The sequence below is a fragment of the Lissotriton vulgaris genome, chromosome 8, assembly GCF_964263255.1.
Source record: "Lissotriton vulgaris chromosome 8, aLisVul1.2, whole genome shotgun sequence".
NCBI lineage: Eukaryota > Metazoa > Chordata > Amphibia > Caudata > Salamandridae > Lissotriton > Lissotriton vulgaris.
Genome location: NC_141696.1, coordinates 304,781,372 through 305,772,150, shown reverse-complemented (window position 1 = coordinate 305,772,150; position 990,779 = coordinate 304,781,372). Strand labels below are relative to the sequence as shown.

General features: G+C 44.3%; 1 protein-coding gene across 1 annotated transcript; it reads left to right on the top strand.

Moving 5' to 3' along the window:
- Positions 1–20,535: 20,535 nt before the first annotated feature.
- Positions 20,536–614,980, top strand: GBE1 (1,4-alpha-glucan branching enzyme 1). The gene is made up of 14 exons (XM_086934076.1): positions 20,536–20,645; positions 109,831–109,956; positions 125,160–125,295; positions 156,078–156,168; positions 186,103–186,312; positions 257,321–257,436; positions 306,228–306,355; positions 333,707–333,805; positions 363,496–363,606; positions 400,435–400,606; positions 470,736–470,920; positions 495,813–495,943; positions 571,355–571,472; positions 608,282–614,980. The coding sequence occupies exons 1-14, from the start codon at positions 20,610–20,612 to the stop codon at positions 608,336–608,338; spliced, it is 1,716 nt and encodes a 571-aa protein (XP_086790202.1). The 5' UTR covers positions 20,536–20,609; the 3' UTR covers positions 608,339–614,980.
- Positions 614,981–990,779: the final 375,799 nt, after the last annotated feature.

Genomic DNA, 990,779 nt, shown 5'->3' with positions numbered 1-990,779 from the left:
GGGGGGGAGGCGGCGTGAACGGGCCTCCCCAGGTGGCGGCCATCCAGCTGAGTTGCGCCCGCTCTTGCGGCTACAGCGTCTCGCTCACCATGTTGTTGAGTTGCTCCCACTCTTGCAGTGCAGCGATAGGCGGCTGCCACATGGCTGTCAAAATGGCGGACGGCTCTTCGGTTTTGGGCCTGGTCCACTGAAATGGCCCTGGGACACCTTGGAAGTCGGACGCTTGCCTGCTAGGGCTTGGGCTCCATTCTCGAAAAGCGTCCCCTCAGCCGTGAAGATTGTATAAAAGTCTTGGGGGCCCCCGACTCCCGCAGGCTTCCGGTGGGGAGCGGCTGCCATGATTGCTCGCGGAATGACCACGACGGAGCCACGAGATGGTGGTGCTCTCATGCTGACGCCAGCTTCAGTCTGAATGATCCAGAAACAAGGTGGGGCTTTCATCGTTTGGGAAAAAAAAATGTTCTAAACCAATGAAAAGTGTTATTTTTAGGTCATATGACCAAGCCTTCCATCTTTAGGAAACCAAAAGTAAAATGAACCAATGAAAAGTTTTATAAACAAGTCACATGACCTGTTATGCGACATAGGGCTACAAAAAGCGTAGAAAATCCGTTGGCACGTGAGGCGGCGTCAGTAGCGGACCGATGTGCGAATAGGCCGAAGGCAGCACAACGCGCCGAGATCCGGATGGCACCGAGGTGGTGTCCAGCAAATTGCCGCACTGGTGTGGCCATCCTACAATGCTGCGCCGAAAGACGGCGTGTCCAGCAGAATTGCGGTCACTGTTGCGGTACAGTGACTCGAACGCGCCGAGATCCGGATGGCGCCGAGGTGGTGTCCAGCAAATTGCCGTACTGGTGTGGCCATCCTACAATGCTGCGCCGAAAGACGGCGTGTTCAGCTGAGTTCCGGTTACTCTTCCGGCACAGTGACTCGAACGCGCTGAGATCCGGATGGCACCGAGGTGGTGTCCAGCAAGTGGCTGCACTGGTGTGGCCATCCTACAATGCTGCGCCGAAAGATGGCGTGGGGTGCCCCGTTGGCTTATGAGGTGATGTCAGTAGTGGACTGATGTGTGAATAGGTCGGAACCAGCACAAGGCGCCAAGATCCGAATGGCAAGTCCTGGATGTTGAGTGCCTCAGTTGAGATTTCTGAGCAGTGCTTGTAGAACTGTCTGAAGCTTATTTGCACCTGCTGCAGCTTCACTAGGTCCGGCGGAACTTGTTGCCTTTTCCTTTGTGCTTCTTTTCCTACAATGCGTTTCTTCTGAAGACACGACCAGGTCCCTGAATGTGTGCAGGGGGACGCTATTGAATGAATGAACGCGCCGAGATCTGGATGGCACCGAGGTGGTGTCCAGCAAATTGCCGCACTGGTGTGGCCATCCTACAATGCTGCGCCGAAAGTCGGCGTGGGGTGCCCCGTTGGTTTATGAGGTGATGTCAGTAGCGGACCGATGTGTGAATAGGTCGGAACCAGCACAAGGCGCCCTGCACTGTTGAGCCTTTTTCAATGTCTGTTTTTTGTTCTTTCCCCTCCATCAAAAACAAAACAAAAATACAAGGCGCCAAGATCCGAATGGCAAGTCCTGGATGTTGAGTGCCTCAGTTGAGAGTTCTGAGCAGTGCTTGTAAGACTGTCTGAAGCTTATTTGCACCTGTTGCAGCTTCACTAGGTCCGGCGGAACTTTTTTCCTTTTCCTTTCTGCATCTTTTCCTACAATGCGTTTCATCTGAAGACACGACCAGGTCCCTGAATGTGTGCAGGGGGACGCTATTGATTGAATGAAAATGGCGGCTTGACACAAAGCTGACTCAAGCGTTACTGTTGGTGCTATACAGACAAAAATTGGTTTTCTGTTTGTACATTCTTCAGGTTTTTTTTTCCATCCAAGTCTGATTGAGAGTTTGTAGAAAAATGGCTTCAGATTTTCCACATACTACTCTTCAACATTCTTCCTAAATGTAACAATGTGAAACTCACTAGGAGAACGGCTGTTTCTGTTTCCTTTCAAAATGCTGCCACCAATATTTTCTGAATGGAAGACACCATCTTGTAACATAAAGGGCCGAAAGGGGTTCTGGTCTGGCCGATGGTTGGTGGAGACATTTTGACTATATCTTGGACCTGCCCGGCCTCGCCCAAAATGGCGCCGGTATAAATGGGACTCGTAACTCTTTGCCCGCAAATGTATATCTAGAAAATGTTATTGTAAGTGGCCCTGTCGTATTTTAATTACAAAATGTACGTCCACCGATTCCGCAACTGTTAGACACCTTTGTTCTTGTCACCTAATGGCCCGCTCGTTACGTTCTTCTACAGTGTAAATGTCTCCTCATCATATACGATTTGAGTTTGCTCCGTGGCCGGCCCACGTGGTTATAGGCCCGTATTTGTATACTGACATTTTCACAATAAAGGTTTTTAAAACAAAACACGGTAGTAGTATTTTCATTTGTAAAGTTTTTACTTTTAGTGACTGTTTTCGAATCAGTAAAAGGCAAGTGAAATAAAGCAGTCCAATTACATGACGGATAAAAGGTATAATATGTAGGAACGCAGTAAAGATAAATGGTCAAGGGCAGTTGTGTTTTTCATGTCTGCAACATAAAGTGATCGATAAGAATCTGATAATCAGGCGTATCGGCGACTAAGACAGCAGGCCGAATCTCTTTTACTCAACGGCTCCGTCATGGAAGGAAGAAACGCCCTTTTTCTCGAAAAAGGAATATATTTTACTTGCAAGACAGTTGTAAATTTTCCGGGAAAGTACATTAGCTTGGAATATTATAACATATGTTTGAAAAAAAAATATTGTTCGAAAATAATAAAAAGCGTAATTTTTAGGTCATATGACCAAGCTTTTCATCATTAAATTAACAAAAGTAAAATGAACCAATGAAAAGTTTTATTAACAAGTCACATGACCTGTTATGCTTACGTTACGCGCTGCGCGCCGCGCCTCGGATCACTTCCGGGTGCGCTAACGCGGCGTGTCATAAAACGCATTACGCGACAACGTAGGTCAAGAATATAGTCTAAATGTCTCCACCAACCAGCGTTCAGAACACAACCCCTTTCAGCAGTCCAAAAAGTTCTGTTAAATGACAACAGAGGGGACAGGCAACAAGAACCATCAGTCAAAGAGGGGAGGGCAAGTTCTTCTCTTCCGGGTCATGTTGGGGCGCTACCGGAACTGATCGAATTGGTAGTCTACAGTGTTTCTGGATGTTTCAGACTAAAGCTGGCGTCAGCATGAGACCACTACCATTTCGTAGCTCCGTCGTGGCCATTCCACGAGCAATCATGGCAGCCGCTCCCCACCAGAAGCCTGCGGGAGTCGGAGGCCCCCAAGACTTTTGTAGAATCTTCACGGCTGAGGGGACGCTTTTCGAGAATGGGACCCAAGCCCTAGCAGACAAGCGTCCGAGTTCCAAGGTGTCCCAGGGCCATTTTAGTGGACCAGGCCCAAAACCGAAGAGACGGCCGCCATTTTGAGAGTCCTGTGGCAGCCGCCTATCGCTGCACCGCAAGAGCGGGCGCATCTCAACTACATGGTGAGCGAGACGCTGTAGTCGCAAGAGCGGGCGGAAAACAGCTGAATGGCGGAAGAGGCACAGTGTAGCAAAAGCGGGCGGAATGGCAACTAAAACGATAAAGGGGCGCCCCACTACAGCTTGTCTTCAGGTCAAACGGATTGTGGGACAAGGTCCAGAATTGAAGAGTCATCAAAAGGCAAAAAGTACCGCCGGACCCCGGGAGCCGGCCGCCTATGTCGGGGGCGATCTCAGGCTACACCAGTGCTATAAGACTTGGGGAGGGTGTCGGAGCCAAGCGTCTTCTCCGAGTCCATGGCCATCACAGCGCCCCTCAGGGGCCTCCGTCAAGCTGTTTAGGAAGGTAACATATCACATTGTTTTCTAATGCAGTCAGGTCCACAAACGACACTCACTTACTTTGAGAATAGTGAAGCTGCAGTAGGTGGAAATAAGCTTCAGACAGTGTTACAAGCGCTGCTCAGAACTCTTAACTATGGCACCCAACATCTAGAACTTATGCTATTTGAGAATGGTAGTGACATCGAAGCATCTCAGGGACCAAAACCATTAACGTACTTTCACGTATGAAAATCTTACTTGGGGAGGGGGCAGGAGCGAAGCGCCCCCTCCCAGTCAGCGCCACCACATCGTATGTTGAAAATCTGAAGCCATCGTTCTACAAAGTCAACCAAACTTGGATTGAAAAATCTAGAAAAATGTACAAACTGAAAACCAGTTTTGGTCTGCATAGCATCAGTAGCAACGCTTGAGTCAGCTTTGTGTCAAGCCGCCATTTTGATTCAACAAAGCACAGGCATTGAAAAAGGCTGAAATTCAGAACTCTAAACTATGGCACCCAACATCCAGGAGCTTGCTATCCGGATCTTGGAGCCTTGTGCTGTTTTCGATCTATTCACACATCGGTCCACTACTGACATCATCTTATAAACCAACGTTATGTAAATAGTTTTTTAATAAAATGTTTTACCCTGTTTCTTTGCTGGTGTGTTGTCTATATTTTTAATATTTGCATAGGGTTTGTCATTATTTTGTGCGGGATGGGTGATGGAGCCGAGCTGTCTTGCAGCCCTCATGGTGTGGAGCTCAGTTCATCTCACTATTTTCGTATTTCTCAAGAAGGGTTGTTCCTAATATTTCTATTTTAGCGAGGTCAAAAAGAGATCCAATTAGTGGCCTACTGATTTTGCTCGATTACTTTTATTTTTTTACACGATTTTTCACTATCTGCAAAGACTAAACAGAGTATTGCGACTTTGTGCTTGTTTGTAAATAGAGAATGATCCAAAGAGAACCAATTCTAAAACAGTAAATGCTTGGACAACAATCAATCAAATGGAGAGACAAGGAGGTACGACGGATTACAACGGGGGTAAAGGCCTGCGTTAACTACCCTTCTGTATCTGCAAAGAGAGAGTACTACTAAGGCAAAAGAGGGGAGGGGGGGGGCAGCGTTCAAAGCACATCAGCGTGCATAAATACGAAAATGTTTTTATCTATCACGTACTTGACATTTTAAAGCTTTTCATATTTGCTATTAAAAAACCAATGAAATTCACAGAAAAAACCATAGGTTATAGTGGATATATAGTTAGGAATTTGCATTTACAAAACCTTGAAAATTCAATGAAAAAACCATAGGTTATAGGCCATATATAGTTAGGAATTAGCATTTACAAAACCTTATTTTACTCGCATAAAACCATTGAAATTCCATATATAGTTAGCTAACTATAAGCGCTAACTATATATCGCGCACCCGCAATCCACTGCTGATGATGTCACATATTACATCATTCATGACATGGTCAGTGACATCACTGATGACATCACTGATGACATCTCAAATGACATCACTGATGACAACTCAAATGATATCAATGATGACATCTCAAATGACATCACTGATGACAACTCAAATGACATCACTGATGACATCTCATTTGTCATCACTGATCACATCACTCATGTGATAATACAATGAACCTCTTCAGACTCTAATATAACCTTACATACACTCAGTATAAACAGACACTCACAGACTGTCACTCATCCATGGAGTTACTCACACACCTAGTCAGTCATGCAAAGAATCAATCACACCTCCATTTCCTCAACTATACAGTTATACACATCTTACTTATTCAAACATATAATAACACATATTTACTCTCTTATATAATCCCTGATACAAGCTCACAGTGATCGATACAGCCACTCACACATTCACTGGCTCTTATGTTCAGTTATTTATATATCTCAACTCTCACATGTATTGTGTTTTACATACGTACTTACTTGCACATGTAGCAATGAGAAATCCATTCACTCACCAACACACCCATGCACAGTCAACCGCCCATATAGCTGTTTCCACATGCACTCTTGAACTCATACTCCTAGTGAATCAACTGCTTACACATCTATGCACAGAGTCACGCACCTCCCAGCCACCCACACACACACTCAGCCTCCCATTCAAATATTTGGGCAACCAATCAATAACCCATATGGCCACTCTTATAGCTACTGATCAACACATGCAGCAGCTTACACAACAACAAACATACTGATGCACGAATTAAGACAGTTTAGTCACTAACCCATGTACTCAGTGAGACACATTTAATCACTCACTCATACAGTCAGTCATGCACCTACTAAATTCTTCATCCAGACACTTATACATCCACTCATTCTTCAATATGTGAAACATATTTAAACTTTACAGACACATACAATCACTGGATGTTGTGATCAGTGATGTCATCAGTGATGTCACTGACCATGTCATGAATGATGTAATATGTGACATCATCAGCAGTGGATTGCGGGTGCGCGATATATAGTTAGCGCTTATAGTTAGCTAACTATATATGGAATTTCAATGGTTTTATGCGAGTAAAATAAGGTTTTGTAAATGCTAATTCCTAACTATATATGGCCTATAACCTATGGTTTTTTCATTGAATTTTCAAGGTTTTGTAAATGCAAATTCCTAACTATATATCCACTATAACCTATGGTTTTTTCTGTGAATATATATATATATATATATATAATCAAGAATCTTCTTCCACACAAGAAAAAGCAGGAACCCTGGGGCAATAGTGGAAGCTCTTTATTTTGCGTGTTGTGGCGAATGCAGCATTTCTGGCTTGGATGTTAGCCGTCATCAGCGCCCGAAGCTTCCCACGAGTTCCAGCAGCACTCTGCTAGTCAGTCCCACCCCTCTCGGCCTGGAAGTATATAGGCCCGCTCCGCGGTTAATGTTCACACACCTGTGTAAGTTTCCCTCAGTCTTGGGAAACTACTGGTCCCATAATCCCCAATGTCCGGATTCTCTGAGGTATCGCTCGGGGGGAAAATCAACACCCGTGGTGGATTTGCGGGGGTGTAGGTTGCAGGGTGAATAGAATTGCTCCAGCTTCGCAGAACGCAAACAAAGTTCCTCCTCTGGTCCCCTCTTTCCGCCTCCGCTGCAAAGAACCGGCGATGCATACAACAGGGGCTGCATGACTGTGCACACCGCCCTGCGTACGGTACCATGACCGCACAACTGCCTTCACTCCTCCAGACTTCACAGCGGGCTCTGAACTTTCCAATTAACATTGGCGTAGAAAAACTGCAAGAGTTCGTGTCAGCGCAGTCCGAGCCCAAGTTGAGTTGGGGGTTCTCTGTAAGGCGTCCCTGACCAACGCGCAAATTATGACAAGAACCTTCTTCCACACAAGAAAAAGCAGGAACCCCGGGGCAATAGTGTAAGCTCTTTATTTTGCGTGTTGTGGCGAATATATATATATGTATGTGTGTGTGTGTGTGTGTGTGTGTATATATATATATATATATAGATATATAGATATATAGATATATAGATATATAGATATATATAGATATATATATTTTTACCATAAGAAGTCTTACTTGCATTTATATGTTACTTTCATTAACCAAGATATTTAATTATTAAATGCAGCAACGTGAACCATGAGGTATAAACAAAGTAAAGCTCGGTTACATTTTTTGAGGTTGTACATTTTTAGGTTTTACTATGAGAATATTGTTAAAGTAAAATATGGCTTCGTTTAAGTTACTTGCAAGGAAATGTTTCCTTACATTTGTTAAAAATTCTAGACACGGCAGAGTCTTTGTAAAAACTGCATTTGGAATTTAATAAAACATGGCAGCAAGGATTCTAAAGTGAATTTCCCTTTTAGTCTCTTAAATGAAAAAGTGCATCGTTTGTCCCATATATCTTATTCATAATCAGTCATTGCAAAGAATTCTTTCCCAAGAGAGAGATAATGGATTCAAAGGCCTAGAGGAATGGAAGATTGTCATTCAATGCAGATGAGTTTCAGTAATATTCTTATCATGAAAAATTGGGTTGCAAAATAACCTCCAAGATTTTAAATTAAGTTTCTATAGATGTATTTAATTAGTTAACCTCTATTTAAGTTTCAAATAGGTTAAAATATCAACTTAAACTTATTACTGTTTTGTGTTTAAGATAATTGAAATTCAAACACATTACTCTGAATAAAAAAACTACTTAATAACCTGTTACAATAAAATGTTCTTTAATTAAAGAATTACAAAAGTTTGCTGGAAGGGAATGGGATCATGGAGTCAAGTAGGCATTGTTTTATAGTTTATGAAAATTGAGCTTCGCTGCCATGAAGGTTGAAGCAGCAGGCAGCTAACTCTAAAATCGGATTTCTTGTGCTTCAGACATAGCATGTGCAGTGCTCGAAATTCTTTTTCGTGCTTTTTTCCGTCGAATATTTTTTCAATTATGTATGACTGTCACATGCTGTGCTCCAGCGTTCACATACTTTTCTAATAATTTTCACAATGGGGCTCACCCCCAAAGCGGTAATGATTGTGGATGTGTTCAATATCTTACAGTCTTACAGACTGAAGTGTAGTGACCCGAATACAATGCTTCTGGCACACAAGTTATGCCACAATTGCCTCCTAAGTGGGTCAGTCTGTTTCGTCGCAGTAATTCTTCTGCAAAGTCTAGAGTTGTAGCATGAATGAGTACAAAGGACAAGGCAACATGTTGGGTGTGCCAATTAAGAGGGCAGTTTCTATTCGAACTAAGCATTTGAAGAAATCCAGTGGTAAATTAAATCACTTTTGGTATTTTATTTTGTTCTGATTACTAAGCCTTTCGGGCATCGTTCCAATCCCAAATTGCCAAGGGCTTGGCACATTGACAGGTTTTCCCATTATGTGTCTATGGGGCAGTGTGGTGATAGCTAAGGTTACAAATTACTTACCCATACCTGTTTTTTCATGTTATCACAATTCTAGTTACCCTATGTTTGAAGTCATAGTTCACAATTTAAAATCCAATGTTCAACACTCCTGCCAAGGCATTCAGGGGCGAGGTGAAGTGAAAAAGTAAAACTATAATTATGATGACAAGAATGAGAAATCCTTAACTGCAAACTGTCATGCTATGTAGGGCTTTGAAACTTTTCATTTCAAATAAATTCTACATCAGTACATTCATTCTTGTCCATAAAGGGTGGGTGAATCTCACGCCTACAACTATGGTTTACTTGCCATATCCCTATTCTGTTTTCTGCGTTTGTGCTATTTGCCATTTGTCCTGTAAATTATGCTCTTAACCTCTTAAGTGCTGCGCCTATACCAGCGGCCGACGGCACCACTACCTCGGGAGTGCTGCCGTTGGACGTTCCAGCTGCACCTGCGCAATGGAACGTTCAGCAATGGAGCTGGACGTTCCAAAGCAGCTAAGGTGCTAATAATCGATAACTTGCCCTAACAATATTTGTTTATTTACTTTCACAATGCCTTTCTTAGATACAAGAGTTGTAACCTCACAAATATAGTTGGTTTATTAGCTTTTTTACATTTGTCTTGCAGCTATGCCTGCATCATCTTAGAAATCTGATTTATCCAATAAGTCCTGGTAAATGTCTGTCGGAATGAGTGTTATCCACTGCCTAATTTGTACCAGTGATTGCAGGTGGTGTGTACAGTGCATATTTTTGGATCACATTATTTTTTTTCATCATTCTATTTTGACTATGAGCAAGAGAAATGCAGGCAAAAATGGGAACAATATGACTAGATGGTTACGAAAACAGTGATGAAGGAAAAGAACCTGCAAGATTGAGATGAAGAGATCTTAAGTGTAAAGTAGGCTAAGGAAAATTTGCTTCCTAGGCGCCTGTGAGTTGTTGGGGTAGTTTGGATGAGCAGTCCAGTACTAGCTCGAAAGACTAAGGGGCCGATTACGATGACTTAGGAAACTGCTGCAACCGTTTCCTTCATGAAGCCATTCCTAGGGCATCGTAATCCGCCATTTGGATTAATTACTGACCGACCCATTTAGATAGTCTGTCGGAAATTAATCCAAAATGGATTTCTGAATGGCTTCTGACTGGCTCGGAGAGCCCATCTGCCATTAGGAAAGCCTCCTGTAATCCCAAGGGCGGCTCTTTCCGCTTGAGGGAATTCAATGTCTGATTCGGACAGCCTTAATGTGCGGCCTTTCAGACACAAAGGCTGTTGCAAGTCGACTTTGGGGGCCCCCAGCAGGGCCTCCCATGGGTGTAAGGCCTCCGGATGGTGGCCGAGGGGGCACTCATGGTGCCCCCCTGTTGATCCCTGCACCCTGTGGCAGGTGCCTGCCACGAGATGCAGGGATGAAACTGCACCACTTCTCTTTACAATGAGAGCATGCATTCTGGTCGGAATGCATGCTCCCATTGTAAAGAATAGGAATGTGACCGAACAGTGTTTGGTTGCATTATAATTGCTGGGTTGGGACCGCCGACAGGAGGGTTGGTAGGCCCCAGTACCTAATCGATGTCGGACGGACTCAGGTCCATCCAACATCAAAATCGGGTCCTTGGTGTGAAGCTTGTGGCTAGGGAATATGTACAATATTTTAATAACACTTCATATATATAGCTATACAATATATACATGGTAAAAACAAAATGAGTGACTCCATATGGTATTGCAATAAAGTATTGCGAAAGAAACCAGGTAGCATTTTAGGACATTTACTGGAACACATTTGCTCTCTGCAATCCTTTGGTGAATAAAAATGCTATGCTGTTAATAATTGTGTGTATTGTCTATTTTAGTAGAACGCCTGGTTTTGACAGGCGACTACGATCCCAAATGATCTTAAAGTATGTATCCAATAAGAAAATAAAGTACAGGTTTCAAGCACAGTCAACCGAAACATTGGTGTCTTTCTAAAACTATATTTCATTATGAAACTTTCTTTATGTTCAGGTTTGACTTAGAAAATATATTCAAAGTTTAACAGACCTGCTTAAATGGCACCTCATGCAGGAACACCAAACCTTTTATAAAAATTTCCACAAAGGGCACCCAGTAATATTATGAAAAAACTCAATGAATCAAATCTTTATTCCGATAAATATCAATAAAAGAATTGCACAGATAAAATTTACAAAGATCCTAATAAAATTGATTTCATAACGTGGACAGTTAGATATACAGACGCAGAACACCAGATACCATGCTAGGTGTCAACTGACTGGCCACCAAGTTAGGTGTCAACTGACTGGCCACCAAGTTAGAAGGCATTATCAGAAGCATCAGATGAGGGATAATTAATGAACTATTCATTTTCATATCTTAAAATGTCAAGGTATAGCAGCTGTTTTCTTCTGTGGGACACCAGCCCCAGAACCCAAGACCGGGGACTGTTAAGAGTTTGTGACTACTTCTACACCCATCCAGGCCTCTCATGGAGGTGATAGCCATATGTTTGATACTACATGAGATGCAATACAGGTACAGGATTCCAGTCAAGGTTTTGCAGGTGACCAAGCGTGAGCGAGCAGAGGCGGCGGCGAGGTAGTTCAGCGGAAGGCCAGGAGTTCCACGATTTATAACCTGCAGACCGTATACCACATTCCACCGCCATGAACGCATGAGGAGAGGCGGCAGAATCGGCCGGAGCGAACCAGCAGGAGAACCGCGATCCGCATACCATACAGCATACCAGCTGTACCGCCGAGTAACCCGACGCGGAGGATGCGAGCCGCAAGCGGCTGCAGGTCTATAGTCTGTAGCCTGGAGCCTGTAGCAGGCCAGCAGGCCAGCAGGCCAGCGGTCAGCGGAAGGACGCCAGCGAGGAGGGCAGAGGGGAGAGTGATTGTCGAGAGTCTGCGGTTGGCCTTCACCATTGCCGGCAGCATTTTGTGCATCGAGCGCCATAGAAAGGCTGCATAGAAAGGCTGCAACTGGCGGACGTAGACTGGTTTGGCCCCCACCTGGCCCCTTCAATCAGGCCACATCTCTCTGAGTTTGCCAGCCTCTCCGTGACTCTTTGTGCTTCTTTGTGCCGCGGCAGGGGCAAGAGCCGCAAGTGACTGTTTGGTGTGGTGTGGTGCGATGATCCCCGCAGACTGTGAGATCCGGCTGAGCCTACCCCCCGCGGCTCGGCCCCCTAGCTTGACATATTACATCCTTATTAAACCTACCGAGGACACTCTGAAAAAACGTCAAGGGCCCTCTCCTTGCAGGTCACCAGGCGCTGTGCGTTGCATGAAACCTGGGGACACCTGAGAGGCTGAGGCGGCCACAGAACTGGGAAACTTGGGCCCTGAGGACAACAGATGACAACAGAGGAGGCGTCTGTGGAAGAGGAGAACTGAGAACGGAGGCCGGTGCACAGGACACAGCGGGCTGTATGGTCTACGGAAAGCCTCTTGACCTACTGATTTACTGATTCACTGTTTTTTGTGCAAGCCTACAACCCCCCTGGTCTCGAGCACTGCTCACCTGCCCACCTCCTTATCTCCTAGTGTTGCCGTTACGTGATCAGCCAGACTCCACCACACTCCGGATACGCCTTCCCCTTCCTCTGTCCTGCCACGAGGTGTGCCCAGAGAGGCTCACAGAGAGCGGGAACCAGATATCAACCTTGAAAAATGCGACACTAGGAAAAATCACGGCTACAGTAGACAGCCAAGGCAGCCACTTCAACCCAAACCAGCCCATAGCATCCCGCACGCAACAATGCGGTCCGGAAAGACAAGGCAACAGGAACCAGTAAACCCTGCCAAAAGAACTAGGAGAGCAAACAAGAAGTAAGTAAACCAGTGTAACGCTGAATCACACGTGTGGGCAAAAGACTAAGCCTACAACCTAATCTCTCCGCTCCTTACCAGCCCTGAACCCCCGTCAAGCGGGATGGCAAGCAGTTCAAGCAGTGACCTTAACTTTCCCAAGTCAACTTACCAACCGAAAATTTACACAATTTTCATTTCTAAAAAATGCTGGTCCGGTACTGTGCTTAATTAGCAGTAAAGTAACTAACCTCCTGGATCCACTCCAACCTCTCAATGCACATCAAACGGAACATCAGTTGGCACAACAGCAGCAATGGCAGCAGCAGAGGCCAGACTGCAGAAGTCTATCAGCCGCTGGTTAAAGCTATGGCAGTGGCGATGCAAGCCCTAAAGAGGGAAAAGATGCATCAGCCATAATCAAGGAGGCAAAGACCCAGGGATTCAAGGAAGATAATCACCTGGGATAAGACTACCTGAAACAATTGGAGATAGGCCGTCTATAAACAAAGCAATAGGCAATAAGCGCAGGCACAATACGCCCGGACAGCCGCAGAGCAACAACTGCAAACGGAGGAACTGAAGGTGGGGAGAAAAAAAAGGGGGATAGCACCAACAGCATCCCCTATAAGCACGTCAAGGATGGATCCTTGATCACAATGTTACCACAGCAATTGGGAAGAGAGGGGGAGGCTTCCGGAAATCAGAAGCACAGTCCAGCTTCTCATGGCTCCTTACAGCGACCAGATACGCCTCCGCAGGCCAAAACAGAAGATAATCCTAATGATAACCTCTCAATTTGGGTACTTTTGGTCCGGATTCACTGGAGAGACTTGGGACACGCAAGCACCCGGAGGCATGCACGGGTAATATGAGCAAAGCAGATAACATAGACTCCTATAATACGACAAAAAACACAGAGGCCGAAAAATCATCAACATTACAAGATGAGCACGTTCAACTAAGCCGGGCAAAATCTAATACCCAACATGGTCTCAGCTTTGTCGCAGCTCAACCTGACTGTAATACAAAACGATCACTAATGTCTCTTGAAACTGAACCAGAGACATCATATCTTACTCCTGAAGAATGGGAGGAATTAGTCGCGTCCTATTCTTCTGCCACCGGAGGCGAGTCAGAAAGAAGAAATAACAGATCTCCTAAACTCAACATCGAAAAGGAAAAATCACAGGATAAGGGCGATATCTGGTCCACTCTACTGCACACAATGCAAATGTCTGTGAACGCATTGCAGTATCAATCAGATAAGATGGACCTCCAGTTGTCCGTCCTCAACTCACTCTCCATTTTTGTTGCTGACATAGACAAGCTGGCTGACCTTAACAATCTGATCAAGAGTGCACAGTCAAAGACAAAATTCGCCCAGGCTAGCTGCAACTGCATAACAATTGTGGACAAGCTAGCAACATTACCATCAGCACTGGATAACCTCCTTGCTGATATAAGGAAAGCAGCGCCAGCCCAACCAATGCCAGGCATGGTCCACACCAGCATCAGTGGCCAACAAACGACTAAGCTAAGTAAAGTCCAAAGACCCAAGGCACATGCTGGGCAAACTGCAAGTGCGGCACAGACATCAGACGGCAGACAGCTGTGAGAGGATGGGGACTCACCCATACCAGGGCTAAATGTCAGTGCACTAACTGAAGGGGCAACAGCAGCGCAGACGAGCAATAATACTCAATCCAGCAATTTCCTGGAAAAACGGGTAACGACTGAAGGGGCACAATTATCCTCAAAACAGCGGAGAAAACAAAGGAGGAAGGGGCGAATCCAAAAACCCATGCAGGCATCACCACACAACAAGTATTTCACTTACAGGACCCGGGATGAACTTAGGAATGACCAACTAGTCTATTTGTGTAGGGAGGAAGAAGATTCGGCCCGGGCGGGAAGAGAAAGAGTCCAACCCAGGAAAAAGGCCTAGAAATCATTGTGTGAACTGCCAATAAATTTACTAGTGATGCACTGGAGCAGAAACCGGGGAACAACAGCGGGAGCTCTTCAGGGGAAACACAGATAACAATAATAAAGGACTGGGCACTCAATAAGGCAATACAAGGCTCAGCTACATCCACTAATGGGTCGAGGGAGCCAGAAGGAGAAAAAACAGCCCCACAAAGCTGCACTGGCACGGAGGGGGGAGACAATTAAAACACCAGCGCCGAATATGGAGAAAGCTTCAGCAAGCAACAGCCAGTCACTCAGCCTGACTACGCCATCATGGGGGCCATCATGGTCAATAAAGATCTCAACAGAGACCATCTTGGACCAACAAGTAGGGCACTCTGGTGCAACAACAGCAATCATGTTTTACCTAGAGTATATATCAAAGGGCCGAGTTGATATACTAAACAGGGGTTAACATTTTGCGTTTACTGAGGTCCATCAATACGTTAAAGAACATAAAAACCACCGTCCTGGAGTCAGTTTAGTTTAAAGAGTCACCTGATTTTTCAGGATCAGAGCTAACGAAAACAGTATGGGCTACACCAGACCTAGCCGAGAGAGTCTTAAAGGAACAAAATAGGTTCAACGAATAAGGCATTAAACTTCAGCCACTAGCAAAACCAAGGTATCCTGACCCCCCTACTGGCCAAATCAAAGTGCCAAGAAGAGAACCCTGGCTATGGACAACCGAGCCCACGATTATTCTCAGTACTGCGAGGGGTGCGCAGCAACAGCACAGAGTACAGGGGAAATGGAGAACACCATGCACCTAGGGCACACGTGGACAGAAGCAGACCCACATTGGAGTGGAGCAGGGTTTCCAGGACAATAAACATCAAAACTGGAAGAACATGACATTCTAAGCATAATGCACCCCCACACAAGAACTTAGGAAATCTGTTCCTGGAACATCAATGAGCTGGGAGACAAGACCTCGGACCCAGAGCTGCTAACTTATCTGCAGAAATTTAATATAATTTCGCTCCAGGAAATTTGGAGTGAACTACCAACGGCACTGCATGGCTTTAACATGCTCTACCTACCGGCAACTAGAACCGCTAAATTTGGCCACAACAAGGGAGGCCTAGTTACATACACCTCCATAAGCAGCATCTACGCAACAGAACTCTTACCATACAACCTAGCGCCACCAAATGAAATGCAAGTAAGCCGAATTACCCTACAGGGGAACACAAGCAACGAACATATAATACTTGTAAACCTCTATCTGCACCCATGCGATAAAAACAAAGGGAGTCAACAACTAAAGGAGGAGTTGGTGAAAATATTAACAGAAGAGAAAACAAATAATTGGGTAATTACGAGAGACTTCAATTTAAACATGCGGAGGAGACGAGCTGATGTCATCAACTCAGAGGAGGATCCATTTGCTTGGGAGGAAATGCCCCAAGACATTAACACAGACGGAAGACTCACAAACATCTCGAAAAACCTATTGTCGTTCTTAGAGCAACTGGGCGCATGTGCATTAAACGGTAGATTCCCTGGAGATCACCCGCAAACAGCAACAACTCAGTAACAAGGTCAACAATTGACTACACATTCTGCTCTTTTTGCATGTTCACAAAAGTAAAAAACTATTGCATTGGGAGCGAAGATTTTAGCGACCACTTACCCCAGGAAATCACGGTAGAAGAGTCATCATTATATAAATTGCCCCCAGCAAGCACAATATGCTCAGAATATACCAACAACGAGAGAAGAGTTAAATGTAGTATCAACGATCCTGAAGGACTACTCTCTCGAGCAAAACAACTCTGGGGAAAAAGGGAAAGCAGTTATCTCAGGCATAATTGAAGGCTGGGAGGCATTCACAAACTCCCTACGTAACAGCTACGGAGATACATAGAGCCACTCTGGAAACCGGAGAATAAAGTGTCAGCAAAATCTATGGCCAGGCTCCAATCTACGGAATAACGTCGAATTAAAAAAGCTAAAAACACGGATAAACCGCACATTGCTGGGGCTGAAGAAAGATCCCTCGGCATTACAAGAGCTGAGGCAGTTAAAAGCTACTTGCAAAAAACTTATTTGGCAAAACAAAAAGGAAGCTGAAGAATCTCTTTGGGCCAGACTCCTGTACAATATCAAGAACAATAGCGCACAATTTTGGAAGAAGATAAATGCCCTATCTAACCCACAAGGTCAGTGCATTCGCTCCAATGTCACAGAAGAATCGTGGATAACCTACCTTGAACCTCACTTTAAAAAAGATCGGACCCCCCCAAATGGGCTTAAATACCCCTGCACCTAGTATGGAAATTCAACAGTTCCAGCTAATCTTGAATGCAGAACATGGACAGAACTTCACAATCACAAAAACCCAAGTTCACAAAAGAATCTTGAAAGGTAGACGTGAAAGAGCTCCTGGCCCTAACGGTATTCTGCCCAATCTTTGAAAGAATCCTGCAGACGTCAATATTACCATCATTGAGAGGCTCAATAATCTCTCTCATTTACAAAAAAGGCAACATGAACGATCCAAAGAGCTATCCGTTGGTAGCTCTTTTGGACATTAAAGCCAAATAATATGCCGGGGTACTCCTTCAAGAATTAACAACATGGGCCACAGAAATTAAAGCAATACTCTACAATCAAACCGGCTTCTGTAGAGACATGGGCACTGCCACTAACATCTCCGCCCTCTCACTAATGATAGATGCTGCACTTTTTTAATCAGACAGCCTCTGTACATCTGCTTTATCGATTACAGTTCAGCATTTGACCACATAAACAGAAATATTTTGTGGCAAAAATTAAAAATGTTAGGTATTCCATCATTGCTCCTAAGACAACTAATCCTTCTGCACAGCAACACCTGGGTTCAAGTAAAGTTGGGGGCAGGAGACCATCTATCGAAAAAGACAAACACAACTTCAGGATTAAAAACAAGGGTGTGTATTAGCCCCAACACTATTCAATCTATTTATGGCCGAGCTTTCAGTCCAACTTAATGGAGGCAACGTGCAAGCCCCGAAGCTGGGAGGTCGCCAGCTATCTAACCTCCTATACGCAGACGATTTAGTACTCATCAGTCGTGCACCCATAGGATTACAACGCCTGCTGGACATCACATCTCAATACTCAGATACCAACAAACTAAGTATTAACCAAGACAAAACAAAAGTCATGTGTGTAAATTGCCGGAAAATAAAAAGAAAATACAACTGGCACCTGGAAAAATGCAAGCTTGAAGTCGTACAAGACTAAAAATATCTGGGGGTCATAATAGACTGCAAAGGCAATTAAAAACACCATTTGAGGCAATAAAAAAGAGGGTATTAACAGCAGTAGCATTAAGAAACCTGAAGAATATAACCGCTGGCCCAAGCTTTCTCCCTCTGACCAAGGTGTTGCAGGACAAACTTATACCGTCAATCACCTATGGAAGTGAAGCAATGAGAGGGAGGGACGCGGAAACATTAAATGGCACCATCGCAAGAGCGATGAGAATAATATATAGGTTGCCTGGATACACATCTCCGGCGCAAATGAGGCTTGAATTCTGGATACAAAGACAGGAGCTAGCCAGAAAATGAGCCTTTGTTAAAACCTGGTTCAAGATCAAAAAAGGGCAGCCAGAAACATTAAACTTCTACTTGTGGAGAGAAGTAGAAACGACAAACTTGCCCAGCTAGATATTTCTTGGACACTGCACTGGACCAGTTGGGGTTACGGCAACTCTGGGCAACGTCTGGGACCATGGCAAGCTTCAAGAAAATCGTTAATTACATTGTTAAAAAAGAGTCTATCTTACAAGACAAAGCGGCCTTGACAGACCGTTTGCATGGCCGGCTCACTATACAATCCTACAGTAAAGCGACTCCTCAAGCTTACCTCCTTTCTAACTTCTCCAGAACCACCAAAGAGAAGCTTCTGAAATTTCGGTTAGGTCTATTATCGACTGTATGCCATCTGCCCTCTTGGATGCACCCTCCAAAGCCAGCAATGTGCAGTCTTTGAGGGGAAGGAGAGGAGGACATAGTCCAAATCATAACTATTTGCTGTGAGCTGATATGGGAGTGCCGGTTACTACTCAGACCTACTTTCAACAAAAACCAAATACGGTCGTGCAGACAAGCGGTTATTGCAAGCTTCTCTGGCGAAGACATTCAACTAAGCTGTTGTCTGGTAAAGTGTTTAACTGCAGCTGACCTTCGTTTAAAAAAAACGTATACAAACGTAAGTGTTTTAAGCACATAATTTCAAGCATTTGTGCACATGTAAGCCTAAAAGGAAATCATCAATAGGCTGACTATGAGATTTTTTGCACAAACCAACGGAAGTTGAGGCGGCACTATGCACTTTAAATCTGCACCTCTCGGCTTGTCATCATTCTGCAGCCAAGACACCGATAAGGGGGGTAATTCTATCTTACGAACTGCTGCTAATATTTGCCAACCGAAATGAAGAAACATGATTATGGATCACAAAGTCCGGGGGTGGATCTTCTCCGCAATCTTAACGTATGTTTTTAACTATGGCTATCAGCCTTTTTTAAATGAGGTTTTATTGCTTATTAGAGATGGTCAACTTTTGTAATGGTTTTAATTAACTGCACAATAAACTTACTTACATGAGATGCAAGCTAGAAAGTAACCGGAAAGGCAGACTGTAGTTATTTCCATAAATACGAACATGCAAAATATGAGAAAAGGGCTCGATGGTGCTTGTGAAGCAGAGTCACCACTGAGATGAAGGGTTTAAGGCGGGTGATCAAAAGGCTTAGTCATAGTCATTGAGTAAATGGGTAACATTTAGCCACATATTCAGGAAGCACCATAGCAGGGTCCTTGCAGATCTACATAACTGAAGATTTTCCAGTCGCTGTAGTGGTGCCCTAGAAGACAGTAGCACTCTGGATTTTCAGACTCTAAGAATGGACTTGGTCTGAATTACAGCAATCAGCTAAATTCTGGCATATTTGGAAAGGATGCTGGGAAGAGCATAAGGCACTGTCCAAATTCTAGAATGCATTGTGAATGCTGGTGTCTACAGAACACTAGACATAAATCCGGACAGGTGCACTTCTCCTCTGGTGGGAAACCTTATGCACTCCCTTCAGGCAACCAATGATCAAATAGTTACACAGGAGAAATAGGTGATGGATGGGCTAATTCTTTCTCTATGGGCAGCAACCAGCCTCGTTCTACATTTTTCATTCATGCATATTTATGAACATCTAAGACAAAACTTAACAAGTGCATTGAAGGTGAATGTGGCAAGTTTTCACTGAGTCCTATGATTGTGGATATTGTTGCAAATACAATCCACTTAATGCATGTAAACGTCCAAAGGCATTAGCAAAGAGCACAACAATGACCCGCTGATGAGAGGTTCAAACTGGACTAAGGTAACGGATGTTATTCTGGAATAATTTATATACAAGATAATATATTATATGTAAGATCTGTTTTTCGGTTTCATGAATGGTGTTTGCTCAGAATTTAAAGAACCTTTATGGAAAGGAGATTATGTGTATTGATATATTTTATTAAGTTTCTTTTTAGGATGTAATGTTGTATTGTTTTGATTTTGTGTCCCTCTTTCGAGATTCAAATCTTGAGTAAGGAACTGAATTGAATTGGCTGTAGAAGAAACGCTAATGTTAAGTTTCTCAAATAGTTTTTCAAAGTTAACAGAATCTGCAGTTTGCATTGTACTTTAAAAAGCATTAACTCCTTTATTCGGATCCAGGTTTTATATTTGCCTTCAAACACATCATTTGTCACTTGTTTTGTACAGTGTTGACATGAAACCCCTTGGAATAATTGTGGATTTGATGCTGTGCTGTAGTAAGTTTACAGATCGCAATCTAATTTACCCACATTAAGCTATGCGAGTATTGACTTGATATCTTTTGTTTATTTAAAAACAATTTTGCAGATGATTGGAATCATTTTTCTCATCCTTACAAAGAAATTGGTTATGGAAAATGGGACCTTTATCTCCCACCAAGAGAAGATATGACATCACCAATTCCACATGGCTCAAAGTTAAAGGTATGTCATGCACTGATTTGTTTAATAAGTATGTGTTCATTTTTATTATTTTTTAACAAACCTTATTACATTTTTTCATTTTTATAAACATACACAGATCTTTCCGACAAGCAGTTGACGCGGAAGCATGGGTGTTTATTGTTTTCCGATAGCAATAATTAACAGTGCAACATTAATAGTACCTCCCATATTCAAAGAAATGTTATGGGGATTATAGGTATATAATCTCATCATGAGATCAGATTCCTGTATCTTCGACTCGTAATTCTTCACAGTTCATTCTTAATTCGCTGACAATACTGTGGTCTATTAATGCATTGTCTGAATTACTTAAATCTCTCCTTCAAAACCTATTGTTGTAAATCAAATGTGAGTCTATTGTACTGCAAATTTATATGTATTGTTCTGTGAATTTAAACAGCACTTACTGCCCATGACATGGTGTTGAAGCACTTTGCGAATCTGTAGCACTTTCTAGCGCTAGTTCTAAATGTTTTTGGTTAGTCGTATGTTAATAGATTTGGCAGATCGATAAGTTACCTGCCATTTTTAGTCTAGAAGAAGTTATTTGTTACTGATGGAGATATTTTAGTTATGATTAATTTAATATTATTTTTTTATTATTGACCCTACAATCATACAACCAGTTTCAGTGTTACTAGGGAAAGACAGTAGGGCGGAGTTAAAATACAATCAAATTCACGTTTACTTGAAATATTAAGAATACTTAAGCATATCTAGAAATTCAACTGTTGATTAAAAACAATCTTCAATTCTTTGCAAATAATTTCCCCTTACCCAACATTTTAGCATACAATGTCTCCTTTATGTAAATCTTTTGCTAGTTAACCCCTTCGATGCTCATGATGAGCTCAGCTCGTCATGAGGCACGGTTGAGCTGTGCTGATGACGAGCTGAGCTCGTCATGAACAATGGAAAATCTTCGAATGCAGCACCGGGAGAGAATACCTCTAGCAGCCAAGGTGTTAATTGAACCTCCCTTAGTACTCTGGAGATTCTTCCTTCTTCCAAATAATTGGTATAGTGGAATGGGCTATCTGAATTGCTATGGAACAGCCTCCGACATCTCTGCATCTTATTCCCAGATACAAAATTCAATCCAGGGATGGATTAGTTACAATAGAATTCTTAATAAACCAAATAACCTTTTCTGACAGTACATGGATCCTGGGGCACCTACAGACCATGTGAACCTATGTCCCTGCTTCGTTGCATCTAAGGCAAGCATTGTTACTTCATTTGTGCAACCAATTGGGGGAATAATACAGTAATCATAGCCAAAGGTCTACATGTGCATTTCCTTATTGTTAAAATAAAATACTTACTCCTACTCTCTCCAACTGGGATTAATACTTACTTCTCTGAACCATTTATTTAGCAATTTGGTAAAAATTATTTCAGGATTTCTTTTGATGTTCCTGAATCAATCTTGTTCATTGTGCTTGCTTTCTAGGGGCTGAAGGGGAAGCAAATAAATACGCTAATTCCCTAGAAACTTTCATTTGGGGCCAACAATATTTCTTAACAAGCTTGTAATTTGAATTTGAAAAAAGGGGAGTTTAGCTTTAACAGATTCCAAGGAAATTATTTTGCTCTTCAAAATCAGTCCCCTATTCTCCCAAGGCCAGCCTTTTCCCATCTCCGTATTTCTGTTGGAGAGTTGAGAACAACACATTGTAAGGGGAATTGCCACATGCTAATGTGGAATTTTTAGAAAGTGTCGGAACTGTAGCTCTCCTTTTTTTTTGTTTCTTTTGTTTTTTTTGTTTACACCACTAGATTTCTGTATCTAACTGACTTGGGATTTGGTGCCTGAAGGATTGGGTGATCAGGATAGAGGAACAATGCCCCATTAATTTTCTCTGTAAAAGAATAGTTAAGTCTTTTCATTGACATTATAAAAAAAGAAGGAAGTAATTGGAAAAGCCCTGGTGTGATAACATTTCCGAATTGGAAGGAACACCTTTCCCAGCTTCTTATGGGAGATTTAACTTGTGTTGATTTACCCAGGGAGATGTTTAATCCATATAAGAATGCTAATTTCTGAATCCTCTTTATTAAATAATTGGTTGGATAAAAAACATGGAATAGCAGTAAAGAAAAAAGTAAATAAAGGTAATATATTCATTGTAATCCTACTGATGCTACCTGTAATCTAAATAGGCAGATTTCCACAATTATGCAACATAGCCTTTATCTTCTTCTTAAGTGGGCCATACCTTAATTGCTATAATTTTATTTTAACCCTAAATTCCTAATAAGATGTGTATCAAAGTTAAAGTAAAATGTCTGTCCGAGATAAAACCTGCACACTGATGTAAAAATTAAATGTTCAGATCTCGCTTGTATTGACTTTATGGTCATCAAGGGCAGTAAAAGACGGCACTTGTTCAAACCGCTTTTCTATTACTGAAGTATCAGATTTAAGATATAAAATGAGATCTTCTACATAGAGTATGAACTTCGGGCTTCCTGAAATTGCTGCTTTAGTTTCCTCTTTCTCCCTCAACACACAGGCTAAAGGCTCAAAAAAGGGGCAAATAAAGTTGGGGACATCAGCCAACTATGTCTAGTGCCTCTTTATCTTTACTGGCTCTGTAGCTCTGCCATTCAAAATCAATGTGGCTAAAGACGCTTCATAAATACTGCAGATCGACCTGATCTGGGCAGGAAAACCCATTCTCTCTATCTCCATAAAAATATATATTTCCAGCTCCCCAGGTCGAAGGATGTTTCAGCATCCAAGAATAAAACTGTTTCTGGTGTTTTAGCTACAGTGAAAAAGTTGGTTGCTTCAGTTAACAAGTGTGTATTATTGAATAATTGACTGTTCGGTATCATTAATTTTGGCATTACTGCCACTCCTCTCGTTTAGGTGATTTCCATGAAAATTTTATAATCTGCATTTGAGCAGTGTAATTGGTTGAAAAATGTTTACCTCAAATAAATCCTTATCTTTCTTAGGGAAGCTTATGAGGATTCCCTTTTTGAAAGAATGTATATGTATGCCTGTCAATATTCTGTTAAATAGAGTTGTAAGGGGCATTTTTATCAGCTCAATAAGATGTGTAACATTTTATTGGAAAACCATCTTCTCCATCCGTTTTGCGTTTATGGAGGTGTTTGACTTTGACTAATTCTTCTTGGTTTATTAGCTATATTAATTCAAAGCCTTTAAGTTTTGCTAATTGAAGGGCTTCCTGAAGTAATTGAAACATTATTTTCTTGAGCTTTCTTATATTGGCCTGAAATGCAATTGCCTCTCCCCGCTTTTTCGCTTTGTATGCTTCCCAGGTATTTTCCAGTGCTGCAGTATCACTATTTTTAGATAAAAATATCCAAGTTATATCTGCCATCACTTAAATCAATAAATCTCAGTAAAGAGAGCCTTATTAATATGACCTCTATAGGCTAAAATAGAAACGGATCAAAAATCGAGATCAAGAGAAATTGCAGTGTGGTCTGAGAAGCCGTTTGCAACAAAGGAACCAGTTGTCTTTGTAACTGTATCTGAAATAAAAAAAAATCTCTACAGATGTTCAGTGAAGGGTACTCAGGGAGCTCACATTATCTTGAGATGTTCTTTGGCCCATGGGAGTGTTCCAGTTCTAATCCTATCTTTAATAAAATTGGCCTTTCTTTGATTTTTTTTGTTTTTTTTTAAATGAATTTTTTATTAGAATCAACGCACAATATCATTAATACAATAAGTTTGTGGGGTGCATCACTTAGGCAGCACAGCATTTGAAATCTAACATGTCACACTTGAAGGCATTATGGAATGTCAATCTGGGGCCGGCTAATGGCCATATCTTCTGTGGGAGAAGTACATATTCCCCCCCCAAAGGCATTCCATCCTCCCCACTTTTTATCCCATTTCTTAGGGCATCCCCTGCGTTTGTATACCTTTTTCTGCGAACATGCATTTGTCCATTTCAGCTACCCATCCTATTGTAAGTGGCAGTCTGCTGGAACCCCAGGACATTGCTATGGCGTGCTTAGCCAATCAGTATCCCTACTCCACCCATTGCTGCTCTACTTCCGTTAGATCAGTAGGTTCCCACACATTTAGGAGCCCTGTTTTTGGCGAAAAGTGAATGTGTTTGCCCAAAGCATCTTTCATCTTGTTGATGGCTTTGAAATTTGCAGTTAAAACCAATTTCTTTTCTTTGGAATTCCTGTGAACCTAAGTTTGGACCTCCTCAGTCAGTATTGCTGATGTTCAAGCTGAGCCCTTATGTCTTGTAGTTCTTTGACGTTTGCCTAATCCATTCCCATTGGCTGTCTTCACAGCCAGAGTCTCTGTTGAAGTTCTTCCAGTTGAGTTGCATAGCTGTCAATCCTTTTCTTAGTCTCAAGCATTTTAGCTGGATTATGGGGGCAGAGGGGGGGGAAGAGAATTTCCATAGTTGGTTGCATTGGTTGGGCTTGTGATTGAAGTTGTAATTGCATACTTTTCCCGAAAGGGGCGTGTTTAATCTGGGCTTCTGTCTTAAATTGCAATTGTGTAATTTCAGTCACATTGGGCTCTTGCTTAGAGAAACATACCAATTTTAAGGGGTCTAGCACTTCATCCTGTGAAGGTAGAGTCCGGTGAACTGCAGCGCTTTCAGCTTTGATTTGTCTTGTCATTTTCTTTGACAATGTTTTCTTATGGCCTATATAATTTTGTATTCTTGATGGTGTCTGTGCTTTTAAGGTAAATGGAGAACATGTTCTAATTAGCTGTCCTATTGCACCGTATTATCAGATAGGCAATGTGTGCTTAGCAAATGCACAGAACTACATGTTTTGGAATATGCTTGTTCATACTTTCCATAAATCTAGAAAATAGTTCAGTAAAATTTTGCCTAGAAGGATCAGAATTAATTGACAGAGATGGGTATAGTCATGGGCTCCGTCTAATGGGTAGGGGAACAGACGTGTTACATATTTAATGCACATTTTGAAAATGGCTCACATGCAGGGTTGTGCAAGGAGTTCATGTACGAGAAGAATTGTCAGTTTCTTTTGGTGCGTTTACTGTATCCATAACTTGGATGCGATAGCTACAGTTTTTAGTCATCCTACTCATTTTCATAATAAACTTGTATTTTTGTATTTTATCACATTGTTTAAGATGTGCTGTTCTGAGTCCGCACAGTTTTGCTTGAAGGTCAGGGGTGTGTCATTCTTCTAGTTTCTTGGGTTAAATCATGTGCTAATTACTCTAACAAGTTTGTTCTTACATCCACTAAGGGAACCAGAGTCCAAATTATATGTGGCTTTGAGACAGCCTCCTAATTTTTAAGAGTTCAGATTTATTTGTTTTTTTCCATTTGGAAGATTATCTGGGTATTGCCAGCTATTAGAAGAAGTCCAGGATGAAGGATTTCATGAGTTCCGGGAGTTGTTTGATATAGACATTGTGCATAAGTTTATTTATTTATTTAGGATTTATAATGCGCATGGCTGCCCCAGCAACGAGGCGTACCAGCGCAACCAAAAGCTCAAGAGAAAAGGCGAGAGAGCCCAGCGTAGCAACTAACATTTGAAAATGGGAATAGCCAGGTTTTTATGGTTTTGCAAAATGTTAAGATTGGGCATAGCTCTAATGCGTACTGGGAGTGAGTTCCAGAGCTTTGTTGCTAAATAGCGAAACGAACGACCCCCTGCCCTCGCTCTCTGGACTCGAGGAGCACGGACAAGTGCAAGGTCGGCAGATCTCAATGCTCGCCCAGGCACATAAGGTGTCAACAAACAGGAAAGCCCGCCCGGGGCTTTATGCGTCAATCGTATGTGAGATACACAGCACCTTAAACTGAATGCGTTTCTCGATGGGCAGCCAGTGAAGCTTAGGGAGCACATGCGCTACCGAACAGGATCTAGGTAGGTCCATCAAAAGGCGCGCCGCCGCGTTCTGGACCCTCTGCAAGCGTTGAATACTGGCCTTATTGGCACCCAAATACAGAGAGTTGCCGTAATCGAGCCTGGAGAATATGGACGCCTGAACAATGGTTTGACGAACTCTAGGTGGAAAAAAGCCAAGCAGGGGTCTCAGTCCTCGCAAGAGCCCGAAACAGACAGCGGCAAAAGCTTTTGTCTGTTTCTCAAATGTTAGTACGTTGTCAAACCACATGCCCAGGGTTTTCACAGCCTCCCTAGGTGATGGAGCGGGTTTAAGACAGTCAGGCCACCACTGCTCAGACCAGAGCTCCCGGGCCTTGCCAAATAATAGGATCTCTGATTTACTGGCATTTAGCTGTTAACAGTTTGCCGTCATCCAATCTGAGATAGCTAGTAAATCTTCCTTAAATTTCTCCAAGTTAGCACTGCAATTTTTGGAGAACGCAATTACCAACTGGGTGTCGGCGTACAACACCAAGGACAGTCCCCTGCCTTTAGCCACCTCTGTCAGTGTTCTAATATATAGATTAAACAAAAGTGGGCTTAAAATAGAGCCCTGTGGTACCCCATGGCGCAGAGCACATTCCTGGGAGTGAAAAGGTGGTACTGAGACCTGGAACGTCCGGTCTTCCAAAAAGAAGCAAATCCAGTCCAAAGCCCCATCCCTGATCCCAACTTCCCAGAGGGGTTCAAGGAGAATTGTATGGACACTGTATCGAAAGCGGCGCTTAGGTCCAGCAGGGCCAAGGCTGCTGAATCTCCCACATCCAACCTACTCAGAATGGATTCCGACACTGCCAATAGCGCTGATTCAGTGCTATGCCGAGATCGTAACCCATGCTGTGACATTTTTTGTTGACTGATGGCTAATTTCCAAAGCTATGCAATACTTGAATAATAAAACAATCGCTCTATAGGCAGAGAACTTTTTCTTTGTGCCTTGAGGTATGGTGTTCTTTCCCTACCCAGGACCTGTTGTGACTGTCACCCTGATCCCAAGTGGGTAAGAGTGACAGTCACTATGACCTGATTTCGCAATGGGTGATGGGTCTTCGGTCAAGTTTCTGATGGTGGGGCTAGTCGAGGCTCCATCTTTGGAAATCCTGTGTTCCCCTCTAAATGGCGTGGTTAACCACAAGTTTGATGGAATCGTACCCCCATTATTTTATGGCTGATGTAATATTTTGCCAAAATATAAATGACCCTTACATTTTTAGGGGATATTGTCAAACCTTTATTTTGTCATCTGCCTTCCATGTACACGTTGAATTTCAGTGTCTCTTATGGGGACTTCAAAGATATTTCTTTATTTTCTGATATGAACATTTGATTTGCCTTTTTTTCTTAAGGTTTGTAGGTAATAATAATTGTATAGTCTTATTAGTAACATTTAGTTTGGACCTCAAAGCTATGTATTTCATAACGGTATTCTTATAATGTTTAAGTACACATTTGTGCATATTTCTAGAAAATGGTCTTTTTATTCTGGCAGCCTATTGTATTATAATCCAGAGATTACCCCCTGGGTGCTTGATCAGTCAGACCGAGAGGAGTAACTCAATCACAAGACACATTAGTAATGTTAAGTTTCTATCCTTCAATCTGAAGGCTGGATATGTTACACAGTGATTCTCCTCTCATAGGTAAATCTGTAAACTGTAGAAAATCGTAAAGCATGTACTCTTAACTGTCTTTTTTGCCTGCATCCCCTATTATAGGTTTATGCAATTTTAGAATCTGTATGGAGAGTGTGCTGCTAAACTGCTCCCAGCATCGGTGCTGGTATATTTGGGTCCCTAGGCAAAATAACATTTAGCCTCTTAGGAGCTCCACTTCAACAGGGTCTTTTTTTTTTTAAGGTCATTTATGTCATTCTTTGCTTTAAGTAACCGATTCCTTCTGCCTCAGTCTACAAAGAGGTGACTGAGCGCTGCTGGTGTTACTAGATTTATCGGCAGCGTTCAACACCATCTCTCACTCCATCCTTCTAGATAGTCTACATTCAGTGGGAATTAGAGGGTCGGCTTGGCATTGGCTTACTTCATTTTTTGAGGAACTGGGATAAGACGTCTGGGGTAACCTTTTTTTTTTTTGCAGTTCCATGTAAGGTAAGGGTAGGAGTGCTTGAGGGCCTACCCAGAGTCCAACGCTATTCATTATCCAGAAGGGGGATGGTAGCACACTGCTTCACCTTCCAGCACAGCTCACCCCTTAACATCCTCGTAGATGCAGTTCAGTTTAAATGCTTACTTGAAATTTTACAGAAGTGTTTCAACAAAGTTGGTACATGTTGGTGCTGTTAATCTCTAGACACGTGTGTTTCTGGATATTATCCTTCATCAGTAGAGATAAAAACGAAATTCATCTGGGGCTGCTGAGAAAGCTGCCACAATCATCTGAGGTCTCTGTATGTCTCCCTGGTTCACAGGTACATCTCCAAGAGTTCGTCAGCTCAGTGACTTGGAGATGCACCTGTATGCCAAGGAGAAGTACAGAGACCTGAGAGGATTGTGGCGTTTTTTTCAGCAACCCCAGATTAATTTTGTGTCTAGAGATTAACAGCACTAACCTGCACCAACTTTGTTGATGCACTTCTGCAAAATTTCCATTAAGCATTTAAACTGAACTGCATTTACCAGGATACTAAGGGGTAAACTATGCTGGGAGGTGAAGCAGTGTGCTCGAATTACCCTTCTGTTTAAAAAGGCTCCCTCGAGCCACTGAGCTGACGAGCTCTTGGAGATGCGCACGTGTGCCAGGGAGAGGTACAGTTATCCGAGAGGATTGTGGCAGCTTTCTCAGCAACCCCAGGTGAATTTCGTTTTTATCTCTAGTGATGAAGGATAATATCCAGAAACACACGTCTAGAGATTAACAGCACCAACCTGTACCAACTTTATTGAAACACTTTTCAAAATTTCAAGTAAGCATTTAATATGAACTGCATTTACCAGGATGCTAAGGAATGAACTGTGCTGGAGGTGAAGCAGTGTGCTCCCATTCCCCTTCTGTTTAGAAAGTTTCCCTTGAGCTACTGAGCTGACGAGCCCTTGGAGATGCACCTGTGCGCCAGGGAGAGGTACAGAGACCTAAGATTGTGCAGCTCCCTCAGTAACCCCAGATGAAATTTGTTTTTATCTTTACTGATGAAGGATAATATCCAGAAACACATGTCGAGAGATTAACAGCACTGATTGCGCCAACTTTGGTGAAACACTTCTAAAACATTTCAAGTAAGCACTTAAAATAACCTGCGTTTACCAGGATGCCATGGGGTTAACTGTGCTGGGAGGTGAATCAGTGTGCTCTCATTCCTCTTCTGCTATTCATTATCTATCTCACTCCCTTGGCGTCCTTGGAAGAATCCTTTGGGGCAAAAATTGTGTCTTATGCCGATGACACTTAAATTCTCTTTTACTGGGGATGGGCAAGGCTTTCCCAGGGGATAAAATTTGGAAATATCTGAATTTAACGTTCAGTTGGCTATCCAGCAGCCAACTTAAATGCAATGCAGGAAAGACCGAGCTCCTTTTTTTTTTGGCTCTGAGGACAAGACACCATGGGAGACTTTCTGGATGAAGGATTCCCCCCCTCCCTCTTTTCAAAATCAGGTGGTAAAAAAACCTGGGTTTCAAATTTGATGAGCAACTGTTACTCTGATCCCAAATTAACTTGTGGTGGGTGTGGGTTTTGCACTACTTTGTGTACTCAGGAAATGTTTTCTTCTCTTATCCTTTCAGGCCAGACAACAAGTGATGCAAGCCTTGACAATCTTGCGGTTAGACTACAGGAACTGTCTGTATGTAGGACTTCCCAATAATCTGATTGATAGGCTGCAGTTAGTTCAGAATGCAGTAGCTCCTGCCATCTTTGGGCTCCCAAGCAATTCCCACATTACGGGCCTTCTTCAACGCCTTCATTGGCTCCTGATCAGGAAGAGGATCACTTTTTAAATACTGATCCTTACCCAAAAATCACTTTAAGAAACTGACTCGGACTATCTACAAAACAGTTAAGCTTTACAGTCCCCAGAGATCCCTCCATTCAAAAATCTTTTTTTAGCCAAAGTTCCTCATATTAGAAAGGCAAAGCCAGGGGGCAGATCTTTCTCCTTCCTGGGCCCTCCTCTTTGGAACAAGCTTCTGCTGTCTCCGGTTGCTTGAGGCAACACATTTGTTCCAGAAAAAACTAAAGACCTGGCTTTTGAGGTGCCTGTTATTTTACCACCATTTAATTGCAATGGAAACTGTGGGTGGGCTTCACCACACGCGATGCAATGCGCAATACAGTTTTAGGAACCTGTTCGACTTTAGTGATGATTAGTAGAGGAATGTGATGGCATAAGCTAAAGCGTCCCTGGAGTAGCTTGAGAGCTGGTGTTAAATCTTTAATGCAGGAGACCAGACTCCAGCTCAGATTTCTATAGGAAGTGAAAGAGAAGAGGGAGCTAGAAATTAGGCATCTAGATTGCGTCAGCTAGCACTATAAAATGCCCAAGTGAAATCTGTGCTAAATCTATACTCCAGTGCATGCGGTATTATGCAACTGAAATCCAATTAATCCCATCCATCATTTTCCAACAATAATAGTTTAGGTTTAAATCTTATTTAAAAAAAAAAAATTGATTCAATAAACAAAACAGAACAAAATGCTTTTAGCAAAGAGCCCAGCTAGTGGGTCATGCTCAATGAAATGCTACATGGTGCATTTACAACATATCAATAAACAGAAAAGAAACAACCCCCTCTCCCCCATACCCTCCCCTCTCAACCCTCCTCCCCACCCCTGTCGCATTCAAGAAATTGTCTAGAGCCTACAGTGGAAAAATTAGGAATCCTGCGATTGTGAGAGCGAAGAAAGTCGCAAGAGGCGCATGTACCTTGGACCGGTGAGTTCGCGGAATTCGACGCACAGGTGAGCGATAAAAGGAAGCCACAGTTCCGAGAAGAAAGCGCCATCACCTTGGAGGGAAAAGGAAATGCGCTCCATCCCCAGCACATACCACAGCCTGTTCAACCATCCCTGTATCGAGGGTGGCCTATCTGACTCCCATGCTGACCGGATATTGTGTAGGGCCACCCCTAAAGCCATACCCATCTGTTTTCCCTTTGCGTGATTTGAGGGGGAATGTAAGTCGATCTGAGCCACCTTGTATGATCTATTCTGGAAATCGTAAAATAGTAGTGTTGACGTGGCGGTCTATTTCATCTAGGACTTGAGTCCAGTACGATTGAAGCTTATGACATTCCCATAGAATGTGCAACAGAGTCCCAGTCTCTCCACTGCTCCTTCAGCATCCCGGCGAACGGTTGGTGTTGCATCTGTACGGGGTGAGATACTAGTATGTCACCATCTTGGTAGCAGACTCTATGCTAGAGATATTGCGTGCTGAATGCCTAACCCTATAGTGGATATCGTCCCATTCTTTCTGGGTCAGTGTGCTCCAGTTCTGCCTCCCACCATTTATGTCCCTCAGACCTACTCTCATGTTCTGGTGGGCGTAAGATATGATAGAGTTCTGTGATGAGTCTCTTAGTGAATTGCTTAGATAATAGCCAACGGGCCAAGCCTGGTCGCCAATATCCCGGTAAAGATCTTAAGGTCGATGTTCAGCAGGGTACTAGGCCTGTACAAGGCGCAGAGCTTACTGTCTTTTACGGGTTTGCGCAGAACTACCACTCATTCCATCAACATCGTGGGGGGGCATCTCAAAGATGTCGTCGATCGAATTGTATACTTGTGTTAGGATTGGGGCCAGGACTGAACAGAAGGTTTTATAAAAATGGCTGTGAACCCATCTGGGCTAGGTGATTCGAATATCTTCAGCCTTGCAAAGGTTTGAGATTACCTCCTCAATTCGGATCGGGCTATCTATTAATTTGGCCTAGGAAGGTGAAAAGGCGAATGTGTTAAACCCTGGAAATATGCAGGAGGGTTCTGCTCTGGTATCTGCTGTGCTGTATAAAGATGGACATAAAAATATCTGAAGGCACGAGAGATGTCCTCCTTGGAAAGTTCAGAGCCCCCCTCATCTATGATCAGTGGGACAGCCGCTGTGTGCGGAGTTTGTGCACAAACAAGCACCCGCATTTGTCTCCGCTTGTGTGAAACATATGTTTAAGCCGCATATTCGGCTCGGTCAAGTCTAAGCTGGCGAGTTGTGCTCCTGCGTTCTTTAGTTGCCTCCCTACACTCAGGCGCCTGTTCTTTTGTGGATCTCCTCTAGTTCAGATTTGGTGCACCAGAGTTGGCCTCAGTTTTTTTTTTCTTCATTTTTTTTCTCACTGCCAACTCTACAAGGGGATACAAAAGGGGATGATGGATGGAGCGTTTGAGCAAATCAAACATTCACCCCAAGTCAACTGATCTGGGTTTAATCCATCACCATTCTTTAGCTCACTCAGCCACCCCAGTTCAGACATGGCCATATGCAAATCAGTCTGACCCTGTGCCTCATAGGAACAGTCCAGCCCGAACTGCGAAACCATGTCTTCTCTGGACCGGGAACAAGCATCCTGGGACCGGTTTCGGATTCATAATCCTAATCAGCCAGGCTATCTTGAATCCAGTGGCCAAGTGAGCAAGGGACTCGCGTCTGAGCATACCCTGCCAATTTAGGGCTAACAAAGCGATACAAAAGGGGATGATGGACGGAGCGTTACCCCTGATGCATTCTGGTAATCGCCTCTCTCGCAATCCACTGATGCCAGGAGCCATAATGTCAGTCAATAGCAATGCCACATCTTGGGTACCCTTGGTTCGAAAGTCCTATTACACGCATGGTTTGGTAGTGTTAGAATGGACTGGGTTCTATGCCAAAACTCATCTGCATCTCTTCAAATATGGAAAATGTCACTCTCATATTAATGTTTGATAGGTGTGCACACTCTTTCCATGTTAATGGGTCCATCCCTTCTGCTATTTTAACAGATTCGTTTTTCCCTCAGGGTGGCTCCTGCTGGGTGTTAGGCACTCCAGTCAACCATTGTGCAAAAACATAATCCATACTCAATCCCAGGGCCACCACGTGTGGTTAAAAGGCCCTGATATTTTGCCCCTACATCAGCACAGTCCACAGTTTTGACGAGGTCCATGAGTCGCCCATCATCCTCCAGTAAATAAATGTTTTCCGAACAATAACTTCCAGCAATATACAGGAGCTGATCTGCAAGATAAAAGCCCTATGAATCCAGGACCTGCAGCCCACCACTTTCCTACTGCATTTTCATTATATCCATCTTTACCCAACTCGCACATGTCCCAAACCAGACTCTGAAGTGGTGTATTTAATTGTTTTAAGATAAAATATGACATGTGGTGTGTGTAGCATTGGAAACAATACAGAAATCAAGAGGAATATCATATTAGATACTGCTGTCCTGCGTGTCAAGAAAAGTGGGAAAAGTCACCAGGAAGGAAGGTAACTAAGATATTCATTACCAGCCTTTGCTTAATTTATGCCATTCTGTGCTTGTGACGGCGACATGCATCACCAAGTATCGAAGTGAGCGAACCACACAGGGACCTCTGGCAATGGCAGGGTTACACCTAGTCGGTGCTTAAGGTCACATAAGGAGCACAAGAGAAATGTATCTTTATTCTCAACTCAGGAATGTGACAAATGCTTCCAATATAATGTATGAATCCGTCTTGTGTATGGAAGGATACCAATGCCATCTCCACTCTGCGGTTAGCTGTCGACCCTAACACTTGTGCAATTCTCGTAATATTAAGTGCTGTCCTTAAACCCGGCAGGAAACCACATTGGTCTTTACATACGATTGATTAATTGCAGGGCTAATATCTTTCTCGGAATCCCATTGTCTTAATTGAAAACAGCAAATATTCCTTATGCTTTACAGCCCATGGGGGTCTTTGTCATGTTTTATTAGCATTACCAAAAAGGCCTCTAGCATCATCTTGGAGCAGTTTTATAGTTTCTGTGAAGACATAAACGGGACTCCCCACCATCAGCAAATCGGGCGTCTTGTAGAGATCTGCTGGCAGGCTGTAACAACCTTTCTTTGTCTGTATTCTGGTCCTTTATTCCAGTCCTAATTTCAGACAGAGTTGTAGGTTGTTCTAGTATTAGTCTCAGATCTAATCTTAGGCTGGATACCCTCTCACATAGCTATCCAGCATGACTAGTTATAGAAGTTCTTCTGGCTGGGTATTTAGATACTGAAAATCATCAAATTCATCATTAATCCCTTCCTGAGTGTACTAGAGTGCCCCACTGTTTATAGACATGTTAAGATCAGGGCCTCCCATTTCAGAAGCCAAGCTGAATCTACCCTACCATTCTACCTGGTGTTCCTATTTTTTATGGTTAGTTTTGTTTTGAATGATTTAATTTCTCTGGTTTTACCTATCAATTCATATTTCAGATCTAAAACTAAGCTTGCTAAGCGGTTTGTTATGTAACATAACATAACAAGAAGGCTGGTTGCATTAGACCAGCTTATTCTTCATTCCATATAACCGAGTGTAGCAGTAGAGCAATAGAGGTCACCCTGGCCATTACATATCTACATACGAACCTTGTAGTATGACTTTACAGCCTGCCATTCTACACATCTATATTTACAACAAGGGGTGGTGAGGGACAGAGTCTCTGAATTAAGCAGAACGCTCTCACCCAGTCAAGAGATCAGGGCTAGATCCAACACCGTTTTTTAGCTCACTGCACCATCCCAGTTTCAGAACCTGGCTATATGCAAATTAGTCTGTTCCTGTCCCAGTGCATGATGGGAACAGGGCAAACCAAACTACAAAAGCCAATTCTTACACTGGGAAGGAAACAAGCTCCCGGGGACCGGTTTCTGGCATTACAGCCGTCTTCGGCCCAGTTTGCTTGAATCCTGATGGTGCAATGAGCAAGGGTCTCACATCTGAGAATACCCTTCCACGCTTAGGGTGGACAAAAATATTTACAACAAGGGGTGGTGAGGGACAGAGTCTCTGAATTAAGCAGAAAGCTCTCACCCAGTCAAGAGATCAGGGCTAGATCCAACACCGTTTTTTAGCTCACTGCACCATCCCAGTTTCAGAACCTGGCTGTATGCAAATTAGTCTGTTCCTGTCCCAGTGTATGATGGGAACAGGGCAAACCAAACTACAAAAGCCAATTCTTACACTGGGAAGGAAACAAGCTCCCGGGGACCGGTTTCTGGCATTACAGCCGTCTTCGGCCCGGTTTGCTTGAATCCTGATGGTGCAATGAGCCGGGCCGAAGAAGGCTGAAATGCCAGAAACCGGTCCCCGGTAGCTTGTCTCCTTTCTGGTGAAGAATTGGCTTGGTAGTTTAGTCTGCCCTGTTCCCATGATGCACTGGGCCAGGGACAGACTGATTTGCATATAGCCAGGTTCTGAGCTGGGATGGGACAGTGAGATAAATAACGGTGATGGATCAAGCCCTGATCTTTGGACTGGGTAAGAGTGGTCTGTTTAACTCAGACACTCTGTTCATCACCACCCCCTTTTCTAAATCATTCTACACATCTAGCCATAGCGGTTTCTTTGCTATGTAGAAAGTATTGACCAATTTCTGCCTTCAATTCCTCTGTTAAAGTGGTTATTTTGTAGAGGACTTGGGTTTAGAATCAAATTTTGTATACTAGGTGTCAAAGTACAATATTAGTTCGGGTGGATGGTAGTCTACCACAAGTAATAAAGTCCCTAACTAGTTAGGTCCAGTCAAATGTTTTAGTAACTTAAACCTGATCTCAACCCTTGGTAGCTGTGGTACAAAGCACACAGGCTTAACTTAGAGAAAATGTGCAAATCATTTAGTAGTGCCAAAATAAATAAAATGTCAAAAGAACCATCACAGTAAAAAATCCCTCTCCAATTTAGAAAAATAAAGTAAAATGTAATGGATGAAATGACACCAAACAAACCACGATTTTGATAAGGGAACCAGATATATGAATGTTTCAATTTGTAAGTAAAAATATCCCCAAAAGGTGCAAAGCCCCATGGTAGTGAATGGTCCCGGTAGGCCAGGACCTAAGCGCGACTTGAGGCTGACTGCAATGGAGCCAAGATCAGATACATCAACCAGGTTTGGTCTGGTCTGAGGTTTTCCCGGGTTTTCTGACCCCTTCATCAATTTCTGAGAACAGGTCTCCACCCACTGAGTTCAGTGCCCGCTTCACTGGGAGGACAAACGCTTGGGCCTTTCTAGCTATTTATTACTATTTACTTGTACCTGTAACAGGGAAGTCCCCTTTAAGGTAAATTAAGTTCCTGAATACACTGCTCCAACAGGAAGGGCAGTTGGAAAGATAAAACCCCTTCCAACACCCAAGCAATTCTCTGCTCTGGGAGCTGTTTTCAAACATCATCCGGGCTAAATACTGACTGGGACAGTTCTGGACAACTAATGCATATTAGCCTCCAAAAACTTCAGGCAGGGAAAAGGTAACTTACTATTACTTTTCCTATTATTTATAAAAGTCCAACTTTACCATAAAGTTGGGCTTTTGATGAATATTAGAAATAGTGTTTCATCCTATTTTTCGCTGGTCCCAATACAAAGATAGCAGAATTAATATTTAATATTGCTTTCCAGTGTTTCTCTTTGGTCTAGTCAGCCTTACTACACTTAAAACAGCTCGAGTGCTAGCCAGTGTACGAACATGTTAAACCTTTTGTCCTCATTTTATATACCATGCACCCTGCATTGTAGGCTGCAAGGCCTGCATAAAGATGCCTTATTAATATTTCAAAGGAATGTTTTCTCCTGTCAAAAACAGTTATTTTGTTTGGCTAGGCTGCAGGATTTAAACTGCTGGTGCTAGGCTACAGTGGTACGCCTTAAGTTCTATTTGGCTGGCCACCATAGCGAATGGTACAGTAATGCTGTATTCCATACTTGACACTCAATTTTCCATGCCATTGGTATATTTTGGGCACCATATACTTTGGCCTTTGTAGGAAAATGAAATCTGTCAATTAAGTGTTAGCCAGTTATGACTTGTTTTAAGGGTCAAAGCACGTTCACTGGGACCTGGTTAGCAGTGTCAGAGTGCAGAGTTAAAAGAAAAAAAACCTCACCATAAGTCAACAAAGAAAGTGAGGGCAACCATGCAAACAGAGGCACTTCCTCAAAGTAGGTCTTCCTCTCCCATATATGTATTTTTGGAAGACTTGGGGGGGCGGGGGGCAGGGGGGGGGTGATCAGATAAGCAGTCCATGTAGTCTACATCTGTTACATACTGCACGTTGCTTTGCGTTATCAATGCTTATTTCAGTTTGGAGTATGTGCTGTGGGTATGAGAGTAACATGACCTTGCCCTTTGGCTGTGGTTTATCTACTAAATCAAGCTGTGCTGCCTTTCTATGAAGGATCCTCTTATCCTCCTCTTAGAGCCTGCCTCTGGAGGCACTTTATCCAATACACTATTCAACACCCAATTGAAATCTCTTAGCCAAAGTAGTATTACTCTCAGAAAAGGTGGAGCAATTCGAAAAATGAGTAAAGGTGTGATTGCCAGTGTTTGGGCAACGATATTCCATAGCACAAATTCCCTGCAACTCAAAGCCTTTTATTAAAATGAATCGATCTTTTGCATCCAGCCTTGCTTTAGTCACTGTGATTGGGACTCCAGCTTAATCATATTCTGACTCGCTGAGTTTGGTGGAGGTTTGGTATATCTTTAGATCTTGCTTCATTGGTTACCAGTGAAAGGATATTTTTCAAAGCAATATGCTCGGTGCTGGAGTAGGCCTTTACTTATGAGCAGACTCCCCTCTATTCCTTATTTGATGGATACTCACCTAGGCACGATTTAAGATTAAAAATGTTTTTATTGAAGCTTCCAAAGTACTGCTTGATGACCATGGGAGTGGGGGGGCAAGTTGTTTGCAATTGTGGCTGCCTTAAAATGGAACTCTCTTCTGCTTTCCCTGCATCAAGAATCCAGTATATTCAGATTTAGCAGGGTACTGAAGAGCTTTGTTTCCCTTGCAAGATTAACGTGTAACCCTTTTCTTGTGTTTTTGCTTTATCCTGCTTTCTCAGTTCTTTGAGCGTTTAAGGGTGTTTAGGGCTAAGGTATGATGCCACTAGTTTGGCATACATCTCCATTTAATTCTGAGGGATCATTCTCCCAGGTTTCTCTTGCCGCAATGTACATGCTAGTAGTATTGAACAGCATTTAAAGTGAAACATTCTCTCGCCAACACTACACACACACCTACCTTTACCCTTATCTGTTAATCATATTTGACTGTGTCAATATGTATCAATTGTCAGAACAACCACTGCCTCCCAAATTTTCAACGTGTACGCCAAGGTTTCCAGGAATAGATGATTCCTCCAAAGCAAGCCACCCACTCGTGTCTGTCTAATTTTGGATGAGGCTGCACTCTCTCCCAGCGGACCCCAATTGCATCTCTCGTTCAGGCCCCAATGATCACCAGTTCCTCCCTGTTCCCACCTCAGAAGCCAGCCTTCACTAAAGACCAGTCTAGAGTGGTCCATGCTCACTAAGCAGCTTTCTGCAGCTTGCTGGGTCAACAATGACCATTGTATCACACTGCTAGAGCGGGGATGCCTCCTTCATATATACTTTTCCATGGTTTAGGAGACCAGCGTCGGTTCCAAACTCTTCAATACGATGCAGGATTGTCATCGGCTCCGGTTCTTGCCAATAACGTTTATGAATGCTTGTGAGTCAGGAGGATATTTAACAGGAATTATAGACAAATTGCCAAGCTTGTCTTCACAACATCAGTGCGATCCACATCCTCCATAGCTCATTATTTATCACCATGAGGGTGTGAGAACAGCTTTCCCTGTATATTTATTTCATAACCTGTATCCCTGCTGGCGTACATACCACTACACTGTAGAGGCATTTTATTTGCTAGTATAGGACAAATGACAAGGAAGTAATACATAATTATTGTATCCTACACTCAACCATTAGAGACTACAGAATCCTTCTCATGGTGATTTTTTCCTGCACCCTCCACTGTTGACTGATGGAGACAACACCATAAATGCTGTGTTGAATGTATTTTCATTAGACGCTAACTCCGCTCCCAAGGGCTCCAGATTTTGCATCCTTAAGACAGTCTTTCTATTTTTACTGATTACGACAAGAAAAGCATTTCCTGTAATTCTAGAGTCCGCTTCTGTTGTATGTATCACAACAGATTTGATTCAGGAAGAGTGAAAAATGCAGAATGTTACTGGTTTTTAAAACCTGCTAAAACTTCTGCTACTGCAGTCTATTTTGTCATTTGCTCTCTCCTTCAGAATTGGGTCCTAAAAGGGTTGCCCCCCCTTAACAGCAGTATGCCCTGTGCAAGACTGGCCCATGTGTACTCTGGTCCGTGTGCACTACAGACAGGACAGGATGCATGCTCTATATTCCTGAATGCATGGACAATGTTCATGTGTCTGTATGTTCGCAGATGAGGAAATTCCTTTTGGTTGCTGTATGAAGCCATTAGATACATGAAATAGGTTCACTCACCTCTCCAGGCAGGTGCAGAATGTTGATCTCTCAGACTGTACCTGTAAGGATGGGCTAAATCCATGCTGGGATTCCTACTTGCGGAGCCAATTTCCACCGATAAGGCTGTGATGAGGTGTGATAAAGTTTGAATCCTTCATTATTTACTCCACACAAATTCCAAAGAGATGCAGTTTATGGCACCCGATAAATTCCAAACCCTAGAATAGGAGATTTTATCAGGTGCTATAAATTGTGACTATCCCCCTGGGGAATTCATAACTGTAGTGTCACTTCAGTGACTAAACTGGAGCGACCTTAGTTTGGATGTTCCTCTCTGGGTGCAGGGGTGTAACAGGTGTGTGCCCTTTTGGATGTAGCTGTTTTGGGTTGTGCTACAGCACGTGGTGCATAAGTAATAAATACTCGCCGGACGTGGCAGTTAGACAAGACCCGGGCCGCGGCTGAGTTGTATGCTAAACGTATCTCCATGCCCTTTGTTACACAGGTCCTTGGGCCTATACTCCTCCGGCCATAAACATCATGCTCTCAGCCCTGAGCGGGAGCCGCATAGATCAAACACCTGTAGTGAAGTACCCAGTGCTTGTGCGATGTGACCGGTTTGGACCGGAGCAGCCCAGTGTGTGTCCAGCAGGGAACAGGTGCCTCCCATCTGATGCATGCTGCGTACAGAACCTCTGTGAAGACGGCAGGTGTTTCTCTTGCCAAGGGGGAGTAACAAGGCAGTGTCAGCATTGTCCTTGTGGAACTGAGCAAGTGAGTAAATGCCCCTGCTGGCTGTGATCAACAGGCAAGTGATCAAAGCGGTGCCAGAATCATTGTAGCATTGCTGATCTCTGGTAATTTGTGCACACAAAGACTGAAGGGGAGGCCTTGCATGGTCAGACTGCCCCTGTTAGTGTGAGCTGGTGGCAAATGGTATCTGTGGGTAGGCTTTGCCCTTTCACTGGACTCGGGGAGGTACAGAGCTGTTGGTAGTGTCTTGGCACAATCCAAAAGATAGAAAGTAGAATAATCATGCAAAATACATTATAGTGCTCACAACAGCTTTGTTAATACTATGGCGAACATACCATCGGTGGAGCCATTCACTGTGGAAGGTGCTCCTTCGGCACAAGCCCATAAGTGGAAAGAATGGGCAGAGAGAGTGCTGCTGTTCTTTGAAGCCACTAAAGCAGGCAATGTACAAAATAGTGATGATCCTTCACCTAGAGGGAAGAGACATTTACAAAATCTCCAGGTCCATTAATAAAGCAGCTCCCAAGACGCACCTCTACCTTATAGCAGTTCTCACCGTGCACTATGAACTAATGACGAACCATGACTACTAAAGGTTTGTGTTTCGCCAAGTGAGACAGCAGGCGGAATCAATTGACATCTTTCATGTACTCCTGAACGAGCTTGCCAGCAGATGTGGCTTTAATGGTGAAAGTGAGGAAATAAGAGGGCAGATCACTGAGGGACATTCCTCCACCAAACTCCGGAAGCAAATACTGGAAGAGTCTGGAAAGTCTCTAGCAGACATTCTGTGGCAAGGTAGGATGAAAGAACTCTCCAGAGCCTGTGCGGCTCACATGGAAACAGCACTAAAGACCTCGGTGAAGACCGAACCAGTCAACAGTATCACTCAACACCCCAATGTCAAACAAGGTAGGAGAGATGGTACCAAACTACTAATCTTTGGGGACTGTGGGGGAAACCGTCCTGGCCTCTCAGAATGCGCCGCCAGAGAAAAAAAGTGCCAGGGGTGAAAATCTCAATCATTTCACAAGTCTGTTGGTCAGGAAAAGAGTGAGGGCAGCACCGCACAGTTAATGCTATCCCAGACATAAAGGAGAGAGGCAATGGTATGGATGATTAAAAAACTGAAGAACACTTCATCCACTCTGTTTTCACCATCCGCACTACCGCCCAAACCACATGATGCTTGCCACAATGCAGATACGACTCTGATATCATATCTGCTGTGGTAGATACCGGGGCAACGATCAACATCTCGTCTGACGAAGCCTACCACACCATGAGATGGACCCTACAATTGCACCCGGTGACTATCAAGGTGTTCGCCTTTGACCATGATAAACCCCTGGTGATGCGAGGTGGAGTCCTATATATACGTTGCAGAGAGACTATGGAATGCTCCTAGGCTTTCGGGCGGCCGAAGATCTTGGCATCATAACCTTTGCTTTTAGCATACATCAGGAAGCTATAGCTTACATCCTCTGTGAATTCCCCACCATCTTTGAAGGAATCGGATGCCTGAAGAGCACAGAGATCCACTTGCATAATGACCCATCTGTGAGGCCAACAGACCTTCGACATCTGCACATTGTTTCATTTGAGACCTCTGGTAGAGAAGGAATTGGACAAGCTTGAGACTGCAGCTATCATTGAGAAAGTAACGGGACCAACACCATGGGTATCATCGATTGTGGTGACACAAAAACTTAAACAGCCTGGTGAGGTGCGGATATGCGTAGATATGCGCATGCCCAATGTTGCAATTTCGAGGGAGAGATACTTGACATCCACTACCTGATAGGTGAACTCGTGGAGCCAGCTAGTTTTTGAAGCTGAATCTAAGTTTAGGATATCCCCAGCTTGTCCTGGATGAGGAATCTTGCTACATTACAACTTTTTCAACTCATGTTGTTTTGTGGCCCGACTAATGTTTGAGCTTTGATATCTCCAGTACAGCTGAAGTGTTTCAAAGCACTGTTCAGGAACTTCTGGTTGACCTCCCAGGTTTTGTAAATGTCAGTGAAGACATTTTAATCTACGCAAAGACCGTGCCAGAACACAATGCGAGATTGAGAAGGGTGCTCCACAGGATTCAGGAGTCTGGTCTAACTTTTCATTGCAAAAAGTTTGAATTCCTGCAGCAAAAGTGTTCTCATCAGAGGGAGTTACTCTCAACCCCAAAAAAGTTTGAGACATCAAGGAAGCACCTTCACCTGTCAAAGCAGTGCAAGGTTTCTTAAGCATGGTCAATTATTGTGGCCGGTTCATTAGAGACCTCTGGCCACCAAGGACCCTTTATCTTCCAACACCACATTGGCCTATTTTGATCCCGGAACGACATAACCATAGCCATGGAGGCTGGCCTCAAAGGTTTGGAGGCAGTCCTGATGCAGCGATACACAGAGGAGGACAAGTGGGTCCCCGTGGCCTCTGTGACCTACTCTTTAACCAGCAAATAGAGATATTCTCAGTGAATGAGGCCATAACCATCCACTGGGGATGTCGACTTAACCACCTTTATGTATACAGAAATTCGTTCTGTGTAACAACCGATCACAAACCACTTATTCCTCTCTTCAAAGGTACTGCTGCCAAGCCACCTCCGCAAATAGAGTAATGGATGCTTCAACTCCAGGAAAACAGTTGTCAGGTGGGTGTCGCCCTGGCTCTCACAAACCGGCTGACAATCTGTCAAGGCACCCTCGGGCGGCTACCCAGGAAGAGGAAGCTGATGTAGATGAAACAGAGGAGTATGTATAAAATGTGATGAATCAATCATGTCCCATTCCACTATCTCTGGATGTTCTATGCCAAGCTACCAGCCAGGACGCATGCCTTTGATAAACTGTTGAGACCATGAAAAGCAATTAATGGCACTCCTTTGAAAAGAACTTGTTCTTGCTTATACCTGAGGCACCTCAAGCCCTGGAAAGCTTGTATCACATTTGCCAGGAGCTGAGTGCTGACCCGAATAGGTGCCTTTTGCGTGGAAATAGTCTAGTCATACCCACTGCCCTTGTGCGATAGTCATCCAACTTCCCCATGCCAAACACCAGGGTATGGGCAAGACCAAGAATCAACTGCGCACAAAAGTGTGGTTTCCTTTTATGGATGATAAGGTTTAGAAGGTGGTCGAATCCTGCTCATGGTGCCAAGCAGCTGGTGATGCCAATCTTTCACCACCAGTAGTGACTGAAAAGGGACCGCAGCGGCCGTGGGTGTGTGCCGGCCTTGATTGTGGGTGCCTCCCAGATGGGCACCATAGTTTTGATGATTGCCTACTCCAAATATCCGGAGTTAGAGATTCTCCCATCTCTGAATGCCAGTGAGGTCCTGCCCAAGTTGGAGAAAGTTTTGGCCACACATGGTTTAATCATGGAACTGCGCACTGACAATGGCCCGCCTTTTCAAGTACGAGAAATGGCATCTTATCTCACCTCTTTGGGTATCACTCGCAAAAGGATTACCCTGCGTGGCCCCAAGGAAATGGGGAGGTAGAAAGATTAATGAGAACTTTAAACAAAGTCATCCACAGTGCCTCGGCGAGCCAACGGAACTTGCGAGGTACTCCTTCCTGCGAGACTAGCGCCAGACTCCCCATTCTACCACAGGGTGGGCTCCAGGGCATCTCTCCATGGGTTGAGTGGTACAAAACACATTCCCTCACCATTCAGGATGGTTTCCAGCTCCCGTAAATGATCCATTAGTGTATGATCGACAGAAGAAGTCCAATGATCAAGCTAGCCATCACCGGCAAGCTAAAGTCTCCAGTCTGCAGGTGGGGGATGAAGTACTAATTCAAGATCGTTGGCCTGGCAGCAAGTTTAGGTCACTGTGTGAGTGAAATCCTTGGACCATTGTTTCAGTGCACGGCAATCACATCACTGCTCGGTGTGAACACAAAACCATCAATCTGAATATTTCAGCGTTCAAATGGTTTTATCAGCCCCGCGGCTGCTCCCCAGAAAAGGACAATGAAACCTTTGCCATGGATTAACTGGAGGGTGGTGGTGAAGGAGACTATCCAGAATAGGGGTCGTTGGAGTGTAATATCAATGCACTCTAGGCTCCCAGGAGTTCCCCTACCTATTTTTCTGAACACCAACTTAGCCGCACTCATTATGGTCTTGAAAGTAACCCTGTGCGGTCCACTCTGCTGAGAGTTTATTTGGTGAAAGGCGTTTCACTGGTGTCAGGTAATGGGTTTGCCCTCTCATGTATGTGACCTCAACCCGGTGTGATCTCCGGACGCCCTGCTATGTGGCCTGTCCATGTTCAGTTGTCAAGATTAATGTTGCTGTAGTTTGTGTGTGTGTTCTTTTTGTGTTTGGGAGGAATGTAGTGTCACCCCAGTGATGTAACTGGAGCGACCTTGGCTGGAATGTTCCACTCTGGGCATATGGGTGTCACTGGTTTGCGCCCCTGTGTGTTTAGCTGTTTTGGGTTGTGCTGCACCACGTGGGGGTTAAGTAATAAATACTCCCCGGCTGTACGTGGCAGTTAGATGAGACGCGGGCCGAGTTATATGCTAAACGTGTCTCCATGTCCTTTGTTACACAGGTCCTTGGGCCTACCCTACTACGGCTATCTGCATTGTTGTCGCGGCCCGAGCGGGTGCCGCCTAGATCAAATACAACAATAATAAAGGTCTATTAAAGGTTCGAAGCCCTCCCTTCTGTTTCTCCACCCTACCATTGATTAAACATTCATGCTGGCATATACAGACTGTGTCTCTCCTTAAATTGCATAAACGGATACTTTTCGTCAATGTCCCATTTTGCGTTGTCACAAATTACTAATCGCCCCACTAGCCCGAGCCTGGATGTTTTATGAGTGACCAGTGATTTCTCCTTTGCATTTAAGCAGTGATACTTGTTCTTGTTTTAGTGAATGAGGTAAAATAGAGGGAGTAAATTAGGTGGATCAAAAGAGGGGTGTTGCTAATTCCATCTGTATTAGAATTTGTCTGGTCTCGTCATCAGGTTTCCCTTCAGGTTAATCTCAAATGGGTATTCTATTTCTCGGCTCTTGCACCAAGCTTGAGCCTGTTGTTTACTATACGTCCTGACTCCCCCCCCCATGCATTGCGAAGCATCCTTCAACATTTTGGTGCGTTAGAAACTAAATAATAAAAAAAACTGAAGTATATTAACCTGTCGACCCTAGGATATGAATAATGGAATTTCTCATAAGGAAACTTTTGGCGCATTTACATGAAAAATCAGAAAATGTCTCTTGGAGAGATTGTTATTTTCCTGCTGTAGAAATTAGCAATTAACGTTTATATCTCCACACTTGTCATCTAATTATTCCGTTTTGGTTTAATATTTCTTGTGTGCCGCCCCGGAGCAATGGGTCAATTGCTAAGGACAAAGCCCACCCTTTTTTTTACTTTGTTTTTTGCCTTTTGTCATGAACATACAAATATAGTCGAATAAATTACTACATATGGTTGAATACATTTATATAATCACTTTGGACTTCTGCCCTTTGCTTCTGCTCTTGTAAAGCTCCTACTCTGCAAATTAGCATATTTATTCAAAATCTAATCCACTCTTCCCTTATTGTAACCATTATTAGTTACTGCTGGTCAATGAATTCTCATCACCCGCTGAAAACACACATTTAAAAGAATAGTTTCAAGAGGTTTTCTGCTAAATTGGTAAGTTACTAATTATGCCTAATGTTTCCGAGTGGGCAATTTTGGTGACTCTTCAGGGGTGTACTGCCTGTATTTTTTATGAACATATTAATCAAATGGATGCCTTTGTGCTAGCTAAAAGGGGAGGAGGAGGGATGAGGCTACAAGTGTTGGAAAATGAGGTCAGTGCTAATGATGCTCCCTTCCATTCACGGTTTGGTTAATTCAAGAGTATCATACACATCAGCATGGCTGACAACCAGGAAGGGATCCTAAAATACTTGTATGATGTACCTTAACGCCTTTTTAAAGTGTTTTAGAAAGAGACGGCTGTGTTGGAGATTTTCTTAAGCTTGTAGCCTCTGTGCGAAAAGCCCCATGGTGTTAAATCATGTTTTATTGAAATAACTGCACAAATGAGAATTTCAGATATTAAAAACAAATCTTTCTGCAGCCTCTAGCAGTTCTTCTTATCAAATCTCTCACTGAGCTGTGTATGCACAGGTCAACTAAGATTAATATTGTGTCCCTTGGCGAAAAGAACCCCTTACAAAGGATATTTGTATGATGATGGATTTTGCAAGAATATAAATGGCCCCTTTTGATTAAGTAGCTTTTTGGTGTTTCAAGAAAACTGAAGAGAGAAGCTTGCATATTTAATTGCAAAAATGGCCTTGGTGCTATATTCGCCGTGTCCAAATGTGTATAAACATTTGTTTGGAGTATATCATGATTTATTCTTCATGGCACAAGTTTACAAATTGGGACTTCTCATGATGAGGTGTTGATGACCTTGAAATAATTTTTCTGTTTCCACCTTAGTCTACAATTTGTGTTAAGTTTGAGTGATATGAGAGGGAAGGTAAGTGCTCTTTACAGCCTGCAACTTAAGTGAAGGGACAACTCTATTTTGTCATAACCTCACATGATTTGGTGAAGCAAAGGTCATTGAGAATCGAAATGCCGCTTGAAGGCTTAGCATGTGATTTTGAAGTGTTTAAGTGTTTGCTTTACAAAATAAACGTAACTGCACATCCCGACTAATTTATTTTACAAAATCGTGATTATTTTTTCATTCCAAAATGCGAAAACTCTAAAGACAACAGCCAACACATATTCAATCAAAGTACAACACATCTGTCTCCCCCCCCCCCCCCGCCCCCTCCCCTCTCCTCAGACAGCCAGTGAAGTGAACCTAAAAAATTATGACTATTTGTTTGTAAAAATAGAAAAGACCAATCGATCTAACTTGCCAGAAAGTGTTGACCAGGGCCATGGATCAAGGAGTTCTTCCCAAAAGTCTTCCATAATCATATAGGTTATAAATTGATCTACCCGTAAAAGCATACCTCAATTCCTCATCTACATCAACAATGCTCACATCACTTGAAGAAACCTTGCCTTTAAACATTATTTATTCAAGCCAACTTGCAAAAAGTAGACAATAACCATAGAACTTGTCAAAGTAAAATAATTTGTATGTTGCTATACCTTGTAGGTATCCTTGTACCTGCAGTGACGCAGAATTAGGCCCTATAGTTGCCTAAAAAGGTTTTACAGGTTTCACAGGCGTGTGGAGCTCAAACACCAACCTAGCTAAAGTTTAACTTAGCAGAAATGTATTGACGAACGTCAAAGTGGATCTCCTTCTAATTAAGTCCCACAGGCATTATTGATATGTTGACCAATCACCAGCCTGGAATACAGTAAATCATGCTTTGCTAAAGGTCAATTTGAATACCTCATAGTATTAGAGCCCCCAATAATTTCTCAATCCTAGCCAATAATTCAGAATGTGGTTAGCTGAATCCTCAGTGATCTTGGTGTCACATTTTGCTCCTCATGAGTATTCGGGTCTCCCCTGGTTTTGCACATGTATGACTGCAAAATGACATGAGTAAGCAAGCAGCATTGTGCAATTCCAAGTCTGTACACGATCTTTTGCTCACCTCTATATCGAAAACCAATCAAAGATTCCGGTAAATATCCCTTACTGTACGGGTCATGTATCCTGTTAGATAAAGGAAAATGACCTCCGTCTCATAGATGTTAAGATAGACCCTTATAAAGGATGGTATGAAGACAAGGCAGTGCCTTTCACTTAATCCATTCACCTGGGGATGAAATTCCACTTCGTGAATAAAGTATACAACGTGGCAATACTAATCTCATATAACATTGTGCTCAGTGATGCTTTTACCAATGGATCAATACCTGATTGGAGCTCACACGTGCCTTGTTCTGGATTACTGTAATGTAATTTAATTTATATTGAACAAAACAAAAAAGGTATGCACCCACAGCAACGAGCCACACGTGGCAGCCACAGTTAAACCTACAAGCAACAGCATACATAGGCTTCTTTAATAGCACTAACCTTTGCTTCAGTGGATTTTAGGTTTTAACTCTTCATTCTCAGCACCTTACAAAGTTGAGGTCCCGTATAGTTGCAGATGCAGCTGCTTAATCACAAACCAACCAGGCATTTCCAGTTGAGCAACAGCCAGCCAGTTTCCAAACAAAGGTCGATATGCAATGGAATGGGGCAGGTGTCTCAGTACAATGACTTGACTCTGGAACACACTCAGTCCAAACCCAGGAGCAGAGACCACCTGCATGCTCTTCAGAAGGCTTTTAAAATCTGATTTGTTCAAAGAAGTCTTTTTGCATTATTTGGTCTCCTTCTCAAGAATCTTAATTAATTAGAGCGAAAAATAGTTGTTAATATAATGGGAGTTCTGGTTCCAAATGGTGCTTATTGAGTAGGGGTGTGATCACAACATTTTGATATTTATTGACTTTGATTTGTTGCAAGTTAGAATTAATAGAAGACGTGATTAGTGGGTGACGGCCAGAGCTGCATAAAACTGCCTGCTTTGTACTGTTGGAAAGCTCAGCTAGTTCACAAGTGTCTGCTCGAAATATCCTGCTCCTGGCAGCATTTTTTGGCAGTAGATAAAAACTTGATAATTGTCTCCGAGAAAGCATGTATTTATTCAATTGAAATTCATGGTGTTGCTGCTTTTTCTGTGTTCTTTGCAAGTAAGCTGTATCTACTTTTTATTTAAAACAACTCTTATAATGAGCTTGTTACTTTGATTAAAAATAGGACTTCATAGCTGTATTTTTTAAAGATGATGCTTGAGTTTTTTTTATTTTGTTTCTCTTCATAAGAAACCCTACCTTTGCCCTCAAATGCTCTGCAGAATATTACCGAGGCTCTGACATGGTGGGACTCAAAGTATTTCCTATGAGGGAGTAGCTTTCTCAAAAGCATTAGTGCTGCCGTTTCATGTATTTATTTGTCCATTTCTATTGCACATTTGGCCCAGTGGTTACAAGCGTTATTTACTTTACAACACGGATTAACAACATTATTTAAATTAGATGAGGTGGGGGGTACAAGTTTACAGTAAGTCATTTATTAGAACCAGCATAGGCTTCTAGTCTAAGAAGTGTCTGACATTTTGAGCTTTGAGGGGATTGAGAAAATTAAGCATGTAGTTGGGTGTTTAAGGTAGCGAGTTCCAAGCTACCGTGGCCAACCCAAAGAAAGATTGTTTCTAAGCTGCAGTTGTTGTGACTTTGGGGTGGATTTATAGTAAGAGATTAATGACTTGTTCCTCCTGACATACTTTTGTCAACTAATTCCAGCCCCACCTGACATGAGTACATCAAATGGGTAGGGAAGTTATTTTTCTAAATGAGTCGATGCTCAAGGCAGCACATTTCGAATATAATTCTGGCTGTCATGGGAAGCCAATGCAGGCTTCGCAGCATGGAGGTAATGTGGTTGTAACTAAATGCAGAATGAACCTGTCTTGCAGCTGAGCTTAGAATAGCTCTGAATATGGTGATAGGAGCTTGTGTAGCTCCTACTAAAAAGAAGTTTAACCTGAAGACCACTAATTAATGAGCTGCAAATTTCAGATGATGGAGGAGGGTAGGTGTTTGTTTTCAAAGCAGAAGGTGGGAGTTAATAGATTTGGCTACTATGTGAATATGTGGGAAACATGTGCAGTTTGAGTCCAAGATGAAACCTAGGGATGTGGCCAATGGTGTTAGTGCTGGTGAGAAGTCTTCCATATTTAAAGATTCCAGTTAAAGATTAGTATCAAATTTTCTCTTGTGAAATGAGTAGATAAAGAGTATTTCTGTTTTATGGGGATTTAATTTAAGAGATTTTTATGCCTGAAAGCTTGTAGTTGGGAAAGTAAGTTTTTAGGTAGAGGGTTAATTAATCAATGATGTTTTAAAATAATGCTGGGTGTTTGCATATTGGTGCAGAGTTACACCTGAAATTAGCCTTAGTCGCTCCACACAAAGATTAAATAAGGTTAGATCCCAGAAGAATGTCACACTCCAGCCGACCAAAGGGAGGCCAAGATCGTCCTGATTCACAAAGCAGGGAAGCCTGCTGATTAATGTTCGTCCTATCGCCAATCTCGTTACTTAACGTTGAGGCAAAGGTCCTAGCGAAGGCTTTAGTGGACAGACTGTTAGTGGTTCTGCCCGACTTGGTCCATGTCTATCAGTCTGGGTTCATGCCGCGTAGAAGCACCCAACACAATTTACGCTGCCTCCATGAGTGCTATATATGACAGAGGATGTGGGGTCTGCCCAGACGGCATTGATGGCGCTGGACGCCTCAATGGCATTCGATACTATCGAGTGGGCCCATGTGTTCATGGTGCTTCAGTGACTGGGGTTCGGTCCGAAGTTCTGCAGCTGGGTGCAGCTTTTATATGAGCAACCAGTGGCAAGAGTGTGAGCCAATGGTACGGTGTCCAGGGTCTTCCCCCTGCGGAGGGGCACGAGACAGGGGGAAGACCCCCTCCTATTTGCACTAGCCCTGGAGCCGTTGGTTTACTGGATAAGAGGGGTGTGCCGTTTTGGGGCTTGGCATTGAACGATGACTGGGAGGAGTGTATTTCCTTATACGCGGACAATATTGTGCTATATATGGCCAGGCCGTACCAATCGAAAGCACGGGCCCTGTACCTTTTTGAATTCTTTGGCAGCTATTCGGGCTACACCATTAATTGGGCAAAGTCAGTTATCTTTACACTCTCAGGACCTCCCCTGAGGATTCCGACCGGGTGTCCTACTTCCAGCGCCTTACAAGGCTTTAAATACCTTGGGGTATACATCACGAGGGACAGGGCGGAGTTCTTCGCCAAGAATATAGAACTGCAATTGGCACGCCTCCGAACTGGCGTGAGCCATTGGAGGAATCTGCTGCTCTCTCTCATGGGCCAGGCAGCATTGTTTAAGATGCTGACTGTGCCGCGTTTGCCCTACATCCTGCAAAATATGCCGTACCCGATTCCCAATGAAATATTTGCTCGAATACAAGCTCAGCGGACACTCCTCTGGGATGGGGGCAAACCTAGGATAGCACTCTGCAAGTTGACGAGGGGAGTTTACGATGGGGGGGGCTGCCCCTCCCAGACGTCAAGCTTTGTTATGGGGCATTGCAGTTGCAAGTGGTGAACGATTGGGTTTAAGCGGATCAGTCGGAACCGGCGTATAGAGTAGATCGGCTGATTATGCCAGCTGGAAGTTGTGAACCGCTTCTCTATGCTCGGAGGCCAGGGAAAGATTGGCCATCTCACACGGGGGTGGTGGTCAGGTGTTGGAGAGAGGCGAATAGATTCTTGGGATGGTCTGGTTCCCTGACTGGTAGAACCCCCTTGTGGCCTGGAGATCTACTAATGGAGGTGTCTCGTTTGACTGGGTTCAGAGGTTGGAAGCTTATAGGCATTGAATACTTGGGGGATGTCTGGAGGGGGGATGCCCCACGATCCTTTGCCTATCTTCAACAGGAATATGATCTTCACGACTCACAACATTACCCTTACATACGCCTTTCCCATGCCCTGCAGGCCCACATTAAATATGGGACGTCAATCCCGGAGTATTCCCCTATGGAAGATAGGTTGCTCCTGGATCCGATATCAGAGAAACCCACCTCTACAATATACCGCAAACTATTCAAGATTATGCTGGACCTGCTGATGTCATTGAGGGCACGGTGGGTGGTAGACATAGGCGAATTAGAGGACGACGACTGTCAGAACGCCCTACAAAGCCCACGAGAGATAGCTATACGTTGCAGGTTCTGGTTGGTGCAGCTCAACATCTTGCACCGGGTGACTCAATGGCAGCTGTGGTGGGCTCACCGGTCCCTCCCGCTTGAGCCCAGATGGCTACTGCTGATGATTCAGCAGGATGCGGATTGGACTAGATATAAGGAAATATGGCTGGCATTGGCAGCAGGGGTGGCCAAAAGAAACATTGCAAGGGGCTGGGTTCGCCAACGCCGCCACAATTGGTCCAGTGGGTGCGTGACTTGGACTGGTGTCAAAGGGCTGAGGAAACGATTTATAAAAGCAAGGGATTCACTAAGAAATGGTGGGGGCCATGGAGGAAGTACAGAGAGTCGGAGGTGGGTCAGGAGTGTGATGCCAATAATTGTTTGCTTGCCTGTACCATTGGAAACTCTATGCTGTACTGTAGACTGCAATTCTACCACTGCACTATCATGATTGTCCTGTTTTGTTTAATGATATGAGCAATGTTAATAAAAAGATTTAAAGAAAAAAAAAAGAATGTCCCACTCCAATTTTGCGGTGGTGGATTTGTGGTTTCTCATCTTCACTAATGGGGATCTGTTGGTTTGGGAATATTTGAATTGTAACAGAACCTGTTGTCCAGTACCTTTTAGAGTTTCAGTTTTGATGATGAAGCTGGGTCCAAATCCTGATTGATAGTTGTCCCGAAAGTGCTGCGGTAAGGAGACATCCGCATTTGCTTGGGCGCCTGCTTGTTTAGGCTGCAGGAGGCGCACAGCGCTTTTTAAAATTGAAATTTTCATTTGTTTGTTTGTTGTGTAATGTGAATTCTCACCTGGCATTTTAGCAGCGCGGTAGCGCCCTCTTACTTGCACTATAATCGGGCCCCCCACCGCTTACCGAAGCGGAGCGCTGTCACCGGCATAGTTATTGTGTAGGGAAGTCGGGCCGTCATATTGGGGCTGCTGCCTTGCAGCGCGCCACCTGACTCAGCGCTCTAGCTCTCCGTGTGGAGAACGAGGAGGCTGTACTTAAAGCTCGCTCACCCCGCGCAGCGGTGACGCGCAGCGGAGGCGCCTGACTCGCGCCTGAGTCAAGCCAGAGTCCTGCGCCCATCAGCGTCCCGGTGGCGTTGCGGTCGGCGGACGCGGCTCTGCAATTTCCAGCATGTGCTTAGCGGACGCACCCAGGGTGCGCTACACGTCCGAGGAGCTGTGCTCTCTAAATCATCGGGAGAGCCGTTGCTGCTCTGTCTTCCCTGGCCGCCACAGGGGCAAGCTTCGCTGTCCTGGCTGTGGCTGGCGCCCCAACCGGGCATTGTCATCTGCCCCCATTAGCAACATAGCTGGCGCTGAGTATTCCTGCATGCTGCTTAACACCAGATCGGCGTGCAGTCATGCGCAAGACATTTTCGAGCTTCTCGATACTGAGAAACCTCTCTGTTTGATGTTGACTGAGACTTGGTGGGGAGAATCCTCTAACCCTGACGTGGCGATGGCTATCCAGCCTAACTATAACATCTTTAGGAAGGACAGAGCCAAGGGAAGGGGCGGAGGGGTGGCACTGGTGGTGAAGAAGGACACGTTGTGTACCGTCTTGCCAACGGAGGATATCCGTGGCTCGGAATCGCTTGCTTTTTCAATCACGCTTGCGCCGCACCAATCAGTGAAGGGACTTTTGGTATATCGACCCCCTGGTCCGGCCGGACCGTTCTTCTCTGACCTTGACTCGGTGCTGCTGGGTCTGGCCCTGAGAGCAGAACACTGTATAGTAGCGGGAGATTTCAACTTTCGGATGGATGATCCGTCTGACCCCGCTGCTATAAAGCTTTCTGAGGCCATGATCCCGCTGGGTCTTATCCCTTATCTGCAGGGGCCGACTCACGTCAAGGGGCATACTCTAGACCAGGTCTTTTCTTCATCGCCCTTGGTGGTGAAAGAGATCCTCCCGGTTTTATGGTCTGATCATTGGCTCGCCAAATTTGCTATCACTGGCATTGCCAGGCCGGCCATCTCTGCCCCGCAGCAGCGGGGTCGTGCGTTCAGAGCATTCAACAGAGTGACCCCTGAGATGCTGGCTCAGGCTGCTTCGGATCATCCCTGTCTTCTCTCCGGTGCCCTGGAGAGAGATTTGGAGTCCCTGCAAGCATGGCTTTCCGATAGGCTCAACGACCTGGCCCCGGTGCTGCCCCCCCGATTCACAGCAAAGCGGGTTTCCGCCCCTTGGTTCACCACTGCACTGTGGGCTAAGCGGCAGCAGTGCAAGGTGGCTGAAAGGGCTTGGCGGGCTCACTATGACAGCATGGACAGGTTGGCCTACAAGGCTGTGGTCAAGGCTTACCACCGGGATATCCGCCTTGAAAAAAAAGCCTATCTCGCGGGGAGAATTGAAGCAGCCTCAAACTCCAGCAGGGAGATTTTTACCATAGTCAGAGAATTTATATCCCCTCGGACCACTACATCCGAAGAGGTGCCCTCAGAGTCCTGGGCGGCGGACATTGCGTGTTTCTTTACAAGCAAGATAAAACTCATACAGGACTCTTTTCCATCTGGGGCACCTGTTATGCTGGTTTTACCTGAGGCCAGTGTGTTCCATCCGGCCGCGCAGGGCGTCACATTAGCTGAATTTCCATCTTTACCAGCCGCAGCTTCCCTAGCGCTTATGGGCAACCTGAAATCTGGGTCTCCACTTGACCCCTGCCCAGCCAAGCTTCTGGGTAAGTTGGCGGAAGTGATCAATCCACTGGCAAACCCTCTTCTGAATCTCTCGTTGAGGCAGGGAGTGGTTCCGCCAGTCTGGAAGCAGGCAATGGTCATCCCGCTGCTTAAGAAATCGGGTCTCGACCCGAAGGTCCCTGCCAACTATAGGCCGATTTCCTTGCTGCCGGCTCTCGTTAAGATCTTGGAGAAATATGTTCAGTTGGTGCTCTCCAATTTTTTGGAGACCCATGAGATCTTACATGACTCCCAGTCGGGCTTCCGTTCAAATCGTAGCACCGAGACCGCGCTCCTTGAGGTTTCTGAAACTATCAAGGGGGTGTTGGACACCGGGGGCAAAGTCATGCTGGTGTTGTTGGACTTGTCGGCGGCTTTCGACACCGTCCCCCATGATGGCCTTCTCGCAAGACTCTATGAGATTGGTCTTCGGGGGACGGTGCTCAGCTGGTTTTCGTCCTTTCTAGCTGGCCGCCGGCAAACGGTCTGGACGCCGCCTGACACTGCCGCGATGCCGCCTTTGGGAGTCGGGGTCCCTCAGGGCTCTATATTGAGCCCGACCCTTTTTAACATCTTTATGACCCCTTTGGCGGCGGTGGTGGAGTCGTTTGGCGCCCGGATCGTGTCGTATGCCGACGACACCCAGCTCCTCTTTTCCTGTGAGAGAGGGGCTGACTTTGACGGGGAGAGTATCCGGAATTGCCTTGGGGCGGTGTTCACATGGTTCCAACTGAACAGCCTCAAGTGCAATTCCGATAAATCTGAGGTACTCTTTTTCGGGTGCGATACGGAGCCGAGCTGGCAGGCCAGGTGGCCCATCGACATGTTCCCTCCATCCGGTTCGTCCCCTATGGCTAAAAACTTGGGGGTCAAGATGAACAAGGGGCTGATGATGAAAGCCCAGATCCTTGGAGTGACCGGCACCTGCTTCGGCCTATTAAAGATGCTACGGAGGTTCTTGCCTCTTCTGTCGGAGGAAATATGGGAAGGGGTCCCAGTAAGCATGAAATAATAACCAAAAATGTGTGAACAATCAAAAAGACAAATCTTAAAGACACATTCTTTTATTCACAATGTGCTGATATCTTGCATATACTGTCGGAGGAGCACAGGAAGCTGACGGTGCAGGCCCTGATAGGTTCCAGGTTGGATTATGCCAACATTCTTTACCTGGGCCTACCAGAGTACCTGTTGCAGCGTCTCCAAGTTGCGCAGAACGCGGCTGCCAGGGCCATTTTTGGCCTAAACAGACGCACCAGCGCTTCGGGCCTGTTGTCGACTCTGCACTGGCTACCCATCCGTAAACGGATCGCCTTTAAGGCTATGACTCTGGCATACAAGGCTCTCCATGCTGTGGGAGCAAGGTATCTTCAAAAGAGAATAGCCTTTTACCATCCAGCTCGTTCTCTGAGATCAGAACCTTTGCTCTTGGCGGCTGTTCCCCGTGTTAAGAGAGCGCGCCTGGGTGGCCGCTCCTTCAGCCTGCTGGCTCCACAGATGTGGAATTCGCTTCCGCTCCCACTCAGGGGGGCTTCGAATCTGCTTGACTTTAGGAGAGGTCTTAAGACCTGGTTGTTCACTCAGTAGTCTCTCTAGCAGTCCCCTCTTTTTTGCCTGTGTGTTCTTTGCTTTTTTTTAATGTGTTATGTTATTGTGAATCAGTTCTCCTTACCCAAAGCGCCGGGACACTCTTTTTGAGTAACCGTTGCGCTATACAAAAGAATAAATAACATAACATAACATAACATAACATTTTTTTCGTTTGAGTGACCCATGTACTCCCGTTCATGATCGATTAGATATCAGACAGTAGTGCTATGCTTTACCAGGGTTCAGCTTAGGCTTTTTGATTATAGAACAATTTGTATGATATTAAGTGAAGTCAGGAAGATGCCTTGGTCATGGAATACATTAAACTGATAGCACCATGAGCCGTGAAAGACATGAAAATTAGTTGTTGTTGTGGCAGGAATCTCACCCTGGAAGTAATTTACCAGACTTGTGTTTTATGGTTGCCACTAGTTCTTATGTAGAAACTGAAATTCTTATATCTTGAACCCTCTCTCATGCCAGACAGTGATGAGTTGGTGGGTTATTCATGTCTACATTATTTCTAATGAGTTTTATTTTCTCTGTGATGTAAGAGAGGAAGTTCTTCCTTTTTTCTTAGTGGGACTAATATAATATTCCGCATGGATGTTGTTTGATGTGTGAGAATAGGGCCCATGCGACCTTGGAAGAGGACATTTTCTTGCTCCTTTTTTCTCTAGGGAAAAATTGAACTGAGAATCTGGTAAATAGATAAATATATTCACCTAATTTCCTGAGCTTGATTGGTAATTGAGACTGTTGAGAATTTCCCCATCCATTTTCCACTTTCCGCAGCCTTCTTTTAATTTTAGATAGGGATTAAGAGAACCAAGAATGGCTAGGTCTACAGTAGCAAATTTTGTTTTTGCTCACTTTTCACAATAGCTTACTTTTTTCACAACATAAGTTTTTCAAGGTTTTGGTGTTTGTGTATAGAGGAAAAAGGTTAAGATTCAGAGCTTTGCAGCTCCAGACGGGGTAAGACCTGCATTTGTAGTATGCAGTAACATTGAAATCTCATGATGGCTCTCATTCTGATAGTGAAACTCTGGGTGGAGTAATGGAATGAGGGCTGATGAGGTGTAATATCCAGCATTGTTGTAACATTAGTGGGGCAGGATTATCATTTTCTCTGCCATTTTCCTCAATCCTTTTACATTTAGCACATCTAGACCATTATTGGTCACTCATGATTGAAGTGGCTTCCGTAATTGGACGTTAAGTAGCCACTAACAAGCCCTTACTAGCTTGAACTAAGTAAATGTTATTTATAAATCATTTTTTTAATCAAATTTTTGTTTTTTCTGTAACCATAAACAATGTGAAAAACAACCTCACATTGACACAACAGGTACAGTGCACTAGTGCAAGCAATACCTTTCCAGACCAGTCCATGATAATCCCATCACCTGCCCCAGATCTTTTACGGGGGAGGCCCCTCGCTTAGTAAATAGGTCGCTCCTGCTGGGCAATCACATCGGGTTTTACCTGTCTGATGCAATCACCAAAGCTTCATTACCTGTATGAAACTTGTGCACAATCATACCTATTGTTAAACACACGTACGGATCACCTCTTATTTAACTACAGCTTTTGCAATGCTCAACATAATTGTGTTCCCTCTAAATAGTCTCCAGACACATTTAAACTTAGAAGATATAAATGGCAAGGATGCTCCAGCAAAAAGCTTGCTGCAGAATGTTTCTACATTCCTATTACCTCCCGTCCCTCCCTCGCCTTCCTTCAGTACAATTGAGGTCCCGCCTCCCACCCAGACCCACCCCCAGCATAAAAACTCTGCCCGCCCCCACCTCCACCTGTTTTTTTCTGTCTCCCTAGTGAGACTTACCTTTTCAGCTCCTCTCTGTGGCGGTGCCGGGGAGTCTTCGGTCTGGTTTTCTGCTACGGCGGTGCCCTCTGCAGCGTTCTCCTGGCTGTGCCTCCTCTCCTCGTCTCCCTCGTGGTATGGGGGCGGAGCGGTGGCTCAGGAATCCTCGGCGGTGTCCGGCGGTCCTCCTGTGGCTGGGGCTGCGTTTCCGGGTCGGGCTGTGTGGCTGCCTCCTCCCGGTATGCTGTCTTCCCGGAGGCCAGGTAGGACGGGTTTCTGCCCGTTTTTTTTTTTTTTTTCCCCCTTCCTGTGCTTTGGCGTTTCTCTTGATGTAATGCCTGCAAAACTGCTACAGTTTTTCTGGTTGGAGGGTTCGTGTCCTGCCTGTGCTCCTGATTCCTTGGAGTGGTTCCCGGGAAACCGAAAGCCGTGCCCGTGTACCGGTCCCGTGACTTCACTGCCCGCAGAAGCGCGCGCCATGTCCACGGCGGAGGCCGAAATTTATATATCTGCCACTGGGTCGCTTGGGGTTGGTGGGGGCGTGCTGATGTCCTCTTCCTCTGCGGCTGGGACTCCGGTCCCCCTTTGGGCGCCCTGGTTGCCTGGGCTCCGTGGGGGGTGTTCTGCCTCTCATGTCTGGTTGGTGCTATTCTGGATTGGGGCTGCTCTGTCCTGTGTTCTGGAGTATGGAGGTTCTGTTGCTGCCTTCTATCCCCTCTTCATCCAGCGGATCCTGTGGGCGGCTGATTCCCTTCTGGGTGCTTGGATGCTGTGGATCCTTCTCCCGCCGCTGGGGCTGTCTGTGGCTCCAGGGTGGTGGGCGTGCAGGACGTGGGTCGCTGGGCTCCTGTGCTGGTCGGCAGGGTTTTCCTCTTTCCTGCTGGGCTGGGACTGAGGGTTTCTTTCCTTAATGTTTCCGGCCCTCCCGGTTGGCCTGGCCCTTTGGTCCCGGGGTGGGGGCTGGTGCAGTGAGAGTGGCGTGCGTTGCTCGTACTGGTTGTATGTGCTTTGTGCTTGTCTTTGTCCTCTGTGGTACTGGCCTGCTGACAGTTGCTTGTTGGTTGCCTGTGGGGCCTGCCGTGTGCGGTCTCTCCTCAGCCCTCCATTTTCCTTCTGCGCTGTGTTGGATCCTCTGTTTCGGGCTTCTCTACACGCTCGGTTTGCGTCGGGGGATTTCTCTTGCGGCGAGTCCCTCTCTTCCTCCAGTGGCTTTGCTTCTTGGTGGGAGTCACCCCTTTCCTCCCGTTTGGCTGTTGGTGCCTGTCCGGGTCACGCTGCTTGGGGGTGCTTGGATGCTGCTGTGGCGCTGGGGGCTGGCCTGTCCTCTGCTTCTTCTGTGCCCTCCTTGGTGCAGGGTTTCGTGGCGTTTGGGGCGGTTGTTTGTGGTGGCTGGGTGTCGCCGCGTTGGGCCCTCTGCTTGCCTTGCCGTGTATGGGGCGTCCTGCCTTTCTCGCGTGCCTTGCGCTGGGTCCTCTCCATCGTCCCTGCTATGGGTGTCTCCTTCCATCATTCGGAGGGGTGCGGTTTTGGCCGTTTTGTTCGCCCTGGCTTGCTGCCTCCTTTTTTGTGTGCCAGGCCCTGTTGGGTCCCTGTCGCTGCTGTCGGGTCTGTTCCCTGTCTGTGGGTGATCGTCTTTGGCTTTTCCTCCTCAGTGACGGCGGGCCGTTTCTGTTGTTCCTGGGTCCCTGGGTTCTGTGGGTCATGGGTGCTGTGTCGGCTTGGTGCGGGTTCCTCCTGGTCGGGGGTTCGGCTGCCTCCGGTGCCTGTCTCCGGTTCCTGCTGGGTGGCTCTGCTGGACTGGGTGTCCTGTTTGCTTGCCATGTGATCCATCTGCTGAGTTACTGTCAGGTGGGGCTCAGGTCTGGGGCCCGCTCCTTTCTGGGGCTGGGGTGTCCGGCGGCTTTATGCCGTTCTGGTTCTCCTGGGGGTCTGCTCCTGGTTTCGGTCCGTTCCCTTCCACGTGTTGGTCCTTCGGGCCGTCTTTCCGCAGGCCCTGCTTGGCGGTTTCTGGCATGCCCTGGGTTTTAGGGGCGCTTCGCTCCGCATCCCTGTCGCTGCTTCTTGCTGCGTTTCCTGCGGTTCTGTGGGGTGTGCCCGTGTTCCGTGTGGCGTCCTTCCCCTTCAGCCTCAGTCCTTTGCCCTGGGTCTTCCCGCTTGTGTGGGTGCTCTCGTGGCTCTCCTTCTTGCGGCGGGGATTTTCCTTCCTCCATCTATGGTCGTCCTCTTGCGGCTGGTTCTTCCGGTGGTCGGGTTTTTGGTGTCCCGGGGTTTGTCTTCCCTGGTCCCCTGTCGGTGCTGGTTTTCTGGCTTTGCTCGGCCCTGGTCCCTTGTCCGGCGGGCGCCTGGTCTCTCTTCCTTCGTGGGTTCGGGCCTTGTGGTCCCGGGGGCTCCTCGGCAGTCCTGTGGCTGCAGGTGCTGGGGCGCCTGGCTTCTGTGGCGTTTCTGGTTCCCTGGGCTTGTTTCCTTCTTCTCCGTCGGCCTCCTGTTGGGTTGGTCTCCGGGGTCTGTTGTCCCTGCTGCCCTTGTCGGTCCGTTCCCGGGGGTGCTCTCCTGGTGGCTCGGCCGCTGTTGCCTTCTGGCTGGGTGTTCGCTGGCTCCTCCGGCTCCGCTTGTGGTGGCTTCGGTCGCCAGCCTATTCTTGGCTTTGCTGGGTTCTGTTTGGGTTCCGGTTCTGGTTGCTGCTGGTCTCCCGGGGGTCCTCTTGCTGACGGATTTGTGGCATTCGGGCTTGCCCTGGTGCCCTTTCGGGGCTCTCTGCAGGGTCCGTGGGCGTTGGCTCTGTCTGTCGTCCGGTGGCTTAGTCCTATGCCGTGGTCGGGTTGGTCCAGGTTCTGGTCCTTGATCCTTGGTTTCCTGTGTCCTGTGTCTGTGGACTCTGGTCTGGGTGCTGGGGCTGTCTGCTCTCTGCCTTTGGGGGTGGCCTGTGTGCTGGCTGTTCTGTTGTGCTGGGTCCCTCCTTCCTCCTGGGGTTTCTCACTCCTTCCCTGTGTCCGGCCTGTTGGGGGGTCGTTGGGGCCTCCCTGTGGTGGTCCTGTTGCGGCACCTGGGTGGCCCGGTTCTGGTCTCTGGGCCGGGGGCCCGGGTCTTGGGGTGGTCGGCGGCTGGCCCTCTCCTTGGCCTCTGGGTTTTTCTGTGTGCCTTCCCCTTCCCCGCTTTTCTGCTGCTCTGGGCGTTTCTGGTCTGGGCCCCGTGGGTCTGTTCTCGGGGGTTGGTTGCTCCCTGTTGGCCTTGGGCTCCTTGTTTTCCTCTCCTGTCCGGGTTGTGTTGCGCTCGGTGAGGGTTCCTTCCTGTGGTTCCGTGCCCTTTGATGTTCCGTGCCCTTCCCCTGGGTTCTGTGCGGGGCTTGCCCCTGCTGCCTGGCGGTTGTGCGGCTGGCCTTGGCTGGGTTGGGGGTTCTCGGCCGGCTGGCGGTGGCTTGCGGGCTTCCCGTCGGTCCTCCTCTCGGCTGTCCTATGCTTGGTGTTTGCTGGCCCTTTCGGCCCGGGGTTCTGCTCTGGTGGTGTTCCCATGGTGCTGGCCTCCTTTTCATGTAGCGGTTCACTCCTTCTGGGGCTCTTCTGGGATTGTCGGTGGCTGTCGGTGGCTCCTCTGCGGGTGCAGGGGGCGGCTTTCCTGCTTCTTGGTGCTGCTGGCTTCCTTGCATGTTGCCTGGGGTCTGTTGCCTGGTTTTCTTTACCGGGTCTGGTGTGTTTGTTTCCCCGCCCTGTCGTGTCCTTCCCTTCGGGGTCTTTGCTGCTTGTGTTGGAAGTCTTATCCGGTCCGCCCTTTGGTCTCCTTGGGGACTTGGGTTGCGACTCTCGGCTTTTGGGCCTTGTTTTTTGGTTGCTGTTGCCCCTGCGGGGCGCTTGGGGGTGTTTGGGCCCTGTCTTGTGTGTTCCCTTCTGTATGGTTCTGCTGGTTTTGGGTCCGGTTCCGTCCCTTGTCCCTCCGGTGGCTCGGCGCTTTCGCTCTGTCATGGGGTGGTTTTGCCTGTGTTCTGTCCTGCTCCTTCCTCGGCTGTGGAGTCTCGTTTGCTCAGTTTGGCTGTCCGGCCTCTTTTGCTGTGGTGCCTGCTGGTTGTGGTGTCCTTCCGGGTGGTGGCCTCTGTTTGTTCGCTTTGGTCTGACTCAGGTGTTTGCCTTCCCCCACTCCGTGGGGTTGTTGGTTTCGGTCCGCAGTCTTGGTGGCTTTTCCTCTGGTGGGGGTTCGGGCCTCAGAGTCTTGTCCTCTTTGCGAGGCCAGGGATGTTGATCTGCTGTGTTTTGGGCACTGTTTTGTGTTCTTTGTCACTCAGTTGTCCATCCCTGTTTTCTTCTGCTTGCTATGTCCTCAATTGTACTGAAGGAAGGCGAGGGAGGGACGGGAGGTAATGCTTCCATTTCTAACGATAATGGCATTACTCCTAGTCCTACTCCCTCGCCTTCCTTCAAGGACCCTCCCTCCCTCCCGGTGCGGTTCAACTGAGTGCTAGCTCGGCTTGTTTGTGTACAGGTGGAGGTGGGGGCGGGCAGAGTTTTTATGCTGGGGGTGGGTCTGGGTGGGAGGCGGGGCCTCAATTGTACTGAAGGAAGGCGAGGGAGTAGGACTAGGAGTAATGCCATTATCGTTAGAAATGGAAGCATTATTAAGATGCCTTCACCGATATTATTGCAAACTTAGCAATTCTCTGTGCTCCTTGTTAAAAACACCTATTTTGAATTTACTATTGTATTTTGGGAAAGTGGGTAATTTTCTATGGTCTATGTAATTCACAGATGGGTAAACTTCAAATATAATCGGTTAAATACTTAAATATTTTCTTCCATGCGAGTCTCTGGATTTTTTCTAAGAAATGTTTTTGGGAACAGAGTAATATCGCTTAAATCCATTAAAATAGATGTTGGCTGTAAACAATACTTTTTTACTACCGACAAACGTATTTACGCACCTACAAAGAGACCATATACTTCCCTCCAGCTCCATTTTCCCACCATGAGGAAATTGCTGAGCTCTGCCTAAATTTCACTTCAACTTAACTCACGTGGACTTACCAACAAGAAATGTGGTAACCATGCACTTGCAAACTTTGTAACATTATACAATGCTTTATTCTGTTCTGTGACCCGATCTATTCAATAAAATGTCACAATTGAGTACATGCTTAAAAGCTTTTATATCACACTGGATTAGAACTTGCCATGATTGTAACTGATCACTTTGAGCCTGGAAATCTCCAAATGTACACTTTGCTTTACTTCTAGAGTGGACAGGTTACAGAAATAATTTCCAGTGCTGGGGTTCATTGATTCAGTATACTTCACAATAAAGGAATAGATATTGCATAAAAATGTATTTACTATTTCTGTAAGAAATATCGTTATTAGTTGGGAAGGATGTGAGTCATTCACAAGTATTGGGCTCGCATTTGTCTTATTACTCGTAACCAAGTACCCTATTTTAACACTTGACTTCGGTAGCGAAGCAGAGTAGTCCCAGGCCAGTCAGGTTAGGTGGTGATGGCTAGCAGTCCCAATTCCCTGGCACACAACAACAACCATTAATACATTATCTAGTCAGTTTATTCTCTTCAAAAAAAGGAAAAGTACTTTTATGTCTCACTTATTCTCACTGTCTTCCAAATACTACACATTAAATTACAAATATGTACATTACATCATGTAGATGGATATACTGTATGGTCACACCCTGATATCCCTTTCCACTCCTAGTGGGTCCTGAAACCCATAACTGCAATGCCCCCACCTATAACAAATACAGCTTAACACTGTAAGGGGGTGTCTTTAGACATAAGGCAGGCCTACTAGCTTGGTCAGGGTGTCACCACATTAATAACTGTAGTCAATGTTAGAATTCCCGTGAATATCACCATTAAAACCTATGTTAACAATAATCAAATTCAAAATGAATCATTTAAAGTATAAGCATTTGCAATGGTTGGCAGTAGGTAAAGCATGTTTATTCAAAACAACCAGAACCATGTGTCAGTTGTTTACTTTCTAAAAAAACATATAAGGCAGCCATAGGACCAAGCACAAGAGGTCCCATACTCCTGAGCTCAAGATCTGAAATCTCCAGCTCAAAGTGCTTGAAAAACAATAAAAACTTCTCCTGAGCATAAGCCCGCAGGAGATTTAATGTTGATTTTGTAAAAACATTATATGAGGGCTGCTGCACACCTGCAGCCCACAAACCCTTCACTTTGAATTTTGGTGGTACCCCTACTCCTGTAGTAAACAGTTCCTGCTAGAGTGGCTCAGCACTTAACATGTCTTCTCCCACTGAACATTTCTAAGCGTCTTATTCACATTGAACATTTATATGCTGTATTTTAGACTACATACCACTTGTTCCAAAATTAGCAAATATTTTGAATTGATTTTAAGTAACTCAAAGTATTTCCAGTTTGACTTTTTAAATTAAATGACTATCACATGAACGCCTTTGGTGTGAACGTTTTTGTTGGATATGAAGTTAAAACCATTCATGTGAATATGATAATAATAATAAGCAATTCTAAAGATTTGGTTAAATTATCCCCTTAGTTGCTTTTATCTTGGTTATTATTTATATTCAAGCCTGCAAGGGATTATTGGGTTGTCCATATATATATGCTTGCCCTTCCTTGAGGCACCACGAGGTAGAAAATAGGCCAATATAAGCCCTTGCAGGGCATTATAAGGCACATCGAGCCGTATACAAACAATATTTAATCAGCTGCTTGCTCCACTCTTAATATTGCTTCACGGATGCTCTCTGTGCACTACTTGTTTGGTGGTTTTAATGTGTCTCAGTCCTCACCCTGGGCACACACAATAGCACAAGCACTCAGTGCTGTGGTGGTGGCCTCAATACCCCGCAGTCCCAGCTGGCTCTGCATGCAGGTTTTATGCTGCATGGGAGCCTGCACATGCTTTTCTGCCATAGTGGGAGCAGATCACCCGTGTCCCTTCAGCAGGAGCAGCCCTCTGATGCTATGTGCACCTGCCCCCAATACAGTGGGCAGCAATCCACCCAGCTAAATTGTCCCTGCCTCGCTGGATGGGGTCCCAGAGGAAGTCAGTAATTTGTGCTGGCCATTCTGGTTTCCCTTGTGCCACCCTCTTGGGAGATGGAGTCCTCCAGGGGCAAATGGCATTTGGGGAAAGTGACACACTCATGCCTGTTCCCCAGAGAATTAATCAGTAGCGTTCTGACCACGGTTCTGGCGTTTACATTCAGATACAGGGTAGCGCTTTACTTCCATTTATCTTTGTTTAAATTTTTTTAAAGGCTCACAATTTTCAAGGTGGATATCTCTGTTCCCATAGTGCTGACTTTCCCCTTCTTTGACTCATTTGGCTCCTGGGGGTGAGGACAAGCTGACAGGAGCATTTTCATCAGGCCTCCTGACCTCTGAAGGGGGAGCATTTTGTGGGGAGCTAGATTTTATGTCTCCCTGTGGCAGACTTCTCCTTTGCTTGGCTCCTGGTGGCTCTCTTGTATTGGTGGGGGCTCCGTGTCCAGCCAGAAGAGCACCCTCCTTGAAACATTCCCCAAGCCCCACAGCCTCCTGGCTGTCTTGTTTGACACTTGTGGGGGCAGTGGAGTCTAAGGGCCTGATTAAGACTTTTGGCAGTGCAGGAGCAGGCAGCATGCCACGCCACACTCCCACACTGCCAAGAGTCGCTGCCACCCACCTGCTGGGTCACAAGTAAATTTGTGGTTTGGCAGGTTGCTTAGTGGTCTCACAATGAAGTTTTGTAAAGGCTCATTGTGAGCCTTAAACAGCACTGCCTCAGGACAGCCTGTGCATGTTCCTGCATGAAAAAGAATGCATCATGTTGTGAATTCCTTCCTGTGCGGGAACTGGGGATGCTAAACTAAAGGGGGGCACAAGTGGCCCCGCCTGCAGGCACCCCTGTGCACCTAGGCAAGAGGGGGCCTGTAAGGCCCCCTTTTTTCCCTCACTGTCAGCAGTTACATGGAGGATGAACCTCCATGATGAGGACTGCACCTCCACTATCTTGGGGATTACAGTCCTCACTGCCAGCAGTTACATGGAGGAAAAACCTCCATGATAAGGACTGCACCTCCACTGTCTTAGGGATTACAGTCCTCACTGCCAGCAGTTACATGGAGGAAAAACCTCCATGATGAGGACTCCACCTCCACTGTCTTGGGGATTACAGTCCTCACTGCCAGCAGTTACATGGAGGAAAAACCTCCATGATGAGGACTGCACCTCCACTGTCTTGGGGATTACAGTTCTCACTGCCAGCAGTTACATGGAGGAAAAACCTCCATGTAACTGCTGGTTGTGAGGAAAGTTGTAATATGCTTGATGGTGCTTTAGGGCACCGCCAAGCATTATGAGGCACTCAGACTTCTGTGGGACCGCAAGGGATCAGTTGCAGAGGTGCAATGGCGGTCCGACCTCCCAAGTCATAATAGGGCAGTCAGACTGCTAGTGCCGCAGTCGCCGGACCCGCACCTCCGCACCCCCACAATTCTGGCGGTTCTTGGACCGCTGGACTCTTAATCAGGTCTTAAGTCCTTTCCACCAATTAGTCTTCAGAGCATTCCCTATTTGTGGGGACACTTAATGCTCTCATTTACCACCCGCTGGTGGTAAATGGGAGATTAGGATTCACCACGGGGCATGGATGGAGACAGGATAACTGGTAGGGTGGGTGAGGAAAAGAAAATGGCATTTCAAAAGCCCCCCTCACTTGTCAAAGAAAGAGTTTGGCATGGACTGAGGGCTGAGGCTTGACTGCTGCTGCTGGTGAAATGAAGTCCAGTGTTCCCGCAACATAGAAAAAGGTGCAGGAACCCTAGGACTCTTCTGCTCAGGCTGAGTGGTATTGAATCTGAGGACAGTATCAACAAAGAAATTGACCGCTGCACTCCGATGTAGGATGTTGATTCATATACCCATTATGGATAATTAATGATGGATATACCTTCATGATCTCACCATATGAAATTAATATGATGGAATACTTGAAAATTGTTGAACTCACAAAATTGATTTGAGTAAAGAATTAATTCTACTTCGGACTACTTGTGTTTACTGATATATAGCACTAGTCGTGCCCAATAGTGCCCCGGGTTATTCTTACTCAATGTAAGATTCTTGAGACAATTGAATCTGGGGACACCACTCCGCTTGGCTCTTAGTGAGACCCAGAAGTTGTGCTAATTATGTAATGAGGTAGTAATTCATCTGTCTTGCGTAAACTAATACATTGTTAACTGTTTTCTGATTTGCTGCCACTGATCAAAATATAATTTAACATAATAATCTATCTCCTTTAAGTAGTCCCGATATGTATTGATTGAAAGTCCCTTTTCTTGGTGCTCTACGGTAGTCTGTCGATGAGCAGTATTCTGAGTTTTTACTTCTGTTTTCAAGATGTGTCCCAGAGCGAACAATACTATCTGCTACAATTGGATAATCTGGGTAATACTTTTACGGAATGGGCTGTACAGTGTCAGTGTAGTTGAGCAAGAAAGTCTTGCATTAGTAGGTGGTAGAGTTAGGATCTCTGATAGCTCAAGGCACCTAGATTCCAGCCAGTGCTTTATCATTAAAGAATACAAAGAAATACATTGACAAGTATGTAGTCCTCTGAAGTGCTTTTATGTATCAAGAGGCTTGCTGGTGCAGTAATTTGATTGTGGGTCTGGTAATTTATAGCTGGATGACCAACAGACTAGTTGAAGTCCCAACTAGTATGTAGGTTTTGAAATCTGGGCAGATTAGCTTTATGAAGAGTCTGTTGCTCATACATGAAGATTAATGGTTTACATTTTTAGAGATGAGGCATACAAGGGCCTTCAGACATGCAGGCAAACCCATAGGTACATCTGTTGCCACTGAGAATTAGACTTTAAGATTCTGGGCCAATATCAACTTGAAACAAGGTTCTCTGTGGCAGCATCTGGGCTATAAAGACTGTTCACATGGTTATTGAAATATTTTTACGGACTCCAATCAATAGAATGGGCCTCAAACCTGAGTTAGGAAGGCAGAAGACCTGCATATCTCGGAGAGTCGAGGAAGGGTAGTAAGGGCATCCAAAAGGTACAGCACAGTTCAGGGAAAGTGCAAGCTCACATGTAATGTGGCAAGAACAACCCAAAAAAATGCTTTTTAAGTCACAAATGTGAATAGTGTAAGGGCATACTAAAGTCCAGAGGGGAAATTAGACCTTAATTCCTGTGGTGCAGTGTCACAATAACATTTTGACAATACTAAAGTGTGGGATATTGCAATTGGAATAGACCCTCGTTGCCAAGTTTTGAAGTGCAGAACACATAGACTAAGAGCTGTTCGCCAGTCTGCCAGTGCCTAGCGTCAGGAGGAGTAGAGGCTCAATCAGGCGGAATTCCGAAGTGCTTTACATTTTCACATTGATTGTACAAATGACCATCACGTGGACGATCAGCTCTTTGTAGGGTTTTCTGGGGCAAAGATGAGAAACCTGGGCAGAAGACCCTGTTGAGGTGATTAGTCCTTTGCATCAAGATCTGCTATGCAATGGCCTAAAAAGTCCCAAAAGGTCTGGGAGCCCATTTCCCAAGACCCAAGCTCGCTGCCACTGCATTAGCTTGAGGAGCACCCCTACTTTAAATCTGCCAGGATGTGATGTAGATGTCTATGCGTATATTAAAAAAACACTACCGCCTTGGCAGTTGGGCCTGACTTGCCCACTCTGTGCTGCAAGACTTTCTGGCCTGAGTTCACCCCCCAGACCTTCTACTTGCTTTCCTGTCTATTCTAAGGTGGAAAATCTGCAGTTAGAAGTATCCAAAAGAAGAATAAGTTACATACCTTTGGTAATGGTCTTTCTGGTGGACACTCTAGCGGCAGTTGCCTCACTGTCCTTCCAGCTCCCTTTTCTGTGACTAATTGGCTGATTATGATGGCGGTCCAACAGCCATCCTGTCGGGAACCGACAAGCTGACAGGAAGTCTGAAGTCCCGCCAGGGAAATTACGATTGATTGCTGTGGAGGAGGTCGGAAACATGTCTCTTAGCATTGAGGATTGTACTGCAGCCCGAAAAAGGGCTGCAGCACAAGCCTCTCAGCTAATAGGCTGTTTGTGAACATCCCTGTACCGTGTTTCAGGCACCATGTGGTGCCTGCCACACTGTGCAGGGGTGTTTAAGAGGGCATCCTAGGTGCCCCCAGACACCATTCTTGCGGTCAAGGGGGTTAGGGAGGGCTGCTAGGGGCCCGTATATTCACTTTCTGCCTGCCTTTTCATGGCAGGTTAACCAGCATGAAACGGCCGGCAGAAAGGGATGTTTTATTCCTCACAGCTGTGCCTGAGCTGACACCCCCACTATTGTAGGGATTGCAGTCCTCCGATGGTCCGACAGGCTGCTTTAGCCCATCGGATGCGTGGCAGTCAGTCGATCCACCATCCCTCCATGTGCCCGCCATCGTAATGAGTAAGCGGTCCTCCAGGGTCTGATGGCGGCGGGACCGTCACCGGTGGCATGACAGTGGCGGTCGCACCTTCATCGTAATCAGGCCCTAAGCTCTTATAACATCTAACATTTTCTCATGTTAGTGGTCATCACATTGTTATGAACAATTGTTCACACTCTGCATCTTGAGGCGTGTAAAAGGAAAGAGACCAGATACTGATGTGGGAGCATGCAGGGGTAGTTCTTGTATGCAGTTCCATTCCATCCCTTCCTTGGTGGTGTGTAGTCAGCACAGAACCACATGGCACCTCCTATTGGTGTGCAGCAGCAATGTTCCAAAATTCTCCGGATGCAGTCTGGTGCATGGGATATTCTAATTTGCAGTTTCAGTTTCGGTGTTGGAGCAGAGCACAAGGATGTGTGCACAAATGGCAACGTGCAGGGAGGACACCATCTGATGTAGTCATACAGATATTGCAGCAGTGAAAGCGAAAATGTGCACAAACGTAGAGTTTCAAGCGACACAGCAATTAACTAAACATCAGAAACTCACTCTTTACTTGTCTCAAGTGCAAAGCAGAAGAAAAGAATGATTATCAAGAAGTTGTCTTTAGGGGGAGCAAAGTGACACTGTTCCTGAACACCATGATGCCCAGAAATAGAATTGGAGGTGGTTACTCTGCATATATACTGAGGGCCATCACTGAGCGACCTTGCATGCATCAAGAGCAGATGTAAAAGAATCCTTGATCTGCTGAGCGTGAGGTATGATTACCGTTGTTATGTGAGTGGGCAGTCAAATACTGATTTGAGATTAATCCTGCGAGGCAAATTTTAAATGCCTATTGAAACCGGAATACACAGTTAAGGCACCAGAAGGTGCAATTGTTTGTCACTAATGAACATAAAAAACAACTTGTGACACATCTTACACTTCAAAGTTGAGGCGAAAGCCTGTTTAAAACAGTTTTCTGGAGAATTCAAAGTAAGGAGAATGCAGATCTACAGCAATCCCCATTGGAAGTGCGGTACTCTAATGCTTCTGGCATTGTACTTATCATTTCGGAAAATAACACTCCAAGAGTTGATGAGACCCACTTCAGACTGAGGAAATTCTGTTCGAACCAACCTACCACAAGGGCCAAGGGCCAAGGACCAACTATGATCACAGCCGCAACCACCTGCTAAGCTCAGACCATTTCTGAAGGAATAATTAACATGATATTTATCTAGGAAGGAACCTATGTACCTCTGAAGTGGTGTCTACGGTCTTAAATCGACTAGACTTCTTCCCTTGCACAAAGATACTCTGGACTCACTCTCAAGCATGCTGAGAGTGAGTCCATCTTCCGGGTGTGCAAGCTTTCATGCAATATCCTTCCCTTTAATTGTTAACCCATGCATCAGAATTCTACAAGTATCACACTGGACCTACTTGGCTTTCCTGTCCTCTCAATCCCACCGTACCAAAGTCGAGAAATGCTGCACCGTTGGGTAGCCGTATCTGCCCACTTAGGTACCCAAGATTAGGATGGCTGTGGTTGGTTAAAAACATGTTAACTGGCACGGTGCAAGTTGCTGTAAACCAAACCTAACCATGTGTCCATGGTCTACTTCATTGATTCCATCATGCAGTCTTAACTCTCAGGCAGGGGTACTGCCTTGGGAACCTTTCTGCTGCCACTAGATATGAAAGGAAGAACAGAAACTTTGAGTCGGTTAGCTTCATATAGTGAGCACACAGCCATATTATTTCTTATAAGGGTGTTGTCAGCTAGCTGCACATATGTCTTGATATATAGCAGCATATTTCATTTAGTAACAGCTCAGCAAAGAACACTGCCTTCTCACTGCAGTTGTTTGCAGTGTATATTCATAGTCGATGGAAGTGCTATAACGGGTTTAAATGATCAGATAGTCTTCTTGATGGATGGACCAAATTATGTTCTTGGGTAGCTCATTTTTGCAATATTTATTTTGAAAACGTAATCTATTATTTAACATTTTTGGGCAAAACACTACGACGTACTACTTCTGTTTTGCTACTTTGTTTTTTAGTTGTAAGTGGTTGACCGCCATAATAGCTTGCAATTAAATATTTAGCTTCCTGTTGCATTAATAATTTAATTGTTTCTGTTCATGTTTCTAAAGCTGTCAGTACTTTATTGAATTATGAGCAGGCACCTTTCATTGAAATGTTAGTATATACTTGAAAGCTGCCTGTTAGCAAACCGTTTGTGGAGGAAAACGGTAGCTGAATAAAACTGGCTACGTACGTGGGGGGGGCGGTTGTAAGACGTAGCAGCAATGACAAATCAGATATCAGATTGTGTCCAGTGTTAGGTTTGTGAAGAAGTGAGGAACCTAGTTGGTTTGGAAGTCTTTAGTTGTAAATGTCTTCCCTTTGTTTTTTAATTTTTTTTATCGAATTGGACATCAGTGGGAGACCAGAACTCGCCCCAATTGCCTCAGAATTGTAAAGATTGTAATGGCGCAAAAATGGAGCATGGGGTGCTCCCTCCCTTCAACTTGATCCAAGATTGAAGAACATCCTGCCTACTCTACAGTAGGCCTGGGCGGTAAATTCCGTTCCGCTTGCGGAAATTGGGTAATTTACTCGTTCCGCGGAGAACGCGGAATTGCCAAAAATTACGCAGTCCGCGGCTGCGCAGAATTTTTTGCTGGTTTGCTCATTCAAAATGCGCGCTCGCAAGATATTTCTCCCCGAGCACGCAAACCGCGTCCGCGAACAGAAAAAAAGCATCGCAAACGGGCTGAACAAGCAATTCCGGGTGTTCGCAAATCTTTTGCGTGCTCGCTGAGTTTTTTTACCGTTTTGCAGAGCTTTGCGTAGCGCGACTACGCAAATTCTGCCCACCCCTACTCTACAGCAGGTTTGAGAACGGAAAAGCTCAGTCTGCGTTGTGACCTGATATGGCAGTGTGGTCTGATGGTGCTGCGGTTGTGTTCCAGGGCATGTCAATCAGCCAGAGGAACTTTATTAGTGCACATACTTGTACTGGAAGTTGATGAAGTTTCCTTTCACAATGTTTCCCCAATGCCCAAAATTCTGGCGAGTCTAGCTGCTGTTTTCCTTACTCTTTAAGCTTGTTATCATACGTTTGTATAGGGAATTTTCGTTTTCCATATGAGCTTCGAGGGCATTACTGATCGCAGGCAAAACTGATTGGAGGATACTGCACAAGAGTCAGGATTTTGTGAAATATATAGTTTATAGTATTCCGAGGATGATCATGTTCATTCCCAAGATGGTATTTAGACTTTGCTCATTTGGGCTGGAGTAGCCAGGTTGGTTGTATAATAAGGTCATTCAAGATGGCATATTTGTATTTGCTAGAGCGTTGAGACAAAGCTCATTTTGGATCTCTCAAGCTTGAGCATTCGCTTGGACACCCAGCCTCATTGCCATTTAAGAATAAGGCTACGATGGAGAGGAAGTACAAGGAGCAGGATAAATATGCTTTTGAGATTCTTGTTGTTTTAAAGCGTCTCTGGAGGAGGGTGTTGTGGTTAACGAATAAGGGACAATTTCACAAACTGAGCCAGTGATTGTTAGACCTGACCTCTTTTTGTGTTGTTCCCCCTGTCTTTTTGCTTCCGACCTCCTATTTTTGACTCTGTTTTGCATTTCGTTTTTGCTGGTTTTAGGATTCTGAGCACTTTACTACTCCTGACCAGTGCTAAAGTGAAAGTTCTCCATGTGTAAATTGTATTGGTGACTGGTTTAGCCATGATTGGCATATTGGACTTACTAGTAATTCCCTAGTAGAGTGCACAGGTATGACCAGGGCCTGTAAATCAAATGCTTCTTGTGGGACTGCAGCACTGATCATGCCACCCACACGAGTAGCCCTGAAAACAGGTCTCAGACCTACCACTGCAATGTCTTTGTGTGCAGTTTTAAACTGCCATTCCAACCTGGCAGGTGCACCCACTTACCTGGCCCAAACTTTCCCTTTCACGTCATTAAAGTCACCCCTAAGATAGGCCCAAGGCAGCCCCATGGTCAGGATGCAGTGTATTTAAAGGTAGGGCATGTACTGTTGTGTTTTACATGTCGTAATAGTGAAATACTGCTAATTTAGTTTTTCACTATTGCATGGATTATCTCTCCCATATGGTAATATGGGGATAGCCATGAAATGGCACTTTCAGAAATTTAAAACCAAAGGGGATGGTGGACGAAGTGTTGAACATTGCATCAACTCTCGCCCCCAGTCAACTGATCTGGGTTTTATCCATCACGATTCTTTAGCTCACTCTGCCACCCCTGTTCAGACATGGCCGTATGCAAATCAGTCTTACCCTGTGCCTCATGGGAACAGTCCAGCCCGAACTGCCAAGCCATGTCTTCCCTGGACCAGAAACAAGCATCCTAGGAGCAGTTTCTGGCTAATCAGCCGTCATCAGCCAGGTTAGCTTGAATCCAGTGTCAAAGTGAGCAAGGGACTCGTGTATGGGCATACCCTGCCAACTTAGGGCGAACAAAGCAAGACCAAAGGGGATGATGAACGGAGTGTTTTTGCACTTTCAGAAAATTGGCATTTTCTTTCTTAACCATTCTGTGCCTCTGGCTGTAGAATCCACATCTGGGTTGGGATGCCCGTTGGGCTCTCGTGGATTTACTATAGACAGTCGCGCAAAGGGAGCTGAAGTGTCCATTGCATATACCGATGGGCCATCACCAAGCTGATGAGCCTTCCTGAGCTAGTGTTGGGAGGAGTTGTCACTGACCCCTGAATAGGGCTGAGATTGTCCTGAGACAAAGCTGTCTCCACCTCGCTGTAATGTATCTGGAACCAGGTCAGGGAAAGGCAGGGTCTTGTGCACTACAAAGACTTTCCTTTGAAATTTGCCTACTTCAAAGGCAGAGTATAAGTATTGGACCTCTGACACCCCAAAATCAGAACACTTCTGGACAGAGGACATTCTGCCAGGAAGGAGGGCTGGATGTTGTAGTAGGGACTGCCACTCTGCCTGTTTTTTGTGCTAGTCTGCTGCTTCTGTCCTGGGAGTGAAAGGACTGGCCTTTGCTTTCTGTATCCTGCTTTCCAAGGTTCTCCAAGGGCTTTTGTGTGCTTTCCTCCCATTAAGATGTCTCAGCTACATCAGAGACTTCACCTACCAGTGCCTGGGCTCTCTGCTAAGAGTCCTGACTTGCCAAGTAATGCCAAATCCAGGCCCTAGGCCCTTAAAAGTGAAATCTGGTGAACTGAAGGGGAAAATCTACGCATCGACTTCCAGCATCTGTTTTTATTGACGCATCGCCACAAACTTCAGTGCATCGCCACTGCAAGCACTCTAGCGTGGTTCCCGATCGGCATGTCGACCTTGGCTTTCACTGCAGGCCCCAGCTTTCTATCACAGCACATCAGAATAACAGCAGCAGTATTAGTTTGGAGAACCGAATCACCGAAGTCCATGACAAACTGTTTCAACTCCAACGCAGCACCTGCTTCATCACTGTGGAATCTACAAAGCATATCTGTATTTTCAACGCATTGTCCTTGAACACTGATTTCTTCATTGACGTTGCCCAGCAGCAATTAACAGAGCCATGTGCCCGGATATCAACGCATCACCTTCCCTGCGAGTAAGGAACTGATGCATTGCCCCCTTCCCTGCGAGTAAGGAACAGACGCATCACTTTGGTTTTCCAGCGCGTCACCTCCCCTGTGGCGGTTTCATCTTTGAATTTTGACGCATTCATGGTCCTTTGTGCTAAAAGTGATTATTCCATAGATTTCTATAGACTGAACTGATTTAACTTTGAAAAGTGATATCTTTATTTGTGTATGTTGGGTTTTTGTCATTTTGGTCTTGTTTGATTCAGATACAAATTGGCTACTTTTCTACATTGATGTGGGCTCATTTTGTAGTGTTTTCACTTTTACTGTGTGTGTTTGTACAAATGCTTTACACAGTGCCTAAGAGATAAGCCTTGACTGCTCATGCTAAGCTACCAAAGGGGTGAGCAGGGGTTATATTCGCTGTGTGACTCCCCTATCTTGACTAGAGTAAGGTTCCCTACTTGGACGGGGTGCAATCCACTGCCATCCAGAGACACAATTTTTAACTGATTATAAGTCAGCCACTATAAAAACAAGCATTTACAATGCAATAGGTCTTGCAGCATTAAAGTTTGAGCTATTGCCACTGTATATGACAATGTGTTGCATTAATTTGTTAGCAAACTCTGAATTGGTGTATAAAGATTATTTGCAAACCGTCAAATGTTGCTGAATAGTAAGAAACATTGTGAATAATATTTGCTAGTCATCCATGGGTACCAGAGTACTTCACTTGAGGCAGAGGTATTATCTTTAAACTACGGGTGCCGGTGCGTGTTTTGCCACTAGTGTCCTTCCATGTCTGGTGCTATGCAGCAGTTTCAAGAAGTTATTGGAGTTTCTTGTTGCTCAAATGGCTGTATTTTCTGATATTTATAAGTTTCCCTAGTCTTCATTGCATGATTTTCGCTCGCGAGAAAGTGATGTGCTTGCTGGAAACACTGTATTTGTTTTAACTGTGACTGTCTTTGATCTGTGACACTAACAGAACAATCTGCATCAATGTCGGAAAGTTTTTCTTTCCGGCCAGTGCAGCTGCACCTGTGGCACCGCCCTAACGCCGGCTCTGGCTGGAGACCTCATAGGAGCTAGGCAGGGAAGAGGTCTGGGGGCGAGGCTCGAGAAAGTGGAGCAGAAAGAAGGAACTGGAGGGGGAGAGAGAGCAGGGACAGATTAGGGAGGTAGAGGGGGGTGTAAAGCTGTTTGTTGGTGGAAAGACAGACGGATGCCAGAGAGCTGTGACGAGGAGAGACTGGGAACTGTTGAGGTGCGGGAGTATGGACGACAGAGGCCAGATGCGCCCGAGGAGGGGGGCTACACTGGTGGAGGGCAGGAGCAGTGAGAGGCAAGGGAAAGTACTCAAGAGAAGGGGGAGCTGTACCGCTGCAGGTGAGGGGAGGGGACCGGTTGGCGTGGAAAGGGAGAGAGGGAGAGCAGGACTGCTTAGGAGAGAGGGCAGGAGGGGAGGGCGTCTTGCGTGCAGGAGAGGATGGAGTCTGGGTCTACTGCTGGAAGAAGCAGTGGGGACAGACCGGAGGACAGACACACCTGAGGAAATACAAGGGTGGAGGGAGCGGCACTGCTTGCGCGAGAGAGCCAAGTGGGGAGAAGCTGGAGACCAGGAACAGCTGAGGGTCTCGAGGGTGGGGGGGGGGGCGCGAGTTAGAGAGGGAGCAGACAACCGGAACAAGAGAAAGTGCAATGTGGGGGTGAGTGTGGGGAGCAAGACCAAAAACTGCCAGGGGAGAGCAGAGACAGAAAGTAGAAGAGAAGGAACTGCTGGGAAGAGAGGTGGGAGGGAGCTGTTGAGGGGAAAAAGCAAGGCGGAAGGGGGTTAAGAGGGGGAGAGCTGGGGTTATTGAGGAGAGGGCATGCGGGCAGAGGGGTGCAGAGAAGGGGCAACAAGAAGGTGCAGGGGCTTTGGAGGGGTAAGAAGAAAGGGGGTGAGTGACAAAATAATGGGACAGGGACCGGTAAGTGAGGGTGCACTGTACCTGTACTGAGAGGTAAAGGGGTCAGAGCGGCACTTGGAAAGGTGTCAACGAGCGCGAGACGGCGGCAGGTAAAGAGAGGGCTTGGAAAGAAAACCATCACTCAGCGACAAGTGCCAGAGTGCCGGTCTAATGGGAGATATCGCGATACAAATGCAGATCGCAATATCCAGCAAAGGGAGACTGGGTATGTGAAAGATACACCTTGCCCACCCCACTTCACCTCCCTCACACACACGCTCTCTCACCCCACCTACCTGAGCATTGACGGGCAGTCAGCGTTGTCTCTCCAGAGGGCAATCCATCCCGGGCTGCTAGGCGAAGTGCGCCAAAAAGCAGAAATCAGATCGAAAACAGCGACTGAAGTGTCAGCCAATGCGGCAGCGGGAAATCGAGGGGCGCAGTGGTAACTCAGTCCCCTCTAGACCGCGGCTCCCTTCCCCCCCCCTCCTGAAGCATCCTTGGTAAAGCGGGGGGACAACCTTAGTCGGTCCTTGCCGATAGGGGGGAGACAGAAAAGCCACCTCGCGGGTGCGCTGACAGTCGCGGAGAACTCCTCATGTTGGGGGGGCGTAAATTCTAGGTCTATCCATCTAAAATATATTTAGAAAACATTGTTCTGTAGTCCTGCTGCTTAAGTCCCATTTAATTTGTTTGATTTTGTTTTGTTTAATTCACCTAAAACTCTGGCCGGGTCTCAGCTAAACACAAATCTTCACTGCAATATCACTTGCATGTGGTTTGACATCCTTTAATCTTCAAAGTCTATGGTTTCTAAACAGGTAACACATTGGACGTGAGTTTTATCATCCTCGGGGATTACGTTCTGCCGTGTTGGACACATCTGCCGGAAGATAGGGGCCTCATCTATCCGAGCGCGTGCACCATGATGGACTGTAGTGGCTTTCTCATAATTATAACTTGACAGACGCGCCTCTACCATTTTTTCGAGCTCTCATCAGTGTGACGTCTCCAATCAAATGTCTCAAGACTTCTCGTGAGGTGAAAATGCCTTAACACATCTCTGTACGCGGGAGAAGAGCCTCTGACACACACGTGCGCAGCAGATGCCCACCATAGCTCCTTTCTTGTGATTATTCCATTACTCACTTGCTGTTTGTGCAATTGTTGGACCATCTTGAGTTGTTCTTTTCCACATTCCGACTGTTAAACGTGTCAGGCCCACCCAGGGTGATTATCGATATAAGCGTGCGGATATGACGGGACGGTTGGTTGCTGTCAGTGCAGACGCGTCTTCCCTCGAGGGGCGCTTTTTCATTGGGCTGGAAACTGAAAGGGCTCCACATACGAAGCTAGTTGTACATCGCACTGCTTGATCCATTCCACGCCAACGCAACTTGCTTTCTGTCAGCATATTTGTTTTATTATTGTTTTCCGAACTAAAAGCTTAAAATCCTGCAAACCGAATTGCCATCTGCTACGTGCAAGTGTGTGGCAATTGCTTTTTGAAACAAGAACAAAACAGAGCTGCTCCAGCAACAGGAAACAGGGGGCCGCTCAGCGAAGCTTTTAACAGCGCTGCGCGCCTCTCTGCAGACTCCCCCTGCATTCCAAGAGGCGCGCGTCGCGATCCGGTCTGTCATGGCATGCTGTGGAGAGAAGACCTGGCTGCGCACAACGTTGTCCTATGGGGAAACGCTGCGCGCGCCCAGGTCTTGTCTCCACAGTCCTTTTTGTGCAGAGACGCCGACTATAGTTCTCGATACGAGAACGCGCTTAGCACGTTCGTCATAGCGAGACCTAAAAATTACCTGAATGTGAAAATCCCATGCATTGGAAAGCCTGCATTACAGGATCCAAAGTCAATAAAACACCAAATGCTAAGTTCCAACAGTTTGTGTATTTATTATTTTTATGTAACACCGAGCACTTTACATAAACTATTTCTTGCATGTAAAACTAAGATCAAACAGCTATACAAAATACCAAAGTACTGCATGGTAATGAAATCCGGTATCTACATAGCATTTCACAGGATAACAGAAAAGATTATGAGAATAAAGCATGACATAACATTAAATGAAAAGTAGTACAAAAATATTGACAGACTCAAATATCATGTAGAAAATAATGTACCATAATAGTGTTCCTATACTTATCATGGGAACAACCAAAATATTGTGTAAAAAATTTTATGGAACAGAACAAGAGCATGTTTTTTTCCCCAATAAATATTGACTTGAAAGTAATTTATTTAATGTAGTTAAAAATAATTTAATTGTATATAGTTTGCTTTTTTTGTGTGTGTGTAAAAAAAGGCTACAGCGAAGTTATAGTTAGGTTGAGATTTTACTTGTTGAAAACCAGTGAAATTCAGCAGTTAGGGTCTCATTATGATGGCCGTCGGACTTTAGTCTGACCTGCTTCATATTGGGGATGGGACCACCTGACTAGCTGTCGGCAGTCCCTCCATATGAATTACAACATCTTCAAAGGGGTTGCAATGTGTATAATTTGTATTGGGGCGGGTGCTGCGGGCTGCAGCAAACTCCGCAGTACAAATAATCCATATCAGACATATCCCTGCACTATGTGGCAGGCACAATGCGGTGCCTGCCACATGGTGCAGGGATTTGTAGGGGGCACCATAGGTGCCCCCCAAACACCAAAGCTGAAGCCCAGGGGTGAAGGGGCCCGCTGCAGGCCCCCAGAGTCCCTTTCCGCCAGCCTTTTCATTGCAGGTTCACCGCCATGAATGGGCAGGTGGAAAGGAACATTATAATACCACTGCTACCATTGTAGGTATTACAGCACGTCTGACTGGCTCCTTGAGCTCATCGGATCCTTGGTTTCGCCGACCACCAAAGACCCGCCCACCATCATGATGAGGCAGGCAGGAATGCAGGCACCTCTGGCGGTGAGACCACCATCAATGTGGTGATGGCGGTGGCCCCACCGCCATCATACTGGGGCCATTAGTTACCTGAGCTTATACTAACTTACGCCCCAGCAGTGCACTCCTTAGGACCTCACACAATAAATCACTCATGACATGGTCCGTGACATCACTGATGACCTCTCAAATGACATCACTGATGACATCAGTGACTTTCTAAGGTTTTAAAAAAACTATAGCATCCCTGTAGCCCGGGCCAACCCCGCAAAAACACCAAAATACTTTCAATGCACACCCTTCCGCCTGCGTGGTGGCGGTTGGCCACAGGGACTGGCCAGGCCCTGTGATCAACCCTGTTTAAGCGCCAGGGTTGGAGCTTAAAGGGGGCATAATTATATATATATATATATATATTCACTGAAAAAACCATAGGTTTCACACCAGTTATAGTTAGGAATTAGCATTTAAAAAAACTATTAAATTCACTGAAAAAACCATAGGTTTCACACCAGTTATAGTTAGCTGGAAATTTTATTGACATAAAACCATTGAAATTCCACATTATAGTTAGTTGGACTCACTATAACTTGCGCGCCTGCAATGCACTGCTGATGACGTCACATATTACATCACTCATGAAATGGTCAGTGACATCACTCATGACATCACTGATGACACCATCCTTGTTGCAGAGTAACAGACCTCCTTTCAGTGTAATGTAACCCTTGAAACACATATTCAAAAATAGAAACTAAAATTTTCATATAAATAGAGATACCCATACCAGTTACAACAACCAATTCAGTAATACCACCATCTATATACACATCCACTCATTCACCAACAGTTCTATATAGTCACTCATACATATACTCACTCATCATATGTAGTGATACACCTATACATCCTGTTACACACCGACAGTCATCCAAAAGTTACTCACACACATACTCACACATGCAAATAAACTATCGAACATCCATTTATTTGCATATACAACTATACACACACTACCACCTTACTTCTAAGGAAACCTACACATACTTACTCTCTTAAACAAACACTTATAGAAACACATACTTATTTAAACAGAAACTCTTACAATCTCTCACTCTCACATATACTCACTTATAAACATCAATACTCGCATATACTAGATTACAACATATGTCGTTACTGATAAAGACACTAGTGAGACAGTCATTCACTCACTAACACACACATATACACACTCATCCACCCTTACAATCCTACACATATGCTGTCTTCAAAACACATACAAACAGTGAGTCAGTCATTGATGCATCTATGTGCTAAGTAATACCCCCACCAAACCATACAGACACTCATACTGATACTAAAAAAAACATCTAATAACACATATACACACACATGTAGGTACTTACCAACCCATGCAGCCACTTATACACAAAGTGAAACACTGATACTTATATTTGAATATTTAAAAATTACTTGCTAATATATGTATTCACTAAGATATACTTAATAAGCCAGTTAACCAATACATTTTTTTTAAAACATCCATTTAGACACTTATCTAAAAATGTATTCTTCCATCGACCTTTACAAATACATATATAAAACATATTTATTTTACAGAAAGACACACATTCACTGGATGGTGTCATCAGTGATGTCATGAGTGATGTCACTGACCATGTCATGAGTGATGAAATATGTGACGTCATCAGCAGTGCATTGCAGGCGCGCAAGTTATAGTGAGTCCAACTAACTATAACGTAGAATTTCAATGGTTTTATGTGAATAAAATTTCCAGCTAACTATAACTGGTGTGAAACCTATGGTTTTTTTAGTGAATATATATATATATATATATTCACTGAAAAAACCATAGGTTTCAGGCCTTATATAGTTAGGAATTAACATATAAAAAACCATTGAAATTCCTCCTATATAGTTAGCTGGACATTTCATTGATATAAAACCAATGAAATTCCACATATAGTTAGTTGCACTAACTATATATTTCGCGCATCCGCAATCCAATGCTGATGATGTCACATATTACATCATTCATGACATGGTCAGTGACATCCGCTCTTACTCTGATTGATTGACTTCAGGTGTGTCATCACACTGCAACAGCAGTTTTTGTGGCATCCTATTGCACGCTAGGATTTGCAGTACTTTCCATCTGAAAACAGTCCAGAAAACGGCGTGAGCAAACTAAACCCACCAAAGGGGAGTAAATCAGATGGAAAGCACTGCAAATCCCAGCGTGCAATAGGATGCCACAAAAACTGCTGTTGCAGTGTGATGACACACCTGAAGTCAATCAATCAGAGTAAGAGCACGCAGGGGACAGGGCAGAGATCCACAAACTGAAGTTTCTCACTCAAGCCTCAGAGGAAGGGGAACGAATTCCCCGAAACGCGTCAGGCTAAAGGACTTTGAAAAACGAGAGGAGAAAGCTGTCTTGTTCATGAATAAAGGCTGTTACCTTCCCTGCCTAGGAGTGCGGAACTCGTCTTTGAAGCAAACTAGGAAATATATATATATATATATATATATATTCCAGCTCCAATCGACCCTTGCTCCAGAGACGATACGCACTTGCGGGGTATGTTCACAAAAATTTATTACGGCTTCTCTGACAATACAAACAGACGCGTTTCGGACCTCTAGTCCTTCGTCATTGTTAGTGTGTGCCGTGTTGCCCAGCACCATCTATACAGTTCACTTCCTGTCAGATAAAAGGAAAAAAGGACAAAGCATGCAAATATTTACAACAGGGCAGCCATTACTAAGTGGGTTCATATACTTCACATAGTGACATATTTACAATGTGTTTCGACCATGTTATACTTATGCCAAATTCACTGTATTACCGTGAATAATAGTAATCTCGCTGTGTATAAGCATGTCATGGCATTTCTGCCCTATTTACAAAATATTTACACTATATACAATGTAAACACCATCCTGTACTATACAATAATCATCCAGTTGCACTGTGGGTTAAGTTGTTACCTTCATTGTTATATTACCATCTAATTCTAACCCAGGTTGGTGAAAATAAATCTAATCTCGCCGTGTATCGGCGTATCACCGACTAGGGCAAGGTCGGCAAAATCAAAATCCAACAGAAAGCCATCACCTTCATGACATGATATTTCATATTTACAATATCTATGATATTCCTAAATCAACACATTGATTCTTCCAATAAGGAATGCCAAGGGGATATGTCCAAGATATGATACAATGGAATAAAGATAAAACAAGATAAATTACACTCTCACAATTAAGCCGTGGATCGGCTTTACCAACAATTCATTGATTCACAAAAAAACCAAATCAAATTTGAGAAAGACTGTCATGTGTCAGAACCAAGCCTGGTTCCAATCAAATTTGGATAATAAGCCACCCAACATCCTCAAATTCCAACAAATGTGAATCAATATATAACAAGAAAGAGGCAAAGTAAAATCTACTTATATCCATATCCGACCAGCAAAACTACATATCACAAGAGAAGGTAGATAAAGGAGAGAAAAATGAGAAAAAAGAAAGAGAAAAAAAGAGAGTTCTTGAACAGCAGTGGAAAATGTAGGAGGAAAAAAGTGGAAAAGATTGAGTTCAAACTTCAACAATGAAGTTAAATGATTAGAGCAAATATAAGGACAAACGATCTGCAAGTCATACAGTTCTTAATTCATGAAAATCTACTTGCATTGATCTATTGATAAAATCATACCCCAACATGCTAGTTGTTCATTTTCCTAGGTGTACCCCAGTTCCTCTCCAATATTCAGCCCACCCGGCTGTTTCGTCTGCATTTCAATTATATGTCGTGACTCTAGCCTGCGTAGACGTATTAATCTGTCCCCTCCTCTAGGGTTAAATGGTACATGGTCCAAACCAAAAAATTGGAGTAGCTCCCGATTACTCTGGTGAACTTGGGCAAAATGTCTGGCCACTGGATAAGATACATCCTTATTCATTATGGCCCGTTGGTGTTCTAAGACTCGCATTTTCACCCCATTAATTGTACTCCCTATATATTTGTGACCACAGGGACATATAAGGCGGTACACCACATATGGTGTCGTGCAGGTGATGAAATGTTTGATCTTTTTCGGTTGAGCTAAACCTGGAATGGAATAGGAGAGTACCCTTCGGCTATGCTCACATGCGCGGCATTTGCCACAAGGGAAAAACCCCGCCATGTCTTTCAGCGTGCCCTGTCCAGTTGCTTTCATAGGTGTTAAGTGACTATGGACTACCATATCTTTTATGGATCGTGATTTACGGAACGTGATGAGTGGTCTCTCAGGAACATCACATCCAATCACTGGATCAGTGCGTAGTATGTGCCAACTTTTCGAGAGTATCCCTCTCAGAACATTGGCCTCCTCTGAGAATGTTGTAATCATCCTGAATTTATTTACATTCTCAGTGTCTTCAGTTCTTTTGGGGTTACATGCCAGCAGTTGTTGTCTGGGAATCCTTGTCACTTTTCTGAGAGTTCGATCCAGCATATCTGGATCATATCCTCTCATAAGGAACCTCTGCACGCTCTCATTGGCTGCTATCCTGAAGTCTACATCTCGAGAGCAATTTCTTTTTAACCTCAGCATTTCACCATAAGGTATGCTTTTTACTAGGCTAGGTGGATGACTGCTTTTAGCATGGAGTATGCTGTTCCCCGCCGTTGGTTTCCTGTAAAGGGCAGTTTGCAATTTGTCCTCACTCACAAAGACTTTCAGATCTAGATAATGGACTTCTTCACTGCTGATATCAGCAGTGAATATCAGATGATTTTTGTTCAGGTCCCTGACAAAATTATTCGCTTCTGTGGAGGAGCCCCTCCACACCACAAACAAGTCATCAATATAACGACACCACATCACAATGTTTTCTGCCCATTTGCTATTTTCACCGGCAAGGGCCACCTGCTCCTCCCACCAGCCCATGAATAAATTCGCGTAGCTGGGGGCGAAGCAGGTTCCCATCGCTGTCCCAGAGATTTGTTTAAAAAGGGTGTTTTGAAACAAAAAGATGTTGTTTTGTAAACAGAACTCTAGCATCTCGATTAACATTACACCATGCTCTCTATACTTTCCAGGTCTCATGTCAAGAAAGTATCTAACAGCCTTGACCCCCACATCGTGTTTTATGCAGGTGTACAAACTAGTGATGTCTAGAGTAATGAGCAAAAAAGAATTGTCCCATGTGATGTCTGCAATCTGTTCAATGAAATGTTTCGTGTCTCTTACATACGATTTTAGTTTCACCACAAATTCTGCCAGGAAAGAGTCAATATAGTTTGATAAGTTCTCCGTCAATCCACCTTTGGATGACACGATGGGTCGTCCCGGAGGATTTGTTAAGTCTTTGTGTACTTTGGGAAGCTGATAAAAAGTAGGAGTTATCGGTTCCGGGTTACGCAAAAACAGGAATTCGTCCATATCCAACATAGATTTATTCCGCCATTTCGTCAGGTCATGTATAATCTCTTACTGCATTCATATTCTTCCTCACTGGTGACAAGATAATTCTCCAGATTTTCCAATTGTCGAAGAGACTCTTTGCAGTATTGTTCTCTGGACAACAGAACGATATTCCCTCCTTTGTCGGATGGTTTTAGTATAATCTTATCATTCTTTTGGATATTATTTAAGGCAGATTGTTGTTCTTTGGTCAAATTGTGTTTCTTCTTCCAATTAGACCTTTTGTTGGTATTCACTCTGTGTTGGGCTAGGTCCTGTATGACAGCCTCTGAGAAAGTATCTATAGCGTCGTATGCCATTTGAGGATTAAACTGCGAGGGAGCCCGAAAAATGGTTTGGGGTGATTGTTGCTCAATACCGATTTGACTCCCCAATGTTTGAGTTTGTTCTTCCCTCAATTCTTCTAATACTTGGACTGCATTTAGATCTCTCACAGTTAACACATCAGTCAGTTGTGCAGTTGATCTTTTTTCCGATTTCCGAGAGTCCACAACACTAGGTTTGTTTTTGTGGAATTTATGCAACTTCATTTTCCTTACTAATTTAAACAAATCAATCCTTGTTTGTGTGAACTCTAATCAGTCACTCGGGCAGAAGGTAAGGCCCAATTGTAAGGTGTTTTTTTCAATCTCTGTTAGGTCTTGGTTGGTTAGATTTATGATGGTCAGATTTTCATTGCTGTCTACCACCTCTTGCCCTTTTTGCGGGTATTGTAATTCGCCACCTTGCCTCTTCCTCTTCCTCTGCCATCCGCCCCTCCTGGTCTGACGTCGTCGTCTTCCAGGGGTTTGGTCTTTCCCCCTCTTAACCACGTCTTCTGGATTACATTGAACTCCAAATGAAAAGGGTTCTTCCGTAATTGGCTTGTGGTTCCCAGATCGTCATCTCCAGAGGGTTCCTCGTCCGTGACACTTGATTCTGAGGTTGCTGCTTCAACTGCTGGTTCTGTAGTTTGTTTCTTGTTCTTATTTTTCATAGCCGCTCTTATGCCATCATATTTTTCAGAGAATGTTAATACTCTTCCTTGAGTGTAATCACGCTCATCCCGCTCAAATTTTTCTTGCTTCCTCGACCTTATTTTCAGCTCGTACTTCATCAGCCTCTTTTTCATCTCATCTTTTAATTGTTGTACCTTTGTTTGATCCTCCTCTTTCAACAGTTCTCTCTCCAGAGAGGCGATTTCTTCTAGAGCTTTTGTTCGATCGCTCCATGCAAATTTGACTAACAGGTTCAACATCGCTTTACAAGATGTCGCTGTCAACTCCGCCCATTGCTCCAGTAACATGGGGTCCGGGTTTTCATATGCCAGAACGGTATATATTCTGAGCCCTCTAGGGACTCTATCCACATCCATGTAGTTCTGTAGCGAGGTGGCCTCCCACCATTTTCTGATCTTTTTCACAGCATCGCTCCAGCTTGTTGCATAGCGTTATGAGGGCGTTTTGAGACTTAGTCCCTGCAACCCCTTGAGCCGGTATTGCCTGTGCATTCGGTGTTCTTTTCTTAAAAATGTCCAACGCCGCCTCACGGCGGTCCATTTCATCACACATCTTGTCAGTTATTTTTTTGCCGACGCGGGAAATCTCACCGCGTTTCAGTGCACATTACCCCCTCGCCCTGCTCAGCTCTCAGTCAGTATCACAGATGTAATAACCCCCTCGCTTTGAAAACACAGATCACAGGTCTCACAGGTACCTGTTTTGGTCTGCTAAAAATGATTCGTAAATTCCTTCCTATGCTCCCTGTTGCCCATAGGAAGATGACAGTACAAGCTCTGATCTGCTCCAGGCTTGATTATTCAAATATCCTCTACCTGGGCTTGCCGGATTACCTCTTGCACAAGCTCCAGGTTGTTCAAAACTCTGCGGCTAGAGCCATCTTCGGCCTACCCCGGCAAGCCAGAGCATCTGAGTTGCTCGCCTCCCTGCACTGGCTTCCGATTAAAAAAGCGAATCACATTCAAAGCTCTTACACTGGCTCACAAGGCACTCCATCTGGTAGGGGCCTCCTACATTCAGAAACGGCTTTCCTTTTACAAGCCCACCAGATCTCTCCGGTCCGAAAATCTCGGCTTGGCAATGGTGCCTCCAATTAAGAAAGCCAGAATTGGTGGACGCTCTTTTAAACATCTTGCCCCCAAACTATGGAACTCCCTTCCCGTTGATCTCCGCCACATCCCCAATCTGCTTGCCTTTAGAAAGGCCCTGAAAACGTGGCTTTTTAATCAATAATACTGTTATGTCTGTTATCCTTCTCTTTTTTCAGTAATGGGTCAGAAAGCGCCGGGACACTCCTTGGAGTAGCCGTGCGCTATATAAGTTACCCATTAACATAACATAACATAACATAACAGACTCACGTTTCATCCGTTGCTCTCGTCGCGACCCGTGTTGTACGTCTCTTCTCCGACTGTGCTTAGCGGTGCCCCGGTACACGTGACTCACAGCTCCAAGGTGTACCAAGACTCCCGAGGCACTCGCGGGCGGGTGTCGTTGGCGCGTCGGTACCAACGCGTCAATACTCCAGCTCCAATCGACCCTTGCTCCAGAGACGATACGCACTCGCGGGGGTATGTTCACAAAAATTTATTACGGCTTCTCTGACAATACAAACAGACGCGTTTCGGACCTCTAGTCCTTCGTCAGTGTTAGTGTGTGCCGTGTTGCCCAGCACCATATATACAGTTCACTTCCTGTCAGATAAAAGGAAAAAAGGACAAAGCATGCAAATATTTACAACAGGGCAGCCATTACTAAGTGGGTTCATATACTTCACATAGTGACATATTTACAATGTGTTTCAACCCTTATGTTATACTTATGCCAAATTCACTGTATTACCGTGAATAATAGTAATCTCGCTGTGTATCAGCATGTCATGGCATTTCTGCCCTATTTACAAAATATTTACACTATATACAATGTAAACCCCATCCTGTACGATACAATAATCATCCAGTTGCACTGTGGGTTAAGTTGTTACCTTCATTGTTATATTACCATCTAATTCTAACCCAGGTCGGTGAAAATAAATCTAATCTCGGATTTGGGAACTGAGTTCAGAATATATATATATATATATATATATATATATATATATATATATATATATATATATATATATATATATATATATTCACTGAAAAAACCATAGGTTTCACACCGGTTATAGTTAGGAATTAGCATTTAAAAAACCTATTAAATTCACTGAAAACACCATAGGTTTCACACCAGTTATAGTTAGCTGGAAATTTTACTGATATAAAACCATTGAAATTCCCACGTTATAGTTAGTCGGACTCACTATAACTTGCGCGTGCAATGCACTGCTGATGACATCACATATTACATCACTCATGACATGGTGAGTGACATCACTCATGACATCACTGATGACACCATCCTTGTGACACAGTGACAGACCTCCTCTCAGTGTAAAGTAACCCTTGAGACACATATTCAAAAATAGAAACTGAAATTTTAAAAAAATGGACATACCTATATCAGTTACAACAAGCAATTCTGTACTTCCACTATCTATATACACATCCACTCATTCACCAACAGTTCTATATAGTCACTCATACATATACTCACTCATCATATGAAGAGATACACCTATACATCCTGTTACACACCGACATTCATCCAAAAGTTACTCACACACATATTCACACGTGCAAATAAACTATTGAACAACAATTTATTTGAATATAGAGTTATACACACACTTCCACCTTACTTCTATTGAAAATTACACATATTTATTCTCTTAAACAATCACTTATAGAAACACATACTTATTTAAACAGGAACTCTTACAATCTCTTACTCTCACATATACTCACTTATATACATCAATATTCATATATACTAGATTAAAACATATGTAGTTACTGATAAAGACACTAGTGAGACAGTCATTCACTCACTAACAAACACATATAGACACTCATCCACCCATACAGTCCTGTACATATGCTGTCTTCAAAACACATACAAACAAAGAGTCAGTCACTCATGCATCTATGTGCTAAGTAATACCCCCACCAAACCATATAGACACTCAAACTGATACTAATAAAAATATCAAATAACCCATATACATACGCATGTAGCTACTTATCAACACATGTAGCCACTTATACACAAAGTGAAACACTAATATATGTATTTAAATATTTAAACATAACTCACTAATATTTATTTTTCAGAAAGACACATATTCACTGGATGGTGTCATCAGTGATGTCATGAGTGATGTCACTCACCATGTCATGAGTGATGTAATATGTGATGTCATCAGCAGTGCATTGCACGCGCAAGTTATAGTGAGTCCGACTAACTATAACGTGGGAATTTCAATGGTTTTATATCAGTAAAATTTCCAGCTAACTATAACTGGTGTGAAACCTATGGTTTTTTCAGTGAATTTAATAGGTTTTTTAAATGCTAATTCCTAACTATAACCGGTGTGAAACCTATGGTTTTTTCAGTGAATTTCATAGGTTTTTTAAATGCTAATTCCTAACTATAACTGGTGTGAAACCTATGGTTTTTTCAGTGAATTTCATAGGTTTTGTTAATGCTAATTCCTAACTATAAGTTTCACTTTATAAATAAGACTGTTAGCACTCTAGTTGTTCTTTTTAACACTCTGGTACGTTCTGTCATTGGGCTACAGTTGGGCTACATCTAGTTGAAATTTGGGCTACATTTACAATTTTTGGTCTCTGGTGGCCATCTTTGGGCTACATTGGGCTACTTTGGGCTACATGTGGGCTACATTTTGGCTCTAACATATATTAAGCCCAATGTAGCACAATACATATTTTTATAAAGTTAATTTTTTTACAAACCACTTCAGAATAGGGCTACCTGTCCCTATAATTATCCCATTTTTTATTTTTGGGGGGAGCGCTCCCAGAGCGCGCCCCGGAGTGCGCCCCGAAAAGCGTATTTCTGAAAAGCGCCCCCTGGCGCGCTCCGGGGAGCGTCCCGTGAGCGCCAATATCGCAAACGAAAACATGATCGTGACGTATCGCGTAGCCGCGACCGCGTGATACGCACGGCGTAAGCGCACCCGGAAGTACTCGAGCGAATACGATCGCACAACGTAAACTTCCGACGCGCTTACGCTGCGCGCCCCCGGGCGCGTAGCGTAAGCGCGTCGGGTCATGTGAGCAGAAAATAACACTTTTCATTGGTTCATAACAGTTTTAGTTTCATAATGATGAAGCCCCCGGTCTTGTGACCTGAAAATAACACTTCTCATTGGTTCAGGACAGGTTTTTTTTCCAAATGATGAAAGACCCCACCTTTTTTCCTTATTCTGACTTTGTCCTTTGACTGAGGAAGACCTGTTTGTTGCTCTCTCTACTTTTTTGCTCCAAATAATGGCTTCAGTAGTAGCATCAGCTGGTGCATCTGCCCCACCACCACCACCACCACCAAGAGGACCAGCTCCAAATTATATTGGTGGTCAAGAACAGGAGGAGGAGGAGGAGGAAGAGGAAGAGGAGGAGGGGAGAAGAAGATGGCTGCCAGAAGAAAATACACCTTACAAACCCAAACCACACATTGTATGGCAGTTTTTTTCAATCCCAGAGGGGCAAAAAAAGGTGAATGCGCCCAAGGTGACTTGCCTCATCTGCAGTGATGAACTTTCACGGGGCAACCCAAACAAAAAATATTCTTTTGGTAACTATACCATGATTCGGCACATGACCAGAAAGCACCCAAACAACTACTCTCGTGCAGAGTTCAGGGAACTGGCCAGTAACCTCCCCCAGTCATCAAGGACCCCCTCCCAAAGAAACCAACCCACCTCATCAGAACCAGAAACATCCAAGGTGATGCCTTGCATTCAGCCGAGATTTGCTGATTTTAAAATCACTTGTTCTGCATGTGGCAAGCTTATCGCCTATGGCGAAAAAAGCGTTAAGCTCATCGTCCTTGCAGGTGATAATCACAAGTGCCCCAAAAAGAAGTAATTTTTTGGGTTTTTTGTTTTTTTGCTCCAGTTGAGCCAGTTTCAATTCCCTTTTTTTGTTTCTCCCCCTAAAAAAATACAAAAAAAATATAAAACTGTTTAGAAAAGCCAAAAAAAGTTCAAAAAACACAAAAAAATATAAAACAACAAAAAGAAGAAAAAAAAAAGTTCTTTTCAGAACTACCTCCAATTTCTAAATAAAAACTTCATTTTTTAAAAACTCTGTCATCTTTTTCCCTCATTTTACGCTCTCCGGTGCGCTACCTGGTGCGCGTACCAGGCGCTTCCCCCGCGCAAAACAAAAAAAAAAAAATATTTTAAATGCCCCGCGGGACCCTTTTATAGCCCCCACATCAAACCTAGGGGGTCAAAGGGGTCTATCCCTGACGCCTTATGGTCAGTTCCCCCTTTGTTTTAGCCACCTCTTATGTCTCGATTTTACCGAGACACAAGATGGCGGCCGCTCTGGACTGTTTCGAATGTTTACAGACACCCGAGAGCCAATCAGCTTTCCATGCGCACCTCGCGTCACGCGCCCGGAGCGCTCCCTGGTGCGCGCACCGGTGCGCAGCTATAGATATATATATTTTTTGTAACCTAAATTACTCAAAATCCACTGCAGCACATATCTTGAGACATAGCAAAGGCACATCAGGCTACCAATCCCTACAATTTTGCCAAATTTGGTGGAAATCCATTCAGCCGTTCGGGTTAAAAGTGAAATCGACCGCCCTATGGAAATTAACATGGGGAAAACGCGTTTTGGGACCCCCCTTTTATCTCGGCCCCCGCTTGACGTATCCCCCCCCAAACTTTCAAGGAAGGACCGGAGCTCGACGAGGCCATTTTCAGGAAATTTTCAGGCAGATTCGTCAACCGGTGCCAAAGTTATTCCAAATAGAATTTTGAGATTTAACATTGAAAAAAATCCTAACTATAACTACCTACTGGCGACCGCCAGTAGGTAATATATATATATATATATATATATATATATATATATATATATATATATATATATATATATATATATTTTTTTTTTTTTTTTTTGTGGGGGCACGGGCCCCTGGACCCCAGGGACCAACACTAAGTCCCCAGGCCTGCAAACCACACCTCAGTCCTAGGGACCAACCCCTCCCCGGGACAATAGTGAAAAAAAATATTCGGAGGTGCTACATTCCCTCCCAGGGACCACCCCCTCCCCGGGGCTTCATAATAAAAAAAAAAGTTTGGGTGGGCTCCTTTGATCCCCCTGTGTCTTAGGGACCACCACCTTCCCAGGACAACATCTAAAAAATATGAGGGCCGCACTGCCCCCTTCACCCCCACGGGCCCAAGGGACCACCACTTCCATGGGGCTACATTTTAGAAGTATGTGGGAGGAAGGCCATTTTTTTTTTTTAAGCTTGGGAAAATCCACTGATTTATGCGCTGATTTATCCAAGATGTATTAGTCATGACGTAGAGCCCCACTGTGGCTTGGGGTTCAGGTTGTCCCTACCCTGGCCCCATTTCTTTCTTTTTTTAAATCTATTTTTAAGTGAGACTGTGCTGAAGCAGGGTCCCAAGATGGCTCCCAGCACTTCCTGGTTGACTTGTTGCGGCTAATCAGATTTCAGCATGGGGACAGTCTAATCCAGGGAGGACCAACATCCATATATATTATAATTTCTTTTCCTTTAGTGTCTCCAAATCTACTAAACAGATTTACACTAAATTACACAAAGTCTGATCTAAGGAAAAAAATCTACCTTTCTGCCAAATTTGGTGTAACTCCGTTCAGCAGTTCGGGCTGTAGTCCTGTTCAAAACATCTATGTGAAAATACATGGGGATAACACTTTTTGGAACCCCCTATTTTTCAGCCCCTGCTTGATCACCCCAAAGCTGTCAACACATCAGCTGAACCGACTACTGTATAAGCTTTTCCAATTTTGTGTAGATTTGTCAATCAGCGCCAAAGTTATTGGCAAACCAAAAAATGCTCTTCCTATGGAAACTAGGTCCTAACTATAATTACCTACTGGCAAGCGCCAGTAGGTAATGTAAATCAAATGTGTGTGTGTATATGTATGTGTATGTGTATGTATGTATGGGTGTGTGTGTATATATATATATATATATATATATATATATATGTATATATATGTGTATATATATATATATATATATATATATATATATATATATATATATATATATTCACAGAAAAAAACATAGGTTATAGTGGATATATAGTTAGGAATTTGCATTTACAAAACCTTGAAAATTCAATGAAAAAACCATTGGTTTTAGGCCATATATAGTTAGGGATTTGCATTTACAAAACCTTATTTTACTCGCATAAAACCATTGAAATTCCATATATAGTTATAAGCGCTAACTATATATCGCGCACCCGCAATCCACTGCTGATGATGTCACATATTACATCATTCATGACATGGTTAGTGACATCACTGATGACATCACTGATGACATCTCAAATGACATCACTGATGACATCACTGACATCTCATTTGACATTACTGATTACACCACTGATGATATCATTTATGTGATAATACATCTTCAGACTCTAATATAACCTTAGATACACTCAGTGTAAACAGGCACTCACAGACTGTCACACATCCATGGAGTTACTCACACACCTAGTCAGTCATGCAAAGAATCAATCACAACTCCATTTCCTCAACTATATAGTTATACACACTTTACTTATTCAAACATATAGTAACACATATTTACTCTCTTATACAATCCCTGATACAAGCTCACAGTGATTCATACAGCCACTCACACATTCACTGGCTCTTATCCACAGTTATTTATATATGTCAACTCTCACATGTATTGTGTTTTACATACATACTTACTTGCACATGTAGCACTGAGATATCCATTCACTCACCAACACACCCATGCACAGTCAACCGCCCATATAGCTGTTTCCACATGCACTCTTGAACTCATACACCTAGTGAATCAACTGCTTACACATCTATGCACAGAGTCACACACCTCCCAGCCACCCACACACACACTCAGCCTCCCATTCAAATACTTGGGCAACCAATCAATAACCCATATAGCCACTCTTATAGCTACTGATCAACACATGCAGCAGCTTACACAACAACAGACATACTGATGCACAAATTAAGACAGTTTAGTCACTAACCCATGCACTCAGTGAGACACATTTAATCACTCACTCATACAGTCAGTCATGCACCTACTAAATCCTTCATCCAGACACTTATACATCCACTCATTCTTCAATATGTAAGACCTGTTTTAACTTTACAGAAACATACAGTCACTGGATGTTGTCATCAGTGATGTCATTTGAGATGTCATCAGTGATGTCATTTGAGATGTCATCAGTGATGTCATCAGTGATGTCACTAACCATGCCATGAATGATGTAATATGTGACATCATCAGCAGTGGATTGCGGGTGCGCGATATATAGTTAGCGCTTATAACTATATATGGAATTTCAATGGTTTTATGCGAGTAAAATAAGGTTTTGTAAATGCAAATCCCTAACTATGGCCTAAAACCAATGGTTTTTTCATTGAATTTTCAAGGTTTTGTAAATGCAAATTCCTAACTATATATCCACTATAACCTATGGTTTTTTCTGTGAATTTCATTGGTTTTTTAATAGCAAATATGAAAAGCTTTAAAATGTCAAGTACGTGATAGATAAAAACATTTTCGTATTTATGCACACTGATGTGCTTTGAACGCTGCACCCCCCCCCCTCCCCTCTTATGTCTTAGTAGTACTCTCTTTGCAGATAGTGAACGGTAGTTAACGCAAGCCTTTGCCCCCGTTGTAATCCGTCGTGCCTGCTTGTCTCTCCATTTGATTGATTGTTGTCCAAGCATTTACTGTTTTAGAATTGGTTCTCTTTGGATCATTCTCTATTTACAAACAAGCACAAAGTCGCAATACTCTGTTTAGTCTTTGCAGATAGTGAAAAATCGTGTAAAAAAATAAAAGTAATCGAGCAAAATCAGTAGGCCACTAATTGGATCTCTTTTTGACCTCGCTAAAATAGAAATATTAGGAACAACCCTTCATGAGAAATACGAAAATAGTGAGATGAACTGAGCTCCACACCATGAGGGCTGCAAGACAGCTCGGCTCCATCACCCATCCCGCACAAAATAACGACAAACCCTATGCAAATATTAAAAATATAGACAACACACCAGCAAAGAAACAGGGTAAAACATTTTATTAAAAAACTATTTACATAACGTTGGTTTATAAGATGATGTCAGTAGTGGACCTATGTGTGAATAGGTCGAAAGCAGCACAAGGCTCCAAGATCCGGATGGCAAGCTCCTGGATGTTGGGTGCCATAGTTCAGAGTTCTGAGTTTGAGCCTTTTTCAATGCCTGTGCTTTGTTGAATCAAAATGGCGGCTTGACACAAAGCTGACTCAAGCGTTGCTACTGATGCTATGCAGACCAAAACTGGTTTTCAGTTTGTACATTTTTCTAGATTTTTCAATCCAAGTTTGGTTGACTTTGTAGAACGATGGCTTCAAATTTTCAACATACGGTGTGGTGGCCGTGACTGGGAGGGGGCGCTTCGCTCCTGCCCCCTCCCCAAGTAAGATTTTCATACGTGAAAGTACGTTAATGGTTTTGGTCCCTGAGTTGCTTCGATGTCACTGCCATTCTCAAGTGGCATAAGTTCTGGATGTTGGGTGCCATAGTTAAGAGTTCTGAGCAGTGCTTGTAACACTGTCTGAAGCTTATTTCCACCTACTGCAGCTTCACTATTCTCAAAGTAAGTGAGTGTCGTTTGTGGACCTGACTGCATTAGAAAACAATGTGATATGTTGCCTTCCTAAACAGCTTGACGGAGGCCCCTGAGGGGCGGTGTGATGGCCATGGACTCGGAGAAGACGCTTGGCTCCGACACCCTCCCCAAGTCTTATAGCACTGGTGTAGCCTGAGATCGCCCCCGACATAGGCGGCCGGCTCCCGGGGTCCGGCGGAACTTTTTGCCTTTTGATGACTCTTCAATTCTGAACCTTGTCCCACAATCCGTTTGACCTGAAGACACGCTGTAGTGGGGCGCCCCTTTACCGTTTCAGTTGCCATTCCGCCCGCTTTTGCTACACTGTGCCTCTTCCGCCATTCAGCTGTTTACCGCCCGCTCTTGCGACTACAGCGTCTCGCTCATCATGTAGTTGAGTTGCTCCCGCTCTTGCGGTGCAGCGATAGGCGGCTGCCACAGGACTCTCAAAATGGCGGCTGGCTCTTCGGTTTTGGGCCTGGCCCAATAAAATGGCCCTGGGACACCTTTGAACTCGGACGCTTCCCTGATAGGGCTTGGGTCCCATTCTCGAAAAGCGTCCCCTCAGCCGTGAAGATTCTACAAAAGTCTTGGGGGCCTCCGACTCCCGCAGGCTTCTGGTGGGGAGCGGCTGCCATGATTGCTCGTGGAATGGCCACGACGGAGCTACGAGATGGTAGTGGTCTCATGCTGACGCCAGCTTTAGTCTGAAACATCCAGAAACACTGTAGACTACCAATTCGATCAGTTCCGGTAGCGCCCCAACATGACCCGGAAGAGAAGAACTTGCCCTCCCCTCTTTGACTGATGGTTCTTGTTGCCTGTCCCCTCTATTGTCATTTAACAGAACTTTTTGGACTGCTGAAAGGGGTTGTGTTCCGAACGCTGGTTGGTGGAGACATTTTGACTATATTCTTGACCTACGTTGTCGCGTAATGCGTTATATGACACGCCGCGTTAGCGCACCCGGAAGTGATCCGAGGCGCGGCGCGCAGCGCGTAACGTAAGCATAACAGGTCATGTGACTTGTTAATAAAACTTTTCATTGGTTCATTTTACTTTTGTTAATTTAATGATGAAAAGCTTGGTCATATGACCTAAAAAATACGCTTTTTATTGTTTTCGAACAATATTTTTTTTTCAAACATATGTTATAATATTCCAGGCTAATGTACTTTCCCGGAAAATTTACAACTGTCTTGCAAGTAAAATATATTCCTTTTTCGAGAAAAAGGGCGTTTCTTCCTTCCATGACTGAGCCGATGAGTAAAAGAGATTCCGCCTGCTGTCTTAGTCGCCGATACGCCTGATTATCAGATTCTTATCGATCACTTTATGTTGCAGACATGAAAAACACAACTGCCCTTGACCATTTATCTTTACTGCGTTCCTACATATTATACCTTTTATCCGTCATGTAATTGGACTGCTTTATTTCACTTGCCTTTTACTGATTCGAAAACAGTGACTAAAAGTAAAAACTTTACCAATATAAATACTACTACCGTGTTTTGTTTTAAAAACCTTTATTGTGAAAATGTCAGTATACAAATACGGGCCTATAACCACGTGGGCCGGCCACGGAGCAAACTGAAATCGTATATGATGAGGAGACATTTACACTGTAGAAGAACGTAACGAGCGGGCCATTAGGTTGCAAGAACAAAGGTGTCTAACAGTTGCGGAATCGGTGGACGTACATTTTGTAATTAAAATAAGACAGGGCCACTTACAATAACATTTTCTAGATATACATTTGCGGGCAAGGAGTTACGAGTCCCATTTATACCGGCGCCATTTTGGGCGAGGCCGGGCAGGTCCAATATATAGTCAAAATGTCTCCACCAACCATCAGCCAGACCAGAACCCCTTTCGGCCCTTTATGCTACAAGATGGTGTCTTCCATTCAGAAAATATTGTTGGCAGCATTTTGAAAGGAAACAGAAACAGCCGTTCTCCTAGTGAGTTTCACATTGTTACATTTAGGAAGAATGTTGAAGAGTAGTATGTGTAAAATCTGAAGCCATTTTTCTACAAACTCTCAATCAGACTTGGATGGAAAAAAAAACCTGAAGAATGTACAAACTGAAAACCAATTTTTGTCTGTATAGCATCAACAGTAACGCTTGAGTCAGCTTTGTGTCAAGCCGCCATTTTCATTCAATCAATAGCGTCCCCCTGCACACATTCAGGGACCTGGTCGTGTCTTCAGATGAAACGGATTGTAGGAAAAGAAGCAGAAAGGAAAAGGAAAAACGTTCCGCCGGACCTCGGGAGCCGACCGCCTATGTCATGTGCGACCTTTGGCCACACCAGGGCAATAGTGAAGCTGCAGCAGGTGCAAATAAGCTTCAGACAGTCTTACAAGCACTGCTCAGAACTCTCAACTGAGGCACTCAACATCCAGGACTTGCCATTCGGATCTTGGCGCCTTGTGCTGGTTCCGACCTATTCACACATCGGTCCACTACTGACATCACCTCATAAGCCAACGGGGCACCCCACGCCGACTTTCGGCGCAGCATTGTAGGATGGCCACACCAGTGCGGCAACTTGCTGGACACAACATCGGGGCCATCCAGATCTCGGCGCGTTCGACTCACTGTACCGCAAGAGTGACCGCAACTCAGCTGGACACGCCGTCTTTCGGCGCAGCATTGTAGGATGGCCACACCAGTGCGGCAATTTGCTGGACACCACCTCGGTGCCATCCGGATCTCGGCGCGTTCGAGTCACTGTACCGCAACAGTGACCGCAACTCAGCTGGACACGCCGTCTTTCGGCGCAGCATTGTAGGATGGCCACACCAGTGCGGCAATTTGCTGGACACCACCTCGGTGCCATCCGGATCTCGGCGCGTTCGAGTCACTGTACCGCAACAGTGACCGCAACTCAGCTGGACACGCCGTCTTTCGGCGCAGCATTGTAGGATGGCCACACCAGTGCGGCAATTTGCTGGACACCACCTCGGTGCCATCCGGATCTCGGCGCATTGTGCTGCCTTCGGCCTATTCGCACATCGGTCCGCTACTGACGCCGCCTCACGTGCCAACGGATTTTCTACGCTTTTTGTAGCCCTATGCCGCATAACAGGTCATGTGACTTGTTTATAAAACTTTTCATTGGTTCATTTTACTTTTGGTTTCCTAAAGATGGAAGGCTTGGTCATATGACCTAAAAATAACACTTTTCATTGGTTTAGAACATTTTTTTTTCCCAAACGATGAAAGCCCCACCTTGTTTCTGGATCATTCAGACTGAAGCTGGCGTCAGCATGAGAGCACCACCATCTCGTGGCTCCGTCGTGGTCATTCCGCGAGCAATCATGGCAGCCGCTCCCCACCGGAAGCCTGCGGGAGTCGGGGGCCCCCAAGACTTTTGTAGAATCTTCACGGCTGAGGGGACGCTTTTCGAGAATGGAGCCCAAGCCCTAGCAGGCAAGCGTCCGAGTTCCAAGGTGTCCCAGGGCCATTTCAGTGGACCAGGCCCAAAACCGAGGAGCCGTCTGCCATTTTAAGAGTCATGTGGCAGCCGCCTATCGCTGCACTGCAAGAGTGGGAGCAACTCAACAACATGGTGAGCGAGACGCTGTAGCCGCAAGAGCGGGCGCAACTCAGCTGGATGGCCGCCACCTGGGGAGGCCTGTTCACGCCGCCTCCCCCACGCCCCCCCCCCCCCCCGGGCTGCCGCACGCCAATTTTCGGAGCAGCATTGTAGGATACCAAAACCAGTGCGGCAGTTTACTGGACATCACCTGGGTGCCTGTCGTACATGTTGTGTCAGCCATGGGACACTGGACACAGTGCCATCAACATCTCAACGCGTTCTGCTGCCTTGGGACTATTCGCACAACAGACCGCTACTGACGAGGTCTCCCCCCGCACCACCCGGGACGCCCCACGCTGTTTTTCTGTGCTGCATTGTAGGATCCCAAAACCAGTGCGGCACCCAGGCGACATCACCTGGGTGCCGTCCAGAACTCTGCACGTTGTGCTGCCTTGAGACTATTCGCACAAAAGACAGCTTCTAACCATTGTTGCTTTTTGGGTTGAAAAATGTTTAAATGTTGTTAGTTTTTGTTCCGTTCATTATAGTTAAAAGTTAATAAAGTTTTATAATCTTACTTTGTTGGAGTGTTATCTATTTTTTTAAAAACGGGTGAATGGGGCCTTGAATCGGGTTATTGTCATGTGTGGGCTTTGGAAGTGTGCTGCTGCAGGATCGGAGATTTCAAACTCAAATGCACGTTCTTTTTCTTACCTTTCCGAAGCATGGAGCGCAATAGCAGGCAGAGAAAGGGTGATGCACGTGTTGAACACTACCTGACCTGGCAAGTTGCTGGCAGTGCCCCCCCGCCCGCTCCTGAAAGAGAGCACACACACACCGCCGCCCCGAGTACTTCACAAATCTTTAAAAGACCATGCGCTTGTTCATGAGGCTTAAATGGTTTATCACCTCTTCTAGAACCCCTGCATCGACCCTCTGACGTTTCCTGGAAAAATTACCATGTAACACAATACCAAGCCCTGTCAGCTGAAACCCCCAAGGAATCGCGGGGCATATTATCAAGGGGGTTTATCTCCGCTTTTTTGGCTTTAAAAGCCATGAAAGCGGAGATAAAATTATCTCCCTATTACCAAGCTGTCGCTAACACCAGTTAGTGACAGCTAAAAGGAGATAGCGACCATCTTGGGCCCCGCTTTGCATGTCAGTGATACTTATCACTAATGACATGCAAAGTGGCGTGCCAAGATGTTAGCGACTGGAAACAGTCCCTAACATCGCTATCTCCTATTACCAACTTTTGGAGATATTCGCGCTAAGCGCGAATATCTCCAAAATCTAACACCTGCCCTGAGCAGTTCTTAGCCATGTTATCCAATGGGAGGTGGATAACATGGCTAAGAGCATTTTCTCGATAATACATGAATATCGCTGACTTTTCTGCGATAATAGCAAGGTTTATCTGCGATAAAAATCGCCGATGTGCGGCGATAATTTTTGTCTCTAAACAAGTTAGAGACAAAAATTATCGCTAGTTGTTCGTAATATGCCCCCGGGTTTTTGCTTGCAGAAATCGGGAGGCGGGAGACTAGCACTGAAATCAGTAGTCTCACGCCTGAATCGGGAGGGTTGGCATGTCTGAATTCTCTACAGCTGGGGCCATAAACTACATCCGCAGGGGTAGGTGATAGCCTGGGACCAGCCTGGCATCTAAAATGGCTGCCGTGCACGACAAAATTGTGGCATTGGAAAAAAGGCAAGATGGCGCAGCTGCTGGAAGAGATGTATCAACATATATCAGCCTCCTCAGCCACCCTCAGGAAACATAGGGGATTAGGATACGTCTCCCGCACCCCCTTATACCTAGTAATTTAATTAACGAAGCACAAAATGGCGAATTCCCGTTTCGCTACCAGTTTGCGGCCCAGTTCGCGGCCCGTGAAGCGCTTCTACCGTGAAAAATCATTTTTTTTTTCTTTTCCCCACGGGACCCTTTAATAACCCCAACAACATTCCTAGGGGGTCAAGAGGGGGATACCTTGCCCCCTTTCATTAAATTCCCCCTTCGTTTTTCACCTCTTCTTCTCTCTCGATCCTACCGAGAGACAAGATGGCGGCCGCTCCGGACTGTCACGCAGCAAAAAAAAAAAAAGCTCACGCACAGCCGCTGGAAGAGATGTATCAACATATATCAGCCTCCTCAGCCACCCTCAGGAAACATAGGGGATTAGGATACGTCTCCCGCACCCCCTTATACCTAGTAATTTAATTAACGAAGCACAAAATGGCGAATTCCCGTTTCGCTACCAGTTTGCGGCCCAGTTCGCGGCCCGTGAAGCGCTTCTACCGTGAAAAATCATTTTTTTTTTCTTTTCCCCACGGGACCCTTTAATAACCCCAACAACATTCCTAGGGGGTCAAGAGGGGGATACCTTGCCCCCTTTCATTAAATTCCCCCTTCGTTTTTCACCTCTTCTTCTCTCTCGATCCTACCGAGAGACAAGATGGCGGCCGCTCCGGACTGTTTAGAATGTTGACAGACACCGGAGAGCCAATCAGCTTTCTGCGCGCAAAGTTCCGAAACGCGAAAAGTAAGCGGACCGGATCGCTGCCCGGAGCGCTGTTACAGATATATATCTTGATTTAAACGTTAATTTCTCAAAATCCACTGAAGCACATATATTGAGACCTAGCAAAGGCACATCGGGCTAACAGTCCCTACAATTTTGCCAAGTTTCGTGGAAATCCATTCAGCCGTTCGGGCTAAAAGTGAGGCCAACCGCCCTATGGAAATTAACATGGGAAAAACGCGATTTGGGACCCCCCTTTTTTCTCGGCCCCCCCTTGACGAACCCCCCCCAAATTTTCAGGGGCTGCTCAGAAACAAAATGTGCCATTTTCCTGAAAATTTCAGCCAATTCCGTCCACAAACGCCAAAGTTATTAGACATAGAATTTTCAAAAGTTCCATAGAGAAAAAATCCTAACTATATATACCTACTGGCTATCGCCAGTAGGTAATATGTATATATATGTGTATATATGTATATGTATATATGTATATGTATATATATATGTATATGTATATGTATATGTATATATATGTATATATATGTATATATATGTGTATATATATGTATATATATGTATATATATGTATGTATATATATGTATATATATGTATATATTTTTTTCTCAGTTTTGAACTATAAAATGGGGGGAAATTAGCAAACCTATATACAATCGATAAAGATATGTAACCTCATTTAAATATTAAAATAAACACATTAAAGTATTTGTATGTAATATTTTAAACTAAATAGAAATTATGTATACATATATATTTTATAAAAAACCTAATTCAACAATTAAAGAAATACGCAAATATCAATAACCTGTAACTAAGAAAGACATTTAAAAAATAAACATACAAGTAATAATTAAGGCAATATAATAATAAAAACACTAAAAAAACAAAATACTAAAAAATTTGAACAATATTAAATATAATATGAATCCACTCTAACCAACATGAGGGAAACTCTTCAAGTTTAGGGGGGATTGATTTAACATTCCCACTCCAATTTACGCAACTGTAGGAAAGGGGATGTTCTTGGCTTGGAGTTATATTTGCTGGACGGGTTACTCCGTCACACTGGTGACAGATATTCCATCCGCCATGAAATAAATTCCACTGGATATGATGGGATTTATAGTTCAGCAGACGGGATAGCCATCACCGATGTGATGGAGTAACCAAAATCTTAATCCGACCCTAGGCAACAGTAGGGAAGTGTAGGCCTTGCGAGGGGTTAGATTTGCTTCTCTCACACCAGTCCAACCTACAGTAGGGAACGTGCTGCATTTTTGAGGGGTTAGATTTACTGTTCCTACTCCAGTCTAAATAAACATTAAGGAAAGAGGTGGTCTATGGAAGGGTCACATTTACCGTTCCCACTCCAATGTTTTCAACAGTTAGGAAAACTTGTAACTTAATAAGACTTACGAATACCATTCCGTCTCTTAATTATTTTTTAGGATAACACTGAAATACCCATCTACAATACATTTTAAGTAATATTTTATATTAAAAACTAAAATGCTTCCAATATAAAATGAAAAATAATAAAAAATTTAAATAACAAATTTAAACAATCTTCCTTTCGTACAATCGGAAAAAAAACAATAAATCTAAACCAATAAAAAATTAGATAAATGAAAATATTACTTAAATGAAACAAAAAAATAATACATTTTACAAATAAGATGCTTTTTACGATCTTTTATGGCAGGCACCTTGAGGTGCCTGCCACAGGGTGCAGGGATTGACACAATCTTCTATTTCTCTTTGTGAGCTTGTTACGGGCGGCATACTGCCGTAACACATGCTCCCAAAAGGAAATGCGGGAATGTGACCGCACCCTGCGGATACATCGTAATTAGGTGGTCTGGACTGCCAACCATCGGGCGGTCCCATTTCCGCCACGTTGTTAGATGGAGGAACTCCGACCAACATCATAATAAACCCCTTTATGTAAAAAATGTATTAATAAATGAATAAATATCAAATTAAAACAAATCATTAAAACAATATATAATTTAAAATAAACTTAATTGGTTGGTCGGGTTCTCCCTCACCTGATGTACAGTTGTGCTGTTCCTGCGACTCCCCCACCCGCCATAAGGGTTGTGTTTGATATTTGGATTCCGGCCTTAAGGATGATAGGCTGGGCTGATTGTATCACTTTAGAGACTCCGCTGTTGCAGGGCACTATTTGTCACAGGTGATGGTCCTACGGGCATTTTCGGCCTGGGACCCTATAGGCATATCAACTATAGGGGATGTATTTCACAGTGGGACATTTGTCCTTCCAGTAGCTGCAAGAAGAGTACAACATGCATCATACCCAGTTCTTCCCATACCATAGCTCTGCCACTCCCTACTCCCAACTATACAATCGGTGGATGATATCCCAAAATTCTCCCCATTGGAAGGGAAAATCCTGCTCACAAATCTCATGGAGCACCAACTGTCAGAAATGTATACAATACTACTGCACAATATACCGGACCCAATGGTGGGGGTGCAGAAAGCCTGGGAGGTGGAACTGGGCCCACTAGATGTCGACTGGAGGGAATTGGTGGAGGCCCTGAGAGAGGCGTAATAACCTCCCAATTCCAGTTGATTCCACTGAAAGTGCTTCATGGAGTGTATTCTACCAGAGACCGGGTCCACGCATGGGCCTTAGGCCAGTGGGCAATTGCCTAAGGTGTGGTAATCCACAAGGAGACTTGCCCCCACACGTTCTGGTACTGTCTGGTATTGGCCCACTTCTGGGGTGGTGTTTTGAAGAAACTTGAGGGGAATGCTGGGTTAGGATATTCCCCGGGACCCCAAACTCATCCATCTCCATATCACAAATGACTTGGGAGCACATGTTATCAGAAGGCGATTTTGTGGCTCAGTTTAATTATTTCTAAGAGGGACAGTGCTAGGACCTGGAAGGAAAAGGAGACTCCCCTGTGGAGGTCTGGGTCAGGAGCATGGACCACTGCATGGGTCTTGAACATCAAAGATATCTGTCACAGGGTTTCCCCCAGTAACACTTTAAAATCTGGAAGCATTGGGCAACGTGTAGAAGGATCCAATTGGAGCCATGTATTGATAGGCCATGGGCTAATGATGGGAGCAGGGGATATCATGAGGTTGACATTTCTTCTTTATGACCAAGGAGATGAGGGCATGCTGTGTTATAATATTGCATATGATTTCGGTAGTGTATGTACCGGGATGGTTCCACAGCCTTATTTTTTTGTATTATGATATGGTATTGTACTGTGTATGTGTGCCGCGCTCGGCACACCACTATTGTTGTGCTATAAATCCAATAAAAAATGTTTTAAAGATAATTATAAGTAAAAAAGTAAGATTGAGAATTAATGTATACAAATATAATTTCAGTAACTTTGGACCCTATTTCCTAGAGCCCCAAACCCCTTTACTAAAATATCAATTATTATCAAAAGTATAAAAATTAAAATCGAGAATATAATTGTATTGTGTAAGTAAATCAAATCCTTTATTTATTTAATTTCTAATAACAAAGATAACTAGTAATAAAAAAAACCTGTATAGGCCCAATACAGTAAAACAACACCGTAAAAAGATTAACACATCTGTACAAAATAAAAACATACACGAGGAAAAGGAAATAATTCATTTAAAAGACAAGGCCTTCACCATTTCCTCTTTAGACAACTTAATCTCTCAATGGCCTGTACTATCATAAAGGTCATCCAGCAACAAAATCTGACAAAAAAGAAACAAAAAAAGGGGTGCCTGCCCTCTCGCAAAAAAGTTTGCCAAGAATTGCATTGTTATGTTATGTTATGGGTGTCTTATATAGCGCTCGGCTACTCCAAGGAGAGTCCCGGCGCTTTCTGACCCATAGCTGAAGACAAAGAGGAAGATAAGAAACAAGAAACAGACCGATCATTGAGTATAAAGCCAGGTTTTCAAACCCTTTCTAAAGGCCAGCAAATTTGGGGTGCAACGGAGTTCCCGGGGGAGGGAGTTCCACAACTTAGGGGCAAGATGTTTAAAAGAGCGTCCCCCTATCCTAGCTTTCCTAATGATGGGAATCAATCAATCAATCACAGGCATTTATATAGCGCACTACTTACCCGGAGGGTCTCAAGGCGCTACCCGGAGGGTCTCAAGGCGCTAGAACAGTTGCCAGACCAAGGGATTCAGACCTGAGGGATCTTGTGGGATTCTCGAAAGTAAGTCTTTCTGAATGTAATTGGCCCCGACAGCATGAAGTGCCTTGTGGGCCAATGTGAGTGCCTTAAAGATAATTCGTTTTCTGACAGGAAGCCAGTGAAGGGAGAGTAACAGCTCAGATATTCTAGCATGACGAGGAAGGCCAAAAATGGCACTCGCAGCTGAATTTTGGACCACTTGAAGTTTTTGCAATAGATAGTCCGGGAGACCCAAATATAGAACGTTAGAATAATCGAGCCTGGAACAAATTAAGGCCTGAACCGTCAACCTCCGATGGACCAGAGGAAGCAGAGGGAGGAACTTCCGTAACATTTTCAGAAGACCGAAGCATGTGCCCGTAAGGCCTGTTATCTGGGATTTCAGTGATAGATTATTATCAATTTTAACCCCAAGATTTTTTGCCACCGAGGAGGAAGATGACGGAGGAAACATATTCACCGGCCACCAGTCCTGCCAAGGCGGGTCGGCCAGACATCCAAAGAAGAGCACCTCTGATTCATCAGGGTTGTACTTGAGCTTACTATATTTTTTTCCAAATAATATAAATTCCAAGGGTGTGGGTGAAGCAAAAATTGCACAGGGAGTGATGCTTTCCCTCCAAAATATAAATCCAAAATGACCAAGGGCCGGACAAAGCAAGAGTCTCAATACAGGAAGAGGAAGTTGATACTGAATGTACAGTAGTCTGTCTCTGTAGGACTGTCTTCCTGTTTAAAAATAATACAAGGAAAGAAAAATGAGTTTTGCGCTAAACAAATTACCCAAATAGTCCATTCAGGTAAAAATGAATCTTGAAAATCTAATTTCCTGGTCATTTATATTCAAAACACTGCCACTCGTGGTCGAATTTGTAATTTTGTGCTCGAACAGTCTGCTGGAGTAAAAATCTACCTCAAATATTTATTTGTAGCCCACCCGCATTTAAGGGACTGACGCTATTGCTGAGATTGATGCAGTTTACATTTGGATTTGTAGTTTCGCAACTAAAGACTACCCGCGCAATCTGCTTGGATAAAAAAATGTACTTGAAATGTTCAACCTCCAACATTAAAAGAGATGTTACTCGTGCTGGGAAGATTCCGCTCATGTTTGTGCCAAGTACTTTTCACTATGTCTCGCATTATGATTTCTCCTTGAACTGGAGTCTTGTTACTGATGTGATATAATCTCAGGTGCTTTACAAAACTACTTTATAATTTCTTAAATATAAACAGAAACAAATTCCCAGTATTCATTAATAGCTTCTTTTTTTGCTGAGCAAAACTGCCCAAAAATAAAAATGGGTGAGAATGTGTGCTTGCTACAGTGGTTGAAGTAGGGGAACTGTGGGTGGAGAATCGGGGGGCGGGAATAACCGAAGATTAAATCATGGGCGGAATCAGGAGTGTGGCTAGAAAAGGCAAACCATACCATTTTTAGTATGTTTAGCATTTCACTGACCAGTTACAGTTAATAACGTTATTTAATTAAAACAATGGATAAACATGTTTATTTGAGGTTTAATTCATATGGAATACAGGTTTATGTAAAGCGTGTGAAATATAAGCAGGAACAACATGTTACCTTAATGCTTTTACTCTCATTATTTAGAAATCCATGATTAATTTTTGTCTCAAACATTGAGGTTATGAATACAGGGCTTAGATGAGTAAAACAGCCACTAGAAAAAACATGCTCCCATCTCTCTCCAGCAGGTACATTGATCACCAAGGTTATCTTGGCACTTGTATTGTTGACCGAAACCTGCTGAATATTCAAAGAACTTTGCAGTGTTTTTAAAATTCCTGCACTTGTACAAAACCGGTCCCCCCAAACTAAACTAGCCCCCTACCCTTCCAGTCGCCCTGGGAAACGCCTACTCCTTCCCTTTCACTACTCCTGTCCAGTCAGTACTCCTGCTCATGCTCAATCAACTCTCCTGCTTCGTCAATTTCCCTATCACCGCTCTTGCCCCGTCACTTCTCCTGCTGCCCCGTCACCTCTCCTGCTGCCCCGTCACCTCTCCTGCTGCCCGTCACCTCTCCTGCTGCCCCGTCACCTCTCCTGCTGCCCCGTCACCTCTCCTGCTGCCCTGTCACCTCTCCTGCTGCCCCGTCACCTCTCCTGCCCTAGTACCTCTCCTTCCTGTCTTCTCTTCTGTCCAGTCACTGCACCTGCACTGTTCACTCTGTGTACAACATTGACAAATTACACAAGGTGTCAAGTTCCCCACAGAACTCTGTTTGGGGAAAGCTCCTCTGTAATCACCAACTCCGATCTCACTGACACTTGATATGCTAAAGGCAGAGGGGGGGGCGCATTGTCATTCGAAAGGGGATAATCTGCCTCAATCGGAATGACAATGGGCCTGCCCTCGGTCTGTGCGAGCTCAGGGAGGGGCAGCTCTAGTATCTGGAGTTCAACAGAGAAGTGCGAGCAGCCCCTGGAAGATGAAAGAAAAAAGTTATTGTTTTAAGTAGGACTATTCTCGCCGTCCCTGGATGCTTTTTTGAAAGTAAGGAGTAGGGGAACGGACTGAATTAATTTGTAGAAGTAGGGGCACGCCGTGCCCTTCCGTCCCCGCCCACTTCTACCACTGGCTTGCTACCATTTACTCAATACACGTTTACATGGTTGTTCACTAAAGTCCGCATGGTTTTATTGTTTAGGTCTTGCTTTAGAAAAAAATTGTCCGTTTTTACAAATATCGAAAAAAAAATGCTATTAGATTTAAGTCCAAAAGATCTGCATAGTTAAACGTGTGTTTTTGTTTCATTGTTTTTATTTCTAAGGTGGTTATCCGGAGTAAAAGCGGCCAGGTTGTCTACCGTATTTCACCATGGGCAAAATATGTGGTGCAAGAAGGTAAAAATGTGGTTTATGACTGGGTCCACTGGCAACCGGAGGAGTCCTACAAAGTAAGATGTTTCCCCTTTTCATTTGCAAGATAAGTTCACTCTCTGTACAGTGTGTTATTTGCATATCATGGATGCATGGTGTGATGTATGCTGAATTAGTTTTGTAGTAGTGGTACGCCTTTGGGTAAAATCCGCGCTATGTAAAAATGCATAAATAAATAAATAAATGTATTTTCACGTTGATGCTGAATACTTCGAGAAAGTTTGTGTTTCATTTAGTAATTGAAATTATAGCTACATTTATATCAATTCCAGACAATTTATTCTTAAATAAATATTTGAGGTTAATTGAATGAAAAGTAACACAATATATTTTAGTTGGAGCAATATCTTCTGCAGCTTTCATTAACCCTTTCGCTACTATGCCTTCTACCTCCGTGCTAAGCCTTTTACGGGTTAATTGTGGTAGTTTGCGCTTAGGCCCCTGTAACTTTACGTCCACATAAGGTATCCATGCCAAACTTGCGTCCTTCTCTTCCAACATCTTGAGGATTTTAAATGTACCCAGGGTTTGTTGATTCCCCTGGATGGGACCCAGAAATTAGCCAAAATTCAGCAACATTTTGTTTTTGGGGGGAGGGAGGGATAGGGAAAAAGTCCTGCAGAAGAAAGCATCTGTTTTTTTTACCTGCAAATGGTATCAACAAAGGGTTTGTGGTGCGGGAATCACCATATTTACATCTTCCAGGGACATGCAAACTTTTGTCAGAAAACCAAAATGTCCTACAGAATTTTGGCATTTTACTGGGATATGTAGCCTATTTTTACTATTTTTTGTGCTTTCATCCTCCTTACAGTTAGTGGTAGAAATGGGTGTGAAAGCACTAATGGACCCTCGGAAGCTATTCATTTCAGAAAAGTAGACCACATTCTGAACTAAGCAAGGGGTCACTTGTGCAGATTTTCAAGCTTTTCCTATAGAAACTAGCAGTTGAAATTGAGTTTGGAAAAAACATCCGTTTGTGCCAACGTTTTAACCTGTGACTTCTTCTAACTGTTGCAGATCTTTTAAAGCAATATACTGTTACATCCGCTGAACCCTTCTGGTTGTGGTGATATATAGGACTTGTAGGTTCACCAAGAACTCGAGGTACCCAAAGCCAATAACTGAGCTGCAGCTTGCAATGTTTTTCATTGTGTACCGGGTATATAGCAATTAATTTTGGTAAAATATAAAGAGTGAGAAATAGGTATCACGAACACCTATGAATTTCTGACATGGGAACACAATATAGAGTTTAGAAGCTGTAGTTATGTGCACATCTCCTGTTTGCATAACCCTAGATGGCTGCTGAGCCTGGGACCAAAAATGCAAGTGACCCCCTTGAAAGACCATATCATTTTGTGATATAGGTGGGCACCTATGTGATTGGTCCCGGGCTTGAAGACATCTACTGGAACCTAAAAAACTGACATTTCTAAAAACTGGACACTCGTGGGAGTCCAGGTAGGTGTGGCTTGCATTGATCCCCCAAAATGTCCCTTTCCAGAATCCACTGAAAACCTCAAATTTAGCTAAAAAATCCAATGTTCCCCTAATATCTGTGCGGGAAGGTTGTGGGATCGCTGCACATAACAAATGTACTACCACTCTGCGTTCCCCTCAGTCTCTCGATTAAAAATGATACCTTACTTCTGTGGATGGGCCAAGTGCCTATGACACGGAAGGGCCAAACAACGTCTGGATATTAAGGGTGGCCCAAAGCCGGTCCAAAAGGTCAGTTTGTTTATATGTTTTTATGCTGACACTACTTTGGGCAACCACACAAGTGTGGTATCAGTTTTCTTGGGAGACCAAGGGGAAAGCTGGGTGGTAGCAAATGTGTGATCCTACAACTAACCCACAAAGAAATGTGAGGAAAATTTGACTAAGTGAATTTGAGGTTTGCAGGGGATTCTGGGTAAGAAAACACTGGGGGATCCATGCAAGCCACACTGCCAGCCAAGAGTCCGTACATGCACACCCTTATCAGACACACCGTCCGCTAAGCACTATCCATGCACACTGATTGCCGTGCGCCATCCATGCACACTGACAGCCAAGCAACATCTATGCACACTGACAGCCAAGAGCCATCCACAGACACACCCAGACAAATGCCGTCCATTAACACAGTCAGCACACTGCCAGCCATGCGCCATCCATGCACACCACCAGCCCAGCACTATAAATGCACACTGCCAGCCACGCGCCATCCATGCACACTGCCAGCCACGCGCCATCCACGCACACTGCCAGCCACATGCCACCCATGCACACCGCCAGCCAAGCACCATCCATGCACACCGCCAGCCAAGCACCATCCATGCACACCGCCAGCCAAGCACTATCCACGCACACTGCCAGCCACCCGCCACCCACACGCACCACCAGCCAATCGGGGCTAGACTGGAACAGCAACAGCCCTGGCTGATTCCTGCTCGACCTGCCCTCGGAGGGTTGGGGGGGGGGGGGGGTGCGTGCTAATAAAAAGCACTGCTCTCACTTTTGTTACTGGGGGCCAATATTGCAGCACTGCTGGAACACTGCCCCCCAGTGACAAAACCGTCCCCATGCCCAGAAAACCAGCCCCCAACCTTCCGACCCACTGGGGAGGCACCCAGTGCCTGCTATGACCAATCTGACCCTGCAGCCATGCACCATCCATACACACACACGCAGCCAAGCACCTGTCCACGCACACCACCAGGTAAGTGCCAATCTACACACACCGTCATCAAGCGTTAGTCCACACACACCGTTGGCAAAGTGCAGGTCCACACATACCGCCAGCAAAATGCCAGCCAAAGGTCAGTACACGCTGACTGTTAGCCAAACTCAAGTTCACACAAACTCTCTCTGGTTTCTAGTGGTTTTCTGCCTCGCTTGGGGGCTGGTGTGACTACAAATATCACTGAAACACCCAAAATGTGTGCCTAAAAAAAAAAGTGGAGTGAACCTTGCCTATGGGGCCTCTCACTGACCTGCCCATAAACCTATCCCTGTTGGTTAGTGGGCTTTCTGTACCCCGTGGGCCGATAAGGAGCTTTTGTGCTGGTCTGGCTTCTGGGAGGTGCAGAAAGACTTGTTTGGCTTGCCCATTCTCAGCAGCTCCCACCCCTACATATAAAAATAATACTGTGCCTAGTGGGTTTTCTGTACCCCTGATGGCAGATAAAGGACTATTGCCCCCATCTGCCTCCTTGGGGGCGCAGAAAGACTGTGGAATGTGTTTTAGGGAGTTGGGGCATTGGCATGCCCATTCTGGGTGTCCCCCCACTCCTACGTATAACAAAAAAAGCAAAGTCCCTGGTGCGTAGTGGACTTTCTGCTCCCCGGGGGGCAGATAAGGGCTATTGCCCCATCTTCCTCCCGGGAGGCGCAGAAAGACTGTTTTTTTTTTGGGAGGGTGGGCATTGGCATGCCCATTTTGGGCTGCTCCACCCTTATCTGCATAAAAAATCCCTGGTGCCTACTGTGCATTTTGCCCCCCCCGGGGGGGGCAGATTGGGGGCTATTGCCCCATCTGCCTTCCAGGGGAGGCAGAAAGACATTGGCAATTTTATTTGGGGGGTGTGGGTCATTTGCATGCCCATTTTGGGCAGTTCCCATCCCTTCATATAAAAAACAATCCCTGGTGCCTAGTGGGCTTTGTGCCCCCCTCCCGACAGATCGGGGGATATTGCCCCAGTGGGGAGGCAGACACACTGGAATTTTTGTGGGAGGTGGGGGCATTAGCAATTCTATTGCAGCCCCAACCCCATCTACATTTACAAAATGATCCCTTGTGCCTAGTGTGCTTTCTACCCCCCTGGGAGCGGAGAACAGGGGCTGTTACCCAATCTGCCTCGGGGAGGGGGGGGGGCAGCACCCAACCTATATACATGAAAAATCCTTGGTGCCTAGTCTGCTTTCTGCCTCCCTGGGGAGGGTAAATTGGGGTTTTTACCCCATCTGCTTCCCAGGGGGGGCAGAAAGACTGTGGAATTTTTAGGGGGTGTGGGGGCATTGGCATGCCCATTTTGGGCAACTCCCACCCCTATATACATAAAAAAAAAAATCTGGTGACTAGATTGGGGGCTATTTCCTCTATCTGCCTCTCAGGGGGGAGCAGAAATACGGTTCTGGCTCAAAAATACGGGAGGAGCAAAAACCCTTGCCCAAGTGGCCACTCCCCCGGTGCCTAGTGGCTGGATCCCTGCATTGGGATCACCCTCCTGAGGCGATCCCCAAGCAGGGATCCACTAGGGAGATTCTTCCCTTTACAATGATACCTCTCCGGGAGCCGCCCTATGCACATGAGCACTGTGGCGTCGGACAGCTCCCGCCCGTCCGCTGCACACAGCGGGTTAATTTATGCGCCCTGTAGTAGTGAGGCAATGAAAAAATGATATGTACTACACTGGAATAAAGAACATACACCCAATGGATGAAGTTGGAAAACTGATCATGTCACTGAAACAATGTTAAACCTTAAAAAAAAAACATGAACATAGCAAAACAATACAATAGCTCTTCCAGATGACCTCGTTAATGTTGTTTCCCTTCATGTTTTTAATTCTTCTTTGCATTTCTCCACCAGGCCTAATGAGGAAATCTTAATATACCAGCACTGTATGGTGACAAATTACAAAAAAGCAATTACTATGCCAATAGGTCTCGCAATGAAGACCACCTTGCCAGTGCTGTTTTATGCATTCTATTACAGGGGAGTAGCATATAAATATGCTTCAGAATGTGAAAAGCCACCCGTAATACTCAGGATTCTTGCATATCCTACTGGTGATAGCCAGTTATAGTAGGACGAAGGCTTCCGTAAGAAAAGTGTTTTATGTTTTGCCAATAACTTTGGTGCCTCTTGGTAAATCTCCAAAAATGTCCTCTTTTTGGTTCATCTGCTGTGTTGAAAGTTTCAGGGTGATCCGTCAAGATGCTGCTGAGGAAAAAAGGAGGGTCCCAAAGGACGTTTTCCACATGTTAGCTATATGAGGAGTTTTCATTATTTGAACAGCCTGAATAGTTGAACTGAATTACACCAAATTTGGCAGAGATCTTGATTTTGAGAGGAAAGTGTTCTTTTCGTGATTTGGTGTAAATCCGTTCAGTAGTTTCAGAGAAATTTAAGTTTGAAAAGTATAGATATCTGGGAGCCCTACAGCCTACTGAAAATTGTACTGAAATCAGCCCTCCTGTTACCTCCAGTAAGTCCCTTACAGTAGAATTCCTAAGAGCCGGTCGGAAGTACTGCCCCCTTACTCCACCTCTCTGCAAACGTGACTACTAGTTAAAAAAATTAGGAATTCAGTGAAAAAAAAATGTTACAGGAATATTATATTTAGGAAATAGAATTTGAAAAACGTAGAACTTTACTGAAAATAATTAAGATTACAGGGACGTTATAGTTAGGCTCAGATTTCACCCAAACAAAACCAGTGAAATTCAGCAGTCCTAGTTACCTGAGCGAACTATAACTTACAGCCCGCAATTTATGACTTCACATATTACATTACTCATGACATGGTCAGTGTGCATGATGTAACAGCAGTGTTTGATGCATTGGATGTGTGAAACAGAGCGCACTTCATGTAGACTTTTGTATACTTGGCAGAGGGATGAAGCTTGTTGTTAATCTGTGAGTGGAGCACCAAACCCACTCTGTGAAAAGGATGGAGCTGGCAGAAGATGCTATAGGAGAACACAGGTGACTGGTGTTAGACCTGGCTTGTCCAGCGGGTTTATCACCATACTGTTTACTTTTTGGCATTCTGTTTTGCACTATGTTTTTGTTGGTTTTATGACTCTGGGCTTTTTACCACTGATGATTAGTGCTAAAGTGCATGTGCTCTCCCTGTAAATTGTTGTTATGGATTGGTGATTCGATGATTGGCATATTTGATTTACTAATCAGTCCCTAGTGCAGTGCACTGTGTGAGACAAGGGCCTGTAAATCAAATGCTGCAAGTGGACCTGCAGCACTGATTTTGCCACGCACATAAGCAGCCTGTAAATGTAACTCAGACCTGCCACTGCCGTGTTGGTGTGCAGTTTGGTACTGCCATGTCGACCTGGCAAGTGCACCCACTTGCCAGGCCCTAACCATCCCTTTTCTTATATATGAGTCACCCCTAAGAAAGACCCTAGGTACCCCTGTGGGCAGGGTGCAGTGTGTGGGAAAGGTAGTACATGCCCTGATGTGTGTGGCATGTCCTCATAGTGAAATACTGCCACTTAAGTTTTTTTCATTATTGAAAGGCTATCTGTCCCGTAGGAAAGAATGGGAGTTCATTTATAGCATCTTATAAATACAACTTCCCATTGGAACAAGATAGAAAGATGGAGTTTAGTATGCCTGAACTTAGAATACAGAAATGCATCTTTTAGTAAAGATTGTTTTTATATTGTGTTTGAAAATACTTCTTTGAGAAAATAGGTGTTTTCTTGCTTAGCCATCCTGTGTGCCTCTGCTAGGTTTGTGTATTGGCAGTCTGGCTTTCAATGATAGGGGCTGGGGATGTGCATGCTGTTCAGACAGCCACTTGGGGCTGTGTGTCCCTCCTTTCCAGGCTGAGTCAGGGCTGGGCTGAATAAACCTTGGCTGCATTCAGAGTTGGGGGAGGAGATTTCTTTCACACCTGAATGGGCCTGGTCTGCCTTTGACAATGCGGTCTCCACTTCCTGCCAGGAAGCTGCACCAGAGAGGACAGAAAGGGCTTTGGTTGGACAAAGAGCTTCTCTGCCAATAGAGAAAAAAGGGTTTTGTGCTATAAAGAGTGGGGCCCAGACCCCTAAACTTCGGATCATTTCTAGAATTCAAGAGGAACCTTTGCCAAGGAGAAGAGCTGGAGAAACTGAAGGAGAATTACTGCCCCTTTGCTGTGTGCTCTCTGGAGTTGGCCGGCAGTGGCTGCTTCTGCCAACGAAAGGACAAGGACTTTTCTGTGTGCCGTGTCCCCACTTGAGGAACGTCTCCAAGGACTTGAAGTAGAGCTTGACTCCTGTTTTTGAAGTCTCAGGGATACAAAGACTTCACCCCATCTCCCCTGAACTCCTTTGCTGAGAGTTCTGACCAGCCAAGAGGTGCCTGCTGCTGTTCTGGGCCTCTGGAGGTTGTTCCTGCTGTTTGTAGTTGGAAAAGTAATGCAACGAGGAGAGTCATGATGCATCCGCACCGGTGTCCGATGCAGTGCTGAAGAAACCGATGCGATTCAGAAAAGGGGGTGGTGATGAACAGAGTGTCTGAATTAAGCAGACCACTCTTACCCAGTCCAAAGATCAGGGCTTGATCATCACCATTTTTTAGCTCACTGCACCATCCCAGCTCAGAACCTGGCTACATGCAAATTAGTCTGTCCCTGGCCCAGTGCATCATGGGAACAGGGCAGACCAGACTACCAAGCCAATTCTTCACTGGAAAGGAGACAAGCTTCCGGGGACCGGTTTCTTGCTGAAATGCCAGAAACCGGTCCCCGGAAGCTGGTTTCCTTCCCAGTGTAAGAATTGGCTTGGTAGTTTGGTTTGCCCTGTTCCCATCTTGCACTGGGACAGGAACAGACTAATTTGCATATAGCCAGGTTCTGAGCTGGGATGGTGCAGTGAGCTAAAAAACGGAAATTGGATCTAGCCCTGATCTCTTGACTGGGTGAGAGTATTCTGCTTAATTCAGAAACTCTGTCCATCACCACCCCTTGTTGTTAAATATTTTGTCCACCCTAAGCGTGGAAGGGTATACTCAGATGTGAGTCCCTTGCTCATTGCACCATCAGGATTCAAGCAAGCCGGGCCGACGACGGCTGAAATGCCAGAAACCGGTCCCCGGAAGCTTGTTTCCTTCCCAGTGTAAGAATTGGCTTGGTAGTTTGGTTTGCCCTGTTCCCATCATGCACTGGGACAGGAACAGACTAATTTGCATATAGCCAGGTTCTGAGCTGGGATGGTGCAGTGAGCTAAAAAACGGTGGTGGATCTAGCCCTAATCTCTTGACTGGGTGAGAGTATTCTGCTTAATTCAGAAACTCTGTCCATCACCACCCCTTGTTGTTAAATATGAAGAAACCGATGCAGCACCTGCCCACGGTTCGAGAAATTGCTGTAAGCTGCATGCTGATCGGTGCATCAAGTGCACCGATCCCCAAAGTCCGAGATCACCACACCGTTTCTGACACAATCCCTGCTGTGCGGCAGCAAGAACCAACGCATCATCCCAAATCATCACAAATTGCCACGAGGCGCCAGGTTTGCTGCATTATTGGGGGACACAGTAAGAAACCGATACATCACCTCCTCTCCGGTAAGGAACCGCTGCATCACCTCCCCTGCGCTGCAGTAAGGAACCAATGCCTCCCCTTTCCTGCAACCCTTTTTGCTTGAGTTTTTGATGCATCCAAGGTACTTTGTAGGAAAAGTGTGGCATCTTGCTTTGAACAGAACCGTTTCTACCTTTTGAAAGTCATATTTTTATTAGTGTATCGTGGATTTTTGTTGTTTTGGTCTAAGGGGCACCAGAATCAAGTGGTCTTAATCCGCTTTCTGACTTTCTTCCATTTTCTTTTCCTCACTGCTGACTGATTGTTCATTGTCATGAAGGTCTTTGGAATACTACAGTACTGAAGACATAGGCTTGCAATTGCGGTAATGGATGTTCACATATCTTTCCAAATAATTGCTGAATTTAATTAGAATGGTGTGGCCATCGCAGATGGAGTTGGGAAGTGTGAGAGGAGTTAAATAATGTTGCCATCTATGGATAAGCCTTTGAAGGATCTTAAAGTTTGGTCCTCTCTTTTGTGTTGACATTGGTTTGTTTGGAGGACTCAGAACTGGAGAGATGGGGATGGCAAAGTGGTCAGTCTAGTCAAGGTTTTTGAGTGGTTTGCATTGAATTGTCGGCTATGTTGAGAAGACCAAGATAAGGATATGGCTTTTGGAGGATTTTTTTTGTACATATGCTAGCTTGCTTTGAGTGCATCAATAAGCTTCAAGTTGATTTAAAAAAAAATGTTCGGCTCTTGTTGTCATATAGGTCAAAGTTCCCCACGAGGGCTGTGTAGGCATGTTGGTTGGACAAGGTGATGAAAATGTAGTAATGACGTTCTTATTTTGCCCAGGAGGCATGTATATGATATGGAAGTTGGAGGTCTCAATTGCACACATTGCAAAAATGGCATTTCAGCTGTTCCATGGAGCAGAGTGTTACTTGCTTACCTAGGGTGCAGGACCATGATTATTTATGGATGAAGGTGAGACATCCTCCCTCCTTTGGTGTGCGCTCCCCACAATGGATGGTATAGTCTGTGGGAAGGACATTAAGGATGTGTGAAGCTGTGGTGCAAACAATGTTCTTCCTTTAAATGTCAGGCAGTATCAGGTTCTGTTTAACAACACTCCTTCAATTTGAGAGGGAGAGTATTGCAATGTTCCAGAAAGGTTGCAATACTTCTAATGGGATAGTAGCAGCACTTCTCACAGCAAACCGGTACGGTGGGATAGAGAGTACATGCATGTTAAAACTGGCATCCTTGATGTGGGTTCCCCAAACTTTTTGCTTTCAGACCTCCTGTTTTTGCTATCTTTGTTTTTGATGGCCTTAGCATTCTGTGTGATTTTTCCACTGCTGACTCATGCTAAAGTGCTTTTGCTCACACTCTAAAATGTTTTAGCATTGGCTTATCCACAATTGGCATATTTAATGTACTTAAGTCCCTAGTAATGTGCACTACCTGTGCCCAGGACCTGTAAATTAGATGCTACTAGTGGGCCTGCAGCTCTGATTGTGCCATCCACTTCAGTTTCAGGCCTGCCATTGTAGAGCATGTGTGTGCAGTTTTAATCTGCCCTGTTGATCTGGCAAGTTACAACTCTTACCAGGGTCGAACCTTCCTTTTACATACATATACATCTCTCCTAGGGTAGACCCTGATAGCCCAGCGGACAGCGTGCAATGTATTTAATAAGCAGGACTTGTACTTGTAAGTTTTACATGTCCTGGTAGTGAAAAACTCTTAAATCCGTTTTTCACTACTGAAATAGCATAACATAGGGATTACTTTATTCAATTTATAAGTTTAGTTTACAAATAGGAAGATATAACTGGCTTATGTTTGGTGTCTCTGGAATCCCAATTTAAAATCCTAACTTATTGTGACGTTGAATTTTAAATTACATTTCTGAAAATGCCTCTTTTATGAAAATAGTCAGATTTCTTTATGCTGGAATTTTAGAAATTTAGCAAATGCTTCTTTAGATGGCATGGAATTTGGTCAGAAAATTATATGATGTAGCGTAGTGATGTAATTCTGGGGATTTTGCACAACATGAAATGTGGGTAATTATACAACATTACACCGGTGTAACAAACTATTACACAGGGCTATTAAATACATATTCTGCATCCTTCCCATTCAGGTTCACGAAATTGATAAGACTGTCAAATCATTTATATGGGGGACCACTGCACCTAGATTAACAAGCATTGGTGGTAAATTCATTAGGTTTCGCCTATGTGATTAATAAGTTGTTTTGTGTTGTAATTTGTAGCTTGCTGAGTAGTTGTACAATATAAGTTACAGAACGTCTTTTAAAGTGTTATGACTTGTTTACGTACAAAAAAGCAATATAGTGTGCTGTTTCTTGCGGTATAGTACGGGTCCGTAATCACAACATTTGAATAATTAAATGAAAGAGGGAAGTAATAGAATGAATTGATGAAATAACAATTATTGTGTTTAGAGGAGCTTTGACAACTTTTCAGCCCGGTGCCACTGCACCTGTTGCACCATTTCAATCAAGCTCCTTTCAAGTGCAAGGTAACAGCAATTCTGACTAGCAGTAAAATATAGCAATATTATGTGTTTAGTGAGGTGCCTGGAGCTTTTGGTCCTGGTGTCACTGCACCTACTGCAGCATTGAAATCATGACTGTGTTTTCTGCAAAGTAACTGCACTTGTGACTGCTTGTTTAGTTTTACATTTTAACAATCTCGGTATGGTGGGGGTCCCTAGAGCTTTTGGCCACTGTGCCACTGCACCTGTTGCACCATTTAAATCAAGCCCCTTTCAACTGCAAGGTAACTGCAATTCTGACTGACTAGTAGTCAAATATAGCAATATCAAGGGGCTTACTTACAAGCCCCTCGCTCCGCCGGTGCGTCACTTTTCATATGGGAAAAAGTGATGTACCTGTGGCACAAGGGGCTTGTAAATATGCCCCTATGTGTTTTAAGGAGTTCTGACAACTTTTGGGCCCGGTGCTACTGCCGCTGCTGCACCATTCGAATCATGACCCTGTAGCCTGCAAGGTAGCTGCACTTGTGGCTGCCTGTTTAACAGAAAAATATAGCATAGCTCTTGTATATTAACTTTATTTTTAACGTGCAATGTTTATTACAACATTTAGAATGTGGTTCCGAATTACCAAATAGATTAAGTTGAAAAAATCTATTTGATAATGCCTACAAAGTGCAAAAAAGGTACTGAGGCATGAAAAGGAAATGCCACAAATGTTCTAAGGCTAAAGTATTTCCTTTACACAGATAAGTAATAAAAAGCAGGCATTTAAGCACACTGTTAGAAGCGGTCTGCCTTTTTCGTGGGAAGAGATATTATCCTGACCGTGAATGGAGCTTAAACTGTGTGAACAGCATTAATAAAAGTATAGTAAATGCATGCAGCTAGGAGAAGTTAACAAAAAATCAGTTCCACACAAAACCGAATGAACACAGTAGTTTGGTTATGGGAACTGATAAGAGCCCCCTTTGAAGATATATTAAAAACAATAGAGATTTCACAAGCCCAGCAGCCGAAACCTAAAAATAAACAAATAATACACCCACATCACAAAAGTTGGGCTCTAGGTGCCTCACATGGGTACCTCCTAGATAGCTGATCACTTTTCCCAGCTGATATACTACAACCCCTAATTTGAAGATCAACCATAGTGTGAGGCTGTGGAATAGAAAATACTGAAATGTGAAAAAAATCTTGATGCTGTATTTAAATACTGGCCAAAAGACATTAACTAATAATCAATCTATAATGTGCATAATGCAGACATGGAGAGCTGCATACAGATTAGTCTATATAGATCCACATCTACATTATCTGGCCCTCCATAGATCAAAAATAGTGTTAAAATAGGTGGATCACTCATTAACTGAAATAGTTTGAAACTAACAGGTTTAGGCAATATAGAGCTCTTAGTACCAAACAATGACAGTCATTTCCGGAGTTAGTCTGGGTAAGTGATTTAGATACTTTACAAAAAGTATAATAAAATCGATTCTCATAGCCGACTATATCTGGCTATATATGGTCCACTTAGCAAAAATTCAATTACTGTTCCAAAATCTCCCAGTCTAATTTACATCGAGAAGATGGGGCATACAAGGGTACATTTTCTGGTGTGTATATATAGTATGTTGATTGACTCTGAATATTATACATCAAATGCATAGAAGGCCTTATGACAGAGATTAAATCACAAGTTTACCTCCGAGTTAAGGGAAGACCTAGACAACCCAAAACAAACTTCTATGAGAATCAAACTCAAGATTTCTTACTTAAACATTCTTCATGGTTGGCGCTGGTCACCGATGAGGTTACATAGAGCAGGCTTGCAACCGCACTAAGAACACTTGAGGTTCAACCAGAATGGTTGTGATTCAACAATCAATCTATGACTATGTCAAAACGTGCAACCCTTCAGGACCGAAGTATGGACCACCTTAGGTTCAATCCTGAATGTAACAATAACCCCATCAAACTGCTTGGGATTCTACACCACATGGCCGATTGCATAGTACTCACAAACCAGACCCTGATGGCTAGCATTGGCAGAAGCAAAGACATGCATACTGTGACACTGGAGAACACCAACAACATTTCACAAAGAATGGGTGGAAGAACTGGCCTGAGTGGTTGATTGTGAGAGTCCTATACAAGCTAAATGCTCACATGTTCAATATGTTCAGACATGGGAATCATTTTTGAATTCCTGATGCCTACAGGTTAATTGTTCACAACCCCCTACTGCAAGGTGTTAAGAAGCTCATTCACATTACAAACAGTGGAGTGGCTAACTAATTGGTGCTTCTAATATGTATAGTGAAATCAAATCAATGGTACACAAGTGACATAAATCCTACAATGATCAAACATGGTCTGGGACTGTGAAAGGGCGATGTAAACTGACAGAATCCGAAGTCTTGAATCGCCAATAATCTGTTTAGGATCTAGGCAGTGTAGATTTACAGACGCACATCTATGAAAAGTTCACTTTTGGTAGAGTGTTACAGTGATTGATAGTTATGACTATGACCATTTTGGTATAAACGTGTTTCAAAATAGGAAATTGGACACTGTGCAATGTGACAAACCTCTATGAATACAGTTGAATGTACAACTTTTACTACTGTAGTAAGCCAAATAAAACACTTGTGCTAGAGCAGAATTGGTAACGCAGTACGTACCATATACATTGTAGTCTCTACATCCTTCATGTCTGTTCATACCCACTACATTTCCAGCCGAATTTGTGAAATTGCAAAGTTCTGAGAGCGTTGGTGATTCTGAAGGGTAAGTTAGTTTTTGGTCATTGGAAGACTGTGGCAAACTGAACTGATCCATGGTATCAGACATTTCTTTGTGCGGCAGAGCCTTCAAATGTTTACGTTAAATATTCTGCATATTAGCTGTGCCAAGGGATTATAAGAGCATCTAAACTCATACTAAAAACGATAAACCTTAACCTTTCACTTGTTTCGCTGATTGGATTTCATTTGACACACTTGCTGCTAGTGACAAACTCAAAAGAGGGCAATTGTCAGAAAGAGAGTTCTTAGTTAAGAGGTGACTACCCAGTTTAACCAACAAACCAAATCCTTGTCAGGGTGAACCACTTAAGTCAGTAAGTTATCCTAAGCTCAACTCTTGATAGATATAGCAGACATGCTTAATTTAGAGGCAATGTGTAAAGAATTTTTGCAGTACTAAAACAGTAATAAAATCTCAACAAAAATCCCAAACCAATTCAGAAAACTAGAGAACATCTTCGTAAATAAAGTGACACTGAAATAAAACAAATCCAATAAAGGGAACTGCAGAGATGTATTTTTGAAGTTTTAAATAAAATTAGATCCAAAAATATTAAGCGGCAGCCAGGGTGTTTAGACTTCGGTAAGGCTCTTTACTTTGGAATTCCAGCAGACCCGTCTCCACTGCTCCGGATTGTGCTAAACTCAGCAGCTTGTCTCATACTGAGTGTTCCTTCACATGCTTCAGTCACATCTCACCTCCAGGATCTGCACTGGATCCATATTTATAAATGCTCAAGCTTCAAAGCCCTCTGCGTTCCTCGTTGTGCTCTTTCTAAAGTAGGTCACACCTGCCTTACGTCTTTATTGGCCATCACTCCTCTCCTTCTCTTTGCCTCTCATCCTGCCAAACTTGTTCCTTGCATCTCTTGCTTGTGAGGCCGTGTTTGTTTATTCTTCTACCTAGAGGCAAAACATTGCAGCACCCGACCTGTCAACATCACAATGATCCTCTGTCATCGCTAGTTCAAAAAAAGGCTTAAATGATTGCTTTTCCAACATATCTGGCTCCCCTGCTTCTTACACTACAGTTTCAGGACCCTTTGGGGTATTTGCAGTGCTTACGAACACCTATTAACATGACATGACATGAAGATTACAGGGCACATTTTTGCAGCAAGAGCTTTGCCCACACATTTACATTAACAGTGGATACACTTTGCCAGCCATTGGGGCTGTCCGAGGGAAAGTAAGCAAGAATTTCTAGCACCTTGGTGTTTTCATCTTTCTAAGATCAATACAATGAATATAATAAAGCTCGTAGTAATAACTCCTTCTATTTTCAGTTCTATAGAGCATTGTTTTGCGCTGTCCTGTTCCTATGGAATGTGCGAACCCCATAGTTTCCCTACTGCTTTAAATGGAAAAGTATGCATGATTTCAAACTCCACTATATATATATATATATATATATATATATATATATATATATATATATATATATATATATATATATCCTATATAATATAAGTTCTATAACCAAACTAAACTAGCTGTTCTCTACTCTTTGCCTTTTCCGTTTTTAATTTTAGATATGTATACAAACGCTCCCAATAGACTGCAATTTTTTTTTCCTCATCATAACTTCAGTTTTATTACCAGGTGGGCTTACAATCATTTTCCTGTTATTTGTCAACAGCGCACGCATCCCCATCCAAAGAAACCAAAAAGCGTCCGCATCTACGAGGCTCATGTGGGGATTGCTTCCCATGAAGGAACAGTAGCTTCATACAAAAACTTCACGCACAATGTACTACCCAGAATTAGGGATTTGGGTAAGTCGCTCCCTCTATTGTTGTAAATATGAGTAATGGTAATGAGCATTAACATCCAAAAGCTATCGTCTGTGCATTAAAATCAAAACTATATTTGATGTGCTCGCTGAGTAGCAAAATGTCTGTGTCTGCATATTCCTTGATATTTTGAATGTAAGCATTTTATGGAACAATGGTATGCAACATCTACAATGTTACTAATGTCCAGTATTCTCCCTCATGGTACCACTGGTACAACGCTGCATTGCCAAGCAACCCAGACAGTGATGTTTGACAAGTTTGTCACAGCGCCTATTTTGGTTGAAATGTTTTAAGTGAATTTTTATTTATCAGTTGTTTTCTAACCCTGGGCGTAGTTCACGTAGACGCGCTACGCGAAGTACACTTCGCCCGCTACGCGAACTGCATAGTGCGGTAGGGAAATGCTGTTCGCAATGATTGCACGGTGCCGGATGCTTGTCCGCACTGTGCAATCATTGCGAACGGCATCATGCACAGTGTAAGCGGTAGTTTTCTGCAGCTCTAGTAGATTTGTACTCGAGCGGCAGCTTTCTCAACGCGGACAGGTAGATTCTCATCGTGAGTGGTCGTGAGCATGCGCGACCACTCGCAATGAGAAACCTGACCTCCCCATGTTGAGAATCTTGCCGCGAGGTTTCTTTTCCACGCTCTCAAACGGCAACTTGATGTTGCCATCGCAAATGAGGAAAAAGTCTCGCCAGGATGTTGATTTTGCTCGCTCGCGGTCGCCAACTTGACGTTGAGGACCTCGAGCGAGCAAAAAATGCCTGATACGCTACCCTACGCGTTTTTGCACTGTGCTATGTGCGATTCGAATAGCGTGTAGTTGCGCAAACTACGCACACTCCTCGAGCGTAGCATAGTGTTCTGCCCAGGGTTATTGTTTTTAGACCTTAAGTTTCCGGGTCATTTCATGAGTAGCTCATACAGTCCAGGATTTTGCTTACCATTCTGGAGCTTGTAACCCCTTTTGCCTCATTACAGCAGGATTTAAAGTCCCAGACTATAGGGCAAGGAATCAGAGCAGGATTAACTACGCAAGCACGAACCTAGGAATCCTGCGAGTGTCCTGTACAGATTCCTATATGAGCTGCCAATTTTACTGTCTATCCATGGTATCAAATTAGCCAAGACCAGTACCTCAGATCTTGAAATCTAAAGTTAATGTGTAATCCTTGCAGTTTAGAGTTAGAAAATGTGTACCTGGTTGGAAAGTATGCACCAGATATTTAAAAAACATACTGATGTAAGTGATAATAGAAAATGCTTTGTAGGCGTGCCTCAAGCATAATCCACCAAGTGCTATGTGTGATTACAGTAAAGTAGTTGGGGTGGTAAGATGCAATGTTGGTAAGTGGATCACAATCTAGTCACAGAATAAACCTGTTAATTGTCGGTTCATTGGCTCATTCATGAGGTGATATGTAAACATAAAACCAAACAACATGGATAAGAAGTAAAGAAAAAAAATATATATGAACCCAATATTACCTAAAAAATACTTTAGTAAATAAAGTATATCAAAAATTGTAAGACCAGGATAACATTATTTCCCTAAAATCAGGGAGTTAATTGGTAGTGAATAAAAATAAATCACGTGAAAAATAGTTCTGTTAAAATGTTCAATTATGTGACATCCATACATTGCTCAGTGGCGGTGTAGCAACTAGACCCCCAAGTCTTTTGTAAAATATGTTACGTTGATCTAGTGCACACTGCTCCTGTGGTTGACACATTAAAGTAGAGCTTTAAAGCAGTTTTTAATGTACAGCCGCGGTCCGTGTAGGTAACAGTGGTGGGGCGGTGGGGCCATGTGATGGGGGATTTCGAAGGACGATGCAAAGGGAAAATTAAAGACATAATTAAGTTTCCCTTGGCATCGTCTCCCAAAATCCCCCCTCACTTGGCCCCGCTGCCTAACCACTGTTACCTGTATGGACCGCGGCCGTTAATTTGTAGCAATGCTTAGTTAAATTCACAGGTGAATTCCATGACACTACCTTCTTGGAAAATGAACTAGCTTAACACCTCCACCACAGAGGTCCATATGTCCTTCCCAGCACCTCACAGACCACCATGTAATTCTTTCAGGACAGGAGTCTCTGACTTCCGTAAACTTAAATCCTTCAGACTTTAGAATAGGGGTTTAGGCAGGCAGTCTACTTAGTTCACTGTTCTGTTGGGTCAGCACTGTTCTGCGTTAGTACCAGTTCTGCAAGTGGGCCAGATCTCGGTCCTGTAAAAGTGCTCAATTGAAGGTAGATGGGGTTCAGGGATGGGATATCTGTAACCAAATGATTATGCTTAGACGTGCATCTTGGGTTGGACACTCCACAAAAACGGTGGGGTGACTGTGTAGTTGCCAACTTTAATACTACTCATGTTAGATTTTTATTGAGACACTTCGGGAGTAGAAATCAATGGCACCATTCTGGGAAAATCTCTAGGTTTCTTCTATAGACCCCATTATTTTCCACCATTAGAGGGTGGGAGCAGACTCGCACCAGAAAAATCTGTAAATAGTCTCTTTGATTTTAACCACACTAATAGATTTGCTCCCTTGTCTGGTTTAGATGTGTGTGATTGACTGACTCCTGTAGTTCTATCTGCGACAGAGGTCACATTTAGCCTGCCTGCCGCTTGTAATGCGATTGTTTCAACTCCTTCGCTGGTTATAACTGGGGGTTCTGAGAATCCGGAGGCCCTGATGCAGTTAGATCGGGGTGTAGGTATCACTCCCTGCACATTAAGTTTTGTATCATGGAACATTGCTGGTTTATCACCGAAGACAACTTCTGATTGATCTACTCTTATTGAGCTTTATGATATTATTGCCTTCCAGGAGACCTGGTCTGTGAGTACTATCTTCCGACCAGGCTATTTGTCCTTAAGCAAACCGGCCATTGTGAACCCCAAGGGACGCCCCTTGGGAGGTTTAACTGTTTGGGTAAGACAGTGGGTGGGCTTCCAGGTAGCCGAACTGGGGATTGACAATCCAGATATACAGGTTTTTAAAATAAATTTTGAACATGTCCCTGATTTTATATTGGTTAATGTCTGCGCAAGGGGTATGGCTGGCGGTAAAGCCTCACCGACCATCTCTAGCCTAGATTATTTTATCAAGTCACTGAAAGGGAAACATAACTGGGTCATTGCGGGGGATTTTAATTGCATGTTTGAGCCGCTTGGCCCAGAAGACTCCAGTCTTACTAGCGACGAGGATGCGACTGTGGCATTCCATCGTTAATGCTCCCCCCCCCCAATTAATAAATCGACGGAGGCAGTACTGCAGTTAAAAAGCTTGACACTGGAGGGTGGGCTCAGGGCGGTTAATGGGAGATCCAAATCTGACGACAAAATCAACCCCACTTTTGATAATAGGAGAAGAAGTAGTAGGATTGACTACTTCCTAATTAACTTAGAATTGTGGTCAAGGCTAAAGGACATGAAAGTATTAACCAGACCAGAGAGCGACCATAAACCACTGTCGTTGACATTAGAGGTAAAGGGTCGCTTATTGCTGAGGGGCGGCACGCAGACCATCACGGCAGACGTTGTGTCTCACGACTGTCGAAGATTAAAATGGGCACGTGTCTCTGAAGATGAGGGCACCATGGCACAGATAAGGTCTACTCTTGAAGAGTCCCGTGTAGCCCTATCCTATCTTGATTCCAGCGCGGCTAGCCTTACAACTCTTAGAGACCCACGAGTCCCTGTTTGCTAAGCTGAAAAGCTATTTTACTAAAAATATAAAAATATCTAATGTAACCCCCTTTCATAAAGCTGCAAAATGGTATGATGGGTCATGGATAGCTTTCAGACCCTTGTCCCAAGCCATTAGGGTGGGATCAGCACAGGAGGTAAGGGAACTAAGGGCAGACTACAAGGATACACAACTCAGGGCAAAGAAGGCTTACGATGAAAATAGATGGAGGTACCTTTTTTTTTTTTTACTTTTTTCTCACATGATTCACATTTAGTAATAAAACATTAAAAAGCTTTGTGCATCAAAACATGATCACATGTCAATATATTTGGGATCAAATCTTTCTTTTCTAGTGCAAATTTATACATGAGACTATGGCCACTGAAACCGATGAAATCAAGTAACCTTAATTGATACAGTACTGAAGAGAACAACTTAATCAAATATTGAGCACAAAATTGTGGAAGAAGGGATGTTATACAGAAAAACACTGGTGTCAAACAGCAATTATCACCGGCTCCAGTTAACAATGTTCCACCAGAAGTTTGGGTCGCACATTGCAAGTCCCAATTTTCATCGCCCGAGGATAGTACTATGTACAAGCCCTGTGACGGACTCTGTCCTTTCCTTTACACTAGCGGAAATTGAGAGAGCCCTCAATGGTGTGGCAGCAGGTAGGGCTCCTGGACCGGATTGTATCCTGGCGGATATATTTAAATCAGATTTAAACCAGAACTGGTTGAAATATATCCTCTTCCTTGCTAATGGTTTGGCAAGAGGTGCACCCATTCCGGAATCCTGGCGCGTGGCAGAAATCATCCCCATCTATAAAAAGGGGGATCGCACCAGTCCATCTAATTATAGGCCCATAAGCCTCATAGACTCCCTTCAAAACATTGTGGCGAGATTAATGGATAAATGAGAAAAAAATACTTTCCACCTTTCAAGCAGGATTTCGTTCCCATGTTAGCACTATTGACCACGTTTTTAGATTCATGATGATATACTGGAACATAGTGGTCTCTATGCAGCATTCGTAGATCTTAAATCTGCATTTGATTTAGTCCCCCGCCATAAGATGTGGGCGGCTCTTAGGGAAGCAGGAATGCCTGCTGAGATCTCGTCTTTTATTGTAAATCTACATGAGTCTACATCTGCCCAAGTACGATGGGGTCAGCAAGGTGAGCTAACAGGCCGCTTTCCTGTGAACAAGGGAGTAAGGCAGGGGTGTGTTCTGGCCCCTACCCTCTTTTCATTGTTCATAAATAATGTTATCTCATACTACTCCGAATATTCCACGGACGCACCTACTCTTGCTGGATCCAGGGTTCCTCTATTAATGTTTGCAGACGACACCTTAATTCTGTCTAAGACGCAATCAGGTCTGCAACGCACCCTTGATCGATTCACTTTGTTCTGCAATGACCATGATTTAGTAGTTAACGTAGCAGTGAAAGCTACAGTGGAAATGAACAATGTGCCCCTGGATCAAACCGACTCCTTTGCATACCTGGGTGTTACTTTGGGCAAACGCTTGAATTGGAAGCCACAGTTAGATCTATTAGTCTTAAGGCATAATCAACTTGCAGAGGCCCTCCTAAAAGAACTCCGGTTGTCCGAAACCAAACCAGTTGGACCAGCTCTATCTATTTACCAAGGGAAGATTAGAGCCTCAATAATTTACGGGCCGGAACTATGGGGGTTCGAAAACTTAGTACCATTAGTCCTAGCCCAGAACAAGTTTCTGAGGGCATTGACCGGCCTTCCTCAATCCTCTCCTCTGAGGCCCCTACTTTTAGATCTAGGATGTATTTCCTTTGAGGAGGCTGCAGGTTTTAGACCACTTGCCTATTGGCGAAGACTTTGGACAACCCCCGAGGTAGCACCCTATGCAAAACCTGTTAAGTACATTAGGGACGCAGATAAATCAAACACAATTCCTTGGCTACAAAAGATTAAGGCATTTTTATCTGAAATGGGCCTCATTCACCTGTGGGAGGACCCAGAGGGGAATTCCTTTCCATCTAAAAGATCTTAAAGCCTTATATAGGGACAAGGTTTATGTAAAGTCGCTGTCCTCTGTTACAAGTGGTTCCCTCACAGGCCTCTTTCTTGAATATAAGTGTGAGCAAAAGCTGGAGGCCTATTGGGACATTATCACATGTCCTGGTGATAGAAACATTTTCCACCAATTTAGAGTGGGAACACTCCCCCTAAAATCGTTTACTAAAAAGTGGCGGGATGACCAGGATATAAAATGTGACACTTGTTTAACTGAGGACGAGACTCTTATCGCATGTCCTGTTTGTGTGCCCTGCATACAAGAGCCCTCGGCTGAAATGGCTCAAGCCGGTTTGTACAAAGTTTGGAACTAGATCTTGTCAAACGGCCCTGCGTATTTTAAAAACTGAAACTTCTGAAGTCATAGTTGTTGCTATGGCTCAGTTTCTGAGCTGGACTTGGGTCTTTAGAAGGAAAAACCTGCAAGGCATTAGGTTATATATTTGCTTATGCATTGGTGTACTCAAGTTTCCCCGACGCCATTCAGTGTAATATTGAAGACTGTAATCAAGCCCTGTGTAATTATGCATTAATAGCTTTTGACCCTGAATTCTCCCTTTTAACCTAATCATTGTTTTAACAGCCTTGGGATTTTATATGACATGCTTTTTTTAATAAAACATTCTTGTATGAAATGTTATTTATATTATATTGTATTCGTCTTAATGTGTCTTTTATGATTCATTATGATCAAATAAAGACGCAAATTGATAAAAAAAAGATTTACTAATTTATTGCCTCTTACCTTTAAACTTACCTCGTCAAGTTTTTTTTATTGCTTTTGACACGACAAAAATGCTGTATAAACTGTTAAATAAAATATCCTTCCGATGTTGATTATGCTTTGTCTATTGAGGCCCCATGTAGGAATTGGTGAAACCCAGCATGTTATTTCACATACCTTAATTACATATACCACACCTTGTACGAGGAATTCTCCATTCATACCTGTTTTAGGGCCTGCCACCCTAGTCATCCCTCTTAAAGCACACATTAATACTATTGCAGCTTCACAGGACAGTTCCTTGAAGCAGTCCTCTTCCAGCAGAAACTTGTACCAGCAGAGTAATTGGAACAATCTTTCTGTGTTCCCTGGCTATAAATAGATCTTCATCATGTTGCAGACATTGAGGGATCTTGTGCAGTTTTCCAAGCTTGTCATAAAGTGCCTTTAGGCCAAGTAAGTAAAACAGTTGCTACCATGCTTATGATGAGGCTCTTAACCAATATCTAGAATGTTGCTGTGAACTCCCACTTTTACACCAAAGAGGTCCACATGTTTTCCTTGTGGCACTCTGACCCACCCAGCGTGTTTTGTGATGCAAACTATAAGGTGTAACTTGAGACATCAGAGGTTAAGGAGCTTCTGTCTATCCCAACTCATCATGAAGACGTTTACATTTAAGATATGGTTTGTTTTTTAATACATTTTCCTACTGCCATGATCTTTCTAGATGGCTTTGTCAATCTGGTAGGGGTTGTAACCATTAAAGAAAATAGTTGTAGTCTTTTACATTGTTGGAACTCCGCTTTCCTCAGGAAGTTAGAGGCTATACCCAAGTGTCAGAGCATAACATTGATCTTATTTTTCCTTCCTGTGCTCATTATGTGTTTTCGATGCTCTCTTCTTACATGGACTGACCATCAGTTAATAACATCTAGTTAAACATTTGACCAAAAGGTGCACAACTGTTTTAGACCAGGCTTTCACTGCAGAGCCTCCAAGATCTGTGCCTTCCTTGGCTGAACCTGTTTTTGGTGGCTTTTAGGGCTTCGTGCAATTTACTCCTGGCAGTCAGTGGTAAAGTGCTTCGGCTCTCCCTTGAAGACATTGTTCAATTGGCCAACCTCCGATTGGCATATTTAATTTGCTCAATTCCCTAGTACATGGTACTATATGGGACTATGCCCTGCACCCTGTGATTGGTCCTCCAGCCAGTTCAAGGCCCTCTCAGACCCAGCTCGCTGCTTCAAGGCTTTGCCTGTCTCTCACTCTGCATACCTTTACATTGCTCTCTGTGTGTCTGCCCCATCAGTTTCCTCTCATCTCCTTGTTAGCCTTTTCCCTTTTGCACCGCCCATTCTCTCCTTTTTTCAGCCCTTTTAAGCTCTTTTGGGGCTCCCCTTGTTCTCCATTTCCCTTGCATCTCCTTGTTAACCTTTCCTCTTGACATTTTAGCTATTTCACTCCTTTTTCTTCAGCCCTTTTAAGCTCTTTGTGGTTAAGCCTTTGTTGCTCTTTTGCTTTAAGCTCATACTGGTTTTTACCCTGTTTGTTCTTTTGCATGAGTTTTTCCGTTTTCAGACCATTTTTTGCCCTTCTGCTTTTTAGGCCTTTGCCTCTCTACCTTTGTGCTCGCTGCTGCCCTTGACAAACCCCACACCTTTTTTCTGTCTCTTGAAGTGATCTTCCCCTAAACTATTTGCCTCATGCACCCTTACAAGATTCATCTCTCATGTCTTCTCTCCTGCATAGCCCACCTATTGTCCCTGCGCTGATTTCCCTCCCCCTAGGACCCACTTAATGGTCGCTGCTGCACATCCGTGCTACTGGCACATCAAAGGGGCAACATAGTCAAACCTGCCTGTACCCATCCATGCCAGGACCACACATAGAGCAATGAACCCTGGTCCAACTGCTCCCCTGTGGTGCTCCTTCATTAGCTTGAACTGGAATACTCCTCTCCGTGCTGCTCCTGTGGTGCACCACTCACCACAATAAGAGACTTAACCGGCACCCACTGCCATTTCGCATGCAGTAACCTACCTACACCCCCCACACAAGCACCAGCCACACCAACACATCCATACAGCACCGCCTTCAACTGCAAACCAGCACCCCAAGACTCACTTGCATGCTAGTCAACACCTGCTCACTCAGAAAACATGCAACTGTAATCTGGGATATGATAAGCAGCAACTCCCCAGACTTACTCTTCATCACAGAAATCTGGCTGAACCCTACATCAGCACCTGACATAGCCATGGCAATCCCAGTAGGCTATAAGAACTGCAGCTGGAGCAAAATCTTGGAATCTTGGCTGATGCTCTCCACATGGGCATCAACCGGGTACTGACAAATTCAGCAGCTTGGTCAAGAATTGTACATACTCCCTTGCACCAATCAATCTCAACAAACAGAAGATTCAACAAGCAAGAAAGCTGGTACACAACTTCAGGACACCGAGGCACTGCAAACGGCTGTAGTGAAAGAGAGAGGCATCCACAAAGCCACTTCAAAGCTGCACTAGGACGATATCAATAGTAACTAAGGCTTGAAGAAATTGGCACTAGCTGAATGCATTGACGGTAGCGAAGCAGCAGCAAAGAAACCTTCTCAATCATCAAATATTGCACCATACTGGCAGCCAATGTCAACAGCATCACCCCCTCTCAAGAACTGTGTGATGACCTATCCAACTTCAACAGCAAAATTGTGAACATCTACAGCAACTAAGCACACAAACCAGAACCCAGAAAACTCATCACCCTTCACCAGTCAAGAGCACCACCGGACCAGTGGAAGACCCTCACCATTAAAAAAAATAGCAGCAATCCGAGTCTCCACTCTGGGGCCCCAACGGACCCGGTCCACACTATATCTATAACCTCTGCGCATCCCCAATAAGCATAGCACTCATCCACACCATGAATACCTCCATCACCTTCGACACCTTCCCTGAAGCTTGGAGGCACACAGGAGTCAATGCCCTGAAGAAACCATCAGCCGACCCAAGCCAACCGGCTAACTTTCGTCCTATCTCCCTGCTTTCATACCCAGCAAGAATTATCAAAAAGACCATCAACAAACAACTTACAAGCCCCCTCAACCATCTATGACTCATAATCAGAAAGAACCACAGCACAGAAACAGCACTCATCGCAGCCACAGAGAAGAAACAGCAGAACTTATACTGCTTGTTCTCGCTGTGGCATTCAACAATCTTCCACAACCCGCTCATCAGAAGACTCCACAAAATGGCATCCAAGGACAAACTCTCAACTGGATCTGCACCTTCCTCACAGGAAGAGCCCAAAGAGTCAAACTGCCACCTTTCACTTCTGAGGTCAAGAACCTAATATGTAGAGTCCCCCAGGGATCCTCTTCAGTATGACCCTTTCCAATGTCTACAAGGCCCAGCTCACTAGTATCATCAGTGTTAGACCGGTCAGCCTTGAAGTGATATTCCCCTAAACTATTTACCTTACTCCTCAATGTTTTTCTTTGGCCTTAGGACTCTGTGCACTTTACCACTGCTAACCATGCCTACATGTGTGTACTTTCTTCTCTAAACATTTTAGAATTGGCTTGCACCTTATTGTCATTAATTTATTTATAAGTCCCTAGTAGTGGTACTAATTCTCAGGGCTTGTAAATTAAATGTTAATAGTGAGCCTGCAGAACTGATTGTGCCACCCACTTAAGTAGCCCTTTAAACATGTCACCGGTCTGCCATTTCAGCCTGTGTGGGCAGTTTTAACTGCCATTTCTACCTGGCAAAACAAACCTTTTGCCAGGCTAAAAAAATCCTTTTTTAATGTACATAAGTCATCCCTAGGGGAGGCCCTAAAAATCCAACAGGGCAGGGTGCAATGTGTTTGAAAAGTAAGACAGGTACCTTTAAGTTTTACATATTCTGATGGTGAAAAATTCTTAAATTTGTTTATCATCGCAGGGCCTACCTCTCATATACAATAACATTTGAGTTCCCATCTCACATTTAATAAGTTGTAACTTCCAAATGGGAGTAGGTAAACAGTTCATGTTTGGTGAGTTTGGAATTTGAATGAAAAATGCTCTTTTATGATGAAGTCGAATTTTCAATTACAATATTGAAAAGGCCACCTTTAGAAAGTTGTCATTTTTCCTGCCTTAGCCATTTAGCCCCTACAGACTGTCTCTGGGTCACATGAGTGGGTACAGTTGGTGTTAGTGTATTCCTCCTAGACAGCCACACAATAGAGGTTATGTGCGCCTGGATGGGCGAACCCTGGCAGGATGGAAGGGCGCAGTTAGGCACAGGCACAGTCTCGCTTACAACTGAATAGACCAGGGGTCTCCAACCTTTTCTGTAATAAGAGCTACTTATGTTTAATAAAAGCCACCCAGATCTACTAATATGTTAGTTTTGTAGTACTGACCATATCAGATAAAATTACATTAGAGGTCATTATATGCAAGATACGAGCAGCTATCACCGCAACTCATCAGCAATTGCTTGCCGGCAGAAATGCAAAAAAGGCTTTTACAATGTGGAATGCCTCTACATGGGTAATGCACAGCAGCAATTGCTGCAATGCCGATGGCACCATGGTAATACTATTAGTAATAGATCTCGCCAATGTTGAATGAGTTGTCACTCAAATATCAGCTTTAAATGTATTTTTTAAATTCAACAACTTCTCATTTTCTTATAAGGTGTAAAAATACATACATTTTCATCTCAAATACAAGCTTTAGAAATTTTGTATACATAAATTAGTACAATAAAACAAAAGGTTTGAATTTAGTAGGCTTGGATGAAAAACCGGATAACCACCTAAAGGAAGCTGGAGAGCTACCAGTAGCTCACGAGCTACTCGTTGGAGGAGCCTGGAATAGACTGTGACCTGCCTTCACACAAATTATTGCATACTCCCTGTAATTGGTCTGGAGCCTGGGTGGGGTAGACAGGAAACCTGTGCACCTCAAAGGAAAACCTCTGGAAGCTTTTCCCACTTCAAGTGAGGCGCCAGGTATAAATATTGGACCTCAGACACTCCCTCTTCAGTACACTTCTGGACCTGTGGAAGACTCTGCCAGGACAGACTGCTGTGCTGCTGAAAGGACTGCCACTCTGCTGGACTGCAGCCTTGAAGGACTGCAGCCCTGACGGACAGCTTTCCTGACAGACTGCTGCTTGCTGTGCTTACCTGCTGCCCTCGTGCCTCGGTGAGAAGGACTGGATTTGCAGAGGGTGGCCAGGACCACCAAAGTGGCTTTGAAGGCTAGTATCTTGTAACCAGCACCTGAACTCTGCAACTGAGTCCTACCCTGCCAATTGGTACCCCCAGTCCTCTGCCCTAGGAATTTGACCTGAATGTGCTCTGCCAGGCCCTCTGTGGGTCTAGCAGCACTGACCCATCACCTCTGCTATGCTAGGCAACTCTGAGCAGAACCGACACACCTCTGCTGCGATGATTCTTCCAGCGCAAGGACTCTGCATCGACCTTGCAGGCTGCATCGGAACCGCTGCTGGCTGAATCCTGCCCAACACTAGCCATCACATGGCAAACCTCTTTTCAACGGCCTCCTCAACGACGATGCAGGACCTCTCATTGCAGCCTTGCAGTTCCCCAGAGCTGGCTGATTGCCCCGGCTGTGTGATGCTCCTCGAATCAGGGCGTTGCTATGCTCAGCAAACAGGATTTAAGGTACTCTTGTCCAGCGGACCTAATTGGGTCCCTGTAACTGGCCCTCGATCCATCGCAGTCAGCCTAAACCTGTGACTTTTTCCCGGTCTGGCGCAACCAGATATCCAGCACCAGCGCTTTGTGCTTTTTGGTGCTATTTTTACTTCAATCTTTAAACTTTCATATCTCCAATTCTCCTTTAAACTTGCATTCAGGTCTTGTTTTATTTCTTAAAATGTACTCTATCTGTCTAATCTTGTGTGTGATCCTCTTTGTGGTGGGTTTTCCCTTTGTTACAGTTTGAAGTGTTACCTCTAAATTAAAACTGACTTCTCTGTGCCAAGCTACCAGAGGGTTGAGTACAGGTTAATTTAGGGTTTGCTTTTGACTTCACACTGAAAAGGATTGTGGTTCCTGCTTGAGTACTGGTTCACCCTCGCAACCAGCAAGCCAATTCCTTACATGATGTCATCACCATCATCTCATAGGCAGATGACACCCAATTCATCCACTCCCTAAAAAGACAAGACACTCACCATCAGAACCAACTTCATCAACTACATGACCGCTGAACAGATGAGAAAAACTGCGTAAATCTTCACTCTGACAAAACAGAAGTATTGGTCTTTGTAAACTGGCACTTCCTGAGGGATACATTGTGGCTGACAGAACTCGGACCAACATCCACCAACCACACCAAAAATCTGGGGAAGCTCAAAATGAGAGCACTAGTCAACACAGTTTCCTCCGACTGCTTCCTCATCTGTGTATGCTGCTCAAAATCTGAAAGTGGCATCCACAGAACACTAGACGAAACTTCAAGCAAGCACTTATCACAAGCAAACTCTAGTATAGCAACCCATTGTACGTGTATCTCCAAGCAGCTCCTGAAAAGACTTCAGACTATTCAGAATGCTGTTGTAAGACTCCTACCCAACCTTCCCTGCTGTACAAAGTCTCACCTCACCTTAGGGAGCTTCTCTGGCTCCCCATTCACAAACGCAGCCAGTTCATACTGCACATGCACACCTAAAAAGCCCTACATGACATTGAACCCGCATACCTCAACAGCTCATACACTTTGGCAGTTTTTCCAGACACCTATGCTCAGCATCCCTCTGTAGTGCACACACCCACGTATTCACAAAAGCAGAGGAGGATGTCACTCGTTCTCATACATTGCACCCAAAATGTTAAACTACCTCCCAAATCAGACCCTCCTATTTGCAACTTTAGTTTTGCAAGATGCTGAGGACCTAGCTCTTTGAATAATTCGAATGGGCCCACATACTTGCACACCTGCGCACCTGCTCCATGCCTGCATGCCCTCATGGGTGAATAGAGTGCTCTCAATACAAAATATACTATTGGGCAGAACCACTGATAGTGCTACCCACTTAAATAGCTTGTAAACCATGTCTCAGGCCTGCCACTGTGGCATGCAGTTGAGTTTCAAACTGTCCTTTCGAACTGGCAAAATAAACCTTTTGACAGGCATAAATCTTATTTCATACTTCTAAGTCACCCCTCAGGTAGGCCCTACCAGCTCATAGTGCAGGGTGTATGATATTTTAGAAGTAGGACAATTGGGTTTTAAGTTTTCCATGTCCTGACAGTGAAAAACCTGAAGTTGTTTTCCACAACTGCAAGGCTATCATTCCCATAGGCTGTTACTGGGTTGCCTTATTGCACTTAAGTGATAACTTCAGTTATGGGCCAGACTGAGAAATCCTGTTTCCACTCAAATGAATTGCAATTTAAAATCCCCTTTAATGGTAAATCTGGATTTTATGTAACTATTCTAAAAATGCCACTTTGAGAAAGATAGCATTTTTTTGGCAAAACAATATTTGCCTTTCGTCCAAGTTACCGGGATCACATGAATGTGAATGTCTCTCCTTCGGTGTTTTCTGCATTCCTTGCAGATGTGGGGACAAAAGGGCTTGGGGGTGAGGCAGTGCATTGCACTCATGAGCAGGATGTCCCGCGGGTTGTACTCTGCCTTCCTTATCTGTGGGGTCTGCCCACCTCCTTCCTTACTCCTAAGGGCTACCTGCCCTGGCACTGACCAATGCAGTTCAGTTAAACCTCCCTGTCCTTTGTTACCTTAGACAGTTTGGAGCCACACACAGGAGAAGGTTAGACAACAGGAGCATCCCCCACACACAGGTTGGCCCTTTGGATAAAAGTCCCCCCTTTAGAACCTCTCATCTGAACACTCCTGGACCTGTGGAACATTCATAATGACTACCCTGCTGTCTGAAGAAGGAACACTGGACCTGTTTATCTTGTACCCTACTCCCCATAAGTATCCTTAAAGGTATGTTGGCTAACCTGTTTGAGCTACAGGAAGACAACAGGCTTTCATGCCTTAGCCCGCAACTCCCAAGCTGACCAGCACCAACTCGAACTGCCTGTGCCCTGCTGCTGTCGTCTAATGAAGTTAGTCCCTGATGCCCAAGAGGTGCCCCTCGGGTCCTGGACCATTAGCCGGCAAACTAGTGTACTTCTCCTGAGCTCAAGGTGAATATAAAGAAGTGTTGAGCTCTTTGTGACAGCAAAGTGGCCCATTCGCACCAAGAATTGGCTACCCACCATGACACCCGCGAACGCTAAACTCCAGTGGGACGTGCACTTTGAGCCTACATTGACACCCCACCTTGACTACCTATGTGAAGCTCCAGCAATGACTTGCTCTTCGTGCCAAAACAGAGATCATCCACAATGGCCAACCTGCTCCTTGCACTGACAACACCCATCTCAGATCCAATGCGAACTGAAGCTCCTCATGCCGACTTGAGAAATAATTCTTCAGCGGGATGAACCTGGTCCTGTGCATTGGACCAGTGGTCCATTGCAGTTGGCCTCAATGTGTGACTTTACCCAGGCCCATTGCGACCAGATAACTGCGAGTGGTGCTCTATGCTTTTAGGTGACATTTTCACCTAGAACTGTAGAAAAGTGTAACTCCGGTTCTACTGATGACATTTTTGTTTTATAATTAAAATAACTCCGTTTTTCTGAATTGGTTTGGTATATTATTTTGTTGTTTTGGAACGTTATTCCTATTTGAGTGGTGACTTTTGTTGCTCACCCTGATAAGGACTGTGTTTTTCATTTGAGGGGCTTAAACCCCTCTCAACTAATAACCCTATCGTCCTTGAGAGCAATGGAGTCCTCACTGGATTGGAACAAGCCTGACTCCAATCATGCCCGTTTGGATTTCAGACATTTCTGGGACTCCGCTGGACTCTAATCTGTACTGTATTTATCCAAACTGTATAGTATCTTTATCACCTGTCTGTCTCGCACCTTTGATGAACTCCTTTCCGTAAGGAGATGCAATAGAACGTCTTGTAAAGCTGCTGTTTCCTGGGGTTAGTCTTGAATTAAAGATTGGGAGAATGAATGTTTGACAGGTGAAGAGAGTATGGTGTAGCTCCTATTTGGACTAATCATGTCTGGCTTTCTGCCTCCAATTTACAAAAAGTGCCTTAGCACTGCTAACACAGTCTGCTTTTAGTAACTACATTACAAATGGCTTCTAAACCATCACAGCCCAATTGTATTTAATTTCAAAACATATGATCCCTTCTCGGACAAATTAATCTATATAACGCTTTCATTCTCTGTTAACTTTGATCTGTTCTTTCACAAGACTTCAGAGGAGGAGTTAGCTGCACTCCTCTTCATTAAAAGCTGACTATTCTGCTACTGAGGCCACAGGTTTTCTGCAAAAAGAGAACGAGTTACAGAGCCTTCTCGGGCATCGCCCGAAGATATGGAACTCTGCCACCGGATGTCCACAGAATCTCCTCTTCCTCTTTCAGAAAAGAAGTGAAAACAATACTGATGAACAAGTTTCTGCCCTAAGTGCCTTTAGGTCCTATTGTTTACTCACCTTCCCACTATCCCGATGCCCTGATTGACCACTACATTGATGTGAAACCATGAACTCCAGCATTACCTTGCCTCACTCCTATATGTAACGAATGTCTTTTATTACAATTGTATCATACCTACCCTATAATGTGAAGTGCTCTGACACTCTTTTGGGTCTTGTTTGCGCTATATACAACTTTATCAATAAATACAAATAAATTCTGATGTCTGCTAGGTCAAGGTTTTGTAATCCATACATTTTGTTATTAATGTGTCCGAATCATAGTGATTCTTGTCATCTAGCATTGTAGAACAAGGGTAGAAAGGTGGGTGCTGTCAAAACACTATCGCAAAAGTCAGACCTCGATCGTGTGACGTAAGCCTATTGTAGGCCTATCCCTACTACTGGCAGTAGTTAAGATTGCTGAAAAGCATTTTGCTCATTTCCTTTCCAAACATTTAAACGTACGTCTTTTGATACAAGTCAAACTGGGTTTAGACACATATTGTTGAGTGAACCTACACTAATCGCAGCTTTGAATGACTTTAGACTGAATTTGGATGTAAATATGGGAAACTATAATTTGTTTAGAAAAGCACTCAAAACTCACCTTTCCTGCTGAATCCTCTGGTATGCAGTGATCATTGTTAGCACCATGATCCCTTTGAACAGTGTGCACTTTACAAGTGCCCATTCATTCATTCGGAATACAAATGAATAGTAAAGCATTTTATTGAAACGTGACTGACCTAAATCTGTGGAAGATGTGTTGCTACTTGAGCCTAGTTACATTGAAGAACTGATGCTGCCTGAGCTGTCCAGGACCCAGCTTTCAAATCCTGCATCTCTACATCAAAATACTGTTGACTTACAAAGAGTAATTTAGTCCTATTTAACAGGCTGGAGTGGCCTCATAGACCCATCATAGGAAGATATGACTTTTGTGTGGTATCACTGGAATTGTTTAGATTTTATAGGACTGCAATTATTGACTTACTTTGAATCTGTGCACTAGGACATGGCTTATCGTACCCATGCGTGTATCCTGACACCGTAGTATGGTAAAAGATTTGGAAATCGCAGTAGGTGTGTTCAGCGTTTAAGGCTACAGTACAACAGCACAGGAAGTGCAACAGTCGAATACAAATTAGTTAACCTGGGCTGCAGTGTGTACATTCATACCATCCTGATGAGCCCTAAACTACTGAAAGTAAAGGTACTCTGGCATCGTTCCAAAAGACAGTTGTTTGCATGTTTAAAAATCTACTTCTGACATCGGCTTGGCCTCCTAGAAGTAGTGCCTTGAACTCTACGAGATCTGGGTACATAATGTGCAATTGGGGGACAGTGAAAATTTAGAATAGTGTGTCTTTGCAGTGACTATTTACAGAAGCTCTTTTTTCTCAGAAACAAAGGAAAAAGCTTTTCCTATGTCAAAAGTCTATTTAGGAATTAAAGTTCCAGTTATCATAAATTCAGATACGAAATCTCAAATCAGTAGAACAGACGTATAGTCAATAAGCTGAAAAAATTATTTCTCTTTCTGAAAGGACTGCACAGTAGTTAAACCAGTTTTTGCCAGGGCCCCTTTCTCCACTTGCAGTGATTGTTTAAGGTGTGAAAATAATTCCCTGGAGAAAGAAATAGGATTGGCTTGCTGACGGTAAAATAGAGCTGCGTTAGAGGCCGACACTCAAAGGTTATAGGATTAACATTATAATCCAATAAAAAGAAATCCTCAACGGTTGGGACAGTTCCACTGCCCTTTGGGCCCTCTCTTGAACCCAAGATACGTTTCCCTGTAAAAGTGTTGGAACATTTGCTTGTTTTCAAGGTCAGTGGGCAGAAATAATTAGTCTGATCTTGTTAACATTTATAGACCACTTATGGGAAACTAAAAACTGAGGGACATTGTCCAGTTTCATGGATTTAGAAGAGGGGTGTGGTATTTAGGGGCTGAAAAGTTTGAAGACGTGACTGTGTTAGCACTGTTGATGTTCAGAGATGGCGGCTCAGATTAGAGAATGCTGTGGTGGTCCGAGTGCACTAGGGCAGGAGACGATGTTCTACAAAGTCTAACAATAGAAACTATTCTGTGCAAGAGGAAGTTACTTGTCAAAGTAAATTTGAATCAAATTGAGGAGGCTGGGAGTATAGTCTTTTAAATTAAATCATAAATCTTAAATGCCTCACTGAGTGTTGGGAGTGGCCACTGTGTGTTTACGTTTGCTGTGACCAATGGTTTTACAGCTTTTCATAGCGGCTCAAACCTATTGCAATGGTTGGCAAAAACATTTTCGAGCTTTCTCATGAACATGTCCCTTATTTTGTTTAACTGTACTATTTTTTGAGTGTTTATTCTTGCACCACAAACGCCTATCAAAGAGGAGGACTTTTAAGAAGAGGTCATGAAGGTGGTCCATGGTACCTAAATGCCTAACAAAAGTACTATATGGTATCGGACTACGTACATTTTTCTAGTAATGAATGAGGAAGCTTATATAGGCAACATGAGTCTTGAGCCTTTTTGCTTGTCCCCAAGATATCTGAAAAGAGGCTAACTTCAAAAATTGACAAAAATGAGAGAAGCGTGCTGTCACAGCACTGCATAATCTCTTCTGGGCTTCGACAGACCGTCATACCAGCTTTCCCTGAACAGTAGCTTTAAGTGCAGCTTGGTAAGAGTCATTAAAACCCATCAAAAAATCTCGGATAAATAAATTAAGCAGAAATCTTCGGAGCAATAGGTTTCCACTTTAAATTACAATTAGCCCTGTTCCAAAGCGTAAAGAGATTCCGTCTTTTCAAATAAACCTGAAGGTTATTCTTTAACTCGCCCCCTCAGATTACTACTCCTGGGACATATATATTTGATGATCTTAAAGTTCGTATAGAAATGTCCTTTCATGTGCTGCGGCGATATCATTGAAATTGTGTGTCCTCGTTTGATTGCCTGTGGAAAAGAAGGGGGTGCCTGGGAATAAAGTGTTGCCTTGGTTTTTTAAACACGCTGAGAACGGCGCCAAATGTGTTTAATGTGTCCCCTTTGAAAAGTTCCTTTGGGGAAAGTGAATGGGAACTGAAATATGTCATGATTGAAGATACACATACAATGTGTGTGAAACGAACATCTACAGGAACCTTTGTTAAGCACGGGTATCTTACATGCCGTCCGCTAGTTGTGCTTTGCTTTCAAGACCTGCCCTGCAAATATTAAAAGTGCAACTGAAGTTCAGGACATGCAGATTTGCAAACTTAATATTCTGCAGTCAGTTTGAGCCTATATTTGCATATCACTTGATGCTTATTAGACTAGATAAATGCAGTGAATCTAGTCATATGTAGATGACTTCAGAAACTGACCTTCCAATAGCTATTGGGAATGTCAGACTCCAGCACAACGATCAACACTGTCTAACCTGCTGAAATGGTAGTTCTATTCTCAGAAGTGGCTTTTTTCATTGTGAAGGTTTTTTAAAGCGCATAAAAATCTTCTGATTCTCGAAAGGTGTTTGAGAACTACAAGTAGAAAAGTGTCTTAAAAGGTACCAAAACCCTGCCTGTGGCCTAAAGGAGGAGTAGGGAGTGTGCCATTTATTAGACTTAGGGGCTCATGCATCAACATAAGAAATTGCGATTCCTTAATAGCGATGATTAAGGAATCGCTATTTAGGAATCGCAATTCCTTATGCATGTAGGAATAGCTAAATAAATAGCGATTCCTACACATTCCTTATTAGCAAATTGCGATTCGCTAATACGGAATGCCTTTCTATTCATTCATACGGGCCTAGATACCCATAGGAATGAACGGGAAACCATTCGCAATTTTTGATTAGCAAAAAGGTCATCACAAATTGCGCAATCAATTTAGGAGGCCAGAAGGCCACCATGATGCACCCCTAAAATTGTCATGTGTGCGCTTGTGGCACACACATATTCCCCAAGGGCGTTTGTGTATGCCACATGGCACCTAGAAAAATGCAATTTTTTTGCATTTTTCTAAGGCATTGCAAATTACCATCAACTTGAAGTTGATGGTAATTTACAATTCCTTCATGCAAAGTCGCAATCTGAGATTGCTTTTTGCCTTGTATTTAGGGAATCGCAAGTTGCCTATGTTGCAAATGGATTTGGGTTTGATGCATCCCAAATGGCTAATTACCAGTCGTAAAGGGGCCGATTCCGCGAATGGGCCCGTTTACGACCGGTAATTAGCTTGATGCATGTGCCCCTTCTTTTCTTCTGTCTTCCATAACCAACCACACTGCAACAGTTACATACACATTTAAAATTCCTATACCTAAAAATGTGTGACTAGTAGGTATAAAACAATTCTAACATTTGAAAAATGTGCACAAAATATGATTGGTAGTAAAGTGGGTAAAGGTTTTTTTGCATTTATTTTTTCATGTGTTAAATAGATACATTCGAACTCACCACATTACATATTGTTAGTCCTGGCATCTTTTGGCATGGTTCCGCTGTCTTTTTGCTTTTGGCCTCCTGTTTTTGTGTGCTGTATTTCGTTTTGCTGGAGTTTGGACTCTGGGCAGACCAGTGCCAAAGTCCATGTGCTCTGTGTCTAACATGTAATGGCATTTGGTTTCTCCATAATTTGCATATTCGATTTACTAGTAAGTCCCTCGTACAGTGCACTACATGTGTCCAGGGCCTGTAAACCAAATGCTCCTAGTTTGTCTGCAGCACTGATTGTGCCACCCACATGAGTAACTCTCCAAACATGTCTCAGGCATGCCATTGCAGAGACCGTGTGTGCAGTTTTGGACTGCCATGCCGACCTAGCAAGTACACCTACTTGCCGGGCCCAAACCTTCCCTTCTACCACATGTAAGGTACCCCTAAAGTAGGCCCTAGGTAGCCCCAGGGGCCTGTGCTGTGTATTTAAAAGGTGGGACATGTGCTTACATTTCCTGGTACTAAAAAAACGCTAAAATAGCTTGTAAAATGCCCTTTAGCATTTTACGCAGGTATCTTCCAATTGAGAGATGATGGAAAATTGGAGATGGGTGTCCCTGGACGTACAATTTAAAAACACATCTTCTAGTTAGGTTCGTTTTTAAATGACCTGTCTGGAAATGCCACTTTTAGAAAGTTAGATTGGATCAAGAATAGTGATTGGGCCAATATTGCATCAGCAAGGCTATGCCACTGAAAACTGAACTGAAGTTGCCAATGCTGCTGATCCTTTAACACATTCAATTTTAAACTTCGTGGTCACAATAATTATTGCAACCACCATTTATTCATTTTGTTGTAGAACCTTTCAATCATTTTAGCATCATAAACAGTTAACCAACATATATAGCTAGCATTACATCAAGTCCATCAGTATTGGTAACCCACAATACGTTTGACAAAAAAACATAGCTGCTACATATATATTTGCATAAATAAAACATTTCATACTTGGTGTAAACCGAAAACACATGTATCCTTGTTCTGAATATTATCTTCTAGTAGGAGCTACTACAATTTGTTTCATTCAATTCGCTCCTTCCTGTTGGCGCTCAGACAAGTTTGTATGCAGCCTGGCTATTGACAGGGGCCTATCTTTTCAGTCTTTTATTTCCATTCCTTGTGTGCCAGTAATCTCACTCTCCTGCACTTTCTGATCTTAAACACTGTTGACATGTTTCAAACCCAATATTATTTTGAGGGTGCTCCTCAGGACTCACAATGGGGTATTCTTAAAGCAAACACATACATAAAGTATTTATATGTATGTGGGATGTGTTTACACATTTGACTATTCTCTTAACTGTTTAACTGTTTAATTCAGTATAGGCTCATGGACCTCTAGCCAGATATCTAAATTTTCCTTAATGTAAGTTAATTCGAAGGAAATCTACCAAACAAAAACTAGTCTGAACTGGCGCATCACCTACCCTGAGTCCCACATTGTCCCTGGTGTTAGCGGCTCAACAACCCTGCACAGTCTTTAGGAATTACTGCAGGACTATGCTACAGTGATGGTGCACCTTCTTTGTGCATTGAATCGTCCCAGAGCACCAAGTTGCCAATAAGCTGGATAGCAGTAAAGAACCACTACATCAACTGTTTTCCTGATGCCTCACTTTCTCTGCGCACCATCTTTGATTTTGTAGTGCGTCCAAGGTACTGTACTCTGGTCCGTATGACTCCTGTAGCCGGCCAGCGATCCATTGCAGTCAGCCTGAACTTGTGGATTTGCCTCAGTCATGCCCGACCAAATAGCCCAGTTGGAGCTATTGTTTTCTAAACAATATGTCTGCATTCAAAATTGAAGGATTCATGACTTGACTTGTGTATGCTGGTGTTCTGGTCTTGTTTTACTCCGATAAGTATTGGCTATTTTGGTAAACTGGAATGGAGTACCGTTGTGATTTCACTGTGTTAGTGTGTGTGCACACATGCTTTACACATAGCCTCTTTAGTTTAGCCTGACTGCTTTGTGCTAAGCTACCTGAGGGTGAGCACAGGTTAACTTAGTGTATACTACACTAACCCTAGTTAGAGTGTGGGTCCCTACTTAGATGGGGTGGAAAGTACTGCCATCTATAGAACCCATTTCAAAAACGTATTTTTTTTCTCAAAAATCCCATACATATTCTCAACTCACGTGTTACCTTCCTGAACATGTGCATTTTATCTAACCCGAATAGGAAGAACTACTTTAGGATGGATTGCCTTTTAGGTTCTGTTTCATCCCTGCTTTCTCGCTTTGTCACTGTTGTTCCATCTTGGTTTTCCTCAATTGTCCCACTTTAGTGTGTTTCTGTGTCTTGCTCTAAGTCAGATAAAGTCAGATGCCTAAAAAGAAGTGTTAGTCCCCAAAAATGAGTGCCGGTGGGCCTCGCCTGCAATCACCGGATCAACATATTGAAGAGGCTGTGAAATGCTGGAGGAATAGCTTCAGGTTATGACCTGCAAGGAGGTTTGTATTGAAAACTTAGTGTATGCTTTGGGTAGTTGTTTAGCTTGCCTTTCGCAATTATGTGGCTATCTTGGCTCTTTTATGAAGTATAGTGCTGGCATACAACAGTGTATCAGATGTTTAAAAGTTATGTCATAGTCCTAGCTTCCCTTCAGAGCTGCTGGTAATAGTTCTTTTTCATAAATGCGGTATAGCTTATGAAACTTGGGGCATGCTTGGACTGTAATAACACTCACTGTTTTAGTAGAAAATTCTGCGCAATTTAATTCTCTTTTTAAGATCTTGAGGTTTCCTTATTAGGAAGAGATATCTTTGCACTGTGTGCATACTCTCTACTGCTTGCGAAATAATTTGAGTACTTCGCATTTGTATTGACTTTTTACCTCCTCACAATGCTTAAAAAATGTAGGTTTATTCAGATCACTGAGACAAACGTATTTTTCTCAACTGATGTTAAAAATATAAAACATTTGATTTCCTTAGTATCAACCCAGAGGTGGCACATTGATGAGCTTCTTCCAATAAATCTTTAGCGCGCTATTTGATCCTGATACATACTGGGCTCCAAAGGAATATTAAATGTATGATCTGTCGGTCTAAGCGTGATAAAAACCTGAAAATTACAACAAAATAATCCTGCCACTTAAAGTTGACCCCCTTCCGCCCCCAACAATCCACCCTCCACACAGACTTTTTACTCTGACTGCCCCTCACATTTATTCATTTTTACCGTTCTTGAACATTTGCCATTATCACCTTGTTGTAAAGACCAATTTCTGCTCGTGTTTTTTTTTTTCAAATGATTGCCTGTGAACCAATTGTGACCTCTAAGACCAACTAACTTATATTATGTACTATGCTGCTCTTCTTCCTGTACTGTGCTCAGTCACATTTAAAAAAATGCACTAAGTAAAAACATTTACCCAAGCTGAAGACCATGATCATCAAATCCCGAGCGTACCATCTAGAATGGGCAATGTGGATTTGTTAGAAATGGCTTTTTCTGGTTGACTAGGGTTTGCACCTAAACCAGGCAGAATCCACCACTCTAGTCAGGATAAGGGGATTACACGTCTAAAATGACCCCTGCTCACCCCCTTGGCACTATCAGTCAGGCTCATCTCAGAGGCAATGTGTAAATCATTTGCCTATAACTCACAATAATACAGTGAAAACACTACAAAAGGACACTACACCAGTTTTAGAAAAATTTCCAATGTTTATCTGTGTAAAACTAGACAAAAACGATAAAAATCCAACACACAGTAATCCACAATACTAATAAAGCATAAATAGACTTTATATACAGTTCCTTGAAGTTGATACTTCTTTCCGGGGCTATCACAGTGGCGTGAGAAAACAAATCCAAACAGTTCTGTCTTACTGGGGCCTCGCAGGCCTGCTACAGTGTTGGGAAGACCAGCAAAAACGTACCTTTAGAAATGCAGGGCATCAATGACCGCTCTTTCAGCTCTGAAGAACCGGAGGTCGGTGCAGGAGTCGTCGGGCTCTTGAAGTCGCACACGTTGCAGATCGAACTCCATGAGTTTGACGTCTGGAGCGCTGGTGTCGGCAGACGTCGGGGCTGCGGTGTGAAGTGCAGTGTGCGGTGCTCTCTGGTCACGGTGAAGGCAGCGGCTTGGTGGCGTTCATCTAGCGGCATCTGTGAGACCTGGGCTGTGGTGTAAAATGATGCGGTGCTCGTCACGGTGCTGGCAGGTCATGGTGTGAGACAGGGCAATGCGTCACGCAGGGCCCACAGTTTGCAGTGAAGGTAGCGGCTTCAGTTGACTATCTGGAGTCGATGGCACTGGCGTCTGTGGGCCAAGGCTGCAGTGTGGGACAGAGTGGTGCTTAAAGTAACCTACAAGTGGTGCCCTCGAACCACAGTGCAAGCAGCAGCGTTGATGTCAGGTTGGAGCGGCGTTGAGACCAGGGCTGTGGTTTGAAGCGGGATGGTGCTCCGTGTTCTCCACGAGCAGTGTCCACAGGTCATGGTACAGGCAGCGGCATCTGTTAGACCAGGGTTGCAGTGCGAAGTACGGTGGTGCCCTCTATGGTGTCTCCGGGTCACAGAGCCCGCAGCGGCGTCGTTGATGGCTTCAGGTTACCAGTTTCCTCTGTGGCAGTTGAAACATCCAGTTCCAGAAGCCGGTACCCAGAAGATGTTAAAATCTTTGATTTCCCTGAGACTTTCAACAGGAGGCAAGTTCTATATCAAGCTCTGGGAGATGCTCTGAATGCAGAAAGAATAGTCCAGTCCTTTCCCTGCCCAAGATAGAAGCAGCAACTGCAGGCCAACCCAATAAAACACACAACATAGTGGCAGTATTCCTCCTGAGAGCTCTTCCAGCTGTTCTTCCTGGCAGTTTATTTAGTCCAGGAGCGGCTCCTCCATGTGGGCAGAGGAGCGTCGCCCCACTGCTTTCTCACAGTGCGAGAAGCAGAAACCTAAAATGGTATTTTAAAAATCATTTTATGTTTCTGCTTCTCACACTGCGACAAAGCAGAAGGGTGTGCCTGGTTGGGGGCGGGCGGGTGGGTGGGTCCGCTAGAGTCTAGGGGAGTAGTGGCTTGCCCACTCGGAGTGTGTTGACTGTTTGGTTGGCCCCAGAGTCAACCAAACCAGTTATACGCACTCTGCATTTTCTCTAAAAAGGCTGCCACTGCAGCGTTGTAATTGACTTAGGGGAGGGAGGCTGCCTGTGGCTCCGACGTGGGATGGCAAATGCAAATGTAAGCTAATTTTCAGGTTTTTTTTTTTAATTAAACCCCCCCCCCCTGCGTACTCTCCACCCTGCCCCCCCCCCACACACGCGAGTCATACCGTCCGTGACTGCCTCAGTACATCAATATTCTAAAGTTCTGGGGTCTTGGCTCCCATATTTATTCCACATTTTCCTTTGTTCACTTGTGTCAAGTCTTTCAGCTTAGTCCAAACCATTTTTGTCCTCTTTGGCCCAGCTTCTTGGCTGGAGGTGGACAGCATTGTGCAAGGGAGACCGGGCCTGTTCAGATGCACGTTAAATCTCTTCCCGCCACTCTAAATTAAGACCAGGCCTATTCAGCCCAGCTCCGAGTCACCCAGGAAAGGCAGGACACATCTCAACCCCCAGTGGTATTCTGCAGTGAATGGACATCCCCAGCCCCTGTCACTCTAAAACCAGACAGTCAATTCACAAACCATCAGAGGCACTTAGAATGGTTAAGCAAGAAAATACCCACTTTCTAAAAGTGGAATTTCTAACACACAGTATAAAAATCATCTTTACTAAGAGATGCATTTTTAAATCATGAGTTCAGGCATTCTAAAAACCTTCTGCCCTATCTGGTCCAAAGAGGAAGTTATACTTGTAAGATGTTACACAGTAGCTCCCATTCTAGGCCTTTCAATAGTGAAAATCGAAATACACTTTATTTCACTATTGGGACATATCACACGCACCAGTACATGTCCTACCTTTCACATACACTGTACCCTGCCCATAAGGGTACCCTGGGCCTACCATGAGGGTGACTCGTGTTATAATAGGTAACGCTGGGGCCTGGCAAGTGGGTGCACTTGCCAGTTCGACATGGCAGTAAAAACTGTGTGCAGACACTTCAGTGGCAGGTCTGATACCCCTTTCAAAAGATGTTTGTGTGGGTGACACAATCAGTGCTGCAGGCCCACTAGCAGCATTTGATTTACAGGCCCAGGGCACACACAGTGCACTGTACTAGTGACTTAGTAGTAAGTAAAATAGGCTAATCATGGAAACACCAATCCTTAAACACAATTTACATGGAGCGCATATGGAAAGGGGCGACCATTCTGTCCCCCCGAACGTATGGTGGAGTACCACGATCCCCCCGGGAAGCCATCTTGGGCGGGAGGCGAGCCTCGGCTGGTATGCCCGAAGCGGCGTAGCCGGGGCGCGCCTTTTCCCCGCCCTGGAGTGGGCTGGCCTAGACACTGACGCGGCCGGCCACGCCCTTTGGGGCAGGCAGGGGCGGGTGTACGCCCGCCCTGAAGACGGATAAAAGGAGCAACAAGCCAAGAAAGCATCCTCTTGTTCCTGTGCTCTGAAGCTGCACCTCCTCGCTGCACGTGAGCTCGAGACGGAACGAAGAGCCAATTTTGACCCACCCACCAGCCCCTGAGGACAGCTACTTGTTGTGAATAAAGTTTTGATGTGGTGACTCTATTTTCTTTCAGGTTGTGACGACTGTCGTGATATTTGGAATCTGCAATAAAGATGGTCATGGATTGGATATTTTCAAATAAAGTATTTGCACTAGTGTTGATCAATAATCATGCTTATAATATATAATTCTTTAGTAAGTTAGTTTTAGATAGTTTGTCGTATTTATTGTCGGGCGGTAAGGTCATGATCGGTGAGCACTAATTGTTAGATCCTTATGAGTGGGCGTCACCCATTACGGATGGGAGCGCTCGAGGGAGGTGGCCATTGGCCCCTCAACGGGGAGGCGGTTCCTTCTAAGGATGGGCCGCCGAAAGGAAAGGAAAGGCGGTCAAGGCCCCTTCCTGGGTAGGAGGGGTTACAGCCCCCTCCTGGAGAATTTCCCGGGGCCAGGTCATCTGCGACGGCAGATGTGGTAAGTTGTGTGGGGTTTGGGAGGGGGGTCTACGCTACCTTCTAGATACCTCACATGAGTCCTCGAACGACCTTTAAGTGGCGTCGAGTTTAATGGGGCCCCCGTCAAGTCAAGGGAAATTGGTAGTGGCACTTGAGGTACGCCTCTGTGCGGTCGCCCCTCACAAGTGAGGGGGTCATTTCTGGTTTAGGGATCTTGACACCGGTTACGACCTTGCCGTTGGCCCTTAAACGTTAGGATGTACAATTTCAAATTACAAGTTAATATTTGTAGGATGTTAGTTTGGCTAGGAGAACCTTTGTATTAGAGCATATGTTAAGGTTAGCCAAACATCGCAAATGTGGAAATGAAATTGTACATAATATGAAACTGTTATTTTCATGTTTTTAATTTTGTTTCATATTTTAATAAATACGGCCGGGAGGGTCACTCCCTCCCGTCTTCCAAAAGTTCAGAACTGTTTCCGGTTTCCCATCCTTGGGGATTGTGTTGCGAGGGGGTGGCGGGTATCTCGGCCATATGCACTTTAGCACTGAATAGCAGTGGAAAAGTGCCCAAAGTCCTAAAACCAACGAAAACGGGGTCAAAAACAGGAGGCCAAAAAGGAAAGTCTGGGGATAACACACTGAAAAAGCCAGGTCTAACAGCATTGTAAAAAGTGGGGGAAGAATCTGGAAGTTGGGGGTTGTCTGCAGTAAGTGTTTCTTCTGTAGCCCTTATTCAAGATGTTATGCTGTTCAGTTCCTTGGTTGGACAAGCAGATTTATAAATCCAGTAGTTGTACCCAAATCTTTTTGCAAACCAGGCTACAATTGTGTGGATTATTGAGTGGTATTGGAGCTTAATTGTGCCATTGCATTTGCTTGTGAAAGAAAATGGGTTATTAGTTGATGGGATAAGTACCCACCCCATGAAATAATCACAATCCTTGTCAGGGTGACCCACTAAAGTCCCTAAATAAACCTGAACCCCCGCCTCCCCCCTTCCCAATAGCTATGAAACAGAGCAGAAAGGCTTAACATGGAGGTAGTGTGTAAAGTATTTATGCAGTACTAAAAGCAGAATATAATCGAAAAGCAAAACAATAAATATCCCAAAAAGAATAAAATAGAATACAATTTAATAAACAAAACAATATGACACCACAATGACACAATTTATTTAGTGTTAAGGGGAGCCATTGATATACATACAGTCTTAAAGTTTTAAGTGGAAATGGCACCAAGGAGGCAAATGATAGTCAATGGTGGCAGTAGATGAGGACCTTGGCGTGGACTGCGATGGGGCATGAGTCAGATTCACCAAAAAGGTTCATCCTGGGCAAATGATTTTACCCACTGAATTTAGGCCTTTAAGTCCATCCACCACAGGTGTACACTTCTTTATTACAAATCCAACTTCACCAGTAAAATTGGGTTTGTAAAAAAAAGTCCATAGATAAAAAAATTTTAGGGTTCCTAGCCAGAGATAACATTTATTAAACTTAATAGTGCTTCTCTATGTAACAGCCAACCCACAGTGGAAATATGTTTTATGGAATTTTCACTGTAAAGACATGTTTAACATTAAACAATGTCCTAATTTTAAGTTCCATCTACTCTGCCTTAATGGGCAGTAAGATTTACTGGGAGTGACTTATTAATATTTGAAAAAAAGGTTTAGGCCTGTGAAAAGGAGTTATTTAAGCAGGTTAAATTTGCAGTTTTAAAAATCCACAGCCAGGCTACAGTAGTAGGCCTGGAGCCCGGTTTTACAGTGCCATTGCAAAGAAAACTTGATATGCCGAATTAAAAACAAAATAAAATGGCCAAAGTGGCTATCCTACCCACTGATAGTAATTTACAGGTACTAGGTACTCTCGACACCATACACTAGGTACATGTGAGTTAACTAAATGTCAGTTCAGGAATACTTTACCATGTGGAAAGGATAAGCACAACCACGTTACCGTCGGTTATGTGGGGGGCACAGAGTTCTATAGTCAACAATGATAAAGTTCAGCAAAAAAGTCCGTAGTGATGCTGCAGAAAGAGCACATTTCCAACAGTTCGTTTTTTCCAAATTTGTTTTAGAGATCCTACATTTGAGTGATTTTAGTTATGGGGTAATCAAACCTGCTTGCCTTGCAGGTTGTGGTCTCCGTGTCATTTGCAGGGTTTTGTATGAGGTGTGATTCGAAATTCAGTGAGATTTATTTTTCCCCATTGCTCTACTCTAATTTGTCATTTCGTTGCCTTGCTTGGCATGTCATGATTTTCTTCTGCTCCATGTGATATACTAATAATACAACTGGTCTCCCACTGATTATAGGCATATTTATTTGTATTTCCTTTCTTGCTATGTATAGTGTTTAGAGATGTATGCCTTGCGAGACTTGGGTATATTTTCTTTAAAAAATTTTTGTCTGGTCCACAAATCCAATATTTCTCATGGCAGTGTCTTAAAAGCTTCAAATGGGTGATCTTGCCTGCTTTGCAAGAAGGAATGGGCTGTAATAGACTCAAATTCTATCTTATTTTCAGCTTTCTTTCTGGCCATATAGTTTTATGTAGTACATCCTGCACATCCATCCTTGTTTTCCCGATTCAATTGCTATTTTGACCATCCATTTTTGAAGGCACCAAGCAAGATGCTTCTGAAATTGGATGCCTCTTACTTTCTTTTCTGCACTGTGCTTGGCACATATATTTGGAGATTTTTTTTCAGCTCAAAGTGTCGTTCTTTTTTAAAATGCAAATTATGGGAACATATTAATTACTGTTGCTGCTGCTACTGCCTCTCAGTATTAGACTTCACCCCATTCTCGTTCCCTTTAAAAGAATCCTCTGTTCTGGCTTTTCAATTTTCGGATGATAGGAGTCCTGTTCACTGCACACCCTTATGCCTTCTGAGGCTACATTTCTTCCCCCGTGTAATGAGAATTAGTTTCAATCTGTTTCTTATTTTTACTAATCCGAGGTAAAATACTGATTTATATGTAAAGCACCAAAGGAGCAATATGTAGATATGTTAATTAAATTAAGACATTGTCAGTGGTGCTTCTTGGATTATGCACATAGTGCGAGGTAAAGTTAACTTGTAAAATGTATCCGTTTTTCCTGCAGAGTTGTGATTTTTATTTATTTGAATTCATCCTTTTATGGTTACATGTTCTTGAAATGCCTTGACTTTGTTGTTGACAGGTTATAATTGTATTCAGATGATGGCTATAATGGAGCATGCATACTATGCTAGCTTTGGTTACCAAATCACCAGTTTCTTTGCGGCTTCAAGGTAAACACGAATATTTTTTTAATGTATGTGGTGACATTATAATGCTTTTTGTACTGTGAATATCTTCTAACCAATGCCATATAAAAAGAAACAATGCTATATTTATTGCTAATATTTATGTTCTCTTTAGACCAATCGTATTCCAGTAGTGCAAGCCATTTTTTCTTATGACCGAGCACTGATAACACAGCTAAAAGTAGAACATTTAAATCATTCCTTGGTTCACTAAAACCAGGCTCCAGTGATGCAAGGAAGATGATTTCACCTGGCTTCTAATGAATTGAGACAACTGTGCCATGGCTCTCAAAATAAACAGTGGCGGCTCCTCCACTAAGGTGGAGGAGCATTGCCCCATTGCTCGTTTAGCAGTGCAAAAGAAAAATATAATGATAACCAGGTCGGGCAGGCTTGCCACAGAGGGAGCAGGAGTGATTTGCACTCCCTCCCTATGTAAGCATGATGGCTTGATCGGTCCTGTAGGGCTGGCCAAACCATCATGCGCACTTAGCATGTTCTCCATGGGGTGTGTTCCACAGCTCCATGGAGAATATGGCCAGCATCCCATGATGCTGCTTTTTGGCTGTGAGAGTCCAGTGCTTCGGAGCTGCCAGCAGAGGGAGGAGAGGCATGCAGCATCGGGAGAGGCAGAGAAGGGCTGTTTATGTATTCATTTTCATACACCCTCTACCCCCCTCCCCCCTTCAGCACCCTCCCCTCCCCCCCCCCCCCCCCCCCCCCCCCTCAGCACCCTTATTCAGACGCAGCCACCACTGAAAATAAATGCTGGCTTGAAAAACGAGATGTGAAAAACAACTTACATTTTACAGTTTTAAGTATTTCCAAGCACTGATGGAATGAAGGAAGAACCAGCCGGATCACCAATCGTACAGGAATTATTGGGCCAGATCGGGGGATCCTCCTGTCCCCCAAAAAATAAGCTGAATTTGTCCAGGTGTGGTTTGCCACCAGCACCCGAACATTGTCTTCCTGCTGCCCGGAGCAGCAATGTGCAGAAAGTGAGGGGGGCTTTTTCATGTTCACTTCCAGCTGGGCAAAATAAACAAGCATTTACAATGCAATGGTCTCGGCATTATTAAAGGTAGAGCTATTGGCATTGCTCATGATTTTTTTGTAGCATAAATAAATGGCATTGTCATTTACATTGTCAATAGCTTAATCGTTAAATAAACGGTTAATCGCTCGCAAATGCATGACCTATTGCATTTACACCCACACAGAGCCACACACAAAGCCACCCACACACACATAGCCACCCACACAGAGCCACCCACAGTCATTCACATAGAGCCACCCACAGTCATTCACATAGAGCCACCTACACAGAGCCGCCCTCACACAGACAGAGCCACCCACACATAGAGCCACCTACAAAAAAAGCTATCCACACAGAGCCACACAGACCACACACACAGAGCCCCCCCACACACAGAGCCCCCCACACACACAGAGCCCCCCACACACACAGAGCCCCCCACACACACACACAGAGCCCCCCACACACACACACAGAGCCTCCCACACACACACACAGAGCCTCCCACACACACACACAGAGCCCCCCACACACAGAGCCCCCCCCCCACACACACAGAGCCCCCCCCCCACACACACAGCCCCCCCACACACACAGCCCCCCCCACACACAGAGCCCCCCACACACAGAGCCCCCCACACACAGAGCCCCCCCCCACACACAGAGCCCCCCCACACACACAGAGCCTCCCCCACACACACAGAGCCTCCCCCACACACACAGAGCCTCCCCCACACACACAGAGCCTCCCCCACACACACAGAGCCTCCCCCACACACACAGAGCCTCCCCCACACACACACAGAGCCCCCACACTACAAATCCCATGACAATCGCTACCACCACTCAGAGCCTGCTGGTATGACCCACACCTCCAGGATTCCCAATCTGCATACAGCTCCTTGGTGCAACAGTAATCCCTGCTCCGCCACACTGCAACGCACCTTCAGGCCTCGACAAGAGGTAGGAACGTGCTGTAGAAATGAGGTGGAAACAGTCAAAGCTGACAATCAGACAGGTGCTGGCTGGGCCACAGAATAAAAGACTAAACAAAACGTCACTTCTATGGACCCCATCAGGAGCAGCAACATCAGAGCAACCAGACACCCACCCTCTAAAGGAAGGGGGAATGACCCCCTGGCAAGAAAGATGGCCCTCCCTCTTTTTCCAGCGATACAAAAAACAATGGCCAGCGTATTCACCGAACACTGCCATGTTACAAATAAATCAAATGGGAAGGAAAGACTACTCTGTGTGCCTGGGAGGAAAAAGATCAAATTCATAACACCACTTGCACACAGACAACCGCCTCTAATGTGTAGGTAATGATGCCACAAACACCAGGGCACATACAGGTTAACATCTGAACAAGAACTGTGCCTTTGACATGACTTTCATTTTTGTTATTATGGCAAATGTATGCAAAAGTCGATATCAATTCAAAAACATGCTAACGGTAGTGCACAGGTTTACAAAAATAAAAAATAACCTGGTGTAAAAATACATTAAAACATTAAATAGAATCATATAGGAATGCCAGCCATGTACATAAAAGTCGACTACATAAAAGGTAGGATGCACACATACTAATTCACAGACAAGAGCCAATAATGGAATAAAATGCGAAAGACACATTAACAGACCGATAGATGAAGGGGGTTGATGAGAAGTCTCTGTGTTTGAATATGTGTATTTAGATTAATGGTTTTTGGAGGAAAGACAAGGCTAGCAAAACAGCTAAAACTACCTCCGGCCAGCTCTAAAAAGAAAGATGCTTAATCAAAGGGGCAAAATGACAGTGGAAGATAAGCCGCTGACAAAAAGGTGATGTTGGATGTGTTTTCATTCACCCTCCATACTCACCATTACAGTGGACTCTGGGGATGGGGCAGGGTAACCAGGGGAGCAGAGCCCACGTTACCTCCTTTGTGGAAGAAGGCATATAGCCTGCATAGGCCAGCACGAAGCTGCAACACGAAGCTGCAGAACTTGTTGAAGTCTTCGATGGTCCTTCGTCGCTTCTCTGGAGGCTTCAAGAAAGACAGTCGGTGAGAAGAATTCTCCGTGGGGCACACCACCTCTAACTTTAGCGGGCGCCATCTTCCACCAGCGACCCATGACGGTACGGCCAGCTGCCCGAGGTGGCATTCAGGAGTCACGCTGAAATCTCAAGGAAACGTTTACAACATCCCAGCGACACCAGAGTCTAACGTGCTCATTGGACAATTAAAAGCATGTTTCTACTGCATAAAAATAAATGAATTACACGTATTTCCATGCTACCAAACTGGACATGGTTGCTTTTCGGCCCACTAGGCGAGAATTTAAACAAGGGTTCCTCCTCTCGCCTGAAACCACCGGAGGGCCTTCCCCACCCTGCTGGCCTCAGTACTTCATACTTCCCTCCCCTCGCTGCAGCGCTAAGCGCACCAGAGACCACCTCTCCCCGCTAGCTTCAGAGTGACTCCCCAATCGGTTGAACGCCCAGGTGGCCGGTGTTCATCGGGACTGGCAGAGTAGGAAAGTGATGACATTTGTATTTAATGCACAGGAGAATCATTGAAGAAAACTGACCAAGTATCGGTTTCAAAAATAAGGAGAGAAAAAGACTTACCCAGAAGATCTTGAGCAGTGATTTCATGTAAATTATGCGGATGCCAAAGGAAACGCCAAAGATGGCGGGCACGATGAAGACCAGCAGGAGGGTGAACCAGAGGGTGAGGGAAATGCCCAGCAAGTTACAGAGCAGGCTGTCGAAGGGCAGCAGGAGGTACATGGGGAGATGTGCCTCAACTTGGGCGTCCCCCAAAGTCAATCACAGAAGTTCAGCACATTACATCCATGTGGAATGCATGCTGTGTTCTGAAGGCACAGGGATCCCTGTAACCCCAATGCCAAGTACTTCAGCAATGGTCAGAAGAGGGCGAGGCCAGCTCCTGCCAAGCACGCACTCAGAGTGCTGGAACTTTTCTTGATCCAGTCAGCAGCGATCTAATGTGCGCACTCCAGTCAGTGGGGGGCCTCGAGAGAGTGCGTTAGGGGGGGAAGGGGTTCCACACTGGTGTAGAGGATCCGTGGGCGACTAAAGTAAACTCCAGCTATGCTCAGAGGATATCTGAGGGTATCTGCGCCACTGTTAGCCTTCTCGCAGCATGAACCTTCAAGAGCGACCCCCAGTGAGCCCTCGTTCAAAGACCTGCCGGTTATGAGAGGCACTGGCGAACTGAGGCATGGGGAGTTAGGGAGCAGTGAGAGCAGCATCCCGTGAACAGCGCAGCACCGACAGCTGAATATTACACATCAGCATAAAGCCTACAGCTTCTCTTCCCGGAGCTGGGCTGCGCCCCCCGGGCATGTGCAAAGCAGGAGCTGTCCCCCAGGAGTCCCCCCTCGCATGGCGCTGCCTCACTGCTGCTGCCGCCGGGGAGCTCAGGCCGGCCTTTCGCTGTCCATGGCACCTGCAGACGACTGACTTCCTGGATTCTCCGCCCCTGGCACACGCCGCGGCTCCACCTCAGCCGGAAACAATTCACCACTTGCTTTCGATTTCACAAAAACTGCCAGCCTCATCCTCTCATTGGCAAAGATGAGGACTCCATCAAATGCTCTGAAAAGCTTGGCTCTGTCGCCGGTGCCAGATAAGCGGGTAGGCTCCGCCATATAATAATCTGGCCTGAATAGTGCAAATGTTAATTTTCATTCCTCTCTGCTTTCTTCATCACTGTCATAATATATGAATCACACAGCGCCCCGGAAAGCCAAGCTGATATTTGTGCAGGCGCTCGTCCAAACCGGCCATGTCTCCCCTTTCCCCAGCCTCCCGCTAGGTGGGGGCAGAGAGGTAGTGCTGGGCGCGGGCAACCCGTCAGCTCCGTCCATCACCACCTCCTTTTGTACCGCTTTTGGCCGCCATAAGTGTGGCAGGGTATGCTCCGACGTGAGTCCCTTGCTCACTTCGCCACTGGATTCAAGCAAGCCGGGCTGAAGATGGCTGGAATGCCAGAAACCGGTCCTCGGAAGCTTGTTTCCGGTCCAGGGAAGACATGGCTTGGCAGTTCGGGCTGGACTGTTCCCATGAGGCACAGGGTCAGACTGATTTGCATATAGCCATGTCTGAACTGGTGTGGCAGAGTGGGCTAAAGAACGGTGATGGATTAAACCCAGATCTTTTGACTGGGTGTGAGTGTTTGATTGATTCAGATGCTCCGTCCATCACCACCCCCTTTTGTACCGCAAAGGTTACTTGAGGTCACGCTTCACTGGAGTAATTCCAAAGTTCAGGCTGACCGTGATGGAGAGCAGGCCTGCTACAGGAGCATGCAGGACCTGCGGAAAAAGTACCTTGTATAGAGCAAACGTCCGGGACTCTCTGCGTCCTCTCCGAATCATGCAGTCGGGCCAATGTGTTGAAGTCCATCCTAGCAGACTGGGGGCAGGATCAGCACTTCATTGAAGTTAAGCCTCGCAGTCGGAGTCAAAGTATTGGTGCTGTGTTGTCAAACATCGCATTCGGGACCCTCATTGTTGTCAAGCGCCACTGTCGGAGGGCACGGCATTGGTTATGATTGGCGCAAAGGGGTCACTGCATTGATTTTTACAGAAAATAGCTGCAGAACCCACTCCTGAGGCCAGGACTAGAGGGGTCACCTCAGTCTTAGGTAGGACTCACTGATGGCAGAGTCCAGCAGCACCATCAGAGTTGCAGTAAGTCTTTTGTGTCCCTGAGACTTCAGGAGGCAAGCCAGCAAGTCCTTGGAGAAACATGGGTTCAAGGATGTAGAGAACGGGTCCAGTGCTCTCACTCCCAGGAAAGAAGCAGCAGGCCAAAACAGCAGAGCAGGTAGCAAAGTGGTAGTCCCTCCTAAAGCACAGCAATTGGCATGCAGTTCAACACAGCAATGCAGTTAGCAAAATGGCAATCCCTTCTACGGCCCAGCTGCTCTTCTTACAAACATAATGTCCTTGGTTCCAACAAAGGTCTCAACTTGTGGGGTCAGGTGTCCAGTACTTATACCCAAATGTGCCTTTAAAGCGGGGAAGACCTCAGAGGCCTTTGAAGATAATAAGGCTACCTTTCCTGCCCTGGCTCCATACTTACTTCAGGGGACTATGCAGCTGTTTGTGGGGAGACAGGCACAACCCTATTCAGGTGCATATGCTTGCTCCTCCCTTCCAATCTACCTCAGGAAGGTCCATCAGCCTAGTGATGGGCCATCAGGATGCAAATGCCACACCCCAGCTCTCTTTGTGTGACTGTCTAGAGTGAATGCACAAATCTCATCTATCACCCAACCCAAACATAGATTCAAAGATAGGCAGAGGCACAGAATAGTTAAAGTAAGAAAATGCCAACTTTTTAGAAGTCTTGCAGCACAAAACAGCTGTGATGCGAACACTTATCAAAATGAACATCAACTCCAAATTAATCAATGTTGGTGTGCACTCTCTAAGGTGGTTCCACCATACCACCAATTCAAAGAGAAGACCATGACTAGGGTAAAACAGTCCTACACAGATTGTGCACTACCCAATACACTCCGAACGAGTGTGTTCTGATATTTCTGATCATAGTAATACAATTTAAGAACAACTTTGACAAATACACTCAATATAAACAGAAAATACTTTCAATGTTATTACAAAAAAGAAGAAACAATGACTTCCTCCATCATTTCTAGAAGTGTCATTTTCAGACTTACAATTTAAAATCTGACTTAACCTTAAGTTGTGATTTTAAATTGAGTTCAGAAACTCCAATCTCCATATCTCTACTTTTTTCCAATTGGAAATTATACTTAAAAGATGTTTTGAGGCAACTCCAATGTTATCCTTTCGGAGAGGTAGGCCTCGCAGTAGTGGAAATTGAATTTAGCAGTTTTTACTACCAGGACAAGTAAAACTCAAGAGTACATCTCATACCTTCTAAAGAAACTACTCCCTGCCATTGGCCTTCCTAGGGACCGCCTTAGGGGTGACCTGTATGTTCTAGAAGGGAAGGTTGAGGCCTAGCAAATAGGTTAGCTTGCCAGATCGAAGTGGCAGTTGAAAACTACACAGGCAGGCTCTGCAGTGGCAGGCCTGAGCCATGTTAAAAAGCTTCTGAAATGGGTAGTACAGTCAGTGCTCCCAGCCCCCCAGTAGTATTACATTTACTGGCCCTGGGCATATATAGTGCACTTTACTAGGGACTTGGATGTAAATTAAATGACAATTGTAGATAGGTCAATGTTACCATGTTTTGAGTACCGAATATATGCACTTTAGCACTGATTAACACTGGTAAAGTGCCCAGAATGAAGCAAAAAGTAAGTTGGCAAAACAGGTCAGAAGGTAAAATGTCAGGGGAAACCACACCAAGGATGCCAGCTCTAACAATAAGGATGACCAACCTTCTACAAAAAGGAATAGATCCGTAGAAGGCTCTCCATCAATGATGGCCACAGAAAAAACCTCAGAACTCTGTCAATGATGAAACAGTCTAAATCTAGGGCAGCGACAACAGTGATACAGTTGACAACAGTATCTCCGACCATTATACTAGCGATGATAACCCGAATTGCTGAACCTACTTTTTTTGCATTATGTTTAACAACCTCTCTACCTTCCAGAATGTTGGTGTCTGAACAGAAACATGCCAGTGACCTTGCTTCATACAGTTTAACACAATCCGGTGTACACTACATTCAGGATTTTTCCTTATGCCTTGAAGGTGAAGGTAGATCATTGTACTCCTACTCATTGCTCCATCATGGCACCACGTTATTCCCAAACTCATCTCCCATTGACGTCAAATCACAAAATGTCAGAGGTTGCTGAATTGACATCACACACTCTTTGACCTTTAATGTCATCACGGAAAGTGACATCACGTACTTGACGAGAAGGAAGATGTCACATTACATGTGGCCATTGATAACATCTAATTAAGTGATATCAGTGAAGATGATAAAATAAACATTGCAAAGTTGCGCAGTAGGTTCAAGATGATTAAAATAAGCAAACGGGTGTGAAAGTTGGTATCAGTAAATTTGAGTGATCATGGATACCCAACTTTTACTGAGGTCAAGTCACTAGGATTCACCCTGAACAACAACCATACCCTCTAAGAACATACTGCCAAAAAATGCAAAGTCTGCCTATTACCAGCTCTTGCTTCTAAAGGAAGTGATACTGTTTCTTCCAGAAAGGAACTTCAGAATTTCTTTTGAATCCTTTGCACTCTTGCAGCTGGATGATAACACCCCGCTCCATGGCCTCTAAGTCTCCACACTGGCACCCTTTAAAGAGATCCTGCGTGCTGCAGCATATCTAATATTAGGTTTAAAGAAATATGTTGATATGATACTCCATCCTCATGGAACTTCAGTGTTCGCCCGCCGCCCCACATCACCTTCTAAACCTGCATCATTTACAGAGCCATCACGACTAGCAGATCCATTTAGCATGGTGACCAGGTTCACCACAATCTGGAGCCGGATTATGTCCTTACCATGTGTGACGGGTAGAGCCTCTTGACCTTAAGAAATTGTCTTGAGGAGCAGCCAGTATGTGATTTAATCAGCAAATGAATGGTTTTAATTTCCTCTTACTTAATGATCATTTCACCTGTTGATATTGATTGGCTGTAAGTTTAATTTGGCCCCGACAAATACATAGACACCTGCTTCATAGGGTCTGTTGAAAAGAAATATGTTGAGCACTTTCATGGGTTGAATTGATTCCCTACCTACTGGGTACAAAAATGCATCATTGAAAGTGCACTGGGAGGTAGTTTTATCCTTTCTATCCTTCTGCAATGTTTTGCACATCCACACTTATCACTAGTAGGAACCCCTCCAGTATTACCCCAAAAGAGTTCCCCTTGCCTGAGAGTAGTAACTCACACACCTGTTATCAACAGATGGAAGTGTGAGGAGGGTCCCCTTTGATGAAGTATACCGCCCTGAGGTGACTGAGGGCCTACGTCTTTAAAGTAGAGGACTTTCTATCTGAGCATACAGTGCCTCATGTTCTTCTCCAAGCCAAAAGCAGGCTGGTGAATAAATCAGGATGACACAGATGGAGCTGGTAGGTCCTAGCCTATTCTCCTACCTTGGTCCCTTGTAAGCCTAAGGAACTATGGGAGAAACCAGTATGGGGCGTGTTTTCTGTTACAGTCTGACTTTTCTGCCAGAGGTTGCAAGGGAAGAGCCAGGGGTCACAAAGGGCAAGTCTGGAGCTGCATCTGCTTCCCCTCGCCATCCCCACTTCATGTCCATGCTATCTCAGAGAAAGGTCATGGTATTCATGAGGAAGATGTTGCCGTGAATGGAATTGTCGCCTTGAGGCTCTGCGTTCACCTGGGCCCAGCTGATGACAAACTGAGAGGAAAACCGTGCTAGATCTCCTGACATTGCAGCGGAGAGGTCCCTGGGAGGCTGCCTTGTGTGTGTGCCAAAGAGCGCGGAGGAGCTGGGGGTGAGCACGACTGCAATGGCCTGACCAGGTCACCCATTATCAATGCTCAATATTGATTACAGGATGGTAAGAAAGGTGCTAGCCAATCATTTGCTCCTGATGCTTGATTCCTTGGTCCACCCCGATCAGTGAGTGTTTATTCCCCAACTAGCATCTTACTATAAAACGAGGTGCCTATTTCACATTATGGATGCAGTGGCAGAGACTGCCGACCTCCCAAGAATGGTCTCATTAGACATTGAAAAGGCCTTCAACACTCTTGGATGGTCTTACTTGCTTCAAGTATTGGAGATGATGGGGCCTGTATTCCCTAATTGGATTAAACTGCAGTACATGGAACAGTGTGCCAGTGTACGCACGGGACGGCATATCTCACACCAGTTTGCCACAGGTAGTGGAACCCTCCAGGGCTGCTCACTTTCACTCATAATCTTTGCAATGACCGTGGAGCCCCTGGCTGCATTATTGCATGCCAGGGACCTGCTTGGGGCATCCGAGTCAGTCACTTTATGTAGATGATTTGCTGATATATTTACTGAATTGTGTGCACACACACCTTGCCCTCAACACCCTGCTGGAATATTTTGGTGACATAGCGGACCTTAGAGTGAACTGGGGCAAATCTTGTATTGTCCCTTGAGCAAGATGGACCAGGGTGAAAAGATGCCCTAGAGCCAGGACAACTCCCTTGGAGCTTTGAAACCTTCTGCTACCATGTTCCCCTCGCTCATGGCCTCCCTTATTGCTACCCCAAACTTTCCTCCTGGGATGGTACAGGGTAGCTTCCGGAGATAGGTAGATGGAGGGGCTGTAAGCGTATGGGCTGTCTATTTGATCTGGATGGGCTGATCTCGTTCGACCAACTTAAACGTAATAACTCCTTCTAGGAAATAGACAGTTTTTCATTCCTGCAACTGTGCCATTGGGTGAAGGGGCCTGACGTGCACATGGGCGTAAGTTGACACCCGTTTGAAAATTGGTTGTTTCTTAATACAGATAAGAGGCTGGTCTTGGAGATTTACGCTTACTTGAGCTGGGTGGGGCCATGTCAGCAGACTTTTGGCCAGAGGAAATGGGAGACTGAGGTGGGCAGACCCTTCATGGACAGAGTGGGAGGATATATTTTAGAGAGTCCAGCACACACTGTGATCACTGAAACGCCGTATAAGATAATCAACTATTGGTACTATATGCCGAGCCGCATCCGGAGATGGAAAGTGTCCAATCGGGAGACTTCTGACGGGGCTTTGGGAATCCAGGAACCCTGAACCACCTCCTGTGGCATTGCCCCAAATTGACCAGTTACTGGGAACAAGTCCTGGACGATATCAACATCGCTTTTAACACGGTCATCCCACAATTCCCAGCTTACGCTATTTGGGCCTACTAAATACATAGGCATTCCCTCTGCTCTCCCTTCGAGGGAGACCGATGGCCCTTGTACTGAACGCAGCTCATCATATTCAAATTTCATCTTGGGGTGTAGACAAAACACTGGATCATATAGCATGGTTGCACAAACTGCGGCTTCTCCTGGGGATGGAAAAGTTTTCCATGGTGGTGGCACCAGAGGGCTCCTCCTTCTCAGAGTTGTGGGTCCCTTTTTTCAATTCTTTATTTAAGAATTCCTGTAGCTGTCCTGCCCATCATATCTGTGCATCCTGCACTTGATCCCAGAACCTACTCCCTCCGAGCGGTGATAGGTACTGGTTGAGGTGGCCTTGGCGGGATCTAAGATGAGGGGGACACAGAATATTTGCTCATATCCCCATCTACTAGCAGTTTGAAAGGAAGGAGGGTGGGGCTGCCGGAGAGGTTACTTGTTTTTCTTGTTTTTTTTTTTTGGTGTTCAAACTGCTTTATTGTATAATATGTAAAGTACACTGCTGCAGGCGCCTACAACCCGGAGGCCGGCAGCGTCATGTGCAAATCAATAAGAAAGTGAAAATCAGAAGTACACAGCCCTGGAACCGCCATCCCGGAGGCCCGGTGGCGTTAAATAGTGTTAATCGAAGAATGCCTGGTGGCAAGTGCTTTAAGAAAAAAGGAGAAGAGAAAAAAAGAAAACAAAAAATTGAATCAAGAAAGAGAGGAACATATAATTCAGGATTCACTGCAGTAGAACAGGTTTTTCATTTTTATCAGTCCCCAACAGTAAACAATACAGTAAGGCCTTGTAAACACATCAGAATGAAGAATTCCACGTCGATAGGTTTGCATATGTGATATTGATCGTTCATTGCTATATGGTGCTGTAGCAGCGGTCATGGTGTCAGGTGGTCATTTAAAGGATGAGGGTCATGAGCAGTAACCCAAGGAGGTCACAGAAAAGTAGTGATGAGGGCTTGTGGCATGGGCAGGGCAGTGAAAAAAACCTGCATAGTGGGCAGAGGGCTCAGCGGCGGACCTGGCTCAGAAAGTGGTCCATAGTAACTCGTGTTAGTGTTCAGTGCGAGGTTGTCACCTGTAGAATAGCATGCGGGGGCAGTGTGCCGGGGCAGAAATGAACCATGTGTGTGTCAGTAAACCAGGCCTCCTAGCCCCTAGTGTTGTCAGTTTAGCTGGTCACAAACTTGCCCTCACTCCGAGCATCGCTGTCATCAACCTGAGCCAAAAAATAGGCGACTAGCGGACTCCAGATGTCCTTTGGTCTGTTAGGGATCGGTAACAATTCAGCAAATGTAATATGTTGTTCCTGACAGTAAATCATATCTGACAGCCAGTCCTTAAATTTCGGTGCCCTGCCTCGGCCCCAGCGACATAAAACACGCCGCTTCGCCAAGAGCAGCGCAGTGTCAACGAATTTCCTGCAGGATTTCGGAATGTGTGGCATGTGCCCCAGCAATGTAAGGAGCGGTTCTACCGCAATAGGAACCTTGGTCATCACTGAAAGAGCATCAGTCACCTGTTGCCAGTATGCATGAACAGGTGAACATTCCCAGGCCAAGTGCAGAAAGCCCGCTTGTTCAGCACGGCAGCGCTCGCACCTGTCATTATCAGCCAGACAAAACCTGAGTTTTTTTACTGGTGTATAATACAGCAGTTGCAGGAACTTATAGTGTATCATCTTAAGTCTGCTGCTAGCTGATATTCGAGCCGTGAGGAAACAACAGTAGTGCCACTGCTCATCTGTGAGCGCAGTGGACAGGTCAGTACTCCAGTGCGCCCTAGCACCCGCCTCGGCAGGCATGACAGCCGATCTTAGTTGGCGGTGCAGGCCAGAGACCAGGTGTGTCCCGTCTTGCAAACATAGCAAAAAAGGTAGCGGGAGAAGGAGCTCAGGCTCATTAGGGTAGTCAGGCAGGATATCCCTCATCCCCTGACGGAGGCGTAGATAGTAAAATACGTCAAGCGTGGTGCGGTCCTGGGTGGCGAAGAACACCTCCATGGATTTAAATGTCTTATTTACGAATAAGTCACCCCAGGAGACGATATGTAAATGTTCGCAGAGCAACCGAAAGCCTTTTTCCTGTAATAGAGCAAGCACAGGGTGGTATGTGGTTAGTCTGGATTTTTCCCTTTTCTCTGTTTTTTCTTTCTGTTAAGTTGTGATACAGGTGTGCATTCAAAGCGCCGGGACACTCATTGAGTAGCCGTGCGCTATACGAAATAAATATAACATAACATAACATATGTCAGGGGCAGTGTAGGAGAATACGGGAAGGTGCAGGATAGTCTCTTAGCCATGCGGCGCCATGCATCTAAAGTGCAGGAGAAAGAAGTATTCGGAGTTTGGATCGCCGATTCTGGGCAATGGAGTAGGCCAGAGAGCGGCACGGGGTGTACGATCCAGTCCTCCACCGCTAGTTGTGGCATAAAGGGCGTGGGGACCAACCAGTGATATGCGTAGTGCGCCTGTGCGCACAAGTAATAAGCCTCGAGGTCAGGCACGTCGAAGCCTCCAGAGTCGTAGGGCAGTATAAGCGTAGACCATTTCAGCCGTGGGACCTTTCCTCCCCAAAACAACCGACAAAGTTCCGACTTCAGGGTTTTGAAGAAAAAAGCACCCGGATAATATGGGATATTGAGGAAGAGGTAAAGGAAACGGGGCAGCACCACCATTTTAATAAGGGAAGCTCTACCAGCCATGGAAAGCGGCAAGGCAATCCAGCGATCAACCGCAGCCGTAAGTTTAGTGATTGCCACCCCATAATTGGAGCGGATTGTCTCTTCTCTATCTCGCGAGATCTGTATGCCAAGGTAACGAAGATCAGTCCGACACCCCTCTAGTGGGTAGTCAAGGGGGAAGTCAGTGACCGCGTCGGTGAGGGGGAAAAACTGCGATTTGGACCAGTTAATGTGTATCCCCGACATCCTACCGAATACCACAAATTCTCTTAATAAAGGATTGAGGTGAAGGTCAGGGTACTTGATATAAGCATAATGCCGTCAGCGTACAGTGACACATCTATTTGGCGTTGGAGGCACTGCACAGCGCCCTCACGATGTAGCTGACGAAGCCGACAGGCCAGAGGCTCAACCGTGATCGCGAACAGAAGGGGGGATAGAGAACACCCCTGTCGCGTGCCTCTAGTGATGGCGACAGAATGAGCTAGGCGACCATTGTTGAGGACCTTCGCCGTCGGCTGTGTATAGAGGAGCTGTACCCAGGAAATAAAAAGTCTGGGAAATCCCATGCTCGTCAGGACTGAAAACAAGTAGGGCCATTCAACCGAGTCAAATGCCTTAGTGGCGTCCAAAAAACCGGCAGCCACCGGGAGGTGTGGATGAATCGTTCGGAGGAGTGAAAACAAGGTACGCAGGTTATGAGAGGTAGAACGTCCCGAGACAAACCCAGATTGATCAGGTAATACAATCCTGGTCATGAGTAGGGAGAGCCTAGTGGGCAGGACTTTCGCTAATATCTTAAGGTCACAGTTCAAGAGGGATAGTGGACGATAAGAGCTACACGAGCTGGGATCTTTACCAGGTTTAAGGAGTGAGGTAATGACTACCTCTCGCATGGAGCTAGGTAGTTACATCAGCGAGCGACTCCTCGTAGACCTCACGGAGGACCGGGGCCATGGTGTCTATGTAAGTTTTATAAAACTCGGCTGGAATGCCATCTAGTCCAGGCGCTTTGCCATTCTTAAGTGACATGATGGCCTCACGAATTTCGTCCAGCTCGAATGGGGCCGCTAGAAAGGCCCTGTCCCCATCACTGAGCCAGCAGAGTGCCACATCTCCCAGAAAGTCTGCATAAGATATATCAGCTGCGGTGTTAGTGGTGTAAAGGGTGTGGTAGTGTGAGGTAAAGGTGGCAAGCAGTGTATCCGAGTCCCTGATCTTGTGTCCTTGGTCATCAGTGAGCTCCAGGATGGCGTTGTGGTCACACGGAGCACGCGTTAACATCGCTAGAGCCTTCCCCGGCCTATATCCCTCGCAATACCTTCTAGCTTGCCAGTGTTTTCCCTTAAATTTTGCCTCCCTGTTAGCCTCCTCCTCATATTTGGACAGTAAGTCCCGGAACTCTGCATGTATGACAGGATTGTCCTCCTCCACCATTCGAAGTTCCAATGCCCTCAGTTCCCTATGCTGCCTGCGTATAGTGGCTTGTATGTCCCGCAGGACGCCGAAACTTTTAGATATACAATATCCTCTAATGGTGACTTTGAAGGCTTCCCAAATGTGTTCTACTGAGTCAACAGACCCCTTGTTCCTAGGAAAGAAGTCAGCTATTTCCTCCCCCAGCTCGGTCCGGAATAAGTCATCTAATAGTGCTGCCGGTTGTAACCTCCAGTGGGGCCTAGGGCTGTCCCACCCGGGTATGCGTGTGTGCATCAGGACAGGGATGTGGTCAGAATATGTTCTCGGCAAATGTATGACTCTCAGTACCTCCGATATGATCTCTGTGGTGACGAGGTAATAATCCAGTCGTGCCCATGTGCCCGTCTGTGGTGTGAAGTGAGTGCCCTCCTTTCTGGCTGGATGTAGATATCGCCATATGTCCACCAGTGTGCCCTCAGCAACAATACCCTCCAAAGCCTCTCTTGCCCTGGGTTTGTAATGACTCGCCCTGTCCGCTCTGTCCAGGCTAGGTACTAACGTCAAGTTAAAATCCCCTCCCCAAATTATATTGCGGGAACCCACGTCCATGATTTTGCCCCAGAGTGTGGTGAAGAAAGCAGGCATGTCTGTTAGGAACATAGCAGTTAATGAACGTGATAGTGTCGCGACCCATTCGCCCCCATAGTAGGGCGTAGCGGCCATCCCCATCTGTCAATTCCCCGCATTTCTGGAACGGTACAGTACGTCTAAGGAGGATGGTAACTCCCCTTGCGTATGTGGAATAGGAGGAGAATATGCGGGTTCCAGCCCATTTGCTTGCAAAGGTGGCTTGCACATGTGGCGATAAGGGGGTTTCCTGGAACATGGCAACATGAACATTTTGTCTGTTAAGATATGCTATAACATCACAACATTTTTTGGCTTTGTTAAGCCCACGAACATTCCATGACATGCAGTGCAATTGTACATCAGACCCTAAGACCGCCATTGATAATGGAACAGTGGTACATCTGCCTTTGACAGCAGGGAGTCAGAGACGACCAGTTCACTCAGACTAGTTAATGTGATATAGCATGATGTGGCCCAAAATACCATTCAACGTGTAAGCCTTACCCCCCCAGAAAGAACCCCCCCTCCCACTACAGCATCCCAATCATGCCAGCAGCCATCCATTCCCACCCTCAACTCCTCCCCCCTACCCCCACCCCCACCCCTCAACTTCAACAAGTTAACAGTTAGCATGGGGTACGCCCGAAAGGGTAACAACATCAAGGGCGCACAGCCACTTTGCCCGCCGAAGGCCTCCGACACTGTAGCGCCCTCGATGGAGGCCAGGGCTGGGAAAGTGGTCCTTGGGATACATTACCACTGGAGAGATGAGTCCGTGCACTTCCGTAGTGTATGGGCAGCATCCCCGGTGCTCGCAGGACAAGGAGAGAGAATAATAATGCTAAGCAACAAGAAATCCAGCCCAGTTAAGTGCACATAATCATTGTTCATTCTCTGCTGAGGACGGATCGTCATCCCCCGGGTCCGCCTCAGCATTACGGTCATCCCTTGGAGCCCTACGGAGCGTTTTTAGATAATCTTCAGCTTTTTGAGGGTTCGTGAAAAAGCGTTGCTTCCCCTGATGTGTAATCCGTAGCTTCGCCGGATAGAGTAGAGCATAGTCCAGTTGAGCTTCACGTAGTTTCTTCTTCACAGGGATGAATTTGCGCCTCTCCTCCTGTACCATTGGGGTGAAATCTGGATAGATGAAAAAAGTAATGCCATCGTATTGAAGGGTTCGTTGAGTACGAGCAGCTCTCAGCGCAACATCACGGTCGCGGTAATTCAACAGTTTAGCAATGATTGGTCTAGGCGGCAGGCCGGGCTTAGGGACAGGTGCCAACAATCGATGCGCCCGCTCAATGATAAATTGAGGTGAAAAAGCGCCCTCACCTATAGACCCCTTGAGGAGCTTCTCGACATAAAGTTCCATTCTGCCCGCGTTTGTGGACTCCGGAATGCCCGTGACGCGAATGTTGTTGCGCCGACTACGGGCTTCCAAATCCTTGTTCTTGGACTCTGACTCTTACTCTGAGCAAATTGTCCATTCGGGCCAATTGTGTGGTGTGAGTTGAGGTGATGTCATCTGTATCAGATATACGCTGTTCCGTGGCCGTGATCCGTTCCTCGTGACGGTCCACCTTGTGAACCAGGGCATCGAGTCTGGCAGACATGCCGTCCACTTTTTCCACCACAGTGGCGAATCCCTGCCTCATTTCTTGGAACAGGTGATGCAGATCGAGCTCCTTAGCAGGAGAGGAGACAGTGGACGTGGCGGCAGCGCTTGATCCGGGGTCAACAGGGCCCGATTTCGCAGTCTTTTTTTGCGCCGTCAAAGCTGATTTTTGTTTGGCGGTTTTCGGGGCGCACCATCCTGGCTTCCGATTTTGGTGTTTCCGCCCGCCCGCGTCCCACTGGCGCAGCCCCCACCGGGTCCGGCCAAGGAATATTCTGGTATCATCAGCAAGAACACCTCACCTCAGGAACCTCTCCACTGGGGTGCCCAGTGTCAATCAGTGAAGGCCGCGAAGCACGTGGGCCATGTAGTGAGTAGTAGCTAGGGGGGACAGGTCAACAGCCACCGTCAGCGCTACCACGGCATCTGTGGCACATGGGCGATGGCAAATATGAGCAATACTGTTATGCCGTGAAAACCCTCTATGCAGGTAGCTCCAAAGTCGGCGCTGCACGCAGGGGTGAGAGTGCGACCCACGGGTCCGCGGCAGGAAGATAGGCTGGCAGCAATATGGACCTTGTAGCAACCAGTTCCAAGTCCGACAAGCCACAGTAGTAGGCGCTGAGAAGCGGTGTAGCCGTAAGAGCACAGGGACCGCAGCATGTATCGGAAGGCAGGCAGGCACGGGGATTGCACCGACAATACAGCGGGGATGTGGAGGAAACCCGCCCCCCCCTCGGTCACTGGCCACCAGCAAAGGATTGTGACGGCAGTGGCCACCGCTGGGGTAGAGCCCCTCTAACCTTATACAGCGCCTCGGTAGTGACAGCTTGCAGTCGCCAGCACCATGCTGTCTCTCCCCAGCCGCGCCGTCCTCCGGTGTGAGCAGGGGTGAAACCTCAAAGTGTGGTTTTAATTCCTAGACTTCACCCGTTGGTAGGGGTGGGTAGCCGACAAAGTTCTCAGCTCGCTCTGGATCCAGGAGCCCGGGCAGGCGCCGCACGGACGCCGAGAACACAAGCGCGGGCCGGGCCTACCGCCTCATGGCAAGCACCGACCTTGCGTGGCCCCTCGTAGCCGGCTCTCTCAACTCGCGGTCTCCAGGGGCACCACCGGCCAATATTCAAACGGTGATAACTCCGGCTCTGATGTCGTCAGCAGTTCAGGCTTTTGGTCGAGTTTAGGGGACGACTCTCCGCATCAGATGATAGGTGAAGCAGCAATTTTAGTCACCTGTGGCAAAGGATAATTATAGGATATAAGGCCAAGGAGCGGGAGCTACTTCGTTAGGCAGCCATTCCGCATGTGTGCCCTCTAGCGCCCCCCAGGTTACTTGTTTTTCTTTCTATTTGCTTTTTTTGTTTCCCCCTTTATTCAAAACTCAGTCATTCTTATACACATCATTTTCCTGTTGCTGACAATCCATAATGTTAAACAAATGCTGCCGGCCCTGTTGGGTTGTAAGCAGCTTGCTTTATCTGTAGCTACATTCTGAATAGTTGTAAGTATGCAGCTAGCCTGGATTGGACTGTAGTGGGCATTCAGTGTTCAATTTGGGCAGACTGTTAACAAACAGAATTGATCCTAAAGTTAAGAAAAGGCTGGGTTTATTTTACATTATCAGACTGCAGAAAGCAGTGCTCCACTCAGGTTAATGACCCAGGTGTGTCAGATTCAGAAATGAAGCACTGAGGTATATACATTTTAAATAAAACTGGTTCTCAGCTCCGGATTGGAGCTAAAGAACAAAATGATGTTTCTGAATGTTTTTAAATGAGGGGAAATTAAAATAGGGTAACTCTTTTCAATTTTCTCCCTTTTTAAAGTGTTGCATTTGCAAACAGCAGGCATCTTCGTCCCAGTGGCTGGTAGACACCGTGCCATATTTATAACAGAAAAATACAGTGATTTTCTTCTAAATGGGAGAAATTAAAGTGAAGAAAAATGTTTCTATTAAATATTGTCTTAATCTGCTTAAATTAAAGTAGAAAAAAACATTATGTCCTAATGAAGCATGTTATTTCACTTTAAATTCCTGACATTTAAACAAATGACAGTATTTTTCTGTTACAAATATGGCACCATATCTGCAAGTCGCTGGGAGTAAAATGCCTAGTGTTTATAAAGATACTTTGACATGGGAGTACATTCAAATGATGAGTTTTATGAAATTCATATAAACAAAGGTGAAACATTAGTTGAATTTTCTACCATTTCAAAGTGTTGCATATGCACACAGCAGTCCTCTTGCTCCCAGTAGCTGGAAGGCATGCTGCCATATTTAGAACTGAAAATGACAGCCATTTTTTTTTTAATGGGAGACATTTAAACTACAGAAAATGTTGCATGAAGTGCAGAAATGTTTTCCTTATTACGAACATTTTTGAGGAACATTTTCTTTTGTATATGTATTGTTGCCACACATGGTGAAGGGTATGTCCTTTGCCACAAGTACATACAACATAGGCTCTCAGTCATCCATACACATATATCCTATTTATTCAAACACATGTTCATACTTCCCCACAGATCATGCACTCACTGATGCACATGGCAGCTCTATCATAGTATCCAATAAACACAGTATTTTGTTCACACCTTAGTATCAGGTGCATGGACATTAGGTTTAAAGTCAATGAAGCTGGACGAGGGGTGTCTGGTAACAATGTATTAGTTACTTGGCGTTCAGTAGCTCATGATGATTTTCACTGATCAGAAGTATCTCTCATTACAGAAAAGGTTGGAGATCCCAGTGTTGGAGAGATTTATTCTTTATTTTTATGGAAATTAATGGTCTTTCCCAAAAAAGGACTGAGCCCAATTGTCATGCACCAGAATGCTCATAGCTTCAAGTGAAAACTGCGGACAAAGGAATCTACTTAGAAGTGATAAAAGCATGGGAAGCACTATGCATGATGTCCATTCATACAAAAGCCCTCAAGCATCCAAACAAAAATCACTTGATGTTAGTAAACTTTAGATCATTGTTCTTACGAGACTTCTAAGTTTATCCCCGTTTTTCAGATTGATTAGACACCTGGTTTTAGTCAGACCAGAAGCTTCTCCTACTTGCTGGCTAACTCTTTTAGGTAAAAAGCTCCCTGTACAAGGATCCTGATTTTGGAACTCCCTTCCCCAACATGTTTGCAAACAAGATGTCTTTTGAGATTAATAGAAGTGGTACAACACACTAAGGGCCAGGGTTTGCCCAGCTGCCGCACCACAAAACCCATGATGAGTCCACCTGCCAGAATAAGAGTTAAACTCGTGTCTGGCAAGCTTTCTTTTGGCATTCCTACAGCGGTACCTTTAAAAAAAAATACTGCAATGGGAACGCCAAAAACTGTTCCTGCACGGCATGGACTGAAATGTGCACATTGTGATGGAACTGGTGTGTATGCACAAAAGGGGAACATATTGTGCTCCCCCCTTTGTGCATACACAGGGCATGAGGCACCAGACTGCCCTGTAGGGTCCCCTTGGTTTACTTTCTGCCAGAGTTTACATGGATTAAGAACATCCATGTATACCCTGGCAGAGAGGAAACTCGAAATATGCTTGACGGGACCACAGCAGCCCCGCCAAGCATAATGCTGCTTCTGGACTGTTGCGCCACCTCCAGGGAATGGTGGTTCCCTGGAGTCTTCGGCAGTCCCTTGGTGGTCCGACAGCCCGACTCGTAATCGGGCAGTCGGGAGATCGCCACCACGATACCCCCACAAGTCTTGCGGTTTGTGGACCACCAGACTCATAATTGACCCCTAAGTCTTGTTCTTCAAATCATCGCTAAGTAGCATTAACTATTTGATGTTACTTTTGCACAATCCAACTCAAAGGGCCTCGTGCCCTTCAATGTTACACTTGAAATTCATAATATCCCATCAAGCTGATCCTACCCCATGTATGCTCTGCTACATTGATACCCCCATCCTTATTCTTCAGCACTAAGCCTTGACAATTTTAGTCTACAATTGGCAGAGGGGGGTTTCAAAATATAGCTCCAAGGTGGAAATGAAAGATGAGATAAAACGCCACCAAGCACAGGTGCAATAGTTTTCACCTGCAGGCACCTTAGCAACTTTAAATGGAGCACTTTTGACCAAATACCTGGAAACCTAGGTCTGTGTTCGGATACACTCAAAAACTAAAATTACATGTATGACACAAAGCAGAGAATTCACTCATTATTCAGCCTACATTGATTAATACCTTTGTTTGCATAAGGAAGGATGGGTTTCTTTGGCTGCTAGAGTCTTTCCTGTGCGCTAGAACTATAACTGTCAGCTGTGGCTATTTTTAGAGTAGCAACCTATCTGAAAGAAACAGGTTAGTATTAGATTCCTTACCTTAGAATATCCCCAGGCGTCAGTCTGGATCCGGAAACTTTTGCGTAGCAGTACCCCTGCGCGTCAGTAGGCGTCGTCTGCAGGCGTCCCCTGCGGCTCCGCGTCCGTCGTCGGCGTCGTGCGCCGTGATGACGTCGCTGGAGTATATAGACGCCCCCTCCGCGCGCTGACGTCAGTTCTTCTTTTTTCCGCGCCAGTTAGCGCAGATCTGAGAAGTGCAGTACTCCGGTCTTTTGACCAAGTTTTTTGATCTTTGATCTTTTTGACTCTTCTTACGGTGCCGGTAGGATGCCCGGTTTTAAGAACTGTGACGACTGTGACCGTACGATGTCGGTCACAGACCATCACCGACTCTGCCTCCGGTGCCTGGGCCCCGACCACGACGTGGACGCCTGCGTCGATTGCCGGGCCTTGACGAATAAGGCTAGATGGAAGTGGGCCCGCAAGCTGCTCGAGCTCCGGGTGTCGGCCCGCGTCGAGAGCGGTCCCGGTCCGGCCGGAGGTCAAGGGAGCGATCGAGTGAGCGGTCGCGGAGCCGTCACGAGCGCTCCGGGAGTCGTCACCATTCCTCTGGTTCCTCAGGTAGGAAGCACAAAAAGTCGGGGCGTAGTCATCGTACCCCCCGACTCCCCCCGACGCTCGCGCGATGCGGCCGGGGGTTCGGGTGGCCCCACCCCTGCGGCTCCGCGTGAGTCGCCGGCGCAGCCTGCTCCATACCCTGCGGTCCCTGGGCAAGGCGCGTCGCCCGAGGAGATAGAGGCGTTCCTCATGGCCTTGAGGGCTCTGTCTCCTCCGACGGGTTCTGGGGCGCCTTCGGGCCCTGTGGTCCCGTCCGGGGGCCCTAGCGGCTCGGGTGCTCCAGCCCCGGCGCCGTCGGGTGCTCCGGCCCGACGTCGCCGACGGCTCCGGCCCCGGCGCCGCAGGGGCCCTCAGGGTCGACGCCGGCTGGTCAACTGGCCTCTCCGGCGCCGATTCCATCGAGGCAACCCCTGGCGCCGCCCCCGCGCGCGCCGGTTCTCCGGCGCCGGCTCCGGGCGGCGCCGCCCCCATTCCCTCTCCGACTCCGGACGCGGAGTCGAACCGGCGTCGTCCGACACAGAGTCCGACGCCGATAGGGCCTGTGAACCCCGAGGAGCCGGTCTACATTGTTGATTCCGAATATGGTGAAGATGTAGATTACGGAGAGGAGTGGGAGGGGTCTGAGGACCCTCTGACCCGCGAGTGTCAGTACGACGTGGACTGGATGGGTGACTTGGGTGACGCCAGTGGTCTGGATGACTCCCCCAACCCTGGCTTTGTCTCGCCTCCTACCGTGGCTTCGGAGGAGGGGGCAGCTTATTCAGTGGTGTTGATGAGGGCTGCCAAGGCCCTAAACCTTGTGCTCCCGGTCTCGGCCGTGAGGACTAACATCCTCACTGAGGTCCTCAAACCGCACTCATGCCCACAGGAGCCACTGCTGCCGTTCAACGTGGCCTTAACTGACGTTCTTTTGGGCACGTGGTCCAGGCCCGCCTCAGGTTCGCCTGTTGATAGGAACGTGGCCAGACGCCACCGTCCGTGTTCGGACGACCCCAAGTTTCTGTCCACCCATCCCACCCCTGAGTCTGGTGATCCAGGCCTCCACTTCCCAAACCGCATTCCCATCGGCCCCGCCCGACAGGGAATCCAAGAGGTACGACCAGTATGGCAAAAAGGTCTTCTCGTCCCGGAGTCTGGGACTGCGGTCTTGCAACACCGCATGCCTCTTGGGCCGCTACACCCACTCTCTGTGGGATACGGTCGCGGACCTGCTGCCTGAATGCCCGCCGGAGGTACGGGCTAAGCTCGGCAAGGCTATGATTGAAGGCCGAGATGCAGCAAGATACTCCATCAGGTGTGGTCTTGATACGACCGACTCACTGGGCAGAGCGATGTCCACGACGGTGGCGATTCGTCGCCACGCCTGGCTGAGATCCGCCAACTTCTCGGCAGATTCCAGAATGCATTAATGGACATGCCGTTTGATGGCAGTCGCCTGTTTGGCGACAAAGCGGACCACGCGCTGGAGAGCTTCAAGGACTCCAGGGTCACGGCCAAGTCCTTGGGTCTCTCGACCCAGCGCCAGCAAACGGGTTCGTTTCGCTCCTTTCGTGGCCCAGGAAGGGGCGGTCCCACACGTGCTGCCAGCCACGCCGCAACAGACTTATCAACGCGGTGGCGGCCGTGGAAACCGCCGTGGTGGCGGTCGGGGACAGCGGCGAGGTCAGACCACACCTCCCCCCCGCAGCATCTGCCACTAAATCCTCCTAGTCCGTGCTTTCAGGCCCATGTGACGCCAGTGGGGGGCAGGGTTCGCCATCACCTCTCCCACTGGCACACAATAACATCGGACAGGTGGGTGCTGCAGCTCGTCCGAAGGGGCTACTCCCTCCCCTTCGAGACCACTCCTCCAGCCATGCCACCGCAGAACCACCATGTGTCGGGGGACCACTTGGCACTTCTGAGGGAGGAAGTTACGGCCCTCTTGGCCAAGGGGGCCATCGAGCGCGTTCCTGGGCCAGAAGTTGGTCGTGGTTGCTATTCCCACTACTTTCTGGTGCCCAAGAAGGACAAAGGGGGCCTACGTCCTATCTTGGACCTAAGGAAAGTCAACAGCTTCCTCCGGAAGGAGAAGTTCAAGATGTTGACACTAGCTCAGGTCTTGGCTGCTCTAGACCCGCAAGACTGGATGGTAGCGTTGGACTTGCAGGATGCGTATTTTCACATCCCCGTCCTGCCGGCCCACCGGCGTTACCTGCGGTTCACGGTAGGCCACGAGCACTTTCAGTTTATCGTGCTCCCCTTCGGCCTTACCAGCGCCCCACGGGTGTTCACCAAGGTGATGGCGGTGGTCGCAGCCCATCTGCGCAGATTGGGGGTTTCAGTCTTCCCCTATCTAGACGACTGGTTGTTGAAGGCGGGCTCGCCCCAGACAGTCGTTCACCACCTTCAGATGACGGCAGACCTCCTGCACGAGCTGGGGTTCTCCATCAATGTGCCGAAATCACACCTGTGTCCCTCTCAAAAGCTCCTTTTCATCGGAGCGGTTCTCGACTCGGCACAGTTTCGGGTCTATCCTCCGGAACGGCGAGTCCAGGATATCCAGGCTTTGATTCCCATCTTTCAGCCGTTATCCCGGGTTTCGGTCAGGTTGACGCTGCGGCTGCTTGGGCTGATGGCTTCCTGCATCCTTCTGGTGCATCACGCCCGGTGGCGGATGCGGGCTCTGCAGTGGGACCTGAAGTTTCAGTGGGCCCAGCATCAGGGCAACCTGTCCGACCAGGGCACTGCAAGACAACTGCAGTGGTGGCTTACGGACCGCGATTGGGTTAGAGGCAGATCCCTCTCCCTTCCCCAACCGGAGCACGTTGTTGTGACGGACGCGTCCCTCCATGGCTGGGGAGGCCACTTGGGAGAGGCAGAGATCAGAGGCATCTGGTCTCCGGCGGAGTCCCGGCTCCATATAAACCTGTTGGAGCTCCGGGCGATTCGTTTGGCACTGAAAGCATTCCTCCCCTTTGTCAACGAGAGTGTAGTGCAGGTGTTCACGGACAACACCACCGCCATGTGGTACTGCAACAAGCAGGGCGGGGTGGGGTCGTGGACCCTTTGCCAGGAGGCTCTGCGCCTCTGGCAATGGCTGGAACGTCAGGGCGTGACTTTGACGGTTCAACACCTGGCAGGTTCTCTGAACGCCAGGGCGGACGAACTCAGCCGTCAGTGCTCGATGGATCACGAATGGCGTCTGAACTCGGACGTGGCGCAAGGCCTCTTTTTGCAATGGGGAGAGCCTTGGTTAGATCTATTCGCCACAGAAGAGAACGCGCAATGTCCTCAGTTCTGCGCGTTGGAGTTTCCAAGACGGCACTCGCACGGCGACGCCTTTCGGCGCGAGTGGAGTTGCGGTCTGTTATACGCCTTTCCGCCTATACCACTTCTGCCCAGAGTGCTGAAGAAGATCAGGCGCGACCAGGCCCAAGTCATCCTTGTGGCTCCGGACTGGGCTCGAAGGTACTGGTATCCCGAGCTACTCAGCATGTCAGTCGGTCCCCCGATCCGCCTGCCCCTTCAGAAGGACCTTCTGTCGCAGCAGCAGGGGACGGTCCTCCACCCGAACCTGTCCAGCCTCCACCTCCATGCGTGAAGATTGAGCGGCGACAATTGAGGCCATTTGACTTGCTTCCTGAAGTCTGTGAGGTGATTCTGGCAGCCAGGCGTTCCTCCACGAAATCGGTATACGCCTGTCGGTGGAACAAGTTTGTGGCATGGTGCACAGCAAAGGCTGTGGATCCTCTCTCTGCCCCTCTTTCTGAGGTTCTTCTCTTCCTTCTTTCTCTTGCCCAACAGGGCTCTGCTCTGGGCACTATCAAGGGCTACCTTTCTGCCCTTTCGGCCTTTCTGAGGCTGCCTGATCAACCTTCTTTGTTCAAGTCCCCCATTGTAACAAGATTCTTGAAGGGCATCACACACATGTATCCACCTGTTCCGTTTGTGATGCCTCATTGGGACTTGATCCTGGTTCTAACTTTCTTGATGTGTGCTCCCTTGGAGCCCCTTCATTCCTGTCCTCTCCGTCTCCTGACTTTAAAGACGGCTTTCCTGGTTGCCATCACCTCTGCCAGGAGAGTGAGTGAGCTCCAGGCTCTTTCTGTCAAACCTCCTTTCCTGTCCATTCATCCTGACAAGGTGGTTTTGAGAACTAGACCTTCTTTCCTGCCCAAAGTAGTCTTTGCTTTTCACATCGGGCAGTCCATCACCCTCCCTTCCTTCTTCCCGCCTCCGCATCCTTCGAAGGATGAAGAGCGGCTCCATCGTCTGGACCCTAAACGTGCGCTTTCATTTTATATGGATCGCACACGCCAGTTCCGGGTGTATGACCAACTGTTTGTTGGCTCGGTGGGTGCGAAGAAGGGACGGGCGGTACATAAACGGACCATCTCTCGGTGGGTCGTTCTGTGCATCAAAGCGTGCTACTCTTTGGCTCGGAAGGAGCCTCCTGTTGGGCTGAGGGCCCATTCCACTCGGGCCACGGCGGCTAATACTGCCCTGGGCCGGGGAGTCCCCTTGCAGGACATTTGCCAGGCGGCTACGTGGGCCTCGCTGCACACCTTTGCGAGGCACTACTGCCTGGACAGTCAAGTCCGGAGGGATGGCTTCTTTGGCCGTTCTGTCCTCCAGGACTTTCTGGTGTAGGATTGTATTGGTTTGCAGACCCACCACCGGGGTTGGTATTGCTGGGGTATCTATTCTAAGGTAAGGAATCTAATACTAACCTGTTTCTTTCAGATGAACAAGTTACTTACCTTCGGTAACGATATATCTGTAAGAAACAGTAGTTAGTATTAGATTCCTTACCGCCCCACCCATCCTACCGGTTCTGCGAACTGATACCTAGGGTTAAGGACATCCCTTTCAGGGCTCTAGTTTCAAATGGCACCAGTGTTGGTTCTCACATGGCTCTGCGTGTTCTGGCGCGGAAAAGCTGTGTGCAAAGAACTGACGTCAGCGCGCGGAGGCGGCGTCTATATACTCCAGCGACGTCATCACGGCGCACGACGCCGACGACGGACGCGGAGCCGCAGGGGACGCCTGCAGACGACGCCTACCGACGCGCAGGGGTACTGCTACGCAAAAGTTTCCGGATCCAGACTGACGCCTGGGGATATTCTAAGGTAAGGAATCTAATACTAAATACTGTTTCTTACAGATATATCGTTACCGAAGGTAAGTAACTTGTTCTTCAGCTTCCATGCAGGGTTCCTCGTCCCTAAGCCCTACCCTTTTTAACCTGCAAGTTCCCTCTTTGGCAAAATTGATACCTTCTTTTGGATTCCAGGGGGTCACCCTATGGGGATGACGCACAGATAATTATTTCCATCACGGATGACCGGGAAGAGGTAGCAGATGGGTTTAGGTTATGTATGCGGGAAACCAGAAAATGGATGAGGGGACAACTGGTTAATAAAGAATGGGGGAAAATGAGATTATGGTGTTGGGAGCAGAGATCTCTAATTGGACTAATGGTTGGTGGTCCCATTACTGTGGTACCCATCCCATTCCTGTGACGATGGCCAAAAACTTTGGAGTTCGGTTCAATAAAATGTTGACCTTTGACTCCCAGGTGAATAGAACAGTGAGGTTTTGCTTCTGGATGATCAGGATATTAAAGAAGATCCTACCTTTGCCTCTGATGGAGCTTATAGCATCAGTTGTCATCGCACTCATCAACTCCTGGCTAGACTACAGCAATGCTCGATGTATAAACATCAATCAGTAGTCTTTGTACAAGCTCCAAACATGCCTCAGTCAGAAAAGGGTTGAAAGTCCTGCATTGGCTGCCAATAAAGAAATGAGTGCTGCTTAAATCATTGTGCTTAACGCACAAATCCCTTCATTCCATGGGTTTGAATTATATGAAGACCACACTTAATTGCTATGTTTCCAGGAGATTGTTGAGATCTGAAAGTTGGGTGGGGTGAATGCGCTTTTACTGTAGAGGCTGATAAGTTGTGGAATTCTCTTCCTGAACTTATCAGGAGTCAGAGCTCTTATTTGCCTTTGGAAGCAAATTAAAATCTAGTTGTTTGCCGAGTAGATCGGTAGGGACGGTGTAGGTTATTTGCCTATTTTTGTGACCCACTGCTCCCCGTCCATCCTCAAGTTTAGTGCTTTGATACCAGTTGGTCTAATGTGCTTTTGAAATACCACAAATAAATCAATTCACCTTCTGCATGGTTACCACAGATTTTTCACCTTTTTCTGAAATCTTGTTTTGCTGGTATAGGGATTGTCATGTGACACTTGGAATAAGTACCACAATCCCTAAAACTATATTGGTAAAATTGGTTTCATTCAATTTCCTTATTCAGCTTTCCTGTCAGGCCATGGTGGATGGCGCAGAGAATGCACCAAAGGGAAAGTAGTTAAATGTCATGTGGGATGTATTGTATATTTATGCCATCCATATATATGACAGTAATGTATGGCTAATGTGCAAAGTACTGTGATGTGGCTGGGTTGCAGTTTTTCTAAAAGCTCTGTAGTAGTATAGCTCTTTCTAGTTTGAAAGCAACATAGATGGAGCGCCAGGTGTACGACACACCAATTTGCGACTCGCAAATTGCGGCGCATTTGCTACTCGCAAATTGGGATGTGCAAGTGTTAGCGATTCCTAATGGAGTTGCAAATTTCATGCCTCATTAATATTTGAGACATGCACAATTTGTGACCCCATTAGGAATGGCTAGCACTCACAGGGATGGTCGCCTGCTGGGGATAGCAGACCACCAGGTCTGTGACTGCTTTTAGATAAAGCTGTATTTGTTTTACATGCAGCCCTAGGGACCCCTTCCCGTTTGCAAAAGGTTTACCACCTACTTGAAGTAGGTGGTAAATTGCAAGTGTTTTGTGACTGCAATTGCGGTCTCAAAACATTCATGCAAGCAAATGCAAGTCGCTATTTGGAAGGGACACCCTTGGCATGCCCCTTCCTAATAGCGAGTCACAAACTTAATTTTGATTATCAGTAAAATTTACCGATTTGCAAAATGAGGTTTGTACATGGTCGTGCCCTAAATTGTGGTCGCAAACGGCCAGATTGCCCATTTGCATCCGCAATTTAGGGTGGTACATCTGGCCCTAAATGCTTACCACAAAAGGGACTCGCAATTGGCTGTGTCAGAATACTGTTAGCAAAAATATAATGTCCTAAATGTTGTTTACGAAAGTAATGCCCCTTTGCTAGTAGTGTTTCTGTTAACTTCAATGATTTTGTTTTGTAAACTGAATTTAAGGCACAACATTTTTTTTTCCAGACATTTTGACTGATATTCTGGTAAAATCCCTTCATAATTTAAATATTCAGATCTTAGTTTTCTGTTTTTTTTTCTATTATACTCTTCTGTACAGTATATTAGATACCTTTGTCTGTGCTGCTATTTCACTCCCAATAAATGATTAATTTACAACTTTCGGTTATGCCCTCATTGTTTCTGGAACTCCACACAACAATGTATTGTTCTGCTTAGTGAAAGTCATGATTGGCATTATGTACAACAGTTTTGTTAAAAAAATCAATACATTTACATAGTCATTAGAGCTCAAGAAAATTAGTGTCTTCTAATGAGTTTAAAATATTAAAAGCAGATACTGTTTAAACTAGTTCCTAAAGTTTTCATTATAGCAAACGAATGTCTAACAGCAATATTATAGAATAAAAATAGTTGAAGTGAAGAAATGTTATTTTTAGTAAGTATTTTCATTTTTTGCAAATGTTAGCCTTGGCATAACCCCAAGTACACTATTAATTCTAATTCTGCACTTAACAGTCGTTATGGAACACCAGATGAACTGAAGGAATTAATTGACACCGCTCATTCCATGGGGATAGCTGTTCTACTGGATGTCGTACATAGTCACGCATCAAAAAACAGCGAGGATGGCTTAAACCAGTTTGACGGGACAGACTCCTGCTTCTTCCACGATGGTCCAAGAGGAGTCCATGACCTGTGGGATAGTCGCCTGTTTGACTATTCAAAGTATGTAACCACATTAATTTGTGAATTTTTGAAAATCTACTTAAAAATGTTGTGGGAAACTAAATTATAAAATGTTTGATTCAAGGTGAGCTGTATATTATATTTCACTAACTGAAAAGCAGAATTGTTTGATAAAACTAAACTCTGCTTACACTAAATGGAAACAATCATGAAGATGGTGCATAATGGTTTCAACTACAACACTAACTGTGGGATGAAAACAGAAGTTGCTTGCTCACGAATGTGGTAAAATGACACTTTAACAACCTACACATCTGCTTACAATAAAGTTCAAAACTATTGGATTTGGCATTAGAGACAGTCATGCAATACCTGTTTTGCCAAATCAACACGTTTGTAACCGTTTATTATTTAGCTAGTATTGAAGCAGATTTTATACAGCTAGAGGACTTCTTCATACCGCCCTTATATCAGCACCTCATTATTTCTTGTCACAGTCCCTAAACATTTGGTAATCACTTTACAGGAGTTGCCCTCTCTGCATGCTTGGACCACAACGATGGCTCCTCCTTGGCAAAAACCCTACACTAATGGTCAAAAGAGTTGGGGTGTCAGTGTAATTTCATCAGTTTCCTCTGTTTAAAGAAGTCTAGTGTATTTTTTTCGGTATTAACAGGGAAAGCCAGAAAGCTCAGAACAGGGGAAAAAACTTCCCAGGGTGTCGGGGCAATTATTATTATTCTTCAAAAGCAAACTCCTGCTCTGTGAGTGCATTTCTGAAAAACAGACGTTTGCTGGGCGCCAACATGGAACATCATGGTTGCTCCGCAAACTTTCAGTGCCTTCAGAGGAGTTGCTGTTCTTGGCAGAGAGCTCTAAATATGATGGGTGGTAGTCTGGACAGTGTGGTGGATGTAATGACATTTGCCTCCTTGTCGGTGTTCTGTCTGCCAAACTCTAAACCCAGCTCTTCATTTCTGATATATATGCCATTTTAAACCCGTCTCCTCATCTGAAATGGATAACTGGAGCCTCAACATAATGCACAAATTTGCTGAGAAAGGACAGATGATCATTGCACCACTTGTTTGGTCACACTGGCACGCCTACAACAGCAAACCGGTTCTGCTCTAGAACATTGGTCCTCAATTGCTTGGGTCCGGTGAGACATCAAAATGTGGCTCAAAAGTTCGTGAATGGCCTCTGAATCTTTCCCACTGCATCCTCGTAAGGAAGGAGATAACCATGTACTAGGTCAGATTCTGAACTCCATGGTTATCTGAAACGATAAGATGCAAGTCTTTCGAGGTTTTTCTCCCCATTAGCTGAAATGTTTTTAATGAGTAGCATAATAACTTTTTACTTAATCTGAATTATAGCTTTTAATAATAGTCCGAGCAACTTTTAATGTCTTTAAATAACGTTCGTCTTTCATGGTCAATCCATATTTGTGTTACACTTTTATGTGACACATTGCTTTATGTCTGAAATGTAACTTCCTGTTTCCAACAAGTTTGTTTTGCAAAAGCGTCTCTCCATCTGTTAAGCTTTAATGAATTTAGAACACTGATGAGCATTCAAGCAAATCATATGTCTCAAGAAGGAGTGTAAGTGCTGCAAGCAGATGAGCTTTCTCTCTACCGAGGAATGCAAGTTTGTTCCACAATAGCAACTGATCGTCACTTTGATTGCATTGTGTTTGTGTAAGTTAGAAGAAGAATAAATGAAAAGCAGTGTTAAATTGTAGGCACTCAGTGTGCAGAACGGGTTAGAAGAAGTGCCATGCCAGAGCGCTCAACCAGCAGCGTACTGCCAATCGGGGCCCAGCTTGATGGCGCGTTGGGCAAAGGGACTGAATAAAGGTCAAACTGGCAGCAGAACAGCAGATTCCTGCGCATCCTTCCAGGTGTCTTTTCACAACAATCATTTTTTGGGGGGGATGTGGGAATGAGACGGAAATATTACTTTAAAAAAAAACGTTTTCAAAGATTAAATGGCAATGATCGTCGTGAATATTGTGATTTTGTAATTTTGCTATCTCGAAATTTTCTTTCCACTTTTAGTCTCCAGGCCACTTCGCTATTGATTTTTTTTTTTTTTATGTATAGCACAAAAATCAAAATTTTGGACATCATCATAATTCTCAAGATGGTGGAAAAAAAGATGTTTATTCGCGCCATCAACCAATTAGGCATGGGCGGTGAATTCTGGTCTGTTTGCAGAGTTTTTCGAACTCTGCACTCCACGGCGCACACAGTGCTTGGAAAAAGTGCTTTCCTTGCTCGAGATCGCCAACGTTAAGTTGGCCAGTGAGGAAAATCCAATGTTAGACTGCCTCCTAGTGAGGTTTCTGCACGCGGGTGGGCGTGAATGGTTGCAACCGCTTTTATTGAGAAACCATCCATTCTCGATGAAATTGTTGCTCGAGTAGTAAGTCTACATGAGCAGCAGAAAGAAGCTGCGCCTTCTTGCTGTGCATGGTGCCATTTGCTCTGATTTTCCAACAAGAGACAAACACCTGGTGCTAAAAATCAGCACAAACAGCGTGACCTACTACAACCAATCACATTTCTCCCAAAAACACCAAATGTGATTTGAAGGAATTGTGATTTTAAATGTCCAAGACCTACAAAACTGCTACCCTTTCAAGCCTACCCAGAGATAAAATCTGCTGACATTTTTTTTTTACTCCAAACTCAACTAGTTTCCAATATTTAGGATTACACCAGACTTAAGTTGCATTAAGGCTTTAAGCAAAGGTCCTTCCATGGGAACCAACCTTCTAGGAAAAGCAACTCTGGAAATTACAACTGAACCATAAGTGCAATGTGGGAACAACTAGTGAAATTATTGTTGCCAAATAAACGACTTGTTTGGGATAAGTGTGCCAATAAACAGATATTTGTTACTACTCAGCAAATGTCATGTTATATGTTATTACCACAGTACATCAGTATAAAATTACATAAATATATATTCAACAGGTATAACCCACAGTACTATAGTTAGGTTTAAACCTGTTTATTTATATTTACTGCACTTGCAATAAACCTCATGGCATAAACCATACTTGTAGATCTGCTCAGTTAAAGTTCAATTTAGATTACCTATGGAATTTACCAGTTGTGGTTAGCTCCTCAGTACAGAACTATCACTCTAACCATTCGTAAGTTGAACACCAAGCACAATGCTCAGAAACGTTCATCTGATGTAACAGATGATTTCACAAATTACCTAAATAATTTTTCTAGTAAGGTCATATATTTTATCAGTAACTTTATTCATGAGACCACTTTGGCTACAGTAACTCAGGCGGTCACCATGCAGGTCTTCTCATTCCATAAAAATGTCTCCCTTTATCCCAACCAGCCATTGAGTGCAGTTCACAAGAATTGGTCATGACACTCACCAGTCATTCTAATGTAATCTATTTAGGCCAAAAAATACTCATGAACTGTGCACCAGCGTTGCCATAATGAGGCTGCCAGATTATGCCTGAAACCACGCTAAAAGCTCTTCTCTGGCTCCAGGTAAGTGCACAAATCATGTATGAGACCTTTTGCACTGTCCACAAAAACTATTGGAAGAAAGATTCAGATTACTTCCAATATATAATACACCCAATTGCCTCAAATACGAATATCCACTCAATGGCTGCACCCTCATCACCAAAGAAACCTTCAAATGGTTGAAATATGAAGGTAGGTCCTTTGAAGACCAGGTCTCTTGGCTGGCTGTGGAACCCTCTGAACTATAATCTGTAAGCACAACCAAACGATTTGCCTGTTGTAATGGGAATGTCTACTGTATGGTTTTGTAAGTGTTCGCATATCATTTTTTTGGCCTTGACACTCCCAACCAACATGTGTGCAAGGAAGGCCAGCTGTTTAACAGTTTACTACCCAGAGTTGTGGCACACAAAGTGTGAAACTCAATGTCGTTCACATTGGTGAAGGGACAGTAAATGTGTAAAATACCTGCCCGTGTACAAGATTATTAGCATGGGCATATTGACAGTGATGTTAAAGATATAATTGCCGCCGAGCATCTCAGGGGTCAGAAATGAGCATACAACAGCATCGAAACAATGTGTCACTATGTGGTTTAGGCAAAGGGCAATCGGCTAAATCATGTCATGGGAGTAACCATAGGGACAGTAGCACGTGACCACTGACGCTCCATTAGGATGAGGATAAAAACAACAACCGCTGTGACGGTGGAGCTCCTGATAGTCAAGAAAACTGTCAACCTGCCTGGTTTGCAAAGAAAGAGTTTCACGGCGTACTTGCTATTTCAATTAGGCGATTTGTCATTTCACCGACTGCCAGTAGTCCCACAGCTCCAGCTTTAGTCTCTTCCATTGTTACACGGACCGTCCGAGGTCACGTGTTCATGTTGCCTAGGCCACCCGCCTAACAGGAAACAGCCGATCGCCATTGTTGAGCGCGAGTCGGCACTGAGACTGATTAATTCTGTTCCCGGTAGGTTCATTTGAATCATGTCACTGCCCGAACCGCTATTGATGCCCCTTTTCAATTGTGCGCTTTCCTAATTCCCGTCTTTAACCCACAGACGGTGAATTTCCCGACAACGCGCAGCGGGACCATCGCACTCAGCCTGACCTTGTGGCTGACTTGATATGCTCCCACAGCTTCAACCCCTCTCATGGTGGCAGCCCTTGATTAACGATGTGCCGCCTTTCCTTTCCTTCTCAGATCTGAGGGCTGTCCTACATCACCATCTTATGTGAGTGCACCTTTTTCATTACTCCCAATTGTTGGACATAGTTTCGTTATTAATATCTCCTCCATTATAGGACCTGAAGTAACTCTTCCTCTGAGAGCGTTCTCATCCCCATCATCCATCTTGGAGACGAGCAACCCCTGGTATGTCTTGTCTACCATTTTAGTGGGCTAAACTAAATTTTAGACTCAAGCACCATACTTTAATGTAAATTCTAAACTCATTGTTCACCAAATAGATCTCCTGCCCCGCTCCCGTCCTGATGAAGACCCCGATGCAAGGATATAACTAACGCCTGCAATTACTAGAGGGTCGAAACGTCGACAGCTTTTCTGTTTATTCAGCTTCACCCCATGATCCGGTCATTTTATTGTGATATGTGGAGCATGATCATTACCTAATGACCTATTGAACCAATGGTCTTTTGCTTTGTCTATGTTTGGACTTTGATACATAGTACAGTGAGGCCGTTTTTCCGGTTTTTATATTGTCACTATCCTATACCCACACTACCCTGCACTATCCCCCACATGCATCAAGCATTTTTGTAGTCGCAAACGGTGCGATTCCTTAAAATCGGCCGTTTGCGAATGCAAAAGTGCTTTTTGGGATGCATGAAGCAATTTTAGAATTCGCAACATTTATTGCGAGTTCTAAAATTGCGGGTGCTTTTAAGAAGTCGCAGATGTGCGATTTCTTAAAAGCAATGCATCAATGTTTTTGAAAGTGAAAATTCGCAAATAGGGAGCCAAATTTACCGAGTGGTTGAACCACTCGGTAAATTTGGAAAAAGTGTTTAAACAGCCGAAAATGTTTTTTTTTCAACATTCATGTTTCACACACACATGTCCTTAGGACATGTGTGTGTGAAACATGATGCGAAAAATACATTTCAGGGGTGCATGGGGGGATCCTTTGGACCCCCCCCTGCACCCATGAAATTTTCTAAGTGCCACTCGCAATTTCCATTGATTCCTATGGGCCTTTTGGGCCATAGGAATCAATGGGAAATGCGAATAGAAGTCGCATAATATTAGCGATTCGGTAAAAAATGCGAATTTTACCGAATCGCTAATATTATTAGAAATTGATCATGCATCCCGTTTTGCGAATTCTAAATTGCGTTTCGCTATTTTTCGCAATTTAGAATTCGCAAACGGCCGGGATGATGCATGTGGGGGTATATCACTTCCCTCCCTTCCAGGGGCACTACGAATATTTTGTGGATGTGTATTCAAACTGTTTGATAATTAGCACATACCTACATTGTGAATAAATAACAATGCAGGCTAATTGAGTTTTCTTACTATTATTTAATTGTTTCAATTTGTTGCTCATTGTTGGGACCCCTTTCCTCAGTACTTGCTGATGAGTGAAGCTTTCAGCAGGTGAAGACTGGCTAGAGGACAAGATGATAGCCTATTGTAAGATGTCTAGTGGAGATGCTACCTAATGAGAGGATTGATCCGTATCCATGAGTGACATCTGCACTCCACAGACCATGAGGGCATCAAATCTGCAAATACTTTTGGTGAGTCCTCCCTACTCCCCCCGCCCAGTGTATGTCCCCAGCTGCTCCAGCTGGATCTAAAGAGCATCGTAACCCTCCTCCCTGGATGTGGAGAGTTTGGTGCAGTTTCATGTGTGGACTACAACTACACAATACTTATAGGCTCAAGCCCAGCTACGGACCTAGACTCCTTAGGATCTTGAAATGCTCACTGATGTGCATCATGCTGATTTGACTTAACCACAACCAGCAGATACTGCTCTCTGCTAAAGTGTATGCTGGACATCTGTGTGCAACCCATGACATTTTGCCCTTTGCACCAAGTGTCCTGGGTCAGGGTAATGAGCAGATTCCAGAGACACCACCTCATCGGTATTTAAATACTCCTGCTGTGGGCAGTCTTCCTGTGTGGTATCATTTCATTGGGTCTATGATTGCAGCTCAAATGATGGTGACCACTCCCTGGCCTGACGTGCGACTGCTCCGACAACTGTCATCAGCAGAAATATCTAGAGAAAGGTGGGGTTGGGCTACAAGGAAATTGCAACGGGGTGGCCACAGTCTGAGTTTGACGTCTGTTAACTGGACCATCACAACAGCAGCCATGAGGAAACTATCCCACTGGAACTGGCAGAAACATTTTCAAAATCTGGGGCAAAGCCAGAACAGCTGTGAGCACATTTGGCCACAACGTTTAGCAGAAAATAACTTTAAGGACATAAGAACAGACCACAATTTCACAGAACACGCATTGTCTTCATAATTCCTGTAGTTGCAATTCCATTATCAGCTCATATTTGTTTTTGTTGATGTTAGAATAATGTACTTTGAAAACAATTAAAAGCATCCGCTAAACATTCTAATTATTGAGTGTTACTTTGTGAGTTATTGAATTCTGAGTCCTTAACTCTCTGCCACATCCCTCAGTATGACGAAGACTACTTGCTACTGTGTAAGTCAAGTCCTGAAGAGATCTACTTGGTGCTCACATTTCAGAGCTTCCATATGGCCAGCCCCAGAGCATCAGAGGTAAAAGGCCCCATTCATCGCAATTGATATCCATTCAACCCTGCTTGCCTCTTCTACCAAACAGTTTACTGGCAGTCTGTTACAAAAACAATAGAAAACTCTTCTTTCTAATGTGACTATAGGTGAGTTTCATACATTAAAGAGGGTCATTACTAAAGAATATCAGGCAAGAGTTCACCTCACCATTCATTATCTAAAGCCTGCCTTAAAAGACCAAAGATGAATTTCTGCTCCCAGACTTTCCATGCTTGCAAACTAATAAAAGTAGACCCTTAACCTCTTTGCTGCTAATGACGAGCTCAGCTCATCATCAGCCACGGTAGTCATGTGCGGATGACGAGCTGAGCTCGTCATGTAAGGCGGCTTTTCGTAAATTGCCGCACACAGCGGGAAAAGCCGCCGCAGCGATGCGGTTAAGAGTATAACATCTCAAAGCAAATTTCCCGGCATAACCAAATATATTCCAAGTATTATTGGTGTTTTAGCAAACTTGAACATTTTTGACAAACTCATTGCAATGATCTACCTCATTGAGTAACTCCATATTAACATCTTGTGAAGCAGTATAACTTCTTAGAGAAGCACACATCTATTTATGGACCCTCTGGCCAAAGCAGTGGACTGCAGTATAATATTCTATATGCATTATCTTCATCAATCTCCCTAAAGTGAATATGGCTCTGCAATAATTGCATGGTACCTGTCTTTCTTCAATAGATTCTGACTGTTCACATATTACTTTTGTTGACAAAAAAGAACTTGCATATGCCTGAAATTTGTGATTTCTCTTCCTGACGTTAAAATTGATCATGCAGTATGCTTAATGGCTAAAAACAAGCCTCTGAGGGTCTGTTTAATGAAAGTGGAAACAAATTCCTTAGAACATTTTGTAAGGCCATCCTTAATCTTTTCTGTTGACAAACCTCTAAGGGTCTTTTTATTGAAAGTGGAAACAAATTACCCGAGCTCTAGTAAATTTGCCACTCACATAGGCAGCTACATTTTTTAATTTTATGCTTGGGCATTTCCCAGAAAACGTGATTTGGAACAATTTTTGTCTCTCCAGGCACCTGAAATGAATATTTTCAAGTAAGCAGAGGCTTTCTAAAGAGTTAATCTAAGTATAGGTGTCTTGCACAGGATAGGTTTTTGGAAATAGTTATGGTGGGTCAAGTGCATTATTTGTCATTCCAAATGTTTATTTGGCTATTACATTCAAGTACGCAATCCTTAGCAAAAAAAACCCACCCAATTTCCCAAAACTCCCCAAAATAGCAGAGAATGAGGCCCTTTCCCGTTTGCTAATAAGTATGCAATGGGCCAATGCCTGTGCCACTGTGGACACAACGCATTTGGCAAGACCGAAAATGTTCGGTATCAATATATGCATAAGTAGACTTTAGTCCACATTTGTGGCCCTGCTTTCAATGCATTTCCCTCTTGTAGAATCTAATTCTGAATCAGTAGTTCGGTTTAGTGTCTTTTGTTGTGATGTGGAGATGCAGTTTACATTCCATAAGATGTGCAAGATCACCACAATTCTTTAGGGTTGAGGCTAAAATCGAGAATAATGAAAAACAAGGTTTTCTTAATTTTACGGGCAGGCCACTGACTGGGGTTTCCATCTAAAATGTTCATAGATGGAAAAACCTTAGTTGCACTTGGATGCATTTTTGATACATTGTCGTATTTCCATACAAAATACGGCCCAGTTTTAGTTTTCCTCAATCCTCTGTTGAAGCTCAGTTTACTCACTTCAGGTGTTGAACTTTAACCTAAAAATCACTTGCACAGACAGTGAGGATGGTCCGTTCTTGCAAGTATCAGGACTGTGAAATTTACAGGATTATTTGTTGTTGGTGTGTTCCGAATCTCACTTCAACATGAATGCGCACTCCCAAGAATCCATATTCTATCTATATTTTAAGACTTTAAGTCGATGTTCTAATCTTGTGCAAATGATGTGGATAGACGTAACTACAAAGACATACAATATAGTGGTAAAGAAAGCTATAAATAAACTATTTAAATACATTGCAATATTGTAATTATTTTTTCAGAAGTATTTGTAAACACCAGCACTTATAGGAGTCTCCCACAGTTGTTTATTACTTGAATATACATTAAAATCACTACTACTTGCTGCCCAAGCCATTCTTCTGTCTCGGGTAGCATTAGATAGTCTGAATAGTCACAGTTGTAGGAGTATGAAGGTCAGGAGTTGTGTTGGTACTGTCTTTGGCAACGCTGGCAGGGACAGTGAGTGGTGCAAGCTGCAGTAGCCTCCTAACGAGGGCCCTGGCATTTATTGTTTTACAAATTAAGCACTGAATGGTGATGGCTTCTCTCCCACATACCTCAGCTGAAGAACAGATCTGTTCAGTACTCCAAGAACGTCTCTTTTGGTCTCTGATTGTTATGGCGTACCAGTGAGCCGATAAGGTCAGTCTGACTCTAAGAAGTCTGCTAGTGATTTTTGCCAGTGAAGTTTACAGCTGTGCTTGCACGAGCCAAATCTCCTAGGAAGTCCAATATGCTCATCTTTGCCTAATACTAGTCTATAGAAAGCGTAATCGAACCTTTCTGATTATTTTGAAAAGGACATGCTAGGGGAAGGACGTCAAATGCTAGAATTAAAATATTATTGTTGCGCCTTTTGCTTAATTATATATGGCACAATTAATCATACGAATACATATATACATAAAAAATTGATGGTTTATCACACTGTTATAAAGCAAATGTTTACAATTTTGAATGTGCAAACATTACTAAATGCAGCATGCATGTATAAATAACAAATGTTCCTTTTGATAAATAAATATATGAATTAGGACTTGCAGTAAGCAGAGAAACGCCAACATTGAGTTGGCCTTCTTCGTTTGCGCTGCCCAGGGGCAATTTGGTATGTCTGAAGGGAACGCAGATACTTGTGCCACCCCTTCTGTTATACCGATAGCGCTGGTGCAGGGAGCTTTACCTCATTTGTATGGGGGCGTGGCCCATGTAAATGAGGGAATCTCCATGCCTCTGCGCCCGCGCTGTATTGCAGACATGGGCGCAGAGGGAAAAATCCCTCAGGGGGGCACACTGACAGTGCACCACCTAACAGGTGACACAATGTCAGTGCGTCCCCTGTTGGCAGCCCTCTAGCTGATGGAAAGGGGGTCCCGTGGTCCCCCAGACATCCCCTTGAAAAGTGCATGTGGATTGATGCCTGCACTGTGAAAACAAGGAACGGAAGCAGCCGTTCTGTAATAGGGTGCACTTTCATTGTTTACGCCAGGCGCACATTTTTAAAGGTACACCTGGCGCAAACAATAAAAAAGCACATATTGTGCAATGTGGCCCCTGGTGTGTATGCATTGAATGCATGGGAGCTTTGGACAATGGTCTAGCTTAATTCATTGTATGTATACAACTGCAACAACGGCTTTTCCGTCTGTGAATACTTACCGCATCCTTTTGTAGAGTTCCATTTCTGCAGTCCCTTCTTTGAGAAAATGACAAATTAAGTTTTAATGCGTGATCGGTATCGAAATATGCAAAGTGTTTATCTTTGCAAACATTGGATGCATTTATTGAAGATCATACCCTCTATTGCAGACTTTAGGCGTCTTTGTTGTTTACATGATGCAAATTCAAACTCCAGATGTTATGCTTCGTTTTCCTTGGATCCATGCATTGCAGCCTTCTTTCCTTCACTTTCTACTGTTAGGTAGTTGTAAATGTTATGCCTATGATATGTATGACAATCAATAATGTATATACTTCCTCTTACCTAAAAGCTTATCAATGAGGCATTAGTGGTTTCAGAGATGGATTGATGTTGCTAAAAAGTATAATGACCTTACAAATGAAACCCAGATGACACAGGAAGGAAATAGGAGTTATGATGGAGGCTGCCATTTACAAGAAGGCAGTTTCAAGAATTGCTTGTTTAAGCAGTATGCACGGATGATAAATTAGCGAATTTAATAATTCACGCTTAGACATTTTACTTCCCAAGTAACTCATGCTTTTATAGTTTTCTAAAATGAACGAGGGCAGCTTTATTCTTGTTAATTTGGCTTCCAGATAGCTATATTCAAATGTGAAAATCCATAGGTTTTGTTTATATATTTTTTTCTTTCCATAGTGAGCTCTGGAATATGAAGCTCGGGTAAGCACTAGAATGGGATGGTTCTAGTTGTAATTGTAGCCTTAGAGCTAACCTTCTCTATTTTCCCCGTTAAAAATTGAATTTCTAGACTTATGATGGGATGATGGAAAAATTGATCATTGGGAAAATACATTAGAGGTTTTGAGACTTGGTGCTGTTAAGATCATTGGTGGAAGATGGATTGGAAGATCGTGCTCCCCCTAGTGTTTAGTAATAGCAAATAAAGATGATGATAGACGCACTGTTTTTTCGACGATTTTGTTGTAAATATACATATATGTGTATCTGCCCCCCCCTGGAAATGCTGTCTGGGGAGATGGTGAATCCTAGACAAGGCTAAGCAATAGGAACTTTATTTAAGGCATTTTTTGCTCATGTCCGGAAAGTGCTTGATTGTGGGTGCAGTAAGAAACTTGATAAATATCAGGAAAGGATCTGTATTTTGTAGAACAATTTAAGAGGGCACATTTTGGGTGTTGCCGATAGACAGATTTAGGTGTTTGTAGGTGTATTGTGTCCTTTACACATCATATGCTTAGAGTTTTGAATCCGACATGTGCCATGATTAGATGACTTTGTTGTCGATCTCTGGTATCTTCTTTTGAGTTGATGATTTTCCTCCCGATTTCTGTATTTGCCCTGCCCAGGAACATTTGGGTTTAAGTGTATTTTTGATTGAATGAGTTGAATCCTTTCAATGCAGCTTCAAGGGACTCCTTGTAAGGCTCGGCCACACATCACTTAAGCTGTTATGGGTTGGACCTATTGTTTCCAATACACAGAGCGGCCTCTGTCTGCCACTTGCATGTGTGGATGGCGATGTTGTCTATTTTGGTTTTCCCCTCTTGATGTGATTCCTTTTCTACCTATTCTTGTTTGTCTTGCCCAGGAGCATTCCAGTGTCCATGCTCTGATTGGTTGACCTGTATCCTTCACTGCTGACATGTGATACATTTGGAGAACTATGTTTTTCTTTTACGTTATGAACTTTGTGGGAGTGTACTTATATTTCTATATCAACAATGTGATGTTTCCCACTTCAGTATCCCCAGCTCCCTTACTCTGTTGCTTTTTATCCTCATTCCCCAAACTTGTCCATTACTTTCCAAGGCCCCTCCCTATCACACTGCCTTTTTTATATCTCTTCTCTATCCTGCTCCTCTGTTACTCCTTTACATATATCCCCAATGTGAGACCCAATTCCCGCCCCTCTCCTAGTTAATGCTTAAGGGCTATTTTCAGCCATATACATCTGTCATGGATGATGTCGGTGTTTTCTAGTGGTGGGCAGCAAAAGAATTGTCAAAACCAATAGTTTGTCCTTTTAAGCCAAAACCTACCCGCTTTGCTAATGCTTGGCATTTATTGAAATGGTGAAATAAATTGATTTACATGTGATTAAGCCAAAATTGAGCCTTGCCATACTACCCAAGTTCCAGCTATGATGGTCTTTTAATTGCTTGCTAAAAGTTGTCTAGGGGAAGAAACACATCAAAATTATATTTACAATGTTGTCATGCTATAAAGACCACAGACTCCGAATTCCAATTATGGAGTTTATTATGAGGCCAAAAATAACCCGATATATACACACGGCAAAATCAGCAAATAGAGGTACAGGAAAATCAATACAGAGCCAAATCTATGCATATAATTTATACGGCAAAAGAGACACAAAACCATAAACTCCAAGATAAGTACACAACCCAAGATGAAGGCAGAGTCCAAATCCCTTTTCTTTAGGAATGAAAACACTACTCTCATGAATGGTGGTTCTGGTGGGTTTCCCTTTCTTTGTTTTCAAAGGTGTCCGCATGTGTAGACTTAGAAGTACTCTCGTCAAATGGTTCAAAATAGCTTGGAGCTCGCTCTTAAGATGCTCCTTCTCCTCCGAAAATCTAAAAGTCTGCTTCTTTTGTCCCCGCACACAATACAAAAAGGATAAATTCAGCTCCCTCCTAAATGTATCACGTGATATTTCACTTCCTCAGGGTTTCGGTGATTTTCCATGACTTTAATTAATTCATCTTCCCTTCTTGTGACGGAGTGTATCCTCACCTCTCGCTTCTCAGACTGTTCAAAGACATTCCAGTTATCTCCCTAAACTAAAATAATGATGGTAAATTCCTTATACCTACAATGGGATGAGAGCATACTGTTCTAGCACAAACAAAGATGCATTCAATTAATTCTTCAGTAGCTGAAGAAGTGAAACTGTAAACAACCTGCAGCTCGAGGCCTAGACTGCAGGGAACTTTAACACACACAATAACATGAGTATGAATATAATGTCTCCCTGCAATAAATAGCAAGAAAACAAAGATCATGGTTGTAACACGTCGCCACAAAGCACCACCAACTTTCACAATTGACAACAGTAAACTGGAAGTAGTGGAAAGTTATAAGTATCTGGGGATACAACTGGACAAGCGCCTTAATTTCTCCACGCATTTCAATGCCATCGAAAAGAAGGGCACTGCCCTGCTACATGCTTTCAGCAATTTAGCGACCAAACTCCAAGGACCTATGTCCAATCCTCTTCTAACTGTAACGAAAGCCAAGTTACTCCCAACAATAGCTTACGGGAGCGTACTGAATCATGGTAAGAGTGCACAGCTTATAGATAAAATACAAACAAAAATCTACAAGCGTGTATTTGGCTTGCCAAACAACGTATCACCCGCACAAGTACAACTCTAATTTGGCCTGCAGTCCCAAGTACTGCTGAAAAAGTATGAGACTGTCAAATTCTGGTATGATGTCTGGATGAATCAGGAAATTGAGATCTATCGTGCCATGTGGGAAGCAATCCATAACAGTCCCAATTCCCAGTACGCTAAATTCCTAAAACTTTCACTTGAAACGACCGAATTAGTAGCACTTTGGGAAACTAAGCTTCCTCTACCATTGTTCAAACAGGCAGTAAAGAAGGCGGCCAACAGGCACTCACTGCTCAATGACAAGTCAACTCTGAGTCATGGCACACATGCTTGGATGACAATTCAATCATATAAAAAGTCTGCACCGGCAGCCTTTCTAGAACTCTCCTTTTCTTCACATATTAAATACCTTAATCTAAGGTTGGGTAACCTCCCAACAAACGCTGATCAACCAAAATGGCGGATCCAAGAAAGCAAAGAGTGTGAACTATGTGGCGCAGGAAAACAAGATCTCATTCATCTGATCTGCATCTGTCCCGCCTTGAACCAGGAATGCTGGAGTAGGCTAAAGGCCAAGTTCAAGGAAAACAGAATACGTACCTGTCGGTCTGCGATTATACAAATCCTGTGCTCTGTGGATCCTCAACTTATCTGTGGTGCAGTCAAACTTATTACAAACTTTGAGAAAAAGAGAGGAGCTCTGGCAAAGACCCAATCCACACCATTAACCCTTATTACTTACGTGTAAGTTTCTCTGGCCCCAGACATGGTCTTCCTGAAGTCTGAATGATATTTATACTCATAAATTTTAAGTTCCATTGTTTATGTATCTGCAGACTAATGTTATTATTCTGCTTTTTAAATACTCCGGTATTTTATATTTTGTAATGGTTTTTACTAACTATACAATAAAGAAAATTACACTGGTCTCTCTGCACCTGTGTATACAAAATAATGGTATCTTCTAATACATGCGAAGTCTATTAAAAATACACATTACATTTCTTGGTTAACATGTAGAATAAATGCATTTAATAAACATAATACATTGTGACACTGAAAACATATTCGGGTGCGTTTGAATCAGGAGTATAGTGCACCCCTACATTAAGAGTGTGGTATGCGCTCTATCAGTTCCCCCCTCTTATCACTAATGTTATAATACCAATATCCTACTTTCTCTTTCAGATCTTTCTATGAACAAGAGATCAGACTAAACAGAATTTGTAGCCTGCCGTCCCTGTCTCAATTTTCCCAACCCTTTGAGATGCAGATAAGGACTGTCCTGCAGTCGTTCTAATTGCTGCTCTTGTTTCTTTAAGGAGTTTTCATTATGACATGCCTTTTGTCATGTGTAAGCCTTAATGGCTCCCAATAGCACAATGATAGAAATTACTGCTATGATGATGGGTTTCAAGATGTATCCCACTATCCCTTGTCCCAGGCTTCTAAACCAACGTCCAATCTTCCGAAAACCCTTGCCAATTTGTTTCCATAGGCCATCTGCAGCCAAATCACGCAGATCTTGATGGATTTCTGAGATGTTTCTGATATATCTGCGTATATTCCGATTATTGTCTGGAGTATATGTGCAGCATTGCTGCACTTTAAATAATTCAGACTCCTCCAGCTTTTGCCAGGAGAACGTCTAAAGCAAGTCGATTTTGAAGAACCAAAGCCCTTGTCTATATCCTGTCCCCAACCACAAGTAGTAAGATTTGGGCCATATATACAGAGAGTTTATCTACTATAGTTGCTAGCTTTCTAATTTTCACATCATTCAAAATCCCACCCACGAGCGGTGTCATGGCTCCAAAGAGATCAACAACAACTTCTCCAGCACTTATACCACATTTTCCTCTGTGAACGCCTTTTCCCTCTAAAGGCCATAGATCCTCTACATGGAATATTTTGGGAAATACCACTGCTAAGTAGCAGGTGCCATACCAATTTTTGGGCAATTTCACATCAACACTTTGTCCACACACAAAATACACATTTAGCACTATGGTCAACTTAGAGAGAAAATATGAGAGGTACCCCTTAACGAAAATCAAGGGAAGTAGGGTTAACCAACCAATGCGAAAAGGAGAGATTCCCTTGAACAGAAATAAAATTTTTAAAAGTTTAGGGACGAAAACAATTACAAGATTCACGTATATAAAAAAAGACCACAATTTACTGATCATACAATAATTAAAAAAGTGGACGATTTGAAGACCACTTGACACAGATTTTTAAAACAAAGAAAACAATAAAAATACCTGACATTCAATATTGACCAGCAAAATGGTTACATGGAGACAGAAAACAGTAAGACATTGAACTTGTACAATACTAAGCGTATATTCAAACTCTATTTCTGACATCAATGTTATGCACACAACAATACAGTGTATCAACAAGGATATCAGAGTCGTGAATTATACTGAAGAACGCGTCAACGCGTTTCGGTGGTTTCCCACAATTCTATTCACCTTTGTCAAGACTACAATTGGTATCTGTCGTAGTACAGGGGTCAATATAATCTCCCTTTAAATCCACTTTTGGATGCTGTCAGATTTCCATTATTTTCCACAAAGAAAAATTGTGGTGTAGGCAACGAAATACTGGCTTCATATGTCCGTTTTAAAATTGCTTGATCTGCATATTTATCCGCCGTGAGGGCAACGGCTGCCGCTATTCTGACCAGGGAAGCGCAGTGAGGGGAAGGCTGCCTCCCACAATGCCTACAGCCATCGGGGGGGGGTCTGAACCACAACCCCCAGGTGCCCCGGCGGCCGAGTCGCGTCCCTGACGCCACCTTCGCGCCCGGAGGCGCCTGATAAGCGAGGAGCGGCGAGCGCTCAGGGGGACGCTTGATCTGCATATTTATCCGCCGTGAGGGCAACGGCTGCTGCTATTCTGACCAGGGAAGCGCGTGAGGGGAACGGCTGCCTCCCACAACGCCTACAGCCATCGGAGGGGGTCTGAACCACAACCGCCAGGTGCCCCGGCGGCCGAGTCGTGTCCCTGACGCCACCTTCGCGCCCGGAGGCACCTGATAAGCGAGGAACGCCTCCCGCCCCGCGGGACGCGCGCGGGCAGCGCCGGGAGAAGCCCGGGACAAGGGCGGGACCATCTAAGGCCATCACAGGCCAGAGGAGGCCGGGTCGGGCCACCCCCCTTGGATTGGATTTGATGCAAGAACTGAGGGGAAAGGACCGCAGGTACTGACTCCCTTATGACTTTGTTCGACTTGTTTACCTTCCATATAGGTCTCTCCCAAGTGTTATATTAGTAGAATTTGTGAACCACTCTTGAGGAAAGGTGATATTGCTTCAGTGTCCACTATCAAAAGCAATTTTGCTATGAATTGTAAGGGGGGCATCAGAATACTTGCCAATCAGAGTAATTCGCTTAGGGGAACAATGGATTACTACATTAAGAGCTCTGTTCTCCCAATTGCCCGTGAACTAGAGAGAATAGAGCGCTCGCCAGTTATGGGTAGTTCTCCCAGTGTGTGTTTCTCTCCACAGCCTTCTGATGCAACCCAAGCAATTTCATTACTCGAGGAACTAAATAATGTGTAGATCCACATATGTTCCAGTGGAATCAGAATGTCTTCATTCTAGAGCTCCCATTTCCCCCATACCAATAACTAGCCCTGGGACTAGATGCGCGCGCACCTCAACCTACCCAAATCTCACAGGCTACCCCACATGTAACACACCCATTGAAAAACTCAAATTCCGATGTTGTTACCCAGGTGCCCTCTACCCAGGTCACCTCTATCAAAAGGAAGAGAGATGGGGCCAGACAAACGGGAATGCAAGTAAAGCAACCAACACTAACCACAAATTTTTCACTTTCCAACACTCCTAGCAATGCAAAATCAAAAGTATTTACCAATGCTTCCTTATTGGCCTCGCTTGAAAACATGATAAAGACAATCATTTCTCCGCTAATTGATAAAATGACCAGCTTAGGGGATAGGCTTTCAGGGGTTGAGGAAGCAATTAAGGCAAATTCTCTACTTTTAAGAACTAAGGCAGGACCCTCTCAACTACCGCTTTCCTCTCATCCTCCGTGTTCAGCCTCCATAGATATACCCAACATCACCACACAAAGTAAGACCATCCATATACAACCAGTAACCCCGCATAGTAAAAACTTAAATCCCTTGAAGGCAGTCACAACTTCACGTAGTTCCCAGCCTAGAAAAGGGCCTACCAAAGAAATGTCACTCCAAAATAGAATACAGGTGAATTGCGACAACGTGCCACAAAAAACCAAACACCTACATTTGCCACCTGAGGCCGCTCCTTTTGTGTGCGTCCTCTCAGGTGTACCAGAACTCCCACTGGGGAAATCGAACACAACCAAGAGTTAAGAAACAAGGTAGTATTTTGGCTATCTAAAAATAGATCTCTCCCACCCAACATTGATGGGACCATACTTAGCGTCAGAAGGGTGGGTTGGTTAGGACCTCTCCCGAAACATATTGCGGGTGATTTGGTACTTGTTAAATTTAGGAACAGTCATGTCGTCTCATACCTCCAATCTCGACAGCCACAGCTAGGAGATGGGACCATATCCATTTGGAGTCTAACTGATTTCTACCCCAGAACTTCCTATGTACTGCCGCATTGTCAAAAAGAACATAAGACACTGGATGGGCAGAACTGGACGTGCATTGAGTGGTCGCTTTATTCCTACATTTAATTAATTTATCTTACTCCCCCGCTTTTTAATGATTAGTTGATTTATCTTATTGATTCAATCCTTGTTCAAAACACGTCCCTTTCCACAAAATGAAAAGTATTGTGTATTTGTTTTTATTGATGTATTGTTGTCACCTTTATGATTTTTCATAATTTTTTAACTAAATTTGATCTTTTAAGTTTTTTTTCTTGTAACTGCACTGTCTATGCTTTTATGAAATGTTTTTACTTTTCGAATAAAGCTAAGAAACTGAAACAGAAAATTGCGTCTCTTTATCGAGTTGCAGGTAAAGAGTCCTGTTACTAGGGCGCTTAAACGTTGGCAGTAGTCATTCCAAATAGTTAAGCCTCGTAGTACACTTTTCTTTCCTTTTAAAAAAAACAGGGGCGCTTACGTCAAGTCCTTGCGACGTGATTAAGTGTTTCACTATTGGATCGCAAAGGACTGCCTGCTTCTCTGGTAGCGTGAAGTCTCACGCAACCAGAGAAGCAGGCAGTCCTGCAACTCGATAAAGAGACGCAATTTTAAAACGGACGTATGAAGCCAGTATTTCGTTGCCTACACCACAAATTTTCTTTGTGGAAAATAATGGAAATTTGACAGCATCCAAAAATGGATTTAAAGGGAGATTATATTGACCCCTGTACTACGACGGATACCAATTGTAGTCTTGACAAAGGTGGATAGAATTGTGGGAAACCACCGAAACGCGTCGACGCATTCTTCAGTATAATTCACGACTCGGATATCCTTGTTGATACACTGTATTGTTGTGTGCATAACATTGGTGTCTGAAATAGAGTTTGTATATACGCTTAGTATTGTACAAGTTTAATGTCTTACTGTTTTCTGTCTCCATGTAACAATTTTGCTGGTCAATATTGAATGTCAGGTATTTTTATTGTTTTCTTTGTTTTAAAAATCTGTGTAAAGTGGTCTTCAAACCGTCCACTTTTTTAATTATTGTATGATCAATAAATTGTGGTCTTTTTTTATATACGTGAATCGCGTAATTGTTTTCGTCTCTAAAGTTTTACAAATTTTATTTCTGTTCAAGGGAATCTCTCCTTTTCGCACTATGGTCAACTTACCCAATAATGCCTTCCTTATTGCTTCTTCAAAAAAATAAGTTCACAATCACTCTCACCGACAAAGATCTTATATTAAGTTGATGGGTGTCTAATGCACAACTTCCCCTTTTGCTTAAAGTCTAAAGCTATGGTAGCAGCTCTTGCCTTATGATCTAGTTCTTCCTGTGTCCATGAGATAACCTTATGCTTTGGGTCTGGTCTAAATAAAGTCGGTCTATGGGGATCTTCTATCTGATCCACAAATTTCTTTTCAGTATCAGTTAGCATTCAGGTTAAGTTATGCCTGTGAACATACGAAGTGTCTAATGTAATGATAGGCACAAAATATGTAGACATCCTCTCTACCTCCCTGTCATAATCATACTTATTCATGTACTTTAGAACTGATAATTCCAAGAGTACCACATCATAATTAGAGAAGTAATACTAAAAGTGGGCCTTACTATAAAACATACTTAGTAACACACTACATCTGATGCCATATGTCATAGGTAAGTGGTGATATTGGATGCTCTCTTCTACTGATGCAGGTAATTGCACGCACATAACAATCTTTCGCTTCCATTGTATCCACATACTCCTACAATAACCGAGCATATGCATTCAGGGTGAAATATCCTTTTGAAAATCTACGTGTATCATCCGGCTCGTTTTCCTAATCATATCTCTATCTTTAGCTGTTGCTCACTCTTCTGTGCCTGCGGTTGATGGGGTTGGTGTCATTTCATTATTTTCAGCATCCTGAGACCCCCCAGTGACGTAACAATCACCACAGATATTACAATAAGAACCACAACAATAAGGGTACCAATTATGCACTTATTTTTACGTCCTGATTTCTTGGACTCCATCTTGCCTCTCATCTTGATTACACGTATTTTCTTTCAATAAAGTCTCTGATTATTTTGCTTGTTTAGTCTGATGGTTTACAATGTATTTAACGTCTTTTTCATTCCATTATTTTCTCAATGTTCAGTTCAATAAGACTAAACCTATTTACGAGATGAAGTCAGATCTACCCTCAATTCTTCTCTAGTGAAAGGCTCCTAATACTAAATCTTCTTCCTCTTGGGGCTAGGTTATCTTCTTTCTAAGGCTAATAAATGTCTCTTTTCAAAGTTCACTCTTCATCATTTATGATATTTGATCCAAGCATAGTAAGAACAAGCTGCAATATTTCAGCACATATTTCTCCCATTTCTTGTGCAGTTGGATGTCGAACAAAAGTAGGGAAATTAACTTGGTGTAGGATCAAAAAGCGCAATCCACTCAGCCTTGGTGGATCAGGAACAGTCAGTCAGTATTCCAAATGCATCAATTCCAGGGACTATTAATTGAAGATCAATTGTCAGGGTATTTTCTCTGTGACTCACTGTGCCTGTCCCCAGTCTCCCAGATCCTTCAGGTTTCTGCATCTGCAGCCAGGTACGTCCACTCAGGGGATGTATACTTTCGAGACTGTACTCTCTCCCTTCTGGATCGTCTCAGACCATCCGGTCTTTCTTCAGTTTCACTTTGATCGGATTCAGACGTTTCAGGAATCATAGCAAGATCTTTCTCAGATTTAAGCCTTGGATTCAGCCTTTCTTTCTTTGTTGGTCACTTTGCTGTTGCAACATCTCCTCTCCGTTCTTCTTCTTGATCTGATTCTTCTCCATCAGACAGTTCACTCTGCTCTGGTTCAAAGCTCACTTCCACAATATCATCAATCAAGGAGTCTGCATTCACCTCAGGAGTTGCCTGATTTATTCTGTCTTGCTTGGCTGGTTCTTCCACTTAATCGAGAGTTCTTACAATTGGGCTTGTTCTTTCTGTTGCACTCTCGATTGCACGTCTTAGAGCAAGAGGAGCTGTCTCATCCACAGGTTCTGGGACTCTGCGAGTATGGGAAGCGTGGATCCAATTTGGCAGTCCTCCACACTGCACCGCTGTACTCATTACCAGAAGCTCCTGGTTTGGTCCTCTCCAACTGACATCAAGGCAGCTCTTCCTCACATGCTTTCAGGCCACCACCCAGTCACTAGGGCTTAGATCGTGCAGCAGGTCATTCAAGGTGGATGCAGTCGCAGCCTCGACCTGGTGGGACACAGAATTAATCACATCAGCCACACCTTTACAATAATTCATAATCAAATTATCTGTGAAGTTTATCAATGCTGTAGCTGGCGCCATAGGCAGTCGCATAGCTCTTCCCATCAATATCTCGTGGGGAGAGAGCCCTGTTGTCCTATCAGGTGTACTACGCAGGCTCATGAGTGCCAATAGGAGGGCATCAGGTCATTTCATTGAAGTTGACGAAAACACCTTGGACACCGTCATTTTGATTGTGCCATTCACTTGTTCATCTGGACCAGAAGCCTCAGGCCTGTAGCTGCAATGTAACCTTTGATTGATTTTTAAAGCTGCACATAACAATTTCATAAGTTCATTATGGAAGTGTATTCCTCTATCTATCTCCACAGAGGTTGGAATTCCGAACCGGGTATCCGTTCTCTTAAGAGCAGTTTTGGATACGCCTCAACCCAATGTGAAAAGATACAGACCACCACCAAGACAAATCTCAGCCTATTGATTCTTTGCATTTCAATGAAGTCCAATTGTATCCTATTGAAAGGACCTTTTGATCTTCCAATGTGACTCATTGCAACCACAGTTTTCTTTCATCACATTAATTTGCTGACATGTAACACACCAGTGACAAAGTGCTTCAGCATGCACACAGAATCAAGGGTTGAACCAGGTCTGCCTAAACACTCACACCATTGAATCTCTTTCAAGATGAACTGCTCCGGGAATCTGCCTTGCCATTGGGCTCAATAAACAGTTTGGTAACACTGCCCTTTCATCTGTTGACACCCAGATGCCATCATCTCTCTTTTGACAGCCTGCTCTAGGTTTATAATTCAAAACCACAGGTCCGACTGTAATAGGTACTGTTAGAGAGCCTGGCAACTGTCTAGCACATGCACTTCCATTGTGCTCGGAGTCCACAAATCCTGGCCCTCCAGATCCTTCTGGAATTCTGATTCCTACTGTCACTCTCTCTCGTACACCTGGTGCCTGCTCTTCTGAACCTGCCTGGTCTATCCCTGATGCTTCCCCAGGCTGCTGCATTCTTTCTTGCTCTGATCTGGAATCACTAGGTGGAGGATAATCTGCTAACAATCTCTCTAGGAAGCTATCATCTGTGTCACTGTCTTCTGTCTTACTCTGTCCTTCCGATCCTCCTTTCTGCAACCTAAATGGATATAGGCGTTCTCCCTCTATAGTATCCACTCTCCACCTCTTCAACTGTGCGTCCCACCTAGCATCCGGATACGCCTTTGTTGCCCTTCTTATCCTTCCCTGGGTAGCTTCTCTGTTCTTAACCATTGCTGCTCTCATCCATGCATCTAAAGCTTCAAATTGTGTTGGTCTAGGTGGAGGCTTCACAGCATTCATCACTCCCCTGAGCTGTTACAATACCTCCATCCAAAAGAACCCAACGCCAATTCTCCCTCTTTCTCTGTAATTTTGTGCCAATTTTGTAACCACACTATAGTATGGAGTCCTACATTGGTTGCCATATAATGTGCTGGAGTATCCTCTGGTGAAGCTTCTTCTCCCATCGGAGTTACCACTCCTGTGTTACCTCTATACATATCGCACAACACTTTAAAACATCTCATTGTAAAATCGGCTTATTCCAATTCAGAATTCGATGTTACCACTAAGGATGAACTTCAACCAATCCCAACGCGACGTTACACCTACCGACTGATCGCAATGTGGCTCGTTCTGACGTCACAACTACCTCCTTGCAGCGGCTCACCCTCCTTTACAATTTCTTTGCACATTCTCGCTCACACATTCAAACACAAGTAACTGTATAACCAAGTATCTGCTTCCTACTACAATCACAATAACTAACAGTCACATAAACGAGTAATTGTCCGTTCTCTACAAGATCGATAGAACACTCTCACAAGAACATCCGCTGTGACCCACGTCCTGTGTTGGTCACCCAGTCGCTGTAGTTCACCCCGGGTACCTGAGGCTTTCGACAGCGACATTACTTTTCATTCACACAAAGTTCCCTACGACAAACGGATTGTCGATAGTGCTTCACAACACCCACAATCAACTGGATAATTGCATATACAACTATCTTGGGAACTTGGACTTCTCTTGAGTCCACTCACCAAACTTCCTGATCTGCACATGTCCAGACCAGTAAACCGATTAACCCACAATCATTCTACATGCATTCTCACTTTGCAAGACAACACACGAACGGAACCTCACCGCAATCTACTCCAGCACACAGTTCATACTCACTCTACCGCTGCTTCCGAGCAACCGTCAGCATCCGCCAAACTCCGATAATCGCCGTTCCTCCGCCGTCTTCTACGTCAACTCCAGAACCTGAAGTTCCTCCGGTTCTACTCTAAATCCCTAATTTTCCCTCACTTTAGAGGCAAACCATCATCTGCTACCATTTGACTACCCAAGTTCAGCTATGATGGTCTTTTAACTGCCTGCTAAAAGTTGTCGAGGGGAAGAAACACATCCAAATTATACTTACAATATAGTCATGCTGTATAGACCACAGGTTCCGAATTCCAATTATAGAATTTTATTATGAGGCCAATAAAAATTGGATATATACACACAACGCAAAATCAGCGCATATAGGTGCAGGAAAATCAATACAATGCCAAATCTACGCATATAATTGATTCGGCAAAAGAGACACAAAACAATAAGCTCCAAGATTAGTACACAACCCAAGATGGAGGTGGAGTCCAATTCCCCTTTCATTGGGAATGAAAACATGAAATCTCTTTCCCTACACTACTCTCATGAATGGTAGTTCTGGTGGGTTCCCCTATCTTAGTTCAAAAAAGGAGTTCGCCCGTGTAGACTTCCTTAGAAGCACTCACGTCAAATGGGTCAAAATAGCTTAAAGCTATGGAGCTCGCTCTTAAGATCCTTCTTCTCCTCCAAAAATCTAGAAGTCTGCTTCTTCTGTTCCTGCGTACTATACAAAAAGAATAAATGTATCACGTGATAAACTATTTCACTTCCTTAGGGTTTCTGGATTTTCAATGACTTCTGTAATTAAATCTTCGTTTCTTGTGATCTTGGAGTGTAGATAGTCCAGGCACAGAATATATCCTCCCCTCTCGCTTCTCAGACTGTTCAAAGACATTCCAGTTATCTCCCTAAACTAAAACAATGATGGTAAATTCCTTATACCTACAATGGGATGGGAGCATACTGTTCTAGCACAAACAAAGATCCATTTAATTAATTCTTCAGTAGCTGAGGAAGTGAAACCGTAAACAACCTGCAGCTCGGGGCCTAGACTGCAGGCAACTTTAACACCCACGATTACACGAGTATGAATAGAATGTCTCCTTGCACCTGTGTATACAAAATAATTGTGTCTTCTAATATATGCGAAGTCTATTTAAAATACACATTACATTTCTTGGTTAACGTGTAGAATAAATGCATTTAATAAACCTAATACATTGTGACACTGAAAACATATGCAGGTGTGTTTAAATCAGGAGTATAGTGCACCCCTACATTTAGAGTACGGTATGCGCTCTATCACATGTTTACTCTTCCTACAACTGCACTCCTTTGAAAATGGCAGTAACAATTTTAAACTGACTCTCCTCCCAAGTCATCATGTATAGTTTGGGTATATATCTTTTGCACTGAAAATGCTGTTTTTGCTTTCTCACCACCAGCTGTAATGAGTTTGATAAAGAGTAAGATGTACTTTATTTGATTTTGAGACTTACATGCTCAATTAATTTCAACACTGTTAAATGGACTTTACTGTTAAATTTTGTTTTGCTGAATTCATTTTTGTTGGCCTTAGGGCTCTGCACACTTTAGCACTGCTAACCAGTGTTAAAGTGCTTTCTCCTTTAAACATGGTAAAATTGACTTGCACCAAACTGGCACATTTACTTTACTTCTGAGTCCCTAGTAAAGTGGTACTACGGGTGCCCATGGTCCATAAATTAAATGCTACTAATGGGCCTGCAGCACTGATTGTGCCACACACTTAAGTAGCCTTTTAAAATCCGTCCCAGACCTTCAATCGCAGCCTGGGTGTTCAGTTTAAAACTGCTATTTAGACCTATCAAAAGAATCCTTTTGTCAGGCCAAAACCTTCCGTTCTAATAAATGTCACCCATATAGTAGGCTCTAAACATACCAAAGGGCAGGGTGTATTGTATTTAAAACGTTGGATATGTACTTTTAAGTTTTACATATCCTGGTTGTGAAAAACTCCTAAATTCACTTTGCACTACTGCAAGGCCTACCTCTCCCATAGGATAACATCTGGGTACCTTATTACATTTAATAAGTGGTACCTACCTGCTCACATTCAAATGTTACGACGTGTTTGGTGTCTGAGGAATTGTAATTTAAAGCCTTCTTTAATGGTAAAGTTGGATTTTAAGTCCCAATTCTGAAAATGCAGCTTTTAGAAAGTTGTGGTTTTCTTGTCCTAAACGATTTGGTTCCTGCAGCCAATTCCTGGGTCACATGACTCGTTGCAGTTGGCCTTTGTGTATTCCTCCCAGGCAGTGCCACAATGGAGGGTCTGTGTCTTGGCAAGATAGACCATCTTGGCTTGATGAGGACAAGGAGCAGGAGAACTAGGACCCAGGGAATCCCGACCAAATTGAAGACTATGAAGATCGGAACAAGAAGCACAAGCCATTAGAACAGGGGACAGTGAAAATGAGGATAGGATTTAGGAAGATGAACTGCAAAAGGAAGATGAGGGGAGGGCGGCATACCATTGTCATCCAGAAGACCAGAGCAAGTAGGACTGGGTGAACTAAAAGGATAATGACCAGAATGGACGGAAACCAGGCTAGGAGGGCCATGAAGACCAGTACCTAGGAGACCAGGTTCAGAATACCACATCAGTACTCTCTGGGCATAGGACCAGGGTGAGGAGGATCAGAAACCTGCGTGTAGAGATACGTAGCACTGACTGTGCCAATAATGGTGTTCTCATGCACTACATTTAGCACAATGCACCTGGGCCAAGTATGAGTTGATATGCCGGGCGGTATGCTTCTTCTCCCTTTTTTGAGGATCAGATGTAAGAAGGCTAACCAGAGTCTTTCAGATCAAAGGACTTGATCGATGATGGCTGGTAGACCAGGACCAAAATAAACTGGCACATAATGACCTAAACAAGGAAACCCTTGGTGAAGAGATCAAGGACCAGTGACTGTAGCACCAGCAGGACTTGGAGAACAAAGAACTAGTTCAGGGGGACCAGAACAATCCAAACCAGGAGTACAAAGATTATGAGGGCCAGGACACGAGAGATCAAATGGATCAAGGAGACCCGAGAGACCATGACCTGTGGTATCAATGCTAGGAGGTTTATGGTGAGAAGGCACCTAGGGTCGTGAAGACCAGAAAGAAACCGGCTCAGGTGAGCCAAGATTTGGGGAACCACAAAGGCCAGCAAGGCCAAAAGACCAGTTTTATTATAAATATCCCAATAGAACAAAAAGAACCTGGATGGCTAGGACAAAGTAGAACAGGCTGAGATGACTGCTCTGCTAGACCACGTCCAAGAGAACAAGGCTCAGGAGAACCTAAACTATAAAGACCAGGACCAAGAGGATCAGGGAAAGGGACAGAATATGGAGAGGGATAAGGACTATGAGGAACAAGAATAGGAAGACCATAACAGGGAAGGCGAGTCGCAAATTGTTCGAACATCTAGCCCTCAGACTGGTGTCCCTTTTGTGAAGTAATAAGAATTTCTTAGAAAGCTTTTTCTTTTTTCTGATGGTGAAGAGTATCACTGTTAATCTCATTACATAAACTTCGGGTTTATCATGTAAACAGAATTCTTTTGAATATAAAGGGCCAGGACCAAATTCAGAATACAAAGCGTGTACGAGATACAACAGAAGTGTGATAACTAAAATCTACAACATTGGAGTGCCTCTCTCATCATCAATACACATAGTAAAGTTTCTTTCCAATTTGCTTGTCTGCTGGCTAAATAGTACATAACTAACTTCTGCTATTTAGCCAGCTCCAGGTAAATAGTTTCCTTTTCATTGGCACAGCCACTGGCCAAAGAGTGTAGAATCTGTACGATTTAGTCAGAGGCCAGTTAAATAGTAATATTTTTCTGCTAGTTCCACAGCCACGGCCATATAGTGCAGAATCTTCGCTATTTAGCCAGTAGCTGGGTAAAGAGGGCAATTTAATTGCTACTTTTTAGTCAAATTCTGTTTACTGAATTTTATTCAAAGATTCCAAACATTTCATAAGAAACCGCACTACGTTCAAGCTTTCTTAACAGGAGCACAGTCCAGACATTAGATAGCTATAGTATAGAAACAGTTTCATAATACATTGTGGACGGCTCCTGTGAGTCAGTTCAAAGAGGAAGACCATGCATGGCTTCTGAGAGGGAGTAAGTGCAAGCACCCTCTGCAAGCTTTCAGTGGTAAACCAACCAAACCCGTTGGGTAAGTGAGGTAACACGGGAAAGCAAAAAAGAAAAGAGAAAACAAAAAAACACACTAACCACCATACCCAGGAAGGCTCATAAGCTAATATAATAGAGGGCGAAATACCTGAGGACCAATCCTCGGGGGAGGTATGTCTTTATTAAATCAGGAAATAATGTAGCGCACTCAATCTTGGGCTGCAAGAAAATAGGTGGAGTCCCTCCGATAGATAGCTGACCAAATGGCTCCAGATATAATCGAAGCTCTTGCGGAATTTTCTGTGATGTCTGATAGACGTTCCAGCTTCTTCCAGGCTGCCGCCACAACCATCTTGGCTGCCCCTTGACACAGCCACATGATGGACATGTCCCCCTGTGTCTCGTATTTGAACAATAGGTCACAAACTCCCAGTAGTATATGTACTGTAGAATCCCCAATCAGGTAACCAGGATGAGTTTAATCTGGGACAGAATTTCTTTCCCAAAGGTCTGTAGGTGAGGCAGTCCCGCCATAGCTGCTTAAAGTCGCCCAGAAGGCCGCACCCTCGCCAGCAACTATCAGACGTATCGGGAAAGATTTGAGTGCTGTTTCTGTGGGTGGAGGTACTAGTCATATAAGGTTTCATAGTGGGTTTCTCTCAAATACATGGAGTGGTTACATTTTGCAATATCTTTGTACAAGGAGTCCCATTGCTTCTCTGAGGGTGGTGACACTAGCATGCCCTCACAGAATGTTCTGTGACGCTGCAGGTGCTGCGGTGTCCAAGTGGCACAAAAGGGGGTGGATTCCAGCAAGCCGGGCTGAAGACCGCTGAAAGGCCTGAAACCGGTCCTCGGAAGCTTGTTTCCGGTCCAGGGAAGGCATGGCTTGGCAGTTTGGGCTGGACTGTTCCCATGAGGCACAGGGTCAGACTGATTTGCATATGGCCATGTCTGAACTGGGGTGGCAGAGTGGGCTAAAGAAAGGTGATGGATTAAACCCAGATCTGTTGACTGGGTGTGAGTGTTATTGGTTCAGATGCTCCGTCCGTCATCACCCCCTTTTTGTACCGCAGTGTCAAAATGAGCAAAAGGGTATATAGAAAAGAAATGCATCCCTTCCCCATGGTGCCGGTACAAACAAATATTTCCAGCTGGAGCAGTTCCCTAGTGGCTGCCTGACGGATAGGTGGTTGCTGGACCCAATGCACCAACTGTGTGCAGTGATAGGCTTTCTATTTGTGGGAGTTAGAAACAGGTCATGCAGTCAGCGAAGGGGCATATTTTATCCTCATGAAAAAGATCTGAACTCATGATGCAGCCTCCCTCCCTCCAAAGATCAAAGGTCCCTTCATGAAGTGCAGGTGGAAAGGCAGTGCTAAAATGGATGGGAGTATAAGGGGACTGGAATGTAGTCAGAGGCATGGTCTTGGTCACAGTATCCCATACCTGGAGGGTTAATGCTGTAGAGATGATCAGGTAAGCGTTAGGGGACCTGTCCGACTTCTGTCTCCAGGGTATATCCAAAATGGTTCTACCCCTCACCTGTCTGTCGATATGGAGCCACAATTTTTCCGACTCCCTGAGTGGCCATTGACTTGGGACCCGCAGCTGAGCCGCCCTATAGTATATTAGAAAGTCAGGCAGAGCGAGGCCCCCCTTGGCTTGTGTCCTCGTCCGGAGGTAGTAAGAGAGCTGCGCCCATTGTCCCTGCCGGATGAACTTTATAATCATGGTTTTCAACTCAGTAAAGAGTCCCTTTTCAGGCCGGATAAGCTGCCCCTTGAAGAGACTGGGTAGCAAATTCATCTTTATGGTGTTAATCCTACTGATCCGGCAGATATAAGCCGCACTCAATTTCTTAAAATCAGTGGTGAGCTGTCTAGCAGGGTGAAGTTGGCTCTGTATAAATTGTTCAGTTTAGGGGTGATTTGCACTCCTAAGTACGTAATGTCTTTACAAGCCCACCTGAATGAAGACAGACCTATCACTCTCTGGGTCTCAGGAGGAAGGGTTAGGTTTTATTATGAAGGGTTTTGAGAGATTGACCTTGAAGCCAGCCACTTTTTCGAACTGCTCTAGTTCCTGACTAATTTCAGATAGGTAGTTAACTGGATTGGTTCTCAGTAAGTGGACATCAGCGAATAGGGATATTTTGTGATCGTCAATTCCGAATCGAATCCCGCTGATCTTCGGGTTTGCTATCTACCTCGCTGTGAAAGGTTTGATGCTGAGGGCGAAGAGCATCGGGGATAGGGAGCCGCCCTACCTAGTCCCCCTAGTCAGGTTAAAAAAGTCAGAGGCCACCAGGAGCCTAGCTCTAGGGGCGCTAAAGTTAGCTTGTACCATCAGCAGGAAGGCCTCCCTAAACCCGAATTGACACAGAGAAAGCGGAACGAAAGCCCAGTCGACTAAGTCAAAGGCCTTCTTTGCGTCGAGTGATAACAGGGCTGCAGGTATTAGTTTCTTCTGGGCCTTATATATATGGTGGAATATCCTTCCGAGATTGTCATGAGTCTGGCGCCCTTTAATTAACCCCGATTGATCGGGGTGCATGAGAGTTGGGAGGATTTTCTCAAGTCTCGTAGCCCGAATTTTGGAATGGAGTTTTGCATTCAAGTTTAGAAAAGCGATGGGCCTGTAAGACACATTTTTGTGGATCTTTGCCTGCTTTCGGGAGACTTGATATTAGAGATTCTCCCATAGTTGGGGACACCACTTGGTTATTCGCAATGGCGTTAAATAGGGTAGTGAGTTGAGGAGTCAGTTCAGCTGCAAAGCTGCGATAAAACTGCCGTAAACCCATCGGGCCTGGGGCTTTGTGTCGTTTGAGAGAATCGATGGATGCCTGCACTTCCTCTGGTGAAATGGCCCGGCTTAAGTCCTCTTGGTAGATGCTGGGACCTGGGGAAGATCTAGGACGCGTAAGTATTGTTTGGTCTGTTGCCCTGGGAAGGTCAGACTGATACAGGGCACTGTAGAAGACGTAGAAAGCTCTTGCCTTCCCCTCTCCGCTAATGTGTGCAACCCCATTTTCTAAAATAATTTGTTTTACATAGGCTTTCTCCTGTTTGACCCATAGTTGCCTGGCCAACAGTGAACCTACCGTGTCCTTCCCCTCATATTTGCGAGCTTGGAGTCTCAGAATCGTCTTTTCTGCCCTGTTAGTGTAGATGGCGTCCAATTTCCCCCTAAGTGCCATTACAGTTCGGAGGGTTGGGCCTGACGCTGTGTCGCTATGTGGGCGCTCCCCTTTGAGTAGCTCCAGTTCCAAGTTTAATCCCTTTTTAGTTTGGAGTCTTCTGAGGGAGGTAGCTAGAGATGCAGTGGCCCCTTATGTGAGCCTTAAATGCATCCCAGTGGTTTGCTGGAGATGAGTCTGTAGGGTCATTTAATGATTAAAAAAAATTCCCTGATAGCTTTGCGGAGTTCATCCCTATGTAATGTATCCTGGCATAACTCCTCCGGAAAGTACCATTGGGTCACTTTAGACCATGGAGCCGGCCAGTTTAGTATGCAGGTCATGGGGGCGTGATCCGAGATGGCCATAGGGAGGAAAAGGGCGGCTGTGGCTGCATGCAAGAGTGGCTGGCTAATGAAAATGTGATCAATCCTCAAGTACGACCTATGGGCGTGTAAAAAGAAGGAATAATCCTCCTTGGTAGGTTAAACGGTCCTCCAGATATCCAGTAGACCAAACTGTTGCATGGACAGTTTCATTGCTCTGTTGAACACCCCCCCCCGCCAACTCAACTCCCAGATGAAGTTGAAGTCTCCCATTATGACAATTTCCCCGGATGCAAATCCCGCCAGAGGGTCCAGAAAGGAGGAGACAAAATCGGTCTGTCTTACATTAGGTGCATATACTGCAGCTATTGTACAGGCCCTGCCTAGTAGAACCCCTTAACCATGATAGATCTTCCCTCCCTGTTGCTCTTCATAACCTCGCGGATAAAGTGTGTGGAGTAGTGGAACAAGAGGGGAGTTCCATTCTGTTTTTGGGGATTAACTACCTGATATATCAGGGGATAATCTGTGTTTCAGCCGGTGCTCTTCTCCCTTTTTAAGATGAGCTTCCTGCCCCGCCACCACCTGCGAGTCCTAGTCCCACAGAAATTTCCAGAAGCGTTGTCGTTTGTTGGAGTTGAGGCCCCTAATATTCCATAAAAGTAGTTTAACCCCCTTCGCTCCTTTCGTCCAGATTTATGCAGTAGCTGGGCCTCCCCTCAACCCCCCCTCTATCCCTCCCCATTATCTTTAGAATGCGATCCCTGGGTAAAACATGTGGTAATTTACTAAGAATACCAAAAACATAAACTGTGCGATGTTCTGTATAGTCCTAAAGGACTGTATCTTCAGAAGTCTGCTGGGGCAGGACCACTCCGGCAACCAGAGCACTGCAAGAGATCAATGTGAAGTCTTAACCCCAATAAGCTTTTAAATTGGTTCAAGTCATCTGTGCCACGTTTTTCCTCCAGTGCGAACTGGTGAGCATCTCCCCATTTGCACATGAAACCGTCAAGGGGGAGCTGTTCCCCCTAACATTGTTCTCGAGGGCTGTCGAGTGTCTTGAGGGAGGATCCTTAATGTCCACGGTCAGAACAAGAGGTCAAATCCTTCTGTTGCTCAATTGAAAGACCCAGTGTTTACGCGCTCTTATCATGGCCCCTTCTTGTTAGCCTTAGTTGGGCGGCTGCCACGTTCCGAGGGCTCCCTGGCCCGATTGCTTTCCATTGGTGCCGTTTTGATGTTGTATCCTTTTGTGGTGATGTTCAGCCCAACCTGAGTATGGCTGCTTTTCCCTCAGCCTGGGTAACATGATGTTTATTATTCAGTGAGAAGGCAAGGCCGAATGTGTATGTCCCTCAGAGCGTCTGTGATTAGAGGGAATTGCTGGCTCCTCATCAGTGTGGACTGGGTGACATCTTGGAAAAGCGCGCAGGACGCCCCTTGATAGTCTACCATGTCAGTTTCTCGAGCTTTCCGGAGCACCATTTCTTTAGTCTTGACGGAGAAGATTTTGGCTAAGATGTCTCTTTTGGTGATTTTTTTCCTTCTAAAGCAGGATCTACCCTGTGGACGAATCCAGAAGACTTTTATGTGCCCCCTCGCACAAAATGCTGGTGAACAGGCCCACCATATACACTTCCAGATCCATTTCATCTCCTCCAGGCCACAGACCCTTATATTATCCCTTAGGGAGCGATTTTCCAGGTCTTCACATTTGACAGCGCAGAATTCAGCTAGGCCGTAAGTGACTGATACTTCTTCATGCGGCTGGAGGCAATCTTCCAAGTCCTGGCATTTCGCCTCGAGATCAAGAGTGCGAGTCCCAATGGAGTCCACGTTGGCCCAGAACTCAGTAAGTTTTGCTCCCATTTCGGATTTGAAAGCATCAAAGGAGGTGCTTATGTCTGCTTTATGTCCTCTCTAAGTTCCCTCTTGAACTCTTTTAGCGTAGCCAGGAGGTCAGCATGGGTGAGCGCCATCTCCCCCGTTTCCTGGTTTCCCAGCATCACCTGAGTCTCTCCTGCTTTAGTGGTCCCAAAACAACTGGAGACCTTGTTGGGATGCCCTTTTTAGGGTGGCATATGGGCAGCTCTGTATTGCACTCCTCCCTTCTCTGCTCGCAGGACTTTTGATTTGAATAAGGAGTGCTGTATCATCTGGCGAGGTTAGCAGGGCCCCAGGGTCAAGTCCTCCCCCTTCGCCTCTAACTGGGTCCCTCTGGTTCCTGGTGTGCCTCGGTAGTTAATTCCCTCAGCTGGGTATAATGTGTGACTTCAGTGGGACATCATGCGCTTGTTACAGGACTTACAGGCGCCATCTTAAGGTCAAGCGAGAGGTCAGCCATCTCCTTCAGGGATTCTCTTCTTCCCCACCACACCACAGGGCCCATCAGTATTTTGCAGCGGGATGTGCCGCAGACTGCTTGCTTTAAAATGCGGGCTCCCTCTGTATCGTGTCAAGTGTTCAAGCATTCTGCTGGGGGGAAGGCTGCTCTCACCTCCTGATTCTTGTTGGGAGTGGCTGCTCCATTCCCCAGGAATGGCCATTTGGCAGCCCTTGTTATGTCTAGCACAAATAGGAGCTAAGAGAGAAAATATGGACCGGGTCGTCCTCCACTCAAAAATTAGTCATCAACAAAAAACCTGTCCAGAGGACGTTAGTTGTGTCAGTTACTTATATAACAGAACAGTCTAAAGGTACTGATAACTGTTATCCTCCCCTGTATGCTTTCATTCTGTTAAGGGGACGTTTCACTGCACTCCGTCCTAAATTCCTTAACATTTTTCTTGCTTCCTAGGCTGTTAAGTTAGTTTGTGTTTGGACAAAGTGATCATATGTTAGGGTCCAAGAATTAAAATGCTAATACTCTCTTTGTTATCTTAGAAAATCTTTATAAATGGATAATTGACATTAATGGGCATGAGAAGGTGCAGCAAGGCAATGGACTTAGTTCTAATATCTCGAAATATCTGACCCGGATATTGTTTTTGAGAACCTAAAACATTTAATAGTTTAATAGCAGCATACCTCAATAGACTTTTGCAGGAGTCCTTGCTTGTGTACAGCAAAAAAAGAGATGATCTAATGATAGATTTGAATAAATGCAGCACTGTATAAAGCACCGTACCCTTTATCTGTTAATGACTTCTATTCCCAGTTGCACATAATTATTAGTTATGAAATATCAAAAGAAAGTGCAATGAAATCCAGAGGTAACTGCTGTTTAACTTTACTGAACTCATTTTAGTGTATATTAATTAAATCTCTTGATCTATTGTGCTGGAAACGTCTACAGTGCAAGGATGAAACTTTGATTTAAAAAAAATTTCAAGTTTATCAGTTCTTGTTTTTAAGATTTGATTCAGTGTTATTTCATGTTCTGTGGCTCCACTTGCTAGGGGGTAGTTATTTTCCTAAACCATTCAGACAAAGAAATTGAGAAATTACAACAAATACTTCCACAAAGACCAATCATATTCTGAGAGGCAGAGTAGCAATACTAGCTCATCAAATTAAAATCTTTCTGCTGAGAGTTGTGTTCAACCTACAGGTGGCTAGTTTGAATCCGTACAGGGCTAATGTAGCATTTCTACTTTTCCAGTTCAATAACACTGATGTAGTTGATTTGAAATAAGTCACCTATTTTTGACAGTTGTGATATATTGTCTCATTTTTATCATCTTTTTTAACTCTCGTTATTGGAAAGTTTCAGGGTGATCTGTTAAGTGGTGGCTGAGAAAATTGAGGGGCCCCAAAACACGTTTTTCCCATTCTTTTCCATTGAAAATGTGTAGAGCGATACGTAAAAACTGGTGTTTACACCAAATTTGGCAGAAAGCTCAATCTTTGTCCAGAAGTTGTGCTTTTTGTGTTGTGTTGTAAATCCATTAATTTGTTTTTGAAAATGAAGTACGAAAAACATTATATATTTCTTGCCGTGGAGGTCATGCAGATCTCATCCCCAAACCTTCATAAGGGCCTGAGGACCCGATCCTCGAGGGCCAGTATTTTTAAAATGGGGATTGCGGCACATTCCCCCATAGCAGCCTCAGAGGCCCATGTGACTATATCCGCTTGGGCCAAACATAAGTATTAATAGGAGGGAGCATGCACCCCCCCTCCCTGAGGGGATGATCTGACCTGGGCTTCCAGGGGCCTGATACGTTGTAGTGTCCTGAAGACCCTATCCCATGGGACACTCTAGTTCCCTATCCGGGAAATTGCATGCATAACTGCCCACATTCTATCGGGCAGGGAACATAACTTTGCTGCCCCCTCGGGCAGGAGCAGTAAAAAGTGCTGCTCTTCTCTAAAACAGGAGCAAGGAAATTGAGCTGGCCGGGGAGCTGGCAGTGGCTGCTGTAGCTCCCCCACATCACTCAACCTGAAAAATTATGTGGGGTGCCCTGGATGAGCACCAGGGCAACCCAGTTGTTTTTAAAAACAAAACTAAATAAAGAAAGTTATGATGTTGGCTCTTGCGCAGACCGGGGTCCGCCTGCAGCTTCACCTGTGGCCCCCAGCAAAAAATAATGATGGGGGTTCCCCAGGGTAATGATCCGCTCCTTTATTATATATATTCACTGCTTTGGCATGAAGTGCCTCATAATGGCCTACCAGGACTTTTTATTCTGGTGGGGCCCCTAGAAGGGGCAGCGGTACCCCCAGGCATTTTTGTTTTATGTTTGGCAGGGTTGTAGGGCATGCAGCAGCCCCCAAGAGAAATTGGAAAAAAAGAAAGCCTCCTGGGTCATTAAATCCATAACACCAGGGAGAGGTGTGGTGCCGCGGCCAGGGTGACTGACTCCAGAATCTGGGGATCACGGTTCGATCCCCAGGGCACGTGGCAGATTAGCCAGCACCATGTGACTCTGGGCAATAGCTTGCTTAATCTTCCTAACGGCCCCCAGCGCCTAGAGACCCTAACTGGTGATGATTCGCGCTTTACAAATGTGGAGCGATTACCATAATTTTCTCCTAGATGAAGACCTATGCTCATTAGCTAGAGATTGAGCTCTCCTGTCGTTGTTTTTATGACTGCATTTTGTGGGCTGCAAAATTTCAACAAAGACTTGGACATGTTTTTTAATTTTTTTTATTCTTTTTATTGACCATACAAGTACAATGAGACTGTGGCATTGCATTAAAAACTACAAAATGTCAATCTTCCACGATACACACATAACTGATTGCATTATTACATCACTACAGATTTCAATACTTGAACTTATGAAGACCTGTCCACGTCTTCTGTTGGTAGCACAGGTGCCTCACATATCCCTCCTCTGTAATCATTCCAGGACCCCCAGATTGAGGACCACTTTTTTGGACACCCCCGGGCAATGTATACTGTCTTTTCCCGAAACATGCACCAGTCCAGGTTTTGTTTCCATTTTGATAGTGTAGGTGGCATGCTGAACCCCCAGTGCTGTGCTATGTCCTGTTTTGTCGCCGCTTGACCCAGGATTACCCAGGTTTTCTCAGAGGTGTTAAGGTCTGTTGGCTCCAATATGTTAGGGAGGCAGCGTTTAGCTTCAGGGTGTATGGTTTTATGCAAGACCATCCTAAAGGTCCTATGTACAGCTTGCCAAAATCTCTAAATACTGTCGCATTCCCATAGGATGTGCCTAAACGTGCCCTCCTGCCCGCACCCTCTACGGCACTCACTCCCACCCTCTCTCCCCATGCCCATCAATGGTGGTACTGTGATATAGATCCTATGAAGGATCTTGAGGTGGACCAGCCTCAATTGGGTGGAAATAGCCACCTCTCTGGGGGATTAGACCGCCTTCCACCATTCATAGTCCTTTATTTCAATGCCCTCTGCCACCCACTGCTCCCTAAGCTTCTCAAGGGTGTCAGGGGTATTTTGCAATCGTTTCTTATACGTAAGGGAAATCACTTTTTCCGGCAAATAGCCATCTAGGAGCCTATTCTCCAGTGGGGAGGAGTCTGGGAGGGATGGAGCCCTATATAGTGGGGAGGAGTCAGGGAGGGATGCACCCCTAGATATGTTCGCATAGAGGGCATGGGGGATCTTTAACCCCTTCGCTGCAGGGGTTAATCCCCTGCTGTCCTGTGGGGAAGGGAGGGCGCGCACAGCTTCCCCATGCTCATGACGAGCTGAGCTCATCATGAGCTACGGCGCTCCTGTGCTCATGACGAGCTCAGCTCGTTACAGGTGTATTGCCTCCCGTGGAACGCTCAGCACAGCGGGGGAATTCTCCCCGCACCTGAGCGTTCCACGGGCCATGACGAGCTGATCTCGTCATGAGCACCGGAGCGCTGTGGCTTTTGATGAGCTCAGCTAGTCATGAGCATCCAAGGAGTTAAAAAAACTAAAGAATTCTGTATCTGCCATGTCCTATTGTTGTTTCAGTGCAGAAAATTATAGGCACCTCTCCTTTGAACCAAAGATCACCTACACGCGATATGCCGTTGAGGTCCTATCTGTCAAACCCCTTGGAGTCCTGCAGCAGACCCAGTTGTTCCGAGTCCCAAAGAGGGGTGCCAAGAGTCGTCTATCTCCACGCCCCATACTATTTTGGACGTCATGCCAGATCCGCAACTCATGTTCGGTCGGACCAGTGAGTGACAGTTTTCTCCGCGGGGAGTACAGTGCCACCTGAAAGTTTCCGCCCGGCAAAAGCCATATGTCCATGGCATATCCTGGATCATGGGGTTCGCGGTAAGTAGCCTGGTTGATGGCAGCAAGTTAGGCGGCCCAGTAATATTTTTTAATATCTGGGAGTCTTATGCCGCCGTCATACCAGTTGAGGACCAGTTTTTTATGTGCTATCTGAGGTCTCCCGCTCCAGATCAGTTCCCTCTGAAGACCTTCTATTTCCCTGAAATAAGTGTCCGGCACCGGATTGGGCGCATTCTGCAATGCATACAAGAAGCGGGGTAGTGACATCATTTTAAATAATGCTACCCGCCCAAGGAGTGAAAGAGGCCGTGTCTTCCAAGCAGCGATATCTCACCGCAACCTCTGTAGAGGTAGGCGCAGGTTCCCGTCATAGTGCAATTTGGGGTCCAGGGTAACTAATATTCCCAAATAACGAAATCCACCCTGCGCGATCTGAATGGGGCAGTCGTCAAACAAGCGAGGGGGGACTCCCTGACATGGATACAGTAGTTACTTATCTCAATTAATGGAGAACCCAGAGTGCCGTCCAAATGCTGCAAAAATATCTAGGATACTTCTGAATGATCTACGGGGGGAGGTTAAATAAAGGAGAATGTCCTCTGCACATAGCGAGATGCGATCCTCCCATTCCTGTGAGCATTTCAGTCCACGAATAACGGGGTCCTGTCGGATCCAGGCCGCCAGCGGCTCCATGGACAGAGCAAATTAAAGCGGTGACAACGGACACCCCTGACGGGTACCCCGGCTCAGCTCAAAGGCCCTGGAGCGCTTGTTATTAACTAATGCCTGCGCCTGTGGTGCAGCATATAGTAATCTGATCTAGGATACAAAGGAAGGTCCGAAGCCAACTTCTCAAGCACTGGCATGAGATATGGCCACTCTATTGTGTCAAATGCCATTGAGGTGTCCAGGGATAATATAATGGCGTCTTCTTGGATTGTGCTAGCCCTGCCCAAGACACCATGTACTTGCCACAAATTTAGGGATATGTTCCGCTGTGGCATGAAACCCGATTGGTCAGCATGCACTAGACTGCTTATGACCTTAATTAACCTGGTAGCTAGTAGTTTTGCAAGAATTTAGGGCTCCGCATTAAGAAGGGAGATGGGTCTGTAGGGAGAGCATCGATCCCTAGGCTTTCCTTCATTATGGAAGATGTTTTTTAATTTTTTTATGAAATTGGTATTAAACGTTTTAGAAGACAATCCCTTTTATTAAATATTGCATTGTGTGAATTATTGAAAAAAAATGTTGATTATAGTTATTGGTGACTTTTTTTTTACATGATTATAGTTCTGCTTTTTATATGTTGATATGTTCAGTCCTTTATAAAGTGAATATGTCCAGTTTTTATATATTGGTGTTGAATCTTTGACAAAGTCAATGAGTCTTATTTATTTAAAATAACATCCTTTATTTTGTAACATCACATAGCCACCCTGAGGAGGCTGGGTGCAGGAGCTAGTTGCAGTCCAGACCTTGCACCCAACTGTCCACTGCACACAGTCAAAGGCTGTGCGCTATGGGGGCAGGGCGCTCGCAGAGGATCATGTGTTCAGTGAATCGGGAGACTTACTTTTTTTATGTGGTTGGGAGCTGGCTGCTGAACTTAGTACACCCCCTCATTATTAAAAAAATGTTTAGTAGTGCCCTTGCCCCTTCTATGGACATCACCAGCAACAACAAAAAAATAATAAAAAAATATCCTGGGCCATTATGGGGTGCTCCTTACCATAGTGGTAAATAATAGTGGTTTCTACCACTCATTTATTATGTGTTTCTTAAATTAAATTGTGGGTGTCATGTTACACACCCAGGATACACATCTTTAACCACATGGCTGCTAGGCGTTTTCCCGTCCTGTGCTGCAAATTATTGTTTTTTATTGTTTTATGACGAGCTCAGCTCGTCATCAGCACAGCTCAACTGTGCATCATGACGAGCTGAGCTCGTCATCAGCATCGAAAGGGTTAAATTGTTCATGGAGGTAACTGGGGTAGCGCCAAAACCCCCACAGCCCCAGCCACCTCTCCGCCAGCACCCTATGGGGAGCTGGCGGGAGCTGGCACCATTCCATTGCTCCTACCTGGACTGTCACCGAGCAGGAACAAAATTACTTTTCCTGCCCAGTATTTCCACACTATCCCGGGCAGAAAACCGCAACATCTCACGAGATGGGGTCCCTGAGACAGTGCTAAGATCTGACACTGGTGAATGAGGTGGCCGGGGCCGATCATTGGTTCGGGAGGGGGGTCCCACACATGCCCCCTCCCCTTTCTAGATGTTCTGGTCTCCAGGAATGTGTCCCCACGACCATAATTGTTTACTTCTCTCAGAGCCTCTGATCTGCATATTAAAAAATGCTGAATTTGAACCCACCCCATGGGAGTAGAGGAGCAGAGAATCTCTTCCTTGTCCCCTTGTATCTTTTTTTAAAAATTTTGTTTTAATTTTTATTCCAGGACGTGAGACTCAGTACCAGAGTCCTTAGATGGCTGCCATCGCATGTTTGTTGATGTGGTAGCAACCATTCTATCTCATCTTGAGTTTTATAGACTCTGCCGATCCTCCATGGCGTGAAATCCCTAAAGTTTTTTAAAACCTAAATTTATCTGAAACTACTGAATGGAGTCAAATCACAAAATCGATTTCTGTTCCAAAATCTTGCTTTCTGACAAATGTGTTGTAATTCTGCTCAGTCGTTTGGGCTGTAGAAGTGTCTAATTTTCCAATAGAAAAATTAACTGCGAAATCACATTTTGGAACCCCAATTTTCACATCCCCACTTGACTGTTCACCCCAAAAATTTACAGGAAGAAGCTGAGATGAATTGCATGAAGTTTCATCAAAAGGTGCCAAAATAATCAGCAAACCCAAAAATGCTCGCCCTATCAAAATATGATTCAAACTATAACTACCACGTGGTGACCTCATGGTTTTCACTTTAAGAAAAAAGTCAAGCTTAATATCAGATTCAAAGACATCTGAGGCTCTTTTTTTAACATAGTATTCTAACCATTTGTGATGATTGTTCTTTTTTCTTCACAGTGAGTGTAAGCAGACTCTTTGCGTATTGCCAAATGGTGGACTTTGCCTTCCAACACCCCATGCCTTGGAACTAAAATGTTATGTGCATATACCCTTTACCTTGATAACTAACTGTAACACTACAAGACAAGCATTGATAAAGCCATACGTTTGACTTTCATATAGTACGTGTGCTCGAGTAGGCAGATGCATTTTACAAGCTAACATTGACAGATGTGGACAAAGCAACATAGTTACAGACATCCAACAGGCACCAGTGACCACATACCTGATGAATCTGGCCCCTAGCCCACTTGAGATACAGTCCTCCATATACACAGAGTGAGAGATGTGTTATGTTGGTTGCATGTGTACCTTTAATTCTGCTCTAACACCATCTTAAAGTGCTAATGTGTCAAGAAAAAAAGAAATGAGGGAATAAGAGCAATCAAATGTAGACAGCTGTTGTGTAGGTTATCTTGGGTATGTTGTTGTCAAGGGGGAAGCAGAAGAGGATATTAGACTTCAGAAGTGGGAAGGAGATATAGAGAGAGAACTAGAGAGATAGAGCTAGAGAGCTGCAGAGAGAGCTGTAGAGAGAGCTAGAGAGAGCGAGCAATCTCTAAATCAAGAAAAGGCAAAATATGAAGAATCCAGACCTGGCAGGCGGCCTGATTTGGATCTTGGCAACGGATTACTCCATCACAACGGTGACGAATATCCCATCCGCCGAAAAATGAAACCCATTATATCCCATCCATGAAGATCTAAATCATGCCCAGAGTTTGGAATAGCAGACTAATAGAAATGCCAGGTGGAGACAGTTACGGACATCCACAAACCCAGAATGCACGGGCTGAGATGCACAAAGGACAGCCACCCAGACACATATTCCCTCATAGCGGTCAAGACAGTACGCAACCAGGCACACCTAGAGGGACAGTGGAAAAACAGGCAACAAAGAAGGACATATGAATGTATGGATGTAGATTTCATGTCCTTTTAATATTTAAAGCCTTTGCTGACCAAAATCAGAATTGAGATGAGGAGAGGCATAAAAGTCACTTCTGCTGCGTGAAGGAGCACTTTAGTCTTTATGCCCATTCAATTACTGCCCTCATTTGCATGAGCACATTTTAATAGCTAAGCAGTGCTCTCTGCATTGTTCATTCCATCCTTTCCCTCTATGCTTTAATCCCACTTATGTAGCAATTCCAACAGATGGCATAAGAAGACTTATCAGATCCCTTCAGAGACCTTAATCGTTGATTACTGCATCCAGGACTTCTCCTTTACAAATCCGTGCCATCAAATTAATTGGTTATTGAAGCCAATGAAGACCACTCTCCGAATATGCTGATTTCTAAAATACCCAAGAATTTTCCGAGCCCTTCCTTTTGAATTCTTTTAGCTGGTCAAGCTTTCAATTTTTTTTACTTGCTGACAAATGCGCCCATTCAATTAATCGGTATAATATCTGGAGTCGCGCCCTGATTTGAAAACAAGGATGTTGATTGCCATCAGTCGACCGGGCATAGCTATGGGTAGCAAAGTTATCACGAGAAATGCCTGGCCCTAATTGCTCTGCGGCACATGCACTTTATTTTACTAGCAGCAGTGGGCTAGCAATGAGAATAGATAATGCATTAGCAGGAACGAGATGAAGAGTCTGGTGCAGAGCCATGCTACTTGCATAAGTTTCTCTTAACAAATCACCGATCAATAAGCAATTCCAGAGACAAACCCTGGCAGTCTTTTTTTGTTGTATGCTGTAATTTGCCATGAATTGTGCAGACCGCATTAAATCAAACGTAAAAAGGAAGCAACAAACGAGCTGGATTTGTTTTTATCTCCCTTGCCTTTTTGTGTTCCTGTGTATGAATGGTATGTGAGTCCAATGCTTACCACTGACTTGTCATTAAAAATAAACTGAATTCTGCAGTTTTTGTAATGCTATGTACAGGTCGCCGGCGAGAGTACAGGCCATAAATGACAGCACTCGACATTGTAAAAAAAAAAAAATGCGGTTGGAGTGTTGCAACATGCCCCATTTTGCGTGGTGATTCCTGCGCTAGTATTTACTAAGTTAATTATGTATTTTCTCCGGAGCTTGTTGTAATGACTATCTGGTTATGGGTAAGAGCCATTGTTCCTAAATCCATCCAGTGTTCGGTCCCAGGACTGTAAATAAGGCCTATTTGCCCGGACTCTCCAGGTAATGGGGCGGGCTACTAGATGACCCCCATGTATTGCCACATTAGAATGGCACCATCAATTGTGTAGACTATCAATGGCGATGCCAGTTCTGGCACATGCCATCAGCCTTAAACGCACAACTAGGCATATTTTTGCACCAGGTGTATAGGTTCAGGGCGGCGGGGGTGTTTGGGGTGTTACACCCCCCCAATGAATGTATTTTCTGATAAATAGTTGGGTACAGATGCTTTCAGTCTTGTATTGTGAGTGGTCAGTCGAAGTTCAAAGGAATGTCTACATACACATAGACAAAAATGCACACCTACTCTGTTTTGAAAGTCCTCAAAACATTGGAAATAATACAAAATATTCAGTTTTCTCTCTTATTCGTCCTACCAATCTACTTTCCTTTCCCCTTCCATTGCCCCTTGTGCACCTATTAAGCACCCTTTGTGTTGTATAATGTATTGAAACATTATATATATGCATACCTGGTTATCGAAAAATCTGACGCCCCCCCAAAAAAACTTTCTGACCAAGACACGCCCCTGATTGCATCCTCTGGTTAGGGATGGAATACTTTTGACAATATTTGTTGGACATAGGCTCCCACTCTCCTCAGTGGAATGAGGCTTGTAGGGCTAGATGTTTGATATTGTGGAAGACACCGGTGTTTTCGTACTCAAGTAATTCTTCCGCCTCACCTTTACCCCTACCTCTTCACATGAGAAAATCGCAGTGGTAATCACTTTGATTTAAAAGAGGTTTGACGCTTTCATCCCCTATTCCTTAAATGCGTAATTTAAAAATAACCAATAATAATGATTGGCCAGTAAATGGAATCATTATTTGGTATTTGCACAATTAAGATTGATTCTGGCTCTGGCAGCTGGGGAAGGAAATATGTAAATTGGATCCAGAAAAACTAGTTCAGTGAAATAAACACTGCTAAGATCTGAGGGAGATCTAAAGTTCACAGAGTGAATCTGTGCAGGGCGAAATTTGTCTAAGATTGGTAAAATATGAATTTTTAATTGGGTAACCAACATAACCATTACAGCTGAGCCACCACCTTGAACTGAGGCTGATTACACTGACAGCAGCTCCAAGGCAATGGACATACCTGCCAAGCTAACAGCATGACTGTCTCGTGGACTTCCTCATCCTACCATATCTGGCCTAGATTACTGAACAGTTTCTGGTAGCCCAAGAGTAAACACTCTGATGTGTTTACTCTTTGGGGCCACCGAAAAGAAGCCGAAGGGAGGGAGTGATGACATTCAGGTTTATGCATGAACGGCCGCAAGATGCCGACTCTGTCTAATTTATGCCTGCATTTTTTTCTCAGCAATTTGCGACCTAAGGCGCTTACGTTTTATGAATGAACAATGCTTATTTATAGCGCCCTGAGAGACTTTGAGTCTAGTTTATACTAAATAACATTCTAAATAAATTTGCAACACTACCTTCTCAATTTGTGATAGCAATTGTTATGTAAACGAAACAAGAGTTTAGTACATAAAACATGCAGACTGAGTGAAATGTAACGGCGCACCTCAGGGGTCACGTGTGCAGTGCGTGCAACAGACGTAGAATCTTAAATCGACCCTAAGTTCATCAAGCGGCGACCCCGACGGGGTTTGACAGACAATTGCTGCTTCAGCGGAATACAGATCAGATCTTATGCACACAATTACTTCATGAATATAAAGTGACCGTCAGCTTTTTTTGTTGTCGATAGTTTTTGAAACCAAGCCAGTGTTTTAAAATGTTGCTTGCAGCCTTTTGTTGTTTTTATGAAAGACGCTTTACCATTTCTATTCAGGATTGATTCCCACTTGCTCTTCAAATTTCCTTAAATTGATGCTGAACATAATTCCATTCTTTCGCAGTCAAGTTTGAAGTGCCATCATTTTGTTTCAATGCACCATAAAATGGCACATTGTTATACAAACAGATGCTCAGTAATTGCTTTTATGATACATGATACAAGCAAAAAGTTGTTCCAAAGCAGAGCTAGGGAGCAATTTACAGTAAAGTTATTGGCTTGTAGTTTATTGTAGTTGAAGCATTGAGAGTGCAACTTCTTTCTTAGTACATATCACGTCGGACACGATTTACAGGTGGCTGTGTTTTGTCGATGGCCATTTGGCATTCTAATAGTTGTAAAGTTACACTGCGATAGCCAGATATTTAAAAATTAGTTGTAAAATAAATAGATGTTACGGCAGCTGGGGTTCATTGGTGCTGCGGGGCAGAGAGATACACACCTAGACTTTCTAGATGCCACGGAGTGCTGCTGATTGAACACACCTTATTTTCATGTTGGAAAAGGTTCCAGTGAATACACACTCGTCTTTCCTGGAAACTAAGTGAATATTATGCGGAGAATAAAGTGTGCGGATTAAGGACGTCAAGCTTATTTTTGTGTGTACATCGTTCATGGCAGTAAGCCTGTCACAATTTTCTAGCTGCTCTGCGCTTTACACTGTGCATAATAAATTATTTTCTTCACACGAAAAGTTTGTCACAATATGAAACAAGCATGGTTTCAGCGATGCTTCATGGTTAGCACAAATGTGACGAGCAACTAAAAATCCACTCCTAAACCAAACTTAATACATGGCTCATTGATTTGGCTAATTTAGTACATCTTCAAAAGGGTATTATTTAAACTTGGAGGTACATTGTAATACTGTTTTCTGATTTGAGAAGTCTTTGTAGAGACTGATTGCTAAGGAGCTAAATCGCTCTTGTGTAAAAATATGTGATTAATAGATGTTTAACCCAGCGTGTTGCATTTGGTGTTTTTAGGACTCGGGTTAGCCAAGATCTTCCCAGTGTAATAAAAATATAACTGTTCAATATGCTTAACTAGTATGGACTTTCCTCCAGATCTCTACATCCCTTGGTTTTCATTCACGGTTTCGTTTTGCCCACCGCAGCATGCAAAATGGGCGAATGGGCCAGCCAATTTTCACCATTGGCTCCCTTTTCCTGTGGCACATTCTGCCTGTGCAGAAAGTGAAATGTCAGTACAAAAGTGATCCCCTTGCCTGCCCAGGAGTTGTGGCCCAATTACCTTGAGAACAAAATTGTGCTTAATGTTTCATTTTGCAGTCTCCGTGCACACACTGCAGGTGGCGACCATTTAGAAATGAGTTTCTTGCCCATTCAAATATGGACTTTGGGCCTGTTACAAAATGGCAGCGTTGCATGTATGTACATGCCTGGCCAGGCATCTATAAATATTGGTGTTCACCTGTATTACAAAAACATTCAAAGATATCCACCTGTGGGTATGCACTTAGGGGCATGCAGGTATGTCCTAAAGTTTTTTTTTTTTTGTACAGTTCAAATCAAATCAAAAATATATTTTTTCGGATTTAGGGTATAAATCCATAAAAGTCACACACATACATATAACAAATACTCCGCAGTGGGAAGACATATCAGGCTAATATTATAATTACAAAAGGAGAGCCGGTCCATTAAATACATTAAATATCCATAAAATATCTAGATTTCACAGTAACTTAAAAAAGTTAACAATAAAATATATACATACAATCAATGGGCAATAGTTGTAAAAACATCAAGGCAGGTCTGACTTGTTTAAAATTCTTTTTCTTTAAAATTGGTACCAAGAAAAATTTTCTAAGGTCAGAGTATAATGGGCAAAGAAACATAAAATGTAACAGATCCTGTGGGGACTTCCCATCACAACTACAAGGGGATAACACCTGACCTCTAGAGGTCACCTTTGGTCTAGCCAGCAAAAAATGGAAGGTGTTCATCCGTAGCCTCATTAATAAAAACATTTCATGTGGAGTGAATGTCCCCAAGAGATAAGGTTCTACAGAAGGAGACGTGATAAGGGGAAGATATGCCCGGACACTTGGTTTTCATAGACTCCGCGGCCTCCTTGTCTAGTCTCTTCTGGATCAGAAAAGCAGTTGAAAAACCATTTAACACGAGGATGAAAACTTTCCTAGCTATTGTAACAAAGTTTCAATTCTAATAATCAGGACATGGAGGTGAGGATTAGACTTTTCTCTCTCCTTTTAATTTCCCAGCAGCCTTTACCATGAAAGATTTGAGTCACAAACTACATTTCCCATAAACACTTGGGAAAGAAATGAACGAAGTTCATCCAATCAGGAAGCAGCGCCGTCATTATATCAGCCCCGGGATCTCTATCAGCCCCGGGATCTCGATCTCCCTCTTTCTTCCTGCAAATAAAGCCGCCTTGCATCGAACTTTACTCCTGCTTAGAAGTGGCCGTTCCTGTGAAAAAGGAGCAAGAATGAGACGCTTGTTCTCCTCCGATTAGAAACTCAATCGATCGTCAAACATCTGAGGTAACAGACTAGCATAAATTCAAGTCGAACATGAGAAAGACGTCCTATACTTGAAACATGTACATAACACGTGCAAAATATATAGAATAGTCAGTTGTAGTTCCCAGAATCCCAATGGTATGGGAAGGGCTAATCCTTGCGTCCGTGTCCTTAATAGAATTGAAACTTTCTGTTATGTTAGCTAGGAAATTTTTTATTTTATGTCAGAACCCAGATTCAATTATTAGGCTAGTTTAAAGCTTTTGTATCACAAAAGAGCTAGACTGGAAATTGGTTTAAAATAAAACCTTTTAAAAGTAGAATTGGACGTCCAGTTTGCCGGCTTAAGAATGTCCTGCAATCAGGCTCCCAATGAAAAGAATTTAGAGGCCATGGCACCTCTCACCGGTTGAGCCCCAAATTTGGAAGTGTCAATACAAGCCTTCTGCATTACCCAACTGACCCATCTGGCAATAGTGGGGGAAGAAACCGCTCCGAGGCATAGTAAGCAGGATCAACTGTCACTCCTCATGAGATGAATATCCTCAGTTATAGCTTAGTATGCTTTCATGGTTCTAACCACACACCATTTTGGAATCTCTAGAAATGCTGGATAAGACACAATTCTTGAATTTCTTTGTTCCTCGAGCAATATGGAAAGTTACCTCTTCCGAAGTAAATACTCTACCTGTTAAATCCAGAGCTCGAACATCCGAGACTCTTCGGCAGGAAATCAAACCTAGCAGAGTGGCCAACTTTGCTGGCAATTGTTTCCTCAACAAATACTTACTTGAAGGCCATGAGTTGAAGTGATTCAAAACGTTGTTTACATCCCATGAGCTGGAATATCAGGGTTTGGGGGAACTGATAAACTAATACCCCTCATGAGTTTGCACACCAAATGGTTTTCCCCGAATGGACATCCATCAGCTGGAAGATGGCCCTCTGAAATCGCAGACGGAAAGGTATTTATGGATCTGTAGACCAAGCCTTCAGAGGCTAAGTTTGCCAAGAAATTCAGGATATGGCCAATGTCCGACCCCAAGGGATCCACCTGGCATTGGAGACACCAACCCAACCTTCTAGTCCAGGGGGACCGGTATCATTTATTTATGGCGAGTATGGAGGAAGCTATTCGTAAAATACTTGCAACTTTCCAGTGTTCTCTGTAATCTTCCAGGCCATCATGAGACACATAGAGCCTGCTAGAACTAGATGGAGAGGATTGCCCCGGGGATCCTGGAGGATATCCAGACACCGGGGTAGCGAGATTGGAGAATCCCAAGAAAGTTCTATCAGAACTGGAAACCATACTTGAGATCTCCAAATCTGGGTATTCACCACAAGTTCTGCTTGTTTAATTTGCACCGGGGCACAAAGCCGCATTATCTTCGCAAAGGGCGGGAAGGCATATCTCGCTTCTGCCTTCCAGTCTTGGAGAAATGCATCAGTTGCTACCACTTTCAGATACGGCCTCCAACTGCAGTATCTTTCCAGCTGAAAATCAATCCTGGAGACAAACGGATCTATGTAGAATGGCCCCCACTCGTCCCGAATCTGCTGAAACAGCCGCTGGTGTAACTTCTATAGGCTGGCGTCCTTCCAATAGCAGAATTGCCAATCTGCAATTTGATTGGACTTCCCCAGCAGGTGCTCTGCCGACACCGAAAACTGATGATCCAGACTGTAATTTCAGAGAGTACGGGCCAGATTTGAAAGGGTTTTCGTTCTCGTCCTTCCAAGATGGTTGACATAGTGAACCGCCGCTATGCTATCAGTCTTGAGCAGAACAGAGCATTTTGTCCTTTTCTTGGTCCAGCACTTGACTGCATATGACCCCGCCATTAGTTTCAGGCAGTTTATGTGTAGTTCTCGTTCCATGGAGGACCAATTTCTGCCTGTGATACATTGTCTGCAACGGGCTCCCCAACCTGAACTGCTGGTATCGGACTCTATCACAAGGTCTGGTTGGGAGCCAAAAAGTGCCCAGCCATTCCAGGGTTTCATGTGGGAAACCAACTATTGTAGTTAATCTCTCGCCTCCCCTGAAAACGAGACTGTCTGAGTATGTTAGGACCTTCTACAGTTGAGATATATTCAGACATGACAGTGCCCGATAATCGAGAGGGCCCGGACTATGGAAGATGAGAGCAGCCCCACTATCCGAACCAAGTGGCATAGCAGCATTTGTGGTGTGGGCAATGTCCTGAGTTCGTGTTTGATCCTGGTCATGCTGCGAGATGGGAGACTGAGGGTATGCTTCACCGAGTCCAACAGGAACCCCAGGAATTGGAATTTTTGTGTCAGAATGAGGTAGGATTTCCCTTCATTGATGATGAACCCCAGATCCTCCAACAGATAAATAGTTATCTGTAACTGCTCCCACAGACATATGAGGCATTGATTCATGATAAGGATATTGTCCAAGTAGATGATTAACCCTACTCCTCAAGCCCTGAGGTGCTCTACCACTGGTTTTATTACCTTTCTGAAACACCAAGGAGCAGAAGACAGACCAAAAGGAAGAGAGGCGAGTTCAAAGACTTGCAACTTTTATTGGAACTGTAAAAAACGTCTGAGGTGGAAAAATGGGAATCGTTAGATAGGCTTCCTTGAGGTCCAGGTGGACAGTCCAATCAGAAACCGGCTAAAGGTCCCTGAGAAGATGGATACCCTCCAATCTTAAATTGATGGAGGTCCAGCCACTCAAATTCCGAGATTTATCGCAGGCCACTGGCCCCCCATCCAGTTAATCTTCCCAAACGATATTGCATAGAAATCCCCTGGGGTACAGGGTAGTCACGAGAATCACACCTTTTCACCAGAGATGAGTAATTTCCACGTCTACCAACTTGGACTGATCCCAGGAGATAGCCATGGAAACAGGATGGCAGGGTTGCAAGGGAACTCCATAGAATTCTATTTGGAACCCCTGGACCGTTTGAAGAACCCAGGCATCTGTTGACCGTGTCTTCCAGTTTTGCACAAATTGTGCCTAATGGCCCCAATTTTGAAGCCCTCTGAATTCTGTACCCTCATTTTGTGAGATTTTTGAAAGGCCCATTGCCTCGAGCCGGAGCCACCGCTGTAACCCTGACAATGGGGATAGGTCCTCATAGGATAGAAATTGCCGAATCTTGAGGCATCCTACCACTGTCCCTATCAGGATTCTCTTGATTTGGAGGAGGCTTGATTGAAAACTCAGCCGGTCGAGTGCCCCCTGCCACGACTGGCCCCTCCAAAATCACAAGGTGTAAAAACACGCTTGATAGAGGTTTGGGCCTTGTCTAGCGAGCTGAAAGTATTTACAAACGTACTCAGTTCTTTAATATGTGCGTCCCCAAATAGGCTCCCCTGGGTCGCAGGACCTGACTCTGCTGTAGGAGCTCTCCTAATTTCGGGTCCACCTTGATCAACAGCAATCTGTGTTTCGTGTTGAGATCGTGCAGTTAGCTTACTCAAAAAGATGATGGCCCGTTGCACCAAACTGGAGAACACCTCTGGGAAAATTAAGGAGCCTGATGACTTAGCATCTTCCACCATATCCAATATTTTTCCGAGAGGGCCTACCACATTAAGACGCTCATCCTTGCAGGAGTACCAGGGCCAGTCTATGCCCTTCTCCAGATCAAAAATAAACTTTGCGTGAAAAGTGGCCATCTTGGAGTCCATATCTGCCATGTGAGCTACCTTATCCTCCAAAGCCTGTGTGGGGCTCTCCGCTCTTATGCAACTTCTCAACTCCTTGTGCTGGGGCTTACGCAGCCTGACTGCCATAGAAGGGGCCACCTTAAGGGCCGGGCACCATTCTGCTGAATGTGGATAAAGTAAGTCGCCCGGGTCCAACATATCTGAATCAGAGAGTGGTTGTTTCTTAGGCTCATTGGATAGAGGGGGGAGACTTGGGTGCCACGGTCTATTGGAGTCCACATCCCCACCTGAAGTGGTGAGAGAATCATCCCCATCACCAGCATCAGTAGGCGAATGGGGAGGGTGGCAAGCCCCAGAGGTACCAGGTAGCTGAGTATCTGGGGAAGGGGACTGAGTCCTTAATGGCATTTTAAGACAGACAAAAGCGTTGAGATCATCTGCTGCTGTGCTTGTGCACTTGCATTTACCATCGTTAAGGGAGGGTGGCTGCCCTGGAGGTGTAGAGACCCGGGGCCCAGAAGGTTCTTTCCTCTGTCCAAAGGGTTGTTTGCGTTGCACCAGTCGGACCAGAATTTTCTTCTCCAAGGGTTCCACCATACACGATACTTCTCTAAAGATGGAGTCCTATATAACCTAACAAAATTGGTCATCAATAGGGAAGTAGGATATCTCCTCAAAATATTCCTCCGTGTCCTCAAATGGTTCCATGAGGACGGTCAGTCCTATCAAAATATCTAGATGTATAGATAGAGGCAATGAGCATGGTAAACCCATTTTGGAATGAATATGGTCCCTCAAGGGACAGTGCAAAACTAGGCCTTAAAAGTCCTGGGACACCCCTCTTATTTAATTGAGATGGAATTGCTGCCTGGGAACCTGTCCCACTGAACACCTATGTGCGATGTTGATCTTACCCGCCTTGCGGGTATAAATCTCCAGGCGGGGGTTCTGTGTTAATTAAACTAGTGGCCAAATCAAGCGTACAGTTCTTCCCCTGTACTCCGTTGCAGCTGCTCGCACTTCACTCTGAAACTGACTGAACAAAGTTGGCGCACCAGCTGCCAGGAGGTTGTGACTTGTGCTGTGCATTCCGATATTATGCGCGGGTCCTCTAGCGGTCAGATGACCTTCGCACGCACAAGGGCCGGTCACACTGAGGCGGCTGCGTAGGAGCAAATAACTTTTCCCCGGCAGCTTTGGAAAAAGAAACCCCAAACAGATTGAATAAATGAATATCAATTTTGTAAAGCCCAAACTTAGCCCCGGGGGCATCAAGGCGCTGCAGAAAGATCAGTCAGAGATGTCCATAGTTTTTTCAGGGCTTAGAGGTTAGGACAGGTGAAGAGCCAGGTCTTCAAGGCCTTACGAAATGGGGAGTGAGTTTCCAGCAAGGAAATTGGGGAAGAATGGAGTTCCACAAATTAGCTCCGATAAGCAAAAAGGCCCCCTCCCTCCCAACCTGGCTTTCCTAATCCTAGGCACTGTTACCCAGTTCTTGCTTGCAGATCTCAAATCCTTGCAGGGGAGGTACCTTTGTAAACATTTTATTGATGCCTTCTGATTCTGACCCCATATTGTGGACTACTTTGTGAACCAGGCATAAGGCTTTGAAAACAGTTTTCCTCCCCAAAGGGAGCCAGTGCAGGCTTCTAATAGTGGCTGAATCTGAGTGGAATTTGGGGAGGCCCATCACTAGTCTATCAGCGGCATTCTGCACCAGTTGAAGTAGGTGTAGGAGCCCCTTGTTTATTCCTACATAAAGGGAATTTCAGTAGTCTAATCTAGACACCACAAGGGCCACCACTGCCTGTTTCCGTGAGGGTAGTGAGAAAGCGGAAGATCTTCCTGAGAGTCTGTATCCTCCCAAAACAGGTAGAGACAGTTCTATTTATTTCTAACCCCAGGGAAAGGGAGGAGTCATCCATCATGATGCCTACATTTTTGGCACTGAGGCAAGGGCAGGATCCTTCGAATGTCAGGCCACCAAGCCTTTGACCAGATGTCCTCCTTGTCTCCAAAAATGAGGACCTCCGTTTTATCCCCATTGAGTCTTAGGTAGTTCTCAACCATCCATGAAGCCACCGCCCGCATGCAGTTTTTAAAATTTACTGCTGAAGCTGAGACACTCTCAGTGATGGAAATCATGATCTGAGTGTCATCATAATAGGCTAGCACTTGTAGGCCAAAGGACCTTACCACGCTGGCGAGCGGGGTGTCGTAATTGGCCCGCTTGGATTAGCGACTAGCTGAACCTACACGTTGTCCTCCTTAACTTGGCTATATACGATAAACGCCATTTTGAATGTTGCAGCGGCCATCTTAGACCATGAGCGGCCTCGTGGCCGACGTGCCCTTTAGTCCTTTGTCCGTTCCACTGACCACTCTCATCTGCCCAGCAACAGGCTATTTTTAGTACTGGTCAAGCCACACATGCGCAGTTCTTACTGACCCGTAAACCCTCAGGAATGTGCCGCTAACTGACCAACGGGTTTGAAACCCACCAATGAGCTGGCAGTGTTCCAAAACATGACCATATATGTCTCTAAAACTGTGTCTTAACTTATGCCGCCTATCTTTTATTGCCCCAAAATTGTATATAAACGGGGTCACACCGGTGTTCGGTGTGATACCTCTTGCATTACCGAAGGGTGCTGTTTGAGTGTACCACCACCCCATGGGGTCTTAATAAACTTGTTCTTTGCATTTTACAGTTTCCGTGCCAACAGTTCTTGTGTGTAAGTGGGTAATCTCTGGAGCGTGTAGGCCTTGGGAACCCCGAAATACTTCAATTGGCGACCACGAAGGGACTCATCGGCGACTCGGATGCCCGAAGGAGAGGTCGTGACGAAGGCTTGGAAATCCGCCATGGGCGCGCGCTGCCACGAGTGACCCGAGTCTTGGCTGCCACGGTGTCTTTTCCTTTCCTTCCGATCTGACCTTCCAGGTGGCGCCGGTCTCCGACTGAGTTTTCGAAGTGTCCGCATCACTGAGAGAGTGCCGTTTGGCTGATTTGGCTTACAAGACCTTGGCAGTTGGAACCTGGACAGTTGAGTATTTGGTAAGCTTTGTGTTCGGTAAGGTAGTCTTCGGACGCTTACTGAAGTCCTACGAATTGTGTTCGGTAAGGTAGTCTTCGGACGCTTACTGAAGTCCTACGAATTGTGTTCGGTAAGGTAGTCTTCGGACGCTTACTGAAAATCTGTGCTTTGTGATCGGTGAGGACGCTTGCCGAATTCTATGAACTTTGATTTGAGTTAGCTAACATTTTGAATTTGTGATCTTTGAACTTATATGTGTAGTGCACTTCACATAGGCAGGTATGTAGAGATGTTTCTCTAACTGTTGTCTAAGGAGGGGAGGGCATTAACATCTGATCGAATTCAAGCAATTTTAGACACACCAGTCCCCCGCACGCAGAGAGATGTGCGTGCTTTTATAGGGTTGACATCTTTTTGTAGACAATGGATTATGGGTTTCTCACATATCATAAAACCTCTGCTAGCATTATTGTCCAAAACTACACCGATGCCTCTTGAGTGGACAGACGAATGTCAGAAAGCCTTTGAACAGTTGAGACAGGCCCTTTGTTCTGCACCCGTGTTAGGAACACCAGACTACACGAAACTTTTCACATTGTACGTGCATGAGAATGATGGGTGCGCGTTGTCAGTGTTAGTGCAGTTACACGGGGATAAGCAGAGACCATGTGCATACTTCTCTGCCATTTTGGATCCTGTAGCACGAGGGTTGCCTGGGTGTTTTCGAGCGGTAGCGGCAACAGCAGTAGCCATACGACAGAGTGAGGGCATAGTGTTATCGCACAAACTGTTGGTGTTAGTTCCTCACGCAGTAGATGCCCTGTTAAACCAAACAAAGACCCAATACCTCACGAGTGCACGACTCACAGGATATGAGCTGACACTTTTAGCGCCACACATAACATTGAAAAGATGCGCTACTTTGAACCCCGCGACTTTATTGCCCTATCCGGCCGAGGAGGGTCAGGAAGAAAAACATCATGATTGTGTTTTCCTGACTGAGGAACAGACAAAGGGTCGTGTTGACTTACAGGATGTGCCACTTCCAGATGTGGATGGGGAACTGTGGGTTGATGGATCGTGTTTGAGGCTGCCAGATGGTACGACTTCCGCAGCATATGCGATCACGACTCTTAAGACGGTGGTTGAAACAGCTAGAATACCACAAAAATCGGCTCAGGCAGCAGAGCTGATAGCTTTAACAAGAGCCTGCGAATTGAGTGCTGGCCTATGTGTGAACATATACACAGACAGCCGGTATGCCTTTGGAGTGGCCCATGACTTCGGACTTCTCTGGAGGGAACGAGGGTTTCTGACATCACACGGAGAGCACATTATGCACGGAGAGTTAGTGCGTGATCTCCTAAACGCGTTGCTCTGCCCCAAGAAAGTAGCGATAGTGAAGTGCAGTGCCCATAAAAAGATCACGGATAAAGTGGGTCAAGGAAATGCCTTTGCAGACAGCATAGCAAGGCAGACGGCTATGTCCCGAACTAGCTCCCCTATGTACGTGGTACAATCACAGGCCGAGAGATGCTAGAGCAGAGATACGGGATATTCAAAAATCAGCTACAGAATCTGAGCTTGCGGCTTGGGCAGCAGAGGGGGTGCTAGATGATAAAGGTTGTTGGAGAAGCAAAGACATGGAGAAGTGGAAATTGCCTGCGGCTTATTTACAGGCGATGGTCCAGATGACTCATGGACTGGCCCATGTCGGAGCTCTTGCAATCACCCGGCTTTTAACACGAGTTTGGGAACATTCTGAGATTGCGAATACTGCAAAGAGAGTAGTGCAGACCTGCCTGGTATGCTTGCAACACAATCCTGGGAAGGGGACCCATACTCCGAAAGGAGGGTTCGTTCCACCTTCAGCACCGTTTGAAGTGCTTCAAATGGATTACATCCAACTCGAGCGCTGCAACAACCTGAAGTACGTCCTAGTGGTGGTGTGTGCTTTTAGCAAATGGGTTGAGGCCTACCCCACGAAAGACAATACAGCTTTGACAACAGCTAAGGTGTTGCTTAAGGAGTTCTTTCCTCGCTTTGGAGTTTGCAAATTTCTGTGGAGCGATAATGGGCCCCATTTTGTTGGAAAGATTGTGGAATATGTACTGAAGGGGTTAGGGATTCAGCAAAAGTTCCACGCTGTATTCCACCCTCAGTCAGCGGGTTTGGTCGAGCGGTACAATGCCACCTTGAAGCTTAAGCTGGCCAAAATCGTGGCGTCTACATCGTTGAAGTGGCCAGATGCATTGCCGCTAGCACTGCTCTCTCTTAGATCAGTACCCCACTCACGAACTGGCCTTACGCCCTATGAGGTGGTGTTTGGCCGCCCCATGAATATCTGGGGGGTGCCCAAGCCGCGATTAATACATGATGTGCCTTGTGTTATGATGAATGATTATTTGGCACGATTAACAAATGATTTGCTCTCTATTCACCAACAGGTTCGAGAAGCGCTCCCTGACAACTCTGCTGGAGAGGGCCACGATCTTCGTCCTGGGGATCATGTGATGATCCGTTCGTTTGAAAGAGCAAGCAGTCTGGAGCCCAGGTGGAAGGGCCCCGAGCAGGTCCTTCTGGCGACCCGCACCGCCGTACGAGTGACCAACAGGAAGCGGTGGGTGCATTCGACACATTGTCGCCGAGTCTCTCCGGATCTGGTGACTCCTGTTGTGCTGACTGATTATAAGGAGATCTTGGAGAAAGAAAAGAGCCCAGCTGTGACGTCGGCCGAAGTGGAGGGAGCCTTCCCGGACCAATCTGCTACCGGAAGAGAGCGCTGCAATCTACGTCCGCGATAAGAAGTTTTTTTTGTCCTTTTTTATGACTGGTTGGTAACCGCTCCAGGTTTGTGAAACGGAAACCGGGAATTCCAAGGGGGGGGGATCAGTTCTGCCAGAGTAGCGACACCCGTCTTGGCCCGGAGAAGAAAACAACGGCTACCTCGGAGTTCAGCACCGCATTTTTCTTTTTTAGGTATACACGTACGTGTATCTGAGACTATTTGTGAAAACTTGTGAACAATTTGTGTCATTTGAGACTTTGCACAGACTTTCTTGAACTATGGCATCAACGGCATCTCGTGACAAGAAACTGTTGGGTGCCTTTCTTTTCTTCTAACCATTGTGGTGATAGCTGTTATAGCCTGGGTAGTCGAACTTGTGGTGCCTGTGCGTGAACATTTGCTGCCGACTACCCCGGCACCGTCTGAACATTTCCATTTTACATTGCCCTTCCATGAAGAACGCCATCGCCAAACGTATTTAAATAACAGCTTCATTCAGATTCTTCACCACACGCATAACATGACCAATACCTCTAACTGCTGGGTGTGTGGAATGTTGCCTGGGCACCAGAAGAGAGGGGGCACCCCACTTATTCCACTCCCGTTTTCGCACAATGGGTCTTGCAATGCCTGGTACACTCTCCTCTTTACTTTGAGATGGCCAACAAAAGGGGGGGTGCTTTTTCGCCTAAATAAAGAATGTCCCCATGACAAGGATGGGTTTCCACGGGCAGAGGGTACACGTTTTGAATGGGAAGAATACAGGCCTGATAATGTGTCTGCCCCACGAATATATAGCAATCAGCGAAACGTGAATGTATCCAGTGCTCATGTTATAAATGTCATTGCCACCAAAGCCGATTTATGCATCAGAAACAAGGGCACGATTGCAGTGGGGAAAAGTGAATGTAATATTACTCTCACGTTTGATAGCCCGAATGGCATTTCATTTGTTGCATCTCGAAACACCTACTTCATCTGTGGAACGAAGGGGTACCATCAGCTTCCGGTGGGATGGTTGGGCACATGCTATGTATCGTTTGTGCTACCTCCTGTATTCATTGCCCCTCCAATGTATCATAACGACTATACTCTGTACCACGATTTTGTTTTGAACAGAGTTAAGCGAACTGTTGCTTTAGAGGACATTGATCAAACGGACACTGCATTACAACAGTATGTGGATTTCAATCTGGGACTATTCTCCTTTGTGGGGGCTGCATTGAACAGCCGGAAAATCAGACGGCTGACTCGCGTTGTCGAGGCTGTTGCGAATGACACTGCTATTGCCCTGGGGAATATTACTGAAGAACTGCAGATTTCCAGAATTGTCACCCTCCAAAACAGGATGGTGCTGGATGTTGTTTTGGCTGATCGTGGGGGGGCATGTAGAATCATCGGAAGCAGCTGTTGTGTTTACGTGCCTGATAATTCTCCATCTGTGTATGATGCGATTTCCAAGCTGCATAAGATAGCTGCCGAAATACACCCGGACAATGGAACTTGGACACTTTCTGGATGGTTCTGGTCCATGATTGCAACTTGGGGCTGGAAACTGTTGACAATTCTCTGCATACTTGTGGGAGCAATGTTCTTTATATGCTTGTGTATCCAATGTGGCCCTACCTTATGTTCAATGTGTCTATCAGCTTGCTTACCATCGAGGCGAGCTCTTGCCCATGACAAAATAATGCTACACAAAGAGGTGACACAAATTATGTTAATAGACATCGAGGACGAACATCCAGAGTATGTTCATTATGAGGTAGATTCAGCTAAACGCTAAAAGGGTCGTCTGTCGTAATTGGCCCGCTTGGATTAGCGACTAGCTGAACCTACACGTTGTCCTCCTTAACTTGGCTATATACGATAAACGCCATTTTGAATGTTGCAGCGGCCATCTTAGACCATGAGCGGCCTCGTGGCCGACGTGCCCTTTAGTCCTTTGTCCGTTCCACTGACCACTCTCATCTGCCCAGCAACAGGCTATTTTTAGTACTGGTCAAGCCACACATGCGCAGTTCTTACTGACCCGTAAACCCTCAGGAATGTGCCGCTAACTGACCAACGGGTTTGAAACCCACCAATGAGCTGGCAGTGTTCCAAAACATGACCATATATGTCTCTAAAACTGTGTCTTAACTTATGCCGCCTATCTTTTATTGCCCCAAAATTGTATATAAACGGGGTCACACCGGTGTTCGGTGTGATACCTCTTGCATTACCGAAGGGTGCTGTTTGAGTGTACCACCACCCCATGGGGTCTTAATAAACTTGTTCTTTGCATTTTACAGTTTCCGTGCCAACAGTTCTTGTGTGTAAGTGGGTAATCTCTGGAGCGTGTAGGCCTTGGGAACCCCGAAATACTTCAGGGGTTCCATAATTATTAAAAAGAGTAGGACTCCATGAGGATCCCTGAGGGACTCTACAGAACAGTTGACTGGGGGCAGAAAGAAATTGGCCCATCTTGGATCTTTTTGAGCGGTTTGAGAGGAACGATGAGAGCAGATTGAGTGCGGAACCCTCTATCCCTATTTCCTGAAGACTTCCAACCAATCTACAGGGAGAAATCATTGAAGGCTGCCGTCAGGTCCAGAAGGATCAGTAGGGTGGTATGACCAGCTTCAACCTGTTGTCGAATGTTGGTAAAAACAACAGTTAACACAGTCTCCGTACAGTGTCCACTCCTGAACCCATGTTGCGAGCCATCAAGCAGTTGGTATTCCTCCAAATACGAACTGAGGCGGCGATTAAGATGTTTTTCCAGGATTTTGGCTGGAACGGGGGGATAGGCCAATAGTTTTTTAATTCTATGGGGTCCAAAGAAGTCTTCTATAAAAGCAGTTTAACCACCGCGGTTTTCCATGCGGTAGGAAATTGGCCAGAGAAGATGACCGTATTAAGGATGGCGGTCAGAGGTGCGCAATAGCCTCTTTTCCCAATATCAGGATCTTAAGAGGAGAGGGTTCAAGGGGGGAGCCAGATCTAATTCCCCCTAACATGACCTCAGTATTCTCTTGAAGAATGGAAGGAAAGGAGCGCAGGCGGCAGTCCTTCAGCGGTATTACCAGAGGATCCGATAGGGGATTTAACTTAGCTCACACAGAATTGGACTTCTCCAAAGAGGAGTATATGTCCTTGGTTTTGGCATATAATAAACCTACCATTTTATCACAAAGGTCCTGGGAAACCTTGGTGTTCACATTGGTCGTGGGAGCTAAAAGGGAGTTGATCATAGTGAAAAGTTCCCTAGGGGATCTAATAGATTCAGTCATCATGGAATAATAGGAAACCATTTCCTCATCAATGGCCTGCTTATATTCCCTTAACCTAAGTTTATGCAGATCCCTTTCGACTGTGGTAGGGTCCCTGTGCCACTTTCTTTCCTGATGTCGGCAGGACTGTCTGAGCTTCCTCAGCCTCTCAGAGAACCATGGGGCTGAAGGGCGCTTTCTGGCCACATAGTGCTTCTTGAGAGGGGCAAGAGAATCCAACGCTGCAGCCAGCCAGTTGGAGAAATCGTCATAGACTGAATTGACATCTGCCTGAAGGGAACAGCAGTAATTGCGGAGTTTATTAAGGACATTCTCCTTTCTAATCCGTCTGAGGTTTCTCTTCAACTCCACCCTGTTCTTAAAATTAGGGTCATGTTGGGATACTGGCATTTCCATGAAGAAAGGGATGGCACAGTGGTCGGGCCACAAGACTGGAATGGGATCCATCACCACTATCCTAAAATCATTGGCGAAAATCCCATCCAAAATGTGTCCTACCTTATGCGTGGGGCTCCTCACTAGCTGAGGGAAACCACAGGAGTCCATAACTCCCAAGAAAGCCTTCGTTTCAGGGCACAAAGTGTTCTCCAGGTGGAAATTAAAGTCACCCAGAAACGAGACCTTAGAGCAAGCTAGATAAGGCTCTATTCAGTCACTGAAATTCGGGGAAAACAAAGCTCTGGGTCCAGGAGGCCGGTAGGTGACCGGTCGTGAAGTGAGGGCCTTGGTAAAGCAGGAATAAATGTCTTTATACATTACTCCTAAACCCCCACCCACCCTCCCTTCACTATCAAGTCTAGCCAAAACATACCCGAAGGGAATGGCCTCCACTTAATCTGGAACTGAGCAGTCTCTAACCCAGGTTTCGGTAATAAAAACCCAGTCAGGTTGGAGAAGGGACACAAAGTCATTAAATTCCGTTGCATGTTTCTTCAGGAATCTAGCATTGAGATATTCCATAAGTGTGTTTCGAAGGCAAGGAATTTAGCCGGCAGCTATCCTCAAGGGGATCGTGAGCTCCACCCAACGTAAAAGCTGCCTCACAGTTGGCACACTTAAACCTCTGACCATCACCCGAAGCCTCAGGTTCCATAGGACTGCAATGATTGAAGCTCCAGGAGCTGTTCCCTAGAATAGACCAAGGGCTTACCAGAGTAGGAAAAGAGTTGGCCAGAGTCTCTGGCGCAAGATGCTGACTTGGCGCAGATGCTCTTGCCTTTGACGTGCCGGCATCGCGCCCGCTGAACGCGTCCGGCCTAGTAGCATGCTGAATAAATAGCTGGGCCCGGAAAAAGACTAGAGCGCCGCCTGTAGAGCTGCGACAGGAAGTGAGGGGGAGGAACAAAGGTAGACTGCTAACTTCCCTCCACACAATCGGCAAGCCGTCATAGACTAGGGAAGGAGCAAGAGACCCTCTACAGACCCCCAAGCCAGCGAGAAAAAGGAAGAGAAACCCATTAAAATGCGGTAAGAGACAGGTTAAATGGAAATTGTTTTTAAAAAGAGAATTCCCCACAGAGCACACAGTAATAATCTAAAAGTACAAGTACAGGTGCAAATGGGTTAAAACATGTATAGATTTGCAGCGCAGCAGCATGGCACCTCTGACTGGGGTGATCCACTATCCGTCCGATTAGACACTGAATCACTTAGCACCATGGAGTATCAATGGCAGGATTCCTATTCCTCATTAAGGTACCTCTGTGCTGAATCTCATAAATACTGCAATAACTACGAGAGCATAAATTGCACTTATCTGTTGGCTGCGGGAGCAGCAAAGAAAGAGGGGGATAGAGACCCTTGGGCTGATGTAATGCTTCGCCGCTTCCTGATTGGATGGACTTAATTTATTTCTTTCCCAAGTGTTTATGTGAAATGTTGTTTGTGACTAAAATCTTCAATGTTAAAGGCTGCTGGGAAATAGAAAAATGTGGAAAGAGAAAAACCTTATCCTCACCTCTGGGTCCTGACATAGAATTGGTAGTCAATAGTCTGGCAATCACCTCAAGACCTACTGGCATTGCCAGTGCCTATATTTAATTTTGAAAAGTTGTCAAGTGCTGTTTGCAGGGGAATTCATTCTTTCACTCTTGATTGACTGAAGAAAGGGTGACTCCTGCCAGTAGCTGCTGCGTCACTCTACAATAATAATCATATGAAAGATATTATGTTCCCCAACCTAGGCCTAAGTAGCAAACCAACTTTTTACCTAGATTTGTCCTACGTTGCTCTGCATAACGGTTATAGCACTGACCTTTTACCCTGTTATGTGCTGAAGAAATGTCGTTTAGTTTCCTTGAAACTAGCCTGGTTTATAATACTTGAGGATTCTTAGAAAAATCTCCTGCACATGACGTTCATAGCAGGATTAACATACTTTGTACAAAAGTCATGGCTATCTTTATCCTAGGGCGACAGAGCTAGTTTGCATAGTTGCAGGTATTGATTTAGGCCCATTTACAGAATCATACTCACAACATATTGATTGTGATAGAAACCCTGAGGCTATCTTTGTGGCATAAAAGAACTGCACCCTCACTAGGTAACTAGAGGAGACTCTGACACAAGACACTGCCCTCCCTTGAGAGGTGTCCAACTTGTGACCAAGGCGTGGTCCTCCATTCTCTCCGATTAGGTAATGGGGTTGGTCTTTCCTAAGAGATTCTTTGTCTTACACCCACATAAATGCTAGGTACATTTGGGTAGGGTCCACATCGTAGGAGTGCTCTTGTTTACTGTCATGTTTATATGCCTGCCTATATTCCATGCCCTCACCTCCACAGACTACATCCTCCTGGGGGACCTCAACTTCCACCTGGAGAACAACAAGGACTGCAACACCACCGCCCTGCTGGACAACCTCGGACTCGAACAACTGGTGAACACCCCCACCCACTACGCTGGACACACACTTGACCCCGTCTTCTCCTCCAGCAAGCACATCCCCTTCAGCCACTCCACCGGACTACACTGGACAGATCACTGCTGCGTCCACTTCAACTTCAGGAGAACCACGACTCACGACCACCCACAAAAGGTTCCCCGCAGAAGATGGAGCAAGATCACCGCCGACCAGCTCACCACCTCCCTCAGCCAGAACCTGCCCACCAACCCGACGAAGCAGCCCGCAACTTCACACAGTGGCTCACCCAATGCGCCGATGGACTCGCACCACTGAAGAATCCTCCCAGCAGACCCGGCAGCAGGAAAGCCTCGTGGTTTACCAACGACCTCAAAAATTCCAAGAAAGCCTGCCGTACCCTTGAGAGAGCCTGGCGCCATGACCAGACAGCAGAGAACATGACAGCCCTTAAGAACGCCACCCGCAAACACCACCAGCTGATCCGCACCACCAAGAAGACAACATTCAGAGAACGACTGGTCAACAAAACCCACAACAGCAAGGAATTCTTAAGCATCGTCAAAGAGCTCGCCAACCCCAGCGCATGCAACACCGACATCACACCCTTGCAAGACCTCTGCGACTCACTCACCTCGTTCTTTCACAGCAAGATCGCCGACATACACAACAGCTTCGGCACACCGACCACACACCCAACCACCGAACCAGCGCCCTCCACCACCACCCCCTGCACCTGGACCCCTGTCAGCACCGAAGATACCACCCGCATGATGAACACCACCCACTCCGGCTCCCCAACCGACCCCTGCCCGGAACATCATCAACAGCTCCTTTGCATCCGCCACCTTCCCGGAGATCTGGAAACAGGCCGAGCTGAGCGCCCTCCTCTAGAAACCCAAGGCGGACCCCACGGACCTGAAGAACTTACGTCCCATCTCGCTCCTCCCCTTTCCAGCCAAAGTCATCGAGAAGACAGTCAACAGACAACTCTCCACCTTCCTCGAGACCAACGGATCCCTCGACCCCTCACAGTCCGGTTTCCGAGCAAACCACAGCACCGAGAACGCCCTTATCGCAGCCACCGTCGACATCCGGTCCCTGCTCGACAACCGGGAAACGGCTGCCCTCATCCTACTCGACATCTCAGCAGCCTTCGACACCGTATGCCACAGCACCCTGATACGCCTCAGCAACACCGTAATCCAAGGAGCGGCACTGGAGTGGATCATCTCGTTCCTCGCCGGAAGAACCCAGAGAGTTCGCCTCCCCCCGTTCCGATCCGCGGCCACTGAAGTCATCTGCGGCGTCCCGCAAGGATCCTCACTCAGCCCCACCCTCTTCAACATCTACATGAGACCCCTCACAGCCATCGCCCGCCAACACAACCTCAACATCATCTCCTACGCCGACGACACCCAACTGATCCTCTCCCTCACCAACGACCCCGCCACCGCCAGAGCCAACCTCCAAGAAGGAATGAGAGACGTCGCAGAATGGATGAAGATCAGCCGTCTGAAACTGAACTCAGACAAGATGGAAGTCCTCATCCTCGGACCATCGCCCTCCGCCTGGGACGACTCCTGGTGGCCCCCTGCTTTGGGCAGCGCACCCAAGCCTACGGACCATGCACGCAACCTTGGCTTCACCCTGGACTCCTCCCTCACGATAACCAAGCAAGTCAACGCAGTCTATCCTCCTGTTTCAACACCCTGCGCATGCTCTGAAAGATCTTCCGTTGGATCCCCACCGAGACCAGGAAGACTGTCACCCAGGCCCTCGTCACCAGCCACCTGGACTAAGGGAACACCCTCTACGCTGGAACCACAGCCAAACTCCAGAAAAGACTTCAGCGCATCCAGAACGCCTCAGCACGACTCATCCTGGACATCCCTCGCCACAGCCACATCACTGCCCACCTGAAAGACCTCCACTGGCTCCAAGTCAGCAAGAGGATCACGTTCAGACTCCTCACCCACACACACAAGGCTCTCCACAACGCGGGCCCGAAGTACCTCAACAGCCGCTTCACATTCTACACACCCACCCGCTAGCTCCGATCCGCCAGCCTCGCCCTCTCTTCCGTCCCACGCTTTCGGAAATCCACCGCCGGAGGAAGATCCTTCTTCTACCTGGCAGCGAAGACATGGAACTCCCTCCCCACTCACCTACGGCTGACCCGGGACCATCTCTCCTTCCCAAAACAACTCAAGACCTGGCTGTTCAAGCAGAAGCGACCACCCCCCCCACAGCGCCTTGAGACCCTTAAGGGTGAGTAGCGCGCTCTATAAATTTTACTGATTGATACGGATTGATTCACTGTTTTACCACCAGGGTAGAATTCTACCTACTATTTATTCTGTTGGTGCTTGTAATCTCTGTTAGCTTATGTGTATTGATTATTGCAGCAAATATGTTTTATACTAGAATGACGCTGGTTCAATAAATGCTTATTAAAAATGTTCCCAACGTTTATTCTGTGTATCTCTCTGAGACTGAGTGAGCACGATTGACTGAGCGAAAGGTATTGTACTGTTTCCACGATCCCTGAAGGGTCAAGGATTGTCATGTTCAATGGTGCTCAGGAACTATTCACTACTTGGTAAGATTAAGGGGCTTATGGTGGCACTGTGAGCTAGCTGCTCTGCAGACTGATATATCCTGTGTGGGTGTCAGGAATCAGTCTAGACACCAATCCCTCATTTTGATGTCCAACAAATGTGCAGATCCTATGTATTTATAGGAACTACACAACAATATTGTGTGTCCCCTTACAGTTCAAACTGGGGAAAAAAACAACTCTGAGACAATTTGAATATCTTGAAAGAAGATGGTGAAGGCAGAAAGAATACCGGCCACCAAATCATCTTACCCCACAGTACAGAAGAAGCTATTAAGTCTACCAAGAATCCACCTTACCTGAATAGAAATGGTAAATTAGAGACCTAAATCTCTAGAGAAGTAGCAATAAATATGACAAAAATGGAGCTTAGAATGAGTTGCCAAGGCCTCCTATTCTAGACACAAAATGGCATCTTAGGAAGAAAGCTGGAGTCCATCTTTAGAATGTGGACTCATAACCATGAAGATGGGATTGACAGCCACCTTGAAAGGGTCTATAAAAATGGTTGACCACACCCCTTTCTTCCTGAATGGTGATGATAAACATATCAACGGCAGAAAAGTAGAATTTCTTCTATCCCTCACTCCACTGCCACAGGATTCTGTAGTGAAAACTTAAGAGGGCCACCACAGTTAGTGAAACACTGGTGCATGACTGCAGGAAGCCTGTGGCACACTGCTGCAGATTGCCACCTCATTAAAAAAAATTGCACCATTTCAAGCAGGTTGCTCTCACCCAATCCGCTCTTGCTCAAGGACATTGGCTGATGTGTAGTAACTGAGTCGATGCGATGAAAAAAGGTCTCGCTCGGCGTGAGATCTTTGAGCCTGTTAACATAATTGTTTGCCCGCTCTTTTTCTTGATGGTGTTGGTAGTTTTGCCAAACTAAAGGTTGTGCATTGACAGAATAACCATTTCCCAAGAATGATAACGAGATGAATAATACCATTGCCAGTCCATCAAAAATGTAAGTTGTCCTTGTATTTTCTTAGTAATCCTAAATCTCCTGAACCTCATATTAAGGTTGATCTTCGAAGATTCAGGACGTTTAGATGGTGGACAATATGGATCAAGAATAAAAAACTGTCTGAATCTTCCCAAGTTTGATTCAATTGTGTTCAGAAAACCACAGAACTGACTATGAGTGGTGAAGTAAGATCCAAAAATGTGTGGTTGAATCTTTACCGGTAAGGTACGGACAGAAAGAAAACAAGAAGACAGCCAGATGTTCGATTCCGTATACTTACCTGGCCTTGTCAACCATTTATTTCTCCTTGGCCTTCAAATGATATCAACTGTTGTCAAACAGGTTTCTTATTTCTTGCCAATGTTTTAGGAAACCTCTAGCAACCAGAATTAAGTGATCAATTCCTTGTGAGGGAGGAACGATTCCAGGATGATAACCTTACAGACAAAAAAGTTACCAAACTTTAACACTAGGTTGCATTATTGTAAGAGAAATCGGCTATTGCTAAAAATGAGTACTTGTTATCTTGGGTTGCCTTATAATAGTTGTAAAGGTAGAATAATAAACACTGGTTTGTATATTCCGTCTCTCTGTTGGTGTTGGTGAAAACCTGAAGTTAAAAACCTGATCTGTTCCCTCTGCCTTGCAAAATGCCTTCCATAAATGGACCAAATATGGTGTGAAATAGGCCATTTTTCAAATTGTATTGACTGTGACCATAATGACCTGGTGTCTTTCAGTGGTGAGCAATATACCAGAACATCAGTAGATATAGTAGTTAGTGGTTCTGGTGCTACTGGAAAAGGTTTCAAACACTCAGAAGGCCTTGAATGAAGTAACTTGTTTTGAGCACAAATATGACAAGAAACAACATTCCTCAAAATCTGAACAGATTGTAGGTCCAAACAAGAACCCAAGGGTAAGTCTAATGGAGCTTTGCTCATCATTGTCCTTGGATGGAAGAAACATAGTACACCCACTATAATATTATTTGTGGGTAATATTAGGATATATTCACTTAAATGCACGTTCTGTGTTTGTGCAAAAACGGTTTCAGTGTGCAAATCTTCTAATTAGTGAGGATGCAGTCATTCTTGAGTTTCCTTGACCTGTCCAATATAGATTGAATAGCTCCTACCACTCAGTGTGAATTTATAAATTGTTGGAAGATTCAGGATAAAGATCCCACAGGACATCAGCTAGAAGATTCTTTGACCCAGGAATGTAAGTTAGTGTAAAATCGTTTTGAACGGCCATCTGTTTTGATCAACTTTTTATAAACCTTATCAGTTTCGGAGATCAGTTATAATTTCATATGGTTCTCCTACACCAACAACCAAAAGTATCCATTCTGGACAAGCTGTCTTCTTGGCCAGTAGTTCTTTTCAGAATTAAATAATTATTTGTATGTGCCAAATGTTAAGCTGGATGTTAATTTCTTTTTTCCTTCTGAAGTTGTAGCAAGACCGTTCTTCCCACATTATAAGAGACCTTGGTCTCTGCCTACCAATATGCTCATAGTAATGATTAGAAGCTTAGGTAAACAGCCTCTTGAGTGACTTAAAAGCTGGTTTGGTTCAAGCTTCCCAAAGAAACCCTCCATTCATGTTTCCTTTTTCAAGACGCGAGTAATGTCTGCTGCCAAATGTAGTGAAGTCTTTGATAAAATATCAATAAAATGATTGAAAACCTGAGACCTTCAGGTGAAGACCCCCCCCCCCCCCCCCCCCCCACGCCTCCCCCTCCAAGGGATGGGTGCTATTTTCTTAGGCTTATTAGATGGCCCAAATGAATCCAGTCCAAGCCCTGGTTATTCAATATGTTCTTTCTTGAGCTTCCACATTGTTTTTGTAGGTTAACTGGAGTGGTTATAGTCTGGTCCATACTAAGGTTATGTTCAATCAAAGATTTGTGAAAAATTAGGTTATATCAACGAGGTAAATCAATACAAAAAGGTGTCCAAACAGTACAGAAGGCAATGTGTCACTAAAAAGAAGTTGTCGCCTGGATATCTGCCTACTCCGCAATAAGCTTTTTCTAAAACTTTTAAACAGTGTAAGGGGTCTAAAACAGACTTTCTTTTATGTGAATGCATTACCAACCCAACTCAGGAGTCAGTTATTTTTCAAAGTTTCATGACTGGATTCGGTCACAAAACAAATCTACAAAATCACTACTTGGAAGTAATGCTTACAACATACCATTCCAAATAGCAATTTGGCATGGAGTTACAAAGCCGTTTTAGAAGTGTTAAAATGTATCAACTGCTTCAGTACATAGTAAAACGACACTTACAGCTGTTGCAGCTTTGTATCGAATTTTAAACAGCTTGTCTATAATGTGAATTTTGTAATTTTCTTTTAAAGATATCGGTGTTATATCTAAATAAAGACTGTTAATATTAGCACTTACAGCTGTAAACAGCAGTTTAGACTGTTTTAACTGTATTAACATTTAGTAAATCTGGCTTGTTGCACAGTGAATTCTAGCAAATCCCCCTGGAATAATTTTTTATGCATAATTTTTTTTTAACTTCTACAGTAAGTGAGCCTCCCTATTTGAGTCTCCAGCACCAGACCAATGGTTTTTGTCTTTCTCCCAGCATAGACAAAGGCATATTTTGACCAAGGTTAAGGTGTTATTTCCAGGCTTCATCAATAAGGTTGGTTCCAGAAGATCTTGTACATTGTAGGCCATACTTTGGGCCAGTTTGCATCTGCTTAAGATGGACATGAAGCTACTGTCCACTTCTAATGCAGCAGTAGAAATTCCTGCTGTTAGCACCAGTAGCCTTTCTAAACATATCCTTTCAAGATATCTGTTTTAAAAACTTTTGTTAAGGTCCCAAAGTTCTGATCCATAGGCGATTTGACTTAAAGCCAATACTTGGACTACTATGCTGATAAGACTAGCTGTACCTATGAGCGCAAACCCTTCTAAGGATTGTACTTGGGAAAAGTTTGGGTTTTGCTATCGCCTTTTTAATGTGCAGGTCTCACTGAAGATTGTTTGAAATATGAAGAGCAAGATATGTAAAAGTTTACTCCTCCCAACGTTGTTTATTTGAAGGATTTTAGTGCCTTTCCAATTTTCCTGAAGGCCATAGTTTTTGTTTTCAATGTGTTCATCAGAATTTAAGTTGCATATATATATACTATGAAACTTGCTTAATTTTATCTGTAATGCATTGTATACACACAATGTTTTAAATACTTTTTTTTAAAGAACTTGTTTTTAAAGAGAAAACAAGACTTCTTTTGTTGCCCGTCACTGATAAGATCCCTCTGCTGGCTTAAACAATTGTTGGAAAGTTGGCAACACTCAAAATGAACAACTCTCCTTATTTCTCAATTTGCCTTGTTGGTGGTGGTACACTCAAACCAATAAATGAACTACAGTTGTGATCTTCATGTGGGAGCCCTATGTAATTCTATCCTTGAACAAACACGGCTACTGGTATCTGCAGTCACGCTCACCTCGAGCAGTGAGGTGTCAACATCATTCCTAACCTGAAACCAAGTACATAGTGAAGGAGCATAACTACAGTATGTTACTCTCCGTGCAGGAATTCCATTGAAACTTTAGCATCTAATAGATCAATGTAACTGACTACGTTTTCCTAAACACAATGTATTTACTTTATATAAATTATAAAATTGTATAATATACTTCATCCTGTAACAAGCTGTTCTATATAAAAAAATAATTACACATGCAATACTCTTGTTCTGACTTTCTCTTCCAGCTGGGAAGTTTTAAGATTTCTTCTTTCAAATTTGAGGTGGTGGATTCAAGAATATGGCTTTGATGGCTTTCGTTTCGATGGTGTTACATCGATGCTGTACCATCACCATGGTATGGGTAAGTATCACAGCCTCGAGCTTTGCATGTGTTGTCTATTTCCCATCAATTCATTGTTTTTCCTAGAATACATGATATGATGGATTGTGTTCCTGTTCTAATATTAGAATGTTTATTATAATTCTAAACTAGATTCGGAAGTATGTGCATTTTCTTTTCTTTACTTATATCTTTATTGAACACATCCGGTTTTGAATGACCTGTATGAGATTACCTCAGAGACCAGGCCTAAGTAAATCGAAACCAGTGCACTGCAGGGGATCTGGCCAGGTGGTTGGACTGGACTGTTGCAACTGGAAGTGGACCAAGACTGATTTGCATATGGCATGTCCCTGTCTAGAGTGGCGTAGTGGGTGAAAGATTATGAACTGGAATGTGGCCCAATGATCCCTCACCTTGTTTGTTGAGATTTGTGCAGGCAAGCTTGAAAGAAACATGTGATGGATTTAGCCTACAGAATACAATGATGGAGCCCTCTAGGTGTATACTCAGATTTGAATGCACTTCACAAGGAAGTTACTTCAAAGGAAAATAATTAATATAACTGTATGATACAGGTTCAGTGGATGAAGCCTTTAGTGTATTTTAAACAGTGCCCACCTTTGGCCTTTATAATCTCCCCCCTGCCACCTGGAATACATGTTGAGTGACTGAAGATGCCCTCCTCCTCCTATCTGGTATGGTCTAGGTATGTCAAAATCCATATGGACTGTTATCTGTTTGAATTGTATTTGACACATTTCTTAATCTTGTGCTAACTTTTAGAGGGTACTTAGGCTGTGAAAGAAGAAGAGAAGGGAGATATACCTAGGCCAAAATTGAAGGATGATAATGGTAAAACAGCATGGTCCCTTTCTGCAGGCCAAGTGATGAAAGTCTCTCTCTGTACCAGGGATGGAAATATGTTACTTTTGCTAGGCCCCTAGCCTGCAGACTGTGAGGTGTTGGTGTCGCAGTGCAAATCATCACAAGGTAATAATGGAGGCTAAGACCAGATGATACCTGCCTGATTCTCTGTGAAGGGTCGGTTGAAGCACAGATAACAGGAGATAGGGGTGTGGGCTGATGGAAGGAAGCAAAGCAGGGATTCTGTATGTAAAAATATGGAATGACATCAGCTACAAGGCCAGTATGAAACTATGAACTAAATGAGGAAAGACACATTGTACACCTACTTGGATAGATTTTAAACATTCAAAATAAAGCAAAATTGGAAAAAACATGTTTGTTAACTTTACCGCCCTGATGGGGTACATCAACATGGTTAATTTGTTTCCCACTCACTGGTATCAGTTTCTTTTATTTCTAATTTCCAAATAAGCCAGACTTTCTTTGAATTGTGTTGCAGCGCGAAGCAGTGTGTACATTTCAATTGAATGCTATCCTTACTACTCTAACCGTACTGGGTCCTCTACGGTTAGGCTGAAGTGCTTCCATTACCACACAGGCAATGATCCTTTGATGAATCCTTCACTGCTGATAGGAGGGGTGGAAATTATGGTGACCAAACTATGCATTAGCAGCCAACTCACAAGTTAGAAATCCGGTTTAGTTAGACCACTCTCAAGACCATGATGACAATATAAGGAACAGCAACTGGAAGACCCAACATCCTGAAGAAGTTACGTTGAGTGAGAATTATGCAAACCAAAAGCTCAGCAATCGCGACACCAAAACAGGAGATGCAAAACCTGTTGATCTTATTGGGCTCTCTGATTCTCCCTACAGCACATTTAAAGCATTAGTCTCAGTCAAAATGGAAGAAACAGGACTCAATAATACTCAGACAAGATTTAAATTAAAGATTCAAAATTCATTCGAATAAGCACTTTCTTGAGGACTGCGGTCAAGAATATTGCAGCTTGCATTAAAGCACTAAACATTTACGCAATCTTTAGATGAGGGTTATTAAAATTCTGTTGCAAAGTTAGAACCCCCTTACCCGTTAAGGCAGAAGGATAGTTCAAAGTTTTTAGCAGCTCAGGTCCTATGAAAAGAGGGGGAATGTTTCAAACTTAAAGCCCATTAGAGACGAGTCCGTTAGTATAGAGCTAAAGATAGAATGGGAAATTTGAAAAAAGAAATGGTTTGGCAAAGAAAGTCTCAGTTCATCAGCTACCAATTGTAGCATGGACAAGCAGTCCAATGTAAAAGATCGATCAGCTTAGCATCCGGAACCCAAGTAGGAAAAATCAATGGCCTTTGGTATCCCTCCTTTGGGATTTCTTCTTTTATAGAGTTGTGGAAAATCTAGTGACGTAGCATCACATCCACCATTGAAAGACTATCACACATCCCTGCTCACATCAGGTCAACTGAAATGATTGAAACATCAAGCTGGTTTCCCATGCTAGTCATAAAAAATGAAAGTTTGTGTGTCCAAGCAGACCTAACATTGGTCGAAAAGATATACAAAAGTTATGACTTTTAGCCAAAGCTCAAATTCTATTCCCACAGGAGTATTTCTCTGTGAACATTGAAAGTAATAGTAAAGAATGTCAGGGTGTAGTCATGTCCAGGACAAAACAAGCAACATTTTACTTACAAAGAACGATCCATTGTGTTAAATTAAAGAAAAGATCAACATTAGAGAAAAGCATTTTTATAATAAAAACTGCATGCTATGTTCTAAAGAGCACTTAAGTCCTACTGTTTTTATAGTTTCGGCTTAGAGCCTGCCTATTACATACCATCGTTTGGCTTCAGCATCATTCTAATTTCCTCGCTTCTTATTGGCCACCACCTTCTGCTTCATCCAGGTGATTCAAATGTTTTTTCCTGCCATAGAGCATGGATCAAGTGCACCTTTCTGTCTGTTGCTAGTGTCCTTCCAATAGCCCAGCGTTTCACTCTGTCCCTTCCTCCCCCACTGTCCTTCATTTTGCTTGCTCCTTGCCATCGTCCATGCTCTTGCTCCCAACCTCCACCATGACAACTCCCTCGTGTTGCCTGTCCCCATCCTCCTGCTGGTATCTGTTGTGTTGCTTCTCCTACCTTCCGCCCCACAACTCCCTCGTGTTGCTGCTCCCTCCCTTCTCCCTCGCACCTCCCACATGTATCTTTGCCCACCCTCTTCCCCTGTCCATTATGTTGCTCCTCCCCAATCCTCACAACGGTTCCACCGGCTGACCCAAACCTTCCATCCATCACAGACAATATTAACAAAGCCTAATAGCACGTGCATATGCACAAGTATTTAGCTTTCTCAAACTTTTATTTGGACCTATTGCACAGCAGCGCCAGACAAAGCCAATAGATCTTTCATAGGTGAAGCCTACTTGCTTCACCAGTGCTTGTTTTATTTACCGATTCATCTTGGATGTGTAAATAAAAAAAAAAAACTGTGGGCAGGCACACGTGTGCCTAAAAAAGTACATGCCAACCACATCATCAAATCTTTGTTTATTTATTTTTGTACCATGCGGCAGAGAATCCGCAATGCTGCACTGTATGGCTAAAAAGCATTGGCAAAGCCAATAGGTCTTATAATCGAGGCCTATTGCTTGTTGTATTGTGGTAATAACCATATGTAACCCATAATTTAGTTTGGAAAAAAAGGCAGAAAAGGTACTGAAAAGCAACATTCCGACTGAATTAAAATGTGGACATTCATTAACTGAAACCACTTTCATTTCCTTTTGTCCATTAACCATGAAGAAGTGATGGAACAGAGCTAACAGCGTAAAACTAGGTTATGTCTAGCAAATGCTGTCCATGTGAGAGTCCCCCTTTTTTAAGATAAATGTACAGGTTCTTGCAATAATGCTCTTTTGCTTGAAATAACATTCTCACATATTAGCATTGTATTATTCGGTCTGCTAACAAAGCGCAGCCAAGCCCAACACGAAGAAATATATAATTTCTGGTCTGATTTCCAGTTGGGCAGAATGAGTTTAACATCAATTCAAACATCAGGTATGTTAGGGATGTTTCATAAGAAGTCAGTCTTGTATAAGCACAAGAAACTCATAGTCCCAGAGAGACCGTGTGAAAGCCAAGAGATTTACAGATATGAAAAATGTCTAGTATGTATTTATGAATTCCTTCCCAAACCGACAAGCATGCTTGCAGCTAAAGAAACATTTGTGCAAGCACTTAACCAAACTTTTCTGGTGCCCAATGAGGTCTAAGCGGGGTAGATAGAGTATATAGATGTTAATCTAAATGTGGCAGATTCTTTCCAGAGTATTTGCCAGCTATCTTAAATAATGGCTCTCTATCCTGTGTACCCTACCCCTTTTCCTGAACCAGTTTGCATCCCCTATGCGATATAGATCTTAAAAGCAATTACACCTTTAATACTACATTACTTTGTTTTCGACGTTTTGTAAGCACAGTAGATCATTCAAGTTCATTAACCTTGATTGACTTATTGCCCCAAATTGACTGACGAGTGGCATTTTCAACTCGTGCATGAAGTTTTCCGTCTAGACTGAACAGTGCCTTTCAGTATCTGCCACAAAAGAGATAATCCTTTGGCAAGTTAGTTAATAATGACACCAGAGGGGCGGATGTTCTACTGTCACTCAATATCGCAGACCCCTTGCCTCATTACAAAACCAATTAATACCTTTTCTAATCAGGAAAGCTCTCTGAAAGATAAAAGTCAGCTACATTAACTCAAATAATTTCTTCAGTTTGTTTCTTATTGGTAATTATTGACTTCCTCCCTTTTTACAAAAATGTAAAAACTATGGTCTCAATGTGTTGTAAAAATGTATCAAATGCCTAATTGGTGCCAAACTAATCAAATAATTTACATTGGGAGCTATCATAATTGTCTCTACATATTACCTGGGCAGGAAGTCCAGGCGCCAGGTTTCTAAAAGGTCTGGGCCTGGATTAGGTGCACCGGGAGCAAATGGGGGCAGTGTGTCCTATAACAGAAAATATGCTACCCACAGGACAGATGGAACATTGCTGCTTCCCTGAGGGCAGTGCATTAATGAAAGCTACAGCAGCTGTTTAAATTTCACTTTGCAGGAGCACCCAGCCTGTAATTCAAAGAAGGGACAGAGATCCTCCTCGCGGCAGGTGGTTGCAATGGGGGGAAGCTCCATAGGTCCACCTTTCCCCCTTTAAGGACTTGCCTTCTGCGATGGGTCACAATCTTTAAGTTGAACTGTTAGTGTGCCTCCTGGCTGCCTCTTTGCCCCAGCGCCTGATTCAATAATACAGGCAGCGCCCACTTAGAATAGCGAAGGTGATATGCATGGGCTGCATGATTAGTCTTGCAGAATGGTTTGTGCAAACATCTGCAGTGCGTTTGCCCATTACGCCTGCGTAGCACTTTTGATAATACATCCCAATGACTTTTTCAGTAAAGCAGACTCATTATAGGAGATTGACTCTGGTTGTCCCAGAACCATACACTTAGGCATTTGAAATGGAACATTTTTCAGCTAGACTGTATTTTGGCTTGATGATCAGATTTGCATAATGTAATGCGAGGTCTGACGTCTGACATATCTTTGTAATTATTATTATTTAGTATTTTGTAGAGCGCACAGCTACCTCCGACGGAGGTGTCCCGGCGCTGAAGACCTTATCTCTGAAGAGTCAGGGGAGTGTGAGAGGAGGCAATTAGGATTAAATTTGGGAGTAAAACCAGGTTTTCCGTTTTTTTCGGAATAGGGATTCTGATGTAAGAAATCTGAACTCTGTAGGCAGTTGGTTCCAGAGTTTGGATGTAGCAACTGCATGACATCATCCGGTGAATGTGGTTTGCTTCGTTATTTAAATATGCATTATATATATATATATAGCAATTTGCATTGAAGAATGAGTGGATGTATAAGTGTCTGGATGAAGGATTTAGTTGGTGCGTGATTGACTGTATGAGTGAGTGATTAAATGTGTCTTACTGAATGCATGGGTTAGTGACTAAACTGTCTCAATGTGTACATCAGTATGTCTGTTGTGTAAGCTGCTGTATATGTTGATCAGTAGCTATATGAGTGGCTATATGGGTTATTGATTGGTTGCCCAAGTATTTGTATGGGAGACTGAGTGTGTGTGTGTGTGTGTGGGTGGCTGGGAGGTGTGTGACTGTGCATAGATGTGTGAGCAGTTGATTTACTAGGTGTATGGGTTCAAGAGTGCATGAGGAAACAGCTGTATGGGTGGTTGACTGTGTGCATGGCTGTGTTGGTGAGTGAATGGATATCTCAGTGCTACATGTCCAAGTAAGTGCATATGTAAAACACAGTGCATGTGAGAGTTGGCATATATAAATGACTATACATGAGAGCCAGTAATTGTTCGAGTGGCTGTATGGATCAATGTGTACTTGTATCAGTGATTGTATAAGAGAGTAAGTATGTGTTAGTATATGTTTGAATAATTAAGGTGTTGTCTGTATAACTGAGGAAATGGGAGTGTGATTGATTCTTTGCATGACTGACTAGGTGTGTGAGTAACTCCATGGATGAGTGGCAGTGTGTGAGTGTCTGTATAGGTGTATGAGTGCATATGAAAGTGTTGTATTGATGAGTGACTGTATGTATAAGTGATTGTATGGGTGAATGAGTGGATGTGTGTGTAGACCTAGGAATCAGTAAGTGCGTATGTGGTAACTGGTATTGGTGTGTCAATGGTTTCAAGAATGGTAGTCTGTATTTAACACTGGGTGTATCAAAGATTATATTAGAGTTTGAGGAGGTGCAACGAATTATCACATGAATGATGTCATCAGTGTTGTGATCAGTGATGTCAGTTGAGATGTCATCAGTGATGGCATCAGTGATGTCATTTGAGATGTCATCAGTGATGTCACTGACCATGTCATGAATGATGTAATATGTGACATCATCAGCAGTGGATTACGGGCGCGCGAGTTATAGTGAGTCCAACTAACTATAACGTGGGAATTTCAATGGTTTTGTATGAGTAAAATGTTCCGCTAACTATAGCTGGTGTGAACCCTATGTTTTGTTTTTCAGTGAATTTCAAAGGTTTTTTAAAAGCTAATTCCTTACTATAACGAGTTTGTAACCTACGGTTTTTAAAGTGAATTATTACGTTTTTTTAATAGTTATTTTTATAGCTATTATAATTTTTATAAAATTATTTAACTAATGTCTATTTTTCTAAAGTAAATTTTTCAATGTATTTTTCCTGTTTTTTTAAAAATCATTTTACCCCGTAGCGCTCAGGGTACGCGCACCCGTAAACGCACCCGTAAACGTAGCGAGAGCACTATTCACGCGTGCGGCAAAAAATATAATTATGTATTTAAAGTAAATAATAAAGCAAGACATTCAGTGGCACACTCATAAAAGTACTAATTTTCATTTTTAATATCCGTATTTCACCTTTAAATGCATTTAATAAAATCTAGTAAGTGCCCCCGGAAGCGTTCCCAGAAGCGCCTACGTACGTGCTGCGTAAGCGCCCGCGTAAGCCCCACGGGGCGCGTAGCGTAAGCGCGCGTCAAGCCATGTGACCTCAAAACACTTTTGATTCGTTAATAACAGTTTTTTTTCACAAGTAGGGAAACACCCCACCCATTTCCCTCACAACCTCTTTGCTTTTGCTGAGACAACACCTCTTGTCTGTTCCTGCAAAAACAAAACTTCTACCATCATGTCTGGTTCCCAGAACCCTTCCCAGGACCAGTCCTCAGACTCTTCCAATGGATTCCTGCCTCAGGTCCCCCAAAAGAGAAAAGTGAAGGACCACTTCATTTGGAAGTTTTTCTCTTTTCCAGAGGGGGAGAAAAAATGCAATGCAGTAAAAGTCACATGTAAAATTTGTGGCACTGTACTCTCACGTGGAGATCCCACCCGGAAATATAGTTTTGGAAATGCAACATTAATCAGGCATGTTGAGAGGAGGCACCCGTTAAATAAACACGGAAGAGCACCAGAGCCCTGGCTCGCAATCTACCACAAGAAGGCCCCTCCACTTCCACCGGAGCTTCCACATCATCAGTGAGAGGAAGACCAGAACTGATGATTTCAAATATTCAACCTGTTTTTGGTGACATTACAATTCGTTGTAAGCAGTGTGACCAACTGCTCTGTTATGGGGAGCAGAGCATTCAAATAATTGTGAGAACCAGGGAAGAAAGCGCTGCGCCCCTCGGCACAAATTTTTCCCCTTTTTTTTTGCTCCTGTTGAGCAGTTTGGCATTCCCTAGTTTTGTTTTTGTTCTCAAAAAAATTCCATTTTTTTTAAAAACGTTCAGAAAAACTACAAAAAAAAGAAGAAAAAAACTGTTCTTTTTAGAACTACCTCCAATTCTCCAACAAGAGCTATATTCTTTACATATTCTCAAGGAGTGAGTGAAGTGGAGTACGGTGAGAGAGGAAAGGAAAATGAGTGAGGGAGCGAAGGAAGGGAAGAGAGGGGAAGGGAAGTGAAGCAGGGGGACTGAAAGAAGGTGAGTGTGGGAGGGGAGTGAGGGGAAGGGGAGTGAACATGGGAAATGAGGATAAGTGAGGAAAGCGGAGTAAGGGAATGGGGGTTAGGAAGGGTAAGAGAAGAACAGTGAGGTTGAGGAAAGAGTGGTGATAGAGGGTGGATAAAGGCAAGTGAGCGTGATACAAGGGGAGTGAGGAGACAGAGGGAGTGAAGGAAAGAGTGAGAGAAGGGGACTGAGTAAGGAAGCATAGAAAGGTAAGTGAGGGAGTCTGGGAGAGTTAAAGGGAGTAAGCATGAGGGAAGGGGACAGAGTAAGGGACAGAGGTAGTGAGGCTGAGAGAGAGAGGGAGGGAGTGAGGGAAGGACAATGAGGATGTGACAGGACAGTGGCAGTGAGAGAAGGAGTGAGTGATGCGGAGTAAGGTGAGTGAGGGAAGGGGAATGAGTGAGGGAGTGAAGGAAGAGAAGAGAGGGGAAGGGAAGTGAAGCAGGGGGACTGAAAGAAGGTGAGTGTGGGAGGGGAGTGAGGGAAAGGGGAGTGAACATGGGGAAAGAGAATAAATGAGGGAAGTGGACTAAGGGAACAGGGGTGAGGGAGGGTGAGAGAAGACTAGTGAGGTTAAGGAAAAGTGATGAGAAACTAAATTTTGTTTGTCAAACTTACCTTATAAGTAATGTAAACTTAATTACATATTTTTACTAAATGTAATATCTGTGGAAGATGAAAAAAAATTACTTACAATGTTTATAATATATATTTCAAAATACTTGAGACAAGGCAGGAGATTAAAAGCAAAAAAGGGTACTAAGAGATAAAGTAGGAGTGAAGGACACAGAAAGGGAAACAAAGGAATGGTGAAGGACAGAGAGAGGAAAAAAGAAATAGAGGGTGAGCAAAAAGGGAGAGAGAAATGAACTGAAGGTGAGTAAGATAGTAAAGGAATGTGTGTTAGTAAAACTAAATGAGAAAAGGGGAGTAAGGAAAGGGGAGTGAGTGAGAGAAGGGGGAGTTAGTGAGGGTGCATTCACGACAATGAGGGATGGAAGGTGAGTGAGAGTGAGTGAAGGGCTGCGTGAGAGAGTGAGGGGACAATGGGAGTGAAGGTAACAGAGGGAGTGAGGGAAGAGGAGTGAAGAAGTGAGAGGACAGAGGGAGTGAGAGAAGGAGTTAGTAAAGTGGAGTAAGGTGAGTGAGGCAAGGGGAATGAGTGAGCAAAGGAAAGAAATACAGGGAAGAGGACTGAAGCATAGGTACAGAGAGAAGGTGAGTGGGGGATGACTATATTTTCTCCAATGTGTATTTGACATCTCTTCTTCATCTCCTGCCTCCTTTCACTCACTGTGTCTCTGATGCACCCTATAGCCGCCATTTTGTGTAGTTACAGAAGAGAGTGATATATAATAGTTCAGAATGTGAAAAGGGGGCAGGGTAGAGTGCCCCTCACCCCCTAGACCTTCTTAGGGGGTCCAAAAAGGATTTGTTTCTGCTTTCCTGAGAGACTATGGTATGAGTTCCATATACCACAGTAACTTGATTTACAACATGCAAGATATCTACAGAGGAGACGGTGTGCTTTTCTCAGATGAGGGGAACAGAGTCTTTCTCTTGAATTTTAGACTCTGCATCGGTACTTACTTGTAGGTACTTAAATCACCCACATAACACAACAGCTCTTTTTAGAGCTACCCTACCTCTAAGCAATTCAAATTGTTATTTTACACTATTTTCTTTCACTGTTTTTCCCTATGGTACGCTCTGGGTACGCGTATGGGGAAGCGTACATGGGAACGCACCCAGTGCTTACCCCGCGAATTAATTTTTTTAAAAAAAAGTTATCTTGCCTTTCAGGGTCCTTTTAGGCCCCCCTCAGAAAACCTAGGGGGGTCAGGGAGAGTCTACCCTGCCCCCTTATAATCATTTCCCCCTTTTTATTTTCACCTCTTGTGTCTCGATTCTACCGAGACACAAAAAGGTGGACTCTCCGGACTGTTTAGAATGTTGACATACACCCGAGAGCCAATCAGCTTTCCGCTCGCGCACTCCCGTGTCACCCCGGGTGCGCTCCCCGGTACGCGTACCGATAAGCGCTGGAAGCGCGCATATAGATATGTGTTTTTGAACCTAATTTTCGTAAAAACCACTGGAGCAATTTTCACCAAATATAGAAAAGGCACTTCTATATAGGCAGTCCCTACAATTTTGCAAAGTTTGATGTAATTCCGTTCAGCGGTTCGGGCTGTAGCCTTGTCAATTCGTCCTATGGAAATTAACATGGGGAAAACACGTTTTGGGACCCCCCTTTTTTCTCGGACCCCACTTCACAAATCCCCCCGAAACTTTCAGGGAAGGAGCGGAGCGGAGCTGGCCTGAATTTTGGAAAATTACACGCAAATTCCTCAACCTGCGCCAAAGTTATTCCCAATAGAATGTTGCGGATTTCCTATGGTAGCTAGGTCCTAACTATAATATATATATATATATATATATATATATATATATATATATATATATATACATACATTTTCAGATATAGAGATGCAGCGTAGGACCTAAGAACCTCAGCAGTATATTCCCTCTTCATTTGTATAACACCGACCTATCTTTATTAGAGAGAATACTTTATTTTAAACCCTTCAGTTTTAAATATGCAGACATATTTTTCAAGTCATATGAGCCTCTAAAAGTATTTTGCATTTTGTTTAATAACCTAGATGCTACACTCTGACTTAGTATATGATTATATTTGCACTTCTTAATTGAATCTGCCCATACAGTCATCCTTTTCCCCTAAATATGAGCCCTTTCAAGTTCTTTAATTTCTTTCTCCAGCACCATCAACCCATCTTGTTTTTTAGTTTTGGGTCCCAAAAGAATTCCCCTAATAAAGGTTTAGAATATATCTCATAGACTTTGCCTAATAATATCTGGTATATAATTTTCTTTGACAATCTGGGCAAATACGTCCGTACAAGATTCAGAAAAATGTCAGGTGATCTCATTCACTAGTCTGCATTTAGACGAATCAGGGGTAAAAAAAAAAAAAAAAAAAAGTGAGATCAATTTTCCTTTTATTGTCTTTATTCTTGATATTATTTTACAATGCTACTATCTCTTCACAATTCTCATCAATAAAAAGTTGTATTTAAAAAAAAATGGACCAATGAATCTCTAATTACCTTCAATGATTTCAGTAACATCTCATCATTAACTTTTCTGTAAGAATGTGGCAGGTCAAGAATACTGGAGATAGTAAATCTGAAACCAACATATCTTTATTATAGCATCTTTCTGTAATCAAATGAAGTTGGCATCTATAACTATGACATTTATCCTAGAATAGGATTGATGAAATGGGAGAAGAAAGTGAATTACTGAGATGTAACACCCCCAACTATCTTTGAGAGACTATTTGTCTCACACACTCATAAACATTTTATGTGACCTGAACTCCTGATATTTGGCTGGTCTGTCAAGAATCATTACAAGATGTATGTTAAAGTCACCATACCTACTGATTAACGCCCTCCTACATAGATCTATCATCTTTTCACCAATTTTTGTTCATAAATATGGAGCATCGACCTGGCTGCCTATATATTAATCACTTAGAGGGTTTTAGGGTCTGGGGGATTGATTGCTCCATCACAACACAACAAATAGTCCATCCGTCTTATTACGAGTGCCATAGAATATAATTCCCTTGTATATAGGTGGAGAAGATACCGGTCATGCTGTGACAGAGTAAACAATCTGCCAAACTCTAAATCAGCCACATAGTACGCAAGTGTATCCCTTTATAACTTCACAACAAGGAAACACCTGTCTGTCTCTGCTTCAATAGCAAGAACGCCTGACTTTTCTTTTCTTAGATGTCCATGTATTACTCCATTGTTTTGCCTTACCATTCACTCGAGTTTCTTGCAAGAGGATTGTCTGCAATTCAGTTATTAGGTTATTGTTTATTTATTTATTTATTTTGAAAGTTTTATATAGCGCGAACAAGATCTTCGCAGATATCAGAGCGCTTTACAGAGGGGGGAGCATGTATACGCAGATACATCAATCAAGTAAAAGGTACATTGAGGTGATAACATAAAACAATCAATAAGTCAATTTCAGAATCGAAATAACAATACAAAGGGTTCGACAAGTAGTACAGATGAGTATCAAGTCTTTGTAGTTATCTCCAGTAGTGGTTCAAGTGTATTTAGCCATGAGGATCGCTTTTACTTCTTTCTTGAAAAGTATGGTAGAGGTGATGAGCCTGGTTTCAGGGGGGAGCGAGTTCCAAATCCTGGGAGCCATTCCTGAGAAGGAGCGTTTATAGGTTTTTTCCTTGCGGAATCTTTTAGGCTTTAGCAAAAGATTATTTGTACCTCTAGTGTTTCTGGAGCCTCCAGAAATCGTCAGCTTCTGAGCGAGGTATGTAGGTGTGCTCAGGTGGACAGCCTTGTGCGTCAGACAAGCGATTTTCAGGTGTATTCTGGCTTCAAACGGCAGCCAATTCAGGAATTTGAAGTCAGGGGAAATGTGTGAGTGTTTTTTTGATCCAGTGATAAGTCTCGCTGCGGCGTTTAGAGAGGCCCTGATGGGTGCCGTAGTGGCTAGGGGGAGACCGCAGAGGGCGGTGCTGCCGTATTCTATTCGAGGTATGACTAGCGATTGTACCGCAGTTTGGAAGTCTTTGGTTGGAAGGAAAGGTTTAAGTTTCCTAAGGGTGTTGATTTGGTAGTTCGCTCCCTTAGTTGCTTTGTTGATGTGTTCCTGCATGCTGAGATTGGTGTCAAGTGTTATGCCCAAAGATTTCGCTGAGTCCACGATGGTGGGTTGGACATTGAGTGCCGTTAGGTCTTTAAGCCACATTTGTGCGGTAGTGCTCTTCGCGGGTGGTGAGATCAGAAGGAACTCTGTTTTAAGGGCATTGAGTTTCAGATGATTGGCGGCCAACCACGATTGGGTGCTTCTGATCGTTGAGTTCAAGAGCGTGATGTCTTTGGGTGATTGTAGTTTGAGATAGAGTTGAGTGTCGTCAGCATACATGTGGAAGTGTATATTGGATTCTTGCAGCAAGGTGGTGAGAGGTTCCATAACTAGGTTGAACAAAGTTGGGGATAGGGAGGATCCTTGTGGTACGCCTAGCGATACAGGTCTTGGTGCAGACATCAAGTTGTTGCTCTTGAATTTCTGCGACCTGTTATGCAAAAAGGACGTGAACCATTTGAGCACAGTTCCAGATAGGCCCATTCTCGTGTTTAGTAGTTCGATTAAGCTCTCATGTTTGACAGTGTCAAATGCAGAGGAGAGATCAAGGAGGATGAGGAGGCAAGTATCGTTATGATCTAGGATTTGGAGGGCGTCGTCGATTATGTGAGTCATAGCAGTTTCAGTACTGTGATTTGCTCGGAAGCCTGATTGATGAGAGTTGAGGAGATCAAACTGAGTAATGTGTTTAGTTAATTGTTTGTGCGCATTTTTCCAGCAGTTTGGCAAGAGTCGGAATGTTGGTAATGGGACGGTAGTTGTTTAGGTCAGAGGGGTCAGCTGTAGGTTTCTTTAGCAAAGGTGTGACTTGAACAACTTTGAGGGAGTCGGGAATGATCCCTTGTTGAAGTGAGCTGTTAATGATTTTGGTCCAGAGTGGAAGGAGCGACGGGGTAAGGACTTTGACAGCGTTAGCAGGAAGGGGGTCCATGAGGTGATTGGAAGGTTTCAGAGTGCTGAGCAGTTTGCCAATTTCTTCCTCCGTGTAGGTGAGAAAGGTTGACCAGGTGGCCTTGTTTTTTGGTGTAGTGGGTGCTATGCGGTGGGGTTTGGGATAGAGGCTTGCGTCTATGAGGAGGTCATTCTTTATGTTGTCAGTTTTTTGGTTAAAGAAGGAGGCGAAGTCCTCGCAGGAGGGAGCTTCGCACATAGTGTTGAGATGTTGGGGTTGTTCTTTGGATTGTGTTCGGATAAGCTCAAACAGCTTTCTCGGACGATTTTTGGCTTGGTCAAGCTGACGGCTGAAGAAGTCTGATTTTGATCGTTTTATTTTCCTGAAGTAGGCGTTTCTCCTTTTCTTCAGGTTTTTTAGGTTCAGTGCGGAGGGAGCTGATCTCCAGGTGCGCTCTGCCATTCGCATGGCGTGTCTATCGTCATTGAGACTCCCGTTGTACCAGGGATTGGACATTTTTGTGGTGGCTTTTTTTAGTTGCAAGGGTGCGACTTCATTAATTATTGAGGTCATAGTGTTAAGATAGTGATCAGTCAAGGATTGGACATCTTTAACGCCAGCAGGAGGAAGTAGTAAGTTGCAGCTTTTGGGGGGCAGAGAGTTTGAGATTAGTTTTTTCATGTCTCTTTTCCAGACTTTGGGCCTGGCGGGTTGAACGGGGTTAAGTTTAACTTTTTCATTGATGAAGAATGTGATGGTATGATGGTCCGACCAATCACAGGGTTGGATCGATTCGAGTTTGATAGTGGCCTCTTTGGAGATGATGAGGTCGAGGATAGAGCCTTTCTTGTGTGTTGGACTGTTGCAAATTTGAGTGAGATCAAGGGCGTTAAGGAAGTTCTTCAGACCTTTTACCACCGCATCATTATGATCGTTCCAGTGGAGGTTGAAGTCACCCAGGTATATTTGTGTGAGTTGTCGCCCGGAGTTGGCTGAGATCATGTCCATGATTTGTTGGGAGAAGGTAAGGTTGTCACCGGGTGGGTGGTAAATGCCGTGCAGAGTGCAGATCGGTTTGTCCTCACTGTGAATATCAAGGCAGATATATTCACAGGAAGTTGGGGAGGGTAGGGAAGGGGAAGTTACTTTCAAGACAGAGAGGTTGCTCCTGTATATACATGCGATTCCGCCACCTTTTTTATCGCCAGACCTGTCAAGTCTAGTGATGTGGTAGTTGGGGGGGACCAAAATGTCCATTATAGGTGTAGAAGATTCTGTTAGCCATGTTTCAGTCATGATGATTAAGTCAAGATCCCATTTTAGGATGAGATCGGCGATAGCGGCGGAGTGTCTAACGGCTGATCTGCAGTTGAGGAGAGTGCATTTGAGACGGGGTGTGTCGAGGGTGGAGGGGTGTTCTAGAGCGAGGGGGACTTTACTCAGGTTACTATGGATAGCGATTCTGTTGTTCAGCGTGGGGGGTCTAAGGGGATTAGATTGAATCGTGGGAATGGCAGTGAGAGTGTCGGGTGTGTTGCTATGGGGAGCTGAGTCATAGGAGCGGAGGAGGGTGATTGTGTCTAGGTCCGAGAGAGGGTTGCAGGAGCGATGGGGGCGGTTTTCACGATTGTGAACAGGGATTGAGGTCCAGTGCGGTGGTGGTCGAGTGCGAGAGTTCGCCGCCCGAATGGAGGACCAGTTGGGAGCGGAGATGATGGAGGAGGCGCGTGAGTGGTGTCTGGGATGTGTGCTGAGTATTTGTTTGATGATGTGGATGTCCTGTTTGATCTGGTGGAGGGTGACTGGAGGTGAAGGGTGACTGGAGCGTGATAGACAGAGTAGTTGTTGTTTGATGATGTCCATGTCTTATTTGAGCTGGAGGAGAGAGGCCGTAATGTGGTCCCCTGTGGGAGATGTGTTGGAGGTGAGGATGGGAGGCTCGGTCGTGGGTGACAAAGGGGAGAGGTTGGTAGTGTGGATGAGAGTATTGGTGGTAGGCGTGGAGTGTAGGGTGGAGGATGGGCGTTTATTAGTGGTGAAGGGGGTGGAGGTTGGGTAGTGGGGGGTGAGACTGGGGGGCGTAGTGGGATTGTAGATGGTACTTTTTTGAAAGGGTGGAGTTGAGTTGATGGAGGTGGTGTGTTCTGTGTGATTGGTTAATGGGTGGAAGTGGGGGCTGAGAATGGGGGGGGATAAAGGGTGGGGTTTGCATTTGTGTGTGTCAGTTCGATGTTGATCGAGGTTAGACGGGTTGCGGGTGGGAGCTGTGGTATCAGGGGTGTGAGGAATGAGGATGAGAGGAACGGGGATGAGGGCTGGTGTGTGGGGGGAAGGGGTGGGGTAGTTGTTGTGAGCGGGGGAGAGATCTATGTCTGTGCTTGAGGGATGTGAGGTAGCTACGGTAGGTGGGTGAGTGACAAAGGTACCGTGAGTAGATGGTTGGTGCATGTCGTTTTGGGTGGGAGCTGTGGTGTCAAGGGTGGGAAAGGGGATGAGGGCTGGTGTGTGAGGGGAAGGGGTGGGGAGGTTGGTGTAAGAGGAGGAGTGTACTATGTCTGTGCTCGACGGGAGTGAGGTAGTTACAGTAGGTGGATGAGTGACTAGGGTGTCGGGCGTAAAGGAGAGGTGCAAGTCGTTTTGGGACTGGGCTAGGTTAGAATGAATGTGGTTTGAGGCTGTGGTGTCAGGGGTGACAGGAATGGGTGAGGTATGAGAGGCTGACCAGGTGAGGTTAAAGGGGGGGGAGGGGGTGCCGCTGGAATGTGTGGGTGAGGGATCTATGTCTGTAAATGTGGAGTGAGAGGTAGCTACATTAGGTGGGTGAATGTCTAGAGTGCCGGGGGTGTCTAGAGTGCCGGGGGTGGAGGGAAGGTGCTGTTCGTTTTGGGGTTGAGCTAGGTTAGGAGGGTTGTGATTGGGGGCTCTGGATTCAGGGGTGATAGGCCTGCGGGTGCTATGAGTGGGGGGCTGATGACTGGCGAGGTATTGTTTGAACGTGGGGAACAGGTTGTCTAGTAGTTCCAGGTTCTTGTCTGTGGATTGAATTAGGATAATCCCGTTGTTGTAAATAGTGATGGTTGTTCTGCCCGGGAAGAGTTGGGATGGAGTGATGGTGAGTTTTTGGCCATGCGCGAAATTCCTGGAGGTGGAGACGGTGAGTAAGGTGCGGAACGTGTTTCTCCATTGGGCTCTGCGTGTGGTGTGGAAGATAATATCAATGTTCAGTGAACCATTGACTGGTGAGAAGTAGGTGTCTGCACAAGGAGTTTCAGGGTGGGACCTCAGGAAGTTGTGTTTAAAGCGTTTAGCGGCTTTTTTAGTGAGTGAGGGTGGGTAGTTGATTCTATATGTGTGTTTGCCGACGGGTTCCATGATGGTAGAAATTAACTTCATGTAAGTGCTGAAAATCAAAGGAGAAAGAGACGAGCAGCTATGTCTCCATGGAGTGAGAACAGTAAGTTAAAACCAAAACCTACTGCTAGACCTTACTATGTGCATCTGTAATAACATTTTTGTCTGCTTATTGACAAAATCAACGTCACTTTTGAACGTAACTATTGATGTGTATCCATGACCTTTATTAAACTTGGTGCTGCCTTACATTAGAGAAACTGAAATGATAGTGTATTGGTGGTTCAGCCATGGTTTCCCTGCCCTCCTGAACAGCTTCCTGGCCAGTCTGGGGTGGGACTATGTCCCCCAGACATCTCTGTGGTAAGGCCAGGCCTTGGACAGGACTTGCTCTTAAGCTCTGGAGGAGTCCCGGATGCAAGTGTGCTGGTAATTCCCCGTGGTTTCCCTGCCCACCTAAACTGTTTCCTGGCCAGTCTGGGGTGACACTACGTCCCCCAGAAATCTGTGGCCAGGTGGGGCTCAGGACAGGAGGCGCTCTTGAATGCTTGAGGAGTCCTGCAGCGTGGTATGCACCTGAATGAAGACCAGATGAATGATTGGCCCGTCTTCTCCCGGAAGAGCCTGGGCTGGGCCAGCTCCCTTGGCTTCAATGACCATCAGTGAGTACCCACGGACTGAAATTAGCATTGATTATTGCTTGCTTTGTTTGGTCTTGAGGTGTGGTCAAGCGAAAAAAGGACAGTTTAAAGGATGGTACCATCATTAATCCTTGAAGTGATACCAACTTGTATTCTTTTTTGGCCCCAACTGTAATAGTAGTCGCCAAGGAGATTGAGTTGGTGGAGAGGCGACTATCACTTGACTTTGGGAGGGGAGGTGCATATTTTACACTGACCGAGATGGTCCTGTCAGTGATAGGTTCACCTGCGAGGTATTGAGGAAGCTTTGGCAGTCCATCGTTCCTGAGGCGGCTGAAAATTCCTCTCCGTTGGCCACAGAAAGTAGAATATCTTTAGAAGAATTTGTGACTAATAGCCCTGGTAAACCAGCGGTCACAGTCCGGGCATCACCTTTGGAAGATCATGCAGTGAATACCTCCAGCGAACCAGTGGCCAGGAAAAAGAGGAAAGCAAGACAAGGCACCATACCTGGCCACCCCAAAAAGCAAAGAGACGCGGCTCATCTCCTTACTCGTTGTAGCAAACGAACTGGCCTACCCTGTAGAGACGGAGCAAATATTAGCCCCTAATCTTGGTTGACAATAAACTGAGCTGGAAAAGTGTCTTGGACCAAGTAAAAACTGCGATGAGTTCTACCATTTGCTTCTTAATTGGATAGGCTACATGCCCTGGAAGGGGATATCCGGGACTTGTCCTCCAAAATTGAGCCCTTTTTGGCATTACTGGACTTTAATAGGCCTCTTGGGCAAGTGTGCTACCACGTTGGGAATAGCGATAACGCTCCTGACAACCAAGGCAATCAGAGGCCCCAGTTGTCCGCTGTGCTCCCTGTTCCCCCTGTCACTCTATCTACCCAGCCATGATGCCTGTATCTCTCTCGAACTACCAAGGCCCCAGATGGTAAAGGAAAGCCTGGCCAAAAAGAGAGAGGTCAATAGAGCTGGGAGGCCAGACCATGCATCACAACATGGTCGGCTTCAGCCAAATCTTGCTTTACCTCCTGACTACTGCCCTAATGAGGTAGTTTAGGTTGGGGTAACCTCTCTAACCCATGATGGAGAAAAAGCCACTGAGAACTGAATAACTGTCTGCTGCTGGCCGGTCCGGAACGCTGAATTTTCCATTACAGAGTATGATGATATCCTATTTGTGAGGAGAATTGGGTGGATTGGACAAACACCTAAAACCATTGAAGGGGATTGTGTGACTATAAACTGTATTTATCCAAACTTAGCTCAAAGGTTGATTAAAACTGGCTTGAGGTTTGGCGATTTAGGTGTTGTTACCAGTATTGTCACATTTGGGTTTTCCTTTAGACCCATTCTTCCCAGCCAGCAGAGTAAGGGAAGGATCTTGTGCCAGCGATTAAATGTTGTAGGGGATTATGCTGTACCCACTAGTATTAGATTGTTGCTGCTATCAGGTTAGGACAATGATTGATTCTCCCTTAGTGATGCACAGGGTATGGTTAAGGGTTCAGCAGGGGTTATGTAAGTAAGGGGTTGTCCTGACGCCCACAAAGGATTTGATGTTTCTCATTGTACAAGGTTGGTTCAAAGTAATCAAAGTATCCAAGCTACTTCTCCATCTTCACCAGATATACTAGAACCAACTGGGTCCCATCTATATACTTCTTTACCTTCACCAATTGGATATTCAGCCAGGTTTGCCCCCAATGAGGTCACCCCGTTATCAACACGTATATCCTGGAATGTAGCCGGACTGGCGTCTAAACGAGTCATTCCAGGATGGTGTGATTTTATTGACCAACATGATCCGGCTTTTTCCAAGAGACATGATCACTGCAGCCCCTTCATCGTGTAGGATATGTGAATTTTGATAAGGCAGCCATATCCCCAGGGGCGGGCAGCTTTTCAGGGAGTCTAACAATATGGGTGAGAACCAACATCTCTGACATGTTGAAGGAGATCACTGTGGACTCCCCTGACATCCTATGCATGCCTCAGCTTGACTGCGATATATTATATATACAATGTATACTGTAGAGTCACCGGGAACAAGATGGAATCTATTGTTGTAGATAGCTTGAAGGGACATCTAACTAAAATACTAGCTACAACAAGGAAAATTGTGGGGTGTGACTTTGTCAATTTGGACAACTGAGTATTGACAGTCTTGCTGTGACAGCCGATGAGGACTCTGTGATCCATACCGGAGTTTGAAATTCCCTCCATAAAGAAATTATCTCCTTTAGCAGTTCTGATCAATGCCTTTACATTAAATCAGGGGGCTTCCTGCTTGCAATGGCAGGTCAGTCTCCGATAAATTAGGCAATCACACAATTAATAGGATGAATCACACTAGCCTAATTGGTTTTATAATGTTAGATGTTAAACTTTTGCCATTTATTTGGTGGATAAAGTTGTCTTATCCCGCTTTGACAGTGACCACAATGCCCTGTTTCTCAAGTTGAGTTTGGCTTTCAGTGCACAACATAACACCCAAGAGGAGCCATTTGATAGAAGATTAAGAGTTACTAGTAACCGTTGCAAGGCCAAAGGGAGTAGATTAAATCATTCCCAGCAGTCTATTAGCGGGATCCATAGATTGGTTGCTATTGGCCTGAAGGGTGTGTTATCACTGGGTTCTGTAGGGAATACTCCTAAGCCACTTAGGGCAATAATTGAGACCCACTCTCTGATGCCAAAGGATCTGAGGAACCACTTTGTAGTTGAAACTGGGCACCTAGTGGGTTGAAGCACCCTCAATCTTGGTATAAAAAATTCAGCATGGAATCCAAGACCGATCTGGTCCTTCTGATCAAACAGAGAAATAGACCGCTGATACAGGCCACCAGATGGTCTAATAGAAAAGCGCAATCTGGGGAAAAAAATACTGGGAGCAGGGAATGTGGGAGGCCCTCCTAGATGCTTCCAATTTGAAAGACCATCGCACCTTCTGGAATTTGATAGCCACGGGTAGCAGGGAGGGTTTCAGCACCATGGAAAACATTGCAACTAGCAATTGGATGGCACACTTTTCCAGCTTGTAATGCAAAAGGGAGATCAGCAGGATACCATTGGGTATCTTCTGGGTTTGTTCCGGGGAATTGTGCCCGTTATAAAGCAATCCAGGGGAGGTGGTTGTGAGTGCTAAGATAGTCTCCACAGGGTCAAGCACTTAAACACAAGAAGTGGTGTCGAAGATATCACCGTGGAGTAATTGATCATGACAATCAGGGGAATTGTCCTCAACAAAGCCCCTGGGTTAGATTAAATTCATGGAGATGTATTTTTGTAGTGAGATGGACATCTGGAGTACTTACTTTGCAATGTTCACAGAAAACTGCCTGTGAACTATAAACCGATAAGTCCGATAGAAAGCAGGCAAAAGCTGTTTAGTAAGGTGATATTGGTCAGACTGCAGACTAGACTAGGTGACAATGAGATTCTGACACCGTTCCAGGCGGGCTTTAGTAACTCCACAAGTACAAACAATCAAGTGGTTCATCTACAAACTTTGTATTGGGAGACCGTTACCTTGGGAGGGGGACAACTTTGTTGTGTATGTACACCAGCACTCTACTTTTGACCTAGTACCAAGAGCAACTCTTTGGTGGGTCCTTTCTGAAATGAAAGTTTCCAATTATTTGCTAGATATTATATTCAGATTGCGTATTAATAGCTATGCGCAGGTTAAGCTTGGTAGTGCAAGTGAGCTGACTGATTCTTTCCCCCATGATCAGAGGCGTCAGGCAGGAGTGCATATAGATCCCCAGGCTGTTTACATTCTACATCAGTAGACTTGTAAAATTACTGGACCAGTGTGATAATGAAGCACCCAGATTAACAAATTGCTGCTGATATATTTTTACTCTCCAAATCCCACATTGGACTTCAAAAGTTGTTAGACCAGTTTGAGTGTTTTTGCAAAATGAGGGGATTGGAGATTAATGTGAGCAAAACCAAATATATGGTTTTGAATCCTGGCCATTTGACCAGGACTCACTTAACTTGTGCAAGTGTTCATGTACTTATGCATAACACTAAATGAACATCTGGGGTGGCAAGCTCCTATAATGCAGTGACAAAAAAATGGATTAAGTGGTGGGAGGCATTTTAAAGTTGATGCATTACTTAGAGTAATGCCCCTTCAAGCTGGCATTATGGATGTATAACCTCCAGGCCTTGGAGACCGTTATCTATGGTTCAGAGTTGTGGGGTCATCTGGGTGCGACTCCATTAGTAATGGTAGAAAATCGGTTTATGTGTCAGCCGGTGGGCTTACCTGGAAGTACTTCTCTGCTTCGACTGAGTGTGGATTTTGGAGTAAGAGAGATTTCTGATAGACTGGGACTGCGCCCCTTACTTTATTGGGAGAGGATTTGGAGGACCCCGGATTTATTATCCTATCAACAAGGCCTAGACGAAATATTGTCTCAAGCTGGCTCCTGGAAATTCACTGGCTTAAGTGTGTGAAGGGAACACTGCATAGATTGGCTTCCTCAGCCTATTGAGTGCTCCAGATAAGGCAGGGTCTATAATAATAATAATAATAATAATAATAATAATCCTGAGCTTATAAAGCGCCTGGTTACACTAGCCAGTGTGTTCCCGCGCTGTACCGTTAAGGAACCCATCCTGGCCTGTTCCTGTGAGGTGCTCATTCCTGGGCACCCCAAGGTGAAGCCAGGCATCCTAGCATTAGGGCCGGTGTGGAGATTAAGTAAGCTATTGACCAGGGTTGCAGAGTGGGACCCATGATTAGAGTAGGCACCGAGGCGAGAGAATTATCGGGTCCGAGACCCTGCCGCGACGGGAATTGAACCCTGGTCCCGGGCCAGACCTCTGCATCGGGGTCTGCCGCTCTAACCAGTGAGCCACACTTCTCCAAGGTCTATTTCTGAATCACAAATTAAAACCGCATATTTGCAACTTAGAGATACTCTCTTACACTGTCAGTCGAGGTATGGATCATTAACAAATGCATTTTTTGCTGTTCAGGACTCCTTTAAAAAGGAGGACTTCCTGGATGAAATAGAGCCCCACTAGCTAGGTGATTTTACCTGCAATTCCAGTATGGCTCTTTGCCCCTCCATGCTTTACCACAAGGTGGGCTTGAATGTCACAGGTCGCCTATGGTGCCATAGAGGGAACTATAGAGCATATTATGTTTTTCTGCCCAACTTACGTGAGCTATAGGAGTTGCTGGGTCATTCCGTCATTCCGGAATGTAGGAACTAGGGAGCATAAAGAAGCTCTCAGGAGTTTGAGATAAAATGCCTGCAGATTGATGGTTTTTGCTCTTTCTCTGTTCCTGATGGGTGGGCTGAGAGTAAAGCAGAAGATGAGAATTACTCATGGAAATGTGTATAGTGGCAATTTGTAAAACGACAAATTCAGGCAAAAAGGATGTGAAACATTTATACAATAACATAGGAATCTCATTTAGAGTGTTATATATTTTAATCCCTTGTTGCTGGTCAACTAATTTTATTTTGTATCAATTTATTTAGAACTTGATATTCTGTTATAAGATCAACTGGTTTTGCAAATGTAGTTAGCTAGCACAATACCATATGTCAGAGAGGTGTCTAGCATTTCTAGCAATCTTTGCCTAAATGACCTCATTGTGATATAATGTACACGGGTGGCTAAGATCACAGAGTCCCAAATTCACTCCATTCTGACTACTCTCTGGAGCATATCAACTTGCTTGGCTCTTCTCAGCATGGTTTCCACCCAGGCCACAGCACAGAGTCTGCTCTCCTAGCTGTGACTGAGCACCTGAGGGTGGCTCTAGATGCCGGACGCACTTCGGTGCTGATTCTATTAGATCTCAGCATCTTGTTCGACACAGTGTCTCATCAAATCCTGCTGCAATGGTTTGAGGAGGCTGGCATCGAGGGCCTGACCTTAGGTTGGTTCGCTTCTTTTCTCTCTGAGAGAACTTTCCTGGTGGCAACTCCTCCTTTCACCTGCCGGACACATGCTATCAAACAAGGAGTTCATCAGGGCTCGGCTCTGAGCCCTACGATATTCAATCTCTGTTCAACCTTCAGCACCAGTGGACAGGAGCAGAGGACTCACAGTGGTATTTGTGGATGATACTCAGCTGGTCGTAGCACTCTCTGATGACTGAATACAGGATGCTCCCAAGTTTAAGAGCAAACTTGCGGCCGTCGCAGGATGGATGACCGCCAACTGCCTCCAGCTTAACGCTAGCAAATCCGAGATCTTGCTAGTAGGGAGAGATCCCGAGCTGTGGTGTGAGAGGTGGGGACTGGTATCCTTGGGCTGCTCTCCTGCCCCCAAACAGGTGGTGAAAAACCTGGGTGTCTGGGTGGTATCGGCCCTCAGCTTCCAGGTCCAAACTAAAACTGTTGCTGGTACCTCTTTTGGAGCCTTGTGTGGCCTCAAACACTGTTGCACTTATTTTGATCCTATAGTCCGTCAGTTTATCATCCAGTCATCCATTATATCTAGGCTGGACTATGCCAGCTCTCTCTACTTGGGGGTGAACAAGGCCGAAATCCTTTGTCTTCAAAGTGGCTGCTAGAGCTCTTCTCAGTCTTCCTAGAACTTGTTCTACAACCAATGCCATCCGTCGACTACACTGGCTACCGTTGGCGAGGCGTATCGAGTTATAGTCCCTATGTATTGCTTTTAGCAGTTTGAACCCTTCTTCCCCAGATATATTGGCACATTTGCTCTCTCCTTACACACCTACTTGTTCACTACGATCTATGGGCCAGCATTTGGCGGTTGTCCCTCTGGTGAGGAAGGCGCGTGCTGGGGGGCACTTTCTGCACCCTGGCTGCAAAACTATGAAACTCTCTTCCTCTGCACATCCACAGCTTGGATAACTACCTGGCCTTCCACAAGGCCATTAAAACACACCTGTTTTCTCTGTGTTATGCCTGTTCTCCTGGTAATAACCCCTTACCTCCGTCTATCAGCGCTGGGACACCCCTTTGCTGGGGCAGCTGCGTGCTTTACAAAACCCATAACATACCATACCATAACTTTGCCTACAGCACACAGGATCTGTTTAATATGAAGGTTAAATCATCTGGGTTCATGTCTTTGAAATGTTGCACATTTTGCACACATTTTATCTGTTTTATTAAATGTTTTTTTGTGTTTTTATGGCTTAATGCGGGAATAACTTTTTTCTAAACTGGTAATAAACAAGCCCTAAAATAAAGCAAAAGAACTGTAAAAGGGAATTGCTCCTAATTAAACAGTTAACAACCTTCAGTGCATTCCAGTTACTTCAGAAAAAAGTGAGTTAGAAACGGGGATAACAATCTCTAGCTTGGGCAATATTCTCTGCATAAATTTAGTTAAACACCGTTTCAGATGTTCACCCTCTCCTCCTATTCACTGGCTGATTAACTTGGAGGTGTTTTATGGTTGTGATCTTTAGTGTGTGAAATATTTGTCTCAATAGAATGTTGATCCTTTAACAATTGAGGAATCGAATATAGTGCAAATTAAAGTTTGTCTTCTTCAAAAATCTGACAGGATCCCGGCTCTTCTCCTGCTGCGTAGCTTTGCAGCTCACAGGTTGCATAAGCCAAACACTATTGGCCTGCCCGAGAATAATTCCATGCTCGGGTAATTAACCTTATAAGCCTTGTAGGAATTTGTGACTTGGAGTGAATTATCTTGCTCTCCTGTTGTATCCTCCAGCCAAAAAGAAGGGTTTGTATTTAAGATCTATGTGGACCCCGCCTCGTGGTCGGCTCATCGATGGCCAGCAACCAGCTACATCTTCCTCCCGTTTGTTGCAGTGTAGGGTGAGTCTTTGAACAACAAGGAGGTTTGGAGGAGGCATTTGGCTAAGTAAGCGCCATTTAGTAGAAATATTAGCTAGCAAGTTTAGTGGAGATGGCGGCAGTGACGGTCGGTTGCTCAACAAAGAGGTTGGAGGTAAGCACTGCTTCCCTTCCTTGCCCTTCTGTGAGTTAGCCAGTATTGCACTCCAGTTTATATCTTCAGGAGTACGCCCCCTAGCATATGAGGTCCTTTTTTGCTTTTTTAGAGACACCACAATTTACAGTAACTTTGGTCTTGTTTACCTGGTTTCAGTTGCAACACATCCTTTATTACCTTTGAGTCCTCTGAGTCAAAGGGGTGAGGGAGGGGGTTGGGGGGAAGGGTTATAGTGCACCAGGAACAGTGGAAGAAGTAGTGAGAAAAAGTATGCCAGCGCTACAAAAGAGACAAGGGAGAGGCAAAAGCCTTTCTGTGAATGGCAACACCAGCAAAGGGATGAGTGCAATAATTGAAGCTACCTAGAAAAGGGAAAAGGGAGGCAACTCAATCTCTGGTCAGGATCTCCTCCCCTTTGTCCAGTATAAGGTGGAGGGAGCCCTCCTCAAGACCATAGTTTAATTGCTCTCTTGCCATCCATGGTAAGAGAATTTGTAGACGGATATTTTAAACCCAAGTAGGGACCAGTGTCTTAATTGCAGAGGCCTTACCAGGACTCGCAGCTAAAGGTTAAGCTTGGGCAGGAGGTCCAATCTTTAGGAAGTAAACCCCAAATACTTTTTTTCCAGCCTCTTGTCAGTTTTACCCAAGCCACACATCTCATCCAGCCCTAAATAATGTGGAACAAGAATGCCATCAGTCTTCAGTTAACTTGGAGCCAATGACTACAGCCACCTTCACCCATGTTGGATGTTCTGTTTTTAATGCAAAAACCTTGCATGGTATTTTAGAAGACATTGTTTTAAATAACAAAATGAAATAGCAGTCAGGTTTATTAAGAAATATTGCACAGGAACAGAGCAATATTATCTCTTGTATGCCCTCTTTATTAAGACCTCCAGTTCATTGTGAAGTTGAGGTAAAAGGCCACATTGAGCTAGATTTGAGGGAAAGGAAGTCCCGCTTCCTCTGTTTATATTTCAAGAGTCCCAATTTTAATAAAACATAGAGGAGAGTGCTGTGGATTTAGAAGATAAGGGTTTGTTAAAAACAGCCACATAATACCCCCTGATGAAGACTGGGGGAAGAAGATTCTGGGTCAACAGGGAGCCAGAGGTTGGGCATGGGGGATTTAAAAATAACGGGTTAATTTAAGGGTTGACATAGTAAAGAGTGTTTACCCTGCAATTTTGCCAGTAGTTGAAGTAAAGCCCATAGTAGAACACTTGATGGGGAATATGGACAAAATAAATCGACCATGCTGCACTCCTGATGATTCAGAAAAGGGGGTGGTGATGAACAGAGTGTCTGAATTAAGCAGACCACTCTTTCCCAGTCCAAAGATCAGGGCTTTATCCATCACCGTTTTTTAGCTCACTGCACCATCCCAGCTCAGAACTTGGCTATATGCAAATTAGTCTGACCCTGGCCCAGTGCATCATGGGAACAGGGCAGACCAAACTACCAAGCCAATTCTTATACTGGGAAGGAGACAAGCTACCGGGGACCGGTTTCTGGCATTTCAGCCGTCTTCGGCCCGGCTTGCCTGAATCCTGATGGTGCAATGAGCTAGGGACTCACATCTGAGTATACCCTTCCACGCTTATGGTGGACAAAAATGATTCAGAAAATTGGCTTGGTAGTTTAGTCTGATCAAGCCCTGATCTTTGGACTGGGTAAGAGTGGTCTGCTTAATTCAGACACTCTGTTCATCACCACCCCCTTTTCTGAATCGTTTTTGGCCACTATAGGTGTGGCAGGGTAGACTCGGACATGAGTCCCTTTCTCACTGCACCATCAGGATTCAAGCAAGCCGGGCCGAAGACGGCTGAAATGCCAAAAAACGGTCCCCGGTAGCTTGTCTCCTTTCTGGTGAAGAATTGGCTTGGTAGTTTAGTCTGCCCTGTTCCCATGATGCACTGGGCCAGGGACAGACTGATTTCCATATAGCCAGGTTCTGAGCTGGGATGGTGCAGTGAGATAAATAACGGTGATGGATCAAGCCCTGATCTTTGGACTGGGTAAGAGTGGTCTGCTTAATTCAGACACTCTGTTCATCACCACCCCCTTTTCTGAATCGCACTCCTGATGAGCTACATAAATTACAAAAGTGGGGAAACCATTCAAAAGATAGAAACATTGAATCTATGGAAATGATCCCACCCTCTAAAACAAAGGAGATCAAAAGGCAAAAGAATTTGGTCTCTTGCTGGAAGTGGTAAAGTAGAAAAAGCTGGGGCAGAGGTTAATTACACTTAATGTTTTGATTTTGTAAGATATGGGGAAACACTCGTACATTGTGACTGTTCGAAAGATCCAACCTTCTGCAAGTGTTTCATAACTGTCCCTGACTGCACTCCATATATGCAAATGATTGGAAACAGTAGCGTTTATTAATAAGGATGACCGAGTTAACAAGAGTTACATGGTCCGTGTCTAAGGTTAGTCTAATAAGGGGAACAAGAGGCAAGAGCAGTACAAACTTTTCTTAATAATCATGCAGGACTGAGTAGCAGGCAAGTCAATCTCCCTCTAGACAAGGGGGCTAGGCTGGTGGAGAAACCCACTGTGGGATTTCGTAGTGGTAATCTAAGAATATCTATACTGCAAAATAGAAATAGTAAGCTAGATCAAAAGCTTCGGGTGTGCAATCATTGTAGCCCCCTTAGTAGGTTGCAGGAAGAAGGCTGGTCAAAATAAATTGTACGCCACACAACCTAGCAGTCTTCTCTTGAAATGTACACAGCTCTAGAAGGCTGTCACGTTTAGAATGCTTCAAAAAGGTCTTAACAGATTGTGTAATACTTTGTTTTCAGAAGACCTGGATGTCTGGGGAAAGGATTGTTATCAGTGGTTTTGATCAAATTAGTATGAATGCACATCAATTGGGAACTGGGTATTGATGGCTCTAGTATCAACCGAAATGGTAAAGCCATTGAGTGGTTAGAATCGCTCCTGCTTGGATTCCAATGAAAATCTGATAGATGGAAGTTTAATTATGAGAAACTTGCTTCCCTGGTGAAGTCCCTATATAGGGTCAAAATACGTTGACAGGGTCTGTCCCCAAAAAATTGGAAATTGCCTTAAGAATAAAGAATATTTAAAAAAAAAATCCAGAGCTTGGAGATCAAATTCTTACAGCAAAGATAGACTTTGATTATGACTACGTGATCATAACTGATTACAGCTTAAATTCCATGGACATTTGCATGAGTTATGTAATAATGTGTTGGTCTCCCAAAAAATTGTTTTCTAGAAGTTGATTTGAGATTTGCGGACAGTCAAAATCTCATGGGGTAGGTACAAGGACAAGAGAATTTGGAACACTGACCGGTGAAGTGTTCAGAAATACTACTGCCACCCGTTTATTAATTTGCATTTCAGGTTATTAAGGCATGGCTCCTCTTTTCATGTTTCAATGGATTGTGCATGTTTTTTTGTCTTTTTAAAATCTGTTTTTAAGAAATATAGGTTTCGGTAAGGGCTGAGGCAATAAGACTTGTAGTTGATATGAAATGTTTCGATTTAGCCTGCGCAGTAGGTAGGTATTTATTGGCCTTGAAGAAGAGCATGGGATTTTAAATCATTTTTAAAGTTTAATGTATGATAATGATATGTTATAGTTTAGCAAACTTTGTTTTAACTAAACTTACATTTTTTACTACTACAAGTTTGTCTATTCAAACATACATTACCTGAAAGAACATTCAGAAATCCCCACAACACTGTGCTCTTATTTCAGCAGTTGAGATCAACAGCAGGTGAAGCCTCAAGATTTTTGAGGCAAGACTTTAACATTATAGGTCAGCTATATCCGTGTGGCTTCAACATAGTGTTTGCGTCTAAAGTGATATCTACCTATTTGTACTTATTAAATCGTATCAGGTGTACCTGAAAAGAGATTTTTTTAAACATTTTTTAATGAAGTTTAAAATTCCTATGTGCTGCAGGTTGTTGCCTTTGTCAAAAATCCCAAATTGATTTTAAGAATGCGGCATACATTATTTACCCACAGACCTGTCTTACTCGGGGGCCCTTGAATTCTGACCATATTAAGATTTTAGCTTGTACATTATTGCTTCCTTAATTCAATGGCAAGCATGAATACATTGCACATCCATGTAAGTGACATATTGACAGATTCAAATTTAGTCTTAATTGGTGGGGGGTGACATGAACTTTCTAGTCCCTGGTTCAGCTTGACTCAAAGTCAGAGCTCTGTATGTAACTGTGAGAATGTATTTGGCACTAAGAACAGTTCAAGGGCACATATTGACTGAACAGATTCAACTAAAGACTCCTTAACAAATACTGTATAAAGACAGATTTAAGTTACAGGTATTAAGATTGGTTTTATGACCGTCACTTTTGCCCCTAAATATTGGTATGGTTCCCCCTGGTCAAACTGTATATTTAACATTGCCATATAGTGCGATTTTGGTTATTCTAACTTTCAAAACCAGATTGTTCTTTATCATTCAATGATCTATGACCTGTATGCAGGCCAAATGTGGGTGCTCCCAGGACAACAGTATAGTCTGCTCACTGAAGCAGTGGTACATAGTAATCCAGCATTTATCACCCTGGTGCAGTTGCCCTCCTTAACACATATCCAGGTATTCCATTGTAGCAGTTGGCCAGCCCTTAAAAGTTAATATGGAATGCCCCTTTTAGTTAGTTTCTTCTATAAGAGCCCACAGTTCACCATGCCAGTCTAAAAAGTATGCCCCATGTGGGATTCATGAACGTCGAACCACTTTCTGTGCCAGAAATATAATATTGTCAAGTGTCTCCTACCATAACAATAATCTGATAACTTTCTCTGCTTCACAAAATAGTTTATCTATTTTTAATTAAAGGTAAGAAACTTTTATATGGTCATATGTGGTTCCGAGGTCTTAGTAAATATTGCAATGGTTATTACACTATTACAGCCACTATTACAGCCACGACCTATACAAACTGGCTGGATCGTGCCTGCCTACTCCTGGCTCCTCCTAAAATCACCCACTCCACTCGGGCAACTCCCGCCGCTCCCTGGTTTTCAGAACAAATCAGGGAGCATAAAGTACGGTGTAAAAAACTGGAGAGAATCTGGGGAATGAATTATCGTGAAACAGACAAGCAAATTCTTAATTCGGAGCAAAGACTCTATAAAGAAAGAATCTTGCAGGCAAAAAGGACTTTCCTCTCAAAACAGATATTAGAAGCCAGCAATACCCCAAAAGAACTATTCCAAACAGTTTCATCTTTGGCAAACCCCAAAACCATAGAAATTCCCCCAGTCTTCCACTCTGTGAAAATCTTGCCCCCTTCTTTCGAGAAAAGGTAGAAAACATTTTCTTTTCCCTAGACAGTCTGGTTAGGACACCTCCCTCGAGGGAGGGTCCGGAATCAGACAGCACTCCGGAAAAACTTCTACATTTTCAGCCCATCACTGAAAAGGAAGTGGTGAGCCGCCTATTGAAGATAAAATTGGGCTCCCCACACGATACATGTCCTACGGCAATAGCTAAATTAGCCCCTAACATCATTGCAACTGGACTCACCCCCATCTTTAATCAGATGTTGGAGAAAGGGGAATATCCCACCAGATGAAAGCGAGCCTCCATCCTGCCCCTGCTAAAAAAACCTAACCTAGACCTCACCGAGATGAATAACTATCGGCCGATTGCTCGACTTCCCCTCCCCGCTAAAATCATGGAAGGCAACTTAAATGCGCAACTAAGCTCCTTTTTAAAGACAGGGGAACATCTCGACCCTTCCCAACACGGCTTTCGTGTGGAACATAGCACGGAATCCGCTCTGATCAAATCAGTGGAAGACATCAGACAGGTGATGGATGCAGGAGGCATAGCGGCCCTAATTCTGTTGGATCTTTCCGCGGCCTTCGACACGGTCCACCACAAGTTGTTGGTGGACCGGTTGAGGGCCTGTGGAATTCAGGGAAAGGCACTAAAAATCTTACAGGCCTTCCTTTCCAACAGAACCCAGTTGGTGGCCCTGGGAGACTTTGAATCGCGTCCGTTTGTGTTGCCCTGTGGAGTTCCCCAGGGGTCCTCACTTAGTCCCACCCTTTTTAATGTTTGTGGCGACCCTTGCCCCGGTGATTCGATCATTCGGTTTTCACCTTATGGCGTATGCGGATGACACACAGATAGTGGTGTCACTATTACCCGGCAACACTGACAATACAGCAGACCGATTCAAAGGTTGCATGCATGAGGTGGGCTGCTGGATGGCTCAAAACTGTCTAAAACTTAATTCCACGAAGACAGAAGTGCTGCTCTTTGAAGCCAGGGACAACTTCTGGTGCCCAAGATGGTGGCCAGATGAAATGGGACCTCTCCCCTCCCCGGTGGAAAAAGTTAAAAATCTGGGCATATTGGTGGACAATTCTCTGTCCTTCAAACCCCAGATTAATGCACTATCTTCCTCCATGCACTATACCCTCAAAATCATCAGGAAAATTCTGCCGTATTTGGAGAAGGAACACAGGAAAACTGTTGTTACTGGTCTAGTCCTTTCATGCTTGGACTATTGTAACAGCCTGATGTTAAACGCCCAGCAGAGCGTTCTTAATAAACTCCAATTACTCCAAAATGCAGCTGCCCGCCTTATCACCGATACTCCCAAATTTGCATCGGTAGCTCAGGACTTGGTGAACCTCCACTGGTTGCCAATTCGCAAGAGAATTGCCTTTAAAGCGCTATGCATGGTCTTTAAGGCCCTACATGACATGGGTCCTAGATACATGAAACTGCTCTTCCGTTGGCATAAACCAGCAAGAACCCTGAGATCGAGGGAATTGGCACTGGTCACGGTCCCCAGAGTTAAAAGAGCACGCTGGGGAGGTAGGAGCTTCTCCCTCGGGGCGGCAGAGGCCTGGAATAAACTGCCACTCTTTCTTAGACAATCCCAGGACCTGATGGCCTTTAGGAGAGAGCTCAAGACCTGGCTCTTTACTCATTAATCCCTTGCTACCCACTCACACTAGTTCAATTATGTTAGCGCCAGGACACCTCCGGGTAACAGAGCGCTCTACAAATGTAATAAATAAATAAATATTCATTACTATGAGTGACAATGCCAATAAAATTATTTTGACCGGTCTCTGCATGCCCCCCTCATGCTCACCACATCGGCTATTAATCATTTTATGACTCCAGATGAGAGGCAGATTGGAGTTCTGCCATGAAATGTGTACCCATCAACATGTATTAGTAAGCTCCTTTCAAGTGCATGCATTACATTCTTAAGAAACTTACCATCTTAAGGCAAATTCTACAAAACAAAAAAAATCTTGAATAACTTGGAAGAAAGTCACAGGCATATCTACATCTTCCTAAACAGTGTTTTGATTATAGTATTATACTCTAAAATATTACACATTTAGTATCCTCCAAACGAGACATTTAGGTTTCTATAGCCTATTCTGAGAAGTTGGCAATGAACATTCCTACTGCAGCAGGTTTGTCAGGAATACTAGTTTGTCCTTTATAGGTTATACTGAATGTCTATGGACCTATAAATGAAAACGGAATGTGCGTTTCTTTGAATTTTTGTCTCCTCACCAGAAAACGTTACGGAATTCTAATGTTTTTTTCAAGTAGTGATGAGTTGTAATTTTTGTTCCGTTTCACATTATTTCAGTACCTTCATGCACATGTTGTAAAAGGTATGCTGAGACTTTAATGGTCTTAATGACAGATCTTGGACATTTTGAATTTTTGATTTGTTTGTGTCAGAAGTCTAAGTGTTCAATCTGTCTCGAACTCTCTAGTAAAGGAGAACCATAAGGTGTCGTGTAACCATATTGCCAAGATCTCATTGCAGTTATTGCTCCATCTGCTTCTCCCCCCTGGAGACCAAACATTCTCAGGTTTCCCCTTCTGTTTGTCATCTAAATCTTAACCATCTAAATTTCAGTAGAAGTGCTTCACACACCAAGAGTTTTATCTTCTATAGAATGTCTGCATCTCCCAATTTACTGATCCTATTGTCCGCTTCCTAGGGGGGTCTTCCCATTTTTAGGTCTGGTCATATCCCTGATAATGCATACTGTATTAAATCTGTGTTAGCCTTTGTACTGTATTCAAAATCCTCCAAAATTGCCAGTTTATTACAATCCTGTCTATCAAAGATTCAGATTCTGATTTCTTTTATCAGGGAGTGTGGTAGTAGAGGTTCCAATTTGGTCCTCTTGTGGCCTGTTTTCATATGCTTCTATTAATTCCGTGCTCACATGGGACTCTGGTACAGTATTCATTCAGTGCTCACATGGGACTCTGGTACACTTATAGAGGAAAACACCGAGCTGAGGTGCAGAGTCATTTTTTTTAGGACAATTGGTACATGGGCATTATGTAACACTCTGCCTAGCAGTGCCAAATAAAAGATGAGCCTGAGAGATGCATTCTCAGAGAAATATTCAATAACGTACAGAGAAAGAGTAGAGGAATAAGCTAGACAATTAACAAGGGAAGGAAAGACCTAAGTGAGACTTGAATCGACCCCAGGAGCTATATGAATTCTGATGGCCAGTGTTTTTCTCACCCTGGTAATATAGGAGGCCAGTATCTGGAGCTCCTGACTTCTTGTGGAAAAGACTAAGAAATGTAAGACCTAAACCTGATGGAGCCCTTTGTCAGGGTTATTTCTCCAGGGCTATAAAGTAATACGAAAGAACATTTTACATTGCGTTCCTCATGAAATTAGGTTTTACACCCTTCTGCGTAGCTCAAGAGTGCTCTTTATCCCAGCCAAGCTACATAAAAGTGAACTTGAGCATACCCTTTAATTGAAATTCTCATTTGGGCCCTATACTTTATATATTGCATCTGACACACCATTAGCAATCTCTTCACCCTTTGGCCTCGTAGGTAGGTTGATTATATTTGTCTTTTTGAAATTACCCCTTAATTTTCATTAGTCTAGAGTCTAGCTAGATGAACCCCTTACATATTTTTCAAATACACACACTGCATATAGCACACTTTTCCAGCTTGTAATGCAAAAGGGAGATCAGCAGGATACCATTGGGTATCTTCTGGGTTTGTTCCGGGGAATTGTGCCCGTTATAAAGCAATCCAGGGGAGGTGGTTGTGAGCGCTAAGATAGTCTCCACAGGGCCAAGCACTTAAACACAAGAAGTGGTGTCGAAGATATCACCGTGGAGTAATTGATCATGAAAATCAGGGGAATTGTCCCCAACAAAGCCCCTGGGTTAGATAAAATTCATGGAGACGTATTTTTGTAGTGAGATGGACATCTGGAGTACTTACTTTGCAATGTTATTCACAGAAAACTGCCTGTGAACTATAAACCGATAAGTCCGATAGAAAGCAGGCGAAAGCTCTTTAGTAAGGTGATATTGGTCAGACTGCAGACTAGACTAGGTGACAATGAGATTCTGACACCGTTCCAGGCGGGCTTTAGTAACTCCACAAGTACAAACAATCAAGTGGTTCATCTACAAACTTTGTATTGGGAGACCGGTACCTTGGGAGGGGGACAACTTTGTTGTGTATGTACACCAGCACTCTACTTTTGACCTAGTACCAAGAGCAACTCTTTGGTGGGTCCTTTCTGAAATGGAAGTGTCCAATTATTTGCTAGATATTATATTCAGATTGAGTATTAATAGCTATGCGCAGGTTAAGCATGGTAGTGCAAGTGAGCTGACTGATTCTTTCCCCCATGATCAGAGGCGTCAGGCAGGGGTGCATATAGATCCCCAGGCTGTTTACATTCTACATCAGTAGACTTGTAAAATTACTGGACCAGTGTGATAATGAAGCACCCAGATTAACAAATTGCTGCTGATATATTTTTACTCTCCAAATCCCACATTGGACTTCAAAAGTTGTTAGACCAGTTTGAGTGTTTTTGCAAAATGAGGGGATTGGAGATTAATGTGAGCAAAACCAAATATATGGTTTTGAATCCTGGCCATTTGACCAGGACTCACTTAACTCATGCAAGTGTTCATGTACTTATGCATAACACTAAATGAACATCTGGGGTGGCAAGCTCCTATAATGCAGTGACAAAAAAATGGATTAAGTGGTGGGAGGCATTTTAAAGTTGATGCATTACTTAGAGTAATGCCCCTTCAAGCTGGCATTATGGATGTATAACCTCCAGGCCTTGGAGACAGTTATCTTTGGTTCAGAGTTGTGGGGTCATCTGGGTGCGACTCCATTAGTAATGGTAGAAAATCGGTTTGTGTGTCAGCCGGTGGGCTTACCTGGAAGTAATTCTCTGCTTCGACTGAGTGTGGATTTTGGAGTAAGAGAGATTTCTGATAGACTGGGACTGCACCCCTTACTTTATTGGGAGAGGATTTGGAGGACCCGGGATTTATTATCCTATCAACAAGGCCTAGACGAAATATTGTCTCAAGCTGGCTCCTGGAAATTCACTGGCTTAAGTGTGTGAAGGGAACACTGCATAGATTGGCTTCCACAGCCTATTGAGTGCTCCAGATAAGGCAGGGTCTATAATAATAATAATAATAATCCTGAGCTTATAAAGCGCCTGGTTACACTAGCCAGTGTGTTCCCGCGCTGTACCGTTAAGGAACCCATCCTGGCCTGTTCCTGTGAGGTGCTCATTCCTGGGCACCCCAAGGTGAAGCCAGGCATCCTAGCATTAGGGCCGGTGTGGAGATTAAGCAAGCTATTGACCAGAGTTGCAGAGTGGGACCCATGATTAGAGTAGGCACCGAGGCGAGAGAATTATCGGGTCCGAGACCCTGCCGCGACGGGAATTGAACCCTGGTCCCGGGCCAGACCTCTGCATCGGGGTCTGCTGCTCTAACCAGTGAGCCACACTTCTCCAAGGTCTATTTCTGAATCACAAATTAAAACCGCATATTTGCAACTTAGAGATACTCTCTTACACTGTCAGTCGAGGTATGGATCATTAACAAATGCATTTTTTGCTGTTCAGGACTCCTTTAAAAAGGAGGACTTCCTGGATGAAATAGAGCCCCACTAGCTAGGTGATTTTACCTGCAATTCCAGTATGGCTCTTTGCCCCTCCATGCTTTACCACAAGGTGGGCTTGAATGTCACAGGTCGCCTATGGTGCCATAGAGGGAACTATAGAGCATATTATGTTTTTCTGCCCAACTTACGTGAGCTATAGGAGTTGCTGGGTCATTCCGTCATTCCGGAATGTAGGAACTAGGGAGCATAAAGAAGCTCTCAGGAGTTTGAGATAAAATGCCTGCAGATTGATGGTTTTTGCTCTTTCTCTGTTCCTGATGGGTGGGCTGAGAGTAAAGCAGAAGATGAGAATTACTCATGGAAATGTGTATAGTGGCAATTTGTAAAACGACAAATTCAGGCAAAAAGGATGTGAAACATTTATACAATAACATAGGAATCTCATTTAGAGTGTTATATAATTTAATCCCTTGTTGCTGGTTAACTAATTTTATTTTGTATCAATTTATTTAGAACTTGATATTCTGTTATAAGATCAACTGGTTTTGCAAATGTAGTTAGCTAGCACAATACCATATGTCAGAGAGGTGTCTAGCATTTCTAGCAATCTTTGCCTAAATGACCTTATTGTGATATAATGTACACGGGTGGCTAAGACCACAGAGTCCCATATTCACTCCATTCTGACTACTCTCTGGAGCATATCAACTTGCTTGGCTCTTCTCAGCATGGTTTCCACCCAGGCCACAGCACAGAGTCTGCTCTCCTAGCTGTGACTGAGCACCTGAGGGTGGCTCTAGATGCCGGACGCACTTCGGCGCTGATTCTATTAGATCTCAGCATCTTGTTCGACACAGTGTCTCATCAAATCCTGCTGCAACGGTTTGAGGAGGCTGGCATCGAGGGCCTGACCTTAGGTTGGTTCGCTTCTTTTCTCTCTGAGAGAACTTTCCAGGTGGCAACTCCTCCTTTCACCTGCCGGACACATGCTATCAAACAAGGAGTTCATCAGGGCTCGGCTCTGAGCCCTACGATATTCAATCTCTGTTCAACCTTCAGCACCAGTGGCCAGGAGCAGAGGACTCACAGTGGTATTTGTGGATGATACTCAGCTGGTGGTAGCACTCTCTGATGACTGAATACAGGATGCTCCCAAGTTTAAGAGCAAACTTACGGCCGTCGCAGGATGGATGACCGCCAACTGCCTCCAGCTTAACGCTAGCAAATCCGAGATCTTGCTAGTAGGGAGAGATCCCGAGCTGTGGTGTGAGAGGTGGGGACTGGTATCCTTGGGCTGCTCTCCTGCCCCCAAACAGGTGGTGAAAAACCTGGGTGTCTGGGTGGTATCGGCCCTCAGCTTCCAGGTCCAAACTAAAACTGTTGCTGGTACCTCTTTTGGAGCCTTGTGTGGCCTCAAACACTGTTGGGCTTATTTTGATCCTATAGTCCGTCAGTTTATCATCCAGGCATCCATTATATCTAGGCTGGACTATGCCAGCTCTCTCTACTTGGGGGTGAACAAGGCCGAAATCCTTTGTCTTCAAAGTGGCTGCTAGAGCTCTTCTCAGTCTTCCTAGAACTTGTTCTACAACCAATGCCATCCATCGACTACACTGGCTACCGTTGGCGAGGCGTATCGAGTTATAGTCCATATGTATTGCTTTTAGCAGTTTAAACCCTTCTTCCCCAGATATATTGGCACATTTGCTCTCTCCTTACACACCTACCTGTTCACTACGATCTATGGGCCAGCATTTGGCGGTTGTCCCTCTGGTGAGGAAGGCGCGTGCTGGGGGACACTTTCTGCACCCTGGCTGCAAAACTATGAAACTCTCTTCCTCTGCACATCCACAGCTTGGATAACTACCTGGCCTTCCACAAGGCCATTAAAACACACCTGTTTCCTCTGTGTTATGCCTGTTCTCCTGGTAATAACCCCCTACCTCCGTCTATCAGCGCTGGGACACCCCTTTGCTGGGGCAGCTGCGTGCTTTACAAAACCCATAACATACCATACCATAACTTTGCCTACAGCACAAAGGATCTGTTTAATATGAAGGTTAAATCATGTGGGTTCATGTCTTTGAAATGTTGCACATTTTGCACACATTTTATCTGTTTTATTAATTTTTTTTGGGGGGTTTTTATGGCTTAATGCGGTAATAACTTTTTTATAAACTGGTAATAAACAAGCCCTAAAATAAAGCAAAAGAACTGTAAAAGGGAATTGCTCCTAATTAAACAGTTAACAACCTTCAGTGCATTCCAGTTACATCAGAAAAAAGTGAGTTAGAAACGGGGATAACAATCTCTAGCTTGGGCAATATTCTCTGCATAAATTTAGTTAAACACCGTTTCAGATGTTCACCCTCTCCTCCTATTCACTGGCTGATTAACTTGGGGGTGTTTTATGGTTGTGATCTTTAGTGTGTGAAATATTTGTCTCAATAGAATGTTGATCCTTTAACAATTGAGGAATCGAATATAGTGCAAATTAAAGTTTGTCTTCTTCAAAAATCTGACAGGATCCCGGCTCTTCTCCTGCTGCGTAGCTTTGCAGCTCACAGGTTGCATAAGCCAAACACTATTGGCCTGCCCGAGAATAATTCCATGCTCGGGTAATTAACCTTATAAGCCTTGTAGGAATTTGTGACTTGGAGTGAATTATCTTGCTCTCCTGTTGTATCCTCCAGCCAAAAAGAAGGGTTTGTATTTAAGATCTATGTGGACCCCGCCTCGTGGTCGGCTCATCGATGGCCAGCAACCAGCTACATCTTCCTCCCGTTTGTTGCAGTGTAGGGTGAGTCTTTGAACAACAAGGAGGTTTGGAGGAGGCATTTGGCTAAGTAAGCGCCATTTAGTAGAAATATTAGCTAGCAAGTTTAGTGGAGATGGCGGCAGTGACGGTTGGTTGCTCAACAAAGAGGTTGGAGGTAAGCACTGTTTCCCTTCCTTGCCCTGCTGTGAGTTAGCCAGTATTGCACTCCAGTTTATATCTTCAGGAGTACGCCCCCTAGCATATGAGGTCCTTTTTTGCTTTTTTGGAGACACCACAATTTACAGTAACTTTGGTCTTGTTTACCTGGTTTCAGTTGCAACACATCCTTTATTACCTTTGAGTCCTCTGAGTCAAAGGGGTGAGGGAGGGGGTTGGGGGGAAGGGTTATAGTGCACCAGGAACAGTGGAAGAAGTAGTGAGAAAAAGTATGCCAGCGCTACAAAAGAGACAAGGGAGAGGCAAAAGCCTTTCTGTGAATGGCAACACCAGCAAAGGGATGAGTGCAAGAATTGAAGCTACCTAGAAAAGGGAAAAGGGAGGAAACTCAATCTCTGGTCAGGATCTCCTCCCCTTTGTCCAGTATAAGGTGGAGGGAGCCCTCCTCAAGACCATAGTTTAATTGCTCTCTTGCCATCCATGGTAAGAGAATTTGTAGACGGATATTTTAAACCCAAGTAGGGACCAGTGTCTTAATTGCAGAGGCCTTACCAGGACTCGCAGCTAAAGGTTAAGCTTGGGCAGGAGGTCCAATCTTTAGGAAGTAAACCCCAAAAACTTTTTTGCCAGCCTCTTGTCAGTTTTACCCAAGCCACACATCTCATCCAGCCCTAAATAATGTGGAACAAGAATGCCATCAGTCTTCAGTTAACTTGGAGCCAATGACTACAGCCACCTTCACCCATGTTGGATGTTCTGTTTTTAATGCAAAAACCTTGCATGGTATTTTAGAAGACATTGTTTTAAATAACAAAATGAAATAGCAGTCAGGTTTATTAAGAAATATTGCACAGGAACAGAGCAATATTATCTCTTGTATGCCCTCTTAAGACCTCCAGTTCATTGTGAAGTTGAGGTAAAAGGCCACATTGAGCTAGATTGGAGGGAAAGGAAGTCCCGCTTCCTCTGTTTATATTTCAAGAGTCCCAATTTTAATAAAACATAGAGGAGAGTGCTGTGGATTTAGGAGATAAGGGTTTGTTAAAAACAGCCACATAATACCCCCTGATGAAGACTGGGGGAAGAAGATTCTGGGTCAACAGGGAGCCAGAGGTTGGGCATGGGGGATTTAAAAATAACGGGTTAATTTATGGGTAGACATAGTAAAGAGTGTTTACCCTGCAATGTTGCCAGTAGTTGAAGTAAAGCCCATAGTAGAACACTTGATGGGGAATATGGACAAAATAAATCGACCATGCTGCACTCCTGATGATTCAGAAAAGGGGGTGGTGATGAACAGAGTGTCTGAATCAAGCAGACCACTCTTACCCAGTCCAAAGGGTATACTCAGATGTGAGTCCCTAGCTCATTGCACCATCAGAATTCAGGCAAGCCGGGCCGAAGACGGCTGAAATGCCAGAAACCGTTCCCCGGTAGCTTGTTTCCTTCCCAGTATAAGAATTGGCTTGGTAGTTTAGTCTGCCCTGTTCCCATGATGCACTGGGCCAGGGACAGACTGATTTGCATATAGCCAGGTTCTGAGCTGGGATGGTGCAGTGAGATAAATAACGGTGATGGATCAAGCCCTGATCTTTGGACTGGGTAAGAGTGGTCTGCTTAATTCAGACACTCTGTTCATCACCACCCCCTTTTCTGAATCGCACTCCTGATGAGCTACATAAATTACAAAAGTGGGGAAACCATTCAAAAGATAGAAACATTGAATCTATGGAAATGATCCCACCCTCTAAAACAAAGGGGATCAAAAGGCAAAAGAATTTGGTCTCTTGCTGGAAGTGGTAAAATAGAAAAAGCTGGGGCAGAGGTTAATTACACTTAATGTTTTGATTTTGTAAGATATGGGGAAACACTCGTACATTGTGACTGTTCGAAAGATCCAATCTTCTGCAAGTGTTTCATAACTGTCCCTGACTGCACTCCATATCTGCAAATGATTGGAAACCAGTAGCGTTTATTAATAAGGATGACAGAGTTAACAAGAGTTACATGGTCCGTGTCTAAGGTTAGTCTAATAAGGGGAACAAGAGGCAAGAGCAGTACAAACTTTTCTTAATAATCATGCAGGACTGAGTAGCAGGCAAGTCAATCTCCCTCTAGACGAGGGGGCTAGGCTGGTGGAGAAACTCACTGTGGGATTTCGTAGTGGTAATCTAAGAATATCTATACTGCAAAATAGAAATAGTAAGCTAGATCAAAAGCTTAGGGTGTGCAATCATTGTAGCCCCCTTAGTAGGTTGCAGGAAGAAGGCTGGTCAAAATAAATTGTACGCCACACAACCTAGCAGTCTTCTCTTGAAATGTACACAGCTCTAGAAGGCTGTCACATTTAGAATGCTTCAAAAAGGTCTTAACAGATTGTGTAATACTTTGTTTTCAGAAGACCTGGATGTCTGGGGAAAGGATTGTTATCAGTGGTTTTGATCAAATTAGTATGAATGCACATCAATTGGGAACTGGGTATTGATGGCTCTAGTATCAACCGAAATGGTAAAGCCATTGAGTGGTTAAGAATCGCTCCTGCTTGGATTCCAATGAAAATCTGATAGATGGAAGTTTAATTATGAGAAACTTGCTTCCCTGGTGAAGTCCCTATATAGGGTCGAAATACGTTGACAGGGTCTGTCCCCAAAAAATTGGAAATTGCCTTAAGAATAAAGAATATTTAAAAAAAAAATCCAGAGCTTGGAGATCAAATTCTTACAGCAAAGATAGACTTTGATTATGACTACGTGATCATAACTGATTACAGCTTAAATTCCATGGACATTTGCATGAGTTATGTAATAATGTGTTGGTCTCCCAAAAAATTGTTTTCTAGAAGTTGATTTGAGATTTGCGGACAGTCAAAATCTCATGGGGTAGGTACAAGGACAAGAGAATTTGGAACACTGACCGGTGCAGTGTTCAGAAATAGTACTGCCACCCGTTTATTAATTTGCATTTCAGGTTATTAAGGCATGGCTCCTCTTTTCATGTTTCAATGGATTGTGCATATTTTTTTGTCTTTTTAAAATCTGTTTTTAAGAAATACAGGTTTTGGTAAGGGCTGAGGCAATAAGACTTGTAGTTGATATGAAATGTTTCGATTTAGCCTGCGCAGTAGGTAGGTATTTATTGGCCTTGAAGAAGAGCATGGGATTTTAAATCAATTTTTAAAGTTTAATGTATGAAAATGATATGTTATAGTGTAGCAAACTTTGTTTTAACTAAACTTACATTTTTTACTACTACAAGTTTGTCTATTCAAACATACATTACCTGAAAGAACATTCAGAAATCCCCACAACACTGTGCTCTTATTTCAGCAGTTGAGATCAACAGCAGGTGAAGCCTCAAGATTTTTGAGGCAAGACTTTAACATTATAGGTCAGCTATATCCGTGTGGCTTCAACATAGTGTTTGCGTCTAAAGTGATATCTACCTATTTGTACTTATTAAATCGTACCAGGTGTACCTGAAAATAGATTTTTTTAAAAATGTTTTAATGAAGTTTAAAATTCCTATGTGCTGCAGGTTGTTGCCTTTGTCAAAAATCCCAAATTGATTTTAAGAATGCGACATACATTATTTACCCACAGACCTGTCTTACTCGGGGGCCCTTGAATTCTGACCATATTAAGATTTTAGCTTGTACATTATTGCTTCCTTAATTCAATGGCAAGCATGAATAAATTGCACATCCATGTAAGTGACATATTGACAGATTAAAATTTAGTCTTAATTGGTGGGGGGTGACATGAACTTTCTAGTCCCTGGTTCAGCTTGACTCAAAGTCAGAGCTCTGTATGTAACACTGGGAATGTATTTGGCACTAAGAACAGTTGAAGGGCACATATTGACTGAACAGATTCAACTAAAGACTCCTTAACAAATACTGTATAAAGGCAGATTTAAGTTACAGGTATTAAGATTGGTTTTATGACCGTCACTTTTGCCCCTAAATATTGGTATGGTTCCCCCTGGTCAATTTTGTTGAAAACCTCCAGCAAACTGTATATTTAACATTGCCATATAGTGCGATTTTGGTTATTCTAACTTTCAAAACCAGATTGTTCATTATCATTCAATGATCTATGACCTGTATGCAGGCCAAATGTGGGTGCTCCCAGGACAACAGTATAGTCTGCTCACTGAAGCAGTGGTACATAGTAATCCAGCATTTATCACCCTGGTGCAGTTGCCCTCCTTAACACATATCCAGGTATTCCATTGTAGCAGTTGGCCAGCCCTTAAAAGTTAATATGGAATGCCCCTTTTAGTTAGTTTCTTCTATAAGAGCCCACAGTTCACCATGCCAGTCTAAAAAGTATGCCCCATGTGGGATTCATGAACGTCGAACCACTTTCTGTGCCAGAAATATAATATTTTCAAGTGTCTCCTACCATAACAATAATCTGATAACTTTCTCTGCTTCACAAAATAGTTTATCTATTTTTAATTAAAGGTAAGAAACTTTTATATGGTCATATGTGGTTCCGAGGTCTTAGTAAATATTGCAATGGTTATTACACTATTACAGCCACGACCTATACAAACTGGCTGGATCGTGCCTGCCTACTCCTGGCTCCTCCTAAAATCACCCACTCCACTCGGGCAACTCCCCCCGCTCCCTGGTTTTCAGAACAAATCAGGGAGCATAAAGTACGGTGTAAAAAACTGGAGAGAATCTGGCGAATGAATTATCGTGAAACAGACAAGCAAATTCTTAATTCGGAGCAAAGACTCTATAAAGAAAGAATCTTGCAGGCAAAAAGGGCTTTCCTCTCAAAACAGATATTAGAAGCCAGCAATACCCCAAAAGAACTATTCCAAACAGTTTCCTCTTTGGCAAACCCCAAAACCATAGAAATTCCCCCCAGTCTTCCACTCTGTGAAAATCTTGCCACCTTCTTTCGAGAAAAGGTAGAAAACATTTTCTTTTCCCTAGACAGTCTGGTTAGGACACCTCCCTCGAGGGAGGGTCCGGAATCAGACAGCACTCCGGAAAAACTTCTACATTTTCAGCCCATCACTGAAAAGGAAGTGGTGAGCCGCCTATTGAAGATAAAATCGGGCTCCCCGCACGATCCATGTCCTACGGCAATAGCTAAATTAGCCCCTAACATCATTGCAACTGGACTCACCCCCATCTTTAATCAGATGTTGGAGAAACGGGAATATCCCACCAGATGAAAGCGAGCCTCCATCCTGCCCCTGCTAAAAAAACCTAACCTAGACCTCACCGAAATGAATAACTATCGGCCAATTGCTCGACTTCCGCTCCCCGCTAAAATCATGGAAGGCAACTTAAATGCGCAACTAAGCTCCTTTTTAAAGACAGGGGAACATCTTGACCCTTCCCAACACGGCTTTCGTGTGGAACATAGCACGGAATCCGCCCTGATCAAATCAGTGGAAGACATCAGACAGGTGATGGATGCAGGAGGCATAGCGGCCCTAATTCTGTTGGATCTTTCCGCGGCCTTCGACACGGTCCACCACAAGTTGTTGGTGGACCGGTTGAGGGCCTGTGGAATTCAGGGAAAGGCACTAAAAATCTTACAGGCCTTCCTTTCCAACAGAACCCAGTTGGTGGCCCTGGGAGACTTTAAATCGCATCCGTTTGTGTTGCCCTGTGGAGTTCCCCAGGGGTCCTCACTTAGTCCCACCCTTTTTAATGTTTGTGGCGACCCTTGCCCCGGTGATTCGATCATTCGGTTTTCACCTTATGGCGTATGCGGATGACACACAGATAGTGGTGTCACTATTACCCGGCAACACTAACAATACAGCAGACAGATTCAAAGGTTGCATGCATGAGGTGGGCTGCTGGATGGCTCAAAACTGTCTAAAACTTAATTCCACGAAGACAGAAGTGCTTCTCTTTGGAGCCAGGGACAACTTCTGGTCCCCAAGATGGTGACCGGATGAAATGGGACCTCTCCCCTCCCCGGTGGAAAAAGTTAAAAATCTGGGCATATTGGTGGACAATTCTCTGTCCTTCAAACCCCAGATTAATGCACTATCTTCCTCCATGCACTATACCCTCAAAATCATCAGGAAAATTCTGCCGTATTTGGAGAAGGAACACAGGAAAACTGTTGTTACTGGTCTAGTCCTTTCATGCTTGGACTATTGTAACAGCCTGATGTTAAACGCCCAGCAGAGCATTCTTAATAAACTCCAATTACTCCAAAATGCAGCTGCCCGCCTTATCACCGATACTCCCAAATTTGCATCGGTAGCTCAGGACTTGGTGAACCTCCACTGGTTGCCAATTCGCAAGAGAATTGCCATTAAAGCGCTATGCATGGTCTTTAAGGCCCTACATGACATGGGTCCTAGATACATGAAACTGCTCTTCCGTTGGCATAAACCAGCAAAAACCCTGAGATCGAGGGACTTTGCACTGGTCACGGTCCCCAGAGTTAAAAGAGCACGCTGGGGAGGTAGGAGCTTCTCCCTCGGGGCGGCAGAGGCCTGGAATAAACTGCCACTCTTCCTTAGACAATCCCAGGACCTGATGGCCTTTAGGAGAGAGCTCAAGACCTGGCTCTTTACTCATTAATCCCTTGCTACCCACTCACACTAGTTCAATTATGTTAGCGCCAGGACACCTCCGGGTAACAGAGCGCTCTACAAATGTAATACATAAATAAATAAATATTCATTACTATGAGTGACAATGCCAATACAATTATTTTGACCGGTCTCTGCATGCCCCCCTCATGCTCACCACATCAGCTATTAATCATTTTATGACTCCAGATGAGAGGCAGATTGGAGTTCTGCCATGAAATGTGTACCCATCAACATGTATTAGTAAGCTCCTTTCAAGTGCATGCATTACATTCTTAAGAAACTTACCATCTTAAGGCAAATTCTACAAAACAAAAAAAATCTTGAATAACTTGGAAGAAAGTCACAGGCATATCTACATCTTCCTAAACAGTGTTTTGATTATAGTATTATACTCTAAAATATTACACATTTAGTATCCTCCAAACGAGACATTTAGGTTTCTATAGCCTATTCTGAGAAGTTGGCAATGAACATTCCTACTGCAGCAGGTTTGTCAGGAATACTAGTTTGTCCTTTATAGGTTATACTGAATGTCTATGGACCTATAAATGAAAAGGGAATGTGCGTTTCTTTGAATTTTTGTCTCCTCACCAGAAAACGTTACGGAATTCTCATGTTTTTTTCAAGTAGTGATGAGTTGTAATTTTTGTTCCGTTTCACATTATTTCAGTACCTTCATGCACATGTTGTAAAAGGTATGCTGAGACTTTAATGGTCTTAATGACAGATCTTGGACATTTTGAATTTTTGATTTGTTTGTGTCAGAAGTCTAAGTGTTCAATCTGTCTCGAACTCTCTAGTAAAGGAGAACCATAAGGTGTCGTGTAACCATATTGCCAAGATCTCATTGCAGTTATTGCTCCATCTGCTTCTCCCCCCTGGAGACCAAACATTCTCAGGTTTCCCCTCCTGTTTGTCGTCTAAATCTTAACCATCTAAATTTCAGTAGAAGTGCTTCAAACACCAAGAGTTTTATCTTCTATAGAATGTCTGCATCTCCCAATTTACTGATCCTATTGTCCGCTTCCTAGGGGGGTCTTCCCATTTTTAGGTCTGGTCATATCCCTGATAATGCATACTGTATTAAATCTGTGTTAGCCTTTGTACTGTATTCAAAATCCTCCAAAATTGCCAGTTTATTACAATCCTGTCTATCAAAGATTCAGATTCTGATTTCTTTTATCAGGGAGTGTGGTAGTAGAGGTTCCAATTTGGTCCTCTTGTGGCCTGTTTTCATATGCTTCTATTTATTCCGTGCTCACATGGGACTCTGGTACAGTATTCATTCAGTGCTCACATGGGACTCTGGTACACTTATAGAGGAAAACACCGAGCTGAGGTGCAGAGTCATTTTTTTAGGACAATTGGTACATGGGCATTATGTAACACTCTGCCTAGCAGTGCCAAATAAAAGATGAGCCTGAGAGATGCATTCTCAGAGAAATATTCAATAACGTACAGAAAAAGAGTAGAGGAATAAGCTAGACAATTAACAAGGGAAGGAAAGACCTAAGTGAGACTTGAATCGACCCCAGGAGCTATATGAATTCTGATGGCCAGTGTTTTTCTCACCCTGGTAATATAGGAGGCCAGTATCTGGAGCTCCTGACTTCTTGTGGAAAAGACTAAGAAATGTAGGACCTAAACCTGATGGAGCCCTTTGTCAGGGTTATTTCTCCAGGGCTATAAAGTAATACGAAAGAACATTTTACATTGCGTTCCTCATGAAATTAGGTTTTACACCCTTCTGCGTAGCTCAAGAGTGCTCTTTATCCCAGCCAAGCTACATAAAAGTGAACTTGAGCATACCCTTTAATTGAAATTCTCATTTGGGCCCTATACTTTATATATTGTATCTGACACACCATTAGCAATCTCTTCACCCTTTGGCCTCGTAGGTAGGTTGATTATATTTGTCTTTCTGAAATTACCCCTTAATTTTCATTAGTCTAGAGTCTAGCTAGATGAACCCCTTACATATTTTTCAAATACACATACTGCATATAGCAGGAATTCTTGATGTTAGCTTTGATCTATTACTTTGTTGAAAACATTTTGAAATATTCTTTTCAAAATACTGCTTAGCACTTTTGTTGTCTCCTAGAACAGTTCTAAGGAGATACATTTAAGAAGTCACCGTTTGATTTAAGATTGGATAGCTGCAATTCATTTGCTGTATGCTTTTACTTTGATAACTTAAATGTCAGTCTTTAAGGTATTGGTTGTAAACGGGTGCCACATCTGTGTTGGGATACATTTAGGCCACTCATACTAATGGGCCAGAATTCAGGCCTGTTATTTTGTTTCTTCAGAAAATATTCTGTACCAGAGCTGTACTTGTATTTCTGTAATCTGTATTTTCTTTTTTTTAGGTACAGGATTCTCAGGTGATTACAATGAATATTTTGGGCTACAAGTCGATGAAGATTCTTTGGTTTATCTCATGTTGGCAAATCATATGACTCACTCATTCTATCCAGCGTCCATTACAGTAGCTGAGGTAATGTCCAAAATATGATTTGAAGAATTGTTTAAGATTGTAGATGTATTTCCTAGGAAATTATAAATCCAATTGAAAAGGTTGCATTCTGGTTCCAGGATATATTCTTTTTCCTTCCAATCTGAGGGTGCCAGTCATAGACCCACACGTGCCTGGGAAAGCAACAGCATTAATCATATAAACTTAAGTCAGCCACTACTCAGTATGGCACTGCTGTTTGTGAAAACAAACAAATCACATGGTGTCAGTATTCAGTCAAGAATGCATTATCCCTAAATCCAGTTTTTAAATACAATTATGTGCATCCCTTGCAGAAACGTGAAGAGCTTGTTTTCCAAGCCAGGCATGTGTTTTTACTATTTTTTAATACTTTGTAAACCACTGCAACATTAAAGTAATTTTTTTCCAAACAGCCGTGATTAATGTGCCACTTTGAGCTACTTGTTCTATCTTACTTTAGTGTATACTTTGGCCTAAATTAAATTAATTTGATCTTATTATGATAGAAATGTGAAATGGTCATCGGGAAATCGAATGTGTTCAAATTTGCTATCTCTTCGAATCTCTTGGCAGTCCAATGTAGCCAACCCATGGTGACAATGAGGCTGCTACATAGTACAATAGAAAATCAATGAATCGCCTGATTCTTCTTTCCTTTATGGCGGTATTCTTTCCCAAGCTACCAAATTAGTGTGACAGCTTAGACTAAGTTTAAAAAAAGAAAGTTGAAAAACTGCGTCTATAAAACTGTCAGCCAAGCTCAATGATTTAAGGTGTGTTAACTCATCTAAGACAAAGTGCCAAGTAAGCCTTTCTGATAGATACTTCTTACTGCTGATTTTTTACCTTTTAAAATATCACCAGACTGGATCTGGAAATTTCTCCCTGGTGATGTTGTACCACCTAAAAAATGAAAGAGCATGGCTGCATGTAGGTGCCATCCCCACTGGTGACCTCATTTGCCTACTTTCCACTACCTCCGAAGCAAATCCAGATCCCCACTCCCAATTTTGTCAGTTTATAGATGATGGCAAAAATATATTTTCAGACCGTGTGGTAGTGGCAGTGTCTCCCATGAAAATGACAGGATTCCAGCTGTGCCTTTTCTGCAGGAAGTGGATGTTGGTTATGGACCTGCACAATGTATTCCTTTTCAGCCTGCCCTCCAGTCTCCTCTCAATCATTTCAAAATGTGCCCTCAGGCATTCGAAGATGTACAGTGAGTGGGAGGTAAAATGCTACATCACCTAGCATAGAAGGCGTCCCGTTTGAAACCATGGTCCCACTCCAAGCACGAAACTGCTTCAGCCAGAGGGGGCGTTTTTACCCAAAGTCCCATTCTCGCTTGAAATCTTTAGATAAATTGAAGTTTAAATTAATCCATAAGAGCAAAGTGGAACTTAAGCCCATACCGCCACTCGCAATCAAGTAAAAAAATAGCAGGGGCAAAACTTGAGGGGATCCTCTCCTCTAGTGTTTTCTGCCTCTGATCTAGTTCCACATTTGATCATGGCATGTTTCGATTTTCCCAGGCCATGCTCACTAAAGGGGTTAGTGATTTGCTCTGGCCTCTGCTGTAGGAAGGCTCCAGTGCACATATCAACAAGTAGGACCGGAACTGATTCCCTCAGGTTTATTAGGGAACTGAGGTCTGTAGTAGCAGCACTTCCCTTGTTTCTATGAAGAGGATCACTTGGCAGTGCTCAGCTACCGTCTCGATTCAGTGGTGGGCGGGGGCAGGTGGTGGGGGTTGAGATGAGCATTAATACAGAAACTTGGAACTAGAGGAGCAGCATCACTCGTATAACCCTTATGCGAGTAGAGGTTAGTCACCAGGACCAGAATGTATGGAAGAATAACAGACGTATGCTGGAATCCAATATGGTTTGCTCTGTCACTCTTTCTTTATAAATTTGACAACAAGGTGCCCAATGGAACCAATTTGTGTGTCTGAAAAGGTAAGGGAAACAGGAAGGAAGAATGGACTAGGAAAAGCTAGGAGAGTCCATTTACAAACTAGGAAATCATAAGAATTTTTTCTTCCTGCGATAAGACACAATTTAGTATTCAGGGAATAAAAGAAGCATGAAATATGTAGCAAGCAAATACATGTGGAGTTCTCAAACCATATCTAAAGGAAGAAATTGTGTGCAACATCTGTGTTTAATGAGGTTGAATATTGAGGAGACTGGAGGTCCTATTAAGGACTCTGTACTGCTCTCCGCTTGAGCTCTGTGGAGACTGAGCTTTTCCAGTTTCCATGAAATACTGCTTGCGTCACAGTTCTGTCTTTCTTGTTTATATTGTGTCTGTATGATTGCCAAATGTTCACTAGCTATTCATGTGTGGTACTGAAGTTTTATGACAAAGTCCCAGAGCAACTTGATACAGATATAATTCAATGAATGCATAATTGGCAATTCCCCTCTCTGTGATAAATGTGATAAATTAAGAACTTTGCAAAATGATTATGCTAATTTATATTTAGCATTTTAATTCCCTTGGATTTTAAGGCCATAAGTAGGATTTATTATTGAAACTGACTGCAGACAGTAACAACGGTTTGTAGTATGCAAATTTGGCATTCTATTCCAAAGTAGTAAAGTCCTTAAATACGCATTAGAGTGTCTTGTGTATTTTGGCAAAGCTACTGGAAATGGATTTCTAACCTTTGGTTAAGTTCAGTTCACGATTTGTCTGCGAAAAAGATGCGGCGTCGACCTCCTTTTATGCAACACATTCTCAATTGGGCATCTACTGTCCGGTCATAGTTTAAAAGACGGTTTTTTGTCCATCGTTGATATTCCAGTATTCTTCAGTGCACATAGCACAAGATGATACTTGAATAACACTGTGCAAAAAATACGGCAATGCCGTGGTTTGAAACAGCACCCTGATCTCTACATGGTGGCAGTTACTTCAGCAACAGTTGCAGCTGAGATGCTGTGCAGCACTCAAAAAGCACATTTTAGTTGTATCCCCTTTGTTGAATGGCGAAGCAAACCGATTAAGCTTCACCTTGAGCATCTGTCAGAAAACTGTGCAAGCTTGATGCTCACTATTTGTTTGTACACTTAGAGGTTAAACTGTACCTAATTAAAGTGATCTGGCAAAGCGCAAATTCTGGGCACTGAGTGTAAACATTCAGGAGAAATTGTAAATGTTACCTGCACATTCGAGAAGGTCACACAAATCTATATGGAAGGCTGGCATAAATACAAGTCATAATAGGATTCTATACTTCGGTTTGTATTATACGTAGCCATATTGTTCAAACATTCATATATATATACCTGGACTTATTTAATGATTACAAAAACTAGCGAGCACACACACTCTACTTAGGATCTGACAGCTGACATCAGGCGCAGTTCACAAATGTATCCCGCTGAGCAGTGAATGACAGACCAAAAACAACAATGCTGAACATTAACGTAGAGTTCATACGCAGTAGTACTGCTAGTCTAGAATTTCTTTTTAAAGGTGTACTTTTTATCTGAGCTGGCAATTAAAGTCGTTTTCCCAAGAGCACAAAAAGAGGAGTCTGATCAGGAATTGTGCTAATGTACATGGATCTGAAGTTCCACTTTTACAAGTTTTATATGGCACCTATGTTGTCAGTCCAGGCGACTTTCATTTGGGGGAAAAATACTCTCGGCCACTGCATTGCTCCCAGACATAGAAAGTATGAACATCAGTTTTTGTTTGCCTTGAGAACTTCACCAGGCTACTGTAAAAAAACAGTTTGCCATTTCTGTGCATAGGATAGATAGGTTAATGCCTGTGACAGCTCGCAAAGCAGGCGCAATGAAACTATTCATTGAATTGGTATGTATTCGAGTTCCAGATGAGCATCAACAGCTTGGCAGAGTTGCTGAAAGGTTTAGGGAAACCAAACAAGACTATGCAGAGAGGGACAATGTTACAACGAGGGCAATGTTGGCAGCTGCCTTACAGCACCATTGCAAATGGCACACGATTTCAACATAAGGTAGGAACACCACTAGACTTATATGGCAGTAGATGACCGAAAAATGTGGCAGAGGTACTGAATTATGTGGCTAGAAAAGGCAAATTGTGTGGCGCAGTACAGCATAGTCTGGCGCAATATTCATTATTTTGACATTTTTTTTGTATAAGAGATTTTTATTGATCATTTTTAAAATAGAAAACAATATACATGTTATAAATATTGGAAGAAAGTACATATTAATAAGTATTACAAAACGTATGTAATAAGAAAGAAGGGAATATTGGGAGTGGAAAAGAGAGGGAATAGGAAGATATAGGGGGAAAAGAAAAGAAAGAGGAAGGAAGGAAAGAAAGAAAGAAAAGAAGAAAAAGAAAGAGAGCACAAGATTTAACATGTGGGATTAGTAAAAGGTAATCAAGTAGGAGATTTGGAAGAAAGATAAGTGGAAAAGGGGAGCCAGAGTACATCGGAATTGATTTTAAGGGGAACAGAAGAGGATGACGCAATAGCAATCCTGTGTTCATCACAAATAAAATTTCACCAAGTATGAACAGAAAGCTTAGAATTATCTTTCCAACAAGATAAAATAACTTTGAATGCAAGAGCAATAAACAGATCCAACAGTCTAGCAGAGGAAGATGGAGTACCAATATCAGGTGACAGAGATCCTAAGAAAACATTCTTCAAAGATAATGAGGCGGAGTACCAAAACATTGGCATGCAGATATTCCAAACTTCATTCCAAAATGACAAAACGGGAACAGTCGTATAATAGATGTTTAAGCGTTCCAATTTCTTTTGAGCGTGACCAACATAACGAGGAAGAAGTTTGGGCAAACTTATGGATACTAACAGGGTAATAATAACTATATGGTATATGAACAATAGGGATTGAGTAATACGATCAGCAGTAGATACTTTAAACAGTTTGGAACATAAACAATCCCACAATGAGACTGAGAGGGAAACATTAAGATCGGTTTCCCAAGCGGTCTCTATAGGTGATTTAGGGCGATCTTTAACATTTGTTAACAAAATTGTATAAACAAGAGCAGCCTTAGGTTGTTGAATAGAAAATAGAGGGTAAAGGAGAGTGGTAGGGGAGAAAGAAGGAAAGACATCAGGTAATGAGGGAAGATCAGTGCGATTGGATGGCAGACTTTATAATGGTGTATTCATTCAAAAATGATGAAGGCAAGTGAAATACATTTTGCAGTACTGGAAACGGAATGAAAGATCCACCATCAAAAAACTGATGAACAAACAAAATATCCTTTTCTTTCCAGTGTTTAAAGTAGAAAGATTTGCCTTTGTATCTAAGGAATTTTTTGTACCACACTACAGAAGATAGGAAACATTGAAGAGGAGAAAGATCAGAAGAGAAAACATTGTGTAACATTGTTTGGGAGCATTTTAAAATAGGATATTTGGTTCAAAAAGAACAATTTGACATAAAAACAGTATGTTGAAATGAAAACTTTCAAAAGAGAGCGTTCTAGGAGAACCCATTTAGGTATCGGGTTATCAGTAAAATCATAGGCCAAGGAAAAGGATTGTTTAAGCAAGAAGGCGGAATGGTATTTTTTAAAATTAGGGAAACGAACGCCACCTTTATTTTTAGGACGAATCAGCTTATGCAAGGCTATGCGAGGATGTTTGTCATTCCATAAAAATTTAGTACAAATAGAGTTTATGCGGAAAAAATATGAATTGGGAATTTTAAAAGGGAGCATGGAAACAGTATAAAGCACATGTGGGGTAATCATCATTTTAATCGTATCTATTCTACCCCACCAAGAGAGAAATAAAGGGGACCAAATTTGAAGGAGGGATTGAATTTTCTTTAAGAGGGAGTCAAAAGTAAATGTAAGGGTTTCAACTAGGGATGATGAGAACCATATACCAAGGTATTTAATTTTGGAACTATTAGTGTGTCCAAAAATGATCCAGAGGCCTTAGCATCTGAGATAAAGAAATTAAATAATTGGAGGAGTTTTGGTGCAAAAAAGTATGAAAAGAAGAAAAAAATTTAACAGGTAGACCATTCGGACCAGGTGCCTTTGATTTTTTGAGAGAGTGAATGGCCAGAGTTACTTCCTGGAGAGTAATTTCCCTTTCCAACATCCGGAAGGGATGGGTGGAGGGAAGGCCTTCAAAAAAGGACGTTAAGTTAGCATCAGATGGATGTGTGTCATCAGTATATAAGGATTGGTAATAATTATGAAACACTTCAGCAATATCTTCATCCGCAAACCTAATTTATTGATGGAGTCGTTAAAGATAGGACCCACATTTTTACGTTCTGATTTGATTTTTAAATAATTTGCCAACATTTTCCCCGCTTTATTCTGACCACCATGAAACTTAGATTTGATTTTAAGGAGGGTGTTACAAGCTTCATTGGTGATAATTTTGTTCAGATCCGTTTTGGCTAGGATTAATTCCTGGAGGGCAGAAAGTGGACTTAGAGGAAAAATAGGAATGTTCAAGGCATTTAATTTTCTGAAGTTGGTCATCCTATTTCTTTCTGTTAAGTTTATTTTTCTTAGAAAAGTAGGAGATAGTAAATGCTCGGCAAGCAGCCTTAAAAGTATCCCAGTTATTGGGAATAGAGGTGTCAGAAGGGTAATTAAAGGAAAAAAATTGTTAAAGAACTCCACACTCTCTTTGATGAAAATAGAATCAGACAAAAGAAAGGAGTTAAATTTCCAACGACTGAACTTAGATGAAATGAGGGAGAGGTCAAGGGTAGAATGAACAGGAGCATGGTCGGAAATAAATATGGAACCAATTACAGATTTTTGAATGGAAGGGAGCAAAGATTTGCTAACCATAATGTAATCAATCCTCGAACGGGTGTGATGCACATTTGAGGAAAAAGTATATTCTAGCAAATCAGGATTACACATTTTCCATGAGTCATATAAAGGATGAGAGGCAATGGCAGATTGACGCTTGACCGGATGACCAAGACCTCGTACGTTCCAGGAAGGATGGGCAACAAATGGAGTAGACATATAGCATGGAGAGGACTACAAATGACGAAACAAAGCCCAGAAGTTACATGAGAAGAAAACTCCCAACAAATTCAGAATACTGAAGCAAAATACACCGAGATTCAAGAAAAATAACAACATGAAGAACAGAAATAGAAGTAGAAGATTGCTTAGGAATAGAGTAACATAGAAAAAGGGAGAAGAAGTACAGAAGCCAAGTAGAAGAAGGAAAATAGATAGAGGAGGAAGAAGGGAGAGCAATAAAGAAAAGGAGTACGAGAGGAGACCGATCAAGGCACAGGAGCCTGATCAGAAAAGAAGAGAACAACCAACACATCTGAGGCGAGGATACACCAGAGAGGGGACACATCCCCACGAGCTACCAAAGAAAGGACATAAACAGAAAAAGAAAAGGAAAAAGAAATGAGAGCGGAACCTCCACAAAAAGGAACAAAGACTAGAAGAAAAGATCAAAAGAAGTCAAAGTGAAGACAAGAGCTGCAGTGAAGATTCAGATGAGGAGAAACATCAGTTAGCAGTGTCCATATTGGATGGAGAAGCACTCTGTAGGTAAGTCTGGAGCGTTTGTCGATCATCAAATGATCGGGTACGGCCATTATGCGTGATTTTGCAGAAGCAAGGATGAAGGATTCCATATTGAATGTTCAATTGTCTCATAAGAGGACGGAGGTTCAAGAATTCCTTGCGTCGAAAGATCTTGCGAGATAAAGATGTTGTGTCCAGACCATTGGAGTCGTCGTTTAAGCCTGGCAGCCTTCAGGACAGTCATTAATTCGGTGAATTCTAGAAAAAGCATAATAATGCCACGTGGTTTGGTAGAGTTGGAGTTTAGATGGCCTAGACGGTAAGCTCTCTGTATATTAAGAGGATGCGACGCCGGCGATAGATCCAAAAGTTCCTGCAAGAATTTTCGTATGAAAGACACCATGTCGGGACCCTCCAAATTTTCCGGAATACCATAAACGCATAGATTATTCCTACCATTACGATTTTCCAAATCCTCGGTGTGAAGTTTGAGTTTGTGGATCTCTTGTTCCAGCAATGGGATTTTGTCTTCAGCCGGATTATTTTTTTTTTTAATCCAGTGGCAAAGTGAGCAGGGGACTCACGTCTGAGCTACCCTGCCACACTGGATTCAAGCCGGGCTGAAGACGGCTGGAATGCCAGAAACCAGTCCTCGGAAGCTTGTTTCCGGTCCAGGGAAGGCATGGCTTGGCAGTTCGGGCTGGACTGTTCCCATGAGGCACAGGGTCAGACTGATTTGCATATAGCCATGTCTGAACTGGGGTGGCAGAGTGGGCTAAAGAACGGTGATGGATTAAACCCAGATCTTTTGCCTGGGTGAGAGTGTTTGATTGGTTCAGATGCTCCCTCCTTTACCACCCCCTTTTGTACCGCTTTTGGCCGCCATAAGTGTGGCAGGGTATGCTCAGACGTGAGTCCCTTGCTCACTTTGCCACTGGATTCAAGCAAGCCGGGCTGAAGACGGCTGGAATGCCAGAAACCGGTCCCCGGAAGCTTGTTTCCGGTCCAGGGAAGGCATGGCTTGGCAGTTCGGGCTGAACTGTTCCCATGAGGCACAGGGTCAGACTGATTGCATATAGCCATGTCTGAACTGGGGTGGCAGAGTGGGCTAAAGAACAGTGATGGATTAAACCCAGATCTTTTGACTGGGTGAGAGTGTTTGATTGGTTCAGATGTTCCGTCCATTACCACCCCCTTTTGTACCACTATTTAGATCACAGCCAGTTTTCTACCCTTGCAGATGAAACGATCAATATGAAAGTCAATAAGAGAGCAAGAAAAGTAGTTTGCTTCATCGGGGACTGGCATATATTGCAAACAAATATGTCCAGACCGTGCTATTTAATCTATTTGCTCATAAAAAAACAATAGCGGCGCTAAACGCTCCCTCAATTGTTACCTAATCCTAATGTCCTCCCATTAACATAAGCCATTTTAGACACATTGGTACAGTTTGAATATAATTATTTATTCAATGAATCCTGACATTTTTCTTTGTAATGGAATACATCATTTTTCAGGGGCATGATTTTGGAGAAACCGAATTTGAGACTATCATATAGACTGAGTGTTTTGGACCATAAGCCCCTCCACCTCCGGCAATTTTCCACATTGCCTCAGTTCTGGAGTGAACTCAAGACCTGGCTCTTCGGATGACCCCATCACTCAACGGAACTGCCCCCCCCTCCCGCCAGCGCCTAGAGACCCTCACTGGCGATTAGTTGCGTTTTACCAAACCTGATTGATTGATTAAGAATTGTTAGGCCACAGCCACCCAACCTTCTTTTTTTTGGAATACTGTTTATATTGCAGCCATCTCATTGGCTGTCAATCGGCAACATTCAAATTACGGACAAATGTGGTGGGGACCCTGCTGCTAATGTGGTCAACAGCTATCCAAAAATCACATGTTCCAAAATCTTTGCAGATTCGAGTAGTTCAGAACAGTGAGCTTATTCACAGCCACTCGTAATGTAAGATTTATAATTAATTGGCTGAAATGAAAGTAGCCCTACAAAGAACCTACTTTTATAATGACTGCATTTTGGATTATCCCACCAATTTTAGTAAAAAAAATTTCTAACCTAATGCTTCACCTTATTTAAGTCATACATTTGATTCCTTCTTAGTAGTGGCCTGAAGTTTGACTTTGCTTAAGAGTTGTCTGTTAATGTTACTTTGAAACTGCCCAGTGCATCAAAACAGATGCCACTGGTGCAGGTAGGAAGCATGGAGCTGTCCAGTTACAATTCTTTGTCACAGAAAAATCCATGCAAGTGGCGCCACTTGAGCATGCAGTCAAGCGAAATTGTGTTTGGAGTTGGCAGTTGATAGAAAAGTTTGAATATTTTTAAATGAATGTTAAAGCAAACCTACTGCCTTTGTAAATAACAGGAGAGATAACCCAGCTAATTCCTCTGGACCGCAGCAGATGCGGATCTGGCTTATTTTCTGTTACTCTGGAGGACATATTTATAAAAATTGAAGTAACTCCTCCTATTAAGGACCCCATTGCAACTTGATGGCCCAAGACACTAAAAAACTTCCGGCATACCTGGGTTTATTTGTGAAGGAAAAAAATCCTGCTGTAAAGGGTGCAAACACTTAAAAGACTGGAATAATTTATTTGTCAACATCTGTCTTAAAAATATATATTTTCAATTTGGTGAAGAACAAATATTGTACGTGAGAGCAACACATTTAGCCGGTCAGTGGCAACCTCAGGTGGTGAGCTTTAATTTACTAAAAAAATCACAGTAATGTGACTTATCAGAGCTAGGCTAATTCAAGGAATAAGTGAAAACAGCAGAACCAAAGAACCCAGAGCATATTGACATCATGCGTCAAAAATAGCTAGTGATGAAATGAAGCAATTATAAGATACATAAAACTTCAGATTGTTATATTGATCCTTTAGCTCATTTCAAGTAAAATGGGATCCTACCTCTGAGCTGTCGTCTCATTACCAACCATCCTCCCAGATGAAACTTTTAGAGTGCAGCCCTGCCTATTCTTTGGTTTTCAGATAAATTTTTTTTTACAAGACGTGTCTTCAATTTATTCTCTCTAAATTGAAAACTACTTCAATTTCAATACATCAGTTTCTTTCTAGTGGGGACTTCCATATAAAATGTGAAATTGATCCTCATGTTCATGATAAAAGAAATAGGAAAAAGGATAAAAAAAACTATTGATATAATTTTCAATTGTACAAGGTGAGAATGAACTCCAGCCTGTGTGTAATGTCACTGGAATAACTCCTACGAAAGTGAAAAGTTCACATTTCTTCAGCAAATAACCGAATGTGGTATGCTGTACAATGTTTTTGCGGCTAGCTTTAAGTTGCATTACTTTGTATGTGCTTAAAATTCTTTGGAGCACACAGCGTATTCAGTGCTCTTTCTGCAGGACTACCTCATTAGTATATTTTAAGATAGCTTTTTCTGCCACAGTGAACTTTGCTTTAACTGTGAATGCTTAGTTATTTTATGTATAGTGCAATAGTTCTTAACCTGTGGTCCCCGACTCCTGGTGGTCCCTGACTCCTACTCCAGGAGGAGGTGGGGGTGGGCGGGGTGGGGGGGGAAATCATCAACTGTTTAGAAAAGTAAATCATATTAGCAGATTAGCATATACATGAAAAGCAAAATTAAAGATTGAAAGTTTTAAGATGCTCTGTAAAGGAAGTTTAACTTGGAATCTCAATCTTAAGCTGGTATTTTCTAGATTGGTGGGAGCAGTGCAAGTACAACAAACACAATCTAGTATGGACAATTAGAAGCATCAACTGAAGCAGCACTGAACGCACACATTGCCGTACCCAATAGGACCTTATAAATGTATAGCCAGAGCTATTGGCTTTGCCAATGTCTAAGCTATGTTGTAGAGCAGTGTGGCTGCTGTGCAGCATGTTGGAAAGCTAGAATAAAATAGTATTCTAAGCATTTTTGTTACCTTGTATGTAACCAAGAAGACGAAGTTCAACTAAATGACCCAAATAAAAAAAGAATTCCCAAACAAATTTTTTTTTTTTGTCCCTGCAATCCTGGCAACTTCTTTCTGCCTGTTCTAATGCTTGTTTGTTGTAGCTTTTTTTTTGCTATGGGGGTTGGGGGGAGGGGATATAAATAGGAGGGTAAAGGTTGAGAAATAGTACCTGAATTGCAACATGAGCAGCGTACGGAAACTAGGGGAGAACCAACAGATGCCAGATTCCGAGGGCAGACTGAGGTGGTGCTGAGTGATGCTGAGATGGTGGTGCTGCACTGGTGCTCAGGTGATGCTGAGTTAGTGCTGAGCTAGTGCCAAGGTGATGCTGAGTGATGTTGAGTTGGTGCTGTGGTGATGCTTTGCTGATACTAGGGTGGTACTCTATTGGTGCTGACATGCTGCTGAGGTGGGGTTGTGTTGGTGCTGAGAAGGGGCTATGTTGGTGCTGGGAAGGTGCTTCACTGGTGGTGGTACACTGATGAGGAGCGGTTTTAATGCTGAGATAGTGCTATGCTGATGCTGAGGGGGTGCTGTGCTCAGGTGGTGCTGCGCTCAGGTGGTTCTGCGCTCAGGTGGTTCTGAGCTCAGGTGGTTCTGATGGTAAGGTGGTGCTTTTGAGGTGCTCAGGCGGTGCTATGCTGGGGCTCAGGTGGTGCTAAGTGATGCTGAGGTGGTGCAGGGCTGAGGTGTTGCTGGTTTAATGCTGCAGCTGTGCTGTATTTGTGGTAAGTTGTTGCGGAGTGATGCTGTTGTGGCGTTGAGTGATGCTGTGCTGATGCGTAGCAATGCTGGGGAGGTGGCGCTTAGCTGGAGTTCTGGTGGTGCTGAATGATGCAGAGTTGGTGCTGAGTGATGCTCAGTTGGTGCTGCTGTGTTGATGCTGAGGTGGGACAGAGCTGATGCTGAAGTATCTAAACACAAGTATTGCTTTTAAGTTTTACATGCCATGGTAGTGAGAAACGCTTACATTTGTTTTTCACTACTGCAAGGCCTACCTCTAGCATAGGATAACAGTGGAGTTATTTTATCACATGTGATAAGCTGTAATTTCCAAATGGGAGCAGGTAACCAGTTCATGTTAGGGGTCTTTGTAATTGTAATGAAAAATCCTATGTATACATTACAATTTTGAAACTGTCAATTTAAGAAAGTTAGCATTTTCCTGCCTTAGCCATTTAGTGCTTGCAGCCTGTCTCTGGGCCACATGACTGGGTGTAGTTGACAGTTCGGCTTTTTGTGTTCCTCCTTGACAGCCACACCACACACAATAGAGAGCCTAGGTGTGCCTGAATGTACCATCAATGGTAGTATGGGAGGGATGAGCTAGGCACACCCACACATACACTTGAAAAGGTTGTGTCCTGTCTCCAAACTGCATACCCCCTTAGTTAGTCTGGAACCAGGGAGGGGAGGGGAGTCGAGTCAGGTGTGTACTTCAAAAGGGAAGCCTCAAGAAGTCTCTCCCCACTTCAAAGGCAGAACTGGGTATAAATATTGAATCTCAGACACCAACCCTTCAGTATACTTTTGGACCTGTGGATACTCTCCCAGGAAGATTGACTGCTGTGGTGCTGAAAGGACTGCCACTCTGCTGGACTGCTGACCCGCACAAATTGCAACCCTGATGGGCTGGCCTGCTGCCCTCTTGCATAGGTGAGCAGGACTGGACCTGCATCTCTTGAACATGGAACCCCTGTGCAGTAAAGACCTGCATGGTAAAGTTAATGCATGGTAAATGCTACCAAAAAGAAGGTACTCAGCACTTGGGGTAAAGTGGGACTTAGTCATTTTCTCCACTCATAGTGTACAGGCACAAGGTGCCGAGCCTTTTCAGTGGAAGGCATACCAAAGGAGTGCAAGAAAATCAAGGTCCCCTCTCAAAGCTTTTTGCTATTCGGTCAACTGTCTCAACAGGTCCTTGTGGAAAATGTAATAGGTCTTGTGGAACCACTCCGGCTACAGCTTTCTTTTTGCTTGTTGAATTTCTCTTTTTCTAAATTGATTTGGAAATTTTTGTCTTGACCTTGTTATTGTTTGACCTTAACACACCATTCTGTATGGAACTGCCTGCTGCTTATGCCACAGATAGTCAAGGTTGAGGAAAGTGTTACTGGAAGATGTTTAGTTGCTAAGTGTCCAACTCCCCAAATGAATAACTCTCTAACAGCAACCATCACCAAAATGCTTGTGTCATTGGAGATTACAGCCTGTACAATATTTTGGCATAAAACATTATGAACTGAAGTTGGGGTCTGAAAAAAGTCCATTGTCAAATGGTATAAATATAATTGAGAGAAGTAAAGAAGTCCTTTTTCATTTCATGTTTAACCACTTCAGTGCTAATGACCTGTTAGAGGTCTTTACCTCCAATCTGCTATAGGAGGGAGAGCTGTGGGAGCAGAAATCCCACTAGACCACATAGAAAAGAAAAAGGGGTAGGGGCAGCTTGTTTAGGCATCGGCCTGAGCCCTAAAATTTCAAATGCAGTTTTTATGCTCCCCTAGGAGCAAATTTGGGTGATTTACCCCCAATCTGCTGTCTGGGAGGCAGAAAACCCATTAGAAATTAGTGAAAGAATTGTGACAAATAAATAAAAGGGGTTGAGAGTGGCCCAAACAGGCCAAGCCCCCACCCCAGAAAATTCAAAACAGTCTTTCTGTACTCTGGTGGGCAATTTTCTGAATTTACAGACCATATACCGCCCATGGGGAAGAAAACCAATTAGACACAAGGGAAAAAATAAGTCAATCCCTCAAAGAAAAAAAGGGAGGTTCACCTAGACATGTCCTGCCCCTACCCCAGGATGGATACAATCTTTCTGCACAGATTTGGAGGTGTTTACACAGAATCTGACCCAGAGGGAGTGGGGACAGAAAAGCCACTAAACACCAGGGAAAAGTGGGATAAAATGAAGCAGGTTGGAAGGCAGCTCATCCAGGCATTTCACCATGACCTCAGCTACTTCATTAAGCATCCCAGACAGTATCTGTGGTGCTGGTTCCAAGTTATGCACCAGTGTGATCTGTTGCACGTTTTGTGTAAAAACTCCAGTTATTGGGGAAAAACACTTCTCACCATACTTAATCTGAACATTTATAGAATATTGGCACTTCTGTGTATTCAAACTTTCCAAAAGTGGTTCTTTTCAAAAGCGTAATTCAAAATCAGACTTTGCCATTAAAGAGTATTTTCCATAACCGTGAATTAGATACCATGCAAACTGGCTACCTGGTCTCAATCAAAACTTAGCACGAGTTAGCACGTATGAAATGTAATAAAGCAACCCGATGTTATTGAATGGGACAGCTGGGCCTCACAGTAGTGAAAAACTAATTTAGAAGTTGTTCACTACCAGGCATATAAAACGAATAAGTACATGTCCAACCTTTTAATTACAATGTATCATGCCCTATGGCAGGGGTCTCCAAACATTTCAGTACACATGGTGTATTTTACAAATCTTCGGAGGCCGAAAAATATCAGTTTTATATGGATAAAAATTAAATGAATGAATAAGTTTCACTTGGATCTTTTTTGCAATCGGCATGATATGATTCACAACAAAAGAGAAGTGTGATAATTACAAAGAAACAGTGTTGTGTTTAAATGGAGAAATTATATAGGAGTAAAAATGTCAAACATTAGCCCTGACATAATCACATAGGAAAAGCAAGCTATTCAATTTTTAAATTTCAGAAACTTGAAATTCACAATGTAAATTTTACATGGAATGAGAACTTGTCCAATTTATTGGCACACAGACAAATAAACACAATCTAAGAAAGAACTTCAGTTAGAAAAAAGTTAAATAATTCAAAATAAACATGAGCCAGTAGTACGAGTCAACCAGAAATAAATTCAGACTGCACCTTTCTACACAATTCTGGTAATTGGACTTTTCAAATGTAAACAAAACAGCAAAACATGAAGCACAAGAATAATGGAAATGATGGAACTGATAGTTCAGTGACATTTTAAAATGAAAACGAGTTTCAAGCTTGAGGAGCCAGTTATTAGAATGTATTTCAAATGCTCATCAGAGAAATTTGCTCGATATTTGGACTTGACCTACTTCATTTTTTTGATGTTTGTTCACACAAGTACGTTGTACTAAAAACTGATACAACCCCACAGCAAATCGCTTTAAATTTGGAAACTGTTCAATCTGCAAACATTTATAAAATTGTATAAGATTTCCTTCTTTATATTTTTCAGCATGTCATCAGATCAATAATTTCTAAGTGAAACTTGCTGTCAAATGGATTTTGAAACATTTTTATTTCTGCTATTTTTCCATTAAAATCAGAAAATCAATTCTGAATTTGTTTTTGCAAGTATTTAATGATTTCTTTTGTAAATGAAGAAGGAAATGCTACTTCACTTTCTTCAAGAAGTTTTTCACAATATGGGAATTGAACCGAATTATGAACTGTCGCCTGTCCTTAAAATAGCATCAGTTTTGTCCTGAATGCATCGACAAGCAAATAGATCAGAAGTTGAATGTGTTTCACCTTGCAACTTCAAATTCAGCTGATCCATTTGGCCTGCCCAGCCTGCAGAAAAAGACAGTCAGAGTTTTATAAAAGTGGTTCATTTAGATTCTTCTCTGTGAGAAATTAATATATTTCTTCTTTGGGAGGAATGAATTGCGATAGAACTTTGCCACAACTAAGCCAACGAACTGCTGCAGAATATGACCATTCAATTAATGCAGAGTCTGTTTCTTTCAGAAAATCACAAAACTGGCAATGATTAAGCCAGTGAGATCGAACAAAGTTCACAGTTGAAACAACAGGTTTAAGAACGCAAGAAATATCCACATATTTTCTAAATAGTGCTTGTGAGGAATGGTACAATGCAGAAACCAGGATTTTGAGAATCCACCAACCTCACAAACTTTTGTGATTTGTCCAACCAAACCTTTCGTTCCCCTAGACATGTACTTTCCTCCATCAGTTGTCACACAAACTCCAGTTTATTCCATTCCAGGTTATATTAGAACACAGTTTGTTTGCAATTCTATGAACAGCTTTTCTCCAATTACTGTACTGTGCATGCTATGCACAGATGCTAATTCTTGTGTGGCATTAAATTCACTGTTGACGCCACAGATGAATACTAGGAGTTGTGTCACACACATCAGTCGATTCATCAAGTGCGAGAGAATAGAACGGAAAATGTTATGCAATTTGATGAACTATATTACTTCCTATATTCTCAATTATACTAGTAACAGTATCTGGCGCAAGACTAATATTTCTGAACAGATGAGCTTTTTTCTGGGCATAACTTCTACTGCTTCCATCATACACTCTTTGAGATCTCTATCGGTGAATGGCTTTCCTCTTTTAGCCAATGCATAAGCTACTTTGTAACTGACCATGGTTAACGCTTCATTTTCACTTCTTTTCTGTATTAAAATTTTTTTGGTGGGAAAGCAAACTGAGTTGCATTGATTCAAAATTTTTCAAACACTCTGGTCCTGTGTATTGGGATTACCTTTGTTCAGGTCTGGTCTCATAGTGCAGACACACACTGTACTCCTTTAAACCTGCAATAGGTTTGTTGCATACGAGACAACACTTTTTATCACCTGCTTGTATAAACAAGTACTTTACACCCCATTCTTCATTAAACAGGTGGTACTCGCTGTCCACTTTTCCTTCCTTCTACCATGCCTTAATCCACTTATATAAGGCGGAGGCGAGTGGCACATGGCAAACTGTCTCGCACAAGAGTCTGCCTTCTTTTTAAAAAAGTATTTTTTTTTATATTCACTGGGTTCAACTGTTGTCTCCTTCTTTTCCTCAGAGATCCTTTTATATCTCAGTATATATAGTGATGAAGTGAAAATAAATATATATATATATATATATATATATATATATATATATATATATACCTCAAAAGTCAAAACTAAGGCATCCAAACATAAATAAGGGATATATTTAGGAGAGCTACCACCTACTACATTCATATTTCTTGGATCATACCTGACACCGGAAGTAGAAATCATTGGTCAGGACTTAAACCACATTCAAATATGCAGCATCAAACCTTAAACATCTCGCTGCCAATGGGGTGCCTATTCACAAATCCAACAAGTGAAGGATGTATGCTAATAAGCTTCCATTGGCAGCCCTGACACTGGACGCAACCAAGGCCTTCGACAGGGTTAATTGGGTTTACCTGTCGGAGGCCTTGGCCAAATTTGGTGTGGGTGGTGGTTTTCGTAGGGCGATCAGTCTCTTGTACAACAATCCCTCGGCATCTCTTCTCGTGAATGGTGAATTATCAAGTCCTTTTTCTATTACCCGGGGATCTCGACAGGGCTGTCCACTCTCCCCCTTACTTTTTGATTTTTACATCGAACCGTTTGCGCAATATTTAAGGGAGGAGCCCACCATTAAACCGTTTCATTATCAAGGTTGGACGAGAAAGGTGGCATTATATGCCAACGATGTACTTATTTTAACATCAGAGGCCGTCACGGCTCTCCCTGCCATAGTGAAGCTAGCTACCGCTTTTGGTCAGGTGTCTGGGTATGAGATAAACGCAACCAAAACCGAAATGCTTATCTGGAATGATGAGAATCCACCTATAGAACTTCATCCCAGCACCTCAATGCGCTACTTAGGTTTAACAATTGTAAAAGACATAAATAAAATAGTCCAGGTTAATTTGTCCTCAGTACTTAAAGACTGTCGGAAGCTTCTTCAATCTTGGTTACATCTTCCCCTCTCATTAATAGGTAGGATAAATCTTATCAAAATGTCTATTCTTCCAAAGATTTCTTTTTTATTTAATACCATTGCCCTATATTCTGATCAAAAAATCTTAGCTAAATTTCAATCAAACGTCTCTTCTTTTATCTGGCACAACCACATACCACGAATTGCCTGGAAAAAACTAAGACGGCGACGTGAAAAGGGAGGCTTGGCGGCTCCGGATTTAAAAATCTATGCCTGGGCCTTTCAATTATCCCACTCAAGGATGTTGTTAAAGAACCCTGACTCCTTGGGGGTGGGTATGATGTATGCAGCAATGTTGGAGGGGGAAAATATCAATCACTCTAGTTTTCTTTTTAAGTTTGGAAATCCTAAGTTTTTTAAGAAGATTAAACTGAAGATCTTACAGGGTCTTGCACGAACATGGGCAGAAATCATGAAAGCTATAAAAGTAAACTACTTTTGCGAAAAAACCCCGTTGTGGGGCTTACCCGAAGGTCCGGTTTGGCTTGATGATATCCTGGCAGTCCCTTTGAGGGAGGCGGGCATGGAGGTTTGGGGGGATCTTTTCTACGAAGGAGACTTATTTCCATGGGAATATTTGCTAGCCAAGATCGGTCCTAACTTTTCTCGCTTCAAATATAACCAGATTTACAGTTGGACAGCAGCCTATAAAACATCTCCTGCTAATAAAAATAAGTTCAAACTAGGTGGACATAGCCCCTTTATCTCCGATCTACTAAGCAGAGGGCCAGAAAAGAAAGAAATATCTAGATGGTACAACTCTATAATGGAGGAGGTAGATGGACACTTTGTTTTACCAGTCAATATGGGGCTCTGACCTGGGGGATGTGAATCTACAAATACTTTGGAAATCCTCTTTCGAGCTCTTGTGGAGTATCGTTAAGCCATCATGGCTTCGTAGAAACCACATTTTTACCCTATATAGGGCGTATTACTCCCCCTCTAGACTTTCTAAATTTACAGGTGGTCAGACAGTGTCCTGCGCCAAATGTGGCCAAATCGCCGCTTCGGATACACATATGTTTTTTGAATGCCCAACATTAACATCTTTTTGGCAAGATATCAGCAACAGCCTCACTGAGTCCTTAGGAAGACATGTCACAATGGATTTGTCCCTGATTATTTTTGGAGTGTTGGAAGGAGTACAACATCTACCTAAATGTTTAGTTTTTTATTCCATCCTGCTCGCAAGAAGAGAGATCTGCAGGAAATGGAAGGACTCCTCATCTCCTACTTTTAGAGACTGGCAAGACTCTGTATTACGGACATCAGTCATGGATTTGGCTAGATCTGGAAATCGCAGGAAAAGGGCATTTTGGCACATGATAAAGTGGTCTCAGTGATACATCCGGGTTTCTCCCCCCCCCCCCCCCCCCGAGTCCAATGATTGATCTCCTATGGTTGCTCTTTGTGTTTAGCACCATTGAAACAGCTGCTATCCGGTTCATGCCCGGCTTTTATATGGCTGCCAAAACTACTCCGAGATTTGCTGTGGGATGGCAAGTTAAGATCTAGTGCCTCTTCGGATTACGGTGGAAGACTGTGGGATAGAGGGCCCTCAAGATATCTGTCCCCACCAGTTTTAACTGAGCCAGTTATTCTCCGTTGATTCCTTTTTGGCACTGGTCTAAACGGTGGTTATGAGGACAAAAAAAAAAGAGAAAAAAAAAAAAGTGAAGGATGTATGCTCATCACGGAAAAACATGATCAGCCCAACATGCGTGTTCAGCTGGATTTGGCTTGCTTGTAGATGGTCGAGCTGGGGTGTGTTTGGGATGGGAATTGAGTGTGCTCCAGTTGTTGCAGTGGGGCATGAAATTTTGACTAAAATACATGCATTGTACTTGTTGAACTGATAGCATTTTAGAAGAGAAGTCTACAAAACAATAAATGTTAAAATACAGTTGATTGCCAAGGTAATAATTAACTGCTATGACTAATTACCATGTATGCTCTTCTGCAAAGGGGTTTTGGGCAACGTTTGCTATTTTTCCAAGGGAGATTTCCCCAAAAACTGGAATGAGTGATTCATCTTTTCTACACAAGATCATTCCCCATGGTTTACCTGCAAATTACTCCGGGAATATGAGGCCATGACCCTCCAGGTTATCTAGTAATGGATTTATTCTGCCACTTTCTGCCCTTGTCATGCTGCAATCTTCCCAGAGATTGTATTGGGAGGATGATGTGTGGACTCCTCGTGCACTGAGATGTGGTAATCGGCAGTGCAGCAGGTAAAGTGGCACCAAGACAAAGGGATGTGAAGGCCCCCGTCCACTGGAATTGCACTTTCATTTCACTACCTAAAATAGTGGGCAGAAGGCTCGTTGCAAGCTTACAGTAGGGCCTAAAAAAAAAATCTGACATCAAAAGATATACTCACCGTGAGGATAGGGTACATCAATCACCCTAAGGTTACACGCAGACCACCGTGTTAAGTGCTGAGCACTCCGGACAGTCATGCGAGTTGCTTAAGTGACAAATTAACACTGTTCTGATTGCCAAAGCGGCAGCTTAATGACAAAACAAAGCCCCAACATTGAATTGTGTAAATATAACCCCCAACCCCCTAAAAAACTATTGTTGAACAATTCATTTACGAATACCATCAATCATCTGTACCTTGCTCTTTCTTTTTACTGCACTTTTATCACAAATCATTTCCAGAGGTGCTGCGCTTTTCTAAATGAATGTATCTGTAACTACACTGAAATGTGTTATAACCCAGTGACACTGCCACTAGCTTATCCATTACATTGCATGCCAGGGGGCCTCATTCTTTGGGAGATTTGGGGGCTCAATTTTCCATTTCAGCCTAAGTACCTAACATGAAGAACAGCCTGAGCATTGATCTGTTAATTTATTTAATTTAAATTGTTCCTAGACATTTGTGGAAGATTGGGACTGTTACTGTTTAATAATAAATTTGGGCTGCACTCCTATGACTAGGTGCATGCATTTAGCTCCATATTAAAGACCAAGTCCGGATCAGCAGGGTTAAAAACAAAGTAATTCTTACTGTAGTTAGTTAGTACATAGTTTCTGTTCAACTATTGCTAAAACAGTTAGGGAGTCTATGTGTACCTAGTGCCCGCATCCATTTCTAGTAAAGTTTACAGGAGTGTGACCCATATACTAATTCTGGACTGGGTATGGAAGATGCATTAAGAAACAATGTCCTGACAGGTAATAGTGTATAGTCAATTAATTATGCGTGCACACAGCATTGCTGACACGGAAAGGAGAGTACTCATTGATTTGAAAAAAAGATATTTAATCATCTTATATTGTAACACAAGTTCATGGTCGGATATATACAGTTTCAAGCAGCACTGCATAAAATGAATTGGTGACAACCATAATATACTTGGTGCTTAAAAAAGTGTCTGTGGTGAAAGTGGCGACGCAAGTGAAGAAGTGAACAGCAGGGACGGTGCACTGTGAACAAAGTGCAAGTAATTTACAGTGAGTAGCTCAATTCATGTGACAATGTGATATCACAGTTTACAAAGTTCTTTCAATTTGGTGTTGAGCCACATAGGAGAAGTACGCCTGTTAATGAGCTGTTAGGTCGACGGCGTTTCGATCCATGTTAGTTTGGATCGTCATCAGGACTTGGTTGTCTAGGTTAGGGCTTGCTGAAATAAATTCCGATGTGCAGAGAGAAAATCATCTAGATTTACGCTGGAACTTGCATGGTTGGCTCAGGGAATGCCTGAAGTAAATTCCGATTTGGAGAGAGAACATCTGGGGATTACGCTGGATCCTGCATGGGGGCAGGGTCTGAATGCGAAGTGCTGCCATCGGTAATCAGCTGATGGTCGAGCACGGGTCCTTGAAGAATCAGCGTGCCGGGGCAGGAATGAATCCAGAGGTTTGGGAAGCTGTGCGGTGTGGTGATGAGGCTTATGGGCCGGACTATTTAGTTCAAAGGGAGTGAGGGCAGGCCAATACAATTTTAGCATTGGTAGCATTTTTGTGCGCTACTACAGATCAACGTCCCTTTGAGCAAACACATCACTGTTTGCTGCTGTTTTGAAGGCTTATTTAACATCCCCCTTTAGATTACATTTTTGAACGCTTTGAGAACAGTGCTGTATTACAGCTATGCTGACAATGCGGGTGAATAAAATGCTGTAGAGGGCCATAGTTGGCCTGTAGGCCAAAGTTTGGAGACTCCTGGCCTATAGCGGTGACTTGTATGCAATCAAGTGGGAGTTTAAGACTTGGTAAGAGGTTATATTACTGGGCCGAATTGGCTGAAGTGCATACAGGCTGAAATGGAAGGCCTGTGACATGTTTTAAGGTGCTACTTAAGTAGGAAGCACAGTAAGTGCTTCAGACCCACTAGTAACATTTAATTTACAATCTGTGGGCATGTGGTACACCATTCTAAAATGAACTTATAAGTAAATTTAATATATTCAGTCAGTGTAATCCAAACAAACCATGCTTAGAGGAGTAAGCACAAACGCGTTAGCAATGGTAGCAGTGGTAAAGTGCACAGTCGTAAGTACAGCAACACAAGCTCACCAAAAAGTGGAGGGTAAAGGGCAAAAAAGATTTGGGGGGACTGATTTATTTACAGGAGATGGGAATGCTCACAGACATTCCGAAGAGGTGAATGGCAGCCAAGAATGTAATGTGAGGGAACTCCAACTGTGTTAGTTGGACTTTGGTGCCTGAGGTGGAAGCTGTTCTTTTCAGTTGGTTTCACCTACAACCACAAAACCTTCACACCACACCACTCAAGGTGTATATATAATATATATAAATTCCTATGCATTTCATATTTTTCTCAGCTGTTCATGCATGCCGATTATGCTGATTATATTGAGTCTCTTTGCACTCTAGATATACCCTCAATATAATAAGCAGAAGATTGTAAGTTATCTGAACCTCCAGTGAAGATGAGCTGTCAGTAAAGCAGTAAAGAAGCAAGCGAGGAGGCAGCAAACACTTTAATTCTCTGAAAGCCAAAAAAGCACAAAGATGCAGTTCATGTATACAATAAGACCTTTAAAATCCACACTGGTGTTGATCTAAGAATAAATGAACACCAAAAACGGCAAGGATAAAACAAAAAACATACAAGTACTATACAAAGTTAAAAACAGTTAAACTTCATTCATTGTGCTAATGATTGGTCCATATTAAAAACCATGTGAGTTTCATATAAAAAGCAGATTTAGAGGAGGAATACAATGTTTAAAAAACATTATCTTGGGTTAGTAGGGTAAGGGTACTAAGGACAGTACTTTTCAGTCAACCTCTCCACAGTAAAGAATCAGATATGTTGCCACCAGCATATGATAGGCTAGGAACCAAGGAATGAGGCAAGAAATGTTAAGTCACAGATCCCCCAATCTTACGACAGGCTGTCTTTTGCTGACTTAACAACAGTGCCTCCATTTTGCTTGCCAAACACCGACAACTTCCATCAAGTTTGAGCATGATGTGTGCTTTCAGTGTAGATATGAAAGGTTACATTAAAAGATACAGTGAGCACAGCGAAGAAGCAAATTTAAAAAGTAGAGCACTGACCAGGCAATTTCTTAGGAAATTCCACAGAAGGCCCAGTTTTCAATAGGAGTAGCCTCTGCAGATTTTGTTGTCAAACGTTTTTAAACATTAAATGTCAGTAGGCTTAGAGTGTTGGGAGAGATTCAGCTCTTGTCTTGCCCAAAAGGTAGTGCAAACAAAACAGGTGATGGACCGAATGTGGATCAATGTCACACATTCACCCCAGTCCAAAGATCTGGGCCCAAATCCATCGTTTTTTTGCACTCCACACCACCCTGGGTTAGACAATGGTGATATGCAAATCAGCTCTGACCCTGTGCCCCATGGGAACAGTCCAGTCCGAACTACAAAAGCCATGTCCTTCCCAGAACGGAATCAAGCATCCGAGGACCGGACCGGTTTCGAGGTAACACCTCATCAGCCCAGCTAGCTTGACTCCAGTGGTGTGGTGTGGAGTGCCTGGGACCCACGTCTGAGCATCCCCAGCGCACCCATGGCGGTATTGCAAACAAAACAGGTGATGACCGATCCGGTCCTCGGATGCTTGATTCCGGTCTGGGAAAGATATGGCTGTGTAGTTCGGACTGGACTGTTCCCATGGGGCACAGGGTCAGAGCTGATTTGCATAAAGCCATTATCTAACCCAGGGTGGTGTGGAGTGCAAAAAAACGATGGATTTAGGCCCAGATCCTTGTACTGGGGTGAATGTAAGACATTGATCTACATTCTGTCCATCAAATTGTTTTTTGTAATTTTCTCCCTGAGTGTACTGGGGTAGCTCAGACGTGGGTCCCAGAGCCTCCACACCACTGGAGTCAAGCTAGCCGGGCTGATGAGGTGTTACCTCGAAACCGGTCCGGTCCTCGGATGCTTGATTCCGGTCTGGGAAAGATATGGCTGTGTAGTTCGGACTGGACTGTTCCCATGGGGCACAGGGTCAGAGCTGATTTGCATAAAGCCATTATCTAACCCAGGGTGGTGTGGAGTGCAAAAAACAATGGATTTAGGCCCAGATCCTTGTACTGGGGTGAATGTAAGACATTGATCTACATTCTGTCCATTAAATTATTTTTTGTAATTTTTTGCCCAAAAGGTAGAGCATAAATACTGAGTCTGAATGACAAACCCAAGCTTATATCAGCATTGTAAAGAAAATGTTTGTCATGTGGAGTGGATAGATGACTTTGAACATGAGAATGTTCTCTGTAAACAGATACATACTGAACTTCTACTATATCAGGACTGCATTAATGGTAATTAAGATAAAGACACACCCTGAAAATGATTTGTAAAACATTTTACAAAAAATTAAATAGTTTAATTTCTAGGATTAATTTCACCTTAAATCATAGTAAACCATCTGTCCAGTTCTCGATAGTACATCAAAATTGAACCGGGAATAGTTTGTCATCTGTGCTTTTGGAAACCTGAAGAGAGGACTTCTTTCCTTCTACTGACATACTTTAATTTTCCCGGATTGATTTAGAGAATACATGCTCCCCAACTAGTCACAAGGAAGAGTATTATTTTGAATGGAGACGAATTAGTAACATAATAGATTTTACTGCTGAAAATATGTTGAGGGACTCTCCAGAACATATTTTGAATGAGTTACAAAAAGTTACAAAAAATAAATAACCTGAATATTTCTTTTCCCTGATAAATAGCAAGATTTAACACAATAAATTGATCTATACTGGCTGCAACTCTGCTTTGTTGCATTAAACTAATGCCCATAATTATGATGAACTAACATCTTCAAGATTTGTTTAAAGATTCTTATAGGTTTGCATATAGAAGAGGGATCAATTTCAGGTCCATACTAATCAAGAACAAGCACCAAATGGCGACATAAATGCAATGATCTTTTGTAACCAAAAAAGGAGGAACTCAAAAAGGAGGAACCCATCCATGTCCTGACTGCAAAGATTGTATATGCAAAACAACAACACGGTCTCTCTAGGAAAGAAAGAGCTATTATATATTTTTCATTCTGTAAAAAGGATCATACCATTTATATATTTTGTTTCTAGTGTAGGATTTCCTATGTGGCCAGACCTCCACCCTCTAAATAAAGATTGCATGAGCATTGTTTCAATATTGAAACACAGAATATGAACTCCACTATTGCTAGATATTTTTCTCAAGCATATCAGAATATTTCACCGCTCCTATTTCATATTGTTTATCAAGTGTTATTGAGTGGAGAAAAAATGCTTTGTCAAAGAGAGAGTTTGAGAATCAACTATTTAAATTGGCAACTAATGGGTTTGAATGAACGTACATTTTCTTTTACAGTCATGAATTAAGAGCAGTAATTAAGAGCGACATGGACTGGCTGAGATTGTTATGAGTGTCACTATTCCGCACTTGGAGATAATGTAAAACCTCAAACTATGGATCAATCTGTGCCAGTAAACTAATGTAAATAACATGTTATTACAAAAAACATGTTCGAACAAGAAAATTCAAACACTTCAGTAATTCGTATTCTACAGATGAACTTGTACTGCACCCAGTCTGTTCCAATGTTGCAAACCTTCTTGTTAATCAGTCATTTCAAATAAACATTGAGAAGAATCAGTCTGATGATCAGAATGGAGACAAAGTAATCATGTTTGTGCACATATTTGAAAACAAAATTGGGAATATTATTACAAGAAAAATAGGAATTGTGTTTGATAAATACACACCTCCTCAAACCATTCCAAGATAAATGACAAGTCAGTAGTAGTGCATTAAAATGTGGTATACAAACAGAAAAATGGTCAAATGTATAACCAGGAGATGCCGATGTAGGTTTTCACTGGATTTCTACCCTGTAGCTCTCCTATCAATTGTGTTTTTACATAAAAAAGCTAAAGTTTAATATTTTACTTTTGCATTTTGAGTAACTGTTAAATGGCCATAAGGAAAGCATTGAAATGTGTTATATTATTGTTTGATGTTTAGATACGGAAAGTGATCTACAAAGGAAATGTATGTTTTTATTGATTAATCCATTTCCAGGGAGCCATGTAGCTTCATAATTTATTGGACTTGAAATAAATATTGCATGCACTAGTCTACAGATGAAAGGAAAATATTTCAAAATTTATTCTTGAGATTCTACAGACCTTTAATAGCTTTTTAAAGTTGTAATATTATAATGGATCATGCACATTGCAATGTTCACTGCCTATATATGTAGCATATATGGAATTGCCATAATCATTACCAAAATTGGGATATCTATATTGCCAACAGTGTCATCTAACTTACACCTAGGCAAAGTTGTACTCTGAGTGGAATTATTTACCAGCATTTCCTTTTCTTTCAGAATAGTGCCCTGAGCTGTTGGCAACCATAATTTAAATTATGGTTTAACATTAGAAATGATGTGACAAATAAGCCTGTTTTCTGAAGAGTATCAGTTTCTCACTTCTAGAAATTGTTCAAGTGTTTCCTTGAACCCACTGAAATGGCTGTCTATATATGCAAAGACCATGGCATCATAATGTGAAACATGTTTTGACACAATGTGAATTTACAGGTATGAAATTAGTTACCTAGTAATTTTTCTTCTTTTTAGGATGTTTCAGGTATGCCAGCTCTCTGTTGTCCAATTAAACAAGGAGGCTGTGGCTTTGACTACAGACTTGCAATGGCTATACCAGACAAATGGATTCAGGTGAGGATACACATTTATGCACAAATTCATCTTTAATTTGCAGTGTACGTGTTAGTCTCCAAAGTATGTACATGTAATTTATACACGTTAATTGTACTGAGGGAAGCTTTCTTACGTCTAGGAATATGTTATATTCCATTTTATGTATACTTGGGATTAACTTCACCATGAGAGGCATACACCCTAAAAGCCTGATTCACAGATATATTTAGAAACCTGCTCAGGCTCTCTAACTCTCATGTGTGTAGATTTCAAATGTAAAGAATTCAGGAATACAAGGAACGACAAGGTCAACAACTTATGGAGTTTTCCAGAACAACCCCTGGAAAATGTTTGTAAATTTGTGTTATGCAGTGTTTTTAACACACATGTACAATTGACATACAGTACAACTGAACCCAAGAAACAGTTCCCGTTTCCTGCCCTGGAAATGGATTTACTATGACTATCATTATGGGAAAGTCACCCAAGTATGAGGGTGTTTTAAAAATGTCTACTTGAAATCTGCACTGGCTCTCTATCTGCTTGGTCATGGTGTAGGAGATACTCAAGCACAGCATTGCACCACTGTGCATGAGTAAATTGATTTGAGTGGAAGTTTGACTTTCTTTTTTTAAGTTGGAGTTTAATGAAACCAGAGTAAATAGAACAACAATTAATAAACGATTTAGGGCATAGTTTACAATAAGGTTCATATTAAGGGATAGGAAGTGCAATGGTTACAATAAATATTATATACAAAAATAAAGAGGGAATGGGGAAGGGAGGGGAGATGGAAAATATTATAACTATCATTATAAAAAGATTTAAAGAAAAATGGACTTTGAAATTAAACATTGCATGCAAATAAATATCCAATAAAGATATGACTATATGATTACATAAGTGTAAAACATAATAACATCATTAGAATTTTTAAGAAAAGACAACTAGGCATGTTTGTGGCGGTTTACAGACATCAGCTGATGTATTTACAGTAGTAGCAATAGAAGTAGTTGAAGAAGCAGGATTAGATAAATATGTAGTGAGAAGGAGCCACAATAAATCTTTTAATTGCTAGAGAAATAGGAGTGACATAGTTGGTATCGAGTCTATGATAAAAGCACATGGCATCCCAAAAGGCTTTGTAAGTATTTTTGTTTGCTTGTTTCCAGTTGGTGGTTAATACATGTAGGGCTATAGCTAACAATAAATCTAACAATTTAACATGTGATGGGGATTGAGGACAATAAGGGGACAGGAAACCTAGGAAAATATTTGATAGGAAAATGTTGTTAATTTGAGACCAAATTGATTGCCAGAATTGATAGATATTAGAACAGTCAAATAACATGTGCTTTAAATCGGCATTTGAGCAGGAATAGGACCAGCAATTAGATGAAGTAGTGGGGGAGAAAGAAGCTAATATCGCTAGGGAGTATGAGTTTGGGTAGTATTAGCCGCCCTTGAGGTTTTGTGAATCTTAAACCGTAATTTATCCCATATAGAAACAGTCCAGCATTGTGAGAAATCTTTTTCCCATGCCAGTTCAGTCTTTAATGTAAGCCTTCCTCAGGGTAATAATAAACATTTATGAATAGAAAATGCAGAAGGTGAAGTGTCTAATAAGGGAAATATTGTTGAACATGTTATATGAAGATTAGGGAGAAATGGGATTGATTTAAGATATTCTTGGAGAGAGGGGAGTAAAATATCATAATTTTTAAAAGAATCAGGAAGAGAAAAATTAGACTGGAGATCAGTAAAAGATAAACTTTTATTGTCAAGCAGGAGTTGAGAAATCCATACCAAACCTTTGGATCTCCATGATTTCCAATGGAAAAGCACGATATTTGATGCGCATTAGTTTGTTATGCCAAATGGGTTGTTGAGATAGCGAAGTAAAGGTAGGTAAAGAAGATGGTTGTAAAGGAGTTAAAAGTTTACGAGTATGAGAAATAACAGAGGAACACAGAGGAAGTGTTAGTGGTAAATGCAAAAGTCTCTGGAAAATCAAAGGGGGAAGTGAGGAATCTTTCGATGGACAACCATACTGGGGAGTTTGTAGGGGTATCAGAAGAAAGCCATCAGGAGGCTTGTTTTAGAGAAAAAGCATAATAAGATTTAAAGTCAGGAAATTTAGGTCCTCCATTAGGTTTAGCCTTTTTAAGTGAGGATAAGGCTATTCGAGAGGGTTTGTTTTACCAAAGAAATTTTAATTAAAGTGAGTCTATACTCTTAAAATAATATCCTGGTATATGTACAGGAATCCTGGAAAGAGAATGTAGGATAAGGGGAGCAAGCATCATCTTGATCAAATCTAATCTACCCCACCAAGAGAGAAAAAGGATGCCATCTAGTAATTGTGTCATATAGTGTTTTGGTAATGTAGTTTTAAGGTTTGTGATAGTTGAGGAAAACCATAGTCCTAGTTATTTCAATTTAGAGGGCTGACTGGAAAATCCTGTCTGAAGGAAATAGTGTTTAAGACATAAGACATTAAGGGGCAAAACATCACATTTATGTCGATTGAGGCCATATGCCGATATTTGCGAAAAAGTATCAACCTGATGGAGGAAATGGGGAAGAGAGGTGTCTGGGTTAGAACAGTATAAAAGAATATCATCTGCATAAACAGACATTTTACTTGTTGGGAACCCAGTTGGAAACCCGTGATTTGAGTGTCCTTCTGCAAACAATAAAGGAAATAAGGGACAACCCTGACGAACTCCTCTAGAAAGAGAAAAGTAGTCTGAGACTTTTCCATTGGCAACAATAGAAGCTTTGAGACCAGAATATAGTAAAGAAATCAAGGAAATTAATTTGGGAGGAAACCCTATCCATTTTAGAGCATGAAACATAAATTCCCATCCAATCCTATCAAATACTTTTTCAGCATCTAGAGCTATAACAGTGAGCGGAGAATCTTCGGAAGAGGCCTTGCTAAGAACATGAAAAAGGACTCTAGAATTATCAGAGGATAATTGACCTTTTACAAAGCCAGATTGTTCTGATCCAATGAGTTCCGGTAATATGGCATCAATGCGCAAGACAAGGATTTTTGCAAAAATCTTGTAATCTGTATTAACTAATGAAATGGGACAATCATTTTTACATAAAGAAGGGTCTTTATTATCTTTGGGGATTAAACAAATCATGGCTTCTTGAAAGGTGCCTTGGGATGAACCGTTCGCAATAAAGGAGTTGAATAAGAGAAGAAGATTTGGAAGCAGAAGTTTCGAGAAGTGTTCATAAAATTCAGTGTTGAATCCTTCAGGTCCAGGGGTTTTATCTCGTCTTAGTACTGAAACTGCTTGAGAAATTTCTGTCAAAGTAATATCGGTTTCTAGCTAATCAAAATCAATATGGTGAGAAGGGGAAGAGTTAATTGTTTGAAAATAAGAGGATATATCAGATTAAAGTGGTTGGGTCTCAGGAGTATAAAGATTCTTGTAAAAGGAAACAAATTCATTTAGTATATTTTCTTCTTTAAAAATAATATCTCCAGTAGAATTTGTCAGGGAGACTATTCTAGTTCTGTCTCTGTGTCTTTTTAAATAATTCGCTAATAGTTTTCCCATTTTATTTTGACCTCCATAGTATTGAGCACTACTCTTTAGGAGATAAGAAGTAGCAGTTTCTGTGGATAAGTTATTTAAGTAATCTTAGCAGTAATAAGATCCTTTAAATGATTTAGTGGAAGAATGATACTAAGCATATTCTAGTTTTTTTAATTTTAGCGAGTAATTGGGTCGAATGTTTTTCAAAACTTTTTTTCTTCTGAGAGACAAAATTGATTATGAAGCCTCTCGCAGCTGCTTTGAAAGAATCCCAAATCATACTGGGAGAAGAATCAGGAGTTGTATTAATAGTGAGAGATTCCGAAGCAAAAGAACTGGACTGGCTAGAGAAATTAGGATCTACAAGTAATGAGTTATTAAATCGCCATCTACCAGCGGACGGGATAAAAGGAATTTGGTCAAAATCAACAAAAACCAGGGCATGGTCCGAAATAAAATAGAACCTATCTCAGAGTGGAGGGCATGTTGAATTAGAGATTTGCTTAAAAAGAGATAGTCAGTACGGGATTGTGATTTATGTGGGGGAGAAAAATAACTGTATTCTTGTAAGTCTGAATGACAAAGTCTCCAGATATCAACTAAGGATTTTCGACGTATGGTAGAGGTAAATTGTGAGTGCATTTTAGTATTTACAAATTTGACTAGGGAATGTCGGTCTAAAATGGGGTCATGAGTTTGATTGCAGTTACTGCCAAAAATAATATAATCATCATCAAACGAAAGTAATTTATCAGAAATTTGCAACCAGAAAGTATTATAAACAGAAACTGGACCATATACATTATGGAGAACTTACGGTATTTTATTTATAAGTCACCCAGCGACCATCTGACTACTGAAACATTAAACTTTTTATGACAGAGAATTAGAACACCATTTTTCTTACCCAAAGCTGGGGAATAAATTACACTGCCTACCCAGTACCTCTTTAATTTAGAGGCTTCAGTATCAGACTAGTCGGTTTCTTGGAGCAAAGCAATGTCGGTTTTTAACATTGCCAAATGGGATAGTACTCGTTGTCTTTTAATAGGGTTACTTAATCCGTTAATATTCTATGTAGTAACTCAGAATTTAACTGGAGGGAAATAAAATTATTAAGGATTGAGCATACAATGTAATAATCAATCTTGGATTTAAGAATATTCAATAAATGAGAACCAATGAATTTAATAACAAGAAGACATTGAAAAATATTTCTAAAAATACTAGCAACGATAAAAGCAATAGGAGAGTAGAGAAGTGAGAAAGAAGAGAGTTGCAGATAAATGGATAAAGAGAAGAAACAAGAAAGAGAAGGGAAAATATTTTAAGGAAGAAGAAAAGGAGGAGAAGAAAGGAAAAGAGGCTGAAGGGAAGAACAATGAAAAAATACAGTTTGCCTTTCTTGAGTTACTTGCACCTCTGAATCAAGCTTTTGGCAATTATAGACTGATCTAACATGCACAATTTGCATTGTCAACCTGGCCCCCTATTTATTTGAATCACTAACCGAATTTCAAAGAGATGGTAGGCAAAGTTATTGATAGTGTCCGAAATCTGAGTATCTGTGGTTGCATTACAATGCCAGAAACCGGTCCCCGGAAGCTTGTCTCCTTCCCAGTATAAGAATTGGCTTGATAGTTTGGTTTGCCCTGTTCCCATCATGCACTGGGACAGGAACAGACTAATTTGCATGTAGCCTTTCTGAGCTGGGATGGTGCAGTGAGCTAAAAAACGGTGATGGATCAAGCCCTGATCTCTTGACTGGGTAGGAGTATTCTGCATCATTCAGAAACTCTGTCCATCACCTTTTCCAAAATTGATTTTATCCACACTAAGCGTGGGAGGGTATACTCAGACGTGAGTCCCTAGCTCATTGCACCATCAGGATTCAAGCAAGCCGGGCCGACGACGGCTGAAATGCCAGAAACCGGTCCCCGGAAGCTTGTCTCCTTCCCAGTATAAGAATTGGCTTGGTAGTTTGGTTTGCCCTGTTCCCATCATGCACTGGGACAGGAACAGACTAATTTGCATGTAGCCAGGTTCTGAGCTGGGATGGTGCAGTGAGCTAAAAAACGGTGATGGATCAAGCCCTGATCTCTTGACTGGGTAGGAGTATTCTGCATCATTCAGAAACTCTGTCCATCACCTTTTCCAAAATTGCATTACATATATAACAGAAATATTCTGTATTCACAACTGTAAGGTAGTTGAAGTAATAAGTAGGTGGATTTTTGGCTAATAATACGCCATCGAAAGCATGTAATCCTGTGTGGACATTAGGCTAGTACTTAATGGAGAACAGGACTATGAAATTTATATTTGGGAATGTAAAGTTGTACGTGGTAAGAAAGTGCAGTCGCAGTGATGGAAGCAATAGCAATGTAAAACTGTGATTCATGCTGTCTCATATAATTAAAGTAAATGACAGTGAAAACACATGTAGTAGCACCATTTGTCTTTAAAGTATGTCAGTAGAGGCTGGGTCATTCCTGGCTCCAATGAAATAACATTTCTGTCGTTCTCAAATTGACCAAGACCGGAGTGACTGCGATTCAGACCTGAACAAACAGGTAAGCGCTTTAGTTTTTGTAAATCTGTAAAAATGTGTATCCAGGAAGCCATTTTTAGAAACTAATTTGGAAAGTATTGTAAGCCAACTAATGTCATCTGTGAGTCAAAGAATGGTGGGGAAGTATAGCCATATATAGAAGTATGAACTGTATTTCTGTTCTGTTTATGGCTTTCATCGATTACACAATGGTGCAGGTCTTTGTTTAACCTGAAGCAATTTTTCTATTAATATTGCAGGTTCGTCGTCCACCATATCAAAGCCAAATATTTATTTACACATTGATGATTTCTGCTACAATTGCCTAGACAGTTTTCAGGTGTCCTAAAATACTGTGCTACAGAGAAGGTGAATCCTTCAGGTGCACTAAAACACAGAAATGCTGAGAATAGAAAACATCACCTTCCGAAACTGAGTCAGAGTCTGGTTTCTATAAATATGGGAGCAGCTTTCACCTGAACTAGCCATCCCTTCAGTGAAGTTGGTACAACCAGTGACAATGTGTTGTGCATAATGATCGTGACAGTAAGAAGTTGGTCCAAGGGTAATGAGTATAACCAGTAAGTAATCATGTTATTTAATTCTCTTTCTCATGGTAGTCATTATGTAGAAGTGCATATCCAAGGCATACGAAGATATTGCTTATAGAGATCAAGAAAGGATAGACTGAAGAAACATGAAGACACTCTACAGAGTTGAATATGTTTATACATCAACTAGCATCCTCTCAGACCAGAATATGTCCCATGCTTCTGTCCACAAATCTGCCATTCCCACATTAAAACCAGAAGTAAAAGGTATAACAGCCTCAACATGATGCATTGCCTTGGTGAAATAAATTCACTTTCTGATGAAACCTTGGAAACCTTTTGACCGTAAATTGTCTTCTGAAAAGTGACTATCTAACAGGCATTATATAGGAACTGAACCTTCCTGGGAAAGCAGCAAATTCCTACAGACATCCAGTTTCTGGCCGCTTTGCTCAAATTCTTAAGTGGGAGGGGGAAGAACGAAAGTGTGACTGCCGCCTGAAACCAGTGAAATGTGGAAGACCCCATGGAAAAGACTCTGAGGATCAAAGAGTCAGATCACTTAATTGTATGTCCTTGGTTTCTATCTTACTGTGATGTACTGTTTCCATTGCATTTACCTACCTACTGTTAAGACCCTAAAGAGATTTACAGACATCTTTTGTTCCCAAGTGCGAAGAATAGATATGGGCAAAAGGAGAGAGCATGGAAACACGGAAAATAACACTGCTTTGTTACAACACACCCTCCAACCAGACAAAGGCCTTTAAATAGTAAAGCTACAGGAAAAGGAAGTGACATCAAGCACCACATTAAAGAATACAAAATTGAATGGGAAAGTCACAAAGAAACCAAGGAAAAAGAGAATTAACAGCTGAAGTGAACTAGCAGTGGAGTTGTCTTAAGAGGCAGCTGCAACCCCTCAGGCAGGTTACTGCCATTTTGAAGTTGAAGAGTGCAACAGTCTGGAGACCAGGAGCATGACGAACCCTTCTAGCCTGCAGCTGTGCGTTTAGAACGGGACCTTTGGAGCACTGAGAACAGTAGCCATCACAAAATACTGTGATTCTTGGGTGCCCAAGCAGCCTAGAAGCCGCAGTGCAAAGTGCTTTGAAGGATGGACTTCTTGCTAGTGGTTGCCTCTTTAAAGTCTTAGAAGCAGTACTAATGTGATGACATCCGTTTGACTTTGACTTGTTTAGCTGTTATTTCCTGGATTTTTTGTAGCCGACCATTTTCTAGAAAACAAAGTTGCATAATCATGATGTGACTAAATTTGGGATAGTGAGGCCCGGATCTAGTGTGAGACATATAAGCATGACAAATAGTTATAACCATGTACAAGGGGTCTCTGGTCCCTTTGTTGCCTTGGGATTTGAAGTGAGAGGTAGAGGTCCATGACCAGATTTCGATTTTAAATTGATGTGATTATCAGTCAGTCATATTATCTTTATTCAACAATATCAGACATCAAAGCAGATATACAAAACTTAAGAAGGCACATGATCATTGATTAATAACACATTAAAATACATTCCGCCTAACAAATACATAAAATCCGCAAAAAACATTGAAGAAGAAGCAGTGGGCGTTTAACACTTAATCAGTTCTGTGTAGTAATTCAATATAAAATATCTTTAATCACCTATTCTACAATATATTAGGAAATTCATTGATATCTGCCTTTACAGTGCCACTATAATCTTATACATCATTATAATTTAAATCTGATGGACTATGAAAATCAGTCAAGATGTCAGACGGGGATCAGGAGGCGTGTGGAAAACCACACATAAAAGCATAACCTATCCTCTACCCAACTGAAATTATTTGAGAGCTAATAGACCATGCCCAGCCTAAGAACTTTGCTAAAGCAATGACAATGGGTGTTGTTGTTTCTAAGTGCAATAGTCTAAAGCCATTTCATTGCTTTTAGTTTCCAGTGTTCTGCAAATATGAGTCAGCCACATACGGCACGGAGCGGTATAAGCTGGGCAAGCAAACAATAGATGGGACAGTGACTCCAGGTGTGCGTAACATGCAGGGCAGGCAACCAAGGCCTGCACTTCCCATTTGGCCGCAAATGACCTTACTGGCAAGGTACCAACCCTGAATTGGAAATAGAGCTTCCTATCATATGGTTTAGTTATTATGTGCCAATATGGTTACAGCTTTTGTAAAGGCTTCATATTCAGAAAGTAACCTGTTATTGTTGAGGAATCACTATTCCTAACGTTATCTGTTGCCCAGCTCCATTATCTTTCCTTTAGCATAGCTTTAGCTGGGAGCAGGGTACTTTCTGGATTTTCCCACAGTATGACCATGCCAATATTGGTGAGCATAATTCTAATTTCCTGCAACCATGACACTTTTTTAATGATGATCTACTCTTAATTATATCCTTCAGGCCGACAGCATAGGCTCTTAGTTCCGGTGTTGACCAGATTCTCTGCCAATATAGAAGGGGTCGCAATCTAGCTATATCAGCCAGTGACTTCCTACCCAGATCATGGATGAGCGGACATACTGGTGTACTTTGTGGGAGTTTAGTGATGTTCCGTAGGAACTTATTTACTGATATTGTTAGTTTGGAAAGATTGCTAAAACTCCACAATTCTGCACCATATAACACAGGACTAACAACTTGCATGTTATAGATTTGCAATACTGGGCTTACTGGTTTAGTTATTGAAGTATTGAATTCACTTTGTAGTGTTCCCGCCAGTTGGTGATGCTTCAAAGTGGCCATTTGCAATTGCTTGTATCTGAAAGAGACACATTAGTGATAGATTCCTTACCTTAGAATATCCCCAGGCGTCAGACTGGATCCGGAAATTTTTGCGTAGCAATACCCCTGTGCGTCGGTAGGCGTCGTCTGCAGCTCCGCGTCCATCGTCGGCGTCTTTAGCACCGGAATGACATCGTCTGAGTACTTAGACGCCGCCCATGCGCGCTGACGTCAGTTCTTCTTTTCTCCACTCCAGCTAACGCAGATCCGGAGAAGCTCTACCCCTAGTCATTTTTTGACTAAACTTTTGATCTTTTTGATCATTCTTTTTCTTCGAGGCTTCGACTCTATCGGTGCCGGTAGGGATGCCTTGGTTCAAACCCTGCTCTAAGTGCGACCGACTGATGTCGGTGACGGACCCCCATCGCCGGTGCCTGAAGTGCTTAGGCCTCGATCACAATGACCGCACCTGCTCCGACTGCCGGGCCCTGACGTCGAAGGCTAGGCGGGAGCAGTCCCGTAAGCGGCTCGAGCTCCGGCAGTCGGACCCGCGCCACTCCAGGTCCCGCTCCCGGTCCCACGGGAGGTTGAGGGACAGGTCGCGGGGGCGGAGTCATCGCAGCTCCTGGAGTGGACACCGGTCGTCGGGATCCAAGTCCTCAGGTAAGAGGCATGAGAGGTCGGAGAGACGTCATCGTTCCTCTGACCCTCCCCGACGCTCGCACGATGCGGCCGGGGGCTCGGGCGACACCACCCACGCGGCTCCGCGGGAGACGCAAGCGTCGCCGCCTGCCCCATACCTTCGGGTCCCTGGGCACGGCGCGACGCCGGAGGAGATCAAGCGGTACCTCATGGCCATGAGGTCCCTCCCTCCTCAGTCAGGTTCTGTGGCGCCTCCGGGCCCAACGGTCCCAACTGGAGGTCCTAGCGGGTCGGGCGCTTCGGCCTCTACGCCGTCGGGTGCTTCAGCCCCGATGCCGTCGGGTGCATCGGCCCCGGCGCCGCCGGCGCCGCAGGACCTCACTGGATCCGGATCCGGATCGTCGCCGGTCGACCTTACGACCTCACCGGCGCCTGCCCCACGGGTGTCGCCCCCGGCGCCCACTGTGGACGCCGTCCCCAATGTTTCCTGTGGTCTGACGCTGGGCGCCGATTCCGTCGGCCTTTGGGGATTTTTATCTCCACAAGGAGGCCCTGTCTACTAATCCTGTTATACAGGACACAGGTGACGAGGAAGATTGGGAGGGGTCTGAGGACCCTCTGGCACGGGAGTGCCAGTCTCAACAGGACTGGACATACGAGATTGGGGAGGCCAGTGGTATTGACACATCGCCAGACACTGGATTTGTTTCCCCTCCGACTGTGGCTTCGGAGGAGGGGTCAAGATATAGCGTAGTGTTGACGAAGGCAGCCAAGGCCTTAAACCTTGAGCTCCCCGTCGCGGCCGTGAGGACTAACCTCCTCACCGAGGTCCTCAAACTGCAGTCAAGCTCCAGCGAGCCTCTGCTGCCGTTCAATGAGGCCTTGTGTGACGTTCTTGTGGGCACCTGGTCCAAGCCCGCCACAGGTCCGCCTGTAGATAGGAACAAGGCCAGACGCTACCGCCCGGCCCCGGGCGACCCATCCTTTTTGTCCACCCACCCCACCCCGAGAGCCTGGTCATCCAGGCCTCAAATTCCCAGACCGCATTCCCGTCGGCCCCGCCCGATAGGGAATCCAAGAGATACGAACAGTTCGGGAAGAAGGTGTTCTTGTCTGTGAGCTTAGGGCTGTGGTCTGTTAATACCGCCTGTCTCTTGGGCCGCTACACCCACAACCTGTGGGACGTGGTTGCAGACGTGCTGCCGCAATGTTCGAGGAGGTCGGGGCTAAACTTGCCCAAACCCTTGCGGAGGGCCGAGACGCAGCACGTTTTTCCATCTGGTGTGGTTTGGATACAACGGACTCACTGGGCAGGGCGATGGCAACGACGGTGGCGGTTCCCCGCCACGCCTGGTTGAGGTCCTCCAACTTCTCGGCCGATGTCCAGGCTACACTACTGGACATGCCGTTCGATGGCCGTCGCCTCTTCGGCGACAAGGCAGACCATGCACGGGAACGTTTTAAGGACTCCAGGGCTATGGCCAAGTCCTTGGGCCTCTCGGCCCCACACCAGCAATCGGGTGCCTTTCGCTCCTTTCGTGGCCACGGAAGGGGCCCCCCAACATGTACTGCCAGCCACACGCCGCAGAATGTTCAACAGCGCGGTGGCGGCCGTGGAAACCGCTGTGGCGGAGGTCAGAGGACAACGGCGAGGCCAGTCCACACCTCCCTCTACAGCACCTGCCTCCAAACCTTCCTAGTCTGAGTTTTCAGGCCCATGTGACGCCTGTGGGAGGCAGGGTTCGTCATCACCTCTCCCACTGGTGCACTATCACATCGGACAGGTGGGTGCTGCAGATCGTCCGAAGGGGCTACTCCCTCCCCTTCGAGGCAACCCCTCCATCCATGCCACCGCAATGCCACCGCGTGTCGGGTGATCACTTGCGACTTCTGCAAGAGGAAGTCATGGCCCTCTTGGCCAAGGGGGCCATCGAGCGCGTACTTGGGCCAGAAGTAGGGTGTGGATGTTACTCCCGCTACTTTCTGGTACCCAAGAAGGGCAAAGGGGGCCTACGCCCTATCTTGGACCTGCGGAACATCAACGGCTTCCTCCGGAAGGAGAAGTTCAAGATGCTGACTTTGGCTCAGGTCCTAGCTGCCCTGGACCCATAAGACTGGCTGGTAGCGTTGGACTTGCAGGACGCTTATTTCCACATTCCCGTCCTGCCGGCCCACCGGCGTTACCTGCAGCTCACAGTAGGCCAAGAGCACTTTCAGTTAACTGTGCTCCCCTTCGGCCTTACCAGCGCCCCACGGGTGTTCACGAAGGTGATGGCGGTGGTCGCAGCCCATCTGCGCAGGTTAGGGGTATCAGTCTTCCCCTACCTAGACGACTGGTTGTTGAAGGCGGGCTCGCCCTAGACAGTCGTCAGCCACCTCCAGACTATGGCCGACCTCCTGCATTTGCTGGGGTTCTCCATCAATGTGCTGAAGTCGCACCTGTGTCCCTCTCAGAAGCTCCTCTTCATCGGAGCGGTTCTCGACTCGGCGCAGTTTCGGGTTTACCCACCCGAACAACGGGTTTGGGATATACAGGCTCTGATTCCCATCTTTCAGCCTTTATCCCGAGTCTCGGTCAGGTTGACGCTGCGGCTTCTGGGGCTGATGGCCTCCTGCATCCTTCTGGTGCATCACGCCCGGTGGCGGATGCGGGCTCTGCAGTGGGACCTGAAGTTTCAGTGGGCCCAGCATCAGGGCAACCTGTCCGACCATGTCCTGATCTCGGAGGGCACTGCGAGGCAACTGCAGTGGTGGCTCACAGACCGCGATTGGGTCAATGGGAGATCCCTCTCCCTACCCAACCCGGCGCACCTGGTTGTGACAGAAGCGTCCCTCCAGGGCTGGGGAGGCCACATGGGAGAGGCGAAGATCAGAGACCTATAGTCTTCGGCCGAGTCCCGGCTCCACATCAACCTTTTGGAGCTGCGGGCGATTCGTCTAGCACTGAAGGCATTCCTCCCCTCTGTCTGGGGGAGTGTAGTGCAGGTGTTCACGGAAAACACCACTGCCATGTGGTACTGCAACAAACAAGGCTGGGTAGGGTCGTGGACCCTCGGCCAGGAGGCTCTGTGCCTCTGGCAGTGGCTGGAACATCAGGGCGTGACCCTGGTGGTTCAACACCTGGCAGGGTCTTTGAATGCCAGGGCAGACAAACTCAGCCGTCGGTGCATGATGGATCACGAATGGTGTCTAAACTCGGACGTGGCGCATGGCCTCTTTCAGCAATGGGGAGAGCCTGGGTTAGATCTATTCGCCACAGAAGAGAACGCGCAATGTCATCTGTTCTGCGTGTTGGAATTTCCAAGGCGGCACTCGCTCGGAGACGCTTTTCGTCGCAAGTGGACTTGCGGTCTATTGTACGCCTTTCCCCCTATACCACTTCTGCCCGGAGTGCTGAAGATCAGGCGCAACCAGGCCCAGGTTATCCTTGTGGCCCCGGACTGGGCACGAAGATACTGGTATCCCGAGCTACTCAGCATGTCAGTCGATCCCCCGATTCGTCTGCCTCTTCGGGAGGACCTTCTGTTGCAGCAGCAGGGGACGGTCCTGCATCCGAACCTGTCCGGTCTCCACCTACAAGCTTGGAGATTGAGCGGCGGCAGTTGAGGCCATTTGACTTGCCTCCCGAAGTCTGTGATATCGTTCTGGCAGCCAGGCGTCCCTCCACAAAGTCGGTATACGCCTGCAGGTGGAACAGATTTGTGGCATGATGCACAGCAAAGGCTGTGGACCTTCTCTCTGCACCCCTTTCTGAAGTTCTACTCTTCCTTCTATCCCTTGCCCAGCAGGGCTCTGCTCTGGGCACTCTTAAGGGATACCTTTCTGCTCTTTCCGCCTTCTTACGGCTTCCAGATCAGCCTTCCTTATTCAAGTCCCCCATTGTAAATAGATTTCTGAAGGGCATCACACACATGTTCCCTCCTGTTCCCTTCGTGATGCCCCAGTGGGACCTGAATCTTGTTCTCACTTATCTAATGTGTGCTCCCTTTGAGCTGCTCCATAACTGTCCTCTCCGTCTTCTCACCCTGAAGACTGCTTTCCTGGTTGCCATCACCTCTGTCAGGAGAGTGAGTGAGCTCCAGGCAAGGTGGTGTTGCGTACATGACCTTCCTTTCTGCCCAAGGTTGTCACAGCCTTCCACATCGGGCAGTCCATTACTTTGCCCACCTTCTTTCCGCCTCTGCATCCCTCGAAAGAGGAAGAGAGGCTCCACCGTCTGGACCCAAAACGTGCGCTCTCTTATTACCTAGATCGCACACGCCAGTTCCTGGTGGATGACCAACTCTTTGTTGGTTACGTGGGCGCGAAGAAGGGAAAGGCAGTACACAAGAGAACCATTTCGCAGTGGATCATCTTGTGTATTCAGGCATGTTACTCCATGGCCAAAAAGGAGCCCCCTGCTGGATTACGGGCTCATTCCACTCGAGCCACGGCAACAACTGCCTTGGGCCGAGGAGTCCCCTTACAGGACATTTGCCAGGCAGCTACGTGGGCCTCGCTGCACACGTTCGCAAGACACTACTGCCTGGACAGTCAAGTCCCGAGGGATGGCTTCTTTGGCCGTTCCGTCCTCCAGGACTTTCTGGTGTGATATTGGTTCGCAGACCCACCACCGGGGTTGGTATTGCTGGGGTATCTATTCTAAGGTAAGGAATCTATCACTAACGTGTCTCTTTCAGATGCACAAGTTACTACTTGTTTAATGATATATCTGTAAGAGACATTAGTTAGTGATAGATTCCTTACCGACCCACCCATCCTTCCCGTTCTGCGAACCGATATCTAGGGGTAAGGTCATCCCCTTTCAGGGTCCTAGTTTCATGGCACCAGTGTTGGTTCTATCATGGCTCTGTGTATCTGGCGCGGAAAAGCTATGTTTCAGAACTGACGTCAGCACGCATGGGCGGCGTCTAAGTACTCCGACGTCATTCCGGCGCTAACGACGCCGACGACGGACGCGGATCCGCAGACGATGCCTACCGACGCGCTGGGGTATTGCTACGCAAAAAATTCCAGATCCAGTCTGACGCCTGGGGATATTCTAAGGTAAGGAATCTATCACTAACTAATGTCTCTTACAGATATATTGTTACACAAGTATTTGCTTGTGCTTCACTTCATGTCTCCCTGCATTGTGACCCCTAAATATGTAAAATCTTTTACCTGTTCTAGCGGTCGGTTGTTCAGTACGACTCCCCCTTTGAAATATCTATGTGGATTAAAAGTCATAAATTTAGTTTTTGACACATTGATTTCCTGTCCCGCAGATGGCAAAACTCTTCAAAGAGCAACATTGCTTGCTGGAGACCGCTTGGTGTTTTAGCGATTATCAACGTGTCATCCGCGTACATTAAAATAGGTATTCTCACACTAGCTAGAACAGGAGCATCAGTAGGGGTTGTTTCCATAAATTTTGCGATCCTGTTAGGGAAAAAGGAGAATAATGTAGGTGCCATTACGCTACCATCGCACACACCTCTTTCTAAAGGGATAGAGTTAGTGGTCTGTCCTTGTGTGCCCCATCTGATTATTGCCAAATTTCCCTCATGAAGTCTAGTTATAAGTGATAATAGTTTGTGGGGCATACCCAGATCTTGTAATACTACCCATAGTTTGGCACGGGAGACGAGGTCGAAAGCTGACTTAAGGTCCACAATTCAGCATATAAGCTGCCCTTGCCTATGACCACCATGTTCCAGTATAACATTGTGAAGCTAAATATCGGCTCAATGGTACTTGCCCAAAACCCCGCCTGGAGTAGTGATAATATACCCTGCTTATCCACCCAGTCTTGCACCTTGTTTAATGCAAGTCGGCCCATGATTTTTTTGAAGGAATCAATTAAGCTAATGGGTCTAAAGTTTCCAGGCTGACATCTATCCCCCCTTTTTTTTTTTTTAAATAGGAATTACCTCAGCCCCTTTACACAATGCCGGGACTGGTGCGCCCTTTGCTATTTCATTAGCTAAAATCATATTATATTTGCTTCATTTAACTTGTTCAAAAAGTTAAATGTCAGATGGGGTTCCATCGGGACCCGGTGCTGTACCTCCCGATACGGCTCCCAGAGCAAGGCTAACATCGGCCTCACTAAAAGCCGGGCCACAATAACAAGAATATGAGAGCTCAACCATTTCACTATCACAGAGCAAAAAGCATATTGGGGTTTGAAATAGCTAACCCATTGGTCCTGGCTTACGTGGTTTATTGGTTCTGTTGGCTGACTACCTCTGCCCCATTTTAAAGCATCCCAGAACTATTTTGAACTTTTGTTTTCACAGGCACGTTTGAGGTCCAACCATCTATTCGCATCCCAATTTTTCTTGGCCTTATGTTGTGCTTTCTTAGAGGTTTGTCTAGCCATGCGTACTTTGACGGGATCCCCTTCTCTGATTGCGCTCCCTAGGGACTTACGTACCTGCTTACATTCAGCATTAAACCATTTTAGCATTCGACATTCTATTGTGTTTAGGATTTTGCCAAGTCATGCTGTCTTTAGTAAGATATCCTGTCATTTTTACAATGATATTAGTGTGTTGCATTGCTACTTTGCAGGAGAATAGTACAGAACTGACAAGATTTACTGAAACCGTTTTGGATGTATCCTTGAGGTAGCTTTTAATCCAGTTGACAACTATCCCCAGGATATCACAACTATCAAAATACAATGGAAAATTATAAAAGTTAACATATACATCACATCTACCACTGTACAGGACAATCCAACAAACAACCAACCAACCATTTTCAGAAATCCACTTTTGAAACTGGTGGAGATAGGATAGCAATGGTCCACAAACGTGCAATACCCACATCCACATCCAACATTAAAGATTGGTGAGAGGATATAGCCTTACGGCCAGTGTGGTCGGCATCGAGGCTGCGGAACTTGAGTCGAGTCTCGGCAACTACGCTCCACATCCTGTGAATCTGGGCAAATCACTTAATCTCCCTGTGCCTAATAAAAATGAATGTGTCCTCACCAGAAGAGGTGCTAAAAATGATTCCCTCAGAATGTGTTGGGCTTCTGCCTTCACCCATACTTGCAGAATATGAGCGTGGTTGTAGCAGCATACCCGATTGGTGGATAGGAGAATGGCTGGCTATTTCCTGTGTCCTAGTTCAGGAGCCTACTGGCCCTCTCTGTTAAAGTTCGGCAGCTGTATTCATAACTCGCTTTGCCTACATGAGCGGAATGCAGTGCTGTGAAGCACACGTGTGTTTGTGTGTTCTAAAGACTGCATGTATGTGTTCCCCCTGGGAGTACATCCCATGGAGTTCCGTACATTTCATTTGGGAAGGCAAGGGCCAATATGTTTTAATTAATCATCAAATAAAATTGATAATCGTGCTTTAATAAGACAATTGCAGGCTTCAAAAATACAAATTGTGTGCCTCTGTGTTTCATGTTGGTTGAAGTTATTCAATTGATCACACGTCCTCACAGTTTGCTGTAGTGCAATTCCTAATATGTATTTCACCATGCTTAGAGCGCACAAGAGTTGTTTGCAGTGCCAGTTCCTAAAAGTGCAGTATTCAAACAGTTTAATGCGTCAGTGAATGTTCTAATAGCAGGGTATGCCTTATGGGAACATCTTTATCATGCGTCACCACCAGCCCTCTAGAAGGAAAAGCTTGACCTGAGAAATCCTTTTTATATCGAGCCTGGTCAGCGCATGCGCTGCTCTGCAAGGCATGCTGTATTAAGGTATGGTCATGAAGCTCTGCCCACTCTCTGCCCAGTTTTTTCATTGTCGTGTTGAGTTTAAGGCCTTATTTTATGTTTAGGGCCAAACATGGCGTGTTGCCTCCTTACATACAAAGACTGATCATTCCTTACGTGCCCACTCAACAGCTGAGACCAGCAAGCCTGTCTCTGTTCCCAGAGTCCGCCTTACCCGTATGAGCGGGTGCTCTTTCGCCTATCTTAGCCCCACACTGTGGAATTTTCTTCCTTTGGAACTTAGTTTCTGTCTCTTGCTCCTAGTTGTCTGCAAAAAATGACTTTCCTTTATAATCAAGTTTAACTTCCATCTGTTCCCTCTGCAACTTGTGGCTTACGTCTGGTCCTGTTCAGCGCCAGGAAACCCTGTCGGGTAGCTGTGCGCTTTATAATTCTTTATAAATAAATTAAATAAGTTGTCATTGTCCATTGTAAACTGTGGCTTTACATCAATCAACACATTTGTATAGCACGCTACTCACCCATGAGGGTCTCAAGGCGCTGGGGGGGGGGGGGGTGCTGCTACTGCTGGAATTACCAGGTCTTGAGTAGCTTCCTGAAGAGAAGTAGTTCCTGGGTCTGCCTTATGAGGATGGGGAGGGTCTTCCAGGTTTTGCGGCGAGGTGGGAGAACGATCTGCCGCCAGTTGTCGCTCTTCGGATGCGGGGGAAAGTGGCGAGGGTGAGGTCGGGGGAGCGGAGATGGCGGTTCGGAGTGTAGAAGATGAGTCGTCTGTAGAGGTATGTGGGTCCGGTGTTGTGGAGTGCTTTGTGTGCGTGGGAGAGGAGCTTAAAGGTGATCCTCTTGTTGATGGGAAGCCAGTGCAGGTCTTTTAGGAGGGGTGTGATGTGACTGCGGCGAGGGATGTTGAGGATCAAGCACGTGGAGGCATTCTGCATGTGTTGTAGTCGTTTCAGGAGTTTGGCCGAGGCTCCTGCGTAGAGGGTGTTGCCGTAGTCCAGTCTGCTGCTGACGAGGGCCTAGGTGACTGTTCTTGTTTCAGTGGGGATCGACCTGTAGATCTTGCGGAGCTTGCGGAGGGTGTTGAAGCAGAAGGATGAGACTTGCTTGGTCATGGAGAGTGTTGCGTCAAGAATGAACCCTAGGTTGCGTGCGTGGTCAGTGGGTGTCGGTGCTGCTCCAAGTGCAGTCGGCCACCAGGAGTCCTCCCATGCTGAGGGAGTGGAGCCAAGGATGAGGACTTCCGTCTTGTCTGAGTTCAGCTTAGGCAGCTAGTCTTCACCCACTCGGCGACTGCTTTCATTCCTTCATGGAGGTTGGTTTTGGCAGAGAGGGGGTCCTTGGTGAGGGAGAGGATCAGCTGGCATCGTCGGCTTAGGAGAGGATGCTGAGGTTGTGCAGTCGGGCGACGTGGGTGAGTGGTGCCATGTAGATGTTGAACAATGTTGGGCTGAGGGATGATCCTTGGGGTATGCCGCAGATGATCTCTGTGGCTTTGGATTGGAAAGGGGGGAGGTGGATGCTCTGGGTTCTGCCGGAGAGGAAGGAGGTGGTCCAGTCCAGTACTTAGTCTTGGATCCCAGTGTTGTGGAGGTGTGTGTGTAGGGTGCGGTGGCAGACCATGTCGAAGGCGGCCGACCGGTCTAGGAGGATAAGGGCCGCGGTTTTGCTATTGTCCAGTAGGATCCTGATGTCATCAGTGGCAGCGATGAGGGCCGTTTTGGTGCTGTAGTTGCTGCGGAACCCGGACTGGGGCTGATCAAGGATGCTGTTCTCCTCGAGGTAGCTGGTCAGTTGTCTGTTGACTGTCTTCTCGATGACCTTCGCTGGGAACGGGAGCAGGAAGATGGGTCTGAGTTCTTGAGGTCCTTGGGATCTGCCTTGGGATTTTTGAGTAAGGTGTTGATCTCAGCGTGTTTCCAGCTTTCCAGGAAGGTCGTGGTCTCGAAGGAGATGTTGATGGCGTTGTAGAGATGGGGTGTGATGGTGGAGCAGGCTTTGTTGAAGATGTTGTGTGGGCATGGGTCTGACGGAGAGCCGGAGTGGCTGGTGTTCATGATTTTATGTTGTCATTGTTTGTTGGTCCAGGTGAACAGGGGATTGGTGAGGATGGTGTCAGTGAGGTCGGGGGTCTCGGTGACTGTCGGGGAGGTCAGGGTGTTAAAGCTGTCATGGATGGCTGCGATCTTGCGGGGGAAGATGGCGAGGGCGTTGCACAAGTCTTGCGAAGGTGGGATGTCGTTGGTGTTGGAGCTGGGGTTGGAGAGCTGCTTCACGATGTTGAAGAGCTCTTTGCTGTTGTGTGTGTTGTAGTCTAGGCGGTCTTTGAAGGAGGCCCTTTTGGAGGATCTGATTAGGTGATGGTGTCTGCGGGTGTCGTTCTTGTGGGCTGTGTGGCTGTCCGATGTCTGTTCGTAGTGCCATTTCTTCTCTAGTTTTCGACAGATTTCCTTGGATGCCTGGAGGTCCGTGGTGAACCAACTGGCTTTCTTGTTGGTGTGTCTGAATGGTTTCTTGAGAGGGGCGAGGGTGTTGGCGCAGTCGTCAATCCACTGTCTAATGTCGCGAGTGGCGTTGTCGGTTGGGTCGACAGGTGGGCTTCGGGCGAGAGTGGTGTTTAGCTGGGCTTCGATGACTTTGCTTCAGCATCGGCGAGGGATCTGTTGACTGCAGTGGTGCGTGGTGGGTTTCCGGAAGGTGAAGTGGATGCAGCGATGGTCGGTCCAGTGGAGTTCGGTGGTGTGGCTGAAGGAGAGATGGGAGCTTGCGGAGAAGATGGGGTTAAGCGTGTGGCCGGCAGAGTGGATGGGCGTTGTGAAGAGCTGTCTGAGTCCGAGGTTGTCATTCACGGTGGTGGAGTGCGTGTCGTTGTTGTTCTTGATGTGGAAGTACAGGTCCCTGAGGAGGATGTAGTCTGTGGAGGCGAGGGCATGCGTGCTGACTAAGTCGGCGATGGCGTCGCTGAACTGTGGCCGTGGACCTGGGGGTCTGTAGATGAGGGTTCCTCTGAGGGTGGTGTTGGGATCAGTGTGGACCTGGAAGTGCAGGTGTTCGGCAGTGCTAGTCGAGACTCTGAGGGTGTTCTTATGGACGATGGTGATTCCTCCTCCTGTTCCGTTGGTGCGGTCCCTGCGGGTGATCTTGTAGCCTTCGGAGATGGCTATGGCAATGTCTGGTCCCGAGGCGGGGTTCAATAGGTCTCCGTCAGGAAGACGATGTCTGGGGAGGTGGAGTCGAGTAGGTCTCGTAGTCTGATGGAGTGTTTCCTGGCGGAGCGGGTGTTGCGTAGAAAGTATCTTAGGTGGTTGCGCCCTTTCTCTGTGGGTGGTTTGGTAGCTCGGAGGCTGGTGAAGCTGAGGCTCCTGCAGGAAAAGGGTCATGGGCTTTGCTTCGGGCGGCCAGGAAGCAGGTGTTTGATTGTCCGGTGTTGAGTGCGTGGAGGGTGCTGGCATCGTAGCGGAGACGGGCGTCGTGGCGTTCGGGGGGGGCCAGGGGTTCTGGCGCTGGGCGCGGTCATCAGTCTATAGGCTTCGTAGTCCCTCCTTAGTGCCACCGTTTCCCACTTTTGTAACATCCCATGGCGACACCCCCGTTACGTGGTTTGTTGCTTGGTAGGCTTAAATTACAGCCTCGGAGAACTTATTTCTCAAAGAGCTTTGTCCTGCCTGCTCTTACAAGCAGAAAAAGGCAGGTCAGCTCTCTCCTAACACACTTGCAATGCAATAGGTCTCACATTTGCAAGAGTTCAAGCAATTGGCATTGTATATGACAATTACATTTATTTATCTGTTTATTTTTTTTTTAAACCACATAAATAAAAGGCATTGTCATTTACAATTCCAAGAGCTTAAACACCTGTAAATGAGACCTTTTGCATTGCAAATGCTTGTTTGTGAATACAGTTCTTTATAAAAGCCATGGTACACACCACACCTGAAAGACAGGGTTGCACTTTAGTTGAAGTCTTGTCATTATTCTTCATATATTTACTTAGTGAACTTAACAATAGATGGCATTAAAAAACAGGGTACTTCTGACATCACAAAACTCCGATTTAAGAAAGTTCTTTGCGAAAATTGATATCAAGAGCGATCAATCATTTCTTTTTTTTTTTAAATCTCTTTATTGATATTGCAAGAGGTAAAGAGAAACAAAATATGTACAAACAGAAGTAGATAACACCAGTTAACACATCATATGCAACAAAAAAACAATGATCTTTCAGTTTGCAAAAATGTCTCTAATAGCCAACCAACATCTTCCCCAATTCTTATCCAAATAAATTAATCCAGATTTTCTCTTTTTTCTTCAAAGAGTTAGGACCCCATAGTCTCACCAGAGCAATCTCCATTGTGTAAATTTCCTTTACTAGACTCCACCACTCCATTGTATGAGGAGGATCTGGCGATATCCAAGATCTGGCAATAGTTAGTCTGGCACATGCAAAAATAATTGAAATAAGGTCCCTGTTTGGACTGTTCACATCCTGGATATCTAATAAAATCAGATGAGCAGATAAAGGTGGAAAAACAAGCAAATTCTTATTAAGTATCATTTCTAGTCCTTTCCAAAAGTTAGTTAAAGCGGGACATGAAAAAAGCATATGCTCTATGTTTGCAGCTTCTAATAAACATTTAGAGCACCTGGTGCGCTCATTAGCCTGATTTTCTAGAGCCCAGCTAGCAATCCTTTCTGGGGTGTAATAAAGTTGACAAACCGTACAATATGCTTGAAGCCTAATGTTAGAAGAATGCATCACTCTATTGATTTGAGTGAGTGTAGTGGAGATCTGTTTGGCGGAAATGTTAACACCCAGTCGATCGGATCATTTAAGAGCCAATTTAGCACAATTATCTTTCTTTGTTCAAGTTATAATAACCTTCACTAATAAGTCTTAGTCCGTTTTGAGTACACACATTTAAGAATGTCTGATTGCTGAACTTCCCTCACTTTCATCTTGTGAACGATATAATCATAGATTTGCATATACTTGAAGTACATTCCATCATTCAGTTTATATATGTTTTTTAGTGCTTCAAATCCTAAAAAAAGTTAGTGCCATACATATCCCCCAGTGTGATTATGCCGTGCCTTGTCCAAGCTATTCTTGTCCCTTCCGAAAAGATTCCAGGTAATCCAGGGTTTTCCCATAATCTTAATTCTGCATTAAAAAAGGAGATTTTCTCATGTGCCATTAATTGTTTTCAAATTTGGGCGGCGTGTCTAGCAGTCTTAAACTTAACTCTTTTAAAATAGTTAGGGTTGTTTACTCTAGAAAGAAATTGATTACTATCTTGACCTAACATAAACTTATGATAGAAAAAAGGGTTTTCAGTACATAGTAAACTCCGCAAACGGCCAATAAAAGAGGAAACAAAGTAAAGTCTGAAGTCAGGAAAATTTAGACCCCCTTTGTCAATTGGGAGTTTCAGCTGATTAAGAGCTCTTCGCGCTTTTTTATAGCCCCAAATAAAGATACTACATATTCCATCGAGTTTAAAAAAAAAAAACAATATTAAGACGCAAAGGGATTGATCTATATAGGTAAAGAACTTTAGGTAGTATTTTCATTTTTATTAAGTTAAGGCGACCTACAAGACTTAATGGAATCTTGTGCCATTTTTTTAAAGATGCCGCTGTTTCTTTAAGAAGCAAGTCATAATTGAGGGTTATTACGTCTTCTAACTTGGCCGATATCTTAACACCAAGATAGGTAGCGTTCTTACATATACCCGATACTATTCCTACTGGCTTATAGTTTGCGACCACCTGATTTTTTTTTTAGCGTTTAGTTTATAGCCGGATACCTTACGGAATCTATCTGCCTCTTTAGTTCAAGCCGGAACAGCTTTAGACACATCAGTAGTAAATACAGCGATATCATCCGCATACGCGGTGATTTTTAAGCTGTTTTCCTTGTGATTGAAAGAAATAATATCGCTAGATATTAACAGGGCATTAAGAAAGGGTTCCAATGACAGAGCAAATAGCAGGGGCGACAAAGGGCACCCCTGCCTCGTTCCTCTTTCTATTGAAAAAAATGCAGAGCTTTTGCCCGCATAATTAATCGTGGCCATTGGGTGATCGTATAATGACTGGATCCAGCCAAGGTATCTACCCTTAATACCATATGCATCAAGCACAGCCCATAGGTACTCCCACCCCACTCGGTCAAACGCTTTTTCAGCATCAAGAAGAATCATACCGAGTGGGGTGTAGTTAGTGTTGGCTATATCAAAGGCCGTAATGGCCATATTGACGTGGGCCGTGGTATCTCTGCCCATAACAAACCCGTGCTGTTGCATGTTAACCAGTTCTGGCATAAGGGGAGCCAGACAGTTTGCTAGAATCTTAGCAAACGCTTTCGCATCTGCATTAATCAAAGATATCGGCCTGTATGACCCGCATTCCTCTACAGGTTTTTGTTTTTTTTAAAAAAAATGATCTTCGCTGTTCGCCATGAAGGAAGGGCAATCCCAGTTTCCCCCATTGAATCAACTAATAACTTAAATAAAGGAAAAAGTTCTTCAGAGCAAATCTTATAGAGTTCAATGGGAAGCAGATCTTCCCCAGCCGCTTTGCCCAGAGGAAGTGAAAAGAAAGCCGTTTTGATCTCGTCTAGTGTAATCTCAGAGCTAAGCAGATTGACGGCTTCTTTTTCATAGTCTCCATTCAAATACACTCTCAAGACCGGATATCTTCTTTGATTGGGCGATCTTCGGGGGTATATAAATTGTGATAATATTTGGCAAATTGTTCTAAAATCTCATCTGGTTGATGGTACATAATCGAGTCCATGCCCTTAATTGATTTGATTTTAGTTTTAGCTTTCTGGTCTGCAGCCTTATATGCTAGGACTTTACCAATTCTATCTCCACTTTCATATTGAGACAAGTGGAATTTATGCATTCTGGCGCTACTCTTCTCTTGCAGGTACTTTTTTGTCTCTGATTGTAAATCCACTAGTTCTAATCTGATCTGAACGATGTCATTATTCGATGCCCCCTGCCGGAGGGCTAGTGCTAATCTTTTTTCCAATGACAATATATGTAAGTTAGTTTGTTTGAGATTGTTGCATATTTCTGCATTTTTCCGAAATACATATTGCTGAGCAAAGCCCCTTACACTAGCCTTACACGCTTCCCATACTGATATGATTGCAGCCGAGTTCAAATTTATTTCTATAAACTCTTTTATATGTGCTTTCAATTGTGACGTAAATAGAAGATCTGATATTAAATATCTTGGGAATGTAAAACTGCGTGCGTCTTTCCTAATGCTACCAATCTTTATTGTCAAGAGTATAGGATTGTGGTCTGAGGTTATTCTAGGCATAGTTCAATAATACATCCTTCAATGATTCTGTCAGTAGCCCAGGCTAAATCAATTCGAGAGCAAAGCTTATGAGGATGTGAATAATATGCAAACCCTGCTACATTGGGGTGAATAGTTCTCCATACATCCTTCAAATTATGTATGCGGCTTAGTTCCATTATGGCAGCCCTTACTTTACGCATCCGCTAAGAAGAAGCTTGCCTAGTAGAGTCCTCAGCTTAGTTCATCACGCAGTTAAAATCCCCCATTATTAACAGTTAACCCTCCCATTCAAGAAGTTCTACATTTAATGAGTCGAACATGTTCGGGTCGTCTATATTAGGCCCGTAAACAACACCAAATACATATTTACTGTTCTCATATTGAACTTGTGCTAACGCCCATCTGCCTTTTGGGTCAGCAGCAGTCTTTATAATATCTAGCATGAACTGCTTTTTCTTTAATATGGCCACTCCCCTGATGGAGGCACCTAGTGTAGAACAAACAATAAGGTCATAACCTAGTTGACTCAATGATTTCCTGTCTTTAAATCCAATGTGTGTTTCAGAAATCATAGCCAGATGAGGTTTATACATGTATAGCTCTTCTTGAACTAGTCTACGTTTTTGCTGACTATTAAGACCTGCTACGTTCCAAGCGAGACACCTAAGCATTGATATTGTATATTTTAAGTTGATTCAAACAATAGTAGTATCTACTCAACTTAACATACTGCATATTCATTTGTATTTTATTTAGTTTAAGCTGACCTTTATTACCTCTTGCAATAATTTTTCTTCCCTCTCTCTTGCAATAGTTTTTTTCCCCCCTTCCCACCTTCCCACCCCCCCGACCACCCACTAGGGACAGCTGGTTCCCTCCCCCCTGTACCTACCCGGAACCCTGTACATACCCAGAAGCCTCCCTCTATCTTCTGCTGCCGGTTGAGGGGCAGCCAGTCAGAGAGGATTCTCCTGGAACCCCATCCCTCAGTATTATTGTCATACACAAAGGAAAAATAAAGCACCTATAGCCCTTTTAAGAGTATCAACTTCACCAATCAGCTCAACAAAAAAAGAAAAGAAAAAAAAACATTTTTGTAAATTCTTGATGTCTATAATCATCCATGATAGCTTAATCATGAAAGTCTTGTTTTCTTTTCCCCGCCCTTTCTCTTATTTAAGAATTCATTTTGGAAAGATATTCTTCCGCCTTTTTAACATCATGAAAGAAATGAGTATGTCCGGACTTTATAACTTTAAGACGGGCGGGTTCTTGAAGATAAACCGTTGCTCCATGAGACTTGAAGGAATCAATCATTTTGCGTATTCCTCACCTTTTATCCATTGTGGCCTTGCTGAGGTCTGATTTAACAAAGAAAGTTAGATTGTCAATTGTCACTGGGGTGTTTGGTCTAGCTTTAATAGAGACAGCTTGTCGCAGCAAAAAGTTACCAAAATAGATTAAGATAGGCCGTGGATATTTACTTTCTTGAGATCTAGGAATAGTAGGAAGTCTGTGTGCTCGTTGAATTTGAGAATCCCAGTCCCGATCAGCCAGATCCGGGAACGCCCTCTGTAGCATTTTTACAGTGTATGCCCTTGCATCAGCTCCGTCCGATCCTTCAGGTATTCCAAAAAGTCTCAGATTTTGGCGTCTTTGCCTATTTTCCAAATCTTCCACTTTGTTCTGCAAGCTCTCTATCTCATTGTTATGTCGATCTGAAGTGACCGTAGTAGTGACTAAAGTTTCCTCCACATCTACTACTCTTTGCTGTAGTTCTTCAATTTCTTTAGTTACTCCACTCAATTTGCTAGTGACTTCCTGAAGACAACTATGTATTTTGCTATTATCTTCCCTTAGTTTAGAAAACTGTTCTTGTACCTCTTGGCGATGATCCATTAATGTTTTCAGAATTCAATCCAGAGATGAGGCATTAGCAGAAGTCGATGTTTCACTAGAGATCGGTGGAGGTGAAATAGTGATATTGGATAATACCGTTCCCTCGCTGTGGGGAGATGTAGAGGCGAGAGATTTCTTGTTTTGGCTCGATATAGTGTGTCCAATATTATCTTCCCTTGAGTTTACAATTGGGAATGTATTCGCAGAAGCAGGTGCAAGTGAGGGCAAAGACGCAGGAGGGGTCGCTGTGGTAGGCGAATTATCCGAATTGTCCAAGTCTGGTCCTATTAGATCAGAACTCTCGGATAGAGCAACTTGCGATTTTTTTAGATTAGTTTTGGAGTTTTTCCCTGCAGTATTATTGTCCTCGGGATCATCTAATGGCAGATTTTTAGGCCCTCTTTTTTTTATTTGAACCCATTTACTCAGCGGTATTGACTCAGCAATCAGTTTCCCTCCACTGATAGTGGGTATCAATGAAGTTAATAATGCGGTAGGATTCATGCTCCTCCCTCCTCTTTTTGCTTTGGTTTTGGCTTTCCCTCTTTTTTTTAAAGCAGAGGATCTGTTAGGTTTTAATTGAGCTGAGTTGTAATCTGTATCCTTGTCTGCATCGTCGGTTTCCCCTCCCTCCACTAGCTCCTCATATTCTTCGTCATCAATGTTAACCTCTGGGAGTATCTCATTCTCAGTGTCATCCTTTCTATCGCTGCCATCATAGTGTTAATCAGCCTGACTATTGGTTCTCTCATCAGCTCTTTCCTCAACTAGGGTTGATTCGGTGATTTGTAGTGCCAATGTAGAGGTTTCTGTTAAATTATCTAGAACAGTCTGATCAGTTAGAGCCAGTTTGTTAAATCCAGGATCATTGATATTATTGCTAACAGTAGACTTATCTACTGATATTTCAGTGGGTGTCGCAGCAACTTCTTCTGTATCTTTTTGCTCGTCTTTTTTTTTTTTTTAGTAATTGCTGTTGTTACTGTGTTGTTGCCTTTTGGAGTATTTAAGACTAGTGGAGGAATCTGAGCAGGAGGTTGAGCAGCTAGTTGTTTCCCCATTGGTTTCTCCGTAAGTCGAGGAATCCTTGCGACTACTGCTGGTGAAATCTGTTTAAGTGCTGATACACACTTCGTCTGCTCCTCCTTTCACTGGGGTACCTTTAACTACTCTAACTTTAGTATGCTTTGGCGCCATGAGCACTGTTTTACCTCCCTACTCTCTTCTCCTGACAGTGGGGAACTCACTTTCTTCTCCGTCTTATCCTATGGCTCCGCCTTGTAAATATCAAATCTGTAATAAGAATGGCAGCGTAGTGCAGTATAACAAATGGAGAGTAATAGTAATAGTAGTGTTTATTTGTTTAGTATTGGAGTTGTATTGGAGTTGTATTGCCTGTATTTTCTGGTTCACAGTTCACAGTTCACAGTTCTCAATATAGAGTTTGCCGACCTTAAGAAAAACCCCCCTCTTGCTCAGGTTAACTCAAAAGAAATCCTCTCCAAAATTTCTCCAAACACCCCAATAGCGCTGCTTTTACAGTAATAGTAACAATGTCAAGCAGTAAAGCACAATGTGTCCTGCACCTCGCACCTGCACCTCGCACTTCACTTCACTCCTCTCTTCACTGCTCTCAGTTCGCAGTCTTAAGTTCCAGTCTCCCCACTCTCCTCTCGCAGTCTTTTTCAAAAAGGTTTCTTTTTACACAGTGCTGAGTCCTGAGGCACCAGCTTCTAACTTGATCTTCCGCCTCTGCCTTACAGCTTGCAACAGTTTTTTTTCAGCTCCCTGGCTACCGGCACCCGACCCCTGGCTCTCAGCTCCTAGTTCCGATTCGCAGCCCCTCCTTCCTACCTCCTTCCTCCTTCCTCCTTCCTTGCAGCGGCACCGGTACTGGCGATCTCCGCAGTGTTTCCTCCGAACCTTGAACCTGGAGCTTGGAACCTGGAACCACGAGCTCATGCCCCTCTGAGCCTCGGTAAAATCGTACGTTTTCTTCTACAGCGCCGCTCCTCACATAGCGCACAACCAGCGCCTCGTCTCACCGCCTCGCCGTGCCTGTAGCCTTTCAGAGCCAGAAGTGTTTTCAGCTGCGATGATTTGGTTTTTCTCGTTCCCGCTGCTAGTATCTTTTGTCAGCAGCAGGCAATCGTCGACATTAAGCCTCAAACATCAAGTTCTTTTCAGCGCTTCTCAGCGCTAAAGCTAAAGCGTCAAGACTTTTTAGCGCTTTCAGTGCTTCTCAATGCGATGCGATGTCCGTAGTGTCATCAGAACGGTCGAGGGTAGGATGGGGTTCCAGCAGAGCATCCTCTCCGTGGCGAGTCTACACCGCCATCTTGCCTCGAGACAAGTTGGGGTCCTGCGATCAATCATTTCTAAAGATAATCCAACGGGTTATTTGGAAGAAGGAATATAATCTGGTTTTCCTGATTAGGCCCAGCATTTGACCGTACATGAGGATGAAACACTTTCAAGCAGTAGATGGTGAGCCTTAATACTGAGTGTCTGTGAAGTTGTTTTAACTCTACTGCCCAAAATGTGTACACCTACAGAAACTCGCCTTTCTGTGTTTAAAGCGGTTTGTGATAGGTATTGTGATTTGTGTTAATTTAATGTTTAAAAAATGGCTTCCAAATGATAAGTGACTGTGCCTTGTAAGGGGGACTCGATACTATGAGTGGCAATGCCAGAACCGGAAACCTAATTTTTTGTAACAATTTGTTTGGTGAAAAAAATATATCTAGATATTTAAATCTGTATACCCTTAAATTTTCAGATTATCAAGGAGTTCAAAGATGAAGACTGGAATATGGGCAACATAGTCCATACCCTTACTAACAGAAGATACAATGAAAAATGTATTGCTTATGCCGAGAGCCATGATCAGGTAATTCAAGACCTTTCGCCCTGTTGTAGCTTTGAAAGTCTTTGGGGCTGTAGGGTGTGTTGTAGATGGTAAACCGCATGCACTTATTCTGCCTTTAAGAGTTTTCACTAACAACCGGTGTGATTACCATTTCTTTTTCATGCTGAAAATTCACGATTTCTGGTTGGGTTTCATCAAAAACTAAACACACTTTAACAAAAGCTACTTTTCCCCGCCCCATCAACCTCTCTCTCTCACAACACCCTGTCTTTTATCTTACTCTTGTTGTGAATGCTGCCTTTGTTTAACATTCACTCTGTACCCTCCGACACTTGTCACTCTTAAGTGGACTTTTTCCTTAACTCATTTGCCCATTCTCTTCTCACATCTTCCTCTTGGTCTGACATCGATGGGAGCTCTCACTCAGTTTTCTACACTCTCTCACTGTCTTTCAAACTCACATATGTTCCATCTTCCATTGCCACAATGTCCCTCAAGCCTGCCCTTTTGTCATTCTCACCTCTCCTCACTGTGTTCTGCATACCTCCCCTTATCTTCCTTTTTAGTTTCAAAATATAAGTCTATTGAAAACATGCCATAAAGGAAACATCAAAGTATCAAGGAAAAGAACATCAAAAAGAAAATATTTTGATAATTATCATTAATAGCATTTAGGCAGGTAATCGTACTTGGCAAGAAGAAAGGATAAAACACATGAATAGGTATACATTAAAACACAAGATTAATTTAAACCTGGTAAATATAGAACGATTACAAAAACAGAAAATTTAAGGAGGTTGAGCTACTTCCTGAATACATGGTACTTGGGCAAAAGATCTTTTAGCACTATTGTCCCAAAACTGTTTGATAGGAGACATAAATGTAATCTTTTTTTGTTTGAGACACAGGAAATACAAAGGTAGTGTCAAGTCTGTGATTATGACCTACAGAGTACCACCAAGCTACATACGAAAGTTTAGAAGCATCATTCCAATTTTGGTTATCTGCTGAAAGGCTGCAGCCAGCAATAGGTCGATGATTTGGGTTTGTGTTTTAGTTTTATTCCAGCTATTGGAGAGGCTACCCAGAAACATTTGTGAAAATGTAAGGGGAGTGTGAGTACCAAAAATAGTATTAATTTGTGACCAGACTAATTTCCAGAACTTCAAAACTCGTGGACATGAAAAAAGTAAATGTTGAAGAGCTGCCTGTGGAAGTGAGCAAGACTAACAAGATATTTGAAGTAATTCTCAAATAGTTGATGTACCCATATAATGCCTCCATCTCTCCCAGTTCTCCAATATATAGGTTTTTTCTTAATGCAAATATAGTTATTGTGCCATACGTTGGAATTGGGAAATGAATCAGTCATGTGGCTCAAAGTGGAGAAGATCATTCAAGTTTTTACAAAAGTGTTTAATATTTGTACTACATACATTTTGTGGTTTCCATGTGAAAGATGGGCATTCTTAGAAAGAAAAAGGGAAGAGGAAGGAGCTCTCTAGATCAATCCAGAGAGGTGAATCAAGAGAGAGGACAAACTACTTTGGAAAGATGTCTTAGTGAAAAGGCATTATGATATTTCAGATTTTGGATGCATTAGCTTTGATAAGGACAGTCTAGGTTTTTTATGCAGCCATAGAAATGAGGTAAAGATGGAGTTAATTTTGAGGAACTATTTTGTAGGAATGGGTACCGGAATATTAGATATAAGATAAAGGATAATTGGCGTTAGCATCATTTTAATAGTGTCAATATGTCAATTTAAGGTATGCCATTTGGATGTGAGAGAGCTAAGCTTCACTATACATTTATTAAATTTGAGAGGGACTAGTGATTTAATGGAGGAAGTGAACCATACACCAAGATATTGTATGTGAAGTGGGTTCCAGGTAAAATTAGAAATGGAAAAGTCATCCTTAAAAGTAGATAAGGATAACATTTCACACTTGTCATTATTTATTTTGTAATCCGAAACCAAGTAATATGATTGTACTTCATTAAAAATGCCTGCAAGGAAACGTGAGGTTGAGAGAGAAATAAAAGAATATCATCGCCATATGCGCTACTTAAACCTGTACAGAGTTTGAAATGAAAACTCAAAATAGAATGATTTTGTCTTATTTTGGACAAAAAGGGTTCTATGGCAAGATTAAAAACGAAAGGGGATAAAGGACAGCCTTGTTTCACTCCTCTATGGAGAGAAAAATAAGGGGAGGTGAGACCATTGGCAATAAGAGCAGCTTTGGGGTCCGAATATAGCAGGGAAATCAAGGAAATTATTTTCAGGGCAAAACTAAACCATTTTAGTGTTTGAAAAATGAAAGGCCAGTATACCCTATCAAAAGCCTTTTCAGCATCAAGGGCGATGGCAGCGAGGGGGTTTGATAGATTTGTGGATTTGGAAATAATGTCAAAAAACAAATGGAACGCCCTTTGACAAAACCAGTTTATTTCTTACCTAAGAGTTGAGAGAGATGAGATTCCAAACGAAGAGCTAACGATTTCGAGAAGATTTTGTAATCTGTTAACTAGGGAAATGGGTCGGTAGTTTTTGCAATAATGTAGATCCTTTCCTTCCTTTAGGATAGGACAAATCAAAGCTTCTAAAAAGTGCCTGAGGAACTACCAGAAGAAAGAAAAGAGGAGATTAAAGCATGCAATTTAGGTACAATTATTTGGGCAAAATGTAAAAAGAATTCAACAGTAAAATCGTCTGGACTAGGGGACGTGTCTTTCTTGAGGATTTTCAGAGCTTTGAGGAGATCAGTCCGAGATAAATCAAATTCCAGAAGGTCTAAATGTAAGGACGAGGAAGGGCACTTTTGAATTGAGGAGAGGTAAAGGGAAATATCGTCAGTGGGTGTGATCTCTGGTATGTAGAGTTGTTCATAGAACCAAAGAAATTCTTGTAGGATATCAGTGTCTTTATGTTTAGAAGTGTTGGTGTCCGTTAATGTAGATTCTATATGGAGTTTATTCTGTTTAGTCTTAAGATAATTGCCTAACAATGTACCAGATTTATTCTGTCCTCTGTAGAATTTGGCACTAGAGTTTAAAAGAAATTAAGAGGCATTGTCAGTCGTATCCTTGTTATACTGAATTATGGTATTGATCAAATCAGTAAGACATTGTTTCGACTTAGAGGTGTAATAAGCATGCTCTAACTTTTTTATCTTGGAGAGGAATTCTGTATTTAAAGCTCAAGCCGTTTTCCGTTTGTTAGAAGTATAACGGATAATGAAATCCCGAGCGGAGGCCTTAAAGGCATCCCACATTATATAAAAGGGTGTGGTGGTGTTGCTATGTAAAAGAAAATATTAATTGAAAAAAGAAATAAAAGAATTAAAGTAAGGGGCTAAAAGCAGAGAATTATTGAAGTGCCATCTCCTGGGGTGATTAGAATGAGGCAGAATATCTATCTAATGGGCATGATCGGAGAAAAGTATGGGGCCTATATCTGCAGATATCAGAGATTGGGAGACATTGTGTGATGTGAAAATATAGTAAATTCTCGATTGGGTTTGATGAGGTGAAAATTAAAAAGTAAAAAGTAAAGGGACGGATTACATAGCCTTCAGCCACCAGTTAGATGCAATTGTTTAATAGTTTGTGTGAAGTTTTTTTGTGCTTTTGACAGATTGAAAGAAACTTTAGATTTCCGATCAGAAAAGGGTCAAAAACTTAGTTTCAATCACCAGCAAGGATAACATTTTTAAAATTATTATGAGAGATCAGTTGATGTAATTGGGTCCAAAAAGGGGCGTCACCAGAAGTAGGGGCATAAACGTTAAAAAGAGAGAGCGAAACACCATCAGTCTCTAATTTGTTAAACAACCATCTACCCTCATAATCCCTCTTTTGTGTAATGAGGGAGACCTTCAGTGCTTAATGAACTAGAGTGATAGCACCATTCCTTTTGCCGTCACCAGGCAAAAAAAATACTTCTTAAACCGGTACTGAGAACCGTGAGTTTGGAAATACTAAACGTGTACACTGAGGTTAGGGTGCACCTTAGAGTGTGCATACCGCCCAGTGTGTTTCCTTTTGGTCCTGATGAAAGCTCGGCCAAGTTGGCCCTCAGAGCAGAAACATGTCGACCTTGTGATATAGATGATACGACCCAAATTTAAGGTCTACATCATCCATCTCACCCCTTTTAACCAGATGCTCACGCCGATCTTCATTAAAGTCTGGTTTGGATCAGCGTCTGCACCTTTTACCTTTTTCACTTTTTCACTTGACTCACTGTTTTTATATAAACCAGCTCCACTGCAGTTGCAGGTGTCGTAGCACACTGGTTAGGTCTTTTACCTACCCAGTGAAAAACCCAATGATGAAGCATGTCACCCAATAGTTGGGTGAGTGAGGGTAATATAAAAAACAATTGTGTTTTTCCACATTTCACTTCACTTTTAAATGTTTTCCTTTTCTAGTCACTCCTTTGTTGTTGTTCACAAAAAAAATACTTCACCAACCACATTTTTCTTTAGCTTTAACTCCGTTGGAGTTCTGGACTTTTTGGTTCCGTCCAGAGGTGTCAGGGATAACACCCGAAGACCCCGGAGTTCTACCTGTCTCGGTGCACAAATAAACAGAAACACGAGTTTCTCGATGGTGGCGTCAAAGACCAAAGGTTTATTACTGCAGGGACACAGAAGTCACAGAAACTACACACGGGCAGTATCTAGGAGCCTGTTCGATTTGTACAAAGAGGGTTGCTCCTTATATACTAAATATTAGGCTTCGGGCAAATTCTTTACATGTTAGTATATTCCTAAACCTTTGTGTCTTAAACAATAAATATTTGGCGTTGCACAGGAATCGTCAACAATATCTGATGTCAAAACATTACGAATGAGGGGTTCCCACTGTTCCATCATAATCTTATGTCAACTTTACATTCAAGAGCCAGACCGCCTCATCGTAAATTTCGTTACCTCCCCCTAATAAAGGCCCAGAAGGAAAGGAGCAGAGCCAGGTGCAGAAGATAGAAAAGCAGGATAAGAGATGTTTGTGGGTCGTAAATGGGCAAGGCTACCAGCTTCGGCCGCCTAATCATGATCAGGCCAACGAACACGAGAACCAGTGTAGCAGGACTGGCCTAAGGCAGAGGAGGCAACTTCTGTCGAGTCATGTAGCCATGGCGTGTTCTGTTCTAAGGTGCACGTGTCGCTAGCAAGGTGAATCTCCGGCTAAAGCTTACGTGTCCTTAGGTGAAAGAGGTCACTGCGTGTCCATTGTCTATGTGAGGGCAAGAAACACAAAATGGCTTCCGTGATCTAAGATGGATGCCATGGGTAGATCAGAAATGTGCTCATAACAGGAGTGCTCTTGCTCGTAGCATAGCGAAAACACCAGGATATGCTAAATGGATCATTTGCGGTTCACTGATAACAAAATTATGTATTTACGACAATGTTGAAAACACGGGTTCAAATCGTCACGGAACCTCAGACCCTCCTTTTGCCCTTACATAGGCAATTACTCTATGTCCGAGTCTATCTCTATGCTCATCAGGTCAGTGACATGTTGTTGCATCATCATTCTTTCTCGCGCCTTTTCTCCAAACGCAGGTGGTTTTCTGAAACAGGTTGCAGCACAGAGACTACATAAAGCGGGACCACACTGGATAATAAGGCAGCACGAGAACAGGAATACTAGGATGACACCAATGACCATCAGAACCTTCCATCCCCACGCTGATAGCAGAGTCCAAAACCACTCCATGAAGGACCAGTTTCCCTTGTCTACGTGTATAGAGTCGGAAATCTTGTGTAGCTTAGAGATCGCTTCATAGACGGTCGGAGCATTATTGGGAATAAAAACACAGCAGCTCGATTGGATCATTCTGCATACCCCACCTCGATCTGCAAGTATTAGGTCTAGAACCATACGGTTCTGCAACGTCATGAGACGATCCGCCTGAAGCTCAGCTGTTAAGTTACTAAGGGCACCAGCAGTTTCTGTAATAGTAGATTCAACTACCCGTGTTAGCTGACGTAGATTTCTACTATTGGCCATAGGCCCCCAAAACGGAAGGAAACCTTTGAAGAAGTCTCCAGCTTCCTGACCAGCGGTATCTTCCTTGCTGAAAACACCTCTTGCTACTCTGGTCTTGTGATAATCTGAAGAAGCAGTGTACGTTGGAGGCAACAGTCGAGCAATATAACATGAACCTGAAAAGTCAGCAGGCAGCCATGTATACGCTCTGTCTTGACAGATGAAGTAGGTACCCCTAGCAGTAAGAAAGGCAGGGGAAGAGTTAGACGGAAACACGTAAGTCTCAACGCACTCACTCCTCCCTAGCTGAGCTCTCGGATTCCTCCCATTTCCTTGCAAACAGACTTGACCTCGGTGAGGCACGACCCAGACTGGAGTGGAGCTTTTACGCTTGCTTTCTCCCAAACTAAGGCGATACTCCGTAGAATTCCAACTCAAATATACCCGTAATTCATCTCTAGGGTAAGATGGAGTATTATTGACGTCTTTAATCATGTCAATAATTCCCTGGACTAAAGCTTTGTTGGCAGAGTTGTATTTAGTGGAACGTGGTGGACGTGGAAGATAGGTCTCAAGGGCATAGGCAAAAATGGTCTGAAAGGCCTGAAATGATCCATTATAGCTAAAAGGCAAGACTAGGTAGGGAATGCCTTTATCCATAGTGTGGGGTATCAAGCCACACACCCAGCAGTCTGTAGTGTTAACTACCAGTTGGTGTTGATGCAAGAGCTGTACAAAAGTGTTATTAATAAATTCTGAGCGTCGAGCTTGCTCGTGTTCAGGAAACAAGTGAAAAGAATGCATAGAAGAAACAGTAGAAGCAGCAGGATCAAGGGGAGGTACTGTAGTTGTTACCGGCGTAAAAATCAAATGCACACCAAAGACGATTCCACCCACCAGCGTTATTAAAACAATCAAAAACGTAACTGCACATTGCATTAGAAAACATTTGCTATGAAGAATTTTGTAGAGTCTATTTCTGCGAACATAAATTACATTCTCTCGTTGCAGCTCAGGAAGCTCCATCTTCTACAATCCGCTCGCGACCACTGATGATGTGTACGTAGATGAAAATGCCTCTATCAGCCCTGGGAGTTCCCAGAACTAACAGAAAGATCGAATAGGTAAAAAAAGAGTGGAAGAAAGGGAAGTACAACTGAGGAAATAGCAAAAATGACAAAAGGGAAGGAAAGGAGAGTCTAGAAAATGGAAAGAGTTTATGTGAGAAACAACGGAGAACACACACATGACAATATAAAAACTGTTGTAATGGAAAGAAGCATAGAAAACACAAGACATACTTACAGAAAATCCGAGACATGTGGATTGGGGGGGATGAGGCCCCATGGGACAATGGCGAATCCAGACTCCAAACGGGAAGGCAGGAAGGGAGACAAACCCAACAAGCGGGAGACACGAGCGAAGTGCATCAAACATACAAAACCTGCAAGGAAAAAAGTAGGGTTATTAATCAAGCTGAACAACTGAGTGCAGAAAACTGTCTGCAAGCAGGAAAACATCCTGAGAAAATGTGAACAAGCTATTACAGGAAAGCAAAACTCAAACCAGACTAAACCACGAACAGTGATTTGGTATTCAATGCGGAGGTGTCCAGATGCTCCGGGTGACAAGAGTTGAGAACACTTTTAAGCTTAATGGGATCTTTGTAAGTAGTAGTCTTGTTGGTAATGGTAACCTTAAATAGGCAAGGGTAAAAAAGACCATATCGTGCACCAATAGAATGATGAAGCCGTCTCTTTGCTAGAAAGTTACGTCTGTCAGTGGTGGGTATGGAATAGTCCTGAGAGAAGAACAAAGGATTGCCTGACCAGGCAATATGGTTATTTGCTTTGGCTACAGATAGGACTTTAAGTAAATCAGTGTATTCCAGGAAATACAAAATGAAACCTATTGGTTTCCGATTGATCGAAGAACTTGCTGACGAAATAGAACCTAAACAATGGGCTCGCTGTATGTTGAGGATACTATCCTGTTGTAAGTTGAGAATCTTTGGGAGAAAGGACTTGAAGACGGTGATGGGTCTGATCCTTCACAACCCTCCGGTAAACGTAAATACGCAGATTATTGCAACGATTCCTGTTTTCAATGTTTTCAACTTGTTTTTGGAGCGTTTTTGCTTAGGAATGAGGAGCCTCCATCTTGAGGTTTGATAAGGAGAGAGTTTCAGTGGTATGCTTTTCTGTTTTCCAGACGTGTCCATGTATCAATTAATATTTGCAACTTTGAATTTGTCTCCTCCATAAAGGGATGAAGGGCTCTAATTTCCTCTAGTAGTAAATTCATAGAAACAAGAGGGTTGTTTGGGAGGAAAAGGAGTGTCTTTCTTTAGGTGCTTCCTTGGTGTCTTATTGGTGTTTGAGGCAGCTGTGATGGAAGAAGACGCTGCACCCTTAGGTGAGGCATTTGTTGAGTTCTCTATCGCCAAGTTCTATATATTAAGCAAAAGCTAAGAATGAGGTCCAGCTTAAGTGAAATAATTCCAGAACCCAGATGGGAAGAGTCAAAGCAGAGACCCCTCCAGGTGAAGAAAAAAAAATTATTGAATCACACACTATGTAAATGTTAAATCCGCAGCATGAATATCAAAAATGGAATAGAGATTGGAGCACAGATTAAGGTAAGTAATGGAGAGACACTCTATTCAGTTCCAGTACAGCATTGTGGTTTGTAGAATAAACTCGAAGAAATCCCGCAGCCAATGTGAAGTGAAATTCATCCAGCCAGTGGGTAAATCGTGAGTACTTATTTCCTACATAAGACGAAATAAAGCAAAGTTATAGATGAGGTAAAATAGAATCATGAAGGACTTGTGTTGCAAAACTGTTCAAGCTTGCAAGTAGAAACTTGAGGAGAACAAGAGAGCCTTTAAATAAAATAAAATAAATAAGGTGCAGGCACGCAAGAAAATAATGGCGCAGATAAAGCCTTGAATGCAGTTTGAGAGAGTCCATGCGCTGAGGAACAAAGTTAATAAATATTGCTGAGGTGCACTCACTGTCAGGGAGCGAAGACTGAAGGAACTTTAGGCATGCTTGAACCCGGCATTAAAAATCGTTAAACTTCTGTATAAAAACAATGTAGCAGAGGCAGCTGCATTCCATACTTGAGCTGAGGGAATTCCGTGACTGGAATCCGGTAAAGCGCGATGTAAAATGGCGGCCGCATCAAAGGCAGAACCGCTCTGAGGCGAGAGTAAAGAAAGAACAGCTTCCAAGGTAATGCAGCGAATTCCAGTGGTATCAAATTGAACAGCAACCTTAGGACAGTCCGCGCTCACATTCTGAACCGGCTGCAGGCGGCAGGGAGCTCATCGGGTTTGCAGACGTCCTCACCATTCCAGGAGAGTCCGGGACTGGCGACTATTTCCTTCAGGCGCTAGCCATGCCCCCTCCTCCCCCTATCTTCCTGATTGTGTATGATCACTGCCACTGATATTATTTCACACTGATCTCCCACATTTGTACTTTGACTCTTGCCTGTTATGTCCCAGGACGACTGTGCTCTTCCAAAGATTGTGGTTATTGAGCTAAGGTTTTCACCTCCTCTTCTCTGCTGTTCTGAAAGTCATTGTTCCTTTCATCTTACGTTGTTCTCGACATATCACCTTCAGACCTGATGTCACTTTGGAGCCTCATCCTTACCCCCTGTCCGAACCAGGATCTTTTAAGCGCTAGTCATAGGCTTGATTCCAGTACCATGGGCGGGGCGCCCAGCACCCTACCCGCACTGGTCCTGGTGATATGACCTCCTGGCCAACATCTTCAAACTCTATGGCTCTCCTCTCCCTCCATGGTGTTGCTGATCTGCAGAGTGCAAATCCTTCTCTTGCATAGTGTCCTAATGAGTTGTCCTACTCTAGTCTGCCTTCTGCAGTCCTCACCATCTCACACCTAACTCTAATCCCCTCTGTCCTAGGGGGTGGTGTGCGCACCTCATCTCTGATCTTCAGAGAGATTTTTGAGGGGTAGATGAGCATAGACCGTGCGCACAACCCTTTGTCAGCCCTCCTAGGGTTATTTACATCCAGTGACCCTCTCCCTGGAGCTGGGTGTCCCAGGGTTCTCTTTCCTACTATTTTGGTGTGGCGAGATCTGTGACCCCAGGAGAAGGGCCCTTATACTTCTCCCCTGCCTGGGAGGAGTGCAACATGATGCTTTGCAGCTGAAACTTCAACTTAAGTTCCCAAGAGGGCATGAAAATGAATGAAAGGGCCATCGAGGGGTGAAATCACATCTATGTGCAGAGAGCACCAATGTTTGGCGAGCCACCCTCCATGTAATCCAGGCAACTGCAATCTCCTCGACGAAGGGGACGAATGACTCGTCCTGCTCAGTCATTGTCTCCTGAGGTAAAGCTATTCACCTCAGGAGATGGGCAAGTACATCACTGTAACGGCCCTTCAGCTGCCTCCTTATCGCACATGCCATCCTAAAATATTACCCCGGCAAAGAGGGCGGGACCGAGTGGGACCTGCCCCTTTGGCCCCAGCATCCTGTTTGGGGAGAAGACAATACATATTTTTCTTGTGTTGGCCGCTCACACACTAATTGTACAATGAATGTGAATGTAAAGACCAATAAAGAATATTTAAAACAACTAAGCAGGGGCTTGTCCTTTTCTGAACTAATCAGTTAATCATTCCTGCTTTTTCCTCATTGGTTGCAAGTTAGGGGACTATTTTCAGAGATTGTTCCATTGCTTTACTGCCATATGCTAATGCCCAAGCCTGACAGTCTGAACTACTTCCTAATGATTAAAACTAAAACTGTTTTAGTGCATTGGCATATATAGAAATGTTTGAAGCCATTGGTGAATAGAGCAAGAGGAATTCCTGCTGTGCTACTTAGTCACCTACAGTTCAAACAGAAGTTCCACAGCAAAAAAACACAATCTGTGGCAACCATTTATCAACCATCTATCTCTGCAGCAGCATACTGAGCATCTGGCACCGCGGGCTAATTGAGTGGGAAGACCTTTGTTCCTCTGGGTGTTCACAGCTAAATCCAGGCAGATCCCAGTATGTGTTGCAACCCTGACCAATAGGAGTGTGAGAAAGGATTATGGGTGAGCGTTGATACGAGTAGCATGTTGACACTAGGGCTTGTGTTGAAATGGGACTCCACACACACAGGCAATTTTTTTTTTGGGGGGGGTGGCATTGTTGCTGTACCTTTCTGCGCAAAACGGATCAGCCTCATAACTGCAGGGTCATTTTAGTTCTACTGGATATTCTTGAACGGTGCACACTGTCATGACAATAGATTTATACAAAGGCAATTTGAATGTTTGCATTGTTTTCTTGCTTTACATACAGGGGTAATTTGGATTCTGGTATGACAGTGGTTCTGCACCAAGCAGGCAATATTGATGTTTGCATTCCAATTTACTATACCTTCTGGACCAACTTGCTTTCTGACATAAATGGTGCTTTAGATATTGGGTCAGTGTTGATGCTTGTGTTGCAGTGGTGATTTTTAGGTCTTGCGTAAGCAGTACTTGTGCTGTCTTTTAAGACATGCTGTATTCAGAATATTTAGAAAAGGGGGTGGTGATGGACAGAGTATCTGAATTAAGCAGAATACTACTACCCAGTCAGCAGATCAGGGCTTAATCCATCACCGTTTTTGGCTTGGTAGTTTGGTCTGCCCTGTTCCCATGATGCACTGGGCCAGGGACAGACTAATTTGCATGTAGCCAGGTTCTGAGCTGGGATGGTGCAGTGAGCTAAAAAACGGTGATGGATCAAGCCCTGATCTGTTGGCTGGGTATGAGTGTTCTGTTTAATTCAGATACTCTGTCCATCACCACCCCCTTTTCTGAATCGTATTCAGAATATTGGCTTGAAGCCCTGCCCATTTTCTGGTTATACCAGGTGTTCATGGTTTTTGGTAGGGTATTGATGCTTTAAACATCAAGGCAGTATAGCTCTCACACAGTAATGTTTCTTTGCATATTGGGCAATATGGAATTTAGCACAAAAGTGGAGTCTTGTATACCGGCACGCATGATTGAATTGTGTCAGATATTGGGGTAATGTGAACATTGCCATCGCAATGTGTGATTTTCATACTGCCACACTGCAGACACTGGCATCATGGTAGTACTTTTAACCTCATTGGCCAAATTATTGTTTGAGGCAAGAGAATGTGTACTGCACCCAAGCTAGCAACCAGAACAATGCCTACCCTGGCCTCCAATCCTCCTTCAGCAACAAGCCCACTGGCATTTTTAGCAATAACATATGGGATTGTTAGACCTGGCACCATTGGCGTGGGTCTCCCTTCCATTTTTGCTGTTGCCTCATGTATTTTTGCTGGTGTTGGATGCTTTTGTCACTGTGCCACTGCTGTCCAGTGCCACAGTGCAAGTGCTCCCTATTGTAAATTGATGTATTCATTAGTAGTTCCATGTTTGGCTATTTGGTTTACTTGTCAGACCCTAGTACAGTGCACCGAGTGTTCCCAAGGCGTGTAAATCCAAATGCTGCTGGTGGGCCTGCAGCACTTGTTGTGCCACCCACAGAAGCAGCCTTGTAAAATGTGTCTAAGGTCTGCCATTGCAGAGCCTGCTTGCAGTCTGGTACTGTCATGCTGACTGGGCAAGTGCACCCACTTGCCAGTCCCTAAACCTTCCCTTTTCTTTATATCAGGCACCCCTATGTAGGCCCAAGGGCAGGGTGCATTCTAAGTATAAGGTAGGCCAAGCCCTGATGTGTGTGGCATGTCCCAATGGTGAATTACAGCCATTTTCGTTTTTCACTATTGCAAGGCTACCTGTTCTCCATAGGCAAGAATGAGCTGTTACATTGTTACATGTTTATAATCCTAACTGATTCAGAGAACATGGTGGAAATTCGAGTTTAGTATGCCTGAACTCAGAATGATAAAATGCATCTTTTAGTGAAGTTGGTTTTAGCATTCTGCGTTTGCAAATATCACTTTTAGAAAGTAGGTATTTGCTTGTCTAACCATTCAAAACTGCCTCTGCTAGGTTGTGTATTCCTTTGTCTGGTTTTGTGAGTGACAGGGATGGGGGATTCCAAGAGACAGGCTGAGTCACCCAGTGGTGAATAGCGAGATCTGCATCTAGATGGGAGGGAGGAGTTGCACCCGAACCTTGAATAGGGCTGTGCCTGCCTTAAACAATGCTGGCTCCACCTCATGGGGAGCGGCTGATGTCTCTGCCCTGCACATTGAAAGAAGAGGAGTCCTGTAAACAAAGTGCCCCAGGACTTTACTTTCCTTCCACAGTGCTGGCTCCACCTCCTGTGGGGCGTCTGATGTGCCTGCCCTGCACTGTGAAACGAAAGGAGAAGTCTGGTAAACAGAGTGCTTCAGAACTGGTTTGGACTGGGCAAAGGCCTCTCTCCCCTCCGAGAACAAAAGATTTTGGGGTATAAATATTGGGACCATGATCCCATGGAATTAGATCACTTTTGGACTACAAGAAGAAACCTTTACTGAGTAGAGGAACCTGAAGAAACTGAGGAGAGACTATTCCCAAGCTGAAGTGCTGCTTGGAGGATTGGCTTCAACGAGAAGAAGCGTGTTGCTGTGCCTGCTGTCGCAACTCCGAAGGAGGGTGTTGCCTCTGGAACTGTCGCACTGCACCGCATCGGAGAGAAGCGTACCGGAATGAAGAGGAAGTGTGTCGCTGTCGGAGCTGCTGCCGTCGCAACTCCGAAGGAGGGTGTCGCCGCTGTCGCATTGCACTGCATCAAGAGAAGAATCACGCATCGTGGTCGGAGTGTGTCACCGTCGCTGAGCCTGCCGTCGCAACTCCGAAGGAGGGTGTCACTGCTGTAACTGTCGCACTGCACCGCATCGATGAAGAGCACCTCGCGTTCTTGAGAAGCGCGCCGCCGTCTGAGCTGCTGCCGTCGCATCGTGGTTGTCGCCGCTGTAGTTGTCGCATCGTGCGGAAGCTTCACGCATCATGGGGGAAGAGTGTCGCCTCTGGAGCTGCTGCCGTCGCATCGCGGAACAAGGGTGTCGCCGCTGTAGTCCAAACATCAAACCTAGAACTTCTTGCATCCGCAAGAAGTGTGCTGCTTCTGCAAGATCTTCACGTCTTTATTTCATTGTATCTGAACTTTGCCGCATTCCCATCGCTGCAACATTGCTTGTCATGGAAGCGCAACGCAACCTAAGGTACATTGACGCAAAGTGTTGCATCTAAGAACTGAACTGAACTAGGCTTAATCTACCATCCTAAAGTAACAGTAGTGTGTATTTTTGTCGTTTATGGTCGTGTGGTAACTCTATATAAAGTATACTTATTTTTGATATAAAACCTTGTGTGGTGTGCATCTGTAGTGTTGTCACCGGGTTACTGTATGTGGTCACAAATGCTTAACACACCGCCTCTGAGATAAAGCCTGTCTGCTCGTGCCAAGCTACCAAGGGGGATAGCAGGGGTTATTATAGGAGTGTAATCCCCTTATCCTGACTAGAGGAGAGGGTCTATATTTGTCACAAGTACCTACCTGTGCCAACTAGAGACCCTCAAATCTAACCTGGACCATTCCTTGTCTTGAGCTACAGTGATCATTAGACAGCCTATTATTTTGTGCAATTCTTTAGCATTCTTCAGCAGCTCCCTGAGATGCTGATATATTTAGAATAAATGTATATTTAGAACCACGTAAAGATGAACACTTAAACAGCACCTGAGCAGACATTATGAATTTGGATCAGAATTTAAAGAAATACTGTTGTGCTTGGCAAAGGATTAAGGGCAAACATTTATTCAGTCAGACATTCTGCATCGCATTAGCACACCTATTTGTCTGCTGTGCTTCCAGATGGCTGCGTCTCGCACAAACGTACTTGATATGCTCCCACTTAACTTGATATTTTGGAAATTAATTCTCCTGTATTCTGCAGCAGTCATTAAATATTGCAATATTTAAAGTTACCTTTTAAAATGCAGGCACAAATTGTGATTTCTTTTAACAAATGTATTTGAGAAATTCTGCTGCATATTGTACTATTTACTCATTTTTGTCGTGCAATTTCATTGTTTGAACATGTGCTCAATCTTTTTGTACTCTTACTCTCATGATTAAATGTGGGAATAACATTTTGTCCGTGTTGATTTAGATTCACAGTTTAGCCTAAGTTTGACAGGAACCCTTGTTACTGGTGCAGCCAAAGACTGGGTAATAGCTGCACATGAGAGTGCTTATGGAAGTAAGAATCACAAACCGTGTTAATTGATTAGCTCCCGAGAAAGGTATGCTTTTACCTGGCATCTGGCATCTTTTGGTGTGGAGAAGTGTGGCTCAATGGTTAGAGTGGCAGACCTTGATGCAGAGCTCTGGCCTGGGACCAGGGTTCGATTCCCACCTCGGCGGGTCTCGGGCTCAAAAATTCCTCGGACCTGATATTCTCGCCTCAGTGCCTATTCCAATCATGGGTCCCACGCTGCAACTCTGGGCAATAGCTTGCTTAATCTCCACAACGGCCCCAACAGCGCTAGGATGCCTGGCTTCACCCTGGGGGTGCCCAGGAGTGGACACTTCACAGGGAAAGCCAGGAAGGGTTCCACAGCGGTATGAGTAATAGCGCCACGAAACCGCTTGGTAGCAGTGCGCTCTACAAATACTTTACACTCACTTTGGCGAGTTTCCCCTGTCTTTTTCTTTTTGAGCTCCTCTTTTTCATGATATCCTGTAATTCGTTTTTGCTGTTTTGTTGTCTCTGTACACTTTACCACTGCTGGTCAGTGCCAAAGTGCAAATGCTCCCTCTGTAAATTGAGTTTTTGATTGGGATTTCGATGATTGGCATATTTGATTTACTTGTAAGTCCCTAGTAATATGCACAGGTGTACCCAGGGCATGTCGATCAAATGCTACTAGTGGGCCTGCAAACACTAGGAGATGATGGAAGGAGTGCTGACATTTTTCGGACACTCACCCCCAGTCACAGGTCTGGGTTGAATCCATCATTGTTCTTTAGCTCACTTTGCCACCCAAGTTCAGAAACGGCTATATGCAAATCATTCTTGACCCTGTGCCTCATGGGAACAGTCCAGCCGGAACTACCACGCCATGTCTTCCATGGACTGGAAACAAGCATCCCGGGACCGGTTTCAGGCTAACAGCCCTCATCAGTCAGGCTAGCTTGAATGTAGTGGGCTTGCAGCACTGATTTTTCCACCCACACCAGTAGCCACTCACACGTGTCCCATACCTGCCACCGAAGTGTCTATGCAAGCAGTTTTAATCTGTCCTGTCCACCTGGCAAGTGGTCCCATTTTCCTATAGTGTGTTGCGCACACCCTGATTAGAACAAAATTATAATTGGCTCAAGTATTGCTTATACTTCTAAATGTCAATATTACTGTGTGTTTGGCGTGCTGGTCAGGGATGAGGCTGTTACCCGCATGTGCACAATTAGGAAAGCATAGTATCAAACCATGAAATAGAAACTAACAGACCACCATTAAATACTGAATCTGATTCCAGGCAACTTCCGGAAACCACACATCGCCAACCACAAGAAGCAGAAGCCTTGAACGAACAGTCCCTGACTTTTTTTAGAAGGAGGTCAAACCACAGGACGTCCAGCAGATCAAGGCAGACTAAAACAACACGCGGAGGAAAATAAGAGAAAGAATCAGCAAAAATCTTCAGAGCAAGACCAAAATGTAATTATCAATATATCATCGACTACTTTGACAAACCAACAAATAAAAGTATTGTATGTTTGTACAAATGATGTACCTTTGTTCAACACAATCACATTAGACCTGGAGGTGTTCATCTTCAAATTGATGAGAAACTTGAGTCTGCTGCACTTTTTTACAAACATATTTTACCACCCATACGAGAAAAGGAACAGCCATCGCTTCCAGCTACACCATAAGAACCAATGTCATACAAGGAATTTAAACCTTGCAGCACGTACACTGCACCAGTATCTCATAAGGTGTTGGATGCCTTTGAAACACTCATCAAAAAAGATTTAGCAGCAGTAAATCTTCAACTAACCCGTAGGTCCAATTCGACTAAAAATGAATACAGAATTCTCTGAGATTTGCCGCACAACCAACATAAAATGTTTCAACCGGCTGACAAATGCAGAGCCTTAGTAGTTATGGACAAACGTTTCTACTTGAAAAAAGTACAAGAACATGCCATGGATTCTTCAACATATTTACTACTGGAGAAAGACCCAACATTTGAAATTAAAAAGACCTTGACCATGGTATTGGAAAAAGCCATAGAAATGGAATGGTTTTCACCAACCAATGCTCAGTTGTCTTACAACAAAGCATCCCAGACGTCCTTAACTGTACATCCTTCCAAGGGTACACAAGGATCTAGAAGATCTTCCATTTAGATCAACTGTTTCAGGGTGTGATTCCGTGTTCGAACCACTAGGCAAATATGTAGATAATTTTTTGCAACCGTTTGTGCAAATTGGAAATCCTATATAAAAGACCCTACACACTTTCTACAACCCTTGCAAGATCTTGAGTGTGCAACCAACGATCAATGGTCACTTTGTACTATTGACGTAACATCACTATACACATCTATTCCTTTACAAGAAGGTATTGATGCATGTGAATGGACGCTGTTGCAACAGTCATCGTAGCCAACAGTTTTCATCTTGGAAATTCTTCCGTTTTGCCTACAGCACAGTTATTTCTAGTGCAATAGGGAGTTATATTTACAATTAGGTGGCACTTCAATGGGCTTTTCCGGGTCACCAGCGTATACCAACATCTTCATGTCCAAGTTTGATCAAGACAATATTTTAACAAACCCGGAATGAAACTTTAATCTAACTTTCTATTAGAGTTTTATCTACAACATTTTCTTGATAAGGAACAACACTCGCGAGAAACTGGAAATTAAAATCAATGAACTCAGTCAAAGGAATCATAGAATATAATTTACCTACCACATCAACACTAAGAGCATACCTTTTATGGATGTACAACTTACAAAAATCAATACAACTTTGGAAACTACAGTCCATCAGAAAAAACAGATCAGAAAAATCTATTACTGTACTAAAGTTTTCATCCCCCTAACCCCATTCAAAAAGTACCTTTCTCACAAATGCTGAGGATTTAAAGAACATTCTCTACACAAGAAGCTTACACAACAGCACTAGAAGGTCAAAAACGCAACTTTAAATAAAGGGGGTATCCTGACATCATTATAGACGGAGCAGAAGACAGAACATCTTCAATTGCAAGACGCAATCTACTAGTGACCAAAGTCAAAGGTTCACAGCACCACATAGTTTTCATTTCTAAATACTCCATTAAATTGGTCACAATTAAAAAAGATCATTAACAAATGCTGGGAACTCTTACAGCATGAATCAGATTTCAAAAACGTATTTGCTGACAAACCTTTGTTTGCATACACAAGAAGTCAGATCATCAAAGAAAAGTTAACCAATCCCAAACCTAAACATAGCACTTCTGAAGCTGCATCCAAAAAAAAAAATGACACAAGGTTGTTATGAACAGGCCATCACACAACACATTAAGCTGCAATACGATTATTGAGCTGATGAATTATGCCATGGGGCAATGTTCATTGGAAATATATATATGTGTGTGTGTATATATATATATATATATATATATATATATATATATATATATATATATATATATATCTCCAGCTCAGTGGGGTTTCCACCAAATTAGGCAGCACACAGACGCAAGGAGCTTTTCCCCAAAAGCTTTATTCAGTACAGCAGTCATGTGGAGCCAGTCATTACTATACCGCACCTTCCCAGGCATTTAAATCCTATCGTGAGTCCTGATTTGGACAACTTTGTATAAGAATTCACGTTGGCTTCTGGGAGGTGTAGTACGTGATTAAATCCTCCGATGGTTGCGCTATCAATATTCTGCAATTTGAGACTCTAAATGAGCCCCGGCGAACATGACTGCTTTATCCATGCCTTGACATCCCATATGCGAAGTATGTCTGCATCATTGCACTTTGTCCTTCAATCACCCTCTGAGGAAGAATACGTTAGAAATGCATCATGGTGCGGACCTCTGCTTTTAATGACTGGCTTCACTTGACTGCTGTACTGAATAAAGCTTTTGGGGAAAAGCTCCTTGCGTCTGTGTGCTGCCTAATTTGTTGGACACCCCACTGAGCTGGATATATATATATATATATATATATATATATATATATATATATATATATATATATATATATATATATATATATATATATTTATATATATATATATTTGTTTTATTCTTTTGGGGTCACAATTTGATTACATTTGTGTAACACAGAATGGAACAACTATGATTGTGGTTTGTTTGAAATGATTTAATATTCAACATGTACATAAGTTTTTCTTTTTTCCTTTGTCCTGATTTTTAACTTTTAACGGTAATAGTGCATGGCAGCTCACCTTCTGGCAAAAAAGGCACTTATGATTTCTGTTTCAAACTTCCTTTATATTTCTGTTCACAAAAGTCCATTATTTCACATTCATTATCTTTTATTTTTTATTTTTATTTTTGTATGGAACAAACCTGAACTGTTTTTAGAAACCCGGTTTCCCAGCAGTCCACCGCCATTTTATATTGTTACATACATAACACCATTGTTCACAATAGTTGTCATACTTTATATAATTGTCTAGCTGTCTATTCTCACAGGTCTAGCATCATAGTACTTCTTTTCGATAAACTGCAAAGATGGCGACCACATTTCATGGCGTGATATTGTCGTTCTAAAACTTTCTCCATATATTTTCCTTCATATTAGTTTATAATTTTTTCGTCCAGTTGCACAGAACAGGCCCTGATTGCCAGGGTATCATTTTCATAACTCACTTTTTTTGCAGTATATTCCCAATTTTAAATTCTGAATTTCAATAAACTACTGCTTTCAACATACATTACGTCACCCATACAGTTTGTTGTAAAATGTTGAGATTTTGTTGTCAAGCGCCAATGTACACATTTTCGGTGCTAGTTGAATGATGGCAACCACGTTGTATTGTGGGGGTATTACTCGACCTATATAGTCCCGTTTCCATGTCAACTAATTTTTTTAACACCAGAGTCTTCCGGTTTTACACCTATCCACTTAATACGCGAGGCTCGAGCACAGATTTACATGACCATTCTCTGTAGGTAAGACGTTTCCTTCATAAATGTTAACATCTTCAGTGTGCTCAGTTTACGGACACACTTGTTTTAGCTTCTGACATTTACCATTCCGCAGAAACAGCGCGGAGCAATTTGGGCGTTTTTTGAACCACTGCAAGGCATAATGGCTTTCCCTAGTGGAAAGTAGCCGAAGGTACTCACAATTTGTTTGTGACCATTGACTATTACCATGGTTAAACTTGCTCTATTTAAATATTGTCACTCTATCCACACATTTATCAGGTCACGTTCCTGTTCTTGTAAGAATTTCTCTCAGCAACAACAATCTCGATACTTGGAGGAGGAGGTTAGTTGTGTATTATCAAAGTTTATTTTCAACTTTGTTGGTACTATGGTTAAATCACTGGCAAGTCGGGATTATTTTCTCAATATTTTATGTTATGAATCCTCTCCGTTCTTTACTTTTCTCCACATCTTTTTTTTTCTTCCGTTTTTTTTGTTGTTGTCCTCATTAGCCATCAAATATCTCCAGGGCAATTTAAGTGAACGCCGTGGCCCCCCTCTTGATTGGCGCCAGCTAGAGTACTCTGTTTCTGAATGGATGTTCTTTACACTAAACCTCCCTTTCCGATGTTAAGTTTTTTCCAGTCCATTCTCGAAGCGCCCGACTGAACAACCAAAGGGGTAAAGTATCACGCTGTAAAGGCGTAATCATATGACAGCCTTCCCCGATTTTTAGATCTTACTCAGCCAATCTATACAAGGTAGCCAAAAATCTTTTTGCTTGCTCTTCTTTTTTAGTAAGACTCTGTCTAGTTTCATTGTATAATAATAGAAATTAACCAATCTGCTAACAATGGAGACGCGTTTTTAAGCCAATATTGACAAATTCTCTGTGCTAATAAAATTTAAAAAAAGATAACTTGTTCTCAGCTAGAGACATTAACTCATAAGATGGTGACAATCCACAAAATACCAAAGTTATACTTAACTGAATGCCAGGCCCAAACATGGCTTCCATACCTCTGATTATAGATGTCCAGAAGAGATGTAACCTAGGACAGCTTAAAAACATATGAACATCACCTACCTTAGGCTGGAGGCATTTTGGAGTTGTACCTTTCTCAAATTTATATAGTTTTAAAGGGGACCAATACATCCTGTAAAGATAAAAAATATGATTTCTTTTTAGGTTTGCAGGACGGACTGTGGAGTGTAGAATGTTACGAGATACTTGCCATAGATCTTCTACTTGGACACCAGGCAAGCACTCTCCCCACGGCTCCGATGGAAGTTGAAATTCTCTGTCAGTCAGGTCCTCTAGAATAGGGTTGCCACCTCTTTCTTTTTCATGATTTTCTTACTCAGGTTAGTTTCTAGTTCATTGGACATGCCAACAGATATGCTAAGGGATTTATGCCAGCTCTTAATTTGCATATACTTAAATCTGGATAGCTTGTTGTCCGTAAGTGACTTCAGCAATTCCCAAGAAATAAGAAAGCCCTCCGGTGTAAGTTGTTCCCATCTTAGTAATGCAGCTGCTTTTAATGGGCATGCTAGAACATCTTTAGTCCACTCAGGTGAGCCCGAAGCATCCCAAATAGGTGCCAATGCACTATAGTAGCTAATCTTTAAAAACTTCCTAACTTTAAACCATGCTTATGCGAGACTCCTTAGAATTTTAGATCAGACTTTTTTTTTTAAACTTGGGTCTCCAAATTTGTATAAATACTCTTGATTTCCTCCCTTAGCTCTGATAGCATCCCTTTAAACATTGTTCCAATATCAGAGCTGTCTGGATTATTCATAAGCATTTTGCCGGACCTAATAGACAAAGTCCATGCGTAAAAAACTAAATCTGGCAGTGATAAACCTCCCTTATCCTTCTTCCTCCGCAACTTCTTCCATGAGATCCTAATACCCTTAAAAGCCCATACAAAACTGTTTATTTTGGATGGAGTTTTTTCAATCCCTCTTCTTCAAATGTCAGCAGGATATTTTGAAACAAAAAAAATAGTTTAGGTAACACCATTTTAATTAAATTAATTGTACTTATAAGCTTTAAAGGTAGATCAGCCCAACTAGTCAAGGAGTTATATATCTCTTTACTGACTTTACGCAAATTTATGTCTACAATATCGTCGATATTTTGTGTGATCAGAATACCTAGATATCTTATTTCTTTTTTCAGTGAATAAAAACTAGTATCCATATTCCAAGCCATACATTCGGTCTTAGCTGCATTGACTTCATATCCTGACATCTGGCCAAAACTCTGCGCTTCATTGTAATTTGTTGGTATTGCGTTTCTTAAATCTGACGTGTAAACCATTAGGTTGTCAGCATACAAAGCCACCTTCCTTTCCCAAGTTTTATATTTAAAAGAGGGTATTTCAGGATTACTTCTGATCTTTCCTCCTAGTGGGTCAATGTATAAGTTAAAAAGTTGGGGAGACAATGAGCAACCTTGCCTTGTGCCCCGCTGAATTTTTACAGGGGCAGAGAGGTTTCCATTTACTAATATTCTAGCAACTGGGGCTTGATAAATCAAGCTTACTTCCCTAAAGTTCTGTCCTTAAATTATATACTTTCAACATATATCTTAAATAAGCCCAATTAACTATTGAATTCCTTAGTGGCGTCCAAGGTGATGATGGCTAGAGGTGATTTATAAAGCGCTGCTTAATCAATTGCCCCTATCAGGTTATAAGTAAGATCTTGAATTCCCCTACCCCGGACTAAGTTTTTTTGGTCCCTATGCAATAACCCCCCTATCACCCCATTTAATTTCTCTGCTAAAATCTTCGTAAAAATCTCATCTACACGGAGTAGAGAAATGGGGCGATATGAGTTACAAAGGCCAGGGTAATTTGCATGATTAAGAATCAAAAATACCGTGGCTTCGTTCCAGGATTGTGGCATATTTCCGCCTTTTTCAAAAATATAGGAAAATAATTCCTCCATCACAGGCATAAGAATCTCCATAAGCAACTTATAAAGCTCTGCAGGCAGATCATTTTGCCCGGCAGCTTTATCAGATTTCCCTGCTACCAGTGCTCCTTTGATCTCATTACTTGTTATCGGGCTATTTAAATTAAATTCTTCATTCTCTGTTAGATGTTTTATCTGATCTCCACCCAACCAGGCCTTGACTGTTCCCTCCTGTATAGTTAGATCTTCCCGATAGACCTTCAGAATATTTTTGAAAAGCCTCTTCAATATCTGTAGGACTTTGTAGTAACTTCCTATCAGAACTGACTTCTTTAATGTTTCCTCTGGCAATGTCTTGTTTGGTTTTCAATACCAGAAGCTTGCCCCAACACTCCCCAGACTCAAAATGGGCTAGTCTACTAGTTTGCAATCTTCTTTTTAACCTTGAATCTATCACTGCAGCCAAATCCGATTTTAGCAATAAAAGATATCCTGAGACTTCCTCATCTATCATATTACTCCCTTGGAGGATATGGTATTATCTAGCTTCTGAATCTCTCCCTCGATCTTCCCCACCTCAGCTCTTTACTTTTGCTGTCTGGCAATTTGCATTTATGTTAAATGACCTCTCAAAAAAGCCTAATGGGGCAGTTTTCATTTTATTGGAGAAAAAACTTTTGACTACAATTAAGGCCTTGCTTACATCATCCTCTAACAAGCACGGTCTAAGGTCCATCTTTTGTTAGGCGGTTTTAATGGAACTTTAAGAACTAAAGATACTGCTGAGTGGTCAGAACGATGTTCCCCCAAATGTTTTATACTATCCAGCCATCTTTTGTCCTCGGAACTCACTAAAAAGAGATCTAATCTGGATTTGTGACCATATTTCTTATTTTGAAAAGTAAACCCTCTCCGTATCCCCATCTTTTCTCTCTAAACATCAGACCAGGCTAACTGTTTTATAGTGTTTTTTATCGTTAGTCTCATTTTATTATTCTGAACTACTCTTTTTACTGACCTGTCTAAAGCCGGATCTAAAACTACAATGAAATCCACTGCCAAAATTAAAGGATCTGTAAAATTTAATAATTCAGAAAGAGATCACTAAAGGGGGCTGGATCGTCTTTCTCTAGTAATTGAAACTTATTGGGACTTAGTAGGCCTTCTGGAAATTCAGGTAACTTCGTAAAGTCACTCATTGGTACACTGACTATTGGTTTTAATGTCCGTGTATTCGGAGCAAGTTTAAAAAAGCTTCTTAGAGAGGGGGTGAGTTTGGGATAATGATGCTTCTGCTTCTGTGGAGGGTGTTTCACTTTTCTGGATTTTTTGTTCTTTGCCGTGAACCAATTCGGACTTGCTACTTCTTGTGCAGGAATAACTTTTTTTATGAGTATAGGTCGCTGTTTCCATATGGTATCTCGAGATTGATGATCCACTTTAGCTGAGCTCAAACTTGCACTCCTTAATGAATACCTGTTCTGGCTCTTTAATTTTAAATTCAAAGGTCTTTCCTCCATTCTGTTGTCCCAAATGCCCAACTCTCCCGTACTAAATCTTCTCCCCTCAACTTGTCATCCGGATTTACTCTTACTTTATTTCCTGATCCAATTTCAGGTATGGAGTCTGGTCTGCGCACGGCTTTCCCCTCGACCAGCTCCACTGTCTTCAACGCGCTTCCTCGCGGCGCCTGAAACTCAGGAGCAGCAACTGTGCTGCTCCTACCTCTGCTGCCCTGGATGGGAAGCCTTGCTACAGCCTTACTGCCCCGTCATACCTACCGAGTTGCGCGGGACCACAAAGAGTCCAGTGCTTCTAGAGGCTCCCGGGAGTGGTTTCGAGCAGCATTCTCCCTTGGTATCTCAGCTGTACCCACCACTTCCGCCACACTCGACCACCATCGGAGAGCTGTCGGAGAGCTAACACCAGATCGCAGTCCAGAACCAGAAAACACAGCACGTCAGATCCACAGGTCGCCGCCAGCCACTAGGCACTTCAGGACCCAGTGAGCGTTTTTTAATCTCCTTTTAAGTCACTTGCATATTTTCCGTTTCTTTTGCAACTTCAGAGCTGTGGCGTTGTACAGGATCACACTCTCATTGAGATAATAACTTTCAACCCCGTTTTGAGTCCGTCTTACTCCTGACTCGCGGGAGCTACCACGACTAACTACTCGCTGGCCACCATGTTCTCCCTAATCTCCACATCTTAATTATTCTAGCATCTTGTTCACCAACTGGGTGCGGATATCATTATGGATCTTTGTGCAGCTATTTTGAAAACACCCTGTTTGAATAGGGAAGGTCTATGGTCATGAACTATTAACTCTATACAATTTATTGAGCATTCTAAATAACGTTTCACACTAATTTACATACAATAATTGCATATGCACAACCATTTCCCTGTATATAATACAATAAACAAGATTATTCATTGATTTTTTTCACAGCTCCCATAGAGAAGGGATCTTCTTCCCGAAAGTCATTGGGCATATTCAAAGAATTTCATTTGAGAATACGTGAATCTTGTTATACAATTAAATTTGAAATGTTAATTGTAAAACTATTAACATACAGTTACCCACATGAATGTATGATTCACTGTATATTGTTTACCCTGCTTCTCTATTGGCCAGTGAAAGGGCTGAACTGAACTTTCTTGAATCCTGTTACAGTTTCTCCAAGGGCTTCAGATAGTGCTTGCCTCCTGTTGGGAGTCTCAGGCACATCAAAGACTTCAACTTCATCTGCTTACCAGCACTGGGAACTGTTTTCATGCTGTAACAGAAGAAAAAGGAGCCCAACACTGCCTGCTCCATGACCTGTTGGCACCGTACACTGCAAGGCTTAACTTTACAATGCAACCCTGGACTTGTGACGTCGCCAAGTGCTGTCACCGAACCGCTGCTTTCACCATGACCTTTTGGCACTGCATGACGCATTGCCTTGCCTTTCTTCACATCACAGCCCTGGTTTTATTGACGACGGTGCAACATGCTGACATAGATGCCGCTGCCTTCACCATGGCCTGTAGACACTGCTCGGAAAGTACACAAAGCAATGCTCTGTTCCTCAATGCTGCCTTGGCCTTCCGACCTCCGTGCAATTGTTTCCAGTATTATGAACAGATGCAGCTGCTTGCAATGCGACCTGTGGGCAACGAACGATGAATTGCCCCATTTCACACCGCACCCTCAGCAACAATGACGACGACGCTGCCTTCACTGTGACCTATGGGCACTGCATGACTCATCGCCCTGCTCCACATCACTGCCCCACCAATTCCGGCGATCCTGACTTAAACCTCCCGGAGTTCGATCTATAAGGTGTGTGACTTGCCCGAAGACTTCTGCACTGATCTCCGAAGCCGCATCTTCAAATCTCATCACAAGGTACCAGACACCATGCATTGCCAAAGTTACTGTCTGCTGGTCTTCCTGACACCGTCGCTGGCCCACAACCTTTCAGTTGGACTGAAATGTATTTGTTAACGATACTGTGATACCCCCGGACAGAGTTAACGACTTCAAGAAACTCTTTTAAGTCTGTTTGCAATATTCATATTTTGGTTATTGTATGCCTGATTTTTATCATTTTTGGTCTATACTTTATACATTGCCTCTGAGATAAGCCTGACTGCTCGTACCAAGCTACCAAGGGTTATTGTAGGTTTGTAACTCCCTTACAAACCTACAATCCTGACTAGAAGGAAGGGTCCCTACTTGGACTAGGGACAAGCCTGCTAACGAGAGACTACCCTTTATAACACTGGTTGTCTGCAGAGGATACGACTTGCGTTTGTACTTGAACTACAGTGATCGGTGTACACTACTACCATATCGCAGACCACTAAGTACCACATACTGTTTTTTTTTTTTGTTCCATTTTACTTGAGCTTGAATGTACTACAGCATCATGTCTCAGTCAACAGCATTGTCTGTTACATCCCTAAAATTGGTTTTTGAGGAGGATAGGTTGAAAACCTACTCTGTGATGGAAGTGAAGTCAGTTTTCTAAAACCTCAAAGTACACCAAAAAGGAGGTGCTACAAAAATAGCTGAGGGCTTTGGGTAGCAGCCAGAAAATGCCAGTGGGCAGTCAGTGGATCCTAGTGTGGTGGCCGAGGAGCTAATTGAAAGGGAAAATGTGCTTAGGACTCAGGAGTTTCTAGGGGCCCTCCAGGCCAGGCAGCAGTGGTTTGCCCCCATTAGAGGTAGTGGCCAGGAGGGAAGCTAGGGCGCATGAATAGAGATCAAGAGGCTCAAAATGGAGCAGAAAAGGATGATTTTAGACCATGAGCATGGTATAAAGGAGCTGGAGCTAAATCGTAGGTCGAGCACAGATGGCGGCATCTATCCACATGAATTGGGTCCCTGAGAGAAATTGGGAAGCATGATTTTTGGTTTTGTGTAAGGGGTATAACCTGGCCTACACTGGCATCAAGGAAGCCTTTCTCACTAGGTATGGTCTCTATTCTTACAAGTACAGGGATTTGTTTAGAGGGAGTAAGAAAACTGATTCAGAGACCTGATTAGAATGTGTGGATTCTTTTGCAGATCGCTGGATGGTTGAGTGAAGTTCAATAATGCTGGAGATTTTCAAGGGCTGTACAATTTGATTGTGTCGAAGCACTTGTCTAATCTGCCTTTTGCAGAGCTGTGGCACTACTTGACTGAAAGTAAGCTGAATGACCCCAGGAGGTTTGCTGTGGCGGTGAACCTCTGGCTGAGTACCAGGGTTCACAAGAAGGTATATGGGGGAGACTTCGCCACAGGTGCCCAACAGAGTGGGTGGACAAGAGTAAACAAAAGGAGTTCCCACAAGTGCCTCAATCTAGTACCAAGGGTAAAGATTCCTACCACCCAGGAGACAGGAAACTTTGGGTCTTTTTAGGACAGCTTGTAGAGATAGAACCCTGCAAATGTTTTGCTTGTGACCAGGTGGGGCACCTTAAGGAGGATACTAAGTGTCCCAATCGGGCACTGCCACCCAACGGTGGGCAGTCTAAGGTGTTGGCTAGTGTAGCGCTTGGGCAAGAATTGTTCACAGGTGGGTGTGGGGCCCCAACAGATGACCCTTGTCTCACTAGTGGACAGTGAGATGGTCCAAAGAAGTCTAGTGTTGGATAACACTAAGAAATGCAAGCAATGGATGACCATCAACAGACAGACAGTGGGTAGAGGCTCTAGATACTGAAGACAGGGTGACCACCGCCTGGTGTCACTTGGTGCCTGAGTAGCAGGTAGTCCCTGGTGTGTTCCACCAAGTAAATGCAGTGGACAACGGGCGGCAGTGTAAGGTGACGCAGGTTCCTTTTGAGTGGGGGGTGTCTCGGATTCCTTGAGGGTAGATGTGAATCCCGCCATGCCTGTTGATTGTCTGCTGAGCAACAATCTGGAGCCGTCATTGTGGAAGGACAAGGAGCTCAGGTCACACTTGGAGATGTTGGAGTTGCCTATGTGGGTGTGTGTGACCACACGGTCCATGACAGCCAGAAAGGGCGATCAGAAGGACCTGGATCCTGAAACCGTGGCCTAGGTGCCTGCAAAGAGGAAGGGTTAGGGGCACGGGAAACCCACTCCAGAAGTTCCCACGGTCCGGTAGGAGGCAAGAAGGGGGTCCCACCTGGAAGGAGTTCTGCGTGGGCAGAAAGAGGGCCGGCCCCGATGGGATACCCATAGACCTCTATAAAGCAAATTTGGAGATCTGGGGTCCTTTTTTAACAAGAGTTTTACGTGGATGTTGCGAGAAAGGATTCATTAAAACTTAGTTTGAATCAATAATTGTTCCTATTTTTAAAAAGGGAGACCGAAATGACCCTGCCTGCTACCGTCCGATCTCTTTGTTTAATTCTTTGATGAAGGTGGCAGGCAGTATCATTTTAGACCTTCTGCAGGGATGGACAGAAGAAAATGACATCCTAAGCGACGTCCAATATGGTTTTTGGTCGGGCCTAGGCACAAACGAGCAGACTTTAAATGCAAGTATTTCAATCAGTAAATATACCAAGGCAAAATCTGAGCAGTTTTATTTGGACTTTGTTGATCTTTCAGCAGCCTTTGATGTGGTGTTCATGAAAAGTTATGGGGAGTGCTGGAAGGACTAAAGGTTCAACCCTGTTTTAATTCAATTTTTTAAGTATCTCTATACCGGAGCTAGGGCTAAAGTCTGCTATGGTAGTATGGGAGAGTGTACTGCTACTTTTAAGGTTGAACAAGGCGTGAGGCAGGGATGTGTGTTGGCACCACTCCTGTTCTCTTTGTATACTAATGCTTTAGAGCAGGAGTTGGTGCCACACACCAGGTACCCGCCTTATGTAAACTCTCTTCCAATTGTATCCCTTCTCTACACCGATGATGCGGTCCTTATGGCTCGCAGTCAAATTGGATTACAGAGGGCTCTTTCCTATTACTCCTCTTTTATGGATAGGCTTGGCCTAAGATTAAACGCCAAGAAAAGTTTTATTATGTCCTGTGGTTCAACCAAAAATATTCAAAGAAAATTTCACGCAGGGGGAAGTGAAGTTGGAACCACTAATTTGTTCAACTGTTTGGGCGTTCTCTTGGAGAGGACAGGGTCTTGGGCACCAGCGGTCAAGGCAAGGAACCTTTTATATATGAAGTCTATAGCAGCCCTTTTCAACTTCTCTAAAAAGCTGGGGAATTGGCCTTTAGTAATTATGCTGAGGATTTACCGCTCTAAATGTGTGAGTATAGCCCTTTAAGGGGCAGGAATTTGGGGCTTTCAAGATTGTACCCCAATTCAGCGTACCGAAAACGCCTTTTTGAGGTCTTTATTGAGCGTCCCAAATAGTGCACCTGTATTTAACTGCCATTCTGAGCTGAGAGTTACATACATCTCTGACTTGATTAGGGCCCAGCCAGTTCTCTTATGGCACAGAATTTGGACCACGGAGAACGCTACATTAAATAGGGAAATCATTAGGGATGCTATGAAGCTAGACAACACCCGTAAAATTCCATGGCTAAAATACGTGGAAGATTTCATGTACGACATCGGCCACCCTGAATATTTTTCTATGCCTGATTCCCTACAGGTTATTACACGCAAAGATTTTAAAGGGATTATCATAGCACACTTAGATGATAACAGGCTAGCCCTTGCCTTGAATAAATCAACTGTGATTAGTCATCAGCAGATCATATCTACATGTAGTATGCAACCTTACCTGCAATATGTATTGAGCGGATACGAAAGATATCTGCTGACCAGATTTAGATTTGGCACACTTCATCATCTGGTTTCATATCCAAACATTAATGATTGGTCAAGACAACTATGCCACTGTCCGTGCGACAAAGGTGTTAAAACCATTACTAAAAAGGGGAAAATGGAGACAATGTCGGCCTGCCTTCATCTACTTGCAGATATTGGACAGTTTCTATTGTATCAGCTCTATGGCAGGGTTTTTAAAGAATGTGATGAAAAATAGGAAAGCAAATAATCTTTGAATTTTGGGGACTGGGTGTTTGTTAGCTTGATTTATATGATGGATAGTAATTGCCGAAATTATTATTGTGATAAAGCAGACCAATGTATATAGATGTTTTTTAGATGAATTTGTTTTTATATGTATATGCTTTTATGGTTTTATTACCTAAAATTGAATAAAGCTTTATTGATTGAGTGCCTACTCTTGTGGGTCTTGGGCAGCAGGCCGAAGACCAAGCAGCTGGCTCTGAGTCCAAGTCTCACTTGTTCTACTGGGATAATGGTCTCCGGTATAGCGAGCCTAAGGTTCCTGAGCCTGGGGAGCCCGTGTGCTGGTGGTACCCCTGAGGTTCAGAATCTTCCTAATGGGTTTGGCACATGATGTGCCTCTGGCTGCACATTTGGGGCAGGGCAAGACCTTTGACAGACTTGTCACCCACTTGTACATGCCCCAAATAAGAAAAGATTCTGATACCTTTTTTTAGGTCCAGACAGAATTGCCAAATGAGAGTGCAGAGATGTTAGCTCCACTGCAACCATTCCTTGTCGTGAGCACCCCTTTCGAGCGGGTGGTCATTGACTTAGTGGGGCCTCTGGACCCTAAAACATCCATGGGCAATAGGTACATCCTGGTCTTTGTGGACCATGCCACCCAGTACCCGGAAGTAATGGGTTGGTTGAGAGAATTAACTGAACCCTGAAAGGCAAGATTGGGGGTCTGTCAGACTCCACGAGGCATAAGTGGGATGTCTTCTTACCATGCCTTCTCTTTGCCTACAAGGAGGTAATACAGAAGTGGCTTGGCATTAGCCCCTTTGAGCTGCTGTATGGGCACCCTGTGACAGGACCAGTTTAGTGAAATAAGGCTGGGAGCTAGCACCTTGGACGCCACCCCAGGATCTATTCCGTTACATGCTGGGCTTTAGAAGTCCGACTGCCCACTTTAGGAAACTCGCTCATACGAACCTAGAAGCAAGCCAGGAAGACATGAAATGCTGGTATGACCAGAATACCACTCTGGTTGAGTTTCAACCTGGTACAACACGAAAAAAATACTCCAGTGGACCACAGGTAGGTCAATTGAGTGAAGTGTAGAAAATTTTACCCGCGATCTATAAGGAAGAGAAGAAGGAGCTATTCGGGTGGTATAACTATATGGTTGTATCTAATGCAACCAAGTTTATTTGGGGAAATACACTAATCTTGTTTATATTACCCTCACACACCCTAGTGGTGTCATGCTTCATCATCAGGTCACCCCGACCCCTACAAGTCGGGGTGGGCTCAACCACAGTGTTGGGAAGCTCTTCTGATATATTTGAGGTGGGGGCTTTTACATAAGATAAATAAAATCACCTAGATAGATCCCCGGTTTCCCTTTATTATGGGGTCTATCTGGGAGGATAAAATACTGTATAAATTGTATTTATACAAATGAGTCTTATCAGGATGTTATGGTCCTATGACCCTAGTGCCAACATGTTTCAGTCCTCTGTGGCCGTGAAGGTCCGAGACTTTCTTCAGGGCAGGGGAGCCCCCTGAGTGAGGTAAGGATGGGATTCCCTATCCTAACAAAATGGGGAGGGCAGAGTAGCTGCTCCTCAAGTGTGAAGTGTACTGTCCGTGCGTACTGCCAGGCTGCGTCCAATTAGGGAAGTCGGCTTGCTTCACACAGGACCGGTCAGCGTGAAGGTGTTCTTGAACTAAAGATCTCACCCAGCTGTATGCCTAGTTCGGTACCGGTCCTCGGCTTGAGCTCAACTGGGACAGTTTTCTACTCTATTCTCACTCAGCCCAGGAGTCATCCACCTATGTATGCATGATGTGGACACTTTGGGCAGCCTACCTGTAAAACACAACATGTGTAGGTTAGCTGCCAGAGTGAAGGCCAGCATCTAGGATGAAGTATCCAAGATGTTAGCTTTAGGGGTATTTGAGCCCTCCAGCAGTCCTTGGTCCAGCCTAGTGATTTTGCTATTTAAGGCTGCTGCGCATGGTGCCACACCAGAACTGCAGATCTGTGTGGACTACCGTGGGCTCCACGCCATAACCAGGACTGACGCCCACCCCATTCCCGAAGTTGATGAGCTCATTAATCGGTTGGGAGCTGCCACGTTCCGCAGCACGTTTTGATTTGGGAGAGAATGTGGCCTAATGGCTAGGGTGGTCAACCTCGGAGCTGGGGAACCTGGTTCCAGTCTCGGCATAGACCCTCAACATTCTGTGATTCTGGGCAAATCACGCAACCTTCCCGTGCCTCACAAAAACTGAATGTGTCCTTCTGTAATGTAACTAATGCTTATGTAAAGCGCTCGGATACCTTCGGGTCTAGTTTGCGTTATAAAAAACTCCACAACAACAAAAAAAACACCTAGGGTACTAGCAGATTTTTTTAACTGATGTGGCTAAAGAGGTTGGTGTTCTTAATTCGGGCGGGGCACTCCTAGTTCAGAGTTATACCCTTGGGGTTAAAGAACTTCCCTGCCACCTTCCAGCGGTTGGTCAATCAAGTCTTGGCTGGGATTGAAGACTTCAATGTCGCCTACCTAGATGACATTGCGGTCTTCAGCTCGAGTTGGGAGGACTACTTGCTCCACCTCTGGGAAGTGTTGAAGGTGCTGCAAGCCACAGGCCTCGGTATCCAGATAGGGCAAGGGTCAGTGATGTACTTAAGGGGGCGGGTGGGACTCGTACAACTCCAGATTGACACCATTCTGGCTTAGGCATCCCCCAAGACCCAGACTGAGTTGTGAGCCTTCTTAGGTCTCGAGGGATACTACAGGAGATTTGTCAGGGGTATAGCACCATTGTGGCTCCCCTAAGAGCGGACTTCCGGGAAGCAGCCTAGACAGATGATCTGGACTGAGACATGCCAAACTGCTTTTGATACCCTGAAGAAGGCCATGTGCATGGCTCCTGTGCTACTGGCCCCTGGCTTCTCCAAGGAATTTGTGGTGCAGACAGATGATTCAGAGCATGGTGTGGGAGTGGTGCTATCACAGCTTAACAAAGAGGACCCAGACCAACCTGTTGTCTTCTTAGCATGAGTCTACTTCCCAGAGAATAGAGGTGGAGCACAATTGAAAGGGAAGCTTTTGCTATGGAACCGGTGCTGAAGAAGCAAGGACCCTACTTGTTTCGGACTCACTTCCGGGTGCAGACAGACCACAGTACCCTCCGATGGTTGATGCAGATGAGGGTTGAGAACCCAAAACTGTTGAGGTGGCCCACCTCCCTACAAGGAATTTACTTCAAGGTGGAACACCACCCTGGCACACAACATGCCAACTCGAATAGTCTGTTCAGGTTCTTTTAACTTAGTGAAGAGTACTCCCAGGAGGGTGGGTAGTTCTCCATACTATCAAGTGGTGGGGACATGTGTTAGGCCTGGCATCCTTTGGCATGTTTCCACGGTATTTTTGCTTTCTGATTCCTGTTTTTTACGGTATTGTATGCTAGTTTATTGTCTCTGCGCACTTTACCACTGCTGATCAGCAATAAAGTGCAAGTGCTCCCTCTGTAAATTGAGTTATTGATTGCCATTTCCATGATTGGCATATTTGATATACTAGTAAGTCTTTAGTGATGTGCACAGGTGTGCCCAGGCCATTTTAGTCAAATGCTATGAAAGGGCCTGCAGCACTGATTATCACACCCACACCAGTAACCTTTCAAATGTGTCTCAGACCTGCCACTGAAGTGCCTGTGTGCACAGTTTTAAACTGCCATGTCGACCTGGCAAGTGCTCCCACTTGCCAGGCCCTAATCTTCCCTTTTTCTACATGTAAGGCACCCCTAATGTAGGCCCAAAACAGCCCCTGGGCATAGTGCATTGTATTTAAAAGGTAGGACATGTGGAGGGGTGTTTTTACACGTCCTGCTAGTGAAATACTGTGCAATTCATTTTCACTAGTGCAAGGCTATCTTTTCCATAGGTTAACATGGAGTCTGCCTGGAAACATCTTTTCAAGTGCAGAGTCCCTTCGGAAGATGATAGAAAGCTGGAGTTTCAGGTTTCTGAACTCGCATTTTTAAAAATGCATCCTTTAGTACAGATGATTTTTAAATTGTGTGTTTGAAAATGCCACTTTTAAAAGTGGTACAAAAGGGGGTGGTGATGGACGGAGCATCTGAATCAATCAAACACTCACACCCAGTCAAAAGATCTGGGTTTAATCCATCACCTTTCTTTAGCCCACTCTGCCACCCCAGTTCAGACATGGCTATATGCAAATCAGTCTCACCCTGTGCCTCATGGCAACAGTCCAGCCCGAACTGCCAAGCCATGTCTTCCCTGGACCGGAAACAAGCTTCCGAGGACCGGTTTCTGGCATTCCAGCCGTCTTCAGCCCGGCTTGCTTGAATCCAGTGGCAAAGTGAGCAAGGGACTCACGTCTGAGCATACCCTGCAACACTTATGGCGGCCAAAAGCGGTACAAAAGGGGGTGGTGATGGACGAAGCATCTGAATCAATCAAACACTCACACCCAGTCAAAAGATCTGGGTTTAATCCATCACCGTTCTTTAGCCCACTCTGCCACCCCAGTTCAGACATGGCTATATGCAAATCAGTCTGACCCTGTGCCTCATGGGAACAGTCCAGCCCGAACTGCCAAGCCATGTCTTCCCTGGACCGGAAACAATCTTCCGAGGACCGGTTTCTGGCATTCCAGCCTCCTTCAGCCCGGCTTGCTTGAATCCAGTGGCAAAGTGAGAAAGGGACTCCCGTCTGAGCATACCCTGCCACACTTATGGCGGCCAAAAGCGGTACAAAAGGGGGTGGTGATGGATGCCCTTTTGGATTGTTATCATTTTGGTCTTGTTTTACACAAATAAATATTGACTATTTTTCTCAAACTGGTGTGGTGTCCTTTTGTATTGTTTTCACTGTATTAATGTGGGTATTGTGCAAACACTTTACATATGGCCTCCGAAATAAGCCTGACTTTTCATGCCAAGCTACCAAGGGACTGAGGCAGTAATGGTTGGGAAATCTCTGCACCCCACCGCAGTCCCTACCCCAAATCTAACTGACTAAGGGCAGCATTACGAGATTTGGACGTGTGAGAGCAAGACCAGGACTGCCCCACTCCAGCACCGCCAAACCCTTGGTTGAACCGCCTGCCAGATTAGGAGTTTTTTTTTCCTGACTGGCAGCCAGTTCTTTGGCGTTCATACAGTGGTGCCACAATGGTAATGTCAAAATCAGTACTGCTGCAGTCCATGCCCTGCAGGTACTCGGGTGCATGCACACAAGGGGGGCACAACATGTGCCCGCCCTGCATGCAACCCATGGTTTATTTCCTCACTGTCCCACTTTTCATGATGGTCGCACTGCCATGAAAAGTGTGGTGGTGAGGAAACTAATAATACGCTTGTTGACCCGTAGTGGCACCGCCAAGCATATTGTGGCCTTAAGACCGCGGCATGACCGCCAGGGATCTCTGAGCCCTGGCGGCAACAGTGGTCCCAGGGCTCCCTGACTGCCCTGGTTGTAATAGGGCAGTCTGAATACTGCAGCGCCTCAGCCACTCTGGCGGTTCGTGGACCGCCAAACTCCTAACGAGGCAACAAGCGACCCTGTGCATAGTTAGTAAAATACAGAAGGAATCAGACTTCCGAGGGCCCTGTAAGGCATCTGGCTCCTGGTGCAAGTACACCAGGCTGGCTGGGTCTTGTAATAATGTCAACTGCCTTATTAAAAACATGATTGTTTGTTAAGGTGATGTGGAATATGCCAGCCAGTGATACTGACAAATGAACAAGGAAAGCAGACAAAATGGAGCAAAGCAGATAAAGGTCATTTATGCATAGTCCTCTGCTTTTTCCTGCGAAGATTACATCAATGGAAGTTCCCTGTGCGATTCTGACAGTTTTGTGTGCCTTTATTTTGTATAAAAAGATGATGGGGCCTAAAAATCAAGTCTGCTGGTAAACCAAGCCGCAGGAGGCTTCGCTTGAACAGCGCATACTTTATTAATGTGATGCAGGAAAGGCCAGATGTTCGCGCCATCGGCATCTTGAAAGAAGAAAATAGTTTTTCTCGTTTTCGCATGAGCACGCTTATTAAATGCTAACTATTTTCAGACCTACCTGGTCAATTTCGATTTGTACATGCCTGTTCTCCTTTATCTCTACCCTTTTCTACAAATAAAGTAATTGTAGGACGTTTTAAGGATTCGTATTCCTTTAAGAGACGTGGACTTAGCTTAACAATTTATCCCAGACCTGCTGTCCTCGTTAGCAGTATTAGCAACGAGTGACAGCCAGTGCAACTTCTGTACCCCGGGAGCTAATGCGCCTCTTTGTTTTTTTTTGTGCAGGCCCTTGTCGGGGATAAGACATTGGCATTCTGGCTGATGGATGCAGAGATGTACACAAACATGAGCATGCTGTCTCCTTTTACTCCCGTTATCGATCGCGGGATCCAGCTTCATAAAATGATCCGTCTCATCACTCACGCGCTCGGCGGCGAGGGATACCTTAACTTCATAGGTAAGCGTTATTGGACATTGTATGCTTCTTGTAGTTATCTGTGATTTATGTGCACATGGGACTTCCTTTCCAGGCGCAGCGGAATATTGTTAATTATTTCGTTTTGCCAGAGAGAGGCAAGAGTGAATATCACAACTGTGGAAAAGAGCTCGGCCTGGAGGCTCGAGATGATTTTTATTGTGTCTGTCTCCCAGGCACAGTTTATTTATTATCCCTGAATATTTACGGCCTAGATGATCCGAAACGAATCCTGGAGGTAACCATCGTTTTATAGGCCTTATGGACTAGCTGATACTTTTGTAACTGGGCTGTCCTGCTGTTTTGAGTGCCTTGCCATCCAGCACAGGCATAAAGTAATTTACCTCTAGAAGTTCTGGGATTGTTATTCAACCCTATATTTTTTTCTCTTTTACCTGTTTTGCTTTTAGACTCGTTATCACTGCCAGAAGATAGTCAAGTCAAGTCAATAAATTTATATAGCGCGCTACATACCCAGAGGGTCTCAAGGCGCTTGGAGAAGGGTGGGGAATTACTTGTCAAATATCCACGTTTTGAGTTGCTTTCTGAATGCTAGGTGGTTCTGAGTAAGGCGAAGGTGAGTGGGAAGTGAGTTCCAGGTTTTAGCTTCCAGGTAGGAGAAGGATCTACCTCCCATGGTGGTTTTGTTGATGCGAGGTACAGTGGCAAGGGCTTGGTTGGAGGATCGTAGCTGGCGGGAGGGGGTGTAGAAGGACAGTCGTGTGTTGAGGCATTCGGGTCCGATTTCGTAGAGTGCTTTGTGTGCGTGGGTTAGGAGCCGGAAAGTAATCCTCTTATTGACGGGGAGCCAGTGGAGGTTTTTCAGGTGACCAGAGATGTGTTCTTTACGCGGGATGTCTAATATGAGCCTGGCTGAAGCGTTCTGGATGCGTTGGAGTATTTTCTGGAGTTTTGCGGTGGTACCGGCGTAGAGGGTGTTTCCGTAGTCCAGTCGGCTCGTGACCAGAGCGTGGGTGACTGTTTTTCTAGTTTCGGTGGGGATCCAGCGGAATGTTTTTTTTTGAGCATGCGAAGAATGTTGAAGCAAGATGAAGAAACGGCGTTGACTTGTCTGTTCATCGAGAGTGAGGAATCCAGGATGACGCCCAGGTTCCGTGCGTGGTCCGTCGGGATGGGTGCTTTTCCAAGGGCCTCTGGCCACCAAGAGTCATCCCAGGCGGAGGGGGAGGTGCCTAGGATGAGGACTTCTGTTTTGTCTGAGTTCAGTTTCAGACGGCTGTGCTTCATCCATTCGGCTACTTCTTTTATTCCTTCATGCAGGTTGGTTTTGGCAGTGTTAGGGTCTCTGGTGAGTGATAGGATCAGTTGAGTGTCGTCGGCGTAGGAGATGATGTTGAGGTTGTGTTGGCGTGCGATGACCTCGAGGGGGCTCATGTATACGTTGAAGAGGGTGGGGCTGAGTGAAGATCCTTGTGGTACGCCGCAGATGACTTCAGTGGCCTCTGACTTGAATGGTGGAAGGCGGACTCTCTGGGTTCTTCCGGTGAGGAACGAGGTGATCCATTCCAGTGCTTTTCCTTGGATTCCGACGTTTCTGAGGCGTTGTGAAAGGGTGCTATGACAGACCGTGTTGAAGGCTACGGAGAGGTCGAGGAGGATGAGGGCGACTGTGTCTCCATTGTCCAGTAGAGTTCGAATGCCGTCTGTTGCTGCGATGAGTGCGGTTTCAGTGCTGTGCTTGGCTCGGAAGCCGGATTGTGAGGAGTCGAGGGATTTGTTGGTTTCGAGGAATGCGGCGAGCTGGCTGTTGACAGCTTTCTCGATGACTTTGGCCGGGAATGGAAGGAGTGAGATAGGGCGGTAGTTTTTGAGTTCGGTGGGGTCAGCTGTGGGTTTCTTCAGGAGGGCGCTGAGTTCGGCATGTTTCCAGCTTTCCGGGAAGGTTGCGGAGTTGAGGGAGCAGTTGATGACGTCTCGGAGGTGCGGTGCTATAATGGAGTCTGCTTTGTTAAAGATGTGGTGAGGGCATGGGTCTGTGGGGGATCCTGAGTGGATAGAGTTCATCAGACGGATGGTGTCCTCAGTGGAGATTGGCTTCCAGTCATTGAGGGTGTTCAGGGGGAGTGGGGGTCCTGCAGGGGGTTGGGGTGGGTTGGTCTTTGGGTCGGTTGTCGAAGCTGTTGTGGATGTCTGCAATTTTGTTGTGGAAGAATGAGGCTAGGGAGTCGCAGAGGGCTTGAGAAGGGGTGATGTCGTTGGAGTTGGCTGAGGGGTTGGTAAATTCCTTGACGATGTTGAATAATTCCTTGCTGTTATGGGCGTTGTTATCTAGTCGGTCCTTGAAAGCGGCTTTTTTGGCATTCCGGATCAATTGGTGGTGTATGCGGGTGGCGTTTTTGAAGGCGTCCTTGGTGCTGGTGGTTGGGTCTTTTTTCCAGGCCTTCTCAAGGGAGCGCCAGAGTTTCTTGGATTTCTTAAGATCATCGTTGAACCAGGAGGCCTTCTTGCTGCCTAGTTTGTTTTGTCGTTTTTTCAGTGGTGCTAGGATGTCGGCGCTGTTGGATAACCATTGGGTGAGGTTGGTGGCTGCTTGGTCTGGGACTGAGGAGTGGGCTGGGGGGGTTTGAAGAAGCGATGAGGAGATCTGGTCGATGGTGATTTTGTTCCAGTTTCTTTGCAGAGTGGGTTGGGGGTGGTTGTTGGATGTGGGCTTGTTGTAGGTAAAGTGAACGCAGCTGTGGTCAGTCCAAAGGAGAGCTGAGGTGTGGCTGAAGGAGACATGTTTGCTGGAGGTGAAGATAGAGTCGAGTGTGTGACCTGCGATGTGAGTGGGGGTAGTGACAAGTTGTTTAAGTCCGAGGTTGGCGAGGTTGTCCAAAAGGGTGGAGGTGTTGCGGTCGTTGTTCTTTTCAAGGTGAAAGTTGAGGTCTCCCAAAAGGATGTAATCCTCGGAGGGGAGCGCGTGTGGAGTGATGAAGTCCGTGATGTCTTCACTAAATTGTGCGCGGGGTCCTGGTGGCCTGTAAAGGAGGGTGCCTCTGAGTGTGGTCTTGGGGTCGATGTGGATCTGGAAGTGAAGGTGTTCAGAGTTGGCGAGATTGACGTCTGAGCTGGTTGAGATGCGGATGGATTTCTTATGGACGATAGTGATTTATTTGTTGCTATGAAGGTTATAACCCAAGTGGGAAGGGAGTAAAATGCAAGGCAAGGGGTGCCAAGAAAAGAGCAGAAGATCAGTTTTGTAAACAATGATGCAAAGTAGAGTGAACAGCCTTATCTTTCATTGTTTGCAAGGGGTGTGAGAATTTTTGTCTCTGAGCGGGGAATATGAGGTTTGAGAATATCAAAAATTAGTCTTAATTATCTGTATTGGTCTTGCCAAATAGTGTGGTACTTTTTGAATGTTTTAATTTGATGAATAAAAGTTGCTCGAGGTTTATTCTTGATCTACCTCCTCAGTTTAACTATCATTTTTTTAGGTTGATAATGTAAAATGTCCTTGCTATCGTGAAGGAAAATTTCAATTCTATTAAAGACACAGAGGCTCAGATTATGCTTACCTTAAATTTAGCAAAGCAGGTCAACTAACAGGTAATAACATTAAGGCAGAGGACAACAACAATAGTAATAAACACATTTCTACTAGAGAACGAGGGTCGCAGGGAAATGTTTACCGACCACCTACAGATTCAATCCCCAATCAAATACTCTTAACAAACACAAGTGGGTCGTGACCGAGGCACCGACGGAAAGGGCGGGGTCTCCTAATACCTGAGTGATTACCAGGTGAGGCGAGGCTATCACCTTGCACAGGACAGGTGTGGATTCCAACCTGCCTGTTTAGGGGTATTTGATTATATCAACTTTTACTTTCTGTGTATATGTTTTTCACCAATTTGCAGTAGCTTATAGCAGATAAGGTCCTGAAGAAAGCCAGAGCAAAAGGCCCAATTTGGCTGAAACTAGTAGACCGATCGATCACAAGCAGCGGCATATTTGGTATAAGCTGTTCCTGCACTTTTTAATAGGTTTGAAAGCAAAGCTGGAATAAAGGGGTTTGTTTGCCTCCATATCCTTTTTAAGTATCACACACTTTTTTGCACTGCACTTTGGAATACTTTCTGTTGACTGCCTTACACATAGGATTACAGGCATTTACTATCTACACCAGTGGTCTAATACTTTCCTGCTGTCTGCAGGGTATACCTCGCAACCCACGGAGGCACTCTTATGGTCTATGAGGTGTTGTAGCTGGAAAATCTGGACTTCCAGATGATGACACTGGCTACCACGGGCAGTTGATGGAAATCCTGGAGCCGTTTTTCTGTTGTGTGTAAAGAGTTATATGTAATAGTTTTTGGTAGAACATATTGTTGTCCATATTTCTGTCTGTGCAGAATTTGTCCACCAGTCAGGTACAGTGGTCACCACATAACAACATTCCCAAGAAACAGCACTTCCTCCTTCTACACTGCTCAGCAGCCTGATAAGTGTTCTTCCTTGGAAAAGTTCTTAGTGTAGCTGTGATTGTTATTTGAATGTAATTAACACACGTTTTGAGAATTCTGTTATTATTGTCCTTTTCACTCTGAATTGTCATCCGGTCCGCTAGTGAGACTTCAGTTTTTCCTTTGTGCTGCCTACTAGCCATTTTTGTAATCTCACATTTATTGATCTCTCCTTGTACAGGTGACGCGCTGCTCTTCCTAACACTGTCCTTCGGCCCACCATGTTAACTAAAAAACGAAACTAAAAAACCTGGATGGCCATTCTCTCTCTCGACCATTGAATGCGGTTCTACATCGGCACTAATAGGGAAGCTGTGATTGCAGAGATGATTGCTCTTCATGGCTCACGCTTTCTCTATCCCACTTCTGACCAGATTCGACTCTCCTTTTAATACAGGAGCTGCAGGGTCAGTAGAACAGGAAGGAATGCGAGACTTGGGAAACATTTACCATCCTCAGTCAGCAGAGTGGGTTCCAGTAGTCTACGTAACTCAGTGTGTGGGTAATTGAATTTGCAAGTTCAAGTATAAAGAAATGAGGGGCCACCTATGACCAGAATGCCCAAGACAATCGTTGGTCAGAAAGGTCGCTCTGACGTCTGAAATGAATGGCAAGATGGCCACTTTCATAACAACGTTGATCAAAGACCCCAATAAGGTGATTGCTTGTTCTTGGAAGGCTAGCCAAAATAAGCTCTTGGATATCTGAGAGGAAGAAAGACACCAGCAATCTCTTTTTATCTGAAATCCTATCTGTTTGGGCTCAAAGGGCTATCTGCTTTTGATTGAATGCTACTTTTGCTCCTTCAACTGAGAAGACCGCATTCCTTGCTTATCACGATTGACCCAAAGTAAGGAGAACTAGCCACATTGGAAGCGGGAGCAGTGGTGGATGGAAGTCTCTTTGGCAGCTATTTAGAAGAGAGTTGGGGACGTTTGTCACCACCTTTTAGTCTCTGGAAAAATCCCAGCAATCTATGAAAAAGGTGTTTGCCAAACAGGTTTTTGACAGGCCAATAAAGGCAGGGAGGGGAGCTCTTCTGCTTATCCCTATTCTCCATCCGACCACAGGAACCAAGGAAACAGCCAGTATCCATACCAGGACCAGATTTGGAGGGTTTTTTCTGACCAGAGGTGGTCATTGCTGCAGCGGAGTGGAACCTGTTGTGGTGCTGACAATTACCCCGGTGGAACCTCAGGTCAGGAAAATGCATTCTTCTCAATCAAGATTGGGGGGCATTCAGGCTAATTCCTTAGCATATGGAGGGAGTAACAGGAGATGCTAGGGTCATTCAGGTTCAGGGTTTCAGATAGATTTACAGAACTACGGTACAAAGGAAAATATCAAAGCCCATTTCCTTCCCAGAAGCGGACTGCCTCTTGATCACTCGGAGGTAAACTCTTTTATTCAAGGAAGCCATTGTCCCTTCTACTTCATAGCTACATGGGTTGCTCAACAAACCTTTTGTGGTAGAAAAGAAAGACATAAGTCTGCTACTGGTGATAAACTTGAAACATTCAACAAGTGGCTTGTTTACTGCCATTTCAAGATGGTGGGTCGCCATCTACTAAAGGATATGCTCCTTCTTGGTGATTGCATGGTGAAAATATACCTGAAGGATGCATGCTTCACAATCTCAGTGCACTATATTTGTATTTTTGAAGTGGTGCCACCAAAATATTCTGTAGCACCGACTTGTGGATGATATACCAGGTTTATAGTGCAGTAAATTGGCCAGTGGCATGGAAAAGGTAAGCCATCCATGGCTTAGGCACATGTTGTGCCATTCACTACAGTGACCAGGGAAAATTACACTTCAGGCCTACCTGAGTAGCCCAAGTCCTGGAACGTTAACCCTGCAGGCATATTTGTCAAAATATGCCTTTTCAAAGGAAAGAACCCTACTTTTAAATATACAATACATTACCCCTAAGTTGGTCTAGTAGTCTACAAGGTAATTTGTCTAGGATTTGAAACTGGTACATGCAAACATTTAGGGCTCTATTAAAGTGTTGGTCGGAAAGGCTCCGAATGGCCTTTGGTTTGACAGAAGCTTTTTTGGAAGCCAAGTTTCCGACCAACTCGGAAACATTACCGACCAACCGATTACAATCAAAGGTTGTCGGTCGGTAATCCTGACTCTGTTCCGACTGGCATTCGGAGAGTCTTAATCGGTCGGAGCAGAAATGTAGAGGTCTACAGGCCGCATATCCGACCGACCGATTACGATGTCTGATTACGACAGACGTCCCTACTCGGTCTGTCCGACACAGATCGGCTGTTGGAAACCGAGCTTGGGGGCCTGTATAAGGCCCTCTTTCAACCAGAGGCCTCCAGTTGGGGCCCATGGCGGTACCCATGGATCCCCTCTTTCCAACCATGCACAGTGTGGCAGGCAACATGGGGTGCCTGCCACAGATTGCAAGGTTTTCCACACCCACCTCTTTCTTCAATGTTGTTGGTCGGAACTCAGCCTCCCGTTGAAGTCAATGGGAGTCCGACTGAACAGTGTTCGGAAACATTGTAGTCGGTCGGTCTCCCCGAACCCGAGTCAGTCCGAAACCATTCCGACAAACATTGTAATGAGGCCATTAGTGTTGGCACTTATCTACAGTGATTCACCCCCCTACATTCTCTAAAGAACCATAGCTATCCAAGGAAGGAAGGTTACAATTCTGAATAAAGTCATAAACCTGTTTTTTTTAATCTTTTATTCAATCTGAGGCCCATTACAAAATCCACCCTCTACATACAATAAACGTATTCCAACAGGAAAAATGACCAGTGCTGAAAACTACAGGATGGCGAAAAAAGAATTAAAAAACCCTTCTATAAATACATTTAATCAAATCCCATCCCCTCTCACCCCTCAAATTCCCACATCCAATTCTCTTAGCTTTCTAAAAAAAAAAGAGCCCATGGTTTTAAGAATTTTCTTCAGGAGCCCATTCAGGCAAAAACACTTTCTCTTTCCCTTCGCTTCTGCATTTTACTAAGTCAGTCAACGAAACTAGGAACTAGCTTCAACTTCCAATTCTGAAGGAGCTGTGATCTTGCCACAAACGTTGAAATAAAAATTAATTATTGATGCCTTATTTGTTTGGACTTGAGCAATCTCCTTTTTTTAAAGGTTTTTATTAACTTGTACAATAAATATTTACTTACTTACTTATAGTGGCACCTGCCATAGGACAGTATCCTTAAAACACTAACATTGGGTTTTCAGGAATTTGGACCTGGAGCTGGTTACTACAGTTCCAAATAATATAATATCAAAAGCACATATTGGGACACTCCTTATTTATTTTATTAAGGAGTCGAGAGACGTATAGATAAGCCACTTAAACATTTTTTTGGGACATTTTGTGAACATTTTTCCTGCTTAATTTAAAATTAAAAATTAATTTTCCACATTATTTGATACTATGCCCGCTTCTCTTAGTCATTTGGCGGAAATCCGGCTAAATCTCCAGCCCCCCCCCTAATTGACTGCAAATATCTGTTACAAAATTCTTGTTCCTCTGGCGGCAATTCATTGTATTCCCAAGTAGCGCCATCCTGTCCAATATTTCTTTTGGATCCGTATACAGTAAAAAAACATGAATAACTCTATTGGACCACTATAGCCACTTTTTACTATCTTGAATTACCCACTATATCACTTCCCAATTTTTCCATTTGTCATTCACCCAAACAATCTGATAATTTCACAAAATCATTAATCTTCCATCTAATGACAGTCGCGGAATCCATTGTGGCTCCCTGTTCCACATAATTTATTTCAAATACACTTCTGAGTTTACATAGGGAAGATCCTACTTTTTGTAAAATTGTATCTTTCTTTTTAAAAACCGTAGCAATATCTAATGTCATTTTTTGGGGGCATTTAGTTAATCTTAAAGGATTTAAGATTTGATTTTCCATCAATCTATCAGATCATTCTGAAAAAAGCTACGCAAAGTGCAGATTTCCAGCAACCTAACAATGTATTGTTCAAAATAATATGACTTTACGTAGGCAAAGCCAAACCTCCTTTCTCCAAACTTCTATGTAAAGTGTCTAGTGCTAATCTTGAATGGTTTTGCCCATAAAAAGGACAAAAACATAGTCAACCAACCTAAAAACCAGGAATATAATACTCATGGGGCGGCAGCAAATAAGAAATGAAACAAGAGGTGAACCACAATGTTTATTATAGCTTCTCTCCCTAAAAGCTGTAACTTGAGTTATATTCACCTAGTTACCAGTCCTTTGATTTTGTTTAAAAGAGAATTATAATGTATATCATATAGTTCTCTGATGTATTCAGGAAAAAAAACCAAATACAAATGTTTTGGTTGGGTATGCACACACACCGAATCTGGCAGCAACTTTCCTTTTGGACAGTTGCTGAAAATAGCTTTGGTCTTGGATTTAATCCCTTTGCCCCTCCCCCCAAACATGAAATGTAGGGATGAACACTTTCTCCTGCACTTTCTTCTTGGGGCTCAATATTAACTTAATATAATCAGCATAAAAATTTAATTTTTGCCATCAAGGGCTATCGGCGCCTGGATAGTTCTATCAATCCAAATAGCTTGAGCAAGAGGTTTATTTAAAAAAAGCAAAAAGTACCGGCGAAAGGGGAGCAACCTGTCTAGTTCCCTGTCAGGCTTTAAATGCACCCATCTCAGTTGCTTTTATAATTAGGTTGGCTTCAGTATTATAATACTTATTTTTAATAAACCCTGTGGCTTGGGCAGAGAAGCCAAATCTTTCTAAAATACAAAGAAGGGTTGTCCAGACAGTGAGACTGAATGCTTTTTCTGTGTCCAGCAAAAATGGCACTGCCAGGACCCGATTTGTAGCAAACCTATCCAAAGCTTCAATTAAATAATTTGTATTTACACTGAGCTGTAGTCCTGCACTAACACCATTCTGGTCCTCCTGGACCAATTTAGGTGCTAAATTATTGAATCTATTCACCATCATATTCATAATAATCTTTTAGTCCACAAGTGTAAAAGTGTAAAGGGCTGATAAGAATTTAAGTCTGTAGGATCTTTTCCTTTTTTGGGGAAGCAAACCACACTCCATAAATTGAAGGCAGAGTAGGCGTGCCACCTTTTAAAATGTAGTTTGAAACTTCCAACAAGTGGCGATTTAAAACGTAAGCAAATAGTTTATAAAACACAGAGGGAAATCCACCAAAGCACCCAACCTTGTCCGCTAGTAAACCTTTTACCACCTCCACCAATTCTTGTAAGGAGATGGGGGCATCCTTAGAGTTCTGTTCCACCTTAATTATTTTTGGAAGAGAACGACCATCCAAGAAACTGATCAATTCCTCCTTATCTTCCTTATGGGAGATAATATAAATATTCTTAAAATGTTCAAGAAATATATTATCAATTTCAACCATAGACCTATATTGTAGCCCCGTCTGGGGCCTCTCAAGGAGATGATAACACTCTGCTTCGGAGTCTGACGTGCCAAAAGCTTCCCTGCACATTTACTCTCTTCATATATCTTTTGCAGATATGTAGAGGTTTGTACATAATTCTTGTAATGTTCCTGGAGAGCCAGTTTTACTTCTTCTAGTGCTTTTCTTTTCCCCTCTGATTCCAACCTCAAAGTGTCCTTATATTGATCGTTGTTTCAGCTCACCAATTGAGGTCTATACACTTTCAATCCCTTAAAACAAGGACTATATCGCTCTATATAAAAAAAAAGGACAGAAGCTTTCATGGAATCCCATACTATTCTATTAGAGGCTGCAACCTTATTTTTCTAATACAAAGTTCAATTTCGACTTGTTTGCTCCAATACAGCTCTCATTCTCAAAGTACATTTTTTTTAAAAACCTATCTTTGTTTGAGCAGCTAATCTCTCCTAATTATATCGAGCTCTAAAGCAGAATGGTCAGAAAATCAATTTGTCATATTTAAGTATTTAAATGTAACTGTAGATAGGGTTAAAAAGAAAAAGATACAGGTTGCAGTTTTGTATTTGTCAGAGAAGCAACTTAATTTATTTCTTTTGGGGAATGTCATTCTCCATGGGTCAACTAATCCATACATTCTTATAAACTCCCCAAGGACTTTTGCTGTCCTAGGTTTTTGTTGCTTCCTATTACTTGACTTATTATCCAGCCCAAGCTCTTGCACACAATTAAAATCCCCTCCTGTAATATTTCCCCACTCCCACTGTGGCTAATGATCAGAATAGCCTAAAAAGCAGATCTGGGTCATCCTGGACTGGGGCATAGAGATTTACTTAAGTGAATTGTACAAAACGCATTGAAACATTGACCCTACTCCATCGACCTCCCATATCAGCATGCCATGAATGTATGTCTGCATCAAACTTTTTGTTAATATAAATTGCCACCTCTCTATGTGCTGCACCCCTGGAGGAGAAACATTTAAACCAAGGCAAAGCTTTTAACATATCAAACTCATTAAACTTATAGGAGGGGATATGAGTCTCTTGTAAAAAGATTTCTGTTGAATTATGCTCCTTATGCCTGATTTCTATTTCCTGCCTTTTCCCCCCAATTATTCAGCCCATTAACAAGAAATGAAAACACTTTCACCGTGCCCTCCTTATTATCACTAAACCCATATTGGCATTACCCCATGACTTAATCCTGTTTGCCTTCACATCGCCTATTTGCAAAGCCACAAAAAGTCGCACCAAAGTGTAAACTAACCCTGGACAATAAATACCATTAACCCACACTCCGATAACTACAATATTTTAAACATTTATAGGCCTAATTGCATCCTATTATAGCAGCAACAAACAGCAACACCCAAAACTCCACCACTTTCCCAACTGGTACCCATCCAAAAGTGCAAACCTTATAAAATGTATAGAAATTGTGCAACTCATCAGCCCAAACAGCTCTCAAATGATTGTCATTCTTCACCCTGTGTAGCCAATATGCTAACTGCATTTGACTCCTTTTGAGTTAGGTTTTTTTCAAAACCTATCTTCTGTACCTCCTTTTTCTAAATGCAAACCCAACCACCCATCACACCCAACCCATCCTTCTACCCCTAGCCATAGCAGCAGAACCACCCTTCCTCCCACTCCCAGCACCCTCTCCTATGCCCTTGGGCAGCTAGCACCATGACAGATTGGTGTGAATACCCGATTCGGGCAGAAATCCCAGCTACCTACTCAGCTCCCGGTGACCCACTCCATCGATCACCTTAAAAAAAATATTGGCTGTATTCAAAACAGAGTACCAACATGTGAAACCCATGCCCCACGTAGCTCAAACTGAAGGGGATTCTTGTTTTTATCTCTGGTAAACAGGCCTTTGCCTTCTGCCTGAGAAAACAGATGAAAACAACCTTTATGCAAGACTTTCAACTTTGCCTTTTGGACTATCATAGTACGGGCCTCTGCCATCTGGAAGAACACAATCATTCTCTCAAATTACCTCCAAAACTGAGCTGGTTCAAAAGTCATATTGGAGAACAATTGTAAGGTGAATTCATTTTCTGTAGCAAAAGATTTCTTCTTGGTGGCTTCAGTCAAGATTTTCTCTTTGATCCAATAGTGTGCAAAGTTCACCAAAATAGTACAAGGATATTTAGCATTATGTTTGTCAATATGCACTGGGACAGGAACAGACTAATTTGCATACAGCCAGGTTCTGAAACTGGGATGGTGCAGTGAGCTAAAAAACGGTGTTGGATCTAGCCCTGATCTCTTGACTGGGTGAGAGCTTTCTGCTTAATTCAGAGACTCTGTCCCTCACCACCCCTTGTTGTAAATATTTTTGTCCACCCTAAGCGTGGAAGGGTATTCTCAGATGTGAGACCCTTGCTCATTGCACCATCAGGATTCAAGCAAACCGGGCCGAAGACGGCTGTAATGCCAGAAACCGGTCCCCGGGAGCTTGTTTCCTTCCCAGTGTAAGAATTGGCTTTTGTAGTTTGGTTTGCCCTGTTCCCATCATGCACTGGGACAGGAACAGACTAATTTGCATACAGCCAGGTTCTGAAACTGGGATGGTGCAGTGAGCTAAAAAACGGTGTTGGATCTAGCCCTGATCTCTTGACTGGGTGAGAGCTTTCTGCTTAATTCAGAGACTCTGTCCCTCACCACCCCTTGTTGTAAATATTTTTGTCCACCCTAAGCGTGGAAGGGTATTCTCAGATGTGAGACCCTTGCTCATTGCACCATCAGGATTCAAGCAAACCGGGCCGAAGACGGCTGTAATGCCAGAAACCGGTCCCCGGGAGCTTGTTTCCTTCCCAGTGTAAGAATTGGCTTTTGTAGTTTGGTTTGCCCTGTTCCCATCATGCACTGGGACAGGAACAGACTAATTTGCATACAGCCAGGTTCTGAAACTGGGATGGTGCAGTGAGCTAAAAAACGGTGTTGGATCTAGCCCTGATCTCTTGACTGGGTGAGAGCTTTCTGCCTAATTCAGAGACTCTGTCCCTCACCACCCCTTGTTGTAAATATGTCAATATGTGAAGGCACTCTGTGTACCCTCATCATAGTAAAATCCTGTAAAGACATAGGGAGGATATACAACCTTAGCAGCGATCGAACATAAGCAATTGGACCCACATCGTCTTCCTTTACTGCTGGGACCTCAACAATTCTGAGGTTTGACCATCTTGAATGATTCTCCAATTGTTCCTGCTGTTCAAAAATTAGCTTAATCTTTCTCAGACTGCATCGACTGAGAAGAAGCAGTCTCTATTTTATCCTCAAGATTCATTGTTCTCACTCATCGCAGAGACTTGCAAATTGTGCTAACTGGTTCTCTATTCCCCTGAATTTGGGCTTGACTGTTCCCATTTGAAGCGGGGTCAAGACTGATTTGCATATGGGTGGGTCAAAACTGAGGTGGCATAATGAGCAAAATGATAAGTTTGGGTGGTATCCCAAGCTATTACCAGTGAATAGACTTATTGCAAGCAGCCTCCCATCACCCTTTGTGTGTTTCATATATTGCCCTAAGTGGCAGTGGAATGCCCAGACGTGGTCCCGTGTCCACTATCAGTGGAACCAAGCTTGCACCTGCCTGGTAACCCCATAACTAAGGCGAAACTGGTCCTGGGTTGCATGTGATCTGGTTCAGGGAAGACCTGACTTGGAAGCTTGGGCTTTACTGTTCTCATGAGGAGCAAGGTCAAGACTGCTTAGCAAATGTCTGGGTCCAAACTGACATGGATGGCATGGTGAGCAAAAGAACAGCAGCAGCAGTCCGACAGTTGATTCCCCAGTGTTTTACTGCAGCTTTACTGTACAGTTCTATGGGAAAAAAAAGCACGCTAACATTCTATATTCATGACTAAGTATGACACTTCTAAATGCCATGCAATTTGAATAGGAGCTGTAGAACTGAATCATTTGCTGTGGAAGAGATAAGTAAATGAACACAATGAGGAGTTTCATTGTGTCATAGAAATGATGGTTCATGCTGTAGAAAGGTAAAGTGATAACACCGTTCCTATTGATTCTCAAGAGTTTCACTAATGAGCGTCAGCAAAAAAGTCTGGCATGCTTAGTGCAACATGTACTTCTAATACAAACGACAGTTTGTGAATTGGGTCCTAACTGTTATGCTGTACATTCATCCTGACATTCTAATGAAAAACATGAGTGCTAAAATGTTCTATTCCAGAAAAACTTGAGGCACATCTGGCAGTGGAGTAACGACACTTGGGAGGGTCCCCCTGCAAAGTATAGGGATGGCCCCTCAACCATGCACAGTGCCAGAGGGGGCCCTTGAGCTCCAGCCGCCCCTCCCCTCACCCCCAGTGTTACATCACTGACATATGGACATCATTTTGATGAAATAGGAACTCTTGAAATTCTAGCCTTTCCAGGGCCGGACTGGTAACCAAAACCAGCCCTGGCAAAGTGCTCGGCCGGCCCTAGCAAAATGCTTGGTCCCCCATCCCCCCCCAACCCCCCCCGCTGGAGGGTTGGGGTGCCATCGAGCTCTTTGCCAGGGCCGGTTTTCTGGCGATTTTGTTACAGGGGCGATTTTGCAGCTATGCTGCAAAAACGGACCTCGAGGGCCCAAAATTGGCCCCCACCCGTGTGGCGCACTGGGGGATTGCCCGGTGCCCGCTACGGCCAGTCCAGGCCTAAGCCTTTCCCTTGGAGCATGCTGAAGTACATTTTTAAAGTAGTTTTGAGGAGTTAATGCAGATCTGAAACAAACAGTAAAAAAAAAAATTGCACGTATTGGTTTTAGGTTTTAGTATTAATGGCATTATATATTTTAAGAAGCTAAAATGTTAATGAGAGAGATTCTTATTTAAGTCCAGCATCTTCTTTCCACATCTGTTTACTCAATCTACCAATCCTCTCTGTCTCTTAATACATCCTGAGGTTTAAGATGGTAACATTTTGGTAGCCATGACAGGATTTTTTTATTTTTTTTATTAAAATGTATGGGCGTAGAATGTTTTTTTAGAAGGGCGTGAAGATATTAAAAATGAATCCATCTGTACTCCGATGGATAGTAAGAACCTCTGAATGAGTTGCTGTTGGATATTTAATGAAACCTTTTGAGTTTTTCCAACTTTCTCATGTCAGGAGTTACATCCATCTGCATGAATGTTTCCTGGTCTCAAGATAATTTTATTATGAGGTAAATCAAAAGAAATGATAAATCACATATGGAAATATATATTTTCTATTAATTTTTTTTGCTTTGTATAGCAATTTAATGTTACACAAACCTATTCAAAGGAATATTTTCGGGGAATCGTTTATCCCAGAAACAGCAGAGGTTTGAAACATGTTCATGCACAAATTCAGCCTCCTCCACAGAAAAGTGAATCAAACTAAAGTTGCGTTCTCAAGCACCATGTTTCTCTGTGCAGGCAAATTCTGCGAGCTAGTAAACATTCTAGTTATTTTCATTAGAATCCTGTGATGTGCACAGTTAGCTGGTATGGGAAGAAGGCATAGTGATATCTCGGTTGAATCTGTAATGAGATTTTTCTCTTAGAAACCCTATGTGTGATGTTTGTTGCCTTTCAAGCTACCAAATAAACAATTGCTTTCAATAAATATGTTCTCAATAATTGAAGAGCACTATAAATTAGAAGTGTGAGTTGCAGAGACAAAGTTAAAATTTTAATATTTCAAAAACTGAAAATGTGGTGCAGGAGGACCATTGTTGCATTAAATTCAGAAGCTAAAATGTGCAGTTTGCTTTTACCATAGTATGCACATCAAATTACTAAGATGTAGCTAAAAAGATTGTCTGACAGATGCTTATGGATACTACCTGGAAATAAAGTTGTTTAGCTATAATGGAAATCCAAAATGAGATGCTCAGAAAATGTGCATCAGCTGTTAAAGTATAATGGAAAAATCTGATTAACTAGGGTGCATATTTTGAAGTAATGTGTAAACAAACAGCTTGATATTTTGTCACTTCATTTTACAGGAAAACACTCCTGCAACTTGGAGCAAGAGGCAGACGGTTTATAGCAACTGTTAGGCCGTAGTCTATCTGGCACAGAAATAATTTATATAATATTTGGCTAGGTTACTGTGTACTTTGCCTTACGTTTTTAAAGGTATTATGCTGTTAGAATAAAAAGCATACTTTTTATAGGAAGACTTCCGTAAGTTTGCGCAAGTGTTCTGCTAAGTAAATACACTGTGAAATGTTGATAAAGCAAGCTATAAGCATATGGGACATTATACTATAGAGGTAGATCTTTAGACCAGAAAAAATAGACCTACTTTAATTATCAAGTTGTTAGCACAGAGGTAGCCAAGCCCCCCATCTCCCTTCTTGTGAAGTTCTAGTCATACCAAGGGGGAATCCACTAAATTACATAGACTAAGTAGTGCTTCCCGCAAATTGCATGGGAGAGAGTGCCTAGATAATTGTATGTGTTTAATAGTAAGGCCAAAATCCGGTTTGGACACATCAGTCGTGCTGGAAGGAGAGATGGGTCTTGTGGACTAGAAGGCTTGTTGAGGTGAGATTGGTGCTCTGCCCTGAACATAGTGCACTGGGGAGACTAGACATGCAACAGCATGGCACACCCAGACTGGTCAATGGTTGTTGCACAATGTCTGTGTCCAGTGATGTGTGCTGAGAGGCTTTGGAACTCCTATATAGGATAACTAGCAGCATCCGAGCCATGCACACCACAACCAGCGAGAATTACTTGTGTGGGATCGCGTTGCAAGCTCGGTCCTGTGGGAAGGCTGCAGTCCCTCATAACAGTAGCGAAGTCTCCATTGTCTGACCAACAGTGGTGAGTTTTTCAAAATAGATTATAGCGTCCCAAGTTAAGGGTCATCCTCTTTGCGGTGGACTGGTTCATACCATTATTTCACCTATTTTGTACTGAATCTCTGTCGGGAGAATCAGTCTCCATGGAATAAGGCCCTACACTTGTTTTAAAAACAGTAATATATCTGTTACAACGGTTGGAGGGTATGTGTCTGAACCGAGGGGCTGAGCTCAATTGCAGCCTGCAACCTTCCTTAACTGCTCTTTACTCCACCTAACCGCAAGTTGATAACTATTGTCTGATCCACTCAAAATAGATAGTTGGAGGGGATACTACCATGTGCTCAAGTACGGATGCTAGTTCATAATGACTATGACTTTTATGCAATACACAAAATGTGCCTCATTTAACATCATTTTGCCTCTTGGCCTGTCAGCAGTAGTTGCTTTCATGGAAGAAGCAGTAGAGAGTTCCTTTTGTAGAAGGCCAGCAAACTGGCCATGAAACTCTAGACTCTCACCTACTTTTTGGACGCTTTGTTGGGGCCCTTATCACAATGTGAGTGTCCTGTCTGGCACTCTGCATCACTTGCTGGCAACAAATATCTTCAGAGTTCATAACACCAGTATGATAGCTATTCCCTTCATGGACACTCTGAATTATAGTTCAAACTGAGGACCTGAACTAGGGATTGCTAAAAAAAAAAAAAACAGAGATTTGGAAGATCAAAGCAGGCTGGACAATGTACTATTAATTTGGATAATAGAAGGCTCCGAACAATCGGACATGATGCATGTTTTTTCCACAGTTCTCCCACATCTGTTGCATCATACCTTCTCCCCACTGTTAGAGATTCAGAGAGCTCATCGTGTAAGATATTGACTTCCCCCAGCACCACCCCCAAACAAGATTCTTCCAGACTAAATATTACATGATGTTGGGGGCACGAACAAGCAACCCAGGTCTTGATGCCAGTGAAAAAGAATAATATTTGATTTGCTTATAGCATAACAAATTCTACATTGCAGCAGATGTTTTTGCAGGAAACAAACCTATTAAATCAAAAAAATTTAAATCCTGACATTGCATCCCAAACTGCTGAAGCTTAATATTCGATTTGGTTTGCAGGAAACGGCCACAATGCTGCTGATATTCAGTGGCAGAAACATAGATTTTTGTAAACCAGAAGAACTGGAAACATTTCTTACCACTATGAAGGGCACCCCAGTAGGCACAACTTACTTGAATCCCAATCCAAACTAAGTCCATCATTGCAAGGTGATCAGAAAACTACCATAAATGAGGAGGCAAACAGATGAATGGGGGCAGTGAGTCTGTTGGGAGATGCTGGGCAGAGAGGGAAGCTGCTGCAGACTCTAAAATACATCGTGGAGGAGTAGAATAATGATGCTCCATAAAATAACCTTGGAATCTGCATAAAGTCGTTTATATTTGAGATGTGATACTCCTCAGGGAATATATTTTCCATCTTAAAGTTGCCCTATGTTAATGCTGATAACCTCAATGGAAATACTATTGGGACACTTTTCATATTTGTAAAAACCACAACACCAGGAACAGGTAAGCGAAGCAGTCTTTATTTGAAGTAAAGCCCTGACACCAGTAGGCGTCTTGTCAGTATAACAGTCCTCCAACTGCCCTCCAACTGCCACCCTCGCCCAAGGTTCTACAAAAGAACTAGGGCACGTCATAGCGCCATGGGCGAGGGCTAGCGGCTAGAAGACAGCATAAGGCAGGACGCGGGACTTAGAACAATACACATCACATCTCTTCATTTACAACAATTTGTAAAATGAAGCTATAGGAGAGGGAAAAGGTGTACATAGGGAATAGGGAGGGAAACGAGGAGAAAAAAGGTTAATCACATACAAAATCTTGTAACTTTTTTGGTAGAATTATTTTTCTGCCATGTCTGCTTGTAACAGGTTCCTTGACCATAGTCCCGCCAACATGGGAACCATGGGGAGGTTAATTATCTTGTGTAATGTCAGAAGTTCCAGCCTGAGGTGTGTCATTAACAATGTAAGCGATTGGGTCAAGTGGAGTGCTAATGAGGGTTTCCTCAATGGGAGTGTCATTTGTCAGGTCATCTTGGGAAAACACTCTCCTAGGTTCACTTAGCCTAGCATCACTCTTTACAGGGTTGGAGCTTTCACTAGTGTCATCACCCAGATCGCTCAAGGGAACACTTGGTCTAGCTTTACACTCTTCTGGTTTGAAACTGACTGGTGTCATCTAGAATTCAATCGTATCTAAAGGAAGTGGGGGCACTCCTACGTTCCTGACTGGGGTGCTGCAGAGCTGTGGTCCCATCCCCTCGGCACAATAATAAGGACGAAAAGTGCCACACCTTTCCGTCAATTAAGAGCGCGGAATTACAGAAGATCTTCTCTACTGTAAGGGGTTGAGAATAACGGCTGAGTCCTTTCGTAACAAAACTATTTCTTTTAACTCTGACCCACTTACCTACATGAATGTTGACAAGTTTGGAGTCTTAATAATTCTTACTGGTTTGTTGAGTGTGCAAAATTCTGCTGTTGACTTTTTCCATGGACCAGTTCACTTTCTTAGGAGTTAACCAACCAACAGTGTCTCTGGTGATCTGCCTTACAATAACACAAATGGACTAGAACCAGTGGACTCACAGGGTGTGACACGGAAAACCCATAATTTGTGCGTTAATTCCTTCCTCCAGGAAAGGTAGTTATGATTAGCTAGTTGTACTATCTCTTTCACAGCGCGATTAAATCTCTCTACTGCACCATTACCAGCTGGGTGCCACAGAGAGGTAGTCTTGTGAGAAATGCCATTGTCACTGACAATTTTTTTTAAAATGTCAGACATAAATTGTGGACCATTGTCGGTTACAATGCACTTGGGTAAACCACCTCTCAAGAACAATGTTTTTAAGAACTTGATGATGGTTTTGGCATCAGCACTGCGCAAATTTCTACTTCAGGCCATTTGGAGAAATGGTCCACCAGAACAATAGGGAAGACTTTGTTCACCATTTTCCCAATTGGGACCACAATTGTCCATTCTTAATCTGGTCCATGGCATACTTGGATTGGACAGTGGTTGAAGTGGTGACCTAAAAGTGCTTTAGGACTTGTCAGAGTTTTCACAAGCAGGGCAGTTCCTCACTTTCCTCTCTATTTCAAGGTCAAACCCCAGCCACCAATAAGAGTTTTTAACCCTACTCTTTATTTTTCCAATACCAAGATGCCCTTTGTGGCAAATGTCAAGTAGTTTGGGTCGGAGTGAGGTAGGGGGTATGACCTTACCATTTCTGAGGATAAGGCCACCTTCGGACGACAATTTGTGCCTTAACTCCCAGAAAGTGCATATGTGGTGGAGTAAGTCTCTTTTAATAGGCCAACCATTCATGATATAGTTTACTACCTGGAACAAAATGGTATCTTGGGCCGACAACCAATCATGTTGTGAAATACAGGGTACTTGATCAAGTATGTTAGCCACACAGAAGGATTCAATGTCTACAGTGGAATCACTTGTACAGGTAAGGGTAAATGACTTAAACAGTCGGCAACAACATTCTTGAACCCAGGAACATATTGTACAGTGTAATTTTAGTCCATCATACTGACTGATATACGTGCAAGGCGGGGAGAGGCACTTTGTAAACCTTTAGTGGTTAGGACTTTGACGAGGGATTTGTGATCACTTCTTAGGGTAATGTGAAATCCCCATATGTACTGTCTCAAGTGTTCTAAACCCCATGCAAATGCGACAGTCCTTTCATTACCTAGGTTGTCTATCTGGCTCAAAACAGCTCCAAGAACCGCCAACTACGTTCTTCCAGCCAAGCCCTCGCCACTGTACCTCGCATCAACAAGACCACCATGGGAGGCAGATCCTTTTCATACCTGGCTGCTAAAACATGGAACTCACTCCCCGCTTACCTTCGCCTCACCCAGAACCACCTAGCGTTTAGAAAGCAGCTTAAAACGTGGATATTTGACAAATAATCCTCCTCCCCTTCCTAAGCGCCTTGAAACCCTCTGGGTATGTAGTGCGCTATACAAATTATTTGACTGGACTTGACTACCGCTGGCATCAATAGTGACTACACTGTGTAAGGAGGGGTTAAAACCTTGTAAAGGTGCGGCATTGCAAATGTTGTTTTTAATGTTAGTAACTACCTATCACAACTGTCAGACCACACAAATTTACACACGTATCACAAGCTGTCTGAGAGAATGTTTTGGACGAGAAGTCTTGAACAAACTTGGCATAAAATTCAGATAACCCCAGAAAGGCCTTCACTTCATCTTTTTTTGGGGGGGAAGGAACCTCTCTTATAGTGGATAACAACTCTTTTTTTTGGCTTAAAGCCATCCTCACAAACCTCATGTCCCAAGTAGGTGACACTGGTCTCAGTGAATTTGCATTTGCGAATGTCAGTGGTGAGACCGTAATTCCCCAAGGTCCGTAGCACACTGTTTAGATTAGCATCATTTTACTCCCTGCTGACTCCCATGACCATGATGTTGTCTTGAAAAATCAAAAGGTTAGACTTGTCTTTAAATAGTATGTGCATAAGTCTTTGAAACATGGCCTCAACGGAGGCCAGTCCAGAGGGAACCCTTTTAAATCTAAAACACCAGAAGGTTGTTACAAAAGTAGTGAGGCCTCTGCTGTTGAAAACCATCTAATACCATTTGTATGAGACATCTTGCTTATTCTTGGCAAGGGGTACTGGTCAATGAGAATGTTCTTATTAAGGTTGTGGAGATCCAGACACAAACTGAGTTTGCCTTTGGATTTTTTGGCACAAACCAAGGGTGCGACCCATTCCGCAGACTCCACAGGTTCAATGATACCAGACCTCTGTAGTTTAATGAGTTCAGATTTGACTTCTTCTCTAATGGAGAAAGGGATATTCCTGGATTTGTGTGTGCAAGGGACTGCAGCTTCTTGAGTTCAATATTATGATGGAATCCCTTCAATTTCCCTATTTTTTCTGAAAATCTACTGGGATTTTTTTTAACTGACATTCTTATACTCATCCTCAGATTGCAATGAAAGTACAGGATCCGGGCTGTTGGGGCCCAGGATTATCCCAAGTTTCTCCTGGTCCTTCCACCCTAGTACTGAGGGTTCGATGGCAGATGCATACAACTTGCTTACGGTGTGTCGGTCTTTGAATCAGAAAGGTAGTTCCTTGTAGCTCAAGACATCAATGGGCTCTCCTGTAAATGACGCTCACACTTGTAGCTGGTGCAGCTTCGTAATCCAGAGTAATTGGATGCAGGCAACTCAGCATACGAAATGGAATACTTGACGCCCATAAAGATTGAAATCTAGAAGAAGGCAGAGGTGTGCAGAGAACACACGCAGGCTCGTCGTGGTGTCAGGGCAGTCAATGCCAAATTTGTGAAGACCACAACACCAGGAACAGGTAAGCAAAGAGATCTTTATTTGAAGTAAAGCCCTGACACCAGTAGGCGTTTCATCAGTGCAACAATCCTCCTCCAACTGCCACCCTCGCCCAAGGTTCTACAATAGAACTAGGGAACGTCATAGCGCCATGGGCGAGGAACGCGCAGCAAGGGGACAGCGGGTGGCAGGACTTGAGACTTAGAACAATGATAAACACAACAATAACCTGGTGTGTTTTAATTTACAAATGCAGTCACCTCTTTGATTGTGGTACTGTGCCCCCCACGTTAACTCAGCGGAAGGGGTTGTGAGTTGTAAGACTATGCCTAGCTTCGGTTTTGGGTTGATAGTAAGATTTTCTGACAGTTATAGCCCCTCATGCCAATTACTTTGTGCATGTTAAAAACCTAGGAGAATGGCAAAGTTGGAACTTACAGCCCTCCAGCCAATGTTGTAGGATTAGAGGAACATTCCCTGTTGAGATTTACTCATTGGATTTGTAATTAAGGGGTTTGGGGTGATCCCTATTAATGAAACTAGCACATTATCTTGTTCACTTCATTTCTGTTGCTGAATTTGTATTCCCTCAGAATGTTTTGACCTCTTTTTCCCTAACCCTTCCACACCATCTGACAATGTCTTCCAGTATCTACTTTCCTAAGTGAGGTGGCTCTCACACTTTGCTTAATGGGAGTTCCATATTGAGGAACCAAAGGCGATCCTAGATTGTAGGTTCAATTTCCATACTTTACTCTGATACATGCAAATAACCCTACTGCTCACTAAAACGATCTCTAAATCCTGTTACTTAATGGATACAGTCTCCCACATGTTATCAGATAAAAGCATATGCTCTCATACATGGCATTCAAATTTGAAATTTCAACACATGAGCCAGTCTTATACTTCACTGAGTCTGAAAAGGTGAGAAGGGATTAGGTGGGCAAAGTAATCTTTGCAAGTAACTCAACAAATGCACTTGTGGGTGATTCATCTACCGCATCTTGTTGCGAAGAAAGGGTGGTGATCCTTCTTCATTTGAACCTTTTCTCATTCATTTTTTAATCATGGATAGAGCTGGCCAGATAATTTCTCTTTTTAAAACTCCGGTTAAAGGGGAATACAGTACTATTTTGTTTGGCTGGGCACCAAGTTGGTATTCCTTTCAACCTCTATAAAAGCTGTCTGAACTTGGCAACAGTAAATTGATTGTGTGGGGAATGGAATACAATGATTTTTCCAATGCTATGTTGATCTGGTAGACCAGAGTTTTGCCACACTATTGCATTTGTTACCCCGAGTAGGATGGCTATGCTCAGACGTGAGTCCCATGCTCTCCACACCACTGGAGTCAAGCTATCCTGGCTGAAGACGGCTGATAGCCAGAAACCGGTCCTAGGATGCTTGATTCTGGTCCAGGAAAGACATGGCTTGGCAGTTTGGGCTGGACTGTTCCCATGAGGCACAGGGTCAAGGCTGGTTTGCATATGGCCATGTCTGAACTGGGGTGGTGTGGAGTGCAGAAAAACGATGGATTTAGGCCCAGATCTCTGTACTGGGGTAAAGGTATGACCTTGTTCTGCATTCTGTCCATCACTGTGGTTTTTACACTATTGGCAGAGGCATGCTCCAGAAACGTCTCCATGAGTTTTAGTGGAGGTGTGGATACTCCTCTACCTTCATTATAGGAAATATACCTTCATGTCCTGCACTCACAGTACAAACATGGATGTACTTTGTTCTCCCATCCTACGCTGCATTACCAGATGTTACATCTTTTGAAATATGGTAGAGCAGCATTTCCAATCACTCAACAGTAGATTTGGTATGCTTCCTACGCCTGCTCACCCAGTTAAATAACTGTGGAGAATGAAATTCTGTAAGTATAGACAAACCACTGAAAAGGGGGATTCCAATCCCACCCCAATGACTACTTATCTCTGAATGAAGACTCATTTACCTCAAAGCAGATCCTTTAGGCCATGGGTAAAAAACCTTCACTAGGGGCTAAATGATGAGGGACTTGGCTGTTTGACGGAAATGGGTAGACACTAATAGGAACAGTCAGAAAAGCTAATTTAACACATTAATTGCTCAGTATACAAGGAATACTATTATGATGGCATTGAGTTACCTAAGGGAAGCCAAGTAGATCTTAAACACATTTAAAGGCGCTAGTGTAACATGCCCTCTTTAGATTTAAATGGAAACATTATGACTATGAATAGACAGTGGTTAGACTCATGGCACACCAGCTTCTTTAAAAAGGATTACTTATCAAGAAAATCGGCTGTTAGAATTGATATGGGGATATTAAATACACACATTTACTATTACCAATATATTTGCCTCCTATGTTAGGAAATTGTACACATTTCCGCTAGGACACCTCCAGGTTAGAAGCCCAGTTCTTGGGGAATGTCTGTATTCACACTTATATGCCAGAGAAGAGGGAGGCACTTGATTGGGATGTAATTGTTGGTGGGATTATATTGGCCATCAAGAACACAGCTATCATAAATTCTTCTGGGGAAAATGGTATACCAATCAAATTCTAGAACCCCAATGACCATAAAATAGCCGTAGTCCTAAATGACTTCTTCACTGATGCTAGATGCTCAGGTGCCATATGTCCAAATTCAATGGAGTCCTCATCAAATTGATCTTCAAACATGGGAAAGGACACCTTCTATGTTCAAGCTGCAGCCCGATCTCTACTCAATACGCATAGAAAATCTTGATGAAAGTTTTACTCAACAGACTGGAGAAAGCAAAACCAGTCTTCGTATATTCTTCCCAATATGCTCCTTCCACAACAATCTGAGGACCTTTTCATCAATGCTATGGCAGGTGCGTAATAGGCTGCATGAGGAGGCTGCCTTCTTCAATGTGAAAAAAGCATTTAGCTCTACTGATTGGAGTAACTGGTCCGCAGCATGGAGAAGTCAGATGTAGGGCTGAGCTTTATAAGTAAGATTAAATGACTCTACTCTAAACCAATCTCCAAGGTCAAATGCGAAGTGTTTATATCGGTGGCTAGAGAATGGTACCAGAAAGGGATGTCGCCTTCACCTCTATTACTCCTGTTTGCACTTGAGCCTCTAGCTGCTGCTATAAGACAATTCATAGAGGTCCTAAACTTAGACAAGGTGTTCAATACCCTGTCCTGGCCTTATCCTTTTACTGTGCTGGTGTGTCTAGGGATAGGGCCTCGGCTCCTGGCCTACACCAAACTATTATACTTCAATCCTGTCTCCGTGGTTGTGCATTGGCTGATTGATCTCGGTCTTATTCTCAAACCATCGGGGGACACGGTAGGGGTCCTCTCTATCCCCCTCTTGTTTGTGCTCACAATGGAGCCACTCACTGTGCCTTCCCAGAGAGGCCCAAGAATGGGGCATCCCTTTACCTGATCCACTCAACCTCACTGTACGCCAACAATATAATCCTCTGTGTACGAGACCTCACAACTGATCTAATGCCCATCCGAGATACACTGTCAGAGTTAGCCTCCAAGGCAGGCTTCAGGTTAACTGGGAAAAGTCTGTAATTTACCCACTCCACCCTGGGCAGGTTCTGTGAGAGATATATCTTGCCACCTCTTTCCTTCATTAACAGACTCAGGCCCCAGTTACGTAGGGATCCGTCTCTACCACTCAACTGCCGACCTTCTGGACCACGTTGCCTCTGGCTCCTATAGGCAAGATAGCCCTGGCTAAAATAGTGGTGCTACCTCGCCTCCCCTACCGTTTCGCAAACCTCCTGGTGGTCCCTTTGCTCCTTTTTTAGAGAGCTGGATACCTTCATCTGCCTAGTCTGGAGGCCGAGCCTTTACCAAGTGGCTCTATCCGAATTGCAGCTGCTGACTGCTAACCAGGACCCCAGCCTAGCTACTTCCTCTCTAAAATGATTGCATGTACATTAGGTACACTCCAGATTGGTTACTGGGTTACCCTTGTGAGTCCCTAGTATACGGTACCTTAGGTACTAAGGGCATAGGTACCCCGGAGGCCTACCAGGGGCTGAAGCATGTATTATGCCACCCCTGGGAAGCCTTCCAAAATGGCACCACCGGTCTGCTACACAGCCTGGGTAAGGTGGTGCATACACCTCTTACTAAGATATAGGTTACCTATATCTACCTTTAAACACTGACACATATAAACCTATAAGTCACTCCTATGGCAGGCCTTATCAATTCTGAAGGCAGAGGGCTTGGTTTTGTGTGAGAGGGTGCCCATGCATGAGCAGGACCCTTCTGCAGCTTTTGGAATCTATTCACTTAGGCTGTTCTGTGATGCAGCCAGACCATATACTCTTAAGGGCATTATAACCTCGCGGTAAATGCTAACTTTGGAATAGCTGCATGGAAACATGTTGTGTTTGGTGTCAAACACTTTGGAATCCTACCCCCGCCAGTCTTGACAGCGGGGGAAGAATTCCACCAGAAGACATGTACACACTAACCTAACCGGTAATAGTTTAAAAGAGCCCCAGCATCACAAAATGGATGCTGCAGCCACAGACACGAGTCTGACCTCCTGCTGCAGGACGAAACTCCGGCAGGGGAGGCCTGGATAATCGGTTTCCTGTCACAGGGAGGTGTATCCATCTCCCAGACATGCTTTAGTGTATTGGTGCTGGGTGGGTGCATTCAGAGAATGCTTTTCAGACAGTGCTGGGGGCACTCTTGGTGTCCCTGTGCATATTCCAGTTCAAACCAGTTGCAGGGGCACTCAGCCCCTGCTCTGGCGCGAAACTGGACAAAGGGAAAAGAATGTAACCACCCCCTTCCCTAGACCCTCCCATAGGTGGGTCCCTAGAGTATGTCCAACCCCCTATCTTAGTATAAGTATAGGATTCCAATCCTTAGGACTTCAGATTACACCTGGACGAAACTCTGCAACATATATCCTGGAACTGCGACATTCTACATCGACTAGAAGACGGAAGAATCTCCCTTGGGGTCAAGGAGTGACTCCCCTGTTCAAACAGGCACCAAAGAAGCATCTTTCCGGTCTGTATTTCCAAGGCTTCCTCCGGATCCCGCCCGATTTGTGACTCAGGACATGGACTTCCAGACTTCTCAGAGATGGACACGAGATCCAAGCAAAGCTGAGCCTGCAGCCCTCACAAGTGATGTGGGAGCGGAACTCCTGGACACCGTGCACATTTGCAAGTGCATCAACTTCCCAAGCTTTCCCGAAGTTGTGCAGCATGCTATTTGTAGTTCTAGCCCCGAGCACCATTTGCGCTGAAAATTGTGGGCCTACCCTCCACGAGTGATCCGTGGGCCCGCTTCTAGCATTTCCGCTCGAGGCTCCTTCACGATCCCTGGTCCGTCCACTGGTGGGTCCCCACTAAGGTAACTTTTCTGTTTCTTGGGCTTTCCTGCTTTCTCCAGACGTGCCCTGACTCCCCTCCAAAGGGTGAGTCCCTCAGACCTTGCTGGTCTGCACCAAAGTCAATCTCTGCTTTCTGCCAAGGCTTGTTGGGTCCAATCTGGAAACCGACACCGCAGCACTAGACATCCTTCATGGGACAGCTCGAATCCTGCTCCTGGTAGTCCTCGACGCCTCCTGGTTCTCGTGGCTAAAGAGTCAAGCTCCTCCTTCTTCACCCGACATCGGTTGGCATCTTCTCATCGCCTTCCTGGTCACTGGAAAGTGACCTAGACTCTGTCCCCTCTGCTTTCAGGTTCTTCAGATCTCTGATCTACCCTTGGATCCACCCGGACACTTTCCACTTGGTCGCCTGCAGCACATTTCAGCAGCTAGCCATTGAAACCGACGACAAAACCTTTCCAAGAAGGCCAACATGTGTCATTGCCAATTACGTATGTTGTGGCAAATTCGTCAGGACGTAGGGTTCAATCAATCGCCTCTCTGGACTATGCTTTGTATGATGCAGATATGCTGACAGCACAAAACAAAAGGAACAGCAGTTCTCTCTCAATTAAACCTGGCCAACCAGATAAAATCGTATTTCAACTTAATCTATATCTTTTAATCTTGGGTCTCAACCGTGTATAATTACCAGGTGTCCGCTGAGGGCTCTCAAACCAACGTGCACCAGACTCAAAGGGGATGTGTTCATCACTGTTACCCCTAGTTTAGAAAGCACTACCGTTGTTTATCATTGCACCTGTGGAAATAATATAAAAACCTTGTATCAACACTGGTAATGTGTGGCTTTCATCTTCATTAAATGTCTATCAACCCTGTCTCAATATCATCATGTGTCGGATGTTGTCTTCCTAATAGCTAACAATTAATGGACCCCTGCCATTTCAATATTTGCTAATCATCACCCACTATATATACATAAATGGGATCTCAGACCCCTCTAGTGTGACCCAACAATATTGCACAAGATCTCAGATCTACTTGGGCCATCTTGTCTAGTACACGCGTACAAGCTACCTGCATTACTCCCTCGTACAGAACTTCTCTCCCACTCTTGAAATCCTTACAACTCATGGGGAATAGTACTGGTATGGCGGTATCGCCAGTTGCCACACCCATGTAGCCTGCATACATGCTCTTACTGCACCTGTGTCTACAGCCAGCAGCTTCTTGTCCCTGCTGCACACCACACCAGCAGCCAGGGCTATATCTACCCATAGCTGCTCTACACGACCCTTGCGTGTCAACCACGTGACCCCACAATGGTGTTCGACCGGCCACTTTTCCACATCACCGCAGCGTCCATCTTGGAACGCACAAGATCCCATAAAGATTCGATCTTGTTATCGCCCTCATTTATCGTATGAAAAGTGTTTCTCCTTAAAACTCTATGCACTCATGCCTAGGGTCAATGTTTATATTAACTTCATTGTCAAGTACATTTTCATGTTTTTAGTCCCCGGACCATCATTCATGCGAGATAATTGTTGTGTTGGTCATAGTAATGTTGCTGTGAGGAATACTCATTCACTCCCCCGCCTTTACTACCTCAAATAGTACTATTCTCAGTGTTCTGGGTCAACACTGCAAGGGATTTTGTATAATTAAAAAAAATGGATCCTTATAAACTTGTGATGCACTGCATGAAATTCCTATTACATACAGCAGTGCCCGTGCTCTGGTGATGCACGGATCTTGTCGCTCAGATCAGTGCAAGAGCCATGATGTTATGCATTCCTTATTCACACCTGTCTTATCTTATTTCTCACTCCAGTACAAGCACTCTGATGTTGTACAGGTTTTCTAACTCACAACAGTGTGCCTATATAGATGTTATACAGAACATGTCTACACCTCCAATCCCAGCTGTCTCAACAACTGGATGGTTCTGTCCCATATAGTCATGTACACCCAACATGATCTCTTGTTTGTGGGGTACCTGCACAGTCCCGACCCCAACTTGATGCACAAGTCCGTCGTAGAGCCCTACTAGCTACTGACTTTGTTCCATTCAATGTGGTCATTAAGTCCTGTTGGATCCACTCCCTCAGAGAAGATCCAGCGGGCATCTTTATTTGCCAGTATTCTTTCGATACGTTCACTGCCAGCTATTAGCCTCGCCAGAACCACCCACCTTAGTGCTCAAAGATCATGTTTGTGTTCATTGAAATGCTATACCAAACACGTAGTGAGCTTGCCTGCCTTGATGGTACTTCAGTGCTCTTGAATCCGCACCAATACTTTCCTGGTTGCTAAACCAATATACTGTAGCCCACACTGACATGTTAATCTGTATATGACATTAACTGTGTTACAGTTTGAGAATGTATTCAAATGTAATATTCTACCATTATGCAGCTGCAGTGTATTAGTTTTCTCTGTTAATTGGCATATTAACACCCCCCCAAATGGGTAGTGTCCAGTTGGCATACTGGTTTTTGTTTTCTGTACTTGACGTGTATGCACAAGTTTGTCTTTTAAATTACTGGCACATCTAAATGCGAATTTGGGTTTTGGCATTTTGAAGCCCGCAGTGGACAGAAACGACCAGTGTCTCCTCATCATAACAACTGGTAAACAGTCATCTGCTTCTTTTGTATTCTTTCTAATAGAGCCTCCCGAGGAGTGTTCCGTGCTCGTTTGCGAGCCCTATTGACTATCTTTTTGGGATAGGCTCTTTGCATCAATTTACTCGACAGATCTTCAGCTTGCTGGTTAAAAGTCTAAACGGTTGAGCAATTGCGTCGGTATCTCAGAAATTGGCCTACGGGCAAATTATCCTGCATGGCTCTGGGATGGTAGGACCAATAGTGTAACAAGGAAGTCCTCCCAGTCCCTTTCTGATGGACCGTAGTACACAATTTACTCTCCTGTACAGTCATATCAAGATCGAAGTATACAGCATATTCATTACTTTTCATCCACGTGAAACATAGACAAGTGTCTAGGCTGTTCAGCCAGTCCAGAAATTCCAGAAGGGTACTCTTCTCCAGTCCAAATACACAAAACATCGTCAGTATACCTCTTCCAGAGACCGATGTGTCTCTGGAAGGGGTTTGACGGATGGTAAAAAAAGCTTTCCTCGAACTGGCCTACATAAATGCAGGCTAGACTGGGCGCAAAAGTTGCGCCCATTGATGTACCGGACACTTGCAGGTATAAATCACCTTTATAACAAAAGTAATTGTGTGTCGGGGTGAGTTCAATGCCCTGAAGCACAAACGACTGGGGGTCTCCTAAAACCTTTCTTGTTCCCCCAGGGCTCTTATTGCTGCTGCCACCAGCGTAGCTTCCTGGGGGATACTAGTAAACAATGACTGTCAATTGTAACAAAAAATTGATGCGTAGAGTCAAATGCCAAATCATTCAAGGTGTTAAAGATATCTGTAGTATCCTGTACATATGATGGTTGCCTCAGGACAGACTCTCCTGAAAAGAAGTCAGCAAATTGGGTTAACAGCTTAAAAACTGAGGCAATTCCCAATACTATTGGGCACCCCAGTGGAGGCCGCTGTGCTTTATGCACCTTAGGTAATATGTAGAAGGCCGGAGTTCTAGGCTTGATGTTAACAAGCAACCCTGCCTCCTTGCTAGTTATCCATTTCTTGCTCCTCTCTTCCGCCACATCTTAGTGATCAAATCTTGGAGTTCACACAGGGGGTCTCTAGGAAGGGGATGATAGTTCTTACGCTCACCCAACAGCCTCAATACCTTGTTGTCGTAATCTGTGGTATTCATAACTACAACCGCCGCGCCTTTATTGGCGGACTTTATAGTTATGGCGTCATTGTTCTGCAGTGTCTTTACTGCCTCCCAGTCAGCATGGCCCATATTATTAAAACCATTTTGTTGCCCCAGTTGTTCCAATTTCGAGATCTCTTCCAAGACCTTCTCCTCAAAAACCAGTACCGCCGGTCCTACTGATGAACTCGGAGGGCCAAACTGGGAGGGACATCGCGAATACATAGAAAATACCGACTGGGGTCTGAGTCTTTATTAGCAAAGAATTCTTTAAGTTTGATTTTCCATATTGTTTCATGAAATTCAGTCCTACATTTGAAGGCAACATGTCGAGGGGTGGGGACATACCCCAATCCTTTATTGAGGACCCGAGTCTCGTTAGGTGTCAGTTCATAGTCTGATAAATTCATGACTATTATTTAGAGCGGGGTCCAGCCCCGACTGCGGGTTATGCATGGCCAGAACATTGACCATTGCTGTCTCTGATTCTGTCTGGCACGCCCTCTGCCTCTCTGTCCCCCTCCTACTGTGTTGCCCCTGTGAGTGTGTCCTAAAAGAGAACGCAACAGAGCACCTAAATCTTCTTTGGATTTTGACTGTGGGTCAAACCAAACTCTCCCAGGATCAGATTGCAGCTCCCCCTCTTCTTCCTCACTCGAGGTGTTATCAAAAGTAGAGTTCTGGGGTGTTCTTCTCTGCTGTTGTCTAAACCCCTCTGATAATTCAATTGAGACACTTGTTCACTACCCTGTTGGTAATGTTTATCGTCCATGTAGGGAAAAGCCCATTCATGTGTATACCTCAAGATTTCTTCTTAATCCCTTGATTTTCTGATTCACCATATAATCCGTATACTCTTCCAGATCCTCTTGTTCCTTAGTATCATTAATGGTTGTGTCTTTCTTCAGAGTTTCTTCTTCTAAAATCACCACCAGTAGTTCATCACTCAACCTCTTTGCCGTATTGATAATCAATATCAACCAATCTCTCGTGCATTTATTGGCAATGTAACTCCAATCTAGTCTTTGACTTATTTTCAGTAAGTGTTCTTCACTCACATGCTGTGGGGGAGGAGATGCATAGTTGAGTGGCTTGACTGACAGTGGTTCTTCATTCATTTTTTACCAAAAATATTATTTTTGAGTGTTCTGGGACTACAAGAAATTGGACAGGGTGCCAGAGAGTGTGTAGAAATAGACATTTCCACGTATGAAGCAGGTCCTAAGATTGAAATTGATTAAAATCTCTGATAGCCAGGTCTTTTTTTTATGGCTGTGTTAACTTGTTAAATGAAAATGAAACAATTTAATGAAAAAAATATTTAAGACAATCCATAGGGGTAAAGATCATCATGACACCGGTGGGCACACAAGGGCTATTTTTCTACTGAAACAATATTCTTCTCGCTTTAACAAACTCATTCTCTTCCCTAGCACAGCTCATGTCAACCATAGTGAAATTCTTGGCTTTTTTGTGGTACTCAATTAATTGAAGCAAGATCTTACTACTCACTGTTAACACTAGGATGAATTTAGTAGGCTAGATTTTGTTCACATGGTTTCCAAATAATCTTAAATGCCTGGGCCTCTTAGTAAGTAGCAGCTCAGAAAAAATGGTGCAGGACATTGTGAGACCACTTGTGAAGAGATCTTCTTTGTGATTGCTGAAATGGTCCTCTCTCAACCTCTTGCTATAAGGTATAGTACATTTTGTACCTGCATATTCACTTTGGTGAAGAAGTAGGCTCAATGATAAAAGCTTTAATCTTGTTTACAACGAAGCAATGACTCAAAAGTTTCTAAATTTTATACCACTCTCATTTCTGGTGGTCCACATATATTTAGCACACATGATAACTCCTGAGCCACTCGGCCATTGAAAAAGCTCTGATCTCTACATCAGGTTAGCCAGATGTGCTTTATTGTATTATTAGACTAAATAATGATGTTGAACCCTATTGCAGCCTCTATATGGCTGGCATGGGGGGCAGATGAATCACATTTATTTTGTGTTTTATATATCGCGAAAAAGACCCAGAAATGGGTATCTGAGCGCTTCACACATAAAATAGAAAAGAATAGAAACGGATTAGAAACGGATTTGTAAAGCGCGTGGTTACCCGGGAGCGTCCCAGCGCTATAGAGCAGAGAATACTGTGAGGGGAGTGCTAAATTAGGAGTCCTGGGGAAAGCGAAAGGTTTTGAGAAGCTTACGAAACCTCAAGTGGCTTTGTTCATTTTGAATCCTAAGAGGGAGTGCGTTCCACAGAGTCACTGCATTGACAGAGAATCCACGTCCTCCTGTTCGAGCTCTCTTCACGCTGGGGACAGTGGCAAGATGCCCATGGTTGGAGCGAAGGGCCCTGTTAGCCTTGTAAGGGCACACTAAGCTCCTCAAGATAAGGGGTCCCTTACCCTGTAGGGATTTGTGGACAATGCACAGGGATTTTAACTTTATCCTCTGGCGTATTGGCAGCCAGTGAAGAGATCTTAGGGCAGGTCTAGCTGGGGACCTTGCAGATGAGCCTGTAAGCCGCCTGGCTGCAGAATTTTGAATCAATTGGAGCTTGTTAATGGTGGCTTCAGGAGCGCCCAAATAGAGGGCGTTACTGTAGTTCAGCCTTGAGAGGATTAACCCTTGGATGAGAAGTTTTCTCGAGGGGGGAGGTAGTAGAGGGATATATAATCGAATGAAGACTCCCGCCACTTCCACCATAGCCGCGGCGAAGAAGGAGAAGCGAACCACTTAATCAGGCAGGATGTTATTTATTGAACCAGATCCAAGAAAGCAATCGACAGATGACGCGTTTCGGGCTCGAGAGCCCTTGATCACATAAAGACTGGTTAGTATGTAGCCATTTTTAAACAATATGCCTCATCCCATTTAGGTCACATGGTCAGCCCTTTGGCATTAACACTGAAAAAATACTATAACATGCATGTGTAGTTTCTAGCGAACTAATTTCACATATTGTTGTGATTATCTAATAAAGTTCTACTACATCGAGTTTGAAATATGTCAGATATATATTATATATCTAAACATCAATTCATAGTGAGTCCTTTTAACATTTAAGCTATTACTGGATAAATCCATTTATAAAGAATATTGTTATAAACAAGCCAACATTATATCTGCATAAATGCAATGAGCTTTACGACCATCATAGCACTGGTGGGTATGATATGCATAGCAGCAACTTTATACATGTGAAGTAGTGCAAAACAAATCTCAAAATTGAGATGAAATAAAATAGCAAGGCAAATCAATAGATTGTGTATTGAGATAGTAGATGAGATATCGAACTCGGAAAAAGCTATTTTGTCCCTTGTATCAACTTCATCCACATCTCCCATATGCAATCCACCGTACGTATCCCTTGCATCAGTGCAAAATAAATAAAAGTGTGATTTTATTTATTGTTCCTATATACATCAGTATACAGGGAACCTTAAAATTCCTTGAAAAATTAATTAAAAATGCGAACATTGCGGCGAAACAGTCCTGTTCAGATCATATTATCATGTTACAATATTTCAATACGTGCAATTTATCTAGACCTCAACACAGACTTGACGATTTTTACAAACAAGTGTACATATCTTCCGTGTTGTTAAGTCCATTAGGACACTTACTGTCAAAATTGAGGATGAACCTGGTATCTAATCTCCTGAGCAACAGTTCTCTATTACCTCCTCTACGCTGTTTCGGTATAGAGGATACCACATAGTATTGCAGACAGTTCAAATTGTTTTCATGCACCTGTTTGAAATGGCGCGCCACCGGGTAGTTAGGGTCACTATGTAGGATGGCGCGTAGGTGCTGCAGAATTCTCACGTGTACCTGTAGCTTGGTACTACCAACATAATTAAGACCACAGGTACACGTGAGAAGATAGACTGTGAACTCAGTCTTGCAGTTGTAGTTTCCCAATATCTTATGTGGTGTAGAGCTGAAAGGTGTGTGATACTCTGTTTTGTTGACCCCGAATCTACAAGCGCGGCACGAGGAACATTTGTAAAAACCAGATTTAGGTTTAAGCCAATTAGATTTAGTTCTAATCTCTGGACTAACTGGATCCAATAAGGATCCCATGTTCCTTGCTCTACTGAACGTAATTGTTGGACTCGGTGGCAAATTCATTTTCAGAACAGGATCAGTTAAAACTATTGCCCAGTGCCTGTTGATAATGGATCTGATTTTCCGTTCATTCTCACTAAAAGTTGTAATCAGTCTAGGACATTGGTCTTTACAATTCATTTCAGAGGTCACCAAAGTTTCATGAGAGCTGTTAGAATCAATTTCTGCTGCACTCAGCCGAGGCAGCAAACTACTTCTTGGTCTGAGAGCAGTTTTAACTAATGCTTCCTTAAGTAGTTTGTCAGAATAACCCCGAGCTTTCATCCTTTCTATGGATTCAGCTGCACAACTATTGAACTCGGTGTCAGTGCTGCATATTCTTTTGAGCCGTAGTAGCTCACCATAGGGGATGCTGGCGATCAGATGCTTGGGATGGGAACTGGAGGCATGAAGGGTTACGTTTCCAGCAGTGGACTTTCTGAATAAAGTGCTTTCAACTTTATTATCTTTGACATATAATTTCACATCCAGAAATTCTATACTGGAATTATCAATGTGGGAGGTAAAATGTAGGTTTAGATTGTTCTTATTGATATTTTCAATGAACTCTACTGCTTTCTGTCTGCTCCCTTTCCATACGATGAAAATATCATCGATATACCTGAAAAAATATTTGATGTTATTGTCAAAAATGGCCTGATAGTCCCTCCTCAGAACCTGCTCCTCCCACCAGCCAACGTGCAAGCACGCATAGCTGGGGGAGAAGCAGGCTCCCATGGCTACGCCCCTCAATTGTTTAAATAACTCCTTCCCAAAAAGAAAGAAGTTATTATTTAAACACCAGCTCATTAGACTAATCAAGGCCTTATTGTGTTGGTAGTATTCACATGGCCTTTGGTCCAGGAAGAATTTTACCGCATTAAGCCCTGCCTGATGGTCAATACTAGTATATAAAGACTCAATGTCTAATGAAATGAGATACATATCATTTGACCATTGTAGATTTTCTACTTTACTAAGAAAATCCCCTGTATCTTTAATGTAACTAGGGAGGGACTTAACCAGATTCTGCAAGAAAGTCAACATATTGACCTACTTGTTCGGCTACGCTGCCTATGGCGGAGATGATAGGTCTGCCAGGTATAGGGAAAACAGCTTTGTGCACTTTCGGAATTAAATATAGAATAGGCACATTAGGGTTATCATTACACATAAATTTGAACTCATCATTAGACACAAGTCCATCTCTACGTAGTTGCAACAATAATTTCCTAAGGGATTCAATGGCAGTATTATAGTTTTTAATGTTAGACAACTCATAGCAGGCAACATCATTGAGTTGACGTTTGGCCTCTTTGATGTAATCCTCCCGTGGCCAAATCACCAAATTTCCACCCTTGTCCGATTTTTTTTGATGATAATTTCATTGTTTTCCCCCAATTTTTTTCATTAGATTGGCGTAGTCCCGTTTCTTTTGTTGAATATGTTTTTTCCATATGATGTTTCTAGATTTAGACTGAGTGTTTAATTTTTTAATGTCCTCCACCACGCAATCGTGGAAAGTATCCAATGCATCTCTGGGCATCATGAGAATATACTTTGATTTTTTCTTAAAGGGCAGAAATATCAGTGCAAGTAAGGACAAGCGGGATGCGCCTAGTAATAGAGTGAAGAGCTCCATCTATAATCTGGTAACAGAAGAGCTTATAGGGCGAGTTACTCAGCAGGGTTGAGTGGGTTGAGAGGCTGTCTAGGGCTTCTATAACATGAAGTGAAACCGGCTGCTGAGGATTGAGGGAGGAATTTGCTCATTAGGAAGGACTTCACTTTTTTTGAATATAGAAGTAGATGAGATTTTTCTGATGCTTGTCGAGAGAGAGTTCTATATTCTTGGTGCAGCTCCCGAGAAGGCTCTGTCGTATGTTTTTTTTTTCTTCAAGAGTAGTGGAGTTTTCAGAAGAAGAGTACCAGTGCTCCGTGAGGGTCTGTTTCCTCCAGGAAGTTGGTTTCTGTGCTAGGTACAGTGGAGTTTTGAGATAGATTGCTTTGAGGCCATCTGTAGTTTGATTCTTGCTTCATAAGGCAGCCAGTTGAGATCTTTCAGGTGTGGGGTGATGTGGTCAAATTTATTTGATCCTGTTAACTCTTGCGGCTGCATTACATGCTTTAGTGAGTTACAACGGGGTAGACCCTGAGAACTCCTTGACCTAGGTCAATTAAAGCAGGTACACATATAAAGGGTCGGAGTCTAATATAAACAAATAGGAAAAAACTCTCAAAGTAGTACTTGTTTTCTCAGTTAAAATGCTTTCATATTATCAAAGGCATCAATGTAGCTCAACAAACAAAGAAAAGATTCAATACATTCGGTGCATATTTATTTAGCACATCTTATGTTTATAAACTGCATGAATTTCAACCCAGAGTGTAGGTGATATTGCAATTAATGCATTGGCAATATAAGCTTAGAATCAACACATTTCTATGTCCTTAAATCAACTCAAAAACATGTCAATGCGCTCAAGGTGCATAGAGGAAAAGGGTTAATTAGAAGGGATGGGTAAGTGGGGGTGAAGGTGGGGACCGGGTAAAGGTGGTGTGACTGAGTAGAAATCACAGTGAAAAATAAAAAGCCTTTACAGCCTATATAGATCTGAAGGTTCCAAAAACAATCTCAAACATAGGTTCCGTAGTTATCCATTATTCAGTCCTATGTTTGGAAACATGAGGAGTAATGCTAGTCGACGTTTCGACCCCTGAAAGGTGCGGGTGATTCAGAACCTCAGGATGGGGTCTTCATCAGGACGTTGGATTATAACAGGAGCGCCTATAAGTGATGCAAAAGCCATGAATGTATCTTGTACTCCTATATGTTAATTAATGCACTCGAAATTAAATAAAAAGTTACCTACTTCGCATGAGGCCCGTTTGGGCCTACAGCCTGGGGACCTTCCAAGGTTCCTTAGTGATGCGTGAAGTCTGTAATCAAGTGAAGGTGGTATCAGTGAAAATGGGTTGATCCACCTGGGATGAAGCAGAGTAAAGCTACATCCACAATGAAAAAGGGTGGTTGGGGAAGAGACTTACTGGTAGCTTTTCTCAAAGTCGTTCAGACTTGTGGGGTTCTGTCGTTCACTGGACCGGCCGGTCCGTGGTGGAACGCCGTGTGTCTCTGAAAATGAAGTAGGGTATCAAACTAAGTTGTGGTAGTTAATCTGTAGTACCGCGCCAAAATGTCACAGGGGATTGTTACATCGAGAGCGCAGTTGTTACAAACAGGGGCCATCTGTCTCACATGGATCAGCGTTAACGTGCTCAAAGTTATAGGGAAGGGGTGTCTGAGTTAGCGTTAGCGCACCCGAGATAATAGGGAAAATTTGCGTGGTTTTGAGCGTAAAAAGGGACGGAGTCCCATTAGGGAAAGGCGGGAGAAAATCTCCATCAATTCAGTAATGTTTGTTACGCGCGCTTCACTAAGGTAGAAGCCTGGAGTGTGGCTCACCTGATCGTAGCGCTAGTCTGTCTCTTTACTCTCCTCTGGCTGTCAGCAGTGAAGTGAGCCACCGCGAGGTGCCGGCGCTAGATGCTACCGGGGGGCTCGCCCTGCTCTGGCCAATCAGCTGCAGGTTGCCCAGGGAGTGAGGAAAAAGATGTGTTTTTTTTACTAAGGGATCGTGATTGCGTTGTAAGCCTATGACCCAAGGGAGGCAAGTGCAACACCGACTCATATGTAACCCATTGTTTGCCTGAACAGTATTAAAAGCATAGTTTATAAGCAAAATATCCACATGAAACACTAAGAGTGGCTCGACTCGATGTCAACATTGAAGGAGCAGGAATGGTATACAATAATGTACAAGGTTGATTATGCAATAGATTGGTGCTTCAACAACACCCGAAGTAGACCATCAATTCATATAGTGTACATATCGATTAGAATGCATTTGCTCAAATTGTAAGAGACCATTACGTACATACATCTTTCTCCGATGTTGATTGGCACAGCGTGATACAGTGTACATGTCAATGAAATATAGTACGTGTATTCAAAAACAATCCTCTTTGCCGCCTGCATTAGGCATTCTGGTCATTGGTTCAGTCCGGATCTAAAAGGGCCATCTGGGAGAAAGTGGTTTCCAGTTCATTAAGGCCCGTTTGTACAGAGTCAAAAAATTGCATCCATTTGCATTCGCGCACATTAAGGATAGAGTTGAGATTACCTCCCCGTGGGCCCAGTGTAATTTTCTCAATAACCACCCACTTGATTGATTCGGGTGTGTGTGAGTGCTCCTGGAAGTGTTCTACAAGGGGGGCTCCCACCGTTTTGCACCTGATCCTGCTGCAATGTTGTAGCACACGGTTCTTAATCTTTTGTTTCGTCTGGCCTATATATATCATCCCGCAGGGGCAGAAGATAGCATAGATCACTCCCTCAGTGTTACAGTTCGTGAAGGTTTTCAAGGGTACAGACAATCCATTGTGTGTTATTGTTCCAGTCTCTAGGCATAATTGGCAGGCCTTACAGCTTCCGCATTTGTGGTTTCCCAGGATGGCAGGAAGGTTCCACATTGATTGTATTGTGGGGGCAGTCGGGTTGTCTAGCATAGAGCGTACTACAGTGTCTCTGATGCTCTTTGCTTTTTTGAAAGCATGCATTGGTGGATTGGGCATCTGGAGGGTCTTTGATACAATGTTCCAGTACTTGTTCACTGTCCTGCGTACCGCATTGCTTCTGCAGCAGTAGGTGGTCACGCAGATCATTCTGTCATCCAACGGTTGGCGCGTCTTTGGTGTCAGCAGTGATTCTCTATCGCTGAACCATGCCCTCTTACGTGCTCTCTTCACCAATCTCTTCGGGTATCCTCTTTCAATAAGTCGGAGGATCAATTCATCAGATTCATGGAAGTAGTCATCTTTCTTCGTGCAATTCCTCCTGATCCTGAGGAATTGTCCGAATGGTAGATTGTCCCGGAGGGCCCGGGTGTGGTGGCTAGAGTATTGCAGTAAGGTGTTTCTTTCTGTCGGTTTTCTGTACAGAGTGGTGAAAAGGATTCCCTCACTTTCCTTGATAGTTATATCTAGAAAGTCAATGGATTCATTATTACAGGTGCTGGTGAACTGGATATCACTTGATTGGGCATTGAGCCAGTATGTAAAAGCCTCCAATTCTTCCTTATTGCCTTCCCATATTATCAGTACATCGTCTATGTACCGACGGTACTCCAAAATTTTTTCACGGTATGGGTTATTAGGACAAAGGATCCTATGTTGTTCATACTCGTTCATGTAGAGTATTGCCAGATCTGGGGCAAAAGCCGCCCCCATGGCTACTCCTTTCATCTGCATGTAAAAATCATCTTGGAATAAAAAGAAGTTTTGGGTCATAGCAATTTCCAGTAAGTCAGAGATAAATTCAGTTGGAACTTCCGCTGGTTGAGGACGGGATTCCAAAGCCCTTCGTATGGTTATCAAGGCTGGTTCTTGGGGGATGCTCGTGTATAAAGACACGATGTCCATGGTTACCAATAGATGTTTCTGTTTGTCAAATGGCCGTTGGTCTATCAGGTTTATCACCTGCATCGTGTCTCTCAAATAGGTGTCGGTTGCTTCCGCCAGGGGCTTCAGGAACACATCTATGTACTTACAGAGGGGTTCGAGAATGGACCCGCATCCCGATATAATCGGTCTTCCCGGTGGTTTGGTGGGGTTCTTGTGAACTTTAGGCAGAACGTAGATAGTTGGTATGCGTGGTTGGTCCACATTGAGGTAGGCATGTTCTTTCTCAGACAGGAAACCGGCTTCTTTTGCTTTTGTTGTTAAAGCGACGATCTGTCGTCTGATCTCGTTGGTGGGGTTGGCTGTCAGGCGTCGATAGCTCACATTGTTTCTCAGTTGTGAATATATCTCCTGTTTGTAGTCCTCTGTCCCCAAATGACAATTGCTCCGCCTTTGTCCGCCGGCTTGATGACCAGCGATTTGTTGTTTTTGAGGTCCTCCAGCGCCGCCCTTTCATCCTTGGAGATGTTGTGTCTTATGTAAGGCCTTTCTTTCCACATCTTGAGTACGTCATTCATCACCAGGCTTTTCGTACGTCAAAATACGGTGGTTGGTCATGGTAGTATACGGTGTATACGCAAATTTTCCCTATTATCTCGGGTGCGCTAACGCTAACTCAGACACCCCTTCCCTATAACTTTGAGCACGTTAACGCTGATCCATGTGAGACAGATGGCCCCTGTTTGTAACAACTGCGCTCTCGATGTAACAATCCCCTGTGACATTTTGGCGCGGTACTACAGATTAACTACCACAACTTAGTTTGATACCCTACTTCATTTTCAGAGACACACGGCGTTCCACCACAGACCGGCCGGTCCAGTGAACGACAGAACCCCACAAGTCTGAACGACTTTGAGAAAAGCTACCAGTAAGTCTCTTCCCCAACCACCCTTTTTCATTGTGGATGTAGCTTTACTCTGCTTCATCCCAGGTGGATCAACCCATTTTCACTGATACCACCTTCACTTGATTACAGACTTCACGCATCACTAAGGAACCTTGGAAGGTCCCCAGGCTGTAGGCCCAAACGGGCCTCATGCGAAGTAGGTAACTTTTTATTTAATTTCGAGTGCATTAATTAACATATAGGAGTACAAGATACATTCATGGCTTTTGCATCACTTATAGGCGCTCCTGTTATAATCCAACGTCCTGATGAAGACCCCATCCTGAGGTTCTGAATCACCCGCACCTTTCAGGGGTCGAAACGTCGACTAGCATTACTCCTCATGTTTCCAAACATAGGACTGAATAATGGATAACTACGGAACCTATGTTTGAGATTGTTTTTGGAACCTTCAGATCTATATAGGCTGTAAAGGCTTTTTATTTTTCACTGTGATTTCTACTCAGTCACACCACCTTTACCCGGTCCCCACCTTCACCCCCACTTACCCATCCCTTCTAATTAACCCTTTTCCTCTATGCACCTTGAGCGCATTGACATGTTTTTGAGTTGATTTAAGGACATAGAAATGTGTTGATTCTAAGCTTATATTGCCAATGCATTAATTGCAATATCACCTACACTCTGGGTTGAAATTCATGCAGTTTATAAACATAAGATGTGCTAAATAAATATGCACCGAATGTATTGAATCTTTTCTTTGTTTGTTGAGCTACATTGATGCCTTTGATAATATGAAAGCATTTTAACTGAGAAAACAAGTACTACTTTGAGAGTTTTTTCCTATTTGTTTATATTAGACTCCGACCCTTTATATGTGTACCTGCATTACATGCTTTAAGCGGGGTGCAAGGACACCGTATGGTAGGTTGAAGTTCCTTTAATTAATCGAAGATGACATGAAGAGCCGGCACATCTGGCTCCCAAGGAAACCCAACTCCAACTCCCAACCGATGCACTCCACATTCCATCCCAAAGGTAACCCAAGGATTCCACAATTGGAACCCAACACATCTTCCCCCCCCCTTACATAACAGTGAACAACAAAAGTAAATGAAAAATAAAAAACAAAATAAAAACAGGAACACTTTAAAGAAAAACATTTTAAACCTTATTTGTAAAGCGTGAACTACTCACCCTTACGGGTCTTCAGGCGTTGGGGGCCGTCGTGGAAATTAAGTGAGCTTTGACCAGCATCACATGGATCCTGAGCTGCCGCCAGAGCCAGGGATCGAACCGTGAACTCTGTGCTCCGAATTCAGCTGCCCTGGCCTCTGCACCACACCTCTCCACTTTACAATGCAAGGTAACGAAATATACATATGATCATATGAAACCGAATCATAGAGATTTAGGGCCCGAAATCCCGCAGCCTGGAAGATGGAAACTTTGTCCTGGTGGACACTCACCTTCCCCCACTATCAACCACAACATCCCTCCCACTTCCAGCACAAGAATCAACCATGCTCCTGTGAACATCATGTGCATTGGAAACTTTATCTTTATTCCACCATTTTCCATTTTGTAACCTTATCACAATTTTATTCACATCCACAACTTTTTGTGGAGGGGAAAACTTGAAATCCTTAATAGCGATGATCCTGGTACTTTAATTGTAACAAAATCACCAACAGCTACTTTGGACTCCCTTTCCCCCACACTCACATACTTATCCTGAGCATGCTGTCTTTTCCTGCCCACATCTTCCAATTTCTGACTGGAAATGATAGAAGACCCCACCCACTGTTTAATCAACTTAGGTGAAGGTAACCTGCCTCTCAGGAAGGCAAAAAGAGACAGATCAGTGTTCGCATTGGGAGTGGTACGGACGGCCCACAACAATTTGCGTAACTCCTCCTTATTCACACCACTAGACCTGGCTAACTGTAAATTATCTTTGATGACTCTGTTAAACTGTTAAACCGTTCAACTAGACCATTATGCCTAGGATGATAAAAGGAGGTCTTGATATGTTTAATGCCCAAAAAAGTTACAAAATCAGAAAATTGAGTAGATGTAAACTGACAACCACTATCAGACAATATTTCATCTGGAATGCCTTCCCTACCAAAAATAGATTCCAAAAATTGGATGACCTTGAAAGAATCGGGGACTTGACAAACTTAATTTCTGGCCAACGGCTATAAAAATCCACAACAACAATGCCATTCTCCAGTAAACCTCCAGAGATAACCATTGGACCAATAATATCATTAGCTAATTTCCTCATGGCTTATCGGAAACCTCAATGGCTTCAACAGGACTGGGAACAGTAACTTGACCTATGTCGCTGCCAGCACAATTGATACAAACTCTAACCAAATGCTCAACCCTTCTGTCCAACCGTGGCCACAAAAAACATTCCCTTACCCTCCTTTTCATGGCACGCATACCAATATGTCCCTCATGAGCCAAAATGAGAACTCCATTCCTCATACTGTCGCGTTCTAATCTAGGACCCTGATCGATACTGTGACCTTATGTCCCTATTCGGCTATAAATCCATTTATTCCCTATATTGGCATAACCGTTCAAGTGCAATATTCAGAAACTCGTCTCTGGCCTCACACGAACAGAGCCACATTTCAGAATAGATTTCTCTGCCACTTCCTTTGCAACCAATTAGAGCAATGACATAGCAGAAGTTACTATCTGAGATTCCTAGATTAACACTCCGAGTTCTTCAACAAGATAAAAACTCAGCAACCTGGAAATCCCCGCTTGCTATGTTTTGATTAGTAATAGAACTCCAATGAGCACTGATAGACGATCACTTCCTAGTGACATCTTTATTGACGTCTTATGTCCAAAAACTTACGTCAAACAAGGCACCTTTCAGGTATAAATATTACCAACGTTGCCTTAAGCAAACGCTGTCTCGTTGCTGTTTCGCTGAAGCTGATGCTGCTAGCTGTCTCGCTGCTGCTGAAGTTGCTGTTTTGCTGATGATACCATAGCTGATTTCGCTACTGCTATCGCTGCTAACTAGCGAACGATGGTGTGGTGAACTTGGGAGCTGAACAGTCGTCCCCTGCAAGAGCCCAGCAGATGCAAGCTGCCCGCGGACGCTGCCCCTCCTCCTCCTCCTCGTCGACGCGCTGAGAAGAGACGCTGTCTTTCTCCTGCAGAGAAATCCAGCTCCGGCGTTTCTAGTCTACCCTTGCGGGTGACTGGGATATCGACCCCCTGAAGGAGATACCAGACCTCCATCATTCTATTCCAGAGGTATGGTGTTGACTAAACCCTTAGAGAGAATTCTTGAAGCAAACCTTGGCAAAACCAACTTAACTTAAAGCTACTTACTTACTCCCCTCCCAAGTATTAGGCTTAGGTCAGGTACACTGGGGTAGGCGTAGTTAGAAGCACCAGTTGAGTATTTTAGCCTAATGTATATATGAATGTATATATGTTTTATTCATTTTAAACCATTATATGGCTAAGAAACCATATCAATGCTTTTACAGTATTATTTCGCAATACTTATCCTACTGTACGTACTTTTTATAATAACAAGTCTTGCAATTGTGGCAATTCATTTCTCTTGTACGAGAAGAAAGACTGTTCAATAAATGTTACCCTTTATTGACAACGCCCGTCTCTCTATTCTCTACATATTGTGAAAGTAAACTGCACAACCACTGACTGAGTAAAATAACTGTCTATTGTTTCACACGACCCTAGAGATTGACTCTTGATCTGAGGAGCAAAGTTGTCATGTTGCACGGTTGTTGGAAAACTGAATCCCTTCTTGGCTGTGCCAGGGAAGCTGATCACTTCCTATTCAGTCAAGAAAGTTTCCAGTGACCTCTGAGCTAGTTGGTAACAAACCCAATTAAGTTTAGCATAGTCAGTGGAGGCCTGGAAGATCCGCACTTCTACGTCGATACTACTGTTTGTTATTCCAATGCGCAGGGCCTATTGGGAAAATAGGAACTACACTACACTACAATACTCTCTGGAAGAATCAACAACCCTGAACGATAAAGGCCATTAATCGACAACTCCTCAAACATGTTTGGAAGCATCACTCTTTATTCGATCAGACTTCCATTCAGACCAACCTTGAAGAATACCATCTTTCACCTCAGCAATCTGTACATCAGCGTCACAAGCAGAAAGCCACTCACTTTCTCGTATGGCGCCATCACATCTATGTTCTACCACACAGACCAAATCAGTGTCCGTGTCCTTTGACGTTTCTCCCTCATCAACCATATTATAGCTAGGCAGATGAGACGTACAATCTGCCAAGACATTTTTAGCAAACACAAGGAGATGATGGACGGAGCGCCGAAACTTTTCAGACATTCACCCCCAGTCACAGATCTGGGTTGAATCCATCATAGTTCTTTAGCTCACTTCACCACCCAAGTTTAGACACCGCTATATGCAAAGCATTCTTGACCCTGTGCCTCATGGGAACAGTCCCGTTTGAACTGCCAAACCAAGTCTTCCCTGGACCAGAAACAAGCATCCTGGGACCGGTTTCAGGCTAACAGCCCTCATCAGCCAGGCTAGCTTGAATCTAGTGGCAAAGTGAACCACGTCTCGGCATACCCTGCCAGCTTAGGGTGAAAAAATCAAACATAAGGAGATGATGGACGGAGCGCTGAAACTTTTCTGACACTCCGCCCCAGTCACAGACAGATCTGACTTTTATTTTTTTTAAGACATTTTTAGCACCTTGAACATATTCAACAGTATAATCCAATTCTTGAAGTCTATATTGCCATCTGACAATCCTGTGTGTGGCTGGTTCCATGCCTTTAGTAGTAAATCACTGCACCAAAGTTTTGTGATCGACTCAAACAGTAAAATGGGAACCCCACAAATACGTTTTAAAGTGAACAATGCCCCACCAGCTTGCTAAAACGTCTTAATAGATCACATAATAGGATTATTCAGCACCCTTCAAGCTTCTTGAGGCAAAGGCTACAACCTCATCCTTGCTGCATAAGAACAGCTCATAGACCCATCTGGCTGGCATCAGTCATGATAATAGTTTCATCATAAGTGTTGAAAGGTTTCAATGGTACAAGCTCTTTTTTGATAGAGAAAATTATTGATCACACAGATTACACCACTTAAAAGTGAAAACAAATGTTTAAGTAGATTTCTCATATGATAAGACTTTTCTGTACACTTGGGAATGAATCTTGAATAGAGTTCAGCTAGACCCAGGAAGGACCTTTAGTTATTCCTTAGTTATTCCTTGTTTTTGGGAGGATCAAAATCATCAATAGCCTTAAGGTTAAGCTTAGGTTCTATATCCTAGGCGCATAATTTGTACCCTAAATAACCAATGTTGAAGACACTAAATTTACACTTCTCTGTACTGAGTGTTACACCTCTTCCCTTCAAAATGGACAAAACCCGATGTTTTCTGATATCATGCTGATCTTGATCATTGCTGAATACTTAAACATTGTCTTGAAATGCAAGAACCCCCTTGACATACTTAAACACACCTTCTACCACCCGTTGAAATACGGCGGACACTGAAGACAACCCAAAAGGCCTGCGTTTGAATTGAAATAACCCCTCAGGAGTAATAAAGGATGTTAAATGTCTACAATCCAGATGAAGGTTGATCTGATGATACGCTGAGGTCAAATCGAATAAACTGAAAATCTTACCACCTTCCAAGGTAGACAGCATTTTTTTTATCTCTATTTTTTTCTTTATTCCACAGTTACAAAATAACAATTAATATATCATTTATATCACTTCAAACATGCATATGCTCAACAAACACTTCCCATATTCCAATGCCAATTTTGTGTTTCTTCGCCCCTTTTACTGAATATAGACTAAAGTCAAAGGGTAAATAAATTGTACATCTTTGTCCTCCAACAATCAAAAGATGGAGCTTCAGGTTGAAGCCAATCTGCCGCAATACACAGCCTTGCTACAGCCATAGCAATAAAGATCAAATATCGGTATTTAAATAAGGGGGCGCCCTTCCCTAATTGCGGTCCAAACCCAAAAGCATAATATTAGAAGTTATAACAATTGGCATCCCAATGATTCTACTTAAGAACTGTTCTATATTGACAATGAAATTCGCCAAATGACCACAGCTAAAAAAAATATGTAACATATCTGCGTTATCCCCCCCCCCCCCAACGAAAATATTTTCCATCTTGTCCTATTCTCCATTAAGACATACGTGCTGGCGTATAATACAAATTAAAAAACTTTTGTAGCATTGGACACGCAAATTGGCAGAAAGTAATGATTCCCTTGACATTAAAATGGCATCTTTCAAGGATACATTTTCAACTCCCAAAGCTACAGACCATTTACCATCCTGTTTCTCTAAATGATCTTTTCTATGGGATGGCAATAACTGATACACCTCCCCAATTTTAACTTGTCGTTGAACGACCACTACACCTATATTGGGAGCCAATGTAATTTTTTTTCGTAAAATTAAATCATGAATTTGCAAATATTTAAAAAATCGTACCTTAGGTAAATTAAACAATCGAGACATATCTGCAAAAGATATTAAAGAAACATCCATAACAACAAAGTCTCCCAGTTGAACAATGCCTCTGACCCACAACCAGATACCCGACACCATCCCAAAAAAATGGAAGGTAAAAGTTTTATAGCATTAGTGGGGGTATACCACAATTATTTATGCATTTGACATAACTTACGTATTTTTTTCCAAACATTATAAACTGATATGAACACCTTAAACCTAGTCCGTTTAAAATAGCTTTCATCTATTTCTTTAAATAAGCATTGTTGTGCCTCTGGTCCTAACTGCATCTTAAAGATTGAGGGGGCCTCTGCCTCATTGCCTATGTCTTCTCCAGTCAAGAGTATCAGCATTTTTAACAAAAAAAATGTGTAAAAGTACAACGTAAAATCAGGAATCGCTAATCCCCCATTGCTCAATTGGTAGTCAGAATTCGCATAGCCCTTCTCGGTTTACCCGGTGCCCACACAAATTTAGAACAAATAGGCTGTAAATGTTGTAATTGAAATGTGGTGAACTCGAACGGTACTACTCTAAACAAATATAATAGCTTGGCTAGTATATTCATCTTGATAACATTACTTCTACCGATTAATGTGAGATGAAGTCGTGACCACTTATCTAATGATTCCTGGATATTACGTACTAACGTAACCCCATTGACCTCAACTAATTCCTGCATAGGTGATCGAATTTTAATGCCCAGATATGTCACTTCCTTTTTAATTCGAACATCTTCCAAAATAACAGTTTCTGAGATTAACACTTGCGTTTTAGCTGCATTTAATTTGTAACCTGATACTTTGCCAAATACTATGGCAAGCCGCTCTATCTCTTGAAGTGCCAAGTGGGGATCCGAGGTAGTTGTTGCAACATCATCTGCATATGCAGATACAGAATATGGGATATTATGTGCCATAAAAGGTTTAATCAAAGCAATATTACCCAATTGCTCAATGAATGGATTTATATATAATGTGAACAATAATGAACAGGGGGGCACCCTTGTAGAGCGTTGCTAGTAATGTTCACTGTTTCTGATAATAATCCCATAGCGGCAATTTTAGCGACTGGTGAAGTGTACAAAACCTGAAGGGCAGTGAGGAAGCGTTGACCAAAACCCAAATAATGCATTAATTCCCATAGGTAGCCCCTCTCCACACAGTCAAACGCCTTTTCCGCGGATTAAGCCCAGATCCCGCTTTTCATAATGGGCAACTTCGAACAATGTCAATACCTTATTAATATGTGAAGTTGTATTATGCCCTGTAATAAACCCATGTTGGGTCCGTGATACCAAAAAGGTAATAACTTTAGACATACCAGTGGCCAATATCTTGGAATACCTTTTACTATCACAATTCTGTGGAGAAGTGTGGCTCACTGGTTAGAGCAGGCAGACCCTGAAGCAGAGGTCAGACCCGGGACCAGGGTTCAATTCCCGACGCGGCAGGGTCTTGAGCTCAAATGTCCACGGACTCGATAATTCTCGCTTCGGTGCCTGACCTAATCATGGGTTCACACTCTGCAACTCTGGGCATTAAGCTTGCTTAATCTCCACAACGGCCCCCCGCGGCGGGATGCCTGGCTTTCACCTTGGGGATGCCCGTTAGGGGCTATCTCACATGGAAAATCCAGGACGGGTTCCCAAGGCAAGCGCCGAGGTGCCTCCGGGTGATTCGAGCGCTATATAAGAACATACAAAAAAAAAAAAAAAAAAAAAATTCAATAGTGATATGGGCCGATATGAGCCGACCAGTTCAGGGTCTTTACCCTTTTTATTAAACACTACTATAGTAGCCTCTGCCCAAGATTTAGGGGCATATCCCTCGTGTGCAGCCCTAAATGTATTCAGCATGTCAATTTTAATTAAATCAAAAAAGAGCTTTTAAATCTCTGATGGCAATTTATCGGGCCCGGCAGCCTTTCCCATAGCTGAGCCCTTGACCGCAATTTCTACCTCTTCCATTGAAATGGGCTCATCCAACAGTGCAATATCACTGGGTTCTAGATGTGTTATAACCCCACCAAGTAAATTAATAAAATTACTGTCTTCTTGTTCTTGTTTGGTATATAGATATGAGTAGAATTGATGCAAAATAGATAAGATCCCTTTAGATTCCTGACAGACTGGCCCAGCCTGGTCTTTCAAGGCCCTAATCCGCCCCATAGATTCCTTCCTATGTAACCACCATGCCAAACAGCGGCCCACAGCTTCCCCATATTCATGCATTTGTTTTTTATTTGCCAAATATATATGGGCATTTTCAGTATTCTAGTGCATTCTTCTTACTCTAAAATGTTAGTTGCCCTTGATCTAGCCCCCTGAATTAAATTTCCCTCAGCGATCTTGAGCATTACATACAGCTCCTGTATATCTGCCCTTTTCTTCCGATTTTGTCGAAAAATAAAACTTAGCACTTCACCTCTAAAGCATGCTTTAAATGAGTCCCATACTGTAGCACAATAAACAGAATTTTTATTATTATTGAAGAACTCACTAATCCAGCTTGACATATGCTCTTTAAAATTCTCATTTAAACAGAGTTTTCGATCAAAAGAAAATGTCCTCATAGGCAAATATTGAGTAGCCGCCCTTAGTGTCAATGTAATCGGAGAATGATCAGATGTGATCCTCGGTAAGATCTGAATTGCAGCACCCCCCATTAACGAAGCAGACACGAAAAAATAATCCAGGTGTGCAAACTTTGTGAGGATAAGTATAATAGGTGTCGGATTTAAGTTGCTCCATACGTCAATCAAACCATGGTCATTTAAAAGATTATACAGAACTTTGAACACCCGTGGTTTCCGGAAATAATTACCCTGTGGTCCTTTCTGCAAATCCGAAATTGTTAAATTAATATTCATATCTCCACATAAGATCACTGGTGACCCCCATAGTGCTAATTCGATATTTAGCTTTTCAAAAGTAGCATTGTCCAAATCTTATCCATATATAACACAAACTGTATATTTAATTCCGCCAAAACCACATTCTGCGATAGCCCATCTACCACCTTTATCCGCTAAACATCGACCCGTGCAACCCTATTATCCTTAGTCAGTATTGCCACTCCTCTAATAATAGGATTGTTGTGAAGCCACTACCAGTCTATATCCCTACGTTTCTAAAACTGCCATTTGTGTCCAAGGTATGTGCGTCTCTTGAAGACAGACCTCATCAGGCTGGATGTTACGTAATACTGCTGTAACGCGATTTCTCTTACTCCAAATATTTAAACCAGAAACATTCCAAGGATGTAGCTTTACCCCCTTAGCTGCCATCGTAATAATCAGTTAACCTTTCTGTCAATGTCATATAATACAAAAAATACACTGTACATTTCCCAATATTCCGAACTTGCCAAAATTTCACTTTATGTATTTCTCAAGGAACTGTGGAATTTTCCCCCTTTTTTCCCCACCCTAGTGACCCAACACCTTCATCCCCCTCTCACCCCAAAAGATCCCTCCCCCCACACCCCCAAAACAAGTCTTTAGGACTTATGGTCCGGTAGATCCAGGCGAGCGTATACCCCCTTGCCTACCCCCATGACTCTGCCAATATTCATACTCGTGTGTATCTATTCAAACTTCAAACGAAAAAAATAAGACACTCAAATATACCAGTATACACACACCCCTATATTATACCACATGATACACTGTTGCAAGTAAAGATGTGTGCGATCTTTAAAGACCACTTTCAGTTTTGCTGGAATCAACAAATAGGATTGAGCTCCTATGGGCTGAAATTGAGAAATCAATTCACGCAGCTGCCACCGGAGCTCAACTGTAAATCTACAAAAATCAGGTTGCACAAAAAATTCAAAGTCACCCCCAGATCTGTTTTTTATAAGGACGAGCTAACTGAAAAATCTCTTCACGTGCCAGAAAACAATTAAGTGAAATAAGAAAAGCTCTAGGTTTTTCATTTAACAACCCAGTACCAGAGGGACTAGTAAAGGGGAAGCAATGAGCCCTTTCAATTTCATGGTCCCAGTCCCATTTAGAAAGTAACGGGAAGGCCTTTTTAAGTAGTTCCACAATATAACGTTGAGGATCCTGTCCTTCCTTCCCCTCTGGAATCTGAAGGATACGTAGATTATTCCTCCGTGCCCGATTTTCAATGTACGCCATTTTCCAAGCTGTATCATCCCTGACTGCACGAAAAGAGGCTGTCACCGGTTTTTGCTGGGCTAAGTCGTCCTCCAAATTAGAGATTCGGGCTTCAGCCTCATTAAACCAAGAGGTCCGCATGAGACTTCGACATCCTCTAAACTGAATTCTGTAACTTTCTACAGATATTTTGCACTCTCTGGGTCTCTTCCCTCGGTTCGGCGCGATGAGACATTATGGACTGGTAAATTAGTGAGAGGGAAATATCTTTTTCTGCAAGTTGGTGTGGTTGTACTTGACCAGAAAATTCTGCACTGCCCCCACCATCAACCAATGTCAGCTCTAACTTCTTGCGGAGTGTGCCTGACTTTCCTTCACTTTGTTCTCCCGCCTCTTCCAACAGTAAACTACTATGGTCGCTACCTTTGACACTCATTTGTGCCGCATACTGACGCACAAGGTCTTCCCAAGACGATATTGAATGGTCAGATAACGAGTTATAGTCCCCTGACTCAGCATCCTGCATCTGTAGCTGACCCCCAGTTACACTTGCCTCCACACCCTCTGCATTAGCCATGGAAATTATATCCCACTCTGTTCTCACATCACATGATCATCACGAGTTCCTAAAGGCATTTATATCACTGACATGCAAATCTGCACCGTTTTCTCCAGCCTCTGTCACATTCCCCGGTAGCTACCTGGGTAGGTGTTCCATTCTGTGCCACTGCCTCTGCCTCCTTGCTCATATCCACACTGGCGAAGGCATATTTATCTACTTGACTCGGACCAGCGGAAGCTTCATTTATAGGCAGAGTGACTGATGGGGGAGGCTGTTGTTTCCCCAGTCGCTATTCCTTATTTACTGAGAATATTGCCGGAATTTTCTTTGACTCTGTTACACCCTTTCCCTTAGCAGCGGCACAATCCAAAGCCATATCACTCTCTGTAGTCGTCAATACATTTGAGATGCCGCCATACCTCTGAGACAGCTACCCCAGCTCCTGTGTTTGCTCCCGTAGTTATCGCGGCTCCTGTACCTCCCACATCCTGAGCGGCGTCCGGCGTGTTATCCTGTGCGCGAGGTCTGCCTCGTCCTCCCTTCGGGGGCATAATTCTCGTTTCCAGCACTACCGCCACCAAACTTTCCCACGGACGAGTAGTGCCTCCTCAGCTGTTCCTCAGAGATCAAACTGACTGAGCTCTCCCCGGTGCTTCCTCTAGCGTTTCCTCGCCGTTTGGACGTTCAGCTGGTCAGGTCCGCCGGCGCACATAGCCGCACCAAAAAGACGAAGTCTACAGAGTCAGCCAGGCTCAGCCAGGCTCGCCGACTCTTATCGCACCAACCACTTGCGGAAGAAGGTAGGAGTCTCAAAAAAACTTCACGCTTTAAAACAAACATTAAAAGACTAATCTCTTAGATCCCAGACTTCATTACTGCAACATTGTATCCAAGGAGTTGCAGAGTCGTGAGCAGCAAGAAGCTTGACTTACACGTCTGCGGCAGCAGGCGCCCTCTTGCCTCAGGTGGACAGCATTTCAGTGATGTTTGGCAAGGGGTGGCGATCGATCCAAATATACTTGTTAAGATCACATAAATCCACACACATGCGGACAGAACCATTAGCCTTGTGTGTTAAAACAATGGGGGCAACCCAATTAGAACATTCAATGGGTTCAATAACGCTGAGTTCACACAACTTCTGTAGTTCGGCTTTCAACTCAGCTCACAAGGCTAACAGAACTCTTCTAACTTTGTGTGCTACTGGGTAAGATTCATCAATCAACCTGTTCTTGTGAGTATAACCCTTCAGGCTACGTAGACCTTTTTGGAAAACTTCAGGAAAATGCATCTCCCACTTGTTTGTGTGTTTAACAGGCACACTGGGTAAATAGCTGTCCTTAACACAACCTGAGCTGGATTGTTGGGGTCAAGTTAAATGCCTAACTTCTTCTGATTGAGCCAACCTAACAAACCCGAATCGTCCTTGGCTATATACGCAACACCATCAGAACTATTAGTGTGCAACTTCAAAGTGGCGGAGAATTCACCCACTACATCAATGATTTTGCCATCATAACCCACTGTACGCAGTTTGGACTCAATCAAACTAGTTCTTTTAAACTGGTTCTGCCAAACGTTCTCACTCCACAAGTTACAAGGTGAACCCGAGTCCGCCATAACCTTCACATCAACGCCATTGACACTAACTGTGCAAATTGGTCAACAAAATCATTCAAACAAATGCGACAGACGTAATCATCAGCAGCAAAATCCTTGACCAAAAGTGCTTCATCATCTTCACTGGAAAATTGATCCTCTGCAACACCACTACAGGCACTTACTCCATAAACCTTTTTTCCTATGTTGGACCCTATTGGAAGATCTGCAAACGTTGGCATAATGACCCTTATGCATACATTTAGCACATGTGCGGTCCTTGGCAGGACAAACAATAGCATTTCCTAAATGAGAAGGACTTCCACAACGATAACACTCCAACTGCCTGAACGGAGGCCTTTTGACTGACTTGTCCCAAGTTTTACCAGTGTCAGAAGTATTCCGAGAAGTGACCTTAATTTTAGGCTTGGTGTACTTGGATTTAACTGCTAAGACATCAGAATAGTGAATTTTTTCGTCTGACATAGTCAATTGACTAATGAAGGATGTTGTGCTCTCAATTCTAGAAGCAATTTCTACAGCCTTCTCCAACATAAGATTAGGTTTAAATAACGGGACCTCTTGAACTTTCTTGATGTTAGTTTACTCTACCAGCTAATCGCTGACCATTTCATCCTCAAAATCCCTATATTTGCACGAAACAGCAAAAATTCTTAGAGCTTTAACTTGCAGCTGATTCACCAGAAATTTGAACTCTTCTATAAAATGTATGACTTTCCGTAATAACGTTCTTTCTTGCTTTGAATCTCAAATCTAGTACTCCTCAGTAACGCTGTTGCCCTCTCCTTCACCTTCTCTAGCCAAAATAGGATCAAAAGGAAAGAGCTTGAGAATTTTGTGTCCATCTGCACTTAAACAATGACGAAGGATGGTAAACTTCTTTTTATGAGTAAATGAATCACCATCTAGTGCATCCAAATACGCCTCAAAAGCTTCCCTCACCTGCTCCAATCAGATTCAGGGTTGGTAGGACTAGGAGAAAAAGCAGGTAGAGGAACCAGTGAATGTGCATTATGTAAAAGAACAACGTTGTGGGCAAGTAATGAATTGCAAAACACAACACCAAGGAAATAAAGGAAATTCCTATATCTTAATGCAACAAGTTAAAATCGTAACAAGGACAGAAAACATTAAAGATGGAAGACTTAAAATATAATGTTTACGTGCTGTAGGAGGCTACCTGTATGTTGTGATAAGCTGTGTGCATCAGCGTGGGTAACTTCCAATGCACAACACGTAGAACAAGAGTAATGACAATGAATTAAACTGTGCTTATCAGCAAATAAAAACTACTGTACGCAATACTCACGTGAATTCAGGAAGCAACTGTGTGCATCAGCGCAGATAACTCTCAATGCACATGTAGAAATGAAAATGAGAATGAAATTCAGCTGTGCGTACCAGCGAATAAAGACTGCACTGTACGCAAAATTTAAGTGAAGTAAGGAAGCTGTGCGTATCAGCGAACAAGGTAGCAGTCCTGAATAGCTGAGTAAAGAACTTTAACACATAGACACAGCTGTGCGTATCAGCGATCGGGAGTAGCACCGTATGGCGCTCATGAGACAGCTGAATCTTGGCATGCAACAACTCCGGTTGCCATGGTAACCGGCAGGCTTGAACAGGACATAAATGACTGACGTAGCATGAAGACGCTGAAGGTGTAACATCAGCGATGGAGTCAGAAGAGAGGGCAGCGTAAATGCCTGGGCCATCAGAAGCAAAGTAGGAGGCAAGCGCAGAGCTGGCTCGAGGAGGCGCCAATGCCTGTTCTGTCTAAAGACCGAAAAGTACTCATGGCTGGAGCACACTCTCTGAAGGCCGTATAGGAAGAAGACAGCACTGGACCAGAGATTGTTTGCCGGACAGGAACAGTGCCTATGATGAAAGCGCTCATCACTCGATGCGGAGATTGAAGACCAAATGTCTGGAGGCTGAAGCACCGCTGTGGGACTCGTCCTGTCCCGGACAACTGCAAGGACACAGTAAGGTATGTTGAAGTGCCTTTATTAAGTCGAAGAGGACAGGACAAGTCGGCACATCTGACTCCCAAGGAAACCCAACTCTCAACTGACACTCTCCACTTTCCATCCCCAGGTAACCCAAGGATTCCACAAGTAGAACCCAACACGGGGCTATTGAGACTTTGGCTAGTCCAGATAAGGTAGTACATCCATATTGAAGTCTAGAGATGACTAACAACTAAACTGCAGTTTTGAGGTCTAGAGGTTCGATGTAGGGTTCATTTTTCTAAGATAGCATAGGTGAAAACAGGAATTTTTAGCCATCAAGTTGATGTGATTGCATATTAAGGTTCTTGTCTAGACTGATTCCTAGCTACTTGGTAGAGTCCACAAGGATCGGAGTGCAGTCTAGTGCAGTTCTCAACTTGATCCAATCCTTCCTCACTGTAGAGTTTTTTGGGGGGGAGATTAGAAGGAATTCAGTTGTTTGAGAGTTTAGCTTAAGGTGATTGTTAGCCATTGGACAGTCTTTTTTAGTTATTGATTCATTGTCTTAATCTCTTCTAGGGAAGTGATCTTAATATATAGCTGAGTGTCGCCACATACATGTGGAAGGACATTTTAGCGTGTTGTAGAATTTTGGTTAAGGGATCGATATGAAAATTCAATTGTGATGGGGATAGTGTTGAGCCTTGTGGTACTCCTAATAGGGTTCGGGGATGGTGTGAATAGATTTTGATTTACCAAAGAATCTTTGCCTTCTGTTATCTAAGAAGGATTTAAACCCTTTTATGACCGCTCCCAATAAATCCATCCTGTTCTGTTTCTCGAGTATTTTGCCATGGTTAACAGTGTCTAAACCAGACAAGAGGTCAAGCAGCACAAGCAGACAGGTTTCATTGTGGTCTAATGCTAGTAGGGCGTCAACTACTATATGTAGAATAGCTGTTTCGGAGCTGTTCCCGGGTCTGACAACTGATTGGCAGTTGTCAAATGCCTTGAATTCCATAATGTGTTGGTTAAGCTGTTTTTGAACACATTTTTTTTATTACTTTGGCTAGCATGGGAATGAGGGTTATTGGTTGGAAATTGTTTGGGTCCGAAGGTTTCTCTGTTGGTGTTTTTAGGATGGGTATGACTTGGCTGGTTAAACATATAGTCTCAGGATTGAATAATGCAATTATTTCATAAAAGTCCCCACCTCACTTGCTCTGAGGACTAAGGAATGAGGAACTCCTGGCAGGCATTTACTGAAATTACTAATGTTCTGCTTCATCAGAGAATTGTGAAGGGAGGCAGGGTTGAAATTGAGTTTCTTTGAGGTCTTTCATCAATGGCCCAGGGATGAGATTAGAGAGTGGCAGTGTACACTGCTTCCAACTGTTGGAGGTGTGGGCAGATAGATTGTGATACAGTGAACATTTTTGTAGTCCTGCCCAAGAGTGTTTCGGTCACATAATTCTGTGGAAACAGTCTATGGTCTGAGATTTCACCTGTAAGGCCCATTGATCATGGTACGTGATTTTCTACAGTGCTGGGGTTGACCTCCTCCTGGAGCCAATGGTTTGCGAAATCTCTAGCAGTGATAAAAATGTGCTCACAAAGGAGGGAGAATACTACTCGTGCCCCCTCTGAAGAGGAGTCCATTAGTCAGATGGCGATGGGTGGACATGAGAATGATTTACAGGCTTAATGATATGTCAGATATATTTTACAGTTTTTGGACCGGTTTCTTCTCACCTAGAATGAGTTCCCCCTGCCAGTCAGAACGAGAGTGGATTGCTGCTTGGTAACAACTGGCACTGGGTCAAGGAGGGAATGTGATGTTGCCAGCGAACTGATGTAATTTGTTTGCAGGCAGCTCAATAGAAGGGGTTTTTGTGGCGAGGCGCTAGGTTTCATCACTTGTTTATATTGGACTTTTGACGTTTTTCCTTTTCGTCTCTTAGTTGTATTACCAAGTATATTGTGATCCTTCTGAGGCGACTGATGTGGTTTAGGATTCACAAGTGTGTCTCTACGGGGGATTCTCTAGAGCTTTCTTGGGATACCAATAACTCCTTGTGCCTTCAGTTTGAAAAGGCTGAAAGAGATCAACACATTAAGAGCACAAAACATCACCAAAGGCAGTGAACATGTGAATTATTTTCAAATTTACACGCCCCTTTGTCTCGCGTTTCTCTCCTCCAACTCAACCCTTTATCATTTCTTATTTGACACGCACTATACCATAATCAACTAGTGAGGTGTGTATACCCAATATCATTGCTATGATGACGCAGTGGACTTGCGGCTCTTCATATTTCAAAGACATTAGTGCATTGCTAATTTGATTGATATCAGTGGTACATATAAAGGATACATTTACCATATCTTTGAGTTTTGCTCCCTAATATTAAATAAAGAATTGCTTTAAAGAAAGACTCGAGCACTGCTTTTTGCAGCGCTCACACACACGGGTAACATCATTGACTTTAGGATGTTTAGGGCATGGAAGTTATGTAGTTATTGCTCCACAGAACAACACAAGTGAATTTCAGGCAGATCTCGTTGTACTTGGGGCTGGCATCCCAAGGTATTCGTAATTTTACTCACTAATAAAGATGGATATCACAAAACCATTTTAAAACAAACTGAACAGGTCCCTGAGTGGTGACCCTGTGATTGTAAATTATGAGTTTTATATAGTACTGTGAATTAACTTTCAGATATTGAAGCATACAGAAGAGCGAACTTTTGAAAGAAGTATAAAGAGTCAAGGCTATTTGCTTACAATTTACATCAAGAAGGCTTTGGGTCTTCGGCTTTCAACAATTTTCTTCTTAGATCAGCCTCTTTCAGCTATTAGCTTGAGATATGTTCAATTACATTTTGGATCATCGCAGTATTTTTCCCTCCTAATGCGGTTATGTTTTTTGGGTGTCTCTTTCGAACTCCATTCAAGTGCTTGCATTGAACTGCATGAGGGACTATGTTACACACCTATAGCCTCCTTTACACCTATATCCTCGTTAATTTAAATGCATACGAAAAAAGGGACTACGTCGAAGGCAAGGGAGCTTTCAATGCTGTCTACTTGTTTCTTGCCTGTTTTTAATGTCCTTAAGCTGCATGCAACAGAACCTCAAACCCAGACCTCTTGGCCTTGCCAAGGTTCGTCCGTTATTGTGACCAACCAAACTTGTGCATTGAGCTTTATTCCCGATTTTTCATCAGTCCTGACGAGACACTGCATTAAAAGTTCCAGAAGGCACACTGCATCGCACACATGTAGATATTGATGTTGTGGCAGGTGAATTTGTGTGCAAAGTATTAGAAAATGTTTCCGCAGTTTTCAGGTATACTCCTATTAGGTGATTGCATACTTTAGAATCTCTTTTGAGTAAGGCTGGGAGAAGTCATATCTTTCACTGATAAATGTGTGTAATTCCTGTATGAGTTTCACTTACTATGTATGGTTTGTCGTTCTCATGGACTAAAGGGTTTTTGCAATGCTTTTCATCATAAGACCGATATTTTTATGATCTTGTGTGCGTTGATCTCACTTCAGTGTACTGTTCTGTCGGTCATGCAACAAAGAATACAAACGGTGTACAGATGTCCTGAAAGCTTACAATATAGTGACATGCCATGTAACAGGATGAGTCGGTCATTTTGCTTGTGGCACTGGAAAGGTAGAACTAGAGGTCTACTGGTGACTTTGAACTCCTCTGGCCTTCTGTTTTTTGTGATTGCCTCACCAGTTTTATTTATTTGTGTTTGCTTATCATTGCGTGCCTCCTTTTTATTTCGTGAATTATTTATATTTATTAATTGAGGTCTTTTATCAAGATGTACCGGAAATAAGAATGATTATTTTATGTATTTGTAAAGCACCTGCTTGTGACGCTTTGTAGTTCTAGATCTTTCTGAAACATTACTTGGAGAATGACATGTATAGCGCTCGTTCCTCTAAATAGAGATAGTTGGACCCTTGCATGGCTAGCGGATGGAGAAAGGCCACTCTTCCGATAAGTCTTCTAGTTTCTTTTGAAGGGCATAAGGTTAGGTTGGTATCTTAGGTCTAGACTTAATCAGTTCCACAGACATGTGCCTACAGTTCTGAATTTGCATCCTCCGTGAGATTTTCTGATGAATTTGATTTGAACAATCCGCTTTGCGGAGTATGAGGCCTTGACTAGATGTTTAAGGCAAAGTTGCATTTTGAAGGTATTTCAGGGCTGTTTGCCTTGTGATCTGAAGACTGTAGATTAGAGTTTGAATTTGATTCACTGCACCACCTGGAGCTAGTGTAGATCTTTTAGAGTAAAGGCAAAATGATCAAAGTTCATTAGATTGAGGCTGATTCCAGTTAGTTGATTTTACATCGTCTCGAGTTTGGTTGTGGAGAAATGAGTAGAATACAGGAGATAAAGCTGATATGATTAATAGCAGTCACACCTACCAATGAAGTCCATGCAGTTTATTTTCTTGCTGTGCAATGACAAAAGAGCTCTCATACTTAGATGGCTTTGTTTCAACACAGGGTTTCTGTCATGTCCTTGTAGTCGGACTGCCGAGACACCAGACACAGGACACAGGTGAGGGTATGTAATCTTCTTTATTGGCTTAGCAGCAGCGAGCCTCTGCACGTCCTGTCCCCTTGGTCAGTCCTCTTCGTGTGTCCCCTTCCTGTTCCCTAGCAGGATGTGGTGTCCGGTGACCTGGTCACCTCCCTCATGACCCACAGGGTCCTAGTGTCCCCTCCTGTCCAGTCGCCCATCTGTCAGGTCACTACACCTCCCCCCTTGTCGCAAACAAATCTTTGGTACATATAAACAAATCTTTAGTACATTACACTAGACATTGTCACCCCCTTTTATGTTGACAGTATTTGCTGATGATTTTTAGGAGAGGTATATATATATATATAGAGAGAGAGAGAGAGAGAGAGAGAGAGAGAGAGATATAGACATTGATATGCGGAAAAAGTGTGTCCACAGGTCTCCGTTTCTGCATCTCCTCAATCAATTTCTTGTACTTCTTGCCTTCTCTTTTTGGTCCTTGTTCTGTTAAGTCTTCTTGTGTTGCTTCCCTTTGGGCGTCTTTCTTCAGCCTATCTTTCAGCCGCTCCTCTTCTCTTGTCTTCAATTCTCTGTAGTACGACTCATTTCTGGTGAAGTGGTATTGTCCTGCTGACGCCGTTATCATTTGTCCTCCCACTTTCGTTATGGTCAGTGTGTCTTTTGCGAAAGTGCTCTCTACCTTCCGTTGTTGTCTTTGTCGAGCTAGCGCAGTGTCTCCTTCTTTCGCTTTCACATCTGTTGCATGTCTCTTCCGATCGGCATCCGCCTTCATTCTTGTTTTCGCTTCTTTGTCCCTTTCAGCTATGTCTTTTTGTTCCACCCTTTCCACTTCTTTCACTTGGTGCAGACTCGTTCTACTTGATCGCCCCAACACCAGCTCCGCAGGGCATCTTCTTGTGGGGCTGTGAGCGGTGTTTCGACAGTCTCTCAGCACCTGCCACGGTGCTTGTCCAATTGAGATTTGTGTTTGCTTGTTGCTCTGTATTGCCTTTTTGATCATTCCCATAGATCGCTCAGCCATTCTGTCTTCTTGCGGCCACAGAGACGCTATTCGTCGATCGTTGATCTCGAGATACTCCATGAACCTTTTGTATTCGTCACTAGAGAATGGTGGTCCATTGTCTGTTTGTTGTGTCTGCTGTGACACCCATGCTGCCAATATGTCATCCAGAGCTGGCAAAGTTTTGTTGGCTGATGTTGACGCTACTTCTCTCACTATGGGGAATCTGGAGAGCTCCTCTATTACTACCAGTAGGTAATTTCTTTCTTTCAACTGCCCGTAGAGATCAGCTGCCAGCTCTGTCCATGCTTCTCTTGGAAATGCGGACATTTGCAGCGGCTCCTGCTTTGATGCGGGCCCCTTTATTTGGCAGATGTGACAGTGCATCGCACTTTCTTCTCCCATGTCCTCAAGTCCCGGGAACCATACTTTTTCTCGCACCATTTTTTTTGTTGTCACAGTCCCTCTGTGTGACTCATGTGCCAATTTTGCTGTCTTTCTTCTCAGCGTCCGTGTTATTATTATCCTGGTGCCTCTCATTACTGTTCCGTTCTCGCTTTCTGATAGTTCTTCGCTAATCTTTCTGAACACCAGCATCTCTTCCTTCAATGCTTTTTTTTTCCAGCTGCTGTTGTTGTTAGCGTGCCTCCACCTTTGCTGTTTGGTCACCTTCATTATGGTCTGCATGGTGATGTCTTGTTTTTTCTCTTGTTCTAGTTCTTTCATTTTTATCGTTGCCGGTGTGTTATGTTTCAATGCACTGTTTAGATGTTCCTCCGCCATGGTTGCTGTATCGTGTTCCTGTTCCTTCCCCGGCTTGTGTATCATTTCACACGCCCACACTGCCGCCAAACTCTCTTTTTCCGGCTGGTAGTATCCCGACTGGGAGTGTCCTTCTTCTACGTTTGATATACTTTTGCTCCCATGTGCCACCATGTGTCTTTGGTAATCTTTTCCTTTTTTGTGTTGTGCCAATATTACTCCCAGTCCCGCTGGGCTGGCATTTACAGTCAGTTCAATGCGCGGCTTGCGGTATTCTTTTAGGATGCTTCTTTTCTCTGTCGTGTTGTAGGTCATGGCCATGAGACCCATTGTCTGAGCTGTGATGATGCTCAGCAAACATGGCGCTGAGATGTCGCCCTTCAGCACATAAATGTCCTCTTTGCTCTTTTGGTCGTCGTGTGTCGGCTCTTCTGTAAATTTCGATACCCACATGTTACAAGTTGTACCGCTGTCCAAAGCAAACTTTGTTTTGTGTGATCCTGCTCCTACCGTCACGTACTCTGTCTTTTTCATTTTGCTTTTGCCCACCAGGTACCTTCTTTTTCTTTTTCTATCTTCATTCATTGACTCTATGGTAACATCCGTCATAAGATAGAGTCGTCCAGTCCTTTCTTTTTCTTCTTCTTCTTCTTCTTCTTCTTCTTCTTCTTCTTCTTCTTCTTCTCCCCATTCTGGTGATGAGCTCCTTATTCCTTTTTCACCATGTCTGCTTGTTGACACTTGCGGTCTCCGTCGTCTTCCTCCGTCATTTCTGAACTGCATTCCTTGGCGTGCGCTGGCGTAGTCATTTCTCTCGTTCGATTTCTTGCGCATCTGGCCGCGCGTTAGGCATGGGCCTCGATGTGGACATTCAAGTCCACCCCTGTAGCATGTTCCTTCATCATGGTACTTCCTCGTGGCCTGTTCATTCCTGCCTTTTTTCCAGCTGCCAGCGCGATCTTGTTCCACTCTTTTCTCTTTCCCTCGCGACGTGATATTCTCTAGTGACGCCAGTTCTCTAGTTCCTCCTTGTGACTCAAACAACTTGAAGGGTGGCGGTCTTCTGTCTTGTGCGCTTTGTCTTTCTTGTTTCGTTTCTGCCATCTCTTCTATTTTCCGTGCTCTTCCTGGCACTCTTTCGTGTGCTCTTCCTGGTACTTTTTTGTTCTTTCCCGTGCTCTTCCCGGCACTCTTCTGTTCTCCGTGCTCTTCCTGGCACTCTTTTGTTGTTTCCGGTGCTCTTCCTGGCACTCGTTTCTTCTCCGTGCTCTTCCGGCACTCTTCCATTCTCTGTGCTTTTCCAGGCACTCTTTTGTTGTTTCTTGTGCTCTTCCTGGCACTCTTCTGTTCTAGGTGCTCTTTCTGGCACTCTTTGTTTGTTTCCTGTGCTATCTCTTCTTTTCTGTGCTCTTTTGTTATTTCCGGTGCTCTTCCTGGCACTCGTCTCTTCTCCGTGCTCTTCCGGCACTCTTCCATTCTCTGTGCTTTTCCAGGCACTCTTTTATTGTTTCTTGTGCTCTTCCTGGCACTCTTCTGTTCTAGGTGCTCTTTCTGGCACTCTTTGTTTGTTTCCTGTGCTATCTCTTCTTTTCTGTGCTCTTTTGTTGTTTCCGGTGCTCTTCCTGGCACTCGTTTCTTCTCCGTGCTCTTCCGGCACTCTTCCATTATCTGTGTTTTTCCAGGCACTCTTTTGTTGTTTCTTGTGCTCTTCCTGGCACTCTTCTGTTCTAGGTGCTCTTTCTGGCACTCTTTGTTTGTTTCATGTGCTATCTCTTCTTTTCTGTGCTCTTTTGTTGTTTCTGGTGCTCCTCCTGGCACTCTTCTCTTCTCCGTGCTCTTCCGGCACTCTTCTATTTGTTCCTGCGTTTCCTTTTTCTTTTGACCTTTTCTTTTTGTTTTTATTTATTTATTTCTTTATTTCTTTCTTTATTTCCTTGTTTATTTATTTGCATTTGCATTTGCTTGTGCTTTACTGCACCATTACTTCTTAAGTCGGCACTTTTTCCACTTTCCTCTGAACCTTTCTTTACCTTCTCTTTCTCTTATTTCAGTCTTTTACCACCTTTCCTTATCATATTCTTCCTTTGCCTGACTCTGTGATGGCTGCTCTGTTGTTTCCAATGCCTTTTTCTTTGGTGTCCTCTTTAAAATGGCCGCCGCTCTTCTCGCGAGATTTCGCGCTCGAAATCTCGCTCTCGCCTGACCTTGAAATGGCCGCCCACCACACTCTCGCCTCCTATTGGTCCAGCCGCCTGGATCTAAGATGGCCGCCGAGACTCTCAGCCTCTCGCGAGAGCTCGCGCGTCCAATTTCGAAGCTTCGCGCTTACCGCGGATGTTTCTTTTCTTGCTTCAGAGGCGGTCGGGTGGGCTCCGATGTCGCTTCTCCCCTCGTTTCTTCTTCCCACCACTTATCCAGGGTGGGCACCTGGTTACTCCTGATGCGTGTGAACGTCGATCCACGCGTCGATCTGCGCGTCGGCTCGTTTCCCTTCGTCGCCAGATGTCATGTCCTTGTAGTCGGACTGCCGAGACACCAGACACAGGACACAGGTGAGGGTATGTAATCTTCTTTATTGGCTTAGCAGCAGCGAGCCTCTGCACGTCCTGTCCCCTTGGTCAGTCCTCTTCGTGTGTCCCCTTCCTGTTCCCTAGCAGGATGTGGTGTCCGGTGACCTGGTCACCTCCCTCATGACCCACAGGGTCCTAGTGTCCCCTCCTGTCCAGTCGCCCATCTGTCAGGTCACTACAGTTTCCATTCCAAGTAACATCCTAGATAGTGATATCAAAGCTTGAGTTGACAGTAGTATCACCTGAAACTCCAAGATATTTAACACCCCTTTTTTAGCCCTACCAGTGTACCATTATATGTTGCCCCTCCAGTACATCTTCCTAAGTTGATCTCCTGGATCAGTTCTGTATGTTCTTGGACATGTCAGTCTTAGGGAGGCCTTCCCCAAAACCTTGGCCTTCCTCCCCTTTTGTTTGCTGATCTTATTTTTGCTGGCCTTAGGACTCTGAATACTTTACCACTGCTATCCAGTGCCACAGTGCATGTGTTTACTCCTTGAAAGACTGGTGTATCCCCAATTGGCATATTTAATTTACCTGTAAGTCCCGAGGCCACAAATTAAATGGGCCATAAATTAAATGGTACTTGTAGGCCTACAGCACCGACTGTGCCAATCACTTAAGTAGCTGTTTAAAACATGGCAGGTCTGTCATTGCAGCCTGTGTATGCAGTTATAATCTGCCATTTTCAGCCTGGCAAAATAAACCTTTTAACAGGTCCAAACCTTCCTTTGTAATACATACAAGTCACCCCTAAGGTAGGCCTTGGAGAGGCCAGTATATTGCAGTATATTAAAAAAAGGGGGACCTGTATTTGTTGATTTTACATGCCCTGATAGTATAATGCTTTTTTCACTACTGCAAGGCCTCCCTCTCTCATAGGGTAACTTTGGAGTTATCTTATTACATTGAATAAGCTGTAATTTCTAAATGGAATACTGTTACCAGTTCATATGTGGTGTCCTTTCTTTTTGACTACTGCAGCGGCTGAGGGTGCAGTTTAAGCTACCATGTCGACCTGGCAAAATATCTCTTGTCAGACCCAAATCTTCCTTTTTAATAAATATAGGTCACTCCTAGGGTAGGCCCTGAATAGCCCAGAGGGCATCGTCCAATGTATTTAAAAATAGGACATACTTTTCAGTTTTACGTGTCCTGTCAATGTGAAACTCCTAAATATTGTTTTTCACTACTGCAGGGCGCCATAAGATAACATTGACATTACCTTATTACATTTGCTAAGTGTCATTTCAAAATGGAAAAGGTAACTGGTTCATAGTTGGTTTCTCTGGAATCCTTATTTAAAATCCTAATTCATGGTGAGGTCAGATTTTAATTTACAATTTTGAAAATGCCCCTTTTTGCAACTTTCTATTTTTTTCCTTAGCCATTTAGGGCCTGTAACCTGTCTCTGGGTCATATGACTGGGTGTAGTTGACAGTTCGGCTTTGTGTATTCCTCATAGACAGCAACACCACACACAATAGAGAGCTTAGGTGTGCCAGAATGGGCCATAACTGGCAAGATGGGTGTGCAGAGCACTGTTGAAAGGACTGCCACTGCTGGACTGCTACTCTGAAGGAACTGCTTTGCTGCCCTGCTACCTTCTTGCCTGGGTGAGAAAGACTGCCGCGGCATCTGTTGAAACCAGGACCCCAAAGTGACTCCAAGGGCTATTAGGCTGGCCTCCTGACTAGAGCTTCAGGAACAGAAGGTTCAAACAACCTTGAATCCAGCACCTGCACTCTATCTGCAAGTCCTACCCTGCCATGTGGTGCCATCGCAGTCCTGGACCCTTGGAATGGGGCCTGTAGGTAACCTGCCAGCCCATCTGTAGACCCAGACGATCCAACACATCTCCTCTGCGGCGCAATCCCAAGCAGAACCGATGCACCGCCTCAGCTGTGAGGGTTCTACTGACACAAAGGACTCCACCTCAACCTTGCAGACAACATCAGAATCTCCACCTGTGCAAAGCTTTCCTGACGCAGGCCCTCACATTGCTCTTTGACAGTAGCCTTGACACAAATCAGGTTCTTGCATTTCAGCCTAACAGCTCCTCGGAACCAATGAATCGATTTGACTGCACAACTCATCTGCAAAGATTGGCTTTGCATCGCAAGCCCTAATCGACTGGATCCTCGACAATGACGCAAGACCTCACATCGCAGTCCACGCAGCACCTCCAAACCGATGCATCACCTCGGCTGTATGACGCATCGCAGTTCTTTGCAAATAGGGCTTACGGTGCTTTTGTTCAGTGGGCCTAACTGGGTCCATGTAGCTGGCCCATTCTCCATCGCAGTTGGCCTGAACATGTGACTGATATCCACAGTTGCAGCATTGTACTTTTTGGTGCTATTTTCACTGAAGTCTTTAAACCTGCTCATCTCCGGTTCTACTGATTAGATTTTGTTATTTTTATTTATTAAAATTACTCTATTTTCCTATACTGGGGTGGTATTCATTTGTGGTGTGTTTTCAATGTGTTACTGTTTGAAGTGTTGCACAAATAGTTTACACATTGCTTCTGAATTAAGTCTGACTGCTGTATACCAAGCTACCAGAGGGTTGACCACCGGTTAATTTAGGATTTGCATGTGACTTCATCCTGACGAGGATTGTGGTTCCTACTTAAATATTGCTTCACCCCCTCAACTAGTAACCCAATTTCTTATACGGTTGGATAGGAATCATGGGGGTCCTATACCCTCAATGGACTGCCTGAAAATTAGGGCATCCATTGTCGACCAACGAAACCCCTTCTCTCTTGCATTCCCTCCTTTCCTAGCTTCTGTACTTCACTTTCTACTTGTTTGCTCTTAAAGATTGTGGAGTGTCAGGGAAGGCTAAGTGAGAGGGCAAATCAGTATCCATCCTTCCACTTCTTCCCTCAGGCCTCTGGAGTTCCGTTGGAGGTATGTGAAGACTTATCTAGGCGACGTCTTACCTGGTCTGATGGGACAACAGTGAAATTGGTATTTTATGCGGACAATAACCAGAATCAATTCATTAATGTGGTCTAGGTAACTCCTATTGTGCCTTAACATTGAGCCTCATATATGAGTTTATATTAGCAACAAGGTTGTTCTTCAAGAAGGGTCCAGATGTCATCATAGAGGGCAAACGTACAGATGGAGTAGTCGACCATGTCACCTGGAACCCTGAAGTGGGCAATTCTCCTCCATTGATGAGTACCTACGTACAGTTTTCGTTTGTGTATGCCCTCCAAGAAAAGTATTCTTTTACCATGATCTCACAGATCAGCTATTTAGGGGGAAGGGAATCCGGTTGGAGAAATATACAAAATTCCTTTCCTCACCCCACATTCATTCCTAAAAGGCTCGCCCTTGCCCCAGAAATGAAGAAACATACAAGACATAGTAACCTGCCGCCATGCTTCACTTCCCGCTCCAAACAGTACATTCACTCAAATTTGTACAAAAAGAATAGCGGAGTATTTAATCAGGACTAACATTTTCATAAGATGAGGTAAGGCAGCAATCTTAGGGTGCCACTTAGTTGCTGCACTACAACAAAAGGTCAAGAAAATCGTGTTTTTCGATCAGTGTAGAAGTTCTCCAGCATCTAGCCTGGAACGCTAAAATGTTATAGCATTACTCCATCCATTCTCCCTCCCACATCTCATTGGCCGTTCTCGACTCATCATTGCCTTAGGACTGTGTTATCCGCTTTCAGTGAAAGAGCAGAGAGCTGGCATTGTACTGTCAGCAGCAGCTACTGAGCCATTGCCAGCATGAAGAGAAGTACTTTGCAGCCGCAAATATGCAGAGACCTATGGCTGTTAGGGGAAGCAGCACTTGGTGATGCAGGGACCCCACCCATGGTATTGGCCCTCCTCATTTTTATTAGATTTCAAAGTGGGGAGAGAACACAGGAGATAGGTGGCGCGTCTTCTGTCAGTCCACTACCTACTTCACTGGAGACCTGATAGAAGTGGCAGATGAGCTCTTGCTCTGACACTGACCCATTTGTGACTGCTCTGATGCAAGAAAAGTTTAAAAGAAACTCGATGTCGTTCTGTTTCAGCAATGAATATATGCATTTCAAATCTGATGTTCTGTAAAGTGTCCAAGCCGTGCAAAAATATTATTTTGGGGAATATGCCATGACTTCATAGGGATTTTGAGGAGTCTGCCGTGAATATTTAATTTTCCCAAGCCTTTGTAAGTCTTGTGGTGAATTTTTGTAGCATATCATTGACTTCCTCTGTTGTTTATCATGCCATCAAATACTGAAAATAAAAGTATTCGAAGCTTCGGCTTGGGTGCAATGGATATATGTATTAACATTGGTATCATCTTTTCGTAGCATTTTCAAGATTTAACATAGAAAAAAAAGTCAGTATCTTTGTTTCTTTGAATTAGAATTAATTTAGAAATTCGAGATGACATTGTTACTGTTTAAAGTTCTATCTTAATTCTGGGTGTAAAAATTAAATGTACTCTTAGCCAGTGTCACGAAAGCTCTTACGTTGAAGCTTGGAACTGTTTTACGGACTAATTTGACGTTTTGAACCAGGATTCCAGAGCGTGCCATTATTTACCTATGTAATGGATGTTGTTTTGTTTTAATGTGTTGCGACCCTTGTGGTAATTAAAGTGTTAATTGATATTTTGAATACAGGTAACGAATTTGGGCACCCGGAATGGTTGGATTTCCCCAGGAAGGGAAATAACGAGAGTTACCATTATGCAAGGAGACAGTTTCATTTAGCCACGGATAATCTTCTGCGCTATAGATTCCTGAACGAATTTGACAGAGATATGAATAAATTGGAGGAAAAGTTTGGCTGGCTTGGTGCGCCACCGGTAAGCTACAATGCATCAATAATGTCTTGCATTAGACACTGTTTGTGTTCATGTTTAGAAAGATGGAATTTCTAAATGTAGAATAAGTATATTATATTATACTTTAAATAATCTCGTGCAGACATTGCAAAAGCTAGCTGTGCTCTGTGATTGCTGCTAGAGCGCGAATGTGGGTCTGTTTTGGAGTCTGTCTGGCCAGCGGTATTTAATAATTGGTTTAAAAGAGGACTCCCTGAGGTGCTGATGGAGCCGTCCTCCAGCACTCCCCAGAGCGAATTCAGCCCCAGAGCTGTTAAGGTTGTGGCATATAACCAAATCCTCCAAGACTGGAGGTGGGCTCACAAGCACCGGCTTGATGCCACACTCAGGAAGTTCATCAGAGTTCTGAGAGCGGTTGTGAGAAGTTGACCTGGCATATGCTGCCCACTATTCTAGTGGGCACCTTGTACCAGTCCAAACGACCCTTATTGATAGTAGGTTTAAAGACAACCTATATCGAAAGCTATCCTACCAGTAGCTGTGGAGAGCAGCCTTCAGGCTACGTCTTGAAGGAATGTACAGCAGTTTGTTTTACCAGTCTATAATCTCATGAATGTGTTTAAAAAGACGAATATTTACGAACATGGATTTCAAATGGACGCTGACTGACAACAAACTATACTGACTATGGATAGACAGTACACACTAGAATATATCAAAAAAGGGGGGTGCTTTATTCAATAATATAATTATTAGGGATCTGACTTTTTAACATTCATTGTCGATCCAACATTGATAATATCGTATGCACTTTATAGTTATCATGTGTCCCAATGCATTAAAGTAACAGTAAATATATAAAAAAACATTTAAAAAAATTGATAAAGATAATTTAACATTGCTACGCGCGTTTCGGCTGTGAGCCTTCATCAGGAAGCCATGGTATATATTCTGAATGTACCTGCGTAGGGAAGCTCTTCCGACTGTTGTCGAGATGCCGGAGAGCCAGATCCCATTATTGGAGGACTATATCCGCGTTATCTACAGTAACGTCCTGTTCCGCCCCTCCTCCCCAACTGCAGTGAGGAAACACCATACAGTGAACTGTACACTATCCGCCCTAAACAAGATGTCCCGCTCCCGGTGATAAGTCCCGGAACTCTCCACGCCACCTTCTTTTAACTGGAGCAAGGACACACTACTCTGTGACCCGTATAATAACAGCCTCCATCAAGATATCCCGCTCCCGGTGACAAGTCCCGGCACTCCACGTCATGAACTACCGCTACCCTACGCAGGTACACTCGGAATATATACCATGGCTTCCTGATGAAGGCTCACAGCCGAAACGCGCGTAGCAATGTTAAATTATCTTTAGCCATGTTTTTTTTTATTTTTTTAATATATTTACTGTTACTTTGATCTATTTATGTATTGTAATTCTTGGATCTATTTATGAAATGTATATTCCTATATAAAAATGCATTGTGAGACATGATAACTATAAAGTGCATTCGATAATAATCAATGTTGGATCGACAATGAATGTTAAAAAGTCAGATCCCTAATAATTATATTATTGAATAAAGTACCCCCCTTTTTTGATATATTCTAGTCTGTACCGTCTGTCCATAGTCAGTATTGTTTGTTGTCAGTCAGCGTCGATTTGAAATCCATGTTCCTAAATATTCGTCTTTTCAAACACTTTAGTGATCCTGATTTATGAACCTTAGTCGGGGATACCTCCTTTTCTTACATATAATCTCATGAATGACCAAATGAAAGGAGAACCACACCAGGTTTATATATGAAATATATGTATTCATTCTAAACACATCCCTCTAGTCTCTTTATGAGGCTAGAGGCAAAAGTGCATTCAGTAAACTTATTTAGCACACAGTAAATTAGCACAATATATGATTAGCCCTAGAGGCGTACCAAACCAGATACTAAGAAAGTGGTATAAGAACCACGACTGACATAGATACGTGGCCTAGAGCATTTAGAACCGCTGGGGCCACTAGGAACCACCCAAGGTAGTGACACAGGGGATGCGTGCAGGGTCTAAACACAGCCGCAAATCACTATTGAATTCTATTGGGGAAATTCGCGGTTGGAAAATCACCGATTAAGGACACTTAGAAGAGGACTTGGAGCAAAGCCCTTTAGAACTAGGAAGTTCTAGAGTAAATACCTACGGGAGCACTGGAGTACTCTAGTTACCTCACACATGGAAGCCAGGTGCATAGGTGTCTTTTGGTGTCGGTTGTTGTCGTTGTTTTCAATGGCGATCTACTGCAAAGTGCTGCTGGCGACAAAGTAGAAAGTGTCCGGGTGGATCGAAGATGTGAAGAACCTGAAAGCAGAGGAGACAGAGTCCGGGTCACTAGCCAGTGACCAGAAAGGCGATGAGAAGATGCCAACTGATTGGGTGGTTTCACGTGAAGAACGTGAAGCTTGACTCTTCAGCCACGAGGACCAGGAGGCGTCGAGGATGACCAGGAGCTGGATTAGAGCTGTCCCACAAAGGATGTAGAGTGGTGCTGTGTTGGTTTCCATATTGGACCCAACAAGCTTTGGCAACAGCAACCCATGCAGAAAGCAAAGATTGACTTCGGTGCAGACCAGCAAGGTCTGAGGAACTCAACCTTTGGAGGGGAGTCGGGGCACGTCCGGAGCAACCAGGAAATCCCAAGAAACAGAAGTTACCTTTGTGGGGACCCACCAGTCGACGGACCAGGGATCACAAAGGAGCCTCGAGCGGAATGCTAGAAGTGAGCCCATGGAACACTCGTGGAGTGTAGGCCCACAATCTTTGGTGCAAATGGTGCTCTGTGCTTGGACTAAAAATAGCCAAATGACCAAGTTCGGGAAAACTTGGGAAGGCGATGCACTTGCAAATGTGCAATGTGTCCAGGAATTCCGGTCCCACGTCACTCATGAGTGCAGCGGGTCTCAGCTTGGCTGGGATCTTGTGTCGGCCTCTGAGAAGTCTGGAAGTCCGTATCCTGAGTCACAAATCCATTGGGATCCGGCAGGAGCCTTGGAAATGCAGACCGGCTAGATGCTTCTTTGGTGCCTGTTTGAACAGGGGAGTCACTCCTTGTCCCCAAGGGAGATTCTTCCATCTTCTAGTCAAAATAGAATGTCAAAGTTCCAGAATATATGTTGCAGAGTTTCGTCCAGGTGTAATCTAAAGTCCTAAGGACTGGGTTCCTATACTTATACTAAGATAAGGGGTTGGACTTACTCTTAGGACCCACCTATGGGTGGATCCAGGGAAGGGGGTGGTTACACGCCTTTCCCTTAGACCAGTTTTGCGCCAGAGCAGGGGTTGAGTGCCCCCGCAACCGGTTTGAACTGGGATATGCACAGGGACACCAAGTGTGCCCCAGCACTGTCTGAAAACACTAAAGCCTGTCTGGGAAGTGGTTACACCTCCCTATGACAGGAAACCTATTGTACTGGCCTCCCCTGCCGAAGTTTCGTCCAGCAGCAGGAGGTCAGACTTGTGTCTGTGCCTGCAGCATCCATTTTGTGATGCTGGGGCTCTTTTAAACCATTACCGGTTAGGTAAGTGTGTACTTGTCTTCTCCCTCTAGAAGGGTGGAATTCTACCCCCCCTCCCCCGCCAGAATTGGCGGGGGGTAGGATTCCAAAGTGTTTGACACCAAACACGACATGTTTCTTTGCAGCCATTGCAAGTTAGCATTAACCGCAAGGTTATAATGCACTTAAGCGTATATGGTCTGGTGTATCACAGAACAGCTACAGAGAAGTGATTCCGAAAGCTGCAGAGGGGTTCTGCTCATGCATGGGCACCCTCTCACACAAAACCAAGCACTCTGCCTTCAGGATTGTTAAGGCCTGCCATAGGAGTGACTTATAGGTTAATATGGGTCAGTAATTAAGGTAGATATAGGTAACCTATATCTTAGTAAGGGGTGCATGCACCACCTTACCCAGGCTGCAGTAGCAGACCTGTGGTGCCATTTTGGAAGGCTTCCCAGGGGTGGCATAATACATGCTTCAGCCCCTGGTTCGCACCCCGGGGGTACCTATTCCCTTAGTACCTAAGGTACCATATACTAGGGACTCACAAGGGGAACCCAGTAACAAATCTGGAGTGACCCTAATGTACATGCAATCAATTTAGAGAGGAAGTAGATTGGCTGGGGTCCTGGTTAGCAGGGCCCCAGCCAGACTAAAGTAAAAAAAAAAACTGTGAAACACCAGCAACAAGTGGGGGTAACCATAGTAAGCAGGTCCTATTCACCTACAGCGGTGGTCAGAACCCGCTTCCTTGGCTTTCCCTACATCTGTGAAAGGTGAAGTTTGGAGGAATGCAGCTGCAAGGAAGCTACAGATGGCACAACAACCTGGATACTGACAGTCAGTTGGCTGGTTCTTATTGAATCTTGGGAGCCACAGCAACTCATGCCCCCATGAAATACTTTCATTGGACCATAAACTGATTCAGAAGGATGAAAAAAAATCCCTTCCTCCGATGTCTCCAACCCCACAGGCTTGCAGTCAGGAAAATACAGAATGTCCAGAGAACAGAGGGCCCTCATTGTCAAAGGGTGAGATGCTAATTATGGCCACTTTACTAGAGATGCTAAGCACTGTGAAAAACATAGGTCTCCTCATGAATTACTCTACAGCCACATCTCACTGACCGCCATGAAGTTGGACAACTGAAGCGCATGATGTATGACATACAATTTATTGGAAGATAACACTCAGAGCCATGGAAGATAGTAATTTGAGGCCTGCCCTGTTGCCAAGATATCCCTCCTTAAGGCTAAAGTTAAACAGCTTGGAAAACGCAGAAGTGAAGCGAGGCTAAGAGTTGTGAACCTCCCTGTATTGGCGGAGATTGGAGACTTCACAGTAGATATGCAAAGATACTTTAATGAAATTGTTGGTGGCGGAACAGATAACAATTGAGTGATGTGACCCAAACAAACCAGTTCCCTAATGAAGGTACTTCTGGGAGGGATGTGAATGTTTGCACTATCCTTGCTTAGCTAAGTGAACCACAACACATTGAACAATTAGAGTTGCATTTGGAGTCCGGCGTGAGGAGGCGAGTTCGCGTATCGGCGGCTCACTCTTCCCAGTTCTGCACATTTGGAAACTCGATTTACAGAGAACTGTGAAAATATCAGGAACTTGCCCAGCATTCCTTATTGGAATTTTGCCTCACGCCACAGGATTAGTGTTGCTTGGAATTATCGCCAGACTTCAAACCACAATACAGTGAATCTATTCAGCCGTGAACAAGTCGTATGTACAACTATACTGTGATGACGAAACACGTGTTGGCTTGGGAACTGTTTCACTTACTGAAGGCTTGAATATCAAATAAAAGAGATAAGAAAGAGAAATAGAGAAAATCAACAGATTGATTTATTGTATTTATGTGTGATTTACATTGGAAAATACCAGTTGAATTTTATGTGTGCTGGGGTATACATTTAAGAATAGGGAGATATTGGTTTGAGCCTTCAGAGTCCATATCTTTCCTCCGCAGTCACACAGCACTGCAGCAGAGGCAGGAACTACAGTGAGTTAAAAATGAACTGTTTATGGGCAGCAAAGCATCTCTTTTGGTTTTGTTTGAAACTATGTACGCAGGAAGTGTCAAAAAGATATGTTCTTTAAAACAGCAGCTGCTAATGAAGATCTCAACTCTAAAAATCCCATTTCAATGCAGGAAATGAAATGAAATGGGGTTTTATAAAGCCTACTAATACCCGGAGGTCTCGTAGCGCTAAGGACGGGTGGGCAGGGGATGCCGTCAGCCTGAGGGGTTACTGAAAGTGTAATATTTTCAGATGTTTGCGAAACTTGAGGATCTGGTTCGCTACACAGGGTGAGGGGCAAGGAGTTCCAGTCAGAGGCAGCGTTCCAGGAGAAGGAACGGCCTCCCCATCTAGCTTGTTTGATTTTCCTAGTTGATGCCAGAAAAGTAGTACTGGAGCGTTGAGATCTCGGGCGATGGTATGGGGTGACTAGGGAACAGATCATTGCAGGGCCTTTCTGCCACATAGCTTTATGGGCTCTGCACATCGCCTTGAATTTAATCCTGGCCTGTATAAGCAGCCAGTGGAGTTTTCTCATAGCGGCTGACCCCGAATGTCTCTGGGGAAGTCCCAGGAGGAGTTGTGCAGCCGCGTTCTGGGTGACCTGAAGTTTTTTGATGGAGCTCACCGGAGCGCCCGGGTAGAGGGTGTTCCTGTAGTCAAGGCGGGACAGGATGATTGCCAGCACCATATTCCTCTGAGCCTGAAAAGGGAGGAGAGGTAGAATTTTCCTCAGCATCCTCATCAGGCCAAAGCAGGTGGCAGAGAGTTTGGAGGCTTGCTGGTTGAAGCCTAAGGTGTTGTCGAGCCATATTCCAAGACTTTTAATCTGATCTTTGGGTGCTGGTGGGGTGCCCATGCAGGTCGGCCAATCAATGGTGGCTCTGGGCGTTGGGGACTTTCCCAGGAAAATCAGCTCCGTTTTGTCCCCGTTTAGTTTCGAATGAGAGAGTGCCATCCAGTTGGGTATTGCTTCCAGACAGCTGTCCAGATTGCTAGACGTGCCCTCTGAATGGTTAAGCGCTACCACTAATTGGGTGTCGTCTGCGTAGGTAACAATTTCAAAGCCAAAAGGGCGCACTATCTCTGCCAAAGGCTCCATATAAATATTAAAAAGGGTTGGGCTTAGGGAGGAACCCTGGGGGACCCCGCAATTGAGGGGCCAAGGTTTGGATTGAGTGGCACCCTCCGAAACTTGAAACATCCGGCCTTCTAGGAAGGATTGCAGTCAGGTGAGGGCCTGTCCTGTGACGCCGAGGTGTCTTATACGAGAAAGCAAGATGTGGTCCACGGTGTCAAAGGCGGCACTAAGGTCCAGCAGCATAATTGCCGTAGTGCCGCCTTGATCCATGTACCCCTGAGCTGACTCAGTTACTGCCAACAGGGTGACCTCTGTCCCGAGCTTGGGGCGGAAGCCTGCTTGAGAGTCATGGAGTAGGTTATCAGACTCCAGGTAGTTAACCAGAATGGAATTGATGTGCTTCTCAAGCAGCTTGCTCACCCATGGTAAAAGGGAGATCGGGCGGTAATTAGCCATAATAGCCGGGTTGAGGTTGGGTTTTTTCACTAGTCCTCTGACCTGGGTGCACTTCCATGCCATCTGTACTATTCCTGTGGTGATTGAAGGAGGAAGTAGGAGGCTTGACTGGACTGGGCCAATTATAAAAAGGTTTGAGGAAATTGATGAATAGAGATTTTTAATATTGTACTCTTAGGCTATAATGAAAATCCTGTTTTGAGAGGTTTTTTTTCTTGTATTTAGTCCTTAAATGGTATTATACATTTCTTATTTGAGTACCATACTGGAAGTTGTCATGCCAGATCATAATGCCCTATGTGATGGTAGGTTTTTACTTGATACGGTACAAGAACTTTGTTTGCAGACCGTAATTAACCATTTCACCGTTTACAAAAAGCCACTGGTTATGGTATTGTGCTTTTTGGTGATGGACTTTGTCAATGTTCATGATCATGACTGCAAACATTACACAGTAAATAGAAGCATGGGTCGTGGTCTTATTACTACCTTGCTATATGATATGGCTCCATTGATTATGTTGTGTACTTTTCATGATTTGACTTACCATTTATACTGAGAATATATCCATATGTCTTTGAGTTTCTATGAAAGGGTTGTGTAAGCATAACTCTGGGTGGACTTCTGGCATCTTTTTTGAAATTGGGTTAACAGTCTTGTATTTTAACTACAACCATATAACCCCTTTAGTGTGCAACATTTTCCAAGATGGTTGGATTGGAATTTGAATAGTAATTGTCATCTATGTAATTATTTTTTACAAATGGTTTATGTTGGAGTGTGATTATTTAATTTTATATTTTTTAATATGACTTATTTTATTTTTATTTGTGTGTAGTAGGAATATTTGCATTTTTTTTTAGTATTGCTGTTCATGAATATTATAATAGAATAATAGTTTGTGCGTTTAACAATATCAATAACATTGCTTTGTATCATAAATGTCATGTCACACATTTTAAAAAATGTTATTTCTTTTTTCAGTTTGAGTATTTCGAAATTTTTATTGCTAAATATTTTAAATGATTTTTTTTGTAAAGGTAAGTAATTTAAACATTGTTTTCTTAGAAAAAATGTAAATTATATTTACATATTGTGCAATGTATATTTTGACTTAAATTTTCAAAAATTCAACACGGTTTAAAAACATTTTTTACTTGTTTTATATACATATCTACATCATTTGAACCTTTGTTCTATATGTATACATTAAATAAGTGTATATATTTTTTACTAATTAATAATTTACACTTAATCGATTTTTTTTTTGTATTTTTTTTTACTTTTTACTTTTTATCACAATATCTTTTGTTTCACGTGTGAATATTTTAAAACATTTATTCATCATTTCTGCGAATTTGTCTCATTCATTTCTATGGGGATATAATCTTATTTACTTTCATTTAGCAGGCTTTTTTTTACCTGCTATTCTGTAATCTATTTGTGTTCTTTTTAGTCTGTTTTCCCGAGACCAGGTTGCGGTGTTCGTCGGAACAGGCAAGTTCTTTTTTCAGGATTATTTAAGGGTTTTGAGGGCAGAGGGGATTTAGGGGGGAGATCTTGAAGGTAGTTATAGTGTTGTTTGTGGGTTCTTGGATACTTAGATGTATTGATATTGTTTTTCACTGGTTTGTAGTTTTGCATGGTTGTACGGTTTTTATAGTAATGTGTTGCTATGTAATGTTAAATTAAGTTATGTTTGTTATAGTTTGATGATTTACTGTTATGTATACATATTTTTGGTAGTGTTGTGTTTTGTGTGTGTGTTTTTTATTTCCTTTATATGGTTTTGTCTACGAACATTGGGAGGTTTTTATTTTAAATGTTAATTTGTTGTTGAGTTGTAGGCGTTGAGGTTGTTGGGTTTCTTTTTGGTTGCTATTTGGTTGAGTTTATACTTTGGTATTAATTTATGTGTACTTTATTATATCTTTCTTGCAAAGGTAGTTGTTTATTGATGAGTTGAAATGTTGGTGAGAACATTTACCAAAGTTTCCTTGTCTTTCAGCGTTTGTTGTTTTTGAAGTAGTTACTTGAGTAAATTAGCATGCCTTTTATATTGTTGATTTAATTGTTTGTTTGATTGCATTGGTTAAAGTGGTTTATAGTTGGTATTTCATTGGTTGGTTTAGTTTGAATTATTTTTATTTGTTTTGTCCTATGGTAAACACTAATTTAGGTATTATTTTTTATGTATAAAAGATGTTTTTCTACTTTTGAATGTGTGTGTATGTATATATATTACATGGTAGACCCTCCAGGGAGACCCATAGTTTCTTCAATAGGATCTTTGTTGAAAAACACTTCTAGGTTTATCGATTACTTTTTAAGACCGTATGTCATTGCATTGCCCTCATACCTAAAAGACACAACACACTTTCTGACGGTAATTGATGGAATGCATTGGGAAAAAGATTTCTTACTGGTCTCACTTGATGTTAGCAGCCTATATACCTGCATTAAACATGATCTCGGGCTAGAAGCTATACAGCATTTCTTCAAAACAAGATCCATAACTTATTACCATCATTCACAAATGCTGTTAAAAATGATCAAAATCTGTTTGACCAATAATTTCTTTTATTTTGATGAGGACATCTATAGACAGTCACAGAGCACGGCCATGGGAACCTGCTTCGCCCCCAGCTACGCGAATCTTTTCATGGGCTGGTGGGAGGAGCGGGTTGCCATGGTGATGGCTGAATTTTCCAACATTGCCCTGTGGCTGCGCTATATCGATGACATTTTTTTCATTTGGAGGGGTACGGAAGAGACTGTAACATCCTTTATAACTGAGCTGAACAATAACAATTTAAATCTGCATTTCACCAGCAACATCAGTAGGAAATCTATTGAATTCTTGGATGTTCTGGTAGAAGTGAAGGGCGATCAAATTACATCTAAACTGTACCGGAAGAACACAGCCGGTAACAGCATTCTGAATGCCGAGAGCAGCCACCCCTCCAATTTGATACGCAGCATCCCATATGGGGAGTTGCTACGTGCAAAAAGAAATTGTAGCGATGACTCCTCTTTTGAACTGGAACAAGAAATTATGTGCAAAAGATTCCTTGAGAGAGGCTATAGCAATAACCTCATCAATAAAGCCAAGCTCAGGGTTAAATCTTTAAAAAGAAATGACCTTTTGTATCCCAAAGTGCAAGATAACAAAGAAAAGGACACTGTGAGATTTATCACCACTTTCTCAGGACAGGCGAACTCTGTAAGACACATTTTAAAAAAACACTGGCATGTGTTGTTAACAGATACTCACTTGAGTACCAACTTGAGCAGTAATCCTCAGGTTACTTTTAGAAAAAGTAAAACTCTGAGAGATGAACTGAGCCATAACCATGTGAGATCTAGGGATGTCTCCAACAGTAGAAAACCGGCTGGTTTTCGCTGTTGTAAAAAGTGCAAAGCTTGTAAGAATAGCATAGATTGTCAAACTTTGCTGATACCGAATCTCAACAGGGAATTTGTGATAAAAAAGAATCTGGCTTGTACCACCACACACTGTATATATGTTCTCATCTGTCCCTGTCAGAAATGGTACATTGGCAGCACAAAGCACGAGGCCAAGAAACGTGTGCTGGAGCATTTAAGAGCCATAAAAAACACCAACAGGCAGTATCCTGTTTCTCGCCACTTTGCGGAATACCACTACAGTGACGAAAACCAGGTGCGAATAGTGGTGATTGACAGTGTCGATCTCGGTGTGAGAGGGGGGAACCGTGAGCTATCAATGCGCAAATTGGAATCAAAATACATTGTTGAGTTGGAAAGCCTTGCTCCTAATGGGCTGAATATTACTGAGGAGCTAGCAATTCATCTATATGAGTGATGTGATCTGAAGTCTGAACACAGTTTGCTAAAGTGTAAATATTGTCATGTTTTTAATTTCAGATTGTTATGAGCACTGTAACTTATAAGGACAACTGATGGTTAGAAGATCGAGGCCTACAAAACATCATGAACACGTAGAAATTCTAATATGGATTATGATGACATATGAACTGTGAAATGCCCACTAGGGCGAGACTTATTCAATGTGACTAGCCCACTGGGGCAAAACAATGACAAATACCAATGTCACAGCCACACACAGCGGGAATGTAATCGCATCACATGCAGTATGATTTGTGGTTGAGACATGTAATGATGTTGTCACAGAATTAGACATGTAAAAACTACGTGTTGCCTTGCTGAATTGCACGCTAAAAGATGGCCGCCACAGTTGTTGGTAAAAATCACGTGAGGTGTTGAGTTGTATTTAAACATGGTGGCACTGTTTGTCTATGAGCGTGATCAAGGGTTCATCCCCGAAACGCGTCGTTATTCCCTATGCTGAATAAACTCAAGCTAAAGCACTCGAGGTGTCCGAGGGGTTCTTTCAAAAGTTTTGGAACCTGGGAGCGGATATTCACAAAGTGCCGGCTTTGGGACTCGGACCGCCCTGACAGCCTTGGAATCTCTCCCGGCACTCGTGGAGTGAAATATATATATATATATATATATATATATATATATATATATATATATATATATATATATATATATATAACTTTCCTGCTAACTTTGTTTTTTTGCTGGACACAGCATTCGCGTCGCCCCCGCTCCCCCCGATGCTGGATCAGCGCATGGGGAGAGAGGCAGTATGGGTCTGCCTGACAAGGGGGACCTAGGAGGACTTTACCTGTTTTCCATCCAGCAGCGGCAGTTGAAAGCATCACTTGGTGTTCAGCGGGTCCCTTCACTGCTTGGGTCCCTGCGGCGAACTACGATGACCAGCATGCAGTAGGGGAGCAGGCACAGCACAAGGAGCTTCGCACCTGAGAGGCAGAGGAGGGGCGTGATCATGTGACTGGGAGTGGTCACCGCTGTTAAACCACCACAGAAATGGACCCCTTACAAGAATACAACTGAAACAGGCACTGAGGAATCATTTGAAGAAGAAACGCGTCTGCCGAGCGTTTCAGGGACCCTTTTTTATGCTTGTGCACTGACAACAAATAAATCCGCTTTTAAGTCCCCACAAGCATGGTCACACTTTTTTCCTGTTGGAGGGAGAGACTGGTAGATATATCTATATATCTAAACAATTTTCCAAAAGAACGAATTACTCTCACTCAGCGGGTCAAAAATGTCAATTTATTTGGGATCGCCAGACTTGTTTCAACAACACCTTGTCTTTCTCAATGCCATTTACATGGAAACACTCCATTACCATTTTCTTTTGTACCGAGGCTTGCCTTGCTCTTTTTGGTTCCTTGCTGGCCAATTATTTGTTGGCTCCACAGGCATGCACCTATCCATTCAAGAACCGCAGAGTGCTCCTAATTCGTTCTTTTGGAATAAATAATTGTGATTTTTTTCACAATATAAGTTAAAAATCAATATTTTTTTACAATATTTTTGTTCTTGATATTTATGGTTTTATTACTTAAGCGTAGGAAGTTGATATCTTTGTGATCAAAATTTTTGTGTTTAGATAGTGTATGGATCAATATATCAGTGATTCCAAGTGCCAATTCCTCAATTGTGGCCAGAATACTGTCCTGCCAGGCAAAGGGGTTTGTTGTTTTTTTTAAATATTTTTTTATTTTTCCATCAACATCAGATTTACAGTTTCATCATATATTGCCAGAGAAACAGAAACAGGGGAAAAAAAAAAAGAATTATAAAAAGAATTTTATCTTACAATTCAGAAAGCATTATCATCCGGTTTGAAACAAATATACTATTTTTTTCCCCCAAAAAACACACAAAGAGTTTTAGACTGGGTAAGATAGGCTAACAGATGGAAGAGAAAAAGAAATTGTCTCAGAAATAATAGAAGACCATCATTAAGAAATATCTTAGTCTTAATTGCGTCTGGCTTTCCCCTTAATTCATCTTAAAGCTTTCCCAGTCTCCTTTTCCATTCAATTATTGGGGCCCATATCCTCCGACTGGCCTCTTTTTTTTCTCTCCCTCTTTTTTCATACAAGCCCATTTCAAAAATATTTATCGCCAGTACGCGTGAGATCCATTGCTGTAATGTTGGGGGGTTAGGATCCTTCCAAAGTGTAGCTATACATAATCTACTACGGGTCATAGCTAAATACAAAAACTCATGGTGAAGAACATCTACACCTGTCCTCGCTACACCCAAAATCATAACTTCATCTGTCAAAGTTAAATGTATCCCCAGAGAGTCGGCAAAAAATTGTTCCAAAGATTTTTTATATATATCCAAAGAGGGGCATGATGCAAACATGTGTATTGTATCTGCTTGCGTGGATTGGCATCTCGGACAGATTCCCCCGCTATTCCCCCCCCATTGAGCTATTTTATGAGGAGTACAGTAGAGTTCGAACATAGTCTTGTAGTGTTGAGATTGTAAATTGGCTACACTTAAGACCGAGTTTGATAGTTTTAATGACCTCTCTTCCTCATTTCCTGTTAGACCTAATTTGCCTCTCCACTTCTCATACATTCTTTCACAATCGTCTTTTTTATGTTTACAAATTTCTTTGTATAATTGCGAGATGGAGGTTCCCCCTTCATCCCTTACACATTCCAGCAATTCGATTCTTTGAAAATTCATGTCTCCTCCCTGTTTCTTTATCAGAACTGACCTCACTTGTAGGTACTTAAAGAAGTCTCTACGCCCTAGGATATAGAAGCGTTGTGCCTGCTCAAAAGAGATTAGTCTGGGTGCCCCTATAAGGTCCCCGATAGTTTTAGCCCCCAATACATCCCAGCCCTTCATAACTGGGTCATGAAATACCCCCGGCAGTGATGGGTTCCCATACAAAGGGGTATAATAATTCATTCTCCCTAGTTTTAATTTTCTCCTTATCCCAGACCAGACTGATCTTGCGGCCACCAAGGTCTTAAACCTTACTTTTTTGTGATAACTCCTCTCCTCATATGTGAGTAGCCATTGATTAAAGTTTTTCACTACTAATTCATATACGTCTGGGACACCATCTCTCCCTCTCCATCTGTCTAAAACGCTCCCCCCCCCAACATACCTCTGATGTATTGTAGGACCGTTGCCCAATAATATGTCTTAAAGTCTGGTAGCGCCAGCCCACCTCTTTCCCTTGGCAGTGATAGAAACTTTTGGCTGTGGCGTGTTTTACCCTTGGCCCAGATAAATCGATTTGTCACCTTTTCTAGCTCTCTGAACCAGCTATTATTAAAGGACAGCAGAATGGTTCTAAATAAATAAAGCACCTTTGGCATAAACACCATTTTGATAACGTTGCAACATCCAATTGTTGTTAGGTGTAGGTTGTTCAGTTTGTAAAAATCAATTTTGGCCTTATCTATAATGGGGCTTAAGTTCTTAGATACCACTTTGGAAAGGTCTGAGGTTATACGAACCCCCAGATATACTGCTGTCTCTACCACTCTTGGATCGACTAAAGATATTTCCTGGTTTATTACTACTTGGGTTTTGTTTACATTTAATTTGTACCCCGACAGTCTTCCAAATGCAGCCGCTTCCTGTTCTATTTCACTTAGGGCTGACATTGGTTCGCTTGATGTTATAGCCAAGTCATCCGCATATCCTAGTATTTTAGTTTCATGCCTATTCAGTACTATGGGCAGAATGTTTCTATTCTGCTCTATCCTCCTAATGAATGTATCTATATATAGAGGGAAGAGTAGCGGGGAACAAGGGACACCCTTGCCTGGTTCCTCGTCCAATATCTATTATGCCACTCAGCTCCCCCATGGTTCTAACTCTTATTCTTGGGTTGTTGTATAAGGCTTTCAGAGCTCCCACAAAGCGCTCCCCCAAGTTCAGCTTCTCCAGCGCAGCCCAGAGAAATCCCCACGAGACCCTATCAAATGCCTTCTCAGCATCTAAGAGGATCAGCGCCATAGGGTCTTGTGAGGATGCCGTGCCATCAAATAACGTAAGCACTCTTCTGACATGTTCCGCTGTTCCTCTCCCAGGTACAAACCCGTGCTGCCATGGGGAGACGATCTTACCAATTACTGCTCCTAGCCTATTTGCCAGCATCTTTGAGTAGATTTTCACATCGCTGTTCATTAGGCTTATCGGCCTATAAGATCCAGGATTGGTTGCGGGCTTGTCTTTTTTCAGAAAGACTATCATGGTTGCATCTCACCATGACTCCGGTGGTATCGCACCCTTTTGTACATTTACAGTCAGCTCATACAGTTCTTCTTCTATCTCGGCTAAAAATGTTTTGTAGAACTCCAAGGGTATAGAGTCTGGGCCTACTGCTTTGCCAGACGGTAAGTCATAAACTGCCCTCTGTATTTCTGTTTTATTAAATGCCATCTCCAGGCAAAGGGGTTTGAAGGATCATATTCGGAGGTTGTTGCATACCGGGGTTCCTCTGTATCAAGAGGTTTTTCCCATAATTTAGCATGATTTCTGTTTCCCAATTTCCATGCTAGATATCAAGCATTTTGATCAAAATAGGCTTCCCATGTCCTGGTAGGGAGTATCAAATTTAAATCTTTCACTCCCGCAGCTCCGATGTAGGCAGCGGCATGGCGTTAGAGTTGCAAATGGTCACCAGTTCCAAAGTCGATGGGGGTTGATGCCTTGGGTTATTCTTAGTAGCACCCCGAACTCACTTCCAAGGGCCCAGGAACTGGAATTGGCAACATTTGGCAAGAAGGCCTTCTCAGCAGAGTAACCCAGGGGTTTCAGGTGAAGTCTTTAATTCCCCTGAGACTTCTCAACATGAGGCAAGCTCAGCTCAAGCCCACGGAGAACCTTGGAAGCAGGATGTAAAAAGCAAAGTCAAGTCCTTTGACTCCAAGACAGAAGAAGCAAGCAGCAGACCAACTCGACAAAGCAAAGAGCAAAGGGACAGCCTCTCCTGACAGCTATCCAGGGTTAAGTACATTCTGCCAGGAAACAAGCATCCTGGGACCAGATTCAAGGTATCACTCTAGCTCAGGCAGACCTCAGCTCCCTAAGTGTGATTGTCTAGAGTGGGTGCACAAACAGCCTGTGTATTCTGACCCAGACATGTATTCAGAGACAGCAGAGGCACAGAATGGTTAAAGTAAGAGAATGCCAACTTTCTAAAAGTGCGAAAAGAACAGATTATGGACGGAATGCTGAACAAATCAAGCAATTTTAGCAAAGAACCTGGATTAAACACAGATCTGTGACTGGGGGTGAATATTTGTTCAGCATTCCGTCCATCATCAGTTTTTTTGCTTTTGTCCCCCTAAGTGGGAAGAGTATTCCCAGGTGTGCGTCCTAAGCTCACTGTGCCACTGAATTCAAGCTAGCCTGGCTGATGAGGGGCGATACCTTGAATCTGGTCCCAGGATGCTTGTTTCCGGTGTAGGAGGGACCTAGCCTGGCAGTTCAGTTTGGACGGATCCCATGGGGAGCGGTCAAGACTGATTTACATAATGCTGGGTCCAAACTGAATTGGATTAAACTCAGATCTGTGACTGAATATTTGATGTGTTCAGCACTCCGCCCATCATCTGTTCTCTTTGTGCTTTTAACTTTCTAAAAGTGACATTTTCCAATCTGCAATTTAAAAACTAACTGCACTAAAATAGATATTTTTAAGTTGAGTACAGAGACGCCAAACTCAAATTTTCTATCAGTTCCCAATTGGCAGTTACACTTGTAAGATGTTACAAGGCAGCTCCAATGCTAACCTGTGGGAGAGATGGGCCTTGCTGTAGTGAAAAACAAAGTTAGAAGTATTTCACTACCAGGACATGAGAAACACAACATTAAAGGTCCTACACTGCACCCTGCCAACAGGACTACCTTGGGGTGCCTTACAAAGGGAAGGTTTGTTGAAAACTGCACACACAGACCCTGCAGTAGCAGGTCTGAGACATGTTTGCAAGGCTATTCATATGGATGGCACAATCAGTGCACTAGTAGCATTTCATTTACAGGCCCTGGGTATACCTGGTGCACTGTACTAGGGACTTACTAGGAAATCAAATAGGCCGATCATGGAGAAACCAATTATTTCATCTTCGACAAGGAGTACTTGCACTTCAGCACTGGACGGCAGTCCTAACACCAGCAAAAATGAAATGCAGCACACAGTCAAAAGCAGGTGGTCAGAGGCAAAAAGACAGGGAAAACCACACCAAAAAATGCCAGGTCTAACATGTCCCCCCCCCCCCACACACACACCTGAAAATGGGGAGAGCTACCAAACCTGTTAGGAGTTCTTATCACTGAGGCAGAAGAACCTGGAAATCAGTGTTGGCATGTTCTGTTCTAGGGCTTTGTTCCACTGTAAAGTCCATTCCCTGTAGTGAAATGGACCACCTCAACAGTTTAGGATTCTCAGACCATATCTGCATTAACCATCTGTTGGGCCTGTAACCTGTCCGATCCTGGTAGAGAGTCCCAAACGAGTTGGGTCTTAGCTTCTTAAGCACCGAGACCACTGCAAAAGCTTTTCTTCCCATTGCGCTCCACCTCTGTTCCCTGGGAAGTAACCTCCTGCTAATGAAGGCTTCAAGTTGATCTAGGCCCTCTTTGGCTCCCACACCATACTCTGAGGCGTCAGTCTGCACCACTGATTCTTTGGAGAACTCAGGAGCCAGTAATACGGGCGATGTGCATATGGCCTCCTTTGGTTTTTCTAAGCAGTCTGGCATATCTCTGTCCAGATCACCTGATGGAGCGGTTTCTTGGAAGTCAACTTTGTCCAGCGGGCAACAATGGTGCCATACCCCTTGACGAATTTCCTGTAGTACCCGGTGAGACCTAAAAAGGCTCTTACCTGTGTCTGGGTTTTTAGGGGTGCCCAAGCCAGAACGGTATCCATCTTTGCCTGGAAGGGTTGCACCTTGCCACCCCTACCTGGGGTCCCAAGTAAACCATAGACCCCTGCCTTATCTGGCACTAAACCTTGATAGTTAGGCCTGCTGTCTGCAGGGGCTTCAACACCCCCTGAAGATGGTACAAATGGTCCTCCTACCTGGAGCGGAGGACTGCAATGTCGTCAAGGTAAGTGGCACTGAAATTCTCCTACCCAGCCAGAACCTGGTTGACCAACCTCTGGAATGTAGCAGGGGTGTTCTTCATCCCAAACTGCATGCCATGGAACTGGTGGTGCTCTTCTGGTGTTGAGAACGCTGACCTCTCTAGTGCCCCTTTGGTTATAGTATTCTGCCAGTACCCCTGCATTAGAATAAACATGCTGAAGATGTTGGCAGGTCTAAGCTGGTCAATGAGCTCACCAGCTCGTGGAATGGGGTACACAACATTCTCTCCTATTTCATTTGTAGCATGTATGAGAGCCCTGAGGTACATGTAAAGTAGGATACCCGTATTGGAGGAGCATCCTTGCGTGTATTAAATCCCTATATCTGTACAGTGCTCCAGAGGGTTAGTGGTAGTTAGATTGCCATTTATCCTTTCCCATTTTATTCCCCATCCCTATAGAGTGTTTTGTAAAACACAGTTGCAATTCTCTAATTTTAGTGCTCCTCCTGAATGAAGTAGAAGCATAGATTTTTTGTTGGTATTAATAATTGGCCAAACTAATTTCTGAAGACAGCCTGTCACCCAATGTAAGCAACACCTATACAAATCAATGGGCAAAAGATAAGGTCATGTTACGTGCCTCATATGCTGAAGAGGAGCTACTTGCCCAACCCGTTGATCCTCTGCTTGTGTTGCTGGAATGACTACAATCTCAGGATAAATATTGTAGCTGAAACTGGTTGTCATTACAAACTGGCACAATACAAGCGAAAGGCAATTTATTTTCATTTGCTCCCCCCCAAAGTATTGGCTTATCTTGAAATCTGACTGGGGGCTGCATATGGTTAGCTGTCCCTGGGCTGGAGTAAAGCTTACCACTGAAACTCTGCACATCAGTGTAAACAAAAGGGAGGACTCAGACCACAAACTAGGTTGTCTCTCTTCTGTGGGTAAGAACTATATACCACAAATAGTGAGGAAAAACTCTGTTGCTGAAACATCTAGGAGGTGGATGACCCTATGAGGCGAGGACGTGTTCTATTCAGCGCTAGCTTGTGAATCATTCATTCACTAACTGTGAGGAAATTGGAGACTCCATGTGTGCCAAAATCTTAAGTCTCTAATACCTATTCCGACCTTCATTTGATCTGTTATTGATCACTGAAGATGGAGTGCTTTATACGGTTACCATTATTAGAATACCCCTGTCTCTGCTTCTTTGAGACCAGCATGCCTGCGGTACACTGCATTCACTACACTTCTTCCTATGCCAAATGATAAACTAAGGCCAATGTGCCAAAGCTCTCTGTTCACAGCACCCATGCTGTGTGCCCCATGACTGATAGCCTGTTTTCTGCACCTTGCATTGCAAGCGAATCTTCTTTGCGTTATGTCCACATTAACTCATAGGCTACAACTTTTATTACACCAGCCATTGCCCCTTTCTAATGTAAACCCAGTTCCTGTTCACAAACTTCTAGCTATGTCAGGTAAGCTGTGAGAAGGTTGCAGCCACAGACTCCCAAAACCAGCAGCCTGTAAATGCGGGCTAGCCTGAACAATCTTCATCCAGTGAGTGGTCCTGCTGCAAGCAAGCAAGCTCTGTCTCGTTACAACAGCATGAAACACTCTGTAACCAATGATCATATGTTGTTGGTATGACTGCTCCCTCCATTCACTGCATTTCTTTCCATACCAAGTGGTTGTGTTAGAACGGTAAGCCTCCATTCTGCAATTGCTGCACTACTTCCAATACGGCCAATGATTGTGTAAGACTGTTTGCTGCACCTTGCATTAGCCCTGAGTTATCTACACATAATGTATATGTGAACTTGTTTGCTATACTCCACATTCCTGATGAATAGTTTTAGAATGTCCACAAGCATCAGACTGGATCTGGTACATTTTTTCAGCATAGCCCTGGGCACTGATATGTGGTGTCCTACAGCTTTGCATTGACTTTGCTCCGCCCCATTAGTGTCGACTGGAGCCATATATAGAAACCACCCAAGTGAAATGTGCCTTTGTATGTGTATCCAGAGCTAGCTCCTACTTTTTCTCATCAGTTGACTAGGATTTCTCTAAGTAACCTTCCAGTGTGCAAGGAATATGTCCCCTCCTAAACTGCAGAGTTTAAACCTAGAGAAAAAAGTGATAGATCCTCACAAGGTGAGCACAGATGTTTGGAGTTGTGCTGTAGGTCCAAATCCTATTGTGATTGGACTCTGATGAACCCAAAGGCAATCTGGCACCAGTAAGTCAAGCTGGACATCACAGAGAAGTTGTGTAAAGGCTGCTCCTACTTAAAGTCAAGGACACAGACTTATTCCTGCTTTCTGGGCCAGTAACGCTACAGGTCTTTATTGCGTCCCAAGTCTTTGGATAAGTAAAAGTTTAGAAAGTAATGAGTCACTAGCATTATCAGTTTGTTTCGTTTCCTTTTGGGCTCTCTAGGGCCCCCTTGGTTGTTCAAGAAGGTGATGTTATGTTATGTTATGTTATGTTATGTTATGCGTTTTTTATTAGGCGCACAGATGCTCCAGCGAAGGAGCGTCCTGGCGCCCGACAAGGCAGCAGCACAACACAACGAAACAAAAAAACAGAGATTTTAAAACTAGGGAAATAGGAAGGTTTTCACCGCCCGGCGAAAGGAAAGCAGATCCCCGAGGGCGCGGATGGCCGGGGGCAGGGAGTTCCAAAGCACCGCCGCGCGGACTTGAAAGGAGCGTCCGCCGGCCCTGCTCCGCTTAAAACGAGGAACAGCAGCCAGTTCTAAATCAGCAGATCTTAACGCTCGGGCTGGAATGTAGTGAACCAGGAGTTTAGACAGAATTGTAGCCGGGGACCCCTTGAGTATTTTATAGGCAACACAAAGGACCTTAAACTGAATCCGCTGAGCCACTGGGAGCCAATGCAGCGAGCGCAGGGTGCTAGAAGTGGGACATGATCTAGGTAGCCCTACCACCGCTCTTGCTGCAGCATTCTGAATCTGCTGTAGGCGACCAGTTTCTGCCTGATTCAGGCCTACTAATAGGGAGCTCGCGTAATCCAGCCTAGAGATGACAGTGGCTTGGATCACGAGTTGCCTAGTAGAGGCATCAAAAAACGTAAGCACGGGACGAAGCCCCCGTAAGATGCCGAAACAACAGGCCGCCGTGCGTTTGGTATGACAGACAAACGCAAGGGAAGGATCCAGCCAGACCCCGAGATTTTTAAGCTCAGAAACTGGGGTGGGTGTAAGACCCAAGTCCCCTGGCCACCATCTCTCTCCCCAAAGTTCCGGCTGTTTGCCAAAAATCATGACCTCGGTCTTACTAGCGTTCAACTGGAGACAGTTGGACGTCATCCAGCCCGCGACCGCCCGCAGTCCTTGTTGGAATCTGATGGCAGTGGTTGCAACATACCTTCTTATCTACCAGTTTGCCCTTACCTTGATGACTGGCTCTTGAAAGCATGCTTGCCGCAGCAAGTCATGGTTCACCTCAAGATAATGACAAAACTATTTACAATGGGGTTCTGCAGTCAATCCTCAGACCCATCGACTTTAGAGGTACTGTTTTATCTATTCAAAAGTTGAGGAGTCGCAGTTAGAAATATCCATCAGAAGAACAAGCTACTTACCTTCAGTAATGCCTCTTCAGGTGGTTAAATCTGCAGAATCCAGAAGCTGTAAAAATATGAGAAAAATGTCTAAAATCGTTTCCTTATCTCTAATGTCTCTCCCAGAAAGTAAATGATGCTATATCCGCTGCCTTGTAGCAGTCTGACACTCACGCCGATTTGTGTTGCGTTGTTTAGAATGAAACAGCACAGGGCACTGAGTATGGCCCTAGTGAACAAAACTATCACAAAAGACGCCAATCTGCATCCTGTCGGCTTTGTGCATTCAGCCGAATATATGAATCCACTACAAGGCATCCAAGAAAAGGAGACCATTTTAGACATTTTTTGCATATTTATACAGCTTCTGCATTCTGCAGATTGGATTTCACTCCCTCTACCTACTGGACAGGACGGAAGTATAACCAGAGCAGAGGTTCAGAATGATTTAATTTCTGCAGACAGCCCTGAGGAAGTCATGGGTTAACTCCCGGGACAACGAAACACGTGTTGGCTAGACTTCTAACTGAAGATATTAAAAGAGCAACCATACTGAAATTGTGTTGATGTTATAAATTTAAATGGATGTTATAATTTACTATTGTGTGCTCGGGCAGTGAGGTTTTTCTGAAACTGATTCCTTGGGGTCACATTTAGAGGTTAGGGTGGTTCCCCTTCCCTAGAGCACCGTTTACCATACACTGAGCTTAGATATACCCGTCAAGAGTGAGTGCCACCTCCACACAGTGTTTTATCAATGCCTCTTCTGGTGGTTATTCTATCTAACTACAGACTTCTCCCCACTCTCCCAGCTCCCGTTCTGTGGAATGGTTCATTTTCCATCCAAAAAGGTCCCAATCTTGCAAGGTGCAAACTTGCACATTTGATTACTTTTGGTCTCAATTTCTGAAAGCTCTGAAAATGTCTAGAAAGAAAATTGTCCGCAAATCTTAGGGGGCGTCTATATTCTGCTCCAGTTGTCACTTCTAGGGCAGCACAGAATTATACAATGCTTCCTTGTGGATCCCTGGGGCTATGCTAAAAAATCTTTTGAATGTAGTGTGGCAGCTGAGAATATTCTTAAAGTGATTAATCTACGGTTAGATAGATTCTCCACCAGAAAGAGTGTTACCAAAGGCACCTCTTTTTCTGTGTCTGGTATGACCAACAATCATGTTAGCCCGTGTACAGTTCCCTCAGTTTGCCATGGTGTTCTCTGTGGTCATGGGGAACAATGTGTCTTGCTGCATTCTTTCCATGACTGAGACCTGTTTAAGTCTGGCAAATCACATTTACACTTACCATTGAAGAAACTCTCCTGCACCTTTTATTGTACCTTAGATCAGTGTACTTAAAAATAAGTCTAGGTGATTCACACTACAAAAACGTTTTTGGTTGGGTTTTTGGGAGTGCAGGAGAATATGTAAAAGTACTAAAGTTAGCAACTTACTTCCAATCTCTGGATGTACCGGAATGTAAGATATGGCCTTATTAATGTGAGGTGGGAAAGTCTTCATAACAATCAAGAAGTGACCATTCTACTACAGGGAAGGAGTTCAGTGCCAAAATGCAGGGATAGAAATAATATATTTAATAAAATAAGTACCTTTAGCCGCCAGCCTCCTCCAACGTTGCTTCATGTCGCCTCTCCTATTCCTGGTGCAGCAGCCCCTGAGACAACTCCCATGCAATCATCGTTTTGCAGAGCAGCACAGAGATTGGCTTGAGCATGCTAGAAAGACGCTCCACTCAGGCCAGACAGTCTGTGGGTGTTTCTCCTGCCCTGAGCGCATGTGTGTTTTGGCCGTCCTGAGTCGGCTGGTCAAAGCCACATGAGCACTTGGGAAGTGTATGTGGCGCTCCTCCACCCCCCAAGCCTCAGCCCCACCACTCTCTGCAGAGCTGGCTCAGAGCCGGCAAATGCAAAATAAAACAATGCTCCTTCCCCATTGCGGAGGAGCCGTCACTGCCCCCCCCCCCCTCCCAGAACATGAGGGGTCCCTGAGACTCTCATATCTCAAAGATATTTATTGTCTTTGGACTAAATCGGGGGGGGCTGCAGGGGCTGCAATGGCCTTCTTTATGCCCCTGAAGGAGTAATGAATGCGTTTAAATCCATTATGATTTTTAAGTCCGGGTGTCAATAAAATTGAAATTCTGATTAAAACACATGATATCACCTGGCATAGGAATACTTTTCTGGCTTAGAAACCCATCTTCTGTTTTTGGGGAGTTAATCAACAAGCTTAATTGAGCAAGTTCCAAACTACCCACTGTAGTAATGACCAGTACAACAGGTAAGTTGGTAAAGGCTTTATTCATAAAGTACACTGACACCAAGGCACGTCTTACTGCCAAGAGCCCTCGCAGTAACTGTCTTTCCCCAACTGTCATTACCCTTGCCAGCGTTCCAGATAAGAACACACTGACGTCATACACATGCTGCACGAGACGCGTGCTGGTACATTGCATGGTACAGTGAACAAGTAAACACAACACCCACTACAGGGAAAGAGGGCTATATCTATATACAATCTATGAAAATTGTAGGCTGGGGGTAAGCAGGTTGATGTTGTGATTAAGCTCCATTGTGTCTTCTGCTCCATCAGAGTTACATTTTTCCATCTCGGAATATTTTAGTTATCTGTTAAAAACTTTCTACATCGCCTCTGCTCGATCCTAGAGCGCGTTGAAGTGAATAGAATGGAAGATAACAAACTTACATCTGAACAGTATGAACACTGAACCACATGTGGAGTCTTGACAGGCAGGTCCTATTTGATTGGGCTATGCTTAGTAAATACACATACTGAAGAGTTGCTTTGTGTATTCCGTTTTACTTTAAAATCGAATGCTTAAATTCCTACTTTTTCTCTCAAATGTGTGGGGTTATTTTTCTCTGAGGAGTTTTGAAATTTTATTAGTGTACTTGCTGAAAACGTATATAGTATTTGTGAACTTGATGCACCCACGTTATTACTTTTGCTTTAGATTTTTGCTACAGTTTTAAAATTAGACGAGACTGAAAGGACGCTCTAAGTGCATATTCAGAATAATGTGTTCAAATAAAGGACAGTGGATACTGTAACAATCACAAATCATTGATTCATTGAGTGCTTGGAGATTCTTGTAGAATATTTTGTTAGTTTTCTCAAATGCAAACTCAAAGCAATATTGGTTATAATGCATTTGACGGTTTCTTTTATATTCTTCTTTTTTTCCTTTTAGGCTTTTGTAAGCACAAAGCATGAAGGAGACAAGATAATTGTCTTTGAGCGGGCAAATCTGCTTTTTATTTTCAATTTCCATCCATCAAAAAGCTTTCCTGAATACAGAGTGGGTACAGGATCATCAGGAAAATATCCTTTTGTTTGATGACAGATACAGTAGGTTCTTGGGTCCTGGAAGTATTTTTCTAATAGTTCTGCATTTTCTATCATTGGATTCAATACGAATGTAAAAGTCCTCATAAATCTGATAAATGTTAAATTTGTAAAAACCTTTTCAGACTTACCCATTCTGCCACTCTACCTTGAGCCAGGTGGACTGCAGGCTTTTGCACATTGTGTTTAGAGTAGGATGGGCAGCCATAAGTCACCCATGTTCCCATTGTAGACATGACTTGCTGTAGAGAAGGGCTCAATTGAAACTTTTTGCATGGGCGGGATTTTGGTTTCAAGTTAGACTTTGTATCCCGTCCTTCTTATCCCCTGCCGGAACCTTGCAGCAACCGCATCCTACTGAAGTACCGGGCATACAACTAATGTCCTTCTCTTTACAGCTCCCCTGTATGTCTGTGCTTTCTGGGAGCAGTATATTTAAATATCTGTGCCTACTCGGAGGAGAAGAGGTATACCGCTATAGGGTAGGATAATCCAACTCATTCTACTAATCATTACAGCTCCCCCGTATGTCTGTGCACCCTCGATAATGTATTATTTCTAACCGGAGGAGAGGCATAGAAATACAGATAAATAATATAGAACAGGATGACTTAGTGCAACTAATGTATTACTCATTACAGCTACCCCGTATGTATCTTCCTCCTCAATGTAGTATAATGCCTCCTTGATATAGTGTTATTTCTAAGGGGTAGGTGGAATTCACTGGGTTTGATTTTGCAGAAGTGCATTAAAATATTTCCAGATTCCGCGACGGGTCGGAGCTATTTTCTTACCACAAAATGCACTCTTGCATCCAAAAATGTAATGCTAGAATGAATTGTGTCTAAGAGAATTTTGGGCAGAATGGTATTTGGTGTTATTTTCTTAGCTCAAAATGCACCTTTGTGTCCAAAAAGGGATGCAAGGTCACATTTTGTGTGAGAAAATAGCTCGTGCTATGGGCGCCCGCCGCCCTTCTATACTTTGCAGTGATTCAAAGTTAATCACTGCAGAGTATGTAATGGCGCCTCGGGTTATGCAGTGGTTTCTAAGCACAGCATGAAGAGGGCAGTCCCTCTATGTTTAAAAACCATTTCAGATTAAAATGATTAATTCCGCCTGCGGATCAGCAGAATTTATCAGTAATTCCACATTACAAGAGTAACAGGGAATTACCAAATTCCTCAGATTTTGACGGTGGAATTAAAATTTCCGCCCAGGCTTAATTTGTTTTCTGATAGGCATAGAAATACAGACACATATTATATTGCAGGAAAATTTACTACTCAAACTCCAAACCTGGAATATTTGGAGAAAGTGTTAATTCTGATATTATGATGTTGTTCCCACAATAAGGAAAAGTGATAATGCAGTATTGTCTGTGTGTCTGCATTTCCATTGGTTGCATGCACAGTAGGGGCTTGGAAATAACTTTTTAAAAACCGGTAGCTTCAGCGGGGAGCAGCAACAGCAGCCTTGGAAACTAATTATGATGGTTTTATTAAGATTCAGTGTCCCCTAATGCCTTTTCGTGGTAGTACAGCTCGAATACATAAGGCATGGAAAACAAAATCTTAAGATTGAAAACGATGTCTTGCAAACCGGTAAATTTTCTTTATCTGCTTCCTTGCCATTCTAAGCCATTCACATATAGCATTGCCATTTGGCAAATTGAAGAGTAGTTTGATCTGACTCTTCTATGCGTGACAGACATACTTTGTTTCACTTTTTTCTTGCTCATCAAAACAGATTTCCTTATGGAGTGTGATGGAAGACACCCTAATTAGGGAATCGGTGTCATTATGTTGATTGTAATTTAGTTTTTCTATAAAACTGAAAAAACCTGGACTTTAGTTTTGCCTTTAATACCTTTTGACTGTTTCCATGTCTAACCGGCTTGCTGTGTTAGAAAAAACTTGGGCTTTTATAGTTTTAAATAGTGGGAGACATAGCTGTGCAGTTTAGTTGTTGATTGCATCATTAGTATAAATCTTACTCATGTCATTGACGGGTAAAGTTAAGAGGGCCGGACCTCTTGGTGGCCATAGGCTATGTCAACATTTCCTGTTGTTGCTGGGCATGCACATATAACAGTATGCCTGTCTGAAAGAAGAGACCAAAAACCCGGGCATCTTTACTGTTGGAGACAGGATTTGTCTCCAATTTAAGCCATTAACAATGGCTGTAAGTGTTTGTCATGTTTCCACTGCTCAGTGTTTTAATTGTATCGTGGAGATTAGAATCTTGCTTTGATTCTTTAAACATATATTTTTGTTCAGCATGCAATCCACACACAACACAAGTTTATCTGTTTGTAAATGCAGATTCGCTCCAAACTGGGAAACTCCCAAAATGAAAATCGCATTAATCTCTTTGACATCCCTTTAAAGCTGGAAAATAAAACAAATATAATAATTTGGAGCATTGTATACGAAAAACCTATTTTTAAATGTTCTGCTAATTTATCCACAAACATCCATTCATGCATCAGTCATTGTATCTGTTGTGGTGTGTGCATTTATCTGCATTTATCTGATCGGACTGCCAAGTGCAGGTACATCCATAGGCTACAGAGCTTTGTAAATAAGGGAATGCCTAGGGTCCCGAACAGCGAACTCTGGATACTCATGGTTTGCAAAAGAGTGTGGCGAGACACTGGCACATCCTTATTTCTCTGTATAGATGTGGGCAAGCAGTCCAAGGCAGACTTTAATGGTGATCTTATGCATTGTACAAAGAGTTATGAACGCAATAAATACATTTTAAATGGTCAACCAAGAGGTGTAAGTATACCACACTTTTAACAAGTTCTTTAAGATAGATTGCCAGTAAAAACCTCATGGCACATTAAGAAAACAAAACCAAATGCAACAACATAGCAAACACAATTTGTACAGTGAGTCAATAGTCACATGATCAGATCGACAATATCAAGTGAGTGCATTGAACTCAAGCAGTACATTGGCATTGGCAATTACCAAGGCTAGTGGCTAAATTCTATACCTAATGTTGGTTTTTATGTTAGCAAAGCTTCAATGATCATAAGTGTCAGTCAGACTGGGTGAACCAACCTGCAAGTTGGAAAGACCAAGCTGAAATTCAGTGCTGCTACGGAATCCATGCTGCTATTTTTCGTGGTTCTCTATGCATACAATTCATCAGAATGAATGACTGTAAAACCATTCAGCCAGAACAGGACACGTACCGCTTAAGTCATTTAAATGGTCCTCACAAAAGTAAATGTTCGTAAATGTTGGTTTAAGGTGGTAAAAAGCAAAAGCAGTTTCACCGGTACTGCAAATTAAGTGAGGCAGTGACTTGGATTTTTACACACATGTGAGACTGTGCTGGGGTTAACAACATCCTCTGGGACACGGGGATCATAGAGCCAATTGCCCAGAGCATGCAAGGCTCAGAGTGGGGAAAAAATATCTTTTAATCGAGTTTGCTGGCTAGGTAACTTGAGACTGGATCACAGTACTTGGCATGGTCAAAGCAGTGGATTGATAAAAAGTAATAAAATAAGACAGTAAGAAGGGGGTGCGCTCTTGTAATGTTGAGCACTTAGGGAGCTTGTTTCCGTCAGTGTTGCAAGGATGAGAAGTTGTGGTGGATGTTCATGAACACTAATGATTAGTGAGCCTATACCCGAATACTCTTTGTAGGCACAGGACACCTTCAGCTGTCTCGGTACTGCCCCCTGGGCAAGAACAATTGCATCCGTAGGGTCGAAAGCAGATCCTCAACGGCTTCTAGTCTTAGTTCCACTCCGGAGTAGGTGGCAGCACTCATACTGCACATTTTAAACATTGTTCTGCATCAAGAAGTCCCTACAGGTTCAAGTCCAGAAAGAATTCAGTGAGCTGCAAGAAGGCCTGGGTTATATTCATAATGCTGCGCAGTTGGCAGAGGGTCAGTGCCCAATCTCTCTGTCCAGAGTGTGCCCCAAATTCAAAGGTGTCGGGCTGGGGTTCGTTTTCCTCTGATCGAAAAGGAATTCTGGATAGGTGGAGTCTCTGCCTATAGGCAGCTGCTTAGGTGTACTCCCCAAGGATTCCTCTGGTGGGATACTGTAAATTCCCCCCAGGACTCATCCATTCAAAGGGGAATGCAGGAAGAAGTAGGAGATGAATTTTTCTACTGCATTGAACACTCTAATTCCAATTTTACTGAACACAATCTTTACTTTGCTAAAATACACATTCTTTCTGTAGAAGGGATATATTTTGAAGCATTCTTAACAAAGTGCAGCTAACAGTGGGTACCCATTTACATCAAAATTGTGAGGTTTTTGTTTACCCTCATGAATAGAATGTTGAATAAATCATGGACGTAGGTATGATAATTTATTTATTTAAATCTTTATTTCGGCAATAATAGCCATAAAAGACACATGAATGTACATACATGAATTAAAAGAATTTGAATTCCAATTAACAATTCATAAAAAACATGCATATAATTTTTCTTAAAAAAGGGTCATCAAAAATATTTCATTTAGCACAATTCAATTTAGCAGCAGAAATGCACACATAGTATACCTCTTTGGGGAATCAATCATAATTTTTCAAAGCATTTGACCCAATTTTTTCCGAATAAAGAAAACGGAAGTTAAAAACCTGCTAATACTAAACACGATGAACTGATCAGAATTTGTTTTGACAATCCTATATGCAATATGACAACTTCTAGTTCCTAGGAGGGCACACATAGGTTTTAACCATTTTTTCCGTGCTTTTGTGTAAGCATTACATACAAAGAGCATGTGAATTTCATTCTCCAAACAGGAAGCAGAGCACATAGGACATATTCTGTTGTTATCATTAGTACATTCAGCATTTTTCTTAGACCATCGTTCAAGGTTAGAAGTTAACATAAGAGTCCCGTATCTGAATTTCAGGTAAAGGGTCTTAGCCACAGAAGGCTCAATTTCGTCCAGAAATGTTTCAAAACAGGGTTCAACCTTAAACAATAAAAATTAATTGATTAAAGTACCAGTTCTGCTCTCATATACAACCTTGTTATTCATATAGGACCAAAAAACTCTCTTCACCATGGTTTTTGCAGATGGTGGCAGGTTCTCCGGGTGTTCCCAAAAGGAATGCAACCCCAGCAGTCTAAACCATTTTTGTATGTGCCCATACCATGAGATGGAATTAAAAGTGTCGAGGTTTAGTACCTCTTGAAGACAGTTCCTATAGTCCGACAATTCTGGGGTGGACCAAACTCTAATCCAGAACATCAAAGGTCTTAGAATTGTAAAATGATCAGTTCGTTTAAAATTTAGGTCAAATTGGAGAGGAATTAGGGGGGTGCTAGTAGGAACTCTTACAATAGATCTCATGAATTTATTATCCAATCCTTGGAAACACTCTCTGGCCCACGGACCCCATATTTCAGCCCCGTATAGAGTGGCAGATTGGATTTTAAATTTGAAGAGTTCAAGAGCAGGTGTTGCACTCTTACTTACACTGGCATTCAATAATCGTTGTTACAGGCATTTAAATGTTCAGGAACATCATTAACAAATATGGAAAATAAAGTGGGGGCCAGGACACAACCCTGACGAACTCCGCGCTCGATTGGAATATCGCGGGACAGTTCGCCATTTGGTCCCCATCTAATGTTGGCATGGTTTCTAGCATGTAACTCAATTATCTGGCTTAACAGGCACCCTGGCATCCCGGCTTTGTTTAAGGAACTCCAGAGCAATTTTCTAGGAACAAGATCAAATGCAGCTCTAAGGTCAACAAACGCTACATACAGATGACCCTTCCTAATATGTACGTACTTCCAATAAATACAACAGAATCTGAAGACCTGGTCTAGTGTACTGGTCTTGGACCTAAAGCCTGCCTGAAATTTAGTGAATATTTTTGACTCCTCCAGCCAATCATTCATTCTAAATAATAAGTGTTTGGCATAGAGTTTCTGCAGGGTGTCCATTAAGCTAATGGGTCTATAATTAGAGGGATCAGATTTACTACCCTTTTTAAATAGATAATTAATGTAAGGAGCCCAGACTTCGATTGCATGTTTGTAAAGGTCGCCAGGTATTTTGTCCGGACCGGGGGCTTTACTGCTTTTTAAGTCGTTAATTGCCTTCATGGTTTCTTCCAAGGTAAAATCAAGGCATTCAGGGGGTGGAGGTGACCAAGTGTCCTCAGCAGCAGCACTATCATATTGTTTGTACAGGGATGTGAAGTGGTCTACCCATGTTAGTTCATCCAAGAAAGTGTCATTAACTGCTCTTCCTGCATGCCCCCCATTAGCAACCAACCTCCAAAAGCCAACATTGTCGTTTGTTTTGGCAGCAGCCAGCATATCTGCCCAAAGAAGCTCTTCCCATGCTTTTTTGGAATCCTTTAAGACGTGCTTGTATTCTTCCCTTGCAAGTTTAACATCCAATTTAGAGCCCTCTTTTATTGCAGTTAGAAGACTCCTTTTGGCCATCTTACACGAGCGATTAAACCAAAGCTTCCCATGGCAGCCCATCCTTATATTTTGCTGGTTCTTCTTTGGCATTTTAGACATGTGAATCTTGAGTTGGTCAAAGAAGGATTTGTGTAATTCAACAAAATGTGCATAGTTCTCAGATAGGAGGGGAGTGCCAACTATGGGGCTGAAGGTTGAATCAAAGAGAGAATAAACAGCTGCAAGAGTTGTACCATCTGATAGTAGATGCGGCCATTTTAGAGCACGTCTATTATTATTAACGTGAGCAGATTCGCATGGAGCATCTGCAACTTCAGTGGGCATAGAATCACTAAACATACATGCTACAATGTGCAGTTCCAGGGGAAAATGGTCACTCTCAACCCTGTTAGATACTCTGAAGTCCATCATAAAGTGCCAGATGCTTAGTGATACAAGAATAAAATCAAGCCTACTTACAGATTTTACAAAGGTTGGTTGTTTGGATAGATCAGATGGAAGGCGGCCATTGCAAGCTCGTAAACCATGTTCAACTGTTAGCCTTAGAATTTGAACGGCTAACGTAGTGCACTTAACGTGTATTGCAGTCTCGAGCTGGGGGATGTTATAGGCGTGATCTTCATCCTCAAGAGCCTCAGTAATGCCAAGTATCGGTTCATAATTACAATTCAAGTCACCCCCCAATATTACTGGAACATCACCGACTACTGTTTTAAGGAATGAATCCAAAATTTCCAGCGTGGGTGAGACCCTAGAATGACCTATGGGTCTATTGTAAATGTTAATAATATAGTATTGGTGCCCCATTGCAGTAGTGATCTTTAAGGCTAATATATCCGGAGTTCCTGTATCTATGCATTCAGCTTTTATAGATAGTGTAATTTTAATCCAGATAAGACCCCCCGCAGGTCTTCCCCTCTCTGATTGAGTTGCCACTTTATCGAAAGTTTTAAAACCCATCCTATGTGGGGTTTCCATGGCCCATGTTTCCTGCAAAAGGCAGATTTCACCAGAGTCAATGTAATCCGCCCAATCAGGGTCCTTCAAGTTTTTTCCAACTCCAGCAATATTCCAAGATAAAAATTTCAGTTCAGGAATTAATGGTTTATTGGCAGGGTCACAGTTAGCTGTGGGCACTACTAAGGATGGTGTAGCGGTAGTAATAAAGTGTGTATTATTTATTTTGTTCTCAACATTGGATACCACTGCCCTTTTTGTACAAGTAGGAATTTCACCATGACGTTCCATCGGCATGACTGAAGTTCCTTCTGAACTAATTTGGTTATGAGGATTAGTTATCCCTGATCTATAAAGATCCTGCCCCACTCTCAGTGTGCAATACAAGTCATAGAGCATGGGAATACAGTTAGGCATGCTTTCCAGTCAGTCCACCGCGTCCAAACAGCTAAACCTATTGAACGTTGGGACCCCAGACCACGGATTATATTCTGCTTGTCTGGCTATATTTGGTACATAACCATGAAACAGATTAGGGGTGTTCCAACCAGGGCCTTGCTTTTGGATTCTGGGAGGAGGGTAAAAAAAGGAGAGGGGTCTAGCTGTAATAGGGAATGTGTCTCCATAAGATTTCCATGCACAGATTTGTTCCGCACTATGCGGTTCCTCAAACGAGACAACTATACAGTCCCCCGGAACTGACTTAGTCATTTTTCCAACCCATGGTACCCTGCGCACCATCAGAATTTTGCTTCTCATGTGATTTGGAATCGGTTTATTTGAGTTTAACCAATAAATCACCTTGTTTTTTAGTGAAGCAAAGTTCTCTTCATTGTGATTTTGTAATTCGGGGACACCAGTGAGGACTATAACAAATGGACTGGCATCTGGTGGCAAATCAATATATCCTCCCCTGAAGTTATTCTTGGGGTACGCTGTCTGGTGGTTGTATGAGTCAGTTCTGTGAGCTTGGGGCCTATCGTGTGCGGGTTTCTTAGAGCCCTGGTGGGGTCTGGTTATCTCCACTGGCTTCTGGGGGGCAGAAGATTTAGTGGCCAGGGGGTTAGTTGTGGAGGCATTTGCTGTCTGTGGTTTATTACTTTGAGCAGTCCCAGAAGGCTGAGATGCAGTGTTATTAGCCAGTGGCCCATCCGGAACTATAGAAGTAGGTGCTGCTTGAGTGGTGGCTTTCAAGTTAGAATTTTTATTTTTGGCTACCCCTTCTTTTTGTTTTAGAACGCTAAATGGATTAGTATTTGGGGTAGCAGCCACTGGTAAAGTTTGAACATGTATGGGCCCGTCATTACCATTGCCATTAAGGCTTATACTTGCTAACGTAATAACCCTCTTCTCTACCTCAAGTAATTGATTTTCAATACCAGCCAACCTGACTTCTAATGGCCTTAACAACACTTTGAGCGTTTCCCACACTATTTTCAAAAATTCTTCCCTGTCCCCTTGTGTAGAATACCTAATTGTAGTGATATTCTCACCCTCTTCTATTTGGGTATCCGTGCTTTGTACCGGGTTGGACATCCCTATGTTGTCCGTGCTACATTGGTTAATAGGGGGAGTAGGATCAGTCCTTGTAGTTGTGCTAGTGGTCGGCTGTTCAAGAACCACCGAAAAAGTTTGATTTGATGCTACCTTGGCCTTCTTTCTGGCATAGACTGAAAGGTTTTTGCGTTTGCGTTTAGGTGGTGGTTTGGCATTATCACAAGTAACATTTAAGCCAGTTCCCCCCAGTACTATGACCCCCTGATTGGATTCAATAGAGGGTACAGGGGGTAAGGTGTTTTCTGAAACTCTGCTATCAGTTACATCATTACTGCTTACTTCTAGGATGTCAGCAGAAGCTACCCTCTCATTGATAGAGTGTATTTCAGCCAAGGCGATTATGGGGACAGGGCCAGTAACGCGCTCAGGCGTTTTAGAGGTTGCAATATGACCCAGGGATGATTTCTTTTTCAGAGCCAGTTCTATTGACAATTTCCTAGCAGACTCCAGCTCTAAGGAGACTCTGTGCTGGAGCTTAGTGATCTCGTTATCTATAGACATGCTTGTCCGTGTTATAAAGTCATCAAGTGTCCCAGTAACCTTTTTTGCCATTTTTTGTGGTTTTGCTTCGTGTGGCTCGAACAGACATGTTGGGGGATTCTAATATTGCCCTTATGAAATTAAAATATAGACAAATTATGCTACGTATTGGATATGCCACAACCAAGGGGGATGGCCCGGTCCGGTCTTATTCGGCCTGAAACGGCCCGCTCTTGGCCCGGTCTTTGCCCCGGGCTGCGTCCCGCGCTGCGGGAGTACTAGGTCAATAAGTAGGAAGCTGGGTAACACAAGGGGGCGTGGCAGCGGGGAGAGCGGACCGGAAGTTGGAAAGTGGTCTTGCAGGGACTCCTGGGCAATGGAGTCCCCTGCACACTCGCAGCCCCGCTGACCACACTCACCCGGTAGCCTGCTGCAGACCTTCACCAGTGTCCCAGTGTCCAGAGGGACGAAGCGGCACCCGCGGAGCGGGTGCGGCAAGTAGTGGTCTCAGTCCTGGAAATGCCGCCGTAAATTATGCAAATCGCCAAAGTGCGTCCGTGCTCAGGAGGGCGTCCCACAGGAGGAGAAGTGGTGAGGGTTTTTAACACAGCAGCAGAGGGCCGGGGGGCGGCAGCGGGGAGAGCGGACCGGAAGTTGGAAAGTGGTCTTGCAGGGACTCCTGGGCAATGGAGTCCCCTGCACGCTCGCAGCCCCGCTGACCACACTCACCCGGTAGCCTGCTGCAGACCTTCACCAGTGTCCCAGTGTCCAGAGGGACGAAGCGGCACCCGCGGAGCGGGTGCGGCAAGTAGTGGTCTCAGTCCTGGAAATGCCTGGAAATGCCGCCGTAAATTATGCAAATCGCCAAAGTGCGTCCGTGCTCAGGAGGGCGTCCCACAGGAGGAGAAGTGGTGAGGGTTTTTAACACAGCAGCAGAGGGCCGGGGGGCGGCAGCGGGGAGAGCGGACCGGAAGTTGGAAAGTGGTCTTGCAGGGACTCCTGGGCAATGGAGTCCCCTGCACGCTCGCAGCCCCGCTGACCACACTCACCCGGTAGCCTGCTGCAGACCTTCACCAGTGTCCCAGTGTCCAGAGGGACGAAGTGGCACCCGCGGAGCGGTTGCGGCAAGTAGTGGTCTCAGTCCTGGAAATGCCTGGAAATGCCGCCGTAAATTATGCAAATCGCCAAAGTGCGTCCGTGCTCAGATAATGAACCCCATACTTCACAATAAGGCTTGAACTATTTCCCACATTTCACAGATATCCATGAAATATTACCATACTTTGCAGATCCTTGTGAAATATGGTTTTTGTACCACTGCAATTTGTTCATTCAAACGTTGTGTATAGGAGGTCAAGAGCGGTACCATATATTATTGTTCTATATTGCCGTCCAGGGCAAGTGGTCACATAAGTACTGGAACCAATGACCCCTCGTACTTGTTATGTATTTTTGTTACATTATTTTGTACATGAATTTCACTGCTGCAATTTAAAAATAATATACTGAGTTAGTAATATTTAGTGTGTTTATGATGTCTTTTATTGCACTCAAACTAAAATGAATAGGACTGTATCAGAGTAGTTAGCTGCCCAAGCACGATTATTGTTTTACCACTTCAGTCTAGGGCAGTTACCTTGTTATAAACGAAGTCCAGTCTATAGATTCTATAACTTATTTTATTGTAGGTATCAAGGAGAAAAGGTGTCCTCAGCTTGTCGGGTGACTCGCTCAAGGCAAACAGCTCAACGTTCTATCGCAGCCTCCACCATGGGGCACGGGTGTACCAAGTGGGGGAGAGTCAGGGGAGGGATTTAGAGGAGCGGTCTATAGAGATAAGTTACAACACACCATCCTCCCTAGTGAGAACTGAGAGAAGGGGAAGGAGAGGTGGGATGGGAGAAGAAAAAGAGCAGGAAGAAGTAAATGCAATGAGGAGAAAGGGAAGTGGGGAACAACTAGGCTTTCAACATAATATTCCCTGGAGGGATGAAATTGAAACAGCAAGTTCTTATGCAGAAGACCCTTACAAGTAAATATTACATTTTTTTTATTACCACGATATTACTTCTGCATTACATACTGGAACTGGATGTTTGGCCCCTTGGGGGTACTCTCAACTCATGCTGTACTGTCTGTGCCAGTGCGGAGAGGTCCTTTTCCTACCGCTCTCCCTCCTCTGCCCCGTCTCCTGCCTACTGTTCCCTTCCTCAAACCTACCTGCACCTGGTGTGCTGTCTCTAACTGTGACCGGTACCACCTGGTCCTGACTCCACATCTTCCATGACTACAATGTTCCTCTTCACCTCCCTTATTCTATCCGGGGCAAAGTATCTGTCTCCGCTTTTCCCTAGTTTATCAGGTTTCTTGATGTACACACTCTGTCCTTCCCTGAGGTCTTTCTGCTTTGTACCCCATTTCTTGTCGTTCCATTCCTTGTATTTATTTTGTTTGTTTTCGATCTTCATACTTGTTTCCTCCTGATCGATTTCCACTTCAACATTCCTGCCCATCCAATTGGGGGATAACTTTGAGCCCGCCTTCCTTCTTCTCAATAGCTCGAACGGTGAGTGCCCCGTCGTGGCATTTGGGGTGGTATGATACGCCCATAACATGTCCATGATAGCGTCCTCTACATTTTTCCCTGACTTGCTGGCCAGATGTATGCATTCTTTCAACATGAATGGGACCCGCAATGTTGAACCCCAGTTTGTCCCAAGGTACCTTCGGGACTTCCACCGGGATCAGGGGTGCGTGTTTTGACCCTTTCGATTTGTCGCTTAAGCAGCAAGCATAACAATCACGCACTTTGTCTTCCATGTCACGATTCATCGATGGGAACCAATAATCTGCACGTAGTCTTGCTTTGTTAAGACTGCGGCCCAGGTGACCCTCATGGGAGAGATCAATCACTTGATTCCTCATCCCCTCCGGGGGAACCATTTTTCCTGACTTTTGGATAAACTTCTCCTCCACCGAAAGGTCCTCCCTGACATTCCAATATAGTTGAATTTCCATTTCCAGCTCCTTAGATTTGTTCGGCCATCTGGACACAATATATTTTCTCACACTCTTCAAAATGTCATCTTTTTCCATATGAGTTTCCCATTCATCCTTTGCCACGGCCGCCAGGCTTACTTCCAGGATTGTATCTTTCAGGATTGTATCTTCTATCATCTCCTCAGCTTCTCCGTCGAGAGGAGCCCTCGATAGGAAATCCGCCACTTTGTTTTGTTGTCCTGGTATGTACACCGCTCTGAAATTGTAGCCTTGTAGGCCTGACACCCATTTAGCTATGCGTGGGGTCATGTCCTCCATGTTTTTCTTAGTGAACAATGGCACCAATGGCTTGTGATCTGTATGTACCTAGAATTGAACGCCCCACACATAGTACTTGAAATGCCTTATGGCCCAGTAAACGGCTAGGGCCTCTTTCTCCACAGTAGAATAGTTTGCTTCAGGACCGGTGAGCGTTCTCAACGCAAATGCTACCACCTTTAACTCTTTCTCCACCCTCTGTGCTAAGGTGGCTCCAATACCTTTGTTGCTTGCATCCGTTGAAATTATGATGTCTCTCTCCGAATAAAATTTCCCTATGAAAGGTGCTTGAATGATCGCTTCTTTTGTTCTTTTGAAAGCCATCTCTTGATCATTTTCCCATCTGAAACTGCTATTTTTTTTTAACAACTCTTCCTGAGGAAGTGACATAGTGGCAAAGTCTTTGATGAATTTCGCCATGTATTCCGCCAACCCTAGAAATGACACAACATCTTCTTTGTTGGTGGTTTGGGGGCATCTCTCACCGCCTTTACCAGATCACATTTTGGTTTGATGCCCTCTTCTGAGATGGTGTGACCCAGATAGTCCACTGAACTCACACCTAACTTACACTTGCTCAATCTGGTGGTGAAACCGACTCCCTTAAGTCTCTCCAACACTACTTTGATGTTTTCATTATGCTCCATTTTGTCCTTTCCATAAATCAGGATATCGTCCTGTAAGCACATCGTTTTACTGCAGTCCTTCAGAATGTGCTGCATCACCCGTTGAAAGACTGCCACTGCGAATGCCAAGCCAAAAGGCATCCGAAGAAACTTGAAATTTCCAAACAGGGTGGTGAAGGCGGTCAAAGACTGTGACTCCGGGTGCAGCTTTATCTGATAATAGGCAGAGGACCCGTCTAAGACACTAAAATATTTCGCCCCCTGTATGGTGCTCAACATCTCGCCGATCCTCGGGAGGGGACATCTGTCCACAAGTATGTTGGCATTTAGGTCTTGCAAGTCCACACAGAGCCTTATGTTCTTTCCACCATCCTTGGTCGTGATAACGACCGGAGCCAACCATGCTGAGCTTTCAATTTCCATGATGACTCCTTGACTGACCAGCTTTTCCAACTCCCTTTCCAAGGGTTCCCTCATGCGAAGTGGAATAGATCGGGTTTTATGCACTACTGGTACTGCCCCCTCTTTCAGCTTGATTTTATGCATGTGGTTCTTTAGAACTCCCAGGTTTTCACCAAACACCTCCTTAAATTCTGTGATTAGGTTTTCTGCAATATTTTCAGGTTCCACTAGAAGTACCTGCTCTCTGTTGTTGGGGTCTAGCTTAATCCCTAACTCCTTTTGATGTTTCCACCCCAGGAGGCTAGAACCCCTCGTAGTTACATAGACTTTTCCTACCGTATGCCTGTCCTTAAATGAGATCCTCATCCTTGCCATACCTTCTAGTGGAGTGCGTTCCCTATAGTACCTCACAGGACTTATGTCCGCTTTCTCCAGAACAAGCTTGTGTTTTGCAAACTTCTCCTCAAATACACTTTTGTGAATCAAAGTAAAAGGGGAACACAAATCGGCAAATACATCGAACTTCTCACCATCAAGGGTGATTTCACACTTAGGGTAGTTATTAACATCATTGGTCATTTCATATTTAACTTGAAAAATATAAGTTTTCTCTCCCCCATCTACTCTCTCATCATTTTCTATGACATGTACTTTTTGACTGATGTTTTTACACACTTTAGAAAAATGCCCTCTTATATTGCATTTTCTACACAACACATCCCTCGCCGGGCACTTCCAGTTGTTCGCCAAGTGATTTGGACTTCCACATTTGAAGCAAAATAAACCCTCAGTTTTACTACGTTGACAGTCCTTCACTTTTTCTCTCACCTTACACACGGTCTGCCCTTCTGCTACCCCCCTGCTCTCACTCTTTTCTCTATTAACTCCCTCATTAATTTTCATTTCTTTCATGCACAACGCTGTATGCTCCCACCCTTTTGCTATGATTTGCCTCATCTAGATCAGGATTCCTGGTGAGCAGTTCTTCTTGGATCCTAGGATCATTAGTGCACCTCACAATTTGATCTCTAATCATAGAATCCGTCAATGGCCCAAATTCGCAAGTGGCAGATAAACCCCTCAGAACTGCAACATAATTTGTGACCTTCTCATCCATCTTTTGCACCCTCTTATAAAATTTGTGTCTTTCCAGTACTACATTAAGTTTGACTTTAAAATGTTTCTCTAATTTCCTCAGGGTATACTCATACACATTAGTCCCCTCAACTTCTTCTTGTTCATCATCCACCAGTCTGTCTGTTATGTCTTCAAAAACCTTCCTGCCATGTGTCCCTAAGTTGTGCAGTAAAATGTGTTGTTTCCTCACATTGTTGTAATTACCACCCCCTATTGCTATGAGATAGGATTTAAAAATTCCTTCCCACCTCTTCCAAGGGAAGTCTGGCTCTCCGAGCTCATTTAGAAACGGTGGCGGCTGGCTCATTCCTGCTCCTGCCATGGCCATGAAATGCTGTACCCCTAAGGAAATCCTGATTATTCCCCCCTCCCTATAAAAAGTATGGTGCACTAATTGCATGTAGAAACTCTAAAATATCATTAGTAGGAGAGAACCGGAATAATAGACAAAGGTGTGGGAAAGATACCAGACAATTTCAAACCCAACCCCCCTGGCTGTTGCAGGCAGAAATGTAAAACAAACTGTATTGAATATGTTCCAAAGTACTGCTAAGCAAACACCCTTTGAAAGGATATGAGTCATCTTTCTTTGCCCATGGTTCTTTTCACCCTTGTCCCATGGGTTGCACCCCGTGTATGAAGGCGGGAACTTCCGTCAGGGGAGGTTTCAGTAACAGCCTCACGAAGTTCTCCACACAGATTTGAGTCCTTCGCGCTTCACCTCAATGAGCCGTCTAACACGAAGCTCCGGCAGCCTTCCTCTACGAGCACCAACCACCGCACGTCCGACAGGCGTGACAGGAATGCCGAGAAAGCTAGAGGCGAAGCCGCTCCAATCGCTGAAACGATTAGCGCTGCCCTTCTCAGTCCGCTCACCTGCTTTCGCTCTCCGCCCTTGATTCGCCAATGCAGGAAACAACTCAGGGGTTGGCCAGCCCAGAGGTAACTGAAAACGGAGCCCCAGGTCCCCTAGTCGGCCATCCGGAATTCACTGATGTGCAGATGAACGCGCCTTGCTACACCTCAGCCTTTTCACTCCACCTCACCATGCCAATCCGAAGATGCCGCTCATCCCGCAGCCACGGGAAAAACCGTGAGTCCAACTTTAAATTAACAACCGACCAAGCCTCTAAATACTATCCAGGGGGGGAACTCCTAGCTGTCCCTGGCACAGTTTCCTCCACTCGTCGCCACGAAACGTTATAAACGAAGTCCATTCTATAGATTCTATAACTTATTTTATTGTAGGTATCAAGGAGAAAAGGTGTCCCCAGATTGTCGGGTGACTCGCTCAAGGCAAACAGCTCAACGTTCTATCGCAGCCTCCACCGTGGGGCACGGGGTGTACCAAGTGGGGGAGAGTCAGGGGAGGGATTTAGAGGAGCCGTCTATAGAGATAAGTTACAACACACCTGCACTTACAGGCGCTTTTGGATGTTGTTAAAGCAAAGTCTTTACCCTGAAGCAAGGAGTGGGTATCCATGTATGGGAAATAAGTATGGTTTCTGAGCAATTGCAAAAAATCAGGAAGAATGAAACTTTTTCTGAACTTTTTTTAAAATTATCATTTCTAGTCTTTATGAACATCAGCAGGAATTTTAAAAAATAAATCTTTTTGAGGGTGTTGTCAGACTCCCACCCTCAATCGCACTAGGCAGCCATACACAATGTTGTGGCAGGGGTATTGTAAAGTTCCTGTTCACATTGCCTTGGCCCAGAATGTGTCATTTTTTTGTCTACCCTGCCTTGCCAAAGGGCACAGTCAGTGTGTGTCCCACACCCTCCCAAGTGTGTTTTTTTTTCTCTCGCCTTGTCAAAGAACTTGGAATGTCTCCCACGTTTCTCTCTGGCTTGGTGGGGGTATTTCATCCTCCCACCTTGACTAGTGGTAGGGCAGTAAAGTTCTTGTGACCCATCTTTTGTCCAAGGGTGAGAGCATATTGAATTTTTACACCTCCTTCTTGACTAATGGTAGGGCTGCATTGGGGACTAAGACTTTTAAAGGGCGGTCTAGCCCTTCCAGACGTGCTCTGGTATTCTTTTTCCTTCCAGTTTAAAAATATACGCTGTTTACACTCAAGTCCCGATGATACTAACTGGGGGAGGATTTTAAGGGTTATGGCTAATTTTGAGGGAGGGGGTTTTGGTTTTCTGTATAAGTTCGGGGCACCAAGGTTTTTTAAGAAGGTTTGCCTAAAGGTTTTAAAATCGGCACTCAATGTGTGGAACAAAGTTAAGGCAAGATGGGGGATAGATATTATTCAGACTTCGCCCCAATCTGGGATTCCCCGGGACTGCCTGAGTGTTTGGAAGATAGTTAAGCGTCCCCCATCAAGAAGGCAGGAATCACGATCTGGTCCGACCTAAAAACATCCAGCAGAGTCCTTCCCTGGGAGATTCTAAGATCTAAAATCGGCGACTCCCTCTCTAGATTCAAATATTTGCAATTGTGCTCCTGGTTTTCAGCAGAGAAGGAGCATATAGGTGGAAATTGGGAGATTGAGTATACACTTCAGAATGCAAACCCGAGAAAAAAGGAGGTTGGATTCTGGTATGGGAGCCTATTAGACGCCGAGGACGTAGAATTTCCCCCTTCTTATCCTGTATGGAATTCAACTGTATTGGGAGATGCATCTGTTAGTCTGTATGCTCTCTCTTCAAAACCCTATATAAGTTTGTTAAACCAGCTTTTCTTAAAAAGAACCATTTTTATGTTATTAATAGGCTGTACTATACGCCCAAGATAATTGCAAAATGTGTTTCCTGCCCACCTCCCAAGCTCCCTGGATGCGATTTGGTTGAGGGAGATGATTTACATATTTTTTTTGGTGTGTACTCATTTAAGAGTTCTGGGGTAACATCGAACGCGCCCTGGAAGGTATTTTCACATTTAAACTGTATTTTAATCTAGCTAGAGTTATTTTTGGTTTGGATAATGATCTTATAAGTCGGCTCTCTGCAGTGCAAGTGGGCTTATTTTTCTGCTTGATTTTGATTGCCCGCAGGGAGATCTGTAAATTGTGGAAAGACCCCCGACCCCCGCTTTATGAAAACTGGTTGGGTGCGGCATTGGGCACAGCGCAATTGGATCAGGGCTTGGTTGATAATAGAGATAATAACATCTGGACACTACTGATTTCTTTGGGCACGAAAATGAGGCTGGTCTAAAGTCTCAAAGGTCACCAAGCCTTGCACAAAAGAAGCTGGCTTGGTAGGCCTAAAGCAAACGCAATAACATGGACCCTGGGCGCCCAGATTGGAATGGGTTTTTATTGTTAACTTTGCAGATGCTAAAGGTGACATGAGGACAAAAAAAATTGTTTTCTTTTTTTTAAAATTAAGAAAATTTAAAAGAAGAAAAAAAGTTTCAAAAAATGATTTTAAGTATAAAAAAATAATAATAAACATCCATCTTTGTAAACAATAAGCTTACACTGCAAGGTGCCATGTTGTAATGGTTGCACCCATTAACATAAATAAAAGACATGTTGGCATACAGAGCTGCCGGCCATGATGATATCAGCATTTGTGTGTATACTCTAAGAACTTCACATCTTCTATGACTAGATTAAGAAAAGCGGTTAATAAGCTTGAAAGGAAAGTAGACTAGCTGACTTAGCAATCACTCAATCAGTCACTGCATTTGTAAAGCGTGCTACATACCCGTGAGGGTCTCAAGGTGCTGGGGGTGGGGGGGGGCGGCGCTACTGATCGAAGAGCCAGGTCTTGAGGAGTTTTCTGAAGGCCAGTAGGTCCTGAGTCTGTCGTAGGCTGGTGGGGAGAGCGTTCCAGGTCTTGGCAGCGAGGTAGGAGAAGGATCTGCCGCCGGCAGTGGTTTTCCGGATGCGAGGAACTGTGGCGAGGGCGAGGTTGGCTGAGCAGATGCTTCGGGTGGGGGTGTGGAAGCTGAGTCAGTTGTTGAGGTATGTAGGTCCGGTGTTGTGTAGGGCTTTGTATGCGTGGATGAGGAGTTTGAAGGTGATCCTCTTGTTGACTGGGAGCCAGTGCAGGCCTCTCAGGTTGGGTGTGATTTGGCTGCGTTGGGGGACGTTGAGGATCAGTCGTGCAGAGGCGTTCTGGATTCGTTGTAGTTGTTTCAGGAGCTTGGTTGTTGTTCCTGAGTAGAGGGCGTTCCCGTAGCAGAGTCTGCTGGTGACGAGGGCTTGGGTGACGGTTTTTCTCATGTCGGAGGGATCCATTTGAAGATCCTACGGAGCATGCAGAGGGTGTTGAAGCAGGCGCAGAGACGGCGTTAACTTGTCTGGTCATGGAGAGGGTGGAGTCGAGGATGATCCCCAGGTTGCATGCGCGGTCTGTGGGTTCCGGGGCTGTGCCTAGAGATGTGGGCCACCAAGAGTCGTCCCAGGCTGATGGGGTGGGTCCGAGAATGAGGCCCTCCGTCTTGTCCGAGTTCAGCTTCAGTCTGCTGTCCTTCATCCATTCAGCTACGGCCTTCATTCCTCTGTGGTGGTTGGCTTTGGCGGTGTGGGGGGCTTCTGTGAGGGATATGATCAGCTGGGTGTCGTTGGCGTAGGGGATGATGTTGAGGTTATGTTGTCGTGCGACGTGGGCGAGCAGTGCCATGTAGATATTGAACAGCGTCTGGCTGAGGGAGGATCCCTGTGGGACGCCGCTGATGATCTCTGTGGATTTTCATGGAAGGGTGGGAGGCGGATGCTTTGGGTTCTGCCAGAGAGGAAGGATGTGGTCCAGGCCAGGGCCTTCTCTTGAATTCCGGCGTCATGGAGGCGTGCTGCAGACTGTGTCGAAGGCTGCTGATAGGTCCAGGAGGATGAGGGCGGCCCTTTCTCCATCAGAATCCTGATGTCAGTGGCGGCAATGAGGGCGGTGTCAGTGCTGTGGTTGCTGCGAAAACCGGATTGGGAAGGGTCCAGGATGTTGTTGTCTTCGAGGTAGCAGGTTAGCCATTTGTTGCTAATTTTCTCTGTTACTTTTGCCGGGAACGGGAGCAGGGAGATGGGCCGGAAGTTTTTGAGGTTCTTGGGGTCTGCCTCGGGCTTCTTCAGAAGGGCGTTTATCTCGGCGTGCTTCCAGATTTCCGGGAAGGTAGCTGTCTCGAATGAACTGTTGATTATTTTTCGGAGGTGGGGCGCGATGGTTGTGCTGGCTCCCCATCTGGGTCAGATGGGGATCCGGAGTGGATGGAGTTCATGGTTTTGATGGTGTCTTTGTCGCTGACGTTGGACGAGGCGGCTGGGACGGGTGGTGGTGGTTGCAGGGGTGGTGGAGGTTGCAGGGGTGGTGGACTCAGTGGTGGGTGTGGGGGTGTCGGAGTTTAAGCTGTCGTGGATGTCGGTGATCTTGCGGTGAAAGAAGGTGGCCAGTGAGTTGCACAAGTCTTGTGATGGTTGGATGTCGGTGTTGGAGCTGGGGTTGGAGAGTTCTTTCACGATGTTGAAGAGCTCTTTGGTGTTGTGTGTGTTGTTGTCTAAGCGGTCCTTGAAGGCGGTCCTCTTGGCGGCCCTGATGAGTTGGTGGTGTTTGTGGGTGGCCCTCTTGTGGGCTGTGTGGCTGTCAGGTGTTCGGTCGTGGAGCCATTTCTTCTCCAGCTTCCGACAGGTGTGCTTGGAGATCCGGAGGTGTTCGGTGAACCAGGCGGCATTCTTATTGGTGTGATTGGTTGTGTAGGTCTTAAGAGGGGCGAGGGTTTTGGCGCAGTCGTTGATCAACTGTTTGAGGTTGGTCGCGGCGGTATCGGGGTCGGCGGGTGGTCTCAGGGCGAGGGTGGTAGTCAGTTGGTCTTTGGTGACCTTGCCCCAGCAGCGGCGTGGCAGCTGTTGGGTGCGGTGGTGTGTGGTGGGTTTACTGAAATTGAAGTGAACGTATCTGTGGTCGGTCCAGTGGGGTTCGGTGGTGTGGCTGAAGGAGACGTGGGGGCTTGTGGAGAAGATGGGGTCCAGCGTGTATCCAGTGGCGTGGGTGGGTGTCGTCATGAGTTGTTTGACTCCGAGGTTGTCGATCAGGGCGGTGGAGTTGGCGTTGTTGTTGTTCTCGAGGTGGAAGTTCAGGTCCCCGAGGAGGATGTAGTGCGTGGAGGCGAGGGCATGGGTGCTGACTAGGTCGGCGATGGTGTCGCTGAACTGTGGTCGTGGTCCGGGAGGTCAGTAGACGAGTGTTCCTCTGAGGGTGGTGTTGGGGTCGGTGTGGATCTGGAAGTGCATGTGCTCGGCGGTGGTGAGGTTGTCGTCGGTGTTGGTCGAGATTCTGATGGAGTCTTTGTGGATGATGGCGATTCCCCCTCCCACTTCGTTGGTGCGGTCTCTGCGGGAGATCTTGTAGCCCTGTGGGATGGCTATGGCGATGTCAGGTGCTGAGGTGGCATTCAGCCAGGTCTCTTTCAGGAAGGCAACGTCGGGGCGGTGGAGTCTAAGAGGTCCCAGAGTTCGATGGCGTGCTTGCAAGCGGAACGGGTGTTGAGGAGGATGCACTGTCAGTGTTCATTGTACTGGGTATGGGGGAGTGTTTTCTTCTCCTTGCAGGAAGGCCAAGTAGGGTTTAATTTGCTAAGGGACTGCCCTATCACAAATAAATGTTCTCCCAGCCATGCGGGCCTAACTCAGTGTGAGGGGAGCTACCCTCAGAACCGGTTCAGAGTGACCACACCTGCGGGCGGGTTCAAAGGCTCTGTACAAGGGCAGATGGGTTTCCCCATTTTGGATTTTGGAAGTAAAGTACATTGAGATTATTTACTGTAGTGCAAGCATGTACTGCTGCACAAGTGGGTAGAGAAGCCGATACTAGCATTTGCCCAGTTGATGGAGGGACCAAGCGTCACCCCACCCACTAGCTTGTGCCATCCTGAATGTGACTCCCCTAGGCATCTTCCTCAGAACGAACATGTTCTGAACCTGTGGATAAACAGAAGGACTGCACCTCCTGTTTGGGACCTGTGAGGAGACTTAAAACTGTGTACCTGCTCCCACTTGTACATAGGGCAAAGACATGATGTGTGATGTGTGAAAGGGACTCCACACGAAACCAAAAGAAAAACACTCCCAACACAAACCTTGACGTGCGAGGGAAAAGGGGCTTAATGCACACGAACATTGCAAAATGAAGTACGGCAATCACTATAAATGCAGGAAATAGCAAGTAGTAAGGCATTGGACATTCGACTGAAAGAACAATGAGGAAGCAGGTGTTTCCCTCCGGTGAACGGCCTCTCACCCATGGAGACAAAAACGTGGAACAAGAAGTGAAATATGCAAAATGTTCTGTAAAAGCAGGTATCAAAGTCTGAAAGTAGGAGTAAGGTTACACTGCAGAAATGTCCCAATTTCCCAACAACTTGTGAGTCAGAGCTTGGAACAAGCCACCAAAGGTCAAGGACCTTGGAACTACATAGGCTCACCAGAAAAACAAGATTCAAATACTGACGACTTGAGGACATAAAATGAAGAGGAGTACAATGACATTTGTGTAAGGAACGCCGCAACTCCTTGATGATGTGCATGACAACCTCAGCATGAGAACACCGTAAAGAAGAGGGGAGATGGAGTGGCGTTGTCATAGTGAGTAAAAAAAAAAAAATCTAAAAATACCTTTATTAATGAATACAGGACGTTGTTGACTGACAACACGCTGTAGATGGTGCCTCGAAATCTAGATGGCGGCACGTAGAAATGGAGAGCCAGATGGCTCAGGGCGGGTGTGTGCTCCCATAACACCACGGAGCGGTGCAACGTCACAGGAGAGCTTGAAAGCATGACGGAGGATTCATGCGACACCATGCACTCTCACCTAAGCCTCGAGGCGGATTTGACTGTTGCAGCAACTCCACAAGAAACGGTAAGGAGACGCTTGTTGAAATGTAATGCGGTCCTCAGATGCTTGGTGTTACACTCAGCTCGTAATAAATTTAAATAATCACAAAGTCAAAGTCTGTTGGGCACATGTTTGGACAGCACACAGCGTATATGCTAAACCAAATATCGCCATGAACTCACCAAAAATGCTGACACCCTTGATAAAGTGCCCACTTTCACCAAATTCCCAATGCAGCTGGTTGCAGCTCCTAGTTGAAGGTGCAGAACCGTTCTGAAAAGACTGCCTGTCGCTGTAAGTATAAAGTAGCCAATTTCTGATGCTGGTGAAAGTCCCAAACAAGCAATGATATCTCCCGCTTATCGCTCCTCTTCAGATCAGGACCAATGAATTGCTCAGTACCCAAACAGGAAAAGCAGGTCTTCTACTACACAACAATCAGAGGGTAACGTAGGTCTCTGGGTAACTCCACTTAAGGAACTGGCATTTTTTCATTGCAGCTGTGAAAGCAGTTTCAAACGGAAGGAGGGTGGAGGGAGAGAAAGTCCAACATAAGCTGGCACTTAACGGTTGGGGCGACCAATGGAGTGGTCACTGGTGGGGCTTGGGGGGCCAGATTCTTCAAGATCCACTTGAATTTCTTCAGTTTCCATACAGTTACTTCCAGCTTGACAGTTTCAATTCAATCAGGTGGCACACGCAGGCTCTTCCTCCTTACATCGTCGCCAAAATGAAGTAGATCCAGGCCAAGTAGTTTCAAGTAGGTTTATTGAAGATAGATGTATCTTAAAAGGAGCCCCACCAGGAGCAGCCACACTGCTGCTCAACCCATCACCAACTGACTCTCACACACATGAACATTCCATTCACCAACATTCTCTCACACAGACACACAGGAGGCTGAACAACAGAGTAACAGTTATGCATTCTCTTTTCTGTGTTAATCAAGCAGCGACCATCTTACAAAAGTAATGCACTGCAATTATATCACAAACCAAGAACTACAATGACCATGGTTCTTTGATCCTTAAACTACAATTCCTATCAACATGGTTAACCACCGATGGCAGACAAAGGTATAAACCGTGTCAGGAACAACAGCTTTGCCTCTTTTCTTTTGAAGGACTCCATAGTAGTTAAATATCTTCAAAATGTTTTTGACCTGTAACTCGTCAGCAGAGGGCAATTAGTAATCTATCTTGGAATAGTCTGTCTGTAATTAATGGGCAGAAAATGAATACACTACTGTATAATTGCATAACATGTATTAATAATCTCTAGCAGGAACATCTTGTAGACTATAATATCAGGGTGGGATAATCCTCACTTCCTGGTCCTTAATAGAATTAGAAATTATCGTTCGCTAATGCTACAAATTTTCCATTCTAAAACAGGACCGGAAGCTTTGGATTATGCAAGTTTACAGTGCTTCGGTTACCAGGGAAAAAGGAATACTCACTGGCTTATACTAGAATTGCTTTAATGCTGAGGACCAACCAGTCAGCCATGCACATAATTCCCAGCAAGCTTGCCCATACGGAGTATGAATTAGAATCCTTTGCCCCTCTCACTGAATGGGCCCAAAAAGAGTGGTATCAATATGTCCTTCTGATATAATCTATTTTGCCCACCTTACTTAATTGGGAAACAAAACAAGCAAACAAACTGGCAATAGAGATGAGTAACTGGCCGAAACGGGGTGAGCTTAGATCTCTTGTGCTGTTATCATACTCACAAAGACAGTCTACAGCAGACAAAGTGGATTCTGTATGACATTTTTGGATGAAGTTTTTCTTGATGCAGTTTTCCTTTATTCGGAACAAACTAACCAACATCTTCCGGTGTGAAGAAGAGCTAAGGCTTTAACATCAGATTTTCTCTGGTAGCATGCTCGGCAGAGGAGTATGGTTAGTTTTGCTGATAATTGTTTACGTGGCAAAGAATAAATCAATCTAAGGACTGTGTAGATGGCCCAAAGAACAACATTCTTGGATTTAGAAGAAGTAAAACTGATGCCTCAGATGTTTGGATACTAGAGGGATGTTCACCAATTGGATTGTACACTACAGGAATGTAACCTGCCAAAATGGCTGATAGGTAAGGATTAACTGTTTGATAAGATAGACCCCCAGCTGGCTAGGAATTTACCCATGAAAGTCACATCTGATCCAGATCTCGTTCCATGCACCACCATGCCCATCTGCTCAAAGCTGAAGGTAGCAATTCTGGGTTGAATTTGGCCAGGCGTTGTGTTTGACATTGATTCATGTAAGATTCCAGGCTACCAGGTGGAACTGGTTGCGATGAACTGGGAGATGAGGTTTACTTGTTAGTTATAAGAATATCTTCAGTATGGATGGAAGAAGGAGAGGCGATTAGCAAGAGAGCTCTAGCAGGATTGGAAACCTCATCTGAGTTCTCCATTACAAGTTATCAGAATTACTTCAGCAGATTAACTCCATATCTGGCATGTGACTTTGGGAATTAGTGCAAATTGAGGGAAGGCATAGTTCAATCCCTTCCATTCCTGAAGGAAGGCATCGTCCACCACAGCTAACGAATTTGGTCTCCAGCTGCAAAACAAAGTTATTTGAAAATTCTAGAGGCAAAGAGATCCATTCTGTTGGGTGCTAATTTCTCTATCAGTTTATTGAATGATGCAGGATAATGTTTCCATTCCTTATAATCGTGGAGAAATCAAAAATTCCAGTCCGCGGTTTGGTTTTATCTGCTGGGAAGGTTAAGCACTAGCACTGAAATGTTGTTTGTTATGCAGAGCTCCCAAACGCCTCCACTATGTGTGCCAGAATGTGGTATCTCATACGGTCCCCTTCAACCCAAAAAGGTTTATACACTGGGCTGAGGAGACATTGTCCACCTTGAGAAATATGTAATAGTATGATTTCTGTGGGGTCAGATTGGATTGCGAATTATTCCGGCCGAAAGCTCTATGCAGTTCATATGAAACCACATCTTGCCCCCAAATCTAGGCAACTCATGTCTGACTCAACTGCAATTTCTAGGGGGAGCCCGAAGATAGCGTGCCAATTCTAAGCTTCCATGCAGACCTACCACCATTGAAGCCACTGCCACACTTCCTGAGATAATGGAATTTACTCTGCGTTATAGAGACCCTTGCAAGGTATATTATCTTAAAAAATTGTAGCGGGGTGATGGGGGAGAATGAGGGGCACGGAGACTGGAGCGTGGTATTTAGAGCTTTATTTTTATAAAGGTTTTCTTTCTCCTTTGGGAAGTTCTTTCTCTCGCAGGTATTGCAGGGTTGACTCCTCTTCCTCCTGGCTTAGTGTGGGGAGGGCTGCTCTCTTTATCAGTGTCCAGCTCTTCATCGGTTACTCCACCGAAGTTCATGCGGGAAAAATAAAAGAAATGAGGACTGACGTTAGGAAACGTTCTTAATAAAGTTTTCCCATTGGGAATACCCAGGGTGTGCAGGGATCACTGTGTTTCATGCCACGAATACAACTAGTGCACTGTGCCGGTACAGCTAAACTAGCAAGCGTCCTAAGAAGCAGGTTCTACACGTATTAGGCGGTATCTCCCCGCCTCCCAAACCACCCAGTAACGCGCTGCCGTACCTGGTGGAGCCACACTCCCTGGTGAGTGTGGATAGGCGGCTCGCGTTGTCGTTGGCCTTCTGGCTTTCCTTTTTCCTCTGGCCCAGACACCGGCTGGGTCCTCTCTCCTTCTACCGCCTCTGTTCTTTTGGAAACGTCTTCTCTGTTCGCTGATACGTCCTTCGGCTTCCACACGAACTGCTCTCCCTCCTCCGGTCTTGGTCCTGTGATGTCACACGCCGTCCCTTCTGCTTCCTCTGTTTTCACCAAGCCGGTGGTGAAGACGTCCGTCCGGGGTGTGGCTTCGTCCAGCACAGTCTACCAGTTAAAGGAGCCGTCTCCTTTTCCAGCGTAGTCATCTGGCCAGCTATTCAGCGAGTTGTGGCCCGAATTGTCCTGGTGTGGGGAACAAGAGGGAGGGACATCTGTCAGAGACCCACCAGTCCACTACAGGGGTTCCTTCTACTGGTTTTACGCTCTCCGCTACACACCTCCCCCTCTGGTTTCTCCCGATCGGGGAGAAAACTAGAACGTGAAAGATAATCAGCATTTCCATGGTCAAGTCTTTTTGTGTTTTACATCAAAGGAGAAGGTCTGTAGGAACAAAAACCACCTAAGGATACGGGGGTTTAGAGTTTTGTTCCGATGCATCCACTGTAGTGGAGCATGATCAGTAAGAAGGACAAAATGCCGGCCCTCCAGATAATGTGAGTTTTTCTATTGCCCACCGTATGGCTAATTCTTCCCGTTCCACTGTAGGGTATTTCATCTCCCTTGGGTGCAGTTTTCTGCCAATGAACAGGATTGGATGTTCCATCTCATCTGGCCCGATCTGGGATAATACTGCGCTAATTCCTGTTGCTAAATAGAAAGTTTTAGTGAAGTCGGGGGGTATGAGAATGGGACTGGTGGTTATGGCTCTTTTTAAGTCTTCAAAGGCTTGTTTTGCTATGTCAGGGGGTCTCTATATTCGTTGGGGCCGGATTTCCTTTTTTAACAGATCTGTAAGGGGAGTTGCTGCTTCTGCAAAGTTTGGTATGAACCTTCGGTAATATCCTATTAGTCCTAGGAAGGCTCTTAGGTCTTTCTTATTAGCAGGGAAGGGAGTTCTCAGTATGGCTTTCACCTTCTCCTCCTGAGGGGCTATGACCCCATTTCCTAGCAGAAACCCCAAGTACTTTACTGTGGAGTAGGCAGCCCTTGATTTTCTAGCATTTATATGTAATCCAGCTGACTCTAGGGCTTGGAGTACTGTTCAGAAGTGTTTCAAGTGCTCCGATCAAGTGTTGCTGAATATAACAATATCATCTAAATACACAGAGCAAAACGCCTTATGTGGCTGTAACACTTCGTTCATCAAACGCTGGAAAGTGGCTGGGGCTCCATGAAGCCAAAAGGGTAGCACATTAAATTAAAAAAGGCCCTCATCTGTAACAAAAGCTGTTTTACATCTGTCTTCTTCTCGTAATGGTACCTGCCAATAGCCTTTGGTCAGGTCCAGTGTGGTTATGTAGCGGGCTTCCCCTATTCTCTCCACCAACTCATCCACCCGGGGAATGGGGTAGGCATCAAAGGAGGATATGGCATTTACAGCTCTAAAGTCCAACAAAACCTGGTTGAGCCGTCTGGCTTTGGGATCATCACTATAGGGGAAGACCAACTGCTCCTGGAGGGTCGTATGACTCCAAGACGTAACATTTCTTGTACTTCTCTTTTTACATCCTGTCGTCTTGCCTCTAGGATTCTATAGGGTCTTATTCTGATCTGTTTTCCTGGTCCAGTCTCTATTTTATGCTCTATCATGTTGGTGTGCCCAGGAATGTCTGAAAACATTGTCTCGAAAGGTTTTAACATAGTCATTAGTTCATCTTTCAGGTGTGGTGACAGTTCGATGTTAATCGGTAGTTGCTACAATGTAGTGGAGCAGGGAGCTGTAGGTATGCCAAACTGATCTTTTTTAGGTATGGGACCTAACCACTTCTTCAGGAGGTTTATATGAAAACATTGTTTCCTTGTTGGAGACATTTTTACCCTGTAGGTGGTGTTTCCTATCACTTCAGTGACGGGGTACGGACCCATCCATTCGCTTTGAAATTTATGGGTGGAAGATGGCAAACGCACTAAGGCCCAGTCTCCCACTGCTAGCTGCCTCCACTTCTTTCCTTTTTCGTAATGTACTTTTTGTCGTTGTTGACTCTTTATAGATTGGAATATGCTAGGTCCCTCACTTTCCCTAGCTTACTTTTCAATTGCTGAGTGTATTCTAAGAGGGTTTTAGTGGCATTACCCTCTTCTTTTTCCCAGGCCTCTCTCGTCATTTCCAGTAGAGACCTAGGTTGTCTCCCATATAACAGCTCAAAAGCAGAGTATCCTGTGCTACTTTGGACCTGGGCTCTTAAAACATACAGAGCCAAAGGCAAAAGTAGGTCCCATTCCTTATGCTCAACTGACAACATCTTCCGTAAGGTGGCCTTCAAAGTACGGTTGTATCGTTCCACCAGCCCATCCATCTGAGGGTGGTAGGCGGAAGTACGAAACTGATGCACACCCAACATTTTGCAGACTTATTTTATAAGTCTGGTACAAAGGGGATCCCCTGGTCCGATAATATCTCTTTGGGGAACCCCACTCTTGAGAAGAGTTCCAAAAAGGTTTCTGCAATGAGTTTGGAAGTAGGGGCTCGTAGGGCGAAGGCCTCTGGGAATCTAGTCGTATAATCGACTATTACTAAGGCGTATGTGTTCCCTTTTGCTGTTTTGGGCAAAGGCCTGATTAGATCCATACCCACCCTCTCGAATGGATTACTGATTATGGGTAAAGGTTGTAGGGCAACAACAGCAGGTTTGTACAAATTCTTTTTTTGGCACACATCACAGGTTCGACAGTCTGTGGCCTCTTTATATATGCCCGGCCAGTAAAACCACTTGAGTATATTTTGTAGGGTCTTTTCTGAACCCATATGCCCAGCAGTTAGGAGAGAGTAGGCATAAAAAAGCACCTGTTCTCTAAAGGACTTGGGTACCAATAACTGTTGTGATTCTCCGGGTTTCCCTTCTTTGTACAGTAGATCATTGTCAATAAGGAACCGGGGATAGGGTGTATCTACTCTGTTGGCAGTTCTATGGGCCATCTCCCAAGCGTTAAAAAGGGTTGCGTCATTCGCTTGGGCAAACTTAAAATTTCTCTCTAGGACCCATGGCTCTGAGGTGGTTAGGGCGGACTTGGGTTTTCCGCTGCCTTCCTTCCTAATTTCTGCCTGAAATAAAGCTAAGAAATCCGGGTTATCTACCCCAATGATGAGGTATTCTGGTAGTGACTCTATCACTCCTACTCTGACAGTGCAGGGAGTTCTTCCTTCGAGGTGTATGTGTATTTCTGCTATGGGATAGGGTTTTACGTCCCCGTGAACACACCTTATGTGTACTTCACTATTAGTTAGTAGCTGTTCAGGGCTTAGTAGGGATCTTTGGATTACTGACTGACGACACCCTGAATCCAGTAATGCTCTAATCAATTTTTTAATAAGCAAAACACGTACATAGAAGGGTTCCCATCTCAGCGGTATACATCACAGTTCTGGGAATATACCCCACCTCCATCGGTTCTTCTGACTGTTTTCTTTTAGGGCATAGGCGGGCAATAGGGCCCCGCTCCCCACAGTCGAAACACTGTGGTCCTTTCATGATGAGAGACTTAACTTCTTGAGGCCGGACTTTTACAGGCTAGGTCCCTGCTTAAACTTTTTTTCAGTTTTCTGTCCAGCTGTCTGTTTTTTTCAGTGTCCCAAGGGAAAAGGGGCTGAGCTCGGGAATAATTGGCTGCCATTTCTATGGCCTGTGCTGGGGTTAGACCTGAATGTTTCAGCCACTTTTGCATCCCATAAGGTGAGGCCTCCATGAACTGTTCCAAATAAATACACTCCATTTCTTATTTGGTCTTGTTCTCCGGTTTTATCCATTTGTCTGCGGCAGCTTTTAATCGAAAATATAAAGTCTTAGGGTTTCCCCAGGGGTTCCTCTCTTTTCTAAATCTGACTCTATAGGCTTCAGCATCCATCCCTAGGTGGTCCAATATCATTTTTATGTCCTGGTAGGGGGTTACCCCGTTATCGTTGGCTACCTGGTAGGCTGATTGGGCCTCCCCCGTGCGCAAAGGAGCCAAGAAAAACGGCCACTTCTCTTCCGGCCACCCACACGCCCTTGCTGCTCTTTCAAAGTTCGGCAGGAAAGCGTCTGGATCTTCTCCCGGGATATATTTCTGTAGTGCTATACCCGAAGGATGGGGTACGGGGGTCTTCTATCTGCTGCAGCTATGTCCCCTGGCTCTTTCATTGCTTTTTGTAGTCCGTCTAACTCCCTGGTGAGTGTGGCTGGGCGGCTCGCGTTGTTGTTGGCCTCCTGGCTTTCCTTTTTCCTCTGGCCTGGACACCGGCTGGGTCCTCTCTCCTTCTCCCGCCTCTGTTCTTTTGGAAACGTCTTCTCGGTTCGCTGATACGTCCTTCGGCTTCCACACGAACTGCTCTCCCTCCTCCGGTCTTGGTCCGGTGATGTCACACGCCGTCCCTTCTGCTTCCTCTGTTTTCACCAATCCGGTGGTGAAGACATCAGTCCGGGGTGTGGCTTCGTCCAGCACAGTCTCCCAGTTAAAGGATCCGTCTCCTTTTCCAGCGTAGTCATCTGGCCAGCTATTCAGCGAGTCTAGGCCCGAATTGTCCTTGTGTGGAGAACAAGAGGGAGGGGCATCTACGTCAGAGACCCACCAGTGCACTACAGGGGTTCCTTCTACTGGAGTTACACTCACCCTGCTAAGAGAAATTTTAAGATTTGGCACTTTTTTCTTGATCTCTTTGATGTTCAGTTTACGAAGTGCAAGAATTGATCTTAAGAAGTCTAAGACAAACCCCAGGGATTCTATTTGAAATGCTGAAGAGATAGTCATTTATGTTTATGTTACGGATTTGTAGCGCGCGCAGCGACTCAATAGTGTCCCGGTGCAAGCCCAAGAGTCAAAAGGGAACCAAAGCGTATAAGAACTAGAAATAGGCTAATTGAACAAGAAAGTTTTGATGTTTTTTCTAAACTGAGAAGGAATATTAAGATTACGCAGATCCAGAGGCAGGGAATTCCAGTAAGTTGCTGCAAGGTAGGACAGAGAGCTGCCACTCTTATGTTTCAAACGAAACCTGGGGCAGATGCTAGAAGCATATTCGAGGAATGAAGACACCTGCCGGGGGTATAGACCTGAAGACGTTTCCTGAGATAGGCAGGGCCAAACTCGTAAAGAGCAGCATGAGCAATGGTCACAGCCTTGAAGATTATTCAAGCTTTAACCGACAGCCAGTGTAAGTTACCCAAGTGTTGCCTAACACTGCAGCGCTTAGGAAGATCCTGTAGAAGACTAGCAGCAGCATTCTGAACAACCTGTAATTTGTCCAAAAGGTAACACAGCAGACCGACGTAGAGTGCATGCGCATAGTCGATGCGAGAGGTAACCAAAGCAGGGATAGCTGTCTTTAGCAGAAAGAGGCAATAATGGCTAGAATCTGCGGAGGAGGTTTAAAATACCAAAGCAGGTGCCAGTGAGTTTTATAATCTGGTTACCAAAACTTAGTTTCTCATCAAACCAGGTGCCAAGATTTTTCACAGATGGCCAAAAGGAGAAGGACAGGGGGATTCCGTCGGCCAGAAATGATGTCAGAACAATGGGGGTAACTCCCCAAAGGAAAGAATCTCTGTTTTGTCTGCATTACATTTGAAGTTGATATGATTGAAGGATCAGATGTTGAGCCATTACCAAGAAATTGTCTAGATATATGATCGGATGAACTCCTTGTCTGAGAACTGGACAACCAGTATAATTTGCTTGGTGAAGTTGCCAGTGGCTAATTGTAGCCCAAAGGGAAGTTCCTATAATTTGCAGGTTGAAGACTTGAAAAAAAGCTGAAGGAAACAGTAATGGAATAAACAGATTGAGACTGGGAGATGATTATCCGTCAGGTCCGAATGTACCATGAAGTTCCTTTCCCTCAACATGTTTCGAAGGAGGTCAATGGTCTCCATTTTGAAATGGCTCGGGTACTGAATTCTCCATTTTTTAATGACTGATAGATAACCTTCCCTTTCTTGATCGCAGGAAAAACATTGCTTGTAAATCCTCTCACATGGGTAGATGTCTCTTGAATTGCTTTCTTTGGAAGAAGAGTGAATCTCTTGATCAGTAAAAGCTAGCTGTTCCTTGCGAAGTGGATGACGTCAGGCAAACATTTTGGTGGAGTGTATTGTGGAATTCCAGCTAGAATACCTTCACAGTTGTTAGATCTGGGGGTTTCTAGTTGGCAGAGGTAAATACCTTTGTCCAAATAGGGACCCTTACTTCTAGTCAAGGTAAGGGGGATACACACTTTTGATAACCCCTGCTCACCCCCCTGGTAGCTTGGCATGAGCAGACTACCTTATCCCCAAGGCAATGTGTAAAGTATTTGTACCAACACTCACAGTAAGATAGTGAAACTCCACAAATGGACGCTACACAAGTTGCTTATAAAAATAAAGTTATCTTTATATAGATTAGGCAGTCAAAACGATATAAAGCACACATACCAAAAATGAAATCTCTTTCAATAATGGATTGTTAGCAAATGGTTCACTAATAATGTTCCTTTGTAGCAAAAGTTCACTTGGTCAAAACCAACTTGTCAGAACAAAGGGATTGATGGAGTCCTTATGCCTGGAAGACTCCTGCTCCTAGTGTGTGAAAGTCACTCTAAGAAAATATAAATAAGGTGCTCCTCAACAGTGCCCTTCACAAGAAACTGTCCCCGCTGTAGCACGGAAGGTGCTATGCATGTGCGCTCAATTCCGCTGTTGTGAAATCAACCTTTACCCCAAGCGTGGGCGCTCGCTAGTCACAAACAAGACACTTCCTTTAACAATGGCCTTTGCTACTTTCAATCACCAGAAAGACGCTTGTCCTGAATATTGCCGTCATCAAGACGCGGGTGCACGCCAGTCGCAAGGTGATCTACAAGCTGATTAGGTGGGCCGCCAGCAGCGCGTTAAAACCAATCCCTTACAGGCTCCGGTTACCTTGTAATGCGGAGGAGGCTTGGCAGTTTGTGCCGATCCTCAGAAGGGCAGCTCTTTCTTTGGCGGCACTCCCTTGCTTCTGGGATGGCTCTGCCCTTGATGGAGAGTGCGGGGAGGCCCTGGTTGCTAGAGGACACCTTGCGCTGCCCTCTCTGTAACACAGCTCAGCCGGTACAAGACGCCATGTCATCATGGGAAACCCTAGATGCTGGAACCAATCCCAGGACGGCTTCTCCTTCACATAGGCGGTGAAATGGGCACAATGCTTATGAGGCTACCGGGCCATCGGCAGTGATTTTCCCTGGAACAGCTCTTCTCTCCTCTGTAGCACCGGGTCGGTGTTGGTGATCTCAGCCCCTTGGTGACGGACTCTGGTAGTGCATGGGCACACCATCTCGAGCCCGGATCAGTTTTTCAGAAGGCACGGCAGACCTCACCCAGAGCCCCACAGTGTGCACACGCAGGGATGCAGGCAGGGCAGAGTTCACAAGGCCACAGGTAGTGTGCATCAACACGCACGCAGCGCCAACACAATGGTTCCTTCTGCAAACTTGTGTCCCTGAGTTTGATAGCAGACCAAAAAGAGAGTACGCAGTTCCCCTGTCTAAAAAAGGGGTGAGAGAAGACGAACCGAAGTGAGGGAAGGTACACAGGAGGGGAAACCTACTTGTTGGAACTAGAGTCCTCACACACCCAGCAAGCTAGGTGTCATGGGCTCGCTCCTTGTCGGGTCGGCGGTGCAATACCCGACAGGCACCCATAAAAGGGCTCTTTAGCGGAGAACTTTTGTTCCTGCCGCATGGTGCCGTGGGCGTGAGGGCCCTAGGGATAGGGGTGGGCAGATGTGTGTGGGTGGTTAAAGGTTGGGTAGTTCACAGGGGAACTTTGATAGTGGTAACCCACCTTATCAAAAACAGACAGAGTGGATGCTCTTTGGCCCAAGGGTCCAGGAAAGCAAGTCTCTACTCTGTCAGTGGTGAGTTTGATAACAGGAGACCAGTTCTTCCCAGGCCCTTTGAGATAGGTGATCTTCAGAGGGGGTAAAGCACATAGCACAGCTCCTTTTCAAGTAAGGGGGACACAGCACACAGCAGACAGTCCGTTGGTCCTCTTCCTCAGTAACCACAGCAACTGCAGGTCAGCTCCCAGACATTCAGCAATGGTAGCACTTTTACTCAGTCTTCCTGGCTGTTCTTCTTTGGCGGAGATTCCTTCTTCATCATCTAATTTTACAGTGGTCTCAGCTCTACTTTTATGCCCCAAAAGTGTTTGTTCTTCCTGTGTGAGGGGTCCTGGACCCAGTCCAAACCAGTTCTGGGTGCACTCTGCCAGTGCACATCTTTCTCCTATGAGTGTTGGCCAGGGCCATCAGACGCACCGCAGGAGGTTGAGCCAGCATTGTGAAAGTCAGGCAGAGCCCTATTCAGACCCAGGTGCTACTCCTCCCCACCACTGTACATGCAGATGGGTCTATTCAGTCTAGTGCGGACTCATCCAGCCTTCTGGAGCCGCCCCTGTCACTCACAAACCAGACAGTCAATCCGCAAACAGGCAGAGGCACACAGAAAGGTTGAACAAGAAAATAATATTTAACACAATGAGCAACCCAATATACCCTTGAATGAATGAATGAATGAATGAATGAATGAATGAACTAGGATTTATAAGGCGCGAACTTAGCCCAAGGGCATCAAGGCGCATCAAGATGGTGGAGCTGAATGAGATGTAAAACATGTGTCGACTACAGGTAAGCTTCTGTGTATAGCCAGGTCTTCAAGGATTTGCGGAAGAATGCGAGAGATGCATGGCCCTTGAGCTCAGCGGGAAGTATGTTCCACAGTCTCGGGGCAAGGGAGAAAAAGGCCCTCCCTTCCCATCTGGCCTTAGCAGATCGAGGAACAGACACAAGTTTCTTGTTGGCAGAGCCCAATGCCCTGCTAGGAGCATCGAAAGACACAAGGGACCTGATGTCTTCTGCTCCAGACCCATATAGGGCACAGTGGGTAAGGCATAGAACCTTAAAGTCTATCCAAGCCTGCATGGGCAGCCAATGCAAGTATTTTCTAATTGGGGAGCCTGATGAACGTCTAGGGGCATCCGCAACAAACCTGGCTGCTGCATTCTGCACTATTTGTAAGCATTGAACTAGTCTTTTATTTATTCCTGAATATAGTGTGTTACAGTAGTTCAAACGCGAAGAGATAAGGGCCACCGTGACCTGTTTCCGGGCTTCCGGGGTAAGGTAATGCATCCTTTTTCTCAGAGTTCTTAGGACACCACAACAGGTAGAGACTGTCCTGTTGACTTGTTTGTCAAAAGAGAGAGTGGTGTCAAGAATAACCCCCAGGTTATGGGCAGCATGAGAGGGCGTGGGGCAGGTTCCTAGAGCAGGAGGCCACCAGTCAACGATCCAGACCTCTTGAGGGTATGGGCAAAGAGATGAAAGGGTAGAAGTACCTTCAAGGGATTTTGATTATGAAATTTAGATATTTTTAATGATTTAAATCTAAGACCCACACAAATGACAGTCTGTAAATGAATTAAATAACTTTTGTTAAATGAATCAATTCGATATGGTCACACTATGTGATCCAAGCACAAAGAACAGAAAAACACAGGTGTATGTAAAAAGTTGTATTTTATATGTATTGTAAATCATAAATAGGGTACTGAAAGTAGATCAACAGGAATACAAGAAGTGCATATATCAGAAATAAAACAATTTCATTGTAACCTTTGTAAACGTTTTTCTTCTATAATGAAATTTGATATCTTAAATCCAGGAAGAAAGAGCGTAGGTCGACGTTTCCGTCTCTATAAATGAATTGCCGATACCATCTTCAGGACATAAAGGATATACAAGATGACCCCTGTACAGTATGTAGCAGTAGATTGTCCAGTTAGTGAGACAGGTGCCCAACAGGTCCTTAAAAAGAGTTTCACGATAAGACTGTCAGATAGTTTTGAAGGATAGTCATCCTTAGTGGTTGGATCACGATGCTGAATTCTGAAAATAACTTAAACAGTCGTCTGATGTACCCACTTTGTACAACCTTTGTGTGTCCGTCAGATTTCTTTTAGTTTGTAAGCTTACTATTTTGAAGCAGGCTGATTCCACGATCGTTTCTTCTATTACATAGGTGTTGCGAGTGCGGATCAAACAAACTAAAAGAAATCTGACGGACACACTTGTATCCACTGCAGGTTTAAAGCCTTTGGCACGAAGTGGGTACATCAGACGACTCCGTTTAAGTTATTTTCAGAATTCAGTACATGTCCTACCTTTCACATACACTGCACCCTACCCAGGGGGATACCTTTGGCCTACCACAGGGGTGTCCGATGTGTAAGAAAAGGGAAGGTTCAGGCCAGGCATTGTGTACACTGGCCAGGACAACATGGCAGGTAACAAACTGCGCGCAGGCACTGCAGTGGCAGGCCTGAGACCCCATTTTATGGCTACTTATGTGGGTGGCTCTATCAGTGCTGCAGGCCCACTAGTAGCATTTGAATCACCAGCCCTAGCACACTCAGTGCACTTAACTAGGGACCTACTGGTAAGACAAATATGCCAATCATGGATAACAAATCACAATAACAATTGACAGAGAGCATATGCACTTTCGCAATGATCAGCAGATGTAAAGTGCCCAGAGTCCTATAACCAACAACCACAGGTCCGGAAAAACAAAGGAGGAAGAAGCAAAACGTTTGGGGATACCCTTGCAAAAAGGGCTGTTTCCAACAACATTCTTAAAGACCCAAGCTTTCCGAGTAATGAGTGCAATGTTTTGAATGAAAAGTCAAACTGTGTATTCTGCACTTAGAAGGTATTGTGTTTCCTGTTGTGGCGGTGGGGGACTTCTTCAATCTAGCCTGGACTTACGTGACATTTTTTGTAGAAGTGGCAGAGTCTGAGGAGCATAAGCATGGATGTACTGTCTCCTCAGGATCAAAGTATTGGGAGTGAAATACATGTTGGAAGGTGTGCTTCCAAGTGCTGATCCTCCTGTCTTTGCCACTTATGTACCAGGCAACACGAGCAGTTCACATCCTCCTCAGAAGCATCAGTCTCTACATCATATTGGGCATCCTGGTCAGACAAGGTGTCATCAAAGGCACGTTTTTTATCAATCTCATGATATCCTTTTAGGTTTGACCAAAGGAAGGTCCCTACCCAGTAGGGAGACTTAAGGCACTGGAGTTGGAGGGGATGAGAGGTCGGTGCAGATAATGGGGAGAAAAATATTTACGTTTGTTGGGTCAATGGGCGCAGTGAAGTAAGTAGAAACTGATTTTTAGACGCTCCTCTGTATGGCACAGTTCTGTCCATTCCTAGGATATATTCCTCCACACCATGAGGGGTAATTCCAATAGATATATATATATATATTTCAATAAACTCCCTGTTACTACTCCCTTAGCTGTTGCAGTCAAACAACATACACAAAGCCGGCGTACGTTTGGAGCAGAGGGGTTACATTTTTGAAGCATGGCTTAAAAGCAGCACCCACCACTCAGTAAGGCTAGTATCCTGTAATATTGTGACTGGGGCGACCTCAGAGATATTGCTTCACAGTAGGCTGATTGCAGAATGGCTGATGGCAGAGAGGAGTGCCAGCAAGAAATACAGGTTGAACAAAATGATTAGAGGCAGCAGGGCTTCCAGCTTTGTTCAAGGGGTACTTATATTTTATGTTATGTTACTTTATAGTTTGTAAAGCGCATGGCTGTCCCGGTAATAGGACGGCCCAGCTCTGACAGCCGAGAGAGGAGGGTGAGAGAGTTAAACTCATGGTCAGCAAAAGATCCAGGTGTTTACTGTCCATCTAAAAGACAGATGGTTAGGGATGCTTCTTATGGAAAGAGGCAAGGAATTCCTGATGACCGGTGCAAGCACCTTAAATGAACGGCCTCCGGCTCTGCCAAACCGCAGAACTCGTGCCAGATGGAGATCAGCCGAGCATAAAGCATGTGTCACGATATAGGGAAGGCATAGATTGCTCAGAATCACTGGGCCCGAGCCAGAGAAAATCTTGTGAGTGAAGCTAAGTACTTTATTTTGGATTCTCTCTATAGGCATCCAGTGAAGTCGGCATAGAAGGACGGGGAACGAGCAATACCTGGGAGGGCAAACAGCGTACGGGCTGCAACGTTATCGGTGCCCTGTAACCTTTTGGTCACAAACTTGCTGGAATCAAGGAGCTGTGCATTACAGTAGTCCAGCCCGGCTAGGACAATAGGTAGAACAAACAGCTTGTGAGTGTGGGGGATCAAAGAAGCCTAGTATGCGTGTTAGGCCCTGGAGCAAACCAAAAAAAGTTCCTGTAACAGATTTGGCATGATCTTCGAAGGTAAGGGCGCTATCGACCCAGACGCCTAGATTTTTTACAACAGTTTTTGGTAGAGGGGACGTGCCAAACTCTTGGGGCCACCAATTACTGACCCAGAAATAGGAGTCTCTGCCTATAAGGAGGATCTCAGATTTAATAGAGTTCTGTTGAAGACAATTGTCCTTCAGACAGAGATGGCGGTCCAGTCTGGAGGGAGGTGGGCGCACACTGCCTCACACTCCAGCACTCAGTTTGCCCCGATGTATCATAATAAATGCAGTGCATGATAATACATTCTTCGGGGTCAGGCTTTAGTTTTTCACCCTTGTTGGTGCAGCCAGTGCTGTGTGTCTCTAGACACGTGTTACATGATAATTGTCCTTCTTCAGTAGAGAGCAACACTTTTTTGGGGGTGCTGAAGTTGCTTCCCAAATTCTTCTCAGGTCTCGGTACCACTCGCTGGGCGCTGGGGCATCAACCAGAGCTCGTCAGCTCGTTAGCTCAAGGGAGCCTTTTCAAATAGGAGGGTGGTGGGTGCACACTGCCTCAAACTTCAGCACTCAGTTTGCCCAATGCATCATAATAAATGCAGTGCATGATAACACTTTCTTCGGTCGAGTCTTCCTGAAATTTAGCGACATCTTGACTAGGGTCATTGGTAAAAGAAAGCTCCAACTGCTTGTCATCCACATATGACACAAGGGAAATGATTCGGGCTCTGGCCAGCAGGGCCAGCGGCCAGATGTACACATTGTACAAGGTAGGGCTCAATGCTGAACCCTGGGGGATGCCACAGCATAGGGAATGTGTGAGGTATGGGAAAGGAGTTGCGATGACTTTAAAGGTCTGTTAGTCAAAAAAGAAGTGAACCAGGCAAGGGCTATATCAGTGATACCGATCTCCAGCAGCCGAAAAAGCAGGATGTTATTGGAGACTCTATCGAATGAGGCACTGAGATAGAGTAAAATCACTGCCGAGCTTCTACCCTTATCCAGGGAGGCTCTGAGTTGCTAAGTGACAGCCAGTAAGACAGACTCTGTATTATGGCGGGGTCTAAAAACATTTTGGGAGGGGTCTAATATGGAATAGGATTCCAGGTACTAAGTTAGGATGGTGTTCACTTAGGAGCCTATGATTTTGGCTAAGAAATGGAGCAAAGAAATTGGGCGGTAATTCTCTGTATTAGAGGCATCTAGAGACTGCATTTTCAATGGGGGAATCAATTTTGCATGTTTCCAGGATTGCGGATAGGGATAGATTAATAAGTTACAGGCAGCCGAGTAGAAGACAATCTAGGAACTTTATGAAGAGGTCTGGTTTTAAAGAGTCCTCTGGAGATCCGGACTTTATCTTGGCAAGCAGAGCCTGAAGGCCTTCTGTGGTAATCGAAGGAAGAGCTAGGAGGGAATAGTTATCAGTGCCTATAGGGTGGCCTTCCACGAAGTCCAGCACTGTCCTCTCTGGGCAAAGACTGTTATAGATCGACCTTAGTCGTAAAGTAGGTAGCCAATACTGCACATTAAGCATTAGCAGTTTTAGTATTTTCAAGGGGCCAGAGGGGATTTCACCATATCCTTTAAGAGAGAAAAGTTTCTTTTAGAGGGGTTGTTGCTAGTATTGATTTTAGTGGCAGCGCTGGACTTCCGAACCAGTTTATGGTATGCTTTGAAGGCAGTTCTATATTTGACTTTAGTAGTGGAATCATACGAGCGTTCCAAAGTCATGCAGTTCTTCCTGGCTGCTATCAGTGATTCATCAAACAAACATAGGACTGTGCTTTCTTCGGATAAGTCAATTTGGCTGGAATACATTTGCCCAGTGCCTGATTGACCCACCCCCTGAAGCAGTCATTTTACAACTGGATGTTAACACAAGCTCCTTTATGATGGACAGAGATGGTGGATAACTCTAGTATTTAACATCTATGGTGCTCTTCAAACTTTCTTGCATCTATCGATTCGCCTAGTGCTGAAGAACGCATACAGCGTTGGGTAATTCATGCTAGCAGGTGAACAAAGACAGAGGGCAATGAAAACGCATGTTGGGGTTGGACAATACACCGCGTTCCACCTGTACCAAATTGTCGTATTTGTCAGAGTAAAGATACATGATGTTATGATGCTATATGCGCCCCTCTTATGAATCTTATACAATCATAGCTGCTATCCATGCACACAAGTACTAGTTTCTCAATTATTTACAAATCCTCCTGGAAACAATTTGACCTTCAGTAGCAGAGTAATTTGGCAAACTGAACTTTCCTTTTGTGCTGCAGAACATTCGAAAAAGCAGCTTGTTCCTGCAAATTGGTTCATCTTCTTGTTTTACAGAGCTACTTAAAAAGTTAGGATAGATGTTCGTGAGAAAAACAATAACTTAACCATCTCAAAGTTTGCTTGGTGTTTTCACGGACCATTTCGGCTATTCTGTGGCTGTGTTTTGTAAGCTTTCCCACATTCATACATTTAAAAGTTAACCATTGGTGAAGAATGTATTGACCTTTTAGAGCGAACAGTAAATATGCATTTAAACGCACTTTTATCCTTACAAGTGAGGCTTTTTTGCAATTGGAAATTCACAAGAATGAGTACTTTATTTTTTTTAAAGCAAATGTTTGCATGACATTTTAAAAATGTATGAAGTTCAGTAATGAGTGTGGTAGTTAACAGTGTATTGTACCTTCAGTCTGTCGGTACACAGAGTTAATTGTGAGAGCTACTATTGTACCATTCACTTAATTTAGACATTTATACTGCAGACATTGTAGCATTAGACAGCTGTGGCGTTACAGTCTTGATTCAGGATTATTATTCTCCACACTCTGCAGCTGAAACAAAAGAAGCATGACGGAAATAGCCAATGGCTCTGTTGTGCTCTTAATTAAAATGTGTAGTTGTCAGTGGAAGTTTTAATGAAGGCAACCTTTACTGCTTGATGCTCATTCAAAGCTGGCATGAAGATGAAAGTTTCTTTTGTTGTGTCAAATTAAATGCAGCAGTCACTACATGTGTGAGCTATTTCACATTCAAGGCAACATCGGAAGTGTAAGGGTGTTAGTAGAACAGTGTTTGCCTGTAATTCAAATACATATTCTGCATTCTGTCAGCATAGGAAGCTGACTAAAACCCACTTTGCTTCTTTATGGATTCATTATTTTGTTCTGTACTTGTTTTGTTGACATCATATGACCTTGTAATATTTTGTTATTTCTTAATGGCAAGCTGGTACTGACATCCTCACTACTCTATAGAGTAATCTGTTATCATACTTATTCCATGTAGTAGCCGTAATGTTTATAATGTCATCAAATCGGAAAGGGTCCTCTAAGCCTTCAACTAAAATTAAACCAGCAGGCTATGCTACAATCTGAATGCATTTCTAAAATGGTTGCATTCGCTCCTCCCTCAAATGCAGAGGATTCCATTGTGGTTGCTAGTATCAGTTGTATACTTTGTTACATGATTGTTCTGTCAGCCAGCATTAGCCACTTATTTGGCCTCCTGCAGTTACATAAGGTACTAGTTATGTCAGCATGTGGAGGGGGTAGGGGCAGGGGGTGAGGAATTCCAACAGTGGTTCGTTGTAAGGAAGAGTTTGATAGGTCAACACAAGGGCCAAGCAAGTGTGGGTTATGTGGTTTGTCATTTGTGTCAGGAACCTACTTCAGTACATGATTGTCAAGTAGGCCTTGTTAGCCTTTGCGGGAAAGGTGGTTTTTTTGGCCTACTCGTAGATTCAAATAATGGTGCCGTTTTTTCAATTCTCTTAACTATAGTTAGTAGTATGCTGAGTCTTCCAGCATTATGCTGGAACATTCTTGAAGACAAAACTGCCAGAAGAGAAGAGCATATTCAGGGCAAAGTAGCAGCAGTAGTTGAAAGGAACCTTGTACCCCTGAATGCTTCATGGTCAGTCCGACTCCATGTAGTTTGTGCCGCATTCTGTATAGTTCCCATTTCTTTGCTGAGCGAAGGATTTCTAATTGCTGCTGAGAATGTCTTCAATGGCTGAAGGATTTTCTTTTGACTGTTTGGAATTTTCCCTGGTTTACAAAGCTTTTATTGGTGGTATGAGGTGTATTTACACTTTGGAAACGTTATGTTTTTCTTTTGCTGTACATTAACCCAGACATTGATGTGAAATATTTCTTTAGAGATCACATTTTGTTATATTCGATGATTGCATTTTCTGTATGTGCATAATAATCACTGAATGTGACATGATGGTGGGCAATCTAATCTGAGGCACTTCATCTTTGGCCATTGTTAATTTCCAGCCAGGTATGTATCTTTTAATACTTTGTGTGTAATACTCTAGAAAACATTTTGGGCCAGTTAGTTAAATCTCCTTTCTTTTTTGCCTATACAGCTATCTCTTTTGCTACTAAAGAAAACCCCCTTTGCCCTCTGTCTTCACCCTTGTCTACCTATTTAGCAGTAGCAGTTTTGGTGTTAACCTAATTGGAATTGGAATTGGTGAGCTATGCTGCAAGAGCCAATGCCACTATAAAATTCTGATAAGATCTTTCAGTTTGAAGGGTAAGAGTTAGACCTGCAGCAGTTCTCTTTTGGGTACTGTGATGGATCTTACGACCATCCAACCAATTCCTTCTCACTGTGCCATGTCATGGTTGCCTTTTGAGGGCTGGTTCTCCTTGAGGTCTATGCCTGTAGCCTATTGGCCTAGCCCAAATCAATAATAGTAGTGTCTTCTATTAATTTCTTTCTTTCTCATGAGTTTCTTTCTGAGTCGTGTACTTCTGTAAACGCAATAACATTGGTACTCTTCCATACAAACTGTGTTCTGTAACATGTGAAGCAGTACTACAGAAGTAGTCAAATATTACAAAATGATGCTAGAGCCTATTCACAAATTGCATGTATGTAGTATTTGAAGTAGTATCACAGCACAGTAAGGCTAGTCACATATTACACAATTCTGGCCAGAGAACACCACTTCTGCTAATTAAATATTTTCTATGTGGAGGTCTCCACCACATGTAAAGAGATTTCTGCATATGTATGTCTACACTTTGGTAATAAACATGGTAGGGAAGTGTGGGTTGCTGGAAAGTGTTAGGTACAAATAAATGAGAGATTTGTGGGAGGGGCATGCAAACATTGACCCCCAACCTGAAAAGAGTAAGCCCATTGCGATTCATATACTTTACCTCTAAAGTGACTACTGCCAAAAGGATCCCAATACAGAAGTGAACTTACTCCAACACGGCCTTGAGAAAAAATATATTTCAGTTCAATTTTATTAGTCAGAACAACAGCGTGCAAAGTAAATACGGCTGAAGTGTTTCAGCGTGACACCTTCCACTGGACCTGTAATCTATACAATGGCCTCCCTTATGACCTTTTTCCACTTCAGTGACCCACTAACTAACAGTTCAACAACCTTACCATCAATCAAGAAACACATTCTTCCTGCAATATTACTCAAAATATATATTGGCTGCTCTCGATGAGTGAGGATATTGTGAATTGCCTAGTTAATGATGCATGGTGGCCATAATGAAAGTGCACAAGACATCTAAAGAATCCAAGACATCTACAGAATCCATTAATATTTCTGATATTTACAGCAGTAGCATCCTTATATTTCAATTCCATTTCTCATCATTTTAAACACTCGTATATACACTATCAGATCTCCTCCACTCGTTGTATTGGGAGCCAGATTACAATTTAGCGCCCTCCATCTCAGAAATTTTCAAAGTCATTATTTCATATCTGATGCAAGGGTTGAATGGCTGTGGTGTGAAGATTTTGTTTCTGTTGACCATGGACTTAATAATGTTATCCCTCAGTCATTGTTATTTTCTCTATCTGCTGCATTGTAAAAACTGTCTGAATTGCATGTGTTACTCCGATGTAGCGCCTAATCACAAACTATCCTACATCCATTTTACTTCATGATGGCTATTTCATAATGCACTGCCAGGAGCATGGCAGAACTATACATCAATTACTTTATTCATTATGAAAGGACCATGTGCGCAAATAATCTGATCATTTTGCATTTATTCCTGCTCGTCCAGTTTGCAAATATGTATAACCCTGTTTCATTCCGGTTCACCCAATATGCACATATGGTAGCCTTCTGTGCTTTACGTTTATTCCCATTAAACCTTCTCTGAGTAAGGATCAAAGATGTCAGGAGACAAATGTGCAAAATGTCCATGACTCACAATCATCCCTAATGTTTTGGGAAGATTACCTGGGATGTTTCTTTGTCTTATTCCATAATATTTGAATCCCTTCATTGAACCCTGGTGAACCTCTAGAAAATGATTGGTCATAGCGCATAGTCAGTTTTTTATGGGCCTGATGTGCTGTAAGAAGATTACTCTTAATTTTGTGGTCACATTCGATGACATATACCAAGAACTCAATGTTCTGCGTTATTCTGCCTCGAATCATGATCCTTCGGCCTTCAAAGGTATTACATTCTTTTTTATAGCCAAATTTACATACTTTGAAGACATCACATTTTGCAAAGCCCTTTTTTTCTCTTGTAACCAGTCCTTGGAGATGTACCCCAGGGTTGCAGTTCTTCGGTAAGTGATCCTGGGGTGTGGGCCATCAATCAATCAGACATTTATAGAGCGCGCTATTCACCCGCTAAGGTCTCAAGGCGCCGGGACAGGAGGGGGGGTGCTGCTACTGCTCGAAGAGCCAGGTCTTGTTGCTTCCTGAAGGAGAGATGGTCCTGGGTCAGCCGGAGGTGGGTGGGGAGGGAGTTCCATGTCTTGGCCGCCAGGTAGGAGAAGGATCTTCCTCCGGTGGTGGTTTTGCGAATCCGTGGGACGGTGGCGAGGGCGAGGTTGGCGGATCGGAGCTGGCGGGTGGGTGTGTAGAATGTGAGGCGGTTGTTGAGGTATTTGGGGCCCATGTCGTGTCTCAGTAGCTTGGCTGTTGTTCCGGCGTAGAGGGCGTTCCCATAGTCCAGTCGGCTGGTGACGAGGGCCTGGGTGACCGTCTTTCTGGTTTTGGTGGGGATCCAGCTGAAGATCTTTCGGAGCATGCGCAGGGTGTTGAAACAAGATGACGAGACGGCGTTGACTTGTTTGGTCATCGTGAGGGAGGAGTCCAGGATGAAGCCCAGGTTGCATGCGTGGTCCGTGGGCTTGGGGGCAGTGCCCAGTGCGGGGGGCCACCAGGAGTTGTCCCAGGCGGAGGGGGATGGTCCGAGGATGAGGACTTCCGTCTTGTCTGAGTTCAGTTTCAGATGGCTGAGCTTCATCCATTCCACGACGTCTTTCATTCCTTCCTGGAGGTTGGCTCTGGCGGTGGTGGGGTCGTTGGTGAGGGAGAGGATCAGCTGGGTGTCGTCAGCATAAGAGATGATGTTTAGGTTGTGTTGGCGTGCGATGGCTGCGAGGGGGCTCATGTAGACTTTGAAGAGGGTCGGGCTGACCGAGGAGCCTTGAGGATCGCCGCAGATGATCTTGGTGGGCGCTGAGCGGAAGTGGGGGAGGTGGATTCTCTGAGTTCTGTCGGAGAGGAGGAAGGTGATCCATTCCAGGGCCTTCCCTTGGATCCCGGCGTGTTGGAGGCGGGTTGTTAGGGTGCGGTGGCAGACTGTGTCGAATGCGGCCGATAGGTCAAGGAGGATGAGGGCAGCTGTTCCCCGTTGTCGAGCAGGGACCTGATGTCGTCGGTAGCTGCGATGAGGGTGGTCTCGGTGCTGTGGTTTTCTCGGAAACCGGACTGCAAGGGATCGAGGGAGCCATTTGTCTCAAGGAAGGTGGATAGTTGTTTGTTTACGGTCTTCTCAATGACTTTGGCAGGAAAAGGGAGGAGCGAGATGGGGCGGAAGTGCTTGAGGTCCGTATGGTCTGCGGTGGGTTTCTTCAGGAGAGCGCTGAGCTCCGCATGTTTCCAGCTCTCTGGGAGCTGTTGATGATGTTCTGGAGTTGGGGTGTGATGATGGAGTCAGCTTTGTTTAAGATGTGGTGTGGACAGGGGTCGGCTGGGGAGCCGGAGTGGATGGTATTCATCAAGCGGGTGGTTTCTTCAGTGCTGACTGATGTCCAAGTGCAGAGGGTGGTGGTGGTGGGGGGCGCTGGTTTGGTGGTTGGGTGCATGGTCTGGGCGTCGAAGCTGTTGTGTATGTCGGCGATCTTGCGGTGGTAGAACGAGGCAAGTGAGTTGCAGGGGTCTTGCGAGGGTGTGATGTCGTTGCTGGCTCTGGGGTTGGAGAGCTCTTTAACAATGCTGAAGAGTTCCATGCTGTTGTGGGTGTTGTTGTTCAATCAACCTCTGAATTATGTCCTTTTGGTGGTGCGGATCAGCTGGTAGTGTTTGCGAATGGCGTTCTTGAGGGCTGTCATGTTTTCCGTTGACTGGTCATGGCGCCAGGCTTTCTCGAGGGTACGGCAAGATTTCTTGGAGTTTTTAAGGTCGTTGGTGAACCACAAGGCTTTCTTGCTGCCGGGTCTGCTGGGAGGAGTCTTCAGCGGTGCAAGGGCGCTGGCGCAGTTGCTTAACCACTGTGTGAGGTTGCGGGCTGCTTCGTTGGGGTCCGCTGTGTTGATGGGAGGGTTCTGGCTCTGGCTCAGGGAGGTGGTGATCTGGTCGGCCGTGATCTTGCTCCAGCATCTTCGGGGAACCTGTTGCGGGTGGTGGTAGGTCGTGGTTCTCTTGAAGTTGAAATGGACGCAGTTGTGATCTGTCTAGTGTAGTCCGGTGGAGTGGCTGAAGGAGATGTGGTTGCTGGAGGAGAAGACTGGATCAAGTGTGTGGCCGACGTAGTGGATGGGGGTGTTAACCAGTTGCTTGAGTCCGAGGTTGTCCAGCAGGGTGGTGGTGGTGTTGTCGTTTTCCAGGTGGAAGTTGAGGTTCTCCCAGGAGGATGTAGTCTGAGGAGGTGAGGATGTGCGGGCTGATTAAGTCTGCAATGGCTTTGCTGAATTGTGTGCGTCGTCCCGGTGGTCTGTAGATGAGTGCCTCTGAGGGTGGTCTTGGGGTCGTGTGCATCTGGAAGTGAAGGTGCTCGGCGGCGGTGAGGATGTCGTCGGAGTTGGTCTTGATGCGGATGGTGTTTCTGTGGACGAGGGCGAGCCCTCCTCTGGTTTGGTTGACGCGGTCCCTTTGGGTGATCTTGTAGCCATCCAGGATGGCTAAGGCGATGTCGGGGGCTGAGGAGGCGTTCATCCAGGTTTCTGTGAGGAAGGCGACGTCCGGTGCTTTTGTGTCGAGGAGGTTCCAGAGTTCGACGGCTTGCCTGTGGATGGAGCGGGTGTTCAGCAGGATGCACTTGAGGTGGTTGTTGCTGGTGCCTAGCCTGGCGGGTGTGGTGCAGGTCCGGAGGCAGGTGAATTTGCAGGCTTGGCAGGTGAAGGGTCCGTGGGTGCGTTTCAGGGTGGCTCGGTGGCAGGCAGGGGTCCGGCCGGTGTGGAGTGCGTGGAGGGTGGCGTCGTTGTAAATCAGTCGGGTGGGCTGGTAACGTTGAGGGCCAGGGGTCCTGGTGCTGGGCGCGGTCCAGGCGCGGACGGGTGCAGATGGGCTTTCCTTCGGCACGCAATCGGCCCGCCCACTGCGCGTGACCGCTGCGCGTTTGTGTGGACTCCGCCATAAATGGCGAGGAGGGAGGGAGGAGCAGTTGGGAGGCGGGAGCCGGGCGGCAAATGGGGAGGAGAGAGGGTACAGAAGAGAAAAGGGGGGGGGGCCGCAGGGGAGCAGCGGCAGGGAGAGGAGCGAAGAGCGGGAAAACTGTCCCGAAGCGGGTGGCAGGGGGGCAAAAACGCCAGTGGCACAGAACAAACACAATAACAGACGCACAGGATCACAGGGCACAGTAGAAGTAAAGTAAGTACAGGTACAAGTGAAGTGCAGGATACTTAGCAGCAGGGGCAGCGGCTGACTCGCGGCAGCAACGGTGGAAGGCAGGGCACACCCACGGGGAGCCGCGTGGAGCGACCGACCCTGAATCAGGGTCAGAGGTCACTGCTCACCACCGCGCAGAAACACCTTAAGTGTCCAAGAGGGAGGGAGGAGCAGCTGGGAGGTGGGAGCGGGCGGCGAATGGGGAGGGGAGAGGGTACAGAAGAGAAAAGGGGGGGCGGGGCCGCAGGGTAGCAGCGGCGGGGAGAGCGAAGAGCGGGAAAACTGTCCCGAAGCGCGCGGCAGGGGGCAAAAACACCAGTGGCACAGAACAAACACAATAACAGAGGCACAGGATCACAATGCACAGTAGAAGTAAAGTAAGTATAGGTACAAGTGAAGCGCAGGATACTTAGCAACAGGGGCAGCGGCTGACTCGCAGCAGCAACGGTGGAAGGCAGGGCACACGCACGGGGAGCCACGTGGTGCGTGGAGCGACCGGCTCTGAATCAGGGTCAGAGGCCCACAGTATCTTTTAAATGCTCATCAGGCTCCAGTTTTTGTCAATTATTTTAAATTTTATTTTATTTCTGAGCATGCCAGATTGTATTCCATAAATAATCTAGGTGTGGTTGCGCATGAACCACTATTTTCTTTCAGCTCCAATGTGTTATCCTTATCCTGATATAAAATAGATCCCTTTTCCTTAGTCCTCGTTCTTCTAAGGGCATCATTAGGACATTAGTCCTGTTATCCATGGAGAGTGAGTCTGTTTATTATCTTGCTACTTCCTTTTCTTGAAAAAGGCCGGGGACTATCATTCACTTAAATTGAAGGAGGGTGTGTGGCACATTTCCTGAAGCCTATACTGGCCCTTGTGGCCCCAACCCCCGAGGCCAAAGAGGGGGTGGCACTCATGAGACTTTGAACAGCGAGAGCATTTCTGCAGTTCCAGGTGTGTGGGAGCATAAAAGACTTTCCTGTCTGATCCCAGTACTCAGGCTTTTTGTTCCATAGAGCCTGCTTTTGCTTTTCCCATCCTCATTTGTAGTGGTTCGGTGGAGTTGACACATGTTACCATGTGTAATAATGTTTTTACGCAGTAATATGCCATCATAGGAGTTGAATGTTGATGAATAAGGGAAAGTGTGATCATAGAAAATTTTGTGATTTGGTGTGATATCGTTTGATGGAGTACACCCCAGCTGGGTGTGGCACATCACCCAAGGACATCCAAGAACACAATCCCATGAGCCTGGAGCACCAGTGTCTGCCTTCTTGCCAAGACCAGTGATCCCTGTGAGGAAGAGGAGATCTGGGGGGAGCAAGATCCAGTGGGGAATCGGTTCCAATGGATCCTTTTAGCAAGGTGTGAGAAGAACGCTGCTGCACTGATCAGTTTGTTGCCCATATGTAAGTTTAAGTTGATGAACCTCATATGCCAGAGGAGGGCCTCAGTGAAGGGAGTTGTGAACTTCGGTGAACCAAATGGGTTGTTGCCAGCATGCAGGATTGAGTTGCTAATCCTGTATGCCAGAGGGGGGCAACTGTGAAGATTGCCATGCCCATTAGGCTGACACTGTGGGCCGTGTGAGTCGGCAACCCAACGTGCCTGAGGGTGCTGCCATGAAGATAGCCATGCCAATTGGGCTGTAACCCACATACAGTAAGCGACCCTGTATGCCAGAGGGGGCCACTATGAAAAGGAACTTGCTACTATGCCAATTGGTCCATCACTCAAGTGAAGAGCAGATGTGGTGACCCCATATGCCAGAAGGGGTCACCGGAGGAAGACTGAGAGCGCAGCCATGTGGATGCCATTGTTGTGAGGAAAGGTCGTGGTGGTGACTCGTGTGGGCCCTAACCCCGACTGATGACTGGAACCAGGAACTACCAAGAATCCACCACTACCTTTTTGTTGGGAAGAACAAAGAAACTTACCACTGCATTGGAAGAGGGCTGAGGACACCCAAATATGCCCCCTGGAGAACCATGTGTGTGATTCTAACTTGAGGCAGCCTGCAAGAGAGATGCTCTTGGAGACTTTGGTCAGACAGTGCTTGCTGGTGTGGTTAAGACTGGACAATGGGCCAGAAGACCCTAAGGGAACTTGTCTTCTAAGAAACACTTTAACGCTGGAACAATTTGGACTTTTGTAAAAGAAATAGTGCTGGTGCCTGAAGCTCTGCTGAAAAGCCCATGGCCAGTGCAATTACACATTGGTGTGCTGAATACCAAGGTTGTGTAGTCTAGAATCCACCTCATGCTTTTTTAATTCAGTACAAGACACAGATGCCCCTTTATCTCAGTCTTGCTGGTCCATGCTTTCTCCCTTCATGATGGTTTTTCTTCTTTCTCTTCCTTTATCTTTCAGAAAGGATTTCACTCTCTTGCTCTCAGTAAACATCTCATGCAGAGAAAAAAGTGCTGGTCCCCAAATATTCGTGCTGGTGGCCCCCGACGGCTCAAATTGGGCACTGGGCCTAACCTGAATGTCACCCATAGTGATTGCGTGAATGGGGAAATACCGCTAGGGAGAAGGAATTGGGACTCAGAAAAGTGACATTAAACACTAGAGCCCTGACCTCAAATGGCTTTGTATTTGTGTATGCTGAAATCCATTCGTGCCGACTGATCCGGCAATCCTGGTCCAGGACCCCAGCGCGAACGGCGCTTCCGGCATTATCCGGCGTCCAAGGTTCATGCGGAATCGGAATACTCTCCCTCCCCGCCCCTGGACAGTCGCAATTAATCAATTCCTGGAATTCCATTGGACCGGAATTTTAATTCGCTCCCTACCTAACTTCGTGCCTGCGCGCTCTTATATGAGCCCTTTCCATATGCCCCCTGGCTAAAGAGGCTAGTAACAAAAAAGGCAACCACTGTTTTGTCCTGATGATGGACCCCCTCATTTAGTAAGGGGTCCGAAACGTCGTCGACCTACTATGCCATATACCTGTGGAATTTTCTATACATAATTATGTAATGGTACCCATGAGTAATTCTCTGCTAACAATTTGGAAACTTACAGAGACTGCTGACTTTGCCTTATAAGCCCTTTTGTGTATGTTTTTGTCTTTGTATTGTCGTGGGTTGGTACAGGCTTGTGCCCCACGCACGTGAATTGTTGGTGTTATTGTGTTTTGTAAATCTATATTTAAATATAAAGTTTGAGGACCTCTGCCCGGCTGGGCACGTCTTCACTAATATAGAACTGACTGAGTCTATATTCATTCTCATTTTAATCCTCTCCCTGCAAGGGACCACTGTTGTGTACATATAACTAAGCTCCCCGAGGTCCCTCGCCGATACTTATTGGGGTCCCCTTGTTGTTTAAAAAAGGTATTTCACATAGTGTTCATATATAAACACTTTATACAACAGATTATAAAAAAGTTTTTTACTGGACAATCGGTTGTTCTTGCTATTGAATGCGTTTTGACTTCTGAGCCTGTATACACCACCTGTATCTTCATCCCAGTACCCTCAGCCCCCCGAAAAGCTTTGACTGCTCGGCCCACGCTCCCATTGGGAGTCGAGTGCTGGAGGGGTAATTGGCCTAGTTGCTCAGTATACATAGGAGGTCGGGCTCCTTGGACTTTTGGAGTAAAAGGCCTGAACACCTCAGTTTGGCCCTATAGCCTTCTGTCCCTGTGGCCCTCTGAATATGCTTCGGACTGTGTACTGCTTGCAATCTCTGCACAGCCTTTCCAAGGAGACAGCGTTTTCCAAGAAACGTAGACTTGACGCATTCTGCTAATTCAGAGGATGTATTTTTCCAGAGCTTTCACAGCAAAGATAAACCATGTTTACACAGGAAGGGGTTGTTGGAGGAGAAACACTGTGCACGTGCTGGGGAGGACACAGCGGTCGCTGCCGAACCACAGAACAGGTTTTTCCAAAATGGATCGGCTATTTCAAGGAGATACGCCTGCTCTTATAGCCCTAGCTTCATCTCTTCACTCTCACCCAGCCCCCAGCAATAGTTATAATTCACACTTCATTGACTTGGTATGCTCTTCATATAACGTATGAGAAACTGGTTTAAAGTAACCGTACCTAACATTTACAGTGGTTTTCTGTTAAAGGAGAATAACTCATTTCCATACAGGGCTGAACATGCCAGCTTGCCATTCCCCTGATGGGTTGAAGGCGAAGGAACTGCTTTCAGAGCAGGATGGCCTGCTAGCACCCAACCATGCCCCCGTCGCTCATCCAATCACAGCCTTGAGATTTAGATCTTTTGAACATTTTATCCAGTGCTGATTTTCCAGTCCATCCTTACCTACATTAATCCTTAACTTCTGGTTAGCAGGACACGCTCTCTAAGTAAACAAACTCTTGTATTTCATAACCCCGCTGTGAAATAAGGTTTTAACTTCTCCCACAAAATTAGGAGGGGAGCGTCTATATTTCAATTGAGTCTGGCTGTGTTGCACATGTTCAAAAAGCCTTGGTCCGAGCAGCAGCCACACATTGTCCTCTCACATGCCCCTGCCGATGTTCAAATACCATTCATGAATATCTTTTATTGCCCATGTTTGACCTGACAAGTAGTGCGAACATGGCCAGACTGACCATTAACTCCATCTGGTGCTCCCTGGCTCCTAGGCTAGATTGAATACTTTGGGGTAGCTCATCTTAGGGGTTAATGGAACTTCTGTGTTGACTCTGAGCCAATTGAGGCTAGTGGGTGAGTTTTATTACAACATGTGATAGTGGTATTGCAAATTGGGGGTGCTATGACTACTTCTGGTGAGAGAATGGCGAATCAGTAAGAGTTGTGATTGTATGAGTGACTGGAATGTGGAAATATGGTACCTGAAGAATGTGAGAATCTTGTAAACAATTTGTCAGAAAGCACATTGCATCATGAACTATATTGTACTGTTTTTGTTATGGGCTTTGGCATGGTGAAGGTCACCTGTCAAACGGGTTGGAAAGCCAAGACATGCATGCTTGTTTGCTTAAATTAAATTGTATCCAACCTGAAAGGAGGCCTAGTTCGTGCAGTATAGCAGACCTCTTGGAGACCTGCACTTGTAAATTAAACCAGCGAGAGGGCTTTCATTTTCACTTGAGATGTAGATTGAGGGTGAGCATTGGGGGTGGTAAGCTAAAAGTGTTTTGTTGGGACAGAGCATTGCTAACATAGGTCCATCTGTACACAGATCTACCTATCTTGAAGCCTTAGACGACTAACTGTAATGGCAATCCTTTCCAAAATGGTCATGCCAGCTCTGGAAGAGGCCTTCTGCACCACCCAAAAAGGTATTCGTCCAGCTGTGCATGAGCTAGGTGATAAGTTACTCGTGCTGAGGTCCGTGCGACAATTTCTGTGAAGGGACGTTGTTGCACAGAAATTGAAAAACTAGAGCGCTGTGGGGTGGGAGTGGGGGAAGGGGAAGACTAGGAAAAGGAGGGACTGGAATAATGGGACACAAGGCGGCACGATGGCTGGGAAAGTAGAGTGTGACACATTGGGGTAACATAAAAAGTGGGATCAACAGGCAGGCGGTGAGAGAAGGATTGGTGGCAGGAGGAACTATTAGCCAATACTCGGGGGCAAAAACTATGGGGTAAGCAGAAGTAAAAGAGAAATAGGTAAAATAGTCCCTCATGCCTTTCAATACAAAAACTCCTTTGGCAGCAGAAGATTACATGCAAACAGCCAATAGTGTTAAGTGAGAGAATGAATACTCTTCTGGGTTGAGGCAAGTTGAAATTGACAAAGACACAAGCCATTGGCTGGACAATACTGGTCAGAAAAAGTCAAAGGTAGTGAGGCAGGCCCAAAGCCCACTCTAAGAATATTTCAACAGCTTTATTCAACAGTTTACAGTCATAAAAGCATTTGTAAAAAAAAATACAGAATAATAATATACATAAAACAGCAGTTGAAGGAGAAGCGTAATTTAAATGGATAATAAAAGGGAAGACAACTCCAATGTCCATATTTATACATTTCATGGGTAAAAGCTAAAAAGGAAAATACACAACCCAAGACTGACCCTCTAGGGGGGCTCCTAATTTTATGTCTATCTTGTGCTAAAATTACTTGTGATAAGAAAAAGTTCAAAAACAATCCTTAAAAATGTACATTGTGCAATTAAGATATGTACAAAACGCACCACATTCAGAAATACAAAATGCAGTTCACACGACCTTCTTACATTTGGTATTTTATGGGTTGTTGGCATTAATACCTCCTATCAAGACCCACCCTTCACAGCAGTAAGCGTATTAATTCCAAGCGTTTTGTTATTCAATCACGCTCTAAGATATCATGCGAGCCCTCAATACCCAAGCCCACCCTAAAAATGTAGCCATGGCAATTGCCAAAGCCTGAGATGCATCTGTCTGCAAGATACGTTCAGCTTCAGATGCCCGTCTGGTGCCTAGTAGCTTAAAAATTGGAAGCAACTGGCCCGAGGCGGGGCAGCGTAAGCCGTACAGACAAAAAGGAAATGGGACAAGGATTCATTACAGGACCCACACCCCAGGCAGGTGGTTATACCATTAGTGGACCATTTTGCAGTAAGTGGTCTCACAGGTAGTGAGCCCACCCTAAACTGAAAATACAATTTACGGTCCAGTGGTTTTGTGATTAGATCCCAAAAAGGTTCCAGCATCGGACAATCTTTATGTTCCAGGAATCGGCTTGTGAGGGTGAGAGACTTACTTTGCTTTTATTATTCTCCCTGAACCATTCCCAATACTTATCCTTCAGCACCTTCTTAGTAGGAAAGTTTGCATTTGCGGGATCCACCCACATCCAAGCAAAGCCTATAGCGGATAAAAGGTCTCTGACCGCCCAAAGCCATTTAATACGATGTAAAACATCAGCTCTTATTAATTCAAGGAAGCCTTTCGCGTAGCCTCAGAGCTCTGGTGTAGACCAGAGTCTCCTATAATAGAGGATGAGACAAAGTTTGGCTACTGCTGCGATTGGTTTAATCCCTAGATCGATTTATAGAGGGCTGGTAGGAGTGCTCTGTGGCAGTCTGGTGATTTTCCTCAGAAACCTGTTTTCCGAAATAGTTAAAGTTGCAAGATTTTCACATCCCCAAAGTTCTTAGCCATATAGGGCTGAGCTAACCTCTTTGAATTTATAAATCTCCAAAACAGGGCTTAGGGGCTTAGAGTATGATAAATTATGCTCTTTCGACAGAATCCCTGTTATTTGTCTGTGTTTAATGGAAGCTAGCGCCACCTGGTGATCCCACCTCATAATATTTTGGAAGTTCACCCCTAAGTAGGTGAACTCGTTCACCAGATCCAAAGGCCTATCATACATACAAATACCCCCTTTAAAGGTCTTATGGGCATTAAATGCCATTAGCTTTGTCTTTGACACGTTGATCTCCAAACCCCGCTGAGAGCAAAAACCCTCAAAAGTTTTGAGGGCCCTCTGGAGCCCACTACGGGTCTTGGAAAGGATCAACGTGTCATCAGCAAACATCAATATAGGCACTTTATCACCGGCTAATATGGGGGCGTCAGATGGAAAAGCACACATATAATCAACTATCCCATTAATATATAATGAGAATGGGGTAGGAGCCATAACACAGCCTTGTCTTACACCTCTTTCTACTGGGAACATTTCATTAACCTCTCCTTGCCCGCCCCACCTAATTTGAGCGCTATTCCCCTCATGTAATCTAATAATCAAAGTCAGTAGCTCAGAGGGGAGTCCTAGCTCTCGTAGGGTTAGCCATAATTTTTTATGCGGCACAAGATCAAATGCCGCCCTGCGGTCTACAAAGGCGGCATACAGGCTACCCTTGCCTAGAGTCACAATCTTCCAGTGTATAAAAACAAATTGAAACACCTGGTCGATTGTGCTAAGGGACGCATGAAATCCTGCTTGCAGGAATGACAGAACATCAAACTCCTCAATCCATTCCTGCACCCTGTTAAGCACAAGCCTCCCAATTATTTTCTGGAAACAATCGATTAGACTGACTGGCCTGTAGTTCCCTGGGCTTGATTTATCCCCCTTTTTGTAGACTGGGATAATCTCTGCTTTCTTCCAGGAATCCGGTATGGGGGCTCCCTGCGCAATGGCATTAGACAGCGACAGGATATACCTGCACCATCTATCTTTATCATATAAAAAACATCCCCTGGTATGCCATCAGGCCCTGGAGCCTTACCGGCTAGTACAGATTTAAGTGCAATGTCTACCTCAGTCTTAGTAAATGTATTAAGCTGATAGAGGGCAAACAAAACTTCCCCCTCTCCAATTAGAGGGATTGAGGCATATTGGGGTTTAAAATAATTCACCCAGTCAGATTGGGAGACACGATTTTGGGGGCGGACTGCCTGGCCCCCGTTGGACCATTTATAAACGTTCCAAAAATATTTGGGGGTTTTCATGGCACAGGCGTCCTTTAACTCCTGCCATCTGTTGTCATCCCATAATTTCTTGGCTTTGGACTGTATGCCCTTATAAAATGACCTTGCTTCACGGACCTTACTTGGGATCACCCCCTTTAATGGCTTCCCCCAGGGCCTTACGTGGCACCCGCAAATCTGTGTTATACCATTGCCCTTCCTTCACTGCGGGTGCCTTTGTATTCTTCCCTTGCTTAAAAAAATGGGTGCGTAAATGTTTAAAAAAGGTGTTATGTACACCTATTGGAGTATCAAGATCTCTTTTTTCCGCGGCACTACTCTCTAGTTCAAATATCGCATGATCCAGGCTCTGCAATATGTTATCTAGTACGACCGGCGACTCTACTAACTTTGCCAACTTAAGCCGCCATAGATCGTTTGTTGGAACAATCTCACCTATGCATTGGCCTTCCCTATCTAGGCAGCCCGTCGTGTGGCAGTACAGGTCCAAGGTGCCACACAAGGGATTGTGGTCACCTTCGATCCTGTCCGTTACAATCATATCCACCACCTGGGGCCATAGGCTCAAACTCACCAAAATATAATAGATTCTACTATTCTACTGGCATGATAGCCATTGTTGAAAGTTATTGGCACCATGTCTACCTGACTTGGTACGCCCATTTCGGGCTCTCAACCCCTGTTCCATCAAATATTAGTTGGATGGCCATATCTGTCCATCTCCTTACGGGACTTAGCTCTAGTGATGGAACACCACATTTAGTATCCTCAGCATCTGTCCAATAGCCATCTTCCACAGTAAGAGGTTCATACATTACATTAAGGTCCCCTGCAATAAGTATGTGTAAAGCATCTACATGTTTATCCAAGAGCTCCTCGAGATCCACCAGGACTCTGGACCTTTTCCCTCTTGTTCCCCTGACATAGGTGTTGTAAATGTCTATTGATAAATGATCTTGCATGGACAGTCTAATGGCCTGTATGTCTTTGCTCTGTGATGGTAGAACCTGGATGTCAACCTCAAGCTCCTGCCGTACCCATATAGTGAAACCCCAGAGGAGCTCCCTTTCGCTCCCTTAGTTGCCGCTACAAAGTAGTTCAGGTATCTCACCTTTAACTGGGGTAATTCAGCCCAGGTTTCTTGAAAGAGGCATATGTCATATGCCTCAATAAATACATTCCACTCTTGGGAACCCATCTTCGAATTAAGGCCTGCAATGTTCCAGCTGAAAGTTCTATTTTTAGGTGGTAGTAGATCTAGGGACAGTGGCACTGAATTTATTTTTTCGGGAACAGCAACCATTTCCTGATCACCTGCCGCTTGAGAAGGTGTAACCAGCACCTTCTTAACAATACGTGCCCACTTAGGAGGTAAATCCTTAGTTGGTAAGGTACTGGGCACAATAGATGCACTAAGTGCCACTCTTGGCCCTAGTCAATCATTGTTCTCAAGTGTGGAATCTCCCTGCAGTCTGGATGGTCTCTGTATAGCCCTAGTATCAAAGCCGGTTGGGGAGCGTCTAAATTGAATTTTTGAATTCTCTGGGGGGCTAGTACAAAACTCTAGCTTAAAGAGATTCTCAACGAGGTCAATACTTTTCAATGTAAGTTCGATACAATCATAAGGGTGACCAGAGGAGGAAATCCTACATGCAGCTACTATATCTTCTCTAAATATTGAACGGCAACCTCTAACATGCCTGATCCAATGGATACATTTGTTGGATAAGGAATTCCTATTCTCAACACTTCCATTAGGATCACTTTTTGGAACATTTGCCATGTAAATTATAAAAGGGTTAGAAGGGTTAGGTGCACACTCTCTATTTGGCCCCAAGCCAGGTCCTTTGTTCGATAAGCCCCCGCAAGGATAGAATTTTACGACCAGGGGGTGGGTTATTCATAATGCCAATATATGAGCTGTGTAAGGGGGAATTATTATTACCAACAGTTGGCGGTTGGTGCCTTAGTACTGTGGAAGTTACCTTGCCTGAACTTTTCTTAGCTGCAGCTAGATTATGATTACAATTTGCCCCTCTTACTACTTTATTGCCAACAGGATCCCTAATAGCCGGGAGGGCCGCCAAATCTTTAGAAATTAAACTAGTAGGTGGTACTGGATTGCTGGCACACTGGGTGCCATCCATTCCCTGTGACTTTACCTCAAATGCCAAAAATTTAACCATAGATAGAATCTGCTCTAAGGTACCCTTCATGGCCTGCACTTCGGTTCTCAGTGTTGTAATTTCTTTACACATAGTGTGCCATTCTAGGTGTAAACCTGGGGTATTAGATTGACTGTGAGGTGTTGGAGACAATTGAATTTGTTCACCCCTTGATGGATCCTCTTCATCCCCATTCCGCCCTTGCAAATCACTGAGTGGTTGGAACCTATTTGTACAAAAGACTATTGGATGTATGTGGGCTACATATTCGTCACCTGGAGAAGACTCTCCTTTTTCAGTCCATTTGAGACTATTAGTGCTGCTAATAACGCTATTAGCGTGTTTTAAGGGAGAGGACTCTAAGATGACCTCACATTCATTAATAAGGGTATCTATTCGGTCCATGACACAATTATTAACAGCAGTTTTCCGTAGTTTTTTCACCTTCTTCCTAGTGTCACGACTAACCCCTCCCTCATTTCCCTCCCCACTCTCCTCCAGGGTCTTACTTTTCCCCATTTAGTTTAAATACAGATAATCCTGTGATGTCTAAGCGGGGAATATGTCCAATGCCCTTTCAATCCTACTTGCACTTGACCCTTGATGCTTAAAAACAAAAATAAAAAGCACCGAGTAAATGCTTGAAGTACATTACTTAGATGGTAAAGGGCATAGCAATATTCATTGCCTGATAGGGAGCAGATAGACAACAGTTCAAGGGGCCCAGAATGAGCCCGGAATAGTCAGTAGGCAATCCACCAACAAAACATTACCTTTAAGCTTCACCAGCTGACGGATGTCCGCACCGAATCGCGGGGCGAAAGGGGAATGGCCCAGCCCTGTCCGGCCCTGTCAGTGACGGGCAAGGACGGGCCTGCCCTTGGCCCGGGCTTTGTCTGGGCACCGCCCGCGCGCGTCCCATGTGTTTTTGCGCACTTTTGATCACTTCTCAGCTCCTCCCCTGGATTCAGCAGGGTGTTCTGAGATTTGGAGTCCCCCAGCAGCGAGGCGATGTACAGGCAGTCTTGAATCCCGCTTCGCGGGTGTTTTTGCACGCTTTTGAGCGCTTCTCAGCTCCTCCCATGGATTTGGAGTCCCCCAGCAGCGAGGCGATGTGCAGGCAGTCTTGAATCCCGTGCTTTTGAGCGCTTCTCAGCTCCTCCCCTGGATTCAGCAGGGTGTTCTGAGATTTGGAGTCCCCCAGCAGTGAGGCGTTGTGCAGGCAGACTTGAATCTAAGAATATTAGTAACACTAGGTCTGTTTGTCCCTGTAAACCAATGCTGCTCCATCCCAAGTACCTCTGCACAGCTCATGTTCACAGTGTGCAGAGTTGCTCGATGGATCTGCAACCCATGCAGCTCATGGGACTTCCATCCCGAGCTGTTGAGGCTTCTCGGACCTCCCCCAGTGTAAAGATTTAGATTTCCCATCTAAACTTACAATTTATGTACATTGTAAAGCAGCTCTATAGTGATGTTAGCTCAAGAGTCCTATGTTCTTACGACATTTATCAAAACTAAAAAGTGAAGTGGCAATAACTAGATACCCGTGCTCCATGAACATGAATGCATAATTAAATAGTCTCTTCTTGTGGATCGAAACATGCTGACCAATTTTAGAATGAACTGTTTGAATACGTGATGCCTAAAAAAAAAAAGAATTTAAGGCAAAAACGTGTTTAAATAATATAATATATAAGACTCAAATACTGTATTTGTGCAGCCAGCTGTGAATCTGTAATGTAGCACAAGGGGTGGATTGATTCCTTTTATACTGAAGAAGTCGAGCGTTTGTGCCTTTAACATGGTGTCAAAAATGTCTAACCTGCTTGATAGGTAACATCAAGTTTTGTGATGAACTAGCTTGACATGTCACCAGTTTGTACTTTTCCATTTTTTTTATCCTAAGTACTGACACTTTTTCCTTCTTTCTGTAGCATACTTGTATTTATGAAAAGCTAAATGCCCCATTAGTCTGTCATTGCCAAGTGATGGATCGTTCAGCATGAGCTTCACCTCCCCCCACACTCCATCCTACTCGTGTTGCTATCTGCGTGCCCACTCCCAGCTCTTGCACTCCTTGGTTCTGCAACTCCGTCTTGCTGCTTCCATGCACCCTTCTGATAATTTATTTTATTTAGCTTAAAAATTGCAATGCATTAATTGTCTAGAGGCAGTATATTAACTCGCAACAAACATAAACTGCATTCTGGACAACGTCATGCTTGCAAACAATGTATGTTTCTGATAAGGGAAGGGAACACGGCATGAATGCCAATTCAATAAAATGCCAGGGACAGCAAAAGTAAAATCAAACACTCTTTTATCCCTGATGCCATTACTGGTTAACGCCCTCACATTTGCTAGGGAGGGCAAGCAGTGAAAGCTTCAGAATATCAACAGAGCTCTTAGAGATTTTTTTTTCTCTCTGTTCCTTCTATTGTCCTATTGAAACTTAGGGTCAGGGTGTTGGACTTGGCCCTTAAGGCAGGTTCACCCCTAATCTTTTTGCTTTTAATCTGTGATCTGTGTGGATGATTTCTGGTCTGCGCGCACTTTTTCCCTGTGTCTCAGAGTAAAGTGCGTGCATGTAGTTAGGCTGGCCTGCTCTCCCATAGGGATGCATGGGGAATGTCTGTGTCCCTAGTAGTTCCTGATGCGTGGGGAGTGCATGCTCGAATTTGGTATCTGCGAGCTCGAGAGAATGAATGCTTCGCAATGGTGTATGTGGCATGTGTGTGTCATGTGTAGAAATGCCACTTCTAGGACTTGGCATATTAATGTAAAATATGCCTGCAGTGTGATTGGCTGGAGCTGGCTGGTGAGCCTGGCTCCAGGAAGACTGGATGGGTCTGCCCGGTGGGGAGTGTGAGATTAGCATGTTGATGGCTTGGGAGGAGTGCACCTGGTCCCTGATGGGCCTGGACTTCCCCCACACAATGCTGGCTCCACCCCCTGTAGTGCGGCTGATGTCCCTAGCCCTGCCAGTGAATAGAGAGGGTGGTTGAGGTAAACAGAGTACTTCAAAACCAGCTGCGACTGGTTTTCCCCCCACCCTGCACCATGAGACAAAGGGAATTTACTGTATAAGAAGGGGCTGTGTCCCCATACAATTTGTCTTTGGTTCTCTTCCAGGATCCTGCCAGAGGGGGCTGTTGCTGCTGCTGGGGCCAGGAGGACCGCCACTTGGACTGTCTCCCTGCCTGGAGACCCAGTGTGCTGGCTCTGGCCCTGCCTGCCTCCAGACCTTGCTGGAGCTTTGCTGTGCCTGGAGCGCTCTTATTTTGACTTATAGCGCTAGGCGCGCTTTTATTTCCTTGGAGCGCTGAGCGCGCTTCCCTTGGCGCTTGAGAGCGATGTGCCTTGTCCCCGAGCGCTGGGGAGCGCTCGTTGTACAGCCGGTGCCCACCCGGCATCTGCCCGTTTGGATTTGCCGTTTCGCTGCATAGCGAGTGCCTACCTCGCTTCCTATTTCTTGAAGGCCGGTGCCCACCCGGCATTGGCCCGTTGTGTTTCATTATTGAGAGCCGGTGGCCACCCGGCATTGCCCAGGAGATCACCGCCACAGCCCCGGGACCGAGCGAGTACAGCCGCTGACGTCACCCGGAGAGCCGCGCTGTGATTGGTGACAGCTGCCGGAGGCTCGCCGGGTGACTCGCGCCGTGATTGGTTGCCCGCCCGGGAAGCAGGAAGCAGCCTGCAGCGTCCTCGGAGGCTCCCGAGTGAAGAGAGGAGCCCCGCGCAGAGGAGAGGAGCGGCCGCAGCCCCAGACACCCGGTGAGTGCCAAGGAGGGAGAGGGGCCGCGGGACACATTGCCGGTGTCTGCCCCTCCCCCATAGCGCGATCTCGCACGCACTGCTGTGTGGAGCCTTGATAGGCTCCTGGGGGCATTACCTGTTTTTGAGTCCCCCGTGAGGGACTCCACCGTGCCGCATTTCTTGAGATTGGAGCCCGGAGGCTCCTGGGGGCAAGAGGTGTTCTGAGCCCGGCGAGGCTCCAACGACGGCACCTGTATTGACGAGCCTGCGAGGCTCGAGGGGGCAATTGTGTTACGAGCCTTGAGAGGCTCCTTGGCCACATTTATTCTTTGAGCCCACGAGGCTCCCGGCCACATTGATTGAGAGCCCTGAGAGAGGCTCTGGGGCATTTCATTATTTTGAGAGCACTGAAGCTCTAAATTGCGCATTTGCTTTGCGAGCCCCTGAGAGGCTCCTTGTCCACCTTGTTCTTGAGCCCCCGTGGCTCCAACGTTTGCCCAGCTGTTATTCACAACTGTCCAGCACTTTGTGGACAGTTGCTACGTTTAGGCTTGTGTTCTGTGCTGCCTGCACAGACCCCCTAACATTGAGACTCCGGGCATTCCGCCCCTTTCGAGGCCAGTTGGCCTGAGGGACATTTCGAGGGTTGTGCTATATGCACCCTGCGCATTGTGATTTCTTTGCTATATGATTCTTGCGCAAAAGTTCTAACCTGCACCTCTGAATGTGTTTTAATAACCTCATGTGCAATTGTTGATGTCCCACTTTGTTTATCCCCTTTTGCTGACCTGCATAGAGGATTGTTGATGTCCCATTTTATGTTTAGGTTTCCTTCCCTTTGCTAAGAGTGACATGCTTAGGTGTTGGTATTCCTTCCTTAGGTCCTGATGATAAGGTCCTAGTTCCCTGCGTGATTTTCCTACAGTGTTTTAGGGTTGCGTAGGAGGTATTTACTCTTTTCCAGTGATTACTGGTTGTGTGCTACATGTACTATTTTGGTGCTAATCATTCTGTGTGTATGTGCTAAGTGTATACCTACAAGTATTATTTTCTAACAAGTGCCTACCCCTGACAGTGGTCCATGTGGCCCTGTCCTGTACATAATTCCCTTGTAAATTCTGCCCGTGCCTCTGGCACATTGTAAAGTTGGTGTGTTATCTAATGTGTTTTTATTATAATACAAAGGCGATTTTTTATATATCCTTGTGTGGAGTTTCCTTTGTGGTGGGCCTTGGGTGTTGTGCTGGGGTGCGTGCGCAAATACTTAACTCATACTGCCTCCAAGTTTGGCCTTGCTGCTCTCGCCACGTTACCTAGAGGGTGAGCAGGGGTTACCTTGGCGTGTGACTCCCTTGCCCTGACCTTAGAAATGGTGATCCCTGACTGACTTTGGCGTGAGTCTTGGCCAGCCAGGGTCCCGTTTCTAACACAGGGTTAGCAAAGAGCTAGTTTGAGGTAGTAGCTGCTGCTCCTGACAATCCACAATATGTGTCCATGAAACCCAGATTCCATTGGTAGATCCCTTTTATTTCTTTAACATATTGTACTCTAGACTAAGGTTTAATAGTCTCTCCTTTAGAAACAGACATTTTAAAAGAAAGTGGTGGCAGAAATCGGCTGTACTGTCCAAGCAATGAGGTCAATATACAAAGTATTGTAGTCATGGTACCGCCATCGAAATGGTGTCTGAATCACCGCAGCACCGTGGGTGGTCTGACCACCCTATTACATTGCATGTGGTTACATAGAGAATAGACCACTGCAGTCCTGCTGCTGATGCCAGGAAATCTCAACCGCACCAGCGGCAGGATTGGCCAATTCGCCTGTCAGAGGGCGGAGCGCCAGTGTTACCATGGGCCCAATTATTTTGTGCCTTCCCACTGTTGTGACTGTGGTGGTTGGACAGCCACAGCCACAGTCACAAGTGACCTTGCGAAAAAGGGAGGGATATGAGGCTGAAATCCACCTGTACTCCGCTTCACACATACTGTGCTGCATTGGAGCCAATCATACATGTCCTGCTGCTTCTGTTCCTGTTTGACGTCCAACACCCATGCGGTCGTGGATGCAACTGACGGTAAGCTATACTCTTACCTGTTTCAGTCGAATCCTCAGCAAATAGATTCTCTGTAATGGACCTGGCAAGAGGTTTGAGGGTCCCTAGGGCAAACATATTTTGTGGGCCCCTGTTCAGAATTGTTAATTGTATGCCACTGACTCTGCACAGGCGCATTCTACAAAAGTCTACATGTGTTCACATCTCAAAATAAGGGAAAGTGATGTCTGCGGTAAATTGTGTGCCACAACTGCCCCTCCTCATCAATTTCTTACCTATTGATCTCTGACACCCTCACGGTGCTCACATCCTAGGTCCTGTTGTGATATCAAAGAGCCATCTGTATGGAAGTGTCATGAAACTGAAACAATCCTTCGCTGCTAGATCTCTGAAATGATCTCTCATACATTATCCACATTAAAAGGTAATGTCCGGCAAATGGGATTCCAAAAAATCATTGTGCGAAGCATTCAAAGGTCACAATGTAAAGACTCTCTGCAGAATCGGTATGCCTCTGCCAAGGGGACCCCTGAACGGCTGGGGCCCTGGGCCACAGTCCACTTTGTAAATGCCTTAAAACCTCTATGTGCACAGGACCTGTGGATGGAAGTATATTAGGGGCAACCAAAGCATAACCAAGTGCCTTCCCTTATATGGGAAATCTGTAAGGCCTTGTGGTCTGCAGGCTGATCATACTAATCCCACATGAACATCACATTTCCACCAGTTCAATACATAAAAGTACATCTTGTGATCATTCAATCTGTTACTTGCATGTTATGTGGCACTCTGAAGGGGTCTGTGAGGTATAGCTAGCTCCCAGGCAACAGTTTTGCGAGGCCTGGTGGAGCTAACCTCATCCTCATCTGTGTCTTACAGTACAGCTCCTGCTGTAAAGCCTGCACATTTACCATGATCTGGGTAGCAAATATATCATTGGTACCATGACCTGTATACATGCATAGATATGTGCATGCAACACAAATAGGATATAGGGCTTATCACACATCACAATGGTGATGTTAAGTACACAAAGTACAGTGCTCCACAATCCATGACATGATTGCTCTATGTAAGGACCACAAAATGTTAAAACTGTTATCTGAATTCACTCTGGGTCTCAGAGGTACATTGTAGCCAGTGGGAATGGAGAGGATTGAGTTGAACAGAGTAAAATATGTATGTGAGATAGTTACCTTTTCCTCTGGTGAGCCATAGAGCTGGCCTTACAGAGGAAGGACCGCTTCAACCAGTTTCCCCAGCTCCTCTGGAGAGAAGACATAGGCCCTCTCATCTGCTTAGCCTGGCATTATTGCTCCCAGAGGTGGCAAACAGCAGCTAAAGTGGAGGAAGTGTTGATAGCAGCAGTTTCAGTATGCAAGGGAGTTATTTTTCAAACCAAGGAGTACATTGTAGCCAGTGGGAATGGAGAGGATTGAGTTGAACAGAGTAAAATATGTATGTGAGATAGTTACCTTTTCCTCTGGTGAGCCATAGAGCTGGCCTTACAGGGGAAGGACCGCTTCAACCAGTTTCCCCAGCTCCTCTAGAGAGAAGACATAGGCCCTCTCATCTGCTTAGCCTGGCATTATTGCTCCCAGAGGTGGCAAACAGCAGCTAAAGTGGAGGAAGTGTTGATAGCAGCAGTTTCAGTATGCAAGGGAGTTATTTTTCAAAACAAGGAGTACATGTACACCACGTACATGGTCCTTAGCATAGACTGACACAGCCATTGGGCGGCAACTGTCAAAATCACCAACATTTGCCGATGGCTGTGTCCACTGTGGATGAAGCCACCTACTGCGCAGTCAACGTCGACCAGCGGAGGCAGGTTCTGAATGCCTTATGCGAGGTCAGGCATCTGCCATCTTAGAAGTTGGAAGTACAGTATTGGTGACTGTTAAGTGCATTATCACCACTACAAATGTATTATAACATGTTTACAGCCATCTGCCCCATTTCAAACCCATATCCAAGCGACTGGAATTGACACTGAACAAGGTGCAAAAGCAGATCAGGGCTCCTACGACTCGTGACTGAGATTCAATGCTTAGCTTCTGGTATGGGTCAAGGCAGTATTCCATCTGTACCTTTGCCTCTCTCTATCCCAAAGAGGTGGACATTCTGGATAGTTGGCTTCAAATCATCTTGTGCTCTAATATGAGACACACCAACTGCAGAGGGGCTTCCTGAAACTGTGGTTTATGTCTGATTTGGTGGCTGATTATTTCCGTAGATCTCCTGCTCAATGCAGAGGTTTACAGATTTAAAGATTTGGAGGGCATTGCAGCAGTTTTCCAAGATCCCATTCACATGTAGCTTTTGTTCTGTTATGTTATTGGCATTTGTATCGCGCACGGCTACTCAGGAGTGTCCCGGCACGGAAACCATCTGAAAAGCAGTGAAACTGAAAGTGGCGCAGCTTAACTAAAAAACAAAAAACAGTCTTTAGTTGCTTCTTAAATAGCCTGAAGTCTTCGATGTTCCTTAATTCAAAAGGTCCAGCATTCCAGGCTTCTGCTGCCTTAAAAGATAGAGAGCTACCCCCCATTCGAGTAAGGTGAAAGCGGGGAACCACTGCTTGACGCTGCACAGCTGAGCTCAGTTGTCTTCTGGGCTTGTGGGAGCTTAAGCGTCTCCTAAGATAGGGTGGCCCGATCCATGCAGAGCTCCATGAGCGAGAATGAGGGCTTTGAACTGGACACATCAGGCCAGAGAGAGCCAATGTAGGTCCCGAAGGTGTAGTTTCATACTAGATCTTCCAAGAATGCAAAGCAGAACTCTAGCAGCAGCATTTTGTGTTGTTTGTTGTTTTTTTTAACTAACAGCTAGGCAGGCCTATGTACAATGCATAGGCATAGTCATTGCGTGACAAGATGAGGGCTTGTGACACCATTTCCTTAGCTGGTCTAGGAATCAGAGGATGGAACTTTATGAGCGATTTCAGTGTGCTGAAGCACACACCAGTCTCTTTATCTGTGGGGAGAACCGAAGGTCCTCACTAAACCCCACCCCCAAATTCTTAGCCGGATTACCGATAGACTTTGGCATGGGGTACTCTGAAGGCCAAAGTGCCTCCCAAAAATGAGGGGGGAAGGAACCATACAGAAGTATCTCTGACTTGTCCTCGTTGCACTTAAGCTGCAAAAGTGCAAGCCAATCATAAACGGCAGAAAGACGAGTAGTTTTCCTTCCGAAAGACAAGTAGTTTTCCTTCCTGGTAAAGAGCGGAGTGTCATCAGCATAAGCTATGATCATAGCACCCAATTCCTCTGCTAAATAGATCAGGGGAGTAACGTAAAGATTAAAGAGGAGAGGACTCAAAGTAGAGCCCTGTGGAACACTCGTGGTCACCCTTCTTGGGTCAAGGAGAACAGCGACAGCCATACTTGCTGAGTTCTATCCTCAAGAAATGATTTGAGCCAGCCCCAAGCTAGACCGGAAAAGCCAATACTTGAAAGACGAGGAAGTAATTAATGGTGGGGCACCGTATCGAAGGCGGCAGAGAGATCCAGCAAAATCAGGGCCGCTCTGCCGCCATCATCCAAACATTCTCTCATTGCCTCCGTTATTTCGACAAGGGCCGTCTCAGTGCTAAATGTTGCCCTAGATCCCGATTGGGCAGGATGAAGGACTCCAGATGTCTCAACAAAGGTTGACCAGCTGTTTTTAGAATGCTTTCTCACACACCTGTGCCACAGCCGGGAGAAGAGATATGGGTCAGTAGCTAGCTGGTATGTTAGGGTCTAGGGAAGCCTTTCTTAATAACGGTAGTAGTTTTTTTTTTAGCCTGCTTCCATGCAGGTGGGACTGTGGCGGTCTAAAGTGACCTGTTTATAATGATGTTAACCTCAGGAATAACCACCTCGGCTGTCGCCGCTAGAAGCCTTGCCAAGCATGGGTCCGCCGGGGAACCGGATTTAAGGATAGTCAGTCAAGCAAGCCAATAGGAGAGAACCCCTCCGGCGGGAGACAGAATGATTGGAAACTGGGAAATTCTTACAGGACCTTGCCTGCCCAGATGAGCTAGACCCAAAGTTGTCCTGCATCGCCGGAATCTTATCAATAAAGAAACGAGACAGTATTTCGCACCATGCTGCTGAGGCTGGGAGGGCAATGCGCTTAGCGTCGGGAGTTGAAAAACTCTGAACGATAGAGAAGATTTACTTGGAGTTGTTTTTGGACATAGCGATCCGTTCCGTGTAGTAGCTGCTTTTAGCCTTACTAATAGCAGCATTGTATCCTCTCTGGGCCTTCCTTAATGCTGTTTTAGCCAAAGGGCATACATTCCGAGTTATTGTCTACCAAGGCTTCCAAAAACAAATTCTGCCAACAAGTAGACAACCACTTGATATGGGCACAAATGTTCCTGTGAAACGGATTCGTTTTTCCCAGTTTGGTAATTCTGTACTGTAAAGAGGGAAAACAGTGCGAGAATCCTCCATTCGAGTGTTTGTCTGACGAGCACTAGAAAAACCTCTTGCAGCAGGCAGGGTGCGTTTCTTTGCCTCGATCCAGGCTGGTGCTGCTTTGTCAGTGGGAAAAGTCTGGGTTTAAAAAGACAATCTAGTGAGACATTAGTCTGGTGATCCAAATCTAATCCCTAAAATGGTCATATACTTTACCTCCCGCTATTACTACGTGGTGTGTAGTTGCTATTCCCAGAGTAAGAGTACGACACCAAATCGCGATTCGAAGCCATTCCTGCTGCCCTGATGAAAATAGTTTTACGTACAAGTGGGTAAAAGCCTCTGTTGTTCCCCTGAAAGATGCTCATTGGCATAAGTTTAGTAAAGGTGCTCAGACCAACCCCTTCATTTTTCCTGAATATTACAATATGCTGTATTGATGCAGCGTTGGACATAGTATGATCCTGATCTATAAGTACAGGATAATTAAGGATGCCATTCGCCCACATGTCTATGAAGTATCAACACTAAAATGCATACCACAAATCTGATTTCTTATTTTACGGCGCATCTCCCAGTTGAATATAAGCTGTGTGTTTTTTTCGTGTTGGGGACGATTGCCAAACCCCAGATTCAAATGGATAGTGAAGTTATTTTTATCTGACTGATAGTTGCTTCTAGGGCATGATGGTCAGAGTCCAATCCAGTCACTAAGCTCACTAGCTTTTGGCTTGCACTGTAGGGATGAATCATCCAGCTCCACTGTTTCCATAGGTGTTCCCTAGTCAACAAAATGGGCTCTCTGCACAGTTATTCCTCATTATCAGGAGCTGTTGCTATTTTGGCTGTCCCCTGTGACAGCCTAGTACGCTTACCTGGAGTCTTGTCTGCCCTCCAGTAGTTTTATCGGCAGTGGGAAGAAATGACAAAACATTTCAGCAGAGCATGGCCTGGTCTGCAGTTGTCTGTCTCAGCAGATGGTGAACTTAAAGATTTCCTCATAAAAAATATACAAGAACAAATACAGCAATGCAGACTGATTTCCTGACAAAGGTTTAGGAAAACTATGTTTAAATGGTCCTTTTCATCTGCATCTATTAGTTTGAAAGACAATTTGAATTGTGCAGCAGAAAAGTCTCCCACAGCACAATCAATTGATAGGTATCCTTGAGAAAGCATTGGAAGTAAAGCATCTATTTTCAATACACACAGCACACAAGAAATCAAACGAAAGTCTTCAATCACTGCTGTGCTTAGTAAAAAAAAATATCCTGACTTATTGCTGACATATGCTATAAAAGCAATGCGTTGAGGATTTCCCATTTGTCAACATCAATGTGTTTTGTAAAATGCAATTTCTAATTATGTAAATTCGCTCTTCTGTGAATTTTATGTAGTCATATTTAAGTATGTGAGTTGGTATTTCAGTGAAGTACATCTTCGACATGCAATGCAAGAAAAGGAAAAGACAGCTGGCTTTGTGCGGTGTATTTCTTCTGTTTGAGCAAGTTATGGATTTCGGATTATAATAGCTTGTTCATTCATTCATGTGAGATATTAACTTGAATAGTTTTATGAGTAGTGTATCAATAAGTTTTGCAAATTAAGATTAAAAAACATTCCAAAGTTGTTACTGGCCTCTGTGTTTCTATATTTATTAGACCTGTGGTCCGGAGACACCACATGCTATCTGAGAAGCTTACTCAGTAGGTCTGTAACTGCTAAGAAAAATAGATAATACTAACAGATTAATAAAGCGAGCGAGTGTATGTATGTAAGTGTATATGTTATATAAGAGGCTGCCAAAAGATTCAGGGCACGAGGTTATTCGGCCAGTAACATCTGAAAAGCCACGGAAAGAGCCACTGGCATTCCCCGCGAACTCCTCATGGGCAAACCCGTACCTGAAACTAGCAGCACAGGCAGCATTCTTGCTGAGCCAGCTGGTACAGTTAGCATCAGACTTTTGAGTCCTCATAACCCAAAACACTGAGGAAAAAGCAATCAGATCAGCCATCAATAATCATTGGGGTATCATTAAATCTGACCCCACTCTGGGTTCACTGGTTACAGATCACCCTGACATCACCTGCAGGCGTGTATTCTCTACGCGTGATGCATTAGTGCGGAACAGCCCAGAAATCAAAATCACTCGGAACTGGCTGTCTGACAGAAAGGGTTTTGTGAAATGCAACAGTTGTAGAGCCTGTACGTTTGGGGAACATTACGCAGCTAGACTCCACATTCAGAAGTGCACCACTCATCATCAAGTACCGGCTTACATGCAGGACAGAGTTTGCAATTTACATCCTGGAATGCAAATGCGGGTTGCGCTACATTGGTAGTAACAACCTACAGGTGTATTTGCGTATTCTGCAGCACCTAAGAGCTATCGTCAACAGTGATCCAGCTTATCCGGTAGCTAGGCATTTCAAGGAGGTGCACAATTACAACTTAGATCACCTGTGATAGACTGCATGCTCACACTGAGACGTGGTGGTAATAGGGAGAAGCTTCTGCGTCAGTTGGAAAGCAAATATATCCTTCAGTTCAACACCAAGACACCCACAGGCCTCAACACTAGTGAGGATTTGCATCACTTCCTATGATCTATATATTGCTTGTTCCCTTAGGGATACCTGTTATTTCCTGTACATATGTGTGTGCCATTTCTGCGTTGGCTTTGAAAACGGTCTTATTTCATCATATTTTCACTGTATATACACTGAGCACACACCCCCATGAAGTTAGAGTTGGGGAACTCGCTCACATGTATCTGCTAAGCTGTAACAGCATTTGTGCATTCTATTTCTCACTGCCAGCATTGCATAGCATCTGTGTTCCGTTTGACCTTTTAATGTGCATTACTTGCTTTACTCTAGAACTTCGTCTCCCCATGATTATTGCCTTAGAATCGATAGACATTAGGGGGTTGCATTGGGCCAGCATACAGCATGTATGACTATTTGCATTCCACATTTTTTATAGCAGCCATATGAAGAGGTATCACATCACCGCACCAATATCTTCACTATTTATGCACACTAAGCACGAACGCCTCTTCATGTGTGTAAATATATTACGATTCAGAAAAGGGGGTGGTGATGAACAGAGTGTCTGAATTAAGCAGACCACTCTTACCCAGTCCAAAGATCAGGGCTTGATCCATCACCGTTATTTATCTCACTGCACCATCCCAGCTCAGAACCTGGCTATATGCAAATCAGTCTGTTCCTGGCCCAGTCCATCATGGGAACAGTGCAGGCTAAACTACCAAGCCAATTTTTCACCAGAAAGGAGACAAGCTACCGGGGGCCGGTTTCTGGCATTTCAGCCGTCTTCGGCCCGGCTTGCTTGAATCCTGATGGTGCAGTGAGAAAGGGACTCATGTCTGAGTATACCCTGCCACACCTATAGTGGCCAAAAACGATTCAGAAAAGGGGGTGGTGATGAACAGAGTGTCTGAATTAAGCAGACCACTCTTATCCAGTCCAGAAATCAGGGCTTGATCCAGCACCGTTATTTATCTCACTGCACCATCCCAACTCAGAACCTGGCTATATGCAAATCAGTCTGTTCCTGGCCCAGTGCATCATGGGAACAGGGCAGACTAAACTACCAAGCCAATTCTTCACCAGAAAGGAGACAAGCTACCGGGGACCGGTTTCTGGCATTTCAGCCTTCTTCGGCCCGGCTTGCTTGAATCCTGATGGTGCAGTGAGAAAGGGACTCATGTCTGAGTATACCCTGCACACCTATAGTGGCCAAAAACGATTCAGAAAAGGGGGTGGTGATGAACAGAGTGTCTGCATTAAGCAGACCACTCTTACCCAGTCCAAAGATCAGGGCTTGATCCATCACCGTTATTTATTTCCCAGTATAAGAATTGGCTTGGTAGTTTGGTCTGCCCTGTTCCCATGATGCACTGGGCCAGGGTCAGACTAATTTGCATATAGCCAAGTTCTGGGCTGGGATGGTGCAGTGAGCTAAAAAACGGTGATGGATCAAGCCCTGATCTTTGGACTGGGTAAGAGTGGTCTGCTTAATTCAGACACTCTGTTCATCACCACCCCCTTTTCTGAATTATGTAAATATATTACAGCACATATCCCTCACACTCACTCACTTTTATATTTATACTCCAGGGGTGAGAATCCCTGCTGTCATGCAATAATATTGAAGTTGGGCTACCTTGTGGACGCATTAGCGCTGTCAGGCACTACGGTTTTTGCTTTGCATAACGCAGATTTTAAAATCAGACGCTTTGCACTTTCATTGAGCGTGTACTGTCATTATGCGCCAGTCACGCACACTGTGTTGCATTCCCCAACCCAGCTGTTTAATGCTCCTTGTTACCTCTTGGCACTCACAGCCTATATCATGGGATTATTTGTTTACAGTAGGGGGTCAGCGGGAAGCCTGGTAGTTCGCTTGTCAGGTAGCAACTAATTCAGTGCGCGCGAGTTGGCTCGAACGTTATCCTAGTAGGTTGCAGAGCACAAACACTGTTATCTGTACAGTCTGTTTTTTTTCTTCTTCTGCATCATATGTGTATGTATCACATAGTCTGTTCACTATGCCATTGCATGACAAAATTTTGCTGATGTCATTTCCACAAATTGCAGTAAAGCAGCGCTATATTAAAAGCAAACCATAGTAAAATGCCTTTTCACTTCACTTAGTATGGAAAAAATACTACCACTGTCACCTGTATATATTGCACCATTTCTAACAGCGAGCTAAATGAACAAGGCCGAAACGTGTCATTTGGACAATGATGTTTGAATAAACTACACTTACCTGCATCTTTGCTTACAGAGTCTGTACCCTGGGGTTGCGCCGTTCCAGCTGGTTTCGTATATAAATATATATACAATATACATACACGCACATATGAAAAGGGTAACATTGTCAATTTTAAAAAGTTCAGTAAATGTGAAGAAATTTGAAATTGGAGGTTAAAAATTAAGTTTGTATCCTTTGTGGGATCAGTGCAAGTGCATCAAACAAAACATAGTATAGACGATGCGTGATAAACTACATTTTGAAAAGCTGCAACCCTCCAAGTAAAATTTTGATTTTTTTTGTTTCAAATTGTTTGTGATTAAATAAAATATTTCAGCATTTGATTGATTGTTTCTGTAATTTTGTATATTTTTTTGAGGTTCAAATCATCAAAAAAGCCTTTGACAGGGTATTTGACTTTAAGTAATGACTCACTGTGGGTCCATGGATTAAAATCCTGATACAGTGGGGGTCCCTGGTTTCCAGTAAAGATTATGTGGCGGTATTCAGAGCTAAAAAGGTTAAGAACTACTGCATTAGAGAGATCTGTTTTCAGTTAATCATACCTTTTCTAGATCCTAATTATTATCAACATAATCAGAGTGAAGAGGGATCCAGTGCTGCAAACAATGCAGTGCTTCTCCATATGCATACTCAGTGCTCATTGCGTGCTTTTTACACTTTTGTTCCTTTAGGAAGCAGGTGCCGTCTGTTTGGGTGTACAGGGCTTTACTGTGCTCGAAGATAGTTACCTAACAGACAATGGACAATGTAAGCCCCCATCCGGGTAGAGTATTTCAGAAGAGGAAAAGAGTTTTTCCTCATCATGACTACTGATCACCCCATATGATTTCCTCGTGTAAATGAGACTTTGGGCATATGGGGACCTTGTGCCCCTTCCCCTGCCCCAAGACACCCTTGTAACATTCTTCATGTGTTAATGATATCGCCTGGGATTCGGACCCCTTCCTCATGCAGAGTTGATAATATACCATCTGTCTTTACGCCTACCAGTGCAGTACGGCTTATGCAACAATCACTTGTATATTGCTAATTGTATTTATTGCAATTATTGACCTATTTGGTGCTGCTTTTTGAAGTTAATGGTGCATATTTGTATTGAACTTCGATAGCTATGACATTTTGACTATTTTAAAAATTAAAGCGCTAGATGTATGAAAGGGTTTTGCCCATTCTGTGTCTATGGGGAAATCTGTTGATACATATGGCCCTAAATAAATGTTTTGAAGAATTGTATTTCTGACATACTATACAGTTACTGTACGTATATGACAATTGATTAGTTCCTTAACCGATAATTTCCAAGTATCTGATTGTGCTGGATACTGATGCAGAACAATATGGAGGACATAAAAGACTGGACCACAACACGGAATTCTTTACGCAGCCGCTTCCGTTCAATAATCGTCCCAATTCACTGTTGGTATGTACAGTTTTCTTTACAGTAATCCAAATAACATATTGCTAAACTTTTATCTTATTTCACTTATTGACCCCAAGTTAACAAGAGGGAAATGTAGCTAGATTTTTTTCAAATAACGGAATATTTTGACGGTCTGAAATGAAGTAAGGAACGTCTTTTTTTTTTTTATTCGCCTCCAATTTCATGTACCTCATGAATAAATTTCATAAACCATACATAGCCTCATGAGCATTCACGCACGAACATATCTTAATAGCTGATTATGGAGGCATTGCCTTGCTTCTGTCTATGCTTTTTTTTAACCACATTTCTTGTTGCTGGTTATTGTCACTGTTCAGCCTCTTGCAGAAGTGTTGCATGATATCTGGAGCCAGCCTCCCTTTACACATATATTATACTCTTTCGATGGTTCGAAAGGAAACATCAAGACAAAGACAATTGTGGTCGAAATCTATAGACCGTGATTAAATTAACTGTGTGTGACATGTCGGTGGGTGCATGTTTCCTTTTGACCTGTAACAATGGCATTATACATAAATATATCAATTAATATAATATACTGAAAAAACAAGGTTAAATAAAGTTATGATTAGGTTGTGCTAAGTACCTTTGTGTATGTTTGAAGAGACCATAAAAATGAATTTACAAAACGCAGTTAAAGCACAGTTATAATTGTAAATCAACACTAATGAAAAATCCATAACTTTATACAACCATGACCTCACCCTTGAACCTTGATGTGAGAGTTGCAGTTGCAAATGTTGTAAAAAAGTCCTACAGATAAGGTTACATATCACTTTACCCTTACTATGAAAGAGACAATTGATTTAGCATTATTTAAGGGTATGAATACATGTCAAGTAAGTTAGGCGTTTAGGTATTGTAACTTATTGGTGTAGGTGTTGTGATGGTGTAAACATAACACTTCAACTTCATGTGCGAGTTGTGGGTTGCATGGTTGAAGTGTAAGTTATTGATTTCAGGCGTAATCATAACATTTGAATTTCAGAGGTCTTTTGCACACAACTGCATTTTTTTGTTGTAAATTTCTTGATTTTTTTTAATGTACATTATGGTGGTATATGCAAATCTAACCTTAATTTTACTTTAACCTTTATTTGTGGGATGTTTTTATTATACATCACATGCAATAGTTCCTTGCGCACAATCTATAACATTCAGCCAACTACTGTTGAACATTACCTTTGGTCATACACATTGGCCGTAGGTTCTGGACTTTTGTCAGACCCTACACCCAACTATATGGGTAGTAGGGGTGCAACAAAGGGACTGATTGTCTTAATTTTAATTGAATCTTTCCCATTTTTGGGAGGTCTGTGGACCTAGCAACGGGTCTGGGTGCCAGGTCCCCTGCTGCAAGTCCAATGTTGGTTCATGGGTACTTGCAGGGGTGGCGCTGGACCTTTATATTTGTATGTAGACCTAGAAGCTGAACTAGGGACCCCAACTCTATCCGCGAGGTCCATCACCCCAGAATAAACATCAGCCTTTCTTTCCATTTTCTTTATCCAGGGTGCAGGCAGGTTCCCATGTCCCGTAATGTTAGCTGCTGTATTTTTATTCAAGTTGCTACATCCAATCAGAGAACTTAAAGTTCACAAACCCAACTTTGGGGTTGTGTTAAATGAACAACGTGAAAAAAATCCATACAATTGAATTTCATTATTTTATTTTTTAAAGTTGGGTCCGCAGATGGACTGTGAAATTGGTTTCATGGACTAGTCCCAGTTTAAGGATGCCAATATCTCTATTTTACAAGGATTGAATTTGAGGCCTACAAAAAACACCTTTCGACTTGCTAATTTCTCAAAACCTACTGAATGGAATTACCATTCAGAATTAATTATTAGAAAGTTCATTATATTGACCCCTGGCCCATTTTATTGCCTCTATCCTAACACCACTTTATCGATCTTAATGAAACCTGTGGCAGTGCCTAATGTGTAAAAAAAAGAAAAAAGTGCCTGGGCCCTTGTCAGGCGGCCTCCCTGCAGCTTGCTCCATGCAATGCCCATGACAGCGCTGCCAGTGACGGCACCAACACTACTACAAGTGTGACAGTTCAGCATTTTTAAGCCCCCAAGGCTAAAAGAATGTCCTGGACAGAAGGTATTAGCCATTGTTACAGAATATTATAATAAGAATGACTATTATTGTGCTAATTTCTCAAGTTTGACAAACAGCACCACTATATGGCACACTTTCATAAGTGCTGGTTTTGATAAATAAATGCTGGCACTGAGCACCGTAAACCACATGCTCAAATTTAGCACTGAACCTGCCATAAAGAACCAACTGTGGATGTCTTTTTTTCATAGTTTTTGGAAGATTTAGAGCATATTTGTCAAAACAGTGCATAAAGTTATTTGAAAACAAATTCGTATTTTTCAGTGGAATATTGCACTTAACAGAGGTAGGTGTAAGTGAAAGTACTGAACCAAAAACCCGAGGTATTGGGTAAAGGACCTGGCCACTGGACAAGGATAGGGTTTCCAATCAATGAGATCTGGAAACACCCAACAGGAAAAAAAAAAAAAATTCTGGTGTCCCTTCATTCACCAGGGTTTTCCCATGGTGACATGCTTCATCATAGGGGCCATCTCAGCTCTCTACGAGCTGAGGCGTGCTGCGACTTGCGATATTTACGTAGGAGCACTTGCGTGGAAAACTATGTGTAGTGCAAAAGTGTAGTGGAGTGGGCTAAAGTGAGTTAAAAATACCTTGCTACTGGGCGAAATGTTTTATTGGTGCTCCTAGTTTGGTATGTCTAAAAACAGGGTGCGATAGATAGAAGTAGACCTATCTATAATGGGTTAGGAATCCACAGTATACATCGACATGTTTCGTACTTCACCAAAGCTCTTCATCAGGACCACACATGGACCAGCCCTGTGTTTGCCACTCCTTATTAGCCAAAGTTAGGCAATCCAGACAATAAATGAATAAATAAACGCTGCAACTATAAAGCACGTGTTAAACCATACATACGATCAAGACTTTTTCATGTCCTATCTGTGGGATAGAAAAAAAAAACAAAGTTATGGGAACAAATGCCCCCTCTCAGTGTAGCTGGGTATACATCGGCATTCAATCGCTTCCACACTGTATAATGCTCCTTTATGGTGCATGCGTTAATCCAGTTCTGCGTGTGGTTTTTAGCCGGTGTTGGATAAAAAGGCATGCTGGAAAAACAGTGCCGCTAGTGAATAACCAAAAGTTAAAATGACATAAGAAACACACACCTCGTGACTTTTCAAGAAACACACATATAAAACAATGTTGCCGGTATTGCAGTCGTAATTACATACTTCTAAGCAAGCATTAATATGCCTCATGGACTGTGGTGGTTGAGGGATCTCGTCCTTAATCTGAGGAATAAGGAAAAAATGGAGAGAAATTGCCTCGTTAGTTTCAAAATGTACCAGAGTGGTGTTTGGTCGGGCCTGTATCGAGCTCTGCCAGAACCAGCCTGTGGAAAGAAAAAACTTACTTTGTATGAGAGTGCCTCACAGGAAAATACCTAGTCGTCTCCCCACCCAACGGCATACTCGTATGTCTGAGGACGGGGACCTACTAAATAGTTCCTGTATCCACCTAGTCACTGTGGTAAATGACTAGACTGCGGGTGTTCCCTAAATGTCCATTGCTTTTGGCTCATTGTGTTTGCTATCTTAGGGGAATACGCGGGTGATCTCGGTGTATTCCTTCCGTAGATGTAGTACTCCTACCCTGTGTGAGAAAGGGTGGAGCTTTAAAAAGTATGATTAACGGCTCCTGATGGTAAAAAATAGGAAAAATTGACTAAAGGCTGTAATAGACGAAGCCTGAAATTAAAAACAAAGTTTAGTTAGTTCACATGATCTAAATAAATGGGTTAATCAGAATCTAGATAATTATTACTGCCTAATCCAAATCAATAGGCAGTGATGTTGACCACAATCCGTAGTGAAGGGATCGCTCTTGCAGGTATTATTGGATATGGGGCCCTACCTCATTCTGGTGGCCTGGTATTAAGAGGGGTCTTTCAGAACAAGACATTCGTTTCATCAAATATAATGTTGGGTATTTTAGCAAAACTGTCCCCACGGGATATCCTCATTCAGGCCGTGGTTTTCTGAAAGTAATTTGAACACCCAGCGTTGTTCTTTTTCATGTAATTTTCTATGTTCTCGCGGCACTTCATGTGCTCCAGTGCTACCCACCTCATATCATTGGGGGGGGTGTTGTTTTTCTAGGAAATGGGGGTCATTCTTGTGGTTGCTCGTTTACACCTTATGTTGCTACGGTGTTCCACTATCCTAGTGCTGACTTTTCTGGTTGTCATCCCCACATAGTGGAGATTGCATGTGCAGGGGATCATGTACACAACACCTGCTGTGTTGCAGTTGATAAACCTACGCAGTTCCCATGTCATGCAGTTGTTGAATTTCACTTTTTTAGTGGGGGTAGTTATGTGACAAACACTGCAGTTATTGCAAGGCTAGTGTCCTTGCGGGAGTGGATGTAGCCTACTCAGAGCCCCTTCTGTTTCCAGTGTGCTAGTAGGACGTGTGTGTACCAGATATTTTTTTCAGTTTTTACCTATTCTATGGCTGAACATAGGTAGTGTTATGTTCAGGCCCCCACTGCTCAGGGTACGCCAGTGTTTTTTGACTATCTTAGTCACCTTGTCTGATGCAATGTTGAATGTAGTGATACAGATAGGTCTCTTGCTTTTTGTATCTGTCTCCTTTGGGTTGTATTCCAAAAGAGCTTCTCTATCGTTGTTAGAGGCTCTCTTTCTTGCCTGTGACCCAGGTGTTTGGCGGTATTTTCGCAAGTGAAAGTACCTCACTGGGTAGGTCTCACTTTCCACAAAGTAAAGTATTGTTTGTTTTCTTAAATACTTTTTTACTGTTCAACATATCTGCACAAGCCTTTACAAAAAAACGCTTCCATCATGGTCAGTTTCATGCACATCTGTTAGAGGCCTAAAATGAATAGAAATTCCAAAAATGACATTTCCAATTTTAACTCTTATAGGATTATGTCCTCATCAAAACAAGTAAAACAACTAAACTTGCCATGTAAAAAGAACTTTTCTGATGGAATGCCTTTGCTTAATTTGGTATTGATATGTGTTAGCCCTGTCTCTCTCCACAGGGCCACTCCCAACAATTTTTCCTTTCAGCCCTCCTGCTTTGCTAAATTCGTTTTTATTGGCATTAGGACTCTGTGCACTTTTTACCTGCTAACCAGAAGTTAAATGCCTGTGCTTTCGCCCTAAAAAGTTGGAACAGATGGCCTAAACCTGATTGGTACTTTTAATTTACAGTAAGTGATATTACATGTACTCAGCACCTGTAAATTAAATACTACTAGTGGGCAACAGCACACATTGTGCCACCCACTAATGTAATCTCTCTCTCAGGCCTGCCACTGCAGTCTCTACTGAAGGGTGGGCCCTAAAGGTTCATAGAGCAGAGTGTGTTGTCTTTAAAAGGTAGGGTATGTGTTATCAAGTGTTAATGCCTTTACAGTGAAACTCCTAAAATAGTTTTTCACTCTTGTGTGGCAGGTCTGTCCCATTAACTAACTCTGTTACCTTATAACATTTAATAAATGATAACTTTGGATTCGGAACAGGTAGACAAATGGTGTTTACACTTGAATGAAGTGTAAATTAAAATCATGTTTAAATGTAAATTAGATTTTTAAATCCTAATTCTAAAAGTGTCCTGGTTACATGATTGTAAATGGCTGTGCTGTAAGGGTTTGTTCATTGCTCCCATACAGTGATACCAAAAGGAAGTAGGCATGGGCCAGATGGGCTACCCTGCCAGCATGGCTGGGACAAAACTGTCCCTGACCTACTTGCACATCAAAGTACTTGTCTCCAGTACACTCAAAGGAACCAGTCTGACACCAGTCTTTAGTCGACTCTGACGTCTTTGGAGGCTTGACAGGGCAAGGGAACAACCTTACAGAACCCTATGTGGGTGGTAATATGGGGAATCTCCCTATCACTTCAAAGGCTGGCCCCAGGTATAAATATTGGACCTCCACAGCCACTCTTTAGTACACTTCATGACCTGTGGACATTAAAGGAGAAGTCATTTATTTTACAGTTTTACAGTTTGTATGCTGAATAAATACTGGTGGACCCTACCCTTTCTACAGGGTGATCCCAAACATTTTGCCTTCCTACTCCTATTTCTGCTGAATCTGTTTTTCTTGGCTTGACTCTGTGCATTTTATCACTGCTAATCAGTGCTAAAGTGCTTATGAGCTCACCTTAAAATGTTAGATTGGCTTGTACCTAACTGGCATATTCAATGTAATTGTAAGTGCCTAGTAAGGTGCCCTATATGTGCCCCGGGCCTGTAAATTACATGCTACATGTGGGCCTTCAGCACTGGTTGTGCCACTGACTGAAGTAGTCATTTATACATGTGTCAGTTCCAGTGCCATAGCCTTTGTTCAGTTTTAATCTACCATGTCCACCTGGCAAAATAAACCTTTTGCCAAGCCCAAACCTTCACTTTTTATATATAGAAGTCTATGCCCTGGCAACCCAGAGGGCAGGGAGCAGTATATTTGAAAGGTAAGACATGTTTTCATGTTTTCTTGACATTTTAATGTCCTGGTAGTGAAACGTCTAAATTAATTTTTCACTACTGCAAGGCCAATTTCTCCCATAGGATACCAGTTGATTTACCATATTATATTTTATAAGTGTAATTGCCAAATGAGAAGATTTTAGAACTGGGGGTCTCTAGTTGGCAGAAGTAGGTACATTTGACTAAATAAGGGCCCTTGCTTCTCGTCAGGGAAAGGAGATTACACTCCAAGATAACCCCTGCTCACCCCCTTGGTAGCCAGGCTTATCTCAGAGACAGTGTGTTAAGCATTTGTGAACACATTCAGTAATACAGTGAAAACCCTACAGATGGACACCACACAGGTTTTATAAAAAGTATTCTTTATATAGACTTAGCGCAAGACCATAAACGACAAAAATCCACAACACTGTACTCAGAATAGACTTGAAGATGGTAAAAGTAGCTTAGTTCAAGTTGATGATAAATGCGACACGTTTCTCACAACAGTACCTTGGATGCGTAACCCACAACTAATAAAAGGTATGCAGGGGGGTGATGCGTTGCTTCCTTGCTTAGGAGGGGACGATGTGTCGCTCCTCAATGCTTGCATAGAGTAGGGGATACGTCTGTTCCTTACCGGAGACGAGGTGATGCGTTGATTCTCGTAAGGCATTCGGGTTGCGATGCAGTAAGATGGCGATGCAACAATCCGGTGCGATGCGATAAGATGGCACCCTTGATGCGATGCGACGACGTGAGAATGATGCGTGCACACCCGACGACCGTGCAGCGAACTCTGTAACTTTGGAGCCCCGACAGGCCCTGCGACACGCATCTTCGGTGATGGAACGGCGACCCTTGCAGTTGGGACACGCTTCACCGGTGATGCGACTGCACACAGCTGCGACGAAGATACGCTTCTCTGGTGGTGCAGCAGCGGCCTTTGTGGTGGCGACATGCTTCTCTGGCGATGCAACGCCTACAACTGCGACAGCTGAAAAATTAACTGGGGTTCTGCCTATATTACCCTCCCATACCTGGACAAGGAGCATCAAGAAGATGAAAAAGTAGAAAAAAGTCGCATGGAGGGATTAATTCGACATTTAATTAAGAACATGAAAAAATTAGTTATCCTCTTCTATACAAATTAATGTGTAAAGAATCAATCGCAAATTTCTGAGGACATATAAACATGTACAGGAAGAGGTGTCGCACAACAAATATATATAGAGGGCAAAGTGAACTATATAAAATACAATACAATATATACAAATCACAAATACAATATATATAGAATACATATACAAAGTGTACCCACAGACCGATCTAAAAAAAAAAAAGACCTATCACAAAATATACACTCCTAATTTTGAGTGATATATATCTACAATGGAGATCCCAACTGCGCCTGAGATGCAAATTCTCTCACAACACTATTTAATATAAGGCACCTGAATATACAAACACAAATAAACTGTAAGAGGACTCCTAATCACAATGATGTCGACGCAGTCGTGTTTCCGCCAGTTGAATCTTTATGGCTTCATCAGGGCACTTCTGGCCCTGTAGGTGCTCCTCCAGGAAGGACTGCTGTGCTGCTGAAAGGACTGGCACTCTGCCGGACTGCTACTCGGGAGGATCAACTGATGTGCGGCCATCTAGCTTGGGAGGAAGAACTGGACCGGCATCGCCATCTTAAACCCAGGACCTAAGAGTGGCTAAAAGGGCGAGTCTAGTGGCCTCCTGATCTGAGCCTCAGGGACATAATTGGCTTCCCAACTGCTCCTGGACCCAACGGCTCAGCAAGTTCTTGACACCTAAGTGGTGCTCTCAGGTTTCGGGCCCTTGATGTGGCACTTAAGGTTTTGAAATAAAGCTTTTGGGCTCTTCTCATCAGGGTACAGGCCAGTTCCTATCAGAACTGCTCCACTCACATCGAAAATCAGCGCAAGCCACTACTAGCTCTTCTCTTCGCACAGCAAGTATCGATCGCCATAGACTACCACCAACTAGCGGCTGCAACCCACCCATCTGTGACGCCCGTCCATCTTCACGCATGGCACCGACCACCTACAGGAAAGCTCTCCTTGCTCCCCCTTACGCAAGCCACCACTAGCCCTTCTCTTCGCACAGCAGGTATCAATCGCCATAGAGGACCACCAACTAGTGGCCGCAACCCGCCCATCCGTGACGCCCAGCCATCTTCATGCACGGCACCGACCACCTACAGCAAAGCTTTCCTTGCTCTCCATGATCCTCTATAAGGAGAACTGGACTCTTGGCACAAAACTTAAGGAGGTAAAATGGTGACCGGACTAATCTGGGACTGTATATCCTGGTCGGCCTGAAATTTTGACTTTGCCCCAGTCCAGCGTGACACAATAGTCACGGTTGGTGCTTTATGGTTTTAGGCACTAGATTTCAGTTTATTCTTTACAAATTCATAACTCCGATTTTGTTGATTGTATTTGTGTCGTTTTGCTCTTGTTTTATTTAGTAAATTATGTTCTATTTTTGAAACCTGGTGTGGGATCATTTGTGTGGGGTTTTCACTGTTACTGTTTGAAGTGTTGCACAAATACTTTACACATTGCCTCTAAGTTAATCCTGGCTGATCTGTGGCAAGCTACCGGAGGGTTAAGCGCAGGTACATTTTTTTACTTTTTGTGGTTCACCCAGATTGTGGTCGTAGCCTGAGTACCCCCCACACCAAATAACCCATTTTCATACAATAGGTAGGTTAAGTAGCTTTTGAGAAATTAGTGGTCAAAGTGTTTTTTAGTGTGGCATGATTTGGTTAAATAAACACGCACCAATGCATTGGGAGTTTTTCTCTCGCTGTTAATTCTGGATTCACTAATCTGACTACAGATTTGTCAATCCACCCCACTCCGATTGCCTGCACATCACAAACAAATACAATACTGTTGCAGCCACCAAGCACAGTGATGGTGAAAAATACAAAGTGATTAACAAAAGGGGGGCAAAGTGATCCTTCCCTGACCCACAAGCCAATGTGGGTTGCTCCACCCTAAACCTCATGGCAATAAAATATACATTAAAAATGTTTTTTATATTATAACATTTGCAAAACCTTTGACCGATTACCAATCCCTAACCCTCTCTAGGGCCTCAGGATTCACTAATCCAGCACAGGATTTGTAAATAAAGTATTCAATGCTGTATGGTTGTGTTTGACCAACACACACAGGGCTAGGCTGCACACAGCTGGTTAGGAGCAGGGCCTGTCTGCCCATTACAGGTTGTGGCCCCTGTAGTGCATGCCTAAAGTCTATGTCAGAGAACGGTTAGGATCCTGCAGGGGGTTTTTCACCAGGTCTGACTGAAAGCTAAATGTTGAGGCCACGCCTGCTATACACGGCCAAAAGCTATGAGCAGTGAGTTTTGACTGCCCATTGAGAGTTTGACACAGGAAACTGTAGCATGTGGTATATGATAAAACATTTTGGTTCGCTTTCATCATGATACATCAGGTTGAAAAAAAAACTCAAATTCATGAGAGGAACGCAATTGAAGTTTTGTCTACAAATTAAACAGAAACCACACTAAAATCTACAAGGTATGGTTAGGATCGCGATTCATAACTCGCTCACTCAGTAAAATGCTTATGACTTCACAATATTTATCTCGGCACAACATATTTAAATAATTTATACTGAAACAAAAATGCTACATTCATATTTCTCTCATTCGTTGTGATAATAAAAATATGATATGTAATCACTTGGCTTTAACTTTTGTGGTGTGTGTGTGTGCTTGTGCGTGTGTGTATGTATATGTATATATATGTGTGCTTGTGTATATAGATATATATATGTGTGTGTGTATATATATATATATATATATATATATATATATATATATATATATATATATATATATATATATGTATTTTCACTGAAAAAACCATAGGTTATACACTATATATAGTTAGGAATTAGCCTTTAAAAAACCAATGAAATTCACTAAAAAAAACATAGGTTTTAGGCCTTATATAGTTAGGAATTAACATATATCATCATCATCCAGTGTCTGTGTGTTTTTGTAAAGTTTAAATATGTTTTACATATTGAAGAATGAGAGGATGTATAAGAGTATGGATGAAGGATTTGATTGTATAAGTGAGTATTCACTTGAATATATAAGTGAGTAAGTATGTGTTTGTATATCTGTGAAAATGTAAGCTGTTCTGTGTTTAACTGTATAGATGAAGAAATCAAAGTGTGATTGATTCTTTAGAGGACTGAGTAGGTGTATGAGTAACTCCATGGATGAGTGGCAGTGTGTGAGTGTCTGCATAGGTGTATGAGTGCATATGATAGTGTTGCAATGATGAGTGACAGTATGTACGAATGACCTTATGGGTGAATGAATGAATGTGCATGTAGACGTAGGAATCAGTTAGTGGGTATGTAGTAAATGGTATTGGTGTGTCAATAGTTTCAAAAATGATACTCTGTATTTTACACTATGTGTATTAGAGGGTAAGGAGGTGCATTGTATTATCACATGAAGTATATCATCAGTGGTGTAATTATTGATGTTAAATGAGCTGTCATCAGTGATGTCATCAGTAATGTCACTGACCATGTCATGAATGATGTAATATGTGACATCATCAGCATTGGATTGCGGATGCGCGAAATATATAGTTAGTGCACCTAACTATATGTCGAATTTCATTGGTTTTATATCAATAAAATGTCCAGCTAACTATATAGGAGGAATTTCAATGGTTTTTTATATGTTAATTCCTAACTATATAAGGCCTAAAACCTATGGTTTTTTTTTGTGAATTTCATTGGTTTTTTAAAGGCTAATTCCTAACTATATATAGTGTATAACCTATGGTTTTTTCAGTGAATTTCATTGTTTTTTTAAAAGCTTATATATATATATATATATATATATATATATATATATATATATATATATATTTATTTATTTCATTGGTTTTTTTAAAGGCCAATCTGTAGTTTTACCTTCTTAAAGAAAATGTTCCTATAAAATACAAAGAAAGATTACCTATGGAGCACCTGGGGACTATTTACTCGTGTTTATCGCTTTATTCCATGTGCTGAGTTGACATTCACAAAAGCAATTCATCCGTAGAGAGGGGTTAGAAAAGTTCAGCCTGGACACGGAATTGTAACGGAGTTAAAGCTGCAAGGGGCTGTTTTGACATCAAGACACAGCTACATGGGTCTGCTCTTGGCTTCTCCACTAATGCATAGTGTGATCTTGATGAAGTGGCTTTGTCCCTGCCATGCTCCAGCTGCTAAACGCGCAGCTTGTTAAACGTTCCTTAAGTCCTCTGCAATGCAAGTGGAGTTAGTGAGGGAAGGGGGCGTGCAGGGGAGCTATCCTTTCCTAGCAACCACATGGCACAACACAAACACGAACCAGAACTCATTACAGAGGGCGGTTTTTGATTCAGGGGGTGGAAAAACGCACACAGTGATGGGGGCGAAGTGGGGGGAAGATGAATGAAAACAAAAAACAAGGAACTGGGAGAACACCAGTCATTCTGGCGTTAAAGGCTGAGCGGAGCGTCCCAGACACCAGCTACCTCCCCACAGGAGCGACAGTAAAGTTAGGATCCAGACAACAGGAGCCATTTCTGCCTGGCCTCTCTAGTTTGCAATAAAAACACCGCCTGCTGCAGCAGGAGGGCTGCCGAGAAGAAACGGTGCTTGTTTCTAGCGGGTTCCTCCCAAGATAGTGGGCCACTCAGCAAAAGAAGGTAAAGTGGATTATTTTGGGGGTGGGAAGGGGTGCTTAGAACTTTTTTTTCCTGATAACTGTATTTTATTATTCGTACTATATCAAGGCATAGCCTCCTGTATGGTTGAATTCTTATTTCAAGAGGCATTGGTGAAAATAAAATGATGTGCTGAGGTGAAAAAAACTGGTAACAGACGAAGCAGAGTTTAGCAATGTTGTTTTGTATACAGCGCTGAGCAACTAGAGTGTGGTTTCAAAGCACTGTAGGTGATACGTCACCGCAAGGCAGGGTCGTTGTTGCCCTTCAATTGGGTATCTTTTGTCTAGAGGCAGATCTTTCTTATGTGGCGATCACCACAGGCGTTCACAGTTATTATGAGGGTCCTCTGAGGGCGATGTAGGGTTCGGTCTTCATCTTGCTAGTGGTATAGTGTAGTCTGGAAGGATATTTTGAAGACCCGAGAGGGAAAGTGATAAACGAGGACAATAGGTGCGAGTCATTTAAGTGTGAGACATATGGGATGGAAAAAGGGGGTTCTGCTCAAAGCTGTCTTGTTCCCAGCTCGTGATTTTCAATCCTGTTTTGTCAGCCCTACAATGCTAGTAAGCACAATGGAACTCGTGACTCCATGTTTACTATCTAAAAAGTGAAACTGCTCTCTCGGCAGGCTAAATGTTGTTAACAGATGAAAGATAACGGACGGAACCGCCCTCTCATGACATGGGGCCAGTTGAAAGCTGAATGCTGAGTTGACATTCACAAAAGCAATTCATCCGTAGAGAGGGGTTAGAAAAGTTCAGCCTGGACACGGAATTGTAACGGAATTAAAGCTGCAAGGGGCCGTTTTGACATCAAGACACAGCTACATGGGTCTGCTGTGGGCGTTCACGTCCACCCCTGTGGATGGGAGGGGTCCTGTTTCCAAATGGGTGTTTCTGTGACAGGCTGCCTGCTTCTCCCAGCTGACGCATTCCGGACTACATCACCGGCTGAAGAGGGTCGTCAGCCAACTGGATAATACCGCACAGGCACTCTTAACACTTTATTTTATTTGTGGAACTGTTAAAGCCGTTTCCGTTTTCTTCATCTGCATGCCTGCGTGCTGTGTGTGAAGCAGTGGCTTCCCGGTGTCCGGTCGGAACCACCCCCCAGGAGGGGGCCCCCCTGTAATGTGATGCAGCTTGGTAATTCACTCGAGTGTATTGTCTTCTCTTGCTTGTGAAGCCTCCACCACCGGCGGACACATCAAAGGCTTCCCCCAGGCAGGGGTAAGCGGAAACCACGTCCTCCCGGCCCCGCCCACAACCAGGCGGCAGCCATCTTGAGGCGGCTCGGGCCGCGGCGGTGATCTCGGGAGTAAAACGAGGGGTGTGCACCCTCGAAATTAAAATAAAATAGATGAAATAAAATAGAGAAGCCGCCCCCCCCCAAAAAAAAAATCGCGAAAAATCGCGGGGTGCGCGCACGCGTTCGCGCTTATAGATATATAATTGATTTCTCTTCTAATTTTCTCAGGAACTACTGGAGGGATTTACACTATTTAACAAAAAGCGTGATCTGCGTACCAGACACTACTATTTTGACAAGTTTGGTGTAATTCCCTTCAGTGGTTCAAGCTGTAGCCGAGTCTAAAGGTCCTATGGAAATTAACATGAGGAAAACACGTTTTGGGACCCCCCTTTTTTCTCAGCCCCCACTTGACGAATCCCCCCCCAATTTTGAGGGAAGGAGCGGAGCGAGCCATCTTCTTTGAGAAATTTGCGAAGATTCATCAACCAGGGCCAAAGTTATTCCCAATAGAATGTTGGGGATTTCCTATGGAAACAGGTCCTAACTATATATACCTACTGGCTACCGCCAGTAGGTAATATATATCGGTCGCCAGTAGATAGTTCTAGTTAGGACCTATTATCCATAGAAAAACCGCTACATTCTATTGCCAATAACTTTGGTGTCGATTGATGAATCTTCTTGAAATTTTTCAAACTTTTGGGTGATTGTTCAAGCGGGGGCCGAGAAAAAAGGGGGTCCCAAAACGTGTTTACCCCATGCAATTTCCCATAGGACCTTTAGCCACGGCTACAGCCCGAACGGCTGAACGGAATTAATAATAATAATAATAATACAAATATTTATATAGCGCAAAAGTAAAGGATGATAAAGAGGACACTTAAACCCTCATAGGGCATCAAGGTGCTAAAAGATGGAAAGAGCATACAGAAAAGACCAGTTTGTAGAGTCAGAAGAGAATGACAGTACTAAATTCCGTAGGAGCTAATACGACGAGGAAAACAGCCACGTTTTTAGCAATTTGCGAAAAATTAGCAGAGACGATTGTCTGGCCAATTCGAGCGGGAGCGAATTCCAGACTTTGGGAGCAAGCCAGGAGAAGGGTCTACCGCCTCATCTCGCCTTGTTAATTCTCGGAACCAGCAGCATATTTTTTGAGGCAGATCAAAGAGATCTGTTAGGGGTATAGGTCTTCAACAGGCCTTTAACCCTTTCTGGATCTGATCCAAAGAAGACACCGTGCGCGAGGCAAAGAATCTTAAATGAGATTCTTGCCTGAACGGGCAACCAATGAAGTTCTTTTCTTGCTGCCGTCGCTGATGATCGTCTCGGGAGATTCAAGACCAGTTGCGCGGCAGCGTTTTGGATAACCTGGAGTTTGTAGATCTCCTTCTGATTAATCCCACAGTAGAGGGCGTTGCAGTAGTCGATCCTGGATAACACCAGGGCGACCATCGATTGTTTGCGCGCCTCAGGGGATAAAAACGAGGCTATCTTCAGAGTACGGATGATAGAACAGCAGGTGCCGACGGTTCTGTTTACCTGTCGGTCGAACGATAAGGTGGGATCAATCATGACGCCCAAATTCTTTACGAATTTTTCTGGGCGAGGGGATTCGCCCAGGGCGGCGGGCCACCATTCCTCGTTCCACAGATCTTGGTTCCTACCAATTACAAGCACCTCTGTTTTCTTGCCATTAAGCTTAAGATAGTTTCTTACCATCCAGGATGCAACCCTCTCCATACAGGTCTTACATTTTGCCACACAGTCTTTCCCTGACTGGTTTGCCGAGACAATTATCTGCGTGTCATCAGCATAAGACACCAAATTTGGCAGGGAGGTAGTCCTGAGTACCGACTTGTACCTTTGGCATATCTGGTGTCAATCTGTTCAGTAGTTTCTTTGATAAGCGCACCGTCCCGATCACGCGCTGAATTCTAATTGGCTGTCAAGTGGTTGTAAACATTTTTTGCCTCGGTAGAAGCGAGGGTGAAGAAGTCTGTGAAATATGTTGGCAAAACGTGAACAGGGGAAGGTTAGACACACCCTGACCCCCTAGGACTGCCCAGGGGGTGACATAGGGACCCGTAGGGCACAAAAATTAAGAACATTTTTTTAACAAAAAAAGTTGCAAGATGCGCATAGGATCCGCGCGTTTTGTTGCTGAAAAAAACGAAGCATGTATTTTTGAGATATATATATCAAGCTTATGTGTATAGATGTTGGGTGGCTCTACAAAGAGCCCTTGTGTTTTTTTACTTACAAGTAAGTACCGATGCAGAGTCTAAAGTTCATGAGGAAGACTCGGTTTCCTTCATCTGTAAAATGTACACTATCTCTTTAATAGATGCCATGCATATTGAAACGCAGATTGTTGTGGTATATGGACAACATTCTATAGTCTTGTTGAAAAGTAGAAAGATTTATTCACATGTTTATTCACTTATGTGCGCAGATCAGGTGTTTCAGTCTTCCCCTATCTCGACGACTGGTTGTTGAAGGCGGGCTCGCCCCAGACAGTCGTCTCCTACCTCCAGACTACGGTCGACCTCTTGCACCTGTTGGGGTTGTCTATCAACGTGCCGAAGTCCCACCTGTGCCCCTCTCAGAAGCTCCTCTTCATCTGAGCGGTTTGGGACTTGGTGCAGTTCCGGGTTTTTCACTCCAAACAGCGTGTACGGGATATTTAGTCTCTGATTCTGATCTTTCAGCTTTTATCCCGAGTCTAGGTCAGGTTGACGCTGCGGCTCCTGGGGCTGAAGGCCTCCTGCATCCTACTGGTGCATCACGCAAGGTAGCATGTGAATAAATATAAACATAGGCCACGCAGTTTGCCTCCCGTAATACACAAATTTCAGGGGGTGGTGGTTCCCGGGGCTTGAGGGGGCTCGTTGAAGCCCACATACTTGTAATGTTGTGGGGGGGGGTTGGATGCGAAAGTAGTGCAAGGGGGTTGCAAATCCGGTACAGTGTTTTGTTTTACTTTGCTTTCCTTTCTGTGATGTAGAAGATCCTGGGTAAATAAAACGGTTTTTGTACAGCCAATAACTTTTAACCCTACCCCCAAACAGCTTTCTGCCTGTTACCATAGTAACAGTTCATGGAACCATTCCATGAGCACAGAGGTTAAAAGTTCACCACACTATGTTGCTAATGAGTTAGCCTCAGAATTATACTTCAAATTATAAATATCATTTCTATTGATGACTGCTACCCCCATACAAAAAAAGACGTATGTACTTTTTTAATTAAAACAATAACTGGAACTATAACTAAAAGAGAACAATACAATAAATAACTATAACTAACAAAACAATATAATAAACATATAATATGGAGTCCAAAAGAAGTAGTGTAGTTAATCTGTAAAACAAAAAAGAAAATCAGTGATCAAAATTAGATTGATGTGACTAAATGAGGTCAAACATTACAAGACAAAGTAACACTTGACGATATTTATATTTTTTTAAATCTTTGCAGTGTGCCTGAAACCCTTCCACTGGCATTGTACATGCAGACTTTGGTCCAACCTTTTTATCAATTTTTGCAGTTTGAGCTATAACGTCCTACCTCTGTTATTCATCTCCTACTTTCTCCTTTCAAATTCGCTTGTAAGGACCTTAACGGCAATTAAAGGGAACATTTCCTGCATATTTTTAATAAAGCATTTGACACAATGCATAGTAACAACGTATTTATTGAATGTTTTGAAATTAATTTTCACAAGTCTTAAAGGTGAATGCAAGAAAAGCTACTTGCAGCATATGCAAGACTGCTTTTAAGAGGAGACCCCAATAAAGAGTACAGGTGTGGAACTGCAAGTATGCGAAAGCACTTGCAGACTAAGAATCCGGTCAACTTTGGAAAGGAAGAGTTAAGGAGATTGAAAGAGGCTCCTTCTGCTTCATGAGAAGGCCCAAGTACCAGTGGAGCAACACAGTCAACCTCTACTGCACAGCCTAATATTTGTCCCCAATTTGGAACCCTTTAAAGAAAAAAAGTAAGAAGGTTGGGAGCTCTGTATGTCATCCTAATACCTAATCATCCATTAGTTATACAGAGATCCACCCTGTATCAGATCCATCCGTACAAGTGTGAATTGGACATTATCTGCCACCAAAAACACCTCAAGTATCTGTTATTTTTTAACTTTATCGACTAGTCCTATTGAGAGTATTTACCTTAACGTTATCCGTTAAAAATTTGTGAATCTCTATGGCTTCAGACAAGTAGTTCATGCCATATTTGAGACATCGGTGTAATCAGCTTGAACAGGAGGATATACTTTCTTCAAGCACGGAAATTTGCTGCTGACTTATGTAACATTCTGCAAACTGAAAAAAAAGAGTTAAAAATGTATATGTTGTACATATGTCCAAGATTAAGTTTAATGTACATTAAAACATTTGTTCTCAATAGGATTGGGGTTGAAAAGCAATCATCAGAGGTTATATTTGACAAGCAAAATAGGAAATCGCATTGTATTATACAAATATTAGGCAGAGATTGGTCACTCACTTCATTTACAAACTCCTGGCCTTGATCTAATAGAACCCTTTTTGGACTTCCATGATCTAGAAATTGAGAAATAAAAATCAAGAAAAATTGAGGCACGTCTTCAAATAAAAAAATTCAAAACACCATTTTCACTTTGTATTTGAAGTGCAGGCTGAAAACTTAAAGCGAATATTTAAATTAGAAACATATGGGTTGCAGAAACAAACGTCTATAAGACTATCACAATGGAGATTTATATTTTTATAAAAATATTTGTAGAAGCAAGAAAGATTATAACGCATACATTGTTCAATTAGAAATGACATGTTTGGCCAATAAAATCGGCAGGACTTGCTTATTTTTTCGTTGACATGACAACAGCACAGTTATCTGTTGCAAATACATGAAATTCACAAATGGTTATCTCAGAATGCTTTTCTATCATGAAATGTTGAAATCAAACCTGATAACTCCATTAGGTCCATTGCAATTTTCGGGTGATAGCATATGGAGAGCAGTCAATGGATCTGGTATGTCGAATGGTTGATCACCATCTGGTATAGTACATTGGCATGAATAAACAGCTTGTGGTGACCAGTACGTCCCATGGTTGAGATATCTGTATAATGAGGTAGAACAGGGGACACATGAAGTTTAACGTTATTAAAAAACTTGGAGAGCGTGCTAAAATACAACATTGGCCAATTGATTACATGTGCAATGCATGGAGAGGAAGCAGCACGTGGTGCACTACTTTCAAAAATTAAAGGCGGCAGGATTAAGTGATTTGCCCAGAAACATCGCCTACCAAGGCAAGATATTGGAGGTATAAGAGCTGGAAATCGTGCTAAAATACACTATTGCCGAAAACAATACTTTTGCAATGCATGGGGCACGTGACGCACTACTTACACGAGAAAAACTACATAGCATTAAGTTGAACAGCAAGTGACACACTGTTGCGGGAATGGCCACATGGTGCTTGGCAAATGAAAGAAACGTGGCAGGATTCAATCAATCAATCAGAGTACTTGTAGAGTGCACTACTTACCCGTGGTGTCTCAAGGCGCTGAGTGGAGCGGGGAGTGCTGCTACTGCTCGAAGAGCCATGTCTTGAGGAGTCTTCTGAAAGCCAGTAGGTCTTGGGTCTGGCGTATTTGGGTAGGGATGGTGTTCCAGGTCTTGTCGGCGAGGTAGGAGAAGGATCTGCCGCTGGAGGTAGTTCGTTGGATGCGGGGGACAGCGGCAAGGGTGAGGCTGTTTGAGCGGAGCTGGCGGGTGGGGGTGTAGAAGCTGAGTCTGCTGTTAAGGTAGGCTGATCCGGCGTTGTGGAGTGCTTTGTGTGCGTGGGTGTGGAGCTTGAAGGTGATCCTCTTGTCGCCGGGAAGCCAGTGTAGGTCTCTACGGTGGAGGGTGATGTGGCTGCAGCGGGGGACGTTGACTATCAGTCGGCGGAGGCGTTTTGGATGCGTTGTAGTCGTCGTAGGTGTTTAGCTGGGATTCCTGTGTAGAATGCGTTGCCGTAGTCCAGTCTGCTGCTGTCGAGGGCCTGTGTCACCGTTCTAATTTTGTTTCGGTCGGGATCCACTTGTAGATCCTGCGGAGCATGCAGAAGGTTTTGTAGCAGGAGGAGGAGATGGCGTTGACCTGTGTAACCATGGAGAGGGAGGAGTCGAGGATGAATCCTAGGTTGTGTGCATGGTCGGTGGGTGTTGGTGTTGTTCCCAGTGTGGTCGGCCACCAGGAGTCGTCCCAGGCTGAGGGGGTGGGTCCGAGGATGAGTACCTCAGTCTTGTCTGAGTTCAGCTTCAGACGGTTTCTCCTCATCCAGTTGGTGACGGCAACCATTCCCTCGTGGAGATTGATTTTGGCGGTGTGTGGGTCCTTGGTGAGGGACAGGAGATGTTTAGGTCGTGATGGCGGGCCACTTGTGCAAGGGGGGCCATAAAGATGTTGAACAGCATCGGGCTGAGGGATGAGCCCAGATTATGTCAGTGGCTTCAGATCAGAAGGGTGGGAGGCGGACAGTCTGGGTTCTGCCGGAGAGGAAGGATGTGGTTAAGTCAAGGGCCTTCTCTTGGACTCCAGCTTCTAGGAGGTGTGTCTTTAGAGTGCGATGGCAGACCGTGTCGAAGGCGGCCGACCGGTCCAGGAGGATGAGGGCTGATGTTTCACCGTTGTCTAGTTGTTGCCTGATGTTGTCTGTGGCGGCGATGAGGGCTGTCTCGGTGCTGTGGTTTCATCTGAATCCGGAGTGGGACGGGTCCAAGAAGTTGTTGTCTTCCAGGTGGCGGGCCAATTGCCTGTTGATGATTTTCTCGATTACTTTTGCCGGGAACAGGAGCAGAGAGATGGGCCGGAAGTTCTTGAGGTCCTTGGGGTCCACCTTGGGCTTCTTGAGGCGGGCGTTGATTTAGGGGTGCTTCCAGCTTTCCAGGAATGTCGCTGTTTCGAAGGAGACGTTGATGACCTTCCGAAGTTGGGGTGCGATGGCTGCGTCTGCTTTGTTGGATACGTGGTGTGGGCACAGGTCTGACGGAGATCCTGAGTAGATGGAGATCACAACCTTGTGTGTCTCGTCGTCGTTGACGTTGGACCAGAAGGTCAGGCGGATGTTGCTGGTGGTGTTCACAGGGGAGATAGAGTCTGGCGTAGTCAGGCGGTTGTGGTGTTGAAGCTGTCTTGGATGTCAGCGATCTTGCGGTGGAAGAAGATGGCTATTGAGTCGCACAGTTCTTGGGAGGGTGGGATGTCGTTGGCGCAGGGGTTGGAGAGTTCCTTTACAATGCTGAAGAGCTCTTTGCTGTTGTGTGCGTTGTTGTCCAAGCGGTCTTTGAAGGAGGACCTCTTGGCTAATCTGATAAGGTGGTGATGTCTGCGGGTGGCGTCCTTGTGGGCTGCGTCATCGTCCACTGTGCGTTTATGGAGCCATATTTTCTCCAGTTTCCGGCATGTGCCTTTGGAGGTCTGGAGCTCCTCGGTGAACCAGGTGGCTCTCTTGCTGATGTGGCTGTTGGAGGGTTTCTTGAGTGGGGCGAGGGTGTTGGCGCAGTTGTCGATCCACTGTCTGAAGTTCTGGGCTGCGGCGTCTGGGTTGGTTGGGTCGGTGGGTGGGTTCTGAGCGAGGATCAGGTTTGTGGAGTTGTTGTCATTGTTGTTCTCAAGGTGAAAGTTCAGGTCTCTGAGGAGGATGTAGTCAGTGGAGTTCAGGTCGTGCGTGCTGATGAAGTTGGCGATGGAGTCGCAGAACTGGGGGCGGGGTCAGGGGGTTGGTATACGAGGGTGCCTCTGAGGGTGGAGTTGAGGTTTGTGTGGATCTGGAAATGCATGTGTTAGGCGGTGCTGAGCACGTCATCCGTGCTAGTCGAGACCCTGATGCTGTCCTTGTGGATTAATCAAGTTTAACGTTATTAAAAAACATGGAGAGCGGGATAAAATACAACATTGGCAAATCGATTACATGTGCAGTGCATGGGGAGGAAGCAGCACGTGGCGCACTACTTTAAAAAATGAAAGGCGGCAGGATTAAGTGATTTGCCCAGAAACATCGCCTACCAAGGCAAGACATTGGAGGTATAAGAACTGGAAATCGTGCTAAAATACACTATTGCCGAAAACAATACTTTTGCAATGCATGAGGCGTGTGACGCACTACTTACATGAGAAAAAGTACATCGCGTTAAGTTGAACTGTACGTAGCACACTGCTCTGGGAACGGCCACGTGGCGTTTGGCAAAATAAAGAAACGTGGCAGGATTAAGTGATTTGCCCAGAAACAAAAGTTACGAAGTCAACTTTAACAATATAAAAAAGCAGGAAAGCGTGCTTAAAAACATTGTCAAATCGACGAAAAATTTGCATTTACGCGGTATTTAAAGATCGTTCAGATAAATAATTTAATTACGCTTAAACAAAAATGCTCACCTACGAAGTAGTGGATACGAACACTATCAATGGCTGTGACTGTGGAATAGGAAAAGTTCAAGAAGGTTGGCAGGTTATAAATGCTTTGCAGAAGGATGATTGGTTGACCATGATGTCACTGGGTGTGAGAGCTGTGATTGGGCATGTTGTAATAGAGCATGCGCAAATAAAGTGAAATACGTTGGGGGTACATAGCCAGACGGTGGTACTTATTGTGCGCATGCGTAACATTAATATGCATGCGCTACCACAAACATGCATGCGCAAAGTGAAGGAAACTCCTGGTGGGTGCGTACACAGTTCGGACCGGGTTGGATTGTGAGTAAAAATCGGCCCGGGCACGATAAAAATTGGCCCACATTTGCATATTGCCTTTGCAAAACACTGCTTCGGCGAAGTCTTACAAAAAAAAAGGGGGGTTAAGAAAAATGCACGGATTAGCTTGCACTGGTGAAACACACCTGTATACAAGTGAGGCCGCTATTGGCCGGGCTCCCTGCCCCCGCTCAATAAGCATATGTTAATGGGCCGGCCCCAGCGAGAGAAAGGGAATGACACCTCTGCCCATTGATAAAAGAGAAGTAATTGAGGCTCATCTGCGTGGATCGTACCATAAGTGCACCCTTCCGATCACGTGCTGATTGCTAATTGGCTGTCAAGTAGTTGTCAACATTCGAAACTAGAAACTGTTGGCAGCCATTTTATGCCTCGGTACAAGGGAGGCTGAAGAAGCATGTGAAATGTGTGCTTCAAACATGAAAAGGGGGATGGTAGACACACCCTGATCCTCTAGGTCTGCTCAGAGGGTCCCACAAGGACCCCTAATTAATTTTTTTGGGGGGGTAAAATCGCGTGGTGCTCGTATAATCCGCGCATTCTAGTGATATTAAAAAAAATAAGAGACGTAGCTTCTTCGCGTCTTTGGTAATTAACATTCTTTCAGCTGTTTAGAGGAGATGCAGCAGTTCTGGATGCAGGATGCACTATTGAGTAAGAAAAGGTAACAATAACATTATTTACATGCTAAGTGAATTTCCTTTCATAGAAGAATTCGCAAGTGAAACCAGCCAATGTTAGCCTAAGTGTGGAGTTTTGGAACTTTAAAATATTCACCTAAAATCATCCGAACAACGAAGTCCCATTTTCTCACCTGTTATCAGGAGAGAAACCAGTGCTGCATCTTTCAGCCCAGCACTTACCCTGAAAAGTAGTTCTAAGTATACTTGCAAGTAATTTGTATTTTCTTCCATAGGAATCCACTTCCTATAAAAAAAATGAATATATTTAGATTTACGGATCAGGCTCTAGGGGATGGTGTCCAGGGCCCAAAAAAAGTAAAAGGAAGGGGGGCCACACAATGTAATGTATTTAAAAAAATGAAATATCTCAAAATGAATAGTTTAAAAAAAATAGTAAATCGGTATCAAAAACAAAAGAAATATAAGAATAAATATATTTGAAAATTGTCATTTACAAAATTCACTAAAAGAACATAGGTTTCAGATATGTTATAGTTAAGAATTATCATTTAAAAAACCATTGAAATTCACTGAAAAACTCTAGATTTCAGGGCTGTTATAGTTAGTTGGACATTTCACTCGTACAAAACCATTGAAATTCCCTTGTTATAGTTAGTTGTACTAACTATAACTCACGAGCCGGCACTCCACTGCTGATGTCACATATTACATCGTTCATGACCTGGTCAATGACATCACTGATGACATCTCAAATGACACACTGATGAGATCATCCATGTGACAATCTGATACATTTTATCATTAACTAGTATGACTTTTTAAGACTCATGATAAAATATGAAGTACCATACTTTAAAGCATTGACACACTAATACAAATTTCTAAAAAGCCACTTAGTGATTCCTAGAACTACACAAACATCTAAACACTTACCTATAGATTCACTCGTACATGGTAACAAAGATCAATACAACACTATTAAATATGCTTGTACACCTACAACAACATTACACACCAGCTTACATCATATCCAGTTATGCTACTCACTTATGCAAACAATTGATCATACTTATATTTACTAAGGTACACACTTACACAAAGACCACTTTATTTATTCATGTAGATAGTAACTCATACTTAGTGTGTTATAAAATCAATATTACAAGTATACAGTTATCCATACGGCAATCATATGTATACTTATTTATATACAACTGTCACATACACTGCCTTTCCTATTTCTAGTTTGTTGGACATGTATTATTGAGAAATATATTTACTTTTTTAAATATATTTACTCATCACACCCATAAAGAGATTCACTCACTGAAACAACTGTTTCCACATACAGTCTTAACCTCATATACCTACTAAATCAATTATTTACGCATCTTTGGACAGTCACACACCTCTTGCCCAACCAGACACACATTCATTTACTATTACATACAAATACTCATTTAACTAATTAATAACTAATATACACTGTCACATAGCTAGTAACCAACTTATGTAGTACTTTACACATCAAGAGATAGGGATACAGTTATTCACAAATTTTAATCAGTATCTCAAATATTTAGTGAGACACTTTAAAGTAATCACTTAGTCATTCACTTTGCTACTAAATTCTCAATTCAGACACTTTTACATCAATTCAGACTTCAAGGCAGATTGAAATATATTTAAATATCGAACCAAACCACATTCAATGGATGATGTCATCAGTGATGTCATTTGAGATGTCATCAGTGATGTCACTGACCAGGTCATCAATGATTCAATATGTGACATCAGCAGTGGATTGCGGGCGCGTGAGTTATAGTTAGTACAACTAACTATAACGGGGAAATTTCAATGGTTTTGTAGGGGTGAAATGTCCAACCAACTAGAACACCCCTGAAACCTGTGGTTTTTTCAGTGAATTTCTGAGGTTTTTTAAATGCTAATTCCTAACTATAACATGTCTGAAACCTATGGGTTTTTTCAGTGAATATACATATATATATATATATATACATATATATATGATACTGGTGTCTGTGCCAACTATATTTTACAGTGCAAATTACATAACTGATTAAAACATGACATCCAAACAAGTGCTGTCACTTCCATGTTGCTCTCGGCAAAGGGTCATTTAGGTTTAATTTATTTTCACAAGTCTTGCATTCATTTGGATGAGGGAGAATACAATAAGGTTGTTTGAGGTCCATATTTGTTTTTCCAACTTTTGGGCAGAATTATATTGTGGAAATGTAGAGCATTGTTTGAGAGTTGCTCGAATCAATAGCTACCAAATGTAATTATATTGTCTGCAAGTTCATCTCCTAAACGTGAACGTACTTATTAGGCGAACTAATGAAACCTGTTTCCTGTTAATAAAATCCAAATGACACATTATTTGTAGCACATAATCATCCACTCCTCAAAAAAAAGCCCCATGCGTGTGTGGCGCACCTGCCATCTGTTTGTTCTTGTCCCTTGCTGGCTGCGACTTGCTTTAAATATGAACTTTCTGTAGTAATTAGGATCTGGGGGATTTTCTGACCCCTTCACCATATGGTACATGCAAGAAAAGAAACATTTTGTTAGTTTCTGCTTTATAACATAGTGGCATATTGTCTGTTCTTTCAATCAGCATAGGAATTGGGAGAGTAGTTTAACCCATCTCAATTTCACAATTTAAAGAAAGGGAAACTATGTGAAATACTTGAAGCTTACATTAAACAAACATATTACCTGAATGCTGGCATTAATAATTGACAGGATCAATAAACTGATCTAAACATTAAAGAAAGATTGTAAAATGGGTAGAAGTAAGATGAAGTAGTTATTGATTCCATCCATTAAAGAGAATATCAGTGTTTAGTTGCTATGCAAATGTAATGCAGACTATTGTTTACAATTTGAATAAGGACTATATTGTAAAGTTAAAATGCAAAACAATAAAAATCCCAAACATTAGGAAATAGAGTAAAATTGAATAAACAAACTTACACCAAAATGGCAAAAATCCAATAAGGGGAAGCAAGATATGAATGTTTACATTTCTAAGTAGTAATAGTGCACAGAAGAATAAAGTACCAATGATAGTCAACAAATAGTCCTGATAGAAATTGATCTTAGGCACAATTAGGTGTGAACCATGCTGGAGCGCTTTCTGGACACACCAACCAGGTTTATCCTGGTCAAAGATTTTACCTTTGGAGTTTAGTCCTTTTGGTCCCAATCCACAACAAGACTACACTTCTAAAGACCCCTCCTCCCCCAAGACTACAGGGGAGGACCTTCGAGAGTTTCAGGTTGTCAGGCAGAGGTCAAGCAGCAGGTTCTAGTCCAGGTCCAGTTGCCAGTGATAGCTGTAGGTAAATGGCACATGTGTCTTCTTGTGTCCGTTTTGATCCTTGGAGTCCCCGTCTTTGTCTTGAGTACAAGAGAGAGCAGGTTCAGTCCATCAAGGCTCTTTTCATGTCAAAGACAGCAGGTCAGCACTCTTCTGATCTTCCTCAAGAACAGGAGTATTTTGAAGTGTGTGCCTGGAGATGCCACTTTTGTCTTGCATGAGGTCTTAGGTGGGAATCAGCCCTGGGCACACCCTAACCAATGGACTAAAGGTTCATGGGGCCATCCTGCTCAATTGGGCATTTTCAAGATGGTCTAAGACTTTGGCCACGCTAAACCTGGGCTCTGAAGGCCAGGGGTGTGTCAGGAGTATACTATGGTAATCCCACATCTTCCTCTAACATCCAGTTTTAGGCAGTCCCTTGATTCTCAGCAAAGTTGAGCCTTCAGCCACCAGACAATGATACACATACATTGTTTTGGCATTCTGTTTTCCTCCTTTTAATTGATCCCTAAATATATGGGAAACTTTCAGACCAATTAACCCCTTCCGTACTCCCAACGGCCGACGGGAGCCAACTTTTAGAACCCCAGCACAGCGGCGGAATTCCCGCCTCAGTTAAGGCTTTAAGTAGTTATTCATGCTCCTGCAGAATCTTATCTTGTGATGACCACAGGCTGTACTGTGTGGGCGGCTGTTCTGGCAACAGGGACAAATTAAGGAGGCTGGAATTGGTGTTAGTTACATCTGCCTGTGACAGGGTAAGTCTCTTAAAAGTTAACTAAGACCTTCGGCCTAGCCTACTGGCAGTTCTGTCAGGTACAATAACACCTCCCCATACCCAAGGCAATTGGTATCTGTCTTGGGAACAAGTTCACTAACTGGCAGAAGGGAAAGAGCAAAGTGCAGATTTAGCTTCCAGGAACTTCAGGCAGGGCAAATGTTTCTTTTTAAAAGCCATCTTCCCAAAATAGTCATCACAAATCCGACCTTTACCTGGGAATTGGGATTGTCATAAATATTTCAGAAAGTCCACAAATAAAACTTGTATGTGTGCTTGTAGGCAGAGATAACATTTATTGAACTTAATATTATATCCCAGTACTTTTCTATTGGAACAGTTAACCCTGCTTCTGTGACAATAGCATTGAGGTGCTAGTCACTGTAACATCATATTTACATTAAACCTTTACTTATCCTACTTTTAAATTAAATGTACCCTGCTCTAATGGACAGTAAGGCTTACTTGGGGTTGATTATAGGCCTAATCAACCTTTTCTTTTTAGTCCATATGTGGGTTTTGAGCCATTGCAGTATAAAATAGCTCTGTCTGGGGACTTCTCTTTTCAGCATATAACTGTTAGTTCCACTGTCGCATTCTCCAGATTTTAGGATTGTTCCACGCTCACAAGGGCCCACCTTCAGGCTCCACTGTTGACTGACAACAGTACATAAGAGTGGCCTTTTGAGGGAATGGAGAAAGGAAAAGCATTGAAAAATACTTGAGAAGAACCAGCAGCAGCCCATCATTAAGGGCTAAGGGGCCCAGCACCTCAGGCTTTTGAAAAGCATGAAAAGTGTCAGACTGGTCTACGGTCAACCTGACACACTCACTATGTCGGGATCAGGCAGCCACATGTTTTACATGTGCAAAACGTGCAGTTGCCTGGCTGAAGATTTCACAGCCCTGAGGACATGACGACATCAGCCTAGCAAAGTCTTTTGAGAGCCTACTTGTCATGACAAGGGAGAGCGTCACTAATAAAATCAGACCTGGTAGCTTCAGTTTAATTCCTGAAGTAACTGGTGCTGACTGTCTATCTGATAGACACTTCTAACTGCAGATTCCTCACCTCAGAATTATCCCTACACGTCAGACTGTGAGTGAGTCATCCTTTCTGCCCTGATCACCCTCATTGTGTGACTGATACTGTTGGTTACTGACTTTGATTGTGCTTTGGGCTCTGCTAACCAGGCACAGGGCCAGTACTCTGTTTAAAAGGTATATGGTAATTAGGTGTTATTACAATTGTTACTGACAACCTACCTGTAAGTCCTTAGTAGATGGTAAGGCATGTAGGTTTAGAGGCCCAGTAGAGTTGATGCACATAAGTGTGCACTGCTGTGGTGCATGCTGAAGTTTTAAAGGCAGCTCTGCTTTGCAGCTGCTTTTAAACTAAAACTATTTCAAATACCAATCTGGAATTAAAAGTATTTCCAAAGTCTTAAGCTCCCTTATTTCTACACATAAGTCCCCGTAAGGTCTTCCCTAGGTGCCCTAATGGTAGGGTGCGTTGTAGTAATAAGCAGGGGCAATATAAAAGATGTTTTATATGCCCTGGTGAGAGAGAAACTGCCATGTCCTTTTTTTCCTTATTATAGTACATTCGCTCCATGGGCTAACCTGGGAAGGCTAAATTAAATCTTTGACAGGAGTGAGCTAAAATAATATTTCAAGGTATGAAAATAATAACAATACATCCAGCAATTCGGTGTGGTTGGATTTATTAATACTATTGCAGGAAAGAAGTTTTAGAACTGCTTTTTTAAAGTTAGCTAACATCAGCCTTATAGCAGCCTCTTCTGATTGGCCAGCCTTTGACAGGCTGAGCCAAGCTGCCTTAATGTGTGAAGAGGCCTAGACTGGGAGAAGGGAGAAATCTAGTAAGAGGAGATCTTCAACAGCAGATGCTGGGATAGGAAGGGGCTACGTAGCCTAACTGGTCTTCAGAATTAGAAAGACTGTGAGGACAGGAGCCAGGCCCACCCCCACCTCCTTCACCCCAGCTTGCTAGGTGTGGAGCCCCTGTCATTGAATTAGGAGAGGGACTGGACGGGGAGTTTAGGGAAAAGGTAGCCACACCTGTGGGTTGGGTTTGCCTGACCTGAACCTCCGAGAGATTTTCTTCATTTCGATTTATGTGGAACAGTGCTTTCTGGGACAAGCAAATGCAACACTTCTAAGGAAGGGGTCATCCCAGAGGGTGGCACCCTGCTCCTGATTTGTCAGGAATACCCCCTTCTTGCCAGCCCAGATACCGGAATAAATATGGGAGAGCTACGCAGCAACTCAGACCCCTGCCTGGAAAATCAAGAAAAGGATTGCCCTGCTGGATCCCTGGTCTGCATCAAGAGAGGACTGCACTCTGAAGGACTGCACCTGCTGCACACTCTGAGATTAACAAAAGTGGACTTTACCTTGCTTTAAAGGATTAGGAAGTGGCATGCCTAACAAACAGGTACAAAAGAGCTTTTAAAGTTATCAGTATCACCACCATCAAGAAGAGCCCAGATGACCAGCCTCCAGTGGACTTTTAAGGATTTGACCAGGTGTACTGTTAGAATTGTAGGCCCAACTCTCCAAGGAGCAACTATCCAGAAGTTTGGAATAATCTAGAGGATGGTTGGTAAAAGCGCTATTAGTTGACTGACCCATTGTCGAGAGTGAAGCTGGTGATGTGGAACCGTGACTCAGCCTGTACCTCAGATTTGCCCTGCTGAAAGCTTCGTAGCTCTTCGTGCTCGACTACAAGAATCAAGACCTCCAGGAAACACTAATGCCTCGCACTGAAGCAAGCCTCCTTGTCGAACTGCACTCCAGCCAGCGAGGAGCCTAACTCGACGTTGAGAGAAAAAGAACCAAAAGAGACACTATGTGCCAAGGTAACATTTTGACCGACCCCAACAACCCAATCCTATCCAACCAGCACTACATCACGGTCAGCCTGAAACTTTGATTTGGTCCCAGTCAAGCGCGACAAGATGTTCCCGGTTGGCACTTTAGGCTTTTAAGGACCAGAAAGCTCATGTAATCTTTAAACATTCATAACCCCAATTCCCTACATTGGATTTTTGTCATTTTTATGTCATTTTAATCATAAAAATATTTCCTGTTATAAATTGGTGTTGGATTTTTATTTTGTGGTTGTCTTACTTATTTACTGTATTGATGTCTTTAAATAATTTACACACCTGTCTCCTAAGTTAAGCCTGACTGCTCATGAGCCAAGCTGCCACAGATTGAGCAAGGACTAATTTATTGAGACTTTACTGGTCTTTTATTTGTGATTGTGCTGTTACTGGCTGTAGGTACCTACCTGCACATACTAACAAGCCACCTTCCAACAGACTGGATCCATAATTATTTTTTGAGCAGTAAATCTGTGCACCAGTAGGTGGCATTGTTCAGTTCCACATGGCATTGCTCAGCTCCAAATGGCTTTATTGGCATTGTCATGCCGGAATTGATTTTCACGTTAGCTATATAGGTGCCACCTACATGCACTGACATCAGTTATATTCTTTCCTCGCCAATCAACGCAGATCTGGGAAGTATACCCCTTAGTCACTTCAAGATTAAGGTCTTTTTGATGTTTTATCATTGTTTCTTGAGATTTTACCTCTTGATGTGGCAAATATGTCATCAAAGAAGGCTGGGTTTAAGTCCTGCAGCACTGGTCACCAACATCTGTTGGTGTCGGACCCGCACCTTGTTTGCCTATGGTGCGTTGAACAAGACCTTGACTCGAAAGCCAGCTCAACATGCGACCCTCTAGGTCCCAGGCGGGAGGAAGGTCTCTGGAGCGGTCATGAAGTCAGAGATCATCGTCCCACTCCAAGTTGTTGAGCACTTCGGGTAAATCTAGGTCCCACAAAAAGAAGTAAGAGTATTTCGGCTTCACCTCATCCATCAGCTGACAAAACTAAGGAGCGTCCCTAGAGGCCTAGCTTAATAGTTAAGCAAGCACCTCCCCACATTTCCAGAAGTCAGTGACCCCCACTCAAATTCATGAGTTTTTAAGGGCATGTTCCTCATATTTGAGCTTCCTATTCCTTTTTGTGTGCCATTGGCACCGCGGGTTGCAGGATTGGCACCTATTGGATCCATGCCACCTGAGCCACTTTGGCGCCAAAGATCCACAGATTGATTCAGATCAGCTTTGGTTGTGCCATTTCAACCTTCTCCGGTTATGCCGCTGTACCTACACCCATTCTCATTCCAGACTCCAACACCGAGCTGGAGGGGCATCATTTGACACCGGCTATAGCGCCGACTGGAGCCATGCCTTCTAGGCCAGAGCCGGAGCTCTAGTTCTAGGACTGTGGGGGGAACTGGATGAGCTGCTGGACCCTGAAGTGTACAAGCCTTAGAACGTCTTGCCTGTGAATAGGATGTTGGCCTGCTGCCAATGGCCTGCTCCAGGGGACCCAAGGTTTCTCTCAGAACATACTAACCTTGAGAGCTTGATGATCCAAACCTCCATTTGACAAGTAAATCCTGGTGCATTCCCAACAACCAGCCGGATTGGAAATCCAAGAGCCTGGACTAATTTGGTAAGAAAATGTTTTCTTACCTGGAAGAGGTATGGCGCCGCGGCTAGGGCGACAGACTCCGAAATCTGGGGATCACGGTTCGATCCCCGGCACCGGTGGCAGATTAGCCCAGCACCATGTGACTCTGGGCAATAGCTTGCTTAATCTTCCCGACTGCCCCCAGCGCCTAGAGACCCTAACGGGTGATTGTGTACATTACAAATGTGGATTATTATTATTATTATTATTATTATTATTATTATTATTATTATTATTATTATTATTATTCCACCAACCTGGCATTGTGGTAGGCGAACACTGTGCATGTCGTTTGGGCTGCTATTCTCATGCTCTGTGGGATACAGTTGTGCAGGTCTCTGAGGAGGCCTGGGCCGTGCTCTCTAGGCAGAGGGGCTTCACCGAAAGTGAATCTGCGACTCCGCACCTGGTTGATGACTTAAGACTTTTCTGGGAATGTCCAGTCATTTGTTGACATGCCCTTTGATGCCTCCTGTCTCTTTGGAGTCAAGACCGATTCAGTGCTGGAGCACTTTAAGGAGAGCAGGGCTACGGCCAGGTCCTTGAGCCTTTCTATGGCCCCTGGTCACCCTCAATCTACTTTTTGCTTCTTTCTTAGCAACAGAAGGGGTGTGCGACCGGATCCTTACCCACCCACCAACAGTGGCACACAAGCTTTCCAGCCTCTGCATGGTCATGGATGTGGTTCATACCAGCCCCATGGGTTGGATAGCCAGCGGTTGGGTCAATCCCCCACCCCACAGCCTCAAAACCCTCAAATTCTACTCATTTCCCATCATGGACACTCAATAGGAAGCAGGATTCGCCATCACCTGCCTCACATCGGGTTTTTCATATTGTCTGGCTACTCCCTCCCTTTCAATACTTACCCTCCCTCCAGGCCACCCAGGTACGACAGACTGATGGGGGGCAACAAAAAATCCCGTCCCCACCAGGAAGTGATGGATCATTTGGCTAAAGGAGCCATGGAGAGAGTGCTAGCGTCTGAAGTAAGTAGTGGTTCCTATTCATGCTGCTTTCTGGTTCCCATGAAGGACAGAGGCATTTGTCCTATCCTCAACCTGCAATCTCTCCATTTCTTCCTCAAGAAAGTGAAATCCAGGATGCTCACTCTTGTTCAGGTCCTGTCTGCACTGGATCTGGGGACTGGATTGTAGCTTTAGACTTGCTGGACACATATTTTCTTGTCCTGCATGCCCACAGGTGTTAACTGTGGTTCCCACTGTGGGCCACAAGCACTTTGTTTGCTGTGCTCCCTATGGCCTCATCAGTGCCCCTCTGGTGTTAATCAGGGTAATGGATGTGGTTGCAGCTAATCTGCAGAGATCCATGCGGCCAGTCTTCTACCCTGTCTCAACGACTGGCTGTTAAAGGCAGGCACGCCCCAGGCTGTCGTCTCCCACTTTCAGACTACAGTGGACCTCCAACATTCATTGAGGTTCACTATTAATGTGCCAAAGTCTCATCTGACTCCCTCTCACACTCACTTTCATCAGAGCTGCTCTGGATAAGTTGCCGTTTTGGGCCTATCCTTCCTAACACTGAGTCCAAGATATTCAAGCTATGATACCGATGTTCCAGCCTCTACCCTGGATTTTGGTGGTACTGACTCTGCAGCTGCTGGATCACATGGCCTCCGCATTCTGTTTGTGACACATTCCCATTGGCATATGCAGGCTCTGCAGTGGGACCTGAAGTTCCAGTGGGCGCAGCATCAAGGGAACCTCTCCAAAATGTGTCCAGATCTCGGAGGGAACTGCAAAAAAATCACACTTGCGCTACAAAAAACTCAGAAAACCGAGCTACATCAAATCCTTCAATGTGTTATGAAGTTAGAAGGGTTACTCCAAGGCGCAGCCTTACACAGGTCCACAATAGAGGCTCCTGCCCATTTACAAACCAGCCTGAACATAACCCTAAGAAATTACTGTTTATATCCAAAGATGCACTGTAGAATTGGAAGATTTCAAGCCCCTTTTGCTGAATCAAATGTTGATAATAAAGGCTATCGCATATTTCATATTCAGCAGATCTGTTCAAATACAGTGTTACTGCTCTTATCACGAACAACTCCAAACTCAATTACTTGATCAGCAATTGGATAATGGCACAATATCCCAAGAAATAACGGAAGTACTTCCATACCTCCATGAAATTAAGTGTTAGAGCCTGATTTTGATTTTGGCTATGGCTTACTCCATCACAAATTCATCTTATAAAACATTTCATAGAATATAATATTTTTGTAATAAGCCAACAGGGTATCTGTCATGTTTGCCATGAAGTAATCAGTCTGGCAAACTCTAAATCACAACTTTCACAGAAAAAATATTTATACTTCCTTCAGTGCTTCACAAGGAGATTTTTGACGAGATTTTAACAGAAAAGTAATATCCATTGCAAAGTTCCTATTTTTGATCTTCGTAAAGAACCACTGTTAGAAATTGGTTTATTTGTTAAGGGGGGTGAGAGCCCCACTCAAGTAATAAACACAATTCTCGACAGGGTAAATAACAAAAGTCACTAAATAAAACTGTGCTTAAGCCTCTGGTAACTTGGCACAAAGCAGTCAGGCTTACCTTCGAGTCAATGTGCAAAGTATTTACAAAGCACTCAAACAGTAATAATGTGAAAACATAACATTTTAGAGGTGAGTATCTTGAGAAATTATAACTATTCGAGAGCCTCAAATCTTCCAGAATTCTTTTCCTGTTTTTTACCAAAAGTCCGTTAACATTCTAAGTTAGAACATGAAGAGGCACCAAATTTGATGGCTCTGGCATGTTAACCTAAGAAGAGGGGATTAACTCGCACCTACATGATCTCCATAAAAACCTTTGTATTTTACCTTTACAAAACAGGGAGTTGCACAGATTTGCTGTCAAATAAGTGAAGGAGTGAACACCCAGCCAGCCAACTTCTTTATCTGAAAAAAAACTTCAAGCTACAGATTTCTTACCTTATAATACATACCCAAGCAATACCACCTCAGAAGTAGGTCTGCAGACCAATTTCGCATGAGGAAGTCCAGCAGGACAAGTGCCCATCCTTACAGACCTGACTGCACAGGCAGTAGTATTTGGTAAACGTGTGCAGTGAAGTCCACGTTGCTGCCTGGCAGATGTCCAGGACTGGAACTCCATGAGCAGTGGTTGCAACTTTAGCTCTGCTGGAATGAGAACACAAACCCTTAGAGGGTTGTTTCGCAGCCAATACACAGCCGATTTTGATACAGAGCATGATCCATCGGGGGATGGTCTGCTACTGTATGGCCCATCATTTCTTTGTTCCGACATACCACATGAAGAGTTGGTCATCTACTTGCAACTCTTTTGTGCCATCAAGTTAGATTGACAATGCTCCTTTTTGGCTTCAGATGGTGAAGTCACTCCTCTTCCTTGGAGGAATGAGGTGGAGCATAATAAGTAGGGAGAATGATGGATTGGCCTACGTGAAATGGAGTGACCACTTCCGGGATAAAGTAAGCTTTTGTATGAAGCACCAGTTTGTCTGGGTGGATAGTCAAATAAGGATGCTTGGATGACCAGGCATGAAGCTCACTGACCCTCTGGGAAAATGTTTTTGCTGATTACTTCATGGCAAACATGACAGATACCCTGTTGGCCTATTACAAAAATATTATATTCTATGAAATGTTTAATAAGATGAATTTGTGATGGAGTAAGCCATAGCCAAAATCAAAATCAGGCTCTAACACTTAATTTCATGGAGGTATGGAAGTACTTCCGTTATTTCTTGGGATATTGTGCCATTATCCAATTGCTAATCAAGTAATTGAGTTTGGAGTTGTTCGTGGTAAGAGCAGTAACACTGTATTTGAACAGATCTGCTGAATATGAAATATGCGATAGCCTTTATTATCAACATTTGATTCAGCAAAAGGGGCTTGAAATCTTCCAATTCTACAGTGCATCTTTGGATAAAAACAGTAATTTCTTAGGGTTATGTTCAGGCTGGTTTGTAAATGGGCAGGAGCCTCTATTGTGGACCTGTGTAAGGCTGCGCCTTGGAGTAACCCTTCTAACTTCATAACACATTGAAGGATTTGATGTAGCTCGGTTTTCTGAGTTTTTTGTAGCGCAAGTGTGATTTTTTTTTTGCAGTTCCCTCCGAGATCCGGACATATGTTGGAGAGATTCCCTTGATGCTGCGCCCACTGGAACTTCAGGTCCCACTGCAGAGCCTGCATATGCCAATGGGAATGTGTCACAAACAGAATGCGGAGGCCATGTGTTTTGTAGCGCAAGTGTGATTTGAAAATGTAATGTGCTTTAATTTTGTTTTCATTTCAATCAGATGTAATGTTATAATACATTTAAAAGTAGTGCATTACGTCTCGTTGATGGTGTGCTTTTTCTTAGTAGCAGAGTTAAATATGAAATTATTCTGGTTGGATGTGTCCTGATTTTCGTAGGTAATGGTTGAATTGCTACCAGAATTCTTTATTACTCTGATTCTCCTTTCCTTGTCCCCAGTACTTCAGTTCCATCGCTTCCACTGTAGAAGTCTTGTCGTTACTCAGGCAGGGGCAGGATGTGAGAGAAAAATAAGGGAACATTATTGGGATGCAAAGGAGGTGCATTAGAGAGAATTAATATGGAAAGGGAAGAACGCTTGGGGAGAGAAGTGCCATTCTAGCAGATGAAGGATGTTTCTTTTTATTTTGATTTATATTTTGATGAAGAAAATAGAATCTGAGTAATTAATATTACTGGTAAGTAATCCACCTAATATACTAACCCATTATCAGGTGTTTCCTGATTAATGGAATGAGGTGCCCAACAAAACAAAATGTTACTTTGTAAGATTGGTGTCATAACTATTGCTCCTGATGACTAATTCTGATGTAAAAGTCATATTTTGTACAATTCACTTTTTTTTTACCACATTGGATTTTAGGATAGTCTGTTTACTTCAAACAAATGTTCAAGTCACACAATTAGATACTTGATATACTGGGACTGGCCTTTACTTTTCTCTAAAACATATGTAGCATATATATTATAACACTGTGCTCTATGCTAACTCAGGCTGTGTTTTTTGCTCACCAGGTGTACATTCCAAGCAGAGTGGCGATAGTTATGCAGAATATGGATACCCACAATTGAAGACTTGAAGAAGATGATGCAGTGTCATTCAAATAGGAGAGAGATTTGTAGAATAGACAGCTGTTGTAAAATAATGCATCGCTCTTCAGCATTGTATGGTTTACCTTCCTGCACCAGCATACCTGATAGGCCACACAAATGTGATGCAGTTTATTAGCATTAGCTGCCAGCTAGCGACCATTTTATTTTTATATGAAGGGTAAACAATAGGAAAAATAAAGTCTCTATAGTTGTTATATTGTGGTAGAGTTATGATTTGAAGTGATTTCAGTGCAACACGTCTCCCCTGATGTTTGTTGTTGTCTTTATTTTAACTTTTGTTTTGTTAGAGTATGTTTGGCACCAAATTAAGGCAGAACTTGAACAAAGGCTAAAAATGTATTACTAAATCCAATAGCCATAGTGCCCTCTCTAAATAACTAGCAGTATACAAAAAAGACGTCACCCATAAACCTTAAAAGGCCCTGGGTATAACCAGTATGATCAACAGTGCCCTAGAGGTATCATTTATTGATACATTTAAGAATAATAAAATACTATAGAATGTATTGTTAAGCCCCACAAGCTGATGAACAAAGATATTAGCCCAAAAAGGTAAAACAAAAAAAAGCTTTATTTAATTAGGTGTAACAGTTAATATTAAGCATCATCAAAACTACGTAGAAAAGAAAAGGTGAATAGCCTGGAGTGTGTATAAGTGCTCAGAACACTGCAGGTGGCACAAAAAGAAGAAAGGAAGGAAAGACAAGATCGGCAAAAAGAAACCACAGTTCAATAATGTGCATGAAAAGTATAAAGAAAACAATTTATACGTTTTTCATTGCACAAATGTGATCAGTAATCCACATCTTTTTCAGCTGATATAGTGCTGACGGCATTTCGACCCATCCTAATTCATCAGCTCATCATCAGGACAAAACACCAATGAAACATTAAACTTATAGATTGCTGCCGAATCAGTATTGGGGATATTAATGACTATTATAATTATAGTGCTCTAGGCGTGGTAGCAGGGTGTATTGCTGGGAAGAGTAATGGAGCCAAAAGTGGTCAATCAAAGAAAAATACAGCTGATTGGGAGCAAGTCTTTCCATCACATGGTGCGCCATATCCTAATGAACTAAGTGATAGACCATCACTTCCATTGATGTTCTGTCCTTATGATGACTTTATGAATTATGGTCAGTGTCTGTTGATTCCTGAGCACATATATGTACAATTACGTTATTATAAATTGCTAACTTTACTCTTTTCATGCTCATTATTGAAATGTGGTTTCTCTTCGGCAGTCTTAGCTTTCCTTACTTACCCCTATTTGCACTGCCTGCACAATCATGCACAATCATGCACACTCATGAACACTTTATGCACACTCCACACATTGAACGCCTTTTCCTTTCTATGTATGTGTGATGTGTCTTAATATTAATTGTTATACCTAATTAAATAGAAAAGGTTTTTCACTTTTTTGACAATACATTTCTGGCCAGATCTTTTTTCATGGACTTGTGGCGATAAACACTGCATTCTGCAGTATTGTATCATTCTTAATTTTATCTGTAAATGATACCATTAGGACATTGTTGATGACACCTCTCTAAACAACTTGCATGGTCTTGAATATGTCCAAGCTATAGTTGCCTCCACAGCGATTTAAATTGGAGCAAATTTCTGTAGTAACATTATGCACATTTTTTCTGTATCAGATGCACTCTTTGGTTATCACGGGTGTGGTGCAGGTAAGAGAAATGGGGTGGTGGGGCAGGGGTAGGGGGGATTCACTAGGACAATGAGGGAAAAGAAAACCACTTAAATTGCACTCGCTGCATCGCCGAGTTGGCAAAGTGGCGAGTGCAAGGTAAGTGTTTTTAATTTTTTTTTATTTTAGATTACCTCGTCATTGTCTGTCGACTACCCCCTCTCACCTCCCCGCCGCACTCTTACCTGCACCCGCCGTCACTTACTTTTAAATGCAATCTTGGTGACCAAAGTATTTTATGTGAGTAGTTATGTCTTACTCCAGATGTATGTGACTTATTTATTTCATCACAGGAGTAAGGCATGCTTACAAAAAAAGATTTTATGAAGCAGACTTGTGAATTCAACTGTGAGTCACACTAAAGTACAGAGTAAGTCACAGCTGACAACAGGAAATGATCTTGCATTCGGCCTTGGAATTCGCATATAATTAGCACCCAATTAGGAGTAATCATAATCTAGACCTTGCCAAGAAACCTGAAAATAAAGCTCTAAAGTACTGATAATGTTAATTTGAAAAAAAAAACTCTGAGATGCCCTTCTTTTATTCTCAACCTTTATTGAAGCAATACATTTAATTTTTTTTAATTTCAGATTTTTCACTTGAAATGCAAAGGCTTTGTTCATAACAGTTAAGTTAGTCAGATGATTCTGACTAACATTAAGCAGCATAACAGTTAAGACCACAGTTCAGTGTTTGGATGACTTTTTATTGTCCTCCAATATGAACAGCTAAACCATTTGTATCATTCCTAGTAAAATTCTACACTCTATAGAATTCTCTAGAGTTAGATTCCTAAATGTTTGTCAAGCAAGAATGTCTCTGGTATGAGCGAATTCCGTCTGTGGATGCATTTATTTCAATCGATTTTTTAATATGCCAGGGTCGTATTATACATACTGCGCATTTTCCTTGATTGCGCCTGGTGCACCTTTTTTAAAGGAAAATGCTCCATATTATGATGAATGTGCGGGCAGTGTATTTATGTGAAAAACAGAGTGGCTGCTTTGAAGCCGCTCTGTTTCACAGTGCAGTTGGCAACCCACCTGCACTTTTAAAGGGGATTATAGCTCCCTTGCAGGTGGGTGCAGTGAGTGCAAGGGGATGACTCGGGAGTCCATGGGATCCCCTTTCCATCCTCCAGAGAACGGATATCGGGGGCACAGTGACAGTGCACCACCTTTCCAGTGGCGCTCTATCAGTGCCCTTCCTGACAGCTTCTTTGCCTCTTCGCCCGCATCTGTGATGTGGCGTTGGTGCCGAGGCAAAAGAATTCGCTAATTTTCATGGGGCTATGCCCCCATGCAAATGAGGGCTCATCCTCTGATGATAGTTTTGGCACTTTAAATGTGCAAACGCTATCGTATTACAGAAGGGGACGCACAAGCATCTGCAGCCCCTTCTGTAATACCAAAGCGCCCCGGGCTACACAAAGCAGATACAAATGCTTATTGCGCCCCCACCCCGGGGCACTTCAGCAATATAGACCCCTGGTATCCAAATTGTTATTCTGCTATAAATGCAATAAAATGCCAAGCACATGTTCTTCAGTTAATATCGGACATGTATTTTTGGAATACACAATTATATATTTTGACTGGACTGGGCTCTCCAGTCTGAAATAATAAAACCAATAGTCCCCAGCGTTTGCACTCTGGCTTGTTCTGTGGTCTAGTGTCGGAGTGAAGTCTTGGAAAACCTGGTTAGAAAGTGACTTTGGCTCGGTTACCTTTTTAGTTTGTGGGAAGAAGTGTCAACGGCTGAATTCTCAATTTTTCTAGTTAAAAAAACGGATCTCGATTTTAAGATCAGTCTAAAGGGGCATTTCTCAAGTTCTTTGGACTGGCACGTTGACTTTACATGGATCAAAAGATGTTACCGTGATTTCAAATTGTAGCGCTTTGGAATTCCTGGGGTAAGTCAGGAGTCCTCTTGAAATTTATGAGCTAAGTAGAATATCTCCAAATGTAAGTCAAACTTGTACACCAATCTTTAGGAACCAGGCCCCCCGTTCATAACATTTGAAACGCTGCACTGTTGAAATAGTACCTTTTTTTCATGTGACCCCGGGATAGCTTTGTTTTTCAATAATAATTCTCGAAATCAGTACATCTCCTGGGGCTGGATGACTGCGCAGCTCAAACACATCATTCTCATCCCAGCTCGTGTGCATTCCAAGGGTATTATTTAAATGTAGTAATCATCAATAATTGTTTAAGTTCCTCCTATGCCTATGTTAAATCATGCTACAACTTCTAGATGAAATTGGAACTACACTACATAGCCTGTCTCTCTGAGTATTCTGGACAAGATGATATTTTTCATTTCTTTTTTCTTTTTTGTACAACAGTGTTAAAATTATAATTTTTTTTTAATAAGCAGAACGACTGAGTAAGCTAAAAAACATAAAATAAGTATTCATCAATAAAGTTGTATGTGTACTGCAATGGTTTTAAATCATCAGAATGATAATGTCCTGAGTTGTACGTTGAATGATAGTAGCTTGGTGTTACCTTGTTTCTTTAGGAAATTTTGATTTTGGTCTGGTTTGGTGTCATGCCTTCAAAGTATTGGTATCATCTCATTAGGAAGCATAAATATTCCCGAAAAGAGGTAAACCCCATTGACGAACTAAATGAATAATCTTGAGCAGAGGTTTCATTCAGACCAAGCAGGCAACTATTTCTCATGCAGTATTTTTCGAAGTGCACTACAAGTCAATATGTATTATGAGGCCGATCAGTATATCAAAACCTAGGAAGATGAGCATTAATAGGTAGATGTGTGAAAGACAGAAAAAAGGAAACTACTATTTGCTATCGCCCCTATTAGTTGGATATGAATCCTACAGTTGTTTCACATCTGATTGTTTTCATTCTGTAAAGAGTTGGGAATAGGAGTGATGGAAATGGAAAGCTGTCAGATGTTTATGAAAAGATTTCTTATGAGCTGAATTAGTTCGGTTTGAGAACCTCAACAAGTGTGGCTGATAACACTGTTTTCTGAATAAAAAATATTACAGTGCGTGACATTTCTATGGTGATGCCTCTTTTGAGTATGTCACCACTTTCTGGGTTTACTTCTTACTCAAGGCTACCCTACCCCCCTCCTCTCTAGCCCAGTTACTCTATTTTCTTGACAAGACAATTGTTTTAAAACAAATGCAAACATGGTTTAAAGTGTATTTGAAGGATTCTGCTATTTAACTGTACCTGTGACAAAGCCTATGTTTTGAAGGGAGAGTTGTATGGTCAATGAGAGCAGTCTGGCCTGTTTGTCTGTATTGCTTCAAATATAAAACATGTTAGAGATGCAAAAGTGTAAGGACAGAATTTGCAATTCTCAAATTGTGAGTGCAGTATCTCATATCAAGCTCCTCCAGGGCCTCTGTGGTCACTACTGCTATTTTCCATACCAACTGCAACCTTTGCACGTTTGAGTGTGCATTGCTTTATTCTACTACTACAAGGCATCTCAATTCCCCAGCACAGTTTACGAAGTGTATGTTTAGTAAGATAAACAGAGTACATAAGTGCAAGTTGTTTGAGTTGCGCGGGGGTGACCCCAAAATGAGTCTTTTGAACGTTAGACATGCTTAGAAAAAAGTAACTGATACTGGGAGATCTAGAAAAGACGTTTTGTCCATTGACAACGATTTGGCACACTGAGCTTTTTTCACATTGCTGAATTTACAAGCCCTGGGAAGCGCCATGGGTTACATAGGGGGCCCGAATATTGTCCTTCCTAAGAAGTTAAGTTTGGTCCATAAAATCTTTCATAGATTGTTTGAAAACCTACATCGTATTTATCCTGACATTTGACATGGATGTTTTAAAAATAACGAAACAAAGATTTCTTCTGGACCAAATTAGGGTTCTTATTTGAGCACAGCTTTACACCAATTAATGTACTCCACATTCAGAGATTTACATTGCTCACCTGGAGATGTCCGCAGCATCTTGAAATGGCCACATGGAAAAGCATCATACAAAAATGCACTTGACTGCATATTGAAAATTTAGAAGGCACCTCCAAATTTTCTACATTGCTGATCGCTGTTGATATAACATATTTTTCTAGTGTTAATTATGTTGGTGATAATGATAATTAGATATTAAATATACAACACTCTACCCAAAGTTTTATGAGGTGCTCTGAATTTTATACAGAGGAAAGCTTTGTGTATCATACTCACTACTTGCATGAGAAGCTGCTGTACGTCTTATTTTGGATAAAACACTGCCTTTTGCAGTTCTCAATTTACATCTCACAGTGCATTTATTCATAACTAGGTACATTTTTTAGGAGTGTACTTTTTTTCAAATTCTACTTCAGGAAGAACATCTGTTAATTATATAAAGATTTCTGTCAAAAATACAGTTATCTGAAAAAACACGCTTACATTTACATTTGTCAAACGAAATATGACATTCTACTGGATAAATATTAGTTGTGGTGATTAACAGTCCACGGAATAGCACGATTGTCTCCGTATATAAAGGTTCATGAGAAATAGTAATTGCGGAACTTGCGAAGAAGGAAGTGACCTTGACATGGAGTTCCGCCTTAGTTCAATTTCAAGCACGCAAGGAGATGTGTCCGTCCTACCACTGACTGTGTGGCCTTCCTCACCTTCCTACGTGGCCCTGCTGGAGCGAAAGCCACTTCTGACCTATAGTTTCACATAATAATATACAAATCTTAGATATGTTTTGTGCTGTATCTTTGTGTATAGACAGACGTGCTATGGTTCGTTATGATGCACTGTCCTCTAACTGCCCCTAGTTGAACAAGCAGTTATTAAGGCATTTTTAAATGTTGACGTTAACAAAATCAGTGCCCTTGTCATAACTACTGAATTAAATTTCTTCTGAAATGTTAAATGTGTCTTTGTTTTGCCATCGAGTGTGACAGCTTAATTATGTGTGAGATATTCATTCAGTTTGCTGATGTTTTTGTAGTTTGTTACTACATGCTGCGTGGCTCCTTATTTCCGGCATTCCCCTTTTCGAATTCTCTTGTATTAGAAAAAGAATTCATGAGCAAGACGTGTTAATACTCGGAGATCATTTAGCGGCAATAAATGTTTAAAAAGACTCATCTTTGCTTTTTCGTGGTTTTCTTTTCTTCAATGTTTAAAATTACTCATGCCCTAAAATACTTTTCCTGTGTTTCAATTGCTCATAGAGTAAATTATGTTTACGTGTATTAATTACATTTATCATAGGTTTACAAAAGCATTTAAACTTAGAACGACAATCCGATTCCTCTGAACTTAAACATCGAATTTCTTTTAAATCTGTCGGGAAACGGCCACTACAACGAGGCCGTTTCAACGAAAACCTTAACCACGCATGCATTACAACGCATGCGTGGTTACAACGACAGCCTTTACCACGCATACCTTTACTACGAGGTACGTAGTAAAGGTATGTGTGGTGAAGGGTACAAATAAAAAAAGGGGGGTGGGGGGGCTTCCCCCCCCCAAAAAAAACCACTAACCTTTATACGAGAAGGAAGGCAATCGGCGTCGCAGAGGAAGAAAACGGCCGTTTTTTTTCCCAACGTATGACGTCACCACGGAAAAAAAGCGTGGAGAAGGACAAGCGTGAACATAGCATTCCGAAGTAACGCATGCGTGGTAAAGGCATGCGTTACAACGGAGTTCGTTGAAAGAACATACAACCAAATCTGTCAATTCTTGGTAGTCAACTGTTGTTAAAAAGATTGCCTATTACCTGTGTTTGCTAAATTATTTCGACAATTCTATACAGCTGCCTTCAGTGGATTACTCAAACACATGTCTGTGCCAAAAACCCGGAGATCTTACCAACTCCTAAACGTCAAAGCATACATTACCTATTTTCTTACCATTTTAGACCAAGTTCCAGAAGGTTTGCAGACAACCAAATCAATAGCTCACATCCTTTCTTCAACCGGGCCATCAAGTGTTGCAGTGCGGTTGTAGTCTGGAATAGTGCCAAAGAAATAGTGTTGCAATATAATCAAAAACTAAATATCGAGAAGGTAAGTGCACAGAGGCAATTATAGATTCGCTATTCTTAACTTCACATCTATGTACCTTGGGAGTACAATATAGAACTCTCTAGCAATGGAGAGACCGGACAGTAGTAGAGTTTAAATAGGCTTACAATTGTCTATTTATGGCAAGCAGGTTAATGTTCATTACAGAACCCCAGCCACTGCCAATCTCAGTCCAAATGCTTCCCTTGACATCAATCGCTCCAGCGTTCTGTAGTTTACGACAGAATACCACCCAAGCATCAACCCCAAGATACCAGGCATCTTTCCTTATCAAAGAAAATGAATGCTCCCCAGCTGCAACATGAGGTCCACTGTTTGACAGAGGGAAGCAACTGAGAGAAACGATTGTAGAAAGGAAAGCATGGGTCCGCCTCCCTGCCCGAACTATTCTTGTCTGTAGATGGGGCCCTGGCTCTGTGCCTTTTGTGTGTGGTCAAGCAAGTATGTACGGCCTAGGAATGTTTGGTCTGTAGGGTGTTTGGTAGGACCCCGTATGCACGTGAATTGAACATATGGATTCTGTGGCCCTTTCTGCAGGTATTTCACCAAATGACAAGTGGAGAGCAGGGAGTTGCGTGCTACTATGTTATTTCTATCCCAATGATAGGTTTATTGCAATGGCTGAGGTGACTGACACTTTTGAATTTGAGGCAGATCAGCTCCTGCAGTATGAAACATTGGCGTTCACAATGCATGGTACATCACAAGTGCATGTCGATTTACTGAGCCTGGTGTGTGGGAGGCTTTTGGTCTGACTGTTCAGGGCAAATAGCATGATGTTCTGGGGTAACAACTCAACGACGCAGAATGGCATGCAATCCATGAGGGGGTGTCTAAGACCTCAATGAATGCTCCTGTCAAGCTGATCCAATATAATTTTATACACTAAGTTTATGTGACACCTACATTACTGGATATTATATATGTGGGCAGAGCATCCGCGTGGCCACGGTGTAGCAAGGGGAAATGTACTTCTTGCACATGGTGTGACGAGTTTCTCTGAATTCAGAAGTACTTGCAGGAGGAGGAGGGGGCGGCACTGGAGTGTGCATCTGGTTGGAAGTTTGATCTGAGTGTAAGGGCGTGCCTGCTGGGACTGGTTCCTAAACGCAAGGGGAGGTGGATCAGTCAGTATTATTTTGCTACTGGGGGCTGGCTAGCAAACCATAGAATTGCTATTTGCTGAATTTCTCAAGTTCTCCCTTTGATCTCAGATTAGATGCGACATATGGCTGAGTGGACCGTAGTGGAAGAGTACTATATGCGCAAGATTCGCAAAGGGAATAAAGTGATGGATGACGTGAGAGCCTGGGAAGCGATGCTCTATAACTTATTAGAGCCTGAGGATGCTAGGCTCCCATTAAGTGGAAGGGAGAGTTGGGGGGAGGTGAGGAGGAACCCTGGGATGGCCGAGCACACAGGAATCGGTGACGTTACAACGCATGCTATTTCATCACATGCAGTTGCAACGCAAACTTTAACTCCAACTTTATGTTGGGGGCACTGGAAGTTGGAATAGATCAATTTTCTATTCCAACTCCAGTGTGTGTATCAGTAGGGAAGGTGTTGGAGTTAAATCCAACACCTTCTACCCACTGCTGCACACCTTTTGAGTTACAATGATATGCGATTTAACAGTTTTGCTGTAAAGGCTGTCTCCCGTACACAGTGAGTAGCTTACAATGTGACTACTGGTCTGATGCTAGTCATGTACTATGTATGCATTCATGTCAAGAGGATTGTAATGTCCGCTAAATGGACTGCAGTGTTCTTAATGGTAGTAGATCGGGGGAATGTGGGATGATAATTGATGTAATTTTATACCACTATTTGGAGGACTGATTTGGAAACCAGGCTCTATTTTTGAATATTTCATGAATGAAAAATATATACAAAAAAGATGGTTTCAATAAATCAGGGGATGCCAGTTTCATATTTCTTTTAGCAGGTTGCAATCGCAACTTTTTCAGTAGCAGTGGCATAGGCTTTCGATAAGCAGGGTTACAGCAAGGTTACTGCTGAAACTTTGTGTGTCTGTACCTGTAAGATTTAAAAGCCTAATCAGTGGCAGGATTGCCTTTGAGGTGGATTCCCTCGGTCTGATGCACCTGCATGGTATGAATGTCCACCAACAGAAGCTACCTTTTAAACAGAGATATCGGTGTCCCGGGCTGTTGAGCTCTGATCGTCTTGCCTTTTGAGACTTTGTAACCATTGTTTTACCTCGGTTTTTAAACTACATTGTACCCTTGAACGCAAAATGAAGAATCAGATATGATTAATGTAGGAATTGAGTCATTAGCTTTCTAAAAGGATAGTATGACAACAATTATTTCTACTGTCAACCATTGAACTCACAAGTTTATGCTTTATTTTAATCTATGAACCTTCAAACACACTTGCACAGCAGCACAAGCTTCGGAGTACTACTGTTTAGCGCCTACTGCAAAATGGCATGATCCATTTGTGCTAAAGATATCACAATAGTCATGCAGTGGCAGTGCATTAATGTCTCAGGAATTGTTTTTGATTTTGAAGAAATTAGTGCTTTCATTGTCCGATCATAGTCAAACTGTACTTTGGTACTGGCCTGACTTGCAGCCCATTGCACCCTGAACGCAGGTAAGGCAGGTAAGGCACGGGCATTCAGTAAGCTTGCTTTAGTGGCAGTCTTCGGTGATTGTATAGGAGTTGCCACAATTAGGGGCACATTACGATGGAGGATTTTCTGCATCCTCCGGGCCAGCGGAAGCCACCGCCGGCCCGGCAGATGCGGAAAATCCTCTGCCACCCTCCAAAGACCCACCGCCACATTAGGATGGCTGGTGGGTCCTGGTTTCAGTCCGCTGCTTTTCCGCCGTGGTTGGCTTACAACCGCGGCAGAAAAGGCCTAATATGGTGGCGGTGTCTCTCAGACACCGCCAGCCATATTAGGATGTCTGGAGTTCAAAGCCTTTACACGGCGGCATTTCCGCCGTGCAAAGGCATACGGATTCTTGTTTGGGGGCCCGTTGCGGGCCCCCAGGGGTGATGGGGGGGTGGGGCTGCACATGGGGGGTACCTATGGTACCCCACCTGCATTTGCGTGCACAGAGCAGCAGGCAGCGCGCGGTGCCTGCCGCTTTGTGAATGCAAATGCACAGCTTTCATTTTTAACATTGTGGCGGGTGCTGCTTCAAGCAGCACCCGCCGCAATGTTAAAAATAGAGGATGAGACCGCCAGGGTGGCGGTCACTTCCTAATTGCACAGGAGTAAACGTCCAGGGCTCGCAGACGGGCGTCCGTCCGCGATCGTAATGGGCACCTTAGTTTCTTACCTTGTGTGGTGGACCACTCTTTAATCATTGTTATCTGAACTGTTATGAGGACTTGGAGTAAAATGCACTTCTGCTGCAGAATATAAATATGACTTGCATTTGAATGATGTGGTGTTGACCTTCATTGTAAATGACTCCTCTACTCATATCAAATCTTTTTGAAAGTCTTTAAGGATTTGTGTATGTTCTTCATTCAAGTCTTTCCAAATAAACATTGGAGAAAATAAATCTTACAGAATGAATATGCACAGAGAACTTGGCATAAGCCAATCTAGTGGAGACTACATAATACAAGGAGAAAGGGAAACCAGATAAGGAGAAGGGGGAAAAGGAAAGAAATAGCATAGTCCATAAAACAAATGATAAGTATATCAGGAGATAATACTTTATATAATTAAGATATGCACCACCCAAAGCATATGTGAGAAGAATATTAAGTACGAGTCCACCATAAACGAAATATTGAGGAAAGCCTGGTTTCTTGACAACTCGCATGATTTTACTTGGTTTTACGTAATTTGTGGAAACGACTGGGAAGAACTATATCTGTCTCTTCCCCATCTCATGATACATAAACACCCTCAGCTTCCAGATACCTCTCTTCCTAATGCTCACCGACATATGTTCCTAATTCTCCCTTCCTAAAAGCCTAGGTGAATATGGACCATGCAGCCGTGCCAACCGGTGCCTCTGGCTTCACCCAGACTTCCCGCACACTCATATACACACAAAGAGTTGACTGTCACCTCACTTTTGGTCTTACAAATATCAACCTCCTCTCCTGCCACCTCCTTTCCCTTCGTTCTCTATGAGGAGAAACCTCTACCCTCTCTTAAAACCAGGTCATCCAGCCAGGTGACAGAGGTGTACCGTACCAGGCTGACTAACTGGCTCCTTCCTGTCCGGAAAGGCAGATAGGAGTGTTGTCCTTGGATGTTGTTTTGGCGTTTGAAGAGAATGGGGTGGGAGACCATGTCAAATGCTGCAGAGAGGTTCAGGAGGATGAGGGACACAGTGTCCCCTTTATCCAAAGTCATGTGTATGTCTTCCATGGGGGCGAAGAGGGCAGTTGCTGTGTTGTGATTTGTTCGAACACATACTGAGTTGGTGTTTGGTAAGGAATAAGGTGAGGTGTCTGTTGATGATTTTCTCTAAAACCTTGCCCAGGAATGATATCAAGGAGATTAGTCTGCAGTGTTTCAGCATTGATGGGTCTGTAGAGGGTTTCTCCAGCAATGGGAGGACAATTGCATGTTTACATGCATCTGGGAAGGTCGCAGAACGGAAGGAGGCATTCAGAATGAGTGTGAGAATGGCACTTATGGGTTGCAGTCCTCTGGCGCATGCATGGTTGGGGCAGGGTTCTGATGGGGTCCCTGACTGGATGGCATTCATGGTGGTGGCAGATTCGTATGAAGTGATGACAGGCAAGTGGTTAACAATGGTTCTTTTAATAAGTTTGAGAGGCGAGGTCTGCCATGTCTGGTTACAGTTTTAAAGCTGCTGTAAATGGCAGTGATTTTGTTGCTGAAGAATTGAGAGAAATTGTTGCAGAGGTCCTGTGAGGGGGAGAAAGAGTTGGAGGCTGCTTACGATGAGGGAAAATCCTCCAAAATAATGAAAATGTCTTTGTTTCTGTTGGTGCTGGCATTGATGTGGTCCACCAGAGGGGGGAGTTTGGTAGTCCAGATCATTTATTGGTAGCGTCTCCGGGCAGATTTATTGTCCAGGCTCATTTTTTATTTACGCTCCAGGTTTTTGCAGTGGTGTTTAATACTTCAGAGTGTTCCTCTGTGCACCAACTTGCCTGGAGTTTAGATCTAGTTGTATTGCTGTGTTTTAGGTTAGGGAGTTTGCATTGGAGGTGATCCAACTATTGAAATTCATGATGGCTTCGAGGTTTTTGTTGCTGTGTTCAAGTTGGTGGGTGTTGAGAGTGGTGTCAAGTCCTTGTCACTGATACTGTTACAGTTTTGGTGGACTGGTCTGGTGTTTGTGTATGTGCATTGGATGGTGACAGTGTGGCTGAACTAGAGGGTGTGGTCTGTCGAAGAGACTGGTGTAGGCTTAGCTACTTTGTTTGGTGGGTTGGTCTGGTGGTGGTGGTGGGTGGGTTGGACTGGGACGGTGATGCTGAACTTGATGAGGGCATGGTCTGTCCAAAAGACTGGTGTGGGCTCATCTACTCCTTTGTCGAAGGTAGTGAAAATAGGTTCCAGGAGGTGTTCAGTGACATGGCTAGGACCCTTTATTCGTTGGGTGAGGCCCAGGCTTCCAAGGCCTTTGGAAAGTGCTTTTGAGGTGGTGTTGTCATGGTCTTCAAGATGAAAGTTCAAATCTTAGAGTAGGATGTAACTGTTAGCATTGAGGGAGAGTGGTGTGACATTAACCATGATGGTGTTGGTGCACGGTCCCAGTGGTCTGTAGATGAGAGCAACACTAAGGGTGAAGTTGGCTTTGACATGAAGCTTGAATGACAGGTGTTCCATGTTGGAGGATGACATGTCTGTGAAGGTGGTGCAGTTGATGGTGTTCTTGTGGATGATGGTGATTTCCCCTCAGGACTTATCAAGTCTTATCTTGTGATCTTGTAGCCTGGGGCAGGGGGATAGCTGTGGCGATGTCAGGTCCAATGCAGGGTTCAGCCAGGTGTCTGTGATCATATGTAAATCAGATGTTGTCATGCATCCGTTCCAGTTTTCTGTGGCATGTTTGGTAGGTGCAAAAAGAACAATTGATGGACAGTATGCAAAGCAATGTCATGAATAGAGCCAGCCATATGCAAATCAGTCTTGATCCTGTTCCTCATGGAAACATTCCTGCCCAAATTGCTACGCCAAGTCCTCCCTGGACCAGAAACAAGCATCCTGGAACCGGTCTAGCTCTAATCTGGTGGCATAGCAAGCACGGGACCCACGTGTGGGCATGCCTTTTCCACTTAGGGCCACAAATACAAAAAGAACAGATGATGGACATTGTTTTCAGGCAGGGTGTTTCTTTAGGGTGAAGTTGGTGCCCACGTTAATTCCAATTGACTTGACATTCTGTGAAAGTCAGGCCATCAAGGTTTAGGTCTTCGAGACTTGTTTGTACTATTTCTTACTTATTCTTTGCAAATAACAGGAATTCTGTCTTGGTTAGGTTGAGGTTCATGGAGGTGCTAGACATCAAGTTCTGGATGAAGTTCAGGAAATGTTTAAGGAATTGGATGTCTGGAGAAGAGGAGACTTTCAGGTAGAATTGGGTAGAGTCAGCATAATGGGAAATGTTCATAGTGTTATCCGTGAATAGATTCACAGGAAGTTTCATTTAGTCTAGAGTGTGGATGCAATTGGATGGTTGACCGTGTTGAAGACAGCTGGGACGTCCAGCAATATGAGGAGGCAGGGTTCATTATCAAAATCCTAGGTCAGGAGGGCGTTGTATAATGTATAAGGTAACGATCTCTGTGCTGCTCCATGTGTTGACGCCATATATGTAGGCGTGCAAGAGATGTTTAGCATTGATGCAATCTTGTCTTTAACCGGAAACTGTTTTTTCAATAATCTTGCTAGTGAAGAATAGATTAGTGATGGGACAGTAGCAGCAAGTTTATCAGGGTCTAAATGTGGGTTTCGTTAGAGGGGAGAAGTACTGGCCTCTCTTGATAGCTGCCTTGAGTGAGGGAGTCCTTGATAATGGTCAGTAGGGATGGGAGAGCTTACTTGGAGGGAGCTTTGATAAAGGATAAGGATTAATACATCATCTTCATAGGACATGGTTTTGAGGGAATTGAGTATATTAGCAAGCTCTGTGGGAAACCAGGCTTTGAAAGATGCCATTGTGGGATTCTACAAGAAGGGGTGGATGTTATGGTAGAAGGAGGCAGGTTGTTGTTCATGGGGTTGCATCCTCACCCATCAAAGAACCAACCAGTCAGTGGCCCCTTCTTCCAATGGTACACTAGGTATCTGTCTTTTCTACATACAGTAAAACATTTTAAAATATTATCTCTGTTGCCGCATTCTCCACAACCTGTAAGCCATCTCTTTACCATCTAATACAGTCCAGGCCACCAAAAACACCATGGGGAAGCCGAGGCCATAGAAACATGGCCAAAGGGCTTACATAAGAAGTTATGAGCCCTGTAGGTTTAAAGAATGCTGTTAATCCTGAGACTCTTCATGAAGATGTACTTGATAGGCCGAGGCGAAATCAAGAGTTGTGAAAATGTCAGCCCCAGCTAAAAAAGAAAGCATTGTAGAGCTGTTATGTAGAAGACATTTATCCACTCTGTTTTTTTTGTTTACGGCTCTTAAACATATGAAGAGAGGGATTTCCCAATTCATTTATTTTGACCACAATCATTCAAACTCTTCAGCATAGGCTATGATGCTCTACCTACTGAGGTGATCCAGTTCACTCTCTATAGCATCATACAGCATTATTGGTTGCCTCCTTGCACAGAGGGCGTGAAGTAACGAGGACGCTTGGGCTCTAGACCTCTTAGATGTACTGGAGACACGTGCAGAGGTTGTACACCATTCCCTTATATGCACAGAAGTAGCACAGCACTTAGGTGTGCAGTGCTCCCTTGCACAGGGAGGTCATGGGGTAAAGAGGGCGCTTGGGCCTTAGACCCCTTAGGTTTACCGGAGACGGTGTTCACCATTCCCTCATTTATATAGGTCGTACAGCGCAGAGAGGTGTGCAGGGCTCCCTTACACTAGGAGGACGTGTGGTAATGAAAGCGATCAGGAGCTTGACTTCTCAGACACTCAGGAGATGCGCACAGAGAGTGGTGAACACCATTCCCTCAAATGCACCAAAGCGGCACAGCACCGAGAGGTGTGCAGCACTCCCATATACAAAGAAGGTGTGCAGTAAAGAGAATGCATATGCAGTGCTCCACTTAAACACGTAGGTAATACAGTATAGAGAGTGAGTTTGCACCGTTCTCTCGTGTACGCGGGCGGTACAGCACTTAGAGATGCGCAGCACTCCTGTATCCAAAGACAGAGTGCAGTTAAGAGGGTGTTTGTGCACTATCACCCTCCGATGTCCACAGAGTAGGTGTTCACATTCTCTCATACATTTAGAGGTAGTAGAGAACAAAGAGTGGGCATCCACGTTTCTCTCATATAAGCAGAGTTGATCTAGTACAAAGAGATGTGTACATCTCCCTTATAGAACAAGCATTTGTAATTCAATATGTCTCGCATTTACGTGAGTTTGAGCTATTGGCATTGTAAATGATAATGGCTTTTATTTTTGTTTTTTAAAACATAAATGAAAGGCATGGTCATTTACAACGCAAATAGTTTAGACTCGCGTAAATGCGAGACCTATTGCATTTGAAATGCTTGTTTAATGTCAAGGCCTCTTGCTGCAATTTCGTGACTGTGTTCTCCGTGGCCTAGGATTATTCCGCCATGAGCCAGAGATTCACTGTTAACAGGTCCATAATCAAGGGACACCGCTTGAATCTTTGCCTGTACTGCTGCGCAGGAGGCCCAGACCTGAAACAGGAGCTGTGCACCCTGCTCTGGACACCACCCAAAGCCTGACAATAGTCACCCCATTGGCAGCCTGCAGTGTCTTAGAGGGGGAGGACAGGTGAGATCTAGCAGGTGGGATGGTGTGGAGCGAAACCTGGGAGCCGGCTGGCAAACTGTTTGCTCTCCTAGATGGTTGCTCAGCAGTGTGGCCCGCGGGCACAATGTCCTCACCAGTGCACTGACGTGAAAGCTGGTGGAAACCCAAAGTCTGTCTCAGTCACTCTCAGCGTGAGCCAGCCAACCAAACACTGTGCAGGTACCAACCGCACCAACGTCTTACTTCGCCGCACAGTCTCTTCATGCCTCCTACGGCGAGAAATTAGAGCCCAGAGGCCCCTTACCTCCTCAATGCATGCCGGGCGGAGGTACAATCTAGGCGTCCCCTCTCGATAAATGGGCCCTATCAGGCTCTGCTGTCATCGTTGAGCAGCCTAGGGTGTGGCCCCGCAGTGGGGATGTCTGAGCTGCTGGAGCTCCCACTGTGCCATCCTATCTGACAGCCCTGTAGTGTGCCTTGAGGCCCACAACACGGGGCGGATAGAGCTCCCTTGTCTTGGGCACTCCTGTGGCAAAATCGTGCCTGCCAGCACACACAGGGCCCACAGCAGAGGGCAGGCCCCCCACTCCAGGGAAAGGCAGTGCGGTGGGGGTCGCCGCTTTGCGATCCTAGTGGGCGGCACCTGCACCTCGGCAGCAGGTGTGATCTCAACTCCAGCACCCCTGTGGCACCCATGACGATTCCGCTGCTGCTGGCTGCTAGGCTATGCGAGGCCAGGGATCAGTTATCACCGTTGGCTGTCACCAACCAGGTCCAATTTCACTCTGGCAAATCAGCATTGGACCCTGGTTCTTGGCATCGCAGTGACCCCGGCACCTCTCTGCTGCTAATGGGAGAATTATCGGGGGAAGTAGGCGAGAGGGGCAAGATAATTGCAGGCAATGTGGCAGGCCAGAGTGGAGCTTCCTGAAAGTGCTGCTGATAACTTGGCCACACCCCCTACTTCCCTAATAAGTAGTACATTTCCATTTGAAATAAGCACATTGGAAAAAGAATCACATTATTATAAATATCCTTGTTCTGCAGGGAAAGGACACCCTTCCTAATTATGGAAATAATGAGATATACAGCATCAGAACATTTATAGGCTTATTATGTTTGAGGTTGAGTCTATCTATTCTCAAATTAATGAAACCAATAGTTTGAGTTAGTCTACAAGACAGCTACCAACCTGGGGCACTCCTGTGCATAGGGAGCATTTTCCCTGATTGTGCACCTTACAACAGGTGTGCCAGGGGCAAACAGGGAAAGTGTGCCCTACTACTTAGAATGTGCTGTCCCAGGGCAGACGTGAACCAGTGCTGCCCTGAGGGCAGCGCAATCATGTGAAAAATGGAGAACCTGCTTCAAAGCCACTCCGCGTTTTCACTGCACTTTTACAAGGGATTAGATATCCCCATGGAGGCGTGTGCAGTCAGTTACTGCACCCTCCTGCAAGTTAATGTCTGGGTAGTCCATTGAACATCCTTTGCCCCCTCCAGAGGGCTGCTCTCAGGCCACCTGCTGAGAGCTTCTTTGCCTCCGTCCCACATCTGTAATCTGGCGCAAAGGGATTGCCTTATTTGCATGGGGCACGCCCCCATGCAAATGAGGGAGGGCCCCCTGAAGACACTGCTGGTGCTTTATGTGCGCCAGTGCTATCAGTACTACAGAAGGGGCAGCACAAGCGTCTGCAGCCCCTTCTGTAATACCAAAGTGCCCCGGGGGCGCAAAGGCCCGTTGTGCTCTCGGGGCACATATGTAATACAGCCCTTGGACTTTGCGAGTAGTTGTAGAACCCCACAATCACAATGTAATCATTTGCGCATTAGAGACATAGATACCTTGGGAGACTCTAGGAAAGAGTCTTATTTCTACACGTTCACAACATGCTCTTCTGTGAAGGATGCAGTATTTTGTTACGGGAAGTGGGGGTGGGGGGGTCCTCGCCACCTACGGACTCCCATGGTGGTTCCATCACATGGATGAAAAACATGGAATAAAACTTTAAAACATGCATTGGCAAAGCCCATTGTGATGACTACAAGGTTAAGAGTTATGCACTGACACTTTGTTTGCGATTGTCTGGAGTAGTGAGTGAATAAATGTGAGATGAATTCACCAGTTGGTTAAATGAATTAATACTTGAGTGAGTGGACTAATGCATAAATGAGAGAGGCAGATACTCTTTGAAATCAGGGATGGAAGAGTAAGTCCATGGATGAATAGCTAGAAGAATAAGTGAGCCCATGACTGAATGAAGCAGGGAATGCCAATGTATGGGGAGGTTGGGCAGCATGTGCGGTGATGAGGCGGAGACAGTTATGAAGCAGGTTTAGGAAAAGGGGCTCTGAATCGGTAGGAGTGAGCAGTGAATGGGTGAGTAATTAAGTGTATGAATGGATTAGTGGGTGCATGGATGAGTGGCTTGAGGGTTGTTAATGAATGCATCAATGGATTGTGAATAGCTAAATGATTGGGTTAGGACTTTGTGCTAGGCAAAGGTGGGGTGGTCAGGATGGGAGACGCATTGCAGTGTTGCTGAGAGGATACACGAGTCCCTGCTGTGAGGAAAGAGAGCATGACATTGGATTTACTACTCGTAGAATCGATTGGTCACCCTAATCCTGCTCAGCTTACCTTGTACTGCCTGCCCAAGTACACTCCCTTTACCTACCTCCCTGCTCCTTGTTAATATGTAGCGCCCCCGACTCTCCCAGGCCATCTGCTCAGTACAGCGTGTCCACCGCTCTATGATGCTTTTCATCTTCTCCTCCCTTTACAGTTGCTGCTGTTCCTTGGATAACAGTGCCCATAAAAGGTACCTATGATTCCATTTGCAACTAAAAAATGATTGTTGGCATGGAAAATGCACATATTCTTCCAGTGGAGCATCACTATTCATATTTTAATTCAAACCCACTCCCTCCCTACCTACAGCTTGTCTATAGTGCAAGTAGCAGGCACCAGGATTTGAAATTGATTCAAATTAAAAATACTACAGTCTCATGCAAAATTCTGTGGTTCATTTGAAAGTCGCTGTAATTCTCAAATCCAAAAAATACATGTTAGATCGCAACATGCTATGAACAACTAAAACCGAGTTCACAGTGTAAATCAACCATTCCTGCTGGAACAATGTTAGGAGTGGGTGTGGTGAAATTACATTACAATAAGTGCAAATCAACAATGAAATCTTTCATGAGATTTAAGCCTCAAGTACTTCGATTTAATAGCTTGATCCCCTCTTCAGTCAGGAACTAATCAGCTTTTTTTCGGTTATGAGCCATTGCACACAGCTAGGGGGGTGTATAATTGTACCTGCAGATCTGCTGAGAGGAGTTGAAAAAGCCTAAGCCTGGGTGGCTTCTCAAGGGGGTCCTATCATGAAAACTAAAGAATACATGTATTAATGTTTTCATATAAAGGTACTTTGTAAATTAGATATGCTCCCGAGAACCAGGCTAAATTTAGACTTGAGCAGCCAACAGCTTATGTGGAGAAACATTACCTAATGATGCACTCTTTTTATTTCAGCAATGGGCAATCTGGCGAGATATTCAAAGAAACGACGAGAACAGCATTATTAGAAGACAAACACAACAGTGATAAACACTGTGTATGTGTTCTGAGCAGCACCGCACTTTTGCTCCCAACACACCCTGCTCCTTCCAGGCTGGGAACAGGTAGCAGCCGCCACACATCACACAGGGGCGGCCTTAGGCATGTGCAAGCTGTGCACCTGCACAGGGCCACCAAACCCCAGGGGCCACCATGCCAATATATATCCTTAATATAATAATCCTCTGAGGATGGCTCCCTATTTGCATGGCGGCCCCATGCAGGGATTTGGTGGCCTCCGGCTCTGTTCCACTTCCAAACACCCTGACCCCCCCCTTCTTCACTGGCCTCCGCGCTCCACCCCGCCCGGCCCCCTCTTCCGGGGCCCCCTATCTATGCTCTTTGCCCAGGGCCGCCATGAGCCTAGAGCCGCCCCTGCATCACAACAACACCCATTAAAGGCCAGAGTGAAAAACTGAGCAGGGAAGTGAGAGAGGTATGTGCACCTACGGCCCGGAGCTACTAATTCTGAAGAGACAGCCCTTAGGCAAAATAGCAAACTTTGCAGACATCTCCTAACTGTGTAACAGATTGAAGCTGTCTATCTGAAGCTCATGGTCCTCCTTGTGGTAAGACGCCCTGCTCTAGGGACAGTGTCTGTGCAACACCAGCACCTCAGCAGTGGCAAAAGAGGGTTTGGAGCTCATGGCATCATAGCAATCTGGAGTAGGCCGGGAATAGAAATACACAAGTTTCTCAGCTGCCTCCTCTTAATGTTGTACATTCTAGTCTTTCACTACAACAAATGTCCCTCTTCCACCCTGTGTTCTCTCCTACTTGCAGTTGCCACAGCTTCTTTCTTGCCCTAAACTACAGACTGTGTCTGAACCGTGCCCTTCCTTGGGTGTAATACCCTCTTACAATTAACACACAACAGTAAGACTTGCTGTAAAAAAGCAAAACCCAGCTAAAGCAAGCTATTAATCAACACATCACAGTTACCATGGAAGGGAAACAAAAGTATAGATCATCACATAATACTTAAAAATATGCTCCTAATTAAACTGTTTATGAGCCGCTAGAAATTGTGACACAACCAACCTAATTTCATATTTTGCAGCCCTTTGTGTACATAGGCTAATCTGCTTGGACTAAGAAGAAGGGTCGACAAATCCAAGATGGATGTGTCCTGTCTGAGGCAGTAAGTGCGTCCATGAGAGCTCGGCGTTTGTCCCTAACCCACCAAATGCCTCATCACTCTGTGCCACAGCAAGCAGTGTTCCTTCCAGTGGCATCTTTGATGGCAACCAGGACCTCCTTCATGGCTAACGGCTGCAGGCATAGAGCGCTGCTAGCACACCCAACGCCAACAAAAGTGAGTGCAGCAGGGCAAGCAGAAAATTCCTGCAGGGCAGGTGATGGGGTCAGAGACAGTAGGTCGATCTGATCTGAGAGGGATTATTTTGCTCCTTGTCTTTCACCCCTTTCTAGGCAGACTGAGGGAGTAAAGAATACAACTACCCTCAGACATGATTAATGACGCGTCCAGCAATAGATATCTGTCCTGTGGACTGATCTAAAATGTGAATGACACTTCCAAAGAGAAATAGCTGAAGGGGGCAAACCCAAAGCCCCCAGCTATGTATATTATTAATTACATGAGCTCTGGGAGACAGCTAAACTGACTTTATTCCAGACCTAAAAAGATTTCTATAGTAATTCAGTTACTAAAATGTATAGTAGTCCCATGCTTATTAATCGAGGTAAGCATGTCAAGGAGAAGACTGATTTATCCCATTAGACACAGCTAGGAAGGTGTATAATTTTACCTGCATATCTGCTGTGAGGAGTAGAAAAAGCCTAAACCTGGGTGGCTTCTGAAAGGGGTCCTATCATGAAAACTAAAGAATACATGTATTACTGTTTTCATATACAGGTACTTTGTAAATTAGATATGCTCCCGAGAAACAAGCAACATTTAGACTTGAGCAGCCAACAGCTAATGTGGAGCTGGCAAACATCTGCAGCACCGCTGTATAAGTGGAGAGTGTCAGAATCTGATGACATCTTTTAACTGAGTAGTAAAAGAAGACCATCGTTAACAAGGCTTTGCTGAATTAACCACACTTAGGAGAAAGTCTGTCTGGAGGGGGGGGGTATGGTGTGGAGGAGGGAGGAGGCGGTTCACATAGTGACGTGAGAACGGGGACCAGGAGCACTGGTACCCCATGTAAAGAAGACTACAGGAGAGTTCTAGGATAATTAGTACTCATTTACCTACACAACCCTCACCAGCTGGGCACACCGAACCGTATTTGCAGTTGTCAGACACAAGATGTCCATGCAAACCTAACTGTGGGTATCTTTATGGGATTAATTTGTGACTGTGAGCAAAACGACACTAAATAAAAATATTTTCAAGAGAGAATTTGAAACACTTTCACATTTGCACCTATATCTTGATTATGAAACAGGAATGGCAGTGCTAATCAATAACTCTGACTTTTCAAACATTTCTGAAATAAAACCTGTCCAATGAAGGTGTAAAACAAAAGAGAATTTTACTTTTTGGTTTAGCTACAGAGCATTTTTACTGCAAATCCGTGGGAAAAAATGACTTCATTGTCTTGACAACAAATGGGTTAAAAACTGTTCAGGTAAAAATAAAAGAGAATTAAATAGAAATGTAGAGGCCAATATTCTCCTTGTGGCTCGTTATCCTGGTCTGCTCCTTTAATATCTTGTAACAAGAACGGCTACATTGATCCGCAGCTGCCCAGCAAATGCAATCAAAGCAAATTTCAGAGCTTCCCCTGAGCTGCTCCTGCTTTCAGGATCAGAACCGCAAACACAGATGCACTGTTCTTACTGCTCCCAGGCCGCTGATCAGCCCTCGCACGCACATTCGTAAATAGAAATGAAGCTTCATTTTACAGCTTACCAAATGCATTGCTCTTTATTCTGAGATTACTCGAATCAGATAAACCAATTGCTTAGATGCACCACCTAATTTAAATATCTTTCCCTTCATCCTATATTGTTTTCCTTTACAAATCTGAGGGAATTTGCTGACTTTGAGTTCACTACGTTAAGCAAATATTGGCTGAATCGGACCATTAAAAATATGTTGTAAAAGTAGCTTTGTTCGATTTTGGAGCTGGAATAAAATGTTCTTTAGTTGGACATGTTTGTGTCCCTGTAATAAGGCATAAATGACATTGCCTTGTGCGTTTAGACTTCAGTACTTGAAACAAAAGGCGTTTAATTCAGCAAGGGGTTCTTTTGAGTGTTTGTGATAAAATCTCCTCTGAACATCATTTATTCAGAGAGTGTTGGTGTTGTGGAAGAAGCGGCCTTTGATTTATCGTTCCTTTGAGTTGTCATTCGTCTAAGTGTTTGACATGTTGCTGACCTTGCCAGAATTCTGAAATGGAATAAGACATCTTCTTATGTTTTACATAAATGCAGAGGATAGGGAACGTGTCAATGTTCATTCTTTTTTAATTGCAAGATTATTTTATGCAAAGCTCCACGTGCATGTTAATTGTTCAGTAAAATGTCCTTGACTGTGCATATACAGGGCAACAGCGAGGTAATCCTTGGGTATGTAGATTTAAGGTTTCATCAAATTCAAAGAAATTATTTGTGCGTGCTAGACGGCAAGATCTACAATGATTAGAGCAAAGGAAGAAAGACTCCAACATCAAAGACGTCTTGCAACAAGACAGGACACAAAGAAAGAAGGTGCACTGTGGGGCGCTGCAGAAAATAAGAAGCAATGCACCAGTCTTTAGAAAACAGTGAATTGGTCACCTGAGGCCATATGTACTATTTAATTGTTGCAAAATACTGGTCACAATTTACGACCGGTAAATAAAGAATTTTAAGAACTGACCTATCTACAAATAGTTTTGAATTGCACTGAATCATAATTCAACCTAGCTCATGCATATTCGTTAGCTACAAGGGGTGCCCTCCGCTACGTCGGAGGAGCGTCACCACCCGCTAGCACCTTCCAAAGCATGAAAAATAAAACTATAATGAAACCGGTTTAAAGCCCTTTTTATGATCATTTTATATTCCTTGTGTCAAGTCTTGGGCGCGGGGTTGCAGTGACGACAGGCACTGAGGGAAGCGGTAGGTGCACTGCCTTCACTGAGCATGTGGGTTTGGCTGGACGTCTGAGGCCGGCCACAGCCACATGCGTTGAGAAGCTCTCCAACCTCAGCTGCATTGCTGGGGTTGGAGAGAGAAGGCACAGGTTCCCAGTCTATCCTGGAGCGCAAACCATCAGCACTCAGGCCAATCCTGAAGCAGCTCACATGCAAGAGAGTAGCTTCAGGATTGGCTGCAAGGCAGGCTGGAAGTCTATGCTGTTATCTTTCATACAGGTACCCTAATATAGGCCTGGGTACCATCATACCCTTTCACCTACATCACCTCCCCTACACAGTAACGAGCCTTTTAGGATTGAACGTTTATCTAGTTCTAGTCCTGGGTGCAGAAGAACAATGGCGTTCTACGACTTCATCTTTAGATTGTCACAGTAGGCATGAATATTCATTAGGGTTCTTGGAAACCAGGCTGGGGCTACATCACCTTCCTACACCACCTTCCTCCCCATACCTACTTACACCATTCATCCCTTATGTCATCCTCATACCCAACAATGGCTAATACAAGAAACAAGGGACAAATGAACCGTAGATACTTTCTGTATAAATACAGCACCTCTTGCTAGTGTTAGCTAGAGGGAACCGAGACTTTCAGGCCGACACACTGACAAGAGATGCTGAGGCTCCTGCATGCAGATGCTCCAGCTGACAGTGGTCTGAACATCCCTTGCGGGGTGTCCAACGTGGGACCAAGAAGGGCTTCTACATTCTCACACTTTAGATAATTGGGTTTGACTAAATCCTAGAGGGATTCTTGGCTTCACACCTACTCACATGCTAGGTACACTTAGGTACATCTAGATTGGCATCATAGGAGTATGCACACTTATCATTCGTTTTGTATTCATGTATTTGTTCATGCTTATTGCAAGTTGGTAGAACTGTACTATCCTTTTATATTCACTGTAATGCTAATCATATATCTCTGCCACTGTCTAATGGTTGTTGCACCAGATATATTTAACATGAGAATAACAACTGTTCAATAAACCCTTATTGAAATGCCCAGACTGCTTATTCTGTGTATCTCTGAGATAAACTCAAAAGAGCACAAGAGACTGAGCGAAAAGTATTACATTGTTTCCATGATCTTGAGGGAGCAGGTTTGTCCTGCTATAAGGTTGCCAGAAACTAATCTCTCCCCGAAAAGAGGAGACACTAGTGGCAATGTGAGCTAGCTTAAATGCAAATAGGCTAACATTTCTCGGTGGGTGTGTACAAAACCAGTCTGCCACCAATCCCACGGGTTATGTCAACGCACAGGTCATGCATGGGTACTATAGGAACTACACAACAGTGCCTTCCTGCAGTGAAGAGGTGAGGAGCAGAAGAGCATGACTCGATGGTGGAGGGCAGCAGGTAAGTTCTTTTTTTATTTTTTACATTTGTCTCCCTTCTCCTTTTTCACCCCCTGCCCCACCAGCCCAGTGCCCTATTTTCCTTGACATACACTGCTCCTGATTACCTAAGATGCAAACTCTGGTTCTCTGTGATTGGAGCCGTCACAGGGATGGCAGCCTTCTGTGGTTAGCAGGCTACCATTTCTGTGATTGCTTTTTAATAAAGCAAATTTTAGTTTTTAAATGCAGTTCGTTTTTCCTAAAGGAAATGGGACTGCCTGTAAGAAGAAAATTGTATTCTTTTTTTAAAGATTGTTAAACAGAAGGCGGTGGCCAAGTAAAAAAAAACTTTGTTTTTACATTTGCAAAGAGGAAGGGCTCCCATGGGGACTCCTTTCTTTTTGCTAATGTGTTACCACCTCCTTTGAGGTACCAGGTGACCATACTTTGGTCGCAAAACATTCCTGCATTAGATACCTATTTAAATTTGGAAGAGACAAATACAACATGCCACTTGCAGGTACCGAATCAGTGTCCATTTGGAATCCCGTTTTAGAAGTCCAATCCCATTTTAAAAGTCAGAAAAACTCAAAAACTATGCTTCCCCAGATATTATGGCATCCATGGCTAACTAGAAGCACAATACACTGATAACGGCTCTGAAATGTTGCTGGAACCATTTGTTCAGAGTCATTTTTACCAGGTAGATCTTTCACTGGGCCATAGAATTGCTCTGGAAGCTTGTGACATCCTGGAAATCGAAAATGACAAGGATGCCACCTATAAGACAATGTCAGCATGCGAGTGCCCATTGGAGCAGATGGCAGGTAGCAGAAGTAACCACAGAGCATCAATACATTAAGGGATCCTATTAAGGTGGTCAAAAATGATTAAGCATGTTCAGAAGGTCAGTGTGGCAGTGCTAACTGAATCAATGGACTTCAACAATGACCAATGAAATTGATAATGGTGAGGTGTAAACATAGGGGGACAGCCTCCCTGTGAGTTGTATCTGGGCTTTAGACTTGGAAATCTTATAGAGACGGGGTAAGTATGTATGATAGATTATAGCTATTTTTCAAGGGTAAGAGAGAGTAAAATCCAAAACAGATTATCCTGCTTAGAAGTGAGAAACACATTTTACTTAATAGTTTGGTAACAGATAGGGGCTACTGGAATCATGTGTATGGTGACTATGTGTTGGAGAATGTTACTGGAACAGCAACGAGTCTGTGTGGGAAGGAGTAGTAAGGGTGAGAGCCCCATGAGTTTTGCATTTTTTTGTAGGATATGCAGAAATAGGGAGGATAGACTAGTAATCATGTATAACCTAAGCACATAAATATATACATATGCATATTTAGTGCAGCTCACTCAAATCAAATCAAATATTTCAAAAGATACCATAAAAGTACATAAAAACAGTTAAAAATACATTAAAGAATAGTTAATCCAATACATTTCATTTAATTTAGTCCAAAGTCTCAAATTGCAGGGCATCATATTCAGCTCATCTCTCTTGAGTTCCTTAGCCTCACTGCCATCTTAATAAAACTCATAATACAGAAAAGGATATATGCATCATTAGCCTTCTGTAAAAACATTAATGCTACCTTAGCATGTTTAAACTTGGCTTGTTTCAGTAATCCCACCAGGAACTTTCGCCTAGGTAATGAGTTAAAAGGGCACAGCAAAACAAAATGAAGGGTATCCTGCAGAGACCTATTGTCGCAGCCGCAGGTACCCTTCTGCTCGACCGTTAAGGTAAAACCAGGGGGATCAGCCAACAAGTGGTGCAACAGGTTAAATCTTAAACGGGTCATATGAAATCTGTCCTTTGCATTATGGATCAGTGAGAGATAGGGTTCCCTTCCACTCTCTATTTTCAATAATCTATAAGCCACAACTGTAGATTTACACTCTTCAGTAGCCGCCCTCCTTGCAATTGTCCATTCCCCAAACATTTTCTTGACCGTCGTTTTATTCTGGGCAGTAAGGGCTTCAGGTTCCGTGAAGAGGTTCTTGCAGCCAATGGCCTCTAGGGTGCACTTTACATAATTTAGCCAGGGGATAGAGCTCCATTTGTCTCGTTTCAAACAGTCTGTGATAATTTGTCTACTGAGGTCTGCCTCGGGGTTGTACCAGATTTTCACCCAGGCCAAAATTGGTCTGATCTTAATCTGGTCTTCAATGTAGGCTTCTCCTAGTTCCTCGTGTAAAATGTAGGCAGATGTACTAGATGGGACTTTCAATATCCTTCTGAAGAGTTTGTTTTCCTCTGCCTGGACCGGGTATATGTTCACAAAATCCCAAACTGTCGCCCCGTAAGCTGCCTTAGCACAGCATATCGATCTGTACAAATTCATCACTTGCTCGTGAGACCATCGCCCCAGCCTTCTCCCATACCCCATTATAGCACCAGATGAGGCACCAATTTTGCACAGCGTTTGTCCACTAAAGATCTAAACTTTAGAAGCCCATCAAATAGTACACCTAAATAGGGAAAGGACTGCACCAGACTAATTTTATGGATTCCTATCTTATAAGAACATTTCTTGTCTGGTCTGGCCCCCGCGAGCATAACATATGATTTGTCCAGATTTGCTGTCAAATCAAGTGAGGCCATAAAACTCACAAATCCATCGATGAGCCTCTGTAACTCCCGCCGTGTCCGGGCTAATAATACCGCGTCGTCCGTGTAAAGCAGGACGGGAGCTGGGCGGGTGCCTACTTGCGGGGAGTCCACTCCAAGTTTGCATAAATCCCTATCTAAATTATTAATATAAAGGGAAAACAAAAAAGGAGCTAAAATGCAGCCCTGCCGCACTCCACTAGTGCATGGAAATGGTGAGGTCTTGCTTCCGTCTTGGTTAAAAAGGACGGATGCTGTTGTGTTCCAGTACAAAGCCCTTAGGATGTTAACTAAATCCTGGTCCACTCCTATACCTTTCATCATGGCCCATAGCTTCTCTCTATTCACATGATCAAATGCCGCAGATAGGTCCATGAACCCCAGGTATACTGCCTCCTTGCTGGCTATGGTGTACTTAGTGACCAACAAGTAGAGATTCAGGCATTGGTCCGTGGTCGACCTGCCCTCCCTAAACCCATATTGCGTGTCCGTTATTACCCGGTGGGTATCTGCCCATTCGGTCAGGCGATTTAAAACCACCCTACCCAGGACCTTCGCCGTGACATCAATCAAAGATATCGGGCGATAGCAATTGGCGTCATCTCGATTTCCTTTTTTGAAAATTGGAACTATGGTTGCCGAGGACCAAAAACGCGGCAGACCCGCCTCCACTGCCGCGTTCAAGACCCTCGTGAGGATGGGTGCCCACAGCTCTATTTTACTGATGTATAGGCTAGGAGGAATTCCATCCGGGCCAGACGCCTTATTTTTAGGTCGCCCCAGGATTGCCCCTTCCACTACAGCCAGGGTAATCTTTGGCTGTGCAGTCAGTTTTAACCTCTGCCCTTCATCATTGTTTATTTCTCCCGTGTGATTGTGTACATTTCTGAAATGGGAGTGCCACTGCTCTGGCAAAATGGTGTTTAAAATTTGTGGGACATTTGAGACCTGGAAACATGGTTTATTTATAATTTTCCAGAACAGTCAGGTCTCTTCTTTCCGCCGCCTCCCTTAGATCTGCCCAGGCTTGTATTTGAAGACTGGTTTTACAGGCTTTTAGCGCCTTCTTGTAGGTCAGCCTACATTGAGCTATGTAAATACTATCTCTAGGGGTTATTTTTAGGCTAGATTTAAGATCGTTGTGTGCCTTTGAGCATTCTTTATCGAAACATCTAGGTTCGGGGGTCATTGATATCCTAGTCCTAGTGGTCCTTAATAGTCCGTCAATGAGGTGCGCCATCTTTTCAAATGCAATTACTACGGCGACCCCCTCAATATTGGGGTTGAGGCATGTATTTAGTGCCTCTGCCCCTGTAAATATTACATTTTTGTAAAACTTATCCCCATCTATTTTAGACCATCTAAGTCTTCTCCCTTGGTCTGATAACTTCTCTGTTGCTCCTACCCCACATGATGTGTTTTTAATAGTTGCGCCTTTTAATTCTAGCACCAGGGCGTTATGATCGCTAAATGAACTACTTTCTATGTCCACCCTACTAACCCAGCCTTTAAGTATAGGTGACACCATAATGTAGTCAATGTACGACCGACATCCTCTGCCCTTAAAAGTAGGATTGAACTCCTCACCACTGCCCACTTCTATCAGGTCCATTGTATGGACCTAATTGTGGCCTTTCAGCACCTTATCTAACTCCACCCCTTCCACAGAATGCGAGAATTGTGGCCCTTTCTCCACTGTACACCGTGACCAATCCTTATTTAATGGCCTAAGGTTTGCACAAAGGTAACAGTTAAAATCCCCTACCAGGACTACAGATGGAGCTGCTGCCGATTTTGCCGTTGGCACCATCGTCAGCTGTGCATTTAGGCGGGAATCCAGTTCTTTTATTGTGTTTCCTTTCCCATTTGCCCCCACCGCATTGTACCAATTAACCAGGATGATATTTAACCCTTTTGAGCGAAAGCCCACTGCCAGCAAGTTCTGTGATGCCCAGTTGAGGTTAGACCAGACCCCTTGTATGAGAAGGTCTACATATATGATCAGCCCTCCCATAGCTCTCCCTGGGGCTGACCTATGTGCAGGGACTGAAAAACACTTAAACACTCCCAAGGAGAAATGGTTACAATCAATCATCCAGGTCTCCTGCAGGCATATTACATGAAACCCGGCGATGTATTGCCTCCATTCCTGATCTTCGTATTTGGCAGCAAGTCCTGCTACATTCCAGGATAGTATTTTCAGTCCATCCCGCCCAACTGTTCTTCTTGTCCTGTCCCCGGGCGGATGAGTGAGTGCGTTTCCTTCAAGTATAGTAATTTCATTAGGGTCAGCTGCCTTATTTATATTTAAAAATTGGGTGCCTAAATCAATGCTATCTGGTCCCGTTGACTCGATCTCCCCTACAGTACATAGTTGGGTACTCTCTGCCATATTTGCCCCCTTGCTTTCCCCTCTCTGCTTTAACTCATTTTGAGATGTTTTAATCAAAGGTATCTTAATCTGTCCGTGACTCTTGTCCCTAGCTTGAATATGTCTAGGGTTTGTGTCTATCCCTAGTCAATCTACTTCTTCTAGGTTGGACAGAGGATCGAATTTATTCTGGAGATCAATCCCGCCTGGATTCCTCATGCCTATATAGTGCAGTCTGCGGTTATGCCCAACTAAATTCTACTCCCTAGCTTTGAATCCGCCCATGGCACTCCCCAGATTATAAACCCCTTTAGGATAAAAGAAACTAAGAGGCATAGACCTGATGTTACTAACCTCTGTGGTTGGACCCCAACTTAATATCTGATCCACCACCTGCATGTTTCTAAAGTTCACCACCACAAAATCCCCGATGTCCTCCTTAGGTCTGGTTCCCACCCAATTTACCCACCAAGCCATTATTATTTCCACCTGTTCCGTGCCCACCAGGGGCCTGCACTTGTTTAACCAGAACATGGTTTTATTTTTGAGTTTGCCATAAGTTTCTACCTGTTCTGGCCTCAGCACTGGAACTACTGTAAGGATAATTACATAGGGTGCTGCGTCAGGAGGTAAATTGAGGGTTACTGGCATGTTAGAATCCCCCTTGGTGGCGGTATTCTCTGGTGGACTCTGGCTTATGGGGGGTCGTGGCTTGTCTGTGAACCATTGCACAGTGTATGCCCTTTGACGCTCCCTGGGGTGCATCTCTACTGGCAGCGGGCAAAGTCGGGGGAACCAATATCGGGCCTTCTGGTTGTGTGTTCAGGGAGGTCAGGGGTTGTTGAATGGTGTTGCCTTGGGCATTTCCGGGTATGTTTATAGGTGGTATTTCCAAGCTAGTAATAGTATCCTCCCTCAATTGATTTTTACCCGGGGGGGGGGTCAGGATTACTGCCACCTGACAACCCCTTTGTTTTAACCAAACTTATTACTTTATCCAATCTGCTAAGGATCAATTTAGTCTGATTGGCAATGAGTTGTTCTAGGTGGTTTTGTACGTTGGTGATTATTTGTGCTACCTACATTGGGGGCTCTTGTGTGTTTGAAACCGCCCCCCGAGAAGGCCTTGTATCTGTAATGGAACTATCTAACAGGGCCTTATTCAGGGTGAGTCTCTTACGCCTGGACTTATTCCTATTAGTTTTCCTAGCCTAGCTAGTTTGTGGTGTATCCCCCCTGGAGGTTATCTCCTGTACCAGCGAAGTCCCATCTTGAGCACAAGGAATATCAAATATCTCAAGATCAGGTGAAGCTAGTAACGATGTTTGGGCTTCTGAGTCTAGCTCCAGGGTTAGTGAAACAGGTTGGGGAGTTAATAAGAGACTCTCTCTCTCTCTCTGTTCGCTCAATCTCCGTTGCTACTTTCCCTAATGCTTGACGTAGCATTCTATCAATGGCAGTAGGTTTGTCCGGGATCGATATAGGGATACCTTTAGATTTACTGCCATTAGAGGAGACTAGAGGGGTACTTTTGGATAATTTTGATGACCTTGTTTACACTGTACTTGCCATGTCCATGTGCTAATCGTTTTTCTTTACAAATGGGTCAACAGAGTGTTTCCTAAGTTCACCAAACTTTGATCAATAGATATCCAGGCAGTGGCACTTGCCCACTATCACACCCAAGCGTCTCTAGTTCAAGGTGACTCTCACAATCACCCGTTAGTCATAGGCAAGGGATATATCATGTACTAACCCGAATCTTGGCCGATAGTGTTTCTAGGCACTTCCCAATCCACAGATGTTAGGGACCGGGCCCGTCCCGTCCTCCTCCATCCCCGGACGGCCACAGATGGCCCACCCTTTGCCCGGGCTTAGCCCGGCGAGTCCCGTGTGCGTCCCGCGACGTGGAGGGAGCCTCTCCTCTTAAGTAGCGCCTCCAGGCGCGATGGTGAGGGAATCCGGAGTGCCCGCTAAGCTGCCTGGGAGCTGTAGTCTCCGGCCGCGAGGTGGAGGGAAGCGGCGGCACGAGACACACAGCGTTAGCCCCCCAGACGATGCAGGCGAAGTCACCGGGCCAGCAGGTAAGTGGATGCACCAGGCTTCGTGCGGAAATGCCCCCCCGCTCCACCGAGAGAGCCTCTCCTCTTAAGTAGCGCCTCCAGGCGCGATGGTGAGGGAATCCGAAGTGCCCGCTAAGCTGCCTGGGAGCTGTAGTCTCCGGCCGCGAGGTGGAGGGAAGCGGCGGCACGAGACACACAGCGTTAGCCCCCCAGACGATGCAGGCAAAGTCACCGGGCCAGCAGGTTAGTGGACGCACCGGGCTTTGTGCGGAAATGCCCCCAGCTCACTCATTTATTGCCAACTGACCAGCGTGTATTGCTGTTGATGTAATATCTGATGCAATTGTTGTTGTTCGCAGTTATGAACATAGCAGGAGTTGGAATTGTCATGTGAGGAAAGCATACAAGAGAGGTGAAAGGAACTGACATACAGTATATTTACTCAATGGTGTTGTTGTAACTTTGGAAGTGCCAATTAAAATCTGTACTTAACAAGAAAAAAAGAGAGGTAAAGGGGGGATGTGGGTTGCACTTAAGGGAAAGGTAATGGTTGGCAGCTCACTGTGCCTTCCAATAATACCCCAAATCATAATCAGAAAGTGTTACTGTGCAACAAACTACACAGCCTTGAGATATGGGAAACTTGACCTCTTATAGGAGGCAACGTGAAATCTGTAATTAATGGTGAGGTTGATAAGACCAAATCATTATGGGGTACTTCACTGGTACTTACCTAGATGATATAGGGCTAATTCACAGCAGATGACACGGGCACCCACTGTCAGTAGACTGTATATTTGTTCAGCAGCACACACTGTGTATGCAAAACTGAAAAACAGCTTGTTAGATAAGAGTCTGTAGGCCTTAGTCCGCAAGGTACATCAGTGGCCCATGACACTATGATTGTGAACCCGTAAGCATAACTTTAGACTAGATGTATGTCCAGAGATTAGAGGCGGGGGAGAACTGGTGCCTAAACTAGTATCTGATAGCACTGACAACAATATGATTGACCATTAAATGTTATCTGGCATTCAAAGAGGTGAGTGAGGTGGTTCTAGCCAACATTTGGTATGTACTGAAAGTTGTAGTGCGGACAGTTTATTGCTAAAGCACCTCACCTAATAAAATAATGGAAGCTTTATTGAAGAAAATGAAGGGTGAACTATGTGAGGCAAGGAAACCTTCAAGCTCAAAAAAACTCAAAAATTGTTCAGAATCAATGTGGTTCTGTAAAACAAATGTAACCTCTATAAGTAGGTGGGGATGATTACATCTTGGTGCAACTAGATTCAAGCACTCATCACCAGCAGGCTGGACTACGGCAACATTCTCTACGCGGGAATCCCACAACCGGTGCTACAAAGGCTCCAGGCTATCCAGAACACAGCTGCCAGACTTATACGCGACCTCTCGAATAGCACCTACATCACACTGAACCTCAGGAAGCTTCACTGGGTCCCCATTCACAATTGCAGCCATTTCAAACTATTCATACAGCCATACAAAGCCCTACATAACACAGGACTAGAATACCTGAGCAACAGCATATATTTTCACCAACCCACCAGACACCTACGCTCTGCCTTACTCTCTCTCACAGGTACCCTGCATCCACAAAAGCAAAACTAGAGGTCGCTCATTCATCTACATTGCATCAAAGACATGGACCACATCAGAGCCTCCTCTTCACTTCTTGAGTTCTACAATATACTGAAGACAAAGCTCTTCATAGAAGCACCTTTTCAGCATACACCTACGCACCTTTGCCCAAGTGTCTGGATACCCTCTTGGGTGATTAGTGCGCTCTCCAAATCAACATAACATTACATGTCTTTTCCGGGAGGGGGAACAAACTGGGTAGATTGCTAGCACAGATACTGTGGCCACAACAAGCTTGCAGCAGCATATCAGAAATACATTCAACCTCGAGAATGTCTAACACAGTTAGACAAGAAAAGGGGTAGTCCTTTAGGCTCGTCCTGAGCGAGCTAGATTTACACAAGCCTACAGTAAGTGGAATGGAGGAGGGAATAACTTGATTGGGTTCCTCCCTTAACTCTCAGACGCAGAAAAGATGACCCTAGAATCACCTATAACTAAAGAAGAAATATTGTTAGCAATAAACAAGTTTGATCATCAAATTGTCAGAACTGAACATTCTGATCACTGGCTCATACAAAACGTTTGGACTCAGGCTGTTACCTATTACTTTTCAGCTATTTACCAAATATCACATAGGGTGGATGTTAGAAATGGTGTCTCTATTGCACCCTGTCCAAGTCTGGACCACCACTCTATTCAGGGTAAGCTAGATGAACACTAAAAGGTAACCTGTGGTCACCCTCTGGTAGCTTGGCACAGAGCAGCCAGGCTTATCTAAAGCAGCAATCTGTAAAGTAAAGTAAAGTAAAGTAACACAATGAAAACAGCACAAAATTACGCAGTTGAGGTGATTCATCTGTTTTCGTCACTCAGTGGTGTCAGGCCCATTGAGCGAAGCACTGATTCCAAGTGCAACGATTCTGAAGGCAATGCCTTGGGTTAATCCGCGCTGGTGAGGTGATGTGCTGATCTTCTCCACGTAGTGGCAGCGATACATTGTTTCTGAAGTGGTGGTTTCGGATGTGATACTGCAGATCCTAGTGCAATGCACCTATTTTACTCACGCACCAGGGTTCATGCGTGAATCCAGCACAGGAGCAAGGGTAGAGACTTGGGGGCAGATTTACAAGCCCCTTGTGCCTCTTTTATGCCACCATTGCATCACTTTTGTGACGCATTGGTGGCGCAAATCCAGCGTCATGGTGAGGGGTACTTACAACATGATGCATCTGGGAGATGCGTCACGTTGTAAAGCCCTGCGCCACAAGTAGGCGTTCTGGCATGGGGGAGGCGTTCCGGTGCAAGAACGCCTCCTAAAAGTGGCTGAGTGAAATCTACAAGGTGTTTAGGACCACGCTGCATCAAAACCCTGTGCCTGCTTGAAGCAGGCGTAAGGATTGATGCAGCATGTTAGACATAGGGCACCCCCTAGCCTTGCTGGTGCTGTGTCACGCTTGCGACACAACTCCAGCAATGCGCCACATTTCCGTCGGGGATGCGGGCATGCGTCACGTATCTGCCCATCCGAGCGCCACGGTGCGCCACATTGTAAATGCGGTGCATCAGTGGTGGCGCACGGGTGGGCAGATGCATCGTAACTCTTCTGGCGCATCTCTGCTGATTACCAGAGATGTGCCGGAAGTCGTAAATCTGCCCCTGAGTCTCAAGCAACAGGAGGCAAGCCAACAAGCCCATGGAGATCACTTTGGTGCCAGTCAGAGCCCAGCTCTCCTCAGCAGGGGTCAGAGAGTAGCAGACAGCAGGGCAGCACTAAAGAAAAGCAGGCCTTCCAGGTCAGCAGTGCAACAGAGTATCATTCCTTGATGCAGCACAGCAGTTCTTCCGATAGAGTCCTGTCGTACATCTAAAAGTGTCTGATTTGATGGGGTCGGAGACCCAGTACTTATACCCAGTTGGGCCTTTGAAGTGGGTGTGACTTCAAAGAATGGTCCCCTTTGGGTGGCAACAGGACACTACCTTTTGAGGTGCAAGTGTCAGCTCCTCCCTACCTTCCTTTCAGGAAGGGCCATCAGAATGCAGATGAGAGCTCAGGCACAACTAACCTTCATGTGCTGTTGGCTGTCTAGATGGGAATGCACAGCGTGTAGCTGTCACCCACCCCAGACACCTATTGGAGACAGGTTGCAGGCACACATAGCTATGAGTACGGAGAAATGTCTGTTTTCTAAAACTGGCATTTCTAAAATAGTATTGTTAAATTCAACTTTACTAGTAGAGACGATTTATCATTACTTTAATTCCAAATATATAAAACATGAGACAGCTAATCTTTTCTAATCAGGAATTCCAGCTTAAAAGTGTATTAGGGAATTCTCCATGTTAACCTATGAAAGAAGTAGGCCTCACCGTAGTGAAAAATTAATTGTGCTGTTTGTGTTTTCCAGGACCTGCAAAAGTTTAAAAGTACATGCCCTACCTTTTATGTACACAGCGCCCTGCCCTATGGGCTACATAAGGCCTACATTAGGGGTGACTTATCTATATAAATAAAAAGGTAAATGTTCATTTGTTCAAAATCGTAAATCTCCGAAAGTTCTTCACCGATTGCTTTGAAAGTTTGACACAAAGTTGGATTCGAATACGTGCGTGTTTTTATATACACAACGCGCGTGTTTTTATATACACAAAGTTGGATTCCAATACGCGTGTGTTGAATACGCGCGTGTTTTTAATCGAAAGACCGAACAGACACATAAAAATGTCAATGTTTATTTGTTCAAAATCTTAAATCTCCGAAAGTTCTTCACCGATTGCTTTGAAATTTTGACACAACGTTGGATTCAATTAAGCGCATGTTTTTATATACACGTTGGATTTGAATACGCGTGTGTTTTTAATCGAAAGGCTGAACAGACCCTATTGATTTGGTTGCTGCGCAACAACTACAAGGGATGCATAGAGGCAATAGTCTACATATATTAGAATGGACAGTTGGTGTCAGGATGGCAGACCAGGAAGTGGGTGGAGGGAGGGGGGAGGAGTTGGTTCACTTTGCAACATTAAGAAGGGACGCATAGAGACAATAGTCTACATATATAAGGATGGACAGTTGGTGTAAGGATGGCAGACCGGGAAGTGACTGGAGGAAGGGGGGAGGAGTTTGTTCACTTTGCAACATTAGCGCATGTTTATATATATATACAACGTTGGATTAGAATACGAGTGTGTCCAATATGCATGTGTTTTTCATCGAAAGGCCAAACAGGCCCTATTGATTTGCTTGCCGCACAACAACTACAAGGAACGCATAGAGACAATAGTCACTAAACATATTGTATACCCACAAGCATTGTGAAAATAAACATATTAGAAACGTGCGCTTACTCTTTTCTTTCTCTTCCATTTAACCAGACTGAGCCACAGCAAGGTGTGGCTGGGTACAGCTAGTGTGTAATCAATGGAGAGTTTAAGGCTTGGCAAAGGGTTTTAAATGGCAAGTCAAAGTGGCAGGCCTGAGACATGCTAAATCAGTCCTGCTGGCCCCTAGTAGCATTTAATTTACAGGCCCTGAGTATATGGTACACCACTTACAAGGGACTTAAATGTATACTAAATATGCCAATTGTGTTTACACCTACGTTGCCATGTTTAGGGGAGAGGCACATGCACATTAGCACTGGTCAGCAGTGGTAAAGTACTCAGAATCCTAAGGCCAACAAAAAGAATTTGCAAAAACAGGATGTAAGCAGGCAAAATGTTTGGGAGAAGATCACCCTAAGGATGACCGGTCTAACAGTCGAGGTACACCTAACTGTGCCAGAGGCCGCTATCTCATTGATACTCAAACCAATCAAGCCCCCACTAGACTTTGAGGCTTACTGGCCGATCTTACTGCTTAATTTCAAATCTATCTTTTTTATATCAATGTGGTCGTCAAGACAATAGGGCGAGCTGCACAGATTGCTCCATCCAGACCAGGCTGTGTTCATCACTGTAAAGCAAGCAGCGACAAAGCAAAAAGCACTTCACTTAATTGAGATAGGCCTGAAGGGAGGAGAAAAGAAAAGTAAAGGTTGCATTTATCAACCTATTTTCAATTTGCAAACGGTTTGACTCCCTAAATTTGACCATTTAAGAACGTATGAAAGGCTTTGGCAGTGCATTTTAGATAATCGCAATTTTTTGTGATTACCTAAATTTGCGCCTACAAATAGGGATGCCAATTTACAGTTCCCTGAGCATGTGTACTAAGTATTTTCTAAATGCAAACTGTGCATTTAGGAAATGCTATTACCATCAACTCCAATTCGATGGTCACCATGTGCAATTTTTGAAAATGCCCAAAAAAGCATTTTTCAAAGTGCCCCTACAGAATGTGGGCGCTTTACATGTGCACATTTATTTTGGGGTGCTTCAATGGGGCCTTGGGCCACTGGGCACCCATGGCTTTGCATTTCCTAATTTGTGATTACCAATTCACACCTATGGGCCTCAGCCCGTAGGAAAAAATGTAGTAGTATTACGGAATAGCAATTACCTAAATGCGATTGGGACTCTGTAGGAATCATTTTTAGGTAATTGCTATTTTCTTACATACCATTTTACATTCCTTAAAAAGTGAGGACCTAAAATGTGCTATTACGGGAATTCAAAATGGATTTTTGATACATGTGGCCCATAGTTCTCATATCACTCGATACCAAAAAGATATTTGATAGTGTAGACTGGGACTTCATGTGAGATTTCATGTCTTTTATGTGATTTGGGGTATTCTTTCCTGTTGGTGCATTTGGGATTGCAGAATAGTTTAAACATGTGTGGCCTTCTTCTCAGATGGGATACACAGAAGGGCAATGGCATATCTATCCCTTTGGGCGCCTGTGGCGGTCCCGGTGTTTGCCACCCTGCAGCAGCATTGAAAAGCAGGAGGGTGTGCTGGTGAGCTTTGCCTGATGATTGCTGCCCTGTGGGACGCTTTGTAGGAAGGGGTAAGTGCTGCCTCAAGACGGCAAGCAAGCACCGGAGGAGGCTGCCGCCCCCTAAACTCATGCTGCCAAGGGAGGACCGCCCCCCACACCCCCATTGCTACGCCACTGCATAAGGGGTGGCCCTTTGAAGGATGCCCACTCTCCTCACTCTTGTTTGCTATGACACTTGAACCTCTGGCCCCAATGATATGAACAGATGAGTGGATTATGGGACTCAAGATAGACGAGGAAGAAATTTACTTTTTTTTAGCTGAAAATAAAGAATCAGGAGGGTTTGCTCTTGTCTCTCTTGAAGGACTTGTATCAATATCAGTGTCTCTCAGACTATGAGGTTAACCTAAGCAGATCTGAAACTTTAATGTTATGCAATGGCAGAGGGCGATGATCTTCTTGGAATTCTCACTGGTCGAAATCTACAATCATGTATCTAGAAATATAGTTGGCTCCCTCTCGTGCACCCTGTCTTGCTGGTATCAGAGACATTAAAATGTAGGGCCAGATTTAGAGTTTGGAGGATGTGCCATCAAAACCTGTTTCTTCAATCATCCACTGGCATAGAGATTTGTCCATCCTATTAAGAGTATGGTCATTTGACAGAAGAAAGTTTAGCACCTCTGGACCACATCCACCACATTTCCCTGACTCTATCAACGTTGGTAAACCCTAAACAGGCATCTACAACAAGTAGCTTGGGAGCTACCAGTAGCTCTCCAACAACCTATAAGTATCTCTCCTGTATACAGTCCAAACTACTAAATTAGAAGCTTTTGCTTATTTAGTTGAATAAATATAACCAGCTCTCCAACTACATATAAGTAGCTATCCCGTATACAGCCCAACCTACCAAATTAGAAGCTTTTGCTTAATTAGGTGAATAAATATATAACATCAAATATTAAGTGTGTATTCGAGATGAAAATGTTGCATTTGCAAAACACATAATCTGAAACTTCGACAAAATGGTTGCAATTCCAAAATATATTTAAAGCTGATGTTTCAGTGACAAATATGTTGTTTTGGGAAGACTTATTAACAATACTATTACTTTGGTGCCAGAGGCAATGCAACTATGATTGATATGTATTACCCACATGGAGGCTTTCCACATTGACAAAGCCTTTTCTTTTTATATTATGGCTGGCAATCCTGTATGATGCACCGAGGTGATTACTGGTGGTAATCTTGTACATGATGGCCACTAATGTGATCTTGCCTGACAAGGTTACTGTTACAACACTACTAATGGTAGCTCGGGGTGATTTTCATTGAACATAAGTAGCTCTTATTGCATAAAAGGTTTGAGACCTCTTCCCTTAACACAGAGGAGAAAGAGATGGAATACTCCATCCATTATATTTACAGTATAATTTAACCTAATAGAAACATGGGTGCTCAATTCTCCACACCTGTGTTAGAGGAACAATCACATAGATAGCCAAACCTTGCCCACAACAACCACACAACCTACTCCATCAACATGTTACTGCAACTACAAGCCATGGGACTCTACCTGGCACTGGTGGATAAACAACACAATGCAAAAGATTTGAGGGTGATCACAACTAATTAGACTTTTTAAAATGCACTATGGTAGCTACCAATGTCACAAAACTTACCGTTATCTACAATAAAGCACATCTAACACTTTCCTCAGCTCACTGTCTGTCCACACCCCACATTAGCTGTGCAAATTAAATAGTATTGTAACCCAGTGCTAATACCCCGTCACAAATTAATAAGGTACTGCACAATCTGTAAACAAATACAAGGTCAGAAAACGTCTAATGCTAGCACACCATAACAAACCTGCTTATACCAGTAATGGCTCTAAACAAAAGTGTTTTGTTTCAAACAAAAAAAACTATTATGAGGTTATCCTTGATCCCTGTTTACCTGCTTACTATACACTTCACAATGAAATTACTGGACCATGTACCGCAAATAGATATTAGCAAAACCCACAAACTGTATTGTTATAGTGTAAATATTGCATAATATCAAGGACAGGACACAAACCCATATGCAAGAAATTCTACTCATATAAGCAAAGTAGGTGTAAATGACTAAATATATGGCAAGCACCCCATATGAATCGGAACCCCTGAAAGAATTCCTACAGTTTATCACTCGAATAGTGTTAAATGTAGTCCCACACAATTCCAATTGGCATTCCTCACACACTAGCCCCTCACACCACAACTCCAACTTCCTTTACACACAAGGCAAAAGGCATAAACTACATCTCCCACAATGCAAAATATGGGAAACCACGAGGCTTACAATAGAATCAAATGTAACATAAGCAGCATATTAAAACATGCATTGCCATATGGCCAACATTATGACATTGTTAACAGCATCCAATAGCTACATGTAAAACATAAACCCAAAAAGTTGAAATGTAACATTTCAGAAATTAAATTTTCAAAAAGGGCATCACAAATCTTCTTCCTCTGGGTACTTGAATTAATGTCCTAGACCATTCATAACAATAAAAAGTTGAGGTGGGGGCAAGGGGTTATTGTCCAACCACAGTCTTTAAACTTAACAGTTCGAGCCATGGTGCTTGCCTCCCAACAATCATTGTAATGCCCGGGGGGGTCTCCATCCTCCTGGAGGAGATGGTAGTCCAGGCAACTATTTTATGAAAAGGGTTGGGTATTTAAGAATTGTTTTCGGTGGGACAGGGGCTAGGGTTTCTGAGGAGGAATGTTTAGGAACAAGGTGACGTTTAGGGGTATGGGACTGCTTCAGGGATGGTGCGCTTTTTGGGACCAATGCAATAGTGGAGGGAGGTGGATGCCTTTTGTATGCAGGAGAAATTGAGGTAGGTTTTAGAATAGGGTCAGGTGTTCAAATGGAGTCAGAAGGAAGAATAGAGGCAAGTGTTGCGGAAAAACCGGTGTCAGAGGCACAGACAAGGCCTCTCTATGTGGCAGAGTGCATGTCATCCATGGTGCCTTTCACTTTAGTCTGTTGCTGAATGATACCCTGGATGGCATGCCTCACAGAGATGTTCCCAAGAACCTCCAGTATCTCCTCTGACTCCAGGGCTGGTGGGATGGGAGTAGGGTGAGAGGTGTCCCTGGTAAATGAGACCCCAGTCCATTTTCAGACTAGGAGCTGGCTTGGATCGGTACAGGAGTGAGAGTGGTGCTGATGCTACAGTCATCATGAGCAGATGTTTTAGACTCCGATAAATGTTCAACCGCGATGATTGACTGGCCAGAGTTGGAGGTCTCAGATCAAATGGAGATATGGTGTACTTGCCATCCACCTCACCCTCAGTGCCACTGGGTCCTTCTGTGTCAGTGGCTCCACCTGTTGGTCCTCCTAATAGCCTCCCGAACAATGACCAGCATCTCCCCCGGAAGCTGAAAGCTGATTTATTCGCACATCAGTACAGAGTGAATGAACTAAATGTACATACAGTAGGATGTCCTTAATTTTTCAGAGAAAGTTAATATTCTAAAGAAAGGACACTAAATGTGACATTGCAAAATATGTTAAGTCACTGATTTAAAAGGAAGATAACATTGATCAAGTATACCAAATTTTATAGGACACAAAAGCATTGCGGCCCATTTTTAGAGTTTTACAGACTGGATACTCCATCACTAATATGACCTAATTCTTGTACACCATATTACAAGTGCCATTCGTTATAATACACATAATATGGTGGATGTGGCTCTGCCACATTTGTAAATGTGCATGTCATCTGTCAAATTACAAATCACACCCCTAATACTTACTTGGAGTTTGGCGAAGGAATACTCCATCAAAACATGATGGAGGTCTCACCTTCCTTACTACTAGTGACATAGGTTATAATGATCTTACAATAAGACGAACTGGATATCTGTTATCTGTGTGACAGAGTAACCATTCTGCGACACTTTTTTAGTTAGTTAATTAGGTTGATTACATCACCTTATTTTTTTGAACTAGGAATGTCTCCTGAATAATGTATAATCCTTGCCCATGCCACACATTCACAATTGTAAGTGTCTGCTATTACACTTAATGTACACCATGGACCTACCACCCCAAAAAACCATAGTCTGGTCATGCACTTGCCCAGGTCTTGGATGTCTACTACAGGCAACCTCTTCAAGTACTGGCTTAAGGATGCTTTCCATGTCACAGAGTACTTTTACTAGAAGGTAGTGCCAACACATCATGTTTATTGGAGACCTGAGCATGCCCAATCTTTTTTACCAGCACACTAGAGTGTGAGCCTCGGTGCCACTTGACAAGGGCCTGATTTCACTCAAATCTTGTGGATGGCGTACTCGGTCAGTAATATGGCAGCGTCCGATCTGCCATGTTATAAATGCATTATTGCCTATGTTACCTGTAATACAGAATATGGGATATCCTTCATATTTTCAAAGCAGGATCCAATCCACAAAAATATCAAATCAATCATTGTTTTTTTTAAATCGTTAGATAGCCACGGTCTACTTATGTTAGTACACACATTAATATGCAAAAACATTAACATGCAAAGTGTGAAAACATAATCATGTATTCCCATGTATTAGTGTATTTTTGGGTTACATATAATAAACGTCAAAGTATGTGGTTGCTTGCTAGAGCCATTACCTCCCACCCTATGCAATTCTAGTAAACAGTTACTAATATGCAGAGGAATAAGTACTGATGCTCAGGATTATGCTCAGAAGCTAATTGCAATTGCTATTGCAAGTCGCGTGCCGAATACAAAGGCTGTGTAGTTTCGAATCCACCTTGTGCCTCTTTAATTCACCATCAGAAACTTCCTGTCCCTTTTCAATGCTTGTTTAGGTTTCTGCTTTCTCTCTTTGTCAGGGTTTTTCGTCTTTCTCTTCCTCCTTCTTTTCCCCTTATGCATTTTGCACTCTCTTGCTCTGGGTCGAGGTTTGATGAGGAAATAGAAGTGCCGATCCTGGAAAAACGATGGCTTTGGACCTGCCTGCAAACATAGGCTACAATTAGGCGCTGATTAAAGCCCTGCTGATGGCTGGCCCGGTGGTCATGCATCATATCTTCGTGAAAGATGAACGCGTGGCCACCAAAGCAGAAAAAAATGATTCAGGCTCTATCAGCCTGATTCATCAAGCTTTTTTGCGCTCGCAAAGGGCCAGATTCTGAGAATCCGGCCCTTTGCGAGAGCGATTTTTGCATTTGGGATTCAGCATCCCAAATGTAAGAATCGCTAATTGCGATCTCGCAATTTTGCGAGGAATGACATTTAAGGAATCTCTATTTGAGATTCCTTAAATGCAATTCAACATCCTATTTAAATTTGCGAATTCGCAATTTCTAGGCGCAATTTACCGCGAGGTCAGACCTCGCGGTAAATTGCGAAAACTCAGAAAAATGCATTTAAATGCATTTTTCTGAGTTGCATGTTACACACACACATGTCCTTATGACATGTGTGTGTGCAACACCTGTGTCACAGATCATTTGAGGGGTGCTACAGGGTGTCCTTTGGACACCCCTGGCACCCTTCAAATCGCTATCTTATTTGCGATTAGCAATTTGCTAATCGCAAATAAAGAATGTGTAGGAATCGCAAAAAATATTGCGATTCCTACATGAATCCCGTTTTGCGAGTCCTTAATAGCGATTCGCTATGAATCGCTATTAGGGCCTCGCAAAACGGGAGAATGATGAATCTGGCGGTAAGTGTATGAACTGAAAGTAGAACGAATGAGTGCTTGGCCAAAGAGGCCGACTGTCCTCGATCTAGTAATGACTGTACTGAAAAAGAATGAATAGTTGACTTGGAACGACAGAGAGATGGAGTGGATAACTGAAGCAGTACACCACATTTGAATGCAGCTGCAGAGCAGTGATCGGAATGCATACAGCCTGTTCTCAAGTCCTGTGCTCCGGCAAGAATCCTGCCTAGAAAAATCTTTCGAAATGCTTGCCTTATATATGCGAAGCTGCACTCAGCACCGTGACGCAGCCAGCGTCCAACATTTCAGACCTGGCATTTGAAAGCCCTACGCATTGTGAAAAGGTCACGGAATGGAGTCCGCATTTCCTTTTCTACTGGTAAGCACGAAAGCCCTGTGATGGCTGGAGCTGTGTCGTCTTGTGAGAACCTGTGCAGATCAGATCGGCATTAAATGCCATGTTTGTTATGAACGCAAACACGCTCGACATACACCCGCCCGAAAGCGTACATGTAAATAGGTGCGCGCACATACACGTACGCATACTAGAATATTTTGAAGCAACATACCTGATCTGCAGAACGTAGAGCTTTGTCCTTGTTGACCCAGATAGGGGACTAGCTGTTTTATGCTCATCATATAAATCGGGATGTGCACTCAACAGCAAAATGATTTTTATCTCATTTTATGAACCACCTTTGCATGCTCTGATAACTGTAGGTTGTGAAACCGAACTAGAAGTACTAATACATTTTAATACTCAAAACCTGCTACACTACATCATGTTATGTATACACTGATACGTTAAAAGAAAAATTCACGTGTCTATTTAAAAACAAACATTTATGGCTTAAAATATTTACCATGCTACTACTCCAATGTTTCAGCTACATAGAAAAAAACTGTATGATAGACGAACTGTATCCACTGCATATTAGCAGTATGGAAAATGTTAGTTTGCTCGCAGATATTTTTGCCTACATGTCTTTGCTGCAACGCACTGGATACGAAATCTATTTTTATCTTCAGTTATAATCACTTCATGAAACCAGAAACGAGTCCGTAATCAAGTAAGGGGAGGTCGAGGGAGCCTTGGGTCAAGAAAGTTGAGGAACCACTGTGCAGTTCTAAACTTTGATTAGTTTTATGTCAGTGAATTTCACATCTAGAAACAGATGGAGACTGGACCAGACATCCCTGTAACTATTTCTAACATTTTACCTTCCAATTCCTTCACGTGCCACCTAATTGTATATGAGATCAAAAGTCTCATTGCCACCTTTACCACTCCCCATCTTGCCAGCTATTTGGAATTTCATTTTTTCCAGAATTTTCAAATATGAAGTCATTTATTTTGATTGGATTTACAGCGCTCGAACTCTGTTGGCCTTTTTAGGAACCCAATTATAGGTTTCCATTGGGGCCAACTATAATTACAAGTTTTTAGGTTTCAACTTTGGCAGAGAACGATGTATTAACAGTGGACTCGTGTAGAGTGCTGTTAATTAATCCTGGATCATGACAAACCTGAATATCACGTGAATGAGGTTGACTTTAGCACTGTCCAATACGAATGTGTTTTGACATCACTGAATGATTACTTAAAACATTACTTACTCACTGAGGCGGAGACATGTTTCCTTCATCCAGAAATAGATCAGGTTCAGCTTATTATTAGGTTGACCGTGTTCACAGGTTGTGTCAAGCAGTGATCGAAATAGATGACATCAGCAAACAATTGGTGGTGTTCATTGATTACCAGTGCCGGACAGACCATAAATAGCATACACTGGATCCATGGAGTATCTCAGGTAATAATATATTGGAGGCTTTGAATCACTTGATTCTGGAGGGTACCCAGAAATTAGCCAAAATACAGCTACATTTAGTTTTTTGGGGGGAAAAAAGGAAAAAAGGGGCTACAGATGAAAGCATCTGGTTTTTCCCTGCAAATGGTATCACAAAAGGGGTGTGGTGCTGAAATCACCATCTTCCCGGCTTTTAGGGACAAGCAGACTTTTGTCAGAAAACCAAAATGTTTTACACTGTTTTGGCATTTTTTGGGACATAGCCTATTTTTGCTATTTTTTGTGCTTTCAACCTCCTTCCAGTTAATGGTAGAAATGGGTATGAAAGCAATAATGGATCCTAGAAAGCTATACATTTTTGAAAACTAGACAAAATTCTGAATTCAGCAAGCGGTCATTTGTGTAGATCATTCAAGGTTTCTTTCGAGAAACAAACAGTTAAATATAGGAAAAAATGAAAATTAGTTGAAAAAACAGCCATTTGGGTCAACGTTTTCACCTGTAACTTCTTCTAAATATGACAACTATTTGAAAAAAATGTACATTTACATCCGCTGAACCTTTCTGGTTGTGGCGATATATAGGACTTGTAGGTTCACCAAGAACCAGACGAACCCAGAGCCAATTAATTACTGAGCAGCGTCTTGCAATGTTTTTAAATTATGTACCAGGTATATAGCAATTATTCTGGGAAAATGTATACATGGAAAAATCGATATGAAAGACACCTATGTATTTCTGAAATGTGAACAAAATATAGAGTTTAGAAACAGTAGATATTTGCACATTTCCTAAATTAGGAGTACCCATTCTAGCATGAGAATCATAGGTCATTTTTTAAATTGAATTTTTTTTTACACATGGTCTTTCATTTGGAAGGCAGAAAGGCATCTAAAGTCAATAGGTAATATCAGTTGCTCTACAATTCTGTGTTACTTTAAGTCTCCCAATAAAAATGGTACCTCACTTGTGTGGGTAGACCTAGTGCCCACGATAGGAAACGGCTCAAAACGCAACATCGACACAGCACATTTTCACAATGAAAAATTACCCTTTTTTTTAGCAAAGTGCCTAGCTGTCGTTTTTTTAACCCTAGCTCACGGCACTTAGAAAAACCCAGCAAACCTAAAAAGTTTTGAAAACTAGACACCCCGGGAAATCCAAGATGGGGTGACTTGACTGGCTCTATCCAGGTTCTGTTACCCAGAATCACTTGCAAACTTAAAAAATGGACAAAAAAAACACATTTTCCTCACATTTCTGTGGTGGAAGGTTCTGGAATCTGCGTGGATCCACAAAATTCCACCCACCCCGCGTTCCTCAAAGTCCGCAGAGAAAACTGGTACCTCACTTGTGTGGGGAAGCCTAGTGCCCGCGACAGGAAACGGCGCAAAATGCAACATGGACACACCACATTTTCACAGTGGAAAATTACCCTTTTTTTTGCAAAGTGCCTAGCTGTGGTTTTTTAACCCTACTGATAGAGCGTGGGCTCACCTGCTCAACATACTCACCTGGACCCATATATCTATGTATATATTAAACAGGTAAACCTACACACTCAATTGGGGTTTTTACCATTTGGATTTTATACCATGTATCTTACCAATCCAAGGGGCAGATGTATCAAGGCTTTTGCGACTCGCAAAGGCTGAAAATCGCAGATTTTCGGCCTTTGCGACTCGCAAACGGCCGTTTTGCGATATTTCACATGTATGAAATAATCGCAATTTATTTAATCGCAATTATTTGCGATTCCTTCTTTTGCATAGCATTTAAGGAATCGCAAATTTTGCGATTCCTTAAATGATATGTATGACACATTTTTGGTGTGCGAATTTGTGTAAAAAAATCGCATTTTACCATCAACTTGTAGTTGGTGGTAAATTGCGATTTTTTACAAAAAAGCCCTAATTGGCATTTGTAAGGGTGGCATGTGACACTCATACATGCCCATAGGGCATGTATGTGTGCCACATGCACACACATGTAGATTTGAGGGGTGCAGCAGGGTGTCTTTGAGACACCCCTGCACCCTTGAAATAATTCTCAAATTGCGATTAGCAAATTGCGAATTCGCAATTTGAGAATTACTGCACAATCATTCCTATGGGCCTCCTGGCCCATAGAAATGAATGGGAAAATTATTCCTTAATTGCGATTAGCAATTTGCTAATCGCAATTAAGGAATTTTAAGGAATCGCTAAAAAATAGCAAAATTCTACATACATACCATTTTGCACTTCTCAAATAGCGATTCCTTAACAATCGCTATTAGAGAAGTGCAAAATGGTTTCTTGATACATCTGCCCCAATGTTACAGATACCTATGTCCTAAAGGATCAAGGGAGTTAGAGAGAAAATAGGTAGCAATAATAACATTTAATAGTTTTATGAATAACCACAAACTCAGGAAAAGTTTTAAATCTTTATCTAAGTATTTTAGAAAAATTATTACATGAAATTCCGATTAACTTCTTATTCTAAGAATAATGCAGATTTATAAAAGATAACATTGCAAATGCTTTTGGAGAAAAATATTGTTAAACATTTAGACAGAGGGTGGGTAAGAGAAAAGGAAAACAGAACAATGACAAACTCACACTCTATAGTTACCTATTTTGGTGTGATGACCAATCCTGATCATAGACTGAGACAAAGAAATTAGATCCCAAAGTACAGGTGCCAGCAGAAAAGAACAGGTGCAGGCCAGAATCAGAACCAGGACAGGATACGGACCAATTTGGATTGGGACAGGACCACCACAGGTTAAGACTCGCACCAGAGTTAAAGTTCAAAACACCAGCATTAAAAACCCTCTCTGCAGCTAGCAGTCGAACCCCGATTGTATCATCGATCTCCTTCCCAATAACCTCGATTGGATTATTGAATCTTCTGACAGAGTGCTTCGCCAGCAACTCTGCTCTCGATCACCTATTGAGTGCGTTGGGTCCGTGACAGGTCAGCTATTCAGGCAAGTCGGACAATCTAGCTAGCTAAGCCTACCCTAGTTATACTATTTTTCAGGTCAGTGTACCACCCCTAAATTTTGCAAATGTGCGAATCCCACAATTTTATTGGACAAGAATGTGGAGTAGCCATCACACCATATTTCTCTAGAGGCAACTTGTCAATCATGTATTCATGACATCCCCTCCCATAACTTTATCAACCCATGTTCTTTTTATTCCTCCCGGTAATGAAATGTATCAAATGTTTTATTTTAATAAACAATTTTATCAATTCAGCTTCCTCTGTCAAGGCAAGAAGTTCATTCTTCTCCACCTTCCATGTCCGTCTTGGCCATGATTCAAGGCTACAAACTTCAGGATTTGTCGCGCAGTCGCAGTTTCTCAAAAGATGAATTTCGCAGAGGCCGCCTCACCCTCCCGCAGGGGGGGAGGGAGGCTCAGAGGCCGGCGCCATAACCCACGCGGTGCCTACCAGTGGGTAAACTGGTTTTGGGCGCCTTAAAGTGCCCAGGTGACCAGCGGAAGTGTTGACGCTCCAGCCCGCTCCGGCCGGAAGTGACCCTTGACCCGGGCACCCCGAATGGGCAGCCTATGGACGAACGGGCATCCTTTGAACCCCCCAATCAGGGGGGGGCACCAGGGACCCTATGGATGGGCCCAGGGGATATAAGTCACCGCTCTCCCAGCAAGGACACAACTTCGGCGAGGAGCTGGGAGAGCGGCGCAACAACGCATCAACTGAACTGAAGTGGAGTGAAGATCCGGACGTTGGAGACGAAGCCCTGTCGGTGAGCATCGGGATCCGGAAGAAGCAAGGAACCAACAGCTGTTCGTGCGCCGAATTTCTCCCCACCTCCTCGTGTCAACGGAGCAGCCTCCCAGCGCGCAGCAGGCCGCTGGGGAGACAAAAAGCACAGCGGAGCGCAACAGCTAGGCCCCGCTCCGGCCTCACCAATCTTTGGCGCCAAAAGACTCGACCTCCAGATCGGAAGATCAGGGTAGGTCTCCGAGCCAGGAATCTCCGGACTGAGCGCGCACGGAGCCTCTACTAGCCTCGGGGATAATAGTCGAGGCCAGGGGGGTCAGGGGTGAACCCGAAGCAGGCATCGGGGCGAAGTGGAGCATTGCAACCCACTCGCCGGTGCTGACAAGAGGCGCGGTGCACATTCCCGCCGCAGCAACCCCTCCCCGGAAGATAAAATACAAAGGTGAGCCTACCGATCCCCCAGATCCCTGGCTGAGCGCCGATAACTCTCCGCTCGAACTGCGCGAGCGTAGTAAGCCCGCACGGGCCCCGCCTTCACAGACGCACGTGGTCCCGAAGCAAAGAACTGGTTTTTGCACAGTGCCATTTACGAACTGAGGAGTACACAAAAGACCCTGACACCTGTGCTCACAAGATGGTGTCATGAGTTATATATGACATGTATGATTTATGGGTACAGTTCGCAAATGTGAAGTTGCATAACCAGTATGTGTTCCCTTTTTAATATGTATTTTATAAAAATTAATAAAACTGCGGCCAACAACGACCACCACGAATAACCGGTATTGTTGGCTGACTTTGTTGCAAAAGTGAAGAAAGTGTATCCAGAAGGAGGGGAGGCCGGGCAGGGGCTGTTGGGGTACCCATGGGATGGGCACTTGCGGGGGTTATCGCAGAGTCCGCCGCACCCTCCCGCAGGGGGGGGGGGGCGAGGCTCAGAGGCCGGCGCCATAACCCACGCGGTGCCTACCAGTGGGTAAACTGGTTTTGGGCACCTTAAAGCGCCCAGGTGACCAGCGGAAGTGTTGACGCTCCAGCCCTCTCCGGCCGGAAGTGACCCTTGACCCGGGCACCCCGAATGGGCAGCCTATGGACGAACTGGCATCCTTTGAACCCCCCAATCAGGGGGGGGCACCAGGGACCCTATGGATGGGCCCAGGGGATATAAGTCGCCGCTCTCCCAGCAAGGACACAACTTCGGCGAGGAGCTGGGAGAGCAACGCATCAACTGAAGTCCCACCCACCCACACCTGAGGAACAGCTAAGTTGCAGGGCTGGATGATGGCAGGGGCGTTTGCGGAAATCCTACAATGGTTGGATAAGGAAACACACCGGCGGGCGGTGTGTAGGAGGAGGGCCACTCACTTTTGGATGCCGCACGGTAGGGGGACGTGGCCGCACCAGGGAGGGGAGTAGCAGGAGGAGACGGCACTCGCGGCCCAGACCCGGTCGGACGGCAGGGCGCAAATTGTAGCGAGCTGGGGACCTAACTCCAGAAAGAAAAACTCCCCTCCTCGACACGGAGAAGGCGTGCCCGACCAACCATGGGAACATCAAGGACTGACAAGGAACTGGTTTTTGCACAGTGCCATTTACGAACTGAGGAGTACACAAAAGACCCTGACACCTGTGCTCACAAGATGGTGTCATGAGTTATGTATGAGATGTATGATTTATGGGTACAGTTCGCAAATGTGAAGTTGCATAACCAGTATGTGTTCCCTTTTTAATATGTATTTTATAAAAATTAATAAAACTGCGGCCAACAACGACCACCACGAATAACCGGTATTGTTGGCTGACTTTGTTGCAAAAGGGAAGAAAGGGTATCCAGAAGGAGGGGAGGCCGGGGAGGGGCTGTTGGGGTACCCATGGGATGGGGTTATCAGCAAAGCATTTAGGGCCATTCACTTTATCATGTAAAAATAGAAAAAAACAGTTTTAGAGACACAGAATAAATGAATACACTGTATACCACTTCTTTTTACTCTACTCCCATTATTTTACTTTATACTATTGCGTTAGAGATTATGCGAAACAGACAGACAGCTTAGCAAGGCAGCGGTGCAAGCTCCTTGCCCGATAGAACGCATAACAGCCATCTTAGTTCTATTGCGCAGAAGAAGAAGTTTTCCCTCCAAGCATATCACGTGGGCATGACAGACGCATGCGCAGTAGAAAATCCTGCGTAGCAGCAGCCATTTTAGTGCAAGCGGATTATTGTTAGTAAAAGCACAATGACAAGCTTCCCCTAGATACCCATTATGTTGTGTAATGCAATATTAATAAGACAAAAACATGTTAATTAGTACATTAATGTTATTACGAGAGGGTTGAGTACGAGGAAGTCACTTTACGTGTAAAACCTTGCTCCATCACTACCTCTGCCGACACCTAAGGAAGCCTACCAAACCTATACATTTTTGAAAACTAGACACCCAGGGGAATCCAAGATGGGGTAACTGGACTGGCTCTCACCAGGTTCTGGTACCCAGAATCCCGTGCTAACCTAAAAAAAAAAGACAAAAAAACCACATTTTCTCACATATCTGTGGTGGAAAGTTCTGGAATCTGTGTGGATCCACAAAATTCTTCCCACCCTGTGTTTCCCAAAGTCTTCCCAGAAAAATGGTAGCTCACTTGTGTGGGTAGGCCTAGTGCCCATGGCAGGAAATGGCACAAAATGCAATGAGGACACATCACATATTCACAGTGAAAAATTACCCCTTTTTTGCAAAGTGCCTAGCTGAAATGTTTTAACCCTACCTCTGCCGCACCCAGGGACACCTAGCAAACCTATACTTTTTAAAAACTAGCACCCAGGGGAATCCAGAATGGGGTGACTTGACTGGCTCTCACAGGGCTCTGTTACCAAGAATCCCCTGCAAACCTAAACAGTTGTAAAAAAAACAATTTTCCTCACATTTCTGTAGTAGAAAGTTCTGGAATCTGCGTGGATCCACAAAATTCCACCCATCCGGTGTTCCCCAAAGTCATATGAGAAAAATTGCATTTCACTTGTGTGGGTAGGCCTAGTGCCCGCGACAGGAAACAGCGCAAAATGCGACGTGGACACACCACATTTTCACTGTGAAAAATTACCCTCTTTTGCAAAGTGCCTAGCTGTAGTTTTCCAACCCTAGCTCTGTCGGCATCTAGGGAAACCTAGCAAACCTATACATTTTCTAAAGCTAGACACCCAGGGGAATCTAGGATGGGGTGACTTGACTGGCTCTCATCTAGTCCTGATACCCAGAATCCCTTGCAAACCTAACAAATTGACAAAAAAATCCCATTCTCCTCACATTTCTGTGGTGGAAAGTTCTGGAATCTGTGTGGATTCACAAAATTCCACCCACCCTGAGTTCCCCAAAGTCTTTAAAGAAAAATTGTACCTTACTTGCGTGGGTGGGTCAAGTACCCTTGATAGGCAAGGGCCCAAAATCTATTGAGGCGACATCAACATTACCTATCACAAACCAACCTGGTTTTGCAAGGGGAGACCCATGACTTTTTGGCTCGGGGCTCGGCGGCCACCTAGGGAAACCTACCAAACCCACACATTTCTGAAAAGTAGACCCCCAGGGTATTCCCGGGAGGCATCACTTGCATGGATTCCCCAAGATTTTCATACCCAGAATCCCCTGCAAACCTGAAATTTAGATGAAAAAAATCACTTTTTTCACACATTTTTGTATGGGAAAGTTGCGGCATCACTGGGCTGTCACAAATTTTCTACCACCCAGCGTTCCCCCCGGTCTCCTGATAAAATTGCTGCCTCACTCGTGTGGGAGTCCCAAGTACCCGAGACAGGCAAGGGCCCAAAACGTATTGAGGCGACTTCAAAATTGCCTATCACAAAACGACCTGGTTTTGCAAGGGGGTCCTATGACTTTTCGGCCTGGGTCTCGGCGGCCACCTAGGGAAACCTACCAAACCCACATAATTCAGAAAAGTAGACACCCAGGGAATTCCAGGGAGGTATCGCTTGCGTGGATCCCCCAATGTTTTCTTACCCAGAATCCCTGCAAACCTGAAATTTAGCTGAAAAAAATCACTTTTTTTCACACATTTTTGTGTGGGAAAGTTGTGGCATCACAGGGCTGACACAAATTTCCTACCAACCAGCATTCCCCGAGGTCTCCTGATAAAAATGGTGCCTGCCTCATGTGGGAGGCCCAAGTACACGTGACAGGCAAGGGCCCAAAACGTATTGAGGCGACATCAAAATTGCCTATCACAAAACAACCTCGTTTTGCAAGGGGGTCCCATGACTAGTTGGCCCGGAGCTCGGTGGCAACCTTGGGAAATGTGGGTCTCCCACTCGAGTTCAGGTTTGTAGTGGATTCTGGGTAAGAAATTGTTGGGGGATACACGCAATCCCCCGGGTGTCTACTTTTCAGAAATGTGTGGGTTTGGTAGGTTTCCCTAGATGGCCGCCAACCGTGGGGCCAAAACCTCATGGGACCCCACTTGAAAACCAGGTTAGTTTGTGATATGTCATTTTGATGTCACCTCACTAGGTTTTGGGCCCTTGCCTGTCGTGGGTCCTTGACCCACCCACGCGAGTGAGGTACCATTTCTATTGGAATAGTTGGAAAAAGGCGGGGGTAGAACATTTGTTGTTTCTGTCTGCAGCATGAAGATTTTGGCACAATAATGCAGGAAAAATGTGACAGACACAATTTGAGGTTTGCAGGACATTGTGGGTAAGATAACGTGTTGGGATCCACAAGAGATACATCAGCATGTACTCCCATGGGTGTTTCGTTTACGATAATATCTACAGTTGATAGGCTATTCTTAGATGGAATGTACAACTTGGCAGAGAGACAAAAAAGACAAAGATTACTGCACAGCCATCTATTCCTCATGTACACACACACATACTGGTTGGATTTGACACGAGGGCGAGTGATGGTTCAGTATATTATATTTTATTAACAAGAGATTTCACAACAATGAAATGCACTGTCAATAATTGAAAGGGCAATAAATTGAAGCAGTGACTCGCAGCTCGTGAGCTTTAAAGCCACATCAAGGCCCCAACCGCTTTACAGGCCATTCACACACTTTTCATACGTGATACACACAAGACCATTCACACCACCAGGCACGAAATCAACACATTACAACATTCACAAAAAGGGACAAGGTACACCCGGCTTGAGAAAGACAGAAAAGACAAATATTTCTGCACAGCCACCTATTCCTCAAGCACACAGACATACTGGTTGGATTTGGCACGAGGATGAGTCATGGTTCAGTATATACAGTTGTATTCAAAGATTTCACAAAAAGGAAATGCACTGTTAATAACTGAAAGGACGAGAAATGTAACCATTGACTCACAACTCATGAGCTGTAAAGCCACGACAAGGCACAAACCTCTTTACAGGACATTCATACATCTTTCATACGTGTAACACATACAAAACCATTCACACCTCCAGCCGTGTGCCCAGCACATTACAACACTCACACCAGCAGACAGCGCCCTTCAAGGGCCCATCACTTTCACACTCACTTTCACACGCTGACATTCCTGACACAGCAACTACACCAGCTCACGGATTGTGTGGAGTGGCGTTTGGCTAGCAGTGTGTGTAGTGACCAGCAGCTAGTCACTGCTCACACACTGCCAGCCAAGCGCCAGTACATGTACACCGCTAGCCGAGCACCGGTCCACGCACACCACCAGCCAAGCACCAGTCCACACATACTGCCAGCCAAGCGCAAGTCTACGCACACCGCCCGCCAAGCACCAGTCCACGCACACCACCAGCCAAGCACCAGTCCACGCACACAGCCAGTCAAGCGCCAGTACACGCACACTGCCGGCCAATCGCTAGTCCACGCACACCGCCAGCCAAGCGCCAGTCCAAATACACCGCCAGCCAAGAGCCAGTCCACGCACACTGCCAGCCAAGCGCAAGTCCAAACACAACACCAGCCAAGCGCCAGTCCACACACACGCCATCGCATTTAGGATTTTTTTTTACACAAATAAGAAAACACAAACTAACTCAAATGGATACAAATCTACTAACGCAAAATCTGAAACTAAATACACTACACAAATTCCAACCTTGAAACTGAACAAAAAATATTAAACAATAGAGACCAGGCAGTTCACTTTACCACTCATGGATGCTCCCCAAAAATATTTTGCATGTGGTACACTCTAAAACAAACAGGCACACACAGCCCTGGGTAAGAAGGACTCTTGGGGCAGTACATAGGAGTCTCTGTCCACGTACCTCTTCACCAACAGACTCTACATCTCTCACTGGGAAAGTCTTTGGAGGGTGTGGGAGGAATGTGATCAGGAAAGTGCGGATCTTTCAATCTAGCCACATCCTCCACCACTCCCACTCTAGAAACACTTGCCTGTTCCACTACAACAAGGCTGCCTTTTACAGACTCCTGAAACTTAACAAAAGCCATCTTTGACTCAGGACAAGAATCCTTGAACACAACAAAAGCATTAAAGGTTGCCAAGTGGAAAAGATGGATAGCCAACTTTTTATACCAAATGTAAGCCTTATGAAGAGCAGTGTAAGGTTCCAACCTCTGATCTACTCTATCAACACCAACCATGTGCCTATTATAGTCTAAAATGCACACAGGTTTGCGCGCTTCAGCAACCTTACCCCCAAACAGTCACATGTGAAGTGATTCCATCATTGATGGTAGTCGGCATGTAGACATCTCTCCTGTCTGAAAACTTCACAGCTAGAAGTTCATCGCAACACAACGCACAGCACTGTCCCCGCACAAGCTTTTGACAAACATGTTCTTTTGGGAAACCTTTACGGTTAGAGCGGATTGTGCCACAAGCAACAGTCCACTTTGGCCAATTCCCTGAACAACTGCAGACCAGTGTAGAAGTTATCTACATATAAACGGTGGCCTGTGTTAAAAAGTCCTCTACCAAGTTCCCACACAATTTTCTCAGTCACTCCAAAAGTGGACGGACAACCAGGGGGGTTAATCCTGGATTCCTTACCAGTGAACACCCTGAAATTAGAGACATATCCAGTCCTACTGTCACACATCATATACAGCTTAATTCCATAGGATGCCCTCTTAGTAGGAATGTATTGCCTAATAACCAAGCAGCCCTTGAACAAGACCAAAGACTCATCCACTGCCATTTTTTTCCCTGCAGCGTAGATCTCAGAAAATCGATAAACAAAGTAATCAATGACAGGCTGAATCTTAAAAAGACGGTGACACTCAGGGTGATCTTGTGGCAATGCTAAACCATTATCGACAAAATGCAGCACCTGAAGCAGAAGCAAATACCCATCATGACTCATGACTGCCAGAAATATAGCCGTTGCCATCAAGGGACTAGTAGACAATATGAAGACATAGATGGCTTCCTTAGCAAGCCCATCAAAAAAGGTAAACCCAAGAATTTCTACATCTCTTCCAGATTTGTGGGAGTCCACCGGGTAGCTCTAGAGTGGCGCTTAAGGCTGGCACTGATGTCCCTCAAAAACTGTTCGGCATACAAAGTAGTCTGCTCAACAATCTCTGCCAAAAACACATCTTCCATAAAGAACTGAAAACAATTTATCGCCAAAATATTTTCTGTATTCACTCTACACCCTGGAACACCAGTAAGGTCTGGCAACGCCCGCTGCACCATGCCTGGGGCAACCCAGAGGTCATCACTTCCAACTGGAAGCCTTGCAGCCACAGGCTGCAGCCCAGATGCCTCTTGCACATCAATGTCCTCCTCTAAAACAGGCATATCAATGTCCTTCTCTAAAACAGGCACTTCATCCGCACTAAGAGTAGCTTAATCCGCACTGAGAGTAGCTTCATCATCTGATGAATCCATGTGGAGAGAAAGCTCACTGCCTGAATCTTCTGCTCCCTCCTCTGCCTCAGATACAGAGTCAGTCTCTGAACCATGGTCAGAGGAAGACTCAAAAAGCATACCAACAACCTGCTGATCAGTAATCCTGCGGCTAGCATTTTTCCTTAAAGGAGACTGCACAAACAAGTCAACAACAACCAACACTGTGCAAAATAAGTAAGTAAAAAAAAATGTGTGCCTTTATCACTAAGATCTATATACTCAAACTATACAATTCACTTGCAAGAGACAGCTACACTCACCAGCACCTACTCTGCAGAGAGACAGCAAAAACCAATGATATCCCACAAAAAAACCAAGTACTCACAAGACAACAAAATATATATCGAGAACAAATGCAAAAAGTGTTTGACACTCAAAAAACAAAAGCCAAACATACTGCTATTATTACACCATTCGCAAAAAACACATTCATGCAGAGAAAAAAAACTCATTTACATTGTACCAAAAAGAGTCTCCTACCAAACACTTGCAACTACACAAACAGAAGAACCAAAAGTACTGAAACTGCAACCTGAAAGAGTCTAAAGAGCAAAAGCTTTCAACTAGAACAAAAAGGGAGAAATAAAGCATTACAATTGCAATTCACAAGAAATAAAACAATTAACATTAAAAGACGCTATGTCACTACCCAAATGGTCAATCTGCCAGATGGGCCTTTCGATTGGGCTGTGAAAAATGGGGGGTGAACTTCCCAAGGGATAGGGTGAGCTTCTCTGAGGGTGGGGCAGAAAACAGCAGACAGAAATGTGCCCCCTTGCTAAAGAAATAAATCCCTGGTGCCTAATATGGTGTTCTGCCTCCCCTCTCCCACCTAGGGCAAAAAGGCCAAACAAAAGGGGCTGATCTGTTCCCAGGAGGGGCAGAAAAAACATTAACCAAATGTTACCCCCTTGGAAGCATCCATGTCGCTTCCATTACACACAAAACAAAATTGCGGGTGCCTTGGGGTTTGGGGGCAGAAAGGCCAAAATAACAGCCCGATCGGCCCCAGGGGAGTGGCAGAATACACATATAAAATAAATCTGCCCCCTGGAAGCGACCCTTGCCCAAGTGGTCGCTTCCAATTTAATTTTAAATAAGTCCCTGGGCAGAATACACATTTTTAAAAAATCTGGCCCCTGGAAGCGACCCTTCCCCAAGGGGTCACTTCCATTAAAAAAAAAATATATATATATATATATGCCTTGCTCTAGTGGGCTTTTCTGCCCCCCCTGGGGCCAGAAACATCAAAAAACCTAGGCGATCTTGCCGGGGGGGGGGCATAAAAGTCGAACAAATATTTGCCCCCCTACAGAAGCGACCCTTGCCCTAGGGGTTGCTTCCTTTAACTAAATTTGGAGTCCCTGGTGCCTAGTGGGGGCATTCCTGCAGCACGATCGCAATGCTGTGCACAATCGTACAGCAGGAATGCCCTGTATTGAGACATCAGGGGAGAGGAAATACTCTTTCCCACAATGCCTCAATACATTTCAAATTCACCCCGTGCCACCAGAGCACAAAAACTTACCTACAACTCCTGGACATGCTGGAAACAAATGGTTTCCAGCGTGTCCAGCGCTTCTTGATGACGTTGGCGTGCGCTGTGTGCTCTGACGTCATAGGATCGCATGGTGGGGGGTCGGGGTGGCAGCAGAAACTCTTTCGCTGCCATCCCCCTCTGAGGGGGCTAGATGGGCTGCCCATGGGGGAGCGCCAGCGCTTCCCCCATGGGTGGGTGCCATGACGGAGTGGTTCCGGCATGAGCACACGCATACCGTGGCTCATAGAAGAGGTTAAGGAGTATCAGTGCTTCATATAATCTTCATCTTCAAAGACAACATGAAAACCCCTTTTGCCATCTGGTTCGGTCTCTACACCTCACAGTCTGTGTTGTGTCTTGCTTTTTTAGACATATGGAAGGTGGCAACAGAGCTAATTCAAAGCCTTTGCTTCTTTTAGTCTATTAGTTCAATTATATGTATGAATGAATGAATGAATGAATGAAAAAGATATTTAATAAAGCGCACTGCGGCCAAGCGGCTTCCTGGCGCTGGGGACCTGATCAGGGCTCGCAGAGGGAATCTGGGGGACCTAAGAAGGAAAAGCCTGGGTAAAAAGAAAGGTTTTAAGGGCCTTTCGGAAGTGGGTGTAGATGGGGATGGAGCGAATGTGAAGTGGAAGGCTGTTCCAGAACTGGGGGGCCAAAACAGAGAGGCGAGTGCCACCAGTTCTGGATTTGCGGAAGCGGGGGATGTGCAGAAGAGACAGAGAAGAAGAGCGAAGAATACGACTGGGGGCGTGGGAGGAGATTAGGGAGGAGATGTAGACAGGGGCAGAGCGGGAATGAGCTCGAAAGGCAAAGCAGGCTAACTTGAAGAGAGATCTGAAGCGGATAGGGAGCCAGTGCAGAGATTTAAGAACAGGAGTAATGTGAGAGGATTTGGGAAGGGAGAGAATGAGGCGAGCAGCTTGATTTTGAATGGCCTGTAGACGTCGAGACTCGTAGGCTGGGATGCCCACGTACAGGCCATTCCCATAGTCAAGTCGAGAAATGACTAAAGCCAGGACTATGGTTTTGAGTGCGTCAGAGGTGAAAAAACGCGAGATTTTCCGGATGAGACGGAGGGATAGGAAACAGGAAGACACAACAGAGCTAATCTGACTATGCATTGTTAAGTAAGAACTAACTTTGATGCCGAGGGTGCGAACAGAGGAAGAAGGTGTGGGAGGGGGACCAAAAGAAAGGGGCCAATGTGCTCGGGACCAAGGGTTATATGGACCACCCGTGAGGACAAGTTCCGTCTTATCGGGGTTGAGCTTAAGGTGGTTAGCGCTCATCCACTCGGAAATGAAAATTAAGGTGGAACTGAACTTGGGGAGAGAATCAGGAGAGGAAGAAAGATCAAAGACGAGCTGGAGGTCATCTGCGTAGTTATACACCGAGACCCCCAGCTCAAGAAGGGAAGTGACAAGGGGACGGATATAAAGATTAAAGAGAAGAGGAGAGAGAGACGAACCCTGGGGAACACCACAGGTGACCGGACGGGGGGGGGGGCAGAGAAGCCGGAGAGATGAACCGCCTGGGACCTATCCCGAAGAAAGGACGCTAGCCAAGAGAAGGCCGCGCCCGAATGCCCGCTGCGCTGATACGGTCGAGAAGAATGGAATGGTCGACCGTGTCAAACGCAGCGGACAGATCGAGAAGGACCAGGGCTTGGGGGAGGTTGGAATCTGCCTTCCCCTTGAGTTCATCCAGAACCGCGAGAACCACTGCCTCCGTTGAATGGCCTGGGCGAAAGCCCGCTTGGTGGGAGGCTAGAAGGCCGTTGTCCTCGATATACGAGGAGAGGCAAGAAGTGACATGGGTCTCGAGGATCTTAGCTAAATAGGGGAGCAGGGAGATGGGACGGAAATGAACAGGGAGGGAGGGATCCAGACCGGGTTTTTTGAGAATAGGGAGAACAATGGTGGATTTAAATGATAAGGGAACGGAACCAGAGGCCAAAGAGGAATTAAGCAAAGTAAGCGGGGGAGCAGAAGAGTTAGTGAGAAGAGTTTTGAGAATGCGCGCCGGTGCACAGTCCATAGGGGAGCCAGATTTAACCTTGAGCAGGTAGTTGTGAAATAGGTCAGGAGAAATGGGGGGAAAAGTGACGAAGGAGGAGAGAGAGGGAGTAACAGGGCAGGTGGGAATGGGTTGGGGCATCGTCGGAATGTTAGCTTTAATCTTCACAATCTTGTCTATAAAAAAGTCATTAAGTGACAAGCAGAGGGACTGAGAGGGGACCAGACAGGGGGAAGAGCGATCGGAAGTGGCAAGATTGTGAACTAGGGAAAAGATTTCACGAGATTTGTTTGCAGAGAGAGCTACTCTCTCAGTGAAATAGGAGGTTTTGGTCGCAAGGATAGCTTTTTTGTAATCGGTGAGAAGTAGTTTGCATTTAGCGCGCAGAGAGGGAGAGTACTGCCGTCTCCAGAGACGTTCCGACCGCCTGAGGTCGAGTTTTAAAGCTTTGAGCTCTGGAGAAAACCATCTGTGCGCATCGTAAGGGCGGACCGCCTTGATCTTTTTTAGCGGGGCCACTCGATCACACGAAGAGGAGAGCCATGTACTGATAGCATTGACCTGAGACTCAAGAGGGAGGTTGGTAAGATCAGGAGCGGAAGAAGCCAGAGAAAGTGAAAGAGAGTCCAGGTCGGTCTGATTCCAATTGCGGACCAGGAGATTTTTGGGAACCGAGGGCTTGTCGACCACACCCAAGTGAATAGAAAAGGAAATGATATGGTGATCCGACCAAACACAAGGGGAAATAGAGGGAAGTGAAGCGAGGGGGCAAGAAGACCAAATTTGATCAAGGATGTGACCTTGAACGTGGGTAGGGGCTGTGACATAGGGAGTGAGATTCAAGCAGTGAAGAGTGGCAGAGAAATCTTTGGAAGGGAGATCTTCCTTGGGATCTCCCGGCCAGAAATTGAAATCTCCGAGAAGTAGAACGGAGGAATTGTTAACCACCAAGGTGGCCAAGAGGTCCTGGATGGAGCCTACGAAAGAAGGCATCGATTGGGGGGGACGGTAGACAAGAACAACAGTGAGAGGAGAGGGAAGATTAAGGGAACGGGCCACGAGGTAGTCCACGTTGGGTATAGGGGAGTGAGGGAGAAGTTGAAATTTGAGTGCCGACCGAATGATCATCGCCACCCCTCCACCGGCCCTACCATCCGAGCGATCAGCTCGGAGGGCGTAGTAGGTGTCGGGGAGGATGGCTAAAAGATCAGGGAGAGAGTCAGCAGAAAACCAAGTTTCGGTCAGAAATAAAAAGTCAGGGGAATCAGTGGTCAAGAGATTAAAGAGTGCTGCCTGATGTTTAACTGCAGACCGGGTGTTAAGTAAGCAGGCAGAGGCCGTAGTAAGAACAGGGGGGGGACGAGAAACCGGAGATGATTTAATAGGAGAAAGAGAAGAATTGAGAGAGATCGGCATCTGGTGATGCGAGGGAGACGAAAGAATACCAAGTGTGTGTAGCTGATGTAGGGAAGGAGGGTAAGGGGAGGAAAAGGCAGAGAGTGCTATGAGTTGGGAGGAGGTATAGACCAAGTGAGGTGCAGGGTGTGTGGCCCCTAGTCCCGGGCCGTCGCGGACGGGCGCAGACGGGCTTGACTTAGGCGCAACTTCGGCGCGCCTTCGTCGCGCCCGCTGCGCCCGCCCGCTGCGCCGCCGGAATACAGGGGCTGTTATATAGGGACGACACATGAGGGAGGAGGGTCAAGGGGGCGTGGCAGGGGGTGGAGGAGCCAAAGAGCTGCAGCGCCGAGGCCAGACCCGCCCACGATGGTGGAGCCGCCCGTCCCCCTCCGAGAGTCAGGCGAGGAGGGGGCGATCAGCGGTGGCGGTCTGGTCGCGTGCAGGAGAGGGGCAGCCAGGAAGGATCAGAGCGCCGGGTCCGAGGCGCTTTGCAGCAGTGCAGGTAGGTGGTGAGATAAAAAGTCAAGAGATTCTAAAAGTAACGTTGCTCCCGGAGAAGCCTCGGGAGATCTGGCAACAGGTCGAAGAGTACAGGCAGGTGTGCGCCTTAAGTGATTAGCCAGGGGGGGAGGAGCCAAAGAGCTGCAGCGCCGAGGCCAGACCCGCCCACGATGGTGGAGCCGCCCGTCCCCCTCCGAGAGTCAGGTGAGGAGGGGGCGATCAGCGGTGGCGGTCTGGTCGCGTGCAGGAGAGGGGCGGCCAGGAAGGATCAGAGCGCCGGGTCCGAGGCGCTTTGCAGCAGTGCAGGTAGGTGGCGAGCTAAAAAGTCAAGAGATTCTAAAAGTAACGTTGCTCCCGGAGAAGCCTCGGGAGATCTGGCAACAGGTCGAAGAGTACAGGCAGGTGTGCGCCTTAAGTGATTAGCCAGGGGGGAGGAGCCAAAGAGCTGCAGCGCCGAGGCCAGACCCGCCCACGATGGTGGAGCCGCCCGTCCCCCTCCGAGAGTCAGGCGAGGAGGGGGCGATCAGCGGTGGCGGTCTGGTCGCGTGCAGGAGAGGGGCAGCCAGGAAGGATCAGAGCGCTGGGTCCGAGGCGCTTTGCAGCAGTGCAGGTAGGTGGTGAGATAAAAAGTCAAGAGATTCTAAAAGTAACGTTGCTCCCGGAGAAGCCTCGGGAGATCTGGCAACAGGTCGAAAAGTACAGGCAGGTGTGCGCCTTAAGTGATTAGCCAGGGGGGGAGGAGCCAAAGAGCTGCAGCGCCGAGGCCAGACCCGCCCACGATGGTGGAGCCGCCCGTCCCCCTCCGAGAGTCAGGCGAGGAGGGGGCGATCAGCGGTGGCGGTCTGGTCTCGTGCAGGAGAGGGGCAGCCAGGAAGGATCAGAGCGCCGGGTCCGAGGTGCTTTGCAGCAGTGCAGGTAGGTGGCGAGATAAAAAGTCAAGTGGTATGTAATAGGTGCGTCAAAGGTGCACATATTAGGGGGACAGGGATGGTGGGATTCTGTTCAATATTGTATTGTAATTCTTCACAGTTCTGACACTGAAGAATTAAAAAGGTCTTCGCTGTGTTTTGAGTCATGCAAGGTACATTTATTCGAGAATCTGGAGTAATCAGTTTCTCAGACAATGCTATTTTTTTCCTTCATTTAGTTGAATACTTTATCAATGCAGTTGGAGTTATATGCTCTTTGCTCACTTTCTTACTTTCTAAAAGAAGTCCCAAAATACTGTGGTCTTTCCAAGGCTCAGCGTGTGACCCGACTCCTCCACATGATAAAATTGGCTCATCTCCAAAGGCCACCTTTACTTTTTGTGTAAGGTTTTACTATATGACACAGATAATGCCCCAATGGCATGCAAGTTAAATGCCACCTGTGGACTGCAGCACATACTGTGCCATCCAATATGCTGACAACAAAAATATAGCTCCTGGCCAACATGTGTAACCTGACTGCTGCAGCTTTTAAACTCGCAGCCAAGCCTGTCAAACGATCCCTTTTTGACAGGAGGGAACACCACTTTATAACATTGAGTAAGCCAACCCTATGAAGGCTTTGTAGCCACAAGGTAGGGTGCCATGTATTTGAAAGTGGAACATGTAAGAAATTATGGTTTCTATGTTCCTACACTGATTAGGCCCCAAAAGCTACTTCACTAAATATGGCTATGGCTTGTTCCATAAGAAAAGTAAAAGTACAATTATGCTGCTATTTTTTGTATCCATAGCATCCTTTTTGAATCCATAACAACCTACAGCATTTCATTCAACTACTATTTTGAATATTTATTGAACCAGTAATTCAATAGTATATTTGGATTTTTGATAAACCTACAAGAGAGAGGATCTTTTAGAAATGTAATCTTTCCCTTCCTGAAGCTCTAGTAGACTAATTAACATTATCCTGCCCGCAGCTCACCCGTCAGTGCTTCTCTTTGATGAGGAGTGAAATACAGTCTCCAGGGCAGAGAAAATGGCTTAGCAGCATGGCCTGGGTAAGCTATGTGATCCAGTAAAGACCGAGAAGGTCAGTTGATGAGGGCTCAGGAACAAAAATAACTGGAAAGGGACTGGAGCGAAGCCTGAACGTTTATATTTTACTTAAATGCCACCTGTGGGCTGCAGCACATATTGAGTCATCCAATATGCTGGCAACAAAAACATAGCTCCTGGCCTACATGTGTAACCTGACTGCTGCGGCTTTTAAACTCGCAGCCAAGCCAGTCAAACGATCCCTTTTTGACAGGAGGGAACACCACTATAAAACATTGAGTAAGCCAACCCTATGAAGGCTTTGTAGCCACAAGCTAGGGTGCAAGTGGAACATGTAGGAAATTATGGCTTCTATGTTCCTACAGTGACTAGCCCCCAAAAGCTACTTCACTAAATACGGCTATGGCTTGTTCCATAAGAAAAGTAAAAGTACAATTATGCTGCTATTTTTTGTATCCATAGCATCCTTTTTGAATCCATAACAAGCTACAACATTTCATTCAACCACTATTTTGAATATTTATTGAACAACTAATTCAATAGTATATTTGGATTTTTGATACACCTACAGGGAGAGGATTTTTTAGAAATGTAATCTTTCCCTTCCTGAAGCTCTAGTAGACTAATTAACATTATCCCGCCCGCAGCTCACCCCGTCAGTGCTTCTCTTTGATGAGGAGTGAAATACAGTCTCCAGGGCAGAGAAAATGGCTTAGCAGCATGGCCTGGGTGAGGTATGTGATTCAGTAAAGACCGAGAAGGTCAGTTGATGAGGGCTCAGGAACAAAAATAACTGGAAAGGGGCTGTAGCAAAGCCTGATCTTTTATATTTTAGTGATATTTAAGGCCTATAGAAAAGAGATCTTTTGATCCCAGGCCACACTTTAGCCCTCCTTTCTCAAGTCCAGTAGACGGCCCCACCTACTGGTCAGTGAATTGATTGAACAAAAGTAGTACTTTACTCTCCAGCACACATCTGAGCCTGCAAAATAACAGACGAGGACGGGATCTGTGGTCTGTGCCCTGTGTGAAAACCTGAAGGGCTGGACCTGCTCACACGTGTACTCAGGACTGAGACATGGGTTCCAAGAGACAGATCGTTGACCCCCTGTGTTGTTACAAGAACAGAAAAAGCTCCAAGAAGTCTTTTCCTGGAGTGACTAGTTGACTTGTCGAAAGTAGGACCAGTGACTGGACTGTCCTGGTGGCCTATGCTAGAGTGGATCATGAACACTATGTGCTGCCCCTGAGGGCCTGGGAGCCTTCAAAGTGACGAACAGGAGCTACTACAATAAGCTGGATAAGTTGGGTTTTTGATCTCCAGAGGACCAAGACTAACTACCCAAGTTTATCAACCCAAAGTGCGATCTCAGTAGATAAGACAATCCGATTGGTCCACTCAGAGCTTTTTTGCTGCCCAAAATAAGTCTTCAGCAGACCCTCACAGTATCTGGCTTCTGTGTAGCCTGCCTAGCAACAACTTCAAGACTTTACCTACTTGAGAAGAATAAAAATGTAAAGCTTTTCACTGGGTTGACCTGCTTGGCATATCTGATTTCCCCTCCATCAGTCAAACTTAATTTGTGCCTATGTCGTAGTCAACTGAGAATGTAGACCTATGATTGACACTTTACATTGGCCCTTTTGCCCCGATAGTTTAAAAGTTCTTAAGTTCCCCTTATTATATTCTAATCATTTGTGTGCATTTTCCTTGTTAAATGATTCATTAATATTGGAAATCAGTTGTGGTATTAATGTGATGTTGTATTTTGACTTTTTAATTATTTAGGTACTGCTAAATACTTAACCTTTTCTTTAAATTTGTGTGTCTGCTCTGTGCCATAGCTACCAGTGGTTGAGCTCAGATTTATTTAGTGAACTTGTACCTCAGACTTGACAGGATTTTGGACTTATTACTTTGGAAGGACTCATACCCTTTTCAATCAATAACCTGTTTTCTTAAAGGTGGTAGGCATAGCCACTGGTAAAGAGGGGGCAGGTTGTAAAGTATAGATTGTTATCGTGATTGGTTATCCATGATTCACATATGTGTCTTACCAGTCGGTCCTTAGTAAAGTGCACTTAGTGTGCCACGGCTGATAATTCAAATGCTACTAGTGGGCTTGCAGCACTTATTGTGCCACCCACATAAGTAGCCCTGAAAAGAAGGTTTCAGGCCTGCCACTGCAGTGCCTGTGCGGGGTTTGTTAACTCCCATGTCGACCTGCCTAGTGTACCCACTTGCCAGGCCTTACCCTTCTCTTTTCTTATACCTAGGACACCCCTATGGTAGGCCCAAGGTACGCCCCTGGGCAGGGTGCAGTGTATGTAAAAGGTAGGACTTGGACTAGTGTGGGTAACATGTCCTGATAGTGAAATACTGCCAATTTTGTTTTACACTGTTGAAAGGCTATCTTGCCCATAGGCCGGAACGGGGAATGCTGTGTAACATGTTTACCTGCATATCTTCCCATAGGAGTGAGATAGAAAACTATCCCTGAACTCAGAATGTAATAACACATCTTTTAGGAAGGATGGTTTTTAAATTCTGTATTTGAAAATAGCACTTTTAGAAAGAAGACCCGGCAGCAAGAAAGCCCCGTGGTTCACCGACGAACTCAAGAGCTCCAAGAAGAACTGCCGAGCCCTCGAGAAAGTCTGGAGAAGGGAACCTACACCGGACAACAGGACCTCCTTCAAGCTTGCCACCCGGAAGCACCACCAGCTGATCCGCGCCACCAAGAAAACAGCATTCAAGGACCGGTTGGACAACAACGCACACAACTGCAAGGAACTCTTCAACATCGTGAAAGAGCTCTCCAACCCCAGCGCAGGAAACAACGACATCACCCCATCGCAAGACCTCTGCAACTCCCTCGCTTCATACTTCCACAACAAGATCGCGGACATACACAACAGCTTCAACAACCAACCAACGCACACCATGACCGAACAATCACCCCCCACCACCACCCTCCACGCCTGGACCCCGATCAGCACCGAAGACCCCATCCGCACGATGAACTCCATCCACTCCGGATCACCGACCGACCCCTGCCCTCACCACGTCTTCAACAAGGCCGACGCTGTCATCGCACCCCACCTGCGAGACATCATCATCACATCCTTCGACACCGCCACCTTCCCTGAGAGCTGGAAACACGCCGAACTCAGCGCTCTACTCAAGAAACCAACAGCGGACCCCACCGAACTCAAGAACTACCGCCCCATCTCGCTCCTCCCGTTTCCAGCCAAAGTCATCGAGAAGACCGTCAACAAGCAGATGGCCGCCTTCCTCGAGACGAACGGATCCCTCGACCCCTCACAGTCCGGCTTCCGAGCCAATCACAGCACCGAGACCGCCCTCATCGCCGCCACCGATGACATCCGAGCCCTGATGGACAATGGAGAAACAGCGGCCCTCATCCTCCTAGACCTCTCCGCGGCATTCGACACGGTCTGCCACCGCACCCTAGTACAGCGTCTCAGCAACATCGGAATCCAGGACAAGGCGCTGGAATGGATCATCTCCTTCCTCGACGGAAGAACACAGAGAGTCCGCCTACCACCGTACAAGTCAGAGGCCTCCGAAGTCATCTGCGGCGTCCCTCAAGGATCATCTCTGAGCCCCACCCTCTTCAACGTCTACATGAGCCCCCTCGCGGCCATCGTACGCAAACACAACCTCAGCATAATCTCCTACGCCGACGACACCCAGCTGATCCTCTCCCTGACCAACGACCCCGCCTCCGCCAGAGCCAACCTGCACGAAGGGATGAAAGAGGTAGCCGAGTGGATGACGACCAGCCGCCTGAAACTGAACTCTGACAAGACGGAGGTCCTCATCCTGGGCTCTTCACCCTCCGCCTGGGACGACTCCTGGTGGCCTCCCGCCCTGGGCACCGCACCCAAACCGACAGATCATGCACGCAACCTGGGCTTCATCCTGGACTCCTCCCTCTCCATGACCAGGCAAGTCAACAACGTCTCCTCGGCGTGCTTCAACATCCTACGCATGCTACGGAAGATCTTCCGGTGGATCCCCACCGAGACCAGGAAGACAGATCACCCAGGCCCTCGTCACCAGCCGACTGGACTACGGCAACGCCCTCTACGCCGGTACCACCGCCAAGCTCCAGAAGAGACTCCAGCGGATCCAGAACGCCTCAGCCAGACTCATCCTCGACATCCCACGAACCAGCCACATCACCGGACATCTGAGAGACCTTCACTGGCTCCCCGTCAACAAAAGAATCACCTTCCGCCTCCTCACCCACGCACACAAAGCCCTACACGACCAAGGCCTGAGCTACCTCAACAGCCGGATCAACTTCTACGCTCCCAAACGCCACCTCCGATCAGCCAACCACGCCCTCGCCGCCGTCCCCCGCATCCGAAGAGCGACTACAGGAGGAAGGTCCTTCTCCTACCTGGCCGCCAAGACCTGGAACTCCCTCCCGACCGACCTGCGCCTGACCCAAGACCACCTCTCCTTCAGGAAGAAGCTGAAGACCTGGCTGTTCGAGCAGTAGCGGCACCCCCTCCCCCCCCAGCGCCTTGAGACCCTACGGGTATGTAGCGCGCTATACAAGTGTCACTGATTGATTGATTGATTGACTTTGCCGTGTGCTGTGTCCATCTGAAGAAAAGTCTCCAAAGGCCTGAGAAGAACTGGCCTCCTGTTTCTGAAGTCCCAGGCACAAAAGGACTTCGCCCCCAGCTTCCCTGACTTCCTTGCTGGAAGTTCTGACCTGCCTGTAACTGTGTGCGAGGCCCTTGCTGCTGGAAGCTGGAAGCACGACGCAACGAGGGAGAAACATGACACCGCTGCAGAAGCCGCCGTCGCATTGCCAAGGAACAGTGTGGCCGATGTTCGCCGTCGCATCACTGGAGATGCGTGTCGCCGAACCGTCGCATCGCTAAGGAAGAGTGTCGCCGCTGATCGCCATTGCATCAGTGGAGCGCACATTGAGGAGGATGCACTTCAGGGCTTCGGGGGTGCTGGCGTCCAGTGCGGGGGCGGTGTCCTTGAGGGTGCGGAGGGTGGTGAAGGTCTGACAGCAGTTTTGGCACGAAAACTGGCTGTGGGTGTGTTCGGCATAGACCGCTGGCAGTTTTTCCTTCCGGGGTTGAGGGCGAGAAGGGCAGCTGAGTCGTAGCGATGGGTGATCAGAGATATAGGGTCTCTGTCGTTGGTCACGGTCGGGTCGCTGAAGGGCGCTGATGGGCACAGATGGGTTTGCCTTTGGCATGCCAGCGGCGCGCCTGCTGCACGCGTCTGCTGTGCGTCTATGCAGCGGCCGCCATTAAATAGGGAAAGGGGAGGGAAGTGCAGCTGGGAGGTGGGAACGGCAGGGGGAGCAACCGGGGGCAGCAGCGGCGGGAAAAGGGTGGTGAAAACAGGCACAGAGGACAGAGACAAAGGGCACAGGTACAAATACGTATAAAAACAGGCAAACATAAACAGAATTACAGAAAAAACAAATACAAGGCACAATATCAAAAAGACAGTCAAAAAGACAATAACTTACACAAAACACGCAGACAACAGCGGACTGGCGGAAGAACAAGGCTCTCCCTCTGGACCACCAGGGTTGAGGCGCGGGCAGAAGCCTACGGGTGGAGGAGGGTCTCAAAAACCCACCAGGAGAGAGGTGTAGGGGGCAGTGGCAGGCAGCACAACAGCGGAGCTTCTGGGGTGAAGAAAGGGGACTCTGGCACTTCCCTCCCCTTCCCTATTTAATGGCAGTGGCTGCCATTAAATAGGGAAGGGGAGGGAAGTGCAGCTGGGAGGTGGGAGCAGGAATGGCAGGGGGATTGGCCGCGGAGGCAGCAGCAGCAGGAAAAGGGCGGTGAAAATGGGCAGAGAGGACAGAGACAAAAGGAACAGGTACAAATAAGAATAAACAGGCAAAAATAAACAGAATTACAGAAAAATACAAGACACAATAACATAAACACAGATAAAAAGACAATAACAGGCACAAAACACACAGAACAGAAAACAGGGGACCAGCAGATGAGCACATGAGCAAGGCTCTCTCACTGGACCACCAAGGATGAGGCACAAGCAGGAGCCTGTGGTTGGAGGAGGGCCTCAAACACCTACCAGGTAAGAGGTGTAGGAGGCAGCCGCAGGCGGCACAACAGCAGAGCTGCTGTGGCGAAGAGCGAGGACTCTGGTCTGGAGGTCAGATACCTGCTCAGACACCAGAGCAGCAGTCGCCTTTACATAGGGAAGGGAAGGGAAGGGGAAGGGAAGCGCAAATGGGTGGTGGGAGCGGGAACAGCACTGGGAGGGGAACAGCACTGGGAGGGGCCGCGGGGGCAGCTGTGGGGGAAAAGGGTGGCGAAAACAGGCACAGAGGATAGAGACAATGGGCCCAGGTACAAATACAAATAAAATAGGCTAAAATAAACAGAATTACAGAAAAATAGGCTTGCACATTAGGAGGAGGGTACTGGAAGACCAATTCATTATTAGGCTCAAAATGTCAACACAGGTCTTGCGCTGATGTATCCGGGGATAATACTGGACTCAGCAGGTATATCCGGGAGTTAGGAACACTGCAATGAGGTGCTGATTAGTGGAGAGATGTTCAGGATAAATTGTTCTTCATTTTGGAAAGGTTTAGCATGGAGGACAGTCTCCTCCAAAGCCTTAAAAGCAATATATTTTAATGTCAAGGGGTAGAGGCTACTTGTTTCTCAAAACACATCTGAAGCCATGGACCTCATTACAACTCCTCTAGGTAAATCACTGCAAAGGTTGATGCAGAATGTCAACCTACCCGGGCGAGAGCCCCATTATGAGATGGCCCAGCCATAGTTATTGGCAATCTAGATTTTTATGTTTCTCCACCATGTGTTATATAACGCTCAGTAGACATACGCTTAGCAGGAACTGGAAGTGGGGTTACTACTGGGACTGAACTTTGAATTCACAGCAGTGACTTGGAAAAGAGAGCCTATGGTAGAAGCAAACAAAGCATAGAACCCATTTACCATAATTTGGTCTGAGTGACAGGTTTCGTCTAAAAAACGATGGATTTAGGCCCAGATCTGTGTACTGGGGTGAATGTATGACATTGTTCTGCATCCTGTCCATCAACTGTGGTTTTTGCATTTGTCACCCCGAGTGGGATGTGTATGCTCAGACGTGAGTCCCATGCTCTCCACACCACTGGATTCAAGCAAGCCGGGCTGAAGACGGCTGGAATGCCAGAAACCGGTCCTCAAAAGCTTGTTTCCGGTCCAGGGAAGGCATGGCTTGGCAGTTCGGGCTGGACTGTTCCCATGAGGCACAGGGTCAGACTGATTTACATATGGCCATGTCTGAACTGGGGTGGTGTGGAGTGCAAAAAAACGATGGATTTAGGCCCAGATCTCTGTACTGGGGTGAATGTATGACATTGTTCTGCATTCTGTCCATCAACTGTGGTTTTTGCATTTGTCACCCCGAGTGCGATGGGTATGCTCAGACGTGAGTCCCATGCTCTCCACACCACTGGATTCAAGCAAGCCGAGCTGAAGACGGCTGGAATGCCAGAAACCGGTCCTCAGAAGCTTGTTTCCGGTCCAGGGAAGGTATGGCTTGGCAGTTCGGGCTGGACTGTTCCCATGAGGCACAGGGTCAGACTGATTTGCATATGGCCATGTCTGAACTGAGGTGGTGTGGAGTGCAAAAAAAACGATGGATTTAGGCCCAGATCTCTGTACTGGGGTGAATGTATGACATTGTTCTACATTCTGTCCATCAACTGTGGTTTTTGCAGGTTTCCTCTCAATGGCATGGTTTGTTGCTTGAGTCAGAGCCACCTGCATGATTAAATCCCGCATCTAAAACTGGACAGTGGCCTAGACCTCCACCAGCGACCAGAATGTGTTGTATTAAAGCCCAAAACTAATCTTGCAACATTTGTTTAGAGTAAAATTTGAAACTTAAACCCCTGTCAATTGAACTGGACTTGTCCATTGGAAGCAACTTTTTAAGTCTGGCTAGACTCGAAATGCACCTTAGAGTCTGTGTTTACCTTTGCAACTGCTGAAAAACAAATGTAGGGATTACTGTTACTTCAATCGATGGATTGCTGCTTCATTGTGCACATACCATTTATAACAGTGGTTCCTCCACATAAACCAGAGCTTTTTCACCCTGGGAAGTAGTGTATATGGAGGTGCTGACTCCCCAAAAAGGTTTATTCTCTGAGCTTTCATTTAAAAAGATGTGTGATGCATGCGATATCAGAAAATGGAGCACACCCTCTTCCACCAATAATCAGCAATTACACACAGGGCTGTTTACGTCAAAGGATGCATCCATGTGAAAATCTGCAGCTTTTTCTATTTAAATACAAGGTGCTGAGGGGCCCTCTTACAGGACAGCATGTGCGTAATGTGCTAAAAATGGGGGTCTCTAGTTGGCAGAGGTAGGTACCTTTGTCCAAGTAGGGACCCTTCTTCTAAGTCAGGATAAGGGAGTTACACCTAAAAAATAACCCCTGCTCTCACCCCCTTGGTAGCTTGGCATGAACTGTCAGGTTTATCTCAGAAGCAGTGTATAAAGCATTTGCACATGACCACCAGTAATACAGTGAAAGCACTACAAAAGGAAACCACACTGGTTTAGAAAAATAGGCAATATTTTTAGTATTTGAAAAGCTTTATTAACAATTGCTAGATAAAATACAACATACCAGCAATTAGAGTCGAAATATACAAATAAAGCACTAAACTAGGGAATAAGCTAGTACATGAATAAAAGAATAAAAGCAATTTTGGATTTTATGTGGGGTATAAGGGGAAAGGAATAGGAAGAGACGAGGGGAGGGAAAGACAAATATAACATAAGAAAATTGTATAGTAATTTGCATATTACATATCAACATGAGTGAATGATCGATCAATTAGGTCCATTAATTAAATCAACGATGATAGAGATGATAACTAATTAAAGAACAGAAACAAAATATTCAAGGGGGTTTAACATTTTCAGAGGATAAAGATGAGGTGTTATTGAACACAATCTGATTTAAGTAGGTAGTGAGTGGAAGCCAGAAGATATCTCTATTAATCACAGGTTTACAGGTGGAGGTGAAGGCAATATCAAGTCTATGAAAGTTACAGAGACTATTCCACCAATGCTGAATGGAGAGCTTGGTGAGGGATTTCCAGTTAAGAGAGATATGTTGGAAGGCTAAAGCCAGCATGAGATCAAAAAGAGCATGACTGTCTGAAGTAGGATCTAAGGAGTCAAAGAGACTTCCAGCAAAAAGGAGGGGTATGGAATGGGAAGTGGAAATTTTAAACAAACAGGAGATATATGACCAGACTGATTCCCGAAACTTGGAAACTGAAGGACAGAGAAAAAGAAGGTGTATGAGATCAGCGTTAGAAGAACCACACGTCCAACAATTAAAATCAGTAGAAGAGGAAAATCGAGCTATTGAGACAGGGGTAAGATAAAGTATGTGATAGAGAAAGAACATAGATTGAGTAAGAGAAGCAGAATAAGAAATCTTTAGAGATCTAGACCATAGCTTGTCCCAGAAGTTGATATAGACCATTCGCATCCCAAGTCAGATTCCCATTAAAGTTCCAATTTAGACATTGTTCGATCAGGGGCAGAGAAATATTTATAAATAAGAGAGGCTTTGGGTAGAGAGAGAAGTATTTTGAAAAGAGAATTTTGGATGGTGGTAGAGGATGAAGAAGGTAGGGAGTAATAAACATCAAGGATAATTGCCATAAGAATCGTAAATTTCAGCAAAAAGGAACAGGGTCAAGGAAATAAAGCTTGAAATTGTGGGGAAGGAACATGGAGAAAGTCCATTAAAGAAATGTTTAACCCAGATGATTCCCTTCAATCTCCATGGTTTCCAAAAAATAGGTCTATTGTTAAGTAAAATAAGTGAGTTATGCCAAATAGAAGAGTTAAAGAAGGATTCTCTAGAAATAGGGTTGGGTTCAACTAAATGTTTAAAAAAAAACAGGTGTGTTTAAAGAGGGGAAAGGAGACATCGGATGGTTTTGAGGAAAAGGACAGAACTTCCTTAATAGAAAAAGGTAAAAGTAAAGCTTGTTCAATAGAAAGCCAAAGAGGGGTAAAGGGGGAGGGGTCAGGTGAGAGCCATTTCGAGGCTTGACAAATGGAAAAAGATTTATGATAGAGACGAAAATCTGGGAAGTTTACACCCCTGTTAGATTTTGGTTTGCGAAGAGAAGACAAGATGATTCTAGCAGGTTTATCCTTCCAGAGAAATTTAGAAAGGCAGGAGTCAATGCGCATGAAATAGAGGGCTGGAATATGAATGGGGAGCATAGAAAGTGTATAAATTAATATTGGAGAAATCCTCATTTTAATTGAATCTATTCATCCCCCCCACAAAAGAAAGAGTGGATTCCAAGAGGAGAACAATTTTTCAATTCGGGATAAAACTGTGGATATATTTAGTTTGACTGAAGAGGCAATGGAATTGGAGAACCATATACCCAGATATTTAATTTTGGAACTATTCCAGACGAATCCAGTAGAAGAGAAAGCATGAGGGAGACAACATTTTGTGAAAGGTGGGATTGCTGTTTCATTTGAGTTAATTTTGTAACCGGAGACCTGTGAGAAGGAGGCAAATTCAAGCAATAAAGGGGGATAGATGATTCAAGGTTAGAGATAAATATTAAAATGTCGTCCGCATAGGCTGAGAGTTTAAGTTGCTGATCTCCATATGGAAAGCCAGAAATAGAATCCTTACTATGAATAGGTTAGAAAAGGTTCAAGAGTAAGTACAAAAAGAAGGGGGGATAATAGGCATCCCTGTAGGACCCCTCGTTGGAGAGGGAAGTAAGATGAAACTCGTCCGTTAACTAATACCGAGGTTTCAGGAGCGTAGTATAATAAAGAGATATGAGAAATCAATTTAGGGCCAAAGCCAGGCCATTGTAGGGAAGCAAATAAAAAGGACCAATGCACTCTCTCAAAAGCTTTCTCAGCATCAACAGAGATAGCTGCCAGAGAAGGGGAGATGGAAGGAATTGTTTTTAAAACATTAAGGAAAAGATGAGAGGTGTCAGAAGTAAGTCTACCCTTAACAGAACCGCATTGCTCTTTACCAATAAGGTGGGGCATGAGGGGGTCTAAACGTAAGGCAAGCGATTTAGCAAATAATTTATAATCAACATTGACTAAGGATATCGGGCAGTAATTTTTACAAAATGTAGGATTGCGACCTTCTTTATGAGTGAGGCAAATTGTTGCTTCTTGAAAAGTACCATGAGTCCTACCAGCTGAAAAAGTGTTAAGAGTTATGGGAGCAATAGATCAGAAAAATGTGAGTAAAATTCAACTGAAAAGCCATCAGGGCCAGGAGTTTTGCCTTTGGGTCCCACTCTGCAACTCTGGGCAATAGCTTGCTTAATCTCCACAACGGCCCCAACAACGTTCCGATGCCTGGCTTCACCTTGGGGGTGCCAAGGAGTGGGAAAAGCCAGGAAGGGTTCCACAGCGGTATGCGTACAAACGCCTGAGATACCCCTTCGGGGGTCGATTCGGGCGCTATACAAATACTACTACATTTACATTTACTGAGAGAATTTAGAGCATTTGATAATTCATTAAGGGATAAATAGGTTTCGAGATTAGAAACATTGAGATGGGAGTTAGATGTAGGAGGGAGATTATCAAGATAGGATTTAATAAGGGAAGGGGAGGGAGGGGAGGAAGGGTTGTAAAGATTTTGATAAAAAAGTTTAAATTCATTAAGAATATCTTGATCCTTATGTAGAAGGAAATTGCTAGAAGAATAAATAGAGTCTATAAGAGTGCGTTCTTTACGCGTTTTGAGATAGTTTGCCAAGAGTTTCCCTGATCTATTACTACCCCCATAGTAACGGGTACTTCTGCGAAGTAGGACAGAGGAGGCATTATCAGTTGTAGTTTTATTAAAGGCAAGTTTTGCACGTATCAAAGCAGGAGATATTGAATCTCCTGTGGAAGTGTAACGTTCATGCTCTAAGAGCTTAATGTGTGCCAAAGTGGTTTTCCGTTGCTAAAGGAACCTTTTCTTTTTTTTCGAGACAAAATCAATGATAAAACCTCTTGCAGTACTCTTAACCCCTTGGCCGCAGGGGTGATTGCCCCGCTGTCCTGGGGGCGCGCACAGCGCCCCGCTGCTCGTGACAAGCTCAGCTCGTCATGATCCATGGTGGCCATGTGCTCATGACGAACTGAGCTCATCACGGCCACACCCGTTCCTATGGAACGCTCAGCACAGCGAGGAAATTAGCTCCACGTGCAAGCGTTGGAGCCGTTATGACGAGCTCAGCTCGTCGTGAGCACACGGCAACCGTGCTCTTGACGAGCTGAGCGGAACGAGGAAGAGAAAAGAGGGGCTGAGAGAAGAGAATTGTTGAAATGCCAGTGAGGAGACTTGGGGTGTGGAGGGAGCAAATCAAGATCAGTTACAATTGGAGCATGGTCGGAAATAACTATGGGTTCAATAGAGGAAGATAGAAGATTTTGAGATAGGAATTGGGAGAGAAAGATATAGTCTATGCGGGAGAGGGATGAATGAGGAGGGGATGAAAAGGAAAAGTCTAGAGTGTCAGGATGAGAGAGTCTCCAAGAGTCTGTGAGGTGTTGCTGTGGCGTTAGAAACATTTTGGGATAGAAAAACTTTCTGACCAAGCCAAAAGAGTTGACGTTTAGCTCTAGCTGCAGATAAAAGTGAGAGTAGGTCAGTGTATTTCAAAAAGAGAATAATAACTCCTTGAGGTCTGACTGAAGAATAAGAGAGTGAAGGACGAGGGCCAAGTCTGTGTGCTCTTTGGATATTGAGAGATGTTGATGCGGGCATTTCCAGCAATTTTGGTAAGAAGGTAAAAAAGACGACAGGATCTTTCCCTTCCAAGGCTTGTGGTAATCCATAAATTCATAGGTTGTTCCTTCTGTTGTGATTTTCCAAATCCTCAGTATGTTGCTGGAGTTTACGGACTTCTTGCTCCAGAGGGAATATTCTTTGAGATCATCCTGAACAGTGGAAAGTTTTTGCACAAGTACGGAAATTCTACCCTCCATTGAGGACCATTTTTCCTCCAGAAACTGCATTTTATTGCTCGCCTCCTCCACAAACGGACGCAAGGCAAGGATTTAATCCAAGAGTAATTCCAAGGAGATGGTAGGAGGTGGTTTATCTGGAGACGGTGGACCTTGTTTCAGTCTTTTAGGTGTTAAGGTAGGCAGAGAAGCTTTCTGCGAAGTGGAATGCCTCGATTGGTTACGAGCAGAAGAGACTCCAGCCATATCTATAGTGGATGAAGGAGCAGCAGACGCGAAGGGAACAGTAGGTGGAGATGTTGCTGTGGCGGAAGTTTTAGGGACAAAAACAAATTGAGGCTTGCGTAGTCTGCCCATGTGTGTACTGCAACCCAGTAAAAATTGTGCACAGTGTACAATATAAGTAAGGAAATAATAAAGCTGTAGGCTTGGCATTTAAGAGTCAAAATACTCGTATGAAATAGAACCAAGATGAAAATTAAGAAGAAGAGGAGGAGACCATATTATTATGAATGCTGCAAGTTTCATAACAAAAATCGTTACGTTGAATATATCACAGAGAAAGTTCAGTTGAATGTCGGAATATTATGTTATTGAGGCATGAGAAACACACAGGCAGGTTATTTTTGCTTTTCCATGGTGCAAAATGGTTCAAAATACTAAGAGCCGTTGATGAGAAGGCATAGTGAACAGAAGACCAATTTACATTTTTTGCCAGCTGGAAAGGTATGCTGACGTAGTGATCTGAGGAAAATAATATAACATTGAAGACTGAAGGTAAAGGCAAAGCTCTCCTTACTGTGTGAAGTAGCTTCTTCAGAAAAAAACAGGAGAGCTGCCAGCTGTTGATGGAGTAATTTAAGAGAAAATTCTGTTATAAATATTCCTGTGAGCGCGTTATGAAAGAATGCAATGCATTCAAAATGGCGGGCGCTCTGAGGAGAAGAAGAGAAATGCAGAAATAGAGGTGTGCACGATGCGCTCAGGACATATAAAACCCTTCAGCTTACTCGTGGCAACTTCCGATCTTCATTTACATAATTTCCCATTCAAAAGGTGCGAAATATTGCACTCGCAGACATTTTTGCCGGTGCGGCGGAGCTTCCAATTCAGGCGGCTATCACGCGCGGCGCCTTAACCACGCCCCCATAGCCAATATTTTTAGATATCCAAAACAAGAACAAAAGGATAAAAATCCAACACACAGTTCTTTAAAAATATATACTTTTGAAAGATATCCTTAGAATTGCAGAAATGCCTCAAAAACACAGATGGTATGAGTCGGTCGCTCCATCCGGGGCTACCTCGATGCTGAAAACAGCAGAGTCTAACAATTCCAGCCGACCGCAGCGGTATGGGCCACCGAAAGCATGGACCGACCCAGTAACTGTACCTTTCTTGTTGTGTCTGGCACGTAGGTGCGAGACGGTCATGACCATCATCACGGTTGCGTTGCAAAATAGAAGCAGTGCAGGGTGCGGTGCCCTCTCAATGAGGTGCAGGCAGCGGCTCGATGATGATCGTCCAGAGGGTGTCGTGAGACCAAGGCTTATGGTGCAGGGTGAGGTGTGCTCGATGCGGTGCTGGGCACATTGAGGTGCACGCAACAGAGCCGGTTAGCGGGATCTGGCAACAGTCAGCCCAGACTGCTCTGTGGGACGAGGCGTGCGTTGTGAAACTTACCTGCGGTGCCCCCAGCCACGAAGTGGTCAAGGGTGTCGAAGTCAGCAGCAGCAATGGAGTCGGAGAAACCAGGATGGCAAAGTGAGGCGAGGAGGTGCGGAGTGCGGTGCCCACAGGTCACGGTGCAAGCAGTGGGATGGGGCGGCGGCATCGGTCATTGTCGGTGAGACCAGGGTTACGGTGCAAGATGCAGATGGTGTCTTCAGTGGTGCCATCAGGGCACAGAGCCAGCGACGGAGTCGGTGAGGGAGTCGGTTGCCTTTCCCTTCTCTGTGGTAACTGAAACAGCGGTTCTAGAAGCTGTCCCCAGAGGTTGGTGAAGTCTATGCAATTCCTGAGACTTCAGAACATGAGGCAAGCTCTACTTCAAGTCCTAGGAGATTCTCAGCACAAGTAAGAGAAAGTTTAGTCCAGTCCTTTCACTTCCCAAGGCTGAAGGAGCATCTGCAGGCCAACCCAACAAAGCAACAACACAGCAAAGGGGCAGTACTCCTCCTGGCAGCTCTTTCAGCTCTTCTTCTTGGCAGGTTCCTTGATTCCAGCGAGTTATAAAATGTTGGGGTCTGGGACCCAATATTTATACTTGTAAATCCCTTCGTTCTGTCAGGCAGAGAGTGTCTGTGCTTAGTCCAAACCATTTCTGTCAACTCTGGCCCAGCTTCCTGACAGGAGGTGGAGACAGCATTGTGAAAGGCAGACCAGGCCCATTCAGGTGAAAGGAAATCTCCTTCCCCTACTCTAAATGCAGCCCGGGTCTATTCAGCCCAGCTCTGACTCATCCAGACTCTCTGGAGCCACTGCACACCCCCAGCCCCACTCCAAAGCAAGAGAGTCAATACACATCCTAGCAGAGGCACACTGGATGGCTAAGCAAGAAAATACCTACTTTCTAACAGTGGTATTTTCAAACACAGAATGTAAAAATCACCCTTACTGAAAGATGCATTTTAACATTCTTGGTTCAAGCATACTAAACTTTACTTTCCTACCTTGTTCCCAGGGGTAGTTATGCTTATAAGATTTTTTATGCAAACTCCCCATTCTATCCTAAATTGGCAGTATTTCACTATCAGGACATTCCACACACACCAGGGCATGTCCCACCTTTCACATAAACTACACCCTGCTGCCAGGGATACCATGGGCATACCATAGGGGTAGCTAACATGTAAGAAGAAAGAAGGTTGGGGTCTGGCAAGTGGGTGCACATGCCAGGTTGACGTGGCAGTTACAAACTGCATGCAGCCTCTGCAGTGGGAGGTCTGAGTTACCTTTACAGGGTGACTTCTGTGGGTCGCACAATCAGTGCTGCAGGCCCACTAGTAGCATTTGATTCACAGGCCCTGACACTTTCAGTGCACATTACTAGGGACTTACCAGTAAATCAAATATGCCAATCATGGAAACACCAATCCATGATACAATTTTCAACAGGTGCATTTGCAATTTAACACCGAACAGCAGTGAGAAAGTGCGCAGAGACACTAAACCAGCAAAAACACAGTCAGAACTGGGAGGTCAGAAAGCAGAAAGACAGAGAAAACACGCCAAAACATGGCAAGTCTAACACAATGCAATGTCTAATTTGACTCACAGAGTCAATACTGTCCATGTTAAAGTCAGTGTGTGTGATATACAAAGTGTGTCTTGAGGAATGCACCTCAAGACACTGCTATTGTTTGTAATGTGACAAATGTATCGAGAGGAAACTGGCAAAAAGTTTGAGCCGTAATGGTCAGTTACAGTTGTACTCCAACCCAGATGGACGCATCAAGCATTGGGTGAATTATCCCATTCTTTAATTCTCTTGAAACAAATTTTGCCCTCGTGTTTACCTGCTACATTTGGAGACGAGCAGGTTTCACCCACTGGCACAGCCATGCAGCGGTAATTCAGTGAGGACCCCTGTTTTGTATCGGCAGTTGGTGTTGAGAAGCTGTTTATGCCTCAGCCCCTCTTCCTGACGGGTGCTACAAGCAGGCTCACAACCCCAGGCCATCACATCAACAAATCCTTTGAGTTAAGGATTACCTTCATTCAGCACATTCCGGTGACAGCGCAAGCATCTAGTCGCATGATACCGTGCATGCACTTTCTCAGTGTTGGCACACATCCATCAGCTCTGCACGACTGACATCTTCTCGTCGTGATTATTTGCAAATAAGCTCAGCGCGATATTCATCATCACTTGGCAGCTATATTTAGTGTTGTCATTAATTCTGTTTCAATATGTCCACGACAGTTTACCGATCAACGCGCAATTTACAACTACAATTTACCAATAGGCGAGTTATTTACATTAAAATAACTAAAGCAACTTAATCTAAAGGGAACAGCGCTTACTGAATTCAGCAGTTTCTTCGAAGTTTTGTTTTTCTTAACTGTGGTTTGGTGAGTTTTCAAGGTTCTAGCCCCATATTTAATTTTAGACTATTTATTTTATCATCGCTTATTTTACTCATCAAATTATTCAACCACCACCATTTCTTAGTAAACCAGGCAAACCGGCAATGAAACGTGCACAGTGATTCAGTAATTTTGATAACCATTTCGTAGCAATTGATGACAATGGATATAGTACTGCATGCAAATTTGCATTCATTGTTTGGAAGATTGGGGCAAGCAGATTAGCAAATATTTGATAGTCTTCCACCGATACAACCCCCTTAAGGTGATGGGCAATGGAATGGTTATTTAGAAGCCATAGCCAGATTGAAAAAGCAGTTTCCTGATGAACCTAAAATTATTTGGAACTCCACAAATTTTATAAACAGAAGCAACTTTCAGATGTAGAGTACTGGTGACTGGATGTGAATTTGGCCTGACTTTAGATAATTATATTCGAAATCAGTTTGTTTTTAACTGTGCATTTAGAAAAATTCAAGAGAGATAGATTTGTTGCAGAAACCAGTCATTAGCAGAGTTTATTGATTTGGCAACAAGTATCGAAAGGTCAGTAATCTCAACCAAGCTAATGCATTCAGAGTCCATTACAGGAATTAACATTGTATCATTCAGGCGGAGCTTCGCGCGAGTCCACGATGGCCGCGTGAGCTTAGGGTTCCCGAGACCCCCGCCGCCCCCGGAGACATCCTGGACATGATCCTGCCGCCAGACGGCAGAATCCCGTGCCGGAAGAGAAGCGGTGACCAAGGGGCTGGTGAGTGGAGCCGAGGTCCAGGTGCCCCCGCCCTACTGAGCGGCCGCTGAGAGTGATAGAGAGTGCCCCACCCCCTGATATTGTATGCTGGCCAGGGGGCTCGTATGTGGCATAGCGGCATGTGTCCTGCAGTTGCAGAGACCCGGATGAGGCGTCTTGGGGGCCCTACGTGGCAGAGAGTCATCGTGGTTTGGCGGTGGGCTACAGAAGTAGTGACCCATCCTGGAGACCGAAGATCCGGCCGGATGGTGGAGTGAATCGCCGCGGATTGCACAGACGTCCTTTCACTGTTCCGGACAGCCCCCCCCACAGATTTTTAGTGGGCAACGCCAGCAGCAAGGGGTACTGATATGTTCTGAGAGAGACCAAGAGCACCCTGCAAGCATTGAGCACTGTCCTTTGATATCTCTGCGAGAACTTGCGACACCGAGTGGCTTGTCCTATGCCCACAACTGAAATGGCGACTAAGCCGGAGCTGGAGAAACAGAAGTCCAAATCCACCATAGGGTCCCGATATGTCCAAACCAACAAGTTAGACCAGTACACGTAGCCCAGAGGCTTGCCTACCGGGTCTGGGAAAACGCAGGACGGAAGTGGAGAGGCTTCGGGCCTTGCATCTGAGCCTACACTACAGGATGTGATGGCTGCTATACATGGGGTAAAAACCTCCCTTGGACAAAAGATGGAGTCCCTAGACCAAAAGTTGGACACTGTAACCATTGAGGTTACTTTGATCCGGGCTGACCTCACCAAAACAAGTGAAAAGGTAAAGTCATAGGATATCAAAACGTCGAGTTTGACGGACGATGTGGCGCAGCTGCAGCGGGAGGTCCGGAACCTTCAAACATCTAGTGATATGGCAAGTCGCAAGCTGGACGAATACGAAGGAAGGGCCCTGAGAAACAACGTGCGCATTATTGGTGTCCCAGAGAAAGCCGAGGGTCTGGCACCTGACCTCTTTGTGGAAGATCTCATACTTAAACACTTGCAACCGAAAGGACTGGGGAACTTCTTCACAGTGGAGCGGGCACATAGAATCCCGGTAGAAAAGCCACGACTGGGGTCTCCACCTCGACCGATGATCGCGAGAGTGCTCAACTTTAGAGATAGAGACGCTATCCTGCAGGCCTCTAGGTCGGGGGGCCTTCCGAAGTACAAAAATTCCACCCTCAACTTTTTTCCAGACTTTACGCAGGCGGTTCAGAGGCAGCGGCAAAGTTTCCTTGGAGTCCAAAAGCGGCTGTATCCTGCCAAGTTGCGTATTGAGGCTGAGGGGAAGGTCTGGTTCTTTGACAATCTAGTAATTGCCTCAGACTGGGTGGAGAGTCTTCCTTCCCGGGGAGAGCCTCAGAGACGGAGCGGCGATGACGGAGACGGCTCGCAAGAACAGGAATGATGAGTAACACTATCGTTTGTGGGGCCGGACATTGTTGGGTGGGGGGGTCAAGCGCATGATGTTTCCACTGGACTGCTTTTTGAGATATTGAGTTAATATAGGTGTAACATTATCCTTGGGGGGATGCGGGGATGTGGAGTGCCGAACTCCTCCTTAGATCTACCTTTAGATAGTCGGTTAGTTAGATATGGGGCGACAAGCACACTGCGAGTTGGGGGTTGGCGAAGGCCACGAGCAGGGGTGCAGGGTGGGGGATGGGGACAGGAGAGTATGGTTGTGTTTGTTGATGTGCGATGGGTGCTGTTGTTTTTCTTTTTGTTTTCTTTTTCCCTTCCCTTTCGCTTCAGGTGCCTTCAATGTAGCAAGACGTATTACACATGGGTTGAATGGGGCAGAGTAGTAGAGACTCAGGGATGAGAATTCTGAGCTGGAATGTGAATGGTTTGGGTGACAAGATCAAGAGGGGGATGGTCAGTCAACTTATCAGACGACACTCCCCGGATGTGGTATTACTGCAAGAGACGCACTTGGTCGGTAATAGATGTATGGCCCTCCATAAAGGGGGTACAAGTTGGTTAGACAAAAGCTGGTAACAGTTAATCGGAGCGCACAGCACAGTCAAGGTAAATGTATGTTCACCAGTAAGTCAAAGTGGTGCTCAGGAAGAAAAGGGGGGGCTGGTTACCACAGCCCTCAAAAGGTTATCCACAAAGTGGTTAAACAAGCAATGATGTGTTCCTCCGAGCACTCAATCAATAGAAAAAAGTCTGTATGTAGTTTTCACTGTTCATTTAATGTCCAATCTTCCAAGATTATTCACATCCTAGTTCCACCAATTCATATGACGCAGCCAACACGTGTTTCGTCAAGTCTGTAAGACCAATGACTTCTTCAGGGCTGCAACCCAAATGTATACAATCAATCACAATTCTATTAACCAGTCATCTCACTAAACATAGTAGTCTTTCTCATTACATCTGCTGAGAAATAAAAGAAAAGGGATACACCCTCAAACCAATCCATATTCAGGCATCTCCACATAAACTCAAATGTAAATGTCGGAAAGAAGAAGCATATTACACCAAATTCGTGTACACGTCTAAATTGCATAGTAGAAATCCATGTAGCAGTGATTAAATATAGAAATATCTTTCTATATAATTCAAAAATTAAGGCTGTGGATCACCAGCAACCCCACAAGTGCCCGAATCACGCACAGTGAATATGCTTCTTCTTTCCGACATTTACATTTGAGTTTATGTGGAGATGCCTGAATATTGATTGGTTTGAGGGTGTATCCCTTTTCTTTTATTTCTCAGCAGATGTAATGAGAAAGACTACTATGTTTAGTGAGATGACTGGTTAATAGAATTGTGATTGATTGTATACATTTGGGTTGCAGCCCTGAAGAAGTCATTGGTCTTACAGACTTGACGAAACACGTGTTGGCTGCGTCATATGAATTGGTGGAACTAGGATGTGAATAATCTTGGAAGATTGGACATTAAATGAACAGTGAAAACTACATACAGACTTTTTTCTATTGATTGAGTGCTCGGAGGAACACATCATTGCGGGGTACAAGTTGGTGGTTCATGCTGGGTTCACGCTGGATCGCGGAGACTCGGTGTACTAATTAAAAACTCATTCACTGTGTTGGTGCAAGCCACTTGGGTGGATCAAAGGGTCAGATATGCAGGAGTCTCGAGGCTGGTTGGGGGTAGAACGGTCACCTTTTTGTCTATCTATGTGCTGCCGGGCCTCCAGGCCGAGACCTTTCGAGACTTGGTGGCAGTTTTCCTCACGTTGCCACTCGGCTTATCCTGGGAGAACACTTTAATGCGGTTTTAGATGGAGAGATGGACCGTTTCCCCCCGCGTGTGCTTAGACCAACACAGAGGTGGCTCCCAGAGTTTCTGGACATGCTGGGACTGATTGATAGTTGGCGATTGTGTAACCCAACATAGACACACTACACCCATGTATCTGCAGCTCATGGTAGTTTATCTAGGATAGATTATATTTTGTTACCTGCGGCGCTGGCGAATATGATCCAAGAGGTGAAGTTTCTTGGGAGAGGCATTTCTGACCACTCTCCACTATGGGTGCGGCTGGCCTTATTCCTTCCAGAAGTGGGGAGGATAGCTCCCATTAGCGCTTGGCAGTGAAAGACCCAGCCATTAAGAAAGATGTGAGGCAGATGTCGAACCGTTATTTCCGGGAAAATGTGGGGTCTGTTGACTCGGCGCAATCTCTCTGGGAAGCATACAAAACAGTGGCAGAGGCGAGGTCTTATCCCTAGTGTCAGGCAAGAAGAAGGAAAGGCAAGCGGTGGTGGCCCATAAAGAGACTGAGGTCATTCTTTTGGAGGTAAGGGTGGCTAAGTCGCTTACCCCTGAGGGGCCCATTTGCTAAAACTCCGGCAGGAGGAATATAAAGATCTCGTGAGACATAGAGCAGTGGCCCATAACAATGCCGTCCAGAGTCGTATATATGAGCACAGTGATAAAGCCGGTAAACTGATTCCATGGCTTGAGCATGGAGAGAGGGTATCCAGACTGGTACCCGAATTGGAAGGGTGGGAGTCATGTAAGATCACAGATCCTCAGGCAGTGGTGGACGAGTTTTCGGAATACTATAGGAAAGTTTATACGAACGGTAATGGATTTACAGAGGTCGACAATAGCGAGATGATAAGGGATATCGTAATGCCGAGTTTGTCAGAGGAAGACAGGAGCTTTCTCGACTCCACGTTTTCTGACGACGAAGTTGCGCAAGCGATCAGACAGATAAAGTCCGGTAAAGCGACAGACCCGAATGGGATACCGATAGAGTTATATAAATTGAATGCAGGCAGACTCGCCCCACACGTCAGAGCCATGTTTTTGAAAAGCAAGGAGAAGGGTGAGCTCCCGTACGACCAACGAGTTGACAATATTGTGGTCATCCATAAGACTGGTAAACCCCAGACACAATGCCCATCTTATAGACCCATATCGCTTCTTAACGCAGAACCTAAAATCCTAGCAAAAATTCTGTGCACTAGGCTGGTCAAGGTGATCTCGTCCCTTATTCACCCGGATCAGTCCGGTTTCATGCCTCGTCGCAACACAGAGTTGAACTTGCGTAGGCTACATGGCTTCCTTGGGGGTGCCTCGAGGATCCATGAGCCGGCAGTGTTGGTATCTTTGGACGCCACAATGGCCTTCGATAGAGTGGAGTGGCATTATCTGTTTGCGGTGTTGGCAAAGCAGGGCTTTGGTAAAGAGTTCATCGATTGGGTTCGCTTGCTGTATGCTAAGCCCCTAGCTAGAGTGGTGGTCAATAATTGCAAGTCTGCTGACTTCTCTTTGGGTAGAGGCACGAGACAGGGATGTCCGTTGTGGCAATGGAGCCCCTGGCAGCTTGGGTTAGATGGGACAGATCGATTCGGGGCTTGCGATGGTCATCTGACTGGGAAGACAAGATCTCGCTTTATGCGGATTTTGTCTTACTGTATCTCACTAACCCTGGAGACTCCTTTAGCAATTTTCTGGACCTACTTGCTATTTTCAACAGGTACTCCGGACTGGCAATACACTGGACGAAGTCAGTGCTATTTGTTCTGGCGGGTGGCCCCCCGGTGGTTCCCCAGACGTGCCCTATTCATATTGAGACCGTTGGATTCAAATTCTTAGGTATATTTATCACACTTGATCCGCAGTTACGGTATGCTAATAACCTGGCTTCCCCATTGAATAGGTGTAAGAAGGATGTGGAGCCCTGGAAAACTCTTCCGTACTCCATACTTGGGAGAGCTACGCTATTCAAGATGGTGGCTTTGCCTAGGTTTTTGTATGTCTTACAGAATTCGAAGGACCCTGTCCCGGCGGCGTATTTCCGGGAGATAGACTCTTCAGAGACAGCTCCTGTGGGACGGTAGGGCTCAAATAGCGTTTGGTAAATTGACTCTCGTGTGGTATGACAGCGGGATCGGTATTCCAGACCTGCGAATGTACTATTGGGCCTCGAAACTGGCCGCGGTGAACCATATTGTTCATGGACTCCCTGGAGATCCAGGCTATGCTATGGACCAGGGTCAGGCCCGGGGAGGGGAGGTGGTGGGTGGTAGAGAGAGCTCTGTATTCCAGGCCCGGCAGGTTTCCATTCACTGGCCTCAACTGCGCATGCGATCCAGGTATGGCACGCAGCTAATAAAGGTCTGGGGTGGGAGGTCGAATTGACGCTAGCCACTCCCCTCCTAAACTCTGAGAAGCTGGGTAGTCTGTGGAAATCGAATGGGTTCGACAGGTGGGATCTAATTGGAATTGCTCAAATAAAAGATGCATGGCGGAAAGATACGGTGCACACCTTTGAGTCCCTCAAACAACAATATACTTTACACGATAACGAATATTATCGATATCGGCAAGTGAGGCATGCCCTACTCACTCACATCCCTAGGGGTACGGTGCTCCTGGAGACATCGCCCCTGGAGGACCGAGTACTGGACGGATTTATTCCCCAAAAAACCATTTCCTTGATATACAGGAAACTGATCAATAACATGGAAAACCCACTTAGAGCTCAATGGAGTGCGGATGGGCTAGAACTAGATGATGAGGATTGGGCAGAGGCGGTCTCCTCCCCAAAGGTGCTTGCCATACAGATGCAGCTTAGACTGGTGCAACTGAAAATACTGAAAAACAAGTAGAGGAGTAACACCCGATGAGTAGGCTGAAGGTTTTCCAAAAAGTGGAATAAATATTCCTTTTTATTAAACCCCTCACTCACCATCTAGTGGTGACATACTTCATCATCGGGGTCCACCCTGGTGGCCTAGCGTCACCAGGGTGTGCTTCGACGCCTGGAATGCAGTGGAGCAGGTTGTGAGGTGTAAATGCAAAAAAATTGTGTTAAAAATTGTCCTGGTTTAGCTTTATGGGTGAGTTTTAATGAAAAGCAACTGGACAATATTAAAATAATAAAGAATGAGATACTGGAAGGGGAGTTACGACCTACGTATCTCAGTATGTGTTCATAGTGCGTTGGTCAACATGTTTCAACCGTCAGGGAAAATTCCCGGTATTCATCAGGACCAAAAAGGAGATGGAAGGTATGAGCCCCCTAAAAGACTCACCCTGTCCTAAATCCTTATTAAACCAATGGAAAATTATGCCAAAGGTGAGGTGCTCTCAAAAATGTGGAGCAACAATAAAAACCTGTGGAGAGAGAAAATGAAATAAAAGAGGGTATCAGGCGATTGAATGTCATTACTAGCCTGTAACGTCGTGCATACATACTGCATGCCACAGTGGTGTATTGGAAAAACTTCTAGCGGCGAAAAGCGTGATCATATAGTGAACGTGATCGCTTGTCTTTAAAGCTGGGATCATTTTGTATCAAGGACTATAGGTGCGTGCAACTGTGCATGCAATATTGCTATTTTAATTTCCATCCGACAGTGGGATGAGGCGTTATAAGCAGAATGGTATTGTTGAAGTGATATGCGAAATTATAACAATACCTAGTGACTATAATCAAATGCACATTATATTAAGGCAAAGGCCATGTTGTAGCCCTTCGTGATATTGTGTCCTCATTTAGACAAACAAGACTAACAAACAAATAACAAGGAGGTGGTCACAAAAGTATCATGACAAAGTGGCAGGCTTACTTGAGGTATTTTCCTAAAGTGCTTCAACGAGCAGGGGGTAGGTGCATCACGTGGTACAACGTATTCTAAGTGAAGAAATGTTGTACCCGTGATTAGATCAAGGATTATTTCCGAGCATACCGCTGGGGAACAGGTGTACGTCCTGACATCGGTTCGCGGTACGATTCTGCGGGGGAAGGAAGAATTTACTTACAGTTTTCAGGCGTGGCAGGCGGCAAGTCACCTACGTCTACCTTCGCTGCTCGGCTATGAATGCCGTGCGGTGCGGGCTGGTATAAACGTATGGATACTTCCGGGTAATGGTCACGTGTTAACCGCGTCACCAATATGTTACGGAAGCCTGTGGTCGGTTGCCAGGGGCGACAGAATGCTCAGGCTGCTGCGCATGCGTGTTCCCGCGTGCGCGGATTGTGTGAAGTAAAAGTCTTTGAGATAATGGGACAATTACATCAATGTTAATGGGACAAAGTACATGTAGGAAGGGGCCGAAAAGTGCTTCCCAGTGTTTAATTGCGGAGACCTGGGGTGTCATAGGGATACTCAGCGGTTCGCGCATGCGTGGTAGCGCGTATGGGATCGTGAGTTTGTTAGAGTCAGGATGGGACCCCATGATGCCATTAGGGCGATATGTTTAGCAAATATTAAGAAAAATGGGCAAAGCTTTCAGAATTCGATCAAGCCAGAGGGGCATCTGCAAAGTTGAATAGACTAGGCTGGCAGATGCTATTTAAATTCATAGTGGGTGGAAAAAAGGCCAAGGGGGGCAGGGATAGATCATAATTATTTCAGCACAGAACCCCAAGGGATGTTATCATTCAGGCCATTTTTGTGGGTAGCAAGTCTATAAATCCAACGCTGCTCTTTTTCAAAGAGGCGGGATTGTATGTTTGGACCAGGCTGTAATTGTTCTATCACAGTCCACCTCATGTCATTTGGGGTGTGGTGAACAGTGAGAAAGTGATCTGTCAATCTGGTAATGTTTTTCTTGCATCGTATTGTGCAACTGAAAATACTTCATAGTTCCTATATAACTGGGCCCCATTTGGTACATATGGGACGAGCTGTAAGCGGGGAGTGCAGGAAAAAGTGCGGGGAAGTTGGCACTCTAATGCAAACTCTCTGGCATTGTGTCGAGATACAGTTGTATTGGACAAAGATCCATAATGAGCTGGGGGGAGCCTTGGGGGTGGAGCTACGACCGGAGGACCGGAGGTGCGTTTTGAATGTGTGGGATCCTACAGATTTAAATGCATACCAGAAACAGTGGGTGACGTTGGCATATATGGTGGCTAAACGAAACATAGCTCAGCTCTAGGGAGCCAGTCCACCGCCCGAGTCACCAAATGGGCGGAAGATTTCGAATGGTGCATGATTAGAGAAAGAGCTGTTTATCTGGCCAGGAGCTGCCCAAAGAAGTGGGGTAAGATTTGGAACACATGGAATAGTCGTAGAGGAGACATTTGTGAACCACCTACGCAGATACTGGTGCCAGAGACACCGGACTCTCCAAGCTCCCTGCATTAAATGTTGGTGTATTTGATTCTGTACTCTGCCATAATGCCTCATGTGTTGGAAATGTAATGTACACACCTGAGCTATATTTTTCCTTTCTGTAATGTCTTTTTCCGTTTTCAATAAAAAGAGTTTAAAAAAAACATTGTATCATTCATGGACAGGGAGCATGAAGGTTCTTTATGTTTGGTCAATACCAAAGGGAATACATCCAAGTTTGTGAACAAAAAGTCTTCAACTTATTGTTACAGGTGTGGTTCTAAAAGCCACATAAGTAATTCTGCAGGTTGTCCAGGATTAGGCAAACGTTGCATAATTTGCAAGAAAACTGGTCACTTTCAAAGTGTTTGCAGGAGCAACAAAAACTGGTAAAGTTTGGTAGTATTGAAGTTGAGGTGGCTATGTGCTCTGAAACCCTCATCAATATAATTTTAACAATTGAGTGTGGTAGCAAGAACAAAAGATTTAAAGTACCATTATGTACAGCTTTGATTGATGGCATTCCTTTTCAGGTCAAGTTGGATGCATGTTCCCCAATAACCATATAAAGAGATACCACTTTTTATGAGTTTGGGGGAAATATTTTTTGCTTTGAAATTCAGATGTGAACCCCAAAGCGTTTCGGGAAAAAGACATTGAAATGGTGGGTTATTTTCATCTAATATACAATGATTAGGCAAGGAAACATACACTAAGGTGTATTTATCTGTGAAGGGCTAGAATATAAGATTTGGCTTGCACGGTGATGGTAGGTGATTTGCCAGTGTGCCATGTGGATTATGGTGAGGTTTAAGTCAAATAAATTCTAGATAAGCATACTACAGTGTTCAGCGACCAAGTGGGGTTGATGAAGGGACTTTTTCATCTCATAAGACTTACGCTTAATGCTCAACCTGTAGCGTACAAAGCAAGACCTGTACCTATTAATATTAGGGAAGAGCCAAAAATCACTCTACACAATCTACGCACACAAAGAATTATTCAGCCTACAAATTAATCACAGTGAGTGGCACCCATAGTTGTAGCATGAAGAAAATATGTGTGCACTGAATAAGAATATCATTCTGAACTGCTACTCACCGTCCAAAATGTACGAGTTGTTAGCGAGTCTTGGGGGCCAAATGGTTTTCCTTGATTGATTTACGATTAGCCTACCACCAGGTTTCTTTAACTGAAGAGTCTCAAGAATTGAGGACATTTGTATCACTCTTTGGTGCCTACAAGTTCCTGAGGCTACAGTTTGGTCTCGCCTCAGCAGCCAGCCTGTTCCTGACATTGATGGACATGTTCTTTTTAGGCATCAAAGGGGTACAAACATGTTGACCAATGATATGATCTCAAGAGTGCGCTATATTGGTAACTTGATCTACACACGCACCACTTTGTTTTTATTTTTCCATACCACCATTCCATTAAAGAATTGTCTTACATGGCGGTATAGGGAATTTTAAATAACTTCACTTGAGCACCACATTCACTTTTTTATCCTTAGAAGCTTCTGTAATACCAGTTGGTCTTCCTCCAGGTGGAGGTCAGCATACCCACAATAAAACCCGATGATGATGCTGTCACGCTACACATAGGCGGAGAATCAAGATATACCGCCCACCACTTGTGTACGCTAATGAGTTGTTTTTTTTAGCAAGGTCCACAACCAAGTGATCCTGGTTACACAGGTACAAGCGGTCCATTCTCCCCCCTGATTTTTTGCATTAAGATACGGAAGCCGAATGGACCATAGCTTCTACTTTCCTCCCCCTTGATCCGAGAAATTGTTTGTATTGTGACACGTGAATGGAGCAGACACTGGCGAGGACCTCGAGCCGTAGTGGTCAGTTACGCTTAGACTCCAAGCCAAATGGACGAGGCATGCCATGGGTGAATTATCGAATGCATTAAATCTTTTGTAACCATTTTCGCCCTCAAGTTTACCTGCTACATTGTGTTGTTTCTTTCTCCTACATAACATGTTTATTTGCAGTTAAGGAGAGCAATCTGAACTAGATTTATTTATGTACGTTCTTTTCACACATTCTATTTCAATTTCTCCAGAATTGTTACCTCAAAATTAAACTCATCTGGTTTAATTGTTGAAAAGAATTCGGACAATGATGCAAATCTTTTGATGGAAAGTTTAAACATGCCTTAAATACATTTTATTTGTGTGAGGTCAGTGGTGGCTATCTTTTAAGAATGATGCTGTCTAAAGAGCATATATGTGTCTAACTTATGCAGAGAAGGACAGCCTGCTAAAATTGCTGTATGTTATTTCCTGTGTCTGGCGATGCTTGGTTTCTTGACCTGCTGTTCAGTTGTTGGATTTTATTTACCTAATTGCAGCAGGGCCGCTGTTGAAGGCAGTAAAACAATGCAAGTAGTCTGTTATGAAACTTTGGAACACAACCTCCGAGTATTTGATCTCTGAATTAAAAACGAGTCGAAGAAGCCACCAGGACGGCTGCCTTAGAGTTTGCTTGTTCACAAATTCATGTTTGTTTTAGATGTTTAGCATTCAGTCTTATAGAATAATAGTATCATTTGCATGCTAGCCTGCACGGTCCCTGCAAGCTAACCTTAAAATCTAATTAAGAAGCAAAGGATATTGGCTGGATGTCAGCGAGCTGAAGCATGTCAGGAGCGCCCTAATAACTGCCTTTCACCGGGAACGCGGCCTATTCCTATGTGTAATTCAGCACAGGCATGATAAGAGGCCTCACAGCTCATAAGTGGAGAAATTGAATGCGAGTTATCACTATATTGTAACTTATGAGTACGACTAATTTCTCATCCCGCAGGAACTAATTATATTTCTCTCACTGCATTTTTAACATTACAGTTCCCTCCTTTTAATAAACCCTGCACAAACGTCCTTTCCGGGAAAATTATATATGAAAAAAACAATTTCACTGACCCAGCAGTGCAGAGTTCATACGATGTATTTTCCCAATTTTCTGAGCCACTAATTGCTTTTTCTCGAAATAAATGTGTTTCATATGAAATATGCAAAGATATGGGAGGCTGAATTAAAATGCAGCAATAATAATTGCTAAAGCATGCATTCGGTTAACGTTACACGGCCTTGGAATGCAAACCACCGCAACTTAGTTGATGTTTTTTTCATTTCCACCTTCTTAAAAAATTCATGAGGAATGTTCATTGTTTATAAAAGCCTATTCATCTTCCTTTATTGACCTTGCATAGTGTATTTCAAGGGCAGCACGCGCTGTTTCATTGTTTGATCCAACCCCCATTAAAACTCACCCGCCCCTCCTTCCTGAATATCCTTCCACGCAATTGATCCCCAAAGACTTTTGGCCCCAGTCTGTCTTTTGTTCGACAAAAAGGTTGCAAATGATTTTGTCTTTAAACAAAGTACCTTCCAGAGAATAATGATGCAGTCACTGTAGGTGGTCTGCCTTTATATACCTGCAGCGCTCTTATTATCGCATCTCAATACAAAAGGATAACCCACACTTAAGTCACGCTTGTAGCCATGCACACGGAGAAGTGGAGAAGTGTGGCTCAATGGTTTGAGCGGCAGACCCTGATGCAGAGGTCTGGGCCGGGACCAGGGTTTGATTCCGCTTCGGCGAGTCTTGAGCTTAGTTTCCACGGACCTGATAATTCTCGCCTCTGTGCCTATTCTAATCATGGGTCCCACTCTGCAACTCTGGGCAATAGCTTGCTTAATCTCCACAACGGCCCCCACAACGCTAAGGATGCCTGGTCTCCACCTTGGGGGGGCCCAGGAGTGGACGCCTCACAGGGAAAGCCAGGATGGGTTCCACAGCGGTATTCGTACAAGCGCCTTGAGACCCTTGCGGGTGAGTAGTGCGCTATACAAGTATCAATTTACATTTGTGGGATTTTTATCTCTAGAATCAGAATAGTATTTCTAGAATCCCGCCACAGGTCGACTAGACCTTTTTACCTGTCATAGAGTGTAGAAGGCAATCTATTTTAACATCGTAATGTCAATTCGAACTATCCCCATTGCTTTCCCCGAAGAACCACTGACAAAAAGTCAAGTTTAAAGATTTATTATAAAGCCAAAAGCAATTGTGTTTATAAACACCTCAGTAAGAGATTCAGAAGATAAACAGGCACTAATACAAACATGATCCACAACGGCCCCAACAGCGCTGGGATGCCTGGCTTCACCTTGGGGGTGCCCAGAAGTGGACATTTCACAGGGAAAAGCCAGGAAGGGTTACACAGCGGTGTGCGTTATAGCACCAGGACACCCCAGTTGGGGTATTAGTGAGCTTTCCAAGTACAAATTACATTACGAAAACCTATTGGTTTAGCAAGAAAGACGCACATTTACATTTGCTAGCTATAAGATTAACACATATTTTATAGCTGCCTGCCTGCATAAGAAACTGGTTTGCAACAAATATATGACATTACTTTGCATGCCTTTACAACGCATGCCTTTACAACGCGGTCAGTACAATGGCTGTGTTGTTACCACGCGTACCATTACAACGCAAGTCATTACATAGACTTGCTGTAGGGCGCAGTTGAGTTTGGAATAGTATAATTTATTATTCCAACTCCAGTCTGTGCAACAGTAGGGAAGGTGTTTAAATCCAACACCTAAAGCCCCCTACAGCAAGTCGTTGTAATGACTTGCGTTGTAATGATAAGCATGGTAACAACACGGTTGTTGTACTGACCACGTCGTAATGGCACTTCATTGTACCGACAGCGTTGTAAACGCTGCGTCCCGTTTGCAACATCATTCCTATAATTACATACACTATAAAAATCTGAGTAAAGGTGGATTCTATACTGCAACTGTCACCATTGTGGGGGGATTTTTATTGGGTTCTGAAACAATAAAAAAAAGGATTAGGTAAAGGGAAAATAGTCTTCACCAAATAAATGAATCCACCAGGTTTTCAGGATTACTTCTCAAACGGATCAAGTTTGAGTCTCTTGAATATTTAGCATTGAAATAGGTACAACCTCCCCAAACACATCAGGGCCTCCTCCTCACTTCTTGAATTCCGCAAGAAGCTGAAGACCTGACTTTTCAAAAGGTCTTCTTGTGGGACTGTTGAGATGGCCTGTCGTCAGTCCTGTTATCTGCCAACTGCCTGAGACGCCACTCGATCGGTTCACCAGAAAATACCCAGAACGCTTTTTCATTTATTGAAGCCAACTGGTACAATACACAGCCGTCAGCTATCCCGAGCAGAATTAAGTCAACTGCACCAGGTTCTGCCACCTCCAATCGATCTCACAAGCGGATCAGCATACATGGCTACATGAACAACGTCCTTTAGCCACACAGCTTAGACCCATGATCAATCTCCATGATTCAGAGCGAGCACATGAACAGGCCCATTGGTTGCCCCACCCCGTCCTGATGAAGATCCGCATGGCCCAGGAATAATTAACCGCAAGGCCCTAAGACGGATCGAAATGTTGACGCCCTTTGTCCCACTCCAGCTTGGACCACAATACTGTATTTTCCTCCACGTGCTTCACTAGAATGAATGTCTAGTTGAAATTGAAATTGTATGACTTATTATGCTTACTGAAAAAAACGTGGCCAAGGCTCTAAGGACGGTGAATGACAACCGGTCCTTGTATTTTAAATATGTTTAACTTCTCTATGTCACTATTCTGAACTCTCATTCCCCCCACACCATCCACCCCTGAACACGCTTGCTGTTTGAACGTTCGCTCTGGAGCAACCCCCTTCACGCATGTTGCCTATAAAAAATACAAAAAGAAAGTGTTTGACTGCTTCTTACATATTATCATGGAAATAACCACATAGTAAATGAGGAAAATTTTGGTTTGTTGCACTTTTCTCTCCCTGTTTTCAACAGTAGATAATGTATTAAATACTTTGAGCTTTCATACTGAGATTCATAAGCTCACAACCATGGAATGATATGACTGAGTAGGGCTTTATCCCAACTTTAGTTATATGGTCCAGGACCATTGTTCTTGTATCATATTGCACCCAGGTCCTTGACTATTTTGGGTTACCCCATTGTTTGTAATAGCTACTCTCACCTGGCCTGGATACCTTCGCTGGTGACAGGCAGTACTCTACAAATCCATTACATAAATGATTCTAGACATACATTGCGCCAATACTGACATCCATGACAAAAATGTCCTTGGTCTCATTGTAGTGTGAGTAGTGTACAAAGTCCAGCACTTCAAAACATAAGTGTTAAATACTTTATTTCTACAAATCCCCAGAGCAGCTTCTCTTATTTCTACTCAGCTGCCAACTTCTTTTACATTAAAATCTAAATCGCTCTAATGTTACGCGTTGTATAGTCCACATGCGGAACAAAGGCTTACTTATTGTTTATTGTAGAGTTTTGTATAGCGCTAGCCAGACCAGAGGGTATCGGAGCGCTTCACAACATTGGATAAAGCAGCATCAATGGGAGGATATACATACATTGATTCAAGACACAGGGGGCGGTCTTAAGTGGTTAGAAATAAGAGTCACCAAGTCACAGTAATGTGCATATGCCAGGAGGGAGAGAGGTAAACGTTTTGGTGAGGTGGTTATTCTGACCAGTCGAGTGCATGATGGGGCTTTTCAGCCGAGGTTAACCATTCAGGCGAGACCGGTTAAGGAAGTAGTCTTTGAGTTGTCTTTTGAATCGTAAGAAGGAGGGAGTAACAATTAGATAAACGTAACAAATGTTCCTGCTTTGTAAAAATCTTAAATTATAATAAAATAAATAACAATGATAAAATAAAAAGATGAATACCAAAAGTGATGCCCACATGTCTTAACACTTGTAAAATGTGTAATGAACACATTCTGAACGTGGTTGTGTACCACCATACTGCTCTAATCATTTACACGGAAACCCACTGTACATTTCAGGAAATCTTATTTCACCATTCCTTCTGACACACATTTGTGCATCCCCATGAGATCTTACATCTTCTTTTACACTAAACTTCAGGGCATATTTACAGCCCCTATCGCCACCAAAACGTCACTTTGTCTGATGTTGTGGTGGCGATAGGGGCTTCGCCTTATTCACAAGGCAGCGTTAAGCCACTTAACGTGGCTTAACGCTGCCTTGTGAACAATGCCCCCTTTCATGCTATACTGAGCATGAAAAGGGTGGGCAAGGGGTTGTGCAGTGGGCGTTCCACCACCATACCCATTGATTTGATGCTGCACCATATTTATGAGGACAGTGTAAATATGGGGCGGCATCAAAATTAAGACCAGAGAAAACTTGGACTTAAACAGGCGCAACAAGGGGAAATTTATAATTTATCTTCTTGTTTGCTGTTTTTATGTGTGCTGTGTTGTGCAGCACACTTCGAAAAAGCAAAACACCATTGATTGTGTATGTGCAGGACAATGCCCCTTCATGCACATAATCAATCATTAAAAATAAAAATAACGCTTTGCAACTTCTATGTGCCCTGCATTAATCAGCATAAATAAAAGTTTCAAAATCCCATTTTAAATTGTTTATGCGCAAGAAGGAACACCTTCCTGCACATAAAACAATCTTCCCCTACAACGCAGGCACCCTTGCATTATGGTACAAGGGTATCTGCATTGTTGCTAGGCAGCTAAAATTAGCACCAGCTCAGGAGCTAACCCCGTGCTTCACCCCTTCCTAGTAAATATGCCCCTTTATTTTTCCACCCAATCCAGAATACATCCTTTTCTTTTCCAATCCAGGAGCTTTTCCCTCAATTACTTTGTCTCTTCACACTTCATCCACCTTTGCCAACCTACTATTATTCCATCTAGATAGGGCTTCTCCAACTAGTAGATTGTGAGCTACTGGTAGCTCTCCAGCTATCTATGAGTAGCTCTCCTGTGTGAAGCCAACTCTAGTAAATCAGAAACGTTTGCTTGATTTAAATAATATATGTACACCAAAATTAAAAAGTGTGTAGTTGAGGGGAAACTATTTGTAATTTCAGAACTCAGAAGCTAAAGTTTGGAGGAAAATAATTTCATTTTCAAAATATACTTAAAGCTGATATTTGAGTGAAAAAGGATGCGCTCTTCGGGATACTTATTACTAATACTACTACTATTATCTTGGTGACTGGGACATTGCATCTATGGATGTTATGTATTACATGTGATGCAGCATTCTGAATGATAAAGTCGTTTTTTACATCTGTTCTGCAACCTTACCTGAAGCACTGAGGTGATCACTGCTGGTAATCTTGCATGGGGCCTCATTAAAGTAATCTTGTCTAATGCAGTCAGTACTGAAGTTTAAGCTCCCGGTGATTTTCATTGAACAGCAGTAGCTCCAGTTACAGAAAAGTCTGGAGATCCCTGATCGAAATCCATCACACAACTCAATATAATTTCTTCCTTGTCTTTTGACAACCTTGGTTTCTGAAAATACTGATCTACCTTTTCTTACACACCCTAGCAATTTGATTTTGACCTATAGACTGCATAAAATGTCAAATTAATTAGCTTTACCTTTCACATCAAAGTATTTCTGTACAATATTTGCTTTTTACATAATCTTCCGTAATTCCTTTACATCAAAAATCTATATTTCCTGACCTGTAACCCATGGAAACAACCAAATTTCTTTTTTGTAATTTGAACGGCAATAAACCCATGGTGCAATTTATACTGATTCTGTATGCCCACATCTGATTTAAGAGTTCAGCAAAAAAATAAATTCCATTGGCTTCAGCCATTTGAATGCTCTCCTTCACAATCTCCCCAGAGCATCTTCTCTTGTTCTCCTTAGCTACCAACTCCTTTTAGATTCAAATCTAAATCGCTCCAATGTTCTCCATTCTATATTACATGTCAACAACGGCATAACATTCTACATTACACACACGAAACATTGGTATAACATGAAACGTAACCTTCATGATATAGCGATAGAGGAAGAGAAGGTATGGACTTCCATGTTTACTTTCCATACCCCACTGCCAGCGTCTCAACATCTAAGTTGCATAGTTTTTCTTTTGACATTGATTTGTGTTTTGGTTTCTCTCTCCCTGTGTCAAAATGTATTTTTGTATGTCTCATTGTCAAGGTTTGTTTCCTTTTTTCACTGTCTGTCTTTCCCAGGTCCAGAATCAATGTTTCCACCAGTCCCAGTTAATATTTGCCTTCACATGTTAAAGATGCAAAGTTCTCTGTCACGGTGTCTGCCTGCCCAAGTGTAACTGTCTCTATCTCTCATAGTGTTTGTTGTTTACTTCCCGGGTTTTGCAGTACTAAGGGAGAGATAACAATCCTTGTAACAATATTGATGCTATCCCTCAAGCTGCAAACAATAGTATCTGCACCAAGGTGACTAAAGTGCCAAGTACCTCCTTTAAAGGCATTGTCATTTAAGGAGCAGCAAAGTTGAACCATCTACGTTTATTCTTGTGAATTGCTGTGTGGATTATCTAGTTCACACGGTCCATGTGTCTCTCACAATAAATATAATGTTGAAGCAGTTTTATTGATTTAGAACATTTTTAAATATATTTAGTTATTGGTAGGGACATTTTGTCAGTAACTGAAGCAAGTTGTAATAGCATTCAATATACTTTTAATATAATATCTCAATTACTCTAAATGTTACCGTGTCCCTGTTGTAGGTAATTAGCAGATCTCCATTGAGGAGGATTAATTACTTCTAACGGGCACACCACAAAGGCTTCTCACATACGTTGAAGTCTGGGTTTCAGTCTTTGAATTGTTGCTGTACATCTTCACAGGAACTGGTATTGAAGGACTTCTTGAAAAGCTCTTGGTCGAATGGTTGAACACTCTGAGGTTCCGGCAGTGTCGGGAGGAAGCAGCAGTCAATGAGAAGTTTGAGGCAGTCAGTGGTGCTCAGACTGGTGGTCAGCCACTCCCAGACCAAGGGGGTGCAACAGAGTTGTAGGTCATAAGATCGATAGCCACATGGGATCCTTGCGTTGCATGAAGAAAAAGTGCAGCAGTGGTGCATGTGTTATGGCCTTGGCTGAGAACTCCTTTGCTTGAATAGAATGTGAAGTGCTGGTGCACCTCAAAGGTCTGTAATACACGTGTATCTGTCTCAGCAGCAGAAAACAGTCAGTTGTTGCAAGCTTCACTGAGAAAGAATCCTTTGGAGGAACATCCTTTTATATCGTACCATACGGGGGAAATATGGCGGCCGTAGGCTAGAGCGGCTCGCACGCCCAGAAGCTGTCTCCTGAGACCCTCGCTGCTACTGCCGCAGATGATCGGTGTTTCCGAATTTTGAGCGTTCCTGTTTGTGGAGCATACAGGGAAGGATTGGAGTACTGATTAGGTTGGTTCCGCTGTGATTTCTGTGTCATTTAGCAGCCGCGGTTCAAACGCGGCTCAAACCACGGGCTTCCGCGAATCTGCCGCCGTTCGCTTCACCTGTCTCCGCCTCTCTCCTGTGCTGGGGGCTGGCAGCCGTGGAAATCAGGTGCGGCCGGGCGGCCACTGCTCGGAGCACACACACAGCAGCAGCGTTCGGTGGAGGGAGAGGAGAGGAGTCACGGAGAGTGTGGCATTGATCGGCTAGGCCGTGGAGGGGACGAACGGCACGACAGCAACTGTGGAGGCTCGTTTGGAGGATTTTGGTGACCAAGGCATCTTATCTCACAAATCAAGTAAGGTCTTTGAATTATTCAAGGAGGGGTCAAACACAGAGTGCGATTTAAATAAAGATTTACAAGACTTACAAGACTTACAAGTAAGAGTAACAAGGAGTAAAACAAAAAACAGAGGGAAGGAGATTGGGCTAGAGGAGAACGGACTACAGTTCCCAGAGTGCACTTTGGGGGAGATTCAAAAGAAAGTTCAGGTACAAAGAAAAAAGTCAGAATGAGTGAAAGACAGACATACAACTCAAAAACAGCTTAAAAGTAAAAATAAGAGTACAAAATTAAAAGCCCCAGGTGACATAAATCCATCTCTGCGCTCATATTTCAGAGCTTTACCACAAGTATTGCAGATCACACAGGATATGGCCACAGCTATGGAAAACAAAAACTTACAGCAGGGCAAACATGATAAGCTGGACAAACAAATAGAGCATGGCTTATCCACTTCGAGTTTAGATTTATCCCTGGCTCCATCACTAGAAGGGGCATCGTCTGAAGCCCTTGTAAGATCTACCCAGTCTATCCTGCCTGATTCAGAAATACACACAAAGAGTCTCACCGATAACGTAATATCTGCCCAACAAAAGGAAACTTTAGGAAAAGAGACTCCAGCAACCGAAGTGGGGAAGAAGAAAAATGCAGCGGACCAAAATTCAGATTTAGGTCTCGGTAACACACTCAAGGCCATAGTCTCCTCTATTGCAGCAATGAGAGAGAAGATAAGACAAGATTTCGCAGTCTCTAAAACCAACCAGGCAGAGATCAGAATAACTTGTGAGGAACTGGGTCAAAAGGTTGATGGCCTTTGTGAGAGAACGGAGGTACTAGAAAGCTCGGTGGGTCTATTGACCACAAATCATGGAGTCGGCTAGATCAAAAATACATACTCTCCAAAGAGATGGTGACAACATGAGAGAGAGAATTGAAGTCTTAGAAAATTATTCCAGCCGTAACAACATTCGACTTCTAAAAATTCCAGAAGGAAAAGAAGGTGTGGATCTCAAAGGTTTTATAGTACAATGAATAAAAGGTTCATTTAACTTGGAAGAAACTGCTGAAGAACTAGACAAAGACATTCAGCGAATACACAGAGACCCGTTTCGTATGAATCCGGCAAGGACCAACCCAAGGAAAGTGCTAATCAACTTTTTGACTTATGCTCTCAAAGAAAAAATACTAAATCTTGCTCTGAAAGCTGGTACAATAAAGGGCCCTGATTTCTCCTTTGAGATACGCTCAGATCTCTCAAAAACTACACTGGATAGGCAGTGGGAGCTGGGGCAGCGCATGGACAAATTTAGATCATTTGATGCGACGGTACAGATGAGATTTCCTGCATTTCTCCGAATCATGTATAATAATAAGATGCATAATGTGCGTTCTATACATGATGCCGACGACCTATTAGATTCCATCAGAGATCATGCCCAAGCTCAGGCTCATAAAACAAGCTAATTTAGGTATCAACGAAGGTACACAGATCTTCTAGTAGGACAAAAAAAAAAAGAGGGGAATTACATAAATCAAAAGAGAGGGAAAAAATAAAAAAAATATAAACAAAAAGTTATAAATAAACAATGATCAAAACAATATATACAATAAATTTAAAAAAACTATAATAAATAAATGGTATTCATTTAAAATCGTGAGATGTATATATACATATACATAAACTTAAAAAAAATAGAAGGGGTTAAAAGAAAAAGAATAATTTTTAGATAACTCCCAAATATCCCCTCTTGGTAGGATAGTCAATGGTGATCTTTCGCCTTTATTGGCTCAGTCACAGCTACTTCTTTTTACTCGAGAAAATGTAGCAGTAAGGGGTCAAAGAATAGGCTACTGGTGGGCGTTTATCTGGCTCAACACCAAGCCAGAATAAATAAGGGGGGGTTTCCTAGGGGGAGGGTGAGGGGGGGGTTGGCAAAAAAGTAAAAAATCCTCATTTGTCAGTCGAATTTAGTGTTCCAGCCTTCTACTTTTCTCAAAATCAAATTTTCAACATGCTAAAATCAAAAAGTCATCAAAAAATGAGTATAATTAAAAGAATGAAGATGTTAGGGAATGAAAGCAAAACATGACAACTCTAAATTACATGTCCTGGAACGTGAATGGTCTGCGCGTGAGAGGAAGAAGAGAACGCATTTTACAATATCTGAGAGACTCACAGGCGCAGATCATTGCGTTGCAGGAAACTCACCTTCTTATATAAGAGGCTATTACTATACTAAAAAAACAAAGGTGGATAGACAAATTCTGCTCCACAGATCATAACGCGAACATAAGAGGGGTAATATTTATCTTAAAAAAATCTATAAAAGCGCAAATACTGGAATGCAAGGAAGACAATACAGGGAGATGGTTAATAGTTAGAGTCTCTCTCGACGGTCAGATCAGGACATTGGTAGGCTACTACGGTCCCAATTCAGATGACTCATCACACCTGGACGCTGTAAGAAATCAATTAATATCAGTCCAGGAGCCAATAATCTGGTGGGAGATTTTAACATTGTACTCAAACCTAGATTAGATAAATCAACAAAATCTAGAATCTGTAGCGCCGCTAAATCCAGAGAAAACCTTAAATCAATCATGACACATCTGGGATTGGCAGAATTCTGGAGAAAAAGAGTCGGCAATAAGCCTGGGGTGTCCTTTAGGAACAGCCGTTTTAAACATAAATCTAGAATTGACTACGCTTTCTTCAGCTACTGCCTAAAGGATACTCTGGTTTCAATAGATTACTTACCATCACATTTATCAGACCACTCTGCACTAAAATTTACTCTGAAATCTGATAATCTTGTTAAACATCCATCTTGGTCTTTTGACCGGACACTCTTACTTGTAGAGGAAGAGGTTAAGTTTCTGTCAGACGAAGCTTTAACCTTTTTCGATATAAATAGAAATTCTGCAGGCCCAACAGTCGTTTGGGAGGCTTTCAATACCTTCCTAAGAGGACAGATTACTAACAGAGCCTCTTATAGGCGGAAATTATATATTGAAAAAGTAAAGAGGCTAGAACTAGATATGAAACTTCTAGAATCAAAGATCAACCCTTCTTTAGTAACATCAGAAGAACATGAAAAATTGGCTGAATTAAAAACCCAACTGGAAAATACTCTACAAGAGAGAATAAACAAAAGGTGGGAAGTGAGCAAATCTTCCCAATTTGAATTCAGAGATGCTGCAGGGAAAGTACTTGCATGGAAAATAAAATCTGATAAAGCCCTTAACTATATTAGGGAAATTAAGATAGTAGGAGAGTCAGAGACAAGATCTACCTTCCTAGAAATAGGGAGAGCCTTCTTTGAATTTTTGGAGGAGATTTATAAAGAAGATCTTCCAAACGACCAGCAAGCAAGGGATAGTTGGTTGGATGCCATTACCCTTCCAACTCTATCAACAAGCCAGAGTAAATCCTTAGGGAATAAGATTACTGAGGACGAGGTAAAAAAAGCAATTCGCCAATCAAAAAAAGGAAAAGCGGCAGGTCCGGATGGTGTGCCAGGAGAAATTTATAGATCTCTCGAGAATATCATTGTCCCTGTGCTCACTGCACTTTTTAACCGTTTCTTAATAGATGGAGATCCGCCGCCTAAATCCTGGGGGGAGGCCACAATCGTACTTATTCCGAAACCAGGAAAATCTCCATTAGAGTGCAGGTCATACAGACCAATATCACTACTTAACAACAACTACAAAACATTTACAACTATCATCTCCACAAGATTGGAGTTATCGGCAATATAGTCCATTCAGATCAAAAAGGATTTATTAAGGGCAGACAACTAGCGGAGTTAACACATGAAGATGTGGGGGCTATAGACATTGCTACTGCCTTCTCTGTACCCTTGTCTACTTTGACTTTAGACGCAACCAAAGCGTTTGATAGAGTCAATTGGCTCTATCTAAACGATGTATTAAAAAAATTCAATTGTGGGGAAGGTTTTTGTAGGACTGTTAAACAACTATATAGTGCACCCTCAGCCAGGTTGCTGGTTAATGAGGCCTTGACCGAAGCCTTTAATATATCTAGAGGTACAAGGCAGGGCTGCCCGCTTTCCCCTCTCCTATTTAATTTATACATCGAACCGTTCGCTCAGCTTTTAAGGGACGAGGATAATATTCCATCTTTCAGCTTTGGAGAGTGGGAAAGGCGGGTAGCATTATATGCAGATGATATTCTAGTCTTTACATCTGACCCAGCCAAGGCATTTCAAGTCGTTATTCAATGGGCTGAAGAATTCGGTCATATCTCGGGTTATGACATTAATTATAGTGAAAGTGAGATAAAGGCATGGAATTTACCAAATATACAGCTTGGGGTAAACATATCAACATCAATGCGATACCTAGGAATAAGAATAACCCAAGAAGTGGGCAACATTGGGCAAATTAATTTGGATAGAATACACACTAAGAGCAAAAGACTTTTAAAATCTTGGTCACATTTACCACTCTCTATAATGGGTAGAGTAAATCTAGTTAAAATGTGTATCCTTCCAAAATTCACCTTTATTTTTAATACTATCCCAATTGCCTTTGATCCGAAAATGATTGAAAAATCTCAAAGAGAAATCAACTCTTTTATATGGAACTATAAAACCACAAGAATAGCATGGAAAAAGCTGAGAAGAAGAAGAGAAAAAGGGGGCCTTGCATTACCGGATTTGTTTTATTACTGATGGGCCTTCCAGATGTCACACTCAAGAATGCTCCTAAAAATGCCATCTAATCTTACTACTGATTCTATGTATAGGGCTATGTTAATGGGGGCGAATCTAGCACCGGATGGCTTCATGTTTAAATTTGGAAGTCAGAAATTCTTTAAAAATATCAAACTTAAAAAGGCACAATCATGGGCCAAAAACTGGGCTAATTTTAGAAAAAAACTTGGCTTGTCATACTACTCCAACTACTCCCCAATTTGGGACTCACCGGTTTACCACCATGTTTGAGAGATAGTCTTTCTACCATAATAGAACAAGCAGGTATTACAAGATGGGGCCAACTACTTAAAGATGGGAAACTAATAGCCTGGGACAAGTTGTACGAACTAGTTGGCTCAGGGCTGTCCAGATTCAAATACATTCAATTAGACAGCTGGGTGAGATCTCAGAGTCGCATAGATGTCAATATTGGGAAAATAAGCATAACGGAACAAAAGTTGGTAGAACGATCTACAGGAGGGATAGAAGTAGCTACATGGTACTGGCAGTTGTTGGAGGAAAATGATGGGGAGTTCCAACTTCCAGATGAGCTATGGGGAACAGTGACTGGTATTCCATGTGAGGAGAAGTGGCGAAATTATTTCGGACTATTATATAAAACCGTAAAGCCTTCATGGCTAAGACGAAACCATCTCTTCTCTGTACACCGTGCATACATAACACCGTTGAAACTTTCTAAATTTCTACCAGATAAAAAGTGTAACAAATGCAACTTGGTAGGTGCATGTGATATACACATGGTTTTAGAATGTCCTGACATTTCAAATTTTTGGGAAGAAGTGAAGAAACTTTAAACTCTATCTTAAATACATCTTTGTCAATAACCCTTCCACTTGTCATCTTCGGGTTGGAAGATAATATCAAAGGCAAGGCAAAATCTTTTCTTTTCTACGCAATCTTATTGGCGAGAAGACACATTTGTATACATTGGATAGAGAAAACATCCCCATTACACTCTTGATGGCTTTCATCCTTATATGAAACATCCAAAATGGACCTTAAAAGAACAGCTAGTAAGCGTAACTTGGCCTTCTGGGACTTCTTAATCAATTGGAGATGATTCCGGGTTTTTTTTTCTTTTCCCCCGAGTCCAATGATTATGCCATGAACACTCCTGGACCAGGGCCAGCCCAGTTTCGATAAAGGTCCTGCAGGATGAAATATACCTAGATGGAGTTAAAAGAAAGCACCCTTGCTCTTCTTGGGACATCTATACCACCAAAATATCAAATCACGCCCTCAAGTCGTGCAAGGTGGTTGGTATCGCCCTTTTTTTGAAGGGAAGGCAAATGAGGACAAAAAAAATTAAAAAAAGAAAGAATCCTTTGTAGGGCTAGTCAGCAGTGATAAGCTGACGGTCTTATTAGGCTCGATGCCCTACCCATGACAAGTTGTTGAATACTGAAGTAAGATCTTCCTGAATGTGGAGGTCCTGTCCTTGTGGGGTACTACCACTCCTGGTTCGTTCATCAGCACTAGTGAAGTTTTCTGTTTTTTTTAGCAATCAAGCTGCAAAGTCTCCTACAATAAAGGTGAACCAGTCATGATCTCGTCCCTGGTCTAGCCTTCTCTGCATGAGCATGTGTAGCTGCAAAGGTGAAGGAAGAATACTTTATAGGCTTGAGAGGTCAGCTTATATCCACCCTTGGAGCCAGTTGGTGTTTCCAAGTGCCCCAAATTTCATAACTCAGGGGCAGATTTACAATAACTGGTGGCTCCCCAGGGATGCGCCAGTTTTTGTGCGCCGCAGCTCCCAGATGCGTCACGTTGTAAATACCCTGCACCATGGCGCATCTTTTGCGCCGCCGCTGCGTCACAAAAGTGATGCAACGGCGGCGTAAATGAGGCGCAAGGGGCTTGTAAATCTGCCCCTCAGTGACTATATTAATGCTGGTCAAAGCTCCATCGCAGCCATTAGTGGAGGTTACTGTTACTCGATTTATTTGTATTTCATACAGTTGTTCTTTGCCTTCAGCACAGAACACTCTTTTTAATGAAACGTTTGCCCTATGGCCCAGACCCATGGTCAGAGTATATGGTCATGTTTTGCTCTTTCCGAGGTCACACCTTAACCTACCAGATATGAATCGGAGCACATCTACCTTTCTTTACTACTAACCTTTTGGAACCCCTAAAACGTTTAGGAAATAAAGGAACATTAATGCCCACGCTAAATTTAAAGTAACTATCATACAAAATCACACTTGAATCTGTTGAATGGCATGACCAAAATCACAATCATATTTATTTTAACATTTGTGCAAGCATTCACATTTCATCAGATCAGGGAGCACAAATAAGCAATGTATAAAGGCAGTGCACACATTTCGGTCTTCTAAATTCAGAAAGGAAGAAAGTAGATGAAGTCCTCCACCAGTGTTTATGAAGTCAGTAAAGAAATATTGGTGAGTATTAAATAAAGCAAATATGAAAAAATATTTTGAACGGTAAAATAACCATTATCTCTTATCTGTCAATAACAATAATTCCGATTTATGACTTATTATTCCTCTTAATTTAGTATAGTTGATGAAATGCAAATGCACTCTCAAATTTAAAAGAGATATAGCACTCATTTGTGTCATGCCAGGCTACAGGACAACGTGTGTTATTTGCATGATAATAACTGGAAATTTAGGGTCAACCCCCTTATTCCTTTTCAAGGATCCAACCGCTTCATCCCTAAAACGTTTAGGGACATCATAGAATGAGGTGGAAGTCACAAACCTGGCAACCTATCCGACGTATAAACAAGCACTCATTTGCTGTATACTCAGGAAAAATGAAAGGTTCCATTTATGATCTACTACTAGGATTAGACCTGGAGAACCAATAAGAAATCACCCCAGGGTAGTTCAGGTAATGGTGACAATGCCCCACTACTAAAATTACTCCCACCAACTGCAAGCAGGGGGATAGCATGGGCATGGAAATTGCAGTTGCCAATGTACAAAGTTTTGAAGAGGCAGGAAATATAAATGTATATAAGATGGTTTATTAAGATAACAGGAACAGACCCCCGAAACACCAGCCGCTCTCCACTTCAACTGATCTCTCTCTCTACATTCCACCAGCATCAGAACAGGCAGGTTGATAGGGAGCAGCAAGTATTCCAAAGCTTCATATAAAATATACATGAATTCATGTTCATAAGTGGGAAGAATATAACACATCGCCCCTCTTAAGAAATGTTCTAACAAAACAATTTAGAATTATGAACATAATGAACATATGCAATCCTCATATCTTTTAGGCATTACATGTATGCGTCCAGAACTAGTTGTAACTCTAGGAGTAGATACATCACTTGGACAAGGAACAACTTTGCATGCGTCAGCATCTGGTTGGGCATTAGAAGACACAAGAACCTCGGTGTCAGAACATGGCGATACTTTTCTGTTATTCCACCATTTACCATATGATAACTTCACACTATTACCTTTTACAAGAACCTCTTCTTGGGGTAGGACCATTTCAAACAACCTTTTCTAGCTTTATCCCCAATAAATACTCTTACAAACATTCCCTGCGTGAACAAACGTTTGGATTTTACGATTTTCTTATTATGTCTATGACAGTAAGCTTTTTGGTAATTGTTCACTCTGTGTCGTACTCTACTTACATCAACATCATGTTTCCCAGCTCTGTTCATCCAAGCTGGTACAGCTACTGAACATGGTACTCTGCCCTTGAGTAAAGAGAAAGGTGTCTCTTTTGTCACCGAATGAGGAGTGGTGCAATATGACCATAACATATCCTTGGCTTGTTGCTTCCAGGACTCTCCACTCATACACGCTAGTTGGACACACTCAACCAAAACTCTGTTAAAGCATTCTACGAGGCCATTTCCCCTTGGATGGTAAACAAGAGTTCTAGTGTGTTTGATGCCCCATTTGACAAGAAATGTTTCAAATTCTGTGATGATCTCAGCAGGACAACCCTCCCTTCTGAAGATATCCTCACAAAATTAAATAACACTAGTGGACTTGTTACTTCTCTAATGAAAGCTACCTCAGGCCACTTACAGGAGTAATCAACAATAACTATGGCAAATCTCTCACACATGTTCAAGCATCAAAAGGTCCACAAATATCGATGGCCAGTTTATCTCAAGGACCCTTAGGCATAGGTGATGAAACAATGGTAGTTTCTTGGGAAGAATGGGTTTTATCGCTACATGCACATGCAATGCAATCACAAACATATCGCTTGATTTGCATGTCCATCCCGGGCCACCAAAAATCTTCACTAATCCTTCTTTTCATGGCGGACATTCCGCCATGTCCCTCATGCATGATTTTCAACGATCTTTCTCTCAGCATCTCAGATACAGTTAACCTACCCCCTCTCCTAAGTAAATCATCCATAACATTCAATTCAGACCAAATTCATTTAAATGATTCCAATTCTTTGTGTAATCTCCATCCTTGTTTGTAACTCAGAACACTTTTGATTTTGCTCAACACGTCATCCTCAACAACAGCTTTTACTCCAATCCTCCTCACTGAGGGCACTACACAAGTCTTTTACTTCTGCCACCATGCATTCATCATCCTCATCATCCTGTATCCTATCTAATGGTAATCTTGATACACAATCGGCATTCACATTTCTTGCGCCAGGAATATACTTTATCTCAAAGATATACTCTCGAAGACGATATAACCACTTGGCAATCCTGGGAGTGGCTTTACCCGCACCTCTTGTGGAGAAAAGATCTACTAAGGGTTTCTGGTCAGTGTGTAGTTGTAATTTTGTTCCCCACACAAATGTTCAAACATATTGCACACCCCACCAGCATGCCAGAGCTTCCTTTTCAATGGTGGAATATGTGTGTACTTCACCCCTTAATGTGTGGGAAGCGAAAGCTTCACTCTTTCCTTTTCTTTGTGCACCTCAATGAGTGCTGCACTAAGACCATAATTACTGGCATCAGTGGAGATAATGGTTTGATCTTCAGGATCAAATGGTTTTAAGGTAACAGCTCTGGCAATGTTTTTTTTAATAGCTTCAAAGTTTAGTTGACACATTTCAGACCATTCAAATTTGGTACCCTTTTTCATCAATTTCCTCAACTCAAGGACTTTATCTGAAAAATGACGTACACATTAGGAGTAATATTCTGCAATGCCAAGAAGTGACCTGAGTTGTTCTTTATCACTCGGAGCAGGTGCTTTTTCTATGGCTTCAACTAAACTCCGTTTGGGTTTTACACCATTATACGTTCAAGTGTGGCCTAAATACTCGTCTTCACTCATGCCAAATTTACATTTTTCTAAAGCTATTGTGAGTCCAGCATCTGAAAGTTTTTTTTTTTATAAGTAAGTAAATTCTTTATTGCATGATTAATAAAAATCTTTGCAATTGAGGTAAAAAATACATAATTGAGCACCTTTGCAAAGCACATAAAAAAGCAACTTATTTCATTACAATGACATTGGTTGAAAGGCTTTTAAAAAATGTGTTATATTGTTATATGTGTATGTATATGTATATAAAGTAAAAATTATTGAACATCTGAAAACACTCCTTAGTTAAAAAAGTTAAAAAACAAGAGTTTCCTTAGGACAGACGTCAGTTTTGTGCTTTTTATGCTTACAGTACCGTGAAAGTTCACTAACGAATTTGACAAGAAGAGGTCTTTTACAGGTAAAGGTAATAAGTCCGGCATATGATTTTTATTCAGTTCAAGATTGGGTGCTGGCAGGGGAGTTTTAGCGCACTATTTGCTGATTTCATAAAACTTACCAGTCTGCAGGCTAATTGAATATCTCCCCCTGCAAAGCATGCCAGCAATGCTTGTCGGCGGGTCGCAGACGTCTTTGATTCCAAAGCTGTGTTAGTTGTAGCCTTCGTTCGTTCTCTAGGCCTTTACAACTACATAGTAAGTGCAAAACGCCCTCTTTTAGGTCACCGCAAAGTCTGCAGTTTGTGGTGAATTCCAAACGTGTCCATGGGGGGAGATGTTCTTTTGCTGGTATTACTCCCATCCTCAACAGCAAGAAGGATTCTTTTACTGCCGGTGAAAACCCTGTGCCTAGGTATGCTTGTGGTCAAGACCTGGTATAGCTCTGGATCACGAACCACCCATGGGCCCTCCCGGTAAGTGCAGATTTATCTTCTTCCAGGGATAGTGTCTTCACTGTTTTATTTACGAGCTGCTTAAAGCTTTTGTGAGCCCCATTCGCTTCCCAGAGATCTTTTAGCACAAGAGAGTTTACTGCTGCTTAAAGATAGAGCATTGCAGGGCAGTCCTTGTTCCTTTCCAGCTCTTTCCATAGGTATGTGTTTAAAGTATCAGTCGCAGCTCCCTTTATTTTCTGCCAGCATTTCATGTAAGCGCCCTTGCGTACTATTTGTTGTTTATGGAGGCCGAACTCGAGTCTTAGTTGCGCTGGTGAAGTGTACTGTGGGAGACTGAAAAGTATTCACATTGCTTTGGACACTACTTTATCTAAGGTGGACTCATCTCTCCCTCTCATGCTTTCGCTGCCGTAAGTTATCGATGACAGGAGTCTTGCTTGTAATACATCTAGCAGAGGGATTAGATTTGGGCCTGTTATTTTATTCTTGATGCTCTTTAATGCGACGGCCATCGATATCCGTCTGTTTTTTATCGCCATTTTTTGTTGCTCGAATGACCCTTTCATATCGAAGATTATGCCCACGTATTTGCATTCTTTGACAGTCTCCATCTTCTGGTTGCGTAGAAACCACTGTGGCTGTTGTTTTTAAAATGTTTGATTTAGTATCATCACCTTTGATTTTTCTAGATTTATGCTTAGCCCATTCCTTTCAGAGAAATTACTCGTCGTATTTATAGGATGTTGGAGGACAACGGGGGTTCGGCTTATTAATATTAAGTCATCCGCATACAGAAGATTGGACTATGTGAGGCCTCCTAGGTTTGGGGTATGATGGTTACAATTATCAAGGTCAACGGAGAGGTCTGACATAAAGAGATTGAACAGGGTCGGTGCAAGGGCGCGACCCTGCTTCAGCCCCTTTGTGGTTGGTATTGCCCTAGGTAAGCAATTGCCTGAACCCAGTTTTATTTGAATCCAGGTCTCTGTGTGAAGTAAAATCAATAGATTCAAATGTTAAGGGTCTACATCCCAGCCTGAAAGCTTGACCCAGAGTTTTCCTCTGTCTATACTATCAAATGCGGATGAGTAATCAAAAAAAAAGACAAATAGTAGATTTCTTTGTTTTATAGTGGAGTCTATTAAAAGAGAGAGAGCAAGAATGTTGGTCATTGTCCCCATGCTTTTTTGAAATCCAGTCTGGTTAATGGGAATTAAATTTTTCTTTGATGCCCATTCCGTTAGTTCTTCTAATAGGAGACCCGCAAAGTATTTGGCATCGATGTCTATGAGGGCGATGAGCCTATAGTTCTTTGCTTCGCTCCTATTTCCTTTTTTGTATATCGGGGCGATAATTGACCCCTTCCAGGAGGTCGGACTTTGCTCTGCCGCCCAGATATTCATAAAGAGTGGGAGTAGTTGCTCAGCCCAGTAATTTGGTTCCTGCTTATAAAGAACGGGGGAAATTCAATTTGGCCCGGAGGCTCCCTCTTTCCTACCTTTCGCAATTCTTTTCTTTATCTGTTTTATTGTACCTGGAAAGTTAGTCTCCTCGACTAAAGGCTTTGAGGCGTCCGGACACTTCTGCCTGACCCCTGAGTCTTGTTTTATTCCGTCAGCTTCGTTATTGAAGTGGTGGTCAAAATGTTTTACCCAGGCCTCTTCCGTTATGTGGGAATTTATTCCAGGGGCTTTAGGATTCTTTATTTTTTATTTTTCCGCAGTCCGCAGAGAGTTCTGTTGATGGCACTTTTTATTTGCCTTAATTTGCTGGTTTGGATTGCTGGAGAATAGGTTTTTGGATTGTTTGACAACCAGGTAAATAATTCATTTTGGTTCATTGGTCCATAGGTTTCTTTTGAAGATTTGGACTTGGAGTTAGCTAGTCGAAAAGTTTTCAGAAAGTTTTCCCAAGCGCTTATATTATTGTCATTCCGCGAATTAAAACTTTTCCAGCAAATCTTGGCTTCTTTCCCAAGTTTTTCTGGGTCGTTTGTTTTACATTTGATTCTTTTACACTTTGACGTGATCGTTACGTTTTGCGCTTCAATTGGGAAAGTTTGTGCTGTTCCCTTTGCCATCAGGGTCAGGTCTTGCGGCAGATGGTCGCTGCAGTCAGACGTGCCAATCTTAAAATCACTTACTAATATGAAAAGTGGATAAGATAAAAAAGTGTAGACTATCGCTGTACTGGACTTAGAGTTGTGGAAGGTTGCTGCTTGGGGGTGGTCACCAGGTGTTCGCCCGTTTATGGATATCAGGCCCAGATTTCTTAGATCCTTTAGTCCACAAACTCTCTTCCAGAGGGGGATTCCCCTTTCAAGCAATTGATCTTCTGTAAGCTGAATATTTCCTGGGCTCCTAGAGAGGAACATATTAAAGTCACCTGATACAATGAGATTCGGTGTATCTACTTCCGTTATTAGTTTGGTCAATTCTGACACCAGGGACTTTGCACAGTTTTTTTTCCCTTTTGGATGCAGGTAAGTATTTACCAGGATTAGCTGTTATCTGCTTTTTCCTGGGGTTAGGATTTCCAACTGTATTGTGCTAATTCCATTGTCTGATGTGTTCTTGTTCAGCAGTTCCTTTACTGTGTTTATTGTTTTTATTGACGCATATGTGGTCAGTCCTCCTTTCTGGTGACCTAACTTTGAGTTTCCGCTGGCTGGGAGGTGGTATGTTTTAAAGCCGTAAAGCCGGAACGTCTCTACCAACCAGGTTTCTTGGAGTAGAATTAAGTCGTACTTCTGAAAGTACGACAGTAGATCTTTGTTTGCGGTTTTTGACCCTAGGCCGTTTATGTTCCAAGAACATAGTTTTAACAGTGGCTTTAATTGTGGCAAGTTCCTGTTTAGATCTTCAATCTGTCATGGACCTATCGGTCTGATGTTGATGGCTTTTGCTACCCACCCCCAGTCTTGTCCTGAATCCATCTCACCTTTACGCCTGGGCGTCGGGAGGTCTCTATCCTTTCATTCGGCTTAGCCTCCTCGGGCTCCTCTACAGATTTTTTGGGCATACCGGTCCACTCTCTTTTTTGTGTGGAGTTGTTATATTCTTGGAAATTGCAAAGTAAAGGTTCAGGGTAGCCGATTTTGTAAAAAGGTTTTATTCGGATCCCCCATGCTTGTAGTCTCGTTTCCTCCTTTAGAATTTTTTCTGCTAATTTTCCTGAAGTCCAGGTAGTTTTTGTTATTTCCTGTTCCGACAGGTGCTTATAACTGATGAATTCTACGGATTCCAGGTCCTGGGTGTGCAATCCTCCCAGGTTGGTGATAGAATTTAGTACTCGGAGGATGTTACTTCTGTTTAGGATGTCCTCTTGGCCCTTTGATCTGTACACTGGAATGAATAGAATTGAGTTAAGATCGGTATATTTGGAGTTATCCTGAGATTTTTCGGATTTTAGTTCAGTTTCGGATTCCTCTCGCCTTTCCAGGTGACTTGCGTCGTTGACCAAGACCCTGAATAAGCTCTGAGGGAGTTCGGCTGTCTGTTAATTGTATGTTCTAATCAGTAACATTGTAATTTCAGTCATTCCCCGTCCCAAGAGCAGGGGGACACATGTCATGCGATCTTCTGCCTTGGTGAAGTAGTGTTGTGTTCATGTTGAACAACAAAGAAATATCTGTGATCATCAACTATGTCATTTCACATCCGATGTATGTTGTTTTGAAAAGTCATCTGGACCTGGCGACCCAGTCTTTTGTCACCTGACTTGTTTGAGGAATTCCTGCTGAGGTTTAGTGAAGATCGTTTGGGTCCCCTGATGTGTAATGCGAAGACGAGCTGGATAAAGTAAGTTATAGTCTATTTGGGCTTGCCTTAGCTTTTGTTTTACAGAGATAAATTTATGTTGTTCCTCCTAGACGTGCATTGTAAAGTCAGGATACATGGTGAAGGGCACCCATTCCTAATGCAATTGCTTTTTTTCCCTGGCCACTCTTAGAGCTGTATCCCTGTCCCTATAATTCAATAGGCTTGCGATGATAGGTTTGGGTGCACTTCCGGAGGGAGGTCGTGGCTTAAGCAAACGATGTGCCCCTTCAACAATGAAGTGGGTGGACAATGATTCCATTCCCACCACCGCAGTGAGTAGCTTCTCAACATAATCCTCCATCTTGCCTGTGTTCGTGCTCTCCGGTAATCCCAATATACGAATGTTGTTTCTTCTGCTTCTCATCTCTATGTCCTCATTCTTGGCAGCTATGATTACTAACAGCGTATCTATCTATTAAACTGTTTTTTGCACATGGGCCGTAGTGTCTTCTGTCTCGGATATTCGCTGTTCGGCATCTTTTATGCGCGTCTCATGCCCATCAAGTGTGCGAGCTATCGCATCCATACTTGTCAGCATGCCCATCTTGTCTGCTATAGTCGCAAATCCTTGTCGCACCTCCTGCTGCAATCTTTCCGCCCCATTATCTGGCTCCATAGGCGCTGTTGGCGTGTGTTCGGTTTCCCCATTTTACAGCTTGAGACTGTCGGAAGTCCAGCATGGGGGCAGGAATATGAAGGCGTGCGCTCTATATGGCTCGCTTTTTGTCTGTTTTCCTTTGCTGCGTCCTCTGTGGCTGTACAGAGTGATTCCCCAAGGGTGGGTGGGAGTCCGCAACACAGTCTGTTATTAGATCATCAACTTCTACGCCCCTGACTCAATCGCGTTAACACTGCGACTCGTTACTGTGATCGCCCACAGCGTGTCTTCTCCGATCTGTCTCCTGCGACCATTTTATGTGTACGTTACAGGTCCCGCTTGCAGAGTGCCACCCCCTTTGCCTCTAGGCTAAACGTGCCTACTATGTGGGGCAGCAATGTAGCCGCACGCGGTGCACCACCTCCGGCCTGCTCCTGTAACCGTCAACACGCACTCCACAGGCCCAACTGTCAATAGTCACCAACTCCTGCGCCGTTCACTGGAGTGCGTTTCCGATGTGGCGTGGTGTTATATTCGCACGAAGTTCGGATTCTCCAGCCAGTTTCTGCGATCGTCAACGCGCGCGCTGCAGGCCCCGGGCCCCGCACAGGTTATTTTAACTTTCTAATTATTAGAACATTTCATCAAATATTCAGGCTGTGCTGGTCAGCCAACTTGCTCTCTAAGAGGCATTACCTAGCAGTAAAGGGCTAAGGGGTGTAACATACTAATACTCAATGAGCCTCTCTGAATGTGCCTCTGTTGGCTTGTGGGGTAGCAAAAGAAGCCATCCCTAGTTGCTCATCTTTTCATAACACACTCCTTTCACCCCACAATGATTAGGAAGGAAATTACAGATTTTATTTCAACTAAACGTGCACAAGGCATTTTCTACGTCTTTCCACTTATAGCAAAATTATTATAATGCTTTTCTTAAAAGTCAGAGGAAATTATTTAAAACAATTGGAGGTCACCCTAGTTAGGTGCCCTTGCCTTGGGTTCGAGGCCCATAAATTGGCTGGTGGAGATTTAACATCTAGAATTGCCCTGTAGAACGTTCATTAATAATAATTTTTCGTTGTATGACTTCTGTTGAAAATGAACAAACCAACTAATATTCTGGGACGTTTTGAAGTAATTGTAGTTTCATGACCGTGTCCGATTTTCGTCTGTATCCGCTTAGGTAGACTTTAGTGTACATATTTATATATGATCTGTAGAAATGGCTGTTAACACCAAAGAATAGTGTATTTGTTTTATATGATCTCTCAGAAATAGTAGTTACAGCAAAATAAAATCAGCAGTGGTGTAAAATTACAATAGGCTCATAATTTGCTCTCTGGGCGAGAGCTCTGCTAAGTATCGTTATGAATAATTTATTTCATGCCAGGGCGCTGCTTCCTGCCGTACTGCTAAGTACTTGATTTAGAAACTTCCTGGAGAGTAATCAAGGCCAATAAGGTGGGCCTGCAGTCCCATTCCTATGTCGGCATCAAACCAAAAAGGCTTTTGGGCTCCATTTACGCACCCGCCTGTCTCCCTTCTTCCAGTGTGGCCTAATGTTCTTCCTGGGCAAATGACTGTATACAAACGCATTCCAGACATCCATCTCAGGTAATGCACGCCTGTAACTGATCCTTGGGCCTGCGCGTCATTAGATCGTCTCTTAATAGGATCATAGAGTTCATTCAGAGGCTGCCCCGCAGCGTAGCTGCCACCGAGACCCCCGGCGCATCTTTCCCTGCACAAAGGCACATTGTCTTAAGGTCCATGTTACTGTTTCATTAGCACAGGTATTTCAGGCAATCTCTTTAAAAGCGGTTGTTGCAATTAAAGAAAAAGAATAAAATAGCGCGGTTACCTGGGGAACATATTGCTGTCGAGTTCTATTTATGCATTTTCCCTAATGTTCATAGCTTGGATCAATTTAAGCAATTAGAAACTAATGTCATGAAAAACCATTAGATATAAAATGTGACTACCTGGGCTACAGTATCCTCTTATTGAATGCAAATTTAATGAGACTACTGCATATGAAAAGAGCCAGCACTGTGAAAGCCAGAGGAGCGGTAGACGGAGTCAGAGAACGTGGCTTGTTGTACTCTCTATACCACATTTTCAGAATGAAAATTAATTATTTCATTCAAATACCATGACTAATTTATCAGTATGGCTATTGTAAATTCAAAAACTTCCATAGGTATGTTCATGGTAAAAGGAGGACGGATGTCATATGTGACTTAAATGCAAACATTTAGGAGGTTACCATTTGGCGATCCTTATGTATGTCACATTATTAAAAATGTATTTTTCACGTAGCCTTCCAGCTCATACCATGATTTAAGTTCACAGCTTTTGACTCAATTTGCCGACATTGTAAGGTTGAAAGACCTAGCCTACCATACAACATTCAAACTTATGTCTTTCAAATCACTGCAAATGGCTGCACGAAGTACCTGGTTAAATGGCTAAATCATCTCTTTTGTTCTGAGATTTGCACCAAGAAGGGTGAAAGAAAATGTCAAACTGTGGGGCATATTGACAAGGCCCCTGCGCCAGAGAAGCATCACGTTTTTTGACGCTCCGGTGGCGCATAATGTTGAGCCATATTTACAAGGCCACTGTTGGACCTGGACTTTTCGCAGGGTTATCTCCAATCTTTTTGACTTCTTCCTCCTATTTTTTCTAACCTGGTTTTGTTGGTTTTAGGACTCTGGGCACTTTACCACTGCTAACCAGTGCTAAAGTACATATGCACTCCATCTGAATTCTATCGGTGATTGGTTTATTCATGATTGCCATATTTGATCTACAAGTAAGTCCAGTCGTTTGCACCCTGTACAAGTCCCTCAATCTAGTCAGGGTAAGGGGATTACACAACTAAGATTACCCCTGCTCACCCCCTTGGTAGCTTGGCACGAGCAGTCAGGCTTATCCCAAAGACAAGGGGCAGATTTACAAGCAAGTTACGCATCTGTAGAGATGCAGTACTTTACCTGCTCTAGCCTGAGAAAACCTTGCGCCACCATGGATGCGCCGTATTTACAATACGGCGCACCATGGCGCAAGGATTGACAGATGCATCAGAAATTCTGACGAATCTGTTGGGGCAAAAGTCACGCATTGCAGGAGTCGTGTTGCGAGCACGACACAATTCCAGCAATGCATTTTGAGGCCTAGTCCCACTACACTGTGTCACTCCTTACGCCTGCTTCAAGAAGGCGTAAGACTCCTTACGCCTGCTTCAAGCAGGTGTAAGGTTTTGACACAGTGGCATCCTAGAAGTGACGCAATGAAATCTTGTAGATTTCACTGCGTCACTTTTACAATGTTTTCCTGTGTGGGAACGCCCACCCTGCATACATTATACCTGACGCAGGTATAATGTGACACAGGGCTTTACAATGTGATGCACCTCCCACGATGCATCACGTTGTAAATTAACCGCATTGTGGCACAATGGCAGCACAAAAATGTTGCAATGGGCTTGTAAATCTGCCCCAATGTGTGAAGCATTTGTACATACCCACACAGTGAATACACTACAAAAGGATTTCACACCAGTTCAGAAAATAACCAATAGTTATCTGAATAAAACAAGACCAAAACGGGAAAAATTCAACATAAACATGTAAAGATATCACTTTTCTAAGGTTAAATCAGTTCAGTCCATAGAAATTTATGGATGCATCACTTTTAGCACAAAGTACCTTAGATGCGTGAAAATTCAAAGACGAAACAGGCACAAGGGAGGTGAGGCGCCGGAAAAACAAAGCGATGCATCGGTTTCTTACTCCCAGGGTAGGTGGTGCTTCAGTTCCTTACTGCCAGAGGAAGTAATGTGTTGGTTCTTTACTGCTGGGCAGGGGAGGTGATGCTGGTTCCTTACTGTCAGGAGAGGTGCTGTATCGGTTCCTTACTGAAAAGGAAGGTGATGCGTTGGTCTCTGATCACGCGGCCTCAGTTTCTTACTTGTGGGCAACGTTTATGAAGAAATCGGTGCCCAGGGATGATGTGTCAAAAATCCAGCAGCGCTACTTCGATTCCACCGCATTGAAGCAGGTGCTGCATTGGAGTTTGTCGGTGGGTCACAGACATCGGTGTTGCGGTGCTTGAAACTCACCCTGTGGCGGGTCTTCTGATGTGCTGCAATGGAAAGCTAGGGTCTGCAGTGAAAGCTGTGGTTGATGTGCCCTTTGGGAACCATGCTCCGGTGCTGGCAGCATTGATGCTTCAAGGTTTTTAGTGATACGTTGTTAAAACCAGAAGCTGGGAGTCGATGCATGGATTTTCTCCTTAAGTTCACCAGATTCCACTTTCAAGGGCAAAGGGACTGAATTTGGCACCACTTGGCAATTAAAGACTCTCCACAGAAGAGCCCAGGCACTGGTAGGTGTAGTCTTTGATGGTCTGAGACTTCTTAACAGGAGGCAAGCACACACAAGCCCCTGGAGAACCTTGGATACAGGATACAGAAAGCAAAGCCCAGTCCTTTCACTCCCAGGACAGAAGCAGCAACAGCAGGCCACGATAACAAAGCAACAGACAGAGTGTCAGTCCCCCCTACAGCATCCAGCTCTTCTTCCTGGCAGAATATCATTTTAGTCCAGAAGTGTTCCGATGTGAGAGTGTCGGAGGACTATTACTTATACCCCTTTCAGCATTTGAAGGAGGCAAACTTCAAAGGAAAGTGTTTGTAGTGCACAAGTCCCTGCATTTCCCTGACCTGGCTCCAGACACACTACAGAGTGGTAAAGACAGCTTTGTGTTAGGACAGGCATAGCCATATTCAGGTGTCAGTGACAACTCTTCATACCACTCTAACTCTGGAAGGCCAAAAGCCTGGTAAATGGCCCACCAGGATATGCAAAGCACACCTCATCCCCCTTTGTGTGATGGTCTAGAGTGAAAACATCAGAACCCAACTGTCAGCCATTCCAGACATGATTCTACAGACAGGTAGAGGCACAGAATGGTTAAGCAAGAAAAAGCCCACTTTCAAACGAGCAATTTAAAACCAACTTCACCAAAAGATGTATTATTAAATTGTGAGTTTTGAGACCCTAAACCTCTATCTGGTCCCAATGAGAAATTACAAATATGTCAAGGCAATCCCAATGTTACTCAATGGGAGAGCTAGACCTTGCACTACTGAAAAAACAAATTAGCAGTATTTCACTATTAGGACATATACAACACAACATTACATGTCCTATCTTTTAAATAAACTACACCCTACCCATGGAGCTGCCTCGGGCCGACCCTAGGGAAGACTCACATGTTTTAAAAGTGAAGTTTTGAGCCTGGCAAATGGCAGTTTAAAGCTACACACACAGAAACTGCAGTGACAGGTCTGAGACACGTTTGCAGGGCTACTCATGTGGGTGGCACAATCAGTGCCGCAGCCCACTAGTAACATTTGATTTACAGGCCTGGTGCACTTTACTTGGGATCAATCACCAATACAATTTAGACAGAGAGCATGTGCACTTTAGCACTGGTAAACAATGGTAAAGTGTGCATAGTCCTAAAACTGACAAAAACAGGTAATAAAAAATAGGAGGAAGAAGGCAAAAAGGGCCAGGTCCAACAGTCACGCAACAGTCACGCAACAGTCACGCAAATCCAGCCTGCATGACTTTTCATGGCCTTGTAAATATGGTCCCCTTTTACACATTCATCTGCATGAAAGGGGTGTTCCATGTGTGTTGCTGTGGTTGTTACCACGCAACACCAATGGATTCTGACGCATTCCCAGATTTACAAGGTTTTGTAAACCTGGGAATTGGAATGTGCCAGATTCTAATGACGTGAAATTGGCACAATGAAGAGAAATACCTTTATTTCTCCTTGTTGTTTGCTCTTTCTATGTGCACTACATTCTGCAGTGCACATAGAAAGAGAAAAATTCCATCAAAGATTGTTTTTGTGCAGGAAGGTGTCCCTTCCTGCACAAAAACAATCATCTGTGTAACGCAGGCACCATGGTGCAAGAGTGCCTGCTTTGGCATAAGCAGCCAATTGTGCACCAGTGCAGAGGAAAGCACTGAGATGCGTCATATTGCTGTAAATACGACGCATCTCTGCACTTTTCTAATGACGCAGATTGGCGCAGCAAGATGACTTGCTGTGCTGTGTCATGTTCTAGTAAATATGCCCCTGTGAATTTTGTATAGGCCACGTTGTTGAAAAACTGTCATGTACCATTGTCAATATTTATAACCTGTCCCTGTGTTCCTTGTTGCAGCAGCAGACGAACTGAACTAAGCAAAATTATCAAATTAATTTGCCTATTATCATATATAGAGCATTTTCGGGGCTTTCATTGTGGAAAGAACACTGAAACGAAACATTACAATGTGACATTTTACCAAAACAGTGCCTAGTTTAGATGAATGACCCTGAATTTCATTGAAAATTGACAAAATAGATTTGACCCATTTCGTGCAACAATCATTAACCAAAAAGGTGTTCTCGGTCTTAGCAATGTTCTCTTTGTTAATGAGAAAAATAATAGTGTCTCATCACCTTTTTTACGGCTTAGATTGTAAAACAGTTACAAGGGCATAGAGTTGTATGCTGGACTACCTCTTCTCAATGAACTGAATAGTTGAAAAGTTGCAGGTTTACTAAAATAGATTCATTAAAAGAGTCAAAGTTATGCATAATCTGAAAGATCTAATAAGTAATACCATTTTGCAGACCTTGTAATAAAACCATCACAGTACAGTGCTATACAAACTTCTCTCACCTAAAATAGAGCATAAACGAAAGGCATCATTTCGACCACATCGATATGGTGCAAGAAAAGTATAGTTGTGACAATATTTAGAACTAAAATATTGACTTACATACATGTTTTGTGATGCGCAGAAATATCGACTACCAAAACATCGGCATTATTAACAATATTTTTATTTGAAATAAAAGCTAAATTATTATTTAAAAAATATATCACAAATAACATATTATAACAAAAACATATATATATATATATATATATATATATATTAATTCTTTCATTTTAAAATCACTTTTGAAAATGCATACAACTTTAAAATAAATGTATCAATTGATAAAAAACAAGAATAATTTTATGTTCCAACACATGTATTGCAAAACATTTTATACATCAGTTATAACTTAAAGTCCTATCTCAACAATTCAAAATCTGGCTCCCCAGAAGACACGGCTCCACCCAACGTCCTAAATCAAGTCTCTCACGTAGTGGGACCCACCATACTAGAACTCATTAACCTGTCATTAAGTACTGGCAATGACCCCTCACCCTGGAAACAAGCCATGGTGAAGGCATTGCTAAAAAAAGTAGGAATCGACCCAGATATCCTCTCGAATTACAGACCTATCAGCCTGATTCATCAAGCCGAAATTGGCTCGCAAAGGGCCAGATTCTGAGAATCTGGCCCTTTGCGAGCGCTATTTTTGCATTTGGGATTCATCATCCCAAATGCAAAAATCGGTAATAGTGAATTCGCAAATTTGCGAGGAATTACATTTAAGGAATCTCTATTTGAGATTCCTTAAATGCAATTCATCATCCATTTTCAAATTGCGAATTCGCTATTTCGGGCCGCTATTTACCGCGAGGTCAAACCTCGTGGTAAATAGCGAAAACTTAGAAAATGCTTTTAAAAGCATTTTTCTAAGTTGCATGTTGCACACACACATGTCCTACAGGGTGTCCTTTGGACACCCCTGGCACCCTTTAAATCGCTATCTTATTTGCGATTAGCTAGTTGCTAATCGCCAATAAGGAATACTCCCCATTCAAAGGCCCATAGGAATGAATGGGGAGTTATTCCTTATTTGCGATTAGCAATTTGCTAATCGCAAATAAGGAATATGTAGGAATCGCATTTTATTTTGCGATTCCTACATGAATCCCGTTTTGCGAGCCTGTAATAGCGATTCCTTATGAATCGCTATTAAAGACTCGCAAAACGGGTCTTTGATGAATCAGGCTGTATATCCCTACTGCCAGGTATTGGCAAAATCAAAGAAAAGCATGTAAATGCTTTACTTTCAGCATTCCTTGAGGAGAACGGTCGCCTTCACCCTACACAAACAGGTTTTAGACCCCCAACAAGGCACAGAAACAGCTCTATTGCCTTGACCGAGGAAACTAGAAGGATCATGTACGCCAGAGGTTCGGCAGCCATCCTTCTCTTGGACCTGAGTGCAGCCTTCGATACTGTTAACCATCATCTGCTTATCTCTAGGACTAGAGAAGCAGGGGTGACGGGGGTTGCACTGGGATGGCTGAAGTCCTTTCTGGAGGGCCGATCTTTCCAGGTCTATGAGGGAAACTGTGTGGGGCTCTTCCCTGAGCCCCACACTCTTTAACATTTATATGAGTCCTCTGGCCAAAATTGTTGAACCCTTTGGAATTCGAATAATTACTTACGCTGATGACACCCAATTGAAGGTTTCCCTCAAGCAACCATGAAATAGCCCAGACAATCTAGCCAATTGTATGAAAACTATTTCTACCTGGATGAAAAGCTCCTTTCTACAACTTAATGGAACCAAATTGATGCTCCTGGGTAAACCACTTCCGGAGGGGGCCATCACCGTTTGGCCTAACTGTCTAGGTAAAGCTTCAACTCCTAAAGATCAAATTAAATTCCTGGGAGTATGGCTGGACAACAAACTTAATATGAAGTCCAAGCACTGAAAGTTGCTGGATGCTGCTTTGGATTAATCAGAATGGTGAGGAAAGTCCTCCCGCTGCTATCATGGGATTCCAGGAAATTAGTGGTGCAAGCACTAATTCCCTTACGCCTGGACAACGCAAATGCTTTTTATGCTGGTTCACCACGGTCCCCAATAATGAGTCTCTAGGTGGTGCAGAATTGTGCAGCTAGACTTCTCATGAACATTCCCCCGCAGAGAATCAGCCGGAAGAGCTATAGCCTCTTTGCATTGGCTTCAATGGGCAGAAAGGATCCAGTTGAAAGCCCTTTGTGTCACACACAAGATCCTGACTGCAAAATGCCCTCCAATACTTCAGGCAACGATTGTCCCTTACCATCCTAATAGAACTCTTCGCTCTGCCAACAAACGCCTTGCAACAATTCCCAAAATTTAGAAAACAAGAAGTGGAGGCCAGCGCTTCTCCTATGTGGCTTCCAGAAGTTGGAACACCCTCCCTAACTACATCCGACTGGTGGACGACCACCTGGTTTTCCGCAAACTACTGAAAACAATGCTATTTCCATCAAGCTAAATGTAACATTCACAGTCCAGAGTCCACAGCGCTGGGAGACCTCAGGGTAGCCATGCGCTCTACAAATACCTTTACAATTACGATTACAATTTTTTATAAAATACTAAAAGACAGTATGATCTCATCCAATCCGTAAAGCACTTCAACAGCTCGTCAGGGGTAGTAGGTGAAATAGAAATACATATACAATTACAATATATTTATTAATAATTAAACATATATATGATACATATGATAGTGATTGAACCATTGCAAATCATTTTTGAAATTATGTGACATAAACTAATAGTTTAAACTAATAGTCAAAACATGTAAACCAACTGTTGTTTCTGGGGAGCCTGTCATCAAAGGCTAAGCACTTCCAGCTTGCCCCAACGTGAGAGGAACTGCTGCCGGATTGCGTCAGTGAGGGGGGAGCTGCTGTGTGATCCCGTCATCGCCGGGGGACTGCCTGCCCCACAACGCTCTGCGGCCAGCACAGGTGGAGCTAGAAACTCACGCCTAATAAGGCGCTCTGCACTCCCGCTGCGCAGACACGTAAACCAACTGTTGTTTCTGGGGAGTCTGTCATCAAGGGCTAAGCGCTTCCAGCCTGCCCCAACACGAGAGGTACAGCTGCTGGATTGTACCAGTGAGGGAGGAGCTGCTGTGGGTGATCCCGTCATCGCAGGAGACTGCATGTCCCACAACATGCTGAAGCCAGCACAGGTGGAGCAAGTGGAGCAGGTGGGGCTGGAAACCCACGCCTCAGAAGGCGCTACACTTCCGCTGCGCAGGATATGTACACCAACTGTTGTTTCTGGGGAGCCTGTAATCAAGGGCTAGGTGCTTCCAGCCTTCCCCAACGTGAGATGAACTGCTGCCGAATTGCGACAGTGAGGGAGGAGCCGCTACAGGTGATCCCATTATCGCCGGGGGACTGCATTGTGGTGGGGGAGGTGCTGCTCGCGCACGTGGTGCCAGCGCTGCAGCTGCAATGAACACTCAGGACACCTCGTTATGATTGCTGCGTAGCCCCAACTAACTACCTCGGGCCACGCCTCCTTTATTTATAGCTGGCGCGTGATGACATGTGCCAGCGCTAAGATAACATCTCCGAATGTGGTAGACTGCACAGCTACCCCACGTTGGAGGACACTACATTCCTTCTAACCTTTATTAAACAACAATCAAACAATGACCATTTAGATCTGTTACCAGTCACTAGAATTCCAGTCCCAGGTTCGTCACACCATGAAGACGGCCAGCCGGGAGGATGGAGCCTGGTTTCTTCTCAGGCCATACCTGGAGTGTTCTCCCCGTGATGATGGCAATGATGGGATCATTCCCTTCGAGGCTTCGCTCTCCTGGGATCTCGCAGGGGAACTAGGCAGACTTCCAGCTGGCGTTCCCGGCAGTGAAGGTGTGTCCTGGTCTGATCGGTTCTCTTCTTCGGTGGGGGTCCTCCCTTGACCACCATCAAGGCCCTCATCGACAGCTGGTTGACGTGGCCTGGCGTCCAGGCATTCTGACGCTTGCAGGTCTGGAGTTCCGGCATGCACCTTCTTGAAGAATGAGATGTTGCGAGTGACTTCTTCTGTTCCTCTCCTGGCTGTTACCATGGTGCCGGTTCTGCGGATGACTGTCCAAGGCTTATGCTTGAATGGAAGCCGGAACTTGCTCCCAGGGTATCTGTCCTTGATATAGACTCTGTCTCTCACTTGAATTGCAGACATTCGGGCCCGTCGGTTGGCACTGGCTTGGTCATTGGAGTTGGTCCGGTTGGCTAGGGTCCTTCCAGCATCAATCTGAGAGGGGGTCCAGCTTGGGTGATGTGGGATGGTGTCCCTCACTACTCAGCCCATGCTCGCCGGTCCCGGAGCTGCCTCGGTTGTGAGATGGGGCATCAAACGGTATTCTCTCAGGAAGCTGTATATGGCCCTCTCGAGCGGTGATCCATCTGCATGCGCTATGCGTATTACTTTGTTGAGAGTATGCTTGAACCTCTCTACTTCCCCATTTGCCCGAGGCCAGCGCGGGATCACTTTCCAGTATTGAATTCCCCAGGTCTTGAGATAGTCCGAAAACTCATGTCCATGGAAAGGTAAACTGTTGTCTGTCTTCACCACTTCAAATATTCCGTGAATAGCAATGGTCTTCTCAAACTTGGTAACGACCTCTGTGGCTGACTGACTTCCCACAATTTCAACCTCAGGGTACTTTGTGAAGTAATCAATGATTACCAGTGCATAGCGTCCATCTGGGAGGTGTCCAAAGTGTACACTCACATACTCCCATGGTCGTTGGGGGTTTTCTTTGTGATGACTGGGTGGGGGCGATCCGGTTGGCCCGCTGCTTGGCACCATGAGCATGTACTCACTGTTTGGTCAACCAGTGTGTCCATCCCTGGGAACCACACTTTGGCTCTAAGCTGGCTCTTGGTCTTTACCATGCCTTGATGTCCCCGGTGTGCGCGGTCCACTGCTTGTTGAGCCAGGCTTGATGGTATCACCTGTCAGGGCCCTCGGAGCAGACAACCCCGGCTGTCGACCGAAAGTTCATCCTTAACCTGCACCATTGACTCCAAGACGGTCTTTGCTTGCGGTGTTCGTCGAACCATGGTGGACTGAATGGGGCGCCGGTCACTCGATTGGACTGCTTTTACGGCCATTTGCAGGCATTCATCATTCCGGGTGGCTTCTACAATGGTCTCCAGACTCATAGGCAGTGGTTGGGATCTTTCCGATACAAAACGTACATATTCTTCAGTGTCTTTGGCATCTTCTTCTTCCACTTTGGTGGCTTCTCTGGGATGCCTCGAGAGGTAGTCCGCTGGATTGGATGAGCCCAGCTTGTATTCCACTTGATGGTCATATCCCTGCAGTTGAAGGATCCATTTTTAAATCCTCTGTGGAGGTTTGGACGCCGATCCTTGAAACAGGGGGATAAGGGGCTTGTGTTTTGTGGACACTGTGAACGGATGGTCGTACACGCCGACGTGGAAGTGCCGACAGGCCCAGTGGATGGCAATCGCGTCTCGCTCTATTTGCGAATATCTCGGTTCCGTGTCCATCAGGGAGCGGCTCGCGTATGTTATCAGGGCCCACTCTCCATTCCCTTGCAACTGGGTGAGCACGGCTCCGATCGCCCATATGGGCTGGCGTCCACATCGACGTTGGTGGATCGGGTCGGGTTGAAGTATGACGGTGTTGTATCTGTTGACAGGGCTGATTTAGTATCCTTGAAGGCCTTCTCCTGTTCGGGGCCCCATTGCCATGTGGTGGAGGATTTTGTCAGTTCCCTGAGAGAGCTTCGTGTGGTTTGACAAATCTGGGACAAAACATCCGCAAAAGTTCACCATTCCCAGGAAACTGAGTATTTCCGAGATATTGGATGGTTTCAGGTGCCTCTTGTACTTCTTGCACCTTGTCGGGGTTTGGGCCACTCCTTGGTCTGAGAATGTATAGCCAAAGAAGTTGATCTGATCAGGTCAGTCCAAACTCTTTGATCCTCTGGAGAACCCCACGAAGTCTCCGATAGTGATCTTCTACCGATGACACTTAGATAAGTAGGTCGTCACTTACATTTAGGACCCCTGGAAGTCGGATGAGGACTTCACGGATGGTGTTTTGAAATACCTCCGCGGCACTCGAGATCCCGAAATTGAGGCGTTGGTATCTCCTGAGACCGACGTGCGTAGAGAAGGTGGTGATGTATCGGGAGGTAGTGGTAGCCGGACTGGAGGTCCATCCTCGAGAACCACCTTGCACCGTTCAGTTCTCCCAATATGTCGTCGATGGTCGGGGTTAGGTGACGTTCCCTTTTCACGGCGGCATTTGGGAGGCGCATGTCCACGCAGATGTGGACTTGCCTCAGCTGTTTCGGCTTCCAAGCCACTACGATCGTGGACACCCACGGGGTGGGCCCGCTGACCTTTTCGATAATCCCTTGCTTCTCCAGCGCCTCCAACTCTTCTTCAACCTTCTTTCGCAGGTGGAACACAATGCGACTGCACCTCAGCGCCACCGGTTGGACTGACGGGTCGATATGGAGAGTGACCTCTTTCCCTTTCAGGCATCCAATACCTTTGAAGACGTCTTTGAACTCCTCCATGATGGCCTCTAGTTCCTCCTCTTATACCGCCATGGCGAATGATATGAGCCTCAATTCTTCTGCTGTTTGTCCACTTATCAGCATACCACTTCCTTCCTTGTTCACATACACTGTGGTGGGGGTCTTAAGGTCCTGGTGTTGCAGTTCAGTCTTAAAGCATCCAAGGAGTGGGATGGGTGTCTTTTGGCCGTACGCAAACACTCCGATCCTTGCCTCACGTAGGGGTGGGCATAGACTTAGTTGGTTATATACATTGGCAGCCATCAGTTCAATCGAGGCCCCGTGTCAATAGTGGCTCTCAGCTCCTGGTGGTGGACCCTAATTCTGCACCTTGGAAGCCGTTGTCTCCTCCGTTGCGGCTGATCAACTGCGAATACATAGTGGACCGGGTAGTCTGCCGCTTCGTCATCCATGCAAAAGCAACAGTTCATGGACAAAATGCAGAAGAATGTCATACATTCACCTCAGTACAGAGATCTGGGCCTAAATCCATCATTTTTTTGCTCACCACACCACCCCAGTTCAGACATGGCCATATGTAAATCAGCCTTGACCCTGTGCCTCATGGAAACAGTCCAGCTCGAACTGCCAAGCAATGTCTTCCCTGGACCGGAATCAAGCATCCTAGGACCGGTTTCTGGCTATCACCGTCTTCAGCCAGGATAGCTTGACTCCAGTGGCGTCAAGTGAGCATACCCGTCCCACTTGGAGTGACAAACGCAAAAACAACAGTTGATGGACAGAGCACCCTGGTGGGGGATTAGCAGACCCAGGGTGCCACGTTCATCTAATCTGGCGCCGCTACTGAGGGGGAGGCGCCAAACCTAACTTCACGCACCAAGCGCAGTCTCACCTCACAAGAGTCAGCGCAAGCGACAGGAAAAGACTGGTCGGGGCCACCCTCCTTGGCTTTGATCTGCCTAGCCTGGACCATGCTGCAGCTTGCCATTGCGGCACCGTTTTGGGGACATAGCCCTAGCCCTTAGCACTCAAATTGGTATAGTCTTCTATTAACACTCACTTTTATGTTTATATAGTGCACACATAGCAAGTTCACTGGGACCAATGACCTGGCTGCTTAAATTAACAACCAAGGGACTGCCTATCCTTGATGCAATCCTGGACACATTTTTGCTACTTTGTCCCCTGGTTCTACTGTTGTCATCTGGCGAAAATGGGCAAAAAGAAATCTTGCGAGGGCGATATGGGTGAGGGAAGAAAGAAAAAGTTGAAGAGGGGCAAAAGGAAAAGTAACACAAGAAGCAGGGGAGGGGGTAATGGACAGAATAGAAAATCTATTGACCGAATGTGAGGTCCTACTAGACCCTACTCAAAATGATGCCACAGCTGACAGCAGCACTAAGCAGGTTGGGGGAAGTGTGCTCTCCAAAAGGCGTATCCCCAACATTTTTAAAAAGTCAGCCATTTGGTCCTGTAGCCCTAATTCCCTGAGCCCACATCTTGTGAGTCCAACTGTAGTTAGTTGCCCTATTCACTCTATATCAGATGCTTCAGCTGTTTTTCCATGCTCAAATTGATTTGACACCTTGATTGAGCAACCAGAGGCAGTGATCAGCCCCCTTACCGCACGCTCTCAAGATCGTAGGGAGGCCTCAGTGAGTGATACGAACGACACTGCTGAGGACCTAGCTGCAACAGGTGAGGCAATCGCACTGAAAGAGGGAAAGGTACTAATACCGGGCAACTTGACAGGTTCCCTATGGATCTTCCACGAAGTTCGGTGGCCACACAGCTAACTGACATAATGAACTAAATCCAGTCTGAAGGCCTCCTTTTGTAATTTAGCTGATTCCATAAGCAAGGCCCACTCAGTTATCCAGCAGGTAAAAATCCTGCTGAGAGAACATCCCGAAGAAGCCTAAGTATTTCGGGGAGCACGAGCGGCAACAGCCGACTAGACACCAACCGCCATATTAAGGCCCTGATTGATAAGAATCCCTTAACTAGTTACATCAGCATGGGATGCACTCAACCAGATAGGTGATCCAAAGTAAGACCCATATGCCAGAATCCTAGACATCAGGTTTTAGCACCTCTGTTCCTGATTAACCATGACCATTTAGGGCCCACCAAGTTGTGGGCACCTAAAGAGACCCCTAACAAATTAGGAATGAAAAATGTTGTATACATGACTAATGTCCCTAAATGCGCTGACAACATATATAGGGAAGATGAGGACTCTCTTCGTAATAAATGTACACAGTGGATACAACATGTCAGGGGCTGTCGATCGATAATCAGAGATGACATCCTTATGGCCAAGCGACACACATCACCTGAAGTACCATTTGACTATATTGTGCCGACATTCCCCCATCGTCATCTGGCCGAAAACCTTGTTAACTTCGATATTCGCACTCAAAATGTCACTTGCTCCTGCATTCGCATTAAGCTTAATCCCCCTGAACCAGCCACAAATCTGAGCTTTTCGCCACTTCCTCCAGGCATCTAAGCAGACCTGCTGAAGACTAGAGAAGAAATGGCGCCACGAGCAAACATCGGACAACCATGCAGTCCTCAAGAATGCCAGCCACAGGCACCACCAACTCATTTGAACGCCAAAAAAACCTCCTTCAAGGAACGCATCGACAACAATGCACACAACAGCAAAGAGCTCTTCAACATCATGAAGGAACTCGCCAGCCCCAGCTCCATCGACATCCTGCCATCACAAGACCTCTGCGACTCTCTAGCCACCTTCTTCCACCACAAGATCATAGACATCCACAACACCCAGACTCCCGACAACCGTCAGCACCATAGACTCTGCACCCCCTAGTCACACCAGCCTCCTGATCTCCTGGAACCACATCAACGACAAAGACACCATCAAAACCATAAAAACCATGAACACCATCCACTCCGGATCACCATCAGACTCCTGCCCCACCACATCTTCAACAAAGTGAGCTTCATCATCGCACCCCAACTCTGAAAGATCTTCAACAGCTCATTTGAGACCACCACCTTCCCGGAAAGCTAAAAACACGCAGAGAACAACACCCTACTCAAGAAACCCAAGGCAGACCCAATGGACCTCAAGAACTTCTGGACCATCTCCCTGCTCCCATTCCCGGCAAAAGCCATTGCGAAGATCATCATCAGACAATTGACCCACTTCTTCGAAGAGAACAACACCTTGGACTCGTCCCAATCCAGATTCCGCAGCAACCATAGCACCGAAACCACCCTCATCTCCGCCACCGACGACATCAGGACCCTGCTGGACAACGGCGAAACCGCAGTCCACATCCTCCTGGACCTCTAAGCCAGTGTTTGACACCGTCTGCCACTGCACCCTGCGCACGCGACTCTACAACGTGGGGATCCGTGACAAAGCCCTGAACTAGATCACCTCCTTCCTCACCGACAGGACTGAGAGACTCTGTCTCCCTCCATTCCAATCTGAAGCCACCAAGATCACCTGCGGCGTACCCCAAGGATCATCCCTCAGCCCAACCCTCTTCAATGTCTACATGACCCCGTTCACCAACATTGTCCAAATACAACACCTCAACATCATCTCATACGCCAATGACACCCTGCTGATCCTCTCCCTCACCAAAGACCCCACCACCGCCAAAACCAACTTCCACGAAGGAATGAAGGCTGTCGCTGAATGGATGAAGAGCAGTCGCCAGAGACTGAACTCGGACAAGACAGAGGTCCTTATCCTCGGCTCCACCCCCTCCACCTGGGATGACTCCTCGTGACTGGCCTCGCTGGGAGCTGCACTGACACCCACAAACCAAGCACACAACCTGGGGTTCATCCCTGACTCATCTTTGTCAATGACCCAGCAAGTCAACACCTTATCCTCCTCCTGCTTCAACACCCTCTATATGCTTCACAAGATCTACAGATGAATCCCCACCGAAACCAGATGGATGGTCACCCAGGCCCTCGTCACCAGCAGGCTGTTCTACAGCAACGCCCTCTACGCGGGAACCATGGCCAAACTCCAGAAGAGACTCCAACAGATACAAAACGCCTCAGCATGCCTCATCCTCAACATCCCAGGCCACTGCCACATCACCGCCTCCTTGAAGCACCTGCACTAGCTTCCCGTGAACAAGAGGATCACCTTCAAGCTCCTCACCAACACTCACAAAGCACTCCACAACGTAGGACCAGTATCCCTCAACAAGCGACTCACCTTCTACACCCCCAACCGCTAGCTCTGATGACCTCGCCCTCGCCACTGTTCCACGCATCCACCGAATGACCAACGGCTGCAGATCCTTCTCCCACCTCGCCGCCAAAACATGGAACACCCTCCCCATCCACCTGTGACAGACCCAGGGCCTGCTGACCTTCAAGAGACTTCTAAAGACATCGTTGTTCGAAATGTAGCAGCCCCCCCTCAGAGCCTTGAGACCCTCACGGGTGAGTAGCGCGCTCTACAAATAATTGATTGATTGACCACTTAGAGAGATAGATTGAAGGTATCTCCCTCTCGCTGACATTACAGCTATACACATTAGGCTAACTCTTGTCAGAGAGACTACTATCCCACCCACATCAGTCCAACCAAACCTAGTCCTGTACAATTTAGCCCCTAAGGATACCCTTTTGGAGGGAAGGAAGGAGGATGTAGTAATGCATGCTCCAATGCGCAGTGAGCAAATTGAGAAATCGTACACCTCTTCTCGCATACACCTTTTGTCATGGATTATAGCTGGACTAAAGTCTAGGGGTGCATCCCCGAAGTGGCATACATTTATCGAACAATATGACACATGCCTCTTCTAAGAAACATGGTTAGTAGAGCCACTTTTTCAGCTAGGGTACTTAAATTATCACACCAAGGCGACATGCGGAGATAAAGGAAGGTCCTCAGGGGGGCTTGCAATTTGGGTCAGGCAGGCTCTTAATTACAAGATTAATGAGCTCCCAACCCAGTGTAATGATATCTTAGCCATCAGACTGACAGCAGGCCCCCACGGGAACATTGACATTTATATTATCTATGCCAAAGGGCTCAGTGGGGGGAAGAGATCAGAGGTCATAACATTCCTTTATGAGCACTTAGACCATCACTCTAAAGATTCCCAGGTGATAATGGCAGGTGATCTTAACTCAACCTTTAAGCCATTTGGTATTGAGGACCATGATCTGGTAAAGGAGGAAGATGCACAATGGGGAATTCCAAGCCTTGAGCTAACACCTGTAAAGAGGTAGACAGACGTGGCAATCCAAATCAAAGCCACTTGCTTGGGAAAAGGTCTACGGGCTGCAAACGGAAGAACTCCCTCCAATAGGCATGGGGCAAACACCTTTAACAATGGCCGGCACACGAGTCGCATTGACTGTATGTTTAATTAGTCTAAAGATCTGGCATACACTCTTAGACATGGAGGTGTGTGACCGCCTGGAGAGTGAACACAACCTGCTGTCCTCAACCTTCAAACTATTGGTTCCACAGGAACATATATTACCAGATATCCCTCTTCACAATAGTCAAAATAACTAAAATAAATACAATAACTAAAAAAAAAAATATGCTCAAAATATTCTTAAATATGCAAGAGATAAAGTGGCATTTATAACCTAATTCTAATCTAAAATCCTTAAAAAAAAATATGCTATTCTACCTACAATCTGACAAACATTTAGAAATCATATACATTTGTCAGGTTCAGATTTACTATTCTACCTCCAGTTAAAAAAATATTAAGGAAACTGCATATATTTAGTGTGTGTGGGAGGTTTCAGAGTCAATGTTCTAAGTGTGGTCTGAGAGAGATTGGGTTAAATGTGATTTGAGGTCACCTTTATGATTCTAGCTTCAGTCTGACAAATCATGGGGAAAATACATGTATTGTTGACGGGTTTACTATTCTAACTCCAGTCTAACAAATATTGAAGAAAGAGCATATATTGGTGTCAGACTTACTAGTCTCACTCCAGTGTGTTAACCACAATAGAACGTGAATGCAATGGGGTTAGGTGATTTACTTATCTAATTCCACTCTAACAAACATTGGTGAACGTGCATACATTGGGTGAAAAGTCAGTTTAGTTTTTTGAACTCCAGTATAACAAATGAAGGGGAAAGAGCATACAGGGGGCGGGTTGGATTTACCAATGTAACTTTAGTTTGAGAAATAATTGAGGAAGTGCATGCATTTCTGGTGTCAGATTTACTATTTTAGCTGCAGTCTAACAAACATTGGAAAATGTGTATATTTGAGTGTGAACAATTTCCGGGCTGACAAATAATAGGGAGAGTGCACACCTGAGGAGGAAGTTGGGCTTAATCTGTTAGCTGCTAACTTTCATGCAGACTACTTCAGCAACTCCGACGTTATAAGTGAATAACGCTCTCCCATATATCTTTATCCCTCTGACAGTGTTGCTTAAAACTTGACATAGCGAACAATAAGCAAAATCTTCTAAATGGCTGCCAAATTTTGTTTGGATTCAGCACAGTGCCAAATCTATGAGCAGATTAACACTTATTTCATCACCCCTTGAGATGCCCCCCCCTTTAAAAGTGCTCCCTGAAATTTAGATAACCAAGTGTATGCACAATTCCAAGTAGATCATAAAGATGGGGCCAAAGTTATTAGTACATGAAAAAGGATTTGACCCCCTCTTTAACTCGTCCCCACCCATTGGATCTGTACAAAACATGAAATATCTGAACTAGGTGTCATTTTTTAACTGTCTGTTACATTCGATATAGATTCAACAGCGCTAAGCTATTGAAAAATTTATTATCGCTCTTTATCTTAAGCCCCGTTTTGAAGGTTTGGCTCAAAACTTGACATACCAAATAAAAACACAAACCTTGAAAGCTTCTGCAAAAGTTAAAAGTGTCAAGCTTCTATAATATGTCACTCGTGTAGTGACGGTAAAGTTATTAGTGAATCATAAATGTTTTTGACATGCCCCACTTTAACTTTTCCTCTTCCATTACATCTTAATAAAACCTAATATACCCACACTTGACAGAGTTTGCTCGAACAGCAGGAAAGCTATAAAGAAATTAAATAGTATTGAGCCCCATATTGTAAGACTGCTTCCCTTAAAGATTGGCAAATACTTGACATACTAAAATTTGTGGAAAGTCAGCAAAGTGACAAACTAAGTAGCACATTGTAAGAAAATGGCTTATTAGTTTGGGAGGATGTGAAGCCCTGCACTGTTAATACATCCGAAGATACATCCTTTCAATAATTTAAACCTTGGCTCAACTCCGTGCAGCTATGGCAAAGAGCATACAGGCTGAACATAGGATAATGTTCAAAATATATAGCAACACTAAAATAAAATAAAAAAGTGAAAACACAACACATGAAAAACCCCAAAACGATTTCGAATAATCAAGGAAAATTTCATTAAAATATTGAAACGAGAATGATTAAAATCCTATAAGGTGGACTGGAGATGTGTATGTATAAAATCTTACAGAAAAAGGGACCCAGAAAAGCCATGAACCAATCAGAATTCACTGTTCGTAATTTACTGGGACCTAGGCATACTTCAGGTAAACCATGATAGAGCAGAGGTCGGATTACAGGAAGTGACATCACTGGATTGACCTTCATCATTCTGCACAGGAGGTGACATCAAAGGATTTCCCATGATCTATATGCACAGGAAGTGACATTACTAGATACCCTCTAAAACTGTCTTTAAAAGAAGAAGCCAAACAAAAGGGCTTATTTCCATTATCCATGTGCATATGAAGTGATATTAAATGATTTCCCATCATCCTTTTGCACTGCAAAGTGACATCACTTGGATTAAACCTCATCTTTCTGCACCAAATGTGACATCACTGGATTCCTGCTTAACCTGTCTTTAAAACAAATCAAACAAGATCCAATTTCCATCATCCATCTGCATTGGAAGTGACATCGCTGGATTTCCCATCATCCATAGGCACAGTAAGTGGCATCATTCCTCTCCCCAACCAGGACCTACCTAATGGCTGCCACAGCAAGGGCAAGCAGTAGGCATGCTGCAGGCATGCCAAAGTCACACCAGAGGCTAGCTCAACTGTGTCTGTCTGTGCCTGGACCATGTCCAGCGCAGGAAAGCAGGTCCTCTCCCCTTCTTCTGCTACCACTCTGCAACCTTCTGCACCTTCAACTCTGGCCACTGCTCCACATGCTGATGCTTCATCACAACACTGAGGGATCATTCCGTGCTTCCTGCACGTTGTCATGCACTAATCCACACCCAACACTCACTGCACTAACAGCACCCACCACCCCACTCTCTCACAATCACACAGTCATGCACCAACCTACACAGCACTCCACACTCACATGCATTCTTCACAACACCCACTCACTCACCAAACACACCACAGGCAGCTGAGACCTGCTGTACAACAATGCCCCTAAAGTACGTTTCCTCACAGAAACCTGGCTAAACCCTGCATTAGCACCTGACATTGCCACAACCATCCCCTCAGCTACAAGATTGCAACGCAAAACAGATTCACAAGTCATGAGGCAGAATTGCCACCATCCACAAGAACACTATCAGCTGCATCCCATCATAGGACACATCTTCCTTAAACATGATACATCTGTTGTTCATGCTCTACGTCACAGCCAACTTCACCCAAAGCAGCACTCTCATCTACAGACTACCAGGACACACACCAACTGCACAGACTCCATCACAGACTTTGTTACATCACTCCCCCTTGATGTTAGCAATTACATCATTACTACTTTAAGACCTGAACTTCCACCTGGAATACCCCACCCACCCAAAACAAGAGCACTGATTGAATACCTTGGAAGCCTGGGCCTCACCCAATGATTAAAGGGACCTTCCCACATTGCTGGGGACATTCTGGGCCCCATTTTCATCCACTTTGACAATATTTGAGTCAAAGAGCCCACATCAGGCCCTGGACAGACCATGGCGTTGTCAAGTTTAACATCCCGGTCCCGGTCCAATGCACAATCACCACCACCAGACCAGTCTGCTGAAACTGAAACAACATCATTAACAAGGAATATAAGACCTTTCTCAACACTCACTGACTCAAACACAGCAACAGCCTCCCAAAAGCCATTCCTTGGCCTTCCTCAAACACAGCAAAACAGCAAAATTCCGACTCTAGGCCAGTTGGTACATAAAGAAATTCAGCTGATGAAATGCCACTGCAAACAACTGGAGCACAAACGGAGAACGAGCCAGAACAATGCAGACAGAAGCATGTTCAAATCTGCTGAAGCACTACCAACAAATGTTCCAACCCACCAAACACCCCGGTCTGGTTGACCACATTGTTGAATGCACCAACCGAATTTAAGAATTCTTTGCCATTGTGAAACATTTCACCTTACCATCAGCCGCCTCCAGCCCAATAATCCCCTTACAGAACCTCTGCAACAGTCTCTCTCATTTCTTCAGCAACATAATTATTGCCCTTTGCATCAACTTCAGCCCTCAACCAGACCTGACAAACTTCGTGAAACGCTTCCGGATCTTATCCAAAGAACCAATACTAACCAGAAGGCCCTTCGTCACCCCAGAAGAAACCACTGCCATGATGAAGTTCATCCACTCAGGGGTTCCATCAGACGCATGGCCCCACCATGCCTACGTCAAAGGACTACGACCCATTAGTGCAATTCTCATATCCATTCTGAACCTCTTCTGCAATATTCCCAGATGCTTGTGAACCCTTAACTGTCCTCCATTACTAAAGAAACCCTCTGCGGACCATTCAAAGCTCGCCAACTACAGACCAATCTCCCATCTACCATTCCTGGCCAAGTTCTGAGACAAAATCATTCACAGACACCTTACTTAGTACCTCAATGATGACAAACTCCTCAACACAACTCAGTCTGATTTCAGACTCAACTACAGCAGGAAAACTGCTCTCAGCACTGCCATGGAAGACATCTGCACATATCTGGACAGATAAGGTGGCCCTCAATGTCCGGAATCGCTCTGCACCATATGACGTAGACTTCTACCCAATCCTCCTCCAACATCTAGACAACATTGGAATCCAAAGACACACTCCCTGATGGATCTGCTACTTCCTGACTGAAAGAACCCAGTCATTCAGCGTGGCACCGTACACCTCTGACACCAGCCAACTCATCTGCAGAGTTTTGCAAGAATCCTCACTGAACCTGACCCTCTTCAATACATACATGATCCCTCTAGCTGCCATCATCTGCTGTCTCAACATCAATGTCCTCAAGGCCTCAAGGCCTCAAGGCCTCAAGGTCGGTACCTCAAGGAATAGCGCACTGGATGAAGGCCAGTTGTCTAAAGCTGAAAAACAAAAATACCAAAATCATAATCTTCAGGAAGAGCACATCACTGTAGGGCTCCACCTGGTGACCAACAGTGCTAGGACTGACAATACCAAGAACCTCGGGATCATCATGTACAGCAAACTCGACTTGACCTCCCAAATCAGTGCAGTCACTAAATCATGCTTCCATACCCTGAAGATGCTGAGGAAGATTTTCAAATGGCTCCCAATTGGTACCCAGAATACCATCATACACGCCCTGGTCATAAGCAAGCTGGACTCCGGGAACACTCTCTATGTCGAGACCAAAAGAAAACTCACCAGAAGGCTGCAGACCATTCACAACTCTGCAGGCATAATTACTTTTAACCTCCCACTCAGCACTCACATCAAACTACACCTGAAGGAGCTCCACTGGCTTCTAATTCACAAACAAGCACAATTCTAATTCTTCACCCACACTTTCAAGGCACTACATTACACTGGCCCAGCATTCCTAAACAAATGGATCTGCTTTCACAAACCTTCCAGACACCACAAATCACCCAGACTCCTACTTGTACAAATCCCACACATATGGAAAAATAGATCTGGCAGTCAAGCCTTCTCCTACATCACTCCCAATGCTTGGAAACACCTGCTTCTACACATAAGAGCCTCCTCCTTACTTCTTGAATTGCAAGGGAAGCTGAAGACCTTGGCTTTTTAAGTACTCCCACTAGGCCGTATGTGTGGCTAGATTCACACCTTCTGAGCACCAGGATACCCTCCTTGGTGATAAAGCACTCTACAAATCTGCCATGACATTTTACATGACATAACATAACATACACCAACGGGGTTATCCTAGTCAAACCTTTTACTCTCTGACTTAGTCTTATCTATGGAATTCAAAATCCACCAGTGGTGCAATGTTAAAGGCTGAATCTGATGAAGTCTCTTCAAATACATCATATATCCACAAGACAAAGTTCACTGAAACCATTGGTTTTGGTTCAAAAAGCTCAGAGGAGGAACATGTAACTTTTGCAGCGGCTAAAATCCTCTTGTCAGGTGAACTTCGGAGTCCTTGCCCCAGTCAAGACTTCTAGCTTCAAATGTAGGGGCCAATTTATATCTCGGTGGAGATACCGCCCGCTGAATTTAGAAACGACCACCAAGCTGTTGGCCATTTCTAATACATTGACAGGAACCACCATCACCTCTAGTTCCTATCAATGCTTATTGCATTTTGGTAATGGATCCCTGCACCAATTTGTTCAGTTTTTTTAGTCTCAAAAAGAAAATCCTGAAGTGGAATTTTGTTTTTAAAATTAACAAAGAAAATATCTCTCTGGCCATGGGACCCATCTCTGTTGGCCAGGGATGCATTTTTTAAATTTTACTGTCCCTTACCTTCAGGGTTTGCTTAATAGTGACAAACAATAAAAAAATTGGCCCGATGCCTGCACATCCTATTTGAGTAGATGGACATATAGCTAATTCTTCATCAGCCCTTCAGACCACTGGAGAAATTTGGCTATGGGGGTTGATGAAGTAGTCACCACGGAAGCCGAAAGTATGGCCGCCTGCATATAAAGCTGGTGTGGGAGGGAGCTCTGTTGTGACAGAGTTCCCTCTCAGCCAACATATATATTGTCCTCTAAGTCTCTTTTTTGGAGCTCAACAGCCTTATTCATGAAGGCTAAATCGGCTCGCAAAGGGCCGGATTCTGAGAATCCGGCCCTTTGCGAGTGCGATTTTTGCATTTGGGATTCATCATCCCAAATGCAAAAATCGCTAATTGCGATTTCGCAAATGTGCGAGGAATTACATTTAAGGAATCTCTATTTGAGATTCCTTAAATGCAATTCATCATACATTTTCAAATTGCGAAATCGCAATTCCTGGCCGCAATTTACCGCGAGGTCAAACCTCGCGGTAAATTGCGAAAACTCAGAAAAATGCATTTAAATGCATTTTTCTGAGTTGCATGTTACACACACACATGTCCTTTGGACATGTGTGTGTGCAACACCTGTGTTTAATTTCATTTGAGGGGTGCTACAGGGTGTCCTGTGGACACCCCTGGCACCCTTCAAATCGCAATCTTATTTGCGATTAGCTAATTGCTAATCGCAAATAAGGAATACTCCCCATGCATTCCTATGGGCCAAAAGGCCCATAGGAATGAATGGCGAGTTATTCCTTATTTGCGATTAGCAATTTGCTAATCGCAAATAAGGAATCAGTAGGAATCGCATTTTATTATGCGATTCCTACATGATTACCGTTTTGCGAGTCCTTAATAGCGAATCGCTATGATTCGCTATTAGGGGCTCGCAAAACGGCCCGTGGATGAATCAGGCTGCAAAATCTTCCAGCGGTGCAAGCCTGAAACTGCTTTTGACAAAGTACTTCCAAAATGTGACCCCTTTGGTTTGAGGTGCTGCTGAAGCTCCAGAGGTATGGTTTTCTCATAGTATATGGTAGTCCCTGCTTCAAAGACTCCCAGCGCTTCAGGGACAGCATTTGGGGGCCAGGACAATTCCAGTAGATGTTATCCGGAAAGGACCAGTCTTGTTCCTGTTATAACTGCCACACTGGTTACTCTGAGAATAAGGCATTTTTCAGCTTTGTATGTCCCATAGCCACATAGGAGGTCAGACAACTGAAACTTGGAGTTTACTTCTTAGTCCTGGGTACAAGTGGGATCAGGTCAATCACAACCGGTCTTCACTAAGCATGGGCGGAAAATCCGTTTCGCTCGCGGATTTTGCGGATTTTCGGTAAATTCGCAATCCGCGAGATTCGCGAATCTCCCGCAAAATCCGCAAATCCGCGAGCAGCGGATTTTGCTCGCACTGCTCGCACTGTTCGCGTGAGTTCGCGGCTTCCCAGTACAACTTCGCGCCCCGCGAATAAGTGCAAAATTGCAGAAATACGATTTTAGCAAAACTGAAACTACTTACCAGGTTCAAAAGTTCAGGATCATCATTAGTAGCCATTTCCTGTAGTGCTTCCTGAGGGGCCCCTCCAGAGTTCAGTTGCCAGTTGCAACTATTATGTGACCCTGCTCTGAACCTCAGAATAGTTACACATATGCCACAAAGGTCCTGAATTACAGCTAAGGGAGACAAGCAGGAGCCAGGCTGGAGGTTCAAATCCATTAATCAGCCCCTAATTCATTATTGTCAGTTGGGGCAGGGCAGGTGTTGTAACTAATTTTGCAACAATGAAAGCACTTAGCAAGTTCAAAAGATCACTAATCAGGAAGCAGGTGCCAGCTAAAAAAATATTCTGTGACACATTAATCAGCCCCAAATTAATTCAGGTCACTTGAGGCAGGGAAGGTGTGCTTGTTGCCACAATAATGTACACTGACTGGACAACCAGAGGGTGCTGTGATGAAACAGAGGGTGGCATGGGTGGGCCAGAGGGTGGCATGAGTAGTCAGAGAGTGGCAGTGGTGACAGAGAGTGGCAGTGATGAAGAAGAGTGTCCCAAACAGGCTGGACACGTAGAAACAACAAGTTCGCGAAACTTGCGACCCAACAGGTAAGTTCGCAATTTGCGACATTGTACAAAACCCTCGCGAACTCGCAGAAACCCGCGCAAACACAAAAAAAAAAATCCGCAAATTCGCGAGAATTCGCGGATTTTGCGGATTGCGAGTTCGCAAATCCGCAAAATTCGCGAACGCGAGATTCGCAAAATTCGCCCATGCTTAGTCTTCACACAAGTAACAGTCAGATGGTACACTTCTCTGTCCTGCCCCAGGTCCAGAAAGTGTTTTGAGGAGCTGGGGGACAGGTGTTGCTTTTGTTCAATTCACAAGCCATTGGGTGTTGGTGAATTTTGCCCACATCCTGACCCAATGGGCAAAAGGTTCCGAAACACATATATCCCCACATTAATAGTACACCCTGTTTGTCTCACTGTAGGCTATTCCAGTATCCATATTGAGGAAATTCCACCAAAGCAGAATCTTTCTGCTCCTGAAGGGAGCATTTGACCCACTGCATTTGGCACAGCTAGAAACATGTTTATGATAATGAACAGTCCCCTTTGACACAGTCACTCCAATCTGGTTCAGGAGTCAGCTTCTTCCTCCACTGAAGGGAGCATTTGACCCACTGCATTTGGCACAGCTAGAAACATGTTTATGATAATGAACAGTCCCCTTTGACACAGTCTCTCCACTCCAATCTGGTTCTGGGGTCAGCTTCTTCCTCCACTGAAACTAAACCCATGAGGCTAAATTATATTTTGAGATCTAAAGATCCCCCTTCTCCAAGTTTTCCCTTTTGCTGAGCTATAAAAGTACAGGTCTCCTCTTGGTCCATTTTAGTGAAGTAAATGGAAACTCGTAATCTGCCCTGCCTTGGTTAAGCTGGATCACGTTCCTTCCCCAAACCAACCTGCCAAGTCTAATCTATTATATTTCTACTCTAGGAGCAGTGTTTCATACCTCAAGAAAGCAGCATTGACAGGCCAGCTGGAGGGAGGCCAATGCTAATTAACCTGCAGAGGCTTCGGACAGGGAAAATATAATGTTTTAAACATTACTTTCTCTACACATTTATCAAAAACTCAATTTCATCATTGAATTGGATTTTTTATAAATATGAGAAACAGTGGTTGTACCAAAGATACAGTGTTAAAACATTAAATGTACTTTCACTTTTCCTACATAGAATCAACTACAGTCATAAAAGTAAAAAAAGCTTTTGGAGGCTAGTCATTATAGGAAAATGCAAACATAAAATTCTTACATATTCCATACCAGGTACCCTACATTGTGGGCTGCAAGATCTACTTAAGGTGACTTACTTAATATTTAAAAGTAAAGCTTCTATCTTGTGAAGCGGCTTAATATGACAGGAGTCAAGATACACATGTTGGCCTGAACATTCTGTCCCTTGTCAGCTTAGTGAATGTTATGATATCCTATAGAGAAGTGTGGAGAAGTGTGGCTCAGGGGTTAGAGGCGGCAGACCCGGAAGCTGAGATCGGCCCTGGACCAGGGTTCAATTCCCCGCCTTGGTGGTTCTTGGGCTAAAAATTCCACGGACTCGATAATTCTCGCTCCGGTGCCTTCTCGACTCATGGGTTCACACTCTGCGACTCTGGGCAATAGCTTGCTTAATCTCCACAACAGCCCCTCGCGGCGGGATGCCTAACTTTCACCTTGTGGATACCCTGCCGGGATATCTCACAGGGGAATACCAGGACGGGTTCCCTAAGCAAGCGCCGGGAAACCCACTGCGGGTAGCTGTGCGCTATATAAGCTCAAATACATTTACATTTACATTTAGAGATGCAGACACAGAAAGTGCAAAGCCTAGAAAAGAAAGAGAAGAGATAAAAAATACATACTTGATTGGCTTCCTGAACTTGAGGAAGTTAGTTGTGGAAAGTATATGCAGATGAAGGGTGTTCCAGTGGTGGTCAACAAGATACAGAAAGGAACTACCACCTTACTTGGAAGGATGGACACAGGGTATGGCCTGGAGTCAAAGTGAGGGCCTGTGGACTATGGACTATGAAAGGATGAAAGGATATTCTGTTATTAAGGTAAGAAAAACTTAAAGCATGGATAGATGCACGGGAGTGGATTGGGAGTTTAAATATGAATAGCCTATGCACAGATGACCAGTGTAGAGAATTTGTGAGGTCATAAGCAGTGCCTACAGGGGACAAAAGTTATAATTAACTCAGCAGACTACAACTAGTAAAGTTCAGACTTTTCTTGTTTTTTCAACATTTTGCCTAATTTGCACACCTAACTATAATATTATTTTAACATTTGTTTTTTGTTCAGTGAATTTCTAGGGATTTTATTACCGTGAGTTTAGAACGTAATAGTATACCTAAATGTAAATCACATTAAGCTTTATTTTGCAGTGAAAATAAAAAGATTATGCATATATTTTAAATGTGTCTGTCTACGTAACATTGGCAGCTTAGTAGAAAAACATTGTGATCTGAATTTAGATAGGAATTATTGCTCATGTAGTGATTAACCCTTTGGCTCTGAAACGAAACAGCATGGTAAGGGGTAGTGCTAAGAAACTCGAGGTTAGAAGTACAGTGTTTTTTTAAGTATACTGATGTCTCTCGAGGGCTATTATTTATTGTAGGAGCATGTAGGAGTCAGGATACACATATGTTGATGGTAGAACATAAATCCACTGTGTGATTACCATGTTTAGGTTGCCGGCTTGTGGTTGTGTGTTAGCAGTTTAGCCTGTCGTACATGCCTGCTTAATGCCTCTTGTAGGGCATTGTAAGAAACTGTATTATGAGTTGAGGGGGTGTGAACCCTTTTCGGGCAACAACGCATAACCTTTTTTCAATATGAACCACAAAAGTTACTTAATTAACCTGTGCTTAACACTCTGGTAGCTTGACACACAAGTAGTCAGTTAGAGGCAATGTATAAAATATTTTGAAACCAACACACAGTAATAATGTGAAAAACAAATACTCCACCAATTTAGTAAACTAGAAGACAGTTTATTAAAACAATAATAATATCAGAATGACAAAAAATAATCAATCGAAACAGAGATGTGGAATTTCAGTTTTAGGTAAGTATAGCACCTAAAAGCACAAAACGCAATCTGGTCATGCTAGATTGAGGGGAAGTTCACAAGTTCAGGCTGGCTGTGATGGAGCACCAGACAGATACATGGATCAGGTCAGTCCAGTTGGGAAGGTTACCTTCTCAAAGTCTGTCGTGAAGAGTACAGTTCGCAGTGGAGGAGGCCGTGAGGAGCAAGAAGAGTGTTGTGGATGGTCACAGCCATAGAGTGAAGAGGAGGTCTGGTATCGCAGATGGCCGTTGCTGTAGCACGAAGATCGAGTCAGGCATCACAAGCAGTCATTGTTGGCACTGACCGTCGACTGTCATTGCTGTAGCATGATGTGTAGATCTCGAGTTGACAGTCGTCACTAGCTGTCTCTGTAGTGCACACAGTCAGGTTCACCGGAGCTTCATTATTATTATTATTATTATTGCATTTATTGAGCGCACAGCTACCCATAGGTTTCCCGGCGCTTGCCTTGGGAACCCTTCCTGGCTTTTCCCTGTGAGATAGCCCCTACAGGGCATCCCCAAGGTGAAAGCCAGGCATCCCGCCGCAGGGGGCCGTTGTGGAGATTAAGCAAGCTTAATGCCCAGAGTTGCAGAGTGAGAACCCATGATTAGAGCAGGCACCGAAGCGAGAATTATCGAGTCCGTGGACATTTGAGCTCAAGACCCTGCCGCGTCGGGAATTGAACCCTGGTCCCGGGTCTGACCTCAGCTTCCGGGTCTGCCTGCTCTACACCATGAGCCACACTTCTCCAACTTCATGTGGCTGGTTTTTGCGGGTGGCAGAATCTTGACTTGAATGATGGGCTGTTTGCATTTGAGAAGAGCCCAAAATGTCAGTGTTTCCCCTTTTCTTCCAGAGGAGTGCACTCTGATGCCAGCCAAGGGTTCAGGATCTGGGGAAACCTCTAGAGCTTCTGTCCATGTAGCTCAGAAAAGGAGGTCAGCCAACTGACCCTTAAAGTCACACAACCTGGGAAAAAGGAAATGGTCCAGTTGTTCTTCAGCAAGGTAAGCCTCAAACAGCAGAGCAGTTCTGTGGGGGTCTAGTCAGTCCTCTAGCAGTTGGGCTGTCCTCTGGGAGCAGTAGGCCAGTCCTCTGGGAGTCCAAATAAGCCTCTAGCAGCAGGGCAGTACTAAGGGGAACAAGGCAGTCCATCTGCAGTCTTCCACAGGTCCAGAAGTGTACTGAAGAGGTGGTTCAGGAGGTCCAATATTTATAACTGGTTCAAGCCTTTAAAGTGGGAGTGCCATTCAGGCTAACCCCACATCTGGTTATGGAAAGTTCTTCCGTTCCCCTGCAATGCTCCAAGTAGTCCTGGTGACAAAATACTGCAAATGCCAAATTTCAAAAAGTTCAAATAAAACAAGGAGTCAGGCCCAAGGGGGAGAGGATAGGGCTGGGCCGTTTTAACAATGCAAAAACAATGAAGTGCACCTAAACCTCAAGCTTCTTTGATGAGCTTTACTACTTCTACTCGTATGACAAACACATTATTGTTTTATCTCAGTATTTTTATTTTATTCTTTTCTTTTGTTATTTTGTTGGATCATTTTTGTATTTTTACACGGATAATGAAAACATGATCAAGTCATAGATCAGATTCTTTCAAAAACATTTCAAATAAACTAACAAATAAATTGTGCTATACATCAAAAACATCACAAAATTGTGTTATGAATCTGTGAAAAAAACTGTACTCAAAGTGATAAATGAACATTAATCATCTACATAAAACTTGCAATTTCCTCAAATGTCCCTTTCTTTTGGTAATGGATTTTGACTGCAAATCCTTGATGTTTCCTGAAAATGTGCCGACACGTTTCGAGTTCAGATATTTCTTTCACTGGACTCTCATCAGGGCTTTTTAATTTGTATCTGGAAAAGATTTATGTGATGTCAAGAAATGTTTTGAGTTTCTTTATATTTCTTTCTATTGCTCTAACTCTCATTTTCTATCTACGTTTGTTTGAATAATCATTATACCTGAGTGTTGTTATATTGACCCAGGGCACAGCTAGCAGTACAATGAATGTTATTTTCTTTTTTCAATCTTGTAGCTCTTCAAAAGGCTGCAGGCAATTATAGTTAACTTTTAGTGTCTGTAGACATTTTCAATAAAGTTTTTCTTTATGCTGTATAAGTGGATTATTCGCCTACCTTAGAACACCTTGTGGTTGGTATTCAACACTCTTTTCGCGGAAAATGGTGTGTATATATTTCTTATAATGCTGTTCAAAGATATTGTTCGATGCTGAAATTACTATTTTCATTATTCAATAGCATGAATGGTTACCTGTTTATGGGTGAGTGACAGCCAGCCTTATTCTATTCTTATTCTACCAGATATACCACAATGCAGAAATTAAAAGTTTTATGTAGATGATTGATGTTCATTTATCACTTTGTGTACAGATTTTTTCACAGATGCATAACACAATTGTGTGATGTTTTTGGTGTATAGCACAATTTGTTTGTCTGTTGAAATGTTTTTGAAAGAATCTGAAAATAACAAAAGAAAAGAATAAAATAAAAATACTGAGATAAAACAATAATTTGTCTGTCTTACGAGCAGAAGTAGTAAAGCTCATCAAAGAAGCTTGAAATTTCTAAAAGTGGCATTTTCAGAATTGGGACTTAAAATCTGACTTTATCGTTCAAGAGGATTTTAAATTGCTATTCATTTGAGTCCAAACTTGACATCCCTATCTGCTACTGACCAAAGGTTAGCATATATTAATTATAATAAGGTAAACAAATGCTATCCAGTAGGAGAGATAGTTCTTGACAGAGTTGAAAATGCATTTAGGAGTTTTCCATTAAACCAAATATGGACATGTATCTCCCAAACTTTTTGTCTTGCAGTCCGGTTCAAAACGACAAAAAAGGTCTCTGGGACAGACTATGGACACTAATATCCATTGATAAAGCATTTACATGTTTAGTTAAGTGCAGAGTCATTTGTGTGTAAATTTGGTTTGGGCAAAGTACTTTCTCCATCATTGAGGCATATGAGGGTCACGTCTCCGGCTCATTGCACCATGTATGAATTTTTATAGCCACAATACTGTAATGACTGGTGCCCGATCTTGCTGCCCTGACCGTTCTTTCTGTATGTTTTAGGATTTTTTCTTTAACAGGACATGTTAAACCTAACAACATATGGCCTACCTTTTAAATATAATCCGCCCGACCTGTCGAATGTTTAGCGCCTACCTTATGGTGAACTATACATATGCTATCCTGCTTTAGAATTAAAACTATAATAACTGATGAAACCCTACGGAAAGGGAAATAGCCCTTACCAGTGTAAACATATAAACACTAGAAAAACACCTGCACACCTACAAACTAAATGCCATTCAAAGAAAGGAAAAGGAGAGACAAAGAGTAATTTTTATTTCTTCTCGAAGGGGCCAATACATTGTAACTTTGCTATAGAAGGTAGCAGCAAGAAAGACTTCTGCTAACATTATTCTGCTTGAGTTTTTTTGTTTAGGGGTGTCATTAAAATATTGTTTCTTCTTCCTTTTGCTTTTTTCAATTTTTTGGTCTTTGCTCTAAAGATGCAGGGTTTCAAAGCATGTCTTAGATCTTGTTTATTTGTTTTAGAAATTGTAGTGAATCAGGAAGTATCAAAATCATATTTGATATTGTGGCTACAGTTGATTCTTTCGCTGACTGGTAAAATGGCTGTTTTCATAATAATCTTTCCCAATATGTACCATTGCATTTACCCACAGAGAATGGGTAGAACCCCTTGATACATCAGCCCCCTTTTCTAGCGAGTCAGTATTGATAGTAGGTGAATTGCCAAACATCCCAGGCTTTAAACATTCAATGCAAGGTGTAGTGACAGGTATATGTGAAAAGAGTGCTGTTACCGAGCATCTGGTATAGTGTTTAAACATGACATCAGACTTTTGGAAAACATGCAATGCAGTGTCACTTCGAATGCTTCTGCAAAATGTTCTTACAATATCCAATAAAGATTGGAGTGATATTGTTTGTATTTGCAGTGATTCAGCTACATATATGAAAATGTTGTGTGATGACCTCTCAAAATCGATATCTGAGCTGAAGTGCTTCCCTGTAAGAGATCCTTGCCACTTGCTAGATGTATGCTAAATGCATCTTTACAATCTTCAGAGTTAATGCAGAATGCTATTGAGTTTTTAATCCATTCTGGTGCACTGTTTCGTTATGCATGGGTACTAAATTGCAAATATTTGTCATTTGGTGCTTTGTGTGGCATCAAAGAAAGAGTTATCCCCACTATGTCATTTAGCAGGTGTTCCTCAGTCCGAGAGGCTGTGAATGGTATATTTTCCATGTGGCAACTGTTCACAAATTTTTGCTGATTGATGATGCCAAAGGCAAGAAATGTGAGGATCTTCGTTCGCATATTGATAGTGCTGTGAAAAAAAGTACACTTTATTACATTCTTATTAATTTAATTGTATTTAGTAAAGTGTTATATAGTGTGGACTTGACCTAGTAGGGTAGAACAGGACTTTATAATTGATTAAGCAAGAAGAAAATATGACAACCAAGCAACATCAATGCTGTCAATATCCGTTGCAAATCGGAAGGAGATTGGTGAGTTAACACCCTGACGATGACGGAGAGTGAGATCTCAGGTTGGGACATTGTGTCAGTTAATTTCCATATTAAGGAAAACATGGGTGCTGTAGGGGACATAATAAAAAAAACTAGAGTCAGAAAACACCCTTGTCTACCAAGTGTTCAGCATAATTTGTGTAGATGTGAAACATCTTCTTGAGAGTAGGCTGGGCAACACTTTTAGTGACTTAGGCACTGCAACATGTTCCATGTTAGAGTTCTTGCTAATTGGTAAGCAAAGAAATGTTGAGGACGATTCAGAAAAGTATATTTTACAATGTATGAGAAATGGCTTGCAATGATGCACAGAAATGTCCCTTCACCAACCATGGCATTTGAATTCAGTGAAGCGTCACTTTGGTACTCTGCACAAGTTCTAGATCCCTTCTATAAAGGGAGATTTTCTCTGGGCTTTCAAAAGTGTTGCTTCATTTATGACTGATGCAATAGCTTTGAGGGCATATGCACACAGTTCAACACATTTGTTGCAGAACCTGTCCCAGAGAATAGCAATATTGAGGTGCACAAGTATTGGCATGGAAAGCTATGTCAGTGGCCAGAGTTAGCAAATTGTGTGCTGGATATTTTGGTGTTGCCCGCCCAAGTGCCAATGTTGAGAGGGCCTTTTCACAGATAAAAGTTTACATAGCAAGGAAAGAGCGAGTGCGCATGACCAAAGACACACTGAATACTTTTTGTATTGTGTACTACAATAAGTTTGATTTCTAAAAATATATTTGGACCTCATATACACTCCATTTACACTGTCTATATACCAATCACTGTCAGTGTAGAAACAAAGCAATAATAAAAGCAAAACGTTACATAAACACTGGAACAACAATTTTTCTGTTGTTTTTAATGATGCAAAAATATGTAATCACTGATAACCACTGTTTTTTAAGGTGTTGAAAACACTTGAAAACACTGAAAAAAACACCAGAAGTTACAAAAAATAGATCTGAAAACAGAAAATCCTACCTATATTTTTTAGAAAGCGAAGGTTTAGGCCTGACAGAAGGTTTATTTTGCCAGGTCCAATTGGCCATTTTAAAACTGCACTACAGGCTGAAATGGCAGGTCTGAGACTTGTTTTGAAAATCTACTTTAGTGGGAGGTACCATGAGTGCTTTAGGGTCACTACTAGCATTTAATGTACAGGTCCAGCATATATGTAGTTCCTTCTACTAGGGAAATAGGCACATTATATATACCAATCAGGTGCAAGCCAATTGTAGTGTGTTCTAAGGATAGAGCACAAGCATTTTAACACTGGTGAGCAGTGGTAATGTGCACAGAGTACTAATGGTAACAAAAGCGAAATTCAAAAACAGGGGGACAACAGGTTTGGGGGAAGACCCCATCAAGGCTATCACTTAGAATTGCGGTGGTGGCATGCACCCGTGTGCTAGTAATGTACCTTACAGCTGGGTAATAGTCTATTAAGGGTGCAATCATCAATTTTATACTGCGTGATGTCCAATACCATTTTAATCTCTCTGAATCTACCACATACATCATGTCAAGCAAATTGCACGGGCTTCTGTGAGTCACAAACTGTCAATGGTTTTCAAACGTGGCTTAATATCAACAAGGGGGAGCATGGAGTGAACAGCATGCAAATGAGAAGGGGTATGAAAAGGACTAACTGGGACCGTATTATACATACATATATACCTTTTAAAAAGTGCACCCTGCACAATCAAGGAAAAATGCGCCTTATTCGGGTGAATGCCCTTTCATATGAAAAATGGAACGGCTGCTTTGAAGTCGCTCTGTGTTTTCACAGAGCATGCGGCACCCGTCTGCACTTTTAAAGGGGATTAGAAATCTTCTTGCAGGCGGGTGCAGCGAGTGTCTGTACCCACCTGAAAGGGGATTTCTGGAGGGGGTCCCACTTTCCCCAGCCAGAGGGCTGCAATCAGGGGTGCACTGACATGTGTCACCTTTTAGGTAGCACACTGCCAGAGCACCTCTGAAGAGCTTCTATGCCTCTGCCCCTCAGTCTGTAATAGGGCACGGGCACACAGGCAAAGTGATTTCATAATTTGCATAGGGCCATTCCCCCATGCAAATGAGGGAATGCCCTCTTGAGGAAGCGCTGGAGCTGTATGTGCGCCAGTGCTGTCAGTATTACAGAATGGGACGCAAAAGCGTCTGCGTCCTCTTCTGTAATACCAAAGTGCACCTGGGGAGCACAAAGCGGGCGTTGCGTTGCTTCTATAATATGGTCTCTGGTTGAACGTGGCAGCTTTCGGATGACTTTTCAAAACAAATTATCAAGCGAAACAAGAAAACATTTAAAAAATGAAATCTGAGGAGCAGGATAGGGAGTGGGAAGGGGAGCAGGAAAGGTGAAGAAAACAGTGCTCTGTATGGAAGGGTGGAAGGAAAGTTGAATAAAAGGCGAGTCAGGAGACACACTCTTGTGGAGAGATGAAAAAATATTCCCCTCAAGAATGAAGCAGGGGGATAGAACGCATCCAGTCAGAACACTGTGAGACTGAAATGTTCATGGGCAGGAAATGCTCATGAAGGGAGTAAAGTCATTGATTGAAGAAGATGAAAAAGAGAAAAATGAGTAGGGTGATTGAATCATGATCAAGGTGGTGATTCAAAGTCCAGTACATTTATATTGGAAACAAAAGGTCAGCCTAAGCTGTCTGTAGCCGGCATGTGAAATGGAAATGTTCCGATAAAAAGCAACTTGGACCAGCAAAAACATTTGAGGCACTAGAAGAGCTGCAAAAGGAGGAAGGTGGAATTAGGATCAATAATTCTAGGATATGCAAAATTAATGAAAACACAGGAGCCTTTACGTGGTTTGTAGACTTAAAGGTAGAATTCACGGCTAGCACATTACTAAATGAAGATGCTGCATTGTCTTATAAGTCCCACAATATTAATGGAGCAATCTAAATCTATATTGATTTTCAAAATTCAAAAGTACATTTAGAGGGGAAAGGTTGATTTTTATGTGAAGAGATGTATTGTTCTATATGTTCATTCCAGAGTTCAGAGGGACAGCATGTATGCCTTTGGCTTTTTATATATTTAATAAAGAATACTAATAATCAACAAAGGACCTGGCAAACAATATCTTTAGTTCTATAGATACATCTAAGCAGTAAATAGGAAAAATAAATCATGCAATTTTTGTAACAGAATAATACGTTCAAACTCTGAGTGCTAGTTGAGGGACTTTTACCCCTCACTGGAAGTCAAGCATGTTGCAGTTGATACAACTGCAAAGTAATTGAAAGGCACTTTCGAGTGAGTGCCAGTGAGTGGCATAAGTGAGCAAACAGACAATATCGAGGCAGTAAGGAAAGAGACATCTACTGCCTCTATGCACTCAACTTTAACCGTTTCACTGCTATTCTTTACCCATAGAATGCTAAATTCTTTTTTGGGTATAGTTTGCACTTAGGCCACCATAACCCTAATAATAATAACGTAATGAAAATGGGAAAAAATTGCTCAGCAAAAGAATATCTGTTTTTCCCTAAAAATTATGCTGTGCCAAAAGCACCTTCTTCTCAGCTTTCTGGGACATGCAGAACTGAATCAAAAAACATTTGGTTTGTTTGTTTTTGTTTACAATAGTTTGGGTGTTTTTCAATGGAGTGGCCCATTTTTCCACATGTATGCGTGTGAAACACATGGGTGATCCTGGACAGCTGTAGATTTCTAAAAGGTAGAAAAAATGTTGAATTCACAAGGGGCTATTTGTAGAAAAAAATTGAATGGTTAAAATGAAAAGAAATATTGAAAAAGAGTAAGAAAAAACAGCCGTTTTTTATAAGGTTTTCATTTGTTACATGTCGCGGTGGGCAAATTACAAAAGCAGTATAACATTATGTATGCTACTCTTCTAATCACCGGGCTATATAGGGTTTGTAGGTTCTCCAAGAACCCAGGTTAGCTAGAGCAACCGAGCTGCACCTTACAATGTATTATCATTGCGTGCAGATTATGCATCAATTCATATGGTAAAGTATAACAAATGAAAAGTGGGTATGACGAAAACCTATGTATTTCTGAAATGTACACTGATACTGATTTTAGGAGCAGTGGTTATTTGTACATCTCTGACTTTACGGGTGCCCATACTAGCATGTGATTCAGAGGGCATGTTTCAATTCTTTATTGAGTTTTTCCATTACTGTTACAAGAGTGGTACATTAAAAAATAAACTGTCAAATCGCCTCGCAGGGCGAGTAAACCAACAAATTAGAATGCAAACCCTAAATCCATCTGTAGACCAGGCCAGTAGCGACTTCTCCCCTACGGCGGTGGAGTTTTGCCCCACTGCTCAAAAGGAAAAATAAAATGATAATAATGCACTATTATTATGATTTTATTTTTCCCTTTTGCAGTCAGTGGTTGGGGGGGCAGGGCTGGCCATAGCAGGGGAGGAGTGGTATGCACTCCCTAAGTGCGCATGAACTGTTTGCTGGCCCTCTTGTCCGACCAAACAGTAAATGCATGTTCCTATCAGGCTGCATTACACAGGCTGATCAGGAACATGCACAGGCTCACTGTTCCAGATTCAATCGGAGAAAGAAAAGAAAGTGGCAGAACTGCTACCATACGACTAACAGGTAGGATACGACTACCGGCCGAAAAGCGCGCTAATGAAGAATTTTAAGGGGGGCCCATCTAGTCCCAAGCGCACAAACGAACAATGTCGATGCAACACCTGAGCATTGCATACGATAAGGCACAACATGATCAACCTGAACATAGCGTCTCATTTTCCAACCATGTCATCCCCAAGACGCTAAATAAACATGGCAAATTAGAATGAAAAGGAAAGCCGAACATCTTCTTTTTCTTCTTTTCTCCCCAGTGTATCCCGGATTAACTTTACGATAAGACACCATCCAGCTAGACACATCAAGACACGTCACGGCGCCGGGCTCATTGACCAAACCTACAAAAAGACACGAATAAGACAAGAGGAACCTTCCTTTTCACCAATGGGTACGTGACCCTCACATATTATTTTAACAGCACTAAGAAGTTGTCCACGAGACTCCTGACCCCGAACTAAAACATGCCCCTTACACCCCCACAGGTGTAGCATGATGTCCTACATCAACTGCAGCGAGCCCTGATGAAGACTTTTCCTAATTCATTTCCTGTCATCACACAGAAGGTCGAAACGCGTAACGAATAAAACAAGAGAACCCTTCCTTTTCACCAATGGGTGTAGTATGATGTCCTACAGCAACAGCAGCGAGCCCTGATGAAGACCTTTCCTAATTCATTTCCTGTCATCACACAGAAGGTAGAAATGCGTAGGCTTATTATTCAGGCCAGGAGAAGTGTATGCCTCATGACCCAGTGAATTGACAGGACATATAGTGAGAGAAGTATCTCACTCTACGGCAAAAAAACACAAAAAAGGAACTCTCCGACCTCATACAGGACTGTAATTATTGATTCTTTGTGGGGCAAAGTATTTACACCCCAAATATAGTCAATCTATTGATTTCAAGTAGGACCCCTCTCTTTATAGCCAACTTGAAAGAGTAGCAAATTTGAAATAGATTGTTTGTTTAGGAGCAAAAACACTAGCAAAATAGGTCTTTTTATCGTTTTGTACTTATGTATAGTATTGTTAAATGTTGTGTAGACAAATGTTTATGTAAGGAAGTCATTTTGGGTATATGTTGAATGTTTTTTTCACCAAATGAGATGATTATAAACAATGTGCTAACCCCAAGTGTGTACCATTGAACAGTTTTGAAGAAAATGCTTAATTACAAATGCAGACAATGTCAATAAATAGGACATTGGACAAAATTATGTGTGAAATGTATGGTGTCAGAGGCAACTCATCTTTGATACACTGTTCCAGTCTGAGCACCGGTCCACAGCACTTAGACCAATCTCAATGCTGCATTGCAGACTTTTGATTGGCTCAGGGGGGCCAGTCTGCCCAGGTGCTTCCTACTGCTGCCAGTGGGGACAGGAAGATGAACAGGACGGAGGATGAAGGAGAGGTGGTGACCAGCCATTAAAGGTAAGCCCTTTTTTTACTACATTCCTACCCCCATCCATTCCTTCCACCCACCACTACCATCCGGTAGCAGCCGTTACTGGACCAGGCCTCAATGGAGGACCCTCAGAAAATGAGGCAAAATACCAAGAACAGCTGAGTATGAATCTCAAATAATAGACGTAAGAATTGGCAAGTAGGCAAAAATACTACTTAACAACTTATGCAGGGGAAAAATAAGAACAACACAACCAACAAGAGGGGAAAGGGAAACGGAATCACGCTCCCACAATGGAGGAAGTAGGTGAGGGAATATATCTTCTTTCTTACACATTGGCTTACATTTGAAAGGCACAAGTGCAGAGAAATGAATTGTTAGCTGGAACTCAACCCCCTCCATAAACCAGCCTCAGAGACCCAAAAGGACAAGTGCGGCAATGTCCCTGAGAGAGGCGACTGATCTTGCCAACTCTCATGACTCATCTACAACTGTCAACCCCAGCTCCAAGATCCAGGTAATCACTGGATTTGGGAGAGACCGCATTACACCTAGAATGAGGAGGCCACCAGCCTTCCACATCAATATCCCCATAGCACCTCCCACGAAGAAACTTAACAACAAGAGAACAACCAACTGCATGCCTATAAACAGAAGATCTGCAACCAAACACACAACAGAACTGGCAGAAACTATCCTAACCCATGACATCGATATCACGTTCTTCACATAAACTTGGTTGAATGAGTCCTCCTCCCCAATCATTGACATGCTTGTGGCCCCTGGGTCCTCAATCATCAATGAAGACAGAAAGAACCATTGTGGCGGGGTTTGCAATCATACACAAGAGCAGCATTTCCATAACTGAAACCAACTCCTTCACCTATAACATATTTGAATATGTAACCTCCACCATTAAGATGAATGACAACAAAACGCTGTATTGCCATCTCCTCTACCATCTGTCAGGCAACACTCCTACATTCGGAAAACACCTTTCCGACCTGATAACACATTACTCGCTCTTGGACTCCAACAACATAATACTATGTGACCTCAACCTCCATTGGAATGATGAAAATAATACTCTGATACAATCCTTAAATGAGCTTCTACTCAATAATAGTCTTATCAAACACTGCACAGAGCAAGCCCATAACAGAGATTCTATCCTTGATGCCATTATAGCTCACAAAGACACAGTTACTATCAACCGCATCCTTCCTGTCGACTGGTCAGACCACCACATCCTTCTATTTCATATTCACCAAATGACCCGTTGCCTACCCCGTACACAGGAATCACCTCATTGGGTGAGAAATCTAAGACAGATTCCCCTTGCCGACCTGGAAGAAAGGGTAGGATCACTACTTCCCCCACCACAAGTGACCTCTCTATAACTCACCTTACTACACACTACAATACAACAATGACAACCATACTAGACCATGTAGCTCACTCGAGATACAAAAAAGAGTCAGGAACATCCCATCGAGATCCTGGTTCAACACAGACCTAAACTCTGATAGAAGACACCTCAGAGCTGCAGAAAGACTCTGTCAGAACAAGCTGTCCACAACCCACCTTGATCAACTCAAAACAGAATGCAGGAAATATAAAAAAACACATCAACATGAAAAAACGAACTTCTTCCGTGGTGCATTAGACAATGCCTAAATTGTCCCAAAGAACTCTGCAATATCATTAGACAACAAACATCCAAGCCTCCCTCAACAACAGTGCAGGCGCAAAAGACTTATGTGATAACTTTGCCAATTTCTTTAATGAGAAAATCACTAAGGTTGAGCGCTTCCTTGATGACCACCTCCTGCCATCCAACAAAATCCCGCCCCCTACAAAGTAGGCAATAACCCCCTCATGCACCCCCATAACAGCTGGAAGTCTTTTAACCCAATCCCCGAAGCAGAAATAATTGAAATGATTATCAGGTCCAAACCCTCCTCACACATTCCAAACCCTATTCCTGCCCAACTTGCTAAAAAGCTCAAGTTCGCCCAGCCCCGCTTTGGACCAAGATTATAAATAGCTCCCTGGGAACCGGAGTCAGGCCAGACTGTCTTAATATCGGCCAAGTCACGCCATTACTAAAAAAAACAGGCTCTGATCCAAACAATCCCAATAACTTCAGGCCTGTCTCCAATCTCCCATTCTTAGCCAAAATTTTGGAAAAATGTGTTCTCCTCCAACTTAACCAACACATTGATAGAAACAACCTTCCAACGAATAAAAATTAACAACTTCACGTCTGACCTTCTCCCCATAACCAGGTGACCCTCAAGGATCAGTTCTCTCGCCATCTTTGTTCAACATATACATGGAGCCCCTCACCACCAAACTCAAAAACGCCAACATCCCCTCCCACCTCTATGTGGACGATACCCAGCTCTACCTAAAAACTTCCTTAATTGGAGACATACAGAGACTAAATAAGATTCTAAGAGAAGTCCAACACTGGCTACCCCACAACCACCTAAAACTCAACCAAGATAAGGGGGAAAGCCTTCTTATATCCAACAAAGAGCTGACCCCCCAAGTCATAGAATGGCTAAAAGCCATAGATGCTCTTAACTGCAATCTCACCCTGACTGACTGTAAAATCCCTGGAAACCACTCTGGAACAAACCTAAACATGGACATACATATCAAGAACACTGCAAAGAGTGCATTCTTCAACCTAAAACTACTCAACAAAATAAAACCCTTGATTCCTTCCAATGACCTTAAACGGGCCACACAATCCCTGGTTCTGTCCAGATTGGACTACGGGAATGCAACCCTCACAGGCACGGCAAAACCTCACTTAGCTCCCCTCAGATCAACTCTAAATGCAGCTGCCAGGATGGTCACCAGAGTAAAGAAATATGACCACATCTCTCCCACTGTAAGAGAGCTAATATGCCTCCCAATTGAAATGCGTTCTAACTTCAGAACTGCTTGTTTTTCATACAAAGCTATTCACACTGGCAAACCTGCCTACCTGGCTTCCAAACTCAATCTCAGCAGTACTAACACTCTACTTCTCATTTCCCTGAAAACTCGCAAACAAAAAACCTTATCATTCTCCTTCTCTGGAAATGCACCAAAAATTTGGAACTCCATCCCAGTCAGCTCAAAGATCTCTTCCTCAACCGAATACCTCCGAATGGTTAGCTGCCACCGAAAAAGACGGAGTGGCATATTAGCAAAAAGCTCATTAAAATTATCGACGTTTTAGCGGTAGGAAACTGCCGCTAAAACAGCGATAATAGGTCTGCTAATATGCGCTATAGAATTCCAGTGGAAGCCCAGTTTAGATGTGCAGGACATCTAACCTGGGCTTCTATTGGAATTCTATAACGCATATTAGCGAGTTTCCTGCCGCTAAAACGGCGACCATTTTAACGGGCTTCTTGCTAATATGGCCCAGTGTTCCTCTGTCACAGGAATCTTGCCCAGCGCAAAACATAGATACTTCGATAAGAAGGCATTTACATCACCTGCCTTTTAACTCGCTCCTTTATCCCCCACACCCTGAACAGGATTTGACACGAGACATTGCTGTTTATTGAAATACTTTGTGTTCGATTGCATCACAATAAATGTTGTAAAGCGCTCTGATACCTTTGCGTCTGGCCATCGCTATATAAAACTCTTAAATAAATAAATGTTATGTTTTATTATTTATATAGCACAAACGAATGCTCCCCTCGAAAGGGTCTCACGGCACTAAGAAGCATAAACAGGAAAGAGGGCTTGAAGAGATAATCAGAGGAGCCAAGTTTTAAGACTTTTTTGAAGACAGGGCAAGCCTATATGTGTAAGGGTAGTCTGTTCCAGTGGTGAGGAGCAAGATATGAGAATGATCTTAACCTGTAACTGGCTGGATATAGGAGGCGAGGGCATAGTAGCGATTGCCCACTGCATCTAAGGTTGTGTGTTGGTAGGTAGATCTGCAGTTTGTTTTGAAGGTAAAGCGGGCCATTTCCAGATAGAGGCTTGTGTACTAGGCAGAGGCGTTTGAGAAGGGAAGACATTTTTATCGGTACCCTGTGCAGACATTTGAGGGTAGGATCAGAGGGTGTACGGGCTGGGGGTTTACGGACAAAGTTCTGCACTACCTGAGGTTTAGCTAAAAGAGCTTAATTTGCTGCTATTAAAAAAGCGTTGCCATAGTCTCCGTGGCTTAAAATGAGTTCTTGAGTGAGTGATTTACTGATATTGAGGGGCAGCTATTGGAAAGCTTTTCTAAGTAGGCACATAATCCCAAAACATGCACCATAGGTGGAGCTAACCTGTTTTTTCAAAGAAAGGCTGTCTTCAATCCGGATGCCCAGATTTCTCACTACCTTTTTAAGGAGGGGGCCTGCCCCTGTTCTGAAGACCACCAATCCCCTGACCATTGGTATACGGAGTGAGCCTGAGCCTCACCATAAATCAGGATCTCTTTTTTTCTACTGTTTGATCGTAGGTAGTTGGACGACAACCAGGGAGCAATTTTCTTTGGGAAATCACTACATCTCATCTTTGTGGATTCAGGATTGGGTCCAATGGAGATAATTAATTGTGTGTCCTCTGCTTAAGAGATTACTTCAAACCCCACTTGAGCCAGGGGGCCACACAGATATGAAAGGGAATGGGTTTCAAGGATGAGCAGTGGGGCTCCCCCTTCCAGTGCAAAATAATATCTGAGTGCAATGTGGAGGGTAGAGTGGGAAACTGTGGCACGAAAGTGATACCTTCCTCCGCAGTTTCATAAGTTTTGTGCTGCTGTCTTGTATCCCCTAGATTCCCCAATATCCATATGGAAGTTTATGGAGAAGTGGTCTGTCCAGACATGCAGGATAGGAGGGTCTACCTGTAAATTTGACAAATTGGTAAAAACAAAGTCCAAAGTTTGACCCACTATACATGTGGAGCCTGAGACTTTCTGATACAGTCCTAGCAATTCACAGTCTGAAAGCAGAAGTGCAGTTTCTGGATCTGTGTCAAGTTTTGCATGGTAGTGAAAATCCCCAATCAGCACAAAATTGTCAGACGCAAAACTGTACGGAGCGATGCCTTCGATCAATTTATTACTGAATTTTTTTTGCGGGACTCGGAGTTTGATAAACTAAGGCACCCTTCTAGTCTTTATTCGAATGTGTCTCCAGTTTGAAAATGCATGGCTCGAACCAGTCAGTGAATTCGCAATAACTAACATTGTACTCTGTGTTGCCTCAAGTCTTGTGATAAAAATAGTCCTGGGTAATCAAAAGAGTGTACAGAGTTCCCCACAGAGGGTTGGGTAGGTGAAGGGAATGACTCTCTCTCTAGAAGGTGTGTGGTTGGGATTAAGGTAATCCCTTGACGGAATCAAGGACGCCTCACACAATTCAAAGGTTGGACGACTGTTGCCATCCCACCCGATGATTGTTTTGTGTCATCATTGGCCTCCTGCTCCAACGGCAGGCTGGCGGTGCAATGCCTGTCGGGTAGCACTGGGTGCTACTCTTTAGTGGAGATCTTCTATTCCTCAGCCATTAGATGCATGTGTGTGAGGGGCCAAAAGGGGAGTGCAGTTGTGAGCGTGAGTGAAAAGTTAGAAAAGGTCAGTAGAGTCCATTAAGAACCTTTAATGATATGGCTCACTGCCTCGTTAAAAAGTGGTGAAGGGAGGGGTACCGAGGCACAGAGGGTAAGGTGATCTTGCCTCGTTCAACCCTCGCCTATGGTGCGATCAACATGTTTCATGCCACTAGGGCAATTCTTCAGGACCTAAATGCTCATCAACATGTAGAGATTTTTAACCGTTGGCAAAAGTTAGATATACAACCTGCAGGGTATCGCAGGATGGGATCCTGCGTGATTTCCCGCCCTAGGTGTTGGGAAAGAAGGAGAGAAAGGCACAGTCAATGTTGTGCCTTACACCTGGAAGATTATACAAGTATAGTCAACATGCATAAGAGGTAAGGTACAATAAACCCTACCAAAAAAGAAGTGTAGGTGCTGGAGAGAGAATTTACTTACAAAACAAAGTAAGCGGGGAAAGGGTTTGCATTTTAAGTGCCAAATGTCATCAATGGTGAGGTTGCATACAGACGATGTACATAAAGGCTATACACTCCATGCTTAGTCCCTCTTTTGTGGTTTACAGCCAAGGGGTAGTGTATTCGTTAAATAGGGAGTTGAAAATTTAAAAATCAGAACCAAGGCACTTCAATCGGTGACAAACGGGAACACCAGGGTCGAATATTCTCAAGAGGTTCTTACCCTTAGTCCCTGGTAGACGGACCCCACTGACTGTCCTTGTGGGGCCTGAGCTGTAAGGTAGTTACCTGAATAGAATAAATATTCTGGTTATGATTGTGGTTAACGGAGCAAGACCGCTCTGAGTTGGTCCCAGGTGGCTAAGCCATGGGGAAAACCAATTGATGGCACACAGAACCATCGTGTCCGCAAACCACATCTTACCTTGTATGCTCGAGGCACTAGGCTTGTAAGCACCTACCCCTACCACAGCGGCGAGATCGCAGGACAGCCGGTGAATCGGTGTGTGGCTGAGCTGCTAAAGAAGCAGAATGCCGCGGGCGCCGTGAGTGGGCGTGTGTGCAAAGCGTTGCTAGGTAACGCGGACAAGCGTGGTGTGGAAAGAGAGGGCAGCCACAGTCCGAATCAGCGTTCAAAGCAAAGCGCCATCTTGGAATGGAGTAACCCCAATTGGGAAAATGGTAGGAGCGCCATTCAATAGGTATAGCAGGATAGTACTTAGTCTTGGGTAGGAACAATCCAAGGCTGGATTATCTGGCTAGCATATTCCAAGGCACAGAATCATTTAGACCATGTTCATCTGTTTGGAGACGATGCACCCATCGCTGTTCCATTCTGAATAATGCCTGTTGGTTAATGGATGGGTGGCATTCAAGGATAGTCCATTTTATGTTTTCCGCCAGGTGGTTATGTTGCTTACAGTGTTCATACAGCCTGGTGTGTGTCTTTTTACAGCGGATGTTGCTGTTATGTTCCATGATGCGTAGTTTCACAGTGCGCATCGTCATGCCGATGTAGATCATCTTACATGGGCATGTCAGCATGTAGATGCATCTTGCGCTGTTGCAGTTTGTATGCTTGTTGAGGTGCCAGGTGAAACCGTTTGGAAGTTCTATGGTTTTACCTTGGATGGTCTGAGGGCAAACAACACAGGAACCACAACGGTAATGTCCCGTAACTGGTGGCATGTCCCAAAGTGTATTAACTGGGCGGGTGCTCGTTTTCTTCGGGCAGGCATGGATCAAAGTGTCCTTGAGGTTTGATGTCCTCTTAAATGCAAAGCGCGGCCGGGGTATTTCAAGGCCCGCCGTATTGAGGATTCCCCAATGTGAGTTCACAGTCTTTTTTATGAAGTTGGAGTTTCTTGTGTAAGATGTTACACATGTGATTGTGTCGTCTTGCTCCTTAGTATGGACTTCCAGCAGTGAGTCTCTATTATTGTTGAGAGCCCTTTTGGATGATGACTTAAGAAGTTGAGTCGGGTACCCCCTATCCTGAAGCTTGTGTTGGAGATTATTAGCTTCTTGTTTGTAGTCTGTTATTGATGTACAATTCCTGCGGAGCCGCAGGAATTGCCCAAAAGGCAGGTTGTCCTTCAGGGCTCTGGTATGGTGGCTGTTGTACAAAAGCAGACTGTTCCTGTCTGTCCCTTTCTTAAACAGCGTTGTTGTGATTGCTGTGGGTTCCAGCTTGATTGTTAGGTCTAGAAAGGGTACAGATTCCTCAGAGATCGTGCCTGTAAATGTCAAAAAGGGGTCTTGCAGGTTAATCCACGCACAAAATGCTTCGCAGCTGGTCCGATCACCTTTCCAGAAGACTAAAATATCGTCGATATATCGACGCCAGAGTGTGAGATGTTCTCGGAACGGGTTCTGCTCAGGTGGGTAGATGTGATTTTTTTCGAAGGTTGCCATATAGATGCAGGCCAGGCTCGGTGCAAACGTCGAACCCATCGAGGTGCCGCGGATCTGGTGGTAGAGTTGCGACTCATACCTGAAGAAGTTTTCAGTCAGGGCTATATGGGCTAGTTCCATGATGAAGGCTATCGGGGTGGAGGAGGACCACTCTTCCTGCCGCAGAGCGGAGTCCACGGCCTCCAGGGTAGCTTGTTGCGGGATGTTGGTGTACAACGCTTCTACGTCTAGAGTTAGAAGGAGATCAACATCTTCTCTGCCGTCCACTTCATTAATTAGACGGAGGACGTCTCTGGTGTCTTGTAGGTATGAAGGGATCTGCTTCACCAAAGGTTGAAGGAAGGCATCGCAGAATTGGGATAGTGGCTCCAAAAGTGATCCAATTCCGGAGACAATGGGTCTCCCTGGGACCGGGGTAGTCCCTTTGTGGATCTTGGGGAGGGTGTAGAAGTAAGGCGTGACGGGTTCCGTGGTTGTCAGGAAATCAGCCTCTTTCTTACTGATCCATTCGTTGGTCTCCGCTTCGATTATGAGGCTCATGATGGTCGTCGTAAGCCGTTTAGTAGGATCCTCGGTGAGAGGTCTATAGTGGGTGGTATTGGACAGTTGTCGTCTACATTCACGGTCGTAGTCCTCATAGTCTTGGATGACTGTTGCTCCCCCCTTGTCTGCCTGTTTGATGACGATTGATTCATCCCTTCCCAGGTTGATGGATGCTTGTCTTTCTGCAGAGGTCAAGTTGTGAAACTGCTTGACGTATGGTTTACTCTGCAGGCTTGTCAGGACAGCTCGTTCAAAAGTAAGGACTTCCGGGGGGACCATCCCGTCAGTGGGGGTGAAAGTGGAGGGTTTCCTCAATCCACTGTCTTGGGTGGTGGGCTCAGGTTTGTTTTCAAAGAAGGCACGGAGCCGCACTTTCCTAAATAGTTGTTTTACCTCAATCATTTCTTGGAAGCTGTCTGGGGTTGGTGTTGGAACGAAACCGAGGCCTTTTTCCAATTCACTTTTCTCTGTTGGTGAGAGGACTTTCTTAGAGAGATTAACAATCAGGCTTTTCTCCCCCTGGAGGTTGTGCTCCTGGTTTCCATTGCTGTTGGTGCTGTCGGCTGATCTTGCCACTGGACTCCTTTTTGCCCGCCTCGCTTTCGCCCTCTTCCTCTGCCCCAACCTCTGCCTTGAAAAGGTGGCGGATTCAGAGGGTAAAACTGTGGAGGGCCTTGTGGGAAGAATGGGTATTGCCAAGGTGGTGTCATATGGGGCGGGCCATGGAAGGCTGGGCCCTGTTGGTAGCCGTGATGCTAGTTGGTACGTGGTGGGGATCGAGGGTTTCTCGCAGGATAGCCACCACTAGAATCGCTGCTTGTTGAGCCACGTCTGTTGTTGTTGTCTGAGTTCTCGTCAGAAGAGTAACTACTCCGTTTCCCTTTAAAACCATCTTTGAGATAGGGGTAGACCTTCTCTTTCTCAAATTTGGTGATGTCTTTTTGAAGTTTGGTGGTTTTTTGTTTTAAGAGAAACTCGTGATGGTCGGCCATTTCTTGGTTGATCTCGGCTAGCTTCGTAGTAAAGGCCGCTTTGTTATTTTTGTGAACGCCACTCTTCATTGTGGCTTCTAAGGTTGAGATTTTTTCCAATAGGGCGTCAGAGAGGCGCTTCGCTGTTTGCGAAATCAGGAATAGAAGGTCTTTAGTACATTTCCAGGAGACCTGGCACCAGTCGACTTTGAACTGCTTGTCCTCCAGAAATAGTCGTGGAACTATGTTGACGATTAGGCCCTGTGGGGCTATGTTACTCCTAAGGTATTCGGTCATCATAATACCGTGGATCGTGATTCTTATAAGTTCTTTTTTCATCTCCGTTAGGGTTGCCCACTCGTCAGAGGACGTGCCAGATGTGGAGGCAGGGGGGTTAGTCAGTAATGGTGGCGCTGTTCTTAACGCCTCGGCTATGGTATCCTCGTCGAAACTCAGGCCTGGAACATCCTCCATGTTGTCGGGAGATGATCAGGGTGCGAGAGAATATGCCAGCCAGAATAGTGCGGTTCTGATTATGGGGTAATCAGTGATACTGATTAGGGATGGACCAAACTAGTGAGAATTTGTCACCGTTGGTAACCCAAAAGGTCCCGTGGGGGAAACCCACGCTGAGAAATATAACAACAAGGGGGACAGATAGAGGACAATGTTTACCGGGGTCCACTGTACGTGTCCTAAAACTGGGTAATCAAAAGAGTGTACAGAGTTCCCCACAGAGGGTTGGGTAGGTGAAGGGAATGACTCTCTCTCTAGAAGGTGTGTGGTTGGGATTAAGGTAATCCCTTGACGGAATCAAGGACGCCTCACACAATTCAAAGGTTGGACGACTGTTGCCATCCCACCCGATGATTGTTTTGTGTCATCATTGGCCTCCTGCTCCAACGGCAGGCTGGCGGTGCAATGCCTGTCGGGTAGCACTGGGTGCTACTCTTTAGTGGAGATCTTCTATTCCTCAGCCATTAGATGCATGTGTGTGAGGGGCCAAAAGGGGAGTGCAGTTGTGAGCGTGAGTGAAAAGTTAGAAACGGTCAGTAGAGTCCATTAAGAACCTTTAATGATATGGCTCACTGCCTCGTTAAAAAGTGGTGAAGGGAGGGGTACCGAGGCACAGGGGGTAAGGTGATCTTGCCTCGTTCAACCCTCGCCTATGGTGCGGTCAACATGTTTCATGCCACTAGGGCAATTCTTCAGGACCTAAATGCTCATCAACATGTAGAGATTTTTAACCGTTGGCAAAAGTTAGATATACAACCTGCAGGGTATCGCAGGATGGGATCCTGCGTGATTTCCCGCCCTAGGTGTTGGGAAAGAAGGAGAGAAAGGCACAGTCAATGTTGTGCCTTACACCTGGAAGATTATACAAGTATAGTCAACATGCATAAGAGGTAAGGTACAATAAACCCTGCCAAAAACGAAGTGTAGGTGCTGGAGAGAGAATTTACTTACAAAACAAAGTAAGCGGGGAAAGGGTTTGCATTTTAAGTGCCAAATGTCATCAATGGTGAGGTTGCATACAGACGATGTACATAAAGGCTATACACTCCATGCTTAGTCCCTCTTTTGTGGTTTACAGCCAAGGGGTAGTGTATTCGTTAAATAGGGAGTTGAACATTTAAAAATCAGAACCAAGGCACTTCAATCGGTGACAAACGGGAACACCAGGGTCGAATATTCTCAAGAGGTTCTTACCCTTAGTCCCTGGTAGACGGACCCCACTGACTGTCCTTGTGGGGCCTGAGCTGTAAGGTAGTTACCTGAATAGAATAAATATTCTGGTTATGATTGTGGTTAACGGAGCAAGACCGCTCTGAGTTGGTCCCAGGTGGCTAAGCCAAGGGGAAAACCAACTGATGGCACACAGAACCATCGTGTCCGCAAACCACATCTTACCTTGTATGCTCGAGGCACTAGGCTTGTAAGCACCTACCCCTACCACAGCGGCGAGATCGCAGGACAGCCGGTGAATCGGTGTGTGGCTGAGCTGCTAAAGAAGCAGAATGCCGCGGGCGCCGTGAGTGGGCGTGTGTGCAAAGCGTTGCTAGGTAACGCGGACAAGCGTGGTGTGGAAAGAGAGGGCAGCCACAGTCCGAATCAGCGTTCAAAGCAAAGCGCCATCTTGGAATGGAGTAACCCCAATTGGGAAAATGGTAGGAGCGCCATTCAATAGGTATAGCAGGATAGTACTTAGTCTTGGGTAGGAACAATCCAAGGCTGGATTATCTGGCTAGCATATTCCAAGGCACAGAATCATTTAGACCATGTTCATCTGTTTGGAGACGATGCACCCATCGCTGTTCCATTCTGAATAATGCCTGTTGGTTAATGGATGGGTGGCATTCAAGGATAGTCCATTTTATGTTTTCCGCCAGGTGGTTATGTTGCTTACAGTGTTCATACAGCCTGGTGTGTGTCTTTTTACAGCGGATGTTGCTGTTATGTTCCATGATGCGTAGTTTCACAGTGCGCATCGTCATGCCGATGTAGATCATCTTACATGGGCATGTCAGCATGTGGATGCATCTTGCGCTGTTGCAGTTTGTATGCTTGTTGAGGTGCCAGGTGAAACCGTTTGGAAGTTCTATGGTTTTACCTTGGATGGTCTGAGGGCAAACAACACAGGAACCACAACGGTAATGTCCCGTAACTGGTGGCATGTCCCAAAGTGTATTAACTGGGCGGGTGCTCATTTTCTTCGGGCAGGCATGGATCAAAGTGTCCTTGAGGTTTGATGTCCTCTTAAATGCAAAGCGCGGCCGGGGTATTTCAAGGCCCGCCGTATTGAGGATTCCCCAATGTGAGTTCACAGTCTTTTTTATGAAGTTGGAGTTTCTTGTGTAAGATGTTACACATGTGATTGTGTCGTCTTGCTCCTTAGTATGGACTTCCAGCAGTGAGTCTCTATTATTGTTGAGAGCCCTTTTGGATGATGACTTAAGAAGTTGAGTCGGGTACCCCCTATCCTGAAGCTTGTGTTGGAGATTATTAGCTTCTTGTTTGTAGTCTGTTATTGATGTACAATTCCTGCGGAGCCGCAGGAATTGCCCAAAAGGCAGGTTGTCCTTCAGGGCTCTGGTATGGTGGCTGTTGTACAAAAGCAGACTGTTCCTGTCTGTCCCTTTCTTAAACAGCGTTGTTGTGATTGCTGTGGGTTCCAGCTTGATTGTTAGGTCTAGAAAGGGTACAGATTCCTCAGAGATCGTGCCTGTAAATTTCAAAAAGGGGTCTTGCAGGTTAATCCACGCACAAAATGCTTCGCAGCTGGTCCGATCACCTTTCCAGAAGACTAAAATATCGTCGATATATCGACGCCAGAGTGTGAGATGTTCTCGGAACGGGTTCTGCTCAGGTGGGTAGATGTGATTTTTTTCGAAGGTTGCCATATAGATGCAGGCCAGGCTCGGTGCAAACGTCGAACCCATCGAGGTGCCGCGGATCTGGTGGTAGAGTTGCGACTCATACCTGAAGAAGTTTTCAGTCAGGGCTATATGGGCTAGTTCCATGATGAAGGCTATCGGGGTGGAGGAGGACCACTCTTCCTGCCGCAGAGCGGAGTCCACGGCCTCCAGGGTAGCTTGTTGCGGGATGTTGGTGTACAACGCTTCTACATCTAGAGTTAGAAGGAGATCAACATCTTCTCTGCCGTCCACTTCATTAATTAGACGGAGGACGTCTCTGGTGTCTTGTAGGTATGAAGGGATCTGCTTCACCAAAGGTTGAAGGAAGGCATCGCAGAATTGGGATAGTGGCTCCAAAAGTGATCCAATTCCGGAGACAATGGGTCTCCCTGGGACCAGGGTAGTCCCTTTGTGGATCTTGGGGAGGGTGTAGAAGTAAGGCGTGATGGGTTCCGTGGTTGTCAGGAAATCAGCCTCTTTCTTACTGATCCATTCGTTGGTCTCCGCTTCGATTATGAGGCTCATGATGGTCGTCGTAAGCCGTTTAGTAGGATCCTCGGTGAGAGGTCTATAGTGGGTGGTATTGGACAGTTGTCGTCTACATTCACGGTCGTAGTCCTCATAATCTTGGATGACTGTTGCTCCCCCCTTGTCTGCCTGTTTGATGACGATTGATTCATCCTTTCCCAGGTTGATGGATGCTTGTCTTTCTGCAGAGGTCAAGTTGTGAAACTGCTTGACGTATGGTTTACTCTGCAGGCTTGTCAGGACAGCTCGTTCAAAAGTAAGGACTTCCGGGGGGACCATCCCGTCAGTGGGGGTGAAAGTGGAGGGTTTCCTCAATCCACTGTCTTGGGTGGTGGGCTCAGGTTTGTTTTCAAAGAAGGCACGGAGCCGCACTTTCCTAAATAGTTGTTTTACCTCAATCATTTCTTGGAAGCTGTCTGGGGTTGGTGTTGGAACGAAACCGAGGCCTTTTTCCAATTCACTTTTCTCTGTTGGTGAGAGGACTTTCTTAGAGAGATTAACAATCAGGCTTTTCTCCCCCTGGAGGTTGTGCTCCTGGTTTCCATTGCTGTTGGTGCTGTCGGCTGATCTTGCCACTGGACTCCTTTTTGCCCGCCTCGCTTTCGCCCTCTTCCTCTGCCCCAACCTCTGCCTTGAAAAGGTGGCGGATTCAGAGGGTAAAACTGTGGAGGGCCTTGTGGGAAGAATGGGTATTGCCAAGGTGGTGTCATATGGGGCGGGCCATGGAAGGCTGGGCCCTGTTGGTAGCCGTGATGCCAGTTGGTACGTGGTGGGGCTCGAGGGTTTCTCGCAGGATAGCCACCACTAGAATCGCTGCTTGTTGAGCCACGTCTGTTGTTGTTGTCTGAGTTCTCGTCAGAAGAGTAACTACTCCGTTTCCCTTTAAAACCATCTTTGAGATAGGGGTAGACCTTCTCTTTCTCAAATTTGGTGATGTCTTTTTGAAGTTTGGTGGTTTTTTGTTTTAAGAGAAACTCGTGATGGTCGGCCATTTCTTGGTTGATCTCGGCTAGCTTCGTAGTAAAGGCCGCTTTGTTATTTTTGTGAACGCCACTCTTCATTGTGGCTTCTAAGGTTGAGATTTTTTCCAATAGGGCGTCAGAGAGGCGCTTCGCTGTTTGCGAAATCAGGAATAGAAGGTCTTTAGTACATTTCCAGGAGACCTGGCACCAGTCGACTTTGAACTGCTTGTCCTCCAGAAATAGTCGTGGAACTATGTTGACGATTAGGCCCTGTGGGGCTATGTTACTCCTAAGGTATTCGGTCATCATAATACCGTGGATCGTGATTCTTATAAGTTCTTTTTTCATCTCCGTTAGGGTTGCCCACTCGTCAGAGGACGTGCCAGATGTGGAGGCAGGGGGGTTAGTCAGTAATGGTGGCGCTGTTCTTAACGCCTCGGCTATGGTATCCTCGTCGAAACTCAGGCCTGGAACATCCTCCATGTTGTCGGGAGATGATCAGGGTGCGAGAGAATATGCCAGCCAGAATAGTGCGGTTCTGATTATGGGGTAATCAGTGATACTGATTAGGGATGGACCAAACTAGTGAGAATTTGTCACCGTTGGTAACCCAAAAGGTCCCGTGGGGGAAACCCATGCTGAGAAATATAACAACAAGGGGGACAGATAGAGGACAATGTTTACCGGGGTCCACTGTACGTGTCCTAAAACTGGGTAATCAAAAGAGTGTACAGAGTTCCCCACAGAGGGTTGGGTAGGTGAAGGGAATGACTCTCTCTCTAGAAGGTGTGTGGTTGGGATTAAGGTAATCCCTTGACGGAATCAAGGACGCCTCACACAATTCAAAGGTTGGACGACTGTTGCCATCCCACCCGATGATTGTTTTGTGTCATCATTGGCCTCCTGCTCCAACGGCAGGCTGGCGGTGCAATGCCTGTCGGGTAGCACTGGGTGCTACTCTTTAGTGGAGATCTTCTATTCCTCAGCCATTAGATGCATGTGTGTGAGGGGCCAAAAGGGGAGTGCAGTTGTGAGCGTGAGTGAAAAGTTAGAAACGGTCAGTAGAGTCCATTAAGAACCTTTAATGATATGGCTCACTGCCTCGTTAAAAAGTGGTGAAGGGAGGGGTACCGAGGCACAGGGGGTAAGGTGATCTTGCCTCGTTCAACCCTCGCCTATGGTGCGGTCAACATGTTTCATGCCACTAGGGCAATTCTTCAGGACCTAAATGCTCATCAACATGTAGAGATTTTTAACCGTTGGCAAAAGTTAGATATACAACCTGCAGGGTATCGCAGGATGGGATCCTGCGTGATTTCCCGCCCTAGGTGTTGGGAAAGAAGGAGAGAAAGGCACAGTCAATGTTGTGCCTTACACCTGGAAGATTATACAAGTATAGTCAACATGCATAAGAGGTAAGGTACAATAAACCCTGCCAAAAACGAAGTGTAGGTGCTGGAGAGAGAATTTACTTACAAAACAAAGTAAGCGGGGAAAGGGTTTGCATTTTAAGTGCCAAATGTCATCAATGGTGAGGTTGCATACAGACGATGTACATAAAGGCTATACACTCCATGCTTAGTCCCTCTTTTGTGGTTTACAGCCAAGGGGTAGTGTATTCGTTAAATAGGGAGTTGAAAATTTAAAAATCAGAACCAAGGCACTTCAATCGGTGACAAACGGGAACACCAGGGTCGAATATTCTCAAGAGGTTCTTACCCTTAGTCCCTGGTAGACGGACCCCACTGACTGTCCTTGTGGGGCCTGAGCTGTAAGGTAGTTACCTGAATAGAATAAATATTCTGGTTATGATTGTGGTTAACGGAGCAAGACCGCTCTGAGTTGGTCCCAGGTGGCTAAGCCAAGGGGAAAACCAACTGATGGCACACAGAACCATCGTGTCCGCAAACCACATCTTACCTTGTATGCTCGAGGCACTAGGCTTGTAAGCACCTACCCCTACCACAGCGGCGAGATCGCAGGACAGCCGGTGAATCGGTGTGTGGCTGAGCTGCTAAAGAAGCAGAATGCCGCGGGCGCCGTGAGTGGGCGTGTGTGCAAAGCGTTGCTAGGTAACGCGGACAAGCGTGGTGTGGAAAGAGAGGGCAGCCACAGTCCGAATCAGCGTTCAAAGCAAAGCGCCATCTTGGAATGGAGTAACCCCAATTGGGAAAATGGTAGGAGCGCCATTCAATAGGTATAGCAGGATAGTACTTAGTCTTGGGTAGGAACAATCCAAGGCTGGATTATCTGGCTAGCATATTCCAAGGCACAGAATCATTTAGACCATGTTCATCTGTTTGGAGACGATGCACCCATCGCTGTTCCATTCTGAATAATGCCTGTTGGTTAATGGATGGGTGGCATTCAAGGATAGTCCATTTTATGTTTTCCGCCAGGTGGTTATGTTGCTTACAGTGTTCATACAGCCTGGTGTGTGTCTTTTTACAGCGGATGTTGCTGTTATGTTCCATGATGCGTAGTTTCACAGTGCGCATCGTCATGCCGATGTAGATCATCTTACATGGGCATGTCAGCATGTGGATGCATCTTGCGCTGTTGCAGTTTGTATGCTTGTTGAGGTGCCAGGTGAAACCGTTTGGAAGTTCTATGGTTTTACCTTGGATGGTCTGAGGGCAAACAACACAGGAACCACAACGGTAATGTCCCGTAACTGGTGGCATGTCCCAAAGTGTATTAACTGGGCGGGTGCTCATTTTCTTCGGGCAGGCATGGATCAAAGTGTCCTTGAGGTTTGATGTCCTCTTAAATGCAAAGCGCGGCCGGGGTATTTCAAGGCCCGCCGTATTGAGGATTCCCCAATGTGAGTTCACAGTCTTTTTTATGAAGTTGGAGTTTCTTGTGTAAGATGTTACACATGTGATTGTGTCGTCTTGCTCCTTAGTATGGACTTCCAGCAGTGAGTCTCTATTATTGTTGAGAGCCCTTTTGGATGATGACTTAAGAAGTTGAGTCGGGTACCCCCTATCCTGAAGCTTGTGTTGGAGATTATTAGCTTCTTGTTTGTAGTCTGTTATTGATGTACAATTCCTGCGGAGCCGCAGGAATTGCCCAAAAGGCAGGTTGTCCTTCAGGGCTCTGGTATGGTGGCTGTTGTACAAAAGCAGACTGTTCCTGTCTGTCCCTTTCTTAAACAGCGTTGTTGTGATTGCTGTGGGTTCCAGCTTGATTGTTAGGTCTAGAAAGGGTACAGATTCCTCAGAGATCGTGCCTGTAAATTTCAAAAAGGGGTCTTGCAGGTTAATACACGCACAAAATGCTTCGCAGCTGGTCCGATCACCTTTCCAGAAGACTAAAATATCGTCGATATATCGACGCCAGAGTGTGAGATGTTCTCGGAACGGGTTCTGCTCAGGTGGGTAGATGTGATTTTTTTCGAAGGTTGCCATATAGATGCAGGCCAGGCTCGGTGCAAACGTCGAACCCATCGAGGTGCCGCGGATCTGGTGGTAGAGTTGCGACTCATACCTGAAGAAGTTTTCAGTCAGGGCTATATGGGCTAGTTCCATGATGAAGGCTATCGGGGTGGAGGAGGACCACTCTTCCTGCCGCAGAGCGGAGTCCACGGCCTCCAGGGTAGCTTGTTGCGGGATGTTGGTGTACAACGCTTCTACATCTAGAGTTAGAAGGAGGTCAACATCTTCTCTGCCGTCCACTTCATTAATTAGACGGAGGACGTCTCTGGTGTCTTGTAGGTATGAAGGGATCTGCTTCACCAAAGGTTGAAGGAAGGCATCGCAGAATTGGGATAGTGGCTCCAAAAGTGATCCAATTCCGGAGACAATGGGTCTCCCTGGGACCAGGGTAGTCCCTTTGTGGATCTTGGGGAGGGTGTAGAAGTAAGGCGTGACGGGTTCCGTGGTTGTCAGGAAATCAGCCTCTTTCTTACTGATCCATTCGTTGGTCTCCGCTTCGATTATGAGGCTCATGATGGTCGTCGTAAGCCGTTTAGTAGGATCCTCGGTGAGAGGTCTATAGTGGGTGGTATTGGACAGTTGTCGTCTACATTCACGGTCGTAGTCCTCATAGTCTTGGATGACTGTTGCTCCCCCCTTGTCTGCCTGTTTGATGACGATTGATTCATCCTTTCCCAGGTTGATGGATGCTTGTCTTTCTGCAGAGGTCAAGTTGTGAAACTGCTTGACGTATGGTTTACTCTGCAGGCTTGTCAGGACAGCTCGTTCAAAAGTAAGGACTTCCGGGGGGACCATCCCGTCAGTGGGGGTGAAAGTGGAGGGTTTCCTCAATCCACTGTCTTGGGTGGTGGGCTCAGGTTTGTTTTCAAAGAAGGCACGGAGCCGCACTTTCCTAAATAGTTGTTTTACCTCAATCATTTCTTGGAAGCTGTCTGGGGTTGGTGTTGGAACGAAACCGAGGCCTTTTTCCAATTCACTTTTCTCTGTTGGTGAGAGGACTTTCTTAGAGAGATTAACAATCAGGCTTTTCTCCCCCTGGAGGTTGTGCTCCTGGTTTCCATTGCTGTTGGTGCTGTCGGCTGATCTTGCCACTGGACTCCTTTTTGCCCGCCTCGCTTTCGCCCTCTTCCTCTGCCCCAACCTCTGCCTTGAAAAGGTGGCGGATTCAGAGGGTAAAACTGTTGAGGGCCTTGTGGGAAGAATGGGTATTGCCAAGGTGGTGTCATATGGGGCGGGCCATGGAAGGCTGGGCCCTGTTGGTAGCCGTGATGCCAGTTGGTACGTGGTGGGGCTCGAGGGTTTCTCGCAGGATAGCCACCACTAGAATCGCTGCTTGTTGAGCCACGTCTGTTGTTGTTGTCTGAGTTCTCGTCAGAAGAGTAACTACTCCGTTTCCCTTTAAAACCATCTTTGAGATAGGGGTAGACCTTCTCTTTCTCAAATTTGGTGATGTCTTTTTGAAGTTTGGTGGTTTTTTGTTTTAAGAGAAACTCGTGATGGTCGGCCATTTCTTGGTTGATCTCGGCTAGCTTCGTAGTAAAGGCCGCTTTGTTATTTTTGTGAACGGCACTCTTCATTGTGGCTTCTAAGGTTGAGATTTTTTCCAATAGGGCGTCAGAGAGGCGCTTCGCTGTTTGCGAAATCAGGAATAGAAGGTCTTTAGTACATTTCCAGGAGACCTGGCACCAGTCGACTTTGAACTGCTTGTCCTCCAGAAATAGTCGTGGAACTATGTTGACGATTAGGCCCTGTGGGGCTATGTTACTCCTAAGGTATTCGGTCATCATAATACCGTGGATCGTGATTCTTATAAGTTCTTTTTTCATCTCCGTTAGGGTTGCCCACTCGTCAGAGGACGTGCCAGATGTGGAGGCAGGGGGGTTAGTCAGTAATGGTGGCGCTGTTCTTAACGCCTCGGCTATGGTATCCTCGTCGAAACTCAGGCCTGGAACATCCTCCATGTTGTCGGGAGATGATCAGGGTGCGAGAGAATATGCCAGCCAGAATAGTGCGGTTCTGATTATGGGGTAATCAGTGATACTGATTAGGGATGGACCAAACTAGTGAGAATTTGTCACCGTTGGTAACCCAAAAGGTCCCGTGGGGGAAACCCACGCTGAGAAATATAACAACAAGGGGGACAGATAGAGGACAATGTTTACCGGGGTCCACTGTACGTGTCCTAAAACTGGGTAATCAAAAGAGTGTACAGAGTTCCCCACAGAGGGTTGGGTAGGTGAAGGGAATGACTCTCTCTCTAGAAGGTGTGTGGTTGGGATTAAGGTAACCGCCAGCCTGCCGTTGGAGCAGGAGGCCAATGATGACACAAAACAATCATCGGGTGGGATGGCAACAGTCGTCCAACCTTTGAATTGTGTGAGGCGTCCTTGATTCCGTCAAGGGATTACCTTAATCCCAACCACACACCTTCTAGAGAGAGAGTCATTCCCTTCACCTACCCAACCCTCTGTGGGGAACTCTGTACACTCTTTTGATTACCCAGTTTTAGGGCACGTACAGTGGACCCCGGTAAATATTGTCCTCTATCTGTCCCCCTTGTTGTTATATTTCTCAGCGTGGGTTTCCCCCACGGGACCTTTTGGGTTACCAACGGTGACAAATTCTCACTAGTTTGGTCCATCCCTAATCAGTATCACTGATTACCCCATAATCAGAACCCGCACTATTCTGGCTGGCATATTCTCTCGCACCCTGATCATCTCCCGACAACATGGAGGATGTTCCAGGCCTGAGTTTCGACGAGGATACCATAGCCGAGGCGTTAAGAACAGCGCCACCATTACTGACTAACCCCCCTGCCTCCACATCTGGCACGTCCTCTGACGAGTGGGCAACCCTAACGGAGATGAAAAAAGAACTTATAAGAATCACGATCCACGGTATTATGATGACCGAATACCTTAGGAGTAACATAGCCCCACAGGGCCTAATCATCAACATAGTTCCACAACTATTTCTGGAGGACAAGCAGTTCAAAGTCGACTGGTGCCAGGTCTCCTGGAAATGTACTAAAGACCTTCTATTCCTGATTTCGCAAACAGCGAAGCGCCTCTCTGATGCCCTATTGGAAAAAATCTCAACCTTAGAAGCCACAATGAAGAGTGCCGTTCACAAAAATAACAAAGCGGCCTTTACTACGAAGCTAGCCGAGATCAACCAAGAAATGGCCGACCATCACGAGTTTCTCTTAAAACAAAAAACCACCAAACTTCAAAAAGACATCACTAAATTTGAGAAAGAGAAGGTCTACCCCTATCTCAAAGATGGTTTTAAAGGGAAATGGAGTAGTTACTCTTCTGACGAGAACTCAGACAACAACAACAGACGTGGCTCAACAAGCAGCGATTCTAGTGGTGGCTATCCTGCGAGAAACCCTCGAGCCCCACCACGTACCAACTGGCATCACGGCTACCAACAGGGACCAGCCTTCCATGGCCCGCCCCATATGACACCACCTTGGCAATACCCATTCTTCCCACAAGGCCCTCCACAGTTTTACCCTCTGAATCCGCCACCTTTTCAAGGCAGAGGTTGGGGCAGAGGAAGAGGGCGAAAGCGAGGCGGGCAAAAAGGAGTCCAGTGGCAAGATCAGCCGACAGCACCAACAGCAATGGAAACCAGGAGCACAACCTCCAGGGGGAGAAAAGCCTGATTGTTAATCTCTCTAAGAAAGTCCTCTCACCAACAGAGAAAAGTGTATTGGAAAAAGGCCTCGGTTTCGTTCCAACACCAACCCCAGACAGCTTCCAAGAAATGATTGAGGTAAAACAACTATTTAGGAAAGTGCGGCTCCGTGCCTTCTTTGAAAACAAACCTGAGCCCACCACCCAAGACAGTGGATTGAGGAAACCCTCCACTTTCACCCCCACTGACGGGATGGTCCCCCCGGAAGTCCTTACTTTTGAACGAGCTGTCCTGACAAGCCTGCAGAGTAAACCATACGTCAAGCAGTTTCACAACTTGACCTCTGCAGAAAGACAAGCATCCATCAACCTGGGAAAGGATGAATCAATCGTCATCAAACAGGCAGACAAGGGGGGAGCAACAGTCATCCAAGACTATGAGGACTACGACCGTGAATGTAGACGACAACTGTCCAATACCACCCACTATAGACCTCTCACCGAGGATCCTACTAAACGGCTTACGACGACCATCATGAGCCTCATAATCGAAGCGGAGACCAACGAATGGATCAGTAAGAAAGAGGCTGATTTCCTGACAACCACGGAACCCGTCACGCCTTACTTCTACACCCTCCCCAAGATCCACAAAGGGACTACCCCGGTCCCAGGGAGACCCATTGTCTCCGGAATTGGATCACTTTTGGAGCCACTATCCCAATTCTGCGATGCCTTCCTTCAACCTTTGGTGAAGCAGATCCCTTCATACCTACAAGACACCAGAGACGTCCTCTGTCTAATTAATGAAGTGGACGGCAGAGAAGATGTTGATCTCCTCCTAACTCTAGACGTAGAAGCGTTGTACACCAACATCCCGCAACAAGCTACCCTGGAGGCCGTGGACTCCGCTCTGCGGCAGGAAGAGTGGTCCTCCTCCACCCCGATAGCCTTCATCATGGAACTAGCCCATATAGCCCTGACTGAAAACTTCTTCAGGTATGAGTCGCAACTCTACCACCAGATCCGCGGCACCTCGATGGGTTCGACGTTTGCACCGAGCCTGGCCTGCATCTATATGGCAACCTTCGAAAAAAATCACATCTACCCACCTGAGCAGAACCCGTTCCGAGAACATCTCACACTCTGGCGTCGATATATCGACGATATTTTAGTCTTCTGGAAAGGTGATCGGACCAGCTGCGAAGCATTTTGTGCGTGGATCAACCTGCAAGACCCCTTTTTGAAATTTACAGGCACGATCTCTGAGGAATCTGTACCCTTTCTAGACCTAACAATCAAGCTGGAACCCACAGCAATCACAACAACGCTGTTTAAGAAAGGGACAGACAGGAACAGTCTGCTTTTGTACAACAGCCACCATACCAGAGCCTGAAGGACAACCTGCCTTTTGGGCAATTCCTGCAGCTCCGCAGGAATTGTACATCAATAACAGACTACAAACAAGAAGCTAATAATCTCCAACACAAGCTTCAGGATAGGGGGTACCCGACTCGACTTCTTAAGTCATCATCCAAAAGGGCTCTCAACAATAATAGAGACTCACTGCTGGAAGTCCATACTAAGGAGCAAGACGACACAATCACATGTGTAACATCTTACACAAGAAACTCCAACTTCATAAAAAAGACTGTGAACTCACATTGGGGAATCCTCAATACGGCGGGCCTTGAAATACCCCGGCCGCGCTTTGCGTTTAAGAGGACATCAAACCTCAAGGACACTTTGATCCATACCCGCCCGAAGAAAACGAGCACCCGCCCAGTTAATACACTTTGGGACATGCCACCAGTTACGGGACATTACCGTTGTGGTTCCTGTGTTGTTTGCCCTCAGACCATCCAAGGTAAAACCATAGAACTTCCAAACGGTTTCACCTGGCACCTCAACAAGCATACAAACTGCAACAGCGCAAGATGCATCTACATGCTGACATGCCCATGTAAGATGATCTACATCTGCATGACGATGCGCACTGTGAAATTACGCATCATGGAACATAACAGCAACATCCGCTGTAAAAAGACACACACCAGGCTGTATGAACACTGTAAGCAACATAACCACCTGGCGGAAAACATAAAATGGACTATCCTTGAATGCCACCCATCCATTAACCAACAGGCATTATTCAGAATGGAACAGCGATGGGTGCATCGTCTCCAAACAGATGAACATGGTCTAAATGATTCTGTGCCTTGGAATATGCTAGCCAGATAATCCAGCCTTGGATTGTTCCTACCCAAGACTAAGTACTATCCTGCTATACCTATTGAATGGCGCTCCTAGCATTTTCCCAATTGGGGTTACTCCATTCCAAGATGGCGCTTTGCTTTGAACGCTGATTCGGACTGTGGCTGCCCTCTCTTTCCACACCACGCTTGTCCGCGTTACCTAGCAACGCTTTGCACACACGCCCACTCACGGCGCCCACGGCATTCTGCTTCTTTAGCAGCTCAGCCACACACCGATTCACCGGCTGTCCTGCGATCTCGCCGCTGTGGTAGGGGTAGGTGCTTACAAGCCTAGTGCCTCGAGCATACAAGGTAAGATGTGGTTTGCGGACACGATGGTTCTGTGTGCCATCAGTTGGTTTTCCCCTTTGCTTAGCCACCTGGGACCAACTCAGAGCGGTCTTGCTCCGTTAACCACAATCATAACCAGAATATTTATTCTATTCAGGTAACTACCTTACAGCTCAGGCCCCACAAGGACAGTCAGTGGGGTCCGTCTACCAGGGACTAAGGGTGAGAACCTCTTGAGAATATTCGACCCTGGTGTTCCCGTTTGTCACCGATTGAAGTGCCTTGGTTCTGATTTTTAAATTTTCAACTCCCTATTTAACGAATACACTACCCCTTGGCTGTAAACCACAAAAGAGTGACTAAGCATGGAGTGTATAGCCTTTATGTACATCGTCTGTATGCAACCTCACCATTGATGACATTTGGCACTTAAAATGCAAACCCTTTCTCCGCTTACTTTGTTTTGTAAGTAAATTCTCTCTCCAGCACCTACACTTCGTTTTTGGTAGGGTTTATTGTACCTTACCTCTTATGCATGTTGACTATACTTGTATAATCTTCCAGGTGTAAGGCACAACATTGACTGTGCCTTTCTCTCCTTCTTTCCCAACACCTAGGGCGGGAAATCACGCAGGATCCCATCCTGCGATACCCTGCAGGTTGTATATCTAACTTTTGCCAACGGTTAAAAATCTCTACATGTTGATGAGCATTTAGGTCCTGAAGAATTGCCCTAGTGGCATGAAACATGTTGACCGCACCATAGGCGAGGGTTGAACGAGGCAAGATCACCTTACCCTCTGTGCCTCGGTACCCCTCCCTTCACCACTTTTTAACGAGGCAGTGAGCCATATCATTAAAGGTTCTTAATGGACTCTACTGACCTTTTCTAACTTTTCACTCACGCTCACAACTGCACTCCCCTTTTGGCCCCTCACACACATGCATCTAATGGCTGAGGAATAGAAGATCTCCACTAAAGAGTAGCACCCAGTGCTACCCGACAGGCATTGCACCGCCAGCCTGCCGTTGGAGCAGGAGGCCAATGATGACACAAAACAATCATCGGGTGGGATGGCAACAGTCGTCCAACCTTTGAATTGTGTGAGGCGTCCTTGATTCCGTCAAGGGATTACCTTAATCCCAACCACACACCTTCTAGAGAGAGAGTCATTCCCTTCACCTACCCAACCCTCTGTGGGGAACTCTGTACACTCTTTTGATTACCCAGTTTTAGGACACGTACAGTGGACCCCGGTAAACATTGTCCTCTATCTGTCCCCCTTGTTGTTATATTTCTCAGCGTGGGTTTCCCCCACGGGACCTTTTGGGTTACCAACGGTGACAAATTCTCACTAGTTTGGTCCATCCCTAATCAGTATCACTGATTACCCCATAATCAGAACCCGCACTATTCTGGCTGGCATATTCTCTCGCACCCTGATCATCTCCCGACAACATGGAGGATGTTCCAGGCCTGAGTTTCGACGAGGATACCATAGCCGAGGCGTTAAGAACAGCGCCACCATTACTGACTAACCCCCCTGCCTCCACATCTGGCACGTCCTCTGACGAGTGGGCAACCCTAACGGAGATGAAAAAAGAACTTATAAGAATCACGATCCACGGTATTATGATGACCGAATACCTTAGGAGTAACATAGCCCCACAGGGCCTAATCGTCAACATAGTTCCACGACTATTTCTGGAGGACAAGCAGTTCAAAGTCGACTGGTGCCAGGTCTCCTGGAAATGTACTAAAGACCTTCTATTCCTGATTTCGCAAACAGCGAAGCACCTCTCTGACGCCCTATTGGAAAAAATCTCAACCTTAGAAGCCACAATGAAGAGTGCCGTTCACAAAAATAACAAAGCGGCCTTTACTACGAAGCTAGCCGAGATCAACCAAGAAATGGCCGACCATCACGAGTTTCTCTTAAAACAAAAAACCACCAAACTTCAAAAAGACATCACCAAATTTGAGAAAGAGAAGGTCTACCCCTATCTCAAAGATGGTTTTAAAGGGAAACGGAGTAGTTACTCTTCTGACGAGAAATCAGACAACAACAACAGACGTGGCTCAACAAGCAGCGAATCTAGTGGTGGCTATCCTGCGAGAAACCCTCGAGCCCCACCACGTACCAACTGGCATCACGGCTACCAACAGGGCCCAGCCTTCCATGGCCCGCCCCATATGACACCACCTTGGCAATACCCATTCTTCCCACAAGGCCCTCCACAGTTTTACCCTCTGAATCCGCCACCTTTTCAAGGCAGAGGTTGGGGCAGAGGAAGAGGGCGAAAGCGAGGCGGGCAAAAAGGAGTCCACTGGCAAGATCAGCCGACAGCACCAACAGCAATGGAAACCAGGAGCACAACCTCCAGGGGGAGAAAAGCCTGATTGTTAATCTCTCTAAGAAAGTCCTCTCACCAACAGAGAAAAGTGTATTGGAAAAAGGCCTCGGTTTCGTTCCAACACCAACCCCAGACAGCTTCCAAGAAATGATTGAGGTAAAACAACTATTTAGGAAAGTGCGGCTCCGTGCCTTCTTTGAAAACAAACCTGAGCCCACCACCCAAGACAGTGGATTGAGGAAACCCTCCACTTTCACCCCCACTGACGGGATGGTCCCCCCGGAAGTCCTTACTTTTGAACGAGCTGTCCTGACAAGCCTGCAGAGTAAACCATACGTCAAGCAGTTTCACAACTTGACCTCTGCAGGAAGACAAGCATCCATCAACCTGGGAAAGGATGAATCAATCGTCATCAAACAGGCAGACAAGGGGGGAGCAACAGTCATCCAAGACTATGAGGACTACGACCGTGAATGTAGACGACAACTGTCCAATACCACCCACTATAGACCTCTCACCGAGGATCCTACTAAACGGCTTACGACGACCATCATGAGCCTCATAATCGAAGCGGAGACCAACAAATGGATCAGTAAGAAAGAGGCTGATTTCCTGACAACCACGGAACCCGTCACGCCTTACTTCTACACCCTCCCCAAGATCCACAAAGGGACTACCCCGGTCCCAGGGAGACCCATTGTCTCCGGAATTGGATCACTTTTGGAGCCACTATCCCAATTCTGCAATGCCTTCCTTCAACCTTTGGTGAAGCAGATCCCTTCATACCTACAAGACACCAGAGACGTCCTCCGTCTAATTAATGAAGTGGACGGCAGAGAAGATGTTGATCTCCTCCTAACTCTAGACGTAGAAGCGTTGTACACCAACATCCTGCAACAAGCTACCCTGGAGGCCGTGGACTCCGCTCTGCGGCAGGAAGTGTGGTCCTCCTCCACCCCGATAGCCTTCATCATGGAACTAGCCCATATAGCCCTGACTGAAAACTTCTTCAGGTATGAGTCGCAACTCTACCACCAGATCCGCGGCACCTCGATGGGTTCGACGTTTGCACCGAGCCTGGCCTGCATCTATATGGCAACCTTCGAAAAAAATCACATCTACCCACCTGAGCAGAACCCGTTCCGAGAACATCTCACACTCTGGCGTCGATATATCGACGATATTTTAGTCTTCTGGAAAGGTGATCGGACCAGCTGCGAAGCATTTTGTGCGTGGATTAACCTGCAAGACCCCTTTTTGAAATTTACAGGCACGATCTCTGAGGAATCTGTACCCTTTCTAGACCTAACAATCAAGCTGGAACCCACAGCAATCACAACAACGCTGTTTAAGAAAGGGACAGACACGAACAGTCTGCTTTTGTACAACAGCCACCATGCTTTCCTCTTTGACAAAGCGGCCGCCATTAGAGCAGGCGCGCTCGCCGGACACGCCCACTAGAGGCCACGCCCCCCCGCCCTACAAATGTGCATGCACAGGAAGCGCAGCGGACGAGCGCAGCGGGAGCGCCGTTTGCGCGCCGAAGGCGCGCCTAAGGCAAGCCCGTCTGTGCCCGTCCGTGCCACGGCCGGGCCTAGGGCCGGTCACGCTGCCCAACCTACGGTACGTACTAATCAATTGCTTACCTATACCCGAGCTGATCTACTCGCACTTAACCACAATAAAAACCACTGTCTGAACACTATCAATGTCGAGACATGGTTGGGACCCATATGCTGCCACCATTGCAGAACTCTTCTCACTCCGGAAAAACAGTCACTTAACATTAACAATGCAACCTCGCTTCGAGGAGCCTTGATTAATGCGAGGTCTATTTGCAAAAATGGGGAGCACATTCTTGACCTCATTACGGAGAACGACCTTGACATGCTTTTTATTACTGAAACATGGCTGAAACCATGGTGCAACCCAATCATAGCCCAAAACGTCCCCCAAGGATATCTCATTCAGAGGATCGACAGACAAGAACTCAGAGGAGGTGGCCTAGCCATCATCCATCGAGCTTCACTAAAATGTACTACCACCGAACTCTCAGACATAAAAGGGGCAGAAAGTATGGGTTTCTGCATCCAACTAAATGAGGAAAATACCTTCGCGGGAGCCCTGATCTACCGCCCCCCAGGACCCCAAAATGGCTTCTTTGAAAGCTTCGGAGATGCTCTCAGCACTTTAACACTAAAATACGCAAACTTCACAATTATGGGTGACCTAAATTTCCATCTAGATAAACCTAGCGACCCCAATACCATATGGCTCAAGGACTTAACTAATATCCTAGGTCTGGAAATACTGACCAAAATGCCCACGCACAAAGCAGGCCACATACTAGACTGCATTTGCACCAATACCAAAACCCTAATGGTCGAAAACCCGCTGATCCAAACATGGACCGACCACTGGTTAATTCCGTTTAATCTAACCACCAACAAGAAAATGTCAAATACTGCCAACCAAAAAATCGAAGTCCCAATGCAAAAAGACTGGAAAAAGCTTGCCAGCTCACCTAATTTCCTGCTCACTGCAGAGAAATCTAGACCATCACTATCTGGAGACACAGAATCCGACTATAAAATATTTTGTAATTGGATCTCTGAGTGCTGCGATCCGGCCAACCCAGAGAAAGTAAGAAAACAACAGAACAGAAAATCTGCACCCTGGTTCTCCCCCGAGCTAAAAACCAAACGTACAGAGATCAGAACTCTTGAAAAGAAATGGCGCCAAAATTATGATCCAAAGGAAGCCCTTGCTTACAGAATCGCTAGGAAATTTTATCACTCTATGATAAAAAACGCCAAAAAAGACCATTTCCTCCAAAGAATTAATCGGTCCAACAATAATCAAAAACAGATCTTTAAAATTGTTGATGAGTTCATGAACCCCAGAATCCTCAGGCAAGAAATACCACCCTCACTGGCTCTCTGTAACGATATAGCTGACTATTTCGAACAGAAAATACTTAAACTTACCACAGACTTCCCGGACCTTCCTGAACCCCCCCCCCTACGACGCAACACGACCACCCGACAACAAACCCCAGCTGAAAAATTTTACTCACATTAGCCTCGACGAATCCCAGCAAGCAATTCTCTCCAGCAAATCAGGCTCCCCGTTTGACCCATGCCCCCCAATGCTGCTCCACGCTCTGGTGGACACGGTAAATCCAGCCATAAATTCCATCATAAACTCCTCTTTGGCCACTGCAACCATTCCGGCTGAGTGGAAGCTCGCTGCAGTTAGACCTCTGCAGAAAAAACCCCTTCCTGACCCCACTACGCTCTCCAACCTTCGTCCCATCTCGTTGCTCCCTCTACTGTTTAAACTGACCGAAGCTGCAGTAAATAAACAGTTGACTAAACACCTAGAGGAAAACCACCTATTTCATCCAAACCAGGCTGGTTTTAGGGCCAAACACTCCACGGAGTCAGCCCTCCTACATACTGTAGAGACCCTCAAGATGGCACTGGACCAGGGGAAAAAGGCCGTCCTGATCCTACTCGACCTGTCGGCGGCCTTCGACACGGTCTCACACCCCGTGTTGATAGGCCGCCTGACAGAGTCAGGACTAGCAGGAACTGCCCTCGAATGGCTTAAAAACTTCCTAAGCCATAGGAGACAAGTCACCATGCTAGGAAACTACTGCTCGGATGAAAAAATCATAAAGACAGGGGTACCACAAGGCTCGAGCCTAAGCCCGGTTTTGTTCAACCTTTATATGACCCCCCTGATCGAACTTATCTCATCCTTCAACATCAACACGATATCTTACGCTGACGATACCCAGCTCATCCTAGTATTGGATAACAACTCTTCTAAAGCGGAGGAAAATTTAAGAAACTGCCTGACGGCAACCTTTGAATGGATGCGTACGCACCACCTTAAATGTAACTCAGGTAAAACTGAAATCCTCCCTTTTGGTCAAAACAACCTTTTCTCCCCCACCAACTGGTGGCCTCAAGACGCCGAAATCCCACCAAACACCATCACGTCGTCCCGCAACCTCGGGATAAGGTTTGATGAAGCCCTATCCTTTAAACAACAAGCAGGCACAGTGGCAGGGTCCTGCTTTAATATTATCAAAGGGCTTAGAAGGTTCTTCGATCTCCTTCCCCTAACAGCTAGAAAGACTGTGGCAGTAGCCCTCATCACATCCCGCTTAGACTACTGCAACAGCATCTATGCAGGCACAAACAGAGCCGTCCTGCACAAACTGCAGATGGTGCAAAACGCCGCCGCCCGCCTAGTACTAAGACTACCTAGGAAATCATCTGCCTCAAAAGCGCTCAATACCCTGCACTGCTTACCCATCCACAAAAGAGTGCTTTTTAAAATCCTGCTCATCACATTCAGAGCCTACCACCAGTCGGGACCGACATACCTGTCCCAAAGGTTTGGAAGATACACCCCCTCACGGTCACTTAGATCATCCAACCTAAACCTACTCTCAATCCCCAAATTTAGACTAACGACAAAAGGTGGAAAATCCATCGGAGTACTTGGAGCCAAAGCCTGGAACAAACTCCCACCACAAATGCGCCTGATCCACTCCGAAAAACTGTTTCGCAAAACGCTCAAAACATGGATCTTCAAATCCGAAGACTCATTCTGTTTGGCGTTAATCTAACCCTTCACTTTATTCATAAACCAGGATCTATGAATATGCTCTACCTCAAACAGCATTCCTCCATCTTCTTTTTGGGACAGTGATGTCTAGCGCCAAGATGCTCCTTGGAGTGTAAGCGCGCTTTATAAAAACCTACTCATACTCATACTCATACCAGAGCCCTGAAGGACAACCTGCCTTTTGGGCAATTCCTGCGGCTCCGCAGAAATTGTACATCAATAACAGACTACAAACAAGAAGCTAATAATCTCCAACACAAGCTTCAGGATAGGGGGTACCCGACTCGACTTCTTAAGTCATCATCCAAAAGGGCTCTCAACAATAATAGAGACTCACTGCTGGAAGTCCATACTAAGGAGCAAGACGACACAATCACATGTGTAACATCTTACACAAGAAACTCCAACTTCATAAAAAAGACTGTGAACTCACATTGGGGAATCCTCAATACGGCGGGCCTTGAAATACCCCGGCGGCGCTTTGCATTTAAGAGGACATCAAACCTCAAGGACACTTTGATCCATACCCGCCCGAAGAAAACGAGCACCCGCCCAGTTAATACACTTTGGGACATGCCACCAGTTACGGGACATTACCGTTGTGGTTCCTGTGTTGTTTGCCCTCAGACCATCCAGGGTAAAACCATAGAACTTCCAAACGGTTTCACCTGGCACCTCAACAAGCATAAAAACTGCAACAGCGCAAGATGCATCTACATGCTGACATGCCCATGTAAGATGATCTACATCGGCATGACGATGCGCACTGTGAAACTACGCATCATGGAACATAACAGCAACATCCGCTGTAAAAAGACACACACCAGGCTGTATGAACACTGTAAGCAACATAACCACCTGGCGGAAAACATAAAATGGGCTATCCTTGAATGCCACCCATCCATTAACCAACAGGCATTATTCAGAATGGAACAGCGATGGGTGCATCGTCTCCAAACAGATGAACATGGTCTAAATGATTCTGTGCCTTGGAATATGCTAGCCAGATAATCCAGCCTTGGATTGTTCCTACCCAAGACTAAGTACTATCCTGCTATACCTATTGAATGGCACTCCTAGCATTTTCCCAATTGGGGTTACTCCATTCCAAGATGGCGCTTTGCTTTGAACGCTGATTCGGACTGTGGCTGCCCTCTCTTTCCACACCACGCTTGTCCGCGTTACCTAGCAACGCTTTGCACACACGCCCACTCACGGCGCCCGCGGCATTCTGCTTCTTTTGCAGCTTAGCCACACACCGATTCACCGGCTGTCCTGCGATCTCGCCGCTGTGGTAGGGGTAGGTGCTTACAAGCCTAGTGCCTCGAGCATACAAGGTAAGATGTGGTTTGCGGACACGATGGTTCTGTGTGCCATCAGTTGGTTTTCCCCTTGGCTTAGCCACCTGGGACCAACTCAGAGCGGTCTTGCTCCGTTAACCACAATCATAACCAGAATATTTATTCTATTCAGGTAACTACCTTACAGCTCAGGCCCCACAAGGACAGTCAGTGGGGTCCGTCTACCAGGGACTAAGGGTAAGAACCTCTTGAGAATATTCGACCCTGGTGTTCCCGTTTGTCACCGATTGAAGTGCCTTGGTTCTGATTTTTAAATTTTCAACTCCCTATTTAACGAATACACTACCCCTTGGCTGTAAACCACAAAAGAGTGACTAAGCATGGAGTGTATAGCCTTTATGTACATCGTCTGTATGCAACCTCACCATTGATGACGTTTGGCACTTAAAATGCAAACCCTTTCCCCGCTTACTTTGTTTTGTAAGTAAATTCTCTCTCCAGCACCTACACTTCGTTTTTGGTAGGGTTTATTGTACCTTACCTCTTATGCATGTTGACTATACTTGTATAATCTTCTAGGTGTAAGGCACAACATTGACTGTGCCTTTCTCTCCTTCTTTCCCAACACCTAGGGCGGGAAATCACGCAGGATCCCATCCTGCGATACCCTGCAGGTTGTATATCTAACTTTTGCCAACGGTTAAAAATCTCTACATGTTGATGAGCATTTAGGTCCTGAAGAATTGCCCTAGTGGCATGAAACATGTTGACCGCACCATAGGTGAGGGTTGAACGAGGCAAGATCACCTTACCCTCTGTGCCTCGGTACCCCTCCCTTCACCACTTTTTAACGAGGCAGTGAGCCATATCATTAAAGGTTCTTAATGGACTCTACTGACCTTTTCTAACTTTTCACTCACGCTCACAACTGCACTCCCCTTTTGGCCCCTCACACACATGCATCTAATGGCTGAGGAATAGAAGATCTCCACTAAAGAGTAGCACCCAGTGCTACCCGACAGGCATTGCACCGCCAGCCTGCTGTTGGAGCAGGAGGCCAATGATGACACAAAACAATCATCGGGTGGGATGGCAACAGTCGTCCAACCTTTGAATTGTGTGAGGCGTCCTTGATTCCGTCAAGGGATTACCTTAATCCCAACCACACACCTTCTAGAGAGAGAGTCATTCCCTTCACCTACCCAACCCTCTGTGGGGAACTCTGTACACTCTTTTGATTACCCAGTTTTAGGACACGTACAGTGGACCCCGGTAAACATTGTCCTCTATCTGTCCCCCTTGTTGTTATATATATATATAAAAATAGTCCTCACTTGTGTGAGTAGGCCTAGTGCCAGGGACAAAAAAATCCCAAAAACACAACATGGACACAACACATTTTCCACTGAAAATGGACCCTTTTTTGCAATCTGGTTAGCTGTGGATTTTGCTCTTTCTCTCAGTTGGCACCTAGAGAAATGTAGCAAATCTGCATTTTTTTTAAACTGGACAACCAGGGGAATACAGGGTTGGGAAGCTTACCCAGAAACTTGCAAACATCAAACTCTGATTAAAAAAACTCATTTTCCTCACACTTCTCTGATGGAAAGTTCCAGAATCTGTAGAAAGCCAAGCATTTCCTACCTCTGAGCATTCCCCTACATTTCCAGATACAAATAGTGCCTAAATTGTGTGGGCAGCAACAGGAAAGGGATGTATGACGTTACAACGCATACTTTTACCACGCATACCATTACAACGCGGTATTTACAACGAATACCGTTACAACGCATTGCGCTTAGAGGTGCTGGATATTGGTAAGTATAATTTTATATTCCAACTCCAGTCCCCGTGGACACTAGAGAAGGGGTTGGATATAAAATTATACTTATTCCCTATCCTAGAGCGCCCCCCAGCGCAATGCGTTGTAATGGTATGCGTGGTAATGCCTGCGTTGTAATGGTAGTGCGTGGTAAAAACTTCCTTGTAAACGTTGTATACCACAGGAAAGGCCACAAAATATAAAATGGACGTATCAATTTTGTTGCACTGAAAAAAGACCCTTCTTTTGTAGTGTGGGTAGCTGTAGATTTCTGGCCTTGTCTCAGCCAGCCCCTAAGGAAAATTAGCAGACCTGTACATTTTTGAAAACTAGACACCGGGAGAATCCAGGGTTGGGTGACTTGCATGGCTCTAATAAGGTTTCTCACCTAGAAGCCCTTGAAAACATCAAACTTTGACAAAAAAAAACAAATTTTCCTCACATTACTGGGATGAAAAGTTCTGGAATTTGTGATGAGCTACTAATTTCCTAATACTTAGCATTCCCTTAAGTATTCCGATAAAAATGGTACCTCACTTGTGTATGTGTTGGCTTAGTGCCTGCACCTGTAAATGAGGTTAGCTGCAGTATTTGGGCCCAGGCTCTGCAGCCATTTAGTGAAACCTACAAAACCCAGACATTTCTAAAAACTGAATACAGGGTAGTTCTAGGTGGTGAGCCTTTTGTGGATCTCTGAGGTGTTCTTACACACAATGCAGTGTTAGCCTTAAAATATTGCCTAGGCCCAAATCAAACAAGAGTCAATAATAGACTCCCATTGACCTTGGTTTGATGCTTGCCTGACGCAGGCACTAGGCCCAGCCACAAAAGTGAGGAGTAGGTGACCCTAGGTTTGGCACCTTGTTGAAATCTCTGGCATCTAGTGGCCTTTCTGTTTCTGTCGAGGCATATTTTGGGTAAACGCCTTCAATTCAAACAACTGATGTACAAATCCATTGCCATGCAGCAGCTACCCCCATAAAAAGAGTCTTTTGTGGCTAGTGATTGGATCCCTGCTTGTATCTAATGTGTAACAATACCATTGGAAAGGAGAGATTCTCCCCTTTCCCAAGATACCTCCCTCATCTGAATCATGCAGTGAAAGTGAAATGAGCTGATTTTCCTTTCACTTTCAATGTAATGATGTCAACGCATCATGCGCGCCAATTGTCATTATAAAATTTCAAAAAAGAGAATTAGGCTCTTCCCTCGCAGCCTGAAGTTAAGTGAAAAGGGAATACCTTCTGCCACAAGAGCTAGGAAGTGCTGGAGCTGTCCTCAGAACCAAGCGCTGCTGCACAGGGTGGCTCTAGCAAGTCATTAGTATGGAAGCGGTTAACAGCAGACTTGTTAACATAAGGCATCATATGTAGATTTGAACATTTACGAATCTTTCCAACGAATAGAGAAAACTCATCCTACAATTTACATGACTGTGATTTGAGTAATGTTGAACCCAGTAAGACATTTGAAAGCAGATAGTGCCACTCATCATTAGGACTGGTTAATATTGGTATTGATAATATTCACATGTTATTAAAATAGACTATGCCCATGAGCAGTGGCTATCAATTTCAAGTGCAAATGCTATTTTAGCATTTGCACTTGAAATTGATGGAAATATAATCACCCTATTAAGTTACCAGAGAACATTTTAGTAAACTTGCAACTGAAGCATGGCATGAAAATCTTAAACATTGTGAGCAACTGATTTCATATTGTATCCCACACTTTATGAGACAATGGGCCTGATTCACAAATTGCATTTTGGAGTTCGTAAAGTAGTACTCCAGTGTAACAAATCCATCTGTTGGACAAGGTTGTCCCAGATTCCGTCCATCCCCCTTTTTCTGGACCCTATTTTTGCCGGACTGTGAATTTTTACCCCGTCCCTGCTATGGGAGGATTAAAGAACCTTTATTGCGCCATTAACCCCTTCGATGCTGATGACGAGCTCAGCTCGTCATCAGCTACGGCGCTCGTATGCTGATGACGAGCTGAGCTCGTCATGTAACGCGGTATTTTAAAAAACGCCGCACACAGCGGGAAAAGCCGCCGCAGCGATGCGGTTAAACAAGGTAACTTGTCCCATGACTGATTGGTATATGTAACATACATACAAAACCCCAGTATATAATGTAGAAAAAGCACACAGGGACTTGAAGTTAAATGCCAACAGTGGCTTGTAAAACATTGCTTCATCCCTACCATGTGTGGACTGACTGCAACATCCTAAGGACCTGCTGTCAAACTTGCCCAAATAACCCCTTTTAACAGGCAGGAAACCCTGCTTTCGTATATTATTCAAGCACCCCTAAGTACACCTTGTTTCCCACTAGGTAGGGTCCCTGATATGTAGAGGTGGAACATGTGCTAAATTAAAGTTGGCATGTTCCTCCAATAACTGTCCCCCAAAAGTTTTTTTCCCTGGCAGGCCTGTAACTGAACCCTATAAAATGTCAACGTACAGATTTTAAACCTTAACCTGTTACGTTTGACAGGAAACAAAAGTCATTCCATGGCTATATTTAATGTTAATTGTAATAGATGTGTATGAAAAGCAAGGTTCGGAGAGTTACTTTTTTGCCTTCCTGTTCTTCTGAAAGGCCAGTTACCATCAACCGATACACAGTTGGACTGCCAGTGCTTGATATTATTGAGGTGTGAAAAGTTCTCTCAGAGCAAAAACAATGGCGTATGTGTGGAAAAGTGTTTTCCATTCTATCAACTTGCAGGAAGAACAGTTAGGATGGATGCAGGAACTCCATAAACTTCTCTTTCACAAATAAATATAGGGTGTGATCCGGTGAAGGCAAACCTTTATTCCCATAGCCAGTCTGGCTCCAAACACATTGCAAGGGAAGCTATCCCCAAGAACCAGTCCTGAGTGACCAAACACGAGGGCTATGAAAAATGTCCCTTTTTGCATCCTCATATCCATTTTGGCTCAATGGCATTTTGGTTTTATAAACTCCGCACACAGGGACACTGTTGTACAGTGCCCAGTGTATTTGCTCTGACCAAAAAACATATCAAAACTGGCTAATCCCTGATTGGAATATTTAAATTTGCTATAAGGCCATGTTCATGGTGCCTAAAATACATCCATGGTATGGAATGTTAAACGTCAGCTATGGACTAAAGCACCACTGTTCCACCCACCAGTGTGATAAGGTAAATTCGACTCAGGCCTACCACTGTAGCCTGCCTGCTGCAGTTGTAACACTGGAACACGACCTGTCAAAGTAAACACTTTTGACATGATAAAATCTCCCTTTTAAATATTTGCAAGTCACCCTATGAATGCCTTGTATCACACAAGGCAGGGTCAATGGTATTTAAAAGCTGGACATGTGGAAATGTAAGGTTAACATATCCTGATGGTGACTAGCCCCCAAAAGCTACTTTCACTGTATGAAGCCTGGCTGGCTCATAGAGAAACAATTGCAGCTACAAAAATAATTCAAGCACTGTTTTTAATCTTTATTAAAAGCCTGACTCAATGCTAAAGTTACATTTTCCTTGCCTGAATCACATGAATTTGCATTCGCCTTTAACTTTCACCCAACTGGTTAATTATCCTGATGAGGCGAGAAAACTGCTTAGGGGCAGAGACACTGACCCTAGGTGCAGGAGGGTGTTTTGTTTTACTCTTGTGGGAAGTCCAGTTGGACAGCGTCCAGGAGCTTAATTGAATTTAAAGGGACCTCCCAAATCAAAAACTAATGTAGATTGCAATTTATCAGGCCCTTTTGTCCTCCCAGTCACGTTTGTAGCACACCCAGTGTGGGGGATGCTGCCCCCAGAACTGATGAGTTAGTGTAACCACCCTGGCCTCACCTCTGAGTGGGCACACAGGCTCTGCAAAAATTCTGAGAATTTAGGAGTAAGATACACTGTGTATTGTTTACAGTGGGTCAATCAGGAACTGCAAAAAAATGGGTAAGGTTGCCCCATTGAGCTTTTGTTCCATTAAGAAAGACCCAGGAGCCACCCCATCCCACTAGCTTGTGTCATTAATAAACATGGAACGTCAAGACACCCTCCTCAGAGCACTTTCAGGACCTGTAGAAGAACAGAAGAGAAATGAACCCTCTTGCTGTAACCTGAGAGGAGCTCTGAGGGCCAGGACCTGCTCCCTCCTACACCTAGGATAAAGAGGTAGACTTACTGGGCTGATCTCCTATGTGGCTAGAGAGACACAATCTAAAGAACCACTTTTTCCTGGAGGATGACTTTTCTAGTCACATTACACTAAACCCTGTACAAGGCTTTAGGTGTACCAAGCCCTGACGTTCTAAGATCCCACCCACCTTGAAGCCTAAGATTTGAGGAAAAAGGGGCTTACCAGTGCAAAGATTTGGGATTTAGAAAAATTCTGACTTCCAGCTATGAGAGGACCCGGACCAACTATCTGGGTCTGGCAAAGCTACAACTTTGCTGGGGTGAAGAAAAAGTGCTTCCCACAGCGGCAAATCCATTTTAGTAGACCCTAATCAAGGAAGTATCAGACCCTATAAAGCCCTCTTCGGATACAGACTCCTGCCTTGTCCCCTGGAAAAGTCTGAGTTCGATTTTGCAGACTCAGGGCCCCATGTAGGTAGCCAAATACTGGTCGGTAACGGCCGAAATTCTGTAATTTTGGCCGTTACCGACAGGTATTGGGCTATCCAGATGTAGGTGACATTTTTTAAGGATTCTGTATTTTACCAAATCGTTAATTTAAGGATTCGGTAAAATACCAAATTCTTAACATATCGATTCGGTAAAATACCGAATCCAGGATGTAGGAAGCACTCAAGTTAGTGCATTCCTCAGTTAAGGATTCGTTATTTACCAGCAACTAGAAGACCTGTCATAATTGGGATGAGAAATAATTATCTCTCCCCCCTCCTCCTCTGGCCCTTTGCGATTAATAATTAATGCCCATCACAGTGTGTCCAACATATCTCACAATAAATATTCGAGTGGGATTCTTTCTGGTTAAAAAACAGACTTGCGGGGGGCGTGGCTAAGATGGCGGCCAGAGCGGATGTGTAGCCGCGGAGCTCCTCGCCCTGATCCCCTGAAAACCCCGCTGCAGCCCTAGTTTCTGGCGCATCTGGCCCCCCCACACGTCGCTGCCAGCGCGACACGCTGTGGGGAGCACCCTGAGACCCCTGAAACCACCGCGGAGGGAGACCGCTGCAGACCCTTGCCACCGCCGCTCTGCAGGGCGGGAAGACGCCAAGAACCGGGCCCCGCACTCAACGGCTCTCCCCCGCTCTCGAGGTGCCGGGCATTGCTACGAAGTGACGGGAGGGGGTCGAGGACTGCTGATTGGAGACGCGACCCCCTCCGGCGAGAACAGGCCCCATCTTCTGCCTCCGGAGAGCTCGGGCAGCCCCCGGACTGTCCCGCGGTGCTGTCCGGGAGCGCCACTACTCTGCTCCCCGGCTTGGGCCTACGCGGGCCCCGGACCGGCCAGCGGCGGTGTGTGCGGCCTGGCCCCCCCGACGAACAGGCAGACAGCGGACCGGGGGGGGCCTCGGCACGCCGCCCCGGGGGCCCCTGGGCCGATACAGACTTCCAATCGGTAAAGCAACCGGCAACTGAGGCGAGCTGGGCCCGAAGGACGCCTCACGCTGGGCCCCGGCTTGGGCCTTGAGGAGGAGAGGAACAAGGCACACACAGGACCTGGTGCACGGCCCGGCCCCCCCCCAGACCCTGCGCACCGGCTGAGGCCCACCCGAGCTGAACCACCGGGCCCCGCAGGTGGCTGGGAGAGCCACAGACAACCCAACGACATCTAAGGTGAGGAGCTGGGAACTCGGGGGGCCTGTGGTTGCGCCCCCGGCGGAGGGATGGGAGTTGGGAGCCCGGGATCCATCCGGTGGAAGACCTTGAGACACTTTTGTGCATGGACTGCACCCCGAGGCTTGCACTGCACCCTGAAGCACCGGCTATCCTCTCTCTACACGGCCGATTACGGCCCACGTGGTGGGGACCGAGCCCGGTAGGCCGCACTCCTTACTCCCCGGCGTTCTGTGCTACACGGGTGCCGGAGCTGGTGGGCCCCCCTGATAAGACACCTTCACTGAGCTGGGACGTGAACAGTCCGGTTCCCGACCCACCTATGTCGAGCACTATGCGCAGAGGGGGCCGCCCAATCAATGAACTCTTCCTGAAATCCTCCTCTAAATCGGGGAAAACCCAATCGCCCACAATGCCGGTGACTCAAACTGTTACCCCGACCAAGGAACCTGCGGAAGCCCCCATCACAAAATCGTTCCTAGAGTCCCTCTTCAACACCCTGCGCGAGGACTTCCAGACTCTGAAGCAGGACATGATGAGTGAGCAGAGGGAACTGCGCCGGGACCTGGAGGGCCTGGGGGACAGAGTTATGGCGGTAGAAGAATCGAATCAGACCCGGGGGGACGATCTGGTGCTCCTCCAGCAGGAAGCCCACGCGGAGGACCTTGAAAACTGCTCTCGGAGGAACAATATACGGGTCCGGGGTGTGCCATTGAAGGCAGAGGGGAACAGCGTTACGGAATATCTCCAAGACCTCTTCCGAGAGGTTCTCAGCGAAGCAGCCGACTTCCCCATCCGCATTGACCGTGCTCATCAGGTGGGGTTGCCTCGCCGTGCTCCTGCCCCCCCTCCGGACATTCTGGCGTTCCTCCCGGACTTCCCCCTGAAAGAGAGGATCCTACGAGAAGCGCGTAAGGCACAACCCATCAGATTCCGTGACCATCCCATTGAACTATATCAGGATCTCTCGGCGATTACTCTCCAGAAGCGCAAGGATTTCAGAGTGGTTACCACGTTCCTGAGAGACAAGGGGGTGCCCTACTCCTGGGGTCACCCATTCCGGCTGATCTTCAAATGGTCGGACCAGGCCTCCTCTCCGGGGTTATCGCAAGCAACCCGACCCCGCTCGACCGAGGGCACCTGGCAGCAAGTGAGGAGACGCCGAGGCCCCAGGCACACCCACCGCCCAGACCCAGGAACGATTGCAAAGGACAAGGCCGCGGCCATCGAGGAGGTCGTTAAAGACACCACCGTTATACCCTGAACTATGCATTGATGGGGGGCCACACTTGCATTGCGACTCCGTAATGGGGGGGTGGAGGGGCGGGGGCCGCAATGGCTGCCACTGCCACATTCCTCTTCATCTACTTTACCTACAGGCCTGATTTGACTTTGGATAGGCCTGGGACTATGACTTGGGGACGGGAGTTACATGTTGGGGTTAGGGCGGGCAGGGGGGGGGCGGGGAGTTGGGATGGGGGATGTGGGGGAACTGGGGGGAGAAGGGGATCGGGGAGAGGGAGGTTGGGGCTTGGGAGGGGTGGGATGGGAGGTTCCGGATTCCTCTCGGCGTGGCTCATTTACGTCGACGCACACTGGCACGGAGGCCAGGCGCACATAGGGCACATAGCATGCAATGCCAAGTCCACATTTCCCCTGTGAATGGCTAATCCCCCGCTGAAAATCCTCACCCTAAACGTGAAAGGGCTTAACAATCCCATAAAGCGCAGAGCCGTCCTGTCCTTTCTAGAAAATTCGGGGGCCGACATCTGTCTGCTCCAAGAAACGCACTTGCTCTCCAAAGACTGGCACAAGATGCGCTCCAGGGCATTCCCGACACAACACTACTCCTCGACCCTTGAGAAGAAGCCGGGGGTTGCTCTTCTGGTAGCATGTCACTTCAAGCGGATTATAGGAGATAAAGTAGCCGACATTAAAGGGAGATTCCTGGCTTACACACTTCACATAGGGGGGCTGGACATGGTGGTTGGGTCTTTATACGCTCCAAACTCCAAACAGGAACCATTTCTTAAAGGGGCACTAGCAGAGGCTCTGCAACCCAATGTTAAGGCGGTACTGGTGGGAGGAGATGCAAACCTAGTGATGAATCCCGACTAAGCATGGGCGGAAAATCCGTTACGCTCGCGGATTTTGCGGATTTTTGGGAAATTCCCAATCCGCGAGATTTGCGAATTTCCCGCAAAATCCGCAAATTCGCACGCAGCGGATTTTTTTTGCGGCGCGCGACGTTGGTGATACAATTTTTGCGGCGCGCGGCGTTTATCATCGTTTGCCGAGTTGTTTTTCTCGATATTTTGCGAGTGCTGCGCCATTTTGGATCTTGCTGTGTGATCCCGCGGGAATTTGGCGAGCGCGATTACGTCATCGCGGCTTGCCAACTTGCACAGCGAGAGTTTGTCAACGCGAGTACGGCGAGATCACGTCTCGCGGTACTTCGCAATTGCGAGATTTGAGATGCGGCGAGCAGCAAGAATCTCGCACAAGCGAAAACATAAAATTTGCAATTCTGCACAAGAAATCCACCAGCAAGCAGCATAAACATTCTTGAAATGATGATTTTTATCTGAATAACTCCTTAGGTTGACATTTGCCTGCACTTTTTTAGCGAGGAGTCCATTTTGGGGAGGGGGGGAGGGGGGTGGGAGGAAGGAAGTGCCCCACAGTCTTCAACTTCCTGTTCCTGTTCAGCAGGCTCCTCCCAGTGCTTTGTCCATCTCCTGGTCACTTTTCATTTGGATCTGGAGCTGGAAGGATTACTTTTTGTGGATGCTGCTGGATCTTTGGATTTGAGGCCTTTTTGACTTTCTTTGGATCACTGTTGGATTAGAAATTTCACAAGTTAGTTTGTTTGGGGCATTACAGTTGCTGCAACTACAATTTTGGAATTTTCGATTTTTGAGCTGTTTTGGGGGCTTTTGCCCAGGGGTACTCAGTGGTGGGTGGACTGAGTCTTTCTGTGGGTTGTCTTGAACTTAAACATCATGGAGGGCATGGATGGATTGGGATTGTGCTGATTTTTCAGTGATTTTCGTTTTTTGGGGCTGTACTTGTGGCCTTTTCACCAGGGGTATTTGAGTCTAGCATGGGCCTAGTCTTTCTGTGGGCTGTCTTGAACTTAAACATCATGGAGGCCATGGATGGAATGGGATTGTGCTGATTTTGCAGTGTTTTTCGATTTATGGGGGTGTTCATGGGGAGGGACAGGCCATGTGGCTGGTGGCCATTTTGAGTGCTGCTACAGGCACTGGCCATGTGCTGGGAGAGGCAAGTGGCCATTTTGAATGCAGGCTTTGTTGTTAGGCCTGCAACCATTTTGCCTACTTTTCAACCTTTATGCCCAGGGGTAGTGAGTCTTGCATGGGCCTAGTCTTTCTGTGGGTTGTCTTGAATTTAAACATCATGGAGGGCATGGATGGATTGGGATTGTGCTGATTTTTCAGTGATTTTCGTTTTTTGGGGCTGTACTTGTGGCCTTTTCACCAGGGGTATTTGAGTCTAGCATGGGCCTAGTCTTTCTGTGGGCTGTCTTGAACTTAAACATCATGGAGGGCATGGATGGAATGGGATGGTGCTGATTTTGTAGTGTTTTTCGATTTTTGGGGGTGTTCATGGGGAGGGACAGGCCATGTGGCTGGTGGCCATTTTGAGTGCTACTACAGGCACTGGCCATGTGCTGGGAGAGGCAAGTGGCCATTTTGAATGCAGGCTTTGTTGTTAGGCCTGCAACCATTTTGCCTACTTTTCAACCTTTATGCCCAGGGGTAGTGAGTCTTGCATGGGCCTAGTCTTTCTGTGGGTTGTCTTGAATTTAAACATCATGGAGGGCATGGATGGATTGGGATTGTGCTGATTTTTCAGTGATTTTCATTTTTTGGGGCTGTACTTGTGGCCTTTTCACCAGGGGTATTTGAGTCTAGCATGGGCCTAGTCTTTCTGTGGGCTGTCTTGAACTTAAACATCATGGAGGGCATGGATGGACCGGGATTGTGGTGATTTTGCAGTGTTTTTCGATTTTTGGGGGTGTTCATGCGGAGGGACAGGCCATGTGGCTGGTGGCCATTTTGAGTGCTGCTACAGGCACTGGCCATGTGCTGGGAGAGGCAAGTGGCCATTTTGAATGCAGGCTTTGTTGTTAGGCCTGCAACCATTTTGCCTACTTTTCAACCTTTATGCCCAGGGGTAGTGAGTCTTGCATGGGCCTAGTCTTTCTGTGGGTTGTCTTGAATTTAAACATCATGGAGGGCATGGATGGATTGGGATTGTGCTGATTTTTCAGTGATTTTCGTTTTTTGGGGCTGTACTTGTGGCCTTTTCACCAGGGGTATTTGAGTCTAGCATGGGCCTAGTCTTTCTGTGGGCTGTCTTGAACTTAAACATCATGGAGGGCATGGATGGACCGGGATTGTGGTGATTTTGCAGTGTTTTTCGATTTTTGGGGGTGTTCATGCGGAGGGACAGGCCATGTGGCTGGTGGCCATTTTGAGTGCTGCTACAGGCACTGGCCATGTGCTGGGAGAGGCAAGTGGCCATTTTGAATGCAGGCTTTGTTGTTAGGCCTGCAACCATTTTGCCTACTTTTCAACCTTTATGCCCAGGGGTAGTGAGTCTTGCATGGGCCTAGTCTTTCTGTGGGTTGTCTTGAATTTAAACATCATGGAGGGCATGGATGGATTGGGATTGTGCTGATTTTTCAGTGATTTTCGTTTTTTGGGGCTGTACTTGTGGCCTTTTCACCAGGGGTATTTGAGTCTAGCATGGGCCTAGTCTTTCTGTGGGCTGTCTTGAACTTAAACATCATGGAGGGCATGGATGGATTGGGATTGTGCTGATTTGTCAGTGATTTTCGTTTTTTGGGGCTGTACTTGTGGCCTTTTCACCAGGGGTATTTGAGTCTAGCATGGGCCTAGTCTTTCTGTGGGCTGTCTTGAACTTAAACATCATGGAGGGCATGGATGGAATGGGATTGTGGTGATTTTGCAGTGTTTTTCGATTTTTTTGGGGGTGTTCATGGGGAGGGACAGGCCATGTGGCTGGTGGCCATTTTGAGTGCTGCTACAGGCACTGGCCATGTGCTGGGAGAGGCAAGTGGCCATTTTGAATGCAGGCTTTGTTGTTAGGCCTGCAACCATTTTGCCGACTTTTCAACCTTTATGCCCAGGGGTAGTGAGTCTTGCATGGGCCTAGTCTTTCTGTGGGTTGTCTTGAATTTAAGCATCATGGAGGGCATGGATGGATTGGGATTGTGCTGATTTTTCAGTGATTTTCGTTTTTTGGGGCTGTACTTGTGGCCTTTTCACCAGGGGTATTTGAGTCTAGCATGGGCCTAGTCTTTCTGTGGGCTGTCTTGAACTTAAACATCATGGAGGGCATGGATGGACTGGGATTGTGGTGATTTTGCAGTGTTTTTCGATTTTTGGGGGTGTTCATGGGGAGGGACAGGCCATGTGGCTGGTGGCCATTTTGAGTGCTGCTACAGGCACTGGCCATGTGCTGGGAGAGGCAAGTGGCCATTTTGAATGCAGGCTTTGTTGTTAGGCCTGCAACCATTTTGCCTACTTTTCAACCTTTATGCCCAGGGGTAGTGAGTCTTGCATGGGCCTAGTCTTTCTGTGGGTTGTCTTGAATTTAAACATCATGGAGGGCATGGATGGATTGGGATTGTGCTGATTTTTCTGTGATTTTCGTTTTTTGGGGCTGTACTTGTGGCCTTTTCACCAGGGGTATTTGAGTCTAGCATGGGCCTAGTCTTTCTGTGGGCTGTCTTGAACTTAAACATCATGGAGGGCATGGATGGATTGGGATTGTGCTGATTTGTCAGTGATTTTCGTTTTTTGGGGCTGTACTTGTGGCCTTTTCACCAGGGGTATTTGAGTCTAGCATGGGCCTAGTCTTTCTGTGGGCTGTCTTGAACTTAAACATCATGGAGGGCATGGATGGAATGGGATTGTGCTGATTTTGCAGTGTTTTTCGATTTTTTTGGGGGTGTTCATGGGGAGGGACAGGCCATGTGGCTGGTGGCCATTTTGAGTGCTGCTACAGGCACTGGCCATGTGCTGGGAGAGGCAAGTGGCCATTTTGAATGCAGGCTTTGTTGTTAGGCCTGCAACCATTTTGCCTACTTTTCAACCTTTATGCCCAGGGGTAGTGAGTCTTGCATGGGCCTAGTCTTTCTGTGGGTTGTCTTGAATTTAAGCATCATGGAGGGCATGGATGGATTGGGATTGTGCTGATTTTTCAGTGATTTTCGTTTTTTGGGGCTGTACTTGTGGCCTTTTCACCAGGGGTATTTGAGTCTAGCATGGGCCTAGTCTTTCTGTGGGCTGTCTTGAACTTAAACATCATGGAGGGCATGGATGGACTGGGATTGTGGTGATTTTGCAGTGTTTTTCGATTTTTGGGGGTGTTCATGGGGAGGGACAGGCCATGTGGCTGGTGGCCATTTTGAGTGCTGCTACAGGCACTGGCCATGTGCTGGGAGAGGCAAGTGGCCATTTTGAATGCAGGCTTTGTTGTTAGGCCTGCAACCATTTTGCCTACTTTTCAACCTTTATGCCCAGGGGTAGTCAGTCTAGTATGGGCCTAGTCTTTATGTGGGCTGTCTTGAACTTAAACATCATGGAGGGCATGGATGGATTGGGATTGTGCTGATTTTTCAGTGATTTTCGTTTTTTGGGGCTGTACTTGTGGCCTTTTCACCAGGGGTATTTGAGTCTAGCATGGGCCTAGTCTTTCTGTGGGCTGTCTTGAACTTAAACATAATGGAGGGCATGGATGGACTGGGATTGTGGTGATTTTGCAGTGTTTTTCGATTTTTGGGGGTGTTCATGGGGAGGGAAGGGCCATGTGGCTGGTGGCCATTTTGAGTGCTGCTACAGGCACTGGACATGTGCTGGGAGAGGCAAGTGGCCATTTTGAATGCAGGCTTTGTTGTTAGGCCTGCAACCATTTTGCCTACTTTTCAACCTTTATGCCCAGGGGTAGTGAGTCTTGCATGGGCCTAGTCTTTCTGTGGGTTGTCTTGAATTTAAACATCATGGAGGGCATGGATGGATTGGGATTGTGCTGATTTTTCAGTGATTTTCGTTTTTTGGGGCTGTACTTGTGGCCTTTTCACCAGGGGTATTTGAGTCTAGCATGGGCCTAGTCTTTCTGTGGGCTGTCTTGAACTTAAACATCATGGAGGGCATGGATGGATTGGGATTGTGCTGATTTGTCAGTGATTTTCGTTTTTTGGGGCTGTACTTGTGGCCTTTTCACCAGGGGTATTTGAGTCTAGCATGGGCCTAGTCTTTCTGTGGGCTGTCTTGAACTTAAACATCATGGAGGGCATGGATGGAATGGGATTGTGGTGATTTTGCAGTGTTTTTCGATTTTTTTGGGGGTGTTCATGGGGAGGGACAGGCCATGTGGCTGGTGGCCATTTTGAGTGCTGCTACAGGCACTGGCCATGTGCTGGGAGAGGCAAGTGGCCATTTTGAATGCAGGCTTTGTTGTTAGGCCTGCAACCATTTTGCCGACTTTTCAACCTTTATGCCCAGGGGTAGTGAGTCTTGCATGGGCCTAGTCTTTCTGTGGGTTGTCTTGAATTTAAGCATCATGGAGGGCATGGATGGATTGGGATTGTGCTGATTTTTCAGTGATTTTCGTTTTTTGGGGCTGTACTTGTGGCCTTTTCACCAGGGGTATTTGAGTCTAGCATGGGCCTAGTCTTTCTGTGGGCTGTCTTGAACTTAAACATCATGGAGGGCATGGATGGACTGGGATTGTGGTGATTTTGCAGTGTTTTTCGATTTTTGGGGGTGTTCATGGGGAGGGACAGGCCATGTGGCTGGTGGCCATTTTGAGTGCTGCTACAGGCACTGGCCATGTGCTGGGAGAGGCAAGTGGCCATTTTGAATGCAGGCTTTGTTGTTAGGCCTGCAACCATTTTGCCTACTTTTCAACCTTTATGCCCAGGGGTAGTGAGTCTTGCATGGGCCTAGTCTTTCTGTGGGTTGTCTTGAATTTAAACATCATGGAGGGCATGGATGGATTGGGATTGTGCTGATTTTTCTGTGATTTTCGTTTTTTGGGGCTGTACTTGTGGCCTTTTCACCAGGGGTATTTGAGTCTAGCATGGGCCTAGTCTTTCTGTGGGCTGTCTTGAACTTAAACATCATGGAGGGCATGGATGGATTGGGATTGTGCTGATTTGTCAGTGATTTTCGTTTTTTGGGGCTGTACTTGTGGCCTTTTCACCAGGGGTATTTGAGTCTAGCATGGGCCTAGTCTTTCTGTGGGCTGTCTTGAACTTAAACATCATGGAGGGCATGGATGGAATGGGATTGTGCTGATTTTGCAGTGTTTTTCGATTTTTTTGGGGGTGTTCATGGGGAGGGACAGGCCATGTGGCTGGTGGCCATTTTGAGTGCTGCTACAGGCACTGGCCATGTGCTGGGAGAGGCAAGTGGCCATTTTGAATGCAGGCTTTGTTGTTAGGCCTGCAACCATTTTGCCTACTTTTCAACCTTTATGCCCAGGGGTAGTGAGTCTTGCATGGGCCTAGTCTTTCTGTGGGTTGTCTTGAATTTAAGCATCATGGAGGGCATGGATGGATTGGGATTGTGCTGATTTTTCAGTGATTTTCGTTTTTTGGGGCTGTACTTGTGGCCTTTTCACCAGGGGTATTTGAGTCTAGCATGGGCCTAGTCTTTCTGTGGGCTGTCTTGAACTTAAACATCATGGAGGGCATGGATGGACTGGGATTGTGGTGATTTTGCAGTGTTTTTCGATTTTTGGGGGTGTTCACGGGGAGGGACAGGCCATGTGGCTGGTGGCCATTTTGAGTGCTGCTACAGGCACTGGCCATGTGCTGGGAGAGGCAAGTGGCCATTTTGAATGCAGGCTTTGTTGTTAGGCCTGCAACCATTTTGCCTACTTTTCAACCTTTATGCCCAGGGGTAGTCAGTCTAGTATGGGCCTAGTCTTTATGTGGGCTGTCTTGAACTTAAACATCATGGAGGGCATGGATGGATTGGGATTGTGCTGATTTTTCAGTGATTTTCGTTTTTTGGGGCTGTACTTGTGGCCTTTTCACCAGGGGTATTTGAGTCTAGCATGGGCCTAGTCTTTCTGTGGGCTGTCTTGAACTTAAACATAATGGAGGGCATGGATGGACTGGGATTGTGGTGATTTTGCAGTGTTTTTCGATTTTTGGGGGTGTTCATGGGGAGGGAAGGGCCATGTGGCTGGTGGCCATTTTGAGTGCTGCTACAGGCACTGGACATGTGCTGGGAGAGGCAAGTGGCCATTTTGAATGCAGGCTTTGTTGTTAGGCCTGCAACCATTTTGCCTACTTTTCAACCTTTATGCCCAGGGGTAGTGAGTCTAGCATGGGCCTAGTCTTTATGTGGGCTGTCTTGAACTTAAACATCATGGAGGGCATGGATGGATTGGGATTGTGCTGATTTTTCAGTGATTTTCGTTTTTTGGGGCTGTACTTGTGGCCTTTTCACCAGGGGTATTTGAGTCTAGCATGGGCCTAGTCTTTCTGTGGGCTGTCTTGAACTTAAACATCATGGAGGGCATGGATGGATTGGGATTGTGCTGATTTTTCAGTGATTTTCGTTTTTTGGGGCTGTACTTGTGGCCTTTTCACCAGGGGTATTTGAGTCTAGCATGGGCCTAGTCTTTCTGTGGGCTGTCTTGAACTTAAACATCATGGAGGGCATGGATGGACTGGGATTGTGGTGATTTTGCAGTGTTTTTCGATTTTTGGGGGTGTTCATGGGGAGGGACAGGCCATGTGGCTGGTGGCCATTTTGAGTGCTGCTACAGGCACTGGCCATGTGCTGGGAGAGGCAAGTGGCCATTTTGAATGCAGGCTTTGTTGTTAGGCCTGCAACCATTTTGCCTACTTTTCAACCTTTATGCCCAGGGGTAGTGAGTCTAGCATGGGCCTAGTCTTTATGTGGGCTGTCTTGAACTTAAACATCATGGAGGGCATGGATGGATTGGGATTGTGCTGATTTTTCAGTGATTTTCGTTTTTTGGGGCTGTACTTGTGGCCTTTTCACCAGGGGTATTTGAGTCTAGCATGGGCCTAGTCTTTCTGTGGGCTGTCTTGAACTTAAACATCATGGAGGGCATGGATGGACTGGGATTGTGGTGATTTTGCAGTGTTTTTCGATTTTTGGGGGTGTTCATGGGGAGGGACAGGCCATGTGGCTGGTGGCCATTTTGAGTGCCTCTACAGGCACTGGCCATGTGCTGGGAGAGGCAAGTGGCCATTTCGAATGCAGGCTTTGTTGTTAGGCCTGCAACCATTTTGCCTACTTTTCAACCTTTATGCCCAGGGGTAGTGAGTCTTGCATGGGCCTAGTCTTTCTGTGGGTTGTCTTGAATTTAAACATCATGGAGGGCATGGATGGATTGGGATTGTGCTGATTTTTCAGTGATTTTCGTTTTTTGGGGCTGTACTTGTGGCCTTTTCACCAGGGGTATTTGAGTCTAGCATGGGCCTAGTCTTTCTGTGGGCTGTCTTGAACTTAAACATCACGGAGGGCATGGATGGAATGGGATTGTGCTGATTTTTCTGTTTTTTTCCGATTTTTTTTGTGGTGTATAACTGAACTGATGTTCCTCTGTCTTCCATTGTTTTTAGGTGCACAAGACTCAAGAGAACCACCAGTGCCAGGAAGAAGTCCTGCAGCGGTGTGTGTGTGCAGCATAACGTCACGCGACGTCACGTCTGGCCTCAGACAACTCTACAATTCGTGCAACTGCGGCCTGCTGTCTGACCTGCTCTGAAGAAGATGGCCCCAAAAAAAGTTCTCCGTAGCTCCTCTAGCAAGAAAGTTGCTAGTAAGGAGCAGAAGAAGCAAGTTACCAAGGAGGCTGGTGTGCCAACCGCCACGTTTTTTGGGAGAAAAAAAAAAAGTACGCCTGCAGCAGCAGCAGGATCTGCTGGGGACCAAGCTGGGAGCAGCACCCCTGCTCCATTGAGTTCAGTGCCTCCACCACCACGCCAACTTAAGTGAAAGCCCTTGAGTGCTTCAGAGGCAGTCAGTGTACTTCTCCAATCACCATCGACCAGTGATGTTGGCTCATCGCAAGAAAGTAGCAGCAATGTCCCTGAATCAACACAGGTTGTTGTAACTCATCTGACAAGTGTTGAACAACCACAGCCGCAACAACAACACCATGTGCAAGTACACGCCCAAGTACATGTGGAAGGAGAGGCAGCAAAAGGAGATGCGCAAGCAGAGGTGCATGGAGGGTCACAAGTCCCCACAATAGTTGTTCCTCCCGAAGTAGGGGCACATCAGGAAATCGACAATGAAGCCGAGGTATCATTGGAAGCCACTCCTCCTGATGATCATTCATTGTCTTCCACATCCCTAGCAAGGAAAAGATCAAGGGGGGTGTCTACATCTTCGTCAAGCCCACCTCCTTCTGATGCAAGTGATCCATCTTGGGAACCAACACTGCGGTCTGACAGTGAGGCACACCATGATCTGACAAAGGTACCTAAGCGTAAAAGGAAGGTTGTCGAAAAACTCATACCTATGGAGTGTGATGAGGCTCAACAAGAAGTGACAGATACTGCTGGTGATGAAGCCTCTCACGATGACGACGAGCCAGTCATCACAAAGGTCACTGCAGCCCCACCGGGCATGCAGCAAAGAGACATTTTGACCCTATCCCGAGAAGCTGCTGAGCGTGATGATGATGTCGACGAGGAGGCAATGGAAATGGAAACACAACAATCATTAGATTTGGAGTTAAGTAGTACACCAACACCTACCGCTTCCATATTTCTTCCTCGCAAGAAGGTACCCACCTCGACCTCAATTCGTGCTGGTGAAAGTGCAAAACGTACTGAAGTTCGGCAATCCACATCCTCCACTTCATCTGGCATTAGCAGCAGGACCACCACCACCAGTATCGCCGCCTCCTCCGGCCCCCAAAGACATTTCAAGTCTCCAGTTTGGGACTTCTTTAGTGTTTGCCCAAAAATGGAAAACGTAGCCATTTGTAGCATTTGTAAGCTTCGAGTTAGTCGTGGTAAGCTTTGTTCTAACTATGGTACCGGAGGCCAGAGAGGTCATCTTAGGAGAGCGCACCCTGTCCAATGGTTTCCGCACCTAGAGGCGTTCAAGAAAGCCGGAATTGCACGTAATGAAAACGTTGATTTTTCATCTGATGATGACGAGGAGGAAGAAGACGATTCAAACACTTCACTTACACCCAGTACCCCTGTCAGCAGCACACCCCATGTGAGGCACACTAAGAGTGTGGGAGAGAGTGAGACATCAATGCGGAAAAGTTCATCAGCGAGCGTAACTGGGTCGAAGATATCATCATCATCCCGTAAATCCTTGGTCCAGGGCAACATTAAAAAGATGTTGTTTACAGAAGCGCAATATGAACGCAACCACCCACTGACGCGTCTGTATAACACTAAGCTGGCTAAAATGCTAGCTCTGGACCTTCTCCCTTTTTCTTTTGTAGAAGGGGTTGGTTTTCTAGAATTAGTGGCAGCGCTCTGCCCTAAATGGAAGGTTCCTAGCCGGTTCTATTTTGCCCGAGTTGCGGTTCCAGCACTACATGAAGATGTTCTGAAGGTGATTGGGGCAGCTTTGCAGAAGAGTGCTGTTCACACTATACATCTGACAACAGACATGTGGACCAGTGGCGCAGGCGCTGATTACATGTGCATCACTGCACACTGGGTCTCTTTTTCAGGGGCTAAAGCAAAGCTAAACGCAGGTGTTGACGCGGACATTGTTTTTAAAGCTGCTCGGAAACATGCAACACTAGCCATGTTTGGTTTGGAGAAACGTCACACAGCAGAAAACATTTTGGATGTCTTTAACACAAAGGTCCTTAACTGGCTGTCCCCACTAAAACGCCAGGTTGGTTATGTTTCCACGGACAATGGCTCCAATATAGTTAAGGCCATGAGGGACGGTGACCATTTCAGAGTGCCGTGTTTGGCGCACTGTATAAACCTGGTTGTCCAAAAATTCTTGGGTAATAAAGGCAGTGCAGCGTACAGTGTATTGGACACCTGCCGAAAAATGTGCAAGCATTTCAGCCATTCTTTTAAGGCCCGGAAGCAGCTGAGGAGCCTGCTATATCAACGTCAAATGCCAGTGAAAGCACTCATCCAGGAGGTGGTAACACGTTGGAACTCAACCTTCTACATGCTTGAGCGTCTGTATGAGCAGTATAAGGAACTCGATCAATATTTCCTTACAGAGGGTACAGAGGAGCTGAGGATGGGTGCGGCGCAATGGAACATAGTTCAAAGCCTGACACGCATGCTTCGTCCTTTTGAGTTCTTCACGCGTGCAGTCAGCAAGGAGGACTCTAATTTGGGAAAAGCTATCCCATTGTTGTACATGCTGGAGGACCAACTGAAGGAGGTGTGTTCTGTGTTTGAAAAAGATGAAAAAAACCAAGACTCTTTGCTTCTGGCTGAGAAATTATTAGAGCTCCTACAAGGTGATGAACGTCTTAAAAAGATCCACTCAGAAGAGCATTACATTTGTGCCACTATTCTGGATCCACACTACAAAAAGGCGCTGACAGGCCAAGCATTCTTTCCTTTTGATGATGAACATGTTCCAAAGTACAAACATTGGCTAGCCTTGTCAGCCAAGAGGTTTGAAAGAGAACGGCTGAAAATTGAAGGAAATGGCAGTACATCAGCAGGCCATCCCCAGTCAAAACAATCCACTTCTGCACCTGTGGCTGTGGCACAAGTGACCTCTCAGCCGTTACAGACACCGGCAACCGGATCATCTGCACGAGACACAACAGAAACATTGGAGGCTGAAGAGGATTGGCTAGCTCTGCGTGGGTTTGGTTCTCAAAAGGTCAGAGGCACAGCAAGAGCTAAGCAAAGTGGAGGAACCTTGGATGAGGACCTTGAGTCGATGGTGAAGGACTATCTGAATGACTCAACAGAGGTCTATGTTAATTCTGACCCATTGGCGTATTGGCATGGGAAAAAAGAATTGTGGCCACAGCTCACCAACCTGGCTTTAAACTACTTGTCTTGCCCACTCGCAAGCGTGTCTTCTGAACGGGTTTTTAGTGCTGCTGGTGGCATTGTAACTCCCAAACGGAGCCGCCTCTCGCCCAAAAATGTGGAGAGGTTAACAATGATCAAGATGAATCAGCACCTCATACCACCAGATTTCAGAGTACGAGAAAGCGTGCCGGATGAAGAGGAGGTGGCCAGCAACATAGATGAGGGAATTTCTACTCTGTCAGGTGACACTGAGCTCACCCTGCCTGAATTCGCAGAGTATGATGACGAAGCCTTATTCTTATTCCTGGACCGTGATACCGAGCCCTGAAAATGAGACAACGAATCAATAACTTTCTTTTTCGTCCTTATTCACTTTTATTCCTGTGTCTGTCTTTCTTTGTTGTGCATAGTTAATATATTTCAAACTTTAATCAGATGATCACAAAATCAAGCCCATCAGCAGAACTGTCTTCACTGGTTTGCTAATTGATTTGAAGTTGCCGCAGTCTGCATTCCTCAGGTTCACAAGTTCAGAAGAACATGCTCCTCTATCCTCCTCCTCCAGACTCCTATTTCCATCAAACCAGAGGGCTGGTTTACGCCCATTGAAGAAAGACTCAGCACTTGTGGGGGTGTTGTTGTACCTCTTTGCAGGTGAGTTGACGGCTCTGGGACCATTGTTGGGAAGCTCTAATACCGGATAAAAGTGGTTTGGACCAAATCCCAGGCGGAATTTTTTTTGTGTTTTTGATGACTTGCTTGCCTTTTAGGTGCTCTTAGGGGGGGTTCCGTCTGTTTGTGGGTGAGTTTCGTGGTCTGGGAGCACTGCTGGGACACTCTAATCTTGATTGCATTTGCTTTTCAGGAAATCCGTGGTGGCAACCCCGACTTATGGCCTAGCTACGCAGCGCGTTTGGACCGAAGGCCGAGAAATATTGCAAGTATGAGATTTTGCTTTTGGCCTGTTTGGGGGTGTTATGCTTCTTGGCGGGTGTGTTGGCGGGTCTTGGGGCATTCCTGGGAAGGTCTAATACCGGGTAGAAGTGGTTGGGACAAAATCCAGGCCGATTTTGTTTGTGCTATTTCTGACATTTTGCTCAATGTAGCGTTTTCGGGGGCCTGTTTGTGGGGCTTCCTGGTGTTTGTGGGTGGGTTTCGGGGTCTGGGAGCACTGCTGGCTATGAATACTTTACTTTGCAAGAGGTTTGAAGCAAATCCATGGTGGCAGAGGGGAGTTAGGGCCTAGCTGCAGAGCGCGCGCGGAGTGTTTTGGGAAATTGGAAAGAAAATGACTAAGTCCCCATTTTTGTACTTTTGCTTTTTGGCTGTTTGGGGGTCTTCTACTCGTTTTCTCCTGGGTTGACGGCTCTGGGGCCATTGCTGGGAAGCTCTAATACCGGATAAAAGTGGTTTGGACCAAATCCCTGGCGGAATTTTTTTTGTGTTTTTGATGACTTGCTTGCCTTTGAGGTGCTCTTAGGGGGGGTTCCGTCTGTTTGTGGGTGAGTTTCGTGGTCTGGGAGCACTGCTGGGACACTCTAATCTTGATTGCATTTGCTTTTCAGGAAATCCGTGGTGGCAACCCCGACTTATGGCCTAGCTACGCAGCGCGTTTGGACCGAAGGCCGAGAAATATTGCAAGTATGAGATTTTGCTTTTGGCCTGTTTGGGGGTGTTATGCTTCTTGGCGGGTGGGTTGGCGGGTCTTGGGGCATTCCTGGGAAGGTCTAATACCGGGTAGAAGTGGTTGGGACAAAATCCAGGCCGATTTTTTTTTGGCTATTTCTGACATTTTGCTCAATGTAGCGTTTTCGGGGGCCTGTTTGGGGGGCTTCCTGGTGTTTGTGGGTGGGTTTCGGGGTCTGGGCGCACTGCTGGCTATATATACTTTACTTTGCAAGAGGTTTGGAGCAAATCCATGGTGGCAGAGGGGAGTTAGGGCCTAGCTGCAGAGCGCGCCCGGAGTGATTTGGGAAATTTGTGAAAAACTGACAAAGTCCCCATTTTTGTACTTTTGCTCTTTGGCTGTTTGGGGGTCTTCTACTCGTTTTCTCCTGGGTTGACGGCTCTGGGGCCATTGCTGGGAAGCTCTAATACCGGATAAAAGTGGTTTGGACCAAATCCCAGGCGGAATTTTTTTTGTGTTTTTGATGACTTGCTTGCCTTTGAGGTGCTCTTAGGGGGGTTCCGTCTGTTTGTGGGTGAGTTTCGTGGTCTGGGAGCACTGCTGGGACACTCTAATCTTGATTGCATTTGCTTTTCAGGAAATCCGTCGTGGCAACCCCGACTTATGGCCTAGCTACGCAGCGCATTTGGACCGAAGGCCGAGAAATATTGCAAGTATGAGATTTTGCTTTTGGCCTGTTTGGGGGTGTTATGCTTCTTGGCGGGTGGGTTGGCGGGTCTTGGGGCATTCCTGGGAAGGTCTAATACCGGGTAGAAGTGGTTGGGACAAAATCCAGGCCGATTTTCTTTTGGCTATTTCTGACATTTTGCTTAATGTAGCGTTTTCAGGGGCCTGTTTGGGGGGCTTCCTGGTGTTTGTGGGTGGGTTTTGGGGTCTGGGCGCACTGCTGGCTATATATACTTTACTTTGCAAGAGGTTTGGAGCAAATCCATGGTGGCAGAGGGGAGTTAGGGCCTAGCTGCAGAGCGCGCGCGGAGTGATTTGGGAAATTTGTGAAAAACTGACAAAGTCCCCATTTTAGTACTTTTGCTCTTTGGCTGTTTGGGGGTCTTCTACTCGTTTTCTCCTGGGTTGACGGCTCTGGGGCCATTGCTGGGAAGCTCTAATACCGGATAAAAGTGGTTTGGACCAAATCCCAGGCGGAATTTTTTTTGTGTTTTTGATGACTTGCTTGCCTTTGAGGTGCTCTTAGGGGGGGTTCCTTCTGTTTGTGGGTGAGTTTTGTGGTCTGGGAGCACTGCTGGGACACTCTAATCTTGATTGCATTTGCTTTTCAGGAAATCCGTCGTGGCAACCCCGACTTATGGCCTAGCTACGCAGCGCGTTTGGACCGAAGGCCGAGAAATATTGCAAGTATGAGATTTTGCTTTTGGCCTGTTTGGGGGTGTTATGCTTCTTGGCGGGTGGGTTGGCGGGTCTTGGGGCATTCCTGGGAAGGTCTAATACCGGGTAGAAGTGGTTGGGACAAAATCCAGGCCGATTTTTTTTGGGCTATTTCTGACATTTTGCTCAATGTAGCGTTTTCGGGGGCCTGTTTGGGGGGCTTCCTGGTGTTTGTGGGTGGGTTTCGGGGTCTGGGCGCACTGCTGGCTATATATACTTTACTTTGCAAGAGGTTTGAAGCAAATCCATGGTGGCAGAGGGGGGTTAGGGCCTAGCTGCAGAGCGCGCGCGGAGTGATTTGGGAAATTTGTGAAAAACTGACAAAGTCCCCATTTTTGTACTTTTGCTCTTTGGCTGTTTGGGGGTCTTCTACTCGTTTTCTCCTGGGTTGACGGCTCTGGGGCCATTGCTGGGAAGCTCTAATACCGGATAAAAGTGGTTTGGACCAAATCCCAGGCGGAATTTTTTTGGGGTTTTTGATGACTTGCTTGCCTTTGAGGTGCTCTTAGGGGGGGTTCCGTCTGTTTGTGGGTGAGTTTCGTGGTCTGGGAGCACTGCTGGGACACTCTAATCTTGATTGCATTTGCTTTTCAGGAAATCCGTCGTGGCAACCCCGACTTATGGCCTAGCTACGCAGCGCGTTTGGACCGAAGGCCGAGAAATATTGCAAGTATGAGATTTTGCTTTTGGCCTGTTTGGGGGTGTTATGCTTCTTGGCGGGTGGGTTGGCGGGTCTTGGGGCATTCCTGGGAAGGTCTAATACCGGGTAGAAGTGGTTGGGACAAAATCCTCGCGGAAAAGCCTTTTGGCACTTTTTGTAACTTAGGGTTCGTTAGGGTTAGCCCTAGCAGCAGGATTGCATGTGTTTCGGGGTGTTCTAGATTTTTGCAACTGAGTTCTGGGGTCTTAGAGCACTCGTGAGAATGTGTAATTTTGGTTGCAAGTCATTTGAAGAAAATCCATGGTGGGAAAGGGGGGATTTGGCATAGTTAAAGAAAGCCTTTGCCACTATTCTTAACTTAGGGTTCGTTAGGGTTAGCAGTATTTCTATTGCATGTGTTTGAGTGGGGGGGATTTCGCGTCTTGGAGCGATGCTGGCTATGGATACTTTTGCTTGGTTGCTTGCAAGTGGTTTGAATGCAATCCACGGTGGGTAAGGGGTAATTAGGAAGGGGGTACTTCGGCCTACTTTTACTTTCAAAGTAAGTTTTGTCACCAGTTTTCTGCTAGGCCTCGTTTTTTGAGATTTGATTGGGGGTCTTCTACATTTTTGCGACTGGCTTTAGTAAGGGTCTGGGTGAGAGCACTGCTAGGAAGATCTAATTTTGTTCTAAAACACAGTTTACAGTACACCTAGCTTGAGGGGAAAGATCCGCTACATTAATTTGCCCCTACTTATTTATCCTTCAAAAGGTGACTCAGACAGAGTACGCACTTTCAAAAATATTGTACTGTCTACTAGGAAAATCAAATTGTGACTTTTTGCACTCCACAGCCTTCATACCTTATATTTATTTATCAGTGGTGTTGTAATATTATATCACTTCCTGTTTTTCGTTGAATAATTACAGGCCGGGTTTCAGTCTCTGCAATGGGGAAAAAAGGATGGAGTCAGGCTTCACATTAGCGAGCCACAATTCAGCATCAGGCAGGCAGTGGACAGGGTGTCTTCTGGTGACCAACATCGATGGACGAAGCGTCGGCTGCAATGGAGGAGTGCCGCTAATAAGAGGATTTTTTTTCTGCGGGCAACTTACTTACCACTTCCAACAGGACAACTACAACAACATAGATACAGTATCCCTTGCCTTTTTCTCTGACTGTGACTGCATTTCTTGGATCTCTCTCTGCATCTAAATTGATCCCTTAACACATCACTTAGTCTACTCCACTATCACATCTGCACCACACATAGTCATTTGTAAGTGCTCCTACGTAATTCGCAAGTCGCAGCACGCCCCAGCCCGTAGAGGACTGGGATGGCCCCAATGATGAAGCATGTCACCAAGGGGCAACCCTGGTGAGTGAGGGGACACCTAGAAAAAAAGCAATTTCTCCTTTTCTATCTACTATACCTTCCAGACCAACCCCATTGAGTGTTGTTGTGAATGGATTTATAGTGACCAGCAAGGCTCTCTGGTATCTGACTACAGAGACCTTATGTTGAATATAGTTATGAATAATTCCACACAGGCCCTGTACTGTCGCATTCTTTCTTCCACAGTTGTCGAAAGTACTACTTACTTTTCACTGACATGCATTGCAGTAGTGCATGCACTTTCAAAGATTGATGGATAGGTTTGTACCCAAATAATTGTTTATGTTCAATTGTTTGTCTATGCTGTGCTTTTTTTACAGGGTGTCTTCTGGTGACCAACATCGATGGACGAAGCGTCGGCTGCAATGGAGGAGTGCCGCTAATAAGAGGATTTTTTTTCTGCAGGCAACTTACTTACCACTTCCAACAGGACAACTACAACAACATAGATACAGTATCCCTTGCCTTTTTCTCTGACTGTGACTGCATTTCTTGGATCTCTCTCTGCTTCTAAATTGATCCCTTAACACATCACTTAGTCCACTCCACTATCACATCGGCACCACACATAGTCATTTGTAAGTGCTCCTACGTAATTCGCAAGTCGCAGCACGCCCCAGCCGGTAGAGGACTGGGATGGCCCCAATGATGAAGCATGTCACCAAGGGGCAACCCTGGTGAGTGAGGGGACACCTAGAAAAAAAGCAATTTCTCCTTTTCTATCTACTATACCTTCCAGACCAACCCCATTGAGTGTTGTTGTGAATGGATTTATAGTGACCAGCAAGGCTCTCTGGTATCTGGCTACAGAGACCTTATGTTGAATATCGTTATGAATAATTCCACACAGGCCCTGTACTGTCGCATTCTTTCTTCCACAGTTGTCGAAAGTACTACTTACTTTTCACTGACATGCATGCAGTAGTGCATGCACTTTCAAAGATTGATGGATAGGTTTGTACCCAAAGATTTGTTTATGTTCACATTATTGTTTGTCCATGCTGTGCTATTTTTTCTTGTCTCCCAAAACCTTTCCCAAAACCCCCCGTACCCATCCATTTTTCAAACCCTAACCCTCTTCCCCCGGGCTGTGTGGTTTTGATTGATGTGTGACTAAATTACAGCAATAAATCCACACACTTGCTGGGGAGGATAAGGTGATAGCAACAGGCTGGTGAAGAAATCCGAGGATATATTCTTACTCTGCTTGACAAAGACCCATGGCTAATGTCAAAGAACTTCAACCGAATTAGTAGTTATACTTTACCATTTGTTAGGCTACAATGTGGCACTGTTCTAGTGTACTTCTGTCACCTGCTATATTCTCTATTGTACCGTTGAATTGCTCAGGAGGACAAACCAGATTTAATTTTCTTTTTTTTCATAGGCATGCAACTGCCACTGTGTCACACCACTAGTACCACCGCTATGAGGAAATTTTATCCGACCAAGATTGCCAACCTTATTCGCTGTTTCCCGTGGAGCCAGCCCTGGGTCTAGCCCTACTTTCAAACACAAATTACAGGTAAGATAAGCGTTTGGTGGTTTGGGGGTATAATGGAGTATTAGTAGGAGAGACGAGAGACTGACGGTAGTACTACTAAAGTCCTAGGACTCTTGGATTCACTTCACTTACTCAGTGAGAGGCACTTAGTGTTGAAAACATTTGGGCATTTACACTTAAAGGAAGAACATGGAACTAAACTTTCAGGAAAACAAAGTCACTGTTAAACCCCCACCCACCAGGCAAGCAGTAAGAAACGGGTATGCTCAGATAAAGTTTGAAAAAGTATATTTATATCCCTAACAAAATAATCTCCCGCAAGACCCTCCCTAACCCCAACGATTGTCCTTCAAAAGTCCCCAAAAACCCAACTCCCAATTCCCACCCCCCAAAAGTCTCTAAAAAAGGGGCAAGGGACACTATGGGTGGATGCTGTCTACTTTTTGGGCCAGGGCATCATGCTCCTGGCGGAGCAAGGCGTGCTCTACGCGGAGCCCCTCCAACTCGTTTGAAAAGTGGTGGAGCTCCTGCTGGAGGCGGGACACCATCAGGGTACTGCGGCGCAGGCGTGCCTTCAATGCCTTGCAGGTGCAACGGCTGTGAGAGGAAGCTGTTGTCCTTGCTACTCGGCGGTGGCGTTTGGCTTTGGCAGCCCGGCTCAGTCTGGGTGGACCACTGTGCTGGGTGGCAGCCCGTGGGGGCACGGAGGCCGATGCAGACGACGTAGTTGTTGTGGTCGACTGCACACTTTCTTCGTCCTCCAGGGCCACCAGCCGCCGATATTCGGCCACAGTGGCATCGATCCTCCGTTGCCGGGCCGCTCTAGCCAGCTCCTTCCTCCTTGTTCGTTTGGAAGGAGAACCTATATGAAGAAAGAAAGACATAGTCTGTAACCAATGCTCTTTAAGATTAACTCAATCATTCAGCAGAAATTTGTGTTGCACTACAACTAGCAACTTGCAAGCGCATTACATAACTATTGAGGCCAGTATCTATCTAACCTCACACTTCTTCATCCTTGCTCTAACATTAGTGGGAGTTTAAGGAACAAATTCTACGAGCACTATGGACTTCCATTGGAGTCGACTATGAAAGTACACCAGTCTTATTCTTCTTCTTGTCTCTTGTTTAGGAAAATTGGTACGTTATCTTCTGCAAGCCGGCATAATGCCAGCGCAGTAAACTTGCACCCGAGAAAAAGAGACGCACGCCATGAGGAGTGACCTAGACTTGCGTTGCGTTACTGTACCCGTCCAGTACATGCAGGTGGTGAAGCTCTTACTTTTCTATTACGGGTGGCACTGAGAATACTCTGTTACAACTCAAGGGCTACTGCTTAATTAATTTAACTTTCACCCTACAGTGGAAATGAGTACTAGAAATGGAAAATTGAAGAAGATAAATAATCGGATTATCTATCACTTCACATGGGATGTTTTTGCTTATATATGGGATGACTTTAGGTGCTTTGCTTTTTATTGAGTGACCAGTGATACATCCACACATGAATGACTGAGTACTACTAAACTTATTAAGAGAGGTAGGGAGTGGCCACCCTAATAACCGGATCTATGCTGTGCTTGCAATACAAACTACTGCTACTATTGATGGTAGTATTTGGACAAAATTAAAACTTATTTTCCTTGCCTTTCCTACACTGGAACGGACGTGCGGGTGCAGTGTTACATGCTCTTCAAAGTTACACTTAGTTCATCCACTGACCGTCTACTCTCTCTAGATCATGGGTACTCACAAACTTTCTCTCAGGGGCTAAATTTACAGTGTAGTTTGTGGCCGAGGGCTGCACTGGAGGGGGCGGAGTCAGAGGGGGCGGGGCTAAAGCAAAATGAAAACTTGTGACCATGAGGTTGCACACAGGTCCCTGCAGCAGATGCCTTCATCCACTGAGCCACCAGACCCAGCATTTACATACATCTCTCCCACTCATGCTCTCCCTCCTGCCCTCCCTCTCCATCTCTCTCTCCCTCCTGCCCTCCCTCTCCCTCCCCCTCTGTCATCTCACTGTGTGTGTGTCTGTCTGTGTCAGCCTTCAGCCCGGGCTGAGACAGCTTCCTCAACGCGCACACACAGACAGCCACACCAAAGTACTTAACAGGTCTTTAAAAGACCATTAACATATTATTGAGGCTTTGTTTGTTGTAGCGCCCCTGCATCTCCACCCTGACAATCACTGCTTGCCCGGCCCCACAGAGCAGAGGCTTTGTTCTATTTCACCTCTTTGTGGCCCTGCATCTCCACTCTGCTCTGTGGGGGCCGGGGGAGCAGTGATTGTCTGCAAGGTCTGCACACCGCCAAGGAAGGATTGCCGGGCCGCCACCGGCCCGCGGGCCGTACTATGAGTACCCCTGCTCTAGATACACATATGCTATCTAAGAGTCAGATAGTAGTAGCATGATCCAGGTATATGGACACATACAGTTTCTGTGTCACCCACCCAGGCTGTTGTCCTTCCACCAATCATTGCTTCATCATTCACCCAGCCATGCATCTCATATTCTTTCCTTCCCAGCCACGTCTTCAATCTCAATAAGTAAGGAATATATAAGAGCTTACCTCTGCCCGCCACCACCACCGTCTGAACTCTCACAGCCGGCACTGGAACCGCCGCATCCTCCCCTGAGGAATTGCCCTCCGCCTCCGTGTCGAGCACCACCACCACCTCCGCGTTGGCCCCGCCACCAGATGTTCCACCTACAAAGTACATTTAAGAATGTTAGAATAAACCACTCACTAGTATTTGGTCAAGGAATGAAGACATGTGAAAACAATGTAATGCAGCACTTTTTGGCACAACTGATGAAGGCTGGCTTTTTAACACGCACCATTTTTTTCCACACAGACAGAAGATGGACTTCTAACAACAAGATCAAGTTGAAACAAGGTGAGAGCTCGGCTCGACCACAAGAATTGTCTTCAATTAATCGTCAGCACTAACCACTTTTACATTCTCAGTTAAACGTTTCGTTTTTTTATTATGACTTCCTTTTAATAAATGTGTTTACTTTTAATAAAGCTTTTAAACTTAGAGAGACTCTGTGTTTTTTGGTCCAGAGTGACTAGAGTGACTGAGCGAAAGGTTTTGCAATTTTTGCAAGCATGAGTCCGTGCCTCTGACACTTCTTGACTCTGACTCCGTACTCTTCAGCTACGTTGGATAATAATCATCATTGGGGATCAATGATCGATGAATTCGGGAGGTAAATGACTGTGCCACACTATGTAGTAGTCAGTCAGTAAGGACATTGGGGGTTCAAAGTCTGTTATCACAGAGGTATGTGGAAACTCTAACAGCGCCTATTATAATTCATAAGCAATGCACTATTTATTGTCCATAGTTCTGTTTCTGCAGAAGAATTGTCCGCGCCACTGTAGTGGTATGGATTGTTCTCCTATCCAAACCATAAGGTAGTATCTTATTATTTCCTGGTGGTCATTCACATTTTATAGTTGGGAATTTTCAAAGCAGATAGAACACTTCAAAAGACATTATGGACAATCCCAGAGGACTGCACTAAGTTGATAGAGCTATTGCTGACTAGAATGGGAGTTTCGCCAACCGTGCAATCTTAGTTAGCTACAGAGACAGACTAATAAGAATAATCTAGTAATACCACAGGGAGTCATAGTAGAGGCAGGATAAGAATTTAGATACAGTCTACAAGAAGATCAAAGACGATTTTGAAAAAATCAAATGAGGAACGCTAGGAAAAATAGGTACTAGTCTAAAATGAAAACTTACTGGGGCCAGCAAAGGAGCCCTCGCCTGCCCGATCCTGGCCCTGTTGAACAGCATCCGCCGCCTGCTGCTCCTGTGTCCTCCCCTCGCCCCTGGGGGGAGCTGACGTACAACATGAAAGAAAGAACAGAAAACATGGATGATTGTTGCTTGTCAATGTCAACCAAATCAAACATTTCAAAAGGACAATAACAAAATATTTCCGCGAAATATATTGATTAGGGTTAGTTTTCATTTATTTGCGGACCTGTGACTTCAAAAGTCACGTAACTCACTAAACAAAGTACTGAAAGGTTCACCTAGGACTGGCAGGCAGCAGTCCGCAGGCAAGACGCAAAGTGACAGACAAACTCCATTGTGATTTCAGTCAGATCAGTGACAACACTAACAGTTGCCTGCTACATTACCAGTCATTTAAATAGTCAAACTATCAATCCACCGCCACTATTTTTCTTATTGTCAGGGGTACAAAGGAAGGGGCAGATTTAAGCCCCTTGCGGCTCTTTTGCTCCGTTCTTGCGTGACTTTTGTGACGCAGCAGCTAAACAAAAAAGGGCGCCATGGTGCGGCGTATAATATTATAACAACGTGACGCATTTGGGAGATGCATCCCGTTATAAAGCCCTGCGCCATCAGGGGGCGTTCCGGCGCAAGGGAGGGCATTCCTGCGCTGGAACACATCCTAAAAGTGGCTGAGGGAAATCTACAAAATTTCAATCAGTCACCTTTAGGACAATGATGCGTCACACAAACCCTGCACCTGCTTGAAGCAGACGTACGGCTTGACCCAGCATTGGGGAGATAGGGTACCCCAGAGCATTGCTGGAGCTGCGCCATCGTTGCGACGCAACTCCAGCAGTAAAGCTTCGGTGACGTTTTGGGCCCATGGTGCGCCGCATTGCAAATACGGCGCACCATGTTTGGTGGTGGTAGCGGGCCGCACAATTAATGGCGCATCCCTGCTACTTTGCAGGGATGCGACGGTAATTGCAATTCTGCCCCTTAGGGGCATACTTACTTACGCGTTCTGGCGCATCTCCAGAGATGCGCCAGATCAAATGCGTCACGCAAAACTACCCTTGCGACACGGCAGATGCGCCTCATTTACAATGCGGCGCGCCCTGGCGCAAGGGTAGGCACTTGCGTGACGCATCTCGTCACGTAAGAGCGGCGCATCGCTGGAGTCACGTCGCCAACGCAATGCAACTCCAGTAATGCTCAGGGCCACCCAATACTTAACATGCTGTGTCAGTCCTTTCGCCTGCTTCAAGCAGGCATAAGGAATTGAATTGACGTAGCAGCGTCGCAGAAGTGCCTGCGTTAAATCTTGTAGATTTCACGCAGGCAATTTTGCGAGGCGCACAGAGCCGGACCGCCCACCCTGCGTACTAGGAACGCACCCATTGTGGTGCAGGCCCATGGCTTTATAACGTGACGCATCTCCCTAGATGCGTCATGCTGTAAATGACTCGCAGGGATGCGGCACGTTTACGCCGCTGTTGCGTCACGCAAGGCAACGTAAACGTGGCGCAAGGGGCTTGTAAATGTAATCTGCCCCCTAGTGTCTAGCATTACGCAGTTCTGTAAAGTACACTCATACATAATAGTTACTCAGGCCAATGAGACCACAAAATAGAAAACAAATAAGCATAGTAGCAACGCCACTGAGAAGGAGAGCAGTGCACCTGAAATGCACAGAAGATTTTGAAATATAATTTAACTACAATGTAATCGTCATCAGCGGCATTATTGGCTTGCTCCATGTAAAAAACAAATATTTGCAATACAACAACACAGAGCAGGAGAAAACATCATAGTAGTGAGTGATGAAATGGCTACTACTACTCACCAAGCCCGGGGATCTCCAAGCTGAGCTGGTCCAGCAGGTCGCGCTCCCGGTCCAGGAGGTCCGTCCAGCGATGGGTGACCTGGCTGTAGGTGCGCTGGACCCCGTAGAGGTGGGATATGGCCCAGCACACCTTCTCCCACCGCTTCCGGCGCTCCCGCATGTTGTAGCCGCCGGCCGCGATCCTGCCGCCTCCCGCGATGGTCCTGGGCAGGCGGCGCTGGACGAAGTAGACCAGCGCGCCCACTTCCTCCGGGCTGAAGATCTCCCGTCGCATCACCTGCTCCCCCCTCAATCGACCGCATGGTGTCCTGGCACGGGGTCCAGGACTCCTCCTCCCCGCCGCCGCTGCCGCCCTCAAGTGCCTGGGCAGCTTCACGGCGCCTGGCTTCACCATGGTCTGGGCAGGTAAGGTAGGAAGTAGAAAATTAGGAAGGAATAGGATAGGGAAGAAGAAAAGAAAAGAGTTTAAAAAAGTAGTTTAAAAGTAAAGAAAAATAGCAGAAAAGACAAAAATATACAGCTAGGAAAAGAGAGGGATAGATAAGAAGCAAAATCGTAAAAAAAAACCTGAAAACAAGCAAAGGATGGCAAAGATAGCAAGAGGATTAAACACCATGCCCAGACACAGGAAATGAATGAAAAACAAGATGGCCGGCGCCCGTTCACGAGCGCGAAAGTAAGTTCGCGCAAGATTTTCCTCGCGATCTCGTGCGAACCTCTACTCGCAATGCGCTTACTGCGCGAGATTATACATAGCGGGCGGAAACGGAAATACGTCACGCAAACAAAATGGCCGCGCCCGTACTCGACCTTGGGGTAAATTCGCGTGTTGCGCTGCAAGCGGCTCGCGAATACTGCAAAAAAACTCGCGAAACAACAAGCCGCAAAAAAATAAAAAGCTCATTCGCACGAATTGGCGGCTTCCGCGGTCGGTTTCGCACGACGCCGCGCCCCGCGAATAGCGCGAAAAAACCGAAAAACGATTTTTGCAAAAGCAAAAGCAATGAGCAGGTGCAAAAGGTCAACCTCATGATTTGTAACGATTCCCTGTAGTGCTTCCTGAGGGGGCCCTCCAGAATTCGGTTGCCTGCTTGCAACTATTGTGTGACCCTGCTCTGACCTTAACTGTATGCCACAAAGGTCCTGATTTACAGCTAAAGGAGCAGACAAGCAGGTGCCAGGCTGGAACTTCAAATTCTTTCAGTGACACATTAATTAGCCCCTAATTCATTATTGTCAGTTGGGGCAGGGCAGGTGTTGTTAATAAACTAACCCCAAATTAATTCATGTCAGTTCAAGCAGGGCAGGTGGGCTTGCTTTTCCCCCCCATCTTCTACAGTGATGATGAACCAGAGGGTGGCATTGATGTAACAGAGGGTGGCATGGGTCAAAGAGAGGGTGCCAGTGGTGAAACAGAGGGTGCTGGGAGGCTGTGATGATGAACCAGACGTAGAAACAACATAGTCGCGACCGTTGCGAGCCGACAAGTAAGTTCGCAATTGCGAACTAGTACCAAATCCTCGCGAACTGGCAGAAACACTTGCGAACACAAAAAAAAAAAAATCCGCAAATTTGCGAGAATTCGCGGATTTTGCGGATTGCGAATTCGCAAATCCGCAAAATTCGCGAACGCGAGATTCGCAAAATTCGCCCATAATTAATCCCGACATAGACAGGTCAGGCCACCGACAGGGGTTTGCGGGGGCGATCACACGTGAGGGGAGCCGTTGGCTGTCAGAGGAGGGGTTCACGGACCTGTGGCGCGCGCACCATCCCACTTCCCCGGGGTACACCTTTTATTCCCACGTACACCGCACTTACCCACGCATTGATCATTTTTTTGGCAGCGCAGAAGTGTCCTCCTTGATGGAGGATGTAGAGGTGCTCCCAGCGGCGCTTTCGGATCACGACACGCTCCTACTGCACTTGCGGACCCCGGCGCTTAGCACACGCAGGGGCAGATGGCGTCTCAATGACGCCCTCCTGCAACACGAGGGGGTGACGCAAAAACTCCAAGACCGCATCATAGACTATCTACAGACTAACGACACCCCGGAGGTTTCCCTGACTGCGGTGTGGGGAGCGCTTAAGGCGGTGGTGAGGGGCGAGCTGATCTCGGTGGCCGCGGCAGAGGCAAAGATTCGAAAGGAAAAAAGGCTCTCCCTGTCGGCACGGGTGCTTGATCTCCAACAAGCCCATAGCCGAACCGGGGCACCCAGGATATAAAGACAGCTTAAAGGGGCTAGGGCTCAACTGGCCAGCTTGGACATGGACAGAGCAGAGTACACGGCCCTACGGCTGCGCCACACGTATTACGTGGGGGGGAACAAAACGGGACGCCTACTGGCAAGTTGCCTCAAGGCTAAGACCCTGAAGGCGTGAGTACCCCCTGTCCACGCTCAGGACGGAACGATCGCCCAAGACGATGTCCAAATCGCAGAAGCTTATCGCAGAAGCTTTTCGCGGGTTCCATGCCTCACTGTACACTGCGGAACCGCCACCCGAACAGACTCTCACCGACGTCTACCTCCGCGACACGAACATAACGCCCCTGAACGCACACGCAAGGCCTCCCTTGACGCTCCTATAAGAACCGAAGAGGTCATCTCCGCGATCGCGCGCCTCAAGCCTCTGAAGGCCCCTGGCCCAGACGGCTTCTCGGCCACCTTTTATAAAGCTTTCTGCCCCCAAATCGCTCCGCTGCTAACCAGGTTATTCAACTCATTCCAGGGTAGAGGTTCTATCCCCCAGGACATGCTGGACGCGGACATTGTGGTTATCCCTAAACCGGGTAAGGACCCGTCCCAGTGCAAAGCATACAGACCCATCTCCCTTCTCAACATCGATCTGAAATTGTTCACAAGCGTGCTGGCTGCTAGATTGGGCCCATGTCTACCGGGGATTATTGAGCCGGATCAGGCGGGATTTGTTCCCAACAGACAATGCACGGACAACACTAAACGACAGCTCCATGTCATTGATAAAACTCACTACAACAGCTCCGACGCGGTCCTCCTGTCCGTGGATGCCGAGAAGGCGTTCGACAAGGTGGACTGGGGTTACTTAGACGCCGTCCTGATGCGCTATGGGTTCGGAGACAGGTTCCGCACGTGGGTTGCTAGCTGTTACGCCACCCCACAGGCCAGGATCTCGGTCAATGGAGTGCGCTCGGATCCCCGAGACATCAGAAGGGGCACCAGACAGGGTGCCCTCTCTCACCCCTGCTTTTCGCTCTGTACATCGAGCCCTTGGCCCAGCGGATACGAGACAACGGGTCCATAAACGGCGTTCGTTTTAGCGGTGAACAACAAACGGTGAGCCTGTATGCAGATGACATCTTGGCGGCCCTCGAGGACCCCTCGACGTCGGTGGAGCGCTTCGGGGAGGTGTCGGGGTTCAAGATGAGAGATGGCGGCGTCAACCGCTCTCCTGGCTGGGACGAGTGGCAGCAGTAAAAATGACCCTGCTCCCCAAGATCCTATACCTCTTTCAGACCATCCCAGTTACGCCCCCGATCGGAGTGCTTAAACAATTGCAAGACTCCATCACCCACTTTGTGTGGGCGGGTAAACGTCCTCGCCTCCGCAGAGACCTCAACACACGAACCACAGCGGAAGGCGGTCTCGGGGTGCCTGACCTCCTTCGCTATTTTCAAGCGACACAGCTTCGCTACCTCTTGGAATGGAACAGACCCGAATCTGAAAAACTGTGGCTGTTTCAGGATCGCGCCATGGGCCAGATGTCCCTATGGAAGATCCCGTTCCTGAGCCGCAAGGACAGGCTCTCCTATCTCAAGAAGTCCCCCATCACGAGAACTGTGATGCAGGTTTGGGGCAGGGTAGCGGTGCCAAAAGGCCTCACCACGTTCCCGTCCCCGATGTCCCCCCTTTTTGAGAATCCAGCGTTCCCCCCAGGTATGGCCCCTCGGTCATTCCCGCAGTGGCGCGACTCGGAATGCAAAGCGGCTGGCGACCTCTTCAAACCCGAGGGCTTTATGACAATTGGCACTCTGCAGGACTATTATACGCTCCCACAGATACAACGCTTCCAATACTTCCAGATTAGACACTGGCTTTTAGAGAAAGACGTGCAACCTCATGTGGGCAGACCCCTGACAGTCTATGAGCGCTGGCTTCACGTGAAAAGAAACGACAGACACGCAATCACAGATCTATACACGATGCTCGGCCCCCTTCCCCCCGCTGCTCGGTCGGCGGGACAGAACAGATGGGAACACGAACTAGGGCGCACCTTCACCGACGGGGAGTGGCAGGACATCTATTTCAGGGCCCACCACACCGCCCGCAATGTAGCCAGTAAGGAAGCAGCGGTGAAAATAGCGTACTACTGGCACCTCACGCCGGCCCGGCTACATCAGGGCAACCCACGCAGAGACCCCGGGTGCTGGAGGGGATGCGGGCAAAGAGGGACACTCACTCACATCTTATGGGATTGCCCAGAGGTTCAGGGGTACTGGGAGGAGGTGCTCCACAGCTTTGACAAACACTTCGACACAGAAATCCCCCGATTCCCGGCCTACACACTCCTCGGCCTCCCCAACGCCATCACGTTCCCTTTGAGATCGGTCAGGGGCAAGCAGATGGGGCTGGCGATGGGAGCAGCCACCCAACATATCCTGTCACTCTGGGGCACCTCCAGGAAACCCACACACACAGGATGGCTTCATCGATTATGGTATGTTATCGGAATGGAGAAAATACAGGCCTCCATCACCCAAACACGGGACACATTTCTGGACATCTGGCAGCCCTTCGTCTCCCTCCTGTCAGCGGAGTTCCACGAAATCACTTGCCCGAAATATCTTAGGGTACTTAGACTTCCGAGGGATTTCCAGGGGGAACCTGGCTCACCTACCTAGGCGCTGCGGCCGCGCCAAATACGACAAACTGATACCATCGCATGTTTGGAAGACAGGATAATCACTCACTTTCGTATGCAGGGCCTATTCGGCGCGGCAGGGCATGCACCTTGTAGCCATCGGGAACCCTGCCGGTGGGAGGAGAGGGGTAGCGGTTCAAGGCAAGGCGACCGCATGCTCGCCCGAGATGTTGATGTATCCTATGTCTACTGTGTTAAAATTTCAATAAAAGATTTAAACCAAAAAAAAACCAGACTTGCACCCATAGACAGAGTCTTTCTTCATTTGCCATGGCCGATAAACCCGGCAACGTAAGATTACTTAATTATTAATTAATGCCCTTCAAAGATCGGCATTAGCTATTCGCACCTTACATTACTTTTTTTGAAATAGTGGTATTCATTTCCTTTAATAAACAGACTCGCTCTTACTGTCTGAGTCTATCTTCAGTCCCTATGACTGACAGTTCCTCAATAGACCCGGCAACGCTCCAGCTCTAGATTCCGGGTATTGAGTGGAAGCGACAGCACAAGTAGCGCAAGAGGCCAGGAGCTGCAGGTAGCCGAGAGAAACACATCCCGTATCCAAGTTTACGGAACCGTAAGTGTATGCCGACTGAACTTGTATGTTACTCTTTTAGCTACAGCCCCCTCTAATTCCCTTATATCTGATGAAGTGTCCAATTTGAACACTTGAGGTACGTCTCTATGAAAGCCGACATTTAAGATAAGTTCCTCAATGAAAGCCCCATGCACCACGGACAGAATAAGCGGGTCACTACATGTCGAAAACAAGAGTGTTTCGGATGGAGTCTCTTGACCGTTCACTATTTCATTTAAGTGTACGAGTGAGTGTCTCAATTTCACACTATTCACAAAAACGAGATGGGTTTTCTTAACTTTATCACAAAGCCACATGTAAACACAAACATGAGTCACACGCATGCGAGGAGCTGCTGCTAAAAACGTGATTATAGCTATTATATTCTCACAGCATGCTGTATAGAGTCACTAGTGAGATGTATGATTCTAAGCGCAATGTATTACATCACCAGCATGTATCACAAATAGACGGATTATGAGAGAGTTGACACTGCCATGGACTGTTTGGTCCACAAAGTATTGCCATTTTAAAGTTTGTCAAAATCAAACAGAGATTTTGAAATACAATGAGTGTATTGTATCGTTTTGTGTGTCTCCATTCCCTCTACCCCTACATTGTGTGCACATTGCTGTTTTTATTTTACAGGTTCAGTGTGACCTTCCATAACAAGAAGCAGGTTGAATTTCTCCTTTTCTTATCTTGTTTATAACGAATAATTTTCTTTATAAACACTCACCATCACTTTTGCACCTTTGGTCCTGAAGAAAGCCCTATAAAACCTAACCAGGCAGACTGGGCTGAAACATGTCGGCCATATTTTAGTTCACTTTTTTTGAGTGCGTTTAGAACCCCTTATACATTCATAGAAACGCACAACTCTAACTCTTCCCTAACGGGCTATCCCAATCCAGACCTAAAAAAATTGTTATCTGGGTTTCTGGGTATTTTAATTTCTTACCTTAGCACTATCCACATCACTTGATGACTACTGTTTTTAACCATGGGTAAGATCCTCCGGGTGGAGGCTGCATAACCATACTGACCCAATGATTATGCACACACGTGAATGAAGAGTGGAGAATCAACATATACCGCTATTACGATCATACCATCACATGCATGAGGGTCTTTTATCTTGAGACACCCACGTTTTTTCCTGCATACCCTGGTTATTTATTTATTTATTTATTTAAAACATTTATAGAGCGCGGCGGTCACCTGGCAGGTATCCTGGCGCTGGTAACTACTCCTGGGTTTTTAAACGGGGGGGGTGAACTATGGGCGAGTGGGCTTAGAGGAGTGGGGGAAGAGCCATGTTTTGATTCGCTTCCTGAAGGGTAGGAGGTGAGGGATTTGGCGAATATCGGCAGGCAGACTGTTCCAAAGCTTGGCCGCAGCTACTCTGAAGGATCTTCCCCCAGTCCTGGCCTTCTTGCATCTGGGTACTTTCACAAGGCAGGCGGTTGCGGACCTAAGTGTTCTGGTGGGGATGTACCACGAGAACAGACGTTGAAGAGGTCTAGGTCCTGCACCGTGTAGTGCCTTGAAGACCAAGCAAAGGGCTTTGAAAGCAAAGGGTTGCTTCAAAGGAAGCCAGTGCAGCTCGGCCAAGGCAGCGGTGGCCGAGGATCTCCTGGTCCAACCAAGAGCCAGTTTGGCTGCTGCCGACTGAACTCGTTGGAGTCTGTCCAGCAGTGTCGCAGGGGATTCAAACAGGAGGGCATTACAATAGTCAAGGCGACTAAGAATAGTGCACCTGACTATCAATGCTCGGGCTGAAGGTGGTAGTAGAGGCAGGATTTTGCGCAGTGAGCGCATAAGGGCTGAGCAGGTGGCGACTGTTCTTGAAACCTGCGTTTCCATGCTCAGTTGGTGATTTAGCATGACGCCCAAATTGCGAACACTGGTAACAGGTAGCGGGTTGTTAGAGTTTTCCGGGGGCCAGAACTCAGCAGGCAGAGGGCGGGGTATGTGGCTCGCGGGACAGAACAGAACCTCGGTTTTCGAGGAGTTAAACTGGAGGGAGTTCTGGTGTAACCAGCCTGCGGTGTCTCTTAGGCAGTTATGGAAGGCTTCTAAAGAGATGGAATCTTCGCCCTCCCAAGAGAAAAGGAGCTGGGTATCGTCCGCATAGTTTACTGTAGTCATATTGTGCGATTTAATTAAAGTGACCAGTGGTTTCAAGTAAACATTGAAAAGAATCGGACTGATGGAGGAGCCCTGGGGAACACCGTGAGGGACAGGGGAGAAGACCGATTGGAAAGGGGGGAGGGATACAGCCTGTTTTCTGTCACTGAGATAGGAATGAAACCAGAGCAGGGCCGTGCCATCAATCCCTGCCTCTCTCAGCCTCTCAAGCAAGGTCCCATGATTGACAGTATCGAATGCGGCAGACAGGTCTAAGAAGATCAAGGCCACGGCTTGGCCCCTGTCTGCGCGCATTCGAAGCTCTTCCATGGCAGTGAGCACTGCAGTTTCAGTGCCATGGGCTGGGCGAAAACCAAATTGGAATTCGTCCAGAACGTGATGCTGCTCGAGGTGGGTTGAGAGGCAGTTGCTGACCCAACGTTCAAGCACCTTCGCCGGAAATGGCAGAAGTGATATGGGGCGGAAGTTGGACAGGCATTCTGGATTCAGCGTAGGTTTCTTTAGTAGCGGGGTGATGAGCGCTTGCTTCCAGGGGATGGGGACGAAACCACAGCTGAGAGATTGATTGCAGATCATCCGGAGGGTGTGGAATAACTCGTGCCTGCATGCTTTCCAGATTTTCGGGGGCAGAGGGTCAAGGGGAGATCCCGAGGTGATGCCCAGTGCCAATTTCTCAAATTCTGCTTGAGAGATCAGGGGGAAAGCTAGGAGACTATTCATAGGAGGGCACGCTGACCTCGGAGAATCAGAGTTGGTGGAGCCAACTCCGGGGGGGGTTGGGTGGTTATGTGACGGGGGCGTTGCCAGATTGTTGATGATGGTCTCAATTTTGTCGGTAAAAAACTGAGCGAGGTTGTCACAGAGGGTCTGAGATGGGGGAATGGAGTTCTTGACGCAGTCAGGATGTATAATATTATCCAGGATCTGAAATATACTTTTTGGGCTGTTAGCAGCGTTAGCTATAGTGGAGCAGTAGTAGTTCGATTTGCTCTCTGCGATGGCAGATTTGTAATCACGGAGTGAGTTTTTCCAGAGGGCTTTATTGTTGTCACAGTATCCGTGTCTCCACTTTCTCTCGGCCTGTTTACAGGCTGATTTGAGGGTTTTCAGGGAGTCATTGTACCAGGGAGCAGGTGCTCTACCTTTGGGTTTGCAGTGTTTTAAAGGGGCAACCGAGTTCGTGATGGAGGTGATTCTCGAGCTGAGGGATCTGTAATTGTTTTCCACCGAGCTGGTAGGAGAGAAACTATCCTGCACCTCAAAGACTTTGGTGGAGGTGCTGAGTTTTTCTAAAGCTTTCCAGTTTCGATAAGAAAATTGTGGTGGAGAGTAATTCTTGGGCTTTCTTATTGTGGCGTTGGTGATGTAAAGTTTAATGAGCGAGTGGTCCGTCCAGCTCATAGGCAGAATGTCGCCTACTTGAGTTAGATCAGGACTCGAAAAAATAAGGTCAAGACGATTGCCTGCGGAGTGGGTGGGGTCCTTTATCAGTTGGTGAAGCCCCACGCTGTCACAAGACAGCAGAAGGTTGTCTAAACCTGTATCTTGGCTGCCGTTTGGCCAGAGATTGAAATCTCCTAGAATAATAAGTTTGTTATGGGAGGTTGCCATGTTTGTGATGATCGTGAGGAGAGCTTGTTGTTGCGGGAGGGAAAATGCCCCTGGCGGTCGGTAGCAGATGATCACCGTAAAGGTGACTCCTGGGTGGCAGTTTATAGTCAGACCAAAGAGCTCGATTCCAGGTACAGGATCTATGTCAATGGTGTTCATTTGCCAAGAGGCTCGGAAGATGACGCCAACTCCGCCGCCGCGGCCTTTGGGTCTGGGGAGATGTAGAACGTTGAAGTTTAGAGGACAGGCAGATGCTAAATCGGTCTCACAATTGGCATGTGTCCAAGTCTCAGTTAGAAAAAGTACATCTAGATGGTGTGAATCTATAAGGAGATTGATTTCAGTGGCATGCTTCGGTAGAGATCTGACATTCAAGAGGCCTCCTACGATTAAGTCCTTGTGGGTGAAGTCAGTTAAGGGAGAAGCAGTCTCTTCAAAGGTGAGCTTACCTTCGTGCGCATACCCTCGTAGATTGAGCAGTGCATCCCGGGTGTAGCAGGGGGATTGAGGGCTGGATTGGGCAGAGTAAGTGGCGCTAGGCGCGTCCTCGTCGCGGACGAGCGCAGACGAGCTTGCCTTAAGCGCGCCTTCGGCGCGCAATCGGCGTGCCCGCTGCGCTCGTCCGCTGCGCTTTCGGTATTGACACATGAGTTATAGTGGTAGCAAGTGATGTGGGAGGGGGCGTGGCCAGCAAGAGATGGGTGTGGCTATCGTCTCCCTCGGCGAGCAATGGCGCCAAGAAACGAGTGAATTCCGTTTCCCAACAGCTAATATTCAGCTGCTCTGGGAATCAAGGTGAGTGTCAAAGTAAAATCAATGTGCAAATCGGCAAGTATTATAAGAGCAATACACAGCATACAATTTTAAAAAAGAGCAGTAAACACCTCCCGGCTTTTCGCCTCAGGAGTAGCACAGCAATAGAGCAGCGCTAGAGTTCAGCGCGCCCTATTTATCTTTGCGGAGGGGGCGTGGCCAGCAAGAGATGGGCGTGGCTATCGTCTCCCTCGGCGAGCAATGGCGCAAAGAAACGAGTGAATTCCGTTTCCCAACAGCTAATATTCAGCTGCTCTGGGAATCAAGGTGAGTGTCAAAGTAAAATCAATGTGCAAATCGGCAAGTATTATAAGAGCAATACACAGCATACAATTTTAAAAAAGAGCAGTAAACACCTCCCGGCTTTTCGCCTCAGGAGTAGCACAGCAATAGAGCAGCGCTAGAGTTCAGCGCGCCCTATTTATCTTTGCGGAGGGGGCGTGACCAGCAAGAGATGGGCGTGGCTATCGTCTCCCTCGGCGAGCAATGGCGCCAAGAAACGAGTGAATTCCGTTTCCCAACAGCTAATATTCAGCTGCTCTGGGAATCAAGGTGAGTGTCAAAGTAAAATCAATGTGCAGGACAAGTGATCCTTCCCTGTGATTATTTGGTAAATAATGAAAACCCTTTACAAAGCATTTTTTTTGCTTTTCCTACAGTGTCATGTTGCAGACATACATGCCCTTAGGGCATGTATTTCTGCAACATGTGCACCCATGCAAAATTGAGGGTGCAACAGGGTGTCAAGGGGACAACCTGCCACCCTTCAATGTTTCCCCCAATTACTGAATCGGTAAATACCGATTCGGTAATTACTGAAACTTACCGATTCGGTAATTTTTCCGGTAAAATTACCTACATCCCATTTGTTTGTTCTTAAATACCGAATCGGTATGATTTGGTATTTAAGAATCGGTAATCTGGGATTACCTACATCGGACCCTCAGAGTCATATTTATGACCTGGTTTGAGTCGCTCCTGCAACACAATAATTGGTGCAAAAATGACGCAAACCTTAAGTCATATTTATGAAGGCACACAAAGCCACTTTGAGTGGATTAGATTGGCTCCAAAAAAATAGAGTAGCAAATCCCTGCGTTGCAGTACCCGTGATAGACATTCCATGAGGGTTGTGTGGGTGTTCCATGCATCTCCCATGGTTTTTGATGCATTCCCAGATTTACAAGACCTTGTAAACCTGGGAATGTGCCAATAAAGATACGTCTCCCCAGGAGAAGCATAACGAAGAGAAATATGTTTATTTCTCCTTGTTCTTTCCTCTTTCTATACATAGAAAGAGGAAAAAGCCTGTCAGGATTGTTTTTGTGCTCCTTTCTGCACAAAAACAATCCAACCTACAAGAGAGGCACCCTTGCAACATGGAGCAAGGGTGCCTGCATTGGTTATAGGCTGCCACAGCGACACCAGCATGAGGGAAAAGGACAGCAATGCACCGTATTGGATAAATATGGTGTTTTATGCAATTTACCTATGATGCAGGGCAGTAAAGCAAGGTGACTAGCTGTGCTGTCCTGCGTCACTAAACTCGGGATCCATTGCTCTTGCAATGTGCAAATTGGTGCAAGAATGACGTCATATTTTTTAAGCCACGCAAAGCCACTTTGCATGGCTTAGGATTGACTACAAAAAATGGAGTAGCAAATCAATGGGTTGCATTACTCTGTCTGTAATAGACGTTCCATGGGAGTTGCGTGGGCGTTCCATGCCACTCTGATGGTCTGTGATGCATTTCCCGATTTACAAGACTTTGTAAACCTGGGAATGTGCCAGTAAATATACTCCTCCCCAGGAGAGGCATAACAAAGAGAATTATTTTTATTTCTCCTTGTTTTTTCTTCTCTCTATGTGTGCTGCATTCTGCAACACATATATCAAGAGTGAAATGCCTGTCAGGATTGTTTTTGTGCAGGAAAGTGCTTTTTTCTGAACAAAAACAATCCTGCCTACAACACAGGCACCCTTGCACCGTGGTACAAGGGTGCCTGCATTGGGGCTAGGCTGCCACAGCGACACCAGCGTGAGGGAAAAGGACAGCAATGCGCTGTATTAGATAAATATGGTGCTTTCCTGCCCTTTGCCTGTGACGCAGGGCAGTAAAGCAAGGTGACTTTCTGTGCTGCCCTGCGCCACTAAACTCGGGATCCATCGCAGTCAGCCTGAAAGTGCTCCTAGATCGTAGTCTACGGTTACTATAGACTTTCACTGGTGCTTGCCATTTTTTGGCGCTATTTGCACTTACAAGTTTAAAAACAGATATCTCCAGTTTCCCTGATTGTATTTTTGTTGTTTTTGTCTCATTTTGTTGATTAAAATGTACGCTGTTTTGCTAAATAGGTTTGGGATTTTTATTTTTTGCTGTTTTTACTGTTTTGGTACTGTATAATTACTTTAAACAGTGCCCTAAGTTAAGCCTGTCCGTTCTGTGTCATATGTACCGATGCGTTGATTTCAGGTTAATTTAGTGACCTTTGGGAGTCTACTCTGACAAAAAATTGTTATTATTCCATGAGGTGGGTGACCAGCCACCTCAAGTAATAATCCACTTTCTTACATTCACTTTTACGGTTTACTTACTATACTATATGCAATTCACAATTGTATAGGTGGAGATTTCCACAGTTCCCTCTCTTATCTTATCTGCATGGAGATCTCTGCCCCATGGAGGAGATCTCGGCACACATAGGTTTATTTTTTTGTAGGACATGTAGAAGCAACCAATGAGAGTGGTGGGAATATGAGGGATAATTATTATAAGGTGGATGGGGTTAAGAGAATAATAATGATAGGTTGGCCGAGGGATATTGTTAGACCTTGCACCATTGGCGTGGTTTCCCCAAACATTTTGCCTTCGGCCCTCCTGTTTTTAACTGGCTGTAAAATTCTGTGTACTTTTTCACTGCTGACCAGTGCTAAAGTACATATACTCTGTATCTAGAACATGGTAGCATTGGTGTATTCAGAATTGGCATATTTGGTTTATGTATAAGTCTCTAGTAAAGTTCACTACATGTGCCCAGGGTATAGAACTCAATTGCTACTAGTGAGCCTGCAGCACTGATTGTGCCACCCAGTTCAGTAGCACCTTAAACATGCCCCAGGCCTGCCACTGAAAACCCTGTGTGTACAGTTTTAAACTGCCAATTCAACCTGGCACGTTAATCTACTTGCCAGGCCAAAACCTTGCTTTTTTATTACATATAGTGCACCCCTAAGGTAGGTCCTGGCCAGCTCATGGGTACGGTGCAATGTATTTAAAAAGTAGGACATGTACTTTCCAGGTTTACATGTCCTGGTAGTGAAATACTATTAAATTCGTTTTTCACTACTGCGAAGCCTATCTCTCCCATAGGATAACATTGGGATGGCCTTATGCCTTTTCATAAGTGTAGTTTTCAATTGGGAAAAGATTGGAAAGCCACAGTTTGTGTCTCTGGACTCACAATTCAAAAACACAACTTATGGAGAAGTTGTTTTTTCAGTTGCAGTCCTGAAAATGTCGCTTTTGTAAAGTTGCCATTTTCTTACTTAAGCCTTTTGGTGCTGCCTGTCTGTCTCTGGAATACACATTTGGTGTAGGTGACAACTAGCTTCCTGCATTCTGTAGAGACAGCCACACACAAAGGAAGGGTAGGTGTGACTAAGTAGCCATCAGCATGTTGATGGGTCATCCTGAACCTGGACGGGAGGAAGGAGCTGACACTTCACACCTGAAAGGGCTGGAGCCTGTCCCTACTCAAAGGGTTGCATACCTCCTGTAGCGAGACTGGAGCCAGGGCAGGAACATCAAGGTATTGTGCACTTCAAAGCATCTCTTTGAAGTCTCCCTATCTCAAAGGCCAAACTAGGAATAAGTACTGGGCCTCTGACCGAGCCAACTCAGAGCACTACTGGAACTAAGGACATTCTAACAAGAAGAGGAGCTGCTGTGCTGTGGGAGGGAAAGCCACTCTGCTAAACTCCTTTGCTGAGTTGGCCTGCTGCTATGGATAAGACTGCTGTGCTGTAGGAGGGACTGCCACCTTACTAGACTGTTTTGCTGTGTTGGCCTGCTGCACATTGCTTCTGGCTTTGAAGGGAGAAGGACTTAGACCTGAACTCTACATCCTAGAAGCTAGGTTTCTCCAAGGGCCTGTTGTCTTGCCTCCTGTTGCTGAAGTCTCAGGGGTATCAGAGACTTCACTTTTATCTTCAGCCCAGGACCTGGACTTTACTTGCTGTAAGTCTTGCTCTGCCAAGAGGTGCCAATCCAGTCCAGGGCCTTTGGAAGTAAGTCTAAAGTGCTGCATCTGTAAGAACCTGTGCATGGACCCATCACTGCTGCTGCAGGGACTGGGACCGGCGCAGCACACTCGGAACTGCCACATTCTGGAATTGGCACTTTATCCATCGAACCGAAGAATCGCCACTACTGCATGGCACAATTCAGCACAACCTCTCAGCTGCATTGGGAGCTGCACGTCGTGCTGTGACAAGGATAAAGGTACTTTGCTCAGCAGGCCCTGTGTGGGTCCTGTACTGTGCCTGCGCTCCATCACAGGCCGCCTGAACTTTGGACTCTGTCCTGGTACAGTGCACCCATTTTAACCCTTTAAGAGTTATTTATTTCTAAGCACTATTTTGACACTTATTCCCTAAAAATGTATATATTCATTTCTACATATTGGATTTTTGTCATTTTGGTCTTGGTTTGTTCTGAATCTAATACTCTATTTTTCTAAACTGGTGTGGAGGTTTTTTTGTGGTGTTTTCACTGTGATACTGTGTGTGTTGTGCACAAATACTTTACACATTGCCTCTTTAGTTTAGCCTAACTGTTCTGTGCCAAGCTAGGATGAGCACCGGTAATCTTTTAGTGTGTATCTGCCTTACCCTGACTAGATTTGTGGTCCCTACTTCATCTAGCAGAGACCATTGCAATTCACAAAATACACCTGTAGATTTGCTACAGCTCCAATGATGTCTAAACAGGCTTAAATGTACTCCTGCCCACACTTGGAACAATGTTTTACAAAGGAAGGGCAACCCAATAACCTCTGGCGAGCATGGTTAGCAGAATTAACTGAAGCTAATGGACAACAAGAGAGTCATTCATATAAAAGAGTATATTTATTCCATATATTTAGGTGTCTAAGATATATGGTGCAATGAATTGATTCATACGAATTATATTAAAGCAAATACCCAAATCAATTGAATTGGATAAATGAAATCAATCATGGATAACAAAATTAATGTAAAAATGATCAAAAAACAGGCATTCAAAAATAAAGCTATTGCATTGACTTTATGTATATTACAGAATACCAAACATTAGTAGGGGTATGGAGAAAATCAATCAGGCACAACAATATCCAGTGTGCAGTTTGGTGTTGCAGTAATCACATAATAATCACATATATGATCAAAATGTATGTCAACTCCACTCTAAAAAAATAATCAGAAGTGCATATCTATGAGCTGTTAAGTTTGTTCTAATGGTAAGTAAATTACAGAAACGCAGTTCAATGTGTTGTTGTTTTGGTCTGTAGAGTATTGATTGCATGAGACCATCCTCAGGACTACTTGTATTTGTCAAATCCGAGGTCTCTCTAAGGGCCATATGTATGAAGCTATTTTCGATTCGCAAAGGCCGAAATTCGCCGAATTCCGGCCTTTGCGAATCGGAAACGGCCATTTTTGCACATTTGCAATGTATGAAAAAGTAGCAAAATAAGGAATTGCAAAATTGCAAAATTTTGCGATTCCTTATTTTGCCATAGCATTTAATCACAATTTTGCGATTCCTTAATTGTAAGAAGCTTTTTTCTCTTGCGAATTTGGTTTAAGGAATCGCAATTTACCACCAACTGAAAGTTGGTGGTAAATTGTGATTCCTTTTCAATAAGCACAAATTGGCATTTTTCATTGTGGCATGTGACGCACATGCATGCCCTTAGGGCATGTATGTGCGCCATATGCGCACACATGTCATTTTCAGGGGTGCAGCAGGGTGTTCTTGAGACACCCCCTGCACCCTTGAAAATTCGCACAATTTGCGATTAGCAAATTGCGATTAGCAAATTTACCATTCATTTCTATGGGCCTCCTGGCCCATAGAAATGAATGGGAAGTATTCATTATTTGCGAATTCGCAATTTGCGAATTCGCAAATAATGAATATTAAGGAATCAATAAAATTCCTAGATTACCTTCATACATACCGTTTTGCGGATTCCAAATAGCGATTCCTTAAGATTCACTATTTTAAATTCGCAAAACGGAAGTATGATACATATGGCCCTAAGATGTCTCATTCCCCAAGTGGTGAGAGAGATGGACTAGATTTGATGCAATAATACTGGGTAAATATGTTCAGCAATGTATTTTGACCAAGCATCAGCTCTAGTAAGGTGTTGAAGAACTTGCACTAACAGCCAGAGTGAATAAAACATGCCAGCTCGCCTTCCTCAAAGTTAGAGTAGGGATACTAAGGTATGGAAATGTTTCTGAAAATGTATGAAAATTGCCTCAGCCATAATCCATTTTTGTTTGATAACAAGCTCTACTTACAGAAAATAGGAACGCTTATGGATACATCTTTTACCCCACCTATGCAATTGTATTAAGGAGTGGTGGGAAAAGGAGTTGTCCCCTGCTGAGGAATATGACCACCAGATGGACTAAGCATTTACTTGTATGAGCTTTATTAAAGAAAAATGGATGGTGGAACCTTCTTAAGAAATGCACCTAACCAAAATGAAAGCACAGCCGACGCGTTTCGTCCCATTTGGGACGAAACGCATCGGCTGTACTTTCTTACAAATGGAACAATAAAGAAAAAAAATGTTTGAAAATAATTGGACATTACTCTCAGTATCTTTTTGTGACAAACATGTGACTCAGTTTGTACAATTTCTACTTGTGGTGCACCTGTGCTTACAAATTTAATTGTATGAGCTTTATTGGCAAGTTCTTCATGATTTGGAATGGGGATTAGCTGACCCTCGAAAAGTATACACAGGTCCTCATCACCAATTAGCTTGATATCCAGTTCATAGAAACATACAGCTGGAGTAGCATATAATTGTTGAATGTGAATTTGAAAGCTAACAATGACGAAATCTGCACAAAGATCTATGGGGAAGCAACCTCTGCAAACTGTATCCTAAATGCCATTAGTGATCATCTAAAAATTGAGTATTTCATATGGCCAGCTGCTAAGGGCTAGGAGAATATGTACCAAGGAAGAAAGGTTTGAAAGTGAGGAAACTGCCATGATAAACATTGAGTGAATTCTTGAGGAAAGTCCTTGATGATATCTTGATATGGGCTACGCATAAGGATCGAGAGGATGTCAGTGAAGGGAAGAACATCAGATGGACATCAGGACATTATATGGAGGTTCTTCATGGAATATATTCTGGCCGATTCCACACTTAAATCAAATGTGAGAAAGAACTGCCATATATTTAGTACATTTTAAGCACATAAAGAAAATAGTTAGCCTATATCTCAGCATCAAAGAACCATCCTTGGTGACATTTTAATGGTGAGCCACTGTGATCCTACCAAGAGAACAAGTAATTGTTTCAAAAATAAAAATAATGGTTTTGTGAAATTACTACTTGCAAGGCATGAATGAAAAGGATTAGTACAGTTCGAAAGACCAAAGGATGAGATGAGGATTTGAGAAAGAATAATTTGTGAAACAGAGTTTGATGCATATGTCCTTGAATGTGACTGTATAAAATGATATGCTGAGTTTACAAATATAAATAACTTCAGCTGAGCATTCTCCAATACATAAGAGCCATTAAGAATCAAAATAGATCTTATCAAGTAGCCAAGCACTTTACGAACAGACATCCTAAGTCATTAGAGGGTTTGAGGTACTGTGCTATAAAACATGTGGCGCAATCAGCAAGGGGGATGGGGCTGATCGAGGATTTGAACTCAGGAGATGTGAATCAAAGATAAATTTAATGCTGGGAATTGAGGGGCTTATTTAAAATACCCTTGAACTGCTGTTGTCTCATTTTTTATGTGATAGAAAGTGAGTCACTGGGTGAGGAGTTTGAAGGTGATCCTCTTGTTGATAGGAAGCCAGTGCAGGTCCTTCAGGTGGGTGGTGATGTGGTTGTGGCGTGGGATGTCGAGGATGAGGGGTGCTGAGGCGTTTTTAATGCGTTGGAGTCTCTTCTGGAGTTTGGCTGTGAGGGCGTTGCCATAGTTCAGCCTGCTGGTGACGAAAGCCTTTGTGACCGTCTTTCTGGTTTCGGTGGGGATCCATCTGTAGATCTTGCAAAGCATACAGGGTGTGTTGAACAGGCGGAGGAGAGGCGTTGACTTGTTGGGTCATTGAGAGTGTTGAGTCCAAGATGAACCCCAGTTTGCGGGTCTTGGTCAGTGGGTGTCGGCGCAGTTCCCAGCGAGGCTGGCCACCAGGAGTCATCCCAGGCAGAAGGGGTGGAACAAAGGAGGAGGTCCTCCGTCTTGTCTGAGTTCCGTTTCAGGCGACTGCTCTTCATCCATTCGGTGATAGCCTTCATCCCTGCGTGGAAGTTGGTTTTGGCGGTGGTGGGGTCTTTGGTGAGGGAGAGGATCAGCAGGGTGTCTTCAGTGTATGAGACTGTGTTGAGGTTGTGTGATTGGACGATGTTGGTGAACTGTGTCATGTATACTTTGAAGAGGGTCGGGCTGAGGGATGATCCTTAGGGCACGCCCCAGGTGATCTTGGTGGCTGCGGATCGGAATGGAGGGAGGCGGACTCTCTGGGTTCTGTCGGTGAGGAAGGAGGTGATCCAATCCAGGGCTTTGTCGTGGATCCCCGCGTTGTAGAGTCGTGTGTGCAGGGTGCGGTGTCAGATGGTGTCGAAGGCGGCCAAGAGGTCCAGGAGGATGAGAACAGCAGTTTTGCTGTTGTCCAGCAGGGCCCTGATGTCTTCGTTGGCGCCGATGAGGGCGGTTTCAGTGCTGTGGTTGCTGTGGAATCCGGATTGAGACGAGTCCAGGGTGTTGTTCTCTTCGAGGAATTGTGTCAGTTGTCTGTTGACAATCTTCTCGATGACCTTCGCCGGGAACGGGAGCAGGGAGATGGGCCGGAAGTTCTTGAGGTCTCTTGGGCCTGCCTTGGTTTTTTTTGGTAGGACGTTGATCTCTGCGTGTTTCCAGCTTTCCAGGAAGGTTGCACTCTCAAAAATGCACTGTTGAAGATCTTACGGAGTTGGGGTGCGATGACGGAGCTCGCTTTGTTGAGCTGTGGTGGGGCAGGGGTCTGATAGTGAGCCGAAGTGGATGGTGTACATGGTCTTGATGGTGTCTTCGTAGTTGATGTGGTTCCAGAAGATCAGGCGACCGGTGTGACTGGGGAGCAGTGAGTTTGGAGTGTTTGTGGCTGTCGGCGAGGTCTAGGTGTTGAAGCTGTCGTGGATGTCGTAGACTATTGAAGGCTCCCTTGACTTTTATACAGTACTGTTTCTGTGTCAAATCAAAGTACGAGACAAGGGAGCCTTCATTTTATTCGTTTTTGGGTACCTATGATATAGAGAGAAAGAAAAAGCTTTCTTTTGACACAAGTACTTCTTTTGACAGAGAAACAAAAAGAGAGTGTATTGAAGGTAAAGCAGTCATTAGTATAGCCTGCCATTCATTTCTGTGAAACCCCAAAATTATATACCTAGTCCTACGTATATATTTACACGAAGCCAGCAGTGGTAATGACAGGAGGTTGCAGCGGAATAAGGAGCAGATAGGGCAATGATGTTACAAGAGGGTGGTGAGTGGGCTAATCAGGAGTGCACTAGAGGTACAAGGTGCATGAATATCGAGACACAAGGGAGGGAACCAGCTGGAGCATACAGAGACAGTTTTAGTTGTGAAGTGCTGCCTTGCGCAGTTATAGGCAAGCACTATACTAGAGGTGAAAATATGCAGCCTAACAACTAATAGCATCAGGTGAGAAATAAATATTATTCTAGACTAAACAAAGATGTGATTGACAAAGTCTCATACCAAAGGATCATAAAAAGCCAAGCCTTGAAGGGAACGCATATGTAACCATTACAAAGAGCAGCCAGATTAAAATGTAGTCTAAACCTCCTAGAATGCTAGACACAATTAACCTTGTGGCTGCTATGCCTTTTCCCTGCAGAATGTGAAGCCCTTTATTTTGACACTAGCAGCCCGCCCCAGCGTTGCCTGGGGCAGAAGGGGGCTGGGGGCAGGATTTCAGGCTTGCGTGCACTCCCGCCCCGGCCCCCGCCCGCCACGACATTGTCTGTGTCCCAGACAAATTTGTGGTGGGCGGGGCCCGGGGCGGGAGTGCACGCAAGCCTAAAATGCTGCCCCCAGACCCTGAGCCTTACCGCAGTTGTTCCGGCCCAACCTCCAGCACCGGCTCCCTTCCGTCTCGTGTCCCAGAGCCTTACTTGAGCCGCCGCTCCTCCCCGAGCTCCTCACATCACCGCTGCTCCTCCTCGCAAGCCTGAAATGCTGCCCCCAGGCCCTGAGCCTTACCGCAGTTGTTCCGGGCCAACCTCCCGCACCGGCTCCCTCCCGTCCCGTGTCCCAGAGCCTTACCTGAGCCGCCGCTCCTCCCCGAGCTCCTCACTTCACCGCCGCTCCTCCTCGTCATCACGTACGTTGCGGCCATCGCTACGTCGTGGCCGTCAGCGTCGCGGCCGGCGCTACTTTCAGGGCACTTCTTTTTTTTTTAACTTATATTTTTAAATGTACGTTTTTTTTATTTTCAATAGCCTATGTCCATCTGCACACCCTGAGGATTACAACAATGTATTGGGTGTGTGGATTGGCGCTGTGGTTCCTGAGTTTACCTTGCCAAAAGGTTTGTGTTCTCTCTTTATAATAGTAGTATAGATTTGGGTTAGCTTCCCAATTAGCCTAAATATTTTTTTTCCCCAAAAGAGGTATTCAGGCCAAATAAGGCAACATGTTTTTGTTTCTATTTAATGGGGGTAAAAGTGCTGTGCAATAAAGCATATATTTTTTATGATTGGCATCAATGGCTTGCTATGCTAAGATCACCATCTTTCAAAGCTTTCACCCAAAAGCAGAGTTGTAAAAGAAAACATTTTTTACCACAGTTTTTGCATTTTCTAAGTAGAAATCTGATTTAACTAGTGGTTTCAAACTACTTGCAGTTTGTGGTGGAAACAGGTGCGAAACACATGGGTAATCCCAGAAAGCTATACATTTCTGAAAACTAGACAAGATACTAAATTCAGCAGGGCTCTTAGTCATAGTTTTCCCAAAGAAAATAATCATTGAAAGAAATAAGAAATTCAGAACAGTAATATACCATTATGCCTGCCAGGCCCTTCTGGTTACAGAGAAATTTGGGGGCACATCTGTCAAAATATCATGCAACACAGCAATACACCTTGCTGTGCTGCGTTGCATGATAGCGAAAAGGCAGAAATACACTGTATTTAACATTATACAGCACATTCTTGTCTTTTCCTTGTCCTGCCGGCCCAATGTGCTGCGTAAAGCCAATGCTGCATTCTTGCTTCATAAAGCAAGGGCGCCTGCGTTGCTAGTGGGATTGTTTTTGTACATCGTCCTGCACAAAACACAATCCTGAGAGGCACTTGCCTCTTTTTCTGTGTTTTGCAGAATGCAGCATATATAGAAAGAGGAATAGCGAGGAGACATAAAGATATTTCTCCTTGTTACACCTTACCTAGGGAGGCACAACATTTTGATGCATTCCCAGGTCTACCAGTAACTGTAAATCTGGGAATGTGCCACAATCCATAAGTGAATGTATGGGAGCCCCCACGCTCCACCCATGGAACGCTTCCCTGAATCAGAGTAACGCAATGCAGGGGTTGGCGCTATTCTAGATGTATTCAGCCATGCAGGGCTACACAGTGTGGCCTTGCATGGCTTGATATATCTAACTTAGTAGTTGCGTTGCCCTTGCACCCCAGTGCTTGGCACATGGGTGACACAACTGCTTGCAAAATCAGACCCACAGTGTTTGTTGCTTGTTCAAAAACACCCAGCACTAGCAACTTAGCTATAGCTCATCATGATTTGTAATTGTGTATTGTGTACCTACCATGCATCAATCCATATGGTAAAATCTAATACATGAAAAAGGCGTGTGAAAGAAACCTATATATATTTTTTAAATGTGCACATGAGACTGAGTTTAGGAACAGTGATCATTTAGACATCTCTGAATTTGGGGTTACCTGTACTATTCGGAGAGAATCTTCAAAATTAGTTTCTCTTGCACACTGGCTTTCATTTGAAAACGAATAATGGAGAGAAATCTAGTTGATAAAAATTATCCTCCAATTATGTGGCTGGGCTTAGAGTCTGCAAAACCGAAGACACCAAAACACAGTATGCAAACATAAAATGTTCTGAAACTAAAATTACCTGGTTTGATGATAAGGGTAGCTGCAGAATTTGGGTCCAGGCTATGCTATTACTCAGGAAATATTCCAAACACAGACATTTATGAAAGCTAAGCATCCAGGGAAGCAGTAGCTGGTCTAGCTTGTGTGGATCTCACAAGGCTTCTTATCTAGCTCTTGCACATCTTAAACTGTGGCAGAAACATCCATTTTCTTCACATTCATTAGACAAAAAGTTCTGGAAGCTGTAGGGATGCACATAATTCCTCCACCAAGCACTGCTGCACTCCTTGATGTGGCTGGGCCTAACCCTATGACAGCAATGGATCAAACCGGGGCCCATGTGAAGACGGTCCCTGGTTTGATCAAATCCTGCCATCAGCAGCATTAAGCCATTTCACACTTTAATTTCTAAAACACTTTCAAAATTGACATATTACACAAAGACACAAAACATGAACAAAGAAATTAAAAATAAACATTCAGCTCACTTTTTTCAAATTCTAATTAACTCCTCTTTTGATAGCAGAAGATAATCAAGTAAGTTTGCATGAACAAAAGGTGTTACTAAAACCTATTAAGCAATTTTCAAACTGGTTTTGAACCCCACAAATATAGTAATTCAAACCAGTGTCTTCAATTATCTTTTGTTCTCGTGTCTGCTCTCAATAATTCAGTTGCTCATGGTATAGTTTAAAACATGTGGGCACAAAAAAGGGCAGGCTTAGAGTGACACTCGGGCAGAAGATAGTACCCTCCTTCCATATTCCTCTTCTAACAGAGGCTCAACATCTGTGACAAGGAGTAGCTTTTGGAGTTTTGGAGTAAAATATCCAGATAACTGGTGAGTTTTCAATCCCACCACATCTTCAACCACTCCAATTCTTGTAGCAGTTGTTGCTTGCTCCACTGCAACAGGCTGCCTATCACAGCCATCTAAAACTGTAAAAAGGCCATTTTGGTATCTGGGGAGCTTTCTTTGAAAATAACATAAGCATTAAAGAATGCCACAGGACAGAATTGCACGGCCAACATCTTGTACCAGGCATACGACATTTGAGTTGCTTTGTAAGGGTGCACCCTTTGATCTGACCGATCTACACCTTCCATGTTCTGGCTGCAGTGTAGAATATACACTGGTTGGTGCACATCTACTTCCTGATTTCAAACAGACACAGGTAAAGTGCTTTCACCATGAATAGTTCTGGGGTGTGGACATCTCTTCAGCCAGACATTGCAAAGCAAGTACATCATTGCTGTACAAGGCACTGCTCTACCCCCTTTGAAGTTCCTTTCACACAACTTGTTTATGGTAACCTTCAGGAAGCAACTCAAGACCTGGCTGTTCGAGCAGTAGCGGCCCCCCCTCCCCTAGCGCCTTGAGACCCTCTGGGTGAGTAGTGCGCTATATAAATGCTTTGATTGATTGATTGATTGATTGGCACATGCTACAGTACAGCAATGAAAAAATCTTTAAATAATTGAACTCCTGTGTAGAAAATGTCAATGTACAAATGGTGACCTTTGTGAAACAGTGTTCTGAGAAGTACCCACACAACTATTTCACTGATTCCAAACATAGAGGGAGAACAGGGAAGTCAATTGAAAAATCCATACCAGTGTAGACCCTGAAATTATACACATCCAATGATGCTGTCACACAACAAAGACAACATGTTCACCTTAATGCCATAATATGCTCTCTTGCTTGGATGTACTGTCTGAAAACCAAAAGGCAGTTGAACTTTACCAGAAACTCATCCACAGGCATTTTGTACCTGAACATAGGTTTCTGAGAAACTATCAATTAAATGGTAAAGGACAGACAGAATTTTGAATCAACGGTCACATTCAGTGTGATCTCATGGACATGCAGTAATATTGCACACAAAATGGAGCATCCACTGCAAAAGCAATTAACTATCTCTCCTAATGAAAAGTAGCAGTTGCCATCAAGGGATTATCAGGCAAGATAATGATAGCTTCCTTACTAATCCCATAAAAAAGTCAAACCCCAGAACTGGTTTATCTCATGAAGACTTGAGAGAGTCTGCCAGATAGAACAATCAGGGGGCTAAAGTGTGGTAAGAAGAGAACCCAAGAGCTGTCCAGTATATTTAAATCAAAACATAAAATTTTATGTCACTAAGTAGATTTTTATTTATTAAAAAGATGTTCTTATAATCAGTATAAACAGTTCATTAAAAACAAAATCATACAGCTTTTTCAAAACAACATATTAGACACAGTTCCTAAATTTCACCATAAATCAATACATGTTTCTCAATACATCATTAAAAGAACCAAAGATTATTCAGTTAAAAATCCGTGTGTTGACGCGTTTCGGTGCTTCGTTTTTTTAGAACACCTTCCTCAGGACAGATTTAAAAACATATTCTTTCTAAAATAAATTCATATAATTAGTCAACTTATATTATATGGGAAAGTTATTTTTTAAACTATTGAAGTAAAAGGTCTAAACATGTCTTTCAGGTACCAGATTCATCCTGGGGGTTATAGTGAGTATAGAACCTCCACTTTCACTCTGTATATCATCAGAGGATCTGTACATAAAATAACATGAGTTTTAGAATTTAGACAGACAGATGCTTGATTAGATGTCCGATGAATAAGGACATTTCTCATTGTCACTTACTTATTAATTGCATAGGAACACTACGCTCAATTGTGAGAGCTATGTTTCCACAGGCTTTTGAAGTTTGTTTCTTCTGTATTTAGTTTAGCCGGTGGAGTTCCTTTCTTTTCCTCCTCCTGGACTCACGCAATAATCCTGCCTCTTTATTATTTGAGGGGATCTTCAGCGTCTAAATAAACAATATATAATGTCAGGAATAGTGTTGTATAATCCTGTTTGTTGGTGCCTACTGATAACTTCCTAATCACATATGTGGGTATATTGTTCTTTATATTTGTATGCGATCCACCTAGTTATTAGGCTGGGCGCGTGGATTCCATGCTCATTCCCAATTAAAATCATAAACCCGATGTATATCGTGGTTCCGTTACACAGTTTTGATATTCTAATCATTTCAGTGATTGCTGACTTAGTTTACACGAAATCTTCGGGCTCCCACTTATGATGTAAACAGCCCGGATTGTAGACGGAATTCGAGGAGATGAAAAGGATTTACAAAACAAGTTAACCTCCCTCTCAGCGTTACGGACCGAGTTTGTCTCTCCTCTCATTCGAAACGTAACGGTCTGCCTGCCCGGTCTCCCTGGTTGCCCGTGTCATATAAATCACTTCACTGAGCTCTCTCTTTTTATACCCGATACGTTTGTAATTATTGGGCAATAACAAACAGCTGTGTTCCATTGAGCGATACTTGTTAGCTTTCGCAGCCATTGTTGTAGTTTATGCGTGTAGTTTTCAAACCTGAAATGGAAGAAGTACTTCCACTAACTACCTCGCGGGAACGCAAGCCTTCCGTATTTACTTTTCCCTTCACATCTTTCGTATTTTAACAATTTATACATATATGTTTATACAAACGAACGAACCAAGATGAATTAGTGTGTTTAAGGAATGCTACACTCGTGTTTGATGGATTTTTTACAGCGGCCAATAATACTGCATACAACTGTCCACCATTTTGGTAGTTTTTAAGTTCATCTGTAGTTCCAATTTTTTCAAGCTACCTACAAATAGACAGCGAAGATGGGCCACCGTGTCCGTACTCATGTATCCAGTTAATTTAATATATGTAATACACTGACATATAATGTGTATATATATATGTTGATACAAACGAATGAACATGATTGAATTAGTTTGTTTAAGAAATGTTACACTCGTGTTAGATTGTTTGGTTACGGCGGCCAATAATACCGCAGACAACTGTCCACCATTTTGGTAGTTTTTAAATTAAAATGTAGTTTCAATATTTTCAAGCTACCTATATCCAGCTAATTTGGTTTGTGTGATACATTGACATATAATTTTTCAGACAAACTCCAGCTTTACTGAATTTTCAACAATCAATTTCATTTCTATTACAGTACATACTGCCTATGCATCGAGTGATCAATCACTTCGTATACACTGGAAGATAGTGCCTTAGTGGTAACAAATCATCGCACTCCGTATAGACAGTGAACATTAAATCAAGGGATCAAAATTTCATCTTCTTATTTTCACACAATTAACAATGAAATCGTACCAGTTCAGTTTACACAATACCAATCAACTTTCTATTGGTCTTTTTATATGAAACTAGCAGCCCGCCCCAGCGTTGCCCGGGGGCAATGAGGCTTCAGGGCCAACCGCCCGCCCAGGCCCCCGCCCGCCCCGACATTGTCCGTGCATGCCTATGCACGGACACCGACCAGGCCCCCCTCCCGCCCCGACTCCCTCCCGCCCGACTCACTCCTGCCCCCTTCCCACCCCGACTCACTCCCGCCCCCTCCCGCCCCGACTCACTCGTGCCCCCCTCCCGCCCGACTCAATCGCGCCCCCCTCCCGCCCGACTCACTAGCGCTGCACCATTTTCCTTTACTGCTGCCTCTTCCAGCTAATAGCACTGCCAAGGTCCTTCTTGCCTCCCCCTGCATCACACAGTCTCGCACTGAACTTTCCCTTTCCTTACCTGTGCCGCCGCTCCTCACTGCACAGCCGCCCGCCACTGCACCGCCGCTACTCCTTCGTCGTCATCACGCACGTCGTGTCGCGGTCATCACGCACGTCACGTCGCGGCCAGCGCTAGGTCCCGGCCGGCGCTACTTTCAGGGGACTACTTTGTTTACAAACTTAATTTTTTTAATTTACTTTTTTTAAAATTTATATAGCCTATGTCCATCTACACACCCTGACGTTTTCATAGATGTATCGGGTGTGTAGATTGGCGCTGTGGCTCCCGAGTTTACCTGGCCAAAAGGTGCAAGTTCTCTCTTTATAATAGTAGTATAGATTATCAACATCCTATGTACATCGTATCACATAATCATGGTTTTATACATGCTTTTCATGTTATTCACCCCTCTACAATAAGTCTCTCGAAAAATACTTGTCTATGCATATATCACAGGCCACTTTGTTGCACATATACGTTGTTATATACATTGACATTATCACATATTCTTTGTCACTATCCGGGCTCACATGTTCCCACGTTCTATACTATTTCTCAGTACATAAGAATGGTAACATCACTATTTGGTCAAACAATTGAACATTTCTACACCTTATCCCACTTCATAAATCAATCAGATCGATCTCAATGTCCTTATTTTTAACCTCATCAGTTAACTCATTCAATTCCTCCAGTGTGTATATTTGGAGGGCAGCTAGTTTTACCTGACCATCCTTTCCCATTCTTCCCTACTGTTCAGGCCATGGGTATATGTTCTAAATTTTGACATAGAGAATTGATCTCTTTGTTTACGTCTTTTTTCAGTGTCTCCTCCTCTCATTGATGTCTTAATTTTTTCCACAATGAACCATTTAAGTTCATCTTCTTTATGATTTTCTGCCACCCAATGTTCGACTAATGGGGCATTTTTCTTTTTGTTTTTGAGAGCGGATCTATGTTCTGACAGACGTAATCGCACCTCTCGACCTGTTTCCCCAATAAAACCTTTTTGGCAGGGGCATATTAACAGGTATATGACATTGGATGTTCTACAATTTACATGTTCATTCATCCAATGTGTGATACCATTCAGTTCAATCTTATCAGATTTGATAGTAGTTCTGCATTAGACATCACCACTAAATGTAGGCAAAACAGAATTACTCCATGTTAGGGGCAATGCAGATATCAACACTCAAATTGGGAAGCCCTTAGACCCCTGGTTGCAATCCAGCTTTCTCCTGCTACAAAAAGGCCTTTCTATGTAAACAAGCCTCTTCATCTGCAATAGTAATGGATCCATTCCACTTCCAAAAACCTGCACTTCGGCTTCTGCCTCAGACATTTAGTCAGTCTCAGAGTCATGTTCAGAGGCAGATTAAAAATTCTAATCAGCAACCTTCTGGGCACTCAACCTATGGGCACTCACTAATTAAACTGTAAAATTAAGGTGATAACAGTAAATTATTTCAAATTAATAGTCAGTGAATGTATCAAACAGTAAATATGACTATGGAAAGAATTGTGTTCATCAGACTCTTTCACTTAGAGATATATACTCCTTTTGCTCATCTGCGATTCCATCAAATCACGACAAAACTAAGGGTGGCCTAGTGATTTTAAATACCACAAACATACTTGGTAAAGCAAGAAATAGATTTTCATTATCTCCTTATTATCAGTTTGTGAGACATTTATTTAAGAAAGGATGGGACCTTTTGATAATCAATTATTATAGCAACATCTTTGATTATCCCTGTATTGATTTGGTCATGTCTCTTGAAAAAGACCTGAATGAAGACACCTTAAGAATTATATTTTTATATTTGGATGGGTGACTTTATCCCACCCAATGTAATATGTGTACAGGAAATGCTAGAGAGGCTTGTGGCCTGACTAACATAGACGGAGCGGATCTGGCACATTTTATTCATACTATTTATGGGGAGGCATTAAATAGTTTTTTAATTATAGACAGTTTTCTGTTTGCCAGTGATTTCGGTGCCTCGTTGCATAAGTGACTGCCACCATGTTTGGGCAAACCTATAGATTTTATTTTAGTTAAGCTAATCTTAAACCCTGAATGGGAGATTTCTTGATTCTTCTTAGGGAGAAGTTTGGCGCAGCCACCAGAGCAGCTGACTCAGGAGCACTGGGCTCACAGTCCGATCCCCGGTGGCAAATCAGCTCAACATCCTGTGACTATGGGGAACAGTTCACTTAACCTACCAGACAACGCTCAGTACGTTGAAACCCTTAGGGGTGATATGTTCACTCTCTACATATAGAAATTACTAGTTAAATGTAAATTGATACTTGTATAGCGCACTACTCACCCGCAAGGGTCTCAAGGCGCTTGTACAAATACCGCTGTGGAACCCATCCTGGCTTTCCCAGTGAGGCGTCCACTCCTGGGCACCCCCAAGGTGGAGGCCAGGCATCCTTAGCGTTGTGGGGGCCGTTGTGGAGATTAAGCAAGCAATTGGCCAGAGTTGCAGAGTGGGACTCCATGATTGGAATAGGCACCGAGGTGAGAATTATCAGGTCCGTGAAATTTTGAGCCCAAGACCCGCCGAGGCAGGGAATTGAACCCTGGTCCCAGGCTAGACCTCTGCATCAGGGTCTGCCACTCTAATCATTGAGCCACACTTCTCCACAGTTACTTACTTCCATCATGTATGAGTGATCATAATCCATTTAAGTTGGCTGCTGTGAGAACAAAGCCCACATTGTCATGTCAGGGTCTAGTGCTTGAATAGGCTGGTGAAAAATGTGAATTATATGGACACATGTAGGCTTTTCACTCATGTGATAATGACTCAGTCGGAGCATGTTAAAACTTGCCTTCATGATACAGCTTCAGCAGTTTCTAGTACTCAAGCTTTTGTGTCATCAATGACAAACATCCAAGAAGCCTCCATTAGGCGTCTGTTGATGCGATTGAAGGAGCCGAGTTCCATGTTCCAGATCTGCTTTGGAACCTCAGGTCTGGGACTTTTTAACAGCATTAAAGTGTGGGGAGGGGAAACATTTGTTAGCGAATCAATTATTTGAGTTCCAATTTACAATGACTCTTAAGAATCACAGACTCTCAATTAAGGTTAGTGGATTTATTACAAAGCCAAAAATAACTGGACATACAGACACTCCAAGGTGAGGTTGTAGAAATACATTGAAACGAAGACAAACCCAAATGTGTGGATGAAATTAAGGCGGTGCAACATGCACAAAATAATTAGTTGGAGTATCAGAAGAGAGAAAATAATTGAGCAGACATCTAGATTTCCCGTCATCGGAAGTTCATGGGTATAAAGCATTAATCTGTCCTGACTCTGTCACTAGCGTGACATCTCTACATAGTATTTCCCAAGGCAAGCTCTTTTAAGGTGTCAGCATGTAAAGCCTTCCTAAGAAGTTTCTTCACGTCAGTTGAGTCAAATAGCATGAAGCTACAGAGCTTGTTCCTAGATGCTACCTCTCTCTCTCTCTCTCTCTCTCTCTGCAAGTCAGAAGTCCCCGGGCACTTTCCCTAGTTACGATACATCAATGCCACAGGTAGTATTCCATGATCCTTTGTAAAATCACCCCATACAGTCAGACCACCTCCTTGTAGGTAACTCTCCGTTAGGCAGCAATGTTCCCAAGCCTTGGCAAAATGACCTTTATTCCCAGGCTTGCTCCAATAAGAAAGTACAACAGTTCTCCATTATCAATATCAGCACTCAATGTATCCTCTTCTCTCTAAGCATAACTCCTAAAACAAAGACATTATTCTAACTAACAAGGATGATTATTCTACCTTCAACAGAAACATGAGAAAGAGCAAATCCAACATGCACATGAAATGAAACTATTAAATGCAATGCGAGAGCTTTCAGGGAAAATGCATTTAAGGCCTACAGAAATCGGCCAACATAAGAAATAGCACACAGACTTTACACAATTACATATAAATGAACACTTTTTATTAAACACTTCTATATCAACTCATTACATAAGCACATCAAATACGTGAATAATTCTCAGCAGCATACACAACTTCTGCATGTTAATGTATTCAGCAATCACATGTGAATTCAATGTAATTTCTACACGTTTATTTGAAAAATATCCCTAATACCCTTCAATTCACATTATTACAGTTCAAGTTCTACTGTTTGAGGTAATACAACAAATGATTATATGCGGGTGCAGACTACCCGTGATTATGATGCATCCCTACGAATGAATGGGCAAAATTTGCACTACATCACTATGAAAAAATAATGGGTGGTTTGATACAGCCTGCACAAAATCCCACAGTACCATTAAAAAGGCTTTAACCAGTTTTACACGAAATATGGAGCTGGTAAAACCAAGTAGGTGGTATTATAAAGATTACACTAGCTAGTGGTAAATGGGTCATCAAAGCTAGGGAAGTCCTTGTGGTACTCAGCGGAAAGCAAACAATGCAGCATTTTGAAAGGTCATAACTGCCCACTATTTAAGGGAGAATTCAAGCCCGTAGTTGGAGATGGTTATACTGCCTGAGAATTGGTTAAAGCATTTTCCTTCTATTTACTCACCCGGTCCTAATGAGGAGAGTATGGGTGTGCTGGAGAGTTCACAAGGGGACGTTTGCACATCACCTAATCCACTTGTGTTTGAACTAAAGGAAGTAATTAATGGGATTAAGAATGGTAGGAAATGGAAAGTCCCGGACCCAAATGGGTCCTGTTAGATATGTTGTTCATAGAAATTATTGATCTATGGGCATCACTGTTTGCTATTGTGTTGAATGCAGTGTCATAATCTGGATCTATGCCCAATAAGATACAGCTGGAATTTGTTCCATTTTTAAAAAAAGGGAATAAAGCTGACCCAAGTTGTTAAAGGCCTATCTTGCTGGTTGATTCCACTCTTATATTGGTTGGAAGGATACTTTTGGCCAGGGAACAATATTGGGTAGAAGAAAACAATAAGGTATATGATGTCCATTATGGATTTCGAAAGGAGATAAGCACTGTCACACAGTGTGTGATTTGAAGTCTTTTAACGAGTAAGCATACTCAAGCAAGAAATGGTTTGTTTAAAATATTGCTTTCAAGTCTGGCCAAGTGCGTTCAACTGTGTATAGATCCATTGTGTTGGGTTTCTGTGTGATATGGGTGTGGGTGTGGCATAATATAAACTTTAAGACAATTTTATGATGAACGCATGACCTCAGTGCAATATTGTAAAAATGGCAAATCCGCTGGACAGTTCAGCATATGAAGAGGAGTAAGGCATGCCATTTAATAATACATTTACTGTGTGGTTAATAATAAACCAGTAAAATTTTGACAGATGCACAAGCAAGTTAAATACAGCAGATCAGTTAAAAAAAAGGACACAAATGTTTAATGACATAACAATGAAATCAGTGCCAGGAGTCAAGTTCAAGTTCAAGTTCAAGTTTATTGTTTGATTAGTTAAAATCATTACAAAGACCCCCCTAGTAAAATAGAATACTTCTGCACATGCAACTAAGATTATCATGCAATGAAAAAGATCAAAATGCATCACTATTTTGTCTTACAAAAATTACAAGTCTATAAAATCCAATTGTTAAAAATAGTAATTTGACAGTGTTAAAACTCAAAATAATAAAACTTTTTTTTTTTTTTAAATATCCAACCCCATTGAAAAGGGTGTGGGGCAATTTTACATGGATTTATATTTAGTTATTCATCAGCTTGCAATAGGAAACTGTTTACGAGTTTCATGAATTTGACTCCTCGGCAAGTCAGGATGTACGACGAGCCCTCCAACCAGCGTATAACTGTTTGCCTGCTCGACCGGATGTTCAGATTGTTAAAAATAGCTTTCCAGTTAATCAAAAACGGTTTTGATTAACTGGAAGGACACAGCAAAGGCTACCTTTAAAGCCTGGCTCAACTGGGTCATTTTCCTAAGGGGAGCCGACACCATAACAACCAACAACGAAAGGGACTCAGGGAAGAAGAGCGAGATATGGCTGTCACTAGACAACTATTTGTCCTCCCACAAGCCACCCTAACCACCCAGACAAGACAATACTACAAAATTACACAGGCACCCTACTCAACAACATATAGCGCCTACAACTCTCTCTACTCAGACTTCTTCTTCTTTGGATCTTATATCTACTCTCAACACCAGGGGGGCAGAGAGATAACCATACTGGTTGCAAGGGGACACGGGGGTGAAAATGGAACGTGCAAGAACGAAGATAAGAAGATGTAACAATTGTAGAATGGACTGTCAAGAGCCAAACTAATTTAAGCCAATGTAGACAATGCTTGACAACCCCCCCCTCCTTCCCCTCCCCCCCCCCGGTGCTTTCTTCCTCTCTTTCTTTTCCCCATGTGTTTCACCCAGTACCATGTAAATATGCTCTTAATTTTCAATAAAAAATTACTGAAATTAAAAAAAAAAAAAAAATAGCTTTCAGGTAGTGTCTCCTTTGGTTTAGGGTGGATGGACAGGCACATAGCAAGTGGATTAGGGTTTCTTTTTTAAATCCACATAATCGACAGGATTCTGAATTAAAAGCAGGTTTCCATGAGGGGTATAGGTCCTTGGAGTCGTGCACGCCCATTCTAAATTTTAAAAAACACATTTTTAGGCAAGAGCTGAAATGGACAGATAAGTAAGCTTGTGGCTTTGAGAACCTGTACGAGTTTATGACTGCCCATCCGTGCCACCTCTTGGTGAGCGCCGTTTTAAACTCCAGTAGAGATTTCTTTTTGGCCGTGACATTTACTTTTTTATTAAAGGCTCCTCTATCCATCGCATTGTCCCATGCTGGTTCAAGTTCCATCTCAACCAGAGAGGTACTCAGGAAATTCCCCCAGGAGATTGAAGTTTCCTGCTCCATCTGGGACTTAATTTCGTCCCAGCATAGGCTGTTCAGCGTGCCCGAGTCAGAGGAACGGAGAGTATGGCAACATTTTAAAAAGTTACTCATTCCCCTGAATTTCTGATGCTGGAGACCAAATTCCAGTCTAACCTGGGCAGGCGAAGCACATTTCGGCAGATCAAAAACAGCTAGATTGAATTTGGGCAGTCATTACTTTTAGCAAGTGGGAATAGTTTGGGCAGTCCAATTTTTTCCGTAGTAATCTATAGGCGTAAATGAGTGATTGGGCCTTAGCTCTGAGGGCCAGTTATGTTTTTTGTGAATTGTACCCTGCCCGATTGTTACGCCCAAATATTTATATGAACTTTTTTCTTCAACGTAAGCCCCGTTGACCATCCATTTGAACTTTAATTTTCTACTGTCAACCAGGCGGATGATTTTTGTTTTCTCCTTATTTAGCTCCAGCTGTTCCTGTCCAAGTAGGATACCAGATTGTTTATTGATCTCTGTAACCCCACTGGGGTTTGGCTCAGCAAGACTATGTCGTCCGCGTATTGGAGGATTGCAACCGGCTCATTAGCTAATTTCGGGGGGTGACAGTCTGGTCTTTCTATGTATGGAGCTATGTCAGATAAATACAGATTAAAAAGTCTGGGGGCTATAACACAGCCTTGTTTCAGCCCGCTTTGATGTGAATACTTGCGGTAGTACTCAGTTCGTTTCCCAGCTTGACTCTTGCCCATGTATCCGTGTACAAGGTGATAATGGCATTGAGCAGTACGTTCGGCAAGCCCAATCTGTTAAGTTTTTTCCATAGGTGATTCCTGTTCACTCTGTCGAATGCGGATTTAATGCCCACAAAACAGGCGAAAAGGCGGGATTTTCTTCTTTGCGCTTGTTCTGTCAAAAGTGCTAGTGTTGCGAGGTTGGATAGAGTACCCATACCTTGCCTAAATCCTGTCTGGAATCTGGGAATGATGTTTTTTCCTCCATCCAACCTTGCAATTGGATTAGCAGGCACGAAGCGTACAGTTTTGCTTCAACATCAATCAGTGAGATTAGTCTGTAGTTTCCCGGCTTACAATGATCTCCCTTTTTGAATATGGGGTGGATGATGGTCCCCCTCCAGGTAGCCGGGATGTTAGACTGTGAATAAATCTCATTTAAGACTGGGGTGAGGATGGAAGACCACATCTCTGGGTTATTCTTAAAAATGGCGTTCGGTATACCATTTGGCCCGGCCGCTCCCTGAGACTTTAGTTTCCTTATGAGAACTCTTAGCTCTTTCACGTTTGTCAGGGAGTTTGGCTCATTGATGGATGAGTTTGATTGAGGTGTGCTGTCTTCTGTAGAGACCGGAGTGGATTAGGCTTGCACTTCCGTATGTTCGTGGTCTGGCCCGTGAGGTAATTTTTGGGGACCCTTCGTAGATGAGGCTTGGACTTCCTCCTGTTCGTGATCTGGCCCGTGCGGTAATGTTTAGGGACCCGTCGGCGATTTATTAAACAGGGTTTTGTCGTGGGCATATATCAGAACCAATTCCTGCCTCATGCTGAAGTATAGGATCAGATGTTAAAGTGTTTACAATACCCCAGAATTTGCTGCTGTTGGACTTTTTACCGGCAGATAATAGTTGCAGCCAGATGGACACTTTGTACTCTGTTTTTGCTCTTTCCAGGTTCCTCCTGTACGTGCGTCTTAGTGCGTGCAGCTTTGTTTTTTCTTGTTTTGGTCCCTTTTCTCCAACATGAGATAGGGGTCGCACTTCTCTCGCGATCTCTCTTTTTCGCATTTTGAGATCTAGATTGAACCTTCTGGTGACTTTTATTAAGATCCGTCCTGTGGAAACTGGGAAATTTGGGACCAAAATCTTGGCCAATCGCTCCTAGTGGATCACGTGAGCATGTTCTAGTACGGGGCCTTGGATTTCTTGGAAAGCCTTGACTTTTTCCTGAATGGATTGCGGGGCTACTCCTCGCCATTTTAGTTTACGAAGATTAAACGTTTCTGTCGGCTGCATGATGGTATTGCAGTTTGGAGCGCTTTTTGCTTTGTACTTCAAGTTCAGCGTCAACGGAAGATGGTCACTTTCGGCTCGTGCGATCATTCTAAAGTTGTTAATTTGTGGGAGCAGGTTATTGCTGATAATTATGAAGTCTATTGTTGAGGCGACCTTTCCGCTCAGATGTGTTGCTGCGGCTGGCGAATCCCCCGGAGCTTTGCCGTTCATGATTGTCATGCCGAGTGCTGCTAATTTGCAAACAAACTGGGTCGCACCCTGGGAGGATTTATTGTTTCTTCCCCGTTCAGTCATTAGAAGATTGCTATTAAAGTCGCCTGAGATCACTATTTGGGAGTTCACGTGGCTTTTCTGCAATGACTTCAATAACTTTGTTAGGGTTAGATGTTTACCCTTCTGCTTTTTTCTCTCCGGGTAGATCTAGACTAAATTAAAAGGAGTTGGCTGGTTGGTTCCTTGCCGCTTACCTTGATCACTTGGATCATGTTTGCCCCCGTGTCTAGTTCTTCCATTGCCCAGTTCAGTTTTTGAGTGATAAAGGTTGATAGGCCCCCTCTTGGATGGCCATAAATTGAATGTTTTTTAGCCAGGCAGTGATGTTCAATAAAACCAGGTATTGAGCTTGCCCCCATGTTCCATGTTTCTTGGAGCAGGAATATTTGTTGTTGCATAAGGAATGATACAGTTTTTTGATCTTGTCCCATGTCCCTGAAGCCATGCATGTTCCACGAACAGAGCAAGATGTTGGTCATTTGGACATCTTCCTTCGCCAGTGTTAAACTTTTTCTTACTTGGTTAGGAATGCTTGTTGTTCAGCGTTCTTGAGATCCAGGACCAGTCCTTAATTTCCTGTAGACTTCCCCCTGTATTACCAGGATGTTCGCTTTTGGGGTGCCTGTTCTTGCTAGAGGGAGCTACCAGTGAATTGGAACGTGCACCTCGTACGCATGTGGGCTTATGTTTTCCTGGGCTTTTCCATTCGTTTAGTTTTTTAAGAAAGGGATATGGATAGCTTGGGCATTGATATGCCTTAAGCCTAATGCCCCATGCCACAAATCTTCCACTCATAGCTACAATTTTGTCCACCACATTCTTGGACGACCAGGTTGTCAGAGTCTCCTCCACTCCCCTCCCAGTTGTTTCCTTGAATTCCACCGAAGTTAGGTCACACGAACGGATTCCTTTTAATTCAGGGATTTCGTGGAAGAGTCTCAGAAGGTTTCGCCTATTTAGAGTGTCTTGGGTGCCCTTTGATGAATATTCCGGGATAAAAGACAATTTCAGTTCGCACTCATCGAACTCGAGGTGCTTTTCGTATGAAAAGGATACGGGTTCCTTCCTTCCGCCGGTTGATGTTAAGATTAGCGGGATGTTTTGTCCACTTTCTTGTTCATACTATGTCGTGTATGTGGTTGGCACCTCTTGCCTGGTGTTTGGTGTTCCTGGTGATATTTGGGCCAGGAGTCATGCAGTGATGTATTCTGGCCCTGTTTCTCTTTATCCTCTACATAATTAATATTGTGATGGTTCTAGTGGACAGAGCTTTTGATGTGCCTCAGATAGGCTTGCAACCTTTGCCCAGAGAATAAAAAAAAAAAAAAGTGTGGCCCCTTGTTAGAACTTTCAAATTCAGCCTTATATTGGCACTGTGACAAATACACATCATTAATTTTATTTACTAGATTTCATCTCAATTTAGTACACTTATTGGTAGCTTTTAAAGATAAAAATAACACCTTTACCTACTGACCTGATTGTCCTTGTGATGTGCTTTTAGATGTGCTTTTAGAACAAATCACTTTACGTGTGGTATAATTTCTTTTGACACAATTCTGTGGAAAATGTTATCATTCCTCTACTGAAACTGTTAGACCTGACAACCTTTGGTGTGGTTTCCCTCATAATTTTTCCTTATTCCCTCCTATTTATTGAAATTTGTTTTTGTTGGGATTAGGACTCTGTGCACTTTATCAGTGCTAAAGTACTTGTGCTCACTCACTGTGACTTGGTAAAATTGGCTTTCACAAGATTGTCATACTTACTTTACTTATAAGTCCTTAGTAAAATGGTGCTTGATATACCTAGAGCCTGTAAATTAAATGATACTAGTGAGCCAGCAGCACCTATTGTGCCACCCACTTATGTAGTTGCTCTTTAGAACCTGTCACAGGTCTGCCATTGTGGCCTGTGTGCAGTTTTAAACTGCCAATTCCACCTGTCAAAATAAACCTTTTGCCAGGCTTAACCCTCCCTTTGTATTAAATGTGTCACCTCTGTGATAGGCCTTATAAAGTCCTTAGGACAGGGTGCATTGTATTTAAAAGGTAAGGTAGGACATGTGTTTCTAAGTTGTACATGTCGAGGTTGTGAAAAAATCCCAAATTTGTTTTTTACTGTTGTGTGTCCAGCCTCTCCCATAGGATAACTCTGGGTTACCTTATTAAATTATTTAATAAGGGCTAACTTTTCTTTGGGAACAGATAGAAATGTTATGTTTGGTCTCAACATAATTGGTATTTCAAACCCTTTTGAATGGTAAAGCTGGATTTCTATTTCAGAATTCTGAAAATGCAACTTTTAGAAAGTTGGCATTTTCCTGTCCTAACCATTTGGGGCTTGTAGCTTGTGTGCTGGGGCTCTTGACTATGAATAGTTGGCCTTTGTGTATTCCTCTCAGACATTGTGTCAAAGGAGGACTAGGGTTAACAGGATAGGTCATCTTGCCAAAATGGGAGGTGCAGAGCAATTCCCTAAAATAACACAAAATCACATTTCGGATTTTATGAAAATCAAGTAGCATGCATGTTGGTTGAGAAGTTAAAGACAAGCCAGCAATTGCTTAGCGTCTTGTTCCAGATAACAGTCAATGAATTGATTGCAAATGTGTGGAACTAACCTGGATAAGCTGAATAGTCTAGATGCTCTCATTTGAACATCACTTTTTGCATCTCTTGGTGCTGGCTTCTTAGGAGTCGTCCTCAACCATACCTGGTCAAATGCCCATCGAAGGGCCACTAAATCAGCCTTAATGCCACTGGGGGAAGCTGGTGGCAGATGTCTTTGTATGTACCGGTGTTCACCTTTTCATGAAGCTGCCATCTGTGGATATATCTTGGAATGAGCTGCAAGCAGATGGTGCTTGACCATTGAAAGTGTTAGTTAAATTGCTGTAGTCAATACTTTGACTGTGTCCTGCACCACTCCAGAATGTAAAGTATGGACATTCCAGTGGTGCTCCAAGAGATAATTCTGGGCAACGTGACATAATTCTAGGCCTTAAATGTTCACTAATCGAGCCCAACTGTTCCTCCTACCATGTAGCAGCACCCATCTGGTTTCAACCCCTTGTGTTGACATTTGTTGCTGCACCGAGGGTCTTCCACCCCACAGCAGACTCTGCTCAACCCTTTACAAACCACCCTGTAACCTTGAGTAGGGTGCCAGACCTACAGTGTGTCCTGCCTGCACAGCCGATTTTATGGGCGGAAGTTGTTGCAGGAGCCAGGACAGAGGTGCCCACTGTTGGTCTTGGTGTTGCGCTACAGGGGGGGGGGGGTTGTGGGATTGATGATCTGCACAATGAGGACAGGGCTCTGCTGGATAGAATAGACATTTTGTGCTGAGGGAGAGGAAAAGGCATAGTGCTCTCTCCAAACAAACCTGATAGATCAGGCTGCTCTTCACGATCAGCCTCATTGCCAGTAGTGCTTCTCCCACAGAAGGCTTGTGATCTTCCTTCCCCGGGTATAGGGGCCAATATGGTTGAGGCTAATAATTGAGTTCTTAGTCCTTGATCTTCTACAAAATACATAAGAAATACTCAGGCATTGATATTGTTAATTCTTTTAAAGTAATATATTACCTCTAAACTGTTTGGCCTTTATTAATGTTTATAAAGTCAAACTACACTTCAATGTCTTTTTAGACTACTGATCCAATTGAAGGTCCTTACAGTTTTCATCCTTTGTATTAAACAGAATAATCCTGAGTGAAGTGATGATAATTATAGTTGAAGGCTGCAGCTGTGTGAGAGAGATGTCAAACCAGGGTTCCTTATACTGTCTTAGAAACAGCCTGTGAATTGTAGTCCCTATAATAGTTGTATGTTAATATTACACAGGTAGGAGAATCCTTGCCTTCTTATGGAGTTTATTGAATACATACAGCACAATATGATCACAACATTGATGGCGTAGTCCATTTAAAACATCAACTTTCACAATGAGCCATATTGAATTGAAGGACAAATACCAGCGCAGTGGTATTAAGAATGAAAACATGGAATAAAAACATACAGGTTAAAAACACAAAATGCAGCAATATGTTAATTCCAAATCGAGAATCTAGAACCACACAGTTGTGTCCTTACGATATGGATTGATCTTTTCCGATTTGCAGTATAAGCACAGAAAAAGTGATGGGAGGAAAATACTTGCAACAATTCTAACTGCTGGCAATCACTTGGGGTTGCATTCCAACCCAGTGTTCTTTTTCCCACTATGCCACCTCAGTTAGGACCCAGCCGTATGCAAATTAGTCTTCTCCTTGCAGCAATAGGAAAAGACCAGACCAAACTGCCAGGACATGTGTTCCTTATACCCATACACAAACAATCTAACACCAATTTGGCCCTTATTGGGACTCTTCAGTCGGGTTTAAGTGGGATTGCCTGCAATAAATCTAACCACTAGCAACTTGTATTACCGCAAAGTTTACATTTTATGTTGTATCAGATTAAGAGAAAGAAGATAGTGTGTGTTATATGAATGTGATACGAGCGGGTCAAACGTACATTGTGGGAGGATTATTTGTTGGCTAAATGTATGATCACACTTGTTTGAGTGTGCTTATATCAGCTGGGTTAGGGAAAATGTTGTGCCAGAGTGAGTAACTGAGAGAATATGTATACATGGAGAATGTACTGAGTTGTGATAGGGATTAGTTAGCATACTTGTGCTAATAGATTTTCATTAGTGAAGATGTTTTTGTTATGGATTAGATGTTTGAGAGTGATAAGGTGAATTAATTATGTGAGAAGTGTGTTCGTACTGGAATTTACCCAATGCCTTCAGTGTGAACAACACTGTCTACTCCCAGAGTGGAGGTTGAGAGGCTTGGGAGAACCACCACCAGATGCCAGGTGTCTTGGTTTGCCCTGGATGTGAGGGTATGCCCATCAGGTCATTTAACTGCTTGTAGATATCTTTCTATGAGCATCTGGTGTTGGAGACAACATTCACCTTACCCACATTTCTGGTCCATATTTCAATTTTCGGGCTCATGGTTATTGCCTGGACCAGTGATCAAAACAACTGTATCGCACCCTAACATCTCATCCACCATATGGGGTATCGTTCAGACTTTGTAAAAAAATGTACATCTGCTGCTGGTACCTTGTATTGTCTGTTGTAAACGCTAATTGATTTGTGGTTTTAAGGAATGTTTTTGGAGGGGGAGCTGCAGGTGGTGTTGCTGAGTAAATATATTTTGATCAGGTGCATGGTGGAAGACAAGTCCGTCAATGTTGATGTATGCATCCATTTTCAGAAACCCTACCCTCCATTACTATCCTCTGTTGTGAAAATCCCTCCATCACACTTTGATGTCCGTTAATGGGAGACAAGGGGACTGATAATAGAGGCCTGGGTTACCCTGATGGTTTATCCTCAAGAAACCCTGGATAGTCAGGCCAAACCCTAAACATGGTGGATGGATATCCGTCAACTTGATGGACAGATCAGTCTCTCCAGGATGAAAGAAACCTAGATTAGGCTCTAAATTCACAAACAAATAACAATTATGGGAAGAACAAAAAAAGATACAATTTAAGATATTACAAAGCAAAAAAAAAGAAAAGCTAATCAAAACACAAGATATTACGAATGTGAAAAAGCACGACTTGCACAAGTATGCAGGATACTATTAAATTATTTGCCTTCTCTCATCGTATAGCCACATATCACAAAGCAATCTCAAAATAGCAGCCACTTATCACTTTCAGTGAAGTTACAAAGAAACATTGAATGTTGGTGGTGCATCTCTAGGAAATAAAATACACAAACCACCATAACACAAAACAACCATTTATTTAATTGTAGTCCCAAGGGCAAAACATAAATTGATTTTGAAGTTACCACCACAAATTACTGACAGAAAATCAGAGGTACAAACATGAAAGAGGAGATGGAGTTAAATCAAATTGTGATATCACATATACAGCATTCAGTTAAAGCATTGTGGTAAGGAATTGGGGAACACTAATAAAAATATGTTTCGAAGCAAAACCTACTCCAGAATACAATTTAACTAAATTGCAAGGACACAATTTACAAACACCATTATCAGCATACCATTGACAGGCATACATTTTCAGGAAAAGAAGCAGAGCATGGGCATTCATCACATTAGGGGGAATGGCCATTAGCTAGGGGCCAATCCCTCCACTAACAAAAATAGCCTGTGGGTCTAGTGGGACATTCCTGCTCAAGAATCGTGGTCAAGCTCACGATCCTGAGGATAGAATCACTAAAAAGAGAAAGTGGAGAAATAAGAAAATCTGACAGTTCCCTCAGTGTGTCCTTCTCCTCCCAATCCCTCCCTAGTGAGCTTACCTTAGCAAATGTAGATTCTGCTGGAGATGTGCTGGATGCAAAACTACTTCCAGTTTTTTTCGGACTACTATTGTGACATTTGGGGACCCTGCATGCAAAATCTCCCTGAGGGAAAGGTCAGAAGTTGCAGTGGAATACTTACAGTAGAGGAGTGCAAGAAAGGTTAATGTGTGGATGTAGCACCTTCCCTATGGGTGATTGCTTGGACGTGCTGGGCATATTAGCGCCTGAGAGGTGGTACTAGCGATGTGTCCACCACATCCTTAGCACCCAAGTGGTTAAGGACTATTACATACAAAAAGAAGAAAAATAAATCTTCACATAATACAATTTAGAATGAAATTCAACTCACTTTGCAGGGTCTCAAAATACAAAAATTCTGGGATTCATATTGAAAGGTCCTGGGAAATATTTCAGCAGTCAGAACAGACAGTATCATTAAAGAAACGAGGAGGTAGAGATAACATCCACATTTCACACGCAGTGCCGTTACACTGATAAACTTCCTTGTAATTCTTAAGAAGAGGTTGTCTTTTTCCCTACCCCTTACTGAAATTGGTATTACAAAGATGCACAGTGCACATATCGCTAGTCGGTTCGGTTCAAAATCTTTATTCGATTCATACAATGAATCATAAAAGTTCAAAGTTAAAAAGCATGATACACAATTTAAAATGAACCACTATAGTTATACATTTAAAAAAAAAGTAATTAAAAGTTATTTTTTAAATGACCATTTGTCACTTATCAGGATATAAGAACAATTGATAGTGGGACCCACATTTGTCCCCCACTATTAGCAAGTAATTTTACACACAATGTTAATTACAAATCATACAGCATATATACACATTCCCATGGCAGAATACAGGTCTATGGCTAAATTATCCGTAGCGTTTCCTAATCTGAAGTGGTACTCTTATGAAGTTTAACATGGCACAACAGACTTCAACAGATGATAGCGATAACAGATAGTCATAACCTTCTTTATAAGTACATGGCTGCCGCCCCTTCAGGATGGGTTTAATAAATCTAATCCTTGGCTCCTGATAAAGAGAACAGAAGAGGACAAGGTGTATGGTGCTTTGGTTAACTCTGTTATTGCAAGGACAAGGGGGCAGCCTCTCACACCATCCCCCTTGTTTGGGAAAAGCAAACAAAAAATGAAGGATATCTAGCCTAAACCTTGTAAGATAAAACCGCCATTGCGTATTAGTTGTAAAAGTTAAATAGAACTGGTGCTGAGACTTGACATGAACAGTTACATCACCCAAGCATGGTGTGTTTAAAGATTTCCAATAACTTGCTTTTATTTGGGCTTTTATGTTTCCCTGAATTTTTTTCGGGTCATTATAAAGATGACCCAGACCTATCTTGTGCAACATATTGCTGACATATGACAACCAAGGGATCTGCTTTGCATTGTCTAGGGTCATACAGTCATGAAGAATTTCTTTGGTGAGCTGGAGTTCGTTGGATAACCATATTTTACCCCACAATAATAGGGGCGACAGACGAACAATATCAGTCACATTGGTCATACCCATTTCGCTGTGGCAGAAACTGTTTGACGAGCCAGATGGGATCGATAAAACCCGCTTTAGGAATTTATTTTCCATCACCTGTATTACAGCGGGGTTTTCAGTCCCCCATACCCCAGCCCCGTAAGTGGCCACAGATAAACATTTAGATATATAGAGGGTTTTGAGGTGCGCAACGGGTTTTTGGCCCAACTTACTACAAAAACGGAAGAGGCCCTCTATGGACCGGCTGGCACTCTGAGCTCGGGCCTTCATTAGTGGGGCCCAACTTAGTTTATTATTAAACAGATTTCCAAGGTAATTAAAATTGTCCACCTTTTCAATGGTAATGTTATTCACTACAAATTTCCTGATTTTCGACCATTTTGGACCACAGGCCATTATAAAGGATTTTGTAAAATTAACCTTCAGGTGAAGGTCCAGCATGAAGGTATAAAAAGCGTCTAAACACACCTGCATACTATTTCCTGTAAGAGTCATTAAAACAGTATCATCTGCATAAGAGAGCATAGGAATGCTCTTACCATTTACTTTTGGAAAATCGCAACAGTGGTCCAGCAAGTACTTTTCTAATCCGTTTGTGTATACTAAAAACAGAAAAGGTGCCAAAATGCATCCTTGACGCACCCCCTCGGTTGATGGAATGGAATTTGTCATTTCCCCTCCAGGTCCAAACCTTATGGACACGGTTGTGACTGCGTGTAGTCTACGGAGTAGTGTGACCAGGGGTTCCTCAAAGCCCATGTCATTCATCATCTGCCACAGCTTATTTCTGCAAACAGTGTCAAAGGCACTTGACAAGTCCATGAAGGCAAGGTGTATTGCAGACTTCCTTGCCTTCATGTACTTGCCAATAATTAGTGCCAAATTTAGACACTGCTCAACTGTGCCCTTTCCCCTCCTGAAACCGTACTGGGAATTCACAATTAGGCCAACAGAATCTGCCCATGTCTCTAGTCTGGCCAAAACAACCCTTCCCAGTATTTTACATGATGCATCTATTAAGGATATGGGGCGATAGCATCGGGGATCACACCTATCGCCCTTCTTAAAAATCGGCACCACCACTGCCTCCTTCCAGGACACAGGAATACGTCCAACAACAGCATCCTTAAACACATTTAATAACAGAGGAGCCCATGCCTCAATGTTGTGTTTAAAAAAGTCCAAAGGGACAGCGTCAGGACCTGGGGCTTTTAATGATATGCCTTTCCTTAAAGCTTCCTCAACCTCTTCCAATGTAAGCGAAGGGCTAAGGACCAAAGCTGTAGATGGAATCACCAAATCCCCTGTATTATCCAATATTTCCACAATTTGTAGGGATTTTGGATTAAAAATTTTGCCATAATGGGATTCCCATGCTTCACTAGTGACCTGCATCACTATGGTTTCCTTGGCATCACTCTTAAATAGGGGGCGGTTTAATACCTCCCAGAAGAGCCTGCTATCTTTTAGCTCAGAGGCCTTCTCTAGATCTTCCCAGGCACGGTTTTTTAAGTCCTGCTTCCTCTTTGCAATAGCCTCCTTATAGGCCCTTCTACTTGTTCTTATCAGTTCTCTGTTCCTTGGTTTTTGTTGTAGGGCCACTCTTAAGGATTTATGTGAGGCGGAGCACACAGAATCGAACCATCTAAAACCCCTTTGACCCTTTAGACTTTCTCTCCCCGCTGGTTTTCTAAGGTGCTCAGCCACATGCCCACATAGTTTTTCGAAACTCTCAATGACCTTTTCAGGATCAGATACTGGGAGTAAACACGATTCAATTTCGGTTTTACAGGTGTTAAGAATCTCTGCCTCTAGGCCAGCCGCATCTATTTTCCCCCACTTCAGGGTGATGCCCTGATTCTTGTTATATTTTATGGGGTGTTCCCAAACCGGCAGTTTTTTACTTACAGGGATACATAAAGACAGCATTAAAGGATTATGGTCACTTGCAGCATTTGCTACTACCTCTAGCCAATTAACATATTGGAGAAAACTGCTAGACACAAATACAAAATCAATAGTGCTCATCACACCTCTTGTTCCCTGAAAGGTTGGTATTGGTAGTGAAGTTGAGGCAACCCAGGGTTCCACCATACATAAGTCATTTAAGACGATGATATTATTTAAGGCGTCTCCCTGGGGCGTGTGCTTAAAAAGCATTAAAGGCTGTTCGTTTAGATCTTCTAAACCACACACATTTGAACAACCAAATCTACACATCGAACAATTAAAGTCACCAACCCAGATAACAGACAGTAGAGGTCGTTCACTACGCGCCTTACATATTGCTTCCTCCAAACTCTGAATTTTCGATACATCATTCCCATCAAAAACATTGTGGTACCAATTGATCAACAACAAAGGCTCAGGGAACAGGTTTTCCAACAAGAGCAACTGATACCAGGGAGTATCTACTATCTTGGAAGTTGTCAAATTCTGCAGTTTAATAGATAGTGCTGTCATTATCCCACCCCTAGCCCTCCCAGCTGGTGAGGGAACCGCCAAAACATTAAAAGATTGAAAACCCTCAATGTCCTGAGCCGTCCGACTCCACGTCTCCTGTAGACACAGAATATCCTGGCTACCCACATAATCCAGCCAGGCTTCATCCTCCAGTCTGCCCGCCAGACCTGCGATATTCCACGAAATTAAGCGCAGTCTGGATTCCCCTAAATTTTCCCCCATAAATTCTGTTGGAGTTACCCAGTCTTGCCCTGACGAAGATGATTCAATCTCACATCCTAGGTTACCATTGTCCTCAATGTTTAGAGGGCTAGTAAACTGAGCATCACGGTCAGCGGCAGCTACCACTGAATTATCCTTCTGCGTTTCACCCATATTTCCCCCATAGCCAGATGTGACACAAGTGAAGCATTTTCCTTATACCTGGCATATCGCTAGTCACAAATAAAGCTGCCCAGGCAGATACAATACAGTGTTTGAATGAAAGGTGAACACAAAACAAAATTAGAATGGCACACTTGTGAAGGCCCACTTGAGAGAGGCAGTAAACATGTGTGGTGCAACATTCTTGAAACCACAATCAAGAGGACTAATGAAACCAACAATAAAACTGGTATTTCTTTTCCATTCCCGACAGACTCTTGTATGTTGGTTCGTTGAAATCAATACATTGCTATGAATGGAAGGGGACACAGGGGGCCAAGCCTTGAAAATATGCTTTATTTTTTTGTTTATTTCTCTAGATATGAATGGTTCTCAGGACAAACAATGTGCAAAACTAAAAATCAGCGTGAATAAAAGCAAAAGAAAAACTATGCAGTATGTTTTATGGAGGCCTTGTGATATTCTTTTCAGACTGTGCAGTAAGTGCTGATTTGTAACCCAAGTCATGATCCGACAGGATAAAATCAGCATATACTCTTCTTTCGGGTGCAGTATGCAAGCCTTTGCTTTTCCTTTTTTTCTGTGAAGTGTCACATCCTTTGCTGCCCTGGAGTGTACTTTCTTCAGTGATGCAATTTAGCCTCAAATACCAAGATGACAGGATCGTTTGTCAAATGAACTCGGTTTGCTGGACTATGGTCTCCTCGCCTAATATTATGAAAACACATGAGAACCGCTACAGTGCTGTTAGAAAATGCTCTTGCTGCTCTGATTATTTAATCGCCTTAATATCTATCCCTCTGTTGCTGTTACTGCTTTGTCAACAGGTTTCCTAAGCCAGAAATATAGGGGCATGTTTACTAGAAAATGACACAGCGCCGCGCTGCAAGCCATCTTGCTGCGACAAGGTGCGTCATTGGGAAATTGCAGTCACTAGGAAATGGCCAGGGATGCGTTGTATTCACAGCAATACGACGCATCCCTGTGCTTTCCTCTGCACTGGTGCACAATTGGCTGCCTAGCGCCACCGCAGGCACTCATGCACCATGGTTCATCTGTGCTTGCGTTGCAGGGATGAATGATTTTGTGCAGGAAGGGACATCTTCCTGCACAAAAACAATGATTGATGTGGATCCTCCTTCTATGTGTGCTCAGGGGCGGCTCGTCCGTCATGGCGACGGGGTGTAACCCCCCCCCCCCCTACTGAAAGCCAGCAGAGGCAAACAAGAAAAAGAAAATGATAATAAAACAATTGTATTATCATTTTATTTTTCATCCTGCAAGCTACCAGCCGAGCCGAGGAAGGGGCGGGGCCAGCCATGCTGACACTGCAGCTGCAGCTCCAGGGAGGAAGGGGGAGTAATGGGCACTGTTAAGTTTGCATGACGGTTTCACAGCCGTCTGGGACCAGAAAACCGTCATGCGCACTTGGCCTTTCTCAACCTGAGCTTGGGTGTACAGCCGAGTGGAGAACCAACACAGGCTCCCAGTCCCTGTCTGAGTGCTGAACCAGGGTGCTCAGAACACAACCAGCAATGCTCTCATGCTGGGAATAGTATTCCCAGCATGAGAGAAGTACTGGGATTGGTATCTGATAGCCTGCGCAGTGTGCAGTAGTTTTTGGAGGATCAGGAAAAGGTGGCGGCTGTCAGAGTGGCAGGTTAGTGCAATTTTATATATTTATAATTCTGTGTTCCATGATTTTTTTGGTTTTGATTCCCCCAGCCAAACCACTTTGTAATGTGAGTGGCGCTACTGCGTGTGCTGCAGAATGCAGTACACATAGAAAGAGTAAAAAAAACAAGGAGAAATACAGATATTTTTCCTCCTTGTGCGACATTAATGCCTCCCCTGGGGAGGCATTGGCATCTGATGAATTCCCAGGTTTACAAAACCTTTCAAATCTGATAATGTGTCAGAATCTGTAGGTTTTCTGTGGGAAGACACAGAGCAACACCCATTGAACACCCCTTTCTGGCAGAGTAATATATGAAAGGTTGAGGGCAGAGAAAGGAAGCAAGGCTCAAAAAATTGCACCACCCAGTATAGTCACTCATATGTCACAACTTGTGTATTGCCCACCTCAAACAACCAGCTGCCACATGGTCATAAATTAAATACTAAGGGGCAGATTTATGTTAACTGGCGCATCCCCAGGGATGCGCCTGTTAACGTGCGCCACAGTGCGCCACAGCTCCGCCACCCATTGTGCGCCGCATTTATAATGCGGCGCACCATGGTGCAAAAACGGCACAGATGCGTGACGCATCTGTGCCGGAAATGTGGCACATTGCTCGAGTTGCGTCGCAAGCGCGATGCAGCTCCAGCAAGACTCGGGGTGCCCCATCTGCACAATGCTGCGTCAAGCAGGCGTCAAGCAGGCGCAGGGTTTTGACGCAGCATTGCCCTGAAAGTGACTGAGTGAAATTTCATAGATTTCACTCAGCCACTTTCAGGAGGCGTTCCTGCGCAGGAACGCCCCCCCCTGCGCAGGAACGCCTCCTTATGGCGCAGTGCTTTACAACGTGATGCATCTCCTAGATGCGTCACGTTGTAAATAGGTCGCATTGTTTGCGCCGCAGTTGCGTCAAATAAAGTGACGCAATTGCGGTGCAAAGAGGCGCAACGGCCTCATAAATCTGCCCCAATATGTGAAAGGGTGCCATATTTACAAGGCCATGAAAAGCCACACAGAGGGGCTTAGTATTGTCTTGTAAACATGGCCCTGCATTGTGTGCCACCGGAGCATAAAAAAAAGTGACAATTCGGTGGTGCACGGACCTTATAATTGTGCCCCATGGTCTCTAAGTCATAGTTGAGATTGCACCACATGCCTCAGGGATGGTATTGCTTACTACTATGTACAACGTTGTGAAAACATTTGCTAAATTTGAGTGAGAATTTACAGTCTGGCACCATCCCACTTAATCTCCTTAGTTAGAGTTGGCCTTTCTTTTGCTAGAACTTAAGCTTTTGTGATGAGAATTGTAGGAGAGTAGGATCTGCTTACTATGGTTACCCCCACTTTTGCTGTTGTTTCACTGTTTTTCGAATTTAGTCTGGCTGGGGCCCTGCTAACCAGGACCCCAGCCTAGCTTCTTCCTCTCTAAATGGATTGCATGTACATTAGGTACACTCCACATTCGTTACTGGGTTACCCTTGTGAGTCCCTAGTATATGGTACCTTAGGTACTAAGGGCATAGGTACCCCAGAGGCCTACCAGGGCCTGAAGCATGTATTATGCCACCCCTGGGAAGCCTTCCAAAATGGCACCACAGGTCTGCTACTGCAGCCTGGGTAAGGTGGTGCATGCACCCCTTACTAAGATATAGGTTACCTATATTTACCTTTAATCACTGACACATATAAACCTATAAGTCACTCCTATGGCAGGCCTTATCAATCCTGAAGGCAGAATGCTTGGTTTTGTGTGAGAGGGTGCCCATGCATGAGCAGGACCCCTCTGCAGCTTTCGGAATCACTTATCTGTAGCTGTTCTGTGATGCAGCCAACCATATACTCTTAAGTGCATTATAACCTTGCGGTTGAAGCTAACTTTGGAATGGTTGCATGGAAACATGTTGTGTTTGGTGTCAAACACTTTACATTCCTACCCCCTGCCAGTCCTGGCAGCGGGGGGTAGAATCCACCCTTCTAGAGGGAGAAGACATGTACACACTTACCTAACCGGTAATAGTTTAAAAGAGCCCCAGCATCACAAAATGGATGCTGCTGCCACAGACAAGAGTCTGACCTCCTGTTGCTGGACGTCCATCACCACCCCCTTTTGTACCGCTTTTGGCCGTCATAAGTGTGGCAGGGTATGCTCAGACGTGAGTCCCTTGCTCACTTTGCCACTGGATTCAAGCAAGCCGGGCTGAAGACGGCTGGAATGCCAGAAACCGTTCCTTGGAAGCTTGTTTCCGGTCCAGGGAAGACATGGCTTGGCAGTTCGGGCTGGACTGTTCCCATGAGGCACAGGGTCAGACTGATTTGCATATAGCCATGTCTGAACTGGGGTGGCAGAGTGGGCTAAAGAACGGTGATGGATTAAACCCAGATCTTTTGACTGGGTGTGAGTGTTTGATTGATTCAGATGCTCCGTCCATCACCACCCCCTTTTGTACCACTTTTGGCCGCCATAAGTGTGGCAGGGTATGCTCAGACGTGAGTCCCTTGCTCACTTTGCCACTGGATTCAAGCAAGCCGGTCTGAAGACGGCTGGAATGCCAGAAACCGGTCCTCGGAAGCTTGTTTCCGGTCCAGGGAAGACATGGCTTGGCAGTTCGGGCTGGACTGTTCCCATGAGGCACAGGGTCAGACTGATTTGCATATAGCCATGTCTGAACTGGGGTGGAAGAGTGGGCTAAAGAACGGTGATGGATTAAACCCAGATCTTTTGACTGGGTGTGAGTGTTTGATTGATTCAGATACTCCGTCCATCACCACCCCCTTTTGTACCGCTGGACGAAACTCCAGCAGGGGAGGCCTGGACAATAGGTTTCCTGTCACAGGGAGGTGTAACCACCTCTCAGACAGGCTTTAGTGTATTGGGGCTGGGTGGGTGTATTCAGAGAAATCTTTTCAGACAGTGCTGGGGGCACACCTGCTCTGGCATGAAACTGGACAAAGGGAAAGGGGTGTAACCACCCTCTCCCTGGATCCACCCATAGGTGGGTCCCTAGAGTAAGTCCAACCCCCTATTTTAGTATAAGTATAGGAACCCAGTCCTTAGGACTTTAGATTACCCTGGACGAAACTATGCAACATAAATCCTGGAACTTCGACATTCTATTTCGACTAGAAGATGGAAGAATCTCCCTTGGGGTCAAGGAGTGACTCCCCTGTTCAAACAGGCACCAAAGAAGCATCTTGCCGGTCTGCATTTTCAAGGCTCCCACTGGATCCCAACTGATTTGTGACTCAGGATACAGACTTCCAGACTTCTCAGAGGCCGACCTGGATCCCAGCAAAGCTGAGACCCGCTGCCCTCACGAGTGATGTGGGACCGGAACTCCTGGACACCATACACATTTGCAAGTGCATCAACTTCCTGAGATTTCCCGAAATTGTGCATGGGGCTACTTATAGTCCAAACCCCGAGCACCTTTTGCACTGAAGATTGAGGGCCTACACTCTACGAGTGTTCCGTGGGCCCGCTTCTAGCATTTCTGCTTGAGGCTCCTTTGTGATGCCTGGTCTGTCACCTGGTGGGTCCCCACAAAGGTAACTCTTCTGTTCCTTGAGTTTTCCTGGTTGCTCCAGACGTGTGCTGACTCCCCTCCAAAGGGTGAGTCCCTCAGACCTTGCTGGTCTGCACCGAAGCCAATCTTTGCTTTCTGTGTGGGTTGCTGTTGCCAAGGCTTGTTGGGTCCCATCCGGAATCTGAAACCGCAGCACTCGACAACCTTTGTGGGACAGTTCAAATCCAGCTCCTGGTTTTCCTCAACACCTCCTGGTCCTCGTGGCTGAAGAGTCAAGCTTCACCTTCTTCACCTGAAATCACCCGGCATCGGTTGGCATCTTCTCATCGCCTTCCTGGTCACTGGCTAGTGACCCAGACTCTGTCCTCTGTGCTTTGAGGTTCTTCAGATCTTCGATACACCCTTGGATCCATCCGGACACTTTCGACTTGGTTGTCATCAGTACTTTGCAGCAGATCGCCATTGAAAACGGCGACGAAACCCGAAACCAAAAGACACCTATGCACCCGGCTTCCCTGGATGAGGTAACTCGAGTACTCCGGTGCTCCCGTACGTAATGACTCTAGAACTGCTTAGTTCTAAAGGGGTTTGCTCCCTCCAAGTCTTCTTCTAAGTGTCCTTTATCTGTAATTTTCCAATCGCGACTTTCCTCATAAAAGCTAATGGTGATTCGCGGCTGTGTTTAGACACTGCACAAGTCCCCCGTGGGTCCCCTGTGTCTCTACCTTGGCTGGTTCCTGGTGGCACTAGCGGTTCGACAGGCTCTGGGCCTTGGATCTATGTCAGTTGTGGTTCTTATACCACTTTCTTAGTATGTGGTTTGTGACCCCCCTTAGGGCTAATCATAAATTGTGCTAATTTACTATGTGCTAAATAAGTTTACTGAATGTACTTTTGCCTCTAGCCTCATAAAGAGACTAGAGGGATGTGTTCAGAATAAATACATATACTTTATATATATATACCTTGTGTGGTGCTCCTTTCATTTGGTCATTCATGAGATTATAGACTGGTAAAACAAGCTGCTTTACATTCCTTCAAGACTTAGCCTGAAGGCTGCTCTCCACAGCTACCACTAGGATAGCTTTCTATATAGGTTGTCTTTAAACCTACCATCAATAGGGTCGTTTGGACTGGTGCAAGGTGCCCACTAGAATAGTGGACAGCATATGCCAGGCCAACTTCTTACAAGAATTCATCCCAAAGACATGGAACTCACTTTACAATTCCCCAAAAATCTTTCGCAAAAATCGTTCAAAATACATCAAAATCTCTATTTATTTTTCACATCACTCAAGTCACTATGAAAGCAAAGGGGACGGACATGGCTTTTTCTACAGGATGCTAAGCAAGGGCATCCATGTTTCTATGGTTCTGGGGGGCGAGGAAGAAAGAAATGGTGAAAGTCATCTTGGTGCATACTACTGTTGACCCCCTTGAATATTAGTGTTGTATACTTCCTAGTGGCATGGAGAACTGATAGATGTATGAAATGGGGGAGATAAGAGGTATTTGCAAAGGAGGGCTCATCCTCCTTATTCGAAAGTACATCTTAAACAGGACCTCTACTCAAACATGTGGATTAATCTACCTTTCTGGAAAAAGGGCAAGGCTTTTGTTGTATAACATTCATCCACCAGTGTTAACCCCTTGATGGCATGCTTCATCACTGGGAACTTCCCATTATGCTGCGGAATCGGGCATCCTGCTACCTGTGTTTTACACTGGAGAACTGTATATTATACACAAAGTGATGGAGGATATAAGTTGTTTTTTGTGAAGTTAAAAATACCTGTCTGGTGGGAAAACTCTGTTTTATTCTGTCTTCCAGATGGTATAATTAAAAATGGGAAGTAAAGTAGAAAGTGTTCTTGGATTTAAAGACCCTACTTTCCAATCAGTCTACATGTTTCAAGCCACCCTTCCCTGTGGCTTTCGTCAGGACCAAGGAATTATACTCCCTGAGACTAATACAAGTTCAAATGAGTGTAAAAGCAAAGTGCTATGCCTTCACACACTCTGCATGTAAATGTAAATAAACCATACACCTACTCGGTGTTAGGCTCTGTATTATATATAAAAAAGTAATAGTCTTGCTCCATAGGTCCTCCGGTGGTGAGACAAGCATGCATGTTGTCTCACTTGCATCAAAACTTGATTGCTATAGTAACCTGAATTGCTTCACTGGTGCCTGCGTAATATGCAGACCACAAACGTTTGACTAACCCTCCAGGTAGGCCTGATATTTATGCGTATGAAAGTTATCCTATTGCCCCGATCACCCCCATGTCTTAACCAATGCTGTGGTGTCTAGTGTCATTATAAAGCCAGGCCTACCTTTCAGGCTGGTTTTAGAAGAAAACTAAGCCCAAATCGAATTTGAAATTAAAAGTACTTCCAAAGTCTACAACTATCTTTTGATTACTTATATGTCACCCGGAAGGTCTGCCCTAGGTACCCCATAGCTAGGGTGCATAGTTATAATAGGCAGGGAAAAAATAAAATATGTTTTATGTACTCTGGTATAGAAAAAACAGCCAAGGCATGTTTTCCCTATTGTAGTGCTGCTAGCTCCATAGGCTAATGGGGGGAAGGCTTTATTAAACATAATAAACTTAATAAAGTCGGTCTTTGCATGGGTGCTAGCTAGCAATGTCATTCAAAGTTTCAAATTAAGGGTCACATTAATCAATTGCATTGAATGGTGGAAGGCGCACTCAATTGAAATATGACAGACAGATTTGTGTGTCCAAATCGTTAAACTTCTTTATTTTGGTAATTATACCAGGCAAATCACACAGCCAACGCGTTTCGTTCCTTTGGCGGAACTTCGTCAGGGCAAAACAAATCAGTGTCAGGTGGAACAGTTGATAAGTAAGTAGCTGGGGGTCTTGTAGTGTATATTCGTCTACCAATTGAAAGTCACCTGCTCCTAGTTGCAACGGTAATCCAGCTGAACTGACGGATAATTACGTCCAGGGTCGACGAAGAAAGGGCGCTTTATATTGCTCCTACGTAGCAATGTGAGCTCAATTCCGAATGGCGTCTCCCGGCATAATAACAGGGAGAGCAAGGGAGCTGGAGAGATAAGCTGGACTTCAAAGGCAGGAGCACAGATGTCATAGATCCAGGGCCGCTGCACTTCCTTGATCCCCTGCCAGATGGGAGCCACCCCAACTAAATTTGGAGAGGTTTTCTAAAGAGAGTGTAGTCAGATGTTAGCCACACCTTTGGGTTAGGTTTTACAAACACACGCCAAGAAGAGATTTGATTCTCTCCATTTTGATTTTTGGAGTATAGTGCCTGGTTAAAATATGCCACACTTCGCAGGAAGTGGCCATGGCAGAGGAAGGTAATGTTGCCTCTATCTGTTGTGGTGACCCCCTCTTGCCAACGCAGAATGGAGGATAAATATGGGAGAGCTGCTGAACTCCTGAGAACACCCGCCTGGAACAAAAGAAGTACGGCCCTGCTAGACCCCCGGACTGTACCCCAGGAGGCTTGCACTCACAAGGACTGTACCTGCTGCACTCACAAGGCTCCACACAAACAGGACTGTGTATGACTCAAAAGAAAGAAGTGGACTCCATGATCAGCAACAGATACAAGAGAGCTGGAAGAAGACACCTGCAAAGCCAAAGAGAAGCTCACCCACGCTGACCAGTTGCAACTGGATTTTTCCTGGACTGTGCAGGTGTAGTGTGGGAAATTGAATCCTAACCAACAAGAAGCATGCAGAGTCTGTGAACCGATACCTGAAGCTACTGGACCCTTATTTTCCCCCAAAGGAACTCAGGAACAGCCATATCTTAAAGTTTGGAAATTTTCAGAAAACTTTTGCGGGAAAGCTCCAGGAGGAGATCGGCTCGTTGGCGAGAGTAAAGCCATTGTTGTTGCATCCTGAAATGGCGTAACCATGCTGGTTTGTTCTGCTGAAAGCTTCAGAGCTCCTCGCTGTGGAAGTCAAGGACAAAGATTTCCAGAGGCTCACAGAGGCATTCTGCTGCAGCAGGCCACCATTTTTTAATTAAACTTCCGATCTGAGAAGCCCAAGGACCCACTGATGAGCAAGGCGATGAAAGAAAAGCCCCAATAAATAGACAAGGCCAAATTTAGATCTTGGCAGGACTCCCTTTGTCCCTCCATGGAAGAGTTTACCTGCAGGGTAGAGTTTGTTACCTGGCCTCCAAGCATGACTTGGAATCCCGGAGAACTGGTGGTGGTTCCCCCAGTCCACCTTTACACTTTTCCCCTAGGAGGCGAAGGTCGTGAATATCCTACATCCGGAAGGATTGACAGGAATATTTTTTCAACAAGATATCTTTGTTCACATTGAACATTCAGATTCAGTTGCTTGTAGCTGTAATTACTCTTTCTGATTTCAGTTCTTGCATGCAAAGTCTTTCTTTTCTTTTCTCAATCAATCACCAAATGTTGGTATCTTTTCATATAAAGTTCTTTAAATCAAATATCCAATTTTCCAACATCACGTTTCCTTAGCCTCCTCGAATCGTTATCGAGAACCCAGGCCACCATCAACCAAGTCTTGGGATCTCTCCATCAGTCCAAAGTCAGATCCTGCCAGAGTTCTAGGAGATGAAGCAGTTGCAGAGAGAGCACAATGTACATATGAAGAGTCTGAACTCCATTTGGGCTCCCTGACTGGGGTGCCGCATGGTATTTTCACACATATGTGCAGGGTTTTCCCAGCAACATCTACCCCTTTTTGTGGTCCAGCAACATCTGGGCCAACGACATCTGGTACAGCCACAGAAAGAGATGCCTGCCACAAGGGGAAACAGCTGCACCCACCTCAATCCCTGCAAATGTGGATCCAGCAGCTCCCCTCAGGAGGAGATGTCCAGCCTGACTCGCAGGAGAGGATGGCCAGACCTTCACTAGCTAGAGGAGCAGAACCTAATTTCCTACAGTGTGAGATAAACATTCACTGCGGGGACTCATTTATGGACACATTTACTTTTTTCATGCCAGTTGTGTTTTGAACATTGGATTCCAAGCAATGTAGGCCCTTCAGGATTAGTTTCATTCACCATGATTAACCTTTTATGTTTTTGTTCGTTTTTTTTGTTAACATCCTGTTTTACTTCATTTGGTTTTATTGAATAAAAAAAAAGGCTGGTGTGTTTTCTCTCAATTTGTTCAATTTTTTTACTTCCATTATACATTTTAACAAGGCAAATTAAAAAAGATTGTTTAATCATAAATAAATTCCATAAAGGTAGTGTGTTTCAGATGTTTGCATATATGACAAAAATGAACAAAAACCACAAATCACAAACTAGGATATTTTTTTATTGAAAAAAAAGAAATGTTTCTCATATTCTCTTAATACATAAAATCCGGGCAATATTGCAAAATTATATTGCAATATTTTCATTTGACAGTTCCAGACCTTGCCACCATGGAAGAATGGGACATAATAAAGAAACAAGCATTTGCAATGCAATCGGTCTCGCCTTTGGGACCTTATATATATTTAGTTATGCAGCACATTTGCCTGGGTGCTGAAACATCTACTGTTCTTTAACATGGATGGAAAGTGAGCACCAAACTGCGTGACACACCCGGTATGGGATCACATGGAGAGAAATATTGCCTTTCATTGGGAAATGGTATAGTCCATTGCTCTATTTTAATATAAAATCAGGGCCTTCAGTGGTCATATCACTGAAAATACAAGATTTGAAAACAATATTATTTTCTTCGGGTGCTTGTGAAAGACAATATCTATGTCCTGGAATCTAGAGAATGCTAAAGTGATTCTGGTATTTTACTGACCTCTGCTGGTCGTTTTCTATCAAGAAAGTTAAATAGAGGCAGTTGAACAGAAAAAAGTCCCTAAGCGGAAGACACACCAAGTTTAAGGCTGGGCGATGTGCTGATCTAAATAAGGCCTAGACAGGGCATTGTCATACATAACCAGACGAACCGGAACAGGTCACCGGCAGGAACCCTGACAGGCCACCAGGAGAGTGGTACATACCTGGGCAGGTGGCGATGCTTTCTTCTGGAGACACCTCCCTCTTAACCATGAGTGCACTTGATCTGTGAGGGACGGCGCTGGTGGACCCACAAGCATTGAGCCATGACGGGCAGAGAAGGGCCTCAAAGCGGTCATCAAACAAAATTGGACCGATATACACTGCCCAAGGAGATGGGGGCAGACAGATGACAAAGGCGGATCAAAACCCTGCCTCATCACCGCCCGCAGCAGAGGCAGCACTCACTTTATGAGACATAATGTTAACATTACAAGGAGTAAGGACAGATCTTGCTGGGAAGATAGACACAGTGACGACAGAAGTCTCATTGATTAGGGAGGACCTGAGAAACATGAGCGCCCAAGTGAAAGAGGTGGAGGAGGTTACAAGTTCTCTAGTATTCAATAAAAAGGAGCCCCAGAAAAAGTGCAAGACCTTGCTGTCACAGCCAGAGATCTAGAGGTGAAGCTGGAAGAACAAGAGTGCCGCTCCCTCTGCAACATTGTTTGCATTATCGGAGTCACGGAGAGGACAGCGGGGCCAGCCGTGGACCTATACGCAGAGGATCTCATATTGAAGTTGCTTCAGCCGAGGGGGCCATCCAAATACTATTCAGTGGAAAGGACCCACAGAGTCCCGGGCAATCCACCATGACCTAGGACCCATTTCCCGGATATTTAACTACCAGGACAGGGATGTGATCTTGCAGACTGCCCGCAGTGCACCACCACTTAAAATAGACAATGCTGTGATCACCTTTTTCCCAGACTACACCATAAAGGTGCAGCAGGCACGACACACATTCGTTGATGTTAAAAAATCCTTGAGGGCAAAGGAGATTAAATTGTCTGTGCTCTTTCCATCAACGTTCCCAGTAACAACAGAAGGCAAAATGTGGAGATTCTCCACACCAGAAGAAACCTGGGATTGGCTCGACGGAAGGTGAACAGTCGGAAAGCAACGACGCAACATAGAATCAACAACAGGGAGGTGAACCAGGCAATGCAAGTACCAGTGGACGATGAGTGACAGTCCCCTCAACTCAGCAACTCTCTGGAAAGCCCAGACGACTGAAGTTGGTGTAAGGAACAATGCCCAGCAGGGACCAGCAGCAGGGTGGCTCTTGGAGGCTTGAAGAATTGGGTAACAACCCCAATACTAGGGACCAGAACTTTCAACAGACTATGGAGATACAGATAAGAACATGATTTGTACTTACCAGTACTGCAATTGCACCTGATTTCATGTAACACTAAGGGAACATGCCTCTGCAAGATGAATAGTACGCCCATAGTTCTAACAGGGGGATCAGGGTAGGCTTGCAAATGGCTCTATGTTTGAAAATTCAGTTATGGGGTGACAGTCACTCTGCAAGTTGGGGGGGGGGGTGTGGGAGGTTCTGTGCCTACCATGCAGGGTAGCAGGGAGGGGGAAGTTATAACATTTGGAATTAGAAGTTTGCATGTTTTTTTCTCAATACAGTAGATGAATAGATTTGATGCATAGTGAGAGATGGGGCCGGGGGAGGGCAGCAATGATGCCGCTCCTCAATACACTATCACTGCAACAACAGCAGTCCAAATAAGAATCCTGCTGAGCGGAATTGATGTACTCACAAACATTTGATACATTCCCTCTGATGCCACCCACTAGACCCAGACTCACAGGGAGAGATCTTATGGTCATGACTTTGAGCGTTAACGGTTTGGGGACTAAAATCAAACATACTATGGTGATGCAATATGTTCCATGACATACCCCAGATATAGTCCTGCCTCAAGAAATGCAGTTGATGAGAAACACTTTATTGCTTTAGATGGGTCTCGGTGGGTATAATTATCAGAACAACTTTGCCATTTACACCCCGTAGGACATAGCAGGATTACCTAGGAAGGTAAGTGGCCACCACTGGGATGTGGGAGGGTCAGGTTGTTAAATGGTGCTCAGTATACGTACCACCCAGAATGCACTCAAACACATTGCCGCAGACAAGTACATTACTGCTAGAACTACCATATGGAGTGTTGATATGGAGTGTTGATACTGGGTGGAGACCTCAATGCAGTAATGGATCCCTCCAGAAATAGACTGTCAAGTGCAGGGAGAGAGGTGGGAAATGACACCCTAAAGAAGTTTGTAGAAGCCTTAGGCCTAGTGGATCTTAGGTGCAAACAAAACCCAATAGCTACAAAACACACCTTCTTCTCGGCACCACATGGAAGATACTCCTGGCTCGAGTATCTAATAACATATTCTGTCATGTCAGACCGGTTCAGGGGGAAAGTGCATTGGGCAAGAGGTATATTAGATCATTCACCAGTAGAGGTGCGAATGTTGGGATCGACTAAAACTAGTGTTCTGACACCCCACATAGACCCATGGCTGCCTAAAAACAAAAAATGATGGATAAAATTTGAGAACAGACAGAACACTACTTTCAGGACATTCAGGAGACAGTCCTATTGAAACCCTATAAAACGGTAATAAGGGGATACGTGCAGGCTCTGGCGGGGTACAGAAGAAAGAGCGACAGCTTCAATATGAGGCACTGGAACTCACCTGATTATAGGCAACAGCTGGGGAATCTGGAGAATTAGACCCACAAATTAATAACTTAATACATTTTAAGCAGCAGGAGATGTGAGATACTGCAGAAGGAAAGGTTAGGGACTATGCTTGAGGGTCCCAGAGGAGAATGTATAAAATAGCTGACAAAGCCACAAAGGTAATGGCATGGCTAGGGAACAGGGACAAGGCAAGAAACTGGGTACTGAAGAATATTGTTTATACCAAAAGGAGAGTGAGGGTATTCTGTGGGTTCCTACTCCTTAGGCCCCTAGAAATACATTAATAAACAAACAAAGGAATGAGTAGTCCCAGGACAGGAGGTCCTAGTACTTAAAAACGGAGAAATGTGAAAAAAGAAAACAGATTTGTTTCTTTTTTAAGAATCCCCTCACTCACCGACCTAGTCGGTGACATGCTTCGTCCACCTAAGTGACCGAGTGCCACTTGGGTGTGCTGCGACGCCTGCAACTGCAGCGGAGCTGGTTCTTTTGTGAGTGAATGTGTAAAAAGAAGAAATCGTGAAATTTAAAAAGTGTACAGCATGTGCTCCCTCAAGACATTTTATTCTGGGGCCAGTGTAACACGGTTAAAAACTAGTGAGATACTTCTAATGGTAATATTGGCCAAAAAGTATCAAAGTGTGAATAAAAATGTGGTCGACATGTTTCAACCTTGTTTAATTCTAGGTTTTCTTCAGGACCAAATGAGGTGAGATGGGAGGTCTGCACACGCTAAGGTGCACCCTTCCCAGACCCACCTATGTGCTATACCGCGTACTCAAGGTTTTTGCTTGCTTACAGCGTTCTGTGTAAGGTAATCTGAAACAAGATAACACAGCATGGAAGTGATGCAATAGTTATTCGTTTATGATGTGTCTCCGTTTGTGCATGCAATTCACCATATTCAGCATGCATTAATCGTGACCTGTAGTGGAGTTGTTACCCAGGTTAAAACCTTTTGCTGGGTTGCATACAGACCCATACCCAATTCTTTCAATCGTGGGTGTCAAGGGTACCTTGAAGATTTTTTAAGGGCGCTTAAGTGACTAAAAATAGTCAAGGTATATATGTAGTCACTCAGTATATTCAGACTCATATATACTTTTGTTGTGTTAAATAGGGCGAGAAATCAAAGTGTCCATCAATAGTGAATTTCATTACTGCAAAACAGTTAAGGGGCATACATTTTGGACTTACTTGTTTTAAGTGCTAATCGAGCCCCATGGATACCGTGGGGGGGGGGCCACCTATGAGTGTTCTGTTGAAATAAAACGCCAAAATTAATTGTGATTACTACCGATACCTCGTAACCCGAGGCACTCGGTTATTTTGCACTCAAGTAGCTCAAGTGCTCTCGAATCTATGTCACTTACTTGTCATGAGGCGAAAGCCCTCCGGAAACCTATCCTTCCCGCACGGCGTCCCGAGGATACTGCCGTCTAAGCTTCCGTGTATTTAAAACAGAAGCTCCATGATAGGGCAGTGGGGACACATGGTACTATAACATGTGACCGTTCTAAGGGAGCGTGTTTAAAGGAAAGGTATCCGCAGTTAGGGATGCCTGCTTCAGCGACTGTCAAAACTTTATTGGCACTGTAAAAGAGAACAATACTAGTTTTATGGCGATTACGCTCTCAGTGTTCTGACGGGCATATTTTATTTGTAAGAACATTCTTTTTACAAGTGAGGGGAGGATATTAATCTTACGAAAAAAGGAATTTGACAGAGACCTTTTTCTCACAATAGATCAAGGTATGATTGTGAGTGGATAGCCGAAATATCCAGCATGTGACAGTTATTCAGGTATTTAGAGGATAGTTTACACTGTTATGGATGCCTGATTTAACACAGTATCAAAAACTTTATTCGCACCGTAAAAGGGGACAAATTTAGTCTTCTAGTGATGAGCCTCTTTGTATTCTGGCGGCATTTTTTGGTTGTACGAGCATTCGAAAATACCACTGAAGGGAGAATATCAGTCTTAAGTTAAAAAGGAATTCTGACAGAGACCTTATTATGTACTGTAGTGTTGGTAACAATAGTCATGTGTTTTTCACAGTGGACCATGGTATATTCTCGTTCAGTCCAGATATGTGAGTGGATAATCGATATATCCAGCGTTGCTCCTTTTCAAAGAGGCGTTGGGTTGTGTTACCACCAGGTTGTAATTGCTCAATTAATGTCCACCTTAGATCGTTTGTAGTGTGATTCACTGTCCAAAAATGTTCTGTCAATTTCGTGGCGATCTTTTTGCACCTTATTGAGCGTCTATGTTCGCAAATACGTTGCTTGACCCTCCTTCCAGTCATGCCCACGTACTGTAGCCCACATGGGCATCTTATCAGATACACCACATTTGCGCTATTGCAGTTTGTATGTGTGCGTTGTGTCCAAATTTCTCTGTTTGCCAAATGCAGTGTTTTTGTTGCTGTTGTCAAGTGGCATACACTGCAGTTACCGCATGGATGGTGTCCGGTCACTCTTGTTAGGCCCCACACACTCAGTACTGTTGGTTATTCAGCTGTGTTAATTTTTCAAGGTCGGGTGCACACAACAGTATCCCTGATACTGCGGGCTCTTTTAAATCAAAACAGAGGTTTTTCCCAGTGGAGATTACCGGTATTTAAAATGTTCCAATGTTTATTGATTGACTTTGTCATTTTATTAGATAAACTATTGACACATGTTAATGGTGGTGGTTTGTCCTCTTTTATTCTGTCTTCCAGAGTGGCCTCCCTCGGCTGGTTGCGGGCTCTTTTCTGTCCTTTACAGGATGTGTTTGGGATAGCCCCGGTCGGACAGTTTTTCCGTTAGTTCCCTCGGCTGGTTTTTGTAATCCTCATGTTTGCTGCAATTCTGTCTCAGGCGGAGGTATTGGCCATAGGGGAGATTTTCCTTGAGGGCCCGTGGATGGAAACTTTCATATCTTAGTGCATTGTTCTTTGCAGTTGGTTTATGATGAGTTTTAGTATGTAGTATTCCATCCTCCTTGGTTATTTCCAAATCAAGAAAGACCATGGTTTTTCTGTCAACTGAGTGAGTGAATTTTAGGTTGTTATCACAGGTGTTTATCCATGTAATAAATTCACTCAGCGTTTGTTCCGGTCCTTGCCAAATGGCCATAAGGATTAGCTTCTCCCAGTATGAATTGTTTCTCAAAATCAAAAACGTAGAGGCCCGCCACGCTGGGGGCAAAAGTGCTCCCCATCGAGGTACCCCCAACCTGTAGGAACAGTGCTCCCTCAAATTCAAAAAAAAATATTTTTTAGTGCAAGGGCGGCACATTCCAGGACAAACTGTTTGGGGACATGATAGAGCCATGTTGTTTCTTCCAGTACTCTGCCGAGAGCTTCCAGGGTTTTGTTCTGGGGGAGACTGGTGTAAAGGCTCTCAATGTCTAAGCTCAGTAGTATAGTTGTTTCATCCACTCTGATGTCTTTTAACATTTTTAACAGGCTCTTTGTGTCCTGAAGATACATCTCAGTTCCCTGTACCATCTTTTTGAAGAAACAGTCACAGTATTGTGATAAAGGTTCAAGGAGGGATCCTATGCCGGACAAGATAGGTCTTCCTGGTGGTGGCAGTTTGTTCTTATGCATCTTTGGTAAGATATAAAAATATGGAATTTTTCCTTCGCTGGTTCTTAGAAAGTCGGCCTCATGTTTGGTTATGTAGTCGCATGTTTCAGCCAGGTTGACTAAAGTTTCGATTTCTTGCTTCAGAACCTGTGTGGGATCGGCGGACAGTGGTAGATAGTTATTACTATCAGATAACAAGCGGAGGCATTCAGTTTGGTAAGCTAATTTATCCAATACCACTATGCCTCCCCCTTTGTCGGTGGGTTTAATTACGATCTCCTCACAGTTCTTCAGATTTTCTAGAGCTAGTCTTTCGTTGTTGTTCGTGTTGCAGAAGGGTTTTTCTTCTTGCATTTGTTCTATGTCATTAAAGACTGCCTGTTCAAAAGTGGATATTTCCACAGGAGTCAAGTGAGGGGGTGGTTGAAAAGTGGATTCACTTGACTCCTGTGGAAAGAATAATGTCTTTGTTTTAGGAGTCAGGCTTTTGGAGGAGAAGATACATTGAAAGGTGATGCTGATAATGAGGAACAGTATACTTCATTTTCGGAGATAGTCGTGAATCAAGGTCATCAAGCTGAGGCCTGGGAGCATTGCTGCCAGGTGGAAAGTTACCTACAAAGAGGTGGCTTTGTAGAATAAAAAACCTTTTTAGGGGTTCACTGATTCACCGGTCCTTAAACCAACAAAAAAGAGATTGGCACGGAAGCTGTAATATCAAAAGAATGCATTTATTAACCTCACATGAGGGAGACTGCGTCAATAGGGTACCCTTAGGTCACTGTAGGAGGCAGTCCAATGAGTACGGAAACCCTGGGTCTTTTATGCCCAGTTTATTGCTGAGTTAGTATGAAGACTCAAAAAGAGGCAATACAAGTGTGCACACAAATAGCTATTACACATATAAGGACTAACAGAAAATACTTAGTCAACAAAGTAGGAGGAGTAACAGAGTTGCTGACATCAGTTAAAATAGCCTGACAGTTATTCTAAGAGCTGGTGCATTCTACCAGCTAGGCCTTTTCTGAGCATGTTTAGTGCTCTGGTTCATTACTGAATGAGTTAACTGTAACTGATGACTTAAGCACAATACAAGGGCAGACAATAGTGAAGAGGGAGAAGCACATGGCGAGAACATGGCTAACTAAAATGGCTGCCAAAAATAAAATGGCTTCAGCTGATTCTAACAGCCATTGCAGCTAGTTTCCACGGATGGCCGTTTTAGCATTAGCTGAAGATATCCGCTATGAATTAGCAGAAATGTAGGAAATATTTTGCACATTTATTCTCATAAATTCATTAATATCCTGATCCATTGCTAGGTGGCATTTACATTTGAACATTTCATTTAACTGGTGAGATACAAGTAGAAATACATGGGGAACAGAGCATTGGGTCATAATGAACACACAGATAGCAGAAGAAAATAATGGAAGAAATAGAGGCCGCTGTACAACCAGCTAGAGGGGAGTCTTCTCCCTGTGTCCGTCTAGCCTCACAGGTAGGCTCCTATCGTTCATCAAAAGTTATTTTCCAACGGTGGAGCTGCACAACTTGCAACTCAAGAAAACAATCACGGCCCAGTTTTAAGGGAAAAGTTTTTTCTTTCAGGATAGGGCGATCACCCTCAGGGGTAAATGCCCTCAACAATCCTGTCCAGTGTCTAAGGCAGTGCACCAGTTTTCTTCACTTTAATCTAACAGACACCAAAGGCACAGCACCTGTACCCTGAACTCAAATCTTTCCCTAACTCCTGTGTTGCTCCGCTGGCACACTGCATTTTTGTCGGGGCAACAGATTGTACCCAGTATGCCCAGGTACCTCTTGATCAACATACAGAGGTGCAGACTTGCATTCACTTGAAGGCCTGATGCTGGGATATCTGATGCAACCCTTGTTTCAAAAGGGGTCACCTCAAGCAAAAGCCTCCTTGCCGTCCTTGTCGGTCTATGACTCTCTCAGCTGGGCATCAAAAACTGGATCCACGCAAATAATTTTCCAGCCTGATTTGTGACTCTGTCTTTCGCCCAAGACAGTAGCAGGGGTACACACTTCTTCCAGTCTTCCACTTTCACTGCTATTATAGTTGCCAGCAACGTCTGTGCTGGTTCCCTTCACCTTGGCTTCAAGCTGGACTGGCGGTGGATCTGATGTCTGGACCCCTCTGGCAATAGTTTTAGGGCAGCAGATGTCTATTGGTGGTCAGAACAAAAAATCTTTAGACAAGGCATACAAATAATCTATCAACAGAGAGGATAGTCTATTTCAAAATACTTTTTTAGTCTTGGGGCACCCCATACATTAGCAAGGCACCCAAGAACCACTTCATCTATCTGAGAGTAAAAATAAACCTGGCCCAATTAGCGAGTATAAAAGGAACTTTTTGGTGAACTGACAAGAGTACATTATTTAAAGCAGCCAAGGAAGTCTATGTTTATTTACTAAATTCTGAGGGAAAAAGAAAAACAATACGGACATACTCTAAATCCTTACATTTGTATTCCTATATTATTCATCTGAAGAACCTCGAGAAAGGGAATTTTTAGAACAAGCATTCTTTTGTGCTGTTTTTCTTAACAAGCTTGTATTTCATAAGTCATTAACCTTTCACTACTTGTACAGGATGGCAGACACTTCTAAAATGATTTTATTTTTCTTACGTAAAAAACACCTACATTTTACACTTAGGACAATGCTCTCATGTAATAACCGCAGCAGGAAAACCTAAAACTGCTAATTTAACAGGGATTCTTATTACATAAATAACTAACAAAACCTCAACATAGTGGGTACATGACTTTCTCCAGCAGAACCTATTGGGGCAAACAAACTCCTATAAAGCAATATTTTCCTTCAAAATGCGTGCTGAAGATCACACAGACATCTTTTATAACATTGTGAACCCTTGTGCATTCTACTTTTTACGATCTGGACTATGTAGCATGAGAATAACATAAACAATAATGATGTTATCACCTGAGAATTTTAAAACAAAAAGTACCCACATATAGTTCCCCTTAAAGGTCAGATAAGGGAACAGCAATCTAGACTACTCATCCTTTCATAATTTCATCAGATAGGATGGGCAGCAACATGGCGTATTTATTTATTTATTTCATTAATGTTAACAATTATTTTGAAACAATATTAATGAATAGCCAATTAGATGTCTCTGACTGTTCCTAGACAGCTTAGACAGGTTCAAGAGAGAGTGAGAAAAAGAGAGAGAGAGACAGCACAAAAAATATAAAAAAACGACAATCTGTTACTTAATTTTAGTTACCCTTAATTTGCCTAGGAGCTAATCTCCCTAATCTTCTCCCCCATGCGATAGTAGGTAACCTAAAACAGGTTACCTTCTGTCAACAATATTTACCTGAGCTAGCTAGAAAACATTAATAACCAACTACGAATTCCTTTAGCAATTGTACTAATGAGGGCACATGAATGCAAACTGAATTTCTTTGCCTCCTAATTGTAGCCCTTGCACAACAATTTTTAAACTAAAAGCATTAGTTCTATATACATGACAGAGCTATGCTCTACACAGGGCCAACATACGTTGCTGCCTTTCCTTTGCTTCTTATGACCGCGCAAAACCTGCCTGGCCTTTTGCCAAAAATAATAGGCAAAACTTCTCTTTTTCTTTGCGCTGTCATCCATTCCTTCAAATCTTTTCCGAAATCGAAGTGCCAAAGCAAACCTATTAGGAAAACCCCCCTATGTGGGCATTTTGTTGGCCTGCTAAATACAGAACTCAACCTCTCCCCCTTAAACCTGCTGTCTCATGTCTGTGCAAGGCTATTCCATGCGATCTTTGAAATTCAAAGTAACTCTGGAGAATCACAGCTGAAAGGCAGCCCTGTTCCATACCTGTGTGCTAATAATTTTAAAGCTAAGATCTAACTTCTACTGTTTTTTTTACTTACTTTTATTTGTATGCATTGTGTGGTTATGCTTTCTAGCAGTTTAGAGTACAGCTGCTTGTTCTGCACATGAATGTGTGCATTTCTGAGGCCTGAGATCAGTTTGAAAACAGCCCTTGGGTGCCAGAACTGCCTTCAAAAAGTAAATTGTGCCCAAACTCGACTTTTGTGTTAGGGGCACTTAAAAATGAATAACCTACAATGTTATGGCATATTAGGGACCCCCAGGGTCTCCTCTAGATATCCCAGGTGTGGGGAATCAGAAATGTATAAGGTACGCCATTATATAAAAAGATTTTATACGCCTGGGTAAAGTGAAATTTCACATTTCACTACCCTAATTGTTGTAATGTGCTGCTCAAATTCAACTTTGATTATAAGAGCTTATATATTTGTCACAATAGGATTATTAGATATTAAAAAAATCCCAAAATGATTTTAGTGCAATTATTTGTAATATTTTCTTTCTCCATATAGTAAATTTAAAAAAAAATAATGATCGCTAACTCTTTTAATGTTTCCACATATGAAAAGCAAGCCTCATTCCTTTCCTTTTGCCTTTAAATGCATGTATTTATCACACTAAGCACAGAAGCTGTACTAAAACATAAAATAGTTTGTGCCACTTTTTAAAGGGCAGTAATTATTTAACATCAGAACCACAGATGTGCTTATGTAAAAAGCAACAAGAAAGTCCCTACTATGAATCCTTTCTCTTTTATCCAAAATAATGAAACTGTATTTTTATCTTTTCAAAACCAGCAGTCTTTTAACGGACGCCTTCATATCATGCTGTACTAATTTAAAACCTAGGGGCATATTATCTAGACAGGCGATAAAATTATTGCCGCTTCAGATAATGTGAATGCCTTTTAATATTAATATCTAAGGATAATCATGTAACATTTTATATTGAGTCCTAGTTATGCAAAGCACACAATTTCGTTTTTTAAAATTTTCTTTCTATGAGGCCTATTTTATTTCCCTATTGAGTGTTAATTCTAATGTTTTTACCACTGTGGCAATATTTACACATCTATACTTTGTTACTGTTTCACTTCTAATGGTAGCGTGCAGCTATTAAGCATATTTTACATAATTCATTCCTTGAATTTTAAAATGTAGTTCTTTCAATGACATTTGCATAACAGAATAACGACAACAAACCAAATTGAGCTCATTCCAGACATTTTCAAGAAGGGGGCCATACCCTCAGAACACATAAGACTGTTTGTTAAGGCAAGCCATTCTTACACAAAAAACATTGGCACTACTCACTGAAACAATTACTTCGCAAACCACATAGACACTCAAAAAAAACAATGAACCCACAAATCAACACTTAGGACAAAAACAAGAGATAGTCCAGAGACTGTACTCAAACCAAACCATTTGTAAATATCAATTGAAAGTCATATTTACAAAAAAGAGCTCTCAAAAGTAGTCCAAAGACTGCACCAAAACAGCCCAAAGACTGTTCCATGTAGTACACCAAATTATCAGTTTGGCTAGCTGAACACTCAAAAGCACCACTTATGAATTTTACTAAGTGCGCAGGTCAGGATCCTTTACACATATATATATATATATATTACCTACTGGCGGTCGCCAGTAGGTAGTCATAGTTAGGACCTAGTTTCCATTGGAAATCCGCAACATTCTATTTGGAATAACTTTAGCGCCGGCCGACGAATCTTCGCGAAATTCTCCAAGAAGATGGGGCGCTCTACTCCCCTCCTATCCTGAAAGCTTGGGGGTGATTCGTGAAGCGGGGGCCGAGAAAAAAGGGAGGTCCTAAAACATGTTTTCCCCAAGCAATTTTCCATAGGGACCTTTAAGATGGGCTACAGCCGGAACTGCTGAACGGATTTACACCAAACTTAGCAAAAAGAGTTTGGTTCGTAGATGTCTCTTTTTGTTAAATGGTGTAAATCCGTGCAGTAGTTCCTGAGAAAATCAACAGTAAAATCATAGATATATCTAGAGACGAAGTACTGTCTGAGGATTATACGCGTACCCTTACGAGCACGAGCTGCTTGCTAATTGGCTGTCAACTGGCTGTCAACACTCCATACCAGGAAGTGTTGGCAGCCATCTTTTGCCTCGGTAGAACCGAGGCACAAGAAAACAGAAAAAGAAACATGAAAAACAAGAAAAGGGGTCAGGGTAGAAACACCCTGATCCCCTAGGCCTGCTTAGGGGGTCCCACAAGGACCCCCAAGGTCAAATCGCGGGATACGTGCATCTTGCCAATAAAAAAATAATAATAATTCTTTAGCCCCAGGGGGGGCAAATCCTGGGGGCATTTGTAAAAAAATAGTGTAGGGGTCCCAATCCCCCTCACACTGCCCCAGGGACCACCACCCCCCTGGGCATATTTAAATTACATAGGGGGTCTCTCAGGCCCCCCCAGCCCCGGGGACCGCCACCCCTGGGGCTTTTTACAATTGGGTGGGGGAGCTCTCATGCCCCCCCAGCCCCAGGGACCGCCACCCCCCGGGGCTTGAAACAAATGTGGGAGGGGCCGTGCGGCCCCCCTCCTGGAGCCTTGTAGAGGCCCCGGGAACCGCCACCCCCCAGGGCCAGATCCTGCAGTGTCTGGGGGTGCCCACCCCCGGGACACTGCTGTTTGCAATGGCAGGGCCGGAACTTCGCGGCTCCCACCCTGCCATTGCAAACTGCTTTGCTTCATTGAAGCGAGAGCAGGGAAACCTGCTCTCGCTTCAATGAAGCAAAGTTGATGCTTTTCCAAATGGGGAGCAGCATATTAGCTGCTCCCCATATGGAAAAGCACTGCCGGCTCCCGCAGGAGGCGGGGAGCCGGCTGGACCGTGGGGGGATTGAGGACCCCCCACTGTCCCCAATGGTGAGGGCCAGCCCTGGGTGATGGGGCCTCAGGGGCTACCAGTGGCCCGGTAAAAAACAAAAAACAAAAAGGTTAAAAAAAATGGCCGGCCCCGGGGGATGGGGTCCCCGGGGCCTTGAAGGGCCCTTAGGAGGGAGGCTACACAGCCCCCCTCCATTAAAAAACAAAAAACAATTGGCTATGCCCCGGGGGATGGGGTCCCCGGGGCTTGGAATTAGCCATGGGAGGGGGGCCACGCGGCCCTCTTCCCGTTAAAAAATAAATAAATAAATAATTGGGGGTCCGGCCCTGGGGGATGGGGTCCCCAGGGCCCAAAAAAAAGAAAAAGAAGGGTGGCTACACAGCCCCACTTCTTAGAAAAAAACAACAACAAAAAGGATCTGGGAGGAGGCCACGCCCCCTCCCTGCACCACTCTGCAAACGCGCCCCCTGGCCTGTTTGCAGAGGGGGAAGTAATTCCCCTTGAATACTGGGGGTCGCTGGGGGCCAAGTAGCCCACCAGGAACATCCAGTATGCGCCAGGGGGCTGAGTTGCAGAGAGGTGTAATGAGGCTATGCCCCTTTTTACACCTCTCTGAAACGCAGCCCCCTGGCGCATAGTGGAGGTTCCTGGTGGGCTAGTTGGCCCCCAGGGACCCCCAGTTTTCAAGGGGAATTACTTCCCCCTCTGCAAACGCGCCAGGGGGTGCGTTTGCAGAGTAGTGCAGGGAGGGGGCGGGGCTTGAGGTGACAGATTGCACCACTCTGCAAACGCACCCCCTGGCCCGTTTGCAGAGGGGGAATTAATTCCCCTTGAATACTGGGGGTTCCTGGGGGCCAACTAGCCCACCAGGAACCTCCAGTATGCACCAGGGAGCTGCGTTGCAGAGACGTGTAAAGAAGCCACGCCCCTTTTTACACCTCTCTGCAACGCAGCCCCCTGGCGCATACTGGAGGTTCCTGGTGGGCTAGTTGGCCCCCAGGGACCCCAGTATTCAAGGAGACTTAATCTCCCAACTTAGAACCCTCCACCGGGTGCATTTGCCCAGTGGTGAAGGTAGGGGGTGGGGCTTGAAGTGATGTGTGTGCAAACACGCCCTGTGGCGCGTTTTAAGTTGGGGAATTAATTCCTCTTCTATCCAGAGGTCCCCTAGGGGCCAACTAGCCCACCAGGTACCTCCAGGAAGCGCCACGGAGCTGCGTTGCAGAGTGTTGTAAAAAGGGGCATGGCCTCTGAACACCTCTCTGTAACGCAGCTCCCTGGCGCATACTGGAGGTACCTGGTGGGCTTGTTGGCCCACAGGGCACCTCAGGAATGAAGAGTAATTAATTATCTAACTTAAAACGCGCCACAGTGCGTGTTTGCAGACATGTCACCTCAGGCTATGCCCTCTTCCTTCATCAGTGTGCAAACGCACCCCGTGGTGCATTTTAAGTTGGGGAATTATTTCTCTTTCAATACTGAGGGTCCCTGAGGGCCAAATAGCCCAACAGGTATCTCCAGTATGTGCCAGGGAGCTGCGTTGCAGACAGGTGTTCAGAGGCCACGCACCTTTTTACACCTATCTCAAACGCAGCTCTGTGGTGCTTACTGGAGGTACCTAGTGGGCTAGTTTGACCCTAGGGATCCTTAGGATTGAAGGGGACTTAATCTCTCAACTTAGAACAGTGACAGGGCACGTTTAGCCAGTGGTGAAGGGAGGGGACGGATCTGACGTGATGTTTGCAAACACACCCTGTGGCGCGTTTTAAGCTGGGGAAAAATGTCCACTTCAAACCTGAGGGACCATGGAGGCCAAGTAGTCCACCAGGTGCTTCCAGGAAGCACCACTGCATTGCGTTGCAGAGGGGTGGTGCATGCTGTGCCCCTTTTTACATCTCTCTACTACGCAGCTTTGTGGCAATTACTGGATGTAGTACGAATTCCAATTTACTCACCTGTTATCAGGAGAGACCTCAGTGCTACATCTTTCAGCTCACTACTGATCCTGAAACGTAATTCCTACCATACTTACAGTAACTCGAATTTTCTTCAATAGGCTAACATTGACTGGTTTCACTTGGAAATTCTTCTACGTGTGGAGTTTTTGAATTTTAAAATATTCCTCTAAAATCAGCCCAACTACGAATTCCGATTTACTCACCTGTTATCAGGAGAGAGCTCAGTGCTGCATCTTTCAGCTTAGTACCAATCCTGAAAAGTAATTTTAACCATACTTACCAGTAACTTGAATTTCCTTCCATAGGATATCATTGCCTGCTATATATATAAATTAAAAAATATATAACATAAAAAACCTAATATTACAATTTCAAGATTTGTAAAAACATTTTTTTAAATTTATATAAAAAATATGTAATGTAATTTAAAAAAATAAATATCTAAGAAAAAATAAATACTTTAAAACAATGTAGTAAATCAGTATAAAAAAATAACAATGAATACATTTAAAAATTATCATTTACAAAACCTTTGAAATTCACTGAAAAAAAACATAGGTTTCAGCCATGTTATAGTTAGTAATTAGCATTTAAAAAACCATAGAAATTCATTGAAAAACCATAGGTTTCAGCCACGTTTTAGTTAGTAATTAGCATTTAAAAAACCTTAGAAATTCACTGAAAAAAACATAGGTTTCACACATGTTATAGTTAGCTGGATATTTCAATCATACAAAACCATTGAAATTCCCCCGTTATAGTTAGTTTAGCTTACTATAACTCGGGCGCCCGCAATGCACTGCAGATGACGTCACATATTACATCACTCATGACATGGTCAGTGACATCACTCATGACATCACTGATGACATCTCAAATGATATCACATGATGACATCACTGATGACATCATCCTTGTGAAAGAGTGGCAGACCTCCTCTCACCGTAATATAACCTTTGATACACACATTCAAAAATAGAAACTAAAATTTTCAAAAAATGGAGACACCAATACCAGTTACAACAACCTATTCAGTAATTCAAACATCTACATACACATCCACTCATTCACCAACAGTTCTATATAGTCACTCATACATGTACTCACTCATCATATGTACTCGTACATCTATATATCCTGTTACCAACTGATACCCATCCATAGAGTTAATCACACACATACTCACACACACAAATAAACTATCAAACATCCATTTACTTGCATATACAGATATACACACACCACTACACTTACTTCTACAGAAACGTACACATACTTACTCTCTTATACAATCACTTATATAAACACATACTTATTTTTACAGGAACTCTTCCAATCTCTCACTCTCACATATATTCACTTATATACATCAATACTCACATATACTAGTTTAAAACATATGTTGTTACTCATAAAGATACTATTGAGACAGTCATTTACTAACTAACACACCCAAACACACATTCATCCACCCATACAGTCCTGCACAAATGCTGTCTTCAAAACACATACAAACAGTGAGTCAGTCATTGCGCTTCTGTAATACCCCCACCAAACCATACGGAAACTCATACTGATACTCAAAAAACCAACTAATAATAACCCATATAGACACTCATGTAGCTACTCACCAACCCATGCAGCCACTTATACACAAAGTGAGACAATGATACAGATATTTACATATTTAAACATTACTCGCTAATACATGTATTTACTAAGATACACTTAATAAGTCAGTTATACAATCAATTTTACAAAACAAACATCCATTGAGACACTTATTTACCCATTTATTCTTCCATCGACCTTTAGATATACATATATAAAAAATATTTATGTTTCAGAAAGACACATATTCACTGGATGATGTCATGAGTGATGTCATCAGTGATGTCATTTGAGAGGTCATCAGTGATGTCTTGAGTGATGTCACTGACCAAGTCATGAGTGATGTAATATGTGAAGTCATCAGCAGTGCATTGCGGGTGCGCAAGTTATAGTTAGCTGAACTAACTAGAACGGGGGATTTCAATGGTTTTGTATGAGTGAAATGTCCAGCTAACTATAACATGTGTGAAACCTATGTTTTTTTCAGTGAATATATATATATTTGTTCCATGGTCTACTAGTCATCATAGAAGAAATACCTTTTTTAATATACCTAAAACTATTTAGGTATCCCCTCTTGGGGAATCAGCTGAGTACTTTCTAAATCCATATTGGTACCTCCAAGACAGCAACACTTTTTACGAAGTGTGCTAAGAGCAGGTATGCCAAAAATATTTGAACAAAGTGGAACTTAACTTAAACTGTACCTTTCAAGAATTAAAAAAATTAGAGAAAAATCTCCTCATTACCTGCCTTCATTTGCTGCAGCAAATAAACAAACAAACTAGAATCTTGGCCAAGTCATTCCAAAACAAAAGTGTTGCACAGCAACCTTACTAAACCAAAGTCTCCAGCTTCCAGCTGCCAAGTTCTGAGTGACCTAACGGTCGTTTTGAAATACTCACGCCATCACCTAGAGGGTCAGATCAGGAAAACTGGAGAATTTGTCGGTCTGCAAAGAAAAGGGTCTCCTCATGCAGTGGTACCTTCCTGAGTGGATTCATGTCTTCTGTAACAACCGCACTCTTGGATGGCCGGGTCTCCGATGAGGTCCACGTTTGGGTGCCAATTTGTAGAATAAAAAACCTTTTTAGGGATTCACTGATGCACCGGTCCTTAAACCAACAAAGAAGAGATTGGCACGGAAGCTGTAATATCAAAAGAATGCATTTATTAACCTCACATGAGGGAGACTGTGTCAATACAGTATCCTCAGGCCACTGTAGGAGGCAGTCCAATGAGGACAGATACCCTGGGTCTTTTATGCCCAGTTTATTGCTGAGTTAGCATGAAGACTCAAAAAGAGGCACTACAAGTGGGCACGCAAATAGCTATTACACATATTAGGATTAACAGAAAATACTTAGTCAACAAAGTAGGAGGAGTGACAGAGTTGCTGACATCAGATAAAATAGCCTGACAGTTATTCTAAGAGCAGGTACATTCTACCAGCTAGGCCTTTCTGAGCATGTACAGTGCTCTGGCTCAGTACTGAAGGAGTTAACTGTAACTGATGACTTAAGCAGAATACAAGGGCATGCAATAGTGAAGAGGGATAAGCACATGGCTAACTAAAATGGCTGCCAAAAACAAAATGGCTTCAGCTGAGGCTAACATCCATTGCAGCAAGTTTCCACAGCTTGCTTGGATGGTGTGATGTTGCATTTTATTTTGGGATGTTACTTACAAGCTCATGTATTGAAGTTAGGGACAGAGTCCTGGGACTTCTGCCTTGCCCTGAGAGAGAGAGCATCTTAAAACGAGCTCTGTAGCTTTATGCTACTTATTTAACATGAATGGACTTCTTAGGAAGCCTTCACGTGCTGACACCTGACCAGAACTTGCCTGGGAAATGCTAAGTAGGGATGTCACATTAGCGGTAGTGTAGGGATAGACTAATGCTTTTCAACCAAGAGCCCCTAATAAAGAGAAATGTGGATGTGAATTATTTTCTGTATCCTGATTCTGGAACTGATTTTTCTGCACATGCTGCATGTGTCAACTTCACCCGTAAGCTTGGCTTTGTATTAGTTCCAATGTATTTCTACACCCTCGTCTTGAGGTGCTTGTATTTTCAATTGTTCTTGCCTTTGTAATAAATGTATTAAACTCAATTGGGAGTCGGTGATTCAGCGTTATAGTTCATTGGAACAGTAATGATTGATCGGGTAATGATTTCCCTCCCCTCTACACTTTCATCCAGACAACAGCCTATGGTTCCAGAGTTTAAATCTAAAATTTGGAACCTAGCTCCTTCACTTGAATGGACCTTTGCTAGACAACAAGGGGCAATGATAATGAGCAATCATTTAAATCAAGCACCATGAACAGTGAAGTCCGATTGGGGCTTCCTATAGGGCTTCATAACAATTGATGTGAATTTAAAGTGTTTTATTAACAGATTAATTAAAATCCATGTATACATTTAGTAAGTATTCAATTTAGTCATCATTGTTATATATTCAAATAATCCATTGGTCAATATTTTAAGACAAGATAAAATACCACGTTAGTAAGAATTACAAATAAAATAGAGAAAATGCAGCAATAGTGTTCCTTATAGGAAAATCCATAATCTAAATTAATGGGGTTTTTAGGCATAAATGGCAATTTATTCCTGAGACAAGGTAAGGTCTCTATTTCAGAAATCCAAATGAATGGGTCTGATTAGATAAAAAAGAAAGCATAAGCATGAATCTTTAGCACTTTATCAAAAGCTGGAAAGTATTCTCAGCTCAGAGTCAGTAGATATCCCTAAGGTCTGCTTCCTAAGTTCTGCAGCAAGCTCCTTGTACCTAGTCTCTGAGTGAGATATGGAAGCTCTCTGAAAGAAGGAGGGCTGTTTGTGAAGGGCTCTGATGGGTTATATAATACATATAGTAATATAATACTACTAAAGCATGCTGTTTTAACTTTTTGTATCGCTTTTATGATATATGCATATCGAAATAAAGCAATCAACCGTAACCGTAACCGTAACCGTACTACTAAAGCATCAATAACAACAAATCTTACATTGCCTGTTCCCACCAACCAATCAGTTTCTGGCAAACTCTGGAATCAGGTAAACTCCCTCCTTTTTTTAGGTCTACACAATGCACTATGGAAGTATATAATTGGTTGATTTGATTAAATCCTGTGGTTCAGAATGTTTTTCCACAAGTCGCATCTTCTGCCATTTCCTCTGCTCCCGGACAGAATCTCATGCTCAATTGTCCAATACTTAATAAGTGCCTCTTCACTAGCTAACAGAAGGCTTCCGGAAAATTACTGTATCTGCAGTGGAAAGAGAAAAACATCTTGTTTAAGGCAACAGCTTACTGCAAAAACAGATCTGTTGAAAAGTGGATTATTACTGGTGGTAAATATGCATCTACCACTGGCAATAAGGCATCTAACACAGTCTAGGGCTCAGAATAAGTCTCAATAAATTATTTCCATGCTCAAGCCTTGGTAGCTTGGCTGCAAGCAGGCAGGCTTAACTTAGGAGACAGGTATGTAAAGCATTTAAGAAATATCTATTCAGTAAATAATTAAGACACAACACACAATAAAAATGCAACACACATTTATAGAAATAGGAAATATTTTCATGATTAAATGACACCACAATGACGAAAATCCAATGTAGGGAACCAGAGATTTGGATTTTTAAAAAATTACCACTTTATAGTGCTTGAAAGCCTGTATTGCCAACCTGGGGCATCTAATTATGCTTGACCTGGACAACGTTAAATTTTCAGGCCAACTGTAAAGGAGCCCTGGCTAGATAGACTAAGCGGGAGGCCCTGGTCAAAATGTTACCTTTGCATTTAGAAACATTTCAGAAGCTGTTTCCAAAAAGATCTCCAAACTTCTGGAGCGGGTGCCTGAAAGCATCCTTGTGAGTTTAAAGTGTCCAAAACACAACTCCAAGGGTCTGGAATCCCCTGGATAGTCTTTGGAAGGTTGGGACGACAGTTCCCACAATGCACCTGGCCACATCTTCAAAAGTCCACTGGATGCACTCCAGCCTGGGGACTCCTGGTGGAGGTAATGCGGGTAAGCTCTGTTAACCTGTAGCTGCAGGGAGTCCACTCCTCTGCACCTCTCACATATTTATTCAGTGTTCTCTGGGGTCATCAGGAGAGCACTCCTGTCCAAAGAGGTACAAGGCAACATCCCAGAGCATGAAAACTTCCTCCAAAGTGTGTCATATTCTTGTCCCAGAAAGGACTATTCCTCCAAAATTCACGATGGCTGAAATCTCAGCAGAGGAGCAAGAGCTAGCTAAACCAACGTCCAGTGTGGCTCATTTCCATAGCTCTCTTCTCCCCTAACATCTGCAGATTCTTTCATTGAACCATGTATCTGGCTGGGTCAAAGGAGATGGGGGTAGGTAGGCCTCGCATTCCCTGCCTGTCCTGTTCCTCCTTTGAAACCTCATGCTTTATGCCCCCTCCCACTGGTCTGACATTCCTGTGTAGCAGAACACTCTCCAGCAAGTAGCCTCTCCCCTGATGAGCTATTTATCACTTCATCAGAGCAACCTGGCTAATCCTGGTAACTCTGGCCATTCAGGGAAGGCTGCAGGAAGGCTTAATATCGGTGTTTAGACAAGAAAGCCTTATAACTTTTTTTCTGTACAATTTTGGATAGATTCTGCAATGGCATATAGCTGGATTTATCAATATCATTCTTCTAAGTTTTTTAATGCTATTTAATTTTAATTCCTAGCAATGTTTATGCTGTCATAAACTATTGCAATGTTACCGTATGTGACTAGATATCTACAGTGGGGGAAATGAAATGTGCAATTTCTCCATCACCAGGGTGTATAAACCGTATTTTATAAAGGCTCTGCTTATAGTTACATGACCCCACACACCTGGGGCAACTAGGGGAGTCCCTGGGGGTATATAATATGTCAAAATAATGTAGGTAATCACTTTCTGAGTTCCCCTACCACCAAAGTCCAGTTTGGGCACAATTTACATTCAGAAACAGTGCTGCAGAGCAGGGCTGCTTTTAAAATGACCTCAGGCACTCAGCAGTGCACACATACAAGTGCAACAAAGGCTGCTGGCCTCTTAATGTCCATGGCCTGTCATGTACTAGGGTCCTATATGTAGTTTTAATCACCCTGCCCTATTATCTACTAGGGACTTATAGAGTAGGTCATGTCAATTATAGGTGTACCCTAACACATAGTGTACCCTAATGCATGTGTGTGTTTTCACTTGTGTTTTCAAAATAGTAGTGGCCTGGGCCTGTCAAGAGAGCCCAGGGCACAGTCAGAGTTAGTTACCACCAATATCCTTCAGAAAAGAATGGGGTTGCACAGGGCATACAGGATGACTTTGCAATAAGGCCTCTTAACCCTAACGTGTAAAGTCACATTTAACATGGCATCAGTAGTCTGACCATCTCCTATCAACACATTATGTTAATTCATTCAAGTTTGCTTCTAATACCTGTTAGAAATGGGATTTCTGGTTGGCTAAGGCTTGCGCCAAAGCCAGGCAGAAACCACCACTCTATTCAGGGCAAGGGAGTTACACGCCAAAGATAACCCCTGCTCACCCCCTTGGTAGATTGGCACGAGCAGTCAGGCTTATTCCGGAGGCCATGTATACAGCATTTGCACACGCACACAGCAACAACATCCCAGGCTACCTAGAAAAGGAACTCCACACAAGGTTATATAAAAAATAGCCTTTGTATTCTCATAACACATTAGAATAGTAAATACATAATATGCATGGTGCCACCTGGCACTGAGTCATGTCTACAAGGGATTATTTACACCTGACAGGGCCCACTGGACCACTGTCAGAACCATCACAAAGCGAACTTAGTAAAAGTAAAACATGTCATAAGCGTACACCCAGTAACCACTGGTAATTACTGTACTTAGCATCAACCTGCAACAGAAACTACACTATGCACAGCACACATCAGGCACAAATTACATTCTGCGCCAAACTCACCAGCATAACCACCTAATGCACTCTTCTCATAAGTCCAAATACATTAGACCCTAATCTCCTAAACATAACTCACATTTAGGAAATAAAACACAGTAGAGAATATCTCAAACCTAACCACAGTAGGTACAACCTCATAATCATAAAAGACCACATTTAGAGGTATAACACAGGGTGCATAAAACATAGTACATACATTACATTTCCTAGCACCACATCATCACATTAGGGCCTGGCACCCTACAACCTAATAGTTCCCCTGACCAACTGGGCATCTCAAAAGGGGGGCTCAAATGCCCTATGTTCAACAGTCAGGGCGCGCTTCCAAGGCAGCGGAAGTCAAGGGTGCGCAACTGTGCAGACCTAAACGTTGCAGCTGCCCACTACTTGCTGGGCAGCTGAGATTATCACATGAGAGCCTAAACGATGCAGCTGGCACTAATTGCTGTGCAGCTGGGAGGACGAAATGAAGTCCTGGGCTCTCAATATGCCACCTGTCCCACTCAGGGACTGCTAAAATAGAATAGCCCTGCTTAGTTTGAAACTAATTATTTAAATACAGTCTACATTTGTGTTATATTACAGCTGCAATATTGTGAGATTTGAACAGTTTTTGTATTTAACATTTTATTACATGGAATCAGAAGAAAAACAGTATGGGCTGTTAAATGATCGCACCAGTATGAATCTTCACATTAATTCCTAGATCTAAACGCTCAACTGTTCGTGATCCTACTGCTAAGTAGTCACCATACAAACTGACTGTTATATCACTTGACCAGGGACACATGTTATCTTGGTACTATATCATTCTTATATGTTAAGAATCTAACATCAACTCAAAAAGCCAAATCAACATCATAATATATCTTTCCTATTTTCAGGATTCTGGCAATCAAAACATTCCCCCAAACAATGTCCTTTTAGTGGACCTCCACTCCAAAGGGGAAAAACAATAACACAAGGAGTGACGTTGTCGTGTTGCAAATTCTTCCTTTATGTATATTCTTTTTAGACAAAAATTAATCAGCCCAGCCAACGTGTTTTGTCCAGTTGGACTTCATCAGGGTTTGAATTTTTAAGTAAAGAACAGAGCACGTACCCCGCCAATTGATCTAATGGTCCCAAAAATGGGATCCCGGTATATGAGGGGTGATGAAGCTAGGAGTTGGCACTGCACCGGACAAAATATATACAATCCAGATATATGCAAGGGAGAGAGTTTTTTTTTACCAAAAATATATGTTTTTTTTATTTATTCATCTATATATTTTTTAGACCAACATAAATAACACATAATATTGCACAATCAGACATAAGAAATTGCAAAGGGATAAAAATGACAAAGATACATTTTCACTACAAAAGCCTACCCAGCAACAATCCACACTTCATTCATACTTTCATTCTCTCAGATTCTTACCAAATATTTCTACCTAAAGTTCTATCACTCCACTCACATTCTTCATTACATTCCCATCATTCTGTTGTATGTCACACATAGATGGTAAATATGTGGCATAGAACAGAGTCTTATTCCATACAAAAACTCATTGTACGGCCCCTTATTTAGAATAACATGATATGCCGTATTTCTTGAGACATGAGCCAACGCGCGTTTCGGTGTATGGGCCCGATGGGCCACACCTTCGTCAGGGCTGGGGACTGTTGACTTGGAAGATGATAATGATCTAAAAACAAAACACAATGCCTTAGTATTTTTCTAAAATAAAGAATTCATTTATCATGATACAAATCTCTCTAATCCAATATGTTCAACCAAGGCAGTTACCGTAAACCATGATTCTTGTCATTTATATTATCTTTACATGGTTGTCATTCTGACCGTGTGCAGTAACCAACTACCTAAGAGCACTCCCACTAACAGACTCCCAAATAGGTGAGGTCTGTAAAGGCAATTAGATGGCCAAGGCTAAATAACCAATCAGGGACACAGTTTTTCTTCTTACACACTTAACAATATGTCACATTATAATAAACACTCATCTTGAGACACAAATTGACCAAAGATGGAACAAAGAGGTTATTGTAAGTCACTACAAGCTACAATGTTGGGGATCCCCCTCTGTGGCTGAAGAGAAGGGAACTTTTGAACCCAAATAGTACGTAGGAAGTATATTTACAGTCATTTTTAATTTTATTTTTATTTTAAGGGGCGAGGTAACCTGAAGGCCAGAGTAGATACTAAGACACAGAACCTATCAGGTAGCTGGTTTTCTAGGTATTTATGATGTTGCGTAGATCTATAGCAGTAATAAAAGATCAAGCTTAGTTTCAAGTCCAAGGATTACCATAATACAATTTACCTGGTGATGATATTCTAATGCAGGAATGCTTTTATATGTATTTTCAGGAAACCAGAGATCTCCTAGATGGTAAAAAGTGAGCTCTGATTATCCAAGGTCTATGATAGTTTGTTTTAGATAAATAGTGGCAAGGATTCAAAGTTTAATTACCTGGGTCCTGAAAATTATATTTCGAAGTGGTAGGCTCCACTATGTAGAGATAGGCTGCGAGGAGGAAGCTGGAGGATCACGCATCTTTTCTCATCTCCCACCAGGTATTTTTGTATGCTACCTACTGTACACCACATACCTTCTGACGGATCTATACTACACAGACTCAGTGTCTAATCTTCCTGCTATCCCCGGTGGGTATAAACCCCTAATGACTTTACCCTTATTACCATGCAAACGAGTGCCTATGTATATATTGATTATATAACTCTATCTTAGGGAAATTGTGCTTGACACCACCAAAATTACGAAAACATAGTGATCCTCCAGCTTCCTCCTCGCAGCCTATCTCTACATAGTGGAGCCTACCACTTCGAAATATAATTTTCAGGACCCAGGTAATTAAACTTTGAATCCTTGCCACTATTTATCTAAAACAAACTATCATAGACCTTGGATAATCAGAGCTCACTTTTTACCATCTAGGAGATCTCTGGTTTCCTGAAAATACATATAAAAGCATTCCTGCATTAGAATATCATCACCAGGTAAATTGTATTATGGTAATCCTTGGACTTGAAACTAAGCTTGATCTTTTATTACTGCTATAGATCTACGCAACATCATAAATACCTAGAAAACCAGCTACCTGATAGGTTCTGTGTCTTAGTATCTACTCTGGCCTTCAGGTTACCTCGCCCCTTAAAATAAAAATAAAATTAAAAATGACTGTAAATATACTTCCTACGTACTATTTGGGTTCAAAAGTTCCCTTCTCTTCAGCCACAGAGGGGGATCCCCAACATTGTAGCTTGTAGTGACTTACAATAACCTCTTTGTTCCATCTTTGGTCAATTTGTGTCTCAAGATGAGTGTTTATTATAATGTGACATATTGTTAAGTGTGTAAGAAGAAAAACTGTGTCCCTGATTGGTTATTTAGCCTTGGCCATCTAATTGCCTTTACAGACCTCACCTATTTGGGAGTCTGTTAGTGGGAGTGCTCTTAGGTAGTTGGTTACTGCACACGGTCAGAATGACAACCATGTAAAGATAATATAAATGACAAGAATCATGGTTTACGGTAACTGCCTTGGTTGAACATATTGGATTAGAGAGATTTGTATCATGATAAATGAATTCTTTATTTTAGAAAAATACTAAGGCATTGTGTTTTGTTTTTAGATCATTATCATCTTCCAAGTCAACAGTCCCCAGCCCTGACGAAGGTGTGGCCCATCGGGCCCATACACCGAAACGCGCGTCGGCTCATGTCTCAAGAAATACGGCATATCATGTTATTCTAAATAAGGGGCCGTACAATGAGTTTTTGTATGGAATAAGACTCTGTTCTATGCCACATATTTACCATCTATGTGTGACATACAACAGAATGATGGGAATGTAATGAAGAATGTGAGTGGAGTGATAGAACTTTAGGTAGAAATATTTGGTAAGAATCTGAGAGAATGAAAGTATGAATGAAGTGTGGATTGTTGCTGGGTAGGCTTTTGTAGTGAAAATGTATCTTTGTCATTTTTATCCCTTTGCAATTTCTTATGTCTGATTGTGCAATATTATGTGTTATTTATGTTGGTCTAAAAAATATATAGATGAATAAATAAAAAAAACATATATTTTTGGTTAAAAAAAACTCTCTCCCTTGCATATATCTGGATTGTATATATTTTGTCCGGTGCAGTGCCAACTCCTAGCTTCATCACCCCTCATATACCGGGATCCCATTTTTGGGACCATTAGATCAATTGGCGGGGTACGTGCTCTGTTCTTTACTTAGTTTCTTTTCCCCCTACGACCTGCCTGCATCCTTAAAGAAACCCTGTGGGGAACCCCCTTCTTTCTCTTTGAATTTTTGCGAACAACTCCATATATTTCATCTCTGTGGTAGGAAGCTCTATGCTGTATTGTTTTGTTTGTTCATGTAGTGATCAAACATAATGGCGAGTCTCTTCTTTGCACCTCAATATCTAGATAAATCCTCATTCCTTCATAGTATGTTGCTTCTTCAGAAAAAGGTCCCTCCAATAATCATTCTCAAAAAAAGATTCTGGACTCTAAAGATGGTGGTTTTTACCTGGCTTGTGTCATGGAGACACTAATACTAGCAGTAAGACTGAATCTTTTTTATGAATGATTATTGGAGTGACTCTTTTCTGAGGAAGTAATATGCTATGAAAGAATAAAGTTTTACCTAGATCATGAGGTGCAAATAATTACTGGTCATAATATTTGATCACTATATGAACAAAAGTGTGGAGCTACAGTAAAAGGACATTGTTTGGGGAAATGTTTTGATTGTCAAAACTCAGAAAATAGGAAAGATGTATTATGATGTTGATGTGGGCATAGGATTTGATGTTAGATTATTAACATATAAAATCGATATAGTACCAAGATAAGGAGCGCTTCTGGTCAAGTTGTTACAATAGTCCTTTTATTACGGGGCCTATACATGATAAAAGAGACACTCCTGGGGCCTTAAGTGCACATTGTACTGTAGACCTAACACCTAACATAGATTGGAAGTTCGAGGGGTACAACCTGATAGCACCAGGAGATACAGACAGCAAGACTGCAATTGGTGTGACTTGAATTGGAATTTTTGCCATGGCTAGCAATTCCCAAGATGTATAAAATATTTGCAAACCCATGTTTCATCTAAAAAAATGTATGCTACATTCTGACGACATAACTTTTTTCTGTAGATGGAGGGACTCTATCTTCTCTATGTTTCATGAAATTATACCACACTTAGCTAAATAAAGGTAAATAAATCTCCCAGAGGCGGCTGCTCCCCCACGCAGCTCCCCACCCCGACTGCAGTGGTATCGTAGCGCTTTGCATTTATTGTGATTGCTGCCTCCTCGCATTGCTCGTACTTTTAAACTGTGCTGCTCTTACTTAGCCGCGCTGCAGAATCGATTTAATCAATCAATCAATCAAAGACATTTATAGAGCGCACTACTTACCCGTAGGGTCTCAAGGCGCTTAGGGGGGGGGGGTGCCGTTACTGCTCGAACAGCCAGGTCTTGAGCTTCTTCCTGAAGGAGAGGTGGTCTTGGGTCAGGCGCAGGTCGGCCGGGAGGGAGTTCCAGGTCTTGGCGGCCAGGTAGGAGAAGGACCTTCCTCCTGTTGTCGCTCTACGGATGCGTGGGACGGCGGCGAGGGGATGGCTGGCTGATCGGAGGTGGGGTTTGGGAGCGTAGAAGTTGATTCGGTGGTTGAGGTAGCTCGGGCCTTGATCGTGTAGGGCTTTGTGTGCGTGGGTGAGGAGACGGAAGGTGATTCTTTTGTTGACGGGGAGCCAATGCAGGTCTCTCAGGTGTCCGGAGATGTGGCTGTTTCGTGGGATGTCGAGGATGAGTCTGGCTGAGGCGTTCTGGATCCGCTGGAGTCTCTTCTGGAGCTTGGCGGTGGTTCCGGCGTAGAGGGCGTTGCCGTAGTCCAGTCGGCTGGTGACGAGGGCCTGGGTGACGGTCTTCCTGGTCTCCGTGGGGATCCACCAGAAGATCTTCCATAGCATGCGCAGGATGTTGAAGCACGACGAGGAGACGGCGTAGACTTGTCTGGTCATGGAGAGGGAGGAGTCCAGGATGAAGCCCAGGTTGCGTGCGTGGTTCGTCGGTTTGGGTGCGGTGCCCAGGGCGGGGGGCCACCAGGAGTCGTCCCAGGCGGAGGGCGAGGAGCCCAGGATGAGGACCTCCGTCTTGTCTGAGTTCAGTTTCAGGCGGCTGGTCGTCATCCACTCGGCTACATCTTTCATCCCTTCGTGCAGGTTGGCTCTGGCGGCGGCGGGGTCGTTGGTCAGGGAGAGGATCAGCTGGGTGTCGTCGGCGCAGGAGATTATGTTGAGGTTGTGTTGGCGTGCGATGGCTGCGAGGGGGCTCATGTAGACGTTGAAGAGGGTAGGGCTCAGCGAGGATCCTTGAGGGACGCCGCAGATGACTTCGGTGGCCTCTGACTTGTACGGTGGTAGGCAGACTCTCTGTGTTCTTCCGTCGAGGAAGGAGACGATCCATTCCAGTGCCTTCTCCTGGATTCCGACGTTGCTGAGGCGCTGCACTAGGGTGCGGTGGCAGACAGTGTCGAAGGCCGCGGAGAGATCTAGGAGGATGAGGGTCGCTGTTTCTCCGTTGTCCATCAGGGCTCGGATGTCGTCGGTGGCGGCGATGAGGGCGGTCTCGGTGCTGTGGTTGACTCGGAAGCCGGACTGTGAGGGGTCAAGGGATCCGTTCGTCTCGAGGAAGGCGGCCAGCTGTTTGTTGACGGTCTTCTCGATGACTTTGGCTGGAAACGGGAGTAGCGAGATGGGGCGGAAATTCTTGAGTTCGGTGGGGTCTGCTGTAGGTTTCTTGAGTAGAGCGCTGAGTTCGGCGTGCTTCCAGCTCTCGGGGAAGGTGGCGGTGTCGAAGGAGGTGTTGATAATGTCCCGCAGGTGGGGTGCGATGACAGCGTCGGCCTTGTTGAAGACGTGGTGAGGGCAGGGGTCGGTCGGAGATCCGGAGTGGACGGAGTTCATCATGCGGACGGTGTCTTCGGTGCTGATCGGAGTCCAGGCTCGGAGGGTGGTGGTGGGCGGCGTTGCTGTGGTCGTGGCGTGCGTCGGTTGAGTGCTGAAGCTGTTGTGTATGTCCGCGATCTTGTTGTGGAAGTAGGAGGCGAGGGAGTTGCAGAGGTCTTGCGAAGGGGTGATGTCGTTGTTTCCGGCGTTGGGGTTGGAGAGCTCTTTCACGATGTTGAAGAGTTCCTTGCAGTTGTGTGCGTTGTTGTCCAGCCGGTCCTTGAATGCAGTTTTCTTGGCGGCGCGGATCAGTTGGTGGTGCTTCCGGGTGGCGAGCTTGAGGGTGGTCATGTTGTCCGGTGTAGGTTCCTTTCTCCAGACTTTCTCGAGGGCTCGGCAGTTCTTCTTGGAGCTCTTGAGTTCGTCGGTGAACCATGGGGCTTTCTTGCTGCCGGGTCTGCTGGGCGGGGTCCTCAGAGGGGCGAGTTCGTCCGCGCAGTTGCTGATCCACTTCGTGAGGTTGTCGGCGGCCTGGCTGGGGTTCGCTGAGCTGGCAGGAGGGTGCTGGCTCAGGGAGGCGGCGAGCTGGCCGGCTGTGATCTTGTTCCAGCTTCTACGGGCAACCTGTTGCTGGTGGTGGTGGATCGTCGTTCTTTCGAAGGTGAAGTGGACGCAGCTGTGGTCCGTCCAGTGGAGTTCTGTGGCGTGGCTGAAGGCGATGTCTTTGCTGGATGAGAAGACGGCGTCGAGTGTGTGTCCGGCGAGGTGGGTGGGTGTGCTCACCAGTTGCTTGAGTCCAAGGTTGGCGAGGTTGTCGAGCAGGGTGCTGGTGTTGCGGTCATTGTTGTTCTCCAGGTGGAAGTTGAGGTCCCCCAGGAGGATGTAGTCAGCGGTTATTTTGCCAGCAGCCATCTTCACGTTTGTTGTTGTGCCTCCTTACTCGGACCTACACCCCGCCCTCGGCCTCCCAGCTGTCCCTCCCTCCCACTGAGTCTCCTGCCCCGACCCTCCGCCATCTCCTCTGTGACCGTCCTGATCCTTCCAGAGGCGGCCGCTCCCCCACGCAGCTCCCCACCCCGACTGCAGTGGTATCGTAGCGCTTTGCATTTATTGTGATTGCTGCCTCCTCGCATTGCTCGTACTTTTAAACTGTGCTGCTCTTACTTAGCCGCGCTGCAGAATCGATTTAAATTAATTAATTTGACTCGAACACGCTCATTGGTGTCTGTTGCTGCCGGATTCTAGAAAGTGACAAATCTGAGGGGCGCAGTCAGCGAGTCCGCATTGTGCCTTAAATTATTTAATTTTTTGTGAATGCATGTTTGCATAGTGTAGTACTGCCCAATCCAATTTGGTTATTTTGCCAGCAGCCATCTTCACGTTTGTTGTTGTGCCTCCTTGCTCGGACCTACACCCCGCCCTCGGCCTCCCAGCTGTCCCTCCCTCCCACTGAGTCTCCTGCCCCGACCCTCCGCCATCTCCTCTGTGACCGTCCTGATCTTTCCAGAGGCGGCCGCTCCCCCACGCAGCTCCCCACCCCGACTGCAGTGGTATCGTAGCGCTTTGCATTTATTGTGATTCCTGCCTCCTCGCATTGCTCGTACTTTTAAACTGTGCTGCTCTTACTTAGCCGCGCTGCAGAATCGATTTAAATTAATTAATTTGACTCGAACACGCTCATTGGTGTCTGTTGCTGCCGGATTCTAGAAAGTGACAAATCTGAAGCGCCCAGTCAGGGAGTCCGCATTGTGCCTTAATTTATTTAATTTTTTGTGAATGTATGTTTGCATAGCGTAGTACTGCCTAATCCAATTTGGTTATTTTGCCAGCAGCCATCTTCACGTTTGTTGTTGTGCCTCCTTGCTCGGACCTACACCCCGCCCTCGGCCTCTAAGCTGTCCCTCCCTCACCCCTCCCCCCTCCACTATCCATTTATGACAGATGCATTTGCGCACAGCGTCCACGCGCAGCGGTCGCGCCCCATGCGCGCCAAAGGTGCGCCAAAGGTAAGCCCGTCTACGCCCGTCCGCGCCTGGACCGCGCCCAGCGCCAGACCCCTGGCGCTCGCAATACCCAGCCCACTAGATACACATATGATGCCGCAACTCTCCTCGCCCTCAACCCTGGACGCACACCACAATGCTGCGAAGCCACCCCAGGACGGACCCACGGCCCATTCGCCTGCCGCACCTGCAAGTTCACCTGCTCCAGGACCCTCACCAAATCCATTTCCTTCAGACATGGCTCCGAATCTAACCACCTGAAGTGCATCCTGCTAAACACCCGCTCGATCCACAGACACGCCACTGAACCTTGGGACCTACTCGACTCTGCATCACCAGACATCGCCTTCCTCACTGAAACCTGGATGAACACATCGTCAGCACCCGATATCGCTATAGCCATACCGGACGCTTACAAGATCATCCGAAAAGACTGCACCAACCAAACAGGAGGAGGCATCGCCATCATCCACAGGAACACCATCAAAATCACGACCAGCATCGACGATAACCTTGCTACCGCCGAACATCTCCACTTCCAGATCCACACCGACCCCAGGACCACACTTAGAGGCACCCTCATCTACAGGCCCCCAGGAACCCGCACTAAATTCAGCGATGACATCACTGACTTCGTCAGCCCACATGCCCTCGCCTCCGAGAACTACATTCTATTAGGAGACCTCAACTTCCACCTCGAAAACAAACAAGACAGCAACACCAACTCCCTTCTGGACAACCTGGCCAATCTCGGACTCAAACAACTTGTGGACACCCCCACCCACGTAGCCGGGCACACTCTCGACCCTATCTTCACCTCCAGCAAGCACATTTCCTTCGACTGCACCACAGCTCTCCACTGGACGGACCACAGCTGTGTTCACTTCAGCTACAAAACCACCTTGACCCACAACTGCGCACAACCTATTCCTCGGAGAAACTGGAACAAAATCACCTCTGACCAACTCCTCACATCACTCAACCAAAACCCTCCCACCCTCTCATCGGACCCAAACCAAGCGGCCACCAATCTCAAGCAATGGATCACCCACAGCGCTGACGAATTAGCTCCCCTGAAAAAGCACCAAATCAATTCAGGCAATAAAAGGGCCCCCTGGTTCAATGATGACCTTAAAAAATCCCAGAAGCTATGCCGCACCCTAGAGAAAACATGGAGAAAAAACCCAACCACCGACAACATGGCCACCCTCAAGGCGGCCACCCGCAAACATCACCAACTGATTCGATTCACCAAGAAATCTGCTTTCAAGGATCATCTCGACAACAACACCCACAACAGCAAGGAACTTTTCAACATTGTCAAAGAATTCACCACCCCGCCGCAGCATCTAACGACATCACTCCCTCCCAAGACCTCTGCGATGCGCTATCCTCCTTCTTCTACAACAAAATTGCAGACATCCACAACAGCTTCGAGAACACCCCCTGCGAACTACCCTCCCCACCCTCCTCAGTTCCCACACCGCCAACTAACAACCTCAGCGCCTGGAACCCAATCACCACCGAAGACACCATCCGCCTAAAGAACTCAATCCACTCTGGCTCGCCAACCGACCCCTGCCCCCACCACATCTTCAACAAAGCTGACTCCATCATCACACCCCATCTCCGTGATGTCATCAACTGCTCGTTCAACTCTGCCACCTTCCCAGAAAGCTGGAAACACGCCGAACTCAGCGCCCTCTTGAAGAAACCCACAGCAGACCCCGCTGAACTAAAAAACTACCGACCCATATCCCTCCTCCCCTTCCCCGCCAAAGTTATTGAGAAAGCCGTCAACAGCCAGCTCGCCGCCTTCCTTGAATCCAACAACTCCCTCGACCCCTCACAATCCGGCTTCCGAGCCAAACATAGCACCGAAACCGCCCTCATCGCAGCTACAGACGACATCCGAACGCTACTGGACAACGGAGAAACAGTGGCCCTCATCTTACTCGACCTCTCCGCCGCATTCGACACAGTCTGCCACAACACCCTTATACAACGCCTCAGCAACATCGGCATACAGGGAAAAGCCTTGAACTGGATCATCTCATTCCTCGCCGGGAGAACTCAAAGAGTCCGACTTCCCCCATTCAACTCTGATGCCACTGAAGTCATCTGTGGAGTATCACAAGGATCATCACTCAGTCCCACCCTCTTCAATGTTTACATGAGTCCACTCGCCTCCATTGCGTGTCAACACAACCTCAACATCATCTCTTACACCAACGACACCCAGTTAATTCTTTCCCTCACCAAAGACCCTAACACCGCCAAAACCAACCTTCACGAAGGCATGAAAAAAGAAGCCGAAGGGATGAAACATAGCCGCCTAAAACTCAACTCAGACAAAACGGAGGTGCTCATCCTAGGATCATCCTCCTCTGCCTGGGACGATTCATGGTGGCCTTCCGCTCTGGGCACAGCACCCACACCCACTGACCACGCACGCAATCTGGGCTTCATCCTAGGCTCCTCTCTCTCGATGTCCAGACAAGTCAACGCAGTCTCATCCTCCTGCTTCAACGTACTTCGTATTCTCAAAAAGATCTTCCGTTGGATCCCCCTCGAAACAAGAAAGACTGTCACCCACGCACTGGTCACGAGCCGACTGGATTATGGTAACACACTATACGCCGGAATCACAGCAAAACTACAGAAGAAACTCCAACGCATCCAAAACGCATCAGCAAGACTCATACTGGACATCCCTCGCCAAGATCACATCACCGGACACCTAAAAGACCTCCACTGGCTTCCCGTCAACAAGAGAATTACATTCCGTCTTCTCACCCACTCACACAAAGCCCTCTACAAACTAGGACCCGAATGCCTCAACACTCGACTGTCCTTCTACACACCCACCCGCCAACTTAGATCGTCCAATCAAGCCCTCGCCGTAGTCCCGCGCATCCGAAAATCCACCATGGGTGGCAGGTCCTTCTCCTTCCTCGCAGCCAAGACCTGGAACTCACTCCCTACTCACCTCCGCCTTACACAAAACCACATCTCCTTCAGAAAAGAACTCAAAACCTGGCTATTCGACAAAAACTGAACCCCCCCTTCCCCAATGCGCCTTGAGACCCTCTGGGTGAGTAGTACGCTATACAAATCTCTGAACTTGAACTTGAACTTGAAGGCTCTTACAAGCCGTGTCCATGACCGATCTTAATACTCCTGTGTTGGTTTGGTGCCAACTCCTGCTGATGACATGTTCACCACTTTACCCTATAGGCCTATACTGATATATTTTTTTTGATATACAGATTTGATTCATGTGTGCACATAGACAAACAATATGACACACAAATAGCTTGTCGGAGAAAGGTATGCAGCGTTCGCTCAAGGCATTGGCATTCAGTTGATACAATATAATAGTGTAAAGCAACCACTGCAGCACTCCTGTCTTTAGTTGAAACCTTAGGCTGATTGGCCCTGCCAAAATTGACCGTGCTTAAAGAGGCAGCCCCTTGCCTCATAAACCGTTTTTTTCCTGTTGTGCTCATCAATCCACCCCCAAGCAACATTACAAAAGGGTGGGATGAGTAGGGGACCTCCAGCAAGTGGCACTATCATGTTTGGTGACCATAAGCGCTGTCACTAAGAAGGACCGATCGGCCCTCAAGCCCCCAGAGCCCTCAAGGACACCCATCAGTAGCACTAAAAGGGGAGAAGAGAACCTCCCATCCCAGCTCCTCAGTCATCTCTCCTGCCACCGCAGTCCAGATCTTTTGTATCTCTGGGCATAGCCAGACCGTGTGATAGAAATCAGCAGGAGCATCACCAAAGCGGAGGCAAGTACGCTCAGGGAGGAGTCCCACTCGGTGAAACCTAGCCGGAGATAGGTAGGCACCTTAGAGGTAATATGTTTAGATCAACGCAGTGTGGAAGAAATTGTGATAACCCTTGTCATCAGTGCGTCTCACCAATCATCATTTTCAAGGGGAGTAAACCAGTTCTTCCGTCGGGTTCTGAGATCGTCGAGAGTGCACCAGGCATTGACAATTAAAGTACGATAGATTTGGGAGATACCGCTTTTGACCAAATCACCCATCAGAAGTTTAGTCTCTAGTGGGCTGTACTTGGGGAGGGAGTTGGTCTGCGGGCATGAGGCTGAAGAACATCTCAGTTGGAGGTATTTATAGAACTGTGTATTGGCTTAGCCGTTAAGTGGTTTGAAGTTCTTGAATTGCCCACATGTATGTCTCCGACCAGACATACCCAATGAAGTTCTATCACCCAAAGCCCTGCTGTGCCACCACCTCCCTCAACCAAGTACCATGCCAAAGAGGTGCTTTCAGCATGAGTTCGGCATAAGGCTGCCCTCCAAGCTAAAAGAGCCATTTTGTTCACTAAAGAACGTGGAGTTAGAGAAGGGGGAACAATTAAGCATAGATAGAATTCAACGAAAAGGGGAAGTTCCAACTGGTAGTCGAGATCCAACCAAACCCCATTAAACCAATCATGAATTTCTGGAAAATGCAATGACATATAGCGGAGGCTGGTCATCCAGGCCACTGTAATATGGGGCTTATTGACAATGAGCATAGGCTAAGTGGGACCAGGAGCCATGACACAGGAAGGAGGCCGCTGTCCTGTCCAGGGCCCGTAACTATGGCCTTGGTATGAAGAGTAAAACCAAAAGGGATGATGGATGGAGTGTTGAACATTGCAAGCACTCACCCCCAGTCAACTGATCTGGATTAATTCCATGATCATTCTTTATCTCACTCTGCTACTCCAGTTCAGACATGGCCATATGCAAATCAGTCTGACCCTGTGCCTCATGGGAACAGTTCAGCCCGAACTGCCAGGCCATGTCTTCCCTGGCCTGGAAACAAGCATCCTGGGACCTGTTCCTGGCTAATCAGCCATCATTAGCCAGGCTAGCTTGAATCCAGTGGCAAAGTGAGCAAGGGACCCAAGTCTGGGCATACCCTGCCAACTTAGGGCGAACAAAGCAAAACCAAAAGGGATGATGGACGGAGTGTTGAACATTGCAAGCACTCGCCCCCAGTCTATTGGTCTGGGTTTAATCCATTATCATTCTTTAGCTCGCTCTGCCACCCCAGTTCAGACATTGCCATATGCAAATCAGTCTGACCCTGCGCCTCATGGGAACAGTCCAGACCGAACTGCCAAGCCATGTCTTCCCTGGACTGGAAACAAGCATCCTGGGACCTGTTTCTGGCTAATCAGCCCTCACCAGCCCAAGACTGCTTCAACTGGCAAGATACTATCCCCATTTGCAATCTCAGGTTCAAATACTTGGGTATCTCGGTTGAGCAACACCATGAACTTATCTGGCCCCTTAACTTAGAGCCCCTGGCATGAAAAGCTAAAGCTAACCTTGCTAAATGGCAATGCTTCTCATTAAACCTAATGGGTCATATAGCTCTATATAAAATGAGGATTCTGCCATGGTTTCTCTACATTTTTCAAAATCTGCTATTCATCCAGCCCCAAGATGCTTGTTTCCGGTCCAGGGAAGACATGGCTTGGCAGTTCGGGCTGGACTGTTCCCATGAGACACAGGGTCAGACTGATTTGCATATGGCCATGTCTGAACTGGGGTGGTGTTGGTGAGTAAAAGTGAGGACTGTGGTACGTTTAACAAGGTCTAGGAGGCGGTTATCATTCCAGTATAAAATGCAAAAGGATATCATTGTCGGGGTAAAAAGTGGCATGTGTAGTAAGAAGGAAGAGGAGGGAGATGCCCTGTCGTATATTTGGGCACAATTGATGGACAGAATGTTGAAATATGCAAATATTCACCCCAGTCACAAAGATCTGAGTTTAATCTATAGTTATTTTGCTCACCACGCCACCTCGTATATGTGGACATGAGTGCAGCCTGCAGTGCATGAGTAGGAGCCGACCCTTAGCATATGGTACAAACAATATATGAGTGTGTGTCAATGAGTAAATGGAAACAAAAAACAAACAATAAAACAATTTAATATTAACAACAGCGACATTATCCTGAATCCTCTCCCCCAATTCCCGCCCCACCCAATACTTTCATCCCAAAAGCATCTATATCCCTAAAAAGGAAAACAAGGAAGTAAAACAACATGTATGAAGGGGGAATAAGGAGCAGTGGACCCCTCCACAGTTGAAGGATAAATGACTGTCATGGAAGTAGGGTTAACAATGTTCAGTTCAGGAAGCAATTGTGTTCTGGAGACGCTAAGTAGTGTAAGGGTTACAGTACGGGACTCTGAGAGAGATATGTGTCTGCTGGGTTCTCTGCAGGTAATGAGGACGCTGCGTCCAGGGGAGTTTCTTTATCCGATCTCTGCTCCCCTGCACCAGAGGTCTTGGGGTTGCTGCAATAGAGAAGGAGAGTGTCCTTGTGTTTGAGGAGTCCTGAAGGGTGATTTGCAGTGAGTGGCACGGTGACCCCTCTGTGAGCAAGTGCAGTATCTGTGTGGCTTGGGTGGTAGAGTGCTCCCAGTTGGTCCGGTGGGATGAGATCCCTGCCGCGAAGCCTCCGCATGGACCCGAAAGGGGTGTTCTACCATGAGCCATGACCAGGCTGACTCTGAATTATCTAAAAAGGATTTGTTGAAATGGATTACTTGGAGCCTTAGGGGAAGCAGAGGCGGTATTGGATACCCATGGCCCTGAGTCTCTGCTTGACTTCGATGTAAGAGCACTATTGTTGCTGCAATTCTCGGGTGTAGTCGGGGAAAAGAAGGACGCTGATCTCTCAACAGTGAAGCTCCGTCCGGGAGTGGGCCTCCCTCAGTATAGCATCCCAGTCTCTGAAATTGAGCTGGCATGCAATCACTGGTCTGTGAGAGGCAGCAGGGGAAGGTTTAGGAGTAACAACACGAAGGACCCTTTCTAATGTGAACCTGGAGGACAGTTGGTCAGAGGGCATACAGGATTTGATCCATGTTTCCAAAAAGTCTAGACTTGCTGAAGTTCAGTGCCTTCGGGGATGTCAATCACGTACACATTGTTGCATCAGGAGCGATCCACAGCGTCTTCGGCGTGAGGGTGCAGTTTGGATGTATACGTACGAAGACTGGAGACCTGAGATTTAAGAGATGTGCCTTCATGCTCCATCATGGATATCCAATACTCAGCCTCAATGATCCGGGCCATGGCATCTCAGAGCACTTGGTGGTCCATGCTCAACTCCTCTGTGAAGTTTGAATTGCCTGGAGGATAGTGGCAAGATACCCCACCATTGAAGTGGCATCCCCCTCCCCCTGGTGTTTCTAGGATGTCTGTTCGCAGATCCAGTAGTGTATTGCATAATTTGAGTCTGTAAAGTCACTGGGCGGGCAGGTTTATCTTTACCGATGACACTTGCACAGGGACCTTACACAGCACCCCTTCCAGTGGAGATACGGCCCACTTGCCACAGCTCTGCAGCAGCACAAGCATTTGATCTTGCGTCAGGAGAGAGTGTTGTCCATGACAAGGAGAAGTGAGTGGAGGCGGCTAGTTAGATGAGTGCCGGGCGCTGCCATGGTTGGGACAGACAAACCCCACATGGTCTCTCCAAAGGCAGGGCAGGAGTGGAACAAAGAGAGAAGAAGGTCTGCAGCCCCCCAGCCCAGCCACGGCTCAAAGGAGGAGAAGGTGTGGTGTTGAAGCCTGGAGTGTAATGTTACAAAGGGGGTGGTAATGGTCGGAGCATCTGAACCAATCAAACACTCACACCCAGTCAAAAGATCCGGGTTCAATCCATCACCGTTCTTTAGCCCACTCTGCCACCCCAGTTCAGACATGGCTATATGCAAATCAGTCTGACCCTGTGCCTCATGGGAACAGTCCAACTGAGGCAGGGCAGGACCAAGAGCCACCACCACCCACCTATAAATGCAAAGAAGAGAGAGGGGTGGCCAGCCGCCTCCAAAATATAATATGCTGAGGTTGTCTCACAGGTAATGGGGCCTCCAGCTCTGGGTGCTGGAAGGGATAGTTGTGCCGCTCCTGGAAATGGGTCTAGGCCCCACACCCCTCACCACTCACTTCACCTGCACCAGAAACAAATGGGCTACTCAAGAGAATTGATGCCCTTCACTCACCACTGTGACTCAGGCCCAGGCTGCCATGCTCCTTCGGTGTGCCCCCGAATTCTGTGGCCGATGGCCCTTGGAGCACAGCAGGGGAAGCCCAGATGCCTGCAGCCTCTGGGCCTAAGCTAGCCTAAGCAGTTAGTGCTCCGCAGCAGGAGTCTCCCAGGCCCCCACTCCCTCCTAATGTCTGTGATGGTGAGGAGTGACGTGGCACAGTGCCCTAGACTCACCGAAGCAGGTTTGCAGGTCGCAGCACATTCCTTCATGGGCCCCAGCACCCTCAGTGGCGAAATGAGGCCTCCTTGTTGCCAGCCTTTCAGGGAAGCACCACAGCAAGTCCAAAAGTCCAGGGGCATCCAACAGTAGTTAGGGCCGGTTTGCAGGCAGTGAGAAAGGAAGGCAAGGGCAGAGCAGATCCTATTTGTGGAGCACCAATGCCAATCGCTTGGCCCACACCTCACTGCTCAGACAACCAGCAGGTGCAGTCAGACCACCCCCACAGCAGGGCCGCAGTGCAAGGTTGTTGAGGGGGAAAGAACCATGTCACCGATTCTCCACCTCCCTCCGCCCGTAGTGAGGGCTTGCGCTTCGGAGCAGCGTCTCACTACCAATCAGCACAGTCCAGCAACAAAGCAGCACAAAGGTCACCTCTGCAAGGAGTCTCAACAGCATGGGTCACATCTGCCACTTTGCCTTGCAATAAAGAACGCAGGGACTGCAGATTGATGGGCGATGGTAGGTATACTATTGGATAAATGCCAGATTAGAGGGGTTCCATTCGAAGCTCTGTTAGAGAGCGTCCGCCATGTTGGGCTTTCAGGCCACCCCCCCCCCCCCCTATATTAACATATATTTTTTTTTTGAAAACCTTTATTATATCGTTCAACACAAGATACAAAAGTAACCCTGCAGCGGCAGGGGCCGGTACCACATGCATGTAACACGGATCAGTAATGCCAATAACACAGCTCTTCAGCCGACAACCCATGGGTCCGGCAGCGGTAAAGGATAGACGATGTATTGGAAACATTTCGAATCAAGGATATGAATAAGGTTTCATTTTATATATAACCCCCCCCCCCCAAAACAAGATAAAGAAGAAAATACAGGATAGCCGGAGCTACACATTCGGAGGTATAAAATATGTGGGTAGGTGTTAAAAGCAGTTGTGGATCAAAATACGCCAACAGTAAAAACGCAAGCGCCATTAAGGTCACTAAGGGAAAAGAACTAAGCTACCTATCTATCATCACAGCCACCCACTCCATACCCCGCCCACTCGTATACATCAGGATGAAACCGAAAGTTATCGCGACCGGACCCTGCGAGAAAAAGAAAAAGAAAAGGGGCCATAGAACACAACAAAGGCAAAATAACAAACCCCCCCTCACACCCCCCACCCTGCTGCCCTGCAATGGCTACGGCCTAACCCACTAGCAGCGTGCCTGTCGCCCAGAAGCATCCCTAAAAGAAGAAAGCAACGGAGGAGGAGAAACAAAAACACACACTCCCAGACTCCCCTCCCCCCCACCAGATGCAACCCCCCGGAACCAAATTCAAAAGAAAGGGCAACGAAATACACAATCAATCCGGGGAAGTACCAAACATACCACCCGACTCCCGCAGTTCACAGGTCACAATCCCAGCAACCGATTACATTATTGTCCAGTGTCCTGAAACGCCCCACAAGTTAACCCTGGCCAGTACGAGTGTTCACTGGAGTAATTGTAACCCAGGCCACAGCAGCAGTGAGAGCGGTAAAGCTTTCATGGAAATGCAAGTCAGTACGAACAAGCCAATTCAAGGATAAAAGTTCACAGTCTACACAAAGCAAGCGAGGAAAAGCGTGGCAGGATGATAAAACTCTCCAATAGTCACAGGTGATCTTGTTGAGGCAGTTAAGGTTGTCCATAGTGATGTTCGGCAAGATAGGGCTCAAGCAGGGAACGCTGACAATGTTCACGGGCGCGCGATCTGTATTGTGGGAATCCGCAGCGCCAAAGGAATCCGGCTCCTGCACAGGGACCTCGAAGTCGGATATACGATGTTCCGTCGATAGCACCGCTGGCTGCGATGATGGCAAAAAGCCACTGTCCGGTCTCCAGCAAAGGTCGTCCATCGTTACAGACAGTGCCCGGTAGTTGACGACGATCTGTGAGTGGAGCGCTCTAATGGCCGCCATTACGGCGTGCAGCTGAGGTTCCGTGATAATTGTTAGTGGTGTTTTCGACTCGTACGAATATGGTCGAGTCTGGTATCTATGAACCGCAAATGACGAGTTTAGTAATTGTGCGCAGTTTCGCTGTGCTAACTTAAACCGTTAGTTTGCTACGTGGGTTTTTCATCTGTACCCACGGGTTCCATCTTAGATACGGCAACCATTTTGTCTCTTGCCCTCAAGTAGCCAGCGAACGGACGCTGTCCGCTTCGCGACCCTGGGACTCCCAAGATATTTGCGGAAGACACATGTTCTTTGTAAGTGTCTTTTATGATGAGGGGGATGATACTGTAAGGCAGATGGCCCCGCTCGAGGCTCATCTTGCCGTATCGGTTTATTGTCTCAGCCGTGCATCTCATTAGGCACGTCTCTTTGATGCCTGTATCTCGTGTTTCCCGATACCTCCCATTTTACACCCTTTCCGATTCCCCACTGTCTCCATCTTCCTCTGCACCTGTCTTTGTTCCTATTTTCGATCTGTTTTACTGTCGATTGGAATGCACTAATGTTGGGAAGATGGGTTTTTACAGTTGGGAACCGCCAAATGTTTCCGCACTTATGTTCCGGACCTTGTGTGTATCAAAGTGACTAGAGCAAACCCCTCTCGGGGATAATTGTGGGAACCGGGTTGTAAACCTTTGTGTATCACGTTGTCCTATGGGTAGAAAACTGTATAAAAGGAGCGATTCACAGAACCAATTTGAAGCAGTCTCCCCAAGTTGCACGTGTTGTACTTGTCGTGACTTCTGTGTTCCCTGCAGTAAATAAACCTTGAATCTTTGACGCCAAAGGAAGTGTCCCGTGTCTCTGTCATTCGTACGCCGGAGCAGGTTACCCACGAAGGTTTCAGGTGTTGTGCCCTGGCACCGCTGGGTCTTAAAGAGCCCAGTCCTTCAGTTGGCGCCCAACGTAGGGCTGCATCAGTGGTACCGGTCCAAGCCCGACGATCGTGAGGAACTTCGTGTGAAATCTCCGAGGGAAGGTGCACTCCGCTTCATCGATCCTGTTGTCGAAACAAGTGGCCCGAAGACTTTTCCCGCGAAGATTCCCGCCTCCTGACGGCTGCGACGGACTGCTGCCCTGACTGTAGACCTGTTTTGGCGCCTGGCGTAGACCTTGGTATAGCGAGACGATTAACGGGCCTTCCTGGTGACGCCATCGAGCTTTGAGTTAAGTATTTGTGGGTCGCTCCCAGAGTCCTTAGTTGTTGACACTTTAGCGAGTGTTTTTGTTGTTGACGCTGTGTGAGTGTTTTTGTCGGTGACACTTTGCTAGCGTACTTTGTTGTGTTATTTGACGACTGCAGCCGCCAAAAAAACGAGGGTTTTTGCTTCTTGCTGGGACTTGGTAAAACCCGTAACCCTTGAAGTTTGTGAAACTCGGCTAGTGTGCAAGATGCCTGGTCGTAGTACTTTGTTTAGTTGTTTTAGACCTTGTGGTGCGGATTCCCGACTGGAAGACTCATGTCCGATACCTCCGGTTGGAACTCCGACTTATGAACTGTACAGTAAACATGGGCTAGGCCCGATTACCTTTAACGATTACTGGATTCGCTATACTAAGAAGGACGGTGTCCTTAGTTGGCCACCTCATGGTAGCTTTGAGACTCCGATTTTAGATAACCTAGAGGCTAAATTATTCGAGAAAAAGTCAAGGCCGGCCATGTTTGATGCCTTTCGGTTGTGGCGTAAAGAAGCCCGACAGAAAGAAATCAGACAGACTAAACGAGATCAGAGAGATGGTGTTGCTACCATTGTAAAGAAAGCAGAGCAGTTCCAGCGTGACAAGGAGGTTAAGGAAAAGGAAGTGTTTGATAGATTACAGCGTATGACTATAGATAAGTGCTATCCTGCTTTGCCTACTGAGTCGGAAAAGAAGGAAGACGCAGTTGAGGATCCTTTAATGTCTTATCTTATGAAATTGCCACCTCCGTACGTACAGGGTGTCGCAGCTCCTGTGATTCCCCCTGTACCTGTTCCTGTACCTATTCTCCCTTTGTCTGTTCCTCAACCTGCACCCGTTCTTCCGACTGTTCCTGCTCCTTTGCCTGTTGCTATCCCTACTGCTCCTCCGCTTCCACATACTCCTGCTCCCGCTACTGCTCCTGCTCTGTTAACTCCCGCTGTTGCTTCTGTTTCTACTCCTTCGCTTGTTAGTCCTGTGTCCTATGCTTCTCCCTCTACTCGTAGTCGTAATTCTCCTCTTGCGGCTAGTTTCTTTCATTCGCTCGGACCTGTTCTTGGGTCCGCTGGTTCAGATGGTCCTCAGAGACGTAGTCAGCTTCCTGGTAACAGGGAACGCGCTTCGCTATACAATATGGCGATGGGTTGGATGACGCATCCCTTTAGAAATCCACCACGTATTGTACTCGATACGTTTTGTCAATTCAATATACCAACACAAAGATATGTGTTTGAAGAAATGTGCAAGGTACTGCGTGATCAGATCTCGGCCGACGCACCTGCCGAGGTGCTGACCGCTTTGTCTGATCTACAGCTTCAGTTCTCGACTGGACTGATAGTGGATACCAATGTTCGACGTGCCGTTGAACGGTTGCTGTCTTTTCGTCCCACTCCTATACCTCAAGCCTTGTTTGTTGAGGATGTAGAAAGACAGCCAGGTGAGTCTGGTCAGTTTCCTATGCGAGAGGTTCCACCAGTGTGGATGCCAGGTAATCCTGGGGCAAACCCGCCGATCTTGCCGTTCTTTCAGAGAGTATGGATACATCTCCCATGGAAGCGTTCAGAAGTGTTGCAGGTGAAGCAATCTTTGCCTGACCCTCGCAAAAATCCTGCAGGGTATTATAAAGAATTATCGCAGCTCGTAGACGCTACGGTAATGAATCTTGCCGATATTGACATGCTGTTTGGTAATGTCGTACCGCAGCCGGTATGGGCTAAGATTCGTCAGGAAAATCATCCGAATGAATTAGGTGGTGCTTGGGCTGCCATAGTAGCGGCGGATGCCCGACAGACTGGTGGTGCTAAACCCGACCAGCTGGTTGCTGATCTTCCTCAAAGAATAATAACGTTAATGAAAACTCTAATGCCAGCTATGAGGGTGAATTGGGACAAATTGTCAGCTTGTAAACAGAAAAAGGACGAGAGTGTCTCCGACTTCTTTACGAGGTTTGAGGAGGCATTCATCGATCACAGTGGTCAGGATATGAGCACTGAGGGTGGTCAGAGGTTGTTCGTAGACAAATTTGTTTCAAACTTATTGCCCGATTTGAGCAATAAATTGAAAAATTCAGAAAGTGCGTGGGCCGTTTCTACTTCAGCTCAAATATTGGCTACGGCACAGTACTATGAGAATAGAGAGAAAGAAGAGAGTGACCGTGCTGATAGAAAGACGAAAGAACTCAAAACTAAAGTGTTGTTACAGCAGGCCTTTCCTCCGCGTTCGAATCAGAATGCTTCGCAACAAAATAGATCGCAGCCGCAATCGAACCGATCACAGACTCGTACTGACTCCTCTTCCCAAAGATCTTCGTTGGGGTACAATCAATGTGCTTATTGCAGACAGGAGGGACATATCAAATTTAATTGTCCTGTTCTAAACGAACGTAATAGTGGTAGTTCATCTAGAGGAGGTCGTGGTGGTTCACAGCAGACGTCACGTGGTAGAGGTCGTGGTGCTCAGAATGACCGTTCAGATAACTCATCAAATTCCGATAATTGTTTTGATCAACGTGGATCATCGCAAGGACGATCTGCGCAGTACAATGTAGACGATTATTACGTCGATCAGGGAACTGATGACAGTAATTACTAGGACAGCCATAGACAAGGAGAGGGAGTGGTATCAGTTCCGGTTGATCAGAGAGGGCCTTACGTCGCAGTTGTTACATCGGGCGTCGTTGAGCCTTTTCTGTTGGACACTGGTGCAGCGAAAAGTTCCATAAAGCATTCGAAACTCCCTGGCGCACCTTTGTCTGGCTTAACAAATGTTTCCGTTGGATTCTCTGGCGCCCCCGTTAGCAATCCAGTTTCGCGCCCTTTGCCCCTTACAATTGGGCCTCGTGAGCTAGAAGCTCCGTTGATTTTAACCACAGGTTGTGGTGAAAATCTTTTGGGCCTGGATTTGCTTAAACGTTTGTATGCAACTTTGTATTGTTCACCTGCGGGTGTAAAGCTTACGTTGGGAGAGAGGGTTGTCTCTCCCATGTACTTGTCTCTCGATAAGCTTCCACCGGAATTGAGTTCTCTTCCTGCATCTTTGTGGGCAACAGGTCCCAACGACGTGGGCCTGCTCGACATCTCCCCTTATGTTGTTCAGTTGAAATCTAATGTGCGCCTGCCACGTATTCCCCAGTATCGTATCTCTCTTGATGGTGAACGAGCATTGTTAGCGATCATCTATGATTTGATCGAGAAAGACGTTATTGAAGAAACACGGGGAAACGTGTGCAACAGCCCTGTACTGCCTATTCTAAAACGTACTGATCCTTCGAAACCACCTGTTTATCGTTTTGTTATCGATTTACGGGAGGTGAATAAAATTGTGATTCCTCAGTTCCCCGTTGTGCCCGACATCACGGCACTACTGACTCTGATTCCAGCTTCTGCATCTTGGTTTTCGGTGATCGATTTGAAGAATGCGTTCTTCAGCATTCCCATTGCAGCAGAGAGCAGAGACCTTTTCGGTTTCTCTCTCGGTGGACGCAGCTTCCGTTTCAAACGCGCTCCTCAGGGCTACTGTGAAAGTCCATCGATTTACAGTCAAGCCTTGAAGAGTCAACTGGATGCGTTTAGGTTGCCGGCTGGTGCGGCCTTAATCCAATATGTCGATGACTTATTGGTAGCTGCAGATACTCAGGACATTTGCAAAACTGCTACGGTGTCGTTGCTGCAACATCTCTGCGAGTTAAATCACAAGGTGTCACCTTCTAAACTCCAATATTGTTGTCAAGAAGTAACCTATCTAGGTCACTTATTGTCAAAGGAGGGAAGACGGTTGACCCCAGAGAGAATTGCAGCAATTGCGCGAATGGCTGTGCCAACAACCCAAAGAGATGTGCGTGCCTTTCTAGGTATCACGTCATACTGCAGGCAATGGATTCCAAATTTTTCATTGCTAGCGAAACCATTGGTAGCTCTTACGTGCAAGGATGTTTCAACTCCTTTACCATGGACGGAAGAATGTCAGAAAAGTTTTTCTGAATTACGTGATTCATTGTGTTCGGCTCCTGTGTTAGGTACCCCTGACTATAGCAAGCCGTTCACATTATATGTTCACGAGAGGGAAGGATGTGCGTTGAGCGTTTTAACGCAACCTTTTGGTGGTAAGCAACGTCCATGTGCATATTTTTCCTCGACCTTGGACCCGGTAGCTAGAGCATTGCCGAGTTGTTTACGAGCAACAGCGGCAGCTGCGGTGTCCATCCGACAATCAGCAGGATTGGTCATGGATAATATGCTTACGGTGATGGTTCCGCATGCAGTCGACACTCTTTTAAATCGTACGAAAACCCAGCACTTGACGAGTGCGAGATTGTCTGGGTACGAGCTGACGCTGTTGGCAAGCCACATTCAGATAAAACGGTGCAATGTTCTGAATCCAGCAACTTTGTTACCAATTAACTCAGAGTCAGATGAAATAACAGAACACAACTGTTATTTGAGAACGGAAGAGGAAACAAAAGGTCGAGTGGACCTTAAAAACACCCCATTGGAAGATCCAGATGGAACACTGTATGTGGATGGTTCATGTTTCAAATTGCCGAATGGCGATGTGACTACTGCTTATGCTGTTGTAACATTGAATACTGTTGTTGAGACTGCGAGATTAAATCAGAATTCTGCCCAAGCCGCAGAGCTGATCGCTCTTACTAGAGCGTGTGTGTTAGCGGAAGGGAAACGTGTGAATGTGTTTACCGACAGCCAATATGCCTTTGGCGTCGCACATAGTTTTGGACGGTTGTGGAGAGAGAGAGGTTTTCTGACATCGCATGGTACGAAGATTCAGCATGGCCAGCTTGTGAATGATCTTTTGGATGCACTTACGTTGCCTAAGCAAGTAGCGATTGTCAAATGTAGTGCGCATCGTAAGGTGACGGATGATGTTGGTCGTGGTAATGCGTTTGCAGATGAGACTGCTAAGGAGACTGCACGAAATCTTAGTACTCGAATGTATGTGACGAGTTCGGTTAGGTGGCCTACAGAATTGAGTATGTGTGAGGACACTATCGAGAGTGTGAAAGCAATTCAGAATGAGGCCACCGAGACTGAAAAGACGAAGTGGAAAGAAAGTACGGGAAAGTTGGATGCGAATGGTTGTTGGATTGACTTATCGGATCAGAAAAGGTGGATGTTGCCCGATGCGTATGTGCTGGCTGTTGTGACAATGGCACATGGGTTAGCACATATTAGCGTGAAAGGTATTTGCAAGTTGCTGTCTCCTGTGTGGAGGAATGATGGTATTACGAAATGTGCTGAACGCTTGGTTAAGAATTGTATGGTGTGTATGTTGTACAATCCTGGTAAGGGAACCCCAACTCCTCCTGGTAGTTTTGCTCCCCCTTCATGTCCCTTTGAGGTGATCCAATTAGACTTCATCCATATGGAGAGATGCAATAACCTGAAGTACGTTTTAGTTGTGGTTTGCGCGTTCTCCCGATGGATCGAAGCCTACCCTCTTAAGGACAACACTGCTTTGTCAACTGCGAAAATCCTACTGAAGGAATACTTTCCTCGGTACGGAATGCCTAGAATTGTGTGGTCCGATAACGGAAGTGAGTTTGTGGGGAGTGTGATGAAGAGTGTGTGTAAGGGCCTTGGAATTAATCAGAAATTCCATAGCGCCAATCATCCCCAGTCAGCTGGTTTGGTTGAAGGGTATAATGGCACCCTTAAACTAAAACTAGCAAAGATTCAGGCTACGACTGGTCTCTCGTGGCCTGACGCTTTACCCTTAGCACTACTGTCAACAAGGGCAACCGTACACTCCCGAGTAGGGCTCAGTCCCTATGAAATAGTGTTCGGTCGTCCTGCCAATGTTTGGGGGGTCCCTAGGCCGGGTGTGTTCCGTGATCTTGAGTATCCAATGTTGATCGATTATCTTCATGACTTGACTGCTAAACTGAGGTTAATTCACCAACAGGTTCACGAAGCATTGCCGACGCAGACGGAGGGTCCAGGCCACCAGCTCCAGCCCGGAGATTGGGTGGTAACGCGAAACTTTTCGCGCAAGAACAATTTGGATCCCAGGTTCACTGGACCCTACCAGGTCCTCCTTGCCATGAGAACTGCAGTTCGTCTTGAGGGACGGAAGAATTGGGTGCACGCCACCCATACCAAAAAGGTCCCTATTCCGTTGCCAGCAGACTCGTGGGTGAGGAGAGGCATTGCATCAACCGAAACCGAAGGATTGCCGGCGTTTGTACCTTTCAGCGACGCACAACCTGTCGGAGAATCCTCAGTACAGCAGAAAGACACTGTTAAACATTTGTCATCAAAAGACTCAAGACCAGAACATTCAACTGATCAACAGAACGCTGTCTCTTCAACGGATCCTTTGTTTGACGAACAGACACGTCCTGGGAAAACCCGATACTTTTTGCGATCCAGCACTAAAGACTAATAAAAGATCCTGTTCTGTCCCTTGATAAATGCATTATCCCGTTTTCCACGATCAGTTTGAACACTCGTATCATTGTAATTATTTTTGTATATATATATATATTGAGTTTCGTTCCTCATATTTTTGCTTCCACAGCTGAGAGACACTTTGCATACACATACTTGTGAATAAAGACCGTAGGGCCGCGCGCGTACTTCCTTCTGGTTAGTAGGTCTTGACACTAGGTTAAAGACCGTCGGTTCCTGGGAACTCCTAGGGATTGACTATTGCTACACAGAACGAAGTGCGTCAAGAAACGTTGCGGACGGTCGTAGGGGATGGCATTTTCGAAGCTGATGGACTTGGAAGAAGCTCAAGCGCAAAGATTCAAGCTGCAGCAACTCAGTCGTACCAAATGTTTTATGTTCCAAATATTCGTATTGTTTTTGACTGTTTCTGCATTATTGGCGGGTGGGGTGTATTACACGATGTTTTACCTTTTACCTTCTGCCATACCTACTCCTACCCCTGACCTTAAACTCACCTCCACTGTTTCTCCTCATTCTTTTCATATCTTACCTGAACACGAGCAGGCTAGACGTGCAGAATTCCGCAACAATTCCTTTATTCAGCTCCTTCATCAGCATCAGTTAGTGGTTAACACTACTAATTGTTGGGTGTGTGGGTTGATGCCACACACTACGGATAAGGGAATTCCATATCTGGTGTTACCGTATAGTTCCCAAGGGTCTGCTCGAGCATTTCAAACAATGTTTCGAAGCGCACTAGGTTTCCACCCCATTCGAGAACCACGTTCCCCCTACTCTGGTCCTACCTCGTATCAGAAACCTTTGTCTATAGCAATTGAAGACTTAGATAGCGATATCTATGATCCCTCGCTTATTCCTGAAGAAGAGGTACGAGCCTATAGGGTCCTGAGTAGAGGTGAGTATAGTGTGTTCACTAGTGAAAAACAGCTTAAAAGCTCGCCTCCGATATGGGTCGTACCCCACATTGGTAATTTTTGTCTAATAGGTCGTGGCCGAAGATCGAAAGCCCGACTTGGAGAGAGTACTTGCACTGAAAATTACATTTTGCCGATGGTCTCGTCCCCTGTGTTTTTGGCTGCCAAGGGTACCTACTTTATCTGTCATGATCGTGCGTATGCATGGTTGCCCTCTGACTTCATGGGCTCATGTTTTATCGCAAACTTGTTGCCTCCGACGTTTACTGTAGATGCAGATTATCACAAGACTAGAGTTGTGAGAGGTGTAATTAGCGAAGAGGATACTGCCGGTCAAGAGGCAGGAGACTTTTTCAAGGGTTTCCTCCCATTTTGGGGACCTATGGTTAATAGTAGGAACCTGAGACAGTTGACTCGAGTGGTAGAATCGACAGCTAATATTACTGCCAGTGCCCTTGGTAATATCACCACAGAACTTCAGGCGGATAGACTTATGACGTTACAAAACCGAATGGTTTTAGACGTAATCTTAGCGGATCGTGGTGGGGTATGTAAGGTGATCCATTCGAGCTGCTGTATTTTCATTCCTGATAATGCTCCGACTGTTTATCAAGCCATCTCGAAGTTGCATAAGATCTCCGAATCCATACACGTGGATGTAGGGGATTGGACGCTACTTGGGTGGTTTTGGGGCCTGATGTCGACTTGGGGTTGGAAGATTCTGATGATCATCGGAATCGTTGTAGCGTTCCTGTTCACGTGTTGCCTTTGTGTGCAGTGCGGTCCTGCCTTATGTGGCCTCTGTGCTACAGCGTGTATGAGACAGCCACCTGTTACCAAGGGGACTCGATTGGACAGAGCTATGCTACAGCAACATCTAGATGGTCTGATGAATATCGAGTATGATTCCGACTAGTGCTTGCCTACATGAGGGCAAAAGGAGCGTCTGAGGTTCCGTGATAATTGTTAGTGGTGTTTTCGACTCGTACGAATATGGTCGAGTCTGGTATCTATGAACCGCAAATGACGAGTTTAGTAATTGTGCGCAGTTTCGCTGTGCTAACTTAAACCGTTAGTTTGCTACGTGGGTTTTTCATCTGTACCCACGGGTTCCATCTTAGATACGGCAACCATTTTGTCTCTTGCCCTCAAGTAGCCAGCGAACGGACGCTGTCCGCTTCGCGACCCTGGGACTCCCAAGATATTTGCGGAAGACACATGTTCTTTGTAAGTGTCTTTTATGATGAGGGGGATGATACTGTAAGGCAGATGGCCCCGCTCGAGGCTCATCTTGCCGTATCGGTTTATTGTCTCAGCCGTGCATCTCATTAGGCACGTCCCTTTGATGCCTGTATCTCGTGTTTCCCGATACCTCCCATTTTACACCCTTTCCGATTCCCCACTGTCTCCATCTTCCTCTGCACCTGTCTTTGTTCCTATTTTCGATCTGTTTTACTGTCGATTGGAATGCACTAATGTTGGGAAGATGGGTTTTTACAGTTGGGAACCGCCAAATGTTTCCGCACTTATGTTCCGGACCTTGTGTGTATCAAAGTGACTAGAGCAAACCCCTCTCGGGGATAATTGTGGGAACCGGGTTGTAAACCTTTGTGTATCACGTTGTCCTATGGGTAGAAAACTGTATAAAAGGAGCGATTCACAGAACCAATTTGAAGCAGTCTCCCCAAGTTGCACGTGTTGTACTTGTCGTGACTTCTGTGTTCCCTGCAGTAAATAAACCTTGAATCTTTGACGCCAAAGGAAGTGTCCCGTGTCTCTGTCATTCGTACGCCGGAGCAGGTTACCCACGAAGGTTTCAGGTGTTGTGCCCTGGCACCGCTGGGTCTTAAAGAGCCCAGTCCTTCACAGCGGTGGCGCGTCTTTTGTCCCCTCCATCTCCTTCCGCAAGCAACAGATCAGGATGCAAACCCCCGGAGGCCGGCTTCTCCGGGGTAGCAAGCAAACCTGGAGCGGACACCAACAACAGGCGCTCTCACCTCACGATGTTGCTCCTTCGCCGCTGATCAGGGCTCCCGTCCGCACCCCCACGGCAAGCTTACTGTGTCTCCAGGCGTCGGATACGGGGCCAGCAAACGATGTGACACGCCGTAGCGTGTGTGTTGCAGGCAGGATACGAAATCGCTGTCAAAAACCAGGAAGATTATATCTCCGTTCGGGAGACCGGACAAAGCCCAAGGTTCCAGCCGATGTTGTTCAATTCCAGCCCGGATGGGTTGGAAATCGAGGCCCCGGCTTCAGCTCCGGGGTAGGCCAAGAATGAAACACGGCATATCTCTGTCACCCGGTACGATAAAAAGTTTGGGGTTGCGCCTTCAGAGTCAGCTACTCCTCACACATACGGGAGTCCGGTGTGAAATCAGGATTACTTGCAGGATATACGAGCTGCTGGCGGAGGTCAGCGGAGCCGGGAGCTTAAGCGGCCATCTTGCTTGCTAGCGTAGCTCCTCCTTATATTGACATATTGGACGCCTCCGGGCAGCAATTGGACGCCTCCGGGCAGCAATTTCGCGCTATATAAATCCACATCAAATCCATTTAATAGAGTTTCATAGAGAATATAGGAAGAAATAGGGGAACGACCCATAGGACCGGGCAGATGATCTAAAACTAATTTGTCTTCATTAAGGTTAATTCCAAATTAGTACAAGTTATGGACTCCTTCACACTTAAAATTATGCCAGTGTGGTGTATTTTAAGGTATAAGTATATCTTCTCATGGGAGTGGGTTGTGGGAGTTTCATGGTGGAACACTTGTAAAAGGAGGTGAACTTGGACACACTAGCAAATGTGATGGCATTCACTATTTTTGGTGGGTTTTATCCATGCTGAAAATGTTTGCAGGTTTAATACCTACAATACAAGAAGTAAATCAAATCAGTTTTCACTATAAAACAAAATGTGGGAAAAATGCTCTCCAAAATATGTTGGGGTGAGAGGAAAGAGAAAGACGAAAACAATTTTTTTTTACTATGCTTTTATCTTGTGCATTCAGACATGAAGAAATGTGTACTTGCCGCATGTAAATATTTAAATGTGTATACCCCCAAAGTGCTGAGATAAAATCAGGGCATTTGCTTGAAACATAGAAGTGACCCTATGCATGCAAATTTCAAAACAACATTGTGATTTTGGTACAATAGTATTAATGCTTTTTTTTAAACAAATATTGAACTTTGGATGGGTTGTAGCAAGGAAGTCAAAGAGGTTCGACCAGTAGTATCACCCCGGTATTGTAATGCTCCAATGAATTTGTATGCAGAGTGCAGACTATACGTGTCAAGCTACACGTGGTTTAACATGCAAAAACCCGGCGGCGAGTGTTTAGAAATGTCACCTTACATTGGCCTAATGCCGTGTTCAAAGAACATTGGTAGTGTACCCTCCCTATAGCTCAGGAGTCAATGCCACGTGGCTGGTCGGGAACTTTACCAAGGGTAAGATTAATCATAAGGGGGTCATTTCTCAATCGGGGCTCCCAGAGGAAATGTTTTTACTCATTTTTACAAATAAATACCGATTTTTTTAAACGGAAATTTGGAATTCCTCTAAGTAGTACTATTTCCTCTTACTCTTGATTGTCAAGGCAAAAGCTGTACATACTTTTGGCACAGGGAATTAAAAAACAAATATTACTCCCTTATGAAGCGTAAATATTTGCAAATGCAGGCGTCATTTTCCATAGTTGTTTGCGAGTATATTGGTGCATTCTGTATGGCTGCTTTCCGCAATGTAACCCTAAAGGGCGTCCAAGAGAAAATGCAAAATAATGCATTTGGATAATATGGCCATATACTAGCTGCATCATAATTTCTTCGCTAGAACAAACACCAATATAGATAAATTCTGATGGGAAAGTCAAAAAGATAAATGCCATAACACCACGAGCCCTAATTATAAATCATACACTGGTGCTGCACGAGCTGAGAGGACACGTCTAGGGACTCCTGGGCCGCCTTCCAGATTGTTTTTTTTGTCTTTGAAGTGCATCCCCTTGAGCTAAACGCGGCTGCTACTTCAGTTTTAGCCGTATTAAGACCTGGGCGGCGATAGGACGCGGGCGCAGCAGTGTTATTATTGCTATCACAGTGAAGCCGCGGAAGCTGCCAGAGAAAGGTCACCCGGCACTTTAAAGTAAGCATCATAAAGTAGCTGTCACTTTACGCGCTGCGTAATGGCCGGAATAGCGTCAGGGAAGTATTTCCGTAAACGGGAATGTAGGGCAATCACTTCTAATGTTTTTCAGTGTAATTTGTTTTGAGGGGTCAGTTTATGTAATAACTCTAAAATTAGGGGAAGGTGCCGTTTACATTTTTAGTCTATACAGAGTGATTTATTTTGAGAGAAGTAATATTTGAGGGGACTGAAGGGAAAATTAGCTGCTTTTCAGCAGCAGCTGAAGAATTCTAAACATGTGATTGTACAGAGGGCAAAAGAAGGAGCGCTAAGATTTGGGGTTTTGATCTTTTTTCATTTTAACATTAAAACTGTTAGTAAATCGCGAGGCTTCTAGAGGAAACTCATTTCGGGGAGATAGTCTACCTCTTTCACGGTTTTATAATTTAAATGAATAAAAGATGCTATCGCCAAGGCTAGGATTCTCAGCTGCAAGTGATGTGCTGTTTCCCCCAATACAATGATGTCTAATTTCAATGCACTCTTGTGCAAATTCGACAGTAGATCAGGAGTTCTGCCCAGGGTTGTATTGGGATCAAAAATCGGCCCGGGCACACCATCAAAAAGTGGCCCACATTTGCATATTGCATTTCAGCAAAACACTGCTTCAGCGAAGTTTTATGAAAAGAAAGGGCGTGGGGGCGTGTCTTAGTAACTTCACTTAGATAAAAAATAACTGCACAGGGGGGCGTGGCTTGGCGTCCGGCGAGGACGGCAGCGCAGATGTAAGCGCTCCCGGTCGCCAGGGGATTTCGCCGCTTCCAACGACACACCTGTACCTGCAACGCTCACTTTCTATGACCGGAGACTGCAGCGACATCGGGGCTCTTGTTTGCGGTCCTTTCCAGGCGGCGGTATGGCCGTTCTTCATGTTTTTATAGCGGACGCGGCTGAGTGAAAGTCGCGCCCGCCATTTTGTGTGTTCTCAGCGCGGACTGCGGCGCTCCCGTCCCACAACAATGCGCACTTACCACGGAGCCCTACGCAGCGCCAACTCCTCATGGTGAGGTGATTTCTGCTTGTTTATTCCACCGCTGCCTGCGTATGCTGTGAGCTGCCTCTAAATGAATTTTGGCAAGTTTGGTTCGCGTTTTTTTTCTCTCTGGCGGCCATTTTGAGCAAATGCTCTCCCATCTCCTCAGACACCCTGCAAAAGCATTCAGACTGATTCAATTATACATCAACTGCGCTGCTTTCTCCCTTGGCCATATGTCTAACGCTATTTACAATTTGGAGCAGTGCAGAGCACGTTTTTTTCTGCGTTCTCCTTCATTTGCTCCCGTTATACTCATGAGGTCTTCTTTTTGACGGACCTTCTCTGCTCCTCAAGGTGCCATTTCTCTACACTTTGTCCCCACGATGGCTCTCTGTTCTCGTCATCTATGTCCTAACTTCTCCAATTAGAGATTTGATTGCTGTTCCATCCATTTTCCTCACTCCATGGCATACCTGCACCTTGCGCAGGTTTTCAGTTAGAAGCTCCGACGCATACTCTTCACTGCCTCTGGACTAGTAGTGGACATTATTGTTCTTCGTCTTTATGGAAAAGAAGGCATTCTCTCGCACCTCCAAACCTCCACGCCGCGTCTTCATTAAAAATTCCAAAGTCTTTTCTGCACTAGCGCACCTCGAGGCCTCTCAAGGAATCATCACTCAAATGTCGCAGTCTAACGCGGAGCGGCCCATCCAGCCTCCAGGGAAGGTCACGTCGGAACGTCCTAAAAAAGATCCTCCATCGCCAACGGGGTCCACATCAGCTGTTTCCATGGAGCTGTTATTGGAAGAAATACGCGCCCTCAGACCCTTCATGGAAGAAACTAATTCTAAGTTGCAGGTTCTTACTGACAACTGGTCTCAGATGGATGCCAGAGTGACTACAGTAGAACATTCCCTAACAGCTCTACAGGAGTCATCCTCCAAAGTAACACACATGCAATCTCAAATCTCTTCTCTTCAAAAGCAGGTTGAAGAATTGGAGAATCGTAACAGGCGCAATAATCTTCGTCTCAACGGCCTGGCGGAGAATTGTGAGGGGAATGATCCCATTGCCTTCTTCAAATCATTTCTGCCCAAGCTCCTTCACCTGCCTGAAGATACCACGCTTAACATCCAGCGTGCACACCGGTTGGGTCGCCTCCCTTCTACTTCCTCTCCTTCTTCACGACCAAGAGGTGTCATCATGTACTTCTTAGAATACACTGACCTCCTCGAAGTTATTTTAGCGGCCCGTGCCTCACCTCGATTGCAATGGTCAGGCTCCAACCTTTTCTTTGCACAGGATTATGCAAGAGCTACAGCTACTCGACGCAAGGCCTTTTTGGACATGCGACCAGAACTTCGTGCCATTGGAGCCAGATACGGTCTTTTCCACCCATGCTTGTTCCGAGTGACCTACAACAACAAAACTACGACATATGAAGATCCTGTTTGCCTACGAAGCTTTTTGAATGCAACTCAGGCCTCCGATATGGACTTCTCTAGCTCCTCGTCAGCTTTCCCGCCATGATTTCTGCGTGATAAAGTTTTGAAATTTCAGTTAATCTGCATGCTTGTCGTGCATTGTTGAATGTATTTTTGCTTGTTCTTGTTATGTTTTCAGGTGGCTCCTGTTCTCATGTTCTCCTGTTCTTCCCCTCACTCCCCTTCGTTTTTCTTTTATCCTTGTTCGTTAATTAGTATTGTTCACTGCCGCCTATTTGCGTACCTTTTTGCTACTCATTATTGTCTTGTTCTCACCCTCTCTCATTCGTCTCATTCATTATTGCCTTTCCTCCCTTCTCCTTGCAGGTTTTACAATATGTTTGGCGTCATTCCCCCGACCTGTTGGTTCGTTTGCATTGGACGCTTGCTTCCTTTGCCTGGCGCTCCCCCCTCATTCATCTCCTCGCGTATCCTTCCCCTGGTGATCAACCCTCCCCATCTCTACCCTTCGTAAGTATGTTTTCCCTTTCCTCCCAGTTGTTCACTTTCCTCCTTGTATCTTTTTCGCTTTTACGTCCCCCAATTTTCTCTGTTTCACAGGTGTCTCTTTTTCTTGGTTTTCGAATACTCTTCTATTGCTGTCTTATATCTATTATTCTATAGTACTTCTTGGACTACCTTATCCTCTCCTCTACACAACTCGCTTCTACTTTTCTTTTCCTCACCCTCTTTCTTCTTTCCTCATCCTTTTACTCTTTATTATACTGCGCTGCTTTTTATCGTCTCTCTTATTCTTCTTGGCTTTTCAATTCTTTTGGTCTCCTTTGCACCCCCTTCTCTCTCTTTTGTTTTCTTCTTTTTCTTCGATATGATATATCTCTGGACTATCTTCTCATTTTTTCCGCATCGGTTACTCCTATTCTCCTTTTCCTTCTCCTCTTCTCTCTTCTCTCATTCTTTCATTCATTATTATATTGCGTTGTCTTTCATTGACTTTTTTACTCTCCATGGTCTCCTCACTCTTCTGGGTCTCCTTTGTACCTCTTTCTCTTTCTTTGTTCTCTCCTTCTTCCTTGAGATATTATGTCCCTAAAGGTAATCACATGGAATGTTAAGGGCGTCAACTCCCCTATCAAGCGTCAAAGGATTTTATCTCATCTTTCGCGTTTAAATGTGGACATTGCTTTTTTACAAGAAACCCATTTATCTGCCGATGAATCTGTTAAACTGAAAAGAAGTTGGGTGGGCGATGTTTATTACTCTCCTGGGGATGGTAAACGTAATGGCGTTGCAATCTTATGTCACAAAAATCTTGCTCATTCCCTGCTTGCCCAAGAATCCGATGTTGAAGGTCGATGGATATATACCAAACTTGCTATCAAGAATGTTCCAATTTCTCTCCTAAATGTTTATGCCCCTACCACTGGAGATCCCACCTTCTGGCACTCATTCTCCCAACACATCACCAGATTCATTGATGACAATTTCATTTTAGCAGGAGATTGCAATCAGCCCCTAGATCCCTTTCTCGATAGGAATTCCAGAGCACACTTCGTCCCTAACAAATCTCACAAATCCTTTTCTCAAGCCATTTCCCAACACAAACTCACTGATGCTTGGCGTCTTTGCAACCCAGAACTCCAGGAATTTACCTTCTTCTCTCCTTGTCACCACTCCCAATCTCGGATTGATTACATTGTTGTCACCCATCATATTGCCCAAACTCTCACTCATGCAGAAATCGGTCCGATTTTACTTTCTGACCATGCCCCCACACTAGTTCAATTGGATATCCTACCCAAATCAACAGGCCCTAAACGTTGGCGTTTCAACAATTCTCTTCTCCTAGACCCTAAATTTACTGCCTCCTTCACTTCCTTCTCTCATGAATTTTTCTCCCTAAATGATAATTCTCCTGTCCCCAAACACACCATTTGGGATGCCTTTAAAGCGGCGGCAGGAGATTTTATCATTGGCTTTGTGGCCAAAAAACGTAAAGCTGCTCGTGATTCTACCAAGGCTATCCTTCTGGATATCAAGAAATTGGAGCATTCTTATTTCACTTCTCGCTCACAGCAAACTCTAACTGCCCTGGTTAATGCTAAGATGAAGTTTAATAAAAAATCTACGGACGATGCATCCCTATACTTATTAAAATCCAGTGCCAAGTTCTATGGAGGCAAAAATAAAGCTGGCAAGATCTTAGCCAATTATCTCAAGGTGAAACACAATAAATTAAACATTGAATCAATCTACGACACCGATTCAAATCTCAAACACACAGACGCAGACATTCTCACTGAATTCTCTAGCTTTTATAGGACCTTATACTCTTCTGAAACCCAGCCCTCCTCCCACTCTCTAGACACATTTTTCTCCTCCATTCAAAAACCATCTCACTTTCCACTTGATCTCTCTCAATTAGAACTTGATATATCCCAACAAGAACTGTTCAAAGCGCTTCAATCCCTCCAAAAGGACAAGGCCCCCGGACCTGACGGCTTCACTGTAGAATTTTCTTTGCACTTTTCGAAGCTCCTCCTTCCCCGACTCCATTCCCTTATCGGCACCTTTCTTTCCTTAGGTTCCTCCTCAGGTTCTTTCTCAGATGCCCATATTTGCCTCATACCCAAGGAGGGGAAGGATCCTCAACACTGCAAAAACTACAGGCCAATCTCTTTGGTCAATATTGATTATAAAATTTTTGCAAAATCTCTTGCGGCACGTCTTGACCTTCTTCTCCCAGACCTTTTGGGTGAGGAACAGTCGGGCTTTGTCAAGGGCCGTTTCATAACTGATAACACCAGACTCCTCTTCAATATCCTTTCCCAGTCCCGCCTTTCACCCCATCCCCTTGCGGCCATTGCCTTGGATGCCGAAAAGGCATTTGATAGGGTCGAATGGACTTATCTATTTCACACCCTTCGTTGGTTTGGTTTCGGTCCTGTTTTTATATCCTTAATTTCACTTCTTTATTCTAATCCACGCGCAGCAGTTTGCGCTAACGGTCAAATATCTTCCTTTTTTGATTTAAAAAGAGGAGTTCGCCAAGGCTGTCCATTATCTCCCTTCCTCTTTAACCTAGCATTAGAACCCTTCCTATCCAAGCTCCGTCAAAATCCCTCCATCCATGGTTTCCAACTCTCAGACTCCCATATCAAACTAGCCGCTTATGCGGATGACATTCTGCTATTTGTCTCCGACCCCTCCGTTTCCATTCCTGCTTTTCTCACTGAAGTCCACGCTTACTCCCAAATATCTGGCTATAAACTTAATAATGATAAATGTGAGATCCTCCCCTTAACCAAATTTACGTTCAAACCCGATTTTGCTGCCTCTAATTTTACATGGAAACCCTCCAATATCAAATACCTTGGAATGCATGTCACTCCTACCATCCCAGATACCGTTTCCCTATGCATGACCAAATGCATTCAGAAATTAACAGATCTCACATCCAAGTGGCATCCCCTTTACCTATCCTGGTGGGGTCGCCTCGACACTATTAAAATGATGTTATCTCCCATTGTTCTCTACACCCTCTCCAACATTCCGGTTCCTGTTCCCTCCAAATTTTTTAAAAAGATCAACTCTATTCTAATGTCCTTTCTTTGGAATAAAAAGAAACCGCAAATGTCTCTAGCACGTCTAATTCGTCCTAAGTCAGAAGGTGGGGTCAATTTTCCTGACTTTCCAGCCTACCACAAGGCGTTTCAGCTGAGACAAGCTTCTTTTTGGCTACAAGACTCTGACACCCCATGTCCTCTATGGACCAAATTTGAACGCCTTCTTCTCTCTCCCTTCTCCTTTGCTGAGTTCCTTTCCTTCTCCCGCAAACCCACCTCCATCTCAACTCCGATTCATAAGTTTACCACTAAATTACTCCTCTCCTCTACGCACTCTCCTCCCACTACCATTGCTGATTTCCTTTCTTCTCCCATATGGCATAACACTTCCTTACTCATCCGTAACAGACCCTTTTTCTGGAAAACTTGGCATGCTCGAGGCCTACAGTGGATCTCCCAACTTTTTTCTCACTCCTCCTTTTTATCTTTTGACACCATTCGCTCACTCTATGACTTACCTACTTCCTTTGCACGCAAATATCAATTGCTTAAAAATACAGTTCTAACGAAATACAATGATCTCTCTCAGCCCTGTCCTCCTCCTGCTCCATCCACCACCACTACCGCACTCCATTCCTTCTTACGAACTACACCAAAAGCTACTGCTATTTACAAATTCCTCCACGCTGGTGAGACTCCGAGGCCCAAATCTAAAGTAGAAGAATCTTGGGAGCATGATTTGTCTGTCTCTTGGTCGGTCTCCTTTTGGGACAAAATCTGGACCAAACTTCGCAAATCTTCCAGAGCAGCAACCCTTACTCAGACTTTGTTCTTTATTTACAATAGACTCCTCTACACACCCTCTGACCTTCACAAACGCTTTCCTGCTACTCCCCATACATGCTGGTCTTGCTCGTCACCACAAGCCAATTTATTTCATATGTTATTTTCATGCACTCATGTTCGTAATTTTTGGATACAGGTTTGGGCTCAACTTAATTTAATTTTTCACACCTCTATCCCTTTTTCTCACACACATGTTTTTATGGGTAGTCTCTCTCCTTGTTGGCATGGCATTGATCTCAAACCTCAAATTGTTGATCTATTACTTGCCGCTGCCTTCCAACAAATTACAGTCAACTGGAAAGACTTCTCCAAAATTTCCTTCAAAGCATGGTGGTTTAATGTATGCCATAACCATAGACTGGACACTGCCCATGTTTTCCCGGCATGTTTGGCTACAAAACGCATGGATTTATGGACTCCCGTCACACTTTATCTGGACTCATGTAGTAAACGCTTGTTTCACCCCACGCCTCCACAACAGGAAGTTCCTAAACCTCCTTAACTGCCTGATACATTCCACTTATCCTTCCGTGTACCAATTTTGTTTATTACTTTCCAATGTTCTCATGTATTTCATATTTTATGCTTATCGTATTTTTTCTTTACCCTTTCCCTTTTTCTCATTTTGCACCCAGAGTTATTTTATTATCATGCTTGCATTTGTATGATTGTATTATTCTGCTTAGATTCTTACTCTGCTATCTCGCTGTACTTTGTTTTGACACCTGGTTTTCCTTTTTTTTATTACTATTAATAAAATTTTCTTGAACTTAAAAAAAAAATAACTGCACAGATTAGTTCACACTGCTGAGCCGCACATGAATGCAAGTGAGACTTCTGCTCAGGCCCCCTGCCCCCGCTCAATCAGCATACATTAATGGGTCGGCCCAGCGAGAGAAATGGAGTGATACCTCCATCCATCTGCCTCCAGAAAGGCCACTCAGGCACCCACTGAGTTGCTGGCGGCATCCTAACAGCACAGACAGCCCCCAGGCTGCTCAAAAAAGAAGCCCACAGCTAGAACTCGGCTACCGGCCCTTCGGCCATTTCCGGAGTGCCCGCATTACCAATCTGACCCTGGTTCGGCCACAGTTAAGAGGGCCAGGTTGTGAAAAAAAACAGGAAATTCACAAACATAAAAGAAAGGCTACAGCTTTGGAGCAACCGAGGGGCAAAGGATGAATTAACTGATGGCACCTGTCGACAAGGAATACTCTTACCGGTAAGGTACTATGAGGAACTGTTTTGGAATTGCCTTTATGGAGCCTTGATTACATCTTGTATCGGTGTTAAAGTGCTATATGTTGAGTAGTACAACCAAGGTTAGGAGTTAATCCTGCGAAGTAAGTATTGATTGATTACTAGAAATCATGACAATATATACTAAAAAAACAGGTGTAAAATCTTTCAAATATAAACAAATAAAACAGTTGCCATACTTATCTCATCAGTTAAAAGCAGGCCAAAAACAAAATGTGCTCAATCATTAGATGCATATTATGTACCTGCTGTTCTTACAAACAGGCATACTACCTTAAGCAGCAATAATCAAAAATGGCAATGCATACATTCCACCGAGTTAATTCAATAACGTAGTGTTAGCTGTGATTTCAGGAATTATAGCAGATTGATATTAAAATGCGGACAAGCTCCCGATCAGCATCAGACATGCCCCCACTCTGCACATCTTCAGGAAGGCCCTCAAGACCTGGGTCTTCGACTGAAAAGGAGCTGTCCCCCCGGCGCCTTGAGACCCTTACAAGTGAGTAGCGCACTTCCTAATTCCCTGGTTGATATAATGACAATGGTAGGCTAGACATTATTAAATGAGTTAATCATAAGGCAATACCAGACTGGACATAATTTTAGACAGCTGTTATAATACTTTTGAGTCTGTCCATACAATCTTACCATTGCAACTAAGACTACCATTCTATGATCATTTCAGGGTTCTATTGCTTATTAATGTTAGGAAGCCTAGGCCGTCTATGCCATAAATGCCATCAGTCCATCAATATTAATACCAAAATACATAATATTCAAAAGTAAATCTTATAAGTAATCTTGAAAAGGATAATAATCATTCTATCTGATTCCTCGCCTTACTCCAAGTGAGGTTCCGTGACGATTTGAACCCGTGTTTTCAATATTGTCGGAAATACATAATATTGGTATCAGCGAACCGCAAATGATCCATTTAGCATATCCTGGTGGGCCGTTGCCTTGACCGTCGCCCTGTCTTGGACCCGAGGTGCAGTCCTTAGTACAGCGGAACGTGACGGGTTTCTCCTTGGTGACGTCTTCAGTGCCTCAGTTAAGTATTTAGTGGTTGCTAGTTGGTTACTTCGTGAGGGTTGTTAAAATCCTTTTTTTGGTTCTTGGTTTGGTTTGGTTTCGTAAGATTGTCACTGGTTGTTCTGGTTACGATAATCTATTTTGGTTTAGTTTGGGTATCGATACATCAGTTCGTTTTTGGTAGGCCTAAGTTCTTGGTTCAGGTGCACATATCTGTTTTCTTGTTTTGTTTGTTCTGTGTTCCGAATTGCAAAATGGTAAGTCGGAGAAATTGTATGTTGTCTTGTTTTGGTTGCAACAGTGATTCACGATTGGAGGACTCATGTCTGGTTCCTCCGATTGGGACTCCCTTATATGATCTGTACTGTAAGCATGGTGTGGGTCCTATATCTTATAATGAGGTATGGGTCCGCTATACGGAAAAGGATGGTGTCCTTAGTTGGCCACTACATGGTAGTTTTGAACCCGAAATCCTCGATAATTTAGAAGCAAAATTGTTTAGGAAGAAAGCCCGGCCGGCAATGTTTGATTCTTTCCGTTACTGGCGAAAAGAATCTAAACAGAGAGAAATTAAAAGATTGAAGAAAGAACAGAAAGAGCAAGAAGAGTTGACTTTAGAACAAGCGGCTAAGCAGCTGCAAGTTAACGAGTCTGAGAAGGCCATAGAGGTGGCCATTAGAGAGCATAATTTAGCGATTGACAAGTGCTATCCTGTCTTGCCATCGAAAACAGCTAAGATACTGGAGGACCCCGAAAACGATCCTCTGTTGTCTTATTTGTTACGGTCACCTCCACCGTATGCACAAGGTGCTACAGCTCGACCTGTACCGAATGTTCAATTGCCGGTTACTGGACAACCTGGTATTCCTGCCCCTCAGAATCAAGCTCCTGTACCTCCTGTGGTCAATGTGAATGTTCCTACGGCACCTCCTCTTCCTGGGTTGCCGACTTCTATACCTGTACCTGTATCGCTTACACCTACTGTTCCACAAGCTATCTTCCTCGATACTCCTACTGTCCCGCTATCTATTCCAACTGCTACTGTGTTCTCTGCATCTGCCAGTATGTTGACTCCGCTCTCTGTTCGTCGAAGAATCACTGATTCTGTCTCTAGCATTCTGTCTCCTCTCTATAAAACTTTAATTAAGACTCCTACTTCTGACTCTGTACAAAGACGTAGTCAGCTTCCGAGTACTGAGGAACGGGGAATATTAGATTCCACGGCTCTCAGATGGATTTCAAAGAGTAGGAGATATAGCACGAGAGATGTACTAGATACATTTATGCAGTGGAATGAACCAACGCAACGATATGTTTTTGACGAGATGTGCTCTCTTTTACGTGAGGAACTAGAAGAAGATGACTCTGAATCGAATTTGGAATACTTAATTAAGGTTCAGAAAGAGTTTGCTGCAGGAATGATAGTAGGTCAAAATATAAAAGAAGCGATGGAACTGATTTTAAGTTATAGAAATGATCCATCACTTCGTTCACCGAGAGACTTAGAGAAAGGTAGTACGAAGCAGACTCGCCAATATCCAATGAGGGAGGTTCCTCCAATTTGGCGCGACGCTGTACAAGCTGATGTTGCCAATGGTATTGTAGCCGCTCCGGCGCAATTCCAAAGAGTGTGGATACACATTCCGTGGAAGCGAGCCGAAGTGTTAGCAGTGAAGCAGGCCTTGCCAGATCCGCGTAAGAACCCTGCTGGATACTATAAGGAATTAACGCAGACAGTAGAGGCTTGTGTAATGAACCTGGCGGACATTGACATGTTATTTGGAAATGTAGTTCCGCAACCAATTTGGGCTAAAATTCGTAAAGAGAATCATCCAGTTGCCCTAGGTGGTAATTGGGCAGATATCGTTGCAGCGGATGGTCAGCAAATAGGTGGTTCCAAACCCGAACCTCTAATTGCTAATCTTCCAGGTAGGATAATCGACTTAATGAAGACTCTGATGCCCGCATTGCGCGTTAATTGGGACAAGTTGTCCGCATGCAGGCAGAAGAAAGACGAAAGTGTCTCCGACTTTTTCACGAGGTTCGAAGAGACTTTTGTAGATCATAGTGGTCAGGATATGAGCACAGAAGGAGGACAGAGACTGTTTGTCGATAAATTTGTACATAATTTGTTACCCGAGTTATGCAATAAATTAAAAGATTCCGAGAGTGCGTGGGCTGTCTCTACAACTGCGCAAATACTTGCAACTGCACAGTATTATGAAAATAGGGATAAAGAGGAGAAAGAGAAATCAGATAAGAAAACGAAAGACTTAAAGACTAAAGTTCTCTTGCAACAGGCGTATCCGCCTCGCATGAATCAGACTAATACGCAACAAGGGTCATATCAAAGGACAGATTATAGTTCACCGAGACCTCAATATCAGTGGAACAAGTGTGCGTACTGTAAGAAAGAGGGTCACTACAAAAATGAGTGTCCAGTCCTAGCGCAAAATAATGCAGCAGCAGCTCAGAGAGGTCGTGGTGGTTTTGTGCAGAATTCTAGAGGTCGAGGACGAGGTGCTATGCCTCCACAAACGAATGATCGCCCTTCCAATCACTTTGATCAACGAAATGGACAGTCTGCCCAGCAAAATAGATCTCAACAGTATCTTGTTGAAGACTATTGTGAAGTGGATGAGGGATTTCAGCAAAATGGGTACTAGGACAGCCATGGACAAAGAGAGGGAGTAGTATCAGTTCCAGTGGATCAGAGTGGGCCTTATGTCGCAGTAGCAACATCAGGTGTAGTCGAACCGTTTCTGTTGGATACTGGTGCAGCAAAAAGTTCTATCATTCATGCGAAACTCCCTGGCGCACCTTTGTCCGGCTCAACAAATGTTTCTGTAGGTTTTTCAGGCGCCCCTGTTTACAACCCCATATCTGGTCCTTTGTCTATTTCTGTTGGACCGTGTCAATTGAAAGCACCCCTGATTTTGACAACAGGTTGTAATGAAAATCTGCTTGGTTTAGACTTGTTAAAACGACTATATGCGACATTGTACTGTTCTCCGGAAGGAGTACAGCTTACCTTGGGCAAAAGAATCACCTCTCCGATGTACTTGTCAATGGATGCACTCCCGCCGGAGCTGCGTTCGCTCCCTGATACTCTTTGGGCGACTGGTCCTAACGATGTAGGCCTTTTAGAAATACCACCATATGTAGTCACTTTGAAAGCAAATGTAAAATTTCCACGAATTCCTCAATACAAAATATCTAGTGAAGGTGAACGAGCACTTTTATTGATTGTACAAGATTTGATTAAGAAAGGTGTAGTTGAAGAAACTAGAGGAAATGTCTGTAACAGTCCTGTATTACCGATTTTGAAACGAACTGATCCTACAAAGCCTCCAGTGTATAGGTTTGTCATTGACCTCAGAGAAGTTAATAAGATTGTGGTCCCGCAGTTTCCTGTAGTTCCAGACATTACTGCCTTGTTAACATTGATTCCTGCTACAGCCACATGGTTTTCAGTCATCGACTTGAAGAATGCCTTTTTCAGCATTCCGATAGCCGAAGAAAGCAGAGATATTTTCGGCTTCTGTCTAGGAGGTCGAAGCTTCAGGTTTAAACGCGCTCCACAAGGCTATTGTGAGAGCCCATCCATTTACAGTCAGGCATTAAAAAGTCAGTTAGATTCTTTTGTACTTCCTCAAGGTTCGGCTCTAGTGCAGTATGTAGATGACCTTCTAGTGGCTGCCGATGACAAGGAAACTTGCAAAGCAGCTACGATTTCGTTATTGCATCATTTGTCTAATTTGAATCATAAGGTATCACCTTCAAAAATGCAATACTGCTGCCAAGAAGTGACCTACCTAGGTCATCTCTTGTCAAAGGAGGGAAGGAAGTTGACCCCAGAGAGAATAAAAGCAATTACGCAGATGAATGTTCCTCGCACGCAGAGAGAAGTGCGTGCCTTTTTAGGTATTACCTCTTACTGTAGGCAGTGGATCCCAAATTTTTCTCTTTTAGCAAAACCGTTGGTAGCTTTGACTGGGAAAAATGTTCCGAGTCCGGTGCCATGGTCTGATGAATGTCAGGAGAGTTTTTCTGAGTTACGAAAAGCATTGTGTTCAGCTCCTGTATTGGGTACACCTGATTACAGCAAGCCATTCACGCTCTATGTTCACGAGAGAGAAGGTTGCGCGTTGAGTGTTCTGACACAGAAATTTGGTGATAAACAACGCCCTTGCGCGTATTTTTCATCAACATTAGATCCGGTAGCCAGAGCGTTACCTAGTTGTTTGAGAGCTACAGCGGCAGCTGCGGCTTCCATTCGACAATCTGCTGGTTTGGTGATGAACAACATGCTAGTGGTCATGGTTCCTCATGCAGTGGATACACTCATGAACCGAACCAAGACGCAACACCTTACCAGTGCGAGATTATCTGGCTACGAGCTGACACTGCTAGCAAGTCATATTCAGATTAAAAGATGCAATGTATTGAATCCAGCAACATTGTTGCCGACTAATCAAGAGTCGAGTGATTCCGAGCCCCATGATTGCTGTTTTAGAACCGAGGAAGAGACAAAAGGACGAATTGATTTAAAAGACACTCCGTTGTCAGATCCAGATGGCACGTTGTATGTTGATGGGTCATGCTTTAAATTGGAGAATGGTGATGTGACTGCTGCCTATGCGGTAACGACTTTAAGAACGATTGTGGAGACTGCAAGAGTGAGTCAGAATTCTGCCCAAGCTGCAGAATTAATAGCTCTAACAAGAGCGTGTGTTTTAGCTAAGGGAAAGAGAGTGAATGTGTTTACAGATAGTCAGTACGCGTTTGGTGTGGCCCATAGTTTTGGCCGTTTGTGGATGGAAAGAGGTTTCATTACGTCCCATGGGACTAAGATTCAACATGGTCAGCTAGTTAACGACCTGTTGGAATCTCTAACCTTGCCGACTGAAGTTGCGATTGTGAAGTGCAGTGCTCATAAAGCAATCACGGATGATGTTGGTCGTGGGAATGCTTTTGCTGATGAGACCGCTAAACAAACAGCTAGAGATATGATGAGTAGAATGTATGTTGCTACGTCTGCAAGATGGATTTCCGAGTCTGGAATGTGTGAGGATACAGTGGAAAGTGTGAAAGAGATTCAGAAAGAGGCAACTGAGGAGGAAAAACGTGCATGGAAAGAAAGTACGGGCAAGTTGGATTCGAGTGGGTGTTGGATTGATTTGTCAGAACAACAGCGTTGGATGTTGCCTGATGCGTATGTGCTTGCAGTAGTGACAATGGCGCATGGAGTAGCACATATAAGTTCTAAAGGAATCTGTAAGATGTTGGCTCCGGTCTGGAAGAATGATGGGATCAGTAAATGTGCAGAGAGAGTGGTGAAAAATTGTATGGTATGCCTGATGCATAATCCTGGCAAGGGAACCTCAACTCCTGCTGGACACTTCGCTCCTCCTTCCTGCCCCTTTGAAGTGATTCAGTTAGATTTCATACACATGGATCGCTGTAATAACTTAAAATACGTCCTGGTGGTAGTCTGTGCTTTTTCCAGATGGATCGAAGCATATCCACTAAAGGACAATACTGCCCTATCAACTGCCAAAATTCTTCTCAAAGAATATTTCCCTAGGTATGGAATGCCACGGATTGTATGGTCAGATAACGGAAGTGAGTTTATAGGGAAAGTTATGCAGAGTGTGTGTGCCGGTTTGGGCATTAAACAGAAATTTCATAGTGCAAACCATCCCCAGTCTGCTGGTTTAGTTGAGGGTTACAATGGCACCCTCAAATTAAAACTAGCTAAAATACAGGCATCCACAGGTTTATCCTGGCCAGACGCACTACCCTTGGCTTTGTTATCAACGAGAGCAACTGTACATTCTAGAGTAGGGCTTAGTCCTTACGAAATTGTTTTTGGCCGTCCGGCAAATGTGTGGGGAGTGCCTAGGCCAAAGGAGTTTTGTTCTCTAGAATATCCTATGTTGATCGATTACCTTCACGACTTGACTGCTAAATTGAGTCTTATTCACCAACAGGTTTTCAATGCATTGCCAAAGCCTCCGGAGAGTCCAGGGCATCAGCTGAAACCCGGCGACCACGTTGTGGTCCGAAATTTCGCGAGGACAAAGAACCTTCAGCCTAAGTTTGTCGGACCTTTCCAGGTGCTGCTTGCAACGAGAACTGCCGTTCGTGTGGCTGGACGTAAGCACTGGATACACGCAACTCATGTCAAACGTGTACCTTTGCCACTTCCTTACGACGACTGGGTGAAGAAGGGAATTGGTGCCTCTGAATGCGATCAAACGCCCAAGTTTATCCCTTTCAGCGATGCCGAATTGGTAACTGACACTCTGAACTCTGACTCTCCTCCTGAAAAGACTCCTCTGAACTCTGAACATTTGTCCTCTGCATCAGAAAAAACTCTGTCATCTGCGAACCTGAACACTGCAACAGCTACTAGTGATACGTTATTTGCCGATCAAACAGTTCCTGCAAAACAAAGATACAACTTACGACCTCGTAATATGGACAAATAAAGCAGGCAACTGCCTATTGTGATATTTTGAAATTTTGAACTTTTGCCTTCAGCCAGGAAGTTTGCTATTGTTTTATTGTTTTTAAAATTGCCTTGCCGTCTGGGTAGCCGTAGGGTCGTGGCTGTGTGCCTAGTTGAATCTGCGGGGGTCTGACACAAGGTCGATCTTTCTGTTGGTTCCGGGAACTCCCAGGGCTGATAGAGGCATTTTCATCTACGTACACATCATCAGTGGTCGCGAGCGGATTGTAGAAGATGGAGCTTCCTGCGCTGCAACGAGAAAATGTGATTTATGTTCGCAGAAACAGACTTTACAAAATTCTTCACAGCAAATGCTTTTTGATACAATGTGCCATTACATTTTTGATTGTTTTGATAACGTTGGTGGGTGGAATCGTCTTTGGTATGGGTTTGATTTCTGTACCAGTAACTACAGTACCTCCCCTTGATCCTGCTACTTCTACCGTTTCTTCCATACACTCTTTTCACTCGTTTCCTGAACATGAGCAAGCTCGACGCTCTGAATTCATCAATAACACTTTTGTACAGCTCTTGCACCAACACCAACTAGTAGTTAACACTACAGACTGCTGGGTGTGTGGCTTGATACCCCACACTATGGATAAAGGCATTCCCTATCTGGTTTTGCCTTTTAGCTATAATGGATCATTTCAGGCCCTTCAAACCATCTTTGCTTATGCCCTTGAAACCTATCCTCCACGTCCACCACGTTCCACTAAATATAACTCTGCCAACAAAGCCTTAGTCCAGGGAATTATTGACATGATCAAGGACGTCAATAATACTCCATCTTACCCTAGAGACGAATTGCGAGTATATTTGAGTTGGAATTCTTCAGAGTATCGCCTTAGTTTGGGAGAAAGCAAGCGTAAAAGCTCAACTCCAATCTGGGTCGTACCTCACCGAGGTCAAGTCTGTTTGCAAGGTAATGGGAGAAATCCGAGAGCTCAGCTAGGGAGGAGTGAGTGCGTAGAGACTTACGTGTTTCCGTCTAACTCTTCCCCTGCTTTTCTTACTGCTAGGGGTACCTACTTCATCTGTCGAGACAGGGCATATACATGGTTGCCTGCCGACTTTTCAGGATCATGTTATATTGCTTGATTATTGCCTCCAACATACACTGCATCATCTGACTACCACAAGACCAGAGTAGCAAGAGGTGTCTTCAGCAAGGAAGATACCGCTGGTCAGGAAGCTGGAGACTTCTTCAAAGGTTTCCTTCCGTTCTGGGGGCCTATGGCCAATAGTAGAAACATACGTCAACTAACACGGGTAGTTGAATCTACTATTACCGAAACTGCTGGTGCCCTTAGCAATTTGACAGCTGAGCTTCAGGCGGATAGACTCATGACGTTGCAGAACCGTATGGTTCTAGACGTAATACTTGCAGATCGAGGTGGGGTATGCAGAATGATCCAATCGAGCTGCTGTGTCTTTATTCCCAATAATGCTCCAACAGTTTATGAGGCGATCTCTAAGCTACACAAGATTTCCGACTCTATACACGTAGACAAGGGAAACTGGTCCTTCATGGAGTGGTTTTGGACTCTGATCTCAGCGTGGGGATGGAAGGTTCTGATGGTTATTGGTGTCATCTTAGTATTCCTATTCTCATGCTGCCTGATTATCCAGTGTGGTCCAGCTCTGTGCAGTCTTTGTGCTGCAACCTGTTTCAGAACACCACCTGCGTTTGGAGAAAAGGCGCGAGAAAGGATGATGATACAACAACATGTCACTGACCTGATGAGCATAGAATTAGACTCTGACATAGACTGAGTAATTGCCTATGTAAGGGCAAAAGGAGGGTCTGAGGTTCCGTGACGATTTGAACCCGTGTTTTCAATATTGTCGGAAATACATAATATTGGTATCAGCGAACCGCAAATGATCCATTTAGCATATCCTGGTGTTTTCGCTACGCTACGAGCAAGAGTACTCCTGTAACCAACACATTTCTGATCTACCTATGGCATCCATCTTAGATCATGGCAGCCATTTTGTGTTTCTTGCCCTCACATACGCAATAACCTCTGATCACTTCATTTCGATTAAGGACACGTAGCCTTAGCCGGAGATTCACCTCTCTAGTGACACGTGCACCTTAGACCAGAACACGCTGTAGCTGCATGACTCGACAAAGGCTGCCTCCTCTGCCCGAGGCCAGCCCTGCTGAACTGGTTCTCGTGTCCGTTGGCCTGATCACAATTAGGCGGCCGAAGCTGGTAGCCTTGCCCATTTACAACCCACAAACATCTCTTATCCTGCTTTTCTATCTTCTGCACCTGGCTCTGCTCCTTTCCTTCTGGGCCTTTATTAGGGGGAGGTAACGAAATTTACGATGAGGCGGTCCGGGTCCTGAATGAAAAGTTGACATGAGATTATGATGGAAAAGTGGGAACCTCTCATTCGTAATGTTGTGTCATCAGATATTGTCGACGATTCCTGTACAACGCCAAATATTTATTGTTTAGGACACAAAGGTTTGGGAATGTACTAACATGTGAAGAATTTGCCCGAAGCCCAATTTTCAGTATATAAGGAGCAACCCTCTTTGTACAAATCGAACAGGCTCCTAGATACTGCCCATGCGTAGTTTCTGTGACTTCTGTGTCCCTGCAGTAATAAACCTTTGGTCTTTGACGCCACCATCGAGAAGCCCGTGTTTCTGTTTATTTGTGCACCAAGACAGGTGGAACTCCGGGGTCTTCGGGTGTTGTTCCCTGACACCTCTGGACGGAACCAAAAAGTCCAGAACTCCATTTGGCGCCCAACGTGGGGCCACGTCATTCGGTACCGGTCCAAAAGCCTGAAGAGTTCGAGAAGCTTCGTGTGAAGATTCCTGAGGGAGGCGCCCCACTTCATCGATCCCGGCATATCGCAAAAGTGGCCCGAAGTTCTCTTCCACGAGGGTTCCCGTTCAGGACGGCTGCAGTGGGCCGTTGCCTTGACCGTCGCCCTGTCTTGGACCCGAGGTGCAGTCCTTAGTACAGCGGAACGTGACGGGTTTCTCCTTGGTGACGTCTTCAGTGCCTCAGTTAAGTATTTAGTGGTTGCTAGTTGGTTACTTCGTGAGGGTTGTTAAAATCCTTTTTTTGGTTCTTGGTTTGGTTTGGTTTCGTAAGATTGTCACTGGTTGTTCTGGTTACGATAATCTATTTTGGTTTAGTTTGGGTATCGATACATCAGTTCGTTTTTGGTAGGCCTAAGTTCTTGGTTCAGGTGCACATATCTGTTTTCTTGTTTTGTTTGTTCTGTGTTCCGAATTGCAAAATGGTAAGTCGGAGAAATTGTATGTTGTCTTGTTTTGGTTGCAACAGTGATTCACGATTGGAGGACTCATGTCTGGTTCCTCCGATTGGGACTCCCTTATATGATCTGTACTGTAAGCATGGTGTGGGTCCTATATCTTATAATGAGGTATGGGTCCGCTATACGGAAAAGGATGGTGTCCTTAGTTGGCCACTACATGGTAGTTTTGAACCCGAAATCCTCGATAATTTAGAAGCAAAATTGTTTAGGAAGAAAGCCCGGCCGGCAATGTTTGATTCTTTCCGTTACTGGCGAAAAGAATCTAAACAGAGAGAAATTAAAAGATTGAAGAAAGAACAGAAAGAGCAAGAAGAGTTGACTTTAGAACAAGCGGCTAAGCAGCTGCAAGTTAACGAGTCTGAGAAGGCCATAGAGGTGGCCATTAGAGAGCATAATTTAGCGATTGACAAGTGCTATCCTGTCTTGCCATCGAAAACAGCTAAGATACTGGAGGACCCCGAAAACGATCCTCTGTTGTCTTATTTGTTACGGTCACCTCCACCGTATGCACAAGGTGCTACGGCTCCACCTGTACCGAATGTTCAATTGCCGGTTGCTGGACAACCTGGTATTCCTGCCCCTCAGAATCAAGCTCCTGTACCTCCTGTGGTCAATGTGAATGTTCCTACGGCACCTCCTCTTCCTGGGTTGCCGACTTCTATACCTGTACCTGTATCGCTTACACCTACTGTTCCACAAGCTATCTTCCTCGATACTCCTACTGTCCCGCTATCTATTCCAACTGCTACTGTGTTCTCTGCATCTGCCAGTATGTTGACTCCGCTCTCTGTTCGTCGAAGAATCACTGATTCTGTCTCTAGCATTCTGTCTCCTCTCTATAAAACTTTAATTAAGACTCCTACTTCTGACTCTGTACAAAGACGTAGTCAGCTTCCGAGTACTGAGGAACGGGGAATATTAGATTCCACGGCTCTCAGATGGATTTCAAAGAGTAGGAGATATAGCACGAGAGATGTACTAGATACATTTATGCAGTGGAATGAACCAACGCAACGATATGTTTTTGACGAGATGTGCTCTCTTTTACGTGAGGAACTAGAAGAAGATGACTCTGAATCGAATTTGGAATACTTAATTAAGGTTCAGAAAGAGTTTGCTGCAGGAATGATAGTAGGTCAAAATATAAAAGAAGCGATGGAACTGATTTTAAGTTATAGAAATGATCCATCACTTCGTTCACCGAGAGACTTAGAGAAAGGTAGTACGAAGCAGACTCGCCAATATCCAATGAGGGAGGTTCCTCCAATTTGGCGCGACGCTGTACAAGCTGATGTTGCCAATGGTATTGTAGCCGCTCCGGCGCAATTCCAAAGAGTGTGGATACACATTCCGTGGAAGCGAGCCGAAGTGTTAGCAGTGAAGCAGGCCTTGCCAGATCCGCGTAAGAACCCTGCTGGATACTATAAGGAATTAACGCAGACAGTAGAGGCTTGTGTAATGAATCTGGCGGACATTGACATGTTATTTGGAAATGTAGTTCCGCAACCAATTTGGGCTAAAATTCGTAAAGAGAATCATCCAGTTGCCCTAGGTGGTAATTGGGCAGATATCGTTGCAGCGGATGGTCAGCAAATAGGTGGTTCCAAACCCGAACCTCTAATTGCTAATCTTCCAGGTAGGATAATCGACTTAATGAAGACTCTGATGCCCGCATTGCGCGTTAATTGGGACAAGTTGTCCGCATGCAGGCAGAAGAAAGACGAAAGTGTCTCCGACTTTTTCACGAGGTTCGAAGAGACTTTTGTAGATCATAGTGGTCAGGATATGAGCACAGAAGGAGGACAGAGACTGTTTGTCGATAAATTTGTACATAATTTGTTACCCGAGTTATGCAATAAATTAAAAGATTCCGAGAGTGCGTGGGCTGTCTCTACAACTGCGCAAATACTTGCAACTGCACAGTATTATGAAAATAGGGATAAAGAGGAGAAAGAGAAATCAGATAAGAAAACGAAAGACTTAAAGACTAAAGTTCTCTTGCAACAGGCGTATCCGCCTCGCATGAATCAGACTAATACGCAACAAGGGTCATATCAAAGGACAGATTATAGTTCACCGAGACCTCAATATCAGTGGAACCAGTGTGCGTACTGTAAGAAAGAGGGTCACTACAAAAATGAGTGTCCAGTCCTAGCGCAAAATAATGCAGCAGCAGCTCAGAGAGGTCGTGGTGGTTTTGTGCAGAATTCTAGAGGTCGAGGACGAGGTGCTATGCCTCCACAAACGAATGATCGCCCTTCCAATCACTTTGATCAACGAAATGGACAGTCTGCCCAGCAAAATAGATCTCAACAGTATCTTGTTGAAGACTATTGTGAAGTGGATGAGGGATTTCAGCAAAATGGGTACTAGGACAGCCATGGACAAAGAGAGGGAGTAGTATCAGTTCCAGTGGATCAGAGTGGGCCTTATGTCGCAGTAGCAACATCAGGTGTAGTCGAACCGTTTCTGTTGGATACTGGTGCAGCAAAAAGTTCTATCATTCATGCGAAACTCCCTGGCGCACCTTTGTCCGGCTCAACAAATGTTTCTGTAGGTTTTTCAGGCGCCCCTGTTTACAACCCCATATCTGGTCCTTTGTCTATTTCTGTTGGACCGTGTCAATTGAAAGCACCCCTGATTTTGACAACAGGTTGTAATGAAAATCTGCTTGGTTTAGACTTGTTAAAACGACTATATGCGACATTGTACTGTTCTCCGGAAGGAGTACAGCTTACCTTGGGCAAAAGAATCACCTCTCCGATGTACTTGTCAATGGATGCACTCCCGCCGGAGCTGCGTTCGCTCCCTGATACTCTTTGGGCGACTGGTCCTAACGATGTAGGCCTTTTAGAAATACCACCATATGTAGTCACTTTGAAAGCAAATGTAAAATTTCCACGAATTCCTCAATACAAAATATCTAGTGAAGGTGAACGAGCACTTTTATTGATTGTACAAGATTTGATTAAGAAAGGTGTGGTTGAAGAAACTAGAGGAAATGTCTGTAACAGTCCTGTATTACCGATTTTGAAACGAACTGATCCTACAAAGCCTCCAGTGTATAGGTTTGTCATTGACCTCAGAGAAGTTAATAAGATTGTGGTCCCGCAGTTTCCTGTAGTTCCAGACATTACTGCCTTGTTAACATTGATTCCTGCTACAGCCACATGGTTTTCAGTCATCGACTTGAAGAATGCCTTTTTCAGCATTCCGATAGCCGAAGAAAGCAGAGATATTTTCGGCTTCTGTCTAGGAGGTCGAAGCTTCAGGTTTAAACGCGCTCCACAAGGCTATTGTGAGAGCCCATCCATTTACAGTCAGGCATTAAAAAGTCAGTTAGATTCTTTTGTACTTCCTCAAGGTTCGGCTCTAGTGCAGTATGTAGATGACCTTCTAGTGGCTGCCGATGACAAGGAAACTTGCAAAGCAGCTACGATTTCGTTATTGCATCATTTGTCTAATTTGAATCATAAGGTATCACCTTCAAAAATGCAATACTGCTGCCAAGAAGTGACCTACCTAGGTCATCTCTTGTCAAAGGAGGGAAGGAAGTTGACCCCAGAGAGAATAAAAGCAATTACGCAGATGAATGTTCCTCGCACGCAGAGAGAAGTGCGTGCCTTTTTAGGTATTACCTCTTACTGTAGGCAGTGGATCCCAAATTTTTCTCTTTTAGCAAAACCGTTGGTAGCTTTGACTGGGAAAAATGTTCCGAGTCCGGTGCCATGGTCTGATGAATGTCAGGAGAGTTTTTCTGAGTTACGAAAAGCATTGTGTTCAGCTCCTGTATTGGGTACACCTGATTACAGCAAGCCATTCACGCTCTATGTTCACGAGAGAGAAGGTTGCGCGTTGAGTGTTCTGACACAGAAATTTGGTGATAAACAACGCCCTTGCGCGTATTTTTCATCAACATTAGATCCGGTAGCCAGAGCGTTACCTAGTTGTTTGAGAGCTACAGCGGCAGCTGCGGCTTCCATTCGACAATCTGCTGGTTTGGTGATGAACAACATGCTAGTGGTCATGGTTCCTCATGCAGTGGATACACTCATGAACCGAACCAAGACGCAACACCTTACCAGTGCGAGATTATCTGGCTACGAGCTGACACTGCTAGCAAGTCATATTCAGATTAAAAGATGCAATGTATTGAATCCAGCAACATTGTTGCCGACTAATCAAGAGTCGAGTGATTCCGAGCCCCATGATTGCTGTTTTAGAACCGAGGAAGAGACAAAAGGACGAATTGATTTAAAAGACACTCCGTTGTCAGATCCAGATGGCACGTTGTATGTTGATGGGTCATGCTTTAAATTGGAGAATGGTGATGTGACTGCTGCCTATGCGGTAACGACTTTAAGAACGATTGTGGAGACTGCAAGAGTGAGTCAGAATTCTGCCCAAGCTGCAGAATTAATAGCTCTAACAAGAGCGTGTGTTTTAGCTAAGGGAAAGAGAGTGAATGTGTTTACAGATAGTCAGTACGCGTTTGGTGTGGCCCATAGTTTTGGCCGTTTGTGGAAAGAAAGAGGTTTCATTACGTCCCATGGGACTAAGATTCAACATGGTCAGCTAGTTAACGACCTGTTGGAATCTCTAACCTTGCCGACTGAAGTTGCGATTGTGAAGTGCAGTGCTCATAAAGCAATCACGGATGATGTTGGTCGTGGGAATGCTTTTGCTGATGAGACCGCTAAACAAACAGCTAGAGATATGATGAGTAGAATGTATGTTGCTACGTCTGCAAGATGGATTTCCGAGTCTGGAATGTGTGAGGATACAGTGGAAAGTGTGAAAGAGATTCAGAAAGAGGCAACTGAGGAGGAAAAACGTGCATGGAAAGAAAGTACGGGCAAGTTGGATTCGAGTGGGTGTTGGATTGATTTGTCAGAACAACAGCGTTGGATGTTGCCTGATGCGTATGTGCTTGCAGTAGTGACAATGGCGCATGGAGTAGCACATATAAGTTCTAAAGGAATCTGTAAGATGTTGGCTCCGGTCTGGAAGAATGATGGGATCAGTAAATGTGCAGAGAGAGTGGTGAAAAATTGTATGGTATGCCTGATGCATAATCCTGGCAAGGGAACCTCAACTCCTGCTGGACACTTCGCTCCTCCTTCCTGCCCCTTTGAAGTGATTCAGTTAGATTTCATACACATGGATCGCTGTAATAACTTAAAATACGTCCTGGTGGTAGTCTGTGCTTTTTCCAGATGGATCGAAGCATATCCACTAAAGGACAATACTGCCCTATCAACTGCCAAAATTCTTCTCAAAGAATATTTCCCTAGGTATGGAATGCCACGGATTGTATGGTCAGATAACGGAAGTGAGTTTATAGGGAAAGTTATGCAGAGTGTGTGTGCCGGTTTGGGCATTAAACAGAAATTTCATAGTGCAAACCATCCCCAGTCTGCTGGTTTAGTTGAGGGTTACAATGGCACCCTCAAATTAAAACTAGCTAAAATACAGGCATCCACAGGTTTATCCTGGCCAGACGCACTACCCTTGGCTTTGTTATCAACGAGAGCAACTGTACATTCTAGAGTAGGGCTTAGTCCTTACGAAATTGTTTTTGGCCGTCCGGCAAATGTGTGGGGAGTGCCTAGGCCAAAGGAGTTTTGTTCTCTAGAATATCCTATGTTGATCGATTACCTTCACGACTTGACTGCTAAATTGAGTCTTATTCACCAACAGGTTTTCGATGCATTGCCAAAGCCTCCGGAGAGTCCAGGGCATCAGCTGAAACCCGGCGACCACGTTGTGGTCCGAAATTTCGCGAGGACAAAGAACCTTCAGCCTAAGTTTGTCGGACCTTTCCAGGTGCTGCTTGCAACGAGAACTGCCGTTCGTGTGGCTGGACGTAAGCACTGGATACACGCAACTCATGTCAAACGTGTACCTTTGCCACTTCCTTACGACGACTGGGTGAAGAAGGGAATTGGTGCCTCTGAATGCGATCAAACGCCCAAGTTTATCCCTTTCAGCGATGCCGAATTGGTAACTGACACTCTGAACTCTGACTCTCCTCCTGAAAAGACTCCTCTGAACTCTGAACATTTGTCCTCTGCATCAGAAAAAACTCTGTCATCTGCGAACCTGAACACTGCAACAGCTACTAGTGATACGTTATTTGCCGATCAAACAGTTCCTGCAAAACAAAGATACAACTTACGACCTCGTAATATGGACAAATAAAGCAGGCAACTGCCTATTGTGATATTTTGAAATTTTGAACTTTTGCCTTCAGCCAGGAAGTTTGCTATTGTTTTATTGTTTTTAAAATTGCCTTGCCGTCTGGGTAGCCGTAGGGTCGTGGCTGTGTGCCTAGTTGAATCTGCGGGGGTCTGACACAAGGTCGATCTTTCTGTTGGTTCCGGGAACTCCCAGGGCTGATAGAGGCATTTTCATCTACGTACACATCATCAGTGGTCGTGAGCGGATTGTAGAAGATGGAGCTTCCTGCGCTGCAACGAGAAAATGTGATTTATGTCCGCAGAAACAGACTTTACAAAATTCTTCACAGCAAATGCTTTTTGATACAATGTGCCATTACATTTTTGATTGTTTTGATAACGTTGGTGGGTGGAATCGTCTTTGGTATGGGTTTGATTTCTGTACCAGTAACTACAGTACCTCCCCTTGATCCTGCTACTTCTACCGTTTCTTCCATACACTCTTTTCACTCGTTTCCTGAACATGAGCAAGCTCGACGCTCTGAATTCATCAATAACACTTTTGTACAGCTCTTGCACCAACACCAACTAGTAGTTAACACTACAGACTGCTGGGTGTGTGGCTTGATACCCCACACTATGGATAAAGGCATTCCCTATCTGGTTTTGCCTTTTAGCTATAATGGATCATTTCAGGCCCTTCAAACCATCTTTGCTTATGCCCTTGAAACCTATCCTCCACGTCCACCACGTTCCACTAAATATAACTCTGCCAACAAAGCCTTAGTCCAGGGAATTATTGACATGATCAAGGACGTCAATAATACTCCATCTTACCCTAGAGACGAATTGCGAGTATATTTGAGTTGGAATTCTTCAGAGTATCGCCTTAGTTTGGGAGAAAGCAAGCGTAAAAGCTCAACTCCAATCTGGGTCGTACCTCACCGAGGTCAAGTCTGTTTGCAAGGTAATGGGAGAAATCCGAGAGCTCAGCTAGGGAGGAGTGAGTGCGTAGAGACTTACGTGTTTCCGTCTAACTCTTCCCCTGCTTTTCTTACTGCTAGGGGTACCTACTTCATCTGTCGAGACAGGGCATATACATGGTTGCCTGCCGACTTTTCAGGATCATGTTATATTGCTCGATTATTGCCTCCAACATACACTGCATCATCTGACTACCACAAGTCCAGAGTAGCAAGAGGTGTCTTCAGCAAGGAAGATACCGCTGGTCAGGAAGCTGGAGACTTCTTCAAAGGTTTCCTTCCGTTCTGGGGGCCTATGGCCAATAGTAGAAACATACGTCAACTAACACGGGTAGTTGAATCTACTATTACCGAAACTGCTGGTGCCCTTAGCAATTTGACAGCTGAGCTTCAGGCGGATAGACTCATGACGTTGCAGAACCGTATGGTTCTAGACGTAATACTTGCAGATCGAGGTGGGGTATGCAGAATGATCCAATCGAGCTGCTGTGTCTTTATTCCCAATAATGCTCCAACAGTTTATGAGGCGATCTCTAAGCTACACAAGATTTCCGACTCTATACACGTAGACAAGGGAAACTGGTCCTTCATGGAGTGGTTTTGGACTCTGATCTCAGCGTGGGGATGGAAGGTTCTGATGGTTATTGGTGTCATCTTAGTATTCCTATTCTCATGCTGCCTGATTATCCAGTGTGGTCCAGCTCTGTGCAGTCTTTGTGCTGCAACCTGTTTCAGAACACCACCTGCGTTTGGAGAAAAGGCGCGAGAAAGGATGATGATACAACAACATGTCACTGACCTGATGAGCATAGAATTAGACTCTGACATAGACTGAGTAATTGCCTATGTAAGGGCAAAAGGAGGGTCTGAGGTTCCGTGACGATTTGAACCCGTGTTTTCAATATTGTCGGAAATACATAATATTGGTATCAGCGAACCGCAAATGATCCATTTAGCATATCCTGGTGTTTTCGCTACGCTACGAGCAAGAGTACTCCTGTAACCAACACATTTCTGATCTACCTATGGCATCCATCTTAGATCATGGCAGCCATTTTGTGTTTCTTGCCCTCACATACGCAATAACCTCTGATCACTTCATTTCGATTAAGGACACGTAGCCTTAGCCGGAGATTCACCTCTCTAGTGACACGTGCACCTTAGACCAGAACACGCTGTAGCTGCATGACTCGACAAAGGCTGCCTCCTCTGCCCGAGGCCAGCCCTGCTGAACTGGTTCTCGTGTCCGTTGGCCTGATCACAATTAGGCGGCCGAAGCTGGTAGCCTTGCCCATTTACAACCCACAAACATCTCTTATCCTGCTTTTCTATCTTCTGCACCTGGCTCTGCTCCTTTCCTTCTGGGCCTTTATTAGGGGGAGGTAACGTAATTTACGATGAGGCGGTCCGGGTCCTGAATGAAAAGTTGACATGAGATTATGATGGAAAAGTGGGAACCTCTCATTCGTAATGTTGTGTCATCAGATATTGTCGACGATTCCTGTACAACGCCAAATATTTATTGTTTAGGACACAAAGGTTTGGGAATGTACTAACATGTGAAGAATTTGCCCGAAGCCCAATTTTCAGTATATAAGGAGCAACCCTCTTTGTACAAATCGAACAGGCTCCTAGATACTGCCCATGCGTAGTTTCTGTGACTTCTGTGTCCCTGCAGTAATAAACCTATGGTCTTTGACGCCACCATCGAGAAGCCCGTGTTTCTGTTTATTTGTGCACCAAGACAGGTGGAACTCCGGGGTCTTCGGGTGTTGTTCCCTGACACCTCTGGACGGAACCAAAAAGTCCAGAACTCCACAAGATCTCCACCCAATCCACTTTGGCTTCTGTCAGGCCATGTTCTGTGGCCCACTGGGCAAGCAGGGATACCGGGCCTCAGTTTGGGGACTAGGGTTTGATACCTCTGCTTTCTTGGTCCTATCCTCCTATAGCTCTGCAAACTGGGCCAAGTGCAATCCCTTTAGCACTTGACTCTCAATGATAGTGGGGGTACTTGTTGTCACCCAGAAGTGCAATAACTGAATGTTCAATCTAGTTCTTTTTCTTTAATAAAAGAAAAAATATTTATTCAACACACTGAACATATAATCAAAACCAACCACAATTCTTGGGAGCTAAGGTCACTGTGACTTATAGTCTGCCCAAGGTTGCCCCTCCCTTAGGTGAATCTAAATACCCCCCACCCTGGGGGTTAAGTGTATTTCAAGCAAGTCTCAAGGCTTAATTGCAGATTGCCCTTTCATTCAGTCTCACTGTTCCGTGTCTCTGGTAAATATAATCTCAGAATTACAGTCTCATCCAGTTCTGGCCTCAGAGATCAAGTTTGGATCTACCAGCTGGTGCCTGCAGCACTTGTCTGACCTTACTCCTGTTTCTGGGACAGGCCTGCTGGCTGAAGGCTTGTTCCGCAGTCTAGAAAGTACCACATCAGAATGCGAGTGTGAGCCGGCTTCTGATGTTCTTGTCAGCAGATGTTGGTTTCAGTAAGTGATGGAACCATTTGAGGTCACAGCAGTGCAAGGGCAGTCATTATGGGGATCACATCTTCAGTGGCTCGGCACCTCATGTATAATTGTTTAAAAGGCAGCTGAATGGCCCTTCTGAGCACAATCATAAGAAGAGATGCACACTCTGTCAGTGCATAAGCTTCTAGATGATGATATACTCCACCTAAGAACAACTTTGACATGTTGGAGAAGTTCCCTTCAACACAAGGTTATGGTTGGTGGCATGATCTACCTTGGGCACAGTCTTCTTCGAGGCACCGGCAATGCCTTCAAAAATTAAATACATATGGAGTCAGGTGGAGTCTGCAACTCAAATGCCTTCACACATATCAGTTTCACTCTCATCAGTCTTCCATTTGCTGGTGGACCCAGATTGCCCTGGGGGCAAGCTGCTCTAGGGCTTCAGGTCAGTCACATGTCTGTAGGGTTGGCTGGATCCTTCCCTATTTCAGTAACAGGTTAGCTTCAGGATGCTTCATGTCATGTCGTACGCCGACGACACCCAGTTGGTCGTCACCCTCACTGAAAGCCCTTCCATCACGGCGTCCAGGTTCAGAAATGGCCTGGCAGCAGTGGCACAATGGATGACGGACAACTATCTCCAACTGAATGCCGGGAAAACCGAGGTGCTCCTTCTTGGCAGAAACACCAGCCATTGGAACGAGCACTGGTGGCCGTCATCCCTTGGTACCACCCCACTCCCTAAATCTAGCGTCAAAAACCTGGGAGTCTGGATGGATGCCACTCTCAGCTTCCAGACACACACCAAAAAGGTGGCAGCCACCTGTATAGGTCTTCTGAGAAATCTTAGGCCCATGTCCAGGCAACCATCTTATCACGCCTGGACTACGCGAACGTCCTTCTCCTAGGTGCAAACAAAGCAGAAACTGCTAGGTTTCAACGAGTCCAAAACGCAGCGGCAAGAACGCTGGTCGGTCTTCCCCGCAGATGCTCAGCCAGAGCCATCATCCGCAAACTTCACTGGCTGCCCGTCGAAAACAGAGTAAAATTCAAAGCTCTCATTACGATCTTTAAAATCGTCAAACAGGGAAACCCCCCTCTGCTACAAAACCTCACCTGCCCCTATGCTCCTAGCCGCGAGTTGCGCTCCTCCAACCAACTCCTTCTGAAAGTACCTCGAATAAAGCTCTGTCGCACAGGAGGTCGCTCCTTCAAGGTCCTGGGACCCAAGTTATGGAACGCTCTTCCTCTTCATATACGTTCCATAGACTGCCTCTCTGCCTTTCGTAAGGCAATCAAGACCCTTCTATTTCCTCCCGACTAGTGCAGCTCCCTTCCCCCCCCCCCCCCCTCCCATGTTCTCCTCCTGGTAGGGTGTGTGACTTCTCTCAGCGCCGGGACGCCCTATTGCTGGGGCAGCTGTTGCGCTTCACCAAACCCAGAATAGAATAGAATAGAGATTCGTCCTCTTCTAGCAAGGCCAGACTCCCGATTCTTCAGACTCTTCAGATGCACAGGGGACCTCGTTGCTAGCCCTTCGTCCACTGGGACAGGTGAACGATGGTACATTGGAATTTATTAGGATGATAATAAACTTGTGTATGGATAACCTGAAGTGGTCCTTTTATCAGTTTTCAATTAGTCAGGGCACCTAAATGATTCGGGACACAGGACCTAAGTTGTGATTTCAAATTTGTGAGCCTTTTGGAGTCTAGGAATTGTGTATCCATTTCCCTTGCTCCCTCTACCTTCAGGAAAGTCAGAAATACACATCCACTGTCTGGGAAAATAACCTTATATCCATCTTGTGCATAGGAACAGCCAGGGGCTTCCAAAGTGGATCCCACAGCACTCCATTACACTGTTGGACTCATTCACGCAATGCATGTACCACGTAGGCCAAAAACACGCACATTCATAGCATTTACTGAGGACGTTAGCACTAAGAGCTAAGTTATGCATAGACCGTTAATTTACACAAGCTGGTCAGTAGGTCCACTTGGGTTGATAGAGATAAAAAGGCCTGATCATAACTACTAATATACAAAACATGGTGCACTGCCACCACTGCTATATTGGCCAAAACCCATGACAGGCCCCCTGTTAGTGAAATAAATGTACACTTTGTGTGCCCCTACTCGTAGTTTGTGAGTAAAAAATGAGTACTCTTACACAAAAGTGTAAGTTTACCTTTGTGAATCAGGCCCCAACGTTCCTTCCAAGCACTAAGAGTATTCAACCAATTACCCAAAGACCTCATAAGCAACCACAATCTTCATTGTCTATTTCTTTACGTATACGCTATAAGGCTAACTCGAAAAATAAAATAAACTATTTGACATTCAGAAGAAATCTTAAACCTATGTATGTTAACATTTTCAAATCATTCTCAATATACTTGAAAAATTATGTTATTACCATTTTTTCACAGCTTTCTGCCAAAAGGAGAGCGAGGCCAGTTTTGCTGCTGATTAACAGCAATGAGAAGTGGCCCCTTCAGTTTGAAGTGAGCATGTCGGTTTGGCCGGCTAACTTGCTACAACTAGCCTATCATGCGCAATTCAAACTCTCCAACCCTGGTTAGAGAGCAAGCACAGACCTCCAGTTACCTTTGGAGCTCTGAGACTGCCTGCTCCAGCAAATCCAGACGCTTCACAGCATGAGAGCAGCTTCTGGATTGGATAAGGTAGTTAGCTTTGGGACGTCACCTCATCTTTGGTGGAGTCAGAGGCACAGACTGGAGAACATGAGGTCGTGCTACAAGTTAAGGTAAGTGAAACATTTTTTTGTATTTGTTAAATGTAGTGCCTTCCTGAGACACGATATATTTTGATTGTGTGTGTTGTGTGGATGTGTTTCTGATTGTGACTGTACATTTGTATGTGTTTGTGAGCTTGACTCTGTGCCTCATCATTTATGTATGCCACCAACCGCCTCTGAAGTAGTGCAGTTTGTTCAGGTGCACAGTGAGACATTTGACGTGCTACACAAATTCATCCAATGCCATATTAAAACAAAAATAAACCATCTGATAATCTCACGCTACATTCCTTAACAAAAAAAACCTATAATAATAACTTTAGCAAATCATAGCAGGGTTGTTTCTCCTTAAGCAACTGGTCACGTTCTATACTCATTCTGCTGCACACAAAAGAAAGGTATATACCATCTACATCACAATAAAGACATTTTAATAAAATGAAGGGTTTAAAATTCTTAATCCTGAAAAAAACAACAGGGATTTGAAACATCAAACCTGAACAATATTCAAACGAACAAGAATCTAAATGACAAACTCGTTATCTCTTTCTTCTTTCTTCTATACGTACTATTTAGGAGCTGTTATTTTACTCCAATTTACTTAGTGGCATTTAAAAAAAAAGGAATTAAAATTATTTCCCTACCCCCTCAATGTGCTGTAACATTTTCTTGCTATTACATAAAACACTGACAGCATGTATTTGAAGATTTTTAGATGAGCAGATGGTTTATCCTTAACAGCTGCACCCTATTAAAATAACAAAAGAAATAGACCTTTTAAACTTAAAAAAGAATTTTCAAGATGACCTTCCACCAAGGCGCTCAGCTTCAGTGACTGCCAAGAGAAAACAGTCTGAGGAACGGGATGTGTCTGATGAGAGGATTTTGTTAATGCCAAGTGGCTCGGTTGACAAATTACTGGTATTCACAGTGGGTAAAGACAGCCTGTAAATCACATTAACAGTTTTAATCACTTCTACGCACAGTACTGTATACGTGCACCCATATGGCCTTTTGTTAAATCACAAAAACGAATGGCATGGCAGAACGCCAATCCAAAATGCTTGTGCTGTAAACACAGAACAGAGCCCACAACCGGCCCCTGGGGGCTCGTAGTGAAGAGCGTTTTACTGTCCCTGATGGAAGTGAGGAGTACTTTTTAATGGCCATGCTGAACTAGGAGAGAACTATGGAGAGTCTTTCTCTCTCAGATATTAAAGGTTTGAATGCAAACGTGTGTTTGTGCCTATTTGTGTGTATGTTCATATGTACGTGTTCCGTTGAAATCAAATTACAGATGTGATGAAGATGTAATTGAACAGTAGCAGACAACATATCGAACTGTAGATGAGTAACAGTGAATTGTGGGGATGCTTTTCTATGAGGGGTTCGGAGTGATAGAGCGAATTTCCACATTTTGCAAACTAAACACATTCAACTGAAAAGTACTAATTTCAGTGCTGTATACAACACGCATAGTAAATTAAAAATATTGTAGTAGGTAAACACCGGCATTATAAGCAAATACTTGAATAAACATATTGGTTTGACTTAAGTTAGCCTAACTGCTGATGTAAATTTAAGAGTCGCACTTTACACATTAGAGCTAAGGGGCCTGTTTTCACATTTGTTGCATGATATGTTTTTTCTTTCTTCCTACTACAGATACTTGCAGAATCTTTCTGTTAGGTAGTGAATACTCATGTGTTGTGTGTTAGAATAATGAAAGTGAGGTTCTCATTGGGGAGGAGGAGAAGGCAAGAAACATGACTCTGGGGGGAAAACTGTAACAAACCAAGGACATGATTATGTAGCCCATTGTGAAGACGCTTGAAACTGGTAAGAATACCTGATGCTTGCTACCAGAGTTTGCTTAAGACTGATTGGTTCATGGGAGCGGGAAATGAAAAAATTGTAGTCATTAATGTTTTAATCAAAATATATTAAAGTGTGTTGCTGAGAGTAAGAGAAAGATACCCTGCGAGAGTTTGGTCCAGAAATTAGGAGGCAGATCTTAGAGATGCCTATTGACTTTGAGCTGAGAATACCCTTCCAGCCTCTGCTAATCTCCACTGCTTTCCTTGGCTATCGTCCCATGATTCTGCAAGACCAGAACTGGAGGAATGTCCTTCTCCTCCCTCGCCTCCAAGACATGAAACACCCTGCACATCCACCACACAAAATCACCCTCGGTGACACAATTCAGGAAGGACCTCAAGACATGGCTCCTCCAATGAACTCAGCACTTAGTCTGATCTGCTGCACCCCGCCACCACAACACCTTGGGACCCACATGGGAGAGTAGCCGCGCTTTACAAACCCGGATTGATTGATTGATTGACTGCTTGAGCACTAAGGCTTCATACATAAGCATTCTTATTCTCTCATTTGAACCCTTCATTTGGGTTACCATACTTGCTGAAATTAAATGGCCCTTTGCCCAATCTTCATTCATTTAGATTAGGGATTTCCTGTATGGCACACACTAGCTGCATTGTCTCTATTGAATTTGTGATCCATACCAATGGGGTCTTCTATCTAGTTTTGAAATATCGAAATTTTGAATATTTTAATCTTTAGTATTGATGACTAAAAATGTAAATGCTTTCAGAACTACTGTTTGATTTGAATTGATTTGTTAATAAACCCTCTAAACTCACACTAAATCTTTTTGTTAGTTTCTGTGAAGCCCCAATTTGACTTCACTGCTCATGATAATCAATGTAAATGATAACTCCTTATCACGTCTCCTTGTTGACTAACAAAGGTCCATATGACCAATGGCAGGAATGGTTTAATGATTATACGTGGCGATTAAGGTGTAAGAATCCCTAATTCGGCTTGCGTGACATGAAATAGACAGCAAGAGCAAAGCTCGAGTTGTCTGTGATGTCACTCAGAGCCCTGAGGTGAAACACATTCCCATAATTTGCTTTTTACCCATCTGTAATGTTATGTATCGGCCCCCCAAATCATCTACCCCTTCTTTCAGCTGCTAAGCAGGGGCAGAGGAGTAATGGGAGACCCATATATAACATGCCCACTTCTTATTGTCCCAAATCATAAAAGAAAACACCACACCTCTCTCTATGCCTTCCCTTCCCTTGACAACCACTAATATTGTGCAGGTGAAGTCTCTACAAACTCTACTAGTGTATAATTACTGGTGGTAGTGGAACCACAAAAGGGCATCTGCCTGCATTGTTTGGAAGGCCTACCCTATTGAGGGTGGTCATCCTAATGTAGATATTCTCACCCACAATCTGCTAAGTAGATATGATCCTAACAACCCTGGACGTGGTATCCCTCTATAACAATATTCAACCTGAAGTAGGTCTACAGGCAGTGACACGCTTACTAAACAACAGACCGGCTGTGCATTGGTTACACAACGAGATGCTAATTACAATGATGCACCTTATTCTTCACAACAACTTCTTTCTATTTGAGAACAAATGGTACAAACAGACCAGAGGCGTAGTGATGAGGTTGAATTTTTCACCGTCTTTTGCCAATTTGTTTATGGGTCGCCCTGAAAACGATTGGATCTGGGGTACTAAGGGAGAAATATGGATCGATCACATAATTTTTTGTGGTCGTTATATTGATGATTGTTTGTTACTATGGGCGTGTACACAATCAGACTTAGAACAGTTCAGTACCTATCTCAACACCAATAATTTTGGCATGCAATTCACAATGGAGTGTAGCAAGACCACCATTTATTTCCTAGACTTGGAATTGTATATCAAAGATGACAAACTCAACAGTTGTCTCTTCAAGAGCACTTCCTGTAACTCTGTATCGCATGCAGACAGTCACCACCCCACACACCAAATCAGATACATTCCATATGGGGAATTCACCGGGGCCAGAAGAAACTGCAGTGAAAAAACTGGGGTTCAGAGCTGCATTAAAGACATGAGACCAAGATTTCAGAAAAGAGGCTACACCTCAGGCAATCTAAAACGTGCTGAAAACAGAATCGCTAGTGTGAAACATGAGGACACCTTACAAAACAAGCATAAGTCTCAAACTGGCGACCAAAGGGTCCGCATGATTACAGACTTCAAAGATCTTAGCCATACCCTTAGAAAGAGTCTGACCAAGTACTGGGGTATTCTATTGGCTGATAGTTCCCTAGCCAGCTGCATTACCAGTCACCCACAGATTACTTTCAGAAGTGGAAGAACGCTACTGATCCAGCGGGCCAAAGGAAATTCAGTCTTAAATGAACAACTCTACACCACAATACTCACCATAATTCATAAATCTAACACTAGGCCCATAAATGACTGAGACATGAATTGGCCAACTGAATCATATGACCTAATTATTCAAAACACTTTATAAACATTTAATTAAGTCAAAATCATAGGCAATGGATTAACTAATGGTAACTCAAGGAACCAAACAAGACCAGCTTGTAATTTCAAAAACTATTTTATTAACTTTATTATCAGGCAAAAAGCATTTTAAGAATTTAATTCTTTTATTTGCATTTTAATAAGCAGCATTATTTTATCAGAAAGGCACGTTAGACTGTCAGTTTAAATCAAAAGCAGCATGAGAAATGCTTAAACATTCAGGAAATCATTCCCTAAACCCTATTCCCCTAACTTAACTGAAGAAAACCTAAAGGGAAAAAGTAAAGTTCGGAGTATCTTACGTGAGTCAAAAGTCCGACAGCATCTCTGGAGCACAGGAACAAGCCAACAGTGCTCTTTCCAAGGGGGCAATTTTTATACCTTTTCTCTATCTAAAACTAACTAAAAGAATACAAATAACCGACCAACACGAAGCATGATTGGTCGAGAAATGTCACTCCATGAAGTCATTCGCCTTTCACATTGTAAGAATCACGTTCTTTAAGAGCGCCATTGTCCTTTGACTACGTGTGTCACAGGCTCTTCCGAAGCTTGCAACATTTAATAAAAAATGTTCGTTGCTTCCTCCGTCCAAGCTCTTCCGTCGCTACACAGCCTGTCCTTGGCAATGAAAGTTTATACAATGATTATCTCAATGCTCTGCACAGCCTAGCTTCCACGTGTGTTTTTCAAAGAATTATGAAGAAAATATTTTCTTTTCATTCACTGCTGTGCAAGGCCCAACTCGACACGACTTCGGACATCCATTTTAGAAATAGGCCAAGGCCCTCTTTTAGCATGACTCTAGTATGCAAGGAAACACAAGACATCAATTAATTCAAGAAATGATAATTATTCTGTTACCCACCCCCTTGACTAATGTTAACCCATTAGTCTACGTTACCTAGCATAATGCACAAAAGACAAACAAAACACAATCACATAAAATAACACAACATAACAAAAGCACATTTAAGAGAATGCACATGCTATTATTAAAAACAGCTGCAGTTAATGTTTGACAAAACAAAAGACAAGGTAAATATATTATTTAAAACGTATTGACAAACATAACAAGAGCACATACAATTAATCCCATATGTTCGTGTAGGTGCACATTATTCTAGGTTGAATCAGTACAAAAACATGCAACACTCGTTAATGAATTAAAAATTATGGGAGTTTAAATCAGCGTACTGAATCTAAACTTATCTCTAAAGTCCGCTTCATCACTACGAACTAGGTTGAGCCCCACAGTACCAAAAACAGGTAGTACACAGTCTTGGCTTACACCCGACACCATTGGTTTCCACAAATGTGGTTGCTGTGGTGTCTGCAAATGGGCGAAACATAAAGTCAAGACGTTTCACAGTTTCAGTAACAAATTATATGTGATAAGATCTAACATTAATTGCACCACCAGATTTGTGGTTTACATAATTGTATGTAAATGTGGGAGACAATATGTAGGCAGCACTATCAAGCCACTCAAAGATAGGATTGGGGAGCACGTGAGCGCTCTACATCAAAAGGATGTGAGGTACCCTGTAGCAACACATGCTGCATTATGTCCCACACAGGGCCTTCGCAAGGAATTCACGTTTTTCGGAATAGAATCCATTGACCCAAGTCCACGTGGGGGCAACAGGGAATTACATCTGAGACGCACTGAAGCGGTGTGGATTATGCGCTTACACATGGTTGAACCTGGTCTAAACTGTGATTCTGAGATGCACTATTTCTTGGGGATTGAGTGTATCCAACATAGTATTGACATGGGTGCTCTTCCCGTGTATCCTAATGTCCATGATGTAATCTGATAAGCATATTGTTTTTTCAGTATGGACTTCCTGCTGTAACTCTATCACCAATGTAACTGTTCAGATAGGCTTAGCAAATAGGCTTCCTAACTGTCTTAACTACATTATGCATTGACTTGCAGTTTTAACCTTTTCTGATGTAAATATTGGGACATTGTTTATTTTCTCCATGATGTGTGTAACTTTCTGATATAACAATATGTAGTTTTCACACACACCAGTGGAAGTTGTTATTAGCGTTTCAACTAAGATACATCAGGTATCTTCCCGTAACTTGATGTCCAGGCCTTATTCCATCTTCTCACTGCACGCACCACTTTACTGTTTCTCTGCTTTAAAACTCTCTCATTTATCACAAGTTTCATTACTTGGGTGCACCACACCCTCTTTTCATTCGTACAGTATATCTTAGTGATATGTCACACGGATAAGCAACTCATGATACTTTTCTGGAATCAGCCCACTAGTCTTGTACAACTTGATCCTGATTCTATCTGTAACTCTCTTGTGACAGTCTTTCATGCATATATTTAGAACTTATCAATCCGGAATTGACTTATGTTTTGGGGCTATATATTAGCCAACTTATCTCTTTGCAACCCCTTTTCGAATTACTTTCGAGATCGCATTTATGAAGCTTTGCGCTTCGTGCGAAACTTACACAATGTTCCCTGTTGAAACTTCTGGGTTCACTTTCACCACGTTGACTCTTTTATGCGGTCTAGTTGTTGAGATGTTTGTGACTATTTAGTCACTTCCGGGCGGCCCCGCTTTCATTCACAAGGAATTTGCAGAGCCGCCAGGACCCTAGCAACGTACGCTAATCCTAAATTGGGCTGCTTAACCAGGCGCTTAATTTCGTTTGGGCATCGGACATGCTTCCGTGCCACACATTTATAACATGTGGTGTTTGTACCTTTTTTCTTATGGCTAATCTACAGATGAATGAGGCAGACACACACATGTGTCTGACCTAGACGTGTTCGCTATCAACCGCTCGTTATTCTGTAAGTGTCTCTATATCCCTTAAACCCTTGGGGTCGGCACAATAATCTACTTTATGAGTATTCCTTCTCCTTACAACCACCCTTTTCCTTTTTTAAATTTTAACCCTAGATGGGCGACATTAGTATTCTACTTGCAACTATACTGGTGTTATTTGCTTTGCTACATACCCATTAAAGGTGAGATTGATGTGGTCCCTCACCCGGGTCTTTTAATTGACTATAGACTTGACTTTTGATTTAGTTGCATATTACATAATAATCTGTGTTTCGAATTTAAATTTCTCTCAGATTGTTTTAAATACTCCGGTAACATTATTGGACCTAATTCCGTGGTGCCGGGTTGGAAATATCACTGCCATTATGGTGAAATTCCCTCATGTGACATTCACATATGTACTATTGTTGCTTCTGTTCCTTATTCCTTTCTTGGCTCCATCCTTATAGTTGCTACTTTTGGTTCACAGATTAAGCGATTTGCTGACTCACCTGACAGGTAGTCCACGTTTTAGTTTTAATCATCAATTCACTTATCCTTATTCATACCAATCCATGACGTGCCCTTACTGTTAATATTTATTTAATTTTAGCCACCTGCCTGCACCTCAACCAGGTTTGGAACACATCGACACTCGTGCCCTACTGGATTGGAATTATCACCGGTTCAGGGATAAGAGTGTTTTCAGGCCTTTTTATTTTCCATTTGTACCCACACCTTTTCCCCTCACCCCCCCATTTTCATATACAGTGATACCTCCTAATGTGTTTTTTCTCCTCGTTGTTACCGTACAAACTATTCTGAGGTTTGGTAAATCCATTCAGGTATCTATTTGAATTTTACATACATTGCTTCTCCTATTGGTTAGAAATCCAGTCCCCTTGTGCACTTTTCGCCCCCTTTTCCTCTTGACTTATTATGAATGGTAATTATGGTTGCACGATATCCTTTAGCTACAACAGTTTTCTTGGTGTATGTGTCTTAAAACTATTTTCCAACTGATGTTTAATTTTAGCAAATATTATATTAGATTGGTCAAATGTATGGGGCACTCCCCACACTGTTTTGTGGGTTTCTCTGCATCATGGTCTCCACGAGTGTTGGGATGACGTTTTAAGTACTATGATGAGGAGAACATATGTTCTCCATTCATTGTCACTCTATGCCATGTTCTCAGGTCATTTCTTGTATTATTCCCAGCCCTGAAGAGTCAGGGAACTACCTGTTTCCCTGACGAAACACGTGTCGGCTGGCAGCACTATACAACTTATATTAAAGAAACCAAGACATCAACAAAGAATACTGTTTCATTTTGTTTTTGAATGACACTTGTACAGCTTGATCGAATATTGTATGTGTGCACGGAATATAGGTACATTGACAGGTTGTAGGATTTTCCTACACAGATTAAGGGGTTACAAGGGTTTCACCTGCCTGGGTAGTGCCATACTTCACATTTTCACTCATAGATAACGACGTTAATAGGCTGTGCGCCATACTTCCTATAAACGAAAACCTTGTACCTCTAGCAACAATCTGCTATGTAGGCATGGCAGACCCAGGAAAATAAAATCGTTGATGGACGTCACAAGCAAGAGAAAATATTCCCTTGTTATCAGGGTCATTATTGTTTTGTATTTTAGGAACAAACCCTTGCTTTGGCAGTTTGCATCTGAAATAAGAGAACAAATGTGTGGCAGACTGCAATAACACTTCGGCCCTCCAGGCATTTAATTTTGATGAAACCACTTCTAAGGCATCAGTAGAAGCACTTTTGTCAGGCAGACAGGGGTCCCTCAATGTGGTGGAAATTCTGCCAATGGGCAGGCATCAAGGGAAAGGTAAACATCTATGCCATCCTGTGAGTAAAGTGAATCAATCGCTGTAACCTCAATAACCCTCTAATCTTCTTGATTAAGGCCCTTATTACGCGGTGCGCAATGTTTACAACGCGCGCGTTACCACGACTTACTATTACCACGCGGTTGTAACAACAAAAGTTGTTACAACGCATTGCGCTGGGGGGCGCTCGAGGATAGTAAATCATTTAATTTACTATCCCAAGACCTTCCCTACTATCCACAGGGACTGGTGTTGGAATAGTAAATTAAATGTTTTAAATTTGCGCCCCCCAACGCAAGTCGTTGTAATGACTTGCGTTGTTACAACCGCGTTGTAATGGTAGGTCGTTGTAACGCGCGCGTTGTAACGACATATATCCTTATTACGCGTACAGTGATCCATAGGACTGTCATACCAGTGGTGGCGGTTCGATTCGGTTTTGACAACTTGGCTACTTTTTTAACTTTTTGTGAACTTTTTGTGAATTTGCATTTGTGTTGAATGTTAATGTACTGTGATTGCTTTTAAATGTAGAATTATTGATTATATACCGTATTTGATTCTGATGAAGTTTTTAATAAATTTGATTTTAATGAAAATTATGTTTTTTTGAGAGATAATTGTGGAACAATTCCTGGGTACATATCATTGAGATCAGAAATGTTGTAGGTGTCTTAGTCCTTAAAGTAAATTGTGCTTTAAATTCAAGAACCACAGAAAGGAACCAATTATTTCTTGCATTGCTACTTTTCCCAGTCCTTTCTGGGTTTGTCAGGGAAAACTCTCTCTTTTGCTAGGCGGTTCGACGACCACCCGCAGTATTACGCATGTAGCGGTTGACCACCCACGGGACCGCTGGGATCAAGGATCCCGCTGGGCTGGTGGTATTTCAACTACCAGAATATGCTGATAGTGCCTCAGCCGGCAACACAGAGCATATTCTGAGTTGACATTTCACCGCCCTTTTCAAGCGATGAACCCGCCATGAAAAGGGTGGCGGAATGGCAACATAAAGGGACCTAACAGGGCCCCTTGCTAGTTTTGGGCCTGGGGTGCATGCAGGGGGGGACATGTAGTGCCCTCCTGGATTTGCACCCCTCCATTTCTGCGCGGAGTGGCATATATCCCACACCACGCAGGAAGGTGTAGTCGGCACTCGGACTGTGGTGGTCTGCCTAAAAGGCTTTTCTATGAGCCTAGCAGACTACTAGTAGTCAGACGTATGCAGGACTGCCTGCCAGACCAGGATTTAATTCCTAACCTACCAGACGGTCACACCACGGCTTTGGGGGTCATACTATCCACTGTAGGGCCGCTAAAGTCGCAATAAGGCAATAAATCTCATTCCATTGAGTAAGAAAATTATGCATCACCAAATTCCACAAATTAATATGCTCTGACTAAAGAAACAAATTGAGTTTGGGGATTTTATCTCAGTTCAGTAGTAGTAAAGTTAGGACTCCTAACTTTACTACTACTGAACTGAGACAAAATCCTAACTTTATGACTTTTGGTATTCACAAAATGCATTTAGTAGTAGTAAAGTTAGGAGTCCTAACTTTACTACTACTAAACTGAGATAAAATCCTAAACTTACTACTTTTGCTATTTACAGAAGGCATTTAGTAGTAGTAAAGCTAGAACTCCTAACTTTACTTTTACTAAATGCCAGTTGTGAATACTGAACGTCGTAAAGTTAGAATTTTGTCTCAGTTTAGTAGTAGTAAAGTTAGGAGTCCTAACTTTACTACTACTAAATGCCTTCTCTGAATACCAAAAGTAGTACGTTTAGGATTTTATCTCAGAATAGTTATGTGAATCAGCCCCATTATTTAAAAAAATGTAATAAATATAATGCAATGTTAACAAATATAAAAGTAGTACATATTTATTATTTCATTATAAAATATTTTAATACTATATTAAAATATAACTTCATTCATTTTAGATAATTTTGTATACCACGTTTAATAATTATTGATGCATAATACATTTCTGTTAAACTTCAAAGAAATGAATTTGTTTTATTTTAACATATGTAAATGTAAACATAGTATATCAAATGAATTTACATTATTATTTAATAGAAAAATATTTTTCTTTTTTATTTATTTACTTTTGAGTTAAATAAGCTTTTTTTATTTGATACTTTAGCATGCAGAGACTTCTGCCCACATTGCGTGTAGCCATTGAATCAACCAATAACCATTTCTTGTATTGGAGGGGTAAGAAGAATTTGAGATTCTGGAATAAGGAAAGGGTATAAGGCAAGGCTATGAGTGGATTAGGGGTAGAAGGGAATGCAAAAGACATATCGTATTGGTTGTGGTACCTCATTTCTGCCATGCTGCACTGTCATGGATGCTGCTAGTAAAAGACCACATTGGTGGTCCATGGCCTTGATGACCACTCTCTCTCTCTCTCTCTCTGTCACAGTATTTTTTTGACTGTTTGATCAAGAAAACCACCAACATGTTTGGTGACTAGAGTATTACCTGGGCCTAGCTGTGTAATCATCCTTACATTACCAACAATCTTGTCTACTCTTGGTACTACACAACAATAGATGTAAGAGGGGCAAGGGGAAGCCTAAGAAAAAGGGAGTAGGAGTGAGGCAGAGACAGGAGAAAGTTAGCCACGGAAACAGTAAATATAGAAAAAATCACAGTGAATTGTAGGGATAACAAACAACATCCAACATAAAAAGAAAATACCAGGGGCCTCATTTATGAGGTTTTGCCGTAGGGAAGCGCAGCAGGCCTTCCTGCTGCGCTTCCCTATGGCAAAAGAAAAGGGCAGGAATGCGCCATAGTTATAAGATACAAAAAACAAATTGATGGACAGAATGTAGATCAATGTCTTACATTCACCCCAGTACAAGGATCTGGGCCTAAATCCATCGTTTTTTGCACTCCACACCACCCTGGGTCAGATAATGGCTTTATGCAAATCAGCTCTGACCCTGTGCCCCATGGGAACAGTCCAGTCCGAACTACAACAGCCATATCTTTCCCAGACCGGAATCAAGCATCCGAGGACCGGACCGGTTTCGAGGTAACACCTCTCATCAGCCCGGCTAGCTTGACTCCAGTGGTGTGGAGGCTCTGGGACCCACGTCTGAGCTACCCCAGTACACTCAGGGAGAAAATTACAAAAAACAAATTGATGGACAGAATGTAGATCAATGTCTTACATTCACCCCAGTACAAGGATCTGGGCCTAAATCCATCGTTTTTGCACTCCACACCACCCTGGGTCAGATAATGGCTTTATGCAAATCAGCTCTGACCCTGTGCCCCATGGGAACAGTCCAGTCCGAACTACAACAGCCATATCTTTCCCAGACCGGAATCAAGCATCCTAGGACCGGACCGGTTTCAAGGTAACACCTCTCATCAGCCCGACTAGCTTGACTCCAGTGGTGTGGAGGCTCTGGGACCCACGTCTGAGCTACCCCAGTACACTCAGGGAGAAAATTACAAAAAACAAATTGATGGACAGAATGTAGATCAATGTCTTACATTCACCCCAGTACAAGGATCTGGGCCTAAATCCATCGTTTTTTGCACTCCACACCACCCTGGGTCAGATAATGGCTTTATGCAAATCAGCTCTGACCCTGTGCCCCATGGGAACAGTCCAGTCCGAACTACAACAGCCATATCTTTCCCAGACCAGAATCAAGCATCCGAGGACCGGACCGGTTTCAAGGTAACACCTCTCATCAGCCCGGCTAGCTTGACTCCAGTGGTGTGGTTCGGACTGGACTGTTCCCATGGGGCACAGGGTCAGAGCTGATTTGCATATCGCCATTGTCTAACCCAGGGTGGTGTGGAGTGCAAAAAAACGATGGATTTGGGCCCAGATCTTAGGACTGGGGTGAATGTGTGACATTGATCCACATTCTGTCCATCATTTGTTTTGTTTATAGTTATAAGATACGGCGCATTCCTGTCCTTTTCCCATGCGCCGGCGCACAATTGTCTGCCTGCATCAACCCAGGTACCTTTGCACAGTGGTGCAAGGGTGCCTGTGTTAAGCTGATGATTATTTTTGTACAGGAAGGGAAACTTTTTTGTACAAAAATAATCAGAAGAGGCTTTACCTCTTTCTATGTGTGCTGCAAAATGCAGCACACATAGAAAAAGTAAAAACGAGCAGAAATAAAGACATTTCTCCCATTGCGCCTCCCTTACGCCTCCCCTGGGGAGGCGTAAGCCATTGGCACTGCCTCAGATTGACGATTTCTCGTAAATCTGGGTCAGGTTCAAAAGCCATGGATGTTGCTCGGAATGCCCCCAGCAACACCCATTGCACGCCCCTTAAATGCAGAACACTGCAT

What these genes read in the sequence shown, in the direction of transcription:
- GBE1 (XM_086934076.1), top strand. Translation starts at nt 20,610, where the DNA reads ATGACATCACCAATTCCACATGGCTCAAAGTTAAAG. An exon ending in GCTGGCTTGGTGCGCCACCG is followed by an intron (nt 470,921 to 495,812) that starts GTAAGCTACAAT and finishes TTTTCCTTTTAG; the next exon opens with GCTTTTGTAAGCACAAAGCA. An exon ending in GGTACAGGATCATCAGGAAA is followed by an intron (nt 495,944 to 571,354) that starts ATATCCTTTTGT and finishes GATAATTTCCAA; the next exon opens with GTATCTGATTGTGCTGGATA.